The sequence below is a fragment of the Coloeus monedula genome (genome assembly GCF_965178545.1).
Source record: "Coloeus monedula genome assembly, chromosome: 8".
Classification (NCBI taxonomy): Eukaryota; Metazoa; Chordata; class Aves; order Passeriformes; family Corvidae; genus Coloeus; species Coloeus monedula.
In genome coordinates this window covers 30,800,845-31,954,277 of record NC_138788.1, presented here as the reverse complement: position 1 = coordinate 31,954,277, position 1,153,433 = coordinate 30,800,845, and the positions used below count along the sequence as shown (strand labels likewise).

Here is a 1,153,433-nt window from a genome sequence, read left to right as displayed (position 1 = left end):
CCGCCGGTGCCTTGTGCGGCTGCGGAGCGGGCGGGGAGGGGCGGCGCAGCCCCGCAGCCGGCGCGGGAAGCCCGTCAGCGCCGGCCCGGGCGCGCAGCCTCTTCCCCTCGGCTCCGCACCGGCCGCAGGAAGGCGCAGCGGGGCGGGGACGAGAGGAAGCAGCGGAGCCTCGCCCGGGGTGGGCAGCGCAGCTCCGCCGCCGGCCCGTGCCCCGGCGAGCGCGGCGGGACCGGGCCATGTCGGAGGCGGAGAGCGGTGCCGCAGGTGAGGGGGGCCCCGCCGCAATGCAGGAGGAGCGCGGCGGGCGCGGCACGGCCCGGCGGGGCGGCCACGGCTTATGGGGGGAGACGGAGGGAGCCCCGTCTGGAGCCGGGGGAGGCGGCAGACAGTGTCCCGGCTGTGGGCACGCAGGCGGCGCAGGGCACGGCCGCCGGCCCCGCCGTGCCCCGGCTCGGGGGATGCCCCGCGGGCAGGGCCAGCTGCGGCGGCTCGGTGCGGAGCGCACCCCGCGGATCCGCCGCACCGAGCCGCGGCTCCTCCATCACGTGCGGTCCCCGGGGAGCCGGTGCCGCACCGCGGGGGGACCCAGGTGACAAAACAATGCGGCGGCACCGCCGGGCGGGGGCGAGGCGGGGCGGGCGCCCTGCCCGGAGCCGGGGCGCTGCGGCGGGCGCGGCATCCCGGCCGGACGGGCCTTTGTGGCTCCGTCCTCCCCGCGGGTCGGGGTCTCTCCCTTTCCCAGCAGCGGCCAGAAGGAGGAGGGGGAGGGCTCGGACTGAAGCTCAGACGCTGCTGCTGACATGGAGGCAGCACCCCTGTATAGCCAGAAGCCTGGTGCACTGGAAAAGAAAGACCTGGCAGCCGGGTGGGAGAGACAGCGCTGTCTGGGCTGAGCGCCTGAGCATCCTGGCGCAGCCTCAGGGACCAGGGAGCTCCCAGCGAGGTGTAGGGGTGGGGGAAACCCCCAGCGGTGCCGTTTTACCAAGTTAACGGGGCCACATGTCTCCGATTTTACAAACTTGACTCGAGCTGAGCTGAATCTTGTTTTGCCTGAAACAAGGATGCTGTGGGTTTGATCCGTTTGGGGTTACACTGTGCCTGATAAGAATAACACAGCCTTTGCAGGTCGGGGTGGTCTCTCCTTGTGTGGGAACGGAGCTGGGGGAGGGAACAGGGTTCCTAGGATACAAATGATATGGGTGAATAACCCTAAGGGAAATGCAGACTCAGCCTGATTTCATTCGATCTCTCCATGCCTTCTTCCTCACTGTATGCTGCAAAGGCTTGAGGAAACTGTAATGCTGAACCAAAGGTGCTGGCAGAAATGCATGGGCAAACCTAAAAGGTTAAGTTTGATTATAGTAGGATTTGGGGAACATTTTGAGTGAGATAGCTTAATTTCAGTGTAAGTAGAATAAAAGAGTCATAAAATATCCATTTAAAAAACCCAAACCAAACCAGAAAATAATACTTAGAAACTAGTTGAATCTTCAAGATGCTCTGCTGGGTTCTTCTCCCTCCCCATCATCTAAATGTTCCCTCAGTGCTTCCTAAATGAAGTCTCTAATGTCTGTTTTGTTTGAAGTAACCTGTAACAATTTTCTAGCATGCAGCTGACAAAGGGAAGAAGAGATTGACAGATTAATTTGTCTTTCAGATGACAGGGTATCACGTTTTGTTTTCTGCCAAGTTGCAAGGTTGGTGCAGTGCAATACTGAAATGAAGTAACTTGTGAATAGGAGAATCTGTGCTGGAGGGATTTGGTTAGAAGACAGAAGACCAGGTAGTAAAGCAGTGATTTGTGATGCCAGAAATCTTTATGTTCTTTCCATGCACTGGAATGCTGAGGCTGTCAGAGAAAAAAAAGGCTTCAGGGATAAACTGTGATTTAGTGTGTGTTGTATTGACAATATTGAAGCTGCAGCCACTTCTTGCAGCGCAGTACAATGCGTAAAAGAAATGTCTGTATGTAAAATAGCTGAGTGCTGTATGCAGTGCCTGCCCATCATCTTTATGGCTTCACTTAGCACAGCACTGCGGTATCTGCAGCTTGGTTAGTGAAATTGTTCATACCCAGGAGCTATTGCATGTAAAGCTTCTAATTATAGTGGTTTTTGGCATTTTTAAAACCATTGGCTCATAATTGGGTAATGCTGGTTGAGCTGACAAGTTTTCCTTCATGATACTGTCACCCTGCAAGCTTTCAGTCTGAATGTTCAGTTCATTCCCATGGGGACAGCAGTTGGTGTTCAACAGAGCTCTGTACCTGCAAAGTCTCCCCAAAGCTTCAGTCAGCTGTAGAGAGGCCCCAAGAGGTCTGTCAAGTCCAGAGACATTTTTAGCTGATGCATTTGTGGTGTAAAGGGGATTTATCCTGGTCCACAGGGTGTGACCAGGGTTTCTCTCCAATGCAGCTGTCACCAGGAGCTGGAAGAGGATGCTGCAGCCTGGATGTCAGCTTAAGTTAAAGCAGCCTCTGGGAGGCCAGTTCTGTGCAGCAAGACCAGAATGCTGCCTCAGCTATAAAAGACCTGATCCCTTCATGAACATGTCAGGGTTTAGGGCATGTTTTGCTTTTTAACTGTGTCACTGGTGGTTGGGGTTATATGGGACTTGACTGGTGTCTCATCTTGTGCTCTTTTCTGATGAATGCTTCTTTTGTTGGTTGAGTTGATGTGACCTGCCATGCCAAACTTCTCCCACTTTAGTGGCAATGCTGTTGAAATTTTTTAGGCCCCTTCTGGACATCATATCTGCTGTTGCAATTAAGTCTGGATTTCTTTTCTTTTTTTCCTTTTAAAGTTACAGATCTGGTCAAATATTTTAAAATTTCCAGTTACTTATTCTTCTAAGCTGTTCCAGGGGATGTATTCCTTTATTCTGTCCTCTACTATGATTTCACTAATTCTCTCTATAAATGCACAAAGCAACTATCCCTTTCTTAAAAAAATCTAAAGAATATACTTTTTACTTTAAAACACTAATATTAAAAGATCCCATTGTGTCAGTTTTCTGTACCTGAATTGGTTCTGCCTTTTGACGATGTGTCAGATGGGATTTCACAAGTATTTGACTTCAAAGAACACACCATTTATGGTTTTAGAAACTTCTCCCTGTGGCTGTTTTAGTCTGTAGGTATTGTGAAGAAGGAAATTGGCTTTTTGGATATTTAATAAAGCTGTACTGGCTCCCAATAAAGGATAATGGAAGATATAAAAGGAATAAAAAAAAATGCACGCAAACAATGCTACTTTCGATTAGGAGAATGAGAACAGTCATGACCTTAATTTGGTATGAAGCCACATGACTTTTTTGGGGAGTTTGCATCTGGGTTGTTTTTTTTTTTTTTTTATTTTCCCTAAGTGAACTAGTTGTTGATATTTTCCTTATGCAGCTTTAGCGGAATCTTTGTCTATCCATAGATGACTTTGGTTCTTACATAATTACTCAGCTTCTGTATGGCACTTGTCATGTTTCTATTAAACAGCCTGGCTGGTTGGCAGCAGGGATGGGTGAAGCTCCAGGTTGCATCAGGCTTGTGTTTCTGCAGTGGTGAGAGAGGTGCCAGGAGGACTTGGAGTCTGTTTCAGGGATGAGCTCTGAAGTCCGTCAGCCCTGGCTGTAAATGGTACACTTGCTTCACAGATGTTCCACTGCAGAGTGTGCAGCTGTTTGGAGCTGTAAGGTCACTGATGTTGGTGTTGTGCTGAGGAATGCTGCTGCCAAGGCTGAGCCTTGGTGCTCAGAAAGGCCTGTGACAGACCTGCAGGTTTCATCTTCCTCACCGTGACACGTGTCCTGGCTCCTGGGTCATTACATCGAATCTGCCTTTTCTCAGTGACCAGGCAGATTTCTGATATTGAAAGAACATTCCATTGCTCTCATTAAAAATGTGTCAGCTCTGGCCCATGTGCTGTGCTATTGAGAATCAGAGTGATAGGCATTTAAAATAAACAAATGCAAGTTTAAAATTTTGCCATAACTGCTATTTAAAGAGTGACTTTGCAGTGTTTTAAAATTAGGATGGCAGTGGTGATCTGTGTCAGTAATCATTATTAAAACAGGAAATTCCTTCAAAGGCTGTCTCAGAGGGATCTGAGAAACATTTTCATGTAAACGAAGAGGAAAATGCAGTTGATTCTAAGAAGTAAGCAAATAAATAAACAAAACTACTCAGAATATGAAGGCCAGAAAGCCTAGAAAGCCTTTGTTCTTCACTCAGGAATGCACCAGAGTGTGTCAAGGACATCAGAGAAAGCTTTGTGAGCTGTGTTGGTGCTCCCCGGCCCCGGCTCCGTGCTCTCCACTCCCACGTGAGTCACTGGGTGCTCCCTGGCCCAAATCGGGAGCTCTGTTGTTAGAGATTTGCAGGCTCTGGGCACATGGATCAGTTCTAAAGGCACCTCAATTTGCGAGAATGGGAGACCTGGAGAGGATTTTGCTTTTAACTGTTTCTTCTGTCAGTAGTGTCTCAGTCAACGCTCTCAGTCTGTGCTCTGCAGATGCAGTTTCGGAGGAATACTGAGATAGATTTCTAGTAATCATTACCATTTGGAGTCCAGAAAAGCGTGGATCTGGATGTAGTTCAATAATAGCAATTCCATGTCATCTGAGGGAGTTAATGCACATCCTCTCTCTGAAGGATATCAGTTCCTTTTCCAGGAGCCTGCCCAACCTGTACTAGTTTTCTTGGGGAAGGAAGCAGAGAGAAATTATTTTCTCTATGCTACTTCCTTCTCTCAGAGGGAATAATCTGGGAACACTGCTTCAGTTTATCCATTTCTGAATACATCCTTAGTTCTCAGTGCTGTTCAGGACCAGTCTTTAGGATTGAAGCAGTTTCTCTCAAAGGGTTTTACAGTCCTGAGTACTCCATGCCCACCTGTCCCTACGAGATTCTGTGCATTTGTATCCATGCTTTCTTTTTTTCCTGTTCCCTGGGAGGTTGGAAGAGTGAATATTTAGGTGTCTCTTTCCTCATTACAGGGATTGGGATAATTTTCTCTCCCAAATAACAGCGTTAAAATAACCATTCTTCAGTGCATCCTTGCCTCCTCCTTTTGTCATTGTTTGGGAAACGTGATCATTTGGTGGATTTCATCATTATTTGAGGGCTTTTGATGCCTTCTCCATGGTTAAAGATCAAAATACCTGTGGTTAGACTGGGCTGACTGGCAGCTAGTCCCATTCCCTGCTGCCAAACACATCCAACAAATTTAACATCTATTTCTCAAGTTTCCATGGATACCTGAGTAGAGCACTCGCAGTAATCAGAATGGCAGGGCATGCCATTTACAAAAGCTTTCAGTATTGTCACTATGGAAGTGCTGCATTCAAAAATCAACCTTTTGTAGGAGCTCTCTTGCTTACTCAGCTACGCTCCTGTTATGATTTTAGCCACAGGAACTCCTTTGAAGGTTGTGCCAGGGGCTTGTCACCGTGACGGTGTAACTTTGCAGTTGGTTTTCTGGCTGGTCACTGATCTCTGTGGATGCACAGTCATGGCACTTGAGCATAACCCTGATGGGTGTTAGTATAAAAACCTCTGGAAATGGATTTTGGTTGGTGACTGCATGATTTTGTGATCTACTCTACAAATACTAATCAGGTACTTTATTCTTCTCTCATAAGGTATTTTTTCTTTGAGCTATCCTTTAAGCCTGATAACTTAGTGTTTTCAAGACCATCAAATAAAAAGAAATAAAAAACTGGCTTTTGATATAGCAGTGAAGTGTTGCTCAGAAGATAAATCAATAGCCATAGACTATGGATTCATAGATGACTTTGCTAATGACTTGTCAAACGTGACCAATTTTTGCAGTTTTGTCAGTTACCATTCTTTTATTCTTCCATCTTTGAAAAGAATTGGGTTTAACAGCCTTGAAGAATATGCAGGGATTTATATACAGCATCCCTCATGCTGACTACTGTAAGTAATGGCTATTTGAGTTTGGCTTTTCTTTTTGGCCTGCCCCCTGCTCATCCTTTTTTTTTTTTTTTCTGTGAGTTGATGAGAGTGGTTGGTTTTCTCTTGTCAAGACTCTGTAAATGTGTGAATCATGTTAATCCTTCCAGAAGATTGTCAAAATGAAGACAAATAAATTCAAATTTTATTTCCAATTCATGTTTTAAGAAAAAGGTGTCACTACATTCATCCAGCTTGATGCATTGCAAGATATTGTTTGAATCTAGGAATGCTTGAAAACTAAATTACCTTTTTTTTGCTTTAAAAGTAAACAAATGCTCCCCAAAATATTCTTACTCCTGTGTGCTGGATGCACAGTCTGAAAAGCTGAACAGTGATTCTTGTTCAGTTCTTGACTAATATTCCTTTGAAAGGTAAATCAAGGATTGCATTCTCTTCAGGATACAATGGCATCTTGAGATGGTTCTTAAATAGAAACTCGTAGAAAACAAGGTGTTTATAACTGTAATATTTTGATCCCGCTTTATAAAGAGAAAAAACAAGAACCAGTCCAGTTTGAGCTGGGAAATGGTGTTTTTCTCAGAGAAAGTGATTAACATCACAGATGTTCTGTTTTATGGGTATGGTCGTGGGAATTAGAGCATGACTCTTATTAGTGCCATTCCTGACAACCTTGCAGTGAGCCAAGTATACTGAGGAGGTAGATGAGGACGGACATGATGATGAACGAGAAGCAGCAGGAAGCCTTTTCTAGGAAGGTGTGTTTTCACAGAACCTAAGTTCGGTACATCTTGTGTTTTGTTTTCTGTTCCTTACGTGTTCCTGGAAACAGCAAGGGAGGAGATGAGAGATACAGGAAGACAGTGCTTGCTCAGAGGCAAATAGTGCCAGGAAGCCTGAAGGAAGCAAGTTCAAAGAAGAGCTTGTTGAAGGAAGAGAAGTTTAGTTAGTGTGCAGTGAAGGTGTCTGTCACAGAACTGTATCTGTGGAAATTTTAGGAAGATCACAGAGCATTGCCTTTTGCTGCTCTGACCTGCCAAACCTGTTGTTAACCCACCTTTATCACAGCTTGCAAGCCTGCCTTTTGCAACAGGTAAACCAGGGTCAGCGTTGTCTCTCCTGGCAGTGGTGCTATGGAAGAGCTGGAACCTGGGAAGAGAGGGATAACTGCAAAGCAGTGCTGGTGAGTTCCCCTAACCCCAAGCTCTGGGGTGTGAGCTGGTTTCGAGCATGTTGGAATCGCATCAGGACTGGGGGAGATTAGGGAGCTGACCATTCACAGAGACTGGAAAACTCTCAGGTGATTCAAGGTGGAGCTGGATTTGAGACCTTACCATGTAGAAAGGGTTTGAGTTTAAAGCAGCTTAAAGGCAGACTTAGCTGTTGGTGAGGAGCTGCTGGGGCATTACAGACCCAGTGTGCAGGGAAGTGTGATCACTCTGCTTTAGTCCATCTTACCAAGCATTAGTGAGGTCAAATCAAATGTAGATAAAGTAGTTTAGCCTATCTCCTGTCAAATAGAGGAGAAGTGAACACAGCCCATGTGGCATTTTCAGGAGGTTATTGCGAGTTCTTGCGTGTTTCTTTCATCTCAAATTAAGCTCACAGTAAATAGGTGGTGTCTTCTGGTCTCCCTTCGCTGGTAAGGTGCAGGAAAATGAATATTGTCCACAGAGTGAGTGATGGGATGAAACTGGGGTTTTTCTTTGATACTCTTAACAGTAGCATATTGAAATGAACTTAGAAAGCACTGATAGTATAGTGAAAATGTAATTCCTCTAGTCAAAATATCATCATGATAGGAGACTGTAAAAGCATAAATGGAAAAGGTCAAAGTTGTAATGAAAAAGCATGTCTTATTTTTAGAATTCTATCCAAAGTATTGGGAGATTTTTTTTTTTTTCCTTACGAAATCACTGTGCTCTAATTGGTGTCAGTGCAATGAATACCAGATCTTTGGGGGACCAGATATTATGAAAGGGTATCAGGAAACTTGGATTTGTATCAGAGATCAGCTATGGCTGATTCATGGAGGAGAACTGTATTGCAGTCTTCAGCAAACCAGCTGGATGCCTACTGGCATTTTAAAACAAAGAACTCTAATTCCATTGATGGTCATAACAGTGGTGCCATTGGTTTCAGTAGAAACAGAAGGCTCTTACTTCTGATATGAAATATGGGATCTTTTTATTATGCATAAGAATATTTTAAGTGGATGGTTTTTTTTTTTTGTATTTGCTTCTCTCCATCTTTTTTTGTTGTTCTGTAATTATTTTGAAAGGCCATCTTTGTATTTACAGTAAAATGCTCTAGGTTGTCGTGTTTCGTTTGGAAGCTCTGACATTTTGTGCTTACTGCAAAGGCAAATCTCAGCAACTGGAAAAGCTGAATAAGGTTTTTTTCATCAGTGCAGCAGTTGCCAGCTGATAGCAATATGGCAAACCCTTCTTTTCCTGCTGTGCAAACATCATTACCAAGGTTTGCTTGTGTCAAAGTTATTTTGATGCTCAAAAAGTTATAAAATTTTTTGAATGAAAAATAATGGGTTTAATTCCATTCTTTTTTTGCCTGATGGCTACTCTGTACCCATGTCTGATTCAGAGCATCCTTTTTTTTTCTTTTTTTTTTTCCTAAATTTTGAATCCAGAGATAGTGCCTGAATAGGAAATAAAGAATTTGGCTAAGGTTTTGGTATTACCAGCAACCTGAGCGAGAGCAGAGCAGTGTATATGCACATAGCAGCAGTCACCTTTACCACATGCTGGATGGCTGGAAATTCTAGAAAAATGGCCATCAGATATGTGCAAGTGTTTGATTTGTGAAGTGTTCAGTGTGTTCATGGTGAATTCAGTTAACATGGATTTATTGAAGCCACAAAGATCAGCTGCAATAGTGACATTTGTAGTAGGTCTAATGCATCCCAGCTTCCCCTGTGCACCTGGTTCATCAGCCTACAAATAGCTGAGAGCTTGGATGATTTGGCATTTGGAACAGTGAATATGCATTATACAAATCAAAAGGAGTTATTGCAGCTTTCCTTTTGAGCCAGGGTGGTGTCCTGCAGCCATTCTCAGGTGAGTTTGGGAGAGCCTGGAAAAGGCTGTGCTGGGACCCATTGGGGTCTTTATTGTGAAAGCACTTATTAAAATACTGGAACTGTGATCTGAAATGGGGAATAGTATTGATCCTGTTGTTGATTCAGAAAATTGTGGGAAGAGTTTGTGTTGGGTTTGTGGCCACTCTGTCAGGATAGAGATAGAAATTAACTTGTGTTGATTGGGATATAATATATGCACTGGTGTTCAGGCCTGTTCTTACAGAGAGGTGATATCATGGTGATGCTGCTTTGCTTGTTGTTTGATTTGTGAAAAATTCTAGGAGATCCAGTTACATGGGAGTGAGGTCAGAGAAGGTTCAGAAAGTACGACTTCTCTGGCCAAGCCTTTGCTTTTGTAGGCATCACTCTAAAGCAGTGCAGAATGTGCCTGAAAAGGTTTCTGATGGCAGACTTGGGGCTTGAATCCTTATTTCTTCCTTTTTAAAAGTTGTTTCTTTTCCATACACTGAACTGGTGACATGAGGCACATTCAGAATTGTCCCCCTTTGCATAGGGTGACAGCGTTTCTGGGCTTTATGCTGCAGAGCCCCATACCCTGATTCCCAGGTTCCTGCTTTTACTTGTCCAGTTAAATTCTACTTGGAGACAAAGCCCACTTCAGGTTATCCATTGTTTATGGCACTTGGGTTGCAGGGAATGTTCTGTTAGCCAGAATCCACTGCTCTGGCACCTGCTTCGCTGGGGAAATGAACAAGTTCCGTAATATGTGAAGCAGAAAATTTTGCTGATGCCTTGTGTAGCTGAATTATATATAGTTGAAATATTTAATAGAAAAGAGAAGATTTTGTGGGGCTGCTGAATTTTTTTGTTGAGTACCACCTTAGTGACTTGTGCATGGGAGGTTCAGCAGTCACCCTTCTTTAAGGTGCTGGTTTGAAATGGATTATCTGGGACTATAGTGGTCCATGTCTGGCTTTTCTAGTAGTTCCCTAAAGTTCATTTATCCAGTCCTGAGTAGGACTATGTGGCAGGGGCTCTCAAATATTCAGAACATACTGATAGCCTTCCAGCTGCCATTAACTGATCTTTCTAATTAAATAATGAGCTTGGTCCTGCTCTCCAGATCTATCAGAAAATCAGATTCAGCTGAACACGCAATCAGTGAAATACTCACTCTGCATCAGCAAAGTTTTTATAAATGTTCTGGACTTTGCTTTTAGTCTGCATTCTGTGACACTTAAAGGTTAACTTCATTGCATTTTGTTCAATTCTACAACGTGGCTGATCATTTACTGAAAACCAGAAAAAGCTAAACGGATTAGGCATTGCCGGAAACCACAGAAAATAAACCCTTGCATCTGTTTAGATGAAAAGAAGGAATAATTTAAATTAAATCTGCTAAACCAGCAATTGGAGCTAATGTGATAATGGACATGATTTCATTATTAATACAATATCTTCTGATCTCATAATTTCACCAATTCTGTAATTGCTTGGGAATCTGCAAATCGGGGCCCTTTGAATTGTTAAAATAACCTTTCAAAGTCTGAAAATGGGAGCCTTCTGTGTTCTCCCTTCAGCTTCTGATCACCTTAAAAATGTACAAGGTGTTCAATTGCTTAGGTTAGGACTAAAGTCAGAAATTGTAACGTGTTCAAATTTAGTCTATCCACATGTATTGAAATTACCCAAGCCGTATTCCAGGTTAATATGAATATCATAAGTAAATGTAATAAATTTTCTTCAAGAAGTTTGCATCATATTTAGAAAAAGATTACTTTAAATACTGGTTTGTTTGAGGACTTACTTTAATTTGGATTCTAAATCAGATTCCTCCATTTAATTTGATGTATAAATTGGCAAGAGTTAAATGTTTATTTAATGCATACTGTTTAGCTGTGTTTGTGTCATAGCATGCAGTTTTACAGAGATAGAGATCCTTAGTAATCATGGAGATAAAGTTGGAACTTGAGCTATGTGGAACATTAGTTGATTATGGTTTTTTGTTACAGAAGCCACAATAAGTCATTCTAAGTCATTCTGCTTTTAAAAACTGTTCCAAATGCCCTGATCCTATCCAGGACAGTCCAGGCATCCTTTTTCATTTTCATGATTGCAAATCAGGTTCTTTGCAACCCTTTTCCCATTCTCTGGCTCAGAACAGATGCTTTTATTTCTGTCAGATCAACCAATCATGGTGCTTTAGAGATAAGGGATTTTTAAATATCCTGGAATATCTATGCATTTACTGCTCTTCAGAACACAGCTGTAAAAATTGTGACACATGCACATTTTTTTCACCAAGGAAACACTAACTCAACAAAATATGAAAGCTTCCACATGGGCAAATATATTTTAACACCTTGCAGTTCAAATGGGGTGGGCAGTACAAATATCCTAACTTCATTTGCTTTTGACAATCATTTCACTGCCTGTTGAGAAGTCTTGGCATTAGATCCAGGCAGGATGCACTGTAGAATTATTTTATGTAGCTGGGTATTTGCAGGAGCAGCAGTGAATACAAGGCAGCATGGTCATGGGTTTGGAAGGGTCCTTTTTATTAATTAATTTGGATCAGTTCTTGGTAGGACACCACCCAAGTTAGTGGTTTCATTGGGTGGATATGAATATTGCACTGGATATTAAATCACTGCTCTCTGAAATATAAAAACGTGTATCCTGTCACACAGGATTTTCTGAGTTGCACATAGAGATATAAATAACTTCTCAAGGCTGATAGCTGAAGATGGGTTGGAAAATGCATCTTAGAAACATAGAATAGTTTGGGGGATTGGAAAGGACCTTAAAGATCATCTCATTCCAACCCCCTGCCATGGGCAGGGACACCTTCCTCTAGACCAGGTTGCTCCAAGCCCCGTCCAGCCTGGCTGTGAGCACTTGCAGGGATGGGGCAGCCACAGTTTCTCTGGACAGCCTCTGCTGGTGCATCTCCACTGTGACAGTAAAGAATTTCTTCCTGATGTCTAATGGAAATCTACCCTTTTTCATTTTAAAGCCCTTACCCTTTGTTTTGTCATTACATGCCCTTGTAAAATGTCCCTCTCTGACTCTTTTGTAGGCCCCTTTTAGGTACTGGAAGGTGCTCTAAGGTCTCCCTGGAGCCTTCTCTCCCAGCCTGTTTCCATAGCAGAGGTGCTCCAGCCTCTGATCATCTCTGTGGCCTCCTCTGGATCTGCTCCAGCACAACTCTGAAACATGAGTGCCGAAACAGGTAACCAAAAGAATTAGTAGCAAAGTGAAACTCTGAAAACACACAGACAGTGATTTGATGTCTACATTTTTGTGCTTCAAGTCAGCATCCTAACTGGTGGTAAAGTGCCAGTTTCCAAAGATGTTGAGTCAGTGTTGCAATGCCCTGGCCTGCTCAGGAAGTACTGGTTTGGGTCCAGCCAGGAATGACAGCAGGATGCAAGGAATATATTTTGTTAGTAATTCTCTGGTTTTCTTTCTGTGTCGAAATACTGTTCTTCAATTCTAAAATAAATAGCGTGTTGCTGGTGCAAAAATTAAGAGGCAAAAATTGCACAAAGGGGGCTGATAACAGCATCTGTTCCAAAGATATCTTAATGAACCGAGCAGATTCTGTGCTTGGCGCATTTGGCCTGTGACTTTTTGTACTTCACTGCAAGAGGAGTGACTTAATATATTCCTGGAGAACTTGTGTAGAAAATGCAAATGCTGTGCTTCTGCAAATGCTTCTGAAAATCAGGCTGAGCATGCGTGTTATAACTTAAAGAAATAAATGATGTTACAAGAGCAATATTAAGATTTGGAGGAAGATTTTTTTTTTCTTGTGGGAGCATTATCTCCTACTTGCCCACTGCATGGTTTTTGAATCTTCCCTGGAAACAACACATATTTGATTACCAAGAACAACAGGATTCTTCACTAAGTAATTCTAAGGTCTTGGAGAGCAGCTCTGGTGTCATCTTGGAGTTATGCTGTGAATTGTCAGTCATGTCTAGGAATTACATGCTATGAATAAATGTATGATGCCTCCAAGTAGGTGATAAAAATACATTGAAATGTGTTATTTAGTATTTATTATTAATAATAAATCTTCAGAGACCTATTAGATCATTCTGCTTTACATCTACTTATAGCTTCTATGCTGTAGAAGAGAATTCAGTAAGCTCAGGGCTTAAATTTGGGAGCAGAGGAGTTTGAGCATGGGCAGGGTGTGTGGTACCTTTTGTACATTCCATTGTGATAAATTATTGCATTCTTCATAAGAGTATATGTTATATATGAATCCATCTAAGCCATCAGTGCTTAACTGTTTTAATAAGCCATTTCCTTTTCTATCATAAGCAGTGTAAATAACAGAATGAAAAGTAAAAGTAGTGCATTACAGTATTTGTCAGTCATTTGCTCTGTTCCTTTAAATGAAGTTTTAGTATTGTATGCTGGGTAGAAATATTTCTTTGATGACTTGTTAATAATGCTTTCCTTTTTCCCAGCTGGATTCTGTCCTGCAGTAGTATTAACAGCTGCAAGATGTTTCAGTGCAGAGTGTAGTGAAGGATAAAAACAGAGACAGTATTGGGAAAGTTTCAGAATAAAGGCTCAGGATGGACAAATTGCAACTTACTCTTCCTACTTTGTCCCATTGCTCTCAACTCCTCTTTTTCTTGAAAATAAGTCTTGTCTTTTTGGATCTCACAGCTTGTGTTTAGTTTCTACATTCATACATTTAAATCTTAGGCAGTGTGTGGTGCTCAAGCTGCTTGTACCAACTATGATTTTTTAACATATTTAGGAAGACTTTTAAGATGCACATGACAATGTAATAAAATAATGGTAGTTTGTCATGAAGGTCAGACAGACATTTGAAACCTAAACTGCAGTTGTGTCTTAGGATGTTTTAAGGGCAAAACATGTATTTTGGATGGCAGCTGTGGAATTTGCTTTCTGTTTTAGCAGATTTTTTACAACTGGAAAACAGTTTAGCAGTATGCAAAGTAACTGTTGTATCTACTCATTCTGCTTGCTGACACTGATGAGTATTTGTTTCTTTTTAGATGCAGTTTCCACATCTGCTTACTCATCACCAGCCAAAAGTTTGGGAGACCCTGGAATAACTCCACTGTCTCCATCACACATTGTGGTAAGAAGTGCACTCTTAACATATTCTGTATGCTGACATTACATTCTTGTGCCTGTTTAGTGGGACATAATTTATTTGGAAAGTTGTCATTTCCTCCATACTGATTACCTTTATGCTATCCATAGTATGAAGTGAAATTTTGGTCACACTGGGGTTGTTGACAGAGCTCTCATTCCTTTTCATTGGGCTCCTAGTTTTGCTGTTTTTCATTTGCTATACTCATAGACTTGCTCCTGCATATTTTTATATCAAACACAGGGACTTGATCCTCAGGGTTCCCAAAGTCTGTATTTGTCTTTATCACTGATTTGTTTAGGCAGCCCCTGATAAATCGTCTTCCTTTCAGAGAAAAAGAAGGATATATATGGTACTCAAAAGTAAATTTCTCCAGCAAATTCCTGGAGAAAAAAATCTGCTCTGGGAGAGAGGTAGAAGCTCAAAATAGAACTAACTGGTTTTATTTCTTAAGGAAAACAGCCACTTCTGTGAGCTTTAAGAAGCAAGACAATGTCCCATAGGTAGTGTGTTTTAGTCTCTTGTACATCATGCTGATTTTGTTGATAAACTCCTATTAAAACTTAACTCCCACCCGTTTTTAAGATCACCAGTATGATATATGTACTGTAACACAGTACATGCACAGTGTATTTCATGCTATTGCAAAGCATCTTGTTCAGAAAACATTTTTATCCTTGTCAGCCTTCTGCCTTAGCTTTCTGATTCAAGTTCAGGGTTGTGCAAAAACGCATCTTCAGGGTTTCCAGTGCTGTCTCTCATGGTTTTTGCCTTTTATTCCCTTCTTTCTCATATTCTCTTGAAATTCCCCTTTTACTTCTGTCATACGATGAATCATGTCCTGTTTCAATTAGATTTGCTGGTTAAACTCTTTGAGGAAGGCATTGTCCTAGTTGATAAAGCTTTATTAGGAGAATCCAAACAAATCTTTCATATTTAAGACCAAAACTTGTTGCTCTTGTTTTTCCATTTCAAGTAGCAGGTGTATGGAGTGATCTTGGAAAATGTAGGGATACAACAGAAATGTGCAGGAAGTGGGAGATATGGAATTAACAGAGATGTGTGAGGAATATGGTGGAACACTGCTCATAGAGTGAGACATTTGGCAGCTCCTCTGTGGAAGATAACAACAGTTGCTTCAAAGTGTTTCTGAGAGTACAGGCTGAGCAGCCCTGGTGGATTTAGGGCAACAAGGCTGGTGAAGGGTCTGGAGCATATTGCCCTTGACTGTGCTTTTCAGGGATTGCAGGAATACAGGTAAAATGCAGGGAGAAGGATTCAAATTCATCATAAGCAGCCAAAAAGCTTCCCACATTCTAGCAGAGGCAGGAGGAAAGAATGCATGTAGTGCTGGCTAAATAGGTGTTACATAAATTCTTCTTTATATCGTGGGATACAAAGCTTATTACTGTATTTTGGGTGGATGGGTTTGTCTCCGTTATTTTTGAATGGCAATCGTATTTCATGTTCAAGGTTATGACATAGTTAAGTTGTAAAATCAGCAAGTAAGTCCCAAATATACCACATTAATAGGCATAAACATATTCTTCAGTTGATCAGTTTAGGAAGAAAAAAAATAAAAAAAACCCCCATCCCTAAACCCATAAGTTTTAATAATACAGGATAAGAAGTACTCCAAAAATTAGTATGAAGGAAGCTTTGATTAGAAAATTATGTATAAAAAGCTCTAGCATATATGTTGAGTCATGTATTGAATTTCCAATTCCATTGGAATGTGCAGCTTTCTGGTATCAACTTTGGTCACAAAGGCAAGTTTAAGGAAGTCCTGATTTTCACTGCAGAGATGTGCAGGTCTTGCAGAGCAAAACTTCTGACAGGTTACAATGATTCTGATCAGTGACTCTGTCTATTTTGCTTGTGCTGTTTAACAGAAGGACTCTGATGCAGACGATGCTGTAGAACAGTTATTTCTTGTTGTTGTGGCTATTGATTTTGGCACAACATCCAGTGGCTACGCCTACAGCTTCACCAAGGAGCCAGAATGTATTCATGTAATGAGGTAAGGTCTGCAATGCAGCATTTAGTTTGTGACTGTGATAACATGGGTTGCCTGCAGTAGCCATCAATATTTTCTACAGGAGCCTGAAGTGTCTGGTTTTGTCTGGCAATACCACAGTGTGCAGATTTCTCATGGTTGTGACTTTTTGTTGCATCGTACTGTATTCTGATTTGCTTTAGTAGTCAATGGGAGCACATCCCCTCTCATTTTGCTGAGTTTACAAAATGACAGAGTAAAAGGAGGGTTCAGTGAATATCGAGAATTGTTCAGGGAGCAGATTTAATAATTAAGTCAGGATGCCCTTATCTCAGAGACTGATTTTCTAAGGGTCATGGCATCCAGGAGCTGCCCATCCTGTGGAATCACACCGTGTATGGTTGGGTGTACAACACCTGGGTACTTCCACCGGGAGTTCCTTTGGATGATTCAAGCTTTGTGGCATTAAATTTGAATCAAATCTATGATATTGATCCATTGATATTGCAAAATAAGCAATCAAAAGTCATGAATGTGAAAATGAAGTTTTGATGTGAAATCTGTCTGTGTTATATGTATGTAAAAGACAGGCTTTAGATGCTGTGATGTAGGGGGGTTTATTTTTAAATTTCTAAATTAAATCAGCACAATACAAGTCTATGCAATCACAAATGCAAAAACTGTTACGGCAGCTACCTGAAAGGTTTGCCCTACAAACCATTGTTATAATATTTTATAGTCTTTTTTAAAAAGTTATTTATAACTTAAAACATACACAGTTCTTATTAAAGTATATTTAAAATTACTATGTTGTAACAAGAGCAAGATATAGATAATTTTAGATATAAACAAAGTATATATGAAAAGCTCAGCCATAGAGGTTCAAGGCTGCTGTTACAGAAGTAGGTACTGTGCTGTAATGCTGAGAACAAAAGGTCAAAAAGCCTAATTTGCTGCAGTCCAGTGTGACATCATACTGCATTTTTTCTAAGCAAAGGTGGTAGCTGAATGCAGCTCCCTAAATCTCAGCAGACACTATTGATTGTGCAGTCGGTCTGCATAGCTGGTTTGTGCATGGCTGCAAAGTGTTTCAAAGATGTACTGCAGCTGAGGGATTTGAAATACTGTCTAAAGGAGAGTGAATTAGGAATGGTGTTATGCCATCCAGTTGCAAAGATATCTGTCATTTGCAGGATGGACAAGTAATGCTTTTGAGGTCTTTTCTGCATTTCAGCCATCTCTTGTTCTCTCAGCAGCACAGGAAGGTGCCTGAGGTTGGAAGTCAAAGGACAGGCCCTGTGTTGCTGTCTCAGACAGCTCTCAGGGTGGGCAAGTTGGAACCCACTTTTATCAGCTCCTATTCTCTTCTGGCAGCAAGTAATTAATTAAAGTTCTTAAAGAAGTTGGATGTAATGAGAGAAAACATCTCTGAAGCTGTATCTGAGCAAGCCTAAATTGTATTTAGAGCAACTCTGTGTTGTTCTTTAAACTCTGTGGAGATTTTATGGTGTGAAATCACTGCTGTTTCTAGGGAAGTCCTTGAAGTGCCTTGGACTCAAGTTTTACCTTTGGACCTGGTTTTGCTCTTGGATTCATGTTATAGATTAGATTCTCCTTCCCTGGAGAAATCCCTTCTCCTTACCGGGCTTCCTGCTGTCAGTCACTGGGACATTGAAATCCAGGTGCTTGCAGTATATTTCAAATCTTAATTGAAATTTTGCTGCTTGTGGTTGAAAACACGATGTTTTCTTCCTTGTGCAGTAATGGCAGCATGACTGTGATTTCAGACCTGTGTAGCTATTATATGAGATACTGATGTTGGAAGAAATTAAATAAATTACTTCAGGTGTTTCCAACCAGAAGGGGGGAACATTTTTATTTTTTGGGTGGGGGGGGAGATACATTCATATTTCCAACAGGTATTTCTAACAATGGAATATATTTTAATACCAAGAATTATTTAAATTTTTTTTAAAACAGGTATTTCTGTCCAGGAAGGATTTTGGCAAGATATAATTGAAATTGACTTACCAAATAATACATGTAATATCTTTAAATATATTTATATATACATACTCATGAAATAAAGAAATTCAATTAAAAGAAGGGTATATTTATTAAGATAAGTCTTCAGTAGTTCAGAAGGTATTAAGGGGCTCAAACTCTGTGTATAATGAGGCTTACATGTAGGATAACTTACAAATATTTCAGCAGAGTAAATGTAGCTTCCCAGCGGCAATCGAGAATGTTTACTTTAAAATAAAGCATAGCAGTGGTGCATGGTCCTCTCTACTTCCTAACATTTTTTCCACCTTCCCTCCTTAGTGTTGATCCTTTCCAGATACTTAGATTTCTGCCTGCCTTTAACAAAGCTGCTTTTCTCTAAAAGGGTAGGATGGGTTTGTTTAGAAGGTTCTGCTTTGGAAAAGCGAACACACGGGGCTTTAGCACCAGGTTTGAGTGTAGTGCCAGCAGTGCCGTGGTTCTTGTTGTGTAATTAGTAGGCAAACAAAGTCATGTTTTTGACTGTGTGTGTTTCTTTGCTGTGATGTCCAGTGCTAAAAAAAATGAGTTTATAAGCATTGACTTAACAAAGTTCTTTAAGCATCTATTTATCTTTAAATGTATGAGTAGCCTCACTCATCTCAGCATGTTTGGAGTTGGGTGTGGGTTTGTAAATGTTCAATGAATGACTTCACTTCGATTGCAAAACCTTGGTTACTGTTTTATCAGTTTTAGGTAGTACTGACAACGCTTGATAGGTGCCCCCAGCTTCTGTTAAAGGTAGCTGTGGTTCAGACTCTTTTCTGCAGAGTGAACGTGTTACGAGTGCTGTTTGCACCATAACTTGAGACTGGAGTAAAGGCATCTGAACAGCCTGGCCATGAGCTCAGCACTTCAGTGAGCAGGGCAGTGCCAGAGCCATAAGGAATATTTGCTGCTGTAGAACAAGTGAATGTGTCTCATTTGGAAGAAATATATGAGATATTACACAGTTTTGAAAAACTTCTCTTGATTTATATGCACTTACATGAAGTTACAGATGTTTTGGCTACTGGCTAAATAGCATCCAACTGAATGGGAGTATTTCACAAATGGAGAAGAATAAATGAAAAAATGCATGTGGCTGTGAAACAAATTGCAGTCTGTCTTTGGAAGGAGGGAGAATGTTCTCTTTTCAGTGCAACTTCAACCTTCAGGTTTTTTCCTTTTCCCTCTCTTCCCTGATTGTAATTATTGGGAGACACACACTTGCTTTTTTCTGCATACACACTGCTGGTGGCACTCAGCTGCATTTTGATGACCCCAGTGTTTCATTTCCTTGAATGTGGTGCTGCAGCTCTGGATCAAATTCTCATCACTCTGCACAAGTCACTCTTTGGTCTGTCTTAGCCAGATTGAAGTGCGAGTAAGGGCGTTTCTTTAACCTTTATATAACCTCGTGCTCCTTTTCTGACTCTCGTGTCTCTATTTTCACTTCTAGTATACAGTTAGATGCTCTGTGGCTATAAACAGGTCTATGTTGTTTATATCTCTGTTGAGATACTCCACTTTATATCAACCTAGGAACTCATATGTTTTCATTTGAAAGAAATCTACTTTGGTTCTGTTTGAATAGTTTTTTAACTGTGGTTCTGCTCTGCAAAAATATCCCCTACATGCATTTAGAGCAATTCTGGCTTGTATAGGTTTATGCTTTTGGTAGGCATTTCCTTTTTCTTTTTATTTTTCCTGAGAGCATTATTACCATTATTTTGCCTGTATTGGTACCATGAAAGAAATCTGCAAACGAAGGTAATGCAGTCCTAGCCCTACTGACTAAAATCCTCTCCTAACTGGAGCGAGGCCAGGCTCCACCTGGGAAGAGTGTTGGAGCCAGGAGTTACCATTCCTCTGCTTTTGCATCTGCTTCTCTCTAGAAAAAACATCACACAGGAATATTTTTATATCTCTGATTGCAAATGGTAAAGTCATGCTTCCCCTTCTCTTTCTGTACTGTCCTTTCTGTGACTGAACAGTAATACAAGACGAGGGCTTTAGAACATGCTGAGCAATTACCGTGTCCAGTTTCCATCAGAAACTCATCAGGAAGCGAACATCCAATTCTCCAGGTGGCTTTGAAAATTTCATCCTGTAGCACTGAACATAAATTTGTCTTCATTTAAACTGCACCTTAAGCGTGCTTATTCCGGAAAGAGAAAATGTGCCTGGCCGTAATGAGAAACAAAGAAGCATTGTTATTAGCCACAGCCTATTTATGGCATTTCCCACCAGTGACTCAGAATGAATCATTAATGATTCCAAGCAAAAACGATATCAGTCTGTCTCCTCTCTGCTTGCAGCGGGTGTGTGGGATTTAACAATCTGGTGCAATAGCAGTGTTTTCTGTTCATGAGCTGTGAGATCCCAGCTTCTTCACATTGGAACCATATGTTTGGTGTAACACCTACTCAAAGATTTTGGAGTTGACCAAGTGCATTTCTAGCAGCAGGTTAGAAGAAATGACCTGGAGCAGAGCCCTTGCCAGCTGATTATAGCTCAGGGGCTGAGCAGCGGAACTAGGCAGGTTTAGGAAAGTTTTTTCAAGTGGATGAATGTGGAAATCATTCCACTCCTCATCATGCTGTTTCTACTTTCAGGGCAATGGAATTCTCTTCTGCACTGAAGGAAGTTCAGACATGTTATTCTCTGCTGCTTGTGCAAAAAAAGAGAGATTTTGCTCTGTTTGATCCAGTTGAATGCTCTGAAGGGCTCCCAGCACTTCAGAAGATCCCATTCCTTGTTGTTTTGCCAAGTACAAACGCCTTAGATTGCAGTTTTCCATGTCACTTTTTTGCCTTGGTCTGGAGGTCAATTAATTTTCAATGGATTCAACTGTTTCTGAGAGTAAAATGGAAATTATTTTTTTCTGCATGCTCTTCCTATGTCCATAAACAGCTACCACAGAGCAAGGCAGCCTTTTTATGCTTCAGAATGAGGGCTTTGGCAGGAGTATATTCTGAAAGTGTGTTTTGCTATCTTTAGAAAAAGCAATCGACATGTAGTTTAATAATGAATGCAGTTGCCTGTGTGATCTTAACTTGGCTCATGTTTGAGCTGTGTTATGATTATGTCTGAGAGCATAAACAGATTTTCCACTGATGCCTTTTTAAGAAAATATTTTCTGGTAAATGTTTGTTTCTCATACAGAAAGTACTTGTATATGGTGGGGGGAGGAACAGTAAAGTCAGTTTCTTCCATTCTGCATTTTTTTTGTGATGGAGAAATGAGGAGACAGGAATGCTCCCAGCTGTTTCTACAACCTTTTACTGTCTGACCTTTTTGTCCTGCCATGCCCCCCTTCTGTTCCTGCTGCTGGGTGTTCCCATATTCAATGTTCTTATTTATTTCCTTATTTATTTCCTTATCCGTTCTGTGAAAGCAGCGTTGGGTTACTTTTGCCTTAATACTTTCATGAGTAACCCCCCAAAGATACCTTCACAATCTTGATGAGATAGGATAGTTTTATTCACCAGTAGTGACAAATACTTTGATGCCTTCGAGATCCTTTGAGGTCAGGGAAGTCTGCTTCATTTTTGACAGATTAAAACTTGTAGAGCATTTTGGGCATTTGAAACACAGAATCCATCAACTTAACATAAGTACAAAGTGTAATGCAGAGAGCTCAACATCTGCAGGCATGTATGCCTTCAGAGTTTCAGGTTCTAGGAAATGAGGCACATGATCTGATGTGGGTTGAACTGGCTTGTCTTGTTTCAGAGAGTATTCTGGGACAGAAATGGGAGATTTAATCAACTTCCCCGTGGTGATGTGCAGATGACTTAAGCAGGTCCCTAATTCAGAATGGGAAAAATATCTCTTGCAAGTAACCATTCATGAAGTCTGAATCACAGTTGGAAAGGCCGTATTGAGGGTTTTATTTGTAGTTTTCTTGGATAATTACTTGATTTGGTTTTTTTTCTCTACAATATTTATTACGTGTGTTGGCTTAGGTAGAAATTCTAAGTACAAAACTGTTTCCTTAATTGTGTATGGCTTACTTCAGGGAATCTGTGTTCTTATCTGAGTGGGATATATCCTTAAGAATTACAAACTAACTGCAAAAATGTACTGAATTACCTGAAATGAAAATTGCAGTCTTTTTTTCTTAGGTGGGAATAAAACCCCTTGATTTTGGTATTATATGGTTTGAAATTACTATCTTTGGAGGTGAAAGCAATCTGTACAATTTGCCAGCACACTTGTTTTTTCTCATGATACACTTGGTTTTTTTCTGCTGCTCTAAAACTGAGCATCACTAACTGGAGCTGTTTCACTTTTTGGCCAGACGATGGGAAGGTGGAGATCCAGGTGTTTCCAATCAGAAGACACCAACCACTATCCTCCTAACACCAGAGAGAAAGTTCCATAGCTTTGGCTATGCAGCAAGAGACTACTACCATGACTTGGATCCCTCTGAATCAAAGCACTGGTTGTATTTTGAAAAGTTCAAGATGAAGCTACATACCAGTGGTGTAAGTAATATCCAAACTGTGTTTGCTGCTCAGGTTGTTTTCCTCTGAACAGTACTAGATTTTTGCCTGAAAATTGTCAACTAGAAGTGAAGCATTTCTAAGTTTAGAGAGTAAATGGAATAAATTGAACTCTTCAGTTAGCATTATGATTCATATTGTTTCTCACTGCATTTGGCAACTGTATCTTGCCAGCCTTCCTTGTAGATCTTAAAAGTTCAGTATCTGCTTTGCTTAGATCTTCATGTCCTGTCTGGCGAGTCTGCATGAGGTTGGTTTGGTCAACAAATCTGGTAGCAGAAATGGGATATAAGAGCTATACTGAGCTCTAGAGCAGCAGAGCAAATTCACCCAGAATTTCATTGCCAGAACTGCAAGTGCCAGTCAGGCTGTTAATTTGACATTATTCCTACTGATTGTACTTTTGTCTTTAGTCCATTCTAGAATTTTGGGAATAGGCCAATACTTTCTGTTTTGAGGTGTTTTCTGGTTTCATGTGTTGGTGGGAAAACAAAATTCTATTCTTTTAACTCTTAACTTGGATTAAATATCTTGCATGGGCAGCTTCGTTGCAATTATTTACAGATACATATACTGCAATTATTTAGTCCATATTTCTCTCTCTGCCTGCAGTTATCTGTAGGCATGGAAAGTGTTTAAAAACAAAGTCTAAAATAAGCAGCAAAATGTCATGCTCCAGGAAATTCAAGTGATGAGTTAAATCCTCTTCAGAATAGTTTTGTCACTTTTTCCTAACCGGGTGAATAATGAAGAGTTCCCTGTCCTCAAGCAGTGGGAATTAATTTGATGTTTGCCTTTTTCTTTCAATAACTTCTAGTTATTTTCTTTCATGTAGAATCTTACCATGGAGACAGACCTGACAGCTGCAAATGGCAAAAAAGTCAAAGCACTTGAGATATTTGCTTATGCTCTGCAGTTCTTTAAGGAACAGGCATTAAAGGTGGGGTAATGCTTCCTTATCAAGATTTGCTGTATTTATAACTAGTATAAATAGGAGCTTAATATTTTCAACCTTGCCAAGCTTTGACCTAAGTAGTATTTGATGTAAACAAAGCAAGGCAGGTGTAGAAACTCCAGGCAGGCTGTGGACTCTGGAGAGCTCACAATACCCTGAAGTAATTTCCCCTTGCACAGGTCAGGCTTGATCACTGATAGCATCACTGTGATGCAGAGTTCTGAATAGCTTTTTACTGGCTTAGATATTTTCTGCCGTATTTTTAATGGAAAAAAAGGTTGATTTGACAAGAAAATTAAAAAGCTTATAATTTTCCATTTCTGATTTGAAATGTTGCAGTGCTCATTTCTTGCAGTGTTCTTCTTGGATCATAAGACTGTTTTTCTTATTCTCCAATGGAATACATGTCCCCAGTAAACAGGTTTTGAGATTTTAAATCCTGTGTAAACAGTCAATTGTGAGTTAAGTAAACATTGGCTTCCAACATGCCACTATAATGTCAGTGTAAGCAGAGCAATTCCTGGGTCAAATCAGAGTATTCATCCAAGCAAGTGTTGTTTAAAATAGCCTTATGGTTAAAAGCTAACCTGCTTTTTTGAATAGGTTTAATTTACTTTCTCTGAGATCCCAGTCTGTTCCATATGGCTGCAGAGAAACAATCCTGCCACTACAACTCAAATTCCTTATCTTGTCAAAGACATCTTGAACTATATTTTTTTGGGCTTGATTGTAGAGTCACAGACTTGGACCTGTGCATGGTCTGGGGATAGTCTTAGCAAATATGAATGTTGGATAAAATCCCATAGATTTGCTGTGCTGCCTGTTTGGGGCTACATCCTTTTCCTGATGTTAATAACTAAATCCCTGGCATTTGTGGGTGAATCCTGAAACTAATTAGACAAGCCATGTGAGTGGGCTGTTACTTTGGACTGTAATGTGTCTGTGGTGCCCTGTGCAGTATAATGGTACTACTTTTCCAGCATGGATTTTTGAAGTGCAGCATAGCTAAACAAACACAACACCTTGGCTCAGCACATGCAGAAACATTTTTTTATATTCTAAAGGCCTGTTGTCCACCTTTCTGAACCTTTCTCTGTTTGGATAGAGATTTAGATAGGACATATGGTAATGACATTTTACTTGGAACCTTGCCCAAAACATGTCAGTATGTCACCTAATTTGCAAATGCAGTACAGACTTTCCTCTTTTTTAAGGGGGAAAAAAAGGACAATAAAAGTACTAAACTAGTCTTGAATGTTCGCTTAAAGCAAAATTTTGAAGGACCAATCAGTCATTTTTTTAAAGGGGTTAACTATAACTTCCCCTTGTTAACTGCATTATAAAAAATTGATTTAAAGGTAAGTGGTGTATAAAGAAGTCATTGAAAAATCCAGATTGTAAAACATAAATGTTCATCAGTGATACCCCAAATATTTTTCTCTCTATTAATCAAAATGTAAGTGTGAATTCTTCAAGCTACAGCAAATCCCATACCATGGCTAAGAATGTACATAAATGTGTGGTAATATTCTGTAAATTGCTGCTTTTGCAAAAGCCAAATTTTCTGTATGTTGAGCAGTAAACTTTTCTATAGGCCTCCTTGAGAAAGCTTCAAACTTAATCCCACCTTTTGGCATAGTAAAGCGTTCTTGGCAGGTTGGAAGTAATTCTGATTTGTAGCATGGATGTAACAGAAGAAAAATTGAAAAGAGGATTACTGTTACCAGAGCCAACAGAAAATAATGTTCTCCTGTAAAGTAGAGACCCATAATTTTGCATTCACCTCTATTTTCCTTTTTTTTTTTTTTTTTAGGAACTCAGTGACCAAGGAGGCTCGGACTTTGAAAACACTGAAGTAAGATGGGTCATTACAGTGCCTGCTATTTGGAAGCAGCCTGCAAAGCAGTTTATGAGACAAGCTGCCTACAAGGTAATATTACAGGCTGAATGTAGAAATGCCCCTTTAAAGCCCTAGTTTATAGGCTAAATGATAAGCTGTATTTGGGGCAATTTACTCTAGTTTAAACTGTATAAATACAGTCTAGAAACACTGAAAGAGGAGTTAAATCTACCAAGCAGTAGCTGTAGGTTATATGTATTCACCTCTTAAATGCCTTTTTCTTACTATTTACTTTCATATATTGGTGTCCCTCACTGACTGATTGTCATCTTGGACAATGTATTCCTGCTGAACTCAGTGCACATGGAACAGATGCAGTTTTGAGACCCTAGGGAAAGCTGAGTTTAAAATACTGGACACAGATTTGTTTTGTTACTTTCTTTAGGTCATCACAGACTTTTAAAGTTTTTTAAAAAAAAGGAAAAAGGAGGGAAAGAAAAGAGCCTCCTTGGTGGGACTTTTCTTCCAGTTCCCGTTTTCCCACAGTAGGAATGAAAGGACTGTGAACCGGATAGTCTGGATGTAAAATTAAATTCAAACGTTATTTTCGCCAGTAAGAGGTTTATCTGCGTTTAACTCTTTCCCTCCAACCGCCCCTCAAATATGTGCACTTCCCGTATGCATGTCCTTTATTTCAAATTCAGTTTGTGTCTCTAATACATGAGATGTACACATTCTTTTTTTCATCAGGATATTCACTTTTAGTTTGTTTTTTTGGTTTTTTTTTTAATTTTTGCTCAGAGACTTGCGTAAGCCTTTGGCAGCAGCTATGCAATGCACAGTTTGTAAAGTGTCTTCTAGTTCATGAGTAATTTGCAGAGCGCTCCTGGGAAGCACCCAGATTTTTCTAACTCTGTTTCTAACTATCTCTAATGTTGAGCAACGTTTTTCTTAACAGTCTGTATTGTGGGATTGCTAATGCTAGTGCCAGAAGCAAAACACTCTTAAAGTTCTGATGGAAGGACACGGTTGTAGGTAAATCTGAAACACTAGAGACCCATTCATTATCTCTGTATATTGTTGTCTGCCTGCTGTCTGTGTGCATGTGTGCTCGTGAAGTGGGAGCTGTGGAAGGAGCAGGGCAGGGTTCAGGTAGATCTCTTGGCATTTCTCATTTGTGGCACAATGGAATGTTGTTAATTAGTGTCTGTGTCTGTGGTTGTGTCTGTGATTGTGTACTTCTATGGGCAAGCTTGATAAACAGCAAGGACTGACAAGGCTTTTAACTCGGGGTATGTGATCCACTGCAGGAAAACATGAGTTTAGGGAAATAATTCATGTTAACTTGACACATGGCTGATTTTTTTCAAAGCAGTGGGAATGAAGAAACAGGTGCAGAAAACAGAATTCTGAATTTCCATTCAGTCTTTCAGATTCCTATTGCTGGATCCAAATGTTCCTCATGGATGGATCAGAACTTGCAGCTCTTGTTGTTAGCTATTGGAATATGGAAGCATCTTGAAAATGAGGGGCATCATGTGGAGAAAAGTGTGAAAAGGCAGTGGTAGAAACCTTGCAACAGGAGACACACTGAAGTACAGCCACCAGTCTGAGCTGAGAGTTAACTTGCAGAAAATATTAATGAGCTGTGGAATTCTGCTGAGCAGTCGGTGTCAAGTGAGGTAGCTCCAAGAGAACTAAAGTACTAAAGCAGCTTCAGTCACAGTGTAAAGCCCAGCCTTTCTGGAATGGTTAAGGAGTTGTCTAGGCAAAGCTAATGGAATTAATAAAGTAGAGTACGAAGTGTTGGAAATCTGCTTCTGTGCTCAACATCCATCAGCTTTTGACTAGCCTGCGATCTCAGTGCAGCTCTGGCACCCTTCATCTCTGCTTTGCCTTAAACAAAACATTGCTAACCTGGAACTCTTCATCTGCCCAAGGGCTCCTGCATCGTCCCCTTCCAGCTGCTCTGCTGCTTTCTCATTGAATGAGTAATCTGGGTGTTCCCTTCAGCTCACAGTTCTTCCCCTCTCTTTCCATCCAGCCTATCAAAATCCTGCTAATTCTGTCTGCATGACAGCTTTTCTTGTCTTTGCACACTGCTGAGCTTTCATCCAAGCTGTCAGGGATTCTGCATCTTGGTTACTGCAACATCATTTCCTTGGCTTCAGCAGCTGTAGTCTGGCCTGGTTTGTATCTCTTTAGAATATTGCCCCTAAAGAGTTTTGTAGCCTCACATTTGACAGGAAATCAGCCCACATTTGACTCCATCTGTGTCATCTCAGACATAAGCTGCATGTCCTGGACATGAACATCTGTATTGCTCACTCATTTTCCTCTTCTGAAACCCTTTTTAAAATTCTGGGTTTTTTCATGCCTACAAAAACTTGACTGTGATTAACCTACTTTTATGGGAGACCTACTCCTCATTGCTTCTTGCTGTTACTCTGCCTGCCCTATCTGTATTCATCTATTGTGCTTTTTGTATCCTTAACAATTTTTATAGCTGAGTTATTACCTCTTTGAAGCAGGTATTTGTTTATTCTCATTTATCTTGCTCTCTGGGGCCTTCCAAGGGACTAAGTCTGGCAGGTTGTAGAGAGTTGCATGTCTTTACAGATTATTTTGCTGAATCAAAATTACTTTATTCCTGAATAACAGTTCACAGGTGCTTTTTGCTGTCCCTCATGCTTAATTCCTGTGTGTCCAGAGATGGTTCTAAAGCTCTGTGACACTTGTTGAGATGTGGTCAGAGCTGGAGAGAGCTCTGTGGCAAGAGCAGAGTGTCAGCTCTGTAGGACTTACTTAGTTTTAAGTTTCCTTTCCCAAAACATGTCTGCTGGGATTAGTGTGCATTGCATCAGTCTTCACTACATCCTTAGTAATGACTTTTAGGATTTATAGTCATATTTTCCATTCTCCCCACCAGTAAAAGATAAGGCATCATAAATAGCATCAACTTTTCTTGTTTCTGTGTCCCAGTTGTTCTGCTTTGCATTCTTTGGGCACAGTAAGTGCTGAGCAGAATCTGCAGGCTGGAATTCCTTGAACATGCTAATAGGAATAAAACGTTTTAAGGAAGATTTTGGAGTGTGACAGGAATATCTGAATGCAGAAGCTGTAAGATAAGAAAGTAAAACATGGCATAACAAATGCACTCAGGGCAGAGCGAAGGAAATGGAAGGTTGGTGCATTTTCATAAGCTTGCCTGAAATACTCTGTGGGCTTTCAAACATCAGTCAGTTGGTCTAGTCTGAGATACTGAAGGTTCTTTTCTTTTTAATATGAACTGTTGAGTTTTGAAATTGAGTTCTAGAGCTCTGAAGTAGATTTATTTTTCAATTACCTACAATTTTTCAAATACCTACAATTACATACAAATAAAATCATTTGCGTGATAAGCTCATATAAACAAAAAGAGAGGCAGTCTAGGTTATAGGATTAAGCACGTGAGCCTAAAATTCCAGAGGCTTTATTTAACCAGCTCCTATGCTCAACATTTATTATTGTTTTCACATCAGTTTTGTAATGGAATGTGCACAGTGAGGATTATTTAACACGTTGCATTCCAGGGTCAATGACATTACATTGATCAATACTGCTTTGCTCTGGAGAAACCTTCGGAGGAAAATAAACAAACTGGGTGAAAGAATAATGAGACAGCACAAGAAACTCCTTGCTAATAAAAACGTGACATGAAGTATGTTTGATTTTTAAAAAGATGGCTTGGGGGGGCTTAACCAGATTGAAATTTGTGAATCTGAGCTACTCTTACTCCCTCATAAGTCTGTTCTTCTGTTCATAAAACACACACAACTGAAATTTATTTGTGTAGGGACAGTGTGACCGGCTTCTGCTCTAAAATGTATAAGAAGGTGCAAGCAGCACTGGGAAGCTGGTTATTTTTCTGAAACAGGACTTTTTAATGAGAGAGATGAGGCAGAAATGTGTTAATGCATCAACCATCCTGATCATTTGTAGCTTGTGGGGGTCTCTTGAGTCTATGGTTTCACTTTTGTGATATTAAGATCTTTTTAATCATGAGGATGAAAATGTTTATTGAGTGATGTGTTGGGGAGGATTCTGCATCTTGTAGCTATGTTTAATTAGGAAAGGATAACTAATTGAGAGGTGAAGATTACAGAGTGGAAAATGTATGCTAATTGATCTCTGCTCACACATGTGAGTTCCTCAGCCAGGTTCACATGAAGGCAGAGGCATCTGCTAATCCAATTCTCTATATTTCTGTTTGTCCACTTTGTGGCACAAGTTGAAGTATCTGGAGTTTTTTCTTTTGCTAAAACAAGTAAAACAAGAGGTTTCCATAGCATTTTGTGTAAGAGTGAATCTGTGCCTGTCTTACAAAGTTTAGAAACGCATTTCTCATGTTCTTAGAAATTGCCTGAAAGAACAGAAATAGTCAAAAAATAGAATTTTCATTCTGCCTGGTGGAAAGACTGTGCTAGATGGGGTTTACCAGCCAAAAAAAGAAAAGGATGGTCTGAAAGGCTGTAAACTACAGTCATTAGGGAGTGATAGAAATCCAAAAATGTAACTCAGTGTGGACAGGGTCTAAAACAAATGGGTTTGATTGTAATAAGTTCATAGAAAGGACAATAGATTTGTCTAAAAGACATTTTAGATGGCAATATTCAGTTACAGAGAAAAGAAATATGAGCTGAATTGGAACTGTAGTGAAAAATATTAAGGCAAAATCAGAAAGCCCAAGGTACAGAATAAACTGGAACTTACAGAAATTAGCAAGCAAGTAGTTTTCTCAGTGCAAGTCCTCCACAGTCAGGGCCACTTGTGTTGTTTTAGTAAAATCATCCTGAGCCATAAGAGCCCACAATGAGGATGTTTCTAAGTAGAGGGAAGGAGAGAGCCTGAGACATTAGGAAGAGACTTAAATAGGAGGAGTCGGGTTTTGTTGTTGTGGTTACTGGTGCATGCCCCGGGTACAAAAAGCATTTCTAGAGTATTACAACATGAAAAATTGAAAAGCTTATGAGAATTTAATGGCTTCATTTTTCTAATGCACACTACTCATAAAACTTGCAAGTAATGTTCTCCTGCACCTTGGGGGATATAATATAATGCAGCAAAAAATTCTTGGTAATGCCACTTGGAGCTGAGCTTTCAGTTACTGCCCAAATCTGATCTGTGACAACAATCCCTTGGGAAGGAGCTGCAGCAACATCACCCTGGAGAATTATGAACCAAATGCCACTGTGGTCCCATTTATCTTCAACTTGTCCAAAAACATAACTTCTACTTTACCATGTTATCATTCAGCAATATGTGACTCAGTTTCAGTAATGTTAATTTGGATTTATTTGTGGTCCCAATACCTGAGAAACTTTTTGAGGAGTGAAAGAGCAGAGGCACAACAAAACAAGCAGTATGGAGATTTTTCTGTGCAAAGAAACATGGGTGATTTCAGAGTCTCATGATTTGTTCCCTGCCTAATAAATGATCCAAGATTCTTCTCCTTGGAATAGTGTGTCTGTATTACTTCTGAGACCAAAATGTGATAGACTGAATCTAATGTCCTAAGTAAGGTCTGCTGCAATTACTGGTTTTCTTTCATGTCTCACAAATACAAGAAATCCTTTTCTCTTTCACGATGACCCAGAAATCATCTGCCTCGCCTGTGTGTAGCAAGAAATTATCTTGCTTATGAGCAGTTAATAAAATGTTTTTGTGAAATAAACACAGGTAAACTGCAGAACCTTCTCCATGAATTGTAAACAAAAGTGCTGCTTCATGATTGGTAGCCGGTGGTCATAATTCAAATATTTCCTGCCTTCTGTTCCATCTCCCTTCCTAAAGGAGAAAAATGGTTTTATAAATTAAAAAGGGGAAATTGTAATACAAAATCCAAAAGACCCAATAAGTATAAATTTTATTAATAGAGTCAAACAGTCTATGCAGTCCCAAAGAATTCCAAGCTCAGGTTGAAAGTAAAAGAACAGATAATAAAAGTAATGTATAAAATATGAAGTATAGAAATGCTTAGGTAAAGCAATTTGTACTCTTAGCTGCGTAATAGCAACACCAGAAAAATAAATTGAGGCAGTCTGACTGTGCTTAGCAAAGGCATTTATCTCAATCAGCCAGCCTAGCTGTCTATAACAAACTGGTTTATCTAATCAGTGGCCACACAAATGCAGCAGTTCTGGCTGTAGCCAGTGCAGCTCCACACATTCATTATTTTAAGTGTGCTGAAAATAAAAGTCACACTTCATTATGGTTCCAGGTGCCCCATTTATTCTCTTGCTTTTCAGAATGAGATAATACCATTTTTTCTAGACAGCCATTAAGAGGGAGAAATGTTGCATTTTTTACCACAGCAATAGCTTTACTGACAGGTTAGTAAATAGAAGTGAAATATCAAATGGATTCTGCTTTGGCCCAAAGCAACTTGCTAAGTAGCATGATCAGGTATGTGCATGCACAGACAACCAAGGTGATTACTCAGAGTCCAAACACCCCTCATTCCAACAAACTCCAGCAACAGCTCCACTGAAAACCTTAGTATTTATTTGGATACTCAGAAATTGATGCTTTTTCATTAGTGGGTGGTTCCACAAAATTTGTTCTTGGTGTTTTGCAAAATTTATATAGGAAGCTTGTGGCAGAGCTGAATGCAAAAGCTGGGTTTCAAGTCCATGTCTGCTATTTGTATCCTCATATTTTTAAGCATAAAGACCATATTTTCCTCTACAGCCCATGAATTAATTAATTAGGAACCAAATTTCCCTCTCTGACAAGACACTGGTCTGAGACACTTTTTTTTTTGAGTGCTGATTGCATTGGTGTTGTAAACTCAACTTGTGCATCCCTGTTGCATTGAACTGATTGCTTTCCATATGTTGCATCACTTTTTAACGTGACTCATGGCTGATGTTTAGGATCACAGGACTGCTTGAGGCTGTTGTGCTCTGTATATTTTTCGCTTTAAAAAAAAAAAAAAAGTGTGCTGTGACAGATGTTTCCTTTGATTCCCAGACAAAAGTTCTAATTACAATCTGTACAAAAACCTATGAGGACCTGAATAACTGCAGGCTTGGCAGCAGTGAGTCTGGTACTGCTGTCACCCTGTCAGACATGATGGGCTCCCTCTCACTGATACCTGCAAGGATTTGACACAAGAGTCACAAAGACAAGGAGAGAGAAAGTGTGTGGGTCCTTAGCCTTTAGGAAGGATTCCTTCCTGCAGTTCTGGCCTTTCTCAGTGTAGAATACCTGCACCATTTTCAAGTCATGGAAGCATAAAGTGGGAATGTTGGTTGGAGATCATCTAGCTTGACCTTCCAGTTGAAGCAGGGTTATTGCCAACACTGGGTCAGCGGTGGCTTTATTTAATCTCCAAGGACAGAGATGCCTTTCTGAGCAGCTGTTCAGGTGCTGCATCACCTTCTTAGTAAAAAGGGGGTCCCAATTTGGACTCCACAAGCTGCGGTATGTGGCTGTTGTCCTTCATTGCAGCTCCTGGCAAGACTGAGAAAAACTGTGTTCTGCTGTCTTTGGAAATGCCCTTCAGAGAGCTGCAGGCAGGTGTTCTACTGCTCCTTGGCCTACAAGAGGTTCTTCCACCATAAAACTAATTTTGATTGTAAATGAAATGCCAATCTAAACCTCGTGGTCCTTCAGCATACATGGTCAGCACAACTGTTAAATGGGGAGTAGTGTAACCATCAACTGGAATTAATTTCTATGTTGTCTAGTGATGTTCACCAAACCAGCTGTACGGGTGCAAATGTGAGGTACCTTATTATCATCTATCCTGACTGGCTGCAGCTTCGAGGATTTCACCCAAAAACCCCCTTCACAGGGCCTCTGAGTTCCCTGTTTGGAGTGGGAGCAGCAGTAGGTTCGGCCCAGGTGAAAACTCTGGGAAGGTTGTGAATTTTCTGTGGCTTAAGTTACTTTGTACAGAGTTCTGGTATGGGCAAGCCCTGGGAATTCAGAAAGCACTGCCAAGCCTATTTGGTATTTTAAAAGCAGGGAAATAGTGTATAATTACATAGTGATGATATCTACTTCCTCATGGCAGGTGGGAAAATGTCTGAGGCCCCAAAAGAGACCTCTCAGAATAAACCCAAAATCTTAAAGACAGTGTAAAGGCTGGTTTTTACATTGGATTTCATGCCTTTATGCTTTTCATGTTGTTTCATCACTTATGTTTGTGCAAAGTGAATAAATGAAAATTATTACAGGGGTCTTTCAGCTTCCAGTTTTGTGCCCCTCCAGTAGTGGCTTTTTCATCTTCCGTAGCTTGTATTCCTCTTGTCTGCAAAATGAAGTTACTACTATTTTAGCATAGCCTGAGGTGTCCTTTATGCTTTCTCAAGTAGTGTTCTCACAGAGAGATGAACATCTTTGTCCTGTCCCTGATCTGTACAGATAGGGAAGCTGACACTGAAAGAATTCTGCAGCTGTGATAATTATCCACAATGTTCTTACTTGTGAAATGCAGAGCATCAGTGACACCTGATCAGACTAGGACCAAGGACAGCCTGTGCCACAAACCTAATTTTAGTTCAACCAGCAGTAATAGTGTGAAAATGAATGTATTCACATACATTTGTTAGGTATGTGCATGTATGGGTAGCAAATATTAAGAGAAAGCAAAATGCTTATGGTTCTGTAAAGCAAAAAGTGCTTCTATGACACTGTAGATGTCAGATCTTTGCAGGATCAACTACCACACAAACATTGTGTTGATTGGATTTTTAGTAAAAAGTCAATATTCAGTTTTCATCTAGGCTCTTACATGCTGAGTGAATATTTTTGAAAGGAGGGGAGCACCCAGCAGCTCTTCTTCTGCCTTTGGCAAACCCATCCTCTTTGCTCAGGCCACTAAGTGGAATCTTTGAAAATCCTGTTTATTTTGTGGCTGTTGAGTAATTTTAAGAATCTGTCTTTGAAGAGGTAAGTGGGCAGAGCTAACTGGGCTGTCTGACCTCACTATTCTGTTTACCCACAGTATTTCTTGTACTGCAGCACTCTTCATTACTCCAAAGTCTAAGGGCAAAGCATCAGGGTATGTGAGGGTATGTGTAGTGATTTTCAAACACTTTTTATGAAGCCTTCTCCAGGCTGAAGATCCATCAAAACTGCATGCACGCTGCTTTTCCTGCAGCTTTGTGGTACCTACTCTCCCCACTCTCTGCCAACCCTGCTTCCCCTTGTGTGCCTCTTTGGGATAGTGCTGGGAGCCTTTTCCCATGTTGCTCATCTTCTTTCCTGGCACGCTCTGCCTCTGTAATTAGATCTCAGTGGTTTATTTGTGACATCCCAGTCTGATGCCATAGGACTGGAGAAAGTGCTAGCTAGTGAAAAAGGAGGAGGATTAGAGGAGCTCACTTACCAAGGCACTAAGTGGATGGTGTTATCATGAATCCCTTAACAATGAACTGATTAGTTTAAACGGTGGAAGTTTCACAAGGCACTTAATTTCCAGCCGCTGTTTTGTCTTGCCTTGATTCAGCCTCACAATACTTTCTTCATGCAGTCTGCACAGTGCTTAACTTGCAATCATGCCTTTCCTATTGTTACTAATTCTAATAAGTATCTTGGAAAATAGAAAAATGTTGATGTTAATCCTCAGCTTCTGTTGTTTTGACTGAATGATGTGGTCCTGCAGAGCTTCATTTCCTAATAAACCACATCATCTTTACAGAGCCGTTTCATAGGATCCAACTTCTAAATTTTATCTCTGTTGCCTACAAATGGGGCTTTGGTGGTAAAAGAGGTTTGAAAGGTTTTTCCTACCAACCAGGAGAACAGATCATTGCACTTGTCTGCTCTGCAGCGTTGCTTCAGAAGTGATTAAAGTAGTGCAGTTGGTGAAGGTGACAAACTGGGAGAGAAGAATGGGCACCCAAGGCTGTGGTGGAGCTGTTCCTGCAGCTTCTGCATGTGCTCCATGTCACAGGCAGAAATGGAACCTTGCTGGTTGGGGAAGAGTAGCATTTGGCTGTGACACTGAACTGGAGTTATCCAGGGAATTTCCACCTTGTTTTGGCTTCCTGTGCAACATTAAGGAAAGCCTTTTAGTCTTTGTGCCTTGTTTTTCCAACCATGTAATGAGGGGGGCTCTTCCACACGTGTTTATCTGTTTATTTTATTGATGCTACATTTTTGTATCCAGAAATGCCTTATCAGTTGTGAATGCAGTGCCTACAGCCCTGCAGCCCTACTGAACTAGGTCTTTAATGACTACAAAATATATCAAAGCACTAAAGTAGAATTCATCCAGTCAATTCTTTTAATCAGTTTTATAACTCAAAAGAACAAGTGCACTCTATGTAAGGCATGTTCCTTGTGTTACAAATCAGTGATCAGGCTTTTTTTTTTCCCACCTTTAGAAATATATCTGGTGTATCTCTCTGAAAAACCAGAAAAAGGAACTCTGACTGTTGCTTTCAATAATTTTCAACGATAGGAATAGGAAACAGGTACCTTGTTAATGATGGTGTATTTCCTAACATTCTACTTCTTTTGAGATCACTGTAGTATGATAAATAAAGCCAGATAGAGCACCAGTGTTCTGCCTGGCTGTGGAGAACTGCAGCTAAATGCTAATGCTTCTAATTACAGCAATGTTCAGACATTTTCATCTAGGCCTACCTTAAAAAGATTCAGACTGCATGGAATATTCTACTATAGTACTCTCTTTAAGGTCATATACATTGCAATATTAAATAAAAGTGCATTGCTTTTTTTTTTTTTTTTCCCTGAGTGTTGTGGTGTATGAGGCTGGGTTTTAAAAGCAGCATCTTTTAATTTGTAAAAATGGTGATTCTGCATGTGGTGTGAGTGAAAACAGTTCTCTGCAAGTGCTCAGACTGCTGTGCTGTACTGAGCTGCAGTCCAGACCTCAGTATTTTCTAGTGGTGAATTAGTCTAACAGTTGGCAGCAGATGCTGTTTGGGGAATCAGGAATGTGGTCTTGTGGTCAGCTGTGGCTCTCTCCTGGTGACACATATCTGGCTATAAAAACAGAGCTGGTGGCCAGGGTGAGAATTCACCTGCATCTGGATGGTAAAGTCATTTGTGCTCCAGTACATGAGATTTTGAAGTTTGCTGTCGATGATGCATCTTGGAACATGAACAGCAGTGCACTGTCACCAGCACACAGACCTGTGCTACTGGAGTGAGTGAGGTCTGGGAGTTCTCTCGTCAAAAAATGAAATCCTAGTCTTCAGGCATGTGAGCAAAGTTGAATTTTAGAGCAGTTCTTTTCATAGTGTTCTTTGCTTCTTCCAGGTATGTAAATGCAGCAATATCTTGCAAATTAATTTTTAAGAAATTTTTTGTGCTCAGAAGAATTTTTGTAATCCCATGATGAGTTTTCCACTTCTGTGTTCTTGGGGAAGCTGCTGTCTGCTTCATTCATGTTTCATAAGTGATGGCTGGGTTTATGCTGCTAGTGAACGTTATGGGAGAAAGAAGATTTAGCAGGCTGGAGTCAAGAAACTGCTCTGTTCTAAAATCTGCTGTAAGCTGCCCTGGGCAAAAGCAAATTGGTATGTCTGTCCCACTGCCAGAATGATCTATAGAAGGTTGAATATTGAGACATTGTTTAGATCTGTCCTGCTCAGGCCTGTTAACTTGTGAATCCCTGGTCTTTATTTCAGTAGCACTTGGGCAGCAGTGGGCAAGAACACGGAGTGAGGCAGACAGAAAGCAGAAAGTGTAAAATACAGCAAATTCCCAAATGCCTGCAATTAATAATTTTAACAAATGCATCACTGTTTCTTCATGTTGACTGCCTGCTGTTTCCACTCCTCTTTCTCTGCATGCTCAATATTTTTCTCCCATCTGTCCCTTGGCCGTAATGATGGGACAGATGTACTGCCTAAGTCTTCATCTTGGAGCTTGTACTAAAACAACCTCATTGCTCCATTCCTCCCCAGCAGTATTTATGTGTTCATGTTTCTTTATCATCTCCCCTTCCCCCATTTTCTCTGTGCTGTGTATAGATGTATAGATATATATGTAATGTGTTCTCTCTCATGGTCTAAGTAGAAATACTATATACACGAGGTATGAAATACTGATTGCTACATATACATATATATATTTATATATAAATATGTATGTGTGTATATATGTACATGTATATGTGTGTCTACATATAAAAATATGTGTTGGATGCTTGTACCTTTTCCTGTAAAAAATTCTCTGTATGGTCTTTTTATGATGTGAAACAACCCATTCTTCATTGTAACTGGCCCTTCAAACTCTGAGAAAAGCTTTTAAACAAAAAACCTCAGCATTTTCTTCATGAGGTTCTATTAGGATCAGCTGTGCTTTGAACCGTTGAAAACTGTCATTTCTGTTGGATGTTTTCCTCAGGAGATACTTTGGGTATGTTAAAATCATAGCTAGAGAGAAAAAAGAGCAAGAATAGCATCTGCTGTGCATGGAGGGTCTGAGAACACAGATCCGAGTCCATCCGCTGCAGGTCACTGCCTTCCTCTTCTGACTGCAGTGTGAAAAGTTCATGGTACAGGCTGCTGCTGGAGGAGGGGAGGAAGCAAATGTTATTGTTAATGGTTTACTGTTTGCTTTGAGCAGAACCAGCCTTGGGAGTTTGTACTAAAATTCCCCCTAGAACAGATGATTTGTCAATTAATACAACCTTCCCCCCACCGCCACCTCCAGTTAGGAAATACCAGTGCATTCCATGTGTGTGCAACTCAGTTCTTGTCACCCCTGCAAATGCTTTACGTTGTAGCCTTTGGATTTTAATATCCTTAGCAACAAACTATTTTTTCACTAAAATACAATTTTGTCTTTAGTGCATAGGTTAGACTGAGACTAGAATTGTCTGTGCTGCTGACACATGCCAGTACAAGGAGCAGACTGAGCACTCTTGGGCTCATCCCCATTGCTAGATATTGGAAAAAACCCACTTGCTGCTCAGATTCAGAGCTCTCACACAACACGGTAATGGATTTAATACAAGTGAAAACTGCAGCAGGGTAGTTGGGAGCTATTTGTTCTCCAAGCCCTTAGAATTGCAGCAAGATCCAGATTAAGCTTTTAGCAAAACTCTCCAAAGGCAAAGACAGTTTGTGTGCAGAGACCGTACATTTTTGGAATTCTTAAGCAAATTAGACTAATGTCTGTCACAGAGTATTGATTCATATCTGGGATGTTGCTCTTTCCAGTGCAGCAAACCGAAGCTTCCTGTGTGGAAAAGCTCAGCTGGAGATAAGTGATGTTGAAGTGAGCTGGCATGAAACCAGCCCTGCCTGTGCTTACTACATCCAGATGGGTCACAGGAGGGATTTGGTTTATACTAAGGCACATCTTCATCCCCAGTACAGCTCCAGGGCTTTATCTAAACCTGTATAGATAATCTGCCAACATGCTCACATACAAGTGCTGTGATGGCAGGAGAGTCTGTGCTTAATTGATACTCTTCTTATACATTTTAGGGTTAGTCTGGCTGCTGTAAATCTGTGTGCCCCAAAGTTTGAAAGTTTGGTTGCAAACATTCTCTTCAATATAATATTTTTTTCAGTATGTGTTGCCACACAGCTGGCACAGTTTGATATTCTGTAGTATTTGCACAGTATTTTCCTTCCCACACAATTCTGCTAATTTCAGATCATGCTCTTTAGCCCAGTGGATGTAACTGAAGCTGAAAGTTTTGCCCAAAGGCAATAAAGGATGTTAAGTAACAATAATCCTAGTCATGGTGTGCTTTTAAAATAATGAGCAACCTTGATTAGTTTAACTCTTAACTCTTTCTTATTTTACAACTTTGTTCTTGTTGTTTTGCCTTTTTTGTTACCAACAGTGAGGAAGATGCTTTCTGTAAGAATCTGTTTATCTCACTTATTAGCATGGAGAGGGTAAAATGAATCAGTAAATATGAAGGATGGTTTTGTCCTTCGTCTTACCCTGGTATTACTTTTTAATCCAACTTCACTTTGAGTTTCTGGCAGCAGGTGTCAATTAGCCAGCAATTCCCACAGCCCACAAAGCAGCTTTATTGAAACCAATTTATAGAAACCAACTGCCAGATCTGCAGACTTTCCATGTGAGTCTGCCTTTGTTGGAGATGCTCTGTAGGGACCACAGTGTATGTGTATGGGTTGAAGGCTGGAAGACTGACTGTGGGAGCAGAAAAATGTTCATTTTGTTTTATTTGTTTGTTAGCAAGCTTTAATGCTCAGGCACTTACCTGAAAAGTAACAGCAAGTAACCCAAAAGTTGGTAGGAAGAGTTGAAAGTTGCTTATTTTAACGGAATATCATTCAGTAGGCAGAAGTACCAGGGAAAAGAAATTAAAACACAGTTTTGTGAACTGTTCTTTGAATATTTTTCTTTAAGCCCAGTTCTGAGAGTGATGTAGTTACATAAGAACTTGTGGCTTTTTGAAAATATCTGTGGCTGAAGGCTGAAAATCCAGAAGGAAAACAGAAAGAATGGCAAATGCTGGTTTTATAATGTGGTATTATTTTCAGGCTTGTTCTCATTACATTTTAGGGAACCTTCCCTGTTGTATTTTGTCTCCTTGAGTATACTGAGCATTTTGAAGATGTTATAAAAGCAAATGTACTTTAAAGCAATGGATTTTGAAATAGAAAATGTTGGTTGTAAGACAGAAGATGCATTACTGGCAAAGTGCATTGTATATTCGTATACAGTTAAACAGTGCAGGAACCTCATTTTGGCAAGGACTGTGAATATCTGGGACATAAAGAATGACATACCTAAAATATTGTTGTGGCAAAGAGAGGCCAAAGGAGGCTGCAAGGAGGCTGAGGCCCCTCGTAGCTGGCAGATTCACAGGTTAATTAGGAGTTCAGGTTTTAGGCCAATTATTACAGGTTTCAAAGCGATTTTCTTCGTTTCTCCACCTGTCATGTATACAAGTGCTCGGTTAGACACTTAGCATGGTAAGTGCATGCAAACCTCCCTGTTACAGCCTGTGGAGTTGTGCTATGCAGTGTGGGCAGGACAATTCCCAGATGCAGACCTTTAGCCCCTGGCAGCAGCTCTTTTGTGGGTTGAACTCTGAGGGGTGACCCAGCGAAGCCCACGAGCTGGGGAGAGCCTTGTGCTGAGAGGGTCTGCTGGGCTGCGGGATCCCCCACCCCACTTCTCTGATCCATTCTCTCTCGCAGGCAGGAATGGCATCTCCTGAAAATCCTGAGCAGTTGATCATTGCCCTGGAACCCGAGGCTGCCTCTATCTACTGCCGAAAGCTGCGCCTGCACCAGATGATAGACCTGAGTAGTAGGGCACCTGTCAATGGCTACAGCCCGAGTGACACTATTGGAACTGGATTTACACAGGGTACTTCTGTTCATTCACTTTTTAGATTCTCATGCCTAAGTTTGCTTTGTCCCTGAGGGCTGGTTTCTGACCATTTCTTGTTATCCTTGTTCTCTTGAAATGTTTCAGGCTGGCATCAGTTTGCTTTTATAAACCGTTTTGCTGCTTACCATAGTTAGACTTGCTTAGATGTTGACTCAGCAGACATCACTGAATGATTTGGATTGGAAAGAAGCTAAAAAATCATCTTGTTCTAACCATCTGCCATCAGCAGGGACACCTTCCACTAGAGCAATTTGCTCCAAGCCCTGTCCAACCTGGCCTTGAACACTTCCAGGGATGGGGCAGCCACAGCTTCTCTGGGCAGCCTGTGCCAGGGCCTCACCACCCTCACAGGGAAGAATTTCTTCCTAATATTTTAGCATGCAGGTAGCTTCCCTGTCTTGCCTTTATTTGGATGTTGTGGGAGTCTTTTAGTACTTTCACAATGGTATTTTTCTGCCTTAAGTTAGTACTTCATGTTGGATCATTTTTTTCATTTAATTTGTTGGAAGCAATTATGTGTTTGATTATCTGCATTATTGAGGCAGTGCTAAATAACTGGATCTGCAATGAAACTATCAGTCTGAGGTGCTCCAAAGTATTGGCAGATGCTTTTTGATGTCATCTTTATGAAATAGCATTAATGACTTTCAACACTCAGTGGAACACATGGCATTGGAATGTAGGAGTGAATTTATCTGCTTGTTGAAGACCAACTGGATAATGCACTTCTGATTTATTGACCTGGGATCTGTTGCTACTGTCAGTGTTTGAAGGGGAGGGACAGAGATTGGACCACTGTAAGTCACTTGCCAAAAGATCCTTCATCATCAGAGTTTTTTGAGCTTAGTAGCCTACTGAAACTGGAGGGAAATAGAGGGGGGAAAAAAAGGAAAGTGGCCTGCAGCAGTAAGATTTGATTGCTGCATAATGTGCATATTTCCCCTGTATGTCTAAATTGTAGCAGTTGCCCTCATACTGATGGTAGTGTGGCAGTCTATCCTAGAAGGAATTTTTCAGAAGAATCTGTATGTTACCACATTTGCTAGGTCACAACAGTAGAGGCAGGTGGGAGGTTGAGCTAGTAGAGCTATTCCTGCACTTAGCAGAGCGTTTTTTTTTTTAGTTAGGCAGAGTCACTACATCATTCACTCAAATCCTTGGCTCTCCTAGCCAGCACTTGTCAGATGTGTTCAGTGTTTGGAAGCCCACACAGAGTACAGGACACAATCTATTTTCAGGATTCAGTCCCTTCAGGGCCCCTTGGCTGCTGTCCCCCTCATTTGTGCCATGAACTATTCCAGTTCCATGTGATCTTACGTGAACTCACTTTCAGACAACACAGGGATTTGCTTCTGGGAAAATAATAATGGAGTTTATCTGGTTACGGTTTTGAAGCTGGGCAGAATCTGGCAGATCATGGATTTCTGCTAATGGGCTTTTTCTTGGGTGGGGGTACCACTCTCATTCTTGACTTTGTATGGTAAAAAGCTGTTGGGGATGAGAAAGGTTTCATGTCAAAATTAATGAAAACAAAGTTTGGAGTGAATTAATTTGGGGTTGGAATTAAAATTTCATAGAGGCATGGCAGGCACCCAAGACAAGCTGAGAACAGATTAAGGAGAAAAACCCTTTAAATATAAACAGAGAGAAGCACTCCAAGGGCCATATTATTGCTGTGAAGTCAAAACAAAAATTTCAGTGTTCATAGTAGCAAGGATAAGCTTGCTTCAGTTGTAGTTGAAGACTGGCTCTTGTGTTCACTTCCAGCCCACAGGAGGGAATGAAAGGATTGCCATTGATTTCTGTGGGCTTGACAGGCCCTTGCTTGGGCCTAGTGCTTGTTCTGTCATGGAATGCTTCATCTGAGCTCTCCCTGTGCTGCCCAGTCAGTGCACTGAGGCTGGGGCATCTTCTCTGCATCGTGGGGTCTTTTTGGGGAGGGTGCGGGAGCAAGTGGAGCTGATGCTCTATTTCCTGATGACAGGCACTATAGAAAGAGGAAGCAAAGTGCATTCTGTGATTTGCATGCTGATATTTCCACAAAGAATTTTCACTCATGACAGGCTGCCTCTCTTGTAGTGTTTTATGAAGTGCCTTTGAAGGTGAGTGAAGATAACACAAGGAATGCAGGTTTTTTTGATCACTGAGTTACAGAGGTTGATTTAGAAGCATAAATAGCAGAGGTTCTCACTACTCTGCTTTCTCTTGACAGATTGTTTTGCATCTTTTAAATATCTAAGTAGAAGTTAAATCTTGTAAGTTAACTGATTGTTACAATAGTCTTGCAAGATGACTCCTAGTTTTTAATTGGTGTATATTTTAAATATTATGAGGGTTAGCCCCGGTGGTCACTGTGTCCTTAAGAAGTTACTAATCTGAGCAGCAGTGCTTCTGGCTGCTTGTTTTGAGGTAGACTGACATCCTAAGAGGCTGGGGAGGTGTATTTGCCTGAGCACTCAAAATGAGCAGCAGTTTTTGTAAGTGTGGGAATGTTCCCATCCCGGGTGGTGTCAGCGTTGTCTGGGAGCGGGCTGGGACTGCCACCTACTGATAGAGGCTGCTGTGAGCACAGCTGGCTGCCAGCCCCCCACGCTGCTGCCAGCACACGCTTTGCAAGCCAGAGTGTATTAAAAAACACAAGTCAGAGATGTTTATAGCTTTCTTATTAGGTTATTACTATATATGATTAATTTGCATTATTTGTGTTAGGTAATTAGTATATATTAAAATATATAGAAGTATATATAAGAATATCAGGGAAGATCACGGTGGCTATAAACCATTTTTCCTTCTTCCTAGGAATGACATTCTAACATTCCTGGTTCCAATGCAATAATTTTTGTACATTTGTTTTGTTATGAAGTGACACATACAGCTCTGTCAGCCTGCTTGGCACTTGTTTCCTGCAGTTTATGATTTTATTTCTTCTTGCTTTTTTATACTCAGTAACTTCTTTCTGTCACTCGCTAGGGAAGGAACACGTGCGCCGGAACCGGCAGAGCCGGACTTTCATGGTGGAAAATGTCATAGGAGAGATTTGGTCTGAGCTGGAGGAAGGTACTGTCCTTTCCTGAACAAACTTTGCTCTCACTGGTTTTGTACTGCAGGCAAATACTGTGTTTCCCACAAAGGTGCTGTGCACTGCATTGTTCTCACAGTGGTTATAAAGGGGAAAAGGAAAAAACCCACAAGTTTAAATTCTGGACTGCAATTCTGTATGCTCTAGCAAAGTATGATTTATTAAAGAGATGCTGGAAAGCCATGCAGCCAGAGTATTTTACTCAGAACAGGCATAACATTAATTTGGTAGCCCACTAGGATGTACACCAGCAGCATGAGCAGTCCCACTGATCTGCTTTTCAATAGTTGCCTCAATAGCTTTTGACATCTGACTTTGATATTTGTTATCAATCATTGTGTTATAATTACTGGCAAAGATCAAGTCTCCAGCACAGCCATTCCTGGCTGTCTGTAGGCCATTATCTCCCCTGGTGCCTCAGGAGCTCTCATTGCAGTGAGCTGGTATGCTCACAGTGGTGTAAATGCCCCTGGCCTCTCCCCTTGGCATTCCAGGTGATCGGTACATCGTGGTTGACAGCGGAGGAGGCACAGTGGATATGACTGTCCATCAGATCAGGCTCCCTGAAGGACATCTGAAGGAGCTCTACAAAGCAACAGGTAACGTCACTTCCACTGCTTGCTTTATGTAATTAGATTGTGTATTATACATTTGTGTAATGTTTTGGCTTGTCAGGGCAGGAAATGTATGCCTTTATTGCATTTTACAGACAGTTCTTCCTGAAATGAGACCAGCACTCAAAATTAGTATAACCCAGCTGCTGGATGGCTGAATCACTCATTTGTAGTGGTAGTGTTACAGTGGCTATGATGATACAGGAGTAACAGTGAGGCAAAGGTGAGAGCGTGTTGTCTATCAGACCAGCTGTTACCTATAGAAAAGAACCTCTTTTTGTGGACCTTCTCCCATGACAGCCCTGAGAGGGTTGTTCTGATGTGTACGTGGTCAACTCGAAATGTCGTAAGAATATTAAAGAATATCCAGAATATTAAAGCTGTGTTTTGTCTGTGGTACAGGTGGACCATATGGTTCTCTAGGTGTGGACTACGAGTTTGAAAAGCTCCTGTGTAAAATATTTGGAGAGGATTTCATTGAGCAGTTTAAAATCAAGCGTCCTGCAGCCTGGGTGGATTTGATGATCGCGTTCGAGTCCCGTAAGCGGGCGGCAGCTCCCGACAGGACCAACCCCCTAAACATCACCCTGCCTTTCTCCTTCATTGACTACTACAAGAAGTTCCGAGGTCACAGCGTAGAACATGCCTTGAGGAAAAGCAAGTGAGTAGACAATTGAAACCACATGGATGCAGAATTAACTACTGGTAGCAAAGACAAATAATTAAAATATCCTAATTATATTAGGACTGAAAGGTAACAGTGTAAAAGTGTAATGCAAGGAGGAGAAAATGGGACTGCCTCTAGTGCAGTTTCCAGAATGAAAAGTTCTGATCGATGTCTTGCAAAAGCTTTTCTGTACAAGACTTGCACTTTTCAGGTATTGCTTTCTACAATTTCTGCTAGGCCACCACTGCATCACTTCCTTTTTATATTCGAGTCCCTTGCATGTTAATTAGGAATGTCAGATCAAACACAGGATTTGTTGCCTAGAACCTTAATTTTTAGCTGCCTGGATCCTGGAAAAAATCCAAGATTGGGAGATGTGTAAATATGTTCATGGTTTGAAGGAAGTTATTAACAGTATCAGATCACTGGAGAAAACATATGCTACTACATAAAGCTCTGCAAGGGGAAAGTGTTCAGCTTTTGAAGTGATGGCAGGCTTTTGTTTCTTATAGTATTTAACAAGTTTGATAATTTTCCTGATAGGCAGGGAGACATAATCCCCTCCAGAGATTTTAATTCATGATGTTCAGTATCGAGAAGTCACCCTAAATGATAAGATCATGGACTGCTGTAGAAAAGGAAGTGAGAAGAAAGTAGAAATGGGCATTTTGCATCTTTTGAAGTTATATACTACAGAAAACTTGGAGTTTAATGGTGTAAAAGAGAATGAACAAGAGAACCTGTGAATCTGGAGCAGGAGGCTTGGGACCTGAGAGGGGAAGATTTGGTATTTAGTACCTGTACCTTAATTTTTTAAACTAGCCAGTGTTGAATGTAGTATGCAGGGTGGAACTCCTGCATCTCTTTCAGAAGTTATTGGCAAATGTACAGTAAGCTTAAATGACTTTGAACCCAGCTAAAAGTTGCTTTCTAAATGAGACTGAGGTTCTGAAATCATTAAAAATTTCTGGAAGTAATCCCCCACACAAGGCCATTTCCTTTTTATTAATAGCCTTTATGGTGAATCTTGGGATGCTAAATGCTCCCTTCAAATGAAATGAAATGAATTGGCTAACAGGGTAGAAAGAGTGTAAAGGTTGACATATAATGTGCATGAATGAAAGGGAGATTACTGAGCTATACAGATGTGTATCAGTGATAGAATAGCATAATGCCTGTATTCATTTAATAAATGTTATGCCTCATTAAAAATGCTGTTCTCTCTTCTGCCTCCTGAGGCTTCCCAACTTGCTTGTTTTCCTTGTGTGTTTCCAGTGGCTTTGGCCTGCTACTGCTGTAATCTAAATGTTGCCCTTCTGGGGATGAATCAGTGCTGTTTCAGATGAGCGAGCACTGCATTGACTGCCAGCTGTTTCAGAGAGCAGTTGAGCCTTGCTAATGCTGTGGAAGGCAATCAGGCAAAGAAAACAACAATTAGACAAGCAAAAATAATAATTCTCCCTTCAAGTTTTACATAACTGCAGTTGGTATGGGACTAGGGTGAGCTGGGGCACTTTCTACTAAGGAAAAGGCATGCAGATTCTGTAAACTTATTAATTCATTTATTTAATATCTGGTGGTTGTTTTGCAGCTCAGCTGCAATGCTTTAATGTTCTTTCTCACTGTTCTTTTGCAGTGTGGACTTTGTGAAGTGGTCCTCCCAGGGAATGCTGAGGATGAGCCCAGATGCAATGAATGCTCTTTTCAAACCTACGATTGACCAGATCATTCAGCACCTGAGTATGTATCTGTGTGTGATTCCATTTCTGGCTGAGCTGAAACTGGAGCTTTGCTCACCCAGTTCAACCCAGTAACAACCCTCCTGCTATGCACCAGTTGTGGACAAGGAATTCAGTTCTGAAACTTGCAGCTCTCTACAGATCAGCTAGGCAAATAATAAAAGTAAGGGATGTGTCCTGAGCACATACTCCTACCTAGCTATGAACTGTTTACTGAGTGTGATCCAGTCCTGTTCCTGCCTAAGCTTCAATTACTCTGTGCTTCCAGGGCTGCAGGCATTCAGAAGGCTGACATGCACTGAGAAACCCAGATCCTGCCTTTCTTTTTTTCAGTTTCAGGCAACAACTAAATAATGCCAGAAGTGTAATTCATTTCTCATTATTCCTGGTATTAAGACCTCTGGTTCATTCCTTCCCACTGGAAGGTCACATTTGTTCATGACCATCCAAATCACTGACATCTCTAAAACACAAATGGTAAATGATGCATCATGGTAAAAGTACTTCCAGGCATGGCTTAAACAGCAATGAGTTTATTTGTCCAGTAATGGAAAGTGACATGTGCTTATTAGGAAAGTTACTATTTAAGGTCTTTTCTGGTGGAAGATGAAATTTGTATCAAGTAGAGTACAATGCATGTGGTGAGGAAAGTGTTGCTTTCTACACATAACAAAGCACTGTTTGCAATGGAATATCCAGCTTTGCTCATCACATGTGACGGATTATTAGCTAAATTTCAGAATTTAGTAAGACAACAATTATAGATCAGCTTATATGTGAGCAGGGAGGGAGGCACCTAGGATTGCAACAGTTGTGGTAAGTAACTCAGTTGTTTGAACTACAAGTGAGCTGACAACTGAACTGCATGATTTTCTGGAAAGTAGGAGATGCAGGCTTAAGTTAAGAATGAACATGCGTAAAAATGTAAAGAGGTGTTATTTTGCAGGTCGTATTTGTTGTGGTTAAGATGTTTGGGTCAGAAATAATAAGTGAATTTGAAATGGGGTGATTTATCTGGAATTCAGTAAAGGGTCTGTTTTAAATGCCACTTCAGAAATGTTGTATGCTTTGAGGTAAGTGAATTCATAGTGAAATGTTGTAGAGACTACAGACGTGGGACTGGTGCATGCTGAGGGTGGCAGTGTGGGCACAGATGTGTCAATTTCAGATCATGTGCAGGAAACACTCAGTGCACTCAGACATGGGGATTTTCACTGACTGCCTCATCACAGTGGATTTTTCCTTATTGAATGGTCTCTGTTTCTGTTCAGGTGAAGTGTTTGATAAGCCGGAGGTGACCAATGTGAAGTTTCTGTTCCTGGTGGGCGGCTTCGCTGAATCCCCCTTGCTCCAACAAGCCGTCCAGAGCGCTTTTGGCTCAAGGTGCCGGGTCATCATTCCCCAGGATGTGGGTCTGACCATCCTCAAAGGAGCTGTTCTCTTTGGCCTCGACCCTGCTGTCATCAAGGTGCGGCGTTCCCCTCTCACCTACGGCGTCGGGGTGCTCAACCGCTTTGTGGAGGGGAAGCATCCCCCGGAGAAGCTGCTGGTCAAAGATGGCACGCGCTGGTGCACTGATGTCTTTGACAAATTCATCTCAGCCGACCAGTCTGTAGCCCTGGGAGAGACTGTGACACGCAGTTACACACCTGCCAAGCCTTCTCAGTTAGTAATAGTGATCAATATCTATAGCTCAGAGCAAGACAACGTCAGCTTCATCACCGAGCCTGGCGTGAAGAAGTGCGGCACCCTGCGCTTGGATCTCACGGGAACTGACGCTTCTGTGCCCAGCCGGCGGGAGATCAAAACACTGATGCAGTTTGGGGACACTGAAATCAAAGCCATGGCTGTTGATGTTGCAACCTCTAAAAGTGTCAAAGTTGGTATTGATTTCTTAAATTACTAACAGCCCTTTCCCCCACCACAGCCTGTTTGTGAGACTGATCTTCCACTGTTGCATTTTTTGACTTCCGTCTGTCATGTCATCACCTTGAATTTCAGCAGGCTACATGAGAACAGCTAGTAAGGTGGGGTATGTCGTGTTTGTGCCCTTTGGTGACCAAAGGCTGGATTTTTGAAAGACCCTTAAAAGGTTTTGGGAGCAAAAGTTCCAGAGGTAGTAAAAGTTACCAAGTTACTCAAGCATGCTTAAAGATCTACCTTTATTTAGTAAACACTGATTATTGTTGGATCCTGAAGGTTAGTTAAAAATATACCAAGTTGTAATCTCTTCGCCGCCTTCTTCTTCCTCCTGAGAAAAACTCACTAACCCACGTGGCTGTTGTAGGGTGTGTATCTGTGTGGGATATCTGTTTAAACAGCACCATCCTCTGGCAATGGGAACAAATTAGTAGTTCATAGTATTCTTTTGATTTTGCCCAGTGCTTTCAGAATTTAAAGTGCTGAAAATCAATAACTCAAAGAAATAGGAACTAAATTATTTAAATTCTGAGTAAAGAAAATCCCCAGAAATCCTTGGAATTATATTTAGGAAATAGATATGTGTTTTGGGAGCCTAATATTGATTGCTCCAGTTTGAAAACAGGGCCTTTGTTGTCAAAGCTCTCAGAACAAGCTGTCAGATTAATTAGCTAGCATTACCTTCATTATACTTTGGAAAATAATATTAAGAACAAACCTTTTTCTCTTCCGGGTCTTCTAAATTTATTTTTATTAGTCTCCATCTGAAACCATAGAATCACAGAGTAGCTGAACTTGAAGGGGACATCCATTGACTGTCTGATAAAACCTCTCAGTTCTAAGCAGTATCAATCAGAACAAGTTGCTTTTTCTAATTTTTATTATCTCCAAAATGAAGATCCCTAAACTCCAGGTGACTTACTTGACAACCCTCACTGCAAAAGTTTTTTCTTACCTTTGAAAGGAATTTCTTGAGTTTAAATTCATGTGTGTTGCTTCTTCCTTGCTCCTTCACTAGATACCTCTGGGAAGTCTGGCTGCATCCTCTTTCCTGTCTGCTCTCAGGCACTTGTACACATTCCTAGCATCCCCTGAGCCTCCTTGAGTCCAACAGCCCCAGCTCTCTCAGTCTCACCTCACATGAAAGATCCCCCAATCCCTTCATTGCCTTCATGACCCTTTGTTGGTCTCAGTGCCATTTGTCCGTGTCTCTCTTGTCCTGGGAAGCACAGAACTGGACCTGGCACTCTGGACATGGTCTCACCAGGGCTGAATCAGGGGAATAATCACTTTCCTAGACCTGCTGACAGTGCTCTTCCCAGTGCAGCCCAGGAGGCTGCTGGCATTCCATGTTGCAAGGGCACGTTGCTGGCTCACGCTCAGCCTTGTGTCTGCCACGATGTCAAGGTGCTGTTCTGCTGCCAGGCTGCTTCCCAGACACTTGGTCCACAGCTTCTCCTGGTGCATGGGGTTATTCCTGCCCAGGTTCAGGACTTTGTACTTGCCTTTGCTGAACTTTTTGAGGTTCCTGTTTGCACATTTCTCCAGCCTGCCAATGTCCCTCTGACCCATCTGCTTTATCATGCACTTCCCCAAGTGATTATATTTGTTTTCTTGTTCATTCCTATGTTAAGATTTGAAAGCACAGCTAGATGATGGCTGAAACATTTAAACAATTCAGAAGAGACAAAACATTCGGATCAAAGGTACCATAATGTATTTTTTGTAGCAAACATTTTAGTTGAGTAAAATGTACTGCTGGGTTGAGTTGAATGGCCAATGAAGTGGAAGGTAGAAGCCAATAGAATGAAAGTACAAATAGCATTAAATAAAGCATTCCTTACTGGCAGTGAGCACAGAGCTCTTGACACAGGGGAAATGCACTGATGGCCACTATAGCATCTTGTTTTTTCCAAGTAATAACTTTCTGGAAACGTTTCCTTGAGCGTGCTCACCTGGAAAATTTCTTTTGCACCTAGAATGTTTTTATTTTGCAAAAATGCTACAGGAGGAAAACTTCTGAAACGTACATTCTGTATCTGCCATGAACTGACAACTTCAGATTCAAATTCTAGTCCCACTCCAAATTATCAGACTGGTACCAACCTGCAGAATCACCCTAAAATGCTGACACTTTCCAGAGCATTTATACAGAGCTGCCTGATTACCTGCTGGAATTCATTACATTTTCAAAACTTTGCAATGTTAATCATTAATCTAAACCTTCCTTTTTAAAAAGTTGAGCATGAATTAAATCCATTACTGACACTTTTGGGAAATTAAAGCTTTATCAGTTATTTCATTAATTTATGTTCCAATTTATGTTTCTGTGTTTATCCTGGAGTTTTGCCACAGTAGAGAGCTGCAGAACTGATCCACTGCATTTTGTCATTGAGTTTTCTGTGTCTCCTGCAGAATTCCCTGGTTGAGTGGGAAATGTGTTCTGCATTCAGCTTTAAAATAAATAAATAAATTAAGGACTATGGAGAATGCTAGTCACAGTATCCTGCTGGATACTTTCTATAATTACAAAGTGTGCTTGCTAGCAGTCAATTTCCTGCTAAATTAGCTGCCTGCTAAATGCTTTAAAAGCTAAATACTGGGATTTTTTGTGTGTGTTGCTTTCCATGGTTTACAAACAAGAGAAACTTTAAGATGAGTTATGAACAATATAATTTTATGTATATACAATATTTAAATATTGTACAGAATCTTTCTTTCTACAGTGCTATTTTCTTGTATAAAAATGCACTTTGCCTCTGTTGATTTCATTCAGCTGTTAATTTTAAATAACATAGTTTCTCAATCAGCTTCTGTAATTACAGGCTTTTAAAGATGGTAAGATATGAAATGTGAAAGGCCGATCTTATAATAATAGGAAAGAAATGTTGGTGTGTCAGAGAATACAACATTCTTCCTGCAATGCAAGTCATACCAGCTAAGCACATCACACAAATGCAATAGTCTGTTGCTGGGGTTTTCGTTTCTTTGTTTCAGATGGTGACCATTCCTTCTCCAGCAGTTCTTCATAATAATGGATGAATCCTCCTGTAAAACCAAAAATCAGATTGTAAAATCTGGGTATACAGCTTCTTCACTAGGTTTTGGGTTTTTAAAAAGGATCTTCTCTAGTTTAAAAAACAACAACAACAACAAATGAAAAACTACCTTCCAAAGCCAGGCAACACTCTTGTATTGTAGCTGCAGGTAAGATCCAGTCTCTGTCTACCGTGTCCACCTACCAAAAAACAAAAGTTCTTACAGAAAAATAAGCTTTGCTGTCTTTGCATGCTTTGTTAAGCTGAATCTGTCCAGTTCTGCACAGGTTTGTTTTCAGTGGCCTTAACACAGGATTTGATCTAATAAATGGCTGCCACGCCCTGTCTCCCCTGTGAAGAGGAGGTGACCTGCAAGGTCAGGTGGCCCATGATTTTTGTGCTGTTTCCAGCCTGTCTGCAGGGAAAGCTGCAGGTGGTTTCTGCAGCTCTTCTGAAGCACAGTTCCCTACACAGCAGCGATTCTCTGCCCTCTCTGATTCACCTTTTGTGAGATCCCATCTGGATCCAACCAGGGCCTTGTTGCTGAGATCCCTGTAACTGTAAAATGTGGTTTACATATTTTTGCACTTCCTCCTTCAGTCTGGTGAGAACACTATCAAGCTTATCTTTGCAGAGCACCGAACTACTGAAGAAACTCCCAGCTGTCCTTGTTGCCCTCTTTCAGAATGGAAAATTAGCTTGTCTCTCTAAGGAATTAGAATTGTTGAGTAGAATATTATGCTGTGGTCTATAGACTATAACCCAATTAAACAACTTTACATTGTAAGAGGCATGTGGATGCCCATTTTGATAAAGGATGCTAGGCTGTAAAAGTAATATGAAATTTACTAGGAAATGAGGCGTTCTTAGAACTGTAGTTGTGATACTTTTGCAGGAGATTCCCTGCAGAGCATTTTTTTAGTAGGGGTTTCGGATGACATTGTGCAACTTAATGTTGAAAAGACAACAAGGCCTGCTATCCACAGGGAAAGCAGAAGGTCTTGGCAGGAGTTTTGCTCTAAGCAGACTTGCAAGTTTGGGTCCAAGTTACTGAACTCTGGGCTGAAGTTTTGCAGCTAATTGTGATGGAATGATTAATTGTGCTAGTATATGATGAATGTGCAGTGGTGGTTAGGACAGCTTGCATTGGTATGAGTATACCAATATTAATATACAGGAGTTTTAATGCATTATTATGAGAAGGCTAATTATATATTGCAGAGATTTAATAGCCAAGATAAGCTGCATATTTATGATATGAAGTGGCTTAAGCGGATGAACAGTATAAAAGTTGTTGGGCATAATGTCACACCTGCTTGAAATAGTCTTAAACTATATTATAAAACCAACCATTGTGGTCTTGTTCACCTCTGTGCAAGATAAATTCAGATTTCACTGATACTTGGAGCTGTTCACAACTCGTCTGGATTGTATCTTGAGTGTTCTTGTGTCTTCAGTCATGTCAAATAAAATACCTTAAAACTAATTTCTCTTTTTTGGTGCTACTATTCTTACAAAAATGGCTATAAAAAGAAACCTAATTTATTATGAAAGTGAGACAGGCCAAGTGGTTATGCATGAATTCGGGTGCTCTCCTTCATGTGTGTAACTGAGCAGAAGTGACACCAACCATCTGTACTGCTTTAGTTGTGTCCTCCGAGTGTGCCCAAGGTGGAACTTCACTGCTGCTCATGACTCAACTTCCAGCAAAATTGGTGTAGCTGTCCGAGTAAGGTTTTGTTGGAGTTCAGACAGAAAGACTTTGAGCAATACCCAAAGCAGATCAAGTATTTTCTGTAATGATGCTCTCAGAGAGCCATGAAATCAAATACAAATTTTGATAAAGAGAACTGTAATCTCTTAGGTCTTGTATTATTAAAAGCTGTTTTATTGTTAAAAATGCGTTATCAGGCCAATAAGCTGGCCAATAACCAGGTACATTAGCATGAGAATGTGCCTCTTTATAGATCTAGGGATGTTTAGTAAGGTCCAGCTGCACTGAAAAAACCCTTGCATAACAATTTGTGCAGCATTACATTCTGCTAACAGCTGTAGGCCATGTCCCTCTGAAATTCAGCAGTGTTGGCACAAGCTCTGGAGGTGATTCAGTGGCACAGGTGACCTTGGTCCACGAGGCTGCAAAGATGCAGAGAGTGACCTGAGATGCTTTAGCAGCCACTACAGCCAGCTTCCACCTATTTGCTGCAATGAAGGTGTTTTACAAGTGCTTTATGACTATAATTATAAACACCATCCTAATAGGCTAGGTACTGTATTTAACTTGTAATGAACTTGATTTCACCTAAACATTCAATTAATGTTACTAGTACAATGGGAAATATAATTACAGTCTTCAGAGACACATTAAGAACCAAATTTTACTTTCAGTATTCTACCACATTGCTGAAGATTCCAGTGGGGTTTCATGTGTGTGCATTCAGAATTTGGTCCTTACACTGGGCTTTTCTGAATCTTAAGGCTTTCTCATATGAGTGTTTTTTTATTTAAAGTTACAGCCCCAACTTGAGGGATTTTTTATAAGTTGTTGGTTCTACAAAATCACGTTAAGTCCTTACTGAAGTTTGCAGATTTTGTATTCATGTGAATAGCTATGGAATAAAACCACTTGTAAAAGAACCTCCCTGACAGCAGTGTCCAGCTCTCTGCCTTAGGGACAGTGGATCCAGAGCTCCTTTACTCAGTGCAAGAACTGGTTGATTTTCAAGAGGTGCAGCCTGGATAAAGTGGTGAGAATTGCAGATGCTTTGTGTGTCTGGGATTCAGGCCTGTTATTTGCCAGTCTTGTACTTAACTTTTTTTAGGAATAAATTCTGCTTCATTAATTCTCATTCATGCCTTGCTGTGTTCTAACACACCAAAACATTTTTGTGGTGGAACCAATGCAAAGTCACAATAAGGCACTGAGCTTTTTTCCTGCAAGTTAAGAAGGAAACCACCTTGAATGTGGGTATTCAAAAAAGGAAGGAGTTTCCACCACAGCCTGTGCAGTTCCACAGATGCAAAGAAATTGATCTTTGCAAACCTTTTTCTGCAAACAAGAAATTCTGTACTCTCTCTTTAGTTAACATACAGTTATGTGCTGGCTTTGATTTTAAAGTAATACATATTTTCTCATTTTTCAGGGATTGCAATAATAGGGAAAAGTTTACTAGATGCCATATCCCAGGAGCTCTGGCTTTGTGCCCAGAGCAGAAGTTACTGAATGATGACATGGTGTTCATTACCATGTGATGGCAAAAAAAAATAAGAACTTGGTAGATTGCAGCCACTATGATCCTTCTATCAGTGTCCACATGTGAGCTGACACAGACATGGGGAAATGAAAAATAAATCTAAGCTTACTCGGGGAATATTGTGTGCTGCAGCAGAGCCAAGACGTCAAAGGAGGACGATACCAGACTGAGGGTAAGGAAACAAAGGAATTGGCTGGAGAGATGTGTAACCAGGACCTGATGTGCGTAAACAGAGGCACTGGAGTGCTGCTCCAGCAGTCACAAGATCAGGGATGGTTTCAAAGCAGAGAGTGGTGAGACAGCTGTGATTGCCAGAGTTTGTTAAACCGCAGTAATCTAAGGAGTTAGAAAGGTGACTCTCCCTTTCCTAAGGGCAACAAGGAGTATTTCCTTCCCTTTGAGGAGTAATCTCTGCACCTCTAGTAGGAACTTCCGTCTGCCATCAGCTGATAAGAGCAGACACCAGACTGAACACATCCTCTTCCTTTGTAGTCCAAGGAGCAGCCTCGGTGCTGCCCGGGTGCTTCTCACACACAAACAGCCTGCAGGCTGTGCCCTTGGTAACACACACAAGGCTGCAGGTAATGGATTGCTCTGAAGGTTTATTTTTCATCTAGTGACAATCATAATGGATCTTTTTTCTCCAGCTGGGTCCCCCCACCAAAACTTTGCCTAGATGACTCCTGAAAATGAGTGAAGGAGGTTCACTGTGAGTGGAGCAGAATCCAGCAGGAAAGGTGTTGGCTCTGCATGATGTATGCAGGAGTTGTATCTAAAGGTGTGTTTTTTTCCACAAACAACATTCCAGCATCCTTCTTCACATGATTTGCTCCCTATGTTCTTTGTGTTGGCAGAGGTCTGGGTAGCAGTACTATCTGCAGGGTGATTGTGAACACACAGCCTTGCCCATGAAAAATCCCTTACGCAGTGGGCAGGAGAATAGATTTGTCTACTCAGGAAACAAGGTCAACATTTTAGCCTGATAACTGTGTAAGGCAGCTGAAGAATCAGGTACCATCACTGAGGATGTTCCAAAGCACATCTAAATTTATGTCATAGTTCTTTTGTTTTGTCTTACGGGTGAAACACATGAGATTGAAGATCAAAAAGTGCCACACATTTATCAGGGATGTTACAGGACTGAGGAGATGTTGACAAACTACGCTGATCACATCCAACCGAAGCAATTTTAATTTCTCCCCTTCAGAGTGAAGTAGCTTATAATAATCCAGGTTTTTTCTCTTCTCTGTTCAGATCCATCCAGTGTTTTTGCTGACTGCAACTGCAGCTCTGTCAGAGCCTCACAGGAGATTCATATAGCTGGAAAGGACCTCAGGTATCAGTCATATATCACCTTCTGCTGCAAAGCAATATTAGTTCTGCCTAAACTGCTCCCAATTTTTGTTTAATCTGGTTTTAAAACTTCTGATGCCGAATTGGGGTCACCTGCTGGGCAGTTTATTTGTTTCCTTTTCCTCATCTGTCTGAAGTCTTACATAATGTCAGCTTTGACTCTCTGTGGTTGTCCTACCCCTAGAGAACATGGGAACAATTAATCTCATTCCTGCCCTGACATCTTCTGACATATCTGAGGACCGGTTTCATGCATGCCCTGAATCTGATTATTTAATTAAATCCCAGGTCCTTCAATCATGTTTTATAGACCTGTGATGCTTTTTATGGCTCTGTTGGGAGCTTTGAGGATTAGGCAGTGGATGCTGGTTTCTGGCAGATAAGCATCTTCTTGCTGGGAGGAGATTTGGAAACTGATGCTGATGTTGTTCTGTGTGAACACACGTGAAGGACTCGTGTTGGGAGCATCCCTCTCCAGCACCAATAAACAATGAAATGGGATGTGGGTATTTGAGGCACGTTGTGGTTTTGTCTTTTGCAAACATTGATTAAAGGCCTTCCTCCTTGTGTCTAAGCTGAAAGGTATGTGTTTAAATCTTAGGAGCTTGTGACAGTAGTTAATGTTATAGTGGCTGGGTGTGTTTTGGATAAATGGCACTGATGAGGTAACCACAAGTCATGGTTATGAAGCAGACTGTGAATTTTCCACTCACTTTGCTTTTGGAATTTGCACCATTAAAACATTTTCCTTGAACTCCTGTACTGTGGAAGTTCTGATAAGATACTTGTACTTTGCAGGCCTGAAGTGTGTTGAGCTTTTCAGCTGCATGAAAAGTGCTGTAATGAAAAACTTCAGAGAGGGTGAGAAATCTCTGACTTCATGAATGACTTGAGGGGGAGGTTTTGGCAGAGTACCTTGAGCTTTTTACTCTGAATTTAAAATACGGGAAAATACTCCAACCACAGAAAATTGGGTTCCACTCTGAGTTAAAGATTAATTTAATCTGGTAGTAGTCACCCCTACTTTGGACTAGGTGTCGGCACCTCTGGGTGTCTAAGTGTCCCTTAAACACCCCGTCATTAAAATCTCTGGCTTTTCTCTGTGGCTGCTATGGGACAACCTGACCTTTGGAAAATGAAGATCTAAATGAAGAGTGTCGGAAGACTGTTTTAGACTCAGTTATTTAATAGCTATTTTACTCAAATTGATGGCTGTGGAAGAACCATATGATCTCTTGGGAGATTCCCAATGCTCCATCACCTAAAACTGTGACTGGTGTGATGCCAACAGTGAGTGACAAACCTTGTGCATCACTATTTCCTCTTTGCTTAATCAGTGGAGAAAGCAGAGCTGCTGTAAACAAGAAAACAGCTCACTGTAGGTCAAACTGCATGCAGGATTTGCTTCTTCTGCTTTATTCTACTCCTCCAAAGCTGAAATTAAGCATTTTTTACAGTCTCCATACCCAAAATACCTCACATGAACAAAGAAGATTATGGGACTGGTATGAGCATCTTGGTGTACCCAGAAAACCCTAAAAGATCTGCCCTGTAGATGAGCAGTCCTGGTTGGGAGCACCAGAACAACTGGGCCAGTTTTGGATACTAAAGCAAAGCAAAAGCAACTGGAGAAACTCCTCAAATTTATTGAACCTTCTGGGGGCTTTTTGTGTGTGAAGTTATATTCATCTTCCCAGAGTACTATTAGCATATTCACCTACATTTAAATAATTAATTTCCTTGTTATACGCCAACTCTTAATTTTTTGTTCTTTCAGAATTATTGAAATCTGTGACAAGAGGTAGTGATACGAGGAAATGCTTGGTTTCTGGTTTATTAATCAATTCCATAATATCTCCTTCTTCACAATTGCTTTATTTAATAGCACCAATTTCTGCTTTCAGGCCTTGACTTCCCTGTTAAGCTTTTAAGTTTCAGAATTTTTTTTAATCTTTTAACCTTTATCCCTTTGATTTTTTTTTTTCTCAGCCTATAATTTATTATACAGTCTCCTGTCAGAGGAGGAGGTAGACTAGGTGATTTTTACTGTATTGCAAATTATAATTATTATAGTTATTTGCATTAGTAATGGATTCATTCTTATCACTGAAAACAATTCCATTATCTGATCAGACAGTTATCTTCACACTGTCCGTGATCATATACTTTCATTAGGCACCTCTTTCTCTGTGGGTCAAAAGGAGAATTATTCTTTGGTGCAGTCACTCTGCTCTCCACTTTGAACATTTTCCCTGGTTAAAAAGAAGTTTTCATTACCTTACAAGGGTCCTATGCAATAAAATAAGCTTCTTTCTGCTGCTGTGTTGCCATCCCTTCAGAGCCAGCAAGGGAAGGCACATGAGCAATGTCCCCTCTGTCACAGCCACTGGGAGAGGGTTCCTAATTCAGGTTCCGTGGGAGGGAATGAGAGGCTGATTTTCATGACCCAGCAAAGGTATTTTGGCTCCTTTTGGAGTTAAAGCAAAGGCTTGAGGATCTACAGTCTGTCCTTAAGGAAGGGAAGAAGCCTCCTTTGCCAAGCCCTCCCTGCGTTCTGTGGGAGGTGGGTGATGGCAGAGGGAGGGTGCAGAGGGGCAAACACATTCTCTGTGACTCCCCACTGAATTTGCTGTGCCTCTGCAGGGCTGTAAAATGGTCAGATGCACTGATTTCTAACTTGCAAGCAAGGGGGAAATTGGAAAGGTTGCAAAGAGATGTGAGGTCAGGTCACACAATCCCCCGAGGGACTGAGAGCACCTTGGTGAGAGATGAGGGTGGTGGAGAACTCTTGCACACTTCCCTCCAGATGAATTTCCCCCCCCCCCCCCATCAAATGAGAGATGGCTGGTGTTTGGGTAAAGAATTAAAGACAATGCAGAAAAGGTTGTCAATCTAAACCAAGAATTTGTTTAAATTTATTTTTGAGCAGCTTCTGTGGTAGTTTCTGTAGCCTGACCTGGGCTGTAGCCCAAGAGAGAATGCTTCTTGTTGGGAGAAGGAAGGGGTGGCTTCTGCTCTTCCATCACCTCAGGCAGGACATACACAAGCTTATCCCATGTTTTGCATCCCATATAGCTAAGGTGATGACTGTATCTCTTCCTCTTCCATGAAGAACCTCTTCGGAGCGAGAAATGGTACTGCACCCAGGAGAGGCCTCACTTTCCAAAGAGGATAATCAAGACTCCCAGGGAATCCATCCTCTGAAACTGCACACCCCAAGCTGAGGCACCCATGCCACCAGTAATGTTCATTGCTGTTGTTTTTCACAAGGAAGTGAGACTTAGGTTATATAAATTACACGCTAAATTACAATAATGTGAATTATTATCTGAACAAATGCATTACTGTGGAGGTTTAGATCCCTTTTTTTCCCCCCCCTTCACCTCCCTAATTGGTTAGATGTGAAGCCATTATCTACTTAATGCAATTAAAGGTAATATTTTTCATAGGATAAACACACAACAATAATTCCATGGGCCAGAGCACAAAGAGGGATTTGAATGCAACTTTTGTCTTTGGGTCTCACAAAATATAGGTCACCAAAGTGATAGCAAGTGCAGTAGCCACCCAGTTGTTAGGGTGAAATTGAACACAACATTTAGACTAATTTAAAGAGTGCTTTTCTTCTTGTTTCTGTTTGTCTGCAAGCACAGTTCAGAAGTAAGTGTCACATAGGGCACTATTAGTATTTTTTCATTTAGAGCTGTGGAGCATCACATCAACCCTCTCCTTTCTTCCTCTGCTGATCTGTTTAGACCAATTAAAAATGGGGATACATTTCACCTTTTTCTTGTCTTCAACTTTCAGGAAAAAAATGGGTGTCTGAACTTATTATATAATTTCTTTGGAAAAATATGGTATTTTCTTCAAGTGAATATCTCTTTTGTCAAAGAAACTGGTTTTTTGTCAAAAAAACAATTTATATCAGCAACAAGATGTTAGCAAATTTAACCTTGTTTTTCCACACTTTAATACAACCACATGTAGTATATATTTCTGAAGGATGAGAGTGGGGCAAAACAGTTTGGGATTTACATTCCAATCAAAAAAAAACAGCCTTCAAGGCATAACATCATAAAATGCCTATTTGCAACCTCTGAGGACACATCCCAGGAAGGTATGGAACTAAATACACAGCTGTAACAGTGTCAGCTGGGGCTAGGTGATGAAAGCTCCAATATGACAAACTAGATTAAAAAAACCCTCAAGAGATTTGGGAAGGAGAATTCATCAATGCCAAATTAAGATATGCTGAAATATTTCTTGAAAGATAGAACCTCATTATGCTACTGATTTATGGAGCAAAGTAATGACTGTGGACAGCATTGTCTAAAGACAACAATGAGCACTGCTATATCTCAGTAATAATTAGAGTCACATGAAATCTTCGATTTTTATGTTTTTTTCTCTAATTCTAAGACAATTTGTAATAAAGGGGAAAAGTGCATCGCACACAGTAATCTAAAATGTAATGGAAATACGTGGCCCAAGTTGTTCCCATATTTAAAATATTTAAAATTCTTCTTGCAATGCTGCCCACCAACAAAATAATAGTAATTTCTGGCAGGAATTATAAAACCTAAACTACAGCACAAAGCGTTTTTCACCAAATTACTCACTCTATATCCACAATTACTGCCCATTTTTTTTGCTTATGCTGATAACAAAAGATACATTTTAAGATCCTCGCTGTGCTACTCTTCCTTTAATAAATAAAGTGAGCTTTTCAAAACGATGCAGATAAAAATCAAAACGTTTCTACATTTAAGGATGCAATCAAAGACCTGCCATGAATGGAGTGATATTAAAGTTGAAAAAAAAAAAAATAATCAATTTGCTGTGTATTTTTGAACATGGTTTGTCACAAATAGCGTTCCCAATAGATAAGAATGATTATATGGTAAAGAGCGTAATTTATATATCTCAAGCATTCTGCTTTTGTCACCACCATCGTTAAGGAATTTGACACGTTTGCAGGAGAACAATATATGTCAACTGAAATATATACCAATTAGCCCTAAATGGGACACTGAAATGAATGATGCATGTGCATGCTATACTTACAAGTAATAACATGTGGTTTAAAGTCGCTCGCGTTTTCAAACAAGAAATCTTTTTATGTTGTCATTTAAAAAATCTAATATTTCAAAAGGTCAGGAATAAATAGCACCATTAGCATTAAGAGCTAGCTAAAGGGAAAGTAATTTGTTGTTCATTTAACGTTGCACTTTATGTAATAGCTTTGTAAAGTGTTTGGGAGGGGGGGAGAGATTTTACTCTGCTAAAATAAGATGACGGCAGCTCCAGTTCATTATTAAAAGGAGATTTTTTATTATGCTATTGTCAACTTTAACGTCTTGATTCTGTTAGGTGTTTGTTAAAATTACATGGGCTGCTGAAGTGGCTATGGCAAAGGATAATGCTGAGAATATCGTAACTGTCAAAACAATTGTGTAGGCAAGAATCTGCTTATTCCAAGGTAATGGAACAAAAGACAAAGGAGAAACTCTTCTGCAGTGTTAGGAAGTTAATAACCCTGTTGAGATTTCCTCAGCAGGAGGCACCGAGATCAGGACACCAAATCCGAGGAGAGACAAACAGGGAAGGCAGAAGGAAGCAGGGGATGCCAAAGGGATGTGGGGTACATGAAAACCCAGCATCTGATGCCAGCTCCCATGTCTATAGCTATGCATAAACCCACAACTATTTATCTCCCTGGAGAGGGTTTGTGTGTTCCTCCAAGGACTGGAGGAAGTGTGAAAGCCTCTATTCCTGTGGCTGGATCCTCTTCCTCCTGCCCAACTGAGGTCATGCAGCCATGGAAAGCCAAGGAAGACTTTGCAGGAGCAACCCAGAGCTGGACTTACCACAGCCTGATGCAGGACAAAGAACTCCAATCCTTGAATTTATTAGGCCTGATTGTCTTATTCTACCACTGTAAGACTGACCACATTTGGGAAAAACTGGAGACAAAAAAGGTGTCGGCTTGTAAGTGTCCTTCTGGACAGCATAGGCTGGGAAGAAAACACACAGAGAGCTCTGCTGTGAGCTTGCTGCACTTGCTACTGCCTGAGGAGCTGCACAGGGAGAGAAGGAATGTAACAGGGGGAATACTCGAGGAATTCAGCAAATTCAACCAGCCTGGTGTCAAATGTTTCCAGAGGTGGGACACCTACCACCTCTCAGGGCAACCTGTGCCAGTTTTACCACTCCTATAATAAAGAACCTCTTCCATACATCTAATCTAAATCAAATAGTGCCTTTTAATCTGGGCAAGAAGCAAAAGTGCAATTTAGAAGGTTTTTAAACATAGAAGCAAGCCTGCATGTCTCTGACTAAAACTGAAATTGCTGGAGGATATTCCCTTCAGTTGTGTTAAAGCAAGGAACAGTTTGGCTTTTATGTAAAGAACTTATTTCAGCCCAGAGCATACCCACAGGTTGATAATCTTCAGTGCTGATGTTTCTTCTTCTATTATTTACATCCCCCCTCTCCCTCCCATCACCCTGTGAGAGCTGGCAGAATGCACTCAATTTAAAAAAAAGAACAAAACAATACTGCTTTTTTTTTTTACTAGAAAAGTAGTGCTCCAACACAAAATAAGTTGCTTTCCACCTCCACCACTGCAGGGAGAATCTAAAGCCTTGCTGAGGGGTTGATGTCCTTCAGGACAGGGTGTTCTGGGAGAGGAAAGGTCACCCAGAGAGACATAAAGAGCAGAGTGCTTCAGTCTGGGGAACCTCAGGAGAAACTGAGAAAAGGTCCCCAGGAACAGTAGGTCTGTGTAGCAGTAGATCCCCAGCACTTCTGTGAGGTTTTATCAGTGAGGATGAGCTTCCTCTGGCAGCAGAGGAGACACAGCCCCCTTGTCCAGCAGAATGCTGAGGGGGATGAGGCAGGATTACATGGGGACAGAAATGAATTTGTTTCTGTTACCTGCCCCCTTTCCTCTTGCTTGAAGTTATTTTGAATCAGGCTGAAAGCAGGGGAATTCTTCAACAGGTTTTGGCACATTCACTCCTCAAGCTACTCTAAAAATTCTGTCTATAGAGAGGTATCCACAGACTTAACCTCTGCCTCCCAAACCAGCAAAAACCCACCCAAAACAACACACACCACCAGTCTTACAGCTGCAGACTGCAGTGTTTTAGGTATGAGTAGCTTTTATTGGTAGCAAGGATTTGGGCATCCAAAGATGCTGTTAGCAAGCAGTCAGAGTCTGCAGAACATCCTCTCTCACAGTCTCAGAACCACAGAAACGGTACCTGAGGATAAAACAAATGCAAGCACCTTGAGCTGTCAGCAGTTGTTGAAATTACACAAGTGGATTTATTTTGATGTTAACCTGATTTGTCATTTGACACAACTGAACAGAGCAAACTCTGAGCTTCTAAATTTGAAATATTGCTGCTGGGGAAATCATTGATGGCCTGTATTTGTTCTGCTTCATTGCCTGCTTTACTTTAATTTTACAGTTTTTGGGGTTTTTCCCAGGTTTTGTGCTACCATCTCTATACAGATGGCCACAACTACTTGTGCAAAGGCCACAAGTCAGTAGAAGGGCGAGTCCCTTTTTACAGGAATGTCAGCAATGTGCTTTGGCATTAGAAACTACAACCAGACTTAGGAGCTGTGCTTTAAGTTTCAAGTGGTGCTGGGCTGTGACCATTTCACTTTGCTTGAAACTGTTTCCACCTCCCATTTTGTCTTTTAAGTGCTGGAATTTTAACTGTGCCTTTGTAGTTAGGTCTAAAATTTACACTGTAGCTCCTTTTCTAGATACCAAATAATGGTGCGGATAAAATAAAATAACTGATCAAGAAAATGAAGGAATTAATATTTAAAAGTCCAGGCAAATTAGTAAAACTGGATCTTGCTGCTGTAATCTGAACATCCAAGCCATATTTTACAAAGTCTAGAGAAATCAATTTTAGCCTTTTTCCCTCAGCTTTATACGTAGCCTTTCAGTGCAGGCTCCAGGTGTTAGTGCTCCTCATTGGAAGGCTGGTTTATTATCAGAATCCTCTTTAGTCAATCATGACAACAGGGGTCATCAATATCAGTGGAATACTTTGCTGGTTCCAGCTGATGGCAAACCAGACCCACAAATAGTCTGTTTTTGTGGACTGTGGGAGCTTGGCAAGAGTGATGCTGACAATCCAAGCCAGCATTAATTTTTCTCACCCAAGGGGTTATACAGAAAGTTTGCTCTTCTAAAGCCTGGAAAGATTTTCACTTTTTCTTTGAGGTTATTTAAGGCAAAGGGTTGAAGTAGTAGTGAGATGAACTATGGATGAACAGTGTCTTGAAAGGAAGGAAAGAAAAGGTTTTCTTGAGGATCTTTTCCTTTTAATGCCTTAAATAGCTTTTCTTGTGAAAAGGCTTCCACTCCACTTTTAATTTTGCCACCTATGTTCTCAAGTAACTTTCAAGATTTTCACAATGAATATACTTACTCTGTTCTATTTTGTCCAACTTCTACTGTGATAGTTGCAGCTCCCAGTTTAGGAAAAGTTGGGTTTATCCAGTTGTTGTTCCAGAGAAATTTAACCTTGGTAACTTTTCCTACATTAACTTCTGCATCAATATAAGCTGTGTAAGTGTTGTCTGGTTTGAGGGTACCCCTGTGAAAAACAGCATTTTATGGATGTGAGGCATGGCAGCATTTACTGTTAGTTACCAGTCCTGTCAAAGGCTCTGCTGTGGTGGCAAGAGGGTAGAAATTCAGCAGAGAGACACTGTTTATCTTATTCTACCGTTGCAACACTATTGCCAGATTTCTGATGAAATTCATCCCAAATCGCTATTTTTCAGAGGCAGCAAAGGCAGGTGGGCCTGATCTACTGCCTTTTTGTTTCTCTCTTCATAAGATCAATTTAAACAGAATTATTTGCTACAAACACAAGTTAAGGGTTCTAGAAGAAAAAATTTCCTTTCTGTTGAATTTTTGACTTACTTGGTGATCTGGTACTGCCTTGTGTTCCCACCACTGCCATACAGGGCAACATTTACATATCCTTTTACTTTGCTCTTTCCAGAGAGGGTCACGGTTACTTTGTACCTCCAAACTACACAGAAGAAATGCAATGACTTAGATTGTACCCAGGGAGAAACAGTCTCTAAAATACCAGATGCTAGGGGTTTTTATTTTTCCTGTCTGTACAGGTTAGTTGAGAGCAGAAGATACAAAACATCAGTGAATCAAATCTGTCAATATGTCCTAATGAGATCAACATGAGAAATGGAAGACATTTGTGTTACTTTCTGGGAGAGAAAAAAGAGAAAACTAGTCCATGCCATGGTAAACACGATATAAATCTCAGCATTTTGACCATTAAGGTTTTCATACACAGTGAAGCTGGAAATAAGGGGGTGTTAGGGATAAATAAGGATACATACAGAATCTAAGCAGCATGAAAAAGTCCTGAAGCTCCAGGAAAATAATTTTTGTGGGTGGGAACTTCCTTTTAGTGTGCAATTAGCAAAAGGAGCTCAAGAAGATTCGGATTTGTGTTTACAAAGGCCACTTAAGCACTGTGTTGTGAGAGCTGGTGTTTAGGATAACTGAGGTTGTAAAGGAGGTTGTCTTGTCCATCCAGTTCAGAAACCAGGCCAGCTGTGACCAGCTTGTTCTTGGCCTTTGTCGAATGGAGTTTTTGGCATCTCCAATGATGGAGATTTCCCAGCTTCCCTGGGCCCCTCTTCTTGCATTTAGCCACTGCCTTTGTGGCTGTGATTCTCATACTGCTAAACAAGAATTTCCCTTGCTGCAACTTCTGTGCATTGTCTCTCCTCCCTTCTCCTTGCACCTTGCAATCCACTAAACATCTCAGTAACCTCCACTAGACTCTAGAGTTTGTCACCAACTTTCTTGTACTGTAGGGGCCCAAACTGGCATTAGTGGTGGAGCAAAAGAGCAAAAAGTGTGAAGAACTGAAGAGACACTGCACTGTGATGAGATCTGTTCATCTGCTAAAGTTAATTGCTCAACAGGAAAATAAAATTTTTACGAAGAGTATGTAGCAATGGAAGCATTCAAAACTCACGAGGAAAATCCCTGGCCTCTCCAGTGTTCAGGTAAAGTTTCAGGAAATCTGATTTAATTTTGTCCTTGAATTTGTCTGCGTAGTGACCCATATTTGGGCATCCCTCTTCTGGGCATGGGAAACAGTTTCCCTAGTGAAAACAAAGATATCTATTGATAACATTATCCAGTCAGCTAAGGAAAAGAAAAAAAATTAGTCAATGGGTTTATTTTTAATATACCCACATCTGGCCCTGTACCACAGCAAGAAATTCTGAGTAACCCTTGCCATAACTTGAGAAAGGTCACAGAAGTGACCCAACTCTTAAGAGTGTAGCTCCCTGTGTGCTGGTGTGGGACAAGGAAGGACTTTCTGACCTTGGCCCAAAAAACACTGCTCTGTCCCTGGGGCCATCTTCAGTCACCAAAGTGCTTTGATCACAGACTGACCCCATCAGGTTATGGCGTGTTATTTTATTTCTTGTTGCTTCAAAAATCAGGAACTTAAGTTGTGCTTGAAAGCTCACCAGAGGGCTCCTTACTCTTTGATAAAGACATTTGGCCCTTACAGGGACAGTCTCTCCTCCTCACCTCTTCCCCACCTGAATGCAGCAGAGGAGTCTGGGGAAGCCACGATAACCACAGTAATGCCTCAGGGCTGCCACACCAGCACAGAGCCAGGGCTCTCCCTGGCTGTTATTGCCTTTTCCTACCTTGACCCATGCCATCTGCACAAGCTTGGCACTTCAGGGTGTCTGACACTTATAGATGCACTCACTGGGTGCGAGCTAGCATAAATAAATTGACTTTCAGATGCATAGGTAAGGGCCACTGTTTTCAATAGTGTCCATCCCGAAGCTCTGAGAAATACTTACTGATTGAAAAAGATCATATGAAGCACAAGGATAGCCTAAAAACCCGTCAGGGTAGATGATACTGTCCGAGTAATACTTGTAACTCCGCAAGTGATTGCAAGCCACGAAGTCCCGAGTTCCTGTGAAAAGATGCCAGGTTAGTTCTTCTTTTCTGTTACCATTCAAGGAAAGAAACCCATGTCATTGAGATGCATCATTCCTCCTCCAAATCCCGTCACAATTCTTGGAGTATCAAACATGAGGTTGGAACCGTACTTGCTTCTGATGCACTCATGCCCTAAGGAATGTCACTGGCTCAACAGGTATAAAATGCAAACTTGAAATGCTTTGTGGAGACCAACTGTGCAGCTCAGCCCAGCCCCTGCCCCTCAAAAAACACTTATTCAAGCAATCTGACCGAGTTTAACAATAGAAACGAGAGCTGCCTGAAGCAGGTCTTTTGTAGGCAACAGTTTCATTACCATAACAAAAGGAAACCAAATGAAAAGTATTTAACAGTGAACTTCCTAGGGCAGTGCTGATTTGCTCCAGCTGAGGGCTTCAAAACAAAATTATTATTATTTGGGGGGTGCTTAAGAAAGGGAGACTCTTAAAATTAAAATAATGAATATATTATTTTCCTTTGTGTTGCCTGTATTTTCCTGACTTTAGGTTAAAAAGAAGACCATATACAACGCCGTTATTTCTTTGTGCTTTAATTCCCCATTATTGATAACAAGTTTATTCTATCAAAAAAAAAAAGGGGGGGGGGGGTTGGGGAGAATGAAAAAGTAATGTCTCCAGCTGCACTGAATAAAACCTGGAGTAAAAGGCTAGTTATCACAAATCAGTTAATGGATTCCCAGAGTTAAATTGTTTGCAGTAGTGTAAGAAAGAGCTCAGATAATGTACTGAAAAATCTCCACAGCAGAAATCTTCGGGGTTTTTTCTTTATCTTTTTTTAATTTTATGTGCAATTTAATTTTAGAAAGACGCATAGGAATTCTCTGATACTTTGAGATTTTGTTAGAACCACGTAAAACAACAAAGAACAGTGTATCTGAGTAACTGCGTGCCAATCTTTTTTTAGCTGCCTAAAAATAGGCACAATGACATCACTTCAATGCAACTCAGATTGTAATCGTAACTTAACAAGGAATTGAATTAATTGCTCTATCTCAGAAGAATTTCAGCTGAAGACACTCTCAGAGGAGTAGCTGTGAACATCTTTGCCCAATTCCACCAGTGCTGCTGCTGGGCGATCAGGCACAAAACACAATGTGTTGTTACAGACCCTTCAAAATCTTTTGGCACAGCTCCAGCAACTTTTGTCTCTGCTATTAGATCCTTTGGAGGAAACACATTTTCCAGCGGCAAACCCTTGTCTTGTTTATTTTTTAATAAGCTCTGGCAAAGTGGTGTGCTTTGAGCATATTAATAGTTTCACTGCAGTCTGCAGCTGCCGTTGCTGGTGGATACACCAAAAGCTGATGTAAAACACCTGAATTAAGAAAAGATAAGTGGCTACACCTTGAATTCCCCTGAATTCGTAATGCAAACAACACACTTACCTTCCCAGATGCCATCGAGATCTACGATCTGAGAAACAGGGTTCTTCTCACACCCAGGCATCTGCTCTCCTCCGTTTGGAAAAAAATCAATGTGTCCTATGGCTGACCTTATGCCAAAACCTGAAGCATTTGAAACAGGGGTAAGCATGTTTTAAATTAATGTTGTCTCATACCTGTAGCTACTGGCTTAAAGTCTGTCTGTGCAAGGTGTTTTAGGACAGGAGCTGTTGGTGACTAAAGTGGTGTATTTGTTCTGTGTCTGTGACACAGCACAACAGCCTTGGTGGACAACCAGAACACTTAAGGGCATAAATAATTCATATCAGTACTGTAGAGCTCCATACTCACCTAAGTTAGGGATTGTGGGAGCTGAGTCTGTGTGGATAATGTCAACAAAGTCTGCATCAGATTTATCCAGTCTGACTTCAGTTGGGGTGCCTTGGAAATAAGGTTGTGCAGGGTCCAGTCCTGAGAGAAAAAGAGTAGTGTTATGTATTAAATAAAAAATAAAGAGATGTAGCTGTAGAGTCATTTTACATGGCACTGATTGATTACATATAATGAATACCACTTAATATAGTTGCCTATGGTTCCTTATATCTAAGTATCACAGGCATTAATAAAATGAGGATGTGTGCTCTCTCTTACCAAGTGGCTTTTCTCCCAGGAAGTCACCTGCAAGAAGCTTATTAAATTTTACTGCTTTACATACTTACAGCAATATTGAATCCTAACACTTGGAATTAACTTTTTTTTTTAATTGAACTTCTCTTTAATAAAATTGCTTGAACTGAGGTTACTGTGTCTGCATCCCAAGTAACTGATCCATCTGCATGGTTTCTAGAGTCCCTTGCTTGAGAGTCCTCAAAGAGGAATTTCTGCTGATAGCACCCCACCTACTTGAAGGTGTTGAAACCTGCCCATCTACTTCTGGCTCCAGTCAGATTTTGGGAAAAACATTTGGTTTTGAAGCAACAAACTTTTCTTTTGAACCTAGCAGAAAATTGAATTAATTTGCTTCCCATTGCTCCAGCAATTTCAGGTGCTTGTAAAGTCTTGCAAATGGCACAATTTTTGCTACCTTATACTTGCATCTCTTCTTGTCCCTGGGCAGCACATTTTGGGTTTGCTTTTAAACTAAATTGTGTAGACTATTAATCCAAGGTTCACCAAGCCTGAAATCCCTGAGGAAAAGTAACAACTGAAAAGGGTTGTGTTAATAATATCCAGAATTGTCTTTTATGCATGAAAGGCCACTCTGCTTAATGCACAATGCCCTTGGCATTGCCTGTGTGATAAATAAGGAGACCAAACCCACGGCTTTAACCTCTGGAAGTGCTGAACATGTTGAAAAATCCCTTTGCTGTGTAACACACGTGCAAACAAAATAATCATCACACTTTTCCTGCACTTCCCGCAGCCCTGCTCCTCGGGGCACTGTGTGAAGGGGCTGAGTTCTGCAATATTCCAATTACCCCTGAGTACACTGCAGCCCACATAAATGCAATCATAAAGTGAGTAGCAGCATTTTGTTTGGTGGCTTTAGTGCGAGTGTGGCTGCAGTCACTGACCAGTTATTCTTCCAATGCCCGGGCGCCTCCGGCCGGCCTCGCCAGCAGCGTGTGCTCCCAGGCTGTGGCCAATGATGTGAACATCAGCTGGAGAGTATCCATATTCATCCTGCCAAAACAACAATAAATAAACATTGCCATGTCTGTTTGCATCAGCAACAGGGAAGACTTAAAAGGGGGTGAAAATCTATTTTCAGTTTGCCTGCTGACTCAGGAGCTTCTACAGGATTTCAGCGTCTGTCTGCAGGTTACTTCTGTAACTTCAACACATTTCCCAAACCTCCTTATTCAGCTGCTGCCCTTGCTTGGAGGTTGTTATAAGTCCAGAGAGCTTTGTCAAGAGTCCTGAGAGGCTTTGTATCCTTGCAGAGGGCCCCTTAAGGGTCACAGAATGCTTGTCTGGCTTGCAAGAGTCAGCCAGGCAGGAATTCTTATTTACACCTGGCAGGTTAAGCACCATGCACAGCTGGGGAGGGCTGAGAGGAGAGATGCCTTCAGCCTTTTTGGACAGGAATTCAGTAGCTGCAATGCAGATGTGGAGAGGGAGAGGTGGGTCAGAGCACTGCTATAACCACCACACTCTCTGGTTTTAGTTATAGTCCTTTTATGGGAAATGTGGGTTGAAAGTAATTAGATTAAGAGAAGGCTTCAAGCAAAGCTTCACTTCCCATGTGAAGGCTGCAAAAGGGGGCACGTGGCACCTCCTGTAGGTTTGGGCATTGTCCACCCTGGCTTTCCCTGGGGCAGCTGGTGGATCCTGCTTGTTCCCAGCCAGTGCTGCCAGTTGGTTTTCTGGTGTTCTTGTGAGCTCTTTGGTAGGTTTTAGTAGATTCTGTCTCCACAAAAAAACAGTTTGCCATATCCATTATCTCTGCACATTTAAAATTTTACTCTGCTTTTGTTAACATCTACAGAGTAACTCTTTGGCTGTACCAAGAGAATGCCTTGTAGAATTTCCTCTCCCTAAGCTGGCAGGCCCTGCTGTTACCACACAATCCTCTCGTTTTAAAAGAAGGTTTGTTTTCACCACAACTGATTGTGGAGTAGAGGACAATATTTTCTGCTGGTTACATCCACATTTGTGAAAGTTCCAGAGCTGTATTTCTTTCAAATCAGCATTATAGCTATAGCTTTGGAAACAGCAGACTCTTACCATGAGAACATTTGTAAAATAAGCGATTTCAGCTCCCACGACACGGACGTTGTTCGATGCCTGCGTGTACTGACACCTTGCACCTCTCTTCCAGTTCACACAGATGCAGTTCACATCTTCCACAGTAAGCATCCTCTGTTTTGTAAAACAAAAGTAAAAACCATGGTAAATACAGTGTGGAATTTGTTCATGTTGCTCACTGTGGCTCAACTACTAAATGTTGTGTGAACCGGTATGAGAATGTTTTGAAAACCAAAGCTGTAGCGTGGATGTGTGCTCAGAGGGGTTTCTGTGATCATACAATGCTGAAATAGGGTGATATGTAATGTAGTAATCATTTCAAATACCCAGAGCAGTATTTTTTACAGAAGAGAAAGCAATATCAAGAATGAAACTCTCAATTTTTATTTTCAGTCAAACTTGGTATGTAGCACTAAATAAGACCTCTACTTGTGCACCTATTCATTTCAGTGATTTAAAAGTACTGCTTTAACTCAAATTCAATTAGAATACTTTTGACTGTAAAAGTCAAGAGTGGTTTTCTGATGCAGGTTTGTAAGAAAGAGAATGTGTTTTTATAAGAGGGTGCATAAACACTTGGTGTTCATTTCAGGTTTATGGCTTTATTTGGAAATATGCATATGCAGGCAGAGATTTTGCCACAGAATCAGAGGCTTTTCTGTGCTCCACTGAGCTGGATTGTATTTTGCTTTAGCAGCTAAAGTTTATGGCAACAACTGACAAAGAACGAAAAGGGCAATAAAAGTGTCTGTGACCATGCCAGAAGTGGTAAAAATCAATATGCAGATAGGATTATTGCTTAATAGGAAGGAAAGCAAGTAAGAGATACACACAGGAGGATTGATGTATTCACAATCCCCTTTGCTCCACTCCTTATTGAAAAGATTCACTGAGACCAACTTGTTTCTAAATATAAATAAACCAGAGTATTGTGATAAAACACAGGCTACCGTAATAGATAAAGAATTTAAGGACTTATCTCATGCCTCTACATCCCGGAAAATGGATCAAATGGATTTAAGGGACAAGCTGAAGCAAATTGTGAGCTATCTCATTGATTGTGAAGCTGCAGTAAAAAACCCTCTATTTTAAGAGTGCAAAATGTAAGACAGAAAATTATAAAAACATCATTCTGCTTCTGACTCTGTAAAGAAATTATTAACTAACAAATCCAGCAATCATCCATCATTTTTCTTTTGATCTAGTATCAAAGAGAAGCAGGCAATGGGGATGCAATAAATGTGAAATACCTTGATTTTAGTTTCATGTTGTTACTCATAGTGTTCTCGTAAGTAAAATAGGAATACATAATTTTAAAAAATTGTAGTTGTGTTAATGGTTGAAAAACCTTATCCCCAAAGTGCCACCAACTGGTATTTTGCTCTGTGCTGTATGACTAGGGGCTTTCATTAGCTGCAGCTGCAATATAAACATGTTTGGAGGACTTGAGAAAACCTCAAGCTGGAATTGCACTTTGCATAAGGACAGGGTTAAGAAATAATTTGTGGAATTAGCACAAAAATCAATAAAGCAGAGTGCTTTACTACATTCAGTGCTCATAGCAAGTCCTAGATTGAAAGCTGTGTTCAAAATGCTCCCCTTGAGGTCCCCTTTGGATGTGCATTTGTACATCTTTATTGCTTTTGGTAATGGCCAGCCCGTGTGCTCAGCCTCAGCACCCACGTGGCAGCCCAAACCTTTCTGATAGACCTTCCACATCTGGAAACCTGTCTCTTGGCTGTAGAAATAGGATGCAGGAGCTATGAGTCTGCACTTATTTCTGGAATCACCCCAATCCTATCCAGTATCTTCCTCCAGGGTTTGTGTTCTTTTTACCAAGAAAAAGGGCACTTACCGAGTCAAATCTTCCTGTCACTCACTTCACTAAAGAGAAAAACTGAATGCATTTTACCTCATGCCTTTCTTCAAGGTGCAAAGCTACATACTCAGTTTGGTAACAATCTAAAAATGTGACCTGTTTTTTCTCTTTCTTATCACTACAATACCATGAGAAAAATTGGTTAGAAATAGAGAAAACAGGCAATTTATATGAATGTTTTTATAAATGCAAACTAAGGGTGTCCCTGTGGTACCTACCTTGCACATGTCTGACAGCCAGTTTTCTTCTCCACTGTCTACAAATCCATGTACAATAAATTTGGTCCTCCTGCTTGCGTTAAAATTTGAGTACTCGATTGTTGACTTGTCAACTGCAGAGACTTCCTACATTAATGTGGATTTTAAAATAATAAATTAGCATAGATAGTAACTTAATAAACCTTTAAATCTGCTTTCTTAAAATCTGATTTTCTTAAATAGGTTTTCAAAATTGCAAAGACCTGAACTATGGTTATCTGTGCAGGTGTTTAGAAGTTATGCAATGCTGAACTCATCTGCAAGAGTTCACATGAAGGCTTATGGTCTGTATCTGCACTCAAAGCAAGCTTTGGAACCTGTCTTAGAGCAGACAAGACTTCAGTGTGTTTTGATTTTATCTGTGGAAAAAAATTACCCCAAAATGCTCAGTTTCCCAGTAGTTCTCAGTGGGGACCCTGCCAAGGAGCTGGAAGAGGTGGTCTTTTGAATAAGGTAGAAGTGTGGCCATTTTTAACACTTTTCAGGAACACAGCAGGAGTCTGTGTTTATTTAGGATTTTTGCATGTGGTTCACTAATGTTTAAACCACTACAGCTCTTACTTGGAAGTCATCAGTGTTTTCTCTTGTGTACAGGAGGAAGTGAATGTCTATGCTCTCTGGTTTCCAGGGTAATTTATAGATTGGCCTTTCCGTAGTTCCAGACCATGGCACATCATCTGTGAAGCATCCAAGCCTTTCAAAGCAAACTTCATCGCCTGTAGCATGAAGATCAGATCAGTAATATGTGAACAGGCAGAGCAGTGGAGTGGTCAGAACTCAGAGCATGGCTTCTCTGGGGGTCTCTTGGTTTCTTGAAAATCCCACAGCTTACAGACAGCCCAGACCAGCAGTTGCCCTTTCCTAGATCTTGAGAGGCTGCAGGTTACCCCGAGGAAAGAAGCCACCCTATTGTTCATCAACAAAGTCTTCAGAGGCATTCCTCTGTGCTATCCTGTGCAATACCTTGGATATCTTCCCCCAGCTGTTGCTTTGCCCAAGGCAGAGACAGCTGATGAGTTTCTCCTAATGCCAGGCCAAAATATTGCAGATGATCAGCAATAAATTGAGGCTGTGCTGAACAGCTGACTGTATGTGAGAAGTCTTTTACCACAGAAGTGTCTTCTGCTGAATACAAAGCTATGCCCTCATTAGACTGCCTCCACCCCCTGCCCCTGGCTTCTTCTCCATTTCCATCACTAAGAAGAGTACAAGAAATAATTCCCTATATTTAATAGAGCAGTATCTTTGTTCTGAGATAGGAAAAATCGGCTTTTCTTGCTCAGTCCTTGGGTAGGATTCCCAGAGTGGAGAAGACAACACGCACGCTCACATCTCACCATCCTTGTGTGGGAAAGTGAACCACATTAACCTCAATCAGGAAGTTTTAAGGCAGCAGGGTGTAGAATAATACCTAGAAAATAGGTGGAAAATACAGCAGCAGAGAAAGGCAATACGAACACTAACCCCATATGCTTACCTTCTGCTGCACTGAGCAGAAACAGGGCAAGAATCCAAATTCCAAGCATCTGGAACAGTAGAAAGAGAAGCAGCTAGGATTTGCTAACCCACTTGTTTAGCAAGTAGCACACTCAGCCCTCTGGTGCTGAATATTCTCAAGGTGAACAGAGTGCCTGTTGTTTCTACAGGATGTATCCCTGACTGCTGTGTGTGCCAGACAGATACGAGTCAGGTTTGTGTTTGCTTGCTCCACGGGAGATTGGGGGGCCATAAATACACTAAAGCACAGTTTAAATCCAGGGTGATTTTTTTCCTGTTGAGGCTACACTTCTAATCAGATGTATAGGAGCTACTTTAGAATTAGCATGAAGACTAGAGAACATGAGCTGCCATTCCCCTTCACACTCCTGTGCTGTGAGAAGCCACAGACCTGACAAGGTACAAGGAAAAACCCCCAGAATTGAACTACTCACAATGCAGCCTTGAAGCTCCTGGAATTAATGTGTAGATTTTGCATGTACTTTTTATAGTCTGCTTTGTCCTTGGAAATGTTCCTAGAAAGATAGGAATATTTATTTCAGATTATAGTTTACAGCTAAGCTGGAAAACAACTTTAATGGTTGGTTTCTCTGATAGCTCCAAAATCCATGGATGTAGATTTCTTGAATCAGTGAGCTGGAGCCCACAATAGGATTGGAGCTGGCTGGTAATTCCCAGGCAGCAACTCATCAGGAGTGGGACATTAAAGAGAATTGTATAGATCTGCGTGTCTTGGCTTGGCTGGGAAGGCTTTAATTTTCAGTGTTGTATAGTTGGGGTGTAGGACCTCTACTGGGGGAGTTAGTAGGGAACCACATCATTTCTAAATGCCCTTCCTTGCCCTGCGTCAAGTGACTTCAGATGTGAAATGCTCCTGTGTTTTCTGGGTCTGTTGAAGGCTTATCCCTTTTGGAAAACTCTCAGTGGACTTGGTATATTCTTTTCATAGTGAAAGAGTTTGACTTCCTGGTATCCCTTTAATTTCCTTGCTGAAATAAGTAGACGTAGAAGGACAGTTGTGTAACCCTTGGGATCCTTTCTATACTAGCCATGTAACCCCAGCTTTGAGAAAAGTCTTTGAGTCATGAACTGAGAGCAAACACACTGGAAATGTATACAAATACCATACAAAATTCCTCCAGACGTTGGGATATGGCTGGAATACTGCAAAGCTCCATAGATTGTTCTAGTAGAAACATCAACTAAAAGGTGAAAAACAGCCTGTGCAAAGCCACAGGACTAGGTCTGGGAACCCCTTGGACCTGTTTAGGAGAAGGCTGTAAGTGAACTCAAGAAGAAATGAGACCTGAGATGACTCCACTTATAGAGCTTTGTCAGCTTGGCTCTGCTTTATGGCCTTGTATGTTTGCAGAGTTGATGTTCCCTAATCTCCACCTCTGGGAATGACCAAATGGATACTAGGTGTTCCACTGCTATCATCTGTGCTAATGGAGTTTATTTCTTTAAACAGTAGCTAAATTTTGTTTTTTATTAAGATACCACCTTAGATATGGATTTAGAGCTCAGTGCTCTTGTCTTTAGCTGAAGTGGGATTTTGGTGTGTAAGTAGGTTTGTATCAGTGGAATCAGTACATGCCCCAGTGCACTGACAAGCTTTAACACTTGTTCAAAATGAGGAAGGAACAGTCTTCCCTCTTCAACTTAAGAGCTGGTGGAAAAGAATTGAGTTAGGATTTTATCAGTTAGTCTGCTGCTCTTTTTCAAAACTGTAATAACACGGGTCAGACAGAATAAATGGACAATTCCTTAGGCCATGGCTAGTTGGATTTCAGCTGCTTGTTTCTCTGTTGGGAGGGCTGGGATGCAGGTCCCTCAGTATGATGCAGGCTGCTCTGTGCCTGGAGGAGCTGCTCTGCTCCTTGGGGCCTCACAGTTGGGAGCTTTGGGAGAAGGATGGGTTTTGATTTTTAAAAAAAGTGATAAATTAAGGCACAACTATGTTTCTGCAATCCTGAAGACGGTGTAGCCTGGAATAGGAAGCAGGCAGAGGAGAGGACTGGATTTCTAGTGTTGCAGGATGCTGTGGCTCTCTCCTGGGACACTGTGGAGCTTCCCAGCATTGTTCACATTTTCCTTGCCACGTGTCAAGTCCCCAGGAGACTTGCAGGACTCAGAACTGCAGGTCTCTCTGGCTGAACCTCAGACTTGTGTTTAATTATGCTTTTAATTTTTTACAGGCTTGTGTTTATTCAAAGATACAACAGGGTTGGGGTTTTTCTTAAAAAAAAAAAATTCATTCAGAAGTCTATACCCATAAATGTGTTCCCATGGTATTTCTACCCCTATTTCTTAGAAATTTATCTGCCCAAGTGCTCATACATCATTTGTCAAACATGGGGAAAATGGGAGTGAATAAATTATTAACTCCTTCTTCCTATTCATGAGATCAGACCTTGGGTTTTATACTTAGAAAAACATCTGCTGCCTCGATCTCTTACAGCTGCAGGAGGATCACTCATGCCATGCTTTGCAGAGCAGTAGTGTTTATTTCATTGTGAAATGGTCAGCCCCAGGGTTTGCAAAGCCTGGTTACTCAGAGTTTCTCTCCACGATTGTCAGTGATCACTGCAAAGGTTCTTGTTGGAAATTAAACAGTAGCCAGGAGCTGGGATTCAGTGTTTAGTTCCTTCCAAAGTGGGGAGCACTTGAGGTTTGCCTTATCTGCGTTTTCCAAGCAGGTGCAGGTACAAAGGGCTGTGCTCACCTGCTGCAGGAATAACCTGGTCTTGTGCTTCTCCTGCCTCACCCCAGAGTGTCTTCTGAGGGCAGTGCTCTTGTGTGGGGCTGGAAAGCTCTGAGCAGCAGCACAGGCTGCAGAAAGGAGGTGTTTGGGGCCCTTGTTGGCTGCAGGGGTGTTCTGAGGACATGTGTTGCCTCGAGAGTGTTAGATAACATCCCAGATTTTCTATCTATCAGTGTGGTGGGACTCAGTTCTTGCCTTGAGGAACTGGTCAAATGAGACTGCAGTGCCATAAATGGATTTTAGCACACGTTATTTCTGGTGGCTCCATAGTTACAAGCACAATAAACGTGGCTCAAACACGAGAAATACGGACAAGTGTGTTTGCAAAGAACTGAAAAAACCAAATGGAGCAACAGTTTTATTTTTTTTAAGTTTGCTTTAGTTGCACTGTTGCCAAGATTTCCATGCACAAGACTGAGGGTTTACTCAGCTGGTTGTACAGACCTTGGTGACCTCTAGCAAGGTGTAAGTAACTGAGGAACTCCATATGCCACAGTTCCACGGCCACAAAAAGTTGACCTGGGAAGAAAAAAATGCTTGAATCAAGATTTATTTCTTTTCACCCAATGAAAAATGAAAGGGTGTCAGCTGTTGCCTTGAGGGTTGTTAGTCCAACCCATAATCCCATTTAAGGCTTCCTAAAAGCCTGCTGCAAAGATTATTAGCATCTGTATATTAACAGTAACAAGGTGAATTTCCTTCTTTTGGGGACCAGCTGTAAAATTTGAGGTTTAATAGGCTTTATCTTGGTTTGTAATTGTTTTGCTGTGGAAAAGCTATACATTTCAAATTATTCACAGCCATATTCTTTTCCAGACAGTTATTCCCTGGTGTGTAGTCAAACATCTGATTTTCTGTCCAAAGTGCAATACTTGTCCTTTTTGAGATTCACATTGTTAATTACAAACCATGTGTTTAATTTAAGACTATTTTTCCATCTTTTCTCACAGGGTATTTCACTTGCCTTTTGACCTCTAAATGGGATATACTTACCTATGTCCATCTGCTCCATGTATTATATTGACTGATTCTGCTCCCAGTCTTGCCCAGAGCAGAGAGAATATGGCTTTATTCCAGAGAAATTCAATTTTTGTAGTATTTTTGGGGTTGATTTCAACATCAAGATATTTTGTGTAAACTTCATCCTGAGAGAGATCTCCACTGTCAACAGAATGAAAATGGAAACATTAGGTTTAAAAGCTCAGAGATCACTGAAATAAATCACATTCTCCACAAATTTTCAGCTTTTCCCTTTTTTACAACAGAAATTTGCATTTTTGCTGATCTTTGTAAGAGCACAGGTCACTGGACCAGGGCTCTGAACAAGGAAAGGATGAAAGCCATCACTGAACACTTTAAATGTGCCCGAGGCAGGAGGCCATGGGGAGATGACAAGAGTGAGACTGGGGCTGTCTCCAGAGCCCATGTGAGCTGAGTTTGAAGGGATTGCTGCAGGGATCACTCACCTGGAGCTCAGAAACACAGAACTCATGGAAATGGAAGTGTCTTCCACTTCCTTTTTACAACCATCCATCTGCCCTCATGGCTCTTACTTATGTAATAACTTCTTTCATATCTGATGCTAAGCAGAATATTTGCAATGCAGGATTAGTGTTCACACTGCTTAAATATGTGGCAAATGTGTAGATTAATGTTAGCAGCATTAAATGCTATAGGGAAATATTAATTTAACTTACTTGGCAATTTCATATTCTTTTGCGTGCCCCAGTGTGTCATAGAAAACCAGGTTTATGTCTCCCCTTGTTTTCTTTACACCAGACAGTTTGATAAATACTTTTTGTCTCCAAGCTGCATAAATAAAAGCAAAAATAAATCCAAACTACCATTGGTGAGCATGAATTTTGATAAGTAATGTAGCATTTTCATTAGCTATTCTCCACTTACCAGCAAAAGGTTCATCTGCTGCTGTATTTAAAAAATACTTTTGGTTTTCCCTCTTCAATTTTTCTGGGAATCTGTCAGCATAGTGCCCCATCATTGGACATCCCTCCAGTGGACATGGGAAACAGTCTCCCTAGGGAAAGTAAGAGCATCAGTTAATGAGGAATGTTTTTTTCATGCTAGCCATGATGAAATTAAGGCTCAAGATTCTGTTCTGATCTTGCAAAGCTGCGGCAGTGCTGTATGTTTTCATAACTTAACACCAAAACCTGATAAACTTGTTTTAGACAACGGCTCCTGCACCCAAGAGGGTGCAGAATGAGTAGGATTGATACCTGTGCCTGATAATAGTCTGAACCTTGCTAGTTCAAATATTTTTCAGTTAGATTCTAGTGCAAAATATTGGCCAGTTTTACCCTCCTAGTGGAAGGGAACTTGCCTGCATTCACAAATGGGGGAAACTGAAAGGAGCATCATTCCAAAGTGCATGTATTCACAGTGCCCAATGTGAATTAGAGAGCAGCCAAGGATTCTGGAGGCTCTAAATGTAGGAACTAGTAGGATAGATCTATCTAACTTATATTCCCTTTGCATAAAGGTTTGGGGTGAGAATTCCACGAGCTTTCATTTTTTTCCCCCATTATTTTGGTGACATCATTTATGTTTCAGGATTCCTTTTCCAGAGCGGAACAGTTGACTGGAACTGCTGTGTGCTGTGCTTCCTCCTGCCCAGCCACACCATGGGACCTCAGCCACCAGCATCCAAGTGCTATCTGCTGCAGAGACCTGGACTATTTTCTCTACACCTTAGCCCTTTCCCAGGCTGAAATACTTACTTCATTGAAGGATTTGTACAAGTCACAGGGATATGCGAGGAATCCAGTGGGATAGAGGATACTTGCAAAATAAAACTCGTGGCTGCGTGAGTGGTGGCACCCTGCAAACACTGTAGCGTCTGTTGGAAAAAAGTTTGTGAGCTTAGGTGAAATAACCTCCTGTTATCCTCTACAAGAGTTGCACTTGTCTCAACATGGAAACAGCTGAGACACAGAACAGAACAGCAGCATGGGCTTGTAATAATTTCTTTTTGGTCTGAATTTCTAGTTGCAGGAGAAGTTGCTGTTTTGTTTGTGTATTATGTGGGGAATGGTGTACCATTACCACAAGATTTCAAGTGAGATGCGTTGGTCTGCTATGATGCAATAGTCCCTTTTAAAGAAGACAGTTATATATACATATATGTGTGTGTGTGTGTGTGTGTGAGATGTCACAGCAAGATGACATTCATTACAGTTTTTAAGGGCTTAACAGCACATGGAGGACCCACCAAACTGTCCAAAATCTCTTAAGAGAGAAGTCTCAGGTACAGAGGTGAGGCACGTGCAGTCCCTGGAAACACCTGAGTGCTTTTAACTAATTCATGCCTTAGAAGTGTTGGATGCTCTTTGCAGCATCTGCAAGAAACCAGAGGTGGTGCTGTCATGCTGCTGATTTGGCCTATCTCAGCCTGGAAAGTCTCCTGCTGGGGTTGTTGGACCTGCAGACGCCCTGTTTCCTGCCTTTTTGGGATTTGCATCCAATTTCAAATTACAGAAGGGAAGCTTAGGCATGTGTGACACCTGCTCTCCCCAGAGCATTCTCTGTGGGCCACTGTTCTGTTCCAGACTTTATTGTTTCTTACTTCCTTTTTAACTTACGAGTAAACAGGCAAAAAGCACTTTTGATTTCCTGTTTTCTCCCAAACAGATGGCAATTTTCACTGTTCATGTTTCAGAATTGAACAAAAATAAAGTACAATGCATGTTGGAATTGTATGTTTACCTGCAATGATGGCTTCAAAATCACTTTGTTTCATCTCTGGAATTAAATCAGTGCATCCAGGCATCACAGTTCCTCCATTTGGGTAAAAGTCCAGGTGCCCAGTGGTGTTATATATTCCAAACCCTAAAACATCCATGGAGAGCTGTCAGTGCCTTGGTGCCATGCCCATCCCTGCAGGTACCTACTGGCACAGGAGCACTTACCTGCCACAGGAAAGTGAGCAGCATTGCTGTGAATAACATCCACAAAGTTTGCATCTGAAGGATCCAGTCTCACCTCAGGAGGAGTACCTTCAAAATAGGGCCCAGCAGGGTCTAAACCTAAAAAAACCCCCGCATTTATTGGTTGAGGGAGGAGAGAAATACTGCATTTGTTAATATGTGTTTTGCCAACTTACAACGTCAGATGTTTAGTTTTGTGAAAGGCAAGCCCAATAATGATGTGAATTCCAAGCTAAACTGTAAAAAGTATGCAATGGTATGGTTTTGTGAACCTTTCTGAAGACTTATTCCAACATAAGTAGAATATTTTTTCAATAGATTTTATAATGGCATATAATTACTTTGAAGGAGGTATTTCATGATCTCTGAGCTTATTACTGGCCTGCAAAGATTTACAAATAGGGAAAACTAAGGGTTCTTGTTGCCTTGTCTTTGTGTGGGGCTTGCTGTAACCCAGTGAATGATGGTGATGTTACAAACACATTAGCTATGCTTGTCCTTTCACTAAAGAGCTCTTAAGTAGAGGAAGAAGACGTAGAAATTACCCTATGAGAAGCATAAATTTTGCCTGCTCTCATGACAGGTATCTCCACCACTGCCAATAATTTAATTCCAATCTACAGCCCAGCGTGTTGCAAGGTTTTTTCCTTTAAACACTTGCTGTTAGCCCTGCATCTGGGTGAGCAGCCTACCTGTTATCCGTCTGATGCCTCGGATCCTTCTTCCCGCCTCTCCCGCAGTGTGTGCTCCCAGACTGTGGCCAATTAAATGGATTTCATAAGGGGAGTACCCGAACATTTTCTGATCATTAAAGTGGTGGTGGTAGGAGATAAGAACACAGGCTTTGAATAACAAGGAAAGAGAAGGTCTGACATTATGGGCCTCTGGGAACATCTTAGACTCACTTTCTGCATAGCAAACAGGGTGTGTGAGTTCCTTGAGTTAATTGCTGTTTAAATTACACTAAGAATTGACAGAAAAATGATCCCATCTGGAATTTTACATGCATAGTGATGAAGGATTCACTGTTGTAGGGTTGCAGCATATGCTTGCTGTATTCCATTATCCTGGGTGAACAAAATGTAAACCATCTTTCCCATTTGGATCAATGTCTAATGCCATCTTCCATAAAAATGATCTTATTTTTTCTTTATTTATTCTACTTTGCAGCCCTTTTTTTTTTGTCACATATCTGTTCTCCATGTCTATTTAGAATATGTGATCATATAATGAATAAGATTTTCACTGCCAAGCCCAGGTAGGGTGACATCCATTCTCCTCTTTGCCAGGTCTCACCTGTACAAGACCAGCACTGCTGAGATATTACACTTGCACTGAAGGTGGAAAGGGAGATAAAGGAGACACATTTCATTGGGTTTTGTAGGAACCACAACCAACAAGGCTGCTAATTGCTTGAGTTTTTACATTAGGTTTTGTAATGTGCATATCAAAATTAAAGCAGATCTGGAGAACGGGCCTGTCTGCCTTTACTGTTAGATGGCAGATTCCTCTGAAAATATTTTACTGCAGTGTTTCCATTTACAATGCAGCTTAACCTTTCCTACAGTCAAACTCCAGAAGTTTGCAAATTAGGGAAAAGAAAAGGAAGTCTAAGCATCATTTATGCATTTTTGTAAGGGAAGAAATGGTGCCCTAGACTGCAAATGATGCAGTAACAGAGACAGTAAATGAGAAACTGAACCCATTTCCCAATGACCTGATATTTATACATACAGGAGAAAGATCCAGAAGCCAAATATGTGAGTCTAGGTATGATTTTTCTAGGAAGGAACAGTAGATTTTACCCCAGCAGAATCTGGGGAAGTGTTCTTTGATTCTCAGGCGCTGGCAAGGTTGGCACTTTGCCTCGTGGGCTCTGAAATACCTCTTGCTGCTCTTTAAGATCAGCAACTCCAACCAAGATCAAGTCCAGTGCCAGGCAACATTCCGGTTTTCAGCTGCTCCAAGTACTCGAGAGTCTTTCTGAAATCGGTGGGAGATGCTGATGATGACTTTGCAAACGAGCAGAGCTGCACTCTGTGTGTAAATGTGAGCACCTGCCTTTGGGAACATGAGGCTCACAACCAGAAGGCAACTGGACAGTTTATTGTGCCTGTAGACAGCAAACCTGGGATTATCAGTTAAGGCAGCTGCGCTAAGCTGAGATATTAATGCGCTGCTGGCACGTGTGTATAATGCTGGGAAACCCCTGTAAGCGCTGAACTCTCTTCTTTTCTATGGAATGCTGGCTTGCCTGTAACATCATATGGAAATGTTGCCACCTACTGGTCTCTAATTAATCTTCTTAGCCTCATTTGTGTCGTTTGCGGCTGTGAGAAGGCCGCACAGGGCTGATAATTAGTATAATTAGCTGGATCTCAACTGTACAGCCCTGCCTGACCCTACTGGGCAAGGTTCAAACCCAAAGCAGCAGTGTCACAACCCCACTGTGTCCACTGAAGGATTGCAGGTGGTAAAGCAGGGTTTTTTACCTGTAGAGTTGTTATGAAATAAGCAACCTCAGCCCCCAGCACACGGATGTTGTTCACTGCACTGACGTAGGTGCCTTTTGCTCCCTCTTTCCAATCCACAGCAATGCAGTTGATGTTTTCCACTTCCAGTAACAGCTGATGTGGGAACACACAAAGCAAAGTATTTAAAGAAACAAAATAACAACCAGAGACTCAAATCAGAATAAGGATTAAAAGGTAACATAATAATGAAGTTTCTCATTCTTTACTAAATGGGACTCTTCACTGTAGCCTGTACCACACTGAAACATGCATCTTCCTACAAGACAGAATATAAGAAGCCAATCCTCAAAAAAATATCAGTTATGAAAACTGGAATAAAAATATTTGACTTTATACACCATTTCTTTACATATTTAAAATAACTTGGAAAGGACATACAACTGCACAGTAGAGATTATGTGCAGTGTGTGCTTTCTTTGAGGGATGTTGGTAGTTTAACTGAATTGTAAAAAGTACTCTTATTTACCAACTAGGTTTAAAACTGTGAAAGTTATGTCAGACTTAAAAAAATTTGGAGGAGAGCAGAAAGGTTCTATTTCAGCAAAGGAAGCATTGGTCACTTTGGTACTGGGCACAGTCTTGTAGAGATCAGTGATTTTTCCAGTGGAAGAATCACATGTTAGTCTGCAGTTACAGCTTTCTGTGACTAAGGGTCACTTCAGGTTTCAGATAGAACAAGGAGTGGTAACAAAATTAGTCCACAAAAAACAGCTAAAGGTGAACGACAAGGAAAACAGAAGTGAAACAATAGTGCATCCTGGACTCTCTCCTCTCCTCTGGGGACCATAAATTTGAGTGTAGAGAGCCAGAAAGAATTGCTGTTTCTTTTCAATTGAAAAAAAAAAAAAAAAAGAAATTTAATATTTCAGATTTAAAGTTTTCATGAATTTGTGAGCAAAAGTAGTGCTTCAGATTTGTGAGTTAGTATCCAGTGAAGTCTTTTCACAGCTTGGCCTTTTCCCTGCCAACACAGAAGCAGCAGCAAGTAGAACAGATCTTGCTTGTCTGCCAGAGCCAAGGTACACTCTGCTGGTTTTGTGGGATCTTCTGCATTTCATATCTGAAATATTTTTTTTCACTGAACTTTGTATCAAACAAAACCCAAAAAAGTTTGGTGGTGTTCTTGTGTTAGTTTGTTTGGGTTTTGTGGCTGTTTAGTTGGTTGTTTTTTATTTGTCTCTAAGAACAGAATAGTGGTGAACCAGAGTAGTATTTATAGACTGAAACTTGAGCTTTACAAGTCAGGAGGGCCTTTGGACTGAAGGAAGGTTCAGTTGCTGGTAATGGGAGCAGCAGTGAATTGGTGTTCAATCCCATATCCAGACATGAGTGTAGAGGCTGGGGACAGCTCTGTTCTGTTATTGCTTTTATTGATCTGCAGGGTTTGGGAATGGAAACTCTAGAGAAAAACGATGTCAGAGATGACCAAGGAGCCTTGACTATGCTGCATCTTCCTGAGGGAAACATTTTGACTTTTGTAAAATTTAATTCTTGGTTTGCATGTTCTACTACCTAATGAACTGTAAAATGGATGGTGAATATTAACACCTAAAGGACACTGACAGAGCTGTTGGGAACCAGAGGATACTCTCTCATACCAAGCACATTTCTACCACCCAGCCTGTTTTTCCAGTGCTGCCAAATCCATGAATGATGAAGGAGGTTTCCCTATGTGAGGAAAAACGTGACTTTTGGATGGTCGAGGAGTTTATCGCCGAGATCACCTATATGTTAAAAAAAAGAAAAGGTTTTATCTATTCATACTTTCAAACATTTAAAAAAGTCAGCTAGGTCATACCCTTAGGACTAAAGGGACTCTACTCTGAAAGGACAAAGTCTGTGGTTTTTTCGGACTTGGGGACTCCTCTATCTCTTCTTTCTCAGTTCCACTGTTACTTCTGAAGTTGTGGCTGTGTGGTTTTGCTGCTCCCTTCTATTCTGCTTATTGCTTGAAGAACCCCCTTTTGCAGACTATGAAGCAACCTAAAAGTGCTACCTTGTCACAGTGTGTCTCTTAGCCTGAGATGATGATTTTCTCCAGGGAGCAACCCACCAGCTCCACAATTCCCTCTCCAGCCTGTCCTTTTACTGACCTGACCTTTGGCTTCAATGTGCTGCTCTGCTTCTAAGCTGCAGCCTGTTTTTCTCATTAGCCACTCCAGAAAGGCTGGAAGGACTTCATGCAAGGACTGCATGCAGTAGGGGTGAAGCTGATCTTCACACATTGCTGCAAGCTACTCTTTATCTATTTTTCCTTGAGAATGTTATCTGTCTGTATTGTTCTCAAACAAATACAGGGGCAGTGATGTGAGCTCAGGGAGTTTGGGTGTGGAAGGGCTGTGTCCTAGATCATAGATATGCTTCAATTTAATGGAAAGTAGTTCAAGCTGTATTTTGATTTATTTTATCAACAACGGAAGTGCTGAGCAACCTGCTGCTGAGTGTATCCTATGTGATTCAACCTTCTTCAGAGACTTAAATACATGCAAAAGGTGCCATAACCTATATCGTCATTCAGGAAAATACCAGTAAAGTTTTTGTGCCCTACAGTTCATTCAGAACAATTTTTTTGTGCTTTACTCCAAAGTACATTCATTACCATACCTTCAAACTTCTGATTCTGACTTTTTGCCTATTTATGGTGACCGACACAGACTTTGTAACAAGCTCACAAACATTTTTGGATTCAGTCAGCTTTTGATGTTAAAAACAAATGTCACCTGTGAGTTGTTTCCTGTTTCCCTGGTGTAGAGAGAGAAGCTGATGTTCATCTCTTCTGGAGAATCAGGCAAACCTGTCAGAAGCCTCCCTGGTACCCCAGACCAGGGTGGGTCATCTGTAAAACAGCCAAGCCTGGGGTAGCAAACTTCTTTACCTAGAACAGGAGAAACAGTTAGTTTATATGTATGATTCTCTTATGCTTGATGATGCATTTGAGACTACAACAGTCTGAAGAGCAAAAAAAAAAAGGATTTAATTTTATGACTGAATTTGAAATTAATTGTTCTAAGGTCATTTTCGTATCCTTTATGCGTATTGCCTGAAGTGGGAAGGCAAGGCGAGCTAAATAATTTGAGGATAAACCAAGTAAGGACCACAACACTGTTTTGACACCACTTTCTAGGCTTGAAAAGGATTAGTTCAATTTCTTTTTAAAAAAAAGCCCTGCAAGAAATGCTTGTTAGGATTGCTCCTGCATGCTTTCTGCTCCAAAGCATCGTGGCTATGTCACACGAATGAAGGTAACCTTGCACAACGAATGATATGAGCATTTTCTTCAATCTAGTAGTTATTCTAGAGCAGATGGGTCTCGTGCTCACATTCAGCTTTTCTGTTTCAGCACTGTTGTGCTGAGCACCCTGTTGCTGGTCAGTTCTTTGTATAGAGCAGTAATGTAAAGACAGATCTTGCATTGCCTTGATAGAAGTAGGACACGTGACTCTGAATTTCTCGGTGGATTTTCAGCACAGGGTTATGTCTCTTGTGCTCTTAATAATAAATTTTAAACACAGTAGAGCCTTTTAGCATTAGTTCCATGCACAGTAATAGACATTGCCCTACAATGACCCACAAATCATTCTACAATGTCAATGTAAAGGAAAATAACAGTCATCATCTCCTATGTACCATTTCATCTGAATTCACTTTCTAGTGGTAGTTTTTAAAGATACAATTTCTCACCTGCTACTGTGCCAAGGAGATAAAATGCAACAATCCACATTCCAACCACCTAAAGCAAATTGAATACACAGGTTAAGCATTTTATTTTGAGTGATTTGTCATTCTTAAAAGAGTGTAATACAAAGAGAAATTCAAAGACCTGCACCTGAAGAGGAGTAACCTCACACATTGGTCTGTGCACAGAGGGGACCCATCAGGCAGAAAGAGGCCTAAGGGTCCTGGCAGACACCAAATGACCATAAAACAGCAATGTGCCCTACAGCCAGCAGCATCCTGGGCTGCTTGAGGAGGATGTGGGAAGTGATCCTTCCCCACCACACAGTTCTGCTGTTCATTGCACTTCTTGCACAGACAACACCTCATGCAGATTGCTGATGGAGTCAATCAGATCATGGGGTCTGATTTTTTTCCCAGCTGCGATGGGATAGGTGAGAGGTGTGGTACAACAAGCACAGTGGTTATGTGTAACTAGTTGAAGTCTGCACTCTTGGCAGCTTAGGCCTCTCACTGCAAGGAAAACTTTGATCAGATTCCTTTCCTCTATGCTTACCTTACTTGTCTTTTCCATGGCAGGAATTCCATTAATTTCACCCCCTCCCCTCTCATTTGCCTCATTCGCTGTTCTCAATTTCCTCTTCTTTTAGGTGATTCCTATGGCACTCACCTCCCATTTCTAACATACTGCTTTTCTTTTAAACCAAAAATTTGAGTTGTCACCCCTGGCCACTGGGATAGCTCATTAGAAATATTAAGAAAAAAAGGTAAATTAAGTAGTTATAATCTCACTATGTCTATAACACTCTCTAAGGGATATTTTTACAGATGTGAGAAAGCCAGAAACACAACACTCCAAAGGCCCTTGACACTACAAAATGCTTTCAGAAACAAAGAAGAAACAATTGGGAATTTTACAGAATTTGTCCTTGAAGCTTGTGTGACACACGTCAGACAGGAAGAATGATCCACCTCTGTGCCTGTTTTTGATGGAAGTGGGATTACTTGGCTGTAATGACATGGTTTCCTAACAAAGCCAAACTGGATAGGTCAGAGTACTCTCTAATAAACTCTGAAGTCCCTGTTTGGTAATAGCTTGTTTTGTTTGTGTGTTTGGGCAGAGGAGTGAGCATGAATATCTCAGCAGTGAGCAGGAGCTGCAAAGTGCAGAGCTGAGAGGAATCATGAAATTTCCTTAGAAATACAGTTCTGATCCTAAGCCTAATTTATCCACTGATGTTGTTAACAGAGAGGAAAACTATCTGCTCAAGGAGAGTGGAAAGCAGAGAGGAATTCTGGCAGTAAAATAGGAAAGAAAGGGATCAGGAGTTATTCTAAGCAGCTGGTAAAGGACAAGAACAAAGAAGTCCCAACTGTTAGCCAAAAGGAGCAGCTCCATTCAGCTGGAATGTCTGTCAAGGTGCCCATCATCATGATGAGAACCTGATGACAGTGAAGGAAAATCACAGCTGATACGGCTCATCAAATGAATTGGAGAGCTCCATGGGATTTCTTAATATTTAATGGACAGCCCTCATACTTGGGAGATGTACAGTCCATGTCAGGACCACTACAGCAGGGAGGATAGTAGAATTTCTTTTCAGACCTAAAACCTGAAAGGCAAGTAATGATTTAAGGCAATGTGGGAGGCTGTTGCCAAATAAATGTGGTCAGTAATTTTCTATGAAGGATCTTCCTTTGATGGCAGAAAATAGAAATGAACATGTGGCCAGGGAAAAAAAAAAGAAGCAGCAGAAATTTTATTATTTGTGGAATGTTGATACATTCTGTAATTAAGAGAGTTGCAGTTTGGTTACAAGATGATTTTTTAGTGGGAAGCCTTTCTGTGTCAGTCTATGTTAATGACGAAAAGATTGCAAAGAGGTTAAAAAACTATGTAAAAAGAGTTCAGGCAGCATGCAATTTGAAAATTCTTCCACTGGGGCATTTAGGAGGCGTACAGCTGAACAAGAGGAACTGGAAGGACTTGTTTTTGAATGTGATCTCAGCCTAACCAGTGCTTCTGGCAAGAGGCTGTTGAATTCTGAGCTCAGGTAACCTCTCAATGGGCAGAAGACATGCAAAACCAGCTCTAAATATTCTTAAATTGATGTTCAGCTCAGAAAAAAAAATTGCAAATATTCATAGACTGCCACCCTAATGTATAAAAGCTCGACTGGAGCAGTGGTTGTCCCTCACAACAGGACATCAAGTCACCTTCAGGACACTATTGCTCAATCAGTGACTCATGGGCCATAGTGCATGGCTGGTGAGATATGAGAAAGTCTGCATAATGACTGTCTGCAGTGTATTTTCAAGTCCCACACATGTACCCACACACCTTCCCTAGGACATGCACACAAGCAGGCACACAGACTCTAATGAGAAGCAAGGCCAGATCTCAGGAGTTCTCATTATCAGCATTTTAACCCAGTAATTTCACTGCCATAAATAGATATTTTTTAACATTTTAAACAACATTTGTTATGTATTGAATTGCTAAGAATTTTACTCACCATTCTCTTTTAACCCTTGTTATCTCTTTCTCTGGTGAGCAGTACCAGGGTACAAAAACGGCCACTGTTTCCTTCAATGGAAATTGGATAGCTTTATGCTGAAAACAAATAATAGAAAAGAAATTAAAAACAACTACTTGGTGAAGTGGAAGAAACTGGAAGAAAACAAGGGGGCAAAAAAGGGCAATATTTGTAACTAGGAATTAATGGCTAGAAGAGATTTCATAAGGAAGATGATAATGCCAACATTACAATTTATGGCCATTAGAATTAAGAAAAAATATTTCATGCATGGAAGAATTTAAAACCAGGTGAAATTCACAGCAGATAAAAAAGAAGTATGCATGGTGATACTTTGTTCAGACAAGGACTTTAGATCTACTTTACAGCAGTTGCTGGAACCACATATTCTATAATAATTGAATTTCAGTAATTCATTGCTGAGATGCTTCAAAAAACAATTTTGGAAATTTTTTTTAAGTTACTGATTCTTAAGAAAATTCCAGGTACCTAATTAGAAGAAAATTAATATGAGATTAGGTAAAAAACTAGGATGAATGACCTGATGAATTTCAGACCTGTGGAATTTCAGTCTAATGTCAGCCTGAGGCAGAATAATGAAACTCTCCACAGGATAATCGGTCATGAAAGAAAAATTGTGAAAAATTGTTAAAAGATTAAGTTGTGTAATTGAATTCAGTTACATGACATGGCAAACTTGACAGTCTTATAAGGTCAACATTTTAAGTCACCTGATACTTGAATTTTAGGAAGATCTTCTCTGCCACTTGATATTTTGATTAAGAAAGTAAAATTATATACATGCAATACTACAACAGTTAAGTAGATTAAAATTAAATGCATGGATTAAGTAGATTAAAAATTGAGTCATTTTTTGAGTCATTACTGCATTTCAGCCTACAGTTGGAAGAACTAGAAGGCAGCTCCTGGATTTACAAATACAGTTCTTGCTACTGTGAACCATTATATCATATCAATCATATCAATCATATCATATCAATCTCATGTATCTTATCATATATCTTATATTATATCATACAGCATATCATGTATCATATCTTACCATGATCAAGGTGTGATTATGTCTTTTAGCTTTTTATCTTTAGGGGTTTTTTTACTCACTGCTCATGCTGGATCATCCCTGATGAAGGTTTTAGAGGAAGCAGTTGCTGGCATTACACTGAATAGCTTTCAACACTGGTATTGCTGGACGTGAGCTCAGACTGAAAAAGTACTGAATGTAGACTAAGGTATAGTAAAAAATGTCCAGGTTTTGAATGTAGGATTATTTTTTGGTGTTTGGGGAATTAAATGCTGTCGCACTGCATATCATGTTTGCAGAGCTGAGGTGGACATTTGAGGGAGCTGTAACTGAAAAGACCTTCAAAGTCTTGCTAGTGTATTAGTAGTGACTTTTGAAGTGCCAAGGAACTTGTTATTCTTTGATTCCCCAGATACAGTTGGGAGAATACAACTTCACAATTTTCAGGTCTGCTTTGTTCCCTTCAATACTGAAGTTTAAGTTCTCTACCTTCTTTCAGGTCTTTTTGATGTGTGAATTTTTTTTTCAATTCTTTTCTTTCCTTACCACTCCAACCATACTTCCTATATTTCCTGCACTGGCACTGTCTTTAAGCAGAGAATATATTTTCAGTTCTGTCTTTCCACTGTTTTCTTATTTTTCAGTGGTTTGGCTCAGTGCTCAGTTAAAAGTGTAAATCAATACAAAGGAGGAGAACCCACCCAGAGTTCAGCATATAAGCTTTGGATATAGGAGTTGTAGGTTAAATTTCTTGTTCTCCCATCAAATTCTTGCATGGCTTTGAGCACGAAGGATTTAGAGAACTAATTGTACACCCAAGTATTGAACATTACTGAGAATGGTAAAAGACAGTAAGTGAAAAAAAATTACAATAGTACCTTTAGGCATCATAACGGGGATCATGTACGTATTTACCCAGATACAAATGCCTGAAAGTACAATATATTTTTTTTTTTTGTTTATTTGAGTGTAATTTTGTTGTTCCGCCTACTCTATACAAGCATACAAAGAATATCGTTCTTCCTAGGCAAAGCCCACAATCAGTGGCTCAGGCACACTGTATGTTCAGACTATCAAATACTGAAAACTGATGCGCAGAGTACTGAGGAAAATGCTGGTGATATGGTGTGATAACTCAGGTAATTGGCATAATTGTTAAAGACTTAATTTCATCTCTGTCTCCTCCCCATGAACAGCCCAATGCAGGGTCCTGATTCTGGATGAAGGTTCTTTGGTACTGCTTCGATGCAAACGAGCAATAACAAGTAAAAAGCCATCTTGGCATTGGTCGGCCTCCTTTCCTGCTTGCTTGCCAGCTTTTAGGTACAGTGAAGATCTGCAGGAGGAAACTGGCCTTAATTGAATAGCTCTGGAACCCACAAATTTAGTATTAGAGAAATCAATTTTGTAGCAGAGCAAAGACGTGCAGAACCTTTTGCCAATTTTCTTCCTCCAAACCACCCACTACAAAGTAATAACCACGGTAAGGCAGGGCTCACACACGTCTGGCCTGGGTAGTAGATTTTTCTGAGTGCCAACTGACCTCTTAAACTGAAGCAGTGGACTGGGACATTGACCTGAATGACTCAGAATAGTGATGCAAATTATTTTCTTGAGGCATTTAATGTGGGAAGAGCTCCAATAAAAGGTTAGTAGGTATGTTGGAGGGTGCTGTAAGATTTAGGCTTTTAAGGTGTTTAGGTCAGTTGCTTAGAACTGGTGAACAACCTAAAGAAATTGTAGGATAATAGTGAAGAAAACATATTTAATAACAAGTCGGCCTTCCTACTTTGCAGTATTTGCTCAGATTTCCTAAATAATAGGGTTCTCACCTTGACCTTACACTGGTATTCATACATTCAAGTTTACAGACACAATTACGATAATTTAATCTGACTACAAGCATCATAAAAAAACCAAAACAAACCGACAACAAACGTGATTCAGTTTTGGGAAGTGGCTGTGCCAATTCTGAGTAACCAGGGAGTCTTCAGCTGACTTGCAGCCACCACCTGGCCACTTGTCTGTCTTCCCAGGGTGATCTCCACTGTTTGTCTCCATGATTAGGCTGCTTTTAAACTTAGTCAACTCCAAGACCAACACTGTTGGCCTTTTGCCATTTCTGAAGTGCAGAATAGCCTTCATCAATGACTAGTTCATTCCCTGTGCACAGCAGTCTACCAAAAGAAGTCTCACTTTCCACATTCTTCCAAGAAACAGTTCTATAATTCCTCCCCTTTTCCATTCCCCCTATAAATTTTTGGTGCTCCTAATAATGCTTAAATATGTAGCCTGTTTTATCCTCCTTTTTAATTTCTGCTGGTTTTTGTGTTTTAATGCATTTTCCCTAAAAAATGAAAGAAGCCCAAATAGCATCTGCAAATACTGTCATTTTGTTCTTCCTTTAAAAACAGGGATATATTCAGTCCCGAATTACCTTAGCCCCACCAAATCCACCCTGTTTTCCAAGCTGCATTGCATTGTCACAGCCCAGAATCTCCTACTAGGATTTCCTGGAATTGAAAAATTTTAAGCCTCGTAGCTGCTGCCAGGGTCTCTCTCTGAGTGCTGCTGTTTGCTCTTTGCATGTTCACTCAGACCATACCATTCACCCTGGATATTTTTAAGTCAAGGAGTCCTTGGAGTCCCCCAACCCTGATCTGCAGTTTGTGCAGACACTTGCCCCCAAAACCCACCAATTTTTCAGCACTTACCACTCTGAATGCAGAAGAGGTTTCTGCTTGCAGGCTCTGTTCAGCCAGCTCCCTGTCAAATCCTGGTCGCTGCCGGCCTTTTTCACTTGGAATCAGTCCCACAACAGTAGGTGCAGACCTGCCCACACGGCGTCTAATTATAGGCTTGGTGTGGGTGAGCGAGAACCTTTGTAAGAATGATCCCCTCAATGCTGCATATAACAGATGTTGCCTTTTCTTGTCTCTCTTTGCACCTAATTCATTAACATTTTCCCTTCCTGAAGTTTTGTTAGTTTGAAGGAAAGCAAGACGAGGCCGTTTGAGCCCACTCAGAGGGGTTGTTTTATGTAACATTCATCCCAGCCAACATGAAATGCTTTCCTGAGTGAACTGGTTATTGTGAGCTCGAGTTACAGGTAATGACTGACCCTCCACTGCGGGGGAGTTCAGAGCAGGAGCTTTTCTTCCTTGCTCTGTGTCCCCCACCAGCTGTCTTTTTGTTAGCTGTCTGATGAACATGCCTTGTCAAAGCAAACCCTTGTACATTTTCATACGATCAAACCTCTTAATAATTTTATTTTTTTTTTTTTAAATCAAGGGCAGACTAGCTTCTTTTAAAAAGAGGGAATAACAAAAGTAGTCTTACAACTTAGGGACAAAATAAATATCTGAGCATTTAATAGCTTTTACTAGTGAAGTTGCACAAGCTCTCTCTACCCACTACCATTTTGACTAATCTATGTCCTCTTGGGCCATGGGGGATTTACGCATTATGTGTCTCTGTCCCAAGCTCTCTTATCAGCTGGCATGCTCTGAATATAACTGGTGTAAACTGACATTATTGTGATCCACTCAGATCAGAGAAACCACAGGCACTTTCATTCAAAATCGCTTCAGGAGAAGGATAGGATGATGATAATCATGTCATTCATCTTTTCATGTCTTGTCCATCATGTAAATCCCAGATACTCTTTTGTGCTCTGGAGATTGTGAGTCACAGCCATGTCAGAACCCAGTTCTTTCAGTTCCTGAGCAAGGCCTCAAGTTCCTACAGTGCTATCTGCAGGATGGTTGCTGCCATAATCACCTGCTCAGGCAACTCTGTAGGACTGTCACCCTTAATTAAGGAGTGGTTCAAGTGCCTGAGGGCAGGAAGTAACTTGGGCCGGATCTATGGTTCACATAAGGAGCCAATTTGTGGTCCTGAGATATGTGCATTGCCTGAAAGAAGATATTTCACCAGAAGAAATAACACCAAAAAAGTGTTTCTCCACATGCTGAATGGTATGCAAGGCAATCAGCCTGCAAGGCATTGTAAAAACCGAGTCAGGAGTGTCTGTCACTCCTTGTGGCACACGGCACCTACAGCAGTGGTTGAGTCTGGGTCTGGTTCTTGTTGGTAGAGTGGTACAAGGCAGTGTCATATATGAAAATAAAGAAAGAAGTCTCAAAGGAATGTGGAGGAAGCAGTGGCCAGTAAGGCACTGCATCTCATACTTAATTGCTGCTTATGTTGACAATGTGTGTGTAATTTCTGATAACACAGAAGAGATCCAGCTAATAAGAAATTCTCAACCTGCAAGTCTACCTTCATTGACTGGAAGATGGAGATTTGGCAGCAGTTATGGGACACGTATCTCCTCTGAACAATGCAGCTCATTAGATAAGTCTGGGGAGGAATGAGTTTGGGGAGCCAAGGAAAAGAGATAAGCAATGTTATCTGCCCTCATGTGCCTTGTGTCAAAATTCTGGCCCATAAGTTAAATGCAAAGCAGCCACTGAAACTGCTGCCTCTATTTATGATGAGACATCTTCAGAATCTGATGGACACCTTTGTGTGGAGATCAGACCCCTTTGAAACATTTTTTAGGGGACCAGGATTGCTGGATATGCTCAAATATTTTGCTGTTCTTTCCATAGAGTTAGTCTTTGTGTGTGAGTGTTGAAACAGTGCCACTGAATTTCACTGTCAGTGTATTTCAGAGGGAATAGGCAGTGGTGTGATTGAATTAATGTAGGCCACTATGACAAGCCAGAATTAATAGTAAAAATAATTTCTAACCCATGTAGTAGGGTTTTGAGGCAGAGCTCCTTTTAGGAATGGTCAATTTTTCTGGGCCTGTTTCTATGTCTTAAGAGGAACAACAGATTTTAGTGGGCAGGAAGAAAAGTCTGGCTTTTGCAGCTGCCTCTGACAATGTGCAAGTGAACATATCCAGTGGTTTTATAAATGTCAGCCTGAGAATTATCAAGGACATAAATGCATTTTGGTAGCAGTGGCCTTCACATAGGTGGGAAAAAGAGGATCAAAACACTCACTGAGAATCATGTTCTCCAAAGGAATCTCAGAAACTGTGTTTCAAGTACAGCAATGTACAAGTTACTGAGGCTTTCACAGAAGGATAAGTGTATAAAACTGTAAAAGCAACATTTTTCTCGCTGTCATTTCAATTTTAGATTGACGATGGTTAATGAATTTCTTAGGTTGGATGGAGGTCATGTGGAAGTAGCTTTGTGTATTCCATCCCCTAGGGAATTGCTGATATGTACAGACAAAGACCACTCAGCTCCCTGGAGAATCTTACCTCCAGTATCTGAGTGGCAGAGCCAAGAATAAAAGAGTTGCTCGATATTTCTATTGTTTAACTCCAGTGTTTTCTTTCTGGTCAAGTGAACAAATTTTAAATTGAATAGAGACAAGACCAATTTGCCTTAGTATATCCTTTCTAGTATCACACAACAGCAATTAAAGGAATGTTTTGGAAGTTATAAATATTTATGATTTGCCATAATACATGCTGGCTGTTAATTAAATCACTGAAAGCAAGCAAAGATAATATTAACTATTGGTTTTGTGAGCTGGAGATTTATGGAATATAGTATTTGAAGGAAAGGGGAATTTTAGAGCAGATGGTGAAAGTAATCTAAGGCAGAGGAGAGTCCTTAGGTACAGCTAGATTTTCTTTACAAGTAATGGGCAGAATTAAAGGGAAGAGGGTGAAGTTCATTATTCAGAATGCTTTATATCCTGTTAATGCTAGAGAGTTAAACTTGTTTGAAAGAATCAGGTGAGAGAAAAGGGAATAACTATAGATTTGCCTTGGAAATGGAAAGGCAGAAGCAAATCTTGAATATGTATTTTCATAAAAGCATGGCTCTGACAAGCTCATCTACAGCCCAGTGGCTCAGAACAAAGCTAATCATCTAGAGCTCTGGACATCTGCATTTGGCCCCAAGCTTTCCTAGTGCCACAAAAAAAAGGAAAAACTCTGGGATGACACCACTGCCAGCCTGTATTTTCACATATTGCTTATGCTTCCGGTGTTGCAAGACCCTTGTGGCAGCTGGGAGGAGAGGTTTGTGCTCCTCAGCACAGCAACATGGGCGTGCTCTGTTTGTGCAAGGGCTGGTGATGAGCCATGTTCTTTCTGGAAGGTTTTATATCCTTGATAGTTGAAGATAAGGAGCAGATTATTGGCTCTGTTTTGTCCTGGAAATATGCCACAAAAAGAGATTTGGACGTGCTATCAACTTCTGCTCCCTAATTATTGGAAACAGAGCAACTTAAAGCAGCTTGGAGACTACTTGAAATTACGAAGTTCCCTGATACTGTGTTATGACAAAAGGAGAATAACAGAGCCCCAAGTTTTGTAGGGACTCCATCCAGACAGATTTACTGATAGGTCAGTTATAGGTCAGTTGTTTAGTGGCAACTCCAACTTCAGTCAGCTTTGGTTATGGAAGAATAACTCAAATGTTGGGAATGTGCAAAGATTTTTGGCTTTGCTTCTGTCCCAGCAGCCTGTCAAACAACTGTTAGACCCAAGGGCTACACAGAATACCCTGACTGCATTAAAGTCTCAGCAAAATTACCTTCCAAAGGCCTTTTAAAATTTCTATAAATAGACACATATTTGAGAATTGGAGCCTGCTGTAGGAAAGAAAAACAAGGATGAAAAGCCAAAGGACCCTGGTAGGCTTAGTCATGCAAATTTCTGGTAATTTTATGAGGATTTTACCTATATATATATAATATATTGTAGTGTATTAGAGTAGCATAAAAAAATCTAAAAAGTCACAGATTAAGATAGGATCAAAAGCAGGAAAAGAGGCACAATATGAATGCTGAGATCTCTGCCTATCAGGCCTATTCAGTTAATTTTAATTATTCTTGTTATTTTAGTTCTGGGCTTACAAATATTTATGAGGTGCATTTTGATAGGCTGTGATTTTGGAAAGAAGAAAAACTGCTGTGCTATGCAGTAAAGTATTTTGTTTTTGTTAACAGGGAATTCTGACAAAAATGGCCCTTTTCTCATTAGCACACCTGCACATATGCCTTTATGACAAGCATAGGTTTTCTCCTAAAACTATTTTCCTTGTGTCACATTTAAAGTACATAAAGATGATGTAAGTGGACCAGAGAGTTCATATTTTGGATTGCTAATTATTGCTGTCCCTTCTTCTATAAAAGGCTGAAGAGGTTTGTTTGTGTAGTTGTTTTTCCTTACTCCATTGTTGAAAGAGTGTCACAAGAGAGAAGTGACTGAGGCTGAAATCTTCATAATGGCTTTCTTATCAATTGATGTTTGGCATAATTTTTGTAGTGAACACATGCTTAAGTAGCATAAAATTAAATTTTTATTGTGATTCTGAAGCACTTGTAGTTTGTCAAAATATTTAAATAATGTAAAAGACTGAATGCAAATCATAATATGTCCTTAAATTCTTGGAGAAATGAGGCACATTTGATTTTAAAAAGCTCTACCTTTCCACGTGACAGCCAAACATATTGAACGGTGTGTCTCACTTGACATTTTAAAGATTCAATTTAAATTGTTTTGAAAAGATGGCTTACCTTATTGTAAAGATATGAAAGAATTGCCTGTCCAGGGCTTTGTCAAAGGCAGATTGTCTCGTGAAATATCAAACCCTTGCATTATTTGGACTAGCACCATTAATACAAAGTGTTAGTATCCAAAGATTTCATACAAGGAACAATTTTAAATTTTAAATAGAGAAAGAAATAAGGAGGAAGATTATTTGCTACCAGCAACACACAGCTGCTGTCAATGTGCTTTTTTTCACCTTTATCTTATAAAAATAAATCTCTTTTGTTCTGTCTAAAAATACATTAGCAAAGAAGGGCTGTGTTGATGTCTACTATACCAAAGAATAAAAATTAACTCAAGAAATACCATATGAAAAGAATGAAAACAGAACAACACAAGGGGAAGAAAATAATGCAATGTTTTAGTTTTAGCTGAACTGGCTGGGTGAGAAAAATGCATATTTTTAAGTGATCTAATCAGCTGTACCACACTTGTAGCACAAATCAGCAGCCTGTATGAACTGTCACATTTTATCAGAACGCTGTTGAAATCTGTAGCTTAAAATTAAACAAAATGAAACTTGTGTTTTTGAAAGAATATGATTTATCATTCACAAAAACATCAAATTAGTTTTTAGAATTGCAAAAGTGGCACAGTCAGGTATGATGCCAGGAGAGGATGGGCTTTAGAGAAATCTTGAGTCCAATGGGACTTTGTTTCCTTCCTGTGAGGAGTGATCCCTTACATGGCACTGATCACACTCCTGTTCATGCCATTAAACCCAGTTCCTGGCCCTGCTGCACACATTTTTTGATTCTGAGGAAAATATTTACATTTATTTGGCTTCATTTCCTGACTGTAAGAAAGGCAAAATAATAGAGTCTCCTTAATTTGTGCAGCTCTGGGGCAGAGAGCCACGTGCAGTTTATGGTAATTACCAATTACAGATTTTTCCCATCTGTGTAGAAGTATCTGGGGTTCTTTTACATCTCCAGAAGAGGGAACCCCTTCTTGCTCAAGAAGTTTCCTTAAGGGGTAAAGAAGGATGAATTTCCTGCTCAAGATGATATCTGGTCCCACCCTGCTTGTGGGGAGATGATAAATGAAGGGTACGAAGGAGTGGCTCTGAGAAAGCAGACACCTGATTTATCAAATATCCTGAGCAAGATCCTTCGGGAAGCTTCACAGGAGGTGACAGGGTTCTGACATCTCAAAGGTCTTGCTGCATAATTTGAAACACACCTGTTCATCAGCCACATTCAGCCTTGTGTAACACACCAACACCTTTTGGTGAACCTCACTGGAAGTGTTCTGGAATAGCTAGATGGCGGGATGGGACAGAACAGAGCTGCCCAATGTGATTGATACACATAATTTCTGCACCCAAATGATAAACCTCACATCAGAGGCAAGAATTAGTTGCATGCCTTAGACAACAGCTGGTAATTAAAAAATGAAAGAATTTTTGTGGATAGCTTGTGTTGAAACAAAGCTTATTTTGGCTGATGCTGATAACACTTGGCAGTTTTGCTAATCAGTACAATCAAAACTCTGACAAATTTGGAGTGGCAATGCTAATGCAAATAATGTAGCTCAGGCCTGGCCTCAGTATCATCACAAAGGCAAAGTAGAGTTGGAAAATCCAGCTTCACTGGTAAAGAGAAAATAGTTCCTTATTGAAGGCTGCCAGAAAATTCAAGTTTCTCAGTAGCACAGTACAGTTTGATAAAGAAGATGCCTGTTTCAGGCACAGAAAAGAATCCCAGCTAGTTCCTATTAACATACATGTTATCTGTCATCATGACCAGAGTTCACAGGAGTGTAACTGCCCTGTGTGGAGAAAAGCTGACAGCACTAACTGGGAAATAGAGCTTTTGTAGTGGGCTGGGCAAATTTCTCAAAGTCTGTTGAGGGAGCCTCATTAACCCTTTGCTGCTGACCGCAGTGTCCTCTTCCAGCTGGTGAGGGCTGCCACAGCGTTCCAGGCATTCCTGGCCCAGCCTCAGCAAAGAGCCAGGGCTTGCCACATGCTGGGCTGCACAGCTCCACACCCACAGAACATGGACCTGAGAAGGGGGGAAAAGATTTGTCAGTAAAATGGGACATTATCGTAGCAGCAGCCCAACATAGCCAATATAAATTTTGTTTTTATTTCATGTTAGGTCAAAGCATGAGTTCCAGTAGACTGAGAATATCAAGTGTATGGTATCAAATTATTTTTTTTTAAGACTTACTAGTTAATGACTAATTATTAACTTTAGGATGTGTTTGCCTTTATGATCAGGCTCCCTTAGCATTTTCATTTGGGACAGGAGTGTGCTTTGGAAGGGAATTGCTCACTCTGTTTTCCCCACTTACCACACTTTGGTTTACATGACAGAGTGGGGTGGATGCATCAACTGGATTAATTTTGGTTAAAACTAAACAAGAGGTGTGCTCCAAAAGTGTATCTAATGTCCTGCAAATGCCAGTGGCTGCCAGGCCCATGGGCTCAGGTTGGAGTCAGCCCGAAGTACCCTGCCCAGACAGGTACAATTTGAACCCTGCAGAGATGTTTCTGTGTGCTGTGCTGTGTGCTAATCGAGAGCTGGGCACATGAAACTGCAATTTAGGAGAAAAACTTCTACCTTTCTGGATCACCATTAGCTTATGTACTTACATATGTCCATTTTCCCCAGATATTACTGTGACTTCTTCAGCTCCCATGCAGCCTCTGTCTACATGACCTAGATGCTTTTTCCAGAGAAACTCAACTTTTGAAATGTTCCCAGAAATTTCTGTATCAATGTAGTTCAAGTATGTGTTGCCTGGTTTGAAAGTTCCCCTGCCAAAGGAAAAGCACAGAAATGATGCTCAGTGTTCTACACAAATGATGGGGAAAAGCTTGAGTATAGGCAGTAAGGGAGATAAGCTGTGGGCTGCCATGGGAGTTGGAGCTTTGAATACTATCGTCATAATTTTATGAACTTTTTTTATAGAGTTGCTGAAATTCCTGTGCCTTTCAGGATGAAAACACTTCTTATCAGTTAGCACAGCCTTTGTCAGAATGACCGTGGTTTATTCTATACATTACTTTTGAAAAATAAGATCTATCTTCAAATAAATCCAAGTCAAAAAGTTCTCTCAATGTTTCTGGTTGCTCTCAACCATGAAGGAAATTGAAAACTATAGTTTACATTTGTGCCTTCTGTGCTATAACTGTTTACTCTAACAGAACACGCCTTGCAGTGTGGCATTAACATTGAAATTATCCGCAGGTGTATTGCTGCAGTGGTGTATTTATAACCAGAGACCAGTTACAGGGCTGTGTTCAAACACAGAGGAGGTTGGTTTTGTAATACTGGAGCTGGGTTGCTGACCAGCCTCTGTTTATTGAGATCTAAATTCACATTAACTGGAAAAAGCCAGGCTGAGTGGACAGGAATCCCATATTCCAGCACAGTTCATGGGCAACCTGCAACTTTCTTATTCACGTACTCCCCAGAGGAGGGAATGATTAAATTACTGTGCATCACTGAGCTCTTTGTCCTCTCAGAGATCACCAAATCATATTTGAGTCCAGTAGCAGCCACAGAGCTCTTGCCCACTTTGCTGTGCTAACATCAACCTCAGAAAACAAACAAAAAATGGAGACCAGCAAGCAGATTTTTACCACAATCTGTAGCACGGGGAACTTCAATCACTTAACAGCTACTTTTATTACCAGTGCAAATCACAGACCACACAGAACAAGGTGAGGCATGTAAAAATAGCTGTGTATACATTCCATATGATAACAATGATAGAGCCACGTTTTCAACAGCCACATTAACTTACTTGTCAATGGTATATTTCTTCCTGATCCCATTAGTTCCAGTCAAGGCTAAGTCTATATTTCCCTTCATGGTTTCTGTTGCACAGACTTTGACATGTATCTCTTTTCGCCAGCCTTTGAAAACAGAATCAAATGGATTATGATTGTAAGGAGATTTCTTTCCTAAGGGGAAAATTTCTTTTATGTTTCAGTGTCTCTAAGAGAGAGAAAAGGATTGCATAAATAATGCTTATAAGCAAACACCTGTGATGAATTACAGTTTATTTGTTAATTTTCCTATTTCCCAGTCCTGTGGCTGTTTCTACATTAATCACAACTAAAACTGTGTTTCTTATAGCTCCCTGCCATTTTGACTTGATGAGCTTGGCAAAAATATCCTGAAATGCTCCAGTTTTATAAACTTTTGCCAATAAAAACAATGCAACATTTTAAAATTTGAAATTATGCACTTCCAGGATAACATTTCTCCCAATTTCAGCTTTATAGCTTTATGTTTTGAAGCCATCATGTAACAATCGAATTTAACCCAAAGGTGAGCATCATTTGATCTGTTATTACAATTATCTCAGCTTTCCCAAATAATGCTGGTACTGCATGTTCCTAACACCTAAAATTCTAGATGTTTTATTGAGTGCAACTCGTTAACTGCAGCAGCTCTGCAGAAGTGTAAGGCCCTTTTTCACACATAATTCATTGCCACTTTAGAATACACCACAAAATGAGCACTTACGAGCATATGGAGGGGAAGGCCCTGTGTTTAAATAAACCTTTTGCTGTTCTTTCCCAGTTTTATCTAAAAACTTATCAGCATAATGACCCATCAGTGGGCATCCTTCCTCTGGACATGGAAAGCAGTCTCCCTGGGGGGAAAATAAAAATGTGTGTTATAAGACATTACCTATTTTAATCTTGCCTCTTAAATTTTAAGAAATTAGGGTATTTCAGCTTTTTCCCAGCTTTTTTTTTTTTTTATAAGAGGTATTTGCTTCTCAGTTCAGCTCATATCTTCAGTATTTATCATTGTAGTTGGAAAAAAATTTGAGATGGTCAGTCAGCTTATTTCATCTGATTGAAAATCAGAGAGAAACAGGTTGGAAATCTGGCCTAATTCCCTGTGGTCTTGCAGAGACCATAAATAAATACCATAACAAATGTTGTGCCTTGCTACCTGACCTGTAAAATCCAGGTAATATATTCATCTTTCACAGGGTCCACTGGAAGGTTTTCTGCTAGTTGTAGGATGAGTAACCACATTTCCAAGGAGGGCTGGCTGGATATCTAACTGATACGGTAAAAATATTTATGTTTAGGAATACTGAAGGTTGGGCTTTCAATTTGGGATTTGTTCTGTCTGCTCTTCAAACTTTATTCCCATGCAGAACCTTAATGAAATTAATTTACCTACATAGATCAGACAATCAGATCAAGACCTTGACATCCATTAAAAAAAAAAGGTAAAAAAAAGATAAGCAAGAAAGCAGACTAATTGCAGTTGGAAAAAATAGCATTGCTACGTTTAGGTAGTTCAGTTTTGGTATGTGGGAGGTTCTGTTCAAACTGGTATTTGTGGACCTTTGGCTATTTGTGCATTTGGTGAATAAAAGGCTAAATTATCATCATCACTCGTCTATTGTGAAATTGCCTGGGTTTGGCTATGGTCTGGATGAACTTAGTCAGTAGTTCTGAATGTCCCCTGTGCCCATATCCCATGATCCCAAATGTAGAAGTTGTCCCAGAAATTATTAAAAGGAGAAGGGCAGAGCCATAGGCCCTCAGATAAATACAGTCCTGGTACTTACCAGCACAAACTCTCGGTATGTGTCACACTGGTACCCAGCAAATCCATTTGGAGTGATGATACTCTCAGCATAATACCTGAGACTTCTTTTATGTCCACATCCAAAAGATCTGTATGCTGGAGGAAAAAAAAAACAACAACAAAAAACCCAACAGATAAAAAAGTGATTAAAGCTATACATTAATACAAAGTCCATGCCAGAGCAACATTTATGGGTCTCTTTTCCTCAAAATCACTTGCACATAGACTGATGTTTCAGGTAAAAAAAATAGCAATAATTAAAAAAACATTTAAAGTGTGAATTATTTGGTTTTGTAGTAAGAAAGTGTACTTATACCTACATGTATTTTTTTCTATTGGAAAGAGGTAGTTTTTAAGAGAGGTGGAGATGCACCAAGGTGAAACAAGAAGCATTTAGGAGTATTCCCCTTTGATATTTCAAAGACAGGAATATTTCACAGCTACAGTTTTTTTAAAGCATACGGTAGTTACAATGAAGTAGTTTTCCTTTTTTCACCATTATCACAACATGGTATTCTGTAAAATCACAGTTTCCACTAATTTCTAGAATTAAAGGTAATTTTAGCAATTATTTTAAACTCAGTGGCTTTTGGTGGTTTTAAGCTCTAGAAAATCTGCCGTCATTTGATAGCAATTCTGTGAAATTCTCTGAAAAGCAGGATGTTTGGCAGCGTGTCCTTGATTTTGTCAGAACTATTGGAAACAAGACTTTTTTCCCATCAGACTGAAATTTATAAGCATTTAGTAAGGAAAGAAGAAAGTGGTATTTGGGTTATATTTACACATCCCTTATAGCAAATGTTGTCTTCCTTGATTCCGAGGTCTCTCCTACTTCAAAACACAATATACTAATGTTAGGTTTTGGTGGTATGGAAATGGGCTCTATTCTGCTTCAGCATGTGGTGGGGGCTCACCAAACCACAGGGGGAAGCCTGGGAGGCACTGAAGCAGTTGCAAGCTAGCACAGTTTATAGTGAAATCAAATTTCCTTTAATAGCAATATTTGTGCATCTTAAAGATAGACCAGTTGGTGTTCACCCGTTGGCACATTGTTCTTTACATGAGGAAAGAAGAAAAAACATACTAAAACCTCTCTGAAAAGTGCCTGTTTTCTGTTTTTCTTGAGAATAGTTGCATCATCACAGCTTCCTGAGTATGCTTTCTTTACAGCTGCTTCTTTAATTCAGAAGGGTTTGTGCTTTTAAACCCTTGGCTCTTACAGCTGGCTCAATTATGTTAGTGGCAAATTCACTTAACACCTAGAGTCTCTCTACTGCATCAAAAACTGTAGGAAAAAAGTCACTAACTATTCTTTCTAAAGCACTTCATACATAAAAGCACTACATAAATGTAAACATTAGCAAAGAAAAGAGAGGTTACCAAACAAAGTAAGGTTTAACCAAGAGGAGGGAGTTAAGGCTGACTATTTTTAGGAGCTGCATGAACAACCAACTCCATCTGCTCAAGTTCAGTAAAGCTGAATTTCTCCTTCAAGACAAAACATTGCAAAGAGCCTTGTGAAATGTCTCTGGAGAATATATTTTTTTTAATGAAAATGCAGACATTTTTATGCATTCCAGTTGGAAAGTGTTTTTGTTCCAAGTGACTTTGAACCCAGCCAGTTTCAGTTCTCTTTGTTATTAAGTTCTCGACCAGTTCTAAGGGGGAGCATTTCTGAAAGCAAATTATTTAACTAGTGGTTGGGATTTCAAAACATTTAGCTGTGAATAACAGATGTGCTCATTTCTGTAGGTTAGGATCAGAAGACAGGATTTTGTGGATCTATTGTACTGGATCCCAGGGTAATTCTGATTAACTGCCCAGCTTTCTTTGAAGAACTACTAATGGAGCAGTCATTTTATCATCTTTTATATTTCTGACCTTGGGCTGTTCCCTTTGAAGAGACTAAAGTTTAATGGCATGGATGAATCCCAGTAATATTGGGAGTGATGTCTTCCTAGGGAGAAGGAGAGCTCAGATTTTGAAATATTTTTGGATTATCCATGAATGAAATTTTACCAGTCCTTCGTGTGAGGAATTCCCACTGAGGTCAGCCTGTCAGCACAGTGGCAGGCTCTTATAAAGCTTGTGATGAACAATTTTGCATGCTTTAACTGAAGTTTTCATCTGGAATTTGCCTTGGTTAGTACAAAAGAAAAGTGGATGGTATTTCAGAGGCAGCTTTAAATGTTCCATTTTTGAGCATTGTCTCCTTATTCCAAATCTGAGCTATATAAATAACATATACATTCAAAAGTCTTACCTTATCCTAGCCTTAGTTTCTAACTGTAACTTATAATGAGGTATTCTTTAAAATACATTTACCTCTCATCAGGTCATTGATATCCCGAGTTGCAGGAGGCACACGAAGCTGGTGGCATCCTGGCATCTTCTTCCCACCATTTGGGTAAAAATCCAGATGCCCACAAGTCTGAAGTATCCCTGGAGCTGAAATGCACAATGGATCCTGGCAGATCATTCTCAGGTATTCTGTGGCCAGCCTATGAGCCAATGGCAGCCTTTGCATGGAAACTTACCAAAGTCAAAGAAAAGATGGCCAGCGTGGGTATGAATTATATCAACAAATTTTGCATCTGAAGGATCCAGCCTAACCATTGTGGGAGTGTACTGGAAAAGGGGCCCAGCTGGATCCAAACCTAAGTGAATGGAGATACATCTGATTGAGTAAATAATACTGTATATATATAACATGCAGATTGTGTGCACTATAGGGCATTACATTTCTGCTTTTACTCCACATATTAAAATCCATTTTGTGGTCCACAGCTAGAAAAACTGGCAGGGTGTTAACAGAAAGCTGACTGAAGGCATTGCAGCACAGTAAAATGCTGCTTGGCTTATTTTTGGGAACAATGATATAAGAAGAATGGTTTGTTGGGCTTTTTTTGTCATTTTATTGAAAAATATGAGATCTTCTTATGCTACTCTGAGCATGTAGATTTATTTATAAAATTTTTTTTGGCAAGAAGTCTATTTTTATTTCCAGAATATCTTGGTTGAAAATGGTTTCCCTTCAGTGTCAGTGAGGTCTCTTTGGAGATAAAGAAACACAGCACTGATCCCAGTTTCCCTGAGTTGCTTGTGTGACTGCTCACTGTGTGCATGGCTTAGACAAAGCAATGTCTATGCAGAGAAAAGAACTGACTGGGGGAGAAGGAAAACAGAAAATAGTGAGTTTTTAAAATAAAGTGATGTGTGAGTGTTTCATGACTTGTGTGCCTCCATCTGGCTGGACATTTTTATTTATGACAAGTCAACACATTGCAGTCTGCATTGTATGTTTATGAAGCAGCAGTGATTCTTCAGTTCTCTTGTGTGAAAATACAAAGTTTTATCTGCTGAAATGGCTGCAGTACCTGTTATTCTTCCAATGCCAGGTTTCCTCCTCCCTGCCTCCCCTGCAACGTGTGCTCCAAGGCTATGGCCAATGAAATGGATGTTGGCAGGAGAGTAGCCATGGTCTTTCTGTGAAGATTTAAGGAAAGGAAAAAAATCAGTGTGGGGACATAAACCAGTGACACTGCAGCATGTCCCCATGCAGTGCCAGGACATGGCCAGACCACTGGGCGATGGAGGTGAGTGTCCTGGTGGAAAGTTACAATTCTGGGTGATGAGATCTCTGCCTAAAGAGAAGCAACTCCCCATTCATCCCACTCCTCTTCCTTCTCAGGGTGTTCATGGCTATTTACCATCTTGTCCTGATATACTAAATCTAGGGGATTCAATTCTTCATTTCAGATTTTTAAACTTTTGAACTGCTGAAAAGTCATATCAGAGTAGGTTTTCAAAATTGATTATGACACTAAAGCAGGTATTTTCATTTGTGTGGGATTAGAGCCCTTTTATAATATTTTGAGCTGTTTTACTGGGTACTTCTTGTTCTTCCCAGCTCTATTGGATCAAACCTGAAGGTGCCACTCTGAGCACAACCTTTACCACGTGGAAGATGCACTGGCTTTCACATTCCAGGGATATTTTACCTCGAGGAAGTTCACCAGGTACTCCAGCTCAGCCCCCACAATGCGGACGTTGTTGACGGCGTCCGTGTACAGACCACTGGAGCCTCCCCTCCAGTCTGTCAAAATGCAGTTCACATCTTCAGTGTGGAACATGAACTGGTGGAGAACAGGAAAGCAACAGAGAAGAAGCAAACAGGAGTTAATTACAATTGTAGCAGGGCATATGTAAACTGTATTTTGTTCCGTTTGTGCGGCCAGTGAAGACACATCTTTAGTAATTCCTACTGATGCTGAAGATCAACACAAGGAGGCAGAGTGGAACCAGTGATTAGAGGACACTCACAAGCTTCCTTCAGCTCCTTTTTCCATTCCAGACACCTTGGTTGGCTCTAAGGTACCAACTTCTCTTGATGACAGTACCCCTGTTACCAAAAGAGGTCCAGGCTTTATTCTTCAATTTTTTTTGGCTTGGATTGTCTAAAAGGATTCTCAAATTTGTGCTTGCATTGTTCAGCCCTAAATTCATACATTATAACCAAAATATTCTATTTATCCACTTCTGCCAATGGAACTTTCTGATTTTGTTTTTTATTCTGACACAATTTCATTTTTGAAATGTGCCAGAGTAAAATGAAACCAATCTGCTGAACAAAGCCTTTTGGTTTTATTAGATCAAATGTCTCACTGAAACTGACATGTTTATTGTGACCTTTTGCTGAGGTGAGAAAACTTACTCTTTTTTCCCCCTTTATTATTGGCAAGGAATTGAAAAATCAGTTTATTATAGCTTTCCCTGTGGAGGTGAATGCAGCAAACGGGCATTCAGCAGAAAGCTCAAGTGCACTGTACTCATAGCCAGGAACAAGAGGGTGGTCATGTGGAACTGGGCCTCATTCTGACTTTTGTGCTCCTTATATGTGCCCTGAATTAACAAGGGAACAGAGCTGTAAATTTCACATGGGGATTTTAAGCCAGAGGTGGATATTTAGACTTTCAAATGCAAGACTTTTCAAATACAAAATGACTGTCAAACAATAGTTGTACCTACCCTGCACATGCTTGTTATCCAGGGGAGATCTGCTCCAGCAAGGTGGCCGTGTATAATGAAGCGAGTTTTCCTGTGTGTTCGGAAATTCGAAGCTTTTATAGTTGAAGGGTTTGTGGCTGAAATTTTCTGTGCCAAAAAAACCAAACAACCAACAAACAAAACAAGGATGTGACTGCTCCATCCCACTACATTTTGATAAAGGGCAGAGTACCCCGATGGTTAAGGCATAGATCTGAACCCTCAAGAGATGGGTCTTATTTCTCATTCCTAAACTGCCTTTTGAGGGGAAATCAATTAATCACTTCAACAAATGATTCACTTCCTCTGGTTAATTGAACTAATGATACTGGCATCTTTTGCACACTGCTTTGAGATATACTGGTACAACATGCTATGTAAGTACAGATTTTATCAAACTTGGCCATAGATATGCAAAGATAGCATCTTCTGAAAGGTATTATGTGATTGACTTTGAAACTATATCTATCTTTCTTTCTTTTTTCCTTTGAAGATAAGACCTTCATTGCTTCATTTATATTTTATGGGAAAGCCCACCAGGCTTACAAAGTCAGAGGCTGTAGGTATTTTGGTGTGCATTGAGAAAGAAGACATTATTTTCTTTTAAAGAAATTCTGAGTACTAGCTCTTATATATTTTTTGTTATGGTTTTGTTGATTTAAAAGTGGGATGTCATGCACTAATTAGCACACATCTCACCTTCAGTGAAAGACTGATTTGTTAAAACCTCATTGGCCCTCTCAGCTGGAGGAGTTGGACTTGTTCTGAAGTGACTTAATAAACACTTCCACTGTTTGTGTCTGCCATTTATATAAAACCCCTTAACTCTGGAGCCTTTTACATGTAATAACTTGTGTTGGAGGGCTGTGATTAATATGTTGTAAATATACCTGGCTTCTCAGAGAGCTGAAATGAGGAAAAAGGAAAAAAGATGGAAGAAAATCATCATGTGTCTAATATAGAATTGGAGGTTCTCCTGGGAGTCTTAAGAGCAAACATATGTGAGAAAAGAAACTGTCCCTAGAATTTGTTGAATGTATTATACACAGTCAGTATTTGAAAACAAAGCAGTTTCTTACTTGGTATTTCACCATGTTATCTCTGGTGTAAAGGAGGAAATTTGTGTTCACATCATCTGGAGAGCTGGGCAAGCCTGCCAGTTGTCTCCCCGGGATTCCAGCCCAAGGGGGGCTATCTGAAAAGCATCCAAGCCTTTTGTAGCAAACTTCCCTCCCTGGGGTACACAAAGAAAGGTATTAGTGTTCTGGGAATGTCACAAGTTCTGTACATGAAGCTGGCAGGAGAGTGTTTACTCCAGGAAAGACAAACATGCCTGATTCAGATTATGATGGCACTTGTGAGCATTTTTCATTAGGGGGCTCAGTTGTGCTCTGGTGCTTGTAGCAAGGACTTGAACTTCAGGAGTGCTTCCTGCTGCAAACAGACCCTGGAGCTCAGCTTGGTAAACTCAGGAGAATGAAGGATGTGTTTAGTCAAACACATTGTTACCACAGCCCTTGGAAAAAGACAATAAAATCTTGATCCAGAGAAGAAACCAGCTTTTGCTGTGAGCACAAAGTAGCCCTTCAAATTACTTCTAATGCTCCAGGGATTACCTAAATTGTTATTTCTTGCACAACAGTTCATGAAGGAGCAAAAAGAAACCAAAACATTAAAATAGACACCTCTGGTTGCTCCACAATGGACATTAAACATCTCCCTTATTTTTTTATCACCAAAAGATTTTAGTGGAAGCAGTAAAGTGGAATTTGAATGGAAGCTCAGAGCAAAGCACTGCCTCAGGAAGTGTGGTCTGTGCCTGAAGGACGGGTTTCCCAATTTCTATTGTGCCTTTAATATAGTAATGGTGCAAATATGACATGCAGGTGTTGCCATTAATTGTCATCCTTCCACACTGTTACAGCACAACAGCTGTGAAATCTCAAATAATTTTTATTGCTATTAAAAAGACTATTCTTTCCTGTCATTAAAGAGGTATTTTGGATCAAGACTATTTTCTTGTTCTCTGCATAGCACTGTGAAGAGTAGGTGCCCAGGTTCTCACTACCAGGGTTGTAGCTACCATGAGTGCATTAAGGGTGGGTAGGGAAAAAATGTTCTGGAAGAATTTTATTATCAACTCACATATAAAAATACCTTTCTAATTCCTGTTCTGTTTGCTAGCTGCAAAAACCTTTACAGAATTAAAGAGGAGTGGGTTAAATGTGGGAAAGACATGACATGACTCAGTGGTCCTAATGAAGAATTATGTTAAATCCTTTCCAATGAACATACTTTTTCTAGAATATGGATATCCTGGTGTAAGTTGAGCATAATTCTTACTGTTTATAGACTTTACTCATTATATGTCTCACCTCTGGCTGCATTGAGAAGAAAAAGAGTAGTGATCCATAATGCAAACATCTGAAGTGAAAAAGAACACAATTCAAACATAACTGAAATTAGAACCTGGAATTCACTTAAAGGTTCCCTTAACCCATTAAACCCCCTTGAAACTTAGTACTTCAGTCATTTACTGAGTTAGATCCAAAAAACCCCACACTTTCTCAAAGATAGTAAGATTTCAAGAAAATAGCTTTGGGATTATTTCTGCTTGCCATGGAGATTTTGCATAATCATGGTATCCTTTAGGAAGATCATCTTCCTGTCCTTGACAAACAGAAACTTTTTTTTCTCTGTAGATCTGCAGTTTATGGGCATGCAAATTAAATTCTTACAGGATTTACAACAACATATTTTTACAGAGTGAAGTTTGTCCTAGGATTTCATAGGAAAGTTACTCACAGAACTGTCATTCAACGACTGTATTTAAAAAAAACCCCAAGAACAAAACTAATTCGTGCTCATAAATCATACAGATAATCTTGAAAACTCATTTTGGTCATTGCTATCAGCCATGTGTGCTTATCAGCCCTCATCTGTGTGATCACTTGATCACCAGCTGATAGGTAAGCATTGGAGTAAATGGAACCCATCATTTACTCCAAGGGGAAGCAGGGAAAGTCTTTAAGTACACCCTCACTACTACCACAAGCAACTTATCTTCAGAGGAAAATAGACAATTCTTAAAAAATCTAATGTTATGCCCAGATCATCCTACCAGTGCTGCACAGGCAGAGTCCTGCATCCCCTTCCTGACCAGTCTTCCCAGTCCCCTGAAGTCCATAATACACTGCTGGGAGCAAAGAGTTCACCCCTGTGAAACCAAGTGCAGGTTCAAGCATGTCCTGCTTCCATCTCCTCTCCTCCAGCCACTCACCAAATACCCTACACCTCATCATCATGATCCTTATTTCAGTTCCTTAGATGTTCTTGGCTCCAGTGCATCCCATTTTACCTTGGCAAGGCTCAGAGCAAGTTTTCAGGGTCAGCTTCCCAGGTGCTTGTGGCAAACCTTGCAGAAGCTCTTTGAGGAACCTGGAGAGAAGCGGGACAGCACTGTGCCTGCCCTCTGCTGCTCCACAATGCTTGGATTCCCAGCTGCATCTGTGGCTGTGTTGGGTAATACCAAAAGAGATCTCCTTCTGTCAGCCTTCATCCAAGATAACACCAACCAGGTCCAACCAGTTGCTGCGTGACTCCACCCACCTGATGCAAAGTTTCAAACAGGGTGTTATTTTCCTCCATTGGTTATTATTTTCAAAGCTAAAAATTGGTGGGAAGTGTGATGTAAACACTGAACAAACACAGGGCCTTTCAGGATCAGTGGGGCTGCTCCTCTTGGTGCGATGCTGAGTTGAGATTGTGACTTAACATCACACCCGATGGCAGTGGCAGAGCCCCCATCCTTTGCATTCCACTCCACAGTTTTAATAGCAAAACTGTCCTTCCTGGAACTGATCCCTGCCTTAAGTAACTTACAGTCTTAAGCAACATTTTCAAGTTTGTGTTTGATATCTAAGTCTACTGTTGCAAGACAAAGACATAAAAAAGGTGTTTTGGGATGAGCTAGCACATGTTTGCAAGGTTCAAACTGTCACCGGAGAAAATGCAGAAAGAAGTATGAAAAATAATAAAAAAACTAAATAGCTTAGTTTGTCACTTTTTATTTGTTCATCTTGTAGATCTCTTATCTCTAATTTTGCTACTGGATGAATTACCTGGCTTCTTTGAAAAGGTGACAGAAATGCTTTTAAAGAGAGGAGAATAGTTCGTGGGGCAGATTGTCACCACATTCAATCACCATGAATCTTCATAATTAAATTGTATTAATTGCAGTAATTTTATTTTTTAGTGTTTTGATAATGATGTCATTTCACATAGTACTATATTGTTGTTATACTATTATGTTCACGTTTCTGATCAGACTTTCCTAGAAATCTTTGTTCCTGTAGGTGTATGTAGGGCTTCTCCAACCTAAATGATTCCATTATTCTGTGTAGACACAAATGAGAAACCTGCATCTCCACATTTTAATGTTAAACCCTTTAAGTATTAGGGTGACTATTGACATCTCCTAAGACAAGGGTGTACAGGAAGGGGAGACTCCCTTTTGGTATAATCCTTTCCACTGACTGATGAGTTACTCCATATCTAGCACACAAAAATATGAACTGGGTTAAAGAGATTCTTGCAAATGCTAGGTACAAAAGCATTTTCAAGGTCAAGGTTTTCCTTTTTTTTTTTTTTTTATAAAGCTAGCCTTGGGAAGTTAATTTCTTCAGCTGTATATTGTAGAAGCAAATATATATTCCAACTCTTTGCTCAGTGTCCCTAGCAGAAAATTAAGAATCAAGGTGAGTATGTAGCTCAGGGAGTTCCTATTCATCTCTTCAAGACTGAGTTAGTCCAGTAAAGTGTTGAATTAGTCACATTAAAATTGAGTTATCCTCTGCTCACATAATTAAAGTCTGTTGTTGGGTTGCAAATAGATCAGTTAACCAGTCACCCACAGAAGCTCAGTAAACAAAAAATGAAAAAAAGTTTAAAGGATGCACACGGAAAATAATCTGCTTCCAAGTTATCCTAGGTCATCCTGGAAAAAACTGGGTTCAATAATAGTTAATGGAACTCAGAACTGTGATGTATGGTATACTCAGATCTCCGATAAAGCATCACATTTGAAAGGACTTAATGCTTGTTTTTTATATCGTCAAGAATTCATAGACAAAGACAGGCTGATTCATTAGAATTTAAGGGCCCCACAGAAAATTAGTATCTAATCTTACCTGCTTCTATTATATATAATATTGGACCAAACCCTCATTTCATTCTATCCTCACAATTTCTTTACACTTCAGAAGGAAAGTTTACTGCAGAAACAGGTCACTCAAACTTTTAAATGAATCTAGTTGATTCAATAAATTATTCTTGAATAATTTGAATTCATAGACTTTACCTATTCAGAGTATTTTGGTGCCTACCTTCTCAGGGGAGCTCAAGAAATGTGAATAACCCATAACATTAAGAGATCTTTCTCAAACTTGGTATCATAGTGCCAAACCATACCTGAAACCTCTGCTGCAACATGGACTCAACTGCAGTCTGGTGGTGCAGATTTCAGATCACTTACAAGATTCTGTGACTTCGCCAAGTTAAAATTAAAACAACAACATATTGAAGAGCTTTTGATTTTACCTAAGATGAGGACATCGCTGTGTCACATCCTAGATGTAAACATGTGCTAGGCAATCCTTACAGATCATCATTCCAGCCAATATTGAGCATCAAATGAAGTTTAACTTACCCAAGCTTTTCTCAGAACATATGATGTGATTCTTTAGTGACATTCTTGATGCCTTTCATCAGTCAGTGAGACACCACAGCTCTCCTCCAGTGTTTAAGACAAGGTTACTGGAAGAGCAAGGTATCCTCATATTTGTAACAAATTAGTCACAGGATTTACTCCAGCTGACAGGCATGAAATGGGTTTTCCATGCTAGTTTACTAATACCAGGAAAGCTCATAGCTCAGCAGCATTGTCAGACGTCAGCACTTCTGTGTTGGCTTCTAGAAATCTTCGCACTTTAATGGGGTTAACTGCATCAGTTTTACCAGGGACCTGGTGAGGAAGCAGCAGGCAACAAAATGCTGACTCTCCATCCCTTAGAAGTTCCTGAGAATTTCGTGTCCATGAGCTTGTCCAAGCTGCCCCTGAACTCATACACAGCTCTAGTGCACCCAGCATCCTGTCTCAAGCACATTGTGCAAGTGTGAGGAGCATCATCTCCTTTCCTTTCTCTTCAGGTGAGCAGTGCCAGCTTCCTTTCATGGCCCCTGTTACCAGTGTGGAAGGAAAGGTACAAGTCATTTTGTATTTGCCCTCTCCATGATCCTCTTCATTTTATAGATAACATTCATAACTCCATCTCTGTTCTTGGCTGACTTCTGTTTTTCTCTTATGTGCTGGGGGACATGGGAAAATGACTACTTATTCCATCAGGCTGGAGAAGGTGGACATCTGTGTTTTGCTCTCCATTACCAAAACCAGTAACGAAAATTCCTTCTGTCCTGAAGTTTTATCAATTAATGTGTTTTCATGAGGGATGAAGTGGCTAAATGTGGTAGAAGGTTCTTTCTGCAGCTAACAAAGCTAAACATAGCTTTGTGCATTCTCTCCTAAAAGCTCCCTGCCTTAGCAGCATCTGTAATCATCTTACATGATGAGGTAAAGTGCATATAATATCTTAGAATTAAAAAATAGGCCTAATAGGGATAATTCAGGCAAGTTATTGTGCAGGCTATTTATTTATGGGGTTTTTTTTTCCTTTTCTCTTAATTTTAATTGCACCCACTGTCAAATCTTAATTGAGAGAATAGATTTTCTGGGCAGGGACCTACCTATCTATGCACATTGCAGGGTGTATAATTCAGTTTTGGGCGTATGAATAATGTGTGAATATTATAGATGGTAACAGTAAAATAAAGGTCACCTTTTTCAACACATCAGTTGTAACAGTTTTGAATAAAAAAAATTAAATACCAGCAAGTATTTTTCTACTCATTCCATTCTGCTTGGCTGCTGAAAAAGATATGAAGGGATTGTTACTCTTTATATCCGCTGTGCCTTTATTATGATCCAGCTTCTAATACTTTTATTGATGCCAATCCCAATGGGATGACTCATAGAATAAAATACTTCTTAGCTAAAGAAAGAGTACCAAATGTTAAGTTCCATTTACTTTGTATTTTAATACCATCTAAACTAACGGTTGTTGCATGACTCATTTGTTCCACGGAAGCCCAAGTTTTTTTCTTATTTACACCAGGTAAGATCTGAAGTTTGTATCTTAATAAAGAAAAGATGTTTTTTCCTGCAGTTATGCCTTCATTTGCAATCAAAACAGAATTCCAGGTGAATTAGCTGGTTATCATTTTCTGTGATAAAACACTCTTGTGCTCAGTGCATATTCTGAGGACAACATTGAATTTAAAAGTCCAAAATAGGGACCTAAGGAATATGATATAAACAGAAAATTTTAAATCTCCCACAGCAAGGTATTTTAAGGCCTATGAACACTATGTGCATTGATCTAATTTTTTGGGATGTAAATTAGTAAACTACAGTGAAAAGTATGAAATAAATGAAAGGAATTGTATTAATTTATACAAGCTGTTAGTTGCTATTAAATGGAAACACATAACAAAAACCCCAGATGGTTTCATACGAGACCTTTGCTGCGATATGGGGCCTGGTGTTTGTGGGTTTAATTGTTGTTTTGCAGGCACTGGTTCTGTTCCATCACATTCCCTTTAACTTCAGCTGAGCACAGAAAGTTTCCATCAAGGCGCTGTTATGTTTGTGCCACTATAAATATGTTCTTAACCACTTGTGGTGTGGCAACACCTGTAATGCTTCCATAAAATTTTGTGTTGTTTTGTGGTATCCTCTCCACCTGTGACCACAGGCTTGTGTTTGTGCCTCATTCATGTCGTGTCTGGACAGGAGGTTGGAGTTTGGAGCTGTGATTTAGAGCTTTCTTCCTCAGAAGAACTCCTGGAAATGCCGGCAGAAGGAGAAGCAGCACATGGATGGTTCCAAAGTCTGCTTGGCACCTCTCACTGGCTTTGCCACTCCCTGTACCAAAGGATGACTTGCACAGGGAATACTCTTTTATCATATTTGCTGATAAGAGCAAGATACAAGGCTGACTGTGAACAGGAGGGCTTCTTTATTTTGTTTTTGAGTACCATTGTTTCTTCAGGCAGTTTGGATTTTTAGGATACTTTGAGAATACTATCAGAATTTTAAGAATTTGTTGGCCATTACTGGAATTAAATCCAGTAGGTTGCTTTTAATGAAGCACCACCTTTGCCCTCTGCTATTTTTGGAAGGTCTTGCAAAACTCCTTTGAGGGAGGCCAGCTAATACAGGATAGACTATGATGAAAAGTAATTAGTTTATAGCATCTTTCTGTAAATGAAGTAATGAAAAAGCTAGAGGATGTAATTCATTTATTTTACAAGACAGTTAAATCACATTCAAAATTACTTCAGAAAAATTGAGCATTATCATTTTGATTCTAAGGCTTTTGGCTTCGAAGTTAAGGACCACAGCTTTAAAAAAAAAAAAAATTAAAACAATCATGAGGAGCAAGGAAAGCTTTTTAAAGATCTTCCCTAAATGAGAGTTATGAGGCAGGGCTACAAAGCATGAAGTCATTTTAAGCCTAAGGAATGTGGGAGTGGGATGTTGCAACCAGCACAGCACTCAAGGTTACCACACCAATTACACTTAATAAGTTTAACTGGAATGTTTCACAATGTGAGTCCAACCCAGCCTCTTTTTCAGTCAGATGAAGTGATTGTCATTGTTTTCAACAAGCAAGGGTACAAGGCAGCACTGCAGTATTGATTTCAGGGTTATGTAGTGTTCCAGGGTGTATATAGCTGTATCTGACTGCATACAAATGTCTGAAAAAGTGGTCAGATTTCAGTGATATTTCAGTGATCTGTAACTGGACGGGCACTAAATGCTAAGGGTGAACGACTGGAGAGTGAGAAGCCTTAGGGCTGGTTTCTGTGTGGACTTCCTGCTTCTGAAAACCAGTTGGGTGGTTTGTGAACACATCACTTGTAGGTGATGGCAGTGTGCAGGTCTTGATTTTTCAAGGAGCTGTGCCTGTTTTGAGATTATTCAACATGTAAATCTTAGGAAAACAAATGGCTATTTTGTCACCCTTCTAAACAGCATTACAACAATGTGACTATGGACATGCTAACCCTGGACTGATTTGAGCGGTGCTGGTACGTGCAAAGGAGGCAGCACTGATTATTCTGCTCATTTGCAACATTAGCTATACACAATGTATGTAAACCTTTGAAGCAACCATCATCTGCTCTGTTACTTCCAGCTAGACTACAGTTTAACTTTGTTGAGTTTAATGTAAAACGTCTAATGATCAAAGCTGGAGCTTTCAACAGTTACCAGAGGTGAGACTCAAATGACACCTGGGATGTCAAATGACAAGGGGAGCCTCAAACACTGATTTGGGATGAGAACATGCTGCCAGCCAGGCATTGGGAGCCAGGGGTTTCCAAAATCCTGGGGGTACTGGTGATGTGAGCAGCAGTCAGAGCCTTCTCAGAGGTAATAAAAAGTAAGGGGTCTGGAGGCAGCTTGCTCCACTTCCTCCGATCTGATCCCAGATATCAGAGCCTGGCCCAAGAAGATGCAGCATTTGGACAAGAAATCAAATGCCATCCTCATCACTGGCAGTTTCATGGGTTCTGAGAAACCAGCTCTTGTTTCTCTGAAAAACTTCCTGCCAGCATTGAAGACACACATGAGGTTCTTCACATACCTCATGTCTCTTCTTTAAGTAATAATTCTCTATTTGCTTTAAAATAGAAAATTTACCAGGTGGGGTAAGCTAATACTTTTTCTTTATTTAATTTGCAATTTATAACACAAAATTAAGGCAATACAGAAGATAAAGGCTATTACAGTCTTTTTAGTATAACACTGCTTTTACAATAATTGGAAGTGGGTTCACTGGCATGAAATCTTAAATACAGTAACATGTCACTTCAGGATTCCTTGGTTTTGCCTTTATAGATTTTCTCTGCTTTTCTCTGTTTATCCCAGAAAGATTTTATATTGAAGCTTTTCTCTTATCCTGCAGCAAAACTTTACAGAGAGCTGAAATTTAATAACAGATTATTATTTCTTACTGTGTACATGCATGCCTTTTAACTTGCTTGCTGCACTCTATGTGTGTCTGTATGATACACGAGTAAGACATTTACTGGGCATAATTTTTAATGCTATTGAAATAAAATCATTCAAGTGATAGAAGAGAGAATTGTTTTCAGACAAGTACAGAATCCACAGGCAGAGAGTGAGTTAGGCACGTGTTTTCAAGATTTACACAATCCTCCTCTCCATTGTGTAAATGCTGATTACAGGGAGCTCTGGGTCTCAAACAGAAGCAATTACAGCCCTCCCCACCTGCAAGGAGCACTTGCGAGACTGTCATTCACAAAGGCCAAAAAGTCATGGCACGTTTGGTATCCCAAGATAAGATAAACTTATTTCTTTCATTAATGATTCATTCCCCTACCCTACTCATAAAGAAAAAGTACAGCAATGAACAACTTCAGGACAGTGAGCAGCAGGGGAGTAGCCATCTCAGTTACTGAACTGGGAGAGGGAGCAAGCCCTGAGTTCTGCCTTTCTGTGCCATAAATGTTCATATGTCTCAAACTGATGCAATATATACATTTAGAGAATTGATAAAATAAGATAATATATCTCAAAAAATGATTACTTTGTAGGAAGAATCAGGGTATCATTTTATTAGAGGGCTCCCTGAATAGCTGAAGTGTCCTTCCACAGTCAGCCAGGTGGATGTGTCGACCTTCTACCAGAAGCTCTGTTTACCCCTATTTTCAGTTGATTTGCAGAGACATTCTGGTCCCTAATTATGTCTGATGATTCATCTACTTCATCAGCCCCAGGAAGGAACATTTTCTGGTTCCCAGGCTGGGGTCTGTGGCCTGACAACGCTCTCATTAAACAAGGGGTGAGACCCAACCTGCACCATCTGCCTTCACACTGCAGTCAGCTGGGATATGGAGCTGTGTGGGGCACTACCCCTTCCCAGTCCTTAAAACTAAACTTTAAAGAACTCAGCCTGCATTGCATTGCTGAGCAGTTCATTGCTGCCTTAAAATAGCATAGCCTCTAAACAACGCATTAATTATCAGCTTGTCTCATTAGTTAATCCTATTAGACTGATAATATGCAGGCATTTTATCAGCAGAATTGAAAGTAAATTCCTAGGAACATCACTTTTCTGGTTGCATTTCCTGTTGTACAGTAGATCAAGAGATGACTTGAAAACACTCTTGCTTTGGTGTAAGGCAAACTTGGCCTCCTCGTTTCTTGTGTTCAGATCAAAGGGCATCTGATGATATTTTGGGGGAGGATAATGAAGTGTGTAAGATGGTAGCACTGACAACACATTTATGTTTACAACCAGTTTGCATTACTGGTGTTCCTAGGAAACCTTGCATGAACCAGGAATGCAAACTGCCAGGCCCTGCACGAGATACTTGAAGCTAATCTTAGAGCAAGAACAACTAAGTGAGCAATTCTTCCCTCTGGAGTTTGCATTATCTCAGAGATCCACACCTGAGACAAGGTGGCACTCCATGGGGCTCGGTCTGTGAGATGCTATGACTGCCACAGAAGTGTCATTTTACTGACACTGGCATGGTCAGATCAATTCACCACCTGCCTAAAGGGAAAAGACTTTAAAATATCTACTTAAAAATAAATTCCAAGTAGTTTTTATTATCATATATTAATCTCAAAACAGAATCTAAGGCCTTGAAGTACTGCAACACTCCATGACGGCTCACAAATGGTGAAAGAATATAACAGCCATATACTAATCAGAGAAAGAAACTCTTGTGAATTGAACTTTATTACTTGGGTCTCAAAATGTGCTTGGAGTTTCCTGTGAAGCTACTAAGTATGATTACAGTTGTAGAAACACCTGAACAGTGCAAGCATTTTGTTACTCAGGACAGGATCAACAACCACCTGTAGATATTTTATGCAGAAGAAAAAAGTTCCGAAATTAATAGAGAGAGTTGTGAAATTGAGGGCAGTTTTGCATGCACCTTTTAACTCCACTTTAGAGTCACTTCCATCATCCTTACTGCCAGCTGCATCACAGCAGTACCCAGAGGCCAGAGGTACACAGAGACGAAAGGGGACAATCCCGATCCTGATGCAGGCAACAGCTGAAATGAGCAGGAGGGCTGGAGGAAGCAGAGCCTGATAGTGATGAACCAAGCAAAGTCTGAGACAGATGAGAGCAGTCACTGCTGCCTCCCCACAGCTGTCTGGAGTTAATGGGATTCTCTAGGTAAAATCATGCTGCAGCATCCCTTAGAAGGATTTAAAGGAAGCAGAGGTGACAGCTACTCTGATATTTTTGTCCTTTCATATTTACTGCTTCATGACATTCCTTCTGTGAAATTTATTCTAGTTTATACCTGGGTTCTCATATATGAAATGTTAGAGCTGGTTGACTTTTCTTAAATTAGATGAGCTGCATCTTCCTGCTGTCCATGAGTGAGTAAAAACATGATGACTTATTTCCTTCCAGAATTCACAGTGAGAAACCACTTTTCTAGTAGAGAATCAGATATTGCTTGAAAACATCTTGGTGCTGTTCCATGGAGTTCACATACTACTGAAGCACCATGAGTGAAATAAAATAAAATCTGTGAGTTTTGGCGAGTGGATGGCAGTATTTGAATGCAACCATACATCTACAATGTCAGCTGCACATTGTAAATAGAGTTTAGGATATAAGGGTGTATCAGTGCATTTGAGACCCTAAAGTGTATCCACACAGTTGGCATATTCCAGTACCTTCCACCAGGCAGAGTTACAATTTAAGTTACTTGAATCCTTGAAGGGTGTAAAAAGTTCTATTCACATGCATTAAATTCCACAGGAATAAACCAGACACAGAGTAATAGGATATATAAATATGTTTGATCTCCTGTATCATATTTGCTTGAATATCTTCTGAGAAACACAAACATTGACCACTTAGTTCAAATAATTGCATTGAGGATATAGTCAGAGAGAACTGTGCTAAAAGGATTTAACAGTAATTTAAATTTCTTACTTTTTTTTAAGTAGTCTACTGGCTGAGGTTGTTTCTCTGGAGACTTCAGCATGATTGTACTCACTACACTCTATTATCACTACTATTATTTCTTTATTTCTGTTATTTTGTTTTATAAGATAGAATGAATATACACTGATGAGTGTTTTCACTGGTCTTGGCATAGTTAGAGCCAGGAGTCAGAGTTACAAGTCACATTTCTGAGTGTTACAGAGACAGGGATAACAGCAGATACTCATAAATATCCTCCAGTGAAATTCAGGTGGTTTGGTTTTTTACTGATGCTTTTTTTCAAAATTTTTTAATGGCTGGTTACCTCAGAGAAGTGAATTAACATAACTCCTTGTTTAGTTTCACAACTTTGTTGTGCTCTTTGCACCACCCCAATCCCTGTTGAGCCAATAATGCCAGCCTTGGCTTGTTCACCTCTCCTGTGGTGGACATCCTCCTCCTGAGCCACTCCTACTCCTAGAGCTTGAGCCCAAGTGTGTGCTCTCACCTCCTCTCTCCTTCCTACACATCACCTGCACATGGGGTTCCTGTGTGAGTATCACAACAATGCCCTCAGCTCTTCTCAGGGAAGCTGCAGCCTCACTGCAGGTGATCCTTTGTCCTGCCTTCATCAGGCTCTTGTTCTTCCTGCTGGGGCTGAAATGGGATTTTTAGCTCTTCTGTGATGCTTTGTAATCTGCCTGTGCCATGAGGCACCTGTTCACTTCCAGGTGCCATAAATAAATACGAATGCTTTTAGTGAGCTCTAATAGAGCACTTTAGCCACCCTAATGGATGTGGGTGACCTCCGAGGGAAATGATGCAAGGGGGTGCTGGAACTGAGCCACCATCACAGAGGTAAATTTGAGCCATTTTGGTGATCATATAGATTTTCAAAATCTAGTGTGTTCTTCTGAACTTTGTGATGCTCTCTAGCAGACAAATTTAAAAAACCTGTTAACATGAGCACGTGAAAGATGGTGCTGAGGATTGAGGCAGATAAGGTGAACAAACAGGGGAAAAAAAAATCCATAAAATAAGTGATCAAAATAAGAAGACTTAGAATGAAAAAGTTGTTCTCAAGGAGTGAAAAAAGGATTAAGGATTTGAAAAAAAAGAATAGAACTCATTGTTGTTTTGGTCTCCTTTTTGTGTACTTGACTTGTAAGTATTAAGGAAGCAATAAGATACATCACATGTGTTTGGTTATAGAGGTACAGGCATGAATATAAGATGAGGTTAAATTGTGGGGTTTTTTTGAAAGCTCATTCTGAAAAATCTCTCCATTTCTTGATATTGGCTACCCCATTCAACTTAGTAACTTCTGGGTACAGCATGTCTGGTTGAAGAAAGCAGCAGATTTTTTTAATGAGCATCACAACAATTACTGTTAATCCTTGATCACTTTCTCATGAGGAGCAAGTTCACACTACCACCTAGTGCAATTCCTGTTCCAATGCAACAGTATTATTCTGTCTGATGTCTTTCTTATTTATGAACTCCTCTGAATAATTAATCTACCTGAGCTACTTATTGACTGTAGTATTAGCTCTATATTAATGAAAGAAACAGACATAGAACATGATGGGTTTTCTTCCTGTAAGTCCTCTGTAAATAGTACTCTGACTTCCATGTTTTATCTGCTTATTTTCTCTCATGTATATAGCAATTTTAAGATAGCAAGCCTTCTGTAGCATGATAGTACATGCCTACACTCCTGCTGAATTATGCAGCTGTGGGTTTATATGAATGAACAGTGGTTGCTTTGTACAAACACCTTGTTAATATTTGAAGTGTGATTTGGAAAAGGAGGGTAGATTGTCTTGATCTCACGTGCTGTGGTATGCAAACCCCCAGTAAATCTCTAAGTTCACAAGAATTAGCATTCTGGTTTTAACAAAGAATATGGATTACCCAGCTAATGTTGCTAATTCATAGTGTGCAGCTATTACTTTGGTGCTATTTTACTTCTTTTGTGAAACAATCCATTTTTTTAAAAGGTATGCCCAGCAGGCATCCTCAAATGATATAGGGATTTTTTAAATAAAGTTCTTAAAGGCAAAATGTAATGCTGCTCCTTGCTATGACTATGTAATAATACAAATAATAATCAGATAAAAAGAATATATAAACCCATTGTCTATTTGCAAAGGATGTGGGTGTTAGCATTTTTTTTATATTGGAATCTTCATTTGTCTCACTGAATTATTTTAGAGTCACAATTGGATATTATCATTTTTTAAAAGAAGTTACTCAAGTTGATGGTTTTTATTTTTCTGTTTAATTCCCCAATCTTACTTAAATGCTCTTTAGGAAAAATATATAGAGAGTTAACTTAGTGTGCAGCAGAACTTTGTGTAATATGATTTTTCTAATATTAGCTGTAATTGTACTTGCTTTAAAATAAAGAATATATACCTATTTCATATAAAGAAATAAAAAAAATCTATTCCTAGTAGCTCTGGCTATGGACTAACTAAATTCTGAGAGATCTACATACACTTTAATTCAATAAAAAAGTATTTTCTTTCAGATCTTCCCTTTTCTGTGTCTCTCTCATTTGAAAGTCAGATCTATAGAGACCAGAAGGATCAATCTCCCTATAAGCACATAAATAGCTGAGAAATGTCACTAATTTGGAATTCCAGTGTGATTTGGGCAAAGGGATCTTGCCCACATGTAAAGTTAAGTGTTCAAAGCTTAAGCTACAGGCTTAAAGGGACATATTGGTGGTTGATGAATAATTCCTTGGATTTTAGTGAGACTGGAAGGGGCTCAAATATGAGCAGAAGGCAAATCAGTTTAGTAACAATTACAAGCAGTAGGATTGCAAGTACATCACTAGAAGCTGTATCACCTTTTTCTGGCCAAGTGAATGCTGCTAAGAGAAACATCAGCTTTGGTGTCACTGTTTGCCCACCACACCAGCAGTGCCTCTTTCCATCATGTGGTATCTCTGATTTTGGTTTCTCTGTTGTGCTTCCATGGCAGGCAGGTGTGCTTGTGGACTAACCTTGGGAGCTCTAGAGGAGGGAAAAGTTGTGACTGATGGCCATAGAGCTCCAGGTGAATTTTCTTTAAGATTTTGGGCTGTGCTCCCAAATACACATTTCCTGTGGACTCCTCAGAGGGATTGGTATTACAGCTATTTAGAAGGATGCAGAAAGGGCAAAGAGCTTCAATGCATTGTTTCTCTCTTGTGTTTGGAACAAAAGGTGCTAATGCATAAATTCCACTGAATTCATTAATATTTAAGGAGGAAGTTTGGCATCTATTTGGGATGATTTTTTTTAAATGATCAAACCTGGATTATTCACACCTGAAAGTCCATAAAGAAAACACATTTGGCCAAGGCACTTCACGTACACCAACAGCTTTTGAGATGAATTTTGGAGTGCTGAGGAAATTGCAGAGGCATGAAAGCTGTGAATAACTTATGAGAATTTAAAAAAGGCTTGTAGCTAACCTGATATGATCCAGCTAAAATAGTAGAGAAGGGCAGAGGATTTTGGTGATAAAAACTTAAACTATAGGAATACAATTAATAGGCCTGATTTAACTCTTTGAGAGATTAAAGATGTAATCATACTGTGTTGGTATCATATGCTCTAACTAATAGAGAACATTCAGCAAGCATGGTGTGCTACTGTTCATCTAAAACAGCTGCCACTGTAGCACCTACAGTCTGAAACTGATGGATTAGAAAAATAATGCTAGTGAGAAATAATCCTCCAGTGAGGCTGTCTAAAACTGTGTCTTCCCAAGATGAGTGCTCAAAAGAAAGTGATATTAGTTTTATGCATCTCTTGATTTAAATATAAAATCACCATAGATAAAATATGCAGATGACACAGAGGTTGAAAGCATGACAGATGTTGATGCTGAAATTGCACAGAGTAACATGGTTAGTTTGGTAAACAGAATGAACCCATGCAATTACCTGTGTTTTAATATATTCACATAGTGAATTGTATGTCTGAAAAACCAAAACTTATAACTATGGAGGGGAGGATGGTATCCTTGAAAACAGCAACTTTGAAAAGTGTTCATAGATCATCTTGAACAACTAAGTCAACACACACTTCTAATGTGATGTGTGAGGTAAACAGGATTAACGTGAATTTGTAAATCTATTCAGGAAGGCAGGGTGTAGGAGTAGGGAGGCAATTTTTTGTTTATGTAAGCACTGATGAAGCCAGTACTAGAATATTGCTTACAAGTCAGGTGTCAAGTGTTTCTGGCAGTGGAATAAATGGAGAAGGTGTAAAAAGAAAGCCACAAAGATTATCTGAATACTGGGGGGAAAAATGCCTTACTGTAAAGGACAGAATGAAAGCAATTTGTTAAGCTCATTAAAAAGGACTCTGAAAGGTAAGTATTGATTATAGCACAGAAGTACCAACACATAGAGAATAAATCAAAAAGCTTTTTTACCTCTAAGAAGAAAATACAAGGAAAAACAAGGGCTAGAAATTACAGCAAATACATTCAAACTCTCAATTAGATGAAGATCAAGATATCAGTTAGTCAACAGAACAGGTCTGATCCATCCTCACTCTTGGAATCTTCAAGCTGAAGCTGTTTCTTTCCAAAGGATGGGGGGGGGGTTGCCTCACCAGGTTATTGGTGTTGGACTCAGACTATGATGCCTCCTCCCTGTACACAATACAGCTCAGTATATTCCCACTCTGCATGATACTTACTTTTGCAGAGAAACAGAATGGCCTTAGAAACAATAAACACAAGTATTTTAATGATAACGTGTCCAATGTCATTATGTACAAAACTGAAGAAAAAGGAAGCATGGAGCAGTAGCAAAAAGTGTTTTCTGATTACGATTATAAAATGAAAATTGTCATACAAGAAGGAAATTTTTTTGTTAACATGATAAACCCACTAGATGGCACTGAAACATCCCTTTATAATTCTTCTCACTTTGACCAATAGCCTCATTATCCAAATATTTTAATCAAGGCTAAAAGGAATTATGTACCACAGTATGAAGGCTCCAAGAGACATAAAGTTCTGATATTAGACAAGAGGAGTTTTCTTTTTGTTTATTGTAAACAATATACTGTTCACTGTTTATTTTGATTATCTGCATTATATTTGTGCACTTAAATGTTTGGAGGCTTTGTTTAAGGGAACTTAATCAGTACCAAATTGTATTAAATTCTCTTTAGAATATGGAGTTCTGGCTAGGCATTGTTGCCTTTCTTCTAGAGTAAATTTAGTTGAATTAATAACAGCAATTCTCTGTTTGAAAGTGAAATAGAGGCTATGGGTTCCTCTCTCACTAGGACAAGGCATCAAAACTGCCTGGAATTTTATTAATACATAGTAACAGGAATTACTGTTCCAGTAAGATGCAAGAAATATTCTGTGTATTTATAAAGACTCTTTTCTGGGATGTCATCTATATAATAAATTATTTACAGGTAAAATGGATCACTTTGAAGCTGTTTCTTCCAAATAAATAGATGATGCCTTTAAATACTCAAGGCATTAAGTGGGAAGAAAGGAATCAGCTCCCATTTCACATTTTCCCAGAAAATTTTAAGATCCTCAACTATTCAGGCTGACCAAGTTGTGGGAGTGATCCCAGGAATGGTGAAAGTGATAAAATAAGGGAATTAATATATAGGTCTGGTTGAAGAAATTTAAAAGGTGTATACCATAGTGTAACGCATCTGGTGTTCTAAAATTCAAAGTGATAGAGTATTATGCACTCTGATAAAATTGTAGTCAAAAAATAAAAGAAATGCAAACCTTCTGCTGATGACAGTCTCATGCTGAAAACACATTCAAACCCTATACATATCAGCAGGGTGACTCAAGGTGACTGTAAATGTCTGGATGTGCCCTGAGTTTGGCCCTTCAGAGAATCGGAGCTGGATTGGAACTCAGAGTCTGTAAGTGTTTTTGACAGTTTGGGCTTTAGGAGCTTTAGTAGTGAGCCAGGTGAAAACTGTCCTTCTGGAGAAGAAGATATTAGTAAATATAATTGGTTTTCAGCCCAGAATACAGATGCTTTTCTACACAAAGGACTACTAACAGCAGCCTGGTGTAGAATATTAAAAAATGCGTGTAGAAACTTGATAAAATCAGCCCCAAAAATTCACCAACTGAACAAGCAAATAACTGCAAAAGCCATTGGGTAAGGGGCTGACAAATTCTAAGCAGAAAAGTAAGAATGATGGGAATTTGGAAGGTGGGGCTATCACTACAATATGTAAGCACTACACATCAATGGCAATCAATAAAAGAAGCAGAGTTACTACTTGCTTAAATACTCCATTGACAAGCAAGGCATAAGTCATTAGACATTGAATCTGATCTTTTACCCAGTTACCACACTGTAGTGTCACATTTAACTTCAGAGCAGAGAACTGGAACAGTTTTGCTGGTCCCCTTTAGCCAGTATCTGTTTATTGCATTGTCATCCTTGAAAATGGGTGTGTAGCATAGCTGCAAAGCCTGTTGTCTTTTTCATGGAACTCAGCTGGAGTTTTTTAATAAGGCCCCTATCTCTTACTTCAGCTCAGTCAGCGGTGAAATACTTTCCTGTGTCACAAACCACTATCAAACTGAAGATGACTTGTGCTAAGCCAGCTGACTCACTCTGCACCTGAGCTGAGTTGGGATGAGGTTAAACATGGACCAGCATGACAATATAGAGAGATACCCATAGTTTCATCCAAATTCACTTGGGCTGGATGCTGTGATATCAGAGCAGAAAGCACCTGAACAGGTCCACACAGATCTTGGTGTCTAATTTTTTTAGATTAGTCAACTGCTGAACTGTCAAGCTCAATGCAGGCAACCTGCCCTGGAGCTGGAGACTGTCAGTTCCCTCTGTGACTGAGGAGCCCATGAGCTGGGACATCTGAACAAGGATATGGGAACTCAGTTGATGCATTTGCCTCGTGTCATACATATGAAATTTTTCTCATTAACTCATTCTGTCCTTCAGTTACAGAGACTTTTTTTAATGAGGTTTTTTTTCTTTCTGTTGTTCATTTTATGACATTATTTTGGCACTATCTGCAGCTCAATCATATTAATGTCAACCAATTAGAGATAATTTGTGTGGGCACTGTTGCATTAGCTATCTGTAATTTCATTCTGTGGTCAGGTTTTGAAGTGGTTTTCTTGTTAGTCTTTGAAATGTTCATAATAAACTGTTCATAATAATGAAAAAAGTAACATGAAAATGTGGTAGCTTAAATCATTTTTATAAGACACAAAATAATTGCATTTTAATTCCTTTTATTTGTATGGTGTTTTCCCCCCCTCATTGTAGCTGTTCCTTGCTTCAAGAATAGCTACAACTCTGGATAAATAACGTTAGGTCATGGGGGCAGTTTTTACACAGTTAAGCCATAGGGTTTGTGTTCCGTGTCCTGGCTTGTTGGGAATGCAGGTTCTTGGGTGTTCTGTTCCTCAGCATGGCCTCTGACCATGATTTTGTCATTCTGTATCCCAGTTTCTTTGGCTCCTGACCTCCACTTGTCCTTGCTATACTTTCAAACTCTTAAGGCTGTGATCTTGTAGATTCAGGGTTCAACCGACTCTTCCTTAGGGCCTCTGTACTCAGTCCTTACTCACTGTCAAGAATGAGATCACCCTGGCTGGAAAGCTCTTTTTGAAATTCTAATGATTTTTTCCAAGCAGTCTCATGTCCATGGCCTGAACTGATTATTTTCCTCTTCTACTTTTTCAAATGGATCCTGGATTTTCCTTTGCAGTAACCTGGTTGCATTAGGCTGGGAAGGGCCTTTTACAAAGCATGCCTGGGAGCTGGCGATAAAATCGGGCTGCCCAGCTGTGTCTCAGGTGTGTGGTCACAGGAGCAGAGAGGCACTGTGGTGCCCCTGGAAGCTGGAGGTGAAAGTGCATTTAACAAGCCTTTTGTAGAGGAGGTAGGACGTGATGCTTGTCAGAGCTCTTAATATGCAAGGCAGTAATCTAAAGTATTTCTCTGTCTCTCTTCACAAATGATCCCACGAGGCAACTGTTCCCAGGTCTAACATAGAAGCATAGCTAGTTTTCCCAAAGCCTTTTTTTCTCTCTAGAATAACAACATTTTGCTTGGACTATCTTCTTCTTTGTCACTAACTTTTTCAAGTATTTCTTTCTCTGTAATTCATCTTTTTTTTGGTCATAAAAAGGGACAACTACATCCATATAATACACAACCTGCACTTAAAAAGATATTTTTATTATGTCATCTCTGAAACAATTCCTTTATTCATAATAACTCCATGTGTTTTCATGGCAACCTGGCAATTCTTATCTTTGTTTTTGTATTTATTAAACATAACAAAAGATTTGGTTCTTTTTCACTCATTATTTAAAAGATTACTCATCATACTCAGTTTGAGAATTTAAAAAAAAAAATCCACAGAACACAAATTTTTGTTTAATTTTTAGTTTGAGTCTTAAAAACAGAAGTACTGTATTTGCCCAAAATTGTTAGTCCTAAGACAGTGGTGATTAATGTATTTTTATACTTGGAGAAATTAGTATGTCTTGCATTCACCCTGCAACAACTGGGTTAGTCTGGCATACTTTTTTCCAGAGCTGTTGAGGGATTTGTTTAGGCCAATAGGATTTGTATTGATTTCTGTTTCGCTTTTCTTTTTGGTGATCTTTATTCTTGTGTTTTTCTCTTATATTGATTCTGAAAGCTTTAGCCATTTGGGTTATTACAAACGTTGCTATATTTATGCTGTAATTCTACTACAATAATCAAGAAGTCAGACTTTCACAGACTTTCATGCACACACCTAACACAAAAAGATGCAAACAGGCAAAACTGAACTTTCAACTGTTTTGCTGGAATCTGAAATCCCTGAAAAGAGCTTACCTTTTTTTTTTTTCCCACAGATGATTTTTCAGGTGATACAGGGCATTAATTTATACTATTAGTTGGTAGTTATTGGATGCTATTACTCATTCCACTTACATCAAAATTTCTAATATACATTTGAGGCAAGCCACTGAGCTCTGGTTTATGTCCTATCTGAATATTTAATCTACATGGACCAAAGAGCTGTATAAATATGAGTCTATTTCAAAAGAAATTCAAGGATTCTTGTAAATAAAAGCAACTATAACTAGACAAACACAAAGTTTAAAAAGGAGTTTTTCCTATTTTACCAAATACACTTAACATAAGCAAGTTCCCTTAAATGAATAAAATGATCAAGATAAACAGCCATTCTAGCAAATCCCAGACTTAAGTTTCATCAATTAAACTCAGAAATAGCACTGCTTTAGCTGCCTGCAGATGTTTTGATATGTAACTGTATTATTTTGCAGTACACCCTGGATTTGATCAAAACCCACAAGCAGCAGTTGCCTGACTTTGAAAGTCAGGCAGTCTCAGAGAAGTCAGAGGGACTAAGTTCTTTAAAATCAAGCAATCCTAAGAGGATCTCTCTTAGGGAAGAGGCAAAAAAAAAAGTCTTACAAGGATGTCAGCTCCAACAGCACTGGTTATCAAGAATGATAATTCCAACCACTTGGAATTTTGCTAGCTAACCCAGTGGATCAGAAGACTCTTTGATACCAGTGCTGCAGATCAAACCTTGCCAAACTTCAAACTGCAGCTGTGTCCCAAGAGGAAAAACTTTCTCCATCTAAGGCAGAATTTGGTCAGCTTCCAAAAGTGATTTATTCCTCCCTTCTCAATAAAATATCTTTTGCAATTTTATGTGTGACAGACACTGTAGCTTGGAAGGCTCTGGCTGTAGAAAACCTAGTGAAGAGCAATTATCCATCCCACCCCCAGGTGGGAAGCATTGAAAATATTTGCACATACAGTGGGATGTGATGAGACAATGGCCACAGAGTGGATCGAGATGAGCAGAGTGAATGCTCTTACATGGTTTTACTGTAAGCACCTGAATGATAGAGTCAGTTCCCACTGTGGGGTTGGGAACTGCTGGTACAGTTATACATCCTACATGCTTGAGTGAATAGGGATTCTGATTCAACCAAAACTCTGCACCAATTCTCTAGAAATGTGAGCTTTTCATTTAGCATAAGGTTTTACCTTTGCTCTCAAGTGCTGAAGTTAGCACCCAGTATTTTGTGGGTTGTGGGAGAGGAAGAAAAGATTTTTTGTGTTATCAGAAGGCAAGTGCTAAATAATAGACTGGTTTACCACCACTGGAGGCACCTAGAGCTCAGTAGATTTGGAAACCTTTCTGGACTGTCAAGCAGTGCTGCTGGAGCTGCTATTTCGGGGATCTCATTACAGAATTGCATTGTCAAGGAATAAACTCAGTAGTCACAGCTCCTGTAACAGTTATTGATAGTAATAGCAGACTTCCTCTCAAATAAGACCATGTCACTATCTTTAAAAATAGGAGACAATTCATTTGAAAAATAGTACATAAAGAATAGAGCTAGTAGTGTAGAAAAGAGCTAATAATGTAGAAACTGATCTTTCTGTGTAGTTTACCGTGTACTGTGATCCATGGGCCACAAAGAGGAACCCATAGAGGGACAGCTGTTGAACTTGACAGATAAAACACAAACCTCCCCTCACTTCTAAATGAATAAAACTTTATTGGAATGAAAAGTAAAGGCAGATACAAACTGTGATTTAATCAAACAAAAAATAGAAGCAAATCTGATAGAACTTGAGTAAAACAATTAAAAAATTCTCAGACTTGCTTCTGTGACACTCCATATCATATGCCACACATTATTCACTTCCCTGAAGACTTCTTTTGTGATAAATTCTGGAAAAGAGAAAGAATGGAATTGTAGGAAATTAAATCTTATGAGTTTAGTATGTTTTTGACAGAGAAATTTTTAAACATTGAGCTCTTTTATTTTTCTTCCTGTAAAAATTAATGAAAAAAAAACCCAAATAAAGTACAAGTAAATTACATTGCTTCAATAGAAACTTGAAACTGATTATAAGAGTGAGTAATGCAAATTTCTCAGGACTGTCATTCTGCTTGATGGTAGTGGCAGGTATGTCTTCATACAGCTCAATCAGGGCTCTGAAATGAACCTTTAAAACCTCTTTGTTTCCCAAACGGGGCTTAAAAATATTTTTTCTCTTTCTATTGTGACACAGACTGACAATCAAGAAATTGGAAGTTAGGATTGACATTTAGAGAAAAATAAGTTTTATTAACTTTTTTGTAAGAAATTTGTGAGTGGACAAAATTAAATACTAGATGAAAGGATGTTATTATTATCCTATTTCTCCATACTCCCATCTTCTGTTTAATTGGCAGCTAGAGGTAAATGTTAATTTAGCTCCTAAATGCATAATCTTTTGCAGCTTTCTATACTAATGATTTATATTTGTCCCCCCAGTACATCCTTCTTGTGCTAAAAGCATATCTTTAAATTCTTCTTTGTGCTTTCCTTTTCTGTAGCAATTATATTTCTGGACATTTGGAAATAAGCTAAAAGAAATGAATATTGGAGTGTGTCTGCAATGAGAGGATGTTTAGGTGTGTACATAGTATAAAAAACTACTTATCTAAAACCACTGCTAATATCCTAAAGGACACATTTAAAACTGAAATTATCGAACACTTAAAATATATAAAGAAAATAGCGTACCATTTGCAGAATTTCAATTTCTGTCTGAAGAGTCTCACAGACACTTTCCCAACTATTATCTTTGCAGTTTTCCAGCTCTTTCTTAAGTCTGTGTCCAAAACCAAATAAATTTTCAGGTCAGAGAATTGCTGCTGGGTAACTATTTTTTCAGCTTTGGTCTCAACAGTGAATTTGACTTGTGTGAGAAAAGCCTCATTGATCTAGTTTCCTGGTCAGGATTTAAGTTTGCTAGTTAGACAAATTTCTGGACTGTGCTGTTTCCATAAACTGTGAAAGATATATGGCCTCATTAGTCATCATTTTCCTTATTTAAACATGTGAATTGGAATGGTGATACTTAGAAAGTACCATATGTCACTGTTCTTATTTTTCCTGGGTGTCATCTTGAAGCCTCAGTTGGAGACAGAACTTTGGATTAGATGGGTGCTCTACCTGACCTTGTGCCAGCATTGCTCCACACCCCTCCACAGACTCCATAGCTGTTATTCCTGTTCTCTCCCCACTGCTCCCACTATTCTTCAGCACTTACTGCTTCCCAATAATCTCAGCCAGGAGTTCTCCAACTTTTCTACAATAAGGATTACTTTTAATATAGATATTTCTCCATTCAAAATATCGTTTACTCCTGCTAAAAGGAGATAACTAAACTCTGCACATCCATGGCTGTAGTGCTTTAAATTAATACTTGGTAGGCCCAGAGAAATCTATGCCAGAGCTTTCAGAAGTCTGATCACAAGGTGATGAGATTATACTGAGTCTTTCCATGGCTGTCATAAGAAAAGCATAATGACAAAGATAAAGTTGTTTACCCTTAACACAATTTCACAAAACAATCTGAAAATTCTGGAACATATAAACAGACTGAAAATATTCTGCTTGTCATTAAATAGCTAAACCAGTGCATCAAAGCAGGACCTTGTTACTTCTGAAGCTGAAACAGAAGATAGCAACTACTTTTGCTTTTATAGACTAAAATAGACAATAAATTATTTGACTTTATTATACAGATGATGCACCTCTTAGCTGTCCCAGTGCAGAGAGAGTTGGTTTTCTAGAAAAGAAAATGGCTTTATTAAAAATAAAACATATATCTTTAAACAGAGGAATAGCTTAGTCACTGTGCAGCTTTAGAATAACAGAATAAGACTGGACTGGAAGTTGATTTTGCTGTTCCTTTGGAAAATGCAAATATCTTACCGTCAATATGGAAAAAGTATGAGCTCTATGTGCTTGCATTATAAAGGAGTAAAAGCCCCTTCTTTCAGAGATATTTCTCATAACACATACAGGTATGGAATATAAGGAAATTTTGAACTATGCTTTAAGAAATGAAATTTTTACTGCACTATAGTACATTGTTAGTTTTCAGTACATTTCACTGAGAGAAGTTCACTTCAAGGTCTAAGATCAGCTTGTGATCTTGATTAAAGCTGCTTAGCTTCATTGCCTTGTGTCTGCATTTTTTCTCTCTGTGTTCTCTTAGTGTGATATTATAACCCTAATTTGCTTGAGACAAACAAAAGCCCGACGTTACCAAATTTACTTTAGGAAAAGACAGAGTGTATTGATCTCAGAGAGAATGCTCTCTCATTGTCTTTCACATGGCAAAACTGATGCACAGCCTGTTTGCTCACTGTTAGCTCAGAATGATACCAGTCCATGCTAGGTCTACATTAGTGATAGAAAAACCAGAAGATAAGGAGTTGTTTATCTGTGTCTTGGGATTGTGAATTAATTTCTATTGATGATCTGCTTTGAAATTAACATTTTGTGTATGGATTTTAAAATTTTATTTCAAATATTTTATAAAACTTTTAAATGTAGTGACAGCACAATTCCTTACATAGCATCAGGTAGAGGTGATAAAAGATACTCATTCAAATGTGGTGTTTAATTCTTACATTAATCAATTGATTCTGCTTTCAGGTCTTCCTTCTTTCTTATTTAGAAGCCAGATAATTACAGTATGTGCCAGGAATATTATACTCACAAAATAAGAGCTGTCTGTTAGGTTACAGTCTACAAAATTAATGCATTGGAGACGCCTGAGTTACTGAATAAATGATGAAGTTTTACCAGAAGGAATGTGAGACAATGGAACTATTAAAAAAAAAAATGTTTAACCTGAAAGCAGATTTAGTTTTTTCATTTTATATTTAAGATAAGCAGGATATTCATATTCATCTTTCCACTATCAGATTGAATGTGCAAACCAATTATTCATGAAACTATACTGTCTAGATGGAAGGCAGGTTTTCTGTCACCTTTGAAAATGGAAAAAGATGTAACTTTTGCTAGAACAAGGATTAATTTGACAATTATACCCTTTTTATAACTATGAAAAAAGCCAGATCTCTTAAAAAAATAATCTGAAAAATCACATTAGCATTTGGCTCCCCACGTCCTTTGGTTTTGTTTTATTTTTAGCATTTTTTTCTCTTTGGTGACAATAAAATATAGCTTCAAAATAAGTCATTGCACTGGACTAACAGTGTCTTGGCTAGTTACAGCATCACCAGCTCTAATGAACAGCTGGAGCTGAAATGCCATATTTGCAATAGCTAAACCTAGCCTTAAATCAAGCAGGTGGGACAACATCAGCATTTTTTGGATGCTATCTTGTCCTAGACTGAGCTCTGCTATCAGTGGCCCATTTTCCATTAGTCTTGAATGCTAGAAGTGACAGAGATGAAGAAGGAGGAGACCACTGAAGATGATTGATTTTGCTGCTTTGAAAAGAGCCCAGCTATTAAATGTCATTGGCATTTGTGGTTGATACACATTCTTCTTGAATTTCAGCACTATATGCACATGGAAAAGAGGAAAAGTAATTTGAAATCAATACATGCTAACATTATAAATTGAACTCTGAAGAAAATAATGTTATTGTCAAACAGGTCTCTCTGAAAATCATCCATAGATTCAAATTACTGGATCACGACTTCCGTATCCAAAACTTGCATTCCAAGAATAATTTTATGTAAAGAGGTCTCAAAGGGGAAATAATTTCTGTAGAAGGTAGGATTAATATGTGATTTTAGAGTCTTTTTTTTTTCCTAGTGGGGGTGAAAGACCCTACCTAGCTGTTGGAGTTGCAGAAGGAGCAGACTGTCTCTTAGTTATGTTTTGCTGACACAGGTAGAAGTATTTTTTCTTATTCTCCTTTTTGTCTTTGCCTTGTTTACGACCACCATTTTATTTTTTAATCATAAATTTGAGGGAAAACATTGTGGAGTATTTTAAAACAGAATTGCTTGACACTGATATACAGGGCATAGAATTGATGGTACAAAATGAAATTCCTTAAGAAGTTATATATAACTTGAGAGTACATATCTTGATTTTCTTGGATTTCATCATAAACATCAGGAGATACATTTATCAAGGTTTTAAGACTTTATTGGGACTGAAGAAAAGTACTGAAGACTTTAGTTTATTGTCTCAAGCTCAAGTAGAGGTAAGACATTGAGGTAATTCTCTCTCAGTTCAGTACTGGGATTAAATTAATGTGTATATTTCTACAGAGAGAGCAAGATTTTTCTGGTATTTACAATTTGCTGACACTACTAAACAGAATATGCTCTGGATACAGATGAAGAAGTCAACAAAATTCAGGCTATTATCAATTGATTGAGGAAGAGGGAAAACAAGTCCTAATGGAATTGAGTATTCCAAAGTATAAAGTCAAGTACTTGAGTTACACAATTAAATATAAAAGTCTGTGCTTGATGGAGCAAAGGATAATAAAAATTAAGTAGGTGATCTAATAGTAATAATAAATTCTAGCATGAAGAAGAAACATGAACACAAAGAAGGTACTAGACAACATAACAATGGAAATTAAATGTAAATTAAAAGAAATGGAGTTGCCTAAAGTAAAATAAGAAAGTTTTTGCTTTTGTTGTACTGGATAAAATGTTAAATGTAAAATACATAGTGATCATTGATTAAAGCTTGCATTTTATGAATGCTGCCAGGCAACTATTTATAAGAGTAGTTAGAGGTCTTGAAAAGTGTGGTGGTATTTTCCAAATACTTAAAACATCACAAGACATCTTTAAGGAATATATAATAATAGGTGAATAAACATGGAAAGGTTAAGGTACACAAAATTAAATTGCACATCTATGATGAGATTTGCTTTTGTGCAGACAGCAAACAAAGTTGTATGGACTAATTTTCATAGGAACTGTAAGAATGAGCTACATAGGAAAGAAAAAATATACAAGCATGAATGTGAGATGTGAAATTAAATGTGTTTCTAGGGGTCAATAAGATTCCTATTGAAAGGCAGGGAAAGTAAATAGGGGTCAATGGTTCTTCTAGTTCAATTATCTTGATTTTTTTTATTGGACAGAGAAAATTACATCTTAATCTGGGTATATTAATATGACTACCCTGTTGCTGAAATTAGTATCTCTATTATGTACTGCTTTCTTCATGTGTATAATACTCTCAGAGCTAAAAAGGATTTAGAACTGTCCTTGTTTTGTTCTGCTTTATGGGCTCTCCACGCTCTGCTCAGCTTCCAGGTTGAATGCATCTCTTTTGACAAGTAGGTGAGAGATTTGTACGAAGTATTCTTACACCCTCCTGGTTTTTTGTTGGAAATAACTCCTGCTTTTATCTCATCCACAGCTATATTTTCTTTTGATGTTTATAGCTGTATTTTGCTCACATAGTATGCTCAGACCTCTCTGCTTCCAGGTACCTGTTATTGAAGTCCTTAATTGGGTACAAGTAGATAAACTTACACTGTATATAATTACATTCCTCCTCTTTTAGTGACTCTTGTACAAGGTGTAGAGTTTGCTAATGAAGACACTGTTAAAACCCTTTCTATTCTAAAGTAGTTACTTAAAACATTAAGCAAGACCAACTGTGACTGTTGTTAACTTGAGTCCCAGAATTTTTAATTGCAGACCTATGACTGTTGTTACTATTAGTCATTTCTTTACTTAATTTTTTAAATATGTCTTCCCTAGATTAACTAGTGTTTTTCCATGTCAGATAACATCAAATACTTTATTAATATCTAGATGGATGGCATTGGAATTTTCTTTGTCTAACCTATCTGTTGTCTTATCAAAGAAAGGCATCATTAGTCAGATTTGATCTACTTTTTGTAAATCCATACCGCAATTCATAATGGAAAGCTATTTTAACATAATTCAAGCTATAATAGTTCCACTAGGCACTGCTATTAAAAAGAAAAGCTCAAAAAATCAATGAGGAGATTGCCATTGAAAAACTCATTTTGAATCACATATATTACTGCAGGTACTGGTATTTTCTGATTATAAAATTTAACATCAAATAAATTGAAAAAAAAAAGAAAAAAATTAACCCACCAGAAGCATGCATGGGGCTTAGGCAGTCTGTTGTTTGCATGAGCAATTCGTTGAGCTCTAAGGAGTATATTTCCTGTGTGATTTGTATAGAACAAAAAATTACTTTTTCTTTCCTAATTTTGGTAACGGAGTTTCTTTTCCTGGATTATGAAGAATAAGAAGGAATACTATATTTTTAGGATTTTGACAAGTATACAAAGCTGTGAAATATTTACAAAGTAAGCAGATTTCATGCATTTCCTTTCTGCTACTTTTCTGAAGTAGAAGAGAAATTCAGGTTTCAAAGAAGTGTTTTATCATTATTCTACCTTTTAAATAGGTTGAAAAATACCCATTTTAGGTAGAAATGCTCTGGTTTTAGTCTAAATGAACTTCAATTAAAATTATTTCTAGGCTGTTTTACTTAAGGCAACACAAAAATTTAAAATGTGAAATAATTAGTACAGTAATTACAATGAATATAACAGTGAAATGACATAGTTAGGAATTCACTGGTATCAGTCAGTCTCTGTTTGACTCCTGTGTTGTTCCACTTAAGTGATGTTACCTGCCAGGGAAATGGAACTCCAGAGAGCTGATGCCAAAGTTCTTTCCTGCTGTTTTGTGTTTGAGGATGGCATTGGCAGAACAGGTGATTAAAACAAGGCTTTTGATCTTAATTGCGGCTCTCTTTGAGGGAGGGGAAAAAAAAGAAAAAAAAAGGCCTCTTTTCTTAAAATTTTCTCTGAATTATGCACCTGTGTCTTGAGACTTGCATTTTCCAAGGTGCCTGCTAACTACATCTGTGCTTAACATTCCAATTCTGGTTGGCTTTTTTCTGCATCCAAAGTGGATCAGAACAAGCATCTAACTGCAGCCCCAACAGCTGCTGGAAATACCAGTGTGTGCTTCTCATGACCCTTTGTAATTCTTTGATGGATTTCAGAGAAATTTTATGAAACTGCAGACGTGGTATAGGGCATTTTTCTCAGAGCAAAGATGAATTGCTATAATTTGAATTAGCTGGCTACACTCTTCAGCTGAAACGCAATTTACTATTAGATATATACTTAATTGCAATGAAGATTCTTGCCTTGCCAGCTAGTTTTGATATTGATTTTTAAGCTGGGACTAGGGATGTGATACAGTAACAGACTTGCAGGGTGATCTGGGAGCTACATATATCAGGTTATTGATGCTGACTGTCTCTTACATTTGTTCTAAAGAAGCATCAAAAAAAAAAGGTATTTTTACCACTTAAAGAGTGGTGTGGTTTTCAGCTCTGTAAAAAAAAAAAAAATCATATTTTGTGCTTATTTCGTAGAAAAAAATATGTATTTTTGAGCTACATTACTTGCATCAAAATATTATCATCTTTACGTATAATAAAAATGATTTTCAGGAAAACTAGAATTTTATTCTTGCAATAAACTCTGTATGGGGATAAAAATTCTGATCTTGTTAGGCTAGAGAAGGGTTGTTTCTCAGACACAGAAGGTTCAATCTCATTGATTTTAATATGACCAAAATTGACTCCTGTTAAGATATACACAAGTATATGAGTGTATCTGGAGAAGAAGAACCTTCAAGGATGAATGCAACATCTCTGAGCAACCTGTGCCTCCTCATGATAAAAATGCTTTTTCCTTAAATTCACTCTAAATCCTCTTGTTTCAAATTCTGCTTTTTGCATTTTGTTCTCCTACTGTGCAGCACTGTGCAGATCCTGGCTCCATCCTCTTGATGATGTGGAGGTGCTGGAGAGTGATCAGATAGCTTCCAGGGGACTGTTTATATACTGCACTTTTTATGGTGTGTAATACTTTAAATCCCCTTTCATCTCTTAATTCAGTAGTCCAAACCAAGAAGTGATGACTAGGCTTTGTTAAATTGAAAAAAACCCAAATGACTGCTAGAGTTGTATGAGTCAGATAAGGTTTGGGGTGCTTCTAAAGAACCCAGCAGTGACATAGAGATGCAAACAAATGAGGATTGCCTGCTTGGCTCTACTGAAAAGCAGAATCTGATAGTGCTGACATGGAAATACGGTAGCACAGCTCTGTTGCTTCTGGCATCTGAGTTAACTTTTTCAGGGCTATCTCTCTCTATAAAGCATTGAGCTTTTCTGATCAAATTCAAGTGAAGATAAAAATATGATTTAGGCAAATCTGTCCTAAATTTCTTCCCAGTATCTAAAATGAAAAATGTTTCAATTATAAGAAAATGTATTCAATATAATACTAGCCTTCAAGAAGGGCTTGCATTTTGTGATAGTGGTAATAGCAGTAGGAGCACTTTATATTTTGCACTACATGCAATTATCAAATAATGTTAGCTTATCTTGACCATAAAAGGAGGCATTTCATGAAATAAGAAAATCTCATCATCCTTTTTGCTTTGGTTGCAAATGACACTTGCTGATTTTGCAGTTAATAGAATTTAATATGTTTTATCCAGTTTTCCACCCAGAGAAAACCAAAGTGTCATTCTGCAGAGTTCTAAGTTAATTTCACTGCATAGAAAGAGAGACACACACGGATTTAATTGATCCCTAGGATCTTAGTGGCAGAGCTGGGGATTAAAAGTATGATAATGTTGGCTACTTCTGTACCTTACACACAGGAAACCTATTATAGAAAACTAATTACACAAATTTGGGTATTCAGTGGCATCATGGCAATAAACTATTCCAAGGGAAGTATGTTATTTGGAAGGAAGCTGACAGCCTCATGCATCACAAACCCTAATATATCACGATTGAATGAATAATGGAAATGAGTGAGTTATAACGTGCTGTCCTGGAGAATCGTTACTGTTATTATTATTTACACTGTGTCTTCTATGTATATGTTGAATGCAAATTTTTTGCTACTGTATGCAGGATTGTGAGCTAATTAATTTTTATGCTGAGGGGATTTTGGCCATGTCTCAACACCATGTAAGAGGTTGAAGAGAGTTAGTAATAGGGCTGATATATCATTTTCTTTCAAAAATTGATATTCAGCAAAAAATGAGTCATTACCAAATCGTCTTTCAGAAAATTGCTCAGGGTTCTCTGTAAATTTATAACGTTCCATTGAAAGTTTTCAGATTAAAAAAGTCCACACTATATTTATTTATTTTTGTCAAAAGCTTAGGCATATATAGGAAAAAACCCTGTGATGGTAATATAAGTTGGGTTTTCCTTAATTTCTATAAGAGAATCTTTTGGACTAGCTTTATCAGAAGGAGTTCCTTCGCATTGTCTATTAAATATTTTTAAATATTCCCAGGCACTTTCATCTGGAACATCATAAAATAGGAAAAAATGGTCAGTTCTGTGATATGGAGCTTTCTGCATTGAGAGATTTCTTTTAAAAAAATTAAATAATTTTCTGTGAAGTGAAAACTTAATGTTTCACTCTAAGCATGCTGACAAGAAATGAGTTGTTACCACTCAGTTCCTGAGAAGAAATCTTCACCATTAAGAAAGACTGTGCAAGGTCTTCTCTTCTGTCTTGGTTAAGTATTCAAAGTTTTGTTCTAAACCAGCTTAATTAGAAGGCAAACTAGAACTGATAGCAGAGATCATAGAGAAAGCAAATCTACATTTAGTTGCTCCAGTAGGGGCTCTAGCTATCCAAGGAGGTGACTGTGGCCAGCCCATTGCATTGCAACCAGGCTCTGCACAGCCAGGCAGCACAAATAAGTTTAGCACTGGGTAGTTCATCAATACTTTGTGCACCATTTTTACAAGACCTCAGGAACTGGTCTTCCACCCAGGCAGCAGCATTTTGTTTTCCCTCCGAGTTTGACTGGCATCCCTGCAAACACTTCCAGTTTTTACTTCATTGGAGTGTGGATGTGAGGGTGAAGCGCTGTAATAAACAACAGGAATTGGTGTTGTCTAATGAAAAATGAATGGTTCTTCTGATTTCAGAAGGAATACTGCACGTGAAAGGTAAAATAGTCATTGCCACCAGGACTGGACTGCAGTTACACTCCTAAAATTAAGTAAAGAATTCATTAACACGAGGCTCTTACCGTAAACATTCAGGATCAGTCTGAGGTTTTTCAGTGACTTGGACTTTTTCTGCTTCTAAGGCTTTTGTCTTTCTTTCAGCTTCCCTGATTACTTTCTCAAGGTCTAAACATGAAATCAGAATTACCCTATAAATATATATTAATCATCCATATTCAAAGACCTTCTACATATTCTAAATTTATATTTTCTAATATTTCTTCATGAAACTCCTTCAAGGGTAAAGGCATCTAAATAAAGAAAATGAATTATTTTATTATTATTGTAATCATATATTGCAATCTAGAAAATTTCACTCCTTTTCCCAAACAATTTAGGATCATACATACTGCTTTTCTTAGCACTTACTCTGATGTATTACTTAGGTATCTGAAAAAAAAAGACACTAAAGCACTCCAGATTAAATTATTTTAATCCAGATTTCACAATATTCCCTATTGCTGTGATCACCTTTGACACAGAAGATTTTAAACAATATTTCTGTTGATTTTAAGTTCTTTGAAACATTAAATTCTCCATTTAAGTATATGACCAGCAAAAGTAAAACTTGCTTTCATATTTACAGCTCATGATTCAGTAGATCTCTGGACCTCAATAACAATGACATTTCAAATAAATCTCATTGAAATCCACAATATTTTTTATAACCATGTTTAAAAATCATGTATTACATATTGTAACAATAAATTAAAATATTTTTACTATGATTCCTTTCTCTTGAGAAAATTGACAGAAAAGATTTTTCAAAAGCATTTGTCAAGCCAGAAATAATTATCATAACAAGTAGTTATCAGGCACACCTTTGAGCTCACTTTGGAGAGTAAATAAATCCTGCTTTAATTCATTCTTCTGCAGCTGGAGTGCATTTAACTGAACATTTTTATGTTCCATTGACTCCATTTCTAAGAAAAAATACGTTTCAAATTAAAATGCATTGCAGTTTAGCATTCATGATACAATCTTAAATATTCTTAACTACTTCTACCAATCTTCAGCTAGTCAAAAGAACCTTAAATATAAAACCAAAATAAACTAAAATAATTCATATAAAACACAGTTCACAGGAAATTATATGTCATATAATGTATTCATAGCTATGAAAGAAAATTATTTTTTAAATGTTACTGAGCTGTTCAACATATTTTGTTGACTGGGCATAAAAAGAATGTTTTGCTTTAGGGTTACTTCAGCTATAAAGAAAGGAAGATGACTGATTGAATAGGTGGAGAACAGACACCTCTCAGCAAGACTGAAAAAAAGCCCCTTCTTAGTTTGTTTAGTGTTATATATATTTGAACCTTACTATTAGACAGCATCTGGAATTAATTGTGATTGTTTTTCTAACAGCAGGAGGTCTTCACATAGTTTCCTTGTTACGAGTTGCTTAAATTTTTCACTTCAGAGTTGTCAGTGTGCCCAGGAACATAGCAGACAAAAAGACAAGTTGTACATCAAGAAATGTGCAATTAAAGGATGGAATCGAGATGGCAACTGAACTTGGAGAACTTTAGTCACCTTTCAGGTAGTACTGATCATTTAAGTGCCCAGCTCTGCCTGAATATGCAAAAATTAAATGCTAAAAGTAGCACTTGACACCAAATACAGACTTTTCAGTTGTAGATTAGCCACAGGAAACAAGAAAGAAGGTACTACCATGTGCAAACTCAAATGGATAGTCCTTTTTCAGTAACTTTATAGCAGATATGGAGAATTGAGAGGGCTGTTGCTTGAAAAAAGATGAGGCTGGAATGAACTTTGAGGGGTTATCTACTGTATTCTTCTCCTGAAGGCAGGATCAGCTGTACCACTGTCATTTCTGAAAAATGCTGGTTTGACATTTTTTTGAAGACCTTTGGTAGTGGACACTCCTAGTTTCTTTGGTAATGGAATCTTCTAAGGCAGAATGCTTCAGTTATCCACTGTTCTTAGAAAGATTCCTAAGCTGTCAGTCAGACTCTCCCTTCTTGTGCTTTACTCTTGTTATGTTTTGTTCAGTTCACTATGGCTACAGAGAATATGTTCATTTCCTTTCTACATGATACTTTATCAATTTGAAGATTAGGATGCATCTTTCATTAGTCTTTTCCTTAATAGCTTAAATAGTGACAGTTCTTTCATTTTCTTCCTTCTCATGTGCTCCAGAACTCTGATTACTCTCACTAGTCCTATGTGGATTCTCTCCAGCTGGTCAAAATTTTTTTTTTTAAGTTTAAGATCAAAATGAGATGCACAGTACTCCAGCTCAGAGTTTAACTGCCCCAAATAGAGGGAGGAATTATTTTCATGTCTTAGAGGTCGAATTGTGTTTGTGTCTCAGTGTGGTGTTGGCATTCTGATATCAGTGACTCATGTTCAGCCAGTGATCCATGACGACCCTGATTTCCTTGCGGAAGGACTGCTCTGCAGTGTGACCCTGTGCTCTGAGAGATCTCCTACTCTGTACCTTAACTGAAAATCAAGCTGCACTGTGGCAGTAAAGGACCAATCCTACAGGACATCTGTGCATACAATTCTTTAGAAGCTAAGGAAATGTACAGAGCTCAACCACATGTGGTTCTAAACCTCATTCAGTCACTGTGTACGTCTTTGAGCTCTGTGCTGGCTGAATTAGACACTGGGAGCCACTTCTACAGGTCGACTGCTTCTCCTCACAGTGCTCACATCAGAAAGGCTGAAGAATATAGGGAACAGAGGAACCTTTAATTATGCTTGGTATGTCAGACCACACTCTTTCAGTTCAGTGCTAAAAGGAAGATCCAGACAGCAGGAGAATGGAATTAAAATTACTAGTTTGCACAGCTATATTTTATAGATTTATATTAATCCAAGATAAACTGGTTTAATATAAGACTTACCATTTTTCAACAGAGTTGCCTCATTGTCTAAATCATGTATTTCAGTCTTGACTTTTTTTTTAATAAGAAGATCTCTACTACTTGTTAGTCCATATTCATTGTTAAACTCTGTTACTTCTCTGGTAAAATTATCTTCCTCTTCAGTAATTTTTCTCTTTGCATCTGCCTGAAATAAAAAAAGGAAAGACTGAATTTTCAGATGAAAAAAAATGAAAGTCTTTGTTAAGCTAGGCAGACTGAAACACACTGTTGTTTTTTATCCTTAAATTTGTAGTAGAAAAGTAAATAAATAAACAAAAATTAAATAAAGTAAATAAATGTAAAAGTAAAGAAAATATTTACTTTTTCTTATAAGCACATGAAAATGGTCTACAGCTCTATCATTATGCCTGTTGTTTTAAACTTTTTTTTCTGAAAAAATGAAGGGTCTATTTTTGATAATAGAGCATTTAAAAAATCACTGCATTATGTTATAGACTTGAACCAGCAGCCTTTCAGTTCAACTCTCTTACTGAAATTAGAAAATTCTGTTTAAAGTCAATAGCATAGTATGGCAGTTCTTTCTTTTTAGTTTATAATTAAAATAAATAAAACTGTTGTTTAATCCTCTGCAGAATGCAGACTTCCTTTAACTCCCTTAATAACTACCAAAAAAGCTATCATTGATAGAAAATCACTGTTTAATTTTCTGGGAAAAAACATATTCAAAAGAGAAAGGTTATATTAAATTCCTTCCAAGAAATCTTAATTGATTGCAAAATTATGTGAAATGAAATAATTCCTATATACAAGAAAAAAGAAATGATAACCTATATATCAAACTTCACACATATACTGGGAATACTTTGGGTGTTGCAGAAATATGTGTATAGTTAAAAAGATATCTGCCTCAAGATTTAGGTTTAATACTGGTCATTTGTACTGAATGCTTAAAATTTAGCTCTGCTGATTTAAAGGGCAAATACATATGCAGAAAAGACTGCTCCTCTGTGGCATTTCTTCATTGTTGAAGCCTCAACAAAGTCAGAGGAAGGCAATATTCAGGTTAGCATCTGAGAGAACTGAAAAACTTGTCCTAAGTAGCTACCTTTGAAGAGGTGGTGAGGTGTGTCTGGCATCAAAGAGATTGTGTGCTATGTCAGGATTGCTAAACTGTCCACATGTGCTAAAATGTGGTGTGGGCATCCCTGGGTTTTTCCTTTGATCCTTTTCAATATATTTTACTGTGGATGAGGCAATCCAATTTAAGGCGATGCTTTCCTAGTTTACTTTTACAAAGGAAATGATCTGTCAGAATTGGAGTTCAGTCATACAACAGCAAACATTGGAAAATGAAGTCAAGAATATAAAATCAGCTTTGGAGATAAAATGCAGCATACACTACCTTAGATCATGGTTTAAATTAAATGTGAGAATTTATCTACATTTCTATTGTTACAGATGCTAAAATAAGAAGAAAAAAAAATTTCCTGATTTAAAACATTAGTTTTTCCAGATCTTCATTTTAAAGCTGATTGCTGTTGTGCAATAGAAAAAAGCTGTGTGAATAACACAGCTGGAAACATACCAAAATTTTAAGAAGACTGGTTCTTTGATTAATAAGTTCAGCTTTTTGTTTTTCTAAGCTGTCTTCACGTTTCTTCAGAATTTCTAAGTGGAACTGCTTTACAGAGAGATGCTGAACCTTCCAAAAGGAAAAAAAAAAGATTATGAAGTAAGGTTATTGTTTAATTGTTTCATATACTCTGAAATTGTACACAAGGATCTTGGTCCAGTTTAAAAAGAGCTGGCACAGCTGCTGGACTAACAAAAGCATAACAGCTCTTTTTTTCCCTCAATAACCTTTCAGTATACTACCAAGCTTTTGAAAAGTCTCCTTTCTTTAAAAGACTCATTTAGTGGTGCTCTGTCTATCTAAAATGGCATTTTAAAGTCTGCTAGGTTTAGGAGAAATTTTTTCCAGGTAAAAACCAGGAAAAATATTGACCACATGGGATCCTTTCCCCAACATAATCCCCTGTTCTCCATCTTACTGTGGAAAGCTCATCACGAACCAAACGAGACAACAGTATCAGACGGACAGGGGTTCAGCATCCTGGTTTTGACTGAATGGCTGTACATGTCATCCACTCTGCAAAGCTTCTATGGAATATGCAAAGGAGGGCAGGATATTTTTCTGAGCACAATTTCTGGGATTTTTAGCTAAGGAAGGGTAATGGGAATTAGCCCATTGGTTATGGACAGTTTGCTCATAAACCCCCCAAGCCCTAAACTTCAATTTTGCACACAGGTTTATTTAGAGTTTTATTAATTTTAACCATTTGTTTATCTGATATTAGGGTATGCTCTTCAACCATTGCATTTCCAAATTTGCTGAAGACTTCTCATTTTTCCAGCACATCTACTGTATCATCATCTAACCTAAGTGCAGATATACGGTGGGCTAAACTATAACAATAATAAATCGGAAACAGCTAAGTGTTGTAGAGTCTTAAAGGATGAGAATCAATCTTTTGATGGAGTGTCAAATTCTCTTGACTCAGAGCAATGAGTAGGGAAAGTAAAGTTAGATTTGCCCTAAAGTTAGATTAGCAAAGGCAGAGGGGAAGTGTCAGGAAGTAAATGGAACAGTCAGGCTGACACACGAGTGTTTGTGTGTGTAGAAGCATAAAAGACCAAATAAGAGTGGTATTACAGTGGTAAAAATGAAAAGATTTTAAATTTAATAACGCACGTGATTGTGGAGAGGGCACAGATAAAGTGCATCTGATCAAAACAGGAGGATAGTGGAATGAAATGCCCAAAGACTAGAATGTGAGAGGTGGAAAGGAAAGGACCAGATTTTTTCCTCATCCCTGGTACGTCCAGTGTGCTAAGTGTGCAGGACATGCTTAGCTCAGAATTTATTTTACATATTAATTCAAAGAGAGTAGATGGGCTTACACCACTGTATTTGTAATACTGGACATAACTAGCTGCAGTGTAGTTTCTCCATCTGTAAGATGCCAAATTCATCTATGCATTTGCAACCAATGTTTTTTAAAGAAATCATTGAGCTACAAACAGCAAAATGCTATATTTCGGGTTCTAATTACATGCTACCAGGTTTTACAGAAGAGAGGGGGAAATTGCATTTCCTAGGACTCTTTGATTGACCACAGGCAGTGTCTGTGAAATAGATGTCAAAAAACTTCTAAACTCAGTCTCATCATCTTGGTCAGGCATCACCTACTGTGCATGCATGTGGTTGGATATGTGTGCTTACAAAGAACTGCAGTTATTTGGTGGGATAAATTGAACAGAAGCAGCTGAACAGCATTATTTAATATTATTTGAATTACAGAACTGTTGCAGACATATGTACACCTAATTCCTGTAGCAAAAAATAAATTACTCTAAATAATGTCAATAACTATATAATCTTTAAACCTAAATACAATCTGATTGAAATGCTTTTTTCTATTCCATTAGTTTTTTGTATCATTTCCTATCTATAAATGAATCAACGTCAGACAAGACAAGCAAGTTAAATGTATTTTTGTGGACATCAGTGAGAATATTATTAATACTGGTCAGTAAAGCACATAAAACTTAATTAGGAATAGTTCTTCAGCTCTTCCCATTAGTCATTTACAATAATGGCTCTACTCTCGGGACCTTCTGTACCTACCACATAAACCTTGATTATAAATCACAATGCATCAATAACAAATTAGTAGTATAAACATAAAATTTTGATGTTCATAAATAAATTTATGAGTAAGACTACTGACGACTTCACCTAACAAGCAACATCCAGATATAATCTGTGTTGGATAAATACGTTACTATTTTAAAGCACCTTTGGACTCTGAGATTGTGGCATGCATAAATGTGAGTGTCTGAGTAACTGCCTGCATGATTATAGTCTCAATTTGCAACCAGGAAATACTTGTGAATGAGTTCTATTCTGATCCCTTCTCAATAATGTTGATATTATATGTGTATATATATATATATAAATAGTCCTTTGCAAAAGGCAGAAGAGACTGTTTTAGGAAGGATGAAAATCATCCCCCAAACATTTATTTTCACAACTAGATGAGGCAATCTCCCAAAGGTTCTTGAAGTTGTTTATTTAAATGTTAGCATCCAACAGTTCTGACTTCAAAGGAGGCTCCACATGCCTTCCTGTTGTGAATACACATTCTGTCAGCATAGACACTTAAGAGCACAGGGGAGGGTATTTAGACTTAATTTTCAGACACAAGCAAATGGATTTTTAAATAATTTGCATCCACAGGTGTTATTGGTGAAAAAATCTGCAAAACCGGTGTCTTCATCTGAAAATACATCTGCAGTTTGATTAAATGGAAAGAATAATAAAATCACTATTTAGATTCAGAAACTTCCCTCTGTCCTTGGCCTCCCTAGAAAAACACTCAGGGCTTGTAAGCCCTAATTGTAAGCTCACAGAAAGATCTTCGGTATATGACTCAAGATCCTGTGAAGTAAACACAGGGAATACTTCCATATATTTTGTGTGAAAGGCCATTAATGAATGGCATTGGGCAAGCAAGGGATGGCTTCTGTACACTGGAGGAAAGTGGTGTAACAAGTTGCAGGACTGTTAAAACAGGGTATCTCACACTGTGCCCCAAGAGTCAGCCTGCCCCGAACACAGCCAGGGCCAGCCTGAAGGGTGAGATTTGTGGGAGGAAGGATGTTGATGGACACCTTATTCACTACAGAAAGGCACAGTGCAGGTTTCCTCCACACTGTGCTACTCAGCAGGTGAAGCACACTCCTCAGAAGTGCTTATGGATGTATTCCTGAAAGAATAGGTCATATATTTGTAAACATAATGTATTTCGTTATTATGCACACTATAAATATGCCTGCTCACCTTGGTTTCTAAGTTAATTTTTGCAGTGCTCAGCTCTTCTTTTGTTTGGTTAATTTTTTCGTAACTTCTATTTATGTCGCATTTAGCTGCAAGACAACAAAAACCTGTAAGAGCGTGTGCTCAGTTTGTAAAAGTTACATCCTGATAGAAATGTGCCAGTGACAAGAACCAGCCATGCTGGCTGCCGCCGAGCTTTCCCTGGCACGAGTCGCCTCAGGACACCCCTGTGGGACTCATCCCCTGGGAATGGGGAGGCCCCTCAGGATGGCGCCCATGGGGCCAACCTTGTTGGATGAAGTTCCTCTTCTCCCTCGCCTGCTTCTCCGTGAACTCGATTTGCTGGAACAAAGCATTCAGGTTCATTCCTGGCTTCTCGTGGAGCCTGTGGGCTCTGCGCGCCGTGCTCTTTGCGAGGGCTCCCGGAGGGTCCCCACAGCCCTGCCCTCAGGCCTCCGCCCCCGCCTCGGCCTCCCTGGGCCTGGGGCCACGGCTGAGGGGACACAGGGACAGAGCGGGAGGTGAGGGCTGCAGAAAGGGTGGCAAGAGCAAACCCCAAGAAGAAGGAAATGTGGGTGACTGGCTAGGGGAGCCCACAAGGGAAACAGGGAATGGGAATGGGCAGGCAGCACAGTAGGAGCAGGAGACAGAAGATATTTGGTAAGGAAAAAGCCAGCTGATACTGAATCATGTCAAACTTGGGCACACTTGTCAGACTGGTTCTGACTCGGGATCTGGGGAGTTTTAGTCAAACAAGCTCTGACTTCTTTAATTCCCTAGGACCATGTGCTCCATCCTGGTTTTGTCATCCAGAAGCTGTTTTCCTTTACTGCTTCCTTTCTCCATGGAGTGACCACCACCCTTTCATCTGCTCACATTTACTTACCTTTTGAAGACTGATGTCTAACCTGAGCAGTTAGGGAGGTAGGCTAAAATCTGCTCTCACAGAGGAGAACATGGTAAAGTTAACTCCATGGAACCTACAGTGATCAGACTCAGCTTGGTTGCAGTTCACCATGAGTGTAAAATGGGCAGTGTTTCTGTTCCTGTTAGTCCCAGTAAGCAAAGATCACAACACAGCCCCTCCTATGCTCTTTTGGAGCACAACTGTGTACAAATTTACAGTGCTCTGAGTTCCTGCAAAGTTCTGGTTTGTACATTACTGGATGGTACACCTGGAAATATAAACACCTGGTTGAAAATACAATTCACATTCCAGGGTTTGCTTTTACGTCCTGGGAAGGATTGACTATATTCCCTGCAGAGAGTAACTATGTGAAGTTTGCCTATTTACTTTGAGGCAGAAAAAGCCTGGAGGAATGGAACTTTATAGATTTCCAGCCTTTTTAACACTGAAAAAGATTAGGATTATTGACAGTCTTCTGTTGCTATAGTTTTCCTCAGAGGAGATACTGTCTTAGCATAGACTGCAGCAGAAAAGTTCAGAAATTAGAAAATCTTTGACCATCAAAAACCAAAACAATATACAATGAGAGTGCAAATGTATCATTAATGAAAAAGCTGTTCTAAGTTAGCAGAATGAAACTGACAATTCTGGAAAAATCTTATAGCATTTACTGCCTAAAAGGTGCCATGTTACAGCTGATAGTGTGTTATAAAATGATGTTTTTTAAAGGAAAGACATTGCTCTAAGAAAGAAAATGTGGGTTCTGATGAAATTTAAACCCCTGAAACTAGCACATTATGTTGCAGGAAATAAAATTATTTTTTAAAGTGGAACAAAGTGCAACTGAGGGGGTAGAGTTCACAAAAGTGAATTTAGAAAATGCTTCAGAAGTGAAGCTTCCTACCCAAAGGCCAAAGGAAAGCAGATGAGTCAAACAGGAACATTTGGTGACTGAGACAGTGATTTGTTACACAGGTCTGATGAGTGAAAAAGTCGTTTTACAAAATTCAAGAAAACGAACCGTTCTATCAGTGGATCAAGGAGAAAATAAAATGAAAAGCTTTCTTTGAAGTTTTTGAGACTTGACTGCTTTTGTGTTTCAAGCTGAGAAGGCTGTTGTGGGCTGGGATAGAGTTCAGTGTCACTTATTAAAAGAACGACTGTGTTTTGTGGAGGGTGCTTCAGCGCCTCTAATTATGGCAAAGGAGCTGCTCTCCCCAGAAAGAGGAGTCTGACTCCAACTGCACTTCTCACTGTCTGAGAATGACCATTCAGCATGATTAACAGTTCTCTAAGAGTCTCCTTCAGAGACCGAGAAAATTCAGTGGGACAAGTAATTGACATTAAGCTTCACAGCTTTTGACTCCTGCAGCTATTTGCCATGTCCGTGGTTTTTACATGGTAAATTACTCACAATAATAACTCAGGATTATATAAATTTAACCATGCATGTGAAACATACACCAGTGGTGTCAGAATCAGGATCAAGGCTATCAGTTCAAAGGTGTGCAGTTGCTGGCTCCCATGGAAAGGGATGAGATGGCACTCAACCAAATGTTTCAGGATAAAAGTAAAATGTGAATTACCTTCGCTCGACTCCAACTTTCGCAAAGCACAAGACCTTTGGTGGATCACTAGCTGCTAGAAAGGTGACTTTAATTTCATTCTGTCGGTCATATCAGTACATCCTAATCTTAATCTATATCTGTATCTTAATCACTGTGCTGTAATCAGGTCATGTCTTTTTAGTGTTCTTCAAAATTACTAATTGCCCTTTGTAATCAGGCTGCTGTGCTAATTGTAAAGTTTCTTCTACAAGTGTTTTCTCTAGTTTGTGTAGGAAGAAGAAAAGAAAGATTTTGCTTGTAATTTCAAGACACTATAAAAAAATTATTACTGTAACTTCTTTCTAAATCATATACACTCAGATTGTTTCATGAATTGTTTTTCTAAAAGCCAGAAAATAAGAGGCAAAAGTAAAGAAGTGGCAGGATAAAAGTTTGATAATGCAATATGGTCTTCACCACAAGAAGAGCATGATAAGAGCTAGAAATTGTAGGATTATAGTCACAAATAAATTTTGTCTTTTGGTCTTAAGCAGTGTTAGTATTATTTTTTCCATATACAGACTACACTGCTTACTTTTGAACTGTTTTATTTATAGCAAACCTTCTTACCAGCCTATATCTCTCTGGTTTTCCTTTGCTCTTGGTGGTCTTTGTATTTGACAACTATTTTTGAACTAACTTTTTTCTACCTCACATGAAGGAATAAAGTCAAATTGTTCTGTGGCATAAATTCACAGCTGCCATTTTGCATTCAGTGCTGAAGTGCCATTTCCTTTACAGGAAATAGCCTATATGTGTGTGCATGTGTGTGTGTATGTTAAAAACAAGAATATATATGAAAGTGCTCTAACCCCTTGGAATGTAGTGCTGAGCAGCAATGCTGTTGGAGAGAAACCACAAACAGTGAGAAACCCAGTAATTATTTATCATAAATAAGCATTTAAAAAATCAGACGTAATAAAAATTAATTTTATAATGCCACTTCTAAACAGCAAGGCTTTAACTCTACTATTTAAAACTTTGTTAAAATTGTGAAAATTCAGAAAGCAGTGTAGCTTGGTAACATCAAGCAAAGTGTTTTCAATGTAACTCAAGAGCATTTTGTGCGCTGATTCTCCTGCTCTTGCTGGCAACCACTTAACGACTTCAACTACTTCGGAAAACCTAGAGCAGGACAACAGTGAAGGGAAACATTAAAATGCAGTAATAACCTATAATTTATGGCCTATCTCAAATTTCCTGAGGAACTCAGGCTAAGAACAGTCTAGTTTTTATCTCTGGAAGAGTGAGAGCAAACTGCTGACCCACAGGCTGGAAGCTCTCCATTTCTACTAGAGGGCTCAGCAAGGCAGTCATGAAAGGACACCCTGTTTCCTCATCGTAACAGCAGGGCATAGACTACAAAATCCATGTAATAAAATATAAAATAATGGAAAATATAGAAATAAATCCCTGGAAAATTATATGGAAATGAGTATCATGAGAAATGAGAATGCTTCTCTTTGCCCCAAGTCCCTATTTGTTTTTCCAGGTGAAAAAACTGTGAGTTAGCAAAAAGCTCTGTGTGTTTATTAAAAACTATTAAGCAGTAACTTTGTACTCCACCATTACATGCCTGGCTGCAATGGAGAATTAGCGATACCCTTTTCCACTTTGGTAGGAATGTAAACAACTCCACAACAGATGTTCTTTATAAGGACAAAGCCTGCTATTTGCATTGTGATATCTCTGTTTGAGTCTTATATCCAAGATTTTGTTTAATTCCATCTGGAAAGGCTTCACTGCATCTCTTTAGCTTACTAAAGCAAAGATTATTCTTTTATGGGTTTAAATCAAAGTTTTCTTTTTAATTTGATCAGAAAAACACACCACCTGCTTTCTTTGCTGATTGGTTACTGTGCTGTTATACAGGTATCCACATTGTTCCTCTGCAGTGGTTTAGTGTCTTAAATATATTTCATTTGTTTCTTTTACTGAGTCTGAGAGTCTATCCTAAAACTTTTATGCTCTGCTCTTCTGTACTATTTGGATAAGCAACAAATGAGGCTCTCATTTTGAAACATATATCAGAGCTCTTATTTATCTTGGCATAAGGGTAGTGACTTGCCTAATGAAGAAAAAATTTTTCAGATCTGGAGTGCATATCACAGTACAAAACACAGCCTTGGATTTGCATTTTCATAGTAAATTTTCTTAATTATTTATATGGGGAAACTGTAGCTTGCTTTACATCAATACTGCTTGCCCCTAAGTTGGCACCCAATGGAAACTACAACAGAAACAGAGAATAAGTACTTTTTACATTGTTTGTATCTTCCATTTATAAAAGAGATTTTTTTCATTTTGTATTAGCAGAAACGTAAATGAATTATCCATCAAGTTGTAGCATCCTATAAGAAGATGGGTGGTAGCATTAAATCCTCTGAAAAATGGGCTGTTAAAGAAATACTTTGAAGACTGCGACCTTCATGCAAGAAAGTAATCTTGGATTGAAATGCATTAAACAGTCTGTTGAAAAGTTCATTTTAATTGATTAATTATGGTATGTCTCCTATAACCATATAGCACCAGTATGCCAGCTTAGCTCTTTTTGTCTTACAAATTTTATCTTAAGCATAGAAAAATGTTAATAAACACTGAAAGAAAAAGTAATAATTTTACAGTTAGTTAATCAAAGAAAAGAAATTTTCTTTAATTTTTTTCCATTTCAGTCTATTCTCAGAAGTTCACATACAATCCTGTGAAATTATCAGGTGAGCAGCTGTTATTATTTCTTCTAAAATATTTCAGATTTTAAAATAATTTTTTTCTTTAAGCTCTATTTCTATTAGATGTTGCACTTGCAGGAAAAATATGTGCAGATGACTGAAATGAAATGGCTTTATTGTCTTTATTCATAACAGGAGTGTTATTTAGTGCTAGGTTAGATAACTTTTATACTTTCACTGTTTGCATTAAAGCCAAATGAGTTTCTTGCATACTGAGAATAGTTCTCATGTGAAACCAAGAGTCGTCCAGTACACTTTTAGGCTTCTCTGATAATAGTTTTCATAAGATTAATTTTATGGTTCCATCTGTGTTCCCTCTTAAAAACGTGACAACTTCCTTAGACATTCAGAAAAGTTGGATACATGCCCATGGGCTGAACTAGGCAGCAGTAGAAATTATTTCACGTTCCATGCAAATGCCCAGACCAAGAAAGTCTGAGGAAGGACTGTCTCAGTTTGACTAAAACATATATCCTGAATCTGAAAACTTGCTGTACTGAAACTGCATGGTCTCATGAAACCTCTTATCAAAATACGGCCAGATGGTATTTTTTAGTGACAAACTGTTTTCCAAGAAAGTTTCAATTCTAATCATTTATTCAGAAAAAAAAAAAAAATCTATTGTCCCTACTCCTTCAAAATACCTGCAACCAGTTTTCAGAATGTTGTTTTCTTTGAGGATATTGTGGAAAAGGTACATTCTACCTGCAGGTTTTAAAAGCTGCTCTGTAAAATCCAATCTAATAAATAAATCTCTATAAAACACGGCCCTCTTCTTTCTGCACAGACCTTTGTGGGCAGAGGTACACATTTAATAAAGAATTAACAGTGATAAATAACACTACATAAACTTTACTGCCTATTGATCCCGGTGCTATGCTGTAATTTCATCTTTTTTAAAGGTGGCATAAAAAAGGAGAACCTAGAGTTTGGATTCTATCCCTTCCATATTCCTTCCCATTGATGCTTCTGGAAGATTAGCTACCTTTAATCCTGAAATTTCAAAGGCTTCATGGCACACATCTGCATACATCTGCCAGGACTCAGAGCATAGGCATGAGAATAAAAGCATTCCATTCAAGTAGAGTAGAAAGTCACAGCTGCAGTAAGCATGTATTATCAATTGTGCTGCATTCATAAATTAATAATTTGCATTGTATTACAGTCACTTCTTTCCAGAAGTATTAAACATATCTATTCACAGATTGTGTGGAAAGTATATAAATAATTCTGCTGGGTTTGTCTTTTTACAGCTTGTCTTTTGAGAAAGAAGATAACAGAAGGGAAGTGAATTAGAATAAGTAGCAAAAATACTGCTCCTTTTAAAATAATTGCCTTTTTCCCATTTTGAAAATTAAATCAGAATATTTAAAATATCTGCACTAAGTCAGTTCTTTGAATACAAAATTAATATCCATAGTTGAGGCTGCAGAGTTTATAAAAGTGAATAATACACACTGTTTTCATATGTGTTTTCATGCATGCTTTGGCCTATTCCTCTTTCTTTTAAAAAATACATCATATCTAGGCTGCTGTTTATGTTGTTTTTAACCCTCCTCTTCCACTGCTAAAAGAAATAAACGTATCTTAAATGCCAGTTTCAAAGCAATTGTTGTTAGTTGTGAATGCTATTAGATCTTCCAGTGCTGCAAAAAAGATAAATAAAGAATTTAGAAAAGGAATAAAAATAAGGTGCTTAAGGGACACAGAGCAATGGAATTTTCCCCAAATGAGCTATCAGCTAAACAGAGCCTATCTACTGCCAGAAAATGGAGAGGGTTAAACATTTCAGGGCACTGGAAGAATCCTGCAATGCTGATTTGCACTGAATGCATTTGTAGGGATTTTATGTGTATCTGTTCAATTCAGGGCCAACTCAATACAACTAAAGGCTAATAATGTTATCCCCCATATTCATGAAAAGGAAAAAAGGTGGTCAAATAAAATGCAGGCATGATGCTTTGACCTCAACACCAAGCAAGATCTTAGAGTAGATTTTGAAGGAAAAAAAATTACCAAGAACCTAGAAGTAAGTGGAAAACAGAAAAAACTACAGCATGTTTTTATCAAGGACAGATTGTATCAGACTAACTTCATATCTTTATTTGATAAGATAATTGTCCCAGAGAAGAGTAATGCAGTAGACCTAATCTACCTTGAGTGAAATAAGGCATTATATTGTTTGTTGTAGCAAGTTATGGAAGGGGGAAAAGATGAGCTTTAGTGCAAGCACTGAAGGTGGAAGAGGAACTGAGCAAAGGGTTATATTAAATATGGTTCTGTTAAAAATATCAAAATGAAAGGAGTTTGCTAGCAGAATTCCTCTAGGACTGATCTTGGCACTGATTTAAGTGGTATTTTTTAACTTGGTGAATGTAAGAGAATGGGTATGGCATTAAGAGATGACACAAAATTGGAATGACCAGCACATCAGAAAAAATAAATGACCTCATGGACTGACAAAATGGAAATCTAATAGTATAGAAATTAGAGGGCGGTGCTTGGGGATTAAGATCATGTTCTTTTACTATAGCCTGGTGTCCAGATAATTGGTGTCAATAGGGAGGTGAAGAAGTTTAATGCATTAATCAGCTGTGATGTGACATGAGCCATCATTGTCATGGCCATGCAGCAGTTTCAGGGTAAATTGGGTGAAGGATTTTCATTGAAGACAACAAAGTGTTAATATTGCTTTACAAGGCATTGGTAAGACAACTCTCAGAATATTGTTTACAGTTCTCATGACCCACATTGATGCACAGCAGGTGCAGAGTGGGCTGGTTAGGGGAAAGGAGTACCTGTTTTCTCAGCTGAGACTAAAATAGCTTATCTGGCAAAACAAAGCTTGAAAGGGCATATGGTTGTCTTTAAAAGTATGTGTGGGGGTAGATGTGAGAGAAGGCAACTTTTATGTTAAAGGATAACACTATTTCAAGATCAGATACTTACAAACAATTATGAATAAATGAGAAATTTAAAACAAGGTTCATGGCAATCTGTGCAAAGCTCTGGAACTGCTTACAGACAAGGTCATGGAGGCAGGGCCCTGAACTGCTTCCAGATGGAAATTTATAAATTAATAAGGGGCATGTGTGACATGATGAAGAGATCATGTGTCAGAATATAAAGTTTGTGATATAAAGCTTTGGATAACTACTGACATTGCCAGAGGAGCTTAACTGGAAGCTTTTTTGTGTACTTTCTTTATACAGTCCCTAAAAAGAAAAGTTTCCAACTGGTCCATGTGCCAACCCTTCTATTCTGCATTCACCAGGACTTTTATGTTCCTTTTTGGTGCAAAGTACAGGAGAAGGGGACTGCCCTTTCTTAAATGGCAAGATTAGAAGCAGGCTAAAATGGGGCAATTTTTTAGGATGTCAGGTGTTAACAAGATATAACCTACCTATATGCTCAGGGTTAAACTGATCACCTGATTGAGACTGGGAAGTATTTCTTCTCCAAGTCATAGCGGTTGGGGTTATGGAAGATACTGTATTCCTCTCTAACAGAAATTATCTGAAAAGGTATATGAGTGTTTTCTTTGTGAAGTACCTGCTCTTGCAGACTGGTAAGATGTGACTGATCAAGAAATCTCATTACTTTAATATCTTCTACTGTCCTCCAGTGTTTTTCAAACTTTTATTCTCCTGAGGTATGAGGGGGTGTAACTGTAATGTAGGAGATTATTTCAGTATATTACATGTTTGATCAAGGTTTGCTTTTTCAGATTTTTCAAGAGTTTCCTCTGAATAAGAAAATTTTACATTTGTTGAGGTAGCAAAGAGATGAATAAGAGGTAGTCAAGGATACTTCATAAGTATTGGTAAGTTTGAAAATGAAAAAGTTGGTAATTTTTGTGAACCAGAAATTCCTGGGACCTTACAGCAGGAAAGCCCTATAATCAGTGATTCTAGCTCAAAGAATCCAAAAAGCATTTTAGAGGATTTTATACTTTGTTAACCTGGATTCTAAGGGCTTTTTAGCTTAGGTATTACACTAATACACTTACAGATGCCTCACCTTATTAAATGATTGAGATTCTTCAGACTTTATAAAATCCATTTACACATTGTTTTTCTTCCAGTTTCAGTTTCTTGACAACTGCTACCTGGAAAGAAATGCTTGAAAAGTGGTAGTGCTTTATCTCATTAAATGTGTAGGGGGCCTATGGCAATCAGGCTCCTAACTCACCTGTCATAGTTAAGTAGATACAATCAAATGGGGTGTAAATTTACTGTATTTATAATATTTAATTCTAAAGATTGCTTTTTACACAAATATGGATCCTCAAACTGGAGGCCTCACAGGCCATAATTGTATAAAAAAATCTATTGAGTAATTCAGTGTGAATTATTGACTTTCATACCTATGCTTGTAGTGGTTGAGTTGACATCTTTCTTGCTACTAATGAAAACAAGATACGTGGTGCATCTCTGTATTGCTTCTTGAATTCTGAATAAATGTACTTTGAAATTTTGCAGTTTATTTTTCATAACCTATACAGTGCTGTAAGTTCTGAGATAAGGTTTATGCCTTGCAATCCAGGAAGCTGAAGTTTGAGAGGGTTTTTTTTTGGTTACTAAATGACAGTGTAATCTACTGCTACTCAGTCTGTCCCTCTCTTTATACTTCCTTTCAAAGAAAATAGCAGATTCATAAGTCAGGTCAAATCTAGTCTGTATCTGGCTTTTTTGTGTCTTGTTTTGATAAATTATCTTTTAAGAAAAATCATAAAAAATCTTGTAAAAATATTTTATCTATATTACTATTATACATAAGTCTTCACTGAAAGATAAGTTGCCTTTCAGGGAAGAGGTGGCCTGAGACATCTATAGAATATTTATGTCTCTAAATCTGCCAGTCCTCCAAAATCCTCTTGTGCAATTTACTTTGAATTAAGCAAATGCTTAGCTGTCTGCTGGTGATGCAAACAGCAAAATCACCAAATTAGTTTTCCTTTGTTCTTCATACCATTGTGTCTGAGGAGTCCAGGGTTACAAGCCATGGAACCTTGTAAAAAATAGTTGGCAACTGCCTGGAATACAGAACTTTCTAAATTCAAATTCCTCATAGAGAATGGTTTCTCCCACACTCCTCAGTCCTGTTTGAGTACCATCTGGAACAGCGGTAAAATAAAGCTAAACTCTTTTCACCATCCTTAATTAATAAATCCAGTTGAAAATAGCTTTTTTTCCACCTAATAAATTGTGTGATTAAATTTAAGCTGAAAACTTTCTGTTGAGTCATTGTTGTGGTTTAACTCCAGCCAGCAACTAAACACCACATAGCTTGTCTCAGTGGGATGAGAGAATCAGAAAGGTAAAAGTAAGAAAACATGTGGGTTGAAATAAGAACAGTTTAATAATTAAAATCAGAATAATAAATTGGAATTAAAAGGAAAATAACAAAAAGGGAGAAATAAACCCCCCAAAAAATGCATGATGCAAATGAAAAACAATTGCTTGCCACTGACAGAATGCTGCCCAGCCTGTTCCTGAGCAGCTGTCCCCAGCCAGCTTTCCCCCAAATTTCTATGCTGAGCATGATGACCCCTGCTATAGAATATCCCTGTGGTCAGTTGGGGTCAGCTGTCCTGGCTGACCCTCCCAGCTTCTTGTGCACCCCAAGCTATTACTTTTTCTTCTTTTACTTTTTCATCTTGAGTTCTTTTAACTCAGAGTTTGAACTGAGATGCAGGAGATTGAGTATTCTTGTTTATTATATCTTATCTGTAACACAGCTGCACAGAGAGTGCCTCTTTGTTGGAAGGATGGAAAATGGCCGTGAGTTTTACTCTTCCAAGATTTTTAAAGTCTAAACTAACCAATTATGACATGCTAAGTAATATGTTTTTACTTACAATCCAAATACTAGCTTTTCATGTTCTGCAGTGTGGAACTTTTGACCCAATGACAGAACATTCAGGTATGTGAAGAAGAAGGAGAAAAAAGAAGACACACATCCACACCCCAAATCCTCCATATTGTAACCTATTCTTACCTATATGTTCTAAACCTAATTTTCTACATTTCTACATATTTCACCCAGTGACATAACTTTTAATTACACAGCAACAACCTCAGCATTATCACACAATTTAGGAAACTTCTCCCAGGGTTTTGGATTGATTACAGTGTGTTTCTGAGGATCACTGCCTCTCAGCACTGAAAGGCTGAAATTCTCAGAATTCAGGATTCCAACATCCAGCCTCCTCGCTGATGGGGTAGAGAAAAGAAGTCCTTGTATGGTGTAAGCACTGCTCAGCAACAACTAAACAACTAAATATCAGTGTGTTATAAATGTTATTCTCAGCCTAAATCCAAACTCAGTACTGTATCAGCTGCTAACTCTACCCAGCCAAAACTGGAATGGTCATTTTAAGCTGGCTTGTTGGTTAGAAACACAGGACTTTTTGAAAGCAATGTCATTTTAGCTTTTTAGATACCCTAATACTCCTCTCCTACATGCCCCAGCCTCTATTGTTCTTGTCTAAGCTATTGTCATCAAACATTTATTTTCCTTTTATTCCACAGGAAAACTGTGATACATACATCAGAGCTTTCAAGCCTTGATTTCCTCGTATCAAAAAAGTCCTGCTGCTAAGCAGACACCAGGCTCTGCTGGCAGGAAGTCACTGACCTTCTTGTGCTCTTGCTTGTATGCTGTACACGTGTCCCACAGATCACCTGAGATGGAGGAGCAAAGTGTTTGGTCACCTTCTTTAAAGCTCCCTGTTGGAAACCCAAGCAGGGCTGAATTTGGAAGTCCACCCACAAGATGGAAAGTTAACTCTACTATGTCTAATTGCCAAGGTATTTGTATGGCCAGTACAGTATTTCACTGCTCATTTTAATCACCAAGATACTGGGTTTCTCTGCAAAAGTGTTGGATTGAGGCCTTGAAATATGGTAAGAATATGGTGATTTGGGTTGAGGAAGACGAGTATCCCAAGGGATAAGAGGAGTTTTAAATTTTAAGTTAATTTTTTTTTCACTTTTAGCAAAGATCTAAACCTCAATTTTAAATTAATACTGGCTGGGCAGTCAGTACATTTTCAGCTTTTCTTCAATACAGTGTCTCTGTGCTGAAGTGAACTATTTTAGATGTCTGAAAAAACATTGCTTAATGCCTGCAAGCACTGTCAGAAATCAATAATTTTGAAATTTGTGCTATTTGTACTTTAGGGTTGGCATATCACTTTAATTCAGTCTGTTTATAGTAGATTAAAAGTGGGTATGGACAAGTCTCACAAAGCACATAAATGCGTTAAATTATATTCTTTTAATTATAGAAAGAACATAATTTTGATATTTGCAATATTAACTGGATGTTTATTGAAGCTCTGCAAAAAAAGGGCAAATTCAAAAATCACAGGAAATAGCATTGTTTTGGTGATGATGTGGAACTTGCAGATAGTGACACCTATTACCTTAAAATTTTTTCAAGATTGAAAATATTGTTAGAATTAAAAGAATTTAAGAAAAAAAAAGAAAAAAACTCTGACTAGCTCCAGTCATAAAGATTAGAATGTAATCAACTTCAGAAACCATGATATTAATCACTATTGCTTTGGATTTTTGAGATTCTGTGAACATCATGCTTACATTTCATTCTGGCAAGGTGCCATCATTGTACATGTTTAAACAAGTCTGCATTATTTTGTTATAAATAGTGTTCTACTGGATAATTAAACAAGTCAGAAACTTGGAGGGGTCACACTGTGAGTGTATAGGTAATTTGTTACAGCTTTAAATTTACTGTATTTACATTTTATCTTAACATTTTGTCTGCAAACAGTTTTTTCTTCTTTCATAAATTAATAACTCAGAAATTCCTATGAAAACGAGTTCATCAGAAACTTACTTCTTTCCCTTACTTGGGGCTGAATATTCCTAGTCTTTTTGCCATTTATAAAATAAGTTATACAGCTCAACTGCTCATGTCTGCAGCCATTGCTGAGTTCAAAAGTATGGCCTTTAGAAATGTTCCTCAGGGATGGCTTTGGTGTGGAGAAAATGGTAATTCCACATCCATATCCCTCACAGAGGGACAGGTGGAGTGTGAAGTCCTTCACACGTGGTTACTTTTACTCTCAATTTAGGACACAGTTTACTCCTGGGTATTCAGAATACTGTTACACGATAATGATTCTCAGGATCACGTTTAAAAGTCTGCATTGTTATTTTTCACATGAATTACGCCTGCCATTAAAACTGTACGATGGATGCAGACATGCAAAAAAGCTTTCTTTACTGGTGTTGCCAGTAACTCCATCCCTCTAAAGCAAGTGCTGTAGATTTAACTGTGCATCACATGATTAAACCAGGAAAAGTTCTTGGACAGACAGAGCTGTAGTTGGTGTCATGAATGCTCAAAGAAAAGGGAAGAAACTGCAAATATCATCAGCTGGGAGTCTGGCTGACACTGAACTGTGCCCAGTCAAGTTCACTGCTTTTGTGTGTGCACTGCTCCATCAGAATTCTACAGTAGCAGCAGAGAAGCCAAGTAATGGCATTATGGGGTATTTTAACAGAACAAACAGGTCTTGATTTTCAACACTGTTTCCAGCTGATAGTCAATTGGATTAAAGAAGAATTATCTCATCATAAGGTTCTTCCTAAACTGTATTAAAAAACCCCATGTGTTAATAAAGGAGACATTGTTGATGATTCAAGAAATATTGTCTTTTCATCCCATACTTATTGAATACCTTTTATGACTAAACCTCAGAGTTCAAATCCTGATGTTTGTTCATTTTTTTCTGTAGTTTTTGCAGCTATTCTGAAAACTGTGTAAACAAACCAACAAATACCTCTCCCCAACCACCCCAAATTAAAAAAAAAATCCACCACAAGCCAAACAAAAAAAGCAACTCACCAAACCATGCAATCCCTCCTTAAATCCCAACAAGGCACAAAACCTCACACCCTCCCCACAAAAAAAACCCAACAAAGCAAACAATAAACCCCCAATATTGCTGCACCTTTCATAGAGATTCTGTGACGTGCAGCCAATTAGAGATATCTGAGAATAATCAGTTTTGGTTTCTCAAGGCATTCACAACACTAGTTTCTTCCACTTCCATTTTCCCTTGATTGATATTCTTTCACTTCCAATATAAATATCTTGTGACATTCTGTACCCAAAATTTCTTACCTCAGAGGAAGACTGATGAAACAGAGATTGTAGAAATTAACACTGACAGAGTCACTAACCTTTTGAGAAACTTCCAGTAAAATTACAATTTTGGTGATACCATCAGGAGAAAAATTTATTTCAGTCGTCAGGGCTATTCTAGCAAATGTACAGAAAATATGGCTTTGAAAATCCAAGATGATAATTTTGCCTTTGGTCACTAAATTCTAAAATGACTTTAACCTCCATACATCTTTTTTGACTTCCCTACACAGGGCAGGTGTCAGGGCAGATTTGGTCCCACAATTTAGAAGAAGATATGTACAGTAAGCGAAAGCAAAATGTTCCTCCATGGTTTAGCATGCTTTGCTCTGTAAATGTGTGTGTATCCGGTGTAGCACGAGCAGTGAAAGCTGAATACCCATCTCTAGAGCTGTGCATGTTTGAACAGAAAATCTCACCACCTTTAAACACCATTCTATATACAGCATTTTCATCGCTTTCAATTAAAAATGGGAGGGAAATGAATTTGCATGTAAGTGAAGCAGTATGCAAATACAAGATACCAACATTCTCATTTTAACATGGATTTTCTCAGATGCTGTTCTAGAATATGGTTTCAGTGTTCTGAAATGCTCATGTGGCTATGTTGTAAAGCAGTGTGGATGCTATATTCTTACAGAATAGACAACTGGAGTAAGTAATTTTCTAGCTCTAGTTTTTCTGAAAAAATGAGGAGGCTCATTAATGTAAATATATTTTATGTAGTATAAGGTAGGGTTTCCTGTCCTATGGTTCAGGATCAAATGGAATACTCAAGACCAAGCTGCTGGAAATCACTGAAATTTTGAACACAAAAGGAAGTTTTCAAGTTACCAAACCAAACTGTGGCCTTGGCTGGATCACATTGGTTGCTAATGCTCAGGGGATGCTGAAGGTTGATCTGGTGTATTTCACAGAATCACACAGAATATTCTGAGTTGGAAGGGACCCAGAGGGATCATTGAGTCAGCTCTTAAGTGAATGGTCCATACGGAGGTCGAACCCATAACCCTGGCATTCTAAGCACTGTGCTCGGAGCAAGTGATCTGGAGGCTGAAGTTTCAAAGGATGCTGTTGTAGCATCTGAATTGTATTGTTCCAAATTCCCTGAGCACCTGAATTACTACTACTTAATAGACGATATTTCATTTTTTGGTCATCTTTTATACTTTTACCTAACTGCGCCACATCGAGTCTCTGTGCTGCTGGATCCTCTATTGCCATGGAATTCTGCGCCCTGTTTTCTGCGGAGGCAGGAATCCCTTCCCACGTTAGCCTGCACTGTCCCTACCAACAGCTAGGGGGCGGTGTTACCCCATTTTTAAAGCAAAAAGCCCCAGATCCAGGGATCCAAGGATTGGCCTCTCCTAACAACCCTTTCCTTACCAGTTTGGACAAACTATCACAGTCTGTGCCTTAATAGAACTACTTAAACGGAATCATTTCTATAAGATACTGAACTTCACAAGTAGCTGCAGTTCCATCAGCATTTTCATGTTTTTAGGGGTAACCAGTATATTGTGTTTCTTAGCTACAAACTCTGAATTGCATTGCACACTTGGTGTTTCTGCATCTATTCTACTGAATTTTGTCCCTTTACTTTTCTTCCTTTTTTTTTTTCCTCCTTCCAGGTGGCTTGATACTATATCAGCACAACCTCTGGTGAGGACAGGGACACACGAGTTTAGGAAAAACTTCCTGGCCAAGAAGAGCTGTGGGAATTCACTACCAGTCTGATTAAAGCACAGGGAGAGGGGGTGGGGGGTGGCAGGCATGGCACAGTGAATTTCTTTTCTTATACTTTTGAATCAATTAAGTCATTTAGTAATCTGGATTGCACTTCCACATGTTTTTTATTTGATTGCTGTGTGAATACTCATTGCTTACTTTGCTTTTGTTTTATGTTTTTTCTGATACTTACTGAAAGCTCTAAACCCAAATAAATGACAGGTTCAGTAAAAACTCAATCTTGCTTTTGTGTTCCAAAAGCCCATTCAAGGCTTCATAAGCCCCTCAAAATTGATTTTTGGAGCGCTGTTATTTAATCTGCCCTTTACAAAACTTTAATGCCTTGAGCAAATCCTTCTTGCCTTATTCCCACCAAAAGGCACTTTGACTTCATGGTAACCAGATAAATATAAGACAAAAAATGCAGTTCAGGCTGTTCCCCCAGTCCCTAGTAATTCTCTCACTTCTCTATTCTCCCTTTCTCATTATTGAAGAAAGCCTCCTGTGTAAACACTACTTTTTGTGCTCCCATGGTATACAGACTTTTTCCCATCACTTGCTTGCTCTCCCCCACCTGCTAGATATGACTCATTAGTTTAGCTTTAGCTTTGCTTCACCTCTTCACTCCCATAAGAATTGTATTTAAAGTTCATGGCACTGTTCTTATTCTCAGCATACTTTCTCTTCACATACCTAGCGGCACTGCAGATAATAACTGTGTAATGTTCCCTGGGTTCAGCGGCTCCAACTTCAATATTTTCTTGCAGGGTTCAGTCTTTAAAAGGAGGTCTGTGGCAGAGATGGCAAAGGGAATCTGCAGACTAACCCTGGGCCAGGCAATGGACTAATTCAGCCTTCTTGTCCGCTCACTGGCATCTGAACCACTGCCAGCCAGACAAACCTAACGCAGTGCTCCAACACCGCAGCCCTTGCAAGTGGAACTGGCTGCAAAGCAACATCCACTGCCTTTGTAGGAGGCATCTCTGCACATGACACCTCCTGAGAGTTTGCTGTCATTAGTTTACATGCAAAGGAGAAGGCAGAAGGACATCAGCAGAACTGAATGCAGCAAAGTTCCTGTTCTGCTTTCGCTCACTGTGTATGCCTGGCCTCCAGGAGCAGATGGCCTGGATAGATACAAGCTGCTGTTGCTCGATGCTGTTGCTGCATTCAGAGCATTTGGGCCCAGGCTGCAAGGTGACAGGAAGCTTAAAACTGCCCAGTGTTAGGGGTTACACTTACCTCAACCTCCTTGGAAAGAAAAGGGTTCCAAGAGCTGATTTCACTGAAATTTTAGTATCAAATAACTCCACTATCCCCATTACTTTGCCTTTTCCTTGTGAAAAGTTTTCAATGAAAGAAAACCTGCTATTGTATAACAGCTTCCAACTAGAAAGAAACTAGTAATTACAGCTAGATAAAGACTGAAGTACTGGCAGTTAATACTGGCAGCAAGTAGCTTGAAGTACTTGGTTCTGCCTTCCACATTACTTATACTGTAATGGCCTTTAAACAATAATCCAGTGGTGATTGTGTTGTCATCCTTCCTCTAATGAAGTGTTTGTCTTTACCAGCTGAACCTTATATATGCTATGTTCCATTAATTTTTTTGAAACTTTTCTATAAAACTCAACCAGAAGAATATTTTAAATGCTTAAATATCTTTAAAATATTTGCATTAATTTCCATATGGCTTATTCTTTTATTCTTCATTTGTCTGAAGAGACTCAGGAGTTGAGTGATTGACAGATACAAATTGTAAGGTAGACCTTGGTTTGACTGAAATCAGCAGCAAAACATTCAGTGACTTAGTTTTACCCCAGGGCAGGTAAAAGGCACTTGGAAAGCACTGTGCAAAGACCCAGAGGATTGTGACTCCAGTGACAGAGTGGCTTATGGGATTTTGGCTGCAACAAAAATTTATAAATAATTCCATCTCTGAAAGAAAAAAAGAAAAAAAAAAGTAGTTTCTGCTGTGGAACAAATGTCCTTGTGATTTTTAAGAGGCTTTCTCCCACCTAGTGTCCTGGTAAAGAGTGTGTAGTAGTTGGATATTCTGAGCAACTGTATGTAGCATGGACTTTCTCCTTGGATCTTGTTTCTCAAACATGGTTGCATTTTAAACTTTTTTCCCATTAAAACCTTTTAACCTTTTTTCACCTTGGGTAGTAGTTTTCCAGAGATGAGTCAAAATACTGGCAAGAGGAGTGTTTAGATAATATTCAGAATTTTTGGATGAACGTTTTCCAGCTGTTTTCTTATTTCTGAACTGTCAGCGACATTTTGTTCAACGTTTAACACTTAAAATGTAATTTCAGTTTTGCTGTAACAGTAAACACCCCACAAAAGCTGTGTTTTGTAACAGTGAAAGTAGTTATTAATGCAGAGATTCGCAATGTGTTGCTTTTTTATATGCCAAATAACTTGTGTGTATGTATGCATTCAGGACATCAATACATGAATGGTTTTGTAAAAAGTGGCTGGGATTTCAGCCTGAATTTCAGTTGCTATCCTCTGCTGTGAATGTTGTAGCTATTCTTGACTTAGGCTTCTAAATGACAGGAGAATTATGCTGCCTTCGTGTTAGATACACAGATAACTTCTATACCGAGCTTATGGTGTGTCATAATGATGTCAAAATTACCAGTGAAGAAATAATCATCTCTCTGTATCACCCAGTTCAATTTCTATTGAAGTGTTTGGAAGACCAACTTGTTTCATTAAATACCAGCTATTCAAAAAGCTGAAGCTGTCCTGAATCGTCAATGCTATCACCAACGTAGCATCTTCTAATTATCATGAAACACTCCAGAAATCTGGTCATTGTTTCTCCAATTACATCCTTGGACGTGCAGCAGATAATAGACTTCGTAACCATATCATAGTAAATGCCTCTTCACATTAAACAACCAAAACACCAAACTTGTGACTTAAATCAGTTGCAACGTCCTATCAATATTACAATTTCACTGAGAGAACCAGTACTTTGCACAGGGGTTTTTTGGGTTCTGTTGAGTTTAGTTTTATTTTTGTCGTGTGTCATGGGTTTTGGGGTTTTTTTTGGGTAGAAATGCAAATCTGTCTGTTAAGAAAAAGTGTCAACACAGGGAAAAAAAACCCCGTACAATAAACCAAACAAAAATAAGCCCTTTCCATTTGGGTTCTATGAATGTTGTACTCTCTGTATATCCTGGCATATGCTAAGCTTTTAAATAAGTGTTTTGAAGTACCTTACAACAGTTTAGCTCCATCTGCCATCCAGTTTTTGCTCTAAAAGTGGCCAGCCGGATAATCTCCCATCTCACGAAGCAAGGCAAACTCCTTTATGCAAAATTTATTGCAAGGAGAAGCAAATTCCTGAAGTCAAATGGGCCAAATAGCTTGTTGACAAAACTGCCAAGGAACATATATACTGACTTTGAAAAATAGAAAAAAATAAACCCAAAACAACACATTCGGTTGCAGCCAGAACACAAAACCACCTGAACATAATTTTCCACATATGAAAACAAGGAAATCTGGAAGCTGAAGCTATTTTAGGCTAATTGCATTTTGTTGGGTTTCGGAGGAGCGGTACGTAGTAGCAACTGTGGGAAAACCACTAAATAGTTCTCTGTTTGAACCATCTGTCACGAATATGGGACATATGTTCGCTTTGTTTATTCAGGAGCCAAGTGGAAGCCGATACACTGCGCTCGGCCCCGGCCGAGGGCTGGACCGCACCGCGCACTGCAGGGATGCGGCTCCCGGCTCCGCGGGCGCGGGGCCCGCCCGCCCCACGGAGGCTGCGGAGAAAAACGGGCGGTGCTCCCGCCGCCCTGGGGTCGCAGAGGGACGCCCCGGGCTTCCCCCGCGGGCGGCGGGGCCGGCAGGGGGAGGCCGCGGGGCGGGCAGGGAGCGGGGCAGCCCCGCGGGGCCGCCGCCTCTCCCCGGCTCGCCCGGCTGCCGGCGGAGCCCGGTCGGAACCGCTCCCACCGAGCGCCGGGGCCGCTCCCGGGGCGGCGGGGGCTCCGCTCCGCTCTGCTCGGCGGAACCGGAGCGGCCGCGCCTCCCGCCCGTCCCAGTTTTCCCTGGCAAACTTTGGCTGCCGGCAGCGCCGCACGCGCGGCCCCCCCCTCCGCCCCGGCGGCAGCGCTCCGCGCAGCCTGCGCGGCCCCGCGCACCGCCCCGGCCCCGGCGCGTCAATAAAGTTGCGGTCGGGAGGGTGGAAGAAGCGAATTGCCCCGGGGGCTCGGGAAGCCGTGGCTCGGGGCTGCCAGCGGCTAGCCCCGGCTGCGGGTCCGGGGGCGGGCGGGCGCTGCGGGTCTCGTGTGTGCACCCCCCTCCCGCCCCCCGTGCGCTCTCGGTCCCTCCCTGGGAACAGGCGCTGCCCACCCAAGGAGGCGACCGGCGCTCCTGCCCCGCTGCCGCTCGCTCACTCACACACGCTCACACACAGACACACACACATATACCCGTGCGTGCGCCTCTCGCTCCCGCACTGGAGTCAGTGCTTGTGCCTGCAGGTTGCTCAGACCTGAAATCTAAAGGAAAAGCTCAGCGTTTGCGTCGCTGCTCCTGCCGCCGGTGGTGGTAGCGGTGAAGAGGAGGGGGGTTGTGGTTTTGGGTTTTTTTTTTTTTTTTTTTTTTTTTTTTGCTTGGTGGTTTTTTTTCCCGCCTTGAATTCAATGGATCTGAACTTGGAGCCTTTGGACCTCGGCGGTGTTGGAATATCTACATGCTGATCATCTTTGTTGTGACACATCAAGTCGTTTGGGGAAACCATCCGAAGACAGCAAGATGTTTCTCGTTCTCTTGTACTTCGCTTTGCCCTTAGTGGGTAAGTTGCTGGTGCCTGATTTCGGTTTGCACATCGCTTCATAAAGCAGAGCATAGGGTTTATGGGACTGGGAGCCTGATGGTTGTCAGTCTATTGTTTAGGCAGAACAGTGAAGTTTCCAGTAGTTTTTATGGCTCTGCCTCACATCAGTTAGCCCGGTCTACGTTTAAAGCTTTGTGAGGTTGCAGACTTCGGTACTTGCCTGTCTAGCCTCTTATTAAATTGGGTCCTCGCAAGTTACAGGGAAACTTTTCATTTAAATAAAATAAGGCTGCCTGGGGAGGGTGGGGGATGACAAGAGCCAGCTGAAGGATTACATCTTCACCTGAACCTGGCAGCGTGCCCGACTGGTAGTGGTTTGCAGCCCAAACTGGTTTCCTTTCCACAGGAGAGGTTTGCATTTCCATCCGCATGTGTCTGAGGGAGCATGACGGGGGCACGATGGAGAGGAGAGAGTTAATGCAATTTGCTTTGTTCTCCTGCAAAAGCATCATACGTGGAGAGAGATGGGGAGGGGGGGAAGTAACAAATTCTACCTTTATACATATAGAAAAAGAAAAAATGTGTACAGCCTTTAAAAAGTGACTGACGCAAAGACAGGCTAATATCAATCAGTGAGGATACTTATCTCCCTGAGCGGGTTTTTCCTGGATGTAAGTGAAATAACAGCAAAGCTCTTGTGGAAAGTGAGGCTGAATATTTAACCCCTGAGTTAAAATCTGGACTGGAACGCTGATTTGTTTCACCAAAATGGATCTATGGAATAACAAATACTTATTTTGTCAGGCACATTAACCCCTCTGGGTTCTCTTTCCTTTTTGTGTTTCCTCATAAATCAGCCATCAGGGTTAAAAAATACTGTTTCCTTGGACTCCCCCGAAAGTGGATCTAAGCCCATGGAAACCCTGTGTGCTTTTTCCTAAGGTGTAGCATGAAGCCAGGAGGTTTGCAAGGTGCTGCTCCTGGGGTTGGCTACATGTGCTGCGTGAGGAGGTGCCCCGTGCTTCCCAGATGCTTCTCTGGAGCTCGGGTAGAACCCACCCTCCTCCCTCAAAGAGCGTGTGTTGGTTTGTGTCTCCTCTCCATAGATGTACTTTTGTCTGCAGAAGTGAGCGGGCTGCCTGGAGGGGACCGCCTGGACTGCGTGAAAGCCAGCGATCAGTGTCTGAAGGAGCAGAGCTGTAGTACTAAATTCAGGACACTGAGGCAGTGTGTAGCCGGCAAAGAGAGCAACTTCAGCCGGACCACGGGCCTGGAGGCGAAGGACGAATGCAGAAGCGCCATGGAAGCTCTCAAGCAGAAATCCCTGTACAACTGCCGCTGCAAGAGGGGCATGAAGAAGGAGAAGAACTGCCTGCGCATTTACTGGAGCATGTACCAGAGCTTGCAGGGTACGTGGCGAGGCGCAGAACCCCCAGTGCAGGGTGCGGGTTTGCGCCTGCCCCTGAGCCCCAGGCGGGCTCTGACCCCGCAGCTCTCATTGTGCTCGTCAGCTGCCGCCCGAGGAGCCTCCATCCGCCCCCAGCGCAGCTGCGGCTCCGGTCCTGGGCTGGGAATGGACAGTGAGAGTTTCCTCCAGGGGACCCAGCTGACCTTTCTAAACCACAGTCAAAAAATAAGGGCACTAGCATGTGCAAGAGCCACAAAAACAGTAATTTGGAGACATTTTCTTAATAATATTAAAACTCCTTAATTAGGACTCACCCAACAAGACCACAGGGCACTGGGACTAGTTTCTTAGCTATTTTGGTGAAAGTTAAATATAATATGAAGAGGAGATTGTTTTAAGTAAAAGTTTATTTTTTCCTTTCCTGTATTTAGTAGCAGTATTCCCTGGACATGCTGAGGCATAAAAAACCCCAAAGTTTATGGGTCCTAGAGCATGTAGATGTGCCAGTTAGAAGGGATATGACAGTGATTGACTCAGGACTCCTCTGCTACTCATATTCATAAGGCAAATTTCCCTTAGTCTGCTGAGAATAGTCAGGTCCTCATATGACACAGCATTTTTAGCCCTGTTTTGCTGTGGCCCACGAGTTGAAGGTGCAGTCCTTCGCTTCAGTGTGCTTTTTCTTTTTTTTTTAGTTGCTTTTGCAATAAGGGAAGTAATCCCATGTATCCATATGTGTTAATGAGTCCAGACATATATTTTTGCTAACTGTAATAATGGACATTCTGTGCATCATAAAAAGCTTCTCTTCCAACATCATCTTGTTAGAAGTGTTTTATACCAAAGATGCTAGTTTTTGGCTGTTAGCTGAGCTTCTCTGGAAAAGAGCTCTGCTGTTAATGATGAATGTAGAGGAACATCCTTGCTACAACTTCTCTCCCACTGGAATGAGATGGGACAGTCCCTGTGATGTCACAGGCTGTCTTTGCAAATTATGACCTTACCCAGGGAGGAAGGAGAGAAAAGATCAGTGACAGGGACAATCAGCTCCTTTAGGTGTTTCTATAGCTAATTCTTTGAGAAGTAGCCATATAAACATTTTAAATGGATTTAAGGGGAGTACATTTCACTAAGTAAAAGTAAACAAGTAATCTTACCCTGAATTCTTGTATAAGAAAAAAATGCAAATATTTTTTGTCCTTAGGAAATGACTTGCTTGAAGATTCCCCTTATGAGCCAGTTAACAGCAGACTATCAGACATATTCAGGCTAGCACCAATTGTATCAGGTAAGCAGACTTAAAATTCTTTAACTGATACATGATTTTGTAATTGAATTATGGAACTTTCAAGCAGTACTCATAACTGAAAAGAAATTATAATGGCTTCCTGAATTTAGGAAGCTCATGATATAGTTGCACAAAAGAAAAGGCTAATTGGTTTTGAAGTGAAAGAGTGCTTGGCAGGATGGCAATTTGTATTCTTTTTGAGTCATTCTTGACAATAAATGCTAAATTTTCCTGTAGGTGGCAATCTGATTCCCTGTGTTCCCAATTTACAAATCATTTCCTTTTTGGGAATTTGGTCAGTGCAAGTTACCTCCTATTGACTTTACAGAAGATCAGAAGATATATCTTTCAAATGTTTGCATAAGGGAATGCTTTCTAGTTTCATACAGTTCTGTAAAAAAAGAACATTCAGAATTAAGGCTTGTCTTCTTTTCTGGAACTGCTGCCTTTTTAAAGAGCCTGTTCACAACTTTCTTCCTCCTTTTTCTTCCTCCTCCTTGCCTTTTTTCTTGTTGCTGTGTGGCTGCCTTTCAGAACTTTTTTGTGGTATTTTGAATAGGTTGCTTGGCGATTAAACAATGATGTTTGTTCTTTATCAGACTAAATTATACTCATTTGGGATCATATTTATTGAAAATATGGTTTTGGGGGGCATTCGCTGGTGTTACGGATTGGGATTTAATTTCTTTTTAGGAGTTTTAGAAAATCTTTTTTGAGGATGCAGTCTGTACTCTGGTCTTCTCTTTCTTTAGCTCCATAAAACAAATCAACTGTGCACGGTACAGTGTGTAAGTTGGACAGTGCTGAAGCTGTACTTAACTGACAGGTTCTGGATAAGCATTAGGAGGTACCTCTTTAAAAGAAAGAAAAAAAAATAAAAGACCAGAGAGAGTGACTTGACCAATTTTTAGCTGTACTTACACTTTTTAGGACTCAAAGTCCCATTAAAAGCCAGGGGGACTTAGATTGTTAAGTATTTAATGGTACAGATTTTCAAAGGCACATAGACACATAAAATGTAGATAACTGCCCATTGGGATTTTCAGAAAGGACTAAGTGATTTAAATAGGTGTTAGATGCCCAGGCAGTTTTGAAAATTCTAAGTGCTTAATGCATCTTTAGGTGTCTTAATGCCTTTGAAAATCGTCCCTTTAGTCACTTTTCAATATGTGACTTCAGATCCTTATGCCATACATCTTTTGAAAGCATTGTCTTATTTGGTGAGCAAGCCTGCTGGAGAAATAGTAGAGAGCAAAGATAAATCTCTGAAGAATCTTTTATTTCTAGTATTTTTTATTGCTTAAAACTCCAACTTAGTATAAAACCAAGACAAAATCAGTGCAGAGGAGTTCCAGGCTGTTTTCTTAAAGTTTATGATCAGCCTGCCTGGGGCCAAATTCTAACCTACCTCAGCAGTTTTATGATCTGCAGAGAAATACCCAATCTGCTTTCTTCCTTTCTGTTATTTTTTTTAGGTTCCCCATTTACTTGCAGAATAATTACCTTAAAGATGTAATTTTCATGTACCTATGCAGTGCAACAAAGAAGTAAGACATAGTTGCCAACAGGTGTCCATCCTACCACAGTTAGATCTCATTCTGTGTTACCAGTGCCCCCCAAATTGCTGCTCCCTTGGTCAAAAATTTCAGGCTTACAAGGATGGGAGGCCTAGAATTCACAGTGAGCAACAAACAGAAGTTGTCATCCAGTGGAAAAACACCAGTATTTGAAAGTACTGTCAGCTGAAAGAGAAAGATTAGCAAAAGCATTTTTCTTATTGTCATGGTTACTATTGCATGCTGTATTCTTTAAAGCTCCTCAGTCTTACAGGTTTTTTGCAGAGCTCTGCAAATACAACAGAACTTGGAAAAATCTGAGTAAAACGAACAAACAGAACAATCCCTGTTCAAGTAGCATTGACAGGTGTTTTGTAACTGGTGTTCTGCTAATGTGGACATTGTATTTATAAATGTTGCTGCATTGTTCACTCCCATTAAAGTTACTTGTGTGTAATTAAAATCAGCAATTAACCCTTTCATATCACAGGACCATTCTGTGGTACTGTGGGACTTGGTATATATCAAGTAGAATGCTCTTGCCCCCTTTTGTCTTTATTTTAAATAGTATAAAATAATCACAGTACTTTTCTTCTGTGGTATGTAAAAGGGGAAGTCATTGGCTGAGATGATTGTTTTGTGTCAGATAAGTCTTTTGTAGTCTACGTAAGCCTAACAAATGAAGGACAGCTTTTAAAACCAGTTAAAGTTGATGTAATTCTATTTTGATAGATGTTCAAAATTGCTTCCCCTATGGAGACAGGAGGCTGCAGTCTCTCTAATTCAAGCATCAATGTGTTGATTTAGAAAAAAAGTCAGGAATATATTGCTAAACCTGTTACTAAGTTTGAGTCTTCCCAGTTGAAAGACTGGGCTGTCTTGTTTTTTGTTTTGGGTTTGAATTTTCTTTACTGTGTCAGACGTGGTGCTTCTGCCTCAAGGGTGTGAATTTCTTCCTGTTAATCAGCTCTTCAAATTGTTGAAGATTTGTGTGTTTTGGAGGGTAACAGATTTGGTTTAGTTATTATGATGTAAAGATTTTGCTTAAACAGACATTTTTCCTTGAACCTTTACCATTTTAGAGAGGTGAAAACATTTTAAGGCCATTGACTTCTATCACAACTACAGTAAATGCAAAATCTGTTGATTAGATTTCAGAAGTGAGTTTCACACTACATTAAGGAGACATGCTTGAATTAGTAACTTCTTAAAGCTATCTGTGGCTTTTTACTATCTGGAGAGCTGTTTGCCTCTTAAATTTGTAATTTATTTGACATTGAGCCTTGCAACTGGAAGATAATGTTACTATTTTGGTATTAGCTGATACAGTGTAGTGGTCATCTTGGGCACATTGTAAGAAAATACCCTGCATAGAAAATGTAGCTGCACATACCTGTAGAAATACCTAACAAAGTGGTGTTTCTGAAATGTCTCCCATTTCAACACAAAAGGGAGAGCCACCAGATCTGAATAAAATGCCTTAAGCCACATCTGTGAAGTGGTGTAAGTAGAAAACTCAGTGTTAAAAAGGCTTGGCTATTTAGATCAATACTTTTAGGGTGACAAAATGCTCTCCTGCCATGGATTCACTTCTAAGTTGCCTAGTTGTTCATAGGCTTATTATGTCATAGTTATCTTTGTGAATCTTCTTTCTTTTACATCCATTATGTTCAGAAATAATCTTAAAAGGACAGGCTACATAAATCAGAACAGTTGTTAAAACATGAAGGTTTTGCCGTTCATCTGTGGAGAATTGGTTGGTTACATGCTGCTAGTTAGGCCTTGCTTCTAGTTGGTAAAGCACAGGACTGGTAGAAATTAATTATTTTGCCAGTATTTCTTCTTAGTGTAGTAAATTGTTTTTGCAAAGTGCCTTGTGCATCGTTAACAAGTGAGAGAAAGAAAATGGCTTGTATGACTGTGTGTCAAAGGGACTCTTCCCTGATTCTGCTGTTCTCATTAGAGGCTGCCTGATCTAAAAAGTCTGGGCATCTTCTGTCATAAAAGGTATGTGGAAACTTATATTTAGAAATGGGGATATTTTATATTTATTACGGTAAACTTCTAAATTAAAACCAAGAGCTCAGTAGACAGCACAGCATGTTGGGTTTCTTGCTGGAGTGTATCATTCCACGTTAGAACACAGCACATGAAGTTACAAGGTTTGGTTTGCACACTGACTAAGCTGTAAATGCAAACAGAAACAAAATGTAAGGTGGCTTTTTACTGTATATACAAAGTTGAGACTGTAAAATTGGTCAGTGCTGGAGTCTCAGGTGTGCGTGTGTGCTGGTGGCTATTACACTCTTTCTGTCAGGTGTGAGGATGGCTCTGGGTCTCCCTCTAGGATCTCTCCATTGCTCAGAAGGAGAGGAGGTTGATCAGTAGTTTTCTCACCTTCCTTGGAGTTTTTCAAAGTCTTTTGGGCATCTTGAATAATTTATTCACAAATCACTAAGTCGATTGCAGGGAAAGTACGAATCCAGTGTGCAAAACACTCTATTGAGGATGTGACAGACTTTTATAAGGGAATAGTCCCCTCTCCCCAGCATAAAACCTGTTCTGAGTATTGATGGCCACTATCTGCCTCCTCCCTGTTACATTTTTCTTCTCAGGGATGGGGTAGAGACATCACTGAGAATGAACTGCAGATGTTTCCTTGGAAAAGTTGCCATCAGCAAAGGTGGAGGAGGAAGGTTGGGGCTTTTCAATCTGAATTCCCAGGATTCAGAGAAATAGAGCTTCCTTGTCTTCTCCTCATACTTTCTCTTCCTGCTATTCTGTAAAGAGGGGCTGTAGAATTAGAACAAGCTGTGTCATAGTGATTAATTTCCCCCAAACCTTCAAAACCCCAAAATTCTTTTAATCAAGAATGGAGTGTTTCCCTATTCAGTTTTGTAATTCTTGATCTGATGTAAGAGCTGTGTTCTGGGTAGCAGGTCCCTGACACTTAAATTATTATTTACTTCTTTTTTTCCTACCTGGTAAATGACTTTTCATTTATAGAATCCATGTATGGCATTTTTTAGATTGTTTATCAAAAAGATAAGTTAGAATCTCTCTCTTAGCCAAGGCAATCACTGCTTTTTCCTTTTGGGGTTTGTGGCATGTGAATTAGTGGCTTCTCCCATGAATTAATACTGTATGACATCTCCAATTCCTATTGCCCGAGGCCTCTAATCCTGTTTCTGTTCCTAAATCTGCGTGCATTTCAAATGCCATGTATTTTTCTAATTTAACACTATGTCTTTTTATGAAATTTCTGTAAGATTGTTTGAGACGCCACTTTTCTACAAAGGCCACCTAATTTTAAAAATATTAAAAATGTTGATTTCTCTTGACACTTAGCAATGCTTTTATTAGGTCTTAAACCTCCATATTGTTGCTGCTTAGTTAAAAAAAACCTGAGATACTTCATATTAGTTACCTTATATGTACACCCGAGTTCATAAACAATAAACCAGATCTTATTAGGTTAATAGGAGTCTTGCAATCTGATTCTGTTCCCACTGAAGTAAGCATAACATATCAAAATCTTCTTATTTGATTATGATGTATTCTGTTTCCTCTTGTAATTTTTTTTGGGCTTTGTTCTGGTTTTCTGATGTGAGGTCGAACCTTTTGATAACAGAAAAGTAAAAACTTCGTATATTAATTTTCCATTAGATTGTCACACACAACACTATATTTTTCTTTATAAAGTAATGCATTAAAATAATAGCCCTTGAACCAATATTTAATACTGGTTTTACACAAATCCAGACTAATTCTATTTTTCCTCAGTGAGAATTTGTGTGCTGTTGCAAGAAAAAAACAGACAAACCAGGCATCTATTTTAGCTGTGTTTAACAAAATGAAAAAAGTTTGACAGAAATAAATCTAAGTATGTACAGTGTTTGTGTTCTTTGACATTTCTGAGTGCAGATTTTCCTTGCAGAGACAACTAGGTAGATAACAAGTTATCGAGGGTGCATAGATACCAGTTACTGATTTCCACTTCTGCATTTTTATAATCAGATTGGATTTCACACAAAGGAAAATCACTTTGGTGACTGTTGGCTTGCAGGAGCTCTTTGAACATCCTGTTTTCTGCATTTCTTGAAGCTAGATCTGGTTATGAGAGGGGAATTAAGTACCTTGCTGAAGTAACTGATTGGCCAGTTCAGTAAGGTAAAGCGGTGCAGCGCCTGTGCACTTTACCTTCAGCAGGATCATGAACAGGCCTTGAAAATAGAAATATGTAAATATTCTCAGTTTAGTCCATGTTGCTTTCCTTGGTAAGATTACTGGAACCTGTTTGCTAATTTCTTTGAAGAGCTGTAAAACAGAAGAAAAGGTCTTTGTTCCTCAGGTATTTAAAATGCACAGCTTTGAGCAGATGTAGTGCTTCTGCTTGTCCCAATAGTCTAGACAGGCTCTGCCAACCTGTTTCAACATGAGAAACAAGATGAAATCTGTTCCGTGGAAGGAGGAGGCACCCCATGATGCAACAAAGCATTTATTTGTGAATATTCAGCCTTTCCCTGAATGCCAGGAGTAGTAAGAGAGAGCAGTTAGAAGTCTTGAAGGAAACTCAAGAGTTGGGCAGTATTTTCCTGAAGCCTCAGAGGTTTCTGGAGTAACATCTTTGGAGAATGGAACTGCCATCCCTCAATCTGTAGCTTTGCAGGAAAGCCTCACTTACTGTGTGGTGGGTCAGATGTTAAATGAACAAATATGTATGTGCACTTTTGGGCAGCAAACTGTATTCTCGCTTCCCATTACAGGGAAGCTTTTTGATTTGCTTAAGTGCCACTTGGGTTTCTCTGAGGGAGGAGCAAAGCACAGAGGTACTGCCAATGGTGTTGGTGGGATTCTGAGGAGAGATTAGATCTCTCCTGAGGAGAGAAGCAGAATCAGGTTAACTGTTGGGAGAGGCACCACCATTCCAGTGATGTGGTGAGCAGGAACAGGCACAGGCTGCTGGGCACCTCAGACACACAGAACTGGCTGGGTCCCCTGTTTTCTCAAGTATCTACAGACTGCAGTGTCTCAGGGGTGAGGGGTGGGACACACTGAGCCTGCTGATGGAGCAGCTGGAGGCGTGATGTAGTGAGAGTGAACAGAAGCCCCGTGGTTCATGTGGTGACCTCTCTGTTGTCACTGGTTCAGTGATAAAGGTTGGTGTGAGGGTGGAAGGGAAGACTGCGTTGAGCAGGCAGATTTCCATGGCAGCCTTCCTTGCAGGGCTTCCAAAATGCCTTTGCTAAAGCTGTTTTCCCTGGTGAAACCAAAAGAACAGCATCCTGCAGCTTACTGTCTCTTGATGGCACAGCAAGGTACAGTTTACGGCAGGCATTTTGCACCCTGGCTCTTTACATTTTCAGATATTTTTAAACTTTTATTTTTTTATAACCCTATTTCTGTTTGACTCTCAGGGATAACTTTGACAGTCTTGGAGAAGCCAGTGCTATCTGTCAGGAGTTGACAGAATGTTAAAAATGCTGAGAGTAAAAGGCTCGTGTGTGATGAAAAGAAATAATGATTTCTGGATTGCAAGGCAGATACTTATTTGTGATAAGTATCCAACATTTGTTATTTTAAGATGTTTTAACATTGTTTTAACCTTAGAAAGGAATGTGTTTACAGCTTTGACTTTTAGAAATGTGCCTGGTTTTGTTCATGAAATGTAATTCTGTAATTTATATTATTTTTGGTAGTATTTTTATATTCTTGCATTTTCCATGGATGAAACTAGTGCATCAATAATGCTGTCAGTATAGTTAGAGCATTACGACAATTAAGTTATTTTTGGAACAATTCTTCAGTTACTATGATGCTTTGACAATTTTTGTAAGTGTCAGGCTATTGTCCTGTACAATCTGCACTCAGCTTGAAATTTAATGTGAGAGAGGCATGACACAGAGTAATGGCACAGAGATAGCTCTTTCTGCATAGAAATTTGCAGAAATGATAGGTTGTAAAGAGACTTGAAGGTATCAAACAATTTGAGTAGAAACCCATAAATAAAGATGAATTTCAGCATTCAGTGGTTATATGATTTTATCACTGTCTGATGTCCATAAAATGCATCTTTCCATTAGCATTTTGTCATGCAGCTGACAAGGTTCAGAAATGTTGAAAACTTCCATGCTTTTCCTTTTAAATTCTGCACCCTAAATTCGGTACTAAAGCTCAGTTCAGCAAACCCAGAAATGGCTGTTTCCTTGTTTCTCCTCCACTGGAGACAGCACAAGGATTCTTCCTGCAGTCCCACAGCCTCCACCTCAGTGCAGGTGTTTTTTGTGTTTAGCTCTGGCAGTCAGGCTTGTGCTAACCACTGCTGCTTCCCTGAGCTGAGAATCCCAGCTCATTCCTGCCTTGATGTACCTTTTCCAAAAACTGCCTTCCCTTCTTTGATTGTTAACTTTCCTCTCTGTGTAACTCCCCCACCAAATCCCCTCCAGCTGCAGGACTTCAGGGGTTTCTTTCTCTGTCACTGCAGCACAGAGTGGCTCTGCTTTCCACTTCTGCTGCTCCTCAGAAATCTGGTTGCAGTTTTTCCCATTCCTTTTGTGACACGCTTGTCTTCGCTGTCCTGTCTGATGTTTTTGCTTTGCACCCTTCTCTCCCATTCTTCATTCCCCCAATGCCTCCCTGTCCTCCCTCATCCAGGACTTCTGGTGAAGCAACACCTTCTGTGTTGCTGCAAACTTGTGTTAAACTTAGCTTTTCTCAGCATTCTCCTAGTCGTTCTCTCACCCACCCTGTAAAGAGTTTGAGACATGGTTTGCTTAATGAAAGGAATTGTTCCTGACTGATGGAACTAACAAAGCCTGAGACCTACCTTAGTCCTTCGTCTCCTGGATGCCCCCACTCTTTGCAGAGTTCCCGTCTCCTCTGCCTGTGCAGTGACCTCTCCATGTGCTTCTTTGTCCTTTCCCTGGTCCTTAGTTCTGTCCCACACCTCTGGTCTGTGGGGCAGCCAGTGCTGCAGCTGGCTGGATGCTAGACCTGTGCTGAAGGACTGTGGGTCCCCACTCCCTCTTGGAGTGGCTCAGAGCCAGAGGCACGCCTGCCTTGTCAGGTCTACTTGGGTCTAAAACTGTGGTTTTTCATAAAATTTGTAAGAACTTCATATTCATTCCTCTGTCAGATTTGTTCAAGTATGACCTATGGGTTAAGAAATCACTGGGAGCTGCAGGGTGTGGAGAAGATAGAGACTAATATTTAATTTACTTAGATTTCCTTGAAAAATTATGATTAAAAAAAGCAAATACAGCTCCTGTCATATCCCTAAGCATTAGACTGTGACATATCTAATCTTATTCTAGTCTCATAAAACATCTTGTGTGTCATGCAAGTGATATAAATAAACATGCAGTGGACTTGAAACATACAGGCAATTAAGTACAGTTGATGGCTGGCAGTTGTGTGAGATAATTGAGCATCTCAGGATTCTTGAAATGGGAAATAACTCATTCGTTTAGGTTAGTTGGCATGCAGATTGTTTATTCAGATTTAGAAATGAAACAGGAAAGAAAGGAGCCATCCAAAAGCTGTTATATATGAACACATATATTGCATTTGACTCTGGATGATACCACATTGTGTTTACAAATGACACTGCACTTCGTAGAGTCATTTTCTTTTCCAGATGGAATATTTTTAGGATTAATGATTAAGTTTTGCTGATGTTTGTTGTCATATGGCCATAAACAAAGTTAAGTAAGGCAACCACTAGCATTTGGTAGTAGTTCCAAAGAATTTTTGCCTCTTGCAAATAGAGTAGAATGTATTCTCTACAGCAGTGGCTTTGCATTAATGAGTGCTTAAGCAGCAGATTAAAATGTCTGTATAAAAAATAGGTTAGGATTATATAATAACACAAGTCTGGGATATTAATCACAGTGAAGATGATTTTATTGAGCAGATTAGATGCAATTAAATCTCAACTACAAAATATTTAAATACAATACCAGATCAAAACCCAGTCCCTGCAGCTTTACTTGCTTTCCTTCACACCTACAGGATCAGCACCTGACAGAAAAGTAAATTATAATTTTTATTGTTGTTCATTTTCTATTGCCACGGGAATGTACATCATGTTATCCATTAGGCCCCAGACAGACATGTCTTTTCTCCACATACACAGTTATGAAACAAGACATGATTGAAGACAGTGAGGTGTTGGCTGTATTTGAAATTCTATTAGAAATTGATGAATTTGCTTGTCAGATTCCTTTAAAGGATTGCATGGATAAGAACTGCCTATAGTAGTCTCATAAGAAAAGTCATGAAAATTACAGCTTTAAAATCAGCCCATATAGACTGAGAAATTGTGTCAGTTCTTTCTCTCATGATCTATTACTTAATTTTATTCTCCTAAACAGTGAAATAGAGACACAAACTTGCAATGGTTGGTAACACTCATGACCTGATGAAGTAAACTGATTTGATCCTCTGAGAGGTCAAACTGTGTGTGTTTCTAAGCAGACATTCCCCAAGGCTGCTGATGTGTGAGATGTCTCTTCCCCTTGCCAAACATCCCACCTTTGCAACAGAAAATTAAAGGAGACGTGCAAAGAAATATGGTGTGTTAATGTACGAGTCTTGTCTATAAACTGGTGTGAGAATTGTTGAACACAGTGTTTGGTAATGTGTTTGGGTGTTTTTTAAATTTTTGCACATTTTAAAAATACCTACATAGCTCTTTTTGGGTTGGGTAGAAAGTAAATTTATTAACTCTAGCAGTGTTAATGTTTAGGGAGAAAGGCCTACAATGTTTTTGGATTTGGTAAATAAAGAACTATTTGAATCTGACTTGGAGCTTCATTTAGTTTTTTAATACATTTCTGCTGTATAGCTAAAAATATCTTATCTGCATGCCCTTGACCTTTCTCTGAGAGCAGTGGGAAGATTCAAAAGCATAAATGAGAATAAATTTAGAATTATCCTATTTGAAGAAAAATGGTACCAAATGCTTTAGCTCTCTGCAAACTGGAGTTCTCAGTCCTACGTGTCCAGTCTGGCAGAGCAGAGCAGGGCACCCTGTTGCTGGACACAGGTTCAGGTAGCCCTGGAAAAGGGAAAGTAGTTCATTTTTCATTCCCTGCTCAGCCCTTCCCCTCCTTGCAGGAGGTACCAGCAAAGGTGCCAATTATAAAAGTGATTTGTGTAGCTCAGTTCTCTATCCCTGAACACGCCCCTTTCACCCCAGCTTGTTCTGTGTAGCTCCCCATGCAGCTGTGGAAGTATTTTCAGTCATTACCCTCTCGGGCTGTGTTTGAACTGGTGACTCCAAGGTGAGGTTGTCAATATATTAAAGACATCGTTAATGGTGTAGCCACAGCCATAAATGGTGAATAGTTGTGATGTTTGAGCTTTATTTTTCACTTATTAAAAATGTGTTGGTGTTTGGGTATCCCAGACATTTCAGGGATATTCCTGAAAGCTGGTGTCTTGTTGCGACACCACTGCAAGCAGCCGCTCTGCACTGCTCCTACCTGCTTTAAATCACGCACTTAAGTGGGCAGAGAATGGGTGCACTTGTGGAGCTGTCATTTTTAGGGCTTAGGTAGTGCACTGCTGGGCAATAATTATACAGTCTGATAGCAGCTTTCATTTATGCTAATTGCAAGTAAGCTTATAAATCCCTGAGATTATTAAAAAAGAAGTTATCTACTTCCTGTTGAGGTAAGTCGAGGATTTAAATGTTGCAAACTTTCGGTCCTGCCTTAAAGAGGAAAATGTCACCATGAAAATCTTCTCAATATCAACACTTTTCTAGGCTAAGAAAACAGGAAACCTTATTCTATTTTGCCTTTCAAAGTCATGTTTGTAGCATTGCAACTGTATATACTAATTTTAATAATTATTTTAAATTAACTCAGTGTTTAAAATATGTGTTTAATCCTACACAGACATAATAAAATTAAAATCATACTTAAAAGATAATCAATAAGTGACTACCTAGGACATGAACAGGAGGAAGAAGTAATTGATCTCATAAATGGCAGTGTTTTCTCTAGAGCTATTTTTAGTAATATCTTCTGAAAAAAAAATCACAGATTTCTGTAATGCAGGCAGTATGCAATATCTAGTGTATATTGTGAAGAGAAATGTAATTTGCAAGTTACAGAACAAATTATTCTGTTGTAAAAAGAATAAAATAGAGCCAATAGTTAGCTCCACTTGAGCAGTGAGGCCTGCTAATTGAAGGACTGCATTGTAAGAGTCAATATTCAGGCTTGTAGAATGCTCAAAGTGACTAGTTCCTGTCTTTAGCCAGCCTGAGAAATACAATAAATAATTTTGGACCTGGACTGTAGTCAGAAGAGCTGCTTCCCACTGCAGCTGTCAGAATGGGAGATGTGCAAAGTGCTTGTAATGGATAGATGGCTCTTCTGTCTCCTGAGCAGGTTGTGCTTCTTCTGTGGCAAAGGGTGTTGCCAATAGCTTAGGGTGACAATTCATAATGTTCCTAAGCACAAATGCTACATGTTGAACAAGATCAGACTCTCAAGGAGCATGTCAAAGAGAATTAATGTTTAGCACTTATCCTTCCTCATGACTTTCAGAATTTTAAAGGTATTTCTAATATTTGAAAAATGTTTAAACTCAGAAAACCTTGGTATTTCAGAGTATTACTTTACAAATCAGCTTTTCCCCAGATTGTAGCTGAGTGCAGTCATCTAATTCTGGGTAATGACTTTCTGTTGTGTGAAATGATCCAATAGCAGCAAAGTATTTTAATAAAATTCTAGAAATTACTGTGCATATTTGGAATGATTTATTACACTACAACAGGAAAGCTAGAAAGGTTTTTTTTAACAGTGTTAACTTCTCAGATGTGTATTATTAAGGTGCAATAAATGTATTATTTTGTTGATTTTTAAAGAGTCGTGAAAGTATTAAAATGCATCTCTAAATCACTCTACAGCTACTTAGAGACAAGGGTTTGGCTAGCTGCCCAAAGTGTTGTACAGTAGGCATCTGGGAGGAAGAAAAGGTTTCTTTGAGGTATTTTTACCACTGGGGGACTCCTGCTGTTCACATTTCTTTCGTATGGTTTGAAGCACTCCGGATTTGTTTGAAATGATTGAGTTCAGCTGAAAGGTGGGGGGTGTACTGGTATTTGCTGTGGAAGATCATGCTCATTTTAATTGTCAAATGAAGTGTTTGTCTATTTCACATTATAACACCCAGGTTGTTTCTCTTTGCATCCAGCACCAGCATAAGAAGCTGTGAAGTTGCAGAGGATGTGGCTGAGTTCATTCTCTTGACTGTTTTATCCTTACTTGTTTTAAGACTTGAGTGAATAGGTGCTGACAGGACTCCAGCTTTTTTCATATTAAATGTAAAAGCACAACTAATGTATATTTGGTATTCACAAGCACTTGGAGGTCAGGAAACTCAAGACTTGAGCTTTTTCTCTCCTGTATAGTTCCTTTCTGACATGGGCTTGAAACTGAATTCAAACACTCCTTTTCCAGGATGTGGTATCAGAGTCACAGAATCTCCTGAGTTGGAAGGGACCCACAGGGGTCATTAAGCCCAGCTCCAATCCCTGCACAGGACACACCAAGTGTCACACTGTGTGCCCAAAAGTGTTGTCCAAATAATTCTTTTTCTGCCAAGCTTGGTGCTGTGAGCACTGCCCTGGGGAGCCCATTCCAGTGTCCAACCAGCCTCTGGGACAAGAACCTTTTTCTAACACCCAACCTAAACCTCCCCTGACACAGCTTCAGGCCATTTCCAAGAGCCAGTGGCCCCAAGATTAACTTGGTTGGTCAGAGCCTGGTGGTAACAACACCAAAGGTTTGTGGTTTGATCCCTGGATGGGCCATTGACTTAGGAATCACACTTGATGATCCTTGTGGGTCCCTTCCAACTCGGAATACTCTGCAAAACTGGTGAAGTGCTGTACCAGTGACTAAGATCACCTTTACTGATGTAGTTAAAATCTGACTGATACGTGCATTACAGGGAAAGTTAAGGTAGAAACACATCTTTAATTCTGGCCCTCGCTGACTGGAAAGTTTCTTTTCATAAATCATTCGACAGCAGGTTTACTGAAAGAAAGGTTAGGAGGCTCATTATGTGTAAACTTCCAGACATTTCCCTAGAAATAGCTCTTTTCCATTGGAAAAAATGCAGTTATCCTCTCTTTCCTGACTAGTCTGTATTGGCTGTTCTGTGAGACTGCGTTGTAGCTCCTGTTAGGAGTTTTCAAAACCTTCACTGGTGGCAGTTTGTACTGTACAGGAGCTGTGTGAACATTTCTGTTCACAGAGCTGACCAGCAGTGTGCAATTTGTGAAGAGCCAAATGTTTCAGTTTGTAATACAACGTGGTGCCCTTAAACCAGAGGATTTTAGCTCCACACGTGTTTAAAGGCACTACCATCATAAGGCCAAATATTCTCAAAGCAGTGTGTTGCTGCTGTAACCTATATCACAGTTTATTTCCTGCTACAAATTCTTCTGTCTGTATCAGTTGCCTCACAGTGAAATCAGCTCAAGGACATGAGCTGGTAAGAAGTAAGGATGCACAAGTTCCATCTCACATCTGGCATTCAGAGGCCATTTATTTTATTAGAGTTAATAAAGTGAATTGCACTTTAGATAGACAATCACACCACAGCTTTATTTAATAAAACAAACATGGAAGAACCAAGTTGGATTTGCTTCATAAGGAAAATCTGTCTTTTGTTGTTTAGAGAATGTATCCTGTGATGACTGTCATACAGCATTAATTTTTATGCTGTACTTAGAATTTAAATACCTGCATTTTCGGCAGTTTCTTTTCTGCACTGGTGACAAGAAAATGTTGAATAATCAATTGAAATATATTTTTAGTGAAGTAACATCTGGAATGAGGCAGACAAGTAGAAGGGAAGAAGACAACATCTTGTGTGCGAATAAAACTAAAATGTGTCAAACTCTAAATTCGAGAGCTTCAGGTAGTGTAAAATACATCTATAAACAGAAAATCCTCTGTTTGTTTTCACTCTACTTTCATGTGTATCAAAAAGCTACTCCACTGAGTACCAAAACTTGAAAGCTGGCACCATATTCCTGGAGGAGAATGTGTAGTGCCTCTGTTTGCTGTTGCAGAGAAGGAAATGACCAGTTTGCTTTCTGACGTGGCAGAATTCCACAAACTCTGGTATTATGTTATATTCTTACACAATCACTCCTAATGTGTAATGAAGTATAAATGTTCTTCTGTTTGTTGTTTTCACTCATTGTCAGCTGGCTGCTAATGGGAAACTTGGAGATCCATCATGGAGAAATCAGGTTGTACTGACACCAGTCAAATTGTCGCAGCTATTTTGCAAGCTAAATAGTACTTCTTAAGGGCACTTGGCAGAGGGAGAAAAGTGACGTTTGCATGTTTAAACCTGTTTATTTCAGCAGGTCACATTGTTATTTGAAGAATATATTTTGCAGTAATTAAGTAGTGTGCCAATTACTTCTTTTAATTACAGATTATATTTTGTTTCTGAGGGTAGTATCAGCCACTGTGAAATTGGCTTCTCATTGTTTTTCCATTCATGTATGGTGGAACACTGGAGCAAAATACATTTTGTATTATTCTGCTGCTTCATCTGGAAAGAATTTGTTTTAAGCTGGAGAACCCATATTCAGAGCATTAAATTATGACAAATATGTTTTATAGTTAACTGTAGCAGTGTTTTCTCTTGCTTTTCGTCACAGGATACCATTTACATTCTATTATCAGGATCTCATTATGAGTACTGTAGGCCCTCTGCTACCATTGAGTCTCCAGTTGTTTTCCATCAGAGTTGAATCAAAATCAGCTTCACTGGATCAGATTTTTAGTCCCTCCTTGGGTAAAATTTTTTGCTAGGATCACATGGAGCTTTCCTAAGCAAAAGGCAGGATATAACCACTCTCAACAATGATGGAGCTTTGTGTATTCTAGGTTGCAAATACACTTTGTCTGCGGAACCTTGGGATGTTTTGATTAATTGCATCTTTTGGAATTCCATATGTGTGTTGTGCGTGCTTTATTCACACATAAAAGGGACACAGCTATTACCTTCCCCCTAAGTTATGTGAGGAAAGAGGGTTGTGTTTGCCTTCTGTGATATATATCTAAGCTCTGTAACATTTAAAAAAAGTATTTTTTCAACCTTTAGTCTAATTCTAAATGTTATTTTTTATTAGTAATGAAAAATGTGGTTTAAAAGCTCTAGTTTTTATGTAGGCTTTTAGGCAGTAGTCTCACGCCTCTGACAGATGATCTTAGGAGATATCTTCCACAAAACAGGGCTTGTTCTTGATAATTATTCTCACATTATGACTACTGCTTCTTTGCTTTGAGCAGCCTGATAAGGAGACTACATCATGCAGAGTCAAGAAAATTCCTTCCAAGTACAGGAGATTTTCCATGTGGGCAACTCTTGAACTTTAAAGCTCTTTAGTTATTTACAATGCACAGGATGTTCCATGCTCTCTCTTCCACTGATAGAAGTTCATCTGATAGTAGCACATGTGTGTCACTGCTCAGTACTTCACTTCATGATCTCTTGTCTCATATTGGTCAAATCGCAAAGACCCTTTTAGACACAAGACAGGTTTTTATGGAGCACTTTAGTGTCCTGTTTGTGATGTTTGTCATGCATCTTGTGTGTATTTTGAGCACTGCTGTGATCATCTTCTGGCTCTTAAATTGGTATTCATTTCAGGAGAGCAAGCAAGCTGTAGACAGTTATAGTATAAAAGCTATATGCCTTGCTCTATCAGGAACAAATAGAACTGAGACCTTGTATGAAATTCATTCATAAAGGTGATGCCTGAATTTTATAGAGCAGAATTGGTAACCTTATGTTTTTCACCTGCACTTCATGCTACAGATGGAGAGGATTATTTATGTGGAAAACTCAGTTTATAGCTCAGCAATCAGATAGCAGACGTATTTTCCTCTATTGCCAGAACTTCAGAAACATCTTGTCCTGTTTGTAAAACCATCTAGTTTATGAAAGTTAGAAGGCTCTGAAACAGAACATGCTGCTCATATTTGTAAAGTAAGCAGCTGCTTGATCCAGAGCTGGTGCTCTGGGAGAGCTGTATTCCCATCTTTGTTTAATTGATAGTGTTGGCACTTTTCATGCCACCACTCTGAAAACACTGCAGCTTAGAAGTCACTCTTGCCTGGCTTTATGCTGGCACACACCCAAAGGAAAATTAAGACAGCTCTCCTATGGCTGCTTCAGTTCAAGATGCTTTAGTCAGCTGAAGTACACTATTATTTTTGATATGCTAAAGCAAATTTGAGTGTATTTATCCCAACTATGCTTTTTAGGTACCTCAGATTTCCAGTTTATGTTATTTGTAATAGGTTTCTCTTTGATACTGGTCATTCTTGTAATTATAAAACTTGCCTTCATAATTGAAAATACGTTGTATAAAACTTCGATTATTTTTCAATGTTTGATTTAAATTATAGAGTTTAAATCAAACATCAGAAAATTATCAAAGTCAATAAGCTTTCTTTGCCCAGCTTTGGAAAATACATGCTTTATAAATACCCTGTGCACCAATATTTAAAAGGCCATGTATTATCTGAGAAAACTCATGCAGAGAATCAACAGCTCTACCACAGGAATCAACCGGCATAGTACTGCAAACAAGGGACCTTTTGTACCTCTGCAAATGCAGAACAGCATGAATTTTACAACTGCTGAGTGTACTCCTAAGTTTATTGCCATTTAGAGTCTAAATAAAATAATTCTCTATTTAAAAAAATGTGTTGAAAAAAAGTTTAGTATCCTATAGCATCCTATTATTGTTTATTCAACTCTAACTGGAGTTGTAGTCAGAAGCCAGACTTGAATCACAAGCTGTGGGGGAAAATGCATCTTTTCAGTAGGGCTAATTAATTGGAGTAGAACAAAGTGCTAATGCAGCTGTCTGAAACATGAGTTACTCAGTGTATATTTAAACTGTATAGACACACCTTATGATGCCAAGGTCTTACATTTAGTAAAGGGGCTGAGAGCAATTAAATTTGGCCACTTACAGGATCTAACTGAAAAGAAGCACCACTGTTGTTTAAGAATTGTTTCAAGCAGTGCAGTGGGCAGTGTGCAGAGCACTGTTCCAGTGTGTGTATTTGGTGTGTGTGCCATAGTGTATCATGTATGCAGGCTGTAGGAATTACCCTCTAGTAGAGGATGTGTGATTCCAGTGATCAGCTCAGTGACTAAGGAAAGGTGCCACAGGTAGAATAAGGACTTTGTGAAGCCCTGATCTGAGTGGATTAATTGTGAGGAGGAGGTGCTGTGAGTGTTTCCCCTGTAGTTCACAGACTGCAGTGAACCTGCACCAGCTCTGGCTGTCACTGCACAGTCCCCAGCACCTCTGATTATGTCCAGGCTTGATGGAGCTCAAACTTCCCAAGCATAAGGGCAGCAGTGTTCTTTCTCTGAGGTACCTGGCAATTGCATTTCCTTCCTCCACTGACTTTTAATTATTATTATATTTTTGCCAATACTATTGAGTTTTCAGGTATTTTTCTTTGTTTCAAAGGGGGTTTGCTTCCATATCAAGCTAAATAAAACTCATCAGCAGTGTGCTCAGTGCTTATTACTGTGTGTAATCACTGGTGTAGACTACATCAGATTTATGATACTCACAAACCCTTCTCCATCAAAGTACCAGATCTTCTCAGTCATTGTCTGGTGATTCAGTTCCAGAATTGTCTTTGTTTATAACCAAAAAACTTTAGAAATCATTTTGTAGGCTTTTACTTTCTCACCTCTACTTTTGGAGAAGTTTCATTTCTCTCAAGCATTTGTTTAGCTTGCTGTGTAGTTGAGCACATTGTCTCACGCCTCGCCACGTAAAGCCATGAAACGTAACTGATGTGGACAAATTGAGCATGTTATAGTTTCTAGGATTTGGAAAACATACTGCTTTCAGGAATAAAGAACAGCTTTTAAAGGTTTGTAAAGTGTCCACGTTTAGTATTTACTTCTGCCTGGATTAAGCAAAAATAAAAATATTTTCAAGTTTAAAAAAATTTGTGTCTGCGTTATTTCTGAAACACTTTAACACAAAAAGTCTTTCTTTTGCATAGACTGGAAAACAGATGAAAAGAAGGAAGGGCACATTGATAATTTGCATTCCTTTTCTTTCCTTCTGTTTTGTTTCCAGGGCCAGCACATTTTCGTGTTTGTGTTGGGAAGTTTATGAGAATTGCATTAAAACGCCCAAGGGACTAGGCTGGCCATATTATGAGTTTAATGCCATTATTACTGTTACTAACAAGTCCTTAAGTTTCCAGTTTTAGAAAGAGAATCTCTTCTAGGATTAAAACATCTAAGAATGGGAAAGAAAGAGGCAAGGAAAACTAACTGAATCCTAACTGTTGGCTGAGGTGCCAGTGGTTGGGACAGATGGGGGATGAAGGGGTTTCTTAGTATTTAGGTTTAGCTGCTGCTGCTGTCTTTGGTATTTCCTTGCTCAGGAAGAGCTGTGACAGTGTATGTGTGAAAAACAAAGATCATCCTCCCACAGACTTGCTGAAACCATCTGTATCTTGTGGTAGCACTGGGCAGAGAATTTATTCAACAGAAAAGAAATGAAACTACTCATTGGTTCTGATATACTTCCTAAAGTGACCATCAATTTGTATTTCCTTACTCTGTGAAATTTTTGATGTGGTATCACATCCAAATTAAGTTTTGTGGCTTTTATTCTGTCTTTTGGAATCTTCCAGCTCCATTTTATGCAGCTGTCTGAATTCTAGACCTGTTGCTGTGTAGCAGGACTATATCACCTGCACCACTTAAAAAAAGTTTGGGTATCAGTGATGTATAAACTGATTCTCCCATTAAATGTATGTGTGTTTGCTAGAATACTGAGAATTTTTCTGAAGGAAATGTGATAGATAAGTATAAAATCATTATCAACAAAGTTATCGTTTACACCAGTAAAACTTCCTGGGTATTGATTGGGGCCAGAGCATGACAATAAGGATTCAATACTAGAACCTGAAGCAGTATTTAAGTTTTTATTGCATTTCACATCCAGAGAGCCTGATTATGCAATATTTTGGTGCCAGTTTAGTATAATAATGGTTGCTGTCTTTTAGATTTATTTTTAAAATAGTGTGTTGAAATAAATGCTAAGTAAGTGGAAGACAGTATGTGCAGTGTCCGTCACCATCCTATTTGATTTCAGAGCTTACTTGATGCAAACACTAAATAGGACCTCTGAAATAACTCATATTCCCCATAGGGAGTATATAGATGTGATTTAATTACCAGTTGTCTTATAAATACAGCTGAAAGAGTATTTCTCAGAAAATTAGAAAAAAAACATCTGTGAAGTTTAGCAACTTGAATCCATTGTTGGTTTGGGACATATCACTTGTGCTGCAGAGGTATTTCCCTCTGGCCTGTGGTTTTGGAGGAAGAAATGGAATATCTGTTTTAAAGAACAGGGTGCTTAAAGAAGATGGTCTTATTATAAATGCATATTTGTGTTGGTTTGGCTTTTTTGCATGTGTTTTTATCTTCAGAGGGGATATCACATTGTTTATCATTTAATGAAACACTCTGTTTGTCAGTGACATGAGTTTGGGAAAGATCTTGCTCACAATACATGCCTTTTTGGAGACAAATTTCATGACAGGCCATGCTGGTGTGCTGCATCTGTTATACATGAGAAATTTGCACTGGTTCTCAAGAGTGTTTGGCTGTTCTGGAGAGCTGCATTTACAGAAACTCTTTTCATGACAGAAACTGTAAACTATTGGCTTTCTGTCTGATCTGCAGCTGCTTCACATCTTCTTTGTTGGGTATTCCTTTGATACAGTTTCAACAATGATCAAATTTGTTGGTGACACAAAACCAGATGGGTCAAGAATGGACTTGTGCCCAGGCCAAAAATGCAATGACCTTGAGAGATTAGAAGAATAGAGGCCATGGGGAACAAAGGAAGATTAACTGTTCCATAAATACAGAGTTCTGTAGGGCAAGGATGAAGAACGGTGAAGAAGGATTAATATTGGTAGCATTAGGGGAAACTCACTTTCCAGATTGTCTCAGTGCTGCCCTAACATGTCTTTTTATGAAAACAAGCAGTTCAGACTTCACAATCCTAAAATAGCATAGAAGGAATGAGGGAGAGCTAATGCACAAAATGAAAAACTTTTGAGGATACTGCTGTAATATAAGTAATTTACATTTCAACTCTCAAAAAAGTGACCTTGCCAAGGTATTTGGGAAGAAAAGTAATCTATACTGCTTTGCTAGACTCAGATAAGTCATCAGTAGCTGCTAGAGGGATGGAGTTTAATATATTTTTATAGCCCAGAGAGTTTAATAATACTTGAATTCCTTATGCCTGAATTACATGTATTCTAATTAAAAAGTAACTCAAATTCAGAAATTCTAAATAGATATAAATTGTGGTATTCTCATAATTTTAATAATAATATGCCTGGTTCTGAATTTGGCTTATAGATTATGAACCAAAGAGAGCACTGCACTTCAATGTATTCATTTAAAAACACCACTGCTAAATAGGGCTGTCTTGTAAATTTTGTATGATCCATAACAATGAAAGCTTTTCATAAAAGTTGTAAATGTATTACTAGTTCACTGCTATTTTTATTACTCTGCTTTTACATATATAATCTGTTAAAAGATCAAAGCTATAAAGCATTCTAACAAAAAGCAATCCATTCAGCATAAGCAAGTGTATGTGGAATTTCTTTTTGGTCATATGTTTTCTTCATGATTCTTTGAAAGCACAGATAGCCTTTATAGCTCTTGTAATAGAGAATTCTACTTTAAAGATTTGGAGAAGGAAAAGATGGAACTATGTATGTATTGTATATTGCATCATATTGAAAATGGGAAGTGATCTGGGTCTGATATTCTGAAACTTGTGAATTGCAAGGGATGCTAGCAAAATGTCTAGAAAATGAGTCCTGACAGCACTGAGCTGAGATAATGGAAAACATCTTCAATTGTACAGGATACTTGGAGACAGAATAGATGCCAGAGCAAAGCAAACGGCAGGCAGAGGCTTGTTCCTAATCATAAAATGAAAGGAGTTCAAAAGTAAAAAAATGGCAAACCTGTTTACAACACGTATCAAAACACATGATAATTCAGCAGAGAAAAAATAGAACAGTACTGTCATAATTGGTTTCCATGAGGCAGAGCAAAGGGAGACCTGAGTACCCAGAGGAAGAATCACAGAATGGTTGGACCTTACAGCCCATCTCGTTCCAACCCCCTGCCATGGGCAGGGACACCTTCCACTAGCCCAGGATGCTCAGAGCCCCATCCAGCCTTGCCTTGGACACCAGAGGATGGGGCTCTGAGGGATGGGGCTTACCTGGGCAACCGGTGCCAGGGCCTCCCCAGCCTCACGGGGAGGAACTTCTTCATATCCCATCTGAACCTGCCCTCTGTCAGTTTGAAGACATTCCCTCTTGTGCTATCACTACATGGCCTTGTAAAAAGTGCTAACTTTGCTTCACTGTGTCCTTGTGAAGAAATCACCCTGCTCCAGTGGTTGAATATCCTCAGTAAGGGCCTCAAATGCTGGGCAGAGTGCTCTGTCAGTAGTTACGCTGTAAGGTGATATTGAGCACTGATACTCTTTTATTTTGTGTTGATCCACACTGAGACATCCAACTTCATCCTTTCTTCATTCAGATCCATTTTGTATAAAAAGAAAAGTGCATGAAAATTTCTGTGATTTCTCCAAAATAAAATAGGAAAAGGAATAAGGTTACTTAATGATTTATTTTTGTACAAATGACACCTCCTGAGCAATGTTTAAAAGTGTACTTAGGCCTTCTTTGAAGGCTGGCAGAGCTTTGTCTCCCCACTGTAGGATACAGTGGGGACGAGAGATTCTTCTCCCAGGCTGCCAGCTGCAGTGAAGCTGGGATTTGTTTTTTAGTGCTCTGTGTGTATGGGAAGAGCTCGTCCTGACATTGTGGAGTGCTGCATTCAGTAGTTCAGTACACAGAGCTTCTCAGTGTCTCTCCTCCTCCCCCTCTCGGTCCCCCCTGTTGTGTGTGTGTATTTATATATACACACACCTCATCTGTATCCATCTACAGATCTGTAACCAGCTGCCACAGGCAACTGCGCCTCGTGAGCGGAGCAGGGTGCAGGCAGTGGGGTGTGACAGAGCAAGGCCCTTTGCTGGGAGCACATCTGTCTGAGCTGACCATCTCTGCAGCTACACTGCCTGGTTTGCTGCTTCTCAGGCAGTAGGAGGGGATAGGGCAGGCAGGAATCAGCTGTCTGCAGCAGAGATAAAACGTGCTTATCACTTTTTGGGAGATAGTGTTAAGTATCGTAATCACCCATGCCCCCTACATGAAATTACTTCTCCCCCTTGTTCACAGCCCCCTTATCTCTCATCCCTAAATTACATCACCAGTGAATTCCATTTAATACAACTAATTTCTGTCAGGAACCCCATAAAATCATAGTGTAATGATCTGCAAAAGGGTGATCTTTCCTCTGTTGTGCCATCTTGTATTATTTCCTTCTGAATCTTGTTTTCTAAAATGAACTGAAAACGTGGTTGTCTTTTGGGTTCATATTTTTATTTTATTTTGTTTATAAATGTGTCCTGTTCCATAATTTTTCTTCAGGATGATTGTGTGGGTGGAAAAATAGTTGAACAGACCTATTAAGAAAAGATGAAGAAGCTTGATCAGTTGCCTAAAATGTTTATAATGTCTAGATTTTCTATCCTATCTTCTTAATTAGTTTTGTGAACTTGACCAATTTTCACACTGAAGTTGTCTGGATATTAGAAAGCATCCAAGTGTAAAATAAGCATTAGGCTGATGCTCTTATGTTATTATTTTAGAAATACCTTTTGGTTTATTCTAAGAAAAGTGGTTTGCTTGGGCTTTTTTATCTGAAGTTACAGCTTTTGTAGCTCGGAGCTCTATGATACAACGTCCTAAGTGGACTAATCAATATTCTAATGAGTGTAGTTTATTTTGGAAGATGGATTATCATCCTGTTTTGTACCTTTTTAGTTGATTTTCCACATTGCAATCAAATAATTAGCCAGTTTTGGGGAACTTCTGAAATAGTTTTAATGTGAATTGTGTTTATACATTTGAGCAATGTGATCCTCTTTTCTCCAGATCCTGTTCAGAAGCAGTATAAGCATTCATTCTGATAGAGCCTTTAAACATAAGAAATGGTTCCATTCATGCTAAATCAGGTTTTTGCTTTTGTGTGGAGACAATCAATAAAGTGATGGGGTTCTCCTTTGTTGCATGCTGTTAGCATTAGAAACTCACCCAGGGATACAGCTTAATGCTTGCTTACTTGGCAAATGTGATTAAACTCTGACTTAGATAAAAGGAGAATGAGAATAATTGTGTGGTAGAGGCAACAAGGAGTGGTGTGAAGTGCACAGATCCTGTAAAAGAGCATGTGGAACTGTGTAATTTGTGCAGACTCAAAATAGGGCAGTTCTTGGAAATGATTAAATACAGGCTGAAAGCTTGGTCTGGGATTCAGATCAGTTTGGAGAAAAAGGAAAGTTTTCTTCCCTGGTCTGTTTTATATACCCCCCTCTTTACAGGGTGGAAGGTTGAGCTTTGCTGGTTTGCAGTGTGGAAGGAGGAGATACTCCTTCAGCAAGGAAGTCTCCTTGTTCATCAGGTCAAACTCATCTGGCACACAAATGAACTGGCTTCGTGTTGCTGTCCAGCATAACTCTTCCCCTTGCTACTCCAGCTTCTTGGATCGTGTGGCTTAAGACAGAGAACTTAGTGTCCAAATGTACAACTCAATTTACTGGAATCTTTTTAAAATTGGAGAGGAGCATTTTTTCTTTGACCAAATTGGTTGAAATCATGTGTGTCTTCACAGAGCTGCACTTTGAGGATTCATGTATAGGACAGAGAAAACCAGATCTAGGTTGAATTTTTTAAACATCGCAGTTGGACAGAGGAGGTGTAGTTCATTGAGAGCTGCATCTCTGTACCCAAACATGAATGACCTCTGAGATTTTGTCATGGTAAACCTCAAAATTTTCTTAGATAAAGCAGTTTGAAATATTTGTGTATTCTCTTGACCATTACAGAAATTAATAGATCTTGGGTGGGAGTGAAAATCAATTCCTAGACGCAGAATGTGAAGGTGCGAGGCTGAAAGTTCTTGTAGAAAATGTTAATTATTCTACACCCTGAAAAGAGGAGACAGGTGATATAAAAACCCATATAAACATATGCAGACAAAATCTATCTGAAAGAGACAAAGGAAATGTAAAAGAAAACAAAAATTAAAAAAAAAAACAAAACAGAAAAACCTCACAAAATCTAAAAAATCCTGTAACTATGTTGTATACAGCTGTCTGTGGTTCACTGGACATACATAAAGAAGGAATTCTTGAAACAACTTCTCTACAGCATCTTGGGAAGGAGTCCAGGAATGGATATTTTGTCTTCAAAGACGCATATCCCTAGGCTTAGAATTCATGTTCCGTATAGAGTTACCTATGATTGCTTGCTGCTAAGGTCATCAAATTTCACATTGTTAGCATTTGTTTTAGAGAAAAACGTTTTCAGAAGCTTTATTCAACATGCATAAAGCTTGTGCTCATGCTTTCATACTGCCTTCTTTGTTTGAGACCAGTAGCTTTATTGATACAATAATGGATCTTTGGACAAATGAATCCTGATTTATTAGTTCCATTGATATTATTGCATGAGAACATAGGAGAAAATTCTATGGATTGGAGTTATTTCAGTGCCCACTTAAAGGGAGATTCTGAGAGAAGAGCTGTGCTCTGGATTATTCTTGTCTAAGACTCCTTTTATTTGGTCACAATTATCATTTTAGATATTCTTGTAAGTAGGGGGATATTTTTGTAAGAACAGAAATGTGCTTTTGTAGCATGAGTGGTGATTATTCCTCTGATGTTTTTAAAGACAAATTTTTGGGTTCTGAGGAGTGGGCAGTGTCAATGTACAGTAAGTGTCATCTTGATTTACAGAGAAGATTGAGACAACTTTTAGTGCTCACAGAGCAGGCAAGGCAGCATCTCCCAGAGATGGAAGGGGTACTTGGCCATTAAAAAGGAAATGCACCTTACAGACAAAGAACTAAATTTGTCTCCTTGGCTGTTTTGCCCAGTGTGTCTCCTGGCTGCCCCCTGACAGAGTGTTTGCTAAGCCAGATGCAAAGGTTGTCCATTCCATTACATCCCTGCACACTGATTGTAAAATGGACGCAATGAAGTCCGCACTCCATCCTTGGAAGTTTCAAAATATTTGGATAAGCCCTGAGCCACTAGGTCTGATACTGCAGCTGATCCTGCTTTTAGCAGTGCTTTGTATCCAGACCTCAAGAGTCCTTCCAACCTGAACTACACTATGATTTTTATGAACAAACAATCGACAACATTTGAGAATATGTGTATACTGCATTTGTTAAATAAGGCAAAACTGCTTTTCCTAAATGGTATCTGGATGTAATATACAGATCTCATTATGCTGTAGTATGGCATCACTCCGTGTATGAATAACAGATTGTAATAGAAGGCCAGTTCTTCTTGGCTGAAAGTCACTGCAAGTCCTGCCATCCGCAGAGGGGAGGTTCAGAATTCTCATTCACAATTCATGAGTCATAGTCTCTACTGCCTTCTGCTTTATGGAGTCACTGTCCCTGTGCACAATGGGCAGAAAACATTTCATCAAATCAGATTGGGCCTGAGTGTTTTTTCACTGTGCCTTCCAAGGACGTTGAGGGCAAGAGGCACAGAGAAGGATGGCTCATGTTTCTCCTCTTCCCACTGATTTGGTGTGTTTCAGAGACCCCTCAAAGAAGGGAATGTGCTCTGGTGGGAAGAACAAATCCACCAAGCAAGTGGTGAAGGCCACAGATCTGTGCCATCCCTTTTCTGACATCCTTTTAAGATTATTAAATGAAATACCAGATTTTGGGAAGGGATAGCTATAGGCATGTTGATGTTTTCCCAAAGATTTGGGAAGCTGGTTCGTTAATTAGATTAATTAAATAGTGAATGCACTCTTCATTTATATGGCTATCAAAATGCAGTTCATAAGAGTCTGTTTATTTACACAGTTGTCTGTCTGTCTCTTGAAAGTCAGGATGTATCAATGATTACTGGGGGCATATGGAATGGGAAAGAAGGTGCTTACTGTTTGTAGGCTGTGCATTATTTATTTCCAGAGGCTAGGTAATAACTTCTTTTATCTACAGAGACTTTCTGTGTAATGTATGTAGCCCAGCATCCTGTGAGTTGCATTAGAGGTTGTAGTTAGTTGAGGTTGAACAAACAAAACTGAAAAGGGGATGAGGCTTGTTTTTAAATGAAATATCTGTTGTAGGAATGCATGTCTTTTGGGACTGTTTCTAATTGGCTTGAGCCATCTAGGCAGATTTGGCTATTATATGTTTCATAAATTAGAAATAACCACAGCCAAGAGGGTAGACTGTACTTTTTATGTTACCACAGTATCTGTTTGTACTGTGAAAGTCTTTCTGTGTGCAAAACACAAGACAGATTTATCACTTATGATGATAAAATCTAAGTGCATAATTTGTGAGCACCACTGAAGTGCAAAGAATAAATTTAGGTTTATTACTAAATAGCTTGCCATACTTTGTAAAACTAGCCATTCTGTTGATAGGATTTGCCAGTCAGTAACATGATTAGCTGTTAAGCATTATCTTCTGAAAATTTCTCGTAATTGGAAAGTCAGTATCGGTTTTTTAAACACTGGAACAGTTGTTACACTGTTACTTTCTCACATGATTATATGGGAAGAGTTTTCCTATTGGAAGGAGCATTACAAACACTAAAGTAAGAAAAACATTTTAAAAATTTTTACTCTGTAGAAGGCAGTGCTGTATAAAAGCATAGAAATTCTGTCATGATTTTCTTCTGTTTTGGGATGCGAGGCAGTTAGAGTTGTTGGGCTTGATATACAGTTTATTGCTCTCACTATTTTAATTCAATCTTTGCTTAGAACATTGAAAAAACAACCCAAATAAAGCTGGTGTTAGGTTCAGCAAGCGTAATTGAAAAGTTATAAATACAATTGCTTTCTGAATGACACATTGCACAGTTGTGTGCTGGATGTTTGGCAGTATCACATAAAATCTAAATTTTTTATGCAGTGACAGCTTAATTCTGAACTTCCAAGAGAAGAAATATTAGGAAGGCAAGGAAGAGTGGTGGGGCTGTGTTTCAACTAAAGGGCCATAGCCAGGCCCCTGAAGACTGGCAAGTGGAGGTAGTTTTTGAGAAACATAAAAATTTTGGAAATTGCCTGTATTTGTGTAATTTTTGAAGTTATGTATTGCTTTACTTGGGCCTGTAGGGTGTTTGCTTTGCTGCATCACCTGCACTGGAGCTTTCCAGGGCTAGAAAGCCCAGAGCGTGATGGTCACTTTCAGGACTTTTCTTTGGCTCCAAATGGAAGTACCAAAAATTCAACAACACAAAAGATGCCTTTAGCTTGCAGAATAGCGGTATCAGTGTCCATGTTCCTTAAAAGTGGTGAGCATATGTCACTTTCAGCTGCAATAGCTGCTTCAGTCTTACTTCAGAGGCAAGGCAGGGGCTGAGCCTTCATAACTGCAGCTGCTGAAGTTGGAGCTGTCTGGGCTGCTGACTTGGTTTCTGCTCTAATGTGTGTGTGAAACAGGAAGCCAGCTAAAGAGGGGGTAGTTCCTAATGCCAGGAAGGAATCTTCGATTAGACACTGTTGCCAGAAGGCTTTGCGAGACCCCATAAGCATAGGTGTGAACTCAGCTTTTTGTTAATGTCCTTTTATACAACAGCCCTCACGCGGATGAAGGAGTACAAGTGGACTTGTGCTTTCCCTGAATCTGGAAGCTACATGAAACTTCTCGTGTCCTTGACTCCCTTGATGTCTCCTCCTCATACCCCATGACCTATATGGAAGAATCAACCCACTTAGGTGCTTCTTTTTACTTTAAACCACTTCAGAATACCAGGAGGACACCATTTGCTTACTGTGTTTCAGGAGACTCTTTGAGGAATGTTATGCTCTCGAATGCCAGCAGGAAATGTTACTTTTGCTGCATTTTCTGCAGCTCTGTAGCCAAAGCAGTGCCTGTTACAAAAAGATAGTAAAATGTGTTTTGATATGAATGAACATTTTTGCTATTAGCCTGTTCCAAACACCTAACAGATATGGAACCTGATATTCCAGGGTCTCCTAATGTACCAGTGCTTCAGTAACCTGCATTTATGGGTGAAGGAAGGATTGAGAAAGTTGTGGGTGACTCTTGCAGTCAGCATATGTGCATCTGAAGCAAAGCAATATCTTGAGCTGTTTGCCTGCCTGGGGTGAGTGAAAGTTAGTTTGTAGGCTTATATTTAAAGAGTGGACAGATGCTGAGGCACTGTTTTGGTTTGGCAGTATCAGAGTTTAGAATAGAAAGGACTGGGAGCAGGTAACCTTTGATAAAACGTTGTAAAAAGTTTCCCCTGAGTAATCAATACGTATTTACGGCCTTAATTTTGTCTTGAGGTTTTTTTTGGCGTATCTCCAAGAGTTCAGCTCCCCTCATTTTTCAGATCTCCTTTATTTCCCGAATGCCTGTCTGATTTATATTGAACAGTTGTGGGGGTGGGGGGGTGAGGAAAGCATCCTAAGTCCACGTGCCACAAATGGCAAAATTTATGACAAAAGATTTTAGTGAAGGAGGGTGGAAGGAAAGCAGAGTTTTAATTATGTGACAAGGGGAAAAAAGTGGAATTTATACACCATTTCAGGCTTAGCGGTGTAGGAGTACATTTATTAATTTGCTGTCAGATGGTTACTCGAAGTGTTGTCTCAGCACTGGGGGGGAAGGCAGGCTGGTGCCATCAGCCTGGTGCTGCAGGGAGCAGGCTCGGGGCGCTGGGGCAGAGCCCGCGGCGGGCGGAAGGAGCCTGCCCTGGATGGGAGCTCATGCGTCTCGCTCCCCCACTGCAGGAAGGACTGGAGCACAGCTCCCCCGAGGCACCGAGTCCTGCATCGCTGCCAAATCTGCTGCTTTTGGCAGCAGTCTAACACTTCTATGAGTCATCTATCATCCTACCATTTTTTTCCCCTGGTTTTTCTATCACCATTGTGGAACAACAGATTTTCCCCCTCCTTTTCTAACCCTGCCCTTGCTGTCTATTTCCAGGCTGCCGTAAGAGCAACATGCTCGGGCTCATCCATTGCCGCCCAGTGATGGGAACTTGGCCCTTTGTCACTCTCCCTAGGTGCTGGATGGGCTCCATGCAGCTCAGCTTCTTCCCCATCCTTTTTCTGAGGAAAATAGCTGGCAGGTTCAGGTGCCAGAGCATGTGTTAGCATCTAGGTTAACTTGTGCTGCTGTGAAATGTACCCCATTCTGTATGTGTGTATCATCCATTTAGTAGGGAAGGGGGCCCTGCCAAGGGCAGACGAGGACCTAACCCTCTCATCTGCTACTGTATGAACTTCAAATATTACAAGGTAGAGGCATGGCTACTCAATGTCCTTTACTTATCTCAGTCTGAAGCTGTGATCCAACCCTTAAACATTAAGAGAAGTTGCTAGTGCTCCTGCAATTGTCTGTGAAACTCCTGTTTTGACACACATACTGTATTCTTGTAAAATATTAAGATACAAGTTCAGTATTCATTTCAGCAAACAGGAGAATTGAATTCTCTCTTCATTAGCAGTGCATGAAACTGTCTGCTGGTTGGTTCAGGGCTTTGATTTTTATTCTAAACCCAGATGGAAATATTTGCATAAGTCCTACAGTAGTCCTTTGTGAGGGCTTTTTCGTTCTTCTCGCCCCAGTTAATATTGCAAACTTAAGAAATCCTCTGAAATTAATCTTTTCCATTATGCCCAATTCTGAGTATTACGAATATGACAGAAAGATCCAGAAATCACAGCCTAGTGCTGCTTTCCAGCAGGCTGTGAAGCTGCAGCGATTATTTGTGTGTCGTGTGTGTGTTTATCTCTTTTGGCTAGAGAGACCTTTCATGTTTCCCCATTTTTATTTCCCCTCTCCACACACTCCTTCCCAGCTGCCGTAACCAGCACTTGCCCTCTGGCCAGTGTTTGGGCTGAGCAGTCTGTGAGGCTGCTGGAAATGCCTCTCCGTCGGCCACTAGACAGGACGCACGCGGAGCCGCTTGGCATCTGCGCTCCCCTCGCTGTCGGGCAGCCTGGTACCACCTGGTACCCTCTGCTCCAGACTTTGCTGCTGTGCTTGGTGCTGAGCACTCTGCAAAGAAACCCTGCTTGGGCCAAAAGCATCCCCAGAGCAGCTTCTGCTGCCTTGCTGTAAAAAAGGACGGATCTGGCGGGTTTGTGCTTTGTGCTGCTGGAGAAGCAAGATGTTGAATAGTATTTGTTGTTGTTTCATTGAAATTCTACTTACATCTGTAGCTGCAGCTCTTAGCCTGCATGGAAAATATCAGTGATTACTTTGGTTTTTCTTTTTTCAACACAGCAGATCCCTGATTTTCTCTCTGGGAGCCCCCATGCTTGGGGTTGTCTTGTCTCCTACTGCTACTGTCATTGTGAGAGAGGAGTCTGTGTATGCTTAGTACCCTGTACAAACAGTGGAAACACTTGCTGAGACAAGGCCTGAAGGATCTGGAAAAGGGAGTCTTTTTTTTACTCAACTCACTTTATTTCATTGGTATTTATTTTACTAATAAAATGTAAGTGAATTCCCCATTTTTTTCTTCCTGCTGCCTATTTTTATCCTACCAGTGATTTACCTTCATTTTTATATTAAGTACTATGGTGCCTGTGGAGTATTTATTTGTAATTGTGTGTTTGTGTGTGTTTTACTCTTGAATATAAATAACATCCCAATGTCTCTTCAGTTTAGAAATTCTGCCAAGCTGTCACAGAGATCCTTTCATGATCCATATCCTTCTCAAACTCCCTGCGATTGGTTTTTAAGTGCTGGGGCCAGAGGACTGTAGGTTTTAGAGTTGCATGTGTTAGAGATGCCATTTTTCATTCACCAAGAAAGGGCTGTTGTGTTTTGACACCATTCCCTGTTGCCCTTCTCCAGTTTTAGACCAGTGTGAAATACATTCAGAGGTGTGTTTTCTGAAGAGTAATAATAGGTATGTAATAGCCTAAATTAGGAGGCTGCTTGGCTCTGGGTGTGTGTGTTCATGTGTTCCATGAGCAAAGCCTGTATCCATCTGGAGGTGTTTTCTGCATTACGGCAGCACGATAACCACATAAAATCAAGACAGGACTAAATGCACTGTATGTTCAGCAGCCAGTGGATTTTGGGTTTTTCGTTTTCAATTTTTTCATTTCCAGTTGCCCTATGTGTAGCTGGTTTTAATATCTTTTGGTGACAGCTTCTATGACACTAGGTGTCAGAGTGAAATTGATACCTACTTCATCTTTCTAAAAGCATATAGATGTAACATCCTTTGTACCAAATCCAGTCCCACTTGCCCTTGGAGTGCAAGAGTTGAAAGTATGGAAAACATCCCAGCTGCAGCATTTGGATGTATGGGATAGGTGTAAGCAGTAGAGAGCTGGTAACTTCCACGATGTACTGAGGATGCTGAGAAGGCTGGCAGAGGCAGTGGGTGAGCCTACAAGCATTACAAATCCCTGGCTGGCACCCCAGCACAGCCTCTACATAGCAGGCATAGCTATGTCATGGCTCCACAGCTGTTGCACCCGCTCTGTGACGTGTCATACGCTGTGTGAAGCCTACCTAATCTCTGCATTGAGCTTTGCTTCCTCAGGGGAGGAGCTCTGGGCTCTCTGACCTAACAGCCTCTCTGTATACAGTTTCTTGGTTAATACCAACAATATCCTGATGTTGCACTTGATAATTCTGCAACTCTGGACTCCAGGCTGAGTGACACCAGTTGTTTTCCTCCTTTATTTATGCACCTCCCTGACACCACAATCCTGCTTTTCCCCATTACTTTCTCCTTCCATCACGTTTTTCTTTCCCAGTACTCCTTCTAAAATAAAAGCATACATACCCAAACTAATTGAAAAGTTGGACATAGGAAAACTTTCTTTGGGTTTTTGTATTAGTGGTATTATCCAAATCAGATTAGCCAACTGGAAAATACATTATGGAAAAAGACATTCCTGAGTGGAAGGAGGTGATGATATCCATACAAAGGATTTAACAGCCATACAGAGCAGTAGGAATGATTCTCCCGAAGGCCCAAAAGGTTGTTCTCACTTGTGTTTATATGATGGTCATCTGAAAAAAAGAGGAAATGTCTTCACTTCTCCTTAAAGAAACTTCTTAGCTGGAATTTAGTCATGGCTGCATGTCACCCACTATAGCTACATTTGCCTGACTTCTTGTCAAGTCAGGGTTTATTTGTACAAAACTAATTTTAGAGTTTTCTCTTCTACATAAAATGTAAGGGTTGTTTTTTTCTCTTTGATTTAATTTGTCAGTATCATGTAGCATTTCTGCCTCTATCTCTGTATCCATTTCTAGTCAGTTTGTGGATGGTGGCACTGATTTGACATTCGGGTTTTTTTCATGGCTTTTAGGGAACTAAAAAAGGCTGACAGTCACTGGCTGATTGGTATGATAGGAGAGGTCAAATTTAGGATCAACATCACTTTGTTTAAATGTAGATAAAACACCACCATATTTTTAGCTCTTTGTAGAATGCTGAATTTGGGCTTCGGTATACAAATTAATTAGGGATAGAAACACTTGATAAAGAATATGAATTGAACTCAAATACAACCCATACCAATATTTTTGGAATTGCAGAATCAGTTTTGTTTTGGTTTTTTTTCATAGTTATGAGTGCAGAAAGTATGGATTCATAACAATGGGAGGTCCCAATAGGACCCTAAAGTCTTGTGAAAAAGAATTATTTTCAAATTGCAATAATTCCACCAAGTTGCTTTACCATTTGTTTTCCATAAACATGTAATAAGAAAACTCATTGCTTTAACACCCAAGTATAGTTTGTACCAGTGGTGTAAAAGAACCCCAACAATATTAGAGATTCCTGTTTCTTACAGGGAAATTTATAGTATGTGCTACCACAGAACCAGACTCTCTCTTACACCATGTGAGCAGATATTAACTTGAGACCAGCATCAGACAACCATTTTTGTCTTTCCCTTTATTTGAAATATGACATGTACAAGTATAATTTGGCTTAAGAGACCAATTTATGCTTGAAGTGCTATATAGTTTTTCTGTTGGCTTTATATGAGTTACACTGAACACTTACCCAGTTGTCACAAGGATGAATCCATCTAATATAAAGTAATCCTTTATTCATACCAAATAACACTTTTTACTGCTTTACTTTACTGTAGTCAAGTGTCGGAGAGAATCTTTCTAAGTAATCCTTTGAGAGAGGGGAGCTGGTGACAGAACTATGAATTCTCTGTGGATTTAGGAATTCATCATTAGACTGTCTACACTCATTTTTCTAGGAAAAATAGTAATTTCTTGAGAAAGAGGTAGGAAGTAAATTAAAAAAAAAAAAAGAAAACAAACACAAAAAGATCAGCACACACTTTGGGTCCCCAGTGACAACACTCAACTGCAGAGGCTTTCCACGTGTTATGGATACAAGTAAACAATTGGATTATTGAAATAGTTGCAAAACCACATGGTTTTGTCTTAGAATTGTTCCAGAAGAATAAGAAAAGCTGCAAAATGAACCATATTTTGATGCAGTATATGCATTAACTTTTGCCCATTGATAACAGATTAGAATCACTTTAAATCCCATTTCACTTGCAGATCTGGCTAATTCTTTAAAAAGGAAACTACAAATAATATTTTTTTTAATCACTTAGCGATACCCAAACACAGATCAGAATTCGAATTTCTCCTTGTCAGTAACAGATAACATAAAGATAAAAGCTCCTGTAAAATATGAATATTAATTTTTTAACCATGTTGGAAAAACCTTCTGACCATGTAGCCCTGTGTTTTTGAAGCAATATTCTGGGAAGCAGCTGATTGAATCCCATTAATTTAAATGAGAGTCAGATGACAGTCTGTATGGACCTCTTTGAAAATTTGAGACTTAGTTCTTTATTCTTATTTCTTTCAAACTATTGTAGAAGACTTTCATATATTTAGTGGACTTTCAAAGGCAGACATGTATAGTGCAGTTAAAATACTACAATTTAGTAAGTATTGCACTGCCTAAGTTGTCATTTCCTGCAGAGTAAAAGAGTATGGTTAAAACATGTTGTTCTACGTGATGTTGCAAGATTTAAGGCTTCTGCTTGTTCTCAGCGTAACCGGTGAAAACTTTATTGCCTGTTGTCAAGAAAAAAAAATCAATTTAATTTCTGAAACTTGAATCTAAATCTTAGGTCATGCTTCCTTTATAATTACACTCACTTACTGGAACAGCATATGGTGAAAATATATAGATCTTTGTGATACAAAAGAAACTAGGAGAAATGCTAGGCTTTTATGTTGATTGCACCTGTATGGGGGCTTTATAAGCTTACAATTTGTAACATTTATAGCTACAGACTCAACATACCCCTAATGTAACTAGTACTGCGAAGTTTGGGGTTTTTTTTCCTTTTTTCTGCTGACTGAATGATAGGTAAAGCAATTTTCAACAAATGTCTCCCTGTAGGCTGTCCTCATGGAAGCATTGTAATCCTGCATTTTAACCTTAGCACTGGCAACTATCCAGAAATTATTTCATTTATGCCAAACTGTTCTGCACAGAGCACTTGCTCTCTTACTGTATGGGAAGAGAATAAGCTTTAAATCTTAACATTTCCATTGTTCTATCAGATCTTTATCATCTGTTTTCATGAGGATGTAGCAGAAGTGAAATAGCCACATCTTCCTCTGTTTTCTGGGAGTGATGTTGGTTTTACTACAGGAATGGCAATTTGAAAACTCACTGGTGGCTTAGGTGCCTACCTGACATTTGTACCTTTGGGAATGTTTAGTGTTGGAATCTGATCACTACAGAAATAAATTGTACTTCATTATATTCAAGCTGTTTCCTCTTTTTGGTTTGTATTAAAACTCACATGCAGCCTTGTGCAGAGACTCAGGTGGTAATGTTACTGCCTTCTATAAAACTGGTTTTATAGTTATTTTATGCATATCTGTTAATCCTTCAGTATGGGCTAAGAGCTTTTCTTTAAAAAGAAACACAGGACATAAATGATCCCTTAAATTAAGCCTGAATCTAGATTATATTCAGGATCAAGGCATGAATAACCTACTGTTCTGCTCTGGCAGCTGTAGAGCCTCAGGATTGTCTATGCCCTCTTTCCTAAACCTTGCACACCTAAAATTTGAGCAAGCAAAGTAATTTAGAACTGCAGGTGCACACTTTGTTTAATCTCTAGAAGTATACTTGCACTATGTAACTAGTTGGAAGATATATTTTGGGTTAAATTCATAAAATCCCATTAATTTTATCTTCTCATGTGATCTGAATTTCTTTATCAGTAAACACTGGTATAATAACTTAGAGGTGGAGATGAGCAGGTACTTGCACAACATGATGTTATCCCATACATATGAAATCTGTGGTGATAGACTTGTTGGAAGTCCTTTGCATTAATTTTCACATACTGAAAATGCAGTTTTGAGTTATTCCCCAGCTCTGAAAACCATGATTTCCAAACTCTTGACAAATACCTTGTCCTGTGCAAGGTGTTCTGCACTACAGCACGGTACAAAGAGCAGCTTCAGAGATGGCTGAGCTGGTTCGTCCTTTTATTGCATATGGGGACAAGAAGTTTGTTCTTGCAGACCTTCTTGGAGACAGTATTCAGAGGAAAGATCTTGCCTACAAGTAATGCTTTATGTTAGAAATTGATCCACTCCTTGAAATTGTTGTCATATCACATTGGCTCAGGCAGATGATATTTTCAGCTCCTTTTCCTACTGGGTTTTTTCTCCTTTTTTTATCTTTTTAAACCTCTTTCTGTGAGAGGAACTGACAGTCATGCATTAAATGATTCCTGGTTAGACACTGCTTTTCCACAGATTGCATGCTGGCCTCAGAGTCACCAGTCTAGATTCTGTTCTGAATTCAGCTATTAACTGAACAACCAGAAACTTGTAATTACCTTCATTTTAGGTATAGGTCAAAGCTGTTGTAGAGGAACCAACTATTTGCTTAAGTGTTTAAATATGGACTTCTCTAGAAGTCTTGACCTCTGTGGTTTCTTTGGCTTCATTTCCTCTTTAGTTTCCAGCTTTCAGAGACTCAGCTACACATAAGTTACCCACTGTAAAGTCAAATATTTTCAGTCATTCAGTTCACTTACTGAGGGTACAGATGCTGTTTTGTCCAGCAATTTTTGTGGTTGCAGTCGTGGAAATACAAAATTGTTTCTAGAAAAAGGGCATTGATAAGGGTCAGTGCATTGGCCTCTGCTGCTAGAATCTTTCCAGCAATCGGGTGAAAAAAAACCCCTAAATCACAACACATGAACAACTGGGGTATTCCAGTGACTGAGACCTTACATTACCTAATAGTACAGAAATATTCTGTCATGTATCTGAAGAGTGGGAGCAAAGAAATTAAGAACAGAGTTCACAGACACACAAATACTCAAGAGATGACCTTCTGAGATTTGGTAAGCAGAGAAGTAAAACCATGTTTAGTAAAAAACAAAGGAAAAGACAATTGTGGATATTGACGTCCTTTATTTAGAAGGCTTTAAATGTTCTGTAGTTCGAGAATTTCCCATCAGTCTGTTTCTTTTATGTCAGTGTTTGGTTCCTGTACGTGATGAGTCTGATGAGGAGTGGCTGAGGGAGCTGGGGGTGTTTATCCTGGAGAAGAGGAGGCTCAGGGGGACCTTGTCACTACCTACAGCCACCTGACAGGAGGTTGTAGTCAGGTGGAGGTCAGCCTCTTCTCCCAAAAAACCAGTGACAGGACAAGAGGAAACAGCATCAAGTTGCACTAGGGGAGGTTTAGACCGGATATTAGGGAAAATTTCTTCACCGGTTGGGTTGTAAGCACTGGAAGGATTTAAGAGCCCTGTGGATGTGGCATTTGGGGAGTGGTTTAGTGGTGGACTTGGAAATACTGGTTTAGTGGTTGGACTCAACGATCATAGAGGTTTTCTCCTACTTAAATGATTCCATGATTTCTACTGCCTGACGAGTATAATTCTTTAAATATGGCTGGGAAAAAAAGGCAAAGTTTCACTAATAAGAATCTCACATAGACTATTAAGTTAAAACTTCCAGGAGACATTATTAGTTGCAGGGGTAAGGGTCAGGTCTCTTTGTGGATATATCTTCTCTTGGCTTTCAGCCTAACAGCTTTAGGGGATATTAACTTGAATCTGAGCAATATAAGCAGAAACAATTCTGGTGCTCCTGCCTGGTGGGAGTTCACAGATGCTTGTAATAAAAATTGTTAAAAGTAGTTTCATTAGTTTGCAAAAAGCAGATTTCTTGGAATACTCTACCTTCTTTTGCCAAGAATTTTTAATTTCTTTTATGTTCTGTGTATGACAAGCACTAGCAGAAGCTACCTCACAATTAATTATGATGATGTATAGGACTTAAAATGACCACTCAGCATTTTTCCATTTGCTTGTTGAAAACAAAAGGTAATTGGGTTGAAAATAACGTGGTATTTAATGCCTTTAAGTGGCACATTTTTCCAAAAGATAAAGACATACCAACCTTCTAGAATTACATAATATCACAGACATAAGTAAAACTAATCAGATATGCCACGTGCCCTCATTTTGTAAGTGCAATAGCTCATTTAGCTGTTAGCAAAACCTTGCTTAGTGATGCATTGATAATTAGAAACTGTCACTGTCTGTATATGAATAACACTTTTTCTCCCTCTTGCTACTTTGATATTCGGGGGAAAAAAAATCATCACATTCATCTCTCCTGGAGTACAAACATAGTTGGACACTTCAAGATGTCTATGTAGAATTTTTAAAATATTACAAAAGGAAGTGTGGCGTTTTTATACTTACAATTACAAACATGTATTTTTATCCAGTCGGCAGATTGGAGGGGTTGCTCTTGAGGTAACACATCTGCAAAGCAGCCCTCTCTGTGTAGTGTTTAATGCAATTAGTTTTCGTACAGTTTGGTAGCATGTATTTTAGAAACAAAAATTTTCTTGTTTGAAAGGAATATTTGTACTTAAACCTGCTTAGAAAGTCAGTAGAAAGCCATTTGCTGGTTACTTTTTGGCAGACAGGCTTCTCTGAGCTCACAGCTGTTCATCCATTAGGCAGAATGGGCACAGGGAGGTTTTGTCTGTCAGTCACCAGGAATCATTAAACTGCTGTAAGCCTGATCTGCAAATAAGGTGGACAATCCTGAGAGATGATAGTGTTTTAGTGTCCTTTCCTTCACAGATCAAAAGAGTGTCTGTGCAGGCCTGTGCTGTTGCAGACCCACCTTTTAGGAAGACACAGCTCCTCTGTTCTCCGGGGTGTGTTTAATGTGCAGCAGCACTTTGTGCGTGGTTCTCGTCACTGCCTCTGTTCCATTTCCACTGAGCGTCAAAGGAAGGACAGGACATCCATATAGACAGATTTAGGGTCAGGCACATTGCACAAAACTATTTTTAATTCGTGCTTAGAAGCTTATCCTGTTCCTTATAATAGTTTTTATATAAAGAACAGAATCTCAACTAAACTATTATTAAAAGAGTCACATTTAAATCAAAGCTACTGCAAACATTCCAGCAGCTCTGTGACAATGATATCCAGGTTTTAGTGACCCACCTGTGGTCTTCAGTGGGAGTAGGTGGGAGAATTTCCCTTTTCCTTCAGAGAGATGTGTAGGTGAACAGTGCTGAGCATTTTGTGGGTGACTCTGAGCTTTGTTTTTCCACTCAAAAGGGTGGTGGTGCAGATCTGCTTGTCTGAAGTCTAGACAAGATAAAAACCCAAGTGACAATTAGATAACTCTGGTAAATGAAGATAAAACCATTTATCTGGGAGGCACATAAAGCCATCCATGCTGAGGAGAGGACAGTGCAGAGTTGATTTAGGATATTTACATCTATTCAGATTTGTAAACAATAGCCTTTAAAAAAAATATTGACTCTGTTTTTTCGGTGTGCTCACTGTAGCCATTTCTCTGTGAAACAGTTCCTTTATACCCATATGAATGCTGCATTTTGGTACTGCAGGGCACCCAGGTGTACTGAGGTAACTCCAAAGACTGTTTGGAAGCTCACAGATAGTCCTTAGTGCAAGTGTGCACATTGCTTAGGGGTAACTTCACATTACTTACTGGTAACACCTTCAGGGAGTAGATGGCACTACTTTCCAAAGGCAGCTTTGGCTCCCTTTTCACTGGTTTACCCCACAGTTGGTGATACAAGTTTAGAAAGCTCTCCTTGAGAGACAGCCTCGGACAGTGCTACATGAGTGCAGATCACCTGAGGTGTATTCCAGCCACTGTTTAGCTGTGAATATCTGGGGACTCTACAAATTTTAGCTGGCACTAAACCAGCACTAAAGTATGGTTTTATTATGTAAACGAACTATTCCCAATTCTTTTTTAATGGAAATTTAAAGTACTGAAATAATAGTGTAGGACTTGAGAAATTCCCAGGACAGCATGCTCATCTACTCCAAATTCCTATTGTCTTCAGGCTGGTGGGTTTTCTTAACTTGATTCAAAGACCAGCTGCCTGAATTAATAGGAAATGTATTAAAGGTGCATGATGTCATGGACCTACATGCATACATATATAAATGAATAATTGGATGGCTGTAAGAGTATGGACATAATCAACCCTTGGTCTCAGGTGGTTCCTTGACACACAGTGCCAAGACATTCACTCCCACACATGGGCTCTGGAGGGGAAATTTCCTTTTCCTCCTGTTGTATGTAAAATATGACAGAGGATTTTTTAAAACCAGTGCACTTTGTTATTCACAATGCATAAATATTTATGGACTGTGAGAAAATGCACCTGTTACTTATTGCTCCATGTGAAACAAAAGCCCAGGAAAGAAAATGCTATAAACCAAAGGAGATGCTGAAACATATTTTATCAATTACTGATAATTACTTAGAAGCTAAAATGAACATTTTCAGAGGCAAGATGAAAAAAAGATAGCAGCAAAGTTAAACCACCCAACTGAAGAGCCTGGCATCAAAGGCTCTGCTTAGTAGAAGTCATAAACAATAACTACAGTACTATCAGAAATAGATGACGGTTGAGTAGAATGGAAAAGTAAACTCTTCTCAGTACATTTTCAGATATGGTTATGGGTAATCTATGTAGACAGACCTCCTTGAGGAGCCCCTTTTATTACAAGGCTAAGGGATTTTATGATCTGTCTCACATGAATCAGTGTATGACTGTGCACTGCTTCATACATTTATCTGAGAGGCATCTTGGTTTAGATTGCCTATGTCTACATTGCATTCAGTGTGCAAACATTTGAATTAAATTTGGATTTTGGAGCCATGGAACCTCACTTGCTTGCAAATACTCCAGACTGCAAAAGTACATCTGGGAACTTGGAGCAAAAACCTTTGTTGAATGCTAAACTTGTGCTGTCTTTGCTACATGACTCTCAATACAAAAAGTAGCGTTTTGAAGCATTCTGGGGAAAATGCACTTGTTTTTTATTAATGAAATACCTACACTAAGAATTCTTAATGTTTACTGGGATGAAAACTGTCAGGTAAAATTAAGCTACAATGTTAAAGTAAGATATCTTCTCAGGAGTTTCATAAAAGAAACCCATTTTCCTCCCATATGTTAATATGACCCATAGGTCAGAGTGAGCTGTTGGCTGTCTCTAAGGTAGACACAATCATTTCCTACCCAGGATTTCTGTAGATGGAGCTGCTGCAGTGCCGTTGTAGTTTTTTTCTTTTTGGTTGTTTGTTTTGGTTTGGTTTGGTTTTTGTTTGTTTGGTTGGTTTTTTGTTTGTTTGCTTTTGTTTTTTGTTTGTTTTTGCTTTTGTTTTTGGTTTGTTGTTGTTTTGTTTTTGTGAGTTTGTTTTTTTCTTTTTTTGTTTTTGTTTGTTTGTTTGTTTCATTTTGGGTTTTTTGCCATTTTTAGTAGATGTGAATAGGCCTGCTTATATGGTGAAAACAGGAGATAATACTGTCTCTTGCAACCGGAACATGAATGATTGCAGTGTTTCGAAATCTATTGTGCAGTCAAGGAGCAGCAGTATGCTGTGATTACACTTTCATTGCCAGGAGCACCTATAAACTGCTTAGAAAACTTGTTTGAGTTGCTCTTGTCTCCGCTTCTCAATGTTTGTGTTGGCATTTAATAGCCTTACAGTAGTACTGGGCTTCTGAAATGGCAAACTCCAGTCTCTTACAAGCATGTGATGTCTGTATTCCCATGGGGAATCTTGGAATTCCCACCTGTGACATGGGGTGAAACTTCCCCACAGTGACAGAGCTCTGAGGTTTGAGGTCAGCCTGAGGTTTTTTATTAGCAGGTCTGGTAAAGCTGGAGTTGGCTCATGGCTCCTGCTGAGGACACTGTGGTAAGGTCTGATCAGACCTTGGTAAAAATTAGTGATGCTGGCAAAATTAGCTTCTAGGCCTTGAAAAATACTAATTGAGTAGTCTTCTAATAGTACACTGTAATTCAGCTTAAAGAGCTTAATCAGAATCTATTACATGCTGCTAAAGTGGCTCAATAATGGAAGGCTGATTCATAACCATCATAATCACTTCATTGCACTTTTAGTTTAGATCTGTTTGTCCCTTTGCTTTAGTGCCCAATAGAGTTCTCATAGCCAGAAAAACCTTTGAATTAAATGTTTGTGGTATTAAAATTTGGGTTTGTACCTCTGAAATAATGAAATAGTAAAAGACTTAATTGCAGGGCAGTACACTTTAGGTTTTATTGCTTTACTTGCATTTGCGGTGTAAAAAGAGATTTGACCACTGTACTGAAATTTATTTTTATGTATTTTTTGCCATCTTGCAAAATCCTGGAGTTGAATTTTTTGGGGGGAAGCATCTCATTTTTGAGAATGTTTTGCACGGAACTCTGTTTCTGTATATTGTATATCCATGCTCAGATAACTGATCTGAAATGTATGGCTATATGATAGGGAAGTTAGCCTGTTACTGTAGTCTTTGTTCAGGTTTCACAAGTTTAATTTTTGGCTCAGTAGCAATGTCCAAAAGTGCAAACCAAAGACGCGGGCTCAACTGGTGACCATCAGCCTTGTTCTTCAGGGGAGGCAGCAGACCTGAGTTCAAAGCTTTAGATGTGCTACTGATTCACTGACTGATCTCTCTGTCTCAGTTTATCAATCTGTTTGATGGCAATAAAACCTATTCAGCTTTCCTTCGTGACAAATTGTGTGTGCAACTTCATAAAAAGGACTTTGAATGTGTGCACTGCTATGTAAGTGAAGTAACCTGCTACGGTAATATATTGGGATGGAGTGGATTAATTTAATTAATCAATCTTGATTTAAATCATGGCTTTAAAGTAGCCTCAGTTTGAATAATTGATTTAAATTTTGCTTTGCATGTTACCATCTCATGATTTAGCTAAAGAAATATTGATTTCTAGTTGTTAGTTAGCATTGATTTTTCAATGAGATACACAGTGAATTAAACTGATTATTTCTGTTTAGGCGGGGAAGGTTTTGAGGTTTTTTTGTGTTTGGTTGTGGGTTTTTTTAAAAAAATCTTTGAAGGTGTCACTCTCATAGAATGATTTGCTTATATTTGTGTAAAGGAAAAAACTCCAGGCAAAACTCTTCTGGACAGAATAAGAAGTGGCTCAATTAGGATGCTTACTTCCTTTTTCAAAATAAAGTCAAGGATCATGTTCCAGTGGTTAACTTGAGGTTGAAGGAAGCATTTTTAGAAGAGATACCTGGGAAAGCATAAAAGAGAGTTGTGTTCGGGGAGGGAAGAAATCTTTTGTATATTCAGTGTTGTGGTGGCATGTATGAGGAAATGGGAAAAGCAAGAAGGAAGCTGAAGTGCATTTGTAGGAAACAGGAGAAGAAAAGGAAAGTGTAGAAAAATTAATTAAGAGGGAGATGAACTAAACCTTGGAAAAGTCAGAACCTTGAGCTTAATGAAGAAAGGAATGGTTAACTTTATGTAACTTTTCTTTTCATGGATGACCATTAAAAGTCATGGTCAATGGCCAATTACAGTGGTCAATGCAGGTAAGGAGGGTAATTGTTTTAGCAGCTCTATTTTAGCTGTATTGGAGCGTTGGGAATGACCTTAAACAGGAATTTGCTGTAACTGATAGAAGTGATGCGAAACCCCGCAGAAGTATTTTAGTGGAAGGATTGGAGAGGACAGGGTGCATATTGGAGACATCACAGAGAAGTACAGTGACAGTTTGAGCTGTGATCAAGGGATGGAGAAAGGAGTTGAATGGGCCATGAAATTTGAAATCTCAAGAATCGAGAAAGATAGTGATCTTGTCAGCAGCAGTGGCAAGGAGGGGGGAACTGGAAAAAAAGATAAGAAGTTCAATTTCCAGGAGGCTGGCTTTGATATCAAAATTGTGTGTTTGAGAAGCAGGCAGAGAAGGGAGATAGCCTGCAACGTAGGGGAAATGAAAGATGCGAGTGAAGATCGGTGATTCATCAGTGTCAAAATGGTGCTGGAAGCTGAGGGCAGGTGAACCTGCTGAGAAAGGAGTAAGGAGGAGGAGGACTGGCTGAGATTTTCCACTGGAGATCAGTGAAAGCGAAAGGAAGGAAAAGAAAACATTGATGTGTCAGCTCCTACAGTGGACAACTAAGGTAGGAAAGAGGAGGTGTTGCCTTGCTCAGCCACAAATCAAACACAGAAATGGAAACCTTACTGATTTCAATTTTAGAGTATCTTGTAAATACATTTTAACAGGACCAGCCCTTTACATGCATGGAGTTATTTTGTTTAGAGGCCTTTGAGAGAAATGTACATGTATTACCTTTAATTTATGGAGCAAGTACATCTTAAAGAGCATTTACATGATCAGTTCCCCCTAAGTCTTAGAAACCTTATGGCAGGACTTCTGAACACATCCAGTAAATCCATAATTCCTTCTGAGGTCCTAAATACTATTTTTAGTTTAAACATTGGGAAAGAAATAATTTTTAAAGCTTATTAAAATGTTATATGAATATTTTTCATATTACTCATATTATCACTGGTGCATAACTTTTCAAATGAATAATTCATGGCAGCAAGTAGTCACTTTTGATAATCTATAGTGATGTGTTATGTTGGTTCTGTTGGGAGATTAACACTTACGGCCTAAGGAATAAAACCAGACAATCTAATCCATTTGTTTGCCTATTCACAGTGTCAGATATCTTCTTATATTAAAACCTATTAGTTTGAATTCTGAATCTTAAAATTGAATCTGTTTTAGCTCATTTTGGACTTTTATTAAACAGGATTTTGATATATAAGGTATTGCAGGCAAAGAAGTATGGAGATTATTGATTTTCTGCACAGTTTTCCTATCACAGACACTGAAGAATGTTTCTAAGAAAAATTTATAGGATATTAAGCAGAGAAATGGTTTCAAAAGTCTATTGGAAGATCCAGGAAATAGGACAGACCCCATCTTTAATAATTGGTTCTTACAAATTTTCTGAAAAGCAGCTGAATTTGAAATGGTTTTTCATGACCCCCTATGATGGCATAGCTAATACAAAAATAAGGAAAAATGTAAATGCTATTTTAGTAATATTGGTTCGACTCCATCCACGTCCTGTTGGTAAAAGTATGCATTTAACTATAAATAGTAATGTAGGAGAAGTTAAGGTTTACCATAGAAAACTCTGAGATATATGTAAATTCTATACTTTATGTCTGTTTGACTTCTCCCATTTATGATCAATTCAGTTTTAACTTCTGTAACAGAAATGTTAGTGATGTACATTATTGCTTTTCGTGTGGGTTTCTGTCTGGAAGCAGTGGGGTAGCCACTGGTACTGTCTCCTGGCAATCTCTCAAAGTTGGTTTCTATAGTGTGTAATGCAGCTATTGCGGGACTTTGGGTAAAATGCCAGGATTGTATTTAGGGATTAGAGCATACTCATTAATAAATCATTCAAAATGTAGGATGTCATTGTTGGGTTTTTTGATTTTCAAGTAAATGCTGTGGTTTAATTACAGTAAAGTATTTCTTAAAGGAGCAAATTTTATTCTATAAGTTATTACTTCAATAAGCAGTGAATTGGCAATTAAATATCTTGAATCTGTTTTCTGAACCAGAGCTGGCATTCAATGTGTACTTGAAAACAACCAGCAGAAACAATGAATCAGACACTGTGTGCAAGTTTTGCTTAAAGAACAAAAGCTAAAGTTTCTACAAACCAAATCAGAGGGATCATTAGAATTACCAGTGGGTCTTGACATTGTCCTGCTTCTGCAACACTGCCTCCCAACCTGGTATCATTTTGGGATATAGTCCCTGATTGCAAGCTGTAAGAGAAAACTTCCATTAAAAAGAAAGAAAGAAAAAAAAAAAGAACAAAAACCAAAAGCCCCCAGTATTATTTGTGAGTCTGGTGTAATGTGGCTAAATCAGAAGTAAATGTATAATTAACCTTTTTTTCATGATAAATTAACATTAATTTTCTCAGGATTAGTGGGAAATAGCATAATATAGGACAGGTTTAGCATTCAGGGTAAGTATCACATGGGACCTTTAACGCTCTTACAGGATTAGTGCAGCCAGTGATTCATGCTGTTACCATGCACACGGAAATAGTGTGCAGCTTCTGGCCATCAAAGAGGCTTTCCTAATTATCAGCTTTTACAAGTGAGCATAGAAAGATTAGAATATAAATATGAGGAAGATGGCTTCAGAGTTCTTGAGGGAACAAGATAAAATATACTCTTTCCAGGCGAGTAGCTCAATTTTTGAAGGAAATTTTACAGTATTGTTCGAGAATGCATCATTAAAAAGATAATTAATGAAAAGGTCTGTTGTTGGGGTCTGAGTGAGTGTGGTGTCTGTATGTTCGAACCTCTTTTTTCTTTTACAAGGGCATTTCTTCCTTGTCTTATTAATCTGAGCTTTCTTTATGCAAGGAAAATGATGAATAATTTTTGAAGACTGGGAAAGAACAGTTGAACTTGAAAAGCACTTGTTGAAAGTGTACAGCTTTGATGATATTGAGAAACAGGGCAGCTCTGTTTAGGTACTCAAATACAGACTCAGTGCTTAATTTTTGGAATCCAAGAACCCAGAGGCAGAGTTCTTTTTCTTAAACACTTGAACCAAAATAGGAAATCAAAACACAGATGCTTTAGAAGCATCATTCTGGTAAGTCCTGTTAGTGGCCAGAAACTCCTCCCCCAGCTGTGATCTGTGTTTCTCTGCAGCCTGGCCCAGAAAGCTGTGGTTCAGAAGTTAAGGACAGATGTAATTTGCCCTGCCTGATGCTGCTCCCCAGAGGGTGCCCCACTGGGGCTCACCAGAAATAATGTGCTGAAACACTGTGTAGTGTGAACACAAGGGTAGGTCTGAGGCTATAGATGAAAGAGAAATTTTTCAGGCAACCTACTCCACCTTCTTTTCTCGTCTTCATCTTTTATTGTAGATGCAACAACTTATTTTCCATAATACACCAGCTCTTCTCCAGTGGGGCTCCTTTGCACCTCCTTTGCTAAATATCAGCCAATGTAGGAGGTAACGTGGAACCACTTGAGCAATACCTGAGGAAGAAAGTGTGCTTACAGCCAATACACTTTTAATATATCAAATACAACATTTTACAGCCTGGTGAGCTCTGCTTCATAACTCAGAAAGAAAAAATGGAGGAGTTCATGACTTTTCAGTGGATATGAGACTGCAGATAGTTTGGGCCATTAATCTACGTCAGGCACCGGTCATCTGCATGCTCCTGGACATACTCCCTTTTGCACACAGAGGTACTGTTCATATAGATTTCAAGAGTTTAACAGATTAGTCTGGGTTTTGTGGAAGTCCTAAAAGTTTAGAGGCTACTGTGTGGACTGCCATATGTCCATTAATCTCAGACATCTGGCAGCCCAGCTGGAACTGGTGTGCACATGAGATCTGGTATAACCATGCACAGCAGACACTGGGAAGGGCTGGATTCCCTCCCTCCACATGTGCTGCACAGCTGACTTGTGCATGGAAATACCCTGAGCTGCTGGCTGGTTCATAGCACATGGACACGAGTACCTGCAATTTGTCTTCGTGGGGATTTTTTTTCTCTAGACCCTGATATTTTGTGCTGGACAGCCTGAGTGAATTTAAGTGAATAACATAAAAATATTTGTTCCTATGTTGTATGCCTAGGGGTTGAGGCCTTTGGAGGCAATGGCCTTGGATATACAGGGCTGGATTCTGCTACTACAGATTGTAAATTCACAGCAACTTTCAGATCTCAGTGCAGTTTTTGGAGGTTTGCCTCTTAGAAGCAGAGATCAGCATGGGAACTGCTCAGCGGGACTTCTTTTTCCTTTTTCTTTGCAAGCCCCAATATTCATATTTACCAAGAAAGCCAAGAAGGCTGAACTTGAATGGTGTGTGTGTTAAAAAAGAGCCTTTTAGTGCTTAATGTATATTGGAGAAATTGTTCAAGAACAATTTATCCATAGACTGACTGTGCAATGCTTTCAGTGACAGTTTTGTCCTGGGTTATCAGCTGTTTTAAGTGCCATTTGCACAAAGGCATAATTAACTTGTGCACTCAGTTTGCTTTATAGTCAGATTTTGCATTCATGAGCAGATACAATTTGCTTATTGTTTGGAACAGATCCTTTCCTTTTATGTAAATTCTTTGTCTTTTCTTAGACTCCCATACCTCTATTACATGTCAGGCAAGAGTCTGATCACCGGACAAGATGTCTATATGTGAAACAGAAATTGATAGTAGGAAAGGGCAGCTGGGCTTCATTGTCTTTTAGGTTACAAAGTTAGATGGAAACCCAGAAGTGTTTAGTGTGGATGTTCTGCTAGAGAAGGGCTTTACAGAACTGCATCTTTCGAGGCAGTTTCTTTCTGAACCCTGCCCAGCATAAAACCTACAAATAAATACAATCCTGGTATTATGAGAATGTTTCAGATGAAACCTAAATAGTTGAATGAGGTTCTGTGTCTAATTATCTGAAAACCCACAGGCACACCTACACGTAAAGTTCAGCATTGTGTTTATGGATGTATAGGGTAAAGGTCTCCATTTTCATCTTGGAGTGCCAGGGAGATGGTTTTGTGTTGTAATTAAGTCTTCATAATATCAAGGAGAAATTGCTGTGTTCCAATCTGAAAATCCATTGTGCAGCTAAATGCTCCTCTTTGCATAGAAACTGTTCTTAATTAATAATCTGTTTGATGGATTATTAGTGCCAGACTGGATTGGCATCTGCACTTTGGACATGATGTACCTGATTGTACTAGCAAGTTATAACAACACATACCAACTACTGTAATTATCATGTTGCCACTGTTTTCTGCAGATGTAAAGATACATAATTCAAGCTGACAAGCCCAAAGATTTTATTGGAATGACCTATGATACCCTAAGTTCTCATTAATATACAGCGAAATGCACAATATCAGTTAAGTATAAGATACAATCTCAGGCCTTCTTAACATTAGCAGCAGTTAAAATTAGTAATGCAGCAGAAATTCTTATAATTTTATTTTCCTGCCATGTTGAAATGAAGAACTTTGCAGTATAAAAGACTTCTTAAAAATGTGTGGTTTTGAATAGTCTGTTCTTTTTTGTGTTTTTGATTCCGACATTAGTATGTAGTAGGAGTAAATAGCATTTAAAATGAAGCCATTGTTTATTCACAAATCAAATAAGCTACCGACAGCTGCCCTAGTGGCTTCCTCATTCACTTAAATTAATGCCTAAGGCCTTGGGGTGAATAGTCTTCTGGGGAGAATGTGGGCATTTATTTTCGATTTCCATTCAATGTTGGGTCTTTTAATGCCAAATCCTATTTAATGTGCACATGTTATGTTGAACTGTGTGCAAATTTATTCTATGGACAACTTGACAGAATTCATACCATTAAAGTCACATACAATTTGTACCCAAAAAATAAGGTTTTTTCTTTTGAGCAAGCAGCTTACAATTCTGTCTTTATTTTAGTTTAAGATCTGCATAGGACTGAGAATAAGTCCTACACAATAGTAGGTACTTTTAAACTAAGCTTGAGGTTTGATGTTTTGGATTTCTTCCAAGCCCTGTCCATTTAATCAGGATTTTCCTGTGCCCTCAAGTGTTGAGACAGTGCCATGATGGATACAGTTCAAGAACTTGAGGGGGAGGGTAGTTTTGCTAGGTTCAAGTATCCTCCTTTCTTAATTTTTTTAAATTTTTTTCCCCCTTCTTGGAAGCTGCATAAATGTATTTGGACACTTACATTATGTCAGGGTAGCAAAATTAATTAGGCTGTACATCCACATAAGGACTTACATCCTGTGACAAAAAGAAGATGAGAGGATGTAAGAGTGATAATGATTCTCTAACCTAGTGTTCAGCCTTCTCCTGGGGAAGTGGAGTACAGTTCCAGTTCTGCTCCAAGGATTGCTTTTGCATTTAACAGAAATAATTGAATCGGATGACTGCCACTATCTCATTTTCTGTCCCGGTGCCGTGTTAAAATGACCACATTTTAACAGCACACAGTTTATTAAGCAAGTTCAAATAAATTCCAGTAGACTTTAAGCTTCTTAGGCCTAAGAGAGAGAGAACATTTCCTTTGTGGATCTTGAGGGACATTGTTATCAACTAAATGGAAAGCTGCTTTGCCCATTAGCAGTGAGGTTATGGACAAGTGCAGAGACTGAACTTGGAATGCAGTTTAGCAACATGGGAGAGGCAATCTGGCCATGACAAAAAGCCCAAGGTCTAACCTCAAACACTGGAAAACTTTGGACCTGTAAATAAAGTGCTTATGGACTTTGTGTGTCTCTTTAGCAGCAGCTGAGCAGGGGTCTGGAGTTCAGTAATTCTGGATTAAGTGCTTAGTTTCCAGCTAAAAGCCAGCACAGATATCTTTGAAAGATTGCTGAAAGACTGATTCTAGGTGACTACTAGGAGAGAACTTCATTTAAAGTTAAGAAATCAAGGCCCAACAGTTTGACCTGACAGCGCCTCAGAGGGGATGTAATCTTCCTTCTTCGCATTTGTAACTTTTGCCACCTTTGTTTACCAGCTCCCTCTAAGCCTACATTTGACACAAACTTTTAAGTGTTAATCTCTAAAATATTGCACCTCTTTTGGCAGCTCTTTTGCATCTTTGCACTTTCTTCTGTCTGTATTCTCAGATTTGCGTACCCACCCCTGAAATGGAAAGTGAAGTGTCCTTCTCAGATTATTTCTCTGCCTTCACACTTCCACCTTTTCCTCAATCCTTCTGGACTGGGTAAAGATCATAACCCCTCTATATTTAATGTTCAATCTTGCTTTATTTTGTGGAGTTGGAAAGGAGGGGTCCCAGACACTGCAGAGTCCTCTGGTTCCAATTCTACTGGTTTTTTTTCTTTAAAAAGTGAAGTTGGTGCTAACCTGTGCTTCAGTTCCCAGATCCCCCAGTTTACAGCTGCATGAAAATGGCATGACTTTTGAAAGCTTTGCAGCATCCCTGCACAGTTCTTAATAGCAAACGTATTGTGACAGAAGTGTTGTCAATTTTAGGGGTTTTTTCCACGTTAAAAGCTGTAAGCAGCAGCTGAGAGGTGGTTGTGTTCTTTCCACAGTAATTTTTTTGGTTGGGGTTTTGATTTGTGTCAAACACTTCCACCCCAGCTTCAGCAAGGCAATTCTGCATTTGCTTTACCTGCACTTAGCATTTGGGAGGTTATCTTTGTAACTATAAGGGCTGGGAAAGAGTGGACAAAATTGTCAAGCCTGTGCTTATGAAGATATGCATTTCAGTTCCTCTCGAGGTACTCAGAACACAGTGATTTTCAGAGTTGCCATATTTCCCCAGCTACCACTAACTCAAGATGAGCTTGGCTTCTTGAATATCTCTAGAAGAAAACATTGCTTTTATTGGGAAGTATGACATAAGGTAACCTGGTGTACCATTTCCCTCTCAATGTGCTTTTTATTTTCATAAAAGTTTATATTCTGAAAGAATTAATGGTTGCAATTCTGCTCTTGCAAAAGAGAGCGTCCAGCTCAGCCTGTAGTAACAGAACTGTCTGTGCTTGCTGGGATATTAATTGTTCCTACTTCTTTTTTTAATATTGTTACAGTGTCCAGAGAAATGGTAAAAAATGGGTGGTATGTAGTAAAATTTTTTACTTGTGAAAAAGGGGAGAAAAAATGGTGTGATTTGAAATCAAAAGGTACCTGCACTCTTGAGCTGCTGTTCCAGCCCCAAAGTTTTCATCCTCTTGGGAGCGTACATGCTTCGGATCTGGACAGAAGAATAGGTAATTACTTATAGCTATACATCTCAAATAAGAATATTTATTTGCATTTAAAAGGTGTTTTCAGGGTGTGGAAAGACCAGGTTCCACTGGAGCTGGTCTCAGTGTCAGACCTGTAGTACCTCTGGTAGGTACAGTCCCTTCTTGACACTCACTCCAGTCCTGCATATGCTTAAGTAAGTTTAGACCAGATGATCCTTCAAGGTCACTTCCAAATTGGGCTGTTCTGTTATCCCAGATGAATTCCAAAAGGAATTTGACCTAACTTACCGGTTCCTTGGTAGTGCATAAATTGTTCTCTGGGCTCGATAGGGGTAGAGTCTAGCCCTATTTGGCCCTCAGCCTCCTGCCCCCTGGCAAAGTGGTCTCTGTGCACTGTGGGAGGGATGCACTACTTCTCACATGCTGCTCCTGTGTTCTGGAGCCAAACCCAGCACATCATGATACAGATCTTTATCAGCTCATTATAGCTGCTGAAATTTGAAATCTCGGAATGGACTGGACTACAAAAGGAATAAGAAATTTGCATTAGCTCTTATCCCAGCTACCCTCTAATTTGCATGCACAAGTGATAAATTCCATTTATTCTCTTGCCTGGGATATTGATTTTCTTTTAAAATTCCTCTTTCAGGATGCATATCATATCATACTCATTGCTCTTATATGCACCTGTTTAAACACAACACTAAGAACCCTTAGGCTTGATACAGAGAAAACAAATCCTTTGTGAATTTTTAATTAACCTGTCTATATGATTTGAACTGAATAAACAACATTTACTGCATATATTTCGATTAACTGGCCTTTTGTACTTCACAGATCTAAGCAAAACCTTTCTGGGAGAAGACTCAATTAGCATTTTGATCTCTGTTTCTCTTGAACAGTTCAGGCTTGTTTTTAAGAATGTAGTCTTTTGTCTGCAGATAAACACAGAATTAAAAATCTAACCTGATGTGTCAACTAAATTAAAATTGGACAGATTACCCTCATCCATCAGATGTCACCTGCAGAGCATGTTTTCTTCTTGCAGCCTGAGAAGTTCAGCTCCAACATGGCTGTGTGTGGTACCTCATTCTAGAAATACCACAAGGAAAGGGGCTTGTGGGACCTTGACTGCATGGACACAATCCAAACTAGGACACCACACAAAGGAAGATGGGAGTGTATGTTAAAACTACCCTTATATAGGAGTATTCCCTTCCAATCAATTTTTTTGTTGTTGTTTGTCCCCTTTCTGAGGACGCTGACACAAAATAAATCTCTAAACAGATGAAAGCCCACAGGTGGTGTTATTGGGAACACCTTTTCATCAGGTAAAAACTGGCTGGTCCAGAACCATGCATTACTAGATGGACATGAAAGTATGAATTTCTATAAACACAAACAATGTGTGCAGCTCTTTTAAAGAGTGCTCTCCAAGATACAGTTACTCTTCCAATAGAGTGCAACACCTCATTTACTCAAGCGTAAATGTTGTTTTATAATGGCAATGTCATTCGTTCCAGTGTTCCTGTGTACACATATAAACAGATCAATTCATTGTGGGCTTTAATTCTTCTTGTTTTCTCTGACGTGTTACAATTTAAAAGCAATAATTAAACAAATATGTTGCGCTGTATTATGCTAATAGTCTTAATATCCAAGTTCCATTTTCAGACAAAATAGTGATAAATATGGTGGCAATATAATGAACACCAATTGTTTCTCCTACAAAAACAGTGAATCCAGCAACATTCATTGACTTAGGTTTGCCTTTGGGTCCACAAATAAACATCCCACATCTACTTCAAATATAGGCAAAATTCAGTTGACTAATTCTGCAGGCAGTTTATAAACGTACTTTGATAGGTGTGTCCTTCTAAATCCTATATCAAATCAAATGTGTGTCACACAGCATGACCTAACATAGCTCGGAGCAAACTGGCACATGCAGAACTTACATATGCATTTGCAAAAGAAATTCAGTGTCTTTGTTTGTACCTTGTCTGCTGCTTTCTATCTTTTCATTTTTACCATAATGCTAAAGGTGTTTACACTAGCAGTCCAGAGCTCTTCACCAATCTGTAATTAAAGAGCTTTTGACCTTTCAAAAAAAAAAAAAACAAAACAAACAGAGGTTTGCTTGTTTGTTTGTTTTGGGGCTTTTGATTTCAATGTGAAGTGCACATAGGCACAGATGAATAAAGGTTGAATCTTGAAGCCTTTTACCAATACAGAGTCCCCAGTAACCTTGAATGCCTTCAGAAGATGTTTTTTGGAGTAAAAATTTTCTTGAGTAAACTGAGACCTACATTTTGGTATACCTCTGAAAACAAAGGCTGTTTTGTATGTGAAGTGAGTTTCAAATGCCACACCACTACAACTCCTACTGTTGTCTTTTGTGGCTCTTTCACCCACTCCCTTGCCTGAAGTGTAGTTATCATGATGAGAATCTGTAAAGCAGTACTTTGAAGTGGTTTTATTTTGGCCCAGGAGAGACTTGTACTAATAGCTCTAGAACTGTGTCTGAGACTTTCAAACTCATTGGCTGGTGTTAAGCTGCTTTGCTTTTGTGAGCATCCCTTTCTGTGGCGGGGAGAACATCAGTGTGAGCATCCCTGTGGGGTTACTGGTTCCTGTGGCTGTCGGTATCCGACTCACAGCTGTAAAACCTGCAGCCACTCTACTGTGTAAACACTGTTGCAGAGTGATTTCAGAACACTTCAGTTTATAACCTTCTTTGAAAACCAACTCCCTTAATGATACTTAAACATGGGCTCCAGATGTGACAGTTAAATATACCCACCCCTTGGGAAATTAGCAGCATTGGGGTTTTTTCTTTATTCATTACTAAGTGCCCTCTGCCATTTTTTCACTCTTCCTCCAACTGTCTCTCAGTCTCCCTCTGTACTCCATGTTACAGCAGAGACTGCTGTGCTTTGGTACTTACATTCTCATGAGGGAGTGGAGGAACAGCGTTATCAGCTCACTTGCTGTAGCAGCTGAACAATGTGAAGTCTCACTGCACTTAATCCTGCTTATAAAATGTTACTGGACAGCAGAGTGATGAGTTTCACATTCTGCTGGATACCTAGCGTGTGTCTGTGTGGGTGTCTCCATATGTTGATGTATTTATGCATAACAAGAACATGATCTGTTAAATGTCATTTTGGTAAAAATGTGGTCAGTAGAGCTTTAGGGTTTGTTTGTTTGTTTGTTTGTTTGTTTTTTCATTCCAAGTCCAAGCATGGCTTAACTGAACAATCTTACAAAAGGCAGCTTTATAGCCGTGAGTTTTGATCATGGATGGGAATATCTTACATCATATCTCAGCCACAAAGTGGTTTGCCTTACTTTTCAGAGTAGGTTTGTTTGAAAGACTGTTCTTGAAAGCAACATATCATTCCAAGCTGGAATAATGAAGAGCATGCAAAGAGAGTTTTTAAATAGTATTGCCATAGAAGAATATTAATGACAAATAGGACATCTGATTAGTTTCCTAAGAATTGTTACAGGATCTAAAGACACTGAAATAATTTTCCCAAATGCCAATGAATTTTATATACCTTTGTTCTATTGAGGCCATGTTTCACTTAGCATGCACTCAGTACTCTCTGACTCTGGTTGATTGGGGCACTGACTGTTCCCTAGGTGCTGGAGCTAATAATTAAAGACCCACAGAGCAGACCTGATGCCACCAGGCCTCTTGGCAGGGCACTGCCTGTCTCTGTGATTAACCTGTTGCTGAAATTTGTCTTCACACCCCTTGCCTGCAGATGTCCTGCACCTGACTCCTTCCTCCCTGGAGTTCTCTCACTACAATGCACACCTGGAAAGAGGTCACCTTATTGGAGGCTTGTTCTACTCAAATATTTCATCTGTTTTTTCTGAAACAGTCCTGGATCGCATGCCATTGAGATTACTTCTAGGCAATGCAAGACAAAGCTGAATCTCATCAATCTCTCTTTGCTTTAGTCTTTCATCTTTTTAAATCTATACTTCAGGGAACCACATTTTAATAATGAAAAACATCACCATGCTTATCAAATTAAAGCACACAGTGACCTGGCCATCTATTAACATTCATAATATCCTTAGGACTCAACTTAGACAAATTCATGTTACCTGCTTAGTAAATTAAGATCCTGCAATAGAATTAATCATTCATGGTTGTTATTGACACATGCCTTTCTGCTTTCAAAGAGAACATGTTAAAATAGTAACTAATTAAAAATAGTAGGCGTAAGAGTATCATAAATCTGTGTATGGCTGAATGCCTAGTGGTCCATACCACTCTGAAATTTCTAAATGTATGGTGGCTTAAAGAGAGTATATGTACTTTTTTAAAAACTGTGCAATGGTCATTGATTTATAACCCATTTAGCATTATAACTCTTACAGCAGAGTAGGCTTAAAAGTAATCTTTGTCATGCTGTATAAAGTTGTATATTAGTTTATGGTTTATGGATCATTGTTTCACCACTGGCAAGCAAAGTGTTCAGCCTTTTCAAATTTGTTTCCTCAAAAAACTGTCATGACCATTTTAAGAAGAAAAGACTTAAATGGGGTAAGAGTTCATTTGAACTGTCCACATTTGAAAAAAATTAACCTTGTCTTCCTCTGTAAATGTTACTGGGAGCTCTGTCAGACTGGGGACATGGCTTTGACTGATGAATTACTAACTGGATGAAATACAAGTTTCAAACTCCGGACATCATTCAAGACTGGTTGAAATTTCTCCTCTAAAATGCATAAAAGTGTTTCCTTAACAATGCATGAAGTTACATTAAGAGCTTTCTTAGAATTTGGATTTGGGGATCCACAAAAAAATCATTCTTCTAATATTTGGGACATTCTTTTAAGGCTTGGGACATTGCCTAGGTCCGTTTATTTGCAATGTTAACTAAGACCTTAGGATAAATCACATTTTTGTATGGTGTTCTGATTTTGTTCTTTTATACTGTACTATCCCTAAGCTGCCTTCTCTGCCTACAAAATCTTCATTTTTGTCCTCTAAACTCTTGTGCCTTGTCTTGCTTGTCTTTTTGTTTGTATCTCCAAGGCACAAAATTTGTCCAGCTGTATGTTTCCTAAAAATCCATGGTAAAAAAAGGGACTTGTGTGTACAGTTATATTAACAAAAAGAAGGGGATTTTTTGTAGTAGATTCATGAAGGCTTTTCATTCCTTTTCTAATTGATACAGATGTTATTTAATCAGACAAAGCCTTACAACTCATGCTTGTCATTTTCCAAGCTAAAACTAGTTGGAGTCAAGAAGGATGGTGTGAGATTCTAAAGGAAAACTTAAGATATTAAAAGAAAAAATTGAGAAATTCTTAGCAAAATGAAGAAAATCATTCAAATCCATTACATAATTTTAACCTACCCTAATGACCTGTAATTTCCTTTTTTCTGACATGTGGCCCCATTACATGAATCACATTGACATTGTCATGATGAATTACATTCATTATAAGGGTGCTTCTGTTATTCTAGTTAGTTTACAATTCAGTATTCATGCTCTGTATCTAGTGATAGTGCTTTACAAAAAATTAGAATTTTATGGTTTTTTTTTTTTCTCCTTTGGCTGAGCTAAACCAGCTTTTGTTAAGATCTGGTGTGAATATATTGTATTGTTTCAACAGCTAAATGGATCCCTCTTGAAGAAGACATATAACAGTGCATATTACAAAATATTTAAAATATATCAAATAGTACTAGATCAAGCACCATTTTTTTAAAATTGTCTGTTGCTCATTTTCAGCTATTGTACTGGACACTGATTTTCATAAATGTTTATTTCTTGCTTTCTGAGGGCCAGGTTCATAAACCCAAGTTGATTTTTATAGCCATTTGTTTTTACCAAGTCCATAAAGCTTGATAGGTCTGACCCAGTGAGTGGTACAGGTTTGTATTCAGATGGTTTGTTGTGCCATGATACCAGAGATGAGATACCTGTGACATCTTACAGTCAGGCAGCCAAGCTTTAAAATTTTCACAGGGCACCAGCTGACTTACTGTTGAATTGAGAAATTTAACTCATTTATTGCTTTCAAGGTGGCAGATTTGTCCTTTTGTTACTGTATTTTTATGAATGAAACATGACCTAATAAATATATTATTGGAAATAGCAATCATTAGGGCAAGTTTTTACAAGTTTTTCTGGTGATGTTTTTGTCCAAGTTTATTTTCCACTAAAAAGAACAAAAACCTGTTCAGCTATAGAGTAATCTCTCTGTTCAGCCTCTTATGATTTATGCATGTGTTAGTAATTTAAGGCTAGAAAGATTTCTGTAGTGAATCAGAGTGGTTGTCCATCTATTCCTGTCTGACAGCAACCAATAAAAGCTGCTTTCCAGGACATTTTTTACCTTCTTCCTCTGCACAGAAGTCACTGGAGCAAGATGGGTGTGTATGTGACATGCTATCAAATTAATTTGCTGTTAGTACAGTGTAGACAATGCTAATTAAGAACTAAATCTTGAATTCTGCTTATAAATTCAGTATTTGTGTTTAAGTAGAGGCTTCTCTATGGGCACTAGAACAGACTTCTTCTTCCATTTAATATATAGATTTCTGTTATGCATTGCTTATACTGACAAAGAATAAATACCATCCTCATCAGTGTGATGCTTCAGGAGCTGTAAATTAGATTCCTTGTTCTATGCTGGTCTTTTCTGAAGATAGGAAAAGTCTATGAAATGAGACAGAATTTGTCATCTCTTTGAACAAAAAAGTTTCTCTGAATTTTTTTGAGTCTAATTGCAAGCAGAGAATATAGTTCACTGTATGCACCAATTAAATCAAGCAGTTTACCTCTAAATTCATGGGAAGCTCCTGGGCTGGAAGTGTAAAATAAGCACAGACCACTGCTGCATGCTGACGCTGAAGTGTTGAAAGCGATCCCTTCAGAAGGTATTATCTTCTGCCCCTCTTTGTGAGAGTGATGGAGATGATCCACATGTGAATCATGTCTATTACATAACGCTCAAGAGCCATTTGGGAGCAAGGCACCATTCTGCCAGGCTGTGCACAAACACAACTGCAAGATAAACCCTGTCCTGATGAATTAAAAAAGTAAATCACCAGGATAGGCAGAGGGACAAAGCATGCAACAGTGAGGAGTGTGATAACTGCAGATACTGTTTTAGTTCTTTGATTGATTGATTGATTGATTGATGTAATTTTACTGAATCTGCATGTTGGTGAACACTCATTTTGTTCACTTTAATGTCCACTATAGATATATTTAATCAGGGAAAGGGAAGTAGAATTAAAAGAGAAGTGTGCCTGACATTGATAGAAATCCTGTTTGGGAAAATTGTTCAGGAACAGTTCATCCATGTAAAAATATGATCCTTGTAAGACTGCCAAGGTCATTGAGGCCTGTGGAGATCTGATGAGTAAATGCTGGTCACGCCTGGAGGCAGCTAAAGCTTATGAACTCAATTCTTCAAAAAATGTAAAACAGTTTTACAGAAAAGAATGTTTGTCATTAGCCTGTCAAGGCTGTTTCCCCCTTGTTTTCTTGGTGCCCTTTTCAACAACTGTATGTCCCTTTATGTACCTGTCACTGCCCTGGGTGTGTAGGAACAGCTGAAATGTTGGTCCTGGTTTGCATTTTGCTGGTTGGGAGTTATCTCAGCCTCCTGGTGGGGTGTGAGGATGTGCAGACAGAGCCCTTTTTAATGGCAGGGCCTCAGCAGAGTTTTGTACCAGCCCCTGGTGCTTGGGCTGCCCAGACTGATCTGTGTAACCTGACTGTGGTTACACACAGTAAATTACAGCAGTGTGGCTGCCTCAGTGAGGGGGGCCATCCTCCTGTCTGCATGGAAATACTTGTCTGTTGAGATACTTGTACATTCATGTAGAAACAGCTCAGGGTCTTTAATGAGAACAGTACTGGTTATTAAAAAGATGAATCCTTTCAGTGCTGGTCCTCCACCATCCCAGCTAATTTTCCATCAACTATTAACATATTCAGAATCAAATATACAAAATATCTGGTGAAACGTCAATGCATCTGCTGCTCTCCTAGACTCACTGGGTGGCTGCAAACAGTTCAAAAAGAGTTCATTTTGTTTGCCACAACTTTTGGAAAGCCTTACTACGCTCACTTTAGTGCAAATGTGTCTTCATTCTGTAGTATACCTTGATGTTTGAATTTGCACATGATTTAACATCCCTTCAGCATTCATATTTTCTTTGATCCCCTTGCTTATTAAAAAATGCAAATCTAAATTGTAACTTATTAATGTGCTTCTTTGTGCTGAAGCTGTGGGGGGTTAAAATCCCAGCTTTGGTAATGTATTTGGATTCTTAATGTGCAAAGTGCAAAGAGAGCTAGATTTCTACAGGCCATATTTTCTAATCAACTGTTATGAAAGATTTTTTATTGTGCTTCTGTTTCATGATCTCATGGAATTTACAGGAATAAAAAGAGTAATGACTTCATTGTTAATTTCTCAAAAATGACAGTGAGGAATCTTGGATGAGATTTCAGAAAAATATATATTTGAAATATAGGAAAGCCTTTTAGCTGGTTGATTAGAAGTAAATACAGATTTTTTTTGTCGTGGACCTAGTACATGGATTTTGTAGTAGTAAACAATGGTCACTCATTTTTCCAGTTAAATATAGTAGCTTTTAGGTACTGAGTACCTCCTTTCACTGTGAAAAAAAAAATAAAAAGCAAATGCTGTAAAATTATAGATGCATTTAAGACCATTAAAGTGCTCCTTATATTTCCTTTTTGCACAACTTGACCTATTCCTATGCCCTGGTAAAAGCTTTCTCTTCATGTTTAATGGCTTTTTTCCTTAGCGTTACTGCTTGTTTCTGAATGGCTTCTTATGTATCTGCTTAACTCATTGGGAATATGGGTAGGTCATTGTTACCTGGGATTCTGCATTGGATGCAAACACCACAACAAAATTTAAAGCACCATGTGAGATTGGTTAAAAGAAAGTAGGAAAATATCAAATTTCATTAGAGTGCCATGTTACTTCTTCACAACTTAATTTGCAACAAGCTTTACATACAAATTGAACTTTTTCAGAAGTGGTACAATCATTAATGAATTTTAGAGATCTATTTGGATAAAGACAAACTAGAAAAGTTGATTATTTAAAATTTAAGAAAGGAAAGAAATTACCTTAGAATTATTCTTAGGAAAGAAATAATAATGGGAATTTTTTATGCAATTGTATGTTTGTTGAAGCAGCTAATCCTTGTGTTGTTTCTGCAGTAGCTGCAATTTTAGGATGTTCAGATCCACAGTAAGTTGTTGCTTGTGATAAATTGTGCTTCCTTTGCTGTCCCATTCCTGCTGCTTCAGAAGCGTGAGGGATCCAGCTGTGAAATGAGAATGGCAGATATGGAGTGGATACTCTGGTGTTGAGCTTATCCTAAGCTTCTGCAAACTAAGAGGAGGAAGCTCTTCTAAGAGCCGTTCTAACATTCTAGTAGCTCTATTCTACATTAATTTGCCTTGAAAAGAATTACTGATTAGGAAAGGACAAAGTGCTTCATCCAGGAACTAGATCTCCTGAGTCTGTAGCCAGGCTTTGCAGAGTTTCACACTTGAGGGGATCATGTGATGGCTGTGGCCCTCATCCGAAGGCCGTAGGTTACATTTGGTGCAGTGTTGCCTGGCCCCATCTCTCTTCAGCTCCCTGCAGCTCAGGGGCTGAAGGCTGAGCAGACTGTCACTTCTTCCAGGAGCCCTTCAGAAATGGAACCTGATGCTCCTGGCACTATCCCTTCACTGGCTTCCTGCGATTTTATAGATGAATGGGAAATGCTAGGAGAGTGGGTTTGGAGCTCCCCAGGCTCCGGCTGACTGACAGCTCTGTGGGGATAGGGCTTTGGGGAGCTGACCAGCTCCTCTAGTCCATCTTCACTGCTTTCCTGAACAGATAAAAGAGCCCCTATTTGTAAGGCTCAACAAACTCTCATTGCTGATGCTGAGACAAAGCCCCTTGCTGATCTGACTGTCAGATATGCATTTTGGAAGTCCTTGCCTTGCTGGATCTGCAGCCATGTAGCACTGGGGATCCTGACTCAGGCACCCTCTTTGCTGTGGGCAGTGAGGGGTCTGCTTTGTGCTGTTTTGCTTCCTGTTGTTTTGTTTCCACCTGGATTTGCTGTGTTTCTTTAGTTGCATCACGTTCTTTAGAGCAGGAGCCTTAGCCACTGCTGCCCCAGCTCAGATGTGTTGACCAGGAGGGAGATTAAGAGAGATTCCATCTTCCTGCTCAGGAAAATAGGAGAGAAGGCAAGCAGTTTCATGCATTTCAGATTTAGGAATTCCTTATTTTATTGCTCCTGGTGGTCCTGTACACATTTAAGAGGGTGATCACAACACTGGGGGTGGATGGATTGTCCTGAAATGGTGGTTTTGTGATCTCATTTCGGTAAGGACCCTTTGCTCATAGCTTGGGGCTTTCAGGCTCTGAAGGTGTGAGTGCACATTTGAAGATCCTGGGTTTGCTGTAGAAGGGTTTTGTTGATGTAAGTAGAGAGGCTCTCCATCTATGTGTTTATTCATAAAGGAAACAAGAGCAATAAAGTTTTGGCCAACTTTATGATAATAAGGGGCTGAATTTATCAGAGTGCTTCTACTTCTCCGAGCCACTGTGGTGAGACAAAGCCATCAGAAATCTGGTTTAATTTCTCAGTTGGGGTGAAAGGTTTTCTTCCTTCTCTAGAACACCAAAACCAGTGCAGACAGAGTCTGTCAATCCCTCTAGGCCTCACTCCTGTCTCTGTGCTTCCTGTGGTGACCTGTGTGTATTGGAGGTAAAAAGACAGATTTTTGACTTTGAGAACTACTTTCTTTATTGATACAAGACTATCTAAAACTGTTCAACATAGCTCAGCAAGCAATTTAGGAAGGCAGTTTTAAGCTATTTGACCTGTAACATGCAGTATGTCATCAGATGGTGTGGCATTAAAAAAAAATTCTTTTTTAATTTCAAGTTAAATTGTGTCTTGAACAGAAAAGAAGACAAGTACTCAAGAGATGTTAGATTCTTTTCCTTCCAATGGCCTAATTAAATTATTTTTAGTGTACTTAATAAACTGAAGCTGTCACTAAACCATTAGCAATTTGAGAATTCATGGAAGAAAAAGAAGGCCCAAAGGGGCTGCTGGAAAACTAACATAGAAGCTACTTTATTAAAAAAAAAAAAAAAAAATATATATATATATATATATATATATACACACACACCCGCCCCCCCCCCCCCCCCCAATCAAGAAAATAGACCTAGAAAAAAAGCCCAGGGAATTATGAACCAGTTCCCAAACACAGTGCTTGGAAGCATGATAGAATAGCGTATTAAAAAAAAATGATTTAAAAGTGTCTAGGGGATGTGAGGTGATAAGGAGGGTCAGTGTGGATTCATTAAGAACAAATGTCAAAGCAGTGTAATATCCTTTGTGACAGGGTAATTGTCAATTGTTCTGAATTGTGGTATGTGGTGTTTAGGTTAGATATTAGAGATAAGAAATCTAACTTTAGAGATAAATAGGCACTGTATGGAATACTGTGGAGGCTGTGCATCCCCACCACAGGGAGACTGGGACAGATCATTTGCAAAGGATGGACTTATTTTGGCTTGCTACAGTAGGATGAACTAGATAGCCATTACAGTTGTCAGCCTTGAATTTGTCTGATCTTCCTGAAATTTCAATGCACAAGTTTTGAACTGCTTGGTCAGCTGCCTGAAAGGAGGCATTCCCTAATTTATTTATTCATGTTTGTGGTAGGAAGGCATAACACTCTCTTTTTCTGCCATTTCCTATGCAAATCAATTGATGTAGTTTTTATAATTCTGTGTTGGCTCTTCATCACAGGCCAGGACATTCTTTTCAAATGTCTTTATAAATCAGCAAACCTCTGTGTCCTTATGGAACCTATTTGGTGACAGTGGGAAGAGTGGGGCTGTAAGAGGCCTGGTTATATGGTTCAATTACAAGATCATTTACTGGTTTAATCCATTTTAACTGGATTAAAGAAAAAAAAAGCCACGTCTGTTAGTACTGTACATTTCATTTTGTCCAGCATTTGACCTGAAGGCCCAAAAGTACAAAACTAGAGCACCACATATTCCTGCAGTTGGGAGTTTTGCTTTTATGTCCTTTTTTCATTCATTCTGCAAGAGCAGAAAAAATGAACTTTATCTATTGTATGCAGCTGAAATAGAAACCCAAATTTTGGTTTAATTCTCACTCTTACGGTTATCTTATTACTCTTGTAAAATAATGAGTGAATGCACCCCATTTTGCTTAAAGCAACAGATCTATATCCAGTTAATTTGTGGATAAATATGGGCTTCTGCTATTGATGTTTCTTGATCCATACAAAGTGTTTATATTAATACTGAAACATTATTAATCAATAGGTAGCTCTTTAAAAATACATCACTAAGACTAGCCAATTACCTTTAAGTATATATCAAAGGCAACAGAGCAATTTGAGTAACAGTCATGGTCCTTTAAAGAGTTCCAAACATTTTAATTATAAATATATGTTTATATTCAGTGAAACTTACAAAGGAAATTTAAATTTCTCATTCTGGCCTGAAAAAATTTTAAAAGCCTACCAAACTGTTTCTTTAAATTTTCAGGGTTTGTTTAGCAAAGTACAAAAATGAGTTTAAATTCATCTTAGTCTCTTGAACTGAATCTACATGAACTGTGTATTAATTCACACTATTTGTAAAATAGTCTGCTCTGTAAGATCACAAAAGTAAGTTATAAAGACGTGTCACTGAAGGGTATGGTTCTGTTCAGTTTATAATGCTAATTAACTCTATTGACTTTCGGTGAAATGGAAATTCTGACCAAAGCATACAATCTATCTGTAGCCTCTGAGAAATATGTTCTTTATTCAAAGAATTTGGGCTGTAATTTTGGGAAGCATACAGTGTATTTTTAAAATCTTGTTGAAAGTTTAAATACCTATTTTAAATATAAAATCTACTCTGCCCTGTTTATGGAGTCACCACTGATGCTTCTGCTTTAGGAAAGGATTGTTATGGCTGGATTATTGTGTTGTGTTTTGAAATCAGATGGGAAACTATATTTTCCTTTGAGATTATGATACCATTCTTCACATAAATTTCCTTAGTTAAGAAGAATATTTCCCCTCTGGCTCCTCTCCCTCAGCAATTACCCAGCGCAAGCAATCTATGGAGAATAGCATGAGGTGTAGCTGATTGTCATTCAATGCAAGTGAAATCTTTAGGTGAACATTAGTCACTCTTTTAGACATGTTAGCTTGAAGTGGAAGCAGTCAATTACAGAGTAGAGGCTTTATGGCTACATTATTACCATCATACTATTAGATTTTCGTCAGCAGCATTCTGTTTGATCGATCCGTGCCAAGACATTGATGGATAGTTTTGTTCTTCAAATGTCAAATATGTGGGACTTTGGTACTTTATTTATTTACTGGTGCACTGCTGTATTGTGGATATTTCACCTTTCTGCATCATTCTAGTTTCAACAGCTAATCATGATTCATTTTATTTGAAGTTTTGGTGTTGATTTCAATAGCATTCTTAATCATTCTTTCTTATGCTCTTGAATTTCAGAGGGAACTGTGCTATTGTATTGGACGTGCACTTAGCTGGACATGTGAAAGTTTTCCCAGTGGTAGGAGGGCCTTGGAGAGCAGGAGCTGCTGCTGATTGAGAAATGTGTGTGTATCCAACGTGTAATGAATTTTGAGATTCTGTTCTCTGCTCAGGACTTCCATGTGTAGTGCTTTTTCTGGGATTGGGGCTTTGTTGTTTTATGTCTCTCTAACACATGGCAATAATGTTAGAACATCACTAGCTTCAAGATGCAGGTTTAGTTTAGCTCTCAGGCTGTAATATGAGTACTATTTTTAACTGAATGTATGCATTTTTAAGTGTATTCAAAAGTAAAATAATGCAGTTGACACTAATCAGGTATATAAACAAATTCTTGTGTTTTTGATGGGGATGAAGGAACGAGTAAATAAAAACAAAGAGCAAATATATGTGGGATTGTGTTGATCTCCTGTCTCCAACAGGGCTGAGAAGAAACTCCTCATCAGCCTTTTTGTGAGGGGCACTGACTCTTAAGTACTTCAACCATCTCTCAGCATTTTCCTAGCAGTGTTACTGAATCAATTCTTCAAGAGAAAGAGTAGAAAACGACTGGGAAGCTGAAGGTCACCAACGTTTTCAGCTCAGTTTGATTAAGCATCAAGGTTTGCAGGCAGAAATTAACAATACAAAGGTTCTGCAGCCGTGGCCTCAGTGACTCAGAGCTACAGTCATGAGCCAGAGCTGCGTTTACGAAAGGAGGGTCAGGAGCTGTAGTCTCCATGTCCCCACATCATGGAGTGACCGGTGGGCAGTGTTGTGGGCCAGAGGAGTGACACTGTACAACTCCTGGGAGCTGCACTGCTGCTCCCTCTGCAGCCCTGCACTGGCTGCACCCTCAGGAAGGGAATGTGTTAATACATTAATAGTGTTGAATAATAATAGTGTCTTGAAATGGGTTCTTCACTTACTGAGACATGTTAAACATAAATTGCCTGTTTGGAAGCCATACATCACTAGTCAATTACTATTTCAGACCCATCCATTTAAGTCAATACTGCACAAGCATCCTAACAGGATGTGAACTGGGATGTCAGTCTCAAGACAGGAATTCCTGGCAGCAGTAACACTTTTTACCTGATCAGTGTCAGGAATATGAATGTTGAAAAGAGAATGAAAAAAAACGTTATTTGGGTAAATGTTATAATTTTGATTACAGGAGCATTATACACTCTTGATTCATCTCTTCTCCCTGTCTCTTCAGTGCCTCTTGGACAGGGCTACTGCTGCTGTATAGTTATTATTCTCCACTGCAGAATTGGCTGCAGTTCAGTAGTGTGCATGTGTGTGAAGTGACTCTGAATAAAATAGACTATTTAAATGTAAATAGTGTTGTCATTTTACTTAGTGAGGCTCACTCCTCACTAATTAGGAAGACATTCATTTGACTTAAGTATTTGAACACCAAAATAATTAATTTTGTTATAACACTGCTTTTCTCTTTCAGCTGTGTTTACTTTTGTCCTGTATACCTGTGCTTTCCCATATTTGCAAACATGTGTGCAAAATAAAACCCAGTATATTCTATATGTATTTTAGAGTTAAAAGTGGAGCCATGGAGTATAAGCTGATGTATGAGCTGATGTCCAGTTCCCTATAACAATCAAATGTTCAGTTGATCTAAATGGGTTTAAAAGACAAGATAAATTTGGGTGTAAAACCTGGATTCAGAGGTTTTTGAAGCAAAAGGAAGTCAAAATACTATGTTCAGTAAGCTTCAAACTGGACACTAAATGACAGCAGAAGCATAGGGGCAGCACCTCGAAAAAGAGACACAAATGCAGTGTAGTTAACAAGTCAAAATAATTTTATTTTCTCTTTGCCTTTTTTCCAAAAGAACCGTATTTTTATGTTTGCAAAAAAAAAGATATATTGGCCATTTATAAGAGCTAAGGAAAGGTAACCAGACTATATCAGGAGAGGGATCTGTGCAGAACAGGGGAAAGCCAAGAACACCAAAGACAAAACAGAAAGAAGCTTTCTGTCTATTGCCACATGTTGTACGTGGCATAAATGAAAGTGAAAGGTAATTTAGATTAGACAGTAGTCAGTGGTCTAATTGTTAGTGTGCTGTAATCTATTAAATATCATAGAGATCTCAAGTTAACAAACCCCCAGCTGCACTGTTGGTAAGTGACATTTATCATACACAGCTGCCTCACCTTCATTTTGTACTGCTTTATCTTCTGGGCACACAGTAGGATGGGGACCATCACAATCATTATTAAATCTCCAGGGCAGTATCATTGAAGTTACTTATTTCCAAAGTATCTTGTTTCCCTTGATCCATTAAGTACACCTGCCTCAGTGCACACATCTCCTTGTCACTGGCTCTTGGGCTCAGCAATGAGACTTCAGATGAAGTCAGCAGCAGCACAGTGACTGAAGCTCACATAACCAAATCCATGAACAGACAAGAGTTACCATTTCTGCCCTCTTCACGCTGTGGTGAATTTATTTATATTCAGCAGTATTTCGTTGGGACCAAGTGACAGAGAAAAGAAGAGCAGCTGGTGGTGGATTAATGGAATGAGGCTCGTATTGTTTGGTCGATAGGCCAGATAATTGCCCCGAATGGTTTTCACTGGTAGCAGAGAAGGGGGGGGGGGGGCTGGGGGCTGGCGGGGGGAGTGATTTGGTGCCTCCCCAGCTGCTGTGGGTTTTGCTATTCTCTGTCTCTGTTGTTCTCTCCAGTGCCAGGATGGCACCCTCTGCCCCACCCCTGCTGCTGCTGTCACTAATTGAGCATCTGCCCCTTGTCTGTCACCCCTGCTCTCACTGTGGTTTTAGCCTATTCTTTCATTTGTGCTGGTGGGCTTTTGTCATGACCATTGAGACATCTGTGAATCTCCCATCTAGGAAGGATGGAGCTTTCCTCTTGTCATTTTGGAGAGAATCTTTCCCCTTTCTCTGCTTTTAACTGTTTCCTGAGTTATCCCATCAGCTGCTCTTGTCAGACAGGATTCACAATCACTTCTGCAGCCCACTGTCCTCTCTTGGTTTCCTTCTGAAAGAGTAATACCACAGAATAAGCAGGATAATTTTTCTACTAAGGTTTTATATACTTTGACTTTTTTTTTTTTTTGAGGTTATGGCCATCAGGAGCAAGCTGCTGTCAAAGATAAGCTAATATATACTCCTGCAGTAGACAGTCAATGCGTGTAAACCATCCCTACCTACACCAATACTGCTTGAGGCTGGAGTAAGCCATGCTTCAGCAACTCTTGCATTAGCAGGTTTTGTCTGTCTGTAGCAATCTCCTGAGTACAACTCATACAGAAACTCTTGGGCAATGATTTGGGGTTTTTTTAATAACCTCTTTTTCCCCCCTCTTCCCCCCCCCCCTCACCCCCCAATCTGAGAATAAATACCAGAGCTTTTGATATCAAGAAAATGTGATTTAAGTTGTGAAGAAAGAATATCAGGGAGACTAACTTGAAGATGAGTAGAGTGATGGGAGAAGGAGGGTCGTCAAGAAATTAAAAAGCCACTGTTAAGAGGAAAGGAGTAAATTTAGGAAGAAAACGGGAATTATGTTGCAGAAAGTGCTAGATAACATACCATGAAAAAATTTTAAAGGGGTGCATTGGGAATACTGGATAGCTGTTTGGAGAGGCTGTGGATTTACTGAAAAACCTTGTGATTCTGAGATCAGATATGAATACTTGCTTTATCACATACAAGACCTTTTATTTCTAGAATTTCCTCCCTGCCCTGACAAGGTCTCCTTCCTTGTCATCTCCTTTCTCTGCTTCAGCCTAAATGCTGCAAAATATGGGGGGCTTTGGGCAGACTTAGCTGAGAAGCACAGAAAAATATAGCATTATTGACAAAGCAATTCTTGGCGTGTAGTTGAAACACTAAAATATGTGTTGGGAATTTAAAAATATTAAACCTCAAAATGGACACTGTCTTTACATTGGATAGCAAATATGGCTGAGACTGAAATAGGACAAGATGCAAAAAAGTAATAATAATTAGCTAAATATTTTGCATAATCAAAAATATATAGTCAGTTTATTAAATAGCTCTAAAAATCCTTGTTACTATTTCAAAATCCAGTTATAGTTCTGAAGTTTTTCTGAAAAAGGTTTGGATGTTTTGCTTGAGCCTTTGTGAAAGTTCATTTAAGCTTCTTTCCTTGTTCCATCAGACTTAGTGTTCGTATCACACTGAGCTCAAGTATCTTAGGATCAACCTTAAGTTAGACAAAAACATTTTGATTTTTTTCCTCATGCTGATTAATAAATGTACAGTAGCTATCTTGTGAGATGAGACATGAAGGCACATGGTACTGAAACATTCTAGTACATATATATGTGTGTATTCAAATGTGTCTATATGCATCTATGTGAGGAAAACCTAGGCCATTGTAAAGTAAGAATATTCTGTGCTGTCAGCGTATATAATTGCAGAATTCCTCTGATTCTGGTCCACCAAAGTAAAGAATGCAAAATCTCATGTTGAATTTAGTTTCACCAACTGTAAGATAGTGTGGTTAGAAAAAAAGCAGCCAAAAACCAAGCCAGAAGCCACTGCTTGTCTGAAATCTGTGGTTAGTTCGGGTTTCGATGTCATAGCTAAGAGCGTATCTGGCCCCTTCTTTTCTGTAGCTGGCATGGCTTCAGGAATAAAGCAGTTGTGAGTGAGCAGAGAAGGGACTTTGGAATTTCCTGCACTCCTGCTGTGTAGATTCAAATGCTAAGTTTAAATAATGGATGAAGCTAAGATTATTATAATTGATCATTGTATGATTTATATGGAGTAATTATAACTAGGTTGAGAAAGAATTTTCAAAAGCTAGTTTCCTGGTAGCCAGAGCCATTAAATAACAGTGTGCTGCCAAAACAAAAATTAGGTGGGAACATAGCCACAGAGTTCCAAATGTCTGTCCTCCACCTGATTTATAACTACTCTGATGATGACAGTATCAGTGGTATTTTCCTATTAGAACAGTAGGAGCTGTTTCAATTGTTTTTCTTATCTTTCTAACAGATCTCCACATTGTTTTAAGTGTAGTCAAGCATAATAACTGGAAAACTGTAAAAATCTAATGCATAACAAAACGAAAAGGTGTTAGAGGTTGAAAAGGTTAATTAAAAGTGTAATGATTGCATTTACTGAGACAGTCCAATTAATCACTTTATTCCAGTGGTTGTGTGATACAGAAACCATTGCTCCAGAAAAATGATTCCTAGTGCTGGGATACATGGTCTGTGTTCATTTAAATGTGTGTTTTTCTACAAATGGAAATTTAACTTTTGATTTTAAGCTGCTATTATTTATTTGAAACTATTTAAGTAGTAGCTAATGTTTAACCCTGTATCCTCACATAATACACTGCTCCAACCATGCTCCCTCTGAAGAGGATGGGAGCATTGCCCCCTTGATACTTGCAGTCTTACAGCCCCACGGGAGGTTTGCTTACAGCTTAATGGGGTTGTAGGTATAGAAGAAATGAAGCACTAGAAATACATCATTATGTAATGTGATCTCTCTGAAACAGTGTATATGGCCAACAAAGTGAATTCTCAAGTGTCAACAAGCACAGCTAAATGTGATTTTTACCACGTCAGCTGGAAAAAAAAGGAAAAGAGAACCTTGAAGGATCAATTACAAGGGTCATAACCTTGTATTATCTGATTTGCTGTAATATTCACACAAGCCTTATTGGAATGGGACATAAATTTGAAAAATAGTGAGATTAGAAAGGATTGCAATGCTAGAGCAAAGAGCTAGAAGCTTTCTCCTGGTTTATTTTGCTGGGGCAGCACTTTAGAGGGAGCCCATTATAAGCAGGAGAATAGTAGTTATGTTAACATGGTAATTAATCAAGTCTGAGGAAAAGAGGAAACAAGTTGTGAATTCAATTCTGTAGTAATAAAAAGAAATGCTGAAAGTTGCCCTGTAAATTGGCATGACTTTGGCAAAACAGTCCCTCCCTGTGTCTTGAGAACTAGTGTGCAGTAAATCACTTCTCATGGCAACCGTGTAGGTTTGAATGTTTTCACAGATTTATTCTTTATTTCTGTGTCTGCTGGTTCTTTCCTAATTCTGTTGACTTAGTATTTAGCTAATAGTAAAATACTGAACTGTATAAAACAAGAGATATACAGTAACACATTTGCACTCTGACTATTTTTAAGGGGAAATTAATTAGAAGAACTCAGCTGAAACTCTGGTGATAGCCTTCTGCATCACAAACCCAGCCTCTCACTCAGTACAGAGTTTGAATTGTATGTGGAATGACTGAATCCCTCAGAAAGAAATGTATGCTGTACATGGCCTCAGTCATGCGTAATACATCCCTGGTGTTAGTGCAGTGTAGATAGGTTAAAATGATCTTTACACCCTAAAACTCTTTAGGGTAGAACAGAAATCATTGGTGCAGTAATGTGAGAAACAGTGGCTGGATCAGTTTGCAACAACTGTAGTTTCTTTGTTTAGCAGCCTCTGACTTTATTGATGCTTTTCTGCCTCCTAAGTGAGATACTTTGGACAGAAGTAACAGTAGCTTTAAAGAGCCAAATTCATAACTTCAGCTATTGAAAATTCAGAATAGCTGCAGTGAACAAAATAGATTTAACTGTGCTGGCATGAATATAAAGTACAACTGCTGTCCCCAGTGCCATGTGGAAAATTAGGGACCCTGGCATAACCTGTCATTAGATTTGTAACAGAAATGAAAGGTGATAGATTAGGGTATATGTGAGTGAAGACAGAATTTCAGCAGTGTATAGCACAGTGTTGTTAACACTGGGGAGCAGGGTTTCCTTTCCCTCTCTACCCTTTTGAAACTAAAATTTAATCCAGATCACTGTAGGTTTATAAGACTTTCCTCTTACATAACCTGTAAGTCAAGCAGATGTCCCTCAGTCAGTCCCCAGGGCTCTGCCCCCTCAGAGTTCCGTGCTCAGCCTTTCCGAATTCCTCCCCAGTAAAGAATTAAAGTATTAAAGAAATGGTAAGGTATAATTTCCCCCCTTTTTAATCAATACATATTCAGCACAGGAGTTGCAATTTCACTGCAACCTTTATTTGCACTGTCAATGAAATGCACCAGGTACTGGTCAACTGAAGCAGGATCTAAGTCTAAATATAGGCAAGAGCCCTCTTGAGTATTAGAGCCCAGATCCAGTGGTGATCTTGGACAAAAAAACCCACAGCATTTAGAGAATGTGGCCCCATTCATAGAATTAAACTTCCAGGAACAGACCAAGAGATACATCCATCCACCTGAAAGTCAGAAGCCTCTGCTTCCAGGTGATATCTAAAAACCTTAGCAAGATGCTCCGATTCTTTATAAAGTACACAGAGAAAACTGTTTTAACAACAAGCAAACAAATAAAAAAGAAACAAGAAACTCTTGCCTAAGGGGATAGTGAGGGACTGGCACAGGTTGCCCAGAGAAATATCAGATGCCGCATCCCTGGAAGTGTACAAGGCCAGGTTGAATGGGGTTTGAGCAACCTGGTCTAGTGAAAGGTGTACAGAAATACAGAAACTGAGCTTTGTTGGAAGACTTTGGACCTAAGGAGCCAGACTCCCAGCCTCAGGCAGGTGCATCTGTCCATGCAGCAGTCAGTGTGTGCTCCTGGGGGTAGACAGCCACTCTTTTAATGGGCACCCCGCACAAGATGTGGTGCTTCAGTCACTAAGGTAGTGATCAGAACAGTCCTTAGCAAGTGGGGTGTCTTTGGTCTCTGCTTATCTCTGTTGGATTTCAGAAAGCCTGGGAGGGTACCTCATGGGTTTGGCAGTAGCTTGGTCTAGAAGGAGGGGAAGGAGATGTGGTATAAGAAAGGGTTATGTATTTTTGGAAGGGATTAGAAGTAGGGAGTACAAGTGGGATCGTGCCTTTGCAGGCTTATAGAGGCTTCTTCAGGGATGGTTTCCAGTCATTGCTCTTATAAGAGAAATAACTCTCTTTCCTGGGTGCAAGCCAGGACCCAACAATCTGCCTGCCAGGGAGAGGTCTCCTTCTTGGGCTGAACCACCTTGCTCCCTCTTTGTTTTGCAATAGGCACCATTTCCTTGTTGAGAACCCTCCACAGTGAGATGGTTTGAGAGCCCTTCTGGGAAATGAGAGCAGTGTTTCTGAGACTCTCATGTCATGGAAGGCATTGAACCAAAGTCTGCAAGATCCCAGCTGACGATTCACCACTGGAGTCTCATAAAAGCAAAGGCCAGGGTGTGTTGGGAAAGAGTTCAGACACAGCAGTTGTACATAACACAGTAGCTGAACACTTCCAAACATAACATGGTAGATGAACACTTCCAAATCATGCTTTTTGGTTTATACTAAGCAACATGATTGTTCCCAATCTCTAAATGGCTTGCACAGGAGACAGTATTTACCTCCTCAAGCGAATTTATGGGGGTATTCAGAAAACAATTCTAGAGACCGAGGCAATTTGTGTGATCAAAGGCTTAATGACTAACCAGGAATGTAAAATGTTTCAGCTTTGGTCTTAGGAAGCTGAAGTCTCATTTTAGGCATTTCTGTGTCTTTCTGTTGCTGTAGCTTTGGTTGTACCTTTCACAGGCACACAGGAATCAGTCTCATCTTTGTCATCTGGTGCCATCAACTGTAATTTCAACATGCATCTTGCTGTATGTGGTAGTACTCTGAAAGCCCTGGTCATAGCTGATAATGTATGAGCTTTACTTTAAAAATTAAGTCACCTGCTTATTAAGATTATGGTTAAGGTTTGAAACAGGCCAGCTGTGCTCTAAATGCTGAGCAGAAGAGAACTTCAGAATAACACTTTATATCAGTTTCAGGATTTTTATCAGTCTCAGGATCAGTTTTTGGCTACCCTTTGGGATTAGAAATAATTTGTCCAGGAAAATGGTAGTTTATTTTAATCCATTAAAATGCAGATGACAATATTTGCTATGCTTTCCTTATTTTTTTAATCTGCTCTTCTTACAAAGCAAAAGTACTTTGATGAACCCCATAGCAGCACTTTTGTTAAAGTGGGATCATGGATCTCTTCTTATTTTTGGTCAGTTTTTGGTTCCTATATGCCATATTCTGCACCTGTGTTGGAGAAGGCCCATACCCATGTGGTCACCTCTATCACTTTGTAATTTTGCCTTCCATCACATTAACATTTATTGCTCTCTTTACAGCATTCCCTTTACTATATCCACTTGAAAACCTACTAATGCTAATTACTTGCAAATAGTAATAGTAATTTTAACGACAACCTCAGTAAATTGCTTTTTATGTGCTGTAAGAAAATTGAAAACTAAGTGTCCATTTTGCTGCTTAATAAGAATCTTATAGAACAACTAATATTCCTTGTGCTCCTTCTGTCTGGTGGGAGCACAAATAAAAAGCTCCCAGTATCCACTGAGAATCCCTTCTTGAGCGCCATGGGATGGGTTAACAGGAGTTGAGGAGACACAGTAGGTGCAGAAGTGAAATAGAAATGGAGGTGCAAGGAAAATGAAAGATTAAGGTCGAGAGACTGTGAAAGAGGGTGAAGCATGAGGAAGATCAAACAAGGTAGAGGAAGCCCTATCAAAACTTTAGGAGCACCTCTGAATAAAAGACTGGAGCTTTTGGCTGTCTTCTTTCTGTGGTCTGTGGGAGGTTGAGTCCAGGACTGCTGCAGATGTAGAAGTGTTGGGCCAGGGTGGGGTGAGATGCAGGAGGTAACAAACTTTGAAGTGGTTGGACCTTACGTAGTACAAAGTCTGCTTTTTCACCAGTAAAAATAATCAGAAAACACGTGTCACACGTGTCACATGTGCAGTAGAAGAGCTGGGGGTGCAGGTAAAGGCAAGTCAGTGTCAGTACCCAGGGGTTCTGCCCCAGAGTCTGTGTGTGTGCTGTGCAGCAGCTGCCTGGTGCGAGGGTGGGTTCAGGCATCTGGAGCTGCTGCTTTCCCACCAGGGGACAGCTCCTGGCTCTGCCTGGGCTCTGCCTGTGCTCTGTCTGCACCCCATCAGAGCAACATCCTCAGCTGCTGGATGGAGGCTCCTGCTGGGAGGCAGCAGCATCCCGGTGGTCCCAGTGCAGCTCTCCTGGGCCCCGTGCTGCAGACGGGACCCAGGGCCTTGCTCACAGCCATGAGGCGTCGCCTATCACCTGCCTGGAAGTGACTTCCACGGAGTCGGTGATGATTTGGCAAGAGTGGAGAGCTGTGTGGTTTGGCAGAGAATTCCAGAATGGGCTCAGGCAAAGCAGATTTGGGAGAGAGGAAGCTCTGGGTTGGGAAATGGTGGCGCAAAGAAATCATTACTTGTCTCAGGCTCCTCCTGTCCTGACTGCCCCCAATCCGTATCCTAATGCCCCAAGAGAGGGGAAAACCGAAAAAGGTTCTCCTTACACAAACCTTTCCCAAAGGATTCTCTCATAAAGAGTAGCTCTGGATTAGATCCATTTGCTTTTAAAGTAGTCAGTACCTGGTAAGAGCCAAACTTCTGACTGTCTTAATAATTTAAGCGTTGCAGAACAGAAGCTGGGTGGAATTTTGACCTTTTAAATTACTGCTGCATAAGTAATCCTCAGGAACACTCCCTGTATTGTTAATTTGTAGTTACCACAGGACTTAGGAATAATGATGCTGCGTTTTTGCAATAAAAACAAAGCATTAAATGTGTTGCAGATTGTCAATTTTGCATTAGAATATGATTTAAAAGCTTAAGAGAAGTTGGTATTAATGAGAAGAATTGATTTAGACAGTCTTGTTTAATTCAGATGAAGTTGATGCATCTCTTTTACATTTAATCTTGGTTTTAAAAGGTAAAAATAATTTGTATAATGTTATAACGAGTATGCCAGAAACAATAGCTAGAGATATATTTATCAAAACAGAAAAGTCAAGGGGCACTTTACAGCCAGGGCAGGTTTAAAAAACAAAATTCCCCAAAAGCAGACTGTATTCAGAGTTGACATGTAGAGATATGTGAGTCTTGGGCAGATATAAATTGAATGACATATATGAATATGCATAAGTATCGTTTGTGAGCACTTTGCACCTAATTCAACTCTCACCCAAGATAACTTTGGCTGCTCTTTGCACTGTCAGTGACTTGGCTTATGTTCTGCCTTTTAAACAAGATTGATTAACCTGTCCCTTTTGATTTTTGAGGTGCTGGTAGTCACAGTGCTTTTCAATTCTGCAGCAGCATATACCAATAAGTAAGCTGAAGTTTGTTCATATTGCAATACCCCATTCGAAGCTGTTCCACAGAATTTTGTTTTAAAGAGTGGAATTCAGCAGTTGACTCCCAGGCAAAAATAACCATGTAATTACTCTGCAATCACATAGTAATTAGCATATACTATTCATATATTGCATAATTATATGCCCTGCAGATTACATAGTAATTATATTTGTACTAAACATATAATTCTATATACTATGTAAAAAAACCCTTGAGAGTTCATAGTTAATATTATAGTTGTATGCTAATATAGTATAACATTTTATATAGAAATGTTACCATTTTATGAGGGGGTTGTATTTTGGGCATCTCATCTCTTCTGCATCTGGTGTTGCTTAATCTGTTGTAGCATGCTATTATAAGAAATGCTTGGCTCTTAATTTATAGTCAAATGTTGCATGTTTACAAGTTTGTAATTTATGAAGATAAGATGCAAAAAGTTGCCATTTTATTGTGTAAGCAGCTGAGATTGGGAAGGACTTGGAGCATGATTGTTACATTACAAAGGTTAAATGCACAAACCCACTGAACATAGTTAAGCATGCTGCTAGAGGGAAACACAAATGTAGTGCTCCTTAGCTCTGTGTTATTTTGGGGTACATAAGATGCATGGGACAGTTGAAGGTGGTCTATTTGAATAATGGGAAGTGTGTGCAAGCAGCCAAGGCCCATCTTGGGCACAGTGTGTTCCAACAAATACAGCACCTCAGTGCAGCATCTCAGCCAAGCTGCTTCGTGTTTTCCTGCCGTGGAAAAGGAGAAAAGGTTGATGTTCTGATCTGGGAGTGGGAGGCAGAGTGATAGAAGAATGGAGATGAGTGGCATTGAGTTATAGAAGGACCTTGGACTGAGTTTGTGGGAAAAGGTGAAAGATCTAGGGAAAAAAACCTTTTCTTAGGAGTAACTTAGAGCTTTGGATCGTTTGAAGTGTTTTCTCTTTGGCCAGCCCCCTGCAAGAGGTTGCAGCAGATTTTGGATATTTGCAAAGTGTTTTGTTCAGCTTGCAGATTCTGTAGCTGTGAGAAATTAATGTATTTTCTTGGATCTGTGATGTTGGCATTCCTAATATCCAAAGTAGCGTTATGATTATTCTTAATTGAATTTCGCCAGTTGCCTTAGTTTTCAAGCAAAGCATCTATTGGGTTTTAATATCTGGATAATGTATTGCAAAATTAAATGTGTAATTATAGCCTTAACTTATATCTGAGTTTAATTTTTCCTGTAATTTCTTGTAGTGTGTATATGTGTATGTGTGAGAAGGGGATATATTCTTTGTTTTAAAATGTTTCTTTCACAGTCACCTTTTAATTTTATGTCATCTTCTTCAAAGCTTGTAAAGTTCATAAATTTTCCACGGTTCAGGCGGCATCTGTAGATATTGTAGCAGTGTTTTACCTAAGCATGGAGATTGCAGGCCTTGTGGGTGGCCTTAGAAAGCTCCTGGTCGTGGGGCTGCACCTGATTTCCCTCCTAGCTGGGTGGGCTGTTCTCAGACTGCAAAAAATGTAGTAATGGGTATGTCTATTTTACTTTCTGCACAGTACACAGATTACTTTTAAATGTTGTCACCTGGGCTTGACATGGCATGTCATTTAACTTGTTCAAGGGAAAAAAAATGGGAAATGTCAGAGCTTTACAAAACCAGAGTTAGGAGCCCATGTTCTCGTTGTGTTCTTGTGCCAGACATAGGCTTTCCAATTTACCAAGGATTTTAAGAGCTGTTTAGTGAGACCAAGTCTTACCCAATATTCACCCTGCATGTCTGCTACAAAGAAGATGAAGTACAGCCTGTCCAGAGTGTCATTTGCTTGCCAGCATTCTGCCCTCACCGCATGCCTGTGCTCTTGTTCACTTGTTAAACCATTATCCCAAGAAACAGAAGGACTGGTCCCAGCATCTGGCACTGAAAGTTTTGTATGTAACAAATATATGTATTCAGGATCTCGTTAACAGTGAAATAACCACAAAGCACAGTGTAAATGTGACTCGTTTCTCACTGCTGTTATGTTGTTTTTTCTAGTGGAGCCAGTACTTTCAAAGGGGAACAATTGCTTGGATGCAGCCAAAGCTTGTAACCTAAATGATACCTGCAAGAGGTTCAGATCTGCTTACATAACCCCCTGCACCAGCAGCACGTCTAATGAAATCTGTAACAAGCGGAAATGTCATAAGGCCCTCCGGCTATTTTTTGACAAGGTCCCCCCAAAGCACAGCTATGGGATGCTCTTCTGCTCCTGTCGAGACGTAGCCTGTACAGAAAGGAGACGGCAGACTATTGTTCCTGTGTGTTCATATGAGGACAGGGAGAAACCAAACTGCCTGAATTTACAAGAGTCCTGCAAGAAGAATTACATCTGCAGGTAAGATAGCACACGGCAGGGGAGTGATTAATGAGGTACTAGATAGAACTTTTTGGTGCTGATGGATTTGCCAGGACTAAGGGTCAGAATACCCACTAAGGAAAAGGATGAGTTGGAAAAAATCAAATGCCTCTGACATCCTTAACAGAGTAACAAGAGCCCTCATTGGCTTACAGTGTGTGCCTTCTCTAAAACTGTTCACAGCTACTCCCTCGCATTATGGAGGAGTCTTTAAAGCCCCAGCTTAATTTTTACAGATTTTTGTTGGAAACACTGGGTGTCTCTACAAAATGATGTCTCATTCTGATTTTTATGTCCCATTAGTGACCGGGTAAAAATAGAATTTTTCATTGTAATGGGATTTAATTTCACTGTACATGTGAGTATTAATAATTGGGCATACAAGCTTCACGTTGTACTTTATAAATAGTCACAGTGCACAGACTACTCATGTGTTTTTAATTCATTGGAAAAAAAAGGAATCCACATTGTAGACAGAATCCCACTATCTTCATAGAGCTGGTCTAGCCTTGAAATTGTTTTATCTCCCCTCCCCTGAGAAGAGTGCTGGGCTGATGCAGCTGGGGGGTCATTGATTCACTGACCTAATTCCCAGCCTCTCTCCCTGTGTGTTCTGGCAGTGCACAGCCCTGCTCCTCGGGACAAACTGGGTCCTTCCCCCTCGTGGGGTCCCTGCAGGTTGTCACACAGCGCTTATCCAGTGGCATACAGGGCCTCCTCTGCCCTCAGGAAATGCTTTGCTCCCACTTAGCATTGTGTATGTTTATATTAGAGCATTGTTGTGCTAATTTCGTACTTATGTAGTCGTGCCTGAGAATCCTGCTCATTTCTAATGTGTAAATTTCTTGTAGATTATCCAATTCTGTGAATTAGCAAACAAGGGAGATAAACACTATTGTAAAATGTCAAGGACACTGAAGATATGATCTAAATCTTAATAAGTACTTACTTATGCCTGGTAAAATATTTACTTTGAAGTTTGTTTATGAGATTTCCACTGCTGGTCTTAAGCTTTTTGCAGTAGCACTTCAGATGTGCTCAAGTGTTGTTCAGAGGTGAGGAGGTGAGCAGTGCCCTTCACTCCATGGCTTTGGGGAATCTGGAGACACGTTTCCTGCTGACCACAACAGGAGCAGTTTTAAATCAGAGCAGTCTGACTTGCATTCAGCACCTTCACTGCTGATGCTGCTGCAGTTTATGAAAGCTGGGTATGTGTAGGCTCAGAACAACCCATTTTCTATTCCCATGTTGTCCCATTAGTATTTTTGCTTGTATGTATTGCCTTGCCTACACACAGGTCTTGTTAATTAGTAGAGTTACAGTATCTTTAGTGTGTTTTCTGCCAAACTGTCAGTGTAAAATTGGAGAGAGGGTTTTATATAGAGACTTCTCCCTGTTATTTGGGTTGTAGTGTTCTGGAATTAACTTGTTAAATTAATGCCATTACTTCTCTCATGACTGTGTTTTTCTTTGGTCAGTTTTGATCTAATGTTGTCCCAGCAGCTAAGTTTTTAATGGTATTTTGTTTAATTTAACTTCGTGAGTCTGGTGTTATGCTTTCTCCATTGCAATGTTGCAGAGGAAAGCTTGGTAAAATCTCTCCCTGAAGTTGCAGCCAGCACTGGGATGAAAATGGATTTATTTGTAAATAAACAGTGGCTTCTTTTGCTTTACAATGTCAAAATTAAAAAGTTTTGGCTCTTCCAAGGCTCAGTGAGACCTGGCTATGAGGGTGAGGGGGAACACTGGTACAAGGAAATGGGTGGGCAGATGCCTGAAGGGTCTGGGACAGACTCAGTGTGTGCAGCTCTTAGGTCCTGTGGACGTAAAGCAAGCTGGATGTGTTGCTGAGTCACCTCACGTTGGTGTTACAACCTCCTGGGCACTCTAAACTGCTGGTGGTTTAATACCTTCCCTCACTGCTGTCATGAAGAGGAGGAATTGGCACCAAAGCTATCCCAGCCTATAAGGCAGTGAAAGACATCTTTTCTCTGTGACTTGTTGTGCACTTAAAGGAAATTGGTGAGATTTGTTCTCCTGGTCCTGCAGGAAAACAGGGACTTGGGCAGGGCAGGAAAGAAATGGGAGATCTCCTCCTTGCTGTTGAAACTACTGGCACTGATAAATATCAGTCCTTATAGTAATTCCAGATACATTTAGAATAATTAAAACAGTAATCAGTAGGTGTGTAATTCTTACTGTGATAACTTCTATTTCATTTTGCAATCAGAAAGAGTATCTAAATGGCAGAATAATTTGAAAATATGTTCTGCCTACTGTGAAGCCAGATAATTTAGAAACTGTTATTTGCATGCCTATTACACCTATTAAAGCCTTTTCATAATGCTAGTTTAGACAAGGGGTAAAAGTTCCAAAGGTTTCCTGAAAATATGTTCATAAAATGGTTTATGAATGCTTCTTACTCAGAAATACAAGATGTGAGTCTGCCTGTACTCTGTATAAGATATCAACTGGGCCTGTGTAAAGTATTTAAACATTCAGTTTTGAATGCTCTTGAAAAGCTTTGTCTTGGTGTATGCATCACCAAATCTTTTCTTGAAACAGAGCTAAGAGCAGGGAAGCAATCTGGCCAAACTGTAGGTACCACTAACAGAGATGGCAGGATTGCTTTTTTATTATTTTTTTTATTCATTAATCTATCTGTTATATAACAAATTCTTGATCAAGGGGAAGACGAGACCTGAAATACCAGGAAATGCAAATATGTTCTGACTTATGTAAACAATCATAATTTTCAACTTCATCAGAATGCTGAATGGTTCACTTTCATTATCATTTGTCTGCTGCCTCTACTTGTACCCCAGTCCACATCCAGCTCTGGAACAATTGTAGTCTTTCAGGCATGGCTGTCAATGCTCAGTGAGAAGAAGAGCAAAAAAATCCAAGAAGAAGCCATTAGAGTTCTTTTTTGTTGTGAGCATAAACAAATCTAAGAAAAGTCAATGTACCATAGAAAACTTTCACCAGTGATGTCCTAGAATAGCACAAACCTCTGAGGAACTTCTTGATCTGATCACTTCAGCCAAAAATTAGAAACTTGAGAAAGGTGACTGGCATGTTTTAAGAATATCATCCTGCTGTAAATGCAGGACAGGGTGCTTCATATTTGCCACTATCACATTTGACAGTACTGCAAATACTATTTTGCTTGAGTAACAAAAGTGTGAGTCATTAGTTTGGTCTTTTTAATAATCTGTGTTTTGAATTTGCATACTAGGGTTTTTTTTTCCTGGATATATTCAGAAGACACTGACCAGAATGATAATGATACAGACACATTATTTATTGAAATAATGCTATCAATCCATTCATGTGGTGCAAAGATCAGAAAAGAATGGCAGCATTTTTTGCTGATAAAAGAAACTAGTAAGAGCATGCTTCTTGTCCTCCACAATAATTATACTCAAAATGGCTGGTCAAATCATTGAGGCTCATTTTTGAAGCTCAAATAGCCGGAAAGAAGTTCTTAACTAACTTCAGAAGACAGTTGTCTTCTTAATTTTTTGCCTTTAGTTCTGCAAAAAGTACATGTTGCTCTCTGCAGCTGTTTGACACAAAAAACCCCCAAAATTGTTGCGTAACATATTTAAATAACTTCTTCTTGTGGGATAGCTGAAGGATAATAATGAAATATCCAATTAGGTTCCAGTACATGGGTCATCTCCTCGAAAATACATTGAAAAATGTTTTCAGCACTGTGCGTTCAGAGAGCCAAATCTTTACAAATGCGCTTTCCTTGGTGTGTTCTTACCTCTTGAGCAGTTTCTGGTCACCTGTCCTATCCAATCTTAATTTAGTTGCAACCACCCATGCACATCTGTATGAAAGATATCTGCTTCTGCAGGTATCAGAACACAGTGTGAAGATATGCAAATGCTGTCAGTGCAGAGAAGAGTTCATCCACTGGAAACGTTAGAACAGAAGCTCAGCTGCTTGCTGCATTTCCTGAAAACATCAGAAACTTGCCAAGGAAATAATTTTCCTTCATGATATTCTGTTGAACACTTTTAATGATCATTTACCTTGGAAAGGGGGTCACTGTGTCTGTGCTCCTTTTCCATAAGGCACGTGAAAACCTGCAGGTGCTTTACCCCTGTAACCTGTTGGTAAAAGTGGCTTCTGTGTGAGGCTTGTGGACTGTTCCTGTAGCAAGTGCCACTGCTGACTGCAAACCCTGCACCCTCGTGGTTCAGCACTAGAGACAAGTCTGTGGTGAGATGTTATAAATGTGCAGGCAACCAATTTTGTCCTGCTCCAGGATGGGGGGAGCCCAGCATCTTGTGTTAGGCGGGAGCCATCCTCAGTTACAGCATTAACAGGGAGCAGTGCACTGGAGGGATGTGTGGGAGGAGATGGAAGAGGGGAAGAAGAAGCCCCTTTCTTCAACTTTTCTACTCCTTACACTCCTCTTTCATTTTTCTCACTTTTTTCCCCTTACTTTTCTTTTTCTCCTGCCTCTTCCCCTCGCTTAGTCTCCTTTCATCTCTTCTTTCCAGATCTTCCCGCAATTATCTGACTTTCAGTGCCTCTCTGACATGGTTGAATTCTATTACAGCCACTTATGGTGCCTCCTCACCTGCTTCTCTGCATGTTGTTCTTTTCCTCCCTGCACATCCTGCCACGGTCCAGTGATCATCTGTAATTCAGCAAATGAGAGGGAAAACAGAGGTGCTGCTTTGCTTTCTGAGCCTTGTAGCTGATATTGGTGGCAATTCAGTTGGTCAGATAAAAGCCTGAGAGCTCACTCTCAGCCTGACTCTAGTTTTGCATGTTAAAAGCACACTTGGTGGGTATTTTTATGAAGGACTCAGTAGCATTATACAGTTATGGATAACAGAGCTGGGTATGAGTCCCTCCAGGGCATTTATATCAATTTGGCACTTGGAGCACTCTGGCAGCTCCTTGAGATGATTGGTTTGCTGTGGTTATGCAAAACCAGGACAACAGCACAGTTTTTGTAATGCTGTGAAGGACATTAAGAAAAGGACACTTGATTTCTAGAGAAGTGCCGGGTGTGCCTGCATTCTGTGTTTGGAGACTGAGTCAGGGAGTGGGTGCAAAACCTCTTGTGCCTGACTCACCCTGCAGTAGGTGTAGGATGCTTGCAGTGTAGTAGGGTGAGCCTGAGCTCTCTGCACCTGCACTCAGGAGAGTTCCTGTGTCTCTAGAATACCAAGCGGGACAGAAAAAATTGGAAATCTACCTTTTGGCCCATGCCCACAAGCTCACCTCACAATAGCCTGAATTTGAAGAGTGATTTTTATACATATATGTATATACAAGCATGTAAATGTATGCATGTATGTATATATTGCTAGAGATTTATTTATTTAAGTGAAAAAAAAAAAAAAAAAAACAAAACACCAACCAACCAGGTATTCATTCATTTTAATGAACTAATAGTGAGGCATGGTGACAGTCCAGAAAATTCAGAAAATGGGGTCTGAGGGGAGGTGGGAAAGAAGCTGCTGTACTCTGCAGAGGAAACTTGATGGTGTAGAAGAATATGTGTGTGGGGAATTGCTAGCCTGGAAAAAAATATTAATGCAGTCTCTGCAAAATAAGCAAAAATCTTTCAAGAAAGGCAAAGTAAAGATAGAAAATGCTGCAATACTGTATTATTTTCTTCCCTTTCAGTCCCTTACATGATTCATTACTTTGATGTCTTCTGTTAGCAGAGTAAATAGACATAATATTGCTCTCCCCTCCCCCACAGAAACAAAGGTAATTTAAAATTTTTTCCATCTGAGTAAAACTCAAAACGAATCAAGAAGTTCCTCCTTATAAGATATCCATAAATCCCTTTGGAGTAAAAAAAAAATCCAAACATCCAGCAAAATAAGACTGCTTTGTCCCTGTTGAAGTGTGGATGGATCTCATTCTGCAAGTGCCAAGATCTGCTTGGCTGGCCCTCTTTTATACTCTCTCTGTTCAGCTTAAGAGGGGCTTGAAGATTAAAAGCTTGCTGGGTGGTTGACATTTCTCTGAAAGCGGGAGACACACAAGGATACAGTAATTAGAAAAAGGGCTCTGCTTTAGTCCTGCACCCAACTTTCCCTTGGCTTTGTGCTGTACCAATGAAGAGTGTTCATGCTCCAAGAAGCAGTAACTAGAGAGTGTCTTCATGCTGAAGTTCCTTGTCAGGCAAGCTCAAAACTCTCCAGGCAACATCCCTCCCTCCAGTCAGGTGGATCCTCTGCTGATCAGGTTAAAAATAACCTGTGGCGCTGAATATTCCATATTACCTGCCTACAGGGTTGAAGAAGTGAAAGTGGGAATAAAGTGTGCATGTGTGAACATACAACAATCACAAAATAAATTTGGATACCAGTGGTTCAGGTTTTATAGTCTGTATTTAGATACCCTGCTTCCATGGCAGTCTCTTTCTTGTCAAAACGACTCAGTGAGCTGACTGAGGTACTTGTGACCACTGCATTTCAGCTCTAAGAACCTGGGGGCATTTGTATTATCTAAATGTGGTCCTTCAGAGAGCTGTTTAGGTTGGAAAAAACCTTAAAGATCAACAGGTCAAGCCATAAACTAAACACTGCCAAGCGCACCACTAAACCATGTCCCCAAGTGCCACATCTACAGGTCTGTTAACTACTTCCTGGGGTGGTGACTCCACCACTCCCCTGGGCAGCCTGTTGCAGTGCTTGAAACTCATTCCATGAAGAAAATTTTCCTAGTATCCAATCTAAACCTTCCCTGCCTTCCAGGCACAACCTGAGGCCATTTCCTCTCATCTTGTTACTTGGAAGAAGAGACCCACCTTGCTACAACCTCTTTTGAGGTAGAGAGCAGTAAGGTCTCCCCTGAATGTTCATTTTGTTTGAAAAGCCTTATTTCGTTAACTTAAGTGGAAAAGAAAAGCTGCCTGTATAATTTAAGAAATAAGAAGACTGCAGATTGGGAACATGAGCCAGGGAGGGGGTTACAGCAGGGCTAATGTGACCCATTTTGTTTTGTTGATTTATCAGGGGGGGAGAGATTGAACTACAAATGTTAATTAAGCAGTTTCACACATGTTTAGTCAAAAATATTGAAATACAGGACAGTTAAATTTGGCATTAAACTTTAATAGAGATCTTAATTTGAAGCTACTCATGTCCTTACTGTTTAGCAAGCACTTAATTGCTTTGCTGGATGGGGTTCCACTAAGAGTACTGCTACTGCTGATCTTTTGAATTGTTAGTTGAGAGATTTCTGTAGAGAAGAGTTTAGCATCCACTGGTTTGCATGAGTGGTTTCCACCCCCTGATCTATTAGATGTGGTGAAGAGAAGATGTGTTATGTACACCCAGTCACATTTGGCCAACTTGCTGTTCCTGGGACAAAGAATGGGTGTATATATCACACCTTTTTGCATGCATTTTCTTTAATAAATCAAAATGGTTTTTGTGTTTACCTCACGCCATGTTTATGCCACAGGCAAGAAGCTGCTCTGTGTTTAATGTAACAGATCTATTCTATCAAGTCCATTCCCAGTGTACTTCCTCTGACATCAGTTACTTCAGTGGATTTATTCCAGGGGAATATTTGGCTCTTCCTGTTCTGTGTAGGTAAATCTTCAGGCAATGCTAATTAGGATAATGTCAACTGATTTTACCATTCCATTATGCTGGACTTTGTAAAGGTTATTTATATCATTCTACATCAGGGCCCAGTGAGAGAATATTTCTGGTGGCAGTCCATCTATTAAAATAGCTGCAAGAAAATGTAAGCACTGGAGCTAAAAATAAAACTCTGTTTCTCAACAGAGCAAGTGACAGCCACATGCATATTTTCAAATTTTAGCATTCTAATGTTTACTGAATAGAAATTGCATTGATTTCATTATGTTAATAAAAACTACCATGTTACTGGAGTAACTCCTGTTAAGTGGAAGCCAGATGTAAATGTACCAGTGTCTGCAAAGAGTTCTCAGCAGAGGTGGTGGTTGTTTCCTCTGCTTTAATGACCTGCTGGCTTTAAAACAAGTGACACAGAAAGGGTTTTCTGGTGTGTGTTTACTGTTGATGATAGATTTTCTATGTGAGCTAGCTGTGACCCTTGTCTGAGATTATTAATAGATGACCTTACGTGCACACATTTGTGCTTACATTATATTTTTTCAAGCACATTCTATAAACTATTAAAGGAAGCTTTCCTGTTGCAAAGCACAAACGACTAAGAACTCTGTTGAATTCAAACTGTATTATTTGAATGTTAATTCACTTTCTTTTGTTCCATTTCAAGCATAAATCACAGTTGTTGTCCTCTCAGTTACGATGTTCCCTTTGCCAATTAGTCATTATGAAATGGTGGAGATACATCTCAGTAACTGCCCATCATGCAGCATTGCAAAATATTTTTCAGAATGGACAGTTCATTTGAGAACAACCTCTGTAAATGTCTGTGTGTATCACAGGCTGTCAGCTCTCGGCCTCACATTTTTTTTCTCCGCCTCGTGTGTTCACGATTTTTTGAGAGTGGAGTCAAAACAAAAAGCTCTTAAGACAGCACATCATCCTTAACTGGTAAAAATGGTTTGTTTTCCAATTTTACACTACAAATCAGTGCTTTCTGTACTATCATTATATATCCATATTACTTCTAAAAGTAAGTAAAACATGCTGAATAAGATCAATGCTCTCTTAGTTTGCTGCTGCCAGAACTTCTAATCTTGCTGTTTGGTGGGACTGTTCTGTGCATGAAAAAAAATGGGTTCACACAAAAGAGACTCTACTCTGCTTTTATCTTCTATATTTCTGATTTTGTATTTATTGTCTTACTCCGAGGTCAGAGCAGTATTTGGAGTAGCTCCAGGATGGGTTTCAGCCATGTTGGCTGCCTACAGACCCTGCTCAGTTGAGTACAAGCACACACTGGACACCTTTTCTTTCCTTGAGCCCCCTCTCTGACAAGGGGACATGGAGTTGTTTCCTTCAGGAATGTCACCACACATACCACTGAGATATTTTCTTATGCAAAGAGCATCACTGTATAACCTCAAGAAACCTGATGTTCCAGTTCATCTACTAACAAAAACTTTTCTGGTAAAGAGAAAACTTTTATTGGACTTTTTAGATTATTTTCCGTCTCCAAACTCCCATCAGTTTCATGCTTGAGCTAGTAGTAGTCTATTATAGTTTATTCAAGTGGTTACAGGCAATATTATTGCCATGGATGTCTTTCTCAGGTACTTGGAACCACATCCTTTCAGTGTGCACCCACAATATAGTTGTTAATAAACGCTGAGGCGTCCGGTGGCACACTCAAGGACTTGCAGTGGCACTACTTTTCCTTGGCTTGCTTTTTGAGAGTGACAGTGATTTTCTTAGGTTACCAGCCTGTAATTCAAAGACCATTCTCTTTGCTCAGCTGATGAAGTGAGAACAACTCTACTCTCTACCCATAATGCAGTAGTTCTTCTCTGAGTAGCATCCTGTCAGGAGGTGCTGAGGCTTGGGCATCTTTAAAAAATGCCAGTCATTTTTATTTAGAAGCTTCAAATTAAACAGCATAAAGGAAATTAAACAAAATGAAAATATACAAACTCATGGTAGCTGGAAAGCAGTTGGTGGATTTGTTCATGTTGTTGGAGAGCTTTGGTACAGAGACAGGTAGACTAAATAGAAATCTTACCAGCATCCCCTGATAAAATCACAGGCTGACAATTCAGCCTGTCATTCTGTAGAGGACTCTGACAGAAGTGTTTTCTTTGCAGCTGAGAAGACAGAAACACATTATGAATGCTTAAGGTCGATGCAAGGAAGCAGAGCCCTGCAAAACATGCTTAATATAGGTTTGGTTTCCTGTAGAATGTTTTCCAGATGTTCTCTCAAACAGGCCTCTAAAAAATGATGTGAGGTAATTTTTTTTTCTGGGAACAGAAAGAGAAAATTCTGTTTTGTGCCACAGCATCTGAAAAATCACTGTTCTAATTCTTTATTGCATTACCTTGTGCTCAGGATTTTCACCATATTTCTCAAAATTGGCTTTATTATACAAAAGGTCAGTAGTATATAAATATTTATATAACCCAATTTCAAATAAATCATACTTGTTTAGAATCACTTTTGAGCTTAGTAGTTTCCCTCAAACCCAAAGGAGATCTAATATATTAAATTAAAATTACTCTCATGCATGGTCTTGAGTTGCTTAGAGGATTTAATTACCATTGATAAACTATGACATTAGTGTTTTGTTAAGTTCTTTTGATTTTCTATAGCAGGTGCTGTGTAAAAAGATCTAACTGGTCTCCAGCAGATGACACGAGCAAAGGGAAAGGATAATAACAGAACTTACAGATAATATTAATAGAACTTACTTTATTTTGCTTTGCACAAAGTTCAGTAAAAGAACTGGGTGTAAGGTACTGATTTGTTAATAGAAAAATAGAAAGAACACAATGTTTGTACTTTTAATTTTAAAATACAGAAATGCATAGGTGGAAATGCTTTTCATTTTGCATGATTGAATTTCAAAGAGTTAGATCTCCATTTTATGCGGTATTAGATGTCCAGGAGGCCCCTGGTAAACAAGAAGCCTGAGCAGTAACTAATTGCTGGCAAGTGAGTGGGGACATGGCACAGACAGCGAGCTGGGTTGAGTGTGGGTGCTCTGGAGGGACCAGCCTTGGTGGGCTTTGTGCCTGGGCCTGATGCTCTGAGCAAGCCCTCGTGCTGCTAGAAGGCATCTCAATGAATCTTGTGTGGTCCCTGCTGTTTGATCCTGTGTCTAGTTATCCCACAATCCAAAGAGGCTGCCTCTGTGTAACTGGGGATTGTCCATATTTTGATACCAGATGAACAACACAGTTTTTAGAGATAATTGAATCCAGAATCAAATATTTGCTGGGGTTTAGGCTTCCAGTCATTTAAAATAATAAAACAGCAGCAAAACCTGATAAAAACCAGATTCTTTCAGTTAGTAGATGGTATTTGGGTCTAAAATCCTGTAATGGTTTCTGCCAGTGTTGGAAAAAATTTGGATGAGCTCATGTGAGAGAAACTGCCTTCAATATTCAGGTCTTGGGAGGCAAATGGTTTGCCATCAGAAATTTACTTTTTACCCTTCCCACTCCCCAAAAGGTACAAATGCTGAGCTAGGTGTCAGGGTGCAGCGTGGGGTGGGGGCTTCCTGGGGCTCATGGGGACTCCAGGGATGGGCAGGACAGAACCTTTCAGGCTGGGGAGCAGGGCAGTCCCAGGCATGGGGCATCTCCCTGGGGACAGACTGGGACAGACTGGGACATCCCCTGTAGCAGACCTGGCTCATTAGGGACCATGGCTGAGTAGGCAGGGCAGGACTGGGGGGGGGGGAATAGAGACTGAGGTCCTACAGGACCACTGGGGCAGGGGCTGAATGGGGTCCGGGGTCACAAACTGGGTGGGAGAAGCCCCAGGGGGTTGGCAGGATCATAAGTGCCCTCAGAGGCTGGACACTGTTGTTGTTTGAGAAGGAGGGTAGCAACCAAACAGAAACCAACCTTTTTGTTGGAAAAATTTAGCGGGGTTGCTCTGTAATAAACACATGGGAAAGTGACCTCTTAAATAAAAATGTCAAAATTTGTAGTTGCTCACAGGTGCTCAATAGTGTGTGTAGACAGCTAAGGAGGTGTGAGATTTATTAATATTATACAGCTCTAGTGTCCTTTAATGAAAAAAAAGATGGATCAAAGCTACTTTATGCAGGGAGAGTCGTCTCTTGTTACGGAGCTCTTCTGAGGCTTTTTTTGTCCCACTGGTTGAAAGAGTTACTTATGTGGCCTTTGCCTCATTTTCTCACTGTTTATGAAAGGGAAAATGAAATGCTCCTCCAACAATGAAGCCATCAGTTTGGCCACACACCAACCCCTCTTGCCATTCTTGCATCCCAGCAGAAGCAGCACCACCCCAGCTGTATGGGTGCTATTTGCAGCCAGAGTAGGACACTGCAGTAGACCCCCACAAAAGAGGAACAAGTGTTTTGACTTGTTGTTTTTTCTGTAATGGTGCCGTTTATCACTATGACACACATTCATTGACTTAGTCTTGCTTTTTTCAGTGCTGGATTTATACTTCTTTTCTGTTTTGAATATTGATGCAGCACTTCCCTTACGTGACTGCACTGCCAAATGGTGTCTAGACACTAGAGCAGCTCTGACTAATTAGTGTAGTCACCCCAGTCTCTCAGCCCTGGCATTTACGTACTCTTTAAGTTACTGCTATAAATAGATGCCTAAACACAAGCAGCAATGTAAGGAGAGGTGGCAGTGAGCATGCCCAGACTTCACCTGACATCCCTGAGGTGTGGAACAGGACAGCTGTTGCTCTCTGCATTCCCACCAGGGTGAGTGGTTGTAACCACTCTCTTGGACATCACAACTTGTATGTGTGCAGCCAGCAGGAGACCTGGGTTCAGTGTCTTGCTTGGTCTGAACATCACCAGTGCCAAGGCAAGGTGGAGACATTTCTCTCCTCAGGGGCTCAGCCCTTGTGTACCAACAGTACAGTCAGAGAGAAAAAAAGAAGAGAAATCAACACCTGCCATCCCAGCAATGTGGGTACTTCTTGGGGAGGATTCTGACTCAGAGAGTTGCTTTCTGATAGGCCATGATTTGCACCCAATCCAAACTAAAAAGTATAAAAGTTTTCTGCAACTTCACAATTTATATCATACTTTTAAGTATTGCACCAATGCTAAAGCTGAATTGACCAGCCTTAAAGAGGGAGCACTGATAAATATCAAAGATAACTTCAGGACATCAAAGAACTTTCACAAAACCTTGAGAATAAAAAGTAGTGAAAATCTAATCAATGTTACCTATGCAACGGGCTGTGCTAATATAAAATTAAATTGCCTCAAAAATTATATGCAGATTAAATACAATACTGCTATTAACAAAGCTTATTTGTAAGCAAAATATGAAAGTTTTGATTTATCCAGCTGAGTATTTGAAGAGACACTATCATAAGGAAAGCAAATTAACTTTGCTTCCTTTGTATTTTTAACTATTACAAATTATTTTACTGGTACTAATACAAAGCATTAGAGAATAGCAGGTTTGGGATTTTTTCTTTTCAGAAAGGCTGTTTGTTGTTTGAGCAGATTTTCTTTGAATTTGCCTATGGGATTATGGGATTATTCTTATTTTTCCAGCTAGTGGTATACAAAATATTTAAAGTAAGCTCTTCAGAACATCTGCAGGTTTTCCAGGGCTAAGATAGGACTAATTTAATTTGTGCAGTTTCTGCCCTACAAAGAGATTTTTTTTTTTCTTTCTAACTTTTCCTGGGAGAAAGATTTCTGGGTAGTACCCCTTATTTATGCAAGGAAAAGGGAAGAAATCATAAATGCTGCTGTGCACAATGAGGATTTTGTGACAGAAAAAGAAATAGTTCCTTTTAAATGTGGTCCTGGTACGTGGTATGAACAGTATAAAACTGCCTGTCTTTCTCTCTCCAGCAGTGAGATATGTCTGTATACATTGCAGATGTAAAACTGTGCACACTTGAAGGTACATGTGGCAAGCTCTGTTTGTTCTCTAGATAGAAAAACTGCTCAGTCATGGCTTAGAAACTCCCAGCTTGCCACCTACTGAAGTGCCTACCAAGTTGCCTCCTGCTGAAGGAGCACTGAGTTAACACCGTGTGCTTATTTTTTATAGGGCTGCTCTTATCAGGTTGCTCTGATTCCACATGCCTAAAAGCATTGTCTCTTTTACCCAAACAGTTCTTAATATTCATGTGCAATACTTTAGGATTAATGGTTCTCATTAGGCTAATTTGTCTTTCTCTCTAGATAAATAGCAGTACCACTGTTTTGGTGCTCACTGATGAGCACACTTTCCTCACTGCCAGTCGACTGGAAATGTTTCGGGCTACATCTTCAGTGGGTGTTAATCAGCAGATCTGCACTGAAAGTATTGGAGTATTTTATGGCAGATGGAGGTCTCTGGTTTTATTTTCTGGCCTTAAATTTGTCTCCTGTACAAATGAATCCACATAAGTATCAGGTGTAGTTAACAGCTCAGGAGAGGGTGAGAGCTTGGATTGTGTGAAGTTTGGATGACTTGCTAGGGAAGGGGTGTGTGATAATGTCCAGTAATGCTCAGACCAGAGCTATCTGAACTATATTTGACTTACAAAAACTGAAATGTGCAGTGTTGTCACATCATTACTTTTTATGACCGCAAAAAATTCTTCAGAAATTCACATGGAAATCAAGCTGTATGCAAAAGAGATCAGCAGAGCTATTTTTAACCTCCTTTAGGAACAACAAATAAGTTCTTTAAGCAGGCTGGGTAGTAAATGGCTGGTGTTATTCCATAGTTATCAGTCCTTAAAAACATTTAGAGAAGAGGAGTGTATTAAATGATCTCTGGACCAATGCATCTAATAACCTAAGGGAGAGCTGGACATTTAAGAAGAATTAAATGATTGCAAGAAGTGTTTTCATGATTATCGAGACGCTGATTGTATAATTCCACTGCCAAAAAGATTTATTTGTGGTCACATAAGTAATGAAATTTAGATCTGAGGAGCTACTTTGTTTTAGAAATGCAAGAATACTGTATATACAGAAGGCTTGCCCTTCTGTATATACTTGGCAGAGGTTTTTCATACTAGATAGGTGTAATAGGCTCTATTCTGTTCTGAACCTGACTTCATCCAGGTATTAGTAGAATTAGAAGAATCCTTTGAAACTGTCAACTGTCTTTGTTCCCAATTGATCCAAAAGCTGGATTTGAGCCACTATCTTAATTACTGACAAAGAGAGGAATCACTGCAGTGACAGAGGGTTTCCTTTCCCAGACTTTCTTCATGGTGCTGCTATTTATCTCTTCCCATACCTTGAGACCCATTTCTTCTCAGCCTGTCTCCTGGTAGGTACAGTGTATATTCACCAGCTAAGCAGGGGGTTTATGTAAATTTAGAAGTTTATGTACACATACACATAGGGCAGTAGGGCATCCTGAAGGCTCAGTAGAGAGATTGACTTTTTAAAGCTATTAAAGGCAAGTGGGTACAGATTTTCATCTCAAGGTTAAGTGGCTAAATAAGGCAAGAGAGGGAATGAGAAACTTAGAGTTGACTGTGACTTGAAGGCAACCATGGATTTGCTGGTGTCAGTACAGTTAGCGAGAGATGGAACTGAAATAAGGCCATCAGAACAGCTCCCATAAATTCAGGTATAGGTTGCATGGAGTTTATTTATAGGATGCTTTCTCAAACTAAGCCTCTGAACCTTTTGATGTTTGTCCATCGTTACTTTCAGGTCAATTAATGATGTGTATCCAGTCCCATTCCGGGGTAGGTAAAACAATAAAGCAAACAAAGATAATGAGTCTCTGGAGCATGTAAACAAATAAAGTAAATCACTTGCAAATCACTTGTTTCTGCTAACTTTTGTGGGGCTGTTGCAAAACTGAAAAAGTGCATTTATATTGCAAACCTGCATAATGCTGGAGCAGTGATGAAAATTCATAGATTGTACTATTCTGATTTTGGGAGGGCTTTGCAAAGATTAAGCATCTGATCCTGAGACATTACTGTGGGTTGTCAGATGAAAAGGAACATTTTTATAGCTATTTCACAGAAGAGAAGATTGAAGTAGGGAGGTGATTTTTTTTTTTTCCATGCAGATAAAGGTCTAAATAACACTTTGTAAATAAACAAAAGTCGCTACTCCAAGATTATAAGGCTAAGCTGAGCAGGGGAGCGCCTGTAGGATGTGGGACCTTGCCTCACCTCATCAATGCCTCGCAAATATTACAGACCTGAATGGGAGCATTACGTGGCCTTTAAATCACAAGTAACCAGAAGAGACCGTGTGTATTAGTCCTTTTATTTTCCAACATAGTAGTATTCAGTTGATCACAATGCAGCTTCACTCTGGTCTTAAAGCACCTCCTGTATGTAATCAGTGCTCTCCCCTCCTTGGTCATGGGCAGAATGAGGTAAGTGAAGATAACGTGGCCACTCAGCAGCAGCACTCAATGCAGAGCACACTTTCCTTTCCTCTCAGCCCTGGAGTCAATACTCTGGACTTTGGATGAATGTACATTTTATGAGAACAAATAGATTCTCAGTGCCATGGCTCTGGGGGGCCAAGGAGACCATGCCAGCTGGTCCTGCCTGCTGCCCCACTTCAGCCAGCTGCTCCTGCACGCCAGTCCAGAGCAGGGGTCATCCCACTCTCTGGAAACTCAGGGCAGCACCAAAGCAGGTCCTGCTTCAAGTCTTGCAATGAGTCTTGCTTACTCTGTGAGCACAAACATACAGTTTTGTGTAATCAGTGAAACAGCAGACACTGTGTTCTGGGTAAAAGACTCCAGTTAGAGTTCAGATCCAGGCAAAATGACTCCTCATATGATAAAATAACTCTTTGTCTTTTTTTCCTGGCATGAAAATGCAGAACATTTCTTTTACTAAAGGGCAGGGATTTCCCTGTTGTTCTGTTCCTTTTTTACTGTTTTCTTACACTTTTTTGTTTTGACTTCAAAAATAGATTCTGGAAAGAGATGCATGTTAGAAAGAGACTCTCAATGGCTGAGATGTGTCCAATATGCATTTAAGTTAAAGAATATTAAGCCTTGTCCAAAAATAGAGAATGTAAAAGGTAAGAATGCCTTCAGGCTTGATTTTTAAAGATACACATTTTTCTTCCTGTTGCAGATCTCGCCTTGCAGATTTCTTCACAAACTGCCAGCCTGAGTCACGCTCTGTTAGTAGTTGTCTGAAGGAGAACTATGCTGACTGCCTTCTCGCTTACTCGGGGCTTATTGGTAAGAGGGCAGGGAAGGGTGGAGGCTCATGAGAAAAAATCCCTAACTGCATTTTGAAGGCCCATGTGAAATAAAAACTGGAATATAATACTGTATGATATGATACTAGGCCAGTTTCTCCACCTACATGTACTGGCCCTGTTTAGCCTTACAGAGATTCTTGGGGTAAGTTCGTACATTACAAGAAAATTAAGGATGGAAGATAAGGAGAGAAAGGTGCTTGAATTTGAAGTAAATTCAAGCTTAAAAAAGTAAAGCTTATTAAGATGGTTGAATGTAGGACAGAGGAGTAGGAAGTTAACAAATGGAAGTGCAGCTTGGTTGATTTTGCAGCTGTCATCACAGGTTGGGATGAACACCTTCAGAGAAAGATACCTGAATTTGAGGTATGTAACAATAGAACAATCCAGCCTTTTATCAATTCCAACTGCTATTTATTCCCTGATATCCCTCTGTCCACTCTTGTCCACAGTGGTTTCAGAAGTGCCTGTCAATGAGATGAACTGAGACCAAATCTGAAATCCTCTTCCCTCCCCAACGTAGTTGTTTTTGTTTGTTGTCACTTCCCTGAGTGTCAACAGGCACAAGGATGCCTTTATGGAAGCCAGATTCCACATGCCACGCTCAGTATTTGATTCCTGAAAGAGAGATAACATGTCAAGAAGCTGAACGTGTTGTAGAAATATCATAGTTGGGCTATAAATAATAAGTGAATGTCAAAACTCTGAAACAAACAAATTTGAAAGGCCACCAGATAAGATGTTCTTAAGCTTAAAGCCTGCACCTGCCACAGTGCAGTAATATCCCCTTCTGTTGGGCATGAAGGTGCCAGCTCAGGCCCTGAAGCTGATCCTGCTGTTAAATAAATGTCTCTGGAGATGATATTGAAATGAAAATATTTCTAAAATAGGTTGGGTTTGCTGAAAAATGACTGAAAGCTATACTCAGTGGCTTATTGTTACCATTCTTATTACTCTAGCAGCTAACAAGTGAGGTAAGTCCATGTGGCAATGGGTAAAATGAGATGTGATGGCTTCAAAGGATATTCTTCTACCACTGAAGAGATTAAGACAGTATGGAAAGGGTATAACATCTGAACAGTTATGACAGACTGTCATTTGACTCTGAAACAGAGAATTGAATAGCCTTGAAATCTGATCTTGTCAATGAGATTAAGAAGTCTGGCTGCTGGCAAGGAGTAACTGTTACTAACAGATACTTCTGGGTAAGAGCTGCCAAGAAGTTCTTGCTGGACCTCATGAATTTTGCTGGCAGTTTTGTCGGTTTCATTTTTCAATTTAACCCCAAAGATGACCCAGTTCCTCTTGTGAGGAGTTTTTGTGTTAGTGGGGATGACCGTGCTGCTGTCACACATCAGAAATGTGGAATGGGTGCCTAAGGAGTTCAAATCAAAAGGAGATCTAGTTTTCAAAGGGAGAAATATACATTTTTCTTCCTTCCTGCTAGCCCCTAGAGACATGCAAAAGAGGAGCTGACTGGTGTTACAAGAGTTTTACTTCTTTGTATTAATTCTTTTAAACAAGAGATTACCAAAATGTTTCTTGTGCTGAAGCAGTGAATTCCTGCTTCTGATACCAATCTGATATGAAAGTGGAGTAAGGCAGAAATCAGAGGTATAATCTTTCAAATGTCTGCTTAGTAGATATAAAACACAAGAAGAAGAGTTAGATCGTGGGTAAGAAGCTGCTACAGATCCATTCATCCATCGCACCTTCAGGATCCCCTTTTAATTAAGATAAAATATTGGTCATTAAAATAAAATATTATCTTGTTCAGCCATTTCATTAAATGTAGCAAAAATTGCACCTCCACAGAGTTTGTTCAGGAAATTGAGGCTTCTCTATGGAAGGTATAGTGAATGTGAGTCTCTCCTCATATACAGGCATGTAAATGAGAGTTAACTTAACTGAAATTAGTGGAATCCCACCTAAAATCTTCAATGGAAATAGAGCTGGGCACAGTTTTCATATGAGATGCTTTATCAATTAAATGGAGAATGATCTGTAGGGGCTGCTTTAATGTTTGCATCAAAGATGGAATTTTGAAAAATTCAATTCATTGCTTTAGGCTCCTTGTAGTATAGGGATAAATGAATACATATTTTTAATTAACAGAAAAGTATAAAAAATTATTAAATGTAAAAGGAGACTGTGGGTAGCCATGTTTGAGTCAGTGCTTTGGTTACAGCCTCACTACAGCATCTGGACCTTCTGCACTTCCACATCAATTAAGGTTTGCTTTAACTGCTGACTTCAAGATCTGCTTTAGCATTCACTGTCTGGCACATTTTCCCTTGTCTTGAGCAAAATCCATCCAAGTCCCCTGGAATTCCCAGGAATTCCATGAGAGTTTGTGTGAATAAGCTGGAGTTGCTTTGGGCCAACTGCCCCTTCTCTTAGATGCCCCATCCATCTCCTTATTAATTCACCCTAATTTGAGCAACCTCTTGGCTGTGTTCAGGCCAGCTCTACTTTTGTCTAAAATGTGGAGGTCTGACTGCTGACTTTTGAGACCATCAAAGAGCTGTTTGATACCTAGAGTTCAGAAAACCAAACATGTCCTATTTTCCTGCCAGCCACCATGGTTTCTCTGATCCCTTAGTGTCCATCAGCAGAATTTCCAAGATGCCAGCCAGTGGGGAGGGGGGAAGGGAAGAGCACACACAATTGCAGAGAAAAAAGAACATCCACCCCAGGAAAGCAATCATATAATCCGCTTGGGTTCACATCTGCCCCCAGGTTTAAATGACAGACTGATTTTCTACTAGCTGCTCTTTCAGCCACTCTGTTTTTGCTGGATGCACAGTTTGTGTGCTGTGTACACACTTTCCTTGTCCTGTCTTTCCTGTATTCATCAACCCTAATTGTACCTTGGTATCTGTTACACTTTTAACCCCTGTCTTAACCCATTTTAATTACCTTATTACCTCTTTGTGATAAGACAGTCTTACCTCAGTGACCTTTTTAATTTCCTTAATACCTTTTTGTTTTTTAACCCTTCACTAAGCATTTTCTAATTAGAAGTTTTTTTCAGCCTACTGTTTCCATTTGCAAAATCCTCTTGATTCTCACTTTCTTTCACTTCTTTTCAGATCATGTTGCAAGGCTAAAATAGTGTTCTGAACCATCAAATGGATGAGGGAGAGACATTTTAATGTGTTTTATTTTAATTTAATATCATTCCTCTTCTTATTTATCGACTGTCCAGTTTTCATTAATAATGCAAATTATATTTCCCTATTTTACTAAATTCTGTACCTCCATTTAATGAAATTTGAACCATGCTGTTTACTCATGTACTAATCTCATGTAGAATTTGAGCAAGTATTAGTCCAACTATTTGTTAAATGCTGCAAGTAGACAAAAGTATGGGATTATAGTCAAATTTAAGAACACCCCAAAACAAGACAAAAGATGCTTTTTGGGAATTTCACAATGGGACCACATTCATTTTCACATCCATTTCTGTCTTTCTCAGGCCAGCCCTAGTGCCTATTCTCCTTTGTCTCCCACGTCGCATATGAAGCAGTTTGCATGTTGTTTTGTTCATTTCCCAGCACTGCCTGGTGACAGAAAGGCTATTAGACATCACTCTGTGATTTGTGTTATTTCTAATGTTTCTTTTTTTAGCTTGGAGTTTGATAGCCCCTTCCCGTCTGTTATTGCAGATTCTTGGACCCCAGACCTATGCGCCAAATTTTCTCTCCTAGTGTACACTTTGGGTCTCTAACATTTGTCCTTCATCTCTTCCATCTTCTTAATGACTACTTTGATGTCAGTTTTGAGGAGATGTGATCACATTTCCTCAAGATATATGACCTGTCCTAGAATTGCAGATTATCAAGTGAGGAACATGTTCCCTGAAGCAGCTGGCAGCTGTTCAGGTCTGGAATATCTTCCCGTTTTTATTTAATTTTTCCCTTTTGGTCAGACAAATAAAATAAAGATTCAAACTTCTCAATCCTGTGGAAAGTTTGAAATATCTGACCTGCTGGGGTGATGCCTTCAGTGAGATTGCTGGCTTGAGCAAATGCTCATCATACAACAGTTTCCTGATCCAGATGAGAAATGCACAGTTGCTGTACATCTTTTAGGACACAAAATGCCTTCTTTGGTTTAATTTCATTCTTGGTTGCCTTGAGTTGACATATAAATGGGAGAATATTTACCCAAGAATTTGTAGCAGTTAAAATCACCCTGTAGTTGGAAAGCTGTTGACAATGTTTGGGAAATAATCACTGTACTGAAGAAGTAGTGAGATATCAGGATTAATAGTAATTTATTACCTGCAGGGAATCTGCTGTACCTTTTCATGCTTGCTGGTTTTTGTTCTGTTCATCACCATAACCCAGGCTGCTGGCAGGTCCCTCATGAGCTCCCTGGGGTTAACCATGCTCCAAGGCATAGTAGGGCTCCCCTCAGCATGACCAGCATTCTCCTCGATCATGCATTTCAGAAATGGTTTTTCAGTCTGGCTGCAGACTTGGGGAGGAAGCACAGGTCTGGGTACCTGGTCTCTGCCATTTATTTTCAGCTAGAATTAAAACCAGAAAAAACACAAGCGAGGAAGGAAAATCCGAGTTTTAAGTGCAGCTTTAAGGATACAGTCCACGTGTGTTTGATCTGGCGGCAAAGCCCTTTAAAGAGGTGCTCACCCTCTCCCAACCCCTCCCTCCCTCCTGCCACAGTTTTCTACCTGTCAGTTCTGCTGATGCAGCTCTCTGTGGGAATCCTTTTTGGAGGGAAGAAACGTGTCTTTAATGTGTGATTCATGTTACAGTCCCTAAAGTGATTGCATTCAAACCACAGAGGGTGTGAAATATGGCACAGGGCTGAGTGTCAGAGGGTGAGAGCAGCCAGGAACTGTTAAATCTGGAGGTCAGAGCCCTGCTGTGGGTCTGTGTTGTGAATCCAGCCCCGAATACATGACTTAACAAGGGCTGTGTGCCATCTTAGGGTGGAAGGAATGTTCCAGTGCAAAGGTGGCTCACAGTGCTCTGCTTCACTCTGTTGACAGGCACCGTGATGACACCAAACTACATCGACTCCAGCAGCCTCAGCGTGGCCCCGTGGTGCGACTGCAGCAACAGCGGCAACGACATAGAAGAATGCCGGAAATTTCTGAATTTCTTCAAGGACAACATATGCCTTAGTGAGTAGAAAATTAGACGTCTTTTAATGTGTTTCAGGATGTTTTCTATAATTCCTTTACTGCTTAAGTGTGTTATGATACATCAAGGCCATCACTTTGCACTTTGTTGAGCGTGGTTCTGTTGTAGGTGTAAAAATTAAAAGAACGAGCAAGTGTGCCTGATACTGTGGTTTATGGCCAAGATTGCAAACATGAGAAGCTCTCGGAAAAAAATCAAAATCCAAAGTTGTTTGGTACTGAAATACATCACAGGTCATATTTGGACCCTAACAGTCAGGCAGCATCTTTATCACGAAATTGCAACACCTGAGGGGTTTCTGTATAATTTAAGAACTTTATATAAAAAAGACATGTAGTTTAGGATATGAAGGATTTGCCATAAGTAAGTATAAATTGGATTGTGCTTGCAATTTACAGCCAGCTTCCTTTTTTTTAGGATATTTGATCTCAGATGCCTGGTTTTAACACAAGCTTGGATAGTAACTATTGTAAAGATTTTGTTAAATTATTGATTTTTTTTTTTTCCTGTCGGACTCACTTCCAAATTAGGGACTATTATAAATTTCAGAATGGCTCAGTGGAGTCAATTTTGGCAGGTTCTCTTTTCAAATTTCCTGTCTGCCTGGAGCAGCATAATTGGATGATGTGGAGTGTGCATCAGAGTTTTAATTTCAGATAGATGAGGAGACCGAAAGAGCTTGGCTTCCCTAGTCTAGCAGAACAGAAGTTGAAAGGATACGTGATTGTCCTCTGAAATTTCATTAGAGGGGCAAGCCCAGGGAGGGGAAGGGATTGCTTCACCTGCAGGACAGCGTTGGCATAAGATCAAAAATTCAGGTATTGACCATACATATTTAGGCTCAAAATTGAAAAATTTTTAACCATCAGACTAAAGTTAAGAAATAGGCTTCCAGCAGGAGTTTTGAGGGTAAAAGTGGTTTTAAAAGTCATATTTCAGCTTATGCAAAGAAGCAGACATCACTGCTTTTCTCAAAAACAGTAAATTAACTCAGTGATCCAGACTGGCCCATCCAGCCCTACAGACTTGAGCTGATGCTAATACAGTGTTCAGTATTTTAGTAGAGATTCTGAAAATCCCCACTGGTAGATTCTCAAGAGGCAGCATTGTAGTGAAGACACAGGGAGTTTTGTGCACAAAAACCTGAGTTGCTCTGTGATACACTATTTATTAAGCTTTGGAAGAACAAATCAATTACGCAAGATCATTTAATAAAAGAAAAAGAGAAAACAGTTCAAAACTACAAGGGGTAAAATTTAACAATATGCCATCAGACCTTCTTCAAGCCTAATGGAGGTTGCCATTTATATCTATTGCAATACCTCAAATTTTATTCATTTGTGAATGTAATCATTTCTAGAGTGTTACAGGTTCCTTTTAGAACATAAAGACAGAGCGATTCCTTGTCCTTTCTTTTGCCATCAGTACAAAAGCATTAATGAAGACAAATCAAAGACATTGGAGGTTACTGTGAGACAAATTATGTCATCCAAGCTGCAAGATATGTCTTCTTCAGGAAGAAATTAAAGTTGTTTCTGGATTTTATATGAAGCTTTGTCTTTCACATAGAAGGGCAATTTTTAGAAAATTTTATTTTCATTAGTGGGCCTTCCACTGCCTGGAGAAAATGCCATTAAAATCCTTCCCACTTCTTTTAAACAACACAAAAACTTCTTTTTCTATGATGGGAAGAAACTAGGAATTTCTTGCTAGTCGGTTTTACTAAAGTATATTTCCCGTACAAAAAGGAAAATGAACCTGTTGTTTGGGGCATTTACAATAATGATCAAGTTGAAGTTGCTCATTACAGGGCGGTTGGACGAGAGGACCTTGAAAGGTCCCTTCAACCCAAACAATTCTGTGATTCTGTCATAGAATATCTCAAGTTGGAAGAGACTCATAAGGATCATCGAGTATGATTGTATGAAATAATTGAAGAAGACTAATTTCAAAGGCCAGTTGTTACTTTGAAAACTGGAAGGATTGCAGGTAGTTCTGTGACCCTTCTTGCAACAGTGGAAACAAAGAGTTACTGTGAATTTAGGAAATAACTGCTTTTTATATTGCCTTATTCAGGGAAACACAAGAAAACTTATCATATCTGTCTTCCCCCTTTGTCTCCATTAATGCAGCTCATTCTAGTGCTTTTTACAAGTTCTTCTCTTTGCATGCTGGAGTTCTAAGAACTAATATCAGAATAAAATACATCTTTTTCAGAAGAAAATTACATGTAAATTATTTTATAAGGGAAGGAATGCCACTGAGAAGAAGTGTTAATAACTTCCACATGTTAGTCCCCAGTGAAATTGTTTGATTTCTTGTACAAAGAATTTGAAATAAGAAATCCCCAAATCCTTGTTGAATCCCCAAAGACCTGATTAAGAACTGTTTTTCTATTTGTTTATAAAAAACTCCAACCAATTTACTCTTGCTGTAAACACACTCTTTAATCCTGTGAAACTGTGATAAGCTTTTTAACTTTTATATTCTAAAGTTTTAGTTTAACCATGTTTCCCTCACCCAATTATGCAGATTTTGATTGAAAATGGTAAGGAAAAGATTGCCTCAGTTAAACTATTTTGTAGTTATAGGCATATTAGTTTTACTACACCAAGCTGTAGAAATAAATATTTATCCTGTTCTCTGTTTTTAGTTTGCTGTATAACATTACCTGCCTGAATTAGGACGTGACATTCAAACTGTATTTTAAATCTTGAAAGTAAATTTTTGAGTCCTTTGAATGGTAACAAATATGATTATGGAAAGTCCTAAAGCTTCTGTCAAGAATTACTGGAAACGTTACAAAGAAGAGGCTGCACCAAAGGATTACGTGACCCCAGATTTTCAGTTCATGTTTCTAATCAGTTCAAAAATAAAACACATTTTTCAGCATAAAATTGAGTTTCTGTAAATACATATTTTAAATGTAATAATTATTATAATGGTAATAAAAAACAACTCAGTTCTGCTTTTTGCCTTTTTTTTTTAGAAATAGAAAATTGCCTGTAATTTATTTTCACAGAAAATGCAATTCAGGCCTTTGGCAATGGCACTGATGTCAATGTCTGGCAGCCAATCTTACCAGTACAGACCACTACAGCCACAACTACGACAGCTTCCAGACTCAAAAACACAGGGTCAGAGACCACCAACAATGAAATACCCTCCCACAATGATTCACCAGCATGTGCAAACCTGCAGGTAAGAGAGTTTTATAGTTGTTGTTGTGCAAAAATGAAAGTTTTTCATAGATACCTGTAGAGTAGTCTCCCACTGCCTAAGTAGATTCCTGCCTAAATTGGAATATCTGTTTATTCCCATGATGTAGTTAAAAGCTGCATATATCGTGAGATATCAGACACTCTTATTTTAAATCAGAAATTTTCTTATCTCAAAGTGGACTTTACTGCCAGTTGCTGACTCAGAAACAGGGGATGGTATTTAATTTCTTATCACAGGTTTGAATATGAATGTGGCACTCTCCACATCCTGCCAGGATATGTCAGATTAATTTAATCCCCTGAGTAATCCAAATACAGAGGGAACCCTTAATGTGAGCTAGCATGTCCTGCTGCCTTCTTTCTTACGTTATTGGCATTAAACTCAAGAAGGTTTTTTGGCTGAGTAGGTCTGGATATTAGAGAACATGTGGTGCTACAAACTACATGGTGAAGAAGCTGGGCAAAGATAAAACTATTTTGAATCAGGCACTTTCTAGAACTGGGGTCAAGGTCATGATGTGATTTTGGCCAGTGGCTGTAGCGATTTTCTTTGACACTTAAATTAGGCTATTGATAGGGGATCATTGATTTTGGATTTAGAGGCACATCACTTGCTGAAGACAGTTTTTGCAGCTCTTTGAAAGATTGAAGGACTTGGGCAGGAGACAACAGCCAAATCAAGGCAGGAAAGAGGTAGCAGGAAATGTAAAATGAAAACAACCTTAGGCCAGATTAGAATCAAGCTATAAAAATTCCTGGTGGTTTAAATGCAAAATTAGGTCAGGCAGGGATAGATCAGCTTGTCCTGTTTATTTTTGTCTTTACAGAAGGAAAATTGCTATGTGACACAAATGTAAGTGTCCAAACTTCAAGGTCTCAGCTGATACCAAGATAAATTTTTCTGGATTTCTGGCTTTCCACTGTTAAAGCATTGATTTTTTTACTTCCCTATAAAAAAATTCTTTTTTTTTTTCCTTTGTCTTAAACTGTATCTAAGTTTCCATGTGCACTGAACTAGAAACTTTTTATTTCTCAGAGATATGTTTTGCTTCTTAATTTTTCCTGCACTACTTCTCTCCTTCATCCTTTTCCAGTTCCTGCATTTTTTTTGCATTGGAAAATTGTATCTGAATCAACATTAGGGACATTACAAAGTCACAAAGTATAGGGGGTTAATGATAGATGGTGCTGAGTTTAGGTCCTTCTGGGTTTTTTTAATTCTGTTTTTCATACCTGTGCATTCACTATTATTTAAGCTTTGTAAGTTATTGGTAAGAGAGACAGTTGGAGGCATATATTGCTATTTGCAATAGTCATTTAACCAAATAGAATATGCTGAAAGAAACACAGCCTTTTTAACACGAAACTTGGAATCTCTTGCATTTAGAAAAAGACCTTGATGGGATATTATTGAGTCACTTCATGTTATATTAAAAACTTGTATTATGGGAGAGATCACATTTTCCTTCAGTGTTTGTACAGCCCCCTGTAGAGTAAGGCCTCCAGATGCTACCAAAATACACAAAATAAATAGAGAACTGAAGAAATGGCAAGTGATCACAAATCCCATTGGATTCACTTTGATTTCCAAATGCTCCTTAAGCCTGAATAGATGTTCCTGTATTTTGAAAATGACTTAAATTCTTCTCTGTCCTTGCTCCTGTTACTCTGGCATTTTGAAGTCACATCCCACATGAGTTTATCAGCTGTGGTTTAAAACTCTGCTATGACTTCAAGTGTACCCTCCTGATGTACTTGGCACAAGAAGTAAATGTCTGTAGGGAAAAGAGGTTCCTTTAAATAAATGATCTCTGCTGTTTGGTAGAAACCATAGATAAGGTCTGCACTAAAAGGTCACTGAAGTTATGTAAATCAAGCAGTTTTATTCCTGTGAAGTACGATATTCTATGCTTACTGCTTCCTTCTCTCAGAACTGAAACACAAAGAACAAAGCTCTAATATTTTAAAGCATTTTTCAAAAAGTAGTTTATGAACAGAGCCAAAACAAGCCCACAATTTTTAAAAAAGAAACCTATGTTTTTTGGACAGTATGGTGCCACTTAGCATGTGACACTTAAACCCTAATGCAAATTTTATAAAAGAACTGGTTTTCATATTGCACTTGGAGAAGGGTATTCATTCCAAGTCTCTCCTCCCATGAAAATATGCCTTTGTAGTATTTTCAAAACATGAACTAGTGCAGCCAAAAGCTTTTTTATATGCTTAGCAGCTGAGCTGAAAGGTTGGTAAAAGGCAGTATAGCCTAAACGCTGTGAAAAGTCAAATTACAAGCATCAGTCTCAGCACAAAAAGACAGTGGCAGAGAGGGGCTAAGGAAATGGTCATTGAGATGCAACAGGGCTGCATATTCTAGTTAGTGGGTTTAAAAATACAATGCAGGAAGAAAGAGCAGGAAGTGATTGATTAGTATAATATGCCATAGAAATGAGCAAACCCCAGCCTCCAGGGGCTGTAAAATACAGGGCACTAACCCAATCCGCCAAGAGCGTCACTGACTGAGCAATTTTTGATACATCTCTTCCTGACTTGTTCAAAATGGTCATATAAGAGCAAGAGTGCACTGATGGTTTTGTTGCTGTGCCATATTCCTCCACACAAGCAAAGCTGGGAATTGGAAAGGTGGTGAATGCTTAAAGAAAATATGAGATACTCTTTGTTTACATGTGCTCAGTATTTATCTCAAAAACCTGTTGAAGATTTGGACTTTAAAATAATGTTTGTTGTAGTGATTTTGTTTAGAAGTTGTTCTTCACTTCAACTTACCATTGCTATGAGAATTTTCATTTCTCATATTATGGGGTATTTTCTTATTTTAAATTGATACGGCAAAATGTTTATTTTTGATATATGTTTTCTTTATGTTTACATATGCACTGATTGTGTAATATACTCTTTTTTTCTGTCCCTCAATAAATCAGCATTCCATCTTTGCCAGGAAGATGCTTAATTTTGTCAAGAATCCTCTAAACTCTTTTTACAAACCTGACTGCTAACAAAGTTTGCTAAACACAGAGAGTAAATAGTAGTTAGTTTTACACAAAATGTTAAATTTAAGTATATTTGAGGTGCTTGACATCCTGCAAAGGATCCTCAGCACCACTTAAAAATATCATCAAATATTGTGAACAAAGGGAAGATGAATGCCAACAGCATGTACCTTATGCAGGCAGATTTTATTAAGTGATTGCCAACTGTACCTTTTTTCCTGGTAGCTTCACTCCAGTGTTTCCTATTTAACTGACAGAGATGTTAATCTTTCATTTTCAGTCATAACTTGCATTCAGTATGCCAGTCAATAAAGGGTTCTGGTCTTTCAGTCTCATGTTCTACCCGCACTGCCTGAACCATCATGTTGGATTATTTGAAAGGGACGAAAGAATGAGTTTGGATGTGTACTCACACCATGTATTCTTCAAAAAAAAAGGCTGCTTTTGCATTTGGGAGGGATGGATAGACCTGAAGGACGGTAATGCAATGAACCTCAAATGATAGATTAGACTAGATTAGACCAGTTGTTGCTGGGTCATCACAGAGATAAATAAAAAACTAAGAGTTTGACACTGGGTTTTCTGTAATATTTTAAAGGATGGTTTGCAAAAGACAAAAATCGTAGAAGTCAAGATGGTTAAAGACATTTAAGTAAATGGATGCATCAAAATCTTGTTGGCTAGCTCTATACTTTGTTTTCCTGTATTTATTATGTCTTGTTGTTGCTTTGAATTTTCAGCGTTCAAAGAGAATTTTGGGGTTTTGTGCTTTTGAAGAATGAAGCAGTGGACACATGTAATTGAGCTACATGGTCCTTTGGACTAAAGACAAGTCCAGTATGTAAAAGTTTGTTGTGCTCTCAGCAGCAGAATTTAAAAACCGTGAGACAGAAATTGAAAGTATCAAACATTTTGTGGGGAACATGGGAATAGAGAAATCTAGATCCTTAAATAGGTCAATTCTTTCTATTTGCGTGTAAGATTAGTGAGTGTTTATAGCACATGTCGGTCATATTGCATTCTTCCACAAAATACACATGATACTTGTGATTTAAAAAAATATTTATAATGGTGAATCTTAGGACAAAACCAGGAGAGAGGGCTCACAGTACTCTGAGGAGAGCAGGATTTAAACGTGACTCAGGCTGAAAATGAATCTGTTTTCCAATGTAGATCTGTCTGTTCAGACCTCCAGCACTGTGCAGGGAGCTGCTAATCTGGTGGTTTAAGTACCCTCTATAACTGCTTAATGTTGCTTCCCATGTGCTAAATATCATTATTCTAAAGCATTATGTAGATGTTTGGAGAGGGTTAAAAGCTCCAGTGTAGCATTCTGAGGATCAGGACACAGCAGGTATGGATCTCCATGGACTGGTAATTGGGCAGTGGGTGAAGATAAGCTGGAAGCACAGGCAGTGTGTAGGTGAGGGAATGGCACAACTGCTGAGAAGGAGCTCTGGGGTAGAGACAAAGGGAACTTGTTTTATCCCCTGAGCACCAATATTAACTCACCCATACGCCTGGCACCTTCTTTTCCCCATCCCTTCACACAGCCTGTGAACTTCTACTGTTTGTGATAAAGAAGCACTTTCTTTCAAATGCCCTGCCTGCTCTGTCCCTTGGAAAAGTCATGCTTGGACCTCTTCCTCTGGGCCTTGTAACTACACAGAAAGATACAGCCTGGGGCAAAAGATGGACAGCAATATAAAATTCTCAATGCTGTGCCAGAACCAAAAGAAAAGAAAAAAAAAAAAAAAGACTTAATGTTTTGTATGAAAAGAGTTAAATCTACCTCCTGTATTTCCAGGATTAGCTGACATAATGGGATCAGCCTGCTGGTACAAGTGATTTAGAGAGCACCTATTGGCAGCTTCTCTGCCTGAAAAAGCAATGTTTTTAATTTGCCTTAGTGGCAATTCCCTTTTACCTAAAGAAGTCTTGAGTGCTTTGTGTGTACAGATTAAAATCTCATGGCCAGGGTTAATTTAAAGTTTCATCTTTAATCTTATAATTTGGGGAGCACGAAACGATATTCTGTGTTGCCACAACAGATACTGTTTTGACTGTTGATTTCATTGACATTGGTTTCAGGAGGTTAATCCTTGTTTTCTTCACCACCATGCTGGAGTGGGTCCTCAAAAAGTATGGACATACAATTCCCTGAGACTGCAGTCATTTACTGCACAACTCTTGCATGTTTGCAAGATCCAGAGAAGGTGACGGGACCACGAGTGAGAGACATGTTGGGGTTTTCAGTCTGTGTGGAAATCTTGGTGTTCTGAGGCAGGAAGGTAGCCCCCACCCAGCTGCTTTGCTGTGCAAACAGCAGATCCCAGTGGCACAGGCTGGTTTGCAGGGAATGTGCACACACACGTGTGTGTATTCATGGTATGGTTGCGTTGGTGTTCCCACTTGGAGCAAGGATGCGCTTGGGCTCTTCACCGTCTTTGCCAAAGAATTTCAGCCCCACACAAGACAGGTTGTTTTCAAGCTTGTTGAAATCCTGCTGAAGTTATAGACGTGATTCATACAGCTGATTAATTTCTAAGTACAGGGAGTCCTTTGCCTCTCCTTTGAACAGAGAGGAACAGTGTGAGGATGTAGCCAAGGATCAAACCCGATAGTGCAGATGCATCATATCACTGTCAGTGTTGCTATGACACGTCAGCCATCAGTAGTCAGGAGAAAATTGTTCTCATTTACCAGGCTTGGTTGAACTTCTGAGTTGAACATCAGGCCCCCTTACAAGATCAGTCGTGATTTGTGGAGTGAAATACAGGCTAAAACTTCACAACAGGAAAGTCATCACATCTCTGATGTTATCACCAGTTATTACACTGCTTAACACTCAGTCTCTTTGGCATGAAGATCTCTCTGTAAGACTGGACCTTATATTTAATGATCAATACTCTGATTTTTAATGTTTGAAGTTGGGTGTAATAAACTCCTATTACTGAAAGAAAGTGACATGGTTTATGTTGCATATTAGAATTACAGTTTAAATTGTGGTTTTTTGATTAGCATTTTTTTCATGAGACCAAAATATTGTGCTTGTATACTGTTGAAGAGCACAATACTTTAGAATTATTTCATCAATGATAAAATTTTTTATGGTTCATTTAAAAAAAAAAAAGTTGTAATAGTCTGAGCATCTTTGGTGTATTATAATAATGCAGCACTTTATAGCAGACTGTAAAACTCCAGACTACAGTTTTAGGAATTGTGCAATTTTGTTTTATAGTTTAATAATTGTTCAATTGAAAATGAGTATGAGGTTACTAAAAACCAATTTAATGACTTACAAAAATACAGCTTTATGAAAAGGCACTGCACACCTTTACAGAAAATTGAAATTTCTATGGACAGATTATAGTTTCTATCCTCAGAAAAAATTTTGCAAATTATTGGTACTAAAAGCAGATTTGCATTTGCAGTGTTCCCCTAAGCCACAGTCGTTTCTATGTTTCACATGAGCATCCTCTTATAAAAATACCACAAAAATGCAAAAGTGCTAGAATAAACCAGAATCAGAAAATTGGATCACATCAGATAAGCCAAATCAAACTGTTCATAGCCCTTATTATTACTTTATGTGGTTCTTCATCATATTAAAGGTATTCCTAATGTCAGCCAACTAAAGTTCTCAATCAAATACCTAGTCCATCATGTATTTCCCTTTTAAAACAGATAGCTCACTACAGTCTGCAAAAAACAGCCATAAAAAGGAGTACAGTATTATAAATTAATTTTAAGGCCTAACTACTACCAATAAAAATTCTGGGTCATTGCATTGCGATGGTACATGTTTAATCATATTGTCTTTGGAAGCAGAGTTCAGAATATATTGTGCCTTTATGGGACCTGACAAAGCACTTTGTTTAAGACATATTGTTTGCTATTAGCAAATATTAGGTTTTAGTCATGTCTCTGCTCCCATCTGTACTTGCTGGAGTGAAAGTCGCTCTGGTTACGCCAGCAGGCTGACCCTGTTGCAAAGCAAGTAGGCAAAAGGGATTGTGCCACTAGGTTTCTAATGGAAAAGAAATCAAGAGTAGAAGCCTTGAAATCTTGAACACTTTTTTTTTTAAACAGGAATAGCTTTCAAGGAGCCTTATTATACACCAAAATCCCATCGTACTAGTTATTCCAGAAACTCATAATGAAAAGATACTCTTGGCCTTAAAAACCTAGTGAATTGCTGTTAACTTTAGTGCAGCTATCACCTTATAGCCTTTATTTTTTCTGAAAACCACATTGTGCTTTAGAAACAATAAATATTTTACTGTTATAAACTGTGTTAATGCACTAGGTTATCCTCAAAAAAATATATCCACAGAGATTCATGAGGAAAACCAAAGTAAAAGACTGGTGCTATATCAGATAATGAATACAGTTGTCAATAAAGAGATGTTTCTTGCTAAGGTATAAAAATAGCTCAGCAGTCGCCAGAATATATCAAAATTTAACAAATAAAATCTTTATCAATTCTGCCATTTTTGCAAAGAATTGTTCTTTTGTAGGCAAGCAGAAGGATTTCACCAGACTTCTATAATTGAAATGTCCTTTTAAACACTTTTATTGAAGTGGTATTGACGGTTTTGTTTTGTAGCGTGACGGCTTAGGACAAATGACAGTGTGGAGGCTGAATAATTCTGGATAGTGAAGCATTTTAGTCCCAGATGCATACAGTTCTATGAATTACCTGCCTTCTCCCACTTGGAGGGGGATGGTGTAGAGGGGGTGACAATGTAGGGGAGCAGGGTAGCAACTTGTTGTACAATTTCCTCGTTCCCTGGGGGAGAAGGCTCACTAACAGAGAGGGATCCTGATGAGTGGTGCACAGTCCTGATGCAGAGTCAAGGGGGTTTGCCTCATCTCTAGTTATGTTCCCTGAAATCCTCAGAGGTGGGAGAAATGGTCCTAGATCCTGGAGTAGGGGTGTGGGGCTGCCTGCCCCAGAGTCGTTTCCCAAAAGTGTTGTTCCCTGGTATTTCTCTGAGTCCTTGGGTATATGAGTGGGTAGAGAAGAGCTCACAGATGGGAACTACATTCAGATTGTGCTATAATTTTCTCATTTACTGTCACCCTTGATGGCTCTTGAAGTCTGATTGTTGCAGAACTGTTGGACACTTTCTTAATGATCAGCAGGTTATTTCCATAGATGAGCTATCTATTTCTTAGAGCACAGCAAACCTGTGCTCTTTTTTGGGACAAATGTTTGATTGTATTTTGTCTAATCCTACAGAAAAGTGTTGATTAGAGTTCATGGTTTTACGCTCACTGGCATATCTACACCATCTCTGAAACCTCACTTCCCGTTAGCCGTTAGTCTTCATTAGATCCTTTTCCTGTCTGTTTTTGTTTGCTTGGTTTGTTTTTGTTGTTTTTCCTTGTTGTGTGGTTTGTTTGTTTTCTTTTCTTTTGGTTTGGGTTGTTTTGTCCTTTCTTCTTGCAGATCTATTCTGTAATGTTTGAACACTCAACAGCCTCATAGGCTTAATCTGCTATGAAATTTATTTATATTATTTTTGTGTATTCCCTCCAATGATTTAATGGCTAAATGCAGATTAAGGGGGAAAAACCATGAAAATCTGCACCACTGAGCTGGAGGGATGTTGAGCCTTTATGGTCCTGGAGTACTTTCCATGCCATCACTGGCTGGGCTGCCCTAGAAGGCACAGCAGGGAAAGGCAAAGGAGGTTGGTGGCCATACTGGGGTCCAGTTGAGATTGAAGTCTGCATTTTGATTTGGGTAAAATGTCTGAATCAATCCTGCTTCCTTATCCTTGATTAAGGAGGATTCATTGCCTTCCTCTGCCAACAGCAAACCCAAGTACCTGAAGTATGTTTATGCATATAAAGTCATTTGATTTTAAGGAGGCAATCACACGACCTAATCAAATTCTGCTTTTGTTTATACACTTGTAAAAAGGGAGTAGCTCCACAGTTGTATGTATTGCAATTATCCTTAAGTGTACATTGTAATTATTCATTACCCCTTACATACATGCACATCATTCTTTGATATTTCTGTGCAACCCAGAAACTAACATTCTTAAAAAATAAACTACCCAGACTCTCAGTTGCCATGTGGCAGATAAGATCAAAATCATTTCAGGAGTAATAAAGAAGACGTTTTAGGAGTAGTTTATTCTGTGTTACCACCAGAAAATGAAATATAGAAAAGCCCAGTGGAAATTAGAATGCAATAATAAGTAATCATTCTAACCCATACATTGCTGACGAGGCAGCATAGCTGCACAAATAGTACAATGCTGAAGAGCTAAAATTTGGAACCTTTTCCATAGCATTCATTAATTTTTCAAGCAATCAAACCAAGTTTATAGGACAGAAAATGAAACACAATCTTTTAACCAAATTGGCTAATCTGTACTCTTAATAAAAAAACCATTAATGGTAACAAAACAGCTGAACATAAATTTTTGTTCTGCCCTTACCCTGTCTGCTCATTTTACTTACAGTCTGTAATTCTACTTACTGTACACTGGTAATCAAATACTGGGAATAAATCACACCCTTTATCTCCTATTTAATCTTTATCCGTATGAGTCCTGATCAGCTGTCTTATCTGAATAATAGATCTTTATGTAGCCTCAAACCATCTACTCTACAGCATTTTTCAATTTCCTGTTGCGTTCCAGAACATGAGACACTGTCACCCATTTCAGTTCCTTGCCGTCAAAATCAATAGGAGTTCAAAATGTTTATTTTAGTCTGTGCTTTGGAGGTGAGCCTAACTATTTCACACCAAGTCCTGTTCCTAATCAGTGAACTTGGCCTAATAATCCCTCCTCAGGTTAAGCCCTCCTGCGTGCTTTGCTCTTTTTATGAGTCACAGGTAAACAGACTGATGTGCGTAACATAGACTATTTTTCGTAGGTTCACTCAGCATGTTTCCTAAAGAATTATAGGATTATCCTCCCTCATGTCTTTCTTAAAACAGAATTAGGTATTCAGGCAGTAATTTAGTAAATGCTGCATTACATGGTGCTGTAGTTTTCCAGATTGACATTTTCAGAAGCCTCAAGTAGCCTCTGATTCAAGGGAAGTTACGCATTACCACATGACCCTAAACGTTTGGATGCTCTGAATTCATGCTCAGATTTGAAACGTGTGCATTTGAATTTGTTACGTGTGTGGCAGGTAAGACATGTACCAGGTAGGCTCCAAATAGCTACCTGCAGCCCTAAGTACCTAATCTGTGCAGAGGGTTGGATAAATGGCCATATAAATCAGGTGTGCACAGACGAGAGCAAAGCAGTTACAAGAATCCGTGAAAACCCATTCCTAAATTTGCGCCTGCACAAATGCAATAAAAGGGGGTTTGATCAGAACTTTGCTGATGAACAGTGTTCCATATGGATTTACAATGGCTCACCTTCTGCAGGAAACGTAGTCAGTTACCAGCTGCATGCATCTTGGCTGGTCTGTAATGATTTCTGTGTTGGAGTGCTGTTCTGCACGCCTCAGTCGTGTATGCACTGCACTTGTCTGGTTCTCAGGGCCAATTTAGGGATCTGCTCCTTCAGGGACCTAGCTGCTTGCATACAGTTTCAGAATCCAAATGCAAATTCAGTAGGAAGTAATTACCCCTTTTTTTCATAGTGGTTTTGAACTTTGAGAAATTCTTGCAAATGTTTGCAGAATCCTGCTCTCATCAAGAGTTTGCCCAACCCCTGTTAATTTTGATTAAGATTTCCTGATTATTCCTAAGGACTCAGTCATGGTTATATGCAGAGAAAAAATTCAGATTGTCGTAGGCACAACTAAGCAGGTTTAGATAAAAAACACACTCTGTCTATACCCAGAGAACAGCTTAATGAGGATACTTAGGAATAATTAATTAGGCAGAGGCTTTTCACCTTCAGGCTGGTGGCTCATGTTATATTTAGTATCAGTGTAGCTCTTTGGTGAGTGCCCTCAGTAAAAGAGAGAGCTCTGTTCTCTGGGAGCTGAACTGGGTCCATGACACAGGGACAGGCCCTGAAATGCAAGTTGTGCTGCCTTATGTCCCTGTAACAGGGGTCTGGACTCTGGTGCTTCATGGACATCTAAACAGAGCAACTGGCAAAGCTTCAGCTCCCCATAATCTGCATGCCAGCAAGACACATCTGCTCATATGTGCTGTGCAAGTCCTCGTTCATCATCTGCTGCCCTTTGTTCTGTGCAGAGCCTGCTGGAGTGCAGTTACATTCATCTATGCACAGCATCTCAGCGATGGGATGTCTCGTGCTGTTCAAGCGGTCACTGAATGGGAGCAGCACAGTGAGATCCCAAATCCCTTTTAAGGATGCTGTCCTCAAACACTAGAGAGGCTTAGGCCATCTTGGCCAGTGAACAAGGCATCTCTTAATCCCATTAAATTCACTTCTGACTGGGACTGTTCAATAGTGCGGTATCAGCGCTGGTGTCCATGTACAGTAGCGTATGTTAATACACAGTAGGCACTGTCTGCATCACAACCATCCCTCATTTCTAGCAGTGCTGTCATCCTTGTGACTTTCCACCCTCTGCTCTGTAGGTAGGAGTAACACAGGAAGCCATGTTGCTGCTATGGTTGGCACACACGGAGTTGTGGGTGTTTTTTTTTCATGCTTCCTCTCTGGATACTTGATGACAATGTATTGACACTGAAACTTGCTAGGAAGACAGAGCTGATGCTAGTGAGGATTAGATGCATCTGAGTAGGCAGATCATAAAAAAACACCCCTCACTTGGTCTGTTTTCTACTTGCTTCAGCTCAGTCCAGAACTATTAATAAAACCATTATGCTCTCAGGGAAATATTTGCTGCCAACCATCATCAATCAAGATTCTCTTCAGATAGCACTCCTAAGATGTTTTTCTAGGTGAAACCTTCTAATCTCTCTCTTGAGTTCCATTAAAGGATAGTAAAATTTGGTGGCAGAGGGCACCTTCAAGATTTTTCTTGTAGGGTGTGCAGTAGATTTAGAAAAATCTGAGGACAGAGTGGGACTGCCCCTTTGTAACACAACAGCTCATCTCACAGACAGGGAAGTGAAGGGCATGGGAAAACATCCTGCATGCTTTCCGACCTTACAAACCTATACCCCATTAATTCCTCAGTCTCTTTGATGAAGTGCACTGCCTGAGGTGCAAATTAGTGCCGCTTTTGTGCATTGAACCTGTCCTCTTACAAGAAGGAGTGCTTCAGAACCACCTCCTCATTTCAAAAATACAACAGAATAGTTTTCAGTACTGACCTGAGCTAGATTAAACTAGCTACCTTGGAATTTAAGTCTGTATGTCCCATTAATAATCCCCTGAACTATACAGTCTACCACAATATAATTCTTCAAAAAGTAGGCAAACTAGTCACAGTTAAGCTTCTAAAGCTCCTTCCAGTTTAGTATGGAAATGTTTCAAAATATACCCAAAGTGATGTTGTTGATCTGCGTTAGTGACATTATTAGCATTCATCTGTTTTTATTTTCCAGCTTATTAAATGTAAACATAAATTTAAGCCTTCTGTCCTTCTGTGGAGAACTTGTGGGATGAAACAAAGGATTATATCCTGTGAATACAATTTTGCATAATCTGATAATTATTTGCATAATCTGGTCATTATAGGCACAGTTTTGTTTTAACAGGGTTATAATTGTTAAACATCTAACATTCTTTCTGTGTCTAACAAATTGTTTCAGTGATGGAAAAAAATCCTCCATACTTCTTACTTCTCAAATTTGAGGCCATGTATGCAGATGATATTAGGAAGTTACTTCTGATTTTCAGTTGGTACTGCCTGGCAAGTGGAAAAATTCCTGTTGGTGTGGTGGGATCAGGACAGTAAAGAATAAGGCACCTTTCTAATAATGCCATGATTCTGCAGGGATCTCCTACAAGAGTTTCTCTGCTTTTTTGAATAGCTTCATTAATTACAGTGTGGCTGCTTGTGAGAGCATCGTTCATGTGTAAATCAGGGATATGAGGAAGGCCACTCTAATACCATCCATTAAAGTATGGTCCACTGTAGGATAGCCCATTAAAGAGAATTACTGTCAGGGTTTCACTGATAGTATTTCTGAGAAGGGGTGATTTTTCTCTCCGTCACTCACTTCACCAAGGGGAGAATGAATGTTGGATGCTACCTCAAAGTCTCTCGCAAGTATTGAGTTTTAAAACCCATTTTGCAAGGGCCTTTTAATAACATTTAGGGAGCTGACAGGACAAACCAAGGTCTAGCTTAGCTAATGGAAATCTGTGGATGAGACCAGTTGGATATTTTCTTTTTCAGTCATGACTTAAATATGTTGAAAAATATGCTTGCCTTAGAAAATAAAATGGCAGTAGTCCAAATTGTATGATATTAATTCACTTTTAGAAATTAAAATGCTATCAGATTTTACTAAACAGAAATGCTAGCAGTGAATTTGAACACCTTCCTACACACTTTTAAGGGCTTTTATTCTAATGAAAATAAAAATAGTCTGTCATGGACATTGCTAGCAGCTATGCTTGAAGTTGTCTTGCATTTCATATTAAAAAAATCCAAACCATTAATTATTTGGGTGAAAATTTTCATGTTATGGTTCTTGCTGAATTCTTGAGGCATAGCTGCCTATCAAAGCCACAATTTACCATAACCTGTTGGGTTTTTTTAAAATACTCACCTTGCTAGATTTAATTCCACTATTTAAAAAAATGTTTTATTTTTTATTCTAAATGGTATTGTCAGTGCTAGAAAGGAACTGAGACAAGTACTGCAGCACATTCACTACAATTGCAGCCCTGCCAGTTCTGAGGATACATCTGTGCACCTGCAAAATTCAGCTACAGGATTAGAGAAGGGAGAGAATGCTTTAATTTTTTATTTCAGTGGCACTTCTGGAGAGCAGATTGTGCCAAAAATGCAAAATTCACTAATTAATCCAAATCACAGCTGTTCAAGAGTGGATTACTTTAAAAGAAAAGAACTAGCCTGTGAATCATGCCATGATTTAGTGGGACTTGGGTACACCACCACGCCACCGTGGAAACAAATACATTGTTCTTGAAATGTGCAAAGTAAACAGAGGCAGGGAGGGCACGGCTGTGGGGTGGCTGCTCAGCTAACTGGTTTTACCTTTGTGTTCAAGGTGACTTCATTGTTACTTTATTGTAGCCTTTGCTTTTGCCTCTCTGTAACTGCAGCAAAAGTCACTTCTTACCTGAAGTGTTTTCACCCTTTTAAGGCTCTCCGTGTTATTTTTCTCTGTGTAACCATGCCAGTACTCACAATACACACGTCCATACACGTACTGTTAATAGAAAGTCCTTAACATTTTTAGGCACTTAACAAAAAGCAGATGTTCATGGTCGTCCCCTTGCCTTCTCTTTTAAAATTTATGAGTGAGCGCGGTGCTCAGAAAACCAGCAGTAATCCCAGTTGCTCAAGGTTGGCATAGCACGAAGGGAAGCTTCGTGTCGTGCTGAGCTCGGGGCCCCATGCAGACTGGTGTTCAAGCAAGCTTGCCTGATCTTCCCTTGCAGCTGCAGAAGCACAGAGCAGCACCCCTGGTCCTGCTGCCGGCGGGCGGAGGCAGCGCCTGACCTTGTTTGCTTAATCCCTTCCACCTTCCGCCAGCTCCGAGCTGGGAGTCTCATGAGGCCGAGCATCCCTGCTGAGCTGCCCTCCTGCAGCTCTGCTTTCGGCTGTGGAGGCTCCCTTAGCCGGGTCCTGGCTGCACGCTGTGCTGGTGTGTGACTGCAGTGGAGGGGGCTCTCCGGCGAGGAGCAGGCGCAGGGAATTCTGCCTGTCCTGGAGCACCTCGAGGTGTTGCTGCCCTGGAGAAGCCCTGTAGGCACATGGATGTGGTGCCTCTTTCCAAGGCTCGTTAGCACCGTGCAGGCTGAGGTGGTCCCGCAGTAGCCGTGGCTCACAGCTGCTCGGGAGTGTTCCCACCACCACACTCCAGCGCACCACAGCCCAGCCTAATCCTGGAGGCAGGAACTTCACCTGCTGCCAAGCTGAACAACTTCGTTTGTGTATTTGGACATGCGAGGCCACTCACACCAGCATGGAGAAGTGTTGTGGGATCTCTAGTGCTTCCATTACTTACCTTTCTTAAAAATTAAAAGCTGAGTAGGTCTTTTAACTGAGACTGCAATGGCTTTGTGTTCCTGCTGCTTTTCTTCAGGTGCTGCTCAGCAGCCAGATGCTACCTGTACCTGCTGTCCATGGCACTGGGTTGATCTCTGTGGTGAATCACTAGGGAAATGCATTTTAATAATAAAATCCAAAACAACTCAACTTTGGATTACATGGATGTTTAGTTTTATAACTAAAGAAAAAACTCAACAACCTAGGCAGCCTGAGATGTTGAGATATTAACCTAATAAAACTTATTCAGTCTCTGCTTTTTAGTATTCTGTTTCCTTCTCTGCCCTTCTTAATGCAAAAATATTTGCTTGCAGCAAATCCATAAAAAGACCATATTAGGAGAATTGCATAATATCCCCTAAAAATAGGAAGCAAGAATCTGGGACTATAGAAATTCATTTTACTCAGCTAAATGAATGACTGAAGATGAAAACAAAATTGTTAGCAAGTTACTGTACTGCCATGAAAGGTAAGTCAGCTCAGTTGTCTTGGCTGGGTGTCATATTTTGTGCTATGCTCACTGGGAGACTAATTGCTTGAAATAAATATTTGAAGATCTCTGTGTCTGGTCCTTGTAAGCTGTTTGATCAGTTTGGTGTTTCTGATAGGATCTGTTTTTTATAAAATCTTTAAGATTGCTGTTCGGCAATTTTTGTGCTATGTTATCCCAGCCATATAAGTGCAGTGAGAGATGGAGCTTAATGAGGTCTCATGTTTATTAACATAAGGATCTGGGAATGGTCCAGCAATAATTAATATCATATAGGTCATCCTTCCTTCCTTCCACACTCTTTTCAGCTCCTTTTGGGAGGATTACTTCCAGTTCTTACCCTTCAATCAAATTTTCTAACAATTCACAAACTGAAGAAGTTGAAGGGAGTTTTTCCTCTATCCCTACCAGACTTTATCAGCTCTTCAGCCCATTTCTTAGATTTCTGAAGTGATGTCTGCTGCTATGTGTGTTTCCATCTGCATCTGTCAGGAGCCCCAAGTGTCTGTTAGACCAGAGCTGATTTGATTCACATTGTTACTCTGTGGTCTCGGAAGGAGATGCTGTTCCCAGCCCACCTGGCCCTGCCCAGAAGGACGGGGCAGTTCTCCCTTGTTGGTGGCTGAAAAGCTGGAAAGCTGGATTTAGCAGAAGAAGGACCTACCTTTGTTCCAGCCCCTCTCCCAGAGGATTCCTCTAGACTGCTCTGGGGTGAGGACTTCTTTTCAACCACTTTCCTCCTGGAGGAAGCCACGAAAATAATGTCAGGAGGCCCACCATCCCTTTTTCTCTTTCCTGTCCAGAAAACAAACTTCCCTGCTTTAAGGTTGCTCTCTGTTTCTTGTTTCTCATGTTTAAGTCATCAAATCCAGCAAGAATTTATTAATGTTGAGGGATAAGGGGAATGCTGTAAAAAAACCCTTAGTGTGTGTTTTCCCAGTGCATATATGGGCACAACGGGATGCTTGGTTTACTTTATTTAATGTCTCTCAGCTAAAAAACTTGTGATTTTCTTCTGTCTGTGCTGGGTGTTATCTCTGTAGCTCTGGAGCATAGTGCCAGTAATGTCTTCATGATGCTTGTTTCTAGAAGATACTTTCTTCTCTGTACAAAGTGCCATGACAGAACTGTAGTGCTTTTATGCCGCATGACAATTGATAATTTCATGCCCCAAGCTTGTGTCTTGAAGGTTGACTCAGCAGAGAGGAAAAAAAAAGAAGCAGAAAAAAGATCTGGCTGCTTTGTTATAGGACTGTGCAGAGCTGATTGTTTTTATAGCTTAAATAGCTCTGCACTCTGGATGGATGGTACAGGTTGCAGGATTACCCCATGCTGAATTGTACCCTGTGTCTGTGACCCACACTTTTCTTACCTTCCCTGTTGAAAGTAATTATACTCCAGTGTGGCATAGTACTCCTGTGCTAATAAGAAAATACTATTGACAGGTGTGGTAGATGCACCATCCATTTAGTGAGCACAGAAGAGTTAAACTGATTGCATTTTTTCAGTCTGTGTATTTCTCAGCTTATTGTTTGTGTCCTGCTATTGGGAAAAACAGGTTAGTTGCATAGTAAATCTCTCGAATCAACACAGGAGAAGAGCAAAAAGAACAAACACCCTTATTTGTTAGAAGTGTGGTCATTTCAAGGATGCATTCTGGGAGATGTGTCCCTCTTCTTCAGAAAGGCTTGTTAATATGGGCATAACTAACCAGGATCTCAGGAGAGGACAAGGGCTCCCTCATTAAGATCGGCTGTATAAACAGCCTAGATAGCAGATATCTGTCCTAATGATGCTTCTGTTGCCTCTCCCTGTTGAAGCAATACCCTCCATAAAGCTCATAAATCCATGGCTAAAGAAAGGGGCTGGGTTCTGAATTCTGGCACTCTGTGCCTGTTTGCTTTCAGGGCCAATGCATTTAGCTCCCTTTACATCCTCCTTCTTCCCTTCCCTCCCTCCAAATTAAAGCTCACCTCCATTTGGAGACATCCCCAGTCAGAACTTTTCCTTGCTGTGAGTAACAGAAATTCATGCTGTAGTGAACATACAAAAATACTGCTGGTAGACAGCCATGAATGTGTGTACTGACTGCTCGTGAGACACTGCTGCAGTGTTCAATGTGTGTATTCACCATGCAGTGCTGTGATTTGCAAAAACCGGATGCATAATGGCAAGATAGCATTTCTGGGCATAAACTCAGGGCTATGGTGTTTGCAAAGGATGGACCTAGAGGGATTTGGGGGGTGGAAAGAAGGGAGTTACTTTAGGAGGATCTTATGCTAATTATTAGGTGCAGGGCAAGAGAAGACTAATTAGGGACATGCAATTGAACTCGTAGGATGCATTGGGATCAGAAGGAAACATGGAGGTCCACACAGGCTTCTGAAGGAGAAACATCTCTATAAGCAATATTTCTTTCTCATTTCAGAAAACCTCTTCTGCTGGCCCTGATTTAACTTTCTTTCTAGGAAAGAAAGAAGTAAAATTTTGCTTCTTGTAATAAGAATCATTTTTTTTCTGGACATGTTGTTTGTTGCTCTATCAGCCCTTGACTATGTCCAATATTTTAGTTCTGATATTGAAAGCTAAGGGTTTTCAGACCAAAACAAGGCTTGTACGTGACTAGCAGACATGATACTGAAGCTCGTCAGGAGGTACTTAAATACAATTATCTCTAAATATCATCTGTTGCTTGTGCTGATACAGTGAGAAGATTCTCTGGGAAAGCAGGTGTTCATTCTTAAAAAATGTAAAAGCATAAGTGAGTTCAAGCCTGTTGGCTGTATGGATGCAGCTTCATCAGAGTAGCTCACATTAATGAATTACAGTTCCCTGCAAAGCAGGAGTAAGTGTCAACCCATCTTATGCAACTTTTACAGTCTCAGATATGTCACAGCTCAGTGTGTCATTAAGTAAGTCATTAGCAAATGGTATTTTTCCTCAGTAGAAAAGAACTCATATGTCTTTCTTAGCCACTAATTTTAAGCTGATTTTCTTTCACTTTTTTTAAAAGTTATTTTTATCAGCCCAGCCCTACTTGTCTTTTTATTTAATGATGGAATCCCCATAGATCTTTCTGTCACCAGATAACAACTTTGCAATAAATTTTTAAAAGAATACAAATTTGAATACAGACAACTTAGCCATTTGAGTGTGCTCTTTTACTCCTGTGGAGTTAGGTACTTCTAGAACATTTGAAAACACCTTCTTGCCTCCTTGGTAGGCAAGCTGGATGCCTGAGATGGGATTGGCAGTGAATCCTTGGCATCTTGCATAATGAACAGCTCTCAATTCCCAAATTAAGTGATGATGCAGTTATTCCAGAATTGTCTGCAGCTGTACGTGATGGACGTTGATTTCTCTTGAGTTTTTAGGATAATGGAAGATGTTAGAAAGGAAAATATCCAACAGCAGAGGACATCCTCTTTAATTCAAAGGCATGTCTCCCAGTTTGGGTGTATTTCCACCAGGGCTATCAGCATAACCTCCAAACCCTGATTTTTTTAAAGCTCTGATAAGATGTTCACTCACTGTAGCACAAAGAGTTCTGCCACGTGTAGAGCTGTTTCTGCCCAGGAGCAGGGCAGGAAGAATTTTCCCCTTCAGTTGTAAGTAAAGGACATACACGTTCTATAGCACTCTCTTCAGCATGCAGGTTTGGGTTTTTTATCCCATTACTTGTGATTTAGTGATGTACTGTTGTATTCCAGTAGTGCAGCCTATGCCAGTATTTCCATTATAACCCATTCTCACTGGTTTATAACTCAACACTAAAAATGTACTCTTCCAATTTGAACTTGGCAGATAATGTCTCATCTCATCCTCAAAATGACAGTTTTTTCTCTCCCTTTGCCATCCTCCCAATAAGAGGTTGCATTTTTGTTGTACTTTTAAATAGAAGATACTGTCCTTTCTGTTTTGATAAGGGAAAAGCCTGCCTGATTATTAAAATTGCTTTTCAGTGCTAAGAGAGGAGGACAATATAATAGAGGATGCATGTGAATAAGTGTTGTTGATGTTACAATATCTACACTAAGTATATGGGTGCAGAGAAGTATCACTTTCCAAAAGAAAACCAGTGAATGTTTATCAAAATGGTTGAAAAGAGGTTTTTTATGGTGGTTCTTTTTCTAGCTGTTGATTTTACCCTTAAAATAGTGTTCTCAGAGGTAAATATGTTTTAGCTGCTGCACTCCATTGTTTTTCAGACTGAAGTAAGTAAAGGAGACTTTACTGCATAGAGGCAAAATAATGATATTTTTCTCTTTTCTCATTTGATAAACACAGTACAAAAGGAATATAAATTCTAACTTTGGTGTTGAGACCAACTACCAGTTGTAGACCTGTAGTTAGCACAGTGCCATGAATCCACAGGAGATGTAGGCAGCAAAGCACAGTGTTTCCAATAAAGAGACACTTGTGGGAATAGGAAAGTTAGCAATGAGTGACAAACTGAGAAATATGACGCTTGTATGATCCTTAGAGTTTACACTGTCAGGAACTGAACCTCTGATCCAGAGGCTTTATCTGAAGCCTCACATTTCAATTCAAGGTAGTGTGGGTGTTATGGATGTAAGAAAATCAGGATTTAAATCTAGTTTCTCCTTCTTTACCTGTTTCCTTGGAGCCAGCCGTTTAGGAGTTAAGCTACCCAGTTGCCTTTAAAAGAAGTTTCCTATCCACTACAAACAGGGCAGGAAGGCTTCACTGTGATGTTTCTTTTTGTTGCAAATTTACTTCCAGGCACTTATTTTTCCATTTAGACAGTTAAATTTATGCTTACCATAACCACTTTAATGGTACTAATTAGTAGAAAGGGTATATAAGAAGGAAATTTTATGGAGGGTATTTATTAATAAATTGAGCTATTGTTTTCTCATATATATGAAAACTATCAACATATATTCAGTATGTATTCTTACTATAGCTGAGCTGTCTTTCTGTTAAATCCCAGCTGTTTCACTTTTTCAGTTGTCTGTAATATGTCCATGTATCATCAAAAGCAGAGAATGTGTTTCCTAACAAGAAGTTCAGTTCCTTCATTTGGTTTCTAAAATCAGTAATTAGGTCAAAGACTATTTTGCATCCATTGGCAGAACCAGTGGCTCTCAGATATGGAGTAGAATAGCTGTATGTGGAACTGAATCTTTTGAGGGCATAAAATCAGACTGCTCAGCACCTTCTCATATCAGCTTTAGTCCAGGCCATCACTGCCTAAACCAGTGAGATTCTGCAGTGTAAAATGAATGCAGCACTGTGAGAGTCAGATCTTCATTTTTCTGCAGTAAATAAGTTGCAGGTCCAACAAAACTTCCAGGTAGAAGCATCAGATGTGCCCAGTGCAGTCAGCAGTTTTGTAAACCCAAGTCTTCTGTTAGAAGAACTGATTTACTTTAGCCCAGTTACCTCCTGAAAAAGGGTGCTGGGTTTGTTTCTGGAATATGCAAAGAACAAATTGATACTGAGAACCACTGAAGTGCTCAAGTTAACCATAGCACTGTTTCCTGGGAGCTCCTTCCACACCATGGGGATTAGTACTGCTCTTGAAGAAAAGCAGAAAATGCCCAGCTTGTTCACTTGAGGAATGGAAATATTAAACACCTCCTGCTGCTGGACAGAGTGCAGGCTGCTGCTGCCATTTGGGATGATATCACCTGAAGTGCTTCTTGCTTGAGTCAGTGTTCTTTTTGCAGCTTTGTGGAAGAGATTCTCTGGCAGCCATGAAATATATTAAAACAGCATTTGTATTTTTATCATAATAGCTGGGAAAATTGCAAGAATCATTAAGGATAAAATACTCCAGTGTTGCATATTTTCCTAAAACTGGGGCATATCATAGATTATTTGTTAATATGCAGTGGTATTATGGTAATTATTAACTGTCATATTTAATTTCTTCTCATGAATATCCAGCACCATTTTTAAGTGGCCACAGAAGATAACATGTTCTCTACAGCTGATGGCACTCATCATTGTAATTACTAAGTACCCTTAGCTGACTGTTTGAAATTTTGCTGTAAATTCAAATGAGAATGTGAATGTTATTGGAAAACATGCAGTTACATTTGGAGTTTATTTGCTAATCATGTGCAAATCACTGTCAAAATTATAAGGATTATGACAACCGATGCAAATATCTAACTGCTTTGTGCTGCTGGATGTATAAATTTTACAGGGAATAACTTTTCTATTTGTTCATAGGCACAGAAGAAGCGAAAATCCAATGAATCTGTAGATACAGAGCTCTGTCTTAATGAGGTGAGTGTGGATCTTGGATATTTCACAGCACACGTGCCTCCCCATAAGAAAAGATGTTCTGTCAAGATTATCATGGGCCACCTCACACATGTCTTGTCAGTTTTGTTGTTTGGATATCATAATGGATTAAAGAATGATCTTAGAAGTTCAGAGCTGGGCTCAAAGTGTCCTCTGCTGATTTTATATTTCAGTAGCTGTACAACACATGTTTAGGGAGATCCCATAGTAATCACCATTGCACCTAGCAAGGATACTTATTTAATAATCTGCACCCAAGGATTTAGTTTTTTTTATTGCTATCCAGAAATAACTTGTCAAACAAAGTTGTTCTGTTGACTGTGCAGAAGGTGAAGTTTCTCTGGGGGTCCTGCCTTTGCTGTTATAAAATAAGCTGGCATGATAAACATGGATCCCTAAAGAAATGCCATACTTTTACACATGGAAGCATTGCTAAAGTAAGCATTTTTTAATACTTTCTTCTCTTTTTTGAAGTGTGCCGTACTGATGTTAACTAATTTCAAAATACTGTCATTTTGACATCTGTTTTGATGCCTTTTTTATCTTTCCTTTTATGAGATTGATGTATAGGTATCAGTGGAGGGTGGGACATGAGCAAACAAAAGCATTTCATGATGTAGACTTAAATACTTTGCAGTGAAAATGTTGTAATGGTGACCAAGGCAGGTGTTGTATCTTGCAGAATGCTCTCGGGAAGGACAACACAGCGGGAGTCTCCACCAGTCACATATCTGCAGAGAATTCCCTGGCTCTTCCTACCAGCTTCTATCTAAGCACACAGCTCACCCTGATGACACTTGCACTCTCACTCATTTTGTCCCTAAGCTCATCAGTCGTCTTGTAGCCGCATTACAAAAGGACGTGTTAAAAAAAAAATAATCAAAAAAAAAAATCTGTTTGCTGTCCTCTGTTGTTTATCTGGAATTCCAGGTCTGGGAGCTAAGCTGAGGCACTCCTGCTAGAACAGTCTCAGCTGGAATTTTATTTTTTTTCTCTCTAAAAAAAAGCTTCTTGTGATATTTAGAGGCTTTGTGAAATACTTGGTGCAGTGCTACATTCCAAACCCAAAAGGCTTTTTGGGCATGCTGTGTTTTAAAGAGACAGTGTGTAAATTTGCCTGTAAAGTGACCTGGTTGGATTATTTTAATAATTATTATTTTAATTCTGGCTTTTACCTGAGAAAGAAGATGACGGTTTTCTTAAGATCTTGTTTATCTCATTGAATGGTTTTGGTTTTCAAATTGATTGAACTTCAGACTATCAAGGATGCCAGGCTTTTGTCTAATGGTGAATGTTCTCCCAGAAAATGGACTTTATGAAACTTCTTCATTTGATAAATCGCTACTGATGTTAAACTCTTTCAGTGTGTTAGCATTTTCCTCTCTAAATGTTTACGTACTGTAAGTGATTCTGCGTTCCCTGCTGAGAAGCCATTATAATTCACATACAGGTGTAATGTATGTCTTTCAGTTAAATTCTCATAAAAATAGAGTGTGGCGTAGAACCTTCTAACAGTACATTTATCTTTTAATTATAATCATCTAGCCTTAACAAGAGTGAAGATTCCTTAAATTAGCAAGAAGCAGCCATTGTGAAAGCTTGATAAAGATACCTTTCTTTAAATATGAGGAAAAATTTTGCTACAGGGTTTCAGCTGTACAGTCTATGGTCTTCTATGCTTCCATTGTGATAATATAGTCCAGTTATTATACTCTTTGTTTAATAAAAAATTACATACAATTTATTTGCTCTACTAAAACTAAAGTCATCATCTGTTTATACATACCTGATAATGTCAGATCAAAAAGCTACAGGAACTTCATGCCTTACTTCTCCTATCAAAACATTGTAGAGGGCCAAGAGGTAGTAGGATAACATTTAAATTGTGTTTTGTTTCTTAGAACTGCTAAAATCAACACAGAAGGATGGTTGATCCAGTTACAAGGCAGCATCATGCACGTGTACCCATGTGACAGGCTTATCTCACCCTGGTAGCTCCTACCACAGACCTTGGCATTGCTGACATGATGAACTGTTTGCAAGACCAGCTCCATAAACTAATTTAATGGTTTGGATGGTGATATTACCAGTAGACATGATTTAATCACTTGGTTCTCACTCAGTGACATTGGCAGCCTCTGCTGGTTCATTATGATTTCCCGCAGTATCTAGAAGGAATTCTTTAAAGCTTTAAATGTCATCAGATAGGCAGCATTTCTCCTAAGGGCTGTCTTTATACCTTACTGTGATGGCTTGTTGACTGTTACAAGCAGTTATGTCTAAGTGATCAACAGTAATCAGTTTCTGTTCCTACTGGAAGTAGAAGATAACTTCTGCAAGCAAGGAGTTCATCATGTTGGATGTACAGATTTACTCTGAGACTTACACAATTATGCCCTGTCCTGCTCTGAAATGTCCAGATCAGTTAGTTGCAATACAACTATAAAGTACAAATTACTATTTTATAACTGCACTGAGGTTTGAGTGTGCAAAATACACATCTTGCTAAGAGATTATTAAACCTATTGACAAGTTCATCTTTTGAGATTTTTCTTGGCTAATAATAAACACTTCCATAATTTTTGAAATTCATTTATGTACTCCTGATTATGGTCACATAATACAGGTTTCAAAGTGATTTGTATGTGATAGAATTCTACAATATTCTGTGCCACTGAACATAACAAATTAGACAATATTACTTTTTAATTCTGTGTTGATAAGAAACTGCAAATTACTTTCTAAGGCAGCAGAGCTGCTTCCAGAGAAGAGATATATAGACCATCATTACCAGCAAAGCCCATGTGGTTCCTGTTGCGCTTCTTGTAGAAGATAATCAAATTATTGAAAACCAGGGGCAGCAGAAGAAAGATTATGAGATTCATGATTTTAAAAATGAATCAAATTCTTTTATGTCAAAAGGAGTTGATAGTATAAGCTATTGAAATGCTAATGAACATAGCATTGTAATTCAGAAGTCTGACATTATCCAATTAAAAATATTTTCAAAACAAATTCCTAAACATTATGATTATTAAATTCATCTTTGATCCACAAAGCTTTCTTTAAAATATCATTTGTATTCAGCACATTAAACATTTTAGGCAGTATCGGGAATTTTAATAATCTCCCAGTATAGTATATACTTTTTGAAGATTTTTTTAATGTTTGGTTTGGTTACAGTATCTCTCTTACATTTAATACCAATTATTAGAATGCTTTGACACTGTCTGATTCAGAATAAAAACTATTGATCACTTATACTGTAAATAACAACCTAATGAGCTTTTGATTACAAAAGAAGCTGCTGGTTATCTGAGTCAATGAGAGTTACCTTTGGAAATAAAATTCAGATGTAGTAGAGGAAAAAATTTTGGTTTTTACAGGTAGCCAAAAAAGCTCAACAGAGTACTTAAGCTTTTTGTCCTGTAAATTAAAAGTATACTGAAGTGCTAATTTAAAAATTTTAATTGCTTATTAAACAGGCAGAAAGGAAAAGAAAAGTCCTTTACAGTCATCACCATGCAAACAATGGAGGATTTTTCAAAGTTGGATGTGGTGCGGATGATGTCAGTTTAACATGGTGACCTTGTCAATGCAGTCGTTTGCTGCAGTACTGAATTACATAAATTGTTTAATTTTTTTCCTCTTTCAGTCACTAAAATATCATGTGTTGAGTGCTTAATTAACAAGCTTAGGCTGGGCTTTATATATCCTTTGAAAGATTCATTTTATCCATATAACAATAGTATAGAGGCTGTCCAAATAAAGATGTACATAGAGATGATCTACTGTTCCAGTTGTAAATCTAACCAGTTCAGTTGTATGTAAATTAAATCATGGGCTACCATAAACATATCCAAATCATCTTGTACTGGAACAGCCATTGTCATTAGTATTATTGATAGCATGTTTATGCTTCTTTTTAAAAGTAGTGCACACAAAGGTAAAATTCAGACTGAACTGAAATATATGGCTGAGGTTTTGCAGTCTTAATTCCACAAGCTATTCCAGTGAAAGAGGCACTGAAGGTGAACCTTTCAGATACTGGCAAAAATAACAGCAGCTGAGGGTTTCCCTTGCCCCAGGGTGGGTGGTGACACCACCCACGGGCAGCAGCCCCAAGGAGTGACCATGCAGGGATTTGGTCAGAGGTGAGGGGTGCATCCCTTGCATCATTGACCTGGCTCCCTGAGATCCCAGCTCCCTCAAGAGGATGGGGATGAGGTAGGAGGAATTAGGAGGAAGTGGAATTCTTAATCATTTCAAAGAATGACAGACTTTGTCTGGAGACCTATTCCCAGGCTTTTTTCTTTTTTTTTTTTTTCCCAAGGAAATTATGTCCCTCCAAGACCCAGCATTTTTAATATGAGTGTTCACAATTTCTTGCAGTTCGAATCAGCTGACTGAAAACATGAAAGTATCTACTTTTGTTAAGCCTGTGCAATTAGGCTGGAGATGAAGAAAACAGAGCAGGAATCACCTTGAAATCTCAATTTAATTAAAATTTGCAATTGTTGGCTAATCACTATGATATTTCCATGGAGTAAAGATGGTGAGAAACCAGTGAAGGAGAAGAGCAAAACTCAGAACAGCTCCCTGAAGGGACATAAATCTTATGTGTGTCACGTGACAGGAGTATCTCGTACTTAGCTTCTAATAAAAGAGCTGGGTTCTGCTGCAACAGCAGCTCCTTCAGAGCAAGCAGTAAAAGATGGAAGCACAAGCAGTTATTCATACAACAATTATAACTTTCTTTCATAAAATGTAATTCTTTGTCTTCAATACCAAGGTGGATCTACCTCACTGAAAAATATATGTTCACTGACATTTTTTCTTTCTGCTTTAAACTGTTCTGCATTAAAAGTGTTCTGGGCTAGAGGCCTCCAGGGTTGTTTTATGCCCATGAGGTTAGTCAGACTGTACCTGATGTCCCTGACATCAAATAGAGATATGTTTGGTTCTGATGAACTTGGCAGAGAAATTAATCCAGTGACTTGTTAAATATTTCTCATCTTTAAATATTTGGTTTTCTTAGCAGCCAGTTCTTCCTGTGACATTTCAATTATTGGCTATTTCAGCTTCTCTTTAACTTTGGAAGATCATTCTGTCCAACTCCACAGTATTTAACTTTGTAGATTTGCTTCAGTGCTAGTTTTCTGGTTTTCTTTTTTAATTACAGCCTTCACTTTTGAGGAAAGAAAATATGTGATCAGGAATATGTCTCCACTGAACTAAGAACACCTGTAATGGGGAGGAAATTTAAAGTTCCCATTTTATCTCTTTAGCACCGGTTTGACTTGAATAAGCTAAAACATTGTGTTGTTATTCCCCCGATGGAATTTAAAATTTAGTTTGGTACTGAATAGGGTTGAAAACTTTCAAACTCTTTACAAGCTATTGGAAATATTTAAATACTTCTAATATATTTTTCACTTGGAATTTCAGTCAAATAGATAAAGTCTCACTAAGTAGTGAATTCTTACGAGAGTAAGAATTCTCTTTGGGAAATTTTGATGGCCCTGTTCTTAAGGTAAAATCAGGGAGGATGGTGAATTCCCATTTTTAACTCCATATTATCTTGACTTTTATACACCCTTGCTTCAAGTTCTCCTCTTATGTTTGCCTCCAGGCAATGTTTATACTTAATAGATGCATATTAGATGTGGACACCTCAACAGTCAGAAGCCAACTCCTGCAACTCCTACAAGATGTTCCATCTCTTTTTATCATTCATAAAAGTGTGAGCAACAAATTCAAGATGTGGCCTAAAAATTACCTGAATCTTAAAGGAGTCAACAAATTTCTCAGTACCATTTCTTACCAGTATTAGACTGTGGTATTCTAAATTGGTACTGTCTAGACTACTCACAAGAGTCCTCTGAGCACATTTAACCAGAGTTAAAGAAGTATCTGCTGTTTTATCTTATTCAGGTGCCAATAGCTGTTGCCATACATACAATTAGAGCTGATTGTTGTCGAGGTTAAAACAAACCTTAGCCCTTTTTCACCTTTTTGTAGTGATTCCAGCACTATAATTCCTTTGCACTGCTTTTTAATCTGTCAGAAGGAGAATTTCCTAGAATCCAGAAGAAAATGAGTCCTAGATTTAAGGCCAATTTTCTTCAAATTTCTCCCTCCAAAATACCAAAATATTTGACTTCTGACAGACTTCTGTCCTCCAAAGCCTTTGTGTCTGCTCCCTCACTCAGGCTTGTCCAGCTGGGGGGAAGCTTATTCCACACTAACAAACCTGTCAGAGCTACACGCTGACAAATAAGTCATGCCAGGCTCTCTAGCTGCAGCTCTTCAGCTGAGTAAGGAGTTGATTTTGGCCACTGCACTCGTCCTTAGGTCAAAGCTTAAGTGCTACAAAAGCTAAACCCCACAGATGTATTGAGCCACAGGGAGGTGTAAAGTCCTTCAAGCACAGAAGCCAGCAAATCTACTGAAACTCTGGAGTAATTTTCAAAACAAGATTAAAACATCATGGTCCTCTCATGGTAATGTTTATGGAATAGGATATATGACAGAAGGAAGGTGGAGAAACAGGAGAAAGCCTGAAGATGCAAAAATTACTGTTTAGGGAAACACCATTTATTTTAGCAGGAGATACTGCAGAAGGCTCACTGCTGAGAGAGAGAAATGTGTGTCCCACTGAGGATAAAACAGAAATCATGGGTTTTTTCTTTGACTTTGTGGATTAGCCCATGGAAAGTGTTCCCCCATTTGAGAAGTGAAGCAATTCTTTTGGGAATATGCTGACCTAAATGCTGGGAGCACAGGGTCTCCCTCACAACCCCAGACCTGGTTATTAGCAGTGACATCCTCTGCATGTTTTGGGGTGAGACAAAGGCTTTAACCTTTAAGTGAAAGTTGAGACAGAAGGAATGTCTGTAAGGGTTATTAGAGGTGGAACAAAGCCTCACAGGGGACTGTATCTGGCAGCTGGGGGTTCACAACCCAGACTGAGCTGAGTCACACATTGCTTAAAAAGAAAACTAAGTGCAGGTAAAAATTGAAAGAAAAATATGGTCTTGATTTTTATATTACCACTTCTCTGGGAAGTGATGCCTAAAATCAACCTCTTACCTCTTCCCAGTACCCTACATTGTTTCTGAATAAGAACAAGAAATAAATCCAGAATGCAGGCAGTGGGAGAAATTGCTTCAAAGCACTCCAACATGTGGGAAATCTAACTGGTGGCAGTTATTAATCTCCACATTCTCCCCTCCCCCTAAATTATTGCTACTGAGTTTGCTCTGACAGGGTTTGTGTGATGTTTTGGGTAGCATTACCTAGTACTGAAATGAGTAGCTGTGATTAGTACTGCTCAGGCTGGGAGGGTGTATGTGTCTTTCACCTGAGGGTATGTTGAATTTTGCACTTCTTGTGTAAACTACAAGTTGACAAGAGCTGCAGCAAAAAGGAAATAGCAGGGGAAGGCTCACATAAAAGTAATTTTTCTTACATCGTGATGATAAAGCAGTTAATTGAGGGTAAGCAGAAATGGTGAAGATAAAGGTAACAGGTAGCATTTGGACCCAGGAAAACTGACGTTCACTGTGATCTGAGGATATCCAATGTTAGTATTTTCCTGCACTTTCTTTCACCTTTTTGTTTCTCTTTGTCTTTTTCCAAAACTGTCTAGAACATGCTTCCATTTTCTGGAGGAAATTCTTACACAAACAGTTACCTTCTTGTATAAATTCTATGTTGTCTTATGGATTTCTGTACATCTCACTGCAGGTTATTACGTGTCAGGTCTTCAGTCATAATGGCTGGTAATTTGTTGTAAAAAAAAACCAAAACCACTGTTCACTTGTTCCTGTTGACTTACTTAGACATTGCTCTGAGGACATTGCTCTTTGGACTGTCCACACTTTGGAAGTCAATCCATGATGTCTGGCGTTTTCTGTTAGCATAATCCTCCAGCATTAGTATTGTACATATCCAGAAAACAATCCCTCTCAATAAACATTATTCTCTTTTTTATTAAAAAGCATGTTTTTGTGAGAACAATTTCCTGGTTGTTTTTCTTCTGTTTTGTTTTATTTAAAAAAAAAAAAAAGGAAGCTTGACTGGCAAAAAAAAAAAAAAAGGAAGACAAGGTTGATCTCATTTTTGTTGTTTTGCAGTCTACCATGATCTAAGAAAATAAGAAATAAAGCTTTTCCCTTTAAATATCTGTTCATTTTCTTGCTCCCTAGTCTTTTTGTGTTAGTGAATGTGGCCTGCAAATGAGCAGGCAGTATCAGATGGAAATGATGGAAAGACAGGCAGGAGAGTGGCCAGCTGGCCCTATTCATGCTTGTTCACTCTCTGGCACGAACAGACGCCTCCACACCCATCCCACCCCTTCATCCTGCCAGGCCAGAAAGAAAGGACTCGCTCCTATTTTCACACAATGGCAGCAGAAGAGCTGCAAAGGCTTTGAAGACAAAAGCATTTGCAGGAGGATATTTTAGGAAATGCAGAGTGTGCTGGGAGAGGAAAGGGAAGGTGGATAAACAAGCTTTCAGGATGCCTTTCCTCATGTTGGTGACTGAAAACCAGGAAAATGATTTCAGCATGTTCAAACTGAGATTTAACAAATGAATATATTATGAGCAAAGAGCAATCACACACACCCGTGAAAAAGCTGCTGCTCAGCAAAGGGCCAGAGCCTCCCACCATTTTAAGGCCAAACAATTTCAATTGCTGTTACTCAGAGAGAGAAGCAAGGTTTGGGGGCAGGGTGCAAGAAGGAGAGGTGGGAGTGGTAGAGATGCACAAAACCCAAGGTGAAAGGTCTGCTCAGTTAGGGCTGAAAACACTTTTCCAGCTAAATCATCATCGTGCTTTGGCAGCTCCAGGAGGATCTAGAGTTGCAGGGGTGATGCAAGTAGGAGATGTTTATCTGTCCTGGCATTGTTTGCTACTCAGATTATCTGTGTTTCAGGAGGTGGGAGGGGAAAGCAGCACATTCTGTTTGGCAGCATCCAGCAGCTCAGCTTGAATTCCTAGGCCAGCTATTGAGGTTGCTTGGATTTAGGAGTCATTCTTTTGCTATTAAGTCCTGTGCATAAAGTGCTGCAGGTTCTTCAGCTCCTGCAGTGCCATCTTCCAAACATTTAACCATTTCAAAGACGTGTTTGGAGAATGTGGTGCACAAAAGCAATCAAAATGTTTGCCAGTATGAGTTAGCATTGGACTTTCCTTCTACCTTTCCCTCATTCTCTGTGCTGCCACAGCTCCAGCGCTGTGAAAGAGGAGGCTGAGGCTGGAGGAACAGCAGTGAAGCCTCCACTCAAGAGGTACAGCTCCATGACAGACTTGCTGAGCAGCCTCTCCTGGGACAGATGAAACCAAGCTGTTTGACATCACTAAGCAGCCAGCTATCCATGACCAGATGGATTCTTCAGTGTGCCTCATCTGTGGGTTTGATTTTTAGCTTTTGCTTTGTTGATTTAGGGTTGGCGGGGTTCTTGCTTTTAATTGTTACTGTTTACATGTCAGCTGCCTTTGGCAATTTCCCTCTGGGCTGAGAGATCATGGCAGTAGGGCTGCTCTTCCTGGAAAAAGGCTGGGTGAGTTGGTACTGAGGGACTGCCTAGAAGGTGCACAAACATGAGCCTTTGTATCACACTGCCCTTCTTCCACATGTTTAGGTTATGCTGCTAATAAAGAATGATGCCTCATAGCATCCATGTCTTGTCATGACAGAGGGCACCAGTGCCCTCATGAAGAAACAGTTCTCTCTCCACTGTCCTGGGTGCCATGTGTTCAGCAGCGCTCATCACACTGGGCAGTCTGGCTGACTTCCTTTAGGAATGAATGGTAGTACAGTCTAGTGATGCCCAGAGAACTGGGGTTATCTGCTTTAAATGGCATTTATAGAATAATTTCAGTTAAATGGGTAGAGTTGTGCAGAGACGTTTTAAATGACATCATGGTAAGCAGATGAATGGTTTGGCATCTTCAAAGCAGGGATGGACAAAGATGGACATGTTAGAGGACAAATTTGACATCTTCCCACCTGGAGTTTTCTTGGAGATGCATTTCCAGTGTGCCATTAAATCAGCAGAGTTCTAAGTTGCATAGGAAAAGGATTTTGAAAGGTGATCCTAACCATTTTCCAAGCATGATCCTAGAGCTCTCCAAAACACTCTGCCCAAGCAATCAGCCTGCCCCGACACTTGCACTGCTGTGTGTTGGCAGAAAACCCTGTCTCTGTTATTGTCTGCTTCATGCTGAGTTCTGGTTTGCCTTCAGAGACAGAAGTATGATTTCCTGAAACAATTTTTTGGTAATAATAAGCTCAATTGTTTTGGTGAGATGCATGTCCTTTTTGGCTCCAAATACAAATTAAACCCCTTAATTCTGCATTGCCAGAATTTTTTATCTGTATTAACTACAGAAAACTGCAAAGCAACAGTGAGAAAAAAGCCAAAACAGGGACTGGGAAGTGTTGCTACATAGTACTTGTGCAGAAGGTTTTTTGGATTGGTTGTTTTTGGCTATTTTCCCCCCCAAAGAGGATGCTAGAAAATCTTCTGCTCTGAGGTAAAAAGCCTAGTTCACAGAGTCTTTAATAAAAAATACATTTGTGCTTTGTAGCATTATAAAATAAAGTCTTGTAGTCAATTGCTTTGGAAGGACCTGCAATTCAAGTCTCTGAATTGCTCTTGTGTATATGTTTTAAAAAAAGAACAACATTCCACCAAGATTCTCAGAGAGGTTAACTAAACAGATGGTATTTATCTCTAGGTTTGCAAGTGTGCCACATTCCTTTTGCTTTCAGAAGAGATGTTAACACAAAAATCTTCAAGAGAAGCAGTTGGAAAGTCTTCTACAAAGTACACACACAGATACAAAAGTATAAAAACAAAAATCTAAATATAAATCTGCATTCACCAATCCACTGTTGGCCTCATTCTGGTTTGGAGAGGCTCAAAGGTAGCATTAACCTGGCTGTGCAGTTCCATTTGCTTGTTTGTCAGAGGTCAGAATCTGGTGGATATAAATACAGTTTAACTTTTATTTGTCTCCAAAACAGCATTTGTCAATAATTCAGTGCTGTTTTGAGCAGATCAATGGCTGCACATAACTCACTGCCTGAAGGCTTTATTATTAATACAAATGTAGGTAGGCTAAATATTGAGTGACATTATTAAAAAGGGATTGTCCTTCCCTCTGTGACTTTGACTGATGTCAAATGAACATCAAGCTCACTAACATGTAGCCAGGTTTCTGCTCATACTTGGAAGAAACCATCCCTCCCTCTCTGCCCATCATGGGAGTTGTTGAATAATCTAGAGAAGGTTATTCAGACTGAATTTTAGAGTGCTCACAACCTGAGTTAGCATCTAGAAAGAAGTTTGCCTTCTCAGGTGGAAGGCTGAGGCAACTCCATTCAACCTTTTCAGTGGGACAGGATTAGGCCAGTTTGTGAGAGGCTCCATACCCTTATTCCTGAAACATTACACACAGGGCTGGGGCATAATTAAGAACAAGTATGTCCTGGTGATCCTGCTTTCAAGTAATGTCTCATTTAAAAAAAAAATGAAAAAAGAGCGCACATAAAAAATATCTACAGCTGAAGTAAGAGTCATTTCCATTTACCACCCAGTACCTGAGTTACCTCAGGGATTGGGACCCTTGCACAGATGTTACACTGCCACATTAATCTGGCCTGAGCTTGGCCACAAGACCTCCTGGTGCAGTCCAGTGCCTGCTGCACCTCAAATGCCACCACTTGTGACAGCCCCAGTGGGCATCAGAAGCAGCCAGATGCAAAGCTGAGGCTGATGCTTTCCAGGCATACAGCTGGCTGCAAAGACAGTCGTCCTGTCAGCTCCAGTGGTGCCCAAGCATCTGATGTGTGATGAGGCGACTGACTGGTCAGCTGGACTGTAATTCTCTTGAAAAATATTTAACCTGAGCTCATGAAAGCAATGCTGTTCACCAAAAAAAGAGAGATAAATAGCTACATATAATGCTGCTTGGTTGCCAGCATATTAAGTATTTCTATGGTATCTCCTCCTGAAGTGGCTGTATCTATCTATCTGTGTAACTTCCTTTTTTTAATTGACTTTTGTAATAAATGGGTCAATCTTGTTACTTGAAATGTGGCAATGAGATTTTAAAAAGTGTCCTGGAGTATAGAAAAGCAATAGTTTTCTAATGAAGAACACAAAATTCGTGTAGTTGTGGGTTTTCTCTTTTGATTACAGCCTACCTACACTTGACAATAACTTAACTTTCAACACCCAATGACATTAATTTCACTTGACTTCCTGTCTTAAGGTCAAAAACATTAATCAGCACTTCTATCATTAGCTCAGTTTCCTTTTCTATTAAGCGATTATGATCACTTACTATTAATGAGTCGTGAAGTTTTAATAAATTTTTGCTAGTGTGAAATTGCTAAACAGTAATTATGGCATATACTGTATGGATGGTTTGTTCCACAATGTACATTTTACTTAATGTTGGTTAGAAACATCCACAAAAAACAACAGAAAGTAATTAACTAGTTACGGCTGAGGATGCAGAATGGCCTTTTTCACCACAGTTATAGTCAATAAAAAGACAAAGCAGGTCATTTTTTTCATCATTCCTGGAATTATTGTATTTCTGGACCTTGTGACTTTGCAGTTCTTTATATGAAATGACACTACCAAGGCTGCTTACTAAACAGGGGATGAAAAAAAAAATCACATCTTTTAAGAGCTATTGTTTTAACTTGGGTTATATTTCTACTGTTCTGGCATTGAAACAACAAGGTTAAAAAACAAAAGCCAGGCCCTCTCCGTTAATACAGAAGATAAATAACACAACAAATCCCATTTCCAAAAACTGATGTCTGAATACTGGCTTGGCTTTCCTGTAGCTTGGCATTACTCACAGACACATCCAAACAACCACAGCCAGCTGCTCGTTCGGAGCTTGGCTCAGGTTTTTATTGGTTGACTGACTTTTTTAAACACCCCACAACCAGGAGCTGGACTAATGGTGACTGAAAAACTGGAAGGTAGCTCTGAACACAGAACATAGCAGAGGGTATATTAAAGAAAACAAAGGAGGTTGCAGTGATAACAGTTTCTCTACTAACTTCCCCCTGTTCCCAATTTTCTGGTTTACTGATACCTGAGAAAGCTGTATCTGATAAAGTCACAGCAAATGTACTCCCTTTTGTACTGAACCATATTTTCTGGACCAACCAAATGGAGGAATAAGGTCAACTCAAGCACACTGGCTTTTCTGAGCACTACTTCTGTAGCGTTGCACCCATCTCACAGCAGTCAGGCACTTAAAAATAGAAGATTAAATCCTTTTAAGTGTTTTTTGCTGTATTTATAGTAACACACATGGAAGTTGTCGCCACTTTTGAATGCACTGGGTGGGAAGCCATCTGGGGCTTCACTGTCCTTTTTCAGTAAATCTTATCAAACTGGTGCTGAAAAATTTGATATGGTTCCAAGAAGAGCCAAAAGGGTGATGCTAAGTGTCTGTGAAAAGCATGGCTAATAGTACATCCCTAGCAGTGCCACCTCATCACAAACCCACTGTGTATTGTCATGAACACTGACTGTGGGAACCTAACAAGGAACAGAAATTAGAAAATAAATAGAAACTTTTCCATCCATAGACAAAGCTTTAACAAGGCTGGCTGGCTGTTAAATCTAGACCAGTTCAGCATAGAAGAGTGTCGTATTTTTAACAGAGAGTGTAAGTAAACACAGGAACAAGTAAACAAGATTTGTACTGTGTTCTCCACCATTGAACAAAATCTTTAAAACCAGACAAGGTGTTTTTCCCAGAGAAAAGCTGTGTTCAAGGAATGATTCAGGCAAGTCCAACACCTTGCACAGTGCCAGAAGACAGCCTCTTAATCTATTAAATCTATTTCTTTAGGATATAGTTCTGTAGTGTTTGGGGTTTCTGCTTTGAGATATTAAAATAGAGTCTTTGCACTGTCATTAGAGATGCTTTGTATTCTAAAATGCAAGAACAGGACACTGTTCTGGTTATTTCACCCATGGAAGAATCCTAGCAGATCTTGACTGGCAGCACACATGGAAGTGGGAAGAACTGGCATCATGCAGGTCTGCAAAATGTCTCATGTTGGTTGGCTCCTGTACTGGAGAAGGATAACACCAGCATGGTGCAGTCAGAGATGCTGCTTCCACAGGTTTCCTGCCCTGGCCCTGTAGAACCAAGTGGCATGATTCACAGCTGTGCTTCAATTCAAATCTTAGTCTGAAATGGAACAGATCTTTGCTTTCCATTATAAAAATGGGGGACGCCGTGCATCAGTACAAAGGAAAGTCTTCACAGCCTAGGATGAAATAGAAGTAAAAATAAACTAGTGAGCTTCCTACACCTTCAGCAAAAGCTGTGGCACTGTAAGCAGCAGTTTTGTCCAAAGTACACAGTTGCACCAACATGCTGAGACAAGGTCAAAACTGTACTGGTAGCCGAGTGACCATCTGTCTCTGCAGACACTGAGTACTGTCTCCTTGGAGAGTTACACAGCAATATCAGACCATACTGGAGGAGCTGCATTGCTCACCAGCAGTTACTGGAATCCTTGCCTGTATGACTTGTACTCATCTGAGGAAGATTATTAAAACATTAATTCATATCTCTTCTCTTCATCTTCCTGGCCTGACTCTCACAATGTTCATTACTAGGTAATGTGCAGTTATAACATCTTAGTTTTACAACTCTCTGAGGATACTTTGGGTCAAAAATGAGCTTGAGATTCCAGGGCACAAGAGAAATATAATTTTTATCTGAAGAAACAACATAGTGTAGAGAGAATTATGACCAGCAAAAGTCATCACAGCCAAGTACCTACTGAAAGCAATTTTGCTTTAATTGCACCTGAAACTGACAATTCCAGAATATGTAGAGAGGACAGTAATTGCTTTGCAGGGATTTGCAAGAAGCCACTGAATGGTGCCTTGGATACAGGCACTGTATAGGATTACTGGTAAAGCCCAGCCATGCATAAAAGTTAACTTAAAACCCAAAGTAACTCCTATAATTAAATCTGTTGCATAATCATTACGCAATCTCAAGGATGAGCAGCTGATTGGATCATTAGCACCTGTCCCTCATTCCTTAAGGGTGCCAGGACTCCTTGGTAAGTGTGACTGGTGCTGTCACAATGCAGTGGGTTCCTTGCTCCATAGCTGAGATGCACAACACAACATTCACATTTGTGTAGCCGTGCTCTGAAAATGCCCCTTGCAGGAGTGGGCAGCCAAAGCAGCTGTGAGGCTTGAATCCACTGCACAGGGACATTTTCAGCACTGTCAAAAGCTGAGACCTAAGCTTCTCCAAAACCACCCTCAGTACCTAGGGACTGCTGGAGATGCAGGCTCAACCCAGTTTTCAGAGCTGGAAGTAGCTGAACAAGGTTCAAAACACTAAAACTGAGCTTGGAAACTTACAGCACCAAGGATGGGAGTGAGTCTTGGCACAGACATCTTTTAAAGAAGGAGCACAAACCTCTTGGGTGCAAGGGGCAGGTCACAGGACTGCTTTCTATCCATATGTAAAAAGAGATGATAAACACCATAGGCCTTTAACTGGAAGTTGTCCCCGGTCTTATGGTGACATCTGGCTGGGGGGTAAGATTATTCGACAAGCAAGTGATGCTGAGGCAAAGTCAGAGCTTGTTTCAAAGTTCATTCCTCACATATGACAAGGGTTTGTGTTGCCAGCTTCATTGTTTCCTCTCTGTACCTTCATTTCTTTCTACTATTTTCGTGGCTTTGTATTCAATTACTGGATGGCACAGTATCTCTAGCTTTAAAATAACAGTATATAAATTCACATTTTAGAACAGATTTCAGGTTATAATATTCCCTATACTTGCTCAGAGAAAAAGGTCTATATTTTAATCCCCTTCAGTTTTGAAACACTTTCAGTCCATTAGAACTACATAAATACAAGGCACAAAACAATAACAGGCTACAAATCAATACATTTGCACAGCCAGCTCTAAATAAATATGATCCAGTTGCTGACTTGGAAAACTGAGAATAGTCTAAAATTTCCAGAGTGAAATGCTGGTGGTGAAGTAGCACTGAACTGCATACAGGAAACCCTGACCCTCTTGTCAGGTGGTGCACTCAGTCCAAGGTACAAGAAGGTATTTACCAACAAGGAGGTCAGTCTTCTGATAAAGTAATGGAACAGTTAAAATATACCCTGTTGGGAAGTATGCTCAGCATTACCTGTGGACAGTGTGCTGATAAAGTGAGTTGTTAAGTGGAATGAGAGGTTCAGCTCAAATATTCAACAGTGATCTCTCGTGAAGCAAGCATTAGGCCTAGCAGGAACTTTATAAATAATACACAATAAAATCATAGTCTTCAGCTTGGAAATTGGTACTAAGCATCCAGACATAATCATACTCACTGTAATCACACATGTTTGGTGTCACTGCAAGGGAACCTCAGAAATCCTACAGGAAGAGACAAACCAGAAAGGATGACAATCTCTTTTAATTTTGCCTTGTACATCTCACATGTTTCAGCTCTGCAGCTGGTTTTGTGATAAACAGCAGAGGATGCTCCAAAGGATCATATTTCAAACACCTGATGAAAAAAACAAACAAAATCCAAACCAACAAAACAACAACAACAAAACCCAAAACAAAACAAGAAGAAACCAAACCAAAAACCAACCCAAGATGAGAGTACTATGTTCGATTTCTAATTGCAAGCAATAAAGTCCATTGGATTCAAGCCTAAGTAACAATTTAAAGTTCAAGTCCTTTTATACCATGATATTCCTCTCTTTCTTGGAGTTGGGGCTTTCTAGTTCTGCCATGAATTAAGAATTTATTCCTTTAAACAGGCACAAGCATAGCAAGGCATACACCCATGAGTAAAGGGCAGAAGATGAAGCAAGAGTGGGAGGAATGGCTCTTCTGTACCTCTGCTCTTACATATGCAGTTCAAACTCATGCTTGCCCGTTCTTCGGTCCAATAAATTCTGTCCAAAAAGTAGATGTGGCCATGTTTTATACTAGTCAAAGTCTACAAGCACATATCATAGTGTAAGAATTGGTGGGTTTGGATTAAATTCTTTGTGTGCAAACCACAGATTTTCTTGTCTTCTCATTCAACCTTCTCTTTCTGTGGAATTATTCCATCACTTTTGGGGTCCAGAGTCCAAAGACAGCAATCTGAGGTCTCTCCCTAGTGCAGCTGACTCTGCTAGACCCTTCTTGCTGTGAAAAAAAATAAAATATAAAACAAAATAAAATATAATAAAATGTTTTATACAGTAGTTCCTCAGGGTGAAAACATTGGCCTGCTCTATGCATATTTATACATGCACCTTTACATTTGATGGACTCTGGCCCCACTCTTTCCTATGCAAAATATAAAGGTTTCCACTGAAAAAAATCCTCATAAATGCTTAGAGATTCAGTTATTTTCAGCAAAATAAAGAAAAGCCCCTGTATCATTTTAATCTAGATGATTCTCATTTACAGTACTCATAAGAGCTCATTAGTGCTAAGGCACATATCTTTGTGTGCTTACCCAGCTGCCTTGAAAGGCAGGAAAATGCTGTTAAATCCATTTTATGGATGAGAACATAAAGATTCAAGCAGTCTAAATAGGGATTAAATTGAAGTTAGGAGCCAGGCTCTCAGATGGTGATGTACAGTATTTACTCTCTACACTGTGTAGTCCCAAAGATGATTTAATTCAGTGAGCACCTTCATCCTGGGCTCCAGAGCTCATTAAGCACTTTTGCATGCTGGAAATCTCCCTGGGTGGAGCAGAAAGGCGCCTGTCTCCAACCTAAAGTGTTTCACACTTCAGGGTTAGATGGGAAAACAGCTCAACTCTGCCCAGGTTCTTGGTGGAAAACAGTGCTGGCCTGGGCTGCTGAGCTCGTGCTGCCTCCATTGACTAATTTCCATTTCTTGAAGACAACTGCAAAATGAGGGAAACCCAGAGATCAGGCCCTACTTGGCCCAAAAAGGTTCATATTCATACTGTGCCCTTCAGAGGAGTACAAACCACAGGGCTTTAGCCAAAGCCAGGCTGGGTCATGCTGTGTTTCTGTGCTGAAGCAATGCTGCCTGAGTTAGTTGCCTTTTCCTTGTACTGGGTAAGCCTCCACGAATTCCTCATCTGAGGGCTTCAGAATTCCCAGAAGCCCCATGGAATTTCCACTGAAATCAGGGAGAACATGAACAAGTGTTAATCAGTGTTGTAAGTGTTGTACAAGCTACAGCAAGATTAGAACCACTGCCTTTTTGCCTTCTCCTGGGAGAAAGAATTCGGATACATTTAAAGTCAGCTGACACCTTCCTTCTTACTTTGTTTTATTTCACTTTGCATGACTACACATAAGAGATGGTTTGTCTGCTGTGAATTGTGTCTCTAAAAGATTGCCAGAGTGGCTATATCATATAGATGTAGTTAAAGTGTATTCTTAAATGATAGTACAAAGAGTGCAACGATCTTTGGTGCATGCTGCCACCACTTTAGGAAAATTATCTGGTAGAAAATAGCTCATGTTACATGACAGCATTTTGAAAAGGACAAGATAAAAGGTTAACTCATGAAAATCCATTATTAACAGCCCTTTTTTTGACTTCTCTGAGAGTCTGACCCAGTGGTTCTCTCCTTTCTTCCAAGCTTTATACACCCCAGACTCTCCCAGTTTAGTCTTGCCTTCTAGATACAGTACAATTAATCTGACCCTACCAAAATAATAATTTGAAAATCTTCACAAGACCCCATGTCTTTCATGAAGACAATGGCTGATGGCATCACAGGCTTAGGAAGTCCCACTGTGTTTATTGACTGGTGTACAGCTACAATTCCCCAGGGATATTGGAAGAAACTGTACTGGATGCTCAACAACTAAAATGCATGAAAACATTGCTTTTTCTTGTACGAATAATCTCTTAATGAATCTCTTAATGAATCTCTTAGGCTTGAGATGCACTAAAATTCTGCCTCTATGTCTATGATCTTTGTGGAGAAATTGTCCCATCTCTAGCGAACCATTGTTGCCACAATGCAAAATCCCCCCTGTGAACAGGGAAGGGCACTGTGTTTAGTAGTGGAACTCATCTTAATTTCAGCACAGAGATATAGCAGCATGTCCAAACCACCCACCTAATTCTACAAGAAACAATGTATTACAGTTCTGGAAAGTTCTCAGTGTTGTCTGAGGCTGTACTTTATTTCACTAGCCCTCTCCTCTTCAACACAGAAGGTTTTTAGAACCATTTCCCTTCTGTTCTTTTAATGAAACCACTCATCAGGAATAATTTGCTACAAATTCGTACTTTGAACTCTCAAACTGGAAAAAGAAAGGGATTCCAAGTAGTTTATCACTCTCAGGAAATGAGGCGGGATGAAAGGACCACAGGCACGATATGGAAATGCATTGTTACGGGACCTGTGGGACAAATTAAGTCATCAGCCCAAAAGAGAGGAGAACATTCAATGAGCAAACTTTAGACTGAAGATAATTTTGGCTCAGGTTTGAGACATCTTAAATGCTTCTAAATCTCCAGAGGTTAGACATTCAAAGCTAGCTGAAAGCCACATCTTCTAGGCCCCTCTTATCATTAGTCAGTTCTTGTTCAGCCTTGTTCTGCTCTTTTCTCCTGGGCTTTGATTCTGTCACTTTAAGTCCCCATGTTCCACATGTGAGATTGAAGCTGGACTTTATGCACACACATTTTCAGAAAGCTGAGCAATTTTTCTGTTCAAAAAGAGAATGGATACATACATTTTCAAAGAGATTCTGGAAGTTACTCTATTCACAATAGTCAAATCAAGCCTAGAAGCCCAGGATTAATGACATAACTGACAAAAAGTTCTTTCTAACCTTGCTAATGGAAGTAAGTAGACAAATAGGCATAAAATTCTATATAATTTGTAAGAGATTAAATGCTTTCCTAAATTTTCAACTAAGAAAGAGAAAATTAATACTAAGAGAAGCAGAAACAGAAGGTCGTTAATGGGATTATCTCCACAATTTTTTTGGGGAAGAATAAATTTATCAGTATGCTCCTTGTGAAGTTAATACCTTCCTCCCTCTGATAGTAATTTTCATAGCATGCAACCCTAGGTATGTCTTTATTTTCCTGATTAAAAAAGTGCTTGCTGGCATTGGCCAATCTGTTGATCAATAGGTGGATCCTTAGTAGCTCACAGACTACTTTTCTTGCATGGAAATGGAGGTTCCATTATTCACTATCCATTCATTCTGATTCCAAGAAGCCCCAGGTCTCAACCAGTTTGTCTACGGATACAAAATAAATGGATATAAAAAGATGTGACCTTCATATATCAAAACAGCTGCCATCTGGAGACCATAAATGCTCTTCTTCTACCTAGCATAAGCTTCTGCACAAGCATGCAAATTGGAGTCAGTTTTGGTAACTCGGGTGTAATGAGGTTCAGCAATGTTTTAGTAAGATCACTGTTAAAATTGTATCTTACAGGCCAGAAACTGAGCCGCCATCCTCAGTCATTCACCTGCTAAAGAAGAGCAAAAGGAAAATAAAAACTCATGGAAAGTCATCTCATATAGTTTTCCTTGTTTGATTCCCCTGACTACGATTTCTCAATGGTCTGTGTTAAATGCCCCCATTATCACAGTGTGTCACAAGTTTTATATTTCCCAGCATTGACTCCAACTCCCACACACAGAGATGAACATTTGAATTACCACATTCTCCCAAGGAATGCTGTGCCATGAAAACCTCAGGAACTCACTATGCCCCCAGCTTCTTAGGAAAGCACACACACTCATTCTCTTGCAGCAAACAGGACATCAGGTTGCACACAGTGAGACCTGGCTCATTGCAGGCACCCTGGCACAGCAGCAAGCCCAGCCTCACAAACCCCTGCTCCCCAGCTGCACATCCCCTCCCGACACCGCGTCCTACACGCCTCACTTGTGCCACCAGGATTGTGGGGCTGAGCCCTAGCCTGGATTCCTGAAATGAACCAGCTGAAAATAATGTTAATAATAAACTGTAGTATCAACACAGCTGAGGTGTGATGAACTGCAAGGAGGAGGTGGAATTTGGCCAGAGGAAAACGCGTCTTTGGCCAGCTTTGCTGTGGAAATCCGTGTCTCTCTGATTGCTCCTCTCAGTTACAGCAGGGGTGTGAGAGAAGTAGCATTGACAGGATATTAAGAAGCTGGTTTGTGGAGACATTTGAACATTTTATTGCTGTTACTGCTGTGAATTTAAATAGCATACCTTTTTCTGCTACATTTTCTTACAGTACCTGCGAGGACGACAGGGAATGCAGTGCCACATCAGCCTGTGATCCCTGTACTCCAGTGCCTTGTTATAAACACTGGCCAGCAAGACTTTCCTAAAGAAAGACCTTACCCAAATCTGCAGTTGCAAGTGAACCTGCTGCTGGGAAGTTTATTCCCATCTTCAGTGGTCTGAAAGTGGCTTAAGATTACCACAAATTCCTTCTCTATACTAATGGGCTCATAGCCAGCTTGCTGTTCAAAAATCACAGTTTTTAATGGATAAAGAAGGATACAAGTAAGAAAAACAATCAGTAATAGCAGATAAACTGTGCTGATTTTGAAGCTCAGATACAGTCTTACATATTTGTATTTGTCACTACACTTTGAGAACCATAGGTGTGGGTGTGTTTGCATCCACACCTAACGCCAAGGCTTAAAGAGCTGACAAATAGACCAGAAAAATGGAAAGAAATACACTTACCCTTATTTTACAGATAGAGATCTAAGACAGACAGAAATGAGGGACCTACCTCTTGTCATACAGGGAGTCAATAGCAGAAATTGAAAAAAGGTTGTCTGAATCCTGCCCAGTGCACTAATACCTTGAGCTTTATACCAAGGCATTACCACTTCCAAAGGAAAGAGCTGTATAAATGGCTGAGGGGAAGCAGTGCATGGACAATTAATTATGTTTTGCCTGCCATTTCTTTCCTTCCCCCCAGTTACCTCCTGGCCCTACAGCCTGAATCATGAATTCTTGAAGAATTTTGTTCATTCAGGGAATCTATACATAGGTGATAAATAGAAGCTGGAGGAAAAATACAGAGATGATAGAGTAGGTAGATGAGGTTTTCTGTGTTACTAATGTATTTCAATATACTTCTCCCTGAGCTCTCTGAAGCTACTCTGAAGAAAGAGAGAAAAACCTGAATACTTGGCTTTTTACTCTAGGTGACAACTGCAGACAGTAGGTGTGAGAGAGTACTGCAGCTCTTTAAAGAATGACTGATAAAGAGTTTTATTAAAAATAACAGGACATGACAAACCCTCTGCTTTATTTCTTGCCCTGAGAACTTCCAGGGATTCCCTGTAGGTGCAAAAGATTCCAGATGACATTGGCAGTGGTAACTGCAATGGTTGAGGGGGCCAGTGAGGATTTTTTTTTAAAGCACTGATGGTATTTAAGAGCCTAAGTCCCACTGACAGGTAATTGCATTCCTTGGCTTTCCCTGAAATGCCACACCACAATTAACACCTGGAACAGCAGATTTTCTGCATTATCCCTCATAACTGCAGGTGATGTTAGATTAGATTTAATTTTTTATTACACTAAGAGTCTTTTTAGTTCTGCTAGGAATGAAGTTCTGCTCGGTCACCTCTTCAGAGTCCTGGCCTCATGTTTCTGAGGGCTCTTGGGCTCTGAAACAAGTTCCTGTGACTGGAACTGTTCTGTCACAAGAAACTCACACTTCCAGCCTTCTTCTGTATTTTCTCTCCCTGATGATACCATCCTTCCAGTGTCTCCTCCAAAGACATTGAACTGATAACAACATATTTCACCCACACTTGGTGTGCTGAATTTTGTTGGGTGCTGCTTTTTGAATTATAACATTGTGTAAATAAATTCAGCACGAGTTTTAGCCTGCACAATCTCTTTGTGTGCTCTCACTTGTGTGGATGGAAACCAGGAGATACACAAAGGCAATCACCAGTGCCACTGGCTTGAATAGCTTGTTAGAAAGTTTACATCTGGCACAAAGGCACACGTGCAAACTGTACTTTCTGCTCCTTGTATAAAGCACATTTGGGAACAGAGAATGACTGTAACAGAGTGAAGAGAAGAATGAGTGCTTAGTCAGTGTCTTGGCCTTCCCACAGGGAGCCACGTCTCCTTCCTGCCAGCAGTCATCTGTACACTGCAGAAAGCTCTGAACATCTACAACTCAGACACTGATCCTGCTAATCCTGCTAATCCCATGTCCTGGTGTGCTCCATCAGCCTGTGAAACACAGACTTGAACTTCCTCACTAGTGGCACTCTACACTTCAAAAGGTGGCTCACACATCTCAGACCCAGCCAAAAGAGGAGCAGCAAACTTTGCAGCCAAAGGAGCTGCACAGTCGTTGTGCCAACCATAAAAGAGCTCCTTGGAGGCCCATGGAAGATGGTCTGGTTTGTATCCACACACCAAAAGTCACTATTGGTCTCTGTGCACCAAGTCTGGCCTTCACTTTAGTCCCACCATCTTTGGCAACAGCTTTTACACACAGCCAAAGTGGACCAGCAGCTATGGTAATGGAGTGAGAAAAACATTTTCCTTTCTCTTTTGTTCCTCAACCAGCACTGCCAAGCACAAGTATGTATTACCTTAGCCCACAAACACTGCGAGCTTTCAATTAAAGATGGCAACGTCCATGTGGGAATAGTAACTGAAAGAATCCTCTAATCCTACAGAAACTTGTAGGTAGCTAAAAAATGTGGAAAGATGCTGTGTGTGGATGCACATGTGTATGTCTGAGGAAAGGCACTCTTTGTACCAATAAACTTTAAAATATGATTTACGCTGTGCAGGCAGCAGCCTCAGACATCAAAGCTTCAGACTTAGTGCAGTGTCAAAAAACCATGAAGCTTTAAGGCTCGACCAAGCATCAACCCCAAGCTGAGGCAGAAGCTTTTACTCTTGAGACCGCTGACTGAATGGATTAGATTGAAAAAAAAATCACAAACCCCACAGCTCTCTAAAACTGCTGGTAGAAAAATAAATTACTAAATGTATGTTTGCTCAAGTATGTCTTTATTTATCCTGCTGTATTCTACACGTAATGCTTAAACTCCCTGCATTTTAAATGGAGGCTAAAACCAGCTGTATATGCACTAGCCAGTGAACTAGCAATAACAAATGCATCCAGCAGAGACAAGGTTTGCTTTTAATCAGAGAAATGAAACAAAGACCAAAGTAATACTGAATTAGGAATTTTGTCTCGTGCTGCAGAGTGGGTTGCCCTGGAGCCACACAGCAAGGTACAGTTCTTTCCTTCGTGCCTGCCTTTTTACAGAGCCGTGGGGATCCACCCAGGGTTACTGTACCAGATGTGTGGTCAGGAATGGATTCAACAGCTGGGCAGAGAGATGAAGTGTTCTGCTGCCAGTGTTGTGGTAGATCCTGGTGACTCAAGGGCTACAAACTGCTTTGGCCTTTTTGTCCAGAGAGTAGAGCTGTGCCTAAAACTACTGTGGTGCTAAAAGATGGGATCTCCTTGTGCTGGAAAAAGCTCATTCAGCAAGGAACATATAGACCTAAACAGGGAAAAAAACCTGGAAATTTTATAATTTCTCTTATATATATCAAAAAAAAAAAAAAAATCATGGCAGAGATCCTAAAAGACTTTAAGGCCTCTCCCCTGATTTCAGCGGGAGTTCCACACCTGAGTGGCTCACAGAAACTGTACCAGGTACCCACCCAAGCCTTTCACATGGTCTGTGAGAGGGGGGAAATGACTACAAAGCCCTCTAGTGGGATTAAAGTCATATATTAACCTTTAGGCCATGTGGTTTCACCCTTGGATTTTGCCATGCTTGATGAGGACACAACATTAACCAGTCAGCTTTTTGAACTTGTGACAGCCTCTGCTCCTACTGTTTCTGTTGAAAAAGGCAAGAAGCCAGTTTACTCTGGATTCCATACTCTCGTGTGAGAAGGTGACTGAACTGCTGATGGGGGACACTGCCTCGCTTTCCACAGCACACTCAGATTTACAAACAGCCTGCACCAGCTGGTGGGCTGCAGCGAAATGATAGTTGGCATTAATGCTGCTTGCACAGCTTATCTACAGGTCTACTCTGAGAGGATTTCATTATTTGAACTAGAATCAGGCTCCTAGTGTTCCGCACAGAAAAGGATTTCCTTCTTCCCATCAAGATTTCACAGACCAATTTCATGTTAAGGGATGCTGGTTACTGTTTCCCACAGTTTCATTTCCCTCTCCATGTGCTCACAGACACCAACCCCTTTTTGTGAATCTTTGTGGCAAATTTGCAGACTTCAGAGCTCCTCACCTCCAGCCTGCCTCGGGCAAATTGGCAAAAAGAATAAAAGGCAAACAACAACAAGAGTTGTTTTGCTACAATACAAAAGAAAACTGAATCTCTTCCCGTTGGTAGCTAAGCCCTGCTGCTGACAAACAAGACGGAAGGGAAAACAAAGAGGAAGATGAAGGATAGACAGAATGAAGATCCCAGGCAGGAGGCTGAGAGTCTGCAAACTGCCCTCACCTCTGCCACTTATAAACACTAAGATCATTTAAGAAGCACTGGATTGTAATTTCTGTAACAGGGCAGCAAACCAAGTTTAATGAGTTGGAACAAGTTCTCAATAGGTCTACAGATCTTCAGGAGGACTTTAATTGGGTGAGAACATATCTCAGGAGGTGGGGGATGCTGAAATCTTTTTATTAGTAAAAGATGTTACTAGGCATGGTAGCTTGTGAGAGGGAAAAAACTTTCATTCCTTTTGTCTCTTTTATCATAAAAATCTACTAAAGCACAAACTGTTCGGCTTTGCAATGAGAGTGCCTTTTGTGTCATTTATATTACCCTACTGTGCTCTTATTATTAAAAGTCTTATGCTTAAGAACAGCACTTGGAAAAACATGTTCTTAAGAGCTTGAAAATACTCCCTGCAATGCTTTCTTCCTTTACTCCCACCCAGAATCCCAATCAACAAGTGGATTTTGTATTCAAGCTCCCCCGTCCACCCACCCAGTCACTTTGGTGAAATATTAACTCCTTTTCAGGTTCCAAAAAAAAAAAGAAACCCAACAAACCAAAGCCAAAAAACAACCTATTGGCCAAAAAACAACCTATTGCAAAACAGCTTAAGACACTCTACTCCCCCCAGAAAATGCCATCCAAGACACTTTGGGTGTCTGGAGAGAGGAAGATTACAGGGTGAGAGGTAAGAAAAGCTATTGCCCTTTATAAAGGAATGATGAATCTTAGTCAAGGAAAACCTGTCAGGACATGCAAATCTCCCTCAGTACACTGAAATCTCTGAGAGGTGTGGGGACTGTGGCAATCCTGACAGTCTTTTAGGAGAAGAGGAGTTGCCTGAGCCTGTGTGCTGTTTGAGTTCACAGATTCCATGCAGCTGAGTGGTGTGAGTTATCACAAGCTCTAGAGTAGAACAGACATCAGAGCACTATCCTGCTACATACAATAATAAGCATTTATTTTCTTTATTTTTTTCTTCACCCTAATTTAAATTATTTTCAGCAGTGAAAAGTGCTGGACTATCTAAGCATCATGGGATAGACCAAATTTGGGTGATCTACCCTAGCCCAAGAAACAGGGTGGGAGGAAGGGCCAAAATGGCAAGTGATGATCTCTACCCATTTAAGATACAAGCAATAACAGTAGAAAGTTTCCCAGTATCATCCTACAAAGTACTTGTGAACAGAACTGCTTCGTTCAGTAAAGCAGGGTAGTCCTGTGCTGCTTCAGTCTGTGGAGAAGTTTTGGTGCATGGAAGGTCCAGAGTTTTGGAGGCAGCTAAACTTGAGGCTCTGGTCCCGTCATGGACCAGACATGGCCACCACAGAGGATGTGATGGTCTGAGCCAACAGCCAGGCCTTTGGAGAGCTTTTAACAGCATTCTTGGTGGGAATTCTGACCTAGGAGACACAGAAAACATCCAAAGCAAAGCCTTCAAGCAGAGTACTGTGTAGAGCTCTTGGCTCACCTAACTCTGAATCTGCCTGATAAATCCTCTGACTAATCTGCCCTAAGGATGCCAAATTATCATTGTACCCAAGCCTACAGCAACTCTCCTGTGCAGAAACGAAGCCTGAAAAAGGACTAGAGGACTGTATAGTCTCCATGGGTTTTTTCAGACTACAGATAGGGAAGTCAGATGCCTCCTGTGCCACTTGAGATAATGAGGAACAGCAGGTTTTGCCATGGTCTCTTCAGAGGACTGATGGAATTTCTAGTCTGCCAGAAATTAATGCAAGCATATGAAAGTAGGATGAGCTAACACAGCTGCAATGACAAGAGAATGGGAAAAGGATTGATGTCTTGGGGAATCTCTCTTCTGATACTGTCCATCTCTCACTGAGAGTTTCGTAGCAAATGATTTTTAATTTCCCAGACGTACACTCATTTCCCCTGAGAGTATCTTTTCAGAGACTCAGATAATACAAGCTCCCGTGTATCTCTGGGTAATATTTTGCCCTTTTTAGAAAGGACTTTGGACATGCAGATCTGAAGTCAAAATTGCATGCAACTGATCAATGTTCATGGTCAAATATAATCAAATAAGACATTTCTCCTCTGATTAATTTCAAGTGCATTGTCAAAGGTGGTACAGATAATATCAAATTCACATTGCAAGTCGAAGGAGGCAGCACAATGTCTCCATACTTTTCAGCTGTCTGGTTTGATGAGACGGTAAGGATTGCTCCAGTCTTGGCAGGGAGGAGCACATCTCACAAACCCAGAAAAAAAGGAGGTGGTTTTCTTCATGGTTCACCAATAGGGGACAGCCTTTCGCATATTTGTCAGATTAACATATTCTCGGATGGCATTTCCCAGGGGGAAAAAAGTGTCTCAAGCAGTTTTTCAAGCTCCTGTGCACTGTCTGAACAGATAGTTATGAAATTGCATTGCTAATGCTTGCAGTGGAGAGGCTTTCTACTCTCTGCTACAATGAAAACATTCAAGGCATTGCTACACATACTGTCTCTAAAGGTAGAGAACAGCTTGCTGTGTTCTAAGTAGAATGCCGTGCAGCTAAATGATGGGGCAGCAACCAGAGAATATTTCATGTGATGGAGGAGCCAAATTTCATTGTGAAAGCACATGCCAGCTCACCTCAGCCGAACTGGTTATGGTGCACTTTACTTGCAGCACATCAGCAATATATCTGCTCTGTCTCTTCTAGAAATTTTCAAATCCCCATCTCTGTCCCCCCTCTCAGCTCATCTTCACTGTTTTCTTCCTCCCTCTCTCCCTCAAATGCTGCTTCCCAGCCTTTTGCCAAGTATTGTAGTTCTGTACCCAGAGAGACAGAAACATTTTAGTCTCTCCATCCCTTCTCCTGCTGCTGCTTTCCCCCTGTCCCCCATACTGTTGGTATTTATGAAGGAGGGAAAAAGACTCTAAGGTGGTGACGTTAAAACATGTATACTTGGGCAAATAGGTTTCACACCTTTAATCTGTCCCAACTCAGAAGATAATAGGGTTACAAAGATATACTATTTACCAGACCAAGCTACTCACAGGACAATTTCTCCTTCCCCCTTCCTCCAGCAATGTAGATGTGTCCAAAGTTCCTGTTTGTCATTCCTTGGTAACATGGTTCTTTCATTACAGCCATCAGTTTCTATTTCTAAGTCAGTTTGTTCTGTCTGAGATCTGCTTACAGGCTCAATGTGAATATAAAGGGACAAGGCTTAGTGCTTCAGTTTAGTATATATTTTTATGGAAACTATATGTCAGTAACAGTTGTTGCTTTGACTGATTAGACAGTGTCTAAGTAAAATGATTAAATATGAATAACACAGGATATTTATTCAGACTTAATCTCCCTCTCTCAATCCTCAAGACATTATCTGTTGAGAGTTGCTAATGCAGAAAATGTTGTTCCTATCATCCAGATAGCAATATGAGCTATCCCATGTAAAATTTGATGGATATACTTCCTCACAGGGAGGTGGGAGGTGGGCAGAAGGCAGGGTTTCCAAAGAGCAGGTTTGAAACACCATGCATCAGAGTTGTCAGCTAACTGCATATCAGATTTACTAACAAGCCTTACCAGGGCAGGGATTTCTAATTTATCACTGTCTCAAACTGGAAGGAATGCTTAAAATACATGGCTATTTTAGGTAAGACCTGCAAATTAGTCTCCATCTTCTTGCATCCCCCAGATTTTACAGTGAAAACACCTGCAATGTCTGAGGGTGACAAAAGGCTGCCTGTTACAGATCTGCAAAGAACAAATAGTAACATTCCACTCCATTAGTTCAAACCTACCTTAATTTCATAATAAAAAATGGCCTGTGTTTTGAACAATAAGTATCCACATCTGTGATAGGTGCCCATTACACTTTTCAGTGTAGTTCAGTTCAGCACTTACCATTCTGTTTCTCAGACAAAAAATTTTACAGGTCTCTTTGCCTAAAGGCTTCTCACAGCAGAGTGGAAACTGTTACCCAGAAAACTCCTTCTGGCCAGAAGTTTTGTCTGTAAAGAGATGATTTCACCGCTCCTCACTGACTCTCCTTCTTCAGAAACCTGGGGCTGGTTGATGTGCATTTAGGGTTTTGCAGACACCTACTTCCTTCCAGACCCCAAATACATCCATCAGAATATGCACTGATAGAAACACAGGAAAGATGGCCCCCAAACACCCCAAATGCCTTTAAGTTATGTTCAAATTCTTCCCCTGAGGGTATTAGATGAGACTCAAGCCCTAAGTACATCAAGAGTGCCAGGTCTCCTGTTCCTTCTCGCTGCTTTTCAACAGCAGGGCTTGGTGTTTGATCTCTTGTTGAATGATTAAAGACAGAAACAGTGTGGTCACCCTCATGTTATTTAATGCTGTTGTTCCTCAGTTAAGCAATTAGCACAGTCGCTGAGCTGTTTTACAGCAGGTGTTACTACTCTGAATTGTTCTACAGCTGCGCAGGATCAAAGAGTCACAAAGGGAGTCCAGTGTGAAGATCTGCCACATGTTCCTTTAACTTGGCTTTGCTTGGTGTTAATAGTTCTGACTGTGGTCATTAACTCCCTTTCTCTGTAAGATTTTTTTATTTCTTGCAACATATCTGAGAGTTTTGTTCCAGACTAGCAAGCCATGACAGTGAGCCAGGGAAGATGAGACTGATGGAATACAGCCAAGGCTGTGGCACTGTCCTGCAGAAATATTTTAGCCAAGAAAGGAAAGATCTCTCACTGCTTCAGTTAACATTATCACTAGTGTACTTAAGAGCCCTTAAGAATGTGTTGCTTGTTTTCAAAAGTCTAAATATGACTGCATAGCTAGGGAGCTTTGAGAATTATAATTTTAAAGTATATCCTTGGGAAGCATTAGCAGAATGGGCCCAATAAGGAGAAAACAAGTCAAAACTGAAACTGTCAGCTGAGAAAAACAATAAAACCCTCCTCCTTCCTCCCCAAAATATTATAGCCATACTTGTTCCCATGTTTCTCAAGTTTAAAGTTTCCTCCTGTAATAAAGGCTTTGCATCAATAGCTCTATTTCAAATTGGTGTAAACTTTCAAAGCCACTAATGATAGATATGACATCCCAATAGCTTTGGCAAAGGGCTTTCCAGAGCTTTACGAGCAGGTGTTGTCTCTCACAACTAGAACTCCAAAACATAACACACTCCACAGTCTATGGTGAGAGACAGGGAGGAACAGAACACGGTGCTGAAGGCAGAGAGAGGGGAGGAGAGGAAAACAGTGTCTCCAGCTACAAAAGGGACCAGAAAAGTGGGAGAGGGGTGGTTTGACAGCCCCAGCACACAGGGAGGATAAAGAAAAACACTCTAAAGTTGCATAAGATAATATGCAGCAGACAGTGTGTGAGTACAGCCATGAGCTACTGCTTTAATTGTTTTATTTTGTCAACATAACAATGAATACATATTTTACCCACTTAAGTGGCACTATTAAGACTTCACAGAACTCAGGCCTTCCTCAGTTAACCCCATCAGGCAATATGCATTCCAACAGCAGCTTCAAAGGTGTGGATTTCCACTCTGTTTATTAAGCTTGTACAGATCATAAAACTGTTAACCTGACAACTTGATGATAGCTCATTTTATTTTTCTCCTTCCCCTAAGCCACTACTCCTTTGCTCCTGTGTTTTGCTGCTTGACATCATAGGCTTTTTCTCTTCCTTCAAGGCCTGGCTTACTTTTCAGAGACACTCTATTGTCCTGAACATCTTGATAAGATTGGAAAGTCCAAAGTCTGTGGCTGGGACTCAAAGACAGAAAGTGTCTCCTTGCAGTCTGTCTTCTCATGCAGCTTGTGAGGCATCTTTCATTGAGAAATAATTCCTTTAAACCTGAACAGTAATGAGCACAAAAAAGGGTTGGGGGTTTTCTGGGAATGGTGTAAAATTCTCCCAGCAGTAAAGCAGAGTGTAAATTAGATATTTTACGGATAAATATTCTTTGGTTTAGGAAGGTTGATTCCTGTTTCTGCTGCCTACCACTGTTTCTCCTGCAGAACGTGCTAACAGTGAGACTCATGCCTTCCTTGGGGATAACTTGTCAAAGAGGATATGGATATGGATTCTATAATTTTTCCTCACTGTAAGGACAGATGTTTGCTCTGACTGGCAGATCTAAAGAATGAATTATTTTTCTCTCTGCTGAGATAGATATACTCCCTAGATAAATTTGAGCATGATCAACAGATATCTTCTTTAGAAGACTGACACAAAACTTGAAAAATGATGAACATGTCCCCTGGCAAGAATATCCTCTCTGCAAAGCAGTGACATAGAACTGGAAAAAAATGATCTATGCTCCTTTCCCATTCCATCATTTTATTCTGTGCTCTACACCTCTATCAAGGCAATCACAAGATGAAGGCTTGAGACAAAGTAAAAATGCGGTATATTGCCAAGTAGTTTTTAATCGTATTTTTGGCTTCTCCATTGTCCATTATTTCTTAGGAAGAACTTTGTTCCCTGGCAACTGGATGTTGAGTGTTACTTCCATGCTGTACAGGGAATTAAGACTTTTGTTTGTAACCTCTTCTTAAATCCACAGATTCAGGGCAGCTCAGAGAATAATGTTTCTCATATTGTAGAAACACCAGAGGAAGGTAAAAAGTGGGCCAAATCCTGCTGTGCTACCTATGAGCCAGGAGACCTTGACAGAGCTCCACAGCCTGCCCAGATTCTGCTCCTGAAGAGGAGCAATCAGCTGTGATAGGAACTAACCTGGGGGCTCCTCCATGGTCACCATCCTCCAATAAAGAGGAGATGGCCAAAAATTACATAGGAAATGCCACTTCAGCCATTCAAGCTCCAGCACCTCCTTCCAGCCTAAATAGGACAGCACTTCTCCCTCCCACCTCTAAAGGAAGGAAGGAAGGAGAGAGAGGTATTGAATGAAACCCAAAAAACCAAAACCAAGACATAGCAAAGACTCCACCAAATCCACTTGAGCTATGACAGTGGACAAAATTATAAACCCTAAAAACAAGGAGGGAGTGACAGAGGAAAACCCAGTCAGATAATGGGCTGATAATTCACCTAGTCTAAAAAATGTGTACCATCTTGTTATTCAGTTCCCATTTCCCTTTTTCTCCGGACTTTTAATGAGTTGCCAGATGGAGCATCCACTGTGCAAGTGACTACATCAGCAGCTAGAGTTCCTTTGAAATGTCATTTGAATCTTTTTTAATAGTGACTTCATTTCTTGTCTGCATTGTGCTAGCCCCATGTCTATCCTAAATGGCCGTGGAAAAGGCTGCCTAGAATTTAGGCACAGAACCCTCTTCAAATTGAGTTTAGTACTGGATACTGAACACTATTTAACTACTTCTTGTGTTCCTCTGCTGCTTGAAGCAGGAGTCTCCTTGGGTTTTAAAGAGTTTTAAAATGACCCTGTTACTGTGACAAATAACAGATGAGGCATGGGATGCAGTACTTACACTGCCTGGATACAGCTGTGATCAAGCATTGTTTAGCACCAAAACTTCCCCAGGATCTCATCTAGCTGTTGAAATCCTGCATCCCGAATGTTAAACGCAACGAAGGATGCACCAGAACTGGACACAGGATTCCAGGTGCAGCCTCAGCAGTGGTGGTACAGGGGAAGAATCACTTCCCTGGTCCTGCTGGCCACACTATTCCTGACCAAGCTGGGATGCCACTGGCCTTCTTGGTCACCTGAACACACACTGGCTCATATTCAGCTGCTGTTGAGCAGCACCCCCAAGTTCTTTTCTGCTGGGGCCACTTTCTGGCCACTGGAGAGGTGATGCAGCAGTACCATAGCAACCTGCACACTTACAGGAGCCTCACTGAAACTTTGGAGTACCTCTAAAACCCCGACTGAACAACCAGTCTCTTGTATTTTATTTGGTCATCATTTCCACTTGCTTTGCTCTATTTCAATTCATACTGTAAATAGTTCTGAACATAAACTGTCTTTATTTGTTTCTAGAACTCACTGGGTGCCCAGCACTAATGATCACCACAGTCATTAATGGCTCAGAGGATTCTGAGTTCTGGCTGTACTTAAAAGAACCTCAAATATGTCAAAGCATGGAAAATGATCGTTGAGGTTTTCAAAATATTAATTAATATCTATCCCACTGCTAACCCCTAAACTTCCCATCTTTGTCCATTCCCACTTACTTTTTAAGGTGTGTTTATTCTCTCCAGTCAGTTACTTTGCTTTGGTTGTGTTGGAAGGCTGCAGCAATACACCAAGGACGTATTCCACACAGAAAAGCCACTGTAGTTGTACCAATTATTTGCGCACCACAGAGCTTCCCTTTTGTAATTGACTTCATACATTCATGTCTTCAATGCTAAGTGTGTAGCTTCATCACTGCACTGAGCTTTGTTCTGCTCAGAAAGCAAGTGCAATAATTTCCTGATCTGGGCCTGGGAGGTTTATTTGTGCAGACGTACTGAGTCCTAAAGCTAATGACATTTGCGTAATTGGGGCCCCATGCAGGGGGAGCATTGGAGTTGCTGGAGCCATGCACGGTGGCTGAGGCATGAGCTCCTCTCTGCCTCGCTCACTGTTTGCAGAGCTTCCCAACTTAGCATGTTGACTCCAGTTCCCCCTCCTCCACAGCTAGAAAGCCTCAGGAATCACACCAATATCTCCCTCTCATTCTGTTCCGTACAAAATCTGACAGGGAAGGAAAGCTTGCCGAGCTTGCTGCTTCACTGATTGTGAATGTGGAGTATATAGCACCTATTTTTCTTTGTTCTGCATCTGCCCATAAAGAAAATTAAGGTTGGCAGAATTCTACTACAAGATTTAAAGTAAGTCACTGGTAAAACAAACCTGTTTGTAATGGAAATATGAGATTTAAAGTACATCACTGATAGATAAAATAAGTCTGTTTGTAATGGAGATAAAAGCTATTTGTATTGCTGTGGTACAGGGTAAACATATTTTTTTCAGTCAATACTAAACTCACCAAGAAATGCATTTTCTCTTGTCCAGAAGCTATTCCTGAATTCAGGTCAAATTTCCTGATGGTTGCATCTGAGGAAAAAAAAAATTGAGCCAGGACTCTCAGAAGAGCTGTTAGGTGGTTTTGTTACCTTTGACCCAACAGTTTCATGCAAAACCACTCAATTAATTTTTAATAAGGTCGTCTTCCTCTATGCAGAAAGCATGGAACTAAATAAATTACTGCATTTTGTAAATTTTGGTGATTTCTCACATCATTTGTTTCAATATTTCAATTTTGATTTCTTCTGCCCGAAACAGCCCTACATTGCACTCATCTTGACTTATTACTTCAATTTATACAGGGCTAGATGAATTACAGAGATGCTTTTAATAGCAATTTTCACACTTCCAGTGTCTAAATTTTGGAAGTATTCCTGATAATCAGCCTTACCTTTGAATTTTCTGGTCTTACTGTTAGCTGGAAGATTAAAAAAAGCAAACCATATAAAATCTGAAAAAGGTTTTTAAAACAAGCTTGTCAGAAGGAACATCTTATTCTAGAGGGAATGCCAGGACAAGCTGCAGGGTTATGGCTTCTCAGTCTCCATGAGTTATCTGGGATTCCTCTCACCTGCTCTCCAGTTCCATAACCAGCTGCTGCAAAGGTAGCATCTCAAGAAGAGGTTGAAATACTACTAATAAAAAAAAATCTGCTAACCAAATCCACTCACCTGTGCTGACAAAACTCGTTACAAATCTTGGTCTCCCTTTTCAGGGAATTTTTCCAGAGTCCGTTTACTTGAAACATTTCTCCCAGCTTTGATCAAATGCCTAAAAAAGGGAGAGGCTGAGAACTGAGACAGGTAGGGAGACCTCAAGAATACCTAACTTTGGCTTTGCAGATTTAAGTAATATTAAGTGAGGACATTTCTGGAGAGCCCGGGTGGTCATCTGAGATGTAAGGCTGGGCTGAACAGCAGCCATGCAACTAAACCCTTTGAGTCCATTAGCCTGAAGCTGTGAATGAAGAATGCACTCAGCAAAACACTGACCTCAGTGAAATGGGAGGGAAAAGTCCTTTTTTCCTCTGAAGGGGAATGGGCAGGTTGCAGGAGTTCACCCAGGATATTGTATAGCCTGTAGTTTTGAGATGGGAGGCCCCTTTTTTTTTAAGGCCAATGTGCAATAGTTGAAATTGAGCTGGCAGAACCTGCCTGGGGAACAAACTCACCTTTTATTAAAACAAAACAAAACTTGCCAGAGCTGCTAGGCTCAACACAGCTTGATTAAAGACATTGGGGAATTTACTAATCAAGGAAAGGGCAGAGCATGGAAAAAATAAGAAGCGCTAGATCAGTTAAAAGTAGCTGGAGAAAACCCTGAGGCTCTGCAGCTGGTCATTACTGATGCAAGAGATAGACTGCCTCATGGAGAAGGGATATAATGGGAGAAGAGGAACACATTAATCTGCAGAGCTCAGCATTAGGGCTGACTAATCACATGCAGCACTGGCAGCTGTAGAGCACAGACCCTCTTCTTAGAGTAGATCCCTGTCTGTCATGGGAACACGTGTTACCACATCTGTAAGCCTTAAGCAATGCAGCTCACTCCCACCCTGCCATGCCAAAGGAGATTGGTGTGAAAAGTAACTCCAAAACGTGTCCCCAGCAAGTGCAAACTGAAGGTACTTCAGTGAACTGATCGAAGCAGCACTTAATCCTTCAGCCACAGGTTATCTCCAGCCCTGCTGGGAGTCAGCCCTGCCAGAAAGCATCACTGGAGAGGCTTCAGCTAAAATACCTCTTCTGAAGGCACTTCAGTGCAACAATGTTAATTGCTGATTGTGATTCCCTGCCTCCTACAAGACAGCCCTAGAGTGAAGGTAAGAGGAGGATGCATAAAGTGAGCTCCCTGAGGCAGGTGAGCAACAGGTGTGTGTATTTACCTAGACATAGATAAAGGCATAAAACATACCCAGCTTATTTTCACACTCTCATCAGTAGCACTGGGATAAGGAATCCAAGGTTTCACCATGCAGAATCCATTTCTGCCTTCTGGAAGACCTGCCTGAATCACATTCAGGCTATGAAGAAACTGATTAATAACAGGACTTTAGGGCACATGGCTGCACACCAGGTCAGACCAGAGTTTCACCAGGCTCCTGTACTTGCTCTACGAGAGAGAAGGAACTGAGGTTCACCAGGGTCTCATATAACTCAGTCACTGTCCATGCTTCTCACAAAGACAGCTGTATAATCTGTAGGTGTGTTTTCAGGCCTGATCTCTGCTGCCAGAAGGAACATGCACTAAGCTCAGTGTAACCTGCCTCCTGCTCTCAACCAAGAAACTCTGTGCCTGTGTTAAAAAGCAATTAATTCATATTTGCCAGTGTATGCCAATACAAAAGAATGGCAACAAATCTTTCTTGCCCTGCTGCATTTCAGAGCTTGCACAAAAGTTTCTGCCCCCTCCACCTCTCCTCCTGTCTGCCATGAGAAGTGTCAGAAGATGTCAGATCCCAATGCCCAAATTAAATGTAGTAATCCGATCAGAATGAAATGCCAAATGAGTCACCTCCTGCAGCAGCCTCTGTGCCACCTGTCCTTTGCTCTGCCTCTTAGCTTTCATAGTTTGCTGCTCAATACAGTGTCCAAGATAATATAAAATGGCCCTGATAAAGAAGGAGCTAATGGATAAAAACACCATGAGAGCTTATAGGTAGAAAACTGCACTATAAGCAGATATAAGTGATGACATTTGTGGGGAATGTGCCCTATACCCTTCCTTTTTAATGGAAAAGGTGATGTTGATAGAATAATTCTGAAATTTTCACCTCTCTTCTAAATGGCACAAAAGTGAGACAGTGGCAGTGTTCTCACCATTGAACCTGACAGAAACATGTGTTCCCTGATTCCAGAAGGCTGCAATAATGTAAAAAGTGGTATGAATCTGAACCAGATGACCAGGTGGGGACCTGAACACAGAACAATATGGTACCAAATAGCTTTTTGTTGAATTAGGCAGCAGTTCTCGTTCCTGAGAATCAAAGGAGAACATAATATAAAGAAGTTATCTGCAGCTTTTGGTTTTGTTTTGCTTCTTAAGGAAAGGTAACATACTCATGAACTCTGAGCTTGTGTCCTAACTGGGAAACAGAAGGAAAACTTCAGTAAATGTCCATCTGTAATTCCTTCTCATTCTCATTCCATCAGCAAGCCAAAAGAAAGAGTTCTGCCCTAAAATTTAAGAATACTCAAAAATAGGCTCCACCCCACACACCTACTTTTTTTCTTTGGTTAAGTTCAGAGTAACTCACTGCTTAGGCTTCCTAAAGTGTAACACTTCAGTAAGACACTACCATGCCTCCCAGGCTATCCTAAAAAATCAGATCTTTTCTGAGAGGTTCTCCTTCTGAAGCAAGATATATCCAAAACAGAACAACCAAAACAAGCTCCCAATTCCTGCCCTCTTAAACACTGGAGTTTTTCTGCTTCACATACTTGCTCCCCATGCAGCCTTAAGTTCTCAAGTCACCAGGCCAACACCTTCCAGGCCAATCAGATTTTATCAGCAATAACTATTTGCTGCTACCAAGGCTAAGAAATAAGGCAAAACAAGAGGAGGACTAAATGGTGGGAAAGCCTGTTGAAAGAAAAGATCAATCCAGTAGAAAAGTTGGCTATGTTGAGGGAAGATGAGCCGTTCACACTGTGTAGAGCAGTTTGCCTTCTCTGTATTCTTTGTCCTTTTCCTATATCTGGCTGGCTTCCTAAGGCTCGAAACATCTGATAGCAGGAAGGTAACACTGTCCTAAATGTCTCCAGAAATCTGCTTGCGTATTAGTAATTCCCTAGAGAAACTGTAAAGAAAATCAAACACCAGACTTCACATCCTGAGCAAGGCTGGTTATGTATATTTAATAAAAGGAAACATACATTAAGATAAAAACGGGTGTCCATGGAAACTGCATATCTATCTTTAGAAAAAAACCAAAACAAACAGCACCCCACATTAAATTTTACACATGATTTTCTTTCACGTACACTCTCCCTCTACCACTTTTGGTGTTATGTATTGGCTGTCAGAGATCCTCACTGCCTGCCTATCACTTAGGCATCTCCAGGATGATCTCAGCACTGTGCAGCTCTGAGATCTGTCATGTACCATACACAGCTCGGGCTGCACTCCGGCTTCTCTGCACCAGGCAAACATGGGCTGCAGCAAAACACTGAGCAGGATGCCTTGCCCCCAGGATTAAGAGCTCTTCAGTAACTTCTTTTGTAAGGGGTTAGAGGAGGGGAAAACAAAGCAAAATGAAACAAAATGGCACGGGGAAGTCAGAAGCAGCCTGTACTCAGCAAAGAGAGAAGGAGGAGCTGTGCCCTGGGCTCTCACTGGTCTCTGTCCTCACACTCTGCAGGTACAGGGGATAGATAAGAAACATGGATATATGTCATGGGGACACAAGGATCATCCATGGGTTATTTTCAACAGCTACCCTGAGCCCATGGTGCTATAGCACTTCAAAGCTACAACCAGCAGCTGTCCTGGGGCTTTATATGGAGTAGCTGGGCTGCAGCTCTGAATGCTGGGGTTCATGCTCAGGACAGAGCATTGAGCACATGCGTGTGGGGCATCAAAAACCATTGAATCATCTTGTGGTTCTCTCAGCTCCAGCTCCCAGAGCAGTGCTGAGCACCAGGCAGTGCTCAGTGAGCCTCTTTGTTCCCAGCACCAGCTGCTGGGCACTGTGACGAGAGCTGCAGTAAGCAGAGGTTTGCAAGAGATGCTGGAGACAGACAGCAAACGAACAGTGCTACAGTTAGCACCGGGTGTACAATCAAACTTCTATCAAAATGAAAGCAAAAGTTGTCTCCTTCAACATTTTACCTTTAACAAGCAGGCAAATATGCCAAGTCTATCAGCTGGCACTGGTGCAGCTCTGGGAAAAGTGAATTGTACACACTGGGATATACTGGGTGATACTCAAAGGCACCAACTAATTTGTGGTGACAACAAAGGTCACCATGGAATATTTGACCTCTTCCAATCTGTTTCCATATGGATCCCACTGTATAAATTGCCATAGCACTCAGCAGCTTTGAGGATCAAGACCTTACCATAGAAAAGCAGTATCCCCACCTACCACCTTATTACCATTGTTTCCAATAGAGTAGTGATTTTCTCCTCTTCAGTAACATGGAAATTAAATCCAGTCCCTACTGCATTTTTAATAGCACTAAGAATTTCCACAGTGGGATCAGACATTTAAACAAAGAGCAGCAGTTTCCCACCTCGCTCCACAGAACACTGGCAAATCCAACCTCTACCCTCCTTGTCCTTTTCTTCAAGTCTCTGCACAAATTCTCTCTGTAGCTGCTGCCTTTCATTTAACTTGCTCTTAAGGAAAGACATCCCAAAGGGTTTAGTTGCCCAATTACTAGACAAACATAACCACACACAGCTAAACAATGCAAATAGATTCCCTTCCTCATGCAATACACTTACTTTAGGCTTCACTACGCATTCATAAGCACATTTGGTTTCCTCCCTCCTTCTCTTCTGTGTTCATCTTGAACATCCTGTTCCCCCATTATCATGCCAAGCATCCATAAATTCATTCCATGGCTCGATTCTCCTTACATTCCTGAAACTAGGCACCTGCAAATTCTGCATGTTGAAGGTCCACTGCTGCAGGTGGAGCCATTCAGGAGCAGAGCTACCAGCTCAAGCAGCAAGCAGAGGCTACCTGGCATTGTCCATATCATCCTGCTGTAGTGCTCCCACTTGTGCTGCTCAGAGCTCGGACTTTCCACAGTCTTTTTCAACACTACTCTTAATTTTTTCTGGAAAGTACTCTGGCCTGTATGTCCGTGGTAGAGAAGATGACCTGGCCAAGATAATTGCATGGCAAATCTGCATATTCCACACTGCAAGGATTTCATGTCTGGCATCAAGCATCATACACATACAAGGCTGATTAATAAGGACTGAGCAGTCAAAGCACAAACTTGTAGGTGGTCCCTATGCATCAGGTGTGGGACCATCCATAGACCATACACACTGCTCTGTTCCAGGACTTCCTGGCAGCCTGTGGAAAACAGGGGATCAAATGCTTCAATGCAGCAATACCAGATAGGCTCAAGAAAACGCAGTCATTGAGGAGCATGGGTGGCAAGAGAAAGGGAAGAATGTGCTATGTGGCCAGCAGCAAGGATACAACGACATACAGGAAGCTGCTGGGAATCCAGAATATCAAACTATGGCTGGCAGACACCTCATTCCACTTACTATTCCATTTGCGATTTTTTTGGTCATCTGTTTTGCTTCCAGCACTGAGTTTGTTCTGTGTGACTCGCCAAGGATACATTCTAAATATATTTCTTCCTGTCAGGGTAAGAAATGGGTTAAGTTAGCTTAGAAGTAGGCTTATTCTCCAACCAGCATCCTTATGCCCTAATAAAGTCAGATAACTGTATTACTGGGGTTGCTTGAAAGCAGACAAAATCTGCTTTCTGTTTTTGCTAAATCCACAGCTAAATGATTTTTGAGGGGGATGTTTTCATGGGAGATAAAAGACTAAAATCAATGATAGGACTGTCTGAAGACTGAAGTTTCATTTTATCTCCACAAAAAATCAGGAGTCAGCTATTCCAGTCACTCTCTATTAAGTTTTGGTTCAAAAATGTCACTTGTACTCACAGCAGTGCTGAAAAGACTATTTATCTGAATCCAACTGTAGCATAAAGATTCTCTTGGAATCTTTTGTTTACTGAATGAGATAAGCATACGTAAGTAATGCCATTTATTGCAAAAAAAGGACTTGTATGTGATATGAAACTGAAACTGTGATATGTGACTAAAATTAATAACAGTAATCATAAATGGTTATGGAGAATGGTGTGAGGTCTAAGTATAACACAGGCATACACTTAGATATCAATCTGTGATTTAGGGAATTTAGGAGAAAAGTGCCTGACAGTTCAGAAAAGGAAAATTATCATCTCTTCCAAACATTTTTCAAGAGCGGCGACCAGAGTATAATGCTCTAAATTGTGAACTTTGCTGTCATAGCATGGTGATGGGTCTGTAGTACATCTAAATCTGAGTAAGAACCCTGAGTTAGAACCACCTTTCAAGATGAAAGTTAGTTGAAGGTTTCACAATCTAAAGGGATGAATATTACATAGTTTCACCTTCCTGATTTCACAATACCGTGACATTTTTTCAGAAATACAAGCTTCTATAAAATGCCCCAAAACTTAGTTTTGTCCGAGGTAGCAAAGCAGCGGTTCCTCAGTCCTGTATCCACGTGGCCACTGCACCCCAAGAAGAGTTAACAAGGGTGAGGCAACATTGCTGTCTACAGTAACTGGGTGACTGGAATAGACGGTCCTTGATGTGCTAGTCCTAAAATCCTGATTTGACAATCAGTCTTCCTTTGCAGCTGGCTCTGTCTAGAGACTCCTGAGAGAGGAATTAGGATTAAATTTTTCTTTCTAGACACTATTCTCTTTAAACACAGATCTAGCTGTAAAGCGCGACTAAGTAGAAATGAACCCTCGCTCATTTTCTCTTTGCAACTAACTTCTTTTATAAAGAGCTTAGTCTCCAGCTCAGCTAAGCCTTTAATTGTGTGCTTAACTTTAAGTATGTGCTTAATGTCAATGGGACATATGGGTAAGTATGAAACTGTGTGTTTCGTTGAATAGACTAACTTACCTCAAACACTTTAATGTTTTTGCTGAACTGAGGCCCTGGCAAATAGAACAACAAAAAACATTTAATGGGATATTGAAAAGTTTCCTAGTATCAGTTGGTAAAACTAGTATTTAAAGTTTTTTCTCCTGAGTGGTATAATTACATCAATAACTCATTTCAGTTCAGCCTAGAAGGAGAGATTTCTTTGAACGTTAATTGAAATGTGGGAGCTTAAACTAAGTAACTGAACTCTTTGCTTTTGGGTGTCTTTGATCAGAATGTCAAAGATGTTTGGATAATTACTGCTATTACATCAGTGCTCATGACCTTGCCATTAAAACACATATACATATCCTCTCTCATTCACTGCATTTCCAGGATTACTCCATTCCTGTAGGTACTCAGCCAGAAAAGTGATTGAGTGATTATCACACATAAGAATGCCATAAACCCAATGCATGCACTCACCAGGATTTCAATGCTGCTGTGATGGCACCCTGCTGAGATCCTTGCCCCTGATTTATGTACATTCTTGTTACTGAGCAGTGTTAATAGTGGCTCTGAAGCAAAGGGGAGGTATGAAATGATGAACACCCTCTCATTGCTGCTTCTGTTCTTGAGTCTGGGAAATTTATCTTTCAGGAGTTTGTGTACTTAAGTACTTCTTTCACAAGTAGTTCAGTCATTGCATTTAGCATCGTTTGCTCTGAAACAGACGCTACCCTGAATCAACTGAGGTGAGCAGTTTTTGAAAAGCTATACCTGGCAGACAAAAGCAGTCTGCCTTTTGGCAGCTCTCTTTCCTTTCCTGTCCCTGAGCTCACCCTGCAGCAGGATGAGGTGTTACCCTGTAAAAAAGAATAAATGCCATATGCAGGAAGAGTTTTTCTCTTCTCTCTTGCCTTATCCAAACGTGTTCTACTCTTGTCTGTCCAATAGCTATTGCATCATATTCAGCCTCTACTTGTCCTCTAAATCTTGCCAGAATCTACATTTTGCTCTTCAACGGAAATTAATGACCACACCTATTCATCCTTCTGACATGTCTGTTCTCATTACTCCTTCATCCTTTGACCCCTCCTGGTGTCATTACCATACTAATATCTTTTACCTTGTGTGTCTTCAGCGGCCGGGGCCGTTCTTTCGCATGACTTAGTACAGAGCAGTCCTAGAGAGTCAAACATTTTCTAAGGGCTCACTAATATTTTTCTTCATTTCTTTCCCATGACAGGCCACAGAAATATTGGGCAGTTATACCAATATTTCAAAAAAGTCTCAGCAAAACTCTTTCATCTAATGGCTATGGTTTTATTTCACAATCTTGGCTATGTTTCAGTGAAAAGAGAAAGTCAGTGGCAAGTTAAAAAGGATGATAAACAAAACTACTTATAAGCAATATGCCAATAATTATGCTGTTACTGCATTCAGTTTTTAGTGCCATGCCTTCCCAATTTGTTTCCTTCAGCATTTTGGGACAGCTTAGACAGTTAGCAGAAACTCATGTCACTGCTCCTCTGGTTTCCCTTTTAAATTCTGATACATAATATTTGTGTTGCAGCTCTCACTAGAGGTTTCTTCGTTCTTTTAAACACTTCTCTTGGAGATTTAAAATTGAATGAAGCACATATTCCTATAGGTCTTTCATTTTGTAAACATTTTCTTCTTCAAACAAAAATCTGCATTCTGGGTCATATTTGGAGATTTGTAATGTCTCTTAAATGGATTGTAAAACCAAAGGGATCATTACGATAATCTATTTTAAATTAACTTCTGTTTAAACAATAGTACATTTTTCAAAAAGATATTCAGAGGGGGAAATACATTCTGATACTAGATAAATTGTTCTGGTAATCAATTACCCTGACTTTTAAAACATTGTGGGTTTTTTAAAGTCTATATTTGTTTAGCTCCAACTTCCATCCACTAGATACTGTTAATCATTTTAGAGATGTATTCAGACTTATTCAGAATTGTGAAACAGATATTTTATGTAGATACTGAAAACTGGTATCAATTCACCTATTAGCCCACTCTTAAAATAATTGAATAGATTAATTTTCTTAACTCACAGACTTTTGGAATTTCTTTTCCACAGGCTTAGAATCATTCCTTTGTTCCTCTCTGAACGTTTTATTGTTTGGGATTTTTTTTCCTTCAGATTTTTTCTTCATGTGTGCAAACAAGATCTGGACAGAGAATGCTAGCAATTATCTCAGTCATGCCACGAACTCATCTCCCTCCTGCTTGACATTCCCTCACTGCTTACCCATTCAAAGCTAATGGTTTTCTCTCAGCCATTATATTGAACAGGGAGCTCACATTCAGACACTACCTATCACAAACTCTAAATCTTCATCACTATCACCGTATTTCAAGGGTACTTTTCTGCTATTCTGTACATGTGACTGGAATTCTTTGTTCCCAGGCATATGACTTTGTATTTCTCTGTATTAAAATGCATATTGTTCAGATGAGCTCACCATACAAAATGATGCCAATCCAGAACACAGAGATGATCTCCCCTGCCATTATTTACCACTGCACTAATTTTTATGTCACCTGCAATATTTACTAGCAGAGATTTTTTATTTTCTTCCAGATTAATGCTCAAGAATAACTAGCATTAGGCCAAGAACAGATTACTGCTATAGGATGCAGATTTTTAACCACAGTACTTTTGAAATCCATCTACTAAATATATCTTTCAGCCAAAGCACAAAATGGTTTGGAATGAGCTCTTATATACTCTATAAAACAGTAGGGAAAGGTTAAGCTCTTTTAAACAATAAAAATCTAGCTGACCAGGCAATAGATTGCAAGCTATTGTTGCCATCTAATAACATTTTAGACTATCCAGTCATAAAGTTTGAATATCATCATGGGAATAAAACAAAACCACATTGTGCAGCTAGAAGACATACAGTCCCTTAGAAATAATGCAAGACAGCTTTCTCCTTCAAATGCATTAAACTGGGTAGCTCTGTGATAAATACTCAGTTCAAAAACGTTTAAAATCCTATCTATTGTGTAGAGAGAGGCATCTGCCTACTTTGACCCCAAAATACAAGCAAAACTTGGAGAGCGTGCTTGCTCTGGAAAGGATGCACAGAGGCAGCACCACATAGGCATCCCTCATCTCAGGAATGGCCTAACATATATGGGAGCATCACAATAACCTAATTCTGTCCTTTCTTTTTCTTAGTCAGCACAGCACACAGTAATCTCACATGAGCCTGCATCTTGCAAGTTATGCAGGGTTTTGGCAGAACTGTCGCTTCCCTTACAATACAATGCATTTGGGGCTTGTGTTCATTATTAAAGAAATTGCATTTGTCTAGGACTAGTCAGTCCAAATGCAACACTTTAGGTTTAATTTTTAGTGATATATCTGGGTCATATATCGCTATGTGATATACAACAAAACTGTATATTTATCTAATCTTTTAGTAGGAGGGATACAATTATTGCGATATCAGAATAACTCTTAGAAATTTTTTCTTCTGGCTTGGATACAACTATTTAGGAAGAATAATCAGTTGAAAAAAAAAATTGCCAAAGGTTTTATATGGATTTCAGAACTGCTTGCCAAGAAACTCCTGTATTTCCACTCCTCCAGCCTTTCAGGCCGAGTCTTATCTTATTACCCAAGAAAGTAAAGTATCCTGGATTTTTATTGCCTTCTATTTTCATCACTTTAAATGGGCAAATAAATATTATTTCCCTTTTTGGCTTTGCAGCAATTTAGTCAGATAGCTGTGGTCTGTCTTGCTTGTTACTATGATCCACATGCCACGATCCAGACAAATCAATCTGCTCCCATGGTACTGTTACAAGAGAGGTCACAAGTTGCTCTTTGTCTTAGTCATCTGCACTAATGTAGGACCTGTCATAATGCATTTTAAATGGGGATTGAAGATTTAAGCCTTTGCACCTTAACACGAGAGTTTTGTGCACAGACTCCTCAAGTCTTAACAGGTTAGATATATGCAATATTTCTTCCCTCTTCTATTTTTACATGGTGTTACAAGATTCAGCCAGTAATCTATATGATAAAAGGGGAAATACAGCATTTGTAGCAGCTCTTCTCTTCCCACATAATGTGCATCTAAAGAAAATTAATATAGTGAATAAAAACATTTAAAACATGACTTAAGAGTCTCCTCCTCTTAAATATTACAGACTTTCTTATTGCCAATAACACGATGTAGGTATTCAAGTATTCTTCAACTTTACAAGCTTTTACTATGTTAAATATTTTTGCTTAAGGCATAATATATGTTTTAACAACTCCAGCATGTGTGAACCATTTTATAGCCCAGAGCTTCATGGAAGTAATAGAGGTTTAAAGGTAATAAGTCTCATCTATTTTATGAAGGAGGTGAACTACCTGGACACGCTCACATTTTGTAGGTATTAGGGTTTCCAGGTGCAAACAGAATTAGACAGAAGGGGTGGAACTGTTAGGAAAACTGAGTTTAGTCACATGAATTGGATTTTCTAAAAAGGGAAACATAAAATCACTCTTTCATTATCCTTGCATCTGACAAAATGCATTATCATATGCTTTTGCTTGTATAGTGTAAAGACCGTTCAAAACAGATACAATTGCAAATCAGGAAAGATCACACTTATGTGGAGCCCTGACAACGTGATCTCATCAAGCTAGAACTTGAAATTGCAAGTGTCACTTCAGATAAGATCAGAGAACATTTCCTGTCCCAATGATGTGACATTATCAGGTTTGAGACTGTAGCAAAGGCACATGCACAATTTTGTGAACTAACAAGGCAGATTGAGAACACACTGGTTGGCAGGATATTTTAGATCCTGAGATTGCCTTGAGCTGGGCATAATTACAGCTCATTTTTTGCACATGGGAGAGCCATCTCGAAGACAAAAAGAGCAGAGTATTCGCTGAGGAAAGAAAAATGTTGATCTTTCAATTAGCATAAGTTCAAATATCTGAACTGTGTTTCACAGTGTACAGACAGCTTTTGGTGAAAAAATCCATCTTCTGTAAGGCAACTCTTCGATGGCTGTGCTTCCATTTGCATGGGAATCATTTAACATATAGAATTCTACTTTTAACTGTTATATATTTAAGCTTGCTTGCAAAAAGCCCCAAACAAACAAACCAACAAACAAACCAACAAATCCCTGCTGCTATTAAACTACTTAAAGTTCATCCTTAAGACAGGTCATCAGGAATTTATTAGCAGGACTTTTCTGTTCATTTCAGCTTCTGAACTACAAAATAAACACACTGTTCACAGCCATAACGAAAGGAGGGAGAGGAAGCAAGTTAGGTTTCTTGTCTCTCTGCCTATTTTGGCACTCTTTAGAGCTTAGTAAAGCTCACCTAGAAGGTAGGTGCCAGTCCAAAACAGGTCTCCATGCTTTAAAATCAGTAATGGGGAAGATGCTGAAAGTCACAGAAGAATTAGTCATACGAAAGTGTTTCCAAACACTGAAAACCTGAAAGCCATTAAATGCCTCTCCTGACCTGGAAATTCCTTCACACCTACAATTTACTTTTAATTGAACAGTTGCTAAAATACTGCTTGTTCAGGAAGACTTGCTTTTTTGGATTTAAATGTCCTTCATGACTTTAACTCTGTCACATGGCTAAAGATCCCTGGAAGTCAAGGCTTGGGAGCACCTCCACTCTGTTGAAGCCACGGCAGTCAAACATACACATCAGTATTTCCATGATGGAAGACCCGCAGTCTATCGTGGTAAAGCAGCTGGAGGAGACAGAACTGTGAAGTGCTTTTGCCTCACAGTTATAAATAAATGTACTTAGGAATAAAACATTATTTTATCAAGCATATACATGGTCTACTCAGAAGCTATGTGATTTCATGCAGCATGGGCTGCAGCATTTGAAATACTAATTCCATGGGCAGAAGTTTACAGTAGGTTATTTTACCCAATGTATGCACGTACTGTGATACCAAAATAATTTTTAAATTAACATTTAAATGGAGAGCATCCAATCCCCCACAAAACCAGTATTTTTCTCCAGTGACTCCCCAGCATATTAAGACCACAGTGATTGACAACACAGAAAATTATAACTTCAGTGCATAACTAAAAAAACTCATGGTGAATGTGTTTTAACATCATGGCTCTGGTTTCAGCTCCTCATTTTTGCACAAATGTTCACATCTGTTGAAGAAAAAACACCATGCATTCTTCATATTAACAAACTTTCTTGCACTGATTAACGCAACATTTCATGAGACCTGAAAGAACAAAGTTAAATGAACAAGAAGCAAAAACTTATGATGGATGTGTCCCTCATAGCATTTAGATCTTTTCCACTTGATTAAAAATTCCTAGTTCCTCTTCACTGAATTGTTTAGTTTTTTAGCAGTCTCTGTCCTGATTAAAACAAATTAGCATCAAAGATCCCCAGCTGAATGAGGAATCATTAATTGAGAAACATGCAATGCTCCTTAATTACCTTAGAACAGTCAGAGAACAAATAATCTTGGATTTCAAAGGGGTTTGCACGCACTGTGCACCGTGGGCTTATTCTCTGCGTCTGCTGGAATAAAACTAGGCTTGCCTATACCGTTGAGGGATATCAGTACAAGCCTCAGTAAACACATTGTAGATTGTTTATCTAAAGTGAAGAAATAAAATAGTGAGGCAATGGCTGGCTGGAAGAGATAGATGTTTCCATTTATTATGTTGACCATAGCTTTTGATATGCTTTGCATATTTCAACATTGACCGGGAAAGAATGAAAGGTGTTTGTTATTGATACAAATTGAAGTAATGTTGGAGATGGAGCAGGAGTGCTTTACTCAGAAGCACCTAACAAAATGTCAGACATGAAGGTGCAGAGAGTAACCATGCACTTTGAAACAGCAGGAAAAAAGGCAAAAAAAATTCATAGAAGCTGGCTCAAAAGGAATCTTAGGATTATTTGCTACGCCTTGGTCACTTGTTCTTTGCTACACAGTTCTCTGATTGTTATTTTTCTTAAGCTATGACTCAGGTCAGCTAGTGCCAGCCTTCACAGGAGAAGGAGTAACTGACTTTTTTAAGGGCACAATATACTTACTGATATGAATATCTTAACATTTGTTTTGCTTCACCAGCTCATAGAAGAAATCCTGCAGGAAAATGTCACTCAATAGCACTGAGTGTACTGGAGTAGGGCTGTTATTTATGTTGCTTTGGCACTAAGACTAATCCAGCAAGTGTTACTAACCTCAAAACTGGACAGGAAAATTAAATGCTGTGTAGAGCTACCTGAGCTCGCTGGGAACAAGCTGGCATGTCCCAGTGCCAGGCTCCTATGCTCTCTCAGGGAGCTAATTAGCTCTGCAGAGCAGTAAGCGATTAGCAGGGGTGCAGGACAGTGCTGATGCAGCTATGCCCTTCTGGTACACAAACTCACCTAGAATTAGCTGGAGAGATTTGCACCATACTGTTTATGCTATGTAAGTGTATCCTCACAATCAAAGGGAAAACAAAAAGCAAAGGGAAACAAAACCCTGATGCAATAGAATACAATGTTTGCAGCTGACATAACATGATGATTCCAGTAAATATAAACACCATAGTAATAAATTTAAAAAACAAGTCCCTATATCACAAGAAAGGTTTGGGCTTGCTCCCAGTTTCTATAAATCTGTGCCATGACTCTGGATTTTACAATGGATTGTTGCTGACATAGCTCAGAAGGGTGATTCTAAGATTGATTAAAGACCTTGATCTAAATATCACATCCTGCAATTAGTACTCTGGAACCTGAGGGGCACGGGTGGCACATCCAGCCACTTAGGCTAGAAACACTTTGCTTGATCTCTTTTCAGAGATTTCATAGCCATGAAATTTCTGTTTAAGTGGAAGCCTAAAGGTCTCAGAGATCTAACTGAGGCTCATTCTTCTCCCTGATAAGGATGATATCCACTCATAAAGCACAACCCCTTTTTAGCTATTCTTTGTAAAACTAGAAAAGAAAGTTGGAAAACTGCTGAAGTATCTCCTCTGCACTCTTTATGCAGAGACATTTTACATATTACTGACCTTGAACCAAATTAATACTTTCTTAATTCTATAGGTGAGGTCCATTTATATATTTATGTGTGTGTGTTTGTGTGTGAGCACAAATGTACCATTTGGAGTAAATATGAGTTAGATAAGCACTTTATTTTGTCTCTCCTCCTGTGAAACAGACCTTCAGCTGTATATCACAGTCCTAACAGCCAAGGGAGAAATTGGAAAGCTGAATATCGTGTTGTTACCCTGGTTTAACTTTTACTTATTTAGAATTTAGTGATGCTGGTTTTGTTGTTGAAGTCATAATCTTAATGGGTACGTCTACTGATGCCCTTCCTGTTGGCCTTCATTTTTAGAGACTATAAACCGAACAGGCTGACATTCCCAGACAGCAAAACTATTGCTTGCACATTGCACTGTCACAGGAACACAAATAAAGAAACCTTTGCAATCCCATGTTGTTTGCCATCAAAGCAAGGTTTTGAAAATCAGGCAAAAGCCACCCAAGCCTCAAAGCACTCATTTTGGGTTGGTGATTCTTATAAAAAAGGGAGTTTGTTGTAGCAGAAGGTTGAACAAAGACAAGGTAAACGGCAAGTTCTGAGTGTTTCAATTTTGAGCTACCATTAAACTGCATAATTTTAAAGGCCACTTTTGAAAAATGAATTAGTTTATTAAATAAACTAAATGATAACATAGTCTACCATTAGCAATATCAGTGGTTTAGTCCTGAAGAGACCATAAAGCTGTATGTTTTCCTTTTGATGGGACTGGGAGAGGCAGTGAGAGGCAAACCCTATGAAATGGCAATCTAGTTAAGTAATAAAACACCTTTACAGCAATATGAATCATTGACTAAAGATATTTAAATTTCTTAAACTTTCCCCTCTAACCCTCTAAATATTGCAGAAAACCCCCAGATCTATTGCAGCACAGAAATTAGGCAATGACCTAGCACACCAGCTCTAACTAGTGTTGCTTGGACCTTGGCATAAAACAATACCTTGGACACACATTTGACTCTTAAAGCTCTGCTGACTGTAAAAACCTGGGCAGGCTAAAGGAGTGGGGTCATATTAAAGCAGTATTACTTGGACTTCCAGGCCTTTTCTTCATAAAGAAGCACAAATTCTTAGAAAATAGTTGAATAAATCTTGGGAAGGCAGATTATAGAGAGGTCTAAGGGAAGGGTGGAACCTGAGGTCATAGAACATTTTGAGTGCATATAGTACAAGAGAAACCTCAAAAACGGGAACAACTGGCTGGATATTAACACAGGAAATGTCTCTACAGGAGACAGCCGTGTCCCAGCAGAGACAAATTAAACATATATGCTAGAAGTAAAACTTACACATTCTGAGCAATTAAAGAAACACTGAGTAGCAAATAAGGACAGGTTTGAAGCTTTGGAAGATTTCTATTTGAATTGTGCAGATGACACTAAGTGTAAGGTGATTGGAGATATTGTAGGAGAACTGCTAAAGAAACCAACAGTACACTCCCAAGAGGAAAGATCAAAGATTTTGGAAAAGAATCAGGATCAGAATGTGGCAAGGACTGCCTTCAGAACCTGGATCAGGTTCATGATGAGATTGAATCAAAAGAAAATGCCAAGAGACAAAGCCACTACAGAACATTTGAAGGGCATGGTGGAGAGGATGGGGCAGAGAAGGAACGTTAATGCCTGAGAAGAAAGCAGAATCTGCACCTGGAGGAAAGAGCATCATTCTTTTGCCAATCTGATGAACAATGAAGAAAGTTACAAAGGGATGGAGCCGAGCTGTTTGTGGAGCTCGGCTCTAAACAGATCCAAAAGGAAACTAAAACCCTTTGGGAAGAACTTGGCTCTGTGTGTTGACAGGGTTGCCATTAAATTATTAAAAGCAGAAGGAGGTAAATGAAGCCAAAGGCTGTACAGAATAATTCTGTTGATTTCAGATAGCTGAAAAAATTTCAGAGCAATGGAAGTTGGTTTTCAGAAATGCAATGTAAAAGCCAGCGCAGTGAGTGCCTGTGTCTTTCTGAAAGCCTAAAAAGCTTTCTCAGAAGGGTTTACTTTTTTGTTTTTATGATTTTTTTTTTTTGGTGGGGATTTTTTGGTTAGTTTGTTTGCTTGTTTGTTTTTTAATAAAGTAGGAACATAATCAGTAACACCAATTGGGATTCTGGAAAAGAGGTCTCCCAAATATGAAATAATCATGATACATTGAAGATATATAACACTTTAGTCAGAATGAATACACACACTTCTAGATTTTAAGAAATCTTACAATGCTATATCGTGGCCTTTGAGCCACACTGGAGGAATTTATAACTCTGTAAGACATTTTTTAACAGGCATAGTCACCATTTGCAATGAAGAAGATGGAGCATGAAGAAGGTGTAAAATCTCTGGCCCATTTAATATAAATGAGGGATTAAGGCATGGAAATGCATTAGCCCTGATATTCCTCAACGTGGTTAAAATGTTACATTCACTGACATTTTCAGACTACAGTGGACAAAATAGTGGAGCACTTTTGGGATCCTGTGCTCTCGGCAACTGAGAATAAAGCAGAAGGTGCTGAATGAAAAATGGTTACTTGAAGAAGAAAAACAAAGAAGAAATAATATAAAATCAGACATCTAATAAGCCTGAATAATCAAAAATATCAGTAAATTGAATATACTAATAAAACATTTACCAAGAAAAGGAAAATTACATTGATAAGGAAAATCAGGAGCAAATTTTGTGACCGCTGTTGTATGAAAAGCCACAGAGTTTGAATACCTGCCAGCAAATGGTTTGGCTTGGTTGTTGTTTTTCAAATTGTGTCTCAAGTTGAGGTATAAAAAAAACTAACACCTAGCACTATGAAATGAATCTGATATTAAATAACTTAATAACTAAAATATACTCAGCACTCTTACAGTGACTGTTATTTTTAGATCAGTAAACGGCTCTGAGTACTCTCTATACATTAATTAATTAATCCCAAATATTCCCATGTCATTAGTAAGGTTAATTTTATCATGCCTAAGTATTCCATTAGGAAACTTTTTTGCCATATTTCAACTATCTAGTTAGAAGCAGAAAACAATTACCTGTGTTAACACATTTAAAAGATTTTTTTACCTGACCATTTGGCTTTTGGTGCTTTGGGAAGGGATGGGGAAAAAGGGACTTGCAGGAGTACTGACAAATTTCATGTCCGAGAGAAAGCTTTAGGAAAAAGAAAATTTGTGTAGAGTTCTTTCATGAAAACATCCATACTGGTTATCCTAAACATTATGTTCCAAAATTACGTTTATTTTTTCCTCAAGTATATTTTATAACTGAATGTCTTAAGAGAACTTCAGGACTTCACATGAAAAGATAATTTGTGCTTCATGTTAATTCCTAAAAATCATATAATAACAATGACTTTTTATAAATACCAACCTGAGAATAATTGTTAAGAAGACCCAGACCCTCAGTAGAATAAGATGTTTGTGATATCTTCTGGGTCTTGAAGTGTATTTCAAGAGCTCCATCTTACTTTTGTCTTGCTTCTTCTCTAATGAAAGGTCTTTTAGAAAAACGCATTTGCTAAAATTGGAAAATAGGATAGCTAAGCATTGTTTTGATAATAACATAGAAAGAGAACAGTTGTTGTTAAGTGAGTAGCAATTCTGTAAAAATTTGTATTCTTTCTGTATTATTAGCTCTGGTCTTAGCATGTAAGAACTGCCACAGGAAAATACACTAGAAAAGGAAGGATACAAAAGGATGGGAGACGCCTCACCTTCTGCACTCAGTCTTGGACATGCTGAAAATACTGATACCCAGATGATAATAACTGATAACAACTGAGAGTTGATAACATTTTCTACACAGTGTTTCAAGCACACTTCTATATCCTCACTCAGAAGGACCAAAACATTTAAGGTTTTATTTCTGTAGAAATGGCTGTTATTATGTACATAAACAGTCTCTAAATTATTCTTCATACTCTTCAATATAATATGTGAGAATATGTGAGGAAACGGAGAGAATGTTCTGATTTAGATCAGCTGTGAAACCAATTACATAATCCAATATCTATATATGTGTGTGTATATATATATACACACACACACATATAGGCACACACATGCATACATACACACATATGCTTTAAAAAGAATTGTTTGTTTTGCCCATCAGTCCTACCCTTGCTTTCTTATTTTAGAAAAGTCAGTTTTTAACATATCAGCAAGGGCACAGAAATGATGTTTCAATGCACAAACAAGTTTCAGCATACATGACCAAGCCTGGGGTAATATCAGTCCCTTTTCAGCCTCACAATAAATTTCGGAGAGCCACAAGAATTTCAACTATATCTCCAAGATGATGATTTTCCAAATCAGAAATACCTGCAGCCATAAAAATGGCCACATGTGGCCATACAGGCAGTCATATAGAAATATAAACAAACCTTAGGAAAGTAAAATTGGATTAAATTAGGAAAAGCTGATACAACACATGTATGGCCCTGAGTTACACAAGCCCAGAGTCTGCAAGGCCTATTTTTGCCATCTTTGTCTTTCTTCACTAGTATTGAATGAGGAAATACAACTGAAGACATTATGGGAAGTTCTGGCCACCTGTAGACATCACTGGGTTTGCTATTATTTGTTATAAGCACCTAAAATAGCCTTGGATATTCCATGTTTATTCTAGATCTGAAATAAGTATCAGCAAACTACAGTTTTTTAGGTAATGTTGCACCTTAGAGACTGGAAAAAATACAGTTTATTTAATTTTCCCCAGTAATGTTAAACATTCTGAACAGGACAAATTTGCTTATAAAAAAGAGGGATTGTAAATTACCTTTAACAGAGAATTTTTCTTTATTGTCAAGAAACCTTTCAGATGCTTTTTAAAAAACTGGTAATGAAATTAGGTACATAATGATTTTATAATTTATATGAATACTAGGAAAGTTACTATGCGTGAAGATTGAACATCTGTTAAAGTGATCCCAAACTAAAATTCTTACCATCAGGATTCCAGCCTCTACATTAAATTATTTAGAAAATAATTATTGCTGCAGATTTTACACGTAACAAATTCCATGCCCCAATCTGAAATTGCCAAAATGTTTTTGATTTGGGAAGATGAGAGGAAATCCTACATATAAAAAGAGCAGTCAGCTATGAAAATTCTCAAATCAGATGAATCTGAATGTTCCCTATTCATGCCTTAACATGTCAAGAATTTGACCATTTTTAATAAATAATATAATTTTAATAGTGGCAACATACCAATAACCTTTTTTTTTTTTTTTTTTTTGTATAGGTGAACAAATATTTCATTACATTTCATAGGAATGTAACGAATGGAAACAAATATTCTGAAGTGTGCACAAATTCAATTTAAGGAGTTTCAGGATTTTATATAAATATAGAAGTACAAAGAGGAACTGAAGTACTAAACCCATGTTACCATGGACAGTCTATCTCATATTTGGAACAGTAATTCATAGCTGCTGAATTTCCCTAAGCAGAATCCACGGACTGAGGAGGGGGAGGTTGAATCCTGACAATCAGAACTTCACTGGGGCTTACTTACCAGAACAGCACTTACTCATTTATTTTTCATCCAATATAAATCATGTTAAGAGTAAAACAGGGCATTCAGCATTTTCTGACTCTAAGAGAGGGTTCCAAAGTTAAACTGGAGAACAGGGTTTAAAAAAAAATGGCCTTTTCTTGATGCAATCATAATGTGACTGTTCATAAGACATCTCATCTGATGTACAGTGGTTGTTACCAGAAAGTTTGCACTTGTCAACAACTAGCAAAATGTAGTTATCAGACATTTATGCTATTTTTACCTTCCAAAAAGAAAGCTTTGGTATAAGATGTGTTTGCAAACTTCTTGTATTTAAGTGTGGCCATTATATAAGTACTTTAATTTACTTCATTATTATAGGAATTTACTAATTTGCATGCAATCAGGGATCCTGAGAGAAGAAAGATACTTCAGAAAAAAAATTTCTCAGAGTGAAGGGAAATGCTGAATGATCCCATGACAAATATGCTTTTCTTGTACAATAAAATAACATTTTTTACCTGAAAACACAGTAAAATGGCTGATGGCTATTTGCCTATCTTCAGTGTCACAATAAAATATTTTAATCCCTTTAAAACTCACACCTGATTTTCAAGTATTTTTCAAACTCTGGTTGAGATACAGAGGAATGTAATCCTGTATGAGTGAGCACACTAAAAACTCTCCTACAGGACTGGATGTTCGTTCTGTGGATGGGGTTTCCAGTACATTCAAAAAACACACACTGTATATTTCTTATGCAAAATATTTAGGTTGAGGATAGTACAGAATTTGGAATATATTCCAGACAAGTGGCTCTTTCTTTTTCCTAAGTGTATGCATCATGTAAACCAGTCCCATTGATTTATATTCACTTGAACAGATCAACTTTAAAACTGGCAGAAAGGGTTGTTTTCAAAGGACAATTTTTTCAATATACTAAGTAGCACTGGTTCAAAGTTCCCAATAGAACCTTTAAAAAGGAATTTTTAAAGTTTTAGGTTATATGAGGTCAGAATAGGCAATAAAAGTCACAAGATTGTGATGGCATTATTTCAAGATAATAATCTTATTTTAAGATATGAAAATACTGAAACAATCATGCCAGTATAAGAAATAATTATACCATAATTCATAAGTGCATAATTTATCAAAACAATAGAGCAGTCATGGTTAGATGCAACCTAATACTCCTGTATAAGATATAACTACATACTGTACAATTGTTCCTTTTTTATAATTATTTTTACACTTAATCCTCATCCAAATTAAGCTGAGTACTTCTATGTATGAATGACTTTAGGAAATAAACACAACTCACAACAGGGCTTTATTACTGCTACTGCACCACCATGGCATGCAAGTAACTATGTAGTCAACTATAAACAGTAAAATGTCATCATCTTCCCGAAATAAAAAGAACATAAAAAATACAGATATAGTAGTAAACATCAATTATCTTTTATATCTTTCATATTTACCAAAAGTCTATCATTACATGAGACATTTATACCTCTGTATCACTCTCCTGTACTAGGATGGTGGCAAATTTGGAGTTAAACTATACTTTCAACAAGCTTGTACAAAACTACTAGTTTCATATTACACTCTGTCAAGTGTGTAATGCATAAATGAGAATATGACACATCTGCTACCTGCCCCTTAGCATTCTCTTACTCTTTTATATGTTCATGAATTTTGAGTAAATAAAAAGACCAAGGGCCATTAAAGCTGGTTGCCAGGTTATCTGTTGTGGTTACTGAACCCCCAAAAGACTACAGTCCTTTAGAAAGGAAACTTTCTTTCATCTGATTTTTGTTGTTGAGTACTGATTGTGTGAGGTTCCACACTGGTTGTTGGATTTGAGAACTAATGTTGGAACCAAGTTGGATTTCAAAATATTTATTTATTTCTTTATTTATTTATTTACATTGGGCAATTCCTTAACAGGTGCTAAAGTGACAATGAGATGAAATTCTGCAGTTGTGAGGAAAAAAAAAAAACTATTCTGTATTACAAAAACAAGAGCCAAAGTGCTGACTGGGATTCATTTCTTCTGCTTGGAGGTCAGGACAATATATAGATACTAGCAAATTTCAATAATGAAATGGGAACAGGTTGAACAACAGCATGTTCAACTCTCCTTAGATTTGCAGTCTTGGAGACTCTCTTGGAAAAAAAGATTGTAAAAGCAGCTTTTCCATGCTCAATTAATTTTTCTGATCATTTAGCTGGCATGGAGGATCCTCTTTGTAAAATATATCATCCCTAATTCTGGACAAACTCTGAGGTACAGAAACGAAAGCCCACCCATCACTCTTCTGCAGCCCAAAATATGTTTATGAGGTTTTTTTCAATGCAAAGAAAAAATAAATCATGAAATGCTCAAATCATAGTATTTAATAGAATTATCTTTCAAATATTACATGTGGTGTTCTTGGGATACACCTTTGCTGAATTCAAAGGCTGCCTACCTCTTCTGGGCAATGATAAAAGAACACCTAAATCCAAATAGTTCTCTTTAGTTCCTATTTGCTGGAAAGAAAGCTTAGTGCCAATTACAAGGAAAGAACTGTACAATTCCTATTACATTAAGCTACACAAAAATTTCCTTTACTTTCTTGGAACTTGCTCCATTTTCAATTGTACAATTTGCTTCTACATTACAAAAAAAAAGTGTTGTTTGTTTGTCCTAGTTCCGTTCAAGGATTTTCCCTGCTCTGATATGGTCAGGAGTAAGAATACTAGGTATTTTATTTCGTATTTTGTTCATACCAGGATCCACTCTTTTTATTAAAGCTCATCAAGCATACTCATAGCAACCACAAGTTTGTTCTGCTTTGGGGGATAGCAGGCTGTGTGACTAGAACAGAGCACAGTACCTCATGTGTTCATTCATAGATTTGCCTCCATAAAAACTGAGGCTGTAGTATAGCTTTCAATGGAAGCCATTTAAAAAGAAAACATTACAGAATATACAATTGCAGTTTTTGAATCTCAGACACAAGTTCCTTGACGTGTTGAAAGGTGATGTTTTCGATTTCTGACTCCTGAACTCTTATCTTTACAGTCCGCAGGCTTCTGTTGTGAAATGTCTATCAGAGCACTTGCAATTGCAAGACCTGTAAGATAAATAAAGGAAAAAAAAAATTTAATGCGCAGCTTTCCTGAGAAGAATTCCAGAGCAGCGTGATGGTTTCTTTCAAGCAAAGTTTTTATCGTTTCCCAGAAGTGATCAGTTTTATTTCGAAGTTAGATAACAAGTTCTCACTTTCTTAAATGCTACCTGGTAACAGTGAAGAAACAGTGGAAGGAAAAAGTGCAGTTAAGACACCAGACTGGAAATAAGGAGAATTGAGTTCCATTTGTGACTCCTACTTATTTGCTGTGTGATCTTAGCATGACCTCTCTTTATCACCATTTTCTTGGTTATGTGGGCCAGAAGCTTTCTGACATGAATTTTCTCATAGTAAATGTTTGTGCATTGCATTTAGAAATGGACAAAACTATCAAATGAGAAAATAAGAGAGAAACAGAAACTGCAGTTAGGATAACATTGTACCCATGAATATTTGCCTTTGATATATATATATATATATATAATTTATGTGTATATATATGCCTCTCTAATTAGGGAATATTCAGAGGTTAGTATTTAACACAGCAAGATATGAAAGTACCTTTATCTTTCTAGAAAGCCCAGATCTGTAAACAAGCAGTGAGCCGTGATGGTCTGGACAAATTCTAAATGTTGTCAACTTACCGAAACTCTTCTTTTTTGGATTCTGGTTAATTTGTTGATATTTCATGACCTGTTGTAATCTTCACAGGGTATTACCAAGGGCATGGACAGGCAGCTTAGGAATCATAGAATCATAGGATATCCTGAGTTCAAAGGGATCCGCAAGGATCATCAAGTCCAGTTTCTGGCCCTGAACAGGACAGTCCCAAGAATCCCACCATGTCCATTGTCCAGATGCTTCTTGAACTCTTTTAGTGCTGTGACCACTTCCTTGGGGAGCCTGTTCCAGTGCCAACTACCCTCTGGATGAAGAATTTTTTTCTAATATCCAACCTTAACCTCTCCTGACACAACTTCAGGTTGTTCCCTTGGGTCCTGTCACTGGTCACCACAGGGCAGAGATCAGTGTCTGACCCTGCTCTTCCCCTCATGAGGAAGTTGTAACTACAATGAGGTCTCCCCTCAGTCTCTTCCAGACTGAACAGACCAAGTGACCTCAGCCACTCCTCATTTGGATTCCCTTCTAGACCTAAGAATTTAATAGTCTAAGAATTTACTCTTCCATTTGCTCGCTACTGCATACTTTCTAGAAATTAGTGACTTTTGAAATGCTGTGATTAACAACACACTTAATACATGGCAGTTCACACAGGTGATAACTGCAATCCAATGGATTAGGAGTATTCACACCATTCACATGTTCTACTGCAAAAAAACCACAAAAACCCACATCTACATATACCCAAAATGTAAGTAAGGATAGTTCTCCATGCTGCCCAAAACATCCCATTCTCCACCCAGTAACATCACCACTCTCCAAAGAAACCTTTGAAGATACTTTTCACCATGTCTAACAGGCAGTCTCTATTTCTTATCTCAGATCTATATCAAACTCAATTTATCTATTACACCGAATCCAATTTTGCAATACTTTTCATGCAATCCCTCAGCACTTATCTACAAAGAACCTGTGCAAAAATTTTTTTTCCACTAACAAGTGCTGCTACAGTCTTCTTTCATAATGTAAGACACATGGTCAGATTCGGTTCAGGTTTCCAGTATCCTAAAAAAAACTATGCTATTGCACACTGGTAACACTACCTTTCTTAACTCACAAAAAGTTGCAAGAATTAATTAATGTGCATCCAGCCTTTTAAATATGCATAATACTGTAAAACGCTACGTACAATTATCATTGATACATTTCAGGATATGTAAGAGCCAAGATTAATCAAGTTGTTTTTTCTCACATACACAGATATTTCCTGGCATGAGCCAGTGATGCCTTAAATTGGACTTTGACAAATTAAATTGTTGAAATCCTTGAGGCACCTTTAAGCAGTATCTGGTATTAGCAAATTCAGGGATAAAACCTAAATAACATTTTGATGATTGCTTACATGTGTTCCTATCTTCAACAGCTAGGCTTAGGGACTATGCTAAACAGAAGGGGTATTACTAGTGAACAGATTTTGCAATTTCATAAGCTATTTTAAAATATATTTGGATGTATTATGCTAACCCCACTTGATATAGCAATTAACAAAAAGGAATCCTTACGTCTAACACTGCATACTGGGATGTACTGGCATGTTGATAGAATTCCATTTAAACCACCTCACTACAGAAGATCATTTTTCAAAACGTCACACAAATCATCTGATGAAATTCATTTATGATGTTCTCTATGCCCAGTGTAGTTCCTTGTTATCAAAGCAATACAATTAACTGGGGGAACAATTCATTATTGCAGACTGGCAGTCTAAAGGAATTTCATTTACCAAGTCAAGCTTGTGCACAGACACTTTGAGCAAGGAGAATTTACATCAAAATAAAACAGAAAAAAATGCTGTCGCTTAAATATTCATTAAAATCCCCCAAACAATCCAAAACATTCCCTTGATTTTACAGGTTTTTTATCTAAATAACAAATGTGAATACATTTACAGTCATTGAAGTTGGAATTGTAAATTGTACAGTGCTCTAGATGCGTTACCTCAACTCCTAAGTTATTACATTTACCCGCCTTCTCTGAATGCTGCTGTTTAAATATCCTACCTAACATCCAAACTGGTATTTTCCAAACCAGTACATGGTCTCTGGTTGCTTCTGACCCTTGAGTAACGTGGCAGAAAGGAACAGTGGAATCAGTAAGAATTCCACACGGAGACTCAATGGGTCACTTCTAATTTCTGGAAATTCAAGCTTAGTTGCAGAACCAGCCCCATTTTTAAATTTAGTTTATTTTTCTACTAAATGCTATAGAAATAACCTGACCTAGTTCTATGCAGCTCAAACAACCTCTAGCTTGTTTTAAGGATACGTATGCATAGGTCATTAAGAAGTGAGCCCAGTCAAATCATAAGTGGAAAGTATATTTTTGTAAGAGATAATTGCATCCACAATGAGGAAAACACCAGAGAAAGCAATATGAACTTGGTTATCTTTAGCAGAACTATTGTCTTTCCTAATGGAAGTTAAAGAGTAACAGTTTATTTTCAGGAAGTGTCTAATCATAAAATTACTGGGGTGTGAATTTTTTCCTTTTTTTTTTTTTTTTACAAGAGTGCAAAACTATTAATAACTAGAGGAATAAAATACAGCAAATCAAATGAGATTACCTTGAAAAGCGCATTCACCATTTATATACAAACAGCCTTTTAATCCTGCATCTGAAAAAGTCATTCATTCTGAGATGCTCTCCTCCCAGTCTCTGTAAAAACAGGCAGTACTATATATTTTAATTTTGCAGCAAAACAGCTTCATTAGGCGTGAAAGGTTAATTGCAGGTTTAAGTGCAGTTCGGGGAACAGTGCACGGGTCTGTGGTGAATAGCACAGTCTGCTACAGGAAGGCTGAGTGCTATAAACTGTTTGCCCTGCTGAAATGTTTTACTACCTCATTTACTAACTGTCTTCTTTTACTGCTTGTATTTGTAGTTCTTCTAAACCTTTAATAGCTACAGTTTTATTTCACTGTAATCAGATTTAAATGGAAATACCCATGCTGGGATGTTTAAACATTTTTCCTCTGATTGTATACAACTACATTTGAACTGATGTAAGGCTACACTATCCCTAATAGTAGAAAAAATCTCTACATTGAAAAATTAGTCTTACTTGCTGGTGTGCATATTTAAAGCCTTTTTTTCCTCCTCTATTGTTCATTTTAATGAGAAATGCATCAAGTTCCTACTATCTCCTTTGTTGAAAGTAAGGGAACAAAGAATGACCTCAGATTTGTGGTTAGGCAGGTAACTGGAAATGTTTCCTTTCAATTTGAATATGCATTATTCAGACATAACATTTGGATAGATGTCTTCACTTGATTAAATTTCTACACGTCATTGTTATGCAGAATCAGAACATTCAGAAACCTGAAGACAATAAAATAACTACGAGTCAGGCAGATCAATTAGATTTCTTTGACATTTTTACCAAAATTATAGTCATTGTTTAAGGTGACTTTAAGCAATGAAAATAAAATGCCAGCTGCCATACAGAGAGACTTAAACAGCAAAGACTGGGTAAACACTATATTATTAAAGTCACAGCTTCACCCTTCAGTGCCCACAAGTCTTTATGTTCCTTCCATCTGTCGATTCTTTAAAGCCTGGCATTACTGTACATGCTCACCTCATAGTGGACAGAGTCCTTTTATCATAAAGGACCTGTTACTCGAAATTTTTCCACTGTAGATTTATTGAACACGGAAATCTGTAGAAATGGATCTGAGCTGTTTGAAGATACCCTAAATGATGAGAATAATAGAGTGTGGTGCCTCAAGAAGGTGATCATAGCACACAGTGAAGCCAATGAAGATAATTTATTATTCATCAATAAAACTACCAGTAAGAATGTAGGGAATTTTAATGAGTTATGCCATTTATCAATATTTCAAGTCTATAAAAATAGTGTTTGATAAATACACAGTGTAGATCATGTGTGCATAACTGGTATATACATATACATATATATATATATGCAAAAATTATGTAATAATGTAACATAAACATGCCATTATGTAACCATTTATATATATATATATATATATACACACACACACACAGAACTTATATACAACCCCCAGTTAATAATGAAGTTTTATATTACCTGTTTCTTAATTTGAAGAAATAGATCACATTCACCATAACGTTTATGGATTGCACACATTTATTCTTCAGAGAAAAAAAAAGTGTTATAATGTCTGCAATAGTGGGGGAACATAACATTCTAGAAGGAACATAACATTCTAGAAGATTGTTACTAGGCAGTGTTTCTGAGTACCCACAGAAAAAATTCTCTTACTTTTATGAGACATTGTGCTAGAAATAGTCATACTCTTGTTTAGTTGTTTGGTAATAGTTTCACAATTTTCTGGTTGTTCCTGTGTTCTCCACCAAACTGCCTCCAAGCAGAACAACTCAGGCTTAATTTTCATGGCTGAAAAGGCCAGCCTGTTCTTTGTGCTGCATACTCCTCTGCTATGGATCAAGTCATGTTGGGAGATATCCAAAAGGCACATAAAGTGGAACCAGAACAAAATTTGGTATTTAAAAATGTGATGCACAGAGCCCCCTCCTAAGCAAGTGCAAACCTGATTCTCGAGTCTCTACTTTCCAGGAGAAAAATTTAGAGTCATCTGAAGTTCAAGACTGTGCATAGCTAGAAGAACACCACAGATCTAAGTTCATTTCAAAGTCAGAAAATAGTCAAATCCTTCATGTGTATCCGGGTTTCCTGATCTGGCAGGTGTGCCTAGACAGTATCCAGAGATCGCAGACTTAGTCACAGAGAAAAATAATCATAAGCATCTGCCAAGAAGAGTAAATGTCTTCATAGCCTGTCATATTGAATGTTTTTTTATTTGAATTAGATTATTTTTAAAAGGACAAGCTGACAGCATCTCAAATTCACAGTCTTTTTATGGGTTTCTCTTCCTGTTTGGTGCATGAATGTGTATTTTAAGTTGACACTGCTCTTACTTTCAGAAAGATGTATTAAACAAACTAAGCTAACTAGGAAATTACTTTGGGCAAGTAACCCCATCATTTTTTTTCAGTGATAATTTTTGCTAGATGGGAAGACAGCCAAGAGGCCAGGAGGTATGTTTTCCTTTTCTTTTGCATATAACTTAATTAAATAAGTAAAATACGAGACAGAGCTTAAACCATAACAATAATGAACTAAATAATGATAGTGTGGAATTAAATAGCCACACACTAGTAGGGAGAAGATGTCATGCTCTTCTTTATTACACCTCTGCTATTTAGTAATAAGAGCTATCTATAAGTGACTAAGAAATCCTTGTTCCCAGAATAGACTTATAAATTACCTGCTGTCAGTTTGTGGGAAATGCAGACTATACAATAAAGGCTCTTTGAAGAAATGTTCAGCCTTTCCCAAATTTTCTCATTTTGAAAAGGAAATGGCCCTACATATTTGTGTGAAATATTTGTGTTCCATGAGGCCAGTGGTGATTTTTTTTTTCTTTTTTTTTTAATGCAGTCAGGCAGATTTCCTTCCCTTTCAGAGTGAGATATCCATAGTTTAGTCTGAAATCCAGGTCTGTACAACATCTGGTGCCTTTAAACTATCCAGCCTGCCAGTGACTAAGAGACAGCATGGCTTGTTTGGCCTCTCTGGATATGGACAAGGGGAAGTTGACAATGCTCTCTGGGATGCCTCAGTGTCCTGTTGAAGTGGACCTGGTGGGGAGTTAGAGACACTACAGTAGCGGGACTGGGGCAGCCTAACATTGATTAACTGAAGTTTTATTCTCCCACCCTCTTTTCTCAACTCCAGCCCTCCTGGAACACAAGAACCATGGGATCATCAAATTGTTTAGGTTGGAAAAGACCCTTAGGATCATGGGGTCCAACCATTAAGTTAACACTGCAAAGCCCACCAATAACATGTCCCTGAGTGTCACACACACATCTTTTAAATACTTCCAGCAGTGGTGTTTTCACCACTTCCCTGGGCAGCCTGTTCCTGTGCCTGACAACCCTTCTGGTGAAAAAGTTTTTCCTAATAGCCAATATAAACCTCCCCTGGTGCAACTTGAGGTCGAGTCTTCTTGTCATATTTTTTTTAACTGAATGATATTAAAAACACCTAAAAAGGAATAATCTCTACTTAGAATATGTGCAAATCTCATGCAGATTAATTCCTTGCTGCTCTGCCACTGTGTATTACACATCATGTGTTAAAATGCAAGTAATTACACATTTTTCCTACAATGGACAGTAATATTTTAAACATTTGGATTACATTTTCTGTTTGATTACATCTCACTTCCATTGAATAAGTTATCCATATGTTATGAAAAGCATCTCTATTCTTGTGATGTTGTGCAGCCGTTTAATTTGTTTTCAAGAAAATCACTATAAACTAATTTGCTACTCTGCAAGAATTTGGTGAGATGCATTAATCACGCCAGAATCTAATTTGGTCTTGTAAACCTATTTCTGTCGAAGAGAAAAAAGTACTCAGAGTACTGAAGAAGCTCTATTTTCACTTACTTTTAGCAATACCTGGTTTAATACAAACAAAATCATCATTGGTTTTGTTTAGAATTCAGTATCACAGTTATGGGCCAGGTGGGGTTAGTTTATGAACCCCTCTACAGTAATTAGACATGTCTGGATTGCAAAAGTCTCCTCCAGCCTGGCTCACTCGAGGTTGCCTGTACAGCATTATTTTACTCTTTGCCTCTATCTTCAGCAAACTCTTTTTATTTGGATCACAGATGCCAATCAGAGCAAAATAAAGGTATGAAATCTAAATAAAAAATTGTGAACTTGAGTTAAAATATTTTAAAGCTTTAAAATGGATGCTTTAACCACGCAATGAAAGTTAGAGCCTTACTATACATCATGAGTGGGATGAACACCTGTGGGACAGAGACCTCTCATCCATATAAACAGAGTGTGACTGGCCATTATGACAGAGCTGAACTATATTTCATGCACTTCAGTAATCAGAATATCTGCGTGTGTGTGAATTTCCATGTGTGAGCATCTGGGAAACAGAGCAGGTTGGAACAAAACTGAGCAATCAGGAGAACACTCAGAAGGAGAAAAGGCAGCAGTAGTCACTGGGGTTTGCTTCCCTCCAGAGGGGTCTTGCACAGGGTGATTTAAAGCAGATCTCTTCCTGTCTGTAGAGGAAATCTGGGGTGATAAACCTCGCCAGGTGAAATTCAGTTTTTATGAATACCTCCCTAATGTTCCATCTGGGTGATAACATATACTGTCAGATTTGCAGCTTTACTACTTTCCTCTTCAAGACAAAACACACCACCTTAAAGACAATAGGTTTAAGGGCCCAATAGGGGCTAATTCTACCCACACTGGAGATAAAACAATACTACTTACATTACCATTTACTTTTAAGGAAGAAGATTAGAACAATAATCCTCAAAGATCCTTTTTCTCTCTCTTGCCCCCTTTATATTGCAGGTGCCAGCTTTTTTTTCCCCTTGTCAAAAGTTTTATTTAAACCAGAAAGTACTGAATACGTTCATGAAAATAAATTATTGTAGTTCACCAGAAATTCAACAGGATTGCAGCTTAATCAGCAGTAGGCATGATATCTACAGTGCTTTTCCATACAGAATTCTCATTTAAAAGTTCTGCTTTTGAAGGTTTATGAGGTACTGGACTTGTTTTCCATATTCCAACATATGTTTTCCATATTCCAAGAGATATCATCACTCTAACCACTGTTTTGATACTAATTTGGTTCTGGCCAAATGGCAATGCCAGTTTTTCAGTATTCTGCTGATTTCCACAATTATATATTCAGACCTTCCCCTGCTACGTAGCCAGGAGTCACTCTGACAAAACAAACGATCTTGGGAGGGTAACACAGAATTAAGTCAACAGGACAGAAAGCACGCCAAGAATTTTGAACCATATTTTGAAATATCACTAAAGTGACAACTTCAGGGTCCTCAGGATCTCTAGCAAGGGTATTTGTAGGTTCAGTGCTATTAATGCCCAAGAACAGTGAAAAAGAAAAGAAAAAAAAAGTCACAAATGTCCTGCTGTCAGTATTAAGGTGGCTCTGTCAGCAAATCTAGCATCAGCTTATAAAGAAAATTGATTTTTATTAATTTCAATAGAAAAGCTTGGTAAAAGGCCAAAAAGTTCACACCACAAAAAAAATCCCAACATTTTAACCCCCAAAGATTTTATACAAATAGCCCTACCACAATTATGGTCTGCACTGAAAGAGAATAATTCTGAATGGGACTCCAGTATAGAGAGGTAAGCTACACAGCTACTCATTTATTCTTTACTGATTCTTCTATTTTACATTGAAAACACCATGTTATGACTATAACAGGCAAAATTACACACTTAGACCTGTCAAACTTTATGGAAATAGGTTTCCATTTTAAACACTTCATTACATACACTTACTTGGTACTGAGCAGTCAATACAGATAAGTATCAGTAAAATGGTAGTAGAAGAGCACTGTTTCTGCTTGTGTGACACATGCAGGTACAGCAAATGCCTGAAACTGAGAGATAGTAATACAATGGCTGCAAATCACTGTAAATATATTATATGCCCTAGACATGTGTCCTAATTTGGAGAGGAAGAACTGGAAAACTGATAGTCCATAGTCACAGCTTGCCATCTACCTCTATGTGTAGTCACAATCCAACAAGTAGCACTCATTGTCTCATCCACCCATTAAATCAATAAAATTTTTGAAAACAAACAGCCCACAACAACAAAACCCCAACTATTCTTGTAAAAAAGGATTACCAAATTATAACTATTGCCATTTAAAACATTTCTCTAAATGCTTGCAAAAAAAAAAAAAAAACAGAAAGATTCTCCTGGCACACCAAATTCAGGTTCCACATTCTTCCTTTTAGGATTAACATACACCAGAGATACAGAAGCTGTGAAATACTCCCCTCAGGATCTGATCTGGCATAAATCTCAGCCTGATTACCACACCCACTTTTAATACAACTCATGGCCTGTTGAAGAGGACTCACACTACTAAATGGATGTGCAAAAAAAGGCAGAAACCAAGTGAAAGATACAGTCCAGAAAACTTCACAAAGCCCATTTCCCAACAATGTCAGCTCCCTGAAGATGCACTCAAGGAAAATACACCTTCTGACACTAAAGAGTTACTGCAGCAGCCCATTCTCATCACTATTCATGTGAGTAAGAAATGGCAGAAATGAAACCAGGGACAAGAAGATGTGGTAAGAGATACACAATGCTTCGAGTTTTCCAGCATCAGGATGGTTCTTTTAGACAACAGGCAAAATTCAGAGCAATTCTGTGCATTGTTCCAAATATTTTCATCAAAACCTGTGTGTGCTGTACAAAGCGTCATGCTGTCCTTGTATTTCCAAGATGTGATAAGGAGCTAGTTTTCATTTAAGCATTTTCAAAAAAGCTCTTACTGTGTGATGAAGGAGAAACAAACCTTCTGCAGGACATTAGAACTCCCTCACTGCAATTGTGCTAAATCTCCCATCTGTTTTTTTAAAAGCAGAAATTGCACTGAGGCTTCTATTTGCTATTTAACTGCTGACCTTTTTCCCCCCTCTATTTTTTCCCATATGCTTTTTGATCACATGTGAAAAACTTAGCTTTGGTTCCCTTTTTTCCTGATATTCTGTATTTCAACTAGACTTTAATGGCTGTATATACAATGATAATGATCCAAGAGTGTTTCAAATGAAATCTGTTTTGTACTTCCCAGCTTCTGAGAACTGCTACAATTTGAGAAACTTTTGTCTGAACCCCTGAAGTGCCTTCTATAATAGAATAATATAATAAACCATGAATCTGCTCTCCCTTTGCTGTGCAATACACCATTCTGTTTCCTACAGTCTGCTGCATTACGATTTGCAACTATAAATAATTATCCTAAATTATAAAGATGTAATATAAAACTATAAAGCAATACCATTAGACACCATACACTCGAGACTCTGAAGCAGCCATAAGACATTGATTTTCATAAAGAATAGGAAAAAAGGTGACAATGAAAATCATGGTTCATGCTTAGGATTGGTTCATTAAAAGCTTGCTGCAATTTTGGATGCAAAGAATGAAAGTAGCAAGTAATCAGTGGCAAACCATCTTTTTTTCTAAAAGGTGGAACACCAAATTTTATGACATCTATCTTAAAAGGTGGGAGGAGAACAAAAGGTATGGTGGGAATGGGACTTTACAACATGTGAAGTTCAGAATTATAAGGTATTATCCCCCAAAAGGGGAAGAGCCAGACACAAGAGGGATTCATATAAACCTCTGTAAGGTTTGTGTCCAGATGCGTGACCCTGTGAGTTGGTTTTTCATTTGTTCTGTCTGGTTTGGACAATATAACAAGAGGAATGTATAGGATTTCTGGCTTTTTCCTACACTACTTTCCAATGCCTTCCTTCCAAATAGCCCTTCATTTTCCATTCTTATTTTTGATGCTTCTTTTTCTGTTGAGCTTCAGTCAGCACAACATTTAATTGCCTTTACAAAATACTTCCAATAATCAGGAATTCTCTTTGTGAACCTGAAGTTATCTACTAAGACTACTCTAATTCCTTTTCACTTCCTTTTATCTCTTTGCATTGTACTAGTGTAAGAAGGTGGTACGGTAGTTTTAAAAGTTGCAGACATCCTAAATATCGCTTTTATCATTTGCCCTTTTCATGACTTCTCATTTTAGTGGGCAATTCTTTTCCAAGAAAAATACACACATTCAATATTTGCAAAGAAATATAAAAATAACTGTTCATTTTTGAACTATGACCTAATTATTTAAGAGCAATGAAGTAGATTGTGAACAATCTAAATGCAGCCAGCCTTATTTCATTATTTGAGTCCCACATGTGCTTTAAGAACAGTATTTACATTCAAGATTTTAAAAACTGTATTCTAACTAGTGCACATTTCTCATGCAACTTCTTCTCTTTGATGAGTTTAATAGTGCATTCTTTAGTCATGCTGCAAAAGGGACAAAAACGTGTTTTCCTCGCCGGGGTGGCCTCAAGGATACAGCTATCCTTTGTGCCAGTGTATGGAGCTGCTAAATATCCACAGAGGCTGAGGCAGTGGGGTTTATGTTCTCTCCAGATCCACTGGGATGGGTTTCAAGGTGAGGGAAGTAAGGCCAGGAGGCTCTTGCAGGAACAAACAGCCTCCAGAGTGAGGTAGGTCATTTCTGAGACTGTTAAGAGATCTAAAGCTTGGTAGGAGAAATCTGAGCCCTAAAAACAAATAGAATTTTCACACTTTTTTTCCTCCCTCCAAACATTAGCTCTTTCAGGTCCTATTTTAGAGCTTTCATTTACAAGATCAATGTTTAGTGACCTTTTCATAGTGGTTTAAAAATGAAGACAAGAGATGTGTCCAGGGAAGAGAAACTGTATTAAAATATTGAGCTTGTTATCTCCAAAGTGCTATACACAAATTAACTAATACATACTAATACAGTGATTAGACAGTTTGCCTAGGTTTAGTTCAATGACTGTGCTTCCTAAGGCCACCACTGAATGAGAGATGGGGTGGCATCACACCACAGCCAACAGCTCTCCTTAAAACATAATGTGCTTAACCATTGTGTATTCTCCTCTGAAAATAATCTAAGTCTATTTAGAGTACTGACATGATTTGCAAAAAACACATTTTGAAATCAAGGTATGTTTTGACTTATTGAAATACTGCAATACTAGACAGAACCAGAATGGGTTGTTGTTGGCTGGCTGGGGTGAGGATGGAGCTACAGACATTTCACCTGGAATAACTCCTGTGTTCTGCATAAACTCACAGGTGATGACTCCTCACAGCATCTTCTCAGGAGCAAATAGCACAGAAAGTACTTGAAAACGTTAGAGGAAAGTTCCATCCCCTCCACAGGGCTGTCCATAGGCTCCCTCCTCCTTTGTGGAAAACCATAACAGACCAAACAGACTTTGCCTGTGGCTTCCCAGAGGATCACACTCCATGGACACTTGATTTGCATGCCCAGGCTAGATTAGGTACGTGTTTGTACACCTCTCAATGTAATGAAGTCCCGCACACAGTGGGGACGTCAATACCTTGAGAATAGAAATAGTAAAAAAACCCATCAACAGAAATCAAACTGGTAGCATCACAGGTACCTGTGGAGCTTTGAAATAAACACAAGAAAGCTGGCACAGTATCACTGGCATGATGTATTCTGAACCAGATTGGAAAAAGCAACCTGGAAAAAACCCAGTGTGATTATAATGAATGAGCCTTTATTCCACATATGAAAGTGCTTCTGATACTGACAAAAGGAGGAACAATATTTATCATTCTAGGATCTAAGGGGACAAAACAACAATATTAAATCATGAAAGGTTTTGTTTGTGAATTGGCATTGTTTTCTGTCCCTTGTGTTACCAGAATGATAAATGCTTTCCTTTGTATAGGAAAGAAAAGACACTGGATGTTTATTATACATATACTTACACCATAAATTTTTGAGATGGTTGGTTGGATTCTCATTAATAAAAATATTTATATTAAAGGTGCTAATAAACATTTGGGGGGGGAGGGTGGTTTCCTATTCCACGGTTTTATTTGAGACTCTCCTTCATGATAGATATTGTAGTTTCTAGGACAGATGAAACAAGATTCAGTTATCACAGCTCTTAGGATAACTGGTGGGAATATTCCAGAAGCACAATGTGATCAAAGTGGATGGAAAAGCAATACCCAAATGACTAAAGGCAAAACTGTGCCAGTCACAGAATTACAGAAAGAGCTGATATGTATGAGACATACTAAACACTTGCATTTGAATTTTTAATATAGAAAATAAATGTCACAGCATTTTCATGAAGAATCTATTAGTCTTGAATGCAGCTCATCTGCTACTCATTGCTATGGTTTATACCTTAGACTTTTTATCCAGCTTTAATTCCTGCTGAACACTTGAGCAACTGCAACGTCTGAGAGGAGGTTATGGATTTTTTCATATTATCATACTTTTCTTACATTTTATGTTTTCAAAGGCTCGCACAGAGCACTCCAGTGATCCCATGTGAATTAACACACTTTGTTGCCAATATTTTCAAATGCAACCAATGTCTCCTGGTTTGCACAGTTCAGGATGAATATGGTGCATCACTGTGCCATCTAATGTGACTCAGCTCTGAGAGCTTCAGGGCTTGGCTCTGCCTGAGAACACAAGGCTGAATTTTTTACTGAACATGTAAATAAATATATAACTGGTAAAATTCCGTGCATGCTCTGAGTGCTGGGCAAAAGTTCCTAGAGCACAGCCAATTTTCCTGCACAGATTTCAATTGCTAGGTTAGATGTACTTCAGAGTAATATTTAAAATTGCACAGAATGCTCTATGTGTGTTAGATATTACAGCACGCATGGATAGAATGGCTCTTCAGAAGAGTGTGATGGTTTTCATTTTATTTTTGGGTGCAATTGCTGTTCCTGTTACTCAGCCATCTCCCTGTAACTTCCATCAGGGATACAGCTCCACTGCCTTGTGTGCAATATGCGAGCACTGCACCGCAGAGCTTGCAGCACTAACACCTTTGCACTGCACTTAAATGTTCATGGGAATAGAAACTTACTCTCAGACATCCTTAACCCACAGACTTTTAAATTCAGGCTGAACATGAAAATTTAGCTGGACTTTTATGCAACAATGGACTAAGCAATAAAAGTTCTGCAAATCCCTACCAGCTCTCAGTTACACTGTGTAGTTCAGATGCTTCAGGTGATATTTCTGACATCCTGTTCCACAGCTATCACCAAGAAGCCCTTTGTGAATGACTACATTAATGGTGTGTAAGAAAGAACACCATCTACCTCACTCCTGCCTATCCACATTGGCCGTGCAGTTCTAACACAAGTAAAAAAGATACTGTTTGATACTAAAAACTGTCAATATAAATGCTTCATAGATCTATGGAGCAATAAAACTGCATTATTCAACTGGTTTGGATTGTTTGGGGTTTTTTTTTTTTTGACAGAGAGAACTGGGCTAAATTATTTTGCCAACTAACACATGAGTAAGCCACAAAATTCAGTTACTTGAACTAGCACAAAATTTCCAGGAAACTTTTAGCACATGTGCAAACAAAGTTTTGTGTAGCAAAATAACATATACAGACATCACAATGAAAAGTCAGGAAGTTTCCAGATTTTGATAGATTTCAGGTTGGATGTGTCAAAAGATAAGCCCTGATGCTGGCAGGCAGTCTCCCTTGAAAATTTAGATTTCATGTACAGAGATCTTCAGGTAAACCAATTTTTACTTTCACCTCTGCCTACAAGTGCTGGTCTCAAAGGACTTCATTTCAGCCAAGACCTGTCAAACCCCCAAATGCTTTTCATTACTGAATTCCTTCTGCATGTTCTGTCAGCTGTGTTAAAATAATAAATTCACAAGCAATTGATTTTTGAAAAGGGAGAGAACCACTTGAACTCATCTCCTGATTTTGTTATTTCAGCATGTAAATTTTTTATTTACATATTCAAAATTGTAGTTTGAAGTCTTTTTTTTCTATGCCCTTTATGGGGTTTAAAGTAGCAACAGGTTCAGAGAATTCATAATAAAAAAAACCTTCTCAACAGAATGACTCTGAGATATCAGGGGTGTACTCCAGTGAGTGCATATTCTCTCAAATCATTAATATTAATTATAATTCACTCACAAACATCCAGCACATACTAGGTGCCCTGGTGATCTTAATTGGTGCTATGAAAAAAGGAAATGATTTCTTACATTTTGATGTATGTGGGGAGAAGTTCAGGACATTTCTAAAATCCCTTGGGAAGGTGATTTTGTACAGTTTTTGTCATTATCAAGGGAGGATAATACACAAAAGCCATAGTGATGGATTAAGAAAGTAACAATGGTTATTTCACCTAAAAAGTAGAAAAGAGTCTTTTCAAATTGTGTGTGTGTGGAAAAGGAGCTTAGTTTGGACAAAGCAGTTGCAAGAACACCTTAATGGGGGACAAGAAAGCAATTAACAAAGAAAAGTCACTGATGCAAAAGATAGTCCTGGAGATTAAAATCTTATTGAAACAAATGCTTCTCCATTTGATCATAATGAATTGAGCTGAAAGATCTGCAAAACCAGTTCACTGAACACGAGAAGAAAATAATAATTTGTTACCCAATTATACTACAAAGCTTTCTGCCCAACATACTGCTCTACAGCATTAGTTAAATAGAAATAAACTGAACAACACCATAGTAGAGTTAGGCATAATATTATTTGAAACTGCAGTGTGATAATTAAGAAAAAAATATATACAGCCATATCAATTTTTACAGCACTCTAAAAACACAAGATTATGCTTTATCCTGGTGGAAAAACAAAATATTCAAGAGAACAAGAGATGAAATGGGCATAGCAGGGACAGATGAAGCAAACAGTACAGGGAAGAAAGAGGCAGTGGTGGAGGTAAGCTGAGCATGGGGCAACAGGGGAATAGTCTGAGATGAGATAAATTGGAGAGATGGAAGTGGGAACGATAGGGAGTGAACATTAAGAAGTGCAGACTGAGAGAAGTACATTACAGTGCAGGAACAGATTGCTTAAATTCGAGAAGTACATCAGATCAGGGTAGATTGGGTTTTTAGGATGGGGACGGAGATCTCCAATTCATCCCATCTGACTTTGGGCACTTAGCTGAGACATCCAAATCTGGAAGGGTTCCCGTCAAAATTTGAAAAATCAGTGGAGAGGCCCATCCAAAGAGGAATCAAGGCTCCAAGTGGGCTCAACTGCCCTTTGACAGAAGTGTTAGGAAAGCATAGGAGCAATCACATCGATAACAAATCCAAAATAATATGCACAGATTATGTGAGATCTTTGGATTAGATGGGAGTACTATAAAAGAGATTAAAGCAGGACAAAATAAACATAAATATCTGAAAAAACAGCTGTCATAGGAATTGTTATTGAATAGGTTTTTTACAGTGTCCCGCTAACAGGTCCCATATTTTTTCATCTTGACATTTATGGGAATATGTGGCAGTGATGGGTAGGCACAACAGAACAGTCAGCAGTGGTGAGGATGGCATCCATAGAAAAAAAAAATCTCTTAAATTTTCATTTTCTTACCAGTTGCTTTGCCACTGGAACAAAATATGAAGTTACATGTCTGGGACAAAAATGTGAGCTATACCAAAATCAAATCAATGGCTTCAGAAAGGCTCTCCACTTTATACTCAGGGAAGAGGAAGGGATTTGACTGCATTTTGGAAGTTCTGAGGAAGTAAAGACCATGTGCTAAAAAGGCTCTTTCATGCTTTCAGCAAGACATATTTAACACACATGTCTAAAGCCTAAACTCAGGAAACCTAAAGGATAGGAGCTTAAAGGAACTTTGATAAACAAATGATCAGAGCAGGTAAGTTAACAATTTGCATCTTAAACTCTGTGAAAATAAGGAATCAAGCAGACAGCCTGGAAAGACAACAGAGTTGGAGTCAGTCCATCTGAGAAACCAACATGACAGAAAGGCACTGGAAGGAACACACATAGGTGTGAGCAATTACAAAAACAAATTATCTGAAAATACGGATTTCTTCACTGTCTAGTAAATAAAACCATTTTAGCAAATGAAACAAAGACGCTTCTAGACTAGAAAAACAACATTGAAATAATCAAACCATCCATGTATTTTGGGTTTGCTGGTCTGTAAACAACCAACACGAATCCCATCTGAAATTAAGCTGTAAATATCATATTTTTTCAGATCATCTACTTGAATTTCAGTAAGGAAAACTTTGAAGAAAGTCAGTTGCTTGTTCCCACTGCCACAACATTTTCTAATACTCCTAGTGATGTGCTGAAAGCTGAAAGTGTGTAATTAGGCCTGATGAACCATGTCCCTTAAGAGGGACAAACTCCATGTTTGAAACTTAAGTTTGAACAAAAGACTTATGGGCAAAAGGAAGCAGAAAATGTATTGCCTACAGAAAGGTCTTCCTAGATTTGAAACGACAGACAAAAGCTTAAGTACATCAAAAGATGTAAAAAAAAAAAGTTGTAATTCTTGTTTAAAAGAAAAAAAACCATAGGAGTGCAGCCCTTCTGAGACCCCTTACCTTACTGAGTGTTCTGCTGTGAAAAAAGCCCTATTCTCATGCCAGGAGTGTACAAACCCTGTACAGGAACCAGACAGTGAACATCTAGTCAGACACTGTGGTTCTTACTGCCATAATGAAATTATGCTTTAGACATTTTCTGCATGACTAATCTCTCTTGATTGCATTTTGAAGCTTTGCAGCAAATGGTGAATTATGGATGCTCAAGGCCTCCTCTTCGTGACTCTGCTGTCTCTGGTACGGAAGGATCACTAGACTTTGGTGCACAACTTCTGCTGTCTCCACTCATCACTGTTAGATCATTCCTAGTCTTCCCTGGGAAGGATATGATAGATCCAGAGAACCTCCACACTGGGCTCAGTGCCCTGTGGAGGCCTCATCAGGTAAGCTCCATTTCCACCCTAGAACAAGGAGCTTTGAAGGGAACTGGTGCAGTCCTAGGATAACACCATCCCCAACCTGCCAGACCAAATATTGAAGAGAATTGGGTTTTCAGCACTGAAGGAAAGGACAGATCTCTGCAGATTTCCTATCTCTCAGACTTTTCCCTCTTGACTTCCAAAATATTCCTCATATTGCTAAGCTTTTCCTGAAGGTATCCACACACATGCCTACCCTCATGTCAATGCACCCACTGCACACCTCAATTTCTACTCAGGTGTCCAGACTAGAACCTTACAGAGACCCACCCTGTCAGCTCTCAGGAGCTTATGATTTTTCCCTTCCCCACAGTCGTCTTCCACGCAAATATTTGTGGAAAGAAAAGTTGTGCCCAGTTGCAGGACACTTAACACCAGAGCTGCAGAAAGGCTCTCAAACAGAGCAGGTACTGCTTCAAACCAATTTTCTATCAGCCTTAATGCAACTGTGCACACAAAACATTCTCTTTGCAAATCTCTTTCACAATCTGAGGCTAATACCTGCAGCATCTAGACCAGAGATGCGCAACAAGGATGTGAAGCTCTTTATCAAATCTGACTGACGGGAAATCAATATTACAAACAAACCCATAACAAGGGATCCATTACTGCTACAATGCATAAACCAACTCTGTGCTATTCAGCAAACACTTGCAAAGTATGTGTCAGCAGCGGGAAATCCTCTTTTCAACTCTATGGGAATATACAGTGACACAATATCCCTGAAACTGGGATATATTGTAAACAAACCCATATGCTCATACCCTTAAACAGAGTTATCCACCACGGTATATTCTCCTGTGCTTTGGTCCCATTATGGCAAGGTTTACTTTTGTCTTTTAATCTGATCAGGCATAACCCTAATTGTTTAAACTATAATTATAGATGGAAAGTTGTTTTGCCTTCTACAAAAAATGTGCTTTGGAGAGAGCAAAACAGAAATTAAATGCATGGAAAATAATAGAACTATTTCAATAGCACTAATTGCAAAGCAGTTTAAGAAAGCATCTTTAGATGAAATAATTGTTTTAATTATACAGTATGCTTAGGTTTACCAACTATAAACACTTCAGCTCTTAGCATCAGGATAATTTAATGTATGCTGTTTTGCCACATTTTATTTCAGAGCACAAATAAACTAGAAATAGAAATCATGGTAAAAGGACATGCAAACAGAAGGAAAAAGGGTGATTTCTCTACAAATAACAGAAGTCTATCACAGCACATTGTTAAAGGATGTAGCTAAATGCAAATCATCAATTCATGAATTGCCTAGGAGAGACCTTTATACTGGGGCAGCAGCAGGGGAGACCAAACCTTCAGTCATTCAGAAATGGTCTCTGTCCATGGAGGGCTCTGAGCAGAGCTCAGCAATGTCCCTCTCACTGTAGGACCGCACCAAGGCAGCTCTTCTGGCACGGCATTTTCCAAGTGGAAGTCTTTGCAAAGGACAAGGTCCCCATGGCTGCCTGTCTTAAAATCATAGATTCATAGATGGTTCCTTTCAAAACCAAAATGAGATGCTTCTTGACTGCACACTGTGGCAGACCATAAATTCACCATGGTACATTATCCACCATCTCAAGAAAAAAATAAATTCCATAATTCTTATCCACATGGCAGCAATTTTCCACTGGGTTGGTACTAAAGTTTTCTGTGAGAGCAAGACATCTAGAAAAGGCATTAAAAATCAAATGCTGTTGTAGAGAAAATTTATTCAAAAACATTACGGTTAAAGGTAATTACATTATATCCCCAGACAAAACCCTCAAATTTGCTATTGTTTTTATTGTCAAGGGGATAAAGACAGAGTAAATGTATTCTGAAATTTGGTAGGAAGGGGAGAAAAGATATTTGTGATACAGAATGGATGTGGAAAGGAGATGTTAGTGAGGCATTGCACATGTAGACATGCTCTGGCAGAATTGCAAAGATTTTTACAGCTATAAAACACTCAAATCTCTCCTCAGTTTAAAAATATGCCTGTAAACAAGTAATTTATATCATTCTGTGAAACAATGACAGTAACAACTGCTTGTAGTCTGCCTGCAAAACCTAGCAGTGAAGGGGCTGCTGCTTCAGTAAAAATCACAGCATTACCCTTACGAAATTTCAGAATTACTGGTCCTTCGCAAGACAAAGAAAAATCTTTGCGTGCGCTGACTGCGGGATCAGTGTAAATAGAACAAACCCAGCAGAACTGCTTGGCAGGAGTTTAAGTAGTCTCTTATCTCGACACTGCAGTTCTGCTTGTACTGCACCTCAGTACATGCACAAGACTTTTGTGTTGGTCTTGCTCTCACCTTGTAATCCACCAATCAAACTGGTTGAAGGCTGCCAGAAACTTAACATATCTGTCTAAACTTTTCCACCTGGTAATTGCAATTCAATTTTTTTCTAGCTTAAAAATCCATCTCCTTGATGCTATTTTAAATAGCATTACTGATGAATTAATATTTTCAACTCAATGGATTTCCGCACTGCCCTCCAAATTTGTTCCATTATGAAGAAATACATTTTATTTTGAAAGATAATGGTGAAGTCTTCAGAAGAGCTGTGTGTCATATCTTCAGCTGGTATTAATGAATAGTCTCTTCCACATGCAATGGGTTAATCAAAAATTTGGCTGTCTGGGGTTCTGGTTCTCTTTCTGCCTGGCTAGCAAATTAATTATATCCTAATTGATGTTACTTACAGTATGTCAGTATTAGAACTATATATACACATATATATGGACTAAACTTTGATAAGAAAATGTATCATTGCTGTCTTTTACCTGTTTTCTTTAAGGATTATAATCCCTGAGAACTCGTGCCCCACAGCTTTTTGACCTTCCACTGTTTGCCAAACATTCCTTTTCTAGAATTATGTAACACCAGTCAAAACCATGCAACAAAAGAGTTTGAAAATAAAAAATGTCAAAAGGCTGATACAATGTCTTTGCATAAGACAAAGGCATCTGATCATTACGGGGCACATTTTCCCCACTAACAGAAGTTTATTGGCTGTATCTTTAAAACTGACAGTGTCTTTCAGGATCTATCAAATGTATCATAACATAAGCTATCAAAATAAATAAAATATAAAGTGCATACTTCTTAGGGACATAATTTCCAAGTACATAAACTTTTATCTTACTTTTGAAAAAATGTCAAATCAGTCGGAGCAGCACTTTAAAAAATATGATTTATGGAAAAGGTTTCTTTTACAGGCTCTGAGAACTCTATAAAAGTCTTTCAAACAGCAGGGCTACCAGAACTTTTAACAGAGAAAGTTATAAAGCAGATTATGGATGAGAGCAGGTGAGACAGAATCATGGCTGCTGCACTCAATCAAATGTATCTGCATCTGGCAAGCAGCTCTAAAAATTAAGTATGTTGCAGCTGAAGAAAGACTCTTGCAAGTTCTCAATCTGCATTCCCCAGATCTGATCTTTGCAGCACAACAGATTCTGCCAAGCTGCAAAGTCAGCCATAACCCCAAGCACAGAAGATGCTTTGGGTACTCAGGTGAGGACCTCAAGGCTGAAACAAAGAGGTTGATGTTGATATGAGAACAGTCCAGGCGTGCAAAAAAAATACTGCTCTTTTAAGTAAAGCCTCTTCTTTATGTCAGAATCACAGCGTGTGAGACTATTAATTATTTACACAGCACTCAATATGTGACACTGGGGTTACCTCACACCAAACGTTAGAGCTTCTCAAGGTGATTTCCTGTTACAACTTGTGGTCACTGCTAACCTGGACAGCCTTGGAACTGTGAACCTGCCAGGCTAACTGATGCAACTATTCTGTCCTGGCTTTGTACAGACTCTCCTTTCATTCTCCCCAAGCTTGCTGGGCAGAGATATGTTTGTGAACTGCAGCACTGTGCTACATTTGACAGCCTGAAATAAAAGGTGGTTCAGCTCAGTTTCAAAGGTTGTTTTTAATCTCCTCCAACTCCAGCTGCCTACAGTGAGGTGAGGAGACTAAGCTAATCATCTAGGCTCCCTCTGTCGAAGAGGAACAGAGATACCTCAAGAGTGAGATTTAAAAGATAACTTTATTTCGAACTCACGTAATAGAACAGGACAAGATGTCCTGGCCAAGTGCTTCATTCTTTCTGTTGACTCTCAAGGAAACTTAGATTAATTTAGATTAGAAACCTAACTTCTGGATGAATGTGAGACTGCTCCTGGTTATTTTGATATAGAATTGCTTAAGAACAGCTATGGGAGCAGCCTTATACAGACAGCATTATGGATAATTCTTGCTTCTGGCAATTCACAAATTAAGCAAAACTAAAATCCTATTTCGGCTATAAAACTATTTTAAAAGATGCTTTTTGGGTTCATATTATACATCTTAATGGGAGAAGGGTGCCATATGGAGGGATTTCATTTTGTTAAGAGATACTCAGTGCTCTTATCTCCTTTATGTACTGCACAGAAATTGAAAGCAAACAATGCTTATATATTTTTGCAAGCAATTTTCATTTTAAATACAGAAAACTTTATTAATAAAGCCATGGGATACTGAAATACTAAAATGAGAGATCTGAGAGTAAAGGCTCTTTTAACTCAGTTAACACCATCTAGCTGTATGCAGTTATCTCACATTTATTCATTTGCATATATGGACCATGGCACTTTAAAACGTCATGTATTATTTTCCAAGGATCATTTTCAAAGGGAAATTGTAATTTGCCAAGTACAACTGCCATATAAAATAATAACTAATGTAACCATAAGATGAAACTGCTGTCAAGTTGTTTACCAACTGTCCAGTACAATCAAACATGGTCTTGTGATTACTTTTCTGTTCTGTTTGAGAAAAAAAATTTATTTGACTTCCAAATCCAGGCTTTCGTTTCAGTAGTCTTTGAATTCTGTGAGTTCAGAAATGTTTTGTAGCCTGCATGCCCAAACAAACTATTTTATGTGCTCAAAAATTGAATCTTATCAAATTCTCCATGGCCAAGAAGTGTCTGCTGATACAGTGGGGAAGAAATCCTTCAGTGAGGATGAGAGGAAGGAGCATTCTTCACATTCTTCCTCACTTACAAAGTAGGTCAAAGGCACGCAGCTTTAGCTCACTTCTACCTATAAAGAATGCTCCTGCAAAAAACCCCGTGAACATATCTAAAATTTTTGGTGATATCTGAGTGTTTTCTGCTTTATTTCCTACTCTCTATGCCCTAAACCAGAAAATGCTTGTCTTTACTTCCAAAGCTCTTCCCCAACAAACTGCCTCATTCATAGAAGGAGTTCCCTACAGCCATCTGCAAAGCTGTCTTAATTATCTCATTTCAGATCCTTTCATATGCCGCTTATAGAAAACTCAGAGCTGGCCTGCTGCTTTCCCTTGAACACTGACTTTTTGGCTGCCCAGTACTGTCACATTGTTTCCTTATGCTCCCCCGTCTGTCTAGACCCATCTGTTGTCTCTTGTTTTGTACTTAGATTATAAACTCTATGGCAGCGGAACAGCATCTTTGTTCTGAGTTCATTTTTTGTCTAAAACAATTCAGGCTTGACCCATGATTAAGGCTTCCCTGCACTAGAAAAAAACGCCCACAAAATAGCAAACATTCTAACAAATAACGCAGCTGGAGTGCCGGAAACAGACACAGCCTCCCAGACATCACAACATGAAGGAATCAAATTCCACCAAAACTAAATTACTCAGCAATACTGGTCCATTCGATTATCACTGAAAAATAGCCTTCATGTTTCTCTTGCTTTTCAATCTCGCTCACAGTTGTGGCTTTTAGCTAAATAATGTCTTCTCTGAATAAAATTTGTCAAACTTTTGCATAGTGCACCCTCAATACCTAGGCTCTGCTTACTTTGTCTTGGCTCCTCTAAAGGAAGCAGGCTCAGAACCTCCCTTTCTCTCTTTACCAGAAAAAGCTGGAGTTTGAAACCAGTTTCCTTGAAGCCAACTTGGGTGCAAGGAGATGTTCACTCACAGTTTCCCTGGTTTAAGCCATCATAGGCTTCTGGTGTGTTTTACCACACTGAGATCCACAGAGTTGGAAGGGACCCACAAGGACCACTGAGTCCAACTCCTTGCTCTGCACACGCCCAAGAGTCACACCACGCTCCCAAACGCTCTTTGAGCTCTGTCAGGCTTGGTTCTGTGGCCACTTCCCTTGGGACACTGTTCCAGTGCCCGACTACTGTCTGGGATAAGAACCTCTGTGTATACAAAAATGCTGCTAGCAAGGATTTTCTTGCTATTTTCTAAGTCTGTGAGAGACTTTTTCTCTCTCACAGAGATAGTAGAAGAGTTCTGTAAACAATGAAACACGTGCAGCCTTGAAAAGTCTTGTTTATAGTACAGTAGAAAAATATTTTGACAACGAACGTTTTGGGATTTTAGCCAATCACCCCCAAGGGGTGGCTGATCCTTTGTCCAATTAGACTATGAAGAGAAAAGTCTACAAAAGAGTTTGTAAAATAATTAAATAAATCACTCTTGCTGCACAATTCCTGCCTGCTGGATCTTCTCTCCTCCTCCCTACAGCTGCGGGATACAGTAATATACCCTAGGGCACTTTTTTTTTTTTTAATAAACCTCCTTAGGAAGGAACAGTCTCAGCCTTGCCTGGGGTCCTGCTCTCTCTGCTGCTCCTCTCACCAGCTCATACACTGGTTTCTGTCCACCTCTGGCCAGCTTGGATTCCAAGCCTAGCTCCTCAGGCTCCTCTGTCTAGGTCCCCACACCAGTGGAAAGAATGCTCATGATCACCCAGCCAGCTCTGTGCTATGTGAGAGGGGACATAAGGATTAAGAAACCAGTGTGGGCAGATCCCAGAGGAAAACAAAACACCACGCACGTCTCTGGATACAGCAAATGATGAATCCTACAACATCTCCAAAACTCCACAGATGCAGAATCTGAGTCCACTGGGACTGACCAACACAACAGGGGAAGGTCACAATGCTCACAGCACCCTCACAGGCCCCTGCAGATTCCGGCAAGGGACACAGCTTGGTTATGTCCTCATTCCCATTTCAAGGCTGTCTGTATACAGAATTTGGGGCAGGATTTCTCTTGTGGTTCTTGAAGTGCTGATCAGTTTAATTAACTTTTTCATGAAAGTAAAATAGGGCATAAATTTTAGCTGTATTCCTTTGAGATTACCAACAGACTTCTTAAGCACCTTTTTTTCATATTGTCAGGATTTTTGCTGATTTGATTACATAGAAGATGTGGCAGCATGATGACTACTAATTAGAACTCTCAACTTATTATCAGTCCACATTTTTATAGGTTTCATATTAGCATATCAATACAAAAACATAATGTGTGTATAGCCGTATTTACCTCTAAAACTGAAATCACTCTAGTTCATACATGTCACCTTTAAAATGTTTTAGCCTGAAGAATTGCTATGTAAAAAAGGAAAAAGGAATACAAGAAAATCCAAAACTTCAGCTCGAAAGGGAGGTTTTACTACAAATGAAGTTTTATAACTCTAGTGATCAGGAATATCCTTGAGCTGGGAATTTTTGATGATATCATTAACAAGCAGTGGCATTAGTTCTATGCAGGCATCAGCTATAAATTATGCTTTACATACAGTCACTGCATATTTCTCAGGGAGTCAGGGCCTCATCCAGGAGGTTCTGGAGACACTCAGCACCAATGGACTTCAGTATGAGCTGAGGATACTCAGCAGTCTGCACTGCTATGACCACAAACCATAACTGTGCAGAGCATGCTGAAATAATCATGAGGTAAGTACCTGGTAATTTCTCTTTTCTAGCCAAAGTGCACATTACACGTTAACTACAGTTAAGCCACCTAAGCATAATTGTCAAGTACTCTACAGAAACGTGCAATTTCTATGCAGATTGCATTTGGCTGAAAACTCCATGAATCTACTGTGTTATTCTATCTTGCCATGTATATGTGGACAGTACAAACCAAGCTATTAACATACCAAATAACCCTGAAAGAACATTTAATTTTTATTGCTGCCACAGAGTCACCTTCTAAGAATGCCAAAGTAGCTTAAAGTATGGAAAAGAGTGGGATATGGAGGACATAAGGGTACATTTCTTTATCTGACAAGCACAATGCTTAAAGAAGCCAACTCCAATACTCTCTTTTCCCATCAGTTGCTTCTGAACTTTACAATAAAATGGTAATGATATGTCCAGGTGGCAAAAATTCTGTTTTAACAGCTGCATCAACTGTACAAAACTCAAAAGCAGCATCTTAACAGATTAACAGCTCTCCATAATATTATCTTTGTATCATGCAATTTGTTCTGAATGATAATTAGGTATTTAGAGACACAACTAATTAGAGAGAAATGACTGGATGATTTTTCATTTGCTGAGAAATCTACTGTCAGAAATGGAGATCCACTATGGGGACTAATGTAATTCTGGTGCTAGAATTAGCATCGGAAAGATACATGGAAATAAATGTTGTTTAAACGATAATAATATATAAAAATAATGTACCTACACAGACCTCCACACAGTTAATATGTGCATTGATACACTCTTCTCCAAATGGAACAATTATATTCCTAATATGCATTTCATAAGTGTGGGTGCTGAGGAGGGGAATATACAAGATCTAGTAAAAGATGAAGCAGAATCATTTTTTTCCATTAAATATATCTTTCCCAGTCTAATTTGGGATAACAGATAAAAGATTCAAGGGACCATTAGTTCTTGAAGGCATTTGTTTCCTCTTATTTTCACATATTAACTGCAGGGCTCTATCTCTGTTTGCCTTTGCTGCTGCACTGCCTGTCACTAAAATACATCTTTAACCGTGTATCATTTTTCCTCTGGATTTTATTTACCATGTCACTCACCAGCTAGCTTCATATAAGTACACCTCAAGCTACTGGAAAAGAGCATTCTCCACATTCACTACTAATATCATTCCATAGATTGAGTGGAGTGCTTTATGAGAGATGCTGCTCTCATCCAAAGACAAATCATGTCTATGACATATTCAGCCAGCTTTTACCCAGGGCTTCAAGTCATACATCTACAGCACTAAAATGCTTAAACTGGCCCTACAGCATCCTTCTTCTGGGAAATTGATAGTTCTTTTTGTGCAGCAACAGAAAGCTCCTCATTTCCTCAATTCCAGGTGTATTTGCACACACACACATCCCCCCCCACCCTTAAATGTTTATCCAACAGCATTCACATTCAGAAGAAAACTTTAAGATACATATGAGTGGCAAGAGTAAACAAACATTGCAGCTGTTTGTACAAACATAATTTTGTCCTTACTTATGGTCCAGCCTGTGCAATGAGCATTGCAGGTGTTCTGCAGAAGCACACAATATCACACTATCGAAGGCTGTATCACAATGCACTCACCCAGGGGAAGGGAGAAAGGGCTGCACAGACAAATCTGGCAAACCATTACTTCCAAAAACTTGATATTGGACAAATCAAATGCATCACACAACTCTTCAACTTTACGTTCAGGATCAAATATATGAATTGTCAACAATAATCCCATGGGTGTAAATTATCTTTTCTATGGCCTCCCAGATATGGCAAAGTGATAATGCTCTGTGGCAGGTCTGGAGGGTGTGGCTGAGGAGCAGAACCTTGGCTGCTCCTCCCCTTTCCCCACTGCTCCAGAACTTCACAGTGCAGCTGCTCTGGTTAGCAACCTGGACCCGAATCCTTAAAACTGTTTGAGTTCAGCTATTATTTTGGCCTGCTGCCAATCTTTCCTATGAAATGCAGCTAAAAGAAAGAAAATTGTAATGTTCTACATTTTATGAGTCCACCAAACTGGACTGAATTCAGGGAACAAAGAAATGGCACCTCTTTAGTTCATGGTTTTGTTGGGGTTTTTTTTTTAACTTGACCAGATTTAAAGCTGTGCTATAAACAACAGAAGTGTTAGAAATTGTCTTTGAATGTAAACATATTTTTCTGCAAAAACTTTCATTCCACTGTGCTGGGAAACTTAGCGGATATTCCTAAGTTTGTCTGAATATGTTTCATATCTAACTACAGAAACACTTCAAAAACAAGCTTATAAATAGGACAAAATGGGAACCCATATGACAGCAAATGCATTTAAACTTGTTAATTGCTTGAAATAGCTGCAGATACAGACAACTTTATGTTTAGCTACTAATGCCTGATACACAGCCTGACTGAATCATTAATAATATTAGAAAATTAACATCTCCTTGGTATCTAAGCAATCAGAATTTAAGTGTAAATAAACTAGATCTTATATTTTAAATATCAGGGATAATTCCCACAGCAGGTTCAGCTCAGCGAAGTTTACAGCCAAGGTGCTTCTGACCACTTATTCTGAGCAGCTCTCTCAAGTCTGTAAATTCTACTGTTGCATAGCTCCAACTTCATTTCCACCTAACTCCTATTTAAAAGACCAGCACCACCAAGCATTTCTGTTCTTTCTTTACACTGTGGAAACTTACTGGCCAAGTTTCATGAGTCTTTATATACAGTGAACAGAACTAAATCCTGCAGCACTTACATAATCAATGTTCAATATTTAATGATGTATCACAGTGATACATCATTGAATGACACTGGGGTAGGATTTGTATAGAGAGATGGTATTGACCAGTTGTTAAAGTTGAAAAAGCACAGATTTTCTTAAACAGCACCATTTCTATGGATTTGAGCTTTCTAAAGAGAGGGCTCCCCAGCATGTTACATTCAGCTGACAAAAACCCATGGAATTTTATGCTCACACATGCACATCAAAACAGATTTAAAATACACTTAAAGGTCTCAACATTTCTAAAACATTACAAGTTGTTTTGGGGTTAGCAAAAAAAGCATAGAAGGACTGGCACAATAATGTGGAAATAATTCCTAAAGCATCTGCTTAAGAGTTCTTAGAACTTCATAACTCCTTTTTTAGGGACATATTTTCTATCATGTTCTCAAAAAACTGAATATGTAGGTATATGCAAAAGAAAGTTGAATGTGTGGAAAGAAGAGCTAACTTGCTAATACCAAATAATACTGTAAGAGCCTTGTCTTTCCATTTAACTAATAAAAATAACTGCTTCCACAAGCAAAATGTAGTAAATTACATCTTCCTGTGTGTTTACATGCAGCAATGTCTACCTCCTCAGAGAAGCAGTCATTTTCTTGTCATTTTCAAGTAATATGTCACACAGAACTTGCTCTATCTTGAATGTTACTTTCCATAATCACACCTTGAAGTGTCCTAAAAGTCTGGGAGAAGTCAGAATATTCTGTGCTGTCATAGCATCACACCACTCTATATGCAGACAATGGACAATTAAATCTGCTCATGAAGGAATGGCACATATTTTTAAGGTTGACTTCATTTTCCATTTATGCTTCTGGTTTTGTTGTTAAGAAATAGGAGAGGCATTAGCTTGAAAAATATTTGTGAGTGTAGGACAGCATCAAAAGTTTCTTTCCTATTAAATATTTCTTAATACAACCATCACAATAAATATGAAAAAAACCCATAATAACCTACTACTTTTTAATGCATTGCTACACTTACAGGCAACCTCACAGTTAAAAAAGCTGTCTGCTCTAACAATTTGATCTCAGCATCTCAGCTTATAAATGGGGTATTTGTCTTTCCAGCCTCATCTAACAACTCCTTCTCATTGAATCAAGGAGAGATCCAGGAAATCAAACTGCAGCATATCTGTCTTTTTTTGTGGAGTTGGTGTATGTGAGACTGGAGGCTTTTTTATTCTTGACTAATAGGAAATAAAATTGGCTCCAACTGTATCTAGAATGAAACAAGCTACAAGCAGACCTGCAACTTCAATCAGGTTCATTTCTTTCCATTTCAACCTCACCAGTCTGGAACAAGAGAACGTTATTACAGCATGCTCAGAGTTTACAAGAAAGGCACATAACTGTGGAGACAAAATCAGCCAGCTCTTTCATTCATGGCTGGTCAGGTCATAATGAGCACAATTCCCAGCCTTGCTTCCAAAACAAAGAACATGCTAAAGTAAGATTCCAGATAATGAGTAGTCTGCTCTTATTTCTTTAAATAGAGATCTATTCCTCTACATAAATTGTTTGGCTTTGAATGCTGAAAATGTTCAAACAGGAAAAAATGCTTCCTTTTCAAGCTCTGGTAAAACAGCACTCCAGTTTGTAGGAATATGGTGTAAATGGCATCCAAGAGCCAAGATCAGAATGCACTTCATGAAGCATTGCCAATGAGGTAACAGCCCCCACCTTTGTAAAGTTGTTTCATTTCCTAATAGTTGATTTCTTGATAAATCAATATTCCCTTCTCTTCCCTATACTTTGGAGAGTGCTTACAAACACTGATTTGAAGTTGAGGCTTACATTCATTACTGATTTTTCAATGAGCCCTTTGTATCGCAATCCAAAAGAGATAAATAATACCAAAAGGAAAACAAAGCCAACCACCAGTTAAGAGCTCATAACTTGAAGTTATGCTCAGTTCAATCTCACAAGTACAAAGCACGTTACGTGCTTGGACATGGATCTCCTCTTCATCTACAGATCATTACCATCTGATTATTAGCTGGTGCTCTCTGATATGAATGTGGCATTTTTTCATTTCATTCTAATAGAAAAAATATTACAAGAACCAAAATAGCCCTTACGAACTCCCATATTTGCTGGCAATTTCTCTAGGAGCATTAAGGAATAAGTGAAAACAGCTCCCTTCAAAGTAAGGCAGCAGACACTTCAGTGAGCCCTGCTGGGAAAACTGCACCAGTCCTGCCAGTGCTCAGCTGAATAAACAAAAGTTTCAGCTCCCAGAGCAAGAAATGCAGCATTAAAATTCAAGCATGCAATTTGATATCAAAAGGAAAATAATATGGGGAAGAAAACCGTCTCAACTTTTTCTTTTCAAAATGCAAAAGAAAATGCATACAGTAGCTATTGAGATCAGGTAGGGAAATTCGAAGAGAAGGTAACAACTACTTTTATCAAAAGTACCCAAGCAACACAGCACAAGGAAAGAAGATCAGCCAGGCATTGGGATAAAATGGATGTATTGAAAACATGGAACAAACACCAGGAGGAACAGACAGAAATAATTTGTTTTATGAAGTTTCTTGAGACTTTTCTAAGACCTTTCTGTCTTAATGGCACTTGTGTCATTGTAGTGATACAATTGCCTGGGGTCTGGAGGTGTATTCATAGATATAAGTGAGGCCATAGCACAATACCCTACTTCTGAAAAAGAAAGCCAATAATTTCTATCAGCATATGGGGCATTTCCACAATTTAACTGTCCATACAGCCTGCACTGCAATTGGCGAGCAAAGATCTTTTGACTGGAATTAATATTTTCACTCATAATTGCTTTGTTAATTTATTGACAGTGTCCATGATCAGCTTCCTTTTATGTTACTTTTGTACCAATGGTGAGTGTGAAAATGAACAAAAATTTTCTTGCAATTATAACTATATTCCATCTCTTAGTCAACTACAGGAGTTATGACTGAAGTGACACCAGCTTTCACTAGAACACCTGAAATAGGCTAGAAAAAACCTCACAAGTATATCCATAAAATATGTTTAGAAGATGAGTTTGGGAACTAATTTCATAATTTTCAGGGGTCTAGACATCTTTCATCTACTGAAAGCATTGTTTTGATTTGGGAACTACCCTTTTAATTTGGATAAACTCCCATTAACTTAATTCAGGACCGAGAACTAGAATTTTGTAATATATAGGACTTTATGGGTAGCTGGGAATTTCTGTCCTTTGTGGATTGTAAGTTCACTCTGCTGCACTGCAGTGTTCAAGCTGCACCTTTATGCATCTATACAAATAAATGCACTTGGAACATTCGAGGATATAAAAACACAGACTACATGGAATGTGATGACACGGAGTAGGACACTTGCTAAAGTGAAATATTTCATGTTGACTGTACCTCCAAGAATTTATTGTCCGTGTATCAGTTTCCAGCTTGATGGCTAAGTGACAGCTACAGGCTTTGTGCAGCAACCAGTCACACACTCCAGATTAGCATTTCCATGCTTCCAAACCAGCACTTGCTAGCATGTCCACATTTGAACACCTTGGGTAGGATCTAATGAGGGAATTGCTGCCCAGCACCCCTCAGAGCTGTTGAGTAGGATTTCACAGTGTAATTGCTCTGATACAAAGGATGATGCTGCCTCTTCCTTGAGCTTTGTGTCAGGATGTCCTGTGCTGTCAGCTGATGTAAACTCTCCCTGGGAGCTGAGCTACACATTCTGAGTGGGACAGGCTGTGATCGTGGCTGCGGTTGTTGATTATTACAACCTTCACACTCTAATCCTGCTGTAGCAATTTGTCTCATTTGGGATATAAAATCCTGTAAGTCTTGAATTTTTCATAGGGTCTGTCACAGGCCAGAAGTGCAAAGTGGTGTCTCAGAAGTGTTTAAAAACTACCTATGCTGAAGAGGGCAAAACAAAATTCTGTATCTAATGAAAAAAACTGAGTCTTAAATGCTTGACATGGTTTCTGATTGTTTATTTGACCATCTGGAATATTTTCATGTACCTACCAACAAAGAAAAAAACAATAGTATATGATGAGAAGATGCAGGAGAATGGTGATTTCTAAAAATCTGTTTTCATATCACTATTGATCAGTGGAGAAAAATCAGAGAAAGCATCACTGAAAGCATCAGGGAAAGAGCATTTGAATAGAGCTCTAGTTGCCCTGTAAGAAATAGTGCAAGTTTATTACAGAATTTCTTAGTATTATCCTGATGGAATAAATTATCAGATTATAAAGTTATATGAGCTTCTTAGGGGACAATATTTATCCCACAGGTAAGGATTACTTGAATAATTTACAAATTCCCTCGTGAATGAATTATGCATCCTTGTAAGCAAAATGTACATCACAGATCCTAAATTGCCATGCACCACTTCTGCTGGGATGCAAGCCATGCTTGCTTGCTAAGACAAATTTCTCTTCATTAAAAGGAATTTTCATTGCACCTTGCTACAAAGTGCCCCAACCCTACAGGAAGAAATAACTGATCCCTGCTGGCTGAGCGTACCAGACGTGAATCATTGACTCCACCGTGTATGGAAGGAGATGGGCATGTGTGTGGGAAGAAGGAATCAAAGCTCAGGGCCAAGATCTCTGCAGGAAATCCTAAAAATAGCCAAACTTAGGAAGAAGCATGGAGTAAGCTTTCTGGTTTCAGTGCCAAGTCACTTAGCAAAATAAAGATTTGGGAAGGAGAAAGTCTGAATCAACCACAGCTCTGATTTTCCTGTTACTCTACAGATCCTGCATATTGCCCAAGTTCAGAATTAGTGTCACCTCTCATTTTAGCTAGTCTTTGACTACAGCAGACAGCAGTAATTAACAGTGTAGGAAGGATGGGTATCGTGCATATATAAAGGGCAAACTGAAGAATAGGCTGAAAGATAAGGAAAAAAAAAGCTGCTGAATGATTGGTATAATTTCAGTAACATTTTCTTGTAAAATACTGAGTTTCCCCCTCCATCCCTCAGTATTATACCCTCCTGCTGTACCTGTCTTTGCACAGGCATAATATAGGGGACAAATACAAAACAATCAGGTGTAAAAAAGATGACCTTGACCAGTTTGGAGGAAGTGGGATTATTTTGATATAGAGAAAGGTAGATAGATGGAGTGTAAACAGAAAAATATAAATGTCTGCAGAGAAAAGGAAGGAAGGAAATAATCTTTTTTCCATGCTCATTTTGGGCATGATAAAAAGTAATGGGCTTAAACTAAAGCAGAGGAAATTTAGGTTAACCACTAGGAAAGACTTTCTAACATCAATGTATGTGGGAAAAAAAAATTCCTAGGTAAGAAGCAGAAAGTCCATTTTTGTACTCTTTTATGAACAGGTTAGACAAATGTCTGCCAGAAATAGTTTACATGCAGCTGATACTGCCTTGAACAGGGGAGATGGGAGTAAATGATCTCTAAAAGTCCTTTCCAGCCTTATTTTTTTATGATTCTGTAATCAACTTTGAAAGGAGCTTGGCATCACTCCTGTTGAAAATAATGGGAGCTTGCAGAGTGTTCTGTAATGGCATTCCAGATTTCCTCCAGTACAAACCAAGGTGGAACTGTGTCCATTTCAGTGGAGGGAAGTGGGACCTCGAGCTCCAGTAGCTGCAAGAAGGGTGGTAATTTATACCTAACTGCATTTGTCACACTCAGTATCTTGCATTGCCAAGGTCTTTAAAAAGCAGAAGAAATTTGATGCCTCTTATAGGCCATTTTTCAGATTTTATTCTGAATTGAAGCTGATGGGTAGCTGATAATGTTTCTTAGGTGGATGAGTAACTGCTTTTAATGCACTGTTTCACATAAATTAGAGCTTTCTCTACTCTAAATATTATTCCGAGCATATATTCTTAAATCATCAGAAAACAGTAAATTAAATGATAGATTTTAATTTTAATCTAAGGCACCATTTAAAGCTACACATAACTCTTCTTCCATATCAGTCAGAACAATGTTCTGACACAGCTCAGGATGTGGCTCCCTGTGCTGCCAGCCATGGTTTGCTGCTTTCTAAAAAACAACTCCCCATTATTTTCATCCTCTACATATACAAATGCAAATTGAATTTATTCAAAGGTTATTTCTTCAAATCATTCAAATTAGAAATTTAATAATTACAATCTCCAGAAATTGTAAAGAAAATTTCATCTGAAGCTCACATTTATACTTAGATAATTTTTTACTTTATGACCAGCATTCTTTCACTGCTTCCCCAGGAAAAGATGCAGCCTATTCTTGAATTTAATGTGTCATGCTCTAATAGTTTGTAGTGAAACTTTTTATGCCTTTTGCATATTGATACATTTTTAGGTAACCAAAATATCTCTACAAAAACTTCTTTGTGTACTACCAGCTGCAATGTGCTACCAAAGATTCTTTATCATGATGACTAATCAGTATTTCTCTATTGTGGACAAAGATTCCTGCATGAGTATATTTGACAGGAATCATTTATCTGCAGAAAAAGTAACAGATTAATCTGCTCTTCCCTGGGGAAAACAAAACAAAACAACAGGGTATCTTATATATAGAGATACTGATCTGAAATTTCAACAACAAATAGTGAAGAAGAGTTTTTATCCTTGACTCAAACCTTTCTGCTGAGGCAATGCAGGGATCTGGAAATTAATGAATGGTATTATGCACTAAACCATGCTATGAACTATTGTTTGGATTTTTTTCTATTACACTTACGACAATGAATCTGAGAACAACTCAAACATTGCTCATTTATTCCCACAACATCCTCACGAAGTAGCATTCCCATTTTACAGAGAGCATAGAGAAAGACGATGTATCCACAAGCACACGGGGATCTGGCTTGCAGAGCAAGGGCTAAAATCTACTTCAGGTGCACATTCCAGTAGGTGCAAGTCCCCACGAGAATTTTCTCACTTTTTGATATGATTGACTACAATCAGCCACCTAAAACTTTCACCTCCAGTCTGTGAAACTGTTTCACTACAGAGCAAGTTCTGCTGAGCCCGCTGTTGTGTGCATTTGAGCCTAAGGAGTGAGAGGCAGATACAGCTGCAAACACTGAAGAAGGGGAAGGGTTGTGGGGGAATGGATGCCGCAAGCCTGATGCAGTTTTGTACCTGGAAAAGTGCCCTGAATGATGCTCCCAGGGACAAGCATGGAAGCCTTGAACTGCAGCTATGGGTTTCATGCTGGTACATCACTGTCAGAGGGCGAGGATAAGGAAGGCTACCCTTTGATCACTGCAATCCAACTATACTGCCTTCCAGGGTTTGCCCTGTGGCAAGGCACCAGATATTTTACGTCCCACTTACAGTCAGATGCACTCAAAAGAAGCTGAGGACACTGAGTACTTGATAAAAGACACTTTAGACCGTGTACCATTGAATCGTGAATTACAGGTAATAAATACATATATAAATAGTACAAATTAAGCGCAGAATGGGTGAAAAAGGTAGAATCATTGTCATTCTAAATTTTCCTTGATCATTTCATGTTGAGTCACTCTCAACCCTAAATATAGTTTGCCATTGTAATTCTCTTTTTAATTTTTCCCTTACACCCTAGCATGTTTTGAGCACTCAAGTCAACTTTCTTGAAATGAAAGACTTAAAGTGACAAGAGCCTTTTTCAGCTACTGTTCAGATCCATACTTCCTGCTTAGCAATTTGGAGGATTCACTTAATACTAACATTTTTCAGACCCAAACATTTTAGAAAGAGTAGGTTTATAAAGAGGGATTCTTTCAGAAGTGATTCCCATACAGGTGTTAGTTTAAAATGTCCCTCTTTTGGATGGATTGTTTAGTCTGGCATTTTTCCATACTAACTAGCTATCATCAGTCAAGCTCATTTTCTCCAGTATGAAAAATATATGCAGTTTAGTGTATAACTTACTTGCCAGGTCCAGTAACATTCAGAGAAGCCTAGTTTCATCTTATGTTATATTTTACTTATTTTCATTTTTTAAATAGATTTAACTGATTCTTGGATTTGTAGTTTGGAATTATTTTTAAATAATTCTTTTCAACAGCCCGGTTTCATTTTATGAACCTGCTAATTCTGCATGCCTAAACTTATTTCTTCTCATTGTTTTCTGCAGCCCTTAATATTTATTATATTTTGTAAGAAAGAGCAGAAAAATCAACTTCCAACTTTTTTTTTTTTTTTTTTTTTTTTTTTTTTTTTTTTTATTATTGTTATTTTTTTAACCTATGCAATTGCAGACAGGATATGAGAGAAACCCACCCATGTAGTGCTGGTACAGAGTAGTGCATCCTGCAGAAATCCTTGAGCAGCTCTGCAGTCAGGCATGATTCACCAGGCTGTACAAGTTCTGACAGCCTTGCTAGGCTCCAAATCATTCCAGAAACAGCATTTGGTGGTTTCTACACTGTTCCCCATTTCATGTCCCACAAAGTCTTAGTCATCTGGATGCACCATTTAGCTGGTGCTGTATGTAGGCACAGTGCCATACTTAGATGCTAAAGGATGGTGCAGGGAGATGCAGAATTCAGCCCTGGTCTTGTACAGGCAGCACTGACCTGGATCTGCTGTATCCATACAGGAAAGGAGCTGACATGGGCATCCCTCTGGACTATATTCCCTGTACCTCTCAGTTCCAAAATTATGAAGCAGAACTATGCAAGGCATACAAATAAGAGAAGTTGAGAATTTATCACAGTGAGAGATTTGTCGTAACAAGCAACAACCCTTCTCTAACAATCATGACCTAATTAACACAACCAGGGTTCCCAGCTACCTGTGGGTGCTCTGACTTAATATCTTTGCTGGGTTCAGACTAGTTCCTTCAGAAGGACATTTCCAGTGATTTCATTGTTATAGAGCAGTTCATCCACAAACAGAAAGATGTGGGCAATAATTGAGTTCACTGTTGCACACTCACTCTTGCTACAGGAACTGAAGTATCCCTTTACGATGTATTTCCTCAGTTTGCTACTCAGTTTTCCTAACAGAAAGATTTGAACTTTAAACCTTACTTCTTTTTGTTTGTACTCACAATAATAATTGAGTACATAGAGCACCATCCCTCATCTTGGAAGTGTTTTATACTTACTAATAATATTAGTTTATTTGTGCCCATAAGCTTTAAACCTAGCCTTCTACAATAGTTGTGCAATATTGATTGAAAGGGGCTAGATCAAATTATGCTAGAAATTGAGCAACTCCAAACTTTTAAGAGCTACTTTTAAGAAAGAACTCTCCCTATCATGCTTTTAAACTGCTAACAACAGAAAGCCCTGACATTCTTCTGTCAACATTTTCCTGAACCACAAATTGCTCCTGCATTAGAAAATCACTTGAAATGGCATAAAAAGGCTGTGAAGTAAATGTATTCCTGAAGCCTGGGTCTGCAAGCCAGTATAATTTCAGAAAACACCATACAGGCTGGAAAGACAGCAGATGCAAGGACTGAATTTAACTACATATGATAACTCAATTTATTTTCTCTGTAGTCTAGTAACTCAATAAGTCTTTAGCAGTTTTGTAAATAAACAGATGGATGCCATCAAACGCCAAAGCATGATAAATCTGATTGGTCTCTGTATAATTTTGGACAGCTTTATCCCAAAAATAGGCAGTAGAAGCATCTTACTCCAAGAGTGTTATAAAATAAACATGGGAAGGTAGATTATGGGCAATTGCATTGTCCCAGTAATGAACGAAACTTTCCATGATGCCAGGACTAAGAATCAGGACAGATCTCAATGCAACTCTTTTTAGTTGAAGATTGACTTCTGTTGATTAAAGAAAAAAAAAGCTGCTTTTCAAGGAATTCAAAGTTAGAGTAAGGAGAAATAGGTGATGGGACCCCTGCTGAAAGATTTAATTCATATGTAACTTTAACTTTGAAAGGTTTATGGTTCTAATTTAGCTGTAAGCCATCTGCTCCACACAGTATGTGTTGACTGAATATAAAACCAGACCACCAATTTCACATAGGAAGGACACTTATCATCCAGTACATCACTTGAACAGGGATTTGTTCACTTTACCTAATTTTGCAGTTCTGACTCGACATCTGTTGAATCCTCAAAGTTTAACAGCACAAAATTTTAAAAAGGTGCTCTGTTAGGCTGAGGTGTACATTCACATGGGCCTGCTGCCTATTTTCCATGTGAGAAACACTTTGTGCTAAGAGAAGAAGAACAAAATGCTGCTTTACAACATTATCTGATCATCAATGTTTCCACTTGTGTAAAATAAATCACACTATTGAAAGATGTTTTTCCCATGAGATTTCCATTAAAACCCACATAAGTATTGTATAACCCCTCTCAGCAAAATTGTCAAGTGAGAACTTCCCATATTTGTTAGTTGCCTTTATAATGTTTTTATTTCTTTTCTTTTCCTTTGTCGACATCTGTAGCATTCATGTCAAAAGAAGAAAAGCACACTATGATTTCTTTCAACTAGGGAAAGCTTAGCCTTGCAGGGGCCTAAGACTCTGCCTGGGAGACAATCAAATTTGAAGACCTAAGTTTACAGCTTTTTAAATTTAGAAAGCCTATGAAAATGGCTAAAAAGCATCAAGCAACAAAGTAGGCTGTCTTTTACAGGCAAAGACAGGTAAGAGCCAAATAAGAATTGTCTAAAGTCAAGATGAGTTAGACCTTGCAAAGGTTTAGTAAAACAAACATCTAAACGTTTTCACTGTAGGTAACTAAGAGACCAAGCAGGACAGAGCCATTATGTAGAAAAAAAAATGAAGCAGAGATCAGGTATTTTCTAGATGTCCCAGGAGTGAATTTGATGGTTTTCAAGGAGGGAGATAATGTTTATCAAAGACGGTGCCATCAATATGGATAATGGAATGAGGATATGGAAACAGAAGAAACAGAAGTTTTATGAAATGACATTAGGGTAATCAGAACACTAATTCTGTAAGAATACCAGAAAACAAAGGCTGGTAACAGGGAAATTTAATAATCTGTCATGTCAGATGCACACAAATTGAGAACAGTAACTGCTGTTTCTTTCAAACTAAATATTGTCTAGATTCAAGGAAAAATATATTGTTATTTACTGATCTATTAATCAGACTCAGCTATGAGGTACTTTGCAAGAAGGAATAATTAAAGGCAGGTAAATGGAAAACAGGTCAAAATGCAACATTTCATCAAAGATTGTGCCAGAACACCCTGATAGTGTTCTACAATAAGTTAAATTACTTTCTGGGTAAGAATATGCAGAATATTTTCTAGATTTATGAAATCTAATACTGTGAGAATTTATCAACAGATAAACTATAAAAAGAGAAGGTAGAGGAGTTATGGAAAGTGAATAATGTCATGAAGGAGAGAAAACAAAGAACAGTTTTGAGGAGAAAGAAGGCTGATGAATGTATAACAAGGAAATGAGTCAATCTTTTTACTGTTCATTTTTGTTTTCATTAAAGAGCTTGGAATTAAAGTAATTAAATTCAATCATAACAAACATCACTATGTATCATCAATACAGAGAAGGCATAGAAGATAATCCAGAAAGAGATGCATGACTCCAAGAACTTGAGGAATATACATGTAATCAGATTGAACAGCAAAATTCAAAGCCATGTAGTTTGAAAACAAGCAGAAAGTTATACTCTATAAGTTTACAGTTTAAGGAAAAAAATAAGTTGGCTGGGGAAAAAATAGTTTTAAAAAAGTAAATGTTAAAAGGAATACAGCAACAAAATGTTAATGCCATCGGGCAATGCCATATGGGACTTCACACGGCACTCTGAGTACAACCTGGTCATGCAAGGTGAAATGAGATCAACTTAAGCTGAAACTGGGACAAAGTGCTACAAAGGTGTTCAGAAGACTGAGGAACAGGTTTCAAGCAGACCTCGTTTGCCTTGGCAAAATGAAGGTGGAGACAAGATACGATTGCTGTGTTAAAACATTGTGGGTGACGGATGAAAATAGCAGAACCCCAAGTACTGCAGCTGACGGTGAGCAGGCAGGTATGGCTGAGAGATGGTGTTTCTTTCCAGGGTAGAGCCTTTGATTTGAAGGTTTGGATTCTAGTGCTTCTGTTTGTGGCCAGATGCTTTGGATCATGAGCATCCATCATTGCTTCTCTATTCCCATGACAATAGGGGAGAGGAAACCACCAAATTGTCACCTGGATGCAACCTGACAATAGCTCAGACAACATCCCCAGACCTTCTCAACCAGGGGAAGAGATGGACATGGCTGCACTTACACTTCACAGTGTCCAGAATTTTACACCCTCTTCAGACATTCTTTCGGTTCCCTTTAAGCAACTAAAGCTGCAAAAAACTCCAAAAGAAAAAAGAAAAAAGTATTTCTAACACTCTGGAGAAACAGTGACAGTTTTGGATTGAACAATGAATGACTAGTTGTCAAAGAAATGTTCACAGTACTTAACAGTTTTTATTAATATGTCTCATTTTATTGAGTCCCTCTAGGGCAGAAAATCCAGTGATAAAGTTGTAAAACAACCATCTCCACCTCCTCTATTCTCCTGCTCTTTTTTTTCCTTTTCACTCTTTTTCAGCTGATGGCTCCACAGCATGCAGGTTTTACTGTCCAATCAATAAGTTACTTTTGCCAAGATGTGGGGAAGACACATTGCTAACATTATACTGCATGTTCTTCATATCAAAATGTTTATGTCCTTTTCAAGTATGTTCTTCAGAATTTAAAGGAATCAAGTTTCTATGGCTAGAATGATGTAAAAACTAATTCATTACAGAACCACCTAAAATTCCGTAAAGGACCAGACAAAATCAATACCTCATTCTTCATCACTTAGAAAGCTTTCTGTGCTAAGAACTTCTGTACTTTTCAAGTAGACTTTATCCTGCACATTTCAGAAGTAATTGCTTTGGGTTTGGGCTGGAGTAGGGGTGGTGGTTGCTAGCAACTCTTATTATCTACTTTGTTTTTGCTATTGCCATAAATATTTTTTAAGTAATCATCGGCACCATCTGCCACTTACCACTGTGTTCTTTTCACAGTGTCAATACCATAAACACAGTCTGCTCCCTCATTTGATGCAGTGCAGAAGGACAGAATTAAGCAGAAAATAGTCACTCCAAAAATAGGCCTTACTGCTCAAAAGGAAGCAACTCCTTCAGTAAAATGATCTTGGGAATAGATGATTTTAGTTTACACCAAGTCTTAGAGCTATTTTGTTAAGCATCTCCAGTTAACTGAAAAGAACCCCAGATTTTACAGTCTCTCAGTGTCAGTAAGTTGAAGTTCCTGTTTAATATACTAATTAGGAGTTTAGTTTTAGTTGCAGTCATTAAAACTTTTACAAAGACCTTTTTGATTTTCTCCCACAATGTTAATGTTTTCTTTTTTTGTTTTCTTTTTTTTTTTTTGAGCATTTAACTGGCATCATGTTGGTAACTAATATGGAGTATCCCTCAACACAATTACTAAAATTACATTTCTATAAAAAATGCTCTAGTCATGCCTTAGGTTAGAGAGAAAGATTAAACCCAGTATTCACACAGTCTAAACAGTAAAAGGAAACTTGAACATTTCTGTTCCTCACTGAGTCTTTTATAATATTCCAGCTCATCTGTAGAGCTACTGGTCAAATGAACATGACTGTGCAACTTTGAATAAATAAAATGTTTGACTCACCCCTGTATTTTAATACAAGTTCTAGACATCTGCACTGTTTTTTTGTGTAAATTTTGTGTAATACATAGTTTCACTTATTTCTAGTTGCATGTTGGGACTTCAGAGGAAATAAGAGAATTAAGATGATTTTTTTTTTTTGATATTTCATTATTTGAAAAATCTTGCTATTCATGATGGGGGAAGTGTCTTTTTTAGGGGTGCTGTATAATTAGTTTTTCTGGTTTTTTGTAATGTTTTCTCTGTTTCCATGCCACTTTATCCTACCTAAACAGTACTGTTAGATTACAAATATAAAATATACTTTGGTGAATCAATGTCAATAAAACAGAAAATAACAAAAATAAGCCAATATTCTGTCCACAAAATTACAAAGGAGAGACAACATTCAATCTAGAGATGCTGATTGCTACAGAACAAAGAACAGGATGATGCACAGAAATACGCTTGCTTAAATAAAAAGTAGCATGTTACTTTGTAGGGCCTGATAAGCCAGCTGAGAAAAACAGAATGCAGAGCTATGTTTGTCCTTATCTAGACATCTATCATTTTTCAGAGTTCCTTTCTCCTTTTGCAATATCAATTTGAGGTTTCTTTTTTAGAAGTTTAGGAATTTAAATAACCTGTTGTGAATATCCTCCCGTTTCTATGTCTACCCTCACTCTTCTTCTCCCCACTTTCAGTATTCACAGTTTTTCTTCACTAAGGCAGAGATTCAACCCTCCTCTGTGTGTCTTAATTAGTGTATTTTCTGCTACATCTTTTACTGATATTTTTCTACAGGAAAATCTATACTCATCCTTGTAGCACTACTGACTTTATTGGGTTATTTTGCAAGTATGAAAGGACTGAGCAAAGGAATGTGTTTGTAGCAGGTAGAAATTCATGGGACTTGCATGCCCCAGGTATGTCTGCAACCAGTTCTGCATACTGAGATAGGTACACATATGAAGCCATTCTACAAATGAAAAGCCATAAGCTATGGTTTTGTTTCCAAGGATCAGGAAAAGTGAGCAATATAATTAAGTATAATACTCTATAAAAACTATTACTTAATTCATATTTATGTTAATGTGCCTCTTATGATATGCACTAGATTTTTTGTATTTTAATCAGAGAAAATTATAAATATAATCAAGAAAGCCTTGTTACTGTTTTCAACCAGAGCTAATTGTCTTGTAGAACACTTAATGAGTCATTATTCATTATGATGGTGAGGACAGGGAAGGCAGATGGCATGGTAGCTTTATTGATTCTGTGATCCTACTGTAGCTTGCTGATTAAGTAGGATTGAATGCCACAGTTAGCACGGCCAGAATTACACAAAATTCTGTTTTGAGTCAAGGATATCAGACAGGAACTTTCAGATAGGACTGTTCAGGGGCCTGCCACCCTAATTTATACTTATAACAACGGAATACTGCACACAGTCTTTCATTTCAATTTCCACTTAATTTCCAAGTGTTATTTTATGGATTAAGTTAGATTCACCTCACCCAGTCATCACCGTTGAGGTGTTAGAGATCCACTAAGGTTTAATAGAGGGACTTGTTTGTGCACACCTGCAGAGACCATTCAGCTCACTGCCTCAATAGGGAAGCTCCTCAGCTGGGTGCTCTATCACTTTTGCCCTCTTGGTAGATGAGAAAGTGCTGCTGTATGGAAGTAAAATAATCTGTAAATAATTCAGAAGTTACACCCATTGATTCTGAATTATTTTGAAATGGTTTAATATTCTCATTTCTCTGCTTTATAGCACAAAGTGGCCTTTTCCAAGAATGATGCAAACATTGTTTTATAAACTTAATGTACAGTAACTCAATACCTCAAAGCATGGGATTTAGCTGGCTTTAGTAGTAATGATGACATGGTCACAGTTCTTTTAACAAAATTTATCACATTACCAAGCCATTCTTTCTGTATTGCTCAATATATCACCAGAGCTGTACGAAGACCTTGAAGGAGTTATTCTTGGGCCTTCCACTGCTGATAATTCATAGGCACTTTTTCTGCATTAAGTTACATATTATCCTCTTTTTTTGGTCTAACTTGTTCTGTTCAATCCCCTTTGTGATGCACAATTTAGTTCTTTCTAGAGATCTGGTTGCAGCTGCTCTCATTATTAGATCTGCTTTGATATTAAGAAGAGTTTAAGCTATTTAAAGCATGGGGTCAGACACTACAGCAATAAAAGATGATCTCTAGCTTCCAGTGTATCATAAAACTTGTAAGTCACATATGCACTGCACTGATGCATTTGTATTGATATACATGAGAATCCTACAGACAATTGCTACTTTTCTGAACCCTCTAATTTTGGTCTGATTACACAGGTACAACGCAGTGAATGAGACAGTCGAAGAATGAAGGAAAGCACACATTCTATCAGTCAATCCAAACTGAGAAATTTAACTTAATGTTTTTAATTGATCATTCTAATTTATACTTTGGTTCTAATTTCTTTCATTTAAAAACAGTGGTTACTTTGGAGAAGTGTAACTGAATTGTTTGCTTACACCCAAAAGGAAATGTAAGGTCTGCTGTGAAACACCTAACCATGTTACCATGATGGCAACATTTTGTGACTTTCCAGATTTGCAGGATATTTAATTCTACAAATAGCTGCTTCACTGAAAAATCCCTTTTAAAAACATGAATCACAATGACTAGTGCTTCTTTTTTTTCCAATAAATTCATTTTTATCAATATTTTGACTGAATCTATGTAATCAATCTGTATAAAATCTATCTTAAATCACAGATTAAGTGGTTTATCTGTTTAATTTATCCAATTAGCACTTAGAGCAATACTGTAAATAAATAAACAGTACTGTTGAAAGTCTGTAAAGTTACGAGTATTTTCTACAGGAAGCAGAGAACACGGAGATCTCCACTGGGACATATGGTCTCTCCTAGAGAAGTTTTTTCCATGCATAGCCTTTGGCCAAAGCCCACCATCTGTAGCTTCAGCTTTTCTTCCAGCTGCTGGTAAAGGTGAAGTATAGAACATATGCTGCACAAAGAGTAACCTTTACATTAGGGGGTTTAGTTTATTCACTTGTTTGTTGTTTTTTTGGGTTTTTTAATATTCAGAGATATTTTTCAACAAAATATTTGTTAATGTAAAACTCAGAAAAGTAAAACTCAGAGCTTAAAAAATGAGGGATACAACTAAGAACTTCAGCGGAGCATAAATTAGTTATTTATGTAAAGAATTTGCTTCCTCAGTTTTGGAGAAAATGTGATGCAGGGCAATAGAAATACAGGCATTCCCTTCTTATATTTGGGACATATGTATAGAAGGAATGAAACCCACACTCTCCCATTGTGAACTGGGAAAGAGTATCATTGACATATCATTTAAACAAAGAGTTTGACACACTGTCAGTTTTATCCTAGAATGATCCCAACAAGCTGGAAAATGGCTGTGTGCAAGTAATAGAGGATTCTAATATTACTTTGCAAGATATAATTACTGAGCACATGATTTCCATCCACCTGAGTATCACTGGTTTTGTCTAACTTAGGTCATAAGGGGAACCAACTGCATAGAGGACGTGTGTGCTGCTCAAAGTTTCCATATCATTTCCAAAAAGCATGGCAGTGTTCACAGCACCTGCTCCCAGGCCACCCAGGGAAGAAGCAGCAGGTAGTGCTGCAGGACAGGAATGGAGTGAATTAGTAGAGCTACAGGTATGCCAAAAAACTTGCATAATAGCTCCTGCCTAGCCTAGGCATGGTTACATACAGCAATCCACAAGTGCCAAAACTCATTATGCACAAGAAAAAATTATTATAGCCACATAATCTAATATACTCTAGTGGATAACCCAGCATGGTTGAACATCTCAAGCATTTCTATTCGCTTTTGACCCTGAAAAAAGTGAAAATTGTAGAACTAAAACATTTATATATTTTTGAACACTAAGTGGCTGACAGATACCATTATAACAAATGGAGGAATGGTAGTTCAAATAAAGCTGATGGAAGCTGATGGAGAAGACAGAACATAACATGTTTAAAAAGGAGGTGTATTCTTTCACAGGCTGAGAAACAAGCTGAGTGACACATCTGACATGTTGTTGAACCCAAGTCCTGTTTCAAGAAAACCTATCCCTTCCATGCTTTGCACACAGCAAAGATCAGCAATTACTTTTCAAAGACTCCTTTATATGGCAAATAGAAGCTGATTATGAAGAAACTAAATGAATACATTTTTACTGTCAAGACGCACATCATAGGTAAATTTGAAAACAACAAAAAAACTCCCTCCAAAAACATCTTAAGCCTCAATTTCAACAATTACTTTTAATTTCCTTTCATAATGTTTTCTTGTTGCATGACTATAAACACCTTCATTTCTTTTTCATTTCCTTAAAACATGAACAGGGAATAAGCTAAACATCCTTCCTCTCTCATTGCTCTCTTCAGAGCACTTACATTTATAGATTTCTTCCAGGAAATGCATTTGACAAAGCATCAGTAACACTTTTATTTTCATAACACTTCCAAAAATGATATTCCAAGCCATAAACAGCATTTTAAGAACGAAGTCCTCATCTCAGAACTCAGAGGGAAGAAAATTTAACACCCCTCGCCCTCAAAAAAGGAACTAAAACTCCCAAATAAATAACAGATAGTGATCAGGCCAAAAGAAGAACACCCGGCTGAGCTTATTTCCAGCATAAGTCAACTGAGTTTACCCTCATCATTACTCAATACTTTTTAATCTCTTAAATGGATTTTTGAAGGTTAAAAGGATATCTTTTTTGGCTCTTAATAATAAAAGCTAGCCTGAGAGCACATTTTCTGGTTTACTCCTGCATTTTGGGCACATACCATGCAATCTACTATTCCTTACAAAGGTGTTCAATTTGGCTCCAGCTGCAGTGAATTCTGAATGAGTAAACTGGTCACATGTGCAGTGTCACATTCTGTCTTCACTTTCTTGTCATGGCTCTGTTACATTACATCATTGTGGGCAGTTACTTAAAGGATTTTAAAGGTGTAGGTAGGTACCTCCTGTTTAGGAAGTATTTTATGAGAATGTTTTTGTACAATGATCTAGCATAGAAGGTGGATCACCACAAGAAGTCCTTCCAGATAATGCAAGTGCTACTTTAAAATGAGCTGGGATCATTTCCAAAGTGAACACCTCCCTATGGAAGCATTCACTCACACAATTCCAGGTTTTATCTGACAGGCATTCTGGGAAATACTAGTATTTTAATTGAGTCCTGGCCAGCAAAGTGTTGGGATTTATGGTGCAAACTAGACTGCACTAAATTTTAGCCTGAAGTGAAAATACTCATTCATATTCCCTGTACAGCCTCTTTTACAGAAGCTTGAACTGAAACCATGGAAGTGGCTGTATATGAATTTTTTTCCCTGAGAGATAATGTTGGAGCATATTGACATGCACAGGTAATGCTTCAGGAAGTCCTAATGAAATGTGGCTGGCTTAACCACCGGGCTTTTTATTTGGACATGGCACCAAATTCCCAAGAAAAATTAAACGTTGGGGCTAAACTTAACATCAGCTTCACTGAGCAGCTCCTCGTATCCATCTGCTGTGCTATTATTTTGGATCTGTGAGGGTGATTTTGCTCAGGCAGAGTGTGTAGAACGAGACAGACACAACACCCACCACAGCAGCCTTACCTGACTGCCCGGGTGGTGGAACTCCCGACGGTCCCCTGGGTAGACACAAAAACACCGTCAGGACGGCGGCTCTGTTTCCTGAGCACGGCTCGATGGCAATCGGCTTAGGAGCACCCTGGAAAAGGAAGACACCTTTGAGATTCCCATTCCATTTTTACCTGTGCATCTTTTATTTTAAGGCACACTGTAATAGCAGGAAGATATTTTTTCCTAATTGGTTCTTTCCATTCAAACAGATTGTCCGAACCACATTAATCGACTTAAAAATGGGCTCTGACAGCCCACGCTGCAGATCTAACAAAAAACAAAAAAAATAAACTAAAATATCATAAAGACAACAAAATTTTACTGAATTTTATAGCTTACTAAATGTAGTAATATCAAATTAAATCTTAGAAAACAGCAAAACCTTTTGATATACACACTGGTATCTGAGAGTAGCTAACTTCCCCATCTCTATTAAGAAGTATCCATGTGAAAGAATTGTGTTTCAACAGCATCCATTACCTAGCCTGCCTATAAAATGAGAGCAAATCTATTATATACCAACAGCTAAAGATAGTCAATCCCTCTTGAAGTCCCCAGACCAGGAATTCTGCTTTCTCCCTATCTGTCCTGGTAAGCAAAGGATTTCTTCAAGGCAGAACCTTCCTGACTCTTCTTGATATGCAAAAAAAAAAATAGCTGCAGTGCCACTATATTTACATATACTTAGAAACTCTCTGAAAATGTTGCCTGTGTGATTATTACCTTGTTTCATCTTATATAAAGCTATGATAGCAATGGCTTTGATGGCAGGGGGTATGTGCTGTTACCAAACTCTCATTACCTGTATAGATAATTTAATTGGCAGTTAGTTTTCAACTAAATGGTTGCTGCCATACTGTTCTCGATTTACCAAGGACAGGAGGAGCTGGGAAAAAAAGCAAAGCCGTCTATGAAGCCAGAGAATAATAATTTTCTAAGATGAAAATTTACAATGTTTCTGCATTTCCATGTTTCCAAGTTTTGTGCTCACTCAGAGATAGGCATTTCACTTTTGAGAGCTTAAACACTTAGTCAAGCACTAAAGACATTTCTAAAAACATTAGGTCAAAATCAGCATAAGCATTTATTTCTTTTTCTGTTTGTAAATTTTCTAAATGTCTGTCATGTTCCAAGGCAAAATATGAGTTCAACATTTTGATTCAAAATTCAAAGCCAGAAAACTTTCTATTTACATACAAAATGCAATGTATACATAAATGTCAACTGATTCAAGTATTCTAAGAAAAAATGATAGTTTAGCCAAGTTAAATACACTGCAAAGTACTTGATATAAGGAAAACAAATGCACTTCCATCATGTAAAGCAATTATCATTTTCTATTTTTCTACCTCCAAGTAACCAACATTTATTACTGCTCAGTGAAGATAAGGAAACAGAATATAGCAATAAATTGAAAAATAGATAAATAAACTTTTTTTTTTTTAATTTCATGGTCATATTTAAAAGGCATTTCTGTAGATTCTTTTAAAGTGACAGCATTAAAGAACTTGGGTGCAGAATGACACCTAATTTAAAATTGCCATGACATAGCAAAGGACAACTTACATTCACCAAAAACTTTACCAAATGATGAAATAGGACACTAAAGTCCCAAAAGCTTCAGCTGGTGTTACTAATGCAAGCAATAGAGCTTTTAAGTCATCTTTCCTGACTTGTCACAACAGCAAATCAAACAACTATTTGAAAGCACAGAGAAAATGAAATCCTAATTTTTAAATGTAATTCAGAACAGTTCATGCAAACACACAACTGGAAGGAACAAATTTACCACTATGAATTTTAATTTGGTGATTACGTTATTATAAGTCCAAATGTTGATATTTTCTTTTGTTGTGTAATATAAACCCTTTGATCAACAGGCCCCATCCTTTTCTGTTTGAAGTTTATACTAATGCTCTTCAAAACACAATTGGAGGAAATGATTTCTGAAAAATATTTTTTCAAAGGACTTCATCCAAAAGTAAAATACAGTAAGAATTTTGTGCTTATTTATTCTTTATAAAAAAATCACGACTGCAAAAGCAGATGTCTTATCGGACCTTACATCCTTCAGGTTCCCTAGCAAAATAACACAGTAGCATATAGCAAATGATAATAATTTAGATACCCTAGGGTTTGTCAGTTGTTTAAAGATAAATACATAATCATGAATCAAAGTTATTTCACAGTGACATAACATGTTCTCTGAAATGTGCCATTTATCATGCATTTTCCACGGGTTTTTTGGAAGAGATAAGGCACAAGTTTGTTTGCCCAGAGCAGTAAGCTACCATGATTTACTTTCTAGAATTACTCTTTTTTTCCCCCACAAGAGAAAGTGACTTACATTTTTTGCCAAAACCTCAAATGACAATCACAGATTAATAAAACTTTATCAGTGGAAGACATAGAAAACAAACACTTCTTTGATAAACTTTTACTCCTATATTCCCTTTTTTACACACACTATGACAGAAAGTGTGTCAGCTGGGAAGGTGAAAAAGAACGTGGCAGAAAACTATGAAGGAATAAAAGGGTCAAAGAACACATATTATTATTGATAGCGAGAATAGAAGAGCAACCCAGAGTATATAGAAAGAAGAAATAAGTGGAGAGGATAGGGATTAAATCAGGCAATAAAAACCAAATAGATAAAGTTTTATCCACAATTTAAGTGTGTAGTCATGCATTTATTCACACAAAATAAGTATCAGGAGTCATCTTCATGGGTTCCTAGATTTTTATTAAAGGTTCTACATTCTCACAATCTTTTTCTGAAAGTCCTATAAAGATGTAGCCGAAGTTCAGCTACCTGGGTGAGCTTATGAGGAAATACCAAGCTTTGGGAAGATTCTTTTGGATCTGTTTCTGTAAGAAATAAGTTTGGGCTAGCTTTCTTTTTCCTACACAAAGAACAGATGACAGTATTACCATTGTTGGCAGAAAAACATATGCCAGGGTGTGCCATATTCATGCTTTATAAAAGAAAGCAGCAAAACAGGTGGGAGTATTTATTTAAGTATCAAAAAGCCGTGCAAATCTTGCATTACTGTATTTGTCTGTTTGGGAATAAGAGAGCTGATCAGCTTTAAGAGTGGAGACCAAGAAGAAGCTGGGAAGTGGATTCTGTCGCCCTTGGTGGGTGGGATGGGCAGCAGAGAGCAGTGGCCTGAAGAGGTGAGAAGAGCAGGACCACGATGACTCAGGGGATGGTCATGGAGCTGCTCTAAGTGTTCAGCATCTCCTTGGCCAAAATGCACTGAAACTTTACCATCAATTTGTATCTATGAAAATATTTAATACTGTGAATACGGGAAGATGAAAAGTATAAAGTGTTTTGGTTCTATCTCTATTCCAAGAAGTGGTGCCTCTCAGAAGTGCTATAAAACTTTTGATTTTCAGTACTAAGTAATATCCTCTATATATTTTCTTCAACATTCTAAGTTAGGTGCATCCAATTTTTAAAAGTGCATTATTATACCATAAGAAAAATAGTTCACGTAAGACTAAATGGCTCCAAACTCATGCCAAAAAAGCAATTAGAAAATTGAATCAAGGAATTAAGGATTAATGTGAGCATGTTACACCTGTCAGAAGCAATAAGTATTTTGACAAGAACAGAATAAAGTTTGACAGTGTGCACAAATACAGATCTGATATATAAATCAAGTATTAAAATGCAAACAGCTATGTATTAATCACTGTAATGTTTCCAAACTAAAATGGTCTTACTTCTACTTACAAGAATTCGTTATAAATAAAACTTCAGTTCTTCTTCACAAACAGCTCAAATTACTCTTTTTTGTTGTATTAATTAATTATGTCAATTTGAACTTTGTTTTTAGTCATATTATTAAAACAGCATTAATCTGGTGAATTCCGCATAAACTAAGCTAGACAAATTGGCAAATAAACAATCAAATCTGTTGTTGCAACAGGATTAGGACCAGACTCAGAATGTCAGAATGTAAACAGCCGCTTTTCTGGATTTTTAATGTGCAAGACTTCAGAGGAGAGGAGAAAAAAAAAAAAAAATAAGACTATGTCCTCTGAAGAGGTAAGAGATACAGAAAAGGAGAAAACATAAAATTCATACTGTTATACTACAAGTATTCACATCTTCATTTGCTCTCAGCTTCAGGTGCTTTTCCTAAATTCTTTGGTTATTTTCTGAGTTACTTGATTTATTAACAATACACAAGTCTCAGATTCCAAAATGCTCTTGAGTACCCAGGCTGGATTTTGGTCAAATTCAGATGCCTACACACAAATTCAAAAGCCTGTTAATCTTACTATCAGTATTAAAAATTTCTCAAGAGCTGAAAGTCACCTCTCCCTGTCAGGCACATTTTGGGCTCTTCTATGCCCACTCAGCTGCCCTGGATGTAGAGCTTGATCGAGGTAGCTGTTCCCAAAACATCCTTATTAAATTAGGTTTCTACAGCACACTTGTGGCTACTTTCTTTTAAATCACAGTTGAAAGCAAAGATTAACTCTGCTTTTATAGTAAGGGGATGAATCTGGGTTACCCTATTTTGCTTTTACTAAATGCATGTTTGAGGTGAAATACTGTGACCTTTAATTAAAGATGAAGGGTCAAATGCTGTGATTGTTCTGACCATTCTCAGTGCAGTAAAGGCAGACTTCTCAGCAGGGCTAAGGAAGAAAAGAAAATTCGCCCTCTCAAAATCAGAATTCCACTGATATCTTTTGGTTGGGGCTTTTCTGGCCATTTTCCTGAAGAAACTCCAACCGTCCCTTGTGCAGCTATCCTGCCAGCAGAAGGAGATGGGAGACTCCCACCTATAGACAACCTCCATCCTATCTCCACCTGATTCTTTCCATGGTCATTCACCAAGAGAATCAAACCTAGCAGTAATGTCAGAGGAAAGAAGTGCCATCTGCTCCTCCCAGGAAAATCCCACCACTTTCACAACACCTGCTGCTGCCCTAAGGAGAACCTGACACTTCCAGAGCACTGGAGCTAAGGCAAGGCCTTAGCTAGAAACAAAGCCTGCCAGCAGCCCTGCTGGTTCTGTAGACTATCAGTGCTACACCACATTCCTGTTCTAAGTGTTGGGTGAACTCATGAACTAACACTCATTAACATACTTTTGAATATGAGCTTCCCACCCACCTGCAAGTTTTGACAATTTTCTCCAGGTTTTTTCAATGAGTAATGAGCCTTAATGATAATGTAATACACACACACACACACAAAAAAAAAAAAAAAAAAGCTTTCACCAAACATCATTTGTGTGAGGGAGAAATAGACTTCAGGAAACACTGAGACTAAACAAGGGTGGGGTACTGAACACTGCTTGTGGCTGGCAGAGGAAACATCAGTTCTTCATTTGACTCCAGGGTTTTACAGAAATTCTGAGCATCTACTGAAGATTTTCATTTAATACATCACATAAATTTCCTCTCCTGCAATTAGTGAGTGGAAAGCTTCACCTCATTTAAACCTGCAAGAATGGCCCAGAGCCTGAGTGTCCTCAGCACTCTGAGTTTCTACACTGCACCTTCTTTTGCCTGAGGATTTCTAAGTGATTTCTAGCTATGGCTAATGAGCTCCCACTAACCTATGGGAGGTACATAACCACATTACCTACAGCAGCAAAAGTTGGTGCACATTTTGGTTTATCTCATAATTCTTCTATCTATACTGGAAGAGACTTGAGGTAACTGCCCTGCTTCTGTGACCAAGTCATCCAGCTGCACCAACTTACTGGAGGACTCTACCAACTCCACTAGACCTTCAAAATGAAGTTTTCCCTGAAAACTTCTATCATGTCTAATAAAGCTGAGATCAAGGGGTTTATTGATAATTAAATGCATCCCAACCAAAATTACACTAACATTTCTCATTACTTTTTTAACAGCAAATTATCTTTTCATTGTAATTCTGCCCCACTGTTTTTCCAGAACACAAATCATTAATTTCCTTGTTTTAAAATAGAAATGGAAATCTCAGACAGCACTGGAACATTATTTTCCATAAGAAAAACAGTGGAAATGAACAATAAATAGAATACATTATGATTACCAAGCTGTGATTATGGCCCCAGTGCACAAACTGCATTGTTATCCTTCAATTTATTGTCTTGCTTGTCTATCTCAGCTCTAACAATGATAGACTGCATTCTTTCACGCAATCTTTTCTGATTAGAATATGGTTGTTCTGTACTGATCTTAAATTTATATATCACTCAAACTGCTTATGCTCAGAAGAGTCATTTTTATTATAAGAACTATGTTTATTTGCAACAAAGTTACTCTCAGTTAATCTAGTAAGGGACTTCATTTGATAACCTAATACAAGAAGTGCACTATGTAGCATTTCATTAGCAAGAGAGTTATGAATTGACATTGTGATTAAAACTGATTTATTAAGACAAAGCTACAGGAAACACCTGCAGATGCATTTATTTTCAGTGGGGTTTCCAGAAAGAACTCCTTGTCAGGTTTGCTATTCACCTTTTATCCTACAGCCTAGAGGTCGCTTTTCCTGAACTGTGACATCAGGGTGCACCATCCTGGAACTTTCTTGATTTTCACAAGTGGCTGAACAGAGCACAAGACATTGAAGCTAAGTTAAAACATGAGGTGGCTGCAAGGAAAATTGCATTTCTTTATCCATGTGCCCACGTATGCGGTTCCCTGTGCCTTCACACTGTTAAATAAACTTGGTCTTACTTTACTGTTACATCTTGCCCATTAATGAGGGTAATTTCAGGTTAATATGGAAAATATTGAACATAACTTAGAGCGGATGGTGTGTGTAGTAGTTGTACTGGATTACTGCCAGAGATATCCCCCTGAGCTTCCAGAATATTCTCCTATTAAGCTATATGAGTCTGATTAAGGGCTGGCAGTGCCAGCATCCAGTTCATGAAAGGAAATTTATCTTGGCAGCATCCAGGTAGATCCTGTTGGGAAAAGCACCTGAGACTCTGTGTCTGTGGCATATACCAGGAATCATATATCCCCAGGTACCATCCTGTAAATTCTTCTAACTGCCAACCTCTAAGTCAAAGTGGTACTGTGCAGTGAAGTGATGCTAATGGGCATTTGTTTCCCAGATGGGCATATCTGCTGGATCTCCAGGGGTTAGAAATGAGAAGTAGAGAATTCTATTATTCCTTTACAATTCAGCCTTAAAGACTCATCTATGAAAACTCTCATTTCACTGGGGACGAATGACTGACAGTCCATCACTGTTTGAGCTTGGGCTGAGCACTTAAGAGCAGAGAGTCACTCCCATATATCACAATGGGTTAACTTTACCCTAGACTGCCTGCAGAAGAGGACATGGTCCCCTCAGAGCCACTAATATTCCAGGGTTGGGAAAAACACAGTACAAGGCACAGTTTAAATTCTGCCTCACTTGCAGGCTGACAGTGTGGCTGTGGTAATAGGCAGGGCTAAGTACAAGCACAGTATAGCTGCTTTCATTGGTAACAAGCAAACTGAGTCAGGACTTTTGAAATGTCCATGAGGAGCCCAGAAGGGCTGTCCTTTGCCCGGGGAGGATCATAAAGTTTCAATCTGTCATTGTGAGAATGAAACTCAGACAGAAGGCAGAAGTTCTGACAAACAGTTACCTTTTGCGACCACAGAGCACCCTAGAGTCATAAAAGATAAGGTTTGATCATCATTTAGGAGATCTATGCCAGATGTGAGCATTAGGAAAGGCAAGTGTCCTGAAAGGATTATGCTGTATTTTGCATTTCTTGCAAAATTGGAAAGAAAATATAGTAGTACCCTGTATGTCATCCAAAATACAGTGTTAGTGAACTTTTCCTCAGCAATGCCTTTCCAAGTTCTTTTTTAACCTCCTGGCCACATGCAGGATGCCTAGTGAATGATAAATTAAAACATTTCTACCTGGAATTATAATAATAAAAAAGAGAACTAAATCAAGACATTGTGAAAACTAGCTGTCAGCAGAAGGGATTAAAGTGCAAACTTGGCAATATTCTTAACGCAGGAAAAAAATATTAATGGCACCAGAATCACAAATTCCTTTCTATCATGACAACTTACACAGATCAAGACTATGGAATGTAGGGAGGACACAAACGAACGTCTGAAAGCATGACATAGCTTTTCTTTTCATCGTCCTTGCCATGGCCCAAGGACAGCTGTAAAGTGTGCACACCAGAGCCAAAACCATTCTGGAACAAATGATCCCTATTTAAGATTTGCAAGTTTATAGAAATTCACATCCCAGTGGCTGCATGTGGACATTGTGGATCCAATCATAGCTGCTCTAGCAGCAGGAAGAGGAATGATAAATAAAGGATTTCTGTTATCCCAGGAAAAGGTATGAGATGGCAGCAAAAGGGAGGCTGGTGTTGCTGTGTTATTTGGTGGTAGCAGCAGCACGTGTTAAACTGCTTTGGCAGTGGTTGCTGCCAGCAAGGGAAAAAGGGAAAGGACAGGTTGGCAGGAGTGTGAAAGCACAAACCAGACCTTGTCTAAAGTGTTGCAAGATATGTGTCTTGCTTTCCTCTCTTGAGGACCTCCATCACCTACTCTGCCCATTCACCAATTTGAAAGCATAATTGAGTAGTTTTTTTCACTTGAATATTATGAACTAATTCAAATCCTAAATATCACCTGCTTAAATCAGCATGGCACTTGAGTAGCAGCAGAACTATTTTGATTTACACCAGCTGCAAATCTGACACTATGTTACTTATTTCTCAATAGTGTCCTTGAAAAATCCTGCAAATAAGCTCAAGTATTATCACTTAATGTTGCTTTCTAAGATGCTCCCCATCAAGATTGTTAGTACTTACTGTGCTCATATTCAGAACATCACAGAAAATGCACAAAAAAAATGGAAGTTACAGGATCTAATCTGACAAATAATTAGACACATGAGAATTAGTGCTTGGAGAAACTTTGCATTAAAGCAAACATGATTACTTGCATGAATGAAACTATTTATTCTTGTTACTTATGTTAGCTCGACATAGCTGATGGAATACTTTTTTTTAAAGAGACAGATTTTTTACTATTAAAAAAAAAAGAAAAAAGACTTCTCCTTTAAAATATTACACAATCCGTTCAATTTTTACTAAGCCAGTATAGATCTACAATATAAAGTATTTGCTGAATCCCACTTACATGGAAAGTAAGTGGGTTTTTTTTTTCCCTTGGTACCATATTCCAAGCTTGCTTAGGCTCTTAAGCATTGCTAATTAAAAATGAGTGCTATGGAAATATAGCCCAGCTCAACTCACACTTCTGTTCCACACATATTTCCTATGGCACAGCAGAACTTCTAATTATATCATATCTTTATTATTCTCTTCCTTAAGGTGGTACTCAGTGACCACCAACAAAAATCATGATTGCCATTGAATTCTATAGTCCTAATCCTTATTGCTTGAAAGCACTTGCTTTTTTGCTTCAGAAAATGTTCTCATTTTAAATTTTACATTGGAAAATTTAGCAGCAGTGATGATGATTTTAACATCTTTTCTTCAAAAGAAATACCATTTTCACAGCAGATTGACCACCTTTTTGAAAGAGTTTCCTTGAAAATTCACAGATTTGTGAATTTTTCATTGGAGTTTCCTTCAGAGCCTTGTATTCCCTGAAGATTTGTACTCTGTCCATATATTTTTCATATCTAACCAAATGATTTCCCTTCCCCTAAGCTTATGCATAAAGTTTAAATCACTGACAAGACTAAAGCAGAGTAATGTTTGTCCTGTACATCAGTCAACAGAATGGTGAAACACATTTACTTTTGATCTCTGTGTAAACCCTGATTTATTTTAGCAGTGACTAAAGGGTAAAGTGGCAAATAACATATTTTACCCTTGTTTTCTGATTCCTCTTGCCTTTTCCCACCCCTTCCCAATGGAAATAAATGCCCTGTATCAAATGCCACTGGCTAGCAATAAGCAGAAGGAGCAGGATCTTATTCACTTCAACAAGAGCTGAGATTTGAGATCAGTCACCAGGCAGATGTTATTTCTGAAGCTGAAAGTATTCATGATTGTTACTATAGAAACCAAGCTTTGTAAAATATTCCAAACAAACACTTCTTTATTACCCTGGGCTGTAACTACAGTGCTCTGCACCAAGGCTGCAGCGTAAGCATGCCATGGTAGGTTTTCAACATGTACATTTTCTTTGTGGTTATTTGCTTTCGGTAGTAACCACAAGACAGTGTTTCTATAGGTCTTAGAAGAGACTGTACCACAGTACCAGCCATCCATAAAATGACACATACTGTACTCATTCAGCACTAAACTCCTATCTCATTTCCCCCCTCCTGTGGGCAGCCACTCAAATCAGTGTTTCCCTGTTCAGCAACAGTGAAAAACAGGAACCCACTGCTAATTCCTGTGGTTTGATCAGCAGCACAAAACCAGCAGTGGTTACTAAATGGCAGCCCCAGCCTCTTTAGCAATTAAACCATTCTTCATTCTTAGTAGACTTTGTGAAGCCCGTGCGTCACCCAGAAAGTATCTCTCAGTGGCCTGTCATGTCATAACCATAAGTTTCAGACTTGCTGCTCTCTTTGTTAATCGTACCAGAAGAGTGAAAACTTGGATCCCAGTTCCAGTGTGGACAGTGGGGCTTCAGGAGTGCAGGACCCCTGGCCCTGAGTGCATCCCCAGCGAGGGGGCACAGATGTCACTGCTGGGTGACCTGCAAGCACCATGGCCTGTGCCAGTGGGAAGGGGCAGGTGAAGTCCTGTAGCCCAACCTGTGCCTGGTATTTTAACCACCTCTCCCCCTTGCTACAATTCAATTCCCATAGACAGGCAACAGGGCAAATTTCTAACAGAGGTTGAGAAGTGGCAGCTGGCTTCTTATAACACACGGAGAGGAGAACTGTAATTAAGGCTATGCAAGGAAACTAGAAGGAATTTTATTACAAAATGAATGTACCATGTGGACACTGAATATTCTTAGTCTGAGGCCTTTCTGTTTCCTTTTACAGAGAAGTCCTCATAAAGGATAAAAATGATACTACTATTTAAAAGTATGCTCAAGAAAGGTATGGTCACAACTTCTAATTATTACCATCAAAATTCCAAAGCCATTTTCGTTCTCAACTTACTGTCACATGCTATAGTCTCCTTTAACTTTTTATGCTGTTTTTCTGTTCAAATAGTACAATTTTGCCCCAGCCTTTCAGAAACTTCTCAGTTATCTTTGAGATGTGTGACAATTACATTTTTTTCCCTAATACCAGCTCCATCCAGATTTTTAATTTAAAACTTGGCCCTGACTCAGGTAACATTAAGGATTCCTGCCTTTCATTACTGTAAAACAAATCTGTTTTAAAATACAGCGATGCAATCGGAGCACAATTAGATTTCCATAAGAATATACAGAAGTATGGGACTCCGTGTGCCACTGGCATCTATTATAACACACAATACCACCAGAACAGGAAAGCATTAAGCAAAAAAGCACAGCTAAAGAGCCAGTTAAAGAGTTTTGGTTGTGGTGATTTGTTCTCTTGCAATGGCATGCTGAAGATAATAATAAAATCAAAAATATTTATAAAAGATTTTAAGTATGAGAAATGTGTAGCATAAGATATTCAGGGGAAAGGTCGCAGACAAAGCAGGCATGTTTTATGGAGATGGAGCTACAGTCTGGAAGTGATTGTGTGGGACTGAATACAGAGAAAGCAGTGAAGTCATGGCACATGTCCTGGTGGACCCATGTCCAGAGAGGGAAGTACTGGAGTTAAATATTGTGGTTACAGGAAGGTTAAGGGTGCAGAGAATGTACAAGCTGTCTTTTTACTGGCAGCTATCTATGGATACCCAGAACATCTTAAAGGATTTCGTGTCTGTGATGTAGGTTGTGCTTTCTCCATGAAGAAGTAGTTATGGATGGCTGGGCCTAATGTGGCCAAAGAAAAATCCTCTGGGTAGGGGCACTCAAGGGATCACAAGAGCCATGCAAGAAAATCCAACTGCCTCCTACTTCCCAGCTTGACTAAGTTCCATTTAAGGCCACAATGACTTAAGCTGACTTTCCCCAAACATATGGAATTGTACATATATGCAGGTAGGCTACATACACAAAAAACATATCATAGGTTCATCTTGTGCTATCAGAAATCCCTGGAATATGTTAGAGGAAAAATTTAAGCATAATAAAAGCTATGTCAAAGACCTCGAAAGAAAAATCTTCTTGAAAACCTCCTCAGTCCCAGACAGAGCAATTTCTCATAATTCCCCAAATGTCTATTGAAATGAATTGCACTAAAAGGTTCTAGAGCCATCAATATATTAAGAATTTAATAGATGTCTTTTAGTTCTCTTTGATCATAAATTGCCAGAATGGTTTCTACTCTCTCCAGTTTCTTTGTCCCTGATTTTTGCTGTGACATTTCTGGATGACTTCCAGTTCTGATTGTGGTAAAGTCCTTGTTTTTGCAGAATCACCTAGTGTAGAAATTTGCAATTCCAAACACTATCTTTTTTGGTCTGTTTATCAGCTAACACTCTTCGCTCAAGCAATCTTTGCCCTTCACATTCCCATTGGTTTTGTCCTTATTCAAACTTCTGTGAATGTACCATAAGCAATGTAATTTAAAACATTGATTAATAATTTTCTTCATTTAAGAAAAAAAATTATCTTTGGGCAATCTTCAGTTATGAGAAGTATCTGATGATATACATAATGACAGACTTAATTTGCATCATTAACATTTCACCCATTCAATCTTTATAATACTGAGATTTATTTTTATATTTTAAACATTTCTTTATGTTTACATGAAAGGCCTCTTTGTGTAGTTATAATTTTCCTCCAGTTTGCCTGGTTTTGTTCATTAGAGTTTCCTAATTTTCTGTGAACTGCTGAGCAAGCTGAAGATTTTAATTGGATATATCACTTTATTTTTTCCTGTATGAGCATCTTATTAAAGGCTACTCATGTAGATGATAAAGATGTTAATCAACTTGCATCTGTCCTTCTAAAAGATTCAGTTAGGTCCCTAATTAACCATCTGTAAACAAACCCCTGCTCAATAACAGGGCTCAAGCATTTGTTGTGAGGTAGCAAAGGCTGGTTAGGGCCTCCTGCTACCTTCAGCTCTGCAGTAAATATTTGACTTCTCTCGGTATACAGAAAGTAATTGGAAAAAGACAAGTGACTCACAGTCGATTGCAGATCACTGGATGCTCTCTAATTGAGTCATTGTTATTATGAGAAAGGTTTAAAAATTGCAGGTGTCTGTTGCTCCCAGGAGGTGTCAGGTGCTTTAGCAGCACTAAGAATTGTGTATTCCAGAGCTGTAAGAAGTGAGGATAGAGAAGACCATACATTTCCTATGATGAAAGTCATGTGAGCCAGTCTTTAAAAATAAAATTACTTCCTCAAATAAAAAATAGGGGTTTCCCCTTGCCCCAGAAAGAAAGGCACATTATTCTGTGCATTTGCCAAGATCCTGGTCTTCCAGAATACCAATGGTCACTAGAAAATTCTTTCCTATTTTTGAGTTTTTAATCAATAAGTATATTGGTCAGTCTCCTTTAAGATTGTTTTCAAAGCTCACATCTCCCTGATTTTATACTATAGCACTTTGTACACTCTGCAATGATAACAAGAGTTTCTCAGCAGCTTCAGGAAGGGTAACTACCCTCCCCAATAAATCTAGTCTCTCACAACCTCCCAGGGAGCACATGGATACTTCATGTGCCAATGCAATAAGGGTAGCCTTTTTTCTTATAATATATTTGGCATTATATACTTAAAGCACACTATATTTATATCCATCCTGTTCCCAGCATGCTGTTATGGACCACATATGCTCACAAAGACTTGATGCACACCCTGCAGCTCTTTTCTTATGGGCTGCTCGCAGCCATGACAGAGACAGACACTGTTATTGTCCATGCTTAGGAGCAATTTCTAGCACAAAAGGAAACCATCTTCTCTGTTCTTACAAGCAGATAACTCACTGACGTGTGTCAGGCGGTATTATTCATTTTTACCACACAGAAGCCCATCAAGGGTGCCACTCAATCACATGGAAGGGATTACAGCTACTCTGAGGCACTTCCAGTCCTGCCATCATATCTATTTCTCATCCTTCCCTCTTCTGTTCAGTACCTTACTATAAATTACAGGTATTACCTGCATTCCTGTTAATCCCCACCTAAAAAGATTTTGTGTGGTGACCACAAATACTGGACCATCTGCACAAAACACATGGAAGTGACTGCTTTTCCACACCATGTCCTGTGAGCAGGAAGCATGACAGAATCCACATAACTTGGCACACATGACTTTAGAGGCAGATACTCATTTGGATTTAGTACTAACATTTCAGTGGTACTGTTTTATGCTTTCCACTAATATTTCAGCAAGTGATCATTGTGACTCATGTTCAAAACACTTTATTTTGTCTTTAATTCTCCAATTGATAGAACTGTTTTCTGCACAGCACTTGCATGTAATTAGGTGCAAGAAGGATCATTAGGAGTTGAAAAGAAAATAAAGACACGAAATGAACTTACTAATCACCAAAGGTTGAAAACAAAAATGTATGAAGGAAGAAAGCAGAGCCACAAATCACAGATCTAACCTTTTTCAGCAGTTCTACATTTCTCTGACTCAGTGCTCTCCCTCAAGATCCAGATTCGTTATAGCACATCCATTTCATATTGATTGCAACAGATTGTGTAACACGAGGCATCTTGTCTTTGCAATTTTCCAGATTCTTCTGAAAGTAAACTCATCAAATCATCTAAAAACATGTTACCAGAGCTCTTCAATATTGCATCTATCACGTCTTTCTTTCCCATTACCATGTACATGCAGACGATTAAATTAACGCTCCCCCGTATCCCACACAGACCATCACCACAGCTGTTGTGTCAGATGTAATCCACTGCACCTCTGTTCACCTGTTCCACACTTAGAGGACAAAAAAACCTCCTCTTTGGCAGATGCAGACTGATTTTAAAAACACCTAAATATGTTTTGTAACAGTTTTTCCCAGCTCTAAATGTCAAGGCACTTTTCAGTTCTTAAGATCTGGAATTTATCTAAAAGCTCATGATATATACACTCAGTATTTCACTTAGCACCAGTGAGCACTTTTGGGCCTGCTACCTAATGGTTCTAGGAGCTGGAAATTAAAAGGTTGGATAACCTTAATTGGGAGATGCACAGCATTCCACTAAGACACACAACACCTCTTAAGGGTTTTCATATTTAGACTGATACAAAGGAAGGAATTAACTTTATAATCTAAGAATATGAGAAGTAAACCCATACCACAGTCTCTAATTTCCATTTTTTTCTGCTGTGAAACATGTAGCATATGCATAATGTATGGCAGTGTGATCTACAGAGCTTTTATTGATGATCGTTTGGTGTGATCTATAACTCATATATTGCTCATTTGTGAGTAATGCACTCCTCCCAAACTCTTGCTCACACACATATAAAAGATGAAAACATTCAATGAATATCACTTTAGGAAGGCCACATAATTTCTGAATGTCACAGCCTATGCAAGTCTTGCTGAAGAAAGCATAGAACTAACTGACATTACAAAATTTCCCACTCTAAATGCATTATACATTTAAGAAAAAGAAGTCATTTAGAAATGTGATTTTTTTTCCCCTCAGAAAAGTTTGTTGGTTTTTTTTTTTAAATCTTTGAACCTAAAGTGACTTTCCATTAATTCAACTGCATAATCACAGAACGGGCTAGATTGGAAGGGACCACAGTGGGATCCTGCTCAAGCAGGGTCATCCCAGAGCACATGGCACAGGATTAAGCTGAAAAATAGAAAACTGTAAAATTCTCAGAGTTTATAACTTAATTTATAATTTTCACAAAAAAATCACCATTTTTCCCATCTGGGTTGCCTTTGATAAGTAAGAGAGTCTTTTTATAGCATGTATTTCTAATTCCCTTTTTTTTGGTGGTACCAAGGCTCTGTAACTTCCAGTGCATTCACCATCAGTATCTCTGCAGCACATAATGATCAGGGACAGATTTTTACATGCTTAAATTTTTTTTTTAAATTTGAAGAATTAAGGCTAAGAGAGATTTTTTTGTTGGTTTTTTTTTTTTTTTGTCTACATTTGGTCACTACGATTTCCCTAAAAATTCCAAATATCCAACATTTTAAGGAGCTGCATCACATGGCCCAAAAATCTGGGAGGAAGGGGTGCTCTTCCATTAGCCCATAATAAAAGCAGAACACAGAAATACGACATGAAAGAAAATAGATGTAATTATCTATTACAACAAGAATAGATGTTAAAAAAATAAAGTTAGCTCTTCCGAATTAAGGACAATTAAATTTAAACCAACACTATCATACTGTATTCTTGACAAACACCCAAATGATGGAATATAACCTTTTTTCCAGTGCCTACGCTCAGCATGAAATAAAGATAGCACTTTAATATAATTTACAAATATATGTTAGCTATTACAACATCATTTGTTTCAGTCACTCATTACTAATACCTAAACACAAAGTAAAAGTTCAACAGCTCTGTTGACAGCATGATAAATTACAAGAAACCAAATGAGTAAAACATACTACACTTGCCATCACACAACCAGGGAGATTGTAAAAATAACAGAAATCTTTAATTAACTCAGGAAATTAAAAGGTGAGTTTAATAAAGAACCTTAATAACGAGACACACTCAGATGAACTCACGAGCGCATGTTAATCAAGAACAAGGAATAATTTCAGGTACATGACTAGATACTTATACACAGCTTAAATTAAACAAAAGATAACATTTATCTTTAATTTAAGCTGTGTATAAGTGGTACCCACATACTGATGAACCCAGGATGTCAAAAAATACAAACACAGGCACTGACCATAGGTGTCTTAATAACAAAAAATGGGAGCAGGGATGATTCCTCAATGAGCACAAGCTGAAGGACAAACTACACTGAGACTCTGTGGATTACACCACAGAAGATTCTTATTGCCTTGTATTTACATGTAGATAATAAAAACTTTTATTTTGTAGGTGGGGGTTTTCAGAACAGAACTGTACTAGCATTCAATTCACCACTGCAGCAAACGTGAGATTAATATAGTCCTAGGTTTGATTTCTGATAGTGCCTAACTGTAATTCCTTTGGTTTCAACAACCATATTTATTGAATGTGCACTATAAAAACAGACAATAAGTAGCACTTGTGGAAAACTCACTGTACACATTCAATAGGGGTTTATATAGGAACAGAAGTGTGGTTCTGTTCTATTCAGATATACTGAAAATTACCAATATTAGGAAGAAAAATATGTTCCTGCAATATTTAATTTGAAAAAAACCCAGAAAATTTTACAGTGTTTGAGGTGTTCAAACACATAACCTTGCTGCTTCAGTGATATTCTTAATGGATAACAATTGAAAACAAGATATTTCAATTAAGAGTCCCTACAATCAATTGACTGACTTAACTACAAAACCTCCCTATAAATAAGTTATAGCCTCCAGAAATTAGAGCATTTATAACACAGAATGAAAGCATCAGTATCCTGAATTTAATGGGTAAAATTATGACTAAGTTATTCATTAAATAGCACCAAGTATTAAGTATTGTCCTTCTTCAGCCATGTGGAAAATGTTTGGAAAGGTTCAGTCCCTTCAGATCTAACACAACTTTCAGGAAATAGCCACAGGCTTCAGCAGTTTTACACTTCCCCGGTAGATTTTTGGTTCCAAACAAAGGTAACTCTTGTCTAGCCCAAGCCTTACAAAATTGTTATCAGCTGGAGCATTCCAGATGCTGCTTTCAGCGACAAAATGCAAATTCAATGAAAATGATGGAGTTTACATTGAAAAAAACTGAGTTGTATTTGAAACATGTCTCAACACTGTATGTATGTGTGGCTTTGATAGTGATAAACTACCAAGTGAATTTTAATATGGGAACACTCTCTTAATGAACCTTTACAAATGCTCTTTTGGCTTTTCTAATCTCAGTCCTTACTCATCTTCAAAATTCTGTTTTTGTTCTTCGTACAAAATGTGTTCCATGAACTACAAAATTGAACTTTCTCAACTTATAACCCATGGTTTTTAACTCTTTCAAATGAATTTGGCAATGTACGGTGGTGCCACATTTATTCTCTGCAGCCATGCCTCCCCCCTCCCCCACGCCCCCCAGTTCATTCATTTCCTAGAGGAAATTGCAAGTTAATAGAAAAAGCAGCACTGGAACTGCCTCACATCCTATAGTTATTAATTAAGTAAAGTCTGGTTCAGTAACTCTGGATACTAAAAATACAGAGTTAAACAAAGCCTAGTGCTTTTCAAAATGAAGTTTCGACTTCGTCAGTAATTCTACAAAATTTATGTATTAACATCTATCTTTCCTTTAAGAAAATTTTCACAAAATCTCAGATGGAAAAAAAACCCAAACAGCTCTTGACCATTTCTTTTGAAGGACTGAACTACCAAAGTTATGTTATTTTTGTGTAAGGGCCACTGGCTGTGTAATTCACCTTTTCTCCTATATGCAGATTTTTTCCCTGCAATTAATAAAACAAGAAGGTGCACTACTGATTTTGTTGACAATGTACAGTAGTTAGTAAAGCTTAAAATTCACTAGTGTGAGGAACTTTTAAGTGTTCCTGATATCTGAAGATCTTACAGGATAATTATAGTTGCAGTTGGTATTGAATGTTAAGTCAGAAGGTAGCATGCTGGGAAAAATGCACATAAACTTAGGTTATAACAACCCTATTCCTTTAAAGTGAACCTTTTCTTAAAAGTGAACAGGCTATTATTAAAGTGATTTTTTTGGAAATGAGGACAATAATGAGTTCAATAGCTATGTCAAATATTTTTAAAATTCTGAATGGAATTAAATATATAAAAAGCTTATGGCAAATTTAAATGTTGGGAACAACTGAAGTTATAAATCCAAGATGAAATAAGAAATATTGACGAATTTCATCTGTGAATATGTACATTACAGAGATTACTTGAAAACATATCAGTTTGTATCCTGTGGAGGAATTGAGTCCCCTCGTCCCTCAGGTAAACTAATGGATGGGAGCCTCTAACTGAAAAGCAATGCCAAGGAGAGAAATGCCATAGAAGACAGGATTTTATGAAAGATTAAATGAAATTTTTTATTATCAATGGACTAGCATTCACCTTTGATTAAGCAGTAAATATTTAGGTTGTTTTGCTCTCATATCTGCTTTTATACTCCACACAAGACACTTGTGTCACAAGAGGAGTTCGCAGTGTTAGTTCAAAGTTACACAGCTGTGACCTGCCTTCAGAGGCTGAGCCGTGCCCTCAGTGTCACAGGTGAGGAAGGGGAAAAGTGAGGTGCTGCAGAGAAAGCATTCCTCATGGGAACAAAGAGGAACAAAATTGCTGGCAAGGGACTGCAAGGCAGTTGTGAGGCCAACCCCCTGCACTTGTCACCGAAGCCACAGAAGCAGCACTGGCATTTCTCCTGCTCAAGAAGAGCTGCCAGCTTGTGCTCCTCTTCTTCAGCTGCAGGGGCTTGAGGGCTTTTTGTCCTAAGGAGGCAGGAGCCTGTCCACAGCCCTGTCTCTGGCTATTGGCACCTCCATCTGCTGACTGCTGCAATGACAGGGTCTGTGCTGCACTCCTGCAGAAACACAGGCTGGGTGGCTGCCAGCCTCCCAGGCAGCCACACACACCACACTGAGCACATCACCCCAGAGCAGGGTTTACAGCAACAAGGAAAAAACAGGGGGGATTAAAGATCACTCATAACAATAAAGCACAAAGGTTAGGGTTAGCCAGCATCCAAGTTTTGTTAACTACTACCTTAAACTGAAAAACCAGAAAACCCACAAATACAAACAACCTCTAAATCACTGAATATAAACCCAAAGCAACAAATAGAATTGTATTATTAACAAGTCTTCTTGCAGAGGTTTAAAATCTATTCCATCAACTTGGCTAAAATATGAGTGAGTTTATGAAAAGGAATGAGTGCTGAAGGACTGCTTTCCAGATTTGCTGTTGCTTTCCATGTATTAGGACAATTAGCCCCCTTCTCTTTTCTTCCCCTCAAGTGAATGCAAACAATCATGTTGTGCATCAGAAAATATTCTCATAATTTATATTGCCTTTTAGCTTATTTTCTTCAATGAAAAAGCTCTTATACTGAGCAGTAGATACACTGAATACTTAAAATAGTATGGAAGAAAGGCCATTAACTCAAATTAAGTTCAAATTTTTCATTCCTAACAGACACTTTTGCTCTATTGGACCTGATCTTCAGTTCCCTTCTACCCTGCCCAACATATTCAGGCTCTAAGGGCCTTTGGATACTTTTGAAAATCTGTTTTAATGACAGTGTTGAATTCTAGTTTGGAGGCTAAAGGATGTATCCCTCTCTGCAGCATGTCCTATGGCACCCCATTTCTGCTGGTGGTCCTTTAGTGTAAAAATTACTGTAAATTATTTCATATAGAAGAAAAGATGGAGTTAAAATATGAGTTTTAGAACACAGCATCTCCTTCAAAATTGCCTGTGCACTGACTGCTCAGCTCTTGGGCTGGGGATTGGTGGTACCTTTGTCATCTCTGCACCACAGCACATTGCCCTGCTAGATATCCCAGCACAACTATTCACCCTTAAAGCTGCACTACTGCAATGATATGCCTTAAAAACAACCCAGAAAAAAAAGAGAAAAAAGCAAATTGAGGTATTTTTTAGAGTATAATACTTCCTCAATTTATTTCACAGAGTTATTGTTCAAGCAGTTGGGGGGCACCAGTAAAAGTGCACAGGTAAAAGGTGATGAAAAAGATAAAGCCTGATGCACATGACTGAAAGTGTTAAGAGGCAGTGGTGCTGCTAACCAGCCAAGAACACCAAACTGCACGTTCCTTACCTAGTCTGCATTTTTGCTCATAGGAGCTAATTTCACCAAAACATTTATGTTATATTAATCAAACTTGGTTATGGCCTGCATCTAATCAGAAGACTGTAATTTCTTATTTCAGACTTTGAGAGGTCTTGTTTCCCTGAAAGCTGGCCTGGCTTTTTATTTCAGAAATACATTAGTTAGTTTAATAAAATATATGGCTTTTCTGGGAAATCTTTCTTTTCTTACAGAGTATGTGATTAACAGGCTGGCGAGTTAAATTTTATGTAAGCAGGATATATGTATCTCCAGCCTCTTAAGCATCTTGTCTCAGTTTTCTCTGGAAGACTAGGTCTGTTGCAGGAAAAATGACTGCTACTTCCTTCCCAGGGAGAGGCTTTTTAATACATCAGCTCTTTATCCTCCACGATCTAAAAAACCTCTCAACTTTACCAATGAAGAAAACCAAGAGGCCAAAGTAACTCCTCTCACTACTTGCTCACAGCAAGTGAAAAGCACCAAGTGCCTCCAGAGCTCCATGGCATTGCTCACTTTTCTGTAATTAAAACCAGGTTCCCAGGTTTTCGCAGAGATTGCATAATGCTGACACATTTAAGTAGGGAAATAAATTAGGCACAACCTGCCACAATAACCTTCAGTTATGAGTGACTCAAAAACTGGAAGGTTTTGTTGTCCTGGGACATGCTAGAACAGAAAATGGAGAAATGAAAAGAGATCTCTCTCCAAAATCATAAAATCTTCCTTTCAGTAAGTGTGTTAAAGAAAAAGGAAGTTGTAACAATAAATTAATTCACCTGGATATGATACACAATTACTTGAAACAGCTGCTTATGCACTTGAGTTACTGACTTGCTGTACTAAAAGACTAATTAAAAGTAGACTGAGAGAAGATAGCACTGACATTTGCATTTCCTGCAAGGTCATTTCTAAAAATTATTACTGTAATCCAGGTAAGATGCACTGCTTAACACTTTTTTTGGACAGTTTGTTCACATTTTCTTATTTAATGACAATGCTCAGCCAGTACTCTTTAACTCTTTCCTTCAGACATTATATAGTATGCCATCAAAAAATATTACCATAAATTTCACTTGTAAGAGGATTAAAACCAAAGTAGTTCTATCCAAATTAATTTAGGTAAGTACACTAGATAAATAAATCAGCACCCTTCAGCTCTGTGAAAGCACTTCAAGCAATTTCAAGTCATTAAAAATACTTTTAGTTCCAACATTTTGGCTCTTAGAACAGTTTTAATGGTTATATGACAGTATGTTCTACTACTGGCAGTATGGCTTTTATTGCATGCCCTGATCTATTTGATGATCATGGCAGCTTTTTAGAGAACTACAAAGAAAAGCTGAAATAATGAATTATTTTTCAGACAAGACTAATAAAAGTGTTAATCAGAAATACCATAAATGTCAGAAGCTCTCATAAATTCTACTTTTTATATATTCCTCCTTCTAAACATTCAACCAGTAAAAGAAAAATCCTAAAAGGGGGATTAAAAAAAAAGAGAGGGTGCAAGCCAAAAAAGAGCACAGTACACTCCATGAGCACTTACAAAACTCTCAGTACTTTATTTAACTGATCTCATTTACTGATTTATGAAGTAGTATTCTCCTATGACTTAATTTCTGACAGCTTATAAACATCTCATATAGATTAATATGATTATATTTGATTTCTGGTTAGATTATAAGGTTTTCCCATATGAGAAGATACAGTCAATTATTTCCCCCTTATGCCACTATTATGAAATATTAGTGTGTTTTAATATACTTCTATCCAAGTTAGAACCACTCCCCAACACATTTTCCAGTGACTTTGCACATCACTGATCTTGAGACACCAAGTAAGAATTTCAAAGTACAGCTTGAAATGTATCTATCCAATTTATAATGACAATTTTCCTATTTTTTTGGTGACATTTATCAAGACTAAATGATATTTGACCTTCTTTACATCTACTTTTATACCATCCTTGAAAGGGAATTCTCACTGGCAATTGAGGAGAATATAACTACATATAGCATTGTGGATTTGTTAGCAAGAATTCATTTTGAATTTTTATGAGGTTCCAAGAACATTATGTTGGAAAGTAAAATTATAGAGCTGTCAGTTACGTCTGCTGGATGGCGCACTTATGTTACTGCGGTGCTGGGAAGTTTCAGTAATTTTTTGAGGGGTTTCTATAGAGCTGTGCAGATGCTTTGTTCTACCTACGGTGCAAATACCTGATAATTTGCTTTGCTTTCTAACCAAAAGCATGGAATTAAAAAAAAAGAATAAGTAACACTTAAGACATATAATGAGCAGGCAAAAAGATGGAGCTTTGTAAGAGAAATGAAAGAGGCTTTCAGATCCCTTGATAACAGTGGTGCAGTAGATGGCCACTTTCAGTCACAATATATATTTTCCTTTACCATCCAAACACACACATAAACACCTTTGGCAACAGCTATAAAAATAAGTTGCCATTGACTTGAGCATGCCTTAGCTACTCTTTCTCTCACAGCGCAGTCTCATGCGAACGCAGACCATATTTTTTATTTATTTTTTTAAATATCTCACAGCAATTACATAGAATTGTTCCATAGCCTCCATGCCCAGAGGAGAGTCCACTTATTTAAAATATGTGATTCTTGGTGTGAGAAGTGAAATCTATACAAAAAGTTCCATGGAGTACTTTTGGGAGTACCAGTGTGACCCTTGTGAGAGTGCTGTTCTAATGCAGGATACATCAAAAGATATACACAGTCCCTCTGTTTGAAAATGGTGATAACAGATGCTGCTCTGCAGTTCCCTGCTTTATAAAGTAACCAGTGGCAGAAATTGTCACCATATGCTTGATGTTTCATCAAACATCCAACCTGGCTCATTTTATATATTTGTACATTTTTTCAAAACATGTACATTTCTCTAATTTTGTTTCCCTATATATCTCATACCATTAATATTATCAACCAAATAAATTTTACTGGTAAATCATGCAAGAAGACTGAAAAAATAACATTGACTTTTTTTCCCCAAGTCTTTTTTATCAGAATAAGCTTAATCTTTTAACAAGTGATTCTGATGAGGGCAATTTTTAGTCTTTGGAAAGAAACATAACACCTATTGACCTTTTCCCCTCATTTTTTCAAAAACATTATTTTGGGAGAACAGGGTGTGAGAATTCAGGGAATAGTGCATTTCAATGTTGCATTACTTTCTTAAGTAGGAGAAATCTGTACTCATCACCTGATTAGTTGCATCCATACTTTATTAAGGTCTGATGGATTTAGAGTGACCAGACCATTATGTTCAGAGAAATCCATACATGAAGGGGCAATTCCAAACAAAACTTTCTGTACTGAGTCACTACAGTTTTAAGCATGTTTTTTTTTTCTCCAGTGTATGAAGAGCTATGACTAACCAGCAAAGCAGCTTGGCTTTGTAGATTGAAGCCTGGGCTGCTGTCAGCTGGGAGATGAAATGTTGTGCTTTAGGTTGGCACAACCCACGTTTGCAGGGACTTTTCAACCCAAGCTTCACCTGCTGTATCTGCCACAACAGCAGCTCCAGTGGAATACGATCCTTTCAAGCTGAGATTTATTTCACTTCATTTTAATTAACCTGATTACTATCTAGCCATACACATCTGTTAACATGAGACACCAAAAAACCCACACGTTTCTATCGTCATCTGCAGCAAATGCCATGACACTGTCTAAACATAGCACACTGCCAGGGATTTGAAATGTCAGAGGAAGAGGGTGAATCAGACTATCTGATTAAAAGAGAGTGACATGAGTTAGGAAAAGGAGATTACTGAACAGTGCAGGGTTACTGAGTTCTGCTTAGATTATCGGAGAGAACCTGGCATTTAAGTTTGAATAATACAGTACAAATAGATAATGGACAAGTTCACACATATTGATTGCAGCATTAGCCCAAAGAACAAATCACACACTTTAACACAGAGATCATTAACAAGATACAATATTGACCAAAGTACTTGCTATCAAAATTCAGGTTCAACTTCCAATGAAATACACAAACTAAGTGGATTTTTTCTTAGTCTGTGTTTCAAACTTGGGGAAGGACCACACAAAGTGTATTATAATATTACTAATAATTTGGTATAACCTTTGCCAAAAGCCTGGGAGGAAAGAACAGGGTAGGCTTTTATACCAAATTCAGTGATTTTAGAAGAAAACTAAGGTGGCAGTGGTATCATAAGGCTACTACTAATTACTTCAAATCTCAAGAGGTCCCAGTCAAGAATTGGAAGTGACCTATCATAATCACTTAGGAGCTTTAAATATGATTGGAACAATTTTATATCTGGAAGCAATATGTGACTCTTGCAAAGAAAAAGAAAAATGGAGGAACAGAGAAACCAAGAGAGGGAATTCACTATAATTTACTTAATCTCAGTCAGTGTTTTGCTCTGAGCAAGCTTGTTTTGTTTTATCAGATCTCTACCTAAAAGCAGACGGAGAGATCCCAGACTGCTGAGTTCAACCTCACCTGACTGGATCATCTCAGGAAATCTCACTGGGAAAAATCTCTGCTCTGCCACTTAATTGTTCTGCTAAGCAGCATCACCTCTGTGTGTTTCCACTTCCTGCCCACTTCTGTTCAACTACAAAATAAACATGTCAGGGTTAAGGATTCTTACCACACACTTGCACTTGTCCCTTGGGAATTCTGATTTCACTTGGAATTGCAATTGTATAACAATCCAAATTGAGCATAACAGTTTATCAAATTATGTAAAGACAAAGATATGAAAGCCCAGCAAGAGGAAAAAAAAAATTATCTGATTTTTTAAGTCCCAATGAGAAGATTTAGATAGTGCCGTGAGTAGTGCTGAATAAAGGCACTTAGCTGAAAACCCTATTTATTATTTGATTATTATAAGCAGACACACCAGTTCCTAATGAATGGCTCCTTCCACAATGACACAGGAAAAACTAGATTTTTTTTTTCTTTTATTTTTATCCTAGTGACATTAGCCTCACCAGTATCTGTCCCAGATGGAGGTCTGGTAGCAGATGTCTGCCTGTATGCAGAGATCATTGACCTCTGAAATTTGAGCTCCATATTAAAGACTTTAAGAATTAATCTTTCTTTTAAAGGAGAAAATAACCTCTTTTTTTCTGAAAGAGGAAGAAAAAAACCCACAACACCACAAACTCTATTTTATTATGACCCTAAATAAGAATTTACTTCCACTGACTTCCCTTTGATAATAAAGTTTCATTCTTATTCTACAGAGAATCCAGGTCAATGAGTGCAAATTTGTACCTGAAAATTTAGTTAAGTTTTATTTAAAATTTCTATTTTCCCAAACCCAGATCCACAGCAAGATCAGAATTACAGTATTCTGTCTCAGACCTCTTGTGATTTAGAAAATCTAAAAGGTCCACTGTTTTAACCAGCAACTTTTCTAACTCATCATCCGTTGTTTGGCTCATCTTGTCTTTCAATCTGACAGTGATCAGGCTGCTGTGAAGGGGCTGCCATGAGATCATGCAAAAAGCACCAGTGGAGCTTAATGTGTGCAACAACAGAGGTACAGGAAATAACTAATTTCTCATTTTCTGCCTCTTCCTCTCTTTCCTGTCAAAATTCTAATTACATTAAAAAAAATGCATTTTACTGACATTGTGTTAAGTAGTCATAACTATTACCCAATATAAGTGTTTGACTCTGGTTCCCAAATAATAATGTTAATGAGGTAACACAGAGCAGAGGGAGTGTGGGCTGCCAAGCCTGTGCAGCAAGCTACAGAACACTTCAAATGCAAATTGTTTCCTCCTGGACACAACTGCATTTGATTTGAAGATTTCTAAGTGTATTCATTTTCAGGGTATATCATCCAACACGCTGCTTATATCATCATCACTTTGCACAATCTTGCTTTCTGCCAAAAAGAAGTTTTAAAAATAACATAAAGTCATGGTAGAAATCAGACCATATCGACAGGCCACTTTAATGTTCTTTCAACACTGCCTTGCTCCAGATTGCATATTTTCAACCATAATTTTCAACCTACATCCTTCACCTCTCTCCTACAGCAGTACTTACATTAATTGTCTTGGGAAGTTATTCTAATGTATTGCACCATCATATCCAATGTGCATTTTTCCTCCTTAAAAAAAGTGGGATTTGCCCTTTTAATGTCTTTGGATTTAATTGTAGCACCATCCTCTGCTCTTTCACGAAAAAAAGAACTAAAGTAGATCTTACTGGAAAAAAGCAATCTCTCATCAGACCTCTCGTTCAGAAACCAGAAAAAAATAATTGTACTGCCTCCCATTCTACTTTAATTATGTCCACACCAAATGTCTTCAAGTTAACCAGTTTAAGAAAAAAGGCTTTGTAGTAATTGCACACTCAGCTGGGCTCTTTGTAATTCTGCCTCTAATGGCACTTGGAGGTCCCTTGACTCCTAGAATTCTGTACAGGCATCAGGGATTGGATAAAAGGGATGCAATCCTGTTGGTGAAAATGCTAAACTGAACAGAATCAGTTCCGTGCCATCCTTTTTCAGAGGCTTTATATGCACAGGGTCAAAAGAACAAACTACAAGTTGCACACTATTTGCATTCCTTAATGAACAGCTGGAGGCAATTGGGACATTGTAATAATGAAAACAACCTAAACAGAACATAATTTAAAAAATCCCTTTTTTTTGTGTGTGTTTTTTAATACTGCAGTTAACACTAGAGACACAGAAAACATGCCTTTCTGTTTTGAAAGTGCTTTTACAGAGACCTTTTCATCAAAGATGCATTCTGTATGCCAGGCAACCTAGGTAAGGATCTAAGTTCTCACTTCTGATTTAAAATTAATTTATTTTCAGCTAGGATAATATATTTATTACAGGCCTTATGATGTTCTATACCCTCTTCTCCCTCTTGCTACCTGCTCCATTTCAACATTCAGCAACCACAGGGATTTTGCAACCACCCTTCCCAGAGATTCTTCTGTCAAACTTTTCATTACAGAGGCAGGAACTGTACACCTGCAGTTAGGGTAAAAGTCAGCACTAAAAGCAGAAATTACATTTCTTTCTTCTATATGAATAATAAATAGAATAAATACATGATTAATGTCACAGTTGCTTTCCCTACTACGATGTCTGAATTTCCCTAGAGGTAAAATGAAATGTGATATTTTTACTTTAAAAAAACAAGCCAAACAACACGTCTCCCCTAAAAAAAAAAAAAAAAAAAACAAAAAAAAAACCACCAAACACAAAAACCCCACCAAAAATACCCTAAAAAAATTTCAAAAACTAACCACAAAAACCACATTAAAAAACCATGGAAATGAGGATTTTTTTTTTAACTAGTTAAATCCCGGAGAAGTGGTCACAACATCGGGACTGACAGAGTTCAAGAAAATAAAACAAATCTCTTCCCACCACCCCCCTATATAATTTAAAATCTTCCCGTCTTGTGCTTCTTTCTCTTTTGAATAATGTTCTCTGAAAGTAACAGTGGTTTCCCCACAGAAATTTTTACAACTGATTTTTTTTCCTTCCTTCCTTCAGTATTGCCAAATAGAACTGTTCTGTTCCAAAATACACAGGAGGAACCACTCTGGATACTCATCTCTCACTGCTCCTCCTGGAACTGAAACAAGGTGCTGACTGCAAGGGGCCACTTAGAGAAAGACTTTCATCTCTCCTCCAGTTCTCCCTGAAGCTGTTTCTCCCTCTGCTCAAAGCACAGGAGACCACCAGCAAGAGGCAATCCAAGAAAAATCAAAGGTGATGGCCTTGCTAAAGGAGGACAATTCCTCATCAGCTTTTCATACAGGCAAGATTTTTATGTTTTAGCCTTTCTTGACATATTTCTGACTCCTCTGTTAGGAATGACATGGCTGCTGAGCACAGGTATCATTCCTGATGTGCCTATCAAGAACCTGACAACAGAAGGAATTAAAATACAGGATTGTGTAGGACATAACTGAACTGGTAAAAAAGGGCATATCAGATTAGAAATATTCTGCAAGGCACTAGGAAAATAAATCAAAATTTTACATGTAGCTATAACTTCTTTTTAGGTGATAAGAATTTAATACAAAAACCATGAAACTATCCGCCCTCTGACTGAAGTTATTAACAACAATTATCTATCAGCTTTCATTTTTAGCAAAGATGACCTCAGAAAAATCTTCATAATTTTTTTTTTTCTGCAGCTCTAGAGTGTAAGCCAAGACAATTGAACCATTTTAGTAGCAATGCCGGGTGCTCAGAGTGGAACTCTCAAGTACTATTATCCCTGATAGCATCAAACACTATAGTTTATGCTGTGTGGAGCAGTTTTGAAATGTGTCACGGAGATGGAGTGATTCATACTTTGTATTTTTCTTGACAATAGATGTTAATATTTTCTGGTATTTAGAGTGTCGGCTTTTTGACAACTTATATTGCATTTTGGGCTTGTCTGGGGTTTTTCTTGTGCTATCTGAAAACTAAATTGTGTATGACTTGGTACAAAATGAAGCCAATCACTTGACTACCACTTCTAGCCTCTCTTCTTGTGGATATTTTCACAAAGTAAATATATTTGTGAGAAGGCAATGAAATCTTGGGGGGTGAGGTGGGGTGAAGGGATGAAGGAGAAAAATGGGAAAAAATAAGGATCACAAATTTTTGCATCTCAGTCTGAACAATGAATTTTGAAGATGGTTTTCTTGAGGAGAGAAAAGAAACATCTGCTAAGTCATGGTCATTAAAGCACTTCACATCTTGTTTTGATACTCATATCTATAAAAATCCTGCTATGCAAGAACTGATATAAGTTAAGACATAAAATAACACAAGGTCTTCCTCTGACATCTCACCTCAGGATATTCAAAAGCAATGCTTAAATTGCTAGAGTGATCCCTGAAAATTGGTTTCCATGGAAAAACTTCCATGGAAAAGTGGGGATAGAATATGTGGACACATGCTTTCCCCAAATTTGCATGTTAACTTCAGAGTGCCCTCCAAGACCCCATGCAAAGCTTCCAGGTAACACTAACTGTACCTGGGAAGTAAAATAAAAATCACAATATTCAATTCTGAGTTCCACTCTTTTAAAATCTACATTTTACCCTTCTTGCTTGGAAGCAGCAGCATGCAATAAGTCAGCTGTAAGGCTCTGAAGCACATACCTATTTTACCATAGCTAAGAACTTGTCATAGGATGTTAAGGGCTTGGAAGGAACCTTAAAGATTTTTGAAGCACTGTTGAAGAGCAACAGAACATGAAAGTTCACACAAAGAAGTGTCAAAACGTGCCATGTCTATAACGAGGAGGACGCATGGCTCGTTACGAAGCTCAGCACACAAAGGAGAAGAATTACTGACCAATTCCAGAACTGCAGCCTGGTCTCATACACCCTAAAAGGCTTTGCCTTCAAAGCTGGCTGTGACATGCCAGGAGCACATGGGACAATAGAAGAAAGGGACAATGAGACTGGCAGAGCAGCCGTGTTTGGTCCTGGTGTCAAGAGCCTTTCACAGTTCATGCTTTGCCTGCAGAAACTCTCCAGGAGCAACTTGCCTCTTTCAGGCTCTCAAAACACACCTGTTAATGTGATGAAGGAAAATCTTTCCCTAACTCCCAAAGGAAAATCATCCCCTGCAGATCCTTTTGCTCTCTCTCCCTCTCTCCCCTTCCTCCCACTTCAGATAGCAATAGCAGCTTATGGAAGAGTGGCTGCTCCTGTCAGAAGGAGTATTGGACATTTATCAATAAAAGTTAATAATATGACCACATTTACAGTAACAGACTTCCACAATAAAAATACACAGAGTAAAAACAGGTTCTAGCTTTCCCAGGAAGGAGAAGAGATCTAGTAGGACAAGAAATTATTACAGACTAAGTTATAATCTGGTAATTTCTCTGATATCTCTTATCTAAAAACTGAGGCTGTAAAAGTAAAGAGATGAGGGGTAAGTAACAGCACTGTTTAAAATATCAACCCAAAAATATTCATTACCTCATTCATGAGGTCAAAATCATGCGATAGGGCTAAGGGAAAGGCCTATAACATACTAACTTCATCTCTGAAACCTAAAAAGGCTTTCTTTTCCAGAAGGAAAAAATTGGGTTGATCACTGCAGAACTCTTCCAGTTTCATTTTTCTCTGCACAGGTCAGACACACAAAAACGCAGAAGGAAAAAAAAAGGGCTGGATTAGTAAGATCTTGGAGACCATCAAGTACCTCCCAGAATAAAAAATAATTACTACCCAGAGCAGAAAAACACCTCTAGATTATTTCTGAAATTGTGGAAAACAACTGGAAATTATATGAAGATACTTATAAAAACCAGCAATTTGAAAATAGCCTAATTTATGAGACAGACTCTGTAGTACTAAAAGATTCTCATTAACTTTGTCCAGTAACAAGAACTATGAAGAATAAGATGCTACAATAAGAAGACTATGATTGCACATAAACATTCATAAGACATCTCAGTTTGCAAGAACGATTCTGTAATTTGGCTAATTTAAAACCATAATTTCCAAAGGGAGTTGAACTGTCCAGCATTAAGCTCATGCAGGGTCCAGGGCTATAAAATGTTTATAATCCAGCAGTGTTGGAGATGATGCTGTGACTAAATACTGCAACAGGCATCATGTGGTAGCAGAGTTCTACTTAGTGGGAACACATCCAGTTGAAATCCAGGCAATTTAGCCTTGTTTTTGGAGCATGGATGCCACAGCTGCAGGTCTCAGCTGTCACTTCAGAAGAAGCACAGCCCAAGCCTGGGGAGCAACTTTCCCCCTACCAAATAATAAAACAAAAGAAAAACCAACAAAAAAAACACCACCCAAAAATACCCCCCCCCCCCAAAAAAAAAAAAAAAGAAATAGCCCCAGAAGCAAAATCTCTTACTCTCTGCTTGCCAACAGAGGTTGGTGCCCTAATTTCCTGTCTGCCAGGATGTTCTCTCCTGTGCTTCTGACCACTGGCAACTGCAGCGCCCCAGCCCCAAGTAAGGGACCGTGTCATACTCACAACATAAATATTATCATGATAGCTGTGTCTCTCTTCCGACATTTAGGGATAAACCCTTCCGCTAGGACAGGACCTAGAGTCCCCAAGTCTTTCTGGGTAACTGTTTCAGCCATCAAAGAAGAAGTTCCACAGTAACATCACCCCCATGAACATATAATTCTGACCTATGAAGACAAAAGCTGTTGCGAATTTTTTTCCAAGTCTTTTGCCTACACGAAGGCATCAGTCTGCCCCAGCAGACATTACTGAGATCTCACAGACCTTTACAGGTTACCTTTAACAAAATTAACTCCACCATTTGTCATGCACATCCTCTGATGTGAGCAGCACAAGGTGCAGTTGCTTTAGGCTCTATTTCAATAATTTTTTCCAGGTGTCACTCAGTAGAAAAAGTCTAATCTTACCTTTATACAATAACTACAACTATTTGTGGTATTATGGCACCCATATCTGACTCATCCTGCACAAAGAAAAGGGCAACCCTCCCTCATTCAATAATTTTTGCATCAGGCTTAGCTGCTTGCTCTTGAGGCAGCTCCTCTTTTAGAAAGATATGCAGTTTTGATCAAAGACTTCCACTAATGGAAAATCTATCATATTCCCTGAATGATGTATTCCAATAATAAAATACTTTGGCTTCTGAAAATGTGCTTCATCTTTCCTGATCAAATTCTCTGACTTTCAGGCTCAGCCTCAGGATCTTGTTATGTTGTGTCCTCATGATAAATGAATCCCCAATACCAAGCATCCACTCTGTGTGGAGTAGATATGTCACCCCTTATGCTTTTCTTTGAGAAACAAAAGCAAACAGAAGAAAACAAGAGAGAAAAAAGAAATGCTCCATATAAATTTGTTTAAGGTTGGCTCAGTGTTTTTAGACAAAAGATGAGTAAGCCTCATCTTGCATCACCTCCTAACCAAGAGTTCAAGCACAGGAGTTCAGATTTAAAGGAAGTCAAAAGAGAGATTCATTACATACCCCTTCCATAAAAATAAAAGAAAAAAAAAAAAAAAAAGAAAAGGATCAAAGAGAAGACTTTTTTCCCTATGTCCTTCCTTTAGACCAATCGGAGCAGATTGAAGCAAAGAACTTCTAAGCACCTCCACAAAATGGGAATATACAAGGTGAGATCCTCACATGCAAGATTATCAAGGAATTCTCTTTCTAATGTTCCTTCAGAATTGTATAATGGATTTACAGTACTCTTAGTTATGTGGAGTAGTAAATAAGCATGGGAATTTCTATCCAAGTGAGACAATGGTACAGAAGCGACCAAGGAGATGAACACAAAGCCCAATTTTGCTAACACAACGGTACTACTGATGCTTAAAACAAGGTGGAAAAAAGTGGATATGAGGAATATCTGGAAAACACGTGAAAAAAGGAAACATCTTGTAGTCTAATTCTGACTGTTATTCACCTCTTGGGAGCAGCAACAGATTTTTAACAGAGCATGGTGGCTCCAGGATCAGAAGAGTAAAGCACTAAGCTGGACTGAAAGCCACATACCTGACCAGAAAACTTCTCTGCTTTATAAACACTTCAGCAAAGTGTTTACTATAACTACATGGAAAATAACTCTGTAAAAAGAGCAAATACTCCCCTGCTGACCCAGAAAGAGAAGAAGCCCCAATCTTAGGAAAAGCTGCACAGTCACATAAAAATATTATCTGACACAGAAGAAATTTTCAAAATCAGAAATGCTGCTCAATTTTAATGGTGGGCAATGGAGAGGAGAAGTTAAGTTACATAGATAGTTCAAGTTAAGCCATGACTAACTTTATCTGATTTTGGGCATGATCACTGTAAAAACACATTGTTCTGGTCAAGCCAGACATATCTTCTGGTATTTTGTCTCCTATTTGAGAAATACCCCGGGCCTCTTTGCCATACACACTACTCAATAGCAAAGCATTGGTAAGGGTTTCTTTTATTAGATCAGTAACAGAACAGCATCGGTACATTAATAACCAATGATAAACAATGGAGTTTAACTGTCCAGCACCTAGATATCCTATGTTCTAGTTTTCTTTATGTATGCACACATTCCAATAGTCTCAATGCATTTTTACAAGTTGGTAGCAGTTTATGTTAATAATTTGCACACAAACACACACATATAAACCTCAGCAGGAATCATTTTGTATTAATCAGCCCAGCAAAGAGAACCTGCACCAACTGGAATCTCCAGTAGCCATGCACAATTTGTATGAACAGTGAAGACCAGATAAGAGTGGAGAGGAAGAGACACAGGGAGACACAAGGAGAAAAGCAAGCAAAGCCACCAGTTGCAGACAGGCTGTTGTCTCCCAGTTCTTCAGGTAAAAAGCTAAGGGTTGTTAAGAAGCAGCTGTCCATATCATCACATGGAAGTCTGCTTGGCTAAAACCAGCTTTTAGAATTGCATTTGTAAAGCTGAGAGGGGAAGGAAAAAAAAAACCTGATTAAGAAAGACCCTAAGTTGCAGAGCATGTTTAGGAGAATTAATATATCCTCATCTGGGAAGTTTAGGTGCACCTAAGCTACCCTGCAGGAGGATGCATTTTTTTTTAATGAAAGAGTTTCTGTTCAGGTCTGTCATTTGAGAAGCATGGTGACTACATGGGCTTGGGGTCACATTTAGAACACAGATACTGTAAATTCTTGCAGACCTACTAAGCAAGCCAAGTTGGCACAAAAGGTACTATGATGAGGGTGGTGGTATGAAAACAGAACTACGTAACTCTACCCAGGACAGGGACAATCACTAAACCTCTCTTCATGTGGATTGATACAAGGAGAGACAAAGGCAAAAGTGAGTCCTTTAACTTTGGTACAGTATTTCTCTGTATGCAGTAATTGCCTTTTTACACATTAGCAGAATTACTCAGGTAACCAATGTGGTCAGGCAACGTGTCTTTATGCAGACACACTTTGAAGGTCAACCTTAGCAAACACCGTGATTCAAGTCATTCTGAGATATTAAACATAACTGGTCTAGCAGAGCTGCAATTTGTTACAAAGTGAAAATAAGGACACTTCAAGAGGTGAAATAATTAAATGTATAATCAAGTTTCAAGTATTGAATATTTAGTCGGGAAATGTACAAAGATATCCTCCTATTGACTTAACACAGAGGTTCAAGGAAGAAATCTGTTTGAATGCCCAGGCAGCCGTGGCTGACCATATTGTGAATGTCAGCTCATTGACTCAGGTAGTGAACTCTTGCCATTTTAAACTTAGGCAAGTCATTAACCATGAAGAAAAGCTAAGATTATTAGTTAACTGCCTGTCCAGGTGCAGGTACAAGCATGGTATAATCTGATGAAACAAGCATAAATAAGTATTTTCTGCGTTTTAGAGCTACAAATGACATACAGAAACCCCAGAGGTGCTAACATCATTGCAGAAACTATGTAATTAAAATTTGCTAATATAATTTTCAAATAGAAAGCAGAAAAATATAAAAATGTGTGTGAGGCTTTTGGGGAGTCCCAGGAGACTGGTAAGGGGTACAAGCACGTGACATTCCACAGTACTGAGGCAGGCTGGCTGCGTGCCAGTGTCAGCCACTTAACTGCACCCTGCAAGAATTCAGCTGCAAATCTTTGCTTCCTTTATGTCTTTCATATCTTTGCAATTCTCAAGGCAAAAGGCAAAGACAAAGTCTTTCAGCTGGAGTTCTTTCATCCAAGAACATTCTTCATCCAAGGCCAAAGGTTCACCATATCATAAAAGGCCTTTGGATCTGCATGTTCAGTCATCTTCATCCAAACGTATTTCTTTGGGAGCATTATTCAGTCCTTGTGGCCGATCCTAAAAGAACACCAATAAAAACTATCTTCATTCCTTCAAATACAATCTTCAATGGCTTTATCTTTAGGACCACTGTATGAGAGCATTGAGTCAAAGGGGCAAAATCGATTCTGAGGTATTTCAATTAAAACCACAGCACATTGAAACATTTTTCTATGGTTTTTGGAGTTTAAGTTTTGGTCAACTCTCTAGCTAAAGGTTTCCAAGGTGAAATAGGCTTTCTGGAAAACCACACACATAAACACATTATTTTTCCCCTGTGCTGACAGCTGGTTAAAAACATTACCCATTAGCTTTCCTCGGACAATATTTCTAAGGGGATAAACATTGTGATATAAGATATATCTATATATTACACAAGTACAAAGTACTTTGAATATAAAACTCAAGAATATAAGGAGGTTCTGTATCTACTTAAATCGCTTTACTGGAGAAGGGAGAAGCAAAGTTTCCTCTGAGAGGAAACAAGACAGCTATTTAATGGGGCATGATAATGCCATAGAACACAAAGCAAAAATCCCTGCAATTGTAACTTGTGAATGTCTAAAATAGAAAAGGTGTCAGCTAATCTTGGTTTCAAACAAATACCATTTTTTAACTTGTCCAATATTATTCCACATCATCTAGCTCACATTTCCTCCAACTTCTTTTCTTATATGTATGAAGTTTCTCAATCCTTTCTGTCCTTTTTAAAAAATATTTTCCCAGAGTCATCTATTCACCTCTTCCTTTCTTCCTTCTGTCCAAGTATCTTCTGTTGTTTTTCTCTTCAGGTAGCCGCTCCCTACTATTCTTCTTTTCAATTCCATCAGCCCCTTTAAGATTTTAATCTTTGCCTTCTTCTCTGCATCATTCACAACTCTGTTTTGGTCTCCAGAGTCTCTCTGCCCATTCTGGATCTCCTGATCCTTTTCAGCCTAATTCCCCACAGTCACCTCCATTTCTTTGCTTTATTATTTTTTATTCACCACTTCTCTTCCTATCCCTCTTTCACCCAAAGCCATTGTAACGTCAGTTTTATTTCTTCTTTTTTGGATATTACCAAGCTTCTGCTATTGCACCACCCTGCCAGACTTGGTCACAAACTGTTTCTGAAGGGTCAATCATGCTTTGTTCTAACAGTATGAAAAGACTTAACTAGAGGAGAGTCAATCTTCAGCATAATTTAAAAAACCAAAAAAACAACAAAACACCACAAAACTTTCTCCTTAAAAGCAATGCTGTCAGTTTTTTATTAGGAGACTTGAAATAATTAATTTTATTACTACTGTATCTACAGCTTCTGAAGGACTTCCATTAAAAAAACTCCTCACTCCAAAGCAAATTTCAAGTTTTGATGGTTACAAGAAAGGCATGAAACATGCTCCTGTCTTAGCTAAGTGAATCACAAGTGAGAAAAAGTATAATTCAACCCTAATATTTTAAAGTCTTCAATTTTTAAGGCAGCTGTATAACTATTAGCATTCTGACTCACAGGGGCAGACACAAACCTGATCTGAATAGAAGAGCAGACTGTGTAAAAGCTTAAATCTATACCTGATTTTGAGCTATTCTGAGTTAACACTGTTTGGTTAGAATATTAAAGGAAGGGAAGCAAAAAAAGGAAAGCTGGTCTCAAGCAGTGACCACACGAATGCCATTGAAATGCCACTCATACACTGAAGATGTAAAGGCAGGCAGGAAGGTTGTCTCAGTAACTTTCAGACAATTTTGGATGGAAATGACCAGCAGTGACAAGTGTTTGGTACTTTGCAGGTTTCAAATCAGTAGGAAATTGAGAAAAAGCACAAATTTCTGCATCAGTTTGTGATCTTTGTTCCTATCAAAAGTCATTTCTTGATCTCAAATTAGAAGCCATTTCCCCTGCAATGGGAAATAAACAGATCAGATAAAGGATAATTATGAGGATTACTTTTTCTTTAAATGGAATGTAATCAATAGTCCTCATTATGTTAAAGCAAGATGATGGGGAGGAAAAAGATGCTGAGGTGAATTTAAAGGCACTGAAGGGTCCAGAAATCAAATCTTTTCTAGCATTAACTTTTTGAAAGATGTTAACAAGTCATATTAGCTCAAACAGAAGCTTCCTATTGACTCTCTATTCTGCCTTCAAGGCCCAACCAAAGCAGATATCAGATTTTAAATCTGATAAAACTCAAATGGGATTTGGTTTGCAAAAACAACTCTTTGTTTAAAGTTTCTTAATTCTTTAGTGTCCTTTGTTCTTTAGCTTTTAATGTGTAAACTAGATATCTGTGCACCAGAGTCAATAAAAAACTTTTAGCTAAAAGGGGATAGTGATATAAGGTACCATGTATCTTCTTGTAAACCAAAAATCATAAGCTTGTTTTAACATCAAGATAAATGTAAAAAGAGAAATTAAAGTAGACTGTGTTAGCAACAGGCTAAAGGAAGACTGAAGGCAAAATGAGGGGGTGTGCTATAAATTTTTTCCCAACAAATTTCAGGCCTATCAGATCTTGGACCTAGTATATTATACAATTAAGAAATTTTTTTTTGGATGCTGAGGCCTTCCTAAATTTATTCATAACCAGATCTAAGCTATTGCTTTCTGTCCTGGCACTGGCATTAAATAGTCCTTAGTTTTCCCCAGCTGACTCCTGAAAAACAATAAAATCAAAAAGTGCCAACAGCAAGCTTGGTGCTGGGTCAATGTTCTCTCTGCAGTGTGAAAACAAACCATGAAATACCATTAAGTACTTGGAAGCATTCACAAACAATTTTCTCAGTGTTCCCCCCTCAGCACTGGGTATGGCTGTGGGTCGAGCCAGTGCTAAGACAAATCTGAGTTTTACAGCTGTTGAAATACTTAAACCACACCAGATTTTAAAGTTATGCCATGGCAGTGCAGTTATTACTTGCCTGCCACAGGATCTGCTGATGGCAGTTGAAGTTCTTATTCATCAAAGGGTCCAAATAACTGAAGCAATCCATCTGCTCTAGGCACTCCCCCTCTGCCTATCCTGAGAGTACTTATTGCCATGTGATATTTGCCAGTGATGTTATACAGCCTGTTAGATCTCCTCAGAACTGTGCAGTGATGGAGCAGAGAGAACTAAAATATTTCACCTGTTCCAAGCTTTCCCTTTGCAAAAACCTGATGGGACATGATATTTGGCAGCGACTGTCATAACTGATCAAGCAGTTGCCAGACTCTTGCATATTTCCTGAAGGCTGCTGCTGTTTTTCATCATGAATTCCAGATAATTGAAATAATTGACCTGCTCTAAGGCCTTGCTTTGACTCCAGCGTTTTCAGCATTGGGACATTTGCCTGTTGTCATATTTGGTTAAGAGCAGCAGAGGCTTTGATTACTCTTTCACAAGATGTCACAGCACCACAAATAAGTGACCTTATTTGCACAGTTCATGTTACTGAACTGCCAGACACCCTTCTGCCCTCTGCTCTCACCCCATGGCTCACAAGTGCAACATCCATCCAAGTGTTAGACAGGTATAGGAAGAGGAAGTGAAGGAGAGCATGCAAGCAGTTTTTCAAGCAGGCTGATAATGGGAGTCCTCTCACTGCTCCCATGTGATGAGTAATTTAAACACCCCAGTTCTCTGTTGCTTAAATGAACTTCCATTAAGTTTTTTTCAGTAGTTAAGGAACTTACAAATGTTTTACACAGGATCAAATACCCAAACTTATGCTTTTCACCACTTACACAGTTAAAAGACGACTTGCCTGTAGATTGATATACAGATTTTTAGAATAGTCCAATTAACTGTACTACCCATAAAAAGCTTTGATGTGTTCTTCTGCTGAGGGGTATAGATCTTACTTGTAGTCAGATTATATTGCTCACTTTTATTTAAAAAGAACAAAAGTACCACAATTCCCTCACTAGGTCACATCCCACTCCTGAATTTACTGTATTCATTTCAAGGATGGATGATCAGTTGTGATCTTTGCTCTGCTTAGAATCTGAGCAGGTCACAGACTGACTGACAGTGACTGTAGAAGTCTTCCCAACACTTTCATTAAGATCTAACATTTCTGCAGCTGTACTTTAAGGCATTCTATATTTTGCCCTGCACAAAATACAGATACAGAATTACTTTTAAAAGACCACTTCTAGCATATCATCCACTTCACTAATAATGCTCAGCTTTTCTAAAGTCCAAGGTTTTCTTTATCTGTAGCTTTTTCTTTTCAGCTCTTTATCTACAAACAGATAACACTGAAACAAATAAAGAGAAATGCTGTTTTTAAAGGGAAAAAACTACCAAATCTTATACAGATGTACATCTAGGAATGATATCAACAGCATTAGAGTTACAATTATCTACCCACTTCAGTAACTTTTTTTAAAATTTAAATGTAAATGAAAGCAACTCAAAATCAAGATGATCTGTTAAGAATAGCAGTTTATGAGTAAACTATGTAATAGAAGGAATACATTTTCCTTATCTTGCATCAAGCTTTTTGGGCTAGGAAGTGCTCACTGTTTCTTGAGTAAAAAGGCTTGATATGCACTAGTTTAAAGATAAAGTCAAATTCTAACATCCAGAAGAAATTTAGGTTTCCATCAAAAATTAGAGTCAGTACCTGCAGAGAGGGACAAAAAGTTCACTGCAGTCCCAGAGAGCAGCTGGGATTGCTCCTGACCTTCAGGGAGTCCCTTCTAACCTTCAAGTTCTCATAGCAACACAGGACATTTTTCCCACTGAGAAATACCTTCATTAAAAGAAGAAACTCACCTAGTGGTAGTTTCAAATTTCAAACTTATAGAGGAAAGTTTTTCTAGGAAGACTCAGAACCCTACTCGAGTGAGTCTTTGTCAATCATCACTTCCTTGAGGTAAAAAAAGATGACAGAAAGGACACTGCTGTATTTATGTACACAACTGTGGGGTGAGAGAAATCCACCTTTTGATGAAATAGCTTTTTTTTTTTTTTACATACACTGGTGATGATTGATTGTAGAAAATTCAAAAGGGTGACTTTACAGATAATTGGCCCTGACTAACAAAAGCAAACAACATTGCAGCTTTTTGTCAGCAGTGGGATGCAATTATGCACCATTAATTAAACTGGCATGCCAACGAAAGGTCAGATAACACAACATAAAGGAAGAAGAAAGTAGTTCTATACTTTGAGAATGCTCTTGCTTGAAAATGTTTGTGCTTATATAGCACTGTTGGAGTGGGAGGAAATCATTCTTCATTTAAATCAGGTGAAAATTTGGAGTCAGATTCTGATCTGGCTTAAATACAAGAACATGAAATAAAACAAGGAACTAAGGAAGGTGTTGCACACTTTAAGGTACCCACCTATCCTTTTATCCTGAACAGACAGGTCTGCTCAGGAATGGGCACATAACACAAGGCAGAACATTTTCACTTAGCAGGGGGTCAGTGACCTTGCAAGCACTAACTTAATTCAAAGCAGAAGACCTAACTTTACTTATGACAGCATATGCTTTTATTAAGATAATCTACTGCTCTCAATGCTATTTTTATTCAATGCCTTCCCCCAGTCACCAGTCTGATGGCTCCCAGTGCCAACATTTTAGGTGGTAGATTTGCCATTTGTGATGCTGTGCATCACAAAACTTGAGCCACAATTAAGAAAAAGAACCAAAAAATCATCTTTGTTAGCAGTAAATAATTTTTTCCCCAAGTCACTTTTAGCTGGATTCTTCCCTGTCCATCAAATTGCTTTCCCCCAGTTACTTTATTTGCACAGACTAATTTGCCAGTGAATGATAAATGGCAGCACACTTTGTGTCTTTGTACATGTATTTCAAATACTCCAGTAAATAAAAGGCACAATAACTTATGATATCATCTCTGCACGCAATATATATGACTTTTCCTGTTTCTTTCATTTTTTCTTAATTGATTAGAAATAAATATGCAACCTTGAAGGCCAAAAGCTTCTGAAGTAAAAAGCACACAGTGTTCTAATGTTTATCACTAATGGAGTCAACTGTGTCTCTTTGCCAGGATGAAAGAGATTCACAAAGATATTCCAATACTGCTGCTTCCTCTCCCAAAGCGGAATTGCGATTTGGCAACAGGTAAAGATGGGCAAAATTGTGCCAAAGAACATCTCAGGGACATGCCTTCTCCTTGGCAGGCTGGAGTTGGGTTAGACCATCTACTGGAAAAGCAACAGAAGTGGACAGCATTTGCTTTCTCAAGTTCAGGCTAGAAAGTTTGGGGTGGTGTTCTTTAAAAACAACAACAAAAAGCAAAACAAAGCAAAAACCCCAGCCAGTTTACCCCTATCTACCCATATTCAGATACATTCCCCCTCCCTTCCAAAAAGAACACCAGATTCAGTTAAATATTGAAGTGATTAGATTGTTGACAAAGAACAGAAATGGACTGAATTTAAAATATTTTCATTTTTTTTCCCAGTTTAGTAGAGAAATCTTGTTTTCAGCACTTCCATTTCATACACAAGCCTCCCTTGACATACTAAAGAACCTGAATGCCTCCTTTCCTCATGTTATTTTAAATTTTCACATAATTACAGAGAAATTGCTAATGGTCACGCTGGGCACTTAAATCTAATTTATCAATAAGGCAAGTCAAACTTCCACAGGAAGTTATGCAGGATAAATATTTCAATACAGCACTATACCATCACACTTGGTAACTTAAAGGCAAGCATTTAATTGCATGAAAATTTTTGAGAGAAGGTGAGGGAATCCGTGTTATGAGATTGTCTTAGAACAAACTTCATGGAATAAGCACTGATAAAAATATCAAAGAATTGATGTTGAAAATGAAATTAAGTCAGAATAAGGTAAGTCTCGATTCCTGGAGTTTAACTTGATGCAGAATCTAAGCAAAAGGGAACTTGAAAACTAGGCTAACCTCCTTCATTTTGTATTTCTTTCTACATCGAAGTTGGGAGTTATTTTAAACCTGTGATTTTGTCTAACTGCACATCTCCTCAAATGGCAAATATCTCTTCCTTTTCAAGTCTCTCCAAGTTGCTAGAGAACACTTTTCATACTATTCACTGTATCCAGCCTTGTGCTTAGGCAGCGACTGCTCCTCTTAGGTAATGGTTATCTTGAATAGCTGTAGCATCATTAACTTGTCTCAAATGCCCCATTTTTAGAGATTGGCCTTGTTAGGAACAATTTTGAAAGAGTACAGAAGAGCTGAAAAGGACTGAGTATTTTAGATTAGGCTATTATAGTAAAATTGAGTATCCCAATCAAATTCTTTGGTATCTAAACTGATTTATCACATCCTACTCCTCCTGTGTTAAAAGAGGTCTGAAAAAAGTATGCACGAGAAATTTTGTAACATTTCATGTTAGGCTTCATCCATCCCCACAGGTCAGTTCCCATTTAGAATAAATTATCTACTAGAAAATAAAAAATCCTCTACCTTAATATTATATTAGTATATCATTAGTATATTATATTAGTATATCAAAGAGATGTGTCCGACATCTCTCAGGCTCAATCTAGTAGACAGTAATTAGGAGACAATGGAAGTGATTTTTGAGAGAATCCCTGATTGTTTCTAAGGAAAGGAAGCAACAGAGAAAAAGACACTTGGGGTATTCCTTCCAAGGCAGCTCAACTACCACAGCACCTCTTGCTCACATACACAGCCCAGGTTTCCTTCCACCTTCTCCTCCAGCCAGTTCTACAAAAAGCAAGCAGGCATTTGGATGACTTCTGTGTGCCTTCTACCTCCCTGAAACCATGGCTCATAAGATGAAAATTGTCTTATTTCACTGATAAAATTCTTGTACTATATTCAGTTATTCAGTGCCCAAGTAAAGAGGTACCTTCCCCACATCATACATCATTAGAATATTTGAAAAAAGCTTTCAAAACCAGGACACTCAGTACAAACCGCTGAAGAAAACCAGAGGTAAACAGAATTGTACCCAAATGTTATTAATGGACCTAAATAAAACACATAGTGCTCCTGATTGCCACCTAGACAAGAGTAATATTAGTTTTTAAACTTCCCTCAGAAGCTGCAAGTTCTCATTCTTTCCATGAAAAAAGGCCATTATTCATATAAGGGTGGTCAGGGCCATTCTCCTAATTTGCAAGAGGAATGCTGTGTTTACATGGGCACAGTAGGGCTCTGGGCCAGGACTCATGTTTAATAAGACAAGAGTTCATCTAATGGAATTTAAGGGTTTAATAGCATGTAATTAACTTTTTGTCAGTGCAAATCAAAATAGTTAATGTAGGCTCTGATACTGCAGTCAGAGGCACGTGAGCAGACTCTCACTCTCCAGGGAAGCCCTTCTGACCCCAAGGGTGCTCCAAGCTGATGAATTCTGGCATTCTCTGCACTGCCACTACAGCCACATTCTTAGACCATCTGTCCACAATGATTGGGCAGTGGGATGGATTTGCTCCTTTGCAGTTTTGAATTCTAAGAAAGGCTTATTTAAATGTGAGGGAAGATGCAAACAGTTATTAGATACCCTTAGAAGAACATGATCTGATGGTGCTTTTCATCATAATACTGTTGATGATTACTCCCTCAAGTCTCTTCAGAAGAGGCTAGGACTTTCCACGTGCACCCAAGCAGCCTTCAAGAGGAAATGCAAGACTAAACATTCTGTTTTGAAATCCTGCATAATGATATGCATTATAGAATCAGTTTTTGTTGTATGTTTTTCAATTTAGCACGCATAATTTTCAGTTTTGCTAGTAATTCAGAAAGCTTTAATGCTTACTTAATTAGTCTAAGCTTGGTAATTCAGCCAATGAAAACTAAAGTGTTTAAGTTATATTAATTGTAAACAATGTTAACAGTTAATTTTCTGAATGATGGAGCAACCTAAAAGCAAACTTGAGTAACACTAGGATTAATTAATTGATTAGCTAGTTTCTGTTGAGAATTATATTCAATAAGAGTCTGTCAATACAAATTGCTATCAATTGCAACTTCATGAAGTGCCAAGAATAATGGGTTCAGGTGCATACTAGAACTAGTTGTCATGAATGCCAATTTACTGCAGAGAAATGGATTGTTTATCACCTAATTTAATTTCAGACAGCTAACTCACTTGTAATAACTCATTTTAGCATTGGATTTTCAAGAACTTGAGGGTTGTTAAAAGCAGCAGCTTGCTGTAATAAGTTTGCAAATTTAAATTCTTCTGTAAATAATTTAAAGCAGACTGTAACTCAATTTTGCCATTGACTACTTGGAAAATATTTAGCAATTTTATTCACCACCAGACACCCTATTCTTCCCACTGGAAGCATGTTTCATTACAAATGCCTTCCTACTGCTGCAGTATTAGACCTGATTCTGTGCTTTTAATAACACTGGGATGGATGCAGTGTCCTCTGTTGCTTCTGGCTGACTCGGCCAAAACACTCTGTGGAAGTACTTTAATATACTTCAGCACATCTGGACAGTTTGATGTCCAGATGCTGAAGAGGAAAACATAGAGAAGGTTCACAGCAGACTGAAAGGACACAAAAGTCCTCTGGCTTGGGCCAAGGGAGGGGTTTAGTTCATCCTGTGCTCACTGAAGTCTTCTAGGTTATTTGATGGCAACTGGGAATAAGGAAAGTTGAGCAAAAAGCAGCCTACTTGGAGCATTTGAAAAATTATGCAAAATATCAATTTCTCAAAGGCTCTGAGGAAGCTGTCAGCTAGAAACAATTTAATAATCTTATGGAAAGACCTTCCCCTTCCAGATTTTTGACAGTCACTGAACTTCAGTTACAATACCTGGGTAAAAACATGCAGTTACATTAAAATGAAAAAGTGAGATGGGGTAATAATGTAAGAGTTTATTATTCTGCATAAAGCTTTACACATGCAGGACCCATGTCAGTCCATACCTACCACTGTAGATGTACATTCCTGCAGATCAATATACTATCAGCCTTTTTTTCTTTACTTTGCAAACAAGGATTGGAACAAATCAATGTTCCAGCACACCTGTAATAGGTATCTGGCAGAACCCACCCCCTTGCACTCACAGCTGTCAAACACTACTGAGGGTAAAGGTTCCTGCCAGTTTCATGCACTTACTGCAGGAACCTCACGCTAATTTGCAGTGTGCTCATTAGTCAAGGCAGATCACTTCATATTTCAAAATAACTATGTATTAACACTCTCCTATAATCTGTGACTTCAAGGAAAATCAACCACACTTGCAAACAAGCAGCAATAAACCAAAATATTTAGAAAGCCTTTCCAACTTTCCTTTAGTAACAAGAACTTTTTTAATAAAATAAAAAAGCCAACAGCAAAAGCTTTGAAACGCCATCTCGAAAATAGGTCAGACTCTTACTTCCTATCTTCTCTCTTACAGCATGAAAAGCTGTCTGTGCTTTTCCTCATGACTTTTCTCCTTATGGGAGCTTCCATAAATCATTTCTGTTAGCAAAAAGTAATCCATGGACTAAGCCTGTCCTAGAGCTACAGACTGAGCTTCCACTGGGAAGATGCTGCAGGCTGAACACAGCTGTTGACCAACCTAGTTAAAAATTGAACAGCACATAACCAGCACTACAGCAGCACCACTGTTTATTAGATATCACTCAAAACCTCTTCATAAGTGAGGAAGCATTTTAACTTTAGCTTCAAGTCAGACTAATAATGTGACATTTTACTTCAACTCAAAACTCTTCTTTTCTATATGTCTGATATTTCCCTTCTCAAGAACAGTAAATGGATTTTCTGGATTCACAGCTACACTGACACAAATGAGGAGGTAATCAGAAATTTAATTTAGTATCATTGCCCAAGCTAACACCTCACAAATCTGTGCTGACATGAATCAAATGGTTATTCCCACCTGTCAGCAAGAGTTTGATAGCTGAAAGGCAGGGGGAAATATGGTATTTGACATTTTCCTTCTAGCAAGAGGCTCAGTTAAGAGTTTATAAATTTATAAACACACAAAAGAAGTTAAAAGAAAATTATCTATATTCAGTAAACCAAGATAATAGTTTGATAGATTTAAAATGTACTCCCGACCCCCTCAGTATGTTGGGAACTTAGTAAAAACTATGTAATGACTCAGCTTTCAAATGGTTTTGAAGAAATTTTCTCTAAAGAAATATGGTCATACTTCATTAGTTAAACTCCTACAAAATTAGAACTACAAAAGTTTTCCATTAGAACAAAAAAGGTTGTATTTCAAGGTTGCAAGGAACTAGCACATGACTGAAAACCTACAAGTGGATCTTACTTTCAGTTCAGCACCAAATTGACTGATCCAAGTAGGAGTATACATCAAAATACAGGCAGGATGTAAAAAATTGTATTTATGATGAAGTATCAGCTACTATTTCTATTGCCATCCTATAAAAACGGATACTTGAGCCCATACAACCCATTACTTTAATCATTACATGGGAACAAAGTCTTTCTAACAAAGCTTTCAGATTATAAACAACATTGATCTGTATGGAATTGTTATTTACCATTGATGGACACTATGTACAAGACAATGTTAAGGAAAATATATGCATCACAAGACAGCTGAATGCAAGGTCCTACCTAAACAAAAAATCCATTCATCCTTAAGGGGAAACTGGAAAACAGCAGGAGACGAGTGCAGGGATGCTTTTACACAGCATTTTTAAGATTATGTTCATTTTTGACCAGAACCTTACCAAGAATGAAGCATTAGAAAAACCACCCCAGTTTATGATCAACTCTCAGATTCATCCTTTGGTACCAGTCCTGGATCACAAAAGGGAGACAAAAAATGGAGAACTGCAGTGCATTCAGAGAAGAGCTCCACAATAAACTGGGGTCTGGAAATATGCTTTGAAGTGTCAAGAACTCTATTTGCTTTACTAAAAAACTTATAAGAGACTATTAAATCAAAATCTACAAGTACCAATAAAAGCACAAGACTCTGAGACCACTTTAATGGATGAAGGCTAGACAACTTTAAGTGGCTCTTAAATTTGTCATAGCTCAAGTTAAGGCATGATTTTAAACACATTAACCATGGGAAGACTGTAGATCCACATCCAGAAGGGTCAATCTGACTGAAGGTGTGTAGAACTGAGATAATTCTGGTGCCTGTTCCTCCACTCTTCTTCCCCTCCCCCCCAAAAAACCTGACAAAAACACACAAACAAAAAAGCCCCAACAACAACAAAAAAAAAACCAAAAAGCAAACAACTGTTATTTTACTGATATCTAAGTCCAAAACCAAATAAATTCCTGCTGGTACACAAAGAAACTTTCATATATTCAGAATTTACTGCAGTCTAAACAGAGTTAATGACTTCAGTGTTTATCTCCTACAGAAGTACACGCAGGACAACGAAAGTAAACATTCTTTTGCTGAAGTTTCCTATGGAACAATGAAAAATTCAGGATTAATTAGGCCTGGCCAAAGTACAGTTTTGTAACCTATTTTTATGATATTTCTAGAGAGAGACAAAGTTTTTGATTCCGAGTTGAAGGGCAATTCATGAACTACACATGACTTCAGTACAACTGGATTAAAGGCTTGGACATCACTCAGTGCAGAGATTATAAAAGCCATCCCCAACTTCTGTCTCCCAGAACAGCACCTGAGGTCACAGGTCATTTTTCCACCAAATTTGTTGAGTTCAAGAACCCTTTTCTCCACAACAGCAGAGTCACAGTTACAGCAGCAAATGACAAGAGCACCCTACAGCCTCACATTCAGGTCACAGAAATGATTCTCTCACTGCTGGCTGCTGAGGGCCTGGAACACCCATCTCCTCTATTTTCAGGTGACTGTCTGAGGCACTGAACTACTGCACAAAGTACAAATGCAGCAGCCCTCTGTTATTTGAGAGCAGAAGCACGAGCACAACTCCAGGAGATCATTTTTAGATGTAAATCCTGACTTGACAGAATCAGCTTTCTGCGGTGTTTGAGGTACTTTTGAAGAGCCATCCCTTTTCAGTATTCCCTGTTGGCTCTGCTCCACACATGCCTCTGGATTCAGTTCTGAGTCAGGCATCTAAAAATGGATTAGTACAGCAATAGGCATTACAATAGCAAAATCTTCTGGGAGAAATTTATCCCAACACTTCATTTTGTGTTTTGAAGTTGACAACGTATTTCTGAATGAGCTCTAGTTAAGCCTTGTATTTTTAGGAAAAGCTGTGGTAATTACTGGGTTATATTTTATTGCCTCTCTTATGCTGAAAGCTATATCTAGATTGAAGATGGAAAGGACCAATATAAATACTGTCACTTATGAGCTGGTCACTGGATAAGGAGCAAAAAAACCTAGGCTTGCTTCCAATTTTTCTCTGTCAGTTTTTCTGTGTGTAAAAGGGGGATGGATATCTACTAATACATAAGAAGCATTTCTAAACCTAAATATGAAATAAACATCATTTACTATGGACTGTTTTCAATAGCTACAAGGCTACTGAAATACTAAATTTGCTTTCCCTCAAAGGTTCTCATCTTCATTGTACAGATTTTAAGACTTAAATTATGCAAAACTATAAATCAGCAAAAGCACATTCACACTTCAGAGAGCCTGACTCCACACCCCACAGACACTTTTCAATTTATAAAAATTACTCTTAGATAATGCTGGAATAACCTCACTTTGTTGGTTATGACACTTTAGACAATCTGGAGCGATGCAAGAATTTCAAACACTTTTGGAGCCACACCCTTAGAACAGTGATAACTCAGCTTCATATTATAAGGAAGGAAACGTGAAGTATAACAGTGTTCATTTTCTCTGAACATGGAAACACATCAATGGGATGCTTCAGATAGTGTTCATACAGCAGGAATATTTGTTCCACTCCACAGAATATCTTTTATTCCTTTGAAATTGCTACTTTGAATCTGAATGTGTCACGTGTAAAAATACCTATGACTCCATTTCAAGTACTGCTGATGAAAAGCTACATGTCTTTTCAAATACGTCTGTTTAAACAGCATTGCAATTTATGAGGAAATGAGTAAATTTCATGCATTAATTTTTATAAGAAACCTTTATTTCTAAAGAAGACTCTACAGATAATCTTCATGCAAACAGATTGAAAAATACTTCAAAAAAAAGTTGAGTTTTCTTCTCAGAGTCAGTAACAAAGTCTTATGAACTTCAAGAGATTTCAGAATACTAGAAGTATTGATATTCTTCCCCTTTTATTCTACTTAAGTGTGAGATTCCTAGCAAACAATTGTTAAAGCACTACATGCAAAAATCATAGGCGTGACTGTTTTCAGTAAGATGCTATGGAACATAGGCAGGTATGCACTCATTCTGCCTTTTAGTTGAGAGTTTGAACACAAAATCATAAACTGAGAGTTACATTTTCACATGAGAAATTAAACAGGGTCACACTTTGGTTTTCCTATGAATAAGTCTACATTGTGTCTTTCCTCCCTCCTGCACAAAGCAGCACAACCTGGTTTGCGTCCAACTTTTTCAAGCTGACAGCCCTTTGCAGCTGTGGGCTTCATCCACAGAACGCCTCACCCGTGTGCAGGTTCCCAGCACTGTAACAAAAGCTGCTCCACAGCCTTCTTAGGCTCCATCCCCTCCAACAGGCACCACCTTTCTCACTCCCCCGTCTTACACACGTTTTGTGGTCACACGGGAACACTTTGCATAAAGGGTGGGTACTTTGAGGTTCCCCTTCCTGCTGCTTTGCAGTGGTTTTCTCTATATGTTACTGCAGCTCCTGCAATGGGCAGGATTTGGATTAAGTCACAGATTTTACCCACTCCATCACTCACCATTTCACAACTTTCCACCCTTGTCTTTATGGTGGGTAAATTGAAACATTTTTATTTACCCGATACTCCCAGTTTTAGAGACTGGGATGATTTAACTTCTGGTATCAATCAGCTACATCCTACTGGAACCTCAGACCACTGTAACATGGAAGGGAAAGATCTGGATCTCCACTCAATGTGGGAAGCTTCATCCCCATTGCACAGATCATTTCCAAGGCCCCCATATCACAGGGTCAGTGATGCATGTTAGGTTTTATAAGCAGCAAAGGACTTTTACATACCTGAGAACAATTGTTTTATTTTTAGCCTTTTGAAAAAGATAAAGCTGATGCTGTTTGAGTTACTGTGGAAATGACCAGAGGTGAACCAAACTGCCTTTCTTTAATTCCCACGAGTATTCCATTAGTCCTTGTAATAATAAATACTACTGTTGACTAAAGCCATCAATTTTCAAAAGTTTTCTCCGTCTTAAAACTTACTTTAGAACCATCATTTTAATATTATATTCTGTGACAGAAGAGCTCATATAGGAGTGTAACATAAGAGTTCATTTGGCCCTACATCTCTGATAATGGACACTTTACGAAATATGAACTTCCTTATCTGTGATATATTATCTTTTCCTTGAAATATGGCTAATTACTGTCATTCATTAGAGATGAGACATTTGAGTATAATTTCTTGTGTCACATTGACTTCAAGTTGCTTATGATTGCATTAAATTAGTGACAGGGAATTTCTGAATACAGATTTTAGAAGATTCACTATGTATCTCATAATTATTAATGTGCTGTCTCAACTGACACTTCCAGTTGAGGAACAGGGTACCAATACTAATGCTTAATAACTTCATTGTCACATTCATTGTGGATTAAAATGTCTACAGAAGTAGATCAGTATCTGCACTAGTAACATCAGGTCACAGACAGAGGACAGTTTCTCAGTTTGTAGGTTCAAGTATTTCTATACAACACCGGGGATTCACTTTCCAAGACAGCCACTTCTCCAATTTCAAAAGCCATTTTATATCACATATTCAAGGGTTTTCTTCCAAAAAAACAGATACAACAATCACACAGGTAGTTCTGTTTGTAAATTCCATCATAGTACAACCAACTATAAAATTGTTCTGAATTTTACTCCAAAGGACAGGACTGCATGTGAACATGCTTGAAAGATTGGGCCATGCATTACATTATTTACAACTACAAGTTAATATATTGCACAGGTTTTCATTGAATATGGCTTATCTGTTGGGAGAGTTGAAATGAAGAGATGTTGATTAGAAGGATACTGCTAAACCAGAGCTCAGACTCCATAACCACATCTGTTGTGAAAGCAAATAAAGCATATTTTTATCACACTGACTCTTCTGCTCATATGCTTTAGTGATCTAACATGCTTAGGAGAAAGGTTTTTTGGGATCATTCACTCTACAATACCTGGGAGTTCACAATTCCATCATCTCTGGTAGACAACCAGAGCCATTACTAAGATACAGCTCATGTTATTCAGGTGTGTATATGTATCAATTATATTTGTTAGCACATCTGTTCACTTAAAAGACACAGTCTATAGAATCTCATGGACTGTCAATAAGTCACTGAAAGAAGACAATGCCTTTATGATGGGGTTGAGACTTTTTAATTAGTCAAATGAATGCAACTATTCCAAAAAGGAGGTACCATCTATTTAAATAAAATTTTATTACAATTAAGAAGAGTGGAAAGGCTATTTCAGAGAAGGTACTAGCAAAGAAATTCTGGCGTGCCCTAAAAATAGATGATTTTTAACATTGAGCTCTCTTAAAACGCAGCCATCAAATACAAATAAGATTGTAATTGACATGTTACCAAGAAAGAAGAAAAAAGGAAGAAACAAGACAACAAAATCCGAGGTAGGAAAAAAAATATCGTCATTTACTTTTTGAAATAGGCATCTAAATTCTACCTTGTCTTTTGTTTCTTCTTTGAAGAACTAAAATAGCATCGACAATTTGTACAGTATAGAAAGCAGCTTTAGTGTAGTTCCCTTTATCTTTAAACTGAACTCCAGCCAAGGCACCCTGCTTTAAAAAAAAAAAAAAAAAATCCCAGGTCCAGGATGCTTTCCATAGTTAACTATTGCTTTTCACACAAAGTTCTTGTGCAAATTTGATGTTTATTGTGGTCTAAGCTTCAGTAAACTTTTCTGGGTTAGTGCTATTTTGAACTGTGCCTAATTTACCACAAAGCTTATAAAACAAAACCAAAACAAAACAAAAACCAAAAAAAACCAAACACACACATAAAATACCCCACCCCAAACTTTTGTATTTCTCTCACCATACAAATAACTCATAATTCCCAACTGTGTTTTGTTACTGCTGATGCACTGCCAAAATTTAAACACATTTTTTAAAAACTACTGTGTATAACATATGAAGGTACACATTTCAACTACTAAAACATAAAGGCCAGGAAAAAATGAAAGGAATTTAGGGGGTGGCATAAGAGAAAGACTTGGGAAATATTTCTTACCAGTATCAGCAGAAAAACAGACACTGAGCACTCTTACATGATGCTACTGAAGGAAGTGCCTTTACAGCAGTTCTTTGATTAAATTAACATCAAAACTTCTCCAGTTCTTGCAAGAACTTTATATCCAACATTTTCCACACACACAAAAAACCTGAAATCCTGAGCAACGTAGATTTTGGGGCTTGCTCATGTTTTACATTTGGTTGAGTCAGTAGAGGAATAATGAGTTGGGGAACCACTTAAATTGGATATAGATGACTCCCCAGGAACAGATGGGATACTGGGAACTGAGCAATGTCATTGAGAACATGCTGACATCTTTGACTGGTTGTGGCAATTAAGGGAAATTCCTGATCTCTATAAAAAGAAAAGGGTTACACACATCTTTAAGAAAGGCAAGAAGGAAGACCTGGGGAAATTCTGACTGCTTAACCTAACCTGCTCCCCACCATCCCTAAGAAGACAATGAAGGAAATCCCCCTAAAAGCCCTGTCCAGGCATGTGAAGGACAAGACTTTGACTAGGAATAAGCCAGCACAGATTTATGAAAGAAAATGTTTGCCTCACCAACCTGGTTAATTTTGGTAATGGTATGACAGACTCAGAGGAAGACAAGGCTGGATGGTGTTAACCTTGAATTCAGCAAGACTCTCAGAAAAATCTTCCATTCTATCTTTGCAAACAAAACAGTGAGATAGAGGTGGCTTAGGCATTAGAAGAAAAGTCTGACAGTAAAGGATTTGTTCAGTCTTAAAAGGACAAACCTAAGCTGGGACCTTTTGCTGACTCTGGTAATTCCATCCTTTTCTCACAAGGATAAGAAAGTGGGCAGTAGAAAGCAATTCAAGGAAGGGAGATTCTCTGATGAGATATTAGGAAAGGCTTTTCACAGTGAGAGAAGTCAAACATTTGACCAGGACCCAGTGAGTTTGCAGAATCAGCTTCCTTACTAATATTCAAAACACCATCAAACAGGCCCCTAAAGAATCTCACCAAAGGTAGCTTGACTCTGCTCAAGGGTTTGGTTTATCCCCAGTCTCTTTGACTGATGTAGGACTACAGAAGGTTCCTTCTAACCTAAATTATCTAGGATTCTATTGCTCATGATGGATGCTATGTTCTAAAGATTAGATTTAGTGCCTAATTCAAATTCAGTAAGTGAAAATACTGAATGTCAGCTTAACATGAGCTCTCCTAACAAGGATCAGCTCCTTGGTCCTATTAATGTAAAGTCTCTAAGACAGCTGATGAGAAGATGATCTCTAGTGCTGCAAATACTCAGCTAACAAATAGCTGCATTTGTCTGTCAGAAGTGCTCACCTTGTAACAAACTTAATGATCATAATGTTAGAACAGAATGGTGTTTGGAGAAGATCTGCCTGCTAGAGAAAAGCTGGTTAGTTAAAAAGAGACAAGCCAGGTGAGCATGGGGAAGCACGTGGAAGACCCTACAATTACACAGATGTACCAAGCAATGATCAATTATAACCCATTGTAGAGAAGAGCTTTTGAATTTCTCCTTCAGTCCCAGCTCTCATTAACCACTTCTGAATAATGCTTTCTGACTTTCTCAGCTGATTTAAAATTGTTGTCCCACGTAATGAGTTGATTGCACTACTTTCACCTCTTAAGGGCAGCTTTGGTTCTATGATACACTCGGACATTTTAAGCCCTTTGAAAAAGGGTCTGAAACAGAGTAATAGAGCACACCCCAGCAGCAATGGCTATTATAGAGATTGCTGCAAAAACATCAGCTCTACCCTTTGCTTTCTGTGCTGGCTTTCTAAAGAATATAAATTCAAGATACTCAGGCTAAGATGGCACATCTGAAACACTGCGCCTAAAGTCTGTAATCAAACCTTTTTCTAGTTTTTTTTTTCCTCCTCATCTTGCACAGTAGTGGAACAAACCTAATTCCAAGTATTACAAGACATATAAGTTTTTTTGGATTAGGTCAATAATGTTACTGAAATACTAGCTGGTCTGCAGACTTTCACACCCCCCCCCCCCCCCCAGTCCCCCCCACCCCATCCTTTATCCCAAATCCTAGACAAGTTTCTCTGACTTTGCCCTCTCACATAAATTCAAGCCCAAATGTAAAAGAAAAACCCCAAAGCATGACATCACACACTAAATACACTGGATTTCTGACATTCCCAGTTGTGGATGTCAGTGGCTATATGTAGTGCATGTGTACCTACACTGTTTGAGTATCCTTTCAGTTCTCTTACTTCCTTTTCACCTTGAACTATTACATCTTCACAAAATTAAAAGTCACTAATGAGACAGACACCTGGGTTAGTTTATTTAAATACTTCTTTAGCTATTCATTTTGCAGAGTAGTTGCAAACTGGTTATAAACTGTTGTTAGATCAAAACACACTGCACATTGCTCTTATTTCAATGAATATTGTCCATGAAAATGTTCTAATAGGATAGAAGGAGATGCTGTAACTACTTTGGAGAAAAAGAAAATTAAATATTCAGATTGTAGCACTTCTACCATGTAATTACACCAGGAAATGAGATAATAAAAACATTTTTTCAATTTTAAAGAAGTATATTTCTGCATTACTCGGTATTTAACCATACATACAAACCCACTATTCTTCAATAAATCCATCAGAGTAAGTAGAGTTTTTCACTACTTTCCTTTTAATGGTACACTGGTAGATCTATACTGTGCTGCATTTGGATCTGGTGCAACTCCATCTTGAGTTCAACAAGTGAGTGATGAGAGAATGTTATTTGAATTACATTCGTGATCAATGCCTGAAGGTACAGAGAAGTACATAAAATAATCTTCAAAGCCAACTGTCATGTTTGTCTCAATTTATAAGAAAATGGTAATATTTTTTTAATTATAATTTCAAGATTTCCTAAGTGAAAAATAAATGAAGAAAGACACACTTTACAGCATCCATATGCCCAGAGGGAAATGATGTCACTGGATCTCATTGCCAAAGTCATGTCAGTGACTCTTGATATATTTAGTGGTGGTCTTAAAGATCATCCTGCACTTGTGTACTTGGTGTTGCAAAACATAAATTTTGTTTATGAGTCATTGAATAATGCTCTTTTCTGCACATAAAATGACATTTAAACACGTTCAGAAGGGTATATTTTATTCCTTCTGATTCCTACAACTTGAAAATTTTCTCAATATAAAATAAATTGCTTGCCTACTTTTCCAACAGCCCAGTGACTTTTCCTTTAATAACCACTGTTTGTAGAAAAGAATAACTATTTATTAAATCCAGTTGGTTCAATATCTATACATCATTTTAAAGGCCTAAACAGTTGAGACAAGAAGATGACAACAAGTACCTCTATAAACTTTCCAGTTTCTTATTGAAAGCTGGATAATAAAGATAAGAAAAGGTCATTTTGCCAAGGATATAGTACAAGGAATGGCACTCGGAAAGGCAAAATTCTACTTTAAGTAAAATTCTAATAAGATGAATGTATACCAAAGATGAAAAAAAGGGAAAGTTTTATTCCTTACATATCTGTTAAAAACTTTACTGCTTCACACTAATGAGCAATAATGTTTTACAGTCTTTGTTATAGGAAGCTCTAATAGATTTGTAAAGCACTCTACATTTATATCTGGAAGTGATCACATATCACAAATACTGCTGATTTTTTAGAGGAGATAGCCCTGATACAAACTTACTGTTCTTCCCAGTTTCACTGCAGTCTAACTGCCTTTTTAACTTCTACTTTACTGCAGTGTTTAGTTTATGGCAGTGTACCATTCATAATCTTTTGATTTCCAAAAGAAATTGTCCAAGGAGAAGGTTCTTTCAGTACCATTAAAGAATCACACCATTGGGCTGTAAACCCTGACTGAGCTCACTCATTTTTCAAGTTCCAGGATTTTGCTGTTTTTCCTGTTATGAAAAGATAATTCTTCAGATTATTACAGCAATTAACACCTTACACAACGTTTCTACCTCTACTTTGCTAAAGCCAGTGAATGGAATCCACACCCTATAGCTTCCTAACCAGCCTCCTCATGGTTTATTTGAAAATTTGAGTTACACACACCAAAGTGATCCAGTCTGCCTGTAAGTACTCTCACACCTTCCTGAACAATCGGTGGAAAACCAGAAACTGCCTCTCACAATCTGCAGGGGGGAAAATAGGATGGCTTTTCTTCAGCACAGGAAGGACATGGACCTGTTAGAGTGGATCCAGAGGAGGGCCACAAAAATTACCAGAGAGATGGAACACCTTTCCTGTGAGGAAAGGCTGCAAGAGTTGTGGTTGTTCAGTCTGGAGAAGGGAAGGCTCTGGGGAGATGTTTAAGGGAGCGAATAAGAAACATGGGGACAAACTTCTTAACAGGGCACATAGTGATAGACATCAGAACAGTGAGGGCTCATGGTCTACCTAAAAAGGAACAAGCTTCATCCTTTTCCTTAAAATTGAGCCACCATGCAACCAGAAATTCAAGAATTACAATGTGTCCAGTGCAGAGCAGACAGAACCAGGTAGGAAAGTGCCTGCTGGATTGAATAGTCATGGCAAACAAGCACGTTGGATGGCTCTCTGAAGTCTGGGTGAGGTTTTAGTCAACTGCTGTCCAGGGCAGGGGCAATGCTTTCTATGCAGTTAATTCATATTCACTTCAAGAACAAAATCAGTTTGATAGATGGTACAGAAGGATAAAACTTCAGTGAAAACAGGCATAATTTATACAATTGCCTAACTACATGCAGGTTGCCAAGTTTTATGAAGAAAAGCCAAGGCAGAACACTTCTGCCTTGTGTCTGCTGCAGTTTCAGTAGGTGTTGTTGGCAGGTAGAACTGAATCTCAAACACAGAGATAGAAACAAGGACGAAGGTAAAGTCCCTGAAGCAGAACTAAGGACTTCAAGTTGCTCAATACGAAACAGCACCCTCCAGTACCCAGTTCCTCCTGGAAATGTTGGAAATGAGTGATGAAAGACTAATTTCTGTATCTGTTTCTTCTCCTCTTTCCTTTTAAAGACACAATGTCCTACTTTAATGATGAGAAATAACTTCTGCTCTAAAACCAAAAGAAATACTAAGAAAATACAAATAATTAGAAAGAGCAGCCAGTCAAAGAATGGCACGTGCAAATCAGGTGTACAGAAAGGTCCAGTAAACAGAAATATTCCCATCTATGGTTTTTTTAGTTATTCTGATAGCATAATTATTTCCATGCCTTGGTATGTTCACCTTAAATAATTCTGGAAATATCTCACTGTCATGGATTTCATATCCAAAGGCAAGATTGCCATGACCAAGCCTTGTTCAAAGAGAATCCTAGGGGTACTTATAAGTATATAAATATTGCTTTGCATTTGTTGAATTTTGTACCCGTCTACCTTATGAAAATAAGATGTGGCAAAAATTGAATTTATTAAAAGGTACAGTGTTTATAACATTTGCAGACACATATAAACACTTCTGCTTGAAAACAATCAGAATAATTACTTTGATACTCTGGATTTGCAATTATGCATAATACAATGATTTAAGAGCTCTATTCACAGCACTCCAATACCACTGAAACACCTACATTTAGCTGGTAAGTTGGCAAGCCAAAATTCCTCCAATTGAGCATGAAATCTCTTTGCAATTTTGTTCAACACAAATCACATATTTCTATCCAAACAATTTCTGTAGTCATCTGATTATGCGGTACATGTGCCAAATAGATTTTGTGAAGTGGAAAGATACATTTTTATTAACAAACCTACACAAAACCAGGTTCTCAGGACTAATTGTGAGTTTACAGATCCTACAGCTCACAAGGTAATAAGCAAAGGCTTCACTCTCTTGTTAGGATGAAATATTAGGACACCAGCCTCCATCTATACAAACCTCCTATACATCACGTTTAAGGTGTTCTTACAACGTCGCTTGCCCATGAGGGCAGAAATAAACAAGCAGAGAAAAGAACATAGGGATTAAAAAATATTTTATGCACGTTTAGAGACTGGGTACACTTTAGAACTGGTCTAGAATTTTTTAAAACTTTACGTTAAGGACTCAAGCAAACAGGTTTTGAGGTGTTACATTTCAGGAATAAACACACACAAATATGGTCTATATTAAAAAAAAATGTGGCTTACTCAGGCAGCATTTCTCAGGTTATTTTTAGATTTCCCATATGCCAGAGAAGAAAAACACTACTCAGAAATCTTAATGTATTGTTAATATAATTCTGTGCAACAAATTGAACATCTATACATTTTACATTGATTTAGTGTACACAACACACACAAAAATTACAGCTGTGACCAGTATGCATGAGCAGCTAGGTGAGGCTATTTGTTCTGAATCATAGGCTCAGAACACTCACACGTTTCTAGACATAAATATTAAGGGAAGCAATAAAAATCTTACCCAAATGTAAAGATATTTAACTGGGCACAGCAACACTATTGTACCTAACCACTGAATGAATAGCAAAATAGTGTGAAATCTAAACCTCTTATTTCATTAAAACCTTCATATAAGGAAGGAAGTGCTGCAAACCAAACAACACTGCTTTTGGGTAAATGCTTTTCTCTAGTGGAAGAGCCACCAAATGTGAATTTTGGTGATATAACATCCTTAGCATATAATATCACAAAAAACATATACAATGTGAAGCAGTCATTTACAAAGAAGAAAAATATTGGCAAGTAGGATTTTAAATAAAGTGACTCAAGAGTTCAGGAGAAAGTTTTCTGGATGAACAGTACTGAGGGAGTGGGCAGAGAAGGTAGTGAGCCATCAAGGTCGAACTGTAGCACAAGATAATGGAGTTCTGGAGGTAGTGGACAGCAAATTTAACATGATCTTCGAGCAATACCAAAAAGCAGGAACTATGATCCAATACAGATTCTTTTTTTTCAGTGTCAGGTGTGTCATCTGACTACATTTCTCTGAGATCTAGTAGTCTAGGAGGCATGGATTTTGAAAGACTATAAAAATGGCAATGCACTTGTTAAGACAAAAAAAAAAAATTACATCATTAGCACAGACTTCAAGGAGAATATTGAAGCTATTCCAGAAAGGATGGAGATCATGTTTGGCAGACCTACAGTCAGGAAGAGGCTGGGGTCAGAGATGACTTAACAGTTTCTGATCTTATGAGAAAACTGAGGATGTAAGTCAATGAATAAAATAGCAAAAGTGAAAAGAAGGGTCATAAATATTCAGCAACAGAAAACTAACAGTGCAGTGAGGGTAATTAAGGTGTTCAAACAACAGAAATGGAACATTTTCAGAGAGTCTGAAGAAGGAAGAGCTAGGGAGCAATCAGAATAATAATACAGACAGAGCTGAAAGGAGGTATCTAATGCAGCTATAGTACATGGTACCTGAGAAATGTTTGTCCATCCTGCTCTAAAAGGCTTCCAATAAAAGAAATTCCATCACCTCCCCAGGAAATTGCTTTGAGTGATTCAGCTTTATTATGAGAAGCTTTTCCTGATACCTTCCTAAACCTTCCCTGCTACAATTTAAGTCCATTACACCTTTGCCACCTGCAGTGCATGCAAGGAAGATTGTTGCCCTCCTGATTGCTACTAACCTTTTGCATATCTGCAAGTTATTATTTTGACTCCTTTCAATAGCCTACTCCAATTTCCTTGACTTTTCATTGTAGCTATATTTTCTAAGTCTCTGATTGCTCACATTGTTCTCATCTAGATTCTCTCTCCTCTGGTTCCCCTTGAGCTACAGTGAACAGCTCAAGACTATGACATGACTTTTCAGTAAGCAAGAAGTGCCAATATAATGGCCTTTGGTAGTTGCTGTTGCTAAATACATATTGCCTTTGTGGTCACTGGAAACCAGATGACCATTCTAGGGAAAATTTCACCATTATCTAAAATAAGTTATTCGTTTTTCACAAGGGCAATGAAATTATCCTCTGATACTGAGACTAATATTAGGAACTGAGCATATCAAGAGGAAAGCTAATGATCTGTACCCAAGAGTTGGGAAGAGCCTGTTCCTGGGCATTAGACATTATGTCATCAATACAATGCAGGTGCAATGCTGATGAAGTATGCAACTAGTTTAACTTTGTTCAAAAGAAGGTAGGCTGCATTTTCAAAAATTACTCACCGATTTATTCAAATTATACAAGAAAATGAACCCATCTTAACCAGATTTATTTGTCAACCAAGCTAAAAAGTCTCTTTATCAGCAAGAAAAACCAGCAGCACAACTTATTAATATATACTACAATTACTTAAATTCCACTAATCTCTACTACAGGACTTTAACATGTTTTGATAAGTCACTCTAATTCCCAGCAGCCATTCTTTGCATAAAATGACAGCTGCTTGTGTCAGTGCACACCTTCCACTTCTTTTACTCAAATAAATGACAAATAATAGCCAATATTTGCTTCATACTTATCAAAAGTGCCTGAAATTCAAAACTTATTTAATGTATCATAAGTATTACTTACTAGAGAAAACGATTTTACTAGAGAAACAAACATAGATTTTATTTGAAATTCAAAATTCTTGACACTATCTTACTCTGTTAGAAGTAGAGAACAGTCTAATATCTACAGCAATTCTAGGAGAAATGCAGTAATTTAATGGGAAAATGAAAGATCTACTGTGTGCTTTTCTACAGAAACAATTATGAAAGAACATCGATTGCCAAAAAAAAAAAAAAAAGACATCCAAGTAATACTATAAAGATAGAGATATCAAATGGATGATCATCACAGGAGTAAATCTGCACTTGGTTCTTCTGCAGGAAATAGCACACCTGTCTTTACTCCAGCAGATGCAGCACAGTAGCTGCTGCTGTCCAGAGTCTTGGCATGACCAGACATGAAGAGTTTACCAGCAGTGTCTACCTTATCTCACAGGCCTAAAAAAATAATCTGTCCCCACTTCCAAAACAATTACTAAAAAACCCCAAGGGCTCTAAATGAACTGAAAAATACCAAGAAATTAGGCAAAAAGGGGGGAAAAAATTGGTTTACTTCTCAATTAATATATAGATTAACTGAAATGACTGTAAGCAGCACAGTACAAAGAACTCTCCAAAAGTGATATACATTTTAGGGAAAAATTTTTCCCTAAAGGAGGTTTAGAATCTGAAGATAACCTAAATGATTTAGCTTTTAGTATATACTGGGAAGTAAAAAGCAACCACATCTGGAAATGGCTCAGATGTCTGGAAAAAAGAAATGAAAGGAATAAAAAACATTTTAACATTAAGGGCACTGAGTGCCAAGAAGCTCAGCAATGAGTATCTATTGATCTATGGTGCTACTTTGATTTTTTTTTCTTTTTTTTTATGATTCTGGTACTGAAAAAAATTATGGTGGTATCAAAAACCAGGAAATACTCTCAAACTCTCTGGACAGGGTGCTTCTGCTGTTTCCTGGCTTTGCCCTTAACAGCCTGTGCTATGTGCTACTGCTGACAAGGGGCCCTTGGGAATTCTCTCTCTTCTTTTGTCTTCCTTTTGGACACCAGTGACTTCACTAGAGCTGAGCCCGACTGTTCCTCTCTTGGGATCCAGAGGGTCACTGCCTTTCAGACTTCCCTCCCCCTCCTCCACCACAGTAACTTTAGACTGCTCTTGCTCCCCCCAGGAGGGAGGGAGGAGGAAGAGTAAGGGATGTCCTGCCTCCAGCCTCACCTTCCTTGTAAGGGCTCACCCAGACTTCATCACTTCTTAGTGCAATTGAAATCATAATGGAAGCAGATGAAGATGCAGATTAGGACTAGCATGGGTTAAATATAATTCTGCATGAGATTGATATCATGCATATCATGACAGAACAGGAGTGGGTATTACTTGGTACATTTAGAATTAGGATATTAACATCCTACCAATATCATTAGCAAGGTAATGGTTGGTATGATACAGGAGAGAAGGAGGCCAAGGAAAAAACTAAGTCTACTCTCTTTCATGTTAAGTTTGAACTGACAATAAAACATTTAAGAGTTGTTATAAAGCCAACGTGACAGAATGGATGACAAGATGAGACTCGTTAATGCCAGAAAGGTGGCCTGAGGAGGTAAAGCCTGGTGAATAATATTGTTTCAATGGGTAAGAACAAAGGCTATTGCCAATGCCTAAAAAACCACTCAGAAAGCAGGGAAGAGGTGGAATATAATGCAGATTAAAGTATTTGAAGGAGTTAATATTGAGATACTGTCATTCTGTTGGCAAAACATTAAGAAAGATAGACTGGTTGATAAAGACTCCAAAATAACAGAGGTTCAACTCTCCTCCGTAGTGTTTTCAGGATTTTATTTTCATCTGTTGCAAATTGCTGCTAACTGAAAATAGACCCAAATATTATCAGTTGTATTGTAAGTATCTAAACTAGGCAACCATTTTTCAGTACAGTATTTATATTCTTGGGAGATTTTTTTCTGAACTCTGGGTAAAAAGTGCCTTACTACTGCAAACTAAACCTCTACAGTGAAACAGCTGCTGTGGATATTTACAAATAAATGCAGAATATAGAGGCAAACCAAACAGCATCCTAGCATTACCATGTGCAGATATATGAACACTGCCATGTGTCAGAGCATCAGTATTAATGTAGAACACCAGCCATACAAAACCACCACCACGTGAGGCAGGTGACATTAATGAACAGCAGCTTTACTGTGCAGCTGAATGGGAGACTTGCAGCACTGTCTGGAAGAGTTCAGTGACATTACACAGTGCCCAAAGGGCCCACGAATCAATGAGGTGTCACTGGAAGTGTCGGAGTTATTACAACGTCAATAAAAGTATAACAACAACGTCCAAAGCATCAGCGACTAACACACGACGTCGATAAAAGTGTGAGGAGAGGGAATGCAATGCACCATCATTAAAATTGGAAGCCCTGGTATATCAGTGCAAGATCTCTGCAATGCCAGCAGAACATTCTGATGTTACTGTATATTCTCTTTATTTAACAAGAGATCTCTAGCTTTAGGCCTCCCAATAGGCATCAGATATGAAAAAATTATTAAAGTAGTTTAATGATTCTAAATTAATACGACAAAATGAAGTTTACAGCCACTTCATACTATTCTATTTTTAAGCACTACATCCTGGAAATGTGTGACTTGGATTCCCCTCAGTCCAAAAGAGCAGAATATGCAGAACAGAATGGCAACTAAAACTTTTAGTGTCCTTTGACAAAGAAGCTTAATATAGCTCCTTTATTTTTACAGAATATATACCAAAGGACAATCAATACTTGAATCATATTCATTTAATCCTCAGCACAATGGCTTCTTTGAATATATATCAGTGTATTATCATTCCAATGAAATTTTGAATGGACTTCATTCTGTGTATAACTATGTATGAATTAGGAAAAAAACACTATGGATGTTGAACTCTAAACAATTGCTGGAAAATGCTTGGCTAGGAAAAAAAGAAGGTAATAAAAACTGTAAAACATCATTAAAATATTTTAGGATCTACCTCTTTTAGTGCTAAATAAAAGACACAAGTAAGAAAGTGTAGCAATTAACTTGTGATGTTTACTTCTAAAGTTTAATTAAATAATCAGTATGTACAAAATTAGAGTTTGGATACCTCATCTTCCACTCACTGCCTCCACTAGAAAAGACAAGAGATAAAAATCTTCTTAAGATACCAGTGCAGAGAAAATTAAATCACATTCCAAAAAAGTTAAAAGTTAACTGCAGTGTAATGCGTCCTCAGCTCGGGGAGCTGGAGAGGTCTTCTGTTCCAAGAGGAGACAGAAGTAAAGTAATTTCGGTGAAGGATGCAAGAGGTCTAGTATTTAGTCAGAACATAACAAAGCTTCTTCAAAGAGATATGTCATTTTTATTCACCATCTATTCCAAATATTTAAATTATGATAGTAAAAACAATTGTGATTACTTCCTGTATAGTAGCAGAACAGAGCACGTCAGTTTGATAAGTACTCAAGAGCGGAATCTTTTTCTTTCTGCTATGCATTTGCTTTTCTCATTGCTCATTCTCCATGAACTTTGGAGATCTGGTAGATTGTATTTAATCTTTCATTGAGATTGATTATTAAGAAAATTAAGAGAAGATTTGAATTTAAGAAGAACTGGTAGCAATGAAGAGTACAATCTTGAAAGATTTCAGAGCTAGCACACCTCATTCCCAGGTCTCACCATAAATAGGATTAAGTCATAACTAAACACAATATTGTAAATAAAGGAGTAGAGGATCATCTCTCCCAAGAGCTGAACCTGGATTAGATGTTCATTATTATCCATATACTGTAATTTTCCCTCTATTTTCAGGTTAAACTTCTAGAATCCCATTTCATGCATTATTACACCATTCCAATATCATATTGCTTTGCATGTTACTGTTTCTGTTGCAATGTACTGCAATTCCAATAAAAAAATGCAGTAACATAGCTATTTCCTACAAACAAACCCATGCAGTATAGTCTGTATGCTTCAAACCTCTGTATATAAAACAACACTGAATTTTGATTCTAAGGTGCTTTAATTAGTTTGTTTGTTTTCTGTAAACTCTGTTAATTAAGACATATGTTAACTAGATGGAACTGTGTACTTGAAGGACTGAGCACAACATTTGTTACCTCCTTAATGCCCGAGTCCTGCATTCCTTCAGCTCACATCCATCACAATAGGACTGCCAGGTGAGCTGACTGTCATTCCAGCCCAGGCTAACAGATTCTCCAGCAGCTTTTGGTACAGTTTACATCATGAGATTAAAACTCTGTGACTTGGAAACGACATAACACATGTAGCTGAGACTTGTCAGCTGCAGGTAATCAGATGCTGCTTGGTTTCAGAAGCAGATGCAGATGAGACTGGCAATATAAATACACAAATCACAATGGTCCCTTGTCAGCACCACTGTTCCTACCTCTAATGGCCCTCGTAGAAAGTCTGTTTGCTCAGCTCCTACTTCCAGTGCTACATCGACAGAAGCAAAGGGGCGGCTGGCCATCTGCTGTCGCTCCCGCATAAGTTGCTGATGAGGAAAAAATGATGTTTTAACAAAACATTAAAAAATGTACCAGATATCAGTCTGCCCTACTATACCTCCCATTAAAACATAAGAATGCAAACAGCATGCACACAGTCATATTTGTGACATCAAAGTGAGAAAGTTATACTAAATCATAATCATCTATATTTACTCGAGAAATGAGCACAGAAGGTTATGATGCCTACAAATGATTTTTTAGCTTGAACTCTGACAAAATCTCCAAATGAAAGCTTCCCTAACTGACTGTTCTCTCTAAATAACTTTGCTATTTGTGTAAGTTGCAAGAAAATACAGGAAAGAGTTGGTAAAAATAGCTGAAGTCTAATTCCACTGATAATGCATACATTAGAACACCTGCAAAAACAAGTCCACTTGGCCTTCAAATTTTCATATTTCACAACTAAGGCAGATGGAGTTAATAGTGTCAAGACTCAGTTTTATGAAGGATCTTTTCTGCAGTTACTTTCATATGAAGAATAATGGGTCAGGATTGGGAACTCTGCACCAGTATATTGGAATACAGTCAGCTACACTCACAGAGCTTGTATAATCCCTTCCAATCACACCAGCATGGACAGAATTCCCAAGCAAAACCACAAAGTTAACTCATATTTCTTCCTCAGCCTGTAATTATAATGCTTATTAAACCACAATGAATAAAAATGATGACCAGCACTAGATATTACAGATATTACCCCACTGGTTCAGTGCAACTAATGAAAGCATTATTAAATATTTAAGGTGAATGAGTCGTGCAATTCAAGTGGTGTGTTCCTTCAGCTGAACAGGATGTTACAGCATCTTGAAGAGACAAAGTGCTTGCAAAGATGATTTATTAGAAAAGATCTGTTTCATTTTCTTAATGTTTTTCTCCCTGTTATCTCTGGAAAGCTTAAAACCTTTGAAAGTGGTGCCTAAATTTAAATGACACTAGCACTGTGACATACTGTTCATGAAAGCCTTTGAAATAATAACAGGTATGCAAGCAAATATTTGCCAGCAGCTCACTAATAAACACTCTTTATTTAAGGTCTGTCACAAAGCAACAAACTCATTCTGCAGCGCTTCTTACGCATTTTGCCTCAACTTGCATTTTTATAATGTCTATAGAAATTTAAAGACGCGCTTGTAACGTTCAAATGAACACGGAGCAGCTGCCTCTCAGTGCCCAGCCAGTACATTCCCAAGGCCTGGCTTTTACAGCCATGCAGCGTGTTTGTCAGCAAGCACCCTGCACAAATGGGCTCCCAGTATATCACACCAAGAGGGCAATCAGTATGTCTGGGGGCAAAACTGCATGTTTTATATTGAGAATAAATGAAAACCAAGTATGAATATCTAGACAGTTAAGAATTATGTTTTTAACCCTTTACTTAGACATGAAACTGGTGGTCTCTGTCTAGGATTTACATCCACACTGATTTGCATCAATACAATTTACTAAAAGATTTTACAGCTGCAAAGAACTACTATGACCCTCCAGTCCTACCAACAACTTAGCAAAGACCACAAAAACTTAAAGCATAAAATACTGAGTCACTACATCCTGAAATTACTATATGTAGCTCCTTTTCCTCCTACAATAGCAAAAATTAAAGAAAAGAGCGCCAGTCCTGCCACATGGAACTCATTACAGTATTCTAAGTCTGCAGAGCTATTGGCAAGTGCTTACTTTTTAATGGGAAACCAAACACTTTGTTTTAAACAAATAGAATTGCTTGAGGAAAACACTTAATGAGCAGAACAACCTATGCTCCAAATGCACATACTACTATTTAAAAGATTTATTTAATGCAGATTATAAAGAAATGTACATTTGATACGTTCTCTGGTTTTTAAGGCCAGCAGGTTTCTCCCCCTCTTCTCCCAGTCAGGCATTCAACAAAACCTTTTCATTCACAAGACAGCCACTGTAATTTTGATAGTCTGCCATTTGAAAAGAGTACTACAAAGATTCTTAATTAGCTCTGTAAACAAGAATGAAAACTTTAAAATGTTCAGCTGCCCATAAAGCGCTGCTGATTTTGGCAGCTGAGCACTTGCACATCAAAGATAAGTGCTCTACTCCGAAACACTTCTGCTTTCCCTTCACCATTTTAAAGCTCTAAGGTGCAGGACAGGAAAAACAAGATGCAATGAAGAGAAATACAGGAAGATACTGTGATGTTTAAAATCAGTTTTGTGGATAGAAAAGGTCACTGCCTCCCAGCATCTGCAACTGTCTGTGTACCAATATTGGGACAAAAGTTCTAGAACTTCCAGTTGTGGGAAATTCCTGTAACTCACCCACAGGACAAGGAACATGGAAACTCTCTGAACCCGGGTTTTATGAGAAGGGTGAAAAAACTCTTCCTTACCTTCTCAGCAGTCAAAGAGATCAAAAAACCCTCAAATCCCCATGCCCCCCCCCATCCCCCCACCCCGATTTCATCACAACCAAGGAACAGGGAAAAAAACCCAAACCCATACTTCTCCAGTAATTAGGGATATTCACTTGGAGACATCAGATAAACAGATAGTATTAACATGTAATATTTGAATATTTTATCACAAATTTAATCTATAACATTGCAGGCACATCTCTAAATATTCACTAAAAAGTCTGGGAAATTAAAGACATCATTTTCTCCAGTATAAGCCTGAGAAATTCAATGAGCATTTATTTGACTGAGCAGACAACTAATTTCAAGTTCTACCATAATTTTAAATCTCATTAAGTACAAGATTATTGACAAGATTAATTTTTTTTTTAGGCATCATTATTTTGCAGCAATTCCAAGGTATTAATTTATATCCTATTAAAGAGTTTTTCATGTAAAGTACAGAATTATAGCTGTCTTCAGTGAAGACCAGTAAGATGCTAGGACACTATAAATTTCTCATTCAGGTCAATTTCTCATTCAACACCCATATAATTTTAAAATATTTCTTCAAAACCCAACCATTTTGGGATAATTATTTCCCCTCTCACGGAAATACACATTTCAGCTGATTCTGAATAAACATGTAGACACCTTAGCCTGTAGATTATGGTTGTTTTGAGTTTTGATGTCCTACTCCAGTATTTTGAAATAGGACCTGCTTTCCCATCTAGAAGTTTATCTCAAGAAAGTATGTGCCTGGGAATGCAATTCAATTTTACCATTGATCAAAAAAATTCTCATGGGGGAAACAACTCCCCTGATCAAAGCAGTTTGGAGTAAATTAAAAAGTTCCATGCATCTTGTATATACTATTATATGGAAATGGGTTCGTTGCAAAGTTCTTATTTAAGTAAAAATGTTTTGGTATTTTTTCTCTTGGTTGATAACATCACTTTCAAAATATTTTAATTCCTATTTTCTATTCATGCACAATAAAACAGTCAATGCAAAATACATATTGCGGTGAGTTAACATTAACAGAATACAGTATTTCAGCAGACTCAGGCTGACACGTTTCAAGTCTTTTGTATTTTAGGAAATGTTACCATTTTGCTTCTTTTTCTTTTCTTTTTTTTCTTTAAGACCTGCTCTCTCATGTGGAATTAGATACTGTTCTTCTGACTAGCACTACTTTTTCTATGCTTTTCACCTTCCAGTGTAACTGCCCTGGAAAAGCCCTAATTGGAAAAAAATCTAATAAAGTGCATGAGTTGTTAGGAACTAGGACAGGTGTACTTTTTCTTTGTTATACAGCAGCAGACATTCTTGAGAGATAGATTAGGAGAGCTGAAAAGGATGAAGCCATTCTAGTGCCATAATAGGATGAACAGAGCAATCCTTTCAAAGATCTTTCTGTTGTTGTTTGGCACCTGTAATGGGCTTCTGTCGCCCATGGGCAACCAAAGGTACCTGGAGTGTGCCATGAAGTGTGCAGTGACCAGTGTGCAAGCCCAAGGTCATGGGGCAGCTGGACAGCTGGGGTAGGGGCAAGAGGTGGCAAACACCAGAAAAAAATGTTCAGGAGATGTCTGACTACCAAACCGAGCCAGGAAGTCTCAGTACGCTGCTCCAGAGATAAGGATAGAGCAGGTGAAAAGGTGTCTATTATTTTAACAGCAACTGTCTAGATTTTCTAGCTTTTCTTTCTTCACCTCTTAGATGGCTTTAGTTTTTTTTCCCAGATCACATCACTATCGACGTTGTACCAGGACATGTATGACTTTGTCAAGGTGAGTATTCAAAACCAGGAAAATAATAATTCTGCTTCTCTCTGAAAACTGCTGTCTAGTCCAGTGCTGCACGACCCTCCTGGTGACAAGGATTTTCTAAATGTCTAATTTGAAATTCCTGTTCTGTTTATTCATCCTGCAGCTCTGACTTGTCTGCAGTTACAACTTGGTTACCTCCTTTCCTGCCTCTGTACTGTCAACTGCTGATGTGAGTAACATCAAAAGGCTACAACAGAAGCGTTAATAATGCCATGCATTAAATCTGAGTTTTATAGGAAAAGTATTTGCAATGAGGAAAAAAATGTCAAAACCTCATGGAGAGTTGCACGAATTTCTGATCACACTGCATTTGACAAGCTCCAAGGCTTAAAAAAATTAAGACTGTATGTAAATGGACAGCCCTGCAAAACCAGAGACTCTCTAAACAATGCAATTCACCCATTCATTGAATATTCTTGAGAATTCTTACTGCCACATCCAATCAATAGAAGTAACTTACATGGACTTACACACATCTGAGTGGTTCACAGATATTTTAGTTAGAAACACAATTTAATTCTCTTCCCAAATCTTAAGTTCTCATTTTCAAACTGAATTATACATAGTGATACTTCTATGAAGTTCTGATTATTCACTTTAATTTGCAAAGGACAAAGCTTCCCTTCTCTGTAAATTTTCTCATTGTAACTCTTGGAGTTGAAAATCTCTTCAGATTAAATTGGTTATTTACAGGTCTGGAAAGGAGAGCATTTTCTCATTTACATGTTGAAGAAACTATTTGACTTGGTTAATTTCCAGATCAGCTGCTTTCACTGGAAAGGCATATCATTGTCATTAAACTTCTTTGTTGGGTTTTAGGTGAAATAGGCTCACCATTCCATAACTGCATGAGGTACAGTGATTTTAAGAGATGGATAATAGCTGGCAAAGGAAACCAAGCAGCAGGAACAGCCATAGTTCTGACAGCAGTCTGACCATCTGAATTTGTTCATTCCCTCCATCATGAACTTCCTAAACAATCATTTCCCTCTGCCTCATTTCCCACCATGCTAAGTGGAAAGTGCCCTGACACAAGAGTGCATTCAGGTAGGCAATGAGATATTACAATGATAGACATAGTATAACATGCTATTTGCACTGCAAAATAGAGTCTGTGGAAACTTCCTGAGATACCAGGGCCTATTCCATGGCACTTTCTTTTAAAATTGCCTGAAGAAAAGGTGCTCTCAGGCACATACAAAGGTCTGTCATGGGGAAAAAAATGAGGAGTTATACTTTTTGTCCTAGCTTTACACTGAATAAAATGAAGGGTTATTTAAACTAGACATAGTCCAGCAAACAACAGCTAAGACGTACTTAAAATACAGTGTAAACATCCCAAAAAAATAACAGTTCCAAAAGGTCAAGTTTTTATGTATCCCTTTTGGAAACCAAATACCAGTCGTCTGCAATTTCCCTTGAACAAATCAAGAATGAGAAAAAAAAGATGAGCCCTGAAAAGGTCATTTTGTTGCTAGATCCAAGGAACAGATATTTAACGTATTGCACATTAGCAAGCAAAGAGCAAAATGTGAATATACTGTGACTTCAGGTTTTGGAACTTTTTGCTACTGGAGTAGAATTCCAGTCTCTAAAACACTGGAAGTGGTGCCCTGAGTGATGTTCATTTGCCAGTAATTTATGGGGGATCATGTTACAATTAAGTTGTGTTTGATCCTTCATATTTTGTCCCTAAGGATTATTTTGGCATGGGGAGACTTTTTGGATGCTAAGAACCAATAATAAACTCAAAATTCAATTTACTGCTTTAAAATTTAAGAAGTGCTAAACAAGACCTAATCCTATTGTCTCTTTCACTTGGATCACTATGAATCCATGTTGCACATTTACACAGATCTGTAACCATGAACATTTTAAAGGATCCTAAAGATGTACTTAAGTCTTTCTGTAGGCCTTGCTAACCCCTCAAATTGTGCTCTTATCCCTGAGTGGGTTTAAAAAATCATTTCAGCAAACTGTTGCATATTTTGCTGTTAGCTAGCAGAGCAATTTGCAGTTGACAGAAAATTTCTAAAAATGCTTGTACTGCAAAGTAATTCTGTGTACAGAGAAAAGAGTCAGAGCACCTAATTATAGATGTTGAAATGTTTCCACAGAAAACATTCTGTATTTGCCTAAGGACAGTTATTTATAAGTGAATATATTAAAATATGTCTTAAAATTATTTCAGAATGTGAAAGAGAGAGTCAAGTATTGTATGGTGCAAACTACTCCTTGGAACTCTGTCATCTACAATGGTGCCACATAAATAATGCTTTCAAAACGTCTTCTAAAGAGCTATTTAAAAATATAACTACCATTTTTATGAGTGAAATAGTCATAGTGTGAACCTTCCTTAAAATAACAATCTCAGCCCTTCCTATCACCATTGTTGAGCTACAGCTTTTTGAAATGAATATTAACCATCATTATTATAACTGTTAAAAACTATCTTTAGTTACTTATCTTAATAAACAGATGTTAAGCTGGTAATTCCCAGCTCTTCCTAAAGTAATTCCACTTGCTTTAAAAACAGTAAACATGTTCTGGTAAAGGAAACTGGGTTTAAGTGGTCATGAGATCACTTGGTCCACACCCCTGTGCCTCAGGCCTACACAAGGGCAGTGTGATCATGATTCTTCTGGCAGATCTATGTTTTTTAAAAAGGCCACAGTGGTGGAGGTTCCACAGTCCCTCCAAAAGTCCAGAGTACCTAAATTAAATCTCCAGGCTGAAATTAAAGCCAACTGCTTCTTGTACTGTCCACAGTGGAGACCATGCTCTGTCTACAAGTGAGGAGAAATCTCCCCCAAAACTCTTATGTGTTTTGCAGAAGTTCTTTATAAATTTGAAGTTTCCCTTCAACCTTGTCAACTGTAAACAAATGTGGGTATGTAAATGTTTTCTTGCCATTCCTGCTCCCATTTTCAGTGCTCCCTTCTGCCTCTTAAATCAACCCCAGAATCAGATCCCAGCAGAAGCCCACTTGATGCACCTTTCCCTTACTACAATGAACAGTTTATAACCAAGAACTTCAAGAATACACTTTGACATTCACTTCCTATTTGTCTAAAAGGTCTGTTCATCTGTTGTACCAAGAAATTTGGTTTGGCTTTACACAGTTTGTGCTTGGAAAAACAGCATTAAATGCCTCTCAAATCTTTGCTTTTTTCTACGTTCTATAGACCATGTAAAAATTATTTATCCCAATAGTTTCCTAAGAATTAATGACAAATTGGCTGGTGCCTAATTGCCAAGCCATTCTTTTGCCCTCTTCTTTTCTAAGATAGGAATTACCACTTGTCATATCTGAAATCTCAGAACCCTGACAGGCTCTGGGATCACATATCTGCCTACCAATCCTCTAAATACTCTAAAATAAATTTAATCAGGTTTTGAAATCTGAAAATATTTAGTAAGTATTCTCCTACCCATATTTCTACTTTATCACTTGATACTGTACCCCATTTTCACTGTAGATACTTAAGAACTTTTTTAAAGAGGCCCTAACTAAAGCACTTTTTAAAACAGGGTCTTTCCTAGCACAGAGAAAGTCAGAAAAAAGCAGTGTACATACTATTACTTTAAAGAGAAGCTAAAGTGCAGGACAAGCATATTTTAATTTGCAAACAATGTCAATGCATTTTTTAACCTACATGACAAAAAAAGGTAGACAATGGATTTGTTTCTTACGTGAACTGATGTGAAAAGTTGCAGTCCAAATCATAATGACTGAATTGGAGTTATACCAATTTATAAAAAGCTGAAGTTTCTGAAATGTACTTGGACCCCAGGCCCCATAGTGACTTCAAGTGAACAAAATCTTCAGATTTTCTTTCCAGATGATGTTGAATTCAAGGCTTATATTTATTTTCCTTCATTTTTTAATTAAATCATAACATGCACAAAAATTATAAAATAAGAAAAATAATAGTGCTGAGCAAGAAAACTGGGCTGTACTCCAACAAAGGTGACGTTTGCCTTTATTATTACCTCTAATTCTTTAAAAAAAATCTATTATTTGAGGTTACTGGTACACTGATGAAGTGACAAACTTTTTAAGTGCAGCACCACTGACAATCATACAACTATTCTAAAGTGATCCCTTAGAAGCTCCTTAAAGCACAAACAATATTACCATTAAGAAAGGTAAACTGGTAATGCACCATGACTGACTGATGCCTTTAAATTCTTTCACGCTTTAATCCTTCGAGTATTAAGCTGAATAACCATCATTGTCAGTGCCTTGCAAAGGGGACCAAAAAGAGGTACATTTACCAGTGTTCCTGCCTGTTTCAGGATGGAAATGCCCTGGCCCATGGGAATCCCTGGTGTAAGGAGCTGAGTGGTCATGTTACAGTACCTGGTGCTACTGTCTAGGGTAAATAAAGGCTTTCGATACAATCCTTACAAATTTTGACCCTGTGTTACGTGGTTGTTAACTCCCTTTTCATTAAAAATGAGCCCCATTTTTAGCTCAACTGCTACATCCAATAGAAGCTTTGATACCCAGTATTTTTCACATCCAACCATTCAATTACAAATCATTAGCAAAGACACAGTTTTAAGTTATAGCCAGGATCAAAAAAAAAAAAGTCTGGTCACTCTGACTGTACAGAAATTCCTTAAAACAATTCCCATCCACTTGGCATTTTCAGTGAGAAGGGGTTTGGATAATCAACATAAAACTAGGATACCAATCTGAAATCTGAGGGTTAGCCAAAAATATATTCCAAACTTCACAGATTTTCTCACCATACGTAGTACATTCAGGTCAGCAAGAATTTGGCACACTGCTGGTGGGAAAGGCATGTGGGCACAGCCAGCTCACGTTGTTCAGGGGAGCAAGAGACTCTGAAACAGATGCAGTTCTGTTGTCTGATCAGAGTAATAATGTGAATTAAAGCAGCTCTCCTGTGTTCAGGTTGGTTCTGTTTGAAACAACTGATTTAGCAGATGTGAGATGCTACACTTTTAAGAGGGGTTGCTCAAGAATACTTGAGCAGTAAGTTGATGGCAAAGCTTTCCACTCCTGTTAGAGAACTAAGCCATTGAGCATCCCTTACCTGTCAAAGAAACCAAGGAATCAAGACTGCTTGATTTGAGTTCAAATATCTTGAACAGGAAAGTTTAAAAAAAAAAAAAAAAAAAAAAAAATCAAGAAACTGCTGATAGCAGAAAATCTGAAACTTGTAGCATTTCTATGAGGAATTATTTTAAGAGTTGAACTGCTACCTAGCAAGCTACAGGGACAAGAACCTGCCTAATCTCCTAAAATATTTCAGCTACATCAGAATTTCAGAAATAGAGGGTTTTCAAGCATTAAATACCCTAAAAATTTTAAAATTCAGTTCTGACATAAGAAGCAGAACTCTAATTCCAAGAGACTACCTTGGCAATATCTGTAGCAGCAGAAGTCAGGTTGCTATTCTATTAATCTAATAATTTTGTGCACAAAGCAGCTGCAAACAAGGAAATCTGACTTTCCCTGTACTGTTCCTACAAAGGATTGTACCAGTCTGTGTGTGTGCATACTCTACAGATTAGAAAGAAATACTGTGAAGAAGTTAATCCCTCACTGCTGCTGCACTGAGACTTTCAATATAAAAGTGACAGAGTGTAAATCAAAGTACCCTGGCATTTTGAGCTCCAGTCAGACTGTTTCAAGAGAGAGAAGTGGGACGATTTAGAGTTCATCAATTATATCACATCAAATTAGCCTCTATCACAGGCTTGGCTCGACAGCTTTCATCTATTTTAATTTACAACAGAGAGGACAGCCAAGTACAGGATTGTGGCAATGACACAGTCAGAGGGAAGCACAGCACTTCTGTGTCACAGGAATGGAAGGCTTGTCTGAACAGCCACTTCAGCTGGGTCAAACACTCCAGCCACATTTAGTTTCTTTCATTTGCTTTGATCCAACAACCCTCATCCTCATTTAAGGAAGCAATGTGCTAAATATATTTTTAGCAGTTTTGCAGTCACTGTCTTTCCACAGACTCTGTTCTGTATACATCCACCTTACACAGTGATTTACCTTTGCAGTTAAATCCTTAAAAAAGTAGACTTAGTGGACTGCTATTGTAACTGTATGTGGTTAGGACATAGGTGAGCTATCTTGAAGTAAAATTGCTATCAGTAAATTGTTAGAATTTGCCTTCCAACTGACAGACTTTAAATTTGAATTTGCCATGCTTATTTGAAGACACTGACAGTGCAATAACTTAAATCACAGTGAAGCACAGGAAAGCATTGAAGGACCCTAAACAGATATAACTTCACAAAACATTTTATGTTATGAATTCACTCCTTTGCTATGGATGTGATCACAAGCACTGTGCATCATTTAAATTGCTGTTTAGAGGCTTACATGGATTCAAATGGAAAATGGGCCTCATGTTAGCACTGCATAGTGGGGAATTTTCACAGCAAGGATGAAAAGCCAGCTTTACTGTTTCTGCCCACAGTAAATCCTAAGAAAGAAACAAAAAGAACAAAAAGACACTTTTCCACACAGCATTCGGTTTTCCTCTTCTCTTAAAACCCTTCCATTTTTTTTAACATGAGCAAATGAAAGCAGGAATTTTAAAATGCATATATTGCAATGATTACTTCACCAGAATGAGCAGGGACTTCCAAAAGTGTATTTCCATACAGTCTCTCTGCACACTGGAATTACGTGCATATTGCTTTTACCTGCTTTCCTCTAATATGGCCCATTTCCAAATTAAATACTGCAAGCTTTAGGAAGTCAAGGTCATCTTTCCCATTCCTTTACTTCCTCCCCAGGCTTAACTTTGCTGGTAGGATTTTAAGTAGTGAACTACTAATAGGATTTTTATGGCAGTCTTAAAGGGTTCTTTTTTAATAATTGTATCACATTAAAATGCTTAGGGACAAATAAATTATCAGAATTTCTGACTGTTACTTTTTAGAAACTCTCACATGGTATTAGGAGTGATTAGTTAGATCAAAAACTTAAGAGACAGTATTATGTTTTACCTGGAATCTTAATTGGCTCCTTTTTATATGCAGTCTTAGTTTGGTTAAAGAGCAAATGAATACAGCACAACATATTCATGATGTTCCTCTAACAAAACTAAAAACAGCACACATTTTTATATTCTGCCACAATATGTCCCTTTTGGCACAGGAATCTTTTACCTGCATTAGACAGAGCCCGAAATTTTTCAACAATGTGGACTTGTTTTCTGCTATTGTTTTCAGCTGGATTGGTTTAAAATGTCAGGGAACCTGCTATGTGTTAGTGGTTTTTTAATATGGGCATCTGTTAAATGCTTTCGAATCTCACACATTGTTATGGTGGTGTAGACAGCTGGAATTTCATTAATTGAAATTTATTTACCAAGAAAAAAAGCCAATAACATCCCTAACTGGGAGACAAAAGAAAACAAAGATATTATCTATGAGTCAAAGGTGCCACGCATCTCAATGATTTTCCTCAACAGACCTATATTTATCACAGTTCATGCAAAGCAAGGACTTTCCCTCAGGAGCTCCATAAAAAGAGCATGACAATGATGATTTGGCTAATTAATTTTCCCTACTTATTTGGAGTTGAGGGAAATATTCTAAAATTTAATGCTCAAACCCTCCAATGTGAGTTCTGATTTTCTTACTTGAGGCTGTGGTGGTTGGTTGATTATTAACATGGAAAAAGATATTTCTTGACTACATGAACTTTGTCATTTAAACAGATTTGTTTTAAAAACACATCTGAATTCAAGATGATATTCAGCTCTGCAGAGAAACATTTATATTCTCTCTCCCATCTAACTGGGGACCCAGCAAACCTTCTCTGTTTTCATCTGGGTAAGGATCCCACTCAATATTCACTCTAGCACAGGTTCAAAATGCCAGATGACAGCAGGGAAGCCTGGGACATTGCAGAGGAGGCAGCTCCTTTCTGTGAAGCAAAGATCAGACCCCTGTCAGTGAAGGTGAGCTGAAAGACCACAAAGGTGTGAAGTACAAGAGCAGTGGTGGGATGCGATGACCTGAAAGGATTCTCTGATCCTTCCCAGCCACACAGAAATGAGGCAGGCTACAGAAGTTATTAAAGGTACTACAGGAAAAACTTCTGGAAATTCCCCCAATGCAGCTCCCCTGCTCTTGTGGGGAGAACTTTCTCCACCAGTGTTCAATGCTTTTGGCAGTGCTTAAGACAAACCATTCAGATTTGGCACAGGGAATGTTGTACACTGCTAATAGATCCTAAACCCTCAGCTAAGGCCATCTGGAGAAGAGAAGGGTGTTTTCCTCACCAGGTTAGGAGGGGTTTGGAGCTTCTCATGAAGTAGGAAATCTGGCTTTGATTGCTCAGTACAACCATTCCTTATGCCCACAACTTCATCCTTGTGTGGAAAATGCAGTCTGGAATTCGAGACAAGCAGCTTGGCAGTGCTGGGATATGGGTCTGAAAGAACAGCATCAGTTGTGGTTTTTCATATGTGCAACCCTAATATTTGTATTAGGGGATAGCAACATGAAAATCCAGCAGCAAAGACAGCTTGATGATAGGCAAAAGGATACTGAACAGTCCCACTCAGTGGATTATTAAACTGAGCATTATTGAATTACAAATATATACAGTCACAGGTTACTTTAACCATATCATGTCCTTTACGTCCTATATGGCCATTTCTGAGGGTCAGTACACAGGAACTACTTTTCCCTGGGTAAGTAGCTCCAAACATGTCCCTAAAAATAATTTGGATATTTTTGGTGTTTGATTACATTAATTTTTTCAAACTTCTACCTGGTTCAAAATGCAAAGAATCATATTATTCCCACAGGTTATTTCTTCCACATTTTATGAATATTCAGAGGAAATAGGAAAAGTTTTAACATTTTTGTTTTCTGACAGTTTATACGTTCAGCATGAAGTTACAACTGCCAATAACCATGATTCAAATACAGAAATCCACTCTATATAAGAACTCCAAAGGGGCTGTTTGACATTTACTGCTTTGTCCATGCTCAAACACAAAAGGTGGGCAAACAGCACTAATAAATTTGGTTTCATACAGGGATACCTTGCATCTACAAATTATTGATTATGAGAATACAGCCTTATTAGAAAGTGAATCATTTTGAAAGAGGATTTGCATATTTGCCTTGTTTTATAATTTATCAGCATTTTGATTCCCTTCTGTTTGAATTCTGATGAATGAGTCTTATGATTTCAACAGTAAAAGTTTGCTTGCAGTTATGTTTTCACTGGCCTTTACAATAATGTGCTTTCATTCCTGTCCTACAGGCAAAAGTCATTTCTGAGTTTCTCAGTCTTTGATGGAGGGAAAGTTTGACCTAATTTTCTACAACTTTAAAGGCAAAAAATGTCAATAATTCTTAAACATGTTATTTTAAATGCAAGTGCAATAAAAGGTGCTTCAGTAAAAATCAAGAAATTGAAATTGTGGTTTATCAAATTCTTTTCTTTTCAAGTGGAACCAGTCACATCCAAAAATATTCCCTTTGGCTGCAACAACATTTTAGGTACACAATAAATATACCAATTAAAACAATTTGGGACTATTTATGTTTTTCTCCCTTGTATCAGTTGGTATCAGACTCCTCATGGGCTTTTTCTGATAAATGAAACTATCTAAAATACACACTCTAAATTGTCTTCCTGTCATATTTCTTCCTATGCTGAAAATAAAATAGGTCCCTTTTTGAAAGCCCAATATTTCTGACAATCAGTTTACACATGCTCCAGCTTAGATTTAAAAATATGGTTTTATTTTAAGAACTATGGCTTGATTACAAAAGTACAGGTTATACAGTTAAGTACTCAGAAATGAATGGTTTGTACCTGAATTAGTCCAGAGAAAAGAGAAAAAAGGCATTGGAATTCACAGATGCTGGCACACAGCTTGAGCTACTTACTCCTCTTTTCTTCATTTATATTCAATGAATCAAGGCTCACTGCAGCTGAGTTTCTCAATTATTATTATTAATATTAAGTTTTAAGTCCCTGCATTCTAAACCACTTACACACACAGCAGAGATCAGGTCCTTCCCTAATCAGGTCCTGCCCAGTTTTCAGAAAACAGGAAACCCAGCATGAACCACACTGGGAATAAGAGGTGACACTACTCAGACTGACAAGGTCCAAGTTATGCTAAGCCAGAATGACATTCCACATCTCATCAATGAAAAATCCCCATTGTTTACTTCTCATTTAATGAGAAATTCTGATTTGTTTTTCTGATACATTTAAAGTTCTGTTTCTGAAAATAGGTTTCACTTCAGTCATGCATAGACAACACGGAGACATGCAGATTTTGCTCTACAGTTGGATTCCCTTTCTCTTGAACATTAACATAACAAAATATTTAACTGGTTAGAGGAATTTGCATAAAGGAACACTCTACAGTATTTAGGAGTGGATAAAACAGTTAAATCTCATGGAATAAAAGTGCTTCCTTTACATTCTCATCCACTACCTATATTGTGTATCTAAATAGCTTGATTTGGAATAACTAAAATACTTTTAAAATTCTGTTTCAATCTAACATAAAATATATACTGAATACAGTTACTTAAGTGGCCACACCAGCACATGTAATAATTATACCAGCATTTACTGCAACTACAAGCAGGAAAGGATGGCGAGATACTGGCATTATTTTCTCCTGTGGTGTACACTGGGTTGCTTCAAACACTGAGCTAAGTCTAACATACAAAACATGACTATTTTTAGCAAGTAAAAGTAAGCCTTACAGAGAATGAATGCAGACAATTTACATACATATAGGCATCTCAAATTTCATGTATTCTATTTAATTCCAGTGCATATTAGGCTTTTCCAGCTGAGTGAACAGGACTTTTTAATACAGCTGGAACGTCTACTCAAGAATCATGTTGGCTACAGACTGCTAGACAAGCCAAGAGACCTGTAAGCCAGATTCCTCTTCTGGAAAATGTGTCAAAATACACAACTCAAAGCTACCTGGAATTACAGCATCTTCTGAACATTTCAGAGATCAATGTTCAGCTGGCCAAAACCAAAATACTTCTATTTCTCACCCACTCATTGGAAAGTTTCCCTGAAATATCTCATTTCTCATACAAAGCTGACATTCAGATAAAGTAATATTTTTGAAAATAAAAATATGCTATTTAGCTTTAGCAAAAAATAATGGGAAATATTTAGTGTAGGGATCACTACCATCATTTCAAGGATTTTACTGATGCTATACATAGTCTGAAGTCATTCAGAAATGTTTCTGATCCTACTGTACATCAAAGAGTTACATCCACTGTTATGCAGAAAATAAACACAACTGAATTGTGTCAAGTAAGACATAGCCATGATGGGAGATGACACACAGTTTACTGAATTTCCTCTGGGATTTTTTTGCTAATCTTGTATTTCCAGACAATGTTTTGGCCCTTTAACATACAAACTGCAGATTGGCAGCTGTGACTCAGCTGCACAAAGCAGCTCTTTTAAATTTTCTCTCCTGGGGCACTCCTTGTCCAGAAGCAAACTCATTTCACGTCACCTCAGCTGCCACTGGCAAACTCACCAGCAGTGTAGAAGAATCAAGCTGTGATGTGTCATGAAGCAAATAAAGAGGCTGGACCTGCAGTTTACTATATGCAAAAAGGACTGCTAACATCAATTCACCTGGACATAAGTTACATTCACTTTTCAAAGTGTAAACCTTTATCTACAACCCTAATATGGGCCATCCATTTCAGCTGCATTTCTCAAAGAAAATTTATTTAAGATAAGTGTCACCAGTGATGGTACTATATATGCACATGGCTCAATACAGAATGCTTTTACAACATTTTCATATAACTTCTAATAAAAGGTCCAATTTTTAGCCACATTAACAAACCAACCTGCACACCAAGTTGCCAGAAACTCCTCAGACAACTGGGCATTACTTGTGGGCATATTGCTATTTCTGCTAAAAAAACCCAAGGCTATGATGCAAAACTTTGCAGACATCAACCAGACTTAAGATATGTGAAAGTCTCTGCAGCAGTGGTTTTGGAGAGCTGTGCTTTAGCTTGGTACTGCTGACAATTGTACCAGTGGCTGCTGTGTTTCCTAATGCAAAATGACATGGTACATTATTTGCCACATCAGGAAAAGCAGAAACTATGCCCTAAGGCAGAACATCCTCAGTCATAATTATTCAATTACAATGTTTAAGATCATCCACTGTTGTGTGAGCACTGTGAAAACGAGGCATAATGAAGTGGGTTACACCAGGCCTGACATTTCACCCCCTCTGTCTGATCATGCTCACTTTGGGACTTTAATTCAGTTCTATGAGGCTTATTTTTATCTCCATTTTTATATTAAACTAGAAAACATTTATATGCTTATATGTTATGGAATTGTCTCATGCTATGTTAAAAAAAATATTTACAATCTATCCAAAAGAACACACTTAAAATATTTCAAATCCAGGGAGCTAGAGAAATAGAAGAATTATTAGTTCATTATTATTATAATCATTGAAAACTGCACATAGTGATCTGTACAATATTGTGCATTTTTATTACAATGCACCACTGTGAATACAATCATTGGGGAATGCTCTGAAGAGAAATTATAGAAAAATTAATAAAAAAAACCCAACACAACAAGAAAGATTATAACCACAAGAATGTTTCTGCAAAAACAAAGCAATAACAAATAAAAATGAATGGAAAATGTTTACAAGGTTATTTCTCAGCTGCCCAGAACTATAAGAGAAGACTTAAAACATATTTAATATTGTTTGTAACAGAATCCATAGGTAGCAGGACCTCAGCTAACACCCCTTATGGAGCAGACTGCAGGAAGGAACCCAAGTACAGCCCTGCAGCCACAGGGAGCTTGGGGGGAAGGAACCCTTCCCTCTGTCCCTTGAGCTGCTCCTCCTGCCCTCCCTTCCATGCAGATAATACAGGAACTTGGGCTCCTGCCATCATGGCTCCTCCTCCCTCTCTCTTCTCCCTTCTCAGAAGGGGCAGATTTGGGGTGGTTTTCCTCTTTTCTTCAGAAATGGTATAGGAACACCTCTTTCTACACTCCTTCACACTTCCACCTCCTGACAGTGCCCTCACAGCCACAGTTCTGAGGCAGCAGGGGTAGAACCATGGAATCACAAAATATCCCAAGGTGGAAGAGACAAACAAGGATCATTGACTCCAGCTCCTGACCCTGCACAGGACAGCCCCAAGAATCCCTCCACGCGCCTGTTTTACAAACTCCCCTCAAACTCTGGCAGCCCTGGGGCTGTGACCACTGCCCTGGGGAGGTGTTCCAGTGCTCAGCCACACTCTGGGTGATGAACCTTTTCCTGATATTCAATCTAAACATCCCCTGACACAGCTTCAGGCCTTTATGGATGGTACAAGGAGTCCAAGCTGGGCACTCAGTCATGGTACACTATTTGGGTTGGTTCAGCAAATATTCCCTCAGTTTAGGAATAGAGATAACAAGATGATCATCCTTTGTTTGATCCCACTTGAGAGCTGTCTGTTGGACCATGCTGGTGGTGTACTCAGAACAAAAAAGTAGGAGATTTAGCCACCTTCACAAAAATTGCTTGATAAGCAAAAATAGAAAAGCTAAAATTTCCCATTCTTCTCCCACAACTACTGTGAGAAAATACTTATGTATTAAAAAAAAATCATAAAAATATTTTCTACTTCATGGATAATGTTCAAATAGGAAATAAAAACACTGAAAATATACAGAGGATTTCTGGAATGACAAAGTTTTTTCCAGGATCCATATGCACACCATACCACAGCAGTAAATATTACTCAATGCATACAGATACACACACAGAGCACTAACTTTCCAAAGAAAATAAAATTTTGGGAAACTTAATCTGGTTTCTTCCTAGGTGGGGCAAAAACTATGTGGATTTAAATAGAATGCTGATAAATTAAGACTAAATATATGTACAGGTAGATGTCTCCATATTAAAGTAGCACATAAAGTGTAAAGCCAAAAAAGGGGCTAAAAAGAAGCTGAAGAACAAGGATCTCAGGTATTAATTTACTGCCAGAGAAATGAACTTACAACTAGCACAAGCACAGAAGAATTCCTAAGCAAATAGGGAAGACAAGCTAGTCCTACTTTCCCTGCATATGTTCAATAAAAGGCAAACATAATATCATGGGATGAGTAAAAATCTCCTCAGCGATTTTTATAGCAAATGCTTTAAAAAACTACAAGCATTTAAAATCCAGCACTCACAGTACAGAGAAGCCAACTGGGACATGTTCTTAAACGTGACACGATCCTTGCCTCTGACATTATCCTGTGAAACATTTATTCAGGGTCCGTGGCTTTTGATAACAGCTCAGCATACTAGTGCTGTTCTCCAATTTATTCTTCAAGTTTTTGATCTGCCTGCTGATTATCTCTGAGCCAGTGGTTCAGAATCTGAGTTTTTCCATCCTGTGTATTACCACCAGCAAATTCCTAACGGAGAGAGGTCTCAGCGGATGATCCTACCTTCTAACGTGCTTCTAGCAAGACCAAGGCTGCCACAGCAACACAACAAATAAAGGCTTATATGTCAGAATTTGCTGCTTGCAGGGATGGAAAAATGACACTGTTTTTACATGTAACCAAGAAATAAGAATCTTCTGATACCCAATATTGCTTTTAGACACTGAATCAAGCACAGTGCCCATGTGCTTATCAAGGGATGTGCTATGCCAAGCATTAGTATGCAAAAGAGATGAAATCAAATTGAAGGCCTCCTTATATTTTAGGACATGTTACACAAAAGCAGGGGACTGGTTCAAACTAACTCTGAGAAAAAGATTAATTTGCATCTGCCTTCACTTTGGGAATGGGTGTGAACTCTGCCACGAAGAAGGTGCAGATGCCCCCACATTATTGAGGAACAAGTTGAATTACATTCACATTATGGTGCTGTGTGAAGAACTTTAATAACAGTAACATGGACGGTGTGCCCTTGAATCATCCATTTTGTGGGACAATCAGTATTTATAGAGACACTCTAGAGTAATTTGTGTGAAACAGTGATTCAAAAGAAATCAGAGGAGGAAAGGACAATTACAACCCACACAGGCATTCCTCACCCACATATTTGTAAGCTTTAAAAAAAAAAGTGAATATTTATAAAAGTAGCATAAAAATCAGCTTCAGAGCCTCCTACTTTTCAAAAACTAGAGTACTAATACAAAGGCAGGCATCAGAAAAAGGAATAGACTAGGGCTCCAATAATAGGTGAGTAGTTTTTACTTTGGCAAAGCCAAATGTTTCCAATTTCTGCTGATCTCCACTATACATTATTGTTTGTTCTCTTTCATTAGCTTTGCCTCAACAGCAGTAGCAGAATGGAAAGCCATGTGTGAAGGCAAGAGACACACAGTTCTAATAAAATGAAAGTAACTTCCATTTCACCTAACATGTCTGTTAATAAAGCCCCTCCTCACAGATGTTGACTGCACATCATCTACTCACTTTAAAGTTGAATTTAATTATATTATTATTTTTATATACACTTTATTGCCTAAAAGCCATGAGCCAGGAGTTCTCTGCATTAGCTATTGTGCAAACAGAGGAAGGAGGGGTTTATGGTCCAGAGAGTTTATATTATAATTCTTAATTTTTCATGAAGAGTAAAGATAATCTGAATGAGGCATTCAGGCATTCAAAAAAAAGCAGCATTTAGCTATATAACGCAGCTCCTATTACAATTCTCAGTCTGCCTTCAGAAAACACCATTACCAGATACACTGAACATTTCTATAAAGTGAAAGGAAAGAGGATGAAAATCTCTTTAGATATAAATGCCTGAACTATTACTAACCTCAGTGGAATGATGCCTCTTTATAAGAGAATTCCAATTTACTATCAAAAAAAGGTGGTATCAGGATTAAAAAAAAAAAAAATGTAGCCAAACAAAACCCACACATACAGACAACAGACTGTAAATTACTAACATCCATTAAAAGAAATGTTTTTTCCTATAACTGCAAAACTAATTTTACTTCAAACTACAACAGAAGTAGTAATTACCATTACTGCTCAACTGCTATTTTCTGGACCCAAAGTCTCCCTGTAGGTTCTGGATTGGTAAAAAAGAAATATGGTGTTGTCTCTGTGCTTTTCCAAAAGTAGAAATATTGAATCATTTCCCTTTGCCTTCCCAAGATCTTTATTTGCTGCCTTTAAAGGACATCTCTGGATTCAAAACACAACGAGCTATCCCTGGATCAGCAATTTTCTAAATTACTAAGGACATACTCAGGTAAAATACATCATCACAAGTTCTACATACTGACACACTACATTTATGTAATTTCTTGAAAACATTGAAAACATAAGGTAGATGCTATTTTATATTAAGGTGTGATGGTAGCCATTACCCAAATGTATTTATTGCACTGATAGAGCTAAACAAGTATTCATCAATATTGTATTTTAAAATATAACACTGAACTTGGACTCTATTATAAGCCAATAATGAGATTCTCAAAAGAGTAACTACTGCAGGAAAGAAAATGCAACTACAGAAACCCTGTGATTCATGAGACTGAATTTTAAAAGTATTTCATTAGAATTAGAAATTTTGACAGATTCTGTTTCAAAAATAGCTCTACTCTTAAATGAAAACATTACTGGTCTGCTTCTACTCCCTCATGATGGATATCAACATTTCTTTAAACTCATTAAAATATATCCTCAAGATGATTTGTAACTTGCTTACATGGTCACTATTCCCATTAAGTAATCCTTTGAACAAAAGGGGGAAAACAGAAATTCAGGAATTAAAAAGTAATAACTACTAAAGCTATGGAAGATAGAATTGGATCTAGTACAAAAAATATTTTAATAACCAACCATTTTTTCAGCATGAGCATACACTAGTTTTGAGACTCATCTTTAAAAGTACTTTAAGACTTAATAATTATATGCAAGTGAAAATGAACATGCAGAGTCCTAACACCACCACTGGGTGATATCATCTGAGTCTATTATTCAGCAGAGCAGAAATATCAGGAAATAATTGTCCTGAAAACTCCCATTTTACTTGCTCTGCACAGCCCTGGAAACTGAGTTTGATGCCTCTAATATTAAAGAAACACATCCAGTTCTGAAAATGAAGCAAAATGGATCAGGCTGATCATGAAGAAATTATAAGCACTGAGTCAGGGTATGCTAAACCAACTTCAAAACAAATGGGAACAATTTTACTCTATCCAGTGACAACAAAAGAAACACATCACATGTTTAGCAGTAAAAGAATATTTATGCTCGGGAGCAAGATATGGGGAAGTTGTTCAAGGTTGGAATTCAAGGCAGGAGTAGAACAGGACATCCATGAGACGTGAGGGAGGCATCAGGTGCTGAGGAATACCAGAACACACTGATGGCTTTTAGTTTATACAGAAAAGGGGCAGTATTCTGCCACTTGCTAATCACAGGTTTGATTAGAGATAACACTGGGCTGCCATACACAGACTCATCTTTTCTGGTATCCCCTTCTTTGGCACATTTTCTCCATTTCCCATCAACTTTCCACTCTATAGAACCAGCTCCAGTCAAAAGATGTAAAGTCAATTTACATACACACGGGCTTTGTGTTTTTAAAAGCATCCTGTGAACTTTCCAAAGTTTTGCTTTAAATGTCCCCTTATTCCATTATAAAATAAAAATTATTATAAAATAATAATTTGATTATTATAAAATAAAAAAAAAATTATAGACTCCATTACTCCCCACCTCCCCGCAACCAGATTGATTTAAAAACACACCACAACCTCTCTTCAGAGTGCTCAGGTTTTAAACTTGTTTGTATTGGTTCTATCAAACATCTCATGACATGTCTAGTCTGTGATTTAAAAAGTATTTAGCCAATTTTCAGAAACTTAGCATCTCTGTGGTAATAAAGAGTTCTTTAGGTGAATCAGTGCTGATATGGAGCATGAGCATCAAAGATAACCTCAAGAGTAACTCTTGTCTCTTTGTTATAATTACCAGATGTGCCTAGAGACATATGTTTATTTCATTATATGTTGTTTGTCATGGCAGAATACAAGTACTGGCTGCAGAACAGTAAACCTGAGCCTGGGTGATTAATAAATGTGCTTTAAGTTTCACTGCATGAAAAGTATTGTTGCAATTATTTTTTTCACCTGAGTGGCTGTTGCATAAAAGCCTGGTTTGTGTGTCTAAAACCAATCATACAAAATGCATTCTTAACTATAAAGGGAGAGAAGGAGAAAAAATAGAAGATACATTATGCAAAAAAACTTGAGATGTCCTTTTTTAAATACAGAAGACACCACCCTTTCTTTTCCTATTCACTAGATTTTACAGCATGGCATAAAGTTGATTTAAGAAATTTAATTTTAGATTGGAAATAATTTTAGATTCTAGACGAGGGACAGGTCTTTTTTTTTTTTTTTTTTTTTTTTTTTTTTTTTTTTTAAGGTATTTTTTAAGCCCACTGGATAAAATGCACTGGGTTTGGTGCCCTGAAAAAAAAAAAAAAAAAACAAAAACAGGAAAAAAATTCTGCCAGGATGAACATATTACATTGGCATGAGAAAAGGACAGAACAATGCAGTTGACACCAGTTTAGCATCTGGGGTTAACTGCCAAAAACAATGCATTGCTCATTAGGATCTGACTGAAAAGCTGATCCTCTGTCCTGGGCCACATTATGCATTTACTTAAGCCAAACAGGCTCTTCATCAGCTGTCTTGCCTTATGTCCTAATTTCCCTGGAAATGTATGGTAATGAAAGTCCTTCTAACAGATGTTTCTTTAGACTCATTAACTTCTGAATCTTCTGGCTCATTTTTTTCACCAAAAGTTAGTTTATTAGAACAAACAATTAGAGGATAATAGAAAAACACAAAGAGCTTTCGTCATGATACTTAACTCCAGATACTGATCCAGAGTGAATACATGCAGATGCTAATAAAGTATGATACTTAGAAATTGTCTTAAGTGATGAGGGAGCTCCCCACATCTCAAGAGACAAAGATACCCTGTGTGGCTTCCAGCAAAACATCATAAATCATCCCTTACCAAAGACTCCAGCAGCAACTGTCCTGGTTACTGACAGTAACTAAAGGCACAAAGCACTTTGATCATACTTGCCTGAGGGAAAGTTATTTAGTGAGCTAAAATTACACTACAGGACTATACAAACAGTGCTACAGCAACCAGCTTTGAGGAAAACATTGAAGTCTTGATGAATTCATGAATAATGACTGAAATAAAACAATCAGAAGAATGAAACACAGCTATGCAAAGGATTTACTTTATGATACATAGACCATCATAAGTGGCAGACATTATTATTGATATATATATAAATATATGTGTGTATATAAATACTCTCAGGCACATGGTGACTCTTGGGATGGTGCTGTGCAAGGCCAGGGGTTGGACCCAATGATCTTTGTGGGTCCCTGCCAACTCAACTTATTTAGATTTATCTGTTGAATTACTACCTGAAATTGTGATACTAAGGGATGGTACAATTTATTAAAAAAAAAAAAAAAAAAAAAAAAAATCAAAACATCCCTGCAAAGGTGTCATGACTCTTCATTACCATGTGCCAACTCTGAACAGTTCCACATTGATAAAAACTGAGGGTTTTCTAATATTTTAATATAACAAGCGAGTTTAAACAAAATGTAAAATGTCTCACCTAGCATGAAGCTTTCTAAAATCACATTTGTACTCCTATAAACCCCCAATTAAAAAAAAAATACATTATTTTTTTTGAAGACAGTAATATGAAGCCATAAGCTACAGTAAAAAAAAGTATCTTTTCCAACTAAGCTATGTAGTAGATTTAAAAAATTAATTATTTCTAAAGAACCCCAGCTTTAAAATGTAACATGCCAACAGGTGAAATGCAGCTACAAAAGCAGTATTTGTAACTTGCTTCAGATCTTCCAATTAAAGCCAACACTAGTCACGGTTTTAAAATTCCAGTTCTAAAATAATGTACTGTCAACAAGTACTTCTTGCCATCCTGCTAAATAAGAGATATTTATGAGATGAGAAGAACAGTGTAAGGATCTATCAGCAGAGGTAACCTATGACCTCCGGTGAAAATATTCCATGGGCTTTTGAATTGATTGTCAGTCAGGTTTTTCACCTGGAAACAAAAAGTGAAAGAAAAGTCTTTCCAACAAATATTGACTCCCTTTTCTAGCATGTGTTTTGGTTTTGTTTACCATCTGGAATATCATCCAATTGTATGTACCTGACAGTTTTCCAATATTTTATTATAATAAACTACTTCTAAGGAAGACCATCCTCTGGTTCAGAAGCAGTTATAAGCTTCACTTCCAGCAGCCTATTACATTTCTTTACAAAGAAAATTGAAGTCTTTTGAAAGCAAGAAACAGTTTTGCATATATTTGATAATCATAAGTAAAGGTGACAAATTCCATGTGGGTGAATGTCTGTGATGCATTTCAGAGTCACATAACAATTCCTGCATGTTAAAGTCTTGCTAAACAATCAGTGTCTGGTTTGTTTTATGCATTTACATGGGCTAAGTGTTCCCAGCCTGAACAAGGCAGCATTGTGTTATCCTCAGTTACTAAGAATCACATGCAGTAGCATTTCTTACTTGAATAAGCTAGCAGGAGATGGTGGGCCACATGTTCTGGTCTGAAATACACACACTGATCACACAAAATTCCAAAATCTTTTACTGTCTCGGTTGATCATCAGCTCACTGGTCAGATCACTGGGTAAATTTAAGACAAGGAACAAATGAGTTCTGTGTTCTAGGGCTTACTCGCACTCTCAAGACATTGAGTTCATGGAATTACAGCAATGTTATGCCTCCCAATGACGCTGCTGCATGTCAGTAGTGCTAAGAAGAAAGACTGAAATAGCCCATTCTTTCACAACTCCTGCAAAACATCTGAGGTTGTGTTCACTACACAAATCTGTATCTGGTTATATACAGCTGTCAAACATCTTAGAAGGGACAGATGACTTATTTCAAGTAGTTTTTCCCACCTTCTTTTCAATTAAAATAGAAAAAGGCATTCACAATTCATAGTCAAGAACAAAATTTCAATTAAAAAAAAAAAATCAAGCAGAACTCATTTTTAAGAGCAATTATTACAAAATTATGACTGTCTGATGAGCAACCCAAGACTTTATGAGTGAAAAAAACAGAAACACCAGTTGAAGTGCAACTTTGAATATCAAATGTGCACAAACTAAAACATGCCTAGTGAGGCACAGCAATGTAATGGTAGCACCTTTAAGTACCATTTAAAAGGTCCAATTTCATTTCCTCAGCACCAAGTGCCTTACAGACACAGAAATAAAAAACAAGTCCTGCCTCAAAGAGCTCCCAACATAGGCATAAATCAAGGCAAACAGGTGAATATCAAGCGTCACTTGGTAAATGGACAATAGGTTGGCAGAGTTACCAGAAGTGAGTCATGAAAGCATCAAAGTAGCTAAAAAGGTATATTTAACAGAGAATGTGCCTGAGGACTGTTCAGAAGAAGCTCCTTCTGCTTTTTCTTACAGTAGGATAATTGCAGAGACCATGAAAACATAATAAATGTACATATATAGGGAATTCTTATTCTACTCCACATTTCCTCTCTTTGCTTGAGTGTAAGTCCCCAGACCCACACATACACAGAATAACAATTTAAACCAGCAAGCCTCACTACCACTTAGCATGTGCATGGCTATACACAACAGAGAAGAAAAACATCTGTCTGCATTTTTTCTTTTTATGCTGTGTTTTGTATTAGGCAAATGTTGTGTGTTAAATTTCATTTTCACAGACAAATGTGTCATATCAGCCATTAGGCTCTTAGCTACACTGCCTTACCAAAAAGTCCCTCACTGAAGGGCAAAACAATAATATAGGATTTTGTTTAAAATCAGTCTGTGAAAACCGACAGAAACTTCCCTTTCAGCACACTTTGTATCAGTAGCTACCGTGCTTGCAAATATTCCAGAAACTTATCCCATCTCCATAATTTCTTTTCCTAGTTACAGAGGGACTAAATAAAAATGTACATTCCAGCTTCCAAAGTAAACAGCCTGATATTTTCTCAGCTATTTCATTAAGCTAGAAACCTTGTAGAGGCATTTCTCAAAGGCATGGTTTAAATGGAAGTCATTTTAATGACAAAAGAAACTTTACAGATCAGATATTTTAAGGACTAATTTTAAACTATTCCTGATATTTGTAGAAAACCACAAAGACTTCTGTAATTAATGACTACTAGGCCAAGGGAGGAATTATTTCAGATCATAGTAATTCTGTTTATTAAACAAATTATTAGTATAGTATTTAAAAATATTTTTACTGTAGCTTGCACTTTCTAACTCTTGTAAAGTCAGCTGGTAAACAGGTGTGGCAGTAATAGGATTAAACTCTGCACAGCATTTCCTTTTGGCTATCTCTAATCACAGTTAAACCTTACTCCCCCCCCCCCCCTCATTATGAGGGCACACATTCATCTCTCAGATTAGCTGCATGAGGAGTTTTGGTGCCTAACTTCAAAAATTAGGATCATGTAGAGGTTGGTATAGTTTCTGTGATGCTACATTGCCTGATTTAGTCAGAAGCCAAGGTTCTACAGGGCTGGCCTTGAGCTAATTGCAATCAAAACTAAAAATTCTAGGAATCCAACAGGAAAAAAAATTGTAATTAACACAAATACAAGTGAAAACTTTTTTCTAGAAGTATATTATCTCACAGAGTGCCAGACCAGTGAGTAGTAGCACAAACAGTGATGTTTTGTAGTGAAATTAGGTGCTAGCAGGTATTTTTATCAAATTGTAGTGTTAAATATTTACAAATTAATTACTAAACCAATTTTAATGTTAAAATAAACATTAAAATCATATTTGAAAATAAGGTTTAGTAATTTTATAAAGTAAATATTTTGTAAATATTTGATAAAATTAATTGTTGAGTAATTAATTCTAAAGAAAATATTGATACCTTGCAAACCAGGCAGCTGAACAGCAAGACCAGAACAGAAATGCAGGTTATTTAAAATTAAATATTTTAATACAAAAGTATACATGAAGACAATTCCACTAGCATCAAAGAAATAATCTGTGATGTACTTTGCTGCCTCACCTGATAAATCTATGCTGTGTCAGTTTTCATTCCACAGTTAATATTTGACTACACTAAATTAAATTACAGAATCATAGTTCACTCACATATCCTCTTACCCTTATTTCTGTCTATCTTAAAGCTCTCTCATTCATCATAGTGCAAGAAGACAATTATTTGTCTACAGATCAATCTATTTTGTATACATTCCTGATAGCACCTATCCCTTCCAAAACACACAGACTGGAACAAAACAAATCTCCCCCTTTTCTGATAAATTCCAGTAGCTGAAGATTCTACGACCTTAAAATAAAACACAGGATACTTGTACTTCCAATATTTCTTCAAATATCTAAATATTATAAGAAGCAGGTAGGAATTGAGAGGCAGCTGCTGAAATAAGTGGGTCACCTATTATCTTCTTCCTTCCTATTTGCCCCATATGTGCATGATGCAACCACAGGTTTGCAGGAACTGGGAATGCAAACTGTTATCCTCACAGTAACTCCTTTCCATGCTGCAGAGCACATCCCTCAGTGCAGTAAAGAATCTGTATTGAAGTCTTTAAGTCCATGCAAATTTAAATTATATGCGTTGTAAGCCTGAAACTTAATCTTCTGTGCTTGATAACGTCTTCATCTTGAGCTGTGATCTGTATTTTAGAAGTAAAATACAAAAATCTAAAGAAAAGTCTGTTCTTAATAGGAGCAACAGCCACCTGCAGCCCAGGTGGATTATGGAAAGGGAGGCCCCAAGACACTACATGGAAGAAAAAAAAATATAATATGACCCAGTAATTTGCTCTCATGGCTGATTTAGTTAAGGGCAAATTACTCATCTCATTTTACAATGTGAGCAGATTTGGGCCGGGTGCTACTGCAACTGAAGTGTACATGTGGAGATATTCTGCTCATCCAAGTAGAATTTGTTCTAGAGGAAAAAAAGGTTGTGATGTCCAGTTAGAAAATGTCGATTTCATGTCACTTCAGAACATCACTAAAAATCATAGCACAGCTAACCTGTAGAGTTTTGCATGCTTTTTACTTTCTATGAGGTTAGAGCTACAGGATGTAAATCTGGATGCCTCCCAGCTAGTCTGCTGACAAAGCAAAGCAAGTAAAAGGTACCTTAAAATTGTATTAAAAATTGTTGTAGCAAAATGAGACAAAGATCCTTTAGAAAAAGAAACAAAACCCCTACAACATCCAGGTCTACTACAAACTGTTTTCCTGAGGGAAATACACACTATTGAAGAAAGAACAGCCTTTTATGTAGGAGTTAAAGGGAAAGAGCAGCCTTATCTGAAAAAGGGGGGAGACAGATTATGATTTATGTCTTAGAAGATCATCATTCTTCCACTGAGAACATTCCCTTGCCACAACAAAGATGTTTAAAGTAGAGCCTAGAGGATCAACAGGCTATGAAAAGATCTGTGTAGATAACAGGACCAAAATCATGTAAGACTTAAGGATCCACTGCAGATCCTGTACTTCTACAAAAAAACCTGAAAAGCCCAGAGGCGTCAAACACCACCTTAACCTGTGTGACAGCCACATGGTTGCACTCTGCCTGTGCAGCAATAACTGAGTGATCCCTCTGGCTTCAGGGAAAACAACCAGTAAGGTCCCTGCAGTAATCAATGAGCAGATACACAAACTTGTGTTAGAGTGGCAAAGTACAAATTCCAGTGTAAAAGCTTTAGAAAACCACCCAAAAGCGTGTCAAAACCCCATTCTTGCCCACCAAGCCTATCTAATCAGTGAACAAACTGAATCTTTCATGAAGCTCCTTACAGATAAGAATGGATCAAGAACAGATCTCAAGTTCCCAAACAAGCAATCCCTGCCTTTCCTAGACAGAGTATTAACCAGCTCATTGTCACCCAAATCCAATTTCACAGACACTCTGGGAAGGCAGAGACAAAGGAGACTTTTACTGATTAAGTTTAATGAAAATAAATCCCAGAGCCCCAGGTCATCAGCACACTGATGACAGCAGAGTCTACACTGTATGCTCTCTTTACTGGTGACATCATATTTTATATATGATATAAAATCATTCCAGATTTTATATATGATATAAAATCATTCCATCGTTCAACCAGACCCTTGGGGGGGGGGGGGGGGGGGGGAGAAAATCCTTTCAAAATTACCCTTAAAATCTCAAAGAGAAACTAAGGATGTTCATTTAAAGAAAACAGTGTAACCCAGTCTGGACCATGCCTAGGTAACAGGAAGAATAAATACTATGGTTATGTCTCCCAAATCGGTCACTGCTTAAGAACAGCAAGATATGGATTCATGACCCTGTTTTTCTAAGGACATCTGACACACAGTCACAGATTATAAAAAACACTGTGGAAGATATTTCATGTAATATTGTTCTCTGGTTTCCCTAAAACCAGATTGCATTTGGAATTTCAAGGCTCAAAAGTTAACATAGAAGTCTCTTGAAACATGGCTCAAATCAAACAGAATGGAAAAAGTACTTTAACCCTTTTACAGGTCTTATTTGTCAATACAGATCATGCTTGCTGCATCCCCCCATCTTAACTTTTGAATCATAATCAGTTTGATATTCACTACACTTCAACATCAGTACATATTTCTCCAATTTTCCAAGACTATGATCCTCTTTGGCAACGTAGCTGCTGCCTCCTCCAGCTTTCTTTGACAGTTTCCTGAAGAGAATACATTCCATTTCTACTTCTTCCATACCCACAATACCTCTTTACTTGTTACAGAAGATGAAAAGTTTAATCTGATTGCTGGTGCAGTAGGAGATACCTCCCTCCTCTAGAAGGATGTGAGTAGCTGAACATTTTTAAGGACTTCAGTCTTTCCAGGTCTCAGAAAAATCCATGATAAGGCTGGCTCACAACACAACGGTATAAATGTCTTGCTTTAGGAACAGAATGTTTGGGGTATCTAGTACCTAAGGCTACACTTGATAAAGCTTCAGATAAGGATCATATGACTCAATTATCAACTCTCTCATTCATTAATTACTCTATGTGATATGCAAAAGATTGAGAAAAAAGTGTGTACCTTTAAATGTTTAATTACAATACTTAAAGGAATTTTATGTGTACTTATATAAAGTGGTTATTCATTATTACAGTCATCGTCATAAATTTCCTCATAAGTCTTAAAGCAAATAAAAGTAACATTGAAATGCACATAATTCATTTTCAAACTGAGAAGAAAACTCTTTTTTTATTCATTGCAAATATAATTGTATCATTTCTCATTCTGGTTTAAGTGGAAAACTTATACTGTTCTCTTATAAAGGAAATTATTTTTACAAGTATAATTAATGCATGCTGCCAAACCTTTGAAATAATCATGCAGAAGTATTTTATATACGACATGACATTACTTTAAGGAAGTGAAAGCATTTCCATTGGTATTTAAGATTAATCAGAAACCCCTCATAACTGAAGACTAACAAAGATTTGGAAACTGAATTTACATTGCTTTAATACTTCTTTATTTTCTCCATCAGATTTCAGGTTTAATGTAACATTAGATCAGTGTAATGGTCAAAGTTCACATCAATATTACAGATATTGACATAAACCAGTTTGATTTACCTTATACACTATTTAGAAAAAACAACCCACAGGTGAACTCATCACAGCTTTCCCACAGAGAAAACCTAAAGGCCTTATTCAATTTGATTCATCCTTATTCTTGCACATCTCCCAGTGAAGCCCAACTGCAGTCTCAGGGGTTTGGTCCCTATTTGAACACAAACAGCTACTATAAAAGAATTTATGGGTTTTTTATAACCTACATGATCTGCCCTAAAGGGGGAGAAAAGACAGAACAACTATTGGGAGAGGTATTGACTAAGCAAACAAAAACTGAGCATTTGGGAGTTTTTGATATCATGCTTCACTATTTGAATTGAATATTACTTCATTTTTCCTAAATCATCACTATTCAGTCTTGATAGCATTCACATCAACAAATTTCCTGTAGATACTCGGAAATATTTAAAGTTCTAGTGTAGCTGAGACAGAAAAACGTGCAGAGTCTGCAGCAGGAGGATGGGGAAAGGCTGTGCTGTTCCATACATTGCTTACTTAAACTAAATAAGGTCAAAGCACCACACTCGTATGACAGAAGTGATACAGGCCAGAGGGAACAAGGGCTGTCTGCAAATAATCATCTTCATGTGACAACTGGAAACTAGACATTGAGCCAAAATGCCACATGACATACTGTCATGTTCAAAAGTAACTCAAGTTCTTCCATTTCTGTTTAATTGAATTTTCCTGTTTCCTATATGGAAACTAACTACAGCAGGCTCATTCATGTTCATGAACTTGGCCATAAAACCTTCTTTAAAAAACATTTATTTCCTTCATATTTTACATAAAAGGGCAAATTTGTCTACAGGGCAAGTCAAAACACCAGAATCCAGCTCCTGTTCTATGTGAACTTCTAGAGGAGCCTCTCAGTCATCACCAATTTTAAGTTTAAAAACACAGCAAAATATAAAGAAACCTGCTAATACAATCATCCCATAATTTTCCCAGTTATTTTTTGATTTATTTTTTTTTCTTTACATTTGGGTTAACTTGAGATTTTGCTCTCTCTCATCTTTAAGCCAATCTAATTTGTATCTATAATTAAATTATTCTTTGGCACAAAAAAACAACAAAAAAAGGAACTTTGCATCACTGCCTGCTGCTGAGGGCAGTAGTCATCATTTGCTGCTATTTGATCCAGATAATATTTACCCCTAGTGAGAACCATTACAAGACAGGCAGGCTCAGAGGGTGTGATGGTCCAGAAAGTACTAACTTAGCAGTCAGGGCATGCTGCTCCAGATAAGACAAAGGAATAATTCCAGCTGTGGTTTTCTATCTTACTCATGCATCAGTGTCTTAAAAATTGAAAAAGGCACATGACTTAATAAAAACTCCTCTTCTAGACAGTGAATTGCATTGAAGTGTAAGATTCTAATTTTTCATTTTCAAGTTCTCTGCTTTTATTAAAAATACATGTCATGTTAAACTTGGTATTTAATTTCCCATGATAGTTTATTAAAGTAAGAATCCACAAGAAAAAGAAAAAAAACACTTGGGCTGACCCAAGTAAATTTCTTCTCTATTGCTAGGAGTGCGAATCAACAACAAAATTGACAATTTCAGTATTTCACAGAACAGTAATTAAAAAGGACTGGAACGATTAGTTGAGCTGAGTTCTAGCTTTGCAAATACCAACAACACAGATTAAAACCCAACCACAGAACTGTGGGAGCATATTTAAGAGTTCTCACAATTCTGTTTCCCACTAATCAGTGGTCAGTCGCTCAACCACTGCAGCTCTCTCACCCGCTTTAAATGCAGTCCTGGCCCACTTACATCTATTCATGGCATTTCTACAGAGATCATTTTCTTGTCATCACTTTGATCATATCATCTTTTACTTAACATCCTTTCCCTGGTTCCTTGGTTTCCCCACTGTATCAAACACCTTTTAGCTGCCTTCAATTTCAAAACCCCTTGAAATTTATTCCCTCCTATCTAGCATTTCTCATATGCCATCATTATGGGTACTGGATCATTAATGCTGCTTTCTGAAATTAGAAGACCATTTGCACCTTCCCCTACACTATCCCTTAGGCTACCCAAAACACTTCAGCCACTGAAGCTTTCCCATTAATCCTTAAAATACACCTCTCACACTTCAACTCCAGAAAACTGGGCTAAATGAGGTCACTGGTGCGCTGCGCTGAATGCGTAGCGTGAGTTCCCACACCATCACAATCCTATCACAGAATCATCAAGGCTGGACAAGACCTTCAAGATCATTTAGTCCAAACATCAACCCAGCACTGCCATAATTATCCCTAAACCATATGCCCAAGTGCCACATCTGGACACCTCTTGAACACTTCCAGAGACAGTGACTACACCCCTACCCTGGGCAACTTATCCCAATGTCTGATTTCACATTCTGGGGAAAAAACCTTCATAATACCTAACCTGAACTTTCTCTGGTGCAACTCAAGACCATTTTTTCTCACCCCTTTGCTTGAGACATGGCAGAAGAGACCAATCCCAAAACCTCACTCCACCCTCCTGTCAGATAGTTGTAGAAAGCAATGAGGTCCCCCCCTGAATATCCTGTTCTCCAGCCTAAACACCCCCAGCACCGCTAGCTAGCTAGCTAGCACTCATCAGACTTGTGGTCCAGACCCTTCCCCACCTCTGTTGCCCCTCTCTGGACACATTCCAGCACCTCAATGTGTTTTTAGAAATGCGGGGCCCAAAACTGAACACAGCACTCAAGGTGAGGCCTTACCCAACAGAATACCTTCCCTCTTAGTATTTCAAATACTATCCAGCTTAAAAGCTCTGTTGGACACAAACTGAGTTGATGCTTCATAGTAGATTCATATTTAAAAAACCAAAATGCTGTGAATATTGACCACTTGAGAATCCCAGATATTGAGACTTCATTGTCTGAACAAAGTCCCAGCCTTTAAACTCCTTTAGTACCTCATATTTTTTACCATGACTCAGGAATTAGCAGAAAATATGTGAAGGTACAGCAAATCAAAAAAATTCAAAATTAGAACAGGTTGTTCACACAGAGATTGTTTTGAATTTTGTGTGATGTCTATACCTTAGCTCTAATGAATTTACTGCATGACACCATGAAGAATAAATTATTTTATGCAACAACAGCAGACAAGAATATAGACAGGCTGAAACACTTATAAAGCAAAAGCACCTGTTTCCTAGTACCTGTAGTAACAGAGGGCAGGACTTCCAGTCCACTATGAGACATTCATTTAAATGCTCTGCAGCCTCAAGTTCCCATGACAGATCCTACCCTTTAATAAAATCAAGTTATTCCTTTTAAATGTTATTGGCATTTTATGGGCTGTTAAAAGGAACAGAGCTCAGAATGTTTATATTGCTGAGTCTCCCTGATTGTGTCCCATTCTGATAACCACCTGCCTGATGAAGCTTTGATTGGGGATGCATCTTCTGCAAATAATTCAATAGGAAACAAACATGTTACTGTTGTATTAAAAGCAGAATGTGTACTGGGACCTAAGATTATTGGTCAGTGCAGGAATTTCCAGGCATCTGGTCTGTAGCTCACATTGCACACAGTGAATTATATCCCAGTAATTGAGAATGATGAATGATTTGACCCTCTTAAATATATAATGAGGGAAAAAACAGCACAGTTAGAGCCAAGATTTAGGCAATTTTAGCCTCCAGGAAAAAAAGAGTTGTAACCCAACACCACCTACAAATCTCAGTGGGTACTTTGGTGAGGTAGTATGTCATGTACCTTGAGTAATACATCTTGCATTGTGGGGAAGAAGAAACAATAATATTGATCTTATACACCACGAAAAACCATATGTAATGTCAAAGAATTTAGAGGTTTACACAATAAGGTTAAAAAACCCACTTAATCTACTGCTTGGGGACTTTTCTTTTTTCTGCACAGCATTTTTATAAATTCCTATAAAAGGCAGAGGTATTAAAAGAAGTGTTACAAAAGACTGCTAAATTAGTCTGATACAATTTAATATCACAATGGCAAGATATTGCCTTTTCCTGCAAATATCTCTGTAGTCCTATGGTGACTTTACAAAAATATACAGTCAGCAGCATATCCTGAAGTTAAAAAGCAGGATAATTAGTAATTTCATGCTGGCATTTCACACTGAGATATCATGCTGTTGTAAGAGACCGTCTGGGACCAACCTCCCATTCACACAGATCCCGGAGCCAGAGGTCAGCTCACTTCTGTTGTGGTTTGTCTTTCTTCCCAGCTGGCCACCCTCTGTCCTGCTGCACCGAGTGGAAACAGCAAAATGCAGAACCTCGTGGGAGACTTTGTGAAAAACTGTCTATAAAGCTGCAGAGTTCAGCACATGGATGACAAGGCAGCTTGTAGAACTTGGGGGCATTGGCCTTGGTTTATTTTTTTGCAACACCAGATAAAAAGAGGGAAGAGGAGTGAAAAGTTCATATACAGTCCTAAAATTTTTATTTAAAAATACCATGCAATATTGTTTGGGTAATTTGGTTTGTATAGCAAGGGAATGAAGTGGAAAGCAGAGAAATGGTGAAGTGATAAAAAGAAGACAGCTAAAAGTGAAAAGATTTTTAAGATTATTAAGGTGAAATCCCCCTGGTACTCTTGCTTCTTTTACTTATTTTGCTTATTTTGGGTAACCAGTGTCTAAAAGCAGTTTCTGGTGAGTTTAACTAGTCATTACAGAAATTCACATGTCTCTTTTGTTGGTGGCTCAGAGATGTGCATGCTTAGCACTGAAGAAGACGAGCATGTGAACAGTCTGCCTCTCTGTTCTGGCACAAGGACTGGATTTAAATATGAATGGGCAGATCTCCTGCAGCTGACAGAAGTGCCCACTCACTCCACTGCCGCGGAGATGTTACCACCAGCTCCAGGGTCCCATTTTTCAGAGCAGCAATTCAGAAAATGCATATTTATAACATTTTAACAGCCGAACGAGTTAAAGCACAAAACGCTTGAATTACAGAGGAAGCAGCAGACATCAGTGGGCAGCGCCTTAATTTGATGCATCTGTATTGTGTTTTGGGCTCCATTGTCGGGCTCCATCCTGCTCCATGGCAGATGCAGTGTGCTCTGAAAGCCCTATATTTGTGCTCTGAAAGGCAGCAGCTGCTTCCCATCTTCCCCAGCATCCGAAGAGAGTTTTACGTTCCGAGCACTCAGAAGCCAAGAACACGCATCTCTGATAGTGGCTGAGGGGGAGAGGATTTCTCTGCTGCTCAGCTATACTGCTCCTCAAATGACTTGTGAGGATTTGCTAAGGAGATACACTATGCTGCTAAACACATACTCCAACAGCAAGAGGCAGCACAAAAATTTACCAATATTTCTAAAGGCTGTGCTAGATTGGTGAAATATGGTATAGCACATCCATATTTTCAGCACTGGGAGCTAATTTCCACAACCAGAATGACTGTTTTCTTCTGGAGCATTTTCTATTATGCTAGTAAATACAAAACAAAACAACAGAAAAAAAGCCATCTTCTCTAACCTATTCTTACTCAACAAGCTCTTGTCCGTTGTTATGGTGAGCTTCTTCTTGTAATTTCTGATTTGTAGTTGATTTACCTTTTTTTCATAGAACATTTTACCCAAGTCTTTTGAAGGACACAGCTATGAATGGAACAAAGATACATCTCACTTTTCACTTTCTAGATGAGGCAATTTTTCCTTCTGATCTTGAACCTTTGTGTCAATAAGTTTCTTATTTATCCATTAATCAATTTCCCACACAAATAGCTGAGTTCTTTCTTCCCAGCTACCCCTGACACACATCTCTAAAACATATTGAGTATCTTCTGTAAACTCATCTCCATTTCCCAAAACTGCTCCTTGCAATGATTATAGAAAAATGGGGAAAACCATGGCTTGAAAAGAGAGAGGAAAAATGGAACAAGTATTTGGAACAAAGGTATGCATTTATGTACTAGAATGCACCATTTTTCCTTTTGTTTCCTCTGCTTTTTTAGAACATGCATGTTTATTTGTTGCTATACAGAACCTGGTACCATGGGACTTTCAAAGAACAAGTGTGATACTTATCTACCAGCACAAGGCAAGCAATGTTGATGACTGATTAAAACAAAACCTTTTACTGTAAATGCTGCATTTACATTCCTGGTCCCAAATCTGACATCTGCCAGTGTTGAACTTAACCCTCTTAGAAACCAGCTCTCCTAAGATGTTATTTACCAAAGTTAACGTAATATCCAAATATTATGACTATTACTATGCTTTCATCACATTATTTTGTCTTTTATAAAAACACCCTGATATAAACACAAAAGCAATATTGTCTAGATGTGAGAAAAGGAAGTCAGATGCCAACAAACACCACCAAACAAAAGCCTAAACAAAACCAACCACCTGGTAATTTACCCATTTGTGCATTTTACCCAGAAGATTTTGTAATTCATAAATGAATGAGAAGCTACCAGAGTTCTATTTCTAAAGGCTTTTATGCTAATTGAGTTTGCTCTAAACATTTTCATATATCACATCAAGTATTCAATGAGGTGCCAAAGCACTTTGTTAACAAACTTATTTCCCAGATGTGGCTAAAGCAGGGACAGAAGGCTTGGATGTTCTAACATACCTAACAATTCAATTACAGCTATCTTATGGTGCCATCACATATTTTTCTTCAACAATCAAACAACCTCAGTTGGAAACTCCAAGCAATAACACAAATAAAGGACCATCTGGCAAGAATAATTAAGGAAGGCTGGAAATAAAACATTAATTAGTTGTGTAGTCCAAATGACCTTCAAAGGCCTTATTATGAAATTATACCCAAAACAGATAATCATTTATTTCATGTTACAGTTATATTTAACTAAGCATGAATAAATAATAATATCATTTTAGGATGCTATTACTCTGTTATTGACTCAAACTGATTTTGAAATTGTCTTATTTTTCTATAACAATAAAATCAGAATGGAAAACAACCTACATCAGTTTAGAAGAGCAGCCTTGGTTTTCCCCCTGTTTCATATCAATGAGACAGATAAATCACATCTGCCTCAAAATTTACATAGGAAAGGGATAGAATGGTTTGCCAGAAAAATATGCAGGAAGCTAATGGCTTTTAAATAATTTACTTTTTTTTTTTTTTTTCCTCAATTTTGGAAGAAAAATAATGGAAGTTTACAACTACTTTCTTTTTGATCTACGAAATTAAATGAAATGCAAAATACTGAGGCTTCTTAAAATCTTTTCTGGACAGAAAGATACCTGGCTATCACAAACTCAGGGAAGATACCTTCTCATAGCCTTCAAAATCTTTGCTACTTTTACTGATAATTTAGTTGCAATTAAAAGAAATCAGCATTTTTCAATGTAATCTGCAGATAGATAATCGTGGTCTTCACAATCCTCAAAGCAATACAGTGTGGAAAAGAATCTTTGAAAAAAAATAACCAAGTTGTTGGGGAAAAAAAAAAAAAGAAAGTAGTACTCAGTACTTCCTCTAGTTTTGTACCTTATCCAAACAGCACTTAAAATGTGTGTATGAATTATTAACAAAGTTGCATCTGTATATTTTCTGGGTTTGTTCTTTTAGTTGCAAATTATTGGAAAAATATGCTAAGGCAATGGATTTTAAAGAGGACTATAATTAAGATACATTAATTACTTTATTTTATTGTTGTACAGAATTGCCATCCAGCCAATAAGAATAGAGTCTTCATTATTTGGCGGAGTCACCTTCTCCCTATCCCCAGGCTACAGGGCACCAAGCAACTGAATGGATTATCTTGGAGCACAGCCAAGAGCACGTCCTTTAGTTACAAGCCAGACAATGACAAAGCTCCTGAAAATCTCAGGCATCATCTGGATAAGCAGGCACAGGAGACAAAATCATCCTTTGGGAATCTGAAGACCAGATTCTGAAGACCCATTACTGACAAAACAACTACGGGAGTCCCCAGTGCCACCCAAGGCCAAGGAAAGCCGGATGAATTTTCATTGTTACATTGCTGTTTCCACTACTGAGCTGTGCCTAACACAGCACGTTGTTCACTACACCACTTGGTACACAGAGTTAAAGTGCCCTTCTCATGGTGGTATTCAACATCTTCAGTTTGATCAGAAAGAACTTTAACATCTTTAAGTAGCCTAGAAGTACATTCATTGACCCTAAAATGTCTTTCTCTGCTGTCACCACTACGTAAGGAATGCAAAGGGAACGAAGTGGTCAAACATGATACCAATAAAATTAAAACATACTTAAGTTTTTATGCAAAAGATAATGGTTCAGGAAAATGCTAAATATTTCACAATTGCCACTCAGTTCTGTCAGAAGAATATGAACTAGCAAACCAAAGCTTGATGACTGGATCTAAAAATATGATATGGCTAAGGATTCCTCAGCATGGGGCAGTAACACCATTGGGTTTAAGGGTACTCAATTGTAAGATTTTCTACATACTATTTTCTTACTAATCAGTGGTCAATTAAATTCACTGTTCCAGGATGATTTCTAGGAGCTCTAAATGACTGAGCTTAACTTCTAGGACAGTGGAAGCCAATCTAAATCCAAACACACGTATTGCTAAGCCTTTGAACCATCTTGTTAATAGGTCACTGCTTAATATGGTGGATTGAACATATGCACTGCTATAGGAGCTAAAAAACTGCTTTTGTGGTGCATGAAATGGAAAAATCTGTCTAGGTGAAGTCCTCAGAGCACAGCAATGATCATTTGCCAAAAATAATAAAAATTGATGGTAATTACAGCATACCACGCATCAAAAAATTGGAATTGTTAAATATGCTTTAATAGCTGAATTGTTCCAATAAAAAGTACAAAGTGGTTTTATGTATAACTTTTCCCCGACAAAACAGCTATTAAGCATTTTTCACACTCTCACTTCACATCTACATTTCAGGTGTCATTAACAGTGACCTAGTAACAGGAAAACACTAAATGGCATTTTTCAGAGCTGACAGTACAGTGGAAATGAGAGAAGCAGAGTTTTCCCCCTCTCTCTGCCCAGACTGAACCTGTGAACTGCAGTGTGGTATGAACAGCCCAGACCTTCTTTTCTCCAGCTCTTACTGGAATGTTAGCTCTCATTTTTGTGTAGTTGTTTGAGATATTTGATTGAAAAGTGACGCATACAAAATTCTTATTTTTTCTTAATCTCTCTATGATCTTGTAACTCTCTCGGGAAAAAAAAATCCTCTTTTGTATGACTACTATATACACATAGATGCAGATCTAGGCACACAGTACACTGATATTACAATTATGTATGGTACAAGATCAGGTGTTTTATGTCAATTTTCTGTCAAGAGAATTTCTGTCAACTTACATCACCAATGCTCCCTTTTTAAGCATATCTCTCCTTTTCTTCTTACCCATGAAGAATGAGAGGAAATCCAAAATGAAACCAAAAAGTATTGGAAATTGTCCCTCTATTTACTAATTAATATGAAAGATACGGATTTTCTTAAAATTCTGGAATTAAAATTCTGCAAATATTTCCATAGTACTTTGATTTTGAGAGACTGATGTCCAGAAAAAATTCTCAAGTGGCAGCTATTTCAATGTTCCTAAATATTTTAATATTCTAAAATGGGATTTCTGCATCTCTTCTTCAGTAAGAACACAAATGGAGGTATCAGTAAAGTAACTCACAGAATAACATCAGGCAAATATATCAAGCTAGTCCAAAAATAGGCCTTTAAAATACTGTAATTGAACTGGAATGGTTGTATTTTAAATTAACAAAATTAATATTATTTCCTACTACTCTAACATAATATTTATTGCTCATACTGTCACAGAATTTCCCACTTTTCTAATTTTTTATGTTAGAAAGTCACAGAGGTGAAAATGGGACTCTTTCACTCACATCCTAAAGGTTTTAAATTTTCTTTAGAAATAGAAATTTGCAGAATTAGAAAAAAAAAGAGAAAGATTTTCTCATAATGGAAAATACTATAATTCTATATTCTATCCACCCAGAAAAATCAAGACTTTTGTAGTTTGAAACCATCATGCATCCATAATGGTATCAAAATATCCAAGAGGAATTAAATATGCAGACCACAGCTAGAACATACTGAGAAATTTAAAAAAATTAACTCATGGGCAGATGCTTAAACAGAACACAGTCCAAAACCAAATCATTTGGGCCAGGTCCCTGTTAACTGTAAGTATTCTAATTACTGAGACAGATGATGTTTCAAATGAATGTAAGCCACTTTGGCTGAGGTACAATTCCTAAATGTTGCAAAATTTTATTTTTGCTTTTTACATTTACAACAAATAGTCACCACTAAAGAAAATTCTACCAGAAGCAAAATATTAAGTAAAGGATTCCTACTGGAGGAAGAATAGCACATGCTTTGTGGTTCTGTACCTGGAGCATTCGTCTCCAGTTTGGGACCAAAAGGCAAGGTTATTCTTAGTATCCCATCACTTTTTTCTGTCTCTCTCTCAGTTTTTTGGTTTGGTTTTTATTTTCTGGCCAAATAATTTACCATAGCAAGGAACCACAAGAGCTACGTTGCTCTCGACAAGTAAATGGCACAGCCAAATCCAGAGGGGCAGCTGGGATTCCAGGTGGGCCCTCATACAGCCCTACAGTCCAGAACAACTGGTTTTGATCCCAGAGGGAAGAACCTGCTGCTACTCATGGCCTTGTGTTTTCACAAAAGCTGCAGGGTTCTTCTTCCTCGCCAGAATCGCTCTGGTTCTCTATTCCAGTAAGGCAGTAAAACATTCCTCGCCCACAGACACTGTATTAATTTAGCTGCTTAGACAATCAACAGGAACAGACCCTCTGGGCACCAGGGAAATGTATTCTTCTGCTACAGGTGGGCAGACAACACAGACTTCACTTTAAAATGAATAATCTGGGATATACTGGCCACAACAGAAGTGCTGGCATAGTAACTACACATACACACATTTTACACATGGTCACTAATTTTGTCTTTTCCCACTGAGACCAAACTGCAGCTATATATAGATGTCAACAGGAGCAAGAGAAACAAACCACTGTCGTGGCTATTATGAGAAGATGCCATGATCCCCCTCTGGAATGTCATCTGTCAGTCCACTAACTTCATTGAAATCCATTCTTGATGAAGTTACAGTTTCCTGCGATCTTGGGTATCAGGTTTAGCCCTCTTTTAACTTTTGAGTCCTAACACAATGCTTGTGTTCAAACAAAACTTCTTAAATGCTCTATAAGCCTTTTAGAAGTAGTTTAAATAATAGTATTTTATATGGGGGTGAAAATCAAGGAAAGAAAATTACTATTCAGCAAGAAAAATTAATAGCTGGCACATTACCAGAAAGCCCACTGCAGGGTCTGTGCAAGGTGATTTGGCAAGATTATTCCTTCTGGCTGGAAGAGTTGATGGCCTTTCTCTCATTAATGAAGGCACACGGATGGTGTGACACCTTTCAAAGAATTCTGTACTGACAGAAATCTGCATGTCAATAAACCACCCCAAAATTTCACTCTTCAGTCTTCACATTGTCCCCTCTGTGGGATTTTATAGAGCAGAGTAGCAGCCAAGTTCTTCTCTACTTCATCTCATTTCCTATTGGGATTAAATAATTTACTCTAATGCTTTATTTTGATTTTCAAGTGTCAGCCTGAAATGGGCTCAGCCCTCTAAAACTAGATGAGTCCACAAGCATTAAAATAGATCAATCATATCACAACTTGCAAATGTCATTCAGCTTTCTCACATTATTTGTCTGCATCAGAATTTGATACTTTCTACTCTCATAACACATAAGCAGCAATTGCTTCATAAACTGGAAATACAAGATATTTTGCTAATTTTGCAGAAAAATTATCAAAGCTGATATGTATACTTGATTAAAGTGATGGATAGTCATTGTATGCAAAGATAATTCTGCTACTCTGCAAATACATTTAGTTAATTGTGGCATTTTTGGTAAGTTACTTTCACAAATGAAAGTTTAAAAAATTACATTAAAAAGTAAGCACTGAACTATTTTCCTGCATAATGTAGAGATCTCATACAGTCTGAATTGCCAGTCTCTAACTACTTTTCCCAATGTAAAATGGTGTATGATCACTTGATTTTTCTTATTGCAAGGAAATATACTTATTTTTATTCCCCATAATCTTACCAAATGTTAATTGTTATGTTGAAAATTTACCACATTTAACATTTCAAAAAGATTTTTTTTTCCAAGAGCGCATACACTTCAGATAAAATATATTCTTTTTTCCAAAGAATTATAAATACACATTTTACCCTCACTTTAGAAACAATCTATTTTTTATAGTCAAAAAGGATCCTCTACTTTAGTACTTTAAACTAGAAATTTGGCAAGGACGATATTATGACTTTTGCTTTTTCCTGAGAAAAAAGGCAAAATCTGTGATCAGGTTATAAAAGACTATCTTAACACAAATATAAAGGACTTGAGTTATGCAGAGGCTTGAGCAACCTACATTCAGGACTTAGCTTTGGAACAAGGTTCCTTGAGTCTTTTGAGGTCTTACAACATAGAGGTCTACATGAAACTCTCTATTTAGCACCTGTGCTCAGCAGTACAACAGTGGCAGAGTGCCACGAGTCTTTCATGTCATGATGACTCCTCTCTAATTGTAGATTATTTCACAAAACAAAATGGTGACTACTTCACTTGTCTGTTACAAATTCTACTTTCTTTTCTCTTTCACACAACTTTCTTTCCAGGCAGGTGTGCCAAGAGACGCTCAAAACTCTATCCAGGAGATAATACATAATCTTACAGAAATCTTAATACATATCCCTCTTGCCTTTCTTACTGCATTGCTGTAATATTCCTTTACTAAGAGATTCTGATTTTCTTTGCTTCTATTAAAACTACACATCGCTAGGCAGACTGAAATTTGCACATTTGGAGTGCACAATACTTGAGTAAGATCAAGACCAGGGTAGCAGACATTTCCCTCAGATAAGATCAATATCAAGAATCCTCTGGAGCCCTGGCAGCATTCTAAAGTGTGTCTGTTAATGGTTGCCAAGAAAAGTATGAGGGGAGCATTCTCTTGGAGAGTAAATTCAGTGCAGCTTATGACTCACTCTCCTGGTATATGAGCGTATTTTGCCCTCTCTCAGCCAGAGCCAAAATCAACACCAACAAAAAGGGAGGGAAAAACTGAGAATGTGTGATAAGTGTCTAAGGGTGGAAAGCAGGGGAAAAATCTGTCCTGTAAAATACTCTTCCCAAATACCACATTTTATTATGAATGTAATTACTTATACTCTATAATACCTTTCTGTCAGAAAAATTACATCAACATTTTAGAATTCACAGTTTTACCTGATTTATGCAAATACATATGCCTGATTTTGATAACTTAATGAACTCATTCTAACAGCTGAAGAGCTGCTGTCATGTCATCTGAATTTACTGAATTTTAAATAATTATTTTTAATGCAATGAATTTTATTTTATAGCTTTGCAGTGTAATTCAATTCAAACATATCCTGAGGTTTCAGAGTGATTACAGCACAACCCATCATATCCAACAGTCCCAAAGAGGGCAGAGAGAACAAACTCCTCCTAGTAAAATGTTTCCCCAGCATCCCATATTTTGTCAAAGTAAACTCACATGATTAATCTGACTAGTGCAGAACAGATATTTAAATCCAGCTCATTCTGACTTTTCATTCCCACAAACAGCAGTGCCAACACATCCAGTGCTCTCTCTTAGCTCTAAGAACCTATTTATCTTTTACAGTGCATTGGTAAAATGCTAATGATAATGAGTCAGATCCTCCTTGGTGTAAACCGTAGATGTCTTTCTGTTAACTTAGAATCCTGCAGAGTTTCTACTTGGAAAGCATTTTCATTGCTTGTTAATGCTGGCAGAATTCAAAATGTGGTGATTTGATGAAACAGCTGTTTTCATGATTAACAGAAATTAAATTACTTATAGTGTATGTTAGCCTACAAAGGGACAGTTGTGAAGAAATTTGAGTGGTAATTCACATGAAGTAAGTCACTCTTACAGCAGACATCCCACGTCAATTATCATAAATTCAAAATACTGTGTAGCTTCTCAAGGTATCACACCCAGCTCACCATGAAACAGTGAAGCAGAGAACATTTCATCAAATCAGCTGTTTAGAAATGTGTTTCTAAAATTTAGTTAAAATTGGTCCCAGGGGAGCACTTTCTGCATACTCAGGTGATATTCAGCTGAAGTTCATTATCTTTCACGTTAGCTTCCCTTCACTATTAATTGAAGGGCCAACCATTACAAAAATGCTTCCTAGTGAACTACTTTTCAGCCACTTTTCTCGCAACCACCCAACAGTTTGCCCCTAATATAGCCTAAATTACAAAACACAAAATTCACAAAGTTACATAGACTTCCTAGGAAAAAAGGGTCTTAAAGAAAATGTTGACTGCAGAAAGCACAGAAGTTGCCTTGGAAGTAAGATAAATGAAATACCTTCATTTCCATCTCCCCACCTCATGTCATTTACATGTAAACAGACGGCAGCATGCCAAGAACAATTTTTTTTCCCCCACTTACTGTACAGTCTTGCAGATGAACAACAATCACCACTATCCCTGCCACCTTCACAGACCACACAGATACCATTGCACAAACACTTCATAGAACACCCTTGCAGCTGTCGAGCTTCTCATGGGGATATGTGAGGTGGGTCAGTACCAACACAGTTTAAAGAAGTCTCCCCTCAGCACAACAACCAGCTGCTATCCAGGGTCATCTTGAGGATTTACTAAGTTGGGTGAAATAAAAAAATAGTGACAAAATGAAAACCAGTAACCACTTACTCTTTCCAGACATGGTGAAAGCCAACTCAGCCAACTGACCCCTCTTTGCCAAAGACAGTTAACCCTAGTTTAGCCTCACTTATTTAATAAGTGCTTTTTTGCAAGCCTAGGTGATTCTGATTGAAATGGGCTAAGTGTGCCCTGGCAACCCACTCAGCACAGCTGGGAGCAGGATAACCCCCAGCAGATGGCAATGAGGAGCAGCTGGACTTTGAAACAGAATTATAACCTTTCCACCGGTGCAGCTGAACAAGAAAGAACTGACACATTTCCATCCGAAAGACAGACCATCATCCTTAAATAAAGAATCAATACTGTGTGCATTCCCAATGTGGACATCTGATTCTCACTCAGCCACTCAGTCCATATTTCTAAAATAAGATCCAAAATTCAACCTAAACTTCTGTCTATTACACCTTCCAGACATACCTATAATGTCAACCAAGTAATATTTTAATTGTTCCATGTCTTAAAATTCAAGTACATATTGTATGTACCTGAGTGAAATTTAAAGTATTGACAAATAACATTTATTTTGCTTCCTTCACCACAGATGTGAACTGGAAGCTTTCAAGCATACAGCATTGAGTGTAGAACACTATAATTAAGAACTATATATTAGAAACAATTTTTTTTGTGATCTCATATTAGTTCTCTTTCTTGTGTTACTCAGTTTGTATTAGTCTGCTTATTTAACAAGTCAATCTCATGGACAATTAAACAATACTCACAGAGGTATACGAATGTCCAACCCAATCAGTTCCACCTTATTAAACTCTTCTTTCATTGTTTTGTTGCATCCTGAATTACACAGTCAATACAGTCTCCTCAATAGGGCTACACTTCTGAACACATTTTAGAAATACAATCTCAAACTTGATAGATTTTGCTATCAGAATAAACTGCAGCTGCTCTTTTAAGTGTAAAACAAGATTTTTAGTTGGTTTTTTTTTTCCAAGAATTTCCACCGTCTTTGCTTATTTCATTTCTGCAGTGATTTAAAAATTGCAGCAATAGAGATCTTGAAATCGTTGCTGTCACTTCAGAGTTATCGGAGTTTATGGTAAAATACAAACTCACAATCTTTGTAGCATCAGCTACTATGGCAAAGTTATTTACTGCACTATATGGAGGCACTAATCTTGTTTTCCATATTCCTGTTGAAAGCTGGTGACATTCACTGTCTTCCCAATCACCGTGGCATGACATGCAAGTCAGTCTGAAAACCATGTCACAACACCTCAACAGCAACATAAACATTGATTCTTTCCAAAGCTAACAGCAGACAGAGACTAGAGAAGAAAACTTTTACTTTCCTCAGAAAAGCCATAATTTCTTTTAGTTACTGTCATTTCTATGGCAGAGACAGACACTCTCTTATTATATATTTATTTTGGCATACAACATTTCTTTTCTGAATTATGAATCTCAGAATGAACTACATATATCTGGGAATATGGCCATCACAACTGAATAGGTTAAAACCCAAGGACCTACGAAGCTACTTTCTCTTTATGGGTGAAGGGTTGTTTTTCTAAATTAAAATGAAACCTATACCTAATCTTCTGATGTTCCTTATTTTGGGGAAAATCACCTGAATTTCTAGAATAAGAAACACACAGCACAAAACCAAATTAAATTCTTTATAACCTATCCTACATTCCTCTCATTTTGTGCAGTAGATGAGTGATCCGAAATTTGTCAAAGGGATAACTCTCATATTTTGTTATAGCAGCATACATCAGTGACAGGCCATGCCTTTTTGCAGTAGAGACCTTTAAGTGATACTAAATGAAACTATTATATACATACCATATTTCAAGTGACTGCCAACATTAATGCATTGTTTCAGTAATAACCATGAATCTACTGTGACATATTTGGGCTATTTCTGTGTGCGGTTATAATAAACTTTTGTCCAAGAGCATTTAAGTCTGTAGTTCTCATTATCATTGTTGTGTGACCTAGAAGGGTCCTTGGCAATCAAAATTCTGACATAGAAGTTCACAGTTCAAATCTGCCTTTCAAGTTGTCCCTTGAGACTCCTTGTACTGATCCCAAGCCTTTTCTGACAGCTGTGTTGAGGTTCCCTGATTATAAATTCCTATCTTCTAATCTTTTCATAGAAAAGGGCAGCTGCAAGTAATGGCAAGTTAATTGCAGCATATGACACAAATTCAAATAAATGCTTTAAAAGATTTGCAATCTATGCTTAAAAAAACCAACTCGGTGGCAATAATTTCAGTGTAAATCTCCAAGTGCTGAAGGGGTCTAAGTGTTTATAAACACTGCAGAAGGAGAAAAAATTAAAATACATTTTATGGGATATAGGTCTCAGTAACTGTCATTGCATGATGGGGTTTATGCTACAGCAGTGAAAATTGTTCCACACACAACCTGGCAGCCAATACATAGTTCACTCATGGAAGGAGACCAACTCAAGCTAATGACAACCTACTGCTAATATATTCCAAAATTTTCCTTAGCCATGGGACTGAAAAGGTTTGTGATGTTTGAAGCAAAACAGGTTATAGTGTGCTACAATAAGGCAGAAAAACAGAAAAATACCTGCCTGTATTTATTAGAAACATAAGAGAAGATATACAAACTGACTGTAGTTATTTGCACTTGCAATTATTTTCAAGTAAGCTATGACAACTGTAATAGAGACCTGTCAGCTGCTGTCCCACCTCATGGTCAGACACTTCAGATCTCATAAACTATGAAAATGCAAGAAAAGATCCATGTGTGCAGAAAAGAAGAACGATGCACACTTTTGGAGGAGGTGACATTTCAACGCCTGTAGAAGGACCAAACCAATGGCCCACCAAGGAGCCATTAGGATGATGCAGTCTGACTTGATCCGTAACTTACCTTAAAGAATTGCCCCCAGTAGTTTATGCATCAACCACACAACATTTATTTAGTGATAGAGAATCCCTGAAACCTTTGAGAAATTCCATTTCTCTTTATAGGATCTTGCTATACCATTTCCTGCTACATTAAAGAACTCAGAGCTAGCAATTTTCTCCCTAAAGATGAGATAAACTTTAACCAGCTCACCTTAACCTTCATTCTGCCAACTACATTGAGATCTTCAGCCTCTGTATAAGCACTTTTTTAAACCTCAGACAAATTTGTCTCTCTTCTGTTGATCCCTTTACAATTATCCAGCCAGAGATATTTCAGATAAATATTTAAGGAAAGGAGCAGACACGATAAATTGATTAATGGATTGGAGCTAAAGTAATTTTTAAGAACATATCCTATGGATGCATTCTCTAAATTATTGCAAGCATTACGGCAGGACTTTAAGTTTCAGGCCTAATATTACACACCTTCAGTTCATACCTTTGTAGCTCTTTATGTTTTTCTGTCTTAATGTTAAAAAGCAAAATGAATAATGGACATTGGGCTGCTTTTCGATAAACAAGACAAATGCTGAGGATAAGGGTTAAGTTTTAAGGGCTTAAAGCAGTTTAGTTCTTCGGCAAAATGTACACCTGCAACCAATTTTTGTAATCTCTGTAGCATATTTTAAGTTATTCACAAACTTCTGATAGAAATATCAATTGGTGTGTAGGTGAACTAACCTACATTACAGCCAAAAGCAAAAGAACACCAAAATCCCCCTGTCTTACGACCTTTACATAAGGCCTTTCAACGGCATCCAGGCTTCCGTCTGTTACATAAGAAAGAAATAGATACTATTTTTTCACTCAAATCTGTGAAGGGAGCCTTTGCTGGGAGCTGAAGTTCTGGTCTCCTACACATCATTGCCCTGGAGGTTAAAGTAATATAAAAGGAGTCAAAACCTGTAGTGAATAAGGGCACATTTCCCTTCTCCTGTCCTGTGTGAGCGCCCAGAAAGCAAACTGACCAAACTGGCTGCTGGCTTTATGAGTCTCAGATAAGCTCTTTTTAAACTAGCCAATGTAGTAGACTATACAGCATGTTTCAGTTTGGCCTTACTTCTCTTTTATACTCAGTACAGTTAAAAAACCAAAAACCCAAACATGCAACAACAACAACTAAGAAAGAAGCAAAAACCCACAAACAAACTAATCCCAAAACCACACAGACAAAAAACCCTCAAACAAACAAAAAACCCAAACCAAACAAGTAAACCCTACCCCAAAATACAACAGGAAAATATGATGATGTTTTCCTCTAAAATCTTGCAATATAAGACAGGAGGAGAGAGTTGATGACTAAAACCATCAAGAGGGTCACGCCTCCTCACTGCCCCAGAAGTGCCATGAATTTTAACACTTGGAAGTGAGTAGGATGCACAATAGTAGACAGTCTACTCAGAGGATCTCAGCCACCTCAGCACCATTGCACCAGGGCATCTGCTACACTGAATCGTTTGCAGGTTTGGAGACATGTTACCCAGGAGCTTGATGAAGAGCTTGTCAAAGATGTGTACTCTTCAGAAAATGCATAAAACTTTTTCACTCTTATCATCATTTAAATGTATTTTTTTCATAACAACTTTCAGATTTTCAAAACTCCCTTCTACTCAGAACTGTTCCGTGTGAAGGAATTTTTCTATTGTGTGATTTACACAGCATTTTCTATAAAAGAAAATGTTGCTAAACTTTGCTGAGTTGTAGATCTTTAGCAGAAAATTGAGATATTTTTATGTATTTGTTTGGATGAAAGAAATAACTAAAGAGAAGCCCTTTGAAGGATCTAAACACCTCAATATGCCACTAGTAATGCAATTAGTCATACCTCCTTTATGGCCCTATGATTTCAAGGGAACAGTGTAGGAGAAAGAAAGGTTCAGGACAATAGTGCAGCAACAGAACATCTGTAAATTAGCAAGTATTTTTATTAGATAATTAGCAACTGGAAAAGTAGCACATGCAAATATTCTAATGGAATAACTCCCACTAGCATGCATTTAAATGGCATTCACAAAATAAGCCAAGAGCACCTGAGGTGTTAAAGCCTTAAAACTGCATATTTTAGCGAAATGGAAGAATAAAGCTAATGAGTTAGGTGTATATTATTCTTATATGCTTATAATAATCCCTTAGCTAGCAAGTTTTAATTTTTTTTCAAAGTGTTATAAAAATTACCAGAGTAAGTATTAGTCAGAGGTACCCTTTCAGTTATATCTTCAAATACCAGCAGGACTAATCCTCAGGTAAAATAGCAAAAGCTTATTGCTATCGTATTTCATTTCAAAGGATTTGAGCAAGGAAATAATTTCAGATGATTAAATCAGTTCATTTTGGAAGAATTTGCATGGAAAAATTGCACTTGTTACAAAAGTTTGTTGCATTTCTCATAAAGACCCAGGAATCTTACCATAAAATTATAGGCATGTTAAAGAAATTGGCCCTGAGTTCTAGAACTCAGCAATTAATAAGTGAGTTGTTGAGCACCACAGATGAGTTTCTTTGTACTGACCTTGAGCAAGGAGTCATTGTGAAGTATCATCACTGCATTTATACCGTGAGTAGTGTAGGAAGACTGTGTCCCTCACACTTCATCATGCATCACTGAACTGTAACAAACTCTGACAGGTAGAGAGTGTATCTCTAAATATTATGACACTCTGCTAGTGACAGCTGGAAAAGAAAAGCTGGACACAATCACAGTTCTCACATTTACTGGAAAAGATGAGCTGCCATCCATGGCAAACACATTTCAGGAAATGCTAACGAATAAATTTTTAAAAAATTTTAAATGTCTCATTTCCTGACATTTTAAAATGCAGAAAAGCACCAGTTACAATTGCAGATGCTTTTACTGTCAGCAATTAGTCTTCATATCTTATGTGTAACATCGTCATAGAAACCACTGCTAAAAAACTAACAAACCCCTAAAAATCTAGGCAATTCAATAACCTTGCTCAATTACAAAACAACTCATGGTAAAGGTCACTTGCCAAAGCAATAATGTTTGCATAATACTTGCATATGAGGATTCAAGCTTGGAATGTCACAGAAATATTCCGAGAGTACACTTTTGGCAAATTGAGTTTGCTCATTAACTATAAGTATTTCTAAAGTAATTTAATTAAATATTCATTTCAAAATGAGAAAATTACATTCAAGTACTGCATCTCATATAGATGACAAGTACACAAAGGAGAACTGCATCTTCCCACCAGTGCTCACTTCAGCTTACAATTCCTCTTTAATTATTTTGATGAGTGTGCATTTAATTCAAAGCATACAGTGCTGTAAGTTCAATCACTCTGTTCAAATATAAATGCTCTGAGATGTACAGACACCTACTCTTCTGTAGTTCAACAGAAGGACATTTCAGCCATGGTACCCAAAGAAATATTCTATTTTCCAAAATAACTTTAAAATCTTAGACATTATAACTTTACTCACAGCCAACCAGATATGTGCTACACACATCTGTTAAACTCAGTGCTCTCTTAAAAGCTGCTGCTTTACTTGCACGATGAAATACAGAGATTTTTCTTCATAAATAAGAATATTTATTTCTAGAAAGTATTACTAAACCACAGTTTAATTCAGGAAACATAAGTTTTTAATGCAGCTATGTAATAAACCAGCACGCTGGAACAACCCAAATTTTTAATCATTACAAAGTGAGAAATGAGCACTCAAAAGGCTTCTATTTATGCTTTTTAATTATTTTTTTCTAAATACATTTTTGTTTGTATGGAGATACAGTTACAAACAAATTATTCAGAAGTTATAGCAATTATGGGTATGTCTCTGCTGTAGCTGATTTTTGCAGAATCAGAAACAGCTTGGTTTAATAGTATCAGTCAATTCTATTACATTATTAGATTTATTGCTGTTAAATATTTTGATAAAAAAGTTTAATCCCAGGGACTATGACTATGTATATGACCACAAATATTTATTTTCCATCCTACCTAAAATGTTTTCCCATAATTTATATTATACAAAACATTCTGCCAAAACATTATATTTGATGCTTCATTCAATTTATTTTACTCAGAACTTTCACAAAAAATATTCTTCTGGGATACCTTTCCTTATATTTGATGAGATATGTGGGGGGGGGGGAAGAAAAATAACTCAACTTCTTAGGTTGTTCCTTTGTTTATTAGGTATTTAAAAGGAGATCCAGTTCGTGAAAGTTCCAATTCTGCTTTTTGGTTCTGTACTCAGAGAAGCTGAAGCTAAACTCTTGCAACTTCAATCTGATTTACTGATCTTGCCAAGAATGTCAAAACATCACACCTTTGAAGCAAATCAGTTCAATTTTATTAACTTATGAACATTTCCAGCCAGCAGACCAGAATATGTTGACAACACATTTCATACTATTTGGGGCATGAGGTATTTTTACTTTTAGCTATTTAAAATTCTGATCTGGATGTAGGGAAAAGAAATGGGATGCTTCATTTAATGTCTTCAGCAAAAGCAATGTCTAAAGAGATATTTATTAGGAATGCTTCATCTCAAGTTCCCTGCACATCCATAGAATTTCATGGTTTTTTCCTTCCTTTTCCCATTTTTCACTAAACCTTCCATATTCCTTAGCAAATTGAGTTGGGAGAGAATTAGTAATAAAGTAACAGAGAGATAAATAAATCAAGTGTACATTAGAGGTAGCTGACAAAGTCAGTCCTGAACCTATTCCAAGATCTTTCCTTTTCTTTAAGTTCTTAATGCTAAACTTAAATTTCCTAACACAGCCTTTTCAAAAGTGTTCAGGATCCAACAAGTTGAACAAACAGGGGTAGTTTGAATTGGAAAGAACTGAAGAGTAGAACAGTAAAAGAGTGGGAGAGGATAGGAGGTAAAAATGTGTGTACAGGGACAAGAAGACAAGGAGATAACAATTGGATCTTTACACAAATTTACTGTGTCTGTTTTTTCATCTGTGATTTATCATTGCCACACTTCTGTCTTCATCTGTAAAGAAAATATGATACCTACCTACTGCTTAAAGAGCTTTCAGATTTTTATGGTTTAAAAGTTCCTGAAGAAAAGTTAACCCCTGAATCAACAATAAACTATATGCCACTGTTAAACCCTCTGATTTTCCATTGCTTATTCACCTTCTCTATATGAATTAAGCCCCAAATGAGGCACTTACAAATCACTTTTTGGGGGAATTCATACGAATTCAACAAACAGCAGTAAAACATCAAGAGAGCTGGTTTTTTTCAGATTCTATATGATAAATCTACATGCTTGGCTGCTTGGTGTGTAACAACTTTCTTGGCAATTAGATAGCCACATTCTCCTTAAGCAGATGGAACAGAGGTTAATGACACTTGAAACTGCCATATTAAAGGCATTTTTATGGTGACCACTTGTTTTATTCACTTCAGTGCAGTGGAAAATGGAGTTTGACAGAGATGACAGGTGACCTGAGGTTCACTGGAAAGCTGCAGTTAGTATTGTGTGGTTTTGGTTTTCATTTCTGAGTGCTTCTTCCACTCAAGAGGTCTTCAGAGAGCATTATGGATCCTAAGTGAATTTAGCTCTCTTTTATGGCAAAAATAAGGTTTTTCTGCTGAGATTTCTCAAAAATTCAACATCCTAATTTAAATACTTAACAGTAGCTTTCTGAGAATTTCTTCACTTCAATTTTTAGCTTTTCCATTGAATAAAGATGTAATGCTAATTTTCAAGGTCTATTTCTTGAATTTTGGGGTTGTATTTCACTCCAAGTAGGGGTAAAAAAAAACCAACAAGATTTTTCTTTTGTTTAAGTCTGACCATATATGTGCTACAAACACTTGACTACCACACTTAAAATTCCTATCACTGTGCACTGAAACTTTCTAAAAGGCAAGATCTCTATGGCATTAAAGCTATGCTTGATACTACCCCTATACTTAATGGTCTGTTAGATACCCTTTTATTTCCCTGTTTCAGAGGGTTTATAACTTCAGGACACATTCTTTGCTATCTGAAGCTAAGCATATAGGATAGCAATCCAGGAAGAATTTTATTAGGCATATGCTCCAACCTCCCATAAAACAGATTTTAAATAAAGATCTCTTTTTGTGCTTTTATCTAAAAGGAAAGATTAAAAAGAAATTTGTTGGCACCTATCTATAACAATTTTTTTTCACAGTAAAATGATTTTTAATATGAAAAATGACACTGTAGAATACAAAAGAAAAAACGTTTTTGCTACAAAGAACTTGGCATGTATTGATCTTTCTTATTACCATTTAATTAAATGTTACAGCCGTGGTGAAAACCACAAAACAGAAATGAAGTTTATCTCATAAATAATTTCTAGATCAAAAGAGGCACAGATATCAAACCAAAGACTTCTCATTGTAGGTGTAATTGTGAATAAATACTTTGGATGGAAATGTTGCACAAATTTCTATAGGAGCTGAGCAGAAAGGAGTTAGCAAAGCAGAAAGAAGGGGACCCATAAAGTTCCATTTGCATTTTGGCCAAGCACAGTAGCCTAGTTTTGAGGCTCATCCCCTGTAGTCCCCTCCTTCTGTCTTTGGCTACAGAAAAGTTTTGGTGCACTGAATTATCTTTGGAGGAAACCACACCAGAAGTCTGTTTCCTGTGTGCAGCTGCAATCCCAGTCTCAAGTGTGCAGGTGTCCTGAGCCACCTGAGACTGGTCTTTTGAAAAAACTGAGCTGCACACAGAAGGAACGCACAGCATGGGAAAGTGGAATAAATCAGCATTTCTAGTTCTTGCTAAAAGAAAAAAAGATGTTAATATTCCCAAAGAAATATTTTAAAATCCCTTAATTTTATCACCACCATTGGCACAATATATAAACCATTTCTGGGAATGCTGATTTTACCCCACAGATGTAAATTTCTCAAAAGCATTTTAACTTCCTGCAAAGTGAAACCAGGAATCGTTATGTAATAGGTAATTTGACTCAAATTACTGTAAACCTCTTTATCATGATGGAAAGAGTAATATTTTTAATGTGTCTGAATAAGAAATATTTATGAAACATCCTGATCTTTTGAGTCACATAATGCAAGTGTGCACATTAATGAAATTCATAGAATTCAACTTATGTAACCAGCTAATTAATGTATCCATAATTATCATTGTTATTGCACAGGGTGTTTATTTTAATCAGATAGAATTTGTTTCTCCCTAAGGTGGTAGAGCGGCTGCTCTTCTCAACACACATTCCAGTGGGACACAACGACTGCTTTGTTGTGCTTTGTTGCAGAATGATGAGCCTAAAATATATTTGTCAATATTTTGTTGAATTGAAGCCTGAAAACGCTCCAAGCTGCTGCTAAATAGTTTTTCATCAGAGACACAACATCATCTCTGGAAACAGCAACAGCAGATATTACTGTCCTCCCTGTGGCTTGGAAGACAGGAGTCCTCCGGTGGGAGGACAGGAGTTCTCCTCTCAGCATTGCCACTGACTGGTATTGATTGCTCTGTCCACATCAAGCTCTTCACATTGAAGAGATCTCATTTCTCTTGCCCTACAAAGCAGAAAGTTTGGAATGCACATTGTTCACTTCTGGCAATGCTCGCATTACAAACTCAATTTCCAGCACAGCAGTTCCAAGTTTTATTCACTTAGCCACTCAGAACAAACATTCCTCATTTATGAAATTGTACTTAAGGCACTTAGATAACAGTACAGAGAGTTCTCTTTTGTACCAGTCAGAGTCTTCCTACATGATGCAAGGAAAAACATATTAATGTATTTGGAAAAGAAAAAAAAAATCAGGTTCTTCACCTGAATGTGAATTTAGGAAGCCCCAGAGATGCTAAGTTAGCAATTGCTTTTGTGCATGTTGCTAATTTTCAGCTGACAAGCAGCATTGAAAAATGGAGTGGCAAGCATTTGCAAAGCAGTATTTCTTTACATAGGTTTAATGGGTATCAAAGCTCTGCTTTGACATCTTTTGACGACCTGAGCCCCACTTCAGGAAAATGAAATTAATCACGGATCCACTTAGAACTGAGCAAAATGGTTTAATTATGTAACTGTATAAGGCTTTGTTTCTTTCCCTGTCACTTCAGTGCATCCCTCTAGCTTGTCCTTTCTCACACAAAAAAACCCAAAACAACTAACCTATAGTTCTTTTTAAGTACTTCCTTCTTAATAAACACATTTTTATGCTCAAGTGAACATAGCTTTCAGGTGTTTTCAAGGAAATAGAAAGCATATTTAGAAACTATGCAACTATCCATTTCTATAGGTACAGTATAATATACCTACAGAATGCTTTTGGCTGCAAGACAAAGGTTTGGGGTTCAAATCCCTTTATTCCTGTATCATAAAGTCCCACCATTCTTAGGCACAGGTGCAGAAACATCTCTTGCTTGCAGCTTACAGAGAAAGAGAAGTGAAAGCAGGAGAAAGGAAAAACAAGCCAGTAGATTTTTTTCTGAATTCTTCCCTAACCCTACAGCCTCATCACACATAAGCCTTCCCCAAATCCACAGGTCTTCTAAAATCTCTACACACTCACCCTTTAAGGCCCCTCACATAACCCTCAGCTTCACTCTGTATCTCTAATAACTCCCTGGATAATCCCTTCTCCTTCCTCCTGTGTTCCCTGCCACTTCAGCTGGACAAACAGCATGTGCTGCAGCCAGGTTTGGGTGACATGTCCCCTGACTAGGGGGCTGCTTAGGGGACAGAACAGCTATATGTTCAGCTCTACTGGCTCTTCTCTCAAAAATCTGAGCTTCCTGCCTCTATTCTTGGTAGAGAATACTACTGAGAATAAGTTACTACCTCTTGGTAGAAAGGGTGAACTTTTGGACATTGTACATAAGTAATGCAGTTGCAGTAGGCAGATGGGTCCAGAAACAATTACTGACAGTCAGCAGACAGAGTATTTGCATAAATGTATTTTTCAGGACACTAAGCTAAAATGTGGTATTGGAAGCTGTGGAACTGTTTTAAAGGAAGGGAAATGAGCAGAGTTATGAATTGTGGTGATTTTCAATATTGTGACAATGAAACTAAGCGCCAGCTTTCTCTCTTCGTATTGCATTCAAAACTGCTCAGCTGAGAAGTGAACTCTGCAGTAGATAGCAAGCTGCTGTAATAGAAGCCTCTCACTGTGCAAAAACTGTTGTTATTTTTTTGATGTTTCAGTTGTCTATCCAAATAAAATCACCCGGTGCAAATGTGCATTAGGAAGCATATGGTATGTAAATAAATAGCAGGAGGCTTATGCTAAACAAATTTCTACTTTCTCTCTTCCAGCCTTTCTTCCTTTCCATGTTGACCTTAACTATACTTGGAATGAAAAACTGCTTCTCAATTACATGTTTATATTTTTATGATAAGAGACAGTCAGGCCTAGTCCAGCGAGGTCAAGTTAGCCATTGTTTTTATGAGTGATAGTTAACATAAATAATACTTCCAGCCTCCTCAGCTCTATGTATCTTCCCCTAGGAAGTAGGTGACAGGAATGTGCGTAATCACATGAGGTGGGACAAAAGAAGTCATACAGCACTGCAGGTTTAGATCTCTCAGAAGGTCCCTTTTCCACTGTCTCTTCCTGATTGCAGGCAATCAGAGAGAGGTTTAGTCTTAATAAATCCTTTCTCCTTTGCCCACCTGAGTGACAGCCAGGAAACTGTACAGGATTGCAAGGCTCTCTTAACTCATTTCAATCAGCCGAAGGAGAACACAGAAAGAGCTAAAACAGCTTCTCCTCCTCTTCTTTGTTCCCAGTTCAGCAAAGCATATCCATATCTTTATTTACATGCTTAAGTTCTAATAAAGGCTGTGTGCGGACAAGAGTAACTGAGAAAGATTATCCCTGTCCTTCAAATGCCACAAAGCATTAGTGCTGAAGCAAGTTCAGCAGTGATATCCCTGAGAGTCCAATGATTGTGAGAGAGCCAAGATGTGTGTTTGACTGCCTAATATACTGTACCTTTGAGGGAATTTGCTCTATCACCATTTGCATTATGCAGTATGGTTGTTGTAATACATGTCAGCTGGAGGTACCTTAAAAATGATGCCTCACATTTCATATAAAATACTGCTGCATGTTCAGAAGCTTTACAGGTTTTAGTTTCAGTAAAACATCATTGTCTGCATTATCTCAATGCCAAATCTGAGCAGGGTAAGAAGAAACACATTTTGTCACTCTAAGGATAAGGTCAACATCAAATTAGTCTCTCGCTGCCCTGTCCTTTAAAAAAAAGGAAACAGACTCTGTGCGAGGATGTAGAGCTGGAAGTGTCCTCAGAGTGTCAAGATGTCATAAAACATAGATTAGAAATGAAGATGTGTACACCACCTATGCAACCACTACAGAATGGTTTGAAATAGCCAAGGGTACAGCTCATCTGAGTAATACAGACATGCCTCAGTTAGCTTTGAAGTTAATGGCCAAGATTTTCACAATACTATTGGTCAGCAGTATGGAAGTCAGGTGAGCTGGAACAGCTGGCTGGTATTTAGGTAAATATTTTGGTAGCTCTCCTTAATAAACATCAGAAGGCAGCAACTCTGGTTTGAAGACTTGGATTAACTCATCTAACTTAGCATACCAAAAACACCTTGCACGGAATTTGAGGAGGAAAAAGACACAGAAAAGGCTATAAAAACATTCGACACAAAGGATTTTCTAAGTTACTAACAACTTGGAGAGTCAGGACTAGAAAAACAGTAGGTCATATCTAGCGACATAACCTCAGGACAGAAGAATAATAAAAAGTTTAATGAACTACTGACTGACTCATGGTGACAGACTCTTTTCTACGTGTAACAGTAAGAAAATGTGGCCTTAGATGACCAGAGAGGACAGTGCTCAATCACATCATTGCACTTCCTCATCTGAGTCCCCTGAGAGTACACACACTCTAGCTTCCAGCTTCCAAAACTGAGACAGTTCTTCAACCACTCAAGCATCTCTCAATACAAGCAATACACTTCAAGACAACTGTGTTCTTCATTAATGATAAAAATTAGAAACCCATTACTAAATTATTGATATAACTGAGTGTACGAGAAAGATGAATCAGCTCACAAAAAATGTGAATCACAAATGTCACCCCTGGAAAAAACACTGCCTAATGTAAGGTTTCTACTCCAGCCAGAAAAGATCCTGCTTAGGTTTACATCCTGGTGATTCATTTTGGGGAAGGAAAAATAATTGTTTCTGCTCTTTCACAAAAATGCAGTTTGTGCAGTGTCATCAGTACGTCAACAATTTATATTTGTTTTACTGCACAAAGGAGTTTCAAATCAACTTCAAAGGCTGTACATTTGAAAAGCAGCCAGCTGGCTATTCAGAACTTTGAATGTGGTTGCCTTTATGTTACCAAGCAAATAAATAGACAGCCAAACATAAAGGGAATTTACAGCAGTTAATTAGCAAATGCCATTGTCCTACTAAACAGAAATTATTTCCACACAGTTGGATACCACTCCCCTTAACAAACCCTCTTCATGATACTTCTTTCATAAAATGTCTACATATTTCTGTAGCCTTTTAGCATATTTGCTTGTTGAAAATCTGGCTTTCCGATAGCTATCTAAATGTGTCACAATGGGTGACATAAGGAAACAAAATGCTTAATTTCTTTCAAAAGCTGTAATAAGGCATTTGCTAAAGCCCGGACAAAAGATTCAGAGACGTACATTATTCTGCAAGATGTGTTTATAGTAGAGTGCAACTTCATGAAAAGAAAATAAATCAGCCTCAAATCTGTAGACCCATATCATCTATACCAAAACTAATAAGATGTGTCTCTTATTATTGCCCCATCCAGGCTGCTTTCCAGGCCCTTGGAGGTGCTATCTTCAGTCACTTAGGCGCCCATACATTTTTACACAAGACAAACAGTATATAGGATCTCAATCAGTGTAATACAGAGAAACTTGAATAAAGTAGGGTTTTCAACCTGCCCTTACACTTATTTTCCTTCATATGCTCAGCATTTGGCTTGCACTGTCTCCCATTCCACAATTCCCAATCCTCCTACCCTAGCGGAAAGACAAACAGCACCTTCATTCCTGTCAAGACAGGAACAGATTTTTGCAATCACTTTGTCCCTGAAACCATATCTGAAACCCCATTCATCTGTGCAGAAAATTACTCCCTTTCTGAAGGCAAGAGTACTAAAGGATTCTTACCTAGACTAAAATTGGAATACCTGAGTTCAAAGCAAACATCAGCAGACCTGGCATGTGGCTTTGTGAGCCGGAGTCTGAAGTGCTGCTATGGCTAACAGGGATTTGGAACTACTCCTAGTCTGTCTTACCAGCTGTCTCTTCATAAGAGACAAGTTTTACTGCTTGGATATGCTGATCCTCGTACATAAAAACCTCAGTGATGCTTTGCCGATTTCACAGATTAAAAGAAACCAAACATAAAGCAATCCACAAAGGTGTGAACTTAACCTCTCCTGTTACCTGCTATGGAGACAGCACCTCATCTCAAAATCGAGTGATTTTCCTGACGTGGATCTACATTGACTGTTGGGTAACATGGTTCAGTGGTGGACTTGGAAGTGCCAAGAGCTCTTTTCCAACCTAAACGATTTCAAGACTCAGTGTTGTTCTGCTCCTTTTTTATTCTATTTTTAATGCTGTTTCCAATATCCATGTATATTTTTTTACCTTCCTTGTTTTCCCCCATATGTTTTCCTTCACTACCCTGCCAGCTTGCTTCTTCCTTTAAGTTTCTTTTAAGGCACAAGATCTAGATTTCAATTTTTTGAAGTCTGGCCAAGTGACAAAGGAGGAAAAGTGTCAACAATAATAATAAAAACAGGGCAAAAGAACAGGAAGTTTCCAAGGTATTCAAGATTTCAACTTGTATTCAAAGGAATGCAATTAAATGCAATCAAATGAACCTAAGGAGAAAATAATATTATATTATGCATTAAAAATATTATTAGTAACTGTTATCAACATGTAACATAGAAACCTTCTCTCGATTAACTTTTATATAAAAATTGGGGTAAGCTTTATTATACTTTCCTTTGTATCTAAAGCCCATGAAATTTCAAATAATACAAGCAAATTATTTGAAATTTTTCTAGAAGAATGTGGAAAGGAAATGAGAAATCACCTAGCACCCAGACAATTTTATAATAGTAGAGAAAAGCATATGTGGGCACATATACATCCATATACACAGATTTACAGAAGTGGTTTACATGCCCTGTGTAAAGCAGCTGTTACTGAGAAGCGTTTTTTAGCTTCTGGAAACTAAAATCTACATTCATGACTGCTATTGCTACTGCTAAAAGTATGTGCAAATTGGTAAGAACATAAAATGCCAAGGAAAGATGTTAAAAATACTAGTTACCCATATATTTACTGGTATAGGGGTTTTTTCAATTGATTCATTAAATGAATGGGTGTTTTCAAAACACATTAAAAAACATGAACTCTCCAATGCCTGTGAGATGATTGTGAGATGATGCATAATATATACTCATCCTGAATTCAAAGGTGTGTTACAAACTGAAAAACTTAAAATTAAGGAAAAACGAAAATCAAATTTGTTCCAAACAACATCCTTTTTGGCCCCTTAAAAAAAATTGATCCAAAATAGATTACAGAGCTTTTAATCCACCTAAAGTTACAAAGGTACTACTGCTTTTAATGTGTTTTTTTTTCCAGTCAGACTGCTTCAAAAAACATAAAGAAGCACACTATTTTTGATCTCAGAAGCTAAAGAAATTCCAGAAGGATTGATTTTTTTCAATATATATTTGCAGTAATCTAGTCATTTTTAATGTTTCACCATCAATAGATCAGCCAATGTATAAAATCAATCTTTAATTCTATGACAGGAAAAGAATTCTTGGTTGCTTGCATAATTGCTGCAGAAACAGTGGCTACCCTAATGGCACCACTGAGGTTGTAGGACTGTAGTATGTGCTGCCACACAGAAAATGCTGTTAAAAATGGATCATTTCCATTCCTTCATTGGCACAGTGTTTCTAAACTATGACATCATTCTGCATTACACACGCAGTTGTTAGGAGAATAATGTGTTAAAAATAAAGAAAAATAAGCATAGGAAATGAAGAATTCAAGCTGAGGACTAAGAGCAAAGGTCAGCATGAAAACAGGCAAAACCTCAGAGATCTATGGTTAGAATAGTGAAACAAAAGGAAAACATGGAGTGAAAGTAGAGGCCTGATTGAGGCCTTGATAAGCTCCAAGTGGCTCTGATGATACAAGCTTGTTTAACACAAGAACAGAAGTGCAATTCATACGCCTGAATAAGCCAGCTAATCTTGTTAGGGTATGCATTCATGTAAAATTAGTCTCTGCTTCTCTGTCTGAAAGAAACACTTAGATCTTTTTAATTTTTATGGCCTATGGCAGTAAACAATTGTAATCATTTAACAATCAGACTCTTTGCAATTCAGATCTGTTCTTGAGGTTGCTGCAGCCCACACTTCCAACTCAACAATGGTCAAGCTGAACTCATTGGGTTTGACTCCCTATGTGCTATGTTTCACATTATCAGAGTGCATTTCTCTGCTAAGGCTTCCTGACAGAAATCTAACACACAGCCTGTGTCAGCTGCAGTTCTGCCCATCGCAGAAAAAGCCCTGATAAACTGTGGCAACAGAGAAAGTCTGCTGCCCCAAGTCCCAACATGATCACATCATCATTGACCATGTTCTCTTGACCTTTCTGCTGCTAGTTCAGGGCCTTGTCTTATGATTAGTCAATGATCCAGTTATAAAAGATTTCGGTACAAATTACACATTTTAAATAAACACATTTATTCAAGAGCAGAGTGTGTCACAGTAACTTAAAATCTGACTAGGGAATCTATGTGTTTATTATCACAGTAGCTATGCTGCTGGGCTTCTGTAGATTATCTGGCCCATGAGATTTCAGCAATGGGATGGCAAAAAAACCCTAAGTAGCAGAGTAAGCAAAATCTACCCCAAACTTTCAGAGAAATTTAAAACTAATCATAGCGAAACAAACTAAAACCTTGCAAATTTTTATTAAATGAGGCTACTTTGCATGCTTGCAAGATACGAAGTAAATTATACTCGCCATTAGAACAGAGAACACTTCCTAACAGGAACAAACCAAACTATAAATAGAAATCTGTATTACTCCAAGTGTTATAAGCACTCTTTTCTATACTCACTGTGGATACTAAGATACAGATAATTAGGATATGGAGGTGAATGCTGCTACAAATTTAAAGGAGCAGGTGAATACAGTGTAAATTTTCACTGATGTACCAAAGGGCTAAGATTTTCTAAACTACTGTACAATCTCTTTAATAAAAATAATCAGTGGCAGATGGGTGTCTCTCATATCAACCTCAAAGGAAACCCAAGACAATCTAAATCCACAGAAGTCGATGAAAGGATTCCTCAGTGAAAGAGGTCAATATTCCAACAACACAGAAAGAAAGGAACTGTTCATTGAATAGTAACACTTCCTTTTTCTACCCCCACTGGACTGAAATATGCTTGTTTATCCTCTACCCCACTTGTATAGGCAGATATGGAGCATCTCTGTCAACCTGTGCCAATATCGCTCAGCTGTTATCTGAAAGATCTGGTCCGAGAGAAGAAGCACAGACTTAATCTCCCTGAAATCCATATTAACCACGACAGATACATTTTCCATGTGCAACAGGTCCATTTCATAGTTGTTGTCTTTGGTCTGCTCCTGAACTTTTGACTCTTTTCCACTGTTTGTTGAGGAAAATTCTAATAAATGTAAAATAGCTGCAATGAGAGAGGAAGAGAGAACAAAACTGAGGCTCCAAACATTTAGGAAAATCTGACTGCATGGCAAATGGATGCATGATCAATAACAGAGAGACAGAGAGAAACACACTGAGAAGTATTTCAGATGTCAGCAACACTAAGCCTCAGATGTTAGATAACAACTGTAGGAATACGCTCACACGTTGATGTTCAGCTCTACTTTGGGCTGAAGGCTGTAACTATTCATTTTAGCAAATAATATTTGCTAATACAAATTTGAATACTGTGATTTTTTTTCCTGTGGTACTTTGCTAGTGACATGGAAAGTTAGCTAAGTTAAAATTGGAGGTTTTCTCAGAAGTACTTATTCCTGAAGGTAAAACTGAGTTGAAGGCAGCACAATTTTATGTTTGCATACTTCATATTACAAAATTACCTATTACTTACAAGGTTTGTATATAATTTTAGATATCTTGTTCAAATATTTTCTTGTGTAGGTTATGTGTTTTGGCTAGAAAGGAAAATGAATCTATAGAATCATTGTTAAATGTTTTGTGGAAACAAAATTCAGTTGAATTTTCATAGAAAATACAAATCTGTTAAATCACATGAGCACTAAAAAAGAACAGGTGAAATTAATGACAAGTTCTATACAATATTTTTATAATAAATCCCAAGGAAGTTACATAGCAACTTAAAAGTTTCCAAAATGTATTATGCCAGTTTACTCAGCAGTTTGATTTAATTCCAGATTCCTTCTGATCTTTCAGAGAAATAAGGGATGTCCCAGATGAATAAGCAAGAGGATGTCCTAAAACCTTGATGTATGCAAGGAAATCACAGCAGCAAGATAAACTCTCTGCAATGGCTTTGATGCTGACAATGCCTTTCAGCAAAGGACTACCCAGACCACCAAGGAGAGGCAGGCTATGACCAACCCAGAGCATCTGAAACCCCAGAGGAAATCAGATTATGATGTCTCTATTGTGAAAATATGAAATTATTAGCATGCATTTCCATTAAAAACAGATTAAGAATTTTTATTCACACAAATGGAAAGTACCTCTGTTAAAAACCCAAAAGGTTCTGTCCCATTACTTACTTACTGGAAGTGAAAACCTATAAACAGTTCAGTCATTGCCATGCATGTTGTAAGACACACTTTAAAAATGGGGAAAGAAGGCCTGGTTTTCCATTTTCAGGAACATCCATTCTATCAAAAGTCACAATAGCCACATGATTAAGATCCTGCTACTTGGACAGAATAAAATACATAACACATAAATTACATTAAAGCAGATTTAATGAAGTCTTGATTTGTGTGTTTTTTTCCCCTGACAGTTCATTTACCTTCACTCATAAGGATATCAGATTCTCTCAGGTTCTCTTTGTGAGTCCTGATGTATCAGGGATGGGATATTGCATCTCTGCACAGAGTGGTTTGTTGGTCACTGCCAAACACAACATATGTTTTTTGTGTTCTGGTCCCTCCCTCAATGGGAGAAATAGGATGGGACTCAGTCCTCTAAATAGCCACTTATTTTCCTGACATTTGTTGAAGTTCATTATCTTTGCTATTTCTCCTTTTTTTTTCCAGTAATTGTGACATTCATCAATAGATTAAAAATTTTGGACGGACAGAGAACAGAGAAAGATCACCCTATTCACCTAGTTAAAAATTTGTGAGAAGGTTCTCTGAAGACACACAGCAGCCAATATTCCTTGAAGTGCTCACACTTCCTCTCAGCTCAGCAGTGATATTCCAGAGCTGGTCACTCAGAGTGACAGGAAGCCCCCTGAAGTTGGAGAGTGGCACTGACAGGCTGGGTAATGACACCAGCTCATGTCTGCACAGCAGCAAAGGTCCAAGCTGACAGAGCCTGACCCCTGTCACCGCTGTGCTGCAGGAGCCTACAGGACAGCTGCAACAGTCTGCTGCCATAAGAAAAGCCTTTCAATGCAAATCAGATGTTTCCTGGTAAAAGACCACTTTTTGACCCTAATTATGAATGGAAATCTCTCTGCTTCTCTCTCTGCTACATGTGTATACTACAGAAGATCCATGGAAATCACAGAACAGAAACCTTTAATTTATTGCCAAGTGTATTTGGCATTAACATTTGATATTTAACACATTCATCCAATAATTTGTGTTCTAATCTTCCTAACATTTGTTCCTCAAAAGGGCTAGAATTTACAGATTTTGTTTTAACCATAAGAAATACCCTTATACTACACTTTCTGCCACCAGCATTCTTCTGCCTGTCTGGATTTATCAAAGAATGCAAGCTGGTAGCAGTATTCCACATATGTTCACTTTGTATAATCCTCAAAAAACAAAGGAGCTCAGAACTGCAAACAAAGTGAATTTAATTCCTGCATAGACCATTTGCAGTATTTCATCTTTGTGGGTAGTAGGAGGAAACATTGGCTTTTCTTACAGAACTTTTATTATCTTTGGTAAAATCTTCATAATCTTGTACTTTTTGCATGTTTAAAGCATGTTTTTGATCACCACAACTATAGAAAACAGAAAAAGCAATAAACCCAGCACAAGAGATACAGATTTCAGCGATATATTAATCCTTGTTTTTTCCTGATCTGAAACAATATTAAAGGATAAACTGACATACTGTGTGTCTAAAATCTCTATGCTGTGTATCTGTCTCCAAAAACAAGAGGTACTGCAAGCTGTTCTGTCTCAAAACATGTGAAATGTGCTATGCATAAATGAAAGGCAATTATACATGTTTACAACAATACCAATTAAAAATTAAACAAATTGCAGAGTCATTCTGGTGCAAGTAAGGTTACCTGAGTATCTGCTGTGGCCACTAAAAGAACATCAGCAGCACAGGCACAGCCATATTAGCATATGCCAGGTGGAGAGGGACAGAGGAAAGGTGAGAGAGCACCTCAGAGAATTGGCTGGGAGTGAACAGAATCTGTTTCATGGAAAAAAATAACTCTGTGGGTTTGCTTGACATAAAACTGAGCAAAAAAAGGTAGCTGCCTCTATGAGGATTCAACAATGGATCTGTCACCCTCCGTGAGCAAACAGGTAAAGTGGGTACTTAGCCACAAGCACACAAAATTCAGCAAGTTTTCACCTAAAGTAAAGCGGAAAAAATGCCCCTTTATACAATGCTGGAAGAGCAAATCACAAGTTGGGGTGGGGAAAATATCAATGCAGCATCATTGAAAATAACAACCATTTTATTCCAACAGATGGCCAAGTGGCAATATAATGCTTTGTTAACTTTGTAGCAAGGGCACAAAGCATTTGTGCCTTTCTAACCACCCGAAAGGAAAAAAAAAAAACACCACCACACCCCAAAACCCCAAATCTATGAGCTCCTTTTATATCGGGAAGAGTTGTTGTTACTCCCACCCCTCTCACTAAGGTTTGTTTTATGATATTCAGATGATGACATTTCATTCCCCTTCAATGAAGACATGCAGAGGACTGTAGCAGGTTTCATCCTGCCCAACAATGAATAACACAATCATTTGCAATTATGTCAGTGTGTTGCTCTTACAGTGTTGCCATCTAAAGTATGTGCAGTATGGATGTGAACGGTGATGAGGACATCAGTCCAGATAAAAGGGCATGTTCAACTCTCCCTGAAATCGCCAGGACTTCATAAGTTTAATGTAATTACTTTTGGACAGAAGTACTATGCATAAATCTTCACATAAACTTGGTACAGTTATAGGCAATTGATAAAAAAACTAAATAAAGGGACATGAACACTGAGTGCAAAACAAATTCACTGGAAACTGTGGCTAAATATCTTTGCTGCCTTTAATACATCTCATTTTAAGGGCAAACAATTGTTCAGTTATCGGTGATGTAAATTTTTGAGGTTTGGAAATTGTGTATCCAAAACTATGAATTTTTAAAGGACACTATCCAAAATATTATGTGATGCTGATTAAGTCTATTTCTCTGTACTAAAAGAAAAATACCAATTAATACTGAACAGAAAATCTTAAGAACCTCAAAACATCTGAAAGTTTCAAAAAATCTGATAAATATGCATAATTTCATTCTAAAGTTTTAAAATCAGAACAAAAACCTGCCAAAAGCAATTCAGAACAGCACAAAATATTGCTTTAGGTATTCAAATGCCTGCTGCAACTTTCATTTGCACTTTTTTAAAAGAGCCATGCTGTGAAAAAATAAAAATAGATTTCCAAGGTGCATTGTAGAAATATTCTGAACCTCTGCATCGCCAGATAAAAGTTCTCAAAGACACAAAAACAATCCCTACTTAAATCAGGATCAGTGCTCATTTCTTTGTGCAATCTACAATGAAATTCAACATAAATCATACCCATTACATAAAATATGGAGAGAGTATATGGTTACAGTATACAGTAAAATGAAACTATTTAACTAAGAAAACTATTCAGATATTTTTAGTTCTACTGTTGAATAAAATTATTCTGCAGTGGCAGAATTTGCCACAGAGCTTAGTCCCCTGACATAAAGCTGGGTTTCAGACTTGCACTCCCAAAATTCATTTTAAAAGGATAAGAAAACACACAAAAGATGAAAAAATATTAATAGAGTTAAAGTAGCAAATGGCAAGTTTCAAATCTAATTTGAAAGGGGAGCTGACTCTCTCCTAAGCTATTGAACATTTATTGGATACAATATGCAGTGAAGTGGAATCAAATTCGATATTAAATTCAGGATACAGCCTAGGTTGGGATATTAATAATCTCTTCCAAGAAGAGCAAATGAATCTATGGAACAGGGGAAGTTTTAACGGTGAGGGTGTAAAAGAGTGAACATTGCAGTTCATTTACCGTGTCAGCTAACAGAGCCAAGGAATCTCCCCAAGAACCAAGCTTCAGGAGCTTCTCCTACAGGGACACAAGCTGAAAGTCATGAGTACTTTTTCACATCGGTATTTTTCTCAGCCCACTCTTGTGATGTCTTTTTCAGGGGTGAAATGTTGGAAGGTAGAGGATTGTTTGGGCATTTTTTAGCTTAAGGCATAGCCATAAATGCATATACAGAGATAAAAGGGTAAGCAGTTTTGGTGAGCAACTTGCATCACATACTGCTCCCAGTTTATGCTACTTTCTGTATTACAGGGGAATCCCTATGCTGTAATTTTAGGTATCTAAACCAAGTTAAATCAAGTTTCAGGCCTCAGTGCAAAGGCCTGCTACTCCACAGGGCAATGTAAGCTTCCTGCCAGCCCCAGCTGACCTTTTCTTTTGCAAACAGACACTTCCTGAGTGTAGGACAGACACTGAGACACAGCAGTGGCAGATACATTTAAACATTCAAGTGGCTTAAGCCGCAGAAACAAGTAATAGTGGGAAGAGTATGGAGGGAAGAAACTATAAATTCACCCCTAACATCAAATTAAATGATGGGATGAGAATTTTCTGCATTTTCTCATTCACCTGTACTCCTCCAGAAAATGCATTGACTTGAAAGAAACAATCTTGCTAGCTGTTACTGAAATTCATTTTAATAAGCTACAACTTGGTTTTTCTTCTTATTTAAGCCATGTATTACAGTTTTCTTCTTCAATTTCTGCTTTGCTTTACATTCCACTGTATGTGTACCTCTAATGAGGAGACAACTTTTAAAATTAAAAACATTAATAAAATGCAGCTTGTAGATATTTTTAAATTGGAAAAAAAAAAAAAAAAGTCAGATGTGAATAAGCTTTTGGGGATCTGAATAGTTATTTCTATTATTCCAAAGGCTTCCAGCAAAAGAGCTATTTCTGGAGAATTAAAGGTATAATCCTCTACCAATGCATTGACAGATACTTTATAGCTGGTGCCTTTTTTGATAGTATGTGCTTTCAAGCCATTCATAACTGTTATAAAATAAGAGTTTCACGCCCACATGATGTAAATCTCTTTCTATTGGAATTTGTTTGAACTTCCTTTTATTCCCTCCTTTTGAGTGGATAATAAAACCATGGCTTGCCCAACTGTGTAGCATAAATGAAACATGGAAATACCATTCCTTGTGGTCATACTCAACCCTTATTTTGATCCCTGTCAGTAAGGAGAGCCCTAAGTGCTCATGTCCAAATTTAAGGAGGTCAGGAGTCCTCAGTTTCCCATTTCCCTTCCTGCACTGATCATGGGTAGTAAGGCAAGTGTTCTCCTGGTAGAAGACAATATTATGCTGCTGCATCCTCTCTTCATTACACCAAGTTGCACTGTCCCTTTTGTCCTCTTAAACCTTTTGTATGGTGATTTTGACAGTCAAGCAGCAGTTTAATCTTTCATGATTATTGTGTACCAGCAATGCACTCAGGCAAAGGCAGTGCTTTCTCTAGAGTCATCAATCTAGAGAAATCATTTTGACAATTGAGTTCAAGTACAAAAGCCAAAAGGCAGAGACCTAACCTTTTAGATGTGCCAATTTTAACAAAAACACAACACAGCTGAGATATGTTTCATAAGAGCATATTCAAGTACTAGCAAAAGAGAAAAGATAACTAATGATGAATAACAGAAAGGGGCAACAGATGTATCTGACGGGAGAGGGAATGAGAACAGAGGAGAAATCAAAGATAACAGCTATACAATCAAAATCAGGAGGACAAGGAAAGAAAGATATAAGATTAATTAAATATGCTTATTAGAACCTCATATGCTTATTAGAACCTCATATGCTTATTAGAACCTCTTCCCGTATTTCTGGCGGAGACTAACAGTGTAAGAAAATGAATACAGCTGTACAAGTTTGTCATTTACTCAGAGAGGTTCCTTGTGAAAAAGCTTTGTCATAGCTAATCCTTTCTTCTGGAAGCTTGCCCAATAAGTGGCACATCGAGTGTGCCTTTGAATACTTGTGTAACAAAATAGTAAGTGGAACTGCTAAACACAGAATTAGTGTTCTCACATCATGATGATACAAATACAGCAGTATTTCTAGAGAAATATTTCTTCTGGGAGAATGGCATTTCATACCATCATCATGGAAAGATGTGCCATTCTTAAAAAAACTGGGGTTTTAGCATTATGTTCCTTCTATTACAAGATAAAAACCAAACAGAGCCCCACTCAATTAAGGATGAGTTTCCATTTTGAATAGAATTATGATTATAAACTCCCTAAGACATCAGGAAGATGTATTGTTCCTTATCTAACCAGTGGATCCCAGTGTTTCAAGCTACACAATCTCTTCAGAGACTTGCACTAAGTATGCTGGCCTCACACACACAGAACAATGACCTGCTGCAAGACATGATTGTACTTGAATTTGCACAAGTTACTCCCTTGCTATCACACACAGCAGCCATTCAACATCAAAGGCACCTTCACTTAGGATTAAACAAACATTTATCTTGAAGAAGAAACTGTACAAGTACGTTAATGAGGCGTATTAAATATGCTCAACAGCTAAAATGGGAATGAAACTCTCCAGAACTTCAGAACTTTGTTCATTATTATCAAAAGCACATAAGCACCACTTGACAAACTTTAATGTGAGCATGGGGTGGGGAGGGAAGTGTCACTGTGTAATTTTGTTGAGCTACAACATTAGTCTAATTTCATCAGACAATAAAGCCCTACTTATAATTTGATTCGCTAACTTTCATAAACAATTTTACTTTCCTACCTTTTCCCTTTGTTCACTTAATTGCTAGATTGTTTTAAGAAGGTATGAAGATCAAAAGCTGATTTTATGGCACTTTGAGGTGTGAAAATCAAAGACAATCATACAAAAAAGACAATTTAAAAAATTGCTTTTTGCCCTCCAAAAATAAAAATTTTATTTTTAGATTATGTTTTTTTCCCTGCTTAAATATTTGTGAATTGTGTGAACTACAAGCTGTGTTGGATTCTTCAAAGCAATCACACCCACCTGATGCAAAGCACAGCAGAGGCAGGTACAGAACAGCTGCAAGATGAAGTCACCGTGCACACTGAACTGTATTGTGGCACTTGTGTAGCTCAACATTTTTCAAGTGCTAGAAGTCTCATATATAATTTAGTGATGGGGCATAACACTATCTAGAGCAGAGCAGCTCAAATAATTTTAAAGGGAAAAGTTTTAACCCCACTAAATCAATGGGAAATCCAGTAACAGATGCCGTAAGATTCCCCTTCTTGCAATTTTATCTCTTTAAAATTTTAGTCTGCCTCCTAGAACATGTAGAAAAAGCATTAAATATAGGCAGTTATGCCTGCATGTTCCTCATTTGCTTGTTACCCATTTGTGCCATGATATTACATTGACCTAGAGAAAGGCACATGCTTTCTGCTTGTGCTGTTACAGGCTCACCCCACAAGGCAGAACTCACTGGCAATAACTAATGCTTTGCTCAGTGACTGTTTACCTATATTCTGAAAATATTTATTGCAACTTATTTTTTTAACAGTAATGTGGGGGCACTAATGAGAAGGTAAAACTAGCTCTTAACATCAACTGTGGGGAAAATACTGCCGTGAGTAAATCAGGCAGAAGTTTTCATACAGAAACAAATGTGTGAACAAGTCAATGTTTTTCACATGAAATGGAAAAAAAGGCAATTGATTTCCTAGAACCACCAATAACATGTCTGACAGACTTCAGTGTCAAATACCTACTTCAGCTGGTGCAGAGCAGTCCAGTGAATGCTGCTTTTGAAATTCAGTGCTTCCAAAACTGATAACAGAGGGCCAAGTCCCACTGGGGGACTAAGCCTACAAGAAGCTGAATCTCTGATCAGAGAAACATTTTGTAAACACTTCCACTACTTTCTCACCTGGAGGACACTGAGCAGAATAATATGAAAGTACTGCATTACAGCTGCTTGCCTGAGGCCTCCCCGTATTACGGGGAGAAAAACAAAGCCCGTATTTTTAGACATATATATCCTGCAGCTCATGTTGGTAAGAATCAAACAGGAAAAGGAAGGAACTTAAAAACCCCCCACAAACAAGACAATATTTCCCTTCTCTTGGAGTAAGGAGACCCATAAACTATGAATCAGTGTACTGGGATGCTGTGGAATTGAGCAGTAAATGGGCACTTATAGAGTGTAAGAATTGGGATGCAATGAAAAAGTGAATACAATGCTCAACTTGGTAGCAGAAATAGCACCTGCAAAATATATGGATTAGAGGAAGATCTCTCAAAGATAGCAGAAACTTTTCAAAATAATGTCAGTCTGACCTGAGCAGGATGCTAGCAAAATAGACAGATATAAACTCTCCTTTGTAAGTCTTAGCTATGAATGTGAATTTCATATGGGTTGACAGGGAATTTTTGACTGTATCAACTACTAGAAAAACCTATTTACTGCTGAGATGATAGACTGTATTTCTTCATATCCTCTTTTGCTTGCAATCTGGCTAAACCACCTTATTTCTTTATGTTAGAAATAGATATTTACTTCCTTCTTCCATAAAAAAAAAGAAGTTTAACCTAAATGAAGCTGCTTACCTTCCACTAAAAGTGAGACTTTTCAGCCTGAAGAGAAATATCTTTGTCAAAAAAAAAAGTTTGGTAATAGCTTCTAGACCATAGTATTATTGCCAGTTAATATCAGTAGATATACAAAAAACAAAATAAAAGGCCTATTGTAGGTGTTTTACTCATTTGCTATTTGCATGCATTTCAATCAATAAAAAAATTTAAAGCAATTAAATAAAGTTAGGATTTAGCTTTTGCATCCCACTGTGCTTGATTCAAAATGTTTACCCCAAACCACTTTTTAGGGACAAACAACATGGAAAAACTAATAGCATATTCAAATACTGGTGATATCCAAACACTATATTTCAGGAACACAAATGTCCTAGATTATCACAATATTAATTTTAATTAGAATTTGCATTTGAGAGATTTTTTGCTCAAATTGTATGATTTGATGCAATTTTCTATCAATGATTCAAGATAAAAGGAAAGCCAAAGGTTATATGTAAATTGGTGATTATGTAAGGGATGAAAGTATGCTTAAATTATGTTAGCTTAATGTCAGAAAACAACAAGCCATTCTGAAAATAGTGAAAATATAATGTGTTTTCCATCTGTAGGATAGATATCATCTGTCATAGGATATAGGAAAGAAGAATGACTCACAAACATGCAGCAGCTACCTTTCATAAGAATTCTGTACATATGCTAAACAGTGCTGTTGCAAATAATGTGTATTTTAAAATACTGGTGAGACTGGTTCAGTTAAAGGAAAATCAGAATAATTGCAAAAATATGTATAACAAAAAAAACAAACAAAACCCAAAACAAACAAAAACCCAAGCAAAACAACACAAAACGTGCTCAATTTCTCAACTTTCAGTGGTTTTCAATTTTAAACTCAAATAAGCTATCTTGCCTTGCCTGCCACTCTTACAGAGAAACCAAGAGAATTACACAATGAAAGGGATGTCAGGTGCAGAACACAAAATCCAGCCTAATTAATGAAATCAAAAGTCAAAAATGAAAAAAAATCAAAGCCCAGGGTGACTCAATCACTTGGACAGACATCATGGATATGAACTTAAATGGCATAAAAGGTAAGGGGCTATTTTTGACCCTAATTTTCTAGTATCTGAAATTTTGTAGTTTAACCATGATACATGACATCAATAACTTCAAAGGCTGCATTTATTCATGTGAGATTTGAAAAGAAGAAAGCCGCTCCTTAAAAGCCTTTTTGATGCATAAAACACAACCGAATATCCGAATAATTACTTGCCTTTATCGCCATTTGGGACACAGTTTTGCAATGAAAGTATAAATATCAAATTAATGTAGATTTTGAAATAGTCTTTAATGAGGAAGTGTAGGTGCTATTACTACAGATTTTTGGTGCTGCAATATCATATCATACAGCCTTAGTCTAAGAGAAATTCTGGATGCCTCATCCTTGGAAGTGCTCCAAGTTGAACAGTGCTTGGAGCACCCTGGTCTAGTGGAAAGCCTCCCTGCCCATGGCAGCAGGAGCTGAAACTAGATGATCTTTAGAGATCCCTCCCAACCCAACCCATTCTATGATTCTATAGCAAATAAAATGCCCCTGGTATGTACAAAATACTCGGACTTCAAGTGGGGTTTTTTAAACATAAGGTTAAAAAGAGACCTACAGAGACTGCCGAGGGAATCCCCACCACCCTGCAATGGCATATCCCGTTCTAATTTCTGTCCTGTATTTGCCCACCTCACTCCTAAAGGCTTACATTGACAAAGTGTCTGGAATTTCTGAGCTTATCTATTGCAGAACTACACTACTAGTATCATTATAATTTTTTTTTCATTGTGTCACTTGAATGTTCTTTGCTGCAACATGGGCATTTCACTTGTCATCCTTTTTACAGCAGATTCAGATAAATGCATGGTTGCATTCCCCATCTTCAAGGCTGTTACCACATCTCTCCATGATCTTTTATGCTATGCAAATATAAACAGACACACTTTCCCACTCCTCTCCTCTGAACATTTCCAAATGTTCTACAGACTTTTTGAACTGTTGTGTCTAAACTGTCCATGAAGTCCAGTTAAGGCTATACTTAGTAAAGCTCAAGAATTAGATGTCTTAGAGTTACATATGCAAGCCAGAAATAAATTCCTTTTTTGTAACTAGATTGCTGTTGACTTATATTCAGCTTGGGAACCTTTCTAAGCCATCGATCAGCTCTGAAGAATTGTAGCACAGTCAGCTTTTTCTTAGTGCTGTTTCTGTGAAGATGATCATTTCTACCAGGTAAAAACTTTCTTTCACCAGCACAGATATTGCCTCCAATTTCTAAAGGTTGTTTTGAAGCCTGATCCTGCTTGCAACACACTCCTAGTATGCAAATTTAATAGATGTAATCTCCAATTGCATGACTTAGGTCATTAAAAACCACTGATGGGCTCTGGAGCTAGGACAAAGCTTTGAAAGAGCTAATGCAGGTAACTACAGTCCACACATAGTAAATCCCTCATTTCACTGATAATGAACATCTGATTATGGGGTTTTGACCAGTTTTGCACCTACTCCACAGATATGTAATCATGACAATACTTCCTTGCGTTCCTGTCTTGGGGTGACCTTATGATGTGTATCCCATATCACTGCCTATGCCCAGAAATTAATTATTGGCCTTTCTATGCCTCTGAACTGAGCCTGAGAGGGGGAAGAAAATAACTGAGCAAAACTTTCTCAAAGCAGTTTGAAACTTGTTCAAGGTCACATAAAGATAGCAGGTTTTTTTTTCCCAGCTGGGGCAGTGGGGGGGGAGGGAGGAAGCACCCGGCTTGCAGTTTTTCCAGTCAGTTTTTGGCCAGTTTTTTGTCCGCTTCTTCTTGTTCTCCAGAGAGAGACTGAGAGTCGAACTTTTCCTTCTCTGGAATTTCGGATTTTCTCCCTTTTCTACTGGACTGCTTGATTGCTGTAACATCAGAACACATCGGGAGGACTTTCCACCGGGCACAGAGGGCCTGGCCCTGGCCAAGCCCCAGCTCCGAGGAGACCAAAGGGGGGACTCGAACACTTTCCCAGGTTTTTCCTCTACAGCGAAAGATTTTACCATTTAACATTATTTTCCTTTCCCGTGTGTTTGTTAAATAAATAGTTTTATTTTCTTCACTTTCCTTCGAGGAAATTTTTTTTTTCCCGAACCTGGTGGGGGGAGGAGTGGTTGTGCCTTCTCTCAGAATATATATATATTTCTAAATTTGGCCAAACCGGAACAGTTCCCTATTAAAGTATCCTGTGATAGACTTCTTATAGCCTTTATAATGGCTGTACAAGCACCAGATGTTTTCTCCTCCATTCAAAAGAACTTTTATCCTACCTTGGAAGAAAAGTATATTCTTCTTGTGTGATTTGGTTAATTAAAAAAAATCTAGGCTTTTAATCTTTTTTTTTCTCATAGGTGCTTACAAACAGCTTAGTTCTTTGTTGAGGGATGTTTCTGGGAACTCAGTGACTATAATTCTCTGGCTCCTCGGTTCCTCCCTTTCCACTGACATGATTTATGCTCATTGTTTTCTGTAGCTGACAGCATGCTGGATGCTGTAATCAGAGGTGGCCATTTTGTGCATGGGTGATTTAGTTATTAACAACATTAAAAATGTGGACTTGCTTTCGATGTGAATGTAGAAAGGGACAAGTTCAGGAATATTATTACTGGATGCTGTTAAGGTATTAAGTCAAAATTCGTTGTGTCTGATACTTGCATGTGGGTCACACATGCTGAGTTACAGTATTTTTGTAACATGGATACTCCCAGTGTTTTGGAACTGTTGTTCCTTAACTCTGTGAAGGCATAAAGTTATTATGGTAGGCAAAAAGCAGTAGAATCAGTATTGTGCATCATTAACATATTCTGAAAGCATAAAACCCTAAGAAATGGGTGATTGATTTTAATTAAGGTGAAAATGAAATACACACAAGCTATTTCGTTCTTTCATAACGTATTTTAGCAAATACTGAAATATGTATGTAACATAACACATTAAAATAACAGACTGTATTTCACATGTTTGTGTCTCTACCCCCAGAAAAAAATTAAGAGAGAGATCTAGTATCCATTTCACTCCTTTTTCCTGCCTAAATGAACAGAAACCTAAATAAACTACCTAGGGACAAACAGGATTACTGGGGAATAAAGCAAAACAGCCATCAGAGTAGACTCTCCCAATTAATACCAATAGAATCTTTAATGAAAAGTGTATCATCACAACCTGTACACTGATTATGTCCTACAGGTGGGGAACTGGTGGCCCAGGCAGTGAAGCAATTTGCAAAAGGGTACTTATAACACCAGAAAGGAAAGGACTGACTTCCAAACTCGAATTTCTCCCTACTGGGATATTCTATTTCCCTGCCTACCTGACCATGGCTGCACAAATACAAAAGACTAAGAAGCTACAGCTATTTAAGTCGATGATAAGTCTAATTAACTGGGATTTTCAAAATGTATGTGGAGCAGAAAAAAAACCTAAATAACCTCAAGATAGAGGATTTATTGTAGTTTCAGTTTCGCTAATTGCATGCGGGTCAATTGGCTGGCAAACCAGTCTGGGCTAATTTACTGAAGTCACAATTTAACTGCCATGGTGCACTCAATCCAATGAATCCCAGAGTATCAAACTATACTCTGTTTTCCAAAATTTACTTGTGTGAAAATTGAACAGCATGGATAAAAATAATCATCTGTTCAAATATTCATATTCCCTATAGTACTTTTGCTACTATACAAATGTACTAAAATAACATTACATTAATTTTAATTGAATTTTGCATTTCAAAGCATTTTTTCCACACATAGTATGTTTTTATGCAACTTCTGTCAATACTTGAAGATAAAAGGAAAGCCAAAGGTTATATGTTAATTATTAATTATCTGTCAAAAATAATGTAATGAGCTTAGTTTATATCAGGTCACACTAATTCTCAACTATTGTTTGTGAACTGCTGGAGCAATAAAAAAATATAGCTCCAGAAAGGATAAACATTGCATTATTATACCCTTGAAAAACAATAACTACCTTTCTGTAGGCTGTGTCATACCCCCATGGGTTTTTATAAAGTTCTATTTGACTGTGTGCTTTTTGGTTTTGTTTTTTTTTGGGGGGGAGGGTTTGCTGGCTTTTTTTTTCAAACCTAACATTTCACAGGTACTTTGTGTTGGCAGGTTCCTCCAGAAGTAAGTATACTATGCAAATTTTGTCACCCTGTTCCTGGTACTATTTCCTTCTATCCAGAGAAGGGGGAGAAGCCTAGGAGGTGCCCAGATGAACTGCACAGCCAGTGTTTGCTCAAGAGGGATGACCCCAAGGAATATTTGTGTGTACAGATATCTACAGAGAGCAGAGAAGTCCCCAACAGAATTTGTTCATAGCAACAACACTGACACTGACACTCACAGCAGAGAACACATTCTGCTGACAGAGTAAACCAATTAATAGTGCAGGCACTGAAAAAATAAGTTAGTGAAGTTATTTAATTTCCAGCTGCATTGATCTTTGGATCTGCTTTGCACTGATTATTACAGCTCTAACTTTAGCATGGGGTCATCCACATATGAAAAACTTCAGTGCCTTCAAATTTTTTTTAAGGAAAGAAACAGTAATTCTGTATATTATCAACACTAACTTTAAGAGATATAAAGGTCAGTGTGCTTACTTTAGAAGGCAGGTACTATCCATACTGAGCAAAGTGAAATATAAACACGTTGGAATAGATTCAGGCATGAGACGAAGCCCACCTTACTCCTACTCAATTGCACACATACAGAAATATACCTAAAAATCAGCTCTGAAACAAACAAACAAAAATATATATATATAATTGCAAGGAAATGGATGTTTGTGGAAGCAGTATCAAATGTTCCATACACTACAAGGAATAAAAATTATTGCTTGCATGATTTAATGTAATTTCTAGAATACATGATTAGTATTCAACTGTAAATAAACAGAACTTGAGGTAGAAAGGAGAAGCACAATAATAGAGAGGAACTACGACTTCCAGGCTTGGACTTTGAGTTACTTCCCTGCCCTTTGGAGGGAGGACAATTCAGACTTAGTTTCTTTTATGCTCCACCTGTTGCAGGTGACTCACCTGGGCCAAACCAGTGCAAATAAAATTTCTGCAAACTCTGAGAAAAGCTATGGAGGATCTACAGAGGAGTATTTGCATTTTTCTCTTGAAGAGCTCTTACTGTAAATTGTCAAACCTTTTCATTCTCTCTTCAGATCAGAGTTCTCACAACATTTTGTTGTTTGCAGCTAAATCTGTTCTTTTCTTACAGGGCTTTGAGAAATGGAAGGTTTGTTTGTGTTTTAATAGGGGACAAAAAATGACACTATGCTGCAAAGACAGAGGAAATACAAACATAAAGAAGAGTCTCACCACTTTGGGCCAATATTCAACACCTGCTCTTTTGTTTTTGTTAGGAGACAGAAATGAATCATCTATTTTGGTGCAATCCTCTTTATTTACAAAGAACACATCCACCATCCTCATTCCTTTAGCACTGTGGAAACAAATTCAAATTACTTTTCATAAATTCAAAAGAAGTTATATGACTTCTTCCCAGGGTCCCACTAAGGACTGCCTTTCTCATTGTCTGCTGGTTTTTGCTGACAGGTAGTTTGCTAAAACTTCTCCTAATCCTCTTATGTTTACAACCAGTCCCATGGAAAACTCTCAGAGCATGTAGCTCAAAGCACCCTCAGGCTCTGCAAGCGGCCACTTGCCTCAGGCAGTCTTCTTCATTTGGGCCAGTTCCCTCTTTCTCTAAAACGACTTTAATTTTACCTTCCTGTTAGCTTGAAAACTTAACCCAGTACACTTGCAAGAGTTAACCAGAGAGTAGGAATTAATATCATCCATTATAACATTTGCATTATCTCCAGAAGTATTTTATATTCATATTTAGAAAGCTCAGCCTTGATAATAAATTCTACTGAACAAAATACCACAGCTATTAATTTTAAAGTACTTTATCAGCAGTGAAAACTACATCCAGCCTTCCTTCTATGCATATCCCAGGAATCACATATAATGAAACTAATTTGTTTTGATTATTGCCTTTTGGGAATCTTCAGGCTAACTCCACTATGCAAATGTAAGAAGGAATTTTGGTTATTGTATTAAGAAAAAGCGAACAATTTTCTTCTCCTGGTTGTAAGTACGTATAATTAAAATACCTACTTAGTTTCTTTTCCCTAATTTATTTTTTTAATAAAGAGCTCACAATTTTCATTTTAAAATCTGTTGCTGTCTGTTATCTTCTTTATCTTCTGAATTTTTGTGGAATGAAGAAACCAATCAGTTTTCAAGCTTTCACAAATACTTTGTATCAGCTTTGCTTAATTCAATCCCCAACACAATTTTTTTTCCTTATAATATCGAGTCTGTCACTGGCACCATTTAATACTTCTCTTTGCAGAGAACAAGCATGTTATGAGCAGTACTAATATAACAATTAATCAGATACTTACTTTAATGAAATGACAGTATTATAAATACAATCTCAATTTTACAAAACTAAAGCAGAGAAAGTGAAGATTAGCTCTCAGTATAGGTGATTTGACTCAATGGGTTATTTGTATTGTTAAAAAGAAGTCAGGTCCCCACAAGTATTAGAGTATAAAAAGTGAACACTGACAAAATTGGGCAGGATAAATTGTCATTTGGAAGTGCCTTTTCTACTGACTGCAGAGGGAGTCCTGAGACAAGATCTAGTGTCAGCTAACCAGCCATATTGCTTGAAAGGTTCATTCAGAGAGGAACTTAAATTTTAGGTTGGAAAGAATGCAGAAAACGTCAGCCTAAAATAAATGCCCCAGTTATCCTCAGTAAAACTAGATCCATAGTTGAAATAAGCAGTCATAGCTCTATTGATTTCAGAAGAGCCTAAGCAATATAACAAGTTGAGATTCTGGTCCTATGAATAGCTCCTTTGACTTCAGTAGGATTACTCACACAGCCTGTGAGTAAGTACATACAGATGTATAAGGTATTTGCTAAGCAACAGGCAAGAAGCTACCAAAAAAGAAAAATTACCTATGAGCTTAACAACCTTTAAACATAAACTATATAATCCTGTAGAAACCTACACACGGGAATATTATTACACATTGGGGTACTTTAATTATGCATGCTAATATTTCCTGGTTTCCTTACATCATCTGTTGCTGGTTCCTTGCTCACCCTGAAACACACAGTTTTACTTTTGCTCCTTCAGTTGTTGTTCAAGAATATCCTCTGTGTTTTAATATTGCTAAAGTAAACGTGTTGCATTCCATAAACAGTACCATATACACCAAAAGCCATTATTGTCTTTTCTAAAAGGAATACTTTAAAATATTGTCACTTGACTAGAAAGCAGAAAGCTCTGGCTGAAATTCACATATTCTCTACATTCATTAGTACTATCGACATAACTGAACTTCCTTGTTCTTATTAGAGTTACCATAGAAATGAGCCTAAAGCTATTACATGAATTGTTACTGCTATTAAGAAGTAGTCTACTTCAGTTTCATTTGTCTATTTGTAAGAATTTTTGAATATTTAAGAGAATAAAACTACCTTGATAATAAAATCAAGGCTAGAAAGGTGGAGGGTTTTTTAAACAAACATAAGCTTACTTAATAAAAGAAGCAGTACGTTGAGTGGCACCCACACACTGTACAAAGCCAGCATTTTCTATAATTCCACGTTTTTATGTTTGTATATGCTATTCTTTCAGACAGGCAAATGGTACACAGTAGACTGTATAATGAGATGCTATATATAAATGATATTAACCTTTAAAGTTAGGCAAGCACTTTACACACACAATGCATGCTTTCAAACATTTTTACCTAAATGTGCAATTGTGCACTACTTTCTCATTGCTCAAGAGCTTTATAGTGTATTACATGAGGAAATAAGAAGTCATCTTTAAAGATACACACTTTCTTTCGAGTGTGTAATTAAAATATTTATAAAAAAGCCATTTACAGTTAAAAAAAAAAAGTAAAACTCCGTTTTAACTAATTGACTGATCCAATATATACAAATGTATATTTCAAACTAGATAGAAGGAAAAAGATTTTTACAATGAGAGTGGTAAACCCCTGGACAGAGGTTGTAGATGCTCCATCCCTGGGAACATTCAAGGTCAAGTTGGGCAGGGCTCTGAGCAACCTGTCCTGGTTGAAGCTGCTCATTGCAGGAGGGTGGGACTGGATGACCTTTAAAGCTCCATCCCAACTCAATTCCATGTTTCTATGATTCTAGATAACAACACATGACACACTGGCACATATATTTCATGTGTCTGAGCAGAGGGAAGAAGGTACTTCTTGTACATGAGTGATTACAGGCTTTTGAATGAAAGGTAGCAATTCTTTAAACCTCTGACTGAATCAATAGCACAAAAGGTATCTGAGCAGCAACTCGTGTACCTTAGGAAGGGCAAATACTTCACTAAAATAACTCAACTAGAAGCTGTGTGGTTTATAATCCCATCTGTTTGAGTTTGTTAGTGACCTCAGTGTAATCTTGTCAGCAAAAAGAAAAGTTCAACACACTATTAAAAAGAAATCATTTGGATGCAAATTTTATCTACAGTGTGATACCTTTCAATCAGAAGAAGTTCATGACACAAAACCTTTGAGCCACTACAAAACTGGCAGGCAACCTATCAAGCTTCTCAGTAAAATGATCTATGACCAGATTCTCTTTCACCCATTTTCAGTAGAAGGTTGAATGAATACTTTAGATATGAAACATGCAGAGAAAACAAATAATATTCTCTTTATATTTTTTATTTGGCAAATCTGGGTGATATATCTTTTCTTGTATAAAGGAGGAAAACTTAGTCAGATTGAAGATTCATGGATGGGCTCTTGGGTGAATTCAGGGTATAAAATGCAAGAGGCCTAACAAACCATTTGGGAGAAAATGACAGCTTTTGGTTTTTCATCCAGTGAACTAAAAAGTAAAATTTTACTGAGAAAGGTACTAGTAGAATTGTGATTCTTTGGAAGAAAAAGAAGGACAAGAAATTAGAACCTAGACTACATATCTGATCTTTTAACATAGTGTAGGACTCTTCTAAAAAAATGCTTTGCTATTCCTAACCCTTGCAATACTTAGGAACTCCTTTATTGGATAAACAAATATATTGTTCCCTTTTTCTATTCCTGCATAAACTTCCATGCTTACCTGTAAATGTTACCCTGCTCTGTTTTGAATGTTCCAAATTCCTTCTGTTTTGTTTTTGTTTTCTTACAGTTTTGGGCTTTAACAAGAAAGATAGTGCTGTAAGAATTATGCTTTGGAAATCATCTCATCATATTCTGTAGTATTCCTTCCAAGGAACAAGCTCCCTGAGATCACCAATGTTCCACTATCTTATTTCAGCCCTTCTTAAAAACCTTTTTTAAAATGTCACAAATCCATGGGAGGGATGGGTGGTGGAAGGTGTCAAGGGATCCCAGGCAGGAGGTTGTTCATGTTCTCCTGCTCAAAGTTTCATTGATCTTTTTACAACTATAAAACAAAAGAACGATACTTTCCATTTTCCCTCAATGCAGAAGGTGAATAACTTTGATGGTATAAGGTAAGACAGTCTATCTGCTGCCTCTTGCCCTTTCAGAAGGCAGGAGAGAAGAAGAGAAGCTCCAGGAGTTAGAGCATAAATATAGAGTTCAAAAACCTGAGATAAAGTATATCTTAAGAGACAGCAATGTAGGTAAAGAAAACCAAAAAAAAAAGAACCAAAATTTTGTTATGAGCCAAGAACAAATTACCAAAACTCAAGGTCTTAGGGAAAAATTATTTCAATTAAATAAATTGAAAGACTAATAGGTATGGGGAAAGGTGAGTTTAATTCAGTGTTGACAAACATCAGTTAAAGGATTTTTGAAGACACTATCTATTTAACCATTTTCATATATATACAAGGTAACATTCTCTTACATGTACATCTGATAGAGCCTAAATTCAAATTGCTCAGCAAGATTTGGGCAGTGCTCTGAGCAGCAGAAAGTAAAAAATAATTTGCTGAATGAGGAATGAATTAGGAAAGAATCTGGAGGAAAAATTTCTAAATTAGTGGGAAAACTGAGACATTCCCTCTTCACAATGCAAACAACTTGCTGCTGCTTTCTATTGGATTGAGGCCATGCTAAGTTCAATTTGGAATCAATAATGTTCCAATTGAGCCAAGCATTAAAGTCAGAAGGCAAAGCAAGATAAAGTTCTGAACTTTCAGCTATACATAAGGGTTCTACAAATCTTAAGAAACTATTGGCTTACCTCAACAGCCTGATAAAATTCATTACTAAAAGACCACAAGAACTGGATAGAAATGTTCCTCCTCCCTCAGGGGAAAAAAAATCAGGAGAAACAATAAAAGGATGCACAGCTTTTAACAGCATGCTTTTCTGTATTTGTTTGTGCTCTTGTTATCTTTCTATTACTGTAGTTTGGGTCCATATTGAAGGTAACATCTAAAGAGTCAAACATTCCTGTTAAAGAGTGATGAAAGAGATGAAAAGCTCATCTGCCAAATGGGCTTTAAAAGCAAATACTTCAGAAATCTTTTCAACAATAGATTGCCTCTACTTGTGTGTTACTCATACAATTTCTTTGCAACACTTAATTGCAAAATCCTATAAAATATGCTACATATAAAAAGAAGTTTTCTGAGCTAGATTAAAGGAAAATATTGCATGGAGTGTTATCAAAAACTTGTATTTGACATGAACTGCACCTGATGTTCAAGAGCAGACTGCAAATAAAGGAGATTTCCTTCAGCATTTACAATTTATAATGCTACTGTACTCTAGTTATGAGAGAAAAACAAGTTTCTCTAGTTTTACTCAAGGAAAGCCAAGATTCAGAACCAACCATGAACCTCTGAGAGACCTAATCCAGTTACCAAGTATGTCTTTCTCCTTTGCTCTTCTGAAGAAGCTGATTCATGTTTATGTTGCATTTATCAAACAGCTTATTTGAGCTTTCATACAGTCTTAGAGGTACTTTTGATAACATTAGGAAAATAAATCTTGGAAAAACCAGAAACTTTTTGTATGAGAATGCTTTCTTTATCAAGTGATGCCTAGAGACTACATTAAAAAATATTATATTTCAAAAATCTAGGAGAGCAATCACAGAAAACAGACCAGACCCTCTAGATCTAGAAATGGGTACATTCGTACTTGTTCTGAAAAACATCAATAAACCAACCTCATTAACATGAGAAATTAAATCAATGAACTACTACATTCTACCACAACACAATTTTGCACAGAACTATCAAAGTATTGAGACAAATTTAAATGAAATATTATTAAGTTGAAAAATGTGGCTTAAAGTAACTTTCATCTATATTTTGCAAGTAATAAGAAATAGATGAGAATTTGCCCTTAGTAAATTCTTAACAATGTTCATATGAATAAAAAAAATAATTCTGAAAGGAAACAAGTAGCAATAATATACCTTTTCCTTTGTAGTAGTTCAAGCTAAACCTTGGCATTAGTACATTATAATTTCAGTGAAGGAAAATTATAAGTGCAAGTGACGTGGCACTTTTAAAACATATATAAATTCACTGTAGATCTACAGTAAGAAAATAAAGTTATTTAAACATTCATAGTGCCAGTATACTAAGAAAAAATCATTTAGACCAAAGCTTGTCTTTAAAACACAAATCAAGATTATAGTACATTAGAGAAGTGCTCTTTCCAAAATCTTCAAGGTCAGAAGCTTCAAGAAGGGAAAACATCACTGTCTGAAAATTCTAGATCTCTTTTATGAGAACGAAATGAAATATGAACAACTATCAGTATACAATCATATACATGTAGTAGCATATATAACCTAAGTTTAACCTCATTCAAGTGTAATGAATTGTTAAGGAGGTAAGAACAAATATTTGGGCCAAATTTTCCAACACAGCCATAAGAATTTAGACCACAAAAGAATAAGGTGATTTGATGTATGAGTATTTACTGAAGATTTCAGTTGTGCCACAGATTTAATGATGAAACTACTGATTCCAATAGAGAATTTTGCTCCCTTGAGGGGAACTCCAGGTTGTCTATTAGGAAACATTTATTTACAGAGAAAGTGGTCAAACACTGGAACAATCTTTCTAGCAAGGGTTCAGTGTCCCAAGCTTGTTAGTGTACAAGAAATTATTATTTATTTGGACAATGCCTATAATAACATGGTTTAACCTTTGGTCAGCCCTGAAGTGGTCAGGCTGAATAATCCTTGTAGGTTCCTTTCAACTGAAACATTCTATTCAATTCTGTTCTAAATATTCTAAATATGCCACCATAAGGAAAATTTACCTTTCTGCAGCCTAGTGCTGTAATTCCTTTATTTTTGACAGGAGAGAGAAAGAAAATTTTCTTCTTCAGCATAAAAAGGTCAAGGGTATAAAATGGGTATTTAAATTGCATATACAGGAGAAAGGGAAGGAGTGATTGTTCATCAAAGTTACCAATTTATTCTGAAAGATAAAACTACTACAAGAATCTTAAAGTTATTAATACCTCTCTCCGTCGAGAAGCCCAACAGGTTTGTTTGATTTTCCAAACGACAGCAGCTACCAGCAGTAAGGATAAGAAACAACTGCAATTACAAAAGAAAAAAAAAAAATTGTAACATATTGGTGTGAAAAAGCTTATGTTTTTAGGGTATCAAAAGACATTTAAGCATGGAAAAAAACCAAAAACAAAAACTGAGGAAAACTCAACTCTACTAGGGTGACAAAGAGTCAACCATCCCTGTTCAAAGTCAAAGCAAATGCACACACCACCCACTCTGGTTTTCTCCTGGAAATGCTATCTCTGTGTCCATTAGCATGAGATAAGCTCCAGTACAACCATCCACATACCCACAACAGTCTCAACAAATATGCACTGCATGTTCCACCTCTAGTAGACAAAAAAAAGAGGGTGAAGTACAGCCAAAAAAAAAAAAAAAAAAAAGAAAACAAATTTATATTCTCTCACTTTGTAAATTTCCTGGGATGCAGGAACGATAACTACACAGGGAGTGTAATTAGTTTGAGGAACTGGGTTTGCACATGACAATGGGCCTGTGTTATCTTATTGAGTATTTTTATGGTTAATTGCCCAGGGAAAACATCTCCAAGGACATCACTACATTACAGTCCCAAAGACACAACAGAAGAAGAAGAAAAGAAATTCAATTATTAAACACCTGCAGTGCACAATCAGAGCATATGCCTTCGCTCTTGTTTCAATATCTTTGTATTAACATTTAATCCATAAAGTCTTCTGGTAGAAAGATCATTGAACTCTCAGCCTCTGTAAGTGAATTTCTGGATACTAACAAAAGGCTTCTAAATCTGACACCTAATGTAACCACTCAGAAGATCTTTCAAATTTTTAAACAGTTCTTTTTATATACATTTCTGGATTTACTAATAGTGTGAAGAACTTTCACAGATGTTGGCACTTCTGCTGTACACGGTGGTTTCAATTAATACAACACTCTAACTATTGAATTATACTAGACATCCACAACTTTTTTCTGCTAAAAAGCTTCAGAATATATTCTTTAATATGGGAAATACCAAGATTTCTAGAAGTAGTATAATTGGGAAGAGTATTGTACGCAAGTGCAAAATAACACCAATGTCTCCCTTTAAAAGCAAGTACAAGTGACTGTAAATTTATATTTGGTGTACAGGGAAGAGCAGAACCCCCCCCACTAACAACCAGAATAAATTCAGTTTTGCAGCAACATCTTTTAAGATTTTTAAGTCAAGAAGTACTTATAAATAGCATTTCCCAGAAATGTTTCCCCTCCTCTGTACTGCACTGTCCAGCTGGTGCCTGCAACAGATGCTTTGGGGCAACATCAGGGTACTGATGTGTTGCTATAGGTTAGGATGCTGTGCATGAAGCAAGGGAAGGCCATCTCACTCATCTCCTCCTCTATAGTCCTTCCAAAACCCACTAAATTAGAGAAACAACAGCAACTCTGTTTGCAATTATGAACTCAGTGCTCCTGGAATTTAGAAAAGGTTAATACATTCAAAAGAGCTGGACACAAGAAACTAAGAGAGCCTTGCACTGTGTGACTGCTTTATTATGACCAGGAACGGAATCCCTACCCTTAGAAAATTCTGTCCTTCACATTTACTAATTTCTTGAACAGTTCTCTTAAGTCAGTAGAACAGAAAATATTCAGAGCTCTGTCTGAAAGACTTCAGAGAAATTGATTCTGTGCTCTGTATGTCAGTGGAATGGGTCACACACTGAATTTTCTTGTCATCAGTAAAAACATCAATTAGTTTACATGCAAAGCTAAAATCAGAAATGAGTGTCTTAAAGACACACCCATAAAAGCTATAAATAATTGGAGATTACAGCATTGACAATGTGACTTCTGTATAATGTTTTCTTGGCAAGTAAATGTTTTATTTTCTTCTTTTTTTTTTTTCTTTTTTTTCTGGAAAGGCGGTTTAATATAAATAGAAGGGGGAAAAAAATCAAAATTCTTATTAATGAGCAGAAAAAAGACATGGGAAATAGATTTTGTTAAACTAACCTAGTTCTAGACTGTGGTGAGATAACATCCTTGGTTTATGTAGGGCAATAAAATTAAAGCTGACTGCAAAGGATCTCACAATACAGAGTGACTTGGCAATAAAATAAGAGAATGAAATTCAGTGACAATGAACTGAAGGCAATGTGCACAAGAAAAAAAGAACTACAACTAGCTACAAATACACGATAGGTTCTAAATTAGCAATTACCACTCAAGAAAATGATCTTGAAGTCATTGCAGATAGGTCTTTGAACATATCAACTGAATGTTTAGTAGCAGTCAAAACAGAAAATAGGATGTTAAAAGAGATTAGAAAAGGAATAAAGAACAAGCCAGAAAGCATTGGGATGTCAGTGCATAAATCTATAGTGTGCCTGTATCTTGAAGCAACCATCACTTTATCTCTAAAACTCTAAACTGAATTTAAAAGGTATAAAGGAAAGCAGTCAGCTTGGCAAGGGGAATGAGATGATAGGAGAAATAAGTTCTCTTTGGCTCTGAAACAACAGGGAGTTGAAGGGAGCCATGATAAAGACATTAACATCACAGGTAAAATATGTAGAAAACCAGCAGGACAGGTGTAGGTGGATGCTCTCCAGTCCCCCATTACACTTCTTATCCCCACCTTGTGACAGAGATATAAAAAAAAAAAAAAAAAAGCAGTGAAAATTAAATGAATTAAAAATTGGCCAGTGGGCAGATGAAAAAGAAACTGTCAGAGGGGGACCAACACCAGAAAAGGGAACTTCCAGATGGGTTGCAAAGTTTCCATAGTATCAGATCCACTCAGTTTTGATGGGACAAATACATAATAGCTAAGAGGTCTATGCATGACACAAAACCAAAAGAAAGGGGTTAAAAATGGTTGATGGCACAGAGGCTAAAGAGATTGTACAATGGCCAATTTTTAATTTTTTTTTTTAATATACAATTGCTACCAAGTTGCATTTATGCAAACAAGGAATTCAGGCCTCATTTACATTGCAAATGATTTATTTTCCCCTTGGAATGAAGCAATTCCCAAAACAATTTAGAGACCAGTGTGAATGACAGCTCAGTATGAATTACTGCTGGGATGTTGAAAGAAAAAGGGGTTAAAACAACCTTAAATACTAAGGTGCACAGTAGTAAGCAGCACTTGGAAGATGAGTTTATCACTCTACAAGGTATTGCCAAAACAGGTACTATCAGATTTGTTCTTAAAGCTCTGGCATTTTCATTTTCATAAAGGAGATTGGAAAACATGGAGAGAATGCAGAGAAAAACCATACAAAGTATTCGAAATTTGGAGAGACTCTCTTGCTGACAGTGATTTTACAAATTAATCATTTCACTTTTGGAAAAGATCAAGTGGCAACTTGCCTACAGTTAATCCACATGATCATGGATTAAATCCACCATCTCTGACTCTCTAGTTGAGACTCTGAGTGACATCCAAATAAAGATATATTTGGATAGATGCCTTTGAAATGCACATGGGTTATGAAATGCTGACCCAGAGGAGAGAGTGAATGACTTTTTGCACTTATTGATGTAAATCTTCCCAATAAGACAAATGCTATGCTAAGACACTCTTAAAACCACAGCAGCCCAAGCATTATCAAGATTTTGTGGTCTCCAGAACAAAGAAATGAAGTGCCATAAGATAAGGATATAGCTTTGCCCAGTTTTCTCTTCAAACCATGTGAAACAAAACAGGAGGAAACACTATAAAAGCATGCTTGAAAATGAGCAATCCATCACCAGTGCATGTGTTACAGGCTGATTGGAAGTTATTGTCTTAGCATGATTTTGGACACAATATACAATTAGAGAATGGATGAACTGCAGAGGAAGAAGTCTTGAATACAGTTTGTGTCCAACACAGCATAGGAAAGTGGCCAAGGAAAGGCTGCAAAAGAACACCAGGGCCTAGCAGGGAGGTCTGGGCCGAGCAGATGCTCTCCCCAGAAGGGCTCTGGGTAGTGTGAGAACAGAAATACTGACTTAATAGAACAAAGTGAAGGAAAATTGCAAGGAATAATTACTGCCTGCATAACTATTTTTTGCAAGCCACAGAGCAAATTTTTAACTTACAGAGGTCCCATTCAGGCATATTTAATGCAGACCTGGCTGAGGAAATGAAAGTGCTTTTCATAACTCACAAATGAGTTTCTCCGTGTTTCTTTAGGCATCAAACCGAAAACTGTTAGGGGAATTAGTGGATGTGTTGCTGCTTGGTATGGGCAAAATGAAATAAAATCTGGAGATATCTTTAAAGAAACTTAAATTACATGGACAAATAGAGGGGAAAATCTGTGAAATGTAATGATCAGCATGTTTAGACTAGATGAATTAATGACACATTTATGCCTTAAGCTCTATGAATGCATTATAAGTATGCTAGAGAATTCCTTTTTTTTTCATTACATATTAATGCCTATAAATTACGTATTGTATCAAAGTAATACTTTTGTTAAAGTGAAAGAATTTACTTATTTTTGCAGGGATGTAAAAGGAACTGTTTCATGAACTAAGCATAAATATTTTAAGAACCAATACTGTAAATGGAAGGTAAACAGAACAAAACAAAATGTGCCATCCTTTGTTATTTCTTTTCCCATTCTCTGATTATTTAACATACAAACAGAAATTAAAATGTAAAGAAAAAATGTATGTAAACATCCATGCATGAATAATTGTTGTTTCTATGATTTTACTTAAGAGAGTAATTTGCACAATTAAAAATAAATTTCCACAAACGGATGAAAGCAAGCACTTTTCCAAAACTTTAGCTTATATCTAGTGTACTTTTAATTCTATTAAAATGAAAAATCATGCGAGATTCTGCTTTGAGCACCCATCACATTTACTCTTCTTACAGGACAAGGTACAGCAGCACCCCCCAGCTGAGCGCGGGGCAGCATCCCTGGCTGAGCCCACCCCAGGAGCAGCACAGCTGGGCCAGCACAGCGTGCCAAGACTGTCCTACCAATTGCCATTATACTGTCCCCATGCTCCAACACATGTGACAGACCCATCCTTGCGTTCCAAGGGGAATTCCTGCATTGCTGGCCAAGTGTGGATCTGGAGTGGGCTTTTGAACCAACCCCGAGTGCCCCTGTGGACCAGCCCTGAAGCTCAGTTAGAAGATGTGCAATGTGCACTGCAGACCCAAAGGGGCTGTCAGTCCATGGAAGTAAACTAGAACTAGCTCAAAGACAAAAAAAATGCATTCAGTGTGGATGTCAGGTCCTCAGCACTATTTTTCCTGAGAGATGATCTGTTTGCTCACACTGCTCACCAACAGAGACACAAGCACTCAAAGTTCCTTTCACGAAGTTTGTTAGGGGCATGGCAGATTCGCTTACTGCCCACATATATTACAAGCTCCTCCCAAGTCTTTTTTTGAACATAGCAGTTGGGCCATCAGGGCAATTATTGCAAAAATTACTTGAGTCTTGCTGTGCTGAGACAGTAATTAAATATCCCTCTGTATTCACAAACCTCCTGCCTGTTGATCTTTCTTTGACAAGAGCACAAAAATGTACAGTTCCCTAATTAGCAGTCCGAACAGTGACCCCACACTCTGTTTCTCCTTCACACTAACTGTAGTACTAACATGAACAACAACTTAACATATTCAGTAAAACAAACTGATGACAAGAAAACTTTTTAATGTGGAAATATGTAAAGAAAACAATTCTCATACCGAAGTTAATGTTTTCAAGTTAGTACCGCAAAAGTTTCCTAACAGATCACATTAACTGTTTTTCTAAGAACTGCTTTCCAAACACATTATTTACTATCTTTTTATTGGCAAATAGAGCACATTTTAATTGATATTTTATAAAGCAAGCACTATTCTAAAATAAAAATAATTGAACAATTATTTTTCTAACATCATGACTTCAAATAGCAATTATTGTCACAGCAATTGATTTCTCTCATTGCAGTTGATAAGAACATTGTGTTTATGATTATGATGTGCTGGGTTCAGCCATCCTTGTGTTAACTGGTATACACATGACAAGCAGCGCCAAAGATTTCCACAGGCTTATCTGAAGCACAAAGCATTGTAAACATAATATTAGAAGTCTGATATGTATGACAGCAGAGTAATTTTTTTAATTTTTTTAATGATTAATTAAATTGCTATGAATCACAAAGTTTTATAAACATCACTATAAGTAGGACTACTTCAGTGATTAGCAATTCAGAAAGATTCTGGGAATGAAGTGTTTCAATTCCAAATTAAAATATGTAAAGACTTAGGGAAAAGTAGTCTTGGCTAGCAAGGAAGTAGGATATGCAACTTCCCGTTCATGGTAAGGCAATGTGTGGGGTCAGGGAAATGAAACTTGGCAGTGGAGCCAAGACATTTCAGCCACTAGTGCTGAATTCCTGCTCAGGGAGAGCTGTGGCTGGCACAGCCAATGAAAGGCATTGCCAACAAAGCCAGCATTACCATCCAGGTGATTCAGGAATGTCCTTTTCCTATTCCTGCTAGTCATGAGAGTACTGCCAGCACCAGCAGCTCCATGCACTGGCTCCCACACTCCATTTTCTGGAACTCATTAGCCAAGAGCTGCAATCATTCCCTCCTCAGCTACAAAATATCATTCCTACAGAGCCTTAAAGATGACAGGGCTTATTCCATCAGCCTAGATCTATAGTCCATTCTTTTCCCGCACAGTTGCTTTCTGAATTAAAGGAATCCAAAAGCCACACAGAGGGTTCAGGTACTCAGTTCTCGCTTTCCAAACTGCAAAGTGAAAGAAATGCCTGAATATGAGGTAAAGTATCTATGATGGCATTTAAAACTCCAAGTACTACCAAAAATCATTTAAATGCAAATTTGTATTTATTTGTGTCTCAAATGGAATTTACACAAGTTAAGCAACAAGTTTCAAGTTCATTTGAAACTAATTACACGGATAATTCTTCTTATCCAGATGACTGATTAAAGCATTATTTTTTGATGCAGTCCTGAAAATCCATATATTCCCACAAATAACTCTTGCATAAAGTGTCTCATGAAAGTCACATAACTGCCCTTAAAATTCTCTTCTCACATGTCCACAACTACCAAAGTTATACAAAACAGATTAACAGTTAAAAAGAAATACATATATCCACCTTCTAATCTGGTCCTTCCCAGCACAACACTGTATTTGGTAAGAATGCACGGAAAAGAATATCCACATTATATTTTTTTACCTTGTCATGGTTAAAACCATGATACTGCCAAAAGGATGCTGTAAGTCTCCAGAGCTGCACATTTAAAGTTACTATTAGAAATGCCATGAAAATAATTTTGTTGAGGAAGAAGACCAAAATTAAGTAAAATGATAAACTAAAATTTAAATAATGGTATTAATAAAGCTTCACAATTTAAGTTCTGAATGCGTAATGGAAAACAGGGAGATTGAAGTATCAATGGTGTCAACTGCACTTTATATAAATTACATTGTAAAGTAAGCAGTAGCAATGAAATATAAATATAATATGCATTAGTTTATTAGTCAGAATATCTACTATTTTTGTGCTAAATAATTTATTAATATATATCAAATACAGAAAGCCAACTTAATCCTTCCTCTCCCAAGGCATAAACTCCTATAATGGTTTAAAATCATCTCTGACAACTGCCTCTGCAAAGCTTGGGTTTATTGGTCTTTCCTGTGCAATGAAACATCAAAAATCTTCTTGAAAGCAAAGAAGAAAGAAAGGTTTGAACAGGGAATTTGTAAATAGGAAGAAAATTATTATGAAAAAAGGTATTGGTATTTTTTTCATTACGTACATGTGCCAGAATGTTATAGAGGATGGAGGAGAGTGTTAAATAACTCCATTCAATAAAATAATTATTAAAAAGTAACTCTAAAAAAGCACACATACATTTTTTAGATTTCTATTTTCCAACATACATAATTCATGCATATATCCACAAAGCTGTGGTTTTATATTAAATACAAAACAAGCTGCTATAGAAAACTATGAATGAATGATCAATTATACAAACAGCCTTTATATACAAATAAAAAGGGAAAATGGATGCAGTGTACACCAAGATGCTATTGAGAAGACCAACATTCCCACTTAATCTGCCAACCCAGTATCAGACTAAAGTGAACCATGTAAAAGGACTCTGAAATATATTACACAATAAAGCTCTAGATGTGAACTTTAACCCTCCATAGTTCTTCCTTTCACCTCTTTGAGGCGACAAATAAAAAAGATTTACAATCAAAGCGATGTAATCTCATGAAAACTGGAATTAATCTCCACAGAATAAATAGAACATCACACCCACGAAGCGTGATTATGTTTCTTTTAGTCATGGAAAAGACTTTTGTATTTCATATAATTTTATGGGTTTGGCCTTCATGGGTGAGTTACTCTATATTTCTCTCAATAAGTGATGTTACAATTTATGTCCATTGAAATTCTGGACAAATTATGAAATACAGAATTTAATATTTTCTGCAGTAGCAATCCAGAATAATTAGAAATTGAATATATTGTTTCTACTACAAAATAGTTGTGCTTTCACTTTTCCTTTTTTGCAATGTTTTTCCTGATTTACGCTAATTTAGGATTTAAAATTAAGAGGAAGGAGGAAAAGATTCATTTATTCAAATTACTTCCAGTTAGTGAATTTTGGGAAGAAGATTTGTCACCAATGTCAAATTTCAGCAGCCTTCCAAACCAAAAGATTTGCATTATTTCAAGAATATTATTTTCATGTTTTCCCCTCATTTTTCACTGCTCTCTTGTGCAGCTGTTATTCTTCACAATTACATCACAGAAACATAAAATATGTTTAGAAAGCCACCATACCATGCCAGCATTGTTTAGCATGATAGACTTAAACAGCATGAAGAAATTTAACACATTGTTAAAAAACCTTTCCCTTCAATCTGTAACATTTCTAACACTTTTTCCAAAGAGGCAAATACCTTCTAAGGAGTAGGTGTGAAAAAGTCTTAATTTTTCTTATTAAAAGCCCTGTTAAAATTAAATTTTCCTGAAGACAGACTAAGGATTTTTAGATTTCCAGGCCAAAGAAGCATCATTCAAGAAGAACCCTAAAAATTCTGTAATTGTATTGGATAAAGAATACAAAGCCCCTGATTCCTCTCAACCTGGTGCTAGAATTCCAACTGAAAAAGACTGAAAATATATTAGGAAAGGAATATAATTTTGAAAGTACTAAGTGTTTTCCTAAAATATCACAAAAAGTTACTGGAAACATAGAAAACCAACTATAAGATGGAACATAATCGGACCACACACGAAGCTTAAATCCAGATTAAAAAATGTAAATAGATTATATAACTTCTTTTTACTGTGTAATTCGTAGTGTGGCTTCTGGAGACCACAGTAGAATCTCCAACATTTTGCTTCTTACTGGCAAAAGTAGCCATCCCTACCTTGGATGCCAACAGATAAATTAAAAAAGACCACAAACCCTCCCACACTAAATGCTTAATTTGGTACCAGGAAATTTCACTAGAATATTTGCAATAATATTCCCATACAGAAAGTTTATTGGTTGAATTCCTTTGAATTTCACTGGAATATTTGCATTAATATTCCAGTACAGAAAGTTTATTGGATGAATTCCTTTGAATTCAGATGTCTCTTCTAAAAAGGAATAATCAGATTTAACATTTTCGGACATACGAAATTCACAGCATAGCACACTGTCTAGCATTGTCTTTTCTCTCTTTCTGTGATTTATTACAGCTGAGCACAGGGATCCAGAATATTTCTGCCCTGCCATGAAGATATTGCTCATTTCTTGGCTGTCACTCAGTGCCCAGCCCATCACACCGACCATGCCTGCAGAGACAGGCGGGCATGGGGCTTGACAAAGCTGCTTGTCACTTGCTGTAATGGACAATGACACTGCTGCCTGAAGGAAAACACTAATATTTTTTACTTCCTTTATTTTTTGTTATTATTTTCCTTCATCAGCTTTCACCCCACTTCACCATATTCCTTACATCTGGGAACAAACTCCTGAGTTAACTTTGCAATGGGTACATATCATAAGAAGACTGAATTCCTTCTGTTTGGAATTAAAATGACAAAAGCAGAATTTCAAGTCCATTTATCATAGATGAAAACCTGTTCTAGTTCTCTTGTTTAAAGTACAGTGGACTGGAGTTTCAAAAAAAAGTGACCAGGATTAAGCAGTCTAGAAGAAAAATAGCTGTGAGCACCAATGTTGTTGAAGTCGAAGAAAACAACTGACTAACTGGATTTAAGAAAATAGAATATAAAATGTGGAGAATCAAAACATAAAACCGTATGAATTATCTGTGATGCTTCTTAGGATACAAAATCCAGTGCAGCTGTAAAAAGACACACCCCCGAAAGCAGAACATGCCTGAGCTTCAGGAGGCACAATGAACACCTCTCACAGTATGTATAAGTAATGGAAGTGAGAATTACAAATTTTAAATGCACTGACTTTAAGGAAGGAAAAAACCCACATCTGTTTTACACCAAGCAGACACATAGGCCATCTTCAGATATCTGAGCAGATATTTTGTATTTTGAGGAACAGCATCTGTTGAAATCAAAATATGGCAAGCACTAGTGCCCTCACACACACTTCCAAATGACTCAAAGGACAAATAGAAAGATGAAAAAGAAGAAAATAATGGAAAACAGTTCTGTTCACTGACAGATTAAGTGACTCATCCGTTGTTTTGAAGAGCAGCTGATCCAGCAGTACTGGGGAATCTCCTTTGCCTGCAGGCTGGGAACAAGGGGCTGCCTTCTCAGGAAATACAAACATATCAAATAACCCTACAGTGATGACAAATTTTCTGTGTGATTCAGAGAGAAGATACAAAACTACATTCAACAATTCAAACCAAACATTTAAAGAAAGGAAACTCAACTCAAATTGCCCACCACAGTACAGACGTGCTTTTCCCAATGGAAGTCAAACAACTCTGTGCTTCTAAGTGAGGTGAAAACTGTTTAATGCATCACTAAGAAAAAAATCAATTTTACTTTAGCCCCAAATGTAAAATCCATTTTCCTATGATAACTTCATTTTCATGTTACCATAAAATATTCTAATTTAGATTTATAACACTTCTGCATTTTCTGAGATCCCAGCCATGGTGGCCGTGATCCCAACACACTGCGTTTTGTCTTTCTTATGGAGACCAATATTTGATCTCAAAGATAAGCATGCCAAAATTTAGAATTAAGTTATTATCCTTCTTTTTATCAGAAACATGAAGGCAGGGCTACAGACCAAAGGATGCTGGTAAAGAGAAGGAGTTTTCTCATTGCAAATTTACACCCAGAGCAGCAGATTCAAGCACTGCAGCTGTCAGGAGCTCTAACACAACCTGCTGAAATGCAGCCATCCCCTCCCACTGCAAGGAGCACGACTGAAGGGACTGCTCAGAGATTTCGGCACACAGTCCTACATACGGAGTTAATAAAGCTGGTTCTTCAGCATCTGCTGCAATTCCTGTTGTAGCTCATGCTCATCTTTACCAAAATACCCATCCCCTCTTCCTGCAATAAACACTGGGTGTATTTTGAAGATTGTTTACTCTCATTTATACTGCTCACAGGAAGATTTAACAGAAAGAATGTACCCCTGATCCTAAATGACCATAATTTTTCTTGGAATTTCTTAAAGCACACACAAAAGAAGGATTTTCAAACTTTCAGAGTCTATTATTTAACAGGGCTCTACTTATTAAAAATTGGAAATTCTGTAATTTATGACAGTACGGAGATATGTTATAAAAGTGACTAAAATGTTCTATTAAATCAGTCATCTTCACCCAAAGTACCAGAGGCAAGGGAAGTAATAGTTCTGGGAGCTCAGAGAAAGTGCCTGATGAGTTAGTAGTTGGTACCATGCATTTGAAAAAGGCTTTAAAAACGTAGTTCTGAAAGTAGCAGTTGCTTATCATTTCCTATCACAAGAATATTAACAGCTAACCTTCGTCATCTGCACCAATTTCATGCCTGCCTGGTTTTTGATTATGAGATTTAACCACATTTCTTACCAGAATTATGTTTCAGATTCTTAATACGAATAATTACCTGGGAATGCTTGAGTACTGTTATAAACTGTTATACAGTTATAATTTTATTTAAAAGCAGGTATAGAAATCAAGTGTTTCTTAGTCTCAATTTGGGATTTACTCCAATCATAGATAAAAAAAACTAACAATTATTGAAAAATCAATTTTAATGGATGTTAGATGTGATCTAAAGAAGTAAATAATGTTTTCAGAAACTAAAGCTACTTCATATACCCTTATGAAACGTCTAAAATGTCCTGGCCCTACTCAGCTAAATCCATATATAGATGTAAGACATGAAACAGACATTTGCATGAAAACACTGAAAATTTTTTTATCACTTAGAGTTTGAAACAAAAAAAGTGCCCAACTTTAGCATATTGAGTGTTTTAGTGGTCAAGGTAATAGAGAAAAATAGTTCTTTTAACTATGGGCATTGCATTTCTTCAAGTGTAAGAAGAAAGATCATTCACATTTGCTGCCTGTGAAATTTTCTAATGAGATCTTACTTCTTCAAAGCACATTGAAAAAAAAAAAGTCACAGACTTCTCAATTTGTGTGATGGCTAAAAGTCTTCACGGCACTGAGCACAGCAACACAGATGCCACACTCTATAAGACAGTCTGGAATCTGTTACTACTCTTACATTGCATTTTTACTCTTAGAGAAAAGCTCACTGAAGCTGTAGTTACAATGAAACCTTCCAGTAGAAAAATAATGAAATTAAATAGGGTGGGGGTTTTTAATGATGCACATCATGGTCTGGATCACTACAGTTTTAATAATATTCTGCTTATTTTTTTTCAATATAACTTTTATTTATCTCCGTTTTTTGTTCTAGGATATACAGTATCAGTATCGGTAGGCCAAGCATTAATTGCAGAGCTAATCACAGATGTTGTGCTTTATTATGTGTGGTTTTAAATTAAGTCCTTACAGAACAATACTTTTTAAACAGTTTATCTTGATACATCAGGACAGTTCTAAAAATGCCTGTTTTGATGTTTCTGATTCAAGCAGTAAAATGTCCATTTTATCTTTCAGTCTGGAACACAAAATCTATAAAGGAACAGTTTTAAACTATACTTTTGCCTGATTGTTGAATAGCTGTTATTGTCAAATGGATCTATTTGCTGCTTTGGCCAGGCAAGGTAAACAGCATTATGCCAAATCCTCAGAAATACGAGAAGTATAATACTGGATGGGAGAAATGCAAATGCATGTTTATCAAAGCATGTTGAAATAAGTTTTTTTATCAAGCACATTCAAATTGTCTTTAAAACAATTATTTTATTTATCAATTATCATAGTACTTATGACCTGGGTTATTACTATTACCACTGTGATTTGTCACAGTCATACCACATTCCCATTCAGTAAAGAAAACAAAACCAAACCCCACAAACAAACAAAACTAAACCCACACAAAACAAGAAACAATAAACCCTTATTAAAATGATTATTTTAGGCTACAAACTGTTGACATCCTAACTGTCTCTACAGACACCTTAATACCAATTCAGTTGTAGAAGAGTGCCATACAACATTACACTAAGGTTTTAAAACATTTTTGTGTTGAACACTTCTTCTCATTATAACCATCAGGCCTGTGTCTTTGCAGGGTGCCCTGCAATTAAGGTTTGCACCTTGGCTTGGATCACTGCAATGCACTACTCAGGGCATTTCCTGATTCCTTTACATACTTCTGCAACTGGATTCCTAAGGTGGGTTATCAACATTGCACTGCAGATGGCTGCAAGGGCCTGTTGAACTGAGTGCCAGCTGAAAGCCTCGGTTGTATAATGAGGCTGGGACTGAGTCAAAGGCAGTGGGAGGATAACTGCCAGCCTCCCTACAACCTTTCTGTCTTTAAGGAGGATTACATCTGCCTCGGGTTCCAATTAGCTTACAGTTCAGGCAGGCAGATCTCTTCTTGTATCAGGATCAGGATGAGTCCACGTTTACCCAGAACAAGCCACATGAGATAGACCATCATGCCAGGAGAGATAATGCAATGGATCCGTAGAGATGGCTGCACCACCACAGAGCCTATAGTTCACATTTACTAAGGCTGCATCAGGGCACAGAGCACCAACAAACAGCTCTTAGTTTACCTCTGCTATTTGTCACAGGATCTCTCTGTTCTGTTGTACTGGGACAGACTCTGCTTTCTTCTATACAGTTTGTAATCTAAACGTTTGCATAAGCATCATAATTTTTTAGAGCTTGCTGTCTCCCCATGAAAAAAAGAAGAAAAAAAACCCCAAAATACAAAAAATGCTCAAAAACCAAACACCCAAACCACTACTAGACTGATCTTCGGCAATCAGCATTTTATTGCTTTGTTTGTGGCGAATGAGGAGAAATGGGATATTTTATATCACCTAGTAAACTCCTCTCCATTAGCCAATGCCCTGGGTACAGAAGCCTTCAGGCTCTGCTCATTTCGGTGCCCTTTTTGGCAACAGCAATAAACAGAATTTGGTCCATTCACAGTATTTAAGAGTCTGATTCTTTAGGTACAGTTCCTCAGAGCACAGTAATTAAAGTCAACAGAGAAGCCGTACTGTGAACTTGTGAAATAAAGTCATGGCCATCCTAGAAATACACAAAGACATACCTGTCTGCCACTGTTCACATTTTGTGTACACTTCACAGTTATTGGGAAATATCTTCACAGCAAGATTTCAAAGCACTGTAATTAATCTGTGTATATTCAAGTTTGTGATGTTTTATAAGAGACCTGAACTTTTAAGAAGTCTTTCAGTGGGGTTTTGTTCAGATTATACAATAGTTGTTCATTTGCAGATGAAGCCCATCCCTGCATTGCTGCCCCAACAAAACCTCAGACATCACCTACTGCCTTTCATAATTAAGTTCCAACACATGAAAGCATTAGTAGTGATGTGGTGTGCTTCATTAAAAATAACAAGCTATTGAACAGAGCCATCATTTTAAATAATTCCATAAAAGTGTTTATAGAAAAATCACACACATAAATTACTTAAGTTTAGCTGGCTTTTCTTAATCACTGTAATACATGGTACAAACCCAGCTAATCTTTATGAAGTGTGAAGACTGTACCATGGAATATGAAATACACAATTATATAATGCAAGATTCCAGCAGCTGCCTTTAATTGGCCAAGACCCTCCACTGGTGCAAATTAGGGAACACAGTTTGAAGACCTCCTCTCAGGCATTTCTCAAGATTCAGAAGCTGGTTAAGATACTGGCTTGATGGTAAAGAGTCATCAGGATTTCAGTCAGAAGACAAAAAAAGCAATTTACCTGAAGAAGGTGACAAAGAACTGCACCAGATCCATGATGGTATTGTGTTGTGAGAAGGCAATCTGCAAATAAAATAGAAGTAAATTACAACATTTTCAGACTCAACAGCTCTTTTTAGGCGAGGGCTTCATGGCTCCATGGATGATTACTTTCAAGTGTAATATCAGTCTAGTCTGCACACACCTGCATTTATGATAAAGTGAGACGAGCAGCTAATTCCCATATCCTTGTTGGTGTCAAAATACAAACAATGGAATATAATACTTTTACTGAAGTAAAGTTAATAGAAATATCCTCTTAATATGAACAATAAAAAAGAATACGAAATATATTAAGAAATTGTATTGCTATGAATTGTCTTTATAGTCACCAACACCATCTTCCATTTTAATAACAACACTGAAACAAGGTTTTAGAGAAGACAAACAACATATAGTGCTTAAGATTAATACATTTAAAATATTTTAATTGTATAATATTAAAATTAATGCATATGTTAATTTAATTTTTAAAAAGATAAATCGGGTGCATAATAAAACAGTTTCAAAGCAAATTACTTTAAAGACAAAGTAATAAATATTCTTTTGGGCTACAGTTTTACAGCCTCACCAGAACATGCATTAGTTCAGCTCCTTGCTGTAATTTTTGTGAATATTTAATTATCTCTAAGAGAGCATATACATACGGACATTCACACTTGCATGCAATAAAGCCTATAATTATCTTTGTAAGTACTTTTTGCTAATGTTAAGAACAGTACTTAATAGTTATGTTATATCTACAAATATCCATAAGTCCCTGTCTTGCTCAGTTTTTCAGTTTATAATTATCAAACTGAAGATATAGAGAATCTTCTACTTTGAATTGTACCAAATGTTTATCTAACTATATTTACAGTCTTTTCAAATAATTGTTGGGTTTAGAGATCTCTGTGCATTCAAGATCTGATCTTGACTAGTAATTACACCAAATTACTCTGAATCCCTTTCATGGCTGAATTGCGAACTTTTGAAATGATAATTCAAGATACTCAAAAATTTACTTTTTTTCTCTCCTTTTTTTTCTATTTTAGGGCAAAGCCATAATGTAAACTTCAGTAATAATGGTGTTACCGTGCCTTGTGCCAGCACAACACAGCTAAACATAGACCAATTACTTAGAAGATAACGTCTGCGAAAAGACCAGAAGACTTCTTTGGCCCAGTATAAAGTGCATCCCAAACAAAAACAATTGTTTAAGTATACCTTGAACAAATATGAAAAGCTTTCCAAACTCTTTTTTTTTTTTTTTTTAATGCTGTCTAGATTCACTTCAAATACTATTTAATATTCAAATTCACTCCTGGTGTTTCCAGAATGTTTTTTACAAGTACCATACTTTAGGTGATGAACCAGCACAAGGAGAAAAAATCATGCCAGTGTTGATAGAGTTCACCTTTTGTGATTTGTTGAAATGCTCTTTGTTGAAGAAGCATTTAGATTTTGCATTACTACAATTATTTTCATTCAAGGTGTCAGAATTCTTTAACAGCCTCTCTGAGTCTAGAAACAACTCCAGTCAAGGGAAAGTCTGCAGTCAAACCCCTCAATCTGATCAAAATCATACCAGGAAAGTTCTACCCCAAACTTTTCTAAAAACTATAGTGCCTCTGCTTCTCCTTTTCAACACAAAATAAATATGAAGTATACAGATTTACAACATTTCAATGATTTTATATAATTGATTATCAATAATGAAATGATTTGCATATTCCCAAGCTCAGGAAAATGGACACAAAAGGAAGGATTCTACATTTTCCAACTTCTATTAATCTAACCACCTACTCAAGATAAGTGCAGTGTTCTATTGCTGAAGATGTTTCCAAATTTATGGAAGAACATCTGTCTGTTAGACTTGCTTGGTTGGTTGTATGGGATTTTCCTGAAAGTACTCATACTTTAAAGCAGAAACACATTTAGATATAAAGTTTCATCCCAAAAGTAATTTCCAATTTTAATCAAACATCTTCTAATAATTACATTAGAGTTACTGTTTAAAAGATGAACTACAGTATTTTCTGAACAGTATCATGTATCTCAGACTAATTTCAACACAGAACATTCACAAAAAGAATACATATTTTAATTATAAAGTAGACCACAAAGAAGCAAGCAAATGTCATGAACCTAGGACTGATACAAAGGACCATAATACAATTAAAATGATATATTTCCATGGGCGTTTAATATAGATATGAATGTAATTGTCCTTTTGCTTGTGCCGATACAGATAAGGGACAAGAAAAGGAAAATTCATTCAACCCCAGGTTTTCACTTTGGACTTAAAGATACTGGAGAAAATTATCTCCTTTGTTAATTTGTATCATGCCTTAGTAGTTTTCAGTTTCCCCAAAACATCTAAAAAGCTTGTGGATCCCACAAATATTATCTCTATCTTCTCTTACAAATAAGGATGAAGATAAATATCCTTTCCATCATTTCCTGTGGAATAAAACCAAGTGCCATGTGGAACATAATTTTTTACAGCAAACTATAACCTCTACGAGTTACTGTTATTTTTATCATTACTGTTATTTTTGTTGTGAACTGCAATTGTATTCCATCAGATCAAAGTAACACATATACAGATCGAATGTAGAAAACTTGGAGAGAATGAAAAGATTCCAAACCCAAATGTGGGGTTTACATTTATCTATCTATCAATCTATCTATCTATCTAATCTATCTATCTCTGAATTTTCCAGCTCACAGTCTTAAGAGATAGAATGGTATATCAAGAAAAGGCTGATGAGTGATAAATGAACTGTGGGGATTGTTCCAACAAACAGAAGACATGTCTATCTTTTTTCTCTGCCACATTCAAGTTTTGAAAAGTATGTTTTTAAAAAAGCAAGTTAACAAACTTTTTTAAGGATACGTGGCCTAATTGGAAGAAAAGGCATTGTGATGGCTGGCAAATATTTTACAGCAATTAAGGATTCAAAAGTCAGATAGGCAGAAGAATATGCCAGAGAGCACTGACACAAGGATTCATTGCAATCAGTGTTTCAGTGCATGGTACTTCTTAATTTTTTCATGTTTTGGTTACACACATGAGGTAGGAAATACACTTAACACTGAATAATGATGGATGGAATAGGTCTGTGGAAAGAGGAACACCTTTTGAACACAGATTTTTCCAGCCTTCAGAAGTTAATGTCTGCAGGGCTGGATTCATTTGTTCCCATTTCTCCAGTTCATCTTTACCTTGACTATCCCATACAGCAGTAATAGAGTCCTACAGAACAATAGGTCAAGATCTGTTCCATGACAAAAATGAGACAATCTTGAAAGTCTAACTCAGGGACATCTTTCATATGGAAATAGCAAGTCTGCTCTCAGAAGTTTCTGTTTTAGTTTAAAAATATAGGTGTCAAGAAGCCATCTCTGCAATTCTAACGAAACCAATTGTGCAAAAGGAAAAGGAAAGGGAAAACTAGGCACTAAATCAAAATTCCATATTTGCAGTAAACAGTAATCTAATCCATGAAATGTTTCATATATTCAAATAATGTACACAAAAAGCAATTATAATCTGTGCTCCATTTCACGACATTACCCACTAAAGCAAACTTCTATCTGCTCAGGCTCTCAAACCATGAACAAATACTTCCGTTAATGCAATTCTTCCATCTTCCATTGTTAATAAATTAAGAAAGAACAAATAAGAGAAACTAAAATAAATACATGGCAAAACTCTGATAGAAGGTCTAATTATTAAACCCTGAAACATAATGCAATAAGGTCAGACATAACCCAAACTAAACTGCCTGGACTGTGTTGATTATGCCGACTTAAACCCTGCAGAATTATTACTTCCTTCAGTATCATCAAAACCATAATTTAATTTCTTCTTGGATAGAACTATTATACACTCCCACACTGGTACTAGGTACGTACTGAATCAGAAGAAATGGATACCGACTGAACATAAAGGCTGACATATTTTGTTGTCCGTCATCTTTCACACTTTCTTGAGGGACACTTTTTGACTGAAGCAACTTCAGACAAAAAATATTAAAGTCAGCTGAGGAATATATTTGTGTAGATGGCCACATTTTTGTGTATAACTTTTTTATAAGGAAAATGTAAAAGACCAAACACTGTGATAATTTGGAATGAGGATGCTAGAAAATTGAAACACGTAATAAATTCTCACATTTATTTGTTGTTGTACAAAGTGAAGTTTAGATATCTACTCTGCAGAAACATGACAGCAGAGACCCAAGTATAAACTATTTTAAAGACATTACTATGTATTACATAATAATTTTGGGTTGGGGAATGGTACCTATGGATATCTTTAAACTCAGTAAACACACGACTACTGAATAATCAGTAGTTACAAAGGAAAAGATAAGATACTCTGATTTTTGGTTTTTTCTTAATATAAATGCAATTGTAAGTACAATTATATATTGGGATATCTTTAGAGAGAGTTACAAGTGGTTGTGACTCTTCTTTCACACTGGACTTCAATTATGAAGACTGACCTGCACAAGTAAGAGATGGATGGTAGGAAACTGTCAGTTTCCCAATAGAAATATTTAACAGGCAAAGCACAAAATATATTTTCTTTTCCTTTGGTAAACAGAAATTCCAAGAGAACATGGTAAGGAAAAGACAAGATTACCAACAAGTTATATTTGTCTAAATAAGGGAAACATTAAACTCTTGGAGGCCAAAAATGCCACACATTTATTTTATGTACTGGCTTTCCTAGAACTTGAAAAATAAAGTTTGAAATGTATCTGAATTTTGCCACGTGGAATATGTCAAATCTTGTCCCATGGGTGAACCTAGTCTAAATTAGTCAGATAGCTTATAATAATCAGCAGAGATAGGAAGGCATTTCATAGGTGAGTGACTCTAAAATAGATGTGGAACTCTCATAACTTGGAAGGGATTACCCTGTGGAGCTGCCATTTCTCTCCACTAACAACACAGGGATTCTGTGATTAGTTCAGACTATAGACCTAATGTCAAACTTAGAATATAAATAATGTTAGGTGAGATAAATTTCTCCCATGGTTTGTAAGTACTCACCGGGTATTTCTGTAAAACTGTAACAATAAAATAGGCAAAAGAAGTATTTGTTGTTGGGATTAAATGATCTGAGAAGCAATACAGAGCTAAGTGCCTGCTAGCAGAATCCTACTTCCTTCTGCTGCGTTAATGCCTGTAGAGAATTCAGTTTGATGCTGACAAACAGTCCTCCCAGATGATAAGATTTAGTGATAACAAAACTTTCATACTGATAACATAAATAGAAAATGAAAGATAACAAATAAATTCAGACTTCACATCAAGATTTGATCAACAGCTTCCATAGATTATCTCTGCTCACTGAAGCCTTGTCTCTCATGCTGGCACACACTACATTATCCAAATACCCACTCCTTCATTTCTCAAAAAATGTAATAATTACAGGGTATTTTTTCAACTATTCAGAGTCACAAGAGGCAGAAAGACAATCTAGTTTTGTATTCAAGTAAGATGAAAGACATTCCTAAATAAGGTTATAACAGCTGAACTTTTTTCCTACTGAATAGGCACTTTAAATCCAATAACTTCATTATTCAATTAAATTCAATATGCATATTCCCCTTCTTTATTCAATGTTATGCTTGTGTACACATATGAACAAACATATACCACACAGAAAAACCCTACATTAATAAACTCCAAGAAGTCAAGGAGAAAATCTAGGACAGGGAACTGTTATTTAACTTACAGTTTTATTCAGTATGCAAAGCATTTTCATAGCGATTCATATGGACATTATTAAGAAATTGAAATATTGGCTACTAAAGTCAGTGAAAGAATGGAAGAAAATTAAAATACAGATAAGAGAAAAATGACATGTTTCAAAATTAAATTAAAAAAAGATTAAAAGTAATTGACACAAAGACCTATAATACTGGAAAGTTATTTTAGACATAAATCTTCGCAGGATTGAGTTCTCCTCCAAACTGTGTGAAACAGCAGATTTCTAGACAACATCTTTCAAAACTCTGGTGTTTAAAAGCCTGCCTAGATTAAATGGACAGGAAGAAAAATTAGATACAGAAGTGAAGGGAATGGAGTGAGAGAATTTGTCAGGCAGAGTTGAATGATTAAATTCTACCACAATGAGAAGCATTGCGTGACGATATGGTTTTGTTTGTCAAGCTACATTAAGGAAAAGCCATTTTTGTCACTTGCTAGAATTGAATTTTCCTTTCAACCCCAGGTTTCAGCTTCCTTGTTATCACTTCTTCTGACATCTTATTATGACTTGATAAATTAAGGAGTTTCCCATTAGGAAAGCTGTACCTGTTGCGGAATGTGCTCTTATCACAGAATCACAGAAATGGGGATAGGAGGAACATCACAAACCGAGGTTGTTCAACTTCTCACTCTAAGCCAGGCTACTGTCAGCACCATATCAGGCCAGCAGTGCCTTTCCCCAGCTAAGTTTTGTAAACCTCCAGGAACAAACATTCCATGGCCAGTCTGGAAAATTTGTTTCAATGCGCTATTGCTAACACAACAAATTTTTTCTAGTATTCAATCTGAATCTCCCAAGGTGAAGATTCCACTTCTCCTTGTATTCTGAAGTTTATAAACAGAAAAATGTCCTGCATGGAAGGTACTTTTCACATTTCCTAAATAAATAAATAAATTTACGCTGAGCTATTTGAGTGACTATAGAACTTAGTATGGTGGTCTGGCATTTAACACTCATACCTATGTGTATGTGCAGAAACACATATAACAGAGACGGAAAATGTGCTGCTAAAATGATGAGATTTTTTTCAAATTTCTTTAAGTCTTTATTTTTTTACATCTACAGTAGAGCTGCCTGTGCTAGACAATCTACCAGTTAACCCACTGGCTGGTCTCCAGCCTAATAAAAATGATAATAAAATTTTTATAAGGCTACAAAAGCTGAATTTTTAAAATTTATGCAATGTTTTGTTCATTTTAAAAATCAAATACTTGGTTAGAAAAGGCAAAACATGCCCTGAATTTTGCATAAAGATCATGCCATTCAAAATAATGTATGTAAAACCCATTGTGAGATGACAAGAAAAGGGCAAAGCATTTTCTTAAACATGAAGAGAGTAATTTCCCAAAGTTTATTGTTATAAATGTAGAGCATGCTATAAAGCTGTTGGAGCTGTGGAATAAAAATTTTGTATTTGCAATGGCACTTTTCTTGATTACTGTGGATTAGCATATTTATGAGGTTACTCAGCCTCAGGTTTAAAACCACAAATCAAAGGTTTATATCAGCATGGGTAATGGATTACACAGGAGTCTATGGCCTATGATATCCCAGAGGTATCTGTCTTTCAGAAGATTTATGTGTATAATACCACTTTGTAGAAATTACACTTTCTGATCTTTTGTGTGGTGCTTGGTGATTCCCCTCTCTAATGTCTAAAACAACCAAAAAGCAGCATTCTCAGGCAGCAGCAAAATTCATTGATGTATTTTCCTATTCTCCTCCTCACTTTTTGATACGGCCATGAAAGACAGAGGCTCTAATTCCTTGATGTACATAGCACCACTACAATGAGAGCAGAAGTCAGTGTGAGCATACTTGATGCAATTACTTCTGAAAAGAGGAAGGAGTCTGCATTCCAGCAGCCATCCACAGCACAAATACTTGAATTTTGTTTATTCTGTGAACAGCACTGTGATAGAACACACATAAAACTTTTTAAAGTCTCACTTTTTTCTTCACAGGTGAGTGCCGATGACATTACTATCAGTGGTAAATACCTACTTACTTCCTTTTGGCTTCACAAAAACCAGGATTTCAGGGCAGAATGCAAAAACAAGAAATTGAAATGCTTAGTCCTGCCTCTCGTGAAAGACTAGCCAAAAGAGAAGTCAGGTAGGCGTTTTCAAGACTGTGGGTACCCAAGTGAATCTATTTGCTCATCATTGTGAAATGATGACAAAGGAAGACACCAAAATCTCATTAAACTCTACAGAGAAAATGCTCGTCAGTTTTATTATTATTTCAATCTTTTACTGAAGATCCACATCTCTTGGAAAAGAAAACCAAAGTACGTGAAGAAGGGTAAGGGAGTTGTTTACATGGGCATGATGAGTGAAGAGGACACATAATAACCTATATAATTTAGAAGAGTCAACATCAAAAGGCATGAGGAAAAAACACAAAGTGTTTTTAGGCTCTCTGTATCATACATTTATTCCATTGAAGGAAAAGTGTGGGGGTTTGTATGTAAGGGATGATGCCCTCTTACCTATACAAGGAGCAAGACTATTCTAAACGATTTTCTGCGGAAAAAACGACAGACCACACTAATGTGAAAATACCAATTCCTTCAAATAAAGGGGAAGTGGCTGACTAACCTAAAAAACACCCAGCATACCAAGAAAGAAAATATATAAGTAAGAAAATGAGTTTTATGTTTTCCCTTGAAGAGGTGATCAATATGCAGAAAGTGACAACTGAGACTTTTACAAAATAAAATTAAATTGTGAGGATTAACAGAACACATTGTGATTCAATTTTGTTATGTTAATTTTACTCTCTTTCATTTAACTTTTATCTGTCATTTGAAACTCATATTGTAGTGCAAGCTGTAATAAATTTGAAAAAAAAAAGCAGATACAACTGTCAGCTTGAGACTTCAGTCACCCTCGTAGTACATTCTGCAGAGTCAGGGTGATGTAACACTGATATATCACTGATATATCACTGAGGATATGCTGTCACAGTCAGAAGAGTATGTGTAAAAAGTGCAGAGAGATGTGTAATGGCAATAAGCAGAAACCTTTTTTAACAACTTGCAGAAATTAGGTTGGGAAAGGTGGATGAGTGGGTTTCAGGGAGACTCAGAATGATGTAAAACCAAAGAGCAGGGCCTGCTCAGCAGCAACAAGACCACACTGACTTTTTGGCAATGACATGCTGGACTACACTGATAGGAACTGGCAACAGTCATTCCCATGAAACTACAGCATTTGTAACAAAGTTTTATAACTGAAATATAGAAACGAGAGTCTAATGTATGAAATGCATCACCTAGAACTGTGATCTGGAGGCTACCTGCAAAGCTCAGAATGAGCTCATGGACAAGCAGCAAGGAACTTCAGATTTATTTTAATTCATAAAGGCCCCATTGTTGAAAGGAAAACAAATATTTAAAGTTGTCAGCACTGAGTGTACTTTTTATTCTCACTTTTTAAAAACTGGATTTCCCAGTATACTTTCTAGAAGCTCTATTCGCTTAATTAGGCTTGTGCAAATCAAAAGTGACCATTTGTCTGCTGAACAGTTTTAACAAAATCAAAATTCAAAGAAAATAAAGACTTTTGCAGCTAGAGCACTTCATGCTTTCAGAGAGAAGAAGGAAAATACTTTTCAAGAATCCTATATAATTATGATGCTGGCCTGCACTGTGTCAAGACATAGGTTGTGCCTTTTCCTTCCTCATGTTGAATACTTTGTAAGGCAGAAATGTTAAGATCTGCTTTTGGGGTGATTGTTCAGCTATCGAGATTCTTTCCATTTGAGTAGGATCAGAGAGGGTGTCTGCATAGCCGAATTTGATCTCAAAATAGTGAATATCATCTTCTGAGAAAACAAGTATATGAGTCAGGGCAAAGATCCTACATGCAAAAAACCCACATTCAGAAAGATAAATCCAGTTTCTGTTACACAGACTTTGGAATTCTGAAACACCTCATTTGCTGTTCTGTATGTAAGAGTAAGGCAATAAGTAACTTATTTGGAAGAGTAAGTCTAGTAAAGATCAGGTATCTTCCAGCCTTCCTCTGCCTCAGAAAAATAATCCCTTCTCTTAACTAGGGGAACATTCTCAAAGTGCAATATGGTAAACTAGAAGAAATCCTCTAACAAAACTTTGTTTCCTAAAAATCAAAGCTACAGAATGTAGCTCTATATGTCCTGTGTGGACAGATGAGGGCTCAAAATTTGATTTTAAAAACTCAGCACCTACAAGATTTTTAATAAGAGAACAAGAGAGATGACCTCAACTGTACTAGATGAGGGAAAGACACACACACAAGTGCCCGTGTTACCACAGAAGGAAATGGAAGAAAATACTTATAAAACAATCAATTATTCACATTAGTTTTAGACAAAGTATGGGGGTTTCTGCAGAAAGCTAGGAAATTTGAGGCCACTGTTTTCTCCCATAGCTACCAGTTTTTGAAAATCAGCTGAGCTGGACCAAAAAAACCATAAAACAGTTTTGAGAAGCCTTTAGCAGGAAAAATTACTTTCCTAAAATTTGAAAAATGGAAAAAGGTTCTGCTTAAAAAAAAAAAAAAGAAGAAGAAATTAAGTGAAAACTTTGTTTAATCCTGAAATATTTCTCTGGAAAGTTTTAGAAGTTAAAAAAAAAATGCAACTTTTTCCAAAAATTTTCCCACATAATCATCATACTTGACAAACTCCAATTATTTCACTCTGGAAGCCTGAGCAGACTTTTTTAAGAGAGGCATGAGCAGGGCACAGAGGAACAAATACCTTAAAAGACAATTCAGACTATCTGGTTTCAAGTGCAGGAAGGTGTTGAAAAAGTGAAGTTTAGACATTAAAATCATACTCTTTACTCCTTGCAGGGTGAATTTCTCACATACAGATTTTAAAGGTATCTACCTTGCCAACAGCCATATGTAAGAAATATCCTCAGAGTATTCCAGGAAAGATTTTCAGTACATTTTCTGCGACAAAAATACAGCAGAAAAATGTCTTCCAATAAAGGTATTGACTACACTCAAAAAGAAGGGTTGGGGTTTTTTCTTCAATGATTACAGAATTCCCCAGATCAGTCTATTTTACCTAACACCCTTTTTTCCAAATGAGAACATACTCATGCTTTTCACTGAGACAAGAACATACATATAAAAAATAGAGATTTGTATATTTATTCTTTTGGAGAACAAATGCTTAATTGGTTTCTAGCTGCAAGTGAGGGTTTTTTGCAATTATTTTATGCATCTGTAGAGGGCTTAATGCTGATTTATGTTGTTTACTGAAATCTTGACTTAGCCTGGTGGGAAATAGTACAATGAAACCATGTGACCATATTCAAAGGTTACAAGCGATTTCCACAAATGAGATGTTCTATACTGCAAAACTCTTTCAATGCAAATCATTCTCAATAATATTTTTTTTTTTTTTACCACTAAGTTAAAAGAGGTTTATGTACCTATTGTCTTTTTAAACTTGAACCTAAATCCGTTCAAATTGAAATACAGGAAATTCCATTTAAAAATAAGAAATATTTTTTTACTGCAAGGATGGTGGAAGACTGGAGCAGGCTGCTCAGATAGGTTGGGTATTGATTCTCGATCCCTGGAGATATTCAAAACCTGACTCAAAGAAAGCCCTGGACAACTTACTCTAGCTGACCCTGCTTTGAGGGGTCAGACAATCTCCAGATGGTCCTTTCCAACGCCAATCATTCTGTGATTCCACAAATGAGCATGATTATTTCCCTTCTCACAGTTGTTAGTATGAGTTATTAGGTCTCTGTGTCAGTAACATAAGACAGAAAAAGGATTCCTGAAAGATTTAATTTCCTCTCCATTTTTCCAGAGCTGGCATGTGCAGAGACATCGACATCAACTTGAAACAACAAAGACTATCTAATTCAAGTGAAACTTTACCTTCTCCATGTATTGCGCCAAAGAGGATTACGCTTTTTATTATTTTAAAGCGTAAAATACATCTTGCAAATGTCTGTTTATATCACAAGAAAAAAAAGCTACCAACTGATATTTTGACAGCGACTGACAGACATTCAAAGTTTGCTACACCAAAAGTTCCTGAAATGCCCTGATCCTGGTAATTATGACAAATACTTTAATGTAATATAATCTATATATTTACTGCAACACATGATTACAGAAGCACCAGTCTAATGTTTATAGTTTGTAAAGAGCACTTCTCTGCCTTTTCGTTATTGGCCTGAAGGATTGCACTGGGAAGTGATATCTACTCAATGTCTCCATCTTTGGACAATACCATTAATTTCATCTTCCAGAGCTTCCTTCCAGCCTCAACCACTGACTGAGATAATACAATAGTATGCCACAGTTATTAAAGTTTTCAAATGGTCTTTAAAAAAAAAAAAAAGAAAAAGAAAAATATAATTGTTCAAATCTTCTTAATATCCTTCCAAAATCAACCATATGAAATGAGAGATTTTTAGTGTCCTGAAACGGAAGTTAAATGAACATATTACCAAAAAGTCTTTGTATACCTTTTCAGTCAGAACTAAATAAAATACAAACTGCTGTTATAGTATTTATGTTCTTGTTTATTTTTAACTATTTATTAACTGTTTCTTTATCATGACAAAAAAAATCTTAATGCCAAGTATGAAAACATCTCAATATTCAATCAAATCTCTACCATAAATATTTCTGATGCCTTTTTCCCATGGAATGAAGAAATTCTCCTTATTTTCCTTTACATCTTATCTACTAAAATTCTACCTATAGATTTTAGTGACTTTTCAAGGTCACCAAATACTTGTTGTGCTATAATTTAAAAGCCTGATAGGAATCAAAGATACCAGAACTCAAGTGCAATTTCAGGTCAACTCCTTCTTTATTGAAGGTTGATAGGTTTTGATCTGTTTCCTGGGTGAAGGCATTATACCAATATTCCATCCGAACACCTCTTAAAGATGTTGGGTATTAAGAATTCCAGTCAAAGTGAAAGGCAATTGAAGATCTCAAATCAAAATTAAAAATCTTAATAATTTTCCATAATTCCTTCAACATAATTTAGCATAAATGTGTTTCCTACTTTGAACTCAAACTGCCTGACAAATTTCCAGATGAAGTATTCAAGCAAAAATTCATCTATTGTTTGGGATCCAAACTTTGAAGATAGTAAATTTTATTTGAAGAAACTGTAATAAAATTGCACAATACACTCCTTAAAATACTTAAAACCTAGTGTGTTTTCCAAAGTGATAACTGATATTTCCAATTTCAGATTTTTATCCTACTGAGTACAATCACGTCAAAGTACTTGTAGCTCACCCATAGGCAAAAGTGATCTACTAAAGAAGAGAAAATCTCTCAGAAATCTTTACTGCTGTGGATTGGACTGTCATAAAAAAGCTGACTGTCAGAGAGAGTAGGTCTTGCACATTTTAATTGCAATTGGACATGTGCTATGAGGAGCAAAGCCTGAGTTCAAAGATGAGGCTGCAGCCTGTAAGCAGATCAACAATTACAAACTGAGACTAGAGTTAAAAATCTGAGGTCTGGAACGCTCAAAATAAACTTTTTGAACCTGCACTTTGTATAATCTCCAAAGCACCAGCAGCTCCATCAAATTGGAAGAATGAGAAACTGCATCAATTTGGCCAAGAGCAGAGCTCTCATCCATCTGTTGGGGAGTAAAAGTCTCACTTGATGGGTCAAGGAACACCTTACACCTGAGTACCTATTTCAGATGCAAAATTGCTGGGTTTATATATATTTTTCTATTAAACATCCAAAGGAGAAGCTCACTGTTTTATAAAGAATAAAGATAATAGCTACATAAATGTTGCAATATTTAACTTGTTGAAAGAAAAATTGCACCTTTATTTTTTGAAGTCTGTTCCAATGCTGCACTTATGTCATATAACAGAGCTTGGTTTAAAGTATAAGTATCCATAAAAAGGTGATATGATAATATCTTGTGCTAATGGTGCCATTATCAAGCTATAAAATGATGCCATTATTTTGCCCAACTGTGTGGCTTCATGCCCAAGGCCGTTGTTCCAGCTGGGAAGAAAAACTCACAGTAATATGGCATATTATGAAATTTCCCTAAATACGTAAGAGGTTTCATAAATGGAGTGCATTTATGCAAGCCACACTATTATGTAATAAAACAGTCTCCTGATTTATATCTGAGAGCAGGAAATCATGTCAAACCATCCTTTTCTAGGACTCAAAAAATTAAATACACGTTTTTGAAAGCTAACTAAAATGGAAAAAGAAGTTGATATGGACCTCATCCTCAAATACCTGCTATAAAAATTATTTCTCACACATTCTGGAAGTAAGCCAGCTGTCAGAATTTAGGGTAATAAACTATAAACAGGTCAGTGGTCAAAACTAAAAATTCCTCAAAGCTCTCAAGGCAGCGTTTAATGCATATAAAAACAGCGGTTGTAAAAACAGCTAAATATGACATCTGCAACATTTCTCCTACATCTTGAATCCTGTCTGTTTGATGTACACAGACCATAAGGCACCTCTTACTTTGAGTGTTCTTGAGAGTCAGAGTCCCAGCTTTGTCTCTCAAGTTCAGGAAAGGATGAGCTGCCAGACCTGCAATGGCATCTTTACACATTATTAACATCTGGCCAGTTACTAGTTTTGTACTTCAAGCATGATCATTATTCTTCAAACTCACAAATTGAAACTGCAAAGGGAAGAATAATTCTTGGCATCATTCTCATATAAGAAGCAAATCTAAATTATGACATCAGTTGCAGATTGACTCAGTAATAAATTACCAAACCCAATTTACTCAGGACCTTGTAATTTAGTTTCAATCTAATTTAATTCAATTTTAGCTGTGATATATAAATGATGATTAGTAGACTATTGCATAAGAATATAAAGTATTTAAGTTTCCTAAGTTACTAACATTTAAGCTACAGTAGTTCTGGAGGGGTTTTGGTTTGCTTTTTTTTCCTCAAAGGCAGAACTGAAAAATGTTATGAACCATAGAAAAAAATGTTAATTACATTAAATCTGGTATCCATGACAATTAACTCTACATCATAATTTTCTAGAATTCAAAATAATTCTCCCCTTGCACACAACCTGAGCTTGAAATGCACTCCATAGTTTATACAACAGACCATACGGACACGGGCTTATCCATGTGAAAGATACAACTACAAACGCTGCTCTTCATAAGTGAAGGATACTTATGTTTGAAATTTAGATTTTTATCATGTGATTATCACTCAGAGACCTTACAGAGTTCTGTGATCTTTTTGCTTTTGAGATCTTCCAGTACTGAGTGAAAGCATAATGAAAGGACACTGTAAAGAACCATGAAAACATACATCAAAATGTCAGCTGCTTTTTTCCCTACTTTCCCTATGTTGTACTTAGTGCTCTTTACTTCAAGGCAGGTGAACAGCAAAAACTAAGCTATAAGAAGCTGTACTTAACACATTTTCACAAATAAAAGAATGATAAAAATCAGGATAAACCTATCAGTAATTGCCATTTGCTAATTACACAGCTGTACTTATGCTACAGCTATAAAGACCAATTAAAATAATTAATCTGGCAATTTAGTTAGAATTTTATGTTGCAATATTCCCTAAAATTTTAAAAACTGCAACGAAAACAGTCAACATCCATTTTAAGTTCTCCCCCTGGGACAACCTCCCTTGACCTGCTGGCAACACTCTGCCTAACTCAGCCCAGGACACCCTTCTCCTTCTTTGTCACAGAGCACATTGCTGGCTCATGGGTTTTTCTCCCCAGGTGCAGGACTTTGCACTTCCCCTTGCTGAACTCCATGAGGTTCCTCTCATTCCATTTCTCCAGCCCCTCCAGGTCCTACTGGATTACAGCACAGCCCCTTGGCATATCTCAGCCTCCTCCTGATTTTGTGTCAACAAAAAACTTGCTCTCCCATCATCCAGATGAACACATTAAACCCCATAACGCTATTCCACAAATGATGATTACACTAACAAAGTGTTCCATAGGATTTAATTTAACCTCAGGATAAATAGAACTTTTACAATATACTGCTCTGAGACTCAAGTAATTCTGACTTGTATAGGGAAATGAATACGGAAATGTATGGAAATAATTATGTCAAGGAACATCCATATATACTTCTTATATATTTATATATACATATATATAGATACTTGCACATATAAATGAAAAGTAAATGGCATCAGGAAAACGTACCCACCAGGCTACATTCAGATTGAGATATCTGTATCTGACATTCAGTTTATCTCTTCTCAATTTATTATCTTCCTACGCCTGCCACCAATTTCCTGACATATTTTATTTCTAGTACAATAGAATAGGCAAGAGGAAGGTATAAAATAGACTTAATATTGTTGAACAAGTTTATTTGAATACTGATGCAGTCCTTGTAAAAAATTAGTTCAGGCTTACAGTTAAATCTGTTTTGTAACTAAATGAAATCTGGTTCTGGTGAAAGAAGGATTAGTAAATTCCTATTGCGGAAAACTGATCCTGCTTTGCAGCAAATTTTTATGGTTGTGTGATGAGGAAAAATAGTTTTAAATCTATAACTTTTAGTGTCATATGAATCTAATTTTCCTGGCAGACATGTCTCATGCAAGGTCAGTAAAAAAGCATTTTCTGAAAATGCCTCAGAATGTCCTATAAGCTTCATAAATCCACACAGTTTAGTTTTTTCTAACTGAACAATCACCTTTTTTCTTGAGAGAATAAAACGAACAATAATTCCATGTACCCTTTTTTCCATTAACTGCACTCAACCCTTTATAAAAGATAATATACCTTCTGTAGCATCACAAAGCAAAAACAAGGAGTTCACACATAACGCTATTTGTGAGCAATCAATATGCAGTATTCAGGTTACTCATCAGAGCCCCCAACCACAGGAAGAATTTGTTTTCATTGAGACATGAATACTGAGCTAATGATACGAGTTTGAAAACAAAATACAGAAGACACAGGAAAAAATTACCCTAAACTAACAGATCTCTAATGCTAAAGCTAGATTTTTCTACAAAAGCATACAATAACGCTTTAAAAAGCTGAGTTAGAAGGTTTGCATTACACATTTTCCAAGCGAAAGAATTTCTACTCAAATTCGAACAGTATGATTAAATAGGCCTTTAAAAGCTAAGGGGGAGAAATGGAAAAGCCAGCATTCCAATGCCACTCCAGCAGAAGCCAAACCAGCAGATGCTGTGGATGCTGTACCTGGCACCTCTCTGCAGAGCAACGCTGCTGGCATGATGGGCACCACCCAGAACAGCAGCTGCTGAAAGGCAGCTTGGGTTCCTAACAGAGAAGAGAGCTGAGAAAGAGGAAACAATTTCTTTTTCTTTCCTATTTACAGTTTTGATTCAGGACAGGCAGGATAACAAAATTATTTTTATCAATGAAATAATACTAAAAAATGTTCATGTTTAACCCCTTTTGCTCATGTGAAAGGGGAACTCGCTAAAGAAAATGGATAGAAGTGAGATTATTGATGGGATGGGAAGAGAAAAAGGCTTATTCGACAGCAGGAAAATAATAGAGACTCTACTTTTTTTCTTCAGAAGATTTTAGCATGTAACTTCAGATTAGAAAAATATGTATATAACTACATGCAGTACAATGATGCTTAAACCAGAGCAATTACCAATATTCAGTTTGTACAGACAAGGGATGATTCAAAGGGAAACAAAATAATCAAAAAGGATGCTTTTTTACACTAAACATCTACAACTGCTGCCCAGAAGATTAAAGAGACTTTTGTTTTGGAAGGCAAGATGACTGATGAAGACAGAAAATTCCTTTGTTCTTCCTGTTTCTGAATAATGGAATGCTTCACTGAGGAAATAAATGTGTACATAAATATGGGACCACATTACTACAAAAATCTGAAATTAGGAAATAGAATTTTAAGTGCTTAAGCTTTGCTCTGAAAATTTCCTGGATGACTAGGAGGTGCCAAAAGATCACTCTGACTACTTTGCAAGATGGAACCCAATGGTACAAATGTCTTAAACTTGGAATCTCTGAAACTGAAACAAAATTAAAATTACAGCACATGTAAGGATTTAAAATCCTAATATACATTTTTTAATATATTACATAGTTATATATAAAACTATCTATGGTTTTGATCTCAACTAATTTGGGGTCAGTTCAAGGCTCTTCACAAGGTATTTCACATGCCTTTCATATCAGCTATCTTTGCAAAAAGAATGACGAAACAGAGCAACAGTTAAAACTGTTAGGCAGCAAAACTGTCAACATACATGAAAACTGAAATAGACAAGGACATAAGAAAAAGAATGTTCTGCTTGAAAGTCACATTTGGTAGAAATATAACACTCCCTTGCTTATCAAGCACTTTCTTCACAACTGCACTTTTACTAACCACAAAACTGAATTTCACCAATACTTAAGTTTAATAGTTGAAATTAATATGATTTTTAAGATACTTCAGTTATAAAAACTGCAATCAATAAAATGATAATACTTCTTATCAACCCTCATCATATTTTTTCAGCATAGGACCTGAAGAAATTTCTGTTCTAGTTCTCTTCTTGAAACTTCTTAGTTTTAACCTCAGAGAGCTTTTGTTTCTCTTTTGAGTTCTAGTGTGTAGTTCTGAATCTCCTTCAACAACATACTTATCTTCTCAGAGCACAGTAAAAGCCCAGTGAAGCAAAGATTTTCAAGGCATGATGAAACAGTTTAACTCAGTTTCTGTATACCCTGATGGACAGAGTTATCTTTGGTCAGAGGTTAATCAAATATTACCCCTTGCAGCTGTGGGATATTTGGCAGTTAACTCCCCAAAATGTCTGGTGCCTTGTAAAAGCACAATGGCAGCACAACAGTTTTCCTCAGATATAATACCCATTTTAAATTTACTGAAAAACATGCTTATTTCATGCAAAGACAGATGAAAGTTTACTTACACAGTCATCATAAAAGAGGGAAAAAAACCATAAGAAACTGAGAAAAGTAATTAAAGCTCTTCCTTCATTTTCAGCAGCATAACGTAGCTTCTCTCGTTTGAGAATAGGCTTCTTTGCATCACTTACTAAAGTGTTTATGCTGACTTGTATAAGGTTTTGACTAATAACTAAAAAAGTATTTACCTATTGAGATTAAAGTAAAGAAAAAAATCATAAAAGTAGGTTTGTATGTAAATTTTGCAGTAAATCCCCCAGTACACCCTGCCATGGATTCAGCCACAGAGGACACACAAACCCATTCTCCAAAACTCATATGATGATTCTATGAAGCAAATGAGGGTGGTCCCTTTGCACTTCCCCAGTGTATGTCTTCAGGCAAAGCAACCCCTTGAATTTTCTCCATTGTTTTATAAGAGCTGTAAAGAATCTATTCATAACAGTATATGAAATAAAATCAAAGCTAAATAATGACTGATATCACAAAAGTCAACGAGAGTACCCAGATGCCCCAATCTCTTCCGAAAATTAGCACCCAAACATCCTGATGACTTTAAAATGCTATATAGTTATGATCCATGACTTACAGAATTTGATAAGTGGGAAACATATTTGTGAAGAAGAAGGGGACAGGGCATTAGCAATTATCACAAAAATATTGATTTGGTTGAAAAAAAATTAGGACTCCTGTCATAATGTCTTGATTAAATAACTTTGGGAATTTCTGTTAATCTGTTTGATAACAAAATGTCATTCATTTTATGTCTGCAGGTCATTTACCTTTTACAGAAACATTAATGTATTAATGTTCCCATTAAGTGGTCAAGAAAAATATTCTCCTTAGCAATATTTTGAGATCAAAGAAATAACTTTGCTACTGAAAGTTCAAAACACTCAGTTATGTTCTAGCACAAGTGGCACATTGAATATGAAAGTTTATTTTATCTGCATTATTAAACCAAAAACAGAAATGACAGTAACCACTGATTAATTCCTAGAATATTTCACAGAAGTAAGACTGCAATGATATAATTAGTCAAAATAAATTCAGTGATATCTTGAACCGCTTCTGAAGGCTATTCTTTCATACTTTCTATTCCTAAAACAAAAGACACCCCACCTAACTTTCAGAACAGAAAGTTGTAGCAATTTATCAATTCCCTGAGCAGCAGGGCAAAATAGTCAATTCAATTAAAGACTATGTACTAGACCAATTGTATTCTCGTTCCTTGTGGAACAAAGGGCTCTAAGTGTCAACAAACTGGCAGTGAAAGAAGAGTCAATTGGTAAAAGACCAATTTCATTTGTTTTTAAAATGTTCACAGGGAACTTACAAAGGTGAAAATGGACCAGTTTAATCCTCCTTTTCTGAAGCCCATTAACTGCTTTGTAGTAATCACTACTTCTATGAAACTTTTTTTAAATTGTGAATTACCGATCCTTCATAACAACTTCAGGATAATTGTAAACACTCTTCATCCCCACTACTGTTTTCCCTCCACAATTCTTCATGATGGCTTGTAGGACACCTTTCTGTCATATCTGGAAAGGATGATTTCATTCATTTAGCAAGATGTCACACATGGATTCACTTCACTTTTGTTAAAAATTGTTCACATCAAAAAGGAAAAAAAATCATGGAATATTGAAAAAAAAAATTGTATCACAGAAAACATAACAAAAGCACATCAAGTACTACAGATGGGACATAACTGCTTCCCCAAAGGAGCATCGAATCTATCCAGAGAGGTGGTTACATAATTCCTTTCTTGAAACATCTGGTTTCACAGGTTTTAGAAACTGCCTGTGCCACCTTTGCTTTTAGCTACTCTAAACTAAGTATCTCCCACTGATATTTAGTCCCATTTGTTCTTCTTGCTCCCCTTCTCCATCTCATTCCCCCATCATCACTCATACAATTTTAGCTGCAGTGAAACCTTTTTAAGTCTTCTTAACAAGTGAACTCACTTCAGTACTGTCTCGAGTCATTTTTTCCAAACCTGTTTGCAGGTTTTACTATCCTCTGAACTCTCAAGTTGAAACCAGGAAGAGCTGAGAAGAGCAAAAGGGCTGCTTTAAAAATTTTATTTAAAACACTGTTCTTCAAGGCAACTAATCCTGGTTTATGTCTTCATATGTCTTTTCATTTTGTTCTCTTTGTATCCTGAGTTCCTGTTTGAACACTATTAACACAGGAGGTGTCAGCTTAGCAGTAGAATTTTTAAAGTATAATATTACTTAGTATGATCATTTAAATAACTTGCTTTTGCTATACTGTAAGTTTAAAAAGCCTTTAAAAACCATAGCATTAGCATTGTATATAATTAATAACAATTGAATCTTTCCCTTTAGAAACCCTAGAAATGTTATCACAGTGATGTAGCATTTCCCATCAAGTCCCTTCTGATAAAAAACACAATTAACCTTAGGACACCTAATATCATATTGTTAGTAAATTGTCACTACTGTATCTTCCATAATTATCAGTTTAAATTAAAAATACCAGAATAAAAAATTCCTTCCATCCCAGTTTGCTTGATTACACCACACTGACTGGGGTAAAACAAAGGTAATGTTTAAATATCACAAAAAAAACCCCAACAAAACAGTTTAAAAAATATGAGCAAGAATTTAAGCGTAGGTTATTTCAGAAAAATTAAAATTCACACACACAAAGTACTTTGTACACAGTGAATGCAACTGCAGGAACTCAGCATTTGTGCTGATGGAGACAGCGTGTGAATGGACTTGAAGGGAAAGTGATGCTTTAACATCATGATACCAGGCAATTATCACTGTGAATGATAAACCAAGCAAAAACATCCCACAAATGAAACTCCACTCAATGATCTTACAGAGTATTTGCAAACTCAGGGGAATAAATTCACATTGGTACTCCTATGATAAAGCATCTGTGCATTGCAATTAGGCACCCCAATTTCACTGGTCTCCTTAACAGATTAAATTCTATTATATTATACTAGAATTTAAATCTGTCACCTCAAATGAAATCAGTTTATTATTTGAGGTTGAACTGTTATAAAAATGTATTATTATTATTATTATTTAAACAGAAGTCCTGCCCCTTTTCCATTGGCTTCAACAGGTGTAGAATAAACAGCATTAAAGCAACTTCCTTGAACTGCACCAGCCAAGCATAAAGAAAAATGCAAATGGAAAGTGAGGCATCTCTTAGTGGAGTAACCAAGAGTGTAACAATAACAATGGTACTGTGCAATTTAATCTTCTAACTGCAAAAGGATGTTTTGACAGACTAATAACTGTACCCTGTGTTGTCATTCTACTGAAAGATTCAAGCTGAAGGTGAAGAACCATTAGGGTGGCCAGGAGCGGAACAGAAAATGAATCTTAAATGCAAAGAACAGAGCTTGCTCAGCCAGATGAAAGACTGACAGGGAATAGGACTGCTGTGTATAAATACAAAAAAGGGAATAAACACCAGGAAGAATGAAAAGCTACTGATGTCATAGAAAATGGTTGCACAATAACAAATATGTCTAAACAGAATGATAATATATTGAAATAAAGGGACTGGGAAACTACTTTAAGTTCAAATCATGAGGAAATTTTTTCTTAAAACAGATAGATGAGTTTATGAAAACATTTGCTTAAATGGTTTCCGGTTTAACATATCCTGATAATGGAAAAGATTACTGTCAGCCCTAAGCCTATATAAATAATATGTCAGAAAACCACTTGTTTGTTCCATGTGTATTTGCAAGACTCGAAGAGCAGCATATAAAACTTATGTTCTTTCACTTTTTGTAAATTACTATTTACATCAGCAGTTAGTAAAAAGAAGTTAAATCTATTTTAATGAAAATATTATTAATGGAATCAAATTTTGGGTAGAATAATACTTAGTATACATGAAAACCAAGGATTGAGAACTTACTGTTTCCTTCCCTTGCATAAATTACTTTAAATACATAATTTTAAACATTGTTCAGGTCCTAATAAAGACTACAGAAAATGAATCAAAGAGAAGCCAAAATAAGACCAAAAAAGACAAATTACTGTCAAAAGAATAGGGTGATTATATCCATGTTCAAGATGTTTTCAAGTAGCCCTTATCTATGTGAACTTTAAATAAAATTCAGAGGAAGTAGGTGTAAGGAGATGAGTATCAGTCTTTACAATGAAACGAAGATCCAAACATATCAGATTAGTGTAATTTTCCCAGCTCTTCAGGATGCCTCTTCCAGTTAGAATGGAGAAGTGAATTGATTACATTGCAAACAATACAGCTGCAATTGATTTTTCTCTCCCACCACTTGCCTTACCACAGACGAATACAGCTAAAAAAGGTTTGCAAAACAAATCAAGTTCTGTGGTTAATGCCCAGAGAATATAAATGAAGTGTTACTAGTTCAGGGAAAAAAAAAAAAGAAAAAAACCAACAACGTAATCCTTTTAGAAAAAAAGCATTATCAGCTTGCAGTAGTTAATACAGGTATGATGTGAATTAAATAACTTTTTGCCTTTTCTAATGCCTAAAGAGAGGGCAAGAGAAAAGGAAAAAAATCTATTCTTACTGGTGCACATGGGTCTTAACCACAAGAGTGCTGATATATCTGTGACTTAGACACATCTTTTGTTGAATCCTCACTGAAGAGCTGGCAAAAGCACTTCAGAATGTCACTGAATGCCTTCATTTTGGCATGGATGCAGTGACACAGTTACACCACACTCATGCTAAGGAGTGGAACAATAATACATCCCCAATGAGAAAGCAGAGCCAAAAAGTTCCTTTTAAATCTCTGAAGATACATTTTATGGACCCTTTCTCCTCTGACATCTCACCTCCTACATTGCAAAGTCTAACAGCAACAATAAAAAAACTGTAAATTTCTACCTTTATACTTCAGTTTAAATGCAGTTTTACATTGTTCCTCCCTTTTATCCTTGCTGCTACTGAAGAATATTCATTGAGTCTTTTAAGTTGGAAAACACCTCTAATATAATTGAGTTGAACCATTAAGAGATGTACTCCATCCTTGCTCTTTCCAATCTCTAGTCTGGACACACAAGCATGGTCAAATTTTCAACCCAGGAATGTATATTTAAGAAATCATGACAGAAAGGGGGAAAAAAGGAGACTATCCAGATGCCATTTCAGTAATATTTTTTCTTCACGAAGGCAGATATAAATATTTGGCTCAAAATGCCCAACAGCTGAATAAATACCAAAAGAAATTGTCTTGTATTTATATTACACAACTTATTATTTAAAACAATTACTTCAAATTTATAACTATTTTCATTATTTTTAAAACCTGGAGGTTGGAGGGATTCTCAAGGAGAATGCAGTGAATTGCACTGAATTCTTGGTATTGATTTTTAATGTCTTCTGTAAATTCATTGAACTCAACTCACATTTTACTATATAGAGAAGTCATTAACTTTGAATGTCCTAAAGGGAGGGCAAAGAAAGGATGGGTAAGGTGCAGAGAAAATGGAGTCAGAGTCTTCTCAGAGGTGAACAGAAGGAGGATTAGATACAACAGACAGAACCTGCAACAGATGCAGGAAAGAAAATTACTCGACAAGGATCTGAGCAATCAGACCTCACTTTGAAGTTTGCCCTGATCTGGAGCTGGAGACCTTGAGAGGTTCATCTATAAAATGTTCTCTGTTTCCCAGAGTCAGAACTTCTGGCACTTCTGCTAGAGATAACTACTACAAAACCTTTATCTGTGAAAATCAGTCATTTCTGTAAACCTCACCTATGTACGCAGCAGAGAACTCCTCAGACAATAGCGCTGAGAATAGAACAAGACCAAAATTACCTTAAATGCAAATAATTCAAAGTCTGCACTAAGAGACAAAGGAGTAATGATGATGCTATACACATACAAACAGCTTTTACTTCACTCATCTGAGAATATCTGACAGCTTGAATGGGTTTTCACTACCTGGCCTCGTAGTTAATATGGCAATTTTAACAAGACTGCAATCTGTAACAATGTCAGTCTTGTGGTTTTTTTCTTGTCACTGTAAGGAATAATAATAAAAAGAAAAGACAAGAAAATAAAATGAGGACATCATGAAACAAAAACAAAATAGGAAGGAAAGAAAGACAGAAGATTCATCTTCCCCCATTTTTTTGTGAAGTATGTTAACGAAAAGCTACCAAAGAAAGATGAGAGCGATGAATAAAAATCATGTAAGATAAACAATAATGTAGGACTAGAATAGAAAAATCTGTAGAGCATGTTGGTCTAAAAATTAATTTTATCAGCTTTAAGAATACATGTGTTCTAAACAAGTATTCTATAACCAGCAGTTCTTACACATTTTCACAGGAGATCACTGCTCTCCAGTTCATGCCTGCATCTCCTAACCCATTCCCAACACATCCATAGCAATATGAGTAACAGAACTTACAGTGCTTCTGGATATTTTCCTGTTTCTACATGCAAAGAGATTGTACTAATCCTTTTGACAAAACCCCCACTTTGAGGAACTAGAATAAAAATTCGGCATGGCACTTAATAAACTTTTAACTAATGTAAAATTTAATTGCAAATAGAGATTCACATTTGTACAAATGTGCTTCTAATGCAAGGCACAGCAAGATTCTTGGATCTTAGTTTTAGTGTTAGCTAAAGCTTCTGTCAATAACTTGCAAGAAAACACTATCATCATTAATATATTTTTATTTATCATGCTGAGGAAAGAAAGTGACAATAATAGGTCACTTACAAAGCCATGTGTATAGGAGGATAAGAGGAAGGTAAGAGCAGTAAAAACTGGATTCAATATTATAATTGTGGAATCAGAGAATGAAGACCATTCTCAAGGATGTTATTCTGGACTCAGTGACATTGAAAAACATTTGGGGTTGTGGTAGATAATCATGAAATTCCCAATGCTGTGATGAAAGGGCTGTGGTACTCCTGGGTGTATAGAGGAAGATATTGAACGTAGAAAAAAAGATGGATTGGGGTCCCAAGAAGAAAGAGTAAGAACAATGGAGCTAAGGCTGCTCTGCTTCCCTCAGCAAAACAGTGTGTCCATGGGGGAGCTGCTGGAAAACACCCTTTTTCTGCCCCCTCAAGTACTTCATTAACTCTGCATCCAAAACAGATGCAATCACACAAGACAAGCATAGCCAGTTCTGGCTTCCACGGTTCCCAAGGGATACTGAAATACTGGAGGGTTCAGAGAAAAGCCAAAAAAAGGTGATAGAGCATATGGTATTTGCAACAACATCACTTCCTTTATAGGAGCAAGCTCTCCTTTGCATTGTCTTGAAATAATTGTATTTCAAGAGTAGCCCATGGAAAGTTACACTTACTATGAATTAAATGTGTTTAAAAGTGGCAATAATTGACAGCCAGAACTATTTAGTAGAAGTCAAGTGCACATTCCCTTTTTAGAAATATTTAGGCCAGGAATTAATTTTTTTTTTTTTTTTTTTTTTAATATATGGTCTAGTTCAAACTGCAATTAATTTATGAAAGCCTATGCTTTAGTTTATGTCCCATTTCAAATTATATGACCAAAATCCAGCCCCTTCTGGATTTATCATCTATGAGATGTAACACCTAGCAATGCAATCAAGTGCTTGCATGAAAAAGTAATGACAAGTAACTAATGTACTTAAAGCCAGATTTTAAAAGAAGCAGATGACCTGCAAGCTCTCTACCCTCTTGCTTAATATGCTTATCTGGCTATCTATGTCTGATAATTGTTTGTACTGTCTCCCTAAAGGCACAAAATATGTTTGCCTAATATAGAACAAGCAGTTTATGGGGTTTCTTTGGTTACATTAAATTAGCTCCCTGATAATAAAGAATTCAAGAGATTTTTCAAATGGCATCATTATCACAATTTAAAGGTCCTTAAAGGATTTCAAAATAAAACAATCAGCATTTCATAATAAAACCAAACAGAATTATGACCCTATCATCCTTTTCCACAGTCTGAAGAAGTGACCATTCACACTATAATCTAACAGAGAGCACAGCAGCTCCCCAGTATCTGCCCAATTATCAGCCAAGTTTGCAGGTCTGAGGTGGTCTTTAGGATAAACAAAGAGCTTGTGACTCTACTCAATTTTTGCTATTCCTTCTGCATTTCTCAGGGAAGGCATTTGTGGACTGTGACTTCCTCATATCTTCACACTGGCTAGCTCAGCTCAACCCATATATGCATTAGTTAATCCATGAGAAACCACAGAATGGCTTTGGATTTTTAAATCCTGGAGTCTCACTGAGTAATATTTTCATTTTGTTATTTCATCACAGAAATTATTAAACTGGCCAAATGGTTAAAAGATTAATATCAAGCTTTTCAAAAAGTAGAGTTCTACATGAAACATCATCGCAAGAAAATAACCTTAAAGAAGTCCTAAAGATCAATACACAGCAACTATTTTTCATTCTCAAAGATTGTTTCTAGCAGCAGATATGAAGTTGAACTCCTTGCATCTGTGACTGCAATAACTCTTACACATTAGAGTGTCACCAAAAATACTAACATTCACTAAAATAAACATTCTTAAGTGTGGGATATGCCCAGCCACTGCCCTGGAGGGATGTCTGCTGAGATAAGAGATTTCGCAATCACCCAGCAGGACTCCCTGGAAAGGAAAGGACTTTTGAGTCATGGTGAGGAAAAGTAGACCCACAATCCTTTGGGAGACCCTATGCAGATCTTTCTGTAACCCATTGGTCTGTCCCAGACCCTCTGTAACCCATTGGTCCCCTTGCTGATCCCCTGTATCCCTATAAAAGAAGACAAGTTCGCCTCTGTAGGGGAGAGCTCGTCACTGGCCTTCCCTTCGCCGGAGGGAACCCCCAATAAAGCTCCCTTCGTGCGGAACCAGCCACACGGGTCTTCTCGTCTCTCTCTCCGGTCTGGTTTGGCCTTAGAGGCAGCCCTGCAGAGCTGAGCTGAAATCACGAGCTGATAATCACTAAAGAGCTGATAGCTTCTGCAAGGGCTCCTCTGCCAGCAGCTGAGAGGAAGATACCAGACTTCGGGCAGGCGATTCCTTTCGGGACCATCTCCCCGGACCGGTCATATCTTCCTGGGTCGCAGCCACGGACCCCATCACCAGCTGTAATACTTAAGGATGAATGTCTGCTTATTCTAAGGTCGAACTCCCTGCACTAAGGATGCTGATGACACCTGAGCTCACTCCTGAGAATGCTCCAGCACATAAAACTTCTGAAGCTTCAGTACTTTTGGAAAGCTAGGATTTAAAGTGTCCTGCAAACTCAGCTCTAAGCATTCCTACAGTTTTTAGCTATTTTGGCATGGCCTGAGGAATGAAGCTCTGTAGCTCAACACAAAAGCCCAGAGCTGTATTTGCAGTCTGTGTTGTCAAGGCTACCTGGCACTGGAAAGTTCTTTTTCCAGGTTCACTGGCTCAGAGAGAGTTCACCATCACACACCTTGTTGGTTCAGTGCTCAGAGGTCAGATTCAGCCTCCAGGTCATGGCACAAGTGGCCCCATGCTGTTGTTGCAGGACAATCCCATGATGTACATGAGCACCTGTAGCCAGAGGAGATTGGGGGACACAAGAGCTTCTCCTCCTAATCCTGAAACTCCTGTCCACGTCAGGACCACCATGATGCTGGTGAGGCTGATGAGATCATCATCACTGCTCAGCAGATGTGGGGCTCTTGAGAAGTCTTCCTCACAAACCCCCTACACTGAAGTTTTTAAAGTGATCTTGGGCCACTGACATTTTCTTTACTAAGAAATGTTGAAAAACATGGAATTGGCAGAAAGCCAAATTTAAACAACTATATAAGAAACAGAAATACTGTATATTTCCCACATTTTTCTATAAAACCCTGATCAGAGAGGGCAACTAAGGTTGTATTAATCCTTCTGACAAAGGAGTTTCTGACAGTCATGATAGTTTGAAAATATCTATTCTCTCACCAGCTTCCTATTTCCATTCTGATCCCCTATGAGCCAAACATTTACTTTCAAATAATTCTGAAGCCACTGTGTATGACCTTTATAGGCTCCTGCAGTTCAACAAGGCATGGATGTTTTCTTCAGGGAGAATCTTAATATTTCAAAGTTTTTCTCTTGTTCTTCAACAAAAGGTTTCTGTACCCTACCATAGGTTCCCAACCCAAATCCCAAGATGAATAATTCATTTATTTTCTTATAGCTGATCAAAAGTCCTGAACAAACAAACATAAGCTATCTGGAAACAACTTTTTTTTTTATTGCATTCTAAATTTTCTAACTAAAACTTACTTCAGTAAGTATATAAGAGAAATGGAGATTACAGGAAAAAAATCAATATCTACTTGCTAAACATCATAGGGAGATAATTTTTATTAGCTAATACCATATCTGTACATCTCTATTGTGTTATACAACCACCAGTAGATGGTCTGCCTGGAAAAGAAAGCCCTACACAACTGGCACATCAGTTACATGAGTTCTTATCTCAGACATTCAAATTATACACCAATTAAAACTATGCATCACTGAGGACTAATTATCTCTTAATTAGGTATTTTGGTTCCCTTAAATCATCAGCTGAACTATTAACGGGGCTTCTGCTATCTCAGAAATACATCAACTATGTTAAATATTTACAGATATTCTGGTGGTTCATATTAAGCCTTTTCTAAGGTAACTGGAAAAAGAAATGTACCAGGAAAAATAATGAATATAACATTTACATTTATTGGAGTGGTGTAGAAGTTGGCATGATACAGTTGGCAACCTTGTTGGTATATTTTAAGACAAATGTTAACTGTTTTAGCATTATTTAAAGTAAAAAAGGTATAGCCTAATAATCAGGAAACACCTCCTCATTTTAGCAATTCTTTAGGATTCATGGGAAGCATTTTGGAAAACACTGCATTGGATCTGGGCACATCAAGCCTTTGGAGAATATTACACAGCCTTGGGATTTATTCCCCATACAATTGACCTTACAACTCCAAGAAAATAAATTATAGATATCACAGATAGTCCATTTTCTAAGGCAAGAACCAGTAGGTTTCTGGCATTATATTTGATTGCCTAAGAAAGAAAAAAGTAACCATAATTACTGTAGCAGTCCACATTTGAGTAGTAATTTTCAAGTACTTCATAAAATACAATAATTGTACATGTAACATATACCTGTAATAATGTAACTATGACTGAGAATTTTAACAATGGTATTTAATGTGTTGAAAAACAGGAATTTAGCTTTAGATGAATGAAACTTTACCTCCATGCTGCTGTCCTCATCTCAGTTTTAAAATAATTTTTAATTTCTCCACTTAGAGGAGTTGTTTTTTTCTGAAAATAACTATAGAGCAAAAAGCCCATTTAATATATTTTAATAATAGATAGAAAACAATACTATGGAACATATAAACCTGAATTTCCAGGCTTTTTGCTGTCTAACGACCTAAATGCTGTGAGCAGAAAGGTGATCAGATGAGCCACTTTAACAGAATATTGGAGCACAAATGTGTCATGAGCAGCCTTGTGATCTGGTTTGGAGATCACTGTTTCCTTAGATAAACATTCTTCCATTTTAATTCCCTGAATAATTTAATGCCTATATTCAACGCATAAAAACTGACAAAATACTAAATACTATAACATAACCTTCCTTCAAAATCTCTTCCAAAGCACTGTAGATTACTAAGTCCCTTGTTATTTAAATCACTTCTTCCTTACATTCAGATAGGAACTGTATTTGCACTTCTTCAGTCTCATGTTCCCACCCTCCTGCTTTCGGCACCGCAATTTCTCCTCCTTCAGAGTCCAGGATTGATATGACCTGACGCATAACAAGAGCACACTGAACTTTTGCATGCAGCTTTGTTGAGGATAATTTTCACAGCAAAGTGGAGAATGAGAGAATACAGTCTCAGGTCGAAAATGGGGATGTTTAGATTGCATATTAGGAAAAATGTCTTCACAGAAAGAGTTGGCAAGTACTGGAACAGGCTGCCCAGGGCAATGGTGGAGTCAGCACCCCTGGAGGCATTTAGATGTATAGATGTGGCACCTGGGGATATGTTTTAGTGTTGGACTTGGCAGTGTTAGGTTAAAGGTTGGACCAAATGATCTTAAGAGGCCTTTTCCAACTGAAATGATTTCTCTGTTAATGATTATTATCAATCCTGACTTTCATAATGATCAATATCATCATCCCTATTGAAGACTGAAGCTACACATATATGTCCATTTTAGGCTATGCCTCAGTCATCTCTAATCCACCCTGTACTGCAGGTTGCCTTCTACTCCTGGTTTTCTTTCTGTTCTGACAGAATTTCCTGCTCCTTGCAGAATTGTCACTAAATGATAGTTCAGTGGATTTCCCAGGTTCTTGTTCTTGGTATACTACTTTCAAACATTTTTTAAAGAGGAATTTTACATTTACTGTAAGAAAACATCGAAGTCGTTTTGGAAGTTAATGCATCCACTTCATCATCAATAGCTGTTTAGTGTTTCAGGAATTATAGTGTCTCCATATATTGCTATATGCAGTTACTCAGCAGCCTCTATGAAAACCATTAAGGCACTTAGAAATTGAATTGTTCGCCATAAATCATAGGGATTAAATTTAGGCATGCAATCACTGGTGGGAGGAGGTTCTGTACAAACACAGCTACATGTGGATAAATACACATTTTCCAAGCAAAGGGTCCACAATCATGACCTTAGCAAAATTCAGACAGGTCTTAAAAACCTGTCTGAAAGATCTGATCTTTATTTGTTAATTTAGTAATTAGGCTTGTGATACTGTTGTAACTTCTAATGGCAGTGACTGACAAGTTTTACCTCTTGGAGTTTTTACAACATATAAGTCACTCACGCATGTTAAAAATTCAAATGAAGTCCAAAACCAAAACAAAAAAGCTGAAATAAATTATACTACACAGTAAATTTTATGACAAGGCTAGATATGCTTCTTGATTTACATTACAGTCCTCCTTCAGTTGCTACACACAGGCTATTAACAGGGGAAAGGAAATCAATTCTGAAACAGGAGCCAGTAAACTGAAAGAACACTAGTTTCAGCTTAAAAAAAAAATCTCTTGAAGATTTATACACGAAGTAGTTTTGATTATTTGTTGTGCTACATACAAATAAAATGTAAATCCCCACCATAATTCATTATTCTGTTCTGGTATACAAACTAAGGGTGCCAAAACAGTTTTCGTCAGAAACCACAGAGCAGAAAAAAACAGAATTCGAAGTAGGCTTGCTTAAGAATATTAAATTCCTCTTTTTGAACACATCAGGGCATTCTACATGTACACCAACACCCTGTCTAACTTCACTGCGGCAATAATTGTTTTATGCTGTGGAAACATGTTAGTTTAACTATGCTATGTTCAAAAATGTATAACAAGATTTTTTTTTCCATTAAACACAAACCTAATTTTGCCAGACAGTGCTTTGCTGCTGTGGCTGAACCTTACAATTTAAATTGACCCTCCCAATTAAAACTCAGACACTTGTGAATCTTTCATTTACACTTTAGGGAAGAAAGGAAATAACTAGTAGAACAGTTATTATTATCTCCAGATTCAGCTTTTAAATTGGTAGAAAATTTTGCTGCTCAGGCACAAGCTGAGATCAGACTTACAACTTTGACAGTTATAAAGAGATATAGGTACAGGAAAGCAGCTGATCCTGAAGCAGGAATATTATTGTTGTCCTTAGGGACAGCAATCAGCTGAATAGCCAGGACAGTGTTTTAAGGGTATTTGCTTTCTCCTACGTAGTCACTGCTTTCCAGAATATGGGAGCAAATGATGGAAAAAAAGAAAATACATCTGTTACCAGCTTAAATGACAAAAATCCCTTGCCATAAAATTAGTTTCCTGAGACTGAAGAACATGTTGTGACTGCTGTTATTAATATTTGCATAGCTGTCAGAAGCCCGAGCTTTATGACTGCTTACTGCTTCAGGGACCATTGACCACTGTTTGAGGTGCTGGCTACAGTTTGAGTTACTGCTTTTCAATAAATGTTACAGCCTTCAAATTCCATTACCAGTGGAGTCTGAATTACATCTATTCTCAAAATAAAATAAAAATGAGCAGAAACAAGTTATGGGGCTTTATCACATATTCTGTTCTATCCTAATCTAGCCTATTTTAAGGCAAGAGCATTTTCTCATGGAATCCTGTTTAACCGATATATGACACAATACACCTAAAGGGTTGGGACTGCCAAAGACAGTCAAACCTAAGTCTGGATGATAAATCATGTCCTGTTACTTGGATACTTCTGTTAGCATCTGCTAACAAAGATAATTTATACAGATTTCCTCTGAAAAGATGCATAAACTACTGTTGCTTATGAAAGTTTGGCCAGTTAAGCTTAAAGGTCTTTACCCATCCTTACTCTTCAGCAACTCTGAATTACAGGAAATGGAGGAAAACTGTGGTATCAGCTGTTGCAGTAATTCAGCAGGGAAATATCCAACTTTTTTGTGCCGGTGTATAACTATCACAGACTTCTAAGAAAAAACTGACACCTGCCCATGTTACAGCCAGATCAATAGACCAAGATTTGTGGAAACAGCTCTAAGATGAAGATGTCCTACATCACCACCTTTCTAATGACCCCTTATGCAACTATGTCACATTTCTGATTCTCCTTCCCTCAAGGAAGAAGAGATTTGATAGCTAAATAAAATGCCTTTAGTATCAGGAAATTGAAATGCAGGGTTTTCCCCTGAGGGCTGTGGAGATCACCCAGCTGTGTGCCCATGGACAGAAGGGTGTTGGCTGATGGGAACCTGCAGTACATTTCTAAAGAGAGCAGCAGTACAGCTGAAACTGAGAATTTCCTGCATAGTTTCTATGTTTGGCAAGTACCCAGTGCTGAAGAACTTGTATTCTGAGGTGATTAGGATCACCAGTGACAACAATAAAATGCCTAGTTGCTGGTGCAGTATCACAGACCAGTACATCTTTAAAAACTGTTTTTATTGACACCGATCACCACATATCCTTTTCTCAAAGCCAAAAAAAATCATATTTGAAGAGAAGATATTTTGTGTTAGAGTCACCAGGGATTTATTAACACTTTGGAAAAAAAATCCAAGCTTGCTGAATAGGTAACATGCATAATAAAACTGCCTGAGGAAGCAGCTGTGAGCCATTGATCCCAATAAGCAATCACCTGCTGGGATGGACAGTTTTTCCTTACAGTCATGAGAATCTTGGAGATAAATGAATGCAAAACCAGAGATAATACAGGTGACTTTAACAGAAAATGAAACTAAATGTCTTGTATAATGAGGAGGGCTGCTTCTTTCCCTATAGAAAAAGAAAAGAGCAGTAACTCCAGCTGCCAAATCCTCCCAATGAAAGATCCCAGAAATCTCAGCTCCAGTGCCAGCATAACAGGAGGCACAAGAGCAGAGTGGTGAAATGCATATCAATAACACCATTGATAATAAGATCAAAAACACAACTTCAAATACCAGTTAAAAAGGAAATAAGGTCACTAGTTCTGCCTCCTTAGGAACTCATGTTTTATATAATGTATTCTCGACAAGTTGTGATGAATAATGGAAATACAGCAGACTGGTACTCAGATTGTACTTGAAAAATGCTTGATGTGCATTTACTTAGTCCTCTACAAAAGCATTGTGTAAAAGGCATGTGCCAAGTTTCACGTTGCTGCCATACTTATTAAATGAACAGAATACCTCTCAAGGAAATCACAATAATTTCCTTAGGTGTAACCGAATTAAATACAGCCTTCAGTACTAAGTTAACACAAAATGTCACTAGGCTTTTCCCAGCATAGTATCACCAGTGCAGTGTGGCCATTTTAGTGAAAATTACTTCAGTGCAAATAGACAAATATCAACCACTTTTGCCTACTAAGAAGGTGAAATCTGGTATGCTCAGAGATGAAGATGATCATACCTATTAGAACTGTGAGCCGATTTAGTACTGGCCTTGGAAACTTCAGCCTCTGGAAATTCATAGGAGGCTTCATATACTTTTAAAATTTTGATTATATGCAGAAACAAAGTTAACATATAAAACAGATTTTGTTTTCTCTGAAAAGCTCCCTGCTCCATTTATCATTTGAAGATGTTATCTACTGCTAGAGTGCCAAACATAAGAAACATATAGGGGTAATGTGAACTTCAGATATTTTCTTGGAAAAGGACAAATTACAGCATGAAAAACGCTGAGAGCTAAATAATAATCTTGTTCATTTAGGAAGGCAAATACAGAGGACAAAATTAAAATCCTAAACCAGTTTCCCCAGTTGGACCTTAGCTTTCCTTTCTTGGTACATAAAATTGAGTAACTTAATTTCTAGATGGAATAAGATTTTTTATGAAAAATTAGCAGGACAGGAAAGGAATGCAATAGTAAAGCACCACCACCTCTGAAGCAGAACTGTCTGGACTGATGAATTTCAATGCACCTCAAAGAGAAATACAAAAAAAGAAATCTGTGTAACAGTGGCAGACAACGCAAATTCTGATTTTTGAAAAAAATAAAGGAAGGATGTAACCAATGGTCAGGGATTCCCTCCATCGTGTGTTAGGCTGCAGTGGAAACAGCACAAGAAGGAGCTGAGATCTGCCAACATCTGACACAGAACTGCACGTCTCAGGAATGCATCACCTTAATAATGTTTGTCTTACAATGATGATACAGCCACCTTCCAGTCGTAAAGGTGAGAGGAGAGTGTAATGCATTTACAGTTGAAATTGCTCCATGGATTTGTTTAAGAAGCCTACTTGGCAGCTGAAGTTGTTCTGCCCTTAGGAAGTGGGAGAGAGTGTAAAAAACACCCCTAATATGAAGAGTAAAAGCAAGCAGTTAGTCTTCAGGGTTTGTTTGGATGTTTTAATAAACTAGTACATTCATAAATGTTAGTAAGCTGCACAAATTCCTCCTTGGACACTGTTAACACATATTTACAGTCACTCTTCATGGATGAGGAAGACAACTCAAGCTTTACTTAACACAACAAAAACATTTCTCTGACAGTTTACTCACAGGATGACTGCTTTAATCCAGGACACTTTATCTCATATATACAAATATATATATATATATATATATATACATATATATATATATTCATTCAGATTTTTAGATTTTTATTTTATATATATTTATGTATATTTATATATATGTATAAAATTAGGTCCTGTATTTTAGAAAAATAAAAAATATGGAGGGCTTTTTCCCCCACAAAAATGGAAATTTTGTAGGATACTTGTATGGTTAACTGCAAAGTATTTTGAGCTTGTACTTGTTTCTGGAGTAAATCATCTGGAATTATGAAATTTTATTATCATTGTAACAATTTAATTTTTAAGAATTAGTTCTGTAAGGGAGTTGTATTCAAAAGCTGTTCATCCACATAACAATCTCCTTCATTGATGCAGGGGACACTGTTCACAAATGCAGCCATAGTAATTGTAAGTATAAATACTGCTGGAGCTTCACAGGCCAGGGAGGAATCATGATTGCATTGATTTTTTTGACTCTGCTACTGCACAGCATCTCAGTACTCCAGAAAATACTGAATGAAATTGATTCCAATTAAGTCAAAGAAGAACATAAATTCTAATAAAATACACTTAGTCTTAACTGAAGTCTGTGATATTACAATCTGATAGAGTCACTCAACATTTTAAAAAAACAGAGGCTCCCAAAGCTAATCATTAATAAAGGACTACATTCAAATATCCAGGTACATACAGATTTGTATATCCTTTTCTACATTTACATCTAAATGCAAAAGTTATATTACAAATAAACACATAAGTTCAACAATTTAAATTAAGATTTTAAAATCGACAGCCTGAAATCTGATTCACTACTGAAAACAAAAGCACAGAATCATGGGATGGTTTGGGCTGGAAGGGATCTTAATGACCACCTCATTTCAACTCTCCTGTCATGGGCAGCAACACCTCCCACCAGGCCATGCTGCTCAAAGCCCCATCCAGCCTGGCCCTAAAATCATACTGAGATTGGCATCTTAATATAATTACTATACACAGAAAATACAGCATGCAAATAATGCTATTTGTATATTTCTGTATGAGTGAAATCATGGAATCCAATGTAAAGCTAAAATAAAAACATCTCTAAAAGCACAAAGCTTTAGTCACTGACCTGTATTTTGATTGGCCAGGAGAAATTGCTGACATAGACATAGAAAGTGATGTTTGGGTTGCTTCGAAAGTTAAATTTTTCACAGGAAAAGCTGTCTCGGTATTCCTTAATATTAGCTTTGGAAACAACAGGAATCTCTTCTCCAGATATTGTTCCAGCTAAAAAGAATTTTAAAAAGCTCAGGTGTAGATATACACATTTGCAAAAATATTTATCATCATTAAAGATGCCAAAGTAAATTTGCATAAGAAACTTAATTTCTTAACTGCTTTTGGTGTCTTCACTCTAAAACAACCCCTTAATATAGCTTACATGGCACATTAGGTATATTTAATATACATACAGAGAATTCACAGAAATTTTTACTTTGGTTTCAAAAAATTACATACAAATCATAAAAGTGACAGAAGTAACTTGAATTTTACAAGGTAGTTATTATGGTCAGCTAAACAGGTAATATGCTTTCCTCCATCATTTATGTTTCATTTCAATAAAAACTCATAGATCAATAAAACCTGAAAGGGAATTTTTCTACATCTTACATTTTCCCTGTAGAGTTTTAATTGTTCATGAAAGCATTAATAATGTAATGAGTAATAAACATTCATCAGTTTTTGCAAATAAATGTGTGACTGAGCTAAGTTACAGGAATAAACAGAGTTTACCAACTGTGATATGTTACAGTACTTCAGAAATGCATTGATGAAGAAATTCATGAGTTTAAGAGAAACTCTGAACCTTTTTTAAAAAGATTTGTTTTAAAATTATTTCGTATTAAGCATCATGCCTCTCCTTGGATGTGCTTTCAGAAAGTCAATAGAACCAATTCAGAAACACTGTCTAAATTAAAACAAAGAAGGGTAATGGGGTTCAAAGTTGGAGAAAAAATAGATAAGCTGCTCCTTTTATCAGCATACACAGAAGAACTTTATTGTTTGATATCAATGTTAAGGTTAATAATTAAATTTTTAGCTTGAACACTGAAACAAAGAAATAAAATCTCAGTCTCTGCAGTAGTTAAGGAAGCAATTTATCTTAATTAAAATCACAGCATTTCATAACACTGTCATTTTAAAAATTTAAATAGGCTACAAGCTTTCCCTACCAAAGTAATTTTAATTGAATTGGAGAGAAAGTCAACATATTAATGAAGCTTTATTCAGATTGTAAATTATCATCTGAGGTTTAAATAATACAATCAATAATGGCATAATGATAATGGCAAAAGAACACATTTTGCAAAGTTTTATTATCAAAATTAGCAACAAAGAGACAATCAGGTTAAAATAACTTAAGGGATCATGAAATCGTTTGGGGAAAAATTCATCATACCAACATTCACTCTCACCTGTAGAACCAACAGACCATGTAATATTGAGGTTAAAGTTGTTTGATGCATTAATTGAGATATCCAAATTTTTATTTGACTAGTAAAAGAAAAAAAATAGATCAAAGTTAACAAAACATTTCAAAACATATCAGAATGTATTGCATGTAACTCTATTGCATGTAACTGAATACAGCCTTTTAATCATCTTCCAGTTTTCATTTTAAACATAAATAGAAATGGTAATGATTCCCTGCCAAAGGCAATTCTTTCTTTTGCTCTGGTAAGAACAGGGTACAATTTAACACATAACTACATCAGTTATCCTTTTAGATTGTCCTAAGTATAACAAAATAATTGTCTTAAAGAAAAAAATACATGGCAAATGCCTACATTCTAATCACAAGCCAGAAATTACTTTCCTCACCTAAAAATGTTTTCTCAGCAGAGGGGTACACCCCTTCAGTTCATCTCGGGAAGATGCTAAAACTTGTGGGAGCAACAATAAAATAAACCAACTGATAATTTTTCAGAGTATTGATTAAGCTGAAGTACATCTACGATTTAGACAGTGTTCTCAATGAAGGCACTGGACTAATTTTACAGCTCTCAAAAAATGTGAACTATCTTTAAAACCTTGTGGACACTTTGAAAACCTTTAAGCAATGTCAAATACAATGGAAATCTTAATTCTGACTCTCTAAAATTTAACTATTTACCTGTTCTGGATTTGCTATAAAGTTTATGGCAGTGTGATGGCGATCATCCTCTTGTAATAAGCTGAAGGTAAACTGGTAATCAATCAAAAGGCTGTCTGTGGGCAAAACAAAAAATAAAAATAATAAAATAAAGTGCATACATATTAATTCTGTTATGCAAGTAACTAAAAATTTACCACTCTCATTTATTTTAAAAGTCATGGAGAAATCTACAATTCAGAATTACTCACATGCATTTCACTGTTGAACTCTTTGCATGATAATGTCTTGAAACAATTAAAAAATAAAATTAAATGAACCAAAAAGATAAAATTAGGAAAAAATAACTGAGAAATAGATTCTATCATGGAGTCAGTGGTTAGACATAACTTGAAATAGCCATTCTTTGTGCAGTAATTATTCCAAAATACAGTATTCAGTGTTGTCAAAGCATTATCAGTTTCCAAATTTCACTCTGAAATAATTATTCAATTACTAGGTTTAAAAGATCTGGAAAAAGTTGCATCTACACTAAAATTACATACTATGAAGGCATGATATTGTAGTAAATAAGATTGCTAATAACTAAATGGCACAACTGAACTTTGAAAAGAAATCATGTGACCATGAAGTGTTTCCTTTGTAAACTGACAGAATTTTAAGAGATTTTGTTAAGTGGCAAGTGATAGAAATTTTTCATACAAGAGAAACAAGGGGTTGTTTAGTATTGCTCAAAAAAAATGATATTTGACTCCCTATTGGCTTTTGTTCTGCACATTTTTCTTCCACCTTGTGAATGGAAGAGAGCCTTCCAGGCAGCTCCCACACATGCTCCTGTCACTGCTCACTAACAATCTGCTGGGCTGGCAGAGGTGCAGAAGGGAGAAACAGCCACCTTCAGATGATCCAAACCATGCTCAGCCCTTCCTGGAAGGAGCAGAAATTGATTGGGACAAGCCAGAAGACATCTCTTGAGCTATCCTGCTGTGTTCCCAAAGCCAGAGGAATGAGATTAACCCTTACTTGGGTCATAGAGGAATGACTGCAAAGGAACTTTTCTGCAGGGGAAGGGATAGAAACAGACTCGTCAGGATGAAGCAGGTTTCCACGACCTCCAAAATGTAAGAAAAGAAAAACAGTCACAGAAACTACTGCTGCTGCAATTCATAGAGAGAGCCATGCAGAATGCCAGCAGGAAATGTTCAGTGCAGTCAGAGAGTTAAGAATCAGCAGAGCCCCCAGAGATGCGAATTGCGATAGCAGATAAATAATCCCTGTGCAACCCACAGTTGTGAACCAGAGGTGGGTGTGGGGGGTGCATTTTGAATGCTCTGTCACATGGGCAGATATCTTCAGATCCAACAAAATAAATCTTCTGAATCTTTTACCATTACAGTTCTGCAGGATTGAAAAGCTTCTACTTTTTCCCCTCTGTCACAGGAAATAAGGAGGTGACTTATAAGAGTACACGATTCTGATTATTATTTTATGCATGTTAAAATATGGCAAGTCATCTTTGATGCTACAACCTAGTGAACCACTGTAAAGCATTATTCTGATCCCTGTGCTGCTGACATTCTGCTAGTCACCAACACCACACAAAGTGTGTTACAAATAAAAAATATGTGATCATAAAAACAAAATCAGTAAATACAGAGAGTGAAAGATTAAGTCAAGGCAGAGAAAAAGCTGTGTCAGCCTTTTGTTGGATTCAATAGTTTGCTTACTGCTGACAATCACCTTTTCTGCAACACATCATCTGAAAAAATACACTCTGTTGTATCCCATGGGAAGGCTGACATAGAAAGAGAAAAAAGCCCACTATATTGTCTTAAGACTTAAAGAAAATTGTTTTGGTTTGGTTGGGGTTTTTTTGATTTGAGTGTGGAAGGAAAAGTGGAAAATAAAGGTTCCAGAATCACAGAATATCCTGAGTGTGAAGGAACCCACAAAGGAGATACATGAATGGAACTACCCTGACCTTCGAAGGTGAAAAGTTCACTTTCTCTAAAATTAGCCACCACAGTTTCATTGTTCAGATAAGAAGAAGCTGATCTAGATGTCTTAGCTAACAAGTTTTTACCAGGTTTCTGCATGTTTATGAAGGCAAAAGATGAATAAATATGAAATTTAAATGCCCCATTTTTTTATTAATACTACTCTACGCTTCTATAGTTATGCAAATCTAATTAATAAGTCTCATTGACTCTATTGTGCCCTATCTCCATGTTTAACAATACGATTACCATTGCACCAGAACATATTTAAAGGTGGCAGGACAAGAAAAGATGGCAAGTAAAGATTGACCCCTATGAAACAGATTAATAACTCTTTAATAACCATGAGTAGAAAGGCAAAAAGGTTAGGAATAATGTATAGATATGCTCAATCTCCTGATCTGGTCAACTTGGAGTCCCTCAAAATAGAGGACTGCTTCGGCATGAATCTTTGTAAACAGATTTATTGTAAAGGTGTGGTGGACCAGCACCAGGAAAGCACTCCTTCAGAAATTCTGGCTACAGCAAGGGCTACAAGATGCAAGAAGCAGCTGGACAAGATTCCATTGATTTGCTCATAAGTTATGGAAAATCACCACTTAAACACATCACAGTCTTCCTCTAAGCCCACATTGTGTCCTGAGATTACTGCTCTCAGAGAAGTAATATATAGTTAATATCCCATCACAAAATAACATTGGGAATAGACATGGGAATCATGTCTCCCAGTAATGAATGAAGAGCTCTTCTGCATACAAGTTTAAAACAATTCAAAGTCATTTACTTTTAAAACAATATTACTTCTATTTTTTTTTTCCTGGGGTTTGTTGTTGTTGCTCTTGTTGTTTATTTGCTTGCTCTTGGTTTTTGAAATTCATGTTTTACTTGATAAAAGCCAACAAAGTATGAACTGATTTTTCAAAGAATGCAGGAAAAGTCCTTACCCTTATAAAAAAAGTTAAACTACACAGTTCCTCATAAATTTACCATCTGTAACAAACCAGAAAACTAATTCCACTTTTTCTTATTGCATTTTTACATACAATACAGTTGTGACAGTAAATTGTGAAAAACAATAAGTTAATTATGTGTAGAGCCTTTTGTCCGCAAGATATCCCAAAGTATTTTGCTGTGTTACTAATTACTCTATTATTTAATGGTTAATCAATTTGATACTTCATTAATAGCAGCAAAGTTCAGTATGAAATCCCACACATTATTTCCTCCGTAGCACTCAAAAGCCTTGAACAGCACAGCTTGTGTTATTCACGAGCAACTCTGAGAGCCAACACATGAACTCATCTTGGGATTCTTCAGAGTTGCCAAAAGACCTCTGAATTACACTGAGCCAGCCCTACAAACTAAGAAGTGAGGATCTTCTCTAAATTGCTCAGAAGCAGCACATTTCTTAGCACTAACAAACCTAAATTATGGTCTTTAATTCCACAGAGACCTGCCACAGGACAAATCATTAAATCTCTACCTTGGCCGTGGCCTGGGTGCTGTAAAGCAGAAACACTTACCTCTTCAGAGAGTTCTAATTCAGGGAAGGTACCTAAGGTGTGCATGAATTGAATGTAGCAGACAGCAGTGCCTAAGTGCAGTTATGTGATTCAACAGAACAAATGAAGTCAGGTGCAAATGAAAGAACTGACACTGAGCAAACATTCCTTCTTTCTGAGGACTGCAGAAGTTTGCTGAAGGAATTTCATAGGCTGGAGAAAGGTTTGCAAAACTTCAAGGAAGATTTGTCTGGAGCTATTCTTAAGGTGAAGATTCCAAGTCTCTGGAAATCTCTAAAGTTAGATTTTATTAGAATATAATTTAGTAGAACTAATTTTAGAGGAAATTCAAGGTAAGAGTAGAAATTAAAAGGGATCGTAAAGAAGACTCTACCCATTGCATCCTGCTGCTGTCTCACTATCCCTCCTCACTCTCTCCATCTGTTTCATTCTGTAACTTAGGAGACTCTTCCCCCACATGTATTCAGCAGCTCTCAAGAAAACATCACCTCCCTCTACTCCAGAAGGCTCCACCTTCTGCAGACTGAAGCAGGCAGAACATCTTTCCTTCCTACTGCCAAACCTCTTCCTGAACATAACCCTAAAACATAATATATGCCAACACATCATAAGTGCACATAAACTAAGCAGTTACCCCGTGCCTCTCACCATATTTCCCAGTTCATAATGCCATTCAAACTGGAAAGCTTAGCCTCAAAATAAGTACAAAATTTCAACTAAAAGTCAGTTCTAAGACTAGGACCTGTTCCGAATAGCTAAAGGTATAAGTAGCCAAATACACAATAGCTAAATGTAGAAACAGCTATTTAAAGCACATTCAGTATATCCTGTTGATATATACTGTTGTGTATATTTACAATCAGGAATTTCGAGAAGCCTAAGATTCTACTCCATGCAAGTTTGTTTCTACTTTAAACCTTTATGAAGCCGCCATAAGTACTTTTACCCTTTACAAAAATAAATGAGACTTTTCATGTTTCTGTTTACCAAGACACAGACACAACAAATCTAAGATACAGGTGACTCAAGCAGCAGTCAGACAGAATTCAAAGAGCCACATTCTAGCCTGTAATCTATAAAGCCCCGGGACTTTCATGTCTAAAGTTCCATGGGAAAAGTTTGTGAGCACATGGAAACCTCTCCACAAACTCAGAGCCCACAGCTCCGATCTTAATTCCCCAATACACGCTATTAGTAATCCACAAGCTGGGTATTTTTGAGCCAGGAGCCACCCCAGAACAGTCTAATATCTGTTTCCAGGCATTTTGTTTAATTTTGTCTTAGAAATCATTGATTAAAGAAGAAAAAGAATGTTGGGAGATAGGACCACAATACCATCCTGACATTGTCAGTGGTCAAATATTGCAAAGACTTATGGTTATTGAGTTTTTTCACATCTCTATTTTGATTTGTTTCAAAACCCTTGACTGCTTTCACAGTCAAAAGGAGTCATTAAAATCAATTCAATATGCCAGTAATGAGCACATGTGAGAACACGACAATAATTAGGTGAAGAAAGATGTTTAATTAAATGAGGAAAATAAATTTCAAAGCAATCCTTTAACCCTAGTAGTGCTGTTAATTTTCAAGAAGCCACTCTGTTTCATTAATGAATGTCAATGACTTCTGATATGGATAATATGGTTTACTATGAAAGTTCTGTACTCATATCCAAAAAGGAACAGACCAATTCCCATGCTGAAACTTTTTCATTGGAAGAAAATTCAGATTTTTAAAATGACAGAATATTCCCAAAAGAACAAAGGCCAGACAGAAGTTCTTCAGTATTTCTAGAGTGCCACTACAACTCTGAGAGAATGTGTAATTACATTGGCAATTACTTTTAAAAAAAGGTAATTAAATTGAATATGTTTAGTATAAATTAGTGATAAATTTATATATGAAAAGGTATGTTACAGAGGAGTACAAAGACTGCAAAATGAACCACTACAATCAAGGGTGCCTGTAAATTATTTTTGGGTGAGTGCTCCCCTAATGGGCAGCTATTCAACACTTTGTTCCATGTTCAGTACTCAGTGTTGGGCTCATGCCTCATTTACTACATGCTACACAAGCCCTTTTCTAAAGATGAAATTAATTTCTAATATGGCAATCTATAGTATTCATCACTATAATTTTCTAAGTTCTTCACAAAAGTTAATGAATTTGTTACAACATTACTGAAGATGAGAAGGCATTATGAGTGCCATTTTATAGGACAGGAAATGAAACAAAGAGACCAAGGACAAAACCATCTATTAAAAACGAGCAGCCAATTTGAAATACCTGGAGTTTGATCTTTCATAACATTTTGAATTATATAACACTACATATGAACATCACTATTTGGCAGCTCCTTCCATCGTTCATTGCCATTCTTTCCATTTTTACAACAAAACAGGAAAGGAACATATATTCAACTTTCCATTACATTATCACTGATTCGTTCCCTACAAATTCATTCAGTGCATTGTGGAGTGAAAGTTCCTTGGGAACTGCTATATAGAAATATTATTAAAAACTGTGCAATTGTGCTCTAATAAAGAAGCAAATAAAAAATGATTGTGACAGCAACCTTCATTCTTCCACTTTCCTGCACCCCCTGCCTATACAGCATATTTCAATAAAGAGGGTTTATTAAGTAATTTAAGAATCAGACTGGAGTAAATTCTAGAGAACCACTTTACTTCTGAGCTGTCTTTTACCTTTGAACAAATCATTCCAAGAGAGCATCCCAATTCACAGCATCTCTCAGCAAGAGGGAAGAATGAACTTGGGTTCCCAAAAAGGGAGCAAGAACATTTTTAACTTGACATGTTCATGGCTTTTCTAATTTTGGCCACTGGCCATTCTCCAATGGTTCCTCTCACATAGTTTCTTAACACACATTTTTAAAACTGAACAAAATGGCAAAACAGTTTCATACATATGCAGAATTTCTGAGAAATGTCTATTCAATTTAGCTCCAAAAGTTTAAGTTTAGCAAAAGTTCTAAGCCAAGAGTGCTGCAATGTATCTCAGCCAGATGCACAGAGAGCATGGAACTAGACCCACCCACCCACAGTCTCATTTTCAGCTAAAACTTAATTATCCAATTTTATAAAAACATTAGGTGAGGATCACATGATCTTTATTCAATCAATGACTAAAGTGGTGTTTTTTCACTTTTTTTTTTCTGATAACTAATAACTTCTATTTTGTGAATAAACCCCTCAAAAATCTAGTGCTGTTCTATTTTTACTTCTTGAAATCACTTCAAGTTGTAAGAACCTCCATCATGATTGCAACTTCAGACTCATCACAGTCTTCCCACACTTTCTATTTAAGGATCTGTCTATTCATGCTGATTCTAAAATTCATAGTCTCACCTCTTCATTGCACAGGCAGTTTGTCTCTCTCCTACTCTTTCTAGTGATTGGTCTCTATTTCCAGCAAGAGTTTGTTGAGAACAGAACTATTCATATTCCTCTCTATCAGTACAAATGCTGCTTTTGAAACCAAGTACCATTATCAAATGCTATAAATCATATTCATTTATGATCAAATGAAATCCTCCTTGTTTTACATCAAAGTTGGGGGCTACCACCAGACCTATTTTCAGTCAGGATAATTATTTTGAACTTTCAGAGCAGCTGCCTGATTCATTCCTCTGTCATCTGTATATAGCAGTCATCCACTGCCTCACTGTCATTGTTATATTGAATACGTTGGTGTCTCAGATTACTTGTCCATTGTGATAAAACAAAAAGGCATTTACTGTAAAGTCTTTACTAAAAACTTGCATTTTGTTATACATAATCAGAGTGCAATGAGCTTCAAAATACCCCAGCACTTGCTATTTATATGCCTTTTTCCATTTCAAGAAAGAGCATACGAGAATGAATTTCACATAAGTTCAAAGTCTTTACAAACATACAGCAATGGCAATTCATTGCCTCTTTTACTGCACTTTAGAAAAATGTACTGAGATAAAAAGCCCACAAAAAACCAGAGGGATTAGTGTCATAATCAGCGAATCAGGTAACTAAGTTTTATTTTAAACAGAAATCTTTTATCTTATTAAATTCTTAGCTGCTATTTGGAAAGGTCTAATAAGTTGTCAGCTTTGATCCTAAAGGAGGGCCAGAAAAATCTGATCTGTATTAGAATTTTATTCAGCTAAATTTCACCAATTGTCTCAGTCCACTCTGTATTGATTAAAACTTTCAGTGGATGACAGAAATGCACCATGTTCCAAAGGGTAACCCTTGATTCTCTTTACTGAAAATACAAAGACCAAGAAGGTTCATTAAGTGTGGACACATAAGTTTTACAAGGCTAGTTAGGTGAGACACATCTCGCCACAACTGTCACAGAAGTAAAAGTGTAGGTATGAAAATGTTATGGTAAACAAAGCTGCACTTGTTGCTGAGATATAAAGACTGAGGTACAGATAGAGTTACCTGGGGCCTTTGAAGCATGCAATCTCAAGATGATGCTCCTAAAGTTTTTAAACCACAGACCACAGCCAAATATCATTATTTTTCCTAGATATTTCATCAAACCCTTAACTGAAAATGCTGAACCAACTGATGGGTTTACTGTGAACAGCTGCAGAACCTTTTCCAGCTCTGCTCAAGAACATGGTCTATAAACAAAGTGTGGAAAGCAATCATGGCTAGAAAATTATGAGCAAAGTATTAGCAAAAGAAGCAGCAACAAAGAAGAATGAGTGCACCAATTAGCAGGTATTTAAACATCAGTTGTAGGAAGAGGTCCAGATGTTTCCAGTGATGGAACATTTCAGAACTCACAGCACAGTATTGTCAACAGTGTGTTATTACTTGATAGTAAGGAGTATTCAATAAATGTACTTATGTTTTGTCACATTGGACAGTCTTTGTAATCCCTTAACTCTTGTAGTATTCTTGAAGTGTTAGAAGAAGGGAGGAAAAAATACAAACAAAAAACCAAGAAAAAAAAATCTCATTAAAATTATTATGGAAGAAATTCAACTTTCTCTCTCCATGAATTTTTTTCATAGTGCTCTAAATGCATCACCACCTTTGTAATACTCGTATTAATATAACAACTCTAATATGCAGCAACATTTTTCAATATACCAGCATCAATACTCACTAAACTGATTCTAATTTATTGCTTTCATTATATAGTCTCTACACACTGAAGAGATCTCTGATCTGCTTGTTCTGACAACAGAAGTGGCACATCTAAAAGAAAACAATGTTAAATTATTGTTTGAGCTCATGTATTATTGCCAAAGAGGGATGTTTCTTGTCTATGAAAGTAGTAAATGAAAGCAATCAGATTTTCATGCTATTTTAAATCTTGCTCTTATAACTTTCAGTTTATTGTATAATCCCTAAAAAACTACTTCATTGCCTTATAGAAATAATTTTTGAAAAGCTTCCACTTATACATGGATCAATGCTGAAAATATGGGCATGGCAAAAGTATAATTGCAGTTTTTAAATTGTTTATGCTTTTACACATGTATATGCTCAAGCTTTGCAATAAATTGGGAAGAGCCAGAAGTTAATCAGACAATAACTTCTGCATCTTTATTAGCAGACCTTTTATCCTGCTTCTCAAATTACCAAACACAGGTGTTAACAATTCAAGAAGCAACCTTTTGTTACTCAGGCCTTCCAAGGAGACAGAACAGGCACTTCATAAATTGTCTATAAATATACACACATAAATAGGTGCTCCTGCAATATCTCAACATTTTCAAAATTCTCTTCCTTCCCTTTTCTCATTATTTAGTTGAACTTTGCTTAAGAAACCCTAAATCTACAGCCCAAATGTCAGAACATACCCCATGTTGCCTGACTCCACGATTTGTACAAGCTGCACAATGTAACTTGAAGTTGAGATGTTTCCACTTTGCTGTATTCTATCCTGTTTCTCAAACCATGTTAAACTGTTAGTTCTGAGAAGTAAAATCACTCATAGGAAATAAATCCAGACCACTTTCAGGAAAATTGCACTTCATACTGGACAGAAATTATGTCACATACCTCACTGAGCAGTGTCCTCTGTTTTAAAGTCACAAGTTGCAACAGGTACCTGTACTGTAATAAATATAATATGCTACATCTCCATGCAAAAAATTTTTGCACTACAACTTTTTTAAAAAGATGTAACACAAGCACTTTTTTCTTCAAAACATCATCAGGTATTTTTAGAGTAAAATTTAAAAAAAAAGTTCGTTTCAATAATAACATTCTCACTCAACAGTAACATTGCTCATGCTAAGAACTGAGTGCTAATTCAGCAAAAAATATTGATGGAATATTAAAATTCCAAACATTCCCAAATGAAATATCTGTAATATTGCCTAATCCGTTTTACACAGCCTTTAAAACAGATAGGAGGAAATATCTCAACCCTAGTACAGAATAAAATATAGAGTAAAAAACTCCAGAAAAAATAAACATTCCCCCACTTGCTACAAATTTGATTTATAGGACCAGCAGTCAGGTACATAAAATAATAAACACTTTGGTTAAAATAAGCAAATTGAAATAACAGAAGAAGGAAAAATGGAGCCCCAAAGGCTGTTTTCCTCAACCCCAGTGCAGTCACCCATCCTTCAGAGCAGATTTATTCTTTGCCTCAGAGAGGGAACATTGACCACCACGGCAGGGCTCACTGACTCCTTCCTGAAGGTGACTTGGAAACTCAATTTGCACCTGAAACAGTTGCCAGACATTAAAAGAAATATTATACTTTCCTAGTGTTACTTTTTTCTAAAAACCAGGAAATAAATACAGCTGTGCTTTCATTAATTCATGACTTTTTTTTTTTTTTTTTTTGGCCATGAAAAGAAAGTACTGCAAACCAAAATGTGCAAATAGAATAAATCTCTTCTTTTACTGTTTTGGTTTGGGGGAGCTTTTTTCAGATGATTAGCTTAATACAGACCAGTTGAGACATACCATTACTTTTTGCTAGATATCAAGTACAAACTTTTTGACACTGCTTCTCTGAGATCTGAATTAGCATGTAAAAAGGAGCAGCAAACTGTAGCAAATACTGACAGTCTGTTTGTTCTTGGTATTTGAAAAGCAGTGATTGTTCATATCATCTACAACTGACCTTCACAGACCAGAGACTGTGGTAGGCAATCCTTGCCAACAGACATGAAGTGACACATTTGCATGATGTACTCATACACTGCCTTCCTTAGAATGTTTTCATTTTTCTCTCTCCACCATTTATTCTGCTGCTCATTCTAGCAATGACCTCTTCGTGTTCTCTTTCATCAGCCGTTCCAAGCACCAGGAAAGGCTCTAACACTTTAAAATCTGTCTGGCCACATTTTCAAAAACATTTACAGGAGCAGTATGCATTTCTACTCAACAGAAGTCGAAATCTAAAATTCTCATATCATTGATGAAAAAAAAGAGTGATATTGTTGCCCTTTTAAGACTTTTCTTCCCACATTTTGCACAGCTTGTCATTTTTACAAAATTATTCTGATGGCCGTGGCATTTCCTTAAGGGGCTAACACAGTAAAGTACATTTATTTCCCCATAACATAAAAAGACAAATCAAATACATATATATTACTTCTTTACCAGTGTATCTTCATACTCTTTGACAGATACATTTTTCAACTTTGCCTTAATGTCTAGTTTGCTATTGTATCTATTTTGTAGTGTACACTGCCGCTTTTTGACCTCACACAGTTTGCTCTTCCATTTCATGTCAGCATTACCCTTTATATCAAGTGACTACCAAATTACACTTTGCTGTCAATGGGTTATATTTCTGGAACATATTTTAAAATAATATTCACAATTCAAGCTAAGAAAAAGTGACAATAAATTAATATCAAGGGCTCATAAGCTACTTTGAAATACGCTGAAATGGAGCCGAGTTATCAAGTCAGAAAGTTGAATTTGACAATGTCCACATTTAACCCAGTTTAAGTTCTCCTCAAGTTTATATAATCCAACATTTTATCATCCTCTTGAGATAGAAATGACCCTCAATTTACCTAAATGATCCTACAAGAGTCCCTCAAATACCCTCTAAGGGCTTCACAACACTAATTCTAAAGCTGAAAACACCTCAACTACTCTCTCAACTGTACAAACGCATGTGCCAGGATTAGGTGGTACAGGACCCACAGCTGAACAGTGGAACTCATAATACAGGACATCTGCATTAATAGAAGAGGCTCAACTATCCTCCAGTGCTTCATGTTTGCCAGTGGAGAAAAGCACCCCAGCTGACATGGAATAATGCACTGGTTTGACCAAGAACTCCCAGTCAAAGGAACCAACACAAATTCTCTAACACACCACAAGACGCTAATTGAAGTCAGGGTGTGTTTTTTTCTATTTAAACTGGTTCAAGATTTCACTATAGACCTTCCCTTGAAGTCCCACAGATTAAGAATTCTCTTTTCCCTGGGAAGTCAGCTTGGGAAGCAATGCAACTGCAAAAGCACCACAAGTGTTTTCCCTTCACTGTAGGCAGGTAAAGCAAAGGGACTCTGAGGGATCCTTTCCTCTGGCGTTTGTTTCTTACAGCTCCAGTCTTGAGGAGTTCCAAGGCCTCCAAGGTGTCTGAGGAGTGACAGCTCCTGTCTCCTGGGACATGTGCAGAAACCACTCACAAAGAGCACACTGAATACACAGAACAAGGATTCAGAAAGTATCCATCCCTGTGAACCCAAGCTCAATATACTGACAAAATGAAATGATGTGTATTTGTAGATACTTGCACTGGTTTTCTTCTTGTTTAAAACACTGCTTCACACATGGGCTAAAGGCCTCTGCAAAGCAAAGGATGTCTTCTGAATGAGGTCTCACCCACCCTCGCCTCATCAAGGTCTATAAATACTCATACTTCATACTAATAGCTATTTTTCTGTAATACTATGTATTACTTTGCAAGAAAAATGTTACAAACACAATACTAAAAATAATTATGGCACCTGTGGAACAGTCCCCTAATTCAGACTTTTATCTGCATGCAATATAAGGTATGTTTTTTCTTCTTCGTAGCAGTTAGATCCTTAGTTTCTCCAGGGTTAATCGGTTCTATTTCTTTGAAAGAGGGGAGCACATCTACATGAATAATCACTAAATTGACCCTGTCTACTTTGGCAAAAGGTGTTAAATAGTATCTATAGGAGAATGCCAGTCAGTAAATAAAGATATATTAGCAGAAGCTACCAGAGAAAGCAAATAATCTTCATTTCAAAATTAAATTAGGGCTTTTTAAGCAAAGAAAATCCACAACATTAAAAAAAAAATTTAAAAAATGAGAAATAAATACATACATGGAATAATTCTCCAACTCAAAGTGAAAGCTGAAAGTGATGGGCAGCAAATCTGGTTTTTTAGCCTGCCCAACAAAGCTGCAAGCCAACCCAGCATCTGGTAAATGAGTATGCAGAGCCTGGGGTGAGATCATGGTACTTTATTAGGAGCTTCAGATTCTTGGTGTGGTTATTGTTTTAATTCTCTGGGAGGCGACAATTGGTTTGTGCAGTTATTTTAGCTCAGGGCAAAGACACTGTTTGTCTGCTGCTCTTTATAAGTTCTGAGTTGGTAGGTTTGCTGGGGCTAATCTTCTCTCAAACCATCCTAGAATTGTCTGATTTAAACTATAATCTGTTCCACTAGACTCTTTAAACATTAAGAAGATTTCACTTTAAATAGAAATTTTTTGTCTAAGTCCATATATTCAAAAGACAATGTCAGTCATTACTGTTACTGTATTTATAAGTAATATAGAGCTTTCTCAGTCGGTATCAAAGTCAATCAGTGTTAGATATAATTGGTGGAACTGATTATTTTAAGTCAAGCATGACAGTTGTACAATTACAATATGTATTTAGTTTAAATTAATGTTGTCCCAAAAGGAAACAGGAATTGTTCAAATCAGTAGCGAAGCTGGCAGCTGCTGGTACACATCTCCCAACTCAGCTGAAGCAAACATGTTTTCAAGAGCTAAAATTTATTGTTTATGCCCTTTAAGTTTCAACATAATTTTTAAATATCTGGAAAATCCCTGCTAACAGTTTTACTTATAGTGCTACTTGCTATTTATCTTCTGAAACACTCTCCTTGGAATGTTCTTGAGTTTAATTTTTCTCTAAGTATAACAAGTCTGCCACCTAGTGCTTTATGGTACCTCTAGTACACATTTACTTGACAATTCTTTCTTTACAATTTTACTGATAAAAGAGGTCATGTTCTAAGTCCATAAACATGCATGTTTGCCTACACACATTCCGAGTGCTTCAAAATCACACCACATCATCTTGCTGACAGGTTGCATTACATGTTTCAACAGCTATTAAGCCATATTTGTATTTTTTGACTAGCACACAACCATCTTGTAGTTGTGTTCTCCTGCTGTGAGATCTGAAAATCTCACAGAAATTGTAAAAGGAAAAACCTGAAAATTATTTTAAGGGGGAAAAAAAAAAGGAAAAAAAAAAAAGAAAAAGCAGTATCACGTTGGTTTAGTATGAGAAACAAAGAAGCCATCGTGGCTGTGGTCCAGTGCAGCTCTGTGCAGTGTCTTTGGTGGGCAGTCCTGATACCTGAGCACTGAAGACAGGCCCACCTTGGAACAGGCTCGGAGCTACATCCTGCTGAGATCCCCTGCCTGGGACCCAAGGCAACAGCTCTTCACTGGTGGCACCCTACATGGGACACAACAGCTGGAGAATGATGGGGAAAAGCAGCAGAAAGATTGCATTCACAAAATAAATTTCCAAGCAGCCCAAGAACTGATTTGTGGTCGATCCCAGTGTTCCACTCACAAACTGAGTGCAACCAGAGCCAAGGCTCATTCCAGACCCATCCCGCTATGGGGGATTATAAGAGAGAATCGGGTTGTGAGCTGTAAAACCTGCCTGCAGAGGCACATGGCAGCACAAAGGAGCACATGGCAGCACACAGAGGCTTGTCTCCACCAGACCCTGGGGGAAGGAGGTGTCACAGGGCAGAGCCCTACAGAGAGGAGCCTGCCGGGAGCTGACTGAGGGACAGTGAACAGCGAGTGACCACCCCATAGAAGGACATCGAGAAAGGGTGTTGCTCATGTGGCAGCACAGGATAGGTCACATAGTGAAGATTACCACATAAGGAAATACCGTGCCTTGGAAAAGTGTATAAAACCAGCTCATTCCTTTGACTAAGTGATTCAGATTCCCTGCCAGTCTGGGTTCGTGATTCAATCACTGACATCCTCCATGTGCCCCAAGAACAATTCAGTCCACAGAGGTTGCTTTTGTCTGCTTATGTCCACTCTTCTGTGAAGAGGATGATCAAGGTTTCTGCACCCCTTCATTTTGCCATGTTATCACAAGGCAGCTTGACCACAAAATCAGATTTGGCATAGTATTTAATGAGATTTCTTTTAACAATTTTAATTATCCTTTTTATTAAGTGATAACATTTGTAACATAATAACTTTACTAAAAATTGGCTTATATTAGAACTTTCATATGAATAAGCCCAGAAAAAAAAAGAAAAAAAAATACATTCCAATAATAAGGAAGACAGGTGGCATGAACTATCAGACCATGTCAATAGGTCTAATAAGCCTAGATTGCATTCTGACAACATAAATAAGGATGTATTATCTGATCCTTTTGCTCTGAGACAATATTGGGCTCATATTTCTAAAAAAAAAAAAAAAAGGAGTTTGGACTAACAAAGTCTTTAGTCCAAAGACCAGATATGAAAAAGTAATTAAAATTCTTAACTCCTTAATTTTTAGCAAGTAAGACAAATTTTAAATAAAGCAGATAAAAGAAATAAGTGCTTGAGGGGGTTTTTCCAGGCACCACATACAATGCATAACAATATGGGTTAAAAGTTTTAAACTAAAATACGAATTTACTACAACAAATTGTATGGAGAATAGGTAAGGACTAGCACTTTTCTTTATTTTTCTCTTTTTGAAATCCTGGTGTGTCAGCAGCAGTGGGGCTAATTCAGCTTCAGGACCAGACTAGAATCCTTACGAGGCTCTTCAGCCAGAAGCAAAATTTGCTTCTTTGTCCCCAGCTCCCTGCACAGACACCAGATATTATCTTGAGAGTTTTTACTGAATGTACATTTCATAGTTTCTCACCAATTTTGCACATGAAAGTATCATTCTTCATCTTTGTGAGCTGCTGACATACTGAGGGAATTGCTTATTGCTATCCTGTCTGTATTTATACCAAGGAAAGAAGCAACAATCTTATAAGCCATAATGATTTTATGGCTCAGAGTTTAGAATGGCATAGCAAAGCCATAAACCAATTATTCAGGTCAATCCCAAAAAAGTCTTTGCAATATGTTTAGTAGATCACATATTTTTTTCCTGTGGTTTACTTTGACAAAGAGCAACTAATATAATTTAGCCATTAAGAATTTTAAAAAAATAAGGAAACAGACCAACAAAAAACTATGACTATTGTTTTCCTGCGAGTAATAACGTTGGGGTTTTTCATACATAGCAACTAAACTTCGCAAATTGCTCTCTGGCTTTGTATTTCCTCCCTATATGTCCAGGAGGTTGACTAGAAAACTCAGAAGTGCCAGTGTAATGTGTACTCCTGACCCCTAAGGCTTCTGCAGATGGGCCCACCACCTTCCTTACATGCTTCATCCCAGAGAAATATTTGAGAGTGGCTGATCAGTCACTACGTGAAGCCATCCACAAATGACATTTCATAAAACACTGAGGTAAGAGAAAAATTAGGATGAGCTCTGGAAGGAAACACCTAGAAAACAGTTAAAATAAAATTTGTCCATTCTTTCAACCTTTTTATATACAGATATTCAGGCCTTTTTTAAAGGCCGTAAATCCAACAAATATCTGGATCAGAGGCATATGATCAATAAATAGGTTTTAATTCTGCAGAAAGCCACAAGTCATTCAGTCCCTCCCCAGTTTAATTCTCTTCGTAAATGACCCATCCCTTGTGACCCTTCTCTAATCCTTCTCAAAGGTCAGGTTCTAATCTCTAAAAGCAGGCCTGCTCTGCAGCAAGGGAAACTCCAGAGTGTTACACTGGATCTAAAATGCATATATATGTATATACATATACATACATACGTATATATACATATATATATATATAAAACGCAAAAGGCAAGCTTCACCTGATTTTTCTTCGAGTTCATAGATAGTCACAGGCCCACAAAACTGTATGTCCAGCCCAAAGATGGAGCACTAGATTAATTAAAATTGTTCATTTATTGCAATTTTATTGCATTGTAACTACATTCTGGCTGTGCATTGCTGAGGAAATCTTCTGGAATGCCTGAAAGTTTCCCACTCTAGAGTGTGATGCCCTGTAACTCACTATTGCTGCCTTTTTTAAAAGAGCAACCAGTCTGCAGGAAAAAATGGAGAAGATATTTGTTCCCTCTCTTCACTGTTAATGGTGGTACCCAGAAATAATCAAAAATGCTTCTAAACAATTTTTTTTATAATAAAAGGGAATAAAAAACTAAGGTTTGTAAATCCATGTGCATTTTCTCAAGTTCATTGTCTTACCTGGGAATTTTCTTAGTGGACAAATGGGCAAATCTTGAGTGCTCAGCTCATGGAAATTCTAACTATATGCAGGCAAACAATGTGATTTAAACTCACTGGACTGATTTGTTGTAAGCTTTCATGCTTCTGCATGTAGCAGTATTAGAATCAGATGTACTTCTTGTTTGATATGTTGCACTGGAACTCAAAATAATGTACATAAGCCAGACATTTTGGAAAGTTTTTGACCTTAGAAATATGGCTATCTAAGAGAGGTTTATTATGGAAAGTATCACATCCTCTCAAAACAAGTGATGTTTAGCAAGCCTATAATTCAAACCTTGTATTGTAACACATCATGAATTGTAAATTTAGACTTTCATTTTCTCTGGAACCCTGGATTAACCACTTCTCCATTTATGATTTAAAGCTTTGTATCTGCATACAACCCAACTGAAGATCACAGAAGTGGCATTTGTCCCAGTGATTCCTCCCAATCTGTCTAAAACCATCTGGTTTTCCTGCGTGTTCCCTTGCACCCAGGAGCTCTGATTCTGACAGCAATGTATCCCTAATGCTGATGTGTGAAGAGCTAATCCAGCCATTTGGATGCACACTTTGCTATCGAGGTGTCACTGCCATACATCACGCTGGCCCAGACACCAAGGAGCAAAAACAACAGCCAGTACAAATGCATCACGACAAAATGTTATATTTATGGTTTGTGTACATGCATAAGTCAGCTGCACAACCATCTCTGGCCTCCACTCAGGATTCATTTATATGGATTGAATCGGCTTCCAATCATTCACAGCAAGATTGGCTCCCAACAGAAAGGCCTAGGGATAGAGTCTTCCTACCAGAAATATAGAGAAGCAGACTTACGCTCAGCTAACAAAGGTATTTACATGGGCAAATAAAACTGTAGCTTCTAAAATCACAAAGCTTTCTTTTTCATTAATGTTGTTTTTATTATGTGTAAGAAATCTTTCATAAGATTGCTTCTGATATTCCTAAGCAACAGCACATTAAACACTTCTAGCTCAAGAAATCCTTCCTCTCATGAAGTTCTAAGCTGTGAATTGTTGGATGTAAAGAGAGAATCACCACTGTATGCTTGTCCACTTGTTATGCTCTTCCCCTGGCATTCAGCCACTACTGACAACAGGGTGCTAGAACAGGTAGATCATCATGCAGCTGCTCAAACATTCTTATACATTTAGTACCTTTCTAATTTCTATATCTATGAGGCTTGTTCTTATTTTCCTACTCTCAAAGAAGTTGTGTGTTTTCAATAACACAATTCAGTCACACAACGATATTAAAATAATTTTTAAAAATCCATGTACTATGCTTTTCACGCAATCTGGATAATACACTACAGCATGCCACATTGCACATTTCTTACTCTATTTCTATTAAGTTTTCATAATTTAAAGCAGAAAAACTACTCCTGTGCCATGTTTGGAAATGCCATATGAGAACGAAATCTGATGTTTAACACACTCTTCCTCTGATCTCTAGGATTTGATGGCTTTACTGCTCTGTTTATCCTTTTGGCATAGTATCTGTATTTAGATTAAGTCCTTGCAATGTTTCAGTGTGTTACCTCCTATATAAATCTCATTCTTTTCGATCATGCCAGACCCATCTGTAATCTTCCTGTGTTTTTATCCGTGCAAAGATTGCTTCAGTCACAACACCATCCATGTGCAGCATTAATATTGTTTACTCTCCTACATCACTACGAAAGGAAACAAATAAGGAGGAGACTAAAACAACCCATGCTCTCCCAGTGGCAAACTCTGTTTTCATTTACTTTCTCAAACAGTCTATTGATGTCAATACCAGTACCTAGACCAACACTGTTCCCCCTTCCTAGGCTTGAGGACAGGCAAGAGGGAGTAGAGGACTAGGCAAGAACTAGGTAAGGTGGATGGAGAGCTGAAGGAGATGAAACCAGCTGAACTTTTATAGAGCAGTGAATATTCACAATATCACAAGTTGGAGGAAGTTCCTCTAAGGCAACAAGCATTCCTCAATCCACATCCTGCTGCTAAAGAGAAATTGAGGTCATCCAGTATCACACAAAATTTGTCCAGACATTCCAATTTAGGGCATTGTTTACACAAGTGGAAAAAAAAAGGCAGAATTTAAGTGCTTAAAACTGGTCATTTTGAACATGGCTAAACTCAAGCATGTGACTAAAGGTTTTCCTGAAGAAGACCCTAACCACACAGCAAATTATTATCTGTATTCACTGATTTTGAGTCTAAGTCATAGAAACCCATATCCCTAGAATTTTTATTTCTCACAATCTTACGCTGCTCTTAAGTACATACAATTTATTTTTCCCCTCTCCAGGGCAAGAATATTCATGTGTTGTAAAAAATAAGAAGAGTCTTCACTCCAAGGAAAAGTAAAGTGACAATGTAAGTGTCTAAAGAGAAAGTTTCTTAATGAGGAGTGAAATAAGCACAGAAAACATACCATCCAAATGCCTGTCTTGTACAAAACTGAAACATGGTACAGCCATATTTTAGAATCCTTATATAGATAAGAAATTGGAGCATCTCTTCATGATGTATATATATTTTTAATACATGATTTAGCAGGAAATGGACTGTGCTGGTAAGAAATTGTCATTGAAATCTTAGGTCGGTCAGTTATCCACAGTTTAACAGATTATTTCCCATTATGATGTGGAAATAAAGATTTCTGTTATTTTTTATTAGTGCAAGCTCCCTATTACTACAATAACTCTGAGAATTGTTTATATGTGATACTTTAAATGACTGTAAGTATTAAAAGAAAATTTATCATTTCAAAACAACAAGATCTTTAAAATATTTTGAAATCTGACAGAAGACAAATAACAGTAGTGAGTTAAAGGTGAAAGGGCATCTTGAATATAGCACAATTTGTCTCCAACATGATTTATAGACTCAGCCTGAAACATGATAGCAAAAAAATAAGGTTTTTCATGGAGGTGCCTGAGGTCTACAAATCTCATTACTGTCATTTCTTTTCAATCTCTTAAATTTAATAACATTTATTTTTAAAGGACAAAACAAACATTGACACACATATCCAAAACAGCCTATATAGCACTGCCTTCAAAGTAGGAACTTCTCATGTACTCACTCTAAACCTAAAAAAAGTATTTACTTAATTATTATAGACTTACAAAAATTTATTCTTCTAAATACTGATATTTCTGTTTTAAAGTAAGACACTTTTCTTATGCAAAAAAACCAACAAATGGAACTGAATTTCTTGATCAAGAGCAACTTTAAGACACAGTTTTAGGAGTATTTTCTACTTGGTCTACAACATTTAAAATTTATGTTCCAGCTTCAAGTATTACATTTGAACTTATGTTGTCTGAAAGAAAAAAATAAAGAAACCAAAAAAAATAAATAAATAAATAAATAAAGAAAGAAAGAAAGAAACCAAAAAACCAATGTTTTTTAATAGCTGGTAAGGGAATAAATGTTTTAGGCCTAGAGATATGTCACTATCTGTAATATAGTAAGTAATTTACTATTTTGTTCTGTAAAACATACCTTGCAGATGCAAACCATTTAAGGTAAGAAAGACAGATTAGCAAAGAAAATAAACATTCCTTTATTAGGTAAATGATGCCTTAAAGAGACTCTAAAATAAAGCTTTTGTGTATGTTGTAAAATGAAATGCTAAGAAACAAGGCCAAAAATCAGAAGGGATATTAGAAGTTATGTTCAGACATATGTCCCTATGTATAAATGCAAGTCTGATGTAGGGATGATGTTAGAAACAACAGACAAATGGATCCAATTGTCTGACAAAGAGCAGGTACTTGCAAAAGTCACAGAAGTTAAAACAGTGTTCTCCAACATCCCATCTGTTTTTATGATGATTAAAATTACTATTGAACTTGATATTGGCATAGTAAAATTGGCACAGCTCACTAAGGGATTTCTACACATGGGTAATAAGCATTCTCATCCCTTCAGGTCCTTCACTATTACTATCAAAACTGCAACACTTCAGAGTAAACTTGCCAGAGGCACCTTTTCTACAACATTAAGAACATGGAGACAACACACAGCCTTCTTTTATGATACTGTGGAGAGCAGCTGTGTCTCATGTCCCTGGGAGGCAGACTGGCTAAACCACTCAGAATGTCCCAGGGAATAGTGCTGTTTATACTGTTTGCATTTCTCCACCACAAATTCTGTCTTTAAAGCATTGACACAAGTACTATTCCTTTCATTCACATATGATGAGATACAGAGAATAACCCCATGGCTTGGTCAGTCCCTCTAAGCTACATGTAAGGAATCAACTTCTAGTAGACTTTAATTTGTGTTCTTGTGGACAAAGTAAGAGAAGCCCAGCGGGGCATTTTATTTTTCAGTCAAAATATCAATGTGCTTAATTTTTGAAAATCTCCAGAAACTTATTTTGTTTTTCCAAGGAAACGAAATCATCATATCATATGTAATCAACATTTCAGTATGCAGCATTAAAAATACAAATACTCACAGTAGCATGTTCCCCTAAGTGGATTTCCAAGATACCTATTTTCAGAGTCACAGCTGCAGGGGGAAAAAAAAAAGACAAAACCAAACATTCCCATTAAACACAGTATAGTTTTAATAAAAATGCAGCGAGAATATTTATTCAAATAGCATGAGTTTCAGTACTAGCAACACAAATACATGCAAATAAGAAGTACTTATTATAGTTCTTAATGAGAGTGTGCTACTTTCTGGAGACACCTGTCATATAATAAACCCAGAGTGACCAGACTCTTCAACAAAGAACTTCAGTCACCTGCCTGAAGTCAGTGCCTGCTGTAGGACTGAGGGCAGCAATTCTGGTCTCTCTGCACTCATGAGCAAAGGAGGGCCAGGCAGTGACCCCGAGCACTGATCTCCTTATCCCTGTCCCCTCAGGCACAGCTGATTCTCTCTCCTGGTTTTGATCTGGCCCTCCCCAAGCCAACAGCTGAGCACCCATGAGAGGGATAACTGACTGCAGAAAGTGTTCCCAAGGATGTCCCCCCCTAACATGCACAGCCCTGAAACACTACTAACTCTTCAGATGAACTCAAAAAGGACTCAAAAACAACAACGGGGGAAAAAACCAAACACCCAAAGCAAAAACAAACTCCCAAAGCATCCCTAAACATAAAATAATTATCACATTTCCAGAGCTCCACAGAGGGGAACCAGAGCTGTGCTGTCTGTTCTAGAGGCTTCTCCTAAGCTGTGCAGCTGCAGCCAGGCTATGGCAACTGGCTCCAGAGCCAGGAATTGCAGCCAGAGCTGCAGCACAGCAGCGTCTCAGCTCCTTAACTTCCATGAACTTCAGAGACAATTGCTCCTCTCCACTGACCACCCAGGGAACCAGGGGAAATTTAAACTGAATGTGATGTACTGATGCTGCTGACGTGTACATGATAAGAGCTGGAGAAATAGCTTTCTTATTGATAAGATATATAGCTATTTTCAGAGAGATAAAATATCCTACAGAAATTCAGTTCAAATTCAGTTATATAGCATTACTCTAAAAATGCCAAATACCTTAATAGAAAATGATTCATTTGCTTCAGGTTTCCTTGGCTATTTCATGGAAGTCTCCAGCAAGATTAGAGTTTTCTCTTAAATATACAGAAAGATTCACAAAACAAAGAGAAAGCTAATCACTGCCTATTAAATTTCATATAAATATTTTCCCAGAGGTAATCTGAATCATTTAATATCTTGGACTATCTTTTCATTACTTTATTCTAACAAACTTGATTTGGAAGGAGATATTTTTGATTTTATTTGTGAGTACTATTAAAAATACCTTCTAACTTGGATGTCATATCATTTAACAAGTTTCAGACTTTAAAATATTTTAATTTTTGTATTTCTGCTGGTTTCCTCAACATTTTCTAACTGGTGATTCCTAACATGCTCATTTTTATTAAAAAATTAGCAGAGAATCTCCTTGACCCTTTGTTACAATACCATAAAGAAAATAATCAGCACTGGCAATAAAATGAGAAAGTAGAAAAAATATGTTCTGGACTCTGCCCTTGCGCACTCCTGATCCCACATTAGCATGAGAACTCTTTGCAGGGTCAACTATACTGAAATTCAACACTTTTTTAATATAATAATTTTAATAAATAATCTCCAAGAAAACAAATCGCCCTATGCCTCAAGTCTAACTGCAGAACACAATTTGTGGTCTTGTTCACAAAGACTCTCTGGCCCTACAGTCCTTTCCACACAATTTAGAAGACAGTCTGATCCTGAAGTAACTCTCTTGCATGTACTTGGAAGGGAGAAAATCTCTCAAGTAATAACACTGGTCTGCCTGACATGGGATTTTTCTAAACATCACAGAACACTAACAAAATTCCTCAAAGAACAGTTTGTCCTGAAACAATAAAAAATATATTCATGTCTGAAAGGGCCTTTAGGTTTGGAATTCTGAAGGAGAGCTAAGAGAAAAGGACGACTTTCAAATTACGGGTTTAAAAGAACTCCCTTTTCTTGTATGTAAGATTGCCACATAAATGACACAAATTATAATAACATGATAGAGGTTATTGTAAGAGAAATATTTTTTCTCTTGAATTGTTTCAAATGCAAAGTAGATTGAATGTAGTATTTAGAATATGCTGGGGTTTTATACCTGAAGGAAAAAACAATATAAAAAATAAATTTGTATTTAGAGTCTGAGGATGAAGGCAAGACATGGTATGACATGGAAGAGCAATATCCAACTCCCATTAACAATAAGCTGTACAACTTTCCACAGAGAGAAAATAAACAAATTGCACTGTGAACTCTTGCCCAGTCACAGCACTCACCAGTGGTGCTTTGACCTTGAGATGAAAAGCCCTTTTTTTTTTAAATCTTGAAAATCTTAATGAAAAAAAGACAGCTGTTTCCATACAGCTTCCTTTCTCCATTCAGCTGCCCTTCTAATCAGATGCAACCATCTCCTGTGGATCAGTAAGTACCAGAACCCAGGGATTTCCAGCATCACATATACCTTTCTGGCATTTTTATTTCTATTTTTATCACAGAAAAAAACCTAAACATGAATAAATGAAATAAAAATATCTATAAGCTCCATTTAATATGTCACAGGCTTCACAACTTACAAGAACATACAAAAGAATGGTTAATACAAAAATTACTAGGTTCTAAATATTCTGCAACAAGTATTCATAAGTATTCATTCAACTCCAAATAATTACTAATTCCCTAACAATTACAGAAGTGACCTTCAAATATCTTGAAAAGAAAATGGCAATGCAATTTTACAGCCGTTTCAGTTGTTTCAGCATCGTGTCTGATGCAACAATAAAATACGTGCAATAGAAAAAGAACAGTGAATTACACCACTGCAAAGTATTTTGATGTATTATCATAAAGAATAAATACTCTCTGTGTTGGGAGGCTCATGGAAGTACTGAAGGAGGAGGTGATTTTGGGCAGGAGAGAGCCCCGTGCCAGCCTGTGCTTGCCCTGGTGGGTGTTATCCCAGAGAAGCTCCCAGCCTGTCGGGAGCAGACACACGGCTCTGTCTGAGCACAGGATAAAAGGCACCAGCAGATGTGAGGAGGAGGGAGCTCTCCATGGACAGCACCTGTACAGCAGAAAGGCAAAATCCTTGCTGGGTCCATGCAGTGCTGCAGGCACAGAGGAACCCCAGTAACGGAAGGGGCATGAGATTTACCTGTTCTCTGTGTTCTTTTAATGCCACCTCATTAAACAGCTGCTTTATTATGCCATTTGTTGCCAGGCCTTTCATGCAGGCCACTTTCATAATGTATATCAGGAATAACAGGAGGTGGAGTTCTTACTAGTTAGGGAAGTCTGTTTTAATTTAAATGGAAGATACTACTTAAACACTTGGTTTTCAGTGGATGGAAAAAATGAAACTAATAGGATTAAGAGTATATCTGAAATTATTCACACGAGCATGTATGCTGGGTTTCGATTAAATTTAGTTTTGTCTTTTAATCCTCTCCTATTTTATTAGCATACATATTGCTCTGCATTAGTCACTGATTATGGTTCCAATTACAAAATTTCCTATTCGCTGAATTGTTTCCTTATGAGCTTTATCCATTGTAGTAATTTTTGTACCTTTTCCAAAAGCCAGCACACATTGGACCATATGTGAAGCATAATATATGCCTCATATCTGAGAAATGGAAGCTCTGCTCATTATTTTATGTGCCATAGGGCCATGATCATTTGCTTTAAGTGGTCATAATGAATGAGCAGTTCTACTCTGGCAGGACTCCAAAGACACAGCTCCCATTTACAAGGACAAATGGAGGAAGGCTCCTATTAGGTTACATACAAGTTCTATGGTTTGTTCCAATACAAAAGTATTCAATTCATCAAGCTCACTGACCTTTGCATGGCCTGCTATTAGCACTTATTTCCCAAACTCTCCCTCAATTATCCTTTCAAAACTAAACCATTTTCTTTCACTTTCTTTTTATCTCCCCAGATCTTCTGGAAGTTCGAGATAGAAGTCATTGACCAATGCATTAAAAAATAATTTTTCTCACATTTTTCATGACCAAGTGAATGATAATTTCTCTGTTTCTCTTTAAATACAGTAAATGCATGTAAATGAGTACATGTTTACAGTAAGATCGCCAGATTTGGGTTTTTTCCTAATGAACAAAAGGCTTCTTTGTAAGACAGAATTTACAAACAACCTTTTGTTGAATCTTAGCAAAGTGTATGGTCCTGTGCTCTGTATCTTGCAGGCTTAAGAAAGCCAAGGAACTGACAGCAGGGGAACATACATATGCCTGAGTTTATTGTTCTTACTGGTATGTCCCTTAAGGAAGGACAAACCTTCAATCTTCTCACCTGAGTAAAACTGTCAATATAACACCAACCTAGATCAACAGCTTTCTAGACAAGTGATTTGGTCACTTGGAAACCTTCCTATAACAGTTCATTTAACCTTTAATGCTGAAGGCAGAAGTTTCCGCAGTTCTGCCACTGCCACTAATTGGTAAATCTTCCCTTCCATATAAAAGTGAAGCAAAAACAGAGGAACAGGGGAAAACTAACCTAAATACAGCCAGACTTTCCTTTAGCTGAGTGTGTTTTTTAATACCAAATTCTCAGGGAAGGCTACTCTAACAGACAATATTCTTTTAGTCAACTGGCTCCCTGCTGACACACTTTTATCTTGTTCTGGCCCAGACCAAGGCTTGTCAACTATACAGTTATATCATATTATATAATATAGATATTTATGACCCTTACCTCATATTTTGTCCTTGCAAATTAACAGATCGCTTCCACAGTGTCAGGGGAAGAGCTGTCACCTGTCTGATCTACAGCTGGTGATAAACAGGCCTGGGATTTTGCCCAGGTTCCCAGAGTTGTATCTGCAAGAGGTTCCCAATAAATTAAGACTAATGGTCTGCTTTAGCAGAATACCCCTGGTCCCTGACTGTTGACTTGTCCCAGCTTTTGAATGAGTCAGAAGAGTTTCCAGGACTACTACTCAACTCTGTCCTAGCCTTTACTCCTCATGCTGTTCCCTTTCTAACCAGTGGTCCTGGTGCTGCTGTCCTCCATCACTGATTCCTGCTTCTGATCCCTTTGTCCCCAGTTCCTGATCTTGCACAACAGGTTCCTGGTTTTATTCTACTTTCCTGGTTCCAGACTGGTAAGATGCTATGGGGGTTTAGAATACTGGAATACTATTTAACCTAACAAAATCTGGTTATTTGGGACACCTTGCAACAGAAGTTCAAACAGTGTTTATAAGGCTGTATCTAAGACTTCTCAAGTCCCATGGTAAACCCTGTGGCATCGTAAGTGGATATGAAGAATTACTCCATACCACTGTATATTACTACATCCTCAGCATTAAAAATATGTCCATGCTGTTGACTGCAGCTTTCACAGATAATTATGAGACAGTTGATGAACATTTAGTTCAGATTCACATGCAGGTTTTTATGCTGCCTGTTGGTTATCCCTTCCTGAAAGTCATGAAAGATATCCTACTCTTACAGTACATTTCCAGCAATGAGAAAATAAGCTGAGGTATGTGCTTAACTGCAGTCAATAAGTGTAACTGGCTGTAATTCATAACATTTTGGAAGTGATGCCATAGAAACTGCAGATTTTCAGCTCAAGAGTGGTGACTCATGGGTGAAAGCAATAACCCAAGAACAGCTGGGGTTGGTAACTGGACCAGAGCAGTGAGTGACTGATACCTGAAAGCCCAATTCACACTTAGACCTGGTCACGACTTAGGTCTTGGCTTAGACCTGCTTGGCATCCATACCTTTGTCACAGAAATGCCCAAGAACAACCACATCTTCTGACCATCCACAACAGACATGGTCAGCAGCAAGAAAAGTGAGTGACCTCACAACCAGCAGCTACAATGCAGCAGCCAGGCTCATGTTTTGGGAGTTCAAGCATGTTTAAAAGACTCAGAAACTGCATCATCCTTCCACAGAAGTGCAAAGATTTAGATGCAACAGCTGAGCTCAGATGACATATTTAATGAAAAATAGGTATTGTCAGCACTGTTAATGACTGCTTTGTGATTTTCAGAGAATAGGCTCAATTGCTAATTATTATTGCATTTTTTATCCTGCAATATAATCTTTATTTTGCGGAAGTGAAATATGTGAAACACATAAACTTTTCATCTATAAATGCAAATTTATCTCTCTTACAGATAAAGGTCTGCTTCTTGACTGCATTGACATTGTACTCTGTACTATATTGTCCCAATGCTATCCATTAATACTGCAGTATGTGAACAGACATCTCAGATCTTTGGTTCTAATGTAAAAATTGGACACTTTCACTTCTCACACTGCCAAGATCCTTCCAGTCATGAGGAACTTCAGATATAAAGAATTATCAGCCTACCTCTTAAGATAATGATAACCTAAAAGGGTAAAAGGTACTAGGATTTATGTTTCCAGTTAGAACTTTTTAATAATGTGGGGAAATGATTTATTTGTTTTTTTCTTGTAAGTGCATATAACGATGTCTTGAGACAATGTTTTTTCTGTAGATTAATTTCTCTCCTCCTCATATAATTCATGAAAAAGGCCTAGGCCAGCAATACTTTTTTTTTTTTTAATCTAGGCTGATCTCACCAAAAGAAAAAAGTAAAACATTCTAGCTTCATAAGCAAGATTTCCGTTTCCAGACTCCTCATGCTATTCAAATACTTCTTCCCTGCAAGATCAAGAATAATTACTATTATAGAGCTCTTGTATACTCTTTGAAGTAATAATATTTCAAATCACAAAATCCATTGCACTCCAGAACAAAATAAACTTTCAAACAGGTGTCACTTATCATATAATTATATAATTAAGAGAGAAAAAGGTTAAGAAATAAAATAAGAGTTTTCTAATAAGTTCTGGATGCTCTTTACTTCTTCTATACAAGAATAAAATCACCTACAGCCATCATTTGGAACTAGCTGGATAACTCCCTGTTAATCTTAATAATTAAGGCACTAAATGAATTTTATATGCAAAAGATTTGATGCTGCTTACTCTGAAAAAGAAAAATCTCATGTCCATGGCCCGACCCTTTACCTCTGGCACTCTCTCTACAAATGGCCATGTTTTTGGCCTGAATATTCACAAACCTGAATATATGCAAAAAGGTGAACTTGGAAAAGCAAACTTCCTTCTTATCAGTCACTGCTCTTTCAAAGGCAGGGGAGAGATACACACACACCACTTCTCTCACATTTTGACCTACATCGGATATTTCAGACATTACTTGAGCCCTTAGAAAGTAAATGTTAGAGTATCCCATAGCTCAAAAGAACAGGCCGTGTTTACACTGAACTGAACCACAACTCCAAGAAATATTAGCATAGTTTCTCAAGTAGTTCTTTCCTTTTAGAGAGAAGAATTAGATAAGAAGCAATGGTAAAATAACCATGAAAACTTATTACTGCTTAAACTGAAATGCAGCTCCTCCTAAACTTTTACTTTGCAAAAATCAGTGAACACTTCACACAACTCGCATTTCATTCTTCTAAAAGATAAATATTGATGAAATGTGTTAGAAGTTAATTTAATATCAGCAATAGAATATTCATGGAATCATAGAATGGTTTGGGTTGGAAGGGATCCTTAAGACCATATGAAATAAATATATGAAAGTCACTGTATGCTGGAACAGGTCACCCAGAGAGGCTGTGGAGTCTCCCTCACTGGAGATACACCAGAACCATCTGGACACAATCTGTGCCATGTGCTCTGGGATGGCTCTGACCCATTCTGTGATTCTGTGGTCAGCTGTTCACTGCTTGTGATGTTCTGGCACTTTCCAAGAGTGTTTGTATATTGCTGTTATTTAGAAACCATTTCTCAAAAAGAGCAGGAGAAGCCCCACTTCAGAACATTAAATATTTTAAGAGGCCCTGACAGTCAGAGCAAATGCACTGTAAATGGCTTCATCAAGTAGACCACATGAAAAAGAAATTTATATACACACACTAAATCCCAAGTGGTTTACTGCATTTTCATTAGTCATTACTGAATTGTAAAATTTTACTATTACTAAGTGTGTTTGTGGTAAGTATATTTAACTATTAAACAGTTTATGGCGCTTTTTTTTAAATGTGCATTATAATATGATTCATTTATTATTGTTGAATTTAATCTATGGTTTATAATATGGCTATTTTATTACTATTGAATTTAATGCATGGTCAGTCTCTGAGGGAAATTATTGCAAAGAACTACTCAGTTAAAGAACTACTCAGTTAAAATCTCAATGCAGAAAGTTCAATGCTGTGGTATTACAGAGTGCTATAGAGTTCTCATCTGTCTACATTTCATCTTCCTTGCATTCATTTTACTTTGTTTTCAAGATTCTGGGATGGGTTTTGTTTGTTTGGTTGGTTTTGTTGTGTTGGGGATTTTTAACAAAATCACTATTTATATAAGACTATCATTTTGAGGCAATTTAAGGAAAAGGCAATTTCAGAAATATGTATTTCAGGATGCCATACAGACACTATAATTTCCAGAAAATGGCACGAAGACAGGCAAGTTACTTTTTTGTCTTTCTACTTCAAATAACTTATGGTAACTTTGGTCATTTTCTTGTCATTTAAGACTACAATTTATCACAATATGGCAATTAATATTTCCAAAAATAAGGGAAATTCTGACTAAGCCAAGACAAAAATAACAATTCAGAAGCAAAGCACATCACACATCTTTGGAGTGGAGATTGCAGCTCAGCAATGGCCAAATGCTGCTTATATATGGATGTTCAAGAACACTAAATGAAAATGAAGACAGAGGTATGAATAAATCAGAGTGTCATGGCTTTCTCTAGGCTGTCAGCTATACAGTATTAGGGAATTTTAGAAAACAGTCATATTATCTGAATTATTGCTCTACTTGCAACAACTTCTACAGTGCTAATGACAAGTTATAATATAAACATGAAGCACAAATATCACAGATGTTTAAGTATAATATATACTGCAATTGGCAAGCTATCATTCATACTTTTAGGAAGCCAAAACTCTAGCCATTACATGACATTTTCAAGTAACTTTCATTATTCCTAAGATGACTTAGGTGTTTCTGACAAGATATTCAGATACCCTGTCCAGAATATTTACTTCCCATACTTGTTTCCTATGGCATTGACAGAAATTCCCAGAGAATCATTAGAAAGTAAACATGGAGGCATGGAAGTTTCCAGACTCGTAGCTTCCTTCTTCACCTGCAGGTCTTTAACACCATATTTTTGTCCATCAGATCATTCCAATATCCATACATCTATCCAATATGTTGTTCTGATAAGTTCTTCTCCTGCCTAAAAGAACTTTCTTTACCCCACCCCTGCATAACAGTCAATCAAACTCATGTGTTATTGCCTACCATTGTTCCATTATGGGTATATCTGGTCTTTTTTTAAGTCCTTTTTAATATCTAGGATATCAACCCCATCTAACCTGCACCATATTTTATTTGACTTTATTAAAAAAATAACAATACAAGAGATAGAGAAATATCTATTAAGAACAGAACACAGAAAAGTGTCTGGGTGGCTGGAGAAAGGATCAAGTTAGATACACACATTGCTTTTCCCTGGCCTCTTGCCGATGAAGAGCCCAAATCCCCATTAGCCCATTATATCACATGACCTCATGAATTTCCTGGAGCAGAGATGATACTGATACTTCTTTATGAAGTGCCAAAGAAGTGTAAATAAGTGTTACTGCCTGTGTTGCAGCAAGAATACTGTATCTGTCAACACTTCCAGTCTTGGCCAGCTCTCCTCAAAAAGCTATCGGACCCTTAAGAAGAAAACTTAAAAAGGAATGGCTGTAAAAGGAAAGAAAGTTGACCAGAATGACGTGAAGTATTTCATAACAGGAGTTTTGCTCTGTCAGGCCTGATCCATTCGGACTGTGTTTCTATCGGGTTTGACGGGCAGGCTGCACAGGACTGCCATGGAAAGCAGTGCTTGCTCCTGTGTGAGTACAGCACTGAACAGAATCTTTAAGTAATGACTTCCCAAAGGGCAATCCATAGAACACAGCATTTTTCAAATGCACAAAATCTTATCCTAAACAATGGCAGAAGGAGAAAAGAAAACTAATTACTTAGCTACTGTAAGAGCTCCAGTGATACAACTCACAATGAATGAGAGAAATCCTGCACTCCAGCTGGGAGTGACTGGGAAATCCAGCTCCTACACTGCTCTAAAAGCTATTTTATTGTCCCATCTCATGCACCTCAAAGACTCAATCCCACAGCAAAGAGGCCATAAGACAGCAGCTTTAGTGGGACTTCTGATCAGTAATTGATCTCCTGCATTGTGTAAGCATCGAACTTGATGCTTGAACTAGTTATTGCTAGAATTACCTGAGACACATGTATTACCCTAGGTATGATCAGTTACTTTAGAGGAAAAAATGTTCATTCTTTTCTTTATGGACTATGCCAAGGGTGACAAACCCATTGAAATATTTTTGCAATTAACATGCTTCAAAGTACAACTTGGCGCCTTTCTGTATGTATTCTGATGAGATGAAGACATGTCTTTTTGATTTTTAAAAGACTGCACTGAAAAATATGTAGGTATTCAAAAAGCATCTGCACTACTGAAAAATGAAATGGGAATGAAGAAAAATAGGTAAACTGCCAGAATGCAGTCCTAAAAAACCCATCTGATCACCTAAAATATGCTACATCCAAAGGGCCATGCAAAAAAAAACAGACACTCATACAGTCGAAAAACCTGAGCTGATTATTTTCCACTTTTTAACTAAAGACTCTAATAAAAATAATTTTTTGCTAGTCCCTTAGTTGTACTTAGGATCAAAGACTAGTTATGCAGCCAACCACTTTCCTATCACTCTGTGTGATAACAAAGAAAAAGGTGCTTAGAAAGAAAAGACAATGGAATGCTTTACAGCATCCCCAGGACTGATGAAGGTGGTAGATTAAGGAAAAAAAAAAAAAAATCCTGATTACAAAGTCATGCAATTTACTAAACTAGGACCTTTTTTTGACGTCAGAGAGAAATAAAGAGAATGCAGGAGGCATACAAAAATCCTGTTTAGTAATCTAAACATACAGTAGAGGTGGGATATTAGTGATGCAGAGATTGTGTGGGAACAGTTATGGCATAATCCCTTCACAAGTCTCTATTTCACCAGCCTTGAGCATTTCTATTTTCTATCCATCATTTTCTGACTGTCTTGGTTTGCTTCTTAACTCAAGCCTGCATAGGATAATAGGCTACAATTACATTAACCGCCTTTCATCTCAGTTTGAATTAAATTTGTTCTGCGTGCCAGCATGAAAATCTGTCCCCAGTCATTTTGCTTAAGTCAAAGAATAACAAACTCCCTCAGTCCGATCATTTAGCCAATGATTTTAATATTATGAAATATATTTTAACTGAAAGATAATATCAAAATCAGTATTTAGGAGGAAAGATTCAGTTACAACATTTGTCAGTTATGTGTACATGTATATTCTGCATTATGAGAGTGATTTTTAAAATATCTAAAATACCATCCTATCCTTGGTTGTTTTCACATTCCTAAGGTCTTTTTTCTCACTTGTTTTCTGGTTGGGTTTCTAAGTTATGCAGAAGTAATGCTATAATTTGCAACATTACCCATAACTTAGAAATGCAAAATATTTTAATGCCAATTGAAAAATAATTCTGGTGACTGAAATGGTCCATCATTTCAGAAAAACAAAGTACGTGCTACATTTTCCATTAATAACAGAAAGAACTGAGAGCACAATGGAGAGATGCACTCTGAGGCGAATCCTCATTTGGGACTATCAGAGTGGAAAAATAATCCAAATAATTCACTCTGACCATTCTAAGTTTCCCTTCTGGATTTTGGTTTGGTTTTTTTCAAGAAAATATAACTGAAATGACCCTCTGATTTCAAAATTCTACTTCAAGAGTGACATTGGAGAAGTGTCTTGAGCACCACATCAATTTTGAAATGGCAGAATGTTTTATAAGCAATCTTGAATTGGTTGATTCATAATAATCACATTATTCGTAGGAATAAGCACACATTCAAAAGGCAAAATATTAAATTGACAAACACCTCATAAGAAACAGACAAGAACTACTGTGACGTGTTCTGTTTTAAAAACATGTGCACCATAAGACCTACTGCCATAAAGAAGAAAATTTTGATAATCAGGTTTGGATTCTAGAATCAGGAAGCAGAGTTTTCTGCGAGGAACATTCACTAATTCTAGCTATGACTGCAATTTGCAGAAGACAGTGTTCACACAAAATGTTACCTGGTAGTTTCATTACAGCATGTTAATAGAATGTATGACAACTGACTGTATTATGAGCATGCAGAATATCAAATATGATACACTATTTAGAAACACAGAAAGCTGAATATATCTGGAATATAGCTCCATGTATCCACTATGAAGGAAGAAGATGCATTAGAATAGTCTTTGGGTTGTACTATTCAATGCTTCTTTTCCGTTTCTAGGCCTGTATATAACTGGAATAATTCAATTTGAACTTCTACCATGTTTATAAAAAAGCTACATTAGTCACCACTTCTTTCATTCTTTCTTTTCCCAATGAAAGAAGGACTGTTTACTGAATATTCATTGTAGTTTATTTTAAGGCCAGTACTTAAATGACACCTGTTGCAGAAAATTTCATTTGATAAAATCATAATAGGAACAAGACACAAGAGATTCTTAGGTTGAGGAAATTGTCAAAGGCTGAGGACAAATATAGAATAAGCATGGCTTCAAATATTTCCATTGAAAGAATCAACCTCCTATGGCATAACAACTAAGCCTAAAAACAGGCTGTAATGATAGCAGAACTTCAACCACATAGAAATATTCTAAGAACATTGAGTAGACAATGAAAAACAGGCCAATGCAACTCTACAAAACTGAGCACAGAGAAAGCTCTAATCAAAGCTCCTGAAGGGCCAACGTCAAACCATTTATTAAGTCACATATTTAGCTATTTTCCAAAAATGTAAAAGCAAAAGCACTAAAGTAATGGTACAGGAAAGGTTTCATGAAAGTCAATGACAAAAAGACAAGAGAGTTAAAAAAACAAAACCATCCTGAAGTTTTTCTTCTTCTTCTACCCAAGAAACAGGATGGAAAATGCATTTAATTTTATACATCAGGGTAGTATAAATAAAACAGAAAATAGGAGGGGGGGGGGGGGAACCCTAAAGTACAATTCAACAAAAATGCATTTTCTTAAAAAAACAAACAAAAAATTGATTTACGTAATTCCCATTTATAAATCTCAGTGTAATTTAATTTACATGTGGTTGTCACTGAACAGCAATGAAGTTGTTCATCTGTTTAGATGCGCTGCTACCTGCTCTTTTATTCATAAATATAGAGGAGGCAATCCTTCTGTTCAACATGAAGGACTGATTTATACATTTTTCATTTCTTACAATCACCATTTATCAACCTTCAACTTTACCTTTCCTCAAAAAAATTCCCCTTGCTTTACCAAGTACAGAAAACAACAAAAAAACATAATAAAGAGATGGAAAGTGAATGAATGAAGAGTAGCAAAGTACCAGGAGTGAAAAAAAAATTTGTGGACTTGTTTTATGAAACTCTTGCTGCTATCCCGTGCATGACAATTTACAATTAGCCTCCCATGAGCAGGGGAAGGAAAAGTAAATTATATGTTCCCTATTCTCACCAAACCAAGGGAGTATCTCCTCTTAAACCTAAGAAACAAGGTGTTATCATGTATTAAAATATTTATCTGAACCAGGGCCCAAATCTGTGATTAAATCAAGACTCTACGTAAGAGAGGATAAAATGACCTAAACAAGAACAAGATTAGATTTTGTGGCAGCTGTTAGAAAGTAATTGCTGCCCTTATCTCCTTACGGATCTTGTAAGAACTCATTTCCAGGACAAATATTTTTTTTAAGTCTCCTTTATGAAATCTGATTTATTAAATCTCTTTCGGCATATCTGACTGTTCCTTTACCCTTTAATTCTTATCACTTCTCTGTGAGCAGCCCAAAATCTTTTCTTCCAGGACAATGAGCTCTTTTTGACATTCCTTCTGTTGGTTTGCCAATCTTGCTGCTCTCCCTTTGGCCTCCTGTTGTAATCCAGTATTCTTAAATTTATCTTTGCTCTGTGCAACACTGAGAAAAAAGTGTTGTGGCAGATCAAATTTTCAAATGGGATTATAAGTTTGCTTTGATTCTAAATCAGACTCCTGACACTATTTAAAACAGTTCTCACTCTGCCTTCTAGTCCTTTGTTCTTTTCTTAAATTGCTGAAAAATTCCCTTTTTTGGTAATATAAATGTAATAGAGATGGAGAACTAAATCTTTAAGTCAATCCTTCTGAAGTGATAATCTAAGCCACTCAGACTTCACTGCTGAAGTTGAGGATATCATCAGGTTCTTGGATTGATTTATGGCCTTGTAATCAAGCTCCCCAGCCCCATTATCTAGGCAGCTAGATAAATACCACTTACTTTTCAATACATCCACAAGAAAAAAAATAGAAAACTCAAAGCATGCAAAGGCTGTGCAGCTTAGTTTATATTTTATTCTTTCCAGTGGTGATTATTCAGTACAAAAGAAGAAAAGAATAAGGGAGCATTTCTAATATTAAGACATTATTAAGTACAGACAGAATTGGTCCTATGTTATTTCTTGTTGCCTTATCAGTTATCATTCCCTAAAAATACCTTGCATGTGATGAAGAATTTACTTTTTGTGTCAAATGTTGTGAGTTTACATTATGAGGTAAAATATTAGATACTTTTCAGTAATGTTTATTGTAACTTAATGTCTTTTCAAGTTTTCATTATTTCATGTCATTCACATGATAATGCAGGCTAAGAATGAAGGCAAAGAAAAAAAAAGATGTTTATGTAGGCATTTGTGCTTCCATATGTTCAGCCTGCAGAATTCATTATCCCAGGTAGTCCATCTCCCGATTTTTAAACAGGAGTGAAACAAATATTCCTCTTAAATAGACAAAGCTGCAGCAAGGAAGAATCAGTACAGGGAATCACATTAGATTTCAGCGACCAACTTCAACCACATTTCTGAAGCAAAATAGTTTTCACACCCTCCTATTTTTCCTTATGTTAATTGTTAAAGTACAACTCAGATATCTACAGTTTTATAAGCAACTCTAAAATGTTGCATGCAGTCCCCTTATCTACCCAACTACAAGAATGAATTAACATTTCATTTCAGTTACCCATCATTAATGCAGAAGTGGCACAGAAAGCATCCCTAGCACTGCCTGTACTTGGGACGTGGGGAAGCATGAGGCTGTGGGCTCTACTGCAACAAGTGCAGAGATGGAGTTGGGAAGGAAAGAAGATTCAATATATAAGAAAACCTGCTTGACTGCCAGATGTCTGCACACGCAGCTGCAGCAGAATGCAGGTTTGTTGGCAGGCTCCTCAGGATGAGGACTCCTTAATGACAATTTAGCACTGCATAATTGATGTGCATAGTCTATGTAATTATCAGAAGCTTCATGGAAAAAGAAATGAGGACTAATGCATTTCTCACTCCCATGTCTTAATACCAGAACACATTTCTTAGTTCTGTCTGTGCATAGCTTTAATCTTTTGTGTGCATTCTTCTAATACTCTTGGCAACTACTGAAGCAATTTAAAACTAATAACTGGCAACAATGTGAAACAAAATGTCTTAACTTTGAAACCAGAAATATAACTATTACAGATAAATTTTCATCTATATGTAAAGGTATGCAATTGACTGAAAGAGAAAACAGAAAATGAAAATAGCAATAGGAAGATGCATATTTCATCTATTAGAGACCATAAGACGAGAAGAAAAGCAATCTTTCCATCACCAGGAGATTTCTAACAAATAGTGTCTTTAGCACCCACCTGACCTAGCCTTTCATTTTGCTCTATAAAAAAATTCCTTTCTTCCCTTTCTTAGTAAATAAAATATACAAACATCCCAAGCTGAAGTTGATGGATATATCAGTGGGCTTTTCATCAAATGTAGCTTCATTTCTTTTACTTATTTGTAAGGTTTTAAAATAAAAAAAGGGCGTGGTATTTCATTCAAGTTGAGCACTGAGCAATCCATATCAAGCAAGATAAAGAGGCACTATTGCAATTTCAAACTTGGCTACATGTTGATAGCTCAGAGAGAGCTGTGAGCTCTCACATTGGTATTTTCTTTTCCCATTGCTAACTCTACACTTGCACTTCCTTAATGACAAATTGATTAAACCAGATGTCTATTTCAACTTTAACAACTTTTGTACCAATTACTAATTACCATACTAATGGCCTATCAGATGTGAATTATAAGCTCAGATCTACTCTGCACAATGGGTATTATTTTATCTGAGAGTTAAGAATTGAGAATAATGAAGGGATTTTCAACAGCTTTGAAAAATCCCAAGAATTGTAGATCTACTGAGAAGAATTTGAGATTCAAAAAACCTGTTTTTTTAAATTCACAATTTAAAAAAAATCAAATGTTTGGATTACTATACACATTGAACTTGTGCACTGGTAATAAGGAAAACATGGGTATTTTGGATGGATCTGCCTTAGAAAACTGCTTTCCCTTCAAATAAAATCTATGTCCTCCACAATGTATTACTTGGATAGCACAAGCCCTGGCAGCAGACACACAAAGAGAGTCCCTTCAAAGCCTTTGCTCAGTCCTCATCAAAATTATGTCATCAGTTATCTGCGCCAAGCAGCAACATCAACACAACCATTTTAAAGCCACTCAACATTCACTGTAGCATTACAAATCTGGTTTTCAACAGAAAACAACTCTATAATAGCCAATATTTTCAGGTAACTGTCAATAAAGTCAGTATCACCTTCAAATCATTCAACCTGATGTTTTTTAAAATGCCGAACTTAATACAGATTCTATTGAAAAACTATTTTCATTGTAAATTCTCCTTGAGCACTTTCTCTACCCAGCTAAAAATAGAAAGCCTGCAGTGCAAGAGGACTGTGTTGTATCAGTTAATCTCAGTAAAGAAATACAGCATTGGTTAAATTCTAACTCACCTCCCATTCCATATGTATTTTGAGTTTTCCACATAGTGAAATAGTAAGGGAAAGACTTATTTTGACAGACAATATCCTAATGCTTTATTTTATTTGTATAGTGTCCTGATAATTCAAGAGAAAACTATTCTGAAGTAATTCCTATATATACTTCCCACTGGATTTAATTACAAAGTTATTTTATAGCTTTCAAAAAAATCCATTTTAATAATGTTCAGACTACATTTAATCAAGTATCTCAGAAAATTATGGTTATTAATAATATACAAACATATTAAGTATAGATCAGGTGAAATAATCACTCATTTCTATCTAAAAGGATTTTCCTTAAATTAAAACAGAAAAAAAATATTTTTGGTCATTTAAAAGGCATAAGTGCTAATAAGTGCTATTTATAATTTATTGAGAACTGATGTTTTGTGCCTCACTAATTGGTGTCATTTCAGGAAGATACAGCTTTATTTAAAAACTAAAAAAAGCAAACCAAACAAAAATGGAGAAGGTGAGTTTTGGGGGACATCCAACACTATTTCATAAACTCACCATAGAATCTTCCCTATCACAAATCTCAAAAAAGGTCACAATTTACATGAACATGCAAAATTTACCGTGTGCAGAAACTGTTGAGGTTCCTTTGAAATCATCTCATTGTTACAGATCACTTTTAAATGAGTAGAAACCACTTTCTCTGTCTCAAAACTCAATATATCTGTGGCCCACAACAATTTTTACTTGTTTTTCTCACAAGTGGAGTTTCCATTAGTGAGTGCTTAAAGTCTAGCAGTACATAATGAAATAGTAGTTCTGTGTATTGAAATCAATGTCTGCAACCAAATCATCATTGTTTTTACAATATAACTCCAGTCTCTCTAAACTTTAGCCAGACAAACCTCATTTCATCTGATAATCAGTTGAGGAAAACGAACCAATTCTCCCTTCTCTCTAATGAAATACTGTAGAAGAATCTTGCTAGATACTCAATACAGTGGCACCATGAATGATTCAGGGAAATAATTTCATGAAGTTTTTTTTACTAGAATATATTTATGCACTTCTGCCAGAGAAGGTTAAGTATCTATTTTATCCTTGGTGGAAACCACAGGAGAAAGGGGAAGCTGTACAAAGAAGTTCAGAAAAAATTAATACATCTCCAGATGTAGCAGTCCAATAGTCAATCAGTATAGATTGACTGATCTTAGCCTCAATTGAAAACTAATAAAAATAACCTACTTGATTATGAAACAACTGAAAACTGATGGCTTTATACAGCAAAAACTTTTTTTTTTTTTTAAATAAAAGGTTTCAATTAAGAGCACAGCAACACTGCTCTAAGTCCCTCTTTTCACTTATTTCCCTTCTCTCCTTTCCAGACAACTAACAAACTGCTTCTGTCTATGATGCTAAAATGATCAGCATGAATGGAGGCATGTCAGAAACCCTTTGGCTTTTCTCCTCAGCTCTTTTCCAACACAAAGGACCAATAATGATACATAACATTTTGAGAAAACATTTTTAAGGATGATCTGTATCTGCTATAATAGCCAAGATTCCCTCAGAAACACCAAAAAATTAAAATCAGTCTGACACCATTGATTTCTCAAATGTTTACATATACTAAAACTGACCAGTGTTTGTGTTTCATGAAGTCAAAAATGATAAAATATGTCAAATTCTTTGTTCTAGACCAGCTCCATAAAAATCTGTACTAGCAACATCTGTTTTCTGGAAGATGCTCACCTTGAAAAGGTTTTGTCCTCCATAAAGTTTTGTAGGAGTGCTTACTCCTAAATCTTTTTTTTTTTTTTTTTTTTTTTAAGATCTCCTTAAATATTCCCCTTCCACAAAAGAAATATCACTTTTCTCCCTTCTGCTCCAAAGTTAATTGTCCAAAGCTGACTGCAGTAGCAGTAGTCAGCAATAATAACAGTGATGTAGAGGGCTGTTACTGTAACACAGCATACATTGAATTTAATCAGTTACAATAGAGCAGCATATAGTAGAACTTTTAAAAAGAACTCCCTGAAATATCTGGTTTTGTCAGTCACAACTCAGCTGAAGGATTTTTTTCTGATGACAGCAGGATGAGTAGCCAGAAAAGCCATCAGTTATTTTCTTTTCCTTCTATGAAGTGAACAACTTATCTTTAACCAAAGTAGTAGGAAGGGCCAACCAACTTCATACCCTACTGGAAATCTGTGTTATTTTTCCCCCCTGCCTGCAGAGTAATTCACAGATACTACCCTATACATGGCAATTTCTGATTTGTGAGATTAATTACAGCTCCCATGAACAATGACAGTTTATAATCCAACCCCAGCAACATGAAATAACAGAATAATTTTATTAACAGTTAACAGAGGTAGTGACCATGGTAATCAAACTGGATGTATTTATGTTTTGTGGAGACCCCAGCATTGTATCTGGACAGAAAGAACAGACTATAGTGTTGGCATTATTTGGTTCATGCAGGTTAAAAAGACTGGCTGGTAGAGCCATATGTTGAAAAGAAGCTGGTCTCCACTGTCAGCAGCCTCCAGAAAGTGTTTTCTGGAATCTAAAGACTCTCTATTGGCTGTCTTACAAGAAATTCTCCTGTCTCCTTTTTCATTTTCTCAAAGCAGCAATGCCAGGGGACGGTGTAACTGCAAACACCTCTCCCACTGGGCTGGTGCTTTACAAGAAGAGTCGTTCATACTGATTTCTGGCTTACGTGACTTACGTTACTCAGCATCCCTAACTCTGAATTGAGTTCTAATCCTGGCCACAGAAAAGCATTCCCAGGTGCCTTTACTGCACACCCTGAAAGACGGAATGCAGAAGAGCCCCGTCATTTTCAACAGCTTGAACTGGGGTTAAAAAAGACAACCTCAAACTGTAAATCTTTGCAACCTATTCTGACCGTCTGAGACTAAGACAAAGCACTGGCTATGCAGTTATGTGCACTTCTGCTTTAAAGCTAGCCCTAGGCAAGATGTAAAGCCAGCCCAATCCACAAAGGCCTTTGACCCCCTTCTTTCCAAAAACAAGCACAGAAACTAAAGCTACAACTTTTCTGGGTAAGAAAAAAAATCAGACTCAAAGCAATTTTATGGCAGTCATAACCTCCCTTCCTCTCTTCCTCCCAGTAACTCTTCCATGGGGCAAGAGTAACTTCTTCTCTTTTTCCTGTATGAGCAAACATTAACATCACTCCCACTCCTAATTTCATCTCAGTCCAAACTCAGTACCTAACTAGCTAAAGGCAGAGTAAGTGTCTTCAGCTTATATTTAGCTTTAAATCTTTATGGGTCTATTTCAGACCTAAAGAACACGCAAACCTGTCTAGTCTTTTCAGCTGTGCTATTCTATTTTAATAAAAATAACATGTAGAAGCATTACCTTAACTGTACATCCCTAGACAATTGGGATTATAGCAACACTTTGCACCAAAAATTACTAGCATTTTATATAAAGAGGTTTGCCTTAAAACAAATGCATCCTGAGCACTGGAATTCAAAACAGGTCTCACTGGCATACAATCTGTGAAAGGCTTGGGCAGCTGATATAACATGCACTGAGCTAAACAGATTATTCAAATGCCAGTCACTGAATGGCATGGCCATGGCACTGAAGGAACAATTTTTAAAAACAAGATGTTTTGATTCACTTCTTTTGAAAGAAAATCCAGGACCATATAGTTTTCAAATAGGAAACCAAAAAGATTTTAATCTATATCCAGCATCCATATAAATGTAAACCAATTGAGTACAAGAGACAGGGACACATTTATTTCTACAAAGTTGGGTAATTTCCTGAATAAAATGTAATATTTGGAAGTAACAATGCTTACAAAAAGTGTAGTTTCACTTACAGAGAGCCTGCAACTCTGAAAGGTCCCAGAGAGCCTCATGAACTTTACGTATCATATACTGAATATACCAAAGCAGACAAAAGGAGCCTACCACAGAACAAAAAAATCAGCAAAAAGGCCAAGAGTGACATACAATAATGCCAAAACCCATATTTTACTGTTCTTCAAATTTTAGATTTCAAATGCTTCAAGTGCCTTCTGAGGGTTTAAGCTATTAGAGTGCATTTGGTTCACATTCTGAATATTAGATATTAGACATATTGTTTAAATGAAAGCTGCAATTTAAAAAAAATGATTGATGCTAGAAACATGAATTAAAAGAAAAAATATCTCAAATCCTTGAAAGATGTGACAATAATTACTACATGTAGAGCAGAAAATGAGTACATTTAAAACATAAATGTACTCATAAATGTTGAAGTAGGAGTTTTATTTTATTGTTCTCCTTAGAAACCCAATGATCCAGCTCTTTGAGAACTAGCTGAGGGCATGAACCTGTCCTTAAAGAGGCAAGCTAAAATTTACAGGCAGTTAAATAAGAAGAGAGGTAGTTGCTAAACCCACCAACACCTACATGACAGATTTTGCTGTAATTCTCCAAACAGCACAGGTAATGGAGTAACATGCATTAGCATGTCAAAGTTTTCTCTTAAACTGAAAACTCAAGGACTGGACTCAGCACGAAGTAGAAAACACGGCATATGAAATACAACTAATGGTGGAATTTGACCAAATGATAGAAAAGGGGAGAGGGGGAGGAAGTATTGAAAACAGGCCAAAAAAAAAAAAAAAATGCTGTTCCTGTAGTAATTTAAACCACTAAATATTATACTTTTAAACTTCACTTTAGAAAACCACCAACCACCACAGTAACCAGTATTAAATGGATTATACCCTCGATCAGGAATATACAGTTCCTCAATAGAATAAGGGGGTTTTTGTTAAATTTCCAGCAACAATACCTTTTTTCTCTATTTGGTTTTGGGGTTTGTATGTGTGTCTCTGATAAAGGAAGTTCAAATCAAGTGAATTTATTATATGGTTGCTGCCAATTCTTCCCCTACTGGAAAGCAGCAAGAGAAACTCTGAGTGGAAACAATTGGGAAAAGATTTACTCCACTATCAGCAAATAAAGCTGCAGTGATATCAATAGAATGGTGAATTTGACTCATAACCCAATATATTTTTACCTGCCTTTCCATCTGGTAAGAGGAATTGTACCATTCTGTGGAAGGAAATTACACAGGGGAGTACAGCTGGATATTTGAAAATCTTATTCTTATGTAAAACAGACTATCAATAAGTGCTTATTTTTTATGCACGGATCCTTACATTATTAAATAGCTATTTAAAGCTTACATACAGGAAAGATTTTTACCAAATAAATAGTGTATATTTTTATAAATAAAATCGTATTTCTTCCACTTTTACAGAAGAAGTATGTCTAAGAATTTAATGGTCTGGACATTTACTAGAACTAAAATGAGCAACGTATTTTATAATCTTGAATTTATCCTTCTTACGACTACATAAAAATATACCATATGAGATTAAAAATAGTATTTTTCTCCCAGTATTTTCCTTCCAACTAGTAGTTCTTCATTACAGAGGTTTTGAAGCCCAGTTTTATCCCAGTTCTCACAGGGTGATGACAAAAGCTACAGACGCATTGCCAGGTGAATGCTTTCACTTGCAAGAGCCCAGACATACTGAATCTTCTCACAGAATTATTTAATTACTCACCTAATCCCATAATTTTTGTATTTTTCTTCCTTGCATCTAGCAAAATTTCTCTCGCTTAGTACCAAAATTTGAACTTTGAACCATCCCCTTAGCATATTCTACACATTCCCACAGACCTATTCCCTGAAAAGTTCCCTGTGTATAATCCTGCATACGGATACACCAAAACAGATGGAATTTTTAAAGCCTCTGCCAGGAATTCTACAAGAAAATAAAATGAGCAGCTAGTAAATCAAATGTTAGGGAAAATTTAACAAAAAAAGCAATAGTTTTCACCTAAAAATATGGTTTAAGTCACTATGATTTTCTTGCTCCTATCAGCTATTTGATTACCAAAATTAAGGGGAAAAACAAAATTCCAAACTTCTTATGTGTATCTATTTTAAATATTTTACAGTCTAGTTACTTAGAATAATCAAACCAATTTCCTCCTGATTAGGACATAACTAAAGGTTTTTCCCAACTGAAGCTACCTACTTAAAGGAAACAAAAATATTAACTTTTGGAAAATATATGACCATATGTCAATTAAAGAAACATTGTAAAACAGAATGTAAATGTGTGCTCCAAGCTGCTTTACAACACTAATTTTGATTTAAAATGGCACTGTGCTTCATGCCATCCAACAGCACAATTAAGAAATGAATGCAACTGAGAGATGGGTACGCTAAAAATACATAAATAAAAAATATAATAAATAAGATCCTCCATAAAAGCACCAAGTTGTTAATGTAGGGAGGGAAAAGTAAGGGAAAAAGAAAAAAAGAAAAAGTGTTGAAAACTTTCCCTGATTTCCTAAAAACTCTTCCCACAAGGAATGGTGTGTACATAACATAGGGCCCTGCAGCTTTGACTTTTTAATCAATAGCATTCTTGACAGAAGTATAAATCTAACTTCCTCACTAAACAGCCACAGTTTGGAATTTTCATTGGAATCCTTATTTTAGAAAACATAAGGTTGTAGGTTTGCTGTTGAGATTGCACAACAGCCTAAAAACACCTAAAACATTCATCCAGAGCAATGGAGAACAGTATTCACACTTTGAATCAAGTTTCAGATGATTTATACAGAATATAATAAAGTAACAAATACAAGTAAAGCATTAAGCTGATTTAAATTCATCCTTCTAGATAATGACTGCATATATATATATCTACCTTATGGTATATTCAAAAGAGATTGTGAGTGTACAGATGATTTTTAAAGAGGAAATAGTTTTCTATTTTTTTAAGCATAGTACAAAATAAATCAAGTTCATATTCTTCATATGAAATTTAGAATGAGTATGGGACTGCATTCCATGACTCACTAGTCATGGAATCATCACTAGTGATTTTTTTTACATTTTTTTAAATGTTCTTCATCTCCTGGTGTTCTAAGGGAAATAGTTAAAAAACATTCAATTGAAACCTCCATATAGGAATGGATCACTCTTCCAAACCAACCATCAGAGTAAAATGACAAATCCTAAATGTATCATTTGATGATGTCCTCCAACTCTAAATCTGTGGTTATTTGCTCAGGTGTCTGAAGCCAACAGATGTGAATCTCACAATCTGAAATGTCATGACAGCCAAAAAAAAAAAAAAATTGAAAATGGCTGTAGATTTTATTTCATCCAAAAAAACCCATTGACAATTCAAATATCAAATGTTTTAACACCACAGCTTGCCCTGGATAAGGTTTGTATATGAATCTAGAAGGGGAATGTATTACATGCAACTAAAAAAGGGATTTTCAGTCTGAAATTGCAATTTTAAGTTTACTCCTGAGAAGACAAAATTCAAATTCCCATTTCATCTGTCTTGTGGAACTCCTGACCAGGGAAGTCCAAGGAAAACCTTTTCTCTTCTAGTCCAGTAAGTGGGATAAAAGAACATTTAAGGATAGACAAACTCAGGACAGCAGACTGATACAGCTGAACAGCACAGTTGATCATATGAGACAAAAATTCCAAACCAGAGTGGAAAAAACAGTGATGAAACAGACACAGGACAAAGGACAACAACAACCACAGAGGTACATTAATTCAGACTGGGGTGGAGGCCTGTAAAGAGTGCCTTATGTGGAGGGTAGTCAATAAAGAACTGGCATTTTCAGCACAGAAACTGTTTTCTGTGGTTCAAGTGTTACAAAAGGACAGAGGAGAAATTGTTGGGTTTTTTCTTCCCATTCTTTCTATAGTTAGAATGGCATCAATACAAGTCCATAGCACATAGCTGGTAATCAGATCACTCATTAACACCTAGAACTGATTAATTGTTTGGGGGAAGAAAGAGGGAAAAGACTTCTCAGTGAAGACTTAATTCAGAGCTTAAAGATATTATCATTCCAGCTTTTGTCATGATAAAATTTCATCACTTAGTCCTAATCTTGATTTCCCATCTCATCCTGAGAGTCTGCAATTAGCTGGACACAAAGTCCCAGAGGTAGGAGGGAAACAGTAGAGCTGCCAGCACAGCTCTTTCTCACGGATATACAGAGAGCCCCTGCATCAGAAATTTGTGTTTCTGTACTATATATCAAGCCAAGTGTTAAAGGTAGGATCCAAGCCAGTTCACTGAGTGTATCAAAGACATATTCGCACACCCAGTGTAAGTGGACGTCCTGTGGCAGGCAGAACAGAAGCACCTGGCACCTCTCCCTGCTGGGGAGGAGTTAGCTGGATTCATATGCCTTTCCCCCAGTGCCAAACAACACTGCTATGATAAGTTTACTGCCAGATACTATTACAATAATTATAGCTGCAAAATGAATAAGGTTCCTATTAAATAACACAGTGTGTCTGATAGAATAGATTGAAAGAAACATCTTTAAATATGAGGTAATTCACAATTAACTTCAGTGTGTTATGTCTCCTACTTGACAAGTTAGGCCACTTCAACACTTGATTGTTCTTAGTACTCCTTTTGTTAGGCTCTATCCGAAGGTGCAAACTCTTCCTCTAAACACAAGAGGCTATTCCAGTGCAAAAAAAGAGTACTTTCCATAACAGATCTACACATTGCTCTGGTCTAGATTTAGTGAGGTGGGGAAATGTCTAAAACACCTTGGTAAGGTTCCAAAACTCTAAAAATCGAATCACTGTAAATTCTGATCAAGACAACTTACAAATACAATGAATATAATTACCAACTCATATCTATTTTTTCCTTACACTAATATTTTTAAAATGTAAGGAAAAGGAAGACAAATACAGGTAATTCTCCAGTTTCTTCTTGTAATAGGATTTTTTTAAAACCTTTAGTGTCTTCAAAGCATTATTAATAATTGTGATGTAACTCTTTAACAGAAGTCTAAGAAATAGTGAAATTTCCTGAGAAATGTAGGGAACACTATATCCACCACTAAAACAGTGGCAGGTCAATCACAAAACCCAATACTAAAACAAGGATGTGAAACAGGAAAAAAAGTGATTATTCACTAGTCAAGGATTGCAGCAAGTTTGGGCTACATTTAATTGTACTCACAGTTGACACTGGTCTCCTTTGATTCCCTTTGTTGTGCAGAAACATTTTCCTGTTTGCATGTGACAGATATTTGCATGTCCACTGCACGTGCAAGCTGTAAAATCAAAAGAGGAAAAGTGAGATTTCTTCACTCAAACTTTACTTTATCATGAAATGAATATTCATAGATGTTAATACTTCATCCCAAACACATTTCCTACAAGCTGTATTGAAATACATATCTATTACTACTTCAATTTTTTTTTTTGCAGAAAATTTCACTAGCACATCATTTAGTTTATTTTCTGCAGAGTTAAAAACTATTCATGTGCCATTAGAGGTTCTCCTCCACACCTTAAATAAAAGCGGTTTGAGAAGAGCCATTAAAATCTACCATTTCAACGTGCAGCACAGAAAATTATTAATAATTTATCTTTGCTATACAGGGCGAAATCCTGACCAATGACAAAAGCAATGACAACATTCATTTAGTTTCAAATGTTTGTTTAAAGTATTATTGCAGATGTTTGGTAAAAGATCTAATATAATTGGAGTTCTTGTTTTTGACAAAAGTGAACAAAAAGAAATCTCTGAAACCGTGTGAACACAAGCAGAGTAAACACTACAGGTATAGTCCACAAGAAGAATCTTCTAGAAACAGGAAACAGGCACCTTAAAAACTCCTGAAATCTGAATTGAAGGAGAACCACAGGAACATCATCATCATCACTTCATTTTAAGGCCAAAGTAATTCCCTCCACAGTGGTCTGCTCACTGCCACTATTGCTGCCTGATAGATTCTCCCCTCAGAACAAACCTTCACATTCTCGGTTCTTGAGCACTCTTCTTCCTTTTCCTTTTCACATTTATTTGAATTGCTTCCTTGTTTAGGCAGCCATCTTTTATTCCTAACCAAGTGTACAAAATTTACTAATCTCTCCCTGGTAAATGTGTCAATATGTCCCCACATCAAACTGGAATAAGTCCCTGCTAGTCACACTAAAAGTCTTTGTTTAATGCAAAGTAACTCTGAACCTACCATGATGATCATACTATGCTTTCACTGGAGTTTTAATTACGACTAAGATAAAGGATTTAATATATGGGGTCCTGCTTGGCAACAGATATGGTACCAAGTGGTGACCTGTATAAGATAAAAGTTTATTCTCCATTTTATAATCTCATATTGAACTCCTATCACAGATTGAGTTTTAAAGTTCCATTCTACTGATAAGGAATAACACACAATGAATCCTTCTTTGACAGTGACCCACCCCATACACACTCTCACCTCTCTGCCACAGCCTAAGACAAATAGAGAAAAAGGTACTAGACAACATAAAAACCTAATTAAATGTAAGATATTATTGAAATAACATGTCCATTTCAGGACTTCAATGGTTTGTTCAGCCTTCAGAGCTCAATAAATAGCCAGCTGAACAGAAGGAGGAATTCTTATTAAGGAGGTGCCAGGTATTCAATCTGTCTGCAAGAAACACATACTAGAAATTTCTGTGCAGCACAGTGATGTGTGATGTTTCATAACACAACACTTCTGAAAAATACCTATGGTTACCACAAATTCCTACATTTTGTAATTTTGCCATCGTCTTTACACCCCACGATAAATGTTCATTGAAGTCCTGCCACTATATAATCAGTTATGTTTTCCTAAATCCATTCATGTTTTCCACTCTACTTTTATGGAATGATTATTTAGGCACTTTAAGCTGGAAAAGCCTCTTTGCAGAAGTTAATTTTATTTGTGTAAATCTTTGCAATGCTTTCAGTGAAAAATACAGAAATATATCCTTAACAGCTTATTCTGCTTATAGTTAAGGGCTCTTAACAGTGATGCTCCATTGCAGGACAGCACAAAAGTTACAAAGGAGCTAAAAGGGTGAATTCTAAAGCACATTCCAAAAACTGTCAGTATTTTGACAAATATAAAAACTATTGCCAACTAACCTTAATTGATTGCTCCCACAATTATTGCTCACTTAATAGGAAGTAGATCACAAATGTGAAAGTGGAAAACATAACTGATTATATAGTAGCAGCACTTCAATGAACATTTATTACTCTCATTGAGCAAGTTCCTATTAATCTCACTGTTCCCTGGATAATACCATGGAAAAAGACAACACCTTTGCACTTACACTTTTTAAATCTCATCCAGAAAAAATCTGTTTCACAACAATGAAAGCATATTTTAATATGCTTTTTACATGCAGTTAATTATCTTGGGCTTGCAAGTGTGTGATGAAAAATGGATTCCTACCAATCTGTAGATCTCTATGTGGGGTGTAACCCAAAAAAAATGCATTTAAGACGTCACTGCTGTTACTGAAGCAAACATGACTGAATGTGATCAAAGAAATCAATAGCAGAAGCAGGACAATCCTGCAGGGCATTTGGAAGAAGGTTGACATTCTTCCATTACCTCAATATTTCCATACTCCTGTTTACACATTTTCTTTAATATTTTCTATTTGTTTCTCTCTGCTTAACCACTCTTAGCAAATGGTTTCTCTTGGGATAATAATGCAGTTAACAGTTAAAACTGCAGCCAAGGTGGGATCTTTCCCAGCCTAATGCTACTAGAAATACACCAAGTCTTGGAATCAGTTTTAAAATCATATTTTGCACCAAGCATTGTCAGCTGGCAGAAGTCAGGAAAAGAGATGCAGTTTATATTTTCTGTATTTTTTTTGAGGCCAACCCTTCAATTTGTTCACTGAAACGGTTGTCAAACACTGGAACAGGCTGCCCTGGGAACTGCTGCTCCTGGAGGGATTTAAGAGATGTGTGGATGTGGCACTTGGGGACAGGTGTTAGTGATGGGCTTGGCAGTGCAGGGTTAATGGTTGGACTGGGTGAGTTCACAGGTTCTTCCCAAACTAAATGATTCCATGATTCTGTGTACTCTGTGCTGCACCCCTGGACAGAAACAGTGAGTGCAGCCCAACTTCAAGTCTTCCCATACTACTCTGTGCATTCCCCTCCAACTTGAGTTTATATCATGGCTTCATGCTTTTGTTTAAACAGTTACTTTAAATACTTAATTACCATGCTTTTTTACCAATAATTAAATATTTAAAATAAATAAATACTATATGGCTCACAATAAAAAACCTGCTTAAAAAATAGAATTTAAACCTGGTTTTGTTATGTTATTTTTTACATATTAAGTGAAATGATGACATTAGAATTTTAAAAACAACAAGAAAAAACCTCACCCTTGCAATATCTACTCTATTTTTAGGGAAATAGCAGCTCAAAATACTCTTTTGTACAACATGCAGATTCTAAGTGGAGCAGAAAGATTATATGAAAGCAATATAATCCAGTAGAGCAAATCCATGCTGCAGAATCACAGCCCTATAGAATTTATTAAATAATAAATCCACAGTATGATTGATTCCAATTTGCCAGCTCAGCACATAAATGTTCTTGCTGATGCTGACAACAAAAGAATACCCATCACTATTTCCACAAAGTGTGCATTTTAAACAATTGAATTTAAAAACACTTATTGCTTAGCCCCCATCTCCAACATACAGCTGGCAAGAGCATTTTTCTTCTCAAATGGAGCTCACTACAATTGGTGCTTTAAGTAAATATGTTTGCTTCCATGAAAGGCTACTAAATCATAGCTGCACCTGGATAATTACTTTAAGACACCTTACTGACATTTTTCAAAAGGAAAGCTATGACAATGCTATTAAATATTGAGGTATGCTCAATACTTTGTTAATTTTGCTGACATTCAAGGCTAAGTTAAATCAAAAAAAAAAAAAAAAAGGAGATACAGTGTTTCTCATGCAACGAGGCTCAGTAAGAAATAGCAAGTATAAACTTCTATTAGATCCAACATTTTAGTGCTCAATTGCACTGTAAATATTCACCTATGTAATCCATTAGCCTACTCATATGAGAACTGCCCTACAGAGACTATTTTCTACATTAGTAATATTGCAGAACTGTCTAGTCACTTAATTCTCTAGAAATGTGTATTTAGCCCCTGATACTCTTTTAGCATTCGACAACTGCTTTTACAGGAAATACATGAAATACATCCATTCCACCTTTGAGACAGGCAATGTAAAACCAAACAGATGTGCCCAATAACACTTCTGGAATATCATTAGTTGAGTAGCATTAAAATTAAGCTAAAGAACTTCTGTGAAGCAGTGACCAATAAAAAACAGGAGTACAAAAAAAAGGAAAAAGATGCTATTAGAACGGACTGTCATCATGCAGAAATTGAACTGTCATTTTACAGTGATATGATTATCCTCCATAACAAATCAGTCTTAATAGAATAATTAAGACATATACAACTCATTTTATTTTCATCTTTCTTGTTTTACCTTGTGATTTATCTTTCTTCGGTCTCAAATCGATCTATTTTTTATAGTAGCATAATAACACAGAAAAGAAAAAGTGAGTACTAACACAGTGCTGAGGACTGTGAGACAGAGAGAAAAGGTAAACAAAAGAGACAAATGTTTTGGATTTATGTCACTCACATATGGAACTTCAAGTCATAGTAAAATACAGACAATTTCACTCAACCTTGAACAACTCTACTGAGATCATGTGACCACTGGAAAGGCAATTTACTTTTTCTTGAAAAGCAACAGTCAAGCAATCTGGAAATCACAGGTGTCATCTCCTTAGCTTTCTGGACTAAACAGAAGTGGGATATTTATCCTAATAAACCCAGAAACAACAAACAGACTGATTATCAGTGGCAGAAATCAAAATTTAGTTTGGTTAAACTTAAAGACAACCTTCATCAATTAAAGGCTTGTATTTGTTCTTTAGCCATGTTTACTCTGGTAAAATAGCTCTGCAATGTTTGTATTTAATTACTACTTCTGTTCAAAGCATTCATCCTGAAAAGTGAACTGATTTCTTTTGGTTTTTTGTAATAAATACCTCTCAAGCAATCACAGTAAAGCTGTCTTTAATCATCAGCAACTAACAGTATAAAAACAGCTTGGAAAACCATAATTTTGTTTTATACAAGTAGATAATGAAAATGCAACACACAAGATTAACACTGAAAGACAGGATCTTTTTTCTTGTTGGGAGCTGAACAGAATCTTAAGCAACTATCAAGAGTCATGCTGTGCCTGAATCTCTCATGCCAATACTGAGCCACAGTACAGAATTTTTATAGCTTGCTCTTGGAACAATATGCATTTTCTACCAAAAAACATGCTGAACCAAAACATTGCCACATGAACTCACGAAATACAGCAGCACCAGTTTCATGTTTTCCATGTTAATTTGTTTGAAAACCTGAAACTTTTATACTACCTTTGAACACAGAAAACTGGAAAATTCCAGGTAGAAACGTTATTAAGAACATTTTATTGAGAGATAAGTTTAACATGTTATACTTATCAGTTTCCTTTTCATTCCTTCCACCTATTCATTTCATTTCTAAACATATGTTACCAAGAACGAAATAGCCTACAAATTTGACACTGGGTCACCCTGTAGATTTTAAGAGTTCAACTCAAAACTGAACTCTATATCTGATGTATATCACAGTTCTTTACATATTCAAACATTTACAGAGATTTTTCACAAGCCTACAAGATTCAAAATATTATTTCTTAAATTACTCTTAGTTTTCTCAGCTGTGAAGAGATTTCTCACATGAAAACACAACAGAAAATTAGAATGACTTAAAAAAGAAGTGATTTCAGATCTGACAGATTAAAACTTTTACTAGGTTTAGTAAAAACTAAAACAGTGAGTCTTGATAGTCATTTTCAAAGCAAAAATACAAAGCAAAGATTTTGGGTGCCTTCATGGTCTAATGTCATACTGAGATGTGTTTAAGACTTTTTCAGGCAATAAAAGGCCCAGTATTTATTATTATTATTATTTTGTGGTTTTAAATTTTCTTAAGACAGCAGCTTCTCTACTATTTTGGAAATTTTGGTCAAAAACCTCCTTTCATGAAAAGGCTGTTATTTTTCCCCTCATTCTCTCTAAAGAGAACACATTGAAAATTATAACAAAAAAAAATTATTATAAGGCAGTATGAAAAGCAAAACAATTTAAAAGCATTCAAAAGTTATTCACAGCAGCTTTAAATGTAAGAAAAAATTCCAATCTAAGGTGAAAAACATCTGAAGTCAACAACTGGTGATTGCAACTATTTGTGTGTATTTGGTCATTCAGAGTAAAAGCCCAAAGAAAAGAAATGACTTACACAATGTATCAGGCAAAAATGCCGCAAAATTTAAAGAAGTCAGCAAATCATTGCCCTCTGTTAGCCATTAGAAGGTACAAAATAAAACTGATTTTTAATGTACTCCATGGAAAGTGAGGCTTTTTTTGGCATTAGGTAACTAATGTGGTCTGACATTGTAATGTATTGCACTTAGCACTCAGAAAATGAAGACACAATCAAATGCAAGCAAACTGAAATGCCATTAGAAGGGGTTTTTCTGAGGATCTTCACTCAATTAGTTGAGGAATGAGCTGCAGGATGCCTCAAAATCTGTCTCCTCACCAGCAAGAGGGGGGTTCCCAAGCCCCCTTAGGGAGAGGGATGACCATTTCATTCCAAAACACTCACAGAAGGGGAGATGTAGAAATCAGAAACAAGCAAAATTGCTACTTTTTCTATAGCATTTGGGATGAGAAGACTGGCTTTAGTCAAAGGCTTATTTGAGGATCAAGTAACAGTGATTCAAGAAAATGTCATCTTCAACTTGCAGCTGCCTGCCCTCAGCACTGCCTGAGCCAGACACAGCATCCACATGAGCTCTTGACATCTCCTTCAATACAAGGTAAAATATGTTTGTTTATCAGAGGCTGACAAAATCAGTACATTCCTAGACAGCTGAAAGTTTCTAAATCATGCTCTGCCTATCTCCTCTAGGAACATAATTTGGAAACCAATGGATTTACACATTTCATTAGGAAGGTGAGCGTACTGATATAAAGCTCAGACAGCACATCAGAAATACATTTTATAAGCATTCCTTGCCACATCAAATAAATTTATGTCATGTAAACCTGAAAAAACCCCACAAAAATAAGAATGCAGAGCGATGTGTTCATCAATGTCAGAAACCATGTTCCACAAGAGCATGCAGGAGGACTAACATCAGTGAGAGCAAGAGAATTGTCATTAATCCTTGCAAATAGATTAAAGAAGCACAGAGATAGAGGAATATAATATAAATCAAACTGCTGTATCTCTTCAATATCTGTAAAAGCAATAAGTGGTGATCAATTAAAGGATGCCTGAATTCTAAGTTCTCAGGATAAGATGCTGAACAAGCACAAAATGCCTGCTACTTACAGAGATTAAGACAGCACAAGTCGTTCCTATTCTTTTTACTATTTCAGATATTTTTGTTGCATAGTAGACCTCAGAAATAGTTTAAATTAATGTATTTTTTATTTTTCTTTTTTAAAAAGCTGTCTTGTTCCCACTCCACTTGAGTAAACTACTGAATGGAGAAGTTACATTTATGCAAAGCAGCCTAGTGTAGCCATCAAGCTTAAGGAACAAAACTGTAGTTGATAAAATTGGTTACTGGTGATTTAACTACACAATTACACTGTGATTGTGCAGGATGGAAAGAAAACTTTCTTAGGCAAGAAAAATAAAAGGTCAGTAGTTCTCCAAAATCAACTCTTCCAACAGCAACCCTAAGCTGATGCTTGAACCAGTACTTTGCCATGCTGGTTGTTGCTAAAATCAGACCACTCCGCAATGAGACACACATCCTGGTTTAGGAAGTAAAATCAAATTTAGAGAGTCAAGAAATAGCTTAAAACTCTTGTACTTGACAGGAGGTTTACAAAAACCTTCTGTATGAAGCCAAGGAAAAAACATCAAAAATGTTAAACATGCTGAACAGGTATCCTGTCAAAACCTTATGAAATCCCACAGACACACAAATAATCTCTCTCTGGAGGTTAATCATGTTACATTCAACAGTTTCTTCTTTTTTTCTCTTACAAAATTATGAACATCTAAATGTCTGTTGATACTTGACAATGATACTTTCCTTGAAGTGGAACTCCAGGTCCTTCACCTAAGATTATTCTAAGCAGGTTATGGAATACAAATGCATCTATAAAAAGATTTCTAATTTTAGTTTGAGTTTTTTGTTTGAACTTACAATTAATTGTGCTCAAAATCATACTTTATAATTCAGCTCTAATCTACAAAAAAATCAAAAATAAAATTATATGCATGCACAAGAATTAACAGCATATGGAGAAGTTTGCTTAGCACATTTTGCTTGGCAGTCAAAAAAAACAGAACAGTAATTTTTAAAGATGTCTTTTTCCAAGTTCCTCAACTAAGTTTTTCCTATGGCAATCCACTCCTGGTTTAGTAGCAGAGGACCAATTTTGAATACATTCTGATAGAAGTGATTCTAGTTTAAGTTCATAACTAAGCCCAAACCACAGGCTTCACTCCATGGTCAGACTATCTTGAACACTGTTCAATAAACAGCATTCATTAAAGGACAGAAAATAAATGTTCAAATCACCTTTGGGGAAAAAGGTCTTCTTAAAAGTGTGTTTATTCTGACTACTCTAACAATCTCTGCAAAAAGCAATACAAAGCTTTTTTCTTATTGTGCTAGAATCCCTTTTTTTTGTGTTTCATATGAACCAAGATGCCTTTTTCCTTCTACTAAAACCAAACTCCAGCATTTTGGTTCATAGTAAGTGTTTTTATTCTATGATAAGGAATTTTGTTTAAAAAATCCCAGGAATTGATGTTATCTCTATTCAATACTAAAAGGTGAAAAATAAATTAAGGAAAACAAAACAAAACAAAACACCACTACTACTGCAAAATGGGATTTCATGACAGTCCCCTCATTCATCAAAACCTCTGGATATTTTGTTTGTACAGCATAAACAAAATTGTATTTTCTGCTGGAATTTAGAATGTGAGCTTTTCTTTGTCTGAATAATCGTAAATTACAGCTTTTTATCACAGAGTTTTGCTGTGAACTTGTGACCCATTGCTTCTGATAAACCAAGGTAGAAGCAAACAAGTTTTTTAATTTAGTTCCATATTCTAGTACCTGAAGATAGTACGAAGCACACCATACTCTCTTTTCCACTGATCTTCAACATTTACCTACTTTTATATAAAATGTCTTTATTCATCTAGGCTCCTGTGGTCTGTGTCATAAACATCCAATCCACTGAATATCCTTTTTTTCTCTGACTAACCTCAAAGTGCCTGGATTAAAAGAAACTTTTGATTTTTTTATTTCATACTTAGTCACTGTGAAAGGAGGGCTTCTAGAACACAGTATTTAACCTAATATAAAATTGCCTCTAAATTTTACACAGCTAATGATGGAATGCCAAATGCATGATCTTGCACCAGTGAAATCCATAAATACAATTCCCTACATGCTAGACATTAAAACAGCTAAGCAGAAAAACTATATAAAAACTCAGTATCCCAAGCTGCTATTTCATCCTCTAAGAAAGTCAAAGCTCCCATCAACTCACATGTGTTCTTAATTCTACTTCAGGAAGATGCAGAAGCAAATGCTTTTGCTGATGTTTATACTGCTAATTGAGGATATTTATGTTTCCCACACTTCTGGTTTTTCCAGCAGAAGTCAGTTAAAAGCTCTTTGCTCTCATTCTTAGCCCTAACTTAAACAGGACGCACCGCCCAAAAATATAAATTTTGGACCAGAAACCTTTTTGAAACAGAAATTGGTTGTAGAAGAAGAAAGTCCAAATTTACAGCTGTCTCTTGATAAAGTTTTAAATGCAAGATTTTATTTCTCCTTGCAATAAGCCGTTTTCTCAGGCCAACAAAACCTGCCTAACTTTGCCTGTTGAAAGTAGCATCATACAGTTCCTAATGCTGTTATACTCCAGGTGTTTTGAGACCAAAACTCATTGTACAGTGGTGGCATATTTGATATTTACTAAATAAAATTGTTCTTAAGGAAACAATTCCATTTTTAGGTTTACTGTCTTAAATAAAGTAATAAAAAAATTATATTCAGATGCTTTATATTCGATGCTTCCCTACCTGCTCTATGCAATCCCAAACTAAAGGTAATTTTAAAGCTACACAGTGATAGTGTTAAAGTGAATAATTAAGACTGCTGCCTTCTGTTCACCCATTGCTTAAATAACTTTTTGAAACCTTGAAAAATAAGTCTAAATGTAAATTACCAGGTACTTTTCTATCAACTACATAGACAACAGCATATTTTAGTTCAAAAAAACAAAGTGAATGCTAAATTGTTTTCCTTGTCACATTATCAACTTTTTCCTTCATGAAAGACAGGTTGCTTTCTGTAATGTGTGAAATTATGTAATTTTCTGTCCATATAATTTCATATACAAATGCTGTGTACATATTCATAGATATGTGTGTAGCTATATTTTGAGAATATTGCTGGGGAGCAAACAAAGGCTGTCTGTTTCCATTGTCCTGGGCTCTGTGGGCCAGTTTTCCTGGAATCTATTTCCAACTTGTTTTCTTTAGCACACTTCTCCTATTTTTCTATAGATAACCTTGTTCAAAATGATGCTTTTGTTCTTAAAAATCAGAATACATATTACCCAAGAGTATGTGCTTTAGAGTGGGTTTTGGTGTAAGCAGCCCATCCAAGGAACCCTACAATTACTTTTAAGTAATCAAACTGACCTTTTTTTTTTTTTTTAAAGTATCTAACATGCTGATTGTCCTTTGTGCTCTACAGGAACAGAACTCTCTCTGTTCTTAACAGTGCCCATGGTAGCCTTTAACATTATTTCTTTGGGAGAGACAGGAAAGGAAGGAAATCAGAATCAGCTCCTCCACAGAGGGTCATGATGAAAACACATTATGAAGGTTGCTACTGCTGAATAGGTAAAAATGATAGAAATAGTGCCAGAGAAAACTATTTGTAAAGTTACCCATTAGGCATCTTTCAAAGTTAGATAGAACCTAAAATCCAAGGAGACCTTTGTCAATCTGCTGCCAGGATGAGTTTAACATCTTTCTCATGCCTCACTTTCACAGACACTTGAAGTAATGACTTGTGGCACCCTTGGCCTCTTCTCTCAAAATCCCACATCTCAGCTGTCAGTAACTCAGCAGAATAATCATGTTTTCTGAGCAGCAAGATTTTAACACCATGGAAGATCCTCCTTAAGATATAACTCCAGTGTCAACACATCACTAATAAGTTTTATTTTTTATTCTTTTAACCAATACAAATAATCACAAATATGTATCTATGCAACTAATTTACTGCTGGGTTAAATTTCAGCCAAGTCCTTCACCTAAGGTAATTTAAAGTAACTCTGACAAGTTAATCTTTTATTGATACCTGTCTGATCTATTTTTTTTCATGTCTTGAGGCACTTCTGTAGATACATGCCAGTTGGGTGGCTCATGTCTAGATGACAAAGTTTATGTGGAATGCATGCAAGCAGCAGCATGTATAGATGTATGCACATGTGTACAAATACAGGTGATGCACACATGGTGTATATTCACTAAAAACATACTCACTTTTGTTAATAGTTGGACGTCTGGTAAAAAAATCAGATGTTTCCAGTAAAAGATTAACTTCACCTCTCCAAACAGAATGATGAAAAACCAAACATGGGGGGAAGCTGCTGCCTTTGGTATTGCAAATGTCCAATGTGTGGTAACAGAGAAGGGAAAAGATCTATAAAGGCAAAAGAAATGCTGCAGGCTTGCTTAAAAAAACCCCAACAGCCTGTGTGGTTGGAAGCTCTTGCAGGATGGTCATCAGTGTCTCAGGTGCCTTTTAGGGCTGCTCAGAGAACAAGCAGTGCAAAACAATGTTCCTGCCGTGCTGGGACTCACAATCTCCTTCTACTGCAAAAGCAACAATGGCAGGACAGTTCTGGGAAAACTGAATGCTGCTTGGGGTGTTATCCCTTTATTAAAAAAAAATGACAATACAGCAAAATGCTTACGTTATCTTATTATTATTAAATGTATTATACATTCATAGCATGTGTCATTAGTTACTGTAAAGAATTTTTTCCTGGCATCTCATAAATTGTAAGGACAATTTTTTAAAATACCATGCATAAAGAAAATGACAAGATGATAAGCAGCTAGAGCAATTTTTTTAACATTGAAAACTAAGTAGATGATTAATAAGTTTGAAAATAATACTAAAAAATGTCGCTAAGATGAAACAAAATTGTTCCAAGCCATCTCCCATAGTGTTTTATCTTGGTACTTTATGTGCAGTTTGTAGTACACATACAACTCTATTTTTTTCTAGAATTTCTATTTAAAAAAATCACATATTTTCCAGACATGCAGCACATAACAGAACAAGACCCTGAAGAAAACAAAACATCAAGAGAAACCACAAAGACAGCAAGCCAGGGCCTGTTCACACCTACAGTCAAAGCTGCTTTATTTCCAAAACCTATTAATATTCAAGGATGAATTTTCTATTACTGAATTTCAATATTCATGCCTTGAAAATCCTACCTCAAATGGGACTTGAGCAAAATCTAGAAAAAAAATTAATCAAAGTGATTTGGAATATCTGCCTTTGAGCTCTTCAATACCTGAGACTGAAAAGCTTCCCAGGTGTCCCACACCTGGAGGGCTCTTCCTGCTCAGGAACAGGGAAGGCTGAGCTGTGATTCTCTCTTCACCACAATATAGAATGTGCCTTATTCTGTTCATGACAGGTTTCATTACTTAAATATTTCTGGCACAGGCTGACAGCACTGAATTAGCACTCCAAGGACTACTCATGAATTTGCATGGCCTGGAAACCCAAACCTGTCTCTTCCCAGAGCACCCTATTCCTTCATGCTCAGAATTCACCTCTGCCTGCCCTTTTATTTTCTTCCACATTGAGGTGATTCTTTAAAAAGATGCTTATAACTTTACCTGATAACTTGGGGGGTACTATTTCTTCATGCTTTTCTTTGCCACACAGGGTTTTAGATTACAAATATTAAGCATGTGCACAGGGTCTGGACTTTCTAATTTGTGCACTACCATTTACTTCCAAGAAGGAAAGCAAATCTTTTTGTAAAACTAAAAGTATTTCATAATTTAAGGTAAGAAATAATTTTATTTTCTCTTGTGGCTACCTATTTCACACCACAGAGTACCTGAAACCATTTTAATTAGTATAAGAACAGATAACTAATAGATTACAGTCACAGAACTTCCCTTATCAAAAAAGACCCCTGCAACTTATTACTGATTTTTGTACAGAATGCAGCAGTGAATCAAATATAAAATAATTCAAACTATATATTTGTACAATGAAATATCAGAAAACTGAAGGAGCACATATATCTTTACTGCAAGCCACATCTTAGGACAACTGAATATAAAACTCATTTTTACACCAAGAGTACAAACTGTAACTCTCATTCTCTGTATTGAAAAGAGAGTTCAAGTGACAGAATTTAAATGAGTAATTGGTATTGGGCGTGTTTATTTCAAGAAGAAAAAGAACAGTAATAATTTATAAAAAATATGACCATTGACCCTCAGCAGCTGAGTTACTACACTTCTGACACAAATAAACCAGAGTCTCAGCTACAGAGGAAACCTGCATAGGATGGAAAACTTTTTAACTCCACAGTAACAAAAATGCTACAGATTCAAAAATAAGTAGTTTACTAATTACTAACTTAGTAACATTAAGGACCCAAAATATGGTAAATATCCATAGCCATGTGGCCATACACAGCTCATTATCCTAATATAATAAGGATACTTTCCTAATATAATCAGAATACTTTCTCTTTACTCAATACCTGCCTGATTTCTAGAGCTCAGACTCCAAGACACTACAGATTAGGACAGGGAAAAAATGTGTGAAATCAGCTAGTTCCCTGCCCATTTCTAACACTTGAGATGTTTGAAAATGTGAAAAGCATAGTATAAGTGATAATGCAGATTTCACAGCATATGTAGGTAGTCTTTCACAGTTTAACCAGTAGAAATTTTTCCTTGTATTCCACCTTAATCTTTCTTGTTACAACCTAATCCCATTACTTCCTCCTCAAGCAAAATGGGGGCGTGGGGGAAGGCACTTTATCATCTCTCTCTCTTTTCAGCTTCCCTTCATGCATTTGAAGCCTGTTATTATGCCTCCATCTTTTCTTTTTCCTTCTGTGAGGTTTGTCACATTTACTAAGCCTGCATCACATCAGGATGCAAAGCAAGTCCTTAGATCTGTTCTAAAGCTATTGAAATGTCAGCAATTACAGTGAGTGAAAATCCAGAAAAGTCATTTTTTTATCCATTCTTTAATCACAACTATTCAAAACCTTTTGAAACATGAATTATATCTTTTTCCTATAACAACTGTTACTCATTCCATAGTAATTTGATAGCATAACTCTATGCAATACCACTATAAATGTATCAGTTATCTGATGACAGTTGTTAAGCCACCATTAATACCAAAGTGGAAAAAAATTAGTTATATTTTAACAGAATTTTCCATCCCTGGACAGAGGTTGGATCAGAACTGATCACTCAGAGGTGGACAGTCACTTTTCAGGCTTTCTGAATGACCTCCTTGGAGTATAAACTGAAAGGATTTAGGAAACTATTGGCATAGTTAAGGAAAAAAGATAGAATTTTTCCAAGGACTGCAAGGCTTCCCATGTATGTCACACTCCTTCCTTTCAATATCAGGGACCTAAGGAACAACAAGAGCTAATGCAGCCTATAAAAAAAAGGAAGGTTTTCTTGCAAGTCATTTTAGTCTGTATTACCAGCAGTCAAACTAAGTCAGAGCTCAGATTTTACCTATAAGTACTTATATCATGACAGTAGAAAACATAATATGTGTACTGAATGCATGAGTACTTTTGTCAAGACACTGGGAAAAAGTCATTTTATGTCATGAGTATGTTAGGAAAATGATTTGCAGTTTTTGTCCCACAGCACACCACTTCACCTCTTCACTGCAGAGATGGAGTATAACCTGTCACCAGTTTTGACTGCTCTCCAACTCAAAACCAAGCTGTGCCCTTGTAGCTATAGCAACTTGATATATGAAGAATATTACAGTATTGCAGAGGTACTTGCAGAGTTATATTAATTATCTTGTCTTGCCTTTAAAAAGTTTCCAACCTGAGTCCTCAAAGAAATTACTCAGGAGCTCTGACAGAAAAATGCACCACGTGCTCAGCCAGCCATTGAACCAAAGGCTGAGTCTTAGAGGAAAACGAAAGTTGGTGGGGTCCAGCAGAAATTCAGCTGGAAGCAGCAAAGACACACAAGATGGAACTATAAGGATGACTGGTTTGGGTATTTTTTAGTTCCTTGTGAATTTTTTTTGTCCTTTAATTGGCTTTTTCATATAACTTCTGGCCTTATTTTCTCTTTATTTCGTTCACACTTAAGCTCAGCTTCTGACTGGGTTGCCCTTTCTCTCTTTATGTTTCTATTTTAATTATGGTTTTAATTTCCAGTCATGCTTAATTTTTTTCTGCATTACCAATAGCATTAGCAGAATGAAGGAGAAAAGAAACAGAACCATTACTTACTTTCTTTATGTTAGCACAGTGCCTGATCCCAGCTATGGTTCCAAAATCCTCTTAAATCCCAGTAACATTGATTTGACTTATCTGTGGGTCACTGGTATTTTTTTCCTGCAGAAATCCCTGGCCCACAATTTGGGCACATCTATCACATTACTCATGATACTGAAGAAAATCTAACAGTTCACAAGAACTACATCCTTCAAAATATCCTAAGGATGTAAACATATTTATTATTGGTTCTATACTAAAAATACAACTTAACAATGCAGAGAAAGCCTTGAAATAATAATCATTTTTATTTTTTAAAGCATTCTCTAGTTAAAATAGCTCCTGTTAAAATCATGTCTACCAATAAAAATATGCACTCTTACAGACTAGGTTTGAAAAAACAAGTTGTAAAATTTATAATTTTACTGGTCTTATAAATTGATTTTAGCCATTATTGCAGCACGCATATTTCACTAAAGGTGATGGAATGCTTATTTGGTTGATAGCTAATGTATCCCTGAAGAATAAAAGCTGTATGAATACATCATTTCTCCATGAACGTGATACAGACAGCAAAAGAACATTTTATCAACTTTAGGAGAAAAAGGAAACTATTAAGAATTATTTAAAGCATCATAAAGCCTCAGCAAAATGTTCAATTGTCAATAAGGGTAGACATTAATCTTTCTATCCCCTTGAACACAATTTTTACATATTGTGCTTGAGTTTAACAGATGTGAATCTTTACGCATTGCCTACTGCACATTCGAGTGCTGAGGAACCAACAAACCCTTAAAATGAATAAATATTCCTTGAGAAGCAAAGGTCTGGTTAAAGAAACATCAGTAGTGGAGAAGAAAAAGTCGTGGGACAAAACTTTCCAGCACCCTTCTAGATTCAAAGTCAGTCTTACTAAGTTCTCTTAGTGAATATATTACTCCTTCCACTATTCAGTTTCAAGGGAAGGAGTTACTGTCAACTTTAAAACCACCCATGCAAGTGAAAAAGGAGCTCTACAGCAATATCCAAAAACCATCTGGAGCTTGGACTTCATTCTCTCTTTCACTTGAAGGAGAATCCTCCAGTGCAGCAGTTTAAAAACTAAATCTTGAATAGGTATGGGTGCCTTGCCATCCTCAGCATACCAGGCCTTTTTGTTTCAACTATACACGAGTAAGACTTTTTGGTCTGTTAAATGTGTAATTTCTCCACTAGCATCACATATTTATACAAATCAGTGTTACCAGACATTATGGCAGATACTGAACTTTATTTATAAGTACCTTCTCACTGCCTCTAACAGGATTGCTTACATGAAATTTAATGATGTCTTTCTGAAATGACAGGATTTAAGGTGTTACTTCCAAGGGAGTTTCTTCCCCCTCCTGAGAGAGCAACAACTGCAAAATGATGACTCTGAATGAGATTCTCTTTAAATACATTATTCTGATTTAGAATCATTAATTTAGCTGATCAACTCATCAGTACTATTAAATAAACTTTAAACCTTTAAAGAAAAGTTAATTTCACATTACATTCAAAAGGTTACATTCACGTTACATAAAATGTTATTTTGATATTTTTCTTTTTCCTCCCAGTAGAAGGACTTACCTGTACACTGTCCTCCATTGGTGGGATCCCCATAATATCCTGGCATGCAGGTCTCACACTGTTTTCCTGTTGTTAGGTTTTTACACTGATCACAGACATTGCTGTTGATGCAGGTGCTGTGGCCATTACACTGGCAAGCTGGAATACAACATTTTTAATGTTTCATTACTAAACTGCTCCTCAGAACAAAATCATGCCCATTTGGCCACAAAATTGTAGTAGAACGTGATTCTGAGTTTAGTCCTGACTAATATTTGCACTTTGACACACAAGCTCTTTAAAACAGCATTGCAACACAACATGAATTCACACCAAAGCTGACTCTATAGTGACATGTGAGTTTTAAGGGACTTTTTGTGAGAAAGGGGTTTTTTTGCCATTGAAATAATTGAATCCAGTCCTTATAGCTTTAAAATGCTGTCCAGTCACTTCAGAAATCTCTGAAGAGGTAGTAAGTCCCTAACTGAGACTCCATGAAAACCCCAATACCTACATGCAAATGTGAAGCATTTGAAAGCCTACTGTGATGGAGAACATGAACTCAAAGCTAAACATATGTAGTAGGGAGAGAGAACTTCCAAAATAAATTAACTAAATATCATCTTACTTTTAATTGTCCTGACCCTCATGAGCTTTGGCATATAAAGCCATTTTAAGGACATCAGGACCACATCAAATAGCTCCAGTCCCTCCTCACTACAGTCAATTTTGGTGAAATTAAAAAAACTGGATTCCTACTGACATAATTTTTTCACACCTGAACTTGTAAGCATAAAATTGCTTTTTGTCAAATAACATCACTATAAACCACTGATCTTGCAGCAGAGCTCCACTCAAGAGCTTCACATTTTGGGGAAACTCAGAAAGCACTGATCACTCCTGCAGCAAAATCACAATGTGAATCCTGCCAGAATCATTGATCCTTCTGCCAGGTTTTGAAGGATGACCGCTCTATAGAGTGCAACTTCAGAGCTCTTGGTGCCCAGCAGATTAGTAATCTGTCAATTACAGCAGCTTGTCAAATGTCAAACCACATCAGACCTGTCAATTCCTCAGCACCAAAGGGGGTGGAAGAATTGGAAGAGGACAGCTATCACAGTAAGATTTTATTATTTTTTTTTAAATTTGGATTTTTAATCTAAATTTCACAGTGATTGGTGTCTTGGCTAGGGGGAAAAAAAAGGGATACTCACTGCATGATATAAAAGTTTTTAGAGCTGTTTTATAATTTAGTAGCTTAATATATTTATAGCCATTGCCAGACTTGGCTCATAAACCATTAAAACCTCCCAAGCTGACAATCTCTTCTTTCTTCCAAACAAGTATCAAACATTTCTGTACTATTAAGTTTTCTCACTATCTTGAATAAATCTCTTCAGAAATTACAAGCCTTATTCTCCCCAAGAATACTTGATTTTTAGACACCTTTGTGGTGTCTCCCTCTGCTGCAGTTTGTTGCCATTCTCAGGAAAAGCTACATAAAAGTACCATGAGTTGCATCTCCATTCTGGGGTTTGTGTGCATGTCTTACACATTAAATTACTTAAAACAAAAGTTAAAAAAAAATACAGCCCAATAAGCCAAAAGTAAAAACAAAGAGTACATTAAATAGGTGTTCCATTGAACAATTAAGATTGCCTAATTAAGACTATATCATAGTCTAGGAAAAATGCTTAATATTGATATTCTCTAACTATTGGGCCATTGACTTATAAATTTTCTATTTTTCCTAATGTTTAGTTTTGTATTTCTCTTTTTTTGTGTTATCTATAGGGTGATGACAGCAACCTTACTTGTAAATTTTCGCTTTCTGCAAGTCATAATATTATCTGGTCATATATGACAGCTCTGAATTCTTATGTTTTGTTGAGTCAAAGAAAATGGAAGAGATTTTTAAAACAAATTCAAAAAAATATATACACAATAAGAAGCAATGCAACCCACAATTGACATGCCACACCATTGAAAAATTACACTATATAATTGCTGATTTCCCTAAAAATACGTATCCTGTTGAGAAAAGTCAGAAGTGCACAGTTCAATAAACTTCAAAGCTGGTTCAGTGCAATCAAACTGGAGACATCAGTATTAAATAATTAAAATAGTCATTAAAATAATGAGACACCATAATGACCATTAAGTAAGAATTAGGAGTTAAATTTGTAAAAGTTCTTTTTTCCTTAAGTCCTTTTAATGTACATCACTGGCAGCAACAAAGTCATTTTCCTCACACACAAAAATGTACTTTAGCTGAATCCTCAGTGAGGCTGCCCTGGAGAGAAGCAATTTTATGTCTAATTTGCTTTGGACCTCTGTGTTGAAACAGCTGATAAAGCTGACAATTGCCGATAATTATAGTTTTAAGAAAATACTTACAACTAGGAAAATTTATGAAAAGGGTGTCTGCATTACAATATGGATCTAGTGTAAAGATACTTCATCTAGTTTTAAACAAACTAGTTAGAAACTACTCACAGTGCTTTTCAGAGGAGAAATTTAGACTTTAAAGAAAAACTTGGGCTTGCAGTCTACCTAAACCTTTCTTCTCAAGGGATAAATGTCAAAGATATTTTTCTTTTCTTTTTATATATGTTATTTGCAATTTTATTTATAAAAAATGGTTCAGTTAAACTAAGAATCTGATGAAAATAAAATTTCTGATCAAAAGAAATACTATGACAGCTTTTTGGAAGCCTATTGATTTCAAAGTGACCAGTCACAAAAACAAACATTTTCCCTACTGCCTGATGAATACTAATCTTAAAGTTTTGAACAAACAGAAAATGAGAAGGAATTTAAAATTTTTGTCATCAGCACAATTGCCTAGAGGCACTAAAAGGAGGGTAGATATGGACTACAAGGAAAAATAAGTGCATGCCTGAATGAACATGGATGGTTCAGCCAACTACTCATCAATGTGGCAGGATAATCTCCAAACTGCATGGTATAAACCATGCATTTTTATTTTTATCCTAACTGCAAACTGCTCAGTAGGCTTACATAGACTTAGTCTAATTCTATCTTGCTTCAAGTACATCAAATGATTGCTGTGCTAAGAATAAACTGTGTTGGTATAATCCATTAAAGAAAATATTCTGTAAAAATGAAAACAAAATCTTAGGAACAAAACCTCCAGCATAAACAGAGCAAAATGAAATTTCACATCAATTGAGATTTTAATGCTGTGATTCTGTAGTATTTTTCCCTTAAATTTACAGAACTAGGGAATCTTAAACTGAAGTGGAACTTTAGTAAATTCTTGGTAAGAACATACAATGAATACAGAACTTTATCCAAGAAGAATGAATATTAAACACAGTAATGAAGTTCTTCTGACTCAAAGAGTTTAGACAAACATTATATTTGCCTATTACAACTTCACTAGTGGTAGAAACTTGTGTACTAAACTTGTTGTACTAAAAAGTTAACAATGCACTTATCAACATATACTTATTTTAACATACAGACTAAATAACAACAGAATGTCATTCTATTCTTTCCAGAAACATACTAGAGTCTTCTTTGTTCAAGAAATGGTATGAGACTATCTGAAATTTTCTTTGGTTTTAACTCAAAATATTCAACAATGGGTTTGTTTTGGTTTTACATTTCATTTCATTACTCTAAGACTTTAAAAAACCCCCACTCTATATATATATATGCATCCACTCAGAGAGAATAAACTGACAAAAAAAGCAGCCAAGAAAGCAAACACAGCTGCATGTACCCATAAAAGGATTGATCCTTGAGAAGCTCCAGCTTCCAAAATTATCAGCAGTAGAACACTTCTGGAAAAATAACTTTAGCACGGTTACACTACGTATTCTAAAAAAAAAAAAATGAAACCAAAGTTTCCAAGCTGCCTTTTCAACTGTTATTATTTATTGTAAATGACTACTGGAGGGCTGTCAAAGTCCCCAGCAAGCTTTTCATTTGCCTGCAGTCCTCCACTGCTGCTTCCATGCTCTGCTGTCAGGGTTGGAGGATTTCCACACAGGAGGCTGCATCAGCACAGCTTTCACTGTTTTATAGCACCTGGTATCTTCCTTATTTTTCCGATGAACTCCAAAATTAAAATACTGCAATCAGACTGGTATGGCTTAAATTTAGGCTTCAGAGATTCTCTTTAAGGCTACAAAAGCACAGATTCTATTCACTCTGACTGTCTAAAAGATCAGCTGGAAGCACAGCTCAGGTATTTGGCAGTCCTCCATTCTCACAGTCAGCTGGACTTGTCATGAGCAGGAGGGAAACTTCTGCCCATCAGTAGTCTCCTATGGATAACTTCTCCCCAGTTCCACTCCTTGGTGGATACAGAAGCCAGAAGAAAGCAAGAGCTGAAGAAAATTCATATACCTTGATTTCTAAAAGTGGAGGGATAGGGTGGGTAAAAACTTATTTACAAATAAATGACAGTTTTGGCTAAACTCCTTGCATTGCATTTCACATGTCAGCTTACACTTGTGTTCAGCAGACAGAGACTAACAAACTATATATTTAAGAAATATTTTGGAACAAACAAATCTTTCATGAAAATGCTATTTGCATTAATTAGAACAACTATGTTATTTTTGTGTGGTTAAACTCTTATTTCATATATAAGAAAGAACAGAAGCAAACATTACCTGGACACTGGATAAAAGACCACTCATAATTTTTTTCTTTGGGGCAAAGAGTAGCATCAAGCACCATTTCATTGGAGTGCACACTGACAGCCTTCATTGGGCCTCTTGAGGAGCCTTCCAAGCACTGTCCTTTGCCAGTGTTACTGGGATCATTGCACCATCCACACCCCGGCTGTTCCAAACACTGTCCACAAGTCCTCAGCCCAGAGCAGTTTTGAGCTTTAGTACATGGAATACAATATTAATGCATTGTCTTTTAAATAAGATGCTTGGATTTTACAATAGGTGATGAAGAGACAACGTAGCACTTCTTTTTCCTTGTGCAAATTAAAATTAAAAAATAATCAGTAGTACTAGTAAGAATATCTCAGTTTTCATTAAAAGTAGTACTTCCTCAAAGACCACAAAACACACAGCAGGTGTTTCTAACACCCCAATGCAACAATAAAGATTTCAAATCAACAAAGATAATGAAGCAGAATACTGCACATCTTCATTAGACACACAAGAAAATATATATTCTTTACTTATTATTAATATATTATTTATTACTAATTTTACTGAATCAGAAAACTCTAGAATTCAATACAAGGTCAATAAACCAAATAAGAGTAATAACATTTATAAATACAAAAAAACCCATAGGATCATTCAAATTCAAACCAAAAATTATTTTGGGCATAAAGTACCTCTGGATCTCACCTGAGTATTCGCCTACAAATATGACTTAGTTTTCTTACATACAGCTTTTGAAACAAGCCAGCATACTACACATCTCCAGCTACAAGTCATAATTCAGTTCCATTTAAATTAACTATATCTTAAGGTTCTCATCAGCTAATCAGGTTTCATTTCTTAAATTGCATTCCAAAATTCAAATCTCCCTATAGATCTTTTATACTCTATTCTTAAAATAATTAAAGTCTTCCTCATATTTTAAATCTCTTTAGAACCAATAAAATTCCTATTCTGAAGTTACTGTCATTTTTTATTAATAAGAAATTAACATTTTAGTAACTTCAGAAATACCATTAAAGTTCCCAAGCTTCTTTAAGCTTTTTCAGATACATCTTAGTTTTTTTAATTACTGTTGTAACACTGAACCAAATTAACATCAGACTCACTCAAACATTGATCACTATGGGTCCCTGTCTCTACTCACATTAACTTTACAGGCTTTCAAAATTAAATTTTAAAAGCATGCATGAATGTAAGCTCCTGCTGTGAAGCCAGAATTATCTAAGTTTCTTTTTAAAAAGAAGAAAGTAATTTAAAGATTCCCAAAGTTATTGTGAAGGAAACTCAAATGGCTTCTACATGAGGGTAACCTCTCAATTTGGCTCAGCTGCAGCCAGGACACTGCATCCAAATAATGTTCACAGTTACCTGGACTCCTCTGGTCCACACAAGGAATACTAAGCAGAATAATTTCATTGCTAACTGAATTAACTGAGAGCAGAATGAAGTTAGCTCCTCTGACTTCAGGAACTATTAAAATTGTTTAAGAGTAATGAAAGCTGTAAAAAGAAAATATACTGCACAGTCTAAAGATACCTGCAGATATCAGGAAAACAGACAGTGAAGAATCTGAGTGAATCTCAAAAGGATTTTAACAGCACAGAAAGCTGAAGCAAGAGCTCTTCATCAGACTTGGAAGAATCCAAACAGGAGGAAATGTTTCAAGTTTCCCAAATATGGAAAACAGCAGGGGCGGGAGAAGGCCAACTGCTGTTGCAAACTGTCAAACGTGAACAATCGGTTTTAAACCACCAGAGCTGAAACTGAATGATACAAATTTGGGCTTTTGAATACATTAGAAGATCAGCAGAGAAATAAAGACAATCATTCTGCACTGGCTGGCTTGCCCTTTCAGAGATGCACTCTAAACAATCCAAACAAATTTCATGCTGCTATTTATACTCATGCTGCTATTTATAAAGCTCTCAAGTATCAGCTGCACTATCTTCACAGAAGATAAAACAGAACCAAAACTGAAAATCCTCTTCTATTCTCTGTAGCAGCATTCAGCTGAAAAACTGAAGAGAGCTGAGAAGCAATCGTTGATGGAAGAAGGAGATATTCAAGCAGTAATTTTGTTTTATTTGAAATTCTAGAGTTGGTCCAAGATTGTTCAACTGTCAGCTATTCAATCAGAAGTCATAATGGATGGAAGATGTAGGGAAGAGTGAATATGCAGGTTTTTGGCAAGTAGGTATTAAAATGACAGTATGTCACCAATGAAACAGCGTTCCTCACTTTAATTCCAAGTTGTGAAAATAAATGTGAAGTTCTTAGTTGTTATTTTTTTGTATTTTAAATCATACATGGTTGTCTGAATTTTTTTTCATTCAGAGCAGAACATCCAAAAACTCAGAAATTACTCATTCAAAATAAAAAATAAAATTTTAAAAATAAGGAGGATTTTTTAAAGGTATAGTTACGATCCCTTCTTCAAGTAGAAACACTACCCCTTGATAAGGGAATCCACTTAATACTTCATTACTTCAGCAGCAATAATGATACATCTACCTAATAAAATTTTCAAGTCATTTAGACTAAAACAATGGCAGAACCATGCTTCATTTGGACATGCATTTTCTTGTTTAAATGCAAAATATCAGATGCTATAAAACTCTGGGAAAACTGCTTACAGACACAGAATCTTGTTTTTTTTTCTAATTTGTTGAATAGAAAATACATTTTCATACAAAATTGCCTTTACATAATGTTGAATTGCTATACAGCAAATCCCTTTTGCCTTACTTAATATAAACTTTTATACACCTGACAAAAATGACAATCAAATTAAAAACAATTTCTTATGTTTCCCAAACAAATTGAATCAGTGTGATGTGCAAACACTACACGAAGAGAAAAACTGAATTGAAAGTTCAGGCTGACATAATATCTGCTAGTTTAAAAACATAAGCATCATTCATGTGGTATTCTGTCAATTTTATCTCCAGATTTTCAATGTACTTATGTTCTGCTACAACTCACTCTCAATATTTTATAAGTTACAAAATTGATTCCTATATAGGAGAGGGGAAAAAAAGTTCTGTGAATGGTTATGAGAGGGAATGGTTATGTCACTACAGAATTATTATTCCAAACACATGGATGGAGATGAAGTGTTCCTATTACACTGAATTTGGGCACGAGAACCTGGATTAATACCTGAAACTTACCAACTAAGCCAAAAAGTTTACCAGAACAGCTCAACATGGTCCTGGTTCATTATATTCTATGATTATTAAGGATGAACAAGAAATCTCAATTAGAGGAATACAGGCTCTTGGCCAGTTTAGCCTGGAAGAAAGGCTTTCCTATGCCTTATTTCTCTTTAACCCAGATATGCAGTGGCTTGGTACATACAGCTCTTTTTCCTCTCCTAAGACTAGAATATGTCAATGGTTGCTATTATCGACACATCAAGAACTTATTTTACATAATATTTTCCTGAGGCTTAGGTGAAAGCAAGTAACTGCCTTTTGTGCTCTTCAGGGATTTTTAAATTTATATCCACAACCTATCAAATGGAATCATGATCTAATTATGATCCTGAAAGCAAGTTGCTTGTTGTTGTCAAGATCATCAATGCTGTCACAAGATACACTGAAATAAAATGTTCCAGGGGCTTTGATAACAAGAGACCCTTAAGGAGAGAGAAAGGAAATCAGAAGTAACCAGAGAAACTCTCTTAAAGTAGAGCAATAAGAAGAGTCCAATGGTACACTTCACAAATCCTGAAGGACAGTAAAATTCTAAGAACCAGTCTTCTGTACAGTGGCGAGTGAAGAACTGTTCTAAATAAATCTCAACTAAGACAAGAATCTAAGCACCAGGCAGCTCACTCCAGCATCTACATCAATTATGCCACCAATAAACCCTGGAACTGCATGCGGCTGACTCTGGTCACTCCCAGCTTGGGAAGGAGCAGCTTTGGCCGATACATTGGAAACTCCTTTGAGGAGATAGCCATTCTCCTCAAGAGCCATTGCATCAAGTTCTGATGAAATGTGCTTCAAAATGGGACATCCAGGGAGTAACTTTACTCCTTGACAAAGTAAGAAATCACTTTCCTCTTGTCCCCAAAGGATGAAATGGGCAACCTTGAACATTAATGGAGACTGACCCAGTCTGATCACACAGGACAAAAGTTTTCTGTACCTCCTCTACCTGCCTTATGGCAGAATTCCTCCTGCTTCCATACAGAGGATGAACAAGGGTTAATAATCAGGGATCAAGCGTTAATAATCCCCATTTGCAAGGGAGAAGAATCTAAGGAAGACCAAGATCATCTGTTTTGCATTTGTGTTACAATATTCTCAAGACTACTACTATCATTATTAAAACTTTGTTTTTATCTTTGCATGCTAGGAAAATGGTATAGGTTGAATCTGAAAAAAAATAAATCAGAAAATTTAAGTCTTTAAAAATCGAGCACGCTTCCTTTTCTTAATAACTTGATATTGCGTAAGTCTAAGTTCTACATATTGGTTATCTAATTTTAACAGTATCCTGTTCCAGCTCACAGCCATTGTTTGTCACACTAACACTGGTCATACAAACAACCACGGTAATTTTTCTCTCTCTGAAAAGAATAAATACTTTTTCACAGTTTCAAAAGAATAAATATATTTCATCATCAAATTGCCAGCACTTTATCTGTATCTAGGAAATGCATACTCAGCATTGACTTCTCACATTAGTAGCTATATAGGGTCATTCACTTGAAAATCTTTTTATCTCTAGTAATGTGCTGAATCCCTTCAGCTCTTTTGAGTGAAAAATAAATATAACAGCATATTCAATAAGACAAACATTCATTAAGATACTCACGGGAGCACGTGGCAGTTTGCCACTCCAGACACTGTCCATATGGGAAGGAGATGATGTAGGCATTGGAGTCCACACATCGTTTGGTGCTGCTGCACCACATACATTCCATGCCATTGCTCGTGCAGTTGGAACAGGTTGTCCTCAGGGAGCATGGCTTTTTGCAGGGCCTGGCATTCTGGTTGGGACTGACTGGAAAAGGACCACAAATAGTGATAATTTTGAACACAAGTTCAAATCCCCTTTTTTTCACCATTTGTTACATTAGAAAAATCACTGTGGAAGAGGTTGCTTCCTTAATTCGCTACAAATTAGCTACATCCAAATTTGTGTTTCTGTATACAAATATAATCATATTTTTAAAAACTTAATATGCAAAACTCAGCATGACTCATACTATAGCTCACAGAGTCCATTTTAATGTATGTTAACTTGAACAGTCAAGTGACTCTTTCTTACAGTAAACTTTATACACAAACAAAACTAAAAGACAGAAACTAGAATTTTGGATTTTTCAGTCTTTTACACTTGCAAAATATTCACTAATGTCCAGCAAGATTCAGAAAGAAACCATCAGCACTGCTGAATAACTTCACATGTGGTTACAGCTACTGTTATCATTGACTATTACTGATTTAGAGGCAAACTATAGGATTTCTGGTATAATGCAAAATAAGACATTGAACTAAATCTCAAATAAATATTTTCTGCTTTAGGAATATTATTTGTTTCTAGATCACAGCTATTTAAAAAAACTAAAAATATATATATATTTTTGTAATTATTTAATCCAAATTGTCCCAAAATCCCTCTTAGGCACATGAAACCCCAAACTGTTATTCACAACAGCATCAGTTGCTGGGAGCAAGAGGCTCCTTACCAACGGGTTTTTCACACACAAGGCCATCTGCCATGGCAGTGCAGGGGTTTGCCTTCAGACCTGCCACCTCTGCTCTCTCCAGGTAGGCACAGAAGCCGGAGTCATTGGGCTCTCCAGGGAGCCACTGCAGAGTGGTGTTTGTGAAAGGGGACATGTCATCCCAGCCCCAGTAGGAGATGTTGATCTTGCGCAAACCCACCCAGGGTGAAATTTTCTATGGATGAGAATGAAACAAATGGGAGAGGATTATTTAAAATGTCTTCTGTTTAGCTAAAACATTTCAAAGAACAGCTCAACAGCAACAACTTCACATTTTCAGAATTCACCATGTTCTTATCTCACTTTATCATCTCATCAATCATTGTTCACACAGTTTTTATCTTAATTGTTCTATCTTGCTGAACATCCCCAAAAGCCCAACAAAAACTTCACCTCCTATATGCTTCTTTTCTAATAAAAATCTGTGTTCTGTTCAAAGACAATTCTGATTTCTATTATTGGATACAGGTCATCATGAAATTGTTTGGCTTTTTCCCAGTAGCTACTGTAAAATTACTAATTGCTAGGCCAATGTGGATAATGAAATACACATAAGTTAACAGCAATTCAGAGAAATCAAAGTTCAGGAAAAAAATAGGATAAATATTCTGTCCTCTAAAGTCTGTATTGCTGATACTGATCAACCTTAGGCAATGCAGAGACACAGATAAATGCGTAAATGTGGCACATTTACATTTCCAATGTCGTTAAATACACATTGAATATACTTCTATTACTGATTTATAAGTTATAAAACATAGTCTAGAAAAAACTAAAAGCATTAGATTTTAAAACATATTTAGAATGTATCAGTAAAACTACATCACTAATTCTACTGATTTTTATCATTTCATCTTTATACACTTACCAAGCAAAAAGCAGGTTTTAAAGAAAAAAGGCCTTTGCTTGTTCCAGGATAAATCTACATGCATTACTTGCCACCACAATTTTGAGACACCCCAACCAAACACATTTCCTCATGTAATCTCTGTGCAGGCAGTTTTCATTAAGCCCAGTTTAAACAGACAGAACAGAGATACAGAGAGACAACAGGGATGTGGCAGGTACATGATGGCAGGTGGATGCCAGAATACCAAATCCAGCTGCGTGCCCCAGCAGAGGATACACATTGTCAGCTCCAAAGCAGAGATATTGATCTGATTGTGAATTAGGTTCACAACTGATTTCATTTACAAGGTAAGTAAAGGTAATTTACAAGGTAAGTAAAACACTATAATACACCTAAAGGAAACCTGCCATGGTTAAAGATCTACGTATTCCACAGGTGAACCAACAGCTACTGCCAATCTCTCTCAGTGATCTTTCACCTTTGATATCACATTTTCTTTGGCCATTCAGGTTTAACCCATGGCTGAAAAGAAAATCTTTCAGCACTCTTAATTCTACACACAATCAGAGCATTCCTTCTTTTTTCCTCTGCCTTGTTAGAGCAAATTGAAATATGAAGGATTATTAATTTTGTTTCAAAAATACCGGTGGTAAATACTTTTTCAAAAAATCTGTAGGTGGATAATCAGTATTCCTGACTTCCCCAAAATGTACTCCCTATGCTCTCTTTCTTCTGTACTCTCAGTTGAGATCACGATCAAACAAAAATCGCTTGAACCACTAACATTTAGGGTTTTGCAAGAACAAATTGAAATAAACCAGAAAATGTCTAAGAAACGTTCCATTCCATGAGCAGTGATGTGATCTGGGAGACTCTTGAACAGCAACAAGAACATTCAGCAAATATACCAATGCCCACTCTGTGTCTTACTTCTGTATTTACTTCATAACTGCACTGTTACACCAGGTGACCAACTTTGCAGGTGTCTGTGAGGACTCACATGTTCTGGATACCAGAAAGAACACGATGCAAGCAGTAAAAGTGGAACTTGGGCATCTGGAAAATGGTAGATAATACATCTGTTGTCTTATTGGCTGTTTAGTTGCCTAGATTCCAATTTTTGTACATGGCCCACATGCATCAGAAAAGCTTGGATACCTACACATATGTCTAGACAGCTCTCTGTAGGTGCTGAGTGTGCAAACCAAGCACATATAAAAAAAATATCAGGGGCTTAGGCAGGATAAATTGCTGACAAACACACTCATAAAGCAACCCTACATGCCTACTTTGGGATTGAGGGGTTCCAGCCAAGAGAATCTTCAACATATGACTGTTTCTATTGCACTGCCAAATAATTTGGCCTTGACATCAGTATACAAAAAAAAGGCATCCTACTCCAGCTATGGTGAAAAAGTATGTTAGCCAATAATGAAAACTGACAGTGCAGCAGTGATATTTGGAAATAAATTCTTCCATTTGATTAGAAGACTGTCTTGGAACCCCTTTAATGATGACAAAGTCCCGAGAGAATCATGAAAGCCAAAGCAGCCATACGAGATAAAAGCAGTATCCCTGAAATGAAAGACTTCCAGCAAAAGCAACACATATCACAGTCAGAATCATTCTTAATAGCTGTATTATCTGGAGAGCTTAGAGGCATCATGTCAGGCATCTGAATTCTGTATGTACCATCTTTGGCTCTTTGCTAGGATAAGACATCAAAATACACACCCAAATGCTGATGAACATGTTATCAAATACACACTATTGAAGCTGTGACCTTGCAAGCCCACTCAGGCCTCTCTGGCCATGCTGTATAAATCTAGTATAAATTATTTCTCAAAATGATGGAAGGTTCAGTCAGAATAGCTGGGAATCTCAAAGTACTTGAAGCAACTGAGGGACTTCAAATATGTCGACTGAAAATGCCAACCAGTTTCTTCCTCAGGCTTAAGAAATAATGAGAGTTGAACATTCTTCACTTGAACTCTATGATTGTTTCATATAATGCAAAATGAATGTAGAAAACGGATTCCTTTACTTTGAATATCTTGCCAAAGATGCTTCTGAAGAGGATCAGACAGGAAGGAAACGAGACTGCCAATTCTCTGGAACCAGAACTTGCTGATGAGATTCCAGCTCCCAGGCCTCTTGAAAAATATTTGTTACCAAACCAGATGACTGAAAAATACAGTGCAAATCAACTCCTTTACTGGAAGTTCAGGTGATCTTTACTCAGCATGTAAGTGGGAAGGACGTTACTCCTCAGAGAGTTCTGAAGACTTGCTCTTTCTTTCCATCCATCTATGCATATCTATAAAAACTCCCTTGATATATTACATACAATTCATTTTAAAACAGCATCAACAACAACACAACAAGCCCACACAAGAGCATTCTTGGCAAATTATCTGTTTGAAAAGCAAAACAAAAAAATCAAAGCAATGCAATACACAGAAGGCAATCAACTCCATCTCGAGAAAATTTGTAATGTGCCTTACTAATGTTGCAATGGAGAACATAATCAAATATATCTTGAGAAATATTGTATAGCCTTATCCCACTACACTATTTAAAATTTGGAATCATCTCTAGAGTATGTTTGTCCTCCCATCCATATCTTTCTAGGCTATTTTTTAGCACCCACCACCCATCTTAGAAACTTTATATTTGTGCTTGAAAAACAGCTAGTCACAGTTTATCTGTTTTCATAGAACCATCTTTTATAACATTGAAAACAAGTTGCCAAAAAGCCTTTTTAAATGAGAGATCAATCTTGAAGTTAGAAAATATTTCAGAATTATTAAATTCTGAGAAAAATTACTGGGCAAGGCTTTATTTTCATCCGGCAGAGAACAAAATTGCAGTCATACAATGCATACTGATAGAACATCATTCTGTAATCTCATCTACACCTATTAAGATGAACATAAGACCAACTTTTAGCCATAACAGGAATCTAGTAAACACTGATCAGTAATAGCTTCAAAAATATTCTCTTCTCTTATTCTAAATCACACAATTTTAATTTGTTATAAAATAGTAATTATGGAACTATGTTAGAAATGAAAATTGTGTAACCTTAACTGGAAAGCTGATAGTTGATGTTAAATCCACTGCTTACTCAGAGAATTTAAGTCAGATTAAGTTGCTTTGGGATCTAAAGTGAAAGGGATCATTTCTACGCATGACACATTTTTTCAGGTACTATTGCTGCCTCAGCACTAAACTAATGAGGGCTAAATAATTTGCAAATGAGTGAATTGAGCAAGACTACCTTTACTGAATAGCCAATTACCACGGAGGCTCAAAAATCTCCCATTTCTTATTTATGCAAATTATGAGGAAATATATATCTCCTTCAAAAATTTATCTCTTCCTTTATTTAAATTCCTTTTACTTTGGATCTGAAATCATCCTGAAAGTCTCTAATACACTAATGTCTCATTTTCTATTGTGTGCATCAGAACAGTTTATAAACAAAATTCAACAAACTTGTCAAGAATTGTTTAAACTCCTTGATTTGTTGCTGTAGGATGAAACATACAATTAAACTTTGAAAATGCTGTGGCCTCTCAGTGCCCATATTTCCACAACATTCACAGTCTGGAGAAAGCCTTGCATTTATTTTGCCTCTTTTCTGCACCATTTTGAACAAAAAACCTGCTTCCTGAAAATAGCAGCTCTGTGAAGAGAAACAATGCATTCTGTGCAGACACCCTGCTTGGTTTTCCTTTCCTTAAATACACATCAATTCTGACTATGCCAGATACCAGTCCATATTTCGTAAATACTTACCCAGTGAATGACACATTTTAAGCATTGGAAGCAAAATCCATGAGTTTTAAGTGTCTCTGTATCTATTAGACACATATGATGAAATCTAGATGCAATTAGTAGGAGTCATGCATTAGGTCATGAGAACACCTTCTTCTACTCTTTTTAAACTTTGCTGTAGTCCCATTGGTCTATAAAAATGTACAATGTGCCAAACTGAAAAAACTAGAACTTCTCCAATTTCCATCTACAGAGATTATAGCTAGTATTCCAGGGGCGCTTTGGCTTCTTCTTGGAATTTCTTCTTTAGAGGGGACAATTTTGGGGGAGAAATTTGCATTCTCAGGCATCCAAAGCAAGTTGAGCTCCCCTCATCCTGAACATAGGAAGACAGTTAAACTAGAAGTGAGCTAATGGACAATCAATGCAACAACTGTAAATGGAGACAAAGTGATAAAATAATTAGACTTCCAAAACCACAATAGGAAAGTGGGACTGGTGGAAACTCTAGTAAAGGGAGTAATTCAGAAACAAAGAGTAGATGTCAACTTCACCACAATAACACACATTTTAGAACCACAGAAACATAGAGCCCTCAGAGAATACTTTGAGCTAACAAGGAATAACATTGCTATGCAAAGCTCACTAATTAACTGCAACCTACACTCAAGTGTAATTTATAAAAAGATGCTTAGCCTTGTGAGCAGAGAGTCAAAGGAAAAGTTGCAAACAGTTTATATAATGAAAGGCATTGTGTGAAACTGTTCTTCTTTGTTTGTGCTTACTACACCAAAATTAAATCTTCTCAGAATTTATTGCATGCTAACAAGAAAATTATTATTTTTAGTTAAATCCCACAGTTGCAAAAAACTCCCAAGAGAGCCAATTGCACTTTTAAATGAATATACAACATTTGAATATTATCAGGAACAGTTAATTAACCTCATATTGCTGCTTAATCTACTTTCCAGAGAAACTCAAATCTTCCCTTTCATAATATTTTGCTTACTAGGTCAATAAAAGCATGTAAGAAAAAATATTAAGTGTCATTTTTCTTTAGTGTGGGAATCTGGAGCCTATCCATTGTGTTTACTTTGGCATTCTCTGACAGAATTTAATTTATTTTTAATGAACAATACAAACTAGACTTTAAACTACTGGGGATAAATTTAAAATATGTCTGTAAATTCAACAGTGTTTTGAGTTCATACCACACAGATCTTTGTTTTGTCCCTTTCTTTAGTACCAAATGAATCTTCTCCTTATCCTTTAAAAGGAGGTAATCTATTGATTTCCAGTGTAGTACTGGGATTAGGGGAAATAATTTATACAAAATGAGGTCTGGATAGAATATGGAGACAATGGCAGTCCCCTCCCTCTGAATCTTTCCAAATCATCAATGTGTTATTCTAAATATGATAAAGAAATTGTCCTAAATTTGTCCCAGAAAAAGGCCTTTGTGTATTAGAAAACAATCTACAAAGTCATATGATGTTTCTTTGAACAATAAAGAATGCTCTTCCAGGCTATAATATTTATTGACACTATTTTAACAGTTTGTAAAATACACAACAGCTACCAAAGCTGCTTTTCTTTTCTCAGCATAAGAATACCAAATAACAAGGAGATAAAGTCAGAATCATGTTCTTATTTCCAAATGTTGCTCTGACACATTCATTAATCCTGAAAAGTTTTTGTTTTCAGGTGAAACTGAAATCTTTTTTTTTCCCAGGCTAAAGATTTTGAAGCCTTCAACACTAACCACACAAGCCAAACTCTACTGCAGATAATAGAGATTAAAGCCACGGTGTTCACCTTACAGCTGCTCTGACTCCATTTGTGAGCTCCCCACCATCACCTGCTACAGATACAAGCCATCTAAAATGAAATCTTGTTCTTTAAATCATTATGATTGCAGTTTGAGAGGAAAAGGCAGGCAAAAGAAGATCAAGAAGTTTCAGAGAGCCTCTGTCACACCTGATAACACATTTAGGATGTCTCACACTGAATAAATGTAGCTGGACAGAGAGATATGAATGAAAAAAAGTCTTTTTTTTTTCTAAATGCCACTGAAAATACAAGGATAATTCATGGCAGAATTTCAGTAGAAGTTCTGATAGCTAAATGATTGTTTAAGCCACAACAAAATTTTTTTAAAGTGCATACATTTGTCTGCAATTGCTTTAAGTGTATTTGAGGTATCTTAAATTTACATCACCACATTGGCTCAGGATGTACTTCATTTAAATAAAGATATGCTCAGCAGGATGTCACCTTGCAGAAGTTCTAAGCTCTGAAATGCAAGAAAAATGTTGCTTCCAAACACTAAAAAAAGCTATTTCTCATGTACACCTCAAGCCAATCAGGCAAAATCAGTCATATCAATAGTCTATCACACATTATTAGATCTGAAGGCATCCTGCACAGTGTTTTAACAGGAATCAGGGGAAAGGAAAGCAAAAAGGAAAAAAGGTGGCAAAATAAATAACCATAGCAATCATGCTGACAACATGATTTTGTTGTTGCTTTTGTTTCAATTACATTTTCAACATTAACACAATATCAGAGTGGGCAGACAGAATGAGTTTCAAGGCTGCAGTAATTACAACATCAGGGAAGAACTTCTGACACAGAATGATTTCTCTCTCTCCTTTATTATCAAAATAGAGAAAAAAGTGTTTTTCTAGTAAAAAATACTTTCTCTGTCCAGATCTTATATTTATTTGGGAAATACACAAAAACTTTATGTACATAACCTATGCTTGCATCTGCATTTTGAAATGGAATGCTAAAAAGGATAATAGAATATTTTTGTCCACAATATATGTTGCTAAACTCTTGCTCTCAGATCCATTATAACATAAAGGCAATCCTTAACTGCTATTTTCTTTGAATGATCTCAATTCATCTGCAGCAGAACAACTTCTTAGATCACATGCTAGCTTGATATAAGCTTTAATTATTATCCACAATTATCTTTCATTTTCCTTTAACTGTAAAATCCTGAACTACTTAAAAATTTGAGGATTTTAAACAGACATGTTCTACAAAACTAAATATACACTTCCAAAAATGTCCTTTGCTAAGAAGAACTGATTTGTTTATAATGGAATCATATTCTGCTAAGATATCCCATCTGAGTGTACACTGTGGGTTTCACATTTTTGAGCATTCTTATATTTCATATACTTTAAACAGTGATGTTTAAACACAGCAATAAGCATTTGAATATTTAACTGCTAAAAAATTGAACCTGACCACCCAGGGACAGGTAATTTATCTTCCCTTCTCTTGTCCCACAGCTAACAAAAGTAATATGGATTGCTTTTCTAAGGAATATTCTCGTGGTAGCTTGCTGCATTTGCCAGAGGCATGGAAGAGTTTTCAGCTCTCTCTCTCCCCCACCATTATTAGAGAAAGCTAATTAGCTCCAGCTAATTCCAGTGCTGCTGTGCAGGGAATTGCTACATGTTTTACACACTAGTGCAGCTTCTCTGTGACCCTTGATCCCACAAACCAGTTACAGAGGAAACTGGTGTTTCTGGAGAAGTTACACCTGTACTGCACGGGGTTACCATCCCCATTGCTGGACTGTGCCTGTGTTGAATTTCAGGATTAACTCTATCACAGCAGAACCCAGGACACAAAATAATTTTTCCAGACATTCTCTTGAGCAAATACTCTCTTCCAATAGTAACTTTTAATGTTTAACTCTGGGGAGGGGAAACCTTGGGAACTGCTGTGTGATTTTTTTTAAATATGAGATTTCCTTAATATCCCACATATGACTTATACCAGTCTTTAGCACCACATTACATTTCTTTACAGGCAGAAACTTTCCTCTCTTTGGACAAAACCCTAAAGCAGATTTCTCAAAGCAAGTTTATTTCCCATAAGCATCAATTACAGTTACTCAAGTTACCTGAAGTGTATACTTCTGAATTTCATCCAGAACAAATTCCACTTCTTTTGAGGTTGTTAATGAGGCAAGATTTCCACTCAAATTGTAGCAATATAGTTTGGCATTGTCATAGCTTTCCCGACTGGAATTTATGTGGAGGCAGGCATCTCCAATGTGATTCCATCTTTCTCCACACAGATGAGCTGGTGCAAAAAGCATATGATTAAAGCTGATTTGAAAAAAACTTTTAAAAAGCCCAAGAGAGTCTGAATTTTAACTTCCTGAGATCGTAAATCAAAATACATCCCACACTCAATTTCCCTTTTCACATCACATAAGTTCTGAAATACCAAGTATCATCACACAGAATAGTGTATTTTTATGAAAAGAAACTTCTAAGAACTTTAAAAATAATTTTAAGATACGTGCTAAGCTTCAGCACAATATTTTACATTGCTATTTCTTCCCTGTATTCAAAATTGAGCACAACTAAATATTAAGATTGGATTAGGTACATAAATAATAGTTTTAACAACTACTTTTACTTAAATGTTATGTAAATTCCAAAATCTGAAAACAACTATCCTAGAATTAAGAAATCATAACTTTACACTATACTTGTTTTATCATACCTTTGCATTTATATTTGTCTAAATACTAATGCAACTCAAATGATAGAAAATTCAGATAACATCACAGAAAATATTTCCTCTTCAACATTTTACAGCATTACTCAGACTCAGGTAACTATTAAAAGATAAGTAAGAGCAACTGTTCTAGTCAATCTTCACAAAGATTACACAAACACAGTTTGGAACCGCACAGAATAAATTGATTCAAGTCATTTAATGAATCATCTCTGTGAAAAAAAATGTGTTCATTAACTTCATCTGGACACAAAGATCAAGTAGAACAGGTTCTGACATCTAACTGCATATATGTAGCTATGAATATAAATTACAGAATAAATACTATTTCAGAATGTTAACACTCACCTTCTGAGAATCTTTCATATTAGCATTTTAATATTCACTGCTTTCATAGCAGTACCAACATTAGACAATCAAGAAACTAGATCTTGGGCCCTATCTGCACAAGAAAATTGAAGTATAATTGAATGATAACTTATAAGGTAAAACTGCAGCTAGCAAAAGTAACAGTGTCAGTGCATAGGCAACAGTAAAAGCCCCAGTATGGCCATTCAGCTCTGTGCTCAGTGGTCCCCAGAGCTCGTCGCTGGCTTGTGCAGAGGTACACATCATTATGCCTTCACTAACGTTACCATCTCCCCTACCACGATTAAAGGTAGCACTGATATCCCAATCAGTGGTGTAATCACATCTGGGTTCACCTGGACAGGCACAGACAGGCAAGATGAGGGTGCACAAATAAAACAAATCCACGTCTGCTCGCTGAACAAACACTCTCTGGAAACACAGAGGAGATTTACTCCGTTCCAAAAGCAGCTGTGAGCAGCAGTGTCCCCTTACCAGGTAGGGCCTGGCACTCCTGCTGCCGCTGGTCCCACTGGCAGTTCAGGTGCAGGGAGCAGCTCTTGCAGCTCGTCAGTTTATTGCAGATCTGCTCGTTCCTCACGTGACACTTCGTGTAGTTTTTAACTGACTGCAAAAATTAAACAGACAAAGCAGCATCTCAAGCATATGTCTAATATTAAAAAAAGCCAGAAATCAAAACTGAAATACAGAGCAGGTGGATCCCTGCCAGAAAGTCGTGGCCACTTAGAAACTAGGCTGAATTTAAGTTCCTTGTCTAGAATCCTTTACCAGATGCAGAACACATCTCCAGAGCACAAATCACTCCACTTGTTCTACACAACTATGAGCGTCAAACTGAAGAGGCCAATTCCCTGTACAGAGAGCAGGAAGAGCTTAAACAACTAAACAAAATATCTATTTCTTAGATAGTTAAGGGTTATACTCTCACTAAATTATTTCATCCTATGCAGGTTAAAGCAAGCAAAATAGTCAAACAGAACCTAAAAAATGGCACAAGGCGCAAAATAATTACATCTGACTGAAGGTGCAAGAATATGCTCTACACGTGACATAAAACCAGGAATAACTTCATTCCTTTGTACCTTAGTATACAAGAAAAGCAGTAAACACTGAAAGAATTACCTGGAGGCTTTTATTGGGTTTTGTCAGTGTTTGGTTTTTTTCCTGAAAACTGAGGTCTTCCAAGTTAGACATATTGAATACAAATTTTTCTTCCCTCTGCATAGTACTTTTAATTAAGACATTGTATTGATACCTTATTTAATGAACTGCCCTAAATCCTCAGCCAATTCAGCTCACCTATAAGGCTCTCTCTACCAAATTAATTTCAAGGTAATAATTAAAAGTAAGTCCTAATGCAAGACAGCCTCATACTCACAGAACAGTTGAGATTGGAAGGGACCTCTGGGAGTCCCTCTTGTCAAACCCTAACAAGTCTTGTCTCTCTTGAACAACAAAAGATTAAATTAATACATGGCAGCAAAAATGGATTGCACTTGGATAGCAAATGCATGATTTATCGACAATTTTGGTTGCCTTCCTTTCCAATAGTCTCCTGGAGTATGATTAAACAACTTATAAAGGGACTGCATGACAGTAAGTTACACAGGGCTAAGTACTGGAATATGGACATTGATAGGGCAGGGGGGAGGGAAGGTGCCTTCCTTTATTTCCATTTTTTTTAAAGTCCTGAAATAATGCATTTGTTAAAGAGAATTGTCAATCTCACATAGAACCAGCTTCATTCCTGCTGAAGAACACTGGTGTTGAGGGACTTTATTTTATTTTCATTTTTTGCCTTTATTGGATCAGATGCCTACCAGTAAGTTTATTATAAGAGGTCCTGACTTTTTTTTGTTCTAGAGGAAAGGCTACTGTGAAGCAAAAAAGACCAGAAAAGCAGGTCTGGATGAAGGCATCTACACCACAGTATGGAACAGAGCCAAAGGCAATGCCAGCAAGTAACAGACTGTCTATCTAGGCAAAAAATGCACATAAACAGTAAAGCAAAAAAAAAATCTTTGCTACAAACCCACATTTAGCTTCACTCAGTCATGAAGCATATTCCCAAAACTGCCTGAGAGATGCTTTAAGGTGAATTTTAGAGCACGAGTAACCACCATCTGCTCATTTACAATAGCTCAACTAATACTCACTTTTAACACTTCATTTTGACATACCCTTAAGCATTCAGATTTCTTTTTTAAATTATATACTCTTCAGTAGTATTACATACAGATTACAATTTTCCACCTAAGCCAAGATATTTATTCTATTACTTTCTAATCATGAAGCTTGTTGTGTGCTGGTTATTTAATGTTTAAAATAAAATTCAAAGTACTAGTGGCTGTTCTATAATAATGTTCTTTGTTGTATTCCCTTATTCCCAGCATTTATTTCCCTTAAATCCAATTTAAACACTGCTTGCAAGAAAATCTCATTAGTTCAATGTAGATGTGAATCCAATAGGTAATTCATATTAACACAATATTAAGGTTATAACTTAAACTACCAAACCCAATGAAACTCAGAAAGATGACAGTCCATCTGTTACAGAAGTTCTGTATTGCTGTAGGATATTTATAATGTTTACACACCAAAGCATGAGTAAATCATATTATGTATAAAGCTTCCCTCATGTCTGATTTACTTAGATTTTTTTAAGTACTGATCCTGATGTGGTGGTATATAGACAGACTTATGAACTGCAGTGATTTTCTGAGTATTTACTGGAGAATTAAAATCCTACAGTAGTTTATCTTAGAATTTCAGAAATTGCTATTAAATTAGGTACGTCTCTCCCCCTCCTGGATTTTTCAGGTTAACAGTATAACCTTGTCTAGTTTGCCTAGACTAAACGTAAATTATTATAGATTTGCTACTATTTCCCTGAAGCTACTCCCGAAACTTGCTACTTAGTCCTAAATTCTAAGTACTTCTTAGTCATAACTTTTCTTTTTTTCTCCAAGATAAATTTGATTCTTTTCATATTTCCTTCTACTACTTTACACATTTCCTCTTGACTATTCTTTGAATCCCTCAAATGTAGGCAGATTGCTATGATTACTGTTGTTGGTATTAGTGTATCATCCAAGGACTCCCATCATTAAAGAAGGAACTTTATGTAAGTGAAGCAAACATTACAAAAAGACAAGGATTCCCATCTTTAAGGCACTGTGTAAAAATATTTAACAATGTAGGACTACAGGTCTCTTTGAAGCATCCTCTAGTATCCCATATCCTTACCAAAACGCTCTTTACCATCCCCTTCACAGGTTTGACAATATTTGCTTTATGTTGCCACACTCAGGTAAAGAACCCTTTTAAATCACACACCAATCTGGGCTGTATTTAGGTACCTGTCATCAACTGAGGCTTTATTGTACTGCACGTGTGGAGACCAACACACGAAATTCAGAGACTGCTCCTGGCAGTAAGAGCATGGCTGGTCTCAGTCAGAGAGAAAACACATCCCTGTTGTAGGAACATGCTCCCCTTGGAGCTTCTGAAAGCAATGACATTTTCAAAAATGCAATACTGGGTGGAGGCAGAAATATAACAATTCAGCCGTGCCTCAACATACTAAGGCTCTCTTTAAGGCCACTTTATCAATTCTTTTTTTCTCTTCAGTAATGGAACAAAATTGACAAAGTAAATTTTTTCACTCTAAAATTCAATCTGTCTCTGGTCTTCCTCGGTGAAGAAAACTGCATTTTGTTGCAGTCAGCCCTCTCCAGCAATTTACCACTTTATTTGGTAAAGTATAAAAAGATTTTACTTTCATGGAGGAGCTTACTCTTCCATGGTATTACTTTATGAAAAATGACATCTTGTAAAGTTGCAGCAATCTAAAATGAAATTAATCTCTCCAACAAAGCCTTTTCTTTTTTTCTTTTTTTGGTAAAGACTTGTTTCCATTACAAAATATAAATATAGTTAATTTTCTGCCAATATGATCAGAAGCAATGGAATATTATTTTCACAGGATGCAAGATAAGGCATTTTGTGTGCAGACACACAGAGTGATTACAGTTTCATAAACATATTACACAGATCCAGATCAACCAGGCATTGCAAGCCTCTGCTTCCAACGACATCACATATGAGTACGATCTATATGATCTATACCTTGATGATGCATGAGTCTGCACAGTAGTGGAATGTAGTGCTCTGTTAATGTGCTGGCTCACATCAGAGGGTGAGCATAGGCAGGGATATGTTCATCATCAGTGCATTAGCACTACTCATGAAATCCATCTGTCCAACTAGAGTTATTTCAGGGAAATGTTCATATTTTACAGGCCTTCCAATCAGCAGAGTAATCACTGCTTTGCAGATATCTGTGACCATGAGGCCAATGCCAAACTGGTTGAGAGCATATCTTTAGTAAACTGGCAAGCTTCCATGAGGCAACAACAGCAGATTCTAAAACATTACTGTCTGTCTCATCCGGTGTTCTATGATCTAAGTCATAAATCAAGGCCTTTGTACAGCTGCAAAGGCTCCTTGTGATGCTCCTAAGTCTACAGCTTGTTATCCCATATTACCATCACAGTGCTGTCACAACATTTTCATTTGTGGACCTAGTCCAAAAGTAGCAGTCTATGAAAATGGATAATCAGCCTGATCCATTCTGTTTTTCCACATGGTGCCATTCTGTTGATGCTGTTTTGGTGGGTTTATATCAAAGCTGCAAAATTCTGCCTCTATCATCTTACGGCCAATAGACTAATTTTGCAACAGCCACCTTCCATTTATGATAGCACCTCTTTCCAGAAATCATTTTGATGAATTTTTGCTATCCCATTCTTCAGTAACTACACTAACAGCCTTTTCAGTCCACTTCAAACCCTGAATAAAAGACAGGAAATGATACAGAGAAGACTGGTGCATCGTTTGCTAATTAAGCTGACAGTCATGAAAGGTTGTCAAAGAAGGACACTGAACCGAGAAGCCTGTGCTAAAATACCCAGTGCTCCACATTTATTAGGGATCATTTATTAGGAATGAAGATGGTCTGCTTCTTAGCAACTATTCCTTGTTCAGGAGTTGAAAACCACGGTTAGAAAATTAGCACCTAATAAAGAACAATGTGTCAGGAAAAGAAGGGCCCTTGAAGATCACAAACCATTAGTGCCTGGAATGCAAAATCTCTCTGACAGACTTATAACATGGCTACTGATGAATTTGTGTCTGCACTGCTTTTATTAGTAGTGACTAGCTACAAATGCTAGTGATTAGACCTGGCTGTGCTCACTCTGAATGGGCAAGATTTGAGTCACAGTCAATCCAACTCACACCTTAATTTGTCTGTCTGGAGAAGAAGATTGATTTGCATCAGGTTCAAGCCAGAGAGCAAGATACTTTTACTAATGGAAATGTGTAAAGAAAGGATTTTGAACTCAAGTACAGCCAGGTGTCTGTGGATAGCTGAAAAGTATAAGGAGGCAAAATTTATAAAGCTAAAACACTACTATAAGCTCGGCAAAAATCAAATGAACAAGCAAGAGATGCTGGTGGACAAAAACATAGTATGGCATGAAGCAATACTAAAAAGAGAAAACCATAAACTGGCATGAATCTATGTGATCTGATTGTTTGTACTTAAAAAGATCAGAACCAAATCACCACAAGACAATGGACCTCATGGTTACAGAAGCTCATGTTCCTTTAATGAGATGACAAGTGACTCCAGTACAAAGAAAACCATTTCTATGATGACCAATGATCAGAAGACCATGACTAATAAGACTGGCCTGGTCCTGATTAAAAGGGAAAAAACTGAAAAGCACCCTTGATGGAATTCATGGTTTCTGTCTGTTTACTATACACCATATATGCACAAAATCCAAGTTAATAATGACTCTGTGACTTTCCAAATGTCATAATTAGGGGATAATAGCATTTGTCTTAAGAAATATACAGTAGGCAACATAACTCTAAAGAATACCTTTTTTACCCTGAGATAGATTTTTTTGCTGCACTCCAACTCTGCCTTCTGCAACATTTTTACTTCAAAAGCCTGGCAAACAAGTTAGTTTGTGTTGAAAACAAGCAACTACTGGTCTACTAAACCCAGAAGAAGGACCCAGTACTGATAACGTGCTCAGATTTGCGGGACTCACCATGCTACAGTTACTGTTTGCTGAAATGCACTTCTTGTCGTCGCACCACTGGCAGCCGTTGGTGTTGGCGGTGCAGCTCGCGCAGTCCGCGTACCGGTAACATCTGTCGTCCGCAGCAGCTGCCACACAAATCAAACAGAAACGTCCCACAGAAGGAGAATAACACCACATTTTAAACACTTCCTTAGAGCTTTTTCTGTTACATCCTTCATTTGAACTCTAGACATTCATAAGTGTTTAAGTTGCTGTAGGAAATTAATTCTATTCAGTTAATAGGATTTACTCCTTTAAAAATTCCTTTAGTAACAACTATATTTGAAGGTTCATAAGTCTCGTATCAACTGAGGGAATATTCACAGATTTACAGCACACAAGCTGTCTTAGCACAATGCAGAAAGTAAGAGTATGAAAAGGTTTTGTCAACTATTTTTTCTTCACTCCTTTAACACAGAAGAAAGATTCTCTTCAGATGTAGGATTCTGATAAAAATATTAGATGGCTACGCAAGAAGACAAGATAAAAGTTGCAAATAAAAAAAATCTAAGATATGAGCAACACATGGACATTTTAAATCTTTCTAAATGAATTTATAAACCTATTAGTGATTGGTAAGCTACAGTTCTGTCCTTTATCTACAAATGTATTTGACAAAGAGTTAATGTTATATTCTTAACAACGGGACTTGGACTAAAATTTAGGTTATGTAAAATCATTTAGGACACAAATTATTACTTCTATTTAAAGTAGGCAAAAGTTCTAAAAATTGCCATGATGCAAAATAGGAGAATTTGTACCATCTCCTACACTGATTACTGTGTTTAATTCCTGTTTGGTTTAGCTTCTTTAGTTTCAGGTTCATGCAAGCTTATAAGACTCTCTTGACAGGGAAGTCTTGTCATCCAAGAATCGATCTTTTGAAAACCACTAAAATTTCTGCTTATCCTTTAATATTGACCACCAGAAGTTTCTCAGACGATACTCTCAACCAGGTAACAATTGAGCCAAGTAATGTGAAAGAATATATGAAAAATTGGCTTTTGGCAAAAAATTACCACCTGAAACTGGAAGAATTTTACAGCAGTGAAACAGTGCTGTTCACACAACTTCTTCAGAACTGGAATTCTACAGACCTCATCTCTTGCAAGTTGAGTTGTACCTTATTTCCACTGCAGCACCTGTACTGTAGAAACTACTCTAACTTTTTTATTTTCCTTCAGCCTATCTGTACTTTGTTTTGTTTGGCTTTTATAAACACCTATTGCTATGATCAGCTTTTTATAAGATCCACTTTCATCTGTATTACTTTTGAATTTAATGCCACAGGATTTTTTCTTTTTATATATAGATAAAACTTTCTAGACTGTATATCTCTAAAAGTTCTGAAACTGTACAAAAGCCATTTTCCAGAAAACTGTACCTGAATAGTGTTTTTGTTATATCATGTACCTTTTTTTTCTGAGTTTGCAACTTTATAGCCAGTCCAAAAACAAGTAAAAGCTATCAGGAAAAGAAAGTGTCTTGAAGTGTTGATTAATAGCAGTGCTAGTAACTTTTCAATGAACATTAAACATTGACTGGCAGTTTAATTGTATGGCAGTTTGTACACACAGCACACAGCTAAAATTTGGAAAGTAATTTTACACTGTGCTGAAAGGAAAGATGCACAGAAAAAACAGTAGGTGCATGCAGCAGGGATAAATATTCTGTTCATGTGACATATAAGAACAACACTTTCACAAGCAATTTATTTGTGACAAGCCAAAATGTTTAGGAATAGGTTGGAACAGTTATTCATAACAGTAAATTGCTGTTTCAAACAATACAGCCATCACAATGCCACAGAGAAATTCATATGACAAACTTGAATCCATCTGACACACTGCAAAGGGCTTGTTTGCCTGAGGCTTTTTCCCAGCTGTGCCTGTACTATATTCTTCTGTACAAATGTTCCTGTTTCATAGGTAATCTACTTGAAGCAGTGATGCTTTCCTCTCTTATTGGTACATACAGGTATGAGAGTGCCATATGACCATAACACCAGGGTATCACTTGCAGTGCCCATTTGTGCTCTGACTGCTGTTCTGCTCTTCCCTTAGCACCTAAACTTGTGCTCTTTTGCATCTACTTCCTACTTCCCTGCATGTAAAATACAAAAGGATTCCACAACTGAACGATTTTATAAAAAATAGTCTATAAATCTCTGGCACTGGGTATACTCAGAGAGGAACAGTCTTAACATTACAGTCACTATGTCCTGGTTACTTCCTTGGGGATCATTTGGGGGCTTGCCTGCCCTCATCTCCTACATTGCACTGCAAACATGACATGAACAGACTAGAATTCACTTACCTGTTTTCTTGGGACATTTTGCTCTAAGGATGTTATTAGCATGTCCAGATTCCCAAGATTCACAATGTTTCTTGTTCCACAGACACCTTATTCCTGGACGGGCATTTTTGCACAGCTCCTCATCTCTGAATGCTTCACAGTTGGGAGGCTTGTACACGAGGATGTCATTCAATAGAACACTCGAAAAACCCCCAAATATATACATGGACCTATTAGGAAAAAGCAAGGAAATTTAACTGTTATTGTAGACACGTTTTGTTGATTTCTTATCATTAATTACAATTGATTAATGATACAATTAAAAACTCACATAGTATTATTAAAAAAAAAAAACTTATTCTTTCTCTACTAAAGACTCTATCAGTGGTTCCTTTAACGATTATTTTTCCAATTTACTTCTCCATGGAAGTTTAGAGTAACAAAAAATTACAGGAAGCTCCCTATGCAGTATGTATTATGGAGTGGCATATCCCAAATGTTTGGAAAGAAGAATGAAGAGCTTTGCAAGACTGTACTCATTTTTGCAGTTAGATATTGAGAACAGAGCATGAAATACTGGCCTGTAGAAAACAAGAACATTCTTTTCAAGACAGGCAGCAACAATTGGTAAGATGGATATTTCTTTTTGGTAACATTTACGATGCAGTAGCTGCTGACACAGGAACCAAAAGACTAGACCTGAGTCCTCACCCTTCTCATTTAAAACTAAAAACAGCCTCGGGTAAAAGACAGTAATAGAAAACCTCTATGTCTGTTGTATGATGTACTCTTAAAACAGAATTAATCACAGAGTTACCAACAGCAAAAATCTGGCAGGTATCTTGTACTGCACTTTTTTGGTACCAAAAACCCCACCAAAAATGCCACTAAGTTCTTAAAAAAAAAAAAAAAAAAAAAGAGGTATTTTGAATGTAATTCATAGAAAGTGACAGTTCTCAAAGTATCAGACATGGCTTAGATGCCATAAAACACATGAATCATAATGAAAAATATCAGTTGCTGAATTCACTAATTGCAAGCAATTTTGCCTTAATAAATAAATCTGTTCATTGATTAATGTCAAGTGCTCTGTGTACATACTTACAATTTAGTGCTATTTTTGTTAAAAGCAGTCACACTCCTATTTGTAGCATTACCCATTAACTCATTTCCAACCTATACAAGACCCTTATATAGAGGATCCATAAGTTCCCTACAAACACTTAAGTACTGAGTATATTAGTGTGATGAATAATGCAGAAGAGGTACAGTGATCTATAGTACTGCAGCTTCAGATACTAAGCCAGCTGGCAACCAGCAAAAGGAAAGCTGAGACAAGCAAATAACATACGTTTCTTTAAACCTGACTATTGTTTTCTACAACTTTTCCAACTTAATATGATCTAGTTGCTGGCAGGCTTTTCCTCCTGCCAGTGGTTAAAGATGATAACCATATCAGTATCATCAAAATCTTCCCTTTTCATAGCAAATTGTAGTTACATGGTTATTTTATGATTGTAGAAGAACAAAGAATTATAGCATGCTGCAAAGAGAAGAAGATTTCTCCCATCATACCTAAGTGAGGGTTATATTTGTTACCAAATATCAAATTCAGTGTAGCTCTCAATACTGAGAAAACACCTCAGTACACTGGAACCGAAAATGTCACTGAATAGATCCCACAGCCTGGCAGATTGGGAATTAGCTGCACTGATTACCTGATGAGCACTACTTTTCCTTTCAATAAATGACATCAGTTCTATGGTATTGAACCATACTTCACTTAAGTGTGATTTCTTCTACAGTTTTTTCCTTCAGAAAAAGGGCAAGGAAAATTTAAGAGACAGTTCATTTACCCATTACTGACAACAGCAGTGTGACCAAATCTGTTGACATCTCGATGCAGATTAGGTTTTGGTAAAATCTTCCATTCGTCACAAGCTGAAAGACAAAAAACCAAGCATATATCAAATAATTTGAAAAGTTTTCAGCAAAATCCATGTGAACTATATTTTAACTGCTCAAGGATAAATCAACAGGTTACTCCTTTTAGATGCATTTGTGAGTACACGCTCCAATAACCTGTCAGCAACACTGATCTATCCTGACATTTATCAAGACTACAGGACATTCATAGAAGAGTCACCTCATTACACATATAGTTGTCTGCCTTCACAGCCAATTTCAACACCCACAGCAACAAGCACTGCCATCTCTGTTATCAAGAGATCAGTAATATTGCCCTAATGTTTACATGCTCTCAAATTAGCTGAAGGGTTTCAATTTATAAGTATTTCATGGAATATCTATGGCAGCAAACTTAATTCTTAAGTGTTTTAAGAGAAACTATCACTCCTCCAGCTGTGCAACCTATCTCATTATTGTCTTACTTTTGGTATCTTGATTTAAGTATGCTACTTATTACTTTCCACATATTTGAGAGGAATGTTGTATCAGTATCTCCATGTCAAATTAATTACTAGAGTATGTTTCTTTTAGAACAGCTGTACACAAATGTGGTTTTGGTGTGGTTTCATTTTTCTTTCCTGACTAGGGTTTTAGTTCTTTAGAACAATTAGTCCTTTCTTCATTATTTCCTACTTACACTTTACTGGCTTAAAATATTCAAATCCCACAGTAACAGAAACAGGGAGCACCTACAGATTGAGACTTCAAGGAAACCCATATAAAGTGGAGTAGGGAAAGTACTTTTCTACAGAGCAAGCAAAACATTCCCAGAATTTGTCATCATAACAGGTTTTGGAGAGAGGTAGGGCAAACTTTCAGGAAAACTGTAACCCTAACATGAAATGAAAAAAATGAAAGCTTTCTCATTTAAAAAATAAAATCTCCTATACACACAAAGATAAGGATTACATGCAAAGCTGAAAAGGAGTTGAAGGGAAAGAGGCCTCTTCAATTTATTCCAAATAAAAGCATGGGGTTTTTTATATATAGAGACAATTTATTTTAAGCCAGAGGCAAAGCTATCAGTTTGGACACTAAGACAGAAAAGAAAAAGACCTATTTGCTCAGCACACTCTCCATAATACTGAGAAGTGGACAGAGTACTGCCTGTAGAAGCTGCAGAGTCAGAGTTAGTAACACAAGGAAGCAGAAGTGTCCTAAAGAGATCAACAATTAGAAAAGATTGCTGGCAGACAGCAAGACTGCTGGGAAAACATCTGAAACCTGTTTCCAGAGCCTTAATGCAAGAGAGACTTTACATAAAAGTGCTGAATTCATTTACCTGCAAGATTCCAATGACAGTCACATCTAAAGAAGGTAAACGTACTTAATATTAAAATTTGAGATAATTTATGCAAGTTATGGATATGTTAAAAAATATTTGAAATATCACCATCAGACCACACATTTCAAAAAATAAATAAAAAATAAAACATTATTTTAAAAAACCCCAAATCCCAAAAAATCATCTTCCCTCTTGTAAGAGACTTAAAGATCACAATTGCCTCAAACACTGTTAAGATGACAGAAGGACTTTGCCCTGAAGATAAGCACAGAATGGTGCTGGCTCTGGGCCTGGCAAAGTCTGGCCAGCATGTCCTGGGAGATGCATCCTGACAAAAATTCCCACTGTGGCAAACTGGGGGAAACAAATCTGTCTCTCTCTTTCACTCTTGTTTCTCTCCCTGTCCTTCCCCTGCTTCTTTCAATCTCTCCTTCCCTCACATTTACTGTTAAATAAAATCCGTGCTATTGGTTGGGCATATGGTCTTGTTTGAACCTTAACTTGGGTAGAGGCATCTCTCCATATTCATATTATAACACCTCGCTCCTCAGCTTAAAAAAACAGAAACAAATACCAGGAAATCCTGGAGGAACAAACTCTCTCTCCCAGGCTGGTGTCACTCCCACTGTCAGAACAGTTCAACTTCACTAGTGCTGCTGTTCTGGCACTTCCAGTACAGAAAATTATTCCCAGCAGAAAACTATTGACAGAAGCACCTGGTGCAGTCAGCATCCTGTTAGCAAACCACACTGGAACACCTCAGTGCAAGGTCACATGAGGATGGACTCGGCACACAGGAGGGGACAGGGCAGCACAGCTACGGCAGCAATGCCGCTAAATCAACTCGGGCTTCCACTGAACCACAGCCTGAGCCCATAAAGAGACCCAGTGTGAGACTCTGGCCCTGCTAAATAAACCAATTACACCTCTTTATAAACTGGAAACAGAAACTAAAAGCACATTATTACTGGAGTAATGCAGATGGTTCAAACAGCATTAATTTTGACATCAGGTGGTGGGCTCGGAATGGATTTAGCAGCTTGAAGAAAATACAGCAAGTTTAATTCATTGTCTTATGGGAGCAACACATCCCAAAATTCTTACTTCTTTCTCAACTGCTACTTTCTTTCACCATCATTGTTAACATTATATTATCGTAACACTATGGAATTATTAATACACTTCATCTTTCACAATTGTTCTTTTCTTGTTTTCTCTACTTAAATAGAGTGGTGAAAGTATGAAAATGCCAGAGAGATGTTCCTGAAACAGTTTTAACAAAAGAGATCACAGCACTAGGACATGAACTACCTACTTATGATCATAAGTTTCTGATGAAGTTGGGAGTAGTGTTAAATATAGAAGTTGTGCATTACCCATATCCATCCATAACACTGGCATTTGACACCTCCAGGGTGTTTGACTTATGAAAGAAACTCAGACCAAGAGCAATACTATTTATTAGAAATAAGGGATCAACGGTCCAATCATTAATTTTAATTCAAGAAAACTCTTCCATTTTAAAAGCTGTAAGAAGCAAGCATTTTAACACTACAATTGACCAGCAAAATCTTACTGTTATACTTTAAAATCAAGTTCTTGCTGCTAAGTCACTGCACATTAACAGACACAGCACATGTGAGCTCATGTGCCTTCGATAGTAAAAGGAAACAATTTAAGAAACACTAAATTTTCATCTGATCTTGGGAAGTGTTGACATTAATTTTATTTTTACAAACATATACGTTATGAACATAAATATATAGTCTTTCCTGTACTCAGAAATTTATTTAAGAAATAGTGGGATTTAATACCAAAGAAAAACCATAAAACCATAATAAAGGCTCGTTTTCAGATGAGGAACCCCTGAGGGCTGAAGATATAATAATTCCTTTCTTACTGATGGTATTTTTCAAACTGGCAGGTCTTTTCAATAGAGTACAATAAAAAAGAGGGAGGGTAGCTTATTACAAATAACCTCCCCTCTTATCTCCTCCTAGTCTTCTCAATGACTACTGAACACGGCACTGTGCAAGAATAATACTTTTGCTCAGCTTCTAATTCCTGATGTGAGGTTCTCTGTACAGTTGATTAATACAAAATACAGATAGTTAGGCAAATGATTCCTGGTATTTTTCAGTAAAGAATCAAATAGAATTCATCCCTGCCCACCGTCTTCAAACTTCTTTTGAACACCTCTAAGTATCCGAATTTCCAGACTTCACTGTACTGTTCCAAGAAAAAAAATGACAAATGGCAAATGCAATATTATTTACAACATGATTTATCATTACAGCATTCTGTGTGTTGTGTTTATTACATTAAGTCTAATAATGATGGTAAGCTCTGTGCAGTAAATAAAATACTTTCCTCCATCAAATGTTATCCCCTCAAGGCATTATACAGATAGCAAGTGGAAGATACAGTATTAATTGTATTTGTTGTATCTGTAACCAGGTACAGCACATAGCACATGGAAGCAAATTCTGCTTTTAATAGAACCAATTACTAAGCAGATGAAAAAATAATACTATTCATTCCAAACTGATTAGCAGGATTTTTAGCCACTGAAAAGTACAAGAAATAAAGGGTTTTTTCTTTCTATTACTAAGGCTTCAGCTTTAAGAACAAGCTGTACCACATTATAACATTAAAAGAAAAAGGTTCATCCTCCTCCCTGGTATAGCTTAAACGGTTACCAGATGATAGAGAAGAGGCTCTTACAGTGAATTGACAGTGACACACATTTCTGTGGTGAAACACCACAGAAATGCACTGGATTTGAACCAATCCAGCTGATGCTGGCAGAGAAAATCCCCACTTGAACTTTGCACAGAGTATTGCTCTCCAGAGCCCACACTCCAGCAGGTCAGGCCTCAACACATCTCATCTACAACCTACTGGCAACACTGCATTACTGATATCAGAGATGACCAGGACATGTCATGGGAAAGTTCTCAATGCTGCAACAGTATTCATACACTATGGAAAGGTTTCCTGGTATGATTTTACAGAAAAAAACAAACCAAAACAAACCAACCAAATATTTTCTAATCAACATTGTCGTATCAGTAAAATACTTGAACACAGATTTGATTTAAAAAATTAACAAAGATTAGGTTTACCAAAATGTGACTGAACAGAGGGGAAAAAAAAAATAATAGAAAAAAATAGTATTGTTAAAAATAGGAAGCAAAAGTTATTAGGACAGCCTCCAAAAAAGGGGCAACCAATGTTCCATACTTCAGCTCCAGGATCACATTTGTATTTTGGCACTGGCAGCCTGATTTGGTGACAACCTCTTACTGCATTCGGAGCTTTGTTTCAAGAGAAGGTATATGAAACCATCTACTTTATGCTTACATTTAACAAATAATTTCTAAATTTCAAACTATTTAAATAGATTTGACATGCCATTCTATTTATTCTGCTCAACCACACTGCAACACTGCAGTGCAGCCTTATGGGCTACACAGAATTCAAAGCCAGCTTATGCTTCTATTTTCTCTTTACACATTTCTAATAATTACTGAGTTCATTTTTCTTTGGTTCACAACATATGGACATCATTATACTTCTGTCTGGTTCTCATTTATGACTCTGGACTACTAAACACTGAACATAAACAACTAAAACAACATGGAAGTTATGTACTAGCAGAAAACTTATTTTCTGAGTGTTTCCACACTGCATAAATATTTTTCTTTAATCAGATAGTAAAAATCTCCTTACTTTCAGGAAAACACAATGGCAAGTATGTTCAAAACAGCATGAATCAAATTTAAACTATAGAACCAACATCTACAACACAGTCTATACACATAACAGTGACTCCCCAAGTAATATAAAGAAATCAACAACCTTAAGCTTTGCTATTAAATGAAGCAATTAGTGCATTATATTATTATGGCTTTGCTCTTCTAATAGCACAGCAATATGGAGATAATTGCTGTTGCAGACTACACCAAAACTACATTTATAACTTAAGTGCTCAGAAACGCATAAAACTTAAATCTTTCACAGGCACTGCTTTATGTTTTCTTTGTGATGGCACATCAAAAATCCATTTTTAACTCCAGAAAGAGGGAGAACTGCAAAAAAAGATGTGTTCCTATTGGAAAAAAATTTACAGATATTTAAACTTGTTCATTTTGTTGACAGCAAAGACTAGAGGTGAAACAACTTATTTTACAAGCACACAACCCATGAATGAACAATTCATTTTATTACAAAGTACAAGAAATATGTTTGATTGCAAGTGGAACTAAAGTCAATCTCATGAGATAATTTTGAAATTTTTTTCCAAAAAGGAGAATGTTTTTAAGCTTTGTAGGAATACCCTAGAAGAAACATAATATTTCACTAGCAATATTGTCTTTCATAAGGAATTGAATTTGCATACTATTTAGTCCATAATAATAAACTGAAATCCAGACAGTAACAGAAGAAATATTGTGGAGTATATTATTAGTGTAAACATATGGGTTATTGCACATCCCCCACAGATCCAAACAGTGCAGAACTCCAACCACCACTAGGAGGGAGCACAGAAACAGCTGCCACATTGCCAGGATTTCAGGTTTTGGCTTTTATAGACATGCCCTGTCAGTAATTCTCTTACATATCTAGGGTACCCAGACACCTTGGTAACTGGCAAATGGGGAACAAAAGGACAGCGACTGAATACTTCCTAAACTGAAATTTAAGGAACTTAGGTATGCAGAGGTATATTTACTAAGTGCACCATTTGGCCAGAAACTAAAATAAGTATCCTTACTCTTTAAAAAAGCTTTTATTTAGTTATATTTTAATACTGGTCTCAGTAGTTAGAACCTGTTTTAAACTCTGATTCTGTGTGTCTAATTAATCTATTTTTATCTGCAAATTTTGCACGTGAATACTCATAATCTAAATTACTTTTCGAAGATCTGATTGGAATATTAATGTAAGTTTTAAGCACATGGGGACCCTCATAAAGAAAAGCTATAACCAACATCAGTTAGAAAATTGCAGGTCAACCACAGCATTCAAGACTGTCCCCACTGCCAAGATTCCTCTTTCAGATTAATGAAGCAGTAACAGCACAGGTTAGAATATACCCAACCTCTACAAGAATGACCCTTTGTGGATCTTTAAGGAGCTGCCAGAGCAACCCAGGGACAACCTGGTGGTAAAATATCAGAGGACAAAAGTATACCAAGGCCAGATTTCTAAAGCTCTTTCTTTTAATGCAGCAGTCTTCTCATCATATATTTACTGCTACATAAGTAAATACATCAAGTAATATTAAATTATGAAAATTGTGGCACCATAGCAATTTTTATAACATCTCCCCATCTCTGTGTCTTCAGCTTTAACAAATATGCAGTAAGTATTTAAAATTACTGAATTGAGCTCTTGGCTCATGACACATTTAAATATCTAAAACTTGTTATAGACTAAGCTCAGGACTTAGAGAGCAATGACTGATCAGAAAAGCCGGGGGGGAAAAAGGTAACTCTGTCCTAAGCTTGGTAAAATTAATTCCTCTCTGGAGATACGTATCTCTATCCCTGGACTAGAGGAGGAGTGTGGATTACCAAACTGCATTAGAAACCAACCTTGTAGAAAGCTAAACTTAACCAAGATGAAGCCACATGAACAGTTACTCCACATTAATATGAGAAACAGCATTTTCATGGCTAATAAAAAGCTGAAGCAATCTATCCAAAGGACTGTGTCACATATAATAAGAGAGATAATCAAAAGTACTCTCTAGCCGAACTTGAACATAAATAGCATAGGCTCTATCTCCAGGATTCAGCTGGTTTCCAGACAGCACCCATTTTTTACAAGACAAGGCATAACACTCCATCACTTGCAAGGTATCTAGGAAATGTGATGCTGATAGCATCATATATTTTTTTTCTTCCAAGCATTATTCAAAAACTCCTGATACAAAGTAAATAAGATTCTGAAATATACCCCTTGCATAATTATTTAATTCTTTGTAAAATATTTCAAGTTTTCTGAAAAAATATGCCTTTATCTAATGTTTACTGTGATATTTGTTTCTAAGTTGGTGAAATGAATATTACGGAAGACTAAACTGGAATCAAATCAATCTTCATATGTTTCATTTTTTAAGATTAATTACTACGTCCAAAGAGTAACTACTACATCCACTTCTTTTTTACTTCATCAGTTTGATAACACATGGAGAATGTGACTTGCAAGAGAATACTAATACTATATTAAACATTATAACCAAGTAGACAAACAAAAGTATTGTTCTGCTTAAGAAAAAAAAAACAGCATAAAATATTTTCATGACAGAAGATAAAAAACTACCGGTGTGCGAAAGGCAGAAAGTTACACTTACTCAGATCTTAGGACTCACACTACTGATCTCTAAATGCACATTCTACAAATAAATGTCGACCAATAAATAAATAATATTATGCTCCAAAATGAGAAAGGAGCTCTGTTTCATTAAAAATTAAATCCACATGCAAACTGAAGTGAGAACAAAATCAATAGTTCACACCACCCGATGCTTATAAGAAGCTGTGGAATGTGCAATACAGGGGTACAGTAGAAAAACTCAACTGTTTTGCCAAGGTTGCTTACACACCTATTAAAACTGGCAGGAAATAACCCATGTATGTTCCATGTACTGAATTTAGCCATTATTTCTTTATTAAAGCAAAAACATTGATATCTACAATGAATGCCATAAACAGCCATTAACTAGTCCTCAAAGAAGGATCATGTCTCAGCCTCCTCTACCACTGCAGGCAGCTGATAAACACTCGCCAAAAATAGATCCAGGCAATATCCACAGGCTATTCTCACCAGCATCATGCATGAGTCCATTTCCCAGGCTGCTCTGACACATTTCCCATTTTTTGGCTCCCAGGACAAGTGTCTTTGCTTTTTGGCCCCAATGTGAGCTGTATGATTATATTTAAAGCCCAAATATGAGCTGTATGTTTATATTTAAAGCCTACGCATAAAATATGGACATGAACATCAGGGATAGGAAAAACTATTTATGGTAAGAACAGCAGTGGCACAAGATAGGAAACAGATTATGGACTCACTAAATTCTCTCATGTTTATAGCCTCCACAATCCTATAGGGAGGCTTTTCCATAAGTGTACAGCTCAAAGGGTTGGAACCACTCCACAGAATGAAAGCTGACACCCATCTAGTCTTGTCTTATCAAACAGTTTTCCTCCAAACTGTATTCTTATCATATATTTACAAACAACAATCTTTTCTGCTCTCAGCCACACTCTTGAGAAATTAAATACACCATATCCTTTTATCATCTCCTCAAGGCTCCTCATGCTTCACTCAACCTTAATACCACTTGCCATGCAGAGCCTTTTTTGAGTCTTTCTTTCTTAAAAGTGTGTTGCCAAAATACTATAAAAATATCCAGGGCCTTGAGAATGGCACGAATGCTGCTATGCCTTGTCCCACAAACCAAAATCTTTCGACAAAGTGGAACAAAAATCTTTAAAATTTATAAATCACTTGAAGGTGTTTGGGATCAAAACTTTAAAGAATCACATCAGCTGGACTTAAGAAAGCAAAATTGTGGTATTTAAAACTCAAATGAGAAAAATACAGTACAAGACATACCTATATCATATGCAAGAAAGTCAGCAGAGAAACACTTTGCACCATTGCTCAGGGAAGTATCATTATGAGTGTTTCCACCAAAAACGAGCATAGCTCCATTGATTAGGACAGCTGAATGAAGGTATCTTGCAAAGCCACTCTCTTTCAAAATAGTCCTATAAAACATAAGAACAAATTAATACATATTAACATGTGAAAAAAGAATTTCTAGATGAAAGCAACACAAAGCAAGGAAAAGAGTAAACTATAGCTATTACTCAGTAAATACAATGAAATTTAATCAGATTGTTTCTAGGATTATCCATTTTCTCATGGTACAACAAATATATATTTATCATTTGTTTAAAATATCACACTTCTAATTTTAAAAAAGTTTGCCAAATAATATATCTGAAATAACTTTTTAACATGTTTACATTTTTCAGAAATGATCACTGATATAGTAAATTGTAGTCAAAACTGGATGAAAACTCATTCATAGTATTAATTCATATTCTTATATATCCTTAGCCACGTTGAGTTTTTGCTCAAGCAGTGCAATAAAAAATTCTTTAGAAGGCCACAATAATCTTTAGACCATCCTACATATTGCAAAGGGAGTATTTTTTTTTTTTTCCTAATTAATTGAACACTCAGACCTGGAAAATAAATGGTAGAATTCATTCTAGATATGATAAAAGCACTTGCACTGCTTCATAAACTTATTCAGACTGGTAAACTCAACCATAGAGAACTTCAGTGCTGAGGAAAAAAAACCATCCTTGCACATTGAGCCTTTGATATCTCTCTTTATTCACTTCAGCCTCTGTGTGTGTGGTCTGCTTTGTGCCAGAGCAATAGCACAGCCCAACAGTAGCCAAGAGCTATCAATGCCACAGTTTGAAAGTGGCAGATGTGGGGCCAGTAGAAAGAACAGAATACAAACTTGATTCAATCCCAGCACATAAATCTTACCAAGGAAGAGAGTAACCATTTGTGGGTTTTGCCAGATGAATTAGTGAAGCAGACCAGCTGTAGACGTGTTTGTGAAGAGCTGATTAGATCACCAGTACAAAATACCACTTACATTCCCCTAATAACCTTTCATTGTCTCCGTAATCTAAGTTTACAAGTTTAGACTCTCATTTTCATTTACGTTACTACACGCTGCTCACATCTACAATTAAACTGTTTGTCATTTGTTTCCTGTAACAAACTGACTCAACAATCTTTCCTTCTGATTGAATAATACTGGGTCTCTTGAATCACTCTCATAATATTTGTTCCGTATTTTTACATCATCATCATCATGTTTGAGGGAGAGGGTTTAAAGCACATCTCATTTTTCTTATATAATGACATAAAACAATCAATAAATGAGATTTTTTAAGTGATAAGATTGCATGTTTAAACAAGTAGAAAAGAAGGCATAGACCTAAATCCTCATATTATTATTTAAATAAATTCCCCCTAGCCCTAGAAAGTAACATCAAAAGAAATATCAAAGACTAAATGAAAATAAATGAGCTTTTTTATTGCTTAAAAATGTGACAATTCCTTCAATCCACTTGCATACCCACACATGTGCTTCTGCTTTTGACCCCTTTTTTTTTTGTCCTATTAAGTGACTTGCTTTTCTCTTGTGTATTTCTGATTAACAGACTTTGAAAACAGAGAACCATGTAAGTGTGGTTTTCTAACCAGAGTTTGGCTTGATACAAGATAGTTATGGTACCCCCAGATGAATGTGATATTTGGGTTCAACTCATCAGCTAGCAACACAGAAAATCAGGAATTAAATTGAAAGAGAACAAGACATTATTTTTAAGTTATTTTCAATTGGCAATGGAGGAATTATGCTGCTATGACTCAAAAGAATGATAATATCCCAAGAACATGTTATCTGTGTCCATTCAGACTATAGATACCTTTCTGTCTTTTGCTTCTCCAGTTTTCTAGATCCCCTACAGCCTAATTTACACTAATTGGTATACACCAGGCTCTGCCTTGATTATCCTACCTTGCAGCTGTCTACAAATAGTTGTGTTGATCACTAAAGACCTAAAGAGACATACACTGTTCTGGGAAAAACTAAGGGCTCTCCTCTCCACAGCGGATATAAGAAATCTCCACAAGTTCTCTTTTTTGAGCTATTCACTTTTCTACTTGTGACCCAACTGTGTTCCCCACTCCTGGTCCCTACCATAGTGTGGGGGGTTTTTCCCTATAATCTTTGCATATTGTATGCTGAGTTTCATCCCTTGCAGTAATAGCAACTTTTCCTCAAGATTCAGCAGAACTGGAAGTTTGTTACCTTGGCCATGATTTTCACTATTCATTAGCATCACTAATGAGGGCAATCTAGAGAACTCTCCAGCACATACCAACCCCATGCAAATTCTGTGAGAGTCTCAGCATGCTGAATTCATTATTTATGCCCATATTCGTGTATCTGCAAACATTAGTCTGTGTTAACTATGCCAATGCCAAGTGCTGCACACAGCAGCACGACTCTGTAACGGTAACAGAAATACCCAGGAGCCAGCAGGTGCTTCCACTGCTTCAGGCCATTATCAAGCCCAGCTCCACATTGTGCCCCAGCTGCAGCAGCAGGGCAGTAATGCAAAGCAATGCAAGTATTGCCAACCCTGTAATTCCCCATCATGTATTAGGAATACAGTCCACACTAGGAATTAAAATATTGCCCCCTCACATTCCAGGAAACATAAAGGTGGTTTAACTGATATTAAGAAATGAAAACCTACCTGCCACTGAGTTGAACGGGTAACCAGATTTGTATATCACAACTTAGTGAAGCCTATGAGTCTCTGCCAGATCAGCCACAGAAATGGAATGAGTGCCAGAGAAAAACATTACATCAAATGGCATAGACATGGGCATGAGAGAGCCATCAAAGCTCCAAATCTTCCTCCTACCACACCTATCCAGTGGCACATTCAGGCTGTTACCTCATTGAGTGCTTTGAATGCTAACCATAAGGTGTCACAGATACAATCTTTAATCTTTGTCTAGTGTATTACTACATGTCATTACTCCTTCCCCTGATCCCGTTTTTCAGTCCCATAGTAAAATTCACTCCCAGGGTAAATCTCACAAAACAAAGACTTGAGTTCTCTACAGGCTGCAGAGAATGCTACATTAGTATAGAGTAGACCAAAGCATTCTTTATTAGTTTTTATATGAATAATGCATAAAAATATTCCAACAATTATTATTATTTTATTGTTGAACAGATCAAAGGAAAAAATATCACTTTGTTCCAAAAATAAAATATAATAAGAAAGGATTAAAATTCCAGGAACTTAAAAATACATTAAAAGGAACAAAAAATTCCTGTATTAATGTTTCCAAATGCCATGAATTAATAGTATTAAAAGTCTCAGAGAAATCAAACCCATGTTTCCAACACCTGAGAGCAAGTTTTGGGTGCTTAAAGTGAAGCCATTAGTACTTGACACAAATATTAAATCACAAGAATAAAATGTTCCAAGAAATAGTTCTTGATCTCAAATCATCTCTAAGGTAAGAAAAAACATTCACGGTCACTTTCTATTCATAACATACAAGTAGCCTTCAAAAGTTACAATAAGCTTGAGGAACAAGAACTGATAGAAACACCAAGAGCATTCATAACTAAGGATTCCTACATAATACCAGAGGTTTTCTCTCTTATTTCTGATAGTTTTGTGAAAAATAACCTTCCACAGCTCTTAGGGTTTCCCAGTTATTTAAATAACAGTTGCTTAAATGTACACCAGCAGTATATTCATACCATGAGGAAACAGTACACATGTGCTATTTCTGCACAGTGGTTGTGTCTGGAAAAGAGAACCTTTTCCTAACTTGTAGAACATGCACAAAGCTTCCTCCCTGCCATCCTTTCAATGTATAGCTCCACTAATCCACTGACTCAAGTCTAGACCCTCACCACAATTCTTCCATTTTGTTGCAGAGAACATGTTGTTCTGCAACATGCAAAGGATTTGGAGGTACCTGCATGACTTTGCTACAACCTTACTCTACACTTCCATTTTCTTCAGAAACCTGTAACTTGGTTTCCTACATTATAAACCCAACTTACCATGTCCGAGTATTAACTTCATATCTGTAAAGATCATCCACCAATCCATATTTATTGCCAGGCAATGCTTTGTATCCACCATGGACATAAATAGATTTTGTCAGTTCGTCGTAGACACTGGTATGGCCATATCCACCTTGAACAATTGCTCCTTTTGTTTCTGGTACAAGCCAAGAGTTAGACCCTTGAAGAGACATTAAAAAAAACCATAATTTTAAGACTAATTCACAGTACCAGGAGTTTTAAGTATATAAAATAATTTCCACTGTAATTCCAAATACAGCAATAACTATTGGGATTTGTTTTAAGAAGTAGTTTTATATCAATGTATCAAAACATCTGCAGTTAGATAATGTTGTCAGACTATTATCTGCTCTTCTTAATTAAATCACAAATACATCATTGTTACAGCTGCCAGGCAGTATCTCATCCTCTCTCACGCGACTTCAGCACTCACACTAAACAAACAAAAAAAAAGCCCAAAGATTTTGAAATTATGAAATTAGGAGTTATGATTAATTCCTGCCAGAGACAGCTGATGAGAATTCAGTGCTGCAGCTCCTTCAGTTTCATTAGGAACACCTGTGCTCAGTCATGGGGAGCCTGGAGGAGCCTGGCAGAGACTGAACTGCAGTGAGTTGGGAGAATCACACAACACAAGGTAGCTCAAAGTGTGCATGGATATGGGCAGGCACTTTGGGAGTAACCGTAAAACTATTGAGCTAAAATCCATTTCCAACTACTGTTTCTTAGTTGTTTAACTGCAAACATACCCATTCAGTTGCTGAACACTCACAAAAGAGTAATTTGATAGCAGCTCATTAAATTGGGGTTTAAGTCCACATTTTACATCACATGATTAGTAACTGCAAAGAGACACCAAATAAAACCATCCACAATAGCTATTATGACTGAAGGAGAGAACACAACTGGAAAATATTTTACCATAGCAAAAAAAAAGACAGCTGTTAAGTAAGTTCTTGCTGCCTGTAGCCTCAAAATGCCTTTTTTTCCCCCCTTCATCTTCCCAGATGATGATGTAAGTCACAAAAAGAGCAAGCCAGGAGGTATTTCCTGCTCAAGGCAGCCTATATATACAGAAGAGCCTGTGATGATTGGGAGTCAGTTCTACAAATGTGAAACAGAAGTAATTCCCTTCCAGCCTGTGGGAGATTATGTCAGAAGAACAGAGAGTCTGGACAAAGACACTCAAAATGGAGCAGTCTCCCAATTCTTAACTTCAACTGGCTGCCATAATAAAGTTATTTATCCAAGGCTAGCACACAACACTATATGCCCTGCTTCTTCTGAAAGTTAGATTAAATTCCATTCCAATTTTTATCTGATATTATGTAGGTAGCTTAGATTAACTCTTTTTCCTCCAGATTCTCATGAAGAGGCTCATGATTTTCAGTTATTACTTTTACTATCATACTTCCATTAAACAGTTTCCAGGCACTGCCTCTATAAGTTACATTTTTTTTCAGTAACAAGTGTTTATGGCAAGTTATAAAGTATAGATTCTGAGGAAGAATTGTGATGATTTTGTGTGTATGAATGCTGGTATTTGTGTAACACACTATTTATAGCTGACACAGAATATTTACATTATTTATGTGTAGTGTAATGTAAGTAGAATTTAATTTCAATCCCCATGTTGGATATTATCAAGCTATTAAGAAGTGCAATTCTGAACACAAATATCAAATTTGTATTGATAATACTGCACATTACATACATATTGCTTTGATAATAAATAGATTTACTTGATAAAATTTATGTAAGAGGGCTGGTGAGGAGTCAGCCTGCTGATACACCTTTCTATTCCCAACAGTATCTTCATTTATTTATCTAATGATCAGTCCTAGAGATTGGCATATATGCTTTTCAGGGAAAAAGAACTATTTCTCCACATAAAATGATACAATGCTGTTGATAATATGCATAATAGAATATTTTGCATTTATATCTGACTGGTTCATGTAGCATTTATGGAGTATTATGATTTATGTAGCAATGGTCGTATCTGATGATCCTGAGGTCTTTTCCAACCTAAATGGGCCTATGAGTCTGTGAAGCATTTAGAACACTGTCAGAGTAACACTGCATATTGCATCACTTACATGACTTGGGCAGAAATATGAAAACCTGTTCCTTCTTGAATTAAAAAATAAACATGTCCTATGAATAACTACCTAAATTTGAGAAAAGAGGTCCAGCAACATCTTTCTGAAGTAAAAGTCAAAAGCAGTTTTACAGTTGCTCCTTCTGTTTCTCATTCTAAAACTTAGCTGAGTTGCCTGAATTTCAAATACTGAAATGCATACATACAGTTTTGATATCATTCACGCTTCTGCATCTTGAATATTGCATCATTCAGACAAAAATACAATCCTGTCTATATTTAAAGACATTAGTATTCACATGATCTGACTTTTTGAAGCACCTTATTGATATGAATCTTCACCTATCTTTTTTTTCAACAAAAATGCAATTTTTATTGGAGGTGTTTACATAACCCTTCTCGTACACAGAGATCCCCCTCTTTCTATCATTATATCATAAGAAATATTTGATTGACCAAATTAGTCATGTGAAATTGCATTCTCAACAGCTTATAAAGTCAAATGCAGAAAGAGCTTCATGAACAAGCCAGAAATAAGGAAATAGGATTTATTTTTTTTTCCCAGATTTTAATTTCAAGTCTGGTACACAGTGTAAAAATAAGGAAGATACCTGATCTGTCCTTATCACAATACAACCTTCAGACAGATCAGATAAAGAGAATAAATTGTCTAAGAAGCACCATGGTGTGCCATCTTCATTTCATCCCAGTGACAAACTTCAAATTTTTTTAAGCAGCCAGGAAGATTATGCTAACTTTAACAAAAAAGAGGAGGCATGTTACATCATGGGGCCATTTCTTTTTACATTATTTCAAAGAAATACTTTTAATCAAAAGCAATCTATAACCCACTTATAAAGCCAGAAAAAAAAAAAAATCAATCTAAAAAACAGTGATATCCTGTTAATCCAAAGAAAGCTGTCTTGTAAAGAAATAAAATGAAATCACAGAAGACTTATTCACAAGTTTCTTAATATATAAGGAGCCTTTATAAACCTCGGCTAAAACAAAACACCATTATTATATTCACCTTGAGATTCACATTGAGATTCTTAGAAGGTTTATGAGGTATTGCTAACCTAAAGGGAAATAAATTTCCCTGGGGAGTAACCCAGAAAAGCTTTATGGTTCAAGTTAGTAAAATCATTCACATAATTCCCATATGAGGATTTACTGGTTCCTCAGAAGTCGTAAGTCTGGGCACAGCAAGAAAGGACAACAGGAAGCTCTTTTGTTCCTGCACCAACCACCTTTGGAGAAGAAATAAATTCACATGACTTTGCATGGTGAAAATCTGCCTGCAAACCCTGTCCAATTATTCCAGAATTTATTTTGATGGAAATTACTTTCTTCCCTAATCCAACTATGCCAGAGACATTTTCAGATCAGGTATACCTTTGATTGACGTGTTTTATTACAAGAACTACATACCTACATGAAAAGGTATGGATTCCACCAGTATTTAAAACCTCTTCAGATATTTCTTAACCCAGACCCCATGGAAATCATGGTCACAGCAACTAAAGTAGGCTTTAGCACCAGAATTCCATGGATCAGGTTCATCAAAGAACTGGATCCTACAGATGTCAGTTCATATGAACCAAAGGATAAACTGCCTCTATGTCTCTTTCTTTCAGTAGGCATGTGGTAAATGCTTGAAAAATAGCCTTCATTAGGACTAAAAGCCATTACTGACAACATGTAGAAACAATAAAGCAGCACAATTTGAAATATTAAAGTAATATGTTTTTAAAGCAAGCAGAGAAAGAGAAAACTGGACTCTTATTTTTCTTTCTATAACATCAGAAGCCCTTATGTTTAAGAAATTTCCTTTCCTATTCGGATGAGTTCACAGGAATACTTCTCACTTCCTATGTCTTTTAAGTTTGGATTCTGAGCTGCTAAAGTCCTCCCAAAAAATAGTCATTCTTAATTCAAACCACCAGCTGGAATTTTATGGTTAAAAATATGTTCCCACAGCTGCAAAACTGTAGATAAATGCCATAGTCAACACAGAATTCAGGAAAATTTACCACAAAATTCATTTAACTTAGAGGGGAGGGAAAGGAGGGAGATGAAATGAGGTGAAATAAAACATGAGAATTCCCTGTGGCAGCAATGGTTCAGGTACACGATGTTCTGCAAAGCACTGCAAGCCCCAATAATCAATCCTTCATCAGATGAGGAGACTCACTGAAGTCAAAGGTAATACCCAATATTGTTACAAGTTTCCTTTATATTTGATGCAAGTGAAGCACGTTTTCTCTAATAAACTAAATTTCTCACTAGAATATGATAAAAATATAATCTCAAAAAGGAGACATTAAAATTTGAGAATAATTGACACATAACTGACAGATTAAGTGCTTTCTCTTACTCCAAGCTTATCACCATGGTAGGAAAGGTTTGGGGTTTTTTTCTTTGTTTGTGTTATATATGCTTAGCTATACTCTCTTTTATTAATCCTCCACAAACGTAGCTGTAACATTAAAAATAAAATTAAAATAAGAACAAGCTGTCCATTTCAACTGTAAGGCCATCAATAAAATCAGCCAGGCAGAAAATTTTACACTACAAATCATGTTCCCTTCTTCCTAATTAAACTAACGACAATAATAGTTGAGAATAAAATTGGTACTTCTACTCCATACTAAATAAGCAGCATGTAAAGAAGCAAATAATTTAAAGTTCAAACAGAAGAAGCAAATAATTTAAAGTTCCAACAGACATTACACTGAATGAGCATGCAGAAGCTAGAGCAACACATTGTTTTCTTCACAGAAAAAAAAATCATCTCTGGTAGGTCAGAAAGGAAACAACTTTCTGAAATTAAGTTTTTCCAAAATGTGGCCTTTAATAGTTAACAAATCTTAGAATACTGTTGTGAAACATCTTTCTCAGACCAGAGTTTTGTAGCAGTTTTCATGCTGTTAAATTGGAATTTTTCAGTGTGGATAAAGCACATCATGGTGCTCTTCCTCTTATTGACATTCACTTTCAACATTGTTATATAATTTTGACACTGCCATCAGAGATAATGCCAGAGAGCATAAGAACCATCTGAGTTCTGAAGGGATTTCCCCAACCTATAAATCTGCTTAAACAGTGTTTATATAAATATACATACATGAAAAAAATTTTAACTGGAACAATTAAAAACAATTATTATCCTTTAACATGTAGGTATTACTTCAAAATTTTGTATTATGCCTTCTGCAATTGCATAAATAACTGAGAGACTCAGATAAACTCAACATAAAAACGGAATTTAAAAAGGTAGAAGACTATAATTTTAATTAGTAGGCATATAAATATTCCTAAGAATTTATCAGATGCAGATTTTCAATATTATTCCATTGAAATAGTATCTTAGATGTACCATGTATATGATAAAAAGATTTCCCTTGGTTTATTTAACTTTAGCATTTAAAATCACCCCTAGGAACAGCTTGCTGTTCACAAGGGGAAACCTAGACAGACATGGTAGGTTATTTACAGAAAATCAGAGTTTATTTTCAATTACTACCTCTAACAACAACACGTATATGTTTTAGAGAGAACCCAGTATGTAATGATGAACTAAGTTATTACTTTTAAAAAGAACACAACAGAAAGAAAATAATACACCAATATTAAAGAACTTTTTAAATAACTAAATTATTGTTGTTTTTGCTCTCCTACTCTGTGGTAAAAACAAGAAGTCTGTGTTTAAAAAAAAAAAAGTTTCATCACAATTACCACAGTGTGGAATTCCTGGTTTCAATTTTTGTCCCATTTAGACTACCACAACCCTGTACACAATGGAAAAAGTCACGATGCTCCAAAGACATATGAGATGCTATTGCTTAACAAGAAATCTGATGTACATAATTGGAAGAAAAAAGGTGAGGCTTTATTTGTTTTGGAAAACACGTATTTTTCATTCTGAAAATAGAAGTGATAGTCACTTTAAAAAAAAAAACAGCACTTTTTGTATCAGTACATGATAAAAATGATTTGAAAGGGACTTACTGATGTAGTATTCTTGCACAATGCTTGTGTAACCATATATAGAAGAATATCCAAAAATTACAATCATAACCACATCTCTGCTGTCCAGCTCTACTATGTGTGCTGAATGACCTTCCACAGCATATTGCTGGCCATGGACAAGTACTGCAGGAATTCTGGTACTCCATGTTTGACTGGGTATGTTGAAAACCCACAGTTCTTCAGTGACATTGCCATTACTTGTTTCAATTTTGCCTCCATACATGTAGATGTCTTCCTGTAAAAATGGGAGAGAGGAGAAAGCAAATAACGGATTACAGAAAGATAACATCTGAACTGCATACTCCTCTGCTGAGCAATATTTCATAACTGAGCTGTCTGATTTAAATCTTCACATTTAATCTTACATTAACCAGCTCAATATCAGATGCTAATCCCAGACAATGATACTTAAACTAAACCAACAATGATAAAGAGTCTATTTCTCTGAAAAATAAACCTAGCCATGAAAATGACACCAAAATGAATCTCAAAGAGATTATTTCAACCAGAAACCTTTAATTACATGGCTCTTCTAATCCATACTTCAGCATTCTGTTCTAAAAAAGCTAAACAGAAAGGATATTATATTGTTTTATTAAGGAACAGTTCACAGAATTAAAATGTGATTTTCCACACACACGGTCTACAGGGATTTCATTCAGCACGTGCACAAGAGAGCACATTCTCTCCTACTAGCAAAGTAATTTAAGTTCTGAGAAAATTCACCAGAACGAAAAAAAAAAAAAGGACAATGTTCATAGAATGATCTGGATTGGAAGGTGCCTTAAAGATCATCTTGCTCCACCCCCACCACCCTGGGCAGGGACACCTTCCACTAATTCCAGGTTGCTCCAAGCCCCGCTCAACCTGGCCGTGGACACTTCCAGGGATGGGGCAGCCTGTGCCAGGGCCTCATCACCCTCACACTGAAGAATTTCTTACCAGTACCTAAACCACACCTGCCCTCACACAGTTTGAAGCCATTTCCCCTTGTCTTGCCACTCCATGCATGCCCTTGTAAAACAACACCCTCCAGCCCTCTTGTAGCCCCTTAAGGTACAGGAAGGTGCTATAAGGTATCCCCAGAGCCTTTTGTTCTCCAGGCTGAACAACCCCAACTCCTCCAGCCTGTCCTCTTGGAAAGGTGCTTCAGACATCTGATCACCTCAGTCGCCCCTGCTCAGGACTTGTTCCAATAGTGCTTCTTATGCTGGGTGTCCCAGAGCTCGACACAGGGCTCATGAGAGCAGAGCAGAGGGGCAGAATCACCTCCCTCAGCCTGCTGGTCATGCTGCTTTTGATGCAGCCCAGGATGTGGCTGGCTCCTCTTGAGCACATTTACTAACATCAAGTCCCGAAGGGAGTAGAGTTCTTTTTAGGGAATGCAAAACAGATATTCCAGTCATCATGAACCACACACCTCAAACAGCAGTGCCATCTGTTCTGATAAGTAATGAGCGATTTACTTAAATATTGGCTGAAAGCAAATCCTACTGAATTTTGCTTCATCTGGATTTGCAAGCCAAGGTATGCAAAGTCACAGAACAAATTCCAGATTGTTGGCTTCAAAGACTTGCTCAAGGACAGTTTATACTGAGTGGAAAAAACTTCCTCTGGTTCTGAGATTGATACTCAGTCTTTGCTGGGACATAACCACCCCATACACTCTGCATCCCATTTGCATGCTGTACAGTTGGCAGTTGTCTTCTGCACTCTGCAATGTAATATTCTGGGGCTTCAATCACCCTAAACTCAGCCTTACCAGGTTTAAATTAAAAAAAGAAAAAAAAAATGGAACTGCAGATTTAGCAGATTTGGCAAAGTTTGACTTGGCATGAAATACTCAGAAAAAGAGGCTGGAAGATAAGGAAACTACCTAAGAAGTTTCTGCATCAATCACACAGAAGTTTCAGACACTGTACAAGGAGCTGATGGATCTACGGAGAAATGTAAATTTCAGGTTATTATCATTGTCATTATACACATCAAGAAAGACAAACTCTTGACTCTCTATGAATGGGCAGGCATGGCAAATCCAGGTGATTAGTAGAATGACAAGTCTTTTCAGTCCAGCAAAACAAAGGCTTTAGAAGGTTATAATGCTGTCCCATACACCTGTGGTTGATGGTAAGGAACAGAGGCCAGAACAGTAAAAGACTCCTCATTACTCAGAGGGATTAGTCAGCAAATGATTGACCAAACTGTCCAACATGTCTTCAACAGTACCCTTGAAATTTCTGCAAAATTTTCAACTATTTTTTTCATTTGAGGCAGGAAAACATTTCTTGACTTGGACTTTAAATCATTCCTATGCAGGGATGTTGGAACCCTGGGTTCAGAGAATTTCAGCCTTTCAGTGCTGACAGACAATGATCCTCAAAAGCACACTGCATTTGACCTGAGGCCTTGGGAAAGGCTTCCCAAATTGTGTGATAACACTGAGGTTGTTGCTGTGTAATTAAGGTTACGTCACTGGGTGGAATATGTAGAGATATAGAAAATTTAGGTTTCTGGGATATATGTAACAAGATGAAGGATTTGGGGTGTGGATTAGTTCTTCTTCTTTCCTCCTTCTTCTTCACAAATCTGGGTGTTCAGGTATTGTTCTGGCAGTGGTTCAAAAAACCCGCAGTGAGGAACATGAATGTTTAGAGTTATTGGATTATAAGTAAAAATAAATCAGTTGGCATTCCATAATTGGATAGATTGGGCTTTAAAAGATCTTGGAAGTTAGAACTCGGGGGCCATTTTCACCTTGTCAACTTAGAGGCACACTCTGTGCAGCTGAAATATAGATAAGACATAAAAAAAATCAAAAACATAAAAAATCAAAGACCAAAGAAAAGCCTGGCGTCTCCTACGTTTCAATCCAAACTCTGAGTAAAAGAACTCAGGAAACAGAGGCAAAGAAGAAGAGAAGAAACAAGACAGAGAAAATTAATACAGGGATACTCTGTGCTGTGCTGTTTGAGCAAAAGATGTTCACAGAAGGAATTTGTAGTAGGATTAGGGAGATATGTATCTGAACCCGTTTTTTTTCCTAGGAGATAAAACATTTCAAAAAACTTGGTAAAGACCCACAAAAACTGAAGAAGGACGTGCACTGATCCACAGGAATGGCTTGAACAAAAAATTCTTCTTTAAAGGATCCTATATGGCTCATTCCTTACAATACCACATAGATCTCCAAAGTCAAATCAGCATCACTAAAATTGTAAACAAGCAATTTTCAAATGCTGATTACTGACTATGGCATAGAGAGCTAATTAGGGAGCTGCAGGGGCTGTACAACAGTATTTGAAAAAAAATATTTCTGACGCTCAGGAATGACAATTTAAAAAAAAAAAAAAAAGTGACCTAAAGATCTGCATGAACTTTGAAATGATTTCTCAGATAGCTGACAGTAGGAAAGTCCTCCTCACAGTTCTGCTGAAATGATTCAAAGTTCAGATAAAAGAACACTTCTGTGAGAAGCAATTCTTGGGTGACACAGCAGATCCTGTATACAAAAATATTCACAGAGAAAAAGAAAGAAGGTCATGACAACTGCTTTATCAGCCACAAAAACAGATTTAACTAAGCTTTGCTAAGGGCTATTTCTGAGATTAAGAAGCTCCTAGTGCTGGTGAAAAACACTTTAAAAACACTCTAAGTGATGATCAGCTGAACACAGAGAAAAACAGGCTGAGAGACCAAAGCGAGTAGAAGAAATACAGAATTGAAATTAAAAACTGTTACATGCATACTTTTACAGGGCAAAACCCAACATCCTGAGCACATAAAGATAGACATTTATTTGGAAATCCTAATCAGGAAGGGATTGTAGGAATGACATGAGTACAGATGGTCCTAAGCAGCATTAATATTGTGATAGAAAAGAAGGATCCCCCCCTTATAAAATTATACTACCTTTACAAATTACTTGCATACTAAATACAAATGAAGGTATATGCTAAAGGTGACATATGGCAGACACAATACATAAGATACAGTGTTTAAAGTGTGCTAGTACACAAGCACTGCTGACCTTTACCTGAATTAAGCATAGTAGATATTTGTTTATAAGAAAGCCAAGCAAACAGGGTTGCAAAGTAAAATAAAATATTTTTTTTAAAGGCAACTAAAAACATAAAATTGAGAGTCTTTGTGAAATTAGTCCAAAAAAAGTGTGAACAATCTGGCCCAGGTGAAAGATCTTAAAACTCTATTCCTCAGTCTAGAGAAGAGAGAAGGCCAAGAGGCAGAAATTTCCATGGAAGAGATAACAAAACAGGCAGAAAAGCACCAAAAAGATACAAGGCCTCCAACACATTCCTATTTTAAAGTTTTGATAGCCGGTATCAAAAGCAATCACAATGTGAGATAGTAAAGTTGAGCATTTACTCAATAATTTAACCTTGGCCATACTAGATACATTATATGGTATTAATAACATTATCTAAGAAGTTACAGGAACCTTGAAAGACCTTGAGGTTTTTAAACCAAAATTTCACGTAAATATTACTATATGCACATTGAAGTGTAGAAAAGTGCACTGTTTATTAAACTTCAGAATTAGTTCCTGCTCAGTAGGGGAATTCCAGCAAAAGGAGAAATTTCTTCCTGTAAACAGAGCAGGTCGACAGCTCGCTCAATCATGACGTTCCCACCTACAGATCCCATCAGTTGGTTTCCTGGCAGGTATTCAAGTCCAAGCCAACAAAACAGCCAGTGCAGCTTCTGTTTGCTTCAATGGAACCAAAACTTTTCAATAAATGTTTCCATTTTCTCAAATTGCATTTTTTCCCTGAAAAAACTACTTCAGTGGGAAATTTTGATGAACGATAGTGATAAAGAAAGATGACAAAAGGTATATGATCTGTAAATATTTGAGTGTGCATATTGGACAGAGAGGATGACAGCAGAAGGCAGGAATGATAAGACCAAAGCCAGGATTTGAATAAAACAGTTAAATCACATTTTTCAAGGGAAGAAGAAAACATTCATTTGATCTAGGATTTCTCTTACAGAGTAATGATTGACATACACATTTTTGACTGGACAAAATAAGACCAAGAGAATAACTCAAATATAGGAGGAAAAAGTAAACTGTCACAATTTGAATGTTGGAAGGATCAATACAGTTTACAGCAGTAAAATTCCCCTTAATTTCTTCATCTTATTAATACTATTATCATCTTTGGAGAAGATGTTTGTTAAATAACCAAGTAGTTTTAATGAAATTAAATGCCTGGTGGGAGAAGCTGAAAGAGAGGCAGCCAAATTCTTCCCAAGGTAATCCAGCAAAGAAACCAGACATGATGGGCACAATGTGGATTACAAGAAATTCAATTTAAATATAAGAATAAACATTTCTCTTTTTTTTCATTGAGAATGGTCAAGACTGGAATAGGTTGTTCAAAGGCCTTTGACAGAGGAGCATTTTCCTGTGAGGAAAAATGAAACAGCTCAAGGAGGATATTTCAAAAGATCACCAAAAGACCAGGAGCACCCACTTGTCAAGTCCCAACCAACAGACTGTACACTAGACCAGAGTAACCCTTCTACACACTTCAAATTGATTCCTGAACAAACAGACAGCCAAAATAATTTGTTTCATTGACCTTGGACATGTTCTTTTCCCTACACCTTATCTCAGTGTTAATATTGATTTTATATTTCATATAAGTACAGTAATTCAAGACTTCTAAAACTTATCATATTTTTATTCCTTAGGCTTTACAATTTTTCTTTTTTCCTAAAGGAACAATACTTAGCTGCTCAGGCTGTACCTTGGAATGACAGACTCTTATGCAAATCCTCCCTGCATTCCAAAAGAATCTTATCTGGTAGATACCACTAAAAAAAGTGGAAAAAAAAATGCAACAAAGGGGTAATTTATAATCCCTTTCTAATGAATTGGCAGGAAGTCAATCACATTAAAATAACCACATAATTTTTCATTTTGTGTTTCTTAAATATATCATGGTTACACAGAAAAGTTTATCATTCAGAAATGAGTTTCCTGCCTTAATTCTTATATAAACCTAAACTGTTCTTGAAGAATTGGACAAAGAAATGCTACTCACAAACTACATGAACAGTCATTCTCTATTTTCTTGAAACAAGATCATCAATATTCTTTCTCCCCTAGACTGTATCAACACACTGGTATAGAAATTAACTTTATATAAACTAACAGGACTTTAACATTTACTAGGATTTTTGTCCTCCATACTTTTACCTGAAATTTCGAAAAGTTTAGTCAAATCTGTATGTCATTAAAGACATTCTCAACTTTTTTTTCCAAGCAAAATATAAGTCTCACAAAATGTCATCTGACAATAACTCATCCACCACAAGCCTGTTTTTGCATTCAACATTTGCCACCTGGTTTAGGACTGTCTAATACCCCCCTCTTCCATTTCCCAAAGTGTTATCTCCTTTAATATGGTTAACAGTATCAAGAACATTTTCTGTGTTACATCAAAATTTAAAAATAATTACATTTCTACTTGATCCAGTAATCCTCCCGTTAGACCAGGTCTGACAGACTGGAAAGCAGTCTACTTAACTCTTCTTCCTGAAGCCTGACTTATTAATTCTTAGCTTACTGTGGGACTATATTCTCTCTGAATAAGAACCCAAATAAGTTACATGAGAGGAACATTTTAACTTAAGTTCCCAATAGGACCAAATTCAAGGTCAAGACAATACTGCACTACATTGTATGTCAGGAGGTCAACCTAATCAAGAGTGCTGTCACTTTATCTCTTCATTATTTGCAGTTTTCCAATGGCTGCTAGGTATAGTTAAAGGTATTAATTAAGGTGACCTTACTTGGACTTCACATTCAAACCAATTGGAATATAACATTGAAACAAGGAATGAAATATATTACACTTCTACATAAAGAACTGATCTCTTGACGAATTAGGGCCACTTAATTGAAGGGACCTCTGAACAGGCTTTTCTCCAGACTACATGCAAAATGTGTATGGCAGCTCATCTCACCTACTCCTCACACATTCAAGGTCTGCAAATCAGACTTAGAGAGCAAGTTGTGCATAAGATATAATTCAAAGTCACAGAACAATAAACCTACAGAAATTGCTGGTACAACCTACTAATAGCTGCTAATAGAATAGTCAGAAAATACTTTTACATTCCTAGTGCTATTCAAATTATACTCCAACAGCCAACTAAAATAGGCAATAAAAGAATAGCAATAAACCAACTGGTGAAAGATTTTATCGTGTTCATATTGAAGTAGGAAAAGTTTTGACTCTTTTTTGCTTTGTTAATGCTAGCTTTTGATGAGACTAATAAAAATACCAGAAGATATATACAGACTCAACATCAATACCAATTAATTTGTAAAAGGAATCAAAACAATTCTCCTATTTTAATAATGTTTTAAAAGTGGAAGTAACATTCATAAAACTCAAATGACTTAAATTAAATTTGACTGTGTATAAAACAGTCTGTATACTGTAAAATATCTTTATGGTTACTACTACATCAGCTTGCCTGTTTCATTTCTATTGCCAATCTCAAAGGAAAAAACTTCAAAGCACAGCCATCCTTCCACTGCCTTGGGACCAGCAGCAACAGTTCAATTACGAGGCCAAATTCAACCAATTTTAGTGATACTACCAAAAACTGACTGAGTAAAGTGCCAGCAGTGACCACATATACACCTTGCAAGCAACTGCCTTTCTCCTTAATTCCAGGGACCTAGTACTTACAATTAACTCTCTAACTCCCTCCCTAGTGACTGTTTTTCCAAGCTATATGTACCTACTCTAAAATCCTCACAAGTCATTCCCTTCAGTTTCTTTGTAAACCTACTTCATATATAAATTATTTCAAAGGATGTTGATATTTTCAGTATCAAGGTGCCAGGAGCTACATACAATTTCTAAGATGCAGTAGAACCACTTGCTAACAGAGATAGACAGCACCTTTCCAATAACCAGCCCAAGGAAGCACTGAAGGTAACAGTACCCAACAGTTTAGTTGGTCTTAAAGCAAGTGCTCTTTTATACTCTCTCCTCTACAAATACATAAAATGTCTTAAGCATTTGCTATAACTATACATCAGTGGGAGTCTTCTGATCTTTTTTTCTTCAGAATAAAGAAGAACAGTACTTCAGTTCTTACTAAAGCAGCTTTCTGAGGGAAACGGGCACAGTAACTTACTTCATTCTCCACAGAGTCAGTCACACAGCTGCAATTTACCTTGCACCACAATCGGGCAGCGCTGGCTCTGCGCTCTCACTCCAGCCTAGCACTAGGCTTTAAAATCTCAGGAGCTCACATCAGAAACTTAATCTAATTTCTTCTCTGTGGATATTTTTTCTCTCTCAACCATAAAGGAAACATTACATAATTACTAGGACAGAGCTGAAAACACAGCTCGAAGCTGCCATCTCTAGGCACTACGTTCTACTGCTCTTCACTCTTAATTCTTTTTTCTGGTTTTTTTTCAAGAGACTGAAGATATGAAAGGAAAAATATCAGAACTTTATCCTAACAAGTTAATGTAAGGACTCATTGCAGAAGGATGTACTTTTTCCCCTTGAAATTTCTTTGCCTTGGATATCAGCTCATTTTGTCCCATGTAAGTTTTGACATTTGACATAATCACTAGTACAAGCAGCATAGTAGTTAATTATTTCACATAAATTCATTATTATTGAATCCTAATTGCTAATTAACATATGTCTTCAACAACAGCCACAGCTTCTTCACTATACCTTTACTTGCAGCTTTCATTATTATTAGCATGAGTTGTACTTCTTCACTGAGATCCAAAGAGATGTCTGAATTAACACAGGTCTACCACATTTAATATTTCTGGTGAAAGCATTTCTAAAGCGGTTACTCTTTAGTCTGGAATGTCTCAAGAAAATATTAACACCATCGAATAAAAATGTTAAATTATATTTTAAGCCTTTATTCTGAACTGCTAAATGATACATTATTCAAATGTTTCTTGACTAAAAAGTCCACATTCTACAAGAACTGTAATAATCAAACATACTGGTCAAAAAGATCTGACCTTTTAAAGAACAGGTAATACATTAATAATGAATCAGGGAACTGACAGGAGGAAAGCCCTGAGTTATGTTAGGGCATGCACAAAATCTAGTTTATATTACTACTGAAAACATCTCTACAATATTCACCATGCCACACACAGATCCAACATCTCTGTAAGAACAACAGATGCCAGGAAAACAAGACAAAACAAAGTACCAGCCCATGCCTTCAATTCCTCTGAACTTTCAGGAAGCACTCACTATATAAAAAAAGACCAAACATAAAAAGAAACTAAAATGTACAACTACAAGGGTAAAATCTTTAGTGAAAACATGAAGACATTCTAAGGCATTGTAAGACATTTTGCTCAGAATGCACGAACACTTCCTATTTAAAAAGAAAACCAAAACTTCCCATCCCAAATAACAAAATAAATAAAATTTAACTTAACAGAAAGATAATGGAGACTTAGAAGAAAAAGTAGAGTTCAAAACAAAGGATCAGAAACTCCAGCAGATTAAAACAGAGACACACACAAAGGCAAGCCATGAAACACCTAAATGAGATACCTACAAAATTTAAAGTACTAATACGTCATTTTTCAAATGCATTAGCAATACATCTAACTAGATACTTTGCGGTGCCAACAAAGTACCTGAAGGAGTGCTGAGGTCTGAAGGAGTATTCTGAGAAGTGAAAGCCATAACAATAAAATGAGGTTAACTTTCCCACATGGGTTTTCCATGGTAGACTTTACAGGTATTTCCATAGCAAAAATTAAAAACAGAAAGTTATAATAGAAAAAAACCCCAAACCTGGCAAAGTCCCTGGAATCAGTTCTGAAGGAATTAAACAGTTAACCCCTCTCTGTAGTATGTAAATTCCTGCTTAAAAATGTATTCATACCAAAAGACTGATAAGGGAGAGCCAGAAAGGACAGAATTCAGTGAGTGAAACAGACAAACAGATGAAGAAAAATTCTGTGAATCTTTGAAATGAGAAGTTATATCTTGCAAATAAAGCTTTTGCTATTTCTGAAGAAATTAAAGGTCCAGATGATACATTTACCTGAAATTTCCAAAAGATGCTTGATAATATTCCTCATGCCCTAAAGGAACTAAGATGTTCTGGAACAAGGAAAGCAGTTAACACAAGGCTAATTAAGTCTAAAAAGTAAAGTTTGGAGGGGTAAAAATAGTCACTTCTTAAATGAACAAAGGTCATTCATTAGTGGTGTCCTACAGGCATCTTCAACTGGGATTTGCTTATTCAATACACTAAAAAACAAGCTGGCAGAGGGATGAGTGGAAAAACAGCAATACCTTTTGACTATACTATGTTAATCAAAATAGCTGAGACAATGGTCAAAAGCAAGTAATTGCAGAACAATCTCCTAATACTGCATGTGCAATACAAGAAAAAATGAAAAGGTAAATAAATGTTCGCACGTATAAGGATGAAAAGACGCTTCTGCGTAAAAAACAATTTAAAGTCTGAGCATATCGGGATGGATTTTGAATTGCCTAGAATGAGATCTTGAGGTTGTAACAGTTCTGGGAAAACACCAATTCAAAGCTAATAGCAGATTTTCAAAAAGCTAAAATACCCTAAAGAATTAATAGGAACAAATTAGACCCTTAATTCCCAGTGACATCAATCTCTGAGGTAAGAACATACTAAAGACTGTGATTCCTCCTTTCTCAGAAGGGATATAACAGAATTAGAAGAAGTAAAGGCAATGGCACAATGTTATCCAAGGTATGAAATATCTTCCTTATAGAGGATTATTAAAAATACAAAGCATTTTCAGTGTGAAAAAGAAATGGTAGAGGATGTGATGGCCTTACAAAAAATCATGAGTAGTATGAGAAAATAAATGGAGACTAAGAAGTGGGGATTATCAAAATTAAACCAACTATACCAGTTTCTGAAAAGGTTTTATTTCTTAAAAAATATTCTGGAATTCTTGGGCACAGGATGATGTCAATGTTAACATAAATATATGGTCCAAAAATTGAAAAAATAAAATAAATAAATAACATGGATTCATATTTTTCCACAAAAATACCATCCTATTTCAGGAAATCCCAGCTGCAAAGTAGGACAGTATTCTGAGGAAGCTTCTGTAAGTTCCTGTCATTTTATCTTATATTCTTCCCTAGGCATTCACTGTTACCCATTATTCAAGAGGTGTTACCAGGCGAGATGAACCCTGGTCTGACTTGATACAATCCTTTTTGTCCTTCCCTGCTGGGGTTGCTTTATGCAAACAAATGAAAATTTGCGATACAAATTCTGTATTTCTCTGTCACAGTTAACAAGTCTGTCATCCTCTGTAGCTTGTCTCACCGATAGTTCCCTCAGGCATATGTTGGAGCCTTCTCTCCAGTCCTGACTCCTTGTGCTCTTGGCTGGATTCCCTGAACAGTTTCCAGACTTGGGCCATCACTTGCCATAGGGCTGCCAAAGGACCCTGCTACCAGCACTTGGCTCTGCCTGCAGGGTTCAGCCCATGGGGATGGTGCCTGGTGAGCAAGAGCACTGCCCACAGCCCCAGTTTTATCTCACACACACCCCTGCCTTTTATTGGCGGGTTTAGCTCGGAAGGTTTCTGGTCAGCAAAGTGACTGAGAACTATTGCATAATCTCTGTTCCAAAAACCATGCAGAACACCTAAGTACTGAAGAAAACATTAATACGAAATACTTAGAAATTAAATTATCCTCAAAAGTCTTTGTTCATGGTGACTCATTTTAAGATCACAAACAGCACACACAAAGCAATTCATTACACAGAACACTGAAGAGTCCAAACCTGATACAAAGCAAGAGTGTGTCCATATCTCTGGAGCGGCCCTTTGGATACGGGTACTACATTCCATATACTGCTTTCCAAATTGTAGCTAGAGGAGAAATAGAAAAGGAAACATTTTCAACCTGCAGAGGAAATAGAGGGGCTTGTACGTTCAAACTAACTCCTGTTTGGCAAATTTCATCAGTCCCTGTTTATCTGACATGGTAATTTGTTAGCAGCAATAACTTCACTGCCGTCATTTTGAACTATTGCAACAGTGCACTAACTTGTGATAATGCACTAAACATTCCTCAAGCAAAATAGGAGCAGCTCTTTAAGGGACCCATGAAAAATCTCAGAAAATAGGAGTAATTAACAAAAATCACAAGACTTGATCTGTTATCAGCCATGTAAAAAAACCACACCCCACTACACTGCTCATGCCACATGCTTTTGCACTACTTTGAAGATTTACTGTTGGGCACATTCTTAACTACATGGTTGATTTTAATTTCCATTATATTTTAATTAATTAATCAACACACACCATTAGATAAGAGAGATAAAAAAATAAACAACAAAGGTAGAAAAGAAAAATCCAGAAGATGATGGGATTTGTTTGGATGATTGCAAACACGTGGAAGAAAGCAACAGGTAGACAACAACAGGAGAAGTAAACATGCTAATAATATGCTAATAAATATATCCTAACACTTGCATTTGCCACATGTAGCGACTCTACATATAAAATTACCACCCAAATCAACCCAGGTACTATTTACAGCTGCTTCAACTTAGTTTTCAATAGGTGGTCAAATAGACACACACACACAAACTGCCACAAGTACAAAAAAGTGGAATACAGGTGACCTGCCTGACCCTTACTGGCATGGCACCAGCAGGCAAAGTGCAAGCCCTAAATACAAGTCCCCTATATTCATAAATTAACATCAATAATACACATGGCTTTCAAAATGTACTTTGTGGACACATCAGCAGTGAATTTCACCTCAAACCTCCTCATGTTTTGCAGTTTTTTGCGAAACTGAAGTACATATTAATATCACATACAGTTTGAAATTGCCCATATTTTCACTTTCTATAATCATAAGAAAATTACAAGCACAAAATAAGACCATTAATAAAAAATCTAAAAGAGATATAAACCTTTCAGCTAAATTAGAAGATAGAAGCTCCCTCCCTGGTAGGACCTGTCTTCCCTAAGCCCCATCAGAAAGGATGTGACAAAGGAGAAATCACTTACTTCAACACCATTTGGAAGGAACTGTAGTTAAAGGTGTATCCACCAATCACCCACATAAACTTCCCATGTAGGATGGCTTTGTGGGAAGCACGGCCCACAGAGGGGCTGAAGGGCTTCACGTTGGGCAGAACCCAGTAAGACTCCGTGGAAGGGACATTCAAAGAACAATCTGGACCTGTTTTGTAAACAAATGTGCAATTTGTACAATCTGTTAGATGGGGACGTTAAAGCCAGTAAAGCAGAAACAGGGGAGGCTTAATTACAGATGTCAGGATTGCTCATTCTGATAAAATATGGTGTACACTTTTATGTTTAACAGATGCTCAATGAAAAAATTGACAACAGGGGATGTCAGTCTAATTGAAAGCATTAGATTAGCTCAAATAATAATTCATTTCTGCATTCTTCTCAGAAAACAGACTGTATGAGTCACAAATTGACAGAAAGGCACAAAGCATCACATTTTTAAATGACCTGTGATTAGGTCTAAAACTTTTAGCACTTTATGTTACCTCTGGACAAAACACAACTAGATACTATTTTTTTGTCAAATAAGGAAAAGCCAGTAAAAATGTATAATTTTTTTACTTCTAGGACTATTATAATCACAAACAGAAAAATTTATTTTTTTATTTGTTCTGTAATAACAAAAACGTGATCTCTTCATCATCTGTTTATGCTCTAGATCTTGTTTAAAACCTGAATATATATACATATGTGACTGAATAAAGCAATACACAAAATTCAACACAGTTAAATTGAAAACTAAGTAAGGTACATTTTAAGATCATCTCAGGATAGCTCATGACAGTATTACATCACCACTCAGCAATAGTCAAAATAAGGAATTGTGTCAGAAAAGAGAATACCGTTATCCCACTGCATAAATCTGTGGGTTTTATAACCTTGGAAAACTGTGCCCTACTGAAAAAGAAGGGATTAGTGCTGGAGACTGTATACAGGAGAGTAATAAGGATGTTCCAATTACAGAAACCACTGAATTCCTTTGAACTGGTGACTTTTGCACTTGGAAAAAAGAAAACTTGGAAGTGAATGATAAATGTCTGTAAAATAAGTGATAAATAGAGGGTGGATATAAAGAGTCCACAGCCTCTCGGAATATAAAGAGCTGAGGTTTATGAAACACAGCTTGAAGAAGCCATGTACAAAGCAAACAAGAGGAGACAGTTCTTCATGCAAAAAAGTATCAGATCTCTTTAGCAAGGATACTCCCCTGGCAAAGGATGCTCTGGATACAGAGATTTACATGTGTCAAGAGAGACCAGACATAATGTTAGAAGACAGAGCTGCTGAAGCTTACTAAGCTAAATAAGTAATGTACATCAAGTTTATAATAATTTTAAAACATTATCTTGAGGGAGTGGGAGCGCAGGGAGATCATGTTTTTCCAATGTTTATTGTCATTTTGGGGGCAACTTGCTACAGTTACTTTCCATACACAACAACCAGGCATCCAAACTGTACATAACCAGCTGTCAGCTTCTCCTAGTACACTACAGAAGAATGATGGCCACTTGTATCCAAATTACCTTCCATTCACTAAACGATGGAGACACTCAATTCCCATAGTTCACTATACCTTCTACTCAGAAAAGATTAATGGCATTTGAATGAGGTCTAATGAGAGTATGAACAATTCAGAATATTATTTCTTAAGCATTAATAATTGATACTGTAATAGAGTTGTAACCTCAGCAAAATCATTATTTGGTAAATCACTGGAGGAAACCCTTCATTTGAATATAAAAGGGCTTTAAAATAAACAATTGATTAAGTATTCTTTGATCAGGGAAGGGCTTAAAATTATGGAAACGGCGCCTGCAGGTCAGAAAGAGAAGCCGCATCTCTGCCGCCGTCACCGCGAGCCTTCGGGCACTGGGATGCCGCGGCCAGCAGTGACCCCTGGTGGCGAGTGGCGAGCAAAGCCGGAATTCCTGCGGCACACCCAGACCGAGCTACCTGGCACCGACTGCAGTAAGATCAACGCGGGGAAACCGCCTAATACTAAGTCAAGAACGCAAAAATCTTAACCAGATCAGTGATGGAAAGAATGACACAGACAACCCTCTTGCAGCCTCCGTGCTTGTCAAAACGGAATGACAAGAAAGGTGAGAGAGAAAGCAGAAATGCCACGTGTGTCATAGAGTCATAGAAAGCCTCGGGTTGGAGGGAGCCTTAAAGATCATTCAGCTCCAACCCCGCTGCCACGGGCAAGGCCGTACCACGTTATGTATCAGTCGGTACAAATATTGAATATATAGCTGCAAAAATGCAAAACAGTAGAATAATACTGGCCTCTACCAAAACATCATTTAAAAAGCAAATTCTTTTGTATGGCTATTACTTTATAAAGGCAAGGTAAATGTAGGACTTCTATAAATATCATGTATAGATTTTCCTACTTGAATACATATACCATTATTTCAGAAAAAATACATATTCTCTTCAGAAACATCACATTCACTAAATATGTGCCTTCTGTGCAACAAAGAGCACTACAGCTGCAGAACAAAGATAATGAAAAATATGTTTTCTTATGTTTTATGCAAATATGATTTTTCTCCATTCATTTAAAATTGAATTTCTTTCTTATCTTCCTAAAGTGTCAGTCAATCCACTGGGGGGGAGGGGGAAGGGAAGGTTTTAAAAACAGCAAACAACTTTATAAACCTGAACTGGAAGTCAATTACATTATCCTCTAAGGTAGGAAAAAATTCTATAGGTTTAAAAAAGTGATTTATTCCCATCACGCAAGAGAAAGAATCTAATTTCTATTTATTGAGGAGTTTCATGAAAAGTCAAAGTAACAATCTGTTCCAGTAGTTTAAGTCATAAGATCAATTTCCACCTAATGACTAAACATCATCTACTGTCTTCAAACCAAATCTTTTCCTTTGGGATCACAGGAGAAAAAACAGAAGTATTGACGTGTTGAATATAAATTTCACAGTGCTCTTCATACAATCTACTCAAAGCGATTTCTTAAGTATTTGTTGTTTATTCTGGTTTTGTTTGTCTGATCATTTGAGTTGAGAATTATTACTTTAACACGATTTTTCAACCACCACAACTCAGTGGTTGAAACCAGTCCTATAGTCAGATCAGTTGTGCTGGAATGGTTCACTAATTCCTTCTAACAGTAGGTGTACGCCTGTATCACTGCACTGCCCCTGCACAGCTCTGCAACATCCATACTGGATGTAATTACTTCTCCTACCCTGCAAATAGTCTTGCTGCAAATGAGACTCAATAGCAGGCAGAGAGATCCTGGTGAAGTGTCCAGCTAAAGCAGCAGGGCCACAAGCTGTGCCAGGACTCAGGCTCCTCAGGAAAGACACAGAAATCCTAATGCACACAAGCTGATACAGTTCTTGAAATGCCACCCGGGTGCTGTTACTCAGGCAGGAAGAATGGATCATCCAAGGGCGATCTGGCCGTGGGGAATGTGCAGGGTCAGTCTGAGCAGGGGAGCCAGAAGGGCTGCACTGCTTGCCATGGGTGGGTACTGCTCCACAGCACCCTTGAACTGCTCAGCTCCAGATCCCACACTCAAGATCAACAAGGCTGGGTCAGAAGAGTAAGGCCAGATGTCACAGCAGTGTTTACCAGAAGCATATAGCAGGGAAAGCTTTCCTAGTCCTTCGTGACAAGAACAAGTACAGTGTCTGGTTGACACTGCATGAGATTTGTCACCTTAAACAAAAACAGGTTTTGTTTCTCACTCTCTAAAAGAAACAAGAACTTTTCAGATCAGCTGTAACTGACAACACCCATTGGACTAGAGATTTTGAGACTCCATGCTAATGGCAGCAAAGTACCAAGCTCCAGTATCTCTTCTCAAAAACTTCACAGCTCTAAGACAAAAGCCTCCTTCCAATTCCCAAATGATGTATTGATGGCCAGTTTATCCCAATTTTTCTTCTACCAGTGTTGTACTTAAAGACCTGGTCTTCCTATATGCCCCACAAATGTTTATAAACAGCAATACTCTTCCCTCCCAGCCTTGATTTTACTCATTTAAACAAACTGTTAGTGCCTTCCACAGCCCTGACCATCCTAATGGTTCTCCCCCTGAGTCTGTGTCTATTTGTATTCATAAAACTGTAGTAACAAAACATGAAGCATTCTACTAATGCTTTCATATATTTAACTGGAGTTCCTGTGACTGATCATTCTACCAATGCACTTGGCGCTTCAGAGTTTGCAGAGTATATAAAATTAATAATGTTAATTAGTTCATGTTCTAATTGAGATAGACAAGCAAGTTTTCTCCCTTTCCACATTTCAATTCAAGATTATAAAATAAATTGTTAATACTCTTAGTCTCTAAATGTATTAATTTACAATTTATACTGAAGTAATTACATCCTACACATTACTTTTTTGCAGGATATTCTGGTTCTCCTTCCTATTTAAAGTAGCTTCCACCTTTGCATTACCAGACTTCATTAGCAACGTTATAAGGTAGATTATAAAAATTATGTAACAATATCAGTCCCAAGATCAGCCTTTAAGGAGCACTGATATCTTCCCATAGTTGTTCAGCACACCCACTCACATTTCATGATGAAGCAGCTGAGTTCCCCTTACAATTTCCTTATATATGCACTGCACTCTTCAGTTTCAGTGATTTCCTGTCATCAAATGCTGAGGTTCAGGTAAAATATATTGCATTTTCATGTCAATTTTCTTACAGACTATCTTCGTATGAACTACATTGATAAATTCAGATTTCAACTGTTTTGTTATTAATCACAATATATGTTTAATTATTTCTTTCCTCCATTTATGGTTTAGAACTCTACAGAGTGTTGAAATGAAGCTAACAGGTTTTGAGCTCCATGAATCACTTTCTTCCTAATCTTAAATGAAGGTGCTACTGATAATAAACTAGATTTAGTATCTTACCTTAGTAGGGAAATCAGCACTATCTCCTTCTTGTATGCAGGACAGAGCATTGCTTCGGATCATTATTTTAATCAAGTGTTTGCATGTTCTATGTTACTACATTTAAGTGTATGCACTTTAAATAAATACTAAGAAGATCACAGATTCACTTTAAATGGATATTTCTCATTAAAACTCACAAATAGCAAGGGACTCCCTTCCTAAATCTCATCCTAATTAGACCTACAGAGCATTATCAACCCCTTTAATGCAACCATTTACTGAAACACATCAAATAAATTCCGCTAAACTTGATTTCGCTAATTGTCAAATGGCACCATAAAGGTATTTAAAACTGAAGCTGGCTTTTCATTTACCTGTGATGTTCTTCCTCTTCCAATAAGGACACTTGATTTTTCTCACAGTTTTTAGACACTAGATTTCTAATTATGATAGCTATATTTTGTTTACAAATTGCACAGTCCTCCAAGGATGCTTGCCAAATTGTTAATTCCAGCTGAAGATAAATCTGAAGAACATTTCCAGTATATATAAAATAACCATTCATTACAAGACAGTTCCTTCCTACCAGTTCTACAGATGTAAACTTTTCTTAGACAACTGTCATTTCTATGATCAACATTTAAAAATCTACAAATACGGAATGCAGAAATTGGATCTTAACTTAAAATTGGGGGAGGAAAGGATTCCTTGAGTATGTCTCTTTATGTGCATATACAGTATAAATGCACATATATTTAAGAGTGTATTTCCCAGATTGTAAAACTCCAGTTTCTCCTTTCTGAATTGATACTTGGGCAGGAGATGACCTGAAAAGTAAAACTGAGACAAAGAGGGCATTATCACAGGGCAGAACAGTTATAAGAAACCTGCTTCTATTTGCTTTTTCCTTTCACAAACAGGTCTGTCCAAAGCAAATGTTACATCACAGGTCCTCATCGCTGGAGACACAGACTTGTGTGCTTTCTGTTCAAGAACATCCAGGCACAACAGGCCAAAATCTCAGATTTCAGACCTCTAGGCATTTGGCACAAGCTCTTTCTAGTGCTGCATTTCAACTGCTGCTGCCTGAGCCTCATCTCAAACCTTCTCCATCAGTTTCAATAAACCAGCACCACAGAGTACAGCTTTGCCAAATCTCAACACTGAGGAATAAGGCAGGCCAATCAAGAGAGTTTGACATCAAAGCCTTCCACTGAAGCAGCAGGAATGAACCCAACTCCAGTGAGTCCTTTCAGGATAACCTAAGTTGAGCATAGACATTCATTGACAAGAGTTGTTCTGGCCATACTCAAGACGCTGTTACAATAAATGCCACAGTACCAAGCAAAACACTGATTTTACACTGCAGTAGTCACTCCTTTTATACTTTCATTGTTTACTCTTCTCCTTACATAAAGGCTCATTTGTCCCTAGAGAGATGTTATAAAATTCAAGCTGCCTGAATTGCTAATGGACTTATTTCGAAGTTAATTAGTTTAACTTCAGAATCTGGTCTTCTGCTACATCTCTGCCTGCTAGGAGCAGATCTGTAGGGAAAACCAACTAACTATACATGTTCCAGCAATTTTATTGGTGTTTTAACTTTGGATTAGGGCTGAATGCCTGTTTGTGGCTGGTGTGCATTATGTGCGACCCTAGAGCCCATCTTTTGGTATAGTTACTCCTAAAAAGAATGTATTTCCTCTGTTTGCAAACCATCTCACAATGCAATCCAAAACACAATAAACATGAAGGATCAGATTTGCTTTGAAGGTGCCCTACTGATCCTCTTATGGAATAATTTAAACAAACCCTGTGATTCCTCCCTAATAGGTTCCCCTTTTGCTTGCAAAGCTGATGTTCAATGACCAAAGTATCAATAAAGTTTCTCTCAAATTCAAGAGAGTTCAACCCTTTTTTTGCCCTGTCTACACCCAGTAGTTAGCAATGTTTTCAGCACTTTCAAAGATAGTCCACTTAACCCTCTTAAAAATGTGGAACTGTTTCCTATCCTTCCAGTCATCCTGATTTTTTTCACCTGTCTCAGAAGTTTTTAACTGTTTGAAAATCTCTCTGCTCCTTTACAGTCTGAAACAATCCAAGACACGGTGTTCCTGGTATCAAAGAGAATCTTCTGGCTGTGAAACCACATTCAGCAAAAGCATCTTTCTATAAAATTCTTGAATAGGTTAAATTGTGCACAAGCCACCACTTTGGTCTCAGCCAAGTCCCCATTTCTCTTTTACATGTGCCTAGCAAAAAGAAAGATAGCAAGTCAGCAGTTTGAAGGCATATTTTTTTCCTCCCTGAATTACATCCATGGCATTTTATCAGCCGGCATTGACACATTCTGTTAGATAATATCAAGACAGATTAGCCAGGAATGGGACAGTGTAATATGGTACAGAACTCACAAAGAAAATACTCCTTAGTGAAAAGTTCAGCCTCCCTTATGTTAGGTAAATATTTTAAATTAATCAGATTTTGTATAAATACTAAATTTTGTTGTTACATGACACCAACCACCTCAGAAATATTTAAGCTTACTAGCATTATTAAAAAATACTTTGATTTTAAAAAAACAATACATTTAACTAGTGCATGTTTTGTGAAATACAATGTATGTTAAAAATAAAAATTATGTCAATTATTTGCCTTCAAAGTCTAAAAGATTTTATTGAAACTTTATTCTATATTGGTACAACTAGCAGCCAGCTGCAAGTATCTACAAGATCCTTGTATTACATTCCACAAGACATATCTAATAATGAGAGGAGCCTGCTTTTTACAGAAAAAAGTTATTCCATCTCAAAGAATACCCAAAAGTGTTCTCTTTTCTGAGATACTTGTTTTAAATGTGTTCTTCAGAGCTGCTCCTTCAACAATAACCACAAGATGTCAGCCTTGTAAAACAAAAACTCCATGCAGTAAAATAGGAAATTCTGGGGTTTATGTTCTGAATCATGGGTTCTAACTATTATACATCCAAATCAATGCAGTTCAATGATTTTTTTTTTTTTTAATACACGCACTAAAGTTACTCAAAAAAAGATAAAAGGAAAATAGTAATAAAAAATGAAACATGAAATTCTCTCCTGAAGGATACAGATCAAGACCCTCCGGCCACTTGGTTTGAATTACAAAACACAAGAAAAACTTGTCAGACAGCAAGAGAAAAATTTATGATTCCAGCATTGCAAATAAACTGCACAGAAGATACTATCAGTGTAGAAACTACAGAGAATATAGGTATAAACAAATCAAGAAACAGAACAGAGAAGAAAGCAGTCTCCCAGAGAGCTTAAGGAAAGTTTGGTATTTAGTAAGGGAAAACAATTATGCATCCAAGCCAGCTCAGCTGTGACAAAATTTAAAAAATAATAATTTAAATCTATGTAGGTTCAGTGAAAATCCAAGGAACAATGAAGCAAATTATAGCATCCTATGCTCTGTAGGAAAAAGTGAGAATCTGGTATGTACAGAAATGCTAGGTGAAAGGAAGGTATTAGCAGTGGAAGTCAGATTTTTACATTTATTTTGTGCTCAAAACTTCTCATTAAGTTTATAGCACCGTACCTGAAGGAATAGCCTAAAAAGCACTTCCAAAGATTTGTGACATTTCCCCTTTTTGTACTCAGCAATCTGACATTGCAAAGAATCCATGCACAAATAAAAGGGTAATATCCTTGCTGCAAATTCTATTCACAGCTTCTAGACAGAGATTAAGCCTTCAGGATCTTTTTGTGCACTGCAGTCCTGGAAGGTTTTAAAAGACTCTGTAATAAGTCTACACTATTTCCATTCAGTGACCATATTGCTAAAACACTTCCCTTCTGTGGGTGCACTGACTGCCTTTTAATGAACAACTCATTAATTATTAAGACTAGAAATGTATTAAATCTCATCATGACTGTGGAGTAATAGGTCTGACAGCTAATAGGAGTAAAAAAGTCATTTCCTTTGACATGCCAAAAGAAACAGCAATAAAACAGAACAGAGGCAGGAAGTCATGGGAAGAGGGCATATCAGCTAAGTAATCTGGAGGGATTTTAACATTTCTGTTAAGAGAAGAATGGCAATTTCTATGCATAGCAAGCTAAGCCAATTGAGACTTGTAACAGAAGTGGTAAACGATAAAAACAAAAATCCACAAGCATTTAGCATAATTATAGTAAGTGAATTAAACATTTAGGATCTTAAATTATTTATCTTTTTCTCATTTATAAATGAGAAGCAATGATTTATGGTACAGAGAGTAAAAGTGCAGCACGTGCTTACAGTACATCCATTAGTCCACACAGACACCCTTGTACCATTATAACAAAGCAGTTCATCTTCCTTTTTCATTGAGAGGCTGATACAAGTAATACAACAAGAACCAGACAGTGGATACTTACTGCAAGAAACACTAACAATACAATTCAATGATGTGACATTAAAAGGAGTGGGGGAAGAAAATCAAATTACCTAGACACTAAACTAAGAAAAGCTTACCTTGCCAGCTGTCATTGCAAACACAGAGCTTCTCTCCTGTCAGGTCACAGTAGCCATGATCTGGACTCCCACAGTTGGCTTTACAATATGGAATATCACAGGCCTCTCCTTTCCAGTACTTGTCACACTCACAGTACACCCGGCTCGGTACAGACAGACTGGTTGTGCACTTGCCATGTTCTGAGCAGTTGTTAGGGCAAGAGTTAATTCTGGAAAAAAATAAATATGTAAGATAAGAGAAATGATGATCCATGAGCTGATGACAGTGGTTTCATCTGACAGTACTCCAGCAGTATTTGTTAGATAAAGTATGTTTTACCCTGAAGAATTTCCATGTACTGATAAAACACAAGTTTAATGATGATTTTACAAGGCAAATGAGCTCAAAGGTGTTCATCCAGTTTAACATACAAAGTCTGTGATGCACTCAAGATCACAAATACCTTGCACTGCAACAAGTATTGACATTAAGCAGAAGGACAGGCCCTGCTGAAAAGAGATCACCACCTACTTTTCTCCTATATTCCAGTATAAGCACTCAGTCCCTTCAAATGTTTGTTATCTCTAGAAACAATCACACTGGAAGTAACTGAGATTGTATGCCTCTCCACCACAGGCATACAATGAAAGACTTTTCCTGAGTAGCTTTGGTCCATGCCATAAACAGTATGCCTAACATCTGGGGAGAATAAAAGAGGGAAAAACAAGTAAGGAAAAATACAAGATGGCTAACATTCTGAAACTACTTACAGGCAGCACTTCATGCTTTGAATCCTTAATAAAAGAGCCACCTTAACTCTGCAGTCCAAGATGAAAAAACAAGAGAGCTTAGGCTGAAATAAGTCTGTGACTGCTACGGGAGTGAGCATTTCTGTGATATACCCCACCAAACACTGAGATCACAGGCAACTGGAATGCAAAATTAAGCAAAGTGATTCCAGAAATGCAGGCAACTCCTTGGAGATTAGGGGAGATGCAGGCCATGGAAGTATGTGGGTCCAAGAGTTTCCATGAACTCAGGCAGTAAGTCCCTGATGAAGTCCAAATAGGATTTGAAACTTTTTTTGATGACTTACAGCAAAGGGTTGGGTTGAAACTCAGAATAAAGTGTTTCTAAAAGCCTCTAATGATAATACAGACCATTCCTTGTAGATGTGAGAGACGGATGCTCTTCACAGTCTTCCTTGCTCTTACTGAATGAAGAAAGGACTGTTAAAAGTTAGCAAAGAATTGTTCAAGGCTGGCCTTTGACAAGATGTTGTGGTAAGACAGTCAGGAGACATATTTTTGTCTTCTAGAGACTCACATCTCAAAGGACTGATTCTGTTACCCTGCTAAAATAGGAAACTCCACATCTGACCTGCAAATCTCCTGAGGGTTTTGTCTGGTGTTATGGCATTAAATCCATTGATGGCATTAACAGCTGTATGCTACCTCTGTGAGGAACCTCTCCCCCAACCTCACAGGGAGAGTGTTCTGCAGGAAGGTGAACAGTTAAGTTTTTCCATAAGGAGATACTAGTTTGAAAGTAAACCATTTCTCACTCCAACTGGTTCATTAAGGATTCAAAGAAAATGAGAAGAACTGAATCAGTAGAATTGGAAGCAAGTTGCCCGACTCCAAGGAACAGAAAACGTACTCAGACTGTTCTGGAGTAATTACAGTTGTTTGCTACTGGAATGGCACTTTAGTCACAGATTTTGTGTTTCTGTCTTCCCCAAAATAAAGGAATACAAGCAGTCCATCAAGATGAAGTTGAAAAATAAGGAAGAGGGTAACAGAAGCAGAGTGCAATAGACCAGTGACAGAAGCAAAGTTAATGCAGCCATAAAAAGTAATTGTAGGCACTTCTTTATCATAAAAACTGTTACAGTTGGTTCATTTAAAAAAAAATTTAAACTATCCATTGCAATAAAAGACACAGAAGAACAGAGTACATCGAATTTCATGAGTTATACATGTAATGGAATTAAACACTGGCATGTTTTTTCATTTATTTTAAATCTACGAAAAAAATTAGGTAATGATATGTAGCATACACCACATTACCAAGTAATGAAAGAATGCACATACACTCATTTCTTAAGAATGCCAAGTCATATTGCCATTTGCTCCCAAGACAAATAAAAAAAGCATAATAAAAGCTTCAGGGATAACTGAAAAATTTATGTAATTACAACAGAAAGTCTGCCAGGTGATTGCAGTTTACTGATGTCAACTGACAAAAATTAAAAATACCCAGTCTTCTAGGCTGCCATTTCCAATGCAATGTATACAGTGAGGTTTCCCAAACCTTGAATAGCTATTTATTATCTGGTCAAAGGTGGGCAATCTGCTGCAAATTACAGCAATAATCTTCCCACAGACAATTTAACAAGTACTGTGCCAAGAGCAGAGCTATGGTCACAAACACGAATTTTAAACTAATAAAAAATATGACAAAAGTATTACATGTACTTCCACATAAGAAATGCAGTGCTGGCCACCACACCCCAATAACTGGTATTTCAGAATCTGAAGGGATTGAGAGAAAGAAACAAGCATATCTTCAACCATGGAAAAACTGTCACATGAAGAAACAGGTCCGAAAGGACCAAGCAATTCCCTCTTGAACCAAGGCATCCAATATGAAGAGATGTTGCATTGTGTCACATGCACATCCCAAATGAGACAGAAGTTGCAAATAAAAAGGAAAAGGCTCAGGTCTGCTGGATGCATATTTAGAGACGCTGACACAGAACAGGAGGCTGGACAAAAGCAATCATGGTTATATCAGATTAGACTTTGCCATCAGAGAAACTAAAAGACAGTGCAGGTAAGATTTATGAAGGCAGAGTGCAGACTGAGATGGAAAATAGGAGGGGAAATACCAAGAAGAAGAAAAGAAATTGAATTAAACAATTAAATTGTGTGACTGGCACAAAAATCCAAGTGGAATTGCCGGCAAGGTTTCAAAAGCCACAGTACATTCAGCAAGACAAATCAAGCAACAGATGATCCTAGATGATTCCCTAGAGAAGGGAATTTATATGACAGAAGATATAATCTCCCTTCTAGTCCATATGACAAGTATATGTGTTGGATAAACACTGGAGAGGATACATTCTAGTTCCATATGGCATAGGAAAAACATACTCTGGGAATGGCCATGTGACTTCACTCAAAAAAACCATACTCTAGGAGTTTTTTGCCCTAACTCACACCTTAATAATTTATTATAAGCCCAGGTCCCTGGTTTTAGACACTTATCACTAAGTATGATTCTTATGCTATGAAAAAAACGAAGGTAATTACTTAGTACAAAAATACTCACGAATAAAAAATGTTAAATCCCGTTAGGTTATAAGCAGCATCACTGAAAAAGTGCAGCAATGCATAGCCAGATGTAGTAACCACTTCAGGAACAGTTTCATTTCCACGCACTTCAGGGACTATCAGACCACTGGAAAAGAGAAGGAGAAACATGTTTTTAAGCAATCTTTGGCATAACTGGGGGGAAAAAAAAGGAAAGAGAGAGTTTAAAAAGATAACTCATAATTAAAAAACTTCTTTTTAAAAAACAAGTCATAAAATGTGTATAAAACTTGTCCATGTCTCTGCAAGGTCAGGCAGGGGTTTCCAGGAAAATGCCTGTGTATAAGCATTAACATTCCATGCAATGTCAGCAGTAAGTATCCAAATAATGGATTTATGCTATGATTATCTAACCAAAACTCCAATGTTTAGGAATGCATTCTAATAAAACTTTACATACGTGTTCCCACAATATTAAGAAAGCAAGCAGTTAACATATTAAAGCATCTGTTACTTTTTTTCCCCCAATAACCAAAAATGTCCATACATGACTACTTGGATTGAAAGATTAATTAATACACTCACCTAAATACAGCTATTAAAGGTGCATATATTGAATCTCCATCGTATACATACATATGGTCCCAACTACATTCTGTGGCAAAGTGATTAAATCTTAATCTTAGTATCGCATTTGGACTGAAAAAAAAGAACATTGATGTACAACATTATTTACAGAATTACTGAGCTCATAAGATAAAGAACTCACAGTAGAATTGATCAGGCCAACATAACTGTATTAAGATTTTGAGTAGTAACTAAACATTTCAAAGTGTGAAATAACAAAAGCCAGGGCAAGAAAATGTTTCCCTTTATCTTAGAAAATTTTAAAATAACATATTCAGTCCAAGACTAATAATCCCTAAAGTTAATAAGATACTTAAAATCACCAGATTTTATCAGTGTTCAGAACCACAACTTTAGAGCAACTAAAATATCTCATATTAATACACTAGCTTTACTTCACAGTATCAGGACTATGAACTTCAAAGAATCTTTCAAGATAAAATCACCTATACATCCTCTTTCCAGTATTACACTAATTATTAAAAATAAAAATCTTAAAACACAAATCTGAAATTGCAACCAATATTAGTGCAAGTGCCTGCTTCCCCCCCTCTGCCCACAAGTGGGAAATGTCACCAGTTGTTAGCTGAGGTCCAAATGGATCTGTAAACTTTCTGAAAGGGGAATTTTTTATATATCACAGAATTTTATATATATGATTATATATATATTATCATTATATACATATATATATACATATTCCATGAAATATAATGATTATTTTCTTTTAGTTCTCCTCACTACTGACAGGCTTGAGTGCAACTTGTCAGTTTGGAAAACGTGGGGTTTTGTGACAGATCCTTTGGAGAGAGCTCTTTGTTCATGTTTTAAGGCTGAATATTATACACATATGTGACTTCCTTGTGTGCTGACATTTTGCACAGTGCTCCTGGGTTGCTTTACTCCTCCCCAGACTGTGCAGCACATTGATTCCTCCAGCTACCCTGGCTACTCTGCCATCTCCTGAGAACAGGAGGAATGGGGTGGGGAACAGCTTCAAAGCAGAGTTTGCCTGCAGTCCTGAGGCGTGTTTCCACTTTAGCACAGAGCAGTGCAAATATTCCTGAGCTAGACTGAGTAAAAAGAGAAGTCTAGATAGGTCAGAAACATATTCAGGCTTGCCATCTAGATATCAAAGCTTCATTTTAAATGATTTTGCAAACTACCTGTATCTTCACTGTTGCTTTGTTTAAATTACTGTCTGCATATAAGCAGACCAAAGTTAGATCAGACACATCATTCCTGAACTGCAGCAATGGACCACATAATTGAGATTATGACAACATGGAAACACAGAAGGAGTTAATTTTCTTCTAGAATGTTAGTAGAACTCTGAACTAGAGTCAGCAAAATCCTGACCCATACCCTGAGGGGAAAAAAATCCCCCTGAAATGTAACCAATTTGTGCCATTAACACTTAGCCATACTAATTTATGTGTCTCATTATATCTTCAGGCATGTCTGTGTGTTTCTGTGCTGCATAAACTGAAAAATTAGCAACAGGCATCTAAACTGTAGTCACAAAACTATTTTAAAATTAAGTACATGAGGAGCTGTAGAATGCAAAGGAAAATACTTTATAGAAGCGCTAGCTTTTGAGAAACACGTAACTGAATAAGCATTCTGTACTTGAGGCCATTCCTCATTTATCACTGATATGAGTTAAATAAGATAAGTCAGGTAATGAGTTAAAAAAAGATTCTGTAACTACTTTTGGAACTTATACAAAGGTACTCAAATGTGCAACAAATTTATCACTGGGTTTTGAGGGCCTGCAGCACTGGCCAAATACTGATGTCAGCCTAATTTTTGCCAGCAATTTGAATGGGAATGGAATTCAGCCAACTCTAAGCAATCCTGAAAATCCTACTATCATTTTTTTTTTTAACTCTATATAATATTTAAACAAAACCAAAACAAACTAACAAAACACCAAACTGTTCATATTGTATCCTCATGCAGTCTCTATGTGGGTTCTTTTGATCTCTAGAATACACAGTACCAAACCATTCAGAAAACTGAAGCTATAAAAATAGATACTTACTATCCTTCAATTAACCATGTGCATTTAGTTTTATATTTATAATTTATAGGTCCATCTGTTAAATATCCAGAAGGTTCTGTTAACCTATAAGAAAAAAAACAGTGCTGGAATAAACCAGAGACAACACAACATAACATGAATCACTGACATGCCAATAGAATCTTTCTGTTTGGAAAGAAAATTGGGAGTAGGGAAAACAGTCAAGTCTCTCTTCGCATTTCTCATCACACTGTTTGTGCTCATAAAAACTTGAATTCTGATTATTCTATATCATTGATTTGCTTTCTTCCCCCAGGCATTCACTTGTATTTTTTCTAGTTCAGTAGCAAATAATTTAAATTATCCTTCACACAAAATGGATCCAAGCCAATGTAAGGGAGTTTTGTTTAAGAGCATTTTGGTTTGCTTTGCTTATTTGCTTTGCCATTGCCTTACAACTTACTTCTGAAATAAGACAACACCAGCCATGGGAAAACTCTCCTAGATCAAGACAAATTAAGATATAAATTTAAATAAGCATATCTGTCAGCCTCTTCCTCTGTTATTCCTAGTCAGTACTCTGTCTCTTCACAGTGGTCTCCAGTGACTACCCAGGAAGGAGTTTAAATCCCTACAGATTCTCCACACAGCATTACACCACCTTCAATGACTTGCAGCTCAGGGACACTTTCAGTCCACAGCTGTGCCTTTGGGTTCATGTTTTATACCACTCAAAATGTAATGATCTGTGTTTTATTTCCCTTCTTTCCCTCCTCTGCCCCTTTTCCAACCTGGGAAATCCTTTCTCCCTGCTTTTAATATATCTTTTGTATTCTTCTAGAGCCTGCTGAGATGCAACACAGATCAGCATATTGTATTCAAGATGCAAGTGAACCATGAATTTGCACAGTAGCAATATTATTTCCATTTTATTCTCTGTTCCAATTTAAGATTTTATTTGCTCTTTCAACAACTACTATTCTGACATTTGAAACAGAAGTAGCTGCTGTAACCTTTTTTTTGAGTGGTAATAGCTCAATATTCATCACATATAGAAATTCCTTTAATGTAGAAAGAGAACCTTTTTCATCCATTCATATATATTACTTTGTATTAATCTATGCAGTGATAAAACAGTAGATTAAATCCAATAATCTATTAACATAAAAGCTTTCTGAAAGAGCCTGGTATCTTCAACACACTGTATCATCACTACTCCACTCCATTTTCTGCATCCTTTACGATTATGGTCAGGCCTTAACACACATCTCTGGTGGCCTTACTCCACTGGGGAAACAGACCATCCCACTCTTTAACAACAAATAATAACAAATATAAATACATCTTCAGGAACACTCATTTCTTTCACTATATTGTTGAAAGAGAATCATTAAGAATAGGTATCACTGAATAAGAAAAGCTTTGTTTGTCTGGTTTTTGTGGGGGTTTTTTCATACATAAGATTCCAATCAAAATCATTTCAGTGCTGTCATATGATTTATATACAGAAGTCTTATTTAGCAATCCAGAGAAGATTTATTTTCCTGGAAGAAGTGTGAAATATTACAAGAACTTATTTGCAGTCATGACCATTGCCTTCTTAGTGGTTGTATAGTGCAATGGAGGTGACTTACAAGAGTTGTTTTTATTAGATCAGCCCTTTGGTACTAGTAAAGCACAAACAATTTCCCTTGTCTCCTAGGCTGATAATTTTTTGGTAAGTAGTTCCTTTTGGAAGAGTAGATAGCCTTTGAAACAGCCATTTCACTTGTTGGGAAAAAAAGTAAATAAGTAAGAGCACGACATTGCTTTGCAATAATGTTCATAGAAAATGGTAAGATAAGGGGTTATTCTATTTAAAATAAATACATAGCAAGACAGATGGGAATTACTTTAAGTTTCTTGAGTAATACCAAGAACTTTTCTGTATTATTTTTCTTTCCAAGTGTTATCAAATACCAAATCCCATAACTAACAAAGATAAGCAGTGCCACTTTCAGGTAACCCCTTGCCCAATCAAGGGCAATGTTCTCTTTCATATAAAGCCAGGTATTCATCAGCAGTTTTCCTCTGTGACTAACAGTGATTCTGTCAAATAACCACAATCCAGATGAGTCAACCTGGCTATGCACTCATTAGTCACAAAAGGTGCCTGCACTGCACCCCACTCCTCGCTCACTGCTGAGAAAGCCTCAGTGATGAGAGGAAGCCAGAACAATTTGTGCAGCCTGCTCAGGCACCACAGGTTTGTCACACCTAGACTCCAAGCTTCTAAACAGAACACGCAGGGGAGTAGCTGACACTGTATATTGTCATTGAAATTGCACATTGGTTTTCATAAGCACAATAATATTTTTTCTAGTTGGCAGGGTTATAATCAAAGCCTAAAAAGAATTAGAGGGTGCATGGCAAGAGAACATTTCCCATCTTGTATAGATGAGAAATCTATACCGATTTCACATAAAACAGATCTACCAAATAACAGAAAGAAGTCGGGATGCTGCACATTTAAAGGCATTCTGAAGCACCAGTGACAGATCAGTCACTCACCAATTTATCAGTCAGCAATAGCTTCCATGAAAGATGTGTGACACTACAGGGCGTTTCATTCACCAGACAAATACACCAGAAATGCAAGGGCTAAAGCCAACACAGGGCAACCAAAATGTGCAACAAAGGGATAGCTACATTCACCTGGAATATTACCACTGCTGTAAAATAATGGCAAATATAACTGAGATAGAATATACAGTGGCAATGTTTATATTTACCACTGCAGAGACTTTAAACCAAGACTGATGCATTTCAGGAAAAGAGAAACGTATGTTCTAGTTCAGTCAGAAATTATTGGTCCAATGTGAAGGAGTAGTCAGATTAAATCTATGCCCTGCAATACATAAGACGTCAGAGCAGTTTATTAAAATGGCCTTCCCTGCTGTAATATTTACAGATCTGTGAAAAAGCTGTCTTGTCATCTCCTGTATCTTCCTGCAAAAAATGATACCACCAAATCTTCCAGAGAGGGGCACTAATTTAAACCAGGAAAGTCACTGGCTATTTTCTGTCATCAGCAGAACATGAAGATCTACCAAACTGCTGGTAGATGGACAGAGGTCTGATTTATAATACCGGTGCTTTAGGAAAAACAAAGCATAAGGTACAGTCCTAATATTACAAATATTCACTATGAAACAAAGAGTTATGAAGAAATTAATTTATGTGTATATTACTTAGTGCTACGCTTCTACTGATAATTTTAATAAAATGTTGGATTACTTTGCAATTCCCACTTCAGATGTATCTGAATATACAATATAGAGCATATTTTGCTTTATGGATCAATCTCAATATCAGTATTGGTGTGTCAGTCAAGAGCTCTTCTCTCCATTGCTGAAAAATTTTGCTCCATCTCCTTTTCATCTTTAATGAAAATATGTTTTATTAAAAAGAAATAAAAATCAATAACTGTGCTTCAAAGTTATAAGATGAAGTTCTTCATAAATAGATGTACTGGCAACCTTTCTAGTTGAGACCTTGTGCTTAACATTTACACCAGAGAAAGAGACTGCACAGATCTGAGATCAGCTGAATATATTAATAAAGATGGAAAAAAATTCAGACCACCTGGCAGCACAAGCCTGAGTCAGTGAGGAAGAAATGCAGAAGTGATCAAGAGGCCATTTCTCATACCAAAATATTAAGTGACAGACTAAGAAGGTTTTCCAGTATTTTTTTCAAAGGAATATCTGAAAAACAGTATGTTCTGAAAAACCCACAAAGCCAGATTTTTCTTTTCCAGGCATAAAGCATTGACTAGCACCTGATAAAAATCCAAAGAATTTGCATTTGATTTTTCTGTATTTTTACATTTATTGTATAACTTGCTGTTGGTTATTTTTTTTTCACAGCACATATGAAAACAGGGTATACTGAACATACTGTAGCTCTAATTTTTCTTCAATGACTAATCAAGAGGAATAAATATTTAATACATTAAAAAAATATTTGCATATGCCAATCACACTCCTCTACTTGTTACATACTGCTTTGCACTAATAGAAGAAGGTATATTTAGAAACACAGTAAGGACATTCACTACAACTTCTCACATGACAAGTAATCACAGGCCTGCTCTTAAATAGGTTTCAGTTTACTCATTGACAAAGTAGCAGTTTCTGTTGCAAAGTGTCCCTAGTGATTAATTCGGTTCATCCTGAGTTCATCCTTCTAAATTATTTCAAACAAAACCATGCTCCAAAACTCACAGAAAAGTAAAATCAAAATTAGAATGCATAAACAAATTTTCCCCATAAGGATATATCCTGTATTTCAAGAAGCTTAACACTTGTGATTAAAAAAAACTAAATTAGCTGGGATATAAATCTGGTGTAAAACATCAATTTAAGGTTTATTCTGGCAGGCGTTCTGTTTCTGAAAAAGGCTGTTATTCTATAGCCCATTTTTGTAATAGTCCCCAAAACAACTGAAAGGATGCTAAAGAAGTAGAAGTTATTTCCAAAGTCCAAACTTATATGGCATCTTCCTTATGCAATGTATTTTCCCTTACATAAAAGAAATCTGTTCCCTTGCTTAGGCTGCACAACATTGCATAAGCTCACAGAACATAGACAGGACAGGTTGTTTAGAATAGGATATCTGGATGTGTGACTCTGAGGGATTCTACAGTGACTTGAAATAAGAAAATGTGGGCACAGTCTTACAAAGAGCAGGTAAACAGACCAGATGCAAAAGATAAAACTAGTATTACAATATTAAACGTAATATTTATTCTATTTAAAATTAAAATGTGAAAATATGCATTAACTAAAGAATTTTCTTCTACCTCCTCACAAGGTGGTACCTGATTTTTTTTTAAACAAAAACCTCTTAAACTGCCATTTCAGTTACAACATGCCCTAACACCTCTCCAAACCATACTGAAACTTTTTGTCTGTTATTTGTCTGATCTTATCTTAATAATTCCAATGACAAAAGTCTACAATCTTTTTAGGCAACCTATTTTAGTACTGACCTATTATTAGAAAGTATTTCTAAATGTCTAATTCATCTTTCTTTCCTTACTTAAACATATTTCCTCTAGGCAGACCTGGAAATCAGGTAATATTCTTCCCCTTTCAGCTCACCTTTTACAACCATCTACCTTCAGCCTTTTCTTCTCTGAATAAAGCAATTCAATCTAGCATTCCTCACGAGTCATTTTCTAGACTTCCTTCCTCTAGAGGTTTTCCAAGTCATCTGCATCTCAAAATGGTGCCTACTTCTCCAGCTGTAGCCTGACCAGCATAGCAACCAGAGAATTATTTAATAAACATAATGTGGCCAGTTCTCCTGAATGTAAGTAGCAGAAGAACTGCTTTTATGCTGATTTGTGTACAACCTGTAATTCCCCAAGATTGCCAACTTCCTCCACAGGAGGAACTAAATAGTATTACTCTAGTTCATCTTACTGAGGTTAATCATGCCTGCTCAAGTGTAGAAATTCAAATCCAATTCTACCAGTATCAGGCAGCCTTATATGGGATCAATGCAGCTCACATCAGCTGGAAATTGCTGCATGGAAAATTTCATTTATAACCACTTGTGCAGTAGGAAAACCTTTTTTTCTTTCTCTGATATAAACAGTCACTTAAAAGATAGTAACTTCTGGCCAAAATGCTTAGTGAGGAACCCTACTTAAACAGCAATGAACCCCACAAGAAAAGAAAAAATTCTATTTGTGTATCTTTGTGATAAAGGTCTTCAAAAAAACTCCTGCATGTTTCATAACAGCCCTTTTTCTATTACTCAACTACGTCAACAGTTTCTGAATATTCATATTCATTATTCATGCACCTTAAAAAGCACTAACATAAAGGCAGCACTAGCAAAAATTAAAACTCCAGTGCACCCATGATCTTCATCATTACAGTTGCTTTAATTTTGTATACTATAATGCAAGTCATTCAAGCAATTACAACACGGCACCATTTTTTGTGTTGGTTAAAACTAAGCAGTTGTCAGACAACAGCACTGTGAATTAGAGGCACTGCACCAAAGTTTTCCTCCTCATGGTTCTAAATATTAAATCTAAAGAAAAGTACTGACACAAAGAAAAGAGCTTTCTACTTTTTCTTCATGTAAAGAAATTTTCCCCTTAGGTTTCCAGTAACAATATGTGTCAAAATGATCCATTTCAAGTTTTTTTTGACAAAATTATTCACAGAATTATAGGTGAATAGAGTCCAAGAGATAAGGTGAATAACAGGCACAGAAATCGCTCCCACTGCACAAATGATTGGAGTATTTTCATTTAAACGCTTGATACATGAAGGGAGAAAATAACCCTACTGAAAGTATAGCTGCATAGAATGGATCTTGAAAAAAGCCATCCTGACTTTTGTCTTCAGATTTTTCTTCAGATTACACGCATATATATTCCCTAAAATATGTGAGTATAAGCCATAAGTATCTAAAAAACCAATCCAAATGCTGATTGTCTTGAATCTAAGCAAAGAAATACACCACTACTAAGTACCGTATCACCCCAAATATTCAGAAGTTATCAAGAACCAAGAAAGCTTTTATGGTATCTAGTTTTACACAGATAGATTTACATGTAATATTTATGAAAACTTCCTATAAAATTGAGTGGAGTTGAATCAGTTTACAGAGTTCAACAGCAAACTCCATATTTTCTACAGAACTGCTACACCAATTAACAGTTCAAATCTTGCCAATATTTTCCAGGTGGCAGTGGTCCTCCATCTCAACTTGGAGATCAGTGCCTTTTAAAAGATACTGCAAATAGCACGGTATCCTCCACTGACCTGGAAAAAACTTAGTGAAAAGAAATGAAGCGAAAGAAATGTAGTTTCACCTCTCTTATCTGGAATACTACAGACATTTCTTATTTCCTATTTTAATATCATGGTTCGACAAAGTCATATGAGACAGGCATATACTCTATAAGAAATGCTCAGGCCAGTTCATAGATGGCATCCAAAATTCTGTCTATAAATAGGTCTGCCACCATACTTAAAATTAAGAATTGATAGAAAATCAAGTTGGCATTTGATACAAACACAAGACATGATATAATACCCTGTATCACCATCCCATCCAAGTATGGCTGCAAATGCTACTCCGCATATAATATCCCAAAGGTCAAAAAGGTATATAAAAATAATTCCTGTTTTGAGTAAGAGGCAGACCATCTACCCAATGCACTGACTGAACTTCTTGTACTCAGTTTCACATCTTGGTTACTCATTTGCTCAAAAAAAGAGCAAGGTTTGAAATATTCAAAGTTCTGACAATTCAGTCTTGATTCAGAAGAATATTGACAATAATACCAAAGTTTTCTCAAGTATGCAGATAGTTACTATTAGAAGCAAATAGGAATCATAAAAGAATCTGCCAGGAAGCAAGGAGACACCCCATTGCTCTAACATTTTACAATGTTTGCTTCAGCCAAGAGTTATTTTTATGGCCAAATGTTGCCAAGATAATGAAGCAATTAATTAAAAAAAAAAAAAAAAAAAAAACAAGAACACATTCCACCAGACTGAAGTGGTCCTATTACTTACTTTTTCCTACCAGATTAACACTGTTATTATTTCATTTAGAAAAGTTCTGTACCTTCATAGATTATGTTGCTTTAAGATCACCCTTATGTTGCTTTAAGATCACTCGGAGTAACACATTATCCTTATATTATTCCCTATGTTGAAAACAAACAAAAAAAAGTTATAGTTTTGGTTTCTTTAACAGCAAGAGCTCTTTTTTCTAGGATTTATTTTCCACAAGGCAGCCTCCATTTCCAAAAGTAACATGGTTAAGCGTATGTTCTGGCATTATTTTGTTAACATCTCAAAGCTCTGTCAGGGTACACTTCATCCTATCTTCCAGATCACCACTTGTTAGGACCAATATTGATCCCAGGTGGATCCCACTTGCAACAGGAGCTGTTTACACATGACCAGGCAGACAGCTCCCCACCCACTGCACAGATCCCTTGTCTAGACCCCAACACATCCATTTCTGTACCAGGAGGGTGTGGGAAACCATATCAAAAGCCTTGGAGAAATTCAGGTAGACAATGTCTCAGCCCACATCATCAATAAAGTTACTTAGTCGCAAAAGGCAATCAGGTTTGTCAAGCACATTTTGCCCTTGGTGACTCTCTGCTGACTTGTCCCACTCATGTGTTTCATCTGACTTGTAATAGTCAGATGAATAGATAATTAGAATTCATTCCATAACTTTCCCAGAAACAAAAGTAAGACTGATGGGCCTAATAATTTCCTGGACCTTCCTTTTAGTCCTTTTTGTAGATAGAGTTGTCATGAGCTTTCTTCCAGTCTTCTGAAATCCAGTCCTTCAATCTCCACAACTTCTCAAAGATTATGGAGAGCAGCCTCACAACAGGAGCCAGCTCTCTGAACACCCTCAGATGGATTTTCTCAGGGCCCATTCATTAGTAGGGGTCAAGCTCCGTAATAGCTCCCAGTATTCCAAGCTCCCAGTAGTTCCCAACTATCCAAGACCAACTCCTCCACTGACGATGGGTCTGTGTTTGCATCAACCTGTAGCTTTGTTCCCAGGGCTGGGGGCCCAACAGTGCCAGTACAGACAGATGTGAACCAAGTGTTGAGAACCTCTGTCTTTCCACATCATTGGTGACTAATTCACCTCTCCTGCTTAACAGGCAATGTTGTGTTTTGTTCCTGCTTATTTCCATACCTGAAGAACAAACACTCTTCTTGTAGTTTTCCATACCTCTGGCCAATTTCAATTCAAGCTGAGCTTCTGCTTTTCTGACTGCATCTCTGCACACCCTGGAAATGCCCTTGTAGTCCTCACCATGTTTGTCTGCTTTTCCATCTCTGGTACAGTTCTCTTTTCAGCAGTCTCAGAAGCTCACAGCTAAGCCAAGGGGGTCTCTTGCTCCACCTACTTCCCTTACCTTTAAATACGATTCAATCTCAGTAGTTTCTATGTTAAAGTAAGATTGGCTACAGGTTTTGATCAAATCACAGGATTAACATGAGTGAAGGATAAAGTTATTTAGGAATTTTTATGCATTTGTGTATGTACTTTATACATATGTATATATTTATAAACTGAGCCATATATATGTATTTTATAAGACTTCTATAATTAATCAAACATGCTACAGTATTTTAAGATGTGGAGCAAAAAGTACATTGGCAAGGCAGGCTGAGGTACTTGGCAACAAGGTAATGCACTGTGCCAATTTTTCACTGTACATCACCATAAATCTCATTTTCACTTGTGACCTAGTTCAGGGTTTTAACTTAAGCTTCCTGAGGCAACAGGCAAATGCTCTAAATCCAGTGTGTCACCAACTCCTAAATTTCTCCTTGACTATTTAAATCAAGTATCTATGCTCACCAAGAGGCACCTGTTTCTGCCTTCCGGTCATTTAATATCTAACCATCAGATTCCATGTCTGTTACGGACAAAATTCTCATGGCAGGAAACTACCTCATACCAGAAGGGTGCAAGCACCAGGTTACAAAAGCTATATTAGTTTTGAAAACACAAAAATGCAGTAAAATTTGACACACACACACTTTCCAAAGGAAAAAAAAGCATAATTTTCTCTTAGCATCCCACCCTAGGGACAACCATAGCAGATTTTTTAAAATTTTATATTATTTATTATTTGTTTGGTTTTCAAGACTTTAAAAAATTCATTTATATATATAAAATTATATTTTTATATGTATTAAAAAAACCAGCAACTCCTCCTTCCTCTCTCTCCCCCTTCCCATCAGCACACATGTAGCTTCATAAGAGGTTCCCAGTCTCCAAACACAATCTCAGCACAAATGTTGAGATAAGAAGAGATGTAAGTTCTTTTAGAAATTTAATTGATTAATAAATTCAAAGGGCTGCTTACTGAGTAGATTTCAAGTACTGTCTTTCAGATAATTATATAGATAATCACTTACTTCCAACTTCTCTGGCTGTAGCAATTATCAGGACATTACACAAAGGCCATCCCTCTGTTTGCAGTAAAGAAATGGAATAATGGCATTCATGTCTCTAGGGTACTACAAAGCATTTTTGTTTGGGGAAATTAAAGATTCTTACCAGTAATAAAAGAGCATCATTTCAGAACACATTTTACTCATATGGCAGGTGTCATTTCACTCATATTTTCTGCTTGACTTTATAATTTATGGGTATGTCACAATGCTGTTAGCAACTTCCAACACTCCCTCTAGAAGTGGATGAAGAGGTATAAGAAAGAGACACTATGATATTTTGAGTGTTAACCGTGACAGCTGCAAGTTTCCCAGAACCAATCACTTAATATGTTGGTAGAGGGGTTTGGGCGTGTTTTTGTTTGCAGGGGTGTTTTTTTTTTGTTTTGGGGTTTCTGGGGAGCAGTGGGAGGATATCTCTAGCCTGTAATTTGTTCTGTATTTAAATATAAAACCAGAATAAAAGAAATACTGACGCCAAGTTTAAAACGACAAACAAAAGTTTTTAGCAATTTTAGTGAAATTCAGGAAGGGGGAACAAGAACACATGAAAATTATCCTGGGACTGTTGTCCCCCCCCCCACCGCCAGCCGGAGAATACAGGTATGGGGAACCTTGCTTGGAATGCCCCACTTTAACAGAATATAACAGCAAAACACACACCTACAAGCCCAGAACCCTCATGGGCCTGTTCATGCTATCCTTACAGGGATAGAGCAAGGCATGTGGGGGACACAGACAGCCTGCCTGGTCAGTGAGAGGCTACAGAAAGTGTAGAACTATCACTGATGAGCAGGAATTCTTATGATTGCTCCCAGGATAACAGGCTCTCAGAGGCTGACGATCTAACTTCTGTTAGGGGAAGTTCTCAAAGCTGCTGCTGATCTATTCCCACTCAGGTCAAACACAAAGCAGAATGGATTAGAAACAAGGACCCACTCTTCATCAAGACAGTAGAAACAGAAATTACACCTGTACAGAGAGAGGAGCTACTGGTACACAGCTTAGTGTTCAAAAGCCAGTAGGATTCGACAAAGCCATATGCTGAATTCTAAAGACAGTAAATTAGGCTGTTAGAAACAAGAAGGCAAGTAATCACTCTGAAATAGGGGCAGGAAAAAGCAGGGACCCTAAGGCTTAGAGAAAAAGTGATGATTCAGGTAGTAAAATGCACTAGAGCAGAGAATTGTTACAACACAGCTGCATGGTCAGGGAGAATGAGAAGAGTGGGTTGGTGCTGCCCCTTCTCAGATTCCATGAATCATATGCCAAAGGAGCATGAGCAGCACACCCTCCATGGGCCATGCTGTGGGACAAGCATTCCCAGCTCTTGGCAACTATGGACAGATACAGAAGCATTCAAATAGATACTTCTGTTATTTAATATGCCAGTTTACAAACATGCCATCAAGTATTCCTGTCAGCATTTCACTGCTTCAACTATAATTTAGTTATTTTTTGGAATGCAGCAAACTAGAAATCTAAATGGCTCTGGTCACCTCACTCAACAAGCCATCTAACCATCAATGCAGAATAAATTTCCTGGCAATGGTGGAATTCCTACCAAAGGGCCTTTCAAAGATACAACAAATATAGAGTAATTATTGCTTTATTTGATTGGCTTAAACAAAACTGGAAAACATAGCAAATTCAGAAAGAAGTGCACTGGTTTGCATACAGAAGACAGACATCTGAAAGGATATTATTCAGCTGAAGGAAGATTATTACTGCAAGGATGCCAATTAAAACTAATCCTGTTTAAATAAAATTTACTTTCCTTGTCTACATGACCTTACCTGCTCTACTGGATGGTTCCTTGAGTACTTTTCCAGTCCACTATACCAAGTAACAGGCATGCACTGACATAAGCAGAACCTTCTATATCATCAATAATTCAATCATAAACATTTTTGCTTGTTTTTTTTTTTTTTTCAATTGTGAGCAAAGAGAATTTATTTTTAAATGTTTTGGATGGTTGATTTTGCTTTTCAGAAAGTTTCACTACAGGTAAAAATAAGAGAGTAGATATGAAAACTAACAAAACCAATTCTCCTTCTGCCTAGAAAACCACAGAAACAGCAATAAATTTATAATTTTTATTGGAGAAAATTCATTAAATACTCCTTGAAAGACTCTATGTTATTGACATGGTCTGAGAGCAGCATTCATCAAGAATTGCAAAAGAATCCAGATCAAAAGAAACCCCTCACAATAACAAAAGTATTAATATGACTTTTACTCAGGTCTTGATTTGTGGACTAGAGCTTGGCATTTGTGCTACTATCTCAGGTAACTTACAGCTCTAAAGTGTCCATCAATGGTAGATGATCAAAACTGATTCTATGCTTATCAGTGATAAAATAATTTCTCTTGTAAAGAAAATGTTTTCAAAGATAAATTCCTGCAACATTAACAGCTTAATACCAGCAACAAGTCACAGGAAACAAATTTCCTTAAGCTTTCAGTTGACCTTAAAGGCTTTCAACACTTCTGCAATATATAAACAGTCTTCTTTCAACTTGTGACTTTTTCTAGACCAAGATCTTGCCAGAATCAAAGATGTTAGAAATCAAAACAAGTGCAAGACAAAAGAACATTCCCCCCTGTTTCAGGAAAATATCTGCATTACCTAAGACCACAGTTGAACCTCAATTTCTAATAGAGTTTCTGGTTGTTGCTACTCTTTTGTTAGATCTTATCCTACATAAGCATCTGTTCAGCAATGCTTAAAAGCAGAAGAGATTAAGAGCTGGGGGAGAAGGGGGGAAGTTTCAAGAGCAGAAAGGCTAATATTCCAGCATACTCAGCTGTAAAATGAATCAAAGCTGTTTTCAGGACATACTTCTAGATACATCTCTAAACATTCACCCCACAGTCAAAACAAACATTTTTTTTTTGGCCTTTGATTAGTCACCAGAAGGTGCTCTTAAATCATTAATCTGAGCTTCAATCACTCCTGACCTCTGTTCTCTGAGGACAGCATTGTGCACAGGCTCTTAGTAGGTCATTAAACTGGAACCTAGTCCAGTTAAAGCAAAATTCAAACTAATTCTAGCATGGTTAGCTTTTCAGTAAGGAAGCTGAGGGTTATCACCAGCCTTAAGAGATCCAAAGGGCTTGATGAATCATCCCCAAAACAAGCTTTTATTTAAAACTGCAAAAAACTAAGACACACCTCTATGGATGTATGCTCTCAAAAAGAAAAAAAAATCACAGAAATTCCGAAGAGAAGAGAATTACATATTTTACAGCATCTCAAACTAGACAATTAGGAAGCTTCATTCATTGCTTTAGGAGAAAAAATATTAAGATTTAGGATTTACAAATACAGCTGTTTTGATAAATTATTTAGACAAAGAGTTGAAAGGGAAAAACATGTTCATCCAAACATGTGGTACCTTAGTTTCAGTGATTAAATAAATTAAGGCAAATAAAGCACATAAACCATATACTTGTGGGAAGAGTTTTACTTTGATCTGTGAATTGGCTCATTTTTGTCAGCTGTTCATAAAATCCACAGCTGCATTTATACTTTAGCATATGTGTTCCCCCCCAAAATAGGTGCCAGATACAGATCAGGATGTATGAAACACCAGCAGCCATAGAGGCAGAACAAGGCACAATCTTGTACAGATGTTATTTTGCACCTTCTCTGCCTCCCAGCTAACCAAAACCGAAGCAGAGCCCCTTTCCCCTTGAGTTTTCTGTCCAAAATGGAAGCCAGGCACAAGCTGTAATGTGAACACACTGACCTGGCCAGCTACAAGTGGGCAGCACAGAGGAGGCTTTGCCCTCCCATCAGCGAGCACTCAACCAGCTCGTGGAGCTTGGAGTCACATGCAGAGTGACAATCAACAGGATCCATCTCCTGACCAAGGGAGACACACTAGGGTCATTTTTGTCTGACTTTCTCACCCTTAAAAAACCATCCTAATAAAATAGCTACTTCTTAAATACCAACTCTCAAAGTTATCTGAATATACAAGACTGAGATGGCTTCTTCAGCCTGAGATTGGTAATTGCCAGCCTAATGTCTGCTTTTGCATTTAGTTAGAAAATAAGCTGAATCTTTGCTTACAAAATCACTAGGAATACAAATTTTTAATCCCTTTACATTTTAAAATGCTTTTTCTTGAATTAGCCTAAGGATCTGAGTGTTCCAATTCACAGAAGTTCTTAGGCTGCAAATCCATTTACTAAAGACAGGATTATAGAGCACATGTGTATCATTTTACATATTATACTTTTAGGGAATTTAAACTGACAGGGCTGCCTTAAAAAGCTTTCAGTTGATAAGTGAGCTTTAAGGAAGTATTTACTCATATTTCTTGACTTTCAGTACATACCCTGTACTATCACAAAAACTTGAAGGGATCTAAAAATTTTACTAAGCATAAAAATGGACATAGCCCTTGTCAAAGTCGCCACAGTGTAAATCTGCAAGAGTTGCCTGTTGTGTACAACAGGGATATAGGATTAGGTCTTACAGGCAAGAGAGGGCAAAGCCCAGCTTCAGAAGATTGTTGGAAGACTTTCAACATTCTCAAGCTATAGTTCCAGATATTCTTCTCATTAGTGTTTTTACCACTCATTAGAGAAGAGTAGGATAAACACATAACTAACTTTGCACATGCCAGGAGAGTAAAGAAGGATCCTTCAGGTAACAGCTGGGGAAATTGGAGAAAATTAAGCTGAATGACTTGTCCCTTAAGTGGGTAGCTAAACATTTAAGAGAAAAAGCATCAGTCTCCAGAAGTAATTTAAGCTACTAAGCAGACAATATATGCCTGGGGAGGGGAGGAAACATGCCTTTGGTAAGCTTTCCAAGTAATTTCTATAGATTAGTAGTTTCCCATATTTTACCTCTTTTTTTTTTTTTTTTTTTTTTTTTGTATTTTGCACAGCCATTCAGATCTGTGCTACTCATCTGTTTCTGGATTCCCTCAGCATCACACTGCATAAAATATTGATACATTTGCTGCATGCACTAGATAAGGCAACATCCCAAATGAGGTCAGTGACATCCACCTGCTTCAAAACAGGAAAGAACCCTCCTTAATGTCTTGACACAAGCAAATACTGGGACATATGAATAAGTCATATGGAAGCTCAAAGTCGCCACCTGCTATTCTATGAGAAAACAGGATGGCTACATATTGTTAGGTCTAAGGTTACCTTGCATAAGTGTCTGCATAAAAAGAATTTAACAGTTTTAAGCAGTCCCTGATGATAAACCAGACCAGAAGGCACAGCTATGTTTCTTATGAATAAGGTTGAATAGAGCTGTATTCCACTCATTGATTTTAAAATAAAAGTTATCCATTAACTGAGTCAGTCGGTGAGGTATGGTAATCACTCATCAGGGAGCCACCTCCTCAGCATTCACACAAAGGATGCATCTTGAAGGCTTTTTTTACAAAGAATATCTGAATGATTCATTTTTCCTATGTCTCCATGCAGATTTTTGCTTCTTGAACTGTGTACTTATACAAAAATTAAAAAATAATTTTTTAGCCTTAAAGGTGCAAAAGTTGGATTAATTTACAGGGAAAACAGTATACTAAGACTATCATAATGACATCTCAGAGAGTTTCAAGAAATGCTGAATGCCCTAGTGAATTGTTGGAGATTTAGGGTCCCAGAACCTTTTAAAAATGTTTGATTACCTCAGGAGGTGAATGAACAAGATTATTTAAAGAAATAAAACAGACTGAGTTGGAAGAATGTGTTTTAAAATCAGCAGCAAGAGACAGTTTGCAGACAAGCAATCAAGTTGAGAATGACAGCTAAAAAGGATAAAGAGTAGTTGTTTCAAAGGTTTTTCTACTCCTTAGTAAGGAAAATAAACCAACTAGATACTGGAGCAGCAGTTACAGTAGTTGAGAGTCCCAAGTCAAGAAAGACCTGTACCATCAAAGTCAACAGAGAAAAAACATTCAAGAAACCACACAACAGTGAAGGCAGAATAACATAAAAAACCCACTCTGAAGGAGACTTCTTTTCAAAGAGCAACAGCGTCAAAGACGGATTAAATAAAAAGTCCATCTTAATAGAAGATGAATGCTATAATTTAGGTCAATACTGAATGGCCCAGTTGCAGCCCTGTTGCACAGATAGAGGCCAACAAGTTCCCATCTTCAAAATTTGCAGGGATCAACATGGAAAGAGGTGCCAATGACAGCATCTAGTGCCTGTTAACTCACACAGCCACATGTCTACATTTGCTTTTCTCATTTCAAAAACAAAGCCTTCCTAAAAAATGTTAAGCTCAAAATAATTACAAAATGAACTCAACTTTACAATGAGGTTACAGAAATCTTCAAGTATGACCTGTTTGGGGCTGTGACATGCAGGTTATGTCACAGGTCACTTACAGGCTGCAAAGCTTTGCAGGTGCTGTTGATCCCAAGTTAATATGGCAATATTTAACCAGGATACTGTGCATTCTCTACACAACTCTGGTATTGCCAGCTGGGAATTCGGCATGGGAAGTATGTTGGAAACAAAAATATTACATAATCAGACAAATGATCAGAAAGGAAAGTCACTCTACTTAATTAAAGCAACAAGGTACAGTCAGCCCAGCCCTCTCATCTCAGGAAAAAGATGGACATTCCTGGTAATATTTCAATAAATTGATCATGGAGGGATAACTTTATCTACAGAGATTTGATGAGAATTAATCCAGCTGTTTTCAGATAGTGCTCTATCCAAAAAAGTTGTCAAGACTCAAAATTTTAGGTTCCCAGTGGACACCCAGCTCCTGTACTTATTTCACACTTACCAGGAGCAGCTCTTCCTTAATTCAGGCACCCAGTAGGATCAGACAATTTTCACTGAGACAAACAACATAAAAACATAATATCCTAGTCTTCTCTGTAGTATTTTGGGTTTTCCCTTTTAAAAATGAGATAAAGCTATCAGAATGACAGACATCTTAGGACTCATAGTGACAATGCTGGTGAACCAAACACTCAAGTCATCATCATCACCCAGAAAGCTGCCTGCTATGCACAGCTCTAAGTAACACACAACTTACCCAGTCTCACAAAAACAACAAAAAAAAATAGCCACAAAATACTACTAACCCACTAATTTTAACATCACGGTTAATAAGCATGCAAAATACATCAACAGCAAACTTTAAAAACTCTTCAAAGCTGATTTATTTTCTCCTTACAAGTGTGGGTGAAGGGTTCTTTCTGCAGTAATAAGTTCTATCTCTGTGCTTTTGACAAGAAATAAAGACTGAAACCAACAGAAAAACACAAAAGAAGTGGTAAGTTAGTTTGTATTTCAGCTGTACACTGATATTAAAACCTCCATTTTCTTTGGATTATGGAGCATATTGGTTTGTTTGGTTTTTTAAAATCACTTGTGAGTAAACACAAAATAACCTCTCTTGAAAAACCTTTTAATTTGTCATTAAAAAAGCCTGGGGTATGGAAGGATTATGCAAGTTTATTTTTGTTTCATTCATATATTTTCAGCAGAGGTATGTTCATGAAAATCAAGCACCTATGAGCAGTACTGTTGGATACATACAGGATTTAATACCTTCTCCTGTATTAACTGTCCTCCTGCCCTGGGGGGGGATTTGCTGAAAGTCATGTAATTCATTATAAATATTTCTTCTACCACACAATTACAGGAAACATACTTATTTTGACACCATATCAACCAGAGATGCTAAATCAGCTGTACCAGGTGTGTTACGTGTGTATCAACAAGACCATTACTGGACAATAGAAGAGCACCAAAGCTTTTCATACTGGGTAAATTGAATAATTATTCTGAGTACCAAGAGTAACTAATTAGCAGATTTTAAGCCAGGATGTATGATCCTAAAATCTTAGATATTTCCATTTAAATTTTTCATCAGTGACTACTTTTTTACTGCAGGGAAAAAAGAACAGAGAGGATGGAAGACTATTATATACATGTATTATGTAATGATATCAATTTGAGTATCCACATGGACAAAATAGAAAAGTCAAAGCAGCTGTACATACTCATTATCACTCCAGATGTAATTTGAGATGAAGATCAGTCACTGATTAAATTGTTATCTTTAATAACTAGACAAGCACTGAAATAATTCATCTTTATAAACTACTTTGCAAAATACATGCCATGGGATCATAAACTTGCTAGAAGTAGATATTATTTCTTTTTTATTGCCAGTTAGAATGTGCTCTCTGAGTGACAGCGAGTATTCATATAAACTGAAAGATTGCATAGTTTCACCTATGCAAATAATAATTAAGATAATTGATAGAAGGTAAATAGGGAAGCAATACAGAACATGTGCATTCTAGTAGTATTCAGCAGAATTAAGTTTATTTTCTACACAGTGAAAATTTATGAATAAATGGGGATGAATCTTCTGCTATTTACCTTAAAGCATGAAAGTTGCTTGGAGGTGGAAATGCAAGTCAGAATTAAAATACTGCCCAACCTCCAAGTGAGGTTAAAATGACCAAGAATTCTAAACAAGCCTTAAATTACTTAATATCTAATTACATCTTACAAAACAAACAGAGATAATGTGAGTATAATCTGTAAATTGGTCAGCATTACCTCCTGTTCTAATTCTGGCTTTTAAGAAATGTGTACATGACAAAGCAATCAACCATAAAACCAAAACATCTAAGCTGTAAGAACATTAGCTGTAGAACATTAATAGCACTAGAGCAAGAAGTTCAGGTTCAAATTTTTTTTAAAAATAGTGTTCTCAGCTAAGGAAATTTGTTAGATAATGTGCTTGTATGAGTACATATCTATATGACTACAAACTTGTCAAATGACAAAAAACATCAGGAAGCGTGAGGCAACAGAAATAGCAGATAGCACAAAACAAAGAAAATGTTCAGTGATTTTGACTCAGGATGATGATGTAAAATATTACCTTGTGAAAGCAAGACAGCTCATGGAACAAAGTGTATTGAGTTGGATAACATCACACTTTTAGTAGTAAAAAATTCAAAGAACTTAATGTCCTACCAGAACAGAGACAAGAATCTCTACACAAGAGCCCTAGGAAACAAAAGAACCAATATATTAACTTGCAAGTTAAGCAGTAGGCACTTTATTAAATATATTAAATTATAGCATTTGTCATATTTTAGCAAATATTATACCTAAATTTAATGCAAAAAAGGAGAGAATTAATAGAACCTATTAGTCTGGCTTTTCATTATTCTGTATTCATAGTTCAATCTAAAAATATGGATGTGAGGGGAAAGAAGAATAAAATGCATCATAAATGTATTAATATCACACACTATATTTGATAAAGCAACTATAAAGAAAATTACCATTATAAGAGGGCTCAATAATAAGCTGTGCAGTAAAGTTGGAAACCAACTTAATATGAGAACCATAGTGGAAATAACAAGTTGGATAGAAATGGGACCAACAGGTTGTGCACAAGAAAAAAATTTAACCCGGTACAGGAATTAACACCGGGTAGTGAAGGCAGTCAAAAACTGGCCTTAAAAATATACCTAACAATGATGGCACAAATGTGCTAGTGGAATTTATTGATGGCATGAAATTGTCCATATTATTAGAGATTAATATATCCCATGCAGAGAACTAGGTGATGTTAATGCTGCACTAAGGACAGAGAGTAAATTCACTAATTTAGTCTGTAAGTCATACACTTAGAAGTGAGGGGAATAATTTTAACTAGTCCACTGGAGAAGGGAGATAATTAAAGCAGCAGCAGAATGACTCTATGCCACCAATGGAACACTTCCAGAAAAAGAAAAATGATCCTACAGTGTGGGATTTCCAGAGATCAGGCAGTGATCCAGATGTGGGATTTCCAGAAGCAGGCAGGCAGAAACAGTATCACAGCACAGGAGCCAGGCAAAGCCATATCCAGGAAACAGAAGAGGAAAGATTAAACTGGAACAGAGAATGCTATTTGAATGACTAGGAGAAATAAGAGCCTAGTAAGAAGACACTTGCTTATCCCAGCATAATGAAGTCTGAAATAAAAATATGACACTCTCTGTACATAAAAAGAGGACAAAAAGAAAAGCAAATGGGAAGAAAACAGCTCTTCTAAGTGGCGGTGCACACAAAAGTGTATAAAGGAAACTGCACGAACAAATTCAGAGGCACAGTCTAAATTCAGGCAGTCAGAAATCACAGAATAAATGAGGCTGGAAAACACCTCTGAGATCATCAAGTCCAACCTATGATGAACACCAACATGTCAACCAGACCATGACACTGAGGGCCACATCCTTAAGCACCTCCAGGGATCATGACTCCACCATCTCCCTGGGCCGCCCATTCCAATGCCCAAAGGTGAGATTCAAGAAGCTCTGAATATGTTTATGGCATATTTAGTTATATAATACTGCCACTTCACTCCCCAGAGTTTGAGAGTATGGCATAAAGAGTTTAATAAATATTCTTTTATTTAAATCATGTATACAAAGGCATACTTCTAAGAGATACCTGCTGGAGTTTCAAATTGTTCTGCCAGAGGCGATTGCAGGAGTTTGTGCTTGTGTTTTGTCTTTTTTTTTTAAACACAAAATATTCTCCCCCCCCCCATACAAAAATGTCCCTGAGTATAACAATGGGGAACCATGTGTTTGCCACATATAGGTAGCCAAGAGTTTCTCTGACCACCAGAATTAAAAAACCAGAAGCACTACAGGATGTTTTCACACAGTTCTTAGATCCCTGCAAACAACTGATGCCTTTGCCTCTCAAATAGTGTACATGGACTAGGGTAGTAATCCTTCAAGGGATGGGGAACAGAAGAGGAAAAAAATAGCAAAGAGATGAACCCTCTGCAGAGATGTCACCAGCCAGCAATTTCAATCCCTCTGTCTGGTAACATCAGACAAAAATCTGGAGAGAAATGAAGATGATGGTAACCTGTAGACTGGTATGGTAAAAGCAGTATTCAAGCCTAAATTGCAATTAAAAATGCTCAGTCTTGCTGTCCAGTCCTGCAGGCAGCTATTCTTCACACAAACCTGAGGATTTTTCCACATTGCAGCCTGTCAACTCCTCAGCAGCTGCACTGGCAGGCATTTATAAAAGGCTATAATTGGTTGGATGAAGCTGGATGTCAAGTCTCTGCAGACATATGAATCTACCTAGCTAACTCCTCAGAGATCCTGATAGGCAATCTGGGAGCACAGCTCACAGGAGTGCTCTGTGGCAGTGATTTCATAATCAAAATATGAGCCCATAAGGAGAAGATGAAACTCTTCCTCCTCCTCATTCCCACTCTCATTCAGCAGCACAGTGATTAGAGGCATTAGCCCCAGATAAGGGAAGGTTTGCAGTAACCCTGTAGCTGCTTCAAGTCAAAGAACCATCAGCATGGAGCCTGAACTTTCATGTAGACTCTGGATTCTATTTTCAAGTATATTTTTATATACATACATAGAAATAAAAGTAGATACATACACTCACTCATATACAGCCCTATCTGGTTTAGAATATTTTGCTTTTATATGCAAGACTTCACCTTTAACTCACACAAATCCCTGCTGCTTTACAAGCATGCCTTTTAATTAATCCCAACTTGCCTGCCTTCTTAATTAATCCCAATTTGCCAGAATGTTGAGAAGGCAGGCAAGTCCTTAGAAAAAAAATCAAAGCACTTGAAAAGGAAAAAAAAAATGAAAAAAGAAATACTAAAAAAATATTATATTTCAGGAACATCATCAGTAAGTTTCATGTTAAAATAAAAATTCAGAAGTTGAGGCAAAAGCTTGTATCAATTTTAAAAACTCACATTTAGATAACAGGAAATTACAATACTCTAGAAATGACAACTATAAATTAACAGACCACAGGACTCAGTAATTTTCATTTATCTAGCAAGAAATACAACAATAGTTGCTATTTGCAATTTCTAATGCAAGGCCGAATAATGTCCTAGGAAGACTGAACCATAATAGAAATAATAAAAGAAACTTAAAACATTTATGTTCATTCAAATTTCACAGTTCTAGTATTTAATTTTTACCCTCAGTGTTGTGGGGTTTTTTTTCTTAATTAGAACTCCCTGCTCCCTCCTCCACAAGGCCCAGACCTCTTTACCTCATTGTTCAAGGTTGCAAGGTTGCAATGTTTTAGCAGTTTCAGACAACTGCAATATTCATCTAGAGAAGAAATTTTAAAAAGAAATTACCAGAACTTCAATGATAACTGGAGCATTATAAGTTAGAAACATATTTTACAAGTCCTACTTATTTTTTCCTATTAATAATTTAAGCAATTAATTTTATGTTAAACTTACTACTAATAATAGTTCAACCATTCATTAAATATATCATTTTGCTCAAGTAACTGTGCACTGGTGGTGAAAGACCATCGTCAGTAAGGTGGTGATTCATACCTGCAAACTTGTATCCAGAGTGAGCACATTCCCCTATCACAGAACTGCAGTCACTAAAAAAATACAATGTACACACACACAACTCATAACTCCAGGATTAGAGGTCAGAAATAATCTAAAGATTACTGTCAGTCTCGTAAACTGTGAGGAACTGAAATCAAAATACAGGTCAAGTGGGACTGCAGTTTCTTTTCCTCCCATTTAGGAGAGAACTCAGGTGAGCAGGAGTCCTTATATGAGATTCACAAGTGAGTCATTGAAATCTAAATCATAAACAAAGCAAAGCATTTTATTTCTGCACATACACACACTGGGGAGGAAACAGCTCAAAACACAAAACTGCAGCAGCTGAGACACAAAATGAACTTAAAGATCAATAAAGTTTTAGCCATGTTATGAAGGGTGCTACCAAGTCTTCTGTCATTTATACCTTCTTTCCTTATAGATAAATTGTCATATACAGTTATTATTTAGGTTAAAATGAAAACAAAGTAACTATCTGGTTCTGCATTTCACAAGCACTCAATTGCTTTTATAGCTAAGTAATAAACTTTGTCTTCTCCTATTTGTTAATTTCTAGTGCTATTTATGTTTCCTCCCCTTCCTCAATCCACCTCCCCTCTCCCATTAGATTATGCAATTACATCTATTTATGATCTAATAAGCTGTTTCATCAACAAATGTGCAACACAGCAATATGAAACAAATTCATAACCTCTCTGCTGATTTATAGAGCAGTAAAAAGATACAAGAAAAGAGAGCATATAATTTATTGTAAAGGCAGTAAGAAAACCTCTAGAGCATTTTTCACAGAAATTAAATTCTCAAACTCACTATCACAGGGCAGCTTTAAATAGGAACAATCACTAAATACTCACTTCAGAGCTTTCAAAAAAAAAAAATCAATTTGATGATCATTATTTTGCAACAGAATTTAATGCAGAGTCACAAATGAGTGTTAGCCACTGCAGCTTGGTCTGTGAGATGCTTAAAGAATAACACAGTTGTATATGGGAAGAAAATGCAACCAGCACATGAAAACCCTGCCTGAGGCTTTTGGTTCAGAATAAAATAAACTGCAGCTTCTTCTGAGGCACGGATGGGGAAAGTCCATCACTCTGAAAGGCTGGCTGAAGTGGTGTAGTGCCACAGGACTTTTGCAAAGACCTCCCCTCAACCTCTGAGCTGGACAGAGCAGTCCACCCTCTATGGAGTTCTTCTGAACAGAACAAGAACCCTCAGGGTGGCTCCTTCTGCCAAAGGTGGCAGTTCCACAATACAGATAGCAGAATTCAAAGTATAAATTTATATATGAAAAAGGAAAGCTGATCAAATCTATTGGTCTTCATAAACATTACTTTTCTACCTGCTTGGGTTTTGTTTGATTTGTCATTTTTCTTGCAGACACAATGCAGACAAACTTGAAATCCTTGGAAGACGTTCAGAGACCACACATTCCAATCAGAAATGGCCCTCTAGTTATAATTAAAAACTTCCTGATTTCATGATTTAACTGCTGATACTTGTTGGTCAGATGCATTTGCCAAATTATCGGATACAAAAGGCCTTTCTACTCATACAATCATGCAAATTCAGTCCACACAACACAAGCAGCAGAAGTCTGCTTGTGACATGTTCCTAAATCAGAAAAAAAACGCACTTTGATAACATTTTTGAATAGTTACAAGAGACTGTCACTCAATTCCTACAACATCAAGTATGTCTAGTACCAATAACAGAAAATATTAGTTGAGAAATAAGTATCTCATCTCCCATGACACCAATAACTTCAGACATTCCTGACAAATACACCACTACTGAGTAATGCAGACACTGGGGTTTTTATTGAAAACAGAAAGAGAATTAATAAGATACTGCATTAGTTCAATGAAGCAACAGAAACAGGCTTAAACAGCTACAGAATCAAATACCCAGATTTTTTACTAGTTGTACAAAAAAAACCCACACTTGATTTTTCCTCTTACCCCTCAGCATATAACTCCACATTGAAAAAAAATTAATCCTAAACATTTTTCTCTGTGCTCTTTAGCATAAATTCAAAACCCAACTACTCCAAAGTAATAGTCACACAGTGTAGTTCAGTTATTGTTTTGTTTTTAAAGTGCCCATTCCACAGTAAGATTCTGATTTCTCTTCTGCATCTGAACACAGTAAGGCTCCCAGAGATTTCATAATAGAATCTCTTCTTATTTTTCTCAAGAATCCTCTGACAAGGATAAGATAAAAATATTTTAAGAGAGGATAGGGAATTCTACTTGAACAAAGACTAGCATTTCCCTTTCTTCACATGGATAAAAATATGCTTAAGGAGAACATTCCCTTGGACATCTATAATTCAAGCAAAATATTTGAAACCACAACCCTAACTAAAAGCAGATAGAAGGGAAAATAATTACTGAGTGCCATACTAATGTAATTAAATTCATTCAGGGAACTGTTTGTAACATAAAAACATTCTTAGCATGAGACATCACCTTAACAGCTTGATTCTAAAACAGCCAGGACAAAAAATACTGCCCCCAACAGTTCATTAGGTGAAAAGATTATTGCATCAAATTACTTCTTATTTATATCATTCATTTAAAAACCTCTCTAAAAACGACTGATTGTATCCAGCCACACAGACTCCAAAAGCATATGGAACAAAGTATCACAGACACTCATTATCAATGTCATTCTTCCCTGGCATCTTGACATTCTTTTACTGGAAATTTCTTTTTAATTCATTTTGCTGTAATTTTAAAAGAAGACGTAACCAAACACAATAGGTTAAATAACTCAATATTCTAACACATAAGGCGATGTGTATGTACATCCACACACATTATATATTTAAAAAACTGCAGGATAACAAACATTGCACCACCTATACATGAAGGATGCACTATTGTCATATACACACAATTTTTAGGAGTCTGATTATCTATTTTATTCTATCAGCTTCCCGAAGTTTGCCTTCATATTCAAGAACAAATCCTAAACAGATTAAATACAGCAATTTAACATTATAGCAATTGAAAGTCAGGCCTGCAGTCTACTTTCAACTGCAAAATTATGAACAGCTTTATTATTCCTTCTTATATGATAAATATTAATTTAATAGATAATATATAAATTTAATGTAATTTTATTTCTTTATACATTATTATTAACTATCTTATTAATAATTAAGTAATGAATAAAATATTTATATTAATTTTTTATCCTTCAACTACTGCTGGGTCCATGCTGGTGTATGCCTTCATAAAAGTTAACCCCTCCACAAAACCACAGGATGTTTCCCATCCCGAATCAATTATGAGCTCCAAATCTTATTTTGTGAACATCCTCAAATTTCACCTGTTTCTACAACACTCCTCACTCTGCATAGAGTGACCTCCTTAGAGAGTTTCTTTGAAATCCTGCCTCAAGCAAGTATTTCAAGTACGTGCAACCTCTGAACTGAGCTCATTATCCACACAGCTCCTGAAAATTACTTTCTGAAGAAGTCTGTTTCCCCCTCCCAAAACCTCAACATGATTAATTAGCTGAGCAAATATACAGTATTTCTGATCTGCAGACATCATGGACATACACACAGCTACACCATTTTCTCTTTGCTGCTCGAATGAATAATTTAAGAGTCAAAAATTATACATGCACACAAAACACTGAAGAGCTACACAGGCAAATCCAGACTAAGTACAATTCAACATTAGGGGAAACAAAAACCCTTCTGACAGTCTTAAGCACAGACAATTGTTGCCAAGAGAACTTGTGGACTCCCCATCCCTGTGTTAAAAGACCAGGCTGGAGGGAGCTCTGAGTAACCCAGTCTAGTGGAAAGCATCTGTGCCCAGGGCAGTGGGGTTGGAACGAGATGACCTTTGAGGTCCATAGTAAGAAGCACGTCAGAATTATGCAGCCTATAGCCCAAGTTACCACTGATACCAAGTACAGAGATGCCTTGAACAATATCACCATCTGATGCTGTTCAGCACGTGCACAAAAAGAACCACATCATGCCAGTGTGTGTTGACCAGAATCTGCAGCTTTTCCCACGTTGCAGCACCCCCACACACACACCTGCTAACCTCAGGTCATAACTCCCTTCAGAGCCATGGTTTGCAGGCTCCCAGGCACTTCCATACAGATTTGTCACAGCATTTTCCACTTTTCTGTGGAAGCAATGACAAGATCTTTTAGACTAGAATAACCTTAACTATAAAGCAAGTACAGCCGACCAAGAAGAACGTAATGTGCAAAGAACAGAGAATCCAACAAGAGTGATCAAATTCTTAAAAGCAGAAACACACAGAATAAAGGCATCCTACCATTTAAACTACATGACCAGAATACATATACTTCCTGAGTTTGCATAATATCCTATCTTATAGTTTGACATCAACTCAGCCAGCCTCCTCAATACTTCTGGTCTGTTAAAAACAAACAAAATAAACAAAAACAGGAAAAAAGGTCTTAATAGAGATGAAAACCTCAAAAGTTGCTGCTACTTAAAAAACTGTAGATTTCTAAGCATGGGATGCCTGAGAGTTTCCTTCATCAAATAATGTAGTTTTATTTTAAAAAATATGCCTTCAAGTAGCCCCAGAATAAGAGAGATGGTACACTGAAGTCTAGGCCTGCAATGGCATAATTATGAGAACAAAAAAGAGTATTTCTTCCACTAAAGATCATGGGTGACTATGCTCATACTCAGCAAAATTAGCGTATTTATTTTTGTCATTCTCCCAGCCTTGAAGCACAATAATTTATATCCATACACAGTGAATTACATAAAGACAATAAGGAAAGTTGTAGATTGCAAAATTGCAACATAAAGCAGAACATCACACATTGCATAGTGCTCTCTAGGATCATCACAGAAAACCTAAAGCTAAAGGTTTGAGACTAAAGCTCAATTGCTGTACTTAAAAGTGAGGACTAAGATTAAGTGTGTTCTTCATCTGCTTTGGTTTTCATTAGCAGATGGAAATAAAAGGACACATTTATCAGGATGATTAAAAAATAGTGACTGAAGAGCTACAGGTAATGTGTCAAAAAAACCTCATCAATCATAAGGGTTTTTATTAATAATAGGTAGGGCTTTTTAAAATCTTTATTGAGCATGACCTCAAAACTGTCAAGGCAAGTCAAAGGAAAAATTCAGAGGAAGATGTTCTCAAATTCCATTTCAGTGTAACATTGCAAGCTTTCATCATTCTAAGAGAAGCTAATATGCACTGGCTGTGCTTTTCAGTCCAATTGCTACTTAGAAACGCAGCCAACCTAAATTGGAAAACCCAAATCTAACTTTAAAGGAATATTCTACATACACTCAGCTGTCTGTCACTTCAGAGTTTGATATTAAAGAACAGATTTCTGAATGCATACAAAGCTCAAATGCAGTAAGTACCCTTCAAGGATGTATATAAAATTGAAAATAAAATAATCCAACAATATTCCTGTTTATGAATACCTTTTGTGAAGTTAATATATTAAGATGTGGTTTGCTTGTTCCCTGTCTCCACCCTCTTTAAAAAACAAACTATAGATCAGCTACAAACTCAGTCCATCTTTCATGCCCTGGGTCCACCTTTCAAGATCAATTCTCTAAGTATCCATCAACCTCTAACCAATATTGGCATTATAACTGCATTAGCCGAGGCCCCTCTATATACTTACTGAATGACATACAGTATGTGTTTGGAACAGTCATTGTAAAATACCATCACAAAACTCCTCAGTTATTATTAATCAGAATACTAATATATATAATACATTTATTAATAATAAATTTCATATTCTCTCTTGTATCCAATTATGTTACACAGTAGAAGACTCTGAGAAAATAAAGAACTTCAAACTATACTGTATATTTGCAGAAAAAAAACCCATACAAGTTGAAGACAATTCAGTCTTCCCAAAATGAGGACTGATACAGACTTACAGAAAATTTTATTTACTCCCAAGCTTCCATTACAATTCAGTCACTTATTTGTTATTTTACCTCAGACAACCACACAACTTCAGGTTTCCTACACATAAAACAGCTCAAAAAAATAAGTGTCTGTTTCCCAAGGCCATTGTGACAGCAGCTACCCTGTGCTTAAATAAGATATCCAGATAGAGTATGATACAGATGGGTGGAGGTTAAGTCCTTCCTTCAACACAGAGTGGGGTTTTTGGCCTCGTGAAAGCTAAAATAGTATAAGCAGTTTAGAAATTTAGAAGTCCAGAAAAATGGTGCCATTTTTAGTTTAAAATAGATGCTTGCTCCTACAAAGTGCTACAGTACTAAAACCACTGGGGTGGTGACGGGGAACAGGGTGTGGATTTTAAATACACATGTTCTGGTTTTAATACTTATATCAGCATTAGGTTTTAGAAAACATCTGCAAAAATGTTTTCTAACAAAATTGTCTTAATATGATATTACAGCTGTGCACACAAGTGCAAATCAGTGTGTTTTTGAAAGCAGCCATTTGTTTGTTCAGTATTTTTCATTTTTCAGGACTGCCTTCTACCTTCCAGCTCCTGTCCAACATTCTGGTTTCAGTTACCTATTGGAGAAGGCTCAGGACACAAACAAAACAGATCTGCTGATAATGAGAGAAGCACAAAAGCACCCAGCTTCATTACAGCAGCTCTGGGACATCCCATGAAACATTCACCATCCATTTCCCTCTCCCCACACCTGCCTTGGGACACTTGGAATGTACCACATACTCATTTGATTAGCGAGAGTCCTCCAAAGCATCATCATAACTGGGCTTGCATACACAAACACAACTGTGAGCTATTCTGTGTTTGGATTTTCCTTGTGAGAAATACATACTTTTACATACACACACACTTACTCTAGAGATTAAAAAAAAAAAGAAAGATGCAAATGAACCTATAATTGGATTAATCAGCATTTCCGTTTTAGTGATAAAGCTGAAATTATCAAAGTATTCCTTTATAGAAGTCAAAATGTATCCAAGTTTCCTTGAGTTTTGAAAGCAGAGATTAATTAACAAGAAAATTAAGTTCACCATATTTTAGTCACTTCTATCCATTACAAGAAGGAAAGTATTTTAAGCTGCAGTATGACTAGAAAGATACTTTTCAGACTAATTTATCTTTGTCCTAGGATTGTGGGTGGCAATCAATGAAGCACATTTGTCTTGTTCCACAGCGTCTCGTGGTTTACTTACACCTTGAACAAAGTTTCTACAAAGCTTACCAGAATATTTAAAGACATTACTAACCCCAGCTCTCCTCCCAGGCTTGTGGCCAAAATCACTGCTGCTCATATTATACTGCCACAACTGGTAACAGACATAGCTAAAATCTGGTCCTCTAGTGACACTGCTGTTTGTTCTACAGTCCCAGCTCTTGCATCCCAGTAGTTACATGACAGACTCAACATGAACCATTTTTCATAGAAGGCAAGTCATCAGCCTTCAAGATAACAGGGAAGTGGCTGAAAACTCAAAACACATGGGAACTAACAAAAAAATCTATGCATAAAAGTGCATGTCTATAAAAAAGATCTACATTTAAAGACTGAATTCAGATTCACAATTCTGCAATAACATCAATGCCATCAACCCACAAATTAGGAATGTGTGATTCTTTGCTAATAGCACAGGAATGCAGTGATCAATATGGAATACTGTATTCCTACAAGTAAAGCAGTAACTCTTCAAAATACCCGTTAAGTGCTGCAGCATTTCACAATATTCTGTTTGTAATATTTAATCCAGGCTTGGGGGTTAGGGCTTTGGGGGTCTTACTTCTGAAACCAAATCTTATCAGTGACAGTCAATGCACAATTTTTTCCAATGAGTCTATAATAAAAGAATATTACTCTGCAATAACACAGACTGCAAGGTTTTGCTTCATCTGACCTAATGAAGTGATTTTATTCATCTGAGATATACAGCATAGTTCAGACAACAGTACTTCATGCCCTAATATTAATCACATTCTAGGAAGAAATACAATCTCTAAAATTTTATCTAGCTTATTAGCTGTGCCTCAAGTCTTTTAACTTACAGGAAGTGTTATTTCCTTTTTACAGATGAAACACTTAAGCACATAAATTATGGAAGAAATCCATAAGAAAATGTAGACATTGAGTGTGATCATTTTACATGTCTGCATTCAATCTTTAAGTAATTCAGTACTTGTCCTGTTGCCAGGTAATCCTAGAATATCCTGGATTCAAAACTCCCTACCCAATTCAAGGTTGTCAGATATGTGCTGCTTAAAACTAGGGAAATACTCTACAGCCAGCTTGTTTTTAAACATCACTAGCATGAACAGAGTAGATATTTTGCCATCAGAGATGGCTGCAGCCCATTTTCATCCTTAGCTAAGAACTATAAAAATACTGATTCAAACAGATCCTAGAATCCATTTCTTACAGATGAGTAACATAAGCTTTAAATTTTTGGAGAAACTGTGTAGTAGAATTTTTTTAAATGCTGTTGCATTAACAGAGAGTTTAAGATGTTTACCCTGGAATATTCCATAGCTGGTAGCTAATTTTTTTTTTTTTTTTCAGAGGTATAAAAACTTGAGGTTTTTCTCTCTGGAGGAAACTTCAAAGCCAAATGCTGTTCTTGCACATTGGGAATGAACACTAAGTAACAAAGCGAGCTGAGCTTAGTTCCATCATTTCTCAATAGGGTCTTGGTCCTCATGGAGGAAAATCAATGCAATTCTTTGTCCACTCATTAGCTTTTTAAGACTTTAGAGGATAACCTTTAAAACTGGTTTGAAAATTCCCACTGGTCACCCACCTCACATGAAAACATCTACTTTGCTTATAGCTTACTGGGATTCTTTTATTACTGTTAGCAGCTGCAATTCACTGGAGTGTTCATGTTTTCAGGTATCATCATAATTATTTATTTCTCCTTACATGAACTTTGTAGCATGTTTTCCAAGCCTAGACTATACAGCTAATAACAAATTTCATAGGCACTAACAAATAATTACTCTTCAGTACTGCAGGAGTTTTCCAATACATTTTTGTTGTCTATGTAGTAATGTTTCAAAATAAGGTCTTTCTTCACCAGCATTTGTTAGGATGTGGAAGAATATCCCAAGGGTATTCCTGTAATATCTCATATTACCTCCTACCTCTTCTGCCTACATTTTGATACAATTAAATCAATTTCTAGTGCAGTGTGATAGACTGAGCTCTCAAAAACTACTCGTACTCATTTTAAAAAGATGACATGAACGATGATAATGCCTTCCAAAATATGATCATCATGCCTTCCCTTTGATTAAATGAACTAAGAGAAACACAGTGTGAGACTATTTACTTGCCAAATTAAATTTAAAACATAATAAGTATTAAATGCTATAACCTGTGCAGCTATTTATGTATTGTTTATGGATAGACTTAAGCATGCATTGATGTAACTGAGCTTTTTACACACCCATAGCAATGGCAACCAGCCTTTGATGCTGTCTGAAGGGCTGGCAGGGTCATCAACCATCTGTTCCCACACTTCTTTGCCTAAGTAGCAAACTGCTTAGCCTACAAACAAACCAGACTCCAGAATCCATGAGCCTGCAAACAAACCAGACTCCAGAATCCACGAGCCCCCTGCCTGCCTTCTTTTGGTTTCATTCCTAGAGATGGTCTCAGATTTACAGAGAGGAAGAGACACTGTTCATTGTTAACTGGAGAAGGGGAAGAGGGGTGTTTTTGAAAGGGCACAGCTCCATCCCAAACCCAGGCATATTTGTAGCCCCACTATTACATATCACTCCAAACGGTGGAAGATGTATTCAGTTTACAGACTGGTTTGAGAAAAGCAGGGCCTCAGTACTGAGGATGCAGCAACTCCAAGAGGATTTTGAGGTGGAAAATCACGGTCTGAGCTGCCAGCACAGCACTAAGCTGAGAAGCACTGGCTGCAGCTGTACAGCAGAACCCCGGGCAGCAGGGGAGAAGCTACTCCGCATCTACATTTCACCAGCACAACCATTACCAAAAGCATTTCGTTCTGGCACTCACAGCTAAAGCACACTGATAACATAGGGGAGGATGTAAACCAAGATAGCAATCAAGCAGGGAAAAGTTTGGTTTATGTGGAGACAACTCAAGGAAATTTTCATTCTCAGTGAGGAAAATGTGACCATATCTCCACCTACACAGGTAAGAGAGACCTCACCTACTAAAGGTTCTACAATGAAGGCCTGCCTCAAAACATTAAAAAACAGGGTAACTAAGAGAGACAAAAGATGAGGTAGATTAGATCTGTGTATTAGCAGTTTCTGCATTTGTTTTTCTGGTTATAGAAAGTGGTGAGGATAACTAACCAAAGGAAGAACTCTGAAAGTCTTTAAGGGGCTTTGAGTCAGAGGAAGTGTTTTCAGACATGTACAGATGCTTTCTAAAGCATGAGTTCAACTCACACAGGAATTAATTCAGAGTTACCCTACTGCCTGCAAAAGGCAAGAGGTAGTAAGTAGTCAGTTTATTTCTGGTCTTCTCTATAAAAACCCTTAAAAAACACTGAAATAGTTACTGGTGAAATTGGTGTTAGGTCAGCGGTCAGACTGTGATTTTAAGGGTCTTTTCCAACCTAAATGATTTCATGTAGCAAGTATTAAACAGGCAAAATGATACATTATAATAAAATAAAATTTTAAGTTTGCAAAAAGACTGCTTTCCTTTCAAAAAGCACTTTTCAGTGCAGATTGCTTAGCTTAGGGGGCACTTAGTATGATTTTATGGCTTACGCTTCTACATCAAAACAAGATTTACAAAAAAATTTATTCCTCAGAAATTCAAGATATCTTTATAAGCTATAATGGTATTTTTAAAATTTAATACAGACAGAGAATAAATCACATTAAAATAGTTTTGCAGAGCACCATGACTAAAATAACTTAAATAAGGACCACATTTTATAAGACTAAAATCATAATCACCAATGCTTTTCCAAAAGTTTGATTTTATTAACATCCACATATTGAGTTGTAAAAAGGCAATCTGCAGGTGCAAAACCTCACACTCAATTGCACTAATGCCAATAAGAATAATTATTTCTTGGATGAGATACAGGCCACACCAATGACAAAGACAGTTTTACTACTAATAGCATGACTCAGGGATTTCACCTGTAAAACAGAAGTTGCACTTTAATGGTGATGTTTTACATTAAAGCTCTGGAAAACTAAGTCTGGACCAATTCTAAAAGTAATGATTTTTTTTTTCCTATCTACACCTGCTGAGGCTGCCAACTCCTTTGGATCAGCAGGAGCCTTATGCAAGTGAAGTAACTTGAGGAAACGGAGCTAGCTTAAAAAAAAATTGGCTGGGAGGTGGGGAGATCTGTTCCTGTTGATACTTTTCAACTCTCAGCAGGAATATTAATGCTTACATAAGAAGCAAGATGTAATCAAAGAGAAGCGTGAAGGATAAAGTCATCCCCTTTCACAGCAGTCTGAACTTCAACTGGCTGCAGCTAAAGCTAACTTCTTTGCTTAAGATCTCTTCTTACACAACATTATCATTCATTTACAATCTGCAATTTAAGGACACTTGCCTTGCATGAGTCATTCTGCAGACAGCAGCATTCAGAGTTTTAGATGGAAATAAGGATTTTGCCTGGAATAACAAAATTTGGTACCCCTCAAACATTTCAGTCGTGAATGTACTTGCACTTGGAAATTGTTTTGTCCTTGAAGAATGCAGAATCTCTTATAGGAGCTCTAGAAATTAAGGAGAGCATGCAAGAGGTAATTTAGAAGTACAATAAGAACATCTGGAGGCAAGTTTAATAATCAAACAGATCAATTTGCTCTTACTCTCTCCATAACAACTGCATACCTAGGACTAGGTAAAGCAGATTAACTGAAGTGGAGGGCCTCAAAGGTGCTCACCTGTCCTGTTCTGCTTCATTACACATCACACCCATGGCTATCAAATAAATAACCATAAACATCCAAAGACACAACCTAATTTTTCAAAGGCACCATACTACAGTGGGTACTTCTAGTCATTTGGGTACTCAAAAACTTTAGAGGAAGATAAATTCCATGCACAAAGTTCTCAAATGCTCTTCCACAAGCCAGTGCAAAGCAGAGCTAGAGAAAGGGAAACTTTTTGCTCTAACCTGGAGGAAATTTTTTTTCTTCTAAGAAATCATTCTGAGTAGAAAAATTAATGAAACCTTTTTCCCTGCACTGCTGCATCTCAAGACTACTAACTTTAACATCTAAATACACAGAAGCTGTGACAGCAGTTTTTACTGCAGTTGGGCCATTCATAATGTTTGTGTCCCTGAATTCCCTGAAATCTCATCACAGAGCTGATTTAGGCAGCCCTTCCCTCTCCCTTCTGCCCAAACTCGTATCATCATGAAAAGGGCAACCAACCAACAAATTCAAAGGCATAGAATAGGGGGAAAAGAATGGCAAATGTAGCATTAAAAGCTTCACTTCTGTAATAAATCAGCTTAGCAAAACAAAACCAAAACTGTACACTGTCCTTTTATGTATGTGGTTTAGTCTGTATCTTGGGAACTGTGCTGCTTGAAGCTGCCTGCTATAAAAACAGAACCTGCTCACCCATTGGCTCTCTTATCTTTCACCTGGCAAAATTCCTTTCCCCTCTCTCTTTATAACTAAATTCCCCTTTTTTATTTTGGTTAAAAAAAGGTTTTGCATTATTTCGGAGTAGAGGAAAGGATGGAAGGGGGAAAAAAAGTTTTAAGAAAGATGAAAGTCAGAAAGTCAGAGTTGCATTCAGATATCCAATCTGTACAGAGAGTAAAATAATTTACCACCAGGCAGACATGAGGCCTAAATCTTTCTGAGAAATGGCTGAAATGGGTGTGAATGCACTGCAGTAAGAATAGTAACATCTGCATTTCTATATGATTTACCACAGGCTTTACAATAACAAGAGTAAATTCAAAAGTTGGTAAGTAAGAGAAACAAAATGGTGTTAGACAGTCTCTTTGCCCATTCCCCCCCATCCACAATTATTTCATCCAGCGCAAACCAACATTTGCAAAGCAGTTTATTTACTCAGCAGTTCTCCTACAAGGGAAAGGCAAGGTTACCATAGTATTGTCAATTAATTTTGACACCTGCTTACAAAGATTGATCAATTATTTTTGATGTCTCTCTGCTATGTTACTGTTTCTCAGTTTAGAAGAGAAATAAAACAAAGCCAAAAATACTACACATCTCTCACCAAAGAATTAATGGTCCCAAGATACCCTCAGGCAGAGTATTTCTCCTCTTACCACAATGTTCTTGGTACTTGCTAATGCAAGTCACTCATTCGCAGAGAGCAAAAATAACCATACCTCATTTACACGAAGAAAAAGAAAGAACCTTTTCTTTTCAAGTGTTTTAAGCCCACCCTTGAAAATCTGTTTTTTCAAATACTGTAGTGACAGGTTTTACACATGTCCAATTTAGGTCATTAAAAGTCCCATTTAAATCTCGGGTAACAGGGACACACGCAGGCACTTCAAACAGCTGCGACTTGGAAACAGTGCAAATGTTTAGAGTAATACACAAGGTTCTATTAACATTTCTGCAGATCGTATCTACAACCCACGAACTGGCTGCTAATGCTGCTCTAATAGCCAAACACACTTCTCAATCTTTGCCATTCTGAACCAATTTTCAGAATAATCCTTAACGACAGAAGCAACTGCTACAGAAGTGATGTACACCCGACAGGACTTGTCAAACCACTGCTGCAAAAGTCCAGCCGTGGCTACTTAAGGGTAAAGCAGATGCATTTCGCAGCCAAATGGAAAAAGGCAAATGTTCCACGACAATAAGGCGAATCATCAGCTGCCACAGAGATCGGGAAGGTGCTCAATCACCCAGCCATCAGCCAGGCTAAATTTCTTTTTCCAGCTCTTCAGGTGGAAATACACGGAGCTTGACTCATCACCCATTCCACACCCACCTGAATTTTCAGGATTCAAAATACAACCGCTCCGAGCTGCTGCTTGCAGCAGTGTAAGGCACGTTTAACATATTTCACTCCATCCCCAACACACAGAGCTTGAAAAGCTCTAAATCTTAGAATGCTTATTTTCAGTGCAGAGTATACTTTGCTTCCAAGAATAAAGATTAAAGATGAGCTGTCAAAGACACTGCTATGAAAGCGTCCTCAGTAAAAAATAGGTCTCCAACAGCTTACTCCCGTGAGAAAAATCGTAATGCAAGTGTCACTGTCCTTTCTAAAGCTAAGCACGGAAAAACATAGAAGAGTTAATGAAAAATCTATTCCGATTTCACCAAAACCCCTAACAGCTTTCAATTAAACACTGTGTTAGCTCAGCTCAGAAGAGGTGCCCTTCCAACACTCAGACAGAACTTCCTCTAGGTGGGGATGGATTATTAACTTTCTACCAGAAGGGAAAACGTAACCACTGTGCTTCCTCACTTGACAAACACAACCAAGGTAAAGAAACCTAGATGTTTTAAGAGATAAGCAAGATAATACCTGTAAGGACAGGATAACGGCTCCAGTAACAATTCAGAGAACATACTCATTCACAACAAGCTTTGAAATTAAAGAAACTACAATTTGCTTTGGTCCTGGCACAATTAGGGTCTGTTACATGTGACACCAAGACGAAGGATACAAGTAATCTCTTTACAGCCAGGAAATAATGGCTCGGCAGATCAACATACACGAAGAAGATTCACCTGGGCCTCCTCTCATGACTCTCAATCCCTCCGAAATTAGCCCATTGTTCCAGAGCAGGACAAACCCCAAACATCCAATACACACAGGTAACAAACAGCCAACTTAAAAACCTAATTATCTAGTTCATAAGTAGAAAAGATGTATTATATTTGCCTTGTATTAGTGTTATAGCTGGGTTGCAATCTTACTGCTGCAATATCCACCAAACGTAAGTGAATTGGTTCTTTCTCTGCACTGTGTACATCACTTCAGCCAACATGTCTGACTTCAGCTACTCCTTAACTTCCCAGGCTAACAAGTTACTGGATTTACTTTTTGTTTATTTAGGAATGAGTGACCCTGTGTTAAACGTTTAAAAGAGATGCAAATTATACAGCTTAATTTCAGTACTCCAGAGAAAAACTGAACTTAAACACAATTTTAAAATAGACAGTTACTGATATTTAACATCCAAAAAGTAGTTTCCCAAAGACAGAATGACTCCTCTAAGACATAGCCTCACCAATATATTGCTATTAGCTACATATTAGGACACTTTCCAGCTATATATGTCAACATACTTAATAAATGGAGTTCCTGCTTATAGGGGGTGTTTTAGAGGGAATGAAATGAGATGTCCTGTCCAAGATTATATAGCGAAATAGCAGCAAACAGTATTCTTCACAGCCAGACTTTACACTGATAGCAAAGGGGGCGGGAGGAAAGTGACAGCCCTATAAATTAAGTCTTCTTTCCCACTCCATATAGAAAAGCAAGTGTCAGGGTGTGCTTCCTTCTCACTGATCAATGACTCGGTATCACACTGACTTTTAAGAATGAGAAGGTAGTTAGAGCTTGACTGAGTACTCGTTCCTTTGCAAAAATACGTTTCTTTTTTACATTTCCCACGCTCTCCTGCAAACCTTGTCACTAGGGATGTACATTTCAATCAGTTGCACTTACGTTGTCCTGAATGTAACTGACTAATGCCCACTTAGCTCAAACAACTGAAAGAAAGGAAGACTGGAAGGAGCTAAACCTTTCACTCTTTAGAAGGAAAAAGTCATTAAAATCCGCTCCTAAGTTTGGCTCCCTGGGCAGCCCCACGAAGCGCACATGTCATTTCCATAACACTTCCAGAAGGGACAGCAGCGACACAGCTTTAGGCCGATTTCTCCCCGTTTCTCAGTTCCCATGAAGTGGAGCAGCCTATTTTCAGCGGTAAGTCAGCCGGAGCTGTGTCCTGTGCTCTTAAGGAGCTGGAGGAGCCTATTTCATCCTTAACTTCTGCCACATACTTCCATCATACATGAACAAAATCATAGCAGACACAAGCAAAACAAAACAAACAAGCAAACAAAAAAAACCCAACCCAAACAAACAACCAAAAAAAGGCAAGTGAAACAGACAGGAAAAAGAGGCAGGGATGAGAAGTAGAAAATCGCAATAAGCAGAGACTTACTTGAACCTGCCCTGGCAGTGTTGGCACTGGTCTCCCACCCAGCCCTGGTCGCAGACACAGGTGGAGTTGACACAATGACCCGAGAAGCAGGAAATTTTGTCGCAGGACTTGGACTGGGACACCTGGGCATAGAGGGCCAGGTAGAGGAAGCCGTAGAAGAGCAGCCAGCTGTTCACATCCAGGAGCGAGGTGAAGCAGCAGCAGCAGGCGGAGGGGAAAGGTCTCCAAGAGCCCGGGGCCGCGGGTGCAGCTCCTGCTCTCCGGCCGGCGCTGCCCAGGTCCATCTTGGCCGCGGGGGCCGCGGGCCGAGTCGCGGCCGGCGATGGCAGCTTCCCCTGAGGGGAGATAATCCAGCCAGGGAGATTCAAACCCCCCGCTTCCTCCTCGCCTTCCTCTCCTCCCTCCCGACCCCAGCGCTGCCTCCTCCAGCCCCTTCAGCCCTCCGCGCCCCGTCACTCCCGAGGGGAAGCCCGGCAGCGGCAGCCCTTAGCCATCCGCCCCTTCTCCTCGTCGTCCTCCTCAGGGCTCATCGCTCCCGTCTTCTTCCATGGAGGAGGAGAGCTGCCTCTTGACCTTGTGTTTTCTCCTCGCCAGATATGCCCCCACGGCCGCGCACACGCCGCCCTGGACCATGTATCCCGCGGCTCCCCCCTCTCCTTTGTATCCCGGTGCCCGCGGCACACACGCAGCGGCGGCGAGGAGGAGCGCGGGAGGCGGGGGCCGCCGTCCTCTCGCCAGGCAGACAGCTGGGAAGTGAGGGCGGCCGGGCCCCGGAGCCGCTACGGCACCGCGCTTCGGCGGGGCGGGGAAAGGGCTGGGGAGCTCTTATCCCCGCTCCGTTATTAGCCCTGCGGGGAAGGGAGGCGGGAGGCAGCGAGAGGAGGGTTAGCAGCCCCTCCGCGTCCCAGCTGACAGCTTCCAAGCAGCCATTTTTAAAGGCTAATTCTCATCGCCGCTCGGAGCCGCCTCCCGCCCCTCGGCCCGCGTGGATCCGTCCCTCGCTGGGAGGGGGGTCCGGCGGGGTGACCGCCCCCCCCGAGGCTCCCGCGGCCGCCCCTTCCCCTGCGCTCCAGCGGGCACCTCTCCCGCCCACGCTTCCAGTCGGGGGGAGCTGGAGCGGCACCGGGAATAGAGAGGCACCGGGAATGCGGCCCCCGCCGCCCGGACCCCCGAGACGAACCCGCCCCGTCCCGCGCTCCTGGGCGGGGAGCGGCCCCGCACCCCCGGCAGAGCGGCCGAAGGCTCGAAGAGCCCCGCTCTGCTGCCTTGGTTCCTCTGTTTGCCTCAGGTCCTGCAAAGTTCAGAGGCGGTTTGCCTTGAACTCCTGCCGGCTGGTAGCAGAAGAGATGTTACAGCTTGTTTTGGGAACCTCACCTTCCTAAGATTTACTCTGTACGGAAAATCACGCTATGAAAAGCCAGTGTCCATAAAGGAGACAGAGGAGTCCTGCAACTTTATTCGAATAAAGGAAGAGAGGCCACTGGGGCACACGCCCGCCGGCTTTTCTCTCTCGAGGTTTCGGGGAGCGCAACCTCCTTTCATTCTAAACTCCCGGCCGCATGTCGCCTTTTTCCTTTCCCCATTGGCTGAGGTAGTAGGACGGTACAGCCTTCCCGAACCGCCTAACCCGTATCCCCCCTTGAACCTGTTCTTTTACCCCAAAGTTCAGAAACTTAGGCTTGTGCAGATCCACTTGTCTGTTTCAGGAGCCAAGCTTTCTGGGCTCTGCAACACACCTGCTGCCCAAAGTTAATAGAGATGTTAAGACCCATTTCAAAGATGTTAACACCCATACCTTCACATATCGAATTGTTTGTAAAGACATTAACGCACATCTTCCATCCTCTCAACTTAGGGTTCAAATCAAGACGTTGTCTCCTGCTTACAGCATGATGAGCAGTCGCAAAAGTTGCTGCCTTTGTAAACGGAGCAGTATAAAAGTAATCCTTGTATTAAAGTTGCCTAAAATGTCCTCTTTTTTTTTAAGTGATCCTTCCACAGCCTTTTTCAACTCTACTGTAACCGATTTTCATTTTATGGTCAGTCAAAGCCCCAGAAACTTTTTCCTAACACTGAATTTGGGAATTTATGATATGATGTCTCTGTTCCAAGCAGATGAAGAAAGGGTAATTAATTTCATCTCCTGGTACCCTCTCCAAATAGATAGGTCCAAAGTGACCCCATTAGTCTGGAATTAGATCCAGACCCCACCCCAGGTTCTTTTTACCCTTGAAGCACATAGGAATTTGTTTGGGTTTTGGTTTAATCTGTTTTCCCAGGCACACCATTAAACCTTCACCTAAAGTCCATCAGTGCTCCTGTAAAGGACACAGTAACATCTAGCAGCAACCATTTGAGGTATGTGAGAAAAAAAGAGTCGAACCAAGATCAGGATGTCAAAGTCAAACACAAAATACAAACATCACAGAGAAAGAGTCTGTGCCTTAAGGAGCTTACAGTCTTGATGGAGACAACACCTGAAAGTATGTGGGGGAAACAGAGGTGAAAAGTGATTTTCTTAGTTTAATTCCAGAGGGTTTAAGGAGGTCCACAAGTCGCTCTCAGTCCAGGAGTACACTGTACATTGTCTTCCTAACAGAGCTGAGATAGATAATTTCATTGTCCTGTCCATTTCAGTGTCCAGACACGTTTCTTAGCTATTAGACATCTCTTTGTATGTGTTTGGTAATGAATTGGTGAGTTCATGCAAAGAGAGGAAAGGAAAATTGTGTTACTGCTTTATATTTTATGATAAAAAGCTGAGGCTGAAGCCTTTGTCGAACAGTCTGCTAATTGTACAATATCACATGTGATTAGGGCTGCTGAACAACTGTCCTCTGTTAAATACTATTATGGGACCAGAAATGCAGTTAAAAGGAGATCACAGTCCAAGACACAAAATCAGTTCAAGAATACTCTTTAATACAGAAACACTTTAAGAAACAGTTTTGCTTACCATGACAGGGAGATACATTCCTTCTCCACTTTCTCAATTCCTTTGAACCAACCAAAAATGTTCTAAAGCCATCTGAACCATCTTTTTCTCAGACTGAAGGACGATTTTGTTTCAGATCTACAGAAATCAGCCAAGTTTTTTAAAATGCTTGAAGTTAACATTCAAAACTTTTGAAATTACCATTCACAGCAAAGCTAAGATCTCAACAATCTTTTGCCAGGCAAGAGATCTACTCAAAAGCACAAAACCAAAACCAAAACAAAACAAAACAAATAGGCCAACAGAAAAAGACTGGGGTGGTTGTAAGAGGTGCAGAGAATAGCATGATAGTACTTTTGCTGCATAAACAATCATAAATAAAAATCTAAATACAACTAGACATGTTTCTACATTTAGAACATCAAGAAAGAAACACTGCACCACTGTCTCCTGGCTAAGAACTAACACACTATGAAAATGAAGGAAAGCAAACCTTTTGGCTGCCGTATGCCACAGCAATGCAGTAGAATTTTCATAACTCCAAGAAAGGAATGATGTACAAATGCCAATATTGGTTCTCTTCTGTGCTGATTTGATGGGATTTTTTTGGTGTCAGATGAAGTTAACAAATCTGGCTGAGAGAAGTCAGATCTGTCAATCCTTTCATCTTTACATACATATCTGTAAGTTCCACTTTTCTTGCAAGTGTAACATTTTACACCTTTCATCCTTTCAGTTCTCGACACAGAAATCGTTTACACTTTTAAAGAACTAATGTACTGAACCACCGTGGGTAGATTTAGAACTTAAAAGTATTTGAATAACTTAACAAAAGTTTTAAGTTACTGAATAAAAACAGATAATGAGATTACACACTAGAGTACTGATGTAGGTTATGTGAACAAAGCTTTCCAAGAATATAACCACTGTAGTAGGAAAGCAAAATAAATAGAATAAGTATAAAGTGTAAATGTTTCTAGGCTATTACTATCAAAACCTAAGCCCCTGTATACAAGGAGAAAAATGCCGATACATTTACATTCATTCAGTAAAACAGTATATTTAAAGTTCTCTGTGGTTGCTGTTGTGAGAGAGTGGAATAGATAAAGCAAAACAGTCCCCAAACAGAGACTTCTCCAGCTGCTCAGGATCTCTGCAAAACGCTGAAGACAAGAATAAAGCAGAGACCATCCTCTCGTCCCTACCCCCCATGCACACACAGAAGTACCCCTCCCTGCTCTGCTGGCCCTCTCCTGCAGGCTGAGATCAATGAAGCCTTGCTGCAGACATCCTCCTCACTTAAGGATGCTCAGTACTATTTACAGTATCCAGTGCACTGGTTTTGCAGTTATGTTGAGAATAATGTAAGTGGCTGAAGAGCAGAGGGAGAAAAAAGAATACCATTGGGCTTGACCTCTTTGCAAGGATATTAAGAGAAACAAATGCTTCCTATGCCCTTTCCTTTCTCCTTGGGACAGAAATTACTGGGCTCAGTGAGTAGAAGGGACCAAGCTCTGCACTGCTTCTGGACAGGGATATATAGATGTGCCTTGGCCTATGATATATTGGTGAAACTGGTGTGTAGACAGCTGTAGAGGAGGTAATGGCTGCAGAGTGATTGGAGAGCTTCAAGAGCTGCTCTAGCTTAACACATCGGAGCAGTGCACAGCCTTCCCAGCACGCAGTGTACAGGACTCCTCCTGAGCCTGACCGGGGGAACCTGAGTGCAGGCTTCCCCTTTGCTTTCCAAATATGCACCCAACACTTTGTATGGAGGACAGCAAAAGGCTTTTTTTCATAAATCCCATGCTAATTTTTCATTGAGCAGCACTGAGCCACCTGGGCCACTCCAAAAAAAAAATTTCTGATCTAATGGAAACCATCGGTCTCTTTCCTGAGGTAAAACAAACTTGTCCCTACTTGTTGGATTCTAGTGCTAACAGAATAATGCTACAATTTGCTGTTCATATTGTCTTATCTGGTAAGTCAACTCTTGGGAGGTATCAATTTTATAAGATTAAAAGTATAAGCCTTCCCTTGCCTACTCATTTTTTCAATATTTAGAAAGAAATATAAGCCTTCCCTTGCCTACATATTTTTTCTAAACTTAGAAAGAAATAAAGTTCACAGAAAATTCACTGGCACATTTCTAAAGCGAAACCTCGATAGAAAAATCTTACCTTTCTTTAACACCCATGTGAGTATTTTGCTACAGTAGTCACATTTGTTACCATCATCTCCAAGAAGTAAACTGCCATGCAATAAAGACTGTAAATGCTGTAGGAAGTTTACCAAACTCAGAAGCATCTACAAAACAACAGAGGGGGAAATTAATGTTTGTGTTATTTTTTCCAATTTTTTTTTCCATTTTTTATCTGGAGGAAAAAATCTTTAGAGTCAGTTCTGTATTTTTTTATGCATATGAATGAGGTGAGGTGTAAAATCTATTCTTCAAAGAAAGAGCTAGACTTCTATTGGAATGTTTGTTCCTTTGCAGAACTTTTTCATGAAGAAAAAAATAATGATATTTTTGCACTCTTTTTTTTAAATTGTAGACTGTGGATGAAGAATAACAGGGTAAATTACAAGTTGGCTCCAGGTCCATTTAGAGGTGAAAGATGCTTCAGGAAGACAGAGACCAGACAACACCAAGTTCTATCAGCACCGATAATGACATCGTCACTGTTTGAACCACCTCTCTGCTTTCAAATAAAAGTCTACCAGACCAGGCAATAAAGTGATTCTATCTTTCTGTATTCTTTCTGTACACAAGCTAAAAATTAAATAGACAACCTGACAGCATTTCCATCTATGAAAGAATGAAGCTGCCGACATTGATCTTGACTCTTAGTATGAACCTTTTATTTTTTAAAATACAAAGTTTTTAGAAGTCTTCCTACTGAACAGATGTGTAACTGGATGCCATGCTGAAACCTTGATGCATCCTACACTGACATTTCCCACTGCAAATGTCGCTTCTGCTGAGCATTTTTCTGCATTCATTCTGCTGCCTTTCATTTTCCCTGCTATTCCTTCTGGAGTTTTTCACAATCTTGGTTAATCTTGACTAAGCTAGGGCATTTTTTCCTTGTCAGCAAAGCTCCATCTCACAATTCAACCTTTCTTACACATCATTAGTAGGTGTACTGAATTTATCCAATACCCTTTAATGATCCCGAAGGGACACTGCTATCAGACTTTTTCTAGCTGAGAAAGCATTTACTTTGAGTTATTTTCTCTCATTCTTTTCTAAATTAGGACATGATCTTTGGGATTCATACCACCGTTGCCTTTATTTCTGTATTTGTTCTTTTTATTCATAGCTTCAACAAAATACTGAAAAAACTATTGGAAGATAATGAAATTACATTGACCTTACTGGGATTTACACCCTTCCTTCAGAATTTAGCAGAGGTTTCCACATTTTTCTGGCTAGCTTGCTGAATGATATTAAAAAAAAAAAGCCTTACTAAAAGAATTTGAAAATAAAAATAAACCATATGCTCCAATTTTCTCCTATCCACTGTTTTTTCTTTGCAAGGCTTAGGAAGAAGGCATTTATTATTGTTGGCTTACTGGTTCTTACTCATCACATTATACTTTACCCAGCAGCTTTGTAACTCCTACACCAATTTCTTTCAAGGCTATTTAAGCGTGACTTCTCCATCCATGTTGTCAGGCTGACAAATTTCATCTCTTTTGGAAAAAAAAAAAAAAAAGAAAAAGTAAAATGTTGGGTAACTGTTAAATCAGCAGTATAATCAATATCTTGATTAATACAATTTTTATCTTAATATCACAGTTCAGCTCCTTTGGAATGACACTGCTTAGTCTTAGTGATTCTACTTCAAAATCTCATGTGAATTTCTTTCTCTTCTTTAAAAAAAAAACCCTAACCTTTTAATAATGACTACACTGGTAACCTCCTTAATACTTTAATACTTAATTTTACAATATGTTTTTAATACAGCAATGAAATTATTTGCTCTTCCTAAAATTACCTTCTCCTTTCCAGTTGCTACTTTTGGAGCCTACTTAATTTTCTTGGGTTTTTTTTCCTTTTGTGTATTAAAAAAAAAATACTTCTTTCTTTTTTCAGATAATACTTGAGTAGTTATACTGTTAGGCTTTGGAAAGTGATACTTGCAAAAAATGGGGAAAAAAGTACATCAAATAGTCTGCAACAAGGATAGTGAAACAATAATTGCACTAGGCATAATGGAATAATGGAACAAAATTATGCTCTTTTTTTGCCATTTGATTTGCATAAAATTGGCAAAAATGAGAGGCTACACATGCATTGATCCCTGTCTTGTCTTCTAGATGTCATAAAAGAATTGAGTAGATTAAATTTTCCCTCAGTTTTAATGTTGAAACAGACATTATATGCCAAGAATCTAACTGGCATATTGTATTCATTCAATGCAACTATTTTCAGTAATTTGAAGAAATAATTCTCTTGTATAAATATAACACTTTGTCAAGCACACAAACAGTTATTTAATTGGATGAAGACATTCATTTCCATAGCTTCAGATAATGGTGGAAATAATAATTAGTAAGAATTACATTATTTCCCTGAAGTAACAAGGTTTATTGCCACAGATGAGCAAAAAATGTGTGTGGCATCTCCTGTTTGTGTACCTGGGCACTGTGGTGCTGCAGGGGGGAGGTTGAAGAAGCTGTGAGTTGAGATGCTGACCTTATCCAGCCAGGGATAAAGGCTTGGGATGTGCCATGGGCAGGTCTGGCTGCACAGGATGCAGGATAGTTCTCTCTGGGACCAGCTAGTGAGGGAAACCTTCTCACCAGCCTGGCAAGTTGTTCCTCATGAGCAAGGCTTTGAACCAGTTTTAAAAGGTGCCAGAGAAAAAAAGTCTGCAGGCTTTTCTCCCTGCTCTTTTCAGGCTATAGATTTAGAATCTGCATAGTCAAAGCCAAGGAAGACAGGAGAGAGAAGAGAGAATTGAAAAGGTTCTAAGAAAGGGAGAGTGTGAAGTGAGCCATCAAACACCTGCAGTACAGATCCACAAGCAGAAACACAAATCAGTTCTGGTGGAAAAACCTCTGAGATCATCAAGTCCAACCTATGCCCCGACACCACCATGTCAACCAGACCATGGCCATGTCCAGTCTTCCCTTAAACACCTCCAGGAATGGTGACTCCACCACCACCCTGGACAACCCATTCCAATGTCTAATCACGTTTTATGTAAAGAAATTCTTCCTAATGTCCAACCTAAACCTCCCCTGGTGCAGCTTAAGACTTTGTCCTCTTGTCCTGTCGCTGGTTGCCTGGGAGAAGAGGCTGAACCTGCACCTGGCTACAACCTCCTTCCAGAGAGTTGTAGAGAGTGACCAGGTAATCCCTGAGCCTCCTTTTCTCCAGGCTAAACAGCCCGAGCTCCCTCACTGCTCCTCATAGAACATACACTCCAGACCCTGACAGAAATATTTGCTGAACATCAACTGAAAAATGGGAGAGACAAAGTGCACATAATGCCAGCTTTAAACAAAAGATTTTTCTGATCAAGAGGCTCTTTCAATGTAGCAGCTACTGGAGATGTCCAAGGGGCAGAAACTGGCAAGACCTAAAGGTCTGGACCTCAAGGGAATGGGAATACATTCCCTAGTAGTAGGATGAGAATACAACTATCTGAGTCTCTCTTTGAAAAAGCATTAAGGCAGGACATAGTTGTCTACTGAATTCTTCAGATGTGTTAGGGACTGCTTTTTTATTTCATGAAGTGGAGGAAATTACACAGAAAGTAGCTATTTTAAATTTAATTCTAATTCTTTAGGAGGAAGTGGTTGAGAATCTTAAAGTGGAAGTTAATTCAAGAGAAAAAGATAATAAAAATGATAAGTCTTCCATTCTTCCTTTAAATTGCAACTAACAAAATAAGGGTAATGGACTTCAAATAGCTCAAGGAAATGCAAGTATCTAGCAGTGATAAGGAAAAAAGGAATGTAAGAGATAAAGATAGGACAGCAAATTATCCTAACATGGAGGAAAGATTAGAAGTCCATAAAAAATTAACATGATTGCATCAGGAATTCTTTAACAATCTAAAAATCTAAAAGAAAATCATAAAATATGGCAAAAAATACACATATATAATGGCAAGTATAAAGAAATAGCACAAACAAGCCAGAATAAAATGCAAAAATGCTGAAGCAGAGAATAAGTCACAAGTGGCATAATGATATTCATATTCAGTTCAAATGGGACAGATCTGTACTGGAAATAATAGTAACTTCTACACTGCTTTGTATCAGAAGACTGCTGTTTTCCACAAGGATTATACCACATTACAATGCCTTGTCAATCATTTTTCAACCATTTTCCTCTCCAAAGTCTCCCTCTCGTACTGATGCTGTACCTCTTGAATTCCTCTAAAAGCAATTTCACAACTTGAAGCAAAGACAGATGGTGGAGTTTCATTTTCTCAGGTGCCTTTCCCAGTCACATTGACTTTAACTGTCCACTGCCATTAGAGGATGAGACATGAACCTGGCTCACTGAAATTAATCCCCTGTATCACAGTTTACGTGAGTGAGAGTCACACGTGGTCGTATTAAATATTAAAATGATGTTCAAAACAAGATTATGAAATACAATGTTCAGCTGTGTCTCACAAAGAATATCTGTGGCTTCATTGCTGCTAAAAAAAAGTTATTACCTGTGCAGCAGTATCAAGAGAGCCACACACTGAAAAGTAACACTCTGGATGGGTTATACCTCTAACTACAAATGTTGTTATGCCATGAAGACAAATAGCTGCAGGCTATAAAAAGGGCTGAGAAAAGGAAGGTTTAATAAAATCTCGTGGAAAAAAAATTTATGCAAAATATTCTTCCTTCACAACACTGTTTTACACTGCAATATAAATAACTGCATTTTGTGCTTCTGCATTTTCCTCCTTTCCCTCAGTTTTCTAGCCTAGGGGAAGATTGCATTGTTATTTACCAAAAAACAAAGTAAGAAAAATGTAGTGTGGTCTGAGTTGCTTTCGATCTATTTCATACAAATGTCTAACTACATTGACAGATATTTTTAGTAATAAACTTTGTCTATATAGTTTACTGGCTGAAAAGCCACTATAATTTAAGGCATATTATAAAGTTTTACCCTAATATTAAAATGTTAACATACATGTGCACACACATGAACATGAATGTGCACACAACACACACAGCATAGCAAACTTTTAAAATTTTGTAATTGTTCTATGATTTTTTGTTGTTGTTCACATTCCCTCACCTACATACACACCTTATTCTAGACTCTGCTTTTATGAAGTAGAAATAGCCAGGTGTTACTTCCCCTGCTGAAATGGACTGTCTTCAGCAAGGCACCCATAATGTCTCGAATAAAAAGGCTGTTTGATGTCCAAGGTTGACTATGAACACCTGCCAAATATAAAATGAATGCCAATTTTATAAATAACAGATAGTATTCCTGTGAGTATTTTGGGCAAAAATTAATGCTCATATCTCTCTGAAGAATGTCAGAAAATTATACCTGCAGAACAACAGCGCATCGTGTGAAGGGTAGGTTTAGACCCTGAGCTTTCACAAGTTTGTATGGTCTAGAATTAAAGAGAATAAACTCAGGAATTTCAGCCAGGGTCTTGAGGGAAAACTATTTTATGTGCCTTCGATGGCTCCTTGCTTCTTAACTAGCAGGAAACGCTGGCAGTAGTCAGCTTCCTAAAGGAAAGAATGCGGAAAAATCTCTGTGGAATGGTGGTAGCAATTCACACCTGAGGAATTCTAAATCCAGCAAAGCCTTGTGTAACTGCTGAGCAGCTGGTGCTGTCTCCACCTCCAGAGGTAGTATAAAAACAGAGGTGATGAAATCCATGTGGGAGATAAAAAACGTCTTCAGGTTCAGTGACCTCAAAAAGAAGAAAAACATTGAAAAGATAGACCTTATCTGAGCATGGAAATGTGACATTGTCTTTAGCAAGCATTCAGCCAAACCTGTGAAGTGCTTGAGCTTCTTTGGGGTACCTCCAAGAGAAGACATTTCACATACAAAACTAATTTGTAAAGTCTAACAGCAAAAACATTCATTTAAAAAAATTACCACTTCACCTTTTTTTTCTTTCTTGATCACCCATTTGAGATCAAGATCAGAGTAGAGAATCCTCCTCCATGTTTGTGGATTTGCATCAGAAGTTAAGATCTGATTATGTGGTGGAGAGCAAGGGATAGAAAAAAGTTAGGAACCTTTTTGAAAAGCAATTACGGAAGGGAAAAAGTATGTAAACAGATGAGTACATTACTTGAACTCTGGGCAGAAATAGAGCCTACACTCTCCAAAGCTCAAGAATGTAATTGTTTTGCACATTTGATGCTCTTCTTTGCCTAATTGCTGCTCTCTGGCCTTACTCCCAAAACTTTTGACATTGTGTCTGTGCAAAAAAACACCACATTGCATTTTATACAAGGGCTGTCTCTCACATGCCTGTGTCAGAGGACATCTGCATTATGAAGCAAGACCAGAACAGTCCCTAAATTAAGGGAGAAAGAGGGAGGGAAGGCAAAAGTCTGTCACACTCTCTATTATGGCAGCTGATTTTCACATCTGCAGAGAAATATAAGTGTAATTCAGATGACTCGTCAAGGGAAATATGATTGAATTATCTCTGTAGCCCAGCTGAAAGGTGAAATGATGAGCAACCTGGAATTAAATTAAAAACCTAAACCCATTAAAGTATTCAGATTTCCCAGACTAAGATAAAAGTGAAAAACCTTTGAAATTAAGCAGTCTTCCTACCCTTATCTCTGAAGCTGAAGACGCTGCTGCTTTGGATAACACAAAGGAAGCCAGGCTGGATTATTGCTCATTTGAACACTGGTTCTCAAATGCACCATATTTTCCTCAAGAAATGAACATTATTCATTTCAGCTTATGCTGGATATCAACGTAGCTGGAGAAAAGGACACAAAATAAATTACCAACCATCCTTTGATCCCAACACACTCCCACTGCTCCACTTCCCCACTCCAGAGAACAATGCAAAGGAACCAAATCTCTTCCTTATTCTTGGCACAGAGCTGCACATCCTGAATCCTTCAGAGCTCATTCCTTTTCTGAAAAATGTCTTTTTTCTTAATAAATTTGAAACTATGCACAAGATTTCCTCAAGTGACAGTTTCCTCACATGATTTCTCCCTTGCTTTCAAAGTGATTCCTGTTAAAATATAATTCATAAGTCTCACCTTGTCTGGCTTGAAGAGACAAACAAATAGTTCTCTTTGAGGAATCAAAGTCTATTCATCCATGCCATCACAAGGAAGTACATTTCTGCACAGAAATATTCCATTCTCATGTGCAGTATAAACAAGAAAACAAATGTGTTTTTCTGTTTTAACCCATTTTCATGTTGGGGCAGTTACACTTTCGCAGCATGTGAAATAAATTCTTGTCTGCTTTCACAAAGGCATTTAGAAAATAATAATGATAAAACAACACCATCTAATCTTTATTCTCAAAAGTGCAGTTAACGGCTGAGTCACAGCCTGACAACTTAAATTAATGCAAAAACTTACAAAATCCTTGTATAATCTCACAAAACCATAGTTCAAATAGAGCCACAAGGGATCAAAATCAAACTCACTTCATGTGTGAGACCCATTCTTCTGCATATTTATTCATTAGGTGATGCACCCACATCCCTTTCCTTCTGTTTACAAAGACTTCAGGCCAGGCACCTTTTCTTTGAAACTTGCATGGCATTGATATAATAAAGCCCCAATCCCAACAAGGGTCAATGGATAGAAAATTTATAGAAATATTTACTTATAATACTACTGTTATAGTTATTGGAAAAATAGCTATCACTTTTCAGCTGTGTTTTGAATACAAGTAAAATTGAAGGTAAAACTGTTTCACAGCTCCTGATCCCTTCTGCCTCCACAACGGAAACAGCTCCAGTGACTGAGAAGCAAACTTACCCTGATATGAGCTACATCAAAGGACACAAAATTACCAGGAGGAAGCTAAAGGAAGAAGTAATTATTATGATCATGCTTCTACAATCAAAATTTTCCAGTAATATTTTTACAGCCCTCAGAAACTCTTCAGTGGAGAAAACTCATTACTGTACTTTAGTATTATTCCTCAAGCATTTGCATATATGCCAAATAACAATGTGGATATCAATGGAGATTCCCTTAATAAACATTTTTAAAAATTAAACTTTAAATATAAAACATCTAAAATGGTTTTACTTCTTCCATCATCAAAATATTATGCTGGTGTAGTTAAATTTCCCTTTAGCCTTGGGTTTGGATTCTACAGAATTAAATATTCCATTTCAAACCACATATGGTAGTTCAGTGATTTACACCTCATCTAATTTTGCTAGATGTCAGAAGCCCTTTTAATGAGTGCTTGGAGGGTTTCATTCCATTATAGTGCCAAAGAAGCTGATGCTGCATTTTCTTTCAAATTCAAAAAATTTGTTGGCTTACATCCAAATTGCAATCAAATAATAATGAATTTTTAAAACAACTTCCCAGGCAGAATCTCAAGAATAAAATGGAAAAAAAATTACAAGAACAAATGTGTCAGATTTATACAACTCTTTGCAGCAACTGTCCAGGGGATGAAGCACATTGCTAGAATCTCTCAGAAAGAGAACCAGTAAGATTTGGAATGTTTCTTCATCTAAAAAACTGAAAACAATAACAATTTCACATGTTCAGTGTTCCTGCTGGATTAAAAAGAATAAGCTAAAAGCAAACACAATCTGAAAAAAAAATCTGTTTAAAATCTCCTCTACTGGTAACTCTTCATTGCACTGGACAGAAGGAAAGCACAATAGAAACCTAAAAATATATACACAGTCAAGGAAGATTCTGACAGGATTGATTTTGAGAAACCATGGCAGAGAATAAACACTAAACAAGAGGTTTGAATACTAGGCTCAGTCCTACCACTGGTTTTCTACATGGCAAGTCAGAGAATTACATTTATCTGCATTTAATTTCAAAACCTACAACAGCCTTTGCAATGCACCCTTCTACCCATCCTTTCCCTCTTCTGCTACCTGTTCTCACACCATGTGTGCAAAACCCCCTGCCACCCAAAAAGAAAAGGCACCTCTGTGCATTCCTGTAAGCAAAGCAAAAAAAAAGATCCCTGAATGTTATCACAGACTATTTGGAGAACAGTGAACAGAGAATTTCCCAATTAGTTCATACCAGGTTTGAATGAGCTCACTTTCCCCTGCCTTTCAATCTGATGGTTTGTAAGAGTCCTCTCCATGTTATAAAGATGATTTTTCATAAATTAAAACACCATTCATGATCCCAGTGGAAATTATATGGCCAGATGGAATATACTTCATGTATATAATTGATGACCAGTCTTGCTAGAAAGCTGAGTTGTCAGGACCTGCTGAGGTGGCCAGGTGCTCTTTGTGATGATATTTGTAAACACATGTACCCCCAACAGTTAAAAACCAGTTATTTATTTATTGGTTTATTACAAAAAAGTTCCAAGTATCATCGGATCTGTTAGCTACATATTTCTATAATAATTATTAACAACAAGAGACAAAGATCATTCTAGCCAGAATTTAATCAACATTCTACTCTCCTGCATATAAACAAAATCTTGCAATCCCATGCACATTGCTTTCCTGCTTGTCCTGGGAATAAAAGGACACTAATTTCCCCTTATTTCTTTATGCAAGTCTGTAGGTTAGGTGTCAGTTCAACTTTTATACAGAAGCAATTTTTATTTCCTGAAAGATAGGATTATGTCTTTGGATGCAGTGACCCTCCTTCAGAACTTTTTATTTCTATAGAAATATAAAGCTGGAAGGGACATCACCTAGCCCTGGCTTTCTCTTTTTTAGTCTAAAAGAGTCCCATTTCACACAGTCTTTCTTCAGAGATCATATTTGCTAGACCTCTGACTGCTCTCTAACATCTCTCACAACTCTGTTCCAAAATCCACTTTGACAGTTACTCCTTTGTTCTGAAAGGGAATTGATTCTAAGGCAAAATTAAATTTATTATTTAACTCTCCTTTCCCCTTTATCTTTTTTCATTTTCTTTCCCTTTTATTATTTTTTTTTTTTTTAATTTCTTCACCAGTAAATGCAACCATGGTAAAGATTCTTTTCTAGTTATAACATGTCCTAAGTGTCATAACAACTTCTTCCTCAGTTGCTGAGCATGCTCCCTTTTTATATGTCTGCATAATTTACTAGCACATAACTAACAGATTTAGAGTTTAACATTCATAAGCACACTAAGTATTTCTTCTGTGAATAGCTCCAAATTATGTTTTTCATTATTTCAAAGTGCACTTCTTTACTGTGGCCTGGAATTTCCTTGACAGAAAGCACTTTGAAAAGTGTTTTTTCTGTGTTATTACATGCACTAAAGATTAAGAAATTGAACAATATAGTTTTTACCATTGGGTAACTGAGATAAATATTTTCTTATGCCTGGTTGAAGAGATTAATGCACTGACTCAGTACATTTCTACTATTTTCATGAAATAAATATAGTAATCAGCCCTGGAATTTTGAAAAACATCCTAAAACACAGGCAAAAATCAGTCCACCATGGAATACTGTGATCATTTCTATGCAAATGCTTTACACTTCTTTCTGATGTTGCTTTTTTCAGGATGTTATCTTGAAAATTTCTTGAAAATACTCCTCTAGTGGAGATATTCAGGACATAGTGGATGTACAGACCTCTTTTTTTAGTGAACATAAATATCTACCATCCTGGAAAGTAAAGATTGGTCTTGTTCTCAGCTGCATGACTAAGTAGATATCGAAGGAATAAATGTGACTGAAGGTCCCAAATGAAGTCATAGAATGGTTAGGGCTGGGAGGGACCTTAGAAATCATGTAAATCCAACCCCCCTGCCATGGGCAGGGACACCTTCCACTAGACCAGGTGGAAGCAAAAGACATCAGCTAGGTTAAGTAGCTGGGTGGAAGGAATGTTTGCAGACAAATGCCCTTACCTAGAAACAGCTCTTCCAGAGCAGCACATTTTTGAGACTGCAGAAGTTCACCAGGTGCCACCTGACTCTCTTTTCACTCTCTGTCTCTCTGAAAGAATTTTGTCTCTAAGGCTCTCAAGCTAGAGTCAGATTTCTCACTCTTAGTTTTAATCAAAAGGCATTGGTGCACTTTGTAAATAGCAGAACAATTTTTTACCAGCCTCACTGCAGGAAGTTCATCTTTTCCCTCTTCTTTAAAGTAAATTTTTAGCCTGGAAAAAAGACCCACCACCACATATTTACTGAAATATTTTACCCCAAAAAATTAGTGATGATTAAAAGGGGGTAGCAAACCTAATGGCAGTGGTTATTTTATTACACATTACAAAAAATGCCAAATGTTTCATTAGGTGGAAACCACCATTATTTTAAAAGAAAAAAGCGTAACAGCAGAACACCTGTAATGAAATTACTCCTGGAAGTCTGAAGAGTTCAGCTGTTGGCATAGCAGGTTTTCAACATGTGAGAGCTGTCACTTTTTCTTAGATTGAAAGCTATGAACTTGTTATAGATACACTTGTTTCTGATGGCAAAAGAAAAATACCAAGGTGGGATTTTAAACACAACCTACTGGTTTGAAAATGAACACTGGATCTCCTACGGTTTCTTTTTTTCCTTCCAAACTGCTTTTCTTCTTCTTCCAAGAACCCTGAAGCTAGTGACCTTCCATGCTCTGGAATCACGGCTTCAGTATCTAACATTGTTGGAAATGGGTACCTACTTTCTTTGGACTTGAAACCAAACTTATGATATTCTGACTTTTAAGTAATAGTATAAAATATCCACTTTGAGTGCAGTTTACAAGAAAGGCTTTTTAACAAATTACCTGTACATTTGGGCTTTTTCTGTCTGTGTACCAGATAATGAATGCTTAGCACAAGGAGCTCTGTGATCAGCAGCATTGAGCAAATTTGCCCACTTATCTCTTCATGATTCTGTGAACCTGTATTCCTGCATCTGCTGCATTAACAGATTCAGAACCAGTAATGTGGAACAAACCTGGCTCAATCACTTGGCTCAGAACTATTTTACCAGGAAAAAGAACAAAATAAACCCAACAAACCATAACCCAGATCAATCCCCCCACGTAATTCAGAATATAGTTGCTATATCTTCAGTAACAGAATTGCTAGAACGACTCAGTTACTCAGTCCTAAAGACTGCCAGTGATGCCAGATAGCCTTGTTTTGTAAATATCCCATATTCTCACTTTGGCACTGGACAAACTCGTTTCAGATACAAAAACAGTCACACATTTTCCAAGTTGTTGGGAAATAACCCAAGTGAGATTATAAACAATGGAATCTGAGAAACTGGCTTGATGCCTTTGCAAAGGCTTTGATATGGGCTGTTGGCTCAGTCCAGCATTTTGAAAACAGTTAAACATATTTTCCTGGTAGCAATGTTTTTCCATTGTTGTGCTATCCCAGCATGGGATCATAGCAGAGAGTGGCTCTTTCTAGGCATAAAATAGAGTCTGACCAACCAGAAAGTGGGCGTGAGTGTGACAGGAGTACAGATGAGGGGAAGAAGGAGGGTGTCAGCGGTTCAGAGCCTCCCAAGGTAGAGACCTGCACAGAGAAGGTTTAGATTTTCTCCAGCCCTGGATTTCTTTTGAATTGCTAGAGTAAACAATCACTGTTTTGAGGAGCTGTAAAATCACCTGCTTAAATTACTACATGCCTTGGGAGTGAGAAATAAACTGTAAATTAAAGAGAGCAGAAGACTGGAGCATTGGAAAGGAACATGGATATGAGCTATGGGTATCTTTGAGAAGGCTGCTTTGTGCCTGGGAGGAAAGGGAAATTTTCTGGATTCTAGATCCAAACCATACCATGACAATTCAGGGGATTAAGGCTCCAGTTCAGAGGAATTGAAACTTCAATGAAATCTGAACCTGGGCTATAAGCAGATATTCAAATTGCTCTTTATTAAGCAAAGGGCTTAGCTGTTTGTTTAATTTATATCCAGTCAAAACGAAAACAATTTCATCATATGCCTAAATGCTTTTCTAAATTAAAACTTCACAATCTTTTTCTGGAAACTGAAAAGGAATATTTACAACAGCATGGACATGGTGCAGCATTTTTCCACATTTCAATATAGCCACAGTTCTACACTTACTAAATGCAGTCTTTGTCTACTTTTTTAAATTAATGAATCCTGTGGGAGCTTTATTAATAGTCAGAAGTTAATTGCTTTACAATGCCTTTCAGTCCAATCAAGACCATTTCTAGCAACTTCCTGGACTGTAGCAGTGACAAATCATTCATCCCAGCAGTGAGGGATTATCCAAAACTGTAGTGTAGCACTGGAAAAGGTTTTCCTCCAACAGAGTTTAAGTTGTGGATTTTGTTACTGTGTTTGCTTCTACCTCACATCACCTTTATGTGTAAGAAAAACTGAAGTAAATCAATATTTTCCCTGGTTTGGCTCCCTGAATTTAACTACAGCTTGACCTTTCTTGTCCTTGTCAAATGCATTCTGTGCAGTAAGAAGGGAATTCACTTAGTTCTTTCCCATCTGAAGGTAAGATTTTAAACTACCCGAATAAACAAAATACACCAGGCAATTTTTTCCCCTCTAGATAACCAATTCTTTTTAAAACTGTCTGTTCTGGGTTTTACATAGTGAAATAATTGAAAAAATCTGACCTACCACTCACTGCAGTAACTAAGAATCTTTTCTTGACTCCAGTGGCCTTTGGACCATGCTCTAAATGAAAGGTGATTTTCAGTTGTAGACAAATAAGAAAACAGAATTTAAAGGGACACATTGTTTCAAACAGACACATTCAATTCCTTAGTAACAATTTAAGAAGTCACAAGGGAAATGAGTTTTCACGGTCTCATCATTTCTTTGATGTAAAAGTGCACACTCCATCTTTTTGGCATTTTGTTCAACAGCAGAGCACATGAAAAAAGAGCCCCACTGTGCATAAAGAGAATAAAATATGTTCAAGAAGAAACAGGAAAAGAAATTCAGGTTAATATGAAGGTCAACCTTTTTCTGTGTTTCAAATCTGCACTTTGCTGAGATCATAAAGAGAAGTTAAAAAAGCTTTAATCTTCATTGCTGTCATCCCTTAGCTGCAGAAGAACTAAAATCCAAACAGAGATGTTTTGGCTTGTGTTAGAGTGGTAAATTGCTATTAGATTTTAAATTATCTGTCCCTGAAATACCAGACCTTATATGGCACACGCTGTACTTTATATAAAGTAAAGCCAATGCCTCATTAAGGGTATTAACAAACTCCCAGACCATTTTTACATTCTGCTCACCTCGTTCTGCACAGAACAGCAGTGCAGCAGCCACAACAGAGCCACAGATATGGGCCAGTTTGGACAAACCATCACCCAGGCCCATCTCTCTGACTGCCCCCACACCATATCTGAACTGAACCACAAGAACCAGCTGGAGTCTGATGGGGGCTCTATAAAGGTCCCTTCCAACCCAAACCATTCTATGAATCTATAACTCTGAGCATGGGACACTCTCACACTCTCCCCAAGCTCTGGTATTTTGGGTTTGGGATAAGGCTTTTTTCTGACAAAACCCCAAAAACAACCAAACACAAAAAAACCAAGCAGGAGAGGTAATATGACTTGGAGCAGGAGTTGACAGGGCTGCTATAGAAATATTTCATCAGCTACTTTAAAATTTAACTGAAAATGGTTTTTTAATGCCAATATTTTATTAATCTACTCGGTTAGCCCTCCTTTGCAGGAGAACTGCTAGACAATGACAATGCCTTCTATTTATAACCTATCAGAGCTGCAAGACAATTCTCTCAATCATGTACCGTGAGTATGTTTTACCAGTAGTGGTGGAAAGAGTGAAAACTGTCTCTTCTGCCTAACTGCATTCTTTTCCTCCTTAGAAGTGAAATATTAAAACTGGTAGTGACCAATGAAAAAAAACCCCACAAACCTGTCTTCCAAGTATTCTACTGTCTGGGCTGTACTATAAGAGATAAAATACAAGCAGGCAAGTATCTCTATTTGAGGTAACACAAGGATGAGGGAAAAGGCTTTCACACAGGTAAGAATTTCCTTGTCATTTAAAACTATGAACATGGAACTTGGACATGCTTAGTGGAAGTATTGGGAAAAAACAAGAATAACTTACCTGTGTACTCCTTAATGGCTAAATGCTAATAATTGTAATAAATCAGAGGAAGCTGTTTGGCAGTTTCTTAGAGAGAAGGCAATAAAAATAGCACATTTTGCTGAAGTCTTTGCATATTTACTTTAAGCAGTATTCCCTGGGAATAACCCACTGAACAGGGAAGCTGGGGTTCCATGTTCTTCTTCTGCTGCCTGTCCACAGCTGGTATTTTCCTTTTGCCTTTTCATACAGTCAGCGGGGAAAGAGTTCATAATCCAAAAATTAAGGGCTTCCAATTTTGGTCCTGTACCTTTCTTTCCTGCACTACAGTCTTCCATTATAGTTCAATGGAGGACAAAATGGTCTATTTTTCCACTTTTTAATGGGGGGATCCATAATTAGCAAAATTTTAAAAATTTTACTACTACTGAAAGCATAGTTTAGGGGCATCCCCAGACAGAAAAAAAGACAGAGAGTCCATAGATGCCTCTGTTTTCCACCTCATAGAAACAGCTGTTTCAGCTCCTACTCATGGAGTTGGAACCACTTCAAAGGGATCTGGAAATGTGAATAACTGTGTCTGCTTCTACGCCATAGCTAGCCCTACTGTGCCCCAAACAGCCCCCCAGCAGCTAATTTTAAAATAAAAATTTTAGTGAATATCCCTATCTGATTGCCAAGAAGTGGCATAAGTGAGGAGGAGTGATAAAACACAGCCATTCTGTTTTATGAAAGCCATAGTACAGCAATAGCGGCTGCTATATTCCTCACCATTTGTTCGGGGAAAAAACCCAAGCAATGATGGAAGTATTAAGATTTTTTTCTAACTCTGATCCAGATGTAAAACACGTTTTATTTAGCCTGCCTGAGGCCAGCAGCTCTCTGTGTGAGCAAAGAGCTCAGTGCTGTGTTACGTTAGCCTGGAGTAGCTTTGAAACATAATTCTGTCCCCTTTGATTTTTTTTTTTTTTTATTGTGTTAATCTTCCCTGTTTAAAATGGTGGTATTCAACTGGGGGAATTCACCATCTCAAGTGTTTCATGGGAATATGCTCCCTATTTGGCATCATCCAGGAAAGAGGCTGATTAAATGCACCACCAGCTTCATGATTTTTAAAAGAGAAGAGGGAATAAGAAAAGTCACAGGTTGTGATAAACAGCAGCAAGAGATTACAGCATGAGAAAGAAATTTATTTGGAATAGAAAAACAAGGAATAAATATTTTTCTCTCCACCATGAACAAACTTTACATTTCAATCCTCTGGCCTAGTGCCTTTAGCTCTCATTTTAGGCTTCTTTTTCTACTGAATATTTTTGCATCAGAATTCTAACATCTAATGTATTTCCAGTACCAATTTAAAGTTTTTCTTCACACTTTCATCCTTTAGTAACAAGCATAGACACAAACATACCTGTTCTACTTTTGTTCTTCAGTAGCTCAAGTGCAATCTATGCTTTTGCTTGTTCAGGCTTCAGTCCCTCAAGCATATTTAAATGATGTAGCTGACTGGACTCCTTATGAAGAACTTTGAAACTATTCCTGAGCAGAATATTTACCCAGTGACTAAAGAAAATCTTCCCAGTATTTGTATACAAAATATCTGCATGTGAAAGTGGCACATTGAAACTGTGCAGAGATCATATCCCTCCAGTTAAAAAATTCATGGGTGCTCTGCAAAAAATATAAACTAGTCCTTCTCTTAGCTGTATTAAATGTATCTTGTGTGGGGTTGTAGGGGTATTAAAAATACGCTTTTTATAAACATGGACACTGGAACCAATGTGAATAATGGACTTGCAAGTGGCTGCAGAATCTGCTGCCTCATCCTGGGAATTGCACCATTATTGATTTCCTGCCCATGAACCCTTCTCCCTTGCCCTTCAACCCGCCTCCACAGTGGCTGCACTCATGAAGGATATCCAATTGAGAGCCCTTAATGATCAGACTGAAACTGCACAGCAGCAGTAATATGCAAATATGTGTTTGTGGGTTTCGGGCTTTTTTTTGTTTTCTAAATAAAAATGCTCTTTAGGATATCTGTTTTCCATGCTCTCACTTTCCTCTGCCTTTGGACATTGCAGGGAAGGCAAAGATGCATTAGGCAGCCTGACAGGTTGTTATTCTACTGCCCAGGGTATGTTTCATAGGCCATTTTGGCATTGATTTCTGGCCAAGTTTTGCAGAAGGTCACTGCAAACTACCCCTTTGCTATTACATCACCACAAACTGTGCTGGTTTTGGCTTTGGGACTCTCGGGTGGAAGGCAGAGTTGTGCCAAGTGTCAGAGAAAGTGTGTTTCTTTAGAGATGATACTTATCAACAGCACAGTGAGTGCCAGAATTCCTTCTCTATAAAAATAAAGAAAATATCGTGGAAGTGACTGACTACAATTAACAGTACACAAGCAGAACCACTGAAAAGAGTTCCCCAAACCTCCCAATTATAGCACATCTACACTGATTTCACAAAGCAGATAATAGCTTTTCTCACACTTGTTAAGAAGAAAAATTGTCAAGAACACATGTAACAGTTACTAACATATGAACTGCAATTCTATAAAGCTTTAGTAATGGTGACAAAAATAGAGACACAGCTGGCACAGGAGAAAGAAGGAAAACCATCATCTTAAAAGTGAAACTGGTACAAAGCCAAAGAACAATATTATTTTAATAAGGATGCTGAAGAATATCACCATTGTAGAATTTTGTACAAATTATCTGTCAAACTATTTAGGAATAGATGTCTTGTCTTAGCCAGAAATACACATTCATGGGAAAAAAAAAAAAACCTAACCAGCTGCCAATCCCCTGACTTATTGTCAATCAAATGGCACTATAAATGAGAAAGAGACTATTGTCAGGCCAGTCACAACGAGGAGTTCAAATCACAGTTCCCTGACTTATTGTCAGTCAAATTGTATTATAAACAAGAAAGATGTGGCTGTCAAAGCAGCCACAATAGGACAGTCCTTAATACACAGTACAAGACAAAGGAAAAAATTATATCTAATATATTATAAGAGAAAGTTCCTGTGAAGTGAAGTAAATACTGGCTCTCATGAACAGCTTGATTTCTCCATTTTGGCTTTAAATGTGTCTCCCCTACGTGCCAGGGAGCAGGTGAAGGAAAAGGGGAAGCACCTTTCTCACCGCTCACCCTGGAGCAGCAACTTGTCCCCATCAACGGCTGTGGGGAAGAGATTGTTGCATCCACTGCAACCACAAATAGCATCACTAATCTGTCTGCACCCTGGGAATCCTTGACAGGTGGTTCTCAGCCATCTGCATTTCTTTTCTCCCTTTTAAACTCTTCTCCCATTGCCAACATGCCGGCCAAATTCTGGCTCCTGTGTGTGCCCAGGATGTCTGGAGAGGAACAGAGCAGCACCGGGGGGTCAAGGGAGGGGAACAGATGAGAATCTCTTGCTTGGGTTATTAGTTCTGATCCGTGCAAGGCTAAGCAGAAATTTGGTGGGCAGGGCATGTGCACCCAGATGGATGAAGTCTAATTTGGGGCTGAAAAAGAAAGAAGAAGCAAAAGCAGGATCACAACCAATATATCCATTCACAATTTAGTCCATTCACTCTTTCTGCTGTTGTCTTTTTTCCTATATTTATATAGAGATTCCTCTGGGTCACTCTTTCAGCTTCCCTCAATCCTTGTCTTTTCCTAAGATGTTATTTGTCTTGACAGTAATGATGCCTTTAAAACATTAGTGTAATTGAACAAAAATGTTACATCCTTTCCTTCATACTTAACCTTTAAAGGACACATTTATTCAAAAATACTCAGCAAGGCCCTCCTTTTGACTTTCTGGCAGAATACACCCGCAGGATTCCCCAAATTTATCATGAACATAATAATGCAGGAATGAAAAATATGATAATGCTTAGTCTTTTTTTTTAATTTTAGCTGAAAATGCAAAGTTCATTTTTGGAAAAGGTCAGGATACTCCTTAGGATTTCTGTGATCAGTGCCACTGTTTTCAGAGTTTCCTATATACTAGTTATACAAAAGAAGATGCAGTTTAATCTGCTTTTCATTCAGGGAAAAAAAAATGTTAAGGATTCAAGACTGGCCTGTGAAAGAGGAGGAGTCTTTGACTTGTTGGGCAGGGGATTGAGACTAATTTCTGCACAGGGAAAGCAGACGCCCTGTGGCTCTGGGAAAGGATATTTTTGATTAAAAAAAAGAGAAAAGAGTGGTGGAAAGAAATTAATTTTGAGGCTGACCAGACAAAAGGACTAGAATTTTAGATTTAACGTTTATGGTGATACCACAGCTGCAGCAGCTTCAGTAACATAGTAACAGGAGTAAAGTAGTCAGGAGGTTCTGAAGGAAAAGGAGGTTGCTGGGATTTAGGGAAAACCCCTCCTTTGCAGTTGTCTCAGTCCAGAATGTTCTCTCTTCCAGTGTCAGTCACTGTCCTGCACACAGGGCTGAATCACCAGCCAGCCAGAGGCACTTGGTGGGGTTTTTCCCCTGCTAAAGGCAAACTAATTAATGTTTGCAAACTCTTTGCAATCTGCTGGTATCATTGCAACATATCAGCAGTTTAAATACTCAATATTTTAAGTACATAGAGGACTGTGATGCTGCCAGCCTGATAAATATCTGAGGATTAAACTTGCTTAGAAAACTGAAGTAGTTGCAAATTAATTTAGTATATTTAGCCTACATTTAGGAGAAGGAAAACCCCTTCATTTTAATATTGTAGCTCCATAAGATTTTTATGTGCATACCATTTAATTCTGTTCCTAAGTACATAAGAGGCAAGTAATGCTGTTTCTTTGGGGAGATGGATACATCACTAAAAATCACAAACCCATTAGATCAACAAGGACTATCTAATTATCACAGGGAAATAAAGCCAATAAATCTATCCTGGTATAAATTATAGGCTTATGAAGTCATACATAATGAAATAAATATTTCATTTTTCTGAAATCCAAAATCTCACTTTAGAAACAGGAATATTAAAAATTAATTTCCATTTCTTATGATGGGTACAGTGTGGTTGAGTGGTTTCAGCATGTGCATGTACTCCCAAGCACTGCTGAATCCTATTCCTGGTTCTGACAGTGATTCATACCCTGGACCGAGACAAATCATTCAACCTCTCTGTACTCCTTGCCCATCTGTAAAGCTGAGATAATGCTGACCTGCTTCACAGAACCATTAGAAGAATTAAGAAACATCTGTTCTGCATCTTGAAGACATGAAATGCTCTAAAAATGCAAAATACTTTTATTCCAGGGCTTGGAGATTTTTGTGTTGTCACCAAACTTCTTAGCACCTGGCAGGAGTGATTTCTCCTTCAATAATTCGGTCAGCTCCCTGTTTCTGTAAGATTTATTATTTCACTCTCCTGACTAAGTCTGTCACCATTAGGAGAGAGATGTTTACTGTGAGATGGCTCTTCCCTGGAAATAATTGGTAGAGAGTTCCTTGCAGAGTCACAGCAGAGACTCATCCTCTGCAAAAGACTCAACCCCTGACAAGGCAGGTCCTGCTCTGCCAACACAGACTAAAACAGTGCCTTCTTCCTCATTATGGAGAAAACATGAAGGAAAAAGGCCATTGAGGGACAGAATGTTATGCAATGGGAGCACAATCTAAGAGAGGAAAAGTTCAAAAATTAGAACTTCTGCTGTGCATCTAAATAGAAACAGCTTCTCCACAAGGGATGAAAAAAATACTTCTTTTCATCAAGAATTTTGCAAGCTGCATGGAATAGTGGTAGCAAATCTATGAGTAAGTTTGCAAGATTTGTATTTCAAAACAGAGGCATAATTGGCTTCCTTTTTAAACAATCACATTTTATGCTATACTTCATATTCAATCTACCCATTCTATGCAACAGACTTCCAAGATTATTCTATTTCTGTCTGCCTGCCTATCCAGGCAGTATCTATTTATCTCACTTCAGTATTTATTTACTTTTCTGAAGGAAATGTTAAACAAACTTAGCAATACCATATTTTCTTAATTGACACAGTTTTAAGTAAATTCTATTTTTATCCTGAAATTCCAATAAAATATTTTAGATTTGTAGGAACAGGCCTTATATTCTAAAGCAGTCATTCTTTTAAAAAATGAAAACCACTGTACAGCTTACAAAAATAAATATATAGAACACCTTTTTAATTTACTATGGAGAAAGATAAGGTTTGCAAGCCATTTTAATCAGAGGTGGTTTAGAGGTGGCTTTACGTGTCTGCTGTGCTTGAGTGGCATTAGTAATGACCTTTGCATGATTAACTCAAAAGCCTAACCTGGAAAGATAGCCAGCTCTACCTTAATTGCCATTATTATGGTATTCACTTTGGCCTTGAAGCCTTTAGTAGGCTGTAAAATAGTGCCTATTCCAAATAAGTTCTGTTCTCTACTGCCTATCCATCTCCCTTATACACAGCCACAGATTACAAGGGCAGAAGTAATTATTGTCATCTCACCTCCTCCTTCAGACTGATCTTTTGGATATCCTTGGTGGTGAGTGTCCTTTAGCCCTCATCAGGCTGTGTTCAAGCTAAGTTCATCCTTCTAGGAAGTCTATGGTCTCGAATTAAAGATTTCAAGTATCCATTCTGCTTTTGGACAGTTATCTATTTATCTATCTAATTAGAAATATTGTTTCTTATTTTCAAGCAATGAGTACTTGGGCTGGATATTGTTGTGCTTTTATGAGAAAGAGAAAGGAGCTGTCTCTAGGAATGACAAAATAAGTATTTGTAGGCTGAGCATATCACATGGTAATTTTCTTTTAAAGAAGAGTGAGCTAATTAAGCCTCTAAATAGTGGCAGGTTTTCCAAACCTTGAATCACTTTCGTAGCCCTGTGGTGAACCCTCTTCATTCTGTCAGCTTACTTTCTGAAAAACCCTATTTTAAGATGAATTTAATCATTTCACTGCAGCTTCAGCTAGAAGGCGAACGTTTCTAGAAATAATAATTCTCCAGTGCTCTTTCTGTAGATATATGAATCCATGCTCACAGGACAAAGATAAAGTGACAATACCTGAAATAATCATTTTACCATCCAGCAACCAACTAATTCCCTTCCACGGACGTCATATGCAGAACTATTTCCAGCAAATAATTGAAAACACACAGGCTAAGCTTTGACCACCCATAACCAAACTGACCTGAAGCTGTGTGGGCCAGAAAACTGCTTCAAAAGCTGTTGTCTCTGCTCCAGCAATATCCTCTCTTTTTTAGGCAATTCCCAGCATTTCACCAAGACCATCTCAGAATTCCCTAGCCGGGGCATTTCAAGTGGGCACACAGGTGTTGACGAAGGACTGTGCTGCCATGGCCCAGGGAGCTCAGCTCTGAAGATGCTGCTGGGCAGTGTTGGAACAACAAGGTCACAGGGCAGCTGGAATCCAGCAGAATCTGTAAAGGATGGGACAGCCCACCAGAGCACAAGTGTGGGCTGTCAAACCTAAAAGCAAGGAGACATGGTATTACAAAAATGCTTTTCTTCTGTGCACTGAATATTTTGTATGCTACTGTACATATCCATTCCCCTATTGCTATTTGTCTTATTATTTTGCTCATTCTCAGTGCCAATACAGTGCCCCAAACGAGTCATAGTTTCTAAAATATGCAAGTGCTCCAGCTGACCTTATGAACAGCTATAAATTTGTAATGTAAGGGCTTGAAATCATACAAAAAACGGCAATCTCTGAGAAGTCTTTCTATTGTTGTTCCTTTCCATTAAGAAAAAAATAAAAAGGCAAAAATATGTAAATTCCCCAGAACAAATTTCACAGCCCAGGGAAAGCGGAGTTCATATGGAAGCCATTCCCAAATGTGCCGTGATTGCCACCAACAAATATGCTTTAAATACATTTTGCAATTTCCTTTTGCTCCATTTTCTGGGAGTATTTCACATTCTGCCTTGGGCACAGAGCTTGACACAAGGGGCTGGATAATGCAGCCCCAATTCATGTCAGAATGTCCCTGTGCAGTGAAAACCCCCACTGCCTTCAATGAGATATTGGTGTATCTAAGGCATACTAATATGTGCAGGAGTTGATGACTAACATGAGCATCTGCTTCAAAAATACCACAGCTAGAGCTAAGGTATTATTATAGACAGTCTATTGTACTTGCAAAAGACAAGTAAAGAGTTCCTGGTTGAGAATACATGTCAGAAAAATGACATGTTTTCATCACTTCCAGCCATAGTTAAAAGACTCTGAATACATTAACCAGCTGAAGGAAAAATACTTTCAGCTTTTGTATCACAGTGGGACTCTGTAAATGCAAGTTATGATGTAACAGACAATTATTGTGATTTCAACTGTTCATCATTTCTAAAAAGCTAATAATTTTTTTTTTTTAGTGTACACAGAGGAAGGTGGTATTTTTCACCAAATTTACAATGCTCCAAGCTAGGGAAAGGAGTTTAAGGTGGGCAGGACTGACTCAGTAACTGCAGCTGAATAGTTATTTCATACAAAGCTTTAGATCATCAGATATCTCAACTCAAGTACATGTTCCTGCATCACTTTTCAAAATGATCCAAGTCCTTTTGATGAAAATCTGGTCAATAATTCAACGTGCCAACTGGCATGGGATCCCAGGCTTTGCTTGCAATAACTTCTTATCAGTAATAGCTGTTCCTTCTGGTTTCTCTCCTGAATCAGACTTATTTCCTTTATGCAGAAGGCTTCAGCCATGCTCCAGGGACCGAATTCCAAGAATACACAGATGGTTGTGCTACCTCTAGGAATGCTCAGCATTGTTTCTGAAAGGGATTCCTTGTGCTGGCACCAGCAACCACCTGAGGATTACTGTTTTGAATAAAGTTTTCCCCTTGCAATCATATACTGACTCAGAATCACCCCTTTGTGAATGGGTGAGCCCAGGTGGATGGACAGCCAGGTCCTTCTCACTGCCCAACCCTGGGTTTCTGAAGCTGACCTGGAATCTTCCCTGAATCCAGTCTGAATGCACCTTTTGATAGATCACACTGCCTTTGAACTGGATGAAGGAATAAAAGGATAGCCTTAGGCAAAATAGGCTTTCAAATATAATTCTGATAGATTTAAGAACTGAGTGTAATAAATAATAGGCCAGTTGTAAACAACAAATTTAAAAAAGAAAAGAAGAAAAGGAAAAAAGATAAGGAAAGATTCGGCCACGCAAGGAAAGGGTGTGTGCCCCCCTCAGGCTTTTGTCAAAGGCACATCCACAGCCATGAGCATTGCTGAAATGGCTCAAAGGGAACACAAAGGGATTTGTACTACAAGAAGTCTGGAAACACGAGTATGTATATCATCTTTACCCAGGAAGAAAGCCAGCAATTTTCAAGCCTATATACAAAGAGAGAGAAAGAAAATTGGAACCTTTACACAACCAGGTTTTGCCTGTTCCATTTAAACTCTGATGCTAAAAAGGGGGAACCAGATCCCTGAAAATGTTTCTGTACCTGTGCAGATCCTTATCCATCCTATTCATGTTGGTACAATCCTCTGCTGAGCTTTACCTTCCTGTCACAAATCTCATTTTTTTGCATGCATTTAGAGCAGCACCAATGTCACAATGACATACAAAAAGAAGAAGAAGAAAAATGTTAATGTAAATATGGGACTGTAAGGCAGGAGACCTGGTTATTATTCCCAGCTCCTCTGGTGCCTCTCTGCCCCTCAGGCTCTAGGAAGACTGTACTCCTTGGTATCTGTGAAATCTTCAGACAATGTCACACTGAAAGAAACTAAAATATAAGCATAGAATTAATATTAAATGCCACCAATCACCTTCAGTATATTTTATCACTATGTTTCATTGGATGCTTTTTCCATGCTTGAATTTTCATGAGCAGACCCTTGCATGTCCTCCATCAGCCAGCCTTTTCCCATCTCCCACTGTATCCCTGCAACTCCCCTTAAAAAGGAGAAAAAATTTAGTATAAAATTTGTAATGGCCAAATTAACTGGCATTTCCAGGATGCCTCAGCTGTCAGTGCCTGTGATGGCAGGGGACGTTTTGCCAGCACCACTTCCATGAAAAGACATATATACATATATATAGCCAAGAACAGTGTGGGAGCTGCTTCCCAAAAAAATGCTGAAAGTCACTGGTGACATAAGAGTTATTAGAACATATAAATTTCTACAGTGTCAAATAAAAGAAATAATGAAAATAAAAGAAAAGGTGCTTTCCCGGAAGGTAGATGTAATAAAGCTGTTTAATTAATATGATGGCTTAGTGGGTGCCATTAAGCACCTCTTTAGGTTAATTTTAGTCTCAGCAGGGGTGTGGATAAATAGGAAGTATTTTACTTGTTCCAGATATAGCATCATTTTATTAAATCAGAAGGGACTAGGCTTTCCTAGTCATTGCATTCATTTGACTGCACTATGAGGTGATAAATTCTCTCTCTGTTTTAAGTATTACAGTAGCATTAAGACCATTATTAAACACAAAACAAAACAAAAATCCCCCAATAACTAGCCAATAAATAACAGATTAAGCCTGCACTGCCCACTTCCACTCTACACACTAGGAAATGTAAGAATTTGAGATCAAACTTGAAGCTGAAGGGCACTGCCCATTTCTGGAGTAGAATTGTATTTCTGACCACTCTTCTGCTCTTAGCCAAAGCCAGATCAGCTCATTTTTAAGTCCACAGGATGCAAGAAGGGACAGCAGGAAATACAGTGATTCATGCAAACACGGTGTTTGCAGTGAAGAGCTCGATCAGGTACAATTTGTGTATGAAACACAGAGACACCTCTGTGGTAATGCTTGCACAGTTATGTTCCCAGCCTTTCCTAAGCAAGCAAGCTTGACATATTCCTGTTATTTCACAGATAGAACCATATCTTTTAATAAATCCTACAGACCTTTCTTTTTTGAGCATTCCTTAAATATGCAAAAACTGAGAGCGCCCTTGGTTTTCTCCCAGATTGCCCTTCTAGCAAGGAGAGGTGTTTTATATGAATTTGCATCAATAAATGAAACAAGTAAATAAACACCTTACAAAAGTTCAGCAATGGATTTTGACAGAAGTGAAATTCTGCAGCTGAAGTGCAGAGTAAAGGAGATGGTACCACCCACCCGACCTCACCTTACACCCAGGCTGACAAACAGATTTACAGGGCTTCAAATTTACACATTCATTTTCTGATACTTAGAAGTTTAAATATTTAAATCTGGATTTACTTGTTATCCTAAGCAGCCTCCTGCAGGTTTACAGGCCTAAGTTCTTCAAATCTGTCTAATTCCAGTCTGTCTTTTCCTGACACACTCGAGCAGGTTTTAGCCAACACATTTGTTTCTGAGCTGTTGCAGTACCTTCAGGCTGTTCTGAAATCGAGTGTGTGAATGAGTGAAGCATTCCTGGGCAATGCTAAGGAATCTTTAGGGTCCAAACCTCAGTTTCCCCAAGGTTTTTTGATATGTGAGTTAAAATATGAATTAAAAAATACGTCCTGTAGCACCTAGGGCTTGGCATCTGCCTGCTCCCATTCCCAGAACCACAAGGAAATGAAAAAGTAGATAACAAATAAATAAATAAACAACAACAAAAACACAACAAAAAACCTCTCTGCCTTTTAAAAAGGAAATTTTTTTTATAGCTTCAGCATTGGAATGCAACAGTATAACAAACCATCTCAGTACATGAAGAAGAATAAATAGTGTATGAGATCATCTTAATAACACACTCAGTGTAAGAGACAAGGAAGTGGTAAGAATTTTAGGAATTTGTTTACAACAATCAAAATTAAAAGAGGACAGAGATAAGAGCACAACCTAATACACATTATTAGCATTATCTACAGTCCATGCCAGTCTTAGTCCTGCTAAATGTTTTCTCTGCTCTCTTACTATCAGGCACTTTTGTGGTATTTCTTGTGTTCCTTTCCCCACTGTAGTGTGAGTGTTTAATATAGAAGATAATATCAGTGTTCAAAGCCCTGCTCTCTCTCTCTGAGGGTGTACCTGCTGTGATAGGATGCTGCTTTCCAGTTCTGAAGGAAGACTCTCTGTCAGCCCATTCCCAGAATTTCTTCACTCATTCTCATTATAAGCAGATCACAGTGATAAAGCAGCCCCTGCTTACATTCACACACCTCTTGACTGACCCTGATCAAGAAACTCCTGCCCTATTCCATCTCGTTGGACTACGTGCTGGTTTTCATTTTGATGCTGTACTTGTTTATTCATAAACTTCATTGTGTCTCATGACATGACAACATCTGGGGGAAAAGAGGGGGAGGCTAATTCTCCACTGCACCCTAAAGAATCTTGAAAGTGTCCCAAAACACAATAAAATCTAATTTTTCATCCTGAAAGAATAGCTGCCTGCAAGCCCATGCAAGCAATACAGCAGTCAAAGATGCTGTTGTCAAGCCTCCCCTTCAGAGCAGTTTCTTTCTACCAAAGCTTGAGCACCATTAAAAGAAACACTGAATTTACACCTGAACATGTGTCAGTCAGGTGTTTCTCCTCTTAGACTTTAATATATTTTGATCACGTATCACCTGGTTACCAGCAGGGTTACTGGGACAGCTTATTCATATTGGAGGGAAATGACAGCTGAGGAAATGAAGATATGATGCAGGAAGCTATAAATTATTTTAGCATCATTTAAAAATTCTTGCACTGGAAGTCATTAAAAAACAAATCTCTATTTTTTTCCTTCTTTCCCCCTTTATTCTGCAAGACAGCAGACAGTTTGTGACAGCACCTGAACTCTGTAAATTCCACATTACCAAAATTCAGGCCCTGCCTCCCCCAGCACAAAGCTTTGATTTTGACAGTTACACGAGATCCAGAGCTTCTGGAAACTGAGGACTGAGCAGGGCTGCTGGGTCTCAGCCCAGGCTGCCTGTACCTGCAGGAGAAATGCCCTAACACCCCCCAATGTCCATTCACCACCAGCCAGTCTGACATCTGCCGGGGCAGTTTCCTCTTGCTACTGCCATTATAAATCTATTTGCAAAGCCAAAGTCTTCTAATCATTAAAAGACTCATGTACTTGGAGCATTAGTGGCTGTATATCAGCACTCGAGCCAGTGCTGTGATCTGTTCTGCCTCCAATACTTTCTGACGTTCCCTGGCATTTACTCCTCTTCCCCACAGTTCCTTCATGGCTACCAATATTAACATTCCTCTGACTTGACTTCACTAAGATGGACAATTCAAGCTCTCAGGTTTTTATTTTCTGGGCCCAGGTTTTATAAGCTGAAGACATATATCTATGTCATGAATTTTTGAGGTGGAATCAATTCCCAGTTTTTCAATGTAAAATCTTGCAGGCCAATTTACTGAAGTGCAACACTGTGCGCTGGATGTCTCCTTGAGCACTCAAGTTCAATAGAATTGAAGAAAAGCAATGATCTCCCCTTGACAAAAGAAATTAATGTTAAGCAAATATTCTTAACAATTTATTGAAACAAGTCCTTGAAAATTAGCTTTAACACCAACGGGAACCCAAAACCTTTGGGAGTTACTTTAAAAATATTAATGGAGGAAAATACAGAATTTTAATGAATATATGCTAAATATCTTATGACTTGAAGCACTTAAGATGCAATTGACCTCACCACTGTGGCAACAAGTTAGGAAGCAGTGGGAACAGAGACTTATCATCAGATAAAAAGCTCAAAACAGAATTACATTCTTGTCACCAAAGCACTAATACTGAGAGGGTGTGGGAAGGCAATTTTCAGACAAAATTGGAGCCACATAACTAATGTACTCTGATTTTTCACTTGAACTACATTTCACTGACAGAAGGGTCTTTTTCTGTAGCCCATTTAGGAAAAATGAGTGATTGTGTTCCGCAAGCACTATCCCATTTTCTATAGCACTGGAGAATTATTTTGTGTTCTGCTGAAAATTGTAAGGTAATCTAATGAAAACTGGCCAGCCCCATCGTCTCATCATTTCGAAGACCCTAAAAATACTATTTACAAAGTATGCAACTGGAAAGCTACACTGAATAATGTATAAAGAACACATTTCTTTGAATTTCATGGCCTTTTGATGGCAAAGACTTGACAGACTGAGGGATGTTATTCTGTCATGTAGCAAGCTAGATGAAGAGATGTGTAAAGTTTTCTTTCTTCCAAGCACATTCATCTTCTGGAAGTAGCTACCTGGAAGTGCATTTATGCTACTTTTTGTTGGTTTGGTGGGGTTTTGATGGGGTTTTTTTGTGGTTTTGTTGGTGGTGGTGGTTGTTTGTTCTTTTTGTTGTTTTTTGAATATACACATTTGGTAGTCAATTCCAAAACCTTTTCCTGAATGTTAAACTGTCTGCCTAGAATCACCCCTTCTTCTCTATCATGTGGAATCCTTTCCTTGATGACTCATACCTGATAGCACAACTGGGTGATCTCCTAAATTCCAAGGAACTCTTCTGACTTCCCCTTGGGGACTGTGATGGTCCATGGCAACAACTCACCTGCACCTCCTGGGTGCTGGTCCCTGCAGCAAGGGGGTTTTCCAGGGCCAAGGGTAAGGCCATGCCCAGGAACACACTGGATATGCTGGATTCAGCCTGCCACTGACAAAAACATGCAGCCAACAGGCACACAGAGACAAGGAGTGTTTGTCCCAGTGCAACACCTGCACAGGTAGAACAACTTCACTTTCTCAGGGATCGATTTTCCTCCTCACCCGTTCCTTCATGGCCACGAAGCAGGAAAATCTCTTCAGCATGAGCATGTGTTACTGCACACCTCATTCCACAGTTCCAGGAAATTCCTCAACTGTTCTCTCTGCTAACAGGCGTACTATTACCTGTGCTTTATTCCCACTGTAAAAATTAGTCACCATACACCATCTGTTTTCCCCTTTAGTCAGAAGCCAGTACATAGCACTGTGCACAGAGCATCAGGGCATTTTTTCAGGGTGCAGATATATTTTTAGTGATCATTTTGACTTTTTCATTTGTAGACAAGCAGATTTCTCCCTCTTCAAGGATGATTGTTACGTTGTGCTTTTTCTGAGAAAGCAGAATTATTAATTTAACCCCTACAGCAGTCTCAGTTACAAAATGCACATTACATATGAGATATTAAATGTGCACAGCTGGTGTGACCATTTAAAAAAATTAGGAAGAAAATAGCTTTTTGGTTTTCAATTTCTTCCCCAAAAGAATTTTAAAAAGGCACATTTTGTTCTGCTCTAATTAGTATGTGTGCCAGTGCATGACTTCCAAAGCAGGCAGATGCTTTGAATGAAGTGTAATGTAGATTTTCATTAATCTTCTTTGGCACAAGACTTTTCTTCTGCTATGTGTATGCAGGAAGTAATGACTAGAAAAGATGAGCAATCACAGGCAGCTCTAACCAACTTAAGCTGGCTTTTATAAAGGGCAAGACAGGGTCATAAAAGAATATGGTTACCTCAGTGTCTGACATCTCTCGGTTTCTGGTTTTTCATTATAATGAAGGGTTGGGGGTAATTCCATTTTAATACGAAATATCAAATTCAGATATGGGGACTCTAAAGAAATTAAATATCAGTGCACTGACAAATGCATGCATCTCAATCAGTTCTGGGACCAACAAAAGAGAAAACGACAGATACATTTTCCTGACAGCAGGCAGAGAATTCAAAAATGCATTTCCTGAAACCACTTTTCTGTTTAGAAAGGAGTAAGGAGAGTTTTTCTGTCTTGCTGGAAATGAAAGCCTATCAGTGAAAAGTTTTAGAGTAAAGCTGGAATTACTTTTATCTTTTCCCACCTCAGTTTAGGGATATTCTAGATTGCTTTAGATATGGCTAAAGCAGAAAAAAAAACTTGAAGTGGACTGTGCATGTTTCCTCTTAAGAAAGAGCACGGCCAGGTTATTCTACCAAAGACAAAGATCCCATGGTTGGAGAAAGTTCATGAGCCACAAAGAGAACTGATGATGCTTCAGGCTCATTTGCCAGCAGCAAAAACCACTCTCTTGTCAAGAGAAGACAGACATGAAGAGTGAAAGTCAAACATAAACAACTCTGAGTTCAGAGATACTCTTGATTTTGAGCACATCCAGGGAGCATGAGTTTTCTACTCTTGTGTTCTCACATTCAGCATAATCAATTTTTATTTTTAAATCTGCTATTATTACCTTTTGCTTTTCTGCAGTCTCTTCCATGTCTTCTCTTTTTCTGTCTCGAGCCAATCACTGATTCCCTCTGCACTTCTGCTCACTTGTGAGTTTTGCATTTTAGCACTTCTCTACGCTTGTAAGAAGAGACTTAACAGATTGCTGATCTATACATGAGATTTGGGGATTAACTCCTGAATTGGAATAATGGGACTGGGAAGTTCATGCTCCCTCAGAGATGTTGACTTGGGCAAACGCTGCTGCTCAGCTGTTTGATTTCCACCTTGAGAAGAGTCTTTCTCACGATTATGAGGTCAAAATTGTAGCTTCTTGTCTGACAGCCTCAGCTTTTTCTCCAACAAGAAACAGGCCCTGAAACACACTCTGCTGGATAGTTCTGAGCTAAAGATAGCATGTTTGACAGCTATGCACAAGAGAAATTAAATTAAAGAAAAAAAAAGTGCCTATAATAACAAAATCATTAATTACACAAATGGATTTCTATTTACAGTGCAAGTGAAATGATGACTTAAGGAGATTACAGAGCAACGTGCAATACAGAACACTGCTTTCAGGAAGAGCACAGGCCAAAAAAAGAATGAAAATTATATACCATAATTTGAGGTAATGCACAGGGGATACAAAAGCAAGTTCTAAAAATGGAAGGAAATGTAGTTCTTTCTGACCTCTCTAGAAACAGGTGAAACCATTAAGCAATGGCACAGGAGCATTAACGTTTCCTGAAAAAACATTAAAATAAAAAGAGGGGAAAGTGGATTTCATCTACTGTAAGTATTGCCTTCTACAAAAGCCACACAGAATAAAACAACACTTTTTCACCAAAACAACAAGAGGCCTAAGTGGTGAATGTTTCTAGGAAAAAGAAAGTAAAGCTATTCTATTTGGGAAAGGTACCTGCTTTAGAATGCAGGTTATAATGGTAGAACTGGGCAAAATGTTAGGTTTCCTAGAAGTAGCAGGATTCAGAGATTTTATAATATATATTTCATTTTCTCTTTGCAGAGTAGAACTGGTACAGGTTATCTTTTCTTTCTTTTTCTTTATTATTAGTTATTAAGTACAGTTACTTCACTGGAGAAATAAGGTCCCATTCCACTCTCAGATTTGCAGCCTTCTGCATGAACCCACCTACTTGTGGCTAACAAAACTGTCAGAGCTCCCTGTGAACACTTGTCTGAATGCACACTGCTCATCTGTAAAGCATTTCAAGGCTCTTCAGTCTTTGCTTTTTCTTCAGTGTGAAATTTTAGAGATGAGGGACAGGCAGGCTGATAAAGGGAAGAGGACTGGCAAGCTGTGTGGCCTCAGATCTCCTCTATTTCTGTGTGTATCAGTCTAAACTCTTAAACAGATGACACCTCTCTGCCTTTCCCCACTGGCAACGCTGCTCCAGGAGCTGAAACATCACTTACTGCCCAGAATTTACAAACACACTGCGAGCTGCATTTTGTGTTAACTCCACTGTCTTGTCAACAGTTTCTGTAGCACACACTGAAGCTGGGCATGAAACCCGTGGGTTTGATCAAATAAAGGATTGAAATCGAAAAAAAAAAAAAAAAAAGCACTCAGAAGTTAAAGCCCATTGAAACTAGAGTTTCTCTGGTTCATTCAAACAGTAAAAATGATCACACTGTAGCTTGGTTTGCAGTGTTGTTTTGTCCCAGCTACTGTAAAGCTGGCCTTGTTGGCCAGAGCCAAGGACAGTTTTGATCTCTGCCCTTAAATATTTTGCTTGGGGGCTTCCAGGGTTTTCTGTATAATTTTTCATTATGAAACATTGTTTTAATCCATTAGCATTTCACTTTATTTTATGTATCTGTATCTATTTATCTATTTGTGTAAAGCAATGATAAACCTGTCCATTACATCAGTTACCATTAAGTGTAGATACATAAATCAGCATAAAACCACCAGATTTGGCCAACACAAATCGACTACTCAAGCTCAGAGAGTATATTTAACATCTGAAGAGAAAAAAAGAATCCTGTGGAGGAACAGTTCACATTTCCTGTAGGTACCTTCACTGAGATCAGTCTCTACTCAAAAAATCACTTTAGGTGACACCCATTTCATAACTTAGGCATTGCAAACCCCTATTAATGACAGTAGATGCATGAATGTCTACTTTAGCTTTAAACTATTTACATAAACTATTAATTCAGTAGATTATTCTGGAACAGAACATACTGAGACTGGGTTTCCCTTATTATGGATCTTACCACACTGAAAATGATGTAACCAACTAATTAAAGCAACAACACAATTTGATTTTTTTCAAGGTTTGAGCCTCCTATACTGTAATATCTCATAAATAATTACAACAGTGAAAGGACATACATTACAGTGTATCTAAGTGGATGTGGTTATAAAGGAAAAATCTTGCTTTTAAGGCTGACACTGTAACAGCGGAGTGGCTCAGATAAATTGGCTCAGATAAACTATATTTTTTTAGCAAAAAAACCCAAAACCCACTCTACAAATAACCTTTGTTTCATAAGGAAAATATTATATACAACCTCACAGGCAGGAGAGAGATTCATATGAGATAAAAGCTCCAAGGCAGATAAGTCAAGAGAGAAGCTGGGGGATGGGCAGGAAGCGGTACTGCCAGTCTGACAGCTCACTTCTTGCAGGAGTATTTTGAATTGTTTCAGTTGTCATTACCTTAAGGAAGTTTTCACTTTGATAGCATAAATATTAAATATTTTTAAAGATGAAAGTGACAAGGAAGCTGTGTGGAATTATTTTTTCTTTCCTTCCATACAAAAGCAGTAGTCATTAACTAGACTGCTCATGGGCCACAAAGAGATAAATAAACCTGCACAATGTGACCTTAGAAACAATCAGCTGTGGATTTCATTAATGTAACTCTAAGCTGAGTTCTAAGAATTTCAGCTCTGACCCTTCGTAATGTCAAATATTTTGGCTGTGAGGCCTCCTTAGATTGCTCCATGTATAAATACCTTTAATGTGCCAAGAAGAAGAGCCAGTCATAACTAAACAAACAATTAAGAGTAACTGAACAACAGCAACAACCAGAAAAAGCCTTCACATGTCATGTGTTCAGTTATCTGCATTTAAAACTCCATTAGAGAAAAATCTTTTAAAGACTCAACATGAGCTTCATTTTTAAAGTGATATTGAGGCTATGCAATAACATTCAGGGCAGCAAATGGTGCCCATTCAACGGCTGAAAGAGAGTAAATAAATATTCTTCTCTGAAGAATGCAGTGTTTCAGTATCTCAGGGCTTTTTGCGAACAAGTGGGAGATTTAGCAGCCATACTCTATTTGAATGTTGTTTTCCACCCAAATTTTGGTAAAAGAGTTACAAGCATTTCTTAGACTCCTAAAATGAAGCTGGGGCACAGCATAAAATAAACAGTAGATAAAATTGCTCTCCTGAGAAGTAGAAACGTGTGACTCATTCTCTGAGCTCAGATGCTCCTGAGCAGGAGGATCCTTCCCTGCACACCTTGTGCAAGCTCAGCTCCTTTCTGCTGGGTTAAACTGGTGGCACAGCTCAGCTCTGACAAAGAAGAGAGTTCCTGAGAAGGGCTCTCCTGGTAAAAAACAAATTAGAGTGTGGAAAGCAAGAGGCAGCAAAATAAATGAAGCTGCCAGCATCACAACTGGGCTCAGGGCTGTGTAAGGAAGCAGCGTGGAAGGGAATCCTTCTTCTGGGGGGGGAAAAACAAGAAGCCCAGAGAGAACATGGGATGGCCTAAAATACAACTTCAGTAGGGTCAGCTCCTACAGCTCAATTTACCTTCCCCAACAAACACTGAGCACTGCCTTAACTGCTGATCCTGTTGCCCTCAGTGGTGAAGGAGATTCTGTCTGGGGCAGGATTCAACCCAGCCTGACGAGGAGCCCCCAGAAACACACCAGGGACAGATGAGACAGCAAATGGAGATTGGTGCTGGCATCAGAACCTCAACAGCAGGTAGAAAGGATTCATTCCCCTGCTGCCAGCCCCCACCTGAGTGTTGTTCCCCTGAGCAAAAGCCAAGGCTGCTTCGTGTCTGCCACAAAAATGGTCCTGGTTTGAGCACAACAAGAGGTCTGAGCAAAGCCTCCCACCAGAAATCTGAGCTCAGAGATTAAAGAAATAGAGGAGCAATAAGAAATCACACACATCCCACATGTTTAGCCTTGTTTCTGCAGTCAGATCAACCAGTAGAAAACCACTTGATTTCAACAAAATCATGATTTTGCAAACACTGAGAATAAATAGAAATTTGTGCTGGAAAAATGCAAAAAAAATGAAAATGCAAACTGATAGTTTTTATTACTCAGAGGTAATAAAGTTATATTTCAAGCATAAGAAATGACAAGTTATCAAAGCCCCAACTCTAGCTGGAGAATTCACAACTTCTGGAATACAAACAGGAAAATCCTTAATGAGACAAGCACCACAGCTAGAGCTGCTGCTTCAGAAATACCCTGAGCAGCCACACTTACCCAATTAGTGCTGTGGCAGGAACGTGAGCACATTCCCCCATTCAGCTCTACAGAAGAAAAATAAATATTTAATGTATGTAAACTCAGTCACTGACTGATCATTAAACATTACCCTGAAGAAACAGGAATATCTTATATACTTGCACAGAGTTTTTTTCAGCTTTTCTCCACATCTTTGTGAAGATTAAAGAACTTTTGTAGGATTTAAATTAAGAGCTCCAAGTTTTCATGAAATAGCTTTGTGTGTTTATTGTCCACTAGAGCACTGCAAATAATTATACCTAAAATATAATTTATGACTGAGAAAAAAAAACCTGCCTGTGATGCTGAACACCCCTAAATTTCCTGCAGGGTTTTCTGGGGAGCTGGGAAAAATATTCTTCTCATCTCTTTCTAAAGTGCAGTTCTGCTTTTCAGAAAAAAGGGACAATTTCACTCCCACTGTCTCTGCCCCACTGAAGGAAGGAGACACCATGGGCAATGGTGGGTCAGGAAAGCATGGAATCAGGTCACCCACGGATGAGCAGCTCTGCCCACACCACCCAGTAAAGCAGTGACCAGCCCAAAGGAGGAGCTGCCCCTTCCCCACCGGGTGTCAGCCTGCAAGCTGTGGCCAGCTGCTGTACATCTCATTAAATGTTCCCACAGCTTCTCAGAATTGCTGATCTGTGTGTCAGCTCTGCTCCTCAGGAAAGGAGAGGCTGCATCATTAGTGGCTTTCTGCTACAGAAAGGAAAAAAAGACTGCAACACCCCTTCAGCACAGACATGACTCAAAATGCTGAAGTTTTCAGGACACCAGCTTTTTGCATCAAGAATAAAAGATGTATTCCTGGTGAAACAATAAGAACCATAAAGAAATGGCATCAGGAGGTCAACACATACTCCTGAGGGTGCTCCTACAACAACCAGCTACTTTCACTGTACCTCACCACTCACCTCCAGAGCTTCCCTCCCACCAGCTCTGCAGGACTAGACTGCCATGAACATTCTCTGCCTGCAGATCCTGTCATGACAAAACCTAAACCCCAACAATTTCATGCAGATGAAATTAAGATAGAGTTTGATCTTTTATTAATATTTTTGAATGGATATTATCTTCAATTTTATTTCTAAGTGTCAGAAAAAAAAAGTCACACCCGTTTATCAGGGTATCCACATTAAGAAAGACACCATCTACTACCACACAGCTCTGTAAGCCAGGGCAGCCATCCACATCCCAGCAGCAGCACCACTGCTCTTCACGCTGCAGCAGCTACAATAACTTCCTCACAGCCCCAGGAGAGTTTGCTACTTAAGGCTCTTTTTGTTTCATGCATAACATCCAGAGCACGATGAGCTTTTGATTAATCATATGGTGATTAATTACTTGCACTCTTTATGGTTTGAATTCAGCATAGCAATCAGCTCCTCACAGCAGCATACTCCCAAGTTCTGAAGTTGGAGGATTACCTGTCACTGGCTGCACATGTACCATATTCCTCTGTACATTCCTCATGTGTTTGGATTCTGTTCCTGGAGCACTTGCATGGAAAAGGCAAAAGTCATCCCATTAATGCATCAACACTCTGCAGTCAGCACCATGCAACAAGAGATATTTTTAACATGTATTAAAATGTGACTGTACTTTCCACAAATGTTATCAAGAGCTAATCCAACAACAACGTATTTTGAAAGCAAAGTTGTCTTATATACACAAACATCTATATCAGATTAAAATATATCATATTATTGAGCAGAGACTCATATGGGTGAAGACAAAAATAAATATGTCCAACTAGAGACGTGCAACATGTAGGACATTCTGCTTGTACCTCAAACTCTGCCATGGAAAATTCCCATTAGGCCCGTAGGTGCACAGGCAGAGGATAACAGGCCCATCCTTCCAAGGAGCAGTGAACTGACAGCTCCAGGAAGGACAAAGGTTTGTCCCTACATAAGCCCAGCTGTATCAGGTCAGACCCAAGACCATCAGACCCAATAAGTCACCGTTGGTCATCTCCCAATAAGTAACCAAGAAAGAGAACCAGCACAGGGAAGATAGGGAGTGATTAAAGTACTCTCCCAATCTCCAGTAGCTTGTGGCTCAGAACTACTCAGCCAGAGAAGGTATTACAGTATTCTGGTAAAGAACCTGCAATTGTAACTTTGCCTGGTATGGGTTTCTGACAGTTGCTTAAATCCCAAATGTTCTTTCTAATTAGCATGTATTTAAATATGCATGAATCTGTCTATACTCTTGCTTTGTTTGGGGCCTTAGGGGTGGCAGAGTGCAAGGAATCTTCTCCCATTAATCTCTAGTAAGAATTTACAATTTTTGTGAATTATCTGTTAGAAGCAAGTCTTCTTTTCTTAGTGTTGAAACACAAAGCCCAAAATGGAGGTTAACAACTACAAACCTGTTAAATCTATTGTCTGGTTGATATTTTAAGAGAACCACTGCTTTTTACTTCATTCATGCTATTTTCCTGGTTTAGGACTGCAGAGCTGGAGACTCTGCATCACCACGAAGATTTACATTTTTATTTTATTTGTAGGTAAAGCATCCTTGAGTCTTACGCAGCGACACTTTCCCAGTCTATCTCTGCCGGCTCACTCGGTGCCATTTCCCCAAGATCTGATACAGTATTTGAGCAGAGACATTGCCAGTGTAATTTTAGAAGTTTCCCTGGTAACCACTGCTGACATCTCTAACTCAAAATTTAAGAGTACAGCTCTCTCTAACACCCTTACATGGCAAACTGCCTTGCATCAGTTCAGCTCAGGAACCTCGCAAATGACAATTCAATCTCCTCTGCTGTTCACAGAGATAAGGTACATGCCCACAGACATTCCTCTCACTTAAAGAAAGCTGCCCCCAACTTCCACAGTCTGCAGAGAGGGAAAAGGCATAGATGGAACTCTCAGAAAGAATGGAAAGTGAGACTAGAAAGAGGTAGATGCTGGAGAGGCTTGGTAAGAGACACAAGGGAAGGGAGGAGCTTAGAAGCAACAGCATTTAGAAGCCAATGGGAACACCTGAAATGTATTGAGCTGGCAAGAGAGAACTGAAAACAAACTATTTTACAGAAATGAAAAAAAAAAATGAGAAAAGGGGAAATAGTATTTCTTTAATAATTCCTTCAGTGTATTTTTTGTAGGGTGCTCATCTTCCTCTCCAAGTCTGGAAGGAAGGTAAAGTGAAAAGAGGGTCACTGTGAGATGCTATTGATGGTTCCTATGTGCCTCAATGTTTTATCTCTGGGCAATCTTGTCTGAAAAAAACACAAAATCTTCTGCCATTTCTGTTGATGACTCTGGCCTAAACTGGATAGGCAAATCTATTTCCCTTATTCAAGCAATGTCACAGACCAACAGTACATCACAGATATCTAGCAATCCCTTCTAACTAACTGGGTTGTGCATTTCCCACTCACAACCCCCTCCCACAAGTTCACTTCTTCCCAGTGCCCACCACTGCCTTCCTGGCAGATATTCATGACCATGAGTTGGTTGCTCTCCCTTCAGAGGGTCTTACAGACAGCCAGGCCACATCCCTATCTTGCAAATTATTTTATAAGCAATACTTTTCTTGAACAGTACCCCCATGCTCCTCTAGACCCTGTAATCCCTTTCTGTGACCCTACTACTGTGAGCTTTCCCCACTCCTGTTCATCCCAAAGGCTCATCCTGTTCCTGTGTCCCTGCCTATTTATTGCCCAGCAGTGCCCAGGGCCCTGTGATCCCTCTGGGGCAGGAACTGCATCTTAAGTCTGAGCTTATCCATCATCTAGTGCTTTGGAATTCTGGTCCACAGTGGGTTCTTACTGTTACATGATCATAGGTCAGGGTGAGACAAAGAGAAGAACGAATACCAAGAGAGATGAATAAAGAACCAGGGGAAAAAATCACTTTGAATTGAGAACATTGCTTTGTCTTCATTCTCCCATTTTCCCAGGTACATGAGGGCATCTTGGAAGACATCTCTAGGAATGTATTTTCCCCCTCACATATATTGTTACTTTTGTTTTAACTCCTCAGAGACTGGAGCTGTGATTCAGTACACAGTGTTAAAAGGAGATTTCCGGGCACCACTCACCACTCTGGGCACCATCTTTCCTCCTATCCTTTATCAGTCAAGTTTCAGCTTCTTCAACACAGAATTTCTCTCTCTCTATTTGTGTATTGCTTATCAGAAATGAAGTCCAGTTTCTCATTTTGGAGCTGACAATGAAGAGAAAGAAAAAGCACTAAATAAAACAACTAAGGGCAGGATAATTTAAGAAAATGCTGGAGAATCCCCATTGATTACCTTGCACTGTTCAGGAAAACCTAGGGAGTGTGGTGCTCATTAAGGTGTAAGGAAAAATACACAATACAAAGAGATAGAGGAAAGGGGAAATACAGCTGTTTGGGCCCTTACTACAGCAAAATCAACAAAAACCCCCTCAAAAACAGAGTCAAACCACAGTGCCAATCAAGGACAGGAAAAAAAAAAAGGAACAACAACAAAAAAGAACATGCATAGAAACAGTAGAGTGGGGTGAAGTAGAGATCAGAGAGCTCTAACCCATTATAAAAAGAAAATGCTGAGGTAGGGAACTAACACTGCCACTACAGAGGTCACCAGGAAACGTGCTGGGGAAGCGGGGGGAGAAATGAGGGGGGTCCCTGGGACAGAATTCACCCTGAAAGGGTCAAAGATAGTTACTGCCAAAGCAGGTTAGCTATAATTAGTGCATGGGAACAGACGGTAAAAGGATTGTGATGCTAATGTCTGGGATTTTCAGAAGTATTCAGAAAGCTTTTTGTTCTCCACCACTAGAAGCCCTCCATTGTCTTTGCATCCCAGGTTATTGATGGTTTCAACTACAATTCCGAATGCTGAAGGAACACAGAACTGATTATCTTTTGCTGCTGTAGCTGAGCTCACCAGCCCTTCAGAGTGAGAAGCAGGCAGTGTCTTCACGGATGAACATTTCCTCTCTAAAATTTCTGAGCCATGTACCACAGCCCCAAGCTTTCAGCATTCTCTCAGAATCCTTTAACATGTTTTTTTCCTAGACGACTGGATGTGAAAAAGTGCTTTCCACTCCTATTATTACATTACTGTGCCTTCTTTCCCTCCACTCCTTTATCTTCTAACTGCTTTAACATGTTTGAGAACAAGCAGTGCATGAGAGTGCAACTCGCACTTTAACAGACATCCATAAATTTAGACTTGAATTACACTGCTGGTGCCATGCTGTGCAGCTGCTGGGAGGAAACTAGGCCAGTGTAGAGTAGCTACTGACAGAAGAGATTTTCCTGTAATGATACTGTTAGGTACAATTCAAGGGTCAGCATTTCCACTTTCCGAATATCTGTGAAGAGGCACAAACCCCCTTAGACCAGCTGTATTTCAATATTGCATACAATGAAAACCAAAGAATTTATCTTCCAGAAAATCTAGACTCATCACCTGAATTTCATGCAATACAACTCCCTTGGCTGCAAAGCCACAATAACAATAACTCACGAGCATATGAAAAATCCAAATTTTACTGTCTGCAATTCCTACACTATTGGACATCAGAAGACACAATCCTGCAACCTTGGCAGTGTATCTAGAAGAAATTTTGGCTTTTCCCCCAGGATAATGGATAAACTCACCCCAGGCCTTAAATCTCTGTCTGTGGTAGGGAGAAGGCAGGAGAGGGTCCTCAGGGTCCTCAGATCAGATCCCATCACAAACCATCCATGAGGATGATAAGGACCAAACAACAAATTTCCAGCCATGAAATTTCTGGTCCATATTCTGATGAGTGGAATCTGCAGCTGCTGATGGAACAGCTCTGAGATTTACCCTTCATCACCAGCACATTTCCGTAATTTCTTAACATTTTCTTACCAAGCCTGATGCTCCAGAGCATCACAGCTCCTACAGTTCTTCAACATTTCATAAAATGCAGGTGATTGCAAGGCTATGGATGAGCTGCTCTGTCAGGGTAGTGAGGGCAGCACAAGCAAGGGCTGGGTGATAGAGTTCATCCCTGTTTCCTCTTCAGAACTGGGAATTGCTCAGTGTCTTCCCACCGCAGGAACCTGCCACCCCAGAAACCTGCCACCAGCCCCTGCTAAGGTAGCCCAGGCTGCAGTGGTGCCACTGCAGAGCTGCTTCACGCTGGAACAAGACAGGCATTTTTAAATAACACAGTCCTTCACTATCCTGCCTCGCTGCTCAGCAAAATGTACTACCTGCTAATCAGGAGCTGATTATAAGGTTTTCCTTAGTCTGCTGGAACACCAAGCAGTGTAAGTGGGCCATTTTTCAGTGCTCATTAGGCACGCTCAGAGCCAAGCCTCACACCAGGACACAAACAGAGGCGGGACTGCAGGTGCTGAGTTTGCCAGCAGCCGCTCGAAGACTCTCCCTGGATTCTGCAGCTGCAGAGCTGAGGGCACGTCACCCCAGCTGCTCCCAGGTGTCCCCAGCCCTGGCCTGACCCGCAGCTCACCTTCCCAAGGAGAAAGGAGACTGTGCAGGCACCTGGGGACCGAGCAGAGAGGGAGGGGAGGCACAGCTCCACCGCACCCATGGTCTTTGCACAGCAAACATGACACAAAGCTCAGCCGCAGCTTTGCTGGGCCAAGAGCTGCTCCTTTTCAGGGATTCACCAGCAGCTACACCACATCAAACCCACAAGTATAAATCCATTTATGTTATGGTGCTCCTAAAGCCCAAAATGAAAGAGGCATTTTTTTACCCATGCTGGGAAGCTGGTTTGGCCATAAACCACTTCAGACCAAAGCAGCAGGTAAAGGGAGGGCAAAGACAGAGAATCAGGAGAGGTTAAGGTCAGTGGTACACAGGACCCTGTACTGCTCACCAGCCTTGTCCTAACTCATTCTTTTCCCAGAGAAAATCTGTCAATGCCTTGACTGAGGTGGAACCCTTAATTAACATTTGCAAATTATTTTCATATCCCCGGGTAAGAGGTGCAATACAAATATGTGGCATTATGAAAGAACAGCCCTTATGCCTGAACTCCTTTAGTAGGGCAGAGAAATAGGAATTATCTAGAGAATAAAGAAAACAATAAAACCCAGACTTTGAAATGTCATCTGCATTTTTGACCTAAGAAATATAAAAAGGATATTTAGCTGGGACATTTAAAGAAGGCCCGAGCCTTCCACAATAGCTTTACCTTTACCCAAAACAGGACAGAGGTCATTGTTCACTGCATCAGAAGACGACTTGTTAAAGTGCAAAAGCCTTCTCAGAAAGCACTGTGCTTTGAACATAACATCCTCGATTACATTTTAAAGTTACCAGTTAAACAGGATTGCAGATAACAGGTTCTGGCAACCAGCAAAGCCAGGACAAGGCTGATTTAAAGTGACTCCCAACAGCAACCTGCAGAGATCAGCCCCCTGCTCAAAAGAGATTCCTGGGGGCAGGGGGCTTTCTTTTTGAACTAGGTTTGAACTAGCAGCTAATGGGAGAGCTTTCCTGCATTCCTCCTTTATAACTAGGTACAAGCAAATGGGAGACAATGACAAATGACATTCAACTGTAACATCTTCTTTTTGTATTATTATTATTATTAAAAAATGGCTTTTGTGAATGCCTTTGGGGTTCCACATTCTCCAGGGCAGATTTCTGCTCTACATCACACAAATATAAATCTGGAATAATGTCAGTGAAGTCAAAGGAAATATTTGGGCACTACACAATTTTGAGCAGAACTGGTTAAGACTGATCTAATTACAAGAAGGGACAAGCATACATTCTACCATTAGTTAAGGGGCGAGGGGAGCACAGCAGGTTGTATGTGTTGTTTTGATCAAATTTGACTTTATCACATGCAAGCTGGAGGCTTTAAGGCACACAAAACTACTCCCCAAAATAGTTTTATACATATTAGACATTTTTTGCATTTCCTGCCCTAAGGTACCAGTTTGTATTTCCAATAACCATATGTACATGAATCCTAAATTATATAGTGAGCAGAATTTCAGTTTGGTGGAACAAGCCATGACCCAGGTAACTGCTAATCTCAACGAGATCTGTTGAGCTTAATTGCTGTTAAGAGTTCACACCCATAAACATGGATGTTTATTTCCTCTCCTCATGATTTGTCTGGCTTCCTATCTAAACTGGGAAACATATGGAGAGGTAAAACATCGTCTGCTGTGATACACACATTGTCTGGGAAGGAACTCTAATGTTTCACATTAATGCTGTCTCATTCACAAGCCAGATCCTATTCTAAGTGAACTAAAATCCCCAATAATTGCCTTAAAGCCCTGCTTGACACCCTTGTGACCATGAGTCAACAGTCCTGAGTCTACCACTTGCTTATGAAATTAAAGCATAATAATACCTACATTTCCCAGACTCGTCCTCTGTGAAGCATAACTGGGCAGATGAAGAACTTTCAGATGTGCAGGATAAGCAGGTAAGTATAAAGCAATACTCCAAAGTGCCTTTAGATGATGCAACCTTATGACACTGACAGTTCTGCAATTAGCAGTAACAGTTCTGACCTGGAGAATTTCTGTGAATTTGCAGCTTCTTTTCATTCTACCTTCAGCCCGCAATAGACTGCATAGACTAATGTTAAGTTTGGGTAAACCAAATCCAAATAAATTCTAATAAACTAGGGTTTTAAAGAAATAAAATTTCCCTTCTCCTCACATTTTTCCCCTGCATACCTGACGCCTACTCCATCTTGTGCTCTGTGATACGATGCATCTTTGCTACAGAGTTAATTTTGATCACTCGGACTCAGCCAGCTGTGTGGCAGCTTTCAAGCTTTGATGCACCAGGCTGTAACTTTGACAGAGCAGCCAACAAACTGACCAAGTTGGCATGACAGAAACAAAAACTCAAATTAAATACTGTTGACTTAGCAGGACCCTGTGAGGAGCAACCCCTGAGCTGGCAGTCAGGCTGGAGCAGCTCGTTGAACCCACATACCAGAATATTCAACAGCTTGTCCAAGAATCCTTCCTCCTCTCTAAACAGACATTAATCCCTGCTTCAGAAAAGTTCCCTGCTAACCCTGAGAGATTACTGACAAGTTTATTTTCCAAAGAAAATATTTCAAAATACAATTTTTTCCTCTTTCAAATCATTCTTGATACTCACTCTCTTTTTAAAGATTTTCATACTCATTAAAATAACAAGATCAGCTGTGCTTGATTGAAGCTCTCCATAGTCACCATTTAGTTCCTCAGGTCAGATGTCTACACTGGAGTCAGTACAGACAGATTTTAGAGGCAAGAATCAGGTCTCTCTCTGCAGTCATACACTGGGATGCACATAGAATGGGGTTAAATTATAATTATTGCAGTAATTAAAGTAATCCCCCCCAATGAGAGAACATCCCAGGAAATGAAATAAGCTGACACAACAGAAAGTTTCTTATTCCTTTACGCAAATGAATTTAGGTAACTGTGGCCTGAAATTTCTTCCAGTGTGGGCACACATCTGGTATTCAATCAATTTTGAGAAATAAAGTGTTTTCTCCCCTTGGCTGCAGCTCCTCACTGATCTCTCTGGGTCAAATAAATCTCCAGAACAGAAGATGAAGCCTGTGGCTTGGGTTATATATAATAGAAGAGTTGCTGCATTGACCTTACCTCCAAACAAACACTGAAAGGCATTTTTCTCACTGAAGGATAAAATACACTAATGGGGAGGCTGAAGATTTCTTCTTCTTCCCAGCTGCTCCCTTCCCTTAAAATGCCTGTACCTTCAGGAGCAATGACTCTGCACCCCACAGAATGGAGCCACAGGGCCCCCCTCACCCTCCAGAGCTGCTCCTCGGGAAGTGCACTGGCATTCTGTGCCGGTTTGGACAAATCTGGAGGAAAAATATCCTCTGATAGAAGACAGATTACAACCACCCCACCCCCACCAGGTTCAGGGGAAAAAAATTTTCGTCGGAGGAAAGAGATTAAAAACCTATTTATTTAACAAACACACAGGGGAAGGATAACAATGCTAAATAATAAAACCTCTCGCTGTGGAAAGAAACCTGGAAAATTTCAGAGTCCTTCCATAGGTGTAGTCTCTCTCCTCCTCCTCAGAGCTGGGTCAGTGTGGGCCCATCTCCAGGGCCTCAGTGGAAAATTCTCCCGATGTGTTCTGATGTTGAAACAGTCCAGAAGAGAAGAAGGGAAAAACCGAAGTCCCAGGAAAACAAAGTGCAACTCTCCGTCTCCCTCCGGAGAAGAGGAGCTGAAAGCTGGCTGGAAAGCAAGCAGGGCGCTTCCTCCGTGCTTGCTGCCGCAGCAGCAGAACGCAGAGTGTGAGTCTGTGTCCTTGAAACAACTGCTCTGAAAAGTTCGGGTTTTTTTCCTCTCCCCCCTCTCAGGCTCAGTTTAAAGGCACAGAAAGGCACAAAGTTAATTTCTGGGCATAGAGCAGCGATAGGGGATACACATCATAAAGACACCCCAAGACACATTCACTAGAAAGCAAGTTTGAATTTCAGCTTTGCTGACTACCTATTGCATTTTACTGAAGGATGTTACATAAAGTCTGCCAGAAAATAAACAAATGTTTATCAATTGAGCTTCCCAAAACCTGCAACAGTGTTTGACCGGATACCAATAATCCCACTCTCAGTTCTGAGAGCACTCTTACATTGCTGAGAAAGAACAAAGCCAAGTGCTGTAAAATCACCTCAGAAAGCCAAAGCACATTTTTTTGCAGCCTTGTACTACACCAGTGTTTTCAGACACCGGCCATTTTTCTTGATTTACCAAGAACTCTCAGGTGTTTCTGCCACTCAACAATTACTCACTCCTGGTCAATTTTTTTTTCCTCCCTTCCAGACCACAGTCAGCAGCATCCCTAGACTGTAACTTTGTTTTATAGCCTGAGGCCAGTTATGAAACCAGTGCATTGTTGCAGTGAGAGATAAATTATTTCAGGGTACCAGGAGCAGGGGAAGGGCTTGGGGAAAGCTGTCCAGCTCTGAAAACAAAACCCCAAGCATGCACTTGTTCCAGGAGTGATGGGAGAAAAGGTGTGTTTTTCTTGTGCAGGGAGAGATTCATGGGATGCCCTCTCCTATTGCCAAGTCTACCTCACACAACAACAGGCACAAAGTAGAAAGTCTGTGCCTGAAACAGAGGAGATGTCATCAGGCATTCCCTTTTACTTTTCTTCTAAACTAAACCAGTGAAAACTAAAAAAATGGAGTGTCAGAGATACTCTCTGAATGACATCTGGTGTGTACAGAGCCACAGAAAACTGCAGGAATTTCAAGAGCTGACCAAAGGGCTTAAAAAACAGCCTTGGAATGTGAGAGTCAAAACAGAATCAGTGAGTTCCATTAGCAAAGGAGAGGTGGAGAGTTCACCTAATTACTTTGAAAATCCCACAGAGAAATGGTGGGAGCTTTACTCCAGTGATCCAACAGCTGGATACTCTTCTACAAGATGCACTTCTTGGAAAATCTCTCTGGTGTGCTGTGTTCAGTATCAAAATGCAGATCCACGGGATAGGCAATCCTGCTGTCTTCTGTCTCTGCACCCATGAAACGTGCTCTGCTTCCAGACAATTTCATTTCCTTAAGTCCTAATCATTGCCTTCTCTGTGGCAAGATGGCTTATTTCTGGGTCGATTCTATAAAATCCTGAAGGACCAACTTGGATTTGTTAAGGCAGGGGAGCAAAGCAGGGATGTACATTCCCTATTTGCACTGACGGAAAGGAGTGGCTGAACAGCAGCTTGGATTGTATGACTGTGCTCTTTCCAGTAATTAACATCTATGGTACAGCAAAGAAAAACAGACAAAACTGGTGCAGGGATATGGAACACAATTCAATAAAAATGTTCCTAACTCCAGAAACAGATCACCAACACACTCAAATAGGTTGTTCCACTCTGCACAGCCTTTAATAGCACTCCCTAGAGAAATTAATTTCCTAGATAAACACATTTTTTTAAAAAATAAAACCAATTCTACTCTGACAACTTTTGTGTGTTTAAGTAGAAAATAGAACTGCTACATATTCATTAGACATGGAACAACTCTAAGTGTTGTGCCACACCATTAATACTTATTTTAGTTTCTTTTTTCTCCTGTAAGAAGCAATACAATTTTTCAAACCATCGGTTCGCATTACTAAAATGGAAAAAAAAAAAGAAAAACATGATAGGTGAAAATGAAACACGCAGGACCTTAATTCAGTGAGTAATAACTTACATAATTTAATAAAACAGGACAGGAGTCCTCTCTCTGAGGTCATAAATAATCACACACTTTAAGTTAGCTCTGTTCCCACAGACCTCACTGCCATTTCCCACTGATTCTTACTTGGAGGGAGGATTACTGGAAAATTGTTGTCCCCTGTCGCTCCCTCGATCATTTGCTGGAGGTTATCAGGACAAGAGAATGAGACACAGGGTCTTCTCCCAACATTCTGGTTTATTTGCACCAGCAACACGTCACACATCAGCCTATGACTGGGACAGATGAGGTGAACACATGCTTCTTTCTGCTGGCACTTTGCCATCCTTGGGAATCATAACTGGTAAATGAAGAGGTTAAAGCCAGGAATGTCTCTGTGTATGCAGCTGCTGGGTGAAATTAATCACCTGGACAAGAAATCAAGAGTCTGCCAGTGCCCTTTGTCAAATTAAGACTATAGAGTAAAAAACTGTACACAAACCACACAGAAAAGCAGCAGCGAGGTTTAACACCACCTGCATATTTCACCAAAAGAGTAATCCGCATAGCAAAGATCACTGAGAATTACTCCTGTTTTCTAAACACATTTAGCATTTGTATGCAATGTTCCATTTCCACTGGGAATGCCTACTATGTACCTGCAGAACTTGAAACAATTTTGTGATCCCTAGGACAGCCAGCTGTGGGAAATGATATATTATGAACACACCACTAAGTTATGCTAAGGATTTACTGCAATTCCATATAAACTAAACACTGCCTTTTGAAGGGCATCACAGGAAACTATCTTTTCAACTGCTGAAATGAAAATAAATGCCTTTTTTCACATCAGCACACAGTAACAATTTCTCAAGCATTTCCACATAAAAGCTTCTTAAGCTTTGAAATGGCATATTTAAGCTAATTGTTCTATGTGCTAAAAGAAACAGGAAAGGCAGTAAAAATTGTGTTCCTTCTCTTTGCTCCATTAGAACACTTGATGTCTTTTCTTACATAATTACTAAAACTGAGTTTATCTACTTTAAAAATATAAGAACTGAAATATGCATTTACCTTTTGCCATTCCTTTTCTACCCCCCTCCTTTTAAGCTGTAAAATCATGTTCTGAAGCCACTAAAAGTAGTGTGACATCTGTGAAATGATGCATTTTGTTTCTAATGCACATACTCATGCTAGAGATTTGACTTTGAAGTACTTAATTCTGAAATATCTAAAATAATCCCATGTCCCAGGGAAATGGCACTAAAGCATTCAGAACCACATCTTTCTTACAAAAGGGTCAGGGTAAGGGACCAGACTCACCTCATCCTTTTCAGTTCTGCTTTGTTAACAGCTTCCCTGTCCCCCAGAAACCACACAACCTCTTTGCTCCACACTGCCCCAAGGCTCACATGTACCCAGAAAGGAATTCAAAAGACAGGATAAGGAAAGTCTTAGGATGAACTGTCTCAGACAGGAGATAAGGGAATGGGATGCAGAGCGGAAAGGCCAGACAGAGAGCTGTAACCTAAAATGAGTATGTCTGGTAAGACGGCAGCTATTTTGTGTTTATATTTCAATTTCTATTGCCTCATTTTTTGTCCTCCTCATTCTGTTCCTGCTAACTTCTGGGGCTAGCCACACAATCCCCCTTAGAGCCCAGAGTTTGAGCACAGGCTCCAGCATCCACAACACACGGAGCAATGTGACACAGAAAAGTTGGGGAGAGGCTGCAGCTTTGATTTATCCCACTTCTTTGAGCTAGAGGTGAGGAGGGACAAGGACTAAAGCCCCAGACATTCACACCCATTACAAAAACATAAGGTGCTTCTCAGGCAGCCATGCTAAGACTTTCTGTGAACCACGGCATTGTCTCCAACAATTCCCCAAAAAGAGAACTGGAAAAAAATATGGGACTTTTTTCTTGCAATATAGTCCTTTTCTTCTTGAGCACAGCAGCCACCCACTCCCAATTACCAACTTCTTGCTTTGCCTGTTTACACCTATATGATCTTAGCAGCTGATGGCAGAGACAGTAAGAGATGCAGCATCTCCTCACCCCAAGCAGACATAAGCATTCACATAATAAACCTGCTTGCCTCACATGCCTTTAACTATTGGTGATTTACTTAATCAGGTCTCACAAAGAAGAGAATTCAACCATGGCTATTAGAAACAATGACTGCTTTTTAATAGAGACAATAATTTTGCCCAGGCTGCTGAATCCATTCAGTGTCTCTGTGATTTCCCTCTGGCTGTATATTGCAGTTACACCCTCACACACACATGCTCTCACTTTGCATCCTAAAGTTTTATTTAAAAGGCCTTTTTAATAAAATTAACACCATTGCAAACTCACTCCTTGACTCTGCCAAGCAAACAGCATGACCCTACTCATTAGACTCAGAGAGCCATTCATGCCCAGAGCAGCAAATTCACCATCTATTTAAATAAAAAAATAAGATATCCCAAAATTGGGGGAGTTGCTCCCAGTTTTATTCTGCTGGCAGCAGAAGTATATTATGAAGTGAAAACTACCATTTAAATAAGGAAGAAAGACAGACAGGCAGGCAGGCAGAGACATTAAAGGGAGACAAATTCTGCAGCCCTTGTCAAACTCACTGAAGCAGCAGCAGCACTGGAGCACTCAGGCAGGCTATGGTACCACACTTCCATGGACTAAAGACAGCAAGACCTCATTGAGGACAGACAATACTCAGCTCAAGAAGCAGGACACGCTTTTGCATCAGGACTTTCACCATGAACAACGCTCATTAAAATGAGACAAATCTTTTGATCTGTGTCACAGATGTATTTTAAATGGTAAATCAGAGACACGCACATTTTCTGGCCAGAGTACCATAAAATTCCTATTAAATACCATTTGCTTCAGCTGGGATCTCAGTACTAACTCTTCTAGTAGTCTCATAAATATTGTATGCACACTTTCCCTCTTGAATGTTGAGATATCGTGACTGTCAGTAACCAAGATATTTTCTTCTAACAAAAACACATTATGCTGTGGATATAGCCCAATTCTGAAGTCTGGCATCTCTGGGATGAGCATGCTAGTAAGAATAAGGAAGTTAGAATGAGTATTTCCCTAGGTTCCCATGGGAACACAACACTTCCCTCCAAATCTGCATAGTTTCAAGATAGTGGGTTAAACACTTATTAAAACATATCTAAGTGAGTTATTCCTGAAGTTTTCAGTGCCTTCCCAGTTACTATTCACTGGAACTACAGGCTCAGAGAGCCATTAAAGCAAGGGGGAACTTAGGAGAAAGCATACAAGTGAAGTCCAGCACACAGGAAAATCACTGGGAAGTAGCCAGAGGAGTTGGAATGTTTGAGAAGATAGCTCGAGTATTTAGGAATGGAACGGGGGTGACACTCATCAGTGCTTATTGCATAAAGTATTCATGGCTTTATTGCACTCTTCACACTGTGTTTTCCAAGAACACTTCCTGCTGCCTGCCATGGGTTTGTCCAGCCACTCACAGCTCCAGCCAAACACACCTGCTACCCAGTGCTATGGGAAATACCTTCTGTAGTTCAATAGAAGAGAACTACAGGAGAAGTTTGTCATTAATTTGAGATAAAGAAATTCTACCTTCATTTCTGATGCACTGGGGAAGGTGAGAGGAATTCCAGGAAAAAAGCCCTAGCTAAAGCTGGTGAAGGGGTGGACTTGGCACTGCTGGGGTAATGGTCAGGCCTAATGGTCTTAAAGCTCTTTTCCAATCTGAATGGTTCTGTGCAGATTCCTGAACGTGAACAACTGCATTCCATCTCTCCCTATGCTTTCCATATGCATAAGGACTTGCAGCCTAAACCAGAACTTGTTGATGTCCACAAGATGCTGGTTTTTAATTGCCATTTCATTCCTCTCCAGTGACTAGACTATGGAACAGATCCTGTCTTCTCACGATCACAGATCTGTTAGCAATAATTACAACAGACCAGTTGCAAGCTAACCAAAAAGCTGATGAAAATAGAATTCTCCTTTTGAAATTAAAAATATCAGGGGCTCTTAAATGGAATAGCAGGAAAGGCTTGGTGAGCATTAAACAAACAGATGAGATTAAGAATGTGTTAGACACTTCCAACACTGTATCCAAATGTACCCTATTAATAGAGAGATTTCTCAATTGCACTGATTTTTAAAGAAACAAATCCCTGAAGATTAATGAAGCAGACTAACAGAATTATATCTCATGTGCTATTTTTAAAAAATCAGGAAGATAAATAAAATGAGAACTTAATCTAGAAAACCACTGGGATAACATAAATTAGGTTCTTGGGAAAATACAGATTCGGACAATAAGAGAACTGTGTTTCAAATGAAGTCTTTGATCATTCAAGATCAGTATACTGGAAAAAGAAATTTTCTGCTCTTTTTGATTTCTTTAGGAAATAATCTCTTTCTTCTCCATTTCTACCCAAAGTACCAGAAAACCTACCCCAAAAAGAAACAAAAATCTCCCACTGTTACCTCACTGACAAAAGCTTTTCTCCCATCCCTGAAATCAAAATTTCTTGTGTCCATTACTTCATCCATATTGTACTTTAAATATGCTGCTGCTGTAGTGTTTTAACACTTCAATTTGCTTGTGCTATTTTCAACATTTTAAGTTCTTTATAAGAATATATAAAGGAAGAAAACTGTTTACTGAACAATAAAACAAGGTCTATCCTCCCTCTAAACAAAACCTTCATTCATCTTGCATAGACTTCAGTTGCTTATTGTACAGAAAACAAAAATAAGTCCTATAGATGTCTGGAAAGGTATCCTGCAATGAGAAACTTCAGGATATTTATTTAATTTCTTAGACTGAAAGTAAGTTTGGAACCACCACTTCATGTAACACCTTTCTGTAAGGTGCAGACACAAACCAGTCATCTTCAGGGATTGTTTATACTTAAAACTCTTCTCTTAGGCTGATATTTCAGACTTAACTTAAAATATAAGCACCTGCATATACCGCATTCTAGGAACATTTGACTGGAAGAACAATCCACATAGGAAAAACTACAGTAGAATGGATACGTCCTGAAATGGACTTCAAATTGCTACACCACAGTCTTGCGTCTTTCACGCCACAACAGACTTGTCACCGTGGTATTTCAGGATTTGATTACCAGCTGCAAAGAAAAGGAAAATTTTTTTGGAGCACATTCATCAGATGTTATTGTATATAATCTTTTTAATTGATGAATTCACAACAGCAGCCATCCTGCACCCTGAAAGTTCTTTAAAAGTTTATAAAAATTTGGCATCAGTTGCAGTGCGCAAAAAGGAAAATAAACAATCAGGAAACAGCTACCACTGGATATTTTCAGTGCACATTCTAAGCCCAGAAAACAAAAGAACGATTTCTCTTGCGCTGCAGCTTGTCACCTTCCCAGTACAGACTTGTAGATTTACACAGGAGGCGAGACAATCCCAACCCAATCTTCAAACATCTCAATCATTCAGTCTTTTTCCTCGACCCAACTTATCACTTATCCTCACAGATTACAGCAGTTTCACCAGGATGCTCTGTCTTCAATTTTTTCCGAGATGGCCCTCCCGGGAGCAGGGCTGTGCAGTGCTCCAAGGACCGGGCAATTTCATCAATTGTCCATTTGTCTTCGTGCAGGGCGTGCTCCTCCAGCGTGAATGGCCCCTGCTTGGTGCGGGTCAGCTCCTGCACTGTGGCACAGGTAGAGAGCTCTGCAGCAAAGGAGGAAAGAGGCATTGGACAAAGTACATGGAAAAACTTCACATTCCACTTCCAGCTCACTTAAAATGTATTTTTATATGTAGCCTTCTACATGATTCTGCTTTGTTTGACAAGGAAGGTCATGAAGATTTATCACTCGTTTGTATCTTCTTAAATTTGACCCAAGGAAGTCTTTTGATTTCAATAGCTGTCCAGTGCAGTAAAGAGTTCAGAATGTGACAGAAAGCTGTCATGAATTTTCCCAGATTTAGATCAGAATGAAAAGTGAGGAAATAATGTCATAAGATTTAAGCAGAACACTCTGCATTCTCAAGTGACCGTGAACTATTTTTCCACACATTTTGAGGCCTTAGCACTTCTTGACTTCAAGAGGAATTTTTAACATTTTTATCCTGTGCTGCCTATCAGGATAATAGAAACTAAGATAAGGAAAAATAAAAAATACATACAAATGCTCTCCTATGTTAAATAAATACCAGCAGGACATAACTACATATCAAGAAGCTACAAAACATAACAGCAACTAGAGCTGAGTTGTAAGCACACAGGTACACTAAAATATTCTCTCCCACCCTTTCTGATGCAGGAAGATTTCATTTTCAATTTTTGAAAATAAGCCAACCATGGACAGACTTTATCTTGGTTTGTCATTAAAGGGCTAAACTAAGGCAGTATGCTCAGAAGGTAACAGAAACTTCGACTTGCCTAAGCACAAATAACAACATTGAAATTCGTGGGGTTATCCCACATTACTTGCCTTCCTGCAGATGTACCAATAAAAAAAAAAGTTTGAAATGGATTATCTATTCTCCATCATGCAGTTTGATAGATACAGAGCAAAAGACAAATAACCCTGTGGGAAAGCAAAACTATTCACAGTTCAGGCAAAGGAGAAAGAAAACACTAGAAAAATCATCACCAGCGTGAAAGTCTTTCCAGCAGATAGGGTTTATTATGTGCATGGTAATGTTCTGTGCAATCTGTTTTCAAAATGTGATGAATAATGTTTAAAAAGACAGTATCTTTCTTCTCCTCATCCTTAATCTGAATTATCTTTAACACATGAAAGAGGGGGGGAAAAAAGTCCCCCCCTCGCCTTGCATTATCTTGCTCAGTGCTATTGCTTGCTCCATTTTTATCACCTGGCCCCCAAGGTCCTCTGGCAATTATTTAGCCATCATTCCCCCATGCCCCTAAGGAAATTACCTGAGTGTATATAAAAACAAGCGATAGCACGACAATTCTGCAAAATAACACACAGGTCTAAGTAACTTGAGATATACAGAATGACAAAATTTTTCCATAAACACACACTCATTCCTTAGATTGTCATTGGTTTTTTTTCATGCCTACCTTTGCCAATGTCATTGACCAGGCTCCTGACATAAAAGCCACCACCACATTCAACATCTGGAATGTTAAAAGTGACATGGTAAATTGCCAGTGCCACGTGAAATCTACTTTACATAGAAGCCATGCCCCCACATAAATGTAAAAATGTGCTAAGCAAACAACCCAGTGATAAAATATTTATAGGATGCAACATCAATTATTCATCCTGTAACATATGTGAGGGTGAGACTGCTAAGCTAGATAGGAGGGAAAGCAAATAAAATGGCAACTGTACTAACTCACCAGAATATAAGTACCTGGTATGGTATCTTAAGAAATGCTTCAGTCCTATTCATTTTAAGTATTTCAGGTTGATTCATACTTCTAATGATGAAAGCAAGTTATTTCAAGTATACCCTAAACTGACTATCAGTGCTTTTCAGACACTGCAGACAGGCAGCTCCATTAAAATTTTAAAATTCACCTTTAACTTTCCCTGTTCTCTCAGCCCTTCCCTTCCCCCTCTGCCAGTGATCAGCTACTTGTCACCCAACTATAATGTAAGGGCTGAAGTCACACAGCACTGAGTTCTGTCACTCATACCTCTTCACCATAAAACACCTGGTCTGTCACAGGACTGGGGATCAACTGGGCAGACAGATCAATATGAGGCATCATCTCAACCTTACAGTAGCATTAAACATTTACAACAATCTTTCTGGTTTATTTATTAATATGCCTCTTAATGCACTACCCAAGTTTCTTGGCAGTAGGAAGGAAGACAGAAGGAAAGGTAAGATCCTGCCACCTTAACAAGAAAGGGGTCTGACAGTAACTGAATCTCATCCTGGAAGAGATGCCAGCAGGTCTGGGCATCTGTGTAAAAGAATGGCAGTGAAGTAAGCAGACCTGAGAGAGGAATGAGCTGGAGGTTGCAAAATCATGGACAGATGTAAATAATCCCCTGACCAGTCTCTCAGGATTTTCCCTCACTGAGAGATCAGATATAATCAGCTTAACTTAAAACCAAAATACGGTGCTTTTAACGCACAGTGAAAGTCTGTGCACATGGGCTCACACCAAATAAGTAGCTGAGCGAAATGAAACCCCCTTCACTCTCTTAGTCCCATTCTGAGTGTAAATAAACATTAACAAGCTGGGAGCATCACTCTGCGTAATAATCTTTGACCTTTACCCAGCGTGAACAGTGGTGGCTGGAACTGCTGGAGAGAAAGGCTGTACACCCTTACTGGCCGAGCCGGCTTTGCTTCCACTGCTTCCCCTCTCTTCATCAGAGTTGAAAGCCTTTCTCCACCCTTCTTCAAAGCAGAATAGCTGATAAGACAGAGCATGAAAATGTGTGTCATACGGTTGTAATACAGCAGGCTTCCCATTCTCCAGATCCTGGTAATATTGTACTAGAGTAGCACACCATTTTACTCCTATCCAAGTACTCACAAAAAAACACAAAAACACAGCAAATTCTGCTGAAATCTCTTGGACACAGAATCATCCCATTTACCAGTAGCTACATAAAGCAGAAAACAAGAGATGGTCCAGTATTCCTCTCTTGCTGTACAGATTTAAAAGCATTGCATCACTCACTTTGCAGTTTATGAAACAAAAGGGTTTCTATAAGGGTTACAACACTTGCAGCTGCCTCTAACATCCTGTGTCTCAGAAATCTGCAGGGCATCGTCTATTTCAGTGCTATGTTGAGCTGAGCACTGGGAGCCACTCAGACAACCCCTGTAATTCTACATTGCACCTTTCCTTGTCTCACACCAGGGTCTTTCCTGAACAGCAGCTGCCAAGTTCTAGGATGTTTAGGGAACCACTACAGAAGCAAAGAAACTGATTTCACTGATTACATGGAACTTTATCCAAAGCTCCAACTTTGGTCATGACAGAAAGATGACCATAGAAAAATCAAAAAATCTTGCTCACAATAGTATTGGAAACAGGTCACATGAAGCAGAACACGTGGGGCATTACTGACCTTACAGGGCTCACAGTGGAACCACGATAAGTGACACATGGCAAATGCAAAGGAAAGCAGGTTAGCTCAAATCACCATAAAAGCCATCTGCCACAAGCTAAGTCATGCGCGCTGCCAGCTACTATGGCTCACCTGACCATAAGAAATTTGCTAAGCTACAGAAGCTCAGTCACTAATCACTCATTCATACTCTAAGTTTTCAGAAAACTAATTCAAAGTCATTTAAGGCACTTCCACAGAGAAGTCAGTAAGATTGGAAGACAGGATAGAAGACAAGCCCTGCAAAGCTGTTTAAGACTTCTGCTACTTTACATTTACCCAAAACACCCACAGACTCCAGATCACCATTTGTGCTGATCTTCAAACAAGCATAACCTGCAAATGTTGCAAATGTTAAACTCCTGACTGCCTGGCCTCTATCCTCTTGTCAAAATGTGTCTTAATACTTCTGAGAGAATTGACTTCTGTTGGCAAGCCCTGACAGCTGAACACAACTGTCCCGAGTGCCTGAATATCATGGAACTTACAGTGGAGGAACTTGCATGATGTCCCCTGTGAACTTTTGCAGCACATTTTCAAGATCTTTTTTTGTTACCTGGTCTGTGGAAAGAAAACAGTCAGTATGTTAGTATTGATTATTCCCAAGGCACTAATGGCATCAATCACATTCTGCAAACAGATACAAGTTAGAGTTCCCTCTCTTCTGAATTTAGATGGGGTGAAAAACACCAAAGAAAAGAGATAAAAACAGATTGTAGTCAGGAATGTGAATTATCACAAAAGGAGCAGAACAAACTGTCCAAGGTGATCAGGACAATCTGCATACTTTCAGAAGGGCAGAAATCCTCCCAAACGTTTTCTCTTGCAATTTCCCTCTCTTGAGACTGCAAATTCATCTTTCTTGGAAGCTATATAAAAACTACAACATTTGGAATATTCTTATTTTTTTAACAAGCACCAAAAAGAATAAAATGCTCATCTAACCCTGGAAACTTCTCTCTAAGAGAGCCTAACTGCAGAGGAAAATACAGCAGATTATTAGAGAACAAAACCACTGGTGCAGATTATTAGAGAACAAAACCACTGTATCTTAAACAGCACATCAAATTTCCCTGTCAAGCAACTAACCTGCAAATGTACTCTGGGGTAAAGTTATATATTAAGTAAGGCAATTTTACTAATGAAATTCTGTGAAAAAAGACAGCTGGTTTAGGCAATGTACTTTCTTTTAAGAGTACACATACACATCTGTCCCACTTTCATTGGAAGGCTATAACCTAAGTAGCTGATTGCACTGGTCCTCCGAAGCTCTATTCAACAGAGATAACATTCATCCCTAATTTGTTTAGAGAGTGCAAACATAAGATCTGTAATCACAATGCAACTCCAGTGCATTTCTACTGTCTAGGGTTTGACTAGCCCTGTTTCTCGTAAGTTACATTTAATCAGTGTCATCCCTGCTAAATCAACAGCATTCTGGAACATAAACCAACCCAATTTATTGAGCCTTCGCTGTATTTTGAAACAGACGTTTACTTGCAAACCTTAAAAACCAGATGTACTCCATGCTGTAAGTAAAAAAGACAAGATTTCTTTTCACAGCAGCTCTGGGAGATGGTCCTGTGGTTCCTCACTTCTGCAAAGCACAATTTGCAACCTCAAGAGCAGATGCTGTCCCTAGGCCCAAGCAGCTGTCCCAAGATGTGTTATTAACAGCAAGGTTGCAAAGCACAAGGCACAAAACTCAGTCAGAGATGCTGAGAGAGATCAATTTACATCAGAATATGGGCTGCAAACAACAAAATCAATTGTACAGTAAGTCTGAATCTTCTGAAGGGTTTCTTACACAGTTATTTCAATCTTGTTTCTATTTAGCAACATATCACAACAAAACTACATAGTAGATAGTCAGCATGACCCAGCTCCATGACAGTAATCCTGCCAGCCTTCCTGTGAACCCCAGGTTGCTTCAGGCTAGAATTCAGTATTTAAGACCCAAGCACAAGTGCCCCTTGGAGTTCTCCTTCTAATCTTCACCCCATGAACTACATTTCTGGCCAGGGCATTGAATGAGACACCTGAGTTCAGTTTTGGCTCTGATCCCATATTCCCCTGACTGAGAGGTTACATGTGGCCTCTGAGGAAGTCACTCATGATATAGTCAACTTCTGTCTCAGGAGAAAAAAAAAATCCCCATGTGAAAAATGATGCATTAAGCCATTACCAAACAAGACTTGTGTGGTGTGTTATCAAAGTAAATATTTACAGATGAGTTTGCTAAGATCTAGTGTGCTTCTGAACACTGGTGACTATTGACTGATTTTCCTGCCACAAAGGAAGGAAAATAAAGTTACCCAACCAAAAGGTGCCAACTGTGCCACAACCTCAGAAAGCCTCCACTGAAGGGTGATTCTGCCCTGTGCTTGTTAACAAACTACTCCAGAAGAGAATACAAGAATGATCCATGACAGAGTAACAGAAGTTCAGCAGATGACCTCAATTTGGTCTGGCCCAGCACAAATTATTTGATAACAGACAAAGAGAATCCTGAAAGGGCTACACTTTCCAAATTATTCAGGTAGCTCTATTAACATATATTTCAGCATAATCATCAGAGACCTGAGAAAAGCCTCATTAATTTAGTTCTCCATGTCTGAATATAGCCTGTAGGCAGCTGGGAGGAAGTGGGTTTCAGAATGTACATTCCTGTACACAGTTACAAATACTAAAAAAGGGCTACTAACATTAATGTGCTCAAAAAAAGCATCTGAGGAATACTAAATGCTACTTGCTTCCAAAGTCAGCATCTGACAGCTTGGCAGCAGGATGAAACCATAACCTAATTTCACGTGGAAATGCAAACTCATTGTCTGAAAGAAACCAAAAGCTATGAGAAGTTCAGAAGGGGTTAAAAGCAAGGAGCTCTCTTCAGTACATCCTGTCATTGTGACTAACAGTTTGCTTCCTAAGCTCCTGTCTAGGGACACTTTGAGGACTGTAATGTAACACTTTCTTAGAGTCAATATAGCTGGCAACTTTCTGCAGGCACTTTCCTCTTATGTTCCAATGAAGTCACTCAAGAACAGTTTTATACATCTTGCAAACTGGTTTAGTGCCTTTCTCTGCACTAAGGCCCAGTCCTGGATGACGTTGGCACTGCAAGATTTACAATCTCTTGCAGATGCTCTGCTTCTCCAAGGATCCTTGTAGGTGTCAAAAGAAAAATGAAGTTCAGCTCAAATATCTGGTTAGCCTTTTCTCGGAGTACCTATTAGGGTTAGAAATTAGGGATGGTGGGCCAAAGAGTATCCTGCAGAAAAATCAAGCTACTTTGGAGAAGTATGAGAAAATGAGAAATACAAAACATGTAGGTACCATGGAGAACAAAAAAAGGAGTATTCACGTCCTTTTCTTTCTGAGGAAATCACATCTGACTGATTGGCACCAAACATGGAAAGCAACTGAGACCACTGCCACGAGCATTTCTTTCAGCCGTCACTTCTGGCAAAAGGGAACTGCAGTGCACCCAAAACTGCATTGCCCCAGCAATGCCAATGCTGCTCTTCATGAGACCACATGATGAACTGGATCATGCAACTATCTCAGTTTAAAATGACAAGCAACTCAAAAAAAAGGGGGTATTTTTAAGCCAAATCAGTTTCCCAAGCACACAGTCTAACAGAAAGGTAAAACACCATAACAGAGGAGGTGCTGCCGAGGTGGGAACTACTGTAACAAGAGCTGCCAGGGAGAGATATACACACAAAAACAACACTCTAAATGCTGTCTGCAGTAAACAATACAAAATTTAAAAAGAAAAACTAGCATTTCAAAAAAAATATTTTGATTTTTTTTTTTTAATTAACTGACCATGGAAGTTGCATCTCTTTGAAATGGTATTTCACATCTTACATGTGAGCAAGTATCTCTGAATACTTCTTAGTGCAGCATAACCACAAAATTCTACTTCGAGAGGGACAGATAAATACTAAGAAAGGAAATCATCACTTCATTTAACCATCATGAAGTATTAGCAACTCTAACACCATGTGGATGCTCAGTCCTCCAGAAGCTTAGAGACTTAGAACTTGATCCTGAAGCATAAATAAATGATCCAACATCTCTGAGTAACACTGCCTAGTAAATAGTACTATTTGGAATGTGGACAAGAAACTCATGCTTGCCTGCCTCGTGAGAAAAGGAAAACTGCAAAAGAAAGGAGATTGGGAGTGAGAGGTGAAATCCAGGCTTTTTCCTCATGCTATTAAAAAAAGATTATTTACTTCACGTACTTATTACCAGGTACCACAAAGAATGTAAGACCTGTAAAGTTGCTAAGCAACTGGTTACCTATTATTTTTAAAATTTTCTCCCCAAGGTTGTGAAAGAACTAGTAACAAATACATTTATTGTGTCCCTGCTTAGTTCTACATTGTTTCCAAGATGCCCAGCAAAGCCATAGTCAGCCTGAGTTCTGAAGCTTTAAACCCTTGCACTGTGCTCTGTCAGTCATAAAACTTCATTTATTAAAGATGCAAGCAAGACCAAGATTTGGAAGATAATCCTATGCAGAATGTAGTTTATGCCATCCCCATTAAATGTTAAGCAGTCCGTAGGTAAAGTGGTGTCCTAGAGGGAAGATCCCAGTACTTTATTCCTTCACTGGCCTTAAAGGCCTTTACTAAGAGAGGACTCCTGGGACTATACTCTGAGAGAGGAAAATGTTACTGGACACAGCACATCATTTGTCAGCCTGTCAAAGATTTTAAATGACACAGTCCTGCCCAATTCTATTTCCTCCCTCCTAATCTAATGCCTGGTTTGTTTTTTTCCAGCAGAAATGAACTATGTCCAGCTTGCGTTGGACATAATTGCATGAAGCTGGTTTGAATTATATGAGCGCTGAAGTTGGAGATGAAATAATCTTAGTTTAATTTCACATTTAAACTTCATTCAGAGTCCCAAACATCTCTTCCGCTTTCCTGTGACAGAGACCACTTATGCCTTCAAATTGCATCAAGCATATGGATACATTTATGCTTACCATAAGGTTTTTCTTCAGTTACTTTTCCTGTAGCATCTAATGTATCAGTAGCCTTGCCCAGCATTCCAATGGCAGTGTATTTCTGGGAAGGAATAGGAGAGATTATTAATAAGTCAGGTCTTTGAGGTTGTTTCTTTTGATTTTTTTTTTTACTTTTTTTCTTATTTTTAAAAAATAAAGACTGCAACTACCAATTACTTTAAATCAGAACAGGAAGAATACTGCCTAAGCAGTCAATCCAGCAACTTTGGGTAAGCAAAAGTCAAGATGAAAAGACATCGAATCAAACAAAAAGTAAATCCTGTATTACGTGTGCCTGTGATTTCACTGTTAGAAACCCAAGGAAGAAGCAACATGGAATCTAATTTTTACTATAAGTACATAAATACCATAAAGAAAATAATAGGGTAGTAACATCAAAGTCTCTGTGGGGTGCCATATGTCACAGTTGAAGCAAGCCACACAGAGGAGTACCTTTCACTGACAATTTTTCTATTGCTTTGCACATTAAAAAAAAACCACACAAAGACCTTCACTTGTGAAAGCAAAACACCCACTGCCAAGACAAAGCATTACAACGGTTCTGCCATGAAATGCAGGGATATGCAATATCCTGAAGCTGCAGTTTTGAACTCCTGGAATCTGGCAAGGACCTTGTGACCAGCACAAGGAGTTCAAGGTCATTGAGTAACATCTCTGCTCATCAAGGGTTCTCTGAATATTTGTTTCAGGGTTTTTAATTTTTTTCTCTAAAAAAATTTTCAGTGTTCTTATGTGTTTGTGGTTTGCAAGAAGGAATCAACCTGACCCTAGGACAGTAGTTCTTGGCTTTATTGCATTTCACCTGATGCCCTCCTTTTCCACACTTTCACCCCAAGAACTGCCATTCTCTGGGCATAAGCAGAACTTGCTGACAGAGGCTTCCCCTGAACCAGCTGCTCCATGACTTGTCACAAGGCTGTCAACACACCAAGCACACTGTGTAACATGAGTCTGAGTCAAGTTTAAGGATACCGTCAGGTATTACATCAATGGCTTGACATACAGCCTATCCCATTCCATTTCCCTCAGCTTCCCTATGGCAAGACCAGAGGCCTTCAAACAAAGCCTTGGAGAGAAAAGTCAAAGTGTTCCACTATTTCCCAGTAAGGTTCCAGTGAACTTACCCCCAGCTGAACTAATACAAATCTGAGGATATATCTTTTAGAAGCTGGCTGACCAAATCCTACTGGAACACATCCAAACAGGCATAAGCACCAACCTTTTACTCTGAGATGCAATGCATCCTGCTTCATGTACTTGCAAAGTACAAACAAGCTCAAGTAATAACAGTGTAGGCATATAAATCACACCCACACCACTGGACTAGTAAGACATGCCTTGATTTTGTTCCATGTGACAACCTGCCACTTCAATGTATTTCTTCAAGCAACTGCCACAAAATGGAAGCAGCAGAAATAGTCAGACAAAAGGCAGCAGAGTGCAGGCTTTAATATAAAAATAACTGTATTCTTTGGTTACTTCATGTGCTGGGCTGGGCTGGGATACAGAGAATTTTCTTCATAGTAGCTGGTATGAGACTATGCTTTGGATTTATGCTGGAAACAGTGTTGATAACACAGATGTTTTCATTACACTTATTAAACTGCCTTTATCACAACCCATGAGTTTTACACCCTTTTTCTGATTCTGTCCCCGTCCCACTCCAAGGAGTGAGCAAACAGCTGTGTGGTGCTTTACCTGCCTGCCAGGTTCAACCACACCACCATGTTAGGGCTACTTTTTTCCTAAATATAGCAGATGTATGATAACTCTGCAAAAGTAGGTATTTTAAAATAAAATTTTTGACGTTTACACACTTCTGGAATGCATGAAAAAAGAAAACAAAAGGAAGAATGGATGAATGCTGCTCCACAACAAATATTTAAATAAACTGTAAGGTATATTATCTTTTACTACTATATTAGCTTTTAGGACCATAAAATTGACTGCTTTCTCAGACATTTAACGATCTGGTTCTGAACACTTAATAGCATAGCCAGAAAGACACTATTCAGCACCTATTCTAGAGGTTAATAAAAACACGTGAGCAGATCATCATTATCCTAAGCACGATGAATGATCTCAGCAGCTCAGTAAAATTCTAAATCTGAAAATTTGAAAACTCACACTCTATCTTCTGATGTTTCCAAATCAAAATACTCATACTACTTCCATTTAAATTACCTCCTTTCCTTTAATTCTGGTTTTGGCTATCTTGCTTTAGGCTGTCTGTTACAACTACATGTTATATTTGACCTGCCAGCAACAGAGAGATAATGTCTCATCTTTTTAGACGTAAATATAAACTGCATGAACAATACAATCCAAATCTCAACATTTCCCCTTTAATTTCTGCAAAAAGAGCAAAAGGGTTTGCAGTTTGTAAAAAGAACATCCTTGAATGTTAGTCACAAATCCCCATTCCTTAAAGGAGCCTCCAAAGAGTCACAAAATACTTAAGCTAGCAATGCAATAAGCCACAAAGAAGGCTATAACAGGTCAGGAAATTAAGAATTACAGTTGGTTTATGATCAGTCTCCGGAGTGCCCCTGGCTATCTACAATTATATATCGTAATTCTTACTTGCCACTGGATAAGGTTTACTTCTTCCCCTTTGGTAGGGTGCAGAACCTGGAGGCTGTAGAAGATAATATGAGCCTCCAGATTTATTTGAGTCAAAATTCAGCATTAAAATTCTTTAGACTCTCACTCACACTGCCCTCAGAAGCACCCAATGGATTCTGAGTCATTTAGTAAGTGTTCAGTGACCTTTTCTCACCTGTGTTGGCAATCACTTATTTCTTTCAGTTTTATAAAATACATCCAGGGGCATTCTCCCTGTACTCTCAAATTACAGATCACTGCAGGAACAGACAGCAACTGCTCACACCACTCTGCCTTCAACCCACTCAACCCGAAACAAAAAAAGCAAGGTAGTAGGTGTCGCAGGCAGTGGCAAAGCCTGACAAGTGCAGACTGTGACAGAAAGCGTCCCTATACTGCAGCTCCTCAGAGAACACTCTGCTGGTCAATAGCCCCTGCATCCTTACCCTCTACTCATTTCAAAAGACCAGGACCCAAATCACGTAAAGATTAAAAGCAGCACCTCAGCTTCCCTATGGGATTGCACAACATGCAAGTGTAGCACATTAAAAGCTGAGATGCAGCGCTCCCAGTCACGACTTGCAAGTGCTGCAGCATCGTGCATTAATTCCAACACAAAATGGTGGGCTGGTCCCAAAGCAGAGCCTCACAACTGTACAGCAGTACCCTGAGGACAAACAGACCTTTCCAAAACTATCCTGCATAAGGGGACGGCTGCATCTCTCAGCAGGTCAGAAAAAAAGGAAAAAAAGGAAACCATTATGGCAAGTGAAACAAAAGGCAGCAAAGTGATCAGAAGCCCTTGAGTATAAGCAGCTCCACCACTCACAGCAGTGAGAAGACAGCCTTAAGAAGATACTTTACAGTGACAATCCACTGCACTCCGTCAATGATAATGCACAAACTCTGTCACACAGACTGGGAGATGTGCTGGATGCAACCCCAACAAGACCAGACAGACAGTGAAATGCTTGGGTGGTTGTGCATGTGCACCATACCCATGACCAGAAAGAAACAAGCCATAAAAAGCCAGCACTGGATAAAAGATAGGATTACAGGAATCTATGAGAAACAAATTACAAACCTCTAATAAATCTCACGGGTCTTGGAAAAGGAATTTTGTTTTAGTGTCATAACCACAGGGCACAGTCAACATTCTCACAAATAATACACCATATGTTTAGCATAATATTTTTAGTAAGAGAATAGCTATAATTTGGCTTTTTTAATTTCATACCCAGTTTCAGAGAAGTCCTTAGACTAACACAGAAAGAGAAAGAATATCCATAAAAAGAGAGAGAATAAAGGCTTATCAGTATACATATTTAACTGGGAAAGGAGGAAGAGGAGGAGAAGGAAGAAGAATCTCCTCCCATTTCAGGGACTGCACAGCCAGCAGAGCTTTCAGCTGCACAACCCCACCTGGGGGGGCTCTGGGAGGCTGAAGCCTGTGGGCTGACTGCCAGGCATGTCTGCCCCATTTATCAGTGCAAATGCCAGACAGACCATGCAACAGAGCTTCTCAGTTTTAACTGTTGAGACATCAAGGTTTTATTTGGAAAGAAGCCAGAGACTTGAAATCTTAAATTATAACGTGTTTTAAAAGCTTTTTCATACATGGAGAAGCAACACTTTGGAAGAGCTAGACAGAAACACAAGTAATTATGAAACAAGGTCACCAGTAGCTGTCAGGAAGATTTTAAGATGGCTCCCACTACAAGAATTTCCCAGGGAAGCAAGCTCTCTGGAAGAGGCAGTTCATAAGAGTTCATCCAAGGATGACCCATTTTCTAATCACAGCAGCAACTGAACACAGAAGTGTAAAAGGAAAAGAAATAAATAAAGGCTACAATCCCCTGTGCAAGAGACTGAAAGCTGGGAAAGAGAAGTCATATTCAATAGAAACAGAAATTCAACTTATGTAAACTGATGTCTGCGTGTGGCTAACAAGTTTGAACAAAAACAAACATGAAACAAGTGCTCTAGAGAAGCTGATGGAAATCAGGGTGAGCACACAGCAGGCAAGCACTGATCAGAATTAGTGCTCCTGTGCCAAAACCATTTGCTTCTGCACTTACAGTTTTGTAGACTTAGGCCACTGAGATAGCGAAGAGGCCTTAAATTCTCAGTTTTGTAATGACATTCAGTTTGTGTTCAATGATTTCCAAAGCACAAACAACCAGTTCTGGATTTAATATTTACAGAACTTATTTTGCTGTTTGTATAACATTAGCAGTTACCAGTAGTTTCCAGTATGCTAATCATCCACCAAAATGGAGAAGTACATGAGGGTAGACAAATAAGCTGGAAAAAACCCCAAGGGTTGCCATAGTTTCAATTATTTTCCAAAACAAAGCACTGTCACTAAGCAGATTCCAATATATTAAAAGCACAGAGCCCTAATCTCTTAAAAGCAGGTTGCACAGAGTGCAAAATAAAGACTGCAGGATGAGGGAGGAGTTTCATGTTTTACGATAGGGCGAATTCAAAATTATCAAACACCAAACGTGACCTTTTGATATACATAAACATTACAACTTCTCTACCATTCTTTTTTTTCTCCTAAAAGAAAAAGCTGACTTTGTGCTAAGCCTGCACTAAATTGCATTTACTGCTAGATGCTGTAATTGTACTGTCACTGCTGAAGAACTATCTGATCTTTACTTTGTGGACTAACAGGATTTTCTGATCTCTTATGTCAGCTTATTTTAAAGACTTCAAACATCATGGGATGACTAGATTTTCCATGCGAATTACTAGAACCACCTATAATAGGGGAACCCACAGAAGATACTTTGCCTATAGCTCAGAGAAGCTTTAAGGTGTTAGCTAAAAACCGTATCAAGTTTAAATTTGGATGTCAGAGGGAGCGCAGGAAAGGGGGCAGGTGGGAGAACAATGCCAACAGTAACAGGAACACTGCATCACCTGAGATAGCACCAGGCCACATGTCACCTACAAACACAGTACAGGCTCACAACATCCAAGGGGGGATGCAGGCTAATGTGCAAAAGTGGTTGTTAGAAACCCACAGTCTTTTTATGCAAACCTTTCTGGCATTTGCTCTCTGTGGAAACCTCCTTCACTCATCAGAACGTCTCAGGTTGGGTCTTAAATGTCATCCTCAGCTTTAATACCTGTTCCATCATTCTGTCCTCTAGTACCCATATCACAGATAAAACAAAATAAAGAAAGATGACCTCCAAAATCTATCTGGGAAACAAGAGTTTTAAGGAAATACATAATTCGCTACCAGAAATAGAAGACAGCCCTCCCAGAAGGGTAAGACTTTATAGCTACATACAAAATCACAGATAAAACTGAATACATTAAAGCCTTTAGCTGAATTCAAGAGCATTGCTAAGGCCAAGATGCAGCAAATTCTAAAAGGCAGTACTAAGAGCATCTCCAAACTACTAGAAATGAACACTAGGGAAAACAGTGTAGAATGGCTAATCTTAATTGGTTACCATCCTTTTAATTTTCTGTTTCTTTCAGGAAGAATGAGAAAAAAGCCTTGCCATGTGCAGTCTTGCTTTTATTAATGAATCCAAGCAAGAACTGCACATGTGCACAATTATAGAAAGGTCAAGAGGGAAGAAAGTGCTGCTGACCTCGTGAATGGAAGAACAGAAAAATCACACCAGAATGTACTCTTAAAATATTCGGCATTTGGGGAGGAAAAAGCAGCACAATAGGTGCAGTCTCTTCAAGATTTTCAACAGTTTAAAAAAGAGTGTGAATATTAATAGAGCATGAAGCTGAGCTATTAATAGATTAGGCCTCTGGGGTGAGCATAAAAGAGACTTGAGCAATACACAGCATGTTAAACCAGCTTACTAATAGTATCACTGCAGTACAGGATGTATCTATGCTATTCAACAGCTTCTTCTTCTTCTACAACTTTGGCTCAGGGATATTGGGCAGGGCAGAAAAGACAAGATATTAAAATCAGCCTCTTCTCCTATGATTTGTTACCAAAAAAAGCAGGTTAAAAAATATATCATATGTCTTGCAGTAACAGGTAATTAAAGATGTTGACAGTGTGTAAGGCCATTACATCCCTCTAACATTTTAGCCCTTCCCAGTTCTTGCATCCCCTACTGTGCAGGCTTAACATTCTCTCAGTGCAACTTGTTTTGTACAGACACTACTTCAAGTTTTGCTAACACCTTCTACACATTCTCAAAACACATCAAAACCAACTTCATTCATGCATTTTCCCAGGCTTCCTTTTATGTAAGCATTTTCCTATTGACAAAATAAGGGAGACAACCATACTTTCACAAACTGACACTGACCTCCAGTTAATTTATTGAGGCATTTGGAGAACAAGAAATTCATTGTCAATAAGGTAAAATAACACAGGACAGAAACCAGAGCCAAGTTTGCATACACAACGATGGGTCTCTGAACCAATCTCCTCTGCTCTAGAGACCTCCTGGAGTTACAGTACAAAGTTCTGGTTCTGCAAAAACCTTCTCAGGTAACAGCAGTGGTTAAAAAAACCGCACCAAACTACTATACCAATTCCTAGATGTAGCTGTTACAGGCTACAGACAATAAGTAGGACAAGTTTTATTAATAGACATCTTTGCACTATGTTGTGCAAACATATGAGGAAGTATTCCTTGAATGTTTGCACAATAACATAACAAATACCACAGAACAGAAATGTCAAGACTCCTCTGTCCTATACCTATATTTCAGGAATGTAATATCCTTCCTCAAAGCAGTAACTAAATGGGTGAAATTCAGCAGCCAGTACGTGTCAGGGAGAATTCACCTAGCCAGTCTACAAGGGCTGAAACACATCCATCTGCCCATGGGTTAACTCCTCTCATAAAACAGTCACTCCATCTCCAATTTGCTAGTCCTGTTCCTCATGGAAAATCCATAAGACATCTTTCAAAATAAGCCTGGGAACCAAAATTCATAACTCCAGTGGATTCAAGAAAACCTGAGGACTCAATAGAGATATTAGATTTCTGGCACAGTATGATGTTACCTTACACTAACCCCTCCACGTGCCACAACATATAATCTACCAGGCTTTCTCCTTCCCCTAGGAGATAACCTTATCATCTCCTTCTTCCCTCTTCTGCCTCCCTTGTAAGGAAACAATAATTTCTTTGGGCTTGAACAGAGGCAAAGGAGTGACATTTTGTGCAGCTACAATCCATTTTCTTAAATGGGTAGGACACATACTGCGCTGTTTTTGTTACCTCTCCCGTCTCACTACAAAAAGAAATTCTGTCAGACCCTTGGATATCCTGGACAGGATACCATAAACAAAGAGGTGTGAGAAGGTAAACCTGTGGCATAAACCACAGAGTGAAAAATGAGAAGGTGCTGCAGGTGAAAAATTTCCGAGGGAAAAGGCTAAAGAGCAAACAAACCATTTTTACTTGGATTCCTCCAAGACAAATACAGTTGGATATGCTAATACTGCAATTTGAAAGCAAAAGCAAATGAACACAAGCAAGATGGGACCTGAAGAATCATCAAGCAAGCATTAACAGTCCTCCTTGTCCTGTGCTTGGAAACTTGGCTGATCCATTGTGAACAAATCCTTGCTGCTCCACTCAGGAGATAAAACTATTTTCTTACTGTATTTTATAAAGCAGGCAATAAAGTGTAGCCTTATCTTTGTGGAGCAGTTTTGGAGTGTTACCTATACAACTGCTTGCCCACACAAAATTGTTCATATACCACACTCACAAGCATTACCTACTTTTTATTTCAGAAATGGTCTGAAAGATACCTATTCCACTAAGCTCTAAACAAATCTGAAATACGCTTATTTTAAAAATCCATGGCTTCTGTTTTAGATCTGAGAGAGGGCTTGCATATCCAAACACCTAGGTTTCCGTACCATAACAATTAGTCTAACAAAATTATTACCACTAACCAAAAATCCTGCCCTTCCAAGATGACGTTAAAAATATCAGAATCTGGAAAAGAAAACAGAACACATCCCTATGCACTGTATGAATAAGTGGATTTGGTTTCACCAACTCCAAAAGAAAGCACAATGAAGCAAAGAGCTCCGCTGGTGATACCCTAGAAAAATTTTTAAGACTAAAAGTAAGAGCACACACCACCAAGAGGATCCTTCAAAAGGAGAGTCAACTCAATTTTCTTGCACTTGCAACTCAAAAATGAACTGGAGCACAAACACTGAAATACACTGAAAAGAAAAAACAACAAACCAGCACAGTGAGGCTATTTAAAAAGAAAACTAGAACTTCCAAAGAAATAGCACTTACACCATCATGGTGTGCATGTCAATGTGCAAACACACAAATGTTGGCAGAAGAATAGGGGTCTCAGAGATGCCAAGTTCTTATAAGCCTCCTGAAAACAGACAGATAGAGGAAATAAATCTATTGCAGCTTCCACCAAGAGGGTCCAGAGGGAGCCCCACTGAATTACTGGATACCAAAAAGTCCATATGGGGCTTTGGTGTCTAACGATCTGTAAACAAAGTCACAAGTAAAGGCTTCATTGGTTTTGCTCCTTATAGAATCCCTGCATGTGCTTTTTAATGCGTTATTAATTCATTGAACTCACTGCCAAAGGATGGAAGCAAAGGACTTAATTAAAAAAACAAAATGAATTCATGGAGAAAGCTTTATGTTTGAGAAGTAAAAGCATAATTTTTAGGACAGGAAGATAATCACAGGAGTTAAAGAAATAACCTTGTTTATGGACACTTTGTTCTGCAAGATCTGATGCCACCACTCCAAAGACAATTTTGCAATATACAAACTCTAATTTCAGAGTCACACTGCAAAAAGTAACTTACATGTCTCAGAAGTTCTGCTAGGTGATTTGAACCAATTCCTGTCCAGACAAGCCCTCTCTCACACAAGCATGACTGGCAAGATTTAAAACTTACCACTGACCTAGCACTCATTTTCTACCCAGGATTCGTAAGAATACAAATTTTAACTATCATATGAAATAAAAGTTGTCACATATCAGGTCACCAATGTATCTTCATTCTGCCCATAATCTCTTCTTGCCCTTCTAGGCTTTGTGAACACTTGGGAGTTTGGGTTTTACTCTACTCATAGGTTTGGGGTTTTTTTGGATAGCTTCATTCCGGAGAAGCCAAAACTTTTGAGATTAAATTTTCTATTTTAACCTGTCATTGCCCAAGCTTGTGCCACCAATGTAAAGTACTCAGGTAATTCCCTTCACACTGAGCACTTGGGGATGCATTTTGTCTGTGGACCATGACAAGAAGTCACATCCTCAGATAAAACCAATACACCCTAAGCTTTCCATTGATGGAGAGGCAGTGATTTCAAAGACAGTTTGATGGATGGCCAGCTTCTGGCTTCATTCACACTAGTATGACTAAAATTCTCTCAGGTTGAACCCAGGTGCTATCTTACTGAAAAATAAGCAAATTAAGCACAGAACTAAAACCTGAATGCTTCAATTCTCTATAAAGACTGTATGTGTTGGGAGACATCCCCTCCCAATGGAAAGTATTAGATTAATGAAGAATTTAATTGCTTAGTGCTCTTCTTTTTTTTCCCTGACTAGCATATGATCATTTCCCTCATTCCTTCTATGTAACAGGACATTCTCATAGATGAGAGGTTTTAAACAAGACTACCACTTTGGAAATTGTGCTACCATTTTCTAGCCCTTTTTCCCCCCCAAAAACACACTTCTACATTGTGTTTGAGACAGACAAGTCATACATAAGACTGAGTTGTTCACAAACAATTTACCATAATATTGGTACACCCCATCATGTTAATTTTACTGGTGAAGCAGAAAGTATTTTCTCATTCTACTCTCTTTACTTTGCCAATATGGTAAAAAAACAAAAATCTTTAAAAATACTGAAGTGCAAGAAGTCCAAACAAGACCAAGCGCAAGTCCCAAGAACAAAAAGAAAAAGTGATGCTCAGTATCTAAATTTCAGATCCAAGAGCATTCAGCTTCTCCCTCTCACTTAGAATATTTGAAACAAAGTAAGGCAACCAAACAAAATCTAAGCCAGATTGTACATATTTTTATTTCTGGATAAATATTAAACATTCAATGAGAAATCTGGAACACTAAGCAGGTATTGCCCTTGGCTGCACATTTCTGTTTGTCTTAATTCCTAAGGAGGTCAAACAAATGAAGAACTCAGTTTACACGTCAAGAGTAACATTCCTTGCAGAATGTGTGCGAGTTGTACACCAAGTGATAATGCTCAGAGCTGCCACACAGAGTCAGGAAAGTTTCACACAATGTTTGGGAAAAAGTCAGAGACAGTCCAACTCCTGGCAGAGTCACCATATGGAGTTTACTGCAGTACCATACGTTTTGGCCACTCCGCATAGCTCTGCTGCCAGCAATGATAGACTGAACTGTTTCTTCACAAGACTCATTCCTAGAAGCAAACAGTAAATCCTGGCCAGAGAGGGTCAGACAGCTCCTCTGAATCTTTATAATAATAAAAGGAACAAAAGAAAAACATCACATTTCAACAAACACTTTAGCATCCAAAACAGTGGGGGAAAAAAATAAGTAAGAGTATAAATTCCAAGCACATGGCGTGGAATGCAAAAAGATGCTCAAACCTATTTAGTCATGAATTTATGTCTTGATACATTATGAGATGCTGCTGTCAGTGTGGTCAAAAAACCCAACAGGCAGACATCTGTGAGAGATCCTTCAACTTCCTCAAGCCTCACTAATTATTGCATGCCTAATTTATTGAAGTACAAATAGGAAATAGGAAGGCAGAGACAGGAAAAGCTCCAAATAAATGCTGCGGATTCCATACCTGGCATGGATGTCAGGTATCTCACACTCTCCTCCACAGGAGGAGAACACAGGAACAGCTGCAGTGGAAGAGCTGCTGATGTCTGTAAAGATGTGTCTCTGCCTCACTGAACCAAGTGCCCACAGCCTACACCCACGTAAGGCCAGGGGAGAGCTGATGGATCTGGCTGGGGTAGCTCATCAGGCTGCCCCCACTGCACACTCTCCCCTCCCCTGCCCCTCAGGAGCCATCTGGGAACAAGGTGTGACTGGACAACCCTGTTAATGGCTACAGAACCTCACAGTGAAGTTGTCAAGGAATCTGAGCATACCCTCTCCTGCCAAAAAGGTTGAAAGTACTTTATCCATCACAGCTGTTTCCACTGCAAACACCAGCTTAAGAGGTAATTCCATCACTTCATGTGTTTTTAAATCAACAATTTACACATTTAGCTACAATGATTTAATTTAGCTAAAGTAAATCTACGACTTCTTTTATCTTTAAAGTTCTTTCAAAGGAGATGTCAGGTGGTAGCTGCTTACATCTCCACTGTAAATCCAGCTGCTTATTGCGCGTTTCAAAACACAGATGCCTCTGAAATGCACTCATACAAACCAAATGCAAACCCATTACAGCCAGTGCAGAGACTGGCACTGCCTACCATGAGTATTGGATCAGACTCTACAGCTGTGTCCTTTTATCATGGTTTTCTTTTCTATCAAATTATTTGCCTCTGAGTTGAACTGAAGATTGTCGATCAAATTCCACCTTTAAGCTATCAGTTCAGCAGTGGTAAAAGATCTTAAGTGTTCAGATTAGAAGAGAATGGAAAAATGCATTATTGGCTTTCCCTGAGTGTAAGATGAAATTTGGAAGGCTTAATTGATTTCTACATCTGTCATTCTTATCTAAACTTCTCATGTAAAAATAATGGCTAAACCCACAGGATTTGACTTGTGAGGAAGGAATCAACACTGGTAGATTACTCTCGGGAGTACTTGCACTTTTTGTGTACGTAACACCCACAGTCTGGGGGCTGACCAAAGTAAAATTAACACATTAAAATTAATCAAAACTAGCAATGAACAAAATTTCTATGTGTCAAGGCTCTGGTCTGGATTCTCTCATGCAGCCATGGGGTTTTTGCTACCTCTGGCTTCTCACATGTGTCTATTGCTGTATTTGTAGAGCATCCCTCTACAGCAGCAACAATGCAATCCAAAACACTCTAAATTCCAAAAAGTGCCTCTTAAGGCCTCATGGTATTTAAGGAGACAGAAAAGAAACAAAGATCATCTGTTACTCCAAACTAAATAACAATTACGTTGTCTACACTTAAGGAAAATTACCAAAAATTGAACTGTCATTCACAACTACATCCCCAAAATACCACTTTCAGTGCCATCTTCATTAGTTTTTCTTTCTTTTTTTTTTTTATATACACTAAATAGTATAGAAATCTTCCTGTAAAATTGTAATTTGGTATTTATTAACATTTTGCAGAAAACCAAGACAGTTTTTGTAATAACCATTCTGGACATTAAAGTCTTAGTAGCACATTTCTGACTAGCTGCAAAAAGGAGCTGAAGTACACATTTGAACTCAATATGCAGGATGGCTGTCATATTTGCATGTTGATTCAGCTCTTCACTGGAAGAAAAAAGAAAACCAGCAAACAAAACCCCCCACTGATACAAGTCATTTAGCATTCCTTACCTTGGAACCTGTCAACATAGTTCCCAGCATTTTTGTTCCTTTTCCAATACCAACCACTGCAAAGACAGAAGAAGAAATGCTACTTCAAAACAGCCCTGCAGTTCCCTTTTTTAACACCATTCAACACTAAATATTATGCTAGTCAGAAACCCAGCCTTTCATGCTCTGTTAGCATATGAAGAGTCACCACTTTTGAGAAAACATCTCTGATGTTCAAACAACATGGGACCAGTGAAAGCAAAAAAAGTCTAAAGCAAAAGATAAATAACCTTCATCTATTGTTAAAATACTTTAATTCAACTCCTACATTTATTTATCTTTTAATCACCAAAGAAATGGAGAGTGCAATTAACACCGCCTCTGGTTTGATGAAGGCTATGGCTCACCAATAATGAATGAATGCTTCATTGTAAGCTAATAGTTCTTTTAAAGGTTGATAGTGACCAAGAGTAATACAGCCAAGACAGCATAATGAAATTGTTTATCAGGCTTACAGCAAGTAAAATAATCAAAAGGTCCAACTGCCCATTATTGTGCATGTACAGATTACTGTTATTTCAATTCTAACACCAGTATTCTAAAAAACAGCAATCAGTCAGCTTTTCATATAAGAACGAGACAGAAAAGGAGCTCTGGTTTATATTTTACTTTAATGCTTTTTACAAGGTGCTCTCCTTTAAAATGCTTTCCTATTGATTTTTCCACATACAGCAATCTGAAGAAAATTTTAGAAGGAAATCAGTTTTGTGTACAACTCATGGAATATATAATAGCCTATGTACTTCATTTTAATAAAACTAGAGGAGTTAAGGGAGCTTTCAGGAAATTAGCTTCATATTAATTAAGAGCCAGGACCAAAACCATCAAACTGAAAATGAACTTAAAAAAAAAAAAATTTACTTGTGTTCTAATGCTTCTCAATTTTTATGCTCTGAGACTCGTTACATTCCTCCTTGTTCTCCATTACTACTCCTCTTACTCCTGAGGGTTTTTAGTCACTTGTGCCCTTGTGCTTTCCTGTACCTTCAGTTCAACCTGTTCCTGTTATTTGCCAGATAGGAAAGAGCTGCAAGAAGGCTGAGAAGAGGAGATAAGTACACAGGGAAGACTTTATAACCAAGCACTTTCCTTGCAACATGATGACATAACTGACACTTCAACAGCTGAGCTGAAATTTGCTGAAGAGTGTCAAGAGATTCTATAGAATAATTTTAAAGAGACATTGAATGCTTTTGTGAACAAGATACTAACAATTTTCTCTTAATCATCAGCTTATGGAGAATATGTGTTACTAAACAGTGACATAAACCCTACTTAGCAGACTACATTGAATGTATAAAGATTTACCTGAATTTTAATTTTTTTATACTTTTTCATGTTTTCTTCTACTGTGGAAGCATAATTCATTACTGCCATATAAAAATAAGCCAAGTAAAACTCCCATTATGAGCAAGAAACAGCAAACTGGAACCACAGCCCTAGAATAACACCAAAAGAAGATATTCACTAAGACTCGACCTTGCCTTTCTCTCACATGTCAAAGATCACTGACCTCTGCCTCCAAGGTCCCTCCTCATCTACACTTGCTGTCAGTAAGAGAAGAAATATAAAAACGATGTTTTCTGATAAAGAGCACAGCTCAGTTATTGGCAGTACACCTGGCACACTAAGCAGGACTCTGTATCAGTTATTTCCCAGGACCAAAGTTATAGACATGCAGTGCATAAAATCTGGGAGACAGCAGTATAGATCAAGAAGGGTTTCAGAAAATTTAACACTTCTATCATGCTCCTGTCCATGAGGAAGGAAAGCTTTCTGCTCCGCCAGCCCATCCTGAAAAGCAGCACACATGCTCTGAATAACTTGTTTCTGTTGTGTCCTTCCCTCCCTCATTACCTCACCTGAATACACAAGAAATCTGGGCACATTCCCTTTCCCACTCCTCTCCAGTTTTGTCCCTTCCAATCTAGCTACCATTAATTTTTCCCTGTGTGTTTTGTATGGCAGTGGAATCCTATGCCTTTTTTCAATCCATCCACAGCATAGGAAGGTGATGTGCTTCTTTAATTATACCACGCACATCAAGCCCAAATACTTTTTGCCATGCCATAGAAGCAGGTTTTGGACACTGCTGGGTATTGGAACAGTTGGAGAAGCAATCTAAAAAGCACGAGTAATTTTGCTTTTCCTATGGATCAATTCTGTTGACTTTGCACAATGAGAAGCAGCATGCTCAAAGGGAACACCTGTGTAAAAGGAAAACGTCTGCCTCAGCAATGCATACTGAATTCTCTTGAGTGGCCACAGAGTACAGGAAATTAGAACCAAACCAGGCAGTGCTCCCTTCTAACCCAAGAATGTCACATTTTGCCATGTTCACAAGTGACAATTACCAGCTACAGACCTCTAGCAACACTCACAGCAACCAACCTCCCCTTGAAGCTGAATTCTTCCTGAGAGAAGTCATACATCAAATCTCAGTGCATTTACTTTCAGTGTATACTCAGAGTTGTACCTGTTTATTTTCAACAGCAAAAATGTATTGCTGCTATTTCTCCAAGCCAAGGAGAGCTACAAGGTTATGATTTGAGCAAGCTGTAGCCTGCATGTTACTTATCAATAAAACTGCTGGTGACAAAGTATGACGTGGGAATAACCACACCCACAGCTGAGGTTTTAACACCAGCAATTGACACATACTGTTATTCAACAAAATAAAGGAATTCAATAAATGGACTGCTATCAAAATTAAAAGAAAAAATATCTTTGAAGACTCTTCTTTATGAAGCAAGACAGGACAGGGAGCTAAAACTTTTTCTGTGCTGAGCCTCTAGATAAGCAGCAGCTGAATTGTCCTTATAAATCTTTCATTTGGCAAGTATTAGCAACCCTAAAGGCTCCCCCAAAATCCCAGAATAGCATTACTTTGAGACAAAATAATTCAACAAATTATGATGACTATAAATTCCCAGCTTAAGTTAAAAAAACCATCAATTGCTCAGGTACTTTACAATTCATTACACAAGAGTTTGTATTTTCCCACATGTAATAACCCAGAAGTTATTACAGTATTTGGAGGAAGGGAGGGAAGGCAGGAAGGGAGAATACAGCCTTCTGTTAAGAACCATGTTACATGCATGTACAAGTATAAGCACAGGAAATTTAACACAGCCCATTCTTCCACAGTAATCTGTCATTACCCCAAAACCTGCCATGTGTATCCCAAATTGTTCCTCCACCTGACTTCATGCAGGCATGAAAATGTTTCCTAAAATCATATTTTGATGACTGTAATTACGTTTTTCATTACCCAGAACTCCTGTGGCCGCACTGTCCAAAGTTCCTCCATGTCCAATTTTCAAAACCTGATTTCTTTTGTTCCCGTTTGTTTGCACACCAGCTTCTGCAAATAGAAATTGAAAGGAAGCATTATAAAATAACCTTAGAACATCGGAAAAATGACCTGCATTTCCAGACTGCTAAAGGAAATAAAAATCAAATATTTAAACTATTAATTAGCAGTGCAGAAATTACTGTAATGCAGTAAAACCATTGATTAATTTAGATTTACTCCCAACCTCAAACAATTTGCAAGGTATTTTCACTTAGATTCTAATAAAGCCTCAAATACAAACAGATTTTTGGAAAGTACTGCTAGCAAACCTGGTCCACCTGTGAAGTTTAATTAACAAAGCATGGAAAACCAGCAGCAGAGTTCCCAAAACATCTATTATATACAAATTTTATGCTACATAATCTGAGCAATTCTTGATGTATTTACTGCCTTATACTGGGATGTGTTTACTTGCACATTTGCAGCCCTATGGAAACTGCAGCGAACTGAACTTGCTCAGTGCTGCTTTCAAGCTGTCAGTGTCCCAGCCCACCAAACCTCCTATGCAGCTGATGACTCCAGGAATTTTGCAGAGTCCAATGCCCCTTATTTATTAGTATTAAATACGACAAATGGTCTAAGCTCCCTTATCCATATATCTACCATCTCTCCATTCAGGGAACCAGATTCTTCCATACAAGAAGTGTGTGCCTACACTACACTCAGTGTGTAGTGAACTACAGTACACTACAGAGTAAATCAGGCTAAGCACTCACTAGTCTGAAAGTATGTTCTCACTTCTGCAGCAAGTGCCCAAAAGCCCAGACTAGATGATCAAGTCCCCATATCCATTATAAAAAGAATCTAGGCCATAGTCACTCATACCTTTGCAATGATCTCACTTTTTTTTTCCTTAATATCTGACATACAGACTTCCCGGTACTCAGAAAGAGCAGTTTCTGCAGACTGTGCCCAGGACTTTCAAACTTCTTGAAACACTATGGTTTTCACTCCTTTGGTGATATTTTTTTAATGGCAATAGGCAGTGGGACTGCAGCAGAACATCCTGCAGTGCTGTGCTGCAGAGATGTGGCTGACACCCATTCTGGCACATGGGCACACTCTGTCCCTGCCCACAGCTCTCCAAGCAGCCTGGGATCCCCTGCATTGTGCCCTGCAGGACTGAAGCTTCCTGCTGGGAAAAAGCTCATCCCCATCCAGCCTCAGGACTCACATCCTGCTATACCATGGCGGTAACAGGTGCCTGCCACCAGTACCATGTGCTGAACGCGGTCTCACAGCTCACGGTGCAGCATGACCAACACTGACTCTGGCTGGGACAGTTTTCCTTAAAGGCCTCCAAGGACACAACTCCACCACCTCCCTGGGCAGCCCATCCCAATGTCTCATCACCCTTTCTGTGAATAAATTCCTCCTAATGTCCAACCTGAACCTCCCTTGGCGCAGCGAGACAGGATGTACCCAGGGATGGCTCCATTCTCCAAGGTGGGCCATGCCATGGCTATGAACTACTACCAAAACAAAACGAACAAACCCACAAACAAACAGAAAACTAAACTCCGTTTATCCTTCTGTTTTCTGAGCTCTGAGAAAGAGGGTGCAGTGCTTTACCGGGGACTGCGGTTCCCGCACCCCAAAGACCGCACACACTTGACCCCATCCCACAGCCGCGCCGGGCAGGGCACGCCTGGCCCAAACTCTCCGGATGTGGCGGCCCGGCCGCCGCCGCTCACCTGCCAGCAGCCTCTCCTTGAGCAGGTTGAGCACGGCGGCCGAGGTGGGTCCCTTGGGCTTGCGGACAGCGAAGAGCCCGCTCAGCGAGAAGAGCCTGTCGGCCGCGCGGCCCAGCGCGGCGCCGCCCGCCTCCCCCGCCATGCTGCCGGCAGCGCGCCCGGCCGGGGCCGCCGGGAACTGCAGCCGCGCGGGCGGGACGCGAGGGAGGAGCCGTGAGGGAGAGCTTTAAGGTCGCCGAAAGTACCGCCGGCGAAGGCATCGACAAAAGCAGGTTTAATGTGAACGCGAAGCAAAATCCGTTGATAAGGCTCACTGTACTGGTTACTAGGGCACACTGAGGAAAAACGAACTGAAATCTCAAATCCATCAATCTAGAACAAAAGCCAACGCCAAAATTATGCGGAGGCGGCTCCCCCAGACGCGCAGCGGTTTGCAGGCATTGCCGGGGAAGTTCGCTGACCGGTGTGTTGTGGTACCTTCGATGCCCAGCTGGAAAGAACTGTATTTTGGCAGGACAAGAGAACAGAGTGTTAAGCTGTGCCAGGAGAGGTTTGGGTTGGAGATTAGGAACAATTTCTTCACGGAAAGGGTGATTAGACATTGGAACGGAGTCACCATCCCTGGAGGTGTCCAAGGAAAGGCTGGACGGGGCACTCAGTGCCACGGTCCGGTTGACACAGTGGTGTTCTGTCATAGGTTGGACTCGGTGATCTTTTCTAACCTAATTGATTCTGTGGTATTCTGCTGACTAGTTGCTGTGTCCATTAATCTTCCTGCCTCTGTATGTGTCATATAAGAGATTGCTGGGAAGGCTTCTCTCAGATTTCTCACCACAATACATAAGTACAGTGTGTGGGTTTTCCTCTCCGGGTCTGATTCGTACAGACTCGTTTCTCTGACAACATTCCCAAGGCGTTTAAACAAGTCATGCCTGAGCAAGGCACCGAGAGCTTGGATGCTTCATTCATGTATTTTATTTATTCATTTGCAAGAGCCTGCAGATGAAATCATGAAGAGACGCTGTTGCCGGGAAAAAAATACATGGCTAGCTAAGGGTTATGCTTGTTTGCAGACCTTCCAGAGCTTCAGGGAAGCAAATCTTCCTGCTGAAGTCAATGGCTGTCTCTGTGCAGAGCCAGGATCAAGGTCCCTGAGTGGGTTTTCAGCCTGTGCTGGAGTCAGTGGCTCATTCCATGCCTTCCCCAGCAGCTGCACGGGCACAGAGCTTCCAGCTGCAGCTGCCACCACTGTGTCCATGAGATGGGGAACAGCTTCCTGCCACCAGCAATGCCAACCAGCCTCCCCTGCACTCCTCTTGTGCATATTATTAAGCAGGCACCTTATTTGCTTGGATCTCATCTGCAGAGCTGTAATGTGGCTGTGGAAATATTCACTGTTACCATAAGCTGCGAGGGTGGATTCCCTGGTGAGTGTGGTGGTGCAGGTCTTTGCAGGACATGGAAGTGAGGTATGAGAGTACTTCTCCAGAAGATAAAATGGCAAAGCCACACTGGGGTAAGAAGTCAGGAGGAAAATTGCTACTGATTTACATGGAGTTAAAATTTAAGCACTGTTGTGGAAGGCATATTGTAAATTGTGATGGAGCTTTTGTTGTACACATGGTTTAATCAGGTTGTTTGAAAACCAATTCTCGCTGATTCCCTGCTACAAAGAGCTTGAACACAGATTGCTCTGTAAGTGGGCTCAAGCAAAAACTGTTTAAACATGACCATTAAGAAATGGTGTTAGTAAGCTGCCAGGCAGGGGGATTGCAGCCCAAGGACTGAAATGCAAACCTGTCGCGCTGTCATGGCCAGCAATATTGTTGGGTTAGTAGACTGCTCTGAACACATCACAAGGGATCAGAGGGAGATTATACAGAAATGAGAGCTCCACTCTTGGCATAAAGTTCTCCTTAATGCAATGAGCATCTCAACTTTCCAAAAATGCAGTAGCAGACAGGCCCTGTGAAGAAACTCCTTGTACTGCCTTCTCAGGACTGACCTAAGCTGAGAAGAGTCTAAAGTGAGGCCATTGACCTGACACAGGCACAGACCATGAGCTGGGGGCACTGTCTGACCCCCAGTACTGTTTCTGCAAATGGCTAACAGCTCCTTTTTCTTTTCTTTAAGAGAAGGGTGTCAGGTGTCTAAAGAAACTGCACTCACTCTTGTTTTTAGTATTGAGCAGGAAGTTCTTGTAGGTCTCCTAAACTTCTGCATCCGCAATTAAAACACAACACTTTGTAATTGCAGCAGATGGAGTCTTTGAAGGCTTAGAAAGAAGAGGTTTGGTTTAACTTCAGTGGGCATTGGATAAGGGCCCAAAATAAGAATTGTGAAAAACAATTAATGACTGCCAGTATTTTAGCTCGCTGGAAGTGTATGTGTACATAAAACACACATGGCTCTCTTTGTGGGGCAAGGTTATTGAGCATTCAAAATGGTGGGAATGATGTACCAAACTGTTCGTCTCAGGGGCTTTATTTCAGATTTTCCTTGTGTTGCTTGTGATTAAAAGTCATTACCATCTGCTCAGTAGCTTATTTGAAATGAGATGTTTATCTCCAATGATTCCTAGCCAAGCCAGGATTCACAACAACCAAAAGCATGATTCGAGTTATTGACTTCATTTGCACCCTTAATAAAGTGGCTCGGTAAATGGCTGAAAGGATGATGTTGTTTTGTGCGTAGAACATGACAGGTCTGGTAGAAGCAGGCCAAATCCTCCACTCAGGTCACTGGGACTGCACAAAGCAGTGCCTTGAGGGTCTGGTGCAATTGTACAGAAGAGATAATGGGTAGTAGCTGCTGTACATGCAAACAGCAGATGAGTGCTATTGCAGAAGAGGAGAAATCCTGACTTTTTCATGCAGAACAGATGCAGCACTTCCTTCTACCTCCTCCAGCAAGATGTTCCTTGCTCTGTGTGCTTTCAGACTGGCTTCGTATGAGGTAATGCTCACAGACCACTATGCAGAAGAAACTGGTGCTGCATTAGAGCTTTGGAAGCAGATCCAGCAGCAACAGGCTGTTCCTGTGTTTGTGCTCACTTCATGATTCCAGCTTCATCATCTGTACCCAAATCACAGCAAACAACTGCAAGGAGGTCAAGCACAGCTCAGGGTCTCCTGTAAAACAAAGAGTTGCAGCTGTTGGGAAGTTCAGGTCACAGTCATGTAAATAGCTCCCTTGTCAGACAGAGGGATTCTGTCTGGAATAGGGACTATCAAAGCCTGAAATACTTAATTTTTTTCCTCTAACTGCTCCATCTGTTTGAATAGTAAGTTGTAGATAAATAACACCGATTTGTTAGTTCATTTGGTCCCATTCAGACGGACATGAAGCACATCATCCATCGTGTGTGAGTGGTTCTTCTGAACAAAGGCAGGTTCTTCAGTATCTTGTTGAACTGCAGCAGGTTTGAAAAAAGAATGTCAGCTACTGAATGCAAGGGAAAGATAGAACTACCCACAGCATGCACCAATCCTAGGTTTGGCAATTAGTCATTCTCCCCATGAAAAAAGATTCCCAAACTGCAAGTATTTCATGAGCAGATTTTTGCATTTTGTCCAGAAGATCAGTAATCAATGTTTACACCAGTTTGGAATTTAAGTCTAGACTTATTTATATATAGAAATAGTTTCTTTAGATTTTTATGCTGAATTCTCTGTTATTAGTGGGATTCTTTTTAAATAATTAGACAATAGGAGGTTTTGGTGAGCTGATTTAATGCAGCATTATAGTGCCACTTTGAATCGAACTGGACAGACTATAGTAGGATCCAAATGGTTTTAGCCATTCCTTCTCTATGTGAAATGCAGTTTTGGCAGTCAGCTAAATAAGAAAACAGCAATTTTTCCTGACCACTGGTACATGTGGCAATACAGAAAAATATGATAGTGTTTTCAATTGCTCCTTATGGACCTTTTGTAAACATACTGCACTAGTGAGGACAGATCTGGAAAGTTACTTTTAATCTCTGATACATGCCCATGTCTGTCTGTAATGACAGAGGACTAAGCATGGTCTGGAATCAGAAGATTCAGTGATGCTGAGGGGAAAAAAAAAGAAAACACATTTTTCAGATCTTTGATTTTTCTGCTAATAAAAGTCTCAGTGGGATTCTCAGTTCTTGTTTAAATTTGCACAGTTTCTTGCTACTGTTTCTGTCAAAGTAGTAATTTTCCACCAACCTGCATCGTAATTAGGAATGATGAAGAACTCACCAGATGTGCATGTGGAAGAAGGCAACGTACGAGAGATTGTTTATATGGACAATTTAAGTCCAACCTGCCCCTCTGTAAATTCAGAACATAAGGTTAAAAGGATCTAAACACTTTTGCAGCTGAGAAGCTGCTAAATGCCACAGCTAGAAAATAAATTTAGCAATGAGTTGACCTGGAGTGTGTTTTCTTAAAAAATATTCAATCTTGATTTGGAGATTCTGGGAGACAGGGAAAAAATAGATCTGTACCTTCACTAGCAGTTCACATTTATACCCGTTTTCTCAACTGGCTTTGTACAATTTCAGCATTCAGATAAATGTGTTAATTATCAGCCCTTTGGCAACTCTCTCTCATCTTGTGAGCACACATACAGACTCTGATTAATGGTTTATGATGAATGTGCAGAAAAGAGCGTAAGTGAGCTCCTCAAATGACCTGTTCTCACCTACTCACTCAAGGAAGAGATTGTACCTCCAGAAAAAAACCGCCTTCAACATCTACCATTAAAGTCATGTTAAAGTTAAATAAATGTTGTGTAATTTTCTTGGCACAAGAAAGCTGAACTCTGTGAAGCCCCCACCTGTGGAGAATGAAGAGCTTCTCTCCCCAAACACTCCTGCACTTCCAGGTTTGATGGGCTGTCACTGCAGTGGTGGCAGAGCCATCTCCTCTGCACAAACAGAGGCAGCTCAGGTCCCAGTCCCACTGCTGGAAGCCTGAGAAATGGCTGGGGAAACAAGAATGAACACTGCAAGGAGTTTCCTTCTCCCCTTATATGCCCTCCTTGCCCTCCCAGCTTTTTGTGGTCAGCAGCTGGAGGTATTTTTAGCCAAAGCAGGAATGTGGACCATTATATTTGCCCCTTACCCACAGATACTCTGGCTGTTGTCTAATCTGTGTAATTGCTCTGAAGCCATTAGTACATTCAGCTTTTACTTTCTGCAGTGACTTTTTCAAGTTAGTTGGATGTTCTGTGAAGGAGTCCTATTTTTTTTGGCCTTTATTTTGAGCTACCTTGGCTTGCACTAAGTACTTCCCATTTCTAGTACAATGAAAAATGAAAAATTCACACATTCACTTCCTCCATCTCTCTCATGATTTGAAAGGCCTTAAATCATATCTTGCTCTTCCCCATCTGTCTCTTCTCAATGTGAAGAATCCTATCAATTCTTTCTGAAGCTTCCTATTTAGTCACTCCTTGACAGAGGCTATTTTTTGGCTTATAATATTCACTATGATTGTATGTTCTCCATCTATTTTTAGATTTTACAACATCCTTCTTGATGTGAGGTGGCCAATATTTTACTAAGCAGTTAAAATCTGGCCATGCTCTGGCTTTATAGCAGGACCTTCTGTTGTGATTTATGTTCCTTCCCAAAATTCTTGACACCCAATTTTTTTTTTTTGATCTCTTTATGAGGTGCAAAGCTTGACCTCCTGGGCAGAGCTCTCGAGCCTCTTTCTGCACTTGTAAGTTCGTGTAGCATCATTAACAGAGCAGGGCACAGATGGTTGCAGTGTCCCTGGCCCTCACCACACTTCCTGACTGCCTGACACTTGAGGCATTGCAAGGGAAGCTGCCTGATCCCTGATAGCTCTTCTCTTTCTCCCTGCATCCTCCATCTTCCACTTCATAGGTGCTCTTAGGGCAACAAACACAAATGATATTATTGGGGGAAAGAATAGTTCTCTGCAGAAGTAGGATATCACACATCATTATTTTTTTAATAAGTCTTTCCTCCCAGACTACCAAGCCTTCACACTCTTCCTGAGAGCAGCCTGCCCTGGGTGACTCCCAGCAAGGAAGTGAAGCAGCTGAAAAGCATTTCTGCAAAAGGCAGGCAGAGGAAGCACAGAGATGAAAGTTCACTCCACATGAGGGTGCATGAATTACAGCCCAAAATGTAACAATTGCTTAAAAGCTCTGCTCTACCCATATGCTCATAAGAAGAAAGAAATCTCCTCGCACTGAAGAGGAAGAGCTGTCCAGAAACCCTGCAAAGGGCAATGGTTAAGCATCTCGGGTTCTTCCTGCCAAGAAGAGTGGGATCATAAGTAGATGACCACCCCTCAGACATGACCTCAATGAACAAATCTCTCCGGAGATATCCCCTCAACAGTCATCCCACACATGGGCACAAACTGGACTTTCTCAGCCTGACTAACCTGGCAGTTTTTCCAAGCCACCTTTTTGGTGTTGTATTCCCTCTAAGTATTCAATCCTTTTGGCCCTCTTTCAAAGAAAGACAGTTCCCATATTCATCTACTTGATCATTCACCCCTTGCAGCAGCTTCCTACTGTCTGCCCAGCTAAACATCTTTGCTGTGAGAGGCTTGTAAACATCACCAGCAACTACCTAGGATAAGAAAATCGAAGCTGTGAATTTGCTGTCCATTGTCCCAAGAATGAAACTGGAGCTGAGGAAGTGCCTGTTGTGTTCCCTGGCCAGAGGAGTCAGTGGCCATTCCAGCAGGTTTGGCCTGGAAGATACCCTGCTGGCATGTGCCATAGCACACTTCCTCCACGCCCTTTTATTGTCACAGTCTCACCCTGAATAAGCACGTGTTACCACGAATTAGTTACAATTATTCAGAAGTGCAGGTAAACAAAAGTAGCCATTGCCCAGGGGCAGGGGCAGCAATTGCATCACTAATGAGAACTCCAGGATCAATCATCGAGCAGCTCCAGGCAGTGAAGTGTTACTTCAAATGCATGTTATAATACTGTTGACAGAAATGGTTCCATTTGCCATAAATTATTCAACTTTTAATTGTTTAGGCTTCAGAGTCTGTATAGATGCTAATTGCCAACTGTAGGATTAAATTGATAATGCCTGCTTTTTATTTTCATAAAGTTGCACTTAAAATTGCAGCGAGAAGAAAGACTGATTTTACAGGTACCTTGTTAAAAACAAGGAGATCAAAAAGTTGATGAATTCTGCTTTTCTATTCTGGGTTGCAATCATTAAAATTATGTTCCATATTTATCATGTCTGTGTGAACAAAGTAATAAATATTTTGACCAGCACACATACCTAAATCAATATTCCACTCAGTCTGGCTTATCCCATCCCATATCTTGATCATGCACAATGAGCACCCTGAGACTATATTTTTGCCTGTCATATCTGAAGACCTATACTTTTCTTTGAAATAGGAAAGTAAAGTGGAGTCAAGTATTTCTCAGTTTTCTGACATCTCTTCCAGGTTTTCATGTATTTTTATCATTCTTTCTTTGGCTATTTTATCTTGTAGGATTTCTAAGGATATTGTCTAGACAGCTAGACAAAGAGAAAGTCTGGGGTTTGTAGTAATCACTGTGGGGAAGTAATAATGGAAGTTTATTCAGACATATTTTTGTTTAGGAAAAAAAACAATTTACTAGAATTATAAATCTGATAACAACTAGAAAGTCAGTCAGTTTTAACGGTTTTTGTTTAATTTTAATCTCTGCTTAAACTGTTTGATGAAGGAAGGAATTGCTGTTCTGGTATCCTGATTCATATCCCACTTCTGAAAGGAACATCAGTGCATCTAATCTCAGACATACGAAAATAAGCTAAAGAACCTTTTTCTCTGTTAGATGTTGAAAACCCCTTCCTAGAAAGCTGAAAAAAAGGCCAAAGTATATTTTTCTTTTAGCTCAGAATTTCCCTTTGAAGCAGTATTCACTTACACAGCTGAAGAGCTTGATCCCAGGAGTGCTATCTGTTGAAGTCAGTGAGAGGTAAAGGATGCTCAAAATCATGCCCTAATTGCTAACTTGGCTTGAAGGTACGTGCTCTGTCCTACTAAGGAGAAGTTTACAGCAATCTCCCTGTGCAGGGGTGAAATCATGTCAGGCTGTGGTGGCTGAGCTTACCAGGGTATAAACACAGCATTTAAAAGAGGCACTAAATGGGGCTACCATGGCAGGGTGTTTTGAAAGAAGATAATCAAGAGGGATGTGCAAAAGATGATCTGCTCGAGTTAGAGCTTCGATGAGGATACTCTGCTGGAGCATCCTTTTGCTTTAAGCCCCATCATTCATAGGAAGGTCATTAAATTACTTTGTTTCTGGAGTATATTTATTACTTTTAAATCCAGTGCAGTCTATTTAGTCTTTCATGATGCTTCATTGTGAATCATTAATGAGAAGCTCATGCACACAGTCATAGAATTTGTCTGATTACTCCATTCATATTTAATAAGCTTGCTGCTTACACTTCAGAGGAACAACAGAAATTAGATAGTGCAATACTTTAGTCCTGGAGTGCCCCTAAATTTGGCTCTAAATTATTCATTATACTGGCTGAAGGCAAGAGAACTGTTGTAACCCTAAATTTATCTAAATCGTACATTGTCTAATCTGTGCCTCTTTGTTGTTATTCTCACTTTAAAAAATAACTAATTTTTATTGCAACTGAAAACATCTAGTTTTTGTCTGTTGCAGATTTATCATCATTCTTTGCAAAAGCACTGCAGTCAGCTAAAAACAAAGATAATTTAGTTGGATTTCAGCTATACAGATAAAATGTGAGCCCTGCAATCAAGTAGGACTGTGAAGATGTGTTTTGTTAAAGCAGGCATTGTATTTTCTAGTTAAGACAGTATTTTTTTTAAACTGTCAATTAGACAAGAACACAGAGATTAACCAGCTGCACTCCCACATTTTTAGAGTTTTATTTTTTCATTCTATAAACTAAATGTCTCTTTTGTATGGGTTATATCTAGAAACACACTATCAATGTAATATTTTTAAGGTCTTTAAAATAAATAAAGCATGTAAGATAAAAGGTCTAATCTAAGCCTAGGTGGGCCCTCAAGCTGAGTTTAAAATCATAATGTAAACACTGATGGGCTCATAACCTATTTACCAAAACAGATGGAATCTGCTATACTTTCAGATTTATCACTCTGAATGTTCCATTCTTAACAGTCATATCTGAAAACTGGACTACAAAATATGTACCCCAAATTCGACAAAAGCAGAAATTTCATATGAACAGGTCACGTAAGGAGACTTGTGTCCTCTGACCCCATCTTCTAGTAGGGATTTCCTGTTCTCATGGGAATCATTTATGAACCACTTCTAGGTTTAAACCTTTAATGAATTACGTACAAATGCTCAGCATCCAAATGGATCAGGTACTTATGGCACTGGCTTTGAAGTTTGTCTCTCAGTGTTACTAAAGTCCAGCTGGCTGTCTAACACTTTGGCAAAAACAGGCTTATGGGGAGGGGTACTGAGCATCACAGAAATACCAGCTCCTCCCAAAACATCTTGGAGGAAAATAATATGGAAAATAAAGTGAGGTTTAACTAAATTACACACAACCAAGAAGCAGTGCAGCTACCCCCACTTCTTCCTCAATGCCTGCACTGCTGAGTGAATTGGCCCCTCTGTGGAAAGCCCGGATTAGTGGCAGCACAAAAACTAATCATTCATCTCACACCTCAGCTTGACCAAACAAGCTGGTCTAATAGGCCAAAATGAGGGAATAGCATAGAAAATGTTGTTACACTGTTCCTAAAATGCACTAAGTCTGCATTAGAAGGTTGGAACCTCTTTGTACTCGTTGCCTTTAAAGTGACGTGCATCATAAATGTGTCATTATCATCACCTGGTCTTAAGAAATGAAGTAACACATGTAAGAATTGGAGGCATTTTATCACATCTCAAGTGCAGTCTCAGTGGAACACTCACAGAGACAGATTGCATATCCTGACAGCAGTCCAAGGGGGAAAAAACAACTTTGGGAAGGCAGCACAATCTAAATTTCTTAGAGTTGAGCCAACAGACAGATGGCAGGAACTAAACGTCCTTAAAAAAATCCCAAGGCCGTGGCTGTCCTGGCATCAGCCTGATACTCTGCCAGAGTGAGAGCCCCAATGAATGAACTGCAAAGAGCCTACAGTTGTTTCAGTCCAAAAGAGCTTAAGGGGTAAGAGTTGGAATAGATGAACTGCTTCAAATGACAGCAACTCAGAAAGTTAATGTGGGAACCTGCCTATTCAATACTGGCAATGGAAGAGAGGGACTCTGAGAGAAATCTGTGATTTGACAGTCAAATTAATAAGTTACTTTTCAGCAATAGTGGATTAGTTACTGTAACTGCTCCATGGCCAGCAGCTCCAGCTGCTGGAAACTTACCTCTTGTGCAGAAAACAAGGACAAGACTTTTCCTCACTTAAATCCTCAAAAATAAAGCTTAAATTAGATTTGTCTTGGATATAGCAGAGGCAGATTTATGGAATGGCAGCCTCTCTGCTCTTCACTCCCCAGGACTGTCTGCACAGCACACACTCCTGAGCAGGTACCAGTCATGCAGGTCCCCCAGCCACCCCTGCTTCTAACACCATAGCAGAGCTTAAAGATTTCTCTTTCAGAGAAATCCCATTTAATAATGCCTTAGCTTTCCCCTGTGTCTTTCAGAGTAGGAAATACCAGCTGGGGGAGGAATGAAATCTAGAACAGCAGCTTGAATTAAACAAGACTTTTGAGACCTTTCCCTCATTCTTTTAAGTACAGCTTAATGGTTCAGACACTAAAAGGATCTGCTTTCCTCCTCAGAAGCATTCATCTGGATTTAGCTTCGAAGTCCAACAGTTTTAACACTGAAAACTGTGGGTTTGTGAGATTCAGCAGCACAGTACACTTGCTTTTTCCCCAGGGAGCTCCACAGTGTCTGACCATCATAAAACGAGAATGGAGCCAGAGGAGCTGCTCACAGCAAGATATTTACGTGTCAGAGAATCACCATCATGGCTCCAAAATCAGCTGTGCTTTGTGCTTGGGGTCAGCAGCCAAAACAACAGCCTTGTATGATGCTGGTAGGCCACGCTTCAGTTCATAGGCAGACATTTCCAAATGTTTCTGAAAATCTTCTGAGTTCATTCAGAGGTTTCATGGGGCAGGGAACAGATAGAAAAGATGACCTTCCCTCAGAAGTTCTTCCTTCAATGGGTAGACTTGGCAATGTCTCTCCATCTGTCCCCTCATTGACGGATGAGGGTGAAAACTTGCCTGGGGGAAGGCTGGCCACAGAGCTATTATTGGTTTTCACTGCATCATTGCTGTCCAAAGTGAAGGAGACATCCTGGCCAGTGGCAGGCGGGCAGAAGGGGCTGCAAACACTTACAAACCACTGAGCTGATTAAACTTCTTTGATCATCACAGTAATTCTGCATCAAAGATGCTGTGTGGCAAATTGCTGCATTGCACAGATCACTGTGCTGGAGCCATTCCTGGGTGAATGTTTTTCTCCCCAGTGCCTGAAAATGGGCTCTTTATTCCACAGTAAAAAGGAAAAGATTGAAGCAAACTATGAGTAGAATGAGCAAGCTGCAGGGTCTTCTCATTTCCACTGGGGCCAGCCTTACACAGCCTGTCCAGGCTCAGGGAGCAAAGAGGACACTTAAAGCCACTTTTCTTCTTCCTGGTTTTGATTTCTGTGTGCTTCTTGCCTGCGGATCCAGGCCTTTGCTGTTCTGTTTACCCTTCCCAGAAGTGCACTTAGCCATTAATGGAAGATTCGAATTCAGGCATTCACTCTGGGGAAAACGTAGGTTACAATAAATAATGGTCATAGGTTAAGTCATCCAGGTATTGTGTATGCTCTTAATGGGTATCTGAGAAAAAATATGACATCATGCTTGCAAATAAATTTCCCCCATCACACCACCATCCATTTTAACTTATATCTCTTGAGAGTTTTCAGCTATTTTCTTTGCTTTCAAACACAGCTTCCCTGTGTGTCTCCAACTCTGAAGTAGAGAGCTGAATTCAAACTGCAGAGAAATCTGTTAGAAGATGCCTGGAGGTATATGTGGCACAAAGACACGAGAACTTTATCTTCTTTTCTGGCTGCTCTGAACTGATTGTGGGGATTAATGATTTATCTCTCTTTAAAGAACTCCTTGGAGCTACATAGTCTCAAATCAGATAACGTATATACTATTCCTCAATCAGGCACCTGCCAATTTAGGTTCAGGCTTTAATCTGGGCAGTTGTAATTTTACAAAGATTTGACTTCAAGAAAAGTTTCCTGAGTGATATCATCAGTGTTCATCACTTTTCCAAAACCTGTATGATATTCCTTCTGTTAGCCTGGAATGATTATGAGAAGAAAGGAGAAATAGCAGAAATCTACCTTTCTGCTGAGAACAATGCACAGCCACACCGCTGTCCTGGGTAAATCCCTTGAACAGTGTGTAGGGCTCGAGCTGGCTTCTGACACAAGGACAAATGTTGCCTTGGAGAGTATCACAGACACATTTCCTCCAGTGTTGGTTACCAGCAGGCGCAGGGAAAGCAGGGAGCTCCTTCATCCAACCAGTTCCAGTTCGCTGCAAATTTACGTATCTGTGCAAAAAGGGAGCAAGGGATTAGTCAGAAGAGAGAAATACACCATACTGGTCCATAGACAAGTGTTTAAGAGCTCAGTACAGGTGTTTGTGGAAATGCACCAGAGACAATGTGGCTCAGTGACATTAAATCTGATTATTGACTCCCTTGTAACAAAGTCAATGGGAGTCATCTTGTTGAAAGCATGTTTGGTCTAGATACTTGTCTGATTCATGTCCTTATTTATATGAATCCAGAGTGGGATTTTCTGGGTAAAAAAGTGGGATCTGGGGTAAAAAAGAAAATGAGCCATTTATCCACACATACAATAAAAGAGAATTCACACACAGTCAGAGGTCTGCCAAATGCAAGACAGCTCCAGAGAAAAATGGCATTGTAAACCACTTCATAGCTTAAAAGAAAATAAGCTGGGTGTACAACAAGGTAGGAACCATCTGCTTGGCTTCAGTGGGAATTTCCCCAGAGTAATCATTGCAGGGGTGGATAGATCATGAAATAAAGGCATTTTTTCTCTCTCTGGTAATTAAATTTACTGGGTTTCCGCAGAACAGTTCCTGGCACAGAGTAAGACATGTAGATGTAGTACCTTATCATTGTAAAGCTACGTAATTACAGTGATAAACAAGCCCATTTAGTTTAGCAGAGTTTCACATTTTGTCTGACTGAGAGACCTGAATTTGTGACAGATCATAAATCCATTTTTTGTAGTCATGTCAGATTTCCCATTCAGCCACTGCTCCATGCACCAAAATGTCTTTCCTTCTCACAGCATCCAAGACAAATATCTGCTTGATGTAGTACCAGATCTAGGAAGCTAAAATTTGAAGGGGTGACCCTATTTGCTTCATTCTTCTTCATGACATTCAGACTAAGCAGTTGACCTTTACACAGGTCTTCTGTAAAGTTGGGAGCTGAGAACATGAATCAAGGAGGTGGAGGTCTGTATGACCTTGTAATAAATTAATATTTTCCTTAGACTTGATGCTTTTGATCCTGCACCATAAATTCTTGATCAGGATGGAAGTTCAGACCTACTTCTGGTTTGCTTCTGCTGCGGAATCTGGAATTAATATTGCAGGTAGTGATTCTGTTATAATGCAATTGGAATTAAATATTGCTGTCAATCCAAGTACATTTAATTAAGCAATATTTACAGAGCAGTTGGATGCTCCAAGGACTACGATATAGCGGCCTGGAATTCTTCAAGCCTTCTTTTTCTTTCTTTTGTATTTCCATACTTCTGCATTTCAGCTTCTTTTGCCCTGATAATTTAACACTGTGTCACATCCTCACAGCTGACCTTTAGAGGACAAGAAGCTGGGACTGTTGTGTTGGTTCTGTGCTTTTCCCCTACAGTTTCATATAATACCTATTAGATTTACTTTTATTTCCTATGTGAAATGAAACCAATCTCAAATGTTACACAGTGTCAGAAATAGTATTTTGTTGAGTATTTTTGAATATGCTAAGATTTATCTTTCCAGCTTCTGTGCTAAGTGGAAAAGGCCAAAAGAAGTAACAATAATTATCCAGTGTTGTCTGTATTATTAATTAAAAATTAATAAATTACATGTTGAAACAAAGATGAATAATTTGTCTCCAAGGAAAATCCACATCCTGACCGTATTTTCTCAAAACACTTCAAATACAGAAAGTAATTATGTCCCATCAAAGAGTTTAAAATTATATTGATTATATATCTGAAATGTAAATATTATGAGTTTACAGAAAAAAAACAGAAATAAGGAAATAATTTTAGAATAGATGCTTCTTGTATCTTTTGGAATGTTTGATTGACTTTCTACTGTGCTGTTTAGCAGTATCATTCTGAGTAATCAGAACCAGAGAAAAAATTATCAATGAGCAAGAAACCAGCTTTTCTAAAATGCCCTGTACTCCACGAGCAAAGTTGTTGAACCTCAGGGCTCTGGCAGCATTTTTCCCTCCAGGAGCACAACGAGGATTTTTTGCCTCGTGGGTGCAGGGCTGAGATTCGCTGGGGCTGTCTGAGCTCTGAAGGGCACAAGAGGAACCTGCAAGTCCTCAGACAAACCCAGAACTCGAGATTTTGCTCCACTTCTTTTTCTCTAGGCATCCTGATTGTTGCACATTTACAAAACATAAATGTTAGCTGAATTGAGTTGGACTGTGAACAACCTGCTTATTTCCAGGGCAGTCCCACTGCTTGAATCCATCCACAGAGAATTCCCAAGCTGACATATACCCTAACCCACACAGCTTGAATGGTTTAAAGATGCTTCTGTATACACAATATTCGGGTCTGACATGACTTTCAGGGTGACTTTCAGCCCACAGTCTTTAGTAATTTCCTGAGCTCTTTATCAATCTTTACAAACACAGTATTTTGCACTAGGAGGCTGCTTAAGAGACTCAGAGTCCAGCTCCCGTTAGAATTCAGCAAGGCAGAGATGTTCCCACCTTCTCAGAAAGCTGAAAGCTCGGGCTGTCTGTCCTGCAGTGTAACACGGCTGTGCTACAGTTCTGCAGGATGTACCAGATGTATTCAGGGCAGGAGCTGGCCTGGGAACCAGGGGAGGTGAGGAGCAGATGCATCATCCCCTTCTGTCGAGTCTGCTCTGGGGAGAGATAAGCCGGGGGCTGTGGGGGGAGAGCAGCCTCTTGAAGCAGCGCAGCAGAAACCCCCAGGGAACACTGAATCTGTGCTTTGGATCCTTAGGGCAGGGTGTTGCAGATTTTTTTCTCTATAATGCGCATTTTGAGATAAATACCAGTTGCAGTGAAGCGTTTTCTATGAACCAGTCTGTTAGAAAAGGGTCAAACTGCTGATGTGCCCATTACCATGATAACCCAGGGCTGGGCAGCGGCCACGCAGCCGTGTGGAACACGAGCCGCCTCAATTACCGGGGAACACTCCGAGTCGCAAGGGGCTGGCTTAAACAGCAGCAGAACGGCCTGGGCAGGGAACGGGGCTGGCAGCCCCTGACTGATGATGAACTGGCTGTGCAAGCTTTAATTAGCCAGCGACAAGGCAGAATTACAAGCACTGTTTTACTAGCGCAAAGTAAACACTTGCTCTCCTGCTTTGCCCATCCCTGAAATTTATGAGGCACTTGGATGTGTCCATGCCTCAGAGCCAGGGAGGCAGATGCTGGGGGAGTGAGAAGACGCTTTTGCAACCTGACCCCTCAGGAGGAATAGCTGCAGCCAAGCCTTTTATGCTGGAACATTTTTCTGAAATATTTATGCCCGATCACCCGTTGTTGTTTACCTCAGTGCCTCCTCTCCTTGCTCACCCAGGGCTGCCTTATCAGACAGTCTTTGCGATTTAGGAAGCAGAGAAGAACAGTTAGGAGTCAGAAATTAGAGAACAACCTTTTTGGCACACACTGAAGCTTCCTCTAAGACACCTGTGGGGAATTAATTGTCAGGCAGGAAAGGCTGGGAGCAGGGACTGGCGGGTGCCCCAGCAGTGTCATGGAATCATGTGAAGTGCAGAATTCCCTCATCGCGGCAGGCCCGACTGCTGTGGATTTAGGTAGGAACTGCTTTTCAGGACCAGCTATTGTTATTTCACCCAATCCATGCTGGATGCCTTCCCCTTGGCTGCTTGCAGAAAGGGCAGCTGCAGCCTCAGCAGCAACTACAGCAGCCACCAGCAGCAGGGACACAGGGAAAAGCCTCAGAGTAGGAGGCAGAAAGTAGGTTAACCTGAAAGATGAGAGTGGAAACACTACTCTTATAGACATCTTTCTTATAGAGTTTGATAAACACACTTTTTAGTGGCTCAGAAGCAGAGGGCGTTGCTTTGCATTGTCTGTGAGGAGGGAGTTGAACTCCCTCCCTTCATGCTCCCCTCTGTGACCTGTCTGATTGCTGTAGGAGAAGGGACGCCCGAAGAAAGTCAATATGGATAAAACCCTGTTGAATCCTGGTATTGGTCGAATCGCTGGTGGAAGGGTACAGCCTCCCTCGGGTCACAGATTTAGCTGAGAATAGCAGATTTGTCCTTTTCAACAATTTTGCAAGATGAGGTGCTCTTGCTGTGGGATTTTGGGGTTGCTTTGATCAGTTTTGGGTTTGTTTTTTTTTTTTTTTCTGTGTCTAGATCCAGGGTGCCTGAAGGTAATCATGTGTTTGCCAGTGATTTCAGTGAAATAGGAATTTGACCTTGAAATATGCTGAATTCACAGGCTATATAAATTACAGTATTTTGTATAATTGCTCTAAATCCAGACAGCCAGAGAGCTGATGGTACATTTCCCCACTGCAAACACATCTGCTGAAAAGCATGAACCTTGATTTAAAGGAAAGCCACCATTGCTGATTGTGTGTCATATCTTAGATGGGCAGTGGAAGGAGAATTGAGATCAAACACACTTTATTGACTTTATTCCTTCCTTAACTAACAGGCGAACTTCTGAAAATGTGCACAGTAGCCTTTTTATGAAATATGAAAGCGAGCACTGAATTACAATCCTCAAATCACCAATTCGGAGCCCACAGAAATATTTTTTTTCCATTTCTTCATCTATAATTTCCGGGCTGAAGCTCTAGCCATTAATAGCAGCTACATCATTACAGTGCCTGACACTTCAGCAGCACCCTCATCCATTTCAGTCATTGATCCACTAATGTGCGCCGGATGAGAAAGGAAAAGGGCGGCTCATTCATCCTCCCCCTCCTTCCTTCTCCTCTCACCAGGTGGCAACCATTCACCCATTGCTTTAAATCCCTATCAGATTTCAGAGGCTCAGTGTTAATTGTCCCTGTACAGGGACTGACCCCAGACAGTGAAACTAAAATTAAAGTAACGGGGCCATGGAAGTGGGTGAGGTGCTACAGGAGGAGATGGATCTGCACCTGCTTTCCTTGGCCTACAGACTGCAGACAGCACTGGAAATCACAACAGAGCTGGAGCTGCAAAGTGCACTTGCAGGCATTGGGTTCTTCCTGGAATATGAAGCCAAACAAGGAAAAGAATAGGAAAAAAGCTAAAGAATTTAGGCAATAAGATTAAAGGTGTAGCAAAAGAATGGTACTTTGAGTAGCATAAGCTGCACAAGTAATTCTGTAATTCCAGTTGCATATGGAGCAAAAAAATATCCTTCCCATGGATATCCATATTGCAGTCCTGTGTTTGAGTGTTCTTCTGACTTACAGAGACACTGAGCTGGAAGATACATTGCTTACGCCTGTAGCTTGTTGCATTTTTCTAATCCAGAAACCTGATTTTTAAAATTTTTTAAAATCCATCCAACTACTCTGTAGACACATTCTTGCTTTCCCTTTCCACTCTTTGCTTGGTACAGATATTCTTTTGCTCTGATATTCCTTATCTCTATATTGCTCATTTTGGGGATCAAAGGGCAAAGGAAGTAAAAACCCTGTTATTTTTCAAAGGTCCACACAGCAGTAGATAATTGGTTTCCAATCAAGCTCAGACATCTTTGATCTCCAGAGTCCTCACAAAGAACATTTTGCTAAGACACAAGCATGTGTTTGGTAGCACTACCAGGAGATCTAATTCTGAAAGTCTGCAATTACCTGAGCAGTGACACTTACAAAGATGATAGGGACTGATAACAATGCTGTGTTTTCACACCATCTTTCATTACACTTGCATTAATGACACATAACTACACCCTTCTGAGGAAATACTTTCAGTAATATTTCTCTCATGCTGTAGTAACAGAGGTGATGGGTCATGCAGCAGGGTCAGGAACAAAAATGAGCCTCTTCCAGCTCCCCAGGCCATGGCCCAGGCACATGAGCACCCTTCCTTTTCAGAGATTGCTGCTCTTTCCAGTTCTGCTCCATGGAGACGAATGGAAATGTGGTGCCCATTCCCACCCCGGTTCACATTTCCACCTCTGTGCAGCAGTTTATAACTTTGCCTGTGCTGGTTGAACTTTCTGGGCTGTGGTGCAATGACCAGTGTAATGTTGTTTATATAACATAATGCCCAGCAGCTAAGGATATGAACTTTTGAAAACCAGCTCTGCCACCAGAAAAACTGTGATGTGAAAACTATGCCCGTGTTCATCTTAACAAGGACTTAATCTATTCTGTCACTTTGAATCTTGGTGACCTTCACCTCAACTTCCCTTATTCACTAAATGCCCTTCTCTCTCCACCCACACTTACACCCAACAAAATATGAGTGGGGGTTGGTCTTTTCTCCCAGGTGCCGAGAGGAAATGGCCTCAAGTTGCACCAAGGAAGGTTTAGATTAGATGTTAGGAAAAATTTCTTCACCAAAAGGCTGGTCAGGCATTGGAACAGGCTGCCCAGGGAAGTGCTAGAGTCACCATCCCTGGCTGGACGTAAAAGACACGTAGATGTGGCACTTGGGGGACATGGTTTAGTGGTGGCCTTGACAGTGCTGGGTTAATGGCTGGACTTCATGATCTTAGAGGTCCTTTGCAACTTAAATGATTCTGTGATTCTGTATGAAAAAGCAAAATGTGTTCATGCCACAAAAACATGAGATATGGTAAAATGACTGATCTTCGGTTTGTAGGAATCTCTGTTTTTTCTTTTCCCCTTTATCTTTTCTTCTCCTTTTTTTTTTTTCTTTTTTTTTTCTTTTTCTTTTTTCTTTCCTAGTCTTCATGCCAGGGCTGCCCAGAAGCAAAAGTGTTTTTTATGTATCAAGGCAGCATTATTTTGTACAATCTGGAGAGGCAGAGTGCACAAGATGCACAGGTGTGTACTTGTGCATGCATACCAAAATCTGTAACTGACTCTTCTTCTTTAAATAAAGAGAATACATTCATTTAACTTAAAATAGGACTCCTGTCAAGCTCCTGCCCTAGAGCAACTACCAACTGCACTGTCAAAATCACTCTCTGTGGTTCTGAATAGGTTTCTTAATGAAAGAGCAACATTAGGTCTTTAGAACATTTTGTCCCTGAAGGATGCAGCAGCAACAGCCACAGAATGATTTCTGTCTCAGACATGCTTATAAATGGTAGAAAACATAATGGTTTAAGTGATTATCAGCTCCCTGGAAATGCTTCACAACAATGATTCAGGGAACCGAGAGACAAATGGATGCTAAGAATGGTACCCACTGATGAGAGCTTTGTTTCCCACATGCACACTGACCCCCTCAAGAACAATTACAGTGCTAGTATTTTGTCACGGAAACAATGCAAAAACCAGGGAATGGAATTATTTGCGACCAAATCCAAAGAAAAATATGTTCTGGTGAAATGAAATTTTAATATTTGCTGGATTAAATAATGATGAACATCTGAATGAAATTCTGTGTTTTCATTTTAGCAGTCTGATCATACCGACTGTCATAGTAGCAATTTTTTATTCTGGATAAACCTGGAGGCAGTAGCAGAGTAGAATATTGCTCGAGTAGATATGTGTATATTCAAACCAAAGAAAAGCAGCTTTTCTTATAAAATGCATGGTTGGAGACAGGACTTAGGTGTTCTCTTGTTTCTTTAATAGGGATGGTGTGGCTGCACTCAGCTAAAGTCTCCCAAATGGAGCTACAGCACCATTTAAATGTTGAAGAGTGGTATTTACCAACAGCTTCATGCATATCCCCAGTCTGGGCTCCAGACAGATTTCAGATCAAATGTCACTGTTCTCATGCAGGAAAAGCCCTCAAGCAGCTTTTCCACAGCATGGAGTGTATCAGGATCAAAACCAACAACAAAACAGATGACATTTTTCCAGAAGATAGAAGTATCTGTCCCTGCTTTGCCAGAGTCTTCTCCCTGGCAGCAGGAGACTAAACTTTTCCTGGTGCATTTGATCCTCTTACCTCCTATACCTCTAGTCTGTTCCAGGAGCCACTACCAGCCCAGATATAATTATCACAGAAAGAAGCAGCTTTGTCTAGGCACAAAAAATTTCAATGCTAATAATAAAACAGTTAAAAGTGCTCTTCCTACTTTTCCCCCCATTTTCTGATGTTGTGGTCCTTTTCCCTGCTCCTCAGGGCTATGCAGTCCGGGCTGTCATGGTGGTGGTGGTGCTGAAGGTCACTGGTGTCTTTCACTGGGGAGCCTTTCCCCAGGACTGTGATGATCATGGTGATAGTTTTGTCTCAGTCTAACACCCATTTGGGTTCATTGATACGTTTGCTATCCCATTTCATACCTTGCAAACTCAGCACTAAACTTATGGCCCATTACTTATGATGGCAATACAATACAACAGAGATACATGGCTACATTATTACGCTATTTTAAAGTTTCTCATTTGTTTCTCATCCAACTCAGACCCTGCTAATACATTGCTCAAGGTAGGGGATCAGCAGAACATCAGGAGTTAACTTAATGAAAGCCAGCTCATTCCATACTGCACTCGGGATTGGTGTCTCCTTGGCTGTTTATAAAATTCCATGGAGCATCTGGAATAAATGGTACTGAATACAAAGCTATAAATAGGTTAATCAGGTGGAATCTTCAGCTGCTGAAATAGTAGAGTTACACAATTATACTGACCTTGGCTCATTATGGTGCAAGTTTTCATTATCAAATTTCAGTTCCAACCCGGAGAACTTCTCTGTCTGGCATCTGGGTCAGTTTGCTCTTGTAGTCCACACTTTTCCACTGATGTAATAAACGAGGCCAATGTTGGAGCAATTTGTTAGTGGCTTGTTCATATAGTCACAGAAAGTTTATCTAGAAAACTGAGTCAAGACTAAAAAGTCAAGCCCCTTCCACCAAACAGTTAATACCTGAAGAGCTGAAAAAATGAATTTCACCTATACAGCTCGCACTTTAAAAATGTAAATTAAGTCTATACATGTAATTCTTCTGTGACAGCTTCCTCTATTAACAGACTAAGTCATCCATCTGTCACAGTAAGAAAAAAACCTATTTGCCACTCAAAACCACAAACTCAACAAAATTGCTCAGAATACTCAGCATCACCTCAGTGCATGGTTAGTAAGCAAACTGCTTAAAAAGAACTAAACAATTGGCAGCACCAGACAGTGATGAGGGCTAAAGAGCAAAATGTGCCTTGAAACGGCATCAACTGCTGCAGATGCTGGCTGGGATTATTAGCATGGCATTATTTACAGTTCCCACAACTTTGCTTCTTCCCAGAACAAAATGAAATATAAAAATAATGGTTTTCAGGATAAGTATATATATGTCGTAATCCCAAAGTATCCATCATGATATATTTCCATCTTCTACCCCAGAAGTAAAAGGTAGAAACTTTTTATATTGCAACTTTCCCCTCTTAGACAAGACCAGCCAGAACAGTCCTTGCCAGAATCTCACTTGAGAGACATAAACTGAAGAGAGAGGAAGCCATGGGCCTGTCCCACTGGTGACCAGATCACATTTAATCACATCAAGGCATCTATTTTTTCATCATTCTGCTTGGTTGATATTTAGAAACAAAAAGGCAACCCCATTTTTGAAATTTGGCAATTAGAATTATATTAGTAGATCAAATTGACATTTGGAATTAATTATAAAAGGGGGAAAAAGGGGTTGTGCTCCCTCTTGGTCTTTTAGGATGTAAAGATACAGTGTGATAAGCATATTTGCCATCTTGGAAATATCACGGTTTATTGTGATTTATTGGCTGCTATTAAACCAACTCCTTATTTAATGACCTAAGTTGAGATCATGGCTCCAGAGAAGAAGACATTTAACATATATATATAAATAGCATGAAACTGCTCACACAATTTTGATGCATGATTTAGCCAGTATTACTACTACTTTTCCTAAGTTTTGGCGAAAAGTCAGGGAACAGCAGAGTTCTAAGCTGTTAATGGAAGGTCTTCTTTACCAACAGCAAAGCAGCTTTCTGGTGGATGGCTCTGAGAGGGCAACACTTCAGTTATACTGGCTGGAGTATGTATCATATATGATCCTAGTAAGTTTTTGCCAATGTAAATGAGGATGGGTGTGTGTTATTTCCATTCCAAGTTCTTCAGGCTTCGGTTCCTTAGTAATTTGTGTTTGATTGTTGGAACAAAGAAACAGCATAAAATAGAAAATTTTTGAGCAATTGGAAATATTATAGATATGAAATATGTATTTACATCTATAATATATATGAAATACATCATATAAATATATATGAAATATGTTTCTTCTCTCACTGGTTTATCTTTACATCCATGGTAACTCTTTAAAATGCCCTCTGAGGGTTACAAACTGTTGTATTTTCCTTGGTCCCAGACAAGTTGTCCCACACATGCCAGTGCTGATCCAGGTCCTGTTCCTGTGCTGAGCTGGTACCAAACACAGCTGTTGGGAAGCTCAGAACTGCTCCCAGGTCAGTAGAAGACTCCTGTTTAGGTGTCTTTCTTTTAAACATGTCCAGGCTATCCAGTTTTCTTCAGTAACCGCTTTTTTCTTAATTTTCATTCCTTTTTTTCCTTCTGAAAAAGACATTATCAGAAATGCCAAGACGAGTTTGCAAAGCAGAGTGAAAACTGTGTGCATTTCTAGTGACAGCAAAACTTCCATCGATTTCAGTGTGTCCAGGTTTTCCTTCTGACCACTCCACCACGTTTGCTACGCAGATGGGATTTCCGCCTGTACAGATCCTGCAGCTGGACCTGGGCGGGCAGAAACAGCTCTGATTTTATCCATGCTGTCCACAACCCTTCCTGCCTGCTGAGCTGCACAAACTGCTGACTACTGAATCCTCAAGGTGAAGGACAAGACAAAAAACGTTTTCAGATTTGAAAGGATGGAATTAACAAGGCAGGAGAATGTGAGTCTAAAAGCCAGGATAAACAATACAAAGATTTCTTTTCCCTTTCAGGAAGCTGAAAGGAAAATTGTCTGGAAATGTGCAGTGTTGATGGACAGCCTGCTAACAATAAAAATAGGAGTCTCTGAAAACGCTAGGAAATAAAAATTCATGACCCAAATTAAGAAATACGAACTTGACAGGTGCTTCCTGTGGATGTGGAGATGAGGGAAGTAGAAGTGGGTTTCTCAAGTAAAGGATAATGACGAGGCACAGAACAGGTAATTTGTTTCTCCTCTCCAAGGCAGCTCAGCATGGGGCGATCCTGCCCCGCTAATCAAGGCGTGCCCCTGCTGCGTGCGATGGGTGCTGCATCTGCAGAGGGGCTGTTGTGTGAGTGGCAGTCGGAAAAGCTGAAAATTTCTTTCCTCAGATTGCAGCAACTTCCCTCATTTACAGGAGATGCTCAAGTGGATCAGTCCACCTCCCTGCTTTCTAGCAGAACAACCCCAAGTTATGCTGGAGTTGTTCATTAGCTGGGAGTCTGAGGATGTAAATATGTGTTTGCCTCACCTCCTCACCAACACAGGCTGGTTCCCTTGTGAAACATTCCATGTTTTGTCCAGTCTGGCTTTAAAAGTGTGAGGTTACAGGCTCCTTCCACTTCTGGTCTAGCAACATTCAAGGTCAGGAAGTTTTCACTGACAATGAATTTCAGTTTGCCTCAATGATATTACTTCATTCATAATTGCATTCTCATAAATTAAGGTTTCATAATTCTTTCAGTCTTGCTGCTTAGGTCTTCCAAATCTTTTTATTGGGAACTAATGTTCCTCTAACCCTAAGCCATAATTTAACTATGCCAAACTTAGTTATCTCTGTTGCTCTCCTCTCTAAAATAAGATCTTTTGCTATTTTCTGCAGAACTTCCTGTATCCTGTATCTTGTTACATGTATTACACAGCACAAAGACTTACATTTTAACCTGCTTCATCTCTCCAAGCTGAAATTGGGATCCTACACACCTTCAAACATGTAACACAAATGTCACATTTCTGCCATGCTCAGGGCAAACTGCTGAAGCAGGTTTATCCTCACTGTCTAGGGCTCCCTGTGGAGGATCCCCTCCCTCTTTTCAGAAGAGAACCATTCACTTTAGAAAATGAGTTTCACCTTTTTGAAAATTAAGGTGATTAAGAGAATATGTTCCTACAACCTAGCACAGAATCAGGGTTCTCTCTTTCATGTGTTTCCTTATTTTTTAGCCTGTAAAGTGTATTACCAGAGGAAGGGGACACCATACAACCCCCTACTGAGTTATGATGCTGTAGAGCAGAAAGGCAAAGCCAATGAGGTGTGTCTACTTCTTCTGTCGAAGTTACAAGACACTGGCAAAGTTGTGAGTTTTCCACAGCACTGCTGTGGCAATTTTATACCAGCAGCAGCATTAACTGTAATAACCAACAGGAGTTCAATGAAGCATAGTTCAGAATGTATGTGCCATCCTAGCAAGGGCAATCAAGTAGCCCAGTGAGATACCATGTGCCAAGGTGCATCTTTTTATCCTCACAGATCTGACTCCAAAGGCAACCAGTCCAAACATGTAAAATTTAAAATTTCACACTCTCTTTTTTTGGCATTCCCAAGAAGCTTATGACACCTGACCATTTTAATCCACCATATGCTTCACTTGATTCCTGAATTGCTCCATAGTTCTTTCTCTCACCATTCAAAGGGAACCTTGGCTGATAAAGGATGCACCAGGAACACAGTTTAGGCTGAAAGGGCTCATACAACCTGGGATAGAGTCACTTCACTGAGCAATAATCCACTTTAATCCAAATGGATCACATACCAAGCCAGCAAAATCCTTGAGGCTTCGACAGCACCAGTTCTGCTGATATTTAACGGTTAACAAAGTCAGTAGATCCTGTGCTACTTGTATCTACACTGAGAATCTGTACAATGAGTTAATGAATATGAACTAGAGACCACACACTGATAGCACTCTTTTTTTTTCCCCCAACAGGACACAGACCCCCAAAATATTGTATGAGAATTTAAGTGCCGTAAGATAACCATGCTTCAGTAACTCAGTCATTTCAAGAATATCAGAGAAAAATACAAGAAGATGCAAAACGTTCCATTTTGATACAACTTCCTCACTGCTTGAGAAAGCAAAGTCTCCCTAAATCTCTGAATGCCTCATGCAGACACAGCAGATAAATGATCTGGGGTGGGAGATGACAATCTCTGAGACCCAAGAGGATGGGAGAAAGATGCAGCGAGCTATAACGAAAGCTGTCAAGTGCATCATCTTGCTGTAGCACTGTTCCTGTTAAAGATCTAAGAGCACTTGCAGATGTTAAATGCCGAAGAGGAACAGCTTAACATCCAAGTGCAGCCCTCAGTGGGGATCCTACAGAGCAAAAAAGGATTTTTAAAAGGCTCATGAAAACTAGAAGGAAACCAAAAGTAGAAAAAACACACAATATACACAATTTAAAAGTATATAAAAACATATATAAACTCCTGTTTATAAAAGCCTTCCTCAAAGGCCCTGAAGGAAGAAATGATGCTCAGTCACCCCTATGACATTTACCTCCAACAAACCAATGTTGTGACTGATACACTGCACTCTAATGCAATAAAAAACCAAGACCTTGACCAGCTGCAGCCTTTCTGGAAAGGTATCAGGACTCCCAGGAAAGAGCAGATCTGTGCCCACGATGGCTCCATCCTGCCCATTTCCCTAGGCTTCCCATTTTCCTGGGCAAGAGCAGGCTGATTCACTCCAAGCCCTGCACAGCACAGTACAGGAAGCATGTTTATCCCAGAAGATGCTGTAGTGACAGACTCAAAATAAATGAGGACTTCAGGATCAAAGGCACGATGTAAAATCTTAGAACATTTTCTGTCTCAAGGTCACCCATACAAAAATTATTACGGATTCTGTAATAATAGAAGCAGTCGCTTCACTGAAATTAATTTATTTTGAGAATATCCCTTTTAATCCTCCATGCATTTTTTAGCACAAAAAGTTGAGTTTTATCACAACCTCCTTCATAAAACTTAGTATTGTATGTCTGGTAATGTAGCTGTTTCAACAATTCCTCATTGGAAATTCCCACATCTGTGAAACCTTGGCAACACTGTTAGTAAGTGACCTACACAAAGTTTAATAGAAAATTTTTACTGAATATCCTCTGTTTAATGTAAACAAGGCAGGAGGCAAAACAAGGAGTATATATTTTATATAATTACACTATTTTACAGGGCACAGAAAGCATTGAGGACATGGTTTGAAAACCCTGTACGATATGCAATATCAGATATGGATTTTCCATATAGCCCCAGGTCTACTCCAGGACCCTTCAATCTTACCAAGTACTTTGAGTTAGTATTTTTCCTAGCAAGACAAAGAGCACTAATAAAATGTCACCTGTGAGACTGCACAGCAGGTTATGGTAGAAATTACCATGCATTTACAAAGCCATTCCATGATTACTTGTGCCCTGTAAAATGAAGTGTGGCAATCTTTACACTAATCATAGTGTAAGCAAGCTCGGGATTCTGGTCCTTTTTTATATATATATATATATATGTATATATATACATAGGTGATGTACAACCAGACTCAAGCTGTGCATCAAATCACAGCTTTTATATTGCACAGACAAATATATAGTAAGAACATGGCACAGACAGGATCTGAATACCAGGAATATTACAGTCATATGAGAAACTAAGGACAAACTTGTTCTACCAGAGCTAGCACATGGCTTATTACAAAATTTTCTAAATCAGTCTAAATCAAATACATACTCTAAATGAAAAAAAAACATTAAAAAATGCTTCTATTTACACACATGTGCATCAAGATTAAAATGTGGTTTGGATCTGCTTTTTGAAATAAAAATTTTTCTAGTATCCCATCTCAAGTATTTCAGTCTAATCCCAGCGGCCCCATTCTCTAAGGTGATGAGCCCTTGCCTTTTCCTTCTGACATCTGGAGGATCTGTTAAGCCATGAACTCTTCAGGCCATGTATTTTCTCAGGTGTCCCTCCTGGGTAATAAATAGCCACATACAAACACACGCACACAGAAACAAAAAGGGCTCCTCAATGACATGCATAGATCAAAAGGTGAAAACATGGACCTGAACTAACTTCTAATCATTAAAAAAAAAAAAAAAAAGTGCATGAAAAATATCACCACAAAAAATAATTCAATGAGTTCCATCTCTTAAGAAAGATTAAATCACTTTTACAAAAATAAAGGTCATTGTCATCAGGTATGGTCATTAAGGGTTTGTAGGCAGCACTCACAAAAGCAGTTTAGGCTAAAGCAACTTTAAGGATTGCTTCACTTGTGTGAGGATGGATCCATGGCTTCTAAATTCATCAACTAAATAACATCTGGTTTGCAAGAACATCACCAATGTCACTGGAGACTGAACAATCATTGCCTGAATTTAAGAGTGATTATAGTTCTATCTACTTATTTTTCTCATGGACAAGCTTAAGGAGCTGTGTTTGCAGCTCTGCAGTGTTTTGCATTAAAACAGCACAGAGGCTGCAGCCTTTCAGTGTAATGAGCTCAGGTATCAGTGAAAACAGCAAAACAAAGGAGGTGATGCTAATGCTTTCCTTGGAGATCAGGCAACTCTTGAATGGCTTTATCAATTCTTAAATTACTTGGAATGCTCTTGCAAGTTTTGTTTAACATTTCTCTCACTTTCATTTATAGTAGTATTATCACTTCCAGTTTCCACTGAAATTGGGACATTAAAAATATTCTGGAGCATATGCTTTAAAAAAAAATAAATAAAATAGACAATTTGAGGAAAAAGTAATTAAGCTCAAGCAAAACCAACAAAGACCCAAAGTCAGTAAAGCATCAGCATTTCTGCTCGACAGCTTAACTTTGTTTATGTAGAAGATTGTGATTTAAGGAAAAATACTTGAAATTAAGCTTATGTTTAACTGTTTTGCTGAATTGGGACCTTATAAATAATAAATGTATGTATTGAACATCACTCTGCATAGACATCAACATGTTCTAAACGGTGTGTCAGGTATTAAGGAAGCTTCTAACGTGGACTGTCTGCAATACAGGTCACTAAAAATGACTTGCTACATTCCAGGTATGTTTCTAAAGAAGAAAGATGAACTATGTGTATTTTTTTCAAACTTTATCCTACTACGCTACTTGGACCTGAAAACACTTTGGAGCTAAATTCAGAAAAAAACCCTCAAACAGGTGAAGAAGTAAAACGTGCTTCTGTTTGCCAGAGAAATGCAACACTTTTGTAAAAAGTGTCCCAGTACAGGGAGAGACTGAATACAGGTTTTACCTGCCAAAATGTTTCCCCAGTTCCAGAACTGCTTTCTCCAGATGAACCTGTACTGGAAGCTTTTACAGCAGGATGCTCTTCACTGGTGACAAGAATAAATTTAGCCCATTAACTGTGACTCTGGTCTAATTAACCTGCTAACTTAGAAGGCCACTTAACATCCAGCTTCCATAAATATTAAAAAACAAGACCTCAAAGGCATGAATAGAGAGCAGAATCTGATTCGAGGTACAGTCATGTAAATCCAGAAAAATTCTAGTGACTGAATAAATTAGTCCGTGTTTGTATGTTAGCAGTGACATCTGAAATGGGCATTAGCTGTGCAAACAGGGGGGCAGGAAAGACAAACGAGGAAAGACAATGTAAACTGAAGGAGCTGAGCTCTACCTTGCCTTGTTCAAAGGAGAGGAAAGAGGTGCTACCCATGAGCGTGGAGAGCAGGACAGGTCACTGGGTGTGACTGCAAGGTCCAGCACAGCCACCTGCCAGTGCACAGGGTGCTGGCAGTGAGGATCCTCTGCAGGGCAGAAGCAAGGCACTCTGCAGTCGCTCTGCCTGCAATGCCAACACCTGCCCTGGCTGATGGCATTCATATGGAAAAGGAGTCACTGAAAGGGGCTCCTGCATCCCAGCACTGTGAAAAGCAGGTGTGAGTTTTGGTCCTATGTAAGTTATCAATATTTTAACTGAGTTGCCATCACTGTGATGGTTAGATAAGCAATAAAAATCTCTCTCAAAATAACAGAATGTTAATGCTGCCGATTTTCAAGGCACAAAAGATTCTTAAACCAATTCAGACTAACACCAATTCAAAAGAAATTAAAAATACTGTTTCAGCAACAACTACTGATGACCTATAATTAACCCATAACGTAAAGGTGACATGAGTCAAACAACGGGAGTTCCCACGTAAAAAGCTAAAGCAAATCTAGTTACACAGATGACCTGGAGATCAATCACTTGGAATGACAGAGACAAACATGCTACAGACATGTACACTTCAGATGTATTTGTTATGGATGTGATGCCGAATCAGGATTGATTTCTTTAGTATTGATTTTAGACTAATATATCTCTTGGAGTAATCCACTGAGGAATCAAGCTCAGAGTTGTACTTAAGATCTACCAAAAGCAAAATGATCCTCATTGACATATTCTGTTGTATATGCATTGGTGGATTCTTCATTTTTAGTACCACACATTGCAACTATAGGTGTGTTTTTCTTTCATATATCCAACTGAAAAGAAAAAGAATTAAGACATAAAAATGTTATAAAATTAATTTGCTTTTTAAAAAGTAGTATGGTCAGGAAGAGCAAATTGGTGCATGTGAGCCCCAGGACATACAAGAGCCCAAACTCTCTAAACATTGTCATCAGAATAACCAAGGTCTGATGTCTGTGGTTCTTCATGCAGCTTTTGCAGCTCTTCACACAGTGGCTAGGAATGCTGTGTATTGGTTTCTCCCCAAATGCCTTTGCTCATATTCCAACTCCATTTGCAATCTCGACATCTGGTGAAAGGAACTTCCAAACATCCCCTGCCACTTTGCCAGGAGGCACCACCTTCTCTCTGGGTGTTATCAGTGGTCCTCTGGCCGAGGCCAGCCCGGAGCCGGGGGTGGCTCGGCCCGGGGCTGCTCAGGGCGTGGCTGAGGCGTGGTACTTCACAAAGGCGATCGCCGCCAGCTCCTTGCAGAACTCCTCCAGCACAATCACGCCCTCTAGTAACGTCATGTGGTCAATACTGGGACAGGGAGAAAAATGCAGGCAATCAGGACTGGCACACACAAACCCAGCCACGCGTCCTGGAGAACGTGCAATGCGTTTACTCACATGGGCCCTTCCGGCTCCAAGCCCAGCAGGCGTTTTCTGACCAGCAGAAGTTTGGGAGTGAAATCTGGGATGCGTTGGATTCTAACCATGAGGTCCCCGACGACCTGTAAAGCCCAGGCCATCAACACACAAAGTTAACACCTGTGCAGAGCGCCTGGCAGCAAGGTGCAGTGGCAGCTTCAGTGCCCAGGGACAGACCCACTTCAGCATCCTTGCAGGCTCAAAGAACAACCTGCAGAGAGGCTGCTCTGCCCAAAAAGAGGGTGAGGAGGTGCAGAAAGTAAAGAAATATAAAAGCCTTACTTGCTCTTGTCACAAGTTACTTTAATTATGTCAGTAATTAATTTGTCTTATTAAATGCTGACACAGGCAATTGACTAGTGAATTCCTGGGCCTGGGGAAAGCACGTGGGGAGATAGTGAAGACTGTATTTTAGAACAGGGAGGGCTGCTGGGAGAAAGGGAGCCAAGCCCTCTGTTACTGTTGGGCAAGCATCATTAACAGGCTCCTGACCAGCTTAGTAACAGCTGGTGCGTGGGGAAAGCGAGCGATTCTGACTGAGGACACTGCAGTGTGACAGGCACCCAGCCAGCACTTCTAGCACGCAGGTCTGGCAGGAAGAGATGGAACTGGAGAGGAAGGGGACTTCTGATAAATCCAGAACTTAATTGTCAAGAACAGCCCTCATTAGAAAAAAAAAAAGAGCATGAGCAGAGATACCATCTAGGCCCAATCTTGATTCAAAATCAGGACTTCCAATGCTTTCAATGACAAACATTTACCAACTTAAACTACCCAGCAACTACTACCACTAACTACAAAGTTATTAAATATATTACTGCTGTACAGCCATGTGTAATTAGTAATGGTGTGTTTACTCACCCTGACAATCACAGAGAAGAGAGATTTGCAGCCAGAGGCGAGGTTGACGTAAGGATCCAAAAGGTATTCATGTATATGAGGATGGGGAAACAGGGACAGTTTGGATAACACTGACGTAACTTGCAAATTTACATCATAGGGCTGCAAAAGGAGGGAAACAGTGCTTAGTTATTTTCATGCTGGCTTCTTTTCATCCACCTCATCTTTATTTAACTACTAGAACCTTATACACAGGGTTATGAATAAATAAAGATAAAAATGTTATATTAGAAGACAGGCCCAACCTCTGCTTTTCACAGCAGCAGTGCTGTGAATATCGCAGTTGAGCATTAGATGTTATTATCTGCATCGCTGCTACAACCACTTGAAGCTTTTGCACACTTGTTTATTGCAGGGTAAGTCCTCTTCCCGTAAAACAGTTCTTCAGCTAAAGAAATAGCATGGAATCAGCCTAGATTAAACATCTGCTTGCTTCTCCTGGGAAACTGTAAAGTGTACGAGCTCAGGAAATTGCCAGAGACAAATCCATGTTTACAGCTAACACGTTATTTCTCTTCTCCTTTATTTTTTTCTGGGAAAGAACCGTTGCAGAAGGCTTGGCCGTCTTGTGGCAGCAACCTACAGGAGATAGGACCAGTCCTGGAGTGGGAAAGCAGCAGGAAATTCTGAGCTTCTTGTCTACCTCCCTTCCCCAAATTAACTAAATGGGAGAGGCAACACTGTCAGATGCTGGAAAATGCTTATCTGTCATAGGGAATAAAATAGTACCTGATCCTCTCAGAAAAAAATAGTGCCTAGTTTAAAAGATTTGCTCATTCTAGTAAGAAACTTATTTCCATAAAAGCAAGCATTTTCACCATGGCTTCTTCATGTTCCAAAACTTTTTTTCCATCTTTGATTTTCTCGTCTTTCAGAGAAAACAAGCTGACATTTTAATTCTTCAGCTCAGAATTTGCAAACGAGTAGAATTTCCTTCCATTTCTTCAACGGCAGAACAGACTAGGTTGACAACACAGGGACAGACATTCCTTTGCTACACCTCTTGTTGATCTAAGTGGATTACAGGACCCTCATTCAACCTCTAACTGCATATTGGCAGTAACACTCACTGGCATAATCACACCTAAAAGAGGAGGATTTAATGACCTCAAATTCTCATCTTTATGCTCTCAAGTTAGCATCCCACTGAAGAATTAGGGAACAGAATCTTCCCCTTTTCAGGTCTGGAAGATTTGGGTTAATTCAGCCTCAGATTAAGACAGATATATTTAGCCATGTCTGTATGTCTAAGCTCTCATTAGCTGACTCAACAGAGATCTGACACTTGATACACCTGCCCACACACAAACATCTCCTGCCATCTCAGATGCTCCCAAGCATCTGCTGGTCTCTTGATGGTTCCACAGAGGGTGGATTCTGCAAGATCTGTGTTGGAAACACAAACTTCTGGGAATATCCTGGGCATCGCAAAAATGGCAACAAATACCTGAGCTCAAGCACCTGAGTCAGGCTTTCACACAGTCCAGGAAACAGAGCTGGTAATTCACTCTGCACTAAAAGAGACACCTGCTTGCCTGTCAGCCTAGGAGCCCCAGGGACTACTAGGGCTGCTCTGACTAAATTTCCACTGACTACATGTGTACACATAAGTAATATTTAGGTATCTTATTCTTGAATTTGTTACCACACACTGTTGCATTGCAAAGTTGCCTCATAAATCTTTTGAAATGAAAGCACTTATTTCTTCCAGTCAGTGGAAGTTATTTCTGTACTTGGCACTCCAGCAATAGATTCATCCCAATCTCCTAACAAATGAAGCTTTCAGCCCCTGGACCACAGACGTTACAGGTAAAAGAGATCACTACATTTTGAGTTATTATAGCAGAGCTACTCTGCAGAGAGACAAAAATTCCTTCCATAAATCCATTCACTGCCTACCTAGCTGCACTGCAGGAGAAGGTCTTTAGAGCTGTTTGAGTCAGCCAATTCATTAGGAAGCTTTGAAGGCATGAGCATTATCTGGTGTTCACAAGAGGAGAAGGAAACAAAGGAGTAACACGTGCTGCATTGTTCAGACAGATAGCTGTTGTGATTCCAACTAATTGAGAGCATTAAAGAAAGCTGCTTCTTCACACAGAGCTTTTATTTCTGTCCATATGTCAGCAGACTCAGTAAAATGGCCCCATATCAGATAAATCCTAAAAAAATTCGCTGTAGCTAAAAAGATTAAACCCAGAAAATTTTACAGTTCAGGAAATTAAAAAAAATTCTTAGGGTACAGTCAGTTCTACAGAAATTTGTAATATCAGCAGGAAGAAGAAGGTAGTGTCTAGTACCTGAGGTATTTGAAACCAGTTACTTCACTTGTGTGCCTATCTTCTGTCAGAAACGAGGTTAGTGAGAGCTACCACCTCTGCAAAGCCTTCTGATATCACAGATTCATATCAGAATGTTCCCAGGAACACTCACAGAGCTGACCTAGAGGCTACTCCTGGCTTCCTGCACATGTTCCCAGTGCATTTATTTGTGCAAGTGGCTCTTGTCCTGCTTATGACCAGGAAATGGGACATTGCACAATAATATGATACTACACTAGAAAGTGATGGGAATCCCCAGGACCTGATGGAGATCAGCTCTTTACAAGTGATAAAAGTATCAGAAATGGAATTCTTAACTTGTTTTTTCTTACCTGATCAAGAATCCTGCCCATTCTTTCAAACAGGACTTTGAGGAAGTGTCCTTCAAAAAATGACGCTTCTAAATTGCACTTTTCCAAAGGTCTGGGAGATCCGGGCCACTCCCACCGCAAGCAAATGACACAATAATCCCGGAACTACAAAAAAGTCATGAGGAAAACAGACTTTAATCTCCATGGAACCCTTTTCATTTCCTCTGACAGTCCATACACCTTAAAACCATAATCCGTACCTAAATGATCAATCTATGCTCAGAAAGATCAGTCATTCTAGAGTAAACACTATCAGTGAAAACACTATCAGCAGGCACCTCATTTTCCTGGGGACGTTCCTGCTACTAGGGTAGTTTGAGAAACAGTGAGTGGAGAACAGAGCTCCCAAAAAGCAGCTGGGGCCAAAACACAAAGCAAAGCCAACACTACACATCTGAATCAGGGTTCTTCTGAAGCAGGAATTGCATTCTTATACATCTTCTTGAGAGTACATTAACATACTTCCACTGCATTATGTGTAGGTGATCTTGCTATCCAAACCATTCTGCTTCCTAATTCCCAGGACAGGAAGGGCACGTGTATATGTAGAACATACAAACTGAAAGCGTTTCAGGGCTTCCTCTTCCCTCTCTTTGTTTCCTAACACCCCTGGCTTTCTCTACCTTGCCCTGTATTTGCTGTGTGCTGCCTGATGTCTCACTTGCAAGGAATTACACCTTGAAAGGAGCACAAATTACAGCAGAGAAAATAAGGAACACAGGAAGAAACAGAAGCAAAAGAAAACAAACTAAGAAATTCTGCATTGATTGTAGCTTACTTGCTTGTGCAGGCTTCCAGGAATAGAACTAAGGAAACAGAACAGCTATTTGGATGTAATAACAGCAACAGGCAGGGCTACTCTTAGGGGGGAAATATTTTAACAGTAGCCATATCATCGTCAGGAAGTGACAGAAACCAATTCTGCTCTCTAATAACTCCCAGTACACTCTTTTTCCCAAGGCATAAAAGAAAGACAAAGATGATAAGTGGTTTCTAGCATCCAAGAATAGAACATAGGGGAATTTTACATCAACCTTTGTTTCCTTATTCTCTATTTTCTATTCCCTTTCTTTTCAGGTGAGACTACAGATGAAGCAGCAGCTGATAACGTAATTCTGAGGTTATGGAATTTTTGAATTACCTACTAAGTATAGCTCTCAGTTACTCTGCTCCTTTGCATAAATTTTGCTATTCTAGAAAATTCACAGGGTTTCAATAAGAAAGCTGCAAAGAGTGACTGTCCTCTGACCAAGGAAACTTTATGTTTATAAAAGCAAAACTTGCATTTATTTCTAAACAGTAAATCATAAAGCTTTCCCTGCCTACCCAACCTCCCAACTTCAAACCTGAATGCCTTAGGCTGTGCATTCACTGTGATGAGCCTTTATTTGCAAAGTCCCAGATTGCATAACTCCTATGCAGCATTTTAATTTCTCTTTAGTTCTTTCAAACAGCTTGGCAGGCAATTCTCCAAGAGAATGCAGATAAATGCAGAAGCAAATTAAGAATCTATCTGCAGTTCAGGTTTTCTCTCACTGTATTTGTTATATGAATATTAATGCATTTAATGTCATCCATTATTCCCACCAGAGCAATACAAGGTGAATTCATCATTGAAAGATCTCCAAAGGTAAGTTTTCATTAAAAACGAAAATTGAATTTTCCCATCTTCCATTACCAAAAGATGCATTTAATAGGACTATTTACAGAACCATTTGTATATTCTCACCAGCATTTCAAATTCTCAAGGACAAAGGAAGAGTTCACTGACTTACTTGTCTGTGGGCATCTCTGAGGTAAGTATCATAACCTGTACCCTCCACATGGTATGATGACTTTGCTTCATCAGGTACAAGACAGAGAAAACTGAAGAGAGAAAAAGTACATTAATGACTATATTCCACAGAGCACCAGATCAATATTTTCCCATCATCTGTAACACTGTACACACAATGCTGAACTGTCTGGCCAATTAATCCACGGACTCACCATAACTTTATGTGAAGAACAGAGAACACAAAATCTATTTAAGCCTATCTATTCCAACTGCTGTTTGCAATAAAAAGATGTATTGTTTTTGAGAAGTTTTGTATCTGGCACTAGAGGTAAAGTCATCAGTGGAAGCCTTCTCTGAGAATCAGCAGACAGAATATTCATAAATAGGGAATATTCATAAATAGGTCAAGTATTTGCTAAAGGTCAGACTCCATCTTACTAGAGCTAAAACAAAATATACTTAGGAATAAATGAGCCAAAAGAGAAGAAGAATTACAGTTAACCTACTTCACAGATAGTTTTATTTACTGGTTTGTTGTGGCAAAAAAATGAACATCTAAGACACAGAGGAGTATTTGCATATAAATGTCCCAGTTACAACTATAATTGCCTTTGCCAGGTGTGTAGTCAAATACTCTATGTCCTTATTACTTCACCAATGTCTGACCTAAAATGCATTAGGAAATTCTGAATAATACTAATAACTGTCTTTAAAAACATGTAAATTAAACCCACTGAAATTTCTAGACAGCAAAATAAAACCCAGTCTTTGGAACCTGATTCCAAATTTCAGCCTTCACCATACCCCAAGAACTGCTGGACACTCCTGTAGAATTTACATGCAGAAATATGCAGTAGCTGACTTTTCATGTGGAGCTCATCTTATCTCAAAAAATACAAATTTGCAGAACACTGCAAATCAGAAAACATTTCTATTCCCTGATGGAGATTAAAAGAGGTGAATTTAGGAGAGTGTTCTTTGTGTCTTTGCTCCAAACCACGTCCACCAGAAACTATAAATAGTGATACTGGGGGAAAGAGGGCAAGAAGCGATGATGCCACTCTGTCCTGGCTGTCCTTGGGCTGCTTGCTTCCTTTGGCTAACACCTCTGATTATTTCTGGGCAAGCAGATAGGTCAGCACTGACACACCAGTGCTGCTCTGCTACCAAGTCTTAACAGAGCAAACAGCCCTCGTCCTAATATTAGTTCCTAAGAGAATTACCATCACTAAGTTGCTTAGAGCAGAGCTTGTCCTCTTTGTGATATCCAATTTGCAGTGAGTCCAACAGGCACTGAGGTATGTCACAGGTAACACAGATGCCACGGTTTTCAGGGAACAGAAGGTTATCTCTAGCATGGCATTTATTTACTTTTATTTATGTGTTTAAAGAACTTTGAAGTTCTAAGGAAGTTTGAGGGGTTTTTCCCCTGGAAGGCTTATGGCAAGACTCCCCAGACTTGTCCAGGAAGGTCAAGTCCTGTAACACCATTTTAAGTACAGAAAATATTTCTGCGAAAAGCAACTTTTATAGCCAACAAGGCTTTCATCCTGAATTCTGAGTATTCAACCATTAGCTGCAAAGTTCTTCTGTTTTTCTCATTTATGTTGAATTAATGCAAGTTCTAATCTTTCAGAAGTAGCTTTCTGATAAAATGCCACATAATTTCCTTCTGTGGAGTAATTTTCCCAGCTGGCACAGAATAACATCCATTACAGAGTACACATTTAATTTGCACAGTGTGTGCAGACACCCACACATTCAGACATTTCCTTAAGTCTTTGTTTCTACTCACCTATTTACAATTTTATGAACTTCAGTCTTCCCATCGTTTTTTGGATGTTCTGGACTGACAGGTGGAGAAGCACTGAGCCACTCCTGAGCTGACAATGTGTTATCTGGAGACAGATCAGTAAATAATGGATCTTCCTCCAGATCTCTGTGAAATTACATTAGACAAAAACATAATCATTGACAGAATGTTACGGAAGGCAGGAAAATCTCTGGGTCACAAGGCAGGCTGTTTTCCTTCTCTGAACAACTAGGATGTTTTCCAGAACATTACAATATCCACATTGTATTACCTAATTAATATGCAGAAATACCAACCTTTGCAAATACCCAACAATCTGAACAACAGACTAGACATTTTTGACTTGTACAAAATTACTGCATCAGGTCACTTAAAAACTTCTTAGCTACATTTTTCACACGAGAGCTATACTCCAGGACATATTTAAATTATTCTAGATGACTAAAACAGTTTGTGTGGCCAGTCCTTACCTGTCCTATTGAGTTACAAGAGTCAGACCTAGCATATTTAAAAGGATTTTATGTAGTGCTTCAGAAATATTCTTCCATCAAAAATGACTAGGAACATAAATGTAAGCAAGACACTGAAGTGACTGATTTCAAGAATATTCTCACTTCAAGAATATTATTCATTTTATTGCAATAAAGTATGCATAGATTTCAGCTAGGTAGATGTATAAATAAATTGAGACATGAAGACTTCTGAGTGTCTATTGTTCTGGAAAGAGCTTTGTGGTAATTTTAGATTTTCTGTTCCTGTTCTAAGAGTTTCCATAAGTTGCTGATGTAGGAATTTCTGCATCACTTTACGGATATGGATGAATACATAGAGCACTCAAATGCTCTCCAGGCTCACTTTTCTTTCAATTACTGGTAAAAAAACCCCCATTTTGTTCTAAAAATAAGGATTCAACTTTGCTGTTGTGAAAACTTCCCTTAAAAATGAAACTTACACTGCTCCAGCAATCTGTCCATTCTCTACCACATCTTTATCTTCTTGACAGAGAGGCTTGTATTCCATGTAGTTTCTTTCTTCCAAATTTCTCAGAACCAAATTATAAAGAATGTGCTCATTGGGTTTTTGCAAAAGATGCTCAAACATTCGTAAAGTCATTATGCTGATCTGCAATAGAAAGAGTAAAAGTTCAAGAAACTTATGCACTGCTGCCCTGTGCTTTTTGCCTTTCATCTGCTTTGTCCATCCTAGAACATTGCAAGCACTTATTGACATTATGGAAGGTAACGAAAATCATAAGAAAAATTAGGAAATTGTGATGCTACATGTGGTATAAACATGGATGAAGAGTTCATAAATATTTGAAAATCAATATGGGAATGTATTTTTTTTTCTGTAAAACAAAAACTGTTCTGAAATCTGTCAAAAATGCCAAGAACATACAGAGAACTCAAAATTTAGCTTACTGTTTTACAGTCAGATCCATGCTGGAAGATGGTTATCATTGTGCAAATGAGACACACAATAGGACTTAAAAGTTAGTAATAAACACCCAGAATAAAAGAAAGTAATACTGGGATATTGTGACTAGATCTATAGGCTAAGATTTTTACAGAGAGATGTCATGTAGTCTTTTAAAAGAACACTGACTTGAAGCAATACAAAGAATTTTTCAAGACTGCTTGAGAGTACTTAGCTTTGCAAAGATAACTAATTTACAGAGAAAACTCATTCTGACAGGGTGAGCAGGTAAGCATACTGAAAAAACTGGTATGACAAAGCACAGATCTGTCTTTCAGGCAAGCTTGGTTTCTATTTGAAAAAGTAGAGGGTTGAGGTTGTTTAATGGAAAATGTGAAACAAGCAGCTTCTGAGGAGGGATTTTACTGAAGTAAATTATTTTAACTATGCTTACTGTATGTACAGAGCTTAAAGTTATAACATCATCTTTTAATTGGCATTGCATATATTCTCCAACCACACTTAGTTCATATAAACCCCAAATTTTTATCTGTATTTTATATGATAATATGATATTATATGATAATAAGACAGAATTGACTCAACATGGAAAATAACAGCAACACAATATAAAGCACAAATTAAAACACAATTACAAAAACTCAGTTCATTCTATCTTACAGATTAGCAAGTCTAACTGGATATGCATAGTGAGCATGCAAATTCACCAAAGAATCTTTAGCAAAGTAAAAAGAAATATGCTAAGTGGAGAAAACAGCTTAATTTTCTAAAGGGAATTTGTAAAGCTGGGAGTCAGAATTCTCTTTCTTGGCAAAAAACATTACGTGACACAAATATGAAAAGTCCTCCCGACAGTGTCTTTGCAGACTCTCCACACTCCAGAACTGGCCAGCAGACATTCCTGTATCAGATCACTTCTCACCTCATCAGAAATGTGATCACAGTGCTCGATCAACCTGTGTCGCAATGGGTGCCTGTTGATGTCGGTCAGTGTTTCTGGCTCTCTGTGCTCTCCAAGAATAAAATACACCAGTTCCTGCAGCAGGACATCTGAAGTCACCTGACGAACAATGCGGTGCAATAGTGCAGTTGATGTGAGGATTCCGATCTCTGAACTGAACAAAACATTTTCATATCAGATATGGAGTGGATTTCTGCCCCCAAAAAAATCAGCTTGATTCAGATTCTGTTCTGCTATGTCTTGTAGGATGCTACTCACGTTTGCATCAGCTGAGGTTCCATAACATCAATGAAGAATCGTTCCCGCACAGCTTTTGCCATAGCAACAGCAGTTGTCTGAAACAAAAGTACAAAATGGTGTGTCTCAAATTCAGAAGCTAAGAAACAACTGGAACTACTTATTTGCTGAATATATTTGTATCATCTGAACACATTTCAAACCTTTTGTGCTTCTTTGATGAGCTGATCACAGTAGTCAAACCAAGAAAGAAATGAAATCAATGCTCTTTTCCCTGGAAAAGCAGATGCATCTTCTTTGTGACTATAGGAATCCAAACTAGAGAACACAGAGAAGAAATATTTGTTTAGTCTACAAGTAATTGAAGAATCTTGGACTTCATTCTTATTGAACCTAACAGAATAATTAATGACCTACTTGTAATGAAGGGAACATTAAAAAAGCTTTTCTGCTGGTCTCTATGGATCTGGCAGTGCCATCACTACACAGGTATTCAGGGCACGCTAAAGGATACACAGAATGTACAGCACAGGAACTCTGGTTAAGTGTTTTTGGAGTCAGAAGGGAAAACCAATCACCAAGTCTGTCCTCCCAGGAAACACAGACCACAGAAACTGAATCAGTAACTCCTGTAGTCACAGAACCATAAAATGAAGGCAATTGTTCTTCTCTACTCTGTAAGCGACCTCAGGCAAGTCGACCAAAACCACACAGTGTATACCTGAACTAGACTGAATCTTTCAGAAAGAAACATCTATCTCAATTTAAGGGCTCTAAGGAATAAGAAATACACCACTTTCTTTCTTTGGTAAAAAACTCCAATATTTATTTATCCCACAATTCAAAGTTGTGGGTTTTCCCCTTCTAATTTCAAACTCCAACCACCAGAAATTTTCCTAGGCATTTTGCAAATACCTACTTTTGTCTCCGTACTAACAGATCAGGAGCAATTCCTAATAATGAAAGCAGAGGGGGGAAGACAAATGTTTTAAGAATCTGAATTACAAGCAGTTAAGGTAACAGGCATGTATCTTTTGCTTCATGCTGATGACTTATGCAGTAACTCTTTCCTTCTTCTTTTTTGCTGCAAAAATTTTGCAACAACTGCCTGTTATCAAATGGACCCTTCCTGCCCCCCGCAGCAGTTTACAATGCCCACTGTGTACAGTGAAAAGTTTGCACTTCCTAAATCCGTGACATCTGCATGAGAATATAATCCATGCCTGATACTACAGTGACACCACTACAAACTGCTGACGTAATTCAGTGGAAGAACTTGCCCCCTGAGGAATCTCTGCCAGGGACTGGCAGGCAAACCCGGCCCCATGTCAGAAATCACAGGTACACTGGACACCCGAAGTGAACCACTGTGCTGCAGCTGTATCTCAGCTCTGCCCTCGAGGCTTCAGCATGTGTGGAGGGGAATATTTTAAACACATTATCTACCTATCAAATTAGTTTCAGGGAAAGGTGTAAAGTCACTTTGGGTATTAAATACAAAAATAAAATTCTTACCCCCAGTTAATTGCCTCCACTGTTTCAATGTCTAAGGGATCCAGTGACTGAGGCAAGGCTTTGTAGAGGGTAGCCAGCCTGTCTGTCAACAATTCACATAAACAAGTGCTTTGAGTCAGGCACTTGGCAGCTGCTGGTTCTGGCAAACTCACCAAAAGCATGAGGCCTTCACAGGCCTTCACTGCTATCCGGCCGTCCTGGCAGAAGGGCATGGAAGAATTAATCAGAGGGTGAATGAAGCTCAGTGGAAATCAAGAAGCAAACACCTCCCAAATAAAACCTCTCCATTCCCCCACAGTGAGTGAATGCACTTATTTTTGTTGCCTTTTCAGTCATTAACTCTTGTGAATCTGGATGTCACAAAATAAAGAATCTCACCTGATTTTGTGTCAAATACTAAGAATGCCAGCTGCAACCTTCCAGCTGACAGAACTAAAGCTCTAGGTCAGCTTGAGACCAAGATACTAAATCCTGTAAACTAATCATGTAACAATAACAAGGTACAGTGGTAGACTTGGTTTTCTGCTCTCAGCATTGCTGTAGCAATTACAGGCTTACCCAAACCTCCTCTAAATTTTCTGAAAGAATCTAAGTCTAAATTTGAGGACGAAGCTGGGTAAAACATACAGCAGGCTTTTTAAAAAGAGAACACACCCCTAGAGATAGCCCAGTGCCATTACAAAGAGAGTGCATTTGGTTATGTCAGAACAACTGAAAGTAGTTTTAAAAATAGTCTTTTGTGATATATTTAGCCTTTTGATTATCCTATGTGTCTTTTCTGTGAAACATACAGCACCCTATACAAATGTCTTAAAAAACCCACTTAGATTACCATCAACAAGCTTAGTATTAATTTTCTAAAATAGCATTTTTACTTCAATCTGAATTTGCAAAGAAAATTGCCAATTTACAAAAAGTGCCTGCAAAACCCCTCATTTCACTTTTTATAGGTAAAATACAGTGCATTTATTCACTCCCTCTGCCCACTTCACCCAGCATCCAACTATTTCAGTTTATCACACACTAAGTGGAAAAAACCCCAAAATCCAAAAAACAACTCACAGGACTTTTAGTGAGGTTTAGTAGAGAATTCACTAAATTATAGTCTTGATTTGGACAAGCAGTGGAGGACTCAGGTGGTGATGTGACATTGAGTTCATCCAGACTGAAAGAGAGATCATCTGCTTGTTGTGGGAGCTCATCCTCCTTCTCCATGTGCTCCGCTCCGGCAGCACCGGGCATTTCCTCAGGCTGGCCAGGCTGCCCCGTGTCTGTTGGCAGGGACTCTTGGTCTTTTATCATGTCTTCTGTGATTACACTTGCTGATCCTTGGAAAGCCATTGCTTTTAACTTACTCTGCAAAGCATTTTTTTGAATTATACAGCTGAAATTACTGTTCATCCTGAAGCAGGAGTTTACTAAAAGCATTTTTTATAACATCAACATTTGAAATACTCAAGGCTGGATACAGTCACCATGTAAAACCTAAAGGGCTGTGGGAGCGTGGGTGCTTTATAAACCTAGGACACTTTTAAATCTGCTTAAATTTCTCTTAAGACCTACACATTTTGCTTCAGGGCTGAATATACCATTTACAAAAGGAGAGCAGCTTTTTCTTTCACCGCTGAAGACACATATTCACTTGATTTGCCCACAATTTGATAGAAGTTTTTAATTTACCTTATGGGTGCACCATTAGAACTTAGCATTTATTATAAAACATTCCTTTCTGTGTCAAGGCCTTACATGCATCTAATGTCTGAAACACTATTTCCAGTTGGAATTACACAAGTAAATTAATTCTAAATTTCTTGAGATTTTACCTTCAACAGGAAGGGGAAAGAAACACCTTTTCTGACAGCAGAGTACTCTCAAATTGTGTTTTCTCAGGAAGAAAAAATTGAGTAGATTGAATGGAGAGAAGATAATAGAAGTTAGCACTGGGCACTGGATACTCTAAGAGGTTGCAGAGAACCTTCTCAGAAGCTCCAAATAATCTCTACTTTGCCTGGAAAAAGGCAACCCATCTGTCTTCCCATAAATCTGTCTCCAGAACATAAAAAGACATTTAAATTTGTGCTCTGTGATACCACCAAGAAACTCACAGAAAGGCAAGAATTCAGTGTTCTTCTGGCACAAGCACAGGTGAAGAATACTTTATTGGAATCATAAATTAGAATGCAGCATAAGACATTTCTTTCAAGTGAGAACTGTAGCAAGATTATAAATCCAAACGGTTCCCTTCTCTATGATAACACCAAAATTATTACAAATATATCTCAAGCATTAATAATTTAAAAGACTAACCATTTGGGGTTAATGGGTTTTAGTACAGACAAACCAGCAGGGACTGAGTACATGACAGTCAGGCAGCAAACTGGAGAGCTGCTGGGAACACTTGTTTGAGTGCCGTGCATTCATTGTGGGGAATTGGCACTGAGCATTGTGATACACTCACAGAACCAATTCCCCAGAGGTGCAAACCAGTGGTAAAAGCAGCACATTGCATGCTATAAAATAAGGATGATATCTGAATGCAGTAGAAAAATTACTGCTTCAATATATGTTTATTTTTTTTGACAGTGTAAAAAGCGCAAGGCTGGCAAAGCAACAAAAATGTGTCTGTCTGAACTGACTGTCTGTCCCCAAAGCTTCTACAGTCCTCCAGTATTGTCCCACCTACTACATCAGTACACAGAAATATCTGAATCACAATGGTGATCCTTGCACATAAAGGCTGAAACAGCATTTCAGTCCTGGATTTTACACTGTTGCTGGCACCACTCAAGCAGCAGGCAGGGCTGTTAAAGGGAAAAGCTTTTTTTTTTCCAAAACTGGGGAATATTCTGTAAAACACTCTATTACTTCATGTCTGGATTCTTCTACAATTTGAAAGGCCATTGTTTATTTAGCTAAGGCATTGATGAGAGAACTAACATATATAAATGTATGAATGCCCCTAGAAATGTGTCCACAGCTCATTATTCTTACATTGGCAGGTGACACAAAGCAGTTTGTCCATTGAACAACACACAGGCAGAGTTTTTGTGTGTATTTAAGATTCCTATTGTCTAATCATGCAATTCTGCAGCTCAGCTGCTCACCTGCCTCCTGCAAAGGTGCAAAACAGGATCCTGAATGACCTAATAGAAAAGGTTACATAAAACACATATTGAATGCTTTCTAAACAAAGTACTCGTAGATTCAACATTAACAGAGAGCAGACAATATAAAATTCTGTATTTTCATGATATGTAACCCATCAGTTTCAAAATCTATGGTGGATGATGCCATATCTAAGTTCTGAGGGATTTAAAAGGAGTTCTATGAAAAAAATCAAGTGATATCACAGCTTATGAGAATCTCTACTTAATTTGTGGTGAGAAATAGGAAGTTGATAATTTGCAGTACTGAAAGTGGAAGTGAATAGTGAAACTACTGTTCATTTTATAAAATGAAGGTACAACTTTTTAGCTACTATATTAGAACTTTATTAAGGTCTCAAGAGGAGAAATTGAAGCACAGAGAATTAAGTGTCCCTTTGCACGAAACAATCAGTTGCAAGGAGTCTCTCACCTAAGATGGGATGAGATGAGGGAAGTTTAGCCTAAAATATGCCTGAGTTAGAGGTGGTAAGTCAAATATTACAGTGTATATTCTTTCTCTCTTCACAAGAACTAGGAAAATCAGTTTTAAAAAAAGCATACATTAATGTCAAAATAAAATTAGTACAGGGATTTGAAAGATTTAAAAAAGTAGAATGAAGTTCTTCAAGTTCTTTTTTCCACAACAGACATAACTTGCCAAAGTAATACAGTTATGCCATGTAGCCTTACTGGTTAAGCAATAGAGGTGAAAGATTTTACTAAAATATAATTTTATATCTATATATTTATTCATTTATATATAAAATTTAAGATATAAAAGAGCATTCTATCAATATACTATTTGGTATGGAATCATAGAAAGGAAATTCTCGGTTTGTACACACTCAGTTTTTTATGTTCATAAAATCCTGTATAAACTGATCAGAAACAGCCAAAGAAGGAAGCAAAACTAACAGATACGAACACCCTTTGGAGAGATCCATCTGCATTTCATCTTCTAAGTGTTGGAGATTTGAGAGAGAAATGCCACACAGAATTCTGTAAATTTACCCTTTCATGCATTTGAAACAGTGATCAAGTCACAACAATAGCACCTCTAAGAGGCCAAACGTGAACAACCAGAATATTCAATTCTAATGAAGCACAATTCTGCACCCCACATACCCCATCTGGAAACAACCATCACAAGTTGTGAAGACAAATGCTTTGGGCTACAACATGTAGAATAATGCTGTGAAGGAAACAGGAGCTACAAGAAATGTTTGCTAGCTTGCCTGAACTCCACAGCCAGCATTTTGTGAAACTAGAAATCCTTTTGAAACTTGAAATAACCTGTTTCTCCATGTCTGTTTTTTAATATTGGAATCTTGCTATTTTGGGGAAGAACACTAATAGTGTGGGAAACACTTGTGGTTCTTATGACTGGAGTTCTCAGGTTTGACTGAAAGGGCACTATTTAAGAGTCCTAAACCATATAACTCACACAAACAACACTAAAAGTAATACCAGTTTAGAATTCTACCATATTTTGCATGTAATACATGCAGTATTTTGCTTCTGAGTGCTTCTAATGTTTAAACATTGCCTTTCAATCCTTACACCATTTCTGCTGCTTTTACAACTACAGTGGATACAATGGCAATCAGGATAATTCTTAATTAAGGTAAAAATAAACTCAAGATGGATTCTTTACTACTGACATGCAAATGATAATCACATACCTAATGGAAAATAACATCTTTCTGCAGTTTAGCAGCCTTTACTGTCACAGATCTTGTTTGTGGAAAGCTTGTAAAATATTCCTGAAGGAGTATTTTTCAGCAAAGTATTACATACTCAATCGAGACTGTCACCATAGGAAACAGCGAAGTGGGAGCACAAGGCATTTCTAAATGGACTTATATAAACCAAATTTTTTTTATGCTTCTTCTAAATAGGAACAGAAAGTCAGTCTAGAAACTGTTTATCTTCCCACTCTGATTTCATAATGCCACATGTTAAAGGAGGCAGTAAAGATACTCGACTTTCTTACAGATAGAAGATGGTGTGGTATTGTAGATTGTGAGCTGGCATTGCAGCTACAAACATTTGTCCCACTACCAAATAAGGGCCCAATTCTGCAGAACACTCAGCAGCTTCCAAGGTTTCAGAGCCCCCTGCAATCTGTCTTTTAGTCTTTGTTGGGGTGACAAAAACAACACAAGAAGGCCAAGGTCTCCCTCACACAGTGTTCTACATTGTAATTCATATCCCTACTCTGCAGGCACTTCCACTGCAAAGGAAGAAGACCTTGGGCAGGTGTATTTGTGAGCCCTGAATGAAATTCTAGTGAAAATCAGATGTATAAAGTCTCTGGAAGAAAAAAATTTCCAAACAACAAGACTTCTAATATCACAGGATAAAAAATAATAGATGGAATGAAAATTAAGCTATGAAGCACAATGTGACATCTACAGTTCTCTACTAGATTTTGTATGTGACACAGTAAATACACCTGTGAAGTTTTGAATTGATTTACTCACCTCAAGGAAGAAGTTGACCAGGTATGGATCCTGTTTCAGCTTTGCACACACTATACAGAGAAACTGAATCTCTTCATTTTCTGTTGGTGTTGCCAGAACTTCACCACACAGCCTGATTAATTTCTGTCACATAAAGTGAACAATTAAGACAGAATGTTATTGCTTTTTCTAGGAATAATAGACTGAATTATTTTTCTATATACACACTACAATTATGTATGAGTATTGACTGGAACATTTGCTCTGGATCTAGACCGCTACAAACAAGTTTTCTTTATTTATGACTTGTATTGTAGTAGCAGTTCAAGGCTCTAATCATCAGCACATTAAAACTGATATGGTACCCAAGCAGTTTCTTTAATTCACTTGACAATGGAAGAATTAAAGAAATCATTAGCTACAGCAGAATAAAAGAAACTTGTCATGCAAAAACATAGTTTACTTAAAATCTGAACAGTACCTGCACTGGCCTATGCACATTTATGTGGGGAAGAAGAGGTTGCCGTATTCTTCCAAGAAGTTTTGTATAAAAAGCCAGAACTTGCTGTTTCATTCCTGGAGGACACTGAAACAAAAACAGATGAAAAGTTAAAAAAATATAATAAATGTGGAGAAAAACACAGATGTAAATTTGTCACTTAGAATGGCTAATTAAAGAGCAATAATTTAACCAAAAGTATTTTTAAAAATATCATCATCTGTTAACATATTACTTTTATCAATACTAACAGAGATCAATAAAAAATGTTGCATCTCATTACTGTTTTCTCTTTCAAATTATTCATACTTTCAGTTAACTGCTCTAGGGTAAACTTCTACCAATCTTTCCAGAAAATATTCCATATCATTACAGTGATATGGGGAAATTAACTCGGAATTAATTATAGGTCAGATTTCTTTTAAGGTATTGTGTGACAAAATCCAGCAATTCAGTGAGTCAGTACATAAAAATACAGAATGATAAACTATAAAAATCTTAATACCTACAGAAGGTTTCTTGAAGTCATGAGCAACTAACCTTAGCCAGCTAAAGCATTTATAAATGCACAGACGGTCCAGGACAAGAGAAAGCTGTTGCTTTCCCTGAGCAGAATATAAATCCCAAATATCTGTGCAACATGCAGACCCTTGTTCTACCATCCCTCATGCACCATGTCACCAGTATGAAAGTACTTTCCTATCTCCAGGAGATCTGATGGCTTGTGGGCCTTTATGTACCTTTGCTTTTAGTTAAATTCCTCCAAAGTAGCATGTTCTACCACGTTAATAAAATGCTGTTCATTTTAACTCACATAATTTCCCTCATCTGGTTCATTGCACAGCTGAATGGAGCTGAGGTGGCAACAGCCTAACCTGGCTCTACTTTCTAAGTAATTATCTCTAGATTTTTAATCTCTAATCATTGCTGAGTTGTCAAGCAATCCTTTGAACAGAATGGCAAAATATGTACCATCAGGGCACATCCACAGTAATGTAGTAATTCCAACTGATTGCTGTGAAAAGGAACTACTCATTTTGCACCAGATCTTTGCAACATCTTGCAAGCACTGAACTGTGTGTTTACTTCAGATGTATCAACTCACAAGTGGCAAAGTGTAAAGACAGGCTGTACAAGAATTGCCTGTACAGACGTATTTGTATGAGTACAGAATGACTTCTCTCAACTCTTATGAACACACTCCTAATTACCCGCCTCACATATGTCACCACTTCATCTTGGTTTCTTGACAACATTTAGAGATTACTGAACGAGCTGTATTTCTGAGCAAGTATCTTTAATACAGCAGTGTTGTGGTTTTAAGCCCAGCTGGGGCTGGTATTTTAGCCTGACTGTAGGACAGCTGTTACAGCAACAGGTACTGCAGATCTCTGGTTCTTCCAGAGCAAGGAATGTCTCAGGCTCAGAGAGCCACTGCCCTGCATTGCCTATTTATGTAAAATCAATTAAAAACTCGTGACAATGTGTAGAAGACTGACTGAGAAGGAAACCCTGCAGAGCTCAATTTATCCTTGGAGCAGGATACACCATGCCTCCCTAACTGCATCTGCAGTGTGATACAAAACATTCTAGCACAAGGGCTGCCAAGCTCCTTCACCCCATGATCCACACATTTTAGCTCAGAAGTCTGCCAAGAAAGACAGCAACAAGGATGGACCAAGACATGAAGGTACATGTGTGCAACAATGCAGACGTGAAGAACCAGACAACACTGCCAAGGTATGAAAGCTGTCTGGGGATCAATTCAAATGAATGCTTTCTGATATGAAAGTCTTTCTGAGCAATAGCTCATCACACTCAGAAAAATTAACTGAAAATTTGTATTTAACATAGCACTTTCCATCCAAGAATCCCTCAACATTTAACAAAGGACAGAGAGAGATAATACTGTCTTTAGAAGCCAGAAAAACACTAGACTGAAGAAAAATGTTTTTCCTACTTCTAGTTTCACCACTGGTATCATCAGAGTGGTGAGTAACAAATCTCAGGGCTCTGTCTCAGTCAGCATCTCAGGGGTTGTCTGAGCCTGATCACGCCTGTAAAAGGCTGTTATTTGTAATATGTTGGTAACATAAGCAAGCAGCTCTTTGCTAGAGTTCAGTGTCCCACACTACCACCTACTGTAGAACTTCAGCCTCTCTTGCAACTAGGAGCTCTTACAAGAGATAATCTGCTCTGCTCAGAAATACATACATCAGCTTTTCCTAGTGTGTAGAGGGTCTCCAAAATCTTGTGATGTAGCAAATATTCCATACACGGTCCTGTTTCGCCTGACTCCCTCTCATTTTCTTCTTGAACTAGAATATCCAACATCTGTTCCAGGTGAGAAGGAATGTTGGTATCAGTCACAGGAGCTTTGTCATCTAAATAAAAGAAATAGGCAGTTAAGAATGATTTCAAGACTGTCCTCATTTTTAAGTTCAGTTCCAAGTTTAAGACTTAAAAACATGACATCCATTTAAAGAACCTTACATACAGTGCAAGTTTTTAACATGTCTTAAATAAAACTTTCAGAACCATATCTAAACAGGTACACTGGAATATGCATTGGGTAGATACCTGACCTTGCAATGAGGAAAAGGTGAAGTGCCAAAATTCAAAATATGCATTAATTACACAGTCAGAAAAGGAACACTTCTACTGCCAGAGAGAAAGCTAAGGGTACAACTCTCAATCTTCTGATTAGTACCCACTATGTCTTGATATTGCAGCACATCAGTTCCTTTATATATTGGGTAATTAAAGAAATGGCTTTTCTGATGATAACAACAAAGGAAATTCAAACTCTGTGCTGTTTATTCTCCAAAAGCTTTTAAATTCTTATTTTGTACTTTCTGCATTGAAATACAACTCTGTCAAACTTTATGAAGGAAAGGATAAGACACTGATTCTTTTATATTAAAGTCAGAAACTGCAATGGATTTATGCCACTGGCACTGAGAGATAGTATTCACATGTTGTAGAACATACCCACACATGAAGATTTTCCTCTTTTATTTTTTTCAGCTAAATTCTACTTGAACAACTATCCTGGGGAAATGGTTACTACTGTTTATGCAATAATCTAAAAATAACTTGTCACTTGCATGCAACTGGCAACAAGATCACACAGGGAAACTGCCATGTCAGAGTGATTTTGGTCTCTGCCACAACCTCCAGTTAGCCTGGAGTGTTTTGCTTGAATTTCCTACACATAATTCTGCTCCTACTGCAGTGGACAGAAATATATCCACTGAGTGGAAACTTGTTTTTTAAAAGACTTCTGAAACTCTGGGAGAGAGGTCAGCTTTTATTCTGCATCACGTCACTGCAGGTGTCAGTTTCCCCTGCCACCCTGTCATTTCCACCTTTGGAAACATCACATAGTGTTCCAAAAGATGGGTATTTAGAAACAAGGGTCACACTGCCGTTTGTACGAGTAAATATTGATATGAACAAGATCATCAGACAAACACAGATTCAACAGCTCTTCCAGAAGAAGTGCATAACTAATATGCTTGAGGAAAGCATGGCAACATTCACTTTTAAAACATAATTGTTTCATAACTAGGTCCAAAATTAAAAATTTACATGCTGCATAATTGTTTCAAAAAACCCCCCCCAGAAACAGGGAACAGTTTAAGAAAAAGCAACTACAGCCATATTTCGCCATAACATCCGTTTTTTAGAAGAGAAGAATAACATCTGAGTAAGGTTTAACAAAACTTGTTGTCTATGCTATCAAAACACTTTGCATTGAGACAAGAAACTAAAGCAAAAATAACCAATACTGAGCGCACAGAATCCATCTATGTCTGGTAAAATCTATGACCACAAAATTACTTTTGTTAAAATCTTGCAAAGAAAAAGAAAATCCCTGATGCAAAGCAATAAAAATGTTAACAGCAGGGACTGCATTTCTGCAGCTGTCTGTTTAGATTAAACAGAGTATGTGAAGGCAGAAACTGGGTCAGATGTAAAAAGGTGCAGCTCTCTACACGGTACTCAGGAAACAAGACTTCAACCATTTTTCATGCCTACTTTTAAGGGGTGCAAGTACATGGTATTTTTAATTACTAGTTATTATTGTCTTTGATTAAAGACATGACTCATTTTAGTATTTCTTAATCTTTACTTTTAAAAACACTGAAATTGCAAATTCTAGTTTTCACAATAAAAAGGCAAACCCAGAGGGCCTTCTTCTTTTACCTGAGGTCTCTATGTAGTAATGGGTGATTGCTTTCCAGTGGTAAACAAAATCTTCTTGTAATGGAAGGGAAGGTGCGAGCTATGGAGAAAAAAAAACACAACAAAAACCGGTCAGAAATGAAATGAACATACTTGCTCACAGATTAAATCGAATTTTATCTTATACTTGGAAGTAAAGTGCTGCAGATAGTGCTACAGTTGTTACTCTCTGCTCTTTTTCCTTTAACAAGGACTACATTCATTATTCATGGCTGAGCCCTATGCCACACGGCCTGCCTTGTAAACATCAGTAATAATCTCTGTGATGTCTCTATCACCAGACAATCTATTTGAAGCAACAAAAGCAATTGCTTCTACAGCAAAGCAACACTAGAAATGTATGTTTGTATTGTTTAGACCACAGTTTTGTCCTGTAGGAAAAAATCATGTTATTTTACATCTGCTCTTGATGCCTTCTTCCTTTTCTATACGCTCTGTTCTCTCAGTCTGCTCCCCATGTCCCTTAAAAATACCAATTAGTTGCTTCATCCAGTTTTTGCCATGCCTTTTTTCCTGTTAGCCACAACTTCTTTTAAAAGATCTTTGTTCAGTTTTTAGGCCGGGTTTGTTTTTGCTTTCCCCCCCCCCCCCCATTTTTGTTTTGTTTTGGTTTTTTTTAGGCCCATAACCAGAGCTTGGCAGGTTGTTCTTTTTTTTAAACAAATATGTTTCTTATTTCATTTCTGCAAGAAAAGGAAGTTTCTTCTTTCCTGAAGGAGTTTGGGATGGCTGGCTGGGTGTGAGCAGCATCCAGGAATAACATCCTGCAAGAAGGAAACACAGCCCCCCACCCAGTCTCTATCAGTACTGCTCCTTCCCTGCTGAGACACAGGTGGCCTGTGGCCCACTACACCACAGGCAGCCTGTGAAAAAGGACCACAGTCATTTCACCACTCTGCTCTCCAAAGTGAGAGCTGAGACAAGCACTGAATTTGTGCCCACCGATGTTTTGAGCTGGTAAAATCAGGAATCCTATAGGGAAAACCCCAATCACTCAACAGGTCACAGGAGGATCTGCTGTTATTAAGGCCTAATCCTACTTGCTTGAGGTTTTTTTTTTTCTTGGACCATCAAGTCCTCAAGTCACTCTTTTACAGGCCATCCTGAAATAGAGGATTATCACTTCACATGATGGCAGCAATGAGCCCTGTGGGAAAACAGAAAGAATCCCAAGTATGAACTGGTGGCTCTGTTTTGGAAGGGTAAGGAGTTGAACCATCCTGACAAGCTACAGAGTCCAGTCCTTCACAGAATCTCAGAGGAGCTGAAGTTGGAAGGGGCCTCTGGAGATCATCCAGTTTAGCCCCGCTGCCCCAGCTCGCTCACCTAGAGCTGGCTGCTCAGGAGCATGTCCAGATGGCTTTTGAATATATCAAAGGATGGAGACTCCACAACCTCTCCAGGAATCTGTGCCAGGCAGGGTTCAGTTAACCTCACAGAGAAAGGTTAACTGAAGGAAGTTTTCTCCCCAAGAGCTACGTATACCACATTTGAGACTAATAACTCTGAACTCCTCTAGTGTCTCCCCATAGGGTCTCAAATGTGCTGAGCTGCCTCAGGTCTTGGGCAAACATAAGCACAGGGCTCACATATAGTCCAGTACAGTACAGGCTCATATAGCCTTTACTGGGTGCTGTTGGTTTCTTTGAAAAAGCCCTGGATGTTTCCCACATCAGTCTTTTCTTTGCCTTGAATTTCATGACACTTAAATTTATCTTGGTAAAGTTGTAAAGCCCAGTATATGACCCGTATGCCATGCCAAAGTAAGTGCAATGCTAATTGTTAATGACCCTTTGCACACAGGACTTTGAAATGCAAGACTCTGGAAAAGTAGTGGTGCTTGGCAACTATCTCTGCCTGCATCCTGGGCAGAAATGTGCCCTTGGAAATGGCAACTAGGAAATCAAACTGAGTGCTTATCCTCTCCCTGACAGGCTGTGCACTCACTGAGTCTTCCACGGCTGGGCACTCAGAGCAGCACATTAGCACGGCAGCTACCACACAGTAAGTATCTGAATGCCCCACACTGCACAAAACTAGTTTATTTTGCTGTGACATTTACTAGGTTATTAAAATTCAGAAGAATAACCAAACAAACTGAAGACTGAGTGTATGATACTGTATCGTGCTCTGTATGTCACATTTGCTGCTCTAGATGCGTATTTCAACCAATGTAATGATCATTTTCTGTAAAAAAAAGCTGTATCCAAACCTCAACACCAGCTGATGAATAACCCAGAGACAACTTTTGAGAAATACAGGCCTTTCAGACCACTCTATTTCCAAAGTAACACATGATGGATAACATTAAAGATTTATCCTTGGCTGATGTGATTTTCCTCTCCACTTCTTCTCGTCTCATCTGCCTCAAGATGAATTTAGTGCCTCTGAGCAGTGCCAGGAAAAGGATTTCACTTCTCAACACTGTCAATAATTTATCCACCATGGGAGAGAACTGTGGATATAGACATTCTCCCTCCCAACAAATGCCTCTAGGGACTCTCCTCAGAGGTGAAAAAATAATTCAGGGACAGGTCCTGCCCTTTCAAATTAAAATACCCAGTGATTTCAGAGTCTTCTCTGATCAGGACTGCAAGCCAGACATAGCAAACAGAGATACCATTAGCATGTGTGTGCACCTGTGCAGTGCAGCCTATTGGGAACATACCATCAGCATTGCCACCAGCTGGACATGTAACCCCAGCAACATTATTCTGAGATAGGTGTTTTACTGGTCAAAAACCCACAAGAAAACAAGCAAGCAAACAAACAAAAATAAAATAAAAAAAACCCCAAGCAATCCTCCTAACTTATGTATTCAGACAGGAAATCAAGGCAAAGACCAAGATCAAGATACAATGCCAAGCACTGGAAAGCATTAGGAAACTGTAACACTTGGTTGACATGCTTTAACCCTACTAGGACAGGTAGTACTAATATGAGGTAGTAGTTTCTATTTTAGGATGGATTACTAGCTATCAGCTGAGATGGAACACGTTACAGTTGCCAGCCAGAAAACCACTCTATTGTGTATGGAGATTCTGAAGCAAACCAGAATTCCTTGTGAAGGCCATTAATTCCTGCTACTTGTCTAATTTGAAGGAGTTACCTTAAAAATGCAGTTATTTATCACCACTACATCAGCTGGTTAGAGCATGGTGCTAATAACACCAAGGTTGTAAGTTTGATCCCTGTATGAGCCATTCACTTAAGAGCTGGACTCAATGATCCCTATGGGTCCCTTCCAACTCAGAATATTCTGTGACTCTCTAATTAATCTTGATGTAATTACACATGTGCTTAGTGATTCCTAATCTCAAAGTGAAGTTCTCCTCCTCTGGGGAAAAAAATCCCCATGATCTTCAAGCCTGCAGTAGGTCTTGGTACATGAAATAGCTAAAATTCACCGAACACCACTGAACTGCAGCCCATTGGAGCAGCCATGGATTAGGCTCTTCCATCTGGTGCCCAGCTCCAGCAGTTGGGCTTCCTGGGAGTGAGCTGAACTTACCACATGCTGCCTTACCATTCTGGTAACAATACATAACCAATGATCAAAGCCCACTCCTTGAAAAGTGCTGTTCTCAGGAGAGCCACAGATCTTTGACCAGAACTACAGTCTGCTCATGACAAAACCTGTCCAAAATACAATTCCACGTCGTTCTCCAAAGCATATAGAATTCGTGTTTAGGCAGGAAAAAAAAAACAACATAAAGAGCAGAGAAACTTACATCCATGCAGTATTTAACAGCAATTCTTTTGTGCATGTAAAAATCATTGCCAAATTTTTCATGTATGATTTTCAGAAGTGCAATTCAGTACTGGAAAGGATGGAAACATAGAAGCTGGTGATATGCCTCAATATCTTTTGGACAAGTTCATAAATAAAGAGAACATTGTATAAAAAAATAACAGGTACTGTCTGGTCAGATGCCAGAGTAAAAAAAGAGAGCAGAAACTGGGTCAAAGAGAAAGGAAGGGGAAGTGCATGCACACTGCCCTGACTGACACAGTCACTTGATGTTTTTCTTCAGTCTTACTACTGAACCAGTGTGAATGGTCTGAGAGAAAATGTGAAAAAGGATTAATGCTTGAAGGTTTACTCAATCCTCAGTTGATGAATGCACAGTTTATAATGGCCACTGCTCTCCCATATAAAATTAAGACTGGACATGCTTGCAAGCCATGCGTTAAATTTCGTCATCTAATTTGTTAATACCAGCACAACATTAAAACAACAAGTAATGTAAGGTCATTACATCAAATAAAGTGGGTTCAAGAAGAATAAATTATGTTCTGGTCAGTTATGTAGTTCATGATTTTGGTGCACTGCCTGTACCAAATGACTTGGTTTCTTTCAAAGCTGAGTTTTGCTTCAAAATATGAACAAAAGCTACTTGAAAGTACAGTAATGCACCAGTGTAAGAGATACTGTGGAATAACAGGCTGGTAGAGAGGGGGTCTCAAGAATGTGCAGCAGACATCAAAATCTTCATTCATTCAATTGAGTGATACAAATATTCCTGTTTGACAGCAAATTGCAAAATTCAAACCAACCAAAATTATATTTTTCCTGCACGGTACACAGCTCAAAAACATCCCTTTCACCTATTAAGGTGAAACATCCAAAAGCCCATATGAAACACAAACGAAAGTCCTTTGAACTCCAAGCAGCCACTTCACAGACAAGCTATTTTGTCTAGGGAAACATGAGTGAAGAGCACAAGATAAGAGAAAAATAAGTCTACATTGCTCCTTTGTTATTGTACACTACACTTTGTTGTTGCTGACAATGTAGTGCTCATGGGTAGCCCTTTGGGATGAAAGTATATCAGAAATGCATAGCAAAGAGAAAACATCTTGAGGACAAGCCATATATAAACTGTCACAGATCTAATAATATGAACCCCAGGAAGCAACAGCATTTCTATTCTGCCCCGAAGTAATAGAACAAAGACAGCAGTCCTATCCACTATTCTCACCAACACATCCAACTCAATTTAAGGATGCTCTGTTGGCAGGATAACACAGTGGTGCTTGCTCATCTGGATGCTGCACAGAAATCCAAAAAGGGAAAACATATCTAAAATATTGGCACGATTGACATAAGATGTGGCAAAAAAACTAGAATTCAATGGTAATGAAAATCAGGAATATAGTTTTAAACATTTGGAAAATTTAGGCAGAAAAGACTGAAAGTTCTGAGTTATTCAAGCAGAACTACAGGATCATAGACAGGTTTGGGTTGGAAGGGACTTTAAAAGACCACCTAGTTCCAACCCTGCTGCCATGGGCAGGAAATTTTCTACTAGGCCATGTTGTTTTAAGCCCCATCCAGGCTAGTCTTGAACACCACCACAACCTGTCTGGGAAAAAAACCTTGGTAGGAAAAAATCTTAGTAAAAAGCAACTGATCCCTTATGTTTGCCTCAGCAGCAACTCAGTCCTGTCACTAGGGCAGTCAGTTCAAGAGTCATACACTCACAACAAGTAAAAGGCAAATACTGCCGTGTCTATCAGACTGTCAACCTTTGGAACTCCTCATCAGAGTTCAGAGGGATGGCGTATGGAGGGTGAGATAACAACGATTATCTAATAGCACAGGAACTCTTACTGTTAAAATGAATCTCTCTAAAGTCCGCAGGCCTGTGGGCCCTGAGGCAGGGCAGGAGCATTATGTAAGTGATGTGCAGGAGAAAGGACAAGGCAGAAGGGCTACCCAAAACACTCTGATTTAAAGAAGTCCCACCCGTGAAAGCTAAACCCAGGCTCTTCAAGTGCATTTAAGTGTCCAGCTCAGCTAAAAACTGTACAGCTGCAACTCTACCTACTTTGGAGTAAGCACCCAAAACCTTTGAGAACTGATATCTTAATTACTAGTTCTATTGCTGATATTCAGGGTTTAGAATCCACTTGAGGCTGCCCAAGTTAAACTTGCTCCCCAGCAAAAACAGCAAGGAGAAATGATGTTCCAAATTCTGTTGGTTCTGAAAACAGCAGGCAGGATCAAAGTGGACTTTGCTGACATTTAAGATTTATAAAAGTTTTCATTTCCCCCATAGCAAAGCTAAGCAGACCACATCTTTTTACCACAGGGAGAATGAAACAACTTAAAGCCACATACAGCCCCCAAAGTGGTTAAAAATTTCTATTTCTCAGTTTTGTCTTTGTATTAGTGGGTCAAACTTATAAAGTAAGAAACATTATTAGTATCTTCCTGCAATTCCCTGTTTCATTCCCAGCGTGTGGTGCTTGGTATTTGTCACAACCCTGTAAATACAACAGTGCAGTATTTACCAGCAGATCCACCATGGTGGGGGTAGCAGGATGAGGCAATTCTAAATTCAACACCAGAGTTGAGCAAGGCCAAACAGCATGTTGCTTGATACACTCACTTGCAAAAGGATGGTATCAATCTGTTTCTGGATTTTGGTTTGGTTTTTTATTACCAAAAAAGAGCATCTAGTCCCTACTATCTCAGCTTTTCTCCTTTTCCATTCAGCTGATTCATTTTTCCTATTTTTTTTTATCGGATCTCAAATAAATGCAGTTTGTTTATTCTTTGCACATATCAATAGTGTAAACACTCTTCTAAGAATAACTTCTATTGGATCTCTCAAAATGGTAGGCCTGAAACAATATCTTCTCTTCCACTCCTGCATCTCTCAGTCATCCACTCTTATTCCTGTTATTCAAAATGTGGCACAGCTCACCACAACAAGCTTTCTTTAGTCAAGCAGGCACTAATTTCTGTTTCCTCTCCAATCAAAGCACTGTCTATTGAAGGCATTCATATGTGGTTAGAATGTTTTCAAATAAAACATTTCATCATTATTTAAAACCTTTCTTTCCAAATGCCACTACACCACTAAAAGAGCAAAGCAGGAACCTGCAATTAATGAATACATGCTTAACTTTTAAACCTCAATACTCCTGCAGAACTACAGGCTCACATAAAGACAGGCATATGCTCAAGTGCAGCATCGAAGCATCCATTAATGCACAAAGGCTGCCCCTCAGATGAGGCAGGATTTGTAAAGCAGGCTCTTATTTCAGTCATTTGGATTTGGCCTGCAAGCTCTTTTTTCAACCATTTGAACATTTTTTCTTCAACACTTTCCACCTTCACATCAGTATTTCACTGCCAATTTTTAGCAGCTCTTCACACTCAAGTCTCCTAGGTGTGCTGGCTTACTGGGAGAGGCCCCGAAAGGCCCCTGCCTATACTACCAGGACCCCGCCCCACTGAAAACCAAAAAATAAATGGTGTGTCCAGGCACTGCCGATCGCGGCCTGCAGCAATGGCAGCTCCCCAAAAGGCCCCGTTTCCTCTGCCCTGCACCGCTGTGCGAGTCCCCGTGAGGGAACCTCCCTGCACACACAGCCCCGCGTCCCCCGGCCAACCTCACCACCCCACACAATCACAAAATAAACCAGGCATGGAAAACGTCGCTTTGGAACTGACAACATCCCGCAGAAGCACCGGAGACGGCGACTATTGTCTGCTGGTCACGACGAGATGGAAATCCTGAGGAGTTTCCTGATTCTCCTCCTTTATTGTTTGTCTCGCTGTAACAGCCGGGTGAGGGCCGGGCCGGGGCTACCCTCAGGCCCGGCGCGGGGCACCGGGGCCGGCAGTGCCCGGCGGTGACAGCCGGAGGCTGTGCCGGGGCCGCCCGGGCTGCAGCCGCTCCCTCCTCCCCCGGCACCCCCGAGCCTCCACGGCGGCGCTGGGGCGATTCGTTCCCTTCCCGTGCTCCCTGCGGGGCCCGCCCGGGCAGCTCGGCCTCCGCCTTCCCAGCCCGCAGCAGGGCCGAGCCGGGAGCGGGTGCGCGCCCTGCGGGGCCCCGCCGGCAGCAGCCCCGGGGGGCAGCGGGGAAGGGGCGCCGGGCCCGATCCGAGCCCCCGCCCCGCGCTCGGCGCTAGGCCCGGATCGCATCCCCGGCGCGGAGTGGCCGGGCCCACCGGCGGCCTTACCGCCTCCACGGCGTGCTGCAGGATGGAGGTGAACTTGGAGAACATCCTGTCCCGCGACTGCAGCAGCCGCTGCCGGGAGGACCTCGAGAGCTCCTCGATCCGCCGCCGCCGCCGCTCCAGGGTGAGGGCTGCATGCGGGGGCCTGGCCGCTGGGATCGGGCGGGCGGGCGCCGGCGCTGCCTCTCGCTCCCCGGCGGACACCGTGGCACTGACACCGCCGGGCGCGCGGCGGCGGCTGCCGAGGCTCCGGGTGTCCTGCAGGGGCCGCCACCCCCCGCACGCAGCTGGGCCCAGCTCTGCCCGCCCCGCTCCGCTCCGCCCGGCCCCGGGCGCTGCCAGCCGGGAGCGCCGCGTTCGCGGCCGCTCCGGCCGCTTGTACCGGCCCCAAGGTGCAGGCGGGGCGGGACACGGGCAGGGCGCGACACTGCCGGGCTGCGAGCGCGCCAGTGCTGTGCCCCGAGGCACCCCCCGCTTCTGCGGGCACCTCCCGGGCAGAGAAGTGAATAACAGTCACAGAATCACTTAGGTTGGAAAAGAACTCTGAGATCATCGAGTCCCACCTACGACCGAACACCACCATGTCAACCAGACCATGGCACTGAGTGCCATGTCCAGTTTTTCCTTAAACACCTCCAGGAATGGTGACTCCACCACCTCCCTGGGCAGTCTATTTCAATGTCCAATCACCCTCTGTGTGAAGAAATTCTTCCTAATGACCAACCCAAACTTCCCTGGCACAGCTTAAAACTATGTCCTCTTCTGTTGCTGGTTGCCTGGGAGCAGAGCCTGACCCCCACATGGCCACAACCTTCTGCCAGGGAGTTACAGAGAATGATAAGGTCTTCCATGAGCCTCCTTTTCTCCAGGCTAAACAGCCCCCATGCCCTCAGCCACTCCTCACAGGACATGTGCTCCAGACCCTTCCCCAGTTTCTTTGCCCTTCCCTGGACTAATTCCAGCACCTCAATGTCCTTCCTGAATTGAGGGGCCCAGAACTGGACACAGCACTCAAGATGTGGCCTCACAAGTACTCAGTACAGAAGGACAATCACTTGCCTGGTCCTGCTGGCCACATTATTCCTGAGATAGGCCAGGATGCCATTGGCCTTCTTGCCCACCTGGGCACAGACTGTCTCAGGCAAGGGGAAGGGGTGCCCACCTCCACAGTCCCTGTGCCCAGAGGCTGCCATCAGGCTCCCACAAAGGTCTGTGGGGTCCCTCAGAATCGTGAGGGTGGGGAGACAACTGCCTCCACCCTCCTGCCAGCATAGCATGAATATGGAGCAGCCCTGGCATGTATGGCAAAAAGCCCAGCTTGCTTTCTGCTGAGACATTTTGGGTATGTCATCATGCACAGGGCCGATGACATCCTCAAGGAAATAACTCTTCAAAGCAGTGTAAGGGTGATGAGCTCAGAAAGTCAGTGGCAAGTGGTGGAATCACCATTCCTGAAAGTGTTCAAAAAACGAGTTGATACGACACTTTGTGATATGGTTTACTGGGCATGGTGGCATTAGGTCAAAGGTCGGACTTGACAGCCTTGGAGGTCTTTTCCAACCTTACATGATCCTATCTTGTTGCTGGGTGAGAGGCTGGTGGCGTGCGTGGCATGGTTCTTGCAGGGTACTACAGTTGAGATGGCTTGTGGCAATGTGCACATTGCCCATTTCACTGTTTGCTTGTTGTTTTTTTCCCACACAGAGAGAAGAGGGCTTTATTTCACCTCCGAATCAAATACGTCAGAGAAAAAGATCATCCCTCCCATTTTACAGTGCCACAGGAAAAGCAGAGGTAAAGTGGGGTGAGCAGAAGTTATAGATGTAGCTGGCAAGGATTATGATGTTTTGGAAAATGTTTGGACACTGGGAAATTGAAGTAGGAGAACAGGATTGCTTTGGTACTGGGTAGCAGAGTGAAATGCTGAGGAGGTGACAGACCAGTATGGGAAAGGGAGGAGAATCTTTAGTACTAAATCAAGAAAAGTTTCCACATTAATTTTTGGAGGTGAATGAACACCAGCTTCCTCATATGCTTAGGAGCAAGCAGAGAGAGATGAATCAAAAGACAGAACAAAACTACTATTTAATTGCTGTTCTTTAAATTGTGTCATCTGGGAAGTCTGACTATGACTTGATGCTGTGATGAAGTCTTAGTAATGATTCTGCTGTACTGATTGCTGTTACTACCCCTGTGCTTTGCAGGCATGGAGAGCTACAGACCAAGTACCTGGTGGAAGTAAATACTAGTTGTATGTGGACACCTTTGTTGCAGTTGCTAAGGAGCAGAGCTATTTCCTTCTCAAAATCCGAAAATCCAGATATGTCAATATCAATTTAAAAGACAATTATGTTGGGGTTTTAAAAATTTGCTTATTCTCTTCTTGTCAAGTCATATTCTATAGATGTTCCTAGGAAATGTAAATTTTCTATGTGGGTAGTCACATGATGAAACATCTCTGTGTTCAGGTGATTATTAACAGGTGACAGGTGCTGCATTTGGAAGGTGTCTGCCTATCTGTGTCTAAGAGAATGTGGTCATTTAAGATGCTTTTGCAATCTGCTTTTTCCTGCAAAAATGTCTTTTGAGTGTGCTTGGGCTTTCCAATCTCTGAGCAGCAGAATGAATAAAGAAACAGCAAGATATCATGAAGATATAAAAGGAGACAGTTTTATAACCATGAGAGTATTCCTAATTGTACTTAACAATTTATGAAGTCATAAATCACAGAATCACAGATGGTGAGGTAAAGCTTTTGTAATGCTTGAGGGCTTCTTATTATTCTAAGAGTGACTGATGTATATAAACGCATTATTATTTAAACAGAACAGTTCATTGTGGTTGAAATTAAGATTTTGGTTGTAAAAGTGACTTCTTATTAGGACTTCTCAATGTGAAATGCCTTGCAGTAAAGGAAAAAAAAGAAAATATTACATGTAAATGATTATTCCTAAGCTTATTAAACAAATTGAGTGTCTGCATATAGCCCTGCATTTACCAGCCAATAGATTGGGCTTGAATTTGTAGCCATAGCGCAGAATCCAGTCTTTGGTGCTTATATGTCTTGCAAATTGTAGATATATTTTTTTAATGTTCTTTTAAAGTAGTCTCCAATTTCTCAACCGTATGTATGGATTTCTCACTGCTGGGAATACTGGATAAATACTGACAAACCAGTAGTAATGCAAATCAGTGGAAACTAATGGAAAAATTGTTTCACCAGTGTCAGTGGAGAAGAACTCAGCTAAGGTTACATTTTGTTTGGATACTTCTTGTTCTCATTAGGAATGATTCAATTGGAGATGATGCAGTTATGGATGGGCTACCAATGTCATGTCATGTGCAACAATACATCTTCACCTGCTCATGCTTGATGTTGTTTCCACTGAAATAAACACAAGTATTACTACCTATTTTAGTACCCTTGAGAGCACAGTTCTACTGGCTTGGGGTTGGGGTTGTTTTTGTTTTTGGCAAGGTAGTTCTTTTTTTGGAGTAGTACGTGCAGTGAGTTAGTGTTTTGCAAGAATGTGAGAAGTGAAAGTGTGAAAATGAGACCATTCTAATTGATAGAGCTTTTGGGAACTCTCTTCTTTCTCACAAATTAATGAAATTGTCTAGATTAAATCAATTTAGATGGTATGTGACAGTGAGATAATGTGCTGGCCTTTCCATCTGAAAATCTCTCTGCTATTTGGATTGATGGCACCATGCCAGTGTCTAATGGATGCATTTGTCTACATTACAGAAGAAGTTCCTGCAGTCTGGACTTTTGCTTCAGAGAGCCTGAAGATTTGGGGAATTTTTTTACCCTAGGATTAAATTTTCCTGTTAGAGCTATGCCCAATATCTGTTGATATTCTGTGCAGGATTTTGTTGTGTTTACAATAATCAGATTGACATCTATGTTTGCAGTGACTACTTGGATGAAATAAAGAATGAAGTTTTAGCAGCTCAGCATGATCTCTGCTTTTGAGGAGGGCTAAGGAGATATTTAACATCATCTTCATAACCTTTCTGATGGTGGGCTTTATTACAGAAAGCAAGCATGCTGTGCATTGCATACTGAAGAGCATGCAGTGGAATTGAAATAATTTTCTGTCAGGAACTTTCTGGTTCTGTGCTCTCAGCTGTGTACATCACCTCCCTCCTTGCTGATTCGCTAGCAGCTCCATGTAATCAGCTCATGCAGTATTTCATAAATCCCATTTTCAGGCATTTCCTGGCCTGTGCATTCTGTTCCACATCTGCACATCTGCTTCTTCTGTGGAGACATTAATTTGTCTTCTGCTGGGTTACAAACTTCCCAGTCGTTCATCTATTGTCTGCCTGCTTACCTGTCACATCTGCAAGAGTCTCCTGACACCAGCACTCATTGCTACTGTGGAGGACACAACACTGGGCAAATATTGCATGCCCAGAAGCTGCTCCTTGTTTGTGCTTCAATTACACTCTCTGTACCACCCTGCTTTACCTTATGTAATGGCTTGTAAAGGAGACCACGAGGAAGTCAGAAGTACATGTTGTCAGTGAAATCAGACATTTCTTTTCCAATCACATAATGTTTTCCTCAAATATTTCTATTCCACTGAAAGCACCAAAATCCAGTCTTTCCTCTATAAGTAAATATATGGATGTTCTGCCAGTATCTGCAAGTGCTAGCATAACATAAATTATTGAAAGCAGATAAAATAAACTCAGATGTGATCAGTTAGAGCTTAGCCAACTTCACTGCAGTCTGCAGGCTGGCAGGAGCACGAGGATATTTTTCTTGTGGTAGTGGAAGCTGAAGAAGGAGATTAAAGATAAACTACTGGGTTTGTGGTATATTGCAACTGTAATGAATGCAAGGGTCTGAATGTGGTATAAATAAACATAAAACTGGATTTTGCCCTAAAATACTGGGAAAAAAATTGAGTGGTCTACCTGATATAAACTGGTTCCCTCAATCTTTCGTCTGAGTACTTGCAGAGAGGGAAGTCTGGAAACCAGAATCTGTGTGTGTTTCTGGGGACAATTTAGGTGCTTAGCCTTGACCCTACTAAGAGATTTCTGAGTCATTTTCAGATCAGCTCTGACTGCATTGTTTGTTTTCTAATGCATAATAAGATTTCATTGTTACTTACATCTTTGGATTAAGGACTATAATCTGTTGATCCCTAAAATGTCATCAGATAATCTGTTTAATCATAAGCAAAAGCTGATCTTGATAGTCCATATGAGTTATGCAAATTAATTCAGGCACATTGCTACCGTGCAAGTATAGAAGCTTTCAGCAGAGCTCTCTTTCTCATTAATTCACAATTAAAAGTAGGTTTTTGTCAGACTTTAAATTCACATATCTTTGTCTTGCGGTATAATTGAAATATCTCGTGGAGCCTGACATTAAATTTTGGAATTGTAAAACATCATAATTTTGAAGCAAGTGTCTAAAATATTTATGACGCAAGGCACTCGGTAGTGGCTTCGTGATTAATTTTAAATTATTGATAGCACAATTATCTAGGCAGGCCCAAACTGTAGTGCCACAACGCGCTCCAGCGTTCACAATCCATGGAGTTGCATGAGAGAATTCCAGCGATGTTCTCCATGGGTTACACCGGGAAGAGGCCACTGCCTCCCGCCAGTTCCAGCTCTCGACAGCAGAGGGCGCAGCTGACCTGGCTTCACCTCTGGGACACGCAGCAGGAGGATTCAGAGCGAATCCCTCGCGGGATTTTTGGGGAAAAATATCCCTGTGTATCCCGTATGGAAGGAATTGCTATGCCAGCGAGTAATGTTACCTCTGGGCTTAAGTGCTGCGTATTACTTGGCTTGTAAAAGCTTTGGCACCTGGCAGCCCATCATCTTAGCAGTTCACTTGTTGTGCTTGGCTCTCAAATGATGTTATTTGAGGCTACAGGACTGGTTTGAGTTTACAAAGACACTAACTAACCCCTGTGGCTGTCGCATCCCACGTGATATTTGCGTCATCTTTACAACAACTAAATCCCAATGAATTTAAGACGGGTCCTGTATTTAAAGACCGGCCCTTCTTAACAACTAGCTGAATTCTCCTGTGGTTCCCACAGAGGAGAGAGTGACCGTGAATGTCACCATCCCATTATTTTACCTGTGGGTGGGGGAGCACCGGAACACTTCCTGTTAGAATTTCATGTTCAGAAGCTATACTCTGAGCCAAACTCTCATTTCCAGAAAAATTATGTACAGCTCAATCCTTTGTAATTTCTTTCTGAGTCATCAGCCCTGTAGGAACGAGTGTCTGTACTTGGATGAAGCCTTTAAGGAACTGAGCTGGAGGCACTACTGGCAATGAGCAAAGAAAATGAAGTCTGTAGTAGACCCAGCGTCATGTAGGAATATTTTTGTTGCTCATCCCTGTTCTCTCGCCTCAGGCTGCTTTGGACTAGTTTGACATTCAGGCCTCATGTTGTGAAATGCTGAAGTAAGCAGACCTGTGTCTGCAATATAGCTAATACAAAGGAACCTGTACCAGATTAGATCTTGGGATCATACTGCAATATGCTGTACTTTATTCCTGCCTGGCAGCTCATGTGCCAAGTGAAGTATTTCCAAGCATTTAGTTTCTCTGGTTTTATGTTCAGAAACTGTTATCCTCTGGGTCTCCCAGGAATTCCCAGGTGGTGTATATTGAGCTGTTATTTGTACCTGGAGTGCTTGACTGCTGCATCAGGCACCTGCAGTCTGCATTTCCTTTTTCCTCTCCAGCAGCAGCAACCAGGCAGCAGAGAGCAATTGCTATATTGGCATTACGTGTACATCATAAATCAAAATTCTGTGTTCAGATGTAGAAATCCTGTACTCACATTAATTAGTTTCTGTGAGGTGTTGCAAAACAATTTGTCCGAGATCCAGATCCCAGCCCGCAGAGGGCAGCCTGACCCCGTGTTTCACTCCAGTGATGTGCTTAACTTGGGAATTCAGTCATCTGCTGGCATCTCTACCGGTGTGACTTGCTGTGGAATAAACAACTGAATGTTGTGGAGAATTGGAATCTGCTTTAAGCTCAAACAGATTCAAAAGTGAACTAAAAAAAAAAAAAAGCATGACTGAATTAAACCTTCTGGTTTGTTGGTTTTTTTGTAACATATTGGAAGAGAAATATTGCATGAGAAAACTCATCTAGGTCTGAGCTTTAAATACATTACATGTATAACAGATAGATTTATTGGTATACGTCAATAGGCAAGAGAAAGAAAATACCCAGAACCTGTTTATATGAACATATTGAGCAAGACCAACAGGAAAAGAAAAATGCTCTTTTTTTATCCAAATATTTTCAGGAATCTTTCAGGATTTGAGTTTATCGTTGCTATGACTGTGCTTTTGGCTGGTTGGCCCATGTTCTTTCCCAAGTATGTCCTGAGTCCTTGTGGAGCAGCCAGCACAGTTTCCAGGAGATTTTGTCTAGGAGGGTGTGTCTATGTGCAGGCATTTGCCTTGGCTGTAAAACTGATCAGTGCCAGGTCAGGTACCAGGGGCTGATATCTTGACTTAGTATGACAAGGAAAAAGGCATTCAGTTCCTGAAAAGGAGCCAGTACTTCATGCTCTCAAATCAAATTGCCTCCACCAGCTAATTAAGGAGTGATCTTGATATGCTCTGAAGGGAGGCCTGTCCAATTCTATCCTTCTCAGCCAGAGGGCCCTGCAATACAGAGCTCAGGATAGAAAATACGTATAAAGAAAATAACGTGTGAGAAATTAAGACAGTGATGTGTGAATTCCAGGAGTACAGGGAGATATCTTATGATCAGACATCAAATTACACATGGAGGTATTTTCATGATGATTTAGATAATTTTTTTTTTTGGCCCCAGACTTTCTATCCCACACAAGCCTGGCTGTTCACAGCAGAATGTAATGTATACATTTTTCAGAGTTTGGCTCATTGGAATTGCAACCACAGGTGTATTTTCCCTTCTGATTCACCAAACTTTGACTGTATTTAGCAGTGTGGAGAGATTTTGACTCTAGCTTATTCAGAATATTCTTTGCTATTCTTGCCATGTTATTCATAAACATCTTTGCTCAAGTGAACTTTGACCAAGGAAATGCCTGCCATGTTTTACATGATGTAAGAGTTACTCTATGTAAAAACACTTACACATTTAACCAATTCCATCTGCATAATTTAATTCAGTTTGGCCACAGCAAGTTCTTTAGGGTAAAGGGTAAAAGCAGGGCACACAGTGAGATAATGCTTTACTTGATGCAGATCTGAAAAGAATATAATTATCAAAAAAGGCAGTTTGTGGGGTTGTCTCTGTCTCTCCTGAAGGCAGCCACTGATGCAGGTACTCCACTGTAAAAGGCCACTGGGTTGGTCAGGCAGGATCTGCCCTTGGTGAAGCCGTGTTGTCTTTCTGAAATCACCTCCCTGTTCTCCTTGTGCCTTAGCAGAGCTGCTGGGAGGATCTGTTCCCAGGCACAGAGGTGAGGCTGATGGCTCAGTGGTTCCCAGGGTCCTCATTTCTAGCCTTTTTAAAAATTGGAGCAACCTTTCCCTTTTTCCAGTCACCAAGGACTTCACTTGACTTCTATGACTTTCAAATATCATGGAGAGTGGCCTGGCAACTGTATCAGGCAATTCCCTCAGGACTCTGGGATGCATCTCATTACCTCCCATGGACTTGTGTTCACAGCTCTTATTGACAACACATAGTTCATATGTGACCTTGGGAGAACCTGGTGCAAAACCTGATTAAGTTTCTGACTCTCAGCTCTTTGTTGGGATCTTCCTGGTAAGGTTCACACATGTGGGTGATGCTGAAGTTCTTCAGCAGTAAATGCTGCCCAACATTTAGATGATGTTTCCAAAGGTGACTCTCAGAAAAGAATTTGGCATTTTGGCCCTTGTGTCCTAAGATCCTACAGGTACAGTGATCATTTTGATTGAAGAGCAATATAGAGTAGGTATTAACAGGCTTTTCCTTAGTTTGCCAGGATTGCCAGTATTTCTGGCTCATATAAAACCTATAGCATTTATGTGATAGCATGATCTTACATAATCTGTGTAAAACTTTCTGGGTTATTCAAGTCCAGTAGTCAGGACTGACTCAGGATAGCGTAAGTTAAATATTGTAACTTTTGCCATAAAAGTACATATTCCACAGACAATATGGAGGGTGGAATAACATGCAGAAGAAAGAAATTTTTTAAGAAAACCTGAATAAGAAGAAACAAGAAAGAGGACTCTGGGATTTGTCTCACTCAGGAGAACTTTCTATCTTTTTGAATATTTTGTGGGGTTTTTTTTCTATAATTAAGTCTCTTTATATATATATGTGGGATATGTGGGAAAAAAATTAAGTAAAGATTTCTATTAATATTTGGTGTGAGCAATTTGGAACTTAGTTCTCCTTTGAAATATAAAAATGGGAACTTTTCTCCAGAAAGATTAGTGGTAACTGTCCTGGAAGCTCAGTGTAATCAGTGAAAGACCATGTATTTGTTTGAGTATCTTGTCCATTACTGACTAATTGCAAATTCTAGTAAGAGTCTTATATTGAAAGTAAGAGAGCTGTCTTCCTTTCTTGTCATTCATGTCAGAGAAAACTATTTATTCTGAGCTTATTAAAATTCTGATTAAATTATCAGGCTTAGTAATGCTCTAGATTTTGTTCCTTTCTAGTATAACTGCTATAGGTCTGATTTCCCTAAAAAACAAGCCAGTGGAATTCTGGTGGAACGTATGGGAAAATTTATAGAAAAAATCCAATCGTTTCCATCATTATTCAGGCCAATCCTGGCCATCCTTGCCCACAGAAGTTGTTATTGGAAACCTATTCTGTAAGAATTTGTCTGTTGTTCCAAAAAACCTCTCATTTTTCTCACAATGATTTTCAAGAGGAAAGATCCTGCATTGTGCAGAAATAGATATATTCTAACTGATGAGTTATCTGCATCAGACAAAGATGCAATGCTGACTTTTACCTTTTTTATTACTCCCTATGTTATTCTCTCTTGATTTTCATGGAAAAAAAATAGATTTACATACAACTGATGGGATCATACTTATTTTTAAAAATACTATCCTACTTTATACAAGACATACGGGTTCAAAAGTGATGAAAGGAGAACTTTCTGTTTTATACTCACACAATGGCTAAGTGACAGCAAGGTATGCTGCACAGAGAACACAGTTCAGTATTTGGGATACTTTTCTTTGAAGATGCAGGTTCTATGCTTTGCTCTGACACAGATTTTCTCTGTGACCTTGGAGAACGCACTTAGGTCCTCAAGGGCGTTGAGACAGGACTTGGAAACACCTCTTGTTTTGTAATATATATTAATGTTTGGGCATCTCTAAAACATCATGAGGGCTCTCTTGAAGCATGAATACCTTTAAAAAATTACCTTAATGGATCTTTTAACACTGTGAATTAGAAGCTTAGGCTGTCTGTACAGTCAATAACAGAATGCAGGAGGTAGGTAGGATCCTACTTGCCAGCTGACTAATTCAGAAGCCTCAGGTAGATGCCTGAAATAAAACAATGTCAATCACTGCTCCTTAATGGACTTCTAAAGTAGTCAGGAAATGGCTCAATCAAACAGCTCAACAGCTGCTGCTGCTAGAAAGGATCATCTCTGTTGCCTGTAATGGTTCCTCACCCTCCCTGGCTGTGCAGTTCTGCATTTGCCTTCAGTCATGTTCCAGTGTTTATCTGAGCCTTTGGTTCAGAGAGCAAATGTAGGGAATTTGGATACAGAAAGTGAGCAACTCTTTGTTAATTAATGAGCTAAAGTAGTTCCCTAAGGATCAAGCCAGTGCTGCAGTGAGGGAAGCAGGAGCATGTGGGTTAGGACTAAAGAGAAGAGGGAGTGCATAGGAGAGTGAGCAAGCCTTGGATTGGCTTCCATCTTCTCTGACTCAGCTTCACCTGTAAAATAATGATAATGATAATGGTGTCTCACTTCTCTGTACTTTCCTTTTCCACCCTCTTCAGCTTCCTTCCACATATTCCCTGGATACTGACAGGATCTCAGACAGCAACTACAGGAGCTGATTCAGCTGTCCACGTGCAGGTTGCCTGACTGGTACTCGTGGCTAATGAAGATGTGGCCTCCAGAACTGGTAATTGTCTCCACTGCAGTTTTTCTCCTTTATTTTAATTTTTCTTTTTAAGTGCTAATTACTATAAAACTTGTAGGGATGTAGAACTCGTTCTGAATTATACCTTTTAGTCAACCTGAAATGAAATTCTCCATATCCAAATCTGAAAATTCTTGGAGGCAACTTGATGGAGGGGACAGACAGGAAAATAAAACTCCATCAGCCTCAGTTCCTCAAGAAACCCAGCTAAAAAGCTTGTTTTAATAAATGAGTGCTGTATCTGACCCATTTCAGCCAACATGTCAGTTGAACTTCTCTGCCACAGAGAGTTTACACAATGAATGGAATAAACTTCTTGTGTTCTATAGAATCCCAAGGTACAAATGCCTTTCCCTTCCTACTTCCTAGCAGTATAAAGAAAGGAAGTTCTTAATTAAAAAGCTAATTTCTGCATGTTCCCGAACCTCCTTTTAAAGCCATCTATTAAGTACCACCCAGGACAACGTCTGATAGTGCTAGTAAGAAACTCACTGAAGGAAGTGCATAGGAAATGACTTAATTAAAAATACAAAATGCTGTCATACTACATTGACTGAGGAAAACCTTGGCTCTTTTGGACAAGAAAGAAAATTTGAGTTGTTTGCAAGTGGAAAATTCCTCTAATTTCAGAAAAGAAGCAGGGAAAGGAGCTGTTTTTCAAGGGGTGTCAGATCACCAGCTAAGGTGTTTAGTTTAGAGAGAGAAGAAAAACTTAATATTCATCTTATTCCTGCTGCCAGATTCAGAAACATTTGCAAGGGGCAAGAAAATAGAACGACTTAAGGAATATGATTGATTTGAAGTGTAGGGGACACTGGGGTAATTCATGGCAAATAGAGCTGGATATGACTAAAAGTCTTTGCAGTGTGTGAGCATGAGCACAAATTCAGGCAAACAGATGTGCCAATTCAATTTTTGTGCCTGTATCACCTGATGAGAGGGCATGTGAGTGCTGTCCATCCTACTGCTGCTTCCATGCTTCCCTACACAAATGCCTCCCTAGTTGGCTGGCATGAGGGGGGAAGGTGAGCAGTGCCAGAGGCTGGATCTGACAGAGCAGAGGCACTGGCTGGGCTGAACTTGCAGGCAGCAGGGGGAATGCTGATACATCTCTTACTGGCATCAATTCCTGACCTGTGGCCGCATGATAATGCAATCTTTACCACCTCTCTTAGATAAGATTCTGGTAATTGTGGGTTATTTTGATAGAAAAATTGTGTAGGCTTCTTGCTAGTATGAAGATGTATAGTGTATGGTAGGTCAGAGTGGAGGAGTGTGATTCAGTCTCTCCTGTCATTTAGTTTGCATGTTGGCTCCTTGCTGAACATCACAGATTGGGCTTTCTGTTTTTTAGTTCATAATTGCCCATTCTGAAATTGATAAAAGTCTGCTCTAGTGTTTTAACTGCACTGTTCTGATGTGGTCTTCTAACCTGTCATTCTTGACAAACTAGATTGTTGCTTTGCTTAACTCTTGCCACCATCTAATAATCTGGTGGTGTAGGGGTTTTCCTTTTAGTGTGGCATGGGAATATTTGGCTTTACCAGGCTGGAGGCCAGGCTGCCATGGGTAAAGGTATCCACCAGATACTGATCTTGTTTTTCTGGCACGTTGCAGTTGGTCACCTAGTACTTTTATTAAGATGCCAGGAGGAAGCTGAGTGCTCTTTTCTGTGTGTTAACGCCAAGATCGCTCTGCAGACAACATTACTAGAAATTCTGTGTTTATATACAATTTACATACAGTTATGCAGGTATATCTTTGCTGTCCGGTGCGTGAATTTCAAGTTGTGCCACAGACTTCAGCGCCAGGTCCCGAACGAGCAGAGCTGCTGTCGCACGGCGCTGCCAGTGACTCCGGGAGCAGACACGCCTATCCAGCACTCCAAGGAGCTGGGGCTCCGCCGCGCTGCTTTCCTTGGCGTTCGTGGCTTTTGCCGGCGGCGCGGCTGTCCCCGACTGTCGCCCTCTGCGGCACCGCGCGCCGCACCCCGCCGTGCGCTCCTCGCCCCGCCGCACCCGAGCGCCGCCGGGCGCCGCTCCCCGCTCAGTCACCGCGCCCGGGAGCGGCTGCGGCCGCGGTGGCTCCGCCGGCGCTGCCCCGCCCCGCAGCCGCTCCGCGCCGGCACACGCGCACCCAGCCCCGCACACACGCACCGCACACACACCCCGCACACGCCGCGCAGACAGCCGCGCTCCCGCCCCGCAGGGCCGCCCGCGGCACCTCCCCGCAGCGCGGCGGGCAGGGCAGGGCAGAGCAGGGCAGGGCAGGGACGGAGCGCGGCGGCGGCGCGGACCCGCCCGCCCCGGCCCGGCCCAGCATCGGCCGCCGCCCCCCGCATCGGCCGCCGCGGCGCGGAGGGCGCAGGGCGGTGCGGGCCGTGCGCTGCCGCCGCCGCCGCAGCAGCAGCAGCAGCAGCAGCAGCAGCAGCAGCAGAAGCAGCAGCAGTAGTTCTGCGGCTGCCGAGCCCGAGCCTGAGCCATGTCTGCCAGAGGTGGGTTCTCCGCCGCGCCGGGGCAGCGCCGGGCTCGCGTCCCCGCGGGCGGCAGGGGCGCGGGCGGCGGAGCCGCGCTGACCTTGCTGCCCGGCCTCGCTGCAGTGCCCCGCACCCCGAGAGTGCGCCGACCATTTCGGGGCAGGGGGAGGCCAGGGGATGACCCCCCGCCGGCCGTCGCCTGTCCGGTACCCTTCTGCAGCTGGGCCGTGCGGGGGGCTCCGGCACGGGCTGCAGCGGGGCTGAGCGCCTCAGAGCATCCTTCGGGGGCGGGCAGCCGCCGCACCTGCCGGCGAGGCGGGGGATCCCGTTCCGCCTTTCCCGGTGCCCGGGGGAAGTGCGGCGGCTCGGTACGCGTTAAGTGACGGTGGGAATGTATAAATGTATGCAGAGAAAGGAACATGGTGGTGAGGGTGGGCGTAGGGTCAGACCTCGGCGGGTGTTGCTGCTCAGGGAATGGTAACGGATTGGAACTGGGTGTCTAATGAGCGCAGTGAGGCATCCGGCTTGTCCTGTCATTGCAAGAGCTCCTGGTAGGGTGTGGTGGTAAATCCAATCGTCAGATTGTACCTCTGGTGGACATTTGTATCTGGCTTGAAATTAACCTTTTGAGTTTTACTTCAGATTTGAATTTTTTAAAATTATGGCCTAAACTTGAATAGCCTTTGTCTTTTGCATGCATTTGTGTGTAAACTCTGGCTGTGTGTTTGCCCATTTTGGGCTGGAGATGAACTGATCAACCTCATTGACTGCAGATCTCATCTTGTCACAAAGTTCTGCTTCCAGTATGAGAAACTGGCACAGATGTGGCACAAAGACTGATGCTTTAAGGTTTTTGTTACAGTTAGTACAAATTAAAGGAATGGAAGCATAAAGTTAAGCATTTTCTGAATGTTGTCATAACAAAGCAGAAATACTTGTAAGCATCTCCTGAAGACAGACAATTGTCTGCACAATAAGGAGAAGTAAAACCACTCCCTGGCTATCTCTGAATTGAAACTGACTCTTTATAAAAATTGTGTTTTACAAATTGACAAACCCCTGAATGGAAGGATGCATCTTATTTGTTCATCCCTTGATCTCTCTGCATTTACGTGTATTGAATACTGCTCAGCATGGACCAGCTCTTTCATCTGCTTGGATTCCTGTTGACATCCAGAGGAGCTTCATGCACGTTGAAGACATCATGTGACTGCTAAAAGGTTGTCGGCATTTTGTGGCTATAACCATACTCCTAAAGCATCACGCCCATTTTAGATATAAATAATAAATGGTGTTAGAGTGGCATAATTCTTCATGGAACAGTAGATTTCTTGCTTTAGGGAGAAATGGACTGTATTGGTCTCCAAAGAATCCATTTCTGGAAGAACACTAAGTATAGGAGCATCAATGCTGTACTAAGGCTGCATTAGTACTTGTGGGGAACACCCAGCAAAGCTTTATAACCTGGAGTAGATTTGTTGTCATTGAAGGGGTACCTGGATTTGAGAAAGTGACATAAAAACTTTGCAATTTCAGCTTTGCAGATGACTCACAAAAGCTGAACCGTAGAGAATGGGAAGCCAGGGAACATTTGCACTGGCCATTTTCCCCTTCCTTCCCCCACCATCTCTCTTTCCCATTCATCTGCACAACACATGATGTTTGATGCCTGCTTAATTCTGCTGGAGAGCTGCCTGGAGAAGGAAAGTGAATTCTTTCTCAGTCCCTCTTGTGCCATCTAGTTTTTTCAAAGTAATTAATTGGAGAGAGAGAACGAGAGCAAGACAGCCCATAGGACTTTAGGGAAGTAGTGAATAAGATTAATGAAACAGATGAAGATATTAATTTCTATCAATATATCCTTTAGAAATTTAAAAGGTAGATTTATGTGAAAAATATATGAGTCTGGGCAAATAAATAGATTTATTCAGTGCTGACCAAAGGTTGTTTGTGTGTAAAAAATTATAGACCTTTGTTATTATTAATAATTTTAAACACTACTGCTGTTAAAATTCAACATAGAAACTTACACACTTAAAACTTTTACACACTTAAGTGCTATGACAGGTCTTAATGAGGTTACTCATGAGAATGTAGCACAAGTAAGAAGTGAGTCTTAAAGGAGTTAGGGCTTTGTTCAAATGCCAGATAGGGACCCTTTGCTTCATGAAGGCAGATTACCTCATGCATATGCAGTCTCATTAAAACCACGGTATCATTATGGTTGCAAGCCCAGCGAATATTGATTGTTAATATTTTATGTGGTGTTAGATGTCCAAAGGTGATCATTATTATTCTGAATGCATCAAGCACTTGGAGCTGTCTGCTTGTTGATTATACATCAAGCATAACTAGCATAGCAAGAGTTAAACATTCACCCTTGCCATTTTTCTTCTGCAGAAGATATTCAAGGAATAGTAAAAAACATCACAGAATTATCAGTGTTAAATCTGTGCAGCTCTCTATTCATCTCTTTTGCTCCAGGAGGCAGCATGGTGTAGTAAACTGACTGCAACAGATGACAGAAGAAACTCCTGAAATCCAGCAGTACCTCTCAACTTTTGGACCATTCCTTTTAACTCTTCTGCTTTAGTTCCCTGTTGTTATTTAACCAAAACTACCCACATAGACACCGAAATTATGACAGATTATAAGTCAATACATAAAGTATAACTAATAGAACAAATTCATGTAATTTTGCCTTAAATAAAGCTCTGGATTAAAGTGTTTTATGCTTCCCTACTTGTACAATGGAAATAATGGTAGCTAAGTTTTTCAGAGGGGTTGATGTGAGGACTAATGGCTCACCTGTGCTGTAAGATGAATTTTCTGAAATTTTTCTTTTTTCCTTCCACTCTTCACAGACTATGTAGTTGCAGTCCTTCACACCTGTCCCTCACCTGCTGTTGTTACGTAAATGGAGGGTCTCTAACATTCTTCCACCATTTTCCTTGTAGTTTGGCTTGAGCAGATGTGTTGAACAAATGCCAGATGAAGCAGCACAGACAAGTATTCCCAGAAGCTTGAACAAATAATCATTTTGGAAATCTTGTGACTGAACTAGGAGGTGAAACAAACTTTGAAAAATCACTTTTCCCTCTCAAGTTGGAGTCCTTCCCAGGGCACTCTCACGTCCTGCTCTATAGCCTGTTGGGATCAGTGGAGAGCTGCCATTGACGTCAGTCAGGCTTTTTAGTTTTGCAGTTTGCAAAAGGCTTAATATTCTACTTCCAGCTGTTGTTGAGTAGTTGCTGTTAGGACTCATACATGAGTGAATTTGGGTGTTGGAGTAAGCCTTATAGATTGTTGCTTACCTAAGGGCTTGCTTGCAAAGAGCTGTAAATTCCCTGGATGAAAGACATTTTTCTAAAGCCAAGTATAACTGTGACCTACTTGTGCGTGTTATCTCACACTGCTTAAAAACTGTCAAAACTACTTGTTATCATGAAGGTCTAAGTTAATGGAAAGATGGCTATTTTTAACTATTATAATCTTCAGTTACGCTACAGCAAACAGGCACAAATGGGAGTGTTTGGTGTGATCAAATACAAAGATCTTTGCTAATTTTTTTTCTTAAATGTTGAAAGAATTAGCAGGAGCTGTATTTAGTCCAGTAAGCAACTACTTCAGGAAAATGAAGACATGTGAAATACGAGGTTTATCAAAAGCATTGTGGTTTTTTCATGAAAAAGTCACTGAATTTTTACAGAAGCAAGTGTTGAAGAAATATTATTGCTGTCCAGCAATAACAGGTTGTAACGTGCCACTCTGGTGTTGCAAATGTGGATATTGTAGAGAAGGCAGGTGCAGTTTTTAGCCTGCTCAACAGTCAAAGTAGTAGAGTTGTTTAGCTTAAGAACTTATTTTATACGGTAATCCTTGTTTTTTCCTAAATGATTTTTTAACAAATGTAGATCAAGCACTTCTCATTTCAGACAAATAAATCACCATGACAGTGGTGAGAGAGAGGCTTTGTCCTCATTTTACAGGTGAGAAAAGTCCTGAACTTTTTTTTCTTTTCCCTGAATCTGAGGGTCAGGTCAGAACAGGGGAATTTTTGCCTTCTGGGCCTCTTCTCAGGCACCTCATTTGTTCTTACACAAGTTGATAATAGAGTTCTAACAGCAGATGATAAACTTTGACTCATGTTGTGGTCTGGTAGCAGTTCTTTCTCCATGGACACTGTGCACGTTGCTTGGTTGATCTATCTCACAGTTGGGAACTTTTGTGTGAAGAAAACAGATTTTTCAATGAGAAATTTACATACTAAATCTTGAGTTCCTACCATTAACAGTCTTTATTTTTCTTCTCCTCAGATAGCTGTAGACATAGCTGCTGTTGCTGGCAGCGATGGTTTTGATTGAAATCTATGCTGAGTGATTTAAAACTTGCTGCTGGGAGCTTCTGGTCAATGTTTTATTATGGTCTGTGATTTTCAGGGTAATATTGCTCATATCTAAAGGAACCAGCCACTTAAGAGGTGGCTGCTGTATCCTTTCTGAAATCTAGTGCTGTGTTTTTCTACGTGTTGTCAGGGGTATTTCTTTCAGGCATGTCATAATGTCCCTAATTCGTGATGTGACTATTTCATGGCTGTCACCAAACACTCTCAGGCCAAGTGACCTGGAGAGTGGGACAGTGGGAGCTGCCTGGACATTTCCTTCATTTTCTAAGTGGAGAATTTTCGTATGTTTATAGTAGTTAAGTATTGTAGTTTTACTGCTTCCAGTCCTAGTGATTTTCCCCATTTTCCTTGGTACAAGGCTCCATAGCCTGAAGGAAGACATTCTTGGCAGGGTTTGGGGCTCTGCAGCACTACCTGAAGCAGGCTGTGTGTGCAGTCATGCCGACACAGCTGTTTCCCTTTCAGAATACCTATGCAGGGCAGGATTTGGAACTGGCTCTGAGAGCTTTTCTCTCAGCTTTTGCCCTGAATTTCTTCTATACTGATTTCATACTGTTACTTAATCCTGTCTGTACTTTCTATTTATTTCTTCTAAATACATGTAATGACTTATGCTTTTTTCACTAGTTACTCATTTTAGGGCTTGAAACTCAATTTAATGGTTTAAGTAGCTCAGAATCAGCACCTGGATCATCAAATCACTGAAAGCAGTACGTGTCTGTACATGAGAACCAGTAGCTGCACTTGAATCTTTAGGCCTTGTAGAGCTTTTGTTTCAAGGGGAAAGAATATTTTACACAGGTATCTGATTTAAACAGCAGTATCTCTTTTAAGCTGGTAATTTTTAAGGTTTGATGCCTTGTCCCATCTTTTTTCCCCCTCCACAAAGCTTAGTGTGTGCTGTTTAGCCTTTGAGATTAATGAAAATTAGTCCTGAATGCATGGAAAAAGTTGCATAGACTAATGGCAACAACAAGAGGAAACTGGGACAATGAGGTAGAGTCTATTTTAGATGCATGGCTTTGAAAGGAATTGCAAAGAAGGAAAATAAGCATCAGCTTATGGAAGGAAAAGCCAGCAAAATTGCTTTTAGTGAAGAACACCAGAACCTCATGTTTTTCACAGTCTCTGAAAGCAATCTTTTGGGGATTTATTTTTTTTATTTTAATAGGTTTGAATTGAATATTTAAAATTATTTTTTAATCTAATCTGTTAGTAATTGAAGATGAAAACCACACATGGTTAGTTCATGTGACTGGTGTAGTATTTCTTAGTTTTGCAGTGCTAAGGCAGAATCACACTGTGGAAAGCAGACTTTTGCCTGTGAGTTCTGAGACCAGCAAGTAGCCTTTAATTCTTTTATCACGTGGTGTTTAGGCAACAGTATCTTTATAATTAGGTGTTTTCCTTCATTAAAAGCTAAAGAAAACTCCTAAACATTATACAGCAATAGCAGAGAAAAACTGTGAGACATGCTTTTATTTTTAAATACTCAGCCTTTATTGTGTCATGTTCTCAGAAAGAAATAAATTTTCAGAAGTTCACACCCAAATAAGAGTCCCAGTTCTGTAAACATTCTTGTGCATTGCATTCTGTATTTTTAGTGGTCCCATATGTTGTGGAGAGAAATCCTTAGTTTGTAAACAAGGTTGGACCAGACAGGCTTCAACAAGGTACACTGGGTGATGGGGTTGTTTTATGTCCTTTTCCTATTTGCAATACAGAATTTAATCTTGAATTAGGGCTTTGGCAAGTCAGTTTGCTCCATGTAACTGATGAAATGCAGCCACATCACAGTGCAGTGCCTGCTGTTCACATGCACGTATTTGAGTTAAGGTGCAGAGCTTTGGTGAGAGCTGAATAGGAGCTTCCTCTGAGTACCTGCCCAAGTTCTTGTGTGCGTTCTGCAGCCTGTGTTGGCTTCTGTGCTGCTGCAAAGTTTGTTGTGGCCAACTTACTCATCCTTGGAGTTATTTCTTCATGGATAGAAAAGATCATATGCACTTCATGTTTGTGGAAAACTATTACTCTGCTCCTCTGAACTCCACATTCTGAAGTGGAAGGAGAATCTGGTCTCATCATTGTAAAAAAGATTGGTGTGCAAAAAAGTGTGATAAGCCAGAGTGTTTTATGGCACCAATATGCCCTCTGCCTCCAGAGAGGAGGTTCCTGGCATTTTCCTGCTGTGCTGGTAGGATTGCAGGGAGAAATCCATGGGAGAGATGCCTGCTCTGTGCAGCTGTGACTGAGGGCACTCTGAACAGAAGCGTGAAATAGGAAGCATCGAGAAGATGATGTTCTCAAAGGTGAGGCAAAAGGTACTTTTATCCCCTGTGGTGTATTTGCAGTTTCATCTTAGAGGGTGGTACAAGAAAACCAGTCCAAGCCAGCCAGCAAATTGTGAGGTTCTGACTCCCTGAAGCCTTTAGACCTGTGCTTAGCTCTCTTTGGAGCATGCTGAACACTGCAGTACGTGTTACTGTTCATTGATGAAGCCAACAATGTCTTTTTCTATTTCTTACTCACATACTTTTTTCCTGGTAACTTATTGCCATGGCACTAAGAAATTACCCTTTTGGAGGTCAGTCAGAGAAGTGAGTGGTCTTAGCACAGTGGGCTCTACAGGAAGGGCATGATAAGAAGTTCTGGTTTACTGCTTCCTTACTAATAAAGGATTTTATTCTGTTTCTGGAATGGCAAAACAGGTCATGTATCATCACAGAGATGGACACATTGTAATAAAAAGTGTGAAGCTGAAACAGTTTTTGCAACATTTTTTTAATACTTGTCATTCCCTTTGCTGTACCTCAGCTTAATAAACGGGCTCTCGTTTTAACTACTGTTTCCTCCAATATAAGTCTTATACAAGTAAGGACTCTGAGATTTCACTCAATGAAAGGATTCTGCTTTAATTACTGTTATTATAAATCTGATTTTGTTTCTATTACATCAGGCTCATATGAAGCATCTTTGATCAACAGAGAAGTCAGCAAAACTGCTGTTCAAATTACAGTTTCCTTTTAACTAGTGATGAAAGCTTTCAGTTTATTTTTGGCATTAGAAAGCCTGGGAGACAACCAGGTTATATAAGAGCTGAAACCTAGTTAATGATAAAGAAACATAACTAAGAGCCTTTAATAATAACAAGTCTGAAAAAGATGCTCCAGCTCTAACTCTTGGCCCTACTTAGAGAACATGCAAAACAGTTTATGGCAAAGTAATGGCTTTCTCTAGTGCCCTGCGTTGCCACTTATCTTAATCAACATTTGTGGGAGAGCTGACTTCCAGAAAGACTGTGTAAGATGAATGAATTTCATACAATTAGGGTGTAAAAGAAGAGATGAATTTAGGACTTTCTGTGTCACTGAAAATAACAGTAAATACCTTGTTCAGTGGAACAGGAACACAGTTGAGCCTGTGGCCAACAGGCAGTGTGGAAATCAATGGTTTTCTCAGAATGAAAACCAAAAGGAGAAAACCATTATTTTTCTGGACTGAAAGCACACCTGAGTGAAACACAAATCTAAGCACCTTTACGATTAAGTTTAGTTGCAAAAAGAATAGTGCTGAGTATTTTCCATGTAGCAATATTTTATGCCTGCTAATGAAAGCCAACATAATGTGATTATACCGATTTTCTCTACCTAGGACGTTCCTTATGCCAGTCAGAAGGGTGTGTCAGGCATGGCCAGGCTGTGCCAAGGTGTGTGTGAATGCCTCTGTCCCACAAGAGGCATCTCCAGATGTCTTGACTGGTTTATAATGAGCAGAGATATAAAACCTACTGCTTTTCACTGGAAGTGTGCCCAGTCTTCCTTTCCTAATTTTGGTTTCACCTCTTCTCATGAATGTCCTCTGCATATGAACGTAGATGCACAAGACACCATTTGAATGTTTCTGTGGCCTTCTGCCGATAAAATAATTAAATGATAAATGATAATCAGACAATCCACTAAAAACTTGTGGCATATGTAAATAAGAGCAAAACTTACGGCAAGAAGACAGTATTGTTATATAATAATGTGGTTATCCAAAACTATTTATTCTACTTTATGAGCTGGAGATAATCCCAAAATTATTCAGTCCAGACTTTGATCTAAGGAAGAATAATAAAACTTTGATCATTGTTGAATTGGCAGCTGCTATAAAAAGCCTATGTTATATTTCTCTCTTAGTAACACTAGCTAAATCCAAAGTAACTGATAAAAGATTTTGGTGATTGCAGCTTAAGGATGCTTTTGGACTTGACCTGAAGTAATCTCTGTCCAAAAATGTCTATAAATACTTTTTTCTATTTTCTGTTGCCAGATGTTTTCATATTTGGGATGAATGACAAAAATGTTTTGTGTACTTAGATGTGCAGTGCACATTTGGAGTCTTATGTTTTAAAGAAAAAGGTTCTGGTTAACTGATTATGTTCATATATGATTCAATTCATTTGCAACAAAATTCCAATACCTTTGTCTTTATTTCTATCTTTTTGAAAACGCCATTTAAAATTTTCAATTGCCAGTATCTGTGACTGCATTATAGTGGCCACAGTGATGCCATATTTGTTTTCATGCTTGCAACATAGTAAGTGTTTTCCTACATGTTTGTGCAGGAAACAGCACTTACGACACCCTTGCTTTAGAGCTGCAGCTGGACAGGGGAAAAATTTCTAGCTTTATTTTTATAAAACTTATAAGAAAATGTAAAAAACCCAAAAAGCCATCTAGCATTTTTTTTCATCTTACATTGGGATTTTTGAATATTTGGAATTATAGGTGTCAGCAAAGCTTGCAGACTACTGGACTTTCATTGGAACTTTTGAATTTCTACCTTAATACATTCAATTAGGAAAATGGCTGAAAACTTAAATGGCAGTTGATTTTAGGTTCCTTAACATATTTTTTATTTTCAGATATAGCATGACCTCAGTCCTTAGGTAGTGCAGGGGTTTTTCAAATCTGTGTGGCAGGGGTCTAGAGAGGTTCATGTAGCGTTTGCTTAATTGTTTCAAGAGTCAAGTGGCATGAAAGGGCTGTGTCCTGCTCTTCCTTCTGCCAGGCTGGCCTGGCACTGTGCATTTGGCTTGTTCTGTACAGCTTGTGGTGGTACAAAAGTTCAGTAGGGCAAGAGCCAGCCTTTCCCTTCCTTTGAGTTTTCCTGCTGCCTGGCTCCCTGCTTGACGCAGGTACCCTGCAGATCTAAGGTTTTCTTTAGGAACATTGGTCTTGTGGTTTGGCCAATAAATCCTATTGAATTAAAAATATTCAAAATTTAGGTTTGGGAGACTTTGTGACTTCTTGCAATAGAAATCTTCCCCTCTTTCTCTTGTCCTCTGCTGACAGCATTTGTGGATACTGGGAGTCCTCATTTTTCCTTTCTGCAAGGCACAGGCCAAGCAGACCAGTACTGTAAGATGCATTTTATTCTCTGTCCATTGTTGCCACTCTGTATTTATCAAAAGCAAAAAGACTACGTGCCTGAAGGGGGATTAAGAATCCTACCATCTTGCTATTTATGATGCTCAGGAGGTATTTTTAGTAAAGGTTGTTGGTGCTGCTGCTCAAGGGAATGGCTGGGGAGAGGGTAGGTCAGGAGCAGCCAGCTGGAACTAACGGGTCCAGTGGCTGGAAGTGCAGGGAAGGGCTAACCCCAGCAGAGATCCCCGTGGTGGCTGTGTGCATGTGCAGGGACATGCACACAGACAGGTTGGGAGTCTGTGTGTGGAGGACAGCTAAAGAAACTGGAACCACCTGTGCAGCCAATTGAAGGAGGGGAGGAGATTAGTTCATGCTCCCTTCCACACAATTTCTCTTCCTGAAAGATTATCAGAGTTATGTGAAATGGTTTTTCTGTGATACTCAGCTTCCACTGCTGAACCTTTCCTCCAAATTTACAGATCCAGCAAGATCTGTATGTTGCTATTAGATTATGACTCAGTTTTCCAAGGAAGCAAGGTCAAGATTGAGCCTTCTACCCTTATTAAATTTGCTTCCTGCCCTTTCCTCTGGAGTTTGAGAAGCTGTGAGTGCAGTGGGTGAAGGAGATTGCATGAGCTGTGGAGAGTGGAAGAGCTCACCCAAGAATGCTGAGGAAAAGAGACATATTTAAAGCAAAAGAGGCAAGAGAGTGTGCATAGAAATCCTTCAAGCTGGTAGAGAAGCAGAACTGACACAGACAGAATGGCCCTGAATCTAAAAAATATTAAAAGAAATGGGAATAGAGAACATTTAGAGTTACAAAAAGGAATTATAAGCGGCCTAGTGTCAAAAAACTTTTTGTTTTTATTTCTTTATTTTTTGGGCCCCCCAAGTAGCCTAGCAGTCAGTCAAGGGGAGTGTGTGCTGGAGCAACTGTCTTTGGAATTGCTGCAAATATTTTTGTGATTTTCTGAAGGGAGTCGAGGGAAGTATTGGAATGTAATAGCCTGAGGAAAAACTCTTTGCTGCCTAAAACCTCTGAACGCTTCACAGACTGATCTAGGAGCTGATGCTCTGCCAGATCCTATTTTAAGCAATTAGGTTTATGAAGTTATGCTTCTCCAGCAGTATCACACAAGCATAGGGCCTGGAAAGGGAGTGGGGAACATGTGTGCAAGCATATGACTTTTGGGGGGAAAAATAAAAAATTAGGTGCCATGTTTCCATGTTTCCTAGCAAAGGGCTAATTTTAAGTGAGACTCAGCAGCTCCAGCCCTGGTGTGTTTCCATCCTGCCGAATTACACGGTCTACTTAAAAGTAGGATCTGCTGCTTTCCCTGAATACATACTTAATTTTTTTTCTACTAATGCTTTCATTGCACTGCAAGTTGCTGTTTCAAACAGAAGTATTAGTAGATTTCCTAGGGCAATGAGGAAACCCTATCAGCTGGGGCCTGTAAATAAACTAGAAAATATGTCAACTGAAGTCCTGTGTTAACTCACTGGGAATGGGTTAATTATGATATACTTTAGATTTCTGACCTGTCTCAAGGCACCCAGATGTGCAGGCAAAACTGATCAAAAATGTTTCCATGAAGGTAACAGTAGTTTTTCCGTTTACAAAATACACTTAATGAAATTGGGGAGACAGAAAAAATAACAGGAAGAGAAAATAAATTCCACAGGGATCACTGCTGCTGCCTAAACACCAGTAATATCGTTAACAGTTCAAAATTTAACAGTTTTAGACAGAATCTATCTTTCTTCTGGCTGGAAATTTCAGTTTACTTAGTATGTTCTCATTTTCTGATTTCCAGCAACAAATGTTGTTTGTCTGAGATTTTTCCAAATTCTAGGATAAAAAAATAATGTTTTGACGCCACTCTGGGAGAGCATTGCTGCATTTATAGTGTGTGTTACTGTGCCTACTGAGAATTTCTTTAAAGTGTGGAGTCCTTAGTAAAAGATTAATTGATGTTTCTTCCCCAGATGGAATTCCAGAAACAATACTCATCATGGACTGAAAAAGTTTTTGGACTCTATTAAGTTTAATTTTTCTGCCCCACCCTTCTTAATTTCTGTAATGCAGAATAATCCAGTAGGAAATCTTTCATTCATCTTTTAATTCTGTCCAACATTATTCACCACCAGTATTTATGGGTTCTCTAAACATTCTATTCTTAAGAGTTGGTCTTGGGACCACAAATGTTTATTATCAAATTCATTTTCCACTAGGAACTGGAAGTTAAAAACCTTTCTAAAATGGTTATTTTCCTGTTCTGAAAATGTCCAGCAGTACTGTGCTTACACTTGAGCATACTCTGCAGTATCAGAGGGTGAGGCAGGCATAGAAATTTGATCTTTCCTGAGAGTTACAAAAAATAATCAGCATGTCTTTTATTTCTGGTCTGTTTCTTGCCTGAACAACTGTTTAGAAACTGCAGTGTTTATTTTATGGGCAAAGAATATATTGGCAAAAAGTAATTTTTGGTAGTGGAACTCTTGGAAGACAAGCTGTATTCTCTTTGATTGTGTAAATCTGGAATGACTGGAGGCCAGCAGAATAATTCCAGATTTGTGCCAGTCAGAGAGAGGAATTGGTCCGATTTTTGGTGTGATCTGAAGCAGAGGAAGATACTGAGCATAGGACTGGTTGTAGGGACAGTTGTAGGGACACAGCCTTTTCAAGGCACTTTCACCACCAGCAGTTTGTAACTGCTGTGGTTTAACCGCAGCCAGCAGCTCATCCCCGCTCATCCACTCACTCTCTGCCTTCCGAGTGGGATGGGGAGAGAGTAGGAAGAGGGAAAGTGAGAAAACTCGTGGGTTGAGATAAAGACTGTTTAATAGGGAAAGCAAAAGCCACACACACAAGCAAAGCAAAACAAGGAATTATTCAGTGCTTCCCCTGGGCAGGCAGGTGTTCAACCATCCCCGGGGAAGCAGGGCTCTATCATGCGCCATGGTGACTTGGGAAGGCATCACGCCACCACTCCAAACATCTGCCTCTTCCTTCTTTCCTTCTTCCTCCTCAGTTTTCTGTACTGCACATGATGCTGCACGGGCTGGACTGTGCCTGTGTTGGGGTCAGCTGTCCTGGCTGTGTCCCTCCCAGCTCCTTGTGCCCCCCCAGACTGCTCACTGGTGGGGTGGGGTGAGGAGCAGAAAAGGCCCTGACTCTGTGTAGGCACTGTTCAGCAATAATGAAAACATCACTCTGTTATCAACACTGCTTCCAGACCAAATCCAAAACAGAGTCTCCTACTAGATACCATGAAGAAAATGAACTTTACCCCAACCAAAACCAGCTACACAGGGTTCTGTGCTGTAGGACACACAGTTTTGTTCAGGTGTGTTTAGTCTGAACCCCTGTTTTGGAGATTTCAAAACAAGGGGAGTTTGCACATTCATTATATATGTAAGCAGAACAGAGAGCCTCAAGAATACATAGTTCTTACGAAATTTAACTGATAATGAAGATAGTTATACTTTGGCATGTTTAAAATAATTTTAATTGTATACAGTGATTCATAAGCTACATTAAGCTGAATAAGCATTCCCCTATTTGAAAGAACAACAGTGGGCATTGTGATCTTTGGGGAATCATTCATCCTGGCAGTTACAGGAGTCTAGGTAAAATCTGTATTTCATATAGAATCTGCTTTATCTGATCTAGGACATGATGTCCTAGAAGGAAGGTGTGAAAATTAAGCTGTTTCTGGAGTGTCATGACTGATGTCAGATGTAGGTTAGTGCAGAGAAAAGATGCTGTATAAAACTTGGAAATTGATCCTACTCTTAATGAATTCCATTTCTGTATAGTAACCAAAATATTGCTGTCCCTTCCTCCCTCTCTCCTTTCCTCTCTCCAGGCTAAACACTGCATTGAACTGAGTAGCTCCAATGAATTCTTTTGGCATCCTGGCATACTGGAAAACTGCTAAAACCATGAGGAACTCCCCAAATTGTATATAGATGCTTTTATTCACTTGACTAAACCACAGGAAACTCCTTTTTTGTAGTGCATAGTTCCCTTTGTAGTCATGCCTTAGCTTCTTTAAAGAAAGCAGAGTATCTGAATGTAGTTGTTATTTAGGTTTTATACTTTAGAATTTCTTGTGTGCCAGTAGGGGCATGGAGGGCTTACCCCTAATGTAGAGCATGGTGGCTTTTTTGTCTTGGAGGACATAAACACTGTCAGTAGGATGAAGAGAGCTGAGATGCTGTTCAGTAGCCAGGGGTAGGGATTTATTGCAGGTTTTCATGACCTTTGCATCTTTTCATTACCTTTTACAAAGTAAATACCTTGAGCTACAAAACAGAAGACAGCACGTTGCATTATGTTTTCTGATGCTGAATTAATGATCCCTCTTTGATTTCTTCTGGTTTTTTTTTGTTTTTTTTTTTTTTTTTTCCAGCAGAGATTTGGCAATCACTGTTTTTCTATTTCTTTGACGTTTGGCCATCTGGAGCTGAGCAGAGCTTTAGTCACACACATTAGCTGTGTGAAGTGGAGCAATGTAGCATCTAGGGGACAGATTCAACTCTAAAGTCAGCACAGTGGAATAAGCAAAGTTACATCAGGGTTGCACTGGGTCAATCAGGTGTCTGTTTGCCATGCAGGTGACTGAGAAATGCCACGGTGTTTTCTCAGCACTGAGGGAGCTTGGTGTGAAGATGCCTGGGGTAAATCACTGCACACCAGTCAAATAATTTCCAGTTTTGTTTCAATCCTGGTTAAACCAAATAATAAGTATTTCTCTCTTAGTAATGCTTTGTAGGGCATTTGGGACCTGCAAATGGCCCAGAGCTAGTGCTGATTGAGCCTATACTTTTAGGCTGCGTTTAGGGTACATTTTATTCCTTAGATATCTCCCCAAGCATTCCTGTAGCTCTCTGCCCCAGCTTTTCCACACAGGATAGCTCCAAAAGCAGAAGTTAGTGAATACGGTGGTATTAGGTGATTGTTTGATTCACTTGGTTTGTGTGATTACTTTAATTGTGTCCTGAGTACAGGGGATGGCATTACATTCAGTGGACAGGTTTCCTTGTGGAACAGTACCTTTTTTCCTTGAAAATGAGGCTTCACTTCTGACAGAAGTATGAGAACACACTTCTGGACAAAAGTGTATATTCCACAACATTATTGTTGGTGAGATTGCCTTCTTCCATGACCGTGATATCCAGCTTTTCTCTGGGTCACATGAACAGCCCAGAAGTGCTTTTTGTACCTCCTGGAATAAGGCAGCAATGGGCCTGTGTCTCCAGTCTGCTGACTCTAAAGAATCTTGTATTCTTCTCCATTTTGAGTTTGAGTTGGGCTGAACTATTTGCGATCACTGCTGTGTTTCAGTTGTATCTCCATGTAAGGCAGAACATTACTTTCACTGTGCTTTACTATTAAGTTGTCCTCATGAGTGTTTTGATAGAACCAGAAAGAGGCTGTTGGGGTTTCTTGAACATAGAGTCTGATTAGGAGGCTGGGAATGGTGCCATTTACGGGAGTGTGAGCTACATTTCTATTGCTGAAGTCCAGGTATGCAGGAATCAAAGCCTTCTGTTGCTGCTGTCTACACATCAAGGGTGTGATTGTAGCTTACCATATGTCATATGACATAACATCTTTAATTGGGATAGTTCAGGGAACAGTACAAGGGAAGTCACAGTGGCTCGACTGCCAGCAAAGAACCTGTGTGTTTTGGTGAATAGACTGAGATGAAACCTCTATCACCATGACCTAATTGCTGTTATTTCCCAGGCTCCGTAGAAGTTTGGGTATGGCTACTGCTGCCATGGTTATGCCTTTGATGTGGTTCTAGACAAGCCCCTGAGATTAATTTCAGAATTCCTCTATCCTTCTTGGTTACATTCTTGCAAATTGCTACCCAGTGTGCTGTCCAGCCTGTCATCGAACATTTTCTTCATGTGTGGCATAGCTGTACAGAATGAAAACCAGCAGGATTATAAATGTATACAGTGTCAGGTGTTACCTCATTTTTGTTAACATGTAGTTTAGCTAACACCTGGTGACTTTCTTTGAGCTTTTGGTTTCCCTGCTGAAGACAGCTGCTCACAAACAGCTGTGTTAGTCCATTTTACAGAGCTTTGAGGATTAATGACTTTAATGCACAATACAGTAAAGGGACTTTGTTAAATCAATGTCCCCACATTTGGTGACCAGGCTCTTTAATAATTAAAAATGGTTTTCTGCCTTTCCTGATGTCCAAAGAGCCATTCTTGACTTGACACAGGTGCTTCTATTATTGTGCAGATGATCTGAGGGCTGAGCTTAACCACTACCATATGGCGGGGTCAGGAGCTGTGGAAAAACTTCCCTTTTCAACTGCTCTGAGAAATGTTCAGGGACATCACACAGGCTGCTCTGCAAAATCACCTCCCTGCTATTTTCAAGATTTTCAGGTTTGCTATAGGAGAAATGTTAAGAAGTGCAAATTATGGGAGATGAAGAATCCCAGAGGTAGTCCACATACAAAATCAGAAAGAAAACATGCTGACACTTGTGCTCCTGTTAGAGAAATCCATTGTAAAGTATCTGGCCAGCAGGCATTTCCTGAGACTTATGTGTACCATCACAAATAGTATTGTCAGACTGGGTAATGGTAATGACCTCAATAAGTTGGGGAATGAAAATAATTTGAGAGAGCAGTCGTGGAACACATTTTGAGCATGGTCTCTCCCCATTATGGCCATCTGTTGTCACCTGTAAGTCGGCCTTTTCCTTTGAGTGTGAAGTGTCAAGCCCATCCAGTGAACAGAACTGCCTGCTGAGCATGTGGCACAAATGAGGTGGCTGAAGGCCTTGTCTGGCAGCATTTACTCTCATGGTTTAAACTCATACTGGAGCTTGCTGTGTGAAGTGGCTTGCATCACTGGATTTTGGGGATTTTATTTGAGAAGCATTTATTACTTAGTTCTGTCCACTTCCTAAGTGAGCCCGAATTTGTGGTTTACTAAGTAAGTAGGTAATTCAAAATAGTGAGGTCTTTATAGCAAGTCATTGTGAATGTGTTTAACAGGATTCAGAGCACCACAATTAGGAAGTTTTGTCTGTGTAGCCACTGATGCCAGTCAGAGCTGACTCTAGTCTGTGATGCTCCTCTCCTAAGTACAGGCCAACTCAGCCTTTCCTCAATGCTACAGCTTCTCTCCTGCTCTAGGATTCAACATTCCAGATTCCAATGGTTAGCATGATCTATGAGGGCAGGTGCAGGCCACGATGTAGGAGAGGTTATATAAGAAGACAGTGGTGTATCCAAGGGGGTTAGAAACCACAGGTGATAGCATAATCTAGTAATGCTATGTTGTTCCTTCTCTGTCATTTAGACCAGCATACTAAGCATCTCTCCCATTACCTAATCCAGAGTGGTGTTGTCTTATTTATGTAAGAAGAATGTTAATGATATTTTCAATAGGCTTAAGTAGGGTTGAAGTGTCATACAGATGTGGGCTGATCCTTTGCATGGGGTTTTAGTCAGTTTTTTATGCAAACACATAGGGAGCCTTTTTGCTCAAATGTAGATAGGTATAATAACCTACACTTTTGAATTAGAAGTACAAATTCTTCTAAGTCCACTTATTAGCCTAGGGAATGTCACGGTGTCTCTAACACACTGTCCTGAAAAGATACGACAGATATTTAACCACAACATTTCATGATATAAGTCTATTTCTAGCAAAGTGCCATGTGGTTACAGGGAAAAAGAGATTTTATTTTTTCTTTGAACAGTGTAAGTTAAAAGACAAAATTGAGTTTTCCACATTTACTGCTTTAAATGGAGACATAATTAGGAAAATCTCTGTGACGGTATTTTTGCTCTTATCCACCCAGTCATAAATTGATATACCAGATGATCAACTTGGAGGAAAAGAGCCTACTAAGGATAACTTACAACCAGACACTTGTATGGAGGCTACATTAGGGAGCAAAATAGAGCAGGTTTAAAGCTGTGTTTGGATGACCTTCAAATCCCATCTGCAGCTTCAAGTTTCAAATGTCAGCTGCAAGTAGATCATTGCACCAGAAACACTTAGGCAATAAAAGATCAAGGATGTCCTCTCTTTGCATTTGTTTCAGAAGAGAGAGAACTGCGTTGCCTCATTAGAAGCTGCTGTCTGTGGGTAGACTGATGTCTCTGGGAAGAATTGGGAAATCTTGCACTCTGGGTCAGTGCATTAATCAAGGGTGGAAAAGGGAGTATCTCCACTAGATAAGACAAAAATATTAAAATCCACTATGTTAATATAACTGCTTCAGTCTGGTGTTTGGGTTTCATGACATGAGGTGTGAATATCCACAGCTCAGAGCTATGAAGTTTTAGAGAGTGGCAGAAGAAAGCCAAAACTCCACTGGGGTAAAGCTAAGTATAGTCAGACAGCTTTATGGCTTCTTGCCTCCTTGAACTAGAGCAGCAAATCCAAAAGACAGGCTGAAGAGAGAAATCTGCCTCCAATTCCCGTTTCAGTTGTGCACTTTCCTCTTGTGCTTTCATTGCTTACATGAAAGAAATGGGGATAAAGGGGAAGTATAATAAGGCACTGTTACTTTAGAAGCAAAACCTTAGGTCAGAGGTTTCTGCTGGCCAGAATGATCTTTGACTCGAGTGAAAACAAACTGAGCCTTAGCTGCCTCCAAGAGGCATTTGGCAGAACTGAACGGTTGCTCAGAGAAGAATAAGCTGCTCTGAAGTGCTGTAAGTCTTCAGGAGCTTTTAATTGTTACTACTGATGTCATTCAAGCCTGATTCCCACTGGAACTTCCTCTGCGTTAATTATGGTCCTGAGGATAATAACTTGGCAAACGCAGCTGCAGCATTGCTGTTGCATCATTTAATTAATCATCCAGGCTGGATTGGAAAGATGTGTTCCTTTACTCTCATTATAAACAGCTGTAGAGAAATGGAAAGGTTTTGAGGACTGAAAAGTCCCTTCCAGCTGTTTCACAGTGTGGGGGCTGCTGGATCCTCAGACTAATGTGCAGGTCTTGTGTGTCCATGTTTTCAAAGGCATCGTGGTGCTTGTTCCCAAAAAAGAAACATGAAACACATCAAACTCTGCAAAAGCAGGTCATCTTTGTCTCATCAGTACAGCTGTAAGAAAAGGCCTTATGAGTTAAATTAATAAAGCTTTAATAACATTTTTTAATAACTTTCACAGGTGGAGCAGACAGATTCTGTTAGGAATAAATTGAAGATACCCTGAGTGGCTTTCTTAGGCAAATGTAGAGGGATTATTTCTGGGCTGGTTTGGGGAATAGCTTGCACACTCTGGTGATGCTGATTTCACTGTAGGTTATTAGCCTTTCCTGAGTGCCTCTTGCTGACCTGCTGCTTGAAGCCATGCAGACATCTGAAATACAGCTCACAGGATTCCCTAGCAAAGCCTCAGCTATAAGAACGAGGCCTTTGGAGTGACCTCTGTCAGTTCACCCTTGCAGTGATCTGACTGTCAGAACTCTACCCCAGCCAAAACCAGCACACTGTCTTTTTATCTGGTCCTGTTAATCATAGGGAATATTTATGGACTTTGCTCTCTGAAGTGCAGGCTGCAGCATCCGAACATTATTTCAGCTACACTTTGAAAGCCAGTGAGGTGTATTTACGTTGCTGAACTGGGTCACTCTTTTTCTTAGTTTCTTTGTAATTTGCTTCTGAACATGCTTGGGAGCAGAAAAGACACCTTTCTAACACCATTATTTGGTTGTTTAGGCAGATAAAAGCCTCAAGCTGTTATGTGTAATGTGCTTCACAGATCCTCATGGTGACGTTTTAAGGCAAAAATAACTTCTAGAAATGTCAACAGAGGTGAGAAATTATTATTTTTGAGCTTGTAAATTAAACTAACTGCACTAAAGACATGTTCTTTGTATGTGGTGACAGGAAACAGTGATAAATATGCTGACATATTCGTAGGGATAAAGATACCCTACAATCTTGTAATTATGTTCTTCCTCATTTGTTAATTATCTGATTTCCATGGAATTCTTGTGGGAAGGGGAGAGCTGTGTTTTATTAGTAGGGCATTGCAGAATTTGGTTTATGTCCAGTGATTTTTCATGACAGGCTTGTGGCTAAACTAGCTGCCTGCATTGTCTGTACTTGGGAGCACACCTGAGTCTGGAATGACCTTCCTGGTCTGACTTGGCAAAAGCTCTTGCAGTGCCCTGTGCTTGGAATATTCCCCAAGATGTACTTAACCATACTACAGATGACCTGCATTTGTAGTGAAAAATTAAAATAGAAAGTGACCTGGCCTCCTGCCTTCTAGGCTGCTGTGGTATCTGCTGGAAGGACCCTGGTGTCTGTTGTTGCAAACCCAGTAATATTTGTAGATCTTACTAAGTTCAGACTTCCAAAAAGATATTGGAGACAACTGGTGCTGCATTTCCTGAGCCTCTCGTAATCCAGAGCTATCTTCCTTTGCAGCTGTATTGCTTTAGATATGTCTTTCCTTCTAAACAGTAATTTCACTTTATTAATATGAACATGATCAAGGTCAAGAGATTAAAAATAAAAAAAACCCCAAATTTCCAAACCATTGTCCCTTCTTTGACACTAATCTGATCCATGAAGGCAGTGATTTTCTCAGTACTGCCTTTTTGGGCTTGTTTGGTTGCAGTTTAGGCCACATACAGTGAAATTGTACTTTATGCCTGAAGGAAACCTGACTCATAATGTGAGAGAGCACTTGCCCAGCAGGTGAAGACACTGAAGATTCACACAGTGTGAAAATGCTGCCCAGATACTTCCTTTGCAGCCAGACCACCTCAAGAGCCTGTGTCTGGCTGTGCTCTATGGCAATGCTTTGTCTGAGCAGAGCAGGGGACCACTGGCCATGGCCAAAAATGTGCCGCCAATCTGCCTTGATTCCTACAATTGTTTTTTTATCCCACCTGCTGTAGCGTGGTAGTGAGAATTAAAGATAAAATGCTTTTCCCTTTGCTCCTTGTTTTAATCTTTCACTGTAGACTGCTTTATGGTGTGTTCTCATTCTCTGCATTAAAGTTTGAAAATGTCAGTTGCTGAAGGGAGGAACAATTTTAGTCATGAAAGTAATAATTGCAGGCTTTGTTAAAGATCTGGATTTTGATTATCAGAAATACACTTACCATGAAAAGTTTGCCATGTGAATTTAAGAACTCATTACAGAAAATTGGGGAAGAATAATACCTTTTTGGTAATGTCACAGGATTTCATTTTTGAGGAAGAAAAAAACATGATTAAAAGTTTCATTTATCCTAAAAGATATATTACAAGGCTTATAAATTGTTTATAGGTAGTTTTTAATGTTAATTGGAGAGAAAGCTTTGATGATTTAGTGTGGAGGAGATGCTTATCTTTTGTGCAACTACTGATAGATAAGGTGAATCTTGCTCTATAAAATAGCCTTTATATTATTAGATTTGCATTGGGAAGCCCAGCAAGGCTGGGGTGAAGGATGGGCATTGTACCAAGCAACATTTACCCACTGTGAAAGATCAGTGCCTGCAGCCTTGCTAACCTAAATAGACAGCAGAAACAGAGAAACAGTTTGTAGCCTTTATTTCTTTATTTATATTAATAAAGCAAGCTATATAAAGCCTTTTTTACTAATTTGGACTCCAAGAGGTTGTTGTAAAAGATGTGTACTGGCAGGCAAATTGCCAAGAGTTCATCAGAGAAGCACAAATAAACACAGTCCATCAAATGGATTAACCATGACATATATTATAGGTACATGTAAGATGTTGAAAAGTGAGTGACAGACTCTGAATCGAGTTAATAAAATTCACTTTTCATAGCAGAGTAGTTGGCTCTTTGTTGCAGATAAATGGAGCTGTGCATACTTCAGGGAGTGCTTTTAATCAGAGGTATGTGCTGGTGGTGTGCTGCACTAGAAGGGTTGTGAGATACACCTTAATATGTCTGTCACGTTTTTAATTTTGGCTATTACAGCCTGGTACATAGAGAATCCATGTAAAACCAGCATTTAAATACATTTCTTTGGTTTATTCAGATCACAGTGTTGAAATAAAACTGCACTTTGCCTGATTTTAGCGCTAATGTTCCTGCTGATCTTTAGCAAAAGAGTCAGAATCACTTAGAACATCAGTGTCTATCAGTCTATTGATCTATCTATATTTACCTCAAAAACTGAAAGTAGAAACTGATGTATGGAGGCCATTTGCCATCCTCAGATGGTGGCTGTGAATTTAGGTCAATTCTGAGTGTAAGTACTAAGGCTGTCAGATCTTAAATATGACTTAGCCGCTGGCAGAACGTGTCGAGGCAGGTACGTCTGAACAGAGAGCCCCACAAACAAGCCCCCCTCGTCCTCAGGCACAACTGCTGGTGGACCTGGGGCAAAAGTCACACTGGCATTCATAGAACCATGGAATGTGAGGCTGGGAATTACCTATAAGATCATCAACCCAGCACTGCCACACCAATCACTAAGCTGTGTCCTCAAGTGCCGCTTCCACAGGGATTTTAAATCCCTCCAGGGATGGTGACTCCACCACTGCCCTGGGCAGCCTGTTCAAGTGGTTGACAACCCTTTCAGCGAAGAAATCGTGCCTAATATCCCGTGTAAACCTCCACCGCTGCAACTTGAGGCCATTCCCTGTCGTCCTGTGAATTGTTACTGGGTAGAAGAGCCCGACCCCCATCTGGCTACACCCTCCTGTCAGGGACTTGTAGAGAGCGATCAGGTCCCTCCTGAGCCTCGTTGTCTCCGTGCTCAGCACCTCCAGCTCCCTCACCACTCCTCCTCAGACTGCAGCCCCTTTCCCAGCCCGTTCCCGTCTCTCCAGCCCTCCGGGTCCCTCTCGCAGGGCCCGGCCCGGTGCCCGCTGCTGGCGGGGGCGGGCGCTGCGCTGGAGGGGTCCCCGTGTCCCCTCGGGAGCGCTCGGCCGTCCCGGACTGGGATGCTCCCACAGAGAGCTGACCGGAGCCGTGCCCTGCCTGGGAAAAGGAAAGGGAAAAGGAAAGGGAAAGGGAAAGGGAAAGGGAAAGGGAAAGGGAAAGGGAAAGGGAAAGGGAAAGGGAAAGGGGAGGTTCAGCGCTCCCCGGCGCTCCAGGCAGTGCCCCGGCCCCGGAGCCTCCCGCTCCGTTCCCCTTCAGCCGTCACCGCTCATGTTCTCTGCGCCCAGAACTGCAGCCAGAAGGGTCGCAGCTTTTCGTTGCCGTTCATCTCGCGCACCCCTCTTTTGTGGAACCTCTTGTTCTTCTCTTGTAATCGATTCCTTTTTCACCTGCAATTTTCCCATCGTCTCCAAATTCACTCATAGTTTCCTTTGTGGCCTCATACAAAATGGTATTGCTAAACTGCATGTACTGAATTTTCCTCACCTAAAATTAATTTTCCAAAAGAATACAGGGCTACAGTCTATTTTTTATAAACTTTTTTCAAAAAGATTCTGCATTTAGATCCAAAACCAGGGTTTAGAATTGCTTGGATCTCTGTTTTCTGTTAAGAATAACCACAGTTAGGATGTTTCTTCTTTCATATTCTTATGATACATCTCATACTGAATAGATTATTAATGGGGGAGATTCAAGGTAGTTAGGGATTTTGATGTGCTAGTCCTTTCATTGTTCTAAGATCACTGGGTTCTTCTAGTTTGAGTGCATGCACTGAATGTAATGTGCCCTGGTTGGTGGGAGTTTCCCATTTTGTAGCCGTATCCTGCTCAGAGCTTTTCCCGTGTTGCCTGTGTGTTCAGCAGTGGATATCAGTGACAGCTGAGGTGAAGGATTCATGTGGATATGGGACTGCACACACTGACCTCTCAGAGTGTTGTACCAAACTTTCTGAGCCCTCTTTGCTGGTTCTCTCTGATTACTCTGAACAGCCATTCAGAGTGAGTGTTTACCAGGGTAAGGTGTGGAGCCTGCCCATATCACTGCAGAAAGCTTTTGCATTGAATCTCAGCCTCCTCTGTGTCAATCTGCAAGGCTTTTGGATCTCTGGACATCTGTAGGTACTGGTTCACCAGGTTTGAACTTGTGGCACTAAATAGTTGCAGTCTTATGATTGTATTTTCACTCAGTTTAATCACCCGGCTTTCATGCTGTTCTTGTGTGTAATCACTGCACCCCTTGGTAACAAAATAATGTCTTTTGTGGCTTGTTTGTAGATACTGATATGATTGGCAGTAGCCATCCCCAAACTCCTGCTAATTTTCCATTCCTAGCTATAAAATGGGTTTGAGTGATAGAAAGGTGAGGTGATGGCCACTGTCGGACATTCTTGTGTCCAGAGGAACTTGCTGCCTGTGATTCAGTTTCTGAAGTCTTTTGGAGCTGTATCTACAAGTGGCCTAGCCCTGGAGCAGGTAAGCTTTGGTCTTTTTTGACTCCAGACATCACAGGATTTTAATTGCTCTGTGTGAGCTCCTTTGAGCACCTCTGTTCTTCCAGCTGATGACTCTGGAATTACAGGCTTCACCTGTAAAAGAAACAGGCAAGTCAGTTCTAGCAATAGGCTGATTTTATTTCACAGTGTAGTAGATATAAGCAAGAACTTTAGGCTCTACAGATCTCTGCACAGTTTTTCACAAATTCAGTTTAGTCTTGGAGTGGGGAATCCACATCCCAGCTATTTTTTCAGCATTGTGCTTTTCTTTGACTCTCCCAACTCATTTAATCCCTTTTCCTTTCCCTTGGTGAAGAGGGTCAGTGTCCCAGCATAGGAGTCATTTTCTACAGCATGTGTGTTTCTTCCCAGTTAACACTGAGGTGTCAAGGGTGAGTGTCTGCCTGGCTGGGCTGGGCTGGGCTGGGCTGGTGCCCTCACCCTTCCCCTCTGTTATGAAATTGCTCATGATTCCAGCGGAGAGAGTAAGGAAGCTGCAATGGAAATTAAACACTGATACTTTGCTGGACTTCCCTATCCTTTACCCATTGAGTTAGGCTTTCCTTTGCTGAAATTGTTCTGAGATACCAGATAGTGACATACTGAAGCAATAGGATGGGGAGGGTATCAAAGTACTCGTGTCTCTGTTGCTACAGTGGTATTTTTTTTCCTTGTTATATTTCCTTTTTCCTGTTACTATTCTTTGGTGTAATAAAAGCAGAAGAGAAAAAAATTCAGAGTTTCAATAAATAATTTATAACAGTTTACAGGGGTTCTAAGTGCATCCTGTTTCTATGCTTGTGGCGGAGAATAGTGTGAGAGGGCTGGTTAAAATCACTTATATTGCTTTTCCTGTTGTCAGTGTGAGTTGGTGGCCTGCTGAGATCCTTCTTCCTGTGCCCTCAGTTCTGTGTTAACAGGAGAGAAACAAGCAGTATTTTTTTGGATCTCTTGGTTTGGTTAAACACTCTGGCATGGATGGTATCCCTTTGCTCTGTCGTGCAGCCATTTAACAGTAAATTGTTCTTTCATTCCTCTCAGCAGTGCAGTCTGGAAACCTCCAACTGATTTGTTCTATTTTCCTGCCAGTGCACAATTTCAGTGGCAGTAAGGGAGCAGGTCCCTTTTTGTTTTGGGTAGAGAAATTTAAACTGCAAGACAGTTTCACGGCAATATGTTACATAATACTGCGCAAAGTGAAAAGTAATTAATGTGGAGGTGGAAAAGATACCCTTACTACTCAGTGCAGAGCTGGGTTGCCTTTCTGACGAAGATAGTTACCTCCTACCTCTTCATTTCCATGAGAGGCTCTCTCAGAATACCAACAATAAGAAAAAAATATTTGGAAAATTGTCTCTAATCTTTAGCAGAATCTGGCAATACAAGCAAAAGATTGAAGCTACGTTATTCTGTCATCTCAGCTGCTTGATGTTTGGAAAGAGTAAGGAAATAAACAAGTGAGAAAATACCCAATACCCCCTCCTCAAAGCTGCAGAATTCTGCATTTTTCCTCAGACCAGCCACATTCTCATCTCATGCTGCACTGGAGAAAATTTGACATAGCCTTGTGAAACTAATGAATTTTTCCAGTATGGCTAAAATAGCAGTGTTAGAGTTTATGGAACATCAGTCCATCTATCTGCAGTTACTATTGAGTTACTGTTATTACTGCAGGGTAAAAGAGATGAAACTCTGCTGAAGATGTTTCCTGCCCAAGAAGTTGCAGGACTGCTTAATTTTCTCTGTTACCCACTTTCTTAAGCAGCCTTTCATACAGATTTGGTTTGAAGTCATCTCAGGTTATATGAGGGTATAACAACAAGAACAGAGTCTGGCTAAACCTCCTAACTGATGCTGATCTGACTTAGACAATGTATAATCATAGATTAAAAATACTCTCAGCTTGGTTACATCCTAAGAATACTCTTCAAAGTTCTTAGCAGCTGTTACTAGAATTAGTTTACTATTGCCTAGGCGGTGCAGTAGATAGACTAAGCTGAAAATATAAAAACTAGGATTCTTTTTTTCTCTTAATATTCATCATGACTTGAATACTCTGTGTTCAGATTAATATCTTTCAAGTCCTTTCTTCTTAGGCTGCTTAGAAGGACCAAAGTGCCAGGTGAAAGGGAATAGGGAATATGACATACAAAAAGAGCTGTTCATTTCTATTCGTTGGTGGTACATATTTTCCTGGAATATTTTGCAGTTCCAATTCCTGTGACTGAAACCAGAGAGTTCAGAAAAGGCAGGCTAACATGATCTATGCTGGAAACCCATGATGCAAGCTTAAACCCCCTGGGATTATTGTCTTAGGCACCATTCTTCATCCTCTTTCTGTGTCATATCAGTTGCTAAAATTATAAATGGTATAGGTGAGATAGATAAGTAGCACCTATTTTTTTCCTCTTAAAATTATCAGGGCACTCAGTTAAATACAAATAATGGGAAACCTGTAGAAGGGAAAATAAGAGTGCTTGGTTAGACTTTTAAACTCCTTGCAACATGCTTTTAATGAAATCACTAAATTAATGAAGTGAATGAAGAAATTGAGTTTGTGACACTAATCCATCCGAATTCCTAGTTCTAGTGAAATTAGAAAATTATTGGTTCTGATGTCCTGTATATAAGGTGAGAGGGTTATGCTTACTCACTATCCTGAGACCATTGTAAGACTGAGGAAAGTAAGGGAAGGTGCTCTACCTATATATGGTATTGCACCACATATATGTAGGGTTTTTTTTAATTAAAGCAGTATGTCCTTGCAAACAGATTTTTGATGCCTGCACCATTACCAGCCTTGGGTATGGCACCTCAGCTTCTAGGACTGTCCAAACCTGACGTGCATTTCTTTCTGAAATAAACACCAGTCCATAATCTCCCCTTGGGTAGTCTTCAAATCAGCTTTCTTTGTGGAACCCTGAAAACTATGTAACTGTCTGTGTCATCAGGAATGCTGTCCTAGGAGTTTGCTTTTCTGCAGAAACACTTGTGGTGTCCTGTTAAAAATTAAAAGCATTGTCATTAGAGAGTATTAACGTCAGTGCAGTGTTTTTTGGTCTGAAGAATTCTGTACATCTCTTGCTTTTCTTCCTAAAGTTGGAGGCTTTCCTTTTCATTGTAAGAACTTACTGTAAAATCCAGAAAGGCTAAACATTATGTATTTATATAATATTTACATTTATAAAATAGCATTTTTTTTCTTTTACTGTTCCCCGAACACCAAATTAGTGTACATGGTTTGGAAATGTCATTTACACAATTTTTGCCTTATAACACATCTTTTAAGATATCATTCTTTTCACAGGCATGCATTCCAAACACAAATCCAATTCACTGCTAGGCATCCTATAATCCTCTCATTCACCAGCCCTCTAAATTCACTAAAATAAACTGCATTTTATGGAAGTCTCTGTGAAAAAAAAAAATCCCTGTAGTATACAGTAAAAGCAGATGATGGCCATCATGTTAATCACCTCTAGAACACATTGCTCAGTCTGTGGTTTTGGGGTATTCCAAAGGAACAGCAGCATTGATTTTGTTACCATCTTCCAAGTACATTCACCCTTTGCCTGTGGAAAAGATAGTTCTGTTTGCAGAGCCCAGACATTTTGTGGACATGCCTGCACATGTGGGTGGACATGAATGTGGCATCCCTGGCATGAGGCCCTGAGTGTCTAAATGTGCTGTGACTGCAGCTGCCACTGCCTTGTGTGCAGGGGCTGGCAGAGTGTTGGTCTAGGAAGTGCCCAGCAATGGGATGCACAGGGCACTTGCTGGAGGTCTGAAGTGTCTTGGCAGTTGGTGAATTCTTCAGTCCCCTCCTGTCTCTCATTTCTGTTTAGGTGTTCTGGGCTACATGAGACCTTTAACTTGTATTGCCTGCATTCTTTTAGTAGCATTTAAAATTTTTCCATGTAGGGTTTCTAAGCTTGCAAACGTCATGAAGAATAACTGTGAGCAGAGAAGAGGAAAATGCAAAGTGTGTTTCATTTACTTACATGTTCTTCTAGAGGTTAAATCTTCATGGAATTCTCTTGTGTGAAACAATTTTGGAAACTTCCTTTAGCTGTTGATCTGTACATATGATAATGTCTGTGTCAAATAATTGATGTTGACAATACTAGAAGTGAAATGAACAGGCAACAATGTGAACAATGTTGACTTGCCTTTGATTTTGAAAGTAATTTTAATTACACAAATTAATTTAATTAATACTATTATTCTTTTATTACTACTATTTATTGCTATTTATCTAAGGGGCCTCAAATTACAGGCATGTAGAGCGAGCATACATTTTCTGTAACCTCTTATTGACCTTTGTCTGATAGAAGGGAGAAGAGTGTTCTTTTCTGGAGTATTTCTGATGCATAACTATTTATATATTCTTTTCAATTCTCTTCCCTAAATACTGTCCAGTGTTCTGATTTTTTTTTTTTGTTTTATTTACTTTTATATATAAACCATAAGTACAGTTAGCTTGCCATACTGCTCTAGCCCAGGGAGAGCTGCCTGTAGTAGCAGTAGCATCTTTGCCAAGAGATGACTTCCCTGCTAGCAAAATATTTGTAAGATTTGGGACACTTTACAAATAATTAGTGAAGTTTGTAATGCTCTCTGGGATTCAGTGGAGTGAAAGAGTATAAACATTACATCTGCCATTTGCATCTGCTTCTTCTCATTGCAGTCTCTTTCTAACTTTGCAGCAAAGTAGAAGCTTCATGAGACCTGGTACCATGGTAGACACACCTCACTACAAGTAGCTGCAGTTGTTCTCTAAAATATACAGTACATTAGGTGATCAATAATATCTGATGTGTTCCTATTTTTAAAAATATTGAGATTCTGTTTTCCTAAACCATTGTGTTATATTTCATATTCAAATGAGAGTAAGAAGCTTACCTTTATTTTTGCAGCTGCATGCAAATGAATAGCATTTCCTTTAGTAGTTATAAAAGGGATTTGGCAAAAGGCAGACTGTACAGAAGCTGCATGGTTAGGTGGTAGATGAGACTGACATTAGGAAGATATTTTATCTTTTGAAAGTGTTTTTTTTGTTTTAGATCTTGCATCACTTCTGCCCTCTTTATTTTATGCTTCTGAGTAATCATCAAAGTCATACCTGAAAGAGGCCCAGACTTTTCTAGATTCTTTGCAGCAAGGACTCCATAGCCCTACAAATTAAAAAAAAACCAACAACAACTTGCTTATTTAAAAGAGAGTAATCTTCATGCAGTATTTTTTAAAATGGAAGATTTACTGCAGAAAATCTTTTTTTCCATTTTGAAAGTTCAAAAGCCTGAGAGTTACAGGAATGATGTGTTTAATAATTTAATCTTTTTGTTTTGAAACCTATAAAGTGTTACTGCCATTTAAAAATCAAACAGAAAGAGTAGACATCTGTGTTTTGCTACACAATTAAGTTTTTAAAAATGGCAGAAGAAGCCAAGGTAAAACTTTACAATTTTTATAGGAGAAACAGGTGGTAAATAGGCAAGTTGATGGGGTCAGCTAAGAAACAGAAAACCAGAAGGATTTAGGAGAATTCCCCTGCTCTCAGCTGTCAGGTAAAATTGGGCAGATAGTCCTTATGAGGCTTTGTGTGTGTAGTGCCTAATGTTATTTTATCATGTCTGGAAAACTCACCTGATGAGCAAAGATTTACAAGTCTAATGCCAGATTTATAAGACTTTACTTTCTGCTGTTATAATTCCCTTGCTGTTGCCCTGCAGAGTTCCCAGGATGCCTGTAACAGGGAGGAGGATTAGATGGTTGTTAGCATCACTTTTCTTCCATTCACAACTAACTTACCATCGTTGATGGCTCTGACTTCTCTCTCATTTTAAAAATTGTGTCTTTTAATTAGAAGAAATGCAACTTGCTTTAATCCACTGCTACTGAAGCACGTAGCTGCCATCAAGTGTGTGGCTCTGATATGTGTATAATAGTACAGCATGGGGCTGGGACAATATGGATAAGCCTGTGTCTATTTTCTCCAGAGATTTTAGGGTATTTCTCAGGATTTAGATTATATTACTGAAAGCTGGTTTAAACAAATTTGGGTACTCTGGTAATTGGATCCTTCAGCGACAGTGCTATATGAAGTTGTAAGGGAGTAGAGTGGCATTTTACAAATGAAAAAGATGGAGTACTGAAGTGTTTAAGTAAATACTCTCAAATTATTTTTCTGTCCAAATGTGAGGCTTTTATCTTGAGTGTTGATTTAACAGGAATGGAATGGTGAGGGTGAGTCCTTTCTGTTCCTTAAAAAAGACTTTGAAAAATATTTGACTAATTTTTTTAGGGTACCTAGTAAATTTGAGTACTGTATTTTTTGGGTGCAAATTTCAGATAGTTAGAATTTGGTTTTTGAGAGATTACATAGAGACCGTCTTTAATCAGATAAAGCAAGAGCTTCAGTTATTTGCCTGGTAATTTTGTTTTCCATTTCTGTTGCTGTCCCTGTCTTGTTCCTTTACCACACTGCCTTGTCTGTTTTGAGCAGTATCATGAAGAGCCTCAGAAATGTGAATATGGTGTTTGACTCGGTGAGCTTTCTAGGCACACTTCTCATCCAGTCCTGTAAAAAGGTTGATTTACAGAAAAAGCAGTTTAAACCAAATACTTTGAAGAGGTATGGACTATGTATGTGTTCTGGTCAGTCTTTGACACAAACTGTGCTGTAATTATGCCTCTCCTGATGGGAGTGATCTTTCAAAGTCCTTGCCAGGAGTTCGAGAGACAAACGGGACTCTCAGCCTTCGCTGCTTCTTGATAGTTGTTTATGAGGTCTTATCAGAGAAAAAGAGTCACTAGTGTGACCCAGACATAGCACAAAGCAGAGAATGCAGGAGAAAGCACAATTATCAAGATTACATGGCCTTTTTAAAGGTAAATCAACCAATGGTTGCTAAAAACGTACATTATTTTTACTTTTCTACCAATTATTTAGTAACACAGCCAGGAACTGCAGAATTCTTTGTCCAATCATCCCAAACTACTTTTACTGCAGAATATGGAGTAGTAGTAGAAGAAGAAGAAGGTTTGGAGAAAACAACAATCCTCCATTTTGATGTTTTTGCTTTTATCTATTTACTACATTAACAAACCCAAAACCTCTAAAATTTTCACCCTGTGACAATCTTACAAAGTAGTCTATCACCTAATTTACACCAGTGTGGTTTCTAATTCTTCTCTAAGAGTAGGCAGTTTTTTCCAAGGACAGAGGTCAAAACCAGTGTTGTTCAGGGGGGTGAAATCCTTCAAAACAGGCAGAGAAATATTCTCTGCACTCTGGGTTCCCACAAGCCTTTTTTATCTGAATAAATAATTCCTATTCAACTGAAACTGTCTCTCAGAAATATCCTAAAATGAATCTGTACCCTTGAGCAGGGTTTCTTATCAGCTTTACCTGAACACTTGCTGCCTGCTGATAAGGTGAAAGGAGGAGCACTGTCACATGTCTTTTCCTTAATGCAGATGTACCCCACCACCTCCCTTTTTTTCAGTGAAGGTGATACGTATGTGCTTAGAAGAGCTTTTAGAGTTTGAGACTTCTAGCAAATTACTGATGGAACAGAGTAGAAGAAAATAAAACTTACTGTTTTCTCTTGAGGCCCCATGGTGACAAATAGCATTTTACTTTCCCCAGGCTTGCTTCTTTCCTTCCTTGTTTAGTCTTTTCAAGAGGAGAAAGTTATGGTAAAGTAGTGGTGTACCAAAGCCAGTCAGTCTGGAAGCAGCACTTGTAACAAGTGTTTGCTTGCCCATTGACAATGTAGAAACACACACTTATGTACAGGAATAAACAGATGTGGTAGGGAAAGGAAGACATAAAATTCATTCCATTACGCAGAATATATTACTTTTAGCTTTTTGTTTCCAGCTCTCATCAGGGAAGTTCTGTGAGGAAGGAATATGACAGATTCTTGGCCTATCAATGATATTGGCATTGGATATTTGTCAATTATACATTGCAGTGCAGCAGTGAACTCCTTGGGAAGGTGCTGGTTGATACCATGTGAAATCAAGATTCTGACTGCATTGAAGTTCCTGAAACAATTTCAGAGATCCGAGATCAATTTATAATGCCTTAGGTTGTTATTTGTCTTCATAATCCACATCTACCTGCTTGCTATATCTTTAGATGTATCAGTGAGTAAGTTACTTAATAGAGATAATAGGCTGGTTACTTAATTATGGTACTTTCCACTTCTTGTCTCAGTGGTGCAAGAAGTTGTAGCCCATGTAATAAACAGCTTCTAGTCTTAAGTGTTACAGTTTGCTTATACAGTTATTGCAGTCACCAGTTTGTTTCCTGTTGTTTTTTTACAATTTTACTGGTAGAAGCCGTCCCACACAAGGCTGCCTTCCTTGAGCCTGTCTTCATTAGGCTGTGGACTTGGAAGTAGAACACTCAGAAAACTGACAGGTCACCTCTGTTTTTACATCTCTTCAACTCTGCTTTTTCTCCCTGGTCTGTCTTCAGGTTTTTTTGTCTTGAAGAGGATAGGAGTACAGACATGTTTCTGAAAGTCAGTATTGGACCTCTTTCCATTCTATTACAAAACGTAGATGGACAGTAAAACAAAGTGAAAAAGTTGTTCACAGTTAAAAGTAATTCTTTTAATCACAGGATGAAGTTCACAGGCTTCAGATAATCTGCTGTGCTCTCAGAGTCTGGATTTGCCTCTGGCAATACTGCGTTGGCAAGTCCTATCCAACAGTCTGAATGTGGAACCCCTCCTGCTCACCAAAGTGGGAGTTCTGTGTGTCAGGACTTTGTGCCAGCCTACTTCATAGTCCTCTAAAGGTTGTAAAGTTCTTTGAATTGTTTGGGACAAATGGTGTTATATGGATAATGCAGAGGACAGTGGATGGCTGGCATGTATTCTGTAAGGCAGCATAAAGTCTGGTCTGTTCCTCTTCCATCTCCTGCATGAGTGTTACATAAGAGCTATCAGGAAACCTACAATTAAAGAAGACAAAGCACTTTAAGTATTTATAGGTTTTTGTCAGTCTTAGTGTTAGACCTAAGGCAACTAGAAACAACCATTATTTTCCAGTGCACATTCATTTTAACATTTTTTCATGGTGTGCCCAAGATTCTTCAAGAATTCTGACACAGGTGGGATTTGAGCTCAGACATCTTGGATGTCACTGCAGGCATTTCATTACCGCCTCCTCCTTGCTCTTTCCTGCTTCACTCCTGCTGCCTTTCTGCTTGTAGCTGTGTGCTGGTAATGTTGGCACTTCCACAACAACACGTAGTGAGCAATGCTAAAGACACAGAGAGAGAATCGTGGTAACCCCCTCCCCTCACACGCCCTCCTCGTGCATGCATATTGCAAACCCATAGTAACTGAATAGGTGGAAACACAACGACAAACTCGCCTCAGTTTGTGCTGTTTCAGGTTTCACTGACAGTACAGCTCAGTCTCTGGAGTCCCAAAAGTTTATGCTCATCTGAATTTCAAAGTAACTGGTGAAGCCTTCAGTTAACACACTACCACTGGGCTGATTTTCTTTAGGAAGTCAATGTCACACTGGCTGGATTGGTGGAATGCTGCTCAGTTTCTCCAGTGCTCATTGCTTTAGGTACGTAAGAGATAAATACAGATTCTTGTCATATATAACAAAGCTCTTCCTCCAATTTGGCAAAAAGGTTGTCTGATTAATTCTGTTCATTTAGTAATGCAGTAAGAGAGTAGAAGGTGACTTAAAAATCGTGATCTTAGGGAAGATGTGACATTTGAGAAAGTGGGGAATACTGCTTACAGCTTGTTGTGGAAAATATTAGGAAGATGCTTGGCAAGCAGCATGAGTTTCTTTTCAGCTTGCTTCGCCTCCCATCTGTCTGACTTTGTTCCACTCTGCAAATGTAACTTCCTTGCATTGTCAACTCGTGAAAGGGTGTTTGAAGGAAATGGTTCATAAAAACTTCATTGAAGGTTTCAGGGGAAATGGCAAGAGCAGTAAATCTGTCAAAACAAGTTATTCCTGTCCACAAGTGAGGTAGTGGGCGACCCTGGTTATGAGGAAAAGCCTCAGTGCTCAGCGACTGCTACCAGATCTTTGAGCCTATTTCCAGCTCTGAAGACTTGTGTAAAATGCAGGGTGTTTTGGTTCATTGCTTTGAGCTCCTTCAGTAGTCTCTGTACATAGTCTGCACTTGAGGAGAAGCTGAGGGCTGTCGAGTGCAGCTCAAATCACAGTTGGCAGCATCCACAGCATTCCGGCGCGATTGCCTTTGGAGCGAGGCCCGACAGATGCGTCATTTGCTTCTGCTGCTTTTTCTGATGCGAGGGAGTGGGACCCTGTCACTCCTGGCACCCTGTGTTCCTCATTGCTCGCTGACCTCCAGCCATAACCTAACCTCAGGGGACTGGGGGTGGGAGAAAAGCTGCCCCTAGCTATTCCAAGGGGTGCTTTTCTGGAGTACACAAGGCTTTAAAGCTGCCAAATATTTGTGGGAAATACTACACTTTTCTGTACTGCTGTAATTGCAGATGGTACCTGGCTGTGCTGTCCCACGTGCATCAGTATAGTCACCAATACAAAACCAGCTCTCTGGTAATGGGTTTTGGGGAACAGTGAGGTGGGATGACAGAAGGATTTGAAATACGACAGATTTACCAGTTGTTTGCTACTCCTGTCATTGGCCTGAGTCCTTCTGGGGGAGTTATATGTGCTCAGAACTTTTGTGGATGTCAGGGCCCTAGAGAAGAAGCTAAAATATATGAATGAAACAATGCAAGTGGTGTGTCCAGACAATCAATGTCTATGTATCATTTTCAGATATTACTAGGATATTTTTCCTTTATCCAAAACAGTGTGTTTTACAGCCCACAGTTACTTTGGTGTTAGAAGCAAAAATGTAACAGCCTTATGTGGGAACATGTTATGTTACAGGGGGCTTAGTGTAATGACCAGGAAGATATTGCAGGAATGTTTGTTTCTTTCCATTTGTTCTCCAGCCTCATAGTTTGACACGGTCTGATGGAGAGACATAGGAACAATTAATCCAAATTAAATAAAGAAGTGAATTCAGAGTTAAAGGGCCTCTGATTGATCTTAATTTATTCTTGTAATGAGCTAACTGAAATTGATAAAGGTCACTCTTATTTATGAATGAGAGTGTCCACAAAAGGCTTTGAAGTAGTTTCTGTAATCCATTTCAGAAGTTAATTTGAATTAATTTTCTGAAATGTCTGCAGGCACAAAACCCATTACAGTCTGTGTGTAAAGGCTGCCAGCATTCAAAAATAATTCTGCCTGTCTACATCCTCAGTGCCATGGTAGGTAATGATTGTGAAGAGGGACCCACTGCAGCATCCCAGTGGGCCATGTCCCCAGTGTCCAAGTTTCTCCTCTGTGGGAAACCATTGCCTCAAGCCTGCATCAGGGACTAAGGACTCATTCTAAATCTGGTACATTTTGCCTACCTCCTACTTCCAGTGCAGTAATTTACATTTGCTTTACCCTGGCTCTGATGTATGCCACCTTCACCCACAGCTGAGAGAGCAAGTCTTTAAACACTTTTTCCAACACTTAAGCCAGAATTATTCTGTGGTTCAGCTGCTGGGTGAGACTAATGCCAGGTTCCCCAAGGAACGAATGCACCACCTGGCCAGTGAGCTCCAGCTGTCTGGCTCTGTGCCTTGAGGGCCTCCTGTACTGCCAGATCTTGCCAGTTAGTCCCAGCGTGTAATTTTTTGTTGTTGCTGTTGTTCTTATTAATGACTCAGCCAAGATGGTTTTAAAAAAAGCTGTGTCTCCCTTTAAATTCAGGAAGGCTGTAAAAAAGGAGGAAAAGATGAGTGCATGGGAACTGCTCTGAGCTGTTTGTTATGTTTGCTCTCTAAATTACAGCTTGAATACCACTCTTATGCTGTTCCTGTGCCACTCTGCCACATGGAAAAATTAAGAATATTCTGACAGGCTCCTTTCTCTGATGGTTGAAGAAGGATTTTTGTTTGAACATCTCTTCAAATTCAGGGCCCTGTCATAGGGTATTTTTAAAGGCTTGTGCTGGTCACAGGGACTAATTCACCATCATAGGAGATCTCTTTTATACTCAGAGCTGCCTGGAAAGGGCCTCTGCTTTTATGGGGTAGTTGTGAGGGATATGCAGGGGTGATTTTTTTTTTTTTTGGCTTCTCTGTTGCTAAGTGCACTGACTTCCCAAGAGTCTTAGTCCCTTGCTATTGAATCAATTGTTTCCACAATAGTCCTGCCATGGATTTGAGAGATCTGAGGTCTGTTGCAATGAGATGGTGCATTAGGGTCACAACTAAAGAGCTGCCCTCTGTTGTCAGAGGCGCCACAAAGCCATCAAGTGCTCTGATACCTTGGTGCCTTGCTTGTGAAGCCAGGCTATGCCAGGCTAAAGGCTGAGCCCTTGCAGAGCTCTGTGTGGATGCTGTCCAGGAGCTGGAGTCGGTGCAGGCTGTGAAGCCGTTCCTGTGCCCGCAGTGCCCAGCTGTGGTGGCCAGCTGTCAGCAGCTGCTGTGTGCCAGCAGTGGGCCAGCCTGGCTCACGCCTCTCGTTTCCCAGAGTTCTCCTGGAGCATGGCAGGGCTTCTGGAGGTGATTCTCGTACTGTTCTGAGGACGCACAGATCTTCGCTCACGTGTTGAGAAGGCGGAGGCATTTGTCCCCAGTTCTGGAATAGATACCGTCACCAGGGAACACAGTGCTGTGTTCTAACCCCAGTGGGGCAACCAGGGACATAACCTGGAGGTCACTTGGACAGGCAACAATGCGAGTTTGTTTGTCAGTCTGTGGGTATTTGTCTGCAGAGACCTTACTGCTCCAGAGGGTAATGGGACTTACACAAGAAGTTTAAGTGAAAATTCATTTAAGGAAAGATTTGGAGCCATCCTCCCCTCAAGTAGATTTTTCCTTAAATAGAACTTCTTTATTCTGAGCTGCAAATAAGAGTTTCACTGCAGGCAGTTCTGAAATATTCATTTCAGCTTCTGTATTATTTAGTTCTAAGACAGGACAGTTAATTACCTCTCCAAGGCACTGGAGCTATTTAAAATATTTCCAAGGTATTTCCAACTTGTCTCCTGTCAGCTTGCCTTATGGTAGTTTTATTCATAATGTGTATTTAAATTTATGAGAAGATGCCTTCACATTTGGGTGTGTGTGTTTGTGTTGGAAAGGAGCATGTGCTCTGGTATGGCAGAATTGAGCAGGAAGCAGTCTCTTCTAGAGATTCAGGATTTATCATCTGCTTTAACTGTATTATATGCTAGAAGTTTTTTATTTTTTAAACAACTTCAATGGGACAGAAACACTTAGGCTTTTTTTTCTCCTGATTTTGGTGTATCTTTACCCAAAAGTAACATCATTTGCATAGAAGAGCAGTGTTTTTAATTTCTGACAATGTAAAATGCATACTGGGCTGGAGGTACTGCTGATTATTTCCAGGATTAGATTTTTGATTTTCTTATGTGGTTATAATTGAAGAACAGTAAGAATGACTTCTGTGATGACCCAACTCATTTGTTTAGTTTGGAAGCTGCTTGTACTCTCAAATTTGCTAAATGTGACTTTTTGGAAAATGGGACTTCCATCCTAGATTTCCAGGAATTTCTGCTTTGCAAATTAATTAATGATCATAGTGAAGAGTATGTCTATGTTTGCTGAGACAGATGACTAGGAAATGTGTGTGTGTGGGGGGGTTGGTATGGCCAGATCAGAGGGAGATTTTAAAAGACAGTTCTTAACATATTCTGGTTCCTCTTAGAATAAGGTATGAGTGGCCTAGAGATGAGGAGAATGAAGTCTCATATCTTTAATATAAAATGACCTCTCTTAAGTGTGGAGTCCAAGGCTATAGAACATTTAAGGGCTTTGATTTCTTTAGTTTTTGTTTTTATTCATTGTTAGATAACACCATAGTTTCTTATTATTTTAGTATTTTAGATTGATGAAAAAAGAATTGTAATAATAAATTTAGCCCAGATACCACCAGGATAATTTTCTTGCCAGGGTTTAAGTTTAAAAATAGCTTTTAATCTGAAGCTGAAAATAGTTCCGAGCTGGAAAAATTAGTGACAGTGTAATAAAGTTATCTGGAAACTGAGCTTCCGAGAATATGTGATCCATGTAAAGGTGTCTACATAAAAAGCACAGTTGCTCAGAGTGGAACAAAGGATTTATGTTTCCATTGCAGGTGTCTTTAAGGAATGTGTGATCCAGCCTTTCCCAGTGCTGATGGCAGACAGGTACTCCAGGTGGAATTTATTTTGAACTGCCTGCTTTGGCAGCACAGCTGACCTTGAGTGCAGCTTCTGATCCCTTTAGTGCACATAAACAGCCTGCTAAAAGGCTGGCTATTTGTTGGGTGGGGTTTTTTTCACTTTTGATTTGTCATGGAGCAAATGTGAAACTCATGATAAAAATTAATAGAATTGGTGTGTGGGTGTCACCAGTGTACATAAACTGCTGACTAAGTGCTCAGTTAAATGCCATCTAAATTTCATTTGCTTGTATTAATTTTTCTTCTTAATATTGTTCCAAGGGTTCTCAGAGGCTGAAGGGTAGAATTGTTTTCTGATTCATCTGGGATGGATGGCTGACTATAACAGTGCATTCTTTAAATGGAAAGAACAGACCACATCTTAGCTGCTTCTGTTCTTTGCAGGAGAGCAGATTAATTAATAACAGGAGAACGAGGTGTTAAAAGGCCTTGCTGGTATCCCTTCAGTGAATATAATAGGAAAAAGATGGACAGAAGGAGTAAGTTATTGTAGTAACACAGGGGACAGGGAGGAATTCTCAGCTGGTGACACAAGTGTAGATTGTTTCCATTTCTGCCTGGACTTTGGTGTGTAGCAGGGAGGCAGATTTGAGATGTGTGTTCACTATTCTCCCAGCCACTGCACAAAGAAATCGATATCACAGAGCATAATCATAGTCAAACTGGGGATTATGGACCAAATGGGTGGACTGCACAGTTTGTGGAAAACTGGTTAGACCTTCAGGCTTAAAGCATCAGTGTCCAGCTAACAGCCTGTGACAAGCAGGGTACTTAAGGGCATGATGCTGGAGCTGCTCTGTCCAACATTTTCATCAATGGCCTCGGTGGTTGGGCAGAATGTCCCCTGAGCACGTTCACGTGTGACATCAGGTTGGGAGAAACAGTCAGGGCACTGCAGGAAGAGCAGGACTGCCGTTCTGAGGGACTTCAACAATCTGGAAGAATGGGCCAGCAAGGAATGTGTGATGGCAAAGACAGTGGCAGTCTTGCACATGGAATGTGGTTGCTGTTCTGGGAGCCGCTGGCTGGGTGGCATCTCTGCAGAAAAAGACTGGCAGGTCCTGAGGGGCAGGAATGTGAGTCAACAGTGTGTCCTGGTGACACTGAAAGCTTGCTGCAGAGTAGAGTAAGATTTACAAGATTTGGCAGAACATAGCTGGCAGATAGGGGAAGTGATTGCTCCTCTATGTTCAGCACTGAGGACTTCCTCTGGAATAGTTTCCAATTTTTTTCCAGTTTTACACTCACCCTCCTGTGCAAAAAAGATGCTGACAAATGAGCAACTGCAGCAGAGTGCTGATTAGGGATCTGGAGCTTGGGACCTACAAGGAAAAGCTGAAGGCACTGGCTTTGTGTAGGCCTGGGGAAGAGAATGCTAAGGGCAGGTACAATTGATGGTTTCAACTACCAGAGTGGATCATGTTTTCTGTATAAACCCCTTCCCACACTCTCCTTGGGGCATAGTGGAAGGGTGGAAAACAGCAGTCACAAAGTGCACCAAGAGAAATTCCAACTAAAAAGAAGGAAATCTTTCTTCACAATGCATGTGTCCAAATCCTTGATAAGATTGCACAGAAAAGCTGTACAATCTCTGCAGATTTTCAGACATTGATGGAAAAAGGCCCTGAGCAACCTCATCAAGTTTTGGAACTAGCCCTGCTTTGGGCAGAAGCTTGAGCTAGAGACTTCCAGAGGTCCCTTCCAGCTGGATTTACACTGTGATTCTCTTTTGAGGCTCTAGGAATCTGATGACAGTAGACTGCTGAATGCAGGGGCTCCTGCTCTTCAGCAATCCGACCTGCACACTGTGGTCTGCACTCAGTAGGCACAGGCTGTACTTTTTTTAGGCTGAAATCTTACCATTCTTGCTCATATCTTAAGTGACAGTAAGGCTATCAGTGGGCTGCTTGTAAAAGCAAGCACAAGCCATGAGGTAGGATCTCACATCACAGGAGTTTCAGCATTCACATAAGCAATGATCCTCCTTCTCCATACCCGTCCATTGCTCTTGCTTGTCAGGACTCTTCCTTTTAATCTCTGTCCTCCTTGTGGTGAATGGCCTGACAAATGAGTGATGGTCCATGTGAATTTCAATATTTTTGGTCTCTTGTCCCACGTGTAAGTCCTTGACAGATTTCTGCTTGCTGTAGCAGAAAATTTGGGCAGAATGGAATAAGGAGTTGCACTCAGATGAGCTCTCTGTGCTCCGAGTGTGTGGTTTATAATGCATGGGGCACTGAGAAACAGGAATAGCAATGTGGAATTGCTGCTTAGATATGGCAGGTAACAGCGGACATGGTTCTCATTTGCTGTCCTTTGAAGCACAGGTGATAAATAAATAAATAGAACCACTGAGTCTGTGAGGCATCCCTTGTGTGTTTTAACTAGAAGCAACTGCCATTGCCCTACTTCTAAAGAAAACATGCAGGTATAAAAGCCTGTGAATGTGAGTTAAAAGTAGAATAAATCTTCCTTTCTTCTGCCTTAACAACCTCTATCAGTTTTAATTCTGCTATTAGTTTTAATCCTGCATATTTCTACTGTTTAACTTTACTGCTTATTTGTTAAATAACTGAGTGCAGATACTCCTGAGGTCTGTTACATTCACACTTCCCATTTTCTCTGCTTACCCTAGCAAAATAGGAAGAACAACCAAAATAAACAAACAACACTGTCCCCCAGCATTATTTACTCACTACTAATATTTCCATTGAGCCTATTAATGAGACGTATGTTAAATTTATGGTTGTAAAAACTCCTTTTGTTTAGGTTTCTTTATCACCTTGCTTTAATCCCACTGAAAGGAAGAAATTTCTTAGTCTAGAGTCACATCTCATATGTAGAAATACCAGTGGTGGTAAAAATTTAATGAAAACATTTTTAACATAATCCAACAGGCTGAGATAAAAATTGCCTTGCAGCAAAGAAAAAAAAGTTATAAGGCATCATTTGAATTCTTCCAGTATTCTTATCTATTAACAGTGCTATATACTTAAAGCAAATGTAGGACTATAAAAACCTGTAACTGTTTGAGATGTTTCCCTTCTAGCACATTTTTGAGCCTTGGTCTTCAGATGTATTTGTGATCTATCTAAGCAATTCCAAGTTATTAAAGAGGCAACTTCTTTTTTCTGTTAGACTGTACTGTTCATTTGTTCTCATTTTTAATATTCCCAACATGTTGCATCTGTACTTAAACCAAGCAAAAACTGTCTTGTGGATTCTAGCAATTGGTTGAAATTCAGTTTTATCTAGAAAGAGACCTTTGTGTGCTTGGGGACTAAGAAGAAGGATTTTTGCTGTAAAGTTTGAGTTTACTGGGGTGTGAATGACTGTAGAGAAGAATTCTGATGCCTTCGTTGATGACAGGATGGTGATGGGTAGGTCTCCAAACAGGGATGTGTTGCTTTAGTTTAGTCAAGGAGAAATACACCTGTCAGGCCATACATCAAAAAAGTGTATGATACTTGTGAAGGGAGAAGAAAGAGCCGTTTTAAATAATGAATGAAGTTGTGACAAAAGAAGTTTATGAACATCCCATAAATAAATTTAGTATAGGAGCTAGAGGAAAGTTAAATCCCTACACCAGCTTTCCCATGGAACTTGTAAACTTTACATAGAATCATAGAGTCATTTATGTTGGAAAGGACATTCAAGATCATCAAGTCCAGCTGTTAACCCAGCACTGGCACATCCACCACTAAACCACGTCCCCAGGTGCCACATCTACAGATCTGTTAAATACCTCCAGGGTCAGTGACTGCACCCTTTCCCTGGGCAGCCTGTTCCAGTGCTTGACAACTCTGTCAGTGGAGAACCTTTTCCTAATCTCCAGCTGAAACCTTCCCTGGCACAGCTTGAGGCCATTTTCTCTTGTCCTATTGTCTGTTACTTGGGAGAACAGTCCAGTTCCTACCTCGCTATACAACTTCTTACAGAAGCTGATCAAGTTAAGCTGGAACTCCATCAGGTTCTGTAGGGAGTTGTGGGATGTTACAGTCTATGACTGCTGACAGACAGATGTGATACACTGGGAAGTTGCATCCCTTCCTTCCCTCTCGGTATGACACTTTTCTTCTCAGTCCCACACCTCATTTTCTTACACAAAAGAACAGTGAACTCTTCACTTTAGAGATTACATTAGCATACTCTTTTCATTCTTGCAAATGATGTAGTGTCACAGAGACACCGTTAAGTTAAATAAACTTCCATTTTTAAGACTCCCGCCATGCCATGTGGGAGGCTGACTGCTGAGGATGGGCACAGTCTCAGGAACCCACCACACTGAGTACTGCTCATGCCCTGGTGTATCATGTCACAGCCTGAGGAGCCCCTGAGCTGACAGTTGTGGGTGATGGATTGATAAAAATCCTGACACAGATAATGCCGCCTTTGTTAAGGCTGAAGAAGAACATTTGCAATATTGACTTTTGCCTATCGCTGCTTATGCTGTGGGCTAGAAACGTCTACATTTTCACAGAGGATTTATAGAGAAAGCTGGCTTTACTTCCCTGTTTTTCTGCATCTCTTTGCAGAGCATAAACAGAACCCTGCCTCACTCTTAACAATATTCAGGGCATAAGAAAAGTTTTCACTGACATTAAAGAAAACAGTGGAGGCACTGTTTAAATTGTCTTTTTCAAAACTATGCTGTGCTCATAGTGGTGTACACTAAAAGAAGTCTTCAGCATTTCTGGTCTGGTTTAACTTGCTGTAGCAAATATTCACATGTGCAAAATACCTGTGGGAGCATCAGTAAGCTTTTTTTCATGGACAGTGCTTACAGACCTAGGCTTTATTTTAATGTAATAAAGACCAATTTTTTGTTGTCTGACGATCATTACAGCTATTACTCATTGCGAATTAATCCCTCAGCCAGGCCTTTCATTTAGGTCTTAGCTGACTTCTTGAAAGGTTGAGTTCTCCTTGGAAAAAAATTAAGGATGTAAACATTATTCTGCCACTGACAGAATCTGGATAATTTTATTTCCCAGGAGGATTGTTTGGCAAGTGGATCACAGTTGCAGCTAACATGTATCAAAGTTAGGAGCATTCAAAAATATCTGCACTCAACTTTTTAAAAGCAATTAATGAAACAACAGATCATTTCAGTCTTGTAGTAAATCATTTAGTAACTCCCTGAAGCTGAAGAAAAAAAGATGGCAGAAAATTAGGATTCAGATTGTGAGCTGATGTAAACTGATCCCTCCACTAACCTAATATTTTTCAAAAATAAAGGGGTTTGTTTTAGTATTAGGAAGCAAAATCAACTATAACTAGCTGAGGATCTGGCCCAAAGTTATTTATTGTAAAGATCTGTTAAATGCCAGCCTCTGATGTATTAGAAGTACCTGTTTAGGCTTCACACACTTTCCTTCTGAAAGAAAAACCATTTGCTTAACCAACAAGATGCCAATAAAAAATAGAATTACAGAAAAGTTAATTAATGAGATAATTCTAATACATCCTGTTTTGTTTCTTGGCAACAGAAAGCGTGTGACAGTCGATTGTCTGCCAAATATTTTATCTTCATGTTATCCATTTGTGATCCGTTGCCCGGCGCCTGAATTAAAAGCCAGGTCAGGGGAAAGCAATCAGTATCAGCAAGTTTCCAAGCTACCTTTGAGCATGGAAAAGCAGAGGAAAGTTACATGTTACATGTTGTGGCTTTACAAACACTTAGCTTAGCTTAGGGAAAGGCAAGTTGTTAAGGAAATCTTGAAATGAAATGTAATGGAAGGCTGCCATTTTAGTCTAGAAGCTATTTAAAGCTCAGTGTCTCCCGACTGGAATATCTGTATTTCTAACAAGCGTAGATTGAAATCCCAGTAGAATTGACTCAGTCTCCTTCCTTCCTGCGTGGATATGTTGGGGAGTGTGCAATTTACCCCTTCTCTTTGCCTTCTGATAATGACTGTGAGGAGAAGGATGCCTGGGCTTTTTCATCAGGGTTGTCACTGCCTCAGTTTGTGACCTCGGAAAATAACTTGGCATCTGTATGGGTGGAATTTTTAAAATGAGCTGCCTAAAATTAGGCATCTAAAAATAAGCAGCTTGTATTCTTGCAGATGTGAAGCCTTGTTTCAGATTATTTTGCTGGAAAAAAATTAGTTCCTATGTTTATTTACCTGTAAAACTGAGCGCTGTTGAGAGACATGATAAAATATTGCAGAATCTTTGTGCAGAAAAAGCATGTTGAGAATTTTTGATTTTTTTTTTCTTTTTCCTGAGGTTATAAGAATTTTGGCCTCAATCAAATCAAACCAAAACCTGTTTTGGAAGCGTTTCTTCATACAGCACTAGAATACAGAATGGAGCTCACTGCTTCAGAGTGTAGATTAATAAAAAGCATGGACATATTCCAAAAGGAATTAGAAAAAATGTGGAAAATAGGTGCATTAGTAGCTGTTAAACACTGATCTGGAGGTAGTCTAAAGCTGAATCAGCAATTTTTTGCAATGTGAGAGAGAATCTAGAAGGATCTCTGAGTATTTGCCCTTGTTCTAAAGCTTTTTCCCTTAAGCGCTTCCTGTTGCAGGTTTTAGATCTTTGTTTATGCCTTAACTAATTAAAATACTGTACAAGTTAATTAATGTTTTTAAAACATTGAGATCATCAAATGAAATTGATATGCAAGAATTTCAAATGATGTCTGAAGGGGGAGGGAGGGTCTTTATCTAACTACAGAGATTCAGTGTTCTGCCGTTGGCCCCAGTCTCTCTCATAATGAATTTATCTACAGGCTGCTGCACTGGATTCTAGAGATGTCTGGCATGAGTAGCTCTGGGTTAATATAGGCCTCCTTTTAAAACTGTGTGACAGCTTACAAAATGCTCTGGGATACCCTAGGATGAAAGGTACATAAATGCATGTAAAATGCTATAATTAGGATGAAATTAGAAATGCACAAGAAAGGAGTGTTTGCTTGGCTACACTTTATATGTCTGTAAAGTTTCATTTTTCTGGAGCACAGGAGACATGGCATAATAGTTGTTCTAAGCAGTTACACTTGAAAATAATTGCTGTGTGCAAACACAGAGGAAGTTATTGTATATTTGTTTCTGCTGCAAGGCAGAGACAATGACGTTGATGTAATAATTTCAAAGAATGGAGCAAAAAATCTGGAGGAATCACTCCTGGAAACTGTAAATGAGAAGAATTACCAGCAATCAGGAGTGTCAGCCTATATTGGGAGGTGAGGGAAATTGTTTGCTGAAATAATGAGGAAGAGTCTGCATGTGATTTTGCTCCAGTGATGTGTTGGTTGTGGCGTTGCCACTTATGAACCAGCTCTGGTGAAAAGGCTGTGGCACCCACAGGGACTGTGTAAGGGCATTTTCCATTACATGGGGCTTGAAGTGAGAACATATAAGGAGATAAGCTATGAGGGAACAGGGTAAGTTCATTTCCTTTGGTAAGAGCTTAAAGTCCCTGGTTGTTTTGTGTTTTTTTCCCCTTCTGTGGTTTGTTTTTTTAATAAATAATTTTCTTTAAACAGGAGGTGTGATGGCTGGACCTTTGGGTTGGGATTCACGAGACCTCGATTCAGTCTCTAAGCTGGGCACAGAGATTTGTTGTCCTGGAAAGATCACTCAGTTTGCCCCGTGTTTCCTTCATCTGTAGCATGGAAAGAATATGTCAACAGGGATAAAATCTTCCAGGGAGCAGGCTGAGCTAACATGGTCCAATGTCATCTAGGAAGAACTTCTTTTGAATCTTGAAGGAAAAATTATGATGCCTTGCCTGTCTCCCACTAGATGCCATGGGAATGTGCCGATTCATGGATCTGTGGTTTTCTGAAGGGGCTGATAACATTCTTGATTAATAGTTTTTCTGATAGTAGGTAGTTTATGAATGCAGGAGCTTCTGTTTGGATTACATGAAGTCTGGAGGGGGAAAAAAGGCAATTAAAAAAATGGATATTGTACAAACAAACTTTTAAATTCAAGGAACGTCAGATTGATGGTTTGTGTGATGGAGTCATGGAGAACACTGTTGTCTTTTTTGTTTTTCTGGCACCAGTGTAGTTCTGTGTATCCCTTGCTGCACAGGGATTGATTATTCTCAATCACTTTGTAGGAATTACAATAAGCCTGAGAACTGTGTAGGATGGAATAAACTAAATCCGATGAAATTGATGGAGAACTAACAGCCAGAAAGTCTCAGCTGAGCTTTAATAGCCAACAAAAACATCTCTCTGCTGAGCATAATAGACTGCAGTATTTCCAAGTCTTGTCACTTGGCAAGATTTACATGTTCTTTTTTTCATGAGAACAACATACAGTGTTTATGGCAGCACACTGGCAGATTTCAAACAGTCTGAATTGCCTGGAGACTGGACCTTCAGCTTTAGGAAGCAGAAGGTCCTGAGATGGAACTCAGAGCTTGTACAATGAGAAGCAATCATGGTGTACAAAGCTACAAGGTATGGTCAGTTAACTGACATAAGTGAAAGTGAATATGTAATCATATGTATTAGAGAGGTGATGTTTATGTACGTAAATGGCCATAGAGATGACTTATATTTGTACCTGTCTGGAATATGGTGTCTAATGTTGTAGGTACTAATAATACTGAGCTACTGAGAACGTGATGACTTGTACAAAATAGAGATGTATATTGAATCCTTTCATCTTCCTTCTTCACCTCTTCACCTAAGCAAAAAATACATAAATGTGGTTAACTGAAGAAACCACGCTGGTGAACTTGAGGAACTTGTCTTTTAAGGAGGACAGAAGGACTTATTTCTGGACCCATGGAGCTCCTTTTCACCATTTTATCTGGGACAGAAACACAATACTCAGTTGTATCTAGGAGCAGAGTAAATAAAATAAATAAATTTTAGTGGTCAACACTTCCTGGGAATATAGTAGTTTAATTTTTTTTCTGTAGAACAGGAATAATTGTATCTGCTTACCACGTCAGAGGATTAGTAATGTTAATTAAAGTGTGGAGTGCTTTGATTATTAAAAAGAAGAATGGGGATGGAAAGAAAAGAGTGTTTCTGATGAGCCATTCATTTTCAGTCAGGCATGTTAAAGTCTAAATGAAGTAAACACCCTGTCCTGCACTCCACTTAATTTGGCAGCAAATAAAATTTATAAAACCGCAGGAGAACAATGTCAGGCTGAGAATAAAGGTAGAGAGACCAGGTTCTGTGCCCATGTTTACATTTGTCTGTGCATCTGAATGACTGTGTATTTTTAACAAGCTGGCTGAGAAGATGACAATTCATTGTGGGGAAAATGAAGTCAGGAGTCCAGGAAATGCAGGATTTAGTGTTTGAAGGAGGGAATAAAAGTACTTGGCCAAAATTTGGTCATATTTAGCAGTTCCCAACCAAGAACCCAAAAGTTTTTGTATGTTTCTGGCATCTTTTCATTCATGTTTAGAGAAGTGATAATTTTTGGTCATGTAAAGTGAAATCTCAATGATAAAATGGGATTTTGTTTCAGCAGCATCTCCCCGTCCCTAATAATATACAGAGGAGAGTAAGTGTGTTCTAGAGAGGCCTTCAGGTTGCAAGTTGTCAGTTTCTGCACCTTGTGTTTGGCTGCTTTTCACTCAAATTTCCTAGGATGAGGGTTAGACAATTTCTCTTTCAGTCTTCTCTCTCTCTTCCTTCCAGGGGAACAGAACTTTAAGGTACTAACCATTAGTATGGGTACAGGGGAAGAACAGTGAAAGAAGAGAATGTGCGGCTCAGGAGGTGTGAGCAGAAATTAAAGAATCTGAAGCAGTTAAAGACGACAGCTTAAGGGTTCTATGGATGATTTAATGGACATGGAAAGAACTGGGAAAGCAGACAAGTGGAAAGGAACTGGAAGTAATTCTGGGAATGGTATTGCCAAGAGGATGTTACAAGGAGGTACGGCAAACCCGGTGGGTGTTGAGGATGTTGGACGCAAATCAATCAGAGCAAAAAGATTCATTAATTCAGCTGCTCAAGGAACAGTTTGTCTCTGGGTATGTGCAACTGCGCAGAAGGAAATGCCTGGAAGTCTGCACTTACCAGTCAGCCTAATTGCCTCTGTCCGGGAGGGGTGTTGTGGGAACAGCGGGAAGATGCCTGGGACTTCAGCTTTCCCTGCTCCAAGTGTGTGTGAAAATGGGTAACAGTGCTTCTTTCACAGGCTCTTCCTCCTTTGTTTAGGTGCAATATAGCCATGAAACAGCAGCAGTGCAGTGGAGATGAGATGCAGAGTAAAACAGACAGAAAAACAGTCTCAGGACAAAATCAACTCCGTTTGCAGTCAACCTTTAAGGCTTCTGGTTAGGATCCTTTTGTGTGAAAAAGAAAGTTATCAATAATATCACCTGCTTTGAGATGGTCAATACATTAAGACGCCACTGTTTGAAAGACGGCATACCAAGGTCTCAGTTAGTAATGGAATAATATCTAGAGGAAAATACTTACTCTTCCTTTAAACTTTTGGGAACACAGACACACCTATTCTGCTTGGGCCACTCCCTTTCATACTGTTCAACCCAGGAAATAGTAGGAGTGGAGCCATAGAGTGAGCCACCCACCTCTGAAGGCTCTCACTTGTTCCTCCAGCTTGCCATCCGTTCTCTGCGAGGCTGTAGCTTTTGAGGTGCAGGAGCAATACTGCCTGCGAGCCCAAATGGAACTAGAAATACATCAGAGCTCTGCAAACGGCAAAGGTTTGTCCTGGGCTAATGCTCTGCTATGTAAATCTCTAATGATAAATGACAGGTTAAGCCATCTACAGGACAGTGGTTCTTGGATTTACAGACGGGAATCAGGCTGAGGAACTTCTGTTGGACTGAAATTGGGATCTTTCTGATAAGAAAAGCAGTTTCTTTATTTCAGTTTCTTTTTCTTTACTGATTTAAGAGTTAAACTCCTCCCTCCAGCCTGGTGTGTTTTATGAACAGTGGACTTTGTTACTTGGCTGAACAGTGTGTGCATGTACCCATGTGCTGCTTCTCTGGAATGGATATCTGAATGTAGGGAGCAGAGCACAAGTCAGTGGAATTAAACAGGCATTTTATCCAGCTCTGGCTCCCTGTGTATTTTTGTAAGAGAGAATTCACTGCTGTCTTTTGAAGTTTCCCATCTAGGTAAAGATGATGACAACATACTGTTGCTGTGGGGTGAGTTCTGCAAAATGAGGTTTTAGAGTTCTGTAGTGGCAGGTGGCAGAAGAGTTCAGAGTATTGCTAACTGATGCTTTGAATGAAAAGCTGATATAACCTGTCAGTGCTAGGGTGCTTTTGAGGGGAGGTTTCTTTGGTGTTTAACCTGACGAAGCCTTTTGCAATCTGTGTGTTACTGACCGAGCACACCTACAAATTCTTGTCTGTCCTGCAGCCACCTGTCACTTCTGCTGTCCCTACACAGCAGACAGGTGGGGTGGGTGTTCAGTTCCTGTTGCTGGTGTGTGGTGCCTTTCCCTGGTGCAGAGGTGCTGCAGGTATGACTGTGCAGCACGGGGTGCCAACGTGTAGCAACCTGCAATGAGGTAAGACTCAAGGCACTTTGCTTCTACACACCGAAAGCACATTCAGCACAGTTTTGCTGGTGAGTGATACAAAGTGAATGCTCTTTGCATCCAAGAGGCATGCAACTCTTAGTTTGCTTAGTAAACATTCCTCTTTTTTTATACCACAGTCTTAGATAAAGGTGGGGGAGGTGGCATAAATATAAAAAATATATTTAGCTTTCCTGGTAACTCAAGTGTGGGTAGTTGCTTTCTCTGTTATGCTTGGACAGATAAATAAACCCTTGGGGTGCCCATTTGATTTCAGGGGTTAGAAGTGGAAGAAGTAAAGTCCTGTTTTCTTCTTTGTATTGTTTAATCCAATACTTGTCTCTTAAAAACAGATATCATCTACCTTTATGGGTCTGGGGATGAAAAAATGTACAGCTAGACATATTGAAGAATTGTGTACACCTATCTATGAAAAGCATCACTTTACCTTAAATAAAACCCAACAAAACAACAGAAAAATACAACCCAAGTTTTCTACCAACTTTTTATAACAACAAAAAATTATGTTTTTTCCCATTACTAGCTAGTCTTCATAGGCCAAACACTTAACCTAATGTTGATTTAGATATAACAGTTTTATTTCTGCTCTTTCTCTCAATGGGTGCTGAATCAAGTGTGCAAAATTCTTTTTTCCTGCCTTATTTCTTTCTTACTTTGTTTTTAAAATCTAAAAAATATTTTAAAAGTATTTTTTCTTTATTATATTCATATAAATTAATCCCAGCAGAGTATGCATCTGGTTAGCATTGAGCATTTGGTTAAAATCTGTTGTTTCCGTATATTCATATATGCGGCACTTGGGGACATGGCTAGTGCTGAGTTAACAGTTGGATTCCATGATCCTGGAGGTCCTTTCCAACCTAAATGATTCTGTGTTTTTCTGATTCTATGATATTGCTGTGATGTGGGAAACCACCACATCATTATGTGAATGTAATCAAATGAATATTTGATCCCCTCATCCTGTGGGGATTAAATAGAGTGAGGTTACCCTGAATCTCTGGTTCTCCATTCCTGACCAGATACACTGAGAACTGGAAAAGCCTTGCTTGTACCTCTGCCTGCTTTGTTTGGTGCTGGTGATCTCCTGGATGGGGATGGAAATCTCTTCTCCCTGCTGGCTCCTAGTAGATAAACTCTGATTGCCACACTGAGAAAGCACAGGGGAGACAATTGATTCTTCTCCCTGCTGCTCTGTAGGTGTTTGCACTTTCCCTTCCCTAGCGTTAGTATGGGAGTCAAGATGTCTTGAAATCTAATATACAGAGAGATAATTGTTTGTCATTTTATTAAAGTGGGTAATGAAAACAGGTTGTTTAGTTTGACTTCCATTTTTAATCAGTTTCACATGCTGGCTTTTCTCATTCTAGAAAAATGATCCCCTCGTTCTCTTTGTCAGCTGTCTATTTTGAGGTGGAAGGCCTGACCTCATTCTGATGATAACCCAGTAAGCAGCAGGAGAACTGAAATTTTTTCCTTATTCAGAATCAATTAATTGACTCCAGGAACAGGACTGTGAGGATCTGGATTTCAAAGAAAGCATAAATGTTGGGGGGAAAACTCAATCAGAAAACCACTACAAAATGATGCATTATCTTCTAATTCATTCATAGTTAAAATGGAAATCACTGGGAGCTGCCAGCTAGTTTCAGTCTAAAAATATGCACAACATATGTTTATAACATAAGGTTTTCCACTGATAAACACTGTTGTGATCAGCACCTGTTTTAACTGATTCATCTGAAAATTTTGCTTAGTGCTGCTTGAAGAAGTTCATCAATCATGTTTTTATTCACACAGCCTGACACGTTGGCTGGCTTGCCTACTTTCTTTTAATTATTTTTATTGTTGCTTAGCTATTCTTAATTGCAGAACTATTTCTCAATCAAATCAAGGCAAAACTCTGACCAAAAAAATTGAAGATGCCTAGAGAGTGTTAATACCAGAAGGGATTTTGAAGCTGAGCTGCATGGAAAAGGGATTTTTTTTTTTTTTGGTCATTGATTTGTGTCAGTGGTAAATCTGTGTATTAAACAAATACCACAGTGGTAACGTCAACACAAATAAAAGGAAACTTAAGTTTTGCTCTAGGCTGAGGGAGTGTTTACACTTAAAAAACCCAAACCAACCACCCTCCTAGTATGTACTATTAATAGTTGTTTACATTCTACAGAAACTGAAGAATCAGGGATCTCATGAAGTAACTGTCTAGATGCAGTATTTAATGTATTTTTAATACCAGGAATTACAGAGTCTCCGTGTTGATGGCTAAGAATGCAGCAGAAGATCCTCAGAGATGGCAGGGCCATCTTGACTTTACATTATGCTCTAGTTAATTTAAAATTAATTAAAATCCCACACTTGTGTTTAAAGTTCAGCTGTTGGAAAAATGACTTTTCTTAGTAGCCCATGACACATAAGACCTTAAAAAAACCCCACCTTAATTTATGGCATTTGGTCATGAAGTAGAAGGATAAGATCAAGAAATTCTTGCTGAAGAAATACTGCTGTAGATCATTGCTGCAAATGCAATATGGTAAATATCAGTCAAGCAGTCAAAATAGTGGTCTTAAATTCTTTGTAGGTGCTTCTTTTGACTCATTCACCATTTCAGTAGTTTATGATACCACTGGAATGATTTTTCCCGCTATTGTAAGACCTGATTTCCTACTTCCTCTTTCAAAATTGTAGCTTGCTAGATTGTGAGTGGCCTCCACTTCCACTGCAAGATCAAGACTCTTGATTTAATGCTATCTTTGAGTAACTCTCAAAGGATTTGATAGGCACAGCTTCACAACGTGGTACATCAGGGAAGTATCCTAAACAGCTTGTCCTGAGTGGAGGGGCACTGGTAAAGAACAAACCCAGCTGTACCTGTCGTCAAATCAAGAGCATGTTTCGCCTTTTCAGTGTACTGTCAGCTCTGGAAGTTTGCTGTGTTTCTCTGACTGATGCTTTTCCTGATGGTGCCGGATTACAGCTCTTGTTTGAGGAGATTCCACTAAACTGGCAGTAAAATACAAGCAAACTGTTTGTGCAGCTATGAAATACCCAAGGGGATTAAAACTTCTCTATCAAATACTAGTTGGCATATGCTATATGTAATATCCTGCCATTAATAAATGGAAACAAATTCCAAGTGTTTTGTCTGCACCATCAATGCATTTTCAGATGTGTCCTTGCCTCAGTTTTGCCTGTACAGAATGTGATCCCTGTGTGAGAAGTGAGCTGCTCACAGAGTGATAATTTTGCTTAACTGACAGTTTCTTAGTTTTTAACAGGGCTCTTGATCACTTGTGTGTGTGTGCAGCTGATTTAACCAGAAGATAGTGCTGACCACAAGAGGAAGGGTTCAACAGTGTAGTAGGATTTATTTAATTAGAAAACAAAGGTTAGCCAACACAGCGTATTTGAAGCTGCTTTTATGAGGCATGTTGGCAGTGGATTAACTGATCTGATGTCATTTCTGGCATCCTGTAGCAGTGCCATACTTTCCACTATATAGAAAGGTAACCTCCTATTCTTAGTTGTGATGGACATTGACAAACAGTTTCTACTGGCGTCTGATAGGGGCTTAAATTAGTCTTTATAGTACAAAGAAGGAATCTCTTTTAGAGCTTCACTGATGCTAGAACAGGGCAGTGTGACTGCAGGAGGTATCCTTTTCGAGTTATGCCATGCTCTGAGAATGGCTATGATGTTGCAGAATTTGGGAGTTGGATGCAGCAAGAGAAATACTCAATTCTTATGATCACATGTGCTGATGCTACATCTACAGCAGAAGATGCAGTGTTAGGAGACAAGGGGTAATGTTAAACTAAGATGTTCAGGGAGCCCTGCAGTGATCTAGAGAAGACTTTCTTCTGGTGTAATTCTTTGTTCAGCATTTGAGTAAAGTTACAATGTATGTTTCTGTAATTATGTGACATTTCAGAAGAGAGTATAATGATATCCAGTTTATTTCAATACATAACAAGAGGAGTGGTGCTTTCTTTGATGTCATGCTTGTAACACGTCACTCTTTACAAAGGTACAGGAAATAAACTGAGGACTGAAAGAACACCGAGGTTTCAACTTTGATCTCTTTGCTTCCCAACATATTTCTGTCTCAGTTACTATGAAGTCTACATTGTAAAGAGGATGTTACAAGGGGTTTCTTCGCTCAGCTGGAAGAAAAATGTCAAAGTTCAAGAAAGGAAAAGTAAAGAAAAGAGTATGATTAAAGGAACTACATTTATCTTGAAAGTCTTTGCTCTTTTTAAATAAAAGACACCTAAACATTGCTGAGGAGTAGGAAAAAAGCTTCCTACTGAAGATCTGAAGGACTGCCAGCTTCTGCCAGGATCCTTTTGGCTAATTGTTCCCTAGAGCGGCTGAGGCACCTCTTTGACTTGAAGCATAGAGGTCAGCCCCACAGAAGTAATGGGATAATTTGTAAGCTTTAGGATAGGCAAGCATTTGGATTGTGTTGTTGAGTCAGTTGTTCAATCATACAGAGTCTTGGGGGTGCAGCAGTTTTGTATTTATATTTCATATAGCTTTCACTATATCTTGCTTATGAAATTGCATCAGTTGTCAGAAATTGCTCTTGTTTTTTTTCTACGTGTAAGTTAAAAGGATTGAGTTTGCTGTAAGAATCCATAGTGCAGTGTTCTTGACATTGTAGATCAATAGATTAGCCTTGTACTGCCAGGAAATAAAATGCTGAGCCACCTCATCTTCTAATAATGCAATAGACAGATCCATTAATGCATACACTGTTATTTTATGTCTGAAAATAGATGTGAACAGAGATATTTTTTTCCATGACTATTCTGAAATAAACACTGGAATGGATAAAGTAAGGTAAATATCCTTTGGTTGAATCAGGCCGTTTGTCATAACCTGATAACTCTTCTCTTCACAGCAACCACAGTAACAGTGATTTTGCTTATTTGGGGGAGAATAACTAAAAGTGGAATTTTCAGATCAGAGAAGATGTACAGAATTAACTCTTTGCCTTTTTTAGTAACGTGATTTTCCATGAAAAACAAGCACTTTTAGTGTTAAATAAGGGATGCTATCTATTGAAAAAGCATTGAAAAATATGGTAATGAAGTTGGAAGGTAATGAAGATCAAGGAGAAGCACTCAGCTATGCTTTACATGACCTCTTTTTTTAATGCTGACCAGTTAGTCCCTAGTGTTATTCTCTGTGGTACTTCTATAGTTTCCATTATCACAGAATCTGAAAACTTCAGTCTTTAATGTACCTATTGTTACAAATCCCTTGTGAGGGGGAAAGTGATAGGGGGAAATACAATGGAAGAGATTAAGGGAATGGCTCAGGGATGAACAGCAAGTCTGTGGGAGTGCAGAGACAGCGTATTTCCCAAATCCCACGTTAAGGCTTCCAGAGGTAGTAGACAGTACTTCACTAGCTGACATTATTAGGGCTTTTTTCCCTAACGTCATTTAAATATTTCATTTGGTGATTGATTTTTCTATGTACTGTTTTTCTTTGTACTTTTTCAGCCCAGCTAATAATTCCACGTGGAGGTAGATGGCCGGTGTTGCTCTCCTTTGTCCAAGAAAATGATCATTAGATGTAATCTCAAGCATATTGTTTAGATTTTTTTGTTTGTTTAATCTTTCTGCTCACTGCTTCACTGAAGGATAAACTTGGTGGTTGTTGGGGATTGGGGAAGTGAGTCAGATTCAGTTTCTGAGCATACAGCAAAGGGAAAAGCATTCCCAAGAGTTTGTTATGCTGCCTGTCCAGCGTTACAATGCACTGCAAAGCTGGGCTTTTGTTACCAAAGGCTCATGTGCCATGGAAGTTATCATACATAGTTGATAACAGGAAGCTGAGCACAATGCTTTAATTCAGCTGAAAGATTTTGCAAATGTCATCAGTTGGGAAAGGAAATTGTCACAGTGTGGTCTTAGTTAAGTCTGAGATAGAAATGCAGTTGTGTTTTCTCTTGCGTTTTTTCTTGGTTACAAATGGTAACAGGAGAATAAAGGGCAAAGTGATGTTTCATGTATGTTTTGGAATGAATACCAAGAAAGCAATACATAAAATAACATTTGCTTTCTTATTTCCAAGTTGGTTTAACAGAATGGCTTGTGCATGCAGATCTTGCTGTTGATGTATAAAACAGGTCTGATTTTCAGTGTGCCACCTCCGGAGATCCCCAGGTGGTTTTTCAAAGAAGTTTGACTCTGCACGATGATACAAACGTAGCTACACCCTATTCAGACTTGAACTTGATACTGTCCTTTCACACAGATATTCACAGACTTCATGGACTGGACAGACTTTGTAGCAGTGCTTCAATTTGCATGTGTGTGCTGCAGAAAGAGGCGTTTGATGGAGTTTGGCTAATGATTACTTAAAGGTCAGTTATAATAGCAGAGGAAAAAAAATGTCACATGGCATGAGATAAGAGGCCTGTATGGGACACTCATGCTTAATTGTGTTGCTCAGCTGAGTTATAACACAAATCCTTTTACCTCTGATACCACTTTAACCTAAGTTAGCTCTTTTCAGTTAGTCACTCTTTTTGGTTTTTGCCAGCACAGAGAAGCCTTGTGGCTTTGTGGTCTTTCTGTTCCTCCTGCCATAGGCAGTAGTACAGCTTGCCTTAGAGAACCTTGTGTGGCTTTAAACCAGTAAACTAACTTGGTAGAGACCTGTGGACTGTAGAATTCCTACCTCTGCGAGTTCTTCATAGCCTTTATCTCAATAAAAGATACCAAAGTCCCATAGCTGCTTTTTAACTGTATCTTATGCTTTTTTAGACAGTAAAATGTTGAAGTCATATTAAATATTAGTATCTAGTAATATGAAATATGAATACCTAGGAAGTAATAATAAATATTAGTAACTAGGTTCTTCAATCTGTTGTGAATAAAATTTGCATCTAGATGTACTAACACAGGTCTCTTTGAAGTGCAGCAGTACCACTGCTGTACCAGTGCTTTAGATGGCCATCAGCAGTACCTATTTGAGCTCTACTAAATGTTTTTTCATGAGTGGTATGGTCTCAGTGAGGAAGCAGCAACTATTAAGTGAATGGACAGAAAACAGGGAAGCATATTTGCTTGTGAGGAACTCCTATTCTTCACTGGTCCTCACCACCTGAGTCAAGAGACTACAGCCAAAGCCACTCTGCAATATTCAGCTAAGTAGACGTCATTGACATCGGTGTGATTTGTAGTGGATTTTCTTAGATGAACAGAACAGAGACAGGTATGTGTGGCCACTGCAGCTGTCTGCCAGCAGGACTGCTGAGTCAGCTCTTGTGTGTTTTCTTCTCAGCCAGGATAACAATGAGATTAGATGGGCCTCATGCTCCAGTGAGAGTGCTGAGAAAATACCTTCTTCCTGTTGCTCCTGGCTGTGGTGCCTTAGTTCTTCTGAAATGTACCGTGCTGGAAGTTACCAGAAAACACCGTGGTGTGTGTACCTGGGCTCTTTTGGGGTTTTCAGTCCCCAGAAAATGTATAGCATTGAGAAGTGGGGCATGGTAGTATGTGATGAACTAGTGGTGTTCTCATAGCAGTGGACATGTCCACTTGCAGGAGTATCATGGAATCATAGAGTGCTTTGGGTTGGAAGGAACCTTTAAAGGCCCTCTAGTCAAACCCTTCTGCAATGAACAGGGGCATCTTCCACAAGATCAGGTTGCTCAGAGCCCCATCCGACCTGGCCTTGAGTGTTTCCAGGGATGGGGCATCCACCACCTCTCTGGACAGCCTGTGTTTCACCACCTTCACTGGGTGCACTTGATCCCACTGTCCATGTCATTGGTGAAAACCCTGAACATTACATAATAAAACATTTTAGTAGTAGTGGTAATTCTCTTTCTGGCTTTGAGCTAGGGGAGTATTTAAATGTCTCACTGACCTGAGCATAATCCCCACAAAATTTCCTCTTGTGCAGCAAGGGAATGGATTTTGTTTCAATTTGAAAATACTTTCTGTAAACTATTGGAATATAATAGCTGAGAGACTTTTTAAGGACTAAAACATGATTACTTCAAAAGCCACAAAATAGCTTTGCACTACCGGTTTTTAAAGCTCAGCAAATTTTATGTAGTACCTGAATTATTAATGGAGGTAAATTGGAAGAGGAAGATCTGTCGTCTTATCAGTCTTAAACAAGCAGTAGTTGGTTGACTTTGCAGAGAAAGGCAGCTCCTGCTGAAGCCATGAGTGAGCAGGTCCTGAGTGAGGAGCCCTACGGGGTGAAGGCCTTGTGTCAGTATGCCCAGAAGATGACTGCCTGTTTTGGACATTTAGGTAAAGAAATTAAGATGTACATGTGGATTTTTTTGGACTTCATTATAGGGATAAAGTGTTTCCTCAAGTTTACAGTAAATAACTGACTGTTTGTACATCAGCCTGCAGTTTTGAGTAAGTAAGTAGTGGGTGTCAAAAGTGAAAAAGCTGCATGTGTGGAGTAATTTTACCACAAGTAAAGTTTTGCTTTTTTTGTGTGTGTGAACCTGAATGTTGGATTTTTTTTTTCTTCTATCATTTGCTGGTTTAGTTGTTTTATTGCTTGGATAACTATGTTTCATGGTAAAAGAAGATAGAATGCTTGCTCCTTTTTCATTTAGATTAAGGCCCTTTTTCTTTTCTCCTTACTCTCAATATCTTTGAGAATTCTAATATGGAGAAGGTAATCCTGATAATCCTGTTGCCTTGGACAGATGTGTGAAACATTATTTGGGGCTGTCTACCTGTGCAATAGATGTATTATCTCCTGAAGTGGTATGGTGAGGGAAAAGAAAAATTTCATTTTGTTTTACCTTGTTTCCTGTATTTTTGTTTTGATTATTTTTTGCAGCTAGGTTTTGCTGAACTAGTGTGACTGACTTCAGTTTCTTGGGTTTCTGATTGGGCTTTTTGTTGCTTTCCATGTAAGACTAAAGTCACACTGAAATGCATTTGCAAGAAGTTTAACTCTGATGGCAGAAACAATTAAGACAACATTAGTGCACTACACATTTCTGCTGAAGGGCAAGTCTAATTCTCAGTGTTTCTCTGAAACACAGAGGGATATTTCCTCTTCTATGTATTTAGCCCTTGATGTCTGGTTTTTACTACTATTCACTGCTTGCTATTCTGTTTTGTAATTTATTTGTGGATTGCAGTCCAATTTTTTTGTTACTTGTGTTCTCGGAGCATTAGTAGAGAAGCTTCTATTCCTGGTTGCATATGAAACATGCATGTATTTTTATCATCCAGGCAGCCAGTTGGTGTGGTGAATTCAGAGGGGATTGAATAGGAAATGGTCTTGAGATGGCTGGAAATACTTATAAATAAAATATTTATAAAGTTGGAAATGAGATAAAATATTTAAAGTAGTTATTCTGCATAATTCCTGTCTCCTATCCAGCCAGCCCCCTGTGAAAACTGTAAGCCTGGAAGGTGCCCATACCTCACACTGTGCTCTGTGAAGGCTTGAGATCCCAGCACTGACTACTTGGATTAGACACGGCTTTGAATTGGCAGTGATTTAAACAGGTTTTGCTACTTGGCAGATCCTGAGAATGTTTCCTCAACGCTGGTTCTGAGCTAAGCGCCCTGGGTTCCTGAGACTTTCTTTCATGAAACATAAGGACAGAGTTGTGCCCCTGTGATTCGTGCCTTTTTCTTTTCTCTTCAGCAAGAACATCAGAAATCAATCTTTTCCACTTAATTGAGAGCTTGACTTAAGTGGTAGGAGATTGCCATTGTCTTTTTGATTCAGACTGAGGCTAAATCCCGGTGTTTAGTAACAGTGTGTTGTTCAAGGCTGTCTCAGGCCTTGTCCTTTGCCTTGGACACAAGGATGTGCTCCAAACAGTCCTTTATCTGAGTCGGGAAGCCACTGTGATGCTTCCTGGACTTGTTTTGCTTGTTTCTACTGCTCGTCCCCTTATCTTATATATTGACAGGATCGAGGCTTTTGAAGACAAACAGTGTACTTAAAAAAAAAAACCTACCCAAAAATCATATTGGTTTGTATTATTAAGCAGCAGCTGGTATGTGGTCTTTGAAGGTGCAGTTCTCAGACAGTGACAGCAATAGCCAGGGCTGGAAAGGGGCAGCATTAAAAAAGTCTGTCTCAGAGGAAGGAGGATCTTATTTTTAATTAAGCAGGATGCTTCTGCTGTGACATGGTAGGGTCATTAAATCCTGGTTCATCGTCCCCCACCGGTCCCATGTGTTTTGGTGCTGGAAAGACACTGGATTGTGCTGTACTGTTTGATGTAACATCAGACTCTTCTACAGCGGGCACAGGCTGAGTGCTTCTGTAGTAGATATACAGGTCATACTGGTTTCGTTCTTACTGCAAGTGCTGGTGTAATGATTGTCTTGGTGAACAGAGCTGGAGGTTGGAATCAGCACGGACACAGCAGAAAATGGGGAGTCAGCCTTAAACCAGTGTTCAAACTCCAGTGAAGGACAGACTTTTCTTCTGGGTGTTAGGCAGACAAGCTTTACCAAATGTTGCCACAGTTGGAACAGTTTCTGCAGGGCTCATTTTCTGCTCTCTGAGGATTAACTTCTGCAGCAGAGTTAATGCCTGGGCAATGTGTGCATTTGCCTCACCTTCCTCAAAGGGCGAAGTCCACCTTGACGTGTCCCTGGGGCTGGATGGTTGGCACTGCTGTTGTCAGATGTCAACATCCTTCACCAATTATCCAGTAACAAGTGCCATTCTTAGCCTGAGAGATACTTGTGTTGACTCATCCAGTGTCTCCTGTGAGTCATCCCTCCGCTTCAAGCACTGAATGGGGATCCACCCTCAGTGGTAGAAGCTTTTGAAATTTCAGAGCTGTCTCTTCCACTGAGGGGCTGTGGTGTGCAGGTCAGTAGGTTGAGAAATCTGGGAGAGATTGAAAAATTGCTGCAAAGCTTCAAATCCTAGGAGGAATGCTTAAAACATGGCATTTGCTGAGATCCCTGATCTGATACAAGATACTCTAAGGCAGAACTGGAGTTGCTATATTTATTGAGCCAGCTCTTCTCAAATATACATTAGCATCACCCCATTAAAATTAGTACAGATTTATTCTAGCTTGTCCTACTGTGTCCTCTATTGATTAGAAAATCCAGGAATGTGGCTGTTTAAGGGGAACTTTGACTGCACACTTGTTTTCAAGATGACACAAAAGTCATACTACTTGAAAAATATGAAGTAATTGACCTCATAGAAGATGTGTAAAAATAGATGATCAAAGTCTGGATTTATGCAATGGTATTTTCTCTTTGAAACAGTAAATAAAGCAGTCTTCTCTTCAAAGCCTATCCCCATCTGGAGTTAGTACTTGAGCTCTGAGTTTTGAGGGAAGCATTAAGCAACAGTTTCTCACTGTGCTCAGTAAACCTATAGAGTTTTTTTCACCTTTTTCACCTTCTAATTTAGAAAAAAGCCTTCCTGGAAGCAGTGCAATGATTACACCAGGTCATTTTGCAGCTGTAGCTAACTTCTGTTACGGGGAGTTGAAAGCCTGGGCCAGACACTGGTTGCACAGTTGTCTCTGTGAGTTTCACTGAGTGGAGAGTCTGAAGTTGCCTCTGAGCATGTCCAGGTCTGGGGTCTACCTGTAACTTGCTCTTACAGATGATGAATCTTGTTAGTTTGGGGTTTTTTTTATATCTTTCACTTTGGAATTTCCTGTGACTTTCCAGTGCCCTGTTGATGATTAACTCTGCCTTTACCCCGGGAGAAATATTCATTAGATGATTAGATTAGCAAGTCACTGGAATTGGATTAATGTAAATACTTCTTGTAAGTGAAGCAGGAGGGGTTGGCACAGTATCTGCAAAGCCTCTGCTGTCAGCTACACAGGAAGGTGGAGAGGAAGAGCAGAAGTGAACCAATCTTTAATGGTTAGGGGAAAGCTTAAGTGCTTTTGTTTGCAATAGGCAGTGAAAACTGCAGAAAGGATTTTTCCAAAGAAATCTGCTTATGAAGTAGTGCTGGCCAGTGCTTGTACATTCCTGAAAAAGGAGGACCAATGTGCTCTACCTTTGCTACAGCCTTTTCACCGTAGCACGTGGACAGACCTGGCATGGAAGAGGGCCATGCTAGATTAAATGCACAGATGTGCCTTTGTAGCTTATGATGATGATGACTTTACTATAATATTTTTGACACAGCACTGTTTTTTGATGTTAAACTAATCCTGTTACGTAATTCAGTTACATTCTTTCTCTTGTCCTGAATATTAATCTGATTTTCAGATACTCTTTATGGTTTTATTTCTGATTTTTGCATTCCCAGGGATGAGTTTCCACTGATTACAATAGTTTTAGATGGCAATCACCTGATCAAGCATACTGTTCTAATCTCTTGAAGATAATCACTAAAAATATATCTTCCTTAATCTCCTTTGCTGGATAAGAGAAAAAGAGAAGGATTGGAAAGGGCAGTGTGCCTTGAGTAGTAGACTGACTGCGTGCCCTACAGGTTGCTCTCCTTAGCTTCTTCTGAATAGAAATGCCATCTTTCCCCATCTTAAACAGCTTTGGGAAGCTGTGTGGCTCAGGTGAAGAACTGGTGCTGGAAAAAGTGAAATTTCGAAATTCAGTCAGAAGGATGTCAGTAATTGAGGATGGGGATATTGCAGATGTCTTGTATCTCATTCCCAAGCAGAGCTTGCTGAAGCAACTGCCCTACTTGAATCCAGATGACTACTACTTGTGTGAGCAGTTATTTGACACTCCTGAGCATCTGGGTAAGTGAGGACTGCCATCAGATCTTGATTTTTGATTGGTGAATAGGCTAAACTGCTTTACAGATACCTTGTTTTGTGTAGCAGCAAGATGCTGTATGACAGGAAGTGTGTTCAAGTGTGGAGAAATACTTTATCACTGACAGAGAGGAGGGAAAGAAGAATAAAAAGCCAAGTTAGAATCTGGAAGTAGTTGGTGGATATAGGTCCAGCTCTCTCTGTATGTCCATTCTGGGACAAAGGGGACCTTAATCTTCAGAAGTAATCAAGCTGGAAAAGTACCTTTTGAAAGCACAGCGTCCTGTAAGTAGTGTGTTCAGAGCTTTCCTGTGGGTTACATGAAACTGTGTCCCCTTCTGTTTGTTTTCATCCTATTGCCAAGGAGTATTATTTGTAGCTGCCTCATTCTTGGATTGGAAGAAGTGATTAAAAATCTTTCTATGTTCACTTCCTTGTCATTTGTGAATTTATTAGGCTTCTGTTGTATCTTTTATCCAGGTGCCTCCTTTTTGTGGATAAGAAGTCATAACTTATTTAGATTCTCTTTGTGCAGGAGCCAGTCCATGCCTTTGATTATCCTTTTCATTTATTTTGCTAATTTTACCATAACTCTTGAAAAATTGGGAAATAAAACTGTGTTCAATATGTAGCATAATGTGGTTATATGCACAGAGTCATAGCGATGCTCTTTGTACCTCCCAGTAGTTTCTAAAACTTGGTTTGTGTTTTAATTAATATTGAACCTTAGTTTATTCCTTAATAGAGCTATCAGTGGTGGGAGAACTTATATCTGGAATTCACCAGCTTGTTACTCTGATTTATTACAGTCCATTAAAATTTTTTTTAAAAGAAGTTTTCTGGAAACTCCTGTCTGTGAACGAGAAATTGGCAATGAATGTTAATCTCTTTCAGACAAATTTTAAAGATTTTATCTTCTAGGACTTGCTTTATGGACCTCAGTTTTGATAACCTGAAGTGCTTATGTGTTGGAATTTTGTCTGTACTAAGCAGATGAAGAAAGCTGATATATGCTTGTCACTCTGTCCAGCTCCTCAAAATGTTAGTACTGAGTGATTGTATTTGGTAGGCAAGTATTTTTCAAAGATCTGCTTTGGTATATAACACTTCTTCTTCTGTGCAAATAGCTTTTTGCTAGTCAGCTCTCTTACCTAATGAACGTCACCTAGTAAGAGAACTGTCCCAAACCCACATGCTGTTGCAGATAGTTACTGCCTCTGAGTAATCAATTATTTTAAAAGTAACATTTTAATGAAAGCGATGCTAAAACATGGGGCAAATGTGTAATATAGCTGTGAAATGGAAAAAGCAAATATCATTTGGCCTTGCCATCCCCTGCAGCGTTTCACATTGGTATTCTGGAGAAAAAAATCTACATACAATTAGGCATTTTTATAAATCACAATTTAGAATTGAAAATTATTTGGGTGAACAGTGACCAGCTATATGATCAATCCGTGCAGGACTGCAATGAAATTCTTGCCATCTTAGCAGGCTGGGAGCTGCCTTCTAATTTGTATGGGGCTTAAATCAATCTGGAAATCTGCAATTTTGCACCTCTTCAGTCATGTGTAAGCAATCACAAAGATAGTGAGACAGGTTCTGTTTAGCATTATGCTGCAATAGATAATGCAAATAACCACTATGGATTTTTTCCCTTCATCCTACAGTATGGGTGCTACTATTCAATAGGATGGGAATTGTGGTCCTGCTTTCCAGTGCCATGTATAATGCAAACTGAAAGGTTGCAAGGTGTCTGGTGCCTCAGCTTTACTTAAATTGCAACAATTGGGCTCAGAATCACACCCACTTAGAATAAAAGCAGTGGAATGCCTTTTGAAAACAGCCTGGGAGTAAATCTGTATGTGACTTTAAGATGCAAAACACATAAGTCTGTCTCTTAGGCCATGTGCTGCTTGGGGATTATGGTCCCTCAAGTACTACAAGATTTAGCAGCTTATAAACCCTGCTGAAGGACAGTTTGCTGTTTCTATTTGGCTTTGCAAACAAAGATTAGAAATGACACTGTTCAAAGCATTTGGAGACTCAGTAATTATTTTCCTTGCTAATCATAAGTGGAATCATAAACATTAGGGAAGGCCCATATTTACGTCAAGAATTATCAACAGGTACAGAGCTATTTAATATTCAGGAGGTGATCCTTTGGAGTATCATCCATTTAACCCATGACTTGCTTTTACTTAGCACTTGCATCCTGAAATTCCATCCCTTTCATAATGGGAACGTGGGAGGTTAAACTTGTCTCACAAAGTTAAATGGTGGCATCATACTGACAGTTAAAAGCACCCTAAAAGCTGAAGAAAACTTTTAAAAAAAAGGAGTTCAAAAGTGGCCTTGAATCTCTGAAAGGACCTTCATTCTGCATTTCTCTCGAGTTCATTTGGCCAAAGAATGATGAGCCACCTTCCCTTCTGTGTCTAGGGGAGGAGGTAAGGGTCCTTCCTTGGGAGAGAATGCCAGTCACATGGTTTGCTGCAACAAAATCTGTCTTAGCCTAAGTGGCCTGGTTCAGCACAGGGCTTTGATTCTCTCAGGCCAGCCCTGATATAAAGGGTTCTGTGGAAAAATATCTGATATTCAGGACTAGCAAAACTCGAAAGTTGCTGGCGAAAGAGCACTGGAATTTTGAAGAGAAAACAGTCTTGGAACTGTGTGATGTTGCTTCTTGTATAAGATACTGTCACCTGTGACTTGTACCAATGACACCTTATGCAACCTAGCAAAGTGGTCACTCTTTGGCTGTGACAGTGGCACACCTGAGGGAAAGGAGATAATGCTCCACATTACCTAAGTGACCTCTTGTATGAGGTTAGTAACTCTTTATGTAACCATATTTATTTAAAGCATCACTTGTGAGAGTGGCTGCTTCTGTTGCATCAGCTGGATGTAAAGGAAGGCAGAAGCAATCTAAGAGGATGAGAAAGGCATGGGGGAAATGCTGAGAGCATAAAAACAGTCTAGTGATGAGACAGAAAGTAAATCAGACTGGTGGAGGAAAATTTATGAAGCACCAAGATCCTCTTTACTCTTAACTGGGTAAAAGAACTGGCTGGGTAGCTGAGACTAACCAGCAGTGGTGAATGGACTTGAGTCCAGTTGGAGCCTGGTCACCAGTGGTGCTGCCAAGGGCTCAGTACTGGGCCCAATCCTGTTTAATAACTTTACCAATGATCTGGATGAGAGGATTGAGTGCACCCTCAATCAGTTTACTGACAACACCCAGTTGGGTGGGAGTGTTGATCTGCTGGAGGGCAGGAAGGCTCTGCAGAGGGATCTGGACAGGCTGGATCGACGGGCTGAGGCCATTTGTATGGGGCTCAACAGAATGCGTGGAAATGGTTCCAAGCTGTGCCAGGAAAGTTTTAGACTGGAAATTAGGAAGAATTTCTTCACTGACAGTGTGGTCAAACACTGGAACAGGCTTCCTAGGGAGGTGGTTGATCCCCAAAGCCTGTCAGTGTTTGAGACATGGACAGTGCCCTTAATAACTTGGTCAGCCCTGAATTGGTCAGGCAGCTGAATTAGATAATTAATTGTAGGTTCCTTCCAACTGAAATAGTCTTTTCAATTTTATTCTATGAGAAGTGGGGTTCTGAAGAAAAAAGGTCTAATTTTTCTGTGTGTATGTTTGCAGAGAGGAGGAGTCCAAGAGATCAACATGGTGATGTGAGGGAAGACACAGAGGTAGAGTCTTCTCGAGAGGAATGGGCTTTGCAGATTTGAAATGAAAGGTCCAGTTGTAAAATACTAGCTGCAGCATAAAACAGTTGAACTTTTGCCCACTGTTTTACATCTAAGTTCCCACACATCAGCTTCCTTGCATTAGTAAGGTTTTCTTGCTGTGCTGTGGCAAGAAAGGTAGAGCTTCCAGTTAGGGAAACAACCTCTTTGTATCCCATTGCCATTTTCTATTCTTACTACCCAGGAGTGCCCAAGATCACCCTGAAAGCTGCAGTTTCTTTAACACCAATCCCTGCTGTTACTTGGACAGAAAGAAGGAAAAATGGAAAAAAAAAATAATGCCTATTTTAATCTTGGGTCTTACCTGTTAATGGTGTTTGTAGTAGTTCCTCGCAGAATGGATGCTTGATGTGATTTACAGCCATAGGATTTTAATGGTGCTGTGTAAACTTACCAAGTGTCCAAAGCTAAGCAATCTCAAATGTGGCAAGTGGTGATAGGAGAGAGAAAAATCCAGGTTCTCTTTGGATTGTAGTAGGTGGTACTCCTTAGATGCTGAGAGGTGCTGATCAGACTGCTCCTGTCCTTCAGATAAGGTAAATCTTCCTTCTGATAGCTTTTCAAATTGATTCCTTCAAGTGAGCAATCTCTGCTGGCCTCAGTCCCTATATATTTTTTTTAAAGATTTAATAGGGAGCATACTTTTAAAATTTGTGGTAATCCAAGTTTAGAAGCATTATTTCATTCTTCTGCAGGACGATGTCTTAAATCAGAATAGTCCTGCTAAGTCAGCTATATGATTTGAAATTATGCAGTTGAATTTCAGAGTCTAGAAGTGTGAAGTCTGGACTTGCACAGATAAGAAGTGGGAACTAATACACACTGATCCTGAAAAGCACATGGAGAATAATGATACTTACTAAAATGTAAATATAGATTGTATAATACTGCTGCCATTCTTTTTCTGGGATATGTTAACAGGAGATACATACAGCATCTGGGTAATTTTTCTCTATTCCTGTTACTGAGGAGAACTCTGCTGGATATTGTCTCTAGCTTTGGACATTGTATTTTTGAAAAATACTGATAAATCATGAGGGAAATTAGTAGAAGGCAGTGGGAATGGCATTAGGAAAAAAGCTTTATGAGAAAAGATTAATGGAATTAGGTTTGCTCAATCTAGAAGAGTGGTGATAATTGAGGGATTTAGACAATCTTCAGCTGAGTAAGGGATTCTCAAATGGAGATGTTTTTTGTATTGTCCTGAGAGGCAGAGAGAAGTATCCTTGTGGAAGATACTGAGTAGTGGTTTTGTGTTGAGTAAGAAATATAGCTGAAACTTCATCTGTGTTAGCTCGTAATAATCTTTGGTTCTCAAAGTATGAACAGTTAGCTTGATTTTTTGGTTTTTAATGAAATGTAAAATGAAGAAGTAATCAGTTAGGATCAGTTCAGCCCATTTTCAATATCTCTACTGTAATTTAGTCACTGCCACATTTTTACTTAAAATATTAGAACAATTAACAGCTTCATAGCCCTTGGCTTCCTGTTTCAGAATTCTGGCAAGTGGTTGTCAATGTTCAGATCAATCTAAGCTAATTGGCTTAGTAGTAAATCAGTGGTTTAGCATTAATCTGCATTAAGGTAACATCGTTTAGAGCAACTGAATTCACCTCTGTAGGGTTCCCTGCTCCTTCTCCTAAATTCTTTGTTATCTGTAATCCAATAAACAAGAATGAAATTGCAGTTCCTACTGTTAATAGGCGCTAGCAAGAAAGATGAGCTAAATCAGCTGTAAATTCAAAGAAATAATGAAAATGTTGTCATTTCCTCTGTGGTGTGTAAATTGGCAATAGCAGCAGTGTGAAGATTGTAAGGGAAATTGAGGCAAAGATCTCCCCTGCCCTGTAACTCCATAATGCCAGTGGGTGCTCTGGCTGGAACGGGCACATTTTGGCTACTTCCCCTGTGTTGTTTACAGGGAGTCCTGCTTTTGTTCTGTATCTGATGGAGACTTCCTCTCTTGTGTCCGTCGTCTGCAGTTGCATAACCTTGGTATTTTAATCAAACAACCCAGAGAGAAGTGCCCTCCCCTTCCTGGGCAGGGTTGCTGCAGGACAGCAGGGGTGGCTCCCCTCCAGATCTGCAAGGGGCAGGAGAGAGGGGTGCCCTCCTCCTGTGGTCTGGGGTGCTCAGAGCCGACACGGCCTCTTGCAGGCAGGACAGATTCAAGTCAATCTGAAATCGAAGCTGCCTCCAAGCTGAAGAAGTTTAAGGCTTTCTGACAGTGGATAAAACACTGGCGGCACTGGGGTGGGAAAAAGGTGGAAATCGTTTCTTCCCATCTGAAAGCTGTTCCTTGGTCTTGCTCTGCTTATCCAAAAGGTGAAATTGTGGCAAAATTTCTGAGCAGAGAGAAAGGTGTAGGAAATGGCTGTTCTCACTCACTGCAGCTTTGACTTTGCAGCATGGAGGGAGTGGAATAGGAGTGGGAGAGAGGCTTGGTATCTGGCTTCCCTTGCTTAATGCGCTCCCATACATCCCTCATGCATGGGTTGAGGAAAAGATGAATGCTAATGGCTGTTGGCTCCTTCTTCTCCTTCATGCCTGAGAGGTGGGGTTGTCTCTTTGTATACAGAGATCTTAGAAGTGGCTCTTAGTTTGAGATGCTTGGTAGATCTCTGTGGTCAAATAGTTAATGGGACGAGCAAGGAGGAAAGGGAATCAGGAATGCTTTTCACCCAGGTCATGCAGACACAGGGCAGCTGAGAGGAAAAGAAAACAATATTAAACGGATAATTGTGATTACAGTTTTTGCGTTACCCTGCTCTAAATTTTTTGGGTTATTTTCCTTTAAAGAGTGAGCCTTATGGTGGGATGCAGAAACATGTGGGACCAGGGGATGCTCATCGCTGATTTGTTACCATGTGAATTAGATGGTGCAGCTGTCTGTGGAGTTTTCAATGTAAAACATGGAAACATTAAACTGTAAAATGCAAAAACCACAAACCATACTAGCTTATCCGTATACATCGGTACTTGGAAGATGCCATATTTTTTATTTTTTAAGTTGGCAAACTTGTCTTTAAAATATGTGACTCTTTCCTATGAAGCAGCAGCAAAACAGCTTTTATAGTTGTCTTTTAGAAATTCCAGTTGGTGCAGAAGTTGGAATCAGTTATGCATACTCTCAATTTGTTGTATGTCTGCTTAATACTTTTATGATGATCCTACTATTGAAATGGCAACAAATAATTTAAGAGAAAAGTTCAAATTTGTAAAGTTTTTCCATGCTGAAACAAGTGACCTCCCTAGCTAGCAGATAGAATCACAGCCACAAATAGAAAAATTCCAGAAGCAGGAGTAAGGTGATAAAAATTTATTTAGTGTAAAATTTTGTTGGAATATATTAATATTACACTACGTAGCCAAATTGTATTTACTTAGATAGCATCTTTTTAGTTTTCTCTGAGGTCCTTTGTGGTTCATTTGATAGGACACTGGACTGGCAAATCCTTGTTGGGAGAGATACATCTGCAGGGCAGATTCAGGTGCCTCTTTTGAGAGTCCTATTTATGGTTTAGTATGGAATCAGAAGAGGAGGAATTTGTCATTTGGCACAGTGACAATTGATGTAAGGGTGGTATGCCTCCAATGCCCACATGGTGGGTTGCCTCATCCCAAGGCACCATGGACTTGTGGCCTGCTTTGCTGGATGTCATATTGTTGAGGCAAACACTAAAGGTTAGTGCTTAGTGGAGAGACTGTCACATCTCTCAGCACTGCAAAACAAAGAACTTGTTGCTTTACTCTGCAAATTAACTGATTGGCAGGAAGCTGCTTCGATCTGGTGTTGCATGGACCTCTCAGGGAGAAGTTCTTAAGACTAGAGAGTCTTTACAGCATTCCTGCTGATTTCACTGAGCCAAAAAATCCCAAGACAGGCTGTGGGGTTTATTCTGCATGGTTAATCCAATTCTGAAGTGGATTTTCAATATCAAATCTCCTTAACCTTAGACATGCACAGTAAAGGATGACACTTTCATGTGTGCTTTCCTGTTGGGGATTCCTGCCTTCGTGCAATTTTCAGCAGTAACTGTGGTGACTGTCAGTGAAGGTTATAATATTTTTATCAGCAAAAGTATTGGTTGTGATAATGATTTAGCTCAATAAATTCAGTTTATAGCAGGTGAATAGTGATGATTTTATATGGTAGTTTTAAAAAAATTACAAAGTTTAAACCACTGTCTGTACTCATCTTACTGTACCACATCTCAATTTAATTCCAGCTATGTCTGCATACTGTAAAAGTTCACACAGGTGTGAAGAAAGCATGATCTTCTTTCTGAGCATTAGCAATAGCATAAGCTGTTTGGAAGCCAGTTGTTACATCAATAACATAAATGTATGTTCAGAGATAAATGTTTATACATACCTGCAGTCAGAAGATTTACCCATTTGCATATTTTTGGAGTATTGGCAAAGCAGTATAATGTAACCATTTTTTCTCATCTGTTTCTAAAGATAACGTGAAGGTTTCAGGTGCTTTTTTACATAACTGTTTGTGTTAAGCTTCTTATTATTTAGAACAGACAAGTATGCTAGTTTCTTATTTTGTTTTGCAACAGATTAGACTTTAGTTTTACTATTTATGTGTATTTTTCAGACTATTACTGTTCTACATAATAGCAGCCTATTAAGAAAATCCTGCTTTCAAGAATCTCAGAAAATCAGATTTTGTTTTTATTCTATTAAAATAGAATAGACCTTTTAATAGATCACAACCTCACAAATGTTTTATTCCTGAGGAGTCTGATTTGAAAGAACACAAAATTATTCTATTTCTAAAAAAAGCACTAAACCCCCAAATCCTGGCAAATCAGAACGATTACACTATGCATTTTACTGAATCAAGTGATTGATGTATTTGCTGAATTTTAATTTTGTTTACTCTGAAAGAAAGATGATGTGATTTTAAACACCAATATTACCTACTGATGATGTTGAAAATGGCATGACACAGGTACAAGGAAAAGCCCAGCACAGCAGAAAGGTAGTGGTTAGAATCCAGGCCATCAGGCATTATTTGCTTGAAGATCAATCTTATCAATAGGGACAATGTGATCCCAAGGTGTAGGATGGCAGGACCATAGTATGTGCTGAGAAAGAACCATATTCCTCTAGACTGTTTAAAACTTGTGATAGGGCAATGCAGAGGGTCTGTGGTGGGGAGGTCAATCTGTGGGGCCTTCACAGCTCCCTAACTTCCTGCTGGTTCCACACAGGGCAGTGTGGTGATGGATGAGGGTGAGGAGGGCTTGGCAGCCTCAGGCCATTGCACAAGCTGCAGGATGAAGTTGTTACAGAGCAAAAACTGTGTGGAGGGTTGGAAAGGCTCGAGGATGACTTACAGAAGAACTTCTCCTGCAGGCTTGGAAGACTCGGGGTACACCTGGTGTGGGGAACAGTTCTGTCAGGTACTGCCTAAATTCTGCTCACTGAGTTCTGGTGAATCTGGAGAACTCCACCAGCACCATCAGCTTTCCCAGTCAGTTGCCTGCCTGGTTCTTTGCTGCAATCCTGCAGGAGCACTGCTGCTCAAGCTGATTCCGAAAGATGGAAAATGGGCCAGCTGTCTGAGTGGCTGAAGGAGAGACGTCAGGTTGCTGGAGGAGGGTGTGGCCAGGAGAAACAGAAGCCAGGAAATACTTAATATGTAGCTTTTGAGGATGCTGAAACTGGGATCTGTAGGCTTGCCCATTAGGGTACTGGGACCACTGCTGGGTCACAGGGCTTTTGCAAGAAATCCCATATTGACATTACTGGTTTTTGTCTGAGCAGGCACGGTTAAATCAGGGTAACAATTAGAGCAGGTCACAAGAGAGTGGCATTTCCTTCCTGGAGAAGGGAGCATTTTGCAAAATGCTGTAATTGAGACTTCATAGAAGTGATGGTTCTCAATTGACCTAGGCTGGACAGTGGTTAAGCTGTGGAAGCCTGGGGCAGCCTTTCTTGTCAAAACTGTTTGTTCCAGGCTTTTTGCTGGAAGCAAGGACATTAAACAGATAATATTTTCCTGGATATTACTTAATGGAGCAACTTCTCCCCTTTCCTCTTCTGTTTTCTACCTGCCTTTCCCCCTCATTTCTTTCTGAACAGGAGATATCAGTCAGTTTTGAAGAAATTATACAAAAACTGTGTGCTGATACTTCTAAGCCATGATCTCATCTGTGAAGAATGAATGCAAGATAAAAATATGAACACCAGCTTTTAAAATGAGAATAACAAACCTTAAATCATAGCTGAACTGCTTAGTATCTTACTCATACTTTTTCAATACTATCAAGGTACAATAAAAAGCAAAACAAATTGGTTTAACTCTTTCCCCTTGTGGAGTGATCTCCATATGGCTCTCATGCCTCTCACTGAATGCACAAGATATTTTTCACCAGCAACATGAGCATGTTGTTTAGCTGTAGTGTACTCTTTGTGACTCTTCCACCCACACTGTGCTCAAGGGAGACTCTATTTAGCTTGTACAACGCAAAAGGTATTTAAAGAAAAAGTTATTTTGCTTTTCTTTGAAATAGGCACTTCTAAATAACAATAAGTGCCAGGGGATTGTTTCTAGAATGCTATCTATTCCTTTTTCATCTCTAGTTTAGGATATCTGAGTAGATTCTGAGTTGTACAGCAGGGTAAAAATTTTAGCCTTGACTTAAGACAATGAGATTAAAACCAAAAACCATCCTGGTGTAAAGATATTTTATTCACAATACTAAGGTCTCCTCTTCATATGTCTTTACTCTGGAGTAGATTATATTTGACTCCTAAATCTCCAGCATAATTTACTGCAGCCTGTATTTTTAAATTTCATTTTATGTGCATGTTGCTGTAGTCTACCACTGCAGCTCTCCTGGCTGAACGATGTGAGATACAGCAGTGCTAATCTCTAGCACATGTGAAAAATGGAGGAATGTACTCAGAGAACAGAAAGTCCACATACCAACAAGCAGCTTCTGTGTCAGCAGCTGCTGGAACAGAAAAATGAATGATCATCATTGCAAGCCTGTTGAGAGTGTCTGAGGATCACAGGAAGGGGTTAACAGCATCCCTGGGTATGTGTCCATAGGCACACTCTGCACATCCAATCAAATATTTATGAATGAAGGTCAGATGTGCCCCTTTCAGGAGGCTGTCCCCTAACTGTTTACAAAATACAGCTTGAAAAAGAACACGGCCAGGTTGAGTTACAACCTGACATCTCTGATGTGTCAGAAATGTGACGTAATGGCTTATGCCTCTGTGTTGGTGGGGTTCAGCCCAGCTCCCCACTTGAGCCTCAAATGCTATTAATAGTAACACACTGAGTCATAGAAGCAAGAATGTCAGACTGCCTGTGCTGTGCTGCTCTTACACGTTGGACTGCTAACAATAGAAAGCCAGCCTAGATTTGTCAGAATAGAATAACTATTTTTTTCCATGCATGTGCCTGTATCTCTGGTGCTCTCTCTCTCTCACTCTCTTAGTGATTTATTTATTGAAGAATGTCACTGAATAAGAGATACCTTACGGATGAGGCAGACTGACTTGTGTAATTTACTCCTGTTATTCTGGGTGGCATTTGTACAAAACATCTAGAATTTATTTACTGCAAATATTTTTAACACTGTGTGCGTGGTCTGATTTTTTTGCAGCAGGTATCAGCCATCTGCTGCTCTGTCTGGCTGATGCCTACAGCTTGTTTCTTTACATTAATATCTCTCTCCCTACGTAGAGTAGCATGGAGAAGGAATTCCCTTGTGGAGGTGTGAGCACTGTAAATATAGAATGCAGTATTAATGTAATTTCACTTCCATCATGTAACATAAAGCACATTTTGCACTGAGCTGTGGTCAAGTTGAAGCTTTTGCTCAATGAGTCTGTCCATAATTTAGCCCAAAATATCTTTATATTTGACCCAGTTCTCTGCTACTGAGATCACCTCTGTCTTTGACAAGTCAGTTCATTTCCCTTTGCCATTTTCTCTGCCTTTAAACCACAAATACTAAAATTTACTCTCTAGGCAAAGGCATGAATGACATAGGTTTAGTTTGGGAAAGTCACTGGTGGCTAGCTAAAATGAGGAATTAAGTAATAGTAGTAGTGATAGAGATTCTCCAAAATCTTGATGCTGACAGTATGTATGTGTCATTTTGTATTTATTTGTGGCTTTTAAGGGATATTCAGGATTTTGATTAGTCATATTTCCAATCTTTTCTTCATAACTGGGAATAAAAGTATGCTTGTAAAAGAAAAGCTTTGTTTCTCCTGACTCTGACCTGCATCTTTTAATAGAAGGCAGAACCTTGCTGTATGATGATGAGACTTGACAATATTCTAAAGGGTTGGTTTGTTTGTTTTTCAGCATTAGTTTATTGACCAGTCTTTTCTCAGTAGAGTTTAGTGCCTGGAAAACCATAAATTGGAAGGTCAGTTTGATGCCCAGATTCAACACTGGTGCTTTGTCTTGTTGGGGATGTGTTGGGGGGTGAAATTCCCGTATCAGTGCTGCTGTTTCAATACACTTCCATCTTCTGTCTTCTCAGTTCCATGAGTACCTGTGGCTATCATCTGCAAAGGAACAGCTTAGGAGGAGTTATAATTTACAATTATTTAGTTTTGCAGAATACAGCACTTAACTTTGACTCACAGCAAAAATTTGTCTGTGGCACTGCCTGGCTACGCTTCAGAACCCAGGTGCTCACTGAGCAGTGGCAGTTCTCATTTTTATTATTTTTATTGTTGTTTGAAGTAGAGAATAGATAGGCATTCCCATCTTCCACAGACTGTATGTTACCCTCATCTGTTCTATGGTCAGTAGGCATTGAGAGACCATTTATTAGCATGTTTTGTGGTCTAGTAATTGCTTTAAAGCTAAATCCGGGAGTGGATCAACTGCTCACCACAGAAAAGCCACTGTGCTGCAGCCTGCCTCAGCACTTGCCTGTGCTCATCTTTGTTTCCCCTCTTGATCCTGGCTCAGTTTGAGTAAATAAAATAATAGGAAATTCATAAATACCACTTTATCTTTGTGTGTGCGTTGGAACAGCTCTCCTGCTCTCCCTCACATCTCCCTTGCAGCCTCTTGCCAGTCATTCGGGAGCAAATTACAGCGGCAGCTCGGCTGTGCGAGGGCAGAGGAATGCAAGGTGGTGTCAGGGGCTGGAGATGAGGGACGCTGGAATCCAGCATTTGTTCCCCAGCGGCAGCTGTAGCTGGTGCTTTCAACACAAGGGGCAGAATGCACGGGCAGGGGATGAGCTGCCATTAGCCATCGGAAAAGACCCCAGTGGAAGATAAGAGGCACAAGAAGGAAGCAGACAGTGATGAGCAATCGGACCTGATCAGACCTTGTGGGAAATCTGACCAGGGGAGATTATTATCTGGAATAAGCTGCCTTTTTTCTTTTTCTTTTTCTTTTTTTTTTTTTTTTAAATCCACCTCAGCCAAACACTGCTGGAAAAGAGATTGTGTTTAAATTACTTAAGCTAATTCTTGCTGCTTCCACTACGAAGAAAAATTGTTTGCCATGGTGAAAGAAGAAGGTAATTATGTTTATTGATAGACTGGAGCTGAAAGCTAATGTGCCAGCCACAGTCACCTGAGGTTTAAACCTTCACATTTAAGATGTGCATGCTGTGATTGGCAGTTGTTGTTTTCCTTTCTATAAAAATGGTGTGTGAAACCCTGCAGTGGATTGCATTGGTTATCCCTGTACCTGCTTTAATAAGGGTAGAATCTGGAACACACCTAATTTAGTGTGTCTGCACAGCAGGCTCCCTTCTGTGTGTACATGTTTGTTTGGGTTTTTTTTTCTGTGATTTAACCCAAGTTGACAGTTCTTTACCTGTATTTGCTACAGTTCAAGTAGTTTTGACCACTGAGGCAGCTAGTTTAACATTTTAAAGATAAACATTGATATACTCAATTCTGGACTTGAGAGGGCATATTTTAAATTTTAATGGATAAATGGATTATATGAGATTTTGCAAAATGCTTGAATTTTGCAGCAGTAAATTAGGTATCAGTTTCAGTTGCCTGTAAGTAACATTTTAAGACTCCTACAGAAGAATTTGCTAGTTTAAAGAGTTTAGAAATGGTTGTGGGGTCTTTCCTTGCAGTAATACTGGTCTGTGTCATTTATTGTATTATTAAGATGTGAGATACATTCTGAGTTGTATTTGAGTGTACTGGATGTGGTTTGGGGGCATAACATTATCACAGATAGATTCAGACTCAGTCTCTTTTTCTGTGAAGAGGGGAGTCTGTGTTCTTTACTTTTGAGGACTCTCTAAAAATAATGTGGACTAAATTCAAACCAGGGAAGAAACAGAAATAAGAAGTAGTAATGCTGAGTAAGAGTGAGCAGTTTTGCAGCCTTGAACACCCATGCTAAGACTTTTTTTTAATGTTGTAAATAAAAAGTGAGTGCAATTAGCTTCACAGATGTTTAGATTGAGGAGAGCAGGACAAATGCCTCGTATATGACAAATGCCTGCCACAGTGTGTTGTTCATATCAGGAGGATTGTGGTCATAACCATTGTCCAGTCTATTGATAATTTTTGTTGATGAAAGGCAGTGACCCAGCATAAATTTTATTGGCTACTTAGTAGGTTTGGGATCCCTTATTTCAGATTTACAGGATTATTTTTATAGTGTCAGTCATGAACTGATGACCCAGTATCAGTAAGCCACACCAGGGATGGTTTAAATAGGAATTTCACCCCAAATCCTGGAAAGTGCAGGTTTCAGAATCATTTGAATGAACTATGTCAGTCATCTTTTCAGAAAAATAAGTGTATTATCATTCAGTTTATCATAACTGGTGCTTGTTTTCTAAGATGCATTTTAAAACAGGACTGCTGGTTTTCTTGAAGTGTACATAAATCATGGGTAGCATGTGTTGGTTGGTCCTTTTATATGTTTCTGTCTCCTCCCCCAGCTGATGTTCAATTGGTTGTATTCCCTGTGTTACATGGGGCTGTACCTGAGGAATACTCAGTGAATTCAGTTTTAGCATCTTACACCATGAGAGCTGTCATTTACCTGTAACAAAATTAAAACAAGCCCATCGTTTTTGTAAAAAATGGGAGACAAAAATATTCATAGAATGGCAGGAAAAGTTGACAATGAATGGTTGAAAATCTGCAAAAGACTTGTGTTTAAATTGCTTCCTTTCCCCCTCCCCACCAAGTTTAATGCATTATTTACAATGGCTGTTTATATTGATGTTGGATATAAATATTTTTTTTCCTGTTCACAGAGATAATGGACTAAAATAGCTAAATGCTCTCTCTAGTGTTGAAGTGGAATTACTGATATTTTGTATCTCATGCCTGCAGTGGGAGAAAGGATGGTATCTGTTAAATATTTTGATTTTATACATTATTACTTTCGTAATTTCCCCAACAATTTTTTAAACTCTTTTGTTTCTGCCTCAGTTTTCTTTTTCCTGTTTCTTGGTGGGCTTTTTTTGTTGCTTCGTTTCTTTCTTTGGGTTTTTGTTTTGTCTTGGTTCGTTTTTCTTTTTTTTTTCTCCTCTGCTTTAGTCAGAAGGTCAGGAGTTATTGCTATAAAAGTCACTCTCTATGGTGATACTCTTGCAAAATGCAGTCAGTACAATACAGCTGGTACCCTCCCTTCCAGCCACTGCCTGAACTATGGTTTGAACAGGCTGAAAATGCAGTTCAGTCCAGTGTGATTTCATAGACATGTTAAGTAGGCACTGGAGGGGCTGGTTTCAGCTAGAAAAATGCAACTCCACTGAATTGCAAAACGGTTGGTAACAGTTTTTAGGAAATTAGCATGCTTCATTATGCTCATATTGTGTCTGCCTGGTTAGTTCATACACAAAAAAAATCCTGAGGCCAGGGTGTTTTCTGCTGACACCAAACGGCGCTTCCTAAATTATGTCTGATACCACATTTTCATGTCTCTGTGTACTTAGCTATTTCCAATTATGAGCCCTTTTTATCTAGTTACTCAGCTAAATTATTATCACTGTGCTGCATCCAAGGGCGACTTTCTCTCTTCATATCCTTTAACAGAAAGAAAGTTTACATGTGCATATGTGTGTCTTGTCATTAATTCTCTCTGGCAATTTAAAGCCTATGTTGAATAATCTGCATTCTTGCTGCTTCTATGTTGAGGTCAGTGTGTGGGTTGTGAGCCTGCAAGCCAGGTTTCTGTGTGATACAAGTGTTGCAGCTTCATTTTTGCCCCCATTAGTTCACATGAGCTGAGGATTTTGCCCTGATTCTTGATTTCTTGAGTAGTTAATGAGAAGGCTGTCCTGGCATTCAAGTGCTAGTCTGTGAAAGCATATTGGTAATCAGCTTTGTACCTGATGAGATCTTGGGCAGGATCATGCATGGGCAAACCTATGAAAGTGGATTAGTAGCTGTTCATGCCATGCTGCTGCATGCTTGGAAGGATAAAAGGAGAAAAGATGAAGGGTTGAAGATTTTTTTGCATTAAAGAAGGGGGCACAGAGGCTTAATGATTTCTGTTCTTCTTACACTGATTCTGCTGAAGGGAAGGTGCTGGCACCTACTGGGTACCAAGTTGCAGTGAGCTTGATCATGTCTCCATGTTCTCACAACTTCTCTGTAGGTGTTCACTGGTGCTGGCTTTCCCAGGAAGCCACACAGAAGGTGCAGGTCTCCAAAATGGTATCATATTTCCTATATCATTTGGCCCATGGTCTAGTTCAGGCTTGCAGAGAGATTTTGTCCTCTGTTGTTTTTATTTCGCTTTTGATAAAGCATGACAGCGATACATCTTCAGGTTATGACCAAGAGGACTGGTTTTATGCTTGCAGTAGCTCCAACCTTCTTCTCTTCCATTTGCCAATACCAAGAGTTGTGAGTCCCCAGAGGAGCTTTTGGTCTTTTTCTTTTGTTGTAGTGGAACTGCTTTAGATTTTCCTTGAAGAGTATACAAATGTTACCTGTCTGCTAATTTCAAGGTGTTGTCTCTTGGGAACTTTGTGTCTCCAGTGCTCTGTGTATTTGTAGGCTTAACATTTATTCCCTGTGTTAATCAAGAAAATGTTGAGTAATGGGACTTGGGTCCTAACACTGTCTCAGTGTCATGGTTGATAAAGAAATGTAGTCTCGGTTTGAACTCATGACTTTGGAACTTTTTAACCCCAGGTGACCTGGGAAAGTCTCCAGGTTTGTTGCTTTTGGAGCACATGACAAGATTATGCAATCACACATTGGCAGGGGGAGGACTGGGGTTTTCTTTTTGCTTCAGTTTACTTAGTTTCAAATGTGGTTCTGCTTTGCAGTTTGCTTTTGGGGCTGGGCATTTGGGCTTTTTTTTTTTTTTTTTTTTTTTTTTTTTTTTTTTTTTTTTTTGGTTAAGGGCATGTGCTGCCTTGTACAAGCCACAGAAAAGGCTTTTTTTAAACATACATAGTAGGAGATGTTTAAAAAAAACACTTATAGTTAAAGTACTAAACAACAGAACAGTTTTGTGTTAGAGGCTCTTGAGGTGACCTTGGGGAGGTAATTTGATCTCTCCTTGTGTTAATCTGTAAAATGAGGGTAAGAACATTCCTCCTGTCTCCCTTGATTATTTGAATTAGAGGTCTTTGGAGCAGAGAGTTTCTTTTACCTTGTTTCAGAGCTCTGACAAGGCAATCTTAGTGTTGTGATTTCACTACTTCAACTTGTAAAAAAAAAAAAAAAAAAAAAAATCCAGTGTTATGTGATTATCTTGTAAACATCTTACTACTTTTTAAAGGCAACGGGATTGTAAAGGAATTATGTTTCTATTGGCACATTTATGGCATTGCTTTTCTGTACTTTCTCTTTCTAAATTTATTTTTAATATTAGGTTTCAAATTGCAGTTCTGGTGTGCAGCATTGATACTGAGAGAAACAAAAATAACCAGGGAGGTGCCAGCTCAGGCACTGCATGTTTACTGGAGATTTTACTTTTTTTTTAAATAGTGCTTAGTTCACATGAGGGTACAAATATTCATCTCCAAAGAGTTGGGCAAGCACAGTGTGCAGTCCTACCATGCCTGACCACTTCCAATGTTTCCCAGTAGCAGAATTCCATACATTCCTTGCATCCCAGCTGTGTGTAGGAGCCAGCTCTCTGAAGATGTGATGACAGATATTTTATACTGAGAAATGGAAGAACTTTTGCTATTGATCTCACTGGAGGGGAGGGCTTAGAGGGTTTAGTCATTAAATTTGGGACCATGGAGTTCATGGGTTCAGGGGGTGGTACAGGCAGCCCTTCCTCCAACTGAAACAGTGAGTGGTGTGAGAAAAAAAACCCAGTTTCGAGAAGGGGAGGTTCAATCAATTTCATTTTCTCACAATTAACAAAGTTCTTATCACTGATTCTGGTTTTGAAGATAAAAACAAGCAAGCACATGCTCAGAGAAACACACCTGAGGTTCTCTGTGGAGAGTTCTCCTTCCCCTTGCTGCTCTCCAGTCCCTGTCACTCACTATCCTCAGTACCTTTGGTGAGGCGTGGGTGGTGCAGCAGACTGGTACCAGTCCATTGCTGCTCCTTTCATTGTGTTGCTCCTTTTTCCTTACCCAGTTATTTCCACATGGCCACAGTCCTTTTGGAGTTGTACTTCCTCCTGAGTCTCTTCTTGGGGCAGCTACTTTGCTTTGGCATTTCTCCTGCCCTGCTGACCTTCCTGCCCCAGCATAATTTTTGTTTCTCTTCCCTGTGCTTTAGTGTCTTCTCTCTCCTGGGCAACCTGTGCCAGTGCACAGTGAAGTGCTCTGGTATCTCTCTCGTGTCTCCTGCTGTTTGTCCTTTCAATCTTTACCACCTGTTGGTATGTCCGTGTTTTTGCAGAGGTTCTCTGGGCTCCTCTGGTTCTGTTTTGATGTGCAATGGGTCAGTTTTATCATTTGCTGAACTGGTTGGACCAACAGTGACCTGCACAATCCCATCCTTGGCCACCTCCTACACAAGTCATCACTGCAGCACCATCACTACCAAAGCCCTGCTGGTTATGGTGAATACAATTGAGTGGAATAAAAAATTGTATGGTTGCTTCCCTTGGATGAGAATTCAAAAGGCAATGCTTTTATAGATAGAGTCTTGGCATAGTAAAATTGTTTAAAAATACATTAAGCTAGGGCAGAGAAATGTTTTTCCAAAGGGGAGGTAGGAATCTTGGTAGAAAAGAATTTGCAAGGTAGGATGATAATTTGTCCTGCTACTGTAGGAGAGTCAATTATTTTTGTAGAAAAATTAATGGATGCCATGGGAAAAGATGAAGTTCCACTAATCAAAATGTCTTGTGCCCTTTGGGTGGGAGAAGCCAGGGAACAGCATTTTTTTTTTTTTTTCCTGGGGGCAATCCATAACTAATTTAAAAAGGATTATTTATAACAAAATTGGTTTTCCACCTAGAGGACAGTCAGTATCCCCAAAAGAATGATTAATCCTTGCCTTCGTTGAGCCTGGATAACTTTCAGGCTCACTAGGGATCTGTCTAAGGAGAACACTTAGGCATTGTCTTAAGCCTGTTCTGTTCAGCAGAGTGTCTTGTTGAGTCTAATTGAATCACTGGGATTTAAAGCTAAGTAAGTGCTTCAGTGTTGCCTCAAAGTTGGACCCAATTTTTGGAGGCTGTGTGACGTTTTTGAAAAAAAATCGTGTATTTTATTAATGGTGGTCATTTTGTGTTGTGTGTTAGCTACACTGTTCTGTAAGATACAACAATGAGAGAAATAATTCCAGATTTTATATGGGCTGATCATAAAGTGATATAAACCCAGCAATGATAGAAGCCTTGTGTCAATCAATCATGTACATTATCTGCTATTAATGCCAGCTGTTCATAAGTGAAAGATTGTTGCTCTTATGCTATACAAGAGAATAATAGGCAAGGTTCTATAAACAGTGTCAGCAGGGTGGGTAACTCCGTAATTCCCACTCAGTGCTGTTAGTAGCACTTCAGTATCACACATGTCAGTATAATCTACATAGCAGTATTGTGGAACCTTGCTTTAGTTGAGGATCTGGTTCAGAAGCAGGATCTTAAAATGATATCAAATTAAAGAAGTGATCCAAATAGAAATGAAGCCTTGCAGAACTTATTACTGCTGGATTGAACAAGAGTTGATGAATTACTTGTGTGTTCAAAGAAGCCGTTGCGTTTGTATTTTCTTTTCTCCAAAGGCACCTCAAAACAGAGTTTGATGGATTTGAGGATTTGCTATCCAGCAGTTAAAATGCTAGCCAGAGGAACAGGCTATGTTTAGGGGTACTGTATTGGTCAGGGCTTTCCCCTTTACCATATAATGGTGACACTTGATGGTCTTTAGGAGCACAGTTATTTATTGTTGAAGTAACACACCTCAGAAACTGACTTTTATGCTGCAGTGTTTTTAAGGTCTAGGTGCCAACATGGGCAATTCAGCACAGGGCAGTGCCTCTGAAATGTTTATCAGCTCTGTACATGGCAAACTAACCCGGGAGTCAGGAGCCCGGTGAAGACTTATGTTGCTCATTTCTGTGGCTGTCTAGTTTTAGTCTGAGGCCGTGCAGCTCAGTCTTTAGAAATGCCAGAAGTGAGGGTGGTACTGAATGATGAGCATTTACAAGATCCTTGATTGAAGGAGAGTTTCTAAGCACGGGGCACAGAGCTTCTGTGGTTTAAAGAGGTTGGCTGAGGACAGGTCTCTGCAAGGATCTTGTGCAAAACCCTTGGGGAGATTCCTGGTGGCAAGTGAGGGGAGATTTTACTACAGATTCTGTTTTGAAAGCATCTGGGAGACCACTGATTTAAGTAGGTCAGTGTTCCTCCTCAGATAATCTCGGGTAAACAGTGAGGGAATTGATTTTTTAAATTAGCATTTTTATATTGACTTACTTCAGAAGGGAATTTAATTCATTTTACTGTATGGAATACTCATGCAGCCTCAAAAAAGGATGCATAGGGGAACTGTGACAAGTTTATTGCTGGAATCCCTACATGGGATGCTGTTTGGGTAGCTGAGAGGCCTGATAGACATTAGAGTGCTATTATGGGTAACCACCACTCATCAGTAAGCCAGAATTTCCATGTTGTCTGGAAAAAGCAATTGTTTTTTCTGCTAACTTCAGCAACTTGCTTTCATGTAGCCTTGAGGATCCTTAAGGATTTGCACTGAATAATTTGACGCTTCTGTTTTATTCATCGTTGTGAGTAAGGTTTTGATATTGGACTTGATGATCTTTGTGGTTGCTTTCCACCTCAGACTATTCTGTGATATTTTTTTTAAGATAGAGACATCAAGTGATGGGTATGAGATGGTTGCTCAGAGTATGCTGAGGAGCTCTTGAATTTCTAATTACCTCTATCCTATGTTTGAAAAAAAACCACTCTTTTGAAATAGTGGATGATCCTCTTGTGTCTGTCAGATGTGTTGAAGGCATAACTCAGAATTTTCTGCCATTTACAAGGCTTATAAACAGTTACTACATGTTAGAGACTTGCAGATGTTGGGTGTAAGAAGCAGATGTTTAGCATGATCTTCCAGCCCTTCAGAAAGGAGTTTCGAAGGGTCCGTTGGTTATCTTGAAATACTGTCCCTCACTAAGTTGGTTCTGGAACCAAGTGCAGAGAACCTTTGTGGATGTGATGAAGATCAAGAAAAGCATTCTCAGAACATCAGATAAGAGAGTCTGAGCTCACCCCCTCTTTATCACCCAATTTTTATGGTGATCTGTCATGTGAAAAATTACTCTGTACTAATGTAGAAATATGGCAGACTAAATTCACTTTGTGCTTCTTCCCTTTGGCTTGCTAACCACTAATCAGCAATCCATCTGTTAACAATCATGTTGAGTAATGCAGGAATGCAGGTTTTGATTCAAAGACTGGCTTGGCTTAGTCAACATTTGTTTGATCATCATCTGTTTCTCAGCTGCTGCATACTTCATTGCAAGATTAGTGCCTTTTCTTTACTGAAAATAGTTTTAAAACTCCCTATTGCTTTTTCTGTTTGAGCTTAAAACAACTCCTGACCATACTCAGTTAAGAAGCTGTTAATGACTCTTCTTTGAAAGGATTATAGTTTTTCTTGAACAAATATAAATGTAATAATTTTGTCAAGTCCTTTTGTTCCTGCTAAGTATAGATGATGCTTTAGAATGTGCTTTTGTTCACCTGCCAACTGATCAAAGGCAAACGTGTGGACAGACATGGCAGAAGTTCCTCCTTGCTGCTATTTTAGAGAATGACAAACTCTTCTAAATAGGCTCTGGTGCTTTTGTGTTGAGAAGAGCATCAATAAAGCTGCTGCAGTTTCACTGGATTGCAGAGCTGAGTTAGCACTAAGGTGTGTTTCCACCTGACAAACTGAGAAAGTGCTCAGGCTCCTGGTGGGCCCAAAGCAAGAGTAGGATATCCCAAGGTTCCTATTCAGCCATAAGGGCCTACCCAGTCAGATGCATGCATTGTCATCAAGAAACTGTGAAAATTTTACACTAAGGCTATAGACTGTCAGAATCTGTGGTGAAATCCTCAGTGTGTCCAGGTAAGGATGTAATCCCTAAATAAACACGAGCAAATTTTCTTCATCTCTCAACCACTATCAAAGGCTTGGAAAACTGGATCCACCAAACACATTTCTTTTAATTGCAGAACCATCACAGTTACACTGTTTTATTTTGTGTATGTGGTAGAAGGTGATCCCTTTTCAGATAGGATCAAGCAGGTGCTGGTGTTAAATATTTCACTTAATACTGAACCATTCATATGCATAAATCTTTATAGGGCTGAGGCCTTAGGGCCTAATCTTGCATGCTGTTCTGTGGGGAATTAATTGCAGTATCAAAGCTCTAGATAGCAGAAGAGGGATGGGAGTAGGATAGGAAACAGCAGAGAAAATACAGAGAAAATGAGCATGTTTGCACTTGTGTTCTGAAACAATGAAACAAATGTGATTTTTTTCATGCTGTATTTTAAAGCTCATTATTTCCTCGCCTTTTTACACATTTGTGTGTGTGGCATAAAGCTTTTTATTTTTGTTTGTAAATAACGTAGGAGTTGTCTCACATTGATTTCAAATTACAGTTACTAATATTTTGAGTTCCTACCTAGCACTCATATCTCTAAATTTTTATATTTCATCCTGTTAGCTGCATTAGCTTCATCCATGGGTTATGTTACCTAAAAATAGGAAGGTATTTAAATACTGGTTTTCTTACTCAAAAATAATGTATGCTTCATCTTTTATTTTTAAAATCTGCTTTCTGGTGTTGAAGCCTTTACATCCTATTTTCATGCAATAAGTTTGATATCTTTGCTTAAAACATTTTCTCAATTTTTTTTTTAGGAACTACCCTAGGTTACCATTCTAATTTACTAGTTAAACTTGTAAATGTCTTTATAGGTTATTTTCCTTTGAAAAATCTATTTTTCAAGGAAGAAACGCACCTGGTTTCTAGGCTGGACATGGTGCCACATCTTCTGCTTAGCATTTTGTGAAAATCTTTTAGTTGCTGCAGAACCTGCCAAGAGATGTGGAGGATGGGGTGGAGGGAATGGATACCAGTCTGTTCATTACTGTCTTGTAGTCAGCCCCACATCTGGCCATGAGATGCTATTTTGAAGATCGATAGCTCTGGTGTACTTTGTTTATTGTAGCTGAAGAACTGAGGCTGAGAAGCATTGGTTGTGATGAGAATTGAACTGGACACATAAGAAAAGTGTCAGTTTTTCTTAGGTCTTCTCTTTATTGAAGAAGTAGAGAGTCAAACCAGAGACAGGGGACTGGGGGATTGGCAATAATTCTTTCTGGATCTAAACCAGAGCAGGCTTGGGCTGTGCTGTCCCTCTTTACATGACTTTCTCTCGTAATCCTTCTTCCCTGTGCTTCCCCTTTTCTGAGCTCTTAATTCTATCCTGCCAACACCCCCGAAGAAGGAGTGTGAGGTAAAATGGGGGAGAGTGTCTGGAGCCTTGTGCTGTCACTGGGCACACTGGGCAGCCCAGCGTGCTCTCACGTGGGTGTGAGTGCCACACATCACCATGATCAGAGCACTGACTTCTGCAGAAAGAGCTGCTGTGCTGCCATGGTCCCATTTACATCTGCTGTTTGCAGAAGCAGATGAATTGTAAGGGGAAAATGATAATACTTTTTAGAAAAATGTAAGAAAACATTTAAAAATTATGGCAAAAAGCTACCAAGTTTAAGATTTTTTTTTTCTGCCTTGTTTTAAAAATAGCTACTCTGGATATCTATAGACAGCACAAATAGTTTTAAGACAAACTGGCACACTGTAGGAGTGATACAGATAAATTTGCAGGAAGAAAAGCTTTATAATGATTCTTCAGATCTGATTTGAATAGCAGTAGTATGAGCTATCTACAGCCTAGGATTTTCCCTTAGGCTTTCTCATACATGTGTAGGCAAGCAGCTCACTATTATCTCTTTATGGGAGTGCCTCCTTCAAGGATTTCCTGGAATTCCTGAAGATCCCTGTCAGATACCTGTGGCTAATGGCTGCAGTAATATCTTTATCAGTCCCTGGCAGCTGGGAGGTTTGATTTTCATCTCAGTCACTGCTTGGTCACCTTACCTGATAGGATTCTTATAGATTTGAGATTCAAGAACTGAGTCTGCAGATAAGCAAAATGACACTGCATTTTTCACCCCTTCTTTTAAATAGGTATTTCAGCAACTCCTTGAGTCTCCACTGTGCTGGGGTTTTACAAAAGAGGAATTCCTTGGAGACTGTATGGGCTATAGACAGACAGGCTTTACAAACCAGGGGTTACAGACAGTTATCTCAGAGAGAAACACAAAGGATGGGAGAAAATTACTTCTCCTCTCTTTACAACAGAGCATGGAAAAGAAGTGATAAGGCAGATTCCATTCTTGAACTTGATTCTTTGGTGTCTCTCCAGCATCTCTCAGCCCAGAACACACTTTTCCCAGCTTGTCATCCTGTGCACAGCGCCCACCTGCCTGCCTCTGTCCTGTCCCAAGCAAGGGGCTGCACAGTTGGATTAACAGTGGAGCTGCTTGGCAGCATCAGACAATGAGGAAATTTTATTTTTAAACTTTCAAGTTTTGAACTGCAAATCCTGTAAATTAGTTTAAGAAATAGTAGCCTCCAAGGCCGTATCAGGTAATACAGAGGAGGGCAGAGAGAGAGTTGTCTTGTAGAAAGCTTTGGTTGCATTTACTGCCTTGGCAATCTCTAGCACAGTCATCTTACTTTTATTCCTGAAAGCAGAAAGCAGTGAGGAAATTTTAAAACTAGGCTAGCAAAAAACTGTTTCACACCATTACATCTGTGCTTTATTTTTCCTCCTTAATAGTTCAGTCTTCAGCCAAGAAAACACAGCAGCCAGTTGCAAATAAGCATTTCAGAGCATGCTGTCTGTGTCAGGCCACTCTTAAAGATGTAAGGGACAAAGCTGTGACATTCTGAGAATCCCCCTGCCCAGGCTGCAATGGGCACAGACTGTTCTCAGTGCTCTGCAACAGAGCCCAGAGGCTGTGGAGCTACAAGTCATAGAGATTCTGTATCCTGGCACAAAGCTTGAAGTTACACATTCTACAGCATGGGTAGTGTTGACTGAGCATTGCTTCAGGTTTATTTGTGGAGGTATCTGTGCAAATGGAAAAATGATAAAAATTCCCTTTTAAAAGAGCAGTAGCCCATATCCTCTTATTTAAATAGAGGAAGCTCTTTTTTTATTGCAGTTTAAAGTAGAACTGAACTAAAAATATTTTTTTTTGTGACTCCACCTTGCAGCATTCCCATAGCAAGGTGTTTCCCAGAAGCTTTTCTGACTTCCAGTAAAAAGCCAAGGTACTTCCTGGCTTGCAGCAGATACATGGAGTCTTGCCAGCAAGAATCTGCAGCTAAGAATCCCTTAGCCCGAGTCTTTGATTTCCTAACAGTTCTGTGTTCAGGGAGAGAATCATCAATAAAGGCTGCAGTATTTATTTTCATTGTTTTCTATATTTCATTATTCAACTACATAGTCTTCAGGTAGTTGCTGTAATTTCCATTTCAGAAAGGTTTGTTGAGGTCTAATTTCTAGCTGATGCAACAAAACATAATTGTTTTTAAGCCCTCATACAATGATCTGCTCTACAGAAAACACCGTGACAGCACAGTTTTCAACTTTGCACAGCGAACTAAGTCTTTAGTTTTGCTCAGAAAATGCCTTTGGTTTCTCATTTGAATATTGGGTTGTGGTATTTTTATATCTCCTTTCCAATTATTTCTTTGCAGGTCTGGGATTATTTTGAGATGTTTAGATAAAATGCAGTAACAAGTACTCTCAAGCTGTTAGAGTTGCTTTGAATTTACATCAATACAGTGCAGTTGCAAAACGTAATGAAATCAACATTGCATGATTCACAAGGAAACATAAGGAATGACAAAAATAATGTTGATATGTCTGCAGAGCGATGTGAGCACAAAGCAACACTCCAGTGACAAAGACTGTTTTCCTCACAGATGAAGGTGCTATTGATTTTTTTTTTCTATTCTTTTTATTTCTCCCTGACTTAAATTATGTAATCCAGACTTCCCAGTTGTCCCAGTCAGTGTATGTGTTACTCTGGGTAAATGGGATATTTAATGGGACATCGATTTGTCTTATTTGAAACCTAAATGAGTTTAAGAAAGCATTAATTATTCATTGATTATTCATTTAAGCTGGTCTTGAAAGCAGGAGTGGAAGTCAGCCTACCTTGTCTTGAAAAGTTCTTCTTTGTATATCTCTGACCAGAGATTTTGTTCATTAATTTAAAAAAAAGTCTTCAGGCAGTGCCCAGCAGTCTTGCACAAAAGCACCCATGCACCTTGTCCTACTGGTTGGGCTAAACTGGGATCTGACAGGCTTTGTGTGGAGACAGGTGTCAGTTCACATCCATGCATTGGAACTGGCAAACACAACCTGTGGTTATGTTCCACACCCATGCTGTGAGCATGCACTTTGTGGTGTGAAGACAATTCTGAGCCCTGGTACTGAACCAAGAACGTGAGTGAGTCTCTTCGGTGCTTCTGTGACTCTTTCCATCCCAGTACCTGGGAACCTTGTCACCGTATTTATTCTCACAGTAGGCTGAGGTTAACAGTGCTGTTGCACCCGGTCACAGACACTGAAGACAGAGAGAAACTAAAACCTTCAGATAACTTAATTTTAAGCTGCTAAGTCCCAGGCTCAGTGACTTAGCTGAACTCAACTGTATGGCTTCATTCCTTTCGGGTTAGGGGATGTCATCCAAAGAGCCCAGATATCTGTCGTGGAGCAGTCGTTGGACTCTGGGTTATCTGGATTCTTAATTAATGTCCTATCACTGATTATACTGTCTGGAGTTTGTTGTAATTGTCTTAGACATGATCTAGAGTTGCCTTATTGCATCATATGCAGTCCATGATGCCTGAGAAGATATCCTGTAGTTGATGTGGGGAGGGTTGGTGCAGGCAGAGCCTGAAATATGGACTCTCTCGAGGTGTGAAATCCCTGAACCCAGCTCCTGACTCACCTTTTCAGACCCAGAGCAGCTTACAGTTGACATGTCCAGTGAGCTGGCTGGACTTCAGTCAGAAACATTTCAATAAGCTGCTTGTAAAGGTATTTCTCTTTCTTTTTCTTTAATTCCCTGTTCTGTCCTCACTGGTAACTATTTTTATAGTTTTTTTTATAGTATTTTTTATAGTCACCTCTGCCACTGAAAAGCCTTGTGTGTATTGCATATATCCAAAGGAAAAAGCTTACAAGCAATTCCTTACAGGAGGGCCAAAGTCAATTACTCAGTTTTGACCTACAATGCCAAATGGAGGCCAGTAAGACAAGGCCCATAATTAGCTTCACTTAAGAGATCAGCCTGGAAACACCAACTAACAGTATTTGTATTAATTTAAATGGCTTAAAAGGCAGAACTGGAAAGAAGGTGCATCATTGGACCAGTGTTGAAAACAGTTATTGACTGTCTTGTAAAGAGCAAAGGCTTTTGTTACAGATCAATACCAGAAGATCTGGAACTTGGTATGCAAAATGTCAGGGTGTCCTGCACAAGTGAGGTGGAAAAAGCAGAATGTTGCAGGTACAGATTTCACATTGCACTGTATAAATCCTAGGCAACGTTTTCCCAAATCCTTGATCCAGTTCCTCTTGTGAGCAACTTTAAAAGTCCATACTGTGAACTTTTCTTCAGCTGACACCAGGCCCATTTCAGGGTGCCTGGATTTGAGAGGGAATTTTGCTCATAATAATTTAATTTGTTTGCACTTATCTCTATGTTTGTCTCTCATTCTTTCTTCCTTTCCTTCTTTCTTTTCTTCTTTCCTATGTGTGTCATTGGCTGCCAGTTAATAGTTTTGTTTGTAAGAATAATAACTGCCACTCCAGAAGTAGTATTGCATTGCAGACTATTAGATGAGGTTCACCCAAGGTAAGGCATTCAGTGAGCTTTTACTTCACTGGAGCTGCTAATTGAAATACTGGTTGGCATTACCAGCTGAATTCTGTTCACCAGGATGGGCTGAATAACTGCTCTGGGGAAATAGTTTAAGTGAGGCTACCAGAGAAGAAGATATTAAGAACTTTGAGCTTGAGTAGAGAAGAATTCAGCCATTTTCTTTGAAGTTTGGGGTGGGAGATGTGAGTGGTGACAGCAGGAACTAAATAACAGTTACCGTATTAGTTTGGCTGGATGCATAAGAGAAATTGTTTAGAATATTTGCTATTCTCTGTTCTGATGCTGTTTCTCCCCTAAACACATATTTGGCTTTTTTATTATTAATCTTGTATTTATGTAATGCAAAATGATAGCAGCATTTCTTCAGTAAGGCATTTATAAAGGAGAGTAATATAAAAGGACTTCATGGAGACTTGGTGCTTTTTCCTTAGAAATCCATTGAAGAAGGGGAGGAATCTGGTGCAGTGAATATGAGCAAGGTATCTGTTACACTGCTGCATAAGCAGTAATCTGGAAAACAGCGTAGTCCTGGCTGGAGTGATGCCAGGAACTGATCAGAAAAGGAAAAGATCTCGAGAAAACTCTGAGATAAAATAATGAAGATGTTTCCCAGAGACAGTGAGAGTGATGTATCAGCACTCAGTCCTTTGCAGGCCAGGAAAAGTAGGACAGGAATGGTAGGTAATGTAAAGACAGAGGCGTGGGTAGAGGTATGTTTTCTCTGAAATGTTCTGATGAGCACCACTAGTTTGAGAACAGTATTACAAGGAGGAAAGCTTTCTACTGCTAGAATGGGATGTGGGAGGGAGAATTGAAGGAACATAGGTTTGTTTGGGAACATTCTGGGTAGTACTTTCCACTTCAAACAGTACAGTTGAGATTAAATCTTGCTCCAGCTTATACCTGTGCACTTCTATTAGGGCCCCAAGCTGCCACATCTGAAGAGAAAGCTAAACATGTTTTACAGAAGCCAAATGTGGAGCAATTAAACTTCTATTACGACAGTGAAATCCACAAACTTTTCCTGTTCCTATCCAAGCTCTGCTAAGGGTGGTTGGATAGCTGATTAACTCTACCTGGAATTGTGTCTCCCTGACAATATTGCAAATACATGGGTAGTTTCTGCCTACACATAGTATCTCTAATTTGCATGCAGAGAGTAATTTCTGCTAGAATTGATGGGAGTAGAGACAAATAATATTAGCGTCTTTTCTCTTCAGGAGTTCTTTCTCTGCATTAGGTATCTGCTGTAGCAAAAAGGAGATGTTTGTAATTTATTTTTAGTGTAGTCATTTGCATACAGACTATCTTGTTCATCTGGTTTCCCAGAACTTGATTCAGAATTGCTTTCCTTCAATCTTTTTTGCTTGGATTATATTCTTTCTTGGATTAAATCAGCTCAGTTTTTGTTTCCTTGTGTGCTCATCCAGTGATTTGCACACACTCATGTTCTTAGAAAGAAAATGGCAGGCATTCTGAAACACTGTGGGACTGACACTGTGTAGGGAGTTTTTCCTCCTCTTTCTGTAGCAGCCTCAGTGGAAAGACGTAGTAGTTGATGTGAATGTTTTAAACTATTGGTTTATGAAAAGACTATTTAAATAAAACGGTGATAATAATTAGTATTGTGATGAAAAGTGTCTCAGAACACAGAGTTTTGTATAGGAGAAAATATTCTTTTTGTTTGGGTTGAAATATTTTTTGTTTGTTTGCTTTACAGTGGCCCATCCTCAGGAGCCCCACCACCCCTCTGAAAAGCCGGTCATCCACTGCCACAAGTGTGGGGAGCCTTGTAAAGGTGAAGTGCTCCGTGTTCAAGCCAGACACTTCCACATCAAATGCTTCACCTGCAAAGGTAAAACCTTCATAATTATCTGTTAGAAATTAGTCCATTTGTGCAAATGTGCCTTGAACCACTGACGGGAGGTTGTGCTTCCTGCCATCAAGCGATTACTAATACTCTCTTTGCTCAGTACCTGAAGGTTTTGAAGATGGGAAGGGTAAAGAAAGGTGCTGATACTTAGGAAAATTCTGTCTTTTTGTAGTTTTTGTTCTAAGTGCTTTTTCAAGGATCTGGAAATTTTTTTAAAAACTCTTCATAGCAAGACTGCCTTTCATTAGGGATAGTTATGAAAATTAAGGTCCTTTGTTCTCAATTGACTGCTGAAAGTACCTGCTTTCAAAAAACCCACCAAAAAGGTTCTGCAAAGGTGTTCTAATGCTTTATGCCGTGGAGCTGCCTTGGGAATGGGGATAGTGCTGCCCATTCCAGAGAGAGAGGATCTGAGGGGCTCTCAGCAACTCCAGCTCATGCCACTGAACCCTCTGTGACCACAACAAAGAACTCACTGTGGTTTTTTTACAAAACAGAGGTTTCATGAAGCGTTAAATAATTGTAAAACTATGCTTTGTGAATTCATTGCCTTTGAAGATGGGTGTTGTGGAGCAGGAGGCAACTGTGGCTCCTTCATAGAGTTTCTGTTTAATGAACAACAATGCAGAGTTGGCTGAATTGAGTAACCACAGAACGTAGGATGAAAGCTGAGAGTAAGTAGAAATACATAAGCCCATGTGCAAACAACTGTCTGCCAGAGTCAGTCCCAGCCTAGCACGGGGTAGATACAGCACAGAAAGGGATTCAGGCTACAGGTGAATGTGGCAAAGCTGGTGGCAAACACGGAGAAAGGTGCTGGAATTAATCAGAGTAACTGGGCAACTAAAACACAGCAGCAGAATCAGTACCACTGATCAGTTTTTCATTTCTATTAAACCTAAGTTATCTCTTCTGAAAGTCCATATCTAGCATGTATACTGCAGATTCAGACTTTGAAAAGTGCTTCCAACCCAGTTCCTGAGTTTCAGTTATATTTTTCATGTTCCAAATGTGGGTGGAATAGTTGTGTGGTTGCTCTGTTCTTCCGCTTCCTGAATATATGAAATATAGCAGAAAATAGAAAGAGTTGTTTTCCTATGTTACTAAAGGTTTTCTTTAAAAGGTCACTTATTTGTATGCTGAAAAATCAGTGTCTAGAATCTAATAAATTCTGTTTGTTACCTGTGGTTTTTGGTTAAATACAGCTAGATAACTCAAAAAAATGCTTACTTTTCTCCTAGATGTTAACATTTTTTGTCTGGGCCAAACCCGGAGTGGCATCAGCCCATCCTAGAGGGCAGCAAGGAGCACTATCTGCACTGTTTCTGGAATGCTTGGCGAAATGCGTATCTCTTTCTCTATTACAGTTGCTGTATTTCAAGCAGCACTTGAGGCCATATAATCCCTGAGCAGTTTAAAACCAGCAACTATTTATTTATTTTCTTGTTCCTGTCCATAGTGAGTAGTGGTCTCAATTTACAGAAGATACTGGATTAGGATATTTTCAGCATCAGGCTGCCTGGGACTCTTTGAGTCACAAAGGAGAATGGTAATTCAGACCAGGCAGCAAACAGTGTCCTCAGGACCTCCTGATAAAGAAGGTGGCAGATGGAGCAGGGGTTTGGAATTGTTGTCCTGATGAATGCACCACATTAATCTTGCTTTTTTTAGGAGGGGTGAGGTCTAGTTTCTTCTTTCACTGGTGTTTTAGTTACTTACTCATAAGCTGCTTTTGTGCTTTGACTTTTCTGTTGCAAGACTGGATTTACTATTACACTTTTTTGGTTTTTGCTCTTTCCTTCCCTAGAGGAATGTCTAAACTTATTGTGGCTTCTGTTTATGGAAATATTTCCAATCTGATGACAGTTAAAGATTCTATAATGTTGTTGACCTTATGAGTGCTTGCATGAAGATCACCAGAAAAGGATGAGCTATAGAAATAACTCTTGCTGGGGGAAATGAAACTATGATTATTGCCATTAACTTGTTAAGGAAACTGAGGAAAGTAAATCCAGTTTGAACTGAGAGGGCCAGAGCTGAATGTTAGAGACTTTTCTCATGCTGTTCATTCAGTCTGTGCCTTATTAGTTGGATTTGCCAGCAAGTGAGTGTTATCTTTTTAGAGTTCATTTGTCTTTCACAGAGAGAGAAGAAAGGGGTTTGTATGGGAGGTTGCTCCAGGTCCTGTTTTGAATCTTTTACCTGAGCTGCAGATCTTGTTTGCTGTTAGCATCTGTTATTTAAGTGAGTGCAGTTTTTGTTTAAGCCATACAGTTATTTACTCACATTGCCTGTTGTCTGACCATATGGTTTGTACAAGTGGGACACAGCTGTTAGAGTGAGTGGGTCTTTTCCCTCTTAGTCTGATGGGTTTTTAATTTGACATGACTGCAACTCTACAGAAGGTGGAGTTAGATCCCCCTCAGTTTATAAAGTATGTTGTTAGGAAGCAAAACCAACAGATACTGGAACCAGGATGTATCAGCTGCATCTACAGATGGCTTGGTTATTGTTTTCTTTTTTTGTGTACTAAACTTTGCTCTTGAGATTTCAACTCACATCTACAGCGTGAAAGACTTGAACAAGCTCACACTTGTCTTTCTTCATACCTGCTGGAAGTGTTTAAACTTTTACCCATAGACTTAGAATATGTGGAAAAAATCCATTTCCTCATAAGGCTGTCACACGAGTTCTATAGTCAGAGTTTCACTGTGATCCTGTTCTTTGCTCTGTATGAGATTCCTTTTTATTATCGCCATCCACACTCTCAAATTTGTGTTTACATCATACTGTTAAGTGTATTTGATATGTTTGTAGTCCTGCTTCCCTAGGTTGTGTCAGAGGCTCTTAGGCACTCCATGACTGCTTGGCATGTGTGTCAGTGGTGGCTGTGGCACTGCAGGAACATGGTGACTTAGGTCTCTATGTGCATCAGCCAGCTCAGGACACGCTCATGCGTCATGTAATGTGATCAGACAATCATCCTCCCCAGGAGTTCGGTGCTCTGTCCCTCTCTGGAATCTTTCTACAAACAGAGGAGCTGCTTCCTGCCAAAGATGACAAGTAAAACCTCCACTGACAGACGTGTTCCCATGCCCCTATGATAAGATGCAGCTAGCTGGGACTCTGCCTTGGAGAGCCACACGTCTCCAGCTGGTGTCTTCTATCTGCCTGGCAGGGCTGGCTGGTTCTATTTGTGGCTCCAGATAAGAGCTGATGGGAAAACAAAAAGCTGAAAATGGTGTGGCTGCCCCCAGGAAGGTGAGCTCTGCCGGCCTCCCGATAGGCAAAGAATTTCAGGCAGGCAGCAGCTGACTCGGAGCTGGAGTTAGCAGGGGAATGATGAACAGGGGAGGTATAAGAGACATTTAGGAGTGCAGCTCCAGGAACACCATTCAGAGCAGTTGTCTTTGGCTTTTTTATAACAAAGTCACTTACCTTGCTAGGCATTTACACTGGTTTGTGTTAAAAATGCAAATCTAACAGAATTCTGCATTACCTCCAGGTGTAATAAATAAGCTTTAAGTTCTGTTTTAGCAGGAGTACACTACTCTTAGCATAGCAAATTGTTAATCTTTACCAGGCAATGGAAGCAGCTGGCTGAAAGGAGGGAAGGTTAGATGAGGAGGTTGAGCTGGAGACATCACTGGGTTTGTCTCAAATAAACATTAACATTAACAGGAATTAATTAATGGCTTATGAAGAAGTAAAAGTTTTTCCTGTAAGCATCTATATACATGAATAGCTTTTCTGGGAAAACTAAGACTACTCACTGCAAAGCTGTTCCATATGTAAATGTGTGTGGGATCAGGCCCTAAATTACAATGTGCATGAGCAGAGATTTTAATATCTCAATTTAAATTGTGATCTGATACAAATGATAATTTTATACCATTGTCAGTTGATTACAGTTCATTTTACCCTATTGCATGTACTAGCAGAGGAAACTTTGAGGCCAGCAAAATTGCTATAATAAGGCTTTATTATTAAGCCTGTGATTCATCTTTTGGGTTAGAGGGAAAAGCTGGTTTCAAGACACTTATTGCTTAACAGAAAAAGCTTTAAGCTTTCATAGTAACAATGTAAAAGTTTACATAGTTTGATTTTGGTACATCTAGAGATTGGTTGAATTATCTTAGCAAGATAGTGCAGTATTTGTGGTAGGAGTGTTTCAAATAGTAGAGAGCGTCCCTGTTCATGATGTCGAACATGAACTGGAAATCTTAGTTAGGTTTTTTATGGTAATGTAGACTAAACAGAAATTTATCTCATAAATCAGCAATCCTGCCATAAGAATATGGGTGCTGTCCTTAAGATTTTTAGTCCTCACTATCACAGAATCATGGAATGGTTTGGGGTGGAAGAGACCTTAAAATCATACAGTTCCAGCCCCTCTGTCATGGGCCAGGTTGCTGAATCACTAGACCACATTTCTCAAAGCTCTCTCCAGTCTGGCCTTGAACACTTCCAGGAGTGGGGTATCCACAATTATGTGGCATAAAGGTCAGATGAAAATGTTTCACTGTGCATCAGTGTTTCACATGCTATAGTGATAGCAAATATCAAAAGGCTATTACCTGCTAATAGTCTTTCTAATTATAAGGCAAAACAAAGTCTTGGCATCCAGGAAGCATTCCACAAACCTAGAGTATTCCACAGAAAAAAACCTTTTAGCTTCCATTAAAATATTGTTATAAATCAACATAAAGCAGTTTCTTAATTATGGAATAAATGTGGCAATTTTCCTCCCTTCAGTTGGATGTCTCTCGAGCTTAACTTGCAGAATCCTCTAGGGTACGTTTGGGTTCCAGGCACAGGTCTGCATTTTTTATGTGATGACTTTTCAAGGCTACATCGTCTGTAGTTTAATGAGCCTGACAGGGAAGGGGGAGGCTTCCTAAGTTTAGATTTTGGGATGCTCTGTAATCCTTTGACTTTGAACTGGATCTTCCTCCCTTGAAGAACTGGGAAGAAGTCAGGGTCATGTAAGCAGACACTGTATCAACAGGTTGGAATGTGTTTTAAATCATTAGTTCTTTGACCTTTGATCTGTCATCAGATTCCTTCAGTGGCAGCAGGAGGAGGCTGCAAACAGGCTGCAGGGTAGTGCTATAAATAGTTCAGTGTCAGTGGATGGAAAGTTTAAATATGAGACCATTCTTGTAGTAGATAGCCAGTGCAGTGTTTGAAAATATCTCTGCATTTCCACAAATTCTTCTGGAACAGAAAGTGATGTGTGGATGTGATAACATGTGTGGGTAGAATGTGCTTCTTCCTGAGCATCATGAAATTATATGAGGTCACTTGAAGCTCAGAATCACTGAACCAAGATCCAGCTAGAAACGGGAGTTTGTTGTTTCTGGGAAGCTAACAGAGGTTAAAATGTCTCCCATGATAAGGAATAGAATTCAGATGTGAATTCATGCATTCAGGTAGCTTGATGTGAAATCAAACCTCAGTTGCAGCTGTGAGACTAATTGCCATTACTGCATTGACATAGCTGCTGTGTCTTTAAGACTGTTCTTCTTGCAGTGATTCCTACTGGTATTTCACTTCAGTGTCTTCCCATTCTGAAGTGGATCCTTACTTTTCTATTGGGGTTAGAATACTATTAATGACAAGTGATTGATACCAATCTTAGTTTAGTTGGGCTTGAGGTCTCTTCAGGGATGAAACATTTGACAGGAAATGAAATTAATTGCACTGCTTGGCTGATATTGATGAATGCTGACAGATGCCATGCCAGATTTTAAAAAGCTACCAGATCCCTTTGGAAGTAGAGGAGCAGCAGGATGCTTAACAGGTGCCTGATGAGTGGGTCAGAGCATCCTTACAAGAATACAGAAGGTTTCTTGGGTTTGTGGTCAGTGCATCCTTCATTTGCCTGACTTGGATGATGTTTGGTTTTGTTCCATCCTTAAATTCCTGGTTTGTTTATTTAAAATCCTTTTAGAGAAATCTTTTCTCTAGATAGTTACACTCAAGCCATCCGAGGCTAAACTTTGACATTTTTCCACTGATTGCATTTTCTTCAAGGTTCATTTCCCACAGACCTGTAAATGACTTTGATCTCCACCTTGTGCTTAGTTTAATGTGAAAGGTGTTTTAAATGCTTGAATGATTCCTGCCATTGTTTCCATCCTGGTGCACAAACCACTGATATTTCAGTGGGGAAGTGGGGAAGCTGTCACATTGCTACACCACATACAGCTGTTGTGTGCTTGCTGTTGAGCTCAGGTATGAGCTCTCGGCTGTTGGATTGCTAGAAAGACAGAAATTCATGCAAGTCAGGTGCAGACAGGAACAGCTCCCTGTGCAGCACTGTTTGTCTCCAGTGTTGGAGGACTGAAGGCAGTGTCATGGCATTGATTTGGAAGTTAATAAGTTAAAACTGAGCTCATCTGAGACTCAGAATTCAATTTTGGCTTCAGTTGAGTGAATGCTTGCATTAAATTCCCAGGGGTTTCACTCAAGTGGCCCATTGAGAATGACTTGTGTCACAATGACAGCAGCACTCAGCAGTGGTGCAGGCAGGATACTTGAAGTCAGGTTTTTTCATGGGAAGAGGAGAAAGGCCTGACTGGAGGCTAGGGATACTTGCCAAGAGGGATCTCAGACCAGTTCAGGAGAAGAGGGGAGAAATGCAATCTTGCCTTTTGCTGAGGAGGTGTTTTAGCTTCTAAACTTTTCTTCTTCCTGATGTCAAGATATCAAAGCAGATTTTAAGGTCACCAGTATTTGTTCCATATTTATGTGGTTTGACTTCCCAGCATTGTTTCTAATGTCAATCTGTTGAAATGAGAAGAAATTCCAGAACCACTGGGAATGCTGGATATGGTTCCAAATAGCTTCAATCAAAATGCATCTCTCATTGGTGTATGACAGAAAAAAATCTCCAGTGACCAGAGTGTGACAAATGGACATCAGGATCTCTGTTACAGCTTTTGCAAAGTGCTGTATGCATTTCTTACTGGTGCCTTGCAATCTCCCTGCCATGGCAGTGCTGCAGCACAGCTTCTGATATTTACTGTTCTTATGTGCTCTTCTGATGATACTTGGGTGTATATTCCTTCTTTAAATGTCTTATGTCATCAAGAAAAGTGTTGGTAAGAGGAGTAAAAGACAGAGAGAGACTTGCTTCATTTGAAATGCAGAAACTTTAAAGTCTAATAAGAACTTGAACCTTTCTTTCATCAATGTGGGTTTTGTTGAACTCTTACATGAAAAGAAAAAAACTGATTTTCTCTGTATATTTGTTCGGACGTAGGTGATAAACTGAAACATTTCCAAATTCCTTTCTACCTTCAAACAAGAGATCCATTATGTCCTAAGAATAACTGTTGTATGACTATTTCCCTGCTTGAAAACAGCACCTTTATTCTATGAAGCTGAGAAATACAAGAAAGAAATAAAACCCCAACAGGAAATTGAATTTGCACCTTATTTAATGCACGGTGAAAAGGTAGATCATTAGAATTTTATTAATGAATAGCACTCCTTCTGCAGACTGAGAGCCCACATTCACAGACTCTCCTTGTGTGGTTTTTTCTTCAGTGCTGACACAATTTTTACTTAACATCAACATGGAGTTCAACTTTCCCTGATAATAAAGCTATGGAAATCCTAAACAATGCTCAGTAGGATCAAAGCCTGCTTTCATTCTCTTTGAAACACTCTGATTTCTTCATTTTTGTCATCACCATTAAAAGCTTGGAAGTGACTCAGCTTAAGAATGGTCCTGGTCCCTTGGATGCATAGGGAGCTGTCTTGCTCTTGGACAGCCCAGGTTTCCATAAACAGACCCTGTAGCTTTGGGAGCTGACAGCAGCCCTGACAGTATCTCCAATCTTTTTGTGCTCCAAGGATGCAAAATAGAAGGTCCAGAGAGTAGTTGAAGACAGAAAAAGCTAGCAGGTGGGTGTTTTCAATACAGTGGGAGGTAGAACTGTATTCCAGCTTATTCTATTCACAAGAGAGGCAGGATGGTTTATTTGGAATATTCTTTGATATACAGACTCTGAGAGAAAGGCTGAGTTCCTCCAGGAGCTTTTGAAGATAAAGGTTTTCTTTTATCATTTAAAGAAAAATAGTGACTTTTTTTGTCTCTATGCTTGTGGTACCTGAGGGAACAGAAATGCTCCCCAGTGTATCCTGGTTCAGGGTTTTGGTCATGTAAAACAGAATTTCTTCCATCATATTGAGCAGGAAGGATCTTGGGAAAATGTTATTCTTCTGTAGAATTATTTCTGTGTGATGGATGTTTACAGACCTCTTGCTTTTTTCCCTCTGAAACGTGATTTGTGCATCACTATTACCACAAAGTAATTCTTTCAAAGTAATTCTTCTGACCAGTATAGGAAAGAACCAATAGTTTCATGTTTACAGTTAACTGCCATCATTTAGGTATAAATTTTTCTTTGATGACATGGTATGTGCACCACAGCAGTTGCTGAGATGACACCATTAGAATGTATTGTACATATGTAGAGTTCACAGCTGATTTCTCTTCATTGCCTCTGCTGCTTGTGGCAGGAACAGTGGTGGGCATATGGTGTTTCTTTTTAATAAAAGACAATCACAGTTTGTCCCAACTTTTTTGTGTTTTTTCTACAGTGGTCATAAATAAGTGTGCTAAGGCAATATGTGTCAGCTTGAGGGGATATCTTGTCAGAGCCATGACTTCTGCACAGTTGCAAAAAGCAGAAAAGAGAAGGAAAAAGGGCTGTTCAAATCCCTGCCCTGTTACACACCACGTTGTACACCAAGTGTGGGTACAGTCATGTTCATCCTTTCTGATTTGATCTCTGACTCAAAGTGAAAGCAGCCGGCTGGAATAGCGTTTTTCCAACCATGGATGTTAACAGTCTGGGTGACCCTTGTTTTTCCCATGTAGCTTAAAGCTGTGATTAGTGATAGGAACACATGTGCTAAATTGACTGCAAAAATCCCTTGTAATGTGGGGTTGCCAGGGCTTGTTTCTAATTCTTGCAGATTGGTGTGTGCTTCCTGCTGTGCGTACGCCAAAGATGATGAACCTGCTGGGGGCTCACATCATGAGCAGTTCTGCTTGGGCCTGAATTCATGGCTTGCCAGTGTGAGAGAATTTAACTCAGACATTCTGGGTTATTTGAAAAATGAATTAGAGATTGGAGAGAAAGAAGACTTCATAAGGAAAAGGGCAGTAGAGGGAGTTTCTTTTCAACAATAGCAATTACTGTCTCTAAAAGACTTGCCAAATATTTTTAGCCCCCATTTTTGTTGATAGGCTTGAATCCCTGTGGCCATGCATGCAAAGGGGGTAGACCCTGATCAGCTGTGAGTGCATGAACCCTTTCCTTCAAAGTCTGTAGTAGTTTTTGCAAACTATGATCTGCCACCTCTTTATGATATGCTGAAGCTGGATTTTCAGAGTAAGATAGAATAGAGGTGGTATTGAAAGTGAGTTTTGATCATCCCAGCTTATTAGATCCTTGTCTAGGCAGGTAAAGGGGGCTGCAATGACCAAATGAGTTCTTCAAAAAGTGACTCTTTGGTAGAACTGGGGATCATAGTAAAGAGCCAGAGAGTTCATATATGCAGCTTCTGAGGCAGACCCAGCAGCACACTGAGCATCTTCAGTTTGAGACTGAAAAATATATGTACTGGGATGTTTGAGCTACAAGGTAAATTACAGACTATAATTTAAATAATCCAACAGACACGAGTAGTCCATGGCTCTTTAGGAAATTTAGCATCTTCTAAAGCATCTCTTAGACATTAAAGCAGAATTCTCAATTTCTACATGATTTAATTGTAAGGATCTGCCCGAAGTACTTAGAGAAGCAAGCTTATTGTAAGTAGGCTGAGGTTTTGCCTCTGGACTTTCAGTGGAAAATTACTCCATGGTCCCCAACCCAGGAAGGGTCTAAGGGGCTGTGGTGTAGAGGTCACCTGTATTTTCTGCTTAACGGGATATTGTACTATTAGTTTGAAAAAAATATTTTAAACAAAATGGAGATCAATAGAATAAAAAGAAGGAATGAAAGAGTTTGTTTTTTTCTCGAGGTGTACCTAAAAACCAGCCTGGAACATTTTGCAGCACTATAACAGAGCCTTAACAGTAGTTCTTTGTAATTCTCCTCAGTCACTGATAATTGAGTTTTGGCTGCTTGTGGATTTAATGCCACCGTGAAATTTAATTTGTTTGCACATGGAATATTATCACTGTTCTATGCAGAAATGTGAAACCGGAAAAATGCTGGTACTGATACTGCTTTCCTTCTAAGCTGCATTGTAGTACTGTTTATTATTGTTCTACTAATTATTGTTACAGCAGCCATCATTAGACCTCCAGGACTGGGCAAGAGACAAAGAAAATTTGCAATCCCTGCCCCAAATGCCTTGCAATTTTAATTTTTAAGGCAGGTAACTAAAAGGATATTAGCCCATTTTAACAGGGGCAAGAATGAATGTTGAGCAGAGTACTGTGCTTGGGTCTCATGGCAGAAAGATGAATTGAACCCAGTTCCCCTGACAATCTTGCTGTATTTCATATTTTAATTTTTCAAGGACTGTGTAACTGCAGGGACCTAGTTTGCTGCTTATTTATTTTTCCTTAATAATCAGAATTTCTGATATTCAATATTTCTGATATTTGATCTGAACATACTTGAATCTTATGAAGGGGGATGAGATGGAATTGCTTGCAGAGTTAGGTTAATGTGCTAGACTGCTGTGAAGAGTGGTTTCTCTTACTGAATTACACACATACAGCAATATACAGAGGAGCAGGAGGAGTGGCTGAAACCAAAGTGCCTGGGAGCAGCTGGGTATAAATTTTTGGTGATATGGGGGAACACTAAATAGGTAGTTTCAAGTTCTTTGTTCAATCCAAGCTAAAGGCACAGTGTGAAATTCAATCTCCCATCTCCCATGGCACTTTCTCTTCATGGAGTTTGGCTGTTAGAGGTAGAATTGCTTTCTGTCTCTGTGTTGACCAGAAATGCCAATGCAGGACTCTGAATATTTCCTCAAAGCAAAACAGGCACAACACAGGGTTGTGATGTGTTCTGGTTTGGGTGAACAGGCATTTTACAGTGGAAAACTGCCAAGTCACAGAAATCTTTGGCTGGCTCTTCCCCCTTTTACTGATACAATTGATCAGCTAACATCCTTAGTAGTGATATTTTTCTAATCTGCGTGGTTTGTTTTTTTCTACCAGTGTGTGGCTGTGACCTGGCACAAGGAGGCTTTTTCATTAAGAATGGCGAGTATCTCTGCACCTTGGACTACCAGCGCATGTATGGCACCCGCTGCAACGGCTGTGGGGAGTTCGTGGAAGGCGAAGTAGTGACAGCCCTGGGGAAAACTTACCATCCAAGCTGCTTTGCCTGTACTGTTTGCAAGTAAGTCAACCCTTTAGATAACATGGTGGGAACCCAGTTCAAGGCAAACATGAAGAAAGGTATCACCATGAGACGCAAGTCTCAAGATGTATTTCCCTTGAGGATGCATTTATTTGGTCATAAAAGATCTGCTGCAGGTCTGCCTTGAAGAGTCTTGAAAATGCCACTCATTTATTTGAGGGACACAGCTTTTGTATTACATGTAGTTCCCTGTTCTCAGAAAGTAACTTTCATGTCTGAAAGAATTAAGTGTGAGGCTTACACGTTGAGATAATGGACATGAGTTCAGGTGATCAGCCCACCTTGGTGGGAGAAATGAAGTAAAGCAAAATTCTGGATGCTACATTTGGGTTCTGAGGACAGTCAAACAATCATGTAAGAGCATGTAGCTTTGGGACTACTGGGACTACCCCTCTTCCCAAATACTCTTTCTTGCCCTCAGTAAGAGAACTAGTCTTCAGTTCTACAGCAAGTAAAAAGAAGTTGGCTAAGGCTCTGTGGATAGGAGAAAGGTAGCATTTTAAACCCCTATCTCTGATGAGTAGTTGAGGTACTTTGTCCTTTAGCCTGGTACATTTTTCAAGCCCTTTTCTATTGAAAGAATTTTGATTGTTTTCTGTTTTTAAATAGTGTGTGAATTTACTGCATGTTGGTAATCATATAATGTGTATGTTGTAGTTTTATTTCCCAGGGACAGTGTGAAACATGACATCAATTTTCTGTACATTGACTTGCATCAATTTTTTTATGTTGAATGAACAAAAGATGAGTCATTGGAATAGGTTAATGAAATTCAGTATTGCTGCTGATTTATTTTTGGCCCACTTAGAGATGGCAGTGGAAAGGAAACAATGCCTGAAACATTTTGTTTTGTTGAAATCAGCAGTTGTTCATTTGCTAAGCAGTTTTGGAGTGAGGTGGGGTGTGGCAGGGGTCTGCACTCAGCAGCTAACACTCCTTATTAAAGATTTGGAGTTACAAAATGTTGCTTATCCTCTGGTTCAAGCACCAAATAAGAGTTAACAGCAATGTCAACTTCTGCCTAACACACATTCTTAACATTTATGAGTGACTAGCTCCACATTCCTCCACCAGCCTCAAGAACAGTTCTGATTCTTTGAGTTCTCTTCTGTATCCTGTGCTGTCCACAACATCACGCTGAGACCATCATAAATGTAGCTGTTGTGTCTTAGCAGATTTCACTGTCTCTACTATTTAGATAAGATATGTTTGATAATCTTTTTAAAATGAAAATACAAGGCAAGTCTAACCTCTGCTCTGCTTGCATCCATGGATTGGATTTCTTCCAGTGCCTGGCTTTGCCAAGGCCACATTGCAGAAACTATTTGGCCTGAGTTTCAGTAAAATATTGATTGCACTGGAGGAAGGCAGGAAGCTCAAGGCATGGGGAACAGAGGAAAATTTCTGGCATAACCTTTGCAAAAGTAAATTTTTCTCTTTAACTTTCCAGGCGTCCATTTCCACCAGGAGATCGAGTTACCTTTAATGGAAGGGACTGTCTCTGTCAGATGTGTGCTCAGCCGATGTCCTCCAGCCCAAGAGAACTGTCTGCCTCAAGCAGTAAGTTGCCATCTCATTTCTGAAGCCTCTCACTTTTCCAGGCTCACTAACATTTGATTGAAACTAACATAATGCAATCTTCTGGTGTTTTTATTCACATTTGGAAAAGTGAACTATCTCTGGGATTTTCTTTGGTTCTTTTTTTCTTCATTAAAATGCCTGTTACTGCCAGTGGGAAGAGACACTTAGGCATTTCAATGTGGAAAAATGACTTTTCCCCAATGACTGGATTTTTTAAAAGTTTTTTTTTTAATTTTTTTTTTTAATTTTGCTTTGGTAGGCACTGGAAAGCTATATAATTGATAAAACCTGAGGTTTCAAAGTCGATAGATTCATTTCTTTAATGTATAATTGTGCAGGTTTAAGTATTCAAAAGGGGACGAGGTCAGAGGAAATTAATTTTCTTCTACTATTTAAGAATTCAATTAAATTATCCTTTATAAGGAGTATTCCCAGGATTATGCTTCCAGTAGACTGATGCCACAATGATACTGTGATCAGAACCTCAGGAAACCATTACAAAAGACACAGAAAGCATGTTAAAGGGAAAGAGAGAGAATAAAGAAAGTTTGGGAGGGAAATTAAGTTGGCTTGTTGTTGGGTTTTAACACTTTTAAAAGGTAATTTGTAAATCACTGATATTAATCTCTGCCTTTTGTAGTTAATTCTTTCAGTCTCTGGGGGTTTCTTTCTCTGACTGCTGGATTGTACTCAGCACTCCCCTAGTGTAGTTTTATACATCAAAATGGCTACAGCTTTCCTTGTGACACCGGGGAGTTTTCCTTCAGGGAGACACTCTGTATTTTGTCCTGGTACTTGGCTCTGAGATCCTGGGATTATGAAGTGCTATGGAAGGCAAAGATGGATAATGTTTGTGCTTAGCGAATGACTGAAGTGAATCTCAGGTTATCTGATTTGCCTGAGAACATGTAATCAAACCTTTAGACAAAGGGAAAATAAGAGACTTTTTTTGTTTTCATGCCTCTCTGTCTGGGAAGCGCTGCTTTTCCACTATAATTGTACATTTGCAGCTGAAAATGCACAGGCCTAATCAGTTAAGGAAGAATTTAGGAACCTGAAAAACGCCTTATAAGACTTCAAAAAGCAACATAAAATTTATGAGGGACTTCAGGCACCCAGAGAATCCTTCTGGGACAGAGAAATTATGTGGAAATTGATATTTAGGAGGCATAATTGGCAAGGAACTGCAAGATGTAGGGACCTTGGACAGTACTGACTTTCTTTTTCTAAGCATGCCAGAGCATAGAAGGATCTGGATCTGGCTCTCCAAAGGTGGCACACCTGTCCAGCAGTGTGGCACTCACCACATGCCTGACTCCAGGTGCCAAAATGCCCCTGGAAAATGACAGGTTAAACTTGTTTGATACTGAGCAAGCCAAAGAGCTGGATAGTCACTTCCCCACAGCCATGGTCTCTACTGGAATTGCTTCTTGGATTCCACAGTGAAGCCATAGGTAGCAAGGATTATAAAGCAACGTTTCATATCTCTTGTGATGAGATTTGTTGGGTTTTTAAGTCATAATTGGGTCCTGCTGACAAGCTGCTTTACCATTACACACAGCTCCTGCTCTCAACAGCTTAGAGTGCACTACTTCAAAATCTTTAGGCACCTGCCATGGTGCATCTTGTTCTTTTATGGACAAAGACTTGTAGAAATGTATAGTATAGAGTTTTAGGTCATTTTAGTGCAAAAATCTCCAAAACAGACAAATAAAAATGAGAACAGTTCATAAGTTCAGAACTAATCAATAAAAAAAATATCAATGAAGCATCCTCTGTCTTCAAAGATACTCCAGTTGATGCTTTAGCTTTGTGCAAAAGTTGACTTAGATACAGAAAAGTCTTTCTTGCTGGCACCAAAGAGTTAATTTTAATTAGTGTAAAGTGTTTCAGATTACTTCCAGGTTTCTCCTGCTGGCTAATACACATATAATTTTTTTTTCCAAATGCTTTGCCATTTTTTGAAAGGATTTTTTTTTTAATACAAGTTCTTTTAGGAGAGACTGATTCACACTATGCATCTATTTTATATCCTATACTGCTGTCAGCTTCCCCTGGTCACTTTCAAGTAGGTCACTAGAGGAGACTTTCCTTAGAACAAAGAAAGTTTGAGGGACTTCAGTAGACTGCAAATGTATCAGGTTTGATTGGCTTGTGTAATGTAAAAGGAAGCTTTCTATCCTAGAATGTCTGCATTAATGCTGACATGCCATTTTCTGGTGTCTGTTACTTCATACAAATGAAAACTTACCGACAACTTTGCTTGGATGATTACAAGGAAAATCAAATGCCTCCAAGTACAGGGGTTAACATCTCAAATAACATGGACCTGAATATTGTTACACTCTATTGTAGTGTACACCAGTGAAAATAAGATGGGAAAATACTAAATAATTCATTTTCCTTTTTTTCTTTAGTATTAGTTGGGTCCATAGTACTTATTTACCTTATTTATATTAATATTTCTTTCATTGCACATGTGTTACCTGGAGTTACAGCTATTTTCTTGAAGAACCAATTCAGTGACTCCATTTTTATTCTAAATTTTTAAAACAGTCTCCTTCAGTATTCAGATGCTATAGAGTAATCATTATTTATAATTTAATCAATCCTATTCCTTGGCCACTGCTAGGAATACACAGTGCACAAACTTTGGGATCTTCCTTCATTCAGCAGGAAATCTAATATCAAATACATGTAAATAACTTTGCAGACAAATGAAATGAGTGGTGTTTGGTTTTCTTATTGTTTTATTTCATATGACAGCTTGATAAATGGCATGTGAACTGTAAAGCAAAGTGACTGGGACAGATGTAGAGCAGCACAGAAACAGGGGACAAGTAGATAACACCAACTAAAAGTGTGGTGTTGATGCCTTGGATGGTTTAGAATTTTCAAGATTCTGTCAAAGACATAAAGTTTTTTCTTTGGACCTGATAAAGGAGTAATGCAATAATGTTACCCAGTAATTGCTGTTTATGTTTTAAACAGTGTCCAGGTTTTGTATTCGGCATCATGATTGCCTGGTTTTTACTGTCTGAAGCTTTTTCTACGCTCTGTTGTGTTCTGGCTGCATGGTAACACACTGTGTTTAAGGTCCATGTTGTCTCTCCAGAAAAGCAGTTGTGCAGGCACCTGTTATTTCTAAATTTTGGGCAAAGCTGCAACTGTGCAGTTGCATAGTTGTATAAAATGCCCTCCATTAGGGCATTTTATCAGTGAATTCTCCCCAAAGCAGCTGGTAAATGAACTGATGCAGACTTTGAATAAAAATCTCTAGTTCAGTCAGACCTTCATTTTAAAGAAGTACCACACTCTCTTGCATTTCTTCTTGAACTCACAAGAGGTGGTGTGAAAAGTCCAGCTGAGAGCAGAGCAGCTGTACAGAGATCCCCCCACTTGGGACAGGCACAGGAGGTGGTGCCAGCAGGCTGTGGAACTCGAGCCAGAGCTCTTCTGGCTCAGGCATCATCTCTGAAATTCAGAAGAGACTACATGTCTTTGAATATAGTTTAGTCCCTCTTCCTTAAGCAGAGATTTTTTTTCCTTGGATAAGTCACTGTTTCCACAATAAAGCACTTCAGTAATAAGAATGTTACACCATTTTCTACCTGACATTGAGCCCTTTCTCTGTTGGTTCCTTGTCTGTATGCTGGTTTGGAAGTTTTAATTATTTCTGATTACCTTTTTGCTGAAGGGTTGGATCATTTTAGTGATGTACATGAACTAGTTGAGAAATTGCATTTCCAGTGAAAAGTGGGTTTTCTGGGACAAACCTCTCTATCCAAAAGAAACTTAAGCATTACAATCACCTAACAAGAGTTTTCATTTTGAAAAATTCATCTTCTGAAATGGTGATGAAGACTTCCACTATAGTTTCTTTTCAGTGAAATAGATCATTGTGTCCTATAAATGCCGAGGTACCCAGTGGTGATACAGTTTGGAAAGAAGCAGAGGGAAAATATTTCAACTTCCCTTTCTTTGTAACAGTCTCTCCTGTGAGTTAAGAGCATTACAGTACAGCCAAGACGTGGACCAGAGTTTTCAAACTGACCAACAAAGTGTTCCATGTGCATGAATAATCCTTGTGCAGCTGTTCCCCAACCAGCCGGCGTCCACGTGGAGATTTCACATCATGTTTTGTGTGCTTGCCCTTGTCTGTTTTGCACATTGTGTTCTGGCTCAAAGAATGTCAGTTTTGTGGGACAAATGCTTTCATGCCTATCAGCACAGAGTCTAACAGGGTTGGATTTTGTCTTGCAACTGGGGATCTTTGCTCTATTGTGATATAAATAATAAGCTTAATGCTTAATGAACTTGTGGGAGAAAGATATCTTTGTTAATTATTCAATAGCCTTATCTCTTTGAAAAAGATGCAGGCAGTAAATCTCCCAGTAAATATTTGAAATTTCCAATAAGGTTCTGGTAATACTGAAGTAAAGCAGAGCCAACATACCATACCTGCTGAAGAAGGAGGAGGTGGGAAGGTAAAAATAGGAGTCATCTTTTGCCTCACTGCCCAGGAAGTGTCAGAAAAGTGAGGTTGTATTTCAAACAACAGAGCATCAAAATGGAGAAGAAGCAAATTTACTTTGCAGTCCTCCTTTAAAGGCTCTCTAATTCTCAGTGCAGTCCTATAGACAGGACATAACTGTCCTTTCATTAGATAAAAATATAGGTGATTGCTGCCAATATTCAGAAATGTCAGAGCTGATGTATAAACATTACAGACTTCTCCATTAGAAATTAGCTAAAATGGATGCAAAATTCCTTTTTATTATAGTTCTTGGAAAAGTCTGCAGCTTGGATTTGTAACTGTTCAGCCACATTTGACTAATTTTCCATTATTTTGTTCTTTATAATTTTTTTCCAGAGCTCTCTGAAAACTCCTTCAATTCCATAGGGAATTTAAAAGTGAAGGGGAAAGTTGGCTGGCTGTTAGTAAACAAGATATCTGCAGTGATTTGTGGCTTTAAAGAGTGTTGAGCAACGTCCAACACTCCATGATTTTGAGCTTATTCTTAGGAAATATTCTCCAATTTCACACTGTGTCAAAGCTACACAGGTACTTGGCACAGATGGAGATGGGCCTTGTGTGTGAGACACTGAGTTTGTCTTAAGGAATATTCACCCACAATATCCATAACTTCAGTGAATGCCCTGGGGAACTTAGAGAGACTCAACAGTTTTGGTTTTAAACATGCATTTTTAAAATTTTAAGTTTTTAAAACTTTGAGCCTTAAGGGTTTAATATTTTTTGTGTGCTGTAACACTAAGATTTTCTCATTTCATTCTTGGCTTGTCTGCTTGCATAAGCAGAAGCACTCCCATATCTCTGTGGCATTCAAGCCTGTGTTTAGCTGCTGGAGATTCAGTTGAGGGTTTTGAGAACTTGGCAGAAGGGGCTCACGTAGTCCTGTATCCCTTCTTTTTTTAAATTTAACATAGAATAAAGGCATACCATGGACATCACTGCTGATTGATTTCAAATACTGTGATTTAAATCATTGATTTTAATCATGGTTTGTTCAATAACTCAGGAAACCTTGATTAGTCTGACTGACTGTAACCTTGGTTTACATTTAGATTTTTAATTATAAAATACTAATTGATAAACATGACGGTACTTCATAACTGTACACATCTACTTAAACTAATATAGCTTTGCATAAAGTCATCATATTATTTAACATCTATATTTTTCCCTGTTTTTGCTAATGAGTTGTCAAGCTCTATTTGAATGAAAGTTGAAATTTTATTTAGAATGCATGAAGTATCTGTGGATATTTTTTACTTTCAGAAATATGCTAGACATATGAAGAATGTAAATGCATTAAAATACACTTCAATTTTGGAATTTATATTTTTCAAAGTCTGTAGCTTATAAAACTATTTACTTTGGATCACCATGTCTTTAAAAATTTTAAAAGTGGTACAACTTATCATACCTACTTTTTCTCATAGATGGGAAAAGGAAAGCAAGTTTATTCCCAGTGTTTTCAGATCCCATGATTTAATTAAAACTTTAAATTCTGATTTTAAATGAAATCCTTTATTTTTTAATTGTCACTATTTAATTCTCAATTTCTTTAGTCTGAATTTGATTGTAATAACCTTGCAGGGCAGCTACATTTATGACTTAATATATTGAGCATACAGTGGGTCTAAAATTTTACCATACCCCCCTTTTTAAGAACAAAAGAAGCAAATCAATGTTCATGACATGATAAAAGTTCAAAGAAATTATGCAAACCCAAGCAGAGTTCCTTTCTGGCAAAAGCCATTAGACTGTGCCTAAGAATGTGCAATTCTTCCAATGACACTGGCCCATTTGTATGATTGTTTCAAGATGATTCATTCTTTTCAATAATGCTTGCAGTTTTTGAGGCATTTTTGTAATTTGAATTACTTTCTAGGATTAATTTTAGTCCTCATTTATGTCCTCACTCATAAAAAAGGGTAAATTACTCAAGCAGCTTCCATTTGCTCAGCTATTTCCTATTTTAAGAGGACTGGTATTTTAATGCTGCTTTATAAATTGCCTTAGATCCTTCTCTAGAGGTGTAGAAGCTTTGTTAGAAACTTCTGGGTGATAGAGCAGCAACTGGATTTAAAATACAGTTGTGGCAGGGCAGGAAGTTTCTGATTTATGAGTTTTCTGTCAGAAAATTCCTTTTAAAAAGTAACTGTTCTCCAGGAAGGTGTTTCCAGTCTGGTTTCCCCATTTCTTTTGGATACTTTTGTGTTACAGTAAATTGGACAAAAACATTGTGAGTGGACTATACAAGAGTACTAAATATGTATCAGTTCTTATTTGCTTAAGTGTAACCCCATCTTGAACTTGGAAATCAAAACATGTCCTTCTCCTTAGCTTTTACTGGAGGAGTGCTACTCAAAAGCTGATTCCGAAGGAAGTTCTGGGGGAGGTGCAAGGAATTCCTCAGTAAATGGGTGTTGCATGAGGAGGCATCATAGCTTGGAAAACACAACTATAGAGGAGATCCCCAGGGACAGGAGTATCTGGGAATTGTCATGTTCAGAAAGCCTGCCAGGTAGTAAGTCAGGAATCAGAGGTCACTTCAAAAGAATGTGAAAAGTGAATTAGCTGTTAGCAAGACCTTAGTTTGCCATATGTTATCCAGGCATAAAAACCTTCCTAAAGGTTGTCATAAGTTTCATTCCTCTTTTGAGGAGGTTTTACCCTGTTGGAATTGCTTGTTTTCCAAGAGTAACAGTTGAAAATTATCCAAAATAGTCTGCAAATGAAGAGACACAATGTGCTATCCATGAGCTGGGTATTAAACAATGAAGCTCTGAGCTAATGATGCAAACCTTGGGGTACTGTGAGTGGGAATTGTGACTTTGAATTCAGCTGGAACTACCTGAGTACTGAAATGTGGTAAAAGAAATGAAAGGATAAAAGACTGACCTCAGCTTAGATGTACCTTGCCCTGGTTTATGCTTCAGAGTATTTTTACAGGTGGGACTCTGGGGGTGCTGGGATGGGAAGAAACCCAAAAACTTAATCTATCTTTGGTAGGACAATTAAAAACTCTTCTCTTACATAGTATGTAGTACATTTGCTCTTTCTTCCTCCTCCTATTTTATTCACTCTCTTGTTTTCAGTTCAGACACCTGTATAAAAGATTGGGTTGAAGAAGGGACTGGGATTGATGTAATGGAAAAAGGTTAACTTGGTGATATGATTTTTGCAGGGACAGTTTGCAGGAGTGAGGTGCCGGAAGGTCTTTTGGTTTGGTCTCCTTTGGGAATAAGGTGTAGAAAGATGTGGAAAAAAGGAATTGCCTTTCTCTGTTAAAGACTTAAATCAATACAGACCAAATTGGAGTTGGGGAAGAGCATTCATCCTTCCGAATCACTTTAAATTAAATCAGGTGATGAAAGAGCAATTTACAGTAATTGCAGAATCACAGAATCATTTAGGTTGGAAAAGATCTCTGAGATCACAGAGTCCAGCCTATGCCCCAACACCACTGTGCCAACCACTGAGTGCCACGTTCAGGCTTTCCTTGAACAGCTCCAGGGATGGTGACTCCAGCACCTCCCTGAGAAGCCCATTCCAATGTCTAATCACCCTTTCTCCAAGGAAATTCTTCCTCATGTCCAACCTAAACCTCCCATGGTGGAGTTTAGAGCATGAATAAAGATATTAAACAGGACTGGGCCCCACACTGGTCCCTGAGGGACACCACTAGTGATGGGTCTAATGATATAGTCAAGATGTACAATAACCTTTTTCTTAAAAAGGCAAGTCAGTTTTGGGCACTCAGATGGTTACAGGGACTTGTGCTGCAAGTAAAGAATGCCAGTTCATGCCATTGTGATTTCTTTCCCTATTTTATCAACTAAAATAGTTTTACTTTCTTTACTTATTTGTTTTGAAAATATCAGTTTTTCCCAACTTGCCATTTATAATAAACTATCAAAGCTATACTGCACTTCCCATGGGAAATTTATTTCCCTCCATTGTATGCGCCCAGCCTCTTATTGTTAGATTTCGGGAGCACAAGGCTGCCTGTGTGGGTTTGTTTTGCCTTCAGCAAAAGGGCAATAGCGAATTTGTTCTGACAAACATTTCCCATCCTTGCAGTGGCAAAGAGAAGGGGGTTGGCAGCAAATTTCTTGAGTTACATGCTCAGATTTAAATCCTGCATGTAAAATTCCCAATATTGTATGTCCTTCTCTGACTTCCAGAACTTATCACGGTCTCAATGACCAAGTGGTTATGCTTTAAACTTTGAAAACATTTGTCATGCTGTGAACATAGTGAGTTTGTATTTTTAGCTTTGACAGAAATATCCTGAAGATCTGGAAAAGCCTGCATGATATCATCAAACCTTTCAATTTTAAAGCAAGGCTTTAGAAGGCGTTGCCTGATCTGTGGTTAAAGGGTGACTGAGAAAAACCTCTGCTCTCTCCACCTCTATGAGAAATTGTAATTGCACAGCCTTCAAATTGCCACAGAAGAATTACTGGGATATAAGTTCTTTTTCAAGGTGACTAAGAGCTATTTATACTTACAGATTTCTTGACCTTGACTCCAGTGATAATATTTGCCTCTTTCATCACTTCCAAATCACTTGCTGTTTAGGTCCAGCTATGTTTGACAATGTATTTCTTTGTAATTCCAATGAAAACTTGTTGTTTCTTTTAAGTATTCAAATAATAACAAAAATTCCCCCCAGTTCTGCCCTGCTTTTCCTGTTTCAGAGCAGAAGCCTACTAGTGCTGTCCTTGTAAAATTCACATATCAATGTTTTATGAGGAGGGGAAATAGTTACAAAAGGAGTGTAATAAGAGTACAAAATACCTGTGACTCATGGGGGTTGTGGCAGCTTCAGACTTTATCTATTAGACATGTGCTTCTGATGGCCATCAGGATTGAAATGAACTCTTTGGTGACTTAATTATTAATCATTAAATCAGACTGCTATTAGCTTTGTTCACAGAGCTAACCCTGCATGGAGCAGAGTTGGTGTAATCATTCCCATGACTTTGCATAACCCTGTTTATTAGGACAAAAGCACATAGAGATGGTTTCTCTTTCATAAATCATATGGGATGAGCAGAGAATGTGGGATAAAGGTATATTTGCTATTAAATTTTCAAAGCAATCCAAATGGGAGTGGGTAAAAGTCGTACTCTGTGTGCTGAGGGTTAATCCAGCTGTATCAGCCCTGAGCTCACCTGTGCACTATTGGCTGAGGGCAGGGGAGGGAGGCAACGGCAGAAAATCAGCTGCTTAATTTAGACAGTGACAAATGGCTTGCTGTGCAGGATGCTTCACTCCTGGATGTCTGGGATGATGCAGATGCTAAAAAGGGAAACACATTTTCTCGTATCTTTACAAGCAAGGTGTCATGGGTGGCAGCTCAGCCTGACCTGCATCTTTTAGTGGGGCTTCTAAAAGTGGTTGGAGGTCTAAATCATATATTGTATTATAGTGCCATGCTCTGTCCCCCCCCTTTTCCCATGCTTTTGGGCTGGCTGACTCCACATCATAGTCCTTTTGTCCAGGCATTTTCTTTTGTACCCAGACATGTCAAATATGACATATTTATAAGTGCGTAGGGGAGCTGTACTGCTCACTCTGCATTTTAACCAGCACACTGCACTGTCCGCCTCCTCCTCTTTGTTATCTTGGCACTGCTGAATGTGTGATGTGCAAGGAATGGGACTAAGAAAGAATCCAGGTTATATGGCAGAAAGAAAATTCAAGAAAGCTCAGTTTCAAGGGCTGCAGTCTGCTGGACCCAGGTATGAAGCCAGAGAGAACCATGGTGAGAATCATTGTACACAAATTTGGAAAGGATTTTCAGATTTTTCAGTCTGCTCTGGCATATGGTTGTGGACTGCAACTCTTACCTCCCAGCCCTTTTATTTGCAGCATGTGCTGGTTATAGGTTAGACAGATACAGATTGTGCTTAATGTGATACTGAGATCCTGCCTGCATACACTGATGACATTCAGCCAAAGGCTTAAATGTGCCTGATGCAGGCCTGAGATCATAACGGCTTTTATTTGTAGAATTTGGATGAACAAATGGTCTTTTCTTAGCCCAGCCCAGCCCTATTCACTTTCTATTTTAGGAGATAATGATAATTGCTAGCTTTTCATGTATATACTCAACAGTTTTTCCAGAATTAAAATCAGGTTTATTTAAAAGCCATCTCAGCCTAACACAACAGTACTGGGCTATTAGTTTCCTTTGATTCTAGACATTCCATGTGTCTGTTGTATTAGCAGAATGGAAATGATGTTAATTTCCTTTTGCAAAACACTTCAAGGAGCCCAGGAAGAGTGTAGATGTCATTGGTGCTATGGAATAATAAAAGGGTGTTGCCAGCCCCTTGTATTAAACATGAGCGCAATAGTAAGTCTGGTGCTCAGACTTACTGTGACTTTGGCTTACAAAGAAGCTATTAAACAGTCAGAGGTACTTCATGGATCCCTATTCCCCCACATATCTGGTTTTGGCATCACTAAAGATAAAGATGCTGGGCTAGGTAGACCTTTTGTGTAAAGCAGTTTCTCTATTCCCACTGCCTTGGAAATTAAGTGTTTTAAAAATCTCTTTATTGATTCCATTTCCGAGAAACTTCAGCTTCACAGAAGTTTCCCAGATAAAAATGGAAAAAACATGGAAAATATAGCAGGGAATGTATCACAGTGTGACTGGCCCCAGGTCAGGGTTGTGGAAGCTGGCACACTAGGAAGAAGCAGGAGTGCTAGGGAGCTGGGAAATCTGGGAAATGGGCTGTTTTAATGTGCTGTTTTAAAACTGCTGTTCAGCACACACTGGGACTGGGGGGAGGATCTCATTCGTTCTCACGAAGTCACGTTGCACAGCTTCAGATTTAGCTTTAAGAGGGCTGGAAGGGACCTCAAGAGATGATGTAGTATCCTCCCCAAACCAAAGGCAAGATCAGCATGCCAAAGCCACCCTGACACGTGTCTGTCCCTTCTCCAGCCCTGTGCTGAAAATTCCAGAGCCTCCCTTGGTGACCTGTTCCAGCCTTTGCTGTCATCACAGACTGGCATGGAGCCTTCAGCTGTCATGGCAGAGCAGAGGGATACATTACATGGTGTCACTCCTTGTCATTTCATGATTTCAGCTTGTAACATATGTCCTCTAGAGCAAAGTCCTGGTATGAGGACATCTCAGGGCTGCTTTTCAAGTCCAAGTTGTGTCAACCGTCTGTGACTTGCATTTTGTTACAAGATACCATGGTGCTTCGTCCCCCTCCCCTCCTTTTTTAAGGGGTTTGAGAAGAAGAAGAATACTGATAGAAAGAGGGACATACAAATGGTGGATTCCTGGATAGCAGGAATGTGCAGCACATATTTGGGGTTCTTTTGGCCCATTATCCAACAAACAAAAGTCATGCCCTTTAGTCAATAGGACTGACTCTGCTCTCATTATCAGTTGTGATAATAAACTTGCACTTGCCCTTTTGCAAGGCATGGTGTTGCCTGGGCTGAAACCCATGAGGAGATGAAGGTTTTTGGGCTGTACCTGTTCAGTCAGCTTGAGTGTTGGAGCCAGGCTCATCTTTTCCCCGCTGCCTGGGCTTTAACAGCTTGGATTGCTCAGTTCTGTTTGTCTCTATTTGTTGTTATCTGTTGATGTTTCAGACATTCACCAAAGGAACACCAAGTCTGGGGATAATAAAATCTGGAAAGTCCTTTGTTCGAGGCTGTCTCCTCTGTGGCTTCCCTGTGTGCCTCAGCTGATGGGCATTCCTTTTCCACTTCACTGGGCTTCCAGGCACTCCCCTCCCTCAGTGCTTCTGTCCCCTGAGGCTGGGCACAGAAGCACAACCCTTGCAGTTCAGTGCTGTCTGCCACATCAGTCTCTTCAGATCTTACCATGTGCTGGATTGCCCCTTAACTTTTTGAGTATTTTATGTTTGAAGGGAGAGGACTGGAAGCTTGGGGCTGAGCTAGAGATTTCTGATGTAACATGAGATATTGTGGCACCCCCTGGGACAGAGTGCTCCTGGCTTCTGCTTTCCATTCTGCCATCAGAGTCCTCCAGGACTGGGGTGAGAAGTGAGTGTTGACGACCAGGGAGGTACCAAAATTCCTGAGCCAGAGTCCCTTTGCCGATTAGAGACCAGGAGAACTCCAGTTTCCCATACCTGCAGGTGGGAGACAATATGCGGTCGCTGCAGCCTTCACCGCAGTCACAGGGCTGTCCCTGGAGAAAGGTCTCGGCAGTGACAGGGCTGTCACCGCTGCTCTGGGCTGTCCCTGGAGAAAGGTCTGGGCAGTCACAGGGCTGTCACGGCTGCGCTGGGCTGTCCCTGGAGAAAGGTCTGTGCCCTGCTGCTCTGGGCTGTGCCACTCGCGGGGCTCTGCTGCCGCCCAACGGGGACGTGCAGCGTCCTTGCTGCTGCTCGCCCGCCTCGCTCAGCTCCGTGAAGCGCTCAGGGTCTTGCTGAAAGCAAAACGAGGAACGCCGATTGCTTTGGAAGACAGGAGCTTTCTACAGTGAGGGTTTTTTGTAGCTTGTTCCTAACAAAATCTGAAGTTTTTACAGAGTTTGCCAGGCGGTCTTTGAATCATAAGCAGCATGAAAAACAGGAGAAATACTTTCCCTCTTCTACTGAGTATGTCTGTAATGCCAAAGATTGAGTCTTTCTACAGGACCCAGGAAGGCTTTAAGGAAAGGAAGATGCATCTTTGCACTGCTGTGTAGTTCATCCCTTTGGCTACCAAGTATTGTGATGGGGGGCAGTTAATGAAGGGTAATGAACCAAGTAGCTAACAACAAATGCATCTGTTTGTTTGCTTGTTTGCAGATTGTGCTGGCTGTGGAAGAGACATAAAAAATGGACAAGCATTGCTGGCCCTGGATAAGCAGTGGCACCTGGGGTGCTTTAAGTGCAAGGCCTGTGGGAAGGTCCTAACCGGGGAATACATCAGCAAGTGAGTATTCTCTTCTGAATACTCTTCTCTGCTTCTCTTCTGAACTCCTGGCACAGTTTTAGCTGCTAGCAGAGAAGAGCTTGCAGCAAAATTCACATCTAGAAGTCCTGTTTTGACTACCTTTTCATATACACCAAGATCTTTGTTCCCACTGAGAGCTGAGCTGGGAAAGTGAACTGCAAAGTGTAACTGAAAGGTGATGTTTAATACTGAAAGGGGTATAAGTCCGTGTTCCCACAGAGGATTAGGTGGATTGTTGCATATGTCTTCTGTAGTAGCCGAATAAAGCATTGTGTCATTTTGCTTTCCACATGTGATTTTGAGAAAAAAAAAGTAGGAATTCATTCATGTCTTACCTTTGCTAGAAAACAGAATAAACATGATGATGTGATTGACCTGACACTGTATTTCTCATCTCCATATAAGAAACGAATGAAGAGGGTTTTGAGTGGAAGAAAGTGTAGAGAAAGAGAATAGGGAAATGATAAAAGAGAGAGAATGAAGATACAACCTCTTTTTCCCCCTTCAAGCATATAGCAAAAAGAAAAAACAGGGAAACAATGCATGTTTTGTAAACCTGCCATTTGGGTATGTATAAGATTTATAAGAAGTAGCATCTGTAATTTCTCAAGAAAAAATCCAGTGCCTGAGAAAGACTCCTAGGCTGACTAGTGTTTCCACTTTTACTGTATGTTCCTTGTTCATACCAAAAAAATACATTATCTTACACTTAAAAGTAACTGCTTATAGTCTTGCAGACTATATAAGGTTTTTTTTTCTGAAGTGAGCAAAAACTGTCTGCCTGTGATAGACTGTGATCTCCTCTCCTCCCTAGAGACAGTGACACTGATTCCCTGGAACTGCACCACCTGTAGGTGTAGAGAGTCTGCTCTAAAGAGGGAGGTTTAGTGGTTTGTACTGGATGCCTTGTCTTGATGGGAATTTAAGGAATAATTCTAAGAGGCATTGGTGAGAATATGATTTTTGTTTCTACAAAGTGTTTCCCTTGAACTCTCCCCATTTACCTCTGTCTGTGTGGAGTTCCAAACTGAAGATAAAGGAAGAGAGTAACTCATGCTGTAACCTGTTTAATAAGAAGTGGTTTGTAATTTGTGAATTTGTTAATTGTTTTTCAGAGATGGTGCTCCTTACTGTGAAAAGGACTACCAAGTTCTTTTTGGAGTCAAGTGTGAAGCATGTCACCAGTTCATTACTGGGAAAGTCCTAGAGGTAGGTGTTGTGTAAACTAGAGTTTATGAAAAATTGAGCCATGTCCCATTATGTCCTCATGTAACTGCAGAGAATACAAAAATTCTCACAGAAAGGCTTCCTGCTGATTTTAGAACAAAGTTGCTGATTTTCAGAATTATTTTCAGTGTTTTAGTTTTGCAATCATCAGGAAAAGTATCTGATATAGAATTAATTGGACTAGTTTCTATGGATCTGTGGTTTCTATTTTTCTCTTTCCGTGGTGATCTGCAAAGTCTATTGCACTGCTTATTCTGTGTCAGATTTAATATATTTACAGAAGTAATTTGAGTACTGGAATCACCTTTGACAACCATAAGTTTGTCAGAACTTACCACGTGAGATTTACACGTGATCTGAATGATGCTGAGGAGGTGAGAGGGAGAAATGTGCTGGAGAAGTAAATTATATGTTCAGAAGTGAGAAGGCAGAAACCATCTGAATAATCTCCTTTGCTGATTCTTACCTGGAGTCCTCAACATTCTCATTGAAACCAGTCAAATCTTTTTAGAGATGTCAGTACCAACTTCCATCTCTCATGGCTCTGGTAAGTCCCCTTTGAGCTGGAATCCTTGAACTGTGCATGGATTCCTCTGTGTCATTATTGAATTGTTTAAGGGGCAAAAATGCAGAGGACCTTCCTTGTTACTGAGATATGAGAAGCAAAACTGTTATCTCTTGTCCCTGTAGGAAACTCTGTTCAGTGGAAAGAACCTAAGCTGTGAGCTCAGGTCAGCAGCTGGACCGTATGTTTTTCAGTGAATAACTGAAAATAGCCCTGAAAGTGTCACAGAAAATAAAAGCAGCTGGAAGTTGCTAGTGAAAGTGTGTTACAGCTTTCCTTCTTTGTGTCCCATCTACTACAAATGTAAGGCTGTGTCAGCCCTCCTGTGAGAAGGTTTGGGTTTGGCATGAAGTGGTATTGTGGTTTTAGTTGTGGAGGTTTCTTTGGTCCAGCATTCAGAATATTAACCTGTCACCATAAGAGACTCAGATCTCGTGTGGACACCTGGTGCATTTGTCACTGCATGCACTGGAAGGATGGACAGTTCTTTCATTAGCCAGACTCATAGCCTGCCTCCTTTGAAATGTGTATCTAATTCCTTTGGAGACCTGCACAGATAATTACTGCGAGCAGCCTGAGTTTTCCCTTGAGTAGGAAGGCTGTGTCTCTTCTTGCTTCTTCTGGTCTGCCACCATCTGCTTATCTATTCCTCTCCACTGATGAGTTTTGCAATTTAGCATTATGTATTGGAGACACCTTAGTTGCCATGCTGTACAGGAATCACTTCAGGAGAGAAGTAATTGGATTTGTGAGATTGGGTAACATAAAATAATTCTAAAATTATTTTAGGTGTACATGACAGTTGGCTCTAACCTATAAGCAATGCAACCTATTCAGATGAAAATGACAGAAGAGAGGGTTATTAGAGTCTGTGGAGAGCTGGGAAGAAATAAACTATTTCTATCCGGAGCATTTTGTGTAGTAGCTGTGAATATGGCAAGGTTGCACTCATGTTACACTTCCTAGCATCAGTGAGGAAGAAACCTAGCTGTTCAAGGGGTCATGAGCTGTGTCCTATCAGAACTGGATAAACTGAGACTAAGGAAAGATTGGTTCAATTGACCTGGAACTTGCCTGTCCATCATCATTTAAGCTAAAGTTCATGTTATCAGATATGTATCCTGGGCAGAACCTTGGTGCCCATTCTGGCCCCAAGGTGAGTTTCTCACTTCACAGTTCTTATTCTTCTATGGCTATTTATTATCAGAAGATGAGACAACACTTGCTGCAGAAAGGAAGCATGTCCAAACTCTTGCAATGATCTCCCTCTTCTAGAGTCAAAATCAGATTAAAAAAATCTCTTTGACCTGGCCCCTGCAGCATCAGACTTTGCTGATGAATTAGAAACAGAGCTTTTGAATGATCTTGTCAGTAATGGAAACATTAGGCGTGCTAAGTTCTGGTTGAAACTAGAAATTTTGCTTGAATATTTGTGGCTCTCACTGGTTATCAGAGACACAACCCAAAGTACTGCAGCAGAGGGCAGCAGTGGTTCTCAGTACATAAGTGACACCAAACTCCTCGAAGGCCTGTAGAAGTTGTGTTGCTCTGACTGCTGTCTGTAAGGTGTAGGCTGGCCAAATTGTTAGAAATTTTCACCAAAAAAATTAGCATTGTGTAGCCAGGGAGGCCATTCAGACACTGGCTTAACTGAATTGCAGTGTGTATTAGCAGCTTGGATAGCCCATGGTTGAAGTTCTCCGGGTGTCTGGGAATGCAGATGCAGGAGAGACATTCCAACACTCTGTCTTTTACGTGGTGCTGGAAAAGTTTGGAAGATACAGGTGAGCAGCTACTGTTCAACAATCAGAGCAGTTTATCAGAACTGTGGGCTTGTTTTGTGGCTGTCACTGTCAGAGCTGCACAGTTCCAAAGGGGAAGTACTAATGCCTCTAAATATGACTCAAGGAACTAATAAGTTGAAAGCTAGTATGAGAAAATCATGTGTCAGCACGTGTGTCCCCTCTGGGCAGGAGAGGTCGTCTGAAGGATGGGGTCAGAGCATGACATAAATCCTCTGGTAATAACGGAGACAAGAGATCGGAAGCAGCCACAGGGCCACAGGAGATAATTCACAGAACAGGATGCCACAGTTCAGAGAGGGCTGCAGACCTGTTTGAGGCAGGACGATGAACCATCTCCTTATCCTGTACTGGGAATCACCCACAACCTTTCAGTTCACCTGAAGTTTTAATTTAGATGAAGCTTGAGATTCTCACAGGAGGATTACTGTCTTCCCTCTTCGTTTTCTTTGGCAATATTTCTTTGGAAAATGTGGGTATTTTTGATGATTTATATCATGTAGGTTGTCTGTTGTCCTGCTGTTTCCCCCTTGGGAAGGAAACCACATTCTTGGTGTGAAGTAGCACACTTACAGGAATTGTTTAGGTAGAGGTTATAACTGCCCAGCCCAAATTATACCTACTAACATGCAGAGGGAAAAAACCCCAAAACACTTTGTCTTTTGCCTTTGTTAATAAAAACGATTGTAGCAAATGCCCTGTAGTAAATATACTGCTCAGTACATTCCATTTTATTTGTCATTAAAGTAATTCATTATGTCAGAAGCAGAGTATACTATCTCATCATCTTCACCCAAAGAAATTATTAGAAGAGATTGAAGGGAATTTTATGGTACATTGTGTACAAACACTTCCCTCTAATGGATCAGAAGTGATTAGCAGCAGTCCATTTTGGTGCTATTTTTTTTTCTGCTTCTTCTTATTACATCTAGGGCAGACTGTAGAAAAACTGAAGGGAGACAAAAGCATGAAACTTATGTTTGGGTTCACAGAGGCTGGTGCTGTCTATTTTACCTGTAAAAGCCTATTTTACTTATTTATTTTTATTTAAAGAGAGATTGAGATTCTTTGCAACATTTCAGACTTGCAGCTCCTGCTTATGTTGTCCCCCAGTATGGCTTTAGCACCTCTGAGAAAGTCAGATTTTTCAGTCTCCTACAATCAACAGCCAGCAAGAGAGACAGCCACTCCTAAAGTGGACCTGAGAGTCTTCATCTCAGAAACAGCCATGCTGTGGCCCTGGTATCACCCTCAACAAAACCTGTCAGAAATGCCAAGGTTTGGGTTCAAACCTTGAGATCCAAGGACAGACTTCCTCCAGTCAGTAGAGGTGACCCCTTTGCTCAGTTAAGAAATGCACTAATAGAAAGACAGGACTTATTTTGCTAATATCCACAAATCATGGAAGAATGCTCTTTTTTTCTAGGCCATAGATCTAAGAACTTTCAGTAGCCATGGAAATATTCAAGAAAAATCCCATGTACATTTAAGTCAGCTCAGATATTTCTGATGTATTATTTGGCACATTGCTCTCTGTGACAGATACTCACAGATGATAGATGAGTGCATGCCAACACAATAAATGTGGTAAATGTCCAATATGAAATAGATATTGCAGCTTTCCTGAGCATACTGGATACTTTAATGCTTGAGTGTTTCGGGAAATGTTGTCAAGGCAACAGAGATCACTGTTCTTCCTTGGGCTTCTCCAGCAGAAAGGAATCTTTAGTTATGAAAAATTACTCATTTCCCATTAACTCTGGTAAAAAACGTTTTTAGCAGGCAATAACAGCATAGTGAGAGTGAGGACTTCTACACAGACTTTCCACTAAGCAATGGTTTTCATAGCTTCAGGGCTTGCCTATTGAAACATGCCCTTCTGGTCCAAAAACTCCAAATTTCTGTGCAGACATGTGCAACTTCACAAATGTAAGTAAACTTCAGCATATATTTAGCCATTTGAAAGATGTCGACCTAAATGATTTTTGTCTAATGTGTTTTTCATACACAGTATACCTACTACTCCAGGGCTTAATTCAAAATGTGTTAAATCATTGAGAAGCTTCCAGCTGACTTCAGAGAATGGTGGATCATGCCTGTACCTATGTATTTCATCTTTGCTTATCTAAAATGTGTTACAATACTCCTAAGCAGTATCCTTTTAGATTGGCACAAAAAAGACATGAGGGCAGAAACAGGTGAATATTTTGCATGAAATCATATGAAAAGCCTGACAATAAGATCCAGGTCTTAAAATTTTCACCTTTTTTTTGGCTGTAACTGATTGAACAGGATTTGATCTCATGATCTAGAGATGTATATACCTGTTCTCAAGTGTCTTAACCATCTTGCTACTCCATGCATTTATTTTTATAATGCTATTTGCTTAATATTAATTGGCAAAACAAACAAACAAAAAAAGCCATTGTGTGATTTCTCCTGGCTGTGCATAGCTCTAGTTCATGTTTGAGGGGCTGCTGCCTGCCCTGGGTTTGTTTCCTGTGCACTGTTGAATCTTGCACCCCACCTTGTAAGCAGTGGCACAGTGCCATTTTCACAGATGGACCTGAAAAGGGAAATGCCAGGCCACCAGAAGGTTCCCTTGATTTCAGATTGCAAGGTCAGGTCAAGTTCTAGATATGTTTCTGATATTGTAATTTATGCTGAGCTTCCCCTGATTTTAAAGAGGAGTATTAATTCAAGATCTGGTACTTAACCTAGATGAAGTTTAGTACTTGTAAATACTGTTACTTTAATTGCCAGAATTTTAAGATTCTCATCTGTGCTGTAACTAATTCTGAAAGATGTCAACTCTGAGACACCTTGACTTCTGAAGATAGAAGGAAATAGCAATAATTATGAGAGGGAAACAGCAAACAAACAGTGAAAGCTGCTACCTTTGTCTAGGAAAATTGTATCCATATTTAAGAGGCAAGGCATGTAACCCAGAAGAGCCTTTAATTTTCTTCAGATGTTGTTTTCAGAGCTAGATTTAGAAACCTGTGCTGTGAGGGGTTCATAGAAGTTTCTGCTGATTCTTTAGATATGAATGGTTCTGTTCTAAATAATAAATAAACATCATGACAGAACAACCTTGCTGGTTCCCATACAAACTGTAAGTGAATTATTTGAACAATGCCTGTCAATGTTGTTCATGTGTTGCCTTATGCAAACACTCACCCATGTGAGCAGCTTTGCTCATGTGAGTATTAGCATTCAGATGCTTCAACTGATTGACTTTCAGAGAAACTCAGCAGCCTGCATGTTTAACTAATCTATTTTAAGGAGACTTAGGCTCATAGCTTATGTAAAAACATCACCCTTCTCTGCAAAGGTCCATGCAGTACAGAGTTTAGTTAGGTACTTCAGTACCATTATGCATCTGGTCCTGTGTTCTTAAAACACTTTCTAGACTGAGGAGCCATGTAGAGAATCTCTTAACCTGAGATTTATTTCAATTCTGTTCAGAAATGTTAAATGAAAGAGTAGCATATATTCTTCTACCTAATGAGGTATTTAGGAAGACTGTTTTCATAGGAATTATTCAGGAAGTATCGCAAAATATGCAATTTACTGGATTTTAATGATGCAGCCTGTACTGATAATACAGGTTGATGTGAAGTAAAATTTCAAACACTTTTATAAATGAAGCAATTAATGAACCAAACAGAGACTGATGATAGGATGGATCCAAACAGGTTTGGTGCTGTGTTGAAATTGTGGTAAAATAATATCACTGAAGAATGCACTACCATTCAGTTTTCATAGCATTAAGTATCCACTGCTTTATATGTCTTACAGGCTTGGGAGAGACTTTGCTCTCAACCAGTGTCTCCCAGTCACTGCTGTAATCTTACACACCCCACAATAATCCAGAGGAAAAGGCCACAGAGTATATGAGAAGCAGCAGTGGAGTTCAGTGCATGCTTTGATACTCCTGTGATTTGCTTTGTTTGTGTTTAATTTTACTGCCTTTAGAATAAAGGAGAAAACATGACCATGTTGCTTGCACATCCCAGGTAGATGATAACAAAAGCAGAAGCACATGCTGTGGTTGGTTGTCAGACAGGTACATACAGAAGAGCACAGGACCTTTTTGATTAGGGAAGATACCTGGGAGAGATCAAATAGGCTCGGAGCACAGAGCCCATTGAAGACTCATCCAGTGTTCCTAGGGTGTGACTGAAGCATGGTCTTGCTCCAAAATGTGCAAACAGGATAACGGGATACAGGTGCCGGTGTGAGAAGTGGCCGCAGCACTTTGGCTGCATCAGTCTGAATTGGGCTAGAATACCATCTCGGTGAAACTGTTTCTGACAAAACTAGACTAGCACCCAGGAGGCTGTATAAATTCTTCAGAAGCTGGGGAAGTAATATTTAATAACTTCCAGAGGAGGAGAGTGCCGAGTTCATACTCAGCAGATGCCTCTCCCCACGGGAAAAATGTTCTGAATGGTGTCGACATCAAATAGTGACACACAAACGTGATGAGAATGGTCCTGCCCCTGCCTGGGCCGGTGCTCTTCCCCTTTTCCTTTCCCTGAATGGGATGGCCGGGTTGCTGCCCGAGTGGGTTTAATGTGCAGGGAGGGTTATTTGCTGGTTTTGGTGGGTGTGTGCAGGAGAGGGCTGAGGGAGGAGGAGGAGGAGTGAGGCTCCGGGCTGGCTGTGCAGCTCCATGCACAGCCGGGCGGGTTCGGAGAGAACAGAACCAGCGGCACAGCGCTGCTGCTCCTGCCTGAGCCTCAGCGGAGCTGAGGAGGAAATGGACTTGCACTGAAAAATCCCTATCAGAAGGTAAACCCCTTCCTGTGAAAGCAGAGCTGAACTGGAAAGGGTCATGGCTTTCCTGGAGGAGGGAGAGGGGGGTGCAGCTTTGTGAAGTGACTGAATAGCTTGCCAGTGGGATCATAATAGGGTACTTGTACTTTTGTTCCTGTGCACCAGAAGGAGTTTTTTTTTAAAGGCTGTGTGTAATTCTGTGGTTTAGATAAAGAGAGTGCAGCTACACATGTTTTTAAACTGCCAGGAAGAGAGGAGAATGGCACAGAGCTTGGGCTCTTTCTGATTGTGACTGATTGCTGCTGTATGGAGGAACAATACAATTCTCTATCTTAAATAATTCTTGATAGAGTTTCTTTGTTCTTTTGATCACTTTGGAGATTTGTACAGAGAAATATGGTTAGCATCTGTTTCCAGTTTCCCTGCCTTTTTGCTGAGAAATGTGTTTCATCAGTTAACATGGAATGCTGATTTTTTTTTTTCTTAATGTGGGTTTTTTTTGATAAAAGCAGGGAAACGAAAAGTTTAACAATAACTCAGGATATGGGTAAATGGTTCAGACAGGTTGCCTATGTAGCTGAGTAGCACCATAGATTTAATTTAATTTAGACTACATTTCCCTGATGAAAAATACCCTGCTGTAATTGCTGAGAACACCACACCAGAGACAAGATCAAAAATCTAGAATAAATATACCTACAGAAAAAGAACATAAAATGCTTGATTTAAAGATCTTTCTAACAGGATTTTAGTGATTCCCCCCCTTCAAAAGACAGAATTTGGCAGGAGGGGTATCTGTAGTTGGGTAAGAGTTGATATATAAAGATGACAAAAGAGTATCTGAAGTTGACAGAGCCCTAACAGAAGTTCAGTTGCTATGGCAGCATAATCACAAGGCATTAACTTCTCAGCAGTGGTTTGGAAACCATCCTTCAGTCAATTTGAACATCAATAGGAAGGGGAGGAATGTTAAGAGGATGTAAAGTGGTGAATAATAAGAGCAGGTTGCAACAAGTAATTTGAAAAAATAACCAATTAAATCTTCCTTATTGCCACAAAGGGATTTGTGAAATCTCTCAGGTGCTTATAAAATTATGGCTTATCTCTATAAATTGCTTTTGTGAGTACAGTCTTGCTGATTAGGATCTATATTTCCTAGCAAAACATCTTCAGTGTTTATCTTTTTAATTTAGTTAAATATTCTCTAGTGTGCTTCTTGAACTAAATATTACCAAAAAAACTTCAGCAGACAGGTCAAAATTATTTAAAATGACATTCAGTAGAGGCATTTGTATTAGCACAAAGTTTCTTGCCACCACCAACAGCCTTTGTGACAAATAGCCATTGCATTTATTCCAGTAGGATGGAACAGACAAAATAAGTAGCTTTTTCATGTCTTAGGGGTGCACAGAACACATAGCAGCTTTTAGCAGAAGAGTAATTTAGCTAGATGAATGTATTATTTGTGTTAGTTAATTGGATTAAGAATTCAGTTTCTTGGTTGTAGGGCAGAACACATCTTGTTCTCTTGGAGCAGACTCCTTTAGGGAAAACATAATTCTCTAGTTTTATTTTGTAGCCCCCATTGCTTCTTCTGTCCATCTCTCAAACCTTTGCATTCTTCTGGTGCTACCTGCCACAATCACCCACAAGAGAGAGATGAAACCAATCATGATCCCTGCACCAAAGTGCTTAGACTGAACCCAGGAGTTCCTCCAGTGTTGCAGCCCCACTGGCAGGTGGGATGTGGTGACAGGGGAATGTGGCTGTGCACTCTGCAGCAATATGAAATTATTTCAGGCAGTTACTTTTTGCTTCTCCTGGACAGAGATCACACTGAAAAGTGGATTAAATGGTAAAATATTTTTTTGCAGGAATCTGATGTTTCATTTTTAAGTCTTCCTATCAGTGAAGACTTTATGACCGACTTCTAGAAGACATGGGTAGAACTTATACCTATCTCCCATAAAAAAATAATTGTTGAGAAGAATGCAGCAATAACGTGTTTGAAACTTGAGAAGTGGAGAAGAGCCTGTTGGGACAAGTCTGTAGCTGTCACCTGCTTGCAACAGGCTCCATCCGGGTATTGTGCTCAGCACTCACTTTGTGAGGACTCAGCCACCTCTCTCTTTTGTCTGCTTTGTCAGGGTGTTTTCCTGAGGGGGGAAAAAAAAGTTAAGAAAAACAAATACTAGCCCAAAAGACATGTTTGGAATCTCTAGGGACTTTGAATTCCATAGAATTAACACCTGTCTTTATTGAGCAGGTGGTTTTTTACATGAAGAAATATGATCATGTGAGTATTTTATGGGTATTAAATGTTTGAAATGACCACCTGAAGTACAAGATGGGTAGATTTTAATTACATGCTCATGCTACATTAGAAGATCATACAGGTCTTGTAGCTCTTTGGATAGATATCTGGGATGTGTGACATTTATTACAAGTTTTTTTCTTTTTAAGAGGGGAAAATAGCACACAGTAAGAGATGCATCTTTTCATCACTAGAAATGCAGATACTCTGGCATTTAAACTGTCTGTGAAACTAGTTTGGGATTTTTTGTGGTTTGCAGAGGTCAAGGAAATACTGTTGTAAATCATTTAAGCATAAGTTAAAATGTTAAGCAATTGACTTTTACATGTAGGATTTGGAGAGAGAGATTTGTTATGCATAAAGATGGATGTGCTGTTGCTTAGTGTTCTGTAAAGCAGTTGCATCTTGGCTGGGTAATGTTTTTTCCTAGCAGTGAGGAGAGTAAAGAGTGAGGCAGTAAGAAAGTTGTAGCAGATTTATCTCACCATCACCCTTGAGCTACTGGTGTTGAGGCAAAATCACGGAGATGCTGTAGTCAGTTGAAGATCAAATGGCAGCAAATGTTGCTAGATATCCTTTTCTGCTTTATGTCCACCAGCTCTTTCCTGCTCATCACTACATTAATATGTGGGAATAGTTTCTCTGTGGTAACGAGAAATCTTGATTTTTATATGGAGCTGAAGTAAACAAGACAGGGAGTAAAATCCCTGTGTCTTGGCTCCAACATGCATACTCTGATTGGATATTCATGCCAGCAAGGATTCAAAAACGTACTTGCATAGTTTTGCCGCTGTAATTGGAAATCATGTATATCAGCAGTTAGAAGACTGACAAATAGAAAAAAAAAAAAAAGGACTTCTGCTAAAAAGCAAAGGCTCTGCTTCTAGCAGAGTACATGTTGATGGTCTGACATCTATTCAAAGTTGTTCTTTTTGAAAAAGAGACAACAATTTCTTTACACTAACTATCCGCTGGTTACCCTGATGTCCTTTCTTATTTCCATTTTAAGTTTAGTGTAACATAAACACTTTGGCTGGAATCACAAAACAAGGATTCCTTAGAAGTGTCTGGATGTAGTCAAATACAGGCTCATAACTGATCTGGATGACTGTGGAGTGACTGGGAAGAAAAGTATTTGAAGTAAATTTGTCCTTTCCCTAGGTTGTCGTCTGTTGTTTGTTGTGACCTCTTGCTTTAAGAGATTTCCAAAGGTAGTAGGTAGCATTGCAGTTACTCAAGGATAAAACCCATTCTTTAGACTTTTTGAAGCATTATTAGATCAGACTGGTTTCAATAGGATCATTTTCCTACACGAGCAGGCTCTAGTCACTAATAGCAAAAAGTATTCCCTGGACAGTTCCCACGTTTCCCTATCAGAACAATCCATGAGTCTCCATGGTACAAACTGGCATAAATTGAGTGTTGCATGTCTATTTTGTTTCTTACAAGCTACTTTTGTTTTATGTTCTCTGGTTATTTTCTGTGGATGTACTGAGTCTGACCTCATGCATAGTTGCCTTCTCCCCTCCTTTGGCCCTTGCAACTCTTGTTTCTCTGTTGTTTTTGGGACACTCCCTCTGAAATGAATGCAGATACCAGAATGGAGCCCAGGCTTTACTAAATCACATGCCAAGGCTTGCATGGCTCCTGGATCAGCCTTCTGACAGACAACAGGAAAGGCTTTTCTGTGTGAGATGAACAAGAAAATTGGCTACAGTTACTTAGATCTAGTGCCGGGCTACACGGAGGTCCAGCAGTGCTGGGACTGAGGATTTGAGTTCTCTCCTTGGCTGTGCTGCAAGCATTAATTTTGGTCCAGGGTGAGTTGCTTAAACTCCCAAGCTCTCACTTGTTTCATCAGCTGGAAAGTAGTTTGCACTTGCCCACTGAACAGTTTAACATGAGTTTTATCTTGAGCTGTTCTCCCAGCCTTCCCCATAGCACCTAGCCCTGTCACAGTGCTGGGCTCTCTGGGTCAACAGAAATTTTGGGGCCGATGCAGCTCACCCAACCCCAGAATTTCTGCTGGCCTTGCACTTGAACTGTCTCAGTGAACCACAGGTCAGATCAACCAAAGCTGCCTTCTAGCTGCAAGGCCCCTGCTGTACCAGGAATTTTGCTGCTTAGCCAGGACAGGTCTCAGTAAACTGATTTAGCTCTGTTGGAAATTTTTCCAGTATAACCAGTGCTCCCTAGGAGCTGCCTGATGCATTTGTGAAATCTTCTTTCTTTGTCATGTCCATTGGAATGGTTTTTAAGGTCAGAAGAACTGCTAAAGTCATTTTGCTTGACCTTCTCTTCAAAATCAGAGCTTTTCCCTAGAAACCAAATGAAAGCTTATCCTCTGGGAAATTACCCAGTCATGAAAACTGCAGAATGATTGCAAGGCCAAACGTTTTCCCTCATGCTGCTTAAATTACCTTTGCTTTTTAGAAACTTCACCTTGTTTTGAGGTTAAATTTGTCTAATTCCAGCTTTTTGATGTCACAGAGTTTTCAATGGGATTGAAAAGCTTCTACTCTTTCCTGCTATTACCTCCTTTCTCAGCTTTAATCACCTGTCATTGTGATCTAGTCCCCTCTGAAGCCTTTATCTGAGTAATGATTTGACTGAGTCCTTCAGGATCACAGCTAAAAGCTCACCTTGTGTTGATGTTCTTCACTGAGTTCCCTTCTGCAAATCCACCTGTATGAACACACCAGGGTTATAAAATTTTTTCTCCTTTTCCTTTATATTCTTTGTATACATTAAATGATCAGAAGAGCCAGCCCTTTCAGGTCCTCTGTGACAACCTTTTCTGGGAGATTTTGATGATGATCCCCAACTGCCTCTGTCAATTGCTCTTGCCCAGAACATGGCTCTCAGTCTCACAGGCCCTTGCCTTCTTGATTTGCAGGCATTTTACATCAGTCTGTTAGAACACACTTGGTTGGTTTAGATGGCTTAAACAAGCATTGCCTATGAGTCACCAGCACATTCACCAGGGAAGGTTTTATATTCTTGTCTTGGCCAGTGGTACCTCATGCTGTGGGTTGCAGGAAGTAATCTCTGAGGTATCTGGCTCAGCAGAGCCTCCCCTGCTATCAGAGCCATCTGTCTGAGCAATGCATAGATACAGTTTTCTTAAGCCTCTTTGAGTTCAAATTATTCAGGTCTTGAATACCTTGTAAATCTTGGTTCATGAAAAACACTATTAAAAAAAATCTAGCTCAAGAAACAGTATCAAACAAGAAACTGGCATCATCAAATACAGACCCTAAAGATACACATCCTGAATACTCCTGCCTTTTCTATGTCATCTTTCGTCATTTTTCATCTACAGCTCGCAAGGGAGCTTTGCCTGATCTGCTTTTGGTTTTTTTATATCATGCTCTAATAGAGTTTTTTATTGTCTTTAAACATACTGTTTCTAGTTATTTCTTTGGTAAATTTATCTTTCTTATTAGTTGTGTTTATTTCTAATGTAATGACTTAGTCATTGCCTTTTTTTTCTCTCTTTAGTTAATATTATCTCAGTTCTTATGATTGGGACACGCAGCAGAATGTCTTAAAGATTGTTGAGTTTTCCTTTTATGGTTGCTTTAAGATCTAGGAATATGTATGTTCCTTCCAAATGCCACATGCATGTATAATTATATATCCGTATCTAACACTGCTTGCTATTTTTGTTTGTCCATGCATGCAAACAAATCATGATTGGAGATAATTGCTAATTCTTGAAAATGATGAAAAGCTTTTTATATTAGGATGAGGTCCAGTACTTATTACCTGCTGTCAGGTGCAAAACTTTCTGATTTATGAAATAATCCTACTGCGGTTTTTTTAAGATACAAAGGAGGTTTGTTACTGGCTTTTCTCGCTAAACTTCAGCAGGTTGGAGTCAGCTGTATTTCTACTGTCTGAGGAAGTTATTTCCAGTTCAAGTTACTTCCCATTGTTTCAGAGCTATTGTTGCAGCACTGCAAATACAGCTGCAGTGGATGTGACCTGCTAATGCACAAACATCAGCTCTGTTACTCAAGGTCCAGCCAGAGGAAGAGGTCGAGGCACCAGCAGTCACTTCATGTGAAGAGCTAAAAGGAGAAACAGGGTCATGCCTTGCTCCTGAACTCCCATATTCCTGATAACTCAGTGGTTCTGTCATCCCCTAATGAAGGAAAACACGAGGATGACTTGGAAAGTGGGAGATTCCCGGTGTTGCGGAAGATCGGCTCTTGTGTGTATCCGGTACAAAATCCATTCCCAGGGCTCCCTGCTGTCCCTTCTGTTGTGCCACGGAACTGGCACTCGGCACTGAACCAAGCCAAGGGCTTTGCTCTGCTCTCAGCAGGCTGGAAGCTGGGACTGGAATGGCTTTCCCGCCATGCTGCAGACATGGGTCACTCAGTACAGCTCAGCACACCTACACTGCACTCTTGCAGTCAGTACAGGCTTTTCTCTGGCTGCTGGAGTCAAAATTGCAGTTATTCCAGCATTAGGCTGTTTGAAAAGGCCCTTGGCACTGTGGTGGAGTTACTGTAAAGTAGCTTTCCTGGTTAATTCTAATTGCAAACTAATCCAGAAATATGAATGTGGCTGTAAGCAGATCCCTCAGTTTCTGAAGTATCTTTTCATGTCAAAAATCGTGCTGGACAAAATGTATACAACATAAAGGAATATTTCGTTATCTAACGCTTTCTGAAGCTTATAGATTACAGAAGATATAGGAAGCCCACACCTATACTTGTAAACTGGACCTGTTCCAGCATTGTTGAGAAACAGAGAAGGGATTTGTGTCAGATACTTGCTGCTGAGGAGTTCAAAATTAAAAAAATCTTTGCAATAAATGGGGTTTAAAAGAAAATTAAATGGCGGGTGCTGGATTTTACCTTCATATGCACCTAAAATAAGGGTAATGAAGGCAGTGAATCACAGATTCATATTATAATTAGATAGAAATGTAACTTAATAAAATATAGTACATATATTTCTGCTGGGTTGCTTCTGATTAACTACATATTCGGTTAGTGGGATTAGATTTCTCTGTACATAAATCTAACATAAGATCCTAACAGAGGTGATGCTGAAATCCTGGCACTAGGCAATAAACCTGTATTTGCAGTTGCTTTGCTCCTTTTTACTGCCCACAAGATCCTAGAGAGCCACTTTGGCTCCTGTGGGTACTTTTCTTAGTTGAGTGGAATTCCCTTTTTTGTACTGACCTCCTTCTGTTAACTGTGTAGGTAACACAAATTCTCAGCTTTGATCCTGTGTGTAGCAATATGTGGATTTGCCCCTTAAAGACAGAATGAACAGCTCCGTAAAGACCATAATTGATAGTTAAACATCTCACCTGTGTGTGCACGTTGCTCAACTTTGGGTGTTGCAGGAAAGTGAGAACTCAAAGCAGAGCTGACAGGGCAATCACAAGTGACTCCTAGGATCTTACTAAAGCAAGTCCAGTTGGTGTTCAGCTGCCACGAGGGCTGTTTCTTCATGCCAGCAGAGCAGTTGCACAGCTGGGGATTTAGACTGAATGATTACTCACATCTCTGCTATAAGGAAAAACTGTATTCCATGCAGTGAATAACTGCACTGCTGTCAGCAGCAGCTGATGGCTATAACAATATTGTGTGTCAATAGAATTAACATTAATAAGTTACAAAGTTTTTTACAGTCCATCTATTAAGGAATACACTGGCATGACATTGTCAGTCACTGTTGCAATGCTGAGAAGTATTTTTGTATAAAATCAGACACTGGGCATGAATTAACAGTGCAAGTGTTCATAACAGCAGGGCAGCTGGGGTTTTGTCTCACCCAAGGCAGCACAGCAATCAGTGGAAGACTCTGAGGGTCTCCCATGTCTCTTCCATGCATATTGTCATTCAGATTTACAGTCACAGCCTCACGCTCCATTTCCCACTTTTCCCCAGTCCTGTGTATTGCAGCTCCATCAGCTTGGGAACTGCCAGTGTGAGCTCTGCTTCCTGCTGCTCCATCCTCTCGCAGGTTGAACAGAGGCAGAAGCTGTGCTGAGAGCTGTTTCTATTGAGACGTTGTGACAGTAGTGCAAAAAACAGCTTTAGAAGGTCCAAATTTTAAAGATGTGTATTAAACAAGAATTAATAAAAAAAAATTTATTACAATTCCCTTCCATCGGTAGTAATAAAGAAACTTATCATAGATTCTGAAATCCTTTGGAAGCAAAGAAACTGCACTTTTTTTTTTTTTTTCTGAGCACAGATATTTGTAGTGACTTGCTAAACAGATAAGAGCCTGGGAAAAATGAGTGGACAGTTTGGGTCAGGATGTTATTAGAAGCAAATTTTGGTCTTCTCAGTGTTTATGCTGTTCCAGCCGCTTGTGAGATCACAGAAGCCTGCAGAGAAGGAAACAATGGAATTTGATGTTACACCGAACATCAAACAGGGTTGAAGGTTCTGTGACCTCTGCAAGTAATTAAAATAAAGCTTCACTGGAAAATGGTAGGCTACTGCCACAGTTCCTGTTTTACAATTCATGACATTCCTTAAGGGGTTTAAAAGATGAGTCTGAATTATTCTTTGTGCTGCTCTTTAGTCCTTAAGAGAGTTAAGAAATCAAGTCATTCTCCTCAGTCGTGGTAGGAGTAAATATTGGATAGGTTTGTCCATCAAATGGGCCTATTATAACTGTTCATAAAAACTTTAAAAAAAGGGAAAAGGGGAAGTGCTTTTACTCGCAAATGTACTCTTTCAACTATATAATAGTTTTTGTAGTATTTAAATAGAGAAGTTAAGCTTTCTGCATGTTTAATAGCTCTCTGTCAGGTGACTGCTAGGTTATCTCTGAAAGGAGACTGAGCGAATGCAGCTGTGCAAATGTAACACAACAAATATGCACTTAATTGTGTCCTTTGGCCAGCAGAACATGTCTGTTGGTAATTAGTTCTTCCTCTACCAGACCCACTGGCATGTGAGCTCTCCTAGTGGGATTCTTGTTATTGTTCTCTCTGGCTCTTGCTCACTGTTGTTCTGGAAGGAAGGACAGAGCTGAAGGCATGAGTAATAGGAAATCTTAAGCTCTCACGTTCACCAGAGAGGAAAACATTTATTTAATCAGCCTAGAGCTTTACAAGCACTCAGAGAATAGAAGTTAGTCTTGTGGGAAGTGGGGGCAGAGGTGTTGGGCTCAGAAAATACAGCCCTTGGCTTTTGAAGTGCTGTTACCCTGGGGTTAACACTGTACATGAGCTCAGTGCAGGTACTTTTTCAGCTGGGTTTTTGGGACGTGTTGTGTCAGCTTGTCTGCAGCTGTATTTGCAGCTCCTGGGTTGGAAATATTTCTTCCAATACCCACCACTGCCTTCCTTGACAGCTAGGTGTGACAGTATATTTCTGGCTTCAGGAGGTCCCCAAACAAGTGACGTTGATAAAGTGAAGGTAAATGAGTGTTGTGCACGTTGTGAAGAGGTTGGAGCATGTGAAGAGGTTGTACACGACCTCAGAGAACGGTGTTCAGCTGGTGCTTCAAACACCTCCCAGCCCTTTAGTTTACCTTTTAAACTGGTAAAGGTCTCTAAACTGGGTGCACACAGTGTGTAACCCAGTGCCTCTGTTCTGCCACCTCTCTCGTTCTGGACAACTGAGCAGGGTCATTACCCACCCCCCCCACCCCCATTAGAAGGAGCCTTCAAAGCCCTCTGTAAACAGCCCACAGAGGCTTTTCAAATGGCTTAATCAGCTAAGGAGGATTTGTAACGTCCAAGTCGAAGTCATTCGGGAGAACAGCATGCTGGGAAAAGGCTGGAAATTTATAGCTTCTGAGTCTGAAAAGGTGATCTTTGAAAAATCTGGTATGAAAAATGTGGTTTCTCGTTGTCAACTGTTATTATAGGTCTTGGTATTGTCATAATACATAATAGCATTTGTACTTTTGCTTGTGTCACCTGGGACATGTCCTCTGCAGAATAAACACATCCAGCTCCCCTCTGTAGCCCATCATCCATGAATCCTGGTCATTGAGCCTCTGACAGTCCTTCATAAGCATTAGAGATGTGATAACATGATTTTATTTTTAAGACTGGTTATGAAGAATACATTTCTAAAATGGTTTTCCTTGGCAGTGTTTCTCCAAAGTACTTCATGTAGGACACTAAATGTAATTTAACCTGCTTTGTAGACTTGGAAACTGAAGGTCAGTGTTGATACAGACTTGATTCCGGTTTAAGTCTTGAAATTACCAGAATAAATAGAGCCTTAATACTGCTTAAAATAATGTTGTATCTATTTCATTAACATGAACATGCATATAATGTGTATATTATGTATAGTATATTTCTTTAGTAGTATATAGAAAATAACTTAAACTCTTATATCATTGATCAGTCACCAATCAGTGAGATTTGCTGAGCCATGGAAAGCTACTCAAATTTAGCATCCATATATTTATGTTTATAATTATGCTTATAGAATTCCTTTGGTGACTGTTTCTTCACTCTGCAATTTGAAGGCTCTGGAAGTATTTGGTAAATGAGAACATACTTCTACTTTTTTAAATTTAATTTTTTCTGTCTACTGTGTTCAAATGGGATTTAATCTGAGAACCTATTTTAGATTTGTCACTGTGGGTAGAAGATAAATAGGCAAGTCAGAAGAGGTTGTATGTTGTCATAAATTGATAACTGATGTGCTTTGCTTTTAGGGCAAATGCAAGTGCCTGATGATTTAACAGAGACTTTACAGGCAGTGACAGCAACACATAGGTTTAATATTTCATTTGACAATAAATTGCTGTCAATTCATTCAATTCCATTTAAGAATTGGTATGCGTAGTAAAAATGTTAAATATTATTTTGGTTGCTTTTAGCACTTCTAGCTAAGCAAACCAAGGTATTTACAGCAATTAATTTAGCTTACTCTGTCTTCCTTTAGGGACAGTCCTCTAAGATATGGGTCACAGTTTGTACTTGGTGGTTTGGATGGTCCTGACTACTCAATCAAAATGAAATAATTCAGAAGGGAGCATAAGCAGTGTGGTTGATCAAAACCCAGTGGCTGCATAGCACAGAGAACTGCGAAGGATTTCTGGATGTGAACTTGGGAAAGGGCAAGGAGAACTCAGCATAGGGAGAAGAAAAAAGCCTTTAACCCTCTCTCACCTTGACTGAAGAATGTTTGGGGCAAATGTGCACTTAATCAATGTTACCTCTTACTGCCATGAGGATTGAGATGCAAACCTTTTAATGCACAGCACAGTAGCATAAGATCCCAGGAAGCTGCACACTGAACATACTGAATGAAGATTTAGTAGCCCTAAAAGGGCAAAAGCAGATGTCTAAAAAGTGTGAATATTACATTGACTTGCAGATGCAAAAGGTTTTCCTAATGCATTATAAATGACTGATTTTTAGCAACCATTTTCCCAGATGATCCCAGCAAGTCAGGCACAGCAAGATGAGTCCTGAATTAGTTGAGATTCAGAATGTTTTCCAGCAGATACTCGCTGTAGAAAGGATCCCACTCATGAGTTGTAGAAACATTACAGAGGCAGAAAACTCAAACTGTTTTGGAAGTGTTTAACAACAACAACTGCAGCTGCTCTGGTATGTGACTTCCCCAAAACCTCTCCAGTGCAGGGTGTGTTCAACTTTGCAGGGTTGTGTTATCTGGGGTGTGGTGTTCATTCATCATCACTCACACCAGGCTAAAATTTGGCCAGTTGTTTCAGTCTCGGGGAAAGACCTGATAAACTTGAAATCCATCCCTTTGGCTGTTTTGAAGAGGCAGGTGTACATGGTTTAAACTATATTCCCTTGACAGTAGCTTATCAGAAGTTTGTCCAGGAAAATGAAACTTCAGAGAAGCCACAGGTCTATGCATAATAATGTGATGAATTCTGGATTTCTTTATCCTATAAATTCCAGTCTTGAATGAAACTAGTGGGATACCTCAGAGGTTAAATAATTGCTAGAGAGAGTCAGAGATGAAGAAGACAGCCAGTAATGAAAATGATAGAAAATGAGCATTAACTGTATTTTTCTCTCTCAGTTCAATATTGGCTTTGTTGCTGCAAGTCAAACATCAGTTCTGCATTTTCTCCCTCATTAGCTTTTCTTTCTTGAGTAGACATATTTTGTAGTGACTTTCCATTTTCCCTTTTAGAAGAGACCCTGTTTTGCCTGATGGCTCTAAATCTGCTGTACTGAAAACCCCTAAATTCCATTACTCTCTCTGTTTGGAGGATTTTGCCCCTAAAGAGCAAGATTCAACAGTAAATGCAGGATCTGATTAAGAGAAGTGCAGGTTTTTTGCACCTGAACAGTAAAATATATAACTAAACTAACAGCACACCGAGTCGTCTTCTGTGGGCTTGTATTGCTGAAATTCCTGGATGGGAGTTGTTCAAATTGAATGGTGCAACTTTACCTCTAGAAGATCTGGGTGGTAGAGCTGGTTTTCTGGTAGCTGTCAGGTACTTTAATCCATGTACTTCATCATCTCTTATAAATACTTTTAAATAGAAAGCCTGTGTGATGAATGTCAAATGTGAGCCAAAAAAATGTTATTATTCTTCTCAATAGACAAAAGGAAAGGTTGGATTTATTAATGTTACAGTCTTAAGTATAATGAGGTAGGAAATGCTTTTGATGACATTTTACAAGTCAGCTATAAACAGGTACTCTATGCATATAACATCTCAGTGGATGGGGAATATTTGTGAAATAGGACTTGAGGTTAATTGGTTTGGAAAGCCAGATACAAATTTAAAGACTTTTAGAATTCTTTACTTGTCACTATGAAGGGTCGTTTTCTAGGATTAATTATTTTTCTATTTAAAAGCCTGATGTGGACATTGTGTGCTTAGTTTATGATGTAAGGAAGCTAATGCACTGATTGCTTCTCCTAAGGAGAAGAAATTGCATTAATATTTGTGCCTTGATCTTTCCTGTCCTTATAGTCCTGAAATCTGATCAGCTTTACCTATTATGGGTATCAATGTATTTAAGAGAATGAGTGACTCAGTGGATTTGGATTTGGGAAACAGGATCTAGGGTACTTAGGACCTTTACATCAGTACAAATTCAGCTCAAGCTGTCTGTGCTGGTGTAGCTTCTGAAGTCGGGCATCTGTGAATTGAATTAATGGTCCCAGAAGTGGCTCTAGAAAGCTCTCTCCACTAATGCCCGTATCAGCAGTGTAGGGAAGAAGGCCAAGGAATGAAATGGCAGGTTGAAAACTCATTCATTGACTAAATCCTTCCTTAACAATGGGTCAGTTGAGAAAAATGTGTTGCTTGGCAAAATGAGGAGGTAGCAGGTTTACACAAATTAACTGCAGTGTGACATTCATTGCCTTGGACTGTTAGATAGATGAAGATTTAAAAAGATGTTTGTCAAATCTGGGGAACAGATACATTATGATGTAGCTCCTGGCCAGGAAGACACTGATTACTTGGGTGGGAAGGTGTGAAGAGGAAGGGCTGTTCTGCATTGTCTTTCCTCTTGCAGACTTTTCCCCAAGCAGTCACTGCTGGCCTCTGTTGGGGACAGGATAGACCTCAGGACTGAAGCAGTGTGGCAGAGCTTATGTTCTCCGTGCTACTGTCACATCATGAGGGCAGTGTTGTATCATAACAGGTGAACTAGAAGAAAAAGGGCAATGGTCAGTCAGCATATGATGAGTGCTCACAAAGCAGTGCAATGCATTTGTCCCTCATGTCCCTTTTTTGTTTTTGTGTAGGCAGGTGACAAGCATTATCATCCAAGCTGTGCACGATGCAGCAGATGCAACCAAATGTTCACAGAAGGAGAAGAAATGTATCTGCAAGGTAAGGATATCTCCATTCCTAAACAAGAAAATCAGATGTGATTTTTCTGTCACAGACCTCAGGATATAAATCATCCCCATGTAATATGGCCAAGGAGGACTACAGTCATCCTGTCTTCAGTAGTGTTCTCATATTTTTTCACTTGATTCTTTTTTGCTCTATTAGGTGGCCATAACTGGCTCTGCAGGGACTCTGCACCCTTGCTGAGGCAGCCTGTGCTTGCTAAAAAATGAAAATTATTTACCCGTGAGATGCCTCTGAATTTGGCATCTCATGGACGGCTTAGCCCCAGAATGGTGTATGAGATACCAGACAAAGTGAAGGGATTTCCCCTGATTTCTGCTGATCAGTTTCTCTGCTCTTCTGGACCACACTCCAAACTGTAAAAGGCAAGGGAAAATCTTCAGAACCTGCAGTGAGTTTGTTTTGAACCATGTAGACCTCATTCTTCATGCACATTGACAGAGTCTCCCCTCTGGTTCTTAATCATATTTGCTTCCCTTGCCTACTTCTCTTTTATCTGGTCACATCTCTCTTTTTATTCCCATTTACTTTATTTTTATATCTTTCTATAGTCACCTCTTTCTTGTACGTTTATTTTTATCTCCCCTTTCTTGTTAACAGTCTAGCACTCCCAAGAATTGCCAGGCTTGTTTTTTTCATGATCTTTTCACATAAAAAAGAATATGCTCTTTTCTTTGATTAAAAGTAGCCTTGATCTGAATCCCACCTACTCTCTGAGAGGGTAGCATACTAACTATTAAATTATTTTAATTACTTGCTGTAGTATTACTGTTGGTAGAAGGATGTATAATACCCATTTATGTAAGCCAGAAATCAAAGTGAAAAAGGCAGATACATGTTGTGATTTTATATATTGCACTTAGGTTAGAAAACTTGATGTACTTGAAAGGAATGTAGAAGAATAGGGAAAAAATTACGAAAGTGTGGTAACAGCCATCTCTTGAAATCCTGAGGAGAGGTTCTTACTGGAGGAGTTCCAAAATAAGATAATATTGTTAAGGCATTCCTTTGAAGCTAGCTTGTTTTATTTTGTAGTTTGTCCTTCCTTGCAGTCCCTCTCTCATCTCTCACTGACCTTATACCTCAGTCATCTTATTCCAGCTGTGCACAGAACGGGATGTGAAATTGTGTAGCAGCTCTGCATTGCAGGAGCAGGGAGAGGCTGGAAGAGGGCTGGGTGGGAGGTGCTGCTTTCTGATGGCAAATTGGAAGGACTAACTTGAAAGCAGCAGATAGAGCATCTGGCATATCTTAGTTTCCTCACATCATGGTGTGATAAAGTACAGGCAGAGCTCAAGATGAGCATCAGTTTGTCCTTTGCTGTCATTAATTAATAACAACCATTTCCAACTGGTGCCATTTGCACCAGTCTAGCAGAGAGTGGGATTTTGGGCTGATTGAGCAGGCTTTGGTGTAAATTTCTGCAGATCAAAGTAAGACAGAAGGTATCACTTCTACTTAAACTAGGCAGGACTTTATCCTGGACAAGTTCAGGTGATATGAAAGAGGAGAGGAGAGAAATCTGGCTGCTTGATCTGCTGTTCTCAATGTATTTCTCTTTCTGTGGTTATGAATCAATGTTCCTTGTGTTTACTCTGTCTCAAGGGAGGAGCACCTCAAATTGCATTGCTTTATTGTTCATAAGCTGCTTTCTGACTAAATAATGTAATTGCTGAGTGTGCTCCAGACTGTCCTGCCAAAGCTTTCCTTGCTGAATTCAGTGTGCTTGCAAGAGTGAAGACCTAAAAGCCTTTCCTGTGCAAAGCTCTCAGCTGAAATGCATACCCTGACTCCATCCAAATCACTGACCCTAGGGTGCAGAATAACAGCATTCCAAGCATTTCTCTGAAATAAAAATACAACACCACAACAATAAAGCTAGAACAAAAATCAGTTGTTGATAAAATATACGAAAATAGGCAGCTTCCATCTCACTTCTAATTGTCCTCTCCCTAGGATATGAAAGCACAGTCTTGGTGTTACTTTGTGTAATAGAGGACCCTGGCAGGATTGTGGTAGAAACTTGTATTAGAAATGTGTGGGAAACCTGCAAAAGGAGAACATGGACAAACAAGCTGTCTGTCTTGGGGCTTTCTATGTTAGGGATGGTTGGAATAATGCTAGCAGAAGCACTCTGGCTTGGCACTGCTCCAACAGATGAAAATGAAAAGGAAGCAGCACCAGAAACTGTCTCTTTCCCACTGACTTCCTGGTAATACATTATTATATGGGCTTCCCCAGAAGGCTGTTGCTGAGCTATGATTGCCCAGTATTTAGAGGGATGCTGATGTTGAAATAATGGTATGTGCAAAGCATAAAGCTGAATAAATGAGCATGCTAGTTGGTATTTGCCAAGTGAGCAAACATACATATGTTAAGAATGGGAATAATCACAATTTGCTGAACTGTCCCCAGCAGTAAAAGAGAGGAGTGATGCAGCTTGGGAATTTGCACCCTTAAAAGCATTTCAAAATAGACTGGTCTCGAAGGCCATGATTTAGTAACACATCACCATAACTGCAGACAGTCATGAGTTTCAAAGTTACATCGCAATTTATAACTTTTTGATCCAATAAGCAATTAACACAAAACTTTGTTTTGACTTTATAACCGATCACCTTTGGTACTTTTTACTGCATTGTGTCTGTTCCACAACCAATAACTTGCTAGCTCACGTACACACATATACTTCTATTATAACATCTAAATTCTTAACTTAAACTATAAAATCACATTACTATACTTAAAAACCCTTCACCATATTACCCAACACATTTTCTTACTTATAACTATAGAAATCTAGGTTTATAATTCTTCTGCTTAAAGTCTGTATAGCTTTGCTACTACATCAACCCAAGCTCTTTCCTGGGCTGTAAATCAAATTCCTTAATGCCTGTGGAAGTTTCTTCTTCTCTGTTTCCCCCAGATTGGCATGTTTGGATGAATAGTATCTACAAAATATAGGTGGCTCGGAGTTCAAGATCACAACAAATATTTCCTTTAATTTCTTAAGCCTGCTGTGTCTGATCAGGATTTATAAATGTCACATCTTTCAAATCTCTTATCGTTTTGTGAAAGAAAACCCACAACCCTTAGCTAAGTTTCACCATGAAAATGGCATCCTGCATCTCTTGTTCACTTTCAGCATTCTCACAGGCTGTCCCTAAAATTGTGCCAGTTTGTGATAAATACTGCCCCAAATACAGTGATAGCTTTCTGTTTGATGGTAGGGAAAGTTTAATAGAAAAGAATCACGTAATTGTTAAGGTTGGAAAGACCCCTGAGATCATCAACTCCTATCATTAAGCTAACAGTGAGGTCCAGAGGAATAGGGATCATTTTTCTCAGGGCCACACAGGAAGGAAGCTCACAGCTGGATTTGAGACTTGAACCAAAATCTTCTGAGTCTTAGATCATCCTTGAGCAATAAGTGTCATATTCAGAGAAGTACTACTCAGCTCATGTCTTTTAACATGAACTTACAGCCTTATAACCTGAACTTTCTTCCTCCTGCATGATGGACAGGGCACGGCTCCCTCCTGATCTCGCAGGCTCTGTGGGGTCCTGGCTCTGAGGCTGCTGTTTGTTTACAGAGAAGGCTGTTGGTGCACTTCCCCTGTTGTCTGATGGTTTCCCTCTGCCAAATGCACAGTTTCTTCTTCCTCGGCTTAGACTCACAGCCAAACATCTCAGACCCTTGATCCAGAGTCACAGCATTCTGTCCTGTCTCCTGATGATGACTGTGCTGCGTACTGCTGGGAAGTGAAATGATTCCTGCTGGTCTTTACTTCTGTACCAAGCCATGTAAGGGCTTGTTAGAAGAAAGTTTCCTGGGGCCCTGACCCATCCTTCTCCTGGGCTCTGAGGGTGGGTTTCCTCTGGCTGCTCTTGAGCTAATAGTCACCAGCAGGAGATCTGGACTTGGCTCTGTTTGGTTTCTTTGTGGACAGAGTGAAGAGGTGATGTCCCCCCCTGCAGATAGTCAGGGCTCTGGATTGGCTTTGTGGTGACTGGAATGAAGGATGAATTTGGCTGCAGCTGCAGTCAGTGTTAAAAATCAGTGTTAGTTTCTGCTCTGTTTCAACTTGGCCAATACCTGCCAGCAGCTTTCCAGCAGTGACCACAGTTTACACTCTGTTTCAAAGGACAGCTGAAATGGGATGGAAATTCTCCTTGCCCCTGACATTGCTCAGTCCTTGAGGACAGCAGGCTATTCCTACTTTACAGCATAAGAAAGAATCTCATATTTTGGGAAACAAACAGCAGAGGACTTGACTTTTTTGGTAGAATGCATAGCTGGAATAGGCCATGTGGAAACACCAGTGCCACACATCAGAGCACGGGGTAGAAGTGCAGTGTGTGCCAATGGCAGGTACGGTGTGCTGGGATCCAGGGAGAGGCTCTCTCACATGCTGCTTTGCACCACCTGTCATCCTGGCCTCTCACCCACTGCCAGTGGGTCACACACAGCCCTGGCTCTTGCACTGTCAATTTTTAAATTTTGCTTTTCCTTTTACATTTTGCATGAGGGAGGATGTGCTCTGAGTAGTACTTTACCGTAACTGCGTATGACACCTATTGCTCAATCGACTTATCATCAGAGCTTCCTTTCTATGTGCAGGGCTGTACGTAAGGGGAGAACAGATCAGGTAACCATGGCCCAGTTCCTTTGCCTCCATCCTGCCAGAGGAACCCTCTCTCTTTCAGTTCCTCCAGCTGGTGCTCGCTGACTCTGTTGCTGCTTGAGGCTGCTTGAGTTTTAATTAAGAATGTGTGCAAAGTGCTTTGACAGCCTCAGGACAAAGCTGAAGATACACCAAGGATTTGAATACTTTTTTGTTTCCCTTGTATTTCCCATGAGCTAGACTTTAATGTGAATACTCTCATAGTTCATACAGATTCACCATCTGATGCAATGAAGAGATTCTCTTTAATAACTGACTTGTCATGACCAGAAGTCATCTGCTTTGCTCTGAATAAAGATGTGCTTTTCCTCCCTCAGGTTCCACTGTCTGGCATCCCGACTGTAAGCAATCCACTAAGACTGAAGAGAAGCTCCGGGTAAGCTGAACTCCTGGCTCAATGACACACCATACATTTTGCACACACAGTAATTGAATGTTGTTTTTAAAAGAGTGACTTTTTCCATGTTTTTTTCGCATAGCTGTCACAACTCTGGCAGAATATACAGTGGAGGCACTTCAGAGGTATTGCTCTGATTTTTAGGCTTACCACCTTCACATACCTGTCTCAGTGCACTGCCTTAAAGATAGTGTCATTTACTGACATACAGACGTGGCCAAGTATCTAAGACACTTCATTTCATATCTCAGTTGTTGTGAGAGAGACTCTTAAGGAGAAGATATGAACAGGGCAAATGCTATCATATATTTTAGTGGTTTTGCACATCTGTGTAATTGCTCTATAGTTATCCCCTGTTCTGCGTGGTTATTTGCAGCTTTTAGACAAGATGAACTCTTCTTTCTTTGCCATCCAAGTAAGCCTCAACCTAAAGTGATCCTGATTTGAATGCCAAAAAGAGCCACAGTTATCCTTGGAGTCACATCAACATATTCAGACAATCTTTCTGGGTCAAACCCTCAGTGATAATAATGCTGCACTGGTAAATGCTAGAGCCTGGCTTTTTGCATGAACCAGGCAATTCTAAGCCCTTATTCACTGATTCATCCTCTGGACAATTTTCTCTTTTTGATGTCCCTTGAATTTTGCAAATTTGCCAGGATATTGATATTAGAGACTGAATACAAATAAATTGTCTTTCGGATAAGGAAACTAAGAGGTACTGGTATGAAGATACCTACGACATCCTGTGGGTTGTATTCTATGTGGGTCTCATTCACAGGAAGCCACATCCTTTAGCATTTATTCCAGTACACTGGTCTGTAAAACATCCCCCCCAGAGAATTTATTATGGTCATAGGTAATGTGCAGATAAATTCTTGTTGAGGGGAGTTCATGTTAGTGTGGGCAAAAACATAACTGGCCCTAGATGGGCATGTGGTCTAGAATGGCCAAACCTCAGTGCAGGTACCATCCAGCATTCACACATTGTTCTGTCCTGACTTTTTGTAAGAAAACAGAAAATGATGCCAGACTGGATTTTCTTCCTCATTTAACAGTGTGAATGTAAGACAGTATTTTGGCCATGCTTAAGTGTCAGAATGCTTGTGCCTTCTAGTACTTGGTTTCAGTACAATACTTCCCTTTCACTTGGACCCAGGAGTCTTATCAAAGCACTCCTGACTACACTGTGGCCCTTATTAGCCTTCTCCAGCTGACCTTATAAATCAGTTGGCTGATTTCCATTCCCCATGGAAATGGCTCTAGTCCTCTTCAAGTATTTCCCTTTTTGTCAGCATTTTCCCCCCTCAGCTAATTTTAATTGAAGTGAGAGAAGTAAATGGATTCACTCACCTGCAAGGCTTTGCCTAAGTGAGTTTTTGCAGGAAGATGAAGTGAAGCTCAAGAAGGCATTGAGGGAGCATCTGAGCAATGTCACAGCACAGCTGTCCGGCAGGACCGTGCTCCTGGAGGAGAGCTGCTATGCAGAGGTTTAATATGGCCTTAAAAGGCATTGATAAATGCACCATACTGAAGCTGGCTGAGAGATGCACCGTTTTTAGCTTCTATGGTACATCATAGATAGTCTCTGTCTGCTCTGGTGCAAAGTCAGACACCTTATTCTAAAATCAGCTGGAGTTCACTTTGATGACTTTGACACATGCTTCATCTTGTTGACCCAAATGAAGGCAGTAGCAAACAGGTAGGTACAGAAACAAACAAAACTGGGGGAACTATGTGCTATTTGAGCATGTCAGCACTAAATTGGGATCTGTACTTTGATTGAATTTCAGTTTTTTATTCAGGGTCAGGCCTAGATTTTCTGGTGGTTCTGCAAAAAGCCAGTGCCATTGCCTATTTGCTTGCTGGGTTTCCTTTCCCTATAGAGCAAGAGAAAACAAAAAGCCCTTTTATCACTGAAGTCACTTCAGAAGTTTTCAGCAAGTTCTATTTTCTCTCAGTAACTGAATTGTGATATAAACTAATCAGCATTCGAGCTGGTCAGGATCTGAGAGGGAGTTCATAAAAGCAATGGTTGCTTTAGATCTTTTCCCTACGGATATTTGTGGAAGTTTACAAAGACAAAACAAGCAGAAAACAAAGCAACCATATGCATGTTACAAAAATATATATTATTTAGGTGTTTATTTACAACTGTCTGGCTGTTCGTGATTCTGCAGCAGTCAGTAAGTAACAGATGTTATAACACAAGTAGATGATAATAACTTGATTGAAAAAAGAGCTTAACCACTGAACTGGGGAAACTGCTTTCCTTTTCACTCATTTTTCCCTTTTGTGTTTCATGACAGCATTCCTCATCTGAGTTCTTTTATCCAAAGAGTCTGGTTCTGCGCAGGCCACGCTCTGCAGAGGTTTGCTGTTGTGTTTTCATAGTGTTGATAATGATCTTCTTTACTGAGAAGATTCTTTATTATTGTCATTTGCTGCGCTTGCTACTACTCCTGCCACACAGCTTTCCTGCTATCACTTGCCACCATGGGCACTGACGCTGTATTTTGCATCACTTGTTTCAGTGTTGCTTGTTAATTCTCACATTTTTTATTTTGTTTAATGAAATGCTTAAAATTAACTTTTTTATTTTAGATTCAGATGAGCTTTTGGGGGCTGTAGTATTGGTCTTGCAGTATTCCAGAAAGTTTTCCTTCTGAAACAAAAAAATTAGAGAGCAAATATGAAGCAAATTAAAATGGTGAAAAATATCTGACTTTAAAGTGATGGTTAAAAAGAAATAGTTTTCCATGAAAAATGACTTATGTTTTTAGAAAAAAAAATTGCCATCAGTTAACTCACTTCCTTTTTTGTTTATATTGACCAACCACCCATGAATACTTTAGTTGAGAAAATGCTTACAAAATCCCAGGTTTGGATATATTCTATGTGCTGCCTGAGTGCATTTGCCTCTCTAATCTGGTGCACATCCACATGTGAGTTGCAAGGTCCTCTCTGTCCTCTTGACCCTGGAGTAGCTTTCCACTTTCAGATTTTACTGAGTTTGCTTTGCACCTACAAATACCACCCACTTCCACTTCTTCTCCTTCAGGGCAGTGTTTATTTGTTGGTTGTGTCTGCTGTGGGACGTGTGGCTGTGCTGATGCAGGTGCACCTGAGGTAGTTTCCACCTGGTGATGAAGTCAGAGCGCACTGGTGTGGACCTGGTCCAGGCTGGCAGCAGGCAGACAGGCTGAGAGCCCGTGCCACTGGATTTCCTTGGTGTTGGTTTGTGCAGCCTTCTCATCTCTAATGGCAGAGTAGATGCAGCCATATGTCAGCCAGGGCAGGGTGTCTGTGTTAGATCCAGCCTGCAGGATGGGGTTGGATGGTGGAACCCAAAGCTGTGATTCAGTGAGGGTTAGCACAAGCCCTCTACCCTTTGTCCTGCACAGCAGTTTAGTTACTTAACTTCTCTTGAACACCTCCCTCTCTGTTGTCTACAGATCTGTGTATCAAGAAAATGCAGCATAAAGATGTGTTATCAGCACTCCTAAGGAGAGCAGTGTCTCTTCAGTCCTAAGCTTTATGGAATAAAATGTTGGAGTCTGAGAACAGCAAACTGTGGGCCATATCACTCATCTTTTAGGCCAGTGTAGTGACCTTTTGCATTTAGCTTAGCAGGCACGAGTCTGAGTTTCCAGTGTTGAAATCCAGGAGCCTTAGGATTAAAAAACCAAATCCTATTCAATGTATTGGAAAAATATGCAGGGCAAAATAGGAGCAGCCCACATTAAAATAAAGGTATGTTCTCCTTCTTGCTTTGTAGACTGTAGAATACAAATAGCTTAGGTTGAGATGAATATCCTCTTGCATAAATTTGGTCAGTACTAAATTCTGTTTAGATTTACATGTTGGTTCTACAAAGTGTACTCAAGGCAGATTTTGGCTTCAAGGCTTTTTCTACAGAGTAGACACAAAGGTACTGTCATTGGTGTTGCTATAAAAGTGGGCCTTGAATCTACATGACAATTGTAGTTTGAAAATGGTTGGGTGAAATCCTCTGAATTCTCTGAGAAGCTTGTGTTGAATTCAGTGTGTTCTGGACTTCCCACTTTATTTTCTTGTTCTTCCCACTTGCTCTTGATGAAAGCTTAGTTTGCATGAGTAGTACTGTGGAAGTTTTTTTGGTACCAACATACCTTCAGTCATTACGTGCTGAAAATTCATTCTCCCTTCTGGCCTTTGTGTCCAGAAAGGAAAGAAAAATTAGTTGTAACCTATTAATATCTGTGTCTGTGTGAGTTTGAACTAAACCTTTTCACTAGTTTTGTCTTGATGTATATTTAGTGCAGAGAAATAAGGAATGCATGCATTTGAAGGAAACACTCTTGTAAGGAGAAGGGTACAGTTAAACCAGCAGAGAGGCATAAAGAATGCTGACATTGAGGGGCTTTGTTGGTCTTGTACAGCCATTGAAAATTACAAAAATCCATAGGAAATCCATACTTTATGAACCCTGGTTCCAAATCCTAATTAACTGTAAAACCTCCCAATTGATAGAGCAGATAGTCAGTGTAACAAGTGTTGTACTGAGAAAGTCAAATCCCTTACTGTTGGAAAGTCTGCCCAGTAGAAGAAATTCCATCCTAATCTTCTATTAGTTTATTTATAAATATGCTTCACTTAAAGTAGCTTCTGAGGTTTAAAGAATTTGCTTAAGCTCTAATGTTAAATGTTATTAAGTGAAAACATATTCATTCTTCTGCAGCTATTATCACCGCCTTGCATAATGAACTCTATCAAAAAATTAAGGCAGGTACTGTAAATGGTGACGATGCCTTTGTTAAACGATAGTGCATCCATTTGGCCAGATGTTCTTGGGATCAGTTTTGATCTGGTTGCCTGCACCTGTAAGTTTTTACAGAGCATGATGCTGAACATCTGTACTTGAGAATGCCAGAGCCACCACATTGTAGCAGTACCTGGATGATGTGAATGGCTCTAGTGGGGATTCTTTTATTTTTTTAAGAAGTTATTTATTTAGATGATGTACCATGCATGATGACATGATAAACAGGAGTAAATGCAGATGAACATCTTAAGCTTTGTAGTCTAATATTAAAATACCAAGTTAATCAGTTTGGGGCATCTGCATGGGTGATGTGATAACTGAGCACTCAATTCACAGTGAACCTAAGAGGATGAGCATGACAGTTGGTATTACCTCTATCAGTCTGCAAATTAAACTGGTAAAGAACTTTTGTGTTGAAGGCAAATGCATGGAATGAAGAACAAAAACATGAAAATAAGAAGTCTGTGATAAAGTGGCAAATACTGAGAAGCCTTGCAAATACTTTAGATGCTTTGTGATCTTTTTTTTCCTTTGGCTCCTTTAATGACATGCATGAATTTTACTTGACTCAATTTCTATTGATTTTTTTTTCATATACTTCATAGACTTTCTGTATTTGGTACAGACATCCTATATTGATATATTTACTACTGTTACATCCATTTGCGGGGAAGAGGAAAGGAAAAAAGCGATGACTCTTCTACTGTCAGAAAATGTGGAGAAGCCATGTACCACCAGAAAAGAAAAAAACTATTAGCTCTTCATAGAAATTTCCTTTAAATTTCTCTGCACAAAGATGGCTTTATATAAAGCTGTATTTGAATCCTTCATGGAAAAGATCATATAAAAAATGTTTCAGATCTGTTTGCAGAAGAAGTAAGGCAGCTTAACTTGTTTTGTTGCTGGGAGTGTAGAACAAGTGTCACAGGACTATTGTGATGGAATTAAATACCTCTAAATTATTGCATTCATATTAAATACTGTGCCCTTTTTCTTCACCTGTTTTCTTTGAACAACGTGTGAAAGAGATGCTCTCGTGTTATCTCCGCATCTCCAATGTTAAAGGTTACATCAGGGCCATTCCTATTCCTGTTTTAGCTGTGCTCTGATCAGCTCCCCTCTAAGGTGGAATTTACACCCCAGTGCCGGTACATCAATAGAGAACTTGACCTCCAGTGTGTCTCTTGCCACCTGTTTAAGATACAGAGTCACAATGGTGTTACACAGGGTCAGGGACGAAAGTGGAACATTCAATCTAATAAAAGCCATACCAGGTCACAGATTTTCAAATGGGAGCTATTATAGGTCTCTTAGGAGAGGAGCCAACCATAGCAACTAAAAGTATTCCAGAGGAACAGCTTATATCAAGGAATCTTTGGTTTGTTAAAGCAAGCAGCATGAATGTTTTTAAGTGGAATGCAATTGTCTTTAGGGGAAAGTGCAAAGCTGTGAAGGATTCCAGACCATATGGGAAGAAGCAGAGTAGGAAAGAGCCATCTGTGATGGAAACAGCCTGGGTAACTCAAAATGAGAAATAGGGCAAAGTGAGGCAGGAAGGGTGAGAGTAGATATACAAGTCCTTTCCATGCACTGTCTTCAAGGGTATGTTTAGACATAAGCAAGGTACAGGCCTGGGAGCTGCTAGAGGAGCCTCAGAGTTCCAGGTCTGCTTGGATTCAGCTCCTCAGGAAAGGAGCAGTGTGTGCTCAGGCCGTGGCTGGCAGCAGGGCATCCTGCCCAGGCAGCAGGGAGCTTTGCAATAGGCAGAAGGTAAAATTGATGTACGCAGAAAGAGTTACAGAAAATAGAAAACTGGTTTAAAGGGTGTCATATCTGGCTCATGGCCTTGTTAATGGGATGGTAAAGAGGAACTTGGAACAGAAACACAGCGAGGAAATGAAGAACAGGTGCTACAACTTACCAGTCCATCTGACAACTCCTCCTGTACTCCAGGGCTAAGAGCACCTAAGAAATTTATTATCAGGATATGGCTGAAACTATCTTCTTAACGTATCTAACTAATAAATTCACTGAAGTGATAAATGCAAGTGAATTTTCCTTAAATGATAAGATTTTTAGCAATGACACTAAGAGATAAGTCTAAGGAGCTGGAGCGAGGACTGAGAATTCCTTGTTTTCTGAGGCAATTATAAAAGATCCAAAGGGCCTGCCAAGTGGGAATAAGCCATAACTGCCTCTAACACTTGTTTTCCTACAACAGGGAAAATTGAGCAGACTAAACTCTCAAAGTATGTCTGCCAAAAGCCAAAGGTAACAGAAAAACCCCTAACAGTACCTCAAGTACTTCATACTGTTCCCTATGTTGTAATGAAAACAGTTGCTTTCCATAGTAACTGCAGCAACATGTGACATGTGTCTCCACTCAAACAGAGTGAAATGGAAGAATGGAAGGGAGAATAAAGTGTTTCTCAACAGCAGCTAGATTTTCCAGCTCAATTCTTGTAACATTTCCATGAAACAAGTGCTTGTTGTTGGGTTTTTTGGTTTGGGAGGAGCTTAAGGGCAGATGAGAAATTTCTGTTCCCTTTTGAGATGTAGGAATTTGCAGCTACAGAGTGAAAAGCAAAGAAACATGTAAAGGTCCAGCTGAGAAAGTGTTCTCAAACATGCTCTGGAGAGGATTTGTGAAGGTGTCAGTCCACAACTACATCTGCTCTCTGTTTGATCCGAATCTTACGTTTTTTGGTGGAACATATTGGAAGCCTTTTGTTTCTCTGACTCTCCCTGAATGTGGTGACTTCGTTTTCAAAAGCGAAGTCAGAGAAAGCCCGCTGTATGATCCATGACTAGTTTTCAGCATTTTATATACAGATGGTTCCAATAGCTTCTCTGGCTTTGAAATTAAAAGTAGAAAGTCTCTGGGGTCAGTTGAAGGGTTCTTCAGGAAATGTGTGCTGAGAGATTAGATAGGTCCAGTAGCCTTTTTGTGTTCACTCCAGTATTTCCTAAGAAATAGTGAGCCAGGCTGTCAAGCCTTGTTTCTCTTCAGGTGTGCCTGAAGGTCCCTTAGTCCAGGGGGCCTAATGTCACAAGCTGATGAGGTAAGGACTGTTACCAGGATTTAATTTTAAGTGACTTGGAAGTATCCCACTGCACTGGTGTCATCAGAGTCATCCTGCTAACACGAGGCTTTGTGATGGGATTTGGTTCTTTGCAGTCAATGAGGCAGCAAAAACTGTTCATGGTTTCTCAGTTGCAACTGGGATATGGTTGACTACCTTTGTGTGTCTGCTGCATGCCAAGTTTAGGAGTAATCTTCAAAACAGCCAGGGTGACTTTTGATCAAACAGAATACTTTTCAAATGCATCAGGTTTTCAGGATCCCCACATCCTGGTCATCAGTTATTTTGTCTCCTCTCACAAAACTTCCTCCAGGGCATCAGTGTCTATTTAGTCCTGACAAGTGTTGGAAAATGTACTGAATGGAGCAGCTCTGGCTCTGTAGGGGTGAGAGTGTTCTCATGAGTTTTGGTTTGCAGGACATTGTCATTAAACATCATGACTTTTGCAGTGTGAGGAACCATGACATTTCAGCCAACATTTGACTTCCCTGCTGCATCTTGGTTGTGCTGCAGATGTAGGGAACAGCTCCAATCAAAGGACTTCAGGTCCTTCTACGTAGGAAGGCTGAATTCAGTTCTGATTATTTCATTCCTAATGGAAATCCAGGGATTGAACACGTGGAAAGAGATAACGTGTGTGCTGTGCTCCTCACAATGGTTTTGTCTGCTGGACTGCTGATCCCTACAGTGGTTTGTGAACTAATGTGTTGCTAAAATGACCAGCAGGACTATCCTGGATGGTTCTTTGTATGGCTCCTACAGTGTCTCTGGCAGGTGCTGTTTGATTTTGTTCATTATTGTTGTCAGTCTAGTCTTTTACACTGTATGATTTAGAAAACTCTCTGCCCCTCTCACACCACTCCTTCCCCTACCAAAAAAAAAAAAAAAAAAAGCCCACTTGCCTCACAAGATTGTGGAATTTGCCAGAATGCTTGCATTTGTGTTGACATTTTTTCCTAAATTCAGTTATTTTCAAGATGTATGCAGATTTCTTCACTTAAAATTGCCAACGTTAGTGGCTTCAGATTGCTCTCAAAAGTTCCCTTTTGTTTTTCAGCCTACAAGAACATCATCAGAAAGCATTTATTCCAGACCAGGTTCCAGTATACCTGGCTCTCCAGGCCACACTATCTATGTAAGTATTCCTTCTGATGAATAAGCTGCCGAGCCTTTGCTTGCACATGAACTGCTCATGTTGAAATAAATCACTTTTATACTGCTGCTTTATTTTAGTGCTTAAATTGTTAAAACTGTTGCCATGTAGCTTTTATAACTACAGGATTTGAAGAGCAGGGTAGGCCTTTTCCAGGTCACATTTCTCTTGGAAAGGTACAGTAAATCTTTTGATGTGACTTGGTGGTGTGAAGAGGGACAGAGAGCAGAAGGGTCATTCCAACTTTGTAAGGATTTTGTGAGGAGATCTGTGCACTTTGATACACAATTTTTGAGAGCTCTGCTCTCTGCACTTGGGGAACGTGGGGAGCAGGATCAGCTACACTGAAAGAAGCCTGCCTGATCCAACACCTTCCATTTTTAAAGTCAGATTTTTTGGTTGTGAAAGGAAAGGTGTTTTTAATTTAGGACAAAACTGTTATTAAGCATAATGCTGAATCACTGATTTTATAGATAACCTTGAGATTATATAGATGAAAATAGAGAGTAAAACACAGAAATTTGGCAGTTACAATAATGCAGGAAAAATGTCCAAAACTATGAATCTCACGTCCTGAGTTAAACTCTAGTTCTTCTGTGCATTTCAACAATCACAAAAATAAGCTGATATGTGGAAAGTGTTGACACTGCAGATATCAAAAGACAAAGCATGTCCTGGAGAACTACCATTCTGTGGGTAATATCAACTTCATAAACTGTAGTTTATGAAATTTAATTACTGCTCAAAATCACCATCTGTAGAGCAACGTGGTGGCCTAGATCAGGGTCTACAAAAATATCTGTAGTAATTTATATTGGATTAAGAGTATCCAGACATATTTGCAGCTCATTAACAGACCGTGGTAAAAATACTATATCATATATTAATATACCTAAATATTTTAAAGGTTAAAATGGCTTAAGGTATTTTGTTTTATCTGGTAATTAAAAGCTAAACAGATTTGAGTCTATTTTTAGACAGTGATTGTCCTAACTATTTCAAACCTTTCTTCTCTAGCAGGAAATGTTTTGTATTGTTTCTAGTTTAAGGCATTGCTTAAGAACCACCAAGACCAGTGTTTGTTAGAGACCTTAGGAAGGCAAATGCATGTTTACTAGGTGCTAGCACTCAGCAAGAACAGAACTGAATGTGAGTTCCCTTATGCAATCTACTATGAATAAATAAGGTATCTAGTAGAAGTGTTGGAAAACAATTTGAGTATCTTCTTTCACTTTTAGTCAGCAGTGTATTTCAGTAAGGTAGGTAAAAAAGCATGCTGATAACTTTTAAAGTCTTTCTGTAACTGAAGAAATATATTAGTTATCTAAACTGATTGTAAGACCTCTTCCTGTCTCCCTCTAATGGGTGCAGCTGACTTTGGAATTTATTTCCTACTTCCTTTTTTTAACTAGTCAAGATCTCCTTGCAGTCTTATTGGAAAAAATAGTCCATGCTTGCACCATATAGCTGGTAAGGAATGGGTGCTTTAGTCAGAAGCTTGGGTATAGGATGAGTGAGGAATGCAATGTAATAATTTCATTTGGGAGTTTAGAAACCCAGTCCTGACAGTCCTCCTTGTCTTTTTATTTCCTTCCAGTAAGTTCTGTTTCCTCTTGTGTGCACAGTTATAAATTGAGTATATGTCTGTGGTCTTCAGCATGAAATCCTTTTGTAATCTCTGTAATCTGCAAACTAAATTGATGTTATCACCCATTTTACATATGGGAAAACAAGAGCAGAAAGGTGAAAATACTTGCCTGAGGCCACAATATGAGTCATTTGCACAGCTGAAGTTTCCAGCTCACTACTGGGGATAAGAAACTTTTGTAAATAGATCTGTATATGCCATGTTCTTTCTTCCCTAAGAGAAGAGAAAACACTGTGAGCTGCTGTAGAGGAGGCCTGCTGGAGAAGAACAAGAAGCATTCACTGCACATGTAGGGTGCCTAAAAGGGGTTTCCATAGCAACAGTGTGACAACAAATACACAAAATCATAAATTGTGTAAAACAGAAATTGCCAATGCATTTTTGTAAGTTAATTTGTCTTCTGTCTTTGACCTTTAGGCAAAAGTAGACAATGAAATCCTTGATTACAAGGATTTAGCAGCCATTCCCAAAGTCAAGGCCATTTATGACATTGAACGTCCAGACCTAATTACTTATGAGCCATTCTACACCTCCGCCTACGAGGACAGACAGGAGAGACAGAGTCTTGGAGAGGTAATGACCCACCAGCTCCTCATTCCGCTGTGCACTGCATCCAGAGCCCGCTCCGCTTCCCATCGCACTCCTGCAGATCCTTGCTGCTGCTGTTCACACTGCTTTGTGTCTGTCTGATCTGGGGGTACTGGGAACACTCACGCTGCTGCCTCAGTGTGAAACTGCAGGATTAGACACCTGCACTGACACCAGCAGAGGAATGGCAGGGGGGAGGCTTGCAGGCTATCTCTGTGTGCTTCCTCGTAACTCCCAGGGGTATCCTAATCTTTGGGAATGGCAAAGTCCAGAAAGTGAGGCAAAAGCCAATGTGCTGCTGTGCTGTGCAGCACCAATATTCACGAGAGAATAGGAGGAATACCATGATATTCTATGGACTAAGATAGCAGCAGGATACTTATCTCATAGATACTGAAGGGAAGTATATATCACCAGAGCACTTTGCCAGACATACTGGATAAAACTGTGTCAGACTGAAGTGCTCTTCCACCTGGGAAAGCAGGTTAATCATGTTATAGACATACCTGCCTCACATTTTAACCTGCTGGCATTTATTAAGGATTCTTGTATCATGCAGCAATAAGAAAAAGCTATGTCATTTATTCTTCTAAACTTGTGCATAAAGGTATCTTTCAGATTGTTGGTCCCCAGTTTCCTCAGGTGAATTTCCATAGGTGCAATTACTATTTACATGATTCCAGTGCAGTCTGTGAAGCAGGTTTTGTCATCTAATACCATCTGTCTGTGAATCAGCCTTCCTGAATGCAAATCTAAATGGATGTGGAAATGGATTTACTGCTGCAATCTCAGTGACCTTACTGACTGTAACTGAATTGAGTATGAAGATAAGTTGAAGAAAAAAGAATTGCAGCAAATCATTCAGGCACCAGTGGTCTGTAGATGACCAGATCAGTGTGACTGATAATCTGCTTTCTTCTCAATGTTCTGCCCACCAGCAGGTCAGAACTGCATCAGTTTTTCTCCTTTGTTCTTTAATGTTTTATAGCGTTATTTTAAATCATGAATTGAAAATTCAGCTCAGGAATAAAATAAGAGATTAACAGGTCAGAACATTACAGAATTTCTCCCCTGCAATTTATGTTGGTAGCGAATCCAGCTTGCATCTGGTTCAAAACCACTGTGAGATGCATTGGTGACCTCTGACCAGTTCCAACAGGCCTGACCCATTCCACAAAACCTGCTACAAACACAAGTCTCTTGTTGGTCACACAGAGGGAGCTAATCTCACTAGAGAAAGTGAACTATTTGTTAATCCTTAAAGGGAAGCTTCTTACTGACAAAGAAGCATGTTGGAAGCTGATAAAGCAATATGGTGTAAGTTGTCTGCTTTTATGCTTGTTCTGGGAATAAGCAAAAGCCTTTGGGGTTTTCTTACACCGTATTTTCACCAGCATTAAATTCAGTTAATTTCTAGTGACTACAGAAATTTGTTCTGGGAACAGACAGGGCTCTCACTTTCTTTTTAGAAGGTCTTGGGTTTTCACCCAATGCTGCTGCTGACTTCTGTCACCTTGGGCAAGTTACCTCACCTCTTTGTATCTGTTTCTCGTCCCTTCCCTTGCCCTAATGAGAACACAAGCCCATTGGGGTGGACTGATCCCTTACCCTGTGTTTGTTTTGTGGTAATCAAGTGACAGCAACCCTGGTACAACATACATCAGTCCCCATCATCTTTAAAAAGCAAAGAAGGTGACATGTTTAATCTTGCAGACAGTGATTTATCCTGCATTCCCTTTGCAAAAGGTGTGTATGTGGTGGTGTTAAATAAAAGGGTACCCTCAGTTTACCCTTGTACACTAGAAATGCCCCTCACGATGATTTAAAGAGAAAAAGAAAAAAAAAAAAGCAACCCAGTCTCAGCAAAGAAGGATTTTTGGGTGTACAAGGGGACAGGTGCAAGAGGCACCGAACTTTATCCAGAGATGGACACAAACCGTAATTCTAGGGGATGGGCTACAAGAGAACAGTACACTAGCCGCAGAAAGCGAGAAACCAGCATGGCAGTGAGCAGAGCCGGCGTGAGGCTGCTCTCAGTGCAGGGCCAGGGCAGTGCCCGGGCGGGTTTCCCACTCGCCATCCCGCTGGGCTCCATCCCGCTGGGCTCCATCCCGCTGGGCTCCATCCCGCTGGGCTCCATCCCGCTGGGCTCCATCCCGGCGCTGGAGCCGCGCTGTCCCGGCGCCCTCTCGCGGGGAGCGCGGGCTGGCTCCGCCTGCCATCGGCGTCCAAAGAGACAAACGAGATTGGAAATTAATTTTCTGCTACCGAGGCTAGCCCGCAACAGAGTGAGAAAGTTTCCAGAAACTGTCAGGTACTCAGGTTCTTCAGGACCTGTCAGTTCTGCGCTGTGAGCAGCAACCTGATGAGCACTGAAGTCTTTTCTCAGTTCCAACTTTTGTTGGGTATATATTGAGAAGCAGCACTTTACCTCTATGTCCTTTATTTCAAGTATTCTGTTTGTTGAAAGCACTCTTAAACACCTTTCTCTAAACAAACGGACATAAAATGAGAAAAGGATTTTTCCAAGTATGATGGATGCTTCAAAATGGAGCAGAGATCCCACCTGGTAGTTCAGTTAAAAGACAGCTAAAATGGCATCAGGGTGAAATGCTGGAACTTGTGTTGCAGAATGACACCTGTAAAAATTAGCAGAAGTTCCCCAGATGACAAAATGACCTGTGTGGCTTCAGGTATTAAAGCAGACTCTCAGATCTCAAAGCAATAGAGAATTGAGCCTGTTGCGGTAGAAAATTTTATGTAAGTTTGGTCAGAACGAGCCCTCTTCCCCTTCCTCTTCCCCATCCCTTTCTCCTTCCTTTTCCTTTCCCTCTTCCTCTTCCTTTCCCCCTTCCCCTTCTCCTTTCCCTTCCCCTTCCCCATCTGGAGTCATCACTGTATTTCCACTGGCTTGCTGTTCTGGAATGGAGCTGCCTTTCTCAGTCACCTGCACAGTGTGGTTCAAACTGACCATAGTGTGGCTGTCTGTAATAGACCAGGTTTTAAAATACCTGGAGAACCAAATATTCCTTGGCAGCCTCAGAGTTTGAGATCTGACAGTTCACCTGTGCATGATGAAACAGTAACTTGGCTGCAGAGTGAGGTTCCATTTCCCAAAAAGCAGTGAGATTATGTCAGCTAGTGATGGAGTAAAAATACATGAAAGGAAAAATACCTGGATTCAGCACGCTACTTTTTGGGCTGCCTTGCCAGTCTTAGATTCTTATGACCACCTGGATGCTACCTCACCATCCAGGTAACTCCAGCAGATGATAGAAATTCATCTATTTAGAGTAACACATGAATTGCTAGTAGAAAAAGTGTGGGAATGCACCTCACAACATCTGCTTCTTTCATTCACACTGAGAGTTTTAGGTTAGCTCTCAGTTTTTGTAGAGAATGTTGTTCCAAAGCACTGTGTATGGCATGTTTCATGTGGGGAAAGTTTTTACAGCTGCTGCTGTTAGATGATAGGAATTAGGAAAACACGAATATAAAAGACTTTCAAGGCTTTGATGGAAAGTAACAAAAGCAGTCTTTAACAACTTTATGGAAACTTGATGAAAAGGAGACGTCCTGTATCCGATAAAAAACATTGCTCCTTTGTTTGGATACTTTGCATTCCCAGTGTCACCATCTCCATGAGAGTGAATGGTCTCTCAATCCAAAATGTATGGATATTTACCAGCTGGATATTTATTACCAGAAACTCTGTGCACATTTTACACTACTGATGTTGTACATTAGTGTAGTAGTTAGACCAGAATCAGCAGTTTTGCTTCTGAGATATTATCTTAATAGCTGTATCATTCTATAATTGTGGTCTTATTTAAAAGCATAATCTCTTGCCCATTTTATTATGACAAATAATATTGAAGTTTTGTGCACAAAGGAAATAATTAAATCCTTCTCTCCCAGCTTCAAATTGTCTGGTGGTTAAAGAGCACATAACTGGTAATTACACATAGCCTTTATTCTTGTTTGTACCATCAGCATATGCATAATCATATGTTTCTTCTAAAGGTATTTCTTGCCTCAGTTTCCCTATCTGTGTTGCAGAAACTTTTCATAATATTGTGCATATTTCTGCCCACTGGCCTTTGTGCAGTTCTTTCACTACACATGCTTGTAATTCCTGTCTGTTCTCCTTACGTCACCAAGGAGCAACACAGAGATTTAAAGGAGGTTATATCAAAGAAATGTTGATGACGACTACGTGCTCCTTTGCATGGGTATGACATGTAAGGCCTTGGGGAGAAACACATTTTTGCTAGTGTGTGCACATTGGAGGGAAAACATGCTTCATCCTGAAAGATATTCTGTATTTTGATTTTCCATGCAAAGCTCTGAGTTAAGTTTATTTACTTTTGATTTCCATTTTAAAGATTTCTTCATAACAGGCATGGTTGTTAAATTAATAACTCTTTCTGATTTTGGTCTTTACAGCTGTGTTTTAATTACCACAATGATTAGATGGCTAAGATGATCTTGCATGATACTTGACTGAATTATTCACACTTATAAAGATTCTCCCAGAAACTTTAAACTTCAATGATTCATGGACCAGTCCCTGAGCGATGTGGAAAAAGCAGGTTCCGGTGCTGGGATGGCCTCAGTAATTTCTGCATTGCCACTTTATATTGCCATTATCAGAGTATCTGCAGCAATGTTTAGATTACCTTTTTCTGTCCCAGTATATGCAATGGTATGATTTCATAACCTTATTTTTTATGTCTTTGCAGTCTCCAAGGACATTATCACCTACCCCTTCTGCAGAAGTAAGTTTGGTGGAACCTTTGGGGGCAGTATCCTACTGTAATTAGAATTATTCCCTCGAGCCAATGCAGGCATTGGGTTTGTTATCAGTCAGATCCATCTCTGTTTGCCACACAGGCATGTTTTCTTGATGTTGAAACTTAACAAAAATTATTTCTAAGAAGGAAAAATGAAGCCCTTATTGAGCAACTGTACAAAAAGTGGAGCTACCGCTCCTCCTGATTGCTGTCTGTAAAGCAGAGCCCTGTGTCCAGCAGGCGTCACTTCTGGTACATTCCTGCTCCTTGTGGCACAGGCGGATTCAGATCTCGAGAGCTGCAGGATTTACAGGAGATAAAATGCTGCTCTAAGCATCTAAATAATAAACCGTGTTTGCTACTGAAACATTTGCAGTTTTGTCTTGAAGAAAACAAAACTATGGTCTGCTTTGGTTTTGCTTTGCCAGAGGAGTTAATTTGAACATCATAATAACAGGAAACATTTGTGACATCATTTGTCAGGATACAAGAGATGCTCTTGCAGAATCATCATCGTTGCATTATCATGTTGCTTATTTGCAACGTAAAAGTTGTACTGATTGCTACTAGTCAAAAATTAAGGGACTATAAAATTTCTTGTAAATCTTCATGCATTAACATCAGTCCTTTCCCTTTTGTCCTGGTTTAGTTTGCTTCATGGGGGGGAGGGAAGGGGGGGGTGTGAAGGTGTTGTCTGTTTTGAGGTTTTTTGTCTGTTTCTTTTACTGACTTTTTTTACCCCCAGGAAACCAAGTAAATTGAATTTTGCTATACAAGGAGGTATCATGTTTTCAGATGCATGGGGAATCTGATTTGGATATAAATATCTGCTGATGTAGCTGGTTGTGACACATGGTAAATTTAGCCACAGAGAGCTCTGTGCTACACCTTTTGAATTCATGCTGGTCTCCAGGTTAGCTCACTGATGGCCAGCTCACGTATCTGTCTTGTGCAGGTCACTACCAGACACACACACTCTGGATGCAGCTTCCCTTATGGAGTCAGGGACTGTGGGCAAATCTAGGATTATATAGAGTTAAATAGAAATTACAGGTGGTGTTGGAACCTTCCAAGACTGAACTCTGACTATAAAAATGGGTTGGAGCAGATCCTTGGAGAACAGTGCTAATAAAGTAGGTTGAAAGCTTAAGGGATGTTACTATTTCAGTCGCTTCTGCTGATGCCTTCAGATCCATGGAAGTTAAGTGCTGCTAAGAATGTGTAATGTGCATTTTCATTTATCAGTGGATGCCTCTGTCCTGCAGGGCTATCAGGATGTTCGGGACCGCATGATTCACAGGTCTACCAGCCAGGGCTCCATTAACTCTCCCGTGTACAGTCGGCACAGCTACACCCCCACCATGTCACGTTCCCCCCAGCATTTCCACAGACCTGGTAAGGGCAGCTGCATTACAAACACATGAAAAAATATTCTTTCTATATTATGCCACTCAGTGGTGCAGTGAAGCACTTGTTTCTCTTAGAAGTGGAAGTTTAGGATTGAAAAATTGTTGTGTATTTTAATGTCTCATTTTCTACCTGTTTTCTTGTTCTGGATTGACATAGTCTTCTGCACTAGGCTGGCTGTTTCTTGCATCATAAATATAAATCTTCTGGTTTTGTTTCCAATCAATTCTTTTTAAAATATTTGTATGTTCCTGAAAGCAAGCGAAATTTTGCAGCAGTGAATCGCAAACTTCCTTCTGGAATTTGGGAAAAGTATCACATATTGGAAACAAAAATTACAGCTTGCTGTACAGAAATTAGTAATGTAAGCTAACTCCCTTGGAAAAAATTCCTTTAAAGCTTGGTGCAGCCATAGAATCTCACATTCAGAGGCAAAACACCCATATGCTCCAAATTGCTAGTAATTTTTTAAGACATGGACTCAGAAGGTATCTTTTTAATTAAAGCCATAGGCAATTGCCTGGGAACACTTGAAAACACAAACTTTGCTTTTTAGCAGTGATGTACAAGTTCTGTGTGCAATATAGAAAATGTACAGGTCATTCAGGTTCCCAGTGCCTCCAAAATTACTGGTTGTGTATATAAAAGCAAGATATGAAAATGAGCTATTCATCCACACCCAAACTGCATAAAAATGTATTGCTAAATGCTATTCATTGAAGACTCTTCAAGACTGATTTTATTGTGTATGGTAATGAATTAAATCTTTGTGATCTGTTTTTAAATTAAGTGATACAATCGCACAGTTTCATCTTCCTTGGTGATTACAGCTGAACAGTTGGGATGCCAAAAGCCCATATGCAATACGAGCTGCATTTTTAAAATTAAAGATTTATAATAGAGCCACCACTGTGGAACTTGAATGCTGTAGCCGTTTCCTAGTGGGGGTGGGCTGAAAGCAGCCAATTGTGTCTGTCAGTGAATGCCTTATTTAAGGGACCCAAGGGAGGTGGGACAGAAGCAAATTGTGTCTGATACTTAGTGCTGACAACATGACTGTGTTTTAAGATGACGTTACAACTGAAACTGAAAGAGACTTGAAAACGTGAAAAAGCTGCAAACTTCTGTCCCTTGATTCTCCAGTTCTGAGGGGATTTTTCCATTTTTATCTGTTGTCTCAGGCATATGAACAAATCCAGGCCCTATTCCAGACTTGACTGTGGTTGAGTTTTACTGTCTGTGTTCAGTCAAAGACCTTCCCCAGAAGCAATCTCTGTTTATGTAACTCTTGTGATGGGCAGATGGGCTCAAGCCAGAGTTTGGATCCAAATGTAAAATCTTCCAAAGTCCATAGCCTGAATGATTTTCTGAGAAGATAATTGTTCAAACTTACCTCTGTTCAGATGATCTCATCTTGGGCTCACCTGTTACTGATCCTCATGTGACACAGAAGTAATTCTGTACAATTCATCATTTGATGTTTCCTATGCTGTTTTGGGGTAGCTGTTAAAGCTACTTTAATAATTTTCCTACGGTAATTATTTTCCTACAGTGATTACTCATGTTGAATAATAGCAGTTGTATATGTTCGGTTTTTTCCTCCTAATGGCACTTCTTTTCACCACGTTATTTTGCAAGAATAATTTCTCTCTGAATAAACCCAGTGGCCCCAGATAACTTCTTTTTTGCTCCCAGCTACCCCTTGAGAGAGAAGTGAGCTGCTGCACTGACGTTGTCAGTATAAGGTTCTTCAAAAATCAAGTGCTACAAGTTCTGAAAAAGTTTGCAGCCTTTTCCTCCCACGGTGCCCTAGCTGGTGTTGGCAGCATTTTTGGAATGTCTTAAAACAATAGAAAACAGCTTGCATGCCTCTTGACTGACATTTTTTGGTCAGGCACTTTTCAAACCAGCTGCTTTCTTAACTAATTGGGCGTCAGTGTTTGTGATGTTTGCATGCTGGTAGCAGGCTACTTTCTGGTAACAAGGCATAGGTCAGAAGCTCATTAAGCCAATGATGTTATGCTAAATTAGCGATGCAGTTCAAAGCTAAGCCTCTCTTCTAATACTTCCTGTAATTTTGTCTTAACATTTACGGACCCTTTGGTGCATCTTTAACCGTTCTGTTTTTTTCTCCTTCCTTCTTTCCAGAATCCTAATTGTTCAATGCCTTTTTTTTTCCCTCCTTCCTTCGAAGCCTCCTTCCCTGCCTGTCTCTTATTGCTTTTCTTTGTCTCCGTTCTGTCCTGCCCCCCGCCTCCCCGCTGCCGCAGAGCTGCTGGCTCTGGGTGCGCAGCGCGTGGCACCCCCGCGTACGAGCAGCCGCAGCCCCGCTCTCCATGACTCCCGCCCCAACTCCCCCTTCCGACACCACTTCATCCCCCATGTCAAAGGTAAGGAGCCAGGCCTCTCTCCAAGGAGTATCCTCCACGCTGGAGATCTGCTAGCGTTCTGGCAGAGCTGATAAGGCGTGTCGCCGGGAGGTTGCCTATGGCTGTGTAGCTGAGCATGCCTCGAAATGTGCTGTTGCACTCGAAACTACAGTAGAATAGACATAATGTCCTTTTTTCTGGAGGAAATATGTCATTTCTAAGGGCCCTAGTTGAAGAGTCACCAAGCATTTACCTGGTAGAAACACACAGAAAAGCATTGTCATTTATTGCCTAGAACCTGAATGTGCATAATTTAGCTTCTTTCTAAAGCAGTACACAACAATCCCTCCAGCAGTTAGCTTATCAAATTTAATTACTGCAACGTTCTTAAAGCATGCATTGAAAAAGTTGATTACAGTATTGCCTGAATGAGAACGAGGTGATCAAAAACACAGAGAAGAAAAAAAAGAGATGATATAAAGATCAATGGCAACAAGGAAGTTAATCTTTGTTATTCACATTGGCAGTAATTAGGGCTGAACAAAGTAAAATTAAAATCTCTAGGCCTCTCCTCAACTAATGCAAATTGGCAGGCTCTGCTGAAAGCAGTAGCATTGCAAGGATTTACATTATTTGAGGATCTGGTCCTTTTTTCAATCTTTTATTTTCCATGGTTTGATTTGGAGGAGGATTATTCTTTCACTGTGTCTCTTCAAGGAACTCACTTAGCTCAATAACCTTTTAGTTTTGTTTCTTGCTTTTTGTGAATGTTTGATTTCTGTTGTAGCACTTGGCTGGGCCGTCTCTTCTCTTGGGGAGAAGGTCATAGCTTATATCACCTGCTAGAGCTCAAAAAGAGAGAGATGAGTAAATTGAACATAGATCACAATCTGGCACCATTGATTAATGTACATAATCTGGAGATAATCAAAATCAGTTGCAAGAAAGTTGTTGCCGTGAAATTTCAAGAAATGTTAATAGATCTCAACATCATGGCTCTTTAAGCATTCAGATCACCAATACTGATTTTATATTCTTGCCTTTTTTAGATGATTTTTGATAATCTGCACTGTCCACTTTCCTGCTATGTCACTGTTTTAAAAAAAAATCTCACTTAAAAAGATTGGGACCCTTAAAAATAGATATACTGCTCATTTCAGCATGCAGTTAATTCATAGTCCTTGCAATTTCAACATTTCTTTGCTGTAAATCCAAATTAATGCTCACACTCTTTCAAGTGGCATTTTCATTCTTTTTCTGTTGAGAAAATAGCTTCTTCAACAGAGAAATGAGAAGAACTATTGGAAATCCATGCTTATTGTTTTCAGATTTCAAAGAATCACCTGGCATGTAGATCAGGTATTTTTTTCAGTTATTGGTAAAAAAGGCCAAGTGGGATTTCAAGTGCTGTAGACAGAGGGGTGGGTATGGTTTTTATCAGATATGTCCTGGAAGATGTTGTAAGAATCCTCAGTTTTCTTAAGGCCTGGACATCATTTATGTGTCATTACTCAGCAAAGCTCCTGAAACTCGAATACATATCACTGTGACAGAAGAGGCACCATGTGATCTTTTTACTGACTCAGCCTTTCTCGCTTGTACTTTTAGCAAGAAGGTGAACTTGATGTTGTTTTGTAAGAAAGATTTCACAAAACTATAATTTTGGGTTTTTTTTCCTTTAAGAGTCAGAAAATACAGATGGTGTCTCAACTGCTTTGGTAAAGGGACATGATTTCCCAGCAGCATAATGATAACTGAAGTGTCATGTGGCACATTACACCTGTGTTGTTTTGTATGCTCAAGTCAGAAAGACAGACATTTAGACCAGTTTCAGTGTGTTTTCATACAACATAAGGCTTAAAGAAGCATAATGATTAAATCTCATAGACATAGCCAAAAGTAAAGAAATTGGAGGAGTGAAAGGGGCTAAATACACCTCAGAAAGTCTTAGTGAGAGCTTGTTGCTGTAACATATAAGTTGAAAAAGCTGGAAGGGTATGCAATATGCATCAGCCTAGGCTTAATTTAACCTAATTTCCATTGAATTTGGTCTTGTCTCAATAAAGTACTGTCTTTTCTATGAAAGAATCAAAACAAGTCCACGAATGAAAGAAACCTTGACCCTTCTGAAATCAGAGACAAAACTCCCATTGAGAGCCAGGATTTCATCTCACATGCCTAGAATTTTTCAGAGGCATTCAAGAATATTGCAAAGCCCCTGTAAGAATTCCATGTAAGAAGAGTTTCAAAGTAGTGTGTATTCCTTTGCTCACAGACCTTCCCAAGAGGAATCTACCCACCTTCATCGAGAATTTGGACCTTGCTTATCACAGACTCCCACTTTCCTTCCCTGAGGCAGGTCTCTGAAATCAAATGCTTTCTGTACCTGGTAACTATTTACAGGGTTTTGTGGATGCAGATGAAAGTTCTGCTCTGGAAAACAGTTCTGTTTTGGTTGTTTCATGATTTTCAGTTTTGTGTGTGAAATAAGGGCTACACATCTGGACAAGAGGATGAAGGATTGTTTGACAAAACCTGATTAGGAGTAAGGGTTTTAGGTACTGTTGAGCTTGTTTTCCTGTGTCTACTCAGAAGTAGAGCAAGTAAACTGGAAGCTGACAGAAGGCTCAGTGTTGGTTGCACATGGGTTTTTGGCTTGATTCTGTGAGCTGAGCTTGTGAATCCCACTGAGCCCAGTGGTGAGCACTTCAGAAGGCAGCAGGAACCTGCGTTACACTGGGCTGTGTGTGGGCAAGCAATTCTATTCCTGGCTGCTAGGGCAGCCTGCCTAACAAATTCAGCTATAGAAAACAACTACCCGACGGAGCAAAGAGAAGGAAAGGAAAAAAAAGCCTCCGAATTTCCCTTCTGCTGTGCTGTAGTGATGATTTTTAGAATGAGCTTGTTCCATTATCTCTTAACATCCCCCCACCTACACACAGACATACTCATCTTCATGCCAAGGGTGTGAGAATTAGTTCTTTCTACAGTGTTGGTTAACCGGAGTGCTCTTGTTGCTTTGGGGAGTTAACAGTAGTTACAGCATATCTGACACAGTAAGAGAGACTTTTCTGTGCAGGCAAGGAACCCAAATTTAATGGGTTTTTATGTAAAGCTGCAAGCAGGCTGGCCATGAGGCCCTGGGAGACAGGTACAGGCAGCCAGGAGCTCTGCTGTCCTCTGTGCGTGTGCACATTCCACAGAGGTTGGCACTGCTTCCATAAATTGTGGGTGGTTTTGCAGCTGCATCCCCAAGCACTTAAGCCTCGTTATGAGAGTGGGCTCCTCAGGGATGGCCTAATGGGAATCTAAGTAGATGTACCATTCCCTCTTGCAGAGGTTGGAGGTAATGAGGCTGCCATCCTAGGAAGTGTAAAGGGGAGTTATTTGTCACTACTAGCAGGAGTCATTAGGTACCCCAGGAAATAGAAGCCAGCAGAGACATCTGTAAAGCATCACATGCAGGATGATACCACAGTAATTATCTGCCTGGTAGTGGGTGCATTATGCATCACCAGTTCTCTCTAAACAAATTATCTGTGTCCCAGATGCAAGACCAGCCAGCATACATTTATGGGTGTGGGCACACTTAGTTGTGTCTGGAGGTGGAGAGGGCTCTAAGAAGGGTTTCTTCCCTGTATTTGTTGTGTTGGTGACAGAAGCACTGCAAATTGAACACACCCACATTTAGACTACCAGTTCCCAACAGTTAAAATGTATTTGTGACTCCTCTGTTTTGACAAGTCCACAGGTCAATAAATCCCCTTTGTTTTTTCTCTTTTATTGAGTGTAATTGCTAAGGGAAGCAGAAAAACAAAGTGACATGTTCTGTATAAACAATTAACTGTATCTCGAGACCTATCAATATTAATGGAGTTTTTTTCCTTATAAAACAATGATTTTGCTGAAAAGTAACTCATGATTTCTCAATAGGAACAAAAGACATAAGTAAAATAAAGTGAGGTGTTCCACCATCACAATATCTCAAAGGCTGGAGAAGTAGAACACAATATTGGAATTGCTAAGTAAAGAGCCATAGATTGAAATATGACAATAATGTTTAACTAATCATTCATGCTGCTTTTCAGAGTTAGCAAAACTAGCCCTTACTGTTACCTTGCAAGAAGCTCAGCATCGCTGCACCCTAAATAGAAAACCACCATCAACTCATGTGGTTGAAAGAGCATCATGTCATTTAGGGCTGAAATGTCAAAGGGCTAAATGTAGAATTTTGCACATGCATTCTTCTGGACAAATTTTGTACAGCCAAGGCCCCTGAACTGTGCATGTAATTTTTGAAACATTCATATGCAGTGGGTTAACTTGTATACTGGCTGAAGCCTCTGTGGCACATCTCAGCAAGGTTTGTAAAGAGCATTTTTTTTTCCCTTTTAGTGCCTTTTAGATTGGCAGATGACTGTTCAAGTAAAAGAGGATTTTTTGTGTAAATTGTAAAGAAGACTTCTTTTTTCCTTCTCCCACACCTATCTCCTCACCCCAAATATACAAATAGCATGCTGAGTCTAAGATTTTGGGTCTTCTAACAGGACATAAGAAACAGGTCTGCAATTTATTTTTTCTTATGTTTTATAACCCTCCTGTATTTTTTACCATTCCCTTCTCCACCTTCCTTTTTTTTTCTTGCTTCCTTAATCAGCATTTATAGGGTTTTTTAAGCCATTGTGCATTCTTTAAAAATGGAAGGGGTTTGATGCTCCCCTACTTTTCACCTCTGGGGTCACTCTCCCTCCCCCCCCCCCATGTAAAATAAGCATGTGTGGATGGTTTTGCCTTGTGGGAGTTTGCTCTAGTATGAAGAATGGTACAATAAAAGAGGCAGCTGCATTCCTTTAAGGTACACACACAGACATGTGAATGGATATCTGGCTGTTAAGTGTTGATTCTTGGGGATCCACCAAGGGCTGTGCAGCAGCCCTCTCTCCCTGACAAGACACAGGAACTTTCAGGGCCGTTGGATTGCTGTGGAGCATTGTCAGGAGGCAAAGGGATAGTCCCACCAAGAGTAATCCTACAAATAGAACAAACTGTGTGCAAACTAGAACTAAGGGTTTTAGGTATTAGATTCAGATTTGCTAAATCAGCAGTGAAGTATTGTCATCAGAGCCAAATTTGGCATTGACAGAGATTTGGAGCGGCACGAATAATGTGGGTGCAGCTGCCAGATGGGCTGCACTGCTTTACAAATTATTTTGCTATATCAGAATTTTCCTAAACCAATGAAAGAGTGTGTAAGGAACAGTTATGCCTCTTGATACGGGCCAAGTGACCTAACAGCTGTTTTCTGTTTCTGGTTTCTGTACACTTTTGGTTTAGTGAACTGTAGTAACTGCCAGCATCTGCTTCTATCTGCTTTGGGTTTGCATATCAACTACTCTGCTCCGTGTTTGCGCCTTTTACTTACAAATATCAATCTCCATACTAAAACATCATTGCCAAGTAACCTTCCATTCTTCTTTTCTATACTGCCCATCTAATCACCAGCTACGAACTCACAGCTCCTGCCTGCATGCCGTCAGAATGAGTCTGAGCTGCTCAAACCTCAACTCCAGCCTGAACATGAATTTTTGTCTCTGCAGGAATAGCAGGGGGGAAAAAGTCACCAGGGCTACTACCAATCCTCCTCATTGTTTGTATTTATATTTTGGTTCAACTTCTTTTCTCCCTGGAGATTTTGATTCCACCAGTTTTGTTTGGGTTTGATTGGGCTTGCTTTTTTTTTTTTAATTGCTCTCCCTCTTCTCATTTTGTTTTCTCCATTCTTTCATTGGAGGCAATGAGCCGTCCAGCGGTCGGAACTCCCCTGTCCCCTATCGGCCTGACAGTCGCCCTCTCACTCCAACTTACGCTCAGGCCCCTAAACATTTCCATGTTCCAGGTAGGAGCTGGCACTGTGTGTGTCTCACTGTCCTGTCACAGTGTAGAATGTAGCCTTTAATGTAACTTCTGTCTTGTCTCCATCGTTTCACACCGTTTACCATGGGTTGCACCCTCAGGGTTTGGAACTGCTTCTGGGCTCGCTGAGAGGAGTAGTGCCTTAACAACATGGGGGTTCATTGTGATTTTTACCTATTCTCTTGGTCAGGTGTTTCACTGTAAGACTGCTTCATTTTTCAGGGTCGGTTGATGGTCTGTGAGCTGTATATGAGCTATGTAGGGCTTGGTTTTTCTCCCAGTTGCACCAGCTGAGCACCAGCATAGCTCTGCTAATTTTAGAGGAGTTGGTTTTGATTCACATGCAGAAAAGAGGTTGAGTGATGTAATGGCCAGTGAGCCATTACATGTGTTGTTCATTCAGATTGTTGTGACTTGTTTCAGTCTTGAACCCAAAAATTCTAGTTTAGTGTTCCTTTCTTTTTAAAGCATGTGAGCTTGTTTCTTGTTTTGTGCAATGGCTTGGTGTCCTCAGAGAGATCTGCAGATCCACAAGAACATGTGTGCCTTAGGATGTCCTTTCTGTAGAGGGCAGTTTCTGTTTTGAAGTCAGCTCCACAGTTGTTCCAGCATCTGAGAAGCCCATGTGTCTTGGATTTTGATGGGATGAGCTGTGTGTCCCTAGGGTTTGGACATGCATCTGGCTGCTTCAGCACTAGCTGAAAGCCTTGTTCTATCCAGTTATTTTCAGATTCCCTTCAGCCTAGTGTTCCTCCACAGTGCAAGAGGTTACTGCCCTTCCTGGTCTCCTCAAATCTGGCAGATAAACATTTTGTGCACACCCCCTTTCCTTCAGGGTGACCTGGCTTGGCTGAGGTCAGCTCTTTAACTGCTTAAGCTCACCTGGCTCTCGGTGCCTCGCCTAAACTCAAGCCTAATTGCATGAATAGCTGTGAGAAATGACCTGGAGCATGGTGGGGGAGCTCTCCTCTCCAGCTGGCGTGGTGCAGCCACAGAAGGAGCTGTGCTCCCATTCTCCCTGGAGCTTTCTGGTGTCCATGTGCGCAAGAGGACTGCATGACTACCCTTGTAATGTTCATACCTGTTTGCTGGTCAAGTGGCCATAACAAATCACACACAGGAATGAAAGACCACAGTATCTTTGTGTGCACTGAGTTTGCCTGTTTATTTAAGGATGTAGGGTTCTGCAGGGTACGATTTGCCTCTGTTTCAGTAGGTTTTTAGGTTTAGCTTTCCTTCACGCCAAAGGGAAAGTTGTCCTGTAGCACTTTAATTGGATCTGTGATACAGTGCATGTGTTTCTGAAATTCCTTTTCATCTTTCATTCTAATGTAACTGAAAACTTTTTCAGGCAGAATAAAGTAGCAAAATGGGTTTCTGACATTAATTTTCTAGCTCCCTGCAGCTCAATTTGCTCTTCTAATAAGATTTTGGCACATTTTTGCACTGTAGTGCTGATTTTGGATTAGCTTTTGTATTTGTAGCTGTGCCGAATACACGAAGTGTTGGCTGGGGTGGGAAGGTAGTTTAGAACAAAATGGTTCCTGTCTTTGATTATTATTTGTAAAAATATGGTATCACTTAGACATGCTGTAGATTCACTGCATTAGAGTTCTGGGGAGTGTTTTTATTCTGATTTACTTAGGTAATATGCAATATGGTAGGCCTTGCATAAAAAAATCACAAAAAAAAGAAAGAAAAACTGTCCTTGTGGTTTGAGAATTAGTAGCATATCAGTGAACACTGCATAAAGAATCCCTTTGACTCACTGAAGTGTGGCTGTTGTTGCCTGTTGAAAGCAGTGTCCTAGGTGTCTATGTTGTTCTCTGGGTTTTGAAGTGAATTGTAGGCTCGATGCATTCTCCTCTGTTCCATCCAGCCAGTCAGTTGGAAAGAAAATTGAGCTGTTCTGACTGAAGCACAGTTTTCCACAGAAGTCATTTGGGGTGGTTTTCCCCAAATGGCTTGTATCTTCACCATTGAAATGTCTTGCCTGCTTACATTTCCTCTCTTTTATCCCACTTTAAAATTAATGGTTCATGAGTTGATGCATCCACATGTTACAGAATCAGCTCCAAAGGACTTCATACCACACGTCTTTGACTTTTCACTTGTTCTTATGTTTTCTTTTCTTTAAATAATCTGGTTTTGTATAATACTAGAAATAGCTTTCTGGCTTTTTCTTGTGCTATATCCTTGATTTGGTCTGTCTATTGCTTTAGTGGTGGAGTTACCTTTATCTAAAACTGAAGCAGTTTTCACATCCCCTTTTTTCTGTTTCTTAATATCACAGATCAAGGTGTCAACATTTACAGGAAACCGCCCATCTACAAACAACACGGTAAATGACCTTTCCCTTTTTATTTCAACATTGGAGTGTCAACTGAATTAAAAGGTGTACAATTAGTGAAAAGCATTCAATTTTTACTTTGTAAGCATAAAAATTCAGTAGTCCAAGCTTGAAGTGGCTGTAATTGCATGTCCTGGAAAGTGATTATGTTTTAAAGCATGTTGTTGTGTTTGGATTATATGGTTTAATCTTGCCATGTGGATATTAATGGCAAAATTGCCATTATCTGAGATTTTGCTGTTTGCATTATGATACCTTCCAGCATTTCTCTTCTTTAAGTTTATATTTTAAGAGTATAGGTACTGGTCATGTTAAAGTGGATTAACAGTAGACTGATCTCTGACAGGGACTTCGTGAAATATCCTTACTTTAAACAGACACAGTACAATAATTTATTTCAACAGCAAAGATGGAGATGTTATTAATCAGACTGGAATTCCACATGTACCTGTGGCTTTAAATAAGAATCTTTAATTAGTGAAGATACTGTAGGTGACTTATCACTGAGAGGGCTAATTGACTCTCAACCCTATGATACAGCTCAGGTAGTTTGCTGTACTTGTTTTTCCTGGTGTTTGGGTTCTGAGTTGGACAGCAGTGTTAGTGCTCTAAGCTTTTTGGTGTTGGTGTTGTTATAGCAAGTCTGAAATGACAGTGATGGCAGGAGCCCATGGCCTTGCCTGTCTGTAATCCCACGGGGAAGGCTGCATTGTAAAGGAGTGTGTTCACTTCCCTCCTGCTGTGAACAGAAAGCTGTGCATAGGAGATGTTTTTTATTTACCTTGGTGAAAGACAGATTACTCCACTATTTATAGACTGAACTTGCATCCCTTTCCAGATGTTTTATCCAGTGGAATGTGTTTAGGGTTAAGTAGCAAATCAGCAGCACTACAGGGCTTAGAGGAACAGTTGGCTGAGAGCCATTGAGCTGGGATGAGCAGGAAAGCACACAAGTCCATTCTGTAGTCAGGAGTGAGCGCTGCAAATTACACTGCTTCAGTATCACATCAGGGTTTTCCCTCTGTGTTTTTTAAGTTTCAAGCCATATGCTCATTTTGGAAAAAGTCTTAACATTGTTTCTGTTTATTTTTATGGTTTTAATGTATCTCCTCACCTCCCATTAACATGTGAATGTTTAACCACTGACATCACCAATTCTAATACGTAAGTACTGTTTGAAGTCATGCTTTTGTAAACTCTGACCAGCTTCCTCCATGCCTGCAATTATGCTTAGAGTTTTCCAATTACCAAATGCTCAGAATTCCCAATGATATCTAACACTGATGTTGCTTAACTACCTGGAACATGTTGGATGAGCAACACAGTGCATCACTTTGTTAAAAGATATCTTTCTGTGTAAAAAAAGAAAAGAGGAAAGGAAAGAAGGGTCCAGAACCCTTGCTTCTAATACCATAGCCTCATATAGCAAAGGTGATTTGAGCTAATGTTTTCCAGCTCAGAGGTAGTTAAGGCTGGGTTTAATGTAGACTGAATCCTATCAGATTTTTTTTCTTTTTTTAATGTCGAGAAGAGAAAGCCATAATGCACAACCTCACATGCTTTTACAAGACTTTGGCTTAAAATGGAATTTAAGTGGAAACACCACTACTGAGCTATTTTATTGGTGAGGTTCATTGCTTTGCAAGTGCCTTGCCCTGCAGAGGTGATCTTAATGGAGTTTAGTATTTATTAATAAGTTCAAGTCTGTTTTTTCTACTACTGCATGCTCCAAGCAAGGGCATGCAGCATGAAAAAAATCCCCTAGTTAAACATATTTGTTTCAGGTTTCTTTTCTTCTTTGTTTTGCAGCTTTTCACAGATAAAATAAGAAATAATTAGCATCAGTAGTGTTAGAATTTGTACTGTTATTCTAAATTATTTATTTTCTTGCCCTAGAAGGAAAACATATTAGTACATAAATATGAGTTCATCTTCATAAATAATCAGCTGTCCTTAGGAGATATTGGCAAATACTGTTAGGCTGCATTTTCTTACTCTTGCCTAATCATTCTTACACCGTGAAACCCTAGTAAAATCCAAAGCTGATTTGGGGTTATTTTGGGGTGGGGTTGCGGGAGGAGAGGAAGGTTTGATTCCAGCCTATTGGCAAGAGAAAGGCATTGCTTTGCTTCAAACTGCAATTGAAAAAGCAAAACATGAAAATGTTTGCTTTTGAAAACTAACTTCTTGTAAAGTATAAAATTTTGCCAATTTAGGGCTGACCTTTGTACTGCTCCAGATTATTACATAGCTAAGTTCCCTGATTGCCATCTAGATGCAGCTGCCTTGGCAGCACAGAGCAAGTCCTCCGAGGATATCATCAAGTCCTCCAAGTTCCCAGCAGCTCATGCACCAGCACCCAACGAGATACCAAAGATTGAGACTGACCACTGGCCAGGCCCTCCCTCCCTGGCTGCCATAGGTATGCAAACACAAACCATTCAACTCTGCGGCTCGAAAGGTACCGGTGCCCAAGGACATGAACAGTGCAGCTGGAAAAACGTGTAGGCAAGGTGGTGTCCACAAAGGTGGTGTCCAGATACTCACCACGAAGTGCAGTTCTCCTGGTGGGACCACTGAGTGTCTGAATCTAAAACTATTGAATTGCACTGAGAATAAGGGGTTTTGCTAAAGGACTTTGGGATTGATCACACAGATATTAACCCATAAGCAAATTTTTTGAACTCTAGTGCGGTAGCTTAAAAAGTGTGGTGTGTCACACAAGCCTGACTTCTTTCAGTTATTCTATTTAATCTTTTAGTCCTAAACTAATAGCAAAAATTGCACAGAAAATATGATTGTCTCCAACCACATGACTAATTTCATGGCAAGAAGCAACAACTGAATTGGAGCTATTAACAGACTAAATAATTCCTGATTTTCAGAGTTACTGTTTCTACAGACTTTGTATTTTTCTTCTGTGTTTTAGCACTACACATATCTTCTTTTCTTTAATCCATGTGCATCATCAATTAAATTTTTTTTTCTTTGTATTTTTTTTGCTCTGTTATTTTTTTTATTGACCCCTATAGCATAAAATAAGCTATCTAGCCCGGTTCATTCCTGAAGTCATGTCTGAAGCACTGAGGTGTTGCTTGTTTCAGGTCTCTGTGAGGGAATGTATGGCTTTCCTAACAGCGGGATCTTCACAGAAGTTCTGGGAGAGGAGACACAGGGTGGGAGAACTCAGAAACCAATTGAAGGGGCTGCACATTCAGCAGCAATTTTTGGAAAACGTCCTTTAATTGGGATTGCAACCTGACAAACATGTAGAGTCCCTGAGTCACAGGGACATACTTGAAGCTCTCTCATCTACGTACTTGAAATGTGCACATACTTTAAACACTGAGTTTGTCTAGCACAGGGTTGGTAAATAACTGTATCAGATAAAGCCCTGTGCAGAAAAGAATAGAACTGCTGTCTAAATGCTTGCAGGAATAGCATCTCCTGTGTATTCATGGATTTGTCCTGGCATCCAGACTGAGTTATTTCTTAAGAATATTTAAAAAAAAAAATTATTCAATAAAACTAAAGAACTAAAATGTACAACACCTGTGCCTTAATTTATTTTAGCTTTATCCAATGGATTAAATTATTTTATGTCATTTTAGACTAAGCCAATGCCTTGTTTATTCCAAATACGAGCATTCATTTAGGAGACAAATGTAGTTTAATTTTCCATTTGAAATGTTAATTCAGATTTGCTTCTCTGGGTCTAGATAAAAGTGTAAATGTAAATCAGACTTTAGGTTTTCAGCTGTGATCCAACTGCTGGTGTTACTAAACCCCATGTTTCCAGAACCAGCAACATGAACTCCTTTCTCTATTACATTGAATCCCGGCTTTTGTATGCAGGACAGCTGCTTGTTTTGGAACTCATGTGCAGTTTAAGTTCTTGTTTAGTTTATAACAAGCCTGATAACCATAGGGTAGGCTACCCAAGTGAGTTTTATTAAGAGGGAGTTTTGAAAAAGTCTTTTGACTTTGTGGGAAAATGTTGCTTTGTTTATTCAGCAAATAAAACTGACCAGTACTTTGAGCTAGCATTGAGATCTTTGAGCTGCAGTTGAACTGATGCCCAAAGCTCTCTCTGTGCTGTGGTTTTGTGGAAGCAGGAGCTGACATGAGACGCAGATCAAGTGGAAGGGAGGAAGATGATGAGGAGCTGCAGAGACGCCGACAGCTGCAGGAGGAACAGCTCATGAAGGTGGTTATAAGCTTGTCCTCATGCTGTTTCTGAACACCATCCAAAAAGTGCCCCTTTGCTTTCTGTAAGCAATTTCTACCACTGTCTTGGTCAGCTTTGTTTTATTGATATGATTTTTAATTCCCATTTGTAGCTCAACTCTGGTCTGGGACAGTTAATACTGAAGGAAGAGATGGAAAAGGAGAGTCGCGGTAGGTCAGCCCTTTCTGCCAGTCGTTACGATTCTCCAGGTAATTCATGGAGACAATAAAGCTAATCATGAACAATGGATGGTAAACACCACGAATACACATATCAAGCAGTGTCTCAGAAGAGAGACAGCTGGGAAGACTGCTTGATATGTCTGTATGTGGTGATCTGCCCTGAAAGAGTGGCCTAATTCGTCACCTGGTTTTGGTGAGGGGAGGACTGTTGTGGTTGTTCTTAATTTAGAAGAAATACAAGGCTGACGATTTTCAGGCAATTTTGAGGAGAGAGCTGTTTTAATGTAGATGAGGAGTGGGGTGAAGTGTTCAGCAACTATGACATCACACACATGCTAATAGGCTGGGTTATTAAATTACAACAACACATTTTGCTTAAAATGGTGGTTCCTGTCCCTGTTTAGCCTCTTCTCCTAGGGAAAGAAATTCAGCAGTATTGACCAGTGGGGCTGCATATTCCAAACACAGCCAGTGTTTTGATCTGGGCTGACATTTTGATTGTATTTTGTTCCAGAGCAAAAGCACAAAAGTTAACTTTGGTTAATTGGTGACTTAGCTTCTTTGCCTCATTGCACATTTTGATGTACAGCTGTGGCCTTCTCACATGTCCAGAGAAGGGTTTGGGGGTTTTATTTCACTCTGTTCATTCAGCAGCCATTGTAACACAGAAGCTGTACTTTGAGCCAAGAAGGGACAAGATGGGTCTCTCTGGAGTCATCCACTGGAGCAGCTGCCAAGCAAACTAAGATTTCCTTGTGTTCCCTGTTTTATAAGTGTGTTGCCTTGATGGCCGTGGAGAGGATTCCTGTGGCTCTCCCTCACTGTCCGTAATTTTTATGGGGCGAGAGTCTACCTGCTCAACTCAGAGCTTATGATTTTTTTATTAACCTTGTAGCAGGTTGGAGAACTTTATTTGAGATGTGTCCATCCCTCTTTGCAAGGATAATCAGTGCAGTCATCAACTGCCTTTTGGAATCTGGGGTGTCTTTCCCAAACCTGATGTCATGGCTGATCAATGAGCTTTTTTTTTAAATCCAGTGGAGACCACCTTGATTTTGAGCCTAGAAAAATCAGTGTCCCTTATTAATGGCCTGCCACCATGGCACGAGAAAGCTGTTTGTAATTTACAGAACGTGTGGAAGTTTCTGTTGAGTTTGGGACTGAGTTTCTTGAAGTCAGTGTGTCTCAGTTAGTTGTGTATATGCCTGGATCTTTTAACTGTGTATTTTCTACTAGGTGATTCCTCAAGTGTTTGGGTTTTTAGTTTCCATGGGATTTTTTGAGTAAAATATTTTCCCTTCCTCATTCAACAGCACATGCTTCAGCCTCCAAAACCTCTTCTCTCCCTGGGTATGGAAAAAATGGACTTCACAGGGTAAGAAGATGGTGATTTTGAGAAGTGAAAGGTGGCTTTAATTATCCATGGTATTTATTTCCATATCAACTGTATTGGATTTTCAGTTTGATAAATGTTTCTTATAAAACCACCTGAACCCAGACCAAACCTATTTTCCCCTCCCACAAACTACTTTGCTAGAAAGGCAAGAAAGCAATGCAAGAAATGTTGTAAAATTGAGGGCGAAATTAAAAAATTAAAGCAATTTATTTTTCCCCATGTACCAACCTGCTTGTAAAGTCATGAAGTGTGAATTTATGTGCTGTCCCTCTTTTCCTATTACAGCCGGTCTCTACGGATTTTGGTCAGTACAACAGTTATGGAGATGTGAGTGGTGCTGTAAGAGGTAAGGATGAGGAGCCTTTTACAGTCTATAAATGTAAAAATGTTATGATGTTTGATCATTTCTGCTGTTTTATATTAAGGCTGTGGATGTGATTACTTTGTATTTGCTCAGTACTTTTAAATTTTCTCCTCAATAAACTCAAAACATTTCAAATACCTGCTAAAAATGTTGGGTTTATTTTGCTAAATCTGCCATGTGGAACTAATCCTTGTTTATGCCAAGGGACTGCTTTAGCACTGGATCAAATGGAAAGCAAGTAATGTGTATATTATCAGGAATAAGACCTTCTGTGACAGTGTTTCCTTTCTCTGAAAATGACCATTCACTGTGCAGTCTGAAAGAATGTGCCACAGTGAAGAAAGGGAGATCATGCCCTCTAATCCCCATTGCTGCTCATGGTCTTCATTATGACTTTGAGCTGGATGTGATAACAGTCATTGCTAACTAAAAATTGACAATATTATTTATGAAAGTTACGAAACTTGGAGAGTTAAGGAAAAGGTCTGCAATACTTGGAGTGTTTGACTCTACAAACTAAGTCCAAAATTAGAAATGTTGCTGGCCTTAGAGAATCAGATGGGATTTTGGAAAAATCAGGTAGACAAGAAAACAGAGAACGATTCTCTGGTAGATTGTGACTGATTCCTGTCCCTCCACACTCTAAACCTGATGATACTTCTCTTTTGCTTTTCAGATTTCCAGGTAGAGTACGGGTTTTCATCAATCAACTGACAACAGAACTTAAAGCAGCTACTTGTTCAACTCTGAGTTTCTGCTACAGGGAAGGGTTTCCTAAGACAATAGCTTTGATTTTCCTGCATGTTTATGCATAATCACCAATGTAGAATCTTATCAACAAAAAACAGGCACAGCCTCGGATTCCTCCTTGTTACCTCCCCAGAGCTGAGTTGAGACAGCTCACACCAGTTCTGTGACTTGCTCTGTAAAATCCACTGTCTGTTCATATATGAGTTATCTGTAATAGTCTCCTCTGGACACGTGAGGGGTGGATTTATTTCCAGCCTCTCTAGTACTGTCCCCAGAGACACATAGAAAATCTCTTCTGGAGGCAATTTTCTCTCATACCAGGAGTTTTGAACTCCTCAATTTCACCCTGGAATTTGCTGTCCAGACAAGATGGCTGATCAGTAGTTTTCTACAGTGCTGCCATTACAGATGAGCCAGAAAGAAGTGTGCTTGCAAATACAAACTTTTTAACTTCAATTACTGCTTGCAGGTGTTTTTTCAGAATGGTTTGAGTCTGCCTGGCTCCTCAGCATAGTCACAATATGAAATGGCAATTTAAGAAAGAGTTTCATTACTTGGATAATTTTGTTAATGGCATATCAAAATCATGATGACTGGAAAGAGAATAAGATTATGGGAAAGGAGCAGAACTGTCCATGTATTGTGCTCCAAATGTTATTTCCTTAGATACAGTACCTGTGTCGAAACAGCACCTTTTTATCCTATCCCTGTTTGTGTTCATAGTAAAAATTTCCTATTGTACAGACCAAAAAAAAAAAAAAAAAAAAGAAATCCCTCAGCTGATATAGTAAATTACAAGAAGGAAAGCCCAGAGGTGCAAGAGTGTTTCTGTGCTGTTGGGTGGGATCTGAATTAATGCTAGGGAAGAATTAGAGAAGAACTTTACCTAGTCACTGGGTTGGGAGAGGGCCCAGCAGTCTCTTGGAGTGCCCAGCTGCCCCTGGAAAGTGATACTGGTCAGCTCAGTGTGGGGCTGTCACCAGCCTTAGCAGGGACAGGAGCTGTGGTGGCTGAGAGGACTGAAGGATCCCTGCCTCAGAGGTGTAGTGAACAGTAGCCATGGCAATCATCAATACAGTAAGACCAAGAATTAAGGCTTGAAGGAAGTCTCAGGGCAAATTCACCTTTGTCTTCACCACTACTTGAGTGCCTTTACCCTCTGTGTGTGTAACCTTTGTGTCTGATGTATACCTGTATCCGATGCAGTCCCTCCCGGATGGTCATGTCCCTGGAATGAGAATGGACAGAGGAGTATCTATGCCTAACATGTTGGAGCCAAAGGCAAGTGCAGATGTTATTCGCTTTCCTTCAAGACACTGAAGGTTTTACTGTGAAATGCAGATAAAATATGGGAAATGTCTTAGTTCCCTTGTTTTCCTTTACTTCACCTCAGTCCCTGCTCCTTATGTGCCAATCCTCTCCCTTTGTTTTGGGCTTTGTTCTGCAGGTGTTGGTACTCAGGCAGGCTGAGGGCAGCCCAGGTGTGCTTCCCGAGTTAAGGAAGCCTTTCTAGGGACAAAGTGACAGATATGGAAGGTGCTCCATAGCTGGTTCTCTGTCAGGCTTTCACCAGCCAAAGCACCAGGCCAAACTCAGTGGGAAGGTCTCAGATCTGCCCAGTTTGAAAAGGGCTGCAGAATATTGTGGCTCACAACACGCTGCTGAGGCTGTCTTAATGTAACAATTATGGAAATACATGGATCTTTGACTGGAAGTAAGGTACCTACATGTCTGTCTGGATCTGTTCCTTAGCTCTCAGCACTGTTAACCTGAGACCTGTCCATAATGTTGAATTCCCTATACAAGAAACTCTTCAGGAGATTTATTGGAAAAAGAGACAATGTCTGCTAATTATAATTTAAGATACAAATTAAAGTGCTTTTACAGCTATGTCTGAAGACACCTGAGTCAAAAATGAATATAATATATAGAGGGAATTCAACCAGGGCTGTGTTTTACAACTTATTGCTGGTGAACCTTCCATGAAATCATGATTTTGCCAAAGTTACAAGGATCAGAATTCCTGCAGTTAAGTGAGGAGCTCACTTTGCAAACCAGATTACTTCTTGTGCTTCCAAGTCACCTCCAGACAAACTGTACAAGGCAATAACCCTGGCTTTATAAGCTGAGACCCCAGTGCACTGTGCAGTTACAAGTGGTTTTATATATTATATAAATAAGACCTCGGGGACTCCTGAGATACTACTTTTTATTCCAATTAATTTCTCTTTCAGTGCAATAGAAATTCTTACAGTCACCACTGCTGTTGATGTACCCAGTGATTTGGGATGCTATTTTGGGTGACAAATTCTGTCTGTATTATTAATGACAAAATTTAATTATTATTTATTAATTATTATTGTAATGATAAAAGTTATGGGAAATTTCCTGAGATAATATATGATCACTTTCTGTTAATATTTATAAAGGTGATGCCAGACACTCAGCATGTGTGAATTGGCACTGTTTTTATTCATGTCAGTGGTTCTACACTAACTTAAACCTGGTAAAGCAAAATAAGCCAATTCAGAGTCAGCATGAAACACATGAAAAGTAAATAATAATCCTAAGAATGACCAAATCTTACCAAATGGTTCTCCAGAAAGGACAGAATTTGTGCATCTTGCCAGCCCAGATTGAGACATGCCTTGTTATGAATATTTAAATATAAAATGTACTTTTGACCATAGATCTTGACTTAAACTCTGCCTGTTTAAATATGAAAAGTTACATTTTAGTTTCCTATAATGCTGTTTACGGTAGCCATTTCCAGTATCAAACATAAACAATGTAATTCCAAGTATAGACTTAATTGTACAATTGTGACAATGTCAGAATCTCATATAAGAATCATATCTTACAGTTGGTATGTAAGCATACATTATTTAAATTATTATTACTTACAATAAACTCAGTGGTGTGTTCATTGATGCCTGAATGTTATTTATTATGTTTTTGAAAAGTTCATTGGGATAATTGTTAACAATGGAATGAACTTAATTGCTGAGTACTGCACAAAAGTTGATTAAGTCAGACTTCTTCTGATGTTGAAATAATGTAATTAATAGCACTTGATAATAGCTCAGCTCTCTCCAGGAGAACTTTGATGGTCTCACTCGTGTTCCCAGTGGGCAACTAAGATGAGACCCATAAATGACAGTAAAGGCTGAGCCAGTTACCACTGAAGTTTTCAGAAAAACTTCATTGACTTCAGTAGGGCTTGGATGAGGGGTCTGGGAATGCTGGCTTTCCTGCTCTGCAGAGACATGCAATGAGAAGGGCTCTAGAGACGCTCTGGCAGACAGAACATGAGCTCTCCTAAGTCATTCCAGGCATGGAAGTGTCTATCCAAGGAAAAAAAAACCCTTAGAACAGACTTTTATTTGCCAGGGATGATTCTGGAAACTGATTTTGAGATTTTCTAAAATCCTTTCCAAGCAGCACTGTTTCTGTTAGTTGTTCGAATTCTTTAACTGTCTAAAAAGGCAAGGAAAGTCATGTGATAAATTCTATTGAATGCAGTGGCCCCCACTAATTAATATCTTGCTTATTCAGAGATGCTGCTTTTTTCACATACTTTCATGTTTTAGAAGTCCACTCGCTAACTGTGTGTCCTTAGGGCCATCCACACTCTGGCAACCATTAGTCAGACCAATGAGTGACGAATGCAATTACCTTAATAAATTTATACATTGATGGATGAGGAAGTATATTGTGTAGAAAGGACTCTGCCTGACCAAAGCCAGCTGATGTGTTATATACACAATAAAAACTGTGGCTTTAAAATATAACGCAGTTCAACGCTAAACAAGTTCTGGCTCTGTCCAGATCAGCCTGTCTTCCATATAAATGATAAGAAAAAAAAACCCTGATATTTGCTTTGAAAAAGAAAATGAATATTTGTGTGTTTATGAAAATGAGACACATTTTGTTCTGTCTGCTTTAGAATATAAATATAAATATCTCTTTTTCCCCCTTTTATACATTGTTAACAGATTTTTCCATATGAAATACTCATGGTGACCAACAGAGGGCGAAATAAAATACTAAAAGATGTAGACAGAACCAGGCTGGAGGTAAGAGAAGCAAGTTCCTAAATGCTCTTTCCTGCTGAAGTTGTTTGTTGTTTGTGAAAGCTGAAACACTGAAATGCGGGTCCTGAGAAATGTGGGACGATTTCTCAGCACTAATCAGGGAAAGGTGAATCAGACATTGGGAGGAAGCAGCTGCATCTCCTCAAACGATCTCCACACCTCTGTCTCCCTGCTCATAGACTGAGCTTTTCACAATCCCCTTAGGTTTTCAGGCATTTCGTTATATACTGCTGGATTTGATGAAAGCCCCAAATTGCACAAGTTTCACAGGATCCATATTGGAATGGAGCAATACTTTGTTCAATCTTGGATCATCTCTTAGCTAAGAGTCTGTGTCAGCCATCCTTGAGGATCAAAAGTCTAACTTTCTTTACCTCATCATGGGTCCTGTGACTTAGTTAGACTGGCTGATATCCAAAACTACGAGGATCTAAATCTCTGCCAACAAACAAATATAGTTTACAACTTTGTGGATTAGGAAGACTTAAGCAGCCCAGTGTAATGCTGGGGACGCTTATGTTGTTTGTAGTCAGTTAATCTTCTGTGGATATGAATGGGAGGAGCCACAAAAATGTGGGTAATTTGGGTAATAATTTGGGTTTATGCCCATTTTTATTATTAGATATGTGGTCACTAATCAGAATTCAGTGCTGCATTAGATTAGTGCCGCAGGGAGACACTTTCCCCATCCAGTGCACTCCAAAGTGGCTGAACAAGAAGTAACTTGTGCACAGGACAGCACCAAAAAGTGTTTCATTAGCAGTAGAGAAGTATGCTGAACAGTTAGGCTGGCCAGACATCTTCTTGCTCAGAACTTGGAGCATGTCAACCTTCAGCCCCTCTGCAGAGCTCTCCTGAAAAACCCGGGTCTGTTCGGATTTCCATAGGCAGAGGGGACTTGCTAAAGCTGGGATGGGAGTGCAGGAGCTGGTCCTGTTCTCTGGTCTATCACTGCTTATTGGATGGCTTCAGACCAATCATTTCTCTGTCTCTTGCTTATTCAGCAAGTGAAATAGTTCCCTGATTGATTCCTTGGGCACCCAGGTCCATGAGGACTTGGATACGTGTATTGCCAAAGCATTATTTTTTTCCAGCAATGGCTCTTACACAGTGACCTTAAATCCCTAAGGCACTCCAACCTCCTGTTGTGTCTCTTTGGCTTTGACTGACCATTGCCTTTTCTCCTTTTTTTTTTTTTTTTCCTCCTTTTTTTTGTTTTTTAAAGCGTCACTTAGCACCTGAAGTTTTTCAAGAAATATTTGGCATGACGATACAGGAGTTTGACAAGTTACCTCTCTGGAGACGCAACGACATGAAGAAAAAAGCAAAACTCTTTTAATCTCCCTTTAAACAAACCAACAACAAATGATGCATAGAATATTGTATCACACAGTCCAAACTGTTTGGAAGCAACTACTTATCCACCAAAAAGGGAAAATCAACATAGTGGCACCTCTGTACACATCAGTTGAACAAGATGAACAATTGCCCTCCTGGAATGCAGGGAGAAAATACCTGGGCTCAGAAACAGCAATGATAGTTTTCAGAGGTGTCAACCTGTTACCTGTTATTATACAAGATAGAAAACTGTTCTGTTCTTCTCCCTCAATGATACTCCCTTTACTTCTCTCCACAATGCGATGGACTTTATTGCTAGAGCCAGGAAGTGCCCTTAGGATGCCTTGTAGACTAAAGTAGTTGTAACCACTCCAAGAACTGGAAGAGAATATATACATATATAAATATATATATATATATATGTATGCGTGTTTGCCTGTGTGCGCACATGTATTTATATCTCTCCATCTATCTCTGTGTGTGTATGTGTGTATGTGTGTATATGTATACATGGAGAGGGACATAGGTAGGTCTGTAGAGAAGGAGAAGCCCCTTGTAACTTATCCACGTGGTCACATTAAGGCTTTCACCCAACTGTTTCTTACTTGGCACTCTTTTGACACTTCTTCATGTAACACAACCTGCAATGGTGGGTGCTCTGCTCACCTGCAGGACATACCACTTGGATTTCTGGAAAATGGACTCCTTGTAAATATTTGCTAGGGTAGAGGAAGTGAATTGCTGTGTGTGTTGTCAGTCTTCCCTCTTCCACACTTTCTGCTTGAATTAATAAGGCTGGAGCTTAACCAGTCCTTTGAATAATTTAAAATCATTTAAGTAATGGGAATGATGGAGAAGAGTCAGTTTTCTTGTAATTTACTCCAGGAGGTGGCTGGATGGGTGTGGGAGTGACAGAGTGAGAAAATGCTATTTTAAGTGTACCCTGGTTTGCACCCAGAGATTTTAGGACAAACTCCCTGCTAGTATTTACTAGTACAGCTCATCAGACTGCAGTGGAGTTGTAGGATTTTACAACAGCAGGGAGGATGGTTCTCTGCAAGCTAACATGCAAATTCATCCCTCTTAGGGAGGAATGTTTATGAATTAAAAGGTACCATCAAGGTGCCAAGCTCTGCCAATAGAGGCTTTTTGATTAAACTGCAGTAGCTGTTGTCAATATGGCACAGTGCATGGGGCCAAGCACTCATTTTAGTTAATGTAGGTTTTCACTTGTGCTTGGAAAAGAGGGCACAGACTTTTTTTTTTCTTTTCCTCTGTTGAAGCATCAAAGCTCCAGCCTTGGTTATTTTTATTTCCCTTTGTGCCTGACTTGGTTTTTGAAGACAGAGTAATCATGCAAGACAGTTTCAGAGCTGCATTGAACTCCTTATTGCTTTCAGTCTTCTTCCAATATGCTGCAGCTTGAAAAACTGCCTGTATATACCTTAACTGCTTCTGGGCAAGTCCTATACAGAGGAGGACATGAGCACCAAAGTAATTGAATGGATGCATTGTGACTGCCAGGTCAGCTTTTTCTCTTCCTTGGTGCTTAACTGCCAATGCGTAACTGCACTAATGAGCCTGTCTCCTGATAGGAGAGGGACACTGAGGTTCTGTGTCTGTCAAAGAATATCAAGGTTTCCTTTTTAATGCAGAAACTTCAGGCACTGGAGACATCAGAACCTTTGTATTTTCTGTTATATGAGACATTGGTGTTAAAATCTGGAAGTCAGGAAGGGGAAACAGTCCCGTGTAGTTCTGAGATTCAGTATCACTGTGTTGAGTTCTCTGTATCACCAAATTACATTTCATCATGAACTGTGCAGGACAGCCCAAACCCTGCCTCTTCTTTGCTGGTTTAGGAAGTCCTGTTGTGACAGATCACTGTGGTTCCTTTGATAAAATCTGAGATGAAGATTCAGTGTGTGAGAGACAGAGACTAGGGCACAGCACCTGCTCCATGTCCCTAGAGCTAAGGGAATTTGGGTCTGTGGGACAAGCTGGAGAACATGCCACCATGGAGATCTGGCATCATCCCCACTGAACAGAAGTCCCTGGGGACACTGTGACACACACACTTGTGAGTGAGCTCTCTGGGTGGCACGAGGTTGCAGCAGGGATCAGTGTAAGATGTTTCACTCCATTTTTCAGAACATGCATCTGAAAGGTTTTTAAATGGGAGTGTTAGGGGCTTGGGCAGGTTGAGATGCATTTCTGAGTGACTGCTGAAACCAAATCCATATGATGAAAGAACAGCAGTGTTTTACACTCACAGACTTCCTCAATGCTGTGGTCTCAGAAATTCAGTGTTTGGTCACCTGCAAAGTGTGGCTTAACTTTGAGATGAACATTTGTTTTAGTGCATTTAACCTATTAAAATTCTCCACATTGTCATCCCACATCCTAGAGACACTGAAACTATTAGGCATCACAGGTATTTTAGTCCAAGTCACCTTGACCATACCCCTTTTAGACCTGAAGAGTTGCTCTCTCAAGGATGTGAGCTGCCAGTCTGCATTTTTCTGTCCCCATCTCTAGGTTACTACTGAACTTCTCATAGCACATCCAAACACACTACCCAGTCATTTCAGAAATGACTAAGCCAGGTTGTTTTCTTACCTCTCCCTCCTATGCAAAAAAAAAAAAAAAAAAAAAAAAAAAAAAAAAAAAAAGAGGAAAAAAAAGAAAAAAATGGAATTTAAAGAAAAGAAAAAACCCTCAGCTTCTTAGGCTGTGAAGGATGGCATGGTAATTTGGATCTGCCTCAACTGAGAATTTAAAACTGCAGCTGAATCTTGGGAAGGAATGAAGAGAAGCCAGCTTAGATGTTGCAGAAACAATTCATCTCTGACTGGATTTTTGGGCCACTGCTGGCTCCCATCTCACTGGTGTGGAGCAGTCAGTCAGTTCACAGCCCTCTATGCTAGACTTACTACTGCTTTATTCCTCACTGAGAACATGAAGGGTTTTCTGAGCTTCAGTTTCATGCCTACAGTTAATTCCCAACCACCTACATGTAGACACACCCCAACAGATCATCTGTCCACGAAACTCACAGCTGCAGCCAGCCATGAGGGAGGGAGGATTTCTGCAGTGGGCTCTTAGTGATTGTCACTGCAATATTTTCTGTTCCTTCATCTGGTCTTCCCACCTAAAAACAAAATGTAGCCCCAGGGAGAATTTTCTTTGTAGGCAATTAATCATTCTCCTGGTATCCATTGAGTAGCAGTTCTTAGTAATTCCACTCTTTGATGTTCCCTTGAGACATGTCAGGAGTTGGACTAGATGGTCTTTAAAGGTCCCTTCCAACCCAAATCATTCTGTGATTCTATGAATATGCCTTAAGTACATGCTTGTGTTCTTCTGTCTCCTGCAAAGCATTTAAGCTTCTGACAAATTCCCATCCCATCAATGCTATCAACAGAATGTCATTACCAAGATGACTGAAAACTGTTTGCTTTTGTCTTCTTCTTTCTCCTTTTCTGCTTTAGGAGCAATGTAAGAGCAAGGCCCAGTCAAAGTGTTGCAGAATAACCCCACGTGTACACATGGGATGATGTACACATGGGATTACGTACACATGCAGGTCCTTGAGCACAGGTGCACGTGTGGCACACGCCCTCCCCATTTGGAGCCCATTAAATATCGAGTGTGGTGTGTTGTGGATGTACTGCAGTGTGCTGTGAAAGGTTAGGCTGGCAGAACTCAATAGCTGTATTTGGGGTAAGACATCTCTGTGGCTCCAGTAGTGCTTTTACTTCTGTCAAGACAGATGTCATCTCTCCTTACAAAGTCCTGTAGTCCCAAGTCTGTGGGCCAGGCACTGAAGTGCTTGCTGCCCTTTTCCTGTTGTAGTTGGGAAATCCTGTCTCAGCCATGTAGTTCATATGTCCTGCTGCTCAAGGGAGGTCATCAGCAGCCTCTTTCATAAGTTTGCTACACTGAAGTTAGACATATTTTGAAGTGAATCCCTTTCCACAATCCCTTTGTCTCCTCACAGGGTAATATTGATGGACAGAGAAGGGTTAAGGTCTGGGAAGGAGGAGGGCTGGCATAAGCTTGATTTCTCCAGGGCTTGCCAGGGTGATGTTTGGCAGGATTAAAGGAAAACACTGGCATGAGCCTGTAGTACCTGTTTCAGACTGTGGGGAAGTCAAGTTTGGAGTTCATAGCGTGTGAGCACCCACACTGAAATTAATGGTATGAAGCTGTTAGAACAAGCAACAGGAAAATTAGGCCCCAGAATGGTAAAAATATGAACATCCTCTAAACTCATCTTGGAATGACTTATTTTGGCTCACCCTGACTTAGGAGGAGATGTTGGCATATTTGGATCATAGCCTCGTAGAGCAGACAGATGAAAACCACCCTTTCTCCCACTCTGTGATTCATTGCTTTCCTCTGGAATGTGTTTGTGGAGGAGGATGTCCACATCCTGAATGTTACCTACAGCAGTGAGGAACACCAGTCAGTGATAATGACAATTCAATAAAACACTTGCAGGAAACAAGAATTAAGCTAATCTGTCCCAAAATGCCACTCATCTTTCCATGCCAGAGGGACCCTTAGGGCTTGTCTCCACTGCCTCCTTCCCCATTCAGTTCTCCCCAGGTCATGGTCTGGTTTGTGGCCCTGTCAACACACCCACTAGAGTCCAGCACAGTCTTCAGGGTAGATGCTTAGCAAGGGCTGGTCTTGACAATATGTGGTACATTTTTACCCCATTGCTGCAAAACGAAGAGCAGGAGAGAGCTCCTGAGCACTGTGACAGTAGCACAATGCGCCTTTTCCCTTTAGTGTAGAAACACTCCTATCACTGTGGGCTGCAGCACTGCTCTGGCTGATCGGTTTTGCCTTGTGATTTCTCCCACACACCTTTTTTGTGCTTAATAAAAAAAAGAAACAACAAAAAATCCATTACAATGCAAAGATACCGAGTTTTCAGTGAGACAACTCTGCTGGCAGGAGCTTTGTGATGCCCACATTTGGCAGAAGTGTTATTAATTTTAATGTAAGCATCAGTGCAGGAAGTGGGAATGTAATTGGCCATTAATGTTGTTTGCCTGTATGCAAAATAAATTATTTGTTGCCCAAAGGGCTTCTAACAGGGAAATAGATTTCTGCTAATGAGTTGCTCAGAAATGCTCGTCTTTGTGAAGAGGGAGTACTTCCATGTGCACTGTGGTCCTTCTTTTGAGGTAAAACAGAGATGACAAAGGCAAACAGTAACCTGTTCTGTCAGGATCACCACAGTTAGTACAGGTGTTGCTCCCAGGACTTGCAGAACCGAGGCCCACAGGATCTTGCCCCTGGGCATTAGGGAATGCAGCAGCATTTCAGCAGCAGAAGCAGCTGTGGGAATCCCAGCGGTGCCTTACCAGGCTGAGTCTCTAGCTCCCTTAGGATGCTTTGACAGGTCCCACTGGACATTTGCCTGGGCTTTTGTCACGGAACACCTACAGAATGCACTTCCCCCCAGATGCAAACCCACCGGCAGCGGTGGAGCCTCTCGCTGGCACCGCACCCCTGGAGCCAGGGAAGCCTCTGGCTGCTGTGTGTGCCCACAGCGAGGAGCTCAGTGTGTCACTCCCAGATCAGCCCTGTCCAAGCAGTGAGGCTTGGTCGTTGTGGACAACTCTTCCTGTAAGGGGGCCTTACAGCTGGGGGCTTTTTTTAAGCTTTGGAAACTGAAACTAATTTTTTAAAGGTATACTTTCCTTTAAATCAGTAGATTTTGGCAATAGAATTTTTTTATTGTTTTATTTTTCTTTTCTCCTCCCTCCACATGTTACAAACCAGCGTTTTGGGGAGGTGTCCCTGTGTTTTCCATTCATCTGTCTCTTTTTCTGAGTCTCTGTAAAAGTGAATCAATGTCTTGTCTGTACAGTAAGTCTGCTTGTATGCATAATGAGAAGTTGAGCTGGGTTGCTGTTCTGTACAATTAGTGTTTCCACTGTCATACTGCAAACAGCACATATTGCACTCCTGTGCCACTGTAATCTGCATCACTGTTGTACTCAAGTCAATGAATAAAGTTTGGAGCTTTATTCTTAATTTCTGGATTCATGTTGCCTCATTTATTTTGGTTTTCCTTTTTTCATTTTGCAGAGTTATAGCAAAGTTCTCTTACAAAATAGGATGTATGCTCAAGAAGAGAGCTCTCAGGTGAGATATGAGTGATCAGAGCAAGACAGATGACAGTTACAGGTTTGAAATTTGTCACAAGGCTTCTTGTAGCTAATCCACTAGAAATAGATACTCACTAGAAATAGATATTCATGCAAACCACATAGAAGTGTTACTTGCATTGTCAGTTGTGGTTTAAAATGACCTGAGATACCAGCAAGGTCAAATAGACCATGCTGTTGTGTCAGCTTCAAAGGCTAAATGGTTTCCTTTCTTGACCTTTGCAAATTCAGCTACAATGTTAGTCCCCATCTTGAAAATGGTTTATATTTAAAGTGAGGTGTTTGCTCAATCATCTGGAGTTTAAACCTGCCTACCCTTGGTGTGGGGTGGAAGGTGGGGGATGATGCCATCCAAGGAAATCGGGCGTTTATCACACCCATGATGTGCCCAACACCTGGGCCCAGCAGACCATCGTGGCAGCACAGTTAAGCACGTGGTGCTTCTGAGGATGTGATGCAGCACAAACCCTGCACAGTCCTTGAGCCTCCAGAAAGCCCCTGCAGCAGCAGGATCCATGCCCTGCAGATACCAGGTTCTCCATCTTCTCTCCCACTCCTCAGCCCTCTGAGACTCCCCCCCTTACCCTACCTTGATGCTCTCCACAGGTTCTCTCTCATGTCAAAGGTAAAGCTTCCCCAGGGTTTTACTTCAATGTACTGTGTTGAGAGTGTTTAAGGACTGAGTCTCCGATGAGATGAGGACTCAGGTTCCTGCTTGGAGAGCAACAGCTGGAGGATTCAACACCACCAAGAAGTTACTCTTTAGGAAGGTTCATATCTGCCTGGATTTTTGCTGTGTTGTGTGTGTGCTGAGACTTGCACAAGAGAAACTTCTCTGTGAACAAATCCAGCAGAGCAACCTGGTGGCAGTTAGAAATGTCCTTTCTTTGGATTGCATCTCGGGGCATCTCCTGTTAACCTCCCTGGGCATCTTCACTCCTTTAGGAAGTAAGGAAGGTCTGTGCATGAAGTACCTGCTTAAAAAAACGCAAGTGAAAGTCTATGATTTGGCCTTGGGACTTTTCTAGACAGTTTCCCAAACATAGAAAAAACTCAAAACCCAAAGTCTCCCTTTAGAATCACTCTGTCTCTTGAAAATCCACCAGCTGGCAGTCAGCTCCCTCCCTCAGCAGTTACAGTGCAGTGCCAGCCCTGGGACATGTCCTGCCAGCCCAAGCTCTGGAGATCCCAAGCAGCAATCCCAGCTGGGGATCATTGACCTGGCAGTGTCATGGAGCAGTTGCTCCATTACAGCCTCCCCCAGACCAGGGAACATTATCCCTGACTGCACTTCTGTGTGTCCAGCAAATTCACAAGGATCCATTCCAGTCATCGGTCCCACAGTGTGACAGTGCCAGCACGCCTAAGCACATTTTAAATTTCCCTCTGGTTAAATACACAAGCCCACTGAAATCTAAGTCTAGGATTGCTTTTTTTTTTTAAATTGTTAGCCCATTTCCCCCTGCTCCCCTCCTCCCCACAAGTAATGTGAAGTTTATGACCCCTGAGTAATGACTGTGGAATGCTCTGCATCCTACAGCCATGGCGAGGCATCTGGCAATGGGAATCTTCACAGCATGTAAAAAATACACAGATAATACCATTGTAAATAACTCAGATCAAAACAAGTCAAATGTCAATGCTAATTTGCTGTCAAGTATAGCCCAAGACCACTTCCTCCTGCAAGAGGAGAGACCCAGTTCCCAAGTGTGACTTGCTCCCCACCAAAAGAAGCTTATTCTCCACCAAAAATCTCTCCAAACTGAGTTAACAAGAGTGGAGTTTTTTCTCCTTAATGTTTTATTTTTTCTGTAGCTTTTGTGCCTGTCTGCTGCAGAGTCCAAGGCTGGGAAATGAAACTTCAGTTTTGCCTGACATTTTTCTATTGTTAAAAAGGACTCTTGGGAGAGATATTTACTGTTTTCCATGGCTCAGTCAGAGGGCAAGAGAGAAAAGTTGTTCCAGGAGTCCCCATTACAAAGCATTTTTTCACATAGGCTCACTTTTATTTTTTAAAGGCTGGGAGATTAAAGAGCCGGCAGCCCTGGAACAGGAAGTTTGCTGTACATCCAAAGGTCAGGTGGGTCTCAGACAGCCTCTGCTTCCAGCTCTTTTATATACACACTGCAGATTAAAATGTACATCCCAGGCTGGATGTAGCCATGGCAGTGATGGGGGCCCAGGGGTTTGGGGGAAAGGAAGAGAGGGGAAGCAGGAAAACAGCAGAGCGCAGCCTCTCCTCGGGCTGGGATTTCATAAGACAAAGCACTGGGTGGCTGTTCAGCCAGCTTAAGGTATTCCCACGCCCCCACAGCTTTTTCCTGCCATCAGATATGTCAGCATGACTGCTTGTGGGGTCGCTCTCAGTGACATTCGGGAACTAATCCTGCTTAAAAAAACATTTTTTACTTTTTATTTCATTGCATAGCATCGTTGGGGTTTTTTTATCTTCTTAAACCGAGTCAGTTCCCTGCTTTGAGTTAACCTCCCAAAATAGTTGTGCTGGGCATGAAAAATGGGGTGGCCACAAGTGAAGGAAGAGCAGAGCACATTAAGCTGCCAGTGATACCACACTCTGTGTGTCATGAAAGCTGTCTCAAGTCCATGGCAGAGAGGGCAGCTGGTGGCATTCCTTCAATTCCAGCAGTACCACCACACCTCCTGTGACTGTCAGTTTAAAAGGGTAGCATTGTCTCCAAGATGTTTGAGGGTCACACTGCTGGAGTTAGGTACTTGTGCAAGGTGAGGAGTGTTTCAGCTGCCACCCCAGTATGAAAGAGGGAGGCAAGGGGGTGGACTAAATCCCATCTCCAGTGTGCACCTTCTGGAGGAGGTGGCTGTTCTGCTGGCAGAGGAAGCCAGGTTCAGACCCTGAGAGCTCTGTGGTCTGTGTGAGGTTGGGTGTTTCGGGGCACAAGCTGGGACAGAGCCCTGCCAGGCACACTTGCTTGGTATTGTAATGTCTTTGCTAAAACTATGGCAATACTGTTTGGACCTAAGTCAGGAGAAGATGATCTCTACAGAGTTGAGCTCCTCTTAGTGAAATTCCTGGCCTTCCAAGTTGGCAAGAGCAAAGGTCTGGATGTAAATTATCAGTGCATCCCTGGGCAGCCAGTGAAGAAGCATCAAAAAGTGAGCCAGGTCTGCCAGGAACAGACTGACAGATCTGGAGGCTGATTTTGCTGCTTGGGGTCTGCCACACCTGGGAGTCATCTATTTCCCTTAATTTGGGCTATCCCAGCCCCCACAGCTCCAGGCAGTGGAGGGAAGAGTCAATGATAGAACCAAACCTCTTTTCAGGAATAGCCCAGTAAAGCTGCCAGAGGGAAACAGGGCTCCCCCTTGGCTGCCTCTCCTGGATTTAGGCTGGACACTGCAGAGGAGACAAAATGCAGCTGACTCCATTCAAGGAATTCATTGACAAAGGCTCTGAGGCTTTATGTGAACCAAAGCATTTGCTGTGAAACAAGAGACAAGGTAATAATTGAATCAGGGTTCACAATGAATGAACTGCTGCTGAGAAATGCCTGCTTCACAGCTTTGATATAGTCAGGATGTTCAATGACTGCCAGGGGCAAACTCTGTGGTATCTCAGTTAGCTCTTACCCTAATTACCGTTTACAGAGAAGTTGCTGCTAGATGAATGAGAACTGCAATATAAAGGACTTAAGTAAGATTTATTGATGAGACTACATGAATAATTCCCCTTGCAATGATGCATTTAAGACCACAGATATTGTGGGAGGAGGAAAGCCAGTGTTTGATATTTTGAATGATTTTAAAGTGTGTGTTTTATTTTTATGTTTCAGCTATTGCTGTTCCCTCTAACTGTTCTCTTTCAAAAAAAAAACTAATCCTCCTGCCACCTAGGTTTGTGAAACAATAGTAGATAATTGAAAATAAACGTCTTCTGAGGCCAATAAATATTGGATAAATGACTCTATGATAACTGGTCTGCCATCGTGCTCAGGCAGCCCAGAATATAACGCTTCAGCGCTCTGATGTTGCTCTGATCTCTTGGCACTCAAAGTTTGGGTTTTCCGTAACTAACTAATTGTTCAGCTTCCTGAAAATTACATTTGTGCTCTTTCTCCCTTGGGAGCAATCCCAACAGAGGACCCTTTGGAGAATTTTCCTGGGCCTAGCCAGTTTGAGTGACAAGGAAGGTACCACCAGGGCAGGCAGATAAC

At 38.7% G+C, this 1,153,433-nt stretch overlaps 10 protein-coding genes across 27 annotated transcripts; 3 read left to right on the top strand and 7 right to left on the bottom strand.

Annotated features, from left to right (window-relative positions):
- Window positions 1–12,151: 12,151 nt before the first annotated feature.
- Window positions 12,152–50,240, top strand: HSPA12A (heat shock protein family A (Hsp70) member 12A). Its single transcript, XM_082285710.1, has 12 exons — window positions 12,152–12,216; window positions 14,027–14,112; window positions 16,020–16,147; window positions 22,452–22,638; window positions 23,492–23,596; window positions 25,425–25,541; window positions 40,607–40,778; window positions 43,773–43,859; window positions 44,376–44,480; window positions 44,898–45,156; window positions 46,799–46,902; window positions 48,173–50,240. The coding sequence occupies exons 1-12, from the start codon at window positions 12,201–12,203 to the stop codon at window positions 48,805–48,807; spliced, it is 2,001 nt and encodes a 666-aa protein (XP_082141836.1). The 5' UTR covers window positions 12,152–12,200; the 3' UTR covers window positions 48,808–50,240.
- Window positions 50,241–63,667: 13,427 nt separating this feature from the next.
- On the bottom strand, window positions 63,668–78,516 carry LOC309575510 (inactive pancreatic lipase-related protein 1-like; the record flags this gene model as incomplete). The annotated part of the gene is made up of 14 exons (XM_082285964.1): window positions 78,502–78,516; window positions 75,728–75,808; window positions 75,274–75,322; window positions 74,358–74,512; window positions 73,758–73,883; window positions 71,640–71,774; window positions 70,487–70,595; window positions 69,264–69,383; window positions 68,916–69,035; window positions 67,366–67,484; window positions 66,513–66,642; window positions 65,423–65,534; window positions 64,923–65,090; window positions 63,668–63,731 (listed from the first exon to the last, which is right to left on the bottom strand). The coding sequence occupies exons 3-14, from the start codon at window positions 75,320–75,322 to the stop codon at window positions 63,668–63,670; spliced, it is 1,407 nt and encodes a 468-aa protein (XP_082142090.1). The 5' UTR covers window positions 75,728–75,808; window positions 78,502–78,516.
- Window positions 78,412–94,667, bottom strand: LOC309575509 (pancreatic lipase-related protein 2-like). 3 transcript variants are annotated; one of them, XM_082285963.1, is made up of 14 exons: window positions 94,504–94,667; window positions 90,727–90,824; window positions 88,217–88,265; window positions 87,256–87,410; window positions 86,134–86,259; window positions 84,494–84,628; window positions 82,694–82,802; window positions 81,984–82,100; window positions 81,781–81,903; window positions 80,796–80,914; window positions 79,963–80,092; window positions 79,755–79,866; window positions 79,051–79,218; window positions 78,412–78,576 (listed from the first exon to the last, which is right to left on the bottom strand). In XM_082285963.1, the coding sequence occupies exons 2-14, from the start codon at window positions 90,727–90,729 to the stop codon at window positions 78,513–78,515; spliced, it is 1,410 nt and encodes a 469-aa protein (XP_082142089.1). In that variant the 5' UTR covers window positions 90,730–90,824; window positions 94,504–94,667; the 3' UTR covers window positions 78,412–78,512. The 3 variants fall into 3 exon arrangements, with proteins under 3 accessions (XP_082142089.1, XP_082142087.1, XP_082142088.1); XM_082285961.1 differs by lacking the exon at window positions 86,134–86,259; XM_082285962.1 differs by lacking the exon at window positions 88,217–88,265.
- Window positions 94,319–112,417, bottom strand: LOC309575675 (pancreatic lipase-related protein 2-like; the record flags this gene model as incomplete). Its single annotated transcript, XM_082286363.1, has 13 exons — window positions 94,319–94,402; window positions 94,504–94,669; window positions 101,974–102,138; window positions 103,131–103,242; window positions 103,859–103,988; window positions 104,928–105,043; window positions 107,273–107,395; window positions 107,485–107,604; window positions 108,325–108,433; window positions 108,949–109,083; window positions 109,976–110,101; window positions 111,073–111,227; window positions 112,369–112,417. 13 exons carry the CDS (start codon window positions 112,415–112,417, stop codon window positions 94,319–94,321), a joined length of 1,590 nt encoding a protein of 529 aa, XP_082142489.1.
- Window positions 112,418–133,817: 21,400 nt separating this feature from the next.
- Window positions 133,818–152,145, bottom strand: CCDC172 (coiled-coil domain containing 172; the record flags this gene model as incomplete). Its single annotated transcript, XM_082286592.1, has 8 exons — window positions 133,818–133,850; window positions 134,692–134,779; window positions 144,045–144,147; window positions 144,843–144,944; window positions 146,898–147,063; window positions 148,465–148,581; window positions 151,783–151,868; window positions 152,067–152,145. The coding sequence occupies 8 exons, from the start codon at window positions 152,143–152,145 to the stop codon at window positions 133,818–133,820; spliced, it is 774 nt and encodes a 257-aa protein (XP_082142718.1).
- Window positions 152,146–172,706: 20,561 nt separating this feature from the next.
- On the top strand, window positions 172,707–302,437 carry GFRA1 (GDNF family receptor alpha 1; the record flags this gene model as incomplete). Its single annotated transcript, XM_082286629.1, has 9 exons — window positions 172,707–172,746; window positions 173,835–174,137; window positions 175,341–175,424; window positions 254,153–254,492; window positions 271,178–271,287; window positions 276,325–276,459; window positions 279,501–279,679; window positions 301,519–301,575; window positions 302,276–302,437. 9 exons carry the CDS (start codon window positions 172,707–172,709, stop codon window positions 302,435–302,437), a joined length of 1,410 nt encoding a protein of 469 aa, XP_082142755.1.
- A 55,904-nt stretch (window positions 302,438–358,341) lies between these two features.
- Window positions 358,342–797,455, bottom strand: ATRNL1 (attractin like 1). Its single transcript, XM_082285771.1, has 29 exons — window positions 797,002–797,455; window positions 758,492–758,575; window positions 756,406–756,519; window positions 755,840–755,968; window positions 752,527–752,735; window positions 743,122–743,296; window positions 741,879–741,966; window positions 730,020–730,275; window positions 723,884–724,067; window positions 719,803–719,957; window positions 710,777–710,861; window positions 708,942–709,150; window positions 706,593–706,711; window positions 700,942–701,074; window positions 699,473–699,654; window positions 690,882–691,095; window positions 690,005–690,193; window positions 685,163–685,381; window positions 680,538–680,675; window positions 663,414–663,507; window positions 637,274–637,326; window positions 615,742–615,836; window positions 615,044–615,122; window positions 613,696–613,853; window positions 576,846–576,907; window positions 561,475–561,553; window positions 474,079–474,186; window positions 408,309–408,423; window positions 358,342–360,404 (listed from the first exon to the last, which is right to left on the bottom strand). Exons 1-29 carry the CDS (start codon window positions 797,283–797,285, stop codon window positions 360,280–360,282), a joined length of 4,134 nt encoding a protein of 1,377 aa, XP_082141897.1. The 5' UTR covers window positions 797,286–797,455; the 3' UTR covers window positions 358,342–360,279.
- Window positions 797,456–824,394: 26,939 nt separating this feature from the next.
- Window positions 824,395–911,840, bottom strand: TRUB1 (TruB pseudouridine synthase family member 1; the record flags this gene model as incomplete). Of its 7 annotated transcripts, none has more annotated exons than XM_082286243.1 (10): window positions 824,395–824,531; window positions 855,296–855,496; window positions 856,860–856,916; window positions 858,028–858,173; window positions 859,365–859,437; window positions 863,882–863,963; window positions 877,020–877,075; window positions 880,330–880,422; window positions 894,469–894,680; window positions 903,134–911,840. In XM_082286243.1, the coding sequence occupies 9 exons, from the start codon at window positions 894,644–894,646 to the stop codon at window positions 824,455–824,457; spliced, it is 963 nt and encodes a 320-aa protein (XP_082142369.1). In that variant the 3' UTR covers window positions 824,395–824,454. The 7 variants fall into 7 exon arrangements, with proteins under 7 accessions (XP_082142369.1, XP_082142370.1, XP_082142371.1 ...); XM_082286244.1 differs by having other exon boundaries at window positions 858,034–858,173; XM_082286245.1 differs by lacking the exons at window positions 894,469–894,680; window positions 903,134–911,840 and adding an exon at window positions 882,108–882,249.
- A 144-nt stretch (window positions 911,841–911,984) lies between these two features.
- FHIP2A (FHF complex subunit HOOK interacting protein 2A) lies at window positions 911,985–942,554 on the bottom strand. 2 transcript variants are annotated; one of them, XM_082286242.1, is made up of 18 exons: window positions 942,232–942,554; window positions 934,216–934,294; window positions 932,221–932,390; window positions 929,989–930,093; window positions 929,529–929,651; window positions 927,004–927,042; window positions 924,962–925,255; window positions 923,900–924,096; window positions 922,588–922,702; window positions 922,406–922,482; window positions 922,109–922,301; window positions 920,702–920,871; window positions 919,732–919,875; window positions 917,935–918,025; window positions 916,121–916,264; window positions 913,432–913,572; window positions 912,550–912,653; window positions 911,985–912,460 (listed from the first exon to the last, which is right to left on the bottom strand). In XM_082286242.1, the coding sequence occupies exons 1-18, from the start codon at window positions 942,274–942,276 to the stop codon at window positions 912,355–912,357; spliced, it is 2,337 nt and encodes a 778-aa protein (XP_082142368.1). In that variant the 5' UTR covers window positions 942,277–942,554; the 3' UTR covers window positions 911,985–912,354. The 2 variants fall into 2 exon arrangements, with proteins under 2 accessions (XP_082142368.1, XP_082142367.1); XM_082286241.1 differs by lacking the exon at window positions 927,004–927,042 and having other exon boundaries at window positions 942,232–942,411.
- An 11,859-nt stretch (window positions 942,555–954,413) lies between these two features.
- ABLIM1 (actin binding LIM protein 1) lies at window positions 954,414–1,149,117 on the top strand. 9 transcript variants are annotated; one of them, XM_082286644.1, is made up of 24 exons: window positions 1,004,866–1,004,920; window positions 1,048,397–1,048,531; window positions 1,059,750–1,059,933; window positions 1,061,405–1,061,514; window positions 1,074,862–1,074,988; window positions 1,076,125–1,076,218; window positions 1,097,402–1,097,489; window positions 1,102,516–1,102,574; window positions 1,104,905–1,104,967; window positions 1,111,540–1,111,617; window positions 1,113,701–1,113,856; window positions 1,118,614–1,118,649; window positions 1,119,930–1,120,059; window positions 1,128,232–1,128,336; window positions 1,130,647–1,130,694; window positions 1,132,979–1,133,125; window positions 1,134,819–1,134,910; window positions 1,135,044–1,135,140; window positions 1,136,427–1,136,488; window positions 1,136,795–1,136,855; window positions 1,137,550–1,137,557; window positions 1,138,830–1,138,904; window positions 1,141,619–1,141,699; window positions 1,142,943–1,149,117. In XM_082286644.1, exons 1-24 carry the CDS (start codon window positions 1,004,881–1,004,883, stop codon window positions 1,143,054–1,143,056), a joined length of 2,190 nt encoding a protein of 729 aa, XP_082142770.1. In that variant the 5' UTR covers window positions 1,004,866–1,004,880; the 3' UTR covers window positions 1,143,057–1,149,117. The 9 variants fall into 9 exon arrangements, with proteins under 9 accessions (XP_082142764.1, XP_082142766.1, XP_082142769.1 ...); XM_082286638.1 differs by lacking the exons at window positions 1,004,866–1,004,920; window positions 1,138,830–1,138,904; window positions 1,141,619–1,141,699; window positions 1,142,943–1,149,117 and adding exons at window positions 954,414–954,529; window positions 955,089–955,837 and having other exon boundaries at window positions 1,132,943–1,133,125; window positions 1,137,550–1,138,814; XM_082286639.1 differs by lacking the exons at window positions 1,138,830–1,138,904; window positions 1,141,619–1,141,699; window positions 1,142,943–1,149,117 and having other exon boundaries at window positions 1,004,861–1,004,920; window positions 1,132,943–1,133,125; window positions 1,135,044–1,135,101; window positions 1,137,550–1,138,816.
- The last annotated feature ends 4,316 nt before the right edge of the window (window positions 1,149,118–1,153,433 follow it).

Bases quoted from the DNA above. Each gene is read 5' to 3' on its own strand.
- HSPA12A (XM_082285710.1), top strand. The intron at 14,113-16,019 runs GTAAGAAGTGCA...GCTGTTTAACAG, and splicing joins TGTCTCCATCACACATTGTG to AAGGACTCTGATGCAGACGA. The intron at 43,860-44,375 runs GTACTGTCCTTT...TTGGCATTCCAG, and splicing joins TTGGTCTGAGCTGGAGGAAG to GTGATCGGTACATCGTGGTT.
- LOC309575509 (XM_082285963.1), bottom strand. The intron at 87,411-88,216 runs GTGAGAAATTGT...CTCCTGTTCTAG, and splicing joins TCTCCTTGGCACAGTAGCAG to GTAAAGAAGTTTGCTACCCC. The intron at 80,093-80,795 runs GTAAGTATTTCA...TACTTTCCCTAG, and splicing joins TGTACAAATCCTTCAATGAA to GGAGACTGTTTCCCATGTCC.
- ATRNL1 (XM_082285771.1), bottom strand. From the start codon at position 797,285: ATGGACCTGGGCAGCGCCGGCCGGAGAGCAGGAGCTGCACCCGCGGCC. The intron at 709,151-710,776 runs GTAAATGAACTG...TTTTCCTAATAG, and splicing joins ACTGCTGTTGTCAGTAATGG to GTCCATGTATATATTTGGGG. The intron at 615,837-637,273 runs GTGAGTATTTGT...TTTTGCCCACAG, and splicing joins ACTTAGGGGAACATGCTACT to ACAGCCTTTTGATTGATTAC.
- FHIP2A (XM_082286242.1), bottom strand. From the start codon at position 942,276: ATGTTCTCCAAGTTCACCTCCATCCTGCAGCACGCCGTGGAGGCG. The intron at 932,391-934,215 runs GTAAAAGAAGAA...TCTTTTATTTAG, and splicing joins TTACTACATAGAGACCTCAG to ATGACAAAGCTCCTGTGACT. The intron at 913,573-916,120 runs GTAAGAAAAAAC...CTCCTTTTGCAG, and splicing joins TGGGCAGGATTCTTGATCAG to CCCTATGATGTAAATTTGCA.
- ABLIM1 (XM_082286644.1), top strand. From the start codon at position 1,004,881: ATGGAACTAGAAATACATCAGAGCTCTGCAAACGGCAAAG. The intron at 1,004,921-1,048,396 runs GTTTGTCCTGGG...TTTGCTTTACAG, and splicing joins GAGCTCTGCAAACGGCAAAG to TGGCCCATCCTCAGGAGCCC. The intron at 1,061,515-1,074,861 runs GTAAGTTGCCAT...GCTTGTTTGCAG, and splicing joins AGAACTGTCTGCCTCAAGCA to ATTGTGCTGGCTGTGGAAGA.